A 910727-nucleotide genomic window follows, 5' to 3' on the forward strand; every position below is an offset into this window, starting at 1 on the left:
CCTAATTTCTGACTGCAGAACCTCATCTCTCTTCATGCTCAATCATTGGGACCAATGTGGACCACAAACTCTGGCTATTCACCTTTGTGCAGAAAATTATCCTTTATCCTCTCTTACATCCTTGACATTGTCACCAGGGAGGCAACATACCATGATGAAGTCACATTGGTCACAGAAACACCTGTCTGTCTCCCTCATGAATCTCATATCATTACCACTGCTCCTTTCTACTTCACCTCTACTATACAGTCGAGCCACTTGCAATGCCAGAAGCTTGGATCTAACTGTACTCCCTAACCATAACTTGAATTTCAATCAAAAATTTAAAATTTTCAAGAAATAATGCTTCTAACATAGAGGCATATGCTTTCCCTTTCTGAACAAGTTTCATTCCCTTTAGTGTTACAGACCTTCTAATTATCTCCGCTTTGACTTATTTTGCTAACCAATCTGGTCAGAGATGTTATTACACATCTTTGGAGCAGGTGGGACTTGAACCCAGGTCTCCCGGTCCAGGGTAGGGTCAATACCCATGCCTCTGTATTTTATGCAATAGCCTACTGTGGGGGACCTTATTAAATGCCTTACTGAAATCCATATACACCACATCAACCGCTTTACCCTCATCCACCTGTTTGGTCACCATCTCTAAGAACTCAATAAGATTTGCGAGGCATGACCTACCCTTCACAAAACCGTGTTGACTATCCCTAATCAACTTATTCCTTTCTAGATGATTATGAATCCTATCTCTTTCCAATACTTTTCCCACAACCAAAGTAAGGCTCGTTGGTCTATAGTTACCAGGATTGTCTCTACTCCCCTTATTGAACAAGGCAACAATATTTGCCATCTCACCAGTCTTCTGGCACTATTCCTGTAGACAATGATGACATAAAGATCAAAGCCAAAGGCCCTGCAATCTCCACCCCGGCTTCCCAGAGAATATTAGGATAAATCCCAACCAGCCCAGGGGACTTATCTATTTTTGCACTTTCCAGATTTGCAAACACTACCTCCTTATGCATTTCAATCCCATCTAGTCTAGTAGCCTGTGTCTCAGTATTCTCCTTGACAACATTGTCTTTTTCTAGTGTGAATACTGACAAAAAGTATTCATTTAGTGCTTACCCTATCTCCTCTGACTCCATGCACAACCTCCCACTACTATCCTTGATTGCCTAGTCTTACTCCAGTTATGGTGGCTCAGTGGTTAGCACTGCTGCCTCACAGCACCAGGGACCTGGGTTCGATTTGCCACCTGTCTGTGTAGAGTTTGCACATTCTCCCTGTGTCTGCATGGGTTTCCTCGGTGGTCTGGTTTCCTCCCAAAGTCCAAAGATGTGCAGGTCAGATGAATTGGCCATGCTAAATTGCCCATAGTGTTAGATGCATTAGTCAGGGGCAAATATAGGATTGGGGAATGGATCTGGGTGGGTTACTCTTTGGAGGGTTGGTGTGGACATGTCGGGCCAAGTGGCCTGTTTCCATACTATAGGAAATTAATCTAATAATTCTTTTATTCCTGATATACCAATAGAAAGCTTTAGGGTTTTTCTTGACCCTATCCGCCAACGACTTCTCACGTCCCCTCCTGGCTCTCGCTTTAGGTCTTTCCTGTCTAATGTATACCTCTCAAGCTCCCTAAATGAGCCATCACATCTCATCCTAACATAAGCCGCCTTCTTCCTCTTGACAAGAGATTCAACTTCCTTAGTAAACCACGGCTCCTGCTCACAAAAACTTCCTCCCCGCCTGACCAGTACATACGCATCAAGGATCTGCAGTAGCAGTTCCTTGAATAAGATCTGCATTTCAATTGTGCCCATCCCCTGCAGTTTCCTTCCCCATCCTAAATCCTGTCTAATTGCATCATAATGGCCTTTTTCCCCCAGCTATAGCTCTTATATTGTGGTATATACCTATCCCTTTCCATCACTAAAGTAAACATAACCAAATTGTGGTCACTATCACCAAAGTGCTCACCTACCTCTAAATCTAACACCTGCTTGGGTTCATTACCCAGTACCAAATCTAATGTGGCCTTGCTCCTTTTTGGCTTGTTTACACATTTTGTCAGAAAATCCACCTGCACACATTGGACAAAAACTGACCCATTTAAGTACTTGAACTATAGTATTCCTAGTGTATATTTGAAAAGTTAAAGTCCCCATAACAACAACCCTGCCACTCGCTCCTATCTAGGATCATCTTTGCTATCGTATCCTCTACATCTCTGGAACTATTCGGAGGCCTATAGAAAACTCCCAACAGGATGACCTCTCCTTTCCTGTTTCTAATCTCCGCCCAAACTACCTCAGTAGACGAGTCCTCAAACGTCCTTTCTGCAACTGTAATACTGTCCTTGATTAACAGTGCCAACCCACCTCCACCATTTTCTCTGTTCTTAGTGAATCCCAGAACCTGCAATAACCATTCCTGTCCGTGCTCTACCCTTGTCTCCAAAATGGCCACAACATCGAAATCCCAGGTACCTACCCATGCTGCAAGTTAAACCACCTTATTCCGGATGCTGCTGGCGTTGATATAGACATACTTCAAACCAGCTTCTTGCTTACCGGTGCCGCCTTGTGACCTTGAAACCTTATTTCTAACCTCTACTCTCAATCTCCTGTGTACTCGAACTACAACTTAGGTTCCCATCCCCCTGCTGAATTAGTTTAAATCCACTGAAGAGCATTAGCAAATCTCCCCCCAGGATATTGGTTCCCCTCTGGTTCAGGTGAAGACAATCCGGTTTGTAGAGGTCCCACCTACTCAAAAAAGAGCCCCAATTATCCAGGAATCCAAAACCCTCCCTCCTGCACCATCCCTGTAGCCATGTGTTCAACTCCCCTTTCTCCCTATTCCTCGCCTCGCTAGCATGTGGCACGGGCAACAAACCAGAGATAACAACTCTAGCTCTAAGAATGCACCCTAGTTCCCTGAATTTCTGCCTTAAATCCCCGTCTCTCTTCCTACCTATGTCATTGGTGCCTATGTGGACTACTCCCCTTCCCCATTAAGGATCCCAAAAACACGATCCAAGACATCATGAACCCTGGCACCTGGGAGGCAACACCAGCCATGAGTCCCTCTCGATCCCACAGAACCTCCAATCTGTCTCCAATGACTAATGCTCTGCTCCTCTTCTCCCCCCCCCCCCCCCCCCCCCTTCCCTTCTGAGCAACAGGGACAGACTCTGTGCCCCATTGCTTACCCCTGGTAAGTCATTCGCCCCCAATAGTATCCAAAACAGTATACTTGTTGAGGGGAATAGCCACAGGGGATGCCTGCACTGCCTGTCCATTCCCTTTCCATTCCCTGACAGTAACCCATCTACCTTCTTTTACCTGAGGTGTGATTACCTCTCTGTAACTCCTCTCAATAATCCCTTCTGCCTCCCGAATGATCCAGCTCCAGTTCCCTAACGCAGTTTTTGAAATTGAAACATTGTCCCCAATCTTCACTGATTGTGGCCTGAGAGTCAGGAAACTGAGGATCCAGTTGCAGAGACTGGGACTTAGTCCGAGATCAGCAAGTTTATTAATCAGTCTCAAGGGGATATTAGTGTTGAAGGCTGAAGTGTAATCAATGAGTAGCTATTCTTGGTGTCAAGATGTTCTGGGGAGGAGTGAAGGGCAAGTGATATGGTATTTGACATGGATCTGTTGGTCCAATAGGCAAATTGAAGTGGGTCAAGAGTAGTGGGGAGGCTGGAGTTGATTAATGCCATGACCATCCATGCTGCATGCTGCAAAGAAACTGGTCACCTTACCAGTCAGGTGCACAGAACCTTTTTTTTTTGGATAGAGGAGGAGGATGGGTGGGAGACACTACCTGAGTAGTGTTTCACGTAAAGCAACCTCACTCACCCAGCAGTCCCATGTCATTCCTGCTCAGTGTGCGCTCCACCTATACATGAGGTAAGTTTTTATATATTCCAAATTTACCTTCCCGTCGGGCCTCTGAGCCTCGCTGTTGCTCCTCCCACTCCAACTGCCTCTGAGAAATTGAAGCCTTTCACTTTCTAAATGTAGAGTTTAAGCTTCTTGAGTGGTTTCTCAAAGCCTCATTTTTCTATACTGATGATCAACCTTTGGCCTTTTTGTATCCTCTCTGACGCCTACATTTTTTTATAATATAACAAGAATTACATCTTCAAATTTAGTGTAATTCGTACATTAAAGACTGCATAATGTTCGATGGCTTGTGATATCATGTTTGATATGTTTAATTGCAATAATCTTTGCCATGATTTTTTTAAACTTTCTTTAGGTGAAGAAGCAACTGAATATTTAATTTCTATGAGGCCATCTAATTTGAAGATGCTTCTGCACCATATTCTGAGTGGAAAGGAATTTAAAGTCGAGAAAAATGGTTGTTTTCTAAACTTTATTTAATTTTTGACAAAAATATGCGCATATTTATAATATTGATGAAATATACTGACCGAAGTATAATTAAGTGCACAGGAATGTCATCTATCAATGAAGGGTATTTCACAAAGTGGTTTATGACATAATTTGACGTTTTCATCAATTTGAACATCAGTTCAGATATTCAGGAAAAAATACAAATTTGATTTGGTTAAATGTCAGAATTTCAGATATCTTTTGTGCTCACTAGTGTCCAAGATTGAACTTAATGTGATATATTTCATTGTGAGGACATTATAAAATATAAAAGAAAAAATCTATACCTTGCCGTTATAACGTCTTGATAAGATCTCATATGGAATAGAAGCTGGTTTTGATCCTCTGTGTATAATTCTGGAACAGTTTCAGAGGAGGGCCACTTGTTTTCTAGCTAGTTTCTAGCCAGTCTTGCAGAGAGATGGAACTTTTTATTAAGGAGAAGTACCGATTTCCAGGGAATATATTGAGGTCTTCAGAATTATTAAGTTGTTTAGATTCTGTTTGTGTAGGTAGGTTACTTGAGCACAGCTACATTATTTTTGCTGTTTCCATTAATAAGTATGAGTTCAATAACGGAGAACCCTTTAGTGAATTCTGTCCTGTAGTGAAAGGATGAAAATGGGGGCATGGTTGGAGAGGCAGTGGCAGAATTTTATTCAAGCGTCAATCATCTCATGTGTCAGCTAGTGAACAAGTGAGGGATCCACGTTGCCTCTTTTCATGAAGGTCTATCCAACCATGAGCCAATGGTGAGGCATGTAGTGAGCTTTTTGGCCATTCAAGCTGACAGCTCGTGCTCTGGGGAGGCAGTGGTTGGTAGGAAAAGCACCTACTGAAGTGGGATTGCAGAATGAACTGGGCCACAGCTAAGTGATGTGGTGGGGTTAGCCAGGAGAGAGCTACAGCAGTATGGCAAAAAGAGTGTGGGGTGACTCTCTGAGGTTCCATAACATACTTCCCCACCATCACCTTGCCTTCCCACTATCCAGTCTCTCAATCAGCTGTTAGTTGGCTCTGATTGAGGGGCCCTCCCTAGAGGTGACAAGCTGGCTACACAGTTATAAGCATACCAGCAGTGCGATGAGGCCCTCAAGTAGTCATTAATTTGTCACTTAAGGGGCTCGTTTGTGATGTGTGCACATGGTCCATGTGTTTTCCTGCTCAGAATTAATTCTAGAGTCTGGGAAGAGAGTCAGGTATGCCACCTCCCCCTTCCTGCTTCTAAGTTCACCATCAAAAACAGCATTAGATTCACACCACTTTTGGGAGTAAAAATGGAATATTGAAGTTGTTGGGCAAATAGTAGCCTGACAGAATAATATGTCTCAAACATAATATTCCCTGCCTTGTAAACAGGAGAGCTCATTGATGGGGAAATAGTTCAAGGCAAATTTAAATATGAACGTTGAAAATTGGAATTTAAAACTTTTCCCTCAGTCTTAAATGTGATTTGAAAAAGAGCAATATGCAGGCTGTGCTCTGACAGGAATTTGAAGAATGGTGGTCCAACAAAGGCATCCCAAACAAGCTCAACAGCTTACAAATCCTGGTGATAAGTCTTTAACAGAGAATAAAAATGTACATCAAAGGTTCACTCACAAAATGTACATCAAAGGTTCACTCACAAAATGTTTGAGAGTAAAGATGAACATCATACATTGAACATATTCCTAGAATGTCTCATTTAACGATCACAAAACAGATACAAAATTGAAATTTACAGGGGTAAAAGCTGGAGAAATTAATCACAGTAACAACATATGCTGATAAAGCGCATTTACAAATATGTAAACTGAAAATTGAGATACAAGATGAAAATAGATAGAAATCAATCAACACCATTATATACAGCTTATTGGCATTAGAGTAAGACTTTTCAGAAGATATGTGGTTTCACAAAAATAATCATGTTGCAGGAAGTAAGTGTCTTCCTTTCAGGAATATGAAAAACTTTTTAGTGTCTACATATTTGGATGTAATTGAGAATTCAGTTCTATTAGAACAAATTTCCAGAGTAGAGGTAGTTTTTTTTGTGCTTTGGTAGATGATAGATGAGTTACTTTTCAGTCTACATAATCATCTTGAGTTTTTTATTCTCTTGTTATGCATGAAATTTGTTATGAGCCCAGCTGATGTTATTACTGGACAAGTCTGATCCCGGACAGAAATCTGGCTCAATAGATCATGTTTTGTTTTGGTTTCAGTAACGTAATTGCTCTCTGAAACATGTGCATGCAATGTTGAGGATTTGATTTTAATAATAGAACAGATGTTTGGGAGAAGATTTGTAGTTTGGGTGCTCGTTGTTGTGGTTCTGTTTGCCGAACTGGGAATTTGTGTTGCAGACGTTTCGTCCCCTGTCTAGGTGACCTCCTCAGTGCTTGGGAGCCTTCTGTGAAGCGCTTCTGTGATGTTTCCTCTGGCATTTATAGTGATTTGTATCTGCCGCTTCCGGTTGTCAGTTCCAGCTGCCCGCTGCAGTGGCCGGTATATTGGGTCCAGGTCGATGTGCTTGTTGATTGAATCAGTGGATGAGTGCCATGCCTCTCGGAATTCCCTGGCTGTTCTCTGTTTGGCTTGTCCTGTAATAGTAGTGTTGACCCAGTCGAACTCATGTTGCTTGTCATGTGAGTGTGTGGCTTCTAAGGATAGCTGGTCATGTCGTTTCGTGGCTAGTTGGTGTTCATGGATGCGAATCGTTAGCTGTCTTCCTGTTTGTCCTATGTAGTGTTTTGTGCAGTCCTTGCATGGGATTTTGTACACTACATTGGTTTTGCTCATGCTGGGTATCAGGTCCTTCGTCCTGGTGAGTTGTTGTCTGAGAGTGGCTGTTGGTTTGTGTGCTGTTATGAGTCCTAGTGGTCGCAGTAGTCTGGCTGTCAGTTCAGAAATGCTCTTGATGTATGGTAGTGTGGCTAGTCCTTTGGGTTGTGGCATGTCCTACCTTCCGTTGTCTTTCCCTTAGGCATCTGTTGATGAAATTTCAGGGGGTATCAGTTTTTGGCGAATACATTGTATAGGTATTCTTCTTCCTCTTTTTGCAGTTCTGGTGTACTGTAGTGTGTTGTGGCCCTTTTGAATAGTGTCTTGATGCAACTTCTTTTGTGTGTGTTGGAGTGGTAGCGGCAGATACAAATCACTATAAATGCCGGAGGAAACATCACAGAAGCGCTTCACAGGAGTCTCCCAAGAACTGAGGATGTCACCTAGACAGGGGACGAAACGTCTGCAACACAAATTCCCAGCTCAGCGAACAGAACCACAACAATAGAACAGAAGTTTATTAACCAAACAAAATGAAGATAAAATAGAATAAACCAAACTCTTTACATAAAATACATATTTGGAGATTTGTAAATGCATAGTAGAAATCACATCTCATAAATTAACTTGGAGGCAATGGCTAGTAGTATCATTACTGGACTATTAATTCCGAGATCCAAGAAATGTTCTGGGAATCCAAGTTCAAATTCTGCCATGGCAGATGGTGAAATTTGAATTCAATAAAAATCTGCTATTAAAAGGCTAATGACCACAAAATCATTATTGTTTGTCATGCATGTTCTTCATGGAAGGTAAATGCCAGAATTAGCTGGTTTAGCCTGCGTGTGACTCCAGACCCACAGCAATGTCATTGACTCTTAACTGTCATCTGGACAATTTGGGTTGGGCAATAACTGCTAGTCTAGCCAGTGACACCTACAATCCTGTGAATTAATAAAAAATATTCCAAAACACTCCTTTACAGATCCTAAAACACACCTTAACATTACCCAAAAAAATGCCCGTATTGTACCCACACCAGAGAAAAGCTTATTATGACAACTTGATGGATTTAAGTTAACTGTGACCTTAAGTTTACAGACTAGAAGATCTGTTTTGCTGGAGCTTTTTGGCATTTGTGTATAAGTGTTCTCTGCATTCTTCAGGTTTTACAAATTAGATTAGATTAGATTACTTACAATGCGAAAACAGGCCCTTCGGCCCAACAAGTCCACACCAAAGAGCAACCCACCCAGACCCATTCTCCTACATTTATCCAAACATTTTGGTCTGGGAATATTACCAAATTTCTTCCTCTAAGGAAATCAATTTTTGCTGTCGTCTCTTAGGAGAGCTGTTTATTACGTCCATTTTCATCCAAGGACTTGTGAACTGCCCTAAATGGAAAATCAAAAACTTTTTTTCCTCTAAGTTATGAGCATTTTCCTGTAGCTTAAAATATTCCATAATGTTCTAAGAGAAACCTGATACACAAATTTTTTGTACCTTGTTTGGCTGTGAACCATCCTAATGTGCGTACAAAACTCATTGGCTCTGAAAGTTAACTGTTTCAAAATAACCTAAAGAAATAACCGAGGCTACATAAATGCCAACAAGTTGATCTTCAGACACACAAAAACCGATATATGATTAATTCATAAATCCAAACTTAAATGAGGTTAAAATATGTATAAATCTTAGTTTACACCATAACACAAAGATTGTTGGTGTTTATAAGCTAGCAGGAACCATTAAGGACACTCAACTACTTCATCCTTGTATACAGTTATGAAGTGAAGAAAAGAATCAAGAAAATGAAAACAATTGGAAGTTGGAGAGGCCAGGTAGCTGGACAAACTAGGTTATATTTAGGGGTGGACTGGAAATGTTTTGTTCATTTTTTGCTTTGGAGGAATAAATACTGCTGTGCAACTAATATTGAAGTTTAAAGGGGTGGCAGGATGGCTCAGTGGTTAGCACTGCTGCCTCACAGCGCCAGGCACCCGGGTTCAATTCCAACTTCAGGTTACTCTTTGGAGGGTTGGTGTGGACTTGTTGGGATTCTATTCTATTAATTTCCAGTGGTAGGATTGTATTTTGGTAATATTGCCTTGGCATTATTTGAAGAATTATTAACCAATTTAAAATAAACAATTAAATGTCTATATTAGTGCATTAATAACTGCAGGTCAATTTAAACTATTTGTCATTTTGTTTTGAGGAGCAACTTCATGCATCAAATCATACTCTACTATTCAGCAGTCTATCATCTTATGTTGGTTGAAATGTCTTAAGAATGAAATCCATGTATGTGAAGAAGTTTTTATTTTGTTTATATTTCACCTTCGTGCCTCAGTGAGACGTTTTTAAATTCATTGAAGGGATCTAGGTGTCAGTGGCAAGGCCACCATTTATTGCCCTGGAAAAGATGTAAATGAACTGTTTTCTTGAACCTCTGCAGTTCTGGGTTTAGGGATACCTACACAATATTTTAAAAGCCCAGTCTTATTTCCTGTAACTCAGTTTGAAGTTGGGTTCCAACCTATTTTCAGATGCAACCGTTATCCAATAAGTATAATTTATTTATCTTTTTTAACTGTGACCATTTTATTTGTCTACCTATAGTTGATCATTCTACTTGGAAACATGTTTCAATTCATGATGTCGATCATACAGGGGCGACAAAAAGTGAGAGAGCTGGAATTAGCCAGTTGAAGGTTGAAATGAAGCAGGTGAGCAGCTCACTTCTCTGATGTACATCTTGCATATATGTATACATAAGCATTTCTAAATGCTGTTAAAAGATAAAAGTGATTGCCCATTGTCAAATAGATAAGATTCAGCCTTGGTGTGGTTAATTTGCCATTTGCAAATGGGGTGCACTGCATTGGCACTTGTAGGCACAAACGTTTATACATTCACAAGGGTGCTTGGTGTAGTTTCTGTTCCTATCACCTGTTGGAAAATGCAAGGACTTGATAATTTCTTTTTGCCAGTTATCACTGAAGAATGGTGTTCTAGTGACAAAACCTTTGGCGTCATCCTTAGCATAAATGATTTGTCCAGATTTTGTGCTAACAGCCAATAGGATGTCCTGTTTGTTGCGAAGAAATCGAGCTGCATCATACAACATCCACTGGTGTGGAGTTAAAAGTGGCATCTGAAAATTTCTTTCCTTGTTGCTGTGTTCTGCTACAAGCTTCACCTAAGCCAATATTTTGCAGAGAGACTCAGCATTAAAATGCATACCCACTAAATATCCAGTGAAGTTGCCAGAAAAAAAAAGTTGCTTGAAGAAGAAAAAACAAAGATTTATTACTGCATAATGTTGACCAATGTTAATTTCCTGTATGATAGTGAATTATATTTAAAAGATTGTTAACCTCACTTACCCATTTGTGATGAACAAAAAACAAAGCCTGAGCCGATCCAAATGTACTGTCTAAACCTGTTGGTCAATTCCTAAGCATCTGTATCCGTCTGCTCCCCACCTACTCATGCATTTGTCCAGACGCATCTTAAATAAATCTGCTATGCCTGCCTCTACCACCTCTGCTGGCAATGCATTCCAAACGCCCACCACCCTCTGTGTGAAGTACTTGCCACGTGTATCCCCCTTAAACTTTCCACCTCTCACCTTGAAAGCATGACCTCTCGTTATTGAATTCTTTACCCTGGGAAAAAGCTTGTCTCTATCCACTCTGTCTATACACTTCATGATTTTGTAAACCTCAATCAGGTCCCCTTCAATCTCCTTTTTTCTAATGAAAATAAACCCAACCTACTCGACCTTTCTTTATAGCCAGCACCTTCCATTCCAGGCAACATCCTCGCAAACCTTCTCTGCACCCTCTCCAAAGCGTCCACATCCTTTTGGTAATATGGCGACCAGAACTGTACACAGTATTCGAAATGCGGCCGAACCAATGTCTTGTACAATTTTAACATGATTTGCCAGCTCTTATACTCAATACCCCGTTCAATGAAGGCAAGCATACTATATGCCTTCTTGACCACTCTATCCACCTGTGCAGCAACCTTCAGGGTACAATGGACCTGTACTCCCAGATCTCTCTGCCCATCAACTTTTCCCAAGGCTCTTCCGTTCATTATATAATTCACTCCAGAATTAGCCTTGCCTAAATGCATCACCTCACATTTGTCTGGATTGAAAACCATCTGCCACTTTTCCATCCAACTCTCCAGTCTACCTATATCTTCCTGTATTCTCTGACAGTCCCTGATGCTTTCTGCTACTCCACCAATCTTCGTGTCATCTGCAAACTTGCTGATCATACCAACAGTGCCCTCTTCCAGATCATTTATGTATATTGCAAACAACAGTGGCCCCAACACTGACCACTGGTCACCTTTCTCCATTTCGAGAAACTCCCTTCAACTAATACTGTGTCTCCTGTTGCTCAACCAGTTCTTTACCACCTAGCTAGAACACCTTGCACACCATGTGACTTCACTTTCTCCATTAGTCTGCCCTGGGGAACCTTCTCAAATGCCTTACTAAAGTCCATGTATATGACATCAACAGCCCTTCCTTCATCTATCAACTTGGTCACTTCCGCAAAGAACTCTATTAAGTTGGTAAGGCATGATCTCCCCTACACAAAACCATGTTGTCTATCACTGATAAGCCCATTTCTTTCTAAATATACATAGATCCTATCCCTCAGTACCTTCTCCAGCAACTTTCCCACCACTGGCATCAAGCTCACTGGTCTGTAGTTACCCAGAATATCCCTACTACCCTTCTTGTACAGGGGGACAACATGAGCAACCCTCCAGTCCTCCGGCATCTCATCTGTATTTAAGGTGACTGCTGAGATAGGACTGAAAACTGAGTATTGAGTGATTGTGGTCGGCAGGATTGGTTTGGCTTGTGTGGAAAGGTGGACAGTATGGTGCATTTAGGATATGGCTACCAGGTGGGCCATTAGAATGCCATCCTAAAGAGCATTATGTTTTACTGTTGGCTTAATGTTCGTTAATATTCTTTCTCATCCTCTGAAGAGGTATTGAGCTATGTGCCTTTAACTTCTGAAAGAGATACTTACTATTTACCTGCAGTTGGCAGGTCACAGATATTTCACACAGGTGACCAATAACTGCTGTTTTTTAAGAGCAGACAGCTGTGTAGACTTTGTTACAGGAAGGCCAGTCGAATGAGGAACCTCTGATACTTCTACACTATGTTGTGTAGAATACAGCAGCCCTCGTTCTTGGGAGCATGGCTGGTGTATATCGAAGGACGTCTCCAGATTTGCCAAGCACAGCTTCCGCATTCTAATTATTTGTTTGTTATTTAATATACTTGTTAACTAGGTTTAACTATTAAAACCAATAGCTTCTGTGCCTCACTGTTCAGATGCATAACTGTCATCACCCATCTTTCAAGTAGATGGTCCTCGTTTTCAAGTAACTAGCCAGTTAGTGCATTCTGAGTATGAAAAGGTCATGGAGGGTTGGATTGGAAAAACATGTCCTCCCTGGAAATCTTGGACCAGCATTTTATTTTTCGTGCTTTCAAACATGACAGGGTCATGACCTTGTAACTTGATTTTTGGTGTGTGCACTCAATGTTGCCTTTCAGCCATGGGAATGAGTAAGACCCTCGAACCAAAGCATTGCTCGTTCTGGCTGGCATCATCACTGTGTTACGACACAGTGTAAACCTCTCTGCTAATTTAAACCAGCCACACAGAAAAGATTCACTCTCTGCTGTAATCTGTTCAAATTCAAGAGGCAAAGAGCTATCCCAGAGATCTCAATTTAAAGTAAAAATTAACAGCTTTGTTCTTAAGACAACATTAAAACCAGCAACTATTTACTTCTTTCTCTTAAACCTATCTTTTACCTCCCACTCTACAATACTAGTCTGATTTTTTTTTTTTAAATCCCTATTAAGATTTACAAAAAAAAAGCTTCAAAACCAGTCAGCTTCGCTCATTCTCCTTTATAGATTTTCCTCTGTAGATTCTCTCCAGGTTGTCCCCAATGTTCTACTGCTCAAACTCCCCACAGACAAGTACCTTTCAGAGAGCTCTTCAACTAGGAGTCTGCATTTGTTGGTCTTTGGCATTTCTCCTGCTAACTGTTCAAAATGTCTGGTTTTATACCCAAAAACATCTGCTTGTTTTATTGGTTTTAATATTATCAAAATACTAAATTCAAATTTGATTGGATTTTGGTAGTTGGGGCATAACTTAAACTGATTGACCAAATTTGAATTTGTCTTTGTTTCATGGCAACCAGTTGCTGCTATTTGTTTCGACCAAGTGTTACATTGTCAGCTTGCTCAGGATTCTGTACTTTGTCAGACCTTGCTAGCTTTCCAACTGTTAAAAATATAGCACACCTCCATAACAATTGTGAAAGTGTTTGTAATTAATTGCCCTGGCAAACATGATATTTATCACCTTTGTGATGCATTTGTGCATGGCTGACTGAGAATTCCTGTTATGTCTGTTGCACGTCCCTCGAAGGAGCCTGGAAGAAATGTTGTACAGATCATTCCGCTGTAACGTGCGTTTCGTTAATGCGAATTTGCTGTAATGCATTTGAAAAACTGGGGACACTTTCTAAAACGCAAACTTTTAAAATGCGTGTTGGTTATAAAGTAATTACATTGTCAACACTTTAAGCGCTGTTTCTAAAGTGCGATTTTTCTATAATGCATGATTGCACAGGAATGCAACCATTGCGTTACAGAAGGACTACCTGTATATGACAGATATAAAGTGGAAATGGACAAACCTCCAACTCAGTGAAAGTGACAGGCATGTGTTGAAAATCCCCTCAGGCAATAGATATTGCCTTCACAGGAATGAAAGTTAGTTCTCAAGTATTATGGGCAAAATACTTTCACTTAGGCATGGAGGGAAGGTGTGAGATTTCATTACTTATAGGGATTTCTTGTCTGTCATTTGTTCAGCCCCCTTGTTTGCTGCTGTGCTGTTCCTAGAATTCAATGACTAGTTGCAGCAAGCTTGCGAAATCCGTTCAATGACTGTTATATTTGAAAATCCCAATTTTTAAAAAACTGTTAACCACTTTCTAACATGTTTAATTTGGCAACCTGCCTTTCCCAAGTGGTTTTCTTGCATATAACTGAATATGATGCAGTTAAATTTAAAAATTCCAATAGTTTTCCAATGTAGTACCAATGTGTGTCTTTAATCAACTAATTGTCTCCCATAACCTCCCACTCTTTGAAGTTGAAGTTTCACCCAGCTCCCAGGTTTCCCGTAAATGACACAATGCTGAAATGAATTTCTAATTACTGTAAGTTGGTCCACCGAAGCTGTGTAAAGTGTTTGAACAGCTGGGAAGCATGATGAGTGCTGTCTAATTTAAAATCTGAGTCACAATCTCTGATAGTGATAGATGAAGGTGGGGAATTACTGTAAAATCACTCATAGCTATCATTCAGTTATTGGTTCTATGTTATTAAAGCACAATTAGTATTTTTGTCCAAAAGATCTCTGCAATATCCTGATAGAACTTGTTTTGCATTGGCAGCACAGTTTTGGTTATTGATTATGACTGACTTTAATTTCACTTCCCTCTACCACACTCAGTATTTGATTTCAACAGAGAAGAGACTGCCTGCAGTTTACCACAAGTATTTTCAACCAGAGAAGATTCGAGGTTATACACATGAAAATGACAGTGATTTATATAACAGGATGATAACATTATGTGCTATATCCTTATTTATGTGAGGAAAGAGATTAAAATATCATGCATGGATGCGGGAAACACATAATATGTACGTGTTTTGGCAGTCTGACAGCTGTGGAGTTGAGATAGCAATGATGCTGCCATTTTATAAAATTATATTGCACCATGACAGTGTCTCACTCAATGTGTAGATTTCTTGTGACTAAATATCTGGTATTTTTTTCCCTGTTTGTAGATGGATTCACGTAGATTTTCTGCTGGTGTAACGAATAAGGAGGTGACATGTTTGTAGCTGGAACTATAGCTTCCACAACTTTAATTTCTTTTTTTAATCTGCCTCAACATCTAACTACTTCTCCACAAAGCATTAAACACTGTGCATTGCTTTGAAGATGCAACTTAACCATCAGTTCAAAGTTTTTAATTAAAACAATAGTGCATCACAGACAGTGTTCTCTGTTACAAGACATGTAATTGTTGCATGCAATGATTTGGTTGCACTTTTATCTGATTGCACGCATTCCATGTTTTAATCTTTCTCCCTCCTATTTAACTTAATTTTTCACCATTCTCCCTCAGTATCACCAACTTATTCATCAGAGAGCAACAAAATAACTTCCCTTCACGCTTTCCCATTCATTCTTAAACTCTTTCGTTATCTTGGAAGCACTTGGAAAACAGTGGCGGGATTGGATAGAGTCAAAAACAAAAACAGAAATTGCTGGAAAAGCTCAGCAGGTCTGGCAGTATCTTAGCAGAGAAATCTAATTTGTCTGAAGTGACTAATTTTGGTTCGAAAGGGAGGCTTGTGAAGTAGGATGGCCGATAGCAGTTAACATGTAAGAATCGTTCTCTCTCTCTGCAGTTGAAACTAGATAGGTTATGAGTCTCTCTCGCACCTTCCTGGAATGCTTGGAACCCCTCAAGAATCAGCATCTGACAATAGGTTTTAAGAGGCCTTTGAGGGTGCTTAATTAGTTATGTAATACTTTCAGAAAGGTAGCCCTATTACTGCACTTCCTTCCAATCTTGCCTTTTTGAAAGTAGTTCAGAAACAGGATGGTGCTGGCAAATAACACTTTGGTCAGTGGTGCATATTTCCACATGCTCCTGTCTCACTGCTCGTCCCCATCGTGTCCAAAAACCCTAGCCCACTGTCATTTATTTTATTGTTATTTTGTGCATAAATGTTGGTGACGATATTTACCTACATTACAGTGATGTCTATACTTCAGAAATTCACTGTTAGTTGTGAAGTGTTTTGGAATACCCTGACGATGCAAAAGATACCATATAAATGCAAGCTAATTATTTTCCTTTTTTTTGGTAAGCACAATAAATTATTCTATCAGAACCTTTGAGCATAACTTGACCCTTTGATTAAGTTGTTGCCATGCAGAGAGAAAAAGGAGTTGAAGTCTGAAACAAAATAGGAAATAATAAATATGCAGTAAAGATTGTTCAGCATATAAAGAAAATTGAATCAGTGTTTCAAGTGAGGCCTGATATAATCCTAACAGAAACCTAATCATTTGCAGGTTTACAGGTATTTCTGTCCTAATGACATTTTTAACCATGGATTTTAATTTTGCTTTTTGCATGAAGTCACAAAAATGAACTGACCACTTTCCTCATAATTTTCATACCTTCAATATTTGAAGTCACTAACTTTCAATTTGCTTTGACAGGCCAGAAAACAGCAAAATTATTTTATATATTCTGGTATGTTCTTTAACCTAACATATATTGTTTCCCATCCTTGTAGACGGGATCCCAGATGACATCTGAAATTATGCCTGGTGAAATGCAAGAGGTAACAACTATTAATATTAGTAATATTGTATAACATTTATTAATTCTTTTGGTAATTAAGTTGTTACTCAGTTGCGTCTTCTCAATCTGTCAGAATCATTGTGCATTAACTGCATTATACATCGAGTTGATATCTGCATGCCTTACCTCAAATCAAAAAAATGTATTAAATAGCATTGTCAGACCCGAGGTAGAAATACGCTCTGACAACTGAGCATGGTCTGCTGCTTGTAAGAATGCTTCTGCAAAATAATTTTACATGGTTTCTGTGATATAATGAGATTCATATAAATAATGATGATGTAACTAAGTCAGACATAAGTAAGACAGAAGACAGCAGTCTAAAATGAGCATGTGAAGAGAGACGCTACAGACACTACATTCAAATATAAATAACTACTGTAACCAACATGGAGATTGCACGTGCACACACACCTTTTTTGTGGGCATCAACAATTGTAAAGGTAGTGCCTATATTTAATCTTCTCAGCTCCCAGATGCTGCTTCCTGTTATTTTTGTGGGAACTGGACACCTTTCTTTTTGATTGTCAGAAAGAGAATTCTCAATTTGTGGTCATGATTGCATTCTTAGTTTCAGATTTCTGATCTTCTGAAGTGAGAGAGCTTCTTGAAATAGCAACTTGTTTGTATTTTTTTATCTGCTGAGTTCAATGTGACCAGGCTTGATGCAAGTAGGTGATAGTTTCATCTTCAAAATGATTCTCATGAAGATGTAGATCTGATAGGAAATGAAAACTTTTCATGCCTCTGGGGAGAACTGGTTTTGTTTCATTTTTGGGGAAGTTGTTACTTTCAGCTCAGGGTGTCTATTTTCTCATCCACATTAGCTTCATGAAACTTGGCCAACCTCTATGTGGCTGGGCGATACCTGTGGCCATCTTAAATCAGTATTATAAATGCTGACATTTTTCACAGACTTGTTCCTTCCAAACCCTAAACCTAACCCTAACCCTTGCAGGGATGTTCTATGGCAAGGGAGTTTTGAAAGAAGTGCTTTTTTAATGTTCTTTTTGACCTATACCAGCTATTTAGCAGAATAGGAGTTCTTTTTACTGGGAAAAGGGATTATGAAAGTACAAAAAACAGACTGCTAGAAAGTTGTGATGTGGAGGTGCCAATGTTGGACTGGGATGGACAAAGTTAAAAATCACACAACATCAGGTTATAGTCCAACAGGTTTATTTGCAAGTACTACCTTTCAGACTGCTGCTCCTTCATCAGGTAACTAGTGGGGCAGGATCATAAGATACAGAATTTATAGCAAAAGATCTCATTTAGAATGATATATTGAACAAACCTAGATCACTGTTAAGTCTTTCATTTTTTGGAATGGGTTGTGGTTTCGGTTCATTAATGTGTAAATCCCAGAACTTCTTTTAGGTCGCATTCTTGAGATACTTAAAGTTTTATTGAAAAGAGGGTGACACCTCAGCTCAGACAATGTATTAAAGGTGTGAGGTTAGAGTCTGTCTGATACCAACCTTGAGTCAGAATGGTTCTACTTCCAAAGTAGGAATTTATAAAATGTTATATGGATTGACTGCCTGCAGGTTGTGTGCTTTTTGAGCAAAAGTAGAATGTATCTGCAAATGCAAATTCACCCTATAGACATGTGTGTGTGTGTGTAAGTGTGTGTGTAAGTGTGTGTGTAAGTGTGTGACAGAGTAGTGTGTTTGTGTGCTTGGTCGAGTGTGTGTGTGTGTGAGTGTAGTGGAGTATAAGCCTGTGAGAGGGTGTGTGTGTGGGTATGAATGCAGGGAGTATAGGTGTGTGTCTGAAAGAGAGCGTGTGTGCGGTTTGCGTAAGTGTGTGAATATGTAAGAGAATGTGTGTATGTGAGAGAGTGAGTGTGTATAGTGTAGTGGGGTCACCTGCAGTGTGACATGAGCCCAAGGTCCCAGTTGAGGCCGTCCTCATGGGTATCGAACTTGGCTATCAGCTTCTGCTCGTCCATTCTGTGTTGTTGCATATCCCCTTGGAGGATGGTCACCCGAAGATCCGAAGCTGAATGTCCCTGACTGCTGAAGGGAGGGAATACCTCTGCCTGGCGATTATTGCACGGTGTCCATTCATCTGTTGTCATAGCGTTTGTTTGGTCTCACCAGTGCACCATGCCTTGGGGCATTCTTGCCTGCGGCGTATGAGAAAGACAACGTTGGCCGAGTCACAGGAGTACCTGCCGTGTACATGGTGGGTGCTGTCTCCACGTGTAATGGTGGTATCCATGTTGACACTCTGACACATCTTGCAATAGTTGCCTTGACAGGGTTGTACAGTGTGGTCGATATTGTCCTGAAGGCTGATCAGTTTGCTGTAAACAACAGTATGTTTAAGGTTTGGCGGTTGTTTAAATGTGAGAAGCGGAGGTGTAGGAGAGGTCTTGGCAAGGTGCTCATCCTCATCAATAATGTGTTGCAGGCTGCAACGAATATGGCATAGTTTCTCCACTCTCGGAAAGTATTGGACAATAAAGGGTTTTCTCTCTCTCACTCTCACTCTCACTCTCACACTCACTCACTCTCACTCACTCTCACTCACTCACTCACTCTCACTCACTCACTCACTCACACTCTCTCTCACTCACTCACACTCTCACTCACTCACACTCTCACTCACTCACACTCTCACTCACACACTCTCTCTCACTCTCACTCTCACACTCTCACTCTCTCTCACACACACTCACTCTCTCTCTCACACACTCACTCTCTCTCTCACTCTCTCTCTCTCTCTCTCTCTCTCTCTCTCACACACTCTCTCTCTCTCTCTCTCTCTCACACTCTCTCTCTCTCTCTCTCTCTCTCTCTCTTTCTCCCCCTCACATGCACATGCAAACATGCGCGCACACAAAGACATACAAGTCTATAGGGTGAATTTGCATTTGCAGAATTCTATTGGCATATATATTCTACTTTTCATTCAATCCATAAAACATTTTATAAATTCCTACTTTGAAAATAGAACCAGTCTGACTCAAGATTGGGATACAGACAGACTCTAACCTTACATAATACATTGTCTGAGCTGAGATGTCACCTTTTTTATTTATAAAGCCTTAACCTATCTCAAGAATGTGATTAAAAGAAGTTCTGGGATTTACATATTAATGAACTGAAACCTTCAACTCATTCCAAAAGATGTCTGACTTAACAGTGATCTAGGTTTGTTCAATATATCGTTTTAATTGCATCGCACTGTGATCTTTTGCTATGAATTCTGTGTCTTATGATCTTGCCCCACTAGTTGAAGGCACAGTGCTCTGAAAGGTAGTACTTCCAGGTTGGACTACAACCTGGTGTTGTGTGCTTTTTAACTCTTAAGAAGTTGAACAATGCAGGCTAAGTATCATCGACAAATAATGAAGACTCGGTTTCAAGGTACTTTGCACCAGTCACATGCATTGCTCCACAGACTGTTTTGATATGCTACTATTCATAGGAATTGACAGATAAATACCATGAATTTTATCATGGTGTAAGATGGGAAACATTTTGGTAACCATTTTATTTTTATAAATGCATAAAGTATTTGTATGATGTAGCAGATTAAAGTATTTAATTTGCAATGCATAATTAAACTTGCTATTTCTATGAATAAATTTAATTATCACAACTTGATGATTACATCATAATTTAGTTACATTTGCCTTTGGCTACTGATTATTGTGAGCAATCTCGTGTTTGTGTGATGATGAAAGCTAAAACATTGAGCAGCCTAAACTGCTTTACTTTATCTTAAAATATACTGGAACATTCTTTGTAAGCACATAACAAAATGTTCCATAAGTTACAGCAGATAAGAAAGCTCTCCAATGTGGCTGAGACTTTCACCAGTATTCAGTTGGAGGATAGTGATTTCGTTGATGCACGCTTTGGACAATGGCTGCGGCGAAGGCGCATTGATGGCGCACTCAACAGAGTCCCAGTTGGTTTTTATCAGCGAGTCTGGAAAATCTTACAGAAGGTCAGTGTATTTATCAGTGCTTCAGTAGAATTGTTTTTTTAGAAAAAATTATTTTCTAAATTCATTTTTGAAAAGAGAAAATCTGTCATAATGGATTTGGTTTATGCAGTGTCGAGGATTGGCTTTTAAAGGTAATGTTCTCCAATCAACTACAACGGAAGAGGTAAACCACATCTGTTTTATATTAGCCTTCAATGGTATAGTTTGTCTCAATGATCTATATTATCCTATATTATCCAAACATGCCAATTTAGTCTGAAAACAAAAATGCAAAAGAATTAACTGTATGCATAGAGAGAGAGAATCAAAGTTATAATTTTGGTTTGATGAATTTTCATCAGAATTGAAAAATGTTTGGGATATGAAGCTGTTTTATTCCAATTTTTAAAGACTTCCATAAACATTGATTTTCCACTGTTGCAGGTAATGCCGATGCTCACCATTTGCGCACCCACCATCACAATTAATATAAAATTAATTAGAGGCTTTGAGCACTTACAGTGTGAGGGAAAAGAGGAGGGGAGACAAGAACAAAAGAGATCGTCTGTGTTAGGGTGGAAGATAGGAGAGACAAAATGATAGAAGCGATTGATGATGCAAGATTGTAATGGAGCAAGAAAAGATGGGTGTGGAGGAGTAGTAAATGGCAATTTCTGATCATTACCATTGACTACTGTCTGAAAAAAGGTTATGGTTATGATTTAAAATATTGTTGACCTCTACATTCAATTGATAAGAATGTATAGTGTCAAATACAAAAGATGAAATACTGTTCCTCAAGCTTCCATTTAATTTCCATGACAATTTAATGCCATAAATATTTCACATTATGAGCAGTTTTGTGCAGTGGTTTTGTATTTTGCAAGTTTCAGACACAATATAAACAAACGTGTTATCTCGCCTAACATGGGTTAGCCACACGGCACGGTGGCTCAGTGGTTAGCACTGCTTCCTCACAGCACTAGGGACCTGGGTTCAATTCCAGTCTTGGGCAACTGTCTGTGTTCAGTTTGCACATTCTTCCCGAGTCTGCGTGGGTTTCCTCCCACAATCCAAAGATGTGCAGGTTAGGTGGATTGACCATGCTAAATTGCCTATAGTTTCTGGGGATGAGTAGGTTAGGTGCATTAGTTGGGGGGGTAAATAGAGTAATAGGTAACGGAATGGGTCTGGGTAGGTTACTTTTCAGAGGGTCAGTGTAGACTTGTTGGGCTGAATGGCCTTTTCCACAATGTAGGGTTTCTATGATAATGAAATAGGTATATTTGTTATCTTTTTGAATGTACTCAGACAGATGAGTTGTTGACATAGAGTCATAGAGATTTACAGCGCAGAAACAGAGCCTTCAGTTCAACTGTCTGTTTCTGAGCAGACATACACTTGTGTGTAAGGGACCTGCAGCATTGCTGAAGCTTTCCCCAACCACCCCCCCAAACCATCAGTTCAATGGGATTGACACAGCGAGCACATGCTAAGTCCACTCCCTGTTCAGGAGATTAGGCAGCAGCGTACCGCGCATGAGCCCCTGCCCCCCAACCCCGTCCAAATCTGCCACCCGGCAGCCCTACGTCCTGTCAACCACCCCCTGCGCCAGGGCAGCCGGACTGGACACCAACAGCAAGACTGCTGCTGCCTTTGGGGGGGGGGGGGGGATGAGTCTCGCAATAGTGCACACGCAGCTTTTTACTGGAACTTTTTGACAAGTTCCACCTTTGCACTGAAAAGAACAATGTTGGAGAAATTATCTGGAGAAGGGGAGTTTAGGGTACACCCCTGTGTAGAACTCCAGGGACAGTGTAGGGAGAGAGCGAGAGAGAGATCAGTCATTTGGAGATGATGCCTGGGCTCCTATCCATCGATGTCTAGGACTCTTCTTGGCAACATTTCAGTAAACTGAGTTCATTTTTAATCATTGTTAACAAAAGACACGATTGGTGTTGGAACTGCCTCTTTGATGTAATGTTTCTATTGGAACCGGAGATCATCTTCGGATAATCCGAAATTCAGATAATTGACATTTGGATAATTGAGGTTCCTCTGTACCTGCAACTCCATTTTCAAAGAACTATGAACCTGCACTCCAAGGTCTCTTTGTTCATCAACATTTCAGGACCTTACCATTAGGTATATAAGTCCTGCCCTGATTTGCCTTTCCAAAACGCAGCACCTCCCATTTATCTAAATTAAACTCCATCTGCCACTCCTCAGCCCATTGGCCCATTGTAAATGGAAAGTGAAATGCAAGACATAATTTATCTGACAATTCCAATACTAGAATGGAAAACGTCAGCTATCTTTTAAATTGAATTTAGCCTAGCATTGCTTGAGTTTAACTTGTTACTAGTCCAAAAATGACCATCTTAAAGCAAATTGGGTTGTGGCTGCTCAAAAGTTACTTTGAAAGGAAACTTGCATTCAAGAGTGGACATGGTAGAGAGGAACCTCGATTATCCGAAGAACACGGGCGAGAAGTGTTTCGTTTGGTTGATCAATGCCGGACAACATAGTTAGCCACGCATCGGGACCTTGCGATCTTGTGCAGATCGTCTGAAATTCGGTTAATCGAATGCCAAGTAATCGAGGTTCCTCTGTACTGGGATGATTACCTTTATATACTGGTGTACTTTAAAGTAATGGTTAACCTTGTGTAGAAATTGACCCCTAACTTTTAGCTATAATGATTCAGTTTTCAAAAATTTTGTAGATATGTCAACCCATAACTTATGGCCAAAATATCCAAATTTGTTATGTTTACAAATGGGTCACTGCTGAAGTCAAACTTACCCTGATACAAATCTACTCATTGATCAGATTACAGAAGAGCACACCATTGAAGGTGGCAGCTCAACTCCTCATATCTGCACATGTCAGTACATAATATCAAGGCTGCGAGCTCACTATGGCCTACAGCATTCCCATCAACTCCCCTCTAGTGGTGTAAAGGAGGAATAGATCAGTTCAAACATAAAGTTACAAAAATAGGAAGTGCTGGAAAGACTCAGCAGATCTGGCATTTGTGGCGATAATGCAGAGTTATTATTTCAAGACTGTTAAACTTCTTAAGAACTGATAGCAGCTAGGAGAAAGTAGAAAGATGGTGAAGATTAAGTAGGGATGTATTGAGTGGATAGGTGGAGACAGAGCCCAGAGGGAGGGAGATATGAAAAAGGTAGGCAGACAGTGGGATTGTTGATAGTAAACCTGGACAAAAGAGAAACTGAGAAAGTAATAAAGGAGTGAGAATGGATTGGCTTTGCTGAAAACAACCCATGTCATGACAGGACCAGAATGTGGAGTGGTAAAAAAAGACATGGAAGAACATGATCAGGCTCTAAAGTTATTGAACTCAAATGTTGAGTCCTCGAGGCTACATGATCCCCAAGTGGAAAATAAAATGGTGTTGAGACCAAATCAGAAATTGCTGGCAAAGCTCAGCAGATCGGGCATCGTGATTAGATTAGATTCCCTACAGTGTGGTAACAGGCCCTTCGGCCTAACAAGTCCACATCGACCCTCCGAAGAGCAACCCACCCAGACCCATTCCCCTACAGTTACCCTGACTAATGCACCTAACATTACGGGCAATTTAGCATGGCCAATTCACCTGACCTGCACATCTTTGGATTGTGGGAGGAAACCGGAGCAAACCCACGCAGACACAGGGAGAATGTGCAAACTCCACACAGACAGTTGCCCGAGAGGGGAATTGAACCCGGGTCTCTGGTGCTGTGAGGCAGCAGTGCTAACCACTGTGCCACCGTGCCGGTGAGGAGAAATCAGAGTTAACATTTCCTCAGAATAGTTCTCTCCACAAATGCTTTTCCAGCAACTTCTGTTCTTGTTTCTGATTCACAACATCCACAGTTCTTTTGGTTTTTATTTTATTGTTCTTTGAGCTGGAGCTGAGGCTCGCTGGAATGCTGTAACAGTCCCGTGACAGAAATGTTGGTGTGGAAACACAGTTGTGTGTTCAAGTGGCAGGCAACTGGGAGCTCAAGGTCATTATTATGGACAGATCTTCAGCATCTGGTATTCTTTATTTTATCAAACTTAAAGTTGTTGAGATTGTAAATTTTCAAATCATTTTGCAGCAGTGAGAGAATCTAAGATATCTGCTAAAACCATTGGAAATTGAAGGAATCTCACTACACAGCTTATGTAGGTGCTCAAGAATAAATGTGCAAACATCAGGAAGCCGAGCATGTGGCAGCGATCTGAGGGAAGGAAAGTTGCCAGAATGGACACGGTACTCCAGATATTGTCTGAATCCTCAGCCTGAAACCAGCAAGAAAATTAGCCAGCCCTAGATGGTGCACCAGGTTTAGGAAGAAAAGTACATTTTCACTGTGACAAAAGTCCAAAGTCCAGCATCTCCCAGCAGAGCTTCATGACAGTATTTTCTGCAGCAGTCAGTTTGGTTCTCAGCTGCATCATGAATCATGGAATGGTTATAGAAGCGCCCATTCGACCTGTTGAAAATACATAAACTGTAAGCAAAGCAGTTTTTCCAATCCCATTCTCCTGCCTTTTCCCCATAACCTCTCACTTTTTTAGAAAAAAACAATCTTCAGGTCATCATCCAATTCTCTTTTTGAAAAGTAAAATTGAATCCGCCTCCAGCATCATCTTGGAGTGCATTTCAAATTCTAACTACTGACTACATGTGCATAAATAAAGTTTCCTCATGTTACCATTGGTTCTCTTGCCAATCATCTTAAATCTAAACCCTCAGGTCTTGAACCTCTTTGTCAAAGGGAATGTTTCCCTCTTTCTGCACTGCCAAGACACTTCATAATTTTGAATACATCTGTTACATCTCCTCTAAACCTTCTGTTGTTGAATAAGAGCAGCACAGCTTCTCCTATCTATTCAAAACTAAATTAATTCACCCCAAACCAAACTTGTAAATCTTTTCGGAATCTTTTCAAAGCTTTCTTTAATTTTTAACTGAAATTGAACACCGTACTGCAATTGAGGCTGAACAAATGATTTGTAAAGGTTCAACATAATGCTTCGACTTTTATTCTATACACCTCAATTTTTAAAGTCAAGGTCCTAAATGCATTTTTAATCACTTTCTGAACTTCTCCTGCTGCATTTTGCAATTTGTGTACATATACACCTGACCTCTGTTCCTGCACCTAATTTAGAATTGTACTCTTCAGTTTATCGTGCCCTCCACTCATGCTTCTTACCCAACTAAAACACATCTCTTCACTCCTATGCATTAAATTTAATCGCCTTTTGTCTGCTTATTCTATCAGTCTTTGTCCTGTTGAAGTCTTCCACTAAGCTTAAAATTCACAATTCATCAAAGTTTGTGTTTCTATCAAATATTGAAATTGTGCTTTGTATGTATTCAAATATAAATCATGACTATATTATAAAGAAAAGCAATGATCCTTCTACTGCCCACTGCAGAACACTAATCGAATCTTTTGGAAGTCCATAAAAACATTGTAACATTGTCCTCACGAACCTTCCATTAAGTAATGGTGTCAGAGGTAAGATATTGGCATGGATAGAAAACTGGTTGGTAGACAGGAAGCAAAGAGTTGGAATAAACAGATCCTTTTCAGAATGGCAGGCAGTGATGAATGGGGTGCCACAGGGTTCAGGACTGGGACCTCAACTATTCACAATATACATTGACGATTTGGATAAAAGAATTGAATGCCGTATCTCCAAGTTTGCAGATGGTCGGCAGTGTGTGTTGTGAAGAGGCTGCAGGGTCACTTGGACAGACAGGCTGAGTGGGCAAATACTTGGCAAATGCAATATAAAGTGGATGAATGTGAGGATATGCATTTTGGTCACAAAAACAGGAAGGCAGATTATTACCTGAATGGTGGCAGTTTAGGAAAAGGTGAGGTACAACGAAACCTGGGTGTCATGGTTGAATAGTCACTGAAAGTTGGCATGCAGGTGCAGCAGTGAGGAAAGCTAATGGCATGTGCTCCTTCATAGTGAGAGGATTTGAGTATCAGAGTGGGGATGTCTTGATACAGGTCCTTGGTGAGGCCACACCTTGAGTATTGTGTGCTGTTTTGGTCTCCTAGTCTGAGGAAGGACATTCTTGCTATTGAGGGAGTCCAGCGAAGGTCACCAGAATTTAGAAGAATGAGGGCGGCATCTACTAGAAACATATAAAATCCTGATGGGACTGGGCAGGCTAGATGTGGAAAAAAATATTCATAATGTTGGGGATATCCAGATGGGTCACAGTCTAAGAATGAGTGGTAAGCCATTCACATCTGTGATGAAGAAGAATTCCTTCACTTAGGCTTGTGAACCTGTGGAATTCTCTCCCATAGGAAGCTGTTGGGGCCAGTTCAATAGATATATTCTAGAGGGAGCTGGACATGGCCTTTGCAGATAAACAGATGAAGGGATGTGAGGAGAGAATGGGAATTGGATACTGAAATAGCATGATCAGCCATGATCATTTTGAATGCTGGTGCAGGCTCAAAGGGCCAGATGGTCTACTCCTGCACATATTTCCTTTGTTATGTCATCAAAAAGATCTGATATTTCTTTTTAATAGATTCTATGATGAACTTTTGATTTATTTGAACTGCACTTCTGTCTGAATAGATGACACCCGGTGAAATAAAATTTGCTGTTCAGGTAGAGACGTTCCTGAACAGTGTGCCACAGCCAGAATATCGGCAGCTTCTTGTGGAAACTATCCTTGTCCTCACAATGCTGGCTGATACAGAAGTACAAACTATTGGTGAAATAATCTACGTTGATCGCATTGCACACATGGCAAATAATTTATTTATTGAAGAACAGGTAAAATTTCAATTTTATACTTAATACACACATTTCTTCTTTCCTGTCCCTACCTCCTCTTGGCTGACTAGAATGTTTGGAGGGAGGATCTGGTAATATACGAAAGTCACTTTGTATTAAATTATTGGGATCATTTCATGATGTCTATTCTCATCTCTCCCATTCTTTTTCTAATTCTCCAACAATCCCTAAATAGAGTAACACTGGATATTTGTCAGACTGCATAGTATGTTGTAGAGTCTTTGTGGCTGAATTTAACTCTCCCCTGCTGGCAGTAATTAAAGCAGGAGCAATTTAGGTAGTGGGTGGACCAGCTGGATTCATCTGCCCTCACCACAATTCTTCTGGCAGCAGAAAAGCCCTTTGATGGCAGGCCTGTCGGTGAAATTTTTAAATGGGCAATTAATTCCTATATAAAGGCCTCATCTCTGTCACCGGGATTTAACCAATGGTGGGAAAATCCTAGGACAGGTTGCCAACCTGATGGGTCTCCATGTGCAGTTGGATAGAGATCTGAGGTTACCTCCTAGGACTCCCCCTTTCCTATCTGAGATCCCTGTCTCACACTATCTCTCGCTTTCAGCCTTCTACGTTCTGCCTGGTTAGTACCCTACCCCTGAAGAAGGCCTGTGCCCGAAACGTCGAATCTCCTGTTCCCTGGATGCTGCCTGACCTGCTGTGCTGTTCCAGCAATAAAGTTTCAACTTTGATCTCCAGCATCTGCAGACCTCACTTTCTCCTAGTACCCTACCCCCACCACCTTGCTCCCCCAACTTCCCTGCAATTACCCCTCTCACAGGATCCTGTGATATTCCCTTTTAAAGATTCCTATAGCAGTTGTGGCCATCAATCCCACTGGTATTGTCTGCACTGGAGTACTGCCAGCTTCTAATTCACCAGTAGCTATCTTCTATTCCTGACAAGTCCTGCCACCAGTTTAATACTGGGGCTGATTAATCACGTGTCTGCAGTACAATTGTTTTCCTGTGCTGACCTTTTAATCTTGGGGGTGGTACTGACCTTATTTACATCCAGCCCATGTTTTCTATTTTCCCACACAACTCCAGAATCACCTTGAACCTTAGCTTTGAAGTTAACTTTATTAATTAGTATATTAAATAATTCTATTTCTCACTTTATCAATAGAGCGCTTTGGGTGCTGAAGGTATCATGCTGGAAAAGGATCCTGCAAATGGAATTTGCAAGTTGCTATATGACAGTGCTCCAAGTGGTCGTTTTGGTTCCATGACCTATCTTTTGAAGGCTGTAGCCATGTATGTGGATGAATTCTTACCTGAAAGCGGATGCACAATGCAGTAAACTGATCAAGTTTATTGATGTAATCTAAATCACAGATTGTACACAGATGCCATGTCCAAGGCCTACAATGCACAACATTGAATTTGGATGTTACTAGGACTAATAATCCAAAAGCTGTGAAGTCCATGTTGCATCATTTATAATTGCCAAGAAGAAATTACTAAATGAAATTCTTAAATCAAGTGCACATTTCTATTTCCTTCCAACAGAAAATGCCAAGATCTGAAATGACTTTCATAAATCTTTTTAATATAACAGGAAATACAGATAAATTGCATAACTAAATAAGGCAAATGTTTACACATGACTAAAAGCATGTTATTTATTGCATACTCTTGGGCTAGAAGGTCATTTAATGCAACTTATTGTTAAAGTATATAGCCCTGTATAAACTCCTTTTAAAACAAAACTACTGTGATATGTGTTGAGAAAACTATATTTTTTATTGAAGCTGTTTTAATTCTATTAGCAAAATAATAAGTTATATGATATATGCAAACACCTCTTCTGCCCATGCTGATGTGACCTGTTGCATGACATTCAGCACACATACTAAGATTATACAGATCTGATGAAGCTAACCTCAGGATTCAATAATTTTAAAATATTGATTTTTTTTTTTCTCATCCTGAAGCAAAATTTTAGACACCCAAGCGTTTGATTTATATTTTCCTTTTATATATCTTTTAAAAAGAAATTTACACTTCGGCAGTAATGATCAAGGTAATGTTACTGCCTTATCTTGAGTATTCTATAAGAAACTTAATTTTCAAAGTACATTTTAGTTAAAGAAAAAATAAAGAGGAGAAATATTTGTCTATTTTGATGACATGTTTGCTATTTTGGCAACCTGCTTAACAGTTTGCTTTTAGTTGAGCTATTTAATGTGCCTTCATCAGTTCAACACAAAAGCATTCAAGCCTGATGAACTTTAAAATGGTTTGCAACTGCAATCATTATGCTGCTCAATTATAGGATATTGTATGTGTAATGCAACAACTTTTAGAGGCTGGTACTTCAAGGTTTAAACGAACATTGTAGGGACGTGTTATAAAATCATTAAGCTAAGAATATGTGCTTAATGTTTTAAATGATGCTTATGAAGATGTCATATTCTGATCTCTAATATTGCCTTAAACTGTATCAGATACGAAAAAGATCAGTCACTCATCACTTTAATGTTCTTCCCAACATCATCAAAAATCCTGGACTGTTTGGTTTATAAAAGCTTTTATTAAAACTATGAATTCAATATGAAATTGTTTATAAATGTGTTTTGTTAATATTTGATAGTTTTATTTTATTTGAACAAGTATTGTGACAATACCTCCAAACCACTCAGCATCCAGACTTGGGAATATAATCATCATTCCTTAAGGGTTCCTCTGTCAAAATCCTGGAACTTCCTCCCTTATGGTAATATAGGTCAACCTACACTAAATTGAACTTATAGTTCATGAATGCAGCTCACCAACTCCTTCTCAAGGGCAACTGGAGATTAACAAATGCTGGCCTAACAAGTGACGTCCTCCGATTCTGGGGGAAAAATTGCAGATTGGCTGACTGCTTTCCAGAACAATTCCACTCTGTCTGCTTCAGAGCTCCTGGACGTCTGTCATTTTGATTCTCCATCTTGCCTGCATTTGGACATTTTATAACATAATGCAACGACTGGTAGAGGATAGTACTTCAAAGTTTAAATGAGTATTGTAGGGAAATGGTGTAAAATTGCTGGGCAATTGAGAGGTCTTCTCCAGCGAGGCTCGATGCGAGTTTTAGCAACATCACTTCATCTTTCAATCAGGCACTTTGCATTAACAGTTTTTAGTTGAAATTAATCATGAATCCAGTTTCCCATTTTATTCTTGCCTGTTTTGTGGGTTTATTTTTAAAATCCTTGAACCAGCAATGCATACATTCAGTATCTGCAATTCTTTGTTTAAACAATCTGGGAAAAAACACATTGCTGGAGAAACTCAACATATCTGCCATAATCTGTGGAAAGAAAACATTTCAAGACTAGTGATTCTGTAGACCAACTTTCGCCTAGCTACTATGTGCTGCAGATGGGAGAAATGAAGATGGAGCCAAGAGAGAGCGAGAAATAGGAGCAGAATTTCAAGTTGACAATTTTTTTTATTCGTTTCTTTTCCTGCTCTATTTCCATTCAGTTTGGTTCTGTATTATTAACTTGTCATTTAACCTTTCTTTACGTGCCCGAAATTCCTTGTCTTATATTACACTGCAGTTTTATCCATTAACTTTTATAAAAACATTCAAATATCTTTTTGAGATAATATTCCAGGCTTCCACACTTTGTTCTCACATTGGTGCTTTTGACATATTCTTCGTTTATTGATGCCTACCAGCTCCGTTTCCTTTCGGGATTTAAACATTATTATCCTGAAAATAAGTATAGGCGAATGTAAAACATGACTAATACTCCTCACGAAGCATATGATCCATTGGTCTTTCAGAGACCTCTACGCGTGAAGAGTTCCTTCACCTTCATTGCCACATCAAGACCTGATACTGAAAGAACAGGCCTGTGGCACGGCTCCGGCCGGGGGAGCGGTTTGGCGGTGGCACGGCTCCGGCCGGGGGAGCGGTTTGGCGGTGGCACGGCTCCGGCCGGGGGAGCGGTTTGGCGGTGGCACGGCTCCGGCCGGGGGAGCGGTTTGGCGGTGGCACGGCGCCGGCCGGGGGAGCGGTTTGGCGGTGGCACGGCGCCGGCCGGGGGAGCGGTTTGGCGGTGGCACGGCGCCGGCTGGTGGCGGAGCAGCTTCTCGTTTGGAGATGGAGCCGGATTTGGATTCAGATTCACCCGTCACTAAAACCAATGTCTCCTACATCTACACTCCCGGCTACATCGAGAGATGCGACTCCCTTTCCAAAGTCACCAGCCGGGTAAGGCTGCAGCTGCAGGCCCCACCGGCTCCTCATGGCACTCGAGGGACGAGACTACCCCACTCCACACACACGATTGTCCGGAACCTCGACAATTCAGAGGACAGCACGGAGACAAACCCTTCAGTCTAACCAGTCCATGTCGAACATAATCCCAAACTAAACTAGTCCCGCCTGTCTGATCCTAGCCCATATCCCTGTAAACCTTTTCTGACTGCTATCCATCCAAATGTCTTTTAAACGTTGTAATTGTAACTGCATCCACCACTTTGAGGAAGTTCATTCCACACCTGAACCACCTTCTGTGTAAAAGATTTGGCTCATGTCTTTTTTAAAATCTCCTCTTACCTTAAAAATATGTCCCCTAGTCATGAAATTCCTGTCCCAGGGAAATGGTAGCGACCATTAATTCTATCTATACCTCATTATTTTATAAACTTCTATCAGGTTGTCTCTCAACCTCTAATGAAAAAAGTTCCAGCCTTTCTTTGTAACTCACACTTTCCATACCCAGCAACATCCTGGTAAATCTCTCCTGAATTCTCACCCTGCCTCTATTTCTGATGAAGGGCTTTTGCCTGAAACTTTGATTTTCCTGGTCCTCAGATGCTGTCTGACCTGCTGTGCTTTTTCAGCACCAGTCTAATCTAGACTCTGGTTTCCAGCATCTGCAGTCCTTGTTTTTACCTCTCCAACTTAATAATATCCTTCCTATAACTGGGCGACCAGAACTGGACACAGTATTTAAAAAAAAAGCCTCACTTATACAATCTCAACATAACATCCCAACTTGTATACTCAAAGGACAGAGCAATAAAGGCAAGTGTGCCAAATGCCATTTTAACCATCCTGTCTACGTGTAATGCAAACATCCACTTTACTAACACCTTCCACCCCGACCTCAAATTTATCTGGATCGTCTCAGACTCCTCCCTCCCTTTCCTAGACTCTTAACCTACTTTAAAGAATTATGTACCCGCACCCCTAGGTTCCTCTGTTCTACAGTACTACTCAAGGCCCTACCATTAATTGTTTGTTGTACCAAAATGCAATATCACTCATTTACTCAGATTGAACTCCATCTGCCATTTTTCAGCCTAGATCAAGATCGTTTTGTTCTCATAGAAAACCTTCACTGTCTATCATGACACCACAAATGGTAGCATCCACAAATTTACTAACCATGCCTTCTATATTCTCATCTCATTATATAAATGACAAACAAATGAGGACCAGAATCAATCCCTGTGGAACATTTCTGTTCACAGGCCTTCAATCTGAAAAGTAACCCTCCACCATTACTCTCTGTCTCCTTCTGTTAAGCCAATTATGTATCTAATTGGCAAGCTCACCCTGAATCCCATGTGACTTGGATCAAAGAGACCTTTCCACAGATCACTGAAGGCAACAGGACAGGGTAGTGAAGGAGGCATATGGGAAACAGCTTTATTAAGATATTGAATACAAGAATAGGTAGGTTGTGATGGAGCTGTGTATAATGCCAGGTCTGAACTGGAGTACTGATCAAATGATTGTGATTTAATGTATTAATATCTACAGGATAAGATGTGGTTAGAGCCATTGCCTAAAATGTTGGAGATGTTGGGTTAATTATTCTGCCGGGGTAATTGGGTAAGTGGCTGTGTTTGTTTGAAGGTCTGAAACCTAGCTCCAGTGAGGAATTGATCAAGTTCACACCATAATTGATATAGAGACACGTTTCCGCTTGGAGCTAATAGACACTGGAGTGTATGTAGATTAAATTCAGACTGATTTAGGTACTCGTGGCAGTTGGCTATGGAGTTTGTTATTTGTCATAAGGGGGAGATTTTTTTAAATTTCAAAAATATACTTTATTCATAAAATTCTTATTTTTTTTTCATGCCATTCTTATGCACACATTGCATATCTTTACATACAGAGATCAAAATTAATCATTTGTATATACAAGTCTGTACATTCATCCAGCTATTCTGCTGACGCATCAGCAGAGTCCAATTACTGGGTGGGCCCTCTGTTATTTGTCATAAGGGGGAAATGTTTTCTGCAAAGGCATTCCGCAGAACTAGAGGGAAATGAAATGTCACAATTGCTGGCACCCAAGGTATGGCAGATGCTAAATTCATTGACATTGGATCGAATATTGAAAGCCATAGGAGAAAGAGGAGGGGTGGCCTTTTACTGGAGAAAGGCAGTTGAGGTCATCTCGTTATGCTGCAGGGGTGTTTTTCTGTTCATTGTTATCTGCCTCCAACTGCAATTTCTCCTCATTTACTAACTGCTAATACTCCTCCCTGACGAGCTGGTTCTTTCCAGGAAAATGAGATGTTGTTCTTCCAGCTTGCGCTGAGCTTGGCTGAAACACTGTAGCAAGCCTGTGACAGAGATGTTGGTCAGGCAACAGGGTGGTGTGTTAAAAGTGGCAGGCAACTGAAAGGTCAGGGTCTTTTTTGCAGGCAAAACTTAGATGTTCTGTGAAGTGGTTACCCAGTCTATGCTTTGTTTCCCCAATGTAGAGAAGACCACCTCATTTTCCACTTGGGACCTTGCAGCCCTTCAGACTCAATATCATGTTCAATAATTTTAAGGCCTGAATTCTCCCATGTCCTCGTCCCCTACCCCACACACCTGGCCTTATCTCATAGTCTGCCATTACACCCTAACTATTGTTAGCCACTAACAGTCTCCATTAACAGCTATTCACCCTCCTAGCTAGATCATTATCCATTCCTTTGTCTGTCTAACTGTGCTCACTCTTTGGGCTCCAGCCCACCTACTGTTGTTCCTTTTCCCCTTAACCCCCCCACCCCCCTATTTTCTGCATAAAAACCTACATTTCCAAGCTACCGTCAGTTCTGGGAAAGGATCATCAGATCCTAAACATTAACTCTGATTTCTTTTCACAGGTGCTGCCAGACCTGCTGAGCTTTTCCAGTGACTTCTGTTTTAGTTTCTGATCTACAGCATTTGCAGTTCTTTTAGTTTTTATATTTTAGTACATTACTGGCCTTCTTTTGCCATCTCCTAACTAATCTTTTTTTTTCTTCTAGGCTAGTATGGTCCATACTTTGATTGCTTCTTATGGGTTGCTGAAATATATGAGGTACAGCCATTTTTCTTACCAAAACTATCTGATGAGGCATCAACTTCACGTTTTTAATATGGTTGCCTGCTGCTGCCAACCAGACAGTTGTGTGTGCCCTCTCGACAGTCACTCCATCCATCAGTACAAGAGCAGTTTTTTTCCCAATACTGACATTGTGTACTTGTTGCTCACTTCCACTTGTCACCCACCTCCCTTTCTCTCACTGCGTCATACTTGCTGCCCTTATTTTGAGTCAAATTTCCTACTCAGCACCCCCCTTGATTAGATTAGATTAGATTAGATTAGGTTCTCTACAGTGTGGAAACAGGTCCTTTGGCCCAACAAGTCCACACCAACCCTCTGAAGAGTAACCAACCAGACCCATTCCCCTACCCTATATTTACCCCTGACTAATACACCTAACACTAGGGGCAAATTAGTATAGCCAGTTCACCTGACCTGCACATCTTTGGATTGTGGGAGGAAACCGGAGCACCCGGGGAAAACCCATGCAGACACGAAGGAAATGTGTAAACTCCACACAGACAATGGCCTGAGGCAGGAATTGAACCGGGGTCCCTGGCACTGTGGGGCTGCAGTGCTAACCACTGAGCCACTATGCTGCCCGTCTTGCAATCTTAATGCCCCTCTCCAAACCCTCATCAAGCTACTCACCAGTCCTCCCCTGAGCCCATGGCTGTCCACTTTCTGCCTCCTGCTTGCTTTCCCTGTCCCAAATCGTGACCAGCAGGGACTCTCAAAGTGCAGTGAGTGGAGGAATCACAATGATATTAGAAGTGGGAGAAACTGTGAGCACCAGCAGGTGGCATGATTGCCAAGTGGACCACTTCTTATTTTTCTAGCAGTGGAATTAGATTACTTACAGTGTGGAAACAGGCCCTTTGGCCCAACAAGTCCACACCAACCCTCCGAAGAGCAACCCACCCAGACCCATTCCCCTACATCTACCCCTTCACCTAACGCTACAGGCATTTTAGCATGGCCAACTCACCTAACCTGCACATTTTCGGACTGTGGGAGGAAACCGGAGCACCCGGAGGAAACCCACGCAGACACGGGGAGAAATTAGTGTTGTGATATTTCTAGCCCTGTCACCCTTGGCTCCACATCTCTTAATCTCTGAACAAACAAAAGTATTTCACTCTAAAAATTATTAATTGAGCTAACATTTGTTGCTTTTTATTAACAAATTTGTTCAATCTTCTGTTTGTTGAAGTTCTTTGATGACATGGTTCTATTTTAAGATTGTGCACCTTTGTCCTAAACTCTCCCACCAGTGGAAAATGTTTCTCTCTATCCATCAATTTCTTTAAAAATCCTAAAACCTCATTGAAACCTTTGCTTAACTTTCTGTATTCCAGAGGTTACTGGTGTAATGTAATCATGCATAATGGACATGATTTGGAGATGCCGGTGTTGGACTGGGGTGCACAAAGTTAAAAATCACACAACACAAGGTTATAGTCCAACAGGTTTAATTGGAAGCACACTAGCTTTTGGAGTGCTGCTTCTTCATCAGGTGGTTGAGATGGCAGAATTTTGATCTAGTGGATTTCATTTGAATTCTACATTGAGTATCTATTCCCAGAGTGATCCCAGTGCTGGTTTTAAAATACAAAGAAGTACGAAAAGGGAAGCAAGAAATATACAGATTTAAGAGTATGCATTTCTTAAGGGTTGCTTGTTCCATAGTGATTGCTAAATTGATAACCAGTTTCCCAATTCCTTCTCAGTTCTCCAGAGGCTGTAATATGTTTCATAGATGCTGACTGTGTTTTGTTTTACAAATGATAAACAAAGAAAAAAGACCCTCTGATCAATTCTGCCTCTTACACAACTATGATACTATGTACATCACAAATGAGCATACTTCGCCACCCTGACCAAAAACCATATGATCTCCTGAGTGAATCAGAGAGTGTCGTGCTGGGAAAGCACAGTTGATGAGGCAGCATCCGAGGAGTAAGAGAGTCATCATTTCAAGGATAAGCTCTTCATCAGGTTCCTATTCCAGCACTCCACTCTTTGATTCTGATCTCCAAAATCTGCAGTCCTCACTTTCTCCTGAGAGAGGATAACAAACAAGTACAAACCCAGTGCTAACCTTGTGTAGGAGGAGATTTCTGCATAAGCCAGAAGGAGGTCCAATTGTCCTTGAATGAAGTCAATTAATCAGCATTTGTGCTTATTTTATCCCCAGCACCCATGGTGTGTGTGTGCAGGTGTGAGACACAGTGAAAGACACAAAGTGCACCAATCTTTATTCAATTTCCACCACCAGGAAGATAGGAAAACACCTGGGTGGCCAGTGACAAACACTGCCCTTCACATCAAAGGGCAGTGCTGTGTGATCAAAACAGTGAAGGGGAGGGTAGGGACTAAATCAAAATAGAGTTGGAGGGAGAAATGATGCACTCCACTCCCTGCGGCGCCCACCTCTCCCTGAACAACTCCAGGGTGTTGGTGGACACCGCGTGCTCCTTCTCCAAGGACACCCGGGCTCTAACGTAACCGCGGAAGAGGGGCAGGCAATCAGCATTTGTGGCATTAGCCTCTTACAGATGTTTACAATTCCAGAGGAAAAGAGCTGTCTTTTGTGGCTAATTACAACTTAAATCATGACCTGTGATCTATTGTATTTAATCAGAACAAATAGTCAAGTTTAGACAACAGCATATTCTTTCCTATCATCCTTTCAAGCTTGTTCAGTTTGCCCTTATATTTGCTGTTCTCTAAAGGATAGTGCCCAAGTTTTTTTTAAAAACTAATCTTGATAAATAACAAAATATTGCGGATGTTAAAAATCTAAAATAACTCAGCAAATCTAGTATTAAGTGGTGAAAGAATTAACATTTAGGTCTTTGATTTTTCACCAGATCTTTCAAGATCCATATGTGAGAATACTCAAGTATTTCACATTCTGTAAGGCTTTTCACTGAAGGGTGCATTTGCATTTAACATTCACATACACCGCACTGCATTTAATCATGTGAAACATCCTTTGCCAATCATGAGTTTAATCTGTTGTTTAAAACTTACATGTTTTGACATGCACCTGAATAGGCAAAGGAAACTAACCCTTACAATTTCTAAAGAAACTAAGATTGAAAATTAGAACTTCTGAGGAATCTGAAATGTCTGTAATCCTATAAAAGGGCACAAAGCTACTAGACCTCAGATGAAGTTTCCAGATTGCAATACAGGCTGATTAAAGAAGATAGGCCAGATCCAGAAGTAGAGAACAGGGATGTACATGTTGCTGCAGCTTTTTCTGTTTCTTGAAGCTATTGTTTGATGAAGCAACATTATCCAGACTGTCATAAGCAGAGTTTGTGAGAAGAATTGTGGAGTCATGTGCCTTTGTTTTGGTGAAGATCGAGCCATGGTTGTGTTGTGTGCTGCTGGGGATTGGGCATCGGGATAAATCCTATAAGCTAATTTTTTTTCATGAAGTCAGAGTTTTGAAGAACTTTATCAATGAAATTTATGACTTTTAGGTCAATTGGTCTGCTGAGCCAATTTGTAAGATCTGTTTTGGTTTATGATGTAATTTATAGCTTATAATTAAGTAAACATTATCTATTAATTCATGTTTAACTTGTGTTGATTCTGTATTTTTAATATGGGTGGTTATCTAAGACAGTTTTCAATGTTTGCACTTGTATAATAAAAAGTAGTTTAGCTTCAACTGTGGAATCTTGTGGCTTTGTTCTTTCAATAATGACTAAGATTTCTCTTTTTTTAAAAGAGAAATGTTATCAGCATTCATTTTGACTGATCATAACAAATCCTCCAATACATCAAGCTTCATCTGCAGTCTAATGCTCTGAGTTCTGAATACAACAAACATTATATTAACCAGCGCCCATGAGTCCAGGAATGTACCAGTTGATCAAGAGGTCCATGCTATCGATGTGAAAAAACACACTAAGTAATAAAAACATAATGCAAGAGGTATATATATCACTCTTATACTTTATTTACAACATAAATAACACAAATAATACTGCAACATTTCCTTAAATAAAAGTTAATGTTAGCGAGCTTTCTCACTCACACCCACAACTGACTACTCTGACATTGCAGAGATCACCTCAATACAGTAAACTTGTGATACCTGAGGTGTGTAATTTATCAAGAATGCTGGTTCATAAGCTGCCGGTTAAAACTAAGTTTGTTTTATAATATGCTTTTGCATATCATTCTTTCAACTTTTCAATATAGATCATTAATAATTGTCAGCAGTAGTCCTAATGCTCATCTCTACTGGACATAACTTAGTGTCCAGATTCCAAAATTTTTCAACTCCCATTTTTCAACTCCTGTCTACCTACTTTGTTTTAGTCACTTCTGAATCCAAAGTAATGTATTGCCACTAACACCAGAAGCCTCCCATCTCATAGAGAAACCACTTTTCAGTATCCTGTCAAAGGCTCGAAGGAGATAATGTTTACTGGGTATCGGCATCCAACATATTTTGGTGACATCATCAAATAATTAAATTTGAGGCCAGGACCCTTTCTTGAAACTATGTTGGATGCCCATACTATATCCCTTGCTCTCATTGAAGTCATAATGATTCTTTCACGCATCTAACCTATTAGTCACATCGAACTGATGGACTTGTAGTTTGCCAGGTCTGTTTTCTTTCCTTTTTTTAACAATTTAAAAAAAGTCCTTCCTTTCCATAGAAACTATCCCAGATTGCAGTGAACTTAAAAAAAAAAGAACAGGACATGTGCTGTGTATCGATCTTCCTGTGGACCCACTGGTGGATATCCTCTGTTCAGTTTCTCTCTGCAGAATCAAAATGTGTGGTGCTGGAAAAGCACAGCTGCTCAGGCAGCATCTGAGGAGAGTTAATATTTTGATCATAAGCCTTTCAGCAGGGATGGCTGTGCTTTTCCAGCACCACACTTTTTGATTCTGATCTCCAGCATCAGCATTCCTCACTTTCTCCTAGTTTCTCTCTGCAGTATACAACACCGTAGGAAGGATGTGATTGCTTGAGGAAGGCTGCAGAAGAGATTCATCAGAATGTTGCCTGGGCCAGTGTGATTTAGCTATGAAGAGATGCTAGATAGGCTATGGCTGTTCTAAGATGTGTAAATAGGAAGAAACACTTCCCTTTATCAGGGTGAACTGTTTAGAGGGATTTTAGGAAAAAAGATTTTGACCCAGAGGGTTTCTAGAACACTGTACCTAAAGGGATGAAAGAGGCAAGAACCCTCAAGTAATTCAAGAACTATTTAGATGAATACTTGAAGTTCTCTGGTCTACAAGGCTATAGGCCAAATGCTAGGAAATGAGATTAGAATTGATGGATGTTTGAGGGCCAGCAGACATGATGGGCTGAAGGGCCGTTCTCCCTGCTGTAAGAATTCTATGACTGTTATCTATTTTCAGGTCCTTAATTCATCCTTAAGCAATAAAGTACTCCAGTTCTATAATAATTCTGACTTTATAATGAGTATTATCTTTCAATTCGAATGGTTGACCAACATCTTCAATAAAGACCAATGCAAAATACCCAGCTAATATTTCCAATGAGTGTTTACTAGATGTCCTTGAGCATCCTTCAGTGGCTCAATGCAGTCTTTCACAGTTCTATAACTTCATATAACTAAAACACTGATCTGAAAACTGGCTTTGTTTTCTTTGGCTTTTCCTTGTGCTTTACACTATTTTGTTGAGTATTCAATGCCTTTATTTTGTAGTACGTTTTTGCATTTTTTTTGTCATTGTACATGACAATAACTACCTTGTCTTTTTCTTATCTTGCCTCATTTGACTTTTGTATATACTTGTTCTCCACATTTTTTCATCATGTTCTTTAAAATGGTCAAATTGTATTCTGCGCAAGTTTCACCTCCATTCAGTGGGGTGATTCGTTTAAACTGTTTCAACTAGGTGACCATTTTAACAAAGTCTAGCCTTGTAGATTTACATCACTTGCTTGTATTGCTTTTTGAAATTAGATTTTTTTTAACGTACTTGTCTGTACTTGATGTGTGAACCTAGATAGTGAGCATTGGCGGGGGAATAAACATTTGTGTTTGTAGCAAATTATTTGGTGTAAGATTAAGTGAGGATCATAGCTAACTGTTTTGTTATCCTTGGGGCATTGGTACCAATTGCAGCGCTTAGTAAGATCAATTAATTCAGCACAGAGCTGCGTTGTTAACAAAGCTGTTTGTCATTGGTAATGAAAGGCTCATACCTCTGAGCTAGAAGGCCCAGGTTCATGTCCCACCTACTCTTGAGGTGTGTAATAATATCTTTGAACAGGTTGATCTAAAAAAACACACTAGTATTTGTGTTTACCCATCGAGTACTGAGTTCGGTTAAGCATATTCTATAAAAATATAACAGCTTTAATGGTATGCACTGATTTATTTAGATTACACAAATAGCTGAGTGTTTTGTTTAGGTGCTCTGTTTAGTGTCATCGTTTGGTTGACCATAGTAATTATGCTGCAGTTTCAAAATGTTGAGTACCTGTTAAGTACCTGATGTGTGTATTAACCAGTCTAGATACTATAGACATGGAGACTCGGGGACAAACACCAGGAGCCAATTCATATTTTAGAGAACAACAATTGGATTCCAGTATAATTGTTTCAGAAGATGTAAAATTAGTAAAGTTGATGTTTTAAAGGAAACAAAAATACTGCACCTACTCAGTTTATCAGGAGGTGCATAGCAGGAAGAACAAATGGGGAGTTCTGCGAGAGGGTGAAGGTCAGGAGAGATAAGATAATAAAAATTCCGTGACCCAAAGCAAAAGAGGTGAAATGAGTGCCAAAATGAGGTCTAATTGGCTACTTTAAAACTGTCTGAATGTGACATGAAGAGCTAAAGGAAGAAACTAGACAAAAAACAACCCTGCAAAACAAAAGAACAAATGCTCAGGAATTTGGTGAAAGCAGAGATAACAATCTAAAATTATTGTACTCTTTAGAGTGCAGAAGGCTGAAGATTGTTAAGTTGAAAATACTGTTCCTTAGCTTGCATCAGTTTATTGTCTCAGGCCATGGATAGAAAGGTCAGAATGGGAGCAAGTTGGAGAAGTAAAATGTCAAACCACCAGAAGCTTGGGGTCATACTTGTAATGACATTCAAAATATTGCAGAAAGGGGTTACCCAGCCTACCTTTTGTCTCAATGTAGAGTACACCATGTTATGGAGAAAGTGAGGTCTGCAGATCCTGGAGATCAGAGCTGAAAATGTGTTGCTGGAAAAGCGCAGCAGGTCAGGCAGCATCCAGGGAACAGGAGAATCGACGTTTCGGGCATAAGACCGAAGAAGGGCTTATGCACGAAATGTCGATTCTCCTGTTCCCTGGATGCTGCCTGACCTGCTGCGCTTTTCCAGCAACACATTTTCAGCTACACCATGTTATGACCAGTGAACACAGTATATAAATTGAATCATAGCTAAATAAATCACTGTTTCACGTGAAGGGGGTGTATGGTGCTTTGGATTGTGGGCAGGATGGATTGAAAGGACACAAATATGCTTGCTTCTGATATTTTTATTATTTACAACAGGATTGTTGAACCCCGAGTGGCTTCTATGGAAGAAATGGCAATGTTCCATACAGATGCCTACCTGGAGCATTTGCAGAAAATCAGTGAGGATGGTGATGATGATGACCCTGAGTCTGCAGAGTATGGACTAGGTAAACATTCTAATTTGTCTGTTTTGAATATTTATGTTTTTTTCTCCTTTTATTTGTGATTGTGTTCTTCAAAATAATTGTCACCATTGTTTGCAATACCTCAAATGAAGGGTTAAATGCTTTCAAATCACAGTAGTTCACTGCAATTGCATGGATATGCGTTTCTTGCCTTAGCCACACCTGTGACTTCTTAAATTGTACTGCCAACTTAATAAAGAACAAAAACAGAAGTTGCTGGAAAAGCTCAGCAGATCTGGCAGCATCTGTGAAGAGAAATCAAAATTAATGTTTTGAGTCTGGTGACCCTTAAACGAAAACAGAAGGGTCACCAGACCCAAAACATGAACTTTGATTGCTCATCACAGATGTTGCCAGACCTGCTGAGCTTTTCCAGCGATTTGTGTTTTTGTTTCTGATCTAAAGCCTCAGCAGTTTTTTTGGTTTTTAATAAAGAACAATGCTGAATTAATTTATGATGGCGGTAATCAGACATTTGAGATTGCTGAGTTCCTTCATTTAGAAAACCTGTCAGTGGGAGAGAGGAGAAATTTGATACTGGTACTCTGGTTTGGATTATGAAACACTAAAAGTAAAGTTGCCATAGTCCTGCTGGACCATAGGGCTGCGCTCTCTTTAAAAAGATGACTGCTGGTGGTTTAACCTGAAGGTCTCCATGCCACAGGCAAGGCGAGAGGTTGAGAAGGAGTGTCCTTCATGGTGAATTGAACCCACGCTATTTGTATTGCTCTGTGTTGCAAGCCAGCATCCAGACAACTGAGCTAAGGATAAGGGTAAAATGACAACATTGTAATCCACTATTCAAAATCAATGAGGTATTCAATTAGTGTAAGTTCTGGCATTGCATTTGTTTCTAAAAATATTCTTGTCGGCTTTGTTCGACTAGTCATCAACTTGTACAAAGTGAGAAGAGTTACCAGTCCCAAAGCTCCATCTTAACCATTTTGAAATTAATCTTCAGTATTTGTATTAGACTCTTCTAACCAGCGCTCCCAACACTTAGTCTATGCTTGATAGGTTGCCACTGCGAAGCAGTGCAGAAATATTGAGTTTTAAAACAAGTAATCACAGGATTGCACTCATTATAATGTTGTGATGGTATTCTTCTCCTACATTTCCTTCATTCTGTAATTTCAATGCCACATGAAAGTGAGTCTTTATGAAAGCAGTAGTTCATTGTTTTCCCTGAAATTCTCCGTATTTTTAAAAATCTATTGTGCTGCTTCTCCTGAGTGATGATATGGCTACTGTGAGTGCGGAGTTAATAATTGTTTTACCACATTGCAATATCACACAAGTGTTATGGAACAGAAAGAGGCCATTTGACCCATTGTGTGTGCATTGCTGTCCAAATGAGCATGATGACCTCTTGCTGAATGGGACAGACAGTGGACCAGCGGGCCTTTTGTAAAAAATTTTCTGTCTGTTTTATAAATGTATATTATTTATGTCATTGCTGTGCAGTCCTTTCCTTTGATTAAGCCCATATGTTTTAAGAATTGCATTCAGATAAACACAATGCTTTTGCCAGGAATTGTTTTGTTTGTACCCAGTTTTCCGTAAACTGTAGATTGTGTGAAGAATTATTAATTTTCTTTGTCCACAATGTATAACTTATTCAAGAATTTGGTCTGCAACCAGAGTAAAAAATACTGATTAGAAATAAGATTTACACAAGTAATTAGATTTAAATGTGTTATGATGTTGTATAAAGTGCATATAGAAGTTATCTAATGTGTAGAATTTGTATCCATTTGCAATGAAATCCATTCAGCAGGTTGCAGAGGTGTTATTGCTGTTTTTCTAATAGTCATGTACAGTTTATACTTGGAAATGAAAAGCCAATCAAATATTGATCTCCTCAACCTCTGAGTTAAAAAAATCCTTTTGAACTTTAGTGCTCAGGGAACTCATTAATGTCAGTGCCATCATGCGTCACAGGGAGCTGCTTTCTCATGTTTTTTTTGTTTAGTCTTGGATTTTAAAAACCAAGTGATAATCCTAAACCTATTCAAATCATTAGTTAACTGGAACATTGCAGCTAGTGTTGTGTACCATTCCTCAGGGAAATTAAGGGTGCAGAGAAACTGTAAAATTGTTTATTGAGATGATGCCAAAAATGGAAGTCTTCATTTACAAGAACTGACAAAATTGTGCTCCCTTTAATTAATCAGTGCTGGGACCACAACTGTTTATAATATATATTAATGATGTGATGGAAGGAAACAAATGTACTTGAGCTAAATTTAAAGATGACACAAAAATAGGTGGGAAGGTAAGTTTAACGTTTACATAGAGATATTGATGGACAAAAAGTTGCCAAATGGAGTATATTATGGGGGCAAAATGCAAAGTTATTCATTTTGGAAGGGAGAACAAAAGAACAGTATTATTTAAATGGAGAAAAACTGAAGAAAGTTGCCACACAAAGGGGCGTGGGGATACTTGTGCATGAAACACTGGAAGTTAGCACACAAGTGCAGTAGGGTTGGAATATAAAAGCACTGTTGTGCTACTGAGACTTTATAAAGCTCTGGTTAGGCCCCATTTAGAGTACTGTGTCCAGTTTTGGTCCCCACACCTCAGGAAGGATATATTGGCACTGGAGCGTGTCCAGCGGAGATTCACACAGATGATCCCTGGAATGGTAGGTCTAACGTACGATGAATGGCTGAGGATCCTGGGATTGTATTCATTGGAATTTAGAAGATTAAGGGGCGATCTAATAGAAACTTACAAGATAATACATGGCTTGGAAAGGGTGGAGGCTAGGAAATTGCTTCCGTTAGGCGAGGAGGCTAGGACCCGTGGACACAGCCTTAGAATTAGAGGGGGTAAATCCAGGACAGAAATGCGGTGACATTTCTTCAGCCAGAGAGTGCTGGGCCTGTGGAATTCATTGCCACAGAGTGCAGTGGAGGCCGGGACGCTAAATGTCTTCAAGGCAGAGATTAATAAGTTCTTGATGTCACAAGAAATTAAGGGCTACGGGGAGAATGCGGGTAAGTGGAGATGAAATGCCCATCAGCCATGATTGAATGGCGGAGTGGACTCGATGGGCCAAATGGCCTTACTTCCACTCCTATGTCTTATGGTCTTATAGTAAGGTTAGGATTTAGCTAGAGTACATTTGTTTCCTTGCATCAAATCATTAATATATATTATAAACAGTTGTGCAATCAGGAAGGTTAATGGAATGTTGGACTGAAAACAAAAAATGCTAGAGATCAAGTGGGTCAGACAGCATCCATGGAGAGAGAGCAAGCTAATGTTTCGAGTCTAGATGACTCTTCATCAGAGCTGAAATGAAGTGTGAAGGGTGTAGCATTTATGAGCAGTTGGGGGTGGGGGCTGTAGAGTGCTGGTGGAGAAAAGATGTTGATAGTTCAGATGAAATGATCAGAATGTAAAAATGGTAGAACAATAGTGTGTCTAACTGCCAGACTTGAAAGAGAAGACAGTCCCACTGGGGTGGGAGGAGGGGGGGAAAGCATATGGTGTCAAAAAATGTAACAAGTAAAGATAAAACAAGCAAAGAAATAGGAGAATGTAGTGAGTAAAGATAAAAGAAAGGAAAGAAATGAGAGTTGGTTCACAATTTGAAGATGTTGAACTTAATATTAAGTCCAGAAAGCTGTAAACTGTAATGAAATGTTGGCACTTATTTTCAAGGTAGGGAGGTCATACTGCAATTGTATAAAGTGCTGGTGAGACCACATCTGGAGTATGGTGAGCAGTTTTAGTCCGGTTAATGGAAAGATATTATTTCGTTGGAGTATTTCAGAGAAGGTTCACTAGCATGATCCCTGGTATGGAGCGTTATCAGGACAGGCTAAACATATTGGGACTCTATTCACTGGAGTTTAGAAGAATGAGAGGTGATCTGATTCAAACATATAAGATTCGTAAGGGGTTTGTTGGGTAACCGCTGAGAGGATGTTTCCTCTCTTGGAAGAGTCCTGAACCAGACAGTATAGTCTCAGAATAAAGGGGCGGCAATTTAGACCGAGATGAGGAAGAGTTTCTTTTCTCAGAGGGTTGAGTCTTTGGAACTCCTTGCCACAGACAGCTGTGGTGGCAGAGCCATGTGTGTATTTAAGGATGAGATAAACAGATTCCTGATTAGTAAGAGAATCAAATGTTTTGGGGAAAACGCAGGAAAATGGGCGTGAGGAATGTCAGATCAGTCATGATCCTATTGCATTGCAGAGCAGGCTTGAGGGACCGAACAGCCTACTCCTGCTCCTATTTTTTTATTATCTTAAACTTAGGAGGAGTTCCACTAAAAATGTTCTGAATTCCACAGACTATTTAGTTAGATGGTAGCTGGAGGGTATAAGTTGAAGAACATTGTCAAACAAATGCTGGAATTGATTTGAAAAAAATATTTTCATGCAGTCATATGGATATAGTGAACTCCGTCTGAAATGGTAAGGGACACTGAGTATACAATAAAGCAATATCTGTGGAGAAAGAAAACAGGCATTGGGATGGGGCTAAACTACATCTTTGTTTAAGGGCTTTGTCCGATTGGCTGAATAATTTGTCTTCTGAGCTGCAATATATTTGTTTCAATATCTGTGCTTCTGTGTGAATATTCGTAAAGCATTTTCCAGCACAGATATGATGGATAGAATGGCTTCCTTCTGTAACAGTGTCACATTTCTGTAATTCTGAGTTCTCCTGTAAGGCAGGTTGATTTTGTCCTTGAATGAAAATATTCTCAAATCAGAGATTATGTGTGCAATGTGTGAACAAGTACTTTACTTTGAAAGTAATGCTTCGAAATGACATTGAAATAGTGCAAGAGTACTTCCTACATACTCATCTATAAAATGTGGTCCGACTCTTTCACTCAGATCAAAACCAACCTTGACCTGAGGTCTGGAAAATTTGGAAGATAGTACTTAGTCACCCCGAATAATCAAACACTTGCACATGGTGAAAATATAGGCTAATAGTATATTTTTGAAATTATCAATATCAACAAATGTGTAGACAAGAAATTGCATTGTATAAATTGATTTCTGCCCCCTTCTGCTGCACTACCCCATTTTCACAATGTCTCTGGAGATTTGGTACTCAAGAAGTTAACCTTGTCAAACTGCAGTACCTGAAAGCTGGCTGACTTCGAGAGTATATCCCTACTGGTTTCTTTATGCTTATGAGTTTCTGAAAAGCTCTGTGTCTCCTATTTGTCTCATTGCTGGAACTGCAGGGTTTTCTCTGTTGCTAGGTGTTACACAACCCCACACTGTGCCTTGCAATACTCCATAAATAAGGATTAGTGTCAGTCAGGTTGTCTGCAAGCTGGCGCAATTTCAGCATAGAGGAATTTCAGCTCACAGAACACTCATTATCTTTCACTTAAACCTGATCTAACAATGCACCTTCTGTGGACGCATTACCAGCCAATATTGGGAAAAGAAAAGGGCCAACCAGGCTGGTGTTTCCAACCCAAAATCCTCTGCACTCCAGTTCCCATTTAGCTTTGGAAGGGTTGAAAGAAACAAAAACTTTTCTGTCGCTTCTTGCAGAACAGATTCAGATCATCTGTAGAAATTAAGGTTTCATGCTCTGTTTTTGAATGAGGCAGCTGTGTGTGAGCTGTCTACATTTGGATGTAACTCTGCAGTATTGTTTGAACCCTTCCTTATTCAGAATAATCTGACACATACTGGCATGTAATTCACCTCTTATTGAAACTGCAATTTCCCTTTGTTTTTCCACATTGTTGTAAATCATTCTGGGCTGAAATGCATCAGATGTCTGTTTCTAATGCTGGGCTGTATGGCAACGGTCAACAACAGAGAAAGCCACATAACCTAAAGTGACTGATCCTCCCATTGCTCATAATGTCTTCTGAAATGCTGCCTAAAACCATATGGTTGTTAGGCCAAAAAATTACAAGCTTTACTTGCCTTCAAAAAAAGCTTAAAAAGATTAACCTATTAGTTTATAAGTCCACAGGTATTGTGTGTTCAAGAAAGTTTGAGAGGTTTGCATTTTGGCAGAATATTGCATCGAAGTTGAAACTGTTATGAGGCATTAGCTCATGTTTTGAATCTGAAAAAAGTCAGTTGTTTCAAGCTGAGTTATGTTAGTAGCTCTTTAATGCAAAGCAACTTCATGCATTCCATATGACAACTGTTATTGTGCAAAAGTGATTTGGATTTGACTTGCACTCGATTTTATTCAATTTCCATGTGTTCCTCGTGTGGAAGGGGAAATGGAAGAATAAGTTATGTTGCGATGGGAAATTGAAATGTTCTGATTTGGTACATGTTGTATGATCGTCCCATTGGTTAAATGAAGCACAGAAGAAACCTAGAAGCACAGAAAATGGTATATAATATTGAAAAGGCTGAAAAAAGAGGTAGATGTGACTTTCTTGACAGCTCAATGAATTTATGTAGTAAATAGTAAATCTGTACAGCGTGTAATTCAATGATAAGTCTGTATTAACTAATAACTATTAGATTAACTAATTTCAGCACATACAATGGTAGAGATGCTAAATTTGCTTCAATATCCATGGGTTAGTAAAGGGAAAATGATTAAGGCCTCATTGCTGCTTGTCTGAGAGTGCAGATGTTGATTGAAGGCAGAATTAGACATCATTGTGATTTTTTTTTCTGCCACTGCACAGCAATGCATTTTCAAAGTTCATGCTGTAGTACTAGCCACTTGATTGAAGAACTTTAACACAAGCAGTAGCTGTGGAATCGTGCCCCACAAAGGACCCAACACTCAGGAAAGTGTGGAAATGGTGGGTGCTGGAGAAGGGAAAATAACTTAAAGAAAGATGAAATAAAGCTGTCCAGTGATGAGATCATGTGCGATCGGTTGCCCTCTGCAATTGCCTTGGTTCATTTAGTTGATTATTTATTTTGATTTCTATATTTTTCAGGTTATGACTGTCCTGCAACAGAGGGGGTGTTTGATTATGCTGCAGCAGTAGCGGGAGCCACTCTCACAGCTGCGCAGTGTTTAATTGACAAAAAATGTAAGGTGGCAATAAACTGGCCTGGGGGATGGCATCATGCAAAGAAGTGAGTACCTGGAAAATAATTTCTTCACTCAGCTTAATAAAATTAAGAATTTTAAGTATTTTGAAATAATATTCAGTAATTTGAATTCTCTTTTGTATCTATTAATGCAATCATTAAAGTTTTTAATTGAAGGCTTTGGTCTTTCCCAAAAGCCTGGGCACAGACCTGATAATTTGAGTTAGAGTTATGATGCTATCTTCTCTATTTGGTTTGTTTAGTCAGAATGTAGTCAATGTGCCTAATTTCCTAGGATTCGTCTGTATTCAACCACATTATTTTTTGTTATGGTCTGAAACTTTATTTCCAGTAGCTTTGCTTAAAATAATTTTGGAACAAGCTATATTCAAATAAAATGTGCAAGTTCTGTTTAAGATCTTGTATACTTGAGAGGAAGAAAAGTGACACTGATGTTTTTGGTAGGTGTGTTAACATGTTTAGTCTTTTTCGCGTGGTCTAAACTTAATTTTTTATTTAAGGCAGGGCAATATGTAGATGAGTTAAAAAGAGATATGTCAAGAGATATGTCAGAACTGACAAAATAAATGCTTTCTTCATTAATGTTACTTCAGTTTTCAAAATGGAAGTTTAATATTGAAACCAGTTCATTGTCTTGCCAACGTTTTCTTTTGGCAAAATAAATCAGTACTTATCACTTAAACAAATCTTGATTTCTAGCGTTCATGAGGATGAGAAAAAAACACAGAGAAATAGAATGGTGATTTGAAAGAAAAAGGGTATTGGGTCAGTACCATTTTCCTCAATTCCTCCTACATTAATCCAAGCATGTAACATTTAAACATACTGAACATTCCAACCAGAGTCACTGTTCACCACTGCTGAATACTGGAATATCTGAACATTATTGGCAATTGTTACCTTTTAAATTTAGTGCCTTGTTAACATCTGGCTGAAAAGCTACAGAGGAAAGGAGGAAGACAAAGAGGAGAGTGTGGAGATGAGAGAGGGAGGAATGTATTCTCAGACTTAGATAGCCTTTACAATTTTTTTACTTTACTCCATTATGAAGTTTCTAGAGGGTACTGTCGTGATTGTAATGAGGTCAGCCAGATGGACCTCCTAGAATGTGTTCTCTGATTGGGGCTGTTAATCTGGTCCAATCAGGGACCCTGGCTGACAGATCAGGAGTTTCAGACATCCTGATATCTGAGAGCTGTCTCTGAGGGAGCTGGATCAGTATCAAGGCTCTCCACGTGTTTTGAAAAAAAGGTGACTTGGTGACAGGATACCAGCCTGTGTGGAATTATTTCAGTGATGATGAGAGAAGAGCATGTTCCTGAAGAAATACACTCGCAACAGTTGTCTTTTAGTTGGGGTAAGCATTTCTGGCATCATGCCGTTATTTGAGAAGCTTTATTCATTTGATCCTGTCATTGAAGACTGGACCCAGTATGTGAAATTAATGCATTATTGTTTCCAGGCAAATGACATTGAGGTGAAAAGCAATGAGTAATTCTTCTGACTACTATGAATCCATAGCTTCTTTTGGTTATTGAAAGCCTAATTTTCACTGTGGCACCAGATACTAAAAGGGTTGATGGATTTAGATAAGGTAATTACGACTCTAAGCTGCCTGTAATTCTTAGACGCTATTAGTTTTGTATGGCAGTTCGGGAACCAAGGAATCCACATTGGGATTTTTGGCTAGGTTAAGATGACAGGCAGAGGAATGTGACTTCAGTTTAACTCTTAATGAGATGCTGATTGATCGTTTGGTATGTGGGATTAATAATGTAACCATGCAACCCAACTGGACTTCCAACAGGTGCTACAACTAGCTTTATCATTGGAAAATGTGGCAGGCAGAATGTATGAGGCACAGCCTATTCCACTACCTGTGAACACCTTCACCAGTCTGGCTGAGGTTGGGGAACATCACTCGAGTGAAGGCAATTGCATAGCCTCAGCCAGAACATATCCTGAACAGAGGGGCTCTAGGTCAATCCACAGCCAAATCCCAAAACAAAGCTAAGTCTCGGTGAAACAGTTAACATTTTCTTCAGGATCCGTGAAGTGGCAAGCCATTGTAGTTGCTGCTGGTATGCAGACTCAATACAGCAGAAGAGTCCCAAAAAACTTAAATGAAGTAAAGAAACTCATAGGCCAGTATCCAGGAGAGTGCACACCCTGGAACATCCCCCCTACATCTGGATCGGAGCAGTTAAATTGCTGAGCAACATCTAAATCAGAACCAACCAAAATAACTGTCTGGTTAAATGGTCAACCAGTTCTAATGGAGGTCGATCATGGTGTAGCCATTACTTTGATCATAGAACCTGTCTTTAACAAAATCCACTCTGGACTCCAGCCTTTACGTTTGAGCAAGACCTCGGCTGGACTGTGAACCTGTCCTGGGGAGCCTTTATGGATTAAAGTACAACTTCACATCCGGTCTCTCATGAGCAGCAGCTGGTTCAGTTATTACTAAATATAGTAAAAGGTCAGGGCAAAAGCTTAATGGGCAAAATTGGTTCAGGAAGATACTCAACACAGATGCATTGAGCAGCCTCCCTCTGGCAGATACACTACTGGTGGTACTGCCACTGAAAGAGTCCATAATGATTTTACATTTTCTGGATACACGTCTAGCCACAGCTGACATAACAGACTTTGGACACAGAAAGATCCTGTCCTAGCAAAACTGAAACAGCTGGAGCTGATGGGGAAAACCAAAGGACTACCACAATCAGAATTTAAACCTTTTTGGACCTGGAGAGACCAGGTCACAATAGATAATGGCATATCATTTTAGGAAGCAAGGTAATTCTCCAGAGTAAAGGTTGCTGCAAAAATACTAGCTGAATTGAAGATGTTACTGAGAAATATGTCTGGTGACCATGCTTGGATGTAGACATAGCCGTATTGGTGGGGCAGTACCCAGAGTGCCAACAAGGGCAAAAATTACCACGAGAAGCTCCCCAAATTTGTGGGAATGGTCATATAAACCCTGGTCTCGGTTGCATAGAACATTACAGTGCAATACAGGCCCTTCGGCTCTTGATGTTGCCCCGACCTGTGAAACCATTCTGAAGCCCATCTAATCTACGTTATTCTATTTTCATCCATATGTTTATCCACTGACCATTTAAATCCCCTTAAAGTTGGCGAGTCTACTACTGTTGCAGGCAGGGCGCTCCATGCCCTGACTGCTCTCTGAGTAAAGAAACTACCTCTGACATCTGTCCTATATCTATTACCCCTCAACTTAAAAGTATGTCCGCTCGTACTAGCCATCACTATCTGAGGAAAAAGGCTCTCACTGTCCACCCTATCTAACCCTCTGATTATCTTATGTCTCAATTAAGTCACCTCTCGATCCTTTTCTCTATAACGAAAACAGCCTCAAGACCCTCAGTCTTTCTTCATAAGACCTTCCCTCCATACCAGGCAACATCTTAGTAAATCTCCTCTGAACCCTTTCCAAAGCTTCTGCATCCTTCCATAATGTGGTGACCAGAAATATACGCAATACTCCAAATGCGGCCGCACCAGAGTTTTGTACAGCTGCAACATGACCTCGTGGTACCGAAGCTCAATCTCTCTACCAATAAAAGCTAACACACCATATGCCTTCTTAACAACCCTATCAACCTGGGTGGCAACTTTCGGGGATCTATGTACATGGGCACCAAGATCTCTCTGCTCTTCTACACCACCAAGAATTTTAACATTAGCCCATACTCTTCTCTCCTTTTGCTGTTTCCAAAGTGAATCACTTCACATTTTTCTGCATTAAACTCCATTTGCCACCTCGCAGCCCAGCTCTGCAGCTTATCTATGTCCCTCTGTAACCTGTAGCATCCTTTGGCACTACAGGTGCCAAACTCCACCGACCTTAGTGTCATCTGCAAATTTACTAACCCATCCTCCTATGCCCTCATCCAGGTCATTTATAAAAATGGCAAACAGCAGTGGCTCCAAAACTAATCCTTGCGGTACACCACTAGTAACTGAACTCTAGGATGAACATTTGAATTAACCACCACCCTCTGTCTTTCAGCTAGCCAATTTCTGATCAAAACCACTAAATCACCCTCAATCCCATGCCTCTGTATTTTGTGCAATAGCCGACTGTGGGGAACCTTATCAAATGCCTTACTGAAATCCATATACACCTCATCAACTGGTTTACCCTCATCCACCTGTTTGGTCACCTTCTGAATGAACTTAATAAGGATTGTGAGGCACAACCTACCCTTCACAAAACCGTGTTGACTATCCCTAATCAACTTATTCCTTTCTAGATGATGATAAATCCTATCTCTTATAACCTTTTCCAGGGAATGGCTGTATAAACCCTGGACTCAGTTTCATGATGACTAAGCACATGCTTTCATGGGCTCAATGTTCTTAGTCACTGTGGATGTCCATTCAAGATCCTGGGCGTGCAGAATGTTTATTTGTCAAACAATAGAAAAACTGTGCACATCTTTTGTAATGCACAGACTCCCAGATGTACTGGTCACAAATAACAGGCCATCATTCACCAGCAGGGAATTTGAGCATTTCTTAAAGTTGAATGGTATTCGACATATAAGGACAGATCCACGCCATCCATCATCCCATGGTCTGACAGAAACAGCAGCCCAAACTTTGACAACAGGCTTAAATAAACAGCCTACAGCTTCACTGAATACCAAACTGTCCAAACTCGGTTCCTGTTTGATTCTAAGACCACCCCCATGCAATTACAGGGATAGCTCCAGCAGAGTTGCTAAAATGGGGAGAAGACTCTGCACCAGGCTAAATTTGATCTTAGTGGATCCAGTGGGAGAAGTAGTGAAACAGCATCAGGGGCACCAGTGCTGGGCACAAGACTCTCCATGTGAGAGATACAGTTTACTTCAGAGGACAAAGTTTAGGAACCACGGAATGGCCTTGAATGGGTAAAAGGCATGGTTGATGCAAAGTCAGGTCCAGTGATGTATAAAGTTCAGGTAGGTATGACAGTCCTGAACAAGCACGTGCACCATTTGAAAGCTGCTAAATCGCAAAAAGTGTGAGAGCAAAATGTGCCCAGCTCATCAACAGCCTTTCTGACCGTTCCGGGACCCATTGGTTTTCGTGTCCATCAAGCATTGAAGGTATCTTGGAATCTAAGATGGACACAATGGATCGTGCCACCTCAGCATCTTTGCCGCCTGAAGAAAAGTATGAATTTCTTTCACGACACTTCAGGTGCAAGAGACAAGCTACTGTACGTTACATGCCACCCATATCAGAGGCAGAAGTGGAGAAACCTGACCAATGATAAAACACGGCAGGAGGAGCTACAAAAAAAACAAATCAGCCTATATCCTCAGACTCGGAGGGGGAGAGATGTAGAGATTGTAACAAGATCAGCCAGGTGGACCTCATAGAATACAAGTTCCCTGATTGTGGCTGTTAATCTGGTCCAGTCAGGGAGCACTGACTGATAGATAAGAACAAGAGTGTCAGACATCCTATTCACTCTGAGAGCTGGCTCTGAGTGAGCTGTTTCAAGGACTCTCCGTGAGTAAATAAAGGGTGACTTGGTGAAGGGATACCGGCCTGTCTGGAGTTATTTCAGATACATTCAGTGTGTTTGAGATTTGATCTGAGTGGGAGAGTGAGGTGGTTAATGCATCAGCACAGAGGGCAATAGTGGGAAAGAAATATCTTTGGGAAGGACAGTGGGTGTCAGAGCATTTTTTTTGTCTCAGATGAAAAAAACAATGTTTGCAGCAACATCACTGGACTGCTGCCATATTATTTAGCCTGCTGATTGCTGTTTTCTAATGGGACCTTACTCCTGTTTCTGGATAACACTGCTTATTTTACCAAATCTAATGAATGTTCGTTTCAAAAAGGCCAAGTTCAGAGCACTGCATATTTAAATGTCCTATTCAGCTGCAAGAAGCCAAAACCTGGGGCCCACCAGTATCTTTTATTTTCTTCTTTGACTTTTTTTTTAAATTGGGCATTTTGTTTTGATATCTTATTTTCTGTTGTGGTTTTGGTCATACTTCTACACCAACTATCCTAGATTTCTGCTGTAATTTGGAATTGTAGTTGTAACCCTACCACCTCTGGTGGCATTCTAATATAGCTGTCTGGTCTAGCTCCCCCATTATTGGTTGTATAGGATACCTGAGGCAATCAGGAGAAAGTCTTTTAAAATGTAAATTACATTTTGTTTCATAGAAACTTTATTTCACAGAAGGAGACTATTCAGCCACCCCCTGTGCCACCTCATTTATCAAACTGTTCAATTATTCAAACTTTAAATTTCTTTCTCATAGCTGTGCAGTTTTCTCCAAGTCATGTATCTATCCAGTTTCCATAAGACCATAAGACATAGGAGTGGAAGTAAGCCCGTTCGGCCCATCGAATCCACTCCGCCATTTAATCATGGCTGATGGGCATTTCAACTCCACTTACCCACTTTCTCCCCATAGCCCTTAATTCCTTGCAAGATCAAGAATGATCAATCTCTGCCTTGAAGACATTTAATGTCCTGGCCTTCACTGCGCTCCGAGGCAATGAATTCCACAGGCCCACCACTCTCTGGCTGAGAAAATGTCTCCTAATTTCCGTTCTAAATTGACCCCCCCTTCAATTCTAAGGCTGTACCCATGGGTCCTAGTCTCCCCGCCTAACAGAAACAACTTCTCAGCATCCACTCTTTCTAAGCCACGCGATAGCTTGTAAGTTTCTATTAAATATCCCCTCAACCTTCTAAACTGTAATGAATACAATCCCAGGATCCTCGGCCGTTCATCCTATGTTAGGCCTTCCATTCCAGGGATCATCCGTGTGAACCTCCACTGGACATGCTCCAGTGCCAGTATGTCCTTCCTGAGGTGTGGGGTCCAAAGGTGGACACAATATTCTAAATGGAGCCTAACTAGAGCTATATAAAGTCTCAGAAGCACATCGTTGATTTTATATTCCAACCCTCTTGAGATAAATGACAAGATTACATTCGCTTTCTTAATCATGGACTCAACCTGCAAGTTAACCTTTAGAGAATTCTGGACTAATACTCCCAGATCCCTTTGTACTTTGGCTTTATGAATTTTCACACCATTTAGAAAATAGTCCATGCCTGTATTCTTTTTTTCCAAAGTGCAAGACCTGTCATCTGTTCACATTGAATTTCATCAGCCATTTCCTGGATCACTCTCCTAAACTGTCTAAATCTTTCTGCAGCCTCCCCACCTCCTCAGTACTACCTGCCTGTCCACCAAACTTTGTATCATCAGCAAACTTCACCAGCATGTCCCCAGTCTCTTCATTCAGATCATTAATATATAAAGCAAACAGCTGCAGCCCCAACACTGAACCCTGCAGGACACTACTTGTCACTGGCTGTCATTCTATCCCAACACTCTGCCTTCTGTCAGATAGCCAATCCTCAATTCGTGCCAGTAGCTCACCTTGAGCACCATGGGCCCTCACCTTACTCAGCAGCCTCTCGTGAGGCACCTTATCAAAGGCCTTTTGGAAGTCTAGATAGATAACATCCACAGGGTTTCCCTGGTCTAACCTACTTGTTACCTCTTCATAGAATTCTAACAGGTTTGTCAGGCACGACCTCCCCTTACTAAATCCATGCTGACTTGTTCAAATCCGACCCTGTACTTCCAAGAATTTAGAAATCTCATCCTTAACGATGGATTCTAGAATTTTACCAGCAATCAAAGTTAGGCTAATTGGCCTATAATTTTCCATCTTTTGACTTGATCCTTTCTTGAACAAGTGGGTTACAACAGCGATTTTACAATCATCTGGGACTTTCCCTGACTCCAGTGACTTTTGAAAGATCACAACCAATGCCTCCGCTATTTCCTCAGCCATCTCCCACAGAACTCTAAGATGTAGCCTATTGGGGCCAGGCGATTTATCGATTTTTAGACCTTTTAGCTTTTCTAGCACTTTCTCTTTTGTAATGGCTACCATACTTAACTCTGCCCCCTGACTCTCCTTAATTGTTGGGATATTACTCATGTCTTCCACTGTGAAGACTGTCGCAAAGTACTTATTAAGTTCTTCAACTAATTCCTTACTTTCCATCACTGGCCTTGCTGCATCAATTTGGAGTGGCCCAATTTCTACTTTTGCCTCTCATTTGTTTCTTATGTATTGAAATAAACTTTTACTATCATTTCTAATATTGCTGGCTAGCCTACCTTCATATATGATCCTCTCCTTCCTTACCTCTCTCTTTGTTATCCTCTGTTATTGTAGTGTTCCCAATCTTCTGATTTCCCAGTGCTCTTGGCCACTTTATAGGCTCTCTCTTTTTCTTTGATACATTTCCTGACTTCCTTTGTCAGCCACGGCTGTCTAATCCCCCCCGGAAAATCTTTCTTTTCTTTGGAATGAACCTCTGTACTATGTCCTCAATTACACCCAGAAACTCCTGCCATTGTTGCTCTACTGTTTTCTCCGCTAGGCTGTGCCTCCAGTTGATGTTCGTCAGTTCCTCTCTCATGCCCCTGTAATTACCTTTATTTAACTGTAACACCATTACATCCGATTTTGCCTTCTCTCTTTCAAACTGCAGACTGAACTCTACCATATTATGATCGCTGCCTCCTCAGTGTTCCTTTACTTTGAGATCTTTAATACAGTCTGGCTAATTACATAGCACTAAGTCCAGAATAGCCTGCTCTCTTGTGGGCTCCATCACAAGGTGTTTCAAAAAGCCATCCTGTAAACATTCCATGATTTCCCTTTCTTTGCATCCACCGGCAACATTATTCACCCAGTCCACCTATACATTGAAGTCTCCCACGATCACAGTGACCTTGCCTTTCTCACATGGCCTATCTATTTCCTGGTATATCTTGCACCCCTGGTCCTGACCACTGTTCGGAGGTCTGTACGTAACTCCTATTATGGTTTTTTTGCCTTTGTGGTCCCTCAACTCCACCCACACAGACTCCACTTCATCTGACCCTATGTCATTCAGTGCCATAGATTTAATTTTATTCCTAACTAACAAAGCAACCCCACCCCCTCTGCTCATCTCCCTATCTTTTTGATAAGTTGTAAATCCTTGGATGTTTAATTGCCAGTCCTGAACTCCCTGAGACCACGTCTCTGTGGTGCCTACCCCATCATAATCATTCACGATGATTTGTGCTGTTAATTCAGCTACTTTGTTACGAAGACTGCGAGCATTCAGGTAAAGTGCCTAAATGCTAATTTTCTTATCCTCATGATTTCCAACATCTCTCATAACATGTCTTAAGTTATCCTTCCTTTTTGCTTCATTCCTAGTCTGCCTTGAACTTAAACCCTGCATACATGCCTAACCTGCTGCTTATCTTTCTACTTGACTCTATACTCCCTGTTGCTTTCCCTTTCCCTTCCCCCTGACTCACTGGTTTAAAGTCATAGTGACCACCCTATTTATCCTTTCAGCTAGAACACTGGGTCCAGATTGATTCAGGTGGAGACCGTCCCATCGGTACAGATCTCCCCGGTTCCAAAACTGATGCCAATGTCCCATGAAATGGAAACCTTCTTTCCCACACCAATCTCTTAGCCATGTGTTTACCTCCCTAATTTTCTTATCCTTATGCCAATTAGCACGTGGCTCAGGCAGTAATCCAGAGATTATGACCCTCGAAGACCTGTTTTTCAATTTCCTTTCTAACACTTGATAATCCCCAAACAGGTCCTCCTTCCTAGCCTTGCCTATGTTGTTAGTGCCAACGTGGACCACAACTGGATCTTCTCCCTCCCACTCCAATATCCTTTCAAGCACCAGGCAGGCAACACACCATGTGGGACTCCCGATCTGGCTCGCGAAGGATACTATCTGTCCCCTTAATTATAGAATCCCCTATAACAACTACTTGTCTTTTTGCTCTCCCCTCTTGAATGGCCTTCTGCACCAGCTGATATGATTTCTGCTTCCAACATCCTTATAGGCAGTGTAATCCAGATCATCATACTTGCTGCGTGAAAATAGTTTCATGATATCAGCTCAGACCTTTTTGCCCATTGTCCACAGATGTGTCCTCTAATTACTGATCCTTCAGCAAGTAGAAATGGTTTCTCCTTATTTACTCTCAATAAAAGCTTCATGAATTTCATTGGCTGTATCACATCTGCCATAAGTCACATCTCTGCTCCAATGAGAGCAATTTCTTCAATCTCTCTTTGTAACTGAATTTTTTGTTCTTTGTAAGATTCTGACAAATCTCCTCCAAGGTTTATAGTGCATAGAATTAATTACCAAACTTAAATGGGAGGGCTGCCGTGAATGGACCCTGAAAGGAACAACCGAAGTAACAGAGGGGAGCAGGAAGAGAAACCATTGCAAATGGGACAAAATGTTGAATGAAATAATCCCAAATGGTCTGATTTTAAAAAGATCACAGGAACAGAGACCCCTAAATGTTCACAAGTCATTAAGGAAGGCACGACAAGTTGATAAGGCTTTTAAGAAAGCACATGGGATCCTTGGCTTTATAAAGCAAGGAAACCAATGCTAAAGTTTTCACAAATCCTATTTCTCATTTATGTGCTTCCCTTTAGCTAATATTATCCAAAAGCTCAGCATTAGTTTTCAAAGGTATGCTGATGACATCCAACTCAAACACACCTCTATCTCTCTCAACTCCTCCACAATTGCCAAATTTATCAGCCTCCTTATTCAATGTCCAATGTAGGATGAGCAAAACATTTGTTGCAGTTAAATGTTACGAAAAATAATGAAGGTATTGTCTTTGGTTCCCGCCCCAAACTCCATTCCCTAGCCATTCATTCAATCTCTCACCTGGCTACAGTTGGAGATTAAATGCATCTGTTTGCAACATTGGTTTACATTTGTCCCTGAAATGAACTTTTATTCTCATACTCATGCCATCACGCGGGCCATCTATTTCCACCTCTAATATCAAACAACAGCCTGAGATGGTGTCTGAGGCCATGTGTATGAGAGATTGCAATCATCACTCCTGCCTTTGTTACCTCTATATCTGACTGTTTCAATGCACTCCAGGCTGGTGCCTCAGGCCTTTCAACACCTGTGCTGTTGTCAATGTCCTTTAAAGAGAAGGACAACAGCAACTTAGTGCTCTTAGTATATATGATTGTCCAAAGCATCACTTGGAGTGCAACCCAATAATCCAGGGAGGAAGGAGCTTTAATCTCCCAGCAGAAGTGGAGCAAGGTCAAGTTAGATGCTTGTTTTACATTTGCCTGCCTTGTGTAAAGGGCTCATTTCTCCAGAATCTTATGGTGTCCTGCTCTGTTAGCGGCGTTTTTGTGAAACTGATGAAAGCAAGGTAGAGAGCCCTTGTAGCTGGCGTATGGAGATGGTCATGTCCACGCTGTGCTCTAGAGTCTTTGCAGTATGATTCTTAACAATTGCTGTCCTGGCAATGCTGAGGATTAACATCTCCTGGAGTTGTTGCATCTCCACTATTTATTTTGTTTTTGTGTAACTTGATTATTATATTGTGCAGGAGAAAGTGAGGTCTGCAGATGCTGGAGATCAGAGATGGAAATGTGTTGCTGGAAAAGTGTTTCCGACGCCCCTCCCCCAAGTCCCTCCTCCCTATCTTTTATCTTAGCCTGCTGGACCAACTTTCCTCATTCCTGAAGAAGGGCTAATGCCCGAAACGTCGATTCTCCTGTTCCCTAGATGCTCCCTGACCTGCTGCGCTTTTCCAGCAACACATTTCCATCTATTATATTGTGCATGTCATTGTGGAATGGATGTTATCCTGCAACAAAGAAGGCAGAGGTCATGATGGTGTGAATGTAAGTGAGACTTTAAACACTTAAGCAGTTTACCTGGAATTCTATCCTTGCTGAATCCTTTCTGCTTGTAAGGAATCGATGGCAAGAGTTCTGTGCTTACTCAACTATGATAGCAAATTGTAAGAGAGCATCAAGCAGCCAAGAGATGTCTCACAGAAATAGTGTTCACTGAGTGTTTAAACTATCAGAACATCAGTTTGCTTCCACCTAAACTTGTGAATTGTATTTGATCCATTCCTAACAAAAAAGTACTGTCGTTTTATGATACTATTTTCAGCATTTTGAGTGAAAAATGGAATGAAATAGGACCATGTCCCAGCCTCACTTTGGTACTTTATTCTCCATGGTCCTAACCATTGCCTTTTCTGCAAATATGAGGACATATACCTCCATACTGGATCAGATGGCAAGCTCTACAATCTGTCTAATTTGAAAGTGAAGACAAAAATATAGTAAATCTTAATCTGAGAACTCTGCTGTATGGATGAAGTTGTGTTAATCACTTATACAGAAACCCAGTTGTAAAGATTTATGGAATGTCTATCCCATGTCTGTGACCTGTTTTCACTGACTAAAAGTATGAAAGCCATGGTTATGGACAGTTTGTTAAATCTTTGCCCTCCATCTTTGCAAGTGACATTCTCCTGGAATTGGTTTTTGAAGTCAGCTATCTTAAGTCTGCAGTGTCCGACAATCTCACTCGATGCACAATGCAACACATGCATAGAAAAATCAGCTGCCAGGCCTATGTTATTAGCCCTCGTTGTACAGCTGTGAAGTACGGACAACTTACAACTATCAAGAATGAAGCTCAGCATTTTTCACCTTCAGTGTCTCTTGACATTCTCAGCATCTCAAGGAATGACAAAATCATGAATGTGACAGACAATTTAAAAGCAAATCTCTGAATATGCTAGCAGTCATCAAACTGCATTTTTGTTTGAGCCTTAGCAATGATACTGTGATTTGAATGTTAGAAGACCTGTGATATAAGAGAAAAGTTATTTGTGGAAATGTTGAACCTTCTGTGTCTTTTAGTTTAATCTTTATTTAGTGTTCATTGTCCAGTGTGGTAGGATAAACTGTTTCAATCTGGTTAATGTTCCATCAATTAATCGGACAAAATACATAACTGCAGACATAGTTAATTTGGAATTTTCATTAATTGCAGAATTTTGTTCGCCCAGTTTCCATGTTATTAGTCCAACCAAACAATTTTTATCTTTCATACCTTTTGAACTAACAATGTTACCAGTAAATTCTCACTTAAAGTTGTGGCTGCATTCCTGAAATTTCCATCTTTAAATGTAACAAAATTAAGAGAAGCATTGATTCTCAATAATAAAACTAGGTTTTTGTAAGACCTACCTTCTCAGAAAAAAAATTAAAAAGCATATCTGCTAGGTTGCAATATTTTATATTGCTAAATTCCTACTTAGTAAATGATGTAATTTTAAAAATTTAAAAATGTGAAAGAAAAATTTTGACTTGGTACTCAAGTATAGGTACCACCCCTCCCACCATCAACCCTATTTCCCAGACTTGTTGCTCCCTAATCCTCTTACTTTGCAATCCCTCCCCAAGCCCTAACCTCTGATTTGTAGCCTCCTCCCCATATCCTGACCTTCAGATTATGATCTCTTTCCCGCTCTGCCAAAGAAACCTCACTGCGTTATGTTTTTTAAAAATGGTACTGCTTGCCACTTCCCTCACTCAGCTGGTGATCCAGAATCCCAGAGATTCTACAGTCATGGGTTTGAATCCCACCATGGCAGAAGCAGAGTAGCCAGAAGGGAGTGCATCACAGGAAGTACAATAGGATGAGAGGTAGATTATCACTGAAAAAGCAGACAAATATTGGGATGCCTGGCCTCTGAAAAAGAGATTTGGGGAGGTGGGGGAAGAATGGGTGAATGGATTGAAAAACTAAGGCAAGAAGTAGGAACCTGAAGCAATGAATGAAGTAGTAAAGAATAAACACTCAGTGACAGAAGTTTGAAAAGATTGATTTCAATAATATCACAATATCAGAATCATATATCTTAATGCTCTCACTGCAGCATGCAGTCTGTCAAATTTATTCCATCTGTCATGATCTGGCTATACTGTGGAAGCCAATTTCCTCATGCTCTTGGCAGCCATTGCTTTTGATCTTCACACAGACCTGTCAACATTTGCTTAAGAGTGGGAAAATGTTGCGAACCGAGCAGACTGATGATTCAACTTGTTCAATGGTCATAAAGTGGATCTTGAACTCAAAGTTCTGGTTCAGAAGCAGGGGTATGACTTACCAAGATAGATTTCCTCCTACAAAGACCACCTTCCATAGCAGTTAGCCTTTACTTAACCTTGGCATTACCTGTTCATCACATGCTTTAAGTGTTTCAAGAGAATCCCACTTAGATGCCTAAGCTGTTTTTTAAAGTTGCATGTGAAATACAGCATATAGATAAGGGGGGATTGTCTGTTTAATATTTTGTAGAAAATGTGAGTAGGGCTTCATTTATGTCCATAAAAGATACTTATTTTCAAGATTTGAAAGTAAATTTTGAGCTTTGAGAAGTAAGAATTAGTGTTGAAAAATGCAACATCTTTTCATCAACAGCAATTTGTGTATTTATTGGTATTCAGCATGCAAGGAGTAATTTCTCTGAGCATTAAACAAGGCATTGAGCAGAAGAGGAGTCTTTGAGGACAAAGAGCAGTGAAAGAAAATACTTTTTTGGAAATTTTTTAAAGTGGTTAGGAAGTTGATAAGATGTTGAAATCAAAGATAAAGAATAGTAGTGGGCATTGGCTTCGAAGGAACAGCTACCATTACAGGAATAGTGACAAAACAGTATAGGGGATTAAAGTTAAATGAGCAGGGATACAGTGACATGGTATGATTGAAGACAATAGCTGAGGTAGGCTGAGTAAGACTTTCTCAGTTATGTAAAATTGGAGGTAGCGATTATCAAGGAGGTTATTAGCAAAAATGAGTGTTAAGATAATGAACCTGTGGAATAGGATATCTACAGTGAGGTGGTGGAGCAAGCCCACTTAGTTCTGAGGTGGTCTCTGGCTTGGACAGGGTGTGGGGAAGGACAGTTGACAATCTGTTTAATTCAAAATTAAGATTTTGTATCTTGGATTAGTTGACATGGTAACTGGAGGTTGGAGACCACACATTTTCTGATAGGAAACTAGAAATATTACTTAACCATTATTGAGCTGAATAAAAGTTTGACTTGTTCAGTTTTGAAGTGGTAGCTACAACACATTGTCATTGAACTATATGAAATTGATTTCATATCTATAGCATAAAAATGATGAGCAGTGTGTTTGGGATGATTCCTTAATATGAAGGAGAAAACTGGGTTTGGAGAACAGAATTTTGGAAATGAAGTGTTTTAATTGTGATGAAAATGAGATAGTAATTTGATGGAGATGAATGGGTGAGATGGATGAATTGGTCATGGTGTTGGTAACAACAAAGATGTCAAAAAAGACTGAAAAAGATATTACCCTGTAATTAAAGTCACTGCTCAGTCTGCCTTGATAACAATGTTGCTAATATCCAAGCAACATTGTTAGTCTTGACCCTCCTTGATTAGCTACTGAAACTATATTTCAGTAAGATCTCAAAATCTTAAAGCTACAGGTCTTTTCATCTTGTCTATAATATTTCCAAGTGTTTAGTCATTCAAAGTAGTGTCAAAAAGACAGATATTGTTAATAGAATAATAGAACTTTTAAAAAAGAAACAGATAAAGAAAGTAATATAACTTATAACAAATGTGTAATTTAATTAGTTGATTATTTTTCAAGTCTAATCACTTAAGAATTCCATTTGTATTGACTGGGGACTTTAATGTTATGATGTATAATTTTTTTAATGTTGTGTATGTGTCAGAACAGTGACAGAAACAGATACTCAAAGGCCATTTTTTAGTTTGAAGGTGTAGAAGTACAGAATTTGGAGGATGGAATTCAGGTCGCAGATCAGTCATGACAAATTGAATGGCCTATTCCACTGCCTGTTAATTTTTACTGTTCTTATAATGGAGTACTTCTTTCATGTAAACAATTGTGGACTGGAAAAGTGCTTGAATTGGCTTTTTAGGTTTTGTGTATTGTTGAATTCTACCTTTAAGTACTTGTAAGATGTTAAGAGCATGCTAGATAACCTAGTGAAAAAAAAACAAAAGAACTACGGATACTATAAATCAAAGACAAAAAATAGAAATTGCTGGAAAAAACTCAGCAATCTGGCAAGATCTGTGGACAGGAATCAAAGTTAATATTTCAGGTCAATTGACTCTTCCTCAGAGCTATTTTTGTCTTTGGATACCTAGTCCTGTGGCCAATTGGTATTGAATGGTTTCATAGGGAGGTAGGATCTGAAAAGAATTGACAATATTAACTCAATAATCATTAGTCAATGTCTTTAATTTGTTACCACAGCATGGTTACTGGAAATTTACAAAATCAAGTGTCATAACTACATGGCTATGGATTAAGAGTTGCCAAGTGAGATTAGGCTGAGTGGTTACTTGTCAGTTTGCATAGACATGATAGGCCACATGGCCTCCCTATGTTAAAAGAAAGCTATGATCTCTGACACTTTATCTCTCTTTTTCTTTTATTCCATTTCTCATTTACTGGAGGGAAAATAGAATAATTACTTTTAAAAGTTGCTTTCAACCTTCCAGCAGATGGCTGAAGAGTCGCAATGGCAGGAATATGCAATCAAGTTGTTTCTCACAGTCATCGGGGGCTATGTGCATGATACAGGACAGAAAAGGGTCAGAAAATATTGGTGGTGATAGGTGGAACAGAAGAAAAAGAGAGATAAGTGTCAGAGATCATAATTTTTTTTTTAACATAGGGAGGCCATGTGGCTCATCATGTCTATGCAAGCTGACAACCATTCAGCCTAATCTCACTTGGCAACTCGTAATCCATAACCATGTCAGTTATGGCACTTGATTTTGTAAACTCTCCAGTAATCATGCTGTAGTAACAATTCAAATACATGGTTTAATGATTATTGAGTTAAACTTATTAGTTCTTTTCAAAAGTTAATCTTATCAATTTTGTTATCATCCAATATGGCTATATTACTCACACTGGAAGCTAATTTGGATGAACACAAAATCAGTCACATCATCAGCAAAGAGGATGGATGAGGGCAAAGCGGTAGATGTGATCTATATGGGCTTCAGTAAGGAGTTCGGCAAGGTACCTCATGGGAGGTTGGTTAGCAAGGTTAGATCTCATGGAATACAGGGAGAACTAGCCATTTGGATACAGAACTGGCTCAAAGTAGAAGACAGAGGGTGGTGGTGGAGGGTTGCTTTTCAGACTTATGACCTGTGACCAGTGATATGCTACAAAAATCGGTGCTGAGTCCACGACTTTTCATCATTTATCTAAATGTTTTGGATGTGGACGTAGAAAGTATAGTTAGTAAGTTTGCAGATGACACCAAAATTGGAGGTGTAGTGGGCAGCAAAGAAGGTTACCTCAGTACACCAGGACCTTGATCATGGGCCAATGGACTGAGGAGTGGCAGATGGAGTTTAATTTAGATAAATGCAAGGTGCTGCATTTTGGAAAAGCAAATCAGAGCACTTAATGGTAAGGTCCTGTGGAGTATTGCTGAACAAAGGGACCTTGGAGTGCAGGTTCATAGTTCCTTGAAAGTGGAGTCACAGGTAGATAGGATAGTGAAGAAGGCATTTGGTATGCTTTTCTTTATTGGTCAGAGTATTGAGTACAGGAGTTGGGAGGTCATGTTGCAGTTGTACAAGACATTGGTTAGGCCACTTTTAGAATATTGTGTGCAGTTCTGGCCTCCTTCTTATCGGAAGGATGTTGTGAAGCTTAAAAGGGTTCAGAAAAGATTGACAAGGATGTTGCCAGGGTGGGAGGATTTGAGTTAAGGGAGTGGCTGAATAGGCTGCGGCTGTTTTCACTGGAGCGTCGGAGGCTGAGGGGTGACCTTATAGAAGTTCATAAAATCATGAGGGGCATGGATAGGATAAATAGAAAAGGTGTTTTCCCTGGGTGGGGAGTCCAGAACTGACAGCATAGGTTTAGGGTGAGAGGGGAAAGATATAAAAGGGACCTAAGAGGCACCGTTTTCACACACAGGGTGGTGCATGAATGGAATGAGTTGCCAGAGGAAGTGGTGAAGATTGGTACAAATTCAGCATTTTAAAGGCATTTGGATGGGTACATGAACAGGAAGGGTTTAGAGGGATTTGGGCCAGGTGCTGGCAAATGGGACTAGATCAGGTTAGGATATCTGGTCAGCATGGATGAGTTGGACCGAAGGGTCTTGTTTCCGTGCTATATGTCCTTGTAACTCTATGACTGTAATTTCAAGTTGCATTGTATTTTCTGAAAATGAACTTCATTCTGCTGTAACAGACTAAACATCTGAATGCCAGCTATTCACGACATTCCACCAAATGTTAAATATTTTTGAACAACTTGTTCAGGCATGTTATGACCCACCTCTGGAGCAGGTGGCAAGTGAACTTGGGCTTTCTGACTCAAAGGTAGCGCATCATCAAAACCTCTCTGCCTAATATTTTTAACCAACCTGTTCAGACACATTGTGGCACTTCTAGGCAGGTGACACTTGAACCTGGGCCTTCTGGCTTAGGGGTACGAACACTAAATGCCATATTTATTTATACATGCAATTGGCTCTTACCCCCAAAGGCACCTGGGCTCATACTTAAATATTTTGACAGAAGGTCCATCTTCATTGAGAGCTGTTGAGTATTTTCAGTTTGCTTGAATATACTTTATGACATCAGTTGAAGACAAATTTTAAAAAATGAAAGGTTTCCGTGTGCTTAAATATGTATTATACCTAGTGTGCGTGAATGTTTGTTTGACAGCAAAAACATGGAACACACAATATCCTGCCAGTTTGTATGATTTACATTTGTTTGCATTCCAGAATATTAATGCAGTCAGCAAGAAATTGGCATGGATATAGCTTGTGCACTTTTTAATTACATTGCGAAAGGAAATATCAACCATGGATGGTCCAGGATGACATCCTTTGGAAATAGTGATGAAAGTTTTCATCACTTGTGTTCATGTACCACATCCAGGTCATTTTGCGTTAATGCGACAGTTGTGTTCCTTTGCAACCTGTTGCTATAGAAAATCACTATATGGCAAACTGCTATAGAAAATCGCTATATCTGTTCAGTAGAAAGTTTGTGTTATACAAACAGCGTCCACAATTCATCAATTGCGTTATGGACAATTCATGTTGACAAATCATGCGTTATACCAGAATGTCCTGTAACATCTAGGGTTTCCTCACTACAGTTTATCAGGACTCTTAGTTTTAATGCAAATATGAGCATATTTTAGTTTGTGGAAACAATTTGGTTAAAACTTTATTGCTGGAACAGCACAGCAGGTCAGGCAGCATCCAGGGAACAGGAGATTCGACGTTTCGGGCACAGGCCCTTCTTCGGCCTGTGCCCGAAACGTCGAATCTCCTGTTCCCTGGATGCTGCCTGACCTGCTGTGCTGTTCCAGCAATAAAGTTTCAACTTTGATCTCCAGCATCTGCAGACCTCACTTTCTCCTCGAAACAATTTGGTTACCACCACAATCACCATCTTAAGTATCTGCCCTCTCCATTGCTGGTACATTCAATGAATTCATTCTGCATTGTATACTGTCTATATAGTGCATAACAACTTGCAATGGTTTCTTTGACAGCACCTTTCAATCTAAAGTATGCTTCAGTATTTTTTAAATGTGGAAATTATTTGTTAGTGAACAGACACTTCAAAAACTTCTATAAAATAACTTAAAAGGGCCTATTTGTATACAATTTATGTGGGAAATTTCAGGTTGTTGCCCAGTTATGCAGCTTAGATGGAACTTTGTTCCAAACCCACGAGTTCTATCACCGAGAAGAAGGGCACCTAGCATGAAGAAAATTCCTCACCAAGTCACATTTCTGACTTTGACTTGTAAATTAATTGCAATTCCTTCATCATCTGTAGGTCAAAATCCTGGCATTCCCTACTCATCAGCACCATGAGCGGACCAACAAGAGTTTCAGCAGCTCAGGAGAGTGGCTCATCTCCAGCTTTTCAAGGGCAATTAGTGATTGACAAAATTGCCAGTGTGCAGCCATGTCCCAGGAAGTAACTTTTAAAAGTTAATTCTACAGGGAGAAAAACCATCATGTTCTCATTGTCTGTTTGTCTTTTTTTCTGAAGAGATGAAGCATCAGGGTTTTGTTATCTGAATGATGCTGTGCTTGGCATTTTAAAACTGCGAAAGAAGTTTGATCGAGTTTTATACATAGATCTGGATCTACACCATGGCGATGGTAAGATTGAATGTTTGATTTCATCTTTATAACTTTCATCAAGATATTGTAATTAAGGAATTAGAGAATCTCCTATAACATTGCTGATGGCAAGTTCAAGGAAATGCTATTTTATAAGGGCAGGAGCGTTACTATTCTTGCATCATACTTGTCTCATATGTAAGCTGTGTGTAATCCAGTATTAATAATTTAATTCCTTCAGAATTACTACAGAATTTAATTCCTCCACCCTGTTGGAATCAGTTCGAAGTTCACTTTGCTTCAGACCTGGGATTAAACTAAAAGTCAGAACAGCGTGGCTAGAAATGACTGACGTAAATGTGGCAGTGTGACACCTGACATAAGGCAGATACATTTGAAAAATTATTTGCAATAGGAATGGATTTTTAAAAAATTCACTCATGAGATGTGTGTGTGGCTGGCTGGCCTGCATTTTCTTGCTTGTCCCTAGTCGCCTTTGAGAAGGTGGTAGTGAGTTGCCTTTGTGAACCACTGCGGTCCACATCCTGTAGGTTGACCCACAATGCCCTTAGTGAGGGAATTCCAGTATTTTGACCCAGTGGTAGTGAAGGAATGGCAATATATTTCCAAGTCAGGATGGTGAGTGGCTTGGAAGGGAATTGCAAATGGTGGTGTTCCCATGTATCTGCTGCCCTTGTCTTTCTAAATGGAAGTTGTTGTAGGTTTAGAAGGTGCTGTCTAAAGATCTTTGGTGAATTTCTGGTCAGAGGCATTCAGCCCCTTGAACGTCCTCACCATTCAGTAAGATCATGGCTGATCTGATTGTGACCTTGACTCCATTTTTCTGCCTGACCAAATAATCCTGGACCACTTTGCAGATCAAAAATCTATATAATGCAGCTTTGAATATCTTAAATGACCCAGCCTCAAGTGTTCTTTGGAGAAGAGATTTCAAAAACTAATTGTCCTCGGAAGAAAAAAATTCCTTCTCATCTGTATCTTTAACACATATTTTTTGTTACTCTTTGCTCTAAATGTCCTTGGAGGGGAAGCAATCTCTCAGCTCCTACCTTGTGAAACCTTCTCAGACCTTGCATGTTTCACTCCAATTATCTCTCATTCTTCTCATCTCCAGTTGTGTTACATCATGCATATGCACAAATTTGCTATCTGCAAAGTTTGACTACCTTTTGTCTTTTAAACATTTACTCTGAATGGATTTCTGTATATGTCACTCTAACTGCATCATCTGATCAGCTGGCATCTATTAATCTAGGAGATGATATACCGTGCCCAAGGTGTATGTGACTTTTGGATTCAATATACCCTGCATGGGCCAGAGGATTTGTGAATGGAGGTTTCTTCTGCAGCTCACACAGGTGAATAGCTTTGTTTCAGGGTCAACTGATATTATTCCTTCGACTCTCTTCTCCACCATCTGGCCATTTCTTTTGTCCTCACACTTCCAAACCCTCCTTGGCTGCTTGTCTCCAGACACTCCAGTCAGCGGCAAAGGTTTCCTTTGCATCAAATCTGATCCCAGTCAACTTGATGTTGCAGTTTTCCTTGTATTGCATGCATGGGCGACTTGTTGTTCTTGAGTCAATGGCAAGGTCACCATAGAGATGGAACTGTCATTCATTTTGCTCTTATAACTTAACCAACAGAGTTGCTGTTGACTTGAGGACAAGCGTGCTGGGAATCCCTGCACACTGCTCTCACCGGCTTCCCGGAAAGTAGTGATTTTAAAGCATTTTTGCATCTTCGAATAATTTATAATATCCAAATAGGGGTTTAAATAAATTTAATTGTGTATTTCACAATTTCATTACATTATGTATTGAATTATCTTTTAATTCTTTCAATGAAGCTTTTATTTGACAGCATCAGTTTGGCGCTAATAAAGACTGCACTGTCATTGCTGGGGAAGCTCAGCAGACCTGGCAGCATCTGTGGAGAGAAAACAGTGTTAACGTTTCAAATCCAGTGATCCTTTTTCAGACTGGACTTGAAATGTTAACTTTGTTTTCTCTCCACAGATGCTGTCAGACATGCTGAGTTTCTCCAGTAATTTATGTTTTTGTTTCAGATTTCCAGCATTCGCAGTTCTTTGTTTTATGAAATGAATAATGTGAGTTTATTGCAAGTATACTATAATCATTATTTGGTGCAGTGATTTGTCTATGAACACATGGTTGGAAGGCTGAGGTTGTGGGATTGCTTGAGGTTTGGAGTTCTGTTGTCTGTGTCAATCAGGTGTCCACTTTGAGATGATTGTCCACATGGTGCTCCTTGGGGAACCTGGGACCACCAGGCATGTTGTGTTAAAGAGGGATGAACTGAGGCAGATCAGAAACAAAGCACATCACACGTATACTATCTTAGGATTTCACTTCATAGAGTTACACAGCATGGAGCAGACCCTCATCCATTCCAACCAGGTTTCTTAAACTGAACTAATCCCCTTTCCTGTATTTGGCTCATATCTCTTTAAACCCTTCCTATCCATGTACCCTGTTCAAATGTCTTTTGAATGTTGTAATTGGACTCGCCTCTACCACTTGCTCTGACAGTTCATTCCAACTGTGAATAGATACAACAGTGCATCCTGACTGATACATGAAATGCATTGTTTTAGGGCTCTGTTCCTACTTCTGAGCCAGAAAGTACAAATTCAAATCCCCTCTGGTCTCGAGGTGTGTCATGTCCCTCTGGATAGGTTGATTGGAAATATCTATTCTCTTAATTATGGGGGACTTTAAACTTTAGATGAAGTTGATAAGTTAATGTGGCAAAGTAGTTTGGAGATCAAGATGATTAAGAGAGTTCTTATAAGAATACATCACACCAACCAGGGAAAAGATTATATTAGATTTGGTGTTGTGTAATGAGATAGGATTAATTTATCATTTCACAGTAAGGGATACCCTGGATCCCTTTTATTATTATATGATACAATTGCACGTTCAATTTGAGAAAGATGTAATAAGTCTAAAAATGTGCAAAATGTAAATAAAGTCAAATAAAATTTAAAATCACACAACACCAGGTCAAATACATCGTTTTCAGTGGCAATTTGGCTAAGGTAGATTGGGAACTTTGCTTATCTAATGTTATAACCTTTAATCTATGATGAATATTGAAGATATTAAGTAAGTGACCTTTTCCCAAATCTTTAACAGTGCTAGTGTACAACTGATTTCTCGTAGATACTGAGCATTGGCCTGAAGTCATTGTTTGCAATTTTTCTCCTCTTGTCAGAGAGCGATCTGGCCTCCCTCAATGTATTATGGCTGAGATAAGTGTGTTACTTTGTGAACAGAAGCTAGAAAGAAATTAACAGACTACATGTCATTAATATAATGCATTATATGTATGCTAATAGTCATTTTTGAACAATTTGGCAGTTTGCATCAGCAAAATTGCGGAACGTGTTCTTACAGTCAGTGCACCAGTAAAGTATGCATGCCACAATCTGTGGTCATCTTTGTCATATTTTTCATTCTCTCTAGGTGTAGAAGATGCATTCAGTTTTACATCTAAAGTCATGACTGTATCTTTTCACAAATATTCTCCTGGATTCTTCCCAGGTAAGTCTGCTGTCACTTCAATTTTTCTTCTTGATAAGAGCATTGGTTCAGAGTTATTTAACGATTTCTTGTGACTGTTTCTCAAGGAACAGGTGATGTGGCAGATGTTGGAATGGGGAAAGGAAGATATTATACTGTGAATGTGCCTTTGCAGGATGGCATTCAAGATGACCTTTATTACCAAATATGTGAAAGGTAGGAATTACTGTAAAATTCTGATTCTGAACAATATACAATTACTTTCTTATAAAATATTATGCTTGAATTGGGGTGCCCAAAATTTCACCCATAATCAGGGGCTTTATTGCCCATAACCCACCACATCATGAATTTCTGATATGTCCCATGTCAATGCAGAAGATACCAAGTCTAAGTCAGTTGTCTTCCAGCAAAGGAAGAAGAATCACAAGGCAATTTTCTGCAGCTACTAATATGTTATCTATCTGAGTGTTTTAGGCAATGATAATCTTGCCACCTGTCAGTGATCTTATCAATTAATGTTGATTTATGTGCAGTTATGGTGTTTTGGAATTGCATTGCAATTACCTCGTCTTATTTTGATTGCCATCCTTTCTGTCAGTAAAGAAGACTTCAAGTTGATTAATCTGGAATGGATTTTTACCTTGGTTGCAGGGGTGGACAGAGCACTCATTAGGTTTTATGACTTAATTGCAATAAGGACCATTTCAAAGATGAAGCAGTCAGATCATATAGTCAGCCTTGTGAAGTGAATGGGTTGTCATCACTCTTGTTGCAGACAGTGGCCTAGGGTATTATCGCTAGACTATTGATCTAGAAACTCAGCTAATGTTCTGGGGACCAGAGTTTGAATCCTGCTGTGGCAGATGGTGGAATTTTAGTTCAGTTTTTAAAAATGTGGAATTAAGAATTTACTGATGACCATAAAACTATTGTCGGAAAAACCTATCTGATTCACTAATGTCATTTAGAGAAGGAAATCTGCCATCCTTACCTGGTCTAATCTACATGTGACTCCAGACATGTGGCCTTGCGAGCCACTCAGTTGAATCGATTGCTACAAAGTCTCAAAAAAGAAATGAAAATAGACGGACCAGCTGGCATCGACTTAGGCACCGGAAAAGACAACAGTAGAAACAGTCCTGTCATCCCTGCAAACTCCTCTTTACTCACATATGGGGGCTTATGCCAAAATTCAGAGAACTGACTCACAACCTGACATTTTCTGTAAGCTGTGATTCCATGAGTATAACTATGTCCTCGATACCACCATCACATTACCTCGATATGAGTTCACAGATGTTTGAATAACACTGACCGTTGCTGAGTTCATGTTTATATGTGAACATTGATAAACTGTTGCTGAGGATTGCGGAGATTTCACAAAGTTAGAATTGTGGAAGATCAGGACAAAATGCCAGCAGAAATGTTGTAGTGCAGCAGAACGGAAGAGGCGAGTGAAACAGTTGAGTGAATGTGAGTGAAATTTGTGCTTGGCCTGAATCCCGCATTTACAAGAAAGTGTTAGTTTACCTCATGGCTGTACAAATATGTTGCCATGCATAATGCACCAATCACAAAACATAATTATAAGGATTACTGGATTTCCTGCAAGTTTTATGTGGAAAGCCATATTATACACTGTTTGAACAGAGGCATTACGCAGTAACAGGCATTGAATTATGCTGCACACTCCTGCAGGTTTTGCCAGACACAAAGTCCAATTCAGTTGAAACATGTAGCATGCATATCACCTCAGTAGTAATGACAGCTCATTCATCATCTCATCCTTGTGCACTTCCATGGGTCCCATGACCTCAAATAGAATCATTAAATTCAAAATCCTTGTCCACATTTGCAGATGCTTTCATGACTCATCTCTTGTTCTCTTATTATAAATTTCCTGAGGATCTCTGTTTATCACATTCTGAGCACCTGCTCCTCCATTCTTAGGATTATCTACAGCCAACTCTGCTCTACTTTCTGGAGTTCTCACTCCAATTCTTTTTACCATGTTAATTCTGTCTTCAGCTGTAAAATGTATCTTTTCAACTGTGCACATAGATGTCTGTCTTTATGCAACTGGTTTTATACAACAACTGTTGCTTCTCTGTGGAGTGTTTTAGGATTGATTTCAGAGCAAAAGACACTTCTCTGAATTATTGCTGCCAAATTGGAGCAGTGTTTAAACTAACCTAACCTTTTTCAAGCTCCAAAGTCTAATTACAGTACTATAATTAATGATTAATTTTGTGTGATGGAAATATAATTTGGCAGTTGCGTGTAAATAGCTGGGTTTGGGTCATAAGATAATAAGAATAAATGTTTCTTTAATGTAAAGTTTGACAGTTTAAAATACAACAGCTGGAATGTGACAAATAAATTGCAGGACTATATAAAACAAAAGTATAATTTACCAAGTGTTTTCAAAAACTAAAAATATTTAAATTTGTCTTGCATGGAATGCTTACTTTATTTCAGTCAAAAATGTTATGTTATTGTGTTGTGTTGACAATTTTATTGAGGATTCAAGGTATTTTCATTTATAACAGTTGTTATGATAGTCTCACCACTGACTGTCCTTTTATAAAAAGCATGTTGTGACCTTAAAGCTTAGGGTTTGCATTGAGAAGTGATGAAGGGTAAAGCCTCCGAGTTTTGCTAATTGTGAGCTTTTAGATCTCAGTTGGTATATTATGGTGTGATATCTAACAAAGAGTGAGACAGATTAGTTCCTTTTGTACATACAACATTGAAAGATGAAGAATACTACAATTGTTACAATTCCATTTAAAATTGATTTGCCAATGGATACTCATGCTTAATATTTTCTGGTTAAATCACTTAAATTAAAACAATGCTCAGTAATTGAATGGTACTTTTCTCAAAGCTAATTTAAATATATGTTTCTTTAATCAAAATGAAAGGTGAAAATTGTTTTGTATATGTATTTCTCATGTATGATTCCAGATTACTTTTAGATGTATTATGATCCTTCCGGCATGTTGAATCATATAACCATTGTCAATTATATGATGGAAAAAAGGCCATTTAATCTGCTGAGTCCATTCCAACACAGGTGAGGCCATCCAGCTAAGTTTCAGTTTCCACCTTTTGATCGATGGCCTTGTCGATTGAAGCAGCTCAGTTACTTTTTAAATGTTACAATAATTTTGGCCTCTCCCACTCCATCAGAACTGAGTTCCACTTCCCCAGCAAGCTCTCAGTGAAAAGAAATTCTGCTTGAATCATCTGTAAACCTTCGATCTCTTACCCGAAATCTAGTAATGGACCTTTCAACCAAAGGCAATAGAGTCTTCCTATCCTCTCAATGTGGAGCCCTTGCAATTCATTCCCCATTCTAAATTGGACCCTTATTGCTGTCTTTCATTTCTGCTGCACCAAAGTCTGGAACTCTCTGTCTAATAGTGTGTGTATACCAGAAACACTACAGCACATCAAGAAGGCAGTCCACTGTCTCCTTCTGAAAGGATGGGCAATAAATGGTGACTTTGCTGGCAATGTTCACATCCCGTGAATGAATATAAGCAAAATGTTATGTCTGGATCTGGTCAGACTCTTCTCAAACACAGCATTCAGTTCTGTTTAGACTCACCCTGAACACTGGTTCCAGATCTGATCAAGCCTATCCCAGTGCTGCATCCAGTTCAGATGAGACTAACCTTGAGCACTGTGTCCAGCTCTGCTCACAGAGACACAGGTACTTTATTACTGGAGACAAAACTAGGCACAACCATGGAGCTAAAGTCTAATGACAGGAGTTATGAGGAAAGACTGGAGAAACTTGTGCTTGTCCACTGGGAAAGGCAGCACATAAGTGCTGATCTTGAAAGAGTATCCCGTAGAACTTTGGATGGAAAAAATTGGGGTAATGGGTTAATTCTCTGTCTGTCACTGTGACAAGGGATGTTCAGCAGGTTATATATACTGGAGTCTCAGTTTTTCACCATCAATGCTAAGAGGCATACTTCGATTATATGGATGGAAGCAGAGTGTTATAAAAGAATGAAGAAGTTAGGTGAATGGATAAAACTATAGCAGATACAGTTTAACATGGAGAACTATGAAGTTCTATTTTGGATTTGAAAGATATGAGTCAGACTATTTTCTCTATTTGAAACGGCTGACCAAAAACTACGGAAGAAGCAAAGGGATTTAGGTGTACAGGTGTACACTAAAAGCTACTGCAAAGCTACGAAAAGAATTAGAAACATATAATAAATGTAGGTCTTTATCTCATGGACAGGGCAGAAGCGGGTGCTGCAGATGCTGGAGATTAGAGTTAAGATAAGGAGCGTTGGAGGATGAAGGGTGATAGGGATAGTCAACATGGCTTTGTGCGTGGGAAATCATGTCTCACAAACTTGATTGAGTTTTTTGAAGAAGTAACAAAGAGGATTGATGAGGGCAGAGCAGTAGATGTGATCTATATGGACTTCAGTAAGGCGTTCGACAAGGTTCCCCATGGGAGACTGATTAGCAAGATTAGATCTCATGGAATACAGGGAGAACTAGCCATTTGGATACAGAACTAGCTCAAACGTAGAAGACAGAGGGTGGTGGTGGAGGGTTGTTTTTCAGACTGGAGGCCTGTGACCTCGGTGCTGGGTCCTCTACTTTTTGTCATTTACATAAATGATTTGGATGTGAGCATAAGAGGTACAGTTAGTAAGTTTGCAGATGACACCAATATTGGAGGTGTAGTGGACAGCAAAGAGGATTACCTCAGATTACAACAGGATCTGGACCAGATGGGCCAATGGGCTGAGAAGTGGCAGATGGAGTTTAATTCAGATAAATGTGAGGTGCTGCATTTTGGGAAAGCAAATCTTAGCGGGACTAATACGCTTAATGGTAAGGTGCTAAGGAGTGTTGCTGAACAAAGAGACGTTGGAGTGCACATTCATAGCTCCTTGAAAGTGGAGCCGCAGGTAGATAGGATAGTGAAGAAGGTGTTTGGTATGCTTTTCTTTATTGGTCAGAGTATTGAGTGCAGGAGTTGGGAGGTCATGTTGAGGACATTGGTTAGGCCACTATTGGAATATTGCGTGCAATTCTGGTCTCCTTCCTATCGGAAAGATGTTGTGAAACTTGAAAGGGTTCAGAAAAGATTTACAAGGATGTTGCTGGGATGGGAGGTTTTAGTTATAAGGAGAGGCTGAATAGGCTGGGGCTTTTTTTCCCCTGGAATGTCAGAGGCTGAGGGGTGACCTCAGAGGCATAAAGTCATGAGGTGCATGGATAGGGTGAAAAGCCAAGGTCTTTTTCTCAGGGTAGGGGAGATCAAAACTAGAGGGTCGCTCTGCAGCCATTGTGGTTGTAGATGGAGTCGTAGAATCATAAAGTTATACCGTGTGGAAACAGACCCTTCAGTCCAAATTCAAATTTCAGTCCAAATTCTAATTTCAGGTTTCTTTTCTCCCAATTCTAAATGTCAGATAATCACTGGTGACCTGCGGTGATCAGATATCCTAATATAATCCCATGTCACTTTAGACCCTTCCAATTCACGTCCCCATCCAAATGCTTTTTTAAATGTTGGCATTGTACCCACCTCCACCATTTCCTCTTGCAGCTCATTCCATGCATGCATTGTCCTCTGTATGAAAACAATTGCCCCGCAGGTTCCTTTTAGAACTTTGTCCTTTCACCTTAAACCTATGCCCTCTAGTTTTGACATAGATTCATAGAGATGTACAGCACGGAAACAGACCCTCCTGGTCCAACTCACCCATGCCGACCAGATATCCCAACCCAATCTAATCCCATCTGCCAGCACCTGGCCCATATCCCTCCAAACCTTTCCTATTCATATACCCATCCAGATGCTTTTTAAATGTTGCAATTATAGTAGATGCTCCTGAAAAAAGCAGAAAATAGTATAAAATTGTTATAAATGGGTTGCCTTACTTTACCTGAAGAAATTTAGTGAGAGTTCCGGACCAAAAGTATTTGGTCAAAATCTTGAAGGGGTCCTTTGAAGCTGAAAAAAGTTTAAACTCGTTGGTAGGAAAGCTTCAGCAAGAGACTATCAGATTTGCAAGTCTAGGAATTGAAGCCAAAGTTTTAAAGTCCTATAGGAGACGTAGAGAAGGGAATTCTCTCTGGTATGAGTTCTGTAAAGCAGTTCATTTGGTATTAATTGGATTATATCTTTATTGGGGTTAAACAGGTTAAATACAGAGGAACTTAGATTATCCGATTATCAGAACCAACAGGAAGCAAAGAAATTAAACATTCAATTTAGAAACATAATGCGGGAAGGTCAAAATTACTGGAAGTGGTGGGATGGAAAAGTAAATAAACTGCTCAGTGTCATTATTAGTTTGAAGACCTCGAGGATCACATTTATATTCTGGAAAAAAGGATGCATACAGCCCAACCATTAACACAGACATGATTAAAACCTAAATATTAATTAAGAAAGCTTCACAGTAAAACAATGGAATTTATCCTTTATAGTTTCTGCCATTAAAACTTGTTAGCCCTTGCTAAAAGGGTTGAGGGGAATAATTTCAGAAAATAGTGGAAGCTGGGTGAAGTGAATGAACGCATCTATTAGTTAAACTACATTGACAATCAATAGACATTCCTGAACTACTTGAAAATATATAATGTTAATAATGCTTACCCAAATTTGTGTACTTATTGTGTACTAGACAACTTAAGTGTTGTGTCTTGAAAGCTACTTTTTAAATATTCTAATTACATGGCTCTTCTACTGAGATCTGTGTTTTATTAATTTTATGATATGAATGTGAGGGGATACTTCACAATGATGGGTCTCTTTGCAAGTTTGTCTGGGTCTCATCGCAACAGTCTCTGGATCACATCATTGTTGCATAGCCAATGGGTAGTGCGTCCAAGCTCGAGATCAGTTTTTTAAAAAGGGTTTATCTTATCTCAAAAAAACAGATCACCATCAAGAACAAAGCCTAGAAATTACTGTTGGCAACTTGGAATGTGGGCTTTTTTTTTACTGTAGAATATATGATGTTTTTCACGAAACCAAGAAATGCAGATACTGAAAATCTAGAACAAAAACAGAAATTGCTGGAAAAATCCAGTAGGTCTGGCAGCATCTATGGAGAGAAAACAAGAGTCAACATTTCAGGTCCAGTGACCTTTCATTAGAACTGTTCTGAAGAAGAATCACTGAACCTGAATCTTTAACACTGCTTTCTCTCCCCAGATGCTGCCAGACCTGCTGGGTTTCTCCAGCAAATCCAATTTTTGGTTGATATTAATAATGTTTACTTAACATGAATTGTGATAACGTTATGCATGCTGTTTATTGCAAATCGTAATTTGTAGTTTAACTGATCAACTGATACGGGGTGAAAAATAAAGCAGTTGCAATTATTTTAAATAACTTGATCTTATTGACTGTAATGGTGAATGAAAAGAGATTTCCTTTTCGTTATGCTAACATTGTAAATGGTGGCTTGAATTGAGAAAACCAATAAATTGGCCTTTCTCAAATGTACATTTTAAGTTTTACAGCTGCTATGGGTAGCCTAGCAATATCTAGAAGTGTCTATACCCATTAGTGATCTCTTGAGTTCCTATTACTTTAATGCTGATTTTATATCAGCCATTAGATGTTAGTATGTTACTGTTGAATGAAGTCAGCCACAATAAATATTGCAGCACTTTGCACATTGACCTGGCATAAAAACTGTAACTTTTCAGGAACTGCTTTCATATCATAAGCTTCGAGGTACTGCAATGTTAACAAAGTTAATGTACAACACTCCAAGAGACACATTTAATTTAATTCAGTAATTGTTTATATTTGATTGCAAGAATGTAGTCTGTTCAAAAGTGTGTGCTTTCAGTCAAAAAGATAAGTCTCAGTAATATATAGAACATAGAACATTACAGCACAGTGCAGGCCCTTCATCCCTTGATGTTGCACCACCTGTGAAACCAACTTGAAGCCCATCTAATCTACACTATTCCATTTTCATCCATATATTTATCCAATGACTATTTAAATTCCCTTAAAGTTGGTGAGTCTACTACAGTTGCAGGCAGGGCGCTCCATGCTCCTCCTACTCTCTGAGTAAAGAAACTACCTCTGACATCTGTCCTATATCTATCACCCCTCAACTTAAAGCTATATCCCCTTGTACTAGCTATCACTATCCGAGGAAAAAGGCTCTCACTGTCCACCCTGTCTAACCCTCTGATTATCTTATGTCTCAATTAAGTCACCTCTCAACCTTCTTCTCTCTAACGATAAAAGCCTCAAGTCCTTCATCCATACCAGGCAACATCTTAGTAAATCTCCTCTGAACCCTTTCCAAAGCTTCCACATCCTTCCTCTAATGAGGTAACGAGAACTGTATGCAATAATCCAAGTGTAGCCGCACCAGAGATTTGTACAGCTGCAACATGATCTCGTGGCACCGAAACTCAGTCTCTCTCCCAATAAAAGCGAACACACCATATCCCTTCTTAACAACCTATCAACCTGGCTGCTCATCTACACTACCAAGAATCTTACCATTAGTCGAGTACTCTTTATTCCTGTTGCTCCTTCCAAAGTGAACCACTCAAACTTTTCTGCATTAAACTCTATTTGCCATCTCTCAGCCCTGCTCTGCAGCTTATCCATTTCCTTCTGTAACCTGTAGCATTCTTGAGCACTATGCACAACTCTACCGACCTTAGTGTCATCCGCAAATTTCCTAAGCATCCTTCTATGCCGTCATCCAGGTCATTTATAAAAGTGGCAAACAGCAGTGCCCCCAAAACTGATCCTTGCAGCACACCAGTAGTAACTGAACTCCCGCATGAACATTTCTCATCAACCACCACCCTCTGTCTTCTTTCAGCTAGCCAATTTCTGATCAAAACCAATAAATCACCCTCAATCCCATACCTCTATATTTTGTGCAATACCGTGGGGAACCTTATCAAATGCCTTACTGAAATCCATATACACCACATCAACTGGTTTACCCTCATCCAACTGTTTGGTCACCTTCTCAATAAGTTCAGTAAGGTTTGTGAGGCACAACCTATCCTTCACAAAACTGTGTTGACTATCCCTAATCAGCTTATTCCTTCCTACACGATTATAAGTCCTGTCTCTTATAACCTTTTCCAACATTTTACCCACAACCAAAGCAAGGCTCACTGCTCTATAATTACCAGGGTTGTCTCTACTCCCCTTTTTGAACAAGGGGACAACATTTGCTATCCTCCAGTCTTCTGGCACTATTCCTGTAGACAATGACAACCTAAAGATCAAAGCTAAAGGCTTGGCAATCTTCTCCCTGGCTTCCCAGAGAATCTTGGATAAACCCCATCTGACCCACACTTTCCAGAATTGCTAATATCTCCTCCTTGTGAACCTCAGTCCCACATAATCTAGTAGCCTGTATCTCAGTATTCTCCTCGACAACATTGTCTTTTCCCAGTGTGAATACTGATGAAAAATATTAATTTAGCGTTCCTCCTATCTCCTCGGAATCTACACACATATTGTTTGATATTCACTTTGAACGTTTTGGAATTGTTTGAACACAGCATCCAATCAAATCATGAAATGTTGTGAAGAATACTGATTTCTGCTTCAATATCCTTTTTCTTTATTTCCGTCAGTTTTATTTTCAATAGTTTTGCTTAACCAGTGAGCGATGATTACATACTGGCCTTTGAAAGTCTTTGAGTGTAAAAGTGTTGTAAACTAAAAAAATGAGTGAACATAGACCACATTAAACAGAACTGAAACAAATCACATCGGTGCTTCTGAGATCAGTGTCAGGACCAACAAGATATTGGTCCAAGCTTGAACTTGCCAACTGAGCCACCAGTTCAGCTAAGCAGTTGCAAATTGTCATTATGCTGTTGAATGCATACAGGGCAAATTCAGTACATCTTTTCAATCCATTGTCACTGACACTGTTGCTTCAGTGACATTCATTAAATTTTCCCCTTTCTTAAGTCTTTATTCTGAATAATTTGCTGATAAGTAAATTCTGGGCCCTTATATGTAATGGAAGGTGGATGCTGGATGGGAAGAGTCAGTTTTCACGTCTTCCAATGTGTGACATATAGAACAGCAAGTGAAGAATCCTGCATAAATGCTAGTGCAGTAGGAACTAGAATATTGAATTATTTCACTGGATTTCAGAGGATGATAAATGTAATTGTTTATCCCATCTTGACTGAGAATTAGGTTCTAAATTAAATGAAACTATTAGTATCCATTGTTGATCCTATTATTGTTTGAGCTAGATTCTCAGTTAAGAGGACATCTCATGAACTACAAATTGCAGTTAAAAAATCATTTTCATGGTAGCTAATGTTTCACAAAGTTAATCTGTTTGCTAAGAACACTAAAATTCAACAAAATTATCTGGGATGTCACTATGTGTGAGTGGACTATTTGTGAAGCACATAAGAAACTATTCATGGCAGAGGTCATCTCCAGCTGAAGCAATAGACAAGGCTACTATCTTGAAACTACAGACCTCAGTGCAGGCTGAAGTGATAAATCTCCTCAAAGGAGGGAGTGAGTGAGTGAAAGTGCATGTTCTTGCTGGGATAGCATCTTGAGTAATGCAGTATGTTAGACATTAACATTCTTACCACAGAGGGTTAAGACATGCATATGTGTTGAGTGAATTGTTATCTCAGCTGTGATATTGTTTTTGAAATGTGTAGTGGAAGCTAAGAACTTCCACAGGTGGAACAAGGGTTATAGTTGAATTCATCTTGTATATCAGCCAGTGATCAGTTTGAGTAAAATAAATGGTAATCCTAATGCTGGATAGAGCATGAAAACCAAATGAGAAGTGTTGGGGGAATCAATTTTTCAAGTGGCAATGGTATCCTCATCTACAGAAAAAAATAGAAATTCGAACAGACTATGAATATTCAACAGAGCTTTGGAATGGGGAAGAACAGAATTCAGACATGTTTCCCAATTTTTCCATCCAATACATGAGCTATACTTAATTAGAAAATCGGGTAAAAATCTGTTGCACTAAATCTGCAATATTTAGCCCCCCAGTAAATTGTGACAGATTTGTCAATGGCACAGTGAGCAAAACAATTCAAGCATATGAACCAAAAGTAAATTACACATGCGCTTACTGAAAATACGAAGTCTGAATTTGCACATTCTGTTACTAGTGATCATAAAAACTGTCTGTGTGAAGCATGAAGGTTTGGGAGGGTAGGAATCCTTGAAAAAAGTGAAAAGAGTGCTGTATAGCTTCAAACGTGAGGTTAAAGCTTGCGTTTAGGGAGAACTTTCAACCTTTCCCCCGGAATGGCATTTGTTCATTCAGTAAATTTTCTTCAACAAAAGGGAACATTTTTTAAAGCCTTTTCAGTGTCTTCTGAGAGTTTCCTGTGGTTTGTGATTTAATCAGTGGGGCCCCCCGCCTGCTGTAGAATTATTCACAAAAATGGATTCTCTTCTCTCTCCCAGCCTAATCTGCTTTTAATTTGGTATGGATTTGTTTTCAATATGATCTGTGTTAGCTATTGAATGTAAATGATTGCAGTTATTACAGAAGATGCATTATTTTAATCTGTCTACAAGAGAAATTATATTCTGATGAATGTACAAGCTATCGAAAATTGTGATGAAAGACAGAAATCTCGCCTCAGTTATTCTCTTGGGTCATATTACTAATCTCTGTCCCCACCCCATTGACTTTAACAAAATGCAGGCCATTTCTCATGATATGTCTAAATTCTTATTGATTAGACCAACTGGACAGCATTACTTGCAAACAAACTAAAAGAATGCTTTTTGAAGTTGTGTAAGAGTTAGTCTATTTGGTGTTATGTGTGGTAGGATGTGTCCTCATTGCTCATTGCATTCACATATGTATGGACTACCCAAGATGCACAAAAGTGATGTCTCTTTATGCCGTACCTTGTTTCACATTTCATGAACTGGTCGAATGCATAGATTTTATGCATAGAATTTCTGCAACTGGTTTGAACACGTTTTTCACATATAGTAAAGGATTCCTTCACATTTGTAAAGAACATACACAGCTTGCGTATTGATAGCAATGTAGTGTCCACGTGTTTATTTGTCATTACTAACCTATACACTTAAGGAAGCCAAATACTTCTGCACTGCAGTTCTAAATCATGATGATCTAAACCTGGTATCATTGTGTGATTAGTATTAATTGAACTTTTGAACTCAACAAACTAGTAGGCAGTTGAGTTCAATTTTAGCAACACCATATAGCACCAATTACATTGGAGTTGGCATGGGATCTCCATTAGGCCCAGCTCCCCTCTCAAACATCTTTGTTGCATTCCATGACAAATGAATCAATGATTGATGTCTAACCACCTATTCCTTGCATATTTCCAATGTGTAGATGATACAGTTGTTATATTTGAATTTACAGCTGCATGTAAGAACTACCTTATAAGTCTGAATGGGCTTCATCCTGCACTCGAACTCACCCTTGAAATTCCTTGGCATCCTGGTCAACTAATCAACTAGGGGTCTCTCCTACTGTCAACTGCAAACCTACAGTCATAGGTTATTATACACATTGGGATTCCAGTAGTTCCATGTGAATTGCCATATAAAATTGACCTTTCAGACTCAAAAAGGTAAAGTTGCCATTGTCCTAGTGGAGCAGAAGCTGCCCTCTCATTACAGAGAGATGGCTGGTGATGGTTTAAGCTGAGAGTCAAGGCTGAAAAGACATGATCTTCATGGAAACCTCATAAAGTGACAAAAGTGGAATTTTCCACTAATGAGGTGATGGTGTAATGCCAAATATGTAGGCTATGTCCCAAAGATTGGCAAATCAGATCAAACAGCATATTCCTTCTGCTGTTTGAAACAAGCATGTACTTGAAGCTACATATATCTATTCATCGGCTACTGTTCCTTGCAGGCACGAAGAACATGTACACACAACAAAACAGGTGATAGCCATTCTCTTGTTCATTTCTCACTGCAATGCCTTGTTCAAAATTTTAAAAACTTGGTAGTTAACTGCTGTCATTATTACCTGATACTTCTCCAAGTTTCATGTCCCTGAAGCAGAGTCCACTTGTCTACCAATCAACATATTCCTCTCATGCAGTATCAATGTTTTTTTTCCTTTACTTTGCTATTTCTTGCTAATTGTCCTGAAAAGTACAACATGTAAAGTTTCAAAAAAATGTCTCTTTCTCCAGCAGTATCTATTAATGGTCATTTTTCAATTTGATACTTCTCAGCAATGAGCCTACATAATCATTGAATCTATACAAATGTTATTATAGTTGCCTTGCCTTGAACTATCAGACTTTGTATTTGCACAGCGCTTTATGTTCATGACTTTGTCTAATCATTTAACTGTCATGCTGTCAGCACAGATAATTACTTCCAGCAAGTTATCACACTGACATTCAAATACAATATGCACAGTCGACAGAATCTTTCAAAATATTTTGTTTGGTTAATAGGATTTCCTATTAGCAAGACTCATGCTTTCAGATTTTAAGTTAGTTTTGTGGAATATTGAGCGATAAGTTGAAAAAACGTTTTTTGAATGTCATGAAAAGTTTGTTCCGACAAGAGAACTCATAAAAAGATTTTGCATCTTTAGTACGGTATTCATTATGATCTTGTAATGTTAAACTTTGAGGTCCCTCACAAACACTAGGTGCCAGCTTGGGGATGGTAGGCTTACTGCAGTTAACCATTTAAAGGAAAAAATGTCATCATCACAATCAGACATGATTTTGACTTTTTTTTATTATTTATATCTATTTATACCTGTGCACACTTGGGAAGACTGTTTTTGTAAAGATGAGTTTATACGTTAGACAATATAATCTGAACAGATCAGTTGCTTAGTTCTTGAAGTAATAAAGTGTAAATGCTATTTGTGTGATCGGTCAGTTGACTTTTGGATTTTCTTAAGTGGAAATCATTTACTTGAAAGGAGTGGAACAAAAGTGAAAATCAAGTGGAAAATCTTTGGCTACTCTGACAAAACTTCCTGTCAATAAATTCAAAAGTTGAATGGTGGATTACTTAGATAGGCTTGCATGCCTTCCTTTTGGTTACAAAAAGAGCAAAATGTGATGGATAAGTTACGATTCAATAAGATATAACCTTGGTTTTAGACTGACCAATTTTTATGCATCTTAAGGATGCATCTCTGGCTAGGTCATTATTGCTTGCTGATTCCTATGGGTCCTTGGGTAATAGGATTGATTAAGAAAGTATTGATTATAGTGCTCCTTAGATGCCAACTGCAGTAATTATCTGTTATCCAGTCATATTTATTTACTTTGTCTTCTCAATAGTGTCTTAAAAGAAGTGTATGCATCATTCAATCCTGAAGCAGTGGTCTGCCAGCTAGGAGCAGATACTATTGCTGGAGACCCAATGTGTTCCTTTAATATGACACCAGTTGGAGTGGGAAAGTGCCTGCGTTACATTCTGAACTGGGAATTGCCGACTCTGGTCTTGGGAGGAGGTGAGTCCAATTGTCCTTTGTTGCAACATTTTCAATAAATGCAGAGGCATAAACGTTATGGAATGTATTGGCATTGATACATATGTTTTGATGTGTTTTAAAAATGATTCAACATAGTTTTACATTTGGGAGTTCTTTTTATATCTATGTATGATATTTAAAAGCAAAATTCCTTCATAATACCTGTAAATAAATGCATGACAAAGTATGGAACTGAAGGAAACTAGCCAGGAAGGCTCAGTATCCAACTGTTCCAGCTTGTGCTATATTGACTTATCTGATTCTCATTGAAGCAATGGTGGAACTTTTGCAAACTTGGTCAGAGTCCTTGAGTGAGGTAAATAAGGTACATAGGGGGATACTAGTCTTCATTCTTAGCAGTGATGTGTTCTGAGTAATATGTGGGTTTTGGATTACGGGAGGATTTGAGTTCATCAATGATACAGTCAAGATTAAATGAATAAATGATTTTGTCTTGGTATGAAATTTGAGTTCCGATCCATCCAACATTAATGGATGTAACCTGATAAGGCAATCAATAATGTTATTGAGTCAAATTAGCGTGTAGGATCTAGAAAAGAACTGGTGCTCATGATCCAAGTATTATACCTTGAACACATTGTGCCAGCTCAGGAGAAACTGTTGCTAATGTTACCGACAGAGAAGGAGACATAAACTGAATTCCTTTACTTTTCTTCTCTTTCGTCTGTAAGCAGAGTTATTTGAAATTGTTTTTTTTTTTCTGTTTTGAAATTGACTGTGGCATGTTTCCCCCAAACTATACATTTGGAAGACTGGACTCAAAATAAGCTTGCTTCTGAGTTCTGAGTTCTGAGTTCACTCAAAAGTATGCTTTTATTGGTCCATTCAAACTGGAGGTTTTCACACACATACTCAAGCATAAGGGGAAAGGAAAAAAATGGAAACAGTTTACAATTAAAAATCTCTTTTAAAAAGGGAATTAAAGATATGGGTGTTAATTTGCATGATTTTTTTGTGTCCTTTGAAGATTATTTACTGTCTGTAGGAAGCTGTTTTCGGGTGTCTGCGTTAGCTGAAGTTGCAGTACTCCTTTTATAATTTATGTAAGGCCAAGCAGAATGATGTTGGTGTACAAACCGGTCCCCATGTAATTAAGCAAAGAAGATGCTGGCCAATTCAATTTCTGTTTCACTTATATCCAGAGATGGAAAGAAATAAAGTCTTTTCTTGCCCTCTTTCATCAGTCTTTTTTCAGCCTTTTTAGATCTAGGTCACTTGCACTTTATTGTCTCAATATAGACAGATTATTTCAGCCTTTTTGGATGTTCAGGGCTTCAACTGTCTGAATCTTAACAGAACCTTTCTGGTTCCTTTTTGGATTTATATTCTTGTTGTCTGCTACGGATTATCTGGGCACAGGGCCTGGGATTTTACCAAACCGTTTTTCATTGATGTAGCAAATTTCCTGTCTCTTTTCATTCTCTCTTTGGGCTTCTAGTTTTTATTCAGTACCTTTTGCTGAAAAATTTGTTTTTGCTCCTTTTAATTAGAAATTTTTGGCTGTGATAATTAATCTGGGTAAGGTAGTTTGAGGTTCTGACTTCTGTCTGTTCTAAATATGAACCGAGGCACAGATATTGGGTAAGAATCCTGTTTTGCCACACTGGGTACTTACATCTGTATTCTCCAAGCCATAAACCTCAGCTGTCTAATGTTCAGAGAGGCTAATGTTTCACAGGTTAAGTTTGTCTTTTCTATGCAAGTCTCTGTATTGAAATTTGTCACAAATTAAGGAAATTTACTGCAGTGCTGTTTCTTGGTTTAATGATCGTTTAAACCACTGAATCTTTTTTCTTCGCTTCCAATTGGATTATAAGGTTCAATTCAGTTTGGTTTCTGAGATTTGGATCTTGTGTCAAATTTTGGATCATTTTGCAATGGTTTGACCTTGGACTTGAGACTCCAATTTCTGTTGTTGACAGGGAGAGGGAGCTAATTTAATTATCTTGTATTTCTCCCCTTTGGTCTGTAACCAGAAGATTTTTGTATTACTTAAAAATTGTTTTCCTGTAGAAATGAGCTGTGACATGTTTCCCCAGAGCCTCCTGGAGTTTTGTTGTGTCACCAGTTAGATCCTTAGCAGACTTTGATGTTAACAATAGACTAGTTTTTTTTTCTCAGTCTGAGGCAAGGGTTAAGAAATGTTAATTTAAGCTAAAACTAGAGGAATTTTGATCATGTAACAGGTCCATTAAAGAGTGACTTACAATTTAACAATTGATGCCTGTGTCTCTGGCCAGTGGGTCCGGTATTCAACCATGGAGGTAAATGGGATTATTAGTACCTCAACAAGTACAATGAGGTTAAACCTTTCTGCTCCTGATCAAAACCCACTGTCTATTGTAGCAGCCAGTTGCTGAACTGTTTTTGCCACTTCAGACATGAGTTTTTCAATAGCTCTTTGCCAGACCCTTTAGGTCTGCCTACTGTGCTTTTGTGTTTGCTGACTGCAATATCCAATCAATGTAAGAGTGAGAAATTCCAAAAGGATAGTGCACTTTGTTCTAGAAATTGCTGATTGGAACTTTCCATACATTGTAGTCAACTTGTATCATCGGCATTCTGGATCAGTGGTGCTGGAAGAGCACAGCAATTCAGGCAGCATCCGACGAGCAGCAAAATCGACGTTTCGGGCAAAAGCCCTATGTATCATCGGCAGCCATGTTTTGGTACAGCCAAATCCTTTTCAAAATTTAAACAAGATTATATAGCTTTTTAAAGCAGTTCATGACTTGAGTTTCATATCTTGTGGAAATGGCCCATTGCTACAGGAAAAACAAAAGGTGAAAGAATTGGAAATCTTCACAATCACCATGACATCAAGCATTTCTTAATATAACAGTGTTTAGCAGTATTAGAATGAGACAATAGTGAATAACATGGTCACTGTGTCTTCTGACTTTCTAGTCAAATAAATTATTTTCATTTGGTTTGCTTTTCTGGTGGAGACAGGAGGCTATAACCATGCAAACACAGCCCGGTGTTGGACATATCTGACTGCCATTATCCTTGGAAAAACACTGTCCTCAGAGATTCCTGATCATGAGGTAAGGCTACAACAGGCTTCTTTTTCTTACTATCTGCTGAGTCATTCTGACTAATCAAACCTGGGATTTTGACTCTGAATACTGTTTTGTAGTCAAGTGGCAGTGCAACAATAATGCACTGTTTCTCCATTTCTCTCAGAATGATAGGCTTGCTCTAAACTGACATAGCTGCATTTGTTTGACTATAAGTAAAGCATTTAGCCATTCTTTAATAATTACTGACGCTTTACTTTCAGGCTTTCTACAACATTTTGACCTTGCTTTTTCTTGATATGACTAGAATTACATAGACTGTAATTCTTTCGAACATTGCATATTTACTATTAGAGTCATAGAGATGTACAGCACAGAAACGGATCCTTCAGTCCACGCCGACCAGATATCCCAACCCAATCTAGTCCCACCTGCCAGTAACCAGTTTGTATCCCTCCAAACCCTTCCTATTCATATACCCATCCAGATGCCTTTTAAATGTTACAATTGTTGCAATCCACCACTTCCTCTGGCAGCCCATTCCACACACTCACCACCCTCGCCTGTTCAACCTCTCCCTGTAGCTCAAATCCTCCAACCCTGGCAACATCCTTGTAAATCTTTTCTGAACTATTGGTGATACATTGATATCATATAAATACAGTTTCATACTTGTCTTACCATTTCTTTTCCCCAAATTTTCTTGTTTCTTGATACAATGAGCAAAACTACTTACTATGAAAAATAAAAGATTTGGTTGTCTGACATTTAAGGGGCAGCTTATACCACAGTTGGACACCCCAACTCATGATCCCAGTTCATTACCGAAAGCTCTACCTGCACTAGTGTTACAATTTTTTTTCAGTTACATCATACTTTTTCATACATCTGGGTTCATTGTCACTGCACTAAATCAGAACATTGAACTATACGCACAATTTTGTTGTGCATAGAAAGAGCTCTGGATCTTGACCGTTCTCTTGTATTAAAGGTCAACAATACCCTAAGTGTAAGATTAAACATTATGTTTCAGATTCAAGTGTGCACGTGGCTGAATTTAAGTAAGTCTGGGCAAAAATGGTTGAGGCCTGCCTTTTTGCCATTATGACAGTTGACACCTTTGAGTGGAAGAAAGTGAGGACTGCAGTTGCTGGAGAGTCAGAGTTAAAAAATGTGGCACTGGAAAGGCACAACAGGCCAGGCAGCATCTCAGGAGCAGGAGAGTTGACATTTCGGACATAAGTCCTTCATCAGGATCTCTCAAAATTATAACTTCTTTGCCTTCTCCCCCGTTCTTCCTGAGTAAACTTTACCGACAGAGGCAAAGTATTGAAAGAGATCGGGAACCAACATCAGTACCCAGCCCCTGCCTAGGCTGTGCACTCTCCTGCGCTTCCTCGACCTTGCTTGGGGTTTTCTGCACTACTTTCACTAATGCCACTGGCTTAGCCTCTTGTCCCACATCTTTTCCCATAGTGTCTTTCTTTAACAAACAGCACTGTGACTTTACGTGTCCCACCTTTTGGCAGTGAAGACACCTTTTCCAAGTGCCTTCCTAAATCACTGGCACTATAATTTTCTGTGTCCCACTCCATTGCAATGAAAACACCTGAGGCCTTTCACCTCCTTTTCACCCTCTTGGGCTTCTTTTTCCACCTATGGTAAACTATTACCAGTGTTCTCTACTGTTTGTTTTGTAGTGTAGGATCTCCTTTTCTCCCAATTTCTATCCCTCACAGGATGAAATTCTTGCCGGAAGCTAAAATTTGCCTTATACACCAATGTATTTTCATCTGCCATCTCTACTGCTCTTCTCGGCCTCTTGAACTTTCTGTTCATCCACATGAATTCTTATCATCTCTGGAAGTGAGTTTTTAAACTCCTCCAGCAGAATAACCTCTGTCAGACCCTCATATGTCTTATCTATTTTTAAGGCCCTCACCCATCTATCAAAGTGACTATGTTTAATTCTTTCTAACTCAACCTAAGTCTGACCTGGTTCCTTCTTTATGTTTCTCCCCTTTCCCTTAACTGCTTATTACCTGCCTCCAGCTCTATAACAATATACTGTTCAAACAAAACACTTATTATAATTACATCAACTTAATTTCAAAACCATACAGCGGCTGTCGTCCTCAGTATCTGTCTTTCAGCTAAAGATCTCCTGGGGTCATCATCTGTCTTTTTACTGTGAAGGTGTTTCATATGAAAGCAGTACCTTTGATAGAGAGTGTTTCAATGTCTTGGCTCTCAATTGCAGTTACTCTGTCTGATTTTCAAAATGCCTCCCTTTTTTAATATTCCCAACATCAGATTGTCTCATTGGTTCGATGTTAGTAAAACAATAAATTCAAATTCAGTTGTGTTTTAATATCATGGGGCATAATTTAAACTCAGGTATCTATTTCGCAGCCGAATGATACATTTTTCAATTTTCTAGGACACTCTGAGACTGTTATTTAGTCATATGACACAGGTGCTTGTAAGCTCTCAGTGCAGAACAGCATTCACTCTGTCTTAAAGGTACAGTACACGCTTTCAACTTCATAAAAATATGCATCACAGTAGGTATGACCTGATAAAGATGGCAGATTATGTTCTCCATATATTAGTGAACCAGATCGGCTACTTAAGACAAGCTTGTAGATTGTGCCCTCCATTTAACATAGAACATTACAGCGCAGTACAGGCTCTTCGGCCCTCGATGTTGCGCCGCCCTGTCATACTAATCTGAAGCCCATCCCATCTACACTATTCCATGTACGTCCATATGCCTGTCCAATGACGACTTAAATGCACTTAAACTTGGCGAATCTACTACCGTTGCAGGCAAAGCAATCCATACCCTTACTACTCTCTGAGTAAAGAAACTACCTCTGACATCTGTCTTATACCTATCTCTCCTCACTTTAAAGTTGTGTCCCCTCGCGTTTGCCGTTCCCATACGTGGAAAAAGGCTCTCCCTGTCCACCCTATCTAACCCTCTGATTATCTTGTATGTCTCTATTAAGTCACCTCTCAATCTTCTTCTCTCTAATGAGAACAGCCTCAAGGCCCTCAGCCTTTCCTCATAACACATTCCTTCCATACAAGGCAACATTCTAGTAAATCTCCTCTGCACTCTTTCCAAAGCTTCCACATCCTTCTTATAATGCGGTGACCAGACCTGTACACAATACACCAAGTGTGGCCGTACCAGAGCTTTGTACAGCTGCAGCATAACCTCCTGGTTCCAGAACTCAATCCCTCTATTAATAAAGGTCAAAACACTGTATGCCTTCTTAACAACACTGTCAATCTGGGTGGCAACTTTCAGGGATCTGTCTACATGGACATTGAGATCTCTCTGCTCATCTGCATTCCCAAGAATCTTACCATTAGCCCAGTACTTTGCATTCCGATTACTCCGTCCAAAGTGCATCACCTCACATTTGTCCACATTAAACTCCATTTGCCACCTCTCAGCCCAGCTCTGCATCCTACCTATATCTCTCTGCAACCTACTACATCCTTCGTCACTATCCACAACTCCACCGACCTTAATGTCGTCTGCAAATTTACTAACCCACCCTTCTAAGCCCTCATCCAGGTCATTTATAAAAATGACAAACAGCAGTGGACCCAACATCGATCCTTGCGGTACGCCGCTAGTAACTGGACACCAAGCTGAACATGTTCCATCAACTACAATCCTCTGTTTTCTTTCAGCAGGCCAATTACTGATCCAGACTGCTATGTCTCCCACAATCCCATTCCTCCGCATTTTGTACAATAGCCTACTGTGGGAAACCTTATCGAACGCCTTGCTGAAATCCATATACACCATATCAACTGGTTTGGTCACTTTGTCAAAAAAGTCAATAAGTTTCGTTAGGCATGACCTACCCTTCATAAAACCGTGCTGACTGTCCCTGATCATACTAGCGCTTTAGTTGGGGTGGTTTTTGCTCAGTTGGCTGGGTGGCAGGTTTGCCCTGCAGAGTAATGCCAATAGTGCAATTTCAATTCCCATACTGACAGACATCACCTTGAAGGTCCCACTTTCTCAACTTTGTCCTTCATCTGAGACATAGTGACCCTCATGTTAAACTCATTACCAACCATTTCTTTAATAAGAGGGCAGCTGTATGGCCCTTTGGGACAATGGTAATTTTACATGCACTTCAATCCAAATTTATTAAATTTGGATTTAAACTTAAATTTATATTCCATGTGCATGTACTCTGCTCAATAAAGCTGCAGGTGATTCAATGCCATTACTAATCCAATTGCTTTCATAGTATTTTACAGAATATGGGCCTGATTACGTACTGGAAATCACCCGAAGCTGTCGGACTGACCAGAATGATCCCCACCGGATTGAGCAGATACTTAGCATGATCCGAGGTAAGGAAGGTATAGTGTCTTGAAATTTGGATAAGCATGTGAACCTATGCCAGACAGCAGACTGTGTGTGTGTGTGTGTATGAGCAGTACTGCAACAATCTGCCCTGGAAACTGCAAGAGAGCAACCCATACTAGATTTAATAATAAATAATGAGCCAGATTTAATTAACACCCTAAAGATGTTAGGTGTTTCCAGTAGTGATCTTAGTATGATCAAGTAAATTGACAAGTTTGAAACGGGGAAGAAAAGTGAAACAGCTGGAAAGGTCTAGTATTTAGGTGCAGTTGACTTCAGCAGGATAAAACAAAGGTGGTCTACTAAACTCGGTAAATCTGATTCTGAGAAAAGTGACAGAAGACCAGCTGTGGCATTCAAAATAGTTTTACCATGCTAATGTTTATTACTAAGGCGTAGGGGCTCTAACCTGCCAAAAATAAATTCATGGAAGACTGAACAGGGTTGAAATCACAATAACAGTAATAGAAACATAATTCCCAAAACTTCATGCTTTACACCCTATACTGAAACAGCTCTTATCAAAGTTACAAATGATATCCTATGTCAAGGTGAAAGATAAAAGATTCTTATATAGTCAGTCTGTAAGCTTTGACAAAGTTGGCAGCACCATTTTCCTTAACACTGTGCCTAAACTTAGCAGACTGCTTTTTTGGCATCCAGTACTGGTTGAGCAGAAATTTCCTCCACCTAAATATAGAGAAAACAAAAACCATCACACTTAGTCCTTGCTATAATTCTGTTCATTAATCACCAACTTGATCCAACCCCTAGGAATTGGCTTGATATACGAAACATGTTATTCGCAATCTTGATGTCATTTTTGACCTTGAAATGAGGTTCTAATATAAATCAGCAAGCCCACCTATTTCCAACTCTATAAAGTTACCTTCAGGAGCCTTGCCTTAGCTATCTGTTGTTGAAACTTTCATCATGCCTTTGTTACCGCCAAGCTTGATGTTTCTATCATGTTGCTGGCTGGCCTTCCACATTTCATCCTGCATAAATTTGAGATAATTTAAGACTCAGCTCTCATTTGGGCCAAGTCCCATTTTCTCCTCATCTCTATGCTCACTGACCTATGTTGACTGCCAGGTAAGCAACACCTTCCTTTTAAAATTCTCATCCTTGTTTTCAAATCGCTTTGTCGCCTCTCCCCTTCCAATTTTGTTTATGGGAATTCATGTGTAGCAGGCTGGGCCAATGTTTATTATCTGTCCCAAATTGCCCAAGGGGAAGTTAAGAATCAACCACACTGCTGTGAGCTTGAAGTCACACATAGGCCAGACTGGGTAAGGATGACAGATTTTCTTTCTCAAAGGACAGATGGGATTTTAGGATTATCGACAATGGATATACGTCAAAAAGTGTGGCACTGGAAAAGCTCAGGAATCCTGATGAAGGCTTATACCCGAAACTTTGACTCTCCTGCTCCTTGAATGCTCCTTTTCCAGCACCAAACTTTTCGACTCTGGCTCTCCAGCATGTGCAGTCCTCACTTTCTGACAGTGGTTATATGGCATGGTTAAGCTAGCTTTTCTTATTCCAGACTTTTATTGGGTTGAAATTTCATCATTTGCTGTGATGGTTCCTTAGAATATTAGCCAGGGTTTGGATTACTAGCTGAATGACATTATAAGTACACATTTTCTTCCTTTCTGTAATGCCATCCAATCCTGCAAATGTCCGCGATAATGATACTTCTAAAATTGCAGCAACTTTGAATATTCCAGTTTTGTTCATCATTGGCCACTGTTTCAGCTGTCAATGCCCTGAGCTCTAAAATTCACTCTGTGAACCTTTTTAGCTGGCCTTCCTCCATTTGATGCTCCTTAAAATTATCTAATTGGCCTTAATTCCTTTAGTGGCTTTGTACTAAATTTTTCTTTCTAACTCTGCTGTCGAGGAAGTTTAATTTTATTAGAATTTATAAACGAATAACATTATAAAAGAGGCGTGCAAAATCCAAACAAACAGGAGACATGCGCAGAATAGAAAATGGGGCAGTAAATTTTAAAAGACTAAAAAAAATGATAATAAGAGTATGGAAATAAACTTGTAAGGAATATCAAATTTATGCTAATGAAGAAAATAATGCTAGGAAATTTATGTAACTGCTGGTGGACATGAAATTGGATGACATGGTTGCCTACGACCCTCCACTAGAGTTTTGCTAGTGACTGGGTAAATAGTGGGCTGCCTGCCCACCCCATGGACTAATTAATAGCCATTTAAACACCAACTGCAGACTGTCAAGTAATTGTTAGCAACCTGATCACATATTTAAGTAGGATTATGCTCCTATTTTGACTCTCTGTATCAAACAGAACCCTCCCCCACTCCCCAACAACACAAATATTTGTCACTGCTTTCCCATCCCACATCACCCCTTGCCAGAGAGAACCAACATGGATATGGTAAAAGATTGGTAATAGGAATTGAAGGCAAGTTATTGACCTAGCTAGGAAATTGACTGAATGATATGAGAAAGTAGGGTTTCTGACTAAGAACTCTACATTGCTGCATCTGACTTTGGCATTCCACTGGGATTTGTGTTCGGGTCTCAAGTGTTATATGGGTGACACGGTGGCTCAGTGGTTAGCACTGCTGCCTCACAGTGACAGGAAGCTGGATTCAATTCCAGCCTCAGGCTGTTATGGACTAGGCCAGACCCCTCAAAACCTCTTTAAGCAGGTTGCTCAGACCGTAACTTTGCTATTTGTTTAGCTCAGTGTATAGTGGATATTCCCGGTGTAAGTTAGCTGGGTCGACTGCCAAGTTTTAAACAAACAAAATTTATTTACAAAGTTATGAAAGGAAACACAAAGAACAGAAAATAGAATACCCGATAACTTATCCTATCCAAGCCCAACTTAATGATGAAGTTCTGAAAATACATGCAACAGTTCCAATACAGTCATCCCTTAACACAAACAGTAAAACATGGTACAGCAACTTACAGTTTGCACGGCGAGAGAGAAGTCAGCAGCCTGTTTCACACACATCCCCTGCTGCAACTGGACCAGAAAGCTGTAGCTGCCTGGACTGGCCATTCCCCTTTCATTATATGTTATTTAGATTAGATTAGATTAGATTACTTACAGTGTGGAAACAGGCCCTTGGCCCAACCAGTCCACACCGACCCGCTGAAGCGCAACCCACCCATTCCCCTACATTTACCCCTTTACCTACGGGCAATTCAGCATGGCCAATTCACCTGACCTGCACATCTTTGGACTGTGGGAGGAAACCGGAGCACCCGGAGGAAACCCACGCCAACACGGGGAGAATGTGCAAACTCCACACAGTCAGTCGCCTGAGTCAGGAATTGAACCCGGGTCTCTGGTGCTGTGAGGCAGCAGTGCTAACCACTGTGCCACCGTGCCGCCCCGTGTGCCACCGTGCCGCCCATATAACACTTGAGATTTCTAAAACACGAAAGCCTTTGGCCTGCGGTATCATCTGTTTAGGGGTAAACAAAAAGGGCCCCAATAAACCATTCATCTCTGCACCAACTCGGCTGTTTCAGAGCCTGGGCTATTTTATGACTCCTCTGAAAAACAATTAAGGACACAATAACTTTGAGGAAAGGAAACAGCTTTGAGAAAAGGACCAGCTTTGTGACAGGGCGACTGTCTGTGTGGAGTTTGCACATTCTCCATGTGTCTGCGTGGGTTTCCTCCTGCTGCTCTGGTTTCCTCCCACAATCCGGAGATGTGCAGGTTGGATTAACTGCCCATGCTAAATTGCCCATAGTGTTCAGCGATGTGTAGGTTAGGTGCATTAGTCAGGGGTAAATGTAGAGTAATAGAGTAGGGGAGTGGGTCTGGGTAGGTTACTCTTCGGAGGATCCATGTGGTTTTGTTGGGCTGAAAGACCTGATTCCATGCTGTAGGGATTCGGTGATAATTATTCATGACTTTGGGCTAGAAAGTCATGTGTCCAAGTTTTCTAATTACATATAGATAGACGGCAATGTATGTAGTGTTGATGAAGCATTACATTGGAACTTATAATTATTAATAAATAGTGAGTAGGCAAAATGGGCTCTCTTGTGTTGCAGTGGTAGTGTCCGTACCACTGGACCGAGTGGCCCAGGTTCAAGTCCCACCTGCTTCAGAGGTGTGTAATAACATCTCTGAACAGGTTGATTCGAAAAGTAGGCTAAGTAAAAAGACCTATAGACAAGTGTGAGGAATCCACTTTAGACCAGAAATGTAGAGCAATGGGCTTTCTAAATGGTTAAAGCTGGAAGTAGTGGCAGCCGTGTGAATAGTTCATTAAAATATTGTCAGTAGATACAAAAAAATTTGAAAAGGTGAATGGAATACTGGACTTTATGTGAGAAGATTGGAGTTTTCAAGACTTGCTACCCCTGAGGTCTCTTTTATATCTTTCCCCTGTCAGCCTAAACCTACGCCCTCTAGTTCTAGACACCCCCACCCCAGGAAAAAGACTTTGTCTATTTACCCTATCCATTCCCCTCATGATTTTATAAACCTCCAAAAGGTCACCCCTCAGCCTCTGACACTCCAGGGAAAACAGCCCCAGCCTATTCAACTTCTCCCTATAGCTCAAATCCTTCAACTCTGGCAACATCCATGTAAATCTTTTCTGAACCCTTTCAAGTTTCACAACATTCTTCCAATAGGAAGGAGACCAGAATTGCATGCAATCAACAGTGACCTAACCAATGTCTTGTACAGCTGCAACATGACCTCCCAATTCCTGTATTCAGTACTCTGACCAATAAAGGAAAGCATACTAAACGCCGCCTTCGCTATCCTATCTATCTGCAACTCCACTTTCAAGGAGCTATGAACCTGCACTCCATGGTCTCTTTGTTCAGCAACACTCCCGAGAACCTTACCATTAAGTGTATACATCCTGCTAAGATTTGCTTTCCCAAAATGCAGCACCTCACATTTATCTAAATTAAACTCCATCTGCCACTTCTCAGCCATTGGCCCATCTGATCAAGATCCTGTTGTAATCTGAGGTAACCCTCTTCACTGTCCACTACACCTCCAATTTTGGTGTCATCAGCAAACTTACTAACTATACCTCTTATGCTCACATCCAAATCATTTATGTAAATGATGAAAAGTAGTGGACCCAGCACTGATCTTTGTGGCACTCCACTGGTCACAGGCCTCCAGGCTGAAAAACAACCCTCCACCACCACCCTCTGTTTTCTACCTTTGAGCCCGTTCTGTATCCAAATGGCGAGTTCTGTCTGTATTCCATCAGATCTAACCTTGCTCACCAGTCTCCCATGGGGAACCTTGTTGAACATCTTACTGAAGTCCATGTAGATCACATCTACCGCTCTGCCCTCATCAATCCTCTTGGTTACTTCAATTGGTTTGCAAGAGGCATAGGTTAGCTGTTTCACTTATGAAAAGTCTCTGACATATCCAATTCAAGGTCACAACTTGCAGCATCTGCTAAAGGAAAGTCAGGTGATTTTTCTTTGCTTTTAAGTGGCTTACTGCTGAGAATCGAGAGCTTTTGGCTGCTGCAGATCTGTTGGTTTCTGTCCTGGTCTGACTAGGTTCTCTCCACCTTGCTCACAGGCCAAGCTGTTCAGCTAAACAATCACCTTGCTATTGTCGGCAGAGGATCTTTGTCATTGATAAATGTACCCGAGTTCACAATCCAGTTAGTTTCACTTGTGAGCAACCCCTTTGCTCCAGTTCCTCCTCATGTTGTTGAAACCCACAGTTACACAGAGTTCAAAAAAGGTATCAAATTCCTGACTTTTAAAGCCATTCTTTCTCATTTCAGTCCACAGTTTTAAAAAGCACAAACATTTAAAAAGACAAGCTTTTACAAATGCAAAAGCTTGGTTAGACTTACCTGAAGTACTATGTTAATTCTGAACAACACCTTTTGGGAAAGGTACATTGGTCTTGGAGTGAATGCAACATAAATTTACTGCAACAAAGCCTGGATTCTATTTTCACTGCTGAAGGAATCTAGGACAAGAGGACATAGACTGAAAATCTGAATTCAGAAAGACTTATACATGCAAAGGCAGGTTGACGTTTGTAGATGGCAATTGATAATTTTAATTCTAAGATTGATAAGTTTCTGATAATCAAAGGAGCAAAAGTGGGGAAATAAGTGTACTGGGCAGGACACAGCATCTTGCACATATGCACTCTTGTTGCTTTTGGGAGGCATATACAATATCATGCATTCAATTACTTATGCAAATCTAAGGCTTGAAATCTTCAGGCATTACTGGGCATTGCGAATTCAGTAAGATTGCACCAATGTTGACTTCTTTAAATCCATGCAGTGCAATCTTTTCAAGTTACTACTAAATAATATCAGCCAATAACAAATTCATGTGCGTTTTGTTAAAGGACAATAATCTGATGCACTGAAATTTGTCAGACATTTTTTTAACATTGGAAATGGAAACTTAAGGCCTGCTGTGTCCCCCCAACATGGACAACAAGCACAAAAAGCATTGAGACCTTGCATGCAAACAGTTCACGTGCCTCATTAAATATCTAATTTATGAAGCTCCTCCAAAATGTAATAGATGCAATGAGCATCTCCTCAACTTCAGCGTCTCATTTTGGACCTTCTGGTGATGGGCAATCCCTGTTTAAGAAAGAATTGGCCCTGACACCTTTGATCTGAACCACCTGTGTCTAATGCAACTGATCTCCATACTGGAAAATCCCTCAGTATTTAACAAACTATCATCTTTCAACATTCTAGTTTCATGAGCAGCAGAAAATTATTTAATGTGCGGAATATGTGTGTTATCTGGCAATATTATACATTGCTTCACAGAAGGATGAAGCATAATAACACTGCTTGTATTAGTGACAAGTGAACAACGGTAGATTTTTGATTCTCAGGTAAAAATAAATTATAATGCAAAAATATATTTTTGTGAAATTGTAATTCTGGTTACAGCCAAGCATAAGGCAAATTTGTCTCCAAGAACACGATGCAAGATGCAGACTAAGCACAGGAAACGTGCTTGTATAAAATGTCAACTAGTCACAAGAAAACGTGTTTCTGCAGGCACCAGGTGCTCGATATCCGAATCATTCCAAATGCAGAAGCAGAAATCTGTGATGTCTATGTGATGTAATAAAACTGTAATTTTGTTTTAGTTATGACACATGGATGCGGTTACAACCTTTAAAGAATTATGTAAATTTAAAATACTAAGATTTTCAGAATGAAATCTTGTTCATTATCACCTTACTATTTCAGAAGTTATCTAATTAGGACTTACCGATAATTTGATGAATTGAAAAAAAAATTGTATTAATTGTCATTGACTATGTTATAAGGTTTTCAGTTTATACATTCGTTAAAAATTTGTAGTGGGTAACTTGGATATTTGCTGGATTGAAACTGGCAGGAATGCATTTGAACAGGGCAGTTTAAAATATTAAAACATTGCTGGTACATGCACACTGGTAAATGGAAATGGGAATTTACATTAATTTTATTTTGGCACTGCAGCAGTAAACCTGATCTTTGTCTTTCAGTAATACAGAAACAGTCCTTCTAAAGGAGATCCTTTCATGAGTGTTTGGTTTAATGTTCACAGAGACCACCTATTTCTGCAGAATGAGAATTTTCTAGATTTAATAAATTGAGGATTTGACCACATTTGTTTTGTATTTTTCTGCATAAAATTTGCAATTAACCTGAGATTGTCACAGTGCTATGAATCAGAAAAGGCAAAAGTTTTTTTGTGTGTTTTTTTCCAGGAAATCTGAAGAATGTAATTTAGTAAGTGGTGGGAGTGAACAGAACACTAGAGAAGCCTTTTAACTGAATGCAGTCTGTGGCTGTTGTAGCTGCAGGGGAAACTTGGATGAAATTACTCGCAAGTTCCAGGACAACAGATGTTCATTGAGATTTGAGGCTGCAGTTAACCCTTTCTTATTCAACTGCATAGGACAGACCATCGGATGCTTAAGGATTGCAGTAACCTGTTGTTTTGTGTTTTCATTAACATAATTATGTTGTAAATATGTTTTTAATTCATTTTTTGTTGCTGCTTTGAAAAACACCCTGTAGTGGAGTTGCGGTTGGTTTTGTAGTTGGTTGAAGAGCCTGCCAATTTTATACAAAAACAGAAAGTGCTGGCAAACCTCAGCAGGTCTGGCAGTATCCGTGGAAAAAAAGCCGAGTTAACATTTCGGGTCCAGTGACCTTTCAGAAGGATTCTGAAGAAGAGTCACTGGACACAAACTCTTCTTTCTCTCCACAGATGATGCCACACCTGCTGAGTTTATACAGCAATTTCTGTTTTTGTTTCTGATTTCCAGTATCTCCAGTTCTTTGATTTTTCTGCAAATATTATATACTGGGACTCAAATAGCATTTTGCTTTCTGCCCCTAGATATGGAGTTTTACTGACTTTGTGCAGTAATTTTTGTTTAATCAAAGTAGTCTGCAATGAATTGTAGAAAGAAATTATTACATTTTATATACTAAACCTATGAAGCAATATAATGCTCACGTGCACTGCTTTTTACGAAAGGACCTGGATTTATGTTCCATGTTCTTCACCTACACCTGGCAGTTTTCTTGGCTGAATTTTCAGAGGAAAGGAAAACAAATGCTTCTTTCAAAGTCAAGGCTTCACAAGGTGGATGAAGTGAAGTTGGATCTATTTTCTCCAGAGCTAGCCAAAGAGTCTCTTTTAACTCTGTTAACAAAATGCTGGATGAAGCTTGTGTGTTTTTTTAAAGCTACAGTGCACACCACATGGAGAAGAGGGATGGTGCGGAAAATCATATTTAAATTAGAGTGGGGAAATCAGCAAAAAGTTTCAAACAAAATATTAGGAAGATAGTCACTCACTGTAGCAACTTATTTAATTTGATTCTTAATTCCTTATTAAAACGAAAGGAGACAATGCTGGAGAAACTCAACAAGTCTATCAGAGTGCCAGTTCTGAAAAGAGTTATATGCTGCCAGATTACCTAGGTTTCACCAACATTTTCTCCTCCTCTTATAATAAGGAATTAAGGATCAACTTAAACAACTTGCTACAATGAGTGGCTATCTTCCTAACATTTTGTTGAAACATGTTGTTGATTTCCCCACTCTAAATAAGACTTTCTGCACCATCCTCCTCCTCTGTGTGGTATGCACTGTAGCTTTAAGAAAAGACAGGCTTCATCCAAAATGTGGCAGCATATAACTCTTTTCAAAACTGGCATTCTGATAGGCATATTGTGTTTCTCCAACATTTTCTCTTTTTATTTTCAGATTTCCAGCATCAGCAGTATCGTGCTGTTAAATGTTTAAATCCGTACTGTTTGTTGTTTTTTTTTAACTGCAAGGGTTTTCTGTGGAATCTCATTTAAGTCCAAGTTTATATGGATTTTTCATGGTGGTTTTCATCATTTTCCCTTGGGGCCCCACTGGCAGTCACTATGTGATGGAATGGACCTTAGCCCTCCTGCTGTCCTAAGAAAACTTCCCGTTTGCAGATGTTTGGACTGGCAATACCTTTGACAAACAGTTTGCAAATTTGGATTGATTTCTATTTCCAACTCAGAAAACATCAGTGAAAATAAATTGCTCTGGTGTTTGAGATAAAAGACAAAATTCAGAGTAACAGCTGTATCTACAAAAAGATGAATGGCATTTTTTTTTCCTTTTTGAAATATTCAGAATGAGGACAGCTGCCACTAATTATGTGTTTTTTTGGATTGATAAATATACTCGTCAAATGAACACTTTCAATCTTAACTTTACAACATGAGTTCCCAACCTGTAGCCCAAGGGTCATATGCAACCCCAGCAGTTACCAGTTTTGCTTTCTGTTCACCATATTTGCCTTTATATCATTTGTAGTTTGAACATGTTTTTCTCTGTTATTAAGTCACTGGTGAAAAATCCTCAACTAGAACTATAAGAACTATTAGGACTAATACCTTGACATGCATAAAGTTAATGGAAAAGTGGTAAATAAGCTTAATCTGTGACCTGTAAGGACAAAAGCTTGGAAATTCCTCTGCAGTAGGATAACTGGCAGTTTCATTTAAATATCTTCAAAAAGTGAATATCAATATTGGTTACCTAATTGTTTTGTCATTAAAAGTTATGAGTTTTTTTCCAATTTTAAATGTATTTGTTTCAATGTTGAGTGCTGTTGAGGGATATGAGGACTTAAGTGATAATGCTACTGAACCCAGTACCATGAAGGAGCTGAATTCATACCAAAAGTGGCACTGTAACATGATTTGCTGAGTCTAGATCTAACAGAGCACAGATGTCAGTGAACTCTTACCACCTGCATCTCAGGCAGCCTTTGTAAAATAAAAATTTAGTTTCCAGTATTTACTGAGGTTGGCAGCTAAGAAGACCTACTTTGTGTTTCTTCTCCTTATGCAATTTTAGAGAATTCCAGCAAGGTGACTTTCTCTGTTTCTAGTTTGGCTCCCTGTGAGTTGGAAACTAGTTCTGATGCCATGATAGTGGGTCTGGATGCAGCATAAAACAAATGAAAAGAACGGAGTACTGGCAAGCAAGTGTTATTGAGTCTGACAAAACTAGGGAGCTGAATTGACCAATAGATGTACCATTCTAACTGGTGGTATTGAACCTAGTAATCTAAGACCTTTGCCTGGCATACAGTTAAAATAACATGATTGCTAGATAATATCTGTTTTGGTTGACATAAGTTCGAATTCATTACATATCAAGCATCATCAGTTTCTGCTAAAGGATATGCTTATATAGTCATGACCAGTTCTCTGTTTAACATTTTTAGCTGTTCGTTCATATACATAAAGGAAATTATTGCAAGTGTTTTACCATTTGTCCATATCACTGGCATCAGAACACAGTTTGAATAAAACAAAAACAAATTGAAACAAAATTCAAAAATTATAATGGTTAAAAAGAAGCTTTGCTGGTGTATTGGAATATGGGTATATGCCACTTCTACTGGTATAAAGCACAACAAAAAGACATGTATACTTGGAAAATATTGAAAAAGTTACTTTTTATAATGTGTGCCTTATCAGTTTATCTGTACTTCTCTCACAAGCTTCTTTTGGGGTGAAGTGACCATTGATTTAGGCAAGCTTGGCAACAACCCACAAACCCATGAGATGATCAGTTGTGTTTTTGATGGTGTTGGCTGAGGATATCCAAGATAAAATTAAAACCAAAAGATTAGGATTAACCTGAGCACAGAGAAAAATAAGAGTGTGAGAGAGAGCAGTAAAGAGGACACAAGAAACCAGCAAAAACATCAAATGTGCAAAATCGAAAGCCAAGAGTAGTAAGAAGGCAGCAAGTGACAAGATAATGAAGAAGTTTAAAGCAAAACTATCACGAAAGAAACAGTTGTGGAGGAGCTGGCACTGTGAATTTCTACACCACCTTTCCCATATATTCATAATTTAGCAGACTCTGTGTCTATCTATAAAATGATTTTCCACTTATCAAAGCATTCCTATAAAAAGTCATTGTGTTTGTTATATTGAAAACCATTGTCTTGTGTGAGGATTATCAAAGTTCATCTGCAGGGGCTAATAAAGAAAAGGCACACATCATTTGTAACTAATCCATTCATTCACCAGCATGTTGTTGCAATTGCTTGTTTTTAACATCCTTTGAGACCAAATCCTTTCCAAGTGTATTTTAAACATGGGGTTTTATCTATACATCAGCCTAATTAAATAGTTTTCTGGCATTTTTACTGATGTTAAAGAGTCAATGTCTAACAATGTTTTGTACTTATTCCTGTTACTGTTTCTTACTTTGACAGTTTTTTTGTGGTGGCCAGAAAAGTATGTGGTTATTAATAAATGGAATTGAAAATGCAATTCTTTGTGCTTTCAGACAGTGTTCCTTTGATAGTGTTTGTAAAAGCTGTTTCAGTATACTCATGACCAGGGCTTTGTTTGATCATTTTCTTTAGCCCCTTTTATATCCACTTTTAAAATCACTACAAATGTTTTACCACTGAACCATACCACTGAAAAGGAGTAACACATGAATTCTTCTGTGTACTGAATATCTTTTAGATATTAGACACCTATTAACTACCAAAAAAACATACTATTTCTTTCCATGGCAGAGTAATATAAAAAAAATTCTTCCTGTAATACTAAACGTACATTACTATGTAAATTCATGAAAGTTGTATGGAGCATCATTTTAAAGGCTGAGATTATGCATGCTATGACTCTCCTTTTCTGCAGCACCTTTGTGAGTGCAAATCCAAGAAAACAGCCGACAGGAAAATAATTAGCCAGTCACCCCAATAAGAGTTTCCTCACTTAATGTTAGCTATAGATCTGCTTCTGCTCATGTGCTTCATACCTCCTAACCATTGACAACAATGTTGTCTTGTTGTTGTTGTCTCTATTTGTACCTCCCCCCCACCCCCCCCCCCCCCCCCCCTATGTGTGCACACACAGCATGCCACATTATTCCTTTCATTTCAATCAACTTTACTTTTCTGAGATGTGGCACATTCTCTCCTTACTTGGTATTATTTAAATGGGTCCCAATTAGCTTTTGTGTCACCGAAGCCACCATGACTTAATCAATGACAATGAGAGGCTATAATGTCATTTGGGACATGACAGTCAATTCAGAACATATTCAATTTACACAACTGGCAAATTTACAGTAACTGGATAATTACAATTCTGAAAAAGATTGATTGATTTTCCCACCAATTACCATGGAACTCTTATCGTTAATAGCACCTCAGCTACAATGCTCTGATTAAGAACAGCGAAGTACCTGAAGATGAAAATTCCTGATCTGGGTAGTTACATTCAGTTAGAGTAGTAAAAACAATATTTCCTGATTGTTGTCAAATGACTTGAGGTATTTTGTTTGCATGAACATTTAAGAACTGTAGGCATTATCACTCCAGAGATGTGACACAATATGTCTGAACAGGTTGATTAAAGCTGTCTAAGGATGAGCACTAGAGGTGTGGTGGCACAGCGGTAGCTGCAAACTGAGTCAGGAGATCTGGGTTAAAATCTCACCTGCTTCAGACATGTGTAATAATAACTGAACACAAGAGGCACGATGAATGATATCTAAACAATTTGAGTTCCAAGAATTCTGTGGACTTTGCAAAGTATGTGACAAGAACTATGTGAAACATTGGTAGTGCTCCTATCTCTGAATCAGGATCCCCAGGTTCAAGTCCTACCTGCTCCAAATGTGTATCATAATGTGTCTGATTGATTAAGAAATTTGATAGATAATTGATGAGGCCACACTTGGAGTATTGTGTTCAGTTTGGTCACTTTGCTATAGGAATGATGTTACTAAACTGGAAAGAGTGCAGACAAAATTTACAAGGATGTTGTCAGGACCCTAGGATCTGAGTTATAGGGAGAAATTGGACAAGTGGGGACTTTTTTCTTTAGAGAGTAGGAGACTGAGGGGGCATCTTATAAAAGTTTAAAAGATTATGAGAGGCATGGATAGGGTGAATGCACTCAGTCCTTTTCCCAGGGTTGGGGAATTGAGGTCTAGAGAGCGGCATTTTAAGGTTAGAGGAGAAACAGTAAAAGGGACCCTTAGGGGCAATGTTTTTACACAGTTTTTTTACACTGAATAAGCTGCCAGTGGAAGTGGTTGAAGCAGGTACATTAACAACACTTGAAAGGCATTTTGGCAAATATATGCATGGGAAAGGTTCAGAAGGATATGGGCCAAGTGCAGGGTAATAGCGTTAGCATTGATGGACATTTTGGTTGACATGGACCAGTTTGGGCCAAAAGGCCTGTCCCTGTGCTGTTGGACTCTATGAATCTAACAGCAGAGAAGGAACAGAGAAGACTGAGGGGATGACATGATTGAGGTATACAAAATTGTGAGAGGTATAAATAAAGTAGACAAAGGGAACCTGTTTACCTTGGCAGAGTGTTTAAAAACCCATGCTCATAGATTCAAGCTACGTGGCAGAAAGATTAGAGGGGATGGGAGGAAGTTTTTTTTTAATGCAGAGGGCGGTGGATGTCTGGAATTCACTGCCTGAGTTGGTGGTGGAGTCAGAGACCGTAAAAGTATTTTTTTTAAGTACCTGGATCTGCATCTTAAGTGCTGTAAGCTGCAGAGCTATAGGCCATATGCAAGAAGATGGTTACAACTTTTATGAAGGTTTGTAGCTCGGGTTGTGGTTCGGGTTGTAAGTTTGCTTGCTGAGCTGAAAGGTTTGTTCTCAGGCATTTCATCACCATGCTAGGTAACATTATCAGTGAGCCTTTGGTGAAGCGCTGGTGTTCTGTCACGTTTTCTACTTATGTGTCTTGGTCTGCTTTGGTGGGTGATATCACTTCTGGTTCTTTTTCTGAGAGGTTGTGTTTGTTGATGGAGTTCCGCTTTTAATGTCAGGCCTATAGGAATTCCTGTGCATGTCTCTCTTTAACCTGTCCCAGGATGGATGTATTGTCCCAGTCGAACTGGTGTCCCTCATTGTCTGCGTGTAGGAATACTATTGATAGTGGGTCATGTCTTTTGGTTGTCAAAGACAACTAACCTAAACAAGAAGACACAACATGCCCAGAGACGGTATCCACACTACTATACATTAAAGACATCTCAGAGATGACTACCAGACTACTCCAGCCCCTAGGCATCATGGTAGCTTACAAACCTACCAACAGACTAAAACAACTCTTGATGAATCTAAAGGACCCTGTACCAACAATAGACAATAGGTGCAGGAGTCGGCCATTCTGCCCTTCTAGCCTGCACCACCATTCAGTATGATCATGGCTGATCATCCTTAATCAGTATCCTGTTCCTGCCTTATCTCCACAATCCTTGAGAGCTCTATCCAACTCTTTCTTAAATGAATCCAGAGACTGGGCCTCCACTGCCCTCTGGGGCAGAGCATTCCACACAGCCACCACTCTCTGGGTGAAGAAGTTTCTCCTCATCTCTATCCTAAATGATCTACCCCTTATTTTTAAGCTGTGTCCTCTGGTTCGGCACTCGCCCATCAGCGGAAACATGTTTCCTGCCTCCAGAGTGTCCAAACTTATATGTCTCAATCAGATCCCCTCTCACTCTTCTAATCTCAAGGGTATACAAGCCCTGTCGCTCCAGTATTTCAGTGTAAGGTAATCCCGCCATTCCAGGAATTGACCTCATGAACCTGCGCTGCACTCCCTCAATAGCCAGAATGTCTTTCCTCAAATTTGGAGACCAGAACTGCACACAGTACTCCAGGTGTGGTCTCACCAGGGCCCTGTACAGCTGCAGAATAACCTCTTTGCTTCTATACTCAATCCCTCATGTTATGAAGGCCAGCAAACTATTAGCCTTCTTCACTACCTGCTGTACCTGCATGCTTATCTTCATTGACTGGTATACAAGAACACCCAGATCTCTCTGTACTGCCCCTTTACCTAATTGATTCCATTTCGGTAGTAATCTGCCTTCCTCTTCTTGCCATCAAAGTGGATAACCATACATTTATCCACTGCACCTGCCATGCATCTGACCACTCACCTAACTTGTCCAGATCACCCTGTAATCTCCCAACATCCTCATCACATTTCACCCTGCCACCCATCTTAGTATCATCAGCAAATTTGCTAATGTTATTACTAATACCATCTTCTATATCATTAACACATATTGTAAAAAGCTGCGGTCCCAGCACTGATCCCTGCGGTACCCCACTGGTCACTGCCTGCCATTCTGAAATGGAGCCGTTTATCACTACTCTTTGTTTCCTATCAGCCAACCAACTTTCAATCCAAGTTCATACTTTGCCCACAATTACATGCGCCCTAATTTTGCTCACTAACCTCCTATGTGGGGCTTTATCAAAGGCTTTCTGAAAGTCCAGGTACACTACATTTACTGGATCTCCCTCGTCCATCTTCAGAGTTACATCCTCAAAAAATTCTAGAAGATTAGTCAAGTATGATTTCCCCTTCATAAATCCATGCTGACTCTGACCTCTCCTGTTACTACTATCCAGATGTGTCGTAATTTCATCCTTTATAATAGACTCCAGCATCTTTCCCACCACTGAGGTCAGACTAACTGGTCTATAATTTCCTGCTTTCTCTCTCCCACCTTTCTTAAAAAGTGGTACAACATTAGCCATCCTCCAATCCGCAGGAACTGATCCTGAATCTATTGAACTCTAGAAAATAATCACCAAGAACAAACATCATATGCAAAATGCCCTGCAAGGACTGCAACAAGCATTACATTGGACAGACAGGCAGGAAACTAGCCACCAGGATACATGAGCACCAAAAGACACAACCAACTATCACTGGTATCCTTACACACAGACAACAAGGGACATCAATTCGACTGGGACAATACATCCATGCTGGGACAGGTGAAATAAAGATACGCATGGGAATTCTTAGAGGCCTGGCATTCAAACTGAAACTCCATCAATAAGCATATCAATCTGGTCCCCATTTATCAACCTCTCAGAAAAAGAACCAGAAATGATATCACCCATCACAACAGACCAAGACACATTAAAAGCAAGTGGGACAGTACACCAGCACTTCAACAGAGCCTCACCGATGATGACACCTAGCATGGTGATGAAACGTCCGAGAAAAAAACCTTACAGCTCAGTGAGCAAACTTACAACCTGTAGAAAGATGGCATTAGAAATGGCATTTGGGCGTCTTTGGGTCAGCCATGGTCAAGCTGGGCCAAATGGCCCCTTCTGTGCTACTTCATTTCTATGGTTCTAATGCATAAGCCAGAAAAATGCCGGAATACTCTCCAGTTACCTGAATGAGTTTAACTCTAACAACATGCAACAAGCTTTAAAGCACCCTGAACAAAACAGCCCACTAAACTGGCACCCCATCCACCACCTTTAATGTTCACTCCCTCTGCACTGGCTTCCAGTTGTAGCAGCATGTACAGTTTACAACTGAACTATAGCAATTCACTGAGATCTGAAAATGTGTTGCTGGAAAAGCGCAGCAGTTCAGGCAGCATCCAAGGCTTTTGCTGCCTGACCTGCTGCGCTTTTCCAGCAACACATTTTCAGCTCTGATCTCCAGCATCTGCAGTCCTCACTTTCTCCAATTCAAGGAGATTCCTTACACAACACCATGAGGACCTCTACCACCTAAATGCAAATTTTCCTCCAAGCTTTCCACCACCCTGACTTGGATCTATATCACCATTCCAACACTGTCAATGGATCAAAATCTTTTAATTCTTTTCTAACAGTAAGTCCTTCCAGTGGATGTACCCTACACCAAATAGACTACTGTGTTTCAGGAAGCCTGCTCAACACCACCTTCTCAAGCATACTTAGAGACTGGCGACAAATGTTGGTCTTGCTAGCTATTAAATTCAGGAATTAATGAAATAAAATGATTTCTCACAAACATGGTGTCCAATACTGCTGGAACTCAGCTGTTGAGCACTGGCTCAATAACCAAAGCACTATTCTTGAACTTCAAACCCATGGTGTCAGTCAAGGAACTGCAATATAGCTTGAAAGTTCTCCCCAAAACTTGCACTTATGTTGGTGGTTAAATGGCAGCAGCCATGAATATCTTTAGCTTTTTTTAAATGAAGCCTGTCTTTATTCTCCAATGGGTATTTGTCAGCTTTAATTCACAACTGACTCCTAAACATGATAACTATTTTAATATATGTAGCACCCTTCACTTCAAAATTAGAAAATAGTTCTGACCAATCTGTACAAGCTTAAATTAATTGCTCAAATTTATGTACAGATAAAGGAATATATCGAGGCAGGAAACACCGCAATATACGAAACCAGTACAGTTAAGGTGTAGGGAATGGGTCAGGGTGGGTTAGTCTTCAGAGGGGCGGTGTGGACTTGTTGGGTCGAAGAGCCTGTTTACACACGATAGGGATTCTATAAATAAAAGTAAATACACAGGGGTCATTTCATCCTTTTCACAATGTCTGATATACAGCTAATCCTCTGGGTCAAATCTGCATGCTTATCTCTTACTGATGATCAGAATTCACTTGCCAACCAGTGAGCACTGTCCTCTCAGACAGTATAACTATTGATTTTCCTTTGAATTGGTATCCTTCTAAATTGTCCTGATGAGTGTAATATGAAAAGCTTTGATAAAATGTGTCATTTCTCAGCAATCATATAGTCCTATAGGATGAGATTCTTTCATGTAAATTATTTTTGAATAAACGGCAAGGAGATATGTTAACAGTCTTTACGCTTCAGTAGAGATTTTGACAGCTTGAAAGCCTACAATATACCATGCACTATAGTCTCTGGATCTGAACACATTTGCAATTTTGTAAGAACCATCTATCAGTCTCCATTTTAAGAGATATCATGGATTGTTGTCAGGCAGTTGACAGTTTCCATTTTAGAAGTAGCTATTTTTAAAAGTGGGGAAACAAAAAAAATAGTCAATCTTGAGCTTGTTGCACCAAGATTCCTGATGATCTCCATTCCTGATGAAGGGCTTTTGCCCAAAACATCGATTTTCCTGCTCCTCACATGCTGCCTGACCTGCTGTGCTTTTCCAGCATCACTCTAATCTAGACTCTGGTTTCCAGCATCTGCAGTCCTCACTTTTGCTGGCTACAGTAGAATGTGGAATCAACATCATTTTCTTGATATATGATGACTATTTACCTGGTAACTCCATTGACTGACCATGGCTGAACCAAAGCAAAAGACAATACTTGATGTAAGTATGTGTTTTCAGAGGTTCCTATTATCACTTCCCACATGGCGAGCAATAAAAGTGGTTGAGAAAAATTTACATTAGATCATTAGAATTAGAGGTATCCCATCCAAATGGACTTTCCTGGCTGTTCTGCCTTTGTAATTTAGCTATCCTCCAACTCACCGGCAATGTTCCAGGTTTGTATAAAATTCAGCATTGACTGCACCACAAATAATCTGAGCAGCCGAATGTATGATCCCGATCTGCAACAGCAACTTCTCTCAGAAAGGGCAATCCGAGAGATGAGACGGGATAACTCTGGAAGAATCCAGACGAATTGCAGGAGTTCATTTGAGCACTCAAACATCAACAGATTGAGCACTCTTAAACTGGAAGATTCTGGAGAAGTTTAAGTCTGAGGACATATCATCCTGCCACCGACAGGAAAGGAGCTAGATGGAGTTCTTTCATGTGCTATTGTCAATTTTTATTTTTATTTATTATGTGTAAATGAACTTTTCAAAGAATAGGTATTCCAAATAAGCAATATTGATAAATGTTTCAAAACAAGAGAAATCGATTATTTTGTGAGCTCACTTTATCACCGCTGCCTGTAGAAATATATTTTGCTCACACTGTGACACATATATGCTTGAATATTGATTAGCAGATTAAGTGAGTGATAGCTGGACAGATGTGAACTTGTTAGATGAAAATTGAGAGATAACAGCAAGTAAACCTGTAATTACACTTAAAAATAGCATAAGACACAAAAGCAAAGAGACTAATAATAGAATCCCTACAGTGTGGAAAGAGGCCTTTCAGCCCAACAACTCCACACCGACCCTCCGAACAGTAAACCACCCAGACCCATTCCCCTACCCTATTTTCCTATATGTACCCCTGACTAATGCACCTAACCTACACATTCCTGAACACTATGAGCAATTTAGCATGGCCAATTCACCGAACCTGCACACCTTTGGATGCTAATCCATGCTGCTCATGGGTTGGCAACTTATGTAACAGAGAAAGCATGACAGGTAAATCCTGTTCTTAGCTTACACCCATCTTTACATTTGCAGTTTTCAGCTTGGTTCATTGGATAGGAACCTAGTGTAGGAATATTGCTTTACTCATACCAAACCCTTGGTGTGGATGTCATTTATCGACTTCCAGTTTTTTGTACTTTTTTTTCACAACTATACTACTATTTTACTTTCCCTCTGATAGGGCTTGACAAATTGTGAAAGAGTGAAGCTGACAGGAACATTCCCTCTGGCCGGAGAAGTGATTTGGAATGCAAAGCACTGGATAGAGTGGCATTGAAAAGTGTTTAATGGGTGGTCTTCAAATTGTCCTGAGCACTGAGATAGAGTGTTATAAGCTGCTACTTTTGTGCAAAAAGCCTGAACATCTGCCCTTTAGATGAATGGAGATGGATTGTTACAAAACATGGAGAAATTTCTGGTACACTCAACATGGACTAATCACTGTCTTAGATTGTTTCAGAATATTACTTGATTGGTGATTTGTTTTACACTGATTCATGTAGTAATTCAAATGAAGCATCTCAGAAACTAAAGGAAAATATTGGAAATGTGAAATAAGAGCAGAAATGGCTGAAAAACACCCATTAGGCAACATCCTTGCAGAGCGGAAAACAAAGTTAGCATTTCAGATCCAGTGACTCTTCTTCAGAACTGAAGGGGATTGGAATATGATTTTTTGTTTAACAAAGCTGTTGGAATGGGAGAGAGGGGGCAGGTGGAACAGATAGTAGCAGTCCTGAGAACAAAAGACAAAGGTAAAGGAGCATTCTAGCAATAAAATAGGTATTAATGACAGGTGAAATAGAAAATAGGTCAGCTTTGCTGAGAGCAAACCTATGCCATCAGGAATCTGTTGGACGGGAGGTTACTCAAAGTGGACGATGGTGTTCATGCTCTGAAGCTGTTGGACTCAATGTTGCATCCCAAAAGCTGCAAAATGCCTAATTCCTCCGTGTTGCATTGGGCTTCATTGGAACACTGCAGCAGGCATAGAATGGAAATGTTAGTATGACAGTACGATGGTGTGTTTCAATGGCAAGCAACTGGAAGGTTTATGTCATTCTTCTGGATAGATTGGAGACATTCCCAAAGTGGTTGTCCGAATTGCTTTTGGTCTCACCAATGTTGAGGAGATTGTATTGTGACAGCAAATATGTCAACTAGATTGAAAGTAGCACAAGTACACATGCTGTGTGTTTGGACAGTGAGGAAAGAGTAAAACAGTTAGTGTTACATCTTCTGCAATTGCAAGAGAAGCTGCTATGGGAGTGTGAGGAAGTGTTAGGAGTGACAGAAGAATGGACCATACTGTCTGGTCCATCTCCAACTCTTTAACTCTACCCTTCCTTTACTCATTTGTTTCCATTTCGAGGACTGCATTGCCCACCAATATCTATTAAAAACCAATTGATTTCTACAGTTAATTGGACTATATGTTCTCACACCCCGTTTCCTGCAAGGACTTCATTCTATTCTCCCTCTACACATTAAAAGAACTGTCAGAATGGATTGGAGATGCCGGTGTTGGACTGGGGTGTACGAAGTTAAAGATCACACAATGCCAGGTTATAGTCCAACAGGTTTAATTGGAAGCACACTAGCTTTCGGAGCGACGCTCCTTCACTAACACCTGATGAAGGAGCATCGCTCCAAAAGCTAGTGTGCTTCCAATTAAACCTGTTGGACTATAACCTGGTGTTGTGTGATCTTTAACTTTGTCAGAATGGAAGTATGGTACTGCATTTCTGAGGGCACCATGAGCAGAACCTCCTCTCAGAAATAGAGCCACTTATTTTGTAATACAGTGCCAGATGGGCAATTTGCAGGATATTGCCACTCCCTGTCAATTCTGACCCTATTTTGGCCAATTTCAGCAGATAACTCTGAATTATTTGTTTTGAATGGAGACTTCCCTCCATCATAAGGTCAGAAGTGGGGATGCTCACCAATGTCTGCACAATATTTAACACCATTTGCAATTCCCCAGAACAAAGCAGTCTTTGTTCAAATGCAACAAGATCTGGACAATATCCAGGCTTGGGCTGACAAGTGACAAATCACATACATGCCACACAAATGCCATGCAATGACCATTACCAATAAGAGACAATCTAACCATTGCCCCTTGATATTCAATGGTATTACCATCACTCAGTCCCCCACTATTATCAATCTGGGGGTTACCATTGACCAGAAACTTAACTGGACTTGCCATGTAAGCACAGTTAGAGGCAAAAAAAATGCTGATGCTGGAATCCATGGTAGACAAGCACCCCTGCTTATCTACATAAGTACAGTGGCTACAAGAGCAGATCAGAGGTTAGGAATACTGCAGCCAATAACTCACTGCCTGACTCCCTAAAGCCTGTCCACCATCTACAAGGTACAAGTCAGGTGTGTGATGGAATACTCCCCACTTGCCTGGATGGGTGCAGCTCTAACAACATTCAAGAAGCTTGACACCATCCAGGACAAAGCAGCTCGCATCCATGGGCATCCACTCCCTCCACCACCAACACTCAGTAGCAGCAGTGTGTGCTATCAGCAAGTTGCACAGCAAAAATTCACCAAAGATCCTTAGATAGCACTTTCCAAACCTACAACCACTTCCACCTAGAAGGACAGGCGCAACAGATACATGGGCACACCACCACCTCATTCCCCTCCAAGTCACTCCTGACTTGAAAGTATATTGCAGTTCCTTCACTGTCACAAACTATGGTAAGTGGACGGGAGCGGTTCAAGGAGTCAGCTCACTGTCATCTTCTCAGGGGCAACTAGGGACAAGCAAACGAGGGACAGCCAGTATTGTCCACATCCCAAGAGGGAATAAAAAAATTTTTGGAAGAATTCTTCAGGGAAAACAGAAATCAGTTTCTCGTGCAATTCCTCCCAAATGTGGTACAATGTGGGTACCACATGGTCATCTCCAATCTAGGCTGGTCTAAGGAGTGTCTGAGCTGAAAATGTGTTGCTGGAAAAGCGCAGCAGGTCAGGCAGCATCCAAGAGCTTCCTGAAGAAGGGTTTATGCCCGAAACGTCGATTCTCCTGTTCCCTGGATGCTGCCTGACCTGCTGCGCTTTTCCAGCAACACATTTTCAGCTCTGATCTCCAGCATCTGCAGTCCTCACTTTCTCCTTAAGGAGTGTCTGAACACGGGAAATCCGGGTATGTTCTTGTTCAGCCACTCGCAAGCGGAGTTACTGAGTATGCACCTTGGGGATTTGGGATGTTGTCCTCGAGACTTCCCTTCGAGACTTCCCCTCGAGGACAGGCGATCGCTCTAGCTAATAATAAGTGAGTTTGATTTCATTGGAGGAAAAGCTCCCTCCAAGGACAGGGGGCGATCCAGTCCAGGTTTTAGCAGCCGCACGTTGTGTGGCTCTGAGTGCTGGTGGGTCTCAGTGACGGCCGGACAGCACAGGAAAAAAAACCTTTCATTTCAAGTGGGGATTTACAGGGAGAACGCTGTACACACTGGGCTCAGCACGGTCAGGCGTGCATCGTTCACATTGGGAACAGTCCCCAAATCCTGACAACTCCATCTCTAGGGGAATCCTACCGCTAGAAGTCACCGTCTTGGATCCGGAATACCCCGCTTTAACAACAGTGAGGCGACCCCACAAGTTCCGGAGCCTCCTGTTGGGCACGGGGCTGGTGTGGTCCTGCACACCCTACTTTAGATCGACAGATTGACCTTTACTGAAGCAATCGGAGACACTGGCTCGGGGAACCAACCTTGGAGAAGGTCAGACTGTGGGTGAGATTCCACCCCCCCCCCCTCCCCAATATCGGGCGTCAATTAGAACTAAGTGCAATCTAGAGAAGGTTAGAAAGCGTGGGAAAGCCACTCTCCCACTTTGAAGGAGCTTGGCCGTTCAGCAGTCTTCTGTAGGAGCCGCTTTCTGCACGGTGCTTTGGAAGTTCATGTTCCCCGGAGAGGACGGTCTAATCCCATCTCACCGGCGACCCCTCCCCTCCCCTCCCGGAGCTCTCGATCCAATTCTGCACGTTTACAGAAACCGTCTTTAGGAAAACAGGGCTCCGCGTTCATACCAAACCCCAAAACCCAACAGTCTCCTGGGACAGTGGTCCGTTCAAGTATACCCACGTGGCATTCTTGTGATATTTCCCAACTGCGGGTGAAGGTGGCCCACATCTGATGTTTAAAGGGCATTCCGTTCGACACCACAGGTGTTTCCTTCGTTAAAGCAGAACATACAGGGGCAGTTCAAATCTACGCACGAAATACATCGTTATCCTTAACTCCTGTGGCATCCGTGTCCAATATTTGTACAAACACATAATGGCAAACATGAGCCGTCAATATCGGGGAAATATATTGGGGGCTTGTTCCAAAAATGGAAATGTTCCTTTGACGCGTGCGTTTTACGCTTTAAGAAGTGGCAGGCCATTTGCAACATGCTGTGCTTGGAGTGTCGTGCACTGCGGGAATGAGTTCTCAAGGCGGGGGGAGAAACACAAGCATCATTACAAAATGAGTCAAGTTTCCGGTATCACAGCAAACACGAGGTGTGAATGCCAGATATTTGAATTCTAGAAGGCGTGAAACAAAAATGAGAATGAAAGTGTTGCCGCAGGAATAAACATATTTTCAAAGTCCACATAGAGTCATAGAGATGTACAGCATGGAAATCCTTCGGTCCAACCCAGCCATGCCGACCAGATATCCCAACCCAATCTAGTCCCACTTGCCAGCACCCGGTCCATATCCCTCCAAACCCTTCCTATTCATATACCCATCCAAATGCCTCTTAAATGTTGCAATTGTACCAGCCTCCACCACATCCTCTGGCAGCTCATTCCATACACGTAGCACCCTCTGCGTGAAAAAGTTTTCCCTTAGGTTTAGATTAGATTAGATTAGATTAGATTACTTTACAGTGTGGAAACAGGCCATTCGGCCCAACAAGTCCACACCGACCCGCCGAAGCGCACCCACCCAGACCCATTCCCCTACAGTTACCCCTGCACCTAACACTACAGGCAATTTAGCGTGGCCAATTCACCTAATCTCTTTTATATCTTTCCCCTGTCACCCTAAACCTATGCCCTCTAATTCTGGACACCCTCACGCCAGGGAAAAGACTTTGTCTATTGATCCTGTCAACAGTAATTTGTTTTCCACCGTTGTATTGCATACCCCATTTACAAATCGAAAGTCGATATGGTCCCTCTGAGGGGTTAAAGGGATGAAAAACCCCTGCCCCCAACTGATATCCAGATTACCCCTGGATTCTGCTGAGCTAAATATTTGTAAAACCCAAGAGGGGCGAGGGTTAGAACTCTGAGTAATTAATGACTGGTCCACTGGACTTTGGTTTACAGCGACCCAGTACATTTTGATCACAGAGGATTTTCAGGGATTTGAGAGGTTTTGTGCTGGAGGGTATAGCAGTGTTCTCGGTGGAGAGGGAATCTCCGCCTGTACAGCCTGGATAAAGGCAGTGACCGGGGAGGCTCTGAGATGTAGGCAGTCATATGGGGTTTATACATGCTATCGATGCTGCAAAAACAAGTCTCTGTTTAAATCCAGCCAGGGATCAAAGAGCAGGGGCCACCGAGTTAAATAAGAGGGAGAACGTTCTTTGAAAATGACGGATGTTCGGAACAGCAGCGGGAGCAGGAACCCGATCAGAATGCCCTCGGTAAAACTACCGAGCGTCAGCGACCTTTTCTGACCCCACGCTTCTGTTGTGAACAAAGCGGTCAAAGTTTGTCTCAATGAGAACGGTCTTCAATGTTTCTTTAGTTAGATTAGGCGCGGTTGTCTTTAGGAATTCTATTTAAATTTGATTTCAGTTGACAGGGGGGTTCTGAACCAGCCTGGGGAGACTGCGGACATCCTGAACAATATCTTTTAAAATGTTTCCTACATTTACGTGTATAAACGGAGAGTGTCTGTGTGTTTGGGGGATTGAAGGGGTGGGGGACAGGTGATAAGTAAGTTTGTGGATGACGCAAAGATTGGCCGGGTGGTTGACAGTGAGGAGGAAGGCGTTAGGTTACAGGAGGATATAAACCCATTGATAAGATTGGAATTTAACCCCGATAAGTGCAAGGTGATGCATTCTTGAAGCAGTAACACAGATCCCTGAAGGCGGTAGATTAATAGAGTTTTACTTTGAGAAGGCATATGGGATATTTTATCAGTTGTGGCATAGATAATAACAACAGAAGCGGGATTATGTTGGAGCTCCACAGAACTTTGGTTCAGCCACAGCTAACGTACTGTGTGCAGTTCTGTTCACCGCCCTATGGGAAGGATGACATTACACTGGGGAAGTACAGAGCTTTACTAAGATTTTGTCTGGGATGGAGCAGTGTAGCAATGAACAAAGGCTGGACAAGCTCGGGTTTGCTTTGGCGCCGAGAATGCTGAAAGGGATCTGAGTGAGGTGTATAAAATTATGAGGGGCATGGACAGGGTGGATAGGAAGCAGGGACTCCATTTTACAGTGAAAGGCAGGAGGTTCAGGAATGATTTGAGGAAAATGTTTTCACCCAGAGGGTACACTGCTTGGAAGTGTGGTTGAGGCGGAAAACCTCACAACCTTTAAAAAGTACTTGATGAGCACTTGAAATATCACAACATTCAAGGCGATGGGACAAGTGCTGGAAAGTGGGGATCGTGTAGATTTAAAATATTTTTTTATCAGTGCAGACTCAATGGGCCAAAGGACCTCTTCTGTACGGCATGATTTTATGAAATGTTACGTGATCACAAAGCAATCCTCTGGTCCCAGTTGCTTCATTGTTTATAAACGGATCAGCACGGACTGAGGCGTTCTAAGGGTCACTCGATCCAAAACGTTAACTCTGATTTCTCTCCACAGATGCTGCCAGACCTGGGCTTTTCCAGTGATTTCTGTTTTTGTTCCATCATGGACTGTCAGCTTTTTCCCTGATTATAATTGAATCAACTGGAACTGACATCCAGGATGTTAACTGGATGTCAGACAAATATTACACAACACCAGGTTGTAGTCCAACAGGTTTACAGGCACTCCAAATGGTGCTTCCAAATAAACCCGTTGGTCGGTAACCTGGTGTTGTGTAATATTTGTCTAACACCTGCTCCTCCACATCATAAACTGGGAAGGAATGTGAATCACTCTGATGCCAATTCCGATAACAGTACTTTAATGTTGCCACTTAGCCAATCGAATAGTGACCACGTAACAGGTATACATTGAGAGAAAAAGTTCTGTGGCACAGTGGTAATGTCCCTACCTCTGAGCCAGGAAGCCCAGATTCGCACACCACCTACTACAAACAAGTATATTAACCCCTCTGAACAGGTCAATTGGAAAATGTCTGTATTGAGGGTTCCAGAGATGTTGGTGTGTAAGTTTGTGTTTGAGAGTCTGTCCTTGGGTCGTTGCTAATGTCAGGTTGTTTTGCCCTCAGGTCCCCGGCTGCGTTCTCGGGTGGACCCCGGACTGAAGGAAGCTGAAGCGGTCACTATGCGGCACTATGGAGGCTCGGTAGCTCGGAGCAGCAGTGGACAGGGACGGCTCACCCCTTGGTGCGGGGCCCAGCAGCAACAGCAGCAGCAGCAGCTGGCACTGCACGGCCCACAACTGCTGGCCAGCCTGCAGCTACAGAAACTCACCAGCCAGTACGAGAGCCCGGCTGCAGCGGCGGCGGCTCCTGCTGCAGCTCCCGGGGACAGCCAGGCTCCAACTGCTGCTCCAAGCCCAGGGCAGGCGAGCCCCGCCACACCGGGCATCATTGACACGGACCTCATCGATGAGGACTCACTCATGAGCCTGGTGCTGGAGCTGGGCTTGGACCGAGTGGACGAGCTGCCGGAACTCTGGCTGGGACACAACGAGTTTGACTTCAGCTCCGAGGTGACGCCGGTCAGTGGGAGCAGCTTGGTCAGATGGACTAATCTGATATCTACCGATTAAAACAGATGGGAGCTGAGTGGGGCGTGAGAATCCAGTGTTCAGTCACCTCCTGGAATAATAGCGTCTACTCAGATAGTGGACTGGCTTTTTATTTTGCAAAGTCTGATGTCTCTATCATCAAGCAAGAGTCAAGGCTTCCACATTGACGTGGACACACTGCCGCCTACGGGACACTACTGAGATTCACTTCATTGAATTTTCTCATCAACCTGTTCAGAGATGTGATTCCGGTCCAGAGGTAGGGACACTACCACCGCACCACAGGACAGTCTCCATGACGTTTATAATTACACACTTGGAACTTAATTTGAAGCACAAACCTCGTTTGATGTGCCTTAAAAAAGTTAACTGTTGTTTTCAACTGAAAACAGTTCATCTGGGTCATAGACATGCTGTTAACATCACACCAGGAATCTCCCACTTTTCCTGATCTTGACGGCAGTTTGGGATTCTAAACTCTCCAGTAGGACACTCTTTTGAGAAAACAAAAGGGAAATGCCAGATGACTCCTTCGACAAGTTGTAGGAGTGGATATATTTCATTTGCCAGCCTGGGAGACGCAATGTAACCAGTCCCTGCTCCCTTACATCAAATGGCACATATTTTTATTTAACTTGAACTCCTAATCAGACATAAACTTGATGTGGTTCCATCAAGTTCAGGAAAGCAGGTCAGTACACAGGGACAAAAAGACTGTGCCTGTTTCAGATTCCACTCAACCAGGTCCCTCACTTTATCAATGAGGCAACAACAGCCCAACTACATGTCAATTGTTGTATTCCACTCACTGAAGCTTGTTATAGACCTACAGTGACACTGAAGATTAGATTGCTTATCAGTCATAGAGACAGAGAGATGTACAGCACTGAAACAGACCCTTTGGTCCAACTTGTCCATGCCGACCAGATATCCTAACCTAAAATAGTCCCATTTACCAGCACTAGGCCCATATCCCTCTAAACTCGTCCTATTCATATACCCATCCAGCTGGCTTTTAAATGCTGCAATTGTACTAGCCTCCACCACTTCCTTTGATAGTTCATTCCATATACGCACCATCCTCTGTGTGGAAAATTTGCCCTTTTGGTCCCTTTTAAAATTTTCTCATCTCACTCTAAACCTGTGCCCTCTAGTTCTGGACACCCCCACCCCAGGGAAAAGACCATATCTATTTATTCTATCTGAGCCCCTCATGATTTTATAAAACTCTATAAGGTCACCCCACAGCCTCTGAAGCTCCAGGGAAAACAGCCCTAGCCTGTTCAACCTCTCCCTATAGTTCAAATCCTCCAACCCTGGCAACATCCTTGTAAATCTTTTCTGAACCCTTTCAAGTTTCACAACATCTTTCCGAAAGGAAGGAGACCAGAATTGCACACCATATTCCAAAAGTGGCCCAAACAATATCCTGTACAGCCACAACATGACCTCTCAGCTCCTATACTCAATGGTCCGACCATTAAAGGAAAGTATACCAAATGCCTTCTTCACTATCCTTTCAACATGCGACTCTACTTTCAAGGAACTATGAACCTGTACTCCAAAGTGTCTATGTTCAGCAACACTCCCACAACCTTCCCATTAAGTGTATAAGTCTTGCTCTGATTTGATTTTCCAAAATGCAGCACCTCACATTTATCTAAATTAAACTCAGTCTGCCACTCCTCAGCCCATTGGCCCATCTGATCAAAATCCCATTGTACTCTGAGGTAACCTTCTTTGCTGTCCACAACACCTCCAATTTTGGTGTCATCTGCAAACTTACTAACTATATCTGCTATGTTCACATCCAAATCATTTATATAAATGACAAAATGCCCAGTGGGCCCAGCACTGATCCTTGTGGGACACCACTGGTCACAGGCCTTCAGTCTGAAAAGCAACCGTTCAGCACAATCCTCAGTCTTCTACCTCTGAGCCAGTTCTGTATCCAAATGGCTAATTCTCCCTGTATTCCATGAGACCCTACCTTGCTAATCAGTTTCCCATGAGGAACCTTGTCGAATGCCTTACTGAAGTCCATATAGATCATCTACCGTTCTGCCCTCATCAATCCTCTTTGTTATTTCTTCAAAAAAACTCAATCAAATTTGTGAGACATGATTCCTCACACATAAAACCATGCTGTCTATCCCTAATCAATCCTTGCCTTTCTAAATACATGGATCCTGTCCCAGAGGATTCCCTCCAACAACTAGCCCACCTCCGGTGTCAGGCTCATTGGTTTATAGTTCCCTGGCTTTTCCTTACTACCTTTCTTAAATAGTAGCACCACGTTAGCCAACCTCCATTTGGCACCTCACCTGTGACTATCAATGATACAAATTTCTCAGCAAGAGGCCCAGCAATCACTTCCCTAGCTTTTCACAGAGTTCTATGGTACATCTGATGAGGTCCTGGGGACTTATCCACTTTTATGCCTTTCAAGACATCCAGCACGTCTTCCTCTCTAATATGGAGATTTTCCTTTTGAACCAAAATTGGAATTGTCTACAGCTGAATTCAGAAAAGAGAAAAATAAAAACATAGAATTGTTAAGTAGAATGGAAAGTGAAGATGAGAATAAAATTCTATAAAATAATGTGAACAATGAACCTGAGTAATTGAGTAAGTTCAGTGTTATCAAACAGTTAGAGTTGGGAGATGGGGGATTGGTGTGCTGGCACTTAAAAATAACATGTAATTGTATTCAGCGGGTGATTAAGATCTGATAAGAACTTCCAAGAAAGATGTGGACACTGATTGAATCTCAGTTTAGCAAAGGAAACTGGATAGGCACCCAAAATAAAACATTATTGCAGGGCCACAAAGAGAGGACTGTGGAGTGGGACTCATTCAATTGTTCTTACAGAGCTGGCACAGATTTAATGGACTGAATGCCCTCTTGTCTAGTAACCATACTATAACTTTTCCAATTGATTTAGTGCAAAAAAAATGTAATGGGAAACTGTTTTCTTGAAATACTCAGAAATGATGAGTCAATTCAGAAGTTCAGATTTGATTTATTGTCACGTGTACTTAGGTATAGTGAAAAGCTTTGTTTCTGAACAGTGCAAGCAGATCATAGTAAGCAAGGACATGCAGATTATAGGCATACAGGTTACACTGCACAGGAGGTGCATGAGGCAAGATCGGCATTAACAAGATCACCTAAGTATGGTATCATTGTAGCAGAAATAACTTCTAGCTCTTCCCTCCCATGGGGCTTAAGAGCAGCCCCACCCAAATAAAGATAGAAAGTTTCTCTTTCCATTCCCAGATTTAAATTTGAGTATGTTCCCATGAATTTAATAATAAAAATAGAAAATATTGGAAATACCTAGCAGGTCAGGCAGTCATCACTTGCAGTGAGAAACAGATTTATTCTTTAAGACATGGTAACCTATCATCAAAACAATTCTGTTAAAGGGTCTCAGATATGAAATATGAAACCAATTTCTTTCCACAGATCCTGCCTGACACAAGAATTATTTCTAACATTTTCTGTTTCTCTATCAGATTTCCATCCTCTCCAGTATTTTGATTTTGTATTAGTTTTTAATTCATAGTAGTTTGGGCTTAAGTGACTGTACACACTGCTCCACCCTGTTGTCCACTGTTGGGATTTTGCAGAGATTCAAAATAGATATAAAGTAAGAAAAAATGCAGAAAAAGCGTCCTTGGTGTAATGCAGAATGATTTCGAAACAATTCCAAAAGTTTGAAGAAAATTCTGCAAATTCTAAAGACTAGTTTACAATACAAAATAGATTTGTAATGACCACATCAAAGGTGGAATATTATTTTATACAATTTAATGTTGTCAACACAGACCTATTTGTGGGGCCATTTGCTGTTGTACCACTAATATGCACATTTGTTGAATGCACATGCTTAAAATAACCTGACTTAAAGCTGTGGTACTTTTTACTTATTCTGGATGAAATGTCAAAGAACTGTTTAAAATGTTCCAAAATTATTTTACCAGCACTGCTTCTTAATAAACATACAATCTGTCTTAAAAGAATGAAGAGTGTGAACCATCTCATTTGGCAGTGTTAACCATAAGATGTGCATTTTTAAGGATAATACTTCATGGTTCTGACTGTGACTTCTGGAACATATGTTGTCATGGGATATGGGTAATTGTGTAAGAAAGTATACAAAAATGAATATTTCTTAGTCATCATTTTGATTTACTATTTCTCTTTCTTTATGGAAAGGATTTCACTTTGATATGTTGTGGCAGTGCAGTCCTATGGGCTTCACATTGCCAACCAATTCAGGGCCATTCTGGAAAAGGTAGGGTCAGTGGCAGAGCTTTTCCATCCACAAATGGGGTAGCTAATTAAGACTGTGAAAGGGCCAATAAGATCATGGACCAGAGGCTGACTGGAATTTTCAAAGGTTCTGGCAATAGATCAAATGTCTGCTGACACTCCCTGATCTTCTTGCTAGAACTGAGCCACAGAACATAAAGAGGAAGGCTCCCCCTTCCACAACCTTGGTCCAATAGCCATGGCCATTTTTCATTTCAGTTCTCTTAAAAGTTACTGGGTTGGTGGGCAGTATTTCAAGAGAAAGGTGTTTCTTTCTCCCCTATCTACAACTATAATCTGTTCCTTCCATGCTGCATGGCCTCCTATTGGTCTTCTAGCTGCAAGAGCCAAACTACCTTCCTTAGTTACTCTGTGAGCTAGCCCTTTGGCTACTAATTTAACCAGAAAGGCAATATTACTGTTGGGTGACTTCCTGACATCATACAGGGTCAGGATCTGCATTCGATCCCAAAGTCAGGAGTCATGAGGTTATAGAGTCATAGAGACGTACAGCATGGAAACAGACCCTTCGGTCTAACCCGTCCATGCCGACCAGATATTCCAACCCAATCTAGTCCCACCTGCCAGCAGCTGGCCCATATGCCTATCCTGAGTCCTGACCCAAGATGCAAAATTCTACTGTATATCTTGTATTTATCTTTTCATTTTTATTTTCTCACGTTCATCATGTGTTATGTGACCTTTTTGTTGCCGTGTCCCATCTCTGTTTTTTTGCCTCATTTTGTTTTATTTAATTTAATTACTTTGATGTATATTATCAAGTTTATCTCACTGTTACTATGCTGTTTAACAAAAAATAACCTTTATGATAATTCTGATGCCTCATTACATTTAAAATGTCAATTCCCATTAATTCTTAAGAACTTTGCCCTATTAGCTGGGATGCTGGTTGATAAAGTCTCAGTCTGCAAATTGTGATGAATTCTCCTTTTGTTTAATATAATTTATGCCATAAGCATTCTGTAACAATGATAACATTCCTCATGAAATATGTCTGCCCACCAACCCAATAACTTTTTAAGAGAACTAAAATGAAGTCAAAAAATTTCAAGGATATGCCACAAATGATGGATTGCAGTTTCCAAGAATTCTAAAGAACATAGTCCCAGGAAAGGAAGACAGGCCAGCTGAACAATCATTGATGTTGTCCATGTGGAGTAGATTTTGAGGGAGTTTCAGGGCAAGGTCATCAAAAATGAATAATCATAATCCCTTAATTGTGAAGTCATAATCAGATTTGGTGACCCACAATATCACTAACAAGAGCAGAGGAGACAGAAATCCATGGGACCTGTTTCATTGTATTTGCAATTTGATGCATTCTATAGGGTGTTCAACCATCATTTGTCAATTCCCCATATTTGCTTCATGTTTTAAGTTTGTAATGTTAGAAGACTCCATCACAGTTTGAAGCTTTTTTTGTCTATAACTATTGTGTATTTAACTTTTATTTGTAATAAAGAAGTTATTCTTTGCTGACAAAAGAGATACTTCGCTGAATCGTTTCTAATTCTAAACAAGTTACAATGTAAAACCTATATACTTGACCACATTGACGCTGATTAAATTTGAAATTTGTTACAACCAGTGGAGCAGTGATTCTCGAAAGGAATCTGCATACAACTCCAACCTCATTACTCCCAAAATTGTCAAATTTCTAACATGGAGCTGGCAGCTATGTTTTGCCATTAGAAAATATTGGAGGGTGAATCAAATGTATGGAATTCCTACATCCTGATTCCAAAGTGATATACTTTATGAGCTGTTTACCTTTACTGGGGATTAACTTGGAAAAACGAAAAAGATAAGATACATTTCAAATAGCTAAATCAAAACAACTTCACTTCACATCCACTGTTTATGGTGGTTATCATGGTCAAGTCATCAAACCAAGTCATCCAGTAGTACAGTGCTACATTGACAGCACAAACTACACAATCATATACGGCATAAAGTGAATAAGCAGTGCAAAACACACTAGTTACAATGTAACAGAAGAATGATGAATAATAGACATTTTTCCAGCAGCAATATGAAAGAATTTCATATGGGAAAGAGTCCGATTATACATATGTTAAAGAGCCTGATGGCTTGGGGGAAGAAACTGTTGCACAGTCAGGCAGTGTGAGACTGTATGCTCTGGTATCTTCTGCCAGTGAAAGATGTGTGGGGTCTTCCACAATGCTTTTTGCCTTTCAGGTGCAGCGTGTTGTGTAAATAGAGTCATAGAGATGTACAGCATGGAAATAGACCCTTCGGTCCAACCCGTCCATGCCGATCAGATATCCCAACCCAATCTAGTCCCACCTGCCAGCATCCAGCCCATATCCCTCTAAACCCTTCCTATTCATATATCCATCCAAAAGCCTCTTAAATGTTGCAATTGTACCAGCCTCCACTACTTTCTCTGGCAGCTCATTCCATACACATACCACTCTCTGTGTGTAAAAGTTGCCCCATAGGTCTCTTTTATATCTTTCCCCTCTCACCGTAAACCTATGCTCTCTAGTTCTGGACTCCTTGACCCCAGGGAAAAGATTTGCCTATTTATCCTATCCATACCCCTACAAATTTTGTGAACCTCTATAAGGTCACCCCTCAGCCTCCGATGCTCCAGGGAAAACAGCCCCAGCCTGTTCAGCCGCTCTCGATAGCTCAAATCCTCCAACCCTGGCAACATCCTTGGAAATCTTTTCTGAACCCTTTCAAATTTCACAACATTTTTCGAAAAGGAAGGAGACAAGAATTGCACGCAATATTCCAACAGTGGCCTAACCAATGTCCTGTACAGCTGCAACATGACCTCCCAACTCCTGTACTCAATACTCTGACCAATAAAGGAAAGCATACAAAATGCCTTCTTCGCTATCCTATCTACCTGCGACTCTACTTTCAAGGAGCTATTAACCTACATTCAGCAACACTCCCTAAGATCTTACCATTAAGTGTATAAGTTCTGCTAAGATTTGCTTTCCCTCGCATTTATCTGAATTAAACTCCGTCTGCCACTTCTCAGCCCATTGGCCCATCCGGTCCAGATCCTGTTGTAATCTGAGGTAACCCTTTTTACTGTCCACTACATGTCCAATATTGTTGTCATCTGCAAACTTACTAACTGTACCTCTTACGCTCGCATCCAAATCATTTATGTAAATGACAAAAGGTAGAGGACCCAGCACTGATCCTTGTGGCACTCCACTGGTCACAGGCCTCCAGTCTGAAAAACAACCCTCCACCACCACCCTCTGTCTTCTACCTTTGAGCCAGTTCTGTATCCAAATGGCTAGTTCTCCCTGTATTCCATGAGATCTAACATTGCTAACCAGTCTCCCATGGGAAACCTTGTCAAACGCCTTACTGAAGTCCATATAGATCACATCTACCGCTCTGCCCTCATCGATCCTCTTTGTTACTTCCTCAAGAAACTCAATCAAGTTTGTGAGACATGATTTCCCACACACAAAGCCATGTTGACTCTCCCTAATCAGTCCTTGCCTTCCAAATACATGTACATCCTGTCCCTTAGGATTCTCTCCAACAGCTTACCCACCAATGACATCAGGCTCACTGGTCTATAGTTCCTTGGCTTGTCCTTACCACCCTTCTTAAACAGTGGAACCATGTTAGCCAACTTCCAGTCTTCCGGCACCTCACCTGTGACGATCAATTATACAAATATCTCAGCAAGAGGCCCAGCAATCACTTCTCTAGCTTCCCACAGAGTTCTCGGGTACACCTGATCAGGTCTTGTGGATTTATCCACCTTTACCCGTTTTAAGACAGCTAGCACTTCCTCCTCAGTAATATGGACATTTTGCAAAATGTCACCATCTATTTCCCTACAGTCTATATCTTCCATATCCTTTTCCACAGTAAATACTGATGCAAAAAACTCATTTAGTATCTCCCCCATTTTCTGTGGCTCCTCACAAAGGCCGCCTTGCTGATCTTTGAGGGGCCCTATTCTCTCCCTAGTTACCCTTTTGTCCTTAATGTATTTGTAAAAACCCTTTGGATTCTCCTTAATTCTATTTGCCAAAGCTATCTCATGTCCCCTTTTTGCCCTCCTGATTTACGTCTTAAGTATACTGCTACTTCCTTTATACTCTTCTAAGGGTTCACTCGATCTATCCTCTCTATACCTTACATATGCTTCCTTCTTTTTCTTAACCAAACCCTCAATTTCTTCAATCATCCAGCATTCCCTATACCTACCAGCCTTTCCTTTCACCCTGACAGGAATATACTTTCTCTGGATTCTTGTTATCTCATTTCTGAAGGTTACCCATTTTCCAGCCATCCCTTTACCTGTGAACATCTGCCCCCAATCAGCTTTCGAAAGTTCTTGCCTAATACTGTTAAAACTGGCCTTTCTCCAATTTAGAACTTCAACTTTTAGATCTGGTCTATCCTTTTCCATCATTATTTTAAATCTAATAGAATTTTGGTTGCTGGCCCCAAAGTGCTCCCCCACTGACACCTCAGTCACCTGCCCTGCCTTATTTCCCAAGAGTAGGTCAAGTCTTGCACCTACTCTAGTAGGTACATCCACATACTGAATCAGAAAATTGTCTTGTACACACTTCACAAACTCCTCTCCAACTAAACCCTTAACACTATGGCAGTCCCAGTCTATGTTTGGAAAGTTAAAATCCCTACCATAACATCCCTATCATTCTTACAGATAGCTGAGATCTCCTTACAAGTTGGGGGCGGAGGAGGGGGGTGGTATGCTTTCCTCAGCCTGTACAGAAAGTAGAGATGCTGCTGGGCTTTCTTGGCCATGGAGCTGGTTTTGAGAGTCCAGGTGAGATTCTCTGCCAGGTGTATGCCAAGAAATTTAGTGCTGTTCACAATTTCCACGGGGGAGCTGTCAATGCCCAGCGGAGAGCGGTTGCTCCCATGAGATAGAGACTACTGGTGCTATCTTAACCTGAGGGTCACTAATCAAAAGTGTTACTGGGATTTTGTGTAATTACATTCAGGCCTTGAAATGACACAGTAAGATTCTTAAATACAAATGCTTTATGCATTCACCAAAATTCCACATATGTTCTAGTTTAAGGAAATTTTCTATATTTCAGTCAATGTTTTATCCACACCTAAGGTTTATGCTAAAATGTAAATGACAGTAAATTACAAGTTAAAGTCATGTTTGGACTGGGCAGTGGTCTGATCAAAGTATATCTTGATTGTTGTATCCAGATCTAGTTATCAGGGCACAATGGTGACATTCAAACTGTGGAGGTGCTGCTGTGAATAGCCACAAGACTGATCACCAACACTAGAAAAGGTATGTGATAAAAGCATGATGAAAATGGGGCTTTTTGGCCTTGAAAGGAGGCCGTATAGTAATCTTGCAAAGAAATAGAAGAAAATAATTTTAATGTATAACTTCAAATCAAATCATAGAAATTGCATGTATAAGTTGCACCAAAGGCTTGTTCAACCTGTCATCAGCGTCGAAAAATGTGGCACTGGAAAAGCACAGCAGGTCAGGCGGTATCCGAGGAGCAGGAGAGTTGACAATTCGGGCATAAGCCCTTCATCAGGAATGTGGGTGGGGGAAAGCAGGCTGAGAGATAAATAGGAGGGCGGGGTGGGGATTGTGGGAATGTAGCTGGGAAGGCGCTAGGTAGATGCAGGTGGGGGATGCTGATGATAGGTCAGAGGGGAGGGTGGAGCAAATAGGTGGGAAGGAAGATGGACATGTAGGACAGTTCAAGAGGGCAGTGCCGAGTTGGAGGCTTGGATCTGGGATGAGGTGGGGGAGGGGAGATTAGGAAACCGGTGAAGTTGACATTGATGCTGTGTGATTGAAGGGTCCCAAGGCGGAAGATGAGGCGTTCTTCCTCCTGTTGTCAGGTGGCTTGGATTTAGCAGTGGAGGAGGCCCAGGATTTGTACGTGTTTGGTAGAGTGGAAGGGGGAGTTGAAGTGGTTGGCCACAGGGTGGTGTGGTTGTTTGGTGCATGTGTCCCAGAGATGTTCCCTGAAACATTCGCGAGTTGGCCCCCTGTCTCCCCAATGCAAAGGAGACCACATTGTGTCAAAGAGATGTACAGCACAGCCAAGAGCAATGGATATAGTAGATGAGGTGTTTGGATGTGCAGGAAAATCTTGCCTGGATGTAAAAAGATCCTCTGGGGCCTTGGATGGAGGTGAGGTGGGGGGAGGGAAATAGATCTCTGGTGGTGGGATCTGATTGTAGGTGGCAGAAATGATGAAAGATAACGCGCTGCATCTGGAGATCAGTGGGGTGGAAGGTGATAACCGGGGGGGCTCTATCTTTGTTGCGTTTGGAGGGGTGGGGCTCAAGGGCAGAGGTGCAGGAAGTGGAGGAGATGTGCTGGAGGACATATTGATCACATGGGAGGGGAAATTGCAGTTCTTGAACTCGGAGGCCATCCAGGAAGTCGTGGAGTGGAATTGCTCCTCCTGGGCGACGATATGGTGGAGGTGGAAAAATTGGGAGTGAGGGATCGTGTCTTTACAGGACAGGGGTTGCGTGTAATCTAGATAGCTGTGTGAGTCGGTGGGTTTGAAATAGATGTCCGGAGATGGAGACGGAGAGATCTGTGAAGGGAAGGGAGGTGTGTGAAATGGTCCAGATGATCATAAGGTCAGGATGGTGTTGGTGAAGTTGATGAACTGTCCAAATTCCTAGTGGGAGCACGAGGTGATGCCGATATAGTCATCGATGTAGCGGAGGATGATGCCAGTGTAACTGCTGAAGATGGACTGTCCCACTTATCCGACAAAAAGACAGGCATAGCTGGGGCCCATGGGGGTGTCCATAGCTACCCCTTTGGTCTGAAGGAAGTGGGATTATTTGAAGGAGAAGTTGTTGAGGGTGAGGACCCGTTCCACCAATCGAATGAGGATGTCGGTGGAAGGGTACTGGTTGGGTTGGCAGGAGAGGAAGAAACTGAGGCCTTGGAGACCTTTGCCATGGCGGATGGACATATACAGGAACTGGATATCCATGGTGAAGATGAGGCTTTGTAGGCCAGGGTGACAAAAATCATAGAGGAGGTGGATGGCGTCTCAAATGCATCAGCCACCACAATTATTAATCACGATAACTCTTGTGATTGAATTGGAAGAAATACTTGTTATAAAGAAAAAAAAGGCAGCCAATATCATGAAGATTTGTTGGAATATTCTTCCTGACTCTTCAAGATAATCAAGCAAGCTCGAGAAGACGGCTGTTACTCATGATTCAGCATTCAGTGTTCTCCTGACGGACAAAAATATATCCATCACTCTCTCAAAAATTATAAGACTGAACTGATCAACTATCTTCTTTGATAGGCTATTCCAAATACCCTGTCCCATGTTTGGAGAAATTATATTTTAAAATGTGTTTGGATATTCTTAAGAGAATGTTGTATCAAGAGGACTTAACAGACATCATTTATTTGGATTTTTGAAATGTTTTTAATAAAATACAACATGAGGAATCGCACAGAACAACAAAATCTCTTCATGTGGGGAGGCAATGGAAGAATGCATTAACTAAGATATTTAGTAGAAGGTAGTTTAAATATGGAATATGTTCCTAAAGGTCACCAGTCCTGTGAGGGGTTCCTCAAGTATCGCTGATTGTTTCCTTTTGTTAAACACATTCATTCATGATCTGGAGGGTGACATAGATAACTCTAATTTTCTTTGTGGATAAATCCCTATTAGTATTGCGGTTATATGCTAAATGTTCTATAATCATGCCAATAAAATGAAGGATGGTTTAGAAGAACTAGATGGTCCAATGTTCACTTCTCCAAATCAATTACTATGGGCTGAATTTTAACTGCCAAAAATGTGTTGGGGCCAAGAGAAATGTTAGAATTTAAAAAACCAAACCCCAATCCACCCATTTCTGATCTTGATGGAGGTGAGGCAAGGGGCAAGCAACCAACATGGTCCCACTAGGCAGGCTGGCACTTAATTTGCTGTAATGTGGTTGGCAGCCTTGGATTTAATCTAATTTGCACTTTGTAACTGGGTTTCCCAGGCCTTGAATATCCCAGCAGCTGAACAGAGACAAGAGCAGTTTTAGGGAAAGGTGTCTTAACAGAAAAGCTTGTGAACCAGGAGTGCTTCATCTTCTAAATACCAAGATCCCCGCATACAAAAACACTGCGATTGAGAATCAGATTTGTCAATGACAAAAGGTACAAGCTGTAGAATTACAATGCAAGTTCAAAATTGGAAAAGACAAAGTTAATTTCAGGAACAATGATCAGTAGATCAGATTCTCTATCAACTAGCATCACCTGTTCTCGAGTCATACAGAAGAGACAAAGGCCTTTTGGACTGACTCATCCATACCGACCAGGTTTCCCAAACTAAACTAGTCTTATTTGCCTGTGTTTGGTTCAAATCCCTGTAAATCTTTCCTATTCATGTACCTGTCCAAATGTATTTTAAATACTAAAACTGTACCTGCATCCATCCCTTCCTCTAGCAGTTTGTTCTACATACAAACTGTCTTCTGAGAGAAACAGTTACCACTCGGTTCATTTTCAAATCTTTCACCTGAAAATTATGCCCTCCAGTTTTGAAATCTCCTACCCTAGGGTGAAAAAAAGCCTTTGCTATTCATCTTATCTATTTCCCTCATGATTTTATAAACCTCTATAGGATCACCCCTCAACCTCCTACACTCCAGTGTAAAATGTCCCAGTCCATCCAGTCTCTCATAACTCAAATCCTTCAGGCCCAGTAACATCCTTGTTAATTTTTTCTGCACCCTTTCCAATTTAATATCCTTCCTGTACCAGGACGACTGTACACAGCACTCCAAAAGTAGCCTCACTCACATCCTGTACAACCATTACACGATGCCTTGACTTGCTTTATTCCTGATGAAGGGCTTTTGCCTGAAATGTCGATTTCGCTGCTCCTTGGATGCTGCCTGAAACTGCTGTGCTCTTCCAGCACCACTGGGCAGCACGGTGGTTAGCACTGTTGCCTCACAGCGCCAGAGACCTGGGTTCAATTCCCGCCTCAGGCAACTGACTGTGTGGAGTTTGCACATTCTCCCCGTGTCTGTGTGGGTTTCCTCCGGGTGCTCGGGTTTCCTCCCACAGTCCAAAAATGTGCAGGTCAGGTGAATTGGCCATGCTAAATTGCCTGTAGTGTTAGGTAAGGGGTAAATGTAGGGGAATGGGTCTGGGTGGGTTGCGCTTCGGCGGGTCAGTGTGGACTTGTTGGGCCGAAGGGCCTGTTTCCACACTGTAAGTAATCTAATCTAATCCAGAATCCTATACTCAATGGTCTGGGCAATGAAGGCAAACGTACCAAACACCATCTTTACCACCCTGTCTACTTGTGATGCCACCTTCAAGGAACTATATACGTGGGTCTAAGTTTCTCTGTTTGACAACACTGCCCAAAGCCCTTCCATTAACTACATATATCCTGCCCTTGTTCATCTTACCAGTTCTGTAGGACCTACTCGTGGAAATTTCAACATGCAATACACTCCCTTTCCCATATTTTTGTAACCAGCAAACACTTTCAGCCCTTATAAATGTTCTCCCTAGTTGTTCATGGTGGTGTCCTCGAAAATAATCTTAAATTCCCGGAGGGCTGACGACTTTGACACAGGACAGTGTGTAAAATACAAACCTCTGAAGTACTGGAAAGAAACCACTTGCTGTTAAGTTACGAGGACACCAAAAAAAGTCAGAAATAGCTGGAAAAAAAAACAGCAAGTCTGGCAGCATCCGAGGAAAGAGGGAGAAACAACAGTCCTGCTTGGACGACCCTTCTCCACAAGAACATAGAGCGCAGGCGCGCCGCCGCCTGACCTCTGACCCGCAGCCTCGTTGCGCGCTGCATTGTGGGCAGTGGTCCTTTTCCTGCAGCTACAGCAATGGTGAGAATCAGCGGCTGGGGGAGCGCAGGGTGAATCTGACAACATCCACCGCGTAAAATGGAGAAACATCATCGATCCTGCCGCAATCCGTGTATACACGGACGGGGCATCGGGTCGCGGGATCATTTGTGCGAAGGGCGCGGAAAGTGTTTGGGTATTTTAGCAACAAGTGAGCGAGTGTCGGGACTAGTGGCAGCCATTAGAGTGGAGGCTGGAAAGCGGTTTACTGCCCGAGGCCCCGGCCCCCTTTAGCCTCGCCCCTCCTTTTCTTTTCCTGTCGTCGGAGGCAGCGGGCTCGGGTTGATTCTTGAGTAAAAGTTGCTGGAACTTGCCCCCGGTCTCATTTTGTGTCGGCGATGGAGGGCCAGGCCTCGAGACGCGCCGTCAACGGGCTGGAGTTCCAGCTTCACCCCGACCCGCGGGGTCGGCCTTCGGGTATCGTTTTTCAAATCTCCTCCTCCTGAGTTAGCCAGGCGAGTCGGTTTCGTCGCAGGGAAGGGAACCTCTGGAATCTCGGCTCAGATATCCGGAGACCGGAGGGTTGAGAGTTTCAGTTACAGCCACAGAAACTAAACGATTGTTTCCCATTGTTACAGGCCCGGGGTCCAAAAAAGCACCTGAAGCGCCTGGCGGCCCCCCGGCATTGGATGCTGGATAAACTGACTGGAGTATTCGTAAGTATTTCGCGGGCATTAAGTGAAATATTAATATTTGGACGTCTCGAGTGATGTGGATGAGTTCAGATGCAGTGAGATTTCTGTAGCCCCTAACTCACTCATTTTAATGCAGTTAGGACCATTGGGATTGCAGAAACTTTATTTTACTGAATGGCCAGTGTGCATTCGAGTTTTCCATACACGGTTATGCATATATAGCTGAGTAGATACTTGCAGCTTGTTATTGGTGTCTTAGTGTTTGCTGATTAAAGAACAGTTCAGTAGGTAGGATTAATGTATTTCAACTTTTTATTCCAGTTTGAAATGACAACAGTCATTTAGTTTACTTAGTTTACCGAGTTTCCAAGTGTCTGTCAAACTTATCTGAAATTTGATTCTTTGTGGTTGAATGTTTCTGGTGTATCAAGGTTAATGAGGGTCAGGTAATTACTTAAATACTGTTGAGGCTAAGGCAGACAAATTTTTGGTCTCAATTAATTGAGGGATATGAGGAACAGACAGGAAAGTGGAGTTGAAACCTAAGACCATGTTGAATGGTGGAGCAGAATGGAGAAGTCATACTCTTGTTTGCATTTTTTTGTTCTACTGTTTTCACCTGATTACGTTTTATGGTTTTTACTGCCCAATTTTCCCAGAATGAAGATCTAAGTAGGCCTTTTCCATTTTGATGTAGTTTGACAACTGAACGTTGGCAAGCATAGTAAATGAGTTTGTGGATCTATTTCACTATCCTATACAAGTCTATGATGCATATTGCTGGTAAAAGGGCTCCTGTGAATATTCTGGTTATTTTAAAAAAAACTTCCAAGTAAGTGAATGTACTGTTCATATGCATGTTTGCTAACCATGTTGATGAATTGTGTGCTGAGTGTGTAAACTGTATTTGCTTTGCTAGGCTCCCCGTCCATCTACAGGTCCCCACAAGCTCCGGGAGTGTCTCCCCCTCATCATTTTCCTCAGAAATCGTCTGAAGTACGCTTTGACTGGTGATGAGGTGAAGAAAATCTGTATGCAGAGATTCATCAAAATTGATGGCAAAGTCCGTACTGATGTGACTTACCCAACTGGATTCATGGGTCAGTGTGGAGACTTTCATTAATTGTAGTTCTGTAATGCTTGTTAAAGCTCAGTATCTATTGTGTGCCTTGTCTAAATTCGATATTACTCTCAGCGGTTTTCAGTTTTTTCAAGTAGAATACAAGGGAAGCATTGCTGTGTATTTTTCCTGGGAAATTATACACTTCCTGATGTAAAATTGGGTATGTTTAGCAAGTTTATCTCCAAACCGCATATCGTCCCTCATCTGGAATTATACCACTGATCATTCAAAGCAGAAATGTGGAACTCTGTCCCTAACAGTACTGTGGATATACCTGCATCAGATGAACTATTCCACAGCTTTTAATAGGCAATTACTGGTCGGAAACGGCTGATCTTGTCAGCAACACTTTCCTATGAAAGAATGAAAAAGAGATTTTGTTGAGACTTCAAGTTGAAATCAAGACAGGTAGAGTCGTGATCATAACCACCTAATGTATTTGGAATATGTGCTCATAAGTGCCAGTGAAGTGAAAATTGAGGTTCTGCTTATAAGCTTGCCCAGTTAACTAAATTCAATGATTCTGCTGCTTCCTAATTTCAGTAAGTGACTAGATGTTTTAGCTACTGCATTTCCACAACAAATTGCCTCTCAATTGATTCGGATGTTAGTGTTGTAACTACATGCTGTGTATCGTTGCTTGCCTTATGAGTTTGTTTTATTTATAGATGTGATCAGCATTGATAAAACAAGTGAACATTTCCGTCTGATCTATGACACCAAGGGTCGCTTTGCAGTGCACCGAATTACAGCTGAGGAGGCAAAGGTATTTGATCTGTCATATTCTCCTATACCTATTATTTAAATGGCACTTGTTTCTGCATCAGTTGACCTCTAATGTGCTCAAGAACAGCATGTATTTTTGTTTCTGCTGTCTTTTAATGAACTTGCTTTCTGTGCCTCCATATTCATATATTTGGTTGTGGCTGGCACAATGGTCATAATTCTGACCTATGCAGTTGAAGAGAGATTGCTTATTAACAGCACTTTGCATTAGGTTTGCTTATTGAGGCCCAGAATTTTAACTCATTGTTTATGGATGTTCGTCATGCACTTAGTGTCGTGTAGAGAAGTGAGGCCAATATCTGCAAGAACAGTGGACTGCTGTCCTCGCTGTCTCTTGCGTAGTTGAAAACTTGTATAGTTAGTATTTTTCTTAACGGCAATGAGATTAGCACCACGGGTGCAGACTTGGCAGTATTTGGAATAATGTCTTCGGAAGCTCTTTAAACATTAACCATACTACTAAAAAAAAATCTTTGTTTTGAGTCTGATTGTACTTTTCAGAACCTTGCTGCACTGACTGGTTAGAAGTAGGTAGTAACTATTTTATTTCATTTTTTTTTGTATTGGCTCACCAAGTGTGTTCTGCACATAGATATGATTAACTCATGGTAGTTGTGCCATGTAATTATTCTTACATTTTTGCATGTTTCTGGAGAGGACATAGCTTTTAGGTTTCTGTCATTGTGGATGTACTTCAGCATTGTCCAGGCTCACGCTCAAACCCTCATGACTGTCAGGTTTAAGGAACTTGGCTTCTGTTTGCGTTGACCATGTAGAGTAAAGAAGATAGCCATTTACTATGGAATGTCGCAGATGCAGACTTGTGCCTTGCCACCTAACAACGTATGCTATTGAACACTGCAACATGTTGTTCCATTGTTTAACTACGCAGTTGGTTGGTGCTTAAATGTAGTGTGATAGGAGTGAATCGGGTTCAACAAACTAAGGTGTGTTGCTCTTTGTTCCCCTTCCCACCTTTCTGGTATCTGCTACAATAAAATACTACTTTTGAGGTTGTGTGAGGTAAGATAACCTACATGAGGTTTCAGTAGCTGAAAGATGCTTAACTATGATTATATTCCTAGTAAGAAACGTCAACCTTTTTGAGCTGGATTTACACACAACAGCTGGTTAGATACTAAAGTGTAGACTGTTTTAAATGATAGAATTTAGTATCTTTAAAAACAACCTTAAAACTATCGAAGAGTTACAAACAGTTTAATTTGGTTTCCAGTATAAGCTGTGCAAAGTAAGAAAGATTCGAGTAGGCACCAAGGGAATTCCTCACCTGGTCACACATGATGCACGAACCATTCGCTATCCGGATCCTCTGATTAAGGTTAATGACACTGTGCAGATTGATCTGGATACTGGCAAAATCACAGACTTCATCAAGTTTGATACAGGTATGGGGATTATGATGGCAGTAAATTGAATGGTGTTCTTGTTCAATTAAGGTGTATATATTGTCAGATTATTTTCTGTCATAGAGGTCTGCTGCGCAAAAAAAGTCCTTCAGCCCGTGAAGTTAGCTTCAGTCTAAAACAAGCACATCGGCCAGTCGGTGCTTTCCAGCACTTGGCCAATACCCTTGTGTGCATTGACATTGGAAGTCCACAACTAACTACTTCTCGTATGAGGGTTTCTGCATGTACCACCCTTTCAGGCAGTGAGTCTTCAGATTTACACCAACCTTTCAGTGAAAGCATTTTTCCTCCCATTTCCTCTAAATCTCTTGACCTTATATTTATGCCCCCAGGTCATTGATCAAGAGGAAATATTCCTTCCTGTCTACCGTATTTATACTTCCATAATGTACATGTCAACTGTGTTCCCACCCCTGTCTCCTGTCCAAGGAAACAGCCTTAGTCTGTCCAATCCTTCATAACTAAAACTCTGCAGTATATCTGGTAAATCTCTACATCCTTCCCACTGTAGTCACATTCGTCTTGTAATGTGGATTCCAGAGCCATGCACAGTACTCAAGCTTTGGGATAATGAATGTTTTATATAGTACTAGCATAACCTCTCTCCTCTTAAACACTCTACTTCAGCTAATAAAGGCAAGAATCCCAAATGCCTTCTTAACCACTTTACCTGTCCTGCTACCTTGAGGGGCCAGAAAACATGAACACAAAATCCCTCTGATCCTTGATGCTCCTCAAGGTCCTACCAGTTGTTCTGTATTCCCTTGCATTGTTAGTCTCACTCAAGTGCTTCACCTCACATTTATCCAGGTTGAATTCTAAATTCCACTGATAAGCTCATCAGATCAACCCTTCTAAACTCACCCACAACTAAGGCTAGCCTCCTCGTTATTTACCATTCCCCCAATTTTTGTATCTTTTGCAAACTTACTGGCCAACTCTCCTCCATTCATGTCTAAATCATTTATATATACCACAAACCGCAAGCACCCCAACATGGATTCTATCAGGACCCCACATTACACAGACTCCAATCTGTCGCCCTCAGCCATGAAGCTTTGCTTCTTGCCACTTTGCCAATTTTGGATCCAATTTGACAGCTTCCCTTGGACCTCATGGGGTTTAACCTTCACTGCCAAGCTGTCATTTCATGCCTTATCAAAGTCTTGCTGAAGTCCAAGTAGACTATGTCAAATGTGTACACAACTGGTCATCTCTTCAAAAATTCAGTCAGTTTGGTCAGACATGACCCCCTCAACAAAACCACGCTGACTATTATTAATTAATCCCTGCCACTCTGAGTGCCGATCAATTCAATCTCTTAGAATTGCTTCCAATAGTTATACTGACTGGCCTGTAGTTCCCTTCCTGTCTTCTGGATAATAGCAACAAGTCCTGTACATCTGCTTTTTGGGGGAAACAATCAAGACTGAAATTGGTTTCAAATGGGCACATAGACATACATAATAGACATGACTATGCCAAAGGATTAAATATTGGCAGAGTTTTAAAAGTAAGTCTCCAAAACTTTCTGATAAGTCACATCTATTTAACTTGGTTGAGTTGCAGCTGGGTACAATTCTACGCTACAGGTAATTTTTTTTCAAATGTCTGAACTTGTAAGGGCAAAGTTAGAAAATGCAGAGTAAAACTAATGTTCAGTGACTTTGAAATTTTGGGTTAAATTAAAAATTTATATTCCGAGGGCTGCTCAGTTATAAACATCTAGACAAATTTTTTGACCTTTAAGAAATTAATAATCAATATTGAAATTTCAAGATGTTATTTGTTACATGGCTGCGCTTCACTGCAGGGCTATCTTTTTCTAACTTCTTGGTTTTTGAACTGGTCAGCAGTGTGCAGGCAGGCACATATGACCCCATGGTTAGAAACTGCAGAATATAAAGGGAAGACAAGGAATCCTGTCCCTCAGAGACTTTACCTTAGCCATGACTCTTGATCAATTTTCAACTAGTGTAAGCACAGGATCACTCATTAAACTGTTTCCTTCTATATAAAGTGGTCAAATTATATGTAGAGGACTGTGATTTGCTTACTTTTGTGTGTCTGTCAACCAGGCTTCAATATTTCCTGAAAAATACAGCCCATCTTCCACCTGTTAAGTGAATGCCTTCTTTTCACCATCTTGACTTTTGTGATATATTGGAAGAGGAAAAGAAGTTACAGTTGAATGTAATCCTTTCTGCCCCTGAAGTTTCCACACACAGACTAATCTACCAGGAGTGCTAAACAAAATCAACAACATGCTCTTGAGATGGTTTCCTCTTCCTGTTTAATTCCTAAGCATATGCATCTCCTGTTATTTTGAATTACAAATTAACAGATTACCTGCTTATGTTGTAATGGAGCCATGATAGTCTAGGAACTTTTTCAGGGCACAGGTATATGGGCACTGTAATTTTCAAAGACTGTTGATACTATGACTTAAATTATTTGTGTGTAAGATACATGGATTGCTTTTTTAAAAAAAATACCCTGCGTGAGTAATTTCTTGTGCCAAATGCTCTTGTGTTCTTTCTAAATTCCCATAGCCCTTTGATCTGTTACCATTTTTGCCTTTGCAGGTAACTTATGCATGGTGATAGGAGGTGCTAACTTGGGTCGTATTGGAGTAATCACTAATCGTGAGAGGCACCCTGGCTCTTTTGATGTTGTTCATGTAAAGGATGCTAACAGTAATAGCTTTGCTACCAGGCTTTCCAACATTTTTGTTATTGGAAAGGTGAGTATGAATCCTAGATCCATTTGGAATACATGTTTTTTTTTAAATTGTTTTAGCAGTTGGCAGATGTAACTTGAGTTAATCAGAATCAAAGTGATAGCTCTTGTAGAGAGTGATAATTTGCAATGAATTGCAACATTGTTATAAGCCTGTTATACATTCTTAATACAATATTAGAATTTGTTTATGTTCCTTGTTGAGTTTCGCTTCAGGGTTTCAATATCAAAATTCAAGGTTGACAGTCCAGTGCAGTGGTTAAACTCATCCAACTAAAGGACCTAGCTGGCTGCTAGGGTGCATGTAAGATTGCGTGGCAGAATTTGGAAGATTATCGAGCAAGTTCTTTAGTATCCTTGTTTAAATTATACCGTAATCAACACGACAGAAACATTGGCTGATGGTTATCATGTTTCTGTTTGTAGAAATTTGCTGAGTGTGTATTGGCTGCAGTTCCCTATATTATAGAATATTAAGTGTATATACGTCTTTCTCTGGATTTTGAGTGATTTGAGACATTCCATGGTTGTAAATTACTTACTTAAACGTATGTTATTTTTGCTTGGGTTCTGAGTTTCGGTTGTGTTTTAGCCTTTGGTTCCAAGTCAGTTGCAGATATTTTAGTGTTGATGTTAAACTAATATCATGTTTGCATCCTGTGAGTGAACAAAAAGATTCCTTGAATCTGTTCAAAGAGGAATTCCTGGTGTCCTGATCAACACTTGTGCTTTACTAACAGTAGAAAAGGGGCATGAAGTTTCTGCATGATAGTAGTGATTATGTTTCAGAAGTATTTCAATGGTAGTAAAGGACTTTGAGACATTCTGTGGTTGTTAGGACACGATAAGAAAATTTAAATTCTTCTATTTGAAAGTTAATTGATATGCTGCTTAAATTCAAGCAGCTCTGTTCTAGTTGTTTACTGCATTCTGGCTCATTTCATTTTGACGAATACCATTTATATCATTTGAACAAGTTAGTGACTTGTGAAATAAAAGCAGCTTTCCTGGAGAAGATTGAATCTGTTCCCGATATAGAATTTGTTGTGAAAGTGGTTTAAGTTGATGATTTTGTGCAGTTAATTAAAACCTCCAAAACCAGTTTTCAGTTGATGCAAACCAAAAATAAAGAAATATGTACTTATGAAATGTGCTCATAGCAGTTTCCATGGTTAATCTTATTTTCCAAACCAGGGAAGGAGAGGAGATGGTGAAAATTTTCGAAGGTGCTTGCAAACAAGTTATCATTGAGATGATATTAATAATAGAGCCAAAGGCTGCAGGAGAAAAGAAGGTCATCTGTTTACTATTAAATTTTCCTTCGCTACATTAATCAATTTTTTTTGTTGCCAGGGTAATAAGCCATGGGTTTCTCTGCCTCGTGGAAAGGGTATCCGCCTCACCATTGCTGAAGAGAGAGACAAAAGACTGGCTGCAAAGCAGAGTAGCAACTAAATGTTTGAGAACTGATCAGTAGTTGTACCATCCCTTGGCAACATTTAAAAAAAAGTTTTCTTTATAAACTATTGTGTCGGCATTTTTTTTCATTTTGTTTTGCTTCACTGCCCTCATTCAAACAACGCTCTCAGTAACGTATGCCTAAGGCATAGGTTTTGACTTTTCAGAATAGGGATTGTACTGCCGATAGAGGATTTACTTTAATAAAAGTGACAAACTAACTGAAAAATATTGCTGCGGATGCTGAGAACTGCAATTCTGTAGCACAGATTGCAGTAGATTTACAGTGAGAGGTAGTTAAAATTTTGCTTTCCCTTGTTTCAGTTAATCATAAACTGAGTGAGATTGAGCTTGATGGGGGAGGGAGGGCACAATAGCTCAGAGTTAGCACTGCTCTGTCACAGCACCAGCGACCTGGGTTTGATTCTAGCCTTGGGTGACTGTGTGGCATTTGCATGTTCTCCCCATGTTTGCATAGATTTCTGCCATGTGCAGTGGTTACCTGCCAAAATCAAAAGATGTGTAGATGAGGTGGATTGGCCATGGTAAATGTGGGATTACGCAGATAGGGTCAGTGGCTGGGTCTGGCTCAAATGCTCTTTGGAGGGTCAGTTACAACTTTATTTTCAGTGAGGGGAGAAGTCACTGGTTGGAACCTAGCCAATGCAAAGAGCCATTACATTCCTGGCACTTTGGGAATTGGTATGGCTATTTGGATTCTCCTGAGCACCTGGAAGGGTGCATCTTGAAATGGATGCAGAATTCTCAGAAATCAGGCTGTTAATGAACAGCAGCCTACCTAGGAGGACAGAGTGGTGAGTGTCCAGAAGCCAAAGAGGGACACATTGGGAGATATCAGCCTGAGCACAAGAATCTACAGGCAAAGGTGAAGTTATCTGTAGATAATAGTCAGTACCAAAAGTGACGGCAACCCTTAAGTGGATAGTGACAGATAATGTCCATTTGTGGATCTGAGGCATCTGTCCTCAAATACATCACACTGAAAACAGGTGCCCTGTTTATAACAATGGCTCATATTACACGTGATGGGGCTTAGAGTGTTAGTGATTTCGCTTTTTCCTGTACAATTTTTCCTATATAGTTCTGAATTGTTGTGATATGCTTCTTTCACTATAAAATGGCCCCACAGAGAAATGCGGAATAGGTGGAAAGGCAAGTGATAATGAGTGTAGAGGGCTGTGAACAGATTGTGAGTGCAAAACGGGATCCAAGATGGCAGCGATCTAAGAAGATTGCACTGCAGAGCTCTGCACTGCAGCACAAGTGGGACAAACCGTCAACCTGCCCAAGCCAGATCATCATGATATCTTGGGACTCCAGAAAGATCAGGGAGTCCTAAGAAACTTCTAAAAGTTAACTTACCTGGGGTTCCTGCCATCCAGAAATGACAAAAAAGGGAGGAGCATCTGAGGCCAGGTCTGTAGCTCAGTCTGCAGGATCCTTGGAGTCGATTACTTTCCAGTCCCTGGTGAATGAGCTCGTGAGATGCTGGGGAAACAGATTGAGGAGAAGCTAGCTCCAATCTCTCTTGTGCTGCAGAAGCATAAGCAGCAGCTGGAGAAGAGGACAGGTGAGGTGGAGCACAGGGTCACAGTGGTGGAAGCTGATGCGATATAAGTCCAGGAGATGCAGGTCCATAATTTGCACGACCAAGTCGATCTTGACAACAGGGCAGGGAAAAAAAAACATTTGGATCATCGGTCTGCCTAAGGGTAAGGAAGGTGAGTGGCCTGTGGAATTTGTTGAGGACTGGCTGCCAAAATGCCTTGACATGGAGGCTGGCATGAGAGGATTGAAGATAAGAGGGCTCACCGGGTTGCAGCGTGGAGATTGGTTTTGAGTAAATGTTCTTGTCCTTTCCTGGTTCGGTTCCATCGTTACCAGGATAAGGAGAGAATAATGGAAGCTTCTAGAGTCAAGGAGAAAGATTCAAAGGCTCTAATTTACGAGGGCTCTAAGATCATATTCTTTCAGGACTTCTCTGCGGTGGTGATGCAGAAATGAAAATCTTTAGGATGGTGTCAGAGAAGACAGAGCCCAGAATTCGGTACTCCCTGAGGTATCTGGCGTTGCTTCAGATTACCTTACATTGATCCATATGTCTCTTTGACACATCGGAGAAGGCAAGAGACTTTGTGGACAAATTAACCTAATTTGAACAATTTTTGTATGTATAAATAGTGTTGTTTGGGTATGTCTTTATCGTTTTGTAAAATAAACTGAGGTAGTTCGGTTGGATCTTTATTTTTTTTTCTATTGATAATTGGTTTAAACTATGTTTGGTGGCGGTTGAGATGTACATTTTCAATTTCTAAGTTAGGAAGTACCAAAGGATGGGTGGGGTATTTTTTTTAAATTTCTTTTTCATATTGGTATTCAATGCTGTGTTTACTCTTTTCTGCTTGTGTTTGTGGTGTGGCTCTAGCTGGGAGAAGTGAAGGTGGCTGGGATGGTTAGATGCCTACTTATGTGCAGATAGGTAGTTGCCCCCCCCCCCCCCCCCCCGGGCAGGGCGTGAATTCCCCTACTCGGTGCTGTTGGCGTTTATTATGTTAGTTTGTTTATTAGTTTTTGTTTTTAATTTTTAATAGTTTTGTGGGTTTGTTAAATGTGGTTTTAATTTGTTTTTAATATTTGGTGGATCATGTGCCACTAAGGCTCAGGGATTTGTGGTTCAGGTTCCTCCTCTCTGGAATTTAAATGTTATTGCAGAAGGTTATGGCTAATGACTTGATTAAATGGTGTACCTGGAATATCAAGGGAAGTCACTCACCAATTAAGAGCAAGAAGGTACTCTTGAGTCTTAGAAAGGTGGATATTGTTTTGTTACAGGAGACACATTGGATGACAAGGAGCACTGGAAATTACATCAGAATGGCTTTGACCGAGTTTATTTTTCATCATTTAATACCAGAGGTAGGGGAGTGCTATAGTGGTTAGGAAGAATCTCCCATTTAAATTGTTAGAATGTGTTTAAAGATGCACAGGAGGTTTGTCATTCCTAAAGCCTTGATAAATGGGGAAGAAAATGGTGTTTTAAATGTTTATTGCCCTCCCTTTAAATTTTTGGTAGATGCTTTTTCTAAACTGATAAGTCTTGAGTGCCAGCACATCATCACAGGGGGAGATTTTAACTGTCTCATGGATCCCACAGGAGACAGGTTGCCCAAAGGTCCCTGGAAACCCTCTGTAACAAATTAAACAGTTAGTGGATCTGTGTGGGGACGCTTGGAGGTGTCTCCATCCTATAGGCTGGGATTTTATATTTTTCTCCAATCTGCAGAGATGTCACACTAAGATTGATTTTTTTTTTCTGACCCCTGTGGTAACCCTGCATTTGGTGGCATCTTGTACGATTGGTAACATTATCATCTCTGATCATACTCCAGTGTACCTTATGGTTAAAATTAAGGATGTTACAGTGGGTTCAAGGCACTGGCAAAGGATAATATGTTTGTGGAGTGTTTCTCTAGGGAATTTCGGGCATTCCTAAGCATCAACATAGACTAGGTTGGTAGTTCATCTGTCCTCTGGGAAACAGAAATGCCTATGCCAGGTGATTAGTTATTTCCTATTCCGCCAGTAGGAAGCGATAGAAGGGTGAGCAGCAACTTCTTGAAGCATGGTTGAAGGCAGCCAAGAAGGCTTTGACAGACCCTCATTAGTCAAGCTACAAGAGGATTACGGCACTGCGGTTCTGCATTAAATTCTGTGCTCATGCAGATGGCAAAGAAGGTATTGGCTTTTGCAAAGCAAGGGTTATATGAGCCTGGTGACAAGCCAGGCAAATACTTAGTATATCTCACCAGGAAAAGGCATGTCCCTAAAGCCATTATGGCAATTACAGAAGGGTCTGGGATCCTAACGTGATTCTAAAAACATTAATGTGGCATTCCAGAGATTACTCTTAAATTATACCAATCTGAGGATTGAGGAGGAGCAGGCCAAAGTGGAATTTTTTTAGGAATCCGAAGCTACCAGGTGTGACTCCTGAATGCATTTCCTTTCTCAATGCCCCCTTATCGGAGCAAGAAGTGCAGGAAGCTGCGAGGCAGCTTCAGAGTGGAAAGGCACCCAATCCTGACAGACTTCCCAGTGAATTCTATAAGGTATTTATAACTATCAGGCCCGATGCTGAATATGTTTAATGATTCATACAGTCATGGTTATCTCCTACCATCTCTGAGAGAGGGCAATCTTTCACTCATCCTTAAAAAAGGGAAGGACCTGCAAGACTGTGCTTCCTACAGGCCCATTTCCCTCTTAAATGTGGACTTTAAAATTCTAAGACTCTTGCATTAAGCCTGGAGACGGTGTTACCTATTATTTTAATAAGAAAAAAAGTTTTTGGATTTTTATAAACCAAATTACAAAACTAATGCAAAATAGTGTAACCACGTTACAATATTTATATTGTTATTATAAAGAAAACAAACTTAATCTACTCTACAAACTACCAATACACTAGGTAAAGTATAAAAAAGAACTGTAATACAGAAAATAACTAACAAACAAAGATAATTAAACATTCAAAATAGAATTATGTCAAGTCCTAAGATAGCTTAATTTACATTTAATAAAGTTACAACACTCAATGCATTCTCATTGTAGCTCCTGATCGATGCGAGCAAAAATGAACAGATATGTATTTATATGGAATTCTTCCACTCGGGCCCTGAGCCAACAGACATTGTCCTCACGGCTAGACAAATTCCCTAGATAATATGGCTGATACATCTGCATCAATGTAGCTCAAAAAGGACCACCATGTTCTATTAAACAATTCCATTGTTTGCTGTACCATATTCGTAAGGACGTCCAGGGGAATGTGTTCCATAACTATCATATGCCAAATTGAGAGTCCGGGGGGATCTTTCCGCTACCCAGTTTACTAAGATGTTTTTCCTCGCACAAAAGGAGAGGATAGTAAACAGTTTCTTCCCATGTCCATCTAGAGAAGGAAAATTTGGGAAACCCAAAAGGAGAGACACCAGATCTAACCCAATCACCGTTCCTAAGATCTTTGCCAAGGTATTCACTGCGCTGTCCCAGTATCTGGGGATCTTATGGCATATCCACAACCAATGAGTGAGAGTACCAAGTTTTATTTTACATTTCAGGCACATTGGGGATGCTCCTATCTTAAACTTTGCAAGCTGCTCTGGTGCCATATGGGCCCTATGAAGTATCTTCAATTGAATAGCTCGAGTCCTATTAAAGATAGAGATCTTCCTGGCGTTTCCCCAGATGTCCTCCTCCACCCCTCAGATTTCCACGGCCAATTCTTGAGTCCAATTTATGTAGTAGTTTCATGTCCTTTGACACATTATTACCTAGTGAATGATAGAGAGTACTGACTGAGGGGACACACAGCCGAAGCACTCCCTTCTCCATATCCGATTTATAAGGATTGACCATCAATGTGGCATTTTTCTGTATGAAGTCTTGTACTTGAAAATATCGATAAAGGTCCTTGCTAGGTAACCCAAACTTTTGACGCAACTGTTCAAAGGACGTCATGACTTCCCCCATCGAACAGATCTCCCAAGCAGGAGATTCCTCTGGACTCCCAAAGTTTAAAGCCAGCATCTATCAAGCCTGGCTAAAATCCCAACATTCCCACTATAGGATTGAAGGGGGAGGTTTTTTTTGTAACTTACCCTCACCCTGTTGAATAATCCAAGCTTTGATTGTGTTTAGAACAATTGGGCTTTAATTTTTTTAATGCTGTGTGATCAAACAGTGAAGGGGAGGGCAGGGATTAAATCAACATTGAATTGGATAGGGAAATAATACACTCCACTCCCTGCGGCATCCACCTCTCCCTAAACAGCTCAAGGGTGTTGGTGGACACTGCGTGACAATTGGGCTTTTATTATTTTTTTCGAATCTTTATTTAATTTCCACCACCAGGAAGATAGGAAAACACCCGAGTGGCCAGTGACAAGCAGTGCCCTTCACATCAAAGGGCAGTGCTGTGTGATCAAAACAGTGAAGGGGAGGGTAGGGATTAAATCAAAATTGAATTGGATAGGGAAATAATACACTCCACTCCCTGCAGCACCCACCTCTCCCTAAACAGCTCAAGGGTGTTGGTGGACACCGCGTGACAATTGGGCTTTTACAATGATCCATGACAATTCTCATCTTATCCATAAACAATAGTTTGAAGTGGGGGCATTTTGCGTGGGAAGCCTTGATATCCAACCAAACTGATAGTGGATCACGAGAGGCCCAATCAGCCACGTGATAACAAGGAACTTAGTTGGTACTTCCTAAAATCCGAGAAATCTAAACTCTCCTTTCTTGTGGAAGCTGCAATTTATCTAGTTTGATTAGGGGCCTTCTATAATGCCAAGCAAAGGAACCGAACCAGCCATAAAGCCTACGCAGCGCTTGCCTAGGCAGTATCAAAGGAAGCATTCTCATAGGGTATAATAGGCGAGAGAGAACATTCATCTTGACCAGAGCTACTCTTCCCAGCCGGGATATCGGGAGATCTTCCCAGTGCCGAAGATCCTGCCTTATTTTCTCTAACAGATGCACTTGGTTATCTTTATATAACTGATCAAATGCCTGGGTAATAAAATGCCTAAGTAGAAAAAACCTCCCTGTGACCACCGAAAGGGAAAGCGATTTCCATCCGTGAAGTTTGGTATATTGGTAAGACCTCCCACCGGCATGGCTTCTGATTTCATAAAATTAATTTTGTACCCTGAAAACGTATTGAATAAATTAACCACTTGTATAAAGCAGGGCATGGATATCAATGGATCAGTTAAGAAAAGAAGGACAACATCAGCATAAAGAGTAAAGTCATGCTAGCCTGATCCTACCTCCGGGGCCATTATACTGGGGTCCATCCGGATAGCTTTCGCCAGCGGTTCAATCACTAGCGTAAATAATAGTGACAACCTCTGGCAATACTAAAACTATCTGATCTTATGCGATCAGTAAGCACTGCTGCTTTCGGGTCACTATATAGCACTGCGACCCATTTGGTTAAAAACCTCTCCTAGGCCAAACCGCTCCATGATATAAAAAAGGTACAGCCATTCCACCCGATTGAATGCCTTCTCTGCACCTAGGGAGACGACCAAGCCCGGTATCGCTCTTTGCTGGCAGACTTGTACCATATTTAGCACTCTTCAAATATTATTAGTAGATCTGTAACCCTTAATAAAGCCCGTCTGATCCTCTTTTATGATTAGATTAGATTAGATTAGATTACTTACAGTGTGGAAACAGGCCCTTCGGCCCAACAAGTCCACACCGCCCCGCCGAAGCGCAACCCACCCATACCCCTACATTTACCCCTTACCTAACATTACGGGCAATTTAGCATGGTCAATTCACCTAACCTGCACATCTTTGGACTGTGGGAGGAAACCGGAGCACCCAGAGGAAACCCACGCAGAGGCGGGAATTGAACCCGGGTCTCTGGCGCTGTGAGGCAGCAGTGCTAACCACTGTGCCACCGTGCCGCCCACAATGGCAATACCCTCTCCAGTCTTGGTGCCAGCATTTTTGACAGGATTTTAAAGTCCACATTTAGTAAGGCATTTGCCCGAAACGTCGATTTTCCTGTTCCTTGGATGCTGCCTGACCTGCTGTGCTTTTCCAGCACCATTCTGATCTAAACTCTGGTTTCCAGCATCTGCAATCCTCACTTTTGCCTGTACGAAGTACAGTCATCTGGGACTTTCCCTTTCTTGAGGAGGAGGAAGATATTTGCTTCTCTCAAGGAGGGTGGGAGACAACCCTGACTAAATGAATAGTTTATACATGTCTACCAGTGGTTCGGCCAGTTCCTCTATAAAGTCTTTATAGAACTCAGTCTGAAATCCATCTGGCCTGGGCGCTTTGCTGCTCTGGAGCTGCCTCACCGCCTCCTACACTTCCTGAGTTGTCAGGCGGGCATTCAGAAAAGACACCTGCTCCGAGATTACGCCCGACAGGTCCAGGTTATTAAAAAAGTACTACATCTTCCTCACTCTATCTTCACAGCTCAAAATAGAACTTTCTAAATACTGCATTGATCTTTTTAGGATCACAAGTAAAAGTACCAGCACTCTATCTAGTAGATGTAATAGATTGGGGCGCCTTCTTCTTTCTGGCAAGGTATGCTAGATACCTGCCTGGCTTGTCACCGTGCTCAAATAGTCTCTGCTTCGCAAAACCTATCTCCTTCTTTGCTGTTTGACTGAGTGTAGCATTCAAAGTAGCCCTGAGGGCTGTAATCTGCTGTAATTTAGTTATGGACGGCCTATCAACATACGCTGATACAGCTGCCTTCAGGTGAGCCTCGAGCAAGCATTGGTGTTTTCCCCTCTGTCGTTTCCGGGTCACAGAATATGAGATAATCAAGCCCCACATATAGGCCTTGGCAGTCTCCCACATCGATGAGTTTTTGCTAGCCGTACCTAAGTTGATATCCTAGAAAGTTTTAAATTCCTGCAAAAAGTATTCTATAAACTTACTATCTTTCAGTAGGAAAGGGTCCATATGCCAATGCCGGGAGTCAATCTCATCACCACCAGCCTTGACCTCCATATACCGATGCGTGGTTGGAAACAGCTATATTCCCTATTTTGCAGGACAGTATTGAATTCAAAAAGGTTGAAGGGATAAAAAACATATCAATTCTGGTATGGCACTTACGTGGGTTAGAATAAAAAGTAAAATCTCTACCCTCAGGGCGAAGACATCTCCATACATCTACCAGTTCTAACTCCTTAATCAAATCCACCAACTGCCTAGACTGCAGAGATATACCCACAGAACTCCTAGGTATCCTGTCCACCTCGGGGACAATGATACGGTTGAAATCTCCCCCTATAATCGTGTGACGTGCCCCAAAGGTCATCAATCTGGAAACCACATCTGTTATGAATTTAAAAGGATCTGCTGGGGGGCAATATACATTCAAAATCCTGTACTCCTCTCCATATATGAGAGCTTTGAGTATTATAAACCGCCCGGACTCATCCTTTATTTGGCTTAACATTTGAAATGGAAGATTCTTCCAGATAAGAATGGCCAACCCTCTACTTTTCGAATTGAAAGATGAGAAGAACACTTGACCAAATTCTCCCTGCTGCAGCTTCAAATGCTCCTTGTCAGTTAGGTGTGTCTCCTGTAAGAGGGCTACATCAACCTTCTCTTTTTTTAATCCTTGATAGAATCTTTTTCCTTTTAACTGGAGAGTGACTCCCTTTAACATTTAGGGTGTAGGTTTGCTCGCTGAGCTGTAGGTTTGATATCCAGACGTTTCGTTACCTGGCTAGGTAACATCATCAGTGGCGGCCTCCAAGTGAAGCGAAGCTGTTGTCTCCTGCTTTCTATTTATATCTTTCTCCTGGATGGGGTTCCCGGGGGTTGTGATGATGTCATTTCCTGTTCGCTTTCTGAGGGGATGATAGATGGCATCTAGATCTATGTGTTTGTTTATGGCGTTGTGGTTGGAGTGCCAGACCTCTAGGAATTCTCTGGCATGCCTTTGCTTAGCCTGTCCCAGGATAGATGTGTTGTCCCAGTCGAAATGGTGGCTTTTTTCATTCGTATGTAGGGCTACAAGGGAGACAGGGTCGTGTCTTTTTATGGCTAGCTGGTGTTCGTGTATCCTGGTGGCTAACTTTCTGCCTGTTTGTCTTATGTAGTGTTTGTGGCAGTCCTTGCATGGAATTTTGTAGATGACGTTGGTTTTGTCCATGGGATGTACTGGGTCTTTTAAGTTTGTTAGTTTTTGATGGAGAGTGTTGGTGGGTTTGCGTGCTACTAGGATTCCGAGGGGTTTTAGTAGTCTGGCTGTCATTTCCCTTTAACATTCCAGGTGCACCATTCAAACGAATGACTCGCCATGATCGTTCAGGAAAATCCGAGACCCCCCAGGAGGAAGAACCCCACTCATTGAGTAGAGACTGTAAACAATTCACATAAATTTAAAAATACAACCTTTAACACTGCTAAATCAAAACTACTAGAAACTACTCCTAAAAAATAACAACATAAAGCATAACTAAAAGGAGATTTTCCCCCTTGTCCCCAGAGGGCACTCCTACCATCCAATAAGACTCCTTCTAGCTGAGGCCATGCCCTTGCCCCAGACATTGCAAAGTAAGATAAACAGATACCAATATCTTATAACAAGGAAATTAAAAGTGGGTATCCAACCCATCCCTGCCACACTATTATTCTAGGCATTCTTCGCAAAGCAGCAACATAAAATAAAATATATGCAATTATTATCCCAACATATATTAGTGGAAAAATCCAAATCACCCCCCCGACAACCAAGTAAACCAGGTAGATTATAAATAAAGATAAGAAAAAGGAGAAGGTGGAAAAAGAGGAGTAAAATTAAATAATTGTCCATGTAATTCAGGCCAATCAGCCTTTTTAAGAGCATCCAAAAAATCTTTCCCTTTTCTGATGATCCTAAGTTATACACAGACCCTCCATGACTGAGCACAATGTTGCCAGATGTCTCATAGAATACTGAATATTCAGATCCCTCAGGCACTTCTTTACCTCATCAAACGCCTTCCTCTTGCATATCATGACCAGAGAGAAGTTCTGAAAGAGCATTATTTTTGATCCCTTGTACATCATAGCCTGGGCATCCTTCCCCAATGTTCTGAAGGCCTCCAGCAGCATTTGTTTGTCTCTGTAATGCTGGAGTCACACTAGGACTGGGCAGGGGCGCTGGTCAGATCCGGGCCTGCGCACAGTGACACCTATTATTAAAGAGGATCAGACGGGCTTCATTAAGGGTCACAGATCCTCCAATAATGTTAGGAGGCTGCTTGATGTAATTCAAGCATGTCAACAACAGTCAATACAGGGATTGGTGATTTCTCAAATGCAGAGAAGGCATTTGACTGAATTGAATGGCAGTTTCTTTTCTATACTCTGGAGCGGTTTGGTTTGGGCGAAGTCTTTATAAGATGGGTAAAGGTTCTCTACGGTGGCCCTCTCGCGGCAGTCATCACCAACGGGTACGATCAAGCAGTTCTGGATTGGCTATTCAAAGCCAATTTTATCCAATTATTGATAAAATTAAACAAGACCTTCAAAGATGGGAGACACTTCCGGTCTCATGGTTGGGTCAGATAGCGCTTATTAAGATGAATATTCTCCCCGTTTGCTATACCCTATATGGATGCTCCCCCTGACTTTCATTAAGCAAACACTCAGGCGGCTGAACAGCTGGTTAGCTCCTTTATTTGGCATTGTAAGCGGCCCCTCATTAAATTAGCTAAACTTCAACTGCCTCACAGTCTGGGGGGAGTGGACCTTCCGGACATTAAAAATTACCAATTAAGCTCGCTTTTGTCCTATTTGATTGATTGGGCTTGTGGGGATCGTCTTTCAATATGGCTAGATATCAAAGCCTCTCAGGCAAGGTGCCCCCTTACCAGTTTGCTGATTTTGGACAAAATGAGGACAGTTAGGGAATATTGCCATAACCCAATAGTCATCAATACTATTAAAGCATGGAGGGCAATTCAGCAGAGGGAAGGCAATATTGGCAAAACATCTTCATTTACGCCTTTAGTGGGTATGTCGGGTTTTCAACTGGGTGTGGTAGATTCAGGATTTAAATGTTGGTCAGCTAGGGGTTTATCTTGCGTGGGCGATTTATTTGAGGGAGACGTAATGATACCCTTCAATCAGTTAGTACGGACGTATGAGTTATCTAATAGAGACCTATTTTATTTTTTTTCAAGTTAGGGATTTTATTCAAAAAAAGACCACACTTTTGACTGATCTCTACAAATCCAACATAGAGAGGGATGTGCTAAGGGCTAAGAGTACACTTTCTGTCAGTACTTTATATCATCAATTTGGGGGGTGCCACCTCAGATGAGTTTGATCGACTCTGCAGGGCGTGGAAGATAGAAATAAGTGTTGAAGTTTCCTCAGAGGCATATTTGGGAGAATGCAAGCAAGATATCAATTTGCAATAGGACCCATGCTTTGCAGTTGAAGATTCTCCACAGGGTCCACTTAGCCCCGGACCAATGTCAAAATTTAAACCAGGGGTATCTTCAGCATGTCCCAAGTGCAAGGTCTGTACAGGCACTCTTACCCATTATCTTTGGTCTTGCGATAGGCTTCAAACGTATTGGAGTGCTGTTGGGGGTGCAATGGAGAGGATTTTGGGTGTAAGGGTGGAGAAGGACCCTATCTCTCTCCTTTTGGGCCTGCCCACTGTATTCCCTGTAGACACGCTATAGACACGTTCTGTGCAACAAAGAATATCTTGCTAAGTTGGATATCCAAAAACCCTCCTGAGCCTGTCGGGTTGATGGAAGGTTGTTATGGAGCATATTCCCCTGGATTTACTCACAAATATGGTACACCACAAAACTGAGAATTTTTATAAGACATGGCAGCCTGTTTTGGAATACCTGGACACAGATTTATCTGCCACACTAATAAGGGCTTTTATATAGCCATAACAATTGTGTTTTACTAGTCCAATATCTAGAAAGGAGGAACTGTGAGTGTATGAGTGTTTTGTTTGCCTGGGCTGAGTTATTACTGTTTATTAGTTTGTTGTTGGTCATTATTTATTTAGTTAGTTAAATAGCCAGTTGGTTGGTTGGTTGGGTTTTTTTTTAACTTTTTCTTGTGTAGTTTTGAATTGCATTGTTTTGTACTTGTAATATTAAAAAATCTATTTTTCCAATAAATATATATTTTTAAAAAATGGGTGCAAAACAAAAAGCTTGGCAAGTGAAATACAACATGGAGATGAGGTTATGCACTTCATAGAACATAGAACATAGAACAATACAGCGCAGTACAGGCCCTTTGGCCCTCGATGTTGCGCCGATCCAAGCCCACCTAACCTATACTAACCCACTATCCTCCATATACCTATCCAATGCCCGCTTAAATGCCCATAAAGAGGGAGAGTCCACCACTGCTACTGGCAGGGCATTCCATGAACTTACGACTCGCTGAGTGAAGAACCTACCCCTAACTTCAGTCCTATATCTACCCCCCCTTAATTTAAAGCTATGCCCCCTTGTAATACCCGACTCCATACGCGGGAAAAGGTTCACACTGTCAACCCTATCTAACCCCCTAATCATCTTGTACACCTCAATCAAGTCACCCCTAAACCTTCTTTTCTCTAATGAAAACAGCCCCAAGTGTCTCAGTCTTTCCTCATACGATCTTCCTTCCATACCAGGCAACATCCTGGTAAACCTCCTCTGCACCCGTTCCAGTGCCTCCACATCCTTCCTATAGTATGGAGACCAAAACTGTACACAATATTCCAGATGCGGCCGCACCAGAGTCTTATACAACTGCATCATGACCTCAGGACTCCGGAACTCAATTCCTCTACCAATAAAAGCCAGTACGCCATATGCCTTCCTCACCGCACTATTTACCTGGGTGGCAACTTTCAGAGATCTGTGTACATGGACACCAAGATCCCTCTGCTCATCCACACTACCAAGTATCCGACCATTAGCCCAATACCCCATCTTTTTGTTATTCTTCCCAAAGTGAATCACCTCACACTTAGCTACATTGAATTCCATTTGCCACCTTTCTGCCCAGCTCTGCAGCTTCTCTATATCCTGCTGTAACCTGCCACATCCTTCCTCACTGTCAACAACTCCTCCGACTTTCGTATCATCCGCAAACTTGCTCACCCAACCTTCTAACCCCTCTTCCAGGTCATTTATAAAAATGACAAACAGCAATGGTCCCAAAACAGATCCTTGCGGAACACCGCTAGTGACGGCACTCCATGAAGAAACTTTGCCATCAACTACTACCCTGTGTCTTCTTCCATCCAGCCAATTCCTAATCCAAACCTCCAACTCACCCTCAATGCCATATCTCCGTATTTTCTGTAGTAGCCTACCATGGGGAACCTTATCAAACGCCTTACTAAAATCCATATATACCACATCTACCGCTTTCCCCTCATCAACCTCCTTCGTCACCTTTTCAAAGAATTCAATAAGGTTTGTGAGGCACGACCTGCCCTTCACAAAACCATGCTGACTATCCTTGATCACATTATTCCTATCCAGATGTGCATAAATCCTATCCCTTACAATTCTCTCTAAGACTTTGCCCACAACAGAAGTGAGACTCACCGGCCTATAGTTACTAGGGTTATCCCTACTCCCCTTTTTGAACAAGGGAACCACATTTGCTATCCTCCAGTCTTCTGGCACTACTCCTGTAGACAAAGAGGACATAAAAATCAAGGCCAATGGCTCTGCAATCTCCTCCCTTGCTTCCCAGAGAATCCTAGGATAAATGCCATCAGGCCCAGGGGACTTATCTATTTTCGCCTTTTCCAGGATTTCCAACACCTCTTCTCTACATACCTCAAAGCCATCCATTCTACTTATTTGTGACTCAGTATTCACATCGACGACAATGCCCTGTTCCTGAGTAAATACTGAAGAAAAGTATTCATTCAGTGTCTCCCCAATCTCTTCCGCCTCCACACGCAACTTCCCACTACTATCCTTGACTGGACCTATTCCTACCCTAGTCATTCTTTTATTCCTAACATACCTATAGAAAGCCTTAGGGTTTTCCCTAATCCTACCGACTAAGGACCTTTCATGTCCCCTCCTTGCTGTTCTTAGCTCTCTCTTCAGGTCCTTCCTGGCTACCCTATAACTCTCAATCGCCACAATTGAACCTTCACGTCTCATCTTGAGATAGGCCGCCCTCTTCCATTTAACAAGGGATTCCAATTCCTTATTAAACCACGGCTCCCTCGCACGACCCTTTCCTCCCTGCCTGACAGGTACATAATTATCAAGGACACTCAATAGTTGCTCCTTGAACAAGCTCCACATATCATTTACACTCTTGCCTTGGAGTCTACTTTTCCAAGCCACACATCCTAAGTCATGCCTCACCGCATCATAATTTCCCTGACCCCAGCTATAACTCTTGCCCTGTAGTACACACTTATCCCTCTCCATCACGAGAGTAAAACTCACCGAATTATGGTCACTATCCCCAAAGTGCTCACCTACCTCTAATTCTAACACCTGGCCTGGTTCGTTACCCAGAACCAAATCCAGTATGGCCTCACCTCTTGTTGGCCTGTCTACATATTGTGTCAGGAAACTCTCCTGCACACATTGAACAAACACTGACCCATCTAACGAACTTGAGCTATAGCTTTCCCAATCAATATCAGGAAAGTTAAAGTCCCCCATAACAACCACCCTATTACTGTCACTCATCTCCTGAATCACCTTCCCTATCCTTTCTTCAATGATTCTAGGACTATTAGGAGGCCTGTAAAAGACTCCTAACAGGGTGACCTCACCTTTCCTATTCCTAACCTCAGCCCAAACTACCTCAGATGGCAAGTCCTCATCCATCGTCCTTTCCACCACTGTAATACTATCTTTGACAAGCAATGCCACACCTCCCCCTCTTTTACCCCCACCTCTGACCCTACTAAAACATTTAAATCCTGGTACCTGCAACAGCCAATCCTGTCCCTGTTTTTTTTAGATTTAGATTAGATTACAGTGTAGAAACAGGCCCTTCGGCCCAACAAGTCCACACCGACCCGCCGAAGCGAAACCCACCCATACCCCTACATTTACCCTTTACCTAACACTACGGGCAATTTAGTATGGCCAATTCACCTGACCCTGCACATCTTTGTGATGTGGGAGGAAACCGGAGCACCCGGAGGAAACCCACGCAGACACGGGGAGAACGTGCAAACTCCACACAGTCAGTCGCCTGAGGCGGGAATTGAACCCGGGTCTCTGGCGCTGTGAGGCAGCAGTGCTAACCACTGTTCTAGCCATGTCTCCGTAATAGCCACAACATCGAAGTCCCAGGTACCAACCCACGCTGCAAGTTCACCTAGCTTATTTCGTATACTTCTTGCATTGAAGTATACACACTTCAAGCCACACTTCAGCAGGAAGAATAGAGGAAATGAATATAATTTAATTGGAGAAAGATTGCAGAAGTGGGATTTGAGAGTGCTTATCCTTGAATCACAAAAAAGCTAAAGTCCAAGTTCAATGAGAAAAAAGAAAATGGAATGTTGGCTTTTACTTCAAAGGCAATGCAATATGAAAGGCAAGTTTTGCTAAAACCACAGAAGAACCTCGATTATCTGAATGACACAGGCAGAGAGTATTTTGTTTGAATAATCAAATGCCAGATAACACAGTTTAGCCAAGCATCGGGACCTTGTGTTATTGCCGTATAATCCAAAATTCGGATAATTGAATGCTGGATAATCGAGGTTCCTCTATATACAAGATGATAGTCAGACCTGGGCTGGATTATTATGAACTGTTTTGGGTTCCCAGTCTAAGGGAAGATACACTGCTATTGGAGGCAGTCGAGAGCGGTGCTCGAAAAGCACAGCAGGTCAGACAAGCATCTGAGGAGCAGGAGAATCGATGTTTTGGGCATAAGCCTTTTATCAGGAATCCTGGGGGTTGCATTAAGAGAGAGAGAGAGACTTGCTGAGATCCTTGTAGAGAGAGGAGGAGAACTTCAAAGTAGGCATCCCTAAAACGTATGTCTGAAACATCGACTTTTCCTGCTCCTCGGATGCTGCCTGAGTTGCTGTGTTTTTCCAGCATCGCATTCTCGACTCTAATCTCCAGCATCTGTAGTCCTCACTTTCTCCTAGTTGATATTGGAGGCAGTCCAGAGAGGATTCACCATGCTGACACCAGGTAAGGAAGGATACTCATATGAGGAGAGGTTAAGTGGGTTGGACCTGTACTTGTCAGAATAGAAGAATGCAAGGCAACCTAAATGAAACATATATGATTTTTAAGGAACTTGACAGGTAGGTGTGGAAAGGTTGTTTCTCCTTATCAAAGAAATCGGGGGCATAATCTTTAAATAAAGGTTGCATGTTTAGGAAATGAGGAATTCACCCAGTTTTGAATCTATGGAATTTGATACACAGGGCTGTTGCAGCTGAATCAGTTAGGAGACTGGAAAGGAACAGTTTAACAAAAAGTTAAAAAAGGCTTTGGGGGTGGGGGAGATGACATTGAACAGAGAAATGCCCTATGATATGATGAGATGGCCTGTGGTACTTTGGGACAGGATCCCTCATTGGTGGTAGGCTTTAGCACAAATTCTCCTTAAGGATAATAGTTCCAGTGATGGCTGCTTTGAATATCTGCAGCCTATCCCAGTTCCTACCTCCACCCGCTCTAGTTGAACAGAAAACCTATTTCCATATCAATTTACAACTTGGAAAAATCAAAATCTATTTCCCAGCAGAGGCCAGTTTCTGGTACAAAAGTGAGCCCAGCTGTAATATGCTGTCTCCAAGGGGGATGTCAGCTAGAGAGTATTGAACATCTGGTGAAACTGTTTGATTTCTAGTTTCCAAATATCTGGGAATTAATCACTACCAAAAATCTAAAAGGTTTAGCTTGATGTTTATTGATAAAAATGCCTATGATTTGGTGTGAATTTGTAGTTATGAAGGAATGACACTTGCCAACAGGGAGAGATGGAACTCTGGTTGAGAAGGAGAACAAGCTGATTTGCCTATTCTTGCACTTAACACCGAAGAATATGAAATGACAGTGCAGAATTATTGGGAAAACAGCCTGATCCGGAGTCCACAAAGTAGACTGGAATTTGGTGTAATTCCTTTCTAACTAATATAATTGTGAATGATGTCTGGTGATACAAAGTCAGAATTTGTCTAGTATGCAGAGACTGAACAAATTCTGTATTAAAACAAGTGTATTTTGATTGTGTTCAACATTTCAAAGTTTGGCTTTCATGTTTTCCAATGGTAATGATTCCATAGTTCAGGTTATGTGACAGGATTCCACATAATACCCTACTTCCAATTTTGTAACATTGCTAGACTGGCCTCTGTTATGATCCCAGGTGAAAACAAGGACTGCAGATGCTGGGAACCAGAGTCTAGATTAGAGTGGTGCTGGAAAAACACAGGAGGTCAGGCAGCATCCAAGGAGCAGGAAAATCGACATTTCGGGCAAAAGCCCTTCATCAGGAATAGAGGCAGGGTGTCTGCAGAGTGGAGAGATAAATGAGAGGGGGAGGTGGAGGTGGGGAGAAAGTAGCATAATGTACAATAGGTGAGTGGGGGTGGGGATGGAGGTGATAGGTCAGAGAGGAGGGTGGGGGAAGATAGCAAAGAGTACAATGGGTGAATGGGGGTGGGATGAAGGTGATAGGTCAGAGAGGAGGGTGGAGTGGATAGGTGGGAAGAAAATAGGCAGGTAGGACAGGTCATGAGGGTGGTGCTGGGCTGGAAGGTTGGAGCTAGGGTGAGGTGGGGGAAGGGGAAATGAGGAAACTGTTGAAGTCCACATTGATGCCCTGGGGTTGAAGTGTAATGAGGCGGAAGATGAGGCGTTCTTCCTCCAGGCATCGGGTGGTGAGGGAACTGCGGTGGAGGAGGCACAGGACCTGCATGTCCTCGGCAGAGTGGGAGGGGAAGTTGAAATGTTGGGCCACAGGGCAGTGGGGTTGATTGGTGTGGGTGTCCCAGAGATGTTCCCTAAAGCGCTCTGCTTTAGAGGACACTGCATCAGGAGCAACAGATACGATAAATGACATTTGTGGATGTGCAGGTAAAACTTTGATGGATGTGGAAGGCTCTTTTGGGGCCTTAGATGGAGGTGAGGGGGGACGTGTGGGCGCAGGTTTTGCAATTCCTGCTGTGGCAGGGGAGGGTGCCAGGAGGGGAGGGTGGGTTGTTGAGGGGTGTGGACCTGACCAGGTAGTCACGGAGGGAACGGTCTTTCCGGAAAGCGGAAATGGGTGGGGAGGGAAATATATCCCTGGTAGTGGGATCCGTTTGGAGGTGACGGAAATGTCTTCGGATAATGTGGTTTGTGCGAAGGTTGGTAAGGTGGAAGGTGAGCACCAGGGGGGTTCTGTCCTTGTTACGGTTGGAGGGTGGGGTTTGAGTGCGAAGGTGCGGGACGTGGATGAGATGCGTTGGAGGGCATCTTTAACCACGTGGGAAGGGAAATTGCGGTCTCTAAAGAAGGAGGGCATCTGGTGTGTTCTGTGGTGGAACTGGTCCTCCTGGGAGCAGATACGGTGGAGGCGGAGGAATCGGGAATACGGGATGTCATTTTTGCAGGAGGTAGGGTGAGAAGAGTTGTAATCCAGGTAGCTGTGGGAGTCAGTGGGGTTGTAAAAAATGTCAGTGTCAAGTCGGTCGTCATTAATGGAAATGGAGAGGTCCAGGAAGGGTAGGGAGGTGTCAGAGATGGTCCAGGTGAATTTAAGGTCGGGGAGGAATGTGTTGGTGAAGTTGATGAATTGCTCAACCTCCTCACGAGAGCACAAGGTGGCACCAATGTAGTCATCAATGTAGCAGAGGAAGAGGTGGGGAGCGGTACCAATGTATGGACTCTTCTGCGTAGCCAACAAAGAGACAGGCATAGCTGGGGCCCATACAGGTGCCCATGGCTACCCGTTTGGTCTGGTGGAAGTGGGAGGATTCGAAGGGGAAATTGTTAAGGGTGAGGACCAGTTCAGCCAATCGAATGAGAGTGTCAGTGGAAGGGTACTGTTGGGGATGTTGGGACAGGAAGAAACGGAAAGCTTGGAGGCCCTGGTCATGGCGGATGGAGGTGTAGAAGGATTGCATATCCATGGTGAAGATGAGGTGATGGGGGCCGGGGAAATGGAACTCTTGGAGGAGGTGGAGGGCGTGGGTGGTGTCTCGAACATATGTGGGGAGTTCCTGGACTGGGGGGGATAGGACAGTATCAAGGTGGGCAGAGATGAGTTCGGTGGGGCAGGAGCATCCTGAGACAATGGGTAGGCCAGGGTGGTCAGGCTTGTGGATCTTGGGAAGGAGGTAGAAACAGGCAGTGCGGGGTTCCCAGACTATGAGGTTGGAAGCTGTGGGTAGGAGATCCCCTGAGGTGATGAGGTTCTGTATGGTCTGGGAGATGACGGTTTGGTGATGGGGGGGTGGGGTCATGGTCAAGGTAGCGGTAGGAGGAGGTGTCTTCGGGTTGGCGTCTGGTTCAGCGGTGTAGAGATCAGTGCACCAAACTACCACTGCACCCCGTTTATCTGCTGGTTTGATGGTGAGGTTGGGATTGGAGCAGAAGGAGTGGAGGGCTGCATCCATCCCCACCCCCACTCACCTACTGTACTCTATGCTACTTGCTCCCCACCCCACCCCCTCTCATTTATCTCTCCACTCTGCAGGCACCCTGCCTCTATTCCTGATGAAGAGCTTTTGCCCGAAACGTCGATTTTCCTGCTCCTTGGATGCTGCCTGACCTGCTGTGCTTTTCTAGCACCACTCTATCTAGACTCTGTGTTATGATCCCAGCTGATGCAAATACTGGATAAGTTGGAGCCTAGATTGAAGCCTTGCTTGATGGATTAGAATTTTAGGGTTTTTTGTTGATAACTGTGAGACTGCCAACATTCTTTAACAAAAAAGTATAATTTATTATGCAAAAGAAGAGATATAATCACTTAAAAGTCTACATTATATTAAAACTTCTCCTTGCCACTATTTTCTATTTGAAATTCAGTCATATACTTACATTAAATGTAAGAACTTCCATAACAATTATTCTCTATACAAGCCCATTTTGATCATTTCATTCAATTTCAGTTATTTTTCTTAATGACAAAGAAGCTGTTGCAGCTTTGTACTTGCCAGAGATATGACTGTTTTGTAAATTGTATGGTTGTAACATTAAAATGACAGGATTAAGGTCAATATAAGTAAGTCTCTTCAGAGTTGTCAATGTAAATTTCAAATATGTCTAAAGCTGAGTGAAGACTATGTTTAAACATTTTTGGCCACTTCCCAGCTATTTTTTCAAATGAGGTGAAATATTTTTCAACTTCAACTTAAGTAAATTTACACACTAACAAATGATTTCTAGATAAATAGTTCCTTGTTGGAAACAGAATAATCCACATCCGCTATCACCTCTTCATTCATCCTTTACTTATAATGTTTTCTTCAGTGGAGTCATGTTGTTAATTAATTTTCCTTTCCATTGCTTTTTGTATCTCTTTCTCATCTTTTCAATTCAAGCTTTCGTATCTTCAATTCTCTTCCTTTCTCCCTCTTTTCTATTGTTCTTTTATTCTCTTTCCATTGTACTTCTCTTTTCATTCCAATTTAAGTTTTAACTTCCTTTTCTCTTTCTTCCTCTGACAGTTTTTTGTTTCTAACTATATCTTAGCTAATTCTAGCAATAACATCTCAATTTCAACTGCCCTCTTTTTAAGTTAATTTTAGGTAATCACTTGAAGGGCGTCCCATCTTTTTAAGATCTTGTTTTTGTTTTGAGCTTCAAGTTATTTACTAATTCTATGCTGTCCAATGTTTCAAATAACATAGTCTTCCATTTCTTGTCTTACCAACATTTAAAGCCATTTGGAAGTCCAGCTTATTTAATATACTTGACAGCAATTCTTGTTTTTATGTCTGATACCTTCAGGTATTCATTACTTTAAAAGGTTTGTAGGTCCTTCTTCAATGGAATTCCATTCTGCCAAGAGCCTCCATTTTGTTCTGATCCCAGCTGTGGGTAATAGTGGATAATTCAGATCCCAGAGTATACTTAATAGGTCACAAATGTAATTATTGTACTTAGATATCATGGAGATTAGTCACTGAATATATCCACACAAGGCTGCCTTAATATTCTTTGATAAAAGAACACAGGTTTATTACGCAAAGAGGAAAAGTAGCAAACAAGGCTATATATACGGTTTAGAAATAACATATTATGATAAGAAAAATAAATAATTCAATCTTTGCCCCAGCAATATCCTTTTTAGAGACTCAATCCCAATGTTGCATCACTCCTATTCAAACTATGTAGTTCTTACTTAACTGACACTTTTCAGTTTTAACGGCCAAAAACTTCTTTCCATCGCTGATAGCCAACTTTCGTTCTAGTTCTAAGAGGTTGGAGACTTCACAAATTAAAACCCTTCCACTTAAGTGAAACTATTCTACTTAACTGAAATCCTATTTGGAACTGAACTAAGAAACATCCCATCTTTTTTTCTTAGTAGGTCATAAAAGTTCCGTTTTGTAAGCACTTCATGAATTAATACTGCAGGTGTCCTCCTGAGCACATTATTGAAGTCTCACATTTGGAAATTATGTATATACTTTGCTGTTCTGAAGATTTTTTGACATCTTTAAAAATAATGTTTACCTTTAGGAATAGTGTTAGAAACAAGTTTAATAAAATTTAGACGAGACCACCAAAACTGGAAACAAGACAATTTATTCTACGATTTTGCAAGAAAGGGCATCAAATGCAGAAGCAAATGAGCAATGAACATTCAAACTAGTACAGAGTTATACTTTTGAACTGCGTGAGGTCATCTCTCCCGACTTCTACATTACCCAATCTTTCTTAGTATTCTGCCACTGTCCAGCTGTGCTCCGCCCTTATTGCCCCCTTCTCTCCAAGTTGGCAACCTTTCCCTCTGTAAGTGCTGACATAAGGCTAAGCTTGTATCTTGATGTTCCTTTTACTTTGCTTGTAACATCTTCCATTGTCCATAGGTACATTCCATTCGTGAACATACGTTTTAACAATGTATCTTTTATCGTGCTTAGTTTATGCGTTTCAGCTATCTCAGCTATTTTGCTGAGACTATTATTTAAAACATTATGATGAAAGAAATTATTTGCTTTAATAGTTCTGCACTAAAGTTAGTACTCAATTATCCATAATTATACATTAAAGATAAAGATACATTTCCCTAATGTTTGCCTAGCTGATATTTTCCTTGTCCCCCTTCTCTGCACATACACTCTCTTGCTTTTCCATTTCTGCAAAAACAACACACTTCCCTATTTCTTACAATTCCCCCATTTCTTTTTTTTTTACCATTTGTTGTTTTTGCAATTTTATTTTCTGCCCTCTTTTCAGTCTATGGTGCAGAGGTTCACAATCTTGCCATTTCTGTCCTTCTAAGTCTGTCTTTCTCAAACTCTAGGAGTAATCTCTACTCTCTCTTTTTTGCGCTTGTGCTATCGTCATGACCATTATTGATTGTTGTCCTCCCAAAGACATTACCAACTTAGTCATTATCCACTTTAACACATTAAATCCTATCAGTGGATTTACAATTATTAGTAATACATAAATGCCTAAATTAACTAACCATTTTCCCCAACCGGTCAGTCTCCAGTCACCCCATCCCCATCCTTCGTCTTTTCGGAGTTCATCCCCAATTTCTCTTAGATTGATTATCTTTTTCTTTATTATTTCCGCCTTATCTTCCACTATGGAAAAGGTGTCTGGGATGAAGGTGCAGCATTCCTTACCAATCAGAGCACAGGTTCCCCCTTTTTCGGCCAAAAGATAGTCTAAAGCCATTCAATTCTGTAAAGCTGTCAGTCTTGTGGCAATCATTTCGGTGGTTATGGCCGATATCTGGGATTGAGTTTCTCCCATCGCGCCAGTGGTATAATTAATTAAATTTTCAATGGCAGCCGCCAGTCTCTGTATTTCCACCCCTGCCCTTGTAGTGCCGTAGTTTGGGAATAGTGTCCACAACAGACGGTCTCCTTCAGAGACCTCTTGGATCTTATGTCTTATTCCCCCTTCCTTTCTCAGGTTGGGCTCATGTTTTTCTATTCGGAGGTGAGGGATTATATAAGCGAGGTAACAGCAGCCACTCCAGCCTTTCTGGTCTTGAGGCAGTGTCTCATCAATTTCATAACATGCATGTATTTCTACACATTCAGTCATGCGAATATATTTTTCCCCGGGAATAAATGGATAGCCTTCAGACCGCATACTCAATATGTTCCATTTAATATTCGAGGAGTGGTCGTGGCCGTAGCTTGGCTGGTATAGATGCAAGATGATCTTCCTAATTGGAAAGGTGCGGCGTCATTCTGATTACAAAAACAGGTGGTATTCACTGCTCCTTTCGGTGGGGAAATTCTAAGGCTATCGATACCACCCAGAGTTTTCGGGGCTGGTCTGGGGAACCATCTCGCAAAGTTATATTCACCCCTGTCAGATCTCCACATTGTATCATTTGAGCCCGAGTCAAATTGTTGTAGATCGTACACTTCTCTTTTGGTGAGCGGTATTACCGAGGTGGGGATTCCAGATTCGCCATGGTATGGGACTTCTGCACAGACCCAACAGTCGGCAAGTCCCTCTCGTTTAACATAATTTTGGCATAGTGTAGTGAAGTGATTTTTCCCGCTTCCTTGAACAGTTAGTACTACTAACGTCACAATACTATACCAGTACCCGCCCATCTCTGACACCTGCCTACCGTCCTGTCTATCTGTCTTAATCTTTTAGGTGCCAGGGAGAGGTGAGTCCACACAGCCCTTACAATTAATAACAATATATATATTATCAAACGTTAAAAGAGTGAAAGAGTCTTTTATCTCAGTTCATTCCTTCTTTCTCAGCGTAACTTTCAGAGTTGTCTGTAGGATGAGCGTGCCTCTCCGCCAATGGGGTGTTCACAGGACCCTTGACGCGAGTGTGATGACTCCACCCTTTCTCAGCAGTTCGGATAGCTGTCTCAGTAGTCAGGAGGGTTAGGAATGGTCCAAACTCGGGTGGAGTTTGGTATCTTTCCAAATCTTGATCAGGACCCAATCACCCGGCTGTATACGGTGTGCTGCAAATTCGAGCGGCGATGTATGTACCAACAAGCCTTTATTTCTAAGAATAAATAATGAAGAGCCAAGTACTACAATATAATTTTTCAAAAACTTATCATTAAACTCAGCTGTAGGCACTTCTCCTTTCCCTCCAAGAAATGGTAGCCCAAACATCATTTCATAAGGAGAAAGGCCGATATCGCGCCTTGGAGCAGTCCGAATGCGTAATTGCACAATAGGTAAACATTTGGTCCATGGTAACCGCGTCTCTAGGACTAGTTTAGATAATTGCTTGTTTATGGTCTGATTCATTCGTTCCACCCGCCCAGAGGAATGTGGGTGCTAAGAAGTGTGGAACTCCCAAGAGATTTCTAATCTTGCCATTACTTCTTGCAAGATATTAGAAGTGAAATGGTTACCTTGGTCTGAGCTTATATTTTCCACTATTCCATATCGTGGGATGATTATGTTCGAGGAGGGTTTTCACCACTCCTTTTGAGGTGGCTGATGACATTGGGAAAGCTTCCACCCACCCGGTTAAATGGTCTACTAGTACTAACAGGCACTTCTGTTTTCCCACTGGGGGTGGTTAGGTGTAATCCACCTGTATACTTTGGAAGGGTCTCAACCCTGGGTTTCTTCCTCCTTTGAGCTCTTCCCTTGCCATTTTCTTATTGATCTTTTGACAAGTTATACAACCTGCACATATCTGTTTCGCCAACGTATATATTCCCTTACATCCATATTTTCTTAATACTGTGTCACACATGGCTTGGGAACCCCAATGACTACCCTGGTGTACGGTGGCTAAGATGTTTCTCATGACTGATTTACTCAGTAATTCCCTCCCATCCGGGAGGATCCACTTTCCTTCAGTTGTCTTAGGGGCTCCTATTTCTTGGAACTCTTTTTCCTCTTCTTCTGTGTATATGGGGTTCACGGGAGAAGAGTCAACTAAGGGTGTAAGAATCTGTATCCTTATTACTGTATGGTTCATAGCTGCCTCTTTGGCTATCTCATCTGCTAGCCGGTTTCCCTTTGCTTCTAGAGTGTTCCCCTTCTGGTGTCCAGGTACATGGACTATAGCTATTTTCCGGGGTAATTTCAAACTTTTCAATACTTGTGCTATTAGCTCTTCATGTATTAATTCTTTTCCTCGACTATTGATCAGTCCCTGTCCTTGCCATATCTTCCCGAAGGTATGGACTGCCCCATAGGCATACTTGGAGTCAGTGTAAATTGTCCCATCCTGTTTTTCTAAGTGTTTTAAAGCTTGGTTTAATGCGTACAATTCACAGGTCTGGGCTGACCATGTGCTGGGCAGCAGGTCTGCCTCCACTGTTTGGTTTTTGTTACCGTCCACTACTGCATATCCATTGTGTCTTTTTTCTTCCACTAATCTCGATGACCCATCTAAAAACAATCTATCTCCGTCATGAAAAGGTAGATCTCTCAGATCCTGTCTAATTTTGGTTTGATATTCTATGATATCTAAACAGTCGTGCTCTAATTCTTGTTTGTCAAGAGGTCCTGAAGGCTCATGAGGTCAAGAGGCTTATGCCCGAAACGTCGATTCTCCTGCTCCTTGAATGCTGCCTGACCTGCTGCACTTTTTCCAGCAACACATTTTCAGCTCTGTCAAGAGGTTCTCCCTTCCAAAGAAAGCTGGGTTTAGACAGGTATCCATTGCTAACACTAGGTCATCTTTCTCCATCAGGATGGCCTCGTATTTTAGAATTCGTGAATCTGTCAACCATCTTCCTGCTTTTTGGTTTAACACAGTTCTGACTTGATGGGGAGTGCTAACTACTAGAGCTCCTCCAAAAGTAAGTTTCCGGCTTTCTTCTAACAATATGGCAGTTGCTGCAACTGCCTGTATACATTCAGGCCATCCCCTTGAAACAGGGTCCAGGATTTTGGACAGGAAGGCTATGGGCTGTTTCTTTCCCCCTCCTTTCTGGGTTAACACTCCTAAGGCTGCTCCATTGTTTACTGTCACAAAAAGGTGAAATGGTTTCTCGAGGGAAAGGAGGGCCAATACTGGAGCTTGTGTTAGACTATGCTTCAACTCATGTAACCCTTCCTTTTCCTCTTCTGTCCAGTACAGTCCTTCATGTTCTGATTCTGTCAGTTTGTAATATAACCTCTTTGTTTTCTGGGCATAGGCTTCTATCCATAATCTGCAATAACCCATCAGCCCCAGGAACTTTTGTAATTCTCGTTTGGTGTTTGGGAGAGGCAGTTCTACTATCCCTCGAATTCTTTCGGGGTTAATACGTCTAGTTCCCTTGCTAATAAGGTGTCCTAAGTATTTCACCTCTTTTTCTGCAAATTGCAATTTATTCCTAGATACTCTTAAACCCTGTCGCTCTAGGAAATTCAACAATCCATTGGTGGCCGAACTTACATCATTTCTCTTTTGTCCTGACTCAAGTAGATCATCCACATATTGCAACAGTGACGTCTCCCGGGGCATTTTATATCGTTCTAGGACTTGTTCCAGTACTTGCCTGAATAAGTTAGGTGATTCTGTGAATCCCTGGGGAAGTACTGTCCATTGGAACTGTTGTTTTCTGCCTGTGTATGGGTTTTCCCATTCAAAAGCGAACATGTTGCAGCTCTCTGGGGCTAAGGGACAAGCCCAGAATGCATCTTTTAATCTATTACACTAAACCAGTGGTGGTTACACGGAATCCAACTAAAAAGGGTGTATGGATTGGGCACCACTGGGTGCCGTGTCCGGACCAGTCGGTTCACTAATCTGAGATCTTTTACCAGTCGGTAAGTTCCATCTGGTTTCCGGACAGGTAGTATTGGGGTATTAAAGGATGACATACATGGTTCTAATAGCCCTTCTTTTACTAGAGAGTCTATTACCATTTGTAAACCCTTGCGCCCCTCTAATGAAACTGGATATTGTTTTGGCCTTACTGTTTTATTCTCTTGGGACAGTGTAATTACGATGGGATTAACGTTTAAATGACCCGTGTTCCCGGTTCTTGCCCACACGTTAGGGTTTATCTGCTCTTCATCACTGGTCGTTAGTTTATTTATTGTTACAGTTATTGAACTATTCTCTACTCCAATCTTCAAGTTTAGCAAAATTATTAAATCCCTATCCAAGAGATTGCTTCCAACATCAGGAATATATAGTAGTTGTCCCGTCACTTCTTCATTATTTCCCCTTATTAGGGTCGGCTCGAAAATGGGCGCTAAGAATCCTTCGCCTTTTACTCCAGAAACTCTGAGACTCTTATTAGTTAATTTAACACCGCTAGGTCTAAAACTTAGGGATGACCGCGCCACTCCCGTATCTACTAAAAACACTGCCTCCTCCCCTTCAGGTCCCACCTTTAGATTTATCAAGGGTTCCCGGTGGGTCTGAGGAGGAAGGAACCCCTGACTCCCCTATTCTTCATCAAAAGTCATCAATGATACTGCTTCTCTTTGTCGTCCTAACTTTGGACATTGCCTTTTAAAATGTCCTGTTTTTCCACAGTAATAACATCCTGCCAGTTGCTTTCTTCCCCTACCATCTGTTCTCTGTCTCTCTTGTTCTCCCCTGTTGTTCTCTGATTCTAACTTTCTCGCCGTAATTTCCTCAACCGCTGCAATCATTATTTTAGCTTTCTGTTTTTGTTTCTCGTCTTCTCTTTTCACATACACTTTCTGTGCCTTACGTAACAAATCTTCCATCTGTTTTTCACTCCATCCTTCTAATTTCCGTAACTTCTTTTGTATATCCGGCCATGATTTAGTCACAAACTGGACCTTGAAGAGTCCCTGTGCTACCGGATCATCGGGATTTATTCCTGAATATTTTCTAGTGGCTTCTTTTAGTCTCTGTAAAAAGGCTGACGGGGCTTCCTCCTTCTCCTTTCTTACTTCAATGGCTTTAAAAAAATTCTGAGATTTAGGTTCTGCTTCTCTAATACCCAAAATTACCATTTCTCGAAAGTCTCTCATTTCTCCTCTATCGTGTTCATCCATGCCCTGCCAACAAGGGTCCACATTGGGAAATTTGTTTTCTGCTGGTATTACTCCTTCACCCACCGGGTGTCTCTTTTCCCATTCCCTCAGGGCAGCTCTTCTGATCATACCCCTTTCTTCCCCTGAGAATATCATCCCCAGAATGCTCATCAGCTCGCCCCATGTATACAAATTTGGCCCCAAGAATTGGTCCAACTGTTCCGCCAATCCTATGGGATCTTCAATCAAACTTTTCATTTTTTTTAAAGAAACTAACTTCACTGCTAGTTAGTGGTGCATTGACATATCCGATTTCGGCGTTACCAACGGGTACTTCTCTAAGGGGATATATTTGTGCTGCTGCCCCGCCTCTGTCCCCCTCTTCCCTCCTTTTCACTGCTGATCTAATCTTAATCTTCCCCCGGACCTTTTTCAAGTTCTTGTACTGGGGAGGGCGCTGTGGGAGAGGGAAAAGACGACAACAGACCATTACTGTTGTTGTCGTAAGGGTGGGGGGTAAACTTGACAAATGATCCCAACGGGAAACCTTTGTTTCCTCATCACCTTCTTCTGACTTTTTAAAAACAAGGATTTTCGGACTCCCTATCCAACAGGCGGCATAGTCAAATTCTTTATGGGAGTATTTTTGCTTCTCATTTACATATATATTTAAATCTTGACATAGCCAATCTTCATCTGACCTATACTGAGGCCAAAATATACTTGGAGTTTTAATGTTTTCCTTCGTCCAGACAAAACAACAAAAGTTTATCATTTCTTTTTTATCCTTTCCTCGCGTCAGAGGATTGTACTTCCAATTACTTAACATTTTTCCTAAAAGACTGTCCATTGGGATGTGGTCCTCGGACGTCCCTCCAATGTCTCCTTCTAAATTTAAATCACTATTTTTATTCTCCATTTCAATACTCGGCCATTTCTTTATGTAATTTAGTTAACCTTACTGAGGTCCGGTGTCACCTTCTTCCACACCCACTTCAGGGTCCTGACATTCATGTGGGAGATTTCCCCTCTTAACAACTGATCTAAGGCTGGGTGATCGAATCAGGTAGACACCTTACTCATCAGATTAATCTAGCCAATTAAATACTTTATTTTATATGTTTCCAATTTCCCCGTATTTCTCGTATGTCCTGTACTTCTCGTACGTCCCCGACCACCAAGGCAATACTTAAAGGTCCATTTTCTTACCTTGGTCTGTGCACAAGAGTTACTTGGTCGAATCAGCACGCCCTGTACCACGGCAATACCTGGCAACCACTACCGTTGCCTATCCCGGTCGCTTACTCGACCAAACCTCCCACTGCGTGTCAGCGTGCCCTGTCCTGCAATGTATCCAACTGGTAGCAATTACTGTTGCCCACCCTGGTCGACTGGATTCACCTAACCCGGTCGCCCAGAACCCCGGTTCCCCGGGTCCCCAGATATACTGCAGCGCGTCCTGTCCCGCAGTGATTCCCCGGATATATCCAACTGGCAGCAATTACTGTAGCCTACTCTGGTCGACTGGATTCACCTACCCTGGTGGACCAGAACCCCAGTTCCCCAGACATATCCGACTGGCAGCAAATACCGCTGCCTACCCCGGTCGCCTGGATAAATCTTTTAAGACCTTTCTTACCCGGGTCTTGTGTACACAAGAGTCACCCGACCGAACCCGCCGTGTCTGCCCGTCTTGTTTCCAGGGTTCTCAGTCTGGATCACGCTCGCCCAAAGTCGCTGCGGCAAGGAGGGAAACTAGAGACCGCCGAAATCAGCAAGGTGCACCTTCTCCGTTTTCCCAAAAATGCCGAGCGACTGAAGCTTGGGATCCCAAATCTGTTAGAAGCAAGTTTAATAAAATTTAGATGAGACCACCAAAACTGGAAACAAGACAATTTATTCTATGATCTTGCAAGAAAGGGCACCAAATGCAGAAGCAAATGAGCAATGAACATTCAAACTAGTACACAGTTATACTTTTGAGCTGTGTGAGGTCATCTCTCCCGACTCCTACATTACCCAATCTTTCTTAGTATTCTGCCACTGTCCAGCTGTGCTCCGCCCTTATTGCCCCCTTCTCTCCAAGTTGAGAACCTTTCCCTCTGTAAGTGCTGACATAAGGCTAAGCTTGTATCTTGATGTTCTTTTTACTTTGCTTGTAACATCTTCCATTGTCCATAGGTACATTCCATTCGTGAACATACGTTTTAACAATGTATCTTTTTCGTGCCTAATTTATGCGTTTCAGCTATCTCAGCTATTTTGCTGAGACTATTATTTAAAACATTATGACGAAAGAACTTATTTGCTTTAATAGTTCTGCACTAAAGTTAGTACTCAATTATCCATAATTATACATTAAAGATAAAGATACATTTCCCTAATGCTTGCTTAGCTGATATTTTCCTTGTCCCCCTTTTCTGCACATACACTCTCTTGCTTTTCTATTTCTTACAATAGGAATTGAAATCTCAGTTTAAAAATCCAAATTCCAAATGATATGTTATGTACAATTATTGCATCTGCTTCAACTGCTGATCCATACCTCTTACCTTTGGACTACTGCAAAGCATTCTTGGTCAGGCTTTCATTTTCCCTCACAGAAATTCAAGCTCATTTCAAGACTGCTAGCTGCAATCATAACTGACAGAAGGTCCTGTTTGCTCATCATCTCTGCATTTGCTGTTCTGCATTAGCTCTAGGTTGGTTAACACTTTGAAAGTGAATTACTCATTCTTGTTTTTGAATTCCACCATGCCTTTCCTGCTCAGCTCTATAAACTGCTCCAATTGTTAGTGATATTTGGATTTCTCCAACTCTGGCCACTTGTATGCTTCTAATTTTATTTGCTTCAGTGTGAATGGCCGCACCTTTAACTGTCAAATACTCAGTGTCTGGAATTCACTCTCTGAACCTTTCCAACTCTCAAACCCAAGCTTTTGGTTGTCTGACCTAAATATTTTGTGTGGATTGATTACTTAAAAAGTGTGCTTCCATCTGCATAAGAGCAGAGCTGAACATAGAATAGTACGGCACAGGAACAGGCCCTTTGTGCACCGTATCTATGGCAACCACAATGCCATTCTAATTTAATTCCATCTGCCTGCCCATGGTCCATAATCCTCAAATCCCTTCCTTTTCATGTGTCTGACTAAATGCCTCTTAAACATAGTTGCTTTTACCACTTCCCCAGACAGCTCATAACAGACAAAAGTGAGGACTGCAGATGCTGGAAATCAGAGTTAGATTAGAGTGGTGCTGGAAAAGCACAGTAGGTCAGGCGTCATCCGAGGAGCAGGAAAATTGATGTTTCGGGCAAAAGCCCTTCATCAGGAATCATGTACCTAACACTATGGGCAATTTAGCATGGCCAATTGACCTAGCCTGCACATCTTTGGATTGTGGGAGGAAACTCACGCAGACATGGGGAGAATGTGCAAACTTCACACAAACAGTCACCTGAGGTGGGAATTGAGCCTCAGTGAGGCAGCAGTGCTAACCACTGAGCCATTGTGCCCCCCCTTTCTTTGCCACCTTATATATTTGTGTTGGTTAATGATGGTATCTATCATTAAAGATCTCACCCACCTCCTCTGGCTCCATGCATAATTTCTCTCCTTTGTGCTTGAGTGAATTAATCTTTACTCTCGTACCCTTTTGCTCCACATATACGTATAAAATGCCATGGGATTCTCACTTATGTTACTTGTCAATAAGATTTCATGGCCCCTTTTAGCCTTCCTAATTCCTTGTTTAAGTTCTTTCCTCTTTCCTTTATATTCTTCAAGGAACTGGTCTGATTTCAGTCTGCAGAATCTTATAACAGCTTCCTTTTCCTTTTTACCAAATCTTTCAACATCTCTGGGTCAAAAAGTGTGGTGCTGGAAAAGTACAGGAGGCCAAGCGCATCCAAAAAGCAGGAGAGTCGCATTTCTGATGAAGGGCTTCTGCCTGAAACATCAACTCTCCTGGTCCTTAGATGCTGCCTGACCTGTTGTGCCTTTCCAGTACCACACATTTTGACTTTGACTCTCCAGCAACTGCAGTCCTCACTTTCTCCTGGTTTCAATATCACTTGTCATCCATAGTTCCTGAATCTTGCCATCCTTATCTTACATTCTCAGAAGACATGATGGTCTTGAATTCTGATCAACTGCCCTTTGAAAGGCTCTTACATGTCAGATGTTGATTTACCTTCAACCTAATTTCTCTAGTTCCTGCCTAATACTGTCGTAATTAGCTATCCCCCAATTTAGCACTTTCACCTGAAGACCGTAACTATATTAAAATTTTCAGAATTAGAATTGCTATTCCCAAAATGCTCTCCCACTGAAACTTTATGCACTTGGCCAAGTTCATTCCCCAGTATAAGGTTGGGTATGGCTCCTTCCCTCATATTGCTTCAAGAAACTCCCCTAAATGTACCAAACAAATGTACCTGCCCCATCTGAGCCCTTGGAACTAATAGACAACAACTCTGCTGTTTTTACATTTTTTTCCATCATCTGTTTACATATCTGTGCCTCTATTTCCCACTATATTATAACCCCATCAAAGTGACTGTGCCTTTCTTACTGCTGAGTTTGACCCCTATGGTCTTGATGAACCCTCCAAGGTGCCCTCCCTAATTACAGCTGTGACGTTGTCATTAATCAGTAATGTAACTCTCTTACTTCTTTTACATCCCTCTCTATCATGCCTGAAACGTCTAAACCAGAAATGTTGAGCTGCCAGTCCTTCCATTCTCTCAACCAATGACTGCAACATTGCTGTCTCACATATTAATCCAGATTCTAAACTCATCTGCCTTGCCTGGCATACTTAGAGTCATCCAGTCATGCAGCATGGAAACTGACACTTTGGTCCAACCACAAACCCAAACTAAACCAGTCCCATCTGCCTGCACTTGGCTCATATCCATCCAAACATTTAATAACTGTAAGAAATAAAGAAGTAAATCTTGAAATAAGCCTGAATTGCTGGTGCAGCTGCATGATCCATGTTACTCTCAATAAAATGAAAATACTTCTTGTATACTTCAGATTGCCAGTCCTCTGTGGTCATTAACCTGCCTGTTCACCTTATAATAATTGCTATAGTTATGATACTATAATCCTCTACCTTCTCTTCAATCACTCCCCCTGCTGATCTACTGCTCTGGTTCCTATGCTCTGCCATACAAGTTTGAACTCTTCTGAAATGGCAGTAGCAAACTTCCTTACAAGGAATTTGATGGCCATCCAGTCCAGGTGCAACCCATCTTTTTTGTACAGGTCTCACGTGCCCCGAATGCATTCTAATGATCCAGATATTTGACACCCTATTCCCATTCCAGCTCTTTAGCCATGTATTCAATTAAAGTCAGTGAGCAACTCCCTTTCCCTTCTACAGATATGTATTGTACTTAACCAGAGTCTACAACCTGAAACATTTCCTCATAGAACCCCGACAGTATAGATAGAGGCCATTTGGCCTATCAAATCTGCACCGATCCTCCAAACAGCATCCCAGACCCATCCTATCCCAACGAGCTCACATTTACCATGGCTAATACACCCAACTTACACAGTCCTGGACAGTGAGGGTTAATTTAGTCTGGGAAACCAGAGCACCCAACAGAAATTCACGCAGACACAGGGAGAATGTGCAAACTCCATACAGAGGCTGGAATTGAATTCAGTTCCCTGGTGCTGTAAGGCAGCAGTACTAACCACTGAGCCACCGTATTACCACTAAGCTGAATTTGTCTTCCAAGCTGATTTGCCGAGAGAGAGCCTGTGATTTGCAGGACAGAGAGAATGAGATTGGTGATGGGAATCTAGGAAGAGTTGCAAGTTGGAGTACTGGGGGAATGAAGTTCCTGAACATAGTTGATGAGGAATGTCTGGAACTTGTGAGGCAGGGGAAAGTTGGAACAGTGAAGAGAAACAATACAACAAAATGGTACAAATTTGAAAGGGCTGCAGTATCAGATTTGTTCTGTAAATGAACAAGTCTCTGTAGATGCAGTGATAAGTACAGTGGAGAAGACTATTAAGAATCTTACAAGTTCCTTGGCTTTGTTGTCATATTTTCAGTACAGAAATGAAGAAATTATGCTAAACCTTTACAGTCTTTTGTTGAAAGGTCCTTGTCAAAAAACTTTAAAGTTGTGTTTTTCTCTATGAAGATCTGTCAGATCTGCTGAGTATTTCCAGCTTTGGGTCAGTCTCTTTGCTGACTCTTGTCTGCTTTGCAAATATTTCCTGTGAGATTAAGAGTACAATGTGAATACATATTATTTTACATTAATACAGTGTGACTTTGTTAAATAATTGATTTACAGGCATTGAAAGGTTCCAGCTCTTGTGCTTTTGTCATGTGATGGTGTAAATAAAGCAACCTTTCGCAAATTATAAATAGGTGTACGCTTTACCTCTGTGCAACCTTCAATGTGTCTGGTACTAATCACTCCTGGCTGGAGTCTGGTTTTATACAGATTTGGGCTGCCACCCCACGGCATTTATTCAGTAGACAATAGACAATAGGTGCAGGAGTAGGCCATTCTGCCAGCACCACCATTCATTATGATCATGGCTGATCATCCTCAATCAGTATCCTGTTCCTGCCTTATCCCCATAACCCTTGATTCCACTATCCTTAAGAGCTCTATCCAACTCTTTCTTGAAAGTATCCAGAGACTTGGCCTCCACAGCCTTCTGGGGCAGAGCATTCCATACACCCACCACTCTCCGGGTGAAGAAGTTTCTCCTCAACTCTGTTCTAAGTGGCCTACCCCTTATTTTTAAACTGTGCCCTCTGGACTCACCCATCAGCAGAAACATGCTTCCTGCCTCCAGAGTGTCCAATCCTTTAATAATCTTATATGTCTCAATCAGATCCCCTTTCAGCCTTCTAAACTCAAGCGTATATAAGCCCAGTCGCTCCAATTTTTCAGCGTAAGATAGTCCCGCCATTCCGGGAATTGACCTCGTGAACCTACGCTGCACTCCCTCAATAGCCAGAATGTCTTTCCTCAAATTTGGAGACCAAAACTGCACACAGTATTCCAGGTGTGGTTTCACCAGGGCCCTGTATAGCTGCAGAAGGACCTCTTTGCTTCTATACTCAACTCGTCTTGTTAGGAAGGCCAGCATGCTATTAGCTTTCTTCACTGCCTGCTGTACCTGCATGCTTGCTTTCATTGACTGATATACAAGAACACCTAGATCTCGTTGTACTACCCCTTTACCTAACTTGACTCCATTTAGGTAGTAATCTGCCTTCCTGTTCTTGCCACCAAAGTGGATAACCACACATTTATCCACATTAAACTGTATCTGCCATGCATTCGTCCACTTACCTAGCCTGTCCAAGTCACCCTATATTCTCCTAACATCCTCCTCACATTTCACCCTGCCACCCAGCTTTGTGTCATCAGCAAATTTGCTAATATTACTTTTAATACCTTCATCTATATCATTAATGTACATTGTAAAAAGCTGCGATCCCAGCACTGATCCCTGTGGCACATCACTGGTCACCGCCTGCCATTGCGAAAGGGAGCCGTTTATCACTACTCTTTGTTTACTGTCAGCCAACCAATTTTCAATCCATGTCAGTATTTTGCCCCTAATGCCATGTGCCCTAATTTTACTCGCTAACCTCCTATATGGGACTTTATCAAAGGCATCCACTGGATCTCCCTTGTCCATCTTCAGAGTTACATCCTCAAAAAATTCCAGAAGATTAGTCAAGCATGATTTCCCCTTCATAAATCCATGCTGACTCTGACCTATCCTGTTACTGCTATCCAGATGTGTCATAATTTTGTCCTTTATAATTGCCTCCAGCATTTTTCCCACCACTGAGGTCAGACTAACTGGTCTATAATTCTGTTTTCTCTCTCCCTCCTTTCTTAAAAAGTAGGACAACATTAGCCAACCTCCAATCCGCAGGAACTGATCCTGAATCTATAGAACATTGGAAAATGATCACCAACGCATCCAAGATTTCTAGAGCCACCTCCTTCAGTACCCTGGGATGTAGACCGTCAGGTCCCGGGGACTTATCAGCCTTCAGACTTAACAGTCTCTCCAACACCATTTCCTGCCCAATATATATTCCCTTCAGTTCAGGTCCTTCAGCCACACATCTGGGAGATTGCTTGTGTCTTCCCCAATGAAGAGAGATCTAAAGTACCAATTCAACTCTTCTGCCATTTCTTTGTTCCCCGTAATAAATTCACTATTCACTCAGCAATGTCTTTAAATCCTCACTTTAACTTGAAGAATTAGTTCAGGTCTGTGTCAAACTGTCCTGTTCTTGGCAGTGTGAGAGAGGCCATGAAGATTTTGATAGGCTTAGTCAATATCCTGGCCAGAAAGGACGATCGTGCAGACTCCTGTTTAAAGATGGCGTCAGGGCCTGATTTACATGCTTAAAGTGGGAAAATGTGTCCTGCTTAAAAAGAGTGCGATCTTGGTGTGAGTCCCATTAATAATTTTAACTATTCCCTAGTTTCTGCAGAGGTAAAATTCCCTTCCCACCCATATATTGGCTTGAATATTCCTTTGGTGTGGCCTGGGGAATGTTCATTTCACAGATGCAAAACAGAAGGAAAGTAAAACAGGGTTTTGCTGCTGGCTAGAGGTTACAATAGTATATACAACCTGAATTATGTTCTCTTCATTAATTTACATTTGGACAAAAGTCTCCGATCTCCTTTTAAGGTTTGTGCTGTTATCACTGTCTGTCAAGAGATGAACAATGAGAACAAAATAAATTATTTTGACCCCCGCTTAGAAGGTTTGAACAGCAAGATTGTGCATGCAATGTGTGCGTTGGGAAAGATGAAATAGTATAGACTAGGAAAAGCAAACAGGAGAAAGTGAGGACAGCAGATGCTGGAGATCAGAGTCAAAATATGTGGTGCTGGAAAAGCACAGCTAGAGGAGCCAGGTAGATGGAGATGGGTAGGTGATGGTGATAGGTCGGAGCAGAGAGTGGAGATGGGTAGCTGATGGTGATAGGTTGGAGCAGAGAGTGGAGATGGGTAGGTGATGGTGATAGGTCGGAGCAGAGAGTGGAGCAGGTAGGTGCACCCTTCACCACCCCCCCACCTCCATCTACCCATCACATTCCCAGCTACCTTCCCCCTATCCCATCCCCCCTCCCATTTATCTCTCAAGTACCTTGGGCCTCCCCAGCATTCCTGATGAAGAGCTTATGCTTGAAACGTCAACTCTCCTGCTCTTCAGATGCTGCCTGACCAGCTGTGTTTTTCCAGCACCACACCTTTTGACTGGGAAGAACAAACAGGTGTGGCAATTTTCATTAGGAACTATTGTGTTGAGTAGCACAAATGATAAGGCATAAAATTTCTGTTTAATTTTACAAAAAGGATAAATTACTTGGTACACAGTGGCTTGCCATAATCATGTGACTTCTCTTGTCATCTGATGTAAAGAAAGATTTTGTGACGAAGCCATTTTCATACATCATGTGGCACAGTGTGTGAGATGAGTCTCCAAGAGATTGGTTCATAAAATCACAGACTTAGGGTCCTTGTCTGCGGTTGATTGAGGTGAGGAATGCTGAATAAAACTCTGGTGATTCTCTTGGGGGGAGCAGAAAAAATTCCACTGAGATTCACGGGGGAGCACTTAGCAGTTGGACTCAATGCTCTATTGGCAGAGGTTGGGATCACATTATCTCTTCTCAGAGCAGTCGTGGAGATAAAAAAGAAGGAAAGAAAATACCCTGAATCTCAGACTGAGGGAGGAGGGGAACAATGCGAAAGAAATCTATTCAACAGTGTTCATCTACACACTAATCCTGGACCAGTTGATAAAACTCTAATTGGATTGGGAAGTAGTGTAGCTATTTACTTTGGTGAAATGAGATAAGTAAAAGAGGCAAGCAAATTTTATTTGAAATGAAAACAGAAAACCAATTCCAACAGTACAATCTTAGTCTGAGAGCTTTTTTTTTGTTCTCGTTTGTCTGCTGCTCTTTGTTTTGTCTGTGTTTGTTATTCTTACAACTGTTGACTGTTTTTTCAGGAGGGTTTCACACAGGCATCCTGCAGGGACAAATCAGGCAAAGACTTGCTTCTCTTATAGCTATCTGATAATTCCTCTCTGGGAAAAAGAATGACCACTGTCCAGAAATGTTTTTATTTCTGATTTGTTGCAACAAATTAACAGTGGGTTTGCAGTCACAGTAAGTTGACTCTGTGATTTGCTGCTATCAGGTCTTTGCAGAAATGTAGAAGTCCTGCTTTGCTGGTGAAACGCAAAAACACAAATCTCATTGTGAATTGTTGGAATTTCTTTTTATAGGACCTCACAGCACTGATTGAGGTCATTTAGTCCACCATAAATCTTCTGACTCTTTGAAACAACTCAAATTAGTCCCACACCCAAGTTCATACCATGGATTCCTTCAGTAGTGTTGCAGGGGTATGACAGGGATAGATATTTTCCCCATTCCTTTCGTTCTTCATGATGGATTTCATTTGAGGAAGGTGATGGTGGGGGTACAGAGCCCACCAATCTTGAGATTAGTGGCCCCAAGTTTGGTCTACCCTTTAGTTGTGAGAAGACTAAGACAATAATAAACTAATGGCAATAAGGCCTCCCTTTCATCATCAGGAGACAGAATGACAAGAGCATTGGTCAGCTGCCCTAACTTGGAAGCACCATCTTCAGAGAAGAAGATGTAGACATTAATGCCCATACAAAAATCAGCAAAGCAACATTGTTCTTCCAGCAGCTCCATATCATCTGGGCATGCACTACCATCAACATAATAATAAATCTATAACTCTACATGTCCAATGTAGCACCAACTACAATCTATGCCAATGAGTCATGGAAGAGAACATCAAAGGTCTCATTTAATTTGGATATCAAAGGTTGCCTACGTAAGATCCTGAGCATCTCTTGGAAAGACTACATCATCTATGAGGAAGTGGGACCCTGGACTGGCCAGAGGCACTGACAAAATATCATGCTCTGAGACTAGCAGGGCACACATGTCATCTCCAGGATACACACCCCCAACTGGAGGTTGAATCTGCATTACTGGATGAGAAAGGAAGACAGGGTTGGCCAAAGAAGACCAGGTAAAGTACATCTAAGGAGGACTTTCACGAGTGTGACACTAGCAGAAACAATTGCATTGAATCAGGTCTGGTAGTGGAGTCTTTCTGCAAATTATCCCTGATGGGTACCACCAGAGGAATTAAATCTAAGGATGGAATCTTATGAAGGGTTTTGGTATGGCAAGATTTGTGGCAGAATTGGGTGAAATGATCATCTTGATGCCAAGATCATCTGGCTGCAACTTGGCCCATTTACACAAGTGGCCTGCTGGACTCTTGCCTGAGAGTGGCAGCTTCGCAATTGATGTTCATTAGAGCTAAACCCGACTTATCATGAGTTGTGGTCTTACTAAACTCATCACATAAATTAGCCATCAAGAAAACTCATCATGTGATTCAGAACAGGTTCTTGTTGGATTAAGATCGACACTTGCTCCAAACGATCTCCATGTTGTCCATGGTCAAATTGCATGCATACCAAGGCATTTCTCATGAGCACCAGCTACATGCACCCGAAAAGACTTACAAAGAAACATAGTAAGCCTGAGGTTTTGGGAGAACCTTAAAAATCATCATAGGATGACAAAAAGGAGAAAATATAGAATATGAAAGTAAATTAATCTGGAGGGTAAAAATAGATTATAAGATGTGCAGGTAAAATAAATATCGGACTCTTAAAAATGGAGACAAGAGGAACAATGTTGAACAAATATTTTGTGTCAATATCCACAGTAGAAGCCATTAGTTACATTCCAGAAATAGAGAGTGACTGGAGGACCAAAAGAGTCAGGAACTTTGTAGAAGTATAAAATCACACAACAGTAGGTCGTAGTTCAACTGGTTTATTTGGAAGTACAAGCACCATGCTTCCAAATAAACCTGTTGGACTTTAACCTGGTGTTGTGTGATGTTTAATTTTGTATATCCCAGTCCAATACCAGCATCTCCACATCATTTATATAAGTAGAGAAAGAAATATTACAGAAACCTAAGGGACAAAAAAAAGCAAAAGGTTCCCAGTACCAATGGTTTTAAAAAAGAAGCAAATGCAGAGTTGGTAAAGTCACTGGATATGATTTTCTAAGAATTGTTTGGATTCGAGAATGAGCTGAGGAGTTTTGATCTGATCAAATGTGATGCTTCTATTCACAAGACTGAGAAAAGGCAAGGAACTGTAGGCTAGTTAACCTGCCATCAATTGCCAGGACAAAGTCAGAATTTTTTTATTCATTCAGGATGAGGGCATCACTAGCTAGACAGGTATTCATTGCCCATCCCAGAGGGTAGTTAAGAGTTAACCACATTGCTGTGGGTCTGGAGTCACATGTTTGACCAGGCAAGGATGGCAGTTTACTTTCTTAAAAGACATGAGTGAAGCAGATGGAGTTTTCCCCCGAACAATCAAGAATGCATTTAATAAATCATTAGATTTTTAATTCCAGAATTTCTTTGAGTTCAAATTCTACATCTGCTGTGGTGGGAGTTGAATCTAGGTCCCAGAACATTACCTGAGTCTCTGGATTAACAAGCCACCGATAACACCACTAGATTAGATTCAATTCCCTACAGTATGGAAACAGGCCCTTCGGCCCAACAAGGAGAAAGTGAGGACTGCAGATGCTGGGGATCAGAGCTTAAAAATGTGTTGCTGGAAAAGCGCAGCAGGTCAGGCAGCATCAAAGGAACAGGAGAATGGACGTTTTAGGCATAAGCCCTTCTTCAGGAATGAGGAGGGTGTGCCAAGCAGGCTAAGATAAAAGGTAGGGAGGAGGGACTTGGGGGAGGGGAGTTGGGAATACGATATCTGGAAGGAGGTTAAGGTGAGGGTGATAGGCCAGAGAGGGGGTGGGGGCGGAGAGGTCAGGAAGAAGATTGCAGGTCAAGAAGGCGGTGCTGAGTCTGAGGGTTGGGACTGAGAAAAGGTGGGGGGAGGGGAAATGAGAAAGCTGGAGAAATCTGCATTCATCCCTTGTGGTTGGAGGGTTCCTTGGCGGAAATTAGGCGCTCTTCCTCCAGGCGTCGTATTGCCAAGGTCTGGCAATGGAGGAGGCCAAGGACCTGCATGTCCTTGGCAGAGTGGGAGGGGGAGTTAAAGTGTTCAGCCATGAGGCGGTTGGGTTGGTTGGTGCGGGTGTCCCAGAGGTGTTCTCTGAAACATTCCGCAAGAAGGCGGCCTGTCTCCCCAATGTATTGCAAGTAGCCTATATATTGGGGAGACAGGCCGCCTACTTGCGGAACGTTTCAGAGAACACCTCTGGGACACCCACACCAACCAACCCAACCGCCCCGTGGTTGAACACTTTAACTCCCCCTCCCACTCCGCCAAGGACATGCAGGTCCTTGGCCTCCTTCATCGCCAGACCATGGCAACACGACGCCTGGAGGAAGAGCGCCTCATCTTCTGCCTAGGAACCCTCCAACCACAAGGGATGAATGCAGATTTCTCCAGCTTTCTCATTTCCCCTCCCCCCACCTTATCTCAGTCCCAACCCTCAGACTCAGCATTGCCTTCTTGACCTTCAATCTTCTTCCCGACCTCTCCGTCCCCACCCCCTCTCCGGCCTATCACCCTCACCTTAACCTCCTTCCACCTATTGTATTCCCAACGCCCCTCCCCCAAGTCCCTCCTCCCTACCTTTTATCTTAGCCTGCTTGGCACACCCTCCTCATTCCTGAAGAAGGGCTTATGCCCGAAACGCCGATTCTCCTGTTCCTTTGATGCTGCCTGACCTGCTGCGCTTTTCCAGCAACACATTTTTAAGCTCCAACCTTCGGCCCAACAAGTCCACAGTCTGAAGAGTAATCCACCCAGACCCATTCCGCTACCTTATATTTACTAATGTAGCTAATACTATGGGCAATTCAGCATGACCCGTTCACCTGATCTGCACATCTTTGGATTGTGGGAGGAATTCAGGAGCACCCAGAGGAAACCCACGCAGACACGGGGAGAATGTGCAAACTCACACAGACAGTTGCCCAAGGTAGGAATCAAACCCAGGTCCCTGATGCTGTGAGGCTCCGGTGCTAACCACTGAGCCACCGTACCACATAGTCCTAACCGATCCAGTCCCTTGTTATATATCAGTCATATCATTCCCGGTAATCAGTCTGGTAAACCTTTGCTATAATCCCTCTGTTGCCAGAACATTTTTCCTCAGATAAAGAAACTGAAATCGCCCACAATACTCAAGGTGTGGTCTCACTGAGGTTCTGTGCAATTTCAGCAAGACATCTCTTCTCCTGTATTTGAAACATCTTCCCATGAAGGCCAACAAACCATTTGTTTTCTTCAGCATCTGTTGTACCTACATGCTCATTTTCAGTGATTGGTGTACAAGGATATACAGGTCTTGTTCTATCTCTTTCCTAAACTATCATCATTCAGATAATAATGTGCCTTTCTGTTTTCCCATCAACATGGATAACCTCACATTTATAAACATTATGCTTCATCTGCCCTGCATTTGCCTATGCACTCAACATTTTCAAACCACATTGAAGCATTTCTGCATCATCCTTATAGTTCACTCTCCCACCTAGCATTCTGTCATCTGTAAATGTGGATATTTAGTTCCTCCATTTAAATCATTTCCAAATATTGTCATTAACTGGTGTCCATGCACTGATCTCTTTGATGCCCCACTAAACATTAGCTGCCACTCAAAAAAAGATCTATTTATGCTTACTCTTTGTCTCCTATCTGCCTAGTTCTGAATCCATATCAGTATACCACCTCACTCCCATGTGCTTTGATCTTGTATATGGAAGCTCATTGAAAGCTGTCTAAAAGTCCAATTAAACCACATCTAATGGCTCCCCGATCAACTCTGAGTTACATACTATGATGGTTTGAGGCTTAAACTGCCTATGATAAATTGGGGAACATTACTTTAAGGCAAGGTAGTGGTTGGCAATGGCAAACATTTAAAGAATGTGTGGATGAACTACAATAATTGCTCATTCCTGTCTGGCACAAAAATAAAATGGGAAAGACAGCCTGACCATAGTTGACAAAGGAAATTAGGGACAGTATGTGATCCAAGGAAGGGCATACAAATTAGTTAAAAAGTGCAGCACCTCTCAGGATTGGAAGCAATTTAGATTTCATCAAAGGAGTTCAAAAGGACTGATTAAGAGAGGGAAAATAAAGCATTGCAAGGAGCATACAACTTAATTGTAAAAGCTTCTAGAGATACTTGAAAAACAAAAGATTAATGAAGTCAAATGTGGGTTCCTTATAGACCGAAGCTAGGGAAGTTATAATGGGAAACAGAGAAATGGCAGACCAATTAAATGCACATTTTGCTCTGAGTTCACAAAAGAGGACACAAGTGACATCCCTAAAGTGTTGTGAATACAACATGTGACAGGAAAGAACTGAAGGAAATCAGTATGACTACGAAAATGGTGTTGGGGAATTGATGGGATTAAAGGCCAGTAAATCCCCACAGTCCAATCATCAATGTTCCAGAGTACTTCAGGAAATGGCCCCAGAAATAATGGATGCATTTGGTGGTCATTTTTGAAGATGGAACAGTTTGTATGGAATGGAGGGTAGCTATAGTACTCCACTATTTTACTAGGCCATCCCCTCTCCCCTAAATCTACAGAAGACTTAAAAATGCAGAGTAGAGCCACAGTATGATCAGACAAAGCCGCCATGGTTTTATAAATTGAAAACAAAAGTTGCTGGAGATGACAATAGGTCAGCATCCACGGAGAGAAAGAAAGTTAACGTTTTGAGTCTAGATGATTCTTCATCAGAGCTGCTGTGAAGCATTAGCTTGCTTTCTGACCCACTGTGATCTCCAGCATTTTTGTGTTTTCAGTAAAATTCCAATATCTGTAGTAATTTGCTCCTACATGTATTTTATGAATAGGTGGTAATGTTTGATATATTTATTAGAGTGTTTTGAGGGTGCAGTATGTAAAGGGGAGACAGTATATGTAGTATATGTAGATTTGTAAAAGTCAATCAATAAGATAACACACAAACTGTTAGTATACAATTAGTGCTGGGGCAAGTTATTAGCATGGATGGTGAATTGGTTAACAGACAGTAAGCAGAATCAGGATAATGATGGAATTTTCAAATTTCCAGGCTGTGCAAGAATGGGCAGTGCTGGGATTTAGCTCTTTACAATCTATATTAATGATTTAGTTGAGTCAGGGAGCATTCAGTAGCTTTTTTGCCACAAACAATGCAAGTTATGGAACATTAAGTGGTGACGAATATTAGCTTGTTTTCAAGTTAGGCTTGTGCCAGTTTGCAAGCAGATCTCATTCTCGCATAGATATTTGGGAGACTCTCCCTTTAATTGCCCACTCAAGGACTGAATTATATATTCAGTCTCTACTGTATTTAACCTGATTACCACATGTATGGATCACAACTGCATTAATGGTCTTTATCAATATGTGAGGCCTATTTTGCACTGAGAATTAACAAATAAACAGTTTACACTGACCTGCCAAATTGAGTACTTTAGATGTGTAGTCTCTGTTTTAACATAGGATACATAGCAGGGCTGATAGACTATGGCTCAGCAAGGGTTCCAGCAGGGTTGAGATTAGGGGATGATGATCGTTTAGACTTTTTGGAGGCAGCTTTGATGCTGGATTTGAAGGAATGAGACTTTTAAACACTTTTCAACTATCCAATGAAAACAATTCAGGGATCCAGCTGAGATTCTGAAATTACACCATGGGTGCATCTCACAAAGAGAATGTCATTCCTGTTTAATGACCCTGTGTTAAAGTTATATCTGACAGACTGCCTGATCCATTGGAATGCTTGGGGTTCATTGCACATAGGTCCAGACAGGACAAGACACAAAAACTTTCTGCAAGCGTTAGGCATGCGATTATCAGACAAGGAGAAGGAATTATCCTGATTCTGCTTACTGTCTGTTAACCAATTCACCATCCAGGCTAATAACTTGCCCCAGCACTAATTGTATACTAACAGTTTGTGTGTTATCTTATTGATTGACTTTTACAAATCTACATATACTACATATACTGTCTCCCCTTTACATACTGCACCCTCAAAACACTCTAATAAATATATCAAACATCACCACCTATTCATAAAATCCATGTAGGAGCAAATTACTACAGATATTGGAATTTTACTACAGATATTGGATTTAATAATTAGTTTAGCCTTGGTTCAGAGGTAGCATACTGGTCTCTGAAGCTCCACTTCTGACATGAGCTAGTTGTGGTGGTGCCCTGTCATGTTGATGGAAAAGAATCAATGCTCACCAATAGAAGAACATTCTATGGGACCTTGCTGCAAACAAATTGACTGTTCTGTTCCCTGTGTTACAACAGTGAATCTAAATTGACAGTTAAGGGTATTCTGAGGTTGTGAAGCTCATTGTATAAATGTAGTTTCTTTTACTGAATCATAAGTACAGAAAAGGCCCTGCAGCCCATCTAATCTGTACTGCCAAAAATATACTACTAACCACACTAGGCCAATAGCCTTGAATGCTTTAACAGTCAAAGATGTTCTTCTAAGTACTGTTTAAAAGTTCTGACATTTCCCACCTCAACTACCCTCCCAGGTTGTGTATTCCATACCCCCACTGCCCTCAAAATGAAAATATTTTTCCCCAAATCCCCTCAAAATCACTTGTCTTCCATTTTAAAATTATGCCCTCTTGTTATTGACTCTTTCATTTTAGATTCAACAATGTGCAGGATCTCTTACTGTTCTGATGTTCATTGAGTGTTCTTGTTAGTCATAATGTGGAGGTGTTGGTATTGGGCTGGAGTAGACAAAGTCAGAAGTCACCTGACACGAGGCTATAGTCCAACAGTTTTATTTGATATCACAAGCATTTGGAGTGCTGCTCATTTGTCAAGTGAAGTGTAAGTGGAGATGAATGGGAAAGAACAATTTACAATTTTACTTAGGATATTAAGATGTGGATTACCTTGAGCCTGGCTTCTAAACAGGAATGCCATTTGATGCCAGGGTTCAGGCAGACTATGAGTCTGAACAAATTCACATTTTTGGTCAGAACTCATATAAAAAATCTTGGTACTAAAACATCCTTTTTCTGCTAGTTGTCCAAAGTGCAAAGTGAAAGAAGTTTAGATTTATTTGACATAATTCTTAGCAATAACAGGACCACGTGAGAATTTGGAAATCTCAGAGAAACAGAAATTAACATATTTAATTTAAAATATACAAAAAGGTTTAGCAACACATTTGCTTTGGTTCTGGTTTCAGATTCTTGTTTGCTTTTTGTCCATGGATGAAAGGTGGAAAAATTGCCACTTGTATTACATTATGGTGTAAATGTACTTGAAAGAAAAGCATAACCAGATAATGATTGTACCTTACCACAGTAATGCCAGATTTTGCAGCTAAAAATTAAAATCTGCCCTCTGATTTTTTTCGATAGTATTCTGCGTTAGTCATTCGCAATTGAAACACTCTTCTCATCTCCTGTGCTGTCCTATCCTCTTTTGACTTAGAATGTAACTAAAAATTAGAACTTTGATCAAGATGTTGCCGCTCAGTTTTACTGGAATGTATCCAAACTAATGTTGTCATGAAAATCATAGTTTGTGTAACCTGTGGGCCCTCAGTATACCTCAAAATCATTCCCATGCATCTCAATGCTATTCACAAACTGATTACCACAAAACTGTGGTCTTTATAATGATTTTCCAATATTATGAGTATAAAACCTTTAAAGGGGGAGCGGGGGTGGGGGGGTGAAATGTATCTCGCTAATTGTACTCCATATTGATGTTCAGAACGTACATGTGTCCTCTTGTATATCAGTTCTGTAGCTGGTTGCAGCAAAAAGAGATTATCTGATCTACCACTTCCCCCTTCTCTCTTTAAATGACAAAAAGGCATCTAACGTCCTTATTAATTATATTTAACAACTCTGCCTTAAGGCCTGGCGTTTTGTCACTGATGGTGCCTAAACTTTCCTCTTCACATTTTCTTTATCAGCACCTCTTGTAAAAATTTCTGTCTTCCCACAGGGCTCCTGTTTATTCAACTGTGCTAAATTTCACACTGAACCCCCAGGGATGCAGGCAGGCAAAAGGAATTATTCATGAACTCCTCTCTGAAAGAAGCTATAAACTCCCAGTTCTATAACTCTCTGAATTCAGAGCTAGCCAAAGATTAGCCTGCAGAGAGATAGAAAAATTTGCAATAGATGTGTTTCGCTTGCTGGAAAGTTTGAGAGGTTGTACGGTTTTAACAAAATCTGCTCAGAATTATGGAAGTGTCTTTGTTGTCAGCTCAGAGCCTCTGCTACAGAACAGTTCAAGACATCAGGCTCAAGCAAAACAAACAGATATGTGAAATGCCAGGGAGGTAAGGTGTATTTTTGGTCTTTTGAAAGGAAAGCCACTGGGGCTAGTTTCAGGGTCAGTTTTTGTTTCAATAATCTAAACTTTCTGTTCAACTTGAATGGAACTTGATTGTCAAGCTGCTTGCAATAAAAGCTCGCCTTAAAATGTCCTCACCTTTGAGCAACTTACCTTTTTTGCTTGATTGTTCAGCAGCAGGCAGTCAATTTCTAGATTTTAATGATAGTTTCTTGCTCCTCTTAAATCCAGCATTAATCTTTAACTTAACTTTTCTGTGCCAGTTATTTTAATGAAAAGTAATTTTTGGTCTAATTTTGGCCCCTTCTGATTTGAAGTCAAACATTTGTTTGTTGATGTATGTACGTAGCTGCTGACCACACTCTCATAAGTAATTCTAACACATTTAATGCGTCGGCTTAAGTAGAAATTGATGACGCATTATTTGGCCATATTTGGAATCACAGATGTGTCTGTCATGAACCTAATTCCCCATCCAGCAGGGGTCACTGTACAATGACTTTGACTGCATATTTTGTGTCTGGTGAAAATTATATTGGTATAGTCCTTTGTGATGAGTATTGTAAATCTGAGACCAACCTGGACTGTGGAGCCTGTCTGAGACCAGGCGTCATGCTTAACAAATTAGTCTTCAGGGAATTCCATGCAGGTTCTTGATTAAATCTTTCGAGCATGTATTTGAAACTTTGTTCAAAAGACAACCTGAGTGTTATTTTTTGGATTCAAAGAACAGCAAAATGAAAATTTAAGAAACATATCTTAGTTTGGAGTTTTAAATGGAGATGGTGAATTGCTACCTGATTCTGCAGCGCTTCTAGTTTTTAACTCCATTCACTTCAAATGACTTGTGGCATCTGCTTTGCACTATGTAAAATTATGATCTATCAAACTAATATTACCACTACCAAACCCTGGTTATTATTTTTCTAATGATCCAAGGATAGTGTAATGTTGTAATAGTGACCAGGGTAACAGCAAAGAAAAGGAGACTTTTTAAAAAAAGCTGCATTTTTATTTTTAAAAATTCTTAAGTTTTATATGAACACTGCTCCTCCTGTATTGTACACCTATAATTCTTTTTGAGAACTGCCACTTAAATGCCACTTAAATACATCTTCGTGCAGTTGTAGAGTGCCATATAAGAATGTTAAGGTGAGATTTCTGAATGGAGACACATAGCTGAATCTGTTTCTTGTCTTCCTCTTGCCTTATATGACAGTCATCTTTCTATCCATCTTCCAGTCATTCACCACTTTGGAGACCCTGGATAATGACAGCCAGAGATATAGACAGCCAGAGACTAGGAAGACAAAACTCAGTAAGTCATTATTTAGCCTCATGCTGGAAATAGGTATTCATATGGTTCGAAGCAAGAAAATAGATGATATTAAATACTTCAATGGATTGGATCTTAACAGTTGTACTTGTTAAGTTCTGAAGCAGTGGTAAATGTAGTAAGTATGTGTTGTTTATGATGCTCCATTACTATCTATGACAACTCTAGATTCCTGTTGCCAGCTTACTTTCTTTCTTTGTTTATTAAGCAAAGGGGGAGGCAATGGCCTAGTGGTATTATTGATCGATTATTAATCTGAAAACTCAGCTAATGTTCTGGGACCCGGGTTCAAATCCTGTCATGGCAGATAATGGAATTTGCATTTGATGAAAACTTTGGAATGAAGAATCTAATAATGACCATGAATCAATCATCAGGGAAAAAAAAGGGAAGAGAACTGCTGTCCTTACCTGGGCTGGCCTACATGTGACTCCAGACCCACAGCAATGTGGTTGATTCTTAACTGCCCTCTGGGCAATTAGGGATGGGCATTAAATGCTGGCCTAGCTAGTGACACCCTCATCCCTTGAATGAATCATTAAAAAAATGTAGAAGTTGCAAGGGTCATTTCAAAAATGCAAGTTGTGTTTTAAAACTGAAGCATCTGTGACAAAAGTGTAGTAGTACAGCAGTTTTGTGTGTGTATATGTATCAGGTACTCCATCCACCATCCATTAGATTGGCGAGTTATCCCTCTCACATATGCTACAATGGACATAGGTTTTGACATATCACTCTGAGGCAACATATTTCAATCTTGGTGTCCACTCCAATGTCTTTTGGGGAAGGCAATCTGCTATCTTTACTTGATCAGACCTACATGTGACTCCAGACTCTGGATAGCAAGGTGTTTAGCGCTTAGCTGCACTCTTAAATGATTGAGCAAACTGTTGAGTTCAAGGCCATTTAGAGATGGGTAGCAAGTGTTGGCCTTGCCAATGATGTCCCCATCCCCTTGAAAGAACAATGGGATTTAGTACACCCATTTTTTCCATTTTTCTATGTGTACCATTTTTCAGCCTGTGAGCCATTTACTAATCTATTTGTGAAAATTCAAATGATGCATTTCATCCCAATCCTGTGTAAACTAACTGCAGTCCTTCCATGTCTATAAAACACTCAGTCTTTGCACTTCCTGAGTGAAATAATCTATTCAGTGGAAATGTAATCTATAGTATACAAATTTGTTCGTTATTAGCTGTTTAAACGTTATTTGGGAGCTGTAGAAACTGGGTAAGGGGAATATTTTCTTTAAGTCAGCCGAATGCTCTGATAGACCAGAAATGGACAATTATAAGAGTTGATTCCTGTGAAATGATTATGGGAAGATGGGGTTGTAGATTTTTGATTTGGCATAAAATAAAGCTGGCATTCAGTTTGTTCACCTTCTGAAATCAGAGGAAATAAGAATGAGATTGTTTTGACTTGTGGCTGACTCACAGTCCAAGTTTTATGCCCAAGCAAAAGCTTGACAAACATATTAGCTTTTTTTCACCTAATACATTTTTCGACCATACAGACTGTTGTACTGAACATGCAAACTAACAACAAAAGAGATCTATTGGATTGCTAGCTCCAGTAATATTTCCTGTCAATTGTTGATTAGAATAAATATGAATTGTATCAATACCTTTTGTTCATTTAGATTCCCTACAGTGTGGAAACAGGCCATTAGGCCCAACAAGTCCACACTGACCCTCCAAAGATTAACCCACCCAGACCCATTTCCCTACCCTATATTTTTACCTGACTAATGCACCTAACACTACGGGCAATTTAGCATGGCCAATTCACCTAAACTGCACATCTTTAGACTGTGGCAGGAAACCAGGGCACCCAGAGGAAACCCATACAGACACAGGGAGAACATGTAAACTCCACACAGACTGTCACTTGAGGTTGGAATTGAACCTGGGTCCATAGCTAACCACTGAGCCACTCTACCACTCCAAGCCTGGCCTTTCATCAAATGTTTCAAACTACCCAAGGAGATAATAAAGTCTTGGCATTAACACTGGAGAACAGATTACTGAAAGGCCATCATTCCAGACCCAGGGAATAGTGTAGAATTCACACAAAACTACAGTCAGGTTTGTGATGTCTAATGCTGAGGAATCTTTAAGTTGTGCACAGCGTGAATGCTGTTTTATCTGTCATAGTTCAGTAAGGTCCGTCTCTAGACAGTGATACAAACAAATGCTATTCTGCCAGTTTGCTTATACACAGAGTAGCTGGGATGATGTTCCCAGTGTACATCGGTCTTATGATTTCAACAACTCATCTTATTTAAATGCCCAAGACATTGCCTCATTCTTTCTGTGGACATTGTGTCACAACACTACGGAAAATAAAATAGATGAAGCATGACCAGTAGCTTGACTGAAGTCCTGAAAGTGGGTTGTAGCTGTAACTCTGTCTAAAAATAACCACAGGACTGACTGAAAGAAAGCATTGCTTTTAAGTTTGTGAATCCTTTGAACAAATTCTGTTCTCTCCTTTCGTTTTAATGAATAGTTGTCGATTTATTTTAAGAAAATGCATTCTATGAGGTGAGAACTTAAACTCATGTTTACTGAGATGACTTACATCATCAGTAAAAAGAAAAGAAAGCTGTCTCAGAGTGTCTCAAAGTGAATGAAGTACTTTTGAAGTGGAGTCATTGTTATAATGTAGGAAAGCCAGCAACTAATCTTCCCACAAACAACAATGTGATAATGACCAGATAGACAGTTTTGTTGGTGTTGATTAAGGAATAAATATTGATTGAATCGATGGAGAGAACGCACCCACTCTACTTCACAGTAGAGTGCCATAATGTTTCTTGGGTGACCTGAGAGGGCAGATGGACGCTTGGTCAAACATTTTATTCAAAACTCACTTCCTGTGGAAAACAAACTCCATCAGAATCCTTCTCCTGATGAAGTGCCTACAACATGACCTCATCATAATAATCATCCTGTTCCACAAGAGGGACAAGTAGGAAACCTCATGACAATAGCCCCACTCCAGGCACTGCCATTAATATATAACATCTGAGCGAGGGGCCTCAAAGATGTCCTCATTGCCCGTGCCATGACTAGAGCTGACAAATGTTGGGCTGACCACCAACTAATCCACTCCACCATCTCCATCAACCTGGCCCCAAACTGGCAGAAAAAAACTCTGCCGCAGGAGGTTCAATGCTGATGAACTCAAAGACCTTGAGAAGGAAGACCAACTCAGGTGGCACCTCATAGCCAACCTGGTGATGACTAATGTGTCAGAGCCACAGAGTGCCCACTGTGTCTGGTCCACCCAGAAAGTCACATAGTCAGAATCTGCATGGAGATGCTTGGTCTCTCGGCCAGTTAACATCATGAATGATTCAATAAGAACAATCAGGATCTCCGAGGCTTCAAACACAAAGTGTTTCTCAACTGGCAGCTCCACGAAAGCTCAAGTGAGAGGAAACATGTCTACAGGCAAAAGCTTAAGCACACATAACAACAGGTTCAAGAACTGCTCCTTCCCCACTGTTACTAAACTTCTGAATGGACAACCTAAATTTCCAATCGAATGTTGATCTTGCTTTTGTGCACCTTCTTTGCAGCCGTGACTTGCATTCCTTGCTCTGTTCAATCACCCTATGATCTTTGTATGGTATGATCTGTCTGTGCTGCATGCAAAACAAAATTTTATGCTGTACTTAGGTACATGTGATAATAATAAATCAAATCAAATCACTGAAACACTCCACCCCATTACCTTGTACCTCCCAGCTGGAGTGGAGCTGACCTACAGGACAGCAGGAAATTGTTCAACCTTCCTCAGCTCCAGGCCAGAACCAAGACCACCCCAATCTCTGTCACCAAGCTGTAGTTCACAATCAACCCGAGGCCTAGCTACAAACCATCATCAATGCACTCACTCAGGGCTGTAAGAAAGTGGACTTCAGACATCTGGGAAACAAAGATTGCCTACCATCCTGCTCCTGACACGCACCAAAAATAAAGTAACCATTATCTCACCAGACCATAGGGCTGCTCGCATGCTAGAGAGAAATCACTGGTGGTGCTTTAGCCTGAAAGTCACCATAACTCAAGTAAGGGGAGAGGTTGAGAAGGAGAGTCCTTCATGGTAACCCCAGCCAGTATGGGAATTGAAATCATGCTGTTCACATCACTTTGCATTGCAAGTCAGCCAATCAACCAACCGGGCTAACCAACCCTCCCTGCCACACAGCATTGCCCCCGACCATTAAAACACACAATCTGCCCCTGGACAACATGGGTCATTTCCCATTCCTTGGGATCCTCCTCATGCAGACATTGACAATCAAATCTACCATTGACTCCAGTGCTCCAGTATAGCCTTCAGACGCCTGAGGAACAGAGTGTTTAAAGGAACAGAGACGTCAAACCCAGTACCTAGCTCATGGTCCACAGAGTCCCCACCCTCCTGTATGTATCAGAAACATGGACCATGCATAGCAGACATTCAAATCCTGGGAGACATATCATCAATGCTGCCTTCGCAAAATCCTGCAAATCCAGTAGCAGGATAGGCGTACTAATGTGAGTGCTCCTTCACAGGTCAGTATTCCCAGCATTGAGGCACTGGTCTTGCATGCCCGGCTGCGAATGGAGGGCCATATTGTCTGCCAGCCCAACACCATACTTTCTAAACAAACAAGCTCCACAATAGTAAGCATCACTAGGACACCCTGAAAGCCTCCCTAAACAAATGCACATTCACCAACCAAATCATTTGCCTTCAAACTGAAGGAGGAACATTGGCAAAGGTGCAAACTACTTTGGGTGTCACTGATTGCAGCACGTGGAGGCCGATCACAAGCAGCAGAAGAGGTTGCAGAATCCAGAACGTTCCACTCATCCAGCTCAGAATACACCAGCTGTCTCAGTTGGGGCAGAGTTTTGTGCATCCACGATCAGACTATTGTACTCTGGGCAGAACACCCCCTCCACCCCTCACTCTCCCCAACAACCTGCTAGGAGTAGAAGCAAGTCATTCTTGACCTTGTGGGACTGCCTAAGGAGAGGTGTGAACTTAGATTACATGCTGAACTCTCTCTGGAGTGGGAGAATACATTTTATTAAACCTAAATTGCTTTGTGTGATAACTCACATTTACTTTTTATAACTTTCTATTCTTGTGCAATTACATTAAACACCAATGAAATTTTCTGCAACAGTGATGGAATTGGCTGTGATACAGATTTGATATTGACTGAATGGATGTCAAGGTTAGCAAATTCACTGAGGGGGATATTCAATTCACATCCACTTGCATCCAGGATGCAGGTCATTCATACAGTCACCTCTGAGAGATCCAAAGCTTGCTTGATACAATTTCATAGAATCCCTACAGTATGGAAACAGATCATTTGGCCCAACAAGTCCACACAGACCCTCTGAAGAGTAACCTACCCAGACCCATTCCCTGACCACTCTACATTTACCCCTGACTAATGCATCCAACCCACACATCCTTGAACACAATGGGCAATTTAGCATGACCCATTCACGTAACCTGCACACGTAGGAAACCCACGAAGACACAGGGAGAATGTGCAAACTCCAAACAGACAGTTGCCCGAGGGTGGAATCAAACCCAGGTCCCTAGTGCTGTGAGGCAGCAGTGCTAACCACTGAGCCACCATGCCACCCATTTTTGGGAAGAGATGTCACAAAATACAGACAGTTTTGTGAACAGCTGAGCAATTCATTTCACTGAAAATGGCATAAGCAACTTAAGTCTGCAAATTTGGATCCTATGTCTACAGTAAGTCCCTGTTTGAAAAATTCAGGTTAAAAAGCAAAAGAGCATGAGTCATAGCTCATGGTCAGTATGCCAATACATCTTTGAGAGGCACGCATGTGATAGCATCAGTGTGTCGTAGCATGCAATGGAGCATATATAGATCTCATTAGCCATCTTATCCAACTAGCCATCTAGTTGGATAAGCTAGTGGAAGCATACTGCACTGTTGTAACTTCAAGACTTTCTGCTAGCCCAGACAATTATGTGCCTGTGAATGTGATATTTATGTATAATAGCAAGCTATAATACATGTACTTGGATTCATCAGCATTATAACATCCACATTCACCTTCCTATGTTACAAGTGTGATGATACAAGGTAAACTCTATTGCTTAATTTAAAACTAGCAAAAGCTTTATCTCATGCAGTAATCTGTGAAAATTCGAGAGGCCAAGAACTAGTTAAAGTAAAAATTTACAACTTTAATTCTTTAAGTATAACAGAGAATAATTAATTAACAACTATTTACAATTTCTTACTCTAACCTATCTGTTACTTTCCTTTCTATAATACTAGCCCGATAAAACCCCCGAGTACGATTTACAAAACAAAACTTTTTTTCTCAAAACCAGGCCACTTTCATTTTCGCTGAATTCCGGTCTTCTTTTCTTTATCTTAGGGATTTATGCTTCACGGGTCACTGATCGATAAAGGTACCTTTTAAGAGAGCTATTTTTCGGGCAGTCATTTTACATGCTGGCGGCTTGGCAGTTCTCCTCTCAACTGTTCAAGTTTCCTTGTCTTATACCCTCAAAGCATCGGATTGTGTCATGGGCTTTTAAGATTGTCAATACACTAAATTCAAACTGGGTTGGAGTTTGGTATTTTTTGGGGTATAATTTAAACTGATTGGCCTAATTTGAATCTATCTTGTCATTTCCAGGCAACCAGCTAATTGAGTTGTTCGAACATATGTTGCATTATATTTCTTTTCAGACCACTTGGTTCTGTCAGGTGGTTCTGCTGCTTTTAACTCTCTTAAAGGTACAGTACACTCACATCTTCATAACACAAGGGTTAACATAAACATTACCCCATAAACACTCTATTGGAGGCAAATTCATATCAGAGCTTGCACAGTCTACTTTAAAGGGACCGGCAAGAAGCTGACCTAAGGTCCAAGAAGAGGCCTAGGAGAAGCAGGAGTGGCTTATAAATGGAACAGACAGTGGAATAGAAATACACTTTTCTCCTTGCATCATGTTCACTCTGAGGTGACCCATTATAACTTCAATACTTTTGATCTTTAGAATACACATTCTTTGGAAAGCTCATGGCTAGAAATGTTCTACAGTTTCCAGCCCCTTGATGTACTAGAGCTGAAAGGTCTAATACAGTGATCTTTCCCCATTGCAGCTCCATGATGGCAGACCCAAACTTTATTGCATCCTTCAACACATAGTCTTGGAGCTTGGAATGTGTCAGTCAAGGGAAAAACCTTACATTAGATGACCAGCAAGTTTCAGGCAGACCAATAAGCATCATTCACTGAATTGATGGTCCTACAGACCCAGTTCATGTTTGTCTTGTTCTGCAGCCCTGGGAACAGCCCATGAATCACAGAGTTATAGAACATAGAAGAGTACAGCACACGATTGGGCCCTTTGGCCCACAATGAGGTGCCGAACATGTCGCAAAATTAAACTAATTCCATCTGCCTGCCCTTGGTCCATATCCCTCCATCCTTGCATCTTCATGTGCTAATCTAAAAGTCTCTTAAATGGCTCTTTCATATCTGTGTCTACCACCACACCATCCAACTCCTGCTACTCTCTGTGTAAAAAAGAATGGCCCCTCCTATCTCCTTTGAATTTTCCCCCCTCACCTTAAATGCATGCCCCTTTTAACTCTGGGTAAAAGATTCTGACTGTCAACCCTATCTATGAACTTCTATCTAGTCTCCCCTCAGCCTCTGCCACTCCAGAGAAAAGAACTCAAGTTTTCCTAGCCTCCCATTATAGCTCATACCTTCTAATCCAGGAGCATCCTGGTAAACCTATTCTCAACCCTCTCCATAGCCTCCACATCCTTCCTGTAATGTGGCGACCAGAATTGAATGCAAAACTCTAAGTGTGGCCTAACCAAAGCCTTATAAAGATGCAACATGACATTCTGGCTCTTGTACTCAGTTCCCCAACCAATAAAGGCAAGCATGCCATATGCCTTCTTTACCTCATGAGCCAACCATGAAGGACCATGTCAAAAGCCTAACTAAACTCCATGTAGATAATGTCAACTACTCTATCCTCATTGATAATGTTTGTCACCTCCTCGAAAAATTCAATCAAATTAGGAAGACATGACCTGCCCTGCACAAAGCTATGCTGATTGACCACTTTCAGGAAGCTATGGACTTGAACCCCAAGGTCCCTCTGTACATTAATCCTGTTCAGAGTTCTGCCATTTACGGTATACTTTTCCTTAACATTTAATCTCCCAAAGTGCAGCACCTCACACTTACTGAGATTAAACTCCATCTGCCATTTCTCCGCCCTAATCTGCAACTGATCTATATCCCGTTGTATCCTTTGATAACCTCCTACACCATCCATAACTCCACTGTGTTGTCTGCACACTTACTAATCCAACCATTTACATTTTCATCCAAGTCATTTATATATATCACACACAGCAGAGGTCCCAGTATGGATCCCTGTGAAACACTCCAGCCTGAAAAACACCCTTCTATCACTACCACTGCCTTCTATGGCCATGCCAGTTCTGAATCCACGTGGCCAAGGAACTGTGGATTTCATGCATTTTAATCTTCTGGATGAGCTAACCATGAGGGACCATGTCAAAAGCCTTACTAAAATCCATGTAGATAATGTCAACTACTCTACCCTCATTGATAACGTTTGTCACCTCCTCGAAAAATTCAATCAAATTAGGAAGACATGACCTGCCCTGCTCAAATCCATGCTGATTGTTCCTAATTAGGCCATGCTTATCCAAATGTATGTAAATCCTATCCACAAGAATTCTCTCCAATAGCTTCTCAACCGCTGATATGAGACTCAAAGGTCTATAGTTTCCTGGAATAATCCCTCAATTTCCTTTCTTGCCAGTCCTCCAGGGCCTCTCCAGTGCCTAGTGAGGATATAAAGATCTTGGTCAAGGCCTCAGCAATCTTCTCGCTTACCTCTCTCAATAACCTGGGTAGATACCATTGGACCCTCGGGATTTATCACCTTAATGCTCTTCAAGAGACCTAACACCACTTCTTTCTTGATCTCAAAATGCCCTAATATATTTGCATGCTCCACACAAATTTCACTATCCTTTATATCCTTCTCCTGCGTAAATACCGATGCAAAACATTCATTTAGGATCTCACTCACATCTTCTACCTCCAAGCACAAGTTCCTTCCTTCATTCTTGAGTGGTCCTACTTTCTCCCCAGTTATCCTCTTGTTTTTAATGTATGTCTAAAATGCCTTGGGATACTCTCCAACCCTACTTGCCAGGTTCATGGCCCCTTCGTGCTCTCCTAATTCCCTGCTTGGGTTACTTCCTGCTTTCTTTATATTCCTCGTAATGGACTTTTAGACATTTTATGAGTAAAGTATATTTTTGAGAAAGCAAGGCTCTTGAGAGTTACCAAAAGTACTCTGGTTCTTTGCCAACTTGTTTGAAATCCCTATGCCTCCCGTTCCCACACCAACAACCCAGAGATCTCCTTGACCATCTGGATGTACTGGTTGCTCATCATAAGATCTACCTGATTTTCTGCCTTTCCACAATCTGTTTGGCTCTCGCAATTTGATGGTGACACTTAAGTTCAGATCCCAAGTCGGCAAGAACTATAAAGTGAAGCAGTCAGTTTAAGGCCAAGGTCAAATTTTTCACCACCACTTGTGAAGAAATGATGAGCTGCTCCATAGGTTTCTTAGGTTGGTTTCAGGATATCAGCATTAGATGATCAGTTGGGTGACTGCGAGGTTAGAATGGAGGAAATAGCAATTGTTGCTGGGGTGGAATGTGGATGATGATCCAGTTAGATATACTTCTCAGTTATTTATTACTCCTGCACAGATCTCCTTCCTGTATCTGCACTTTCTCATTGACAATTACAACTGCTTATCACTCTTTAAATTGTTTGAGATGCTGACAGTCTCCAAGTAGGCCCTTTTATGACTCCACAAGTGTTTCCTCTAAGTTTCAATGGTCACATAATCATGCAACATTCAAAACGTCCTCATTAGGCTGTGCACAAATTAATCGTTTTAAATTGAACAGCCATGTGATAAACATTAAAGAGACCACAAGTTAAGTTAATTCCTAATGCATGCAAAAGTAATTACAGTACAGAGAACTTGGACCCCACTGGATTAACAAATGGTCATCCGTATCAACGTGCCTCTGTAAAGTTAAAGTCAGCATAGTCTTATCAGACCATAGGACTGCTCTCATTAGAGACAGACAACTGGTGATGGTTTAACTTGAGGGTCACCATACCTCAGGCAAGGGAGAGGTTGCAACAGAGAATTCTTCATGGTAACTTCAGCCAGTGCAGGAATTCAACGCACGCTGTTGGTGTCACTCTGCATTGCAAAGCAGCTGCCCAGCCAACTATATATTCAAGAAACTTAGCTAGTTCATTCATAAAATCATTAAATTGCTGTTTTTTTATTTCTTAAGAACATAAGTAAAAATAGAAAAAATGTTAAGTAGAGTTTTGTTTTTTTCTGTAGTTTTGACACTGTCTGTATTTTCTCTTTGCAGCCATTTCACATGGGACAAGTCTATCATGAGAGTGAGGCCATATCTTTATTCACTCACCCAGTCAGGTATGACCATACTCACTGTTACAAGTTTAGGTTTCATTTTAGGTTGTCTGTTGGATACAGCAATGCAAATCATTCCTATAAATTGCCCAAAGCTTTTACATTAAGTGGTGTGTCTGTACTTCGCTATGTGACTATACATTAGCATAAGAATGGTAACATCTTGTGATCCGAACTGTCTTTTTTTTAATGTGACCTCATGTGAACTTCTCTATTTCAAAAAGCAGACTTAAAATAAAGCCAATATAAATCATGAAGGTTTTATTTCACAAATGGCAAATGGGCATAGAAAGCAAATTTTGTTAATTTCAGCCAAACTCACTTTCTGCCTTGAATGTACATGAGAAAATAATACATCATACGTGGTTTTCAGCTAACCTATTGGTTTTATGTTCAGAATACTTCTAATTGCAAGAAATGACTGGCTGAATTTTTAATTTGCATTTCTGTTCCACAGTTCTCTGTTAAATACCTGCCCACCCATGTGTCCCTGTTGAGTGTTCCCATCCAATGTGTAGGATGGGTTATACTGGTTCCTCTCTAAGCGTGTCAACAAAACTATCACCTCTCTATTTGCAATTTTAATGTAAAGGAATATGTCCCTCTAATCCCAAGATAAATACTGGGAATCTTGGCCAAATGGTTAATAGATCTGGGATGAGGCAATGAAATGTTATGGTCTCAACTATAAATTCAATAAACTGTCACATCTGGAATAATTATGCCTTTAGCCTGGTATTTTTTGTCTTTTTTAAACATAACCTTTAAACATAAGTTAATGTGGCAAATTTTCTGTGATTTTTACTTTTACTAGTTGTGATTTATATTGAGAAATAAATTGTGTATCAGAATACTTCATCATGAGGATGAAAAAGAAAATACATGATCAAAGATCCCCAATTCCGTGACATGGAGAAGCAGAGAAAACATTGGTTAGGAAAGACACAAAGTGAACTTTAAAAATATAGTCACAATCTTTAAACAGTGGAGTCTCATGTCACAGAATCCGTGTAACAAATGGCTGGAGGAAGCTGTTGTTATGCTCTGGATGCTCAGAATTTGACACTATGGGATCTCTGACCTAATCCAATAGAATTGCTGGGAAATTTGAACTCGTGATTGGCAATCCTCCTGCTGAATGGAACACTCCAAAAAGGTCTTCACTCTGAGTTAGTCAGAGATGTTGGACAGATTTGATTTATTTGCCTGGATAGTTACTTAGGAAATGTTAAACAAGACAAAACCTAGCCATAAATATGCAACTGACCCCCAGTTGCTCCCACTGACATCACTGACCTCCTCTTTGATTATCTTTCCCAACATCCTGATTAACCCTGATCCCCTGATAGCACCCAAACTGACCTGGCCAGTACCCATCTGACCTGACTCCCTCTCAACCCTGACTCAGTTTGATCCGATCTGACTCCCCCATTTGCCCCCATGATCCGATTCCCCATGGTAGCTCCAGCTAACCCCTGACCTGACCCAACTCTCACTCAACCTGGCCTGACTAGCCCTTGCTGACATGACCCCACTGCACCCATTTCTCACACCCATCAGCCAACCCACCTCACTAACATACCATCATAATCAACTGCCACCCAACACCCCCACCAACCCACCCACCTGCCATTCTACCCACAAGCCATCCAGCCACCTAAACTTGCCACCTCCCTAACCTACCTGCCTGTTACTCACTTTATCCCCTTCTCCTCTGATCTTCCCCATTTTACCCCTTACACATTACCTTATATCATTACCTTCTCTCCATGTCTTTTCAAAGAAGCTGTGGGGCACTTAAACTCTTGACTTGAAGGAATATGCCAACTACAACTGTAAAATGGGGATGTGGCTTCTGTGTTATTTAATGCACGAGTCCCTCCGAGATTTATTACACAGAGTTAGTTTTGGAACATCACTCATTGGAAGATTACTCTGAAAATTGTTTTGATAGCATTCAATGGCAAGCCAAAGTCTGTTTTTGCAGAATTGAGGAGATTGAGAGTCGCCTGCAAATCTGGTGCAGAGTGGGCAATGCCAATATGACCATTTATGTACTGTTGGTCATTGGCAGAGTTTTCATTATAATACTCCTCTGTATCATTGCCTCTGAGGTCCTGTAGCTTTAATATAGAGACTCCACATTTTTGCAAGGAATTAATGACTTCAATGTTCTGGTTCCCAGTTAGGTGAACATTCCTTTGCTAAAATGTTTAAGACTGTTGCCTCTCTTTTTTTATAACTTCTCTCCCCTTTCAGATACTTTCACCATTTGCAGACCCTCATCCCCTTTCAATCCCTCTCATTAATCTTCAGCTGCCGTATTTTCCTCTCTCTGCACTGTGGCTAGGGCCTGGGTAGTTATCAATAGTAGGGGATAGACTACCTGTGAGTTTAAACAGAAGAGATACAGTCTTAGGTATTAGTAGGTAGATTACTAGGTAGCTTATTTTGTGATAGCAATAGACTATTAACTATTTACTCTAAGGAAAACTGTGTTTTGGAGCAGTGAAAAATGTGCAATTTCTTAATTTCTCCACAGACTGATGTGGCCCAGGAGCAAATGCTTTGACTACCTGTACAGTGAAGGGCAGGAGCTTTTGTCAGCATTCCCTGTGCAAGCTACAATCAGCTTCTACATAGAATCCGATACTGACGAGGAGGATGAAGAATTCAATGAGGAAGATGAATTAGAAGAAGAATCAGCTATAGAGGAAACTGTATTAGGGAAAATAACAGAACAGAAAAGTCAACAGTTATAATAAATGACAGACTAACACAAACCAACAACATATCCTGTTAAATCTCAATGGCTCAATTTAACAATTTAAATATTGCTGAAAAAGACACATTTTGTTAAAGCTATCTTTCTTGGACTTGTCAGGACATTCACAAGAATACCAATGTAAAGGAGAACAACATTTTATATAGTATAAGCAAATGCTGATTGGTTGGCAAATGGATTCTGTTTGGTAGAGATGTGTGGAGACTACACCAGATACAGGATGATTGACAATGAATTGCCTGAACTTTGTTGAAATTTATTTTATGATGTGGCAATGCTGGTGTTGGACTGCAGTGGACAAGGTCAGAAGGCACACAGGTTATAGTCCAACAGGTTTATTTGAAATCACAAGCTCCTTTGTCAGGTGAAGTGAATCAATTTTCCTGATGAAAGAGCAGTGTTATGAAAGCTTGTGATTTCAAATAAACCTGGTGGACTATACCTGATGTCGTGTGATTTCTGACCTTGAATTTCTATTAAACATTTTGACTTTGATTGGTTAAGGCATTGCCCTGAAGAACGAATCAGGAAATGTTGTGACCTGTTGTATTAAGTTGAGTAAGGTGCAGTGTGTGTACATGTGCTTTCTTTCTGTTAAGAATTGGACTCTGTATGGTAATATATATAGATTCTAATGCATACAAGTGCACCACATTGAGAACCAGACTAACAATCTTAAATTGGTTGTTAGTGTAATTTCTAGCACACTCGGGATAATTTGACAAATCTTGTCTAACTACTAAATTACACCTGATATTGGACACCTCTGTTTTGAGTTTGCAAGCATGGGCTAGACGGATAATCACATTGACTGCTGTGATTAGCCAAACACAATCAGCCAGACTTTGGGTCATATGAGCTGCATACCTAGCATCACAAGGATACTTAAAGTCAAAAGCCAATCACACAAGTGAGTAATATAGTATGATTTCCTGAGCCAGTATGACGATCAATATGTTGCCTGTATATCCCAAAGACTAGCAGGGCATGCACCTTTGGCTGTTCATACAACAAGGTACTGACCATACCCAACTGTCTATGCTCACAGGACTCTAAACACAGCACCTAACATTATAAGTGATTCTGTGATTTAAGTAACATTTATCCTGAATAATCCTGTCTGTTAAAAATTATGCTGATGATCAATTTAAAATTGTCAGTTGGGCTCATTGGATGATGTACTTCTGAATACTAGTGGCCACTAATATTGATACATAGGGTCTGTTTCTTACTGATAGGAAAAACAAGCACATACATTGCACTTGCTTCAACTTAGCAAACTAGGAGCCAGCTATTCACTGGTTCTTTCCTGAGGACAACCTGGTTTAAATTTAAACAAAGATTGACAGTAACTGTCAGTCATCATCAAAGTTAGTGTATTCTCTATGGCAATGCCTCTATCAATCAGTGTCCACTTGACAACCAATCAGCAGTCTCTTATCATACGGTATAAAATGTGCCCTTTTACATTATAAATTGTTCAATCGAGTGCAAGATGTAAAGCTTTGTAAGACAAATGTGCCTTTTAAAGCAATACTTAAGTTCTGTGCTACTAAATGACTATTTGTCCAGTTTAATTTATAAGTAATGCAAGATGTCAAGATGGATACATCTGTACATACTATTGGAGATATTTTATTATTAAATGGACTTTTTAACATAAAAAACACTTGTGTGTCTAAAAGCCTATCGAAGATACAAAAATAGAAAAGTGATCAGTAATTGTAAAACAGATATTAAACTTAGGTCAGTGAGAAGGCAAGAAAACTGGGTCAGTGTGGCAGTTAGAAAAGAACAGTCCTTGATCATAAACGTAAAGTGAACTGGTGCTAGTTAGAGCTAAATAATCAGGGGCATGTATGACAGATAGGAAAAACTCAGCCTCAGGCACTGAAAGTATATATGACATACTCAATGGGCAGGGTTTTGCCTCTCCTATGGGTTTGGAAATAAAGGTTGGCAAGAGCTATGAATCATCACGATGGCTAGTGTGCTGGTTTGCTGGTTTTATTCTGTGTTTGGTTTATTTTTGCAGAGATGAGGTGTGGAGGTTGCAAAGGGTTACCTACCTACACATGAACAATATTCTGTACAGATCATGAAGGAAGATAGAAGGCCAGTTAAAAGAGGATGCTGTCTGGCATTTTCCAGTTGACTTTGTGATTCTGCAGGCAGTGGAGACACGGTTAGTTGCTTATTGGTGGTCTTCCTCGGATAGGATTGAGTTTTCCGAACCAGGTCTTGAGGACCTTTCTCCATGTTTGAGGGTTTCAGCAAATGCTGTCCTGTACAGGGCCAACCCTCCCACTCCACCCAACCTCCCACTATTCTGGGATCAGTGGGCACCACTGGGACTAGAGTGTGTTATCAATCCAGAAAAAAACCTAGCATTTCCAAGCTAGCCCATATTTTTATGATTATTTGTAATTTATGGCCTGTGATTCTCAAAATAGGAGGCACTTTTGTTAATTTGACTTTAATTACGATGAGTCCTTGGCAATTAAAATGGTAGGAAGCTTTCAGCATACAGGTTTAGGAATAAAACAGAGTTTTACACAGATCTAAAGTCTCTTCCAGTTTATATCCAGCCAAGTTATATGAAGTGCCAGCTCTTCTCTTGTGCTGATCCTTCAATTCATTTCATTAGAAGTTTTACAGATAAAACAAATGTGTAAAAGCAATGAAATCACTCAAGCCTTTCTAAGAGGCATCGTGAGTGATGAGGTCTTCACACTGAGCTTTCTTTGGTAATTGGTATTGTTCTTCTGAAAAGTATCTTCTATCCTGTAAGGACTAAAGAACATTAAACAGACAAAACATGCAACCTTCCTCTTTTGGATTTGAGGATGACAAATGCAATGGGCCGGAGATGGATAATGGACATTTTCAGTCAATCAGATAGCATCAGCCTGAAATGTAACATATTAAATAGCCAGGGCTTATTTTCATATTGATGGAGAGTGGTTTAAGTTAATTAGAAAGTGCATTTTGGTGCTGGTGCAGATTAAAGCCAAGAGGGGTACTATTATGAAGATGTGGGTGTACTTTAAGAAAATTAAAAGCTAGCAGAACTATCTGACAGCATCAAGTGTTCTGAACAAGATACAATGTAACCTTTTTGTCCAGCAACTAGCGTAGCCTGGAGACAAAAAAAAATTCAAATTAGGCCAATCAGTTTAAATTATACCCTGAAAAATACCAAACCCCAGTCAAGTTTGAATTGAGTATATGGACAATATCAAAAACCAATGCTTTGGGGGTATAAGGCTGGGAAAAATTGAACAGTTGGGGGAGAACTGCCAAACCACCAACACATACAGACTGCCTGCAGAGTAGCTCTCTTAAAAGGTATCTTTATCAATCAGTAAGCTGTAAAGCAGAAATCCCTAAGAAGAAGAAAAGAAGACAGAGGAAAATATAAAGAGAAGATTCGACAGCTGGCTGGCTTTGAAATTTGAATTTCAGTAAATCTTAATGAGGGATTTTATCGGACTAGTATTATACAAGGGGAAGTAAAAGGTAGGTTAGAGGAAGGAGTTGTATATAGTTGTTAGTTAATTATTCTCTGTTATCCTTTAAAAAATAAAGTTGTTACTTTTACTTTAACTAGTTCTTGGCTACTCGAGTTTTCACAGATTACTGCATGGAATAAATCTTTCCTGTGTTGCAGGTTTAAATTAAGCAGGAGAGCTTACCCCGTGACATAACAGTATTGCATTGGCAAAGTTAGGAGTTGAATAAATCTAACATGCTTAAACTTCAGGTCTTCTTGCTCATCGTTCTTGCCCTGACCTTTTGCTACCCAAATCCAAAAGAAACTCTGCTCGTTCCACACATTCTTATATTTTCCTCTTCCTCAAATATTTAACTAATTTTCCCTAGAAAAGATACCTTGGTGACTGCAATAAAATATTGCTAATTTGACAACCCAGTAAATACAGAAATTTCCCCCAATCTCTGGATAGAGGATTGGTTGGCCGGCAGAAGGCTTAAAGGGGTCTTTTTCAGGATGGCAGCCAGTAACTAGTGAATTCCAGAGGGGTCTGTGTTGGCACCACAACTATTCACATTATACATTAATGATCTGGACAAAGGAACTGAGGGCATTGTTGCTAAGTTTGCAGATGACATATAGATAGGTGGAGAAGACATATAGTGTTGAGGAAGCAGGGAAACTGCAGAAGGACTTGGACAGGCGAGGAATTTGGGCAAAGAACTTGCCAATGGAATACAGTGTGGGAAAGTGTGAGGTTCTGCACTTTGGTAGGAAGAATAGAGGCATAGGTTATTATCTAAACAGAAAAAGGTTTCAGAAATCTGAAGCACATGGGGACTTGAGAATCCTAGTTTAGGATTCTTATATGATATACAAGCAAGTTCTGTTGTAAATATGGAGTCAAGTGCAACTGCAGCAATCATTTCAGGAGGGCTCAAATACAAGACAGGGATGTTCTGCTGAGGCTGCAAAAGACTCTGGTCTGACTGCATTTGGAATATTGTGAGCAGTTTTGGGTCCTATATCTAAGGCAGAATGTTGGAGACCATCCAGAGGAGGTTTAATAGAACATAGAACATTACAGCGCAGTAATGCCCTGCCCTTCGGCCCTCGATGTTGCGCCGACCTGTCATACAAATCTGAAGCCCATCTAACCTACACTATTCCATGTATGTTCATATGCTTATCCAATGACGACTTAAATGTACTTAAAGTTGGCGAATCTACTACCGTTGCAGGCAAAGCATTCCATACCCTTACTACTCTCTGAGTAAAGAAACTACCTCTGACATCTGTCCTATATCTATCCCCCCTCAATTTAAAGCTATGCCCCCTCGTGCTCGCCGTCACCATGCTTGGGAAAAGGCTCTCCCTGTCCACCCTATCTAACCCTCTTATATGTCTCTATTAAGTCACCTCTCAAACTTCTTCTCACTAAAAAAACAGCCTCAAGTCCCTCAGCCTTTCCTCATAAGATCTTCCCTCCATACCAGGCAACATTTGAGTAAATCTCCTCTGCACTCTTTCCAAAGCTTTCACATCCTTCTTATAATGCGGTGACCAGAACTGTACACAATATACCAAGTGTGGCCGCACCAGGGTTTTGTACAGCTGCAGCATAACCTCATGGTTCCGGAACTCGATCTCTCTATTAATAAAGGCCAAAACACTGTATACCTTCTTAAAAACCCTGTCAACCTGGGTGGCAACTTTCAAAGATCTGTGTACCTGGACACCGAGATCTCTCTGCTCATCTACACTACCAAGAATCTTACCATTAGCCCAGTACTTTGCATTCCGGTTACTCCGACCAAAGTGAATCACCTCACACTTGTCTGCATTAAGCTCCATTTGCCACCTCTCAGCCCAGCTCTGCAGCTTATCGATGTTTCTCTGTAACCTACAACATCCTTTGTCACTATCCACAACTCCACCGACCTTAGTGTCATCTGCAAATTTACTAACCCACCCTTGTACGCTCTCATCCAGGTCGTTTATAAAAATGACGAGCAGCAGTGGACCCAACACCGACCCTTGCAGTACACCACTAGTATTAGGACTCCAGGATGAACATTCCCATCAACCATCACCTTCTGTCTTCTTTCAGCAAGCCAATTACTGATCCAAACTGCTATATCTCTCACAATCCCATTCCTCTGCATTTTGTACAATAGCCCACTGTGGGGAACCTTATCGAACACCTTGCTGAAATCCATATACACCACATCAACCAGTTTACTCTCATCTACCTGTTTGGTCACCTTCTCAAAGAACTCAATAAGGTTTGTGAGGCATGACCTACCCTTCACAAAACCATGTTGACTATCCCTAATCAAATTATTCTTTTCTAGATGATAATAAATCCTATCTCTTATAACCTTTTCCAACACTTTACCAACAACTGAAGTAAGGCTCACTGGTCTTAATTACCAGGGTTGTCTCTACTCCCCTTCTTGAACAGGGAAACACATTTGCTATCCTCCAGTCTTCTGGCAGTATTCAAGTAGACAATGACAATTTAAAGATCAATGCCAAAGGCTCGGCAATCTCCTCCCTGGCTTCCCAGAGGATCCTAGGATAAATCCCATCTGGCCCAGGAGACTTATCTATTTTCACACTCTGCAGGATTTCTAATACCTCTTCCTTGTGAACCTCAATCCCACCTAGTCTAGTAGCCTGTATCTCAGTATTGTCCTCAACAACATTGTCATTTTCTAGAGTGAATACTGTCAAAAAATATTCATTTAGTCCTTCCCCTATCTCGTCTGACTCCACACACAAGTTCCCACTACTATCCTTGATTGGCCCTAATCTTACTCTCGTTATTCTTTTATTCCTTAAATACCTATAGAAAGCCTTAGGGTTTACCCTGATCCTATCTGCCAACAACTTCTCATGTCTCCTCCTGGCTCTTCTGAGCTCTCTCTTTAGGTCTTTCCTGGCTACCTTGTAACCCTCAAGTGCCCTAACTGAGCTTTCACATCTCATCCTAATATAAGCCTTCTTCTTCCTCTTGACCAGAGATTCCCTTCCTTCATAAACCGCAGCTACCACGCTCTACAGCTTCCTCCCTGCTTGACAGGTACATACTTATTTAGGACACACAGGAGCTTTTCCTTGAATAAGTTCCACATTTCTAACGTGCCCATCCTCTGCAGTTTCCTTCTCCATCCTATGCTTCCTAAATCTTGCCTAATCGCATTGTAATTGTCTTTCCCCCAGCTGTAACTCTTGCCCAGTGGTATACACCTATCCCTTTCTATCACTAAAGTAAACATAACAGAATTGTGATCGCTATCACCAAAGTGCTCACCTACTTCCAAGTCTAACACCTGGCCGGGCTCATTACCCAGTACCAAATCTAATATGGCTTCGCCCCTTGTTGGCCTGTCTACATACTGTGTCAGGAAGCCCTCCTGCACACACTGGACAAAAACTGACCCATCTATAGTACTCGTACTATAGTGTTCCCAGTGAATATTTGGAAAGTTGAAGACCCCATGAACACTACCCTGTCTCTCTCACTCTTATCGAGAATCATCTTTGCTATCCTTTCCTCTACATCTCTGGAACTATTTGGAGGCCTATAGAAAACTCCCAACAGGGTGACCTCTCCTTTCCTGTTTCTAGCCTCAGCCCATACTACCTCAGTTGGCGAGTGCCCAAACATCCTTTCTGCAACTGTAATACTGTCCTTGACCAACAATGCCACACCTTCCCCTCTTTTACCATCTTCTCTGTTCTTACTGAAACACCTAAATCCTGGAACCTGCAACAACCATTCCTATCCCTGCTCTATCCATGTCTCCGAAATGGCCACAACATCGAAGGTACCAACCCATGCTGCAAGTTCACCCACCTTATTCCGGATGCTCCTGGTGTTGAAGCCAACACACTTCAAACCAACTTCTTGCTTGCCGGTGCCATCTTGCGTCCCTGAAACTTGATTTTGGACCTCTCTACTCTCAACCTTTTCGATACTCAAACTATAATTTTGGTTCCCATCCCCCTGCTGGATTAGTATAAACCCACCCCAATAGCCTTAGCGAATTTCCCCCCCAAGATATTTGTACCCCTCTGGTTCAGATGAAGACCATCCTGCTTGTAGAGGTCCCACCTACCCCAGGAGAAGCCCTAATTATCCAAGAATCCAAAATCCTCCCTCCTGCACCATCCCTGTAACCACATGTTCAACTCCTCCTCCCTATTCCTCGCCTCACTAGCACATGGCATTGGCAACAAACCAGAGACAACAACTCTGTTCGTCCTAGTTATGAGCTTCCATCCTAGTTCTCTGAATTTCTGCCTTAAATCCCCATCTCTCTTCCTACCTATGTCGGTGGACCACGACTTGAGGCTGCTCCCCCTCCCCCTTAAGGATCCCAAAAACATGATCAGAGACATCATGAACCCTGGCACCTGGGAGGCAACACACCAACCGTGAGTCTCTCTCGTCCCCACAGAACCTCCTACCTGTCCCCCTAACTATGGAGTCCCCAATGATTACTGCTCTGCTCCTCTTCCCCCTTCCCTTCTGAGCAGCAGGGACAGACTCTGTGCCAGAGCCCTGTGCTCCCCCACTGCTTTCCCCTGGTAAGTCACCCCCCCCCCCCCAACAGTATCCAAAACGGTCTACTTATTGTTGAGGGGAATGGCCACAGGGGATCCCTGCACTACCTGCCGGTTCCCTTTCCGTCCCCTGACTGTAACCCATCTGCCTTCTTCTTGTAGCTGAGGAGTGGCTACCTCCCTGTAACTCCTCTCAATAACCCCCTCTGCCTCCCGAATGATCCGAAGTTCATCCAACTGTAACTCCAGTTCCTTAAAGCAGTTTTTGAGGAACTGGAGATGGGTGCACTTCCGCAGATGTAGTCAGCAGAGACACTAGCGGTGACGCTTATCTCCCACATTCTGCAGGAGGAACATTCAACTGCGCTAACCTCCATTCCAACTATTCTAAATTCCCAAAGAGACTGTTGAAAAATAAGGAATAAAAGATAAACTTGTTACCTTACCAATCTGGTGCACAGAACCTTTTTTTTGGTTAGAGGAGGAGGATGGGTGGGAGACACTACCCAAGTAGTGTTTCGGGTAATGCAACCACACAAATATATGACTTCCCAGAAGTTCTCCGCTCCTCCCTCGCACCTCTCGGCAAATGGATACAAGAATGATACCAGCGTTAAAGGGCTTGTCATATGAGGAGCAGTTGACGACTCTAGTTCTGTACCTTGATAGAGTTTAGAGGGATGAAGATGATCTTCTTGAAACTGACAGAAAGTTGAATGGCCTGGATAGAATGAATGTGGAGAAGATGTTTCCATTAGTAGGACAGAGTAGGACCCAGAGCCTCAGAGTGGAGGGATGGCTCTTTAGAACTGAGATGAGGAGGAATTTCTTCAGCCAGAGAGTGGTGAATCTGTGGAATTCATTGTCGTGGAAGTATGTGGAAGCCATATCATTGAGTACATTTAAGACAGAGATCAATAGGTTCTTGATTAGTAGTGGGAATCAAGGTTTTGGGGAAAAGGCAAGAGAATGGGATTGAGAAACATATCAGCCATGATCAAGTGGTGGAGTAGACTTGAAAGGCCGAATGGCCTAATTCTGCTCCTGTACCTATGGTCTTCTGATTTTTCTCCTCATTTCCTTGCCAATAGTTTAAAATTGATGACGAGCTGTTTCTGACTTTTAAACCAGAAAAAATAACCATTTTTTACTGTATCAAACCCTTCAAGATTTAAAAAATCCCTTCTCCACTCTAATGTAAATGTTCCTAGACTCTTTCCTGTCAGTTATTTAGCCCACTTGTCCAGAACTAAATTAAACAGTGATGTTAATGTGCGCATGGGAATGTGATTAAGCAACATTAAAAAACAATTTCCAGGTGAATAAGTATTATAAATTTATTTGACACTGAAATATTTACATGTTATTACTCCCCCGTGTGTAGAATATTATTCCTTAAACATCTTTCCAATGATGCTTTGCATATTTTATTATTTGGAACAGTCTTTAAATTCTGTAAGGACATCCAAAGTGGCTTTTGATATGTTTTAAAATTTCCTGTTGACACAGTACTACGACGGCTAAGTCATGTGGCAGAAAGAATTTTGCTATCCAATTGCCATTAGTCCCAACACATGCTGTAATTGTGTGAGAAGCAGGATGCTGTGCAGATGCTGATGAATCACACAAAAGTAAACACTTTCACTGTAACCATGGTGAAATGCTGCCTGCTGTCTAGGAATGATCTGTACACATAGGGCTAAGGAGACTGTATAAAAAGTAAACATTCAAGCTCATAATGCTTTGGAAAAGGTTTTATTTATAGAGTTTTTTTTAAAAGCTGTACATTGATTAGATTAGTTTTCTTTAAAAAATGTAAGAATAAAAAAAAGTTTCCTCTCAGAGTGATCTGTTGACCCCCACATTCTTCCCACATACACAGAAACAGCCCCAAATAGCCACAGAGTCAGACAAAGGCTATTAAATTAAATGGAAATAAGACATGTTAATTATTGTAAATTTTTGACCAGCTCAAACACCAGCAAATGATAAATTATATTTCTATCAGGCCACAGTTCAGTTTAGGGACAGAAGAGAGGTGAGTCTGAGATAGAAACATGTCTTGAGTTCTGACAGTTTCCTTTTGATAATCGAATTAATTGAACACCTATTAACCTTCATAAACAAGGAGCCCATCACACAAAAGAAGGACCAAAAACAAACACAGAGAATGCTGGAGAAACTCAGCAGGTCTGTGGAGAGAGAAATAGAGTTAATGTTCAAGTCTGAGATGACTTTTCTTGAGAAGGAAGACAAAACATTCTGAAGAAGAGGTGTACCGGACTTGAAATATTAGCTCTGTATTTCTCTTTCCACAGATGCTGCTAGACTTGCTGAGTTTCTCCAATGTTCTTTGTGTTTGTTTCAGATTTACAGCATCTGCAATGTTTTGACTTTATTAAACAAGGCAGTGAGTTTCTTGAAAAAGAAGATTTGGTTTTAATAACTGTCCAGTTTGTGTTTTATACAATTTCCAAAGAGGCTATTAAAAAAAAAGTTTGTTGATGTAAAATTGTATGAATATTAATCCTGGTTGTCAAGTTGACTTGAGATTGAAAAGCAAAGGCTAAGTATAGCCTAGCAAGAAAGTTAATAGATGGTATAGCCGTTTTGCGCCTGTAGCAGTTATTGCAGATATGAATCTTTGCACTAGTTGGCAATAAGTGAAAACAATAATTGTCAGGAATTTCTAACCATCCTCAATGTGAACAATTAAGAGCATCCTCTACCTGCCTCCCACCACTACCCGCCCCCACCCCTTAAAAATGAAATTCCAAGTAATACTGCTCTAATACTGATTGAATTCTGGCAATAAATTATCACCAAATGTCATAGTGGTGGGTATGTTCACTGAGCTGGGAGGTTGATTTGCAGACGTTTGGTCCTGTCTAGGTGACATCTTCAGTGCTTTGGACCCTCCTGTGAAGCGCTGCTGTACTGTGTCTTCTGGAATTTATTTGGTTCCATTCCTGCTGCTTCCAGTTCTGGTTGTTCATTGTAGGGGCAGGTATATTGGGTCTCGGTCTATGTGTTTGGCAACAAAGTCATTGGATGAGTGTCATGTTTCTAGAAATTCTCTGGCTGTCCTCTGTTTAGCTTGTCCTATAATCATTGTATTGTCCCAGTCAAATTTGTGGTCTTTGTCATCTGTGTGTATGGATACTAGGGACAACTGGTCATGGTGTTTAGTGGCTAGTTGGTGTCCATGGATGCGGATTGTTAGCTGTCTGCCTGTTTGCCCTATATAGTGTTTCCTGCAGTCTTTGCATGGAATCCTGTAAATTACATTAGTCTTGCACATGATGTGTATGGTGTATTTGGTTCTGGTGAGTTGTTGTCTGAGCGAGGCTGTCGGTGTATGGGTGTCATGAATCCCAGTGGGCGGAGAAGTCTGGCTTTTATTTCCAAGATGATTTTTTTTGTATAAGGTAGCGTGGTTTGTGTATTGAGTCGTGGCATGGACCTGTCGCGTTGTTTACCTGTTTGACATCTGGAGATGAAATTGCAGGGATATCTGTTCTTGGTGAAAACTCTGTAGAAGTGCTCTTCTTCCCTTTGTAGATTGGAGTGCTTCAGTGTATTATAGCCCTTTTGAACAGGGTTTGAATGCAGCTTCTCTTGTGTGTGTTCGGGTGGTTGCTGTCATAGTTCAGGATCTGGTCCATGTGTGTCGGGTTTTGCCGTACACTCTTGTAGTGTGGGATATCCCCGTAACTTCATCTGCAGATGCTTAACAGACAAACAACGCAACAAGGACATGCCATGACCTAACTCACTAACCACGCTACCTTATATAAAAAACATCTTGGAACTGACAGCCAGACTTCTCCACCTACTGGGATTCATTACAGCTCATAAACTGACAGGTACACTCAGACAACAACACACCAGAACAAAGGACCTATACCCATCATGTGCAAGACTAATGTAATTTACAAGATTCCATGCAGGAAACACTATATAGGACAAACAGGCAGACAACTAACAATCCGCATCCATGGACACCAACTAGCCACTAAACACCATGACCAGTTGTCCCTAGTATCCATACACACAGATGACAAAGACCACAAATTTGACTGGGACAATACAATGATTATAGGACAAGCTAAACAGAGGACAGCCAGAGAATTTCTAGAAGCATGGCACTCATCCACGGACTCCATCGACAAACACATAGACTGAGACCCAATATACCGATCACTACAACAAACTATTGGAACCGGCAACCGGAAGCAGCAGAAACGGAACCAAATAAATCCCAGAAGACACAGTACAGCAGCGCTTCACAGGAGGCTCCAAAGCACTGAAGGTGTCACCTAGACAAGGGACGGAATGTCTGCAAATCAACCTCCCAGCTCAGCGAACATACCCACCACTACGGCAACTGGCACCCAAGCTACAAATCTTTACACAAACCTTATCGCCAAATGTAATTCAGGTCGAGAAATAGAAAATAAAGGATAATGGGGAATGAATTGGTTCAAACAAAGCAGTGCAGATTCAGAGACTACTTGCCCCACAATTCTGCGTCTATTCCAATAACTGCATGTGCACACGTTCCAAACATACACTACCAGCCCCTGATTATTTAAGATGTGTTTAGTGGCTAGTTGGTGTCCATGGATGCGGATTGTTAGTTGTCTGCAGAGAATGTTTCTTGAAGTTGTAAACTATTAGTAAGGATGTAAATACAAGTGAGGTATGTGTTTGATCATTAATGTTGATATTAGTAGAGAGTAGAAGTGACTATGCCTGGAATGAATGATTACAAGTTAAAAATGCTACTTGCATTTATATTTCCTCCTAGTTGCTTTACTGATTTATGGTTGCATTTATCTTTTTCAATTCTGAAATGAGCTGCAAATGAGACATTGTGGAGCTTTCTGGGTTAGTTTAATATAGCTCACTCAATTTGTGGGTAAATTAGTCATTTGAACCAAACATCACCTTCAAAAGAGTTTAGCAGTCAGAATGCATTTTCTTCAGCATTCATCAAGGTCTTGGATGGCATGCTGCCATGTCCTGCACAGTGGAGAAACTTGGCATGATTCTGCAGGAATATTGAAAATCTGAAGTCACGTTCCTCAGCCTCAAATACCTAGGCAATCGTTTCTTAACTGAGTGTTGAGTTGTTACCTGACTCAAATGATGGAATTTTAACTGTAAATATTTATGATTATTCATATCTCATAGTAATTTGACTTCCTTAAGGTGAAGGGAATAAATGTTCCAGGTTGAAATAACCTTTGTAATTGTAGCAACCAGTAAATATCAAGCACAACTATAGATGATACAGAGTAGATGAACATTAAAATTGTCTCTCACTGATAGTTTGAAGCACTCTTGGGGCAAATGTAAGGATTAGATGCAATGTGCTATTCTCTCTTTGAAGTGCTACAAAGTCAAGTGTAAATGAGATAAAGTTTCTTCCATGCTGACACATAAATGTACTCTCAGAACAGTTATAACATGAATTATAAAGAAAAGCAGAAAGTGCTGGGGAAGCTTAGTAAATCTGACAGTATCTGTGCAGAAAGAAACAGAGTTATGTCTCATATTTGCCTTAAAATATCAATGCTATTTCTTTCTTTACATATGCTGCCAGACCCACTGAGTTTTTCAGCAGTGTCTGTTTTATTTCAGATCACCAGCATACACAGAAGTTTAACATGAGTTAGGGGCTGAATAAAACTCTGTTCTCTTAGTGACAACAATTAGTTTTACTGTAATCCTAAAATTATGGCTCTTCACCATTGTATCAATTCAATTTTTGACATCAGCTAAATTCAGAGATCCCTTGCTTGAGAATTGCATGTTATGGCAATTCCATATTTAATTCCAGGTGGTTTTGCAATGCAGAGTAGCATCCAATTCAAAATAGAATGACATTTTCCCAAATTCATTTTCTCAAGGTTCCTTATAGCTTTGATTTCATTGGTTGAGCTGAATTGAATGTTAATTCAATATATGAAAAGACAGTATCACCATGCTACCCCATAACAGGAAATATTAGATACTCAGTACAATCAGATCAACTTTCCCCTTCACTTAAAAAAAGTTATTCTTCCAAACAGTGAAGAAATTCTCTTAACGTTTTCTCTGCAATGTTGAAGAACCATTTGCTTTCAAATCTGTGAGTTAAACATTTGAACTTTGTTATTCCAGTGAGCATGAGATTGCACTTAATGCTCCTCAATAAGAATAATTATGATGAAAAAGAAAAGATATGGAATCAAAAGATAATTACATGAATTGATTCCTCTTAGTTTTGATATTCCAAGGATGTAAACACATTCCTGTACTACAGTCATAATGTTCTCTGTTGCAACTTCATGAATATTCTGTCTGCTCTGGAACCTCAGCTATTCATCTCTGAAAAGAATCCCCAACAGTAAGTATTTTGGTCCTCTTATATCTTCATAGATTCCTACATTTTACTGGAAGAAGATGTCCAAAATCAGACACAAGGAGATAATTTGCAAAATGACCAAATAAACAGAGCATTAAGCTGTTGCTACTTTCAATGCCACTTCATTTTGTACTATTCTGATTATATCAGGGAGTAATGCAAATGATAGATTGAGTTCCATTACTGTTCTAAAAATATTAACCTGATTATTTCTAGACCTTTCTTAATAAATTTTGACTTGGGGTCTGCACAGATGAATGATCACAGAATTTTAAGGAATAAACAGCAAACAGATATATTTCGGGAAAACCTGAATACCCAACTGGGCTGGCTTTACTAATATGATGCATAACTCACATATGGTTGACAGTTGTACAACACTCCAAAACAATTTTCAAGTCTCAAACCTCAAAGATATCCAATAACTTGTAATCTTGCAATGATAGTTTTGACAAAAATACCGTTGCAACAATTCTTCCTATTAAAGTTATCTTGATAATCTTCCTTTTAACAACATCAAATGGCTCCTTATAAGATCCAGTGTCAACATCATCACAAATATGCCTTCTAAGAAAATTCACCCAATTCGTTTGCAACACCCCCAAGACACTTCCTCATCTTCAATCTCCTAACCTGCCAAAGCCAATTTCTAACCTGCATCATCCCAAAGTAGCTTCAAAAGTTCATCCGTGTAATATCCCCAAAAAACCTTTTAATCTTACAACTTACAATAAACAAAGCACCCTCACATCTTCAGTCCTATAACATTCTTTTTAATTGCAACATTGGGTGGCTCAATGGTTAGCACTACTGCCTCACAGCACCATGGACCTGGGTTTAATTCTACCTTTGGGTGACTGTATGTGTGGAGTTTGCACATTCTCCCTGTGACTGCATGGTTTTCCTCTGGGTGCTCCAGTTTCTGCCCACAGTCCAAAGGTGGATTGGCCATACTAAATTGCACATAGCTTCCAGGGATGTGCAGACTAGGATGGGTTAGCCATGCAAAATGCAGGGTTACTGGGATAGGGTAGAGGGATGGGGATGCGGGTATGGGTGGGATGGTCTTTGGAGGGTTGGTATGGTCTGCTTCCACACCGTAGGAATTCTATGACCTGAAAAGTACCTTCTAATAGCCTTATAAATAAATCTGCTCATTCTTTCATAGAATCCCGAGTGTTGAAGCAGGCCATTTGGCCCATCGAGTCCTCACCACCCCTCTAAAGAGCATTCCACCCAGACCCACACCATCCTATCCTTGTAATCCCACATTTCCCATGGCTAACTCACCTAGCCTTCCCGTCGATATGGGCCATTTAACATGGCCAATTCACTGAATCTGCGCATCTTTGGACTGTGGGAGGAAACCCATGCAGACACGGGGAGAATGTGTAAACTCCACACAGACAATCACCCAAACTTGGAATTGAATCTGAGTCCCTGGCACTATGAGGCAGCAGTGCTAACCACTGAACCACCATGCCACCTTCGATCTAGTGAAATCCCCAAAGCATGTCTCAATCCTCAGTTTTACAACTAGCAAAGACATTTTTTAATTTTCAGTCTCATAATCTCCTTACTACACTTGCTAATTTTTCATCTTGCAACATTCTCGAAGCACCATCTCATCTCCAATCTGGTGTCCTTCAAACTGTAACTGTAGAAAAGTGTAGCATTGGAAAAGTATAGCAGGTCAGACAGCATCTGAGGAGCAGGACAGCCAACGTTTCGGGCATAAGTTCTTCATCAGGAATAATGAAGGGCTTAGGCGTAAGACGTCAACTCTCCTGCTCCTCAGATGCTGCCTGACCTGTGCTTTTCCAGTGCCACAATTTTTGACTTTGACTCTCCAGCATCTGCAGTCCTCACTTTCTCCATAAAACTATAAGATATAGGAGCAGAAGTAGGCCAATCAACCCACTACATCTGCCCTGCAATTCAATGAGATCCTGACTGATCGGATCATTCTCAACTCTACTTTCCTGCCTTTTCCCTATAACCCTTGATTGTTTTACTGATTAGAAGTCTATCTCAGCTCTGAATATACTTAATGACCCAGCCACTACAACCCTCTTTGTAAAGCATTCCAAGAGAACAAATTTCTCCTCTCCTTGCATTAAAAGAGTGACAATTTCTTCTGAGTTATACCTTCTTGTCCTAGACTCTGCCTCTAGGAAAACCAACCTTGTGTACCCTGGCAATTTCCCCAAGAATCTTGCATGGTTCAATCATGCTGAATCACCTTCCAATCATTCATGCCCTGCAACATCCCACATCGATACCCTCCAATCTTTAACTGTGTAACATTGCAGAAAATAAACCTTCAATTTTTAGTCTCCATTGTGACCTTCTATTTCATGAAATTGCAAAGAAATCTTCTAGTATTCAACTTCACAACTATCACAACAATATATTTTAGTATTGTGCTGCAATGAACTAAAGACATCTTCTGATACCCATTTTCACAATTCAAATCTTCAGTAACGCATTTCAAAATCACCTTCAAGCTTTCAGTTCTCTAACAATGTCTTCTGATTGCCTCACATCCTAAAGGTATTACCTAGTTTTTGTCCATCAACTTTGCAGTCTGCAAAATCTGAAAGACAATTTCTAAATGTTGATTTTACAATACCACAGACAACTCTTTATCTCTGCCACCCATTTCAAAGACACTAACTTATTCGCTGACCCTCACTAACCCTACCTGTTAGTCTTCAATTCACAGCATGTCACTACCACTTCCTATCTTTCCTTCCAACATTCTTTCTAACCTTCAGTTTCACAACACATTACACATTTTTATGTTCAGTTTTACAACAAGCAGAAAAAACCTCTAATTTCAATTCTTAATTGCCTAAAGTACACCTTTCTATGTTGCAAAATCCCAAGAGCACTCTCTAATTTAGTGAGTATCCTACCCATTGTACAGGTAACTTGTAATTTTCTGATACACAACATTTAGAAAAACACCTCCTAATCTTCAATCTTGCAACATCCTGAAGACACATTCTCATTTTCAAAATTTAAAGAAATACTTAATTCCTATATATTAAGAATATCTATTCTTTCTGACTAGGTACAAAAGTTCTAGAAATGTCTTTTTAGTCATGCCCTTTCTAATGCACTTTAGCCTACATGTGCTTCCAGACCCACAGCAATGTGATTGATCTTAACTGCCCTCTAGGCAATTAGGGATGGTCAATAAATGCTGGCCTAGACAGTGAAACCCTCATCCTATGAATGAATTTTTTAAAAAATTATCAATGGACACTAGAATTCTGCACTATATTGTGAAAGCCATTTTCATGTATAGATATTACATATTTTTGGTTTGTCTCTGATTGTATACCTTGAAAATCAGTTCTCATAAATGTTTGTGTCCATTTCACCAAATTCACAACATTATGTGAATTCTTTATAACTTGATGTATGCTGATTTATCCAATATGAAATTTCTCCTCAGCAAACCTATTTTTGATTTAGAATCTACATCAATCATTCACATGTTCACAAACTTACAAAGGGTTCCACACAGCAAATATCATGCAGCAGATATTGGACTCCTACTGCTATGCACATCTTTAAGCCCTGTACCACCTCTATAAAACTATGACATTTTTTGATCAAATCCCAAACTGTACATAGCAAATTAGAAAGTTTTTCTAGTTCCATAAACACTAGGAAACACCAATCTCAAACTCCAATATGGAAACTATGATAATTTGTTGTTCGCACAGCAAATTGTAAATCACAATCTCTGGACAATGGCATCTAATTTGCCCATATCAACAGCCATACTTATCACTCACATCAGACTCAACAATATACTAATGCAAGAAGTAAACAAATTCTATTACCTTTGAACTACTGTGAGAGACAGCCTGTCTTTTAATGAGTTTAACACACGCATTGACAAGGCAACCACCAACTTTGCCAAGAAACAAAACAGGCATGGGAAAACAACAAATTGACTCCAGAACCAAGATAAATATGTACAAGGTCTGTATCCTCTGCTCATTGTTGTATGCTAGCAAAACCTGGATAACTTTGACTCACCAAGTAACAAAGACTCAATAACTTCCAACTTTGTTCTGTATAACACTTTCTTGACATCACACAGTCACCAATGAAGCAACCCGTTCTGGGGCAAACACGTCATGCATCCTAGAACTAATCAAGCAAAGAAAGTTTCACTGGTTTGGTCACATCCCCAGGATATACGATACAGGGAGGTAGCTAATGCCAAGAGACCAGTGGGGTACCCAAGCTCCAAATCAACAGTACTATTCAAAGAGACTTGGAAATCCTCAACCCTTATTATGTCAAGTTGGAAATTATAACTATTGATACAAATGGTGACACAGGCAGAAGTTCATAAGCATGACATCATATGGTTTCTGAAGCTCTAAAGCATATGCCAATTCTGCAAACAGGACATTTAAGAAAGATCATCCCCCACCACCAGCAAGGTGCAACTTTATGCATGGCACTTGTGGCAGTCTTTGCCTTTCCAGAGTGAGCTTGTTCAGTCTTCAAACAAAATGCAACCTTATCTGTCTACACCCAAAGTTCTGGGGCTGTATTCCCACCACTTCTTGCAGATGTAAGGATCTCAATTACCCATGTTCACAACTCCTATCCTCTTGCCCCATAAATTTCTCCAGTGTATTTTAAGCTCAACAATTTCTTACTTTTATTTAGTGAAACAATATCTGAACAGCAATATTTACCAAGAAAGCACATTTATATTCAAACTGTAAGTAGCTTTTTGGAGACTCAGCTAATTAAAAGAAACAAGTTTCTCTGCTTTGGTTACTTCAGATTTGGATGCACTTGTTGCAATGGTTAACTAACTGTTGACCAGCGGAATCCCAAAGATATGGGTTCACTGAATAACTGAGGTCCCATTGAATCCAAGTTCTCTGTATTTCCTTTATGCACCCACAGAATCTAATGCTGTAAGGGGGTTATGCTTCCAAGCCTGACCATCAATGGAGGTGAGCTGGTTCCAGCAAGGGGACTAATTCAGATGTCTTCCATCACTCATGTGCCTTTCCATAGTTATCCGAAGGTTCACCTGAAAAAAACCCAGAAAAACACAAAAATAATAGCAAACCTAACCTGAACAGTTGTGGTACTATTGCTTTCTCTTCTTTAAGAATCATTTATCTGGAAGCTCTAACTGAAGAAACAGTAGGATATTGGAGTAACTTCATGAAAATTCAGGGCATGCAGGCTATTACAAACTCAGAAAGACTTGGAGCAAAAGTTACTGGTGCCCAGTACACATATTAATGATCAAATAGCAATGAGCAAGCACTCACACAGGCCAGAGATAAATTTAATAGGCAGATGGAGCAGATAAACTGCACTGACAAACCAGGGCTTAATATTAGAGACAAGAGACGCGCTGGGAAATCTCTCATAGACCATGGTGTGACAACAAGCATCGAACATTAACACAATGGGAAAAATTGAACAAACAAATCCAAGACTTCTAAAATCAGTAAGGGGTCCGGGCATTGAAGACTCTTTTGAAGCTCATGGAACAGTGAAAATGAGTGCTGTTTCCTCTGTCCAAAGGTGAAGTGCAGCTGATCGTGGCAATTCTTGTAGGGGAAGAGGTTGAAATGAGATATTAGAGAGAACTGAGAGGATGGGAAGAGTGAAGGAAGCCATGAGAATTGAACATTGAGGAGTAGAGGTATAAGTGCAAACTGAGGGTAGGAGTGATGTGGTAAGTACAGGCAGAAACTGAAATGGGTGAGAAGTGTCAGCATGAACATACTGGGAGAAAAATGTGAGCATCAAAGGGTTGGTGAGAGGAAATAGCAGTGTCACTATAACAACACTGTATCCATTTAAGAATCACTTGGATTTTGTTCTGCTTTGAAGAGGTTCGTCTGAGAGATAATACAGACATGGAAGGTAATAAACTGAGTGAAAAGCGAAATCGACAAATCACTTCCATTTAAACAGTGAGAAGTATATTAATTTAAATAAATTAAGTAGGGAAAAAGGATACCAGCCCAAAGCATTGTGCTCCCTCTTTAAAAGTGGATGTAAGATGGACCACCACCCTTCTTTTGTTAGTCAGCAGCTTCTGGGTTTACCCTTGTTAGAGTCTTAACCATTTACAATCCATACACGGTTGAAGGGTTGGATGTCTAGGAGCTAAATTTGCCAATGAAACCATGATGGGTAGGAAAGTAAGTTGTCGAAATGAAACTAAAAGTTTTCAAAGGGATATGAAAACATTGAGTGAGTGGGATTTGGCTGAGTTCAATGTGGGAAAATGTGAACCTGTATAATTTGGCTGGAGGAATAGAAAAGTAGCATATTATTGAAATAGAGAGAGATTGAAGAACCCTGAGGTACAGAGGGATCTGGATGTCCTAGTACATCATTCATAAACAAAAATCCATGAAGGTACAGCAAGGAAGGACAAATAATGGTGTTAATTGTAAGAGGAGTGGAATATAAAAGCAAGGAAGTTATATTGTAGCTATATAGGACTTTGATGAGACTACATCCATATATAGTTCTGATCTCCTTTGAAAAAGGATTTCACTGTATTAGATGTAGTTACAGAGATGTTTCACTCAAATCATTTCTGGAATGAAGGATTGAGGAAAGGTTGGATAGCCTGGACCTTTTCCCATTGGAGTTTAGAAAAAAAAACAAAAGGTGATCTGACTAAAACACTTGGATTCCTGAAAAAAAACTTGATAAAATGGATGCTTGTGTGAGAGACCAGAAATGGATGCTTGTGTGAGAGACCAGAAACCAGACACTAATTTCCCCATATCTTTATCTTAAACAAAAGACACCTCATTCTTAAATTTTATTTCAGGGGATTGTTTGTCTGCGACATTCTCCTCTCCAGACAGTAGTCGAGACTGGGTCATTTAATATATGTTTATCAGATATTTGATAAACGAAAGAGTCAAGGGCTACAGGTGGAGGACAGGAAGGTGGAGTTTATGTCACAATTAGATCAGCCATGATGTTAGAGAATGGCGAAACAGGCCCGAAGGGTCAAATGGCCTCATATTGTTCCAAAATCCCCTGCTTCTATTTTTTCCTCTGAATGGTTGGGAAGCCAGATGCAAGCTAATACAGCCAAGGTAAGCTTCATTCCTGGAGCAGTGTGGGAGTCTTCTCATTACCACCTGGAGTTAAAATTCAGGAGCATATTTATTGGTGTACCCGGAGTTCACTTCCACATGGAGGATCTATTACTTTCAAGAGGTTGGAAGGCTATTTAGATGTTTAGCCATCACAAAAAAAGCCTGACTTCATCCACACCTGACAGCTACAGATGTTTTCTACCAGAGACGTTTACATAACAGCAAGTATGGCAAGGCATCACAGATTTCTGCCCACACTAACCCAGTAACTTTGAAACCCGCTGTGGTTCCTGAATATTGCCTTGCTATCATATACTGATGATTAAATTTAACATCTCTCAGGTTTGAATAACTTAATCACTCATGAGACAGCAACCTGGCAAGCTCCTCAGTCACAAATTTAATGCATGTCCTGCATTAACTTTACATTCTCAAGCAGAGTTGAAGGACTTACCTCTGGGGGAAGAAGGAAATGAGTTTCTAAGTTGTTCCATTACATCCTCTATGTGCAGCACCATATCTTGGGATATACCAGCACTCTCTGACACATCTATGAAGAAATTAGGTAGACACTGATTAAGACTGATCACTTTCTCTATTGAAGTCATATAGACTTGGAGGATGAAACAAAATGTCATGTCAGGTCTGTCCTAATCTACAATTAGGATAATTCTGGGCAATAGGAATTGGATTGACTGAGAAAGCTAGGTTTAGAAAATGGCTGGAGACTGCTTGCAAGATGGCATGGAAAATGATAATATTGCATTTTTGTAGAGTCAAGAACAAATTTCCAGCTTGTCTGAAGCCACCTCAAACATTTCCTTGTACCTTCTCAGACTCTGTTGCCTGTCTGAGTGTGGGTGCTAAGCAATGTCCCCCCCCCCCCCTCAAACTGGAGAACTGTGATATGAAAATGACATCCAGTCTTTAAATGGCAGTGGTCTTGTGTCAGCAAGAATGGGCACACCTTCTTCTCATATTTGTTAAAATCAACCCTAATATACATCTTTATATGACCAAAACAAGTACAGTACTGAAATAATAAACCTTAGATAAAAGCCCAAATCTAATTGTTTTATGCCTGCCTTCAACTCTACTTGAATTTTTTTGAGGGGTCATTGATGATGAATAAAGGAGCATTTAAGAATGGTGTCCACATTGACTGTCAAAAGGTATTTAAGAAAATTGGAAACAAAATGCAAGTGCTTAGAATTTGAGGTGATCTTGAGACATGGGTCAGTAAAAAGTTGGGAGGTAGGAGACAAGGAGTGAGGATATAAGGAACAATTCAGCTTGGAGGTAGATACCAAGAGATGTTGGTTCTGGTACCTAATAACTTTTCCTGGCCCTTTTCATTCCCTGTGTCTTTCTTATAGTAAGCCATGTCACCACATCTGACATCTCTAGAGGATGGTCCAATGCGATGCTTCCACACTCACTTAAGCCTTTTTGATGCCTCAGCCTGAATGGTCACTTTTCTGCCAGTGTGTAATGCGTTTAGATGGAGCTAAAATATAGAGCTGATTGTTCTTCCTTCTAGTGGTTGAGAGTTATTATGATTATCATCTTTCTGACTGTTTATTAAGTGGCAACTCACCCCAACCAACTGTAAGAAACATTTTGCATGAACTGCCCATGCCAGTGCTATTTGTAATTTACATTTTCTGCTGATCAGCTAATATTTAGTACAAATCAATTATGGTACAATTTCTGTTGCACATGCAATTACTGAACTGACTTCCTGTAGTTGTATGCCTTAATATAACATTTGCATTCTCAAAGATGTCCAAAAACACATCATTCAAACATTCACCTCCTTTATCTGATATGAAGTTTGCTAGTGACCTAAGGCCTAGACTGATCCACTTTTCCAATACTTCTCATTATAGTTTGTCTTATTGTTTATCACTGTGAATATGTTAATCCTGGTCACTGCATTTATAAATTGTAACAGATAGACATTCTGACCTTTGTCTTCAGAGTCCTAGTAATACATCATATTAGAATCTGCAATCCCTCTTCAGTATCCAAGTCAGTTCCACCCAGACCCAGAAGTATTTTGCTTCTAGTTTTGCTCCTTGCTAGTGAGGAAATGCCAAAACCATACCTTACTTTTTCTTGGTGAAAGAAGTGACCTGAGTCCACATCTCCACCCCATTCTTCCACTGCTTGTATGACCCCAGTTCCAAAGACACTGGCGGATAATCATAGTTCATGATCCTGCAGCACAACCTAAACATTTCACCTTGAAAATCCACTGGGAGTTTGTTTCTGCAGAAACAAGGTTTAACCTCCACTTTTCTTGTCTTTCCACTTGAAGAGATTGAGGCTAATTTTCTGCTGCTATGTTTAATGGACTGGTATCCATATGCTGAATTAGGCAGCAAAAATCTTTAAGACATTTCTAAAGGATTTATTATAAATCTATAGTGTACACAAGCACCAGCCTCCAATTTTCCCTTTGGATCCTCTCCTCCTCTAGACATTAATCTCACCACTGACAAAAAATCCAGCTCTTTTATATTTTCTAATCAACCTGTTCAGGGATGTTATTACCTCTGGAATAGCCAGGACTTTGAACTCAGGATTTCTGGTTCAGAGACAGGACTTTACAATCGTATAATGATATCCCTCAAAAGCCTAGGTCTGAAAAGTAAAGTCCATTGAACATCATCTACTCATAATTAATTCTGGAGCTTAAAAGGAGCTGCATTTCTAGCATTATTAATGTAGGCAGGAACAGGAACTTAAAAAGGACCACAATCAGATTTAGTGAGCTGGCAGAAGTGTAACATGTGGAATTCAGTATGGGGAACTGTGAGATTATCCATCTTGGATCTGAGAAGGGAAAAATAGAATATCTTCTCAATGGTGAGGCACTACAAGGGCTGCAAGGGATGGAGAAGCATAGGACTTTTGGGTATCCAGGTGCACAAAAAACAGCCAAAATAGCATAAAAAATGTTGGCTCTTATCTTGAAGGAATTGCAGAACAAAGATTGATGTTTAAGTTGTACAGAACTTTGATTAGGTTCCATTTGAAACACTCAGTTATGTTCTGGACATTAAACCTCAGGGAAGATATATTGGCCTTGGTGGAGGAACAGCCCAGATACACCAGAATGATATCACAACTTAAAGGGATCAAATAATAAGGGTAGGTTACACAAACCTAGTCAGTATACCCTTGAATTTATAAGGCTGAGGGGTGATCTAGTTGAAGTCTTTAAAATGCTAAAGGGGTTTGATCAGGTAGGCCAAGATAGACTATTTTCTCTGATGGGAAAGACTCGGAATAGGGAGACATAGTCTTACATATTTTGAGTTCAGAAATGCAATTAGTCAGCACAAAAGAAAGGGGATATCAGGAATTCTTGCTCCTAAACATTGCTTCTGGATCAAACAAAAGTGTTCAGACTTGAAATTAATAGATTTTTTTTTCTTGGCAAGGATATCAAAGGATAGAGAGAGAAAGAGGATAAAACAGAGTTGAAATATGAATCAGTCATGATCTTAGTGAGATCAAGGAGTTGAACGTTACTCCTGTTCCTATGATATTCAAACAAAACATTTTCACTTAATTCGAATTTTAAAAATCTGTTTCCACACAATGTGGATGTTGCTGGTAAAACTAAGATTTATTGCTTATCCTTAATTGCCCTTGAACTGAATGGTTTGCTCGTTTATTTCAGAAGACAGTTATGAATCAATAACAATGTTGTTGGTCTGGAGTCACACAGAAGCCAGACTAGATCAGGATGGTCCTTTCCTTAAAGACATAAGATCGTACCCTAAAGGACATAAGTAAACCAGTACAACAGTTGTTAATAACTGCCATGATCATGATGACTGAGATCTTTTTATTTCAAATCTGTAAATTGAATTTAAACACCACCAGCTACTGTATTGGAGTTTGAACTCCTGTCTCCAGGGTATTAACTTGGGGTCACCTGGATTGCTCATACAGCAACATTGCTACAATACCATCATCTCCCCTAAATGATGCTTTACTTGTTATTTTTCCATTTATGTCTTTTATAGAGTCATAGAGTCATAGAGATGTACAGCATGGAAACAGACTCTTCGGTCCAACTTATCCATGCTGACCAGATATCTCAACCCAATCTAGTCCCACCTGCCAGCACCCAGCCCATATCCCTCCAAACCCTTCCTATTTATATACCCATCCAAATGCCTCTTAAATGTTGCAATTGTACCAGCCTCTACCACTTCCCCTGGCAGCTCATTTCATATATGTATCACCCTCTGCGTGAAAAGGTTGCCCCTTAGGTCTCTTTATATCTTTCCCTTCTCACCCTAAACCTATGCCTTTGAGTTCTGGACTCCCCGACCCCAGGGAAAAGACTATCTATTTATCCTATCCATGCCCCTCATAATTTTGTAAACCTCTTTAAGGTCACCCCTCAGCTTCCGACACTCCAGGGAAAACAGCCCCAGCCTGTTCAGCCTCTCCCTATAGCTCAAATCGTCCAACCCTGGCAACATCCTTGTAAAACTTTTCTGCACCCTTTCAAGTTTCACAACATCTTTCTGATAGGAAGGAGACCAGAATTGCACGCAATATTCCAACAGTGGCCTAACCAATGTCCCGTACAGCCGCAACATGACATTCCAACTCCTGTACTCAATACTCTGACCAATAAAGGAAAGTATACCAAACGCCTTCTTCACTATTCTATCTACCTGTGATTCCACTTTCAAGGAGCTATGAACCTGCACTCTTTGTTCAGCAACACTCCCTTGGACCTTATCATTAAGTGTATAAGTCCTGCTAAGATTTGCTTTCCCAAAATGCAGCACCTCGCATCTATCTGAATTAAACTCCATCTACCACTTCTCAGCCCACTGGCCCATCTGGTCCAGATCCTGTTGTAATCTGAGGTAACTCTCTTTTCTGTCCACTACCCCTCCAATTTTGGTGTCATCTGCAAACTTACTAACTGTACCTCTTATGCTCGCATTCAAATCATTTGTGTAAATGACAAAAAGTAGAGGACCCAGCACCGATCCTTGTGGCACTCCACTGGTCACAGGCCTCCAATTTTTTAATATAACAGAATTGTAAAATTAGAAATTATTGTTGTTCAAAATATCAGAGAATGAATGTTTAATGTGCTTGAATCACATTCCTTACAATGGTTTAATATGGAACTCATATATTCTGAACTTTCAATAAGAATAGGGCTTGGAACAGGAAGCTGAGAGATGAAATAACAAAAGCAAAAGTAATTCCTTCATTCTTAATAACATCGCTATCATGTGGTAGCATGGTGTTCTCATCTAATCACTCTTTCCCACACAATAGTGTCTCTCCTCACAAACCTGCTTTCTCAGATTCCGGGCTGCTTCTGTCATGTTTTTCTTGCTGGTTGCTGTCAGAGTGATGGGAAGATGAGGAAGCAGAAGAGGCTGTTGATCCGTTTTTCTCAGAGTCTTGCTGTGGCTGTGAGTTGATAAGAGGAACACAGTTAGAAAAGTTCTGATGGCTTAGTGCTTGGACTGTGTTGAGGGGAGAGTTGTATTTTTACCAAAATGGGTAGTGGGAGCATCTCACAAGAAAAACTCACAAGAAGTAATTCATGAACGTCTGCAGACTCCCTTCATTGAATGACATTCGAACAAATGAATGAATGATTTATTGTCGTGCATTTTACAGTGAAATAAAATAAAATACAATTTGATTTGTTGCCATAATCTGGGACCATTTGATGATATAAGAGTAATAGAAAATGAAAAGATATAGTTTAAAGAGAAGTCCATCTACAAATGGGTTCTGAGTTGACTCAGAACTACCAGCACCCTGCCAGACCCAACTAACATCAAAGTTGCCGAACTGAATACTAGAACATTATTATGAATTGAAAAAGTAGACTCGGTATACAAGCAGTTAAGTGTTGTGACATTGTGGCTAGCGTCCCTGCCTCTGTGCAAGAAGCTCCAGTTTCAAGTCCCAACCCAGAACACTCTGATCAGGGTGTGTTTGTAACCTGGCTCAACAAGTTGAGTACGAAGCTGCCAATCCTTCCAACACATGCTAAAGGCAGGTGGTGAGAGTGGGAGAAATTCCTGGCCAGCTGTGTGATAGAAAGAAAGTTATAGATTCTACCATCATTACCATAGCTGCAGATTACAATGTGCAAAAACCTAAGTTCATGTTGTCACTCCAAGCCAGAGTCGCTGAGCTACAATATGTCACCATATAAACAATTATTATACATAAGCCCTGAAATAATTGACTGAATATTAATGTACAAATGCCTAATATGTTGCTATGAAATTACATTAATTATTTTACTCATGATATTAGTCAATTTTTACTAAGAAAATAATCTAACCATATTAACATGTATTCAATGTGTTATAAGTTGTGGAAGCTGTCTAATGTTATGGGGTGACAGGTGAGTGGGACTTGCTTCAGGATAAGATATAGACAGCAGTATTTTGGAACAGTTGAAGTCTATACAAAGTGGAAGATACAAGGTTGTTAAAGGGGGCCTATTTTGGTGCCGCGGTAGTGTCCCTAACCCTGAACCAAGAGACCTGGATACAAGTCCCACCTGCTCCAGAGGTTAGGTTGATTAGAAAAATATGTTAAACTTCAAAAGATGAGATTGTGAAATGGATGTTGTTTGTAGTCAGGTGGTGGGCAATAATTGGGAAAGCCTTGTGATCAAGTATGTAGGAGCAGCTAAAACAAGGAATATTTTATTGTGTGTCTCTGAAGATAAAAGCTTTTTAGTGAATTTAGACTAGGCGTCAGTATGCTATCCTTCATCTCCTAGCAGTCTGAGCTTATGCTGAAGTTGGGTAGGAGACCACTGCAATAATTGATTCTGGGAGTGAAGATTTCAAAAGCAAAAGGTTGTATGGAAGCAGAAAACATTATGGCATTAGAAGAGATCAGGCTATGAAATTGTAACTTAGGCTCAAACTACGATGCCCAGGATATGATCAGACGTTGGGGAAGGCAAGGTAGTGGCACTGGTGATTATTAGCAGACTATTGAATCCAGAAACTCAGCTAATGTTCTGCAAACCTGGTTCAAATTCTGCCACAGCAGATGGTGAAATTTTAATTCAATAAAAGAAAATTCTCTCAACTGCTTTCTGAAATGGGAGAAAGTGAGCACTGCAGATGTTGAAGATGAGTCAAAGACTGTGGTGCGGGAAAAGCACAACCAGTCAGGCAGCATCCGAAGAGCAGACGAATCGATTTTCAAGCCTAACTCATTCTTGATGAAGAGCTTATGATCGAAACGTCAATTCTCCTGCTCCTCGGATACTACCTGATTGGCTGTGCTTTTCTAGCACCACACTTTTTGACTCTGACTTCTGAAATGGCCTAGCAAGTCACTCAGCTTAAAGGCAGATAGGGACAGGTAATAAATGGTTGCCAGCTAGCAATGCCCATGTCCCAGGAATGCATTATAAAAAAAGGTTAAGCCTGATAAAGTGACCAGAGACTAAAATGGAACAGGGAGATTAGGGTTTGGAATTTATGGTGAGAGCCAAAGATAATGCCTTCAGTTTTCCCAGTGTTTAACTAGACAATGATGGTTGATTCAAAGTTAATTACTGGGAAAAGTAATGGATTGATACAGCTGGATGTTATCAACATCCATGGATTGTGTTATTAGGATCAGCACATCAAGGAACTGGAGAGTACCAAGGGTAGAACCTAGAACCATGAATTTGAAGTTAAACATCACACAACACCAGGTTGTTATCCAACAGGTTTATTTGGAAGTACAAGCTTTTGGAGCACTGCTGCTTCTTCAGGTTACTACCTGACAAAGGAGTACTTCCATATAAGCCTGTTAGACTATAACCTGTGGCTGTGTGACTTTTAACTTTGGCCACCCCAGTCCAACACACACCTCCACATAATGGCTATCATGAATTTGAAGGTAGTGGTACCAGAGGGAGGAAAACAATCTATTTTAGGAGGTTATTTATTTCTAGTCAGATAAGTAAGTGTGTAACCAAGCAAAAATATTCCTATGAACTGGATAACAGAGGCAAAATATTGAGGTGGAACAACATGGATGACTGTGAAAAAGGTGATAAAGATTGAGCTTGGATAGTGCACTACAGGGCACAGAGGATGTTATTTCTGACTTTAGTTCGGATTATTTGGATGCTGTGGTAAGGATGGAAACCAAATTGGAGAGATTCATATAGAACTGTGGGATCAGACATGGGTGGGAGAAAGTAGAGGGAATCACTTGCATTGTATTAAAATGCAGCAAATCAAAGTTCCACTAGAGGGCAGCAAACAATACAGCGACACATACAGAATTGTACAATTGGAATATCCTGTACAAGTCCTGGTGTCTTAATTTACCACAGGACACTAATTATTAAGGTCTTTTAAATGCTCATTCCGTTGATATAACTTTTTAACTCCATGATGGGAGAGACAGTAGAAGTGATCATGAGTTAAATCAACAACAAAGAGAAAACAAAGTCTAGGAATGATACCCAAACACTACTTTTCATCTTCTAAGCTTTTGTTTCAAATCTTGGTGGCTTCCTGTGCAATGGGCTGAGGATTCAAAAAAGTAGTTGTAAAACCTGCAACAAGAATAATGTTAGCAAACTGCCTCTTAATACTCCATAACCTGGTCTAAATGATACATCTCAGGCTTGTGCTAACATATTACTGCTGGACCCATCTGCTTAGCAATTTAAAAAATACAGAAAATGTTAGAAATACTCAGCAGGTCTGGCAGAATCTGTAAAGACATAAACAGTGTTACTATTCAAGCTCAGAAACCCACTTCAGAGGTTTCTGAACAGTTTGGGAAGGTCTTTGAAGTAAACTTTCTTCCTCTCTGTTTCTCCACTGATCCTACCAGATCTGCTCAGTATTCCGAGCACTTGCTTTATTAATTTCAAATTTCTAATGTCTACAATATTTTCGTTTTGCTGTTTGGTTATTCATGTTCAGATTGAACTGAAATAGCGATAAGAGTGGCCAACATGGTTCCAGGCTCACATCTCTATGATAATAGAACTGAAGTTTTAAAACACTCAGTCCTGCTGCTTTGATGAATAATGAGTGAGGTTTCACTGCTGGCAGATCTATGATGTGTCACATCTGGAGTTGTGCTATTCAGCAGTACCATTGGGAGATGCCTATCCTTGATGGGTTAGATTTAGAGAGCAGCTGACAGGTTGTTTTGACAATGAATTGGTAAGAAAGGTGAACAAAATAAGTATTGGACATGACCTCTCTCCTAATCTATGTACGGAATAGTCCATTGAGGGCACTAAGGCATAATTTTGGAATGGCAACGAAATTTGATGATAATGTTTTCAGGAGCAAGGCCCTTAGTACAAGAAACAACTATAATGGAAAATATTAGGAAGATGAGGAAAATCAAGGGTTAATAATTGTGTTATGGCAAACCCGAGGAGAATGGCATAAATGAGGGGCATTTGAGTCTTGAGGAGGAACTAATTAGTGTAAGTAATGTGAATGTAGGATGAATAAGTGGGTTTAAGATTATACTTTAGACTTTAGGAGAAACCAGAGGATAAACTTCAAAAGATTGAATAATGTATGTGTTTGTATGGAAGCTAGAAGTTGGTAGCAGACTCCTCAACTGCACAAATGAACAAGTTATCCTGTGCCTAGTCACCAGGATTATGGGAAATTAATTTTGTCTGACTGTCATGCTTGGTTCAATGATTGAAAAACCTGCCTAGAGAAAATAATGCAAGGGAATTGGTGCACAATGAAACATCATTGATAGCATCATATATCTGCCTTCCTGCTATTGCCAGGCATAGGTTGTGTTCTCAGCATACCCCTGAGAAGATATTAATTACACAAAACATTCCAAAAATACACAGTGAGTTCTCTATTGCTGGTGGCCATCTGATATGAAAACAGAAAATGCATGAAAAATTCAACAGGTCTGATAGCATCCGTGGATATTGAAAGTGAGTTACATTTTAAGCTGATGACCTCTCATTAGAAGTAGAACTAATTATGTGCTCCTGTGACTGCTTGGTAAGTTATCTGATGTCTCAGTCACCATTAAGTATCAGAGCTGAGTAAACACATTCATTTGCTTTATCTGCAATTCTTGAATGGTTCATAGTTTTGAAATTTGACTCCACCTTAATTACAACACACACTCAGGATTTTGAGGCAGTTTCCTGCTTTTTCCCCTGCAATTTTTCACCTAATTGATGGAACTGGTGTAATGCATTGAAGTTAAGGATTGTTATTAGTGTCCCTACTTACCCCACTCTCCAATGCCTTGCTCTTGAATTACACCTCTTGACTCATACCGCAAGAGCTAAACTGGCCATGCAACTGCTTTCTTTAGATAGATAAGCACAAAGGTAACTTTAGGATGTCTCCAGTTTCACTGTGCACCAACACACAGTGTCCTTTGCCTGGGAGAGTTTGATGTGAACATGTAGCATGGCTAAAGTAGAATAATATTGCATTCTCTCACACTCTTGCTGAGGAGAACACTAAACATTAAAGTTGATTCTCTGATATAAATTAGGAAGGAGATAATTGATCAAGGAGACAGAATCATTGTGTAATTGGTTCTAAATGGTGGAGTAAGTATTAGGAAAACCATAAATGTCTTGGTTCAATCACATGGACTTTTCAAGTTATACAATTTAGATATTGGGAATAGAAGCAGTCTCCTTTTAAATGTTACACTAATGAAGCTACAATTTATATTAAATAATGAAATTGCCACTGTTTGCCTTCATCCTCTAACAGAAACTTGTTTTCATGTTTGAATGTGAGTAGCAAGCAGTGACCAAGGAAAACAATTTCCAAATGGCACTAATTACCATGAGATGCCTCTTTTAGTCACAGCGATAGTTTTCAGCTGCCAGAGACATAAGAGGGCAGTCCAAAAGGAGTTGATAATCTCAAATTCTTCACTGTGAAATGAGTTGCAATAATAACTATTTACACTATATTAATTATAATTTGTGAACTCAGTGCCTGTGAGTTGCCCTGTTTGAGGGTAATTGTAGGGATGGGTGTCTTAGGTGTCAACAGACGTGCCATCTCCACTGCTGAGAATGTTTTGTGCATGAATCAGATGATTGAGAGCTGACCAATCTGAGGCCAGAAGCTCTTGGGTCTCAAAGGCATAGTCTACCCTTCAGGGAATCCAACAGTGAGAAGCTCTGTTTTCTCCTTCTGCTCCTTACTTGGTGGGGATTTAGGGAGACAAGTGTCCTCTAGGCTAAGGCAAGGCTTTCAGAATACCTCCTCTTGACCATACTGGACCTTTTATTATACACAGATTGAGCAAATGGAGGGTTGCCCTGGTTACTCCCATCAGGAAAATAGGCACTTTCTTTGGATGTCAGGAAGGCAGGAAATCAGAGCAGTAAAAACATGAGACACTTAAGTAGCCATTAATTGACTATTTAATATTTCGAATTGCTGGCAACTTTACAAAGTTCCCAGTGGTCCTTCACACCCAACACTTAATTGGTGATGTGGCAAAAAGAAGCAACTATCTCTCCAAAGTCAACTTGCCTAATTATTTACCAAACAGAAGTAACGAACAAACTCTGGATGATGGAGATCAGAAATATAAGGGTCATTGGACTTGAAACGTTAATTCTGTTTTCTCTCCACAGATACTAGCTGACCTGCTGAGTTTCTTCAATAATTTTTGTTTCTGCTGAATTATTTCCCCTTCTCCTCAACTCCAGGGAGAAGAAAATTGCACCCATTTTGTTTTCCTGCTTGTTTATCTTTCATCCCGAAAATCCTGCCCCGGGAGTCTATGAACTAAATCAATCTGAATGAATTTGGAAAGGTTTATTCAGTCACTGTGAATAACTGGTTGATAAAACAATGAAGTTTACAATTTCTTGCTTTATTTTCTGCAAACTACAGGCAATTTTGAATTGTACATTCAAACTGTCCTGAAAATGTGCCAGAAACACCTTCACAAATCCAAATGAAGCCTAAATCAAAAAGTGTGGTGCTGGAAACGCACAGCCAGTCAGGCTGCATCCGAGGAGCAGGAGTGTCTTCATTCCTGATGAAGGGCTTATGCTCAAAACGTCAACTCTCCTCCTCCTTGTTCGCTGCTTGATCAGCTGTGCTTTTCCAGCAACACACCTTTTGAGTCTGATCTCCAGCATCTGTAGTCCTCATTTCTCTAGAAGCCAAAATCAGCCAGACAAAGAGTTCAATGCTCTCACTGAGGATTAAGGTCATATTGCTATATACTGAGAAATTCTAAAGGACAAATGTCAGAGAATTAGATAGTCATAGAGTTTCAGATGCTGAGAAATTGTCTGTTAATTAAACAATTGTTTGGTGCTGCGCATATCTGAATGTCTTTCAAAGCAGTCACAATGTTTACAAGACAATTAATTTGTTGAAAAATGTCCATTGGAATAATGGATCTGACCCTCTAGTTGTATTGGTGGACAATCACCATGACATTTCCCACCTATTTCAACTTGGTATTCTCTCACCTGTAGTAATAACTCCCGGAGTCTCTTGAGTTGTGATTCAAGCTGTTTGTTATGGTCTTCCAAGATCTGCATCCTGGTCTCCAGCCGAGTCTTGTGCTGTCGGAGCAATCGCGCCTCAGCAAGAAGCTCTGTGTCTCTGGGGCTGAGAGGCGAGCTTGGGGATTCCTCTTTTCCAGACGAAGATATTGCTGCCTCTTCATGTTGCCATTTCAATCGTCTGTACTCTTCCTGCAAGATCCTTGGAGAAATTATTTTTAAAAAATGTAATGACAACAAACTTTGCATTTGATGTTTCTTTGAATCCTCTAGTTCTATTGTTCCGTGATGGATGGGGAATGAAACAAGGCACCAGAGTTTACATAGTCACAATTCACTAATCTTACAGGCTGCTAGCTGTGGGCTGATTGCAAGAAGTACTTGGTCCTTTGACCAATGCAGCATCTTCTCTCAGATAGAGAATACCACTGACAAACATTTATGTTTCTCTAATTGTTAGAGGAGGAAATATTTTGGTTGCCAAGGTTAGAGGGCTGCATACCAAGGAAGAAATTAATTTCACTATGTTTCCTAAGAATCTTAAAATTGAGGGCACAAGTTCATGATAAAGCTGCCTTAAGGATTCCTGTCATGTTCAGCTATGATGTGGATATTTCATCTTCTGGCCTGTGAATAAGACTGAATTTAAGCAACGTGGATGAGATCATGGTTAATTTTGTGTTTCAAGCCTGCACCCACTCATAAGTGGGTTCAGTCTGTTCAAAACTCATTTCCATTAGAATCTTTGCAGTGGAAAATAAAAATAAGATTTTTATTTAAATAGTTTGGGTCAGACTAAGGCCCAGGTTCCAAAAATGACCAGATAGTGTCTAATCCACTGTACCATTTGTTGTACAATGTAATGGTTCTGAAAGGGCTAATATTTGAGACTGCAGTAAGCTCAACCCAGTCTGATGATATCATAAGACTTGGGCGGAGAAAGACAAAACATCTTAGGATCTCGAAGAGGACAATCCTGTTATCCTGGGTCCACCAAGGGTCTAAATAACAATATTTATCTTACCAATGTAACTTGTACCTGATGCTATCATAGAATAAATTGCATCTTGTTTAAGGCAAGAGGCTCTTCTTATTAAAACTCACTACTACTCTACTCCCCTACTACTGTAAACCACGTAAGACCTTTGACACGGTTAAGGAAAAAGGATGCTGACCCCAACCACAAAGTGGCCATAGTTGGCAACACAGCATGTACAACATATTTGCTGTCCTGCTATGGAACTTACTTTAATAGCACAACTGGAAATTTAGACTTGACAACACGAAGACTGCACTGGGATATTATGTTCTTGTTATTGGAGTATCAATGGTCCCTTGGCCGTCTACCATTACCAAGAATATGATGGGTTTTTCATACCGATTCTCATGCTCAAGATGTCCAATAATGGCCTCCAGTTCGGTCTTCTCTTCGGTGTCCAGTGCGCTCAAGAGCTGGTTTGGATTGTGGGTTGGATTTTGAAGAGAGTCTCGATCTGTTCCTGGGCTGAAATATTGAATCACCAACTGCTCATCATCTCTGCATGTACATAAAGAGCCTGCTGTGAATTTTTCAATCACATGACATTATTGTCTTTAACTCAGTACAGACCTACCTCATGGGAACTAATCAATTGTGTTTATTTTCATTTATAATACTCTGAAACTAATACTCTGATAAATTTGTTTAGGGTTATTTTGGATGCATCTTAATGTATGAGTGCATGGGTTAATGTCAGGTAGCTTGCAATGGTAGGGAGCTGGAAATGGCTGACAAGGATTAAAGTTCAGGGAGGAGATGGCCAAATAGTATTATTGCTGGACTGTTAATTCAGAGACGAGAGTGTGGTGCTGGAAAAGCACAGCAGGTCAGGCAGCATCCGAGAAGCAGGAGAATTGATGTTTCGGGCAAAAGCCCTTCATCCTGTTAATCCAGAGACCCAGGTAATGTTCTGGTGCAAATCCTACCATGACAGATGATGGAATTTGAATTCAATTTAAAAAAGTTGGAATTATGTGTCCAATGATGACCATGAATCAATTGTTGGAAAAGTCCATCTGGTTTGTTAATGCTTGTTAGGGAAGGAAATCTGCTGTCCTTACCTGGTCTGGCCAACATGTGACTCCAGACCCATAGCAATGTTTAGATTAGATTCTCTACAGTGTGGAAACAGGCCCTTTGACCGAACAAGTCCACACCGCCCCTCTGAAGAGAAATCCACCCAGACCCATTCCCCTATCCTATATTTACCCCTGACTAACACACCTAACACTGTGGTGTTAGCATGGCCAATTCACCTGACCTGCACATCTTTGGATTGTGGGAGGAAACCCGAGCACCCGGAGGAAACCCACACAGACATGGGGAGAATGTGCAAACTCCACACAGGCAGGTGGGAATTGAACCCAGGTCCCTGGTGCTATGAGGCAGCAGTGCTAACCACTGAGCCACCGTGCCACCCAAATGTTGTTCACTCTTAACTGCCCTCTGAGCAATTAGGAATGGGCAATAAATGCAGGCCTAACCCATGATACCCACATTCTGTGAATGATTAAAGAAAAGGACTGACGTGTCCTCAACTTGACTCTATGCTTGAGGGCAACACAAAAATACTTGGAGATATTGGACTAGAATATCAAAAATAAACTTGGTCTGGCAACAGAGCTAAATAAAAATGATGCTCTCTGAAAGAGTTACAAATTAACGATGCAGCATGTATTTTCTGTCCATGTTCAGGACTGATACTGTTGTGGAATAGCTGCAATAACTGATGTGTTCTTGATGTAAAGGCAGAGAACAGACTTAAGCACTTCCAATTTCTTGTTGCCCTACTCTGAACATGCGTTTGTGTGTGACTGAGAACCCAAATATATTTTATTGATTTCAAAAGCTGTAGTCTGCGTACAACTGGTTCAAGCCTCTTTTTTGGCAAATAAACTGTTAGCCGTAACTAGTCCAGAGGTTAATTACATCTGCAGCAGCCCAATGCCATTTAGTCCAGTTGGTATTTTATTTATCCATATAGCAAAGTAATGTACATCAACAAATGCAATTTGAACTCATCCATAAGCTATATGTTAATATAGATCTTTGCTTAATTGGAGTACTTATTTTCTGGCAGCTTTTTCTTCAAAATTTTGCATCTTGCATATCTCTTTCCTTAAGATTAGGGTGCATGTTAAGATGCAATAACACTGTCTCCTTCAAGTGATACTTCGTTAAAGGTGTGCGCAGGTGTCAGTGAGAAAGTATCCTGTACCTCTTGTCTGACATACATTCATGTACATTATGAGCAGGATTCACTGATTTTTATCCAGAAAAAGAATGCTGATCAATTTGTTTTCAATGCATCATTTGGTATTGCTGAGGCCAAGAGTATTTACCTCATCACTGTCCCACTGAGATCAGTATACTAGGATGAAATTACATTCCTTTCTGGTTTTCTATGACTTATTGTTCGTTTATCAGCTGGAGTAGGGCACCTCTGGAGTTTAACCTTGAGCCAACCCTGCAGCCTTCTCCAATTGAATTACAATCTATTACTTTAATCACAATCGTAATTTTCATACTCATCTATCTTTGCAGATTTTACACCTGTGCAACTTGGTGTTGTATTTGGGCCAACACATGGTATCTGTATATCTGAAATTTCACTCGGAATAATTCTCTATATGTGTCCAGATCAATATCTATCCTTCGCTGCCTGTGAATATGTTATTATCATATTGTTGTTGTAGGACTTCATTGCATACAAGTTATTGCTGTGTCTTGAAGGGCCGGATGGCTTATTCCTGCTCCTAGTTCTTATGTCTCAAGCATTAAACAATGACTACATTTCAAAAGTTACTTCAATAACTGAAATGCTTCAGGAGCTCCTGAAGATATCAAAGGTGCTATCTAAATACAAGTCTTTCTTTTAAAGTGTTTGTTAATAGTGTGATGATGCTGTAACTTTAAGAGGTTATTTTGTCCTATTTTTTGAAGAGAGATTGTAAGGCAGAGGTTCCAAGCAGTCTCTACGAATGTAAACAATTTGTGAGACCTTGCAGTTTTTTTTAAAAGTTGGGACAATGGAAGCAGCTTGAATGGGTGTGGCCAGCTCCCACAGACTCGGCTTTCTAGTATTTTTTAGTTTTTAGGTTTAATTTGAAGCAAAGTCTTTGGGGTCTCAAGAGTTGGAAACTTTAGTGAATGCCTCCTAGCTGCTACTTCCACTGAACTTTCTCTTGATGTTTTTTTGCTGGATTGGAGAACTGCATGTGAGAGTCTGTGGGTAAATTTGCCTTTTTGCCAAAGGGTATGTTTATGAGATGTTACTATATTGGAACAGTTAATTAGTGATAAGTACTGTATCTATTATACAGTTAAGTTTTCCAATAATTAAGTTGTTCTAAATTCCTCTTTCTTTTATTTGTATTTTAACTATAATGTTTAAATAAATTGTATTTTGCTTAAAGTCGAATGGTTTGACCAGTCACATCAAATTTAGAAAACAGCACTTCACATCTGCCTTTAAAATAAGAAAAAAATAGGGTCTAGGCTGCCTTCTTAAAATATATTGAGGAGATCTGATCTGGTCCATAACACTTGTGCTTCTTTTCTCACTTTAAGTGGTGTAAGGTGAAATATAATCATCATCTAATAGATGTTATATTACAAATACTAGCATTGATTTTGCCTCATGTAGCTTCTTTTTTACATCTGTCACTGAAGGTGTGTGAGGGCAATATTTTTACCCTTGGTTGCTAGTCTGTTTGTAAACAATTTATGTCAAAAACTGATGGATGTAATTCAATGAAATCTCATTTTAGATAGGGTATGGCTAAACAAAAATGAACACTTTTATGGCAGAGATGCATGTCTGGATCTTGGAATTCTTTTAAAGGATCCATTAACATTGGGAGGTCGTATAAACAGACTCGTTTTTTAGAATGTTGAGGGTTGCTTTATTGAGAATGCTGTTGATTATTTTAGAATTTTCTCAGCTGCTGTGTTGGATTTTGTCCTAGGTGTCAAAACGTGGGCAGGGTTTTCAGAGCAGGGTTTTGGATTGACCTGAAGCTTCCTTGTATTTATAGAGCCTAAAACAGGCAAGGGAAAAGCCTCAAGAAAGTAACTGCAGTAATATTGAGCTAACGTAGCATGTGTGTTTTATTGCGTGCCCTCTCTGTTGTTCCATGCATTTACTTTGCAACAAAAAAGAAGTCATTTTCAAATACTCACACGCTTTCATCAGGTGAGAGGCTGCCACTGAAGAAAGAACAATTCTTACTTTCCATTTCTGCGAGCCTGAGAGACAACAATGTATCATTTTAGTTAATGAATGGTTTAATATTTTTTAAAAATTGCTAGTTAAGTATTGGGGAATAGAAATCTCTTCTACTTGGCTCAGAACTATGCAATCATATTTCTGAACCAATGTACTCTTGATTCAAAAAAGACTTGCTGAGTACCATTTAAACTCCTACTTAAAGTTTATGAGTAGGCACAGTTTAGAGTTTGGACAGGAATTATATGCTTATCTTGTACTTTAAAAGAGGAATCATTCAGTCTGGTTGACTGGATTAAAGAGGAGTTGGTGATAGTGAGGGAGGGCACTCAGTAGGCTAGTTGGAGCAGTTGTAATGGGACCTCCAGCAGGATGTGGTAACGGTATGGGAGGACATTGAGCAGGGCATCTGGAGGGTGTGAGCTGATGATGTCTCTTTTGTCATCTGGGTCTCTGCTTCACAGTGGACAGACATTCCCTATCATGGCCACAGTGAGCTCTCCCTATCCATCTTGAATCATTCTTCTCGTATCGTGGGGTTTCCATTCCTTTGTGATCCAACCAAAGCTCGAATGGAAGTAAGGAACCTGAGAGTATCTGTAGTGCTGGAGTCAAGTGTGTTAAGACATATGCAGGCATCCTTGAAAAGTATGTCTGGTGACTGCTATAAGCATTACATTACAATGTTGGCAGGTAGCGGTTAGGAGTCTTTGACCTTGCTCTATGCACTCAAGATGTACAGGATTGTAAACCTATTCTTTTACCAGCCCACACCATCACTGTTCTGGAACTCTCATGCGAGCAGTCTCCAACTGGTCAACATCAGACATAGCTAGAACATAGAGCTCCCACTTGGTTTAACCCCATGAGCTGCACTTGTCACTGTGGGAGAAAGGGGTAGGGTAACCAGGGGTAGGGTAACACGTAGTGACAAAAATGATTATATCCAGCTAATAATGTCCAAGGATGTCCAGTCCACTACTTTCAAATGTCTGCCAAGCTGAGGACAATGGAGATCCAATGGACCACAAAACTGGAACTGATTCAGTACAGGTCAGGCAAAAATAATTGTGGTCAGGCGACCCATGACCTCCAGGATTGCAACAGAAATATTAATTTTTTTTAACGAGAATGGATAAAAACTTGAATGTGGAAACCAAGTTTAAACCAAGCCGGAATCTGCAACTTGCAACCAGCAGAGCTGGAATCGACTGTTTTCATGCAGCTAGGCCTTGGACAATCATCTTCCCGTTGAGACCAAACAGACCTGGAACTGCCTGGATAGGTACTAATGGACACATTGTTTCAGAATAAACTGTTGTTTCCAATTCCTGTGAATCCTCTTTGTTCGAAGCATATCACACAGACTTGGAGGAACTCAAGTATAGTGGGAGACCAGAGACATAGAGTGACAAGGATAGCACTCGACAGTTAAAGGTTCTGTGGCCTCCAAATATGGAAAGTAGTCATCTCATTGGATCTTCCTGCCTCTGCTCCATGCTAGTATCAGATACAAATCACAAAATCTTCGAGAAGGGCACAAAGTGATAGATAAAAGGGCAACTTGAAATCCCAGTACTCTGTTTTTTGCACCTTCTTCAAAGGCATCTCCAGATACACAGCCATGGTGAGATGGTCTGAAGACCAGAATGAGAATCTTCTACCTTGTGGTGAGCATCATCAGACCCAGAAGACCAGAACTAGCCCTAGAGGAGAGGGGAACCCCAAATCGGTGACTGCAGATCGTGAAACATCAGCCAATCCTCAAATTCTCAGGAACAGCCTGCCCCAGCCTTACTGAACAGGTATTACCTGTCTTTTCAGACAAACAGGTCAAATACATTGGCAGGAACTTGTGGATAGAGTGTAGCAAATTCTTAAAACCATGTGTCATAAATAGAGAGCTAGTGTTGAATTGAGAATGTTCACTTAGAGAGTTAAGACTGAAGAGCCCTGTGAAGAGATTGGTAGAGTTTGATAGAGCTTAATTAAAGTACAACAGTAGAACCTGATAAACATTTTCCTTAATAAAGTGTTTAATAAAGATGTGTTAGACCTTCCCCTGACTCTTGTCCTCTTTGGGAGCAAGTGAGGACTGCAGATGCTGGAGATCAGAGTCAGAAAGTGTGGTGCTGGAAAAGCTCATCAGATCAGACAGCATCCGAGGAGCAGGAGAGTCAACGTTTCAGGCATAAACCCTTCATCATTCCTACCAAGTGATGTACCAACCCTTATTATCCAAAGGCTGAACAGTGCAAATGATTGAACTGTACATTGCAGGACTGTCTGTAAATCTTGCAGCCTGAGCATGAACAGAAGTGGCCTGAGTACGTGCAAGAGCTGGTTAATAATTATAACAATGTGCTATTTTCACCCTTCAGCTATTTTCCAAACTACCGCTTTTTTGGATGAGACTGAGTCCTTCCTATGGGCCATTGCCTTGAGGTCACCACAGCTGCAGATGGAGATGGTTAGAGCAATGAATACATAGCCAAGCATCATGGCGCTATGCCAAGTCCATGAGATGATGTCCAAAAGGACCAGAAGACAAATGCTGAGATCAAAAACATTGAACTATAACAAGCCTGACAAGACTCTCCTTGCAATTGGTGCAAGGATATTCCTCTGAAACCAGAATATCAGGAATGAATAAGATACAGGATATCCAGGAACCTGAAGGCCATCCAATCACCAAGCTGCTGGACACAGCTCTCAAGAAAGACAAGGGAAACTGGACACATTTCACTTTTGTAAATTGTAAGTCTAAAGTCTTGGTGAGCACACAAGATTAAGTGTTGCCCTAAAAATTGTGAATTGCTATAAAGGCATGTCAATGATATAAATTAATGTCAGTAGAAGAGGAAGAGCTCATCACATTTATCAAATATTGATTTCCCACATCTTTAATGAAGAATTCTGACAGTTTCCATCAACTTACCTGCTAGCATAGTGTTCAATTCTGGAATGTGTATCTGCATGTGGTAACATTGGGGATGAGGCAGGCCTGAAACATAAAATAGACATTGAGGAAACATTTTGAATCTGTTGTTGCTACGTTTTTAGGTTCAATAGTATCAGCTGCTCTAAGAGGATCCAGTGTCCCTGTGACAAAGCATATTTATATTGTCCAATATCTACTTATTTATATGGTGATACAAAAATGGGGATGTACAAAGAGCTTCCCTTGATGTACAAACTCGATATTGCGACTTCTATAGGGGCATTCCCAAGTGCCTCTTATAATTCTATTTGAGTCAACATTAATCAACAACTTGTGGTGCACAGACATTGCAACCCTGGGCAGCCATTGCTCCCCAAACCTTGAGTTCCTCACTATCAAATGCCGCCCCTTCTATCTACTAACTGCTGTGTACATACTGCCACAAACAAAGGTTGAGGAAGCTCTGGATGTGCTGTACTCCACCACTAACACCCTGGAGACGGAATACCCCAATGCCCTGTTTATTGTAACTGGCGACTTCAATCAAGCCAATCTAAGGAAGGTGTTGCCCAAGTATCACCAGAACATTATCCGCCCCATCAAGGGCCCGAACATTTTAGACCACTGCTACACCACTGTGAAGGATGCCTACCGCTCCAGCCCCCGTCCTCCTTTCGGGAACTCCGACCACAATGCCATGCTTCTTCTCCCAGTTTACAGGCAAAAGCTCAAGCAGGAGACCCCCTCACGGATACAGGTCCAGTGCTGGTTGGAGGAGGCAGAGGATCGACTCCAGTGCTGTCCAGAATTGGCTGATGAGGCCATGTTCAAAAGTCCACAGGTACCATGGACGGGTATGCCACCACCATCACAAACTTTATCAGCAAGTGTGTGGAGGACTGCATACCAAGGAAGTCAATCTGGTGTTCCCCAACAGGAAACCCTGGATGAACCAGGACATATACAATCTGCTAAAAACCAGGCATGAGGCCTTCAGATCAGGAGACCCACTCAAACATTAGGAATCCAAGTATGACCTTCACAGAGCCATTAAGACAGCCAAGCACCAATACCGATCCAAACTAGAGACCCAGACAGACATCCGGCGACTATGGCAAGGACTGAATAACATCACAGGTTCTAAAAAGAGACAGTGCAAGATAGCAGATGATGACACATCCCTTCCAGATCGTCTCAATGCCTTCTATGCCTGCTTTGAGTAGAATTTTGTCAGAGAGGTAACACCTATTCCAACAGGTCCTGACGAACCTATCCCAACAGTCACTGCATCAGAGGTCAGATCAGTTTTCCTACCTGTGAATCCAAGGAAAGCAATGGGACCAGACGGGGTACAGGCCGTGCACTCAGAGCACATGCAGATCAACTGGCAGAGGTCTTCTCAGACATCTTCAACCTCTCCCTGCAGCAGGCCACTGTCACTGCCTGTTTCAAGAGGGCCAACATCATCCCTGTGGCTAAGAAGGCTCATGCAGCATGTCTCAATGACTACTGCCCAGTCACCCTAACTTCAGTGGTCATGAAGTGTTTTTAAAGGCTGGTCATGGCATTAATCAACTCCAGCCTCCCCACTACTCTTGACCCACTCCAATTTGCCTATCGGACCAACAGATCCATGTGAGATGCCATATCACTTGCCCTTCACTCCTAGAACATCTTGACACCAAGCTACGTAAGAATCCTACTTATTGACTTCAACAGTATTATCTCCTCGAGTCTGATTACTAAACTTAATCGGACTAAACCACACTCTTTGCAATTGGATCCTTAGCTTCCTGACCCACAGGCCACAATCAGTGAAAATTGGGGACAATGTTTCATCATCACTAACACTCAACACTGGAGCCCCTAGGGGTGCATACACAGCCCCCTACTGTACTCACTGTATTCCCATGACTGCATTGTCAAATACCAGATTAATGCCATTTACAAGTTCGCTGATGACACCACCATAGTCGGTCAAATCTCTAATGGCGACGAAACAGACTATAGACAGGAGGTGGAAGACCTAGAAAAATGGTGCACTGAGAACAACCTAGCTCTCAATGCTGGCAAAACCAAGGAACTCATTATTGACTTTCAGTGGAATGTTATTCATGCCTCCCTACACACTAACAGCACAGAGGTGGAATGAGTGGAGAGTATCAAGCTCCTGTGAGTGGTCATCCACAACAAGCTTTCTTGGACTCTTCATGTGGACGCACTGGTTACAAAGGCACAACAATGTCTCTTCTTTTTCTGGCAGATAAGGAAATTTGGCATGATGGCGAATACTCATGCCAACCTTTATAGGTGCGCCATCGAGAACATTCTGTCTGGATGTATCACTACCTGGTATGGCAACTGTACCATTCAAGATCAGAGAGGGTTACAGAGACTGGTGAACCTGGCCCGGACAATCACAAAGGCCAATCTCCCATCTATAGAATCCACCTACCAGGCCTGCTGTCAAGGAAAGGCCACCAGCATACTCAAAGATCCAACCCACCCTGGCAATGCTTTTCTACAACCTCTACGATTGGGGAGAAGGTACAAAAGCCCAAACACACGCATCTGCCAGTTTCAAAACAGTTTCTACCCTACTGTTGTTAGAATACTGAATGGCCTCGCAAACTCTTAACATTGGCCTGTACCTGTGTTTTTGTTTTTGCTGCTGTTTATCTATTATTTACTTAGTTATGCTACTTACTTTTGTGGTCTGCCAGTATTGGTCGCAAGACAAAGCTTTTCACCATGCCTTGGTACACGTGACAATAAATTCAATTCAATTCAAGTCAACATTAAATGAGGTGAAGCTTTATACAAACCATTAAGCTTTTTGTTTCATATGGGTGTGTTAACCTATGTTGTCATACCCAGAAAAATTCAGGCACATGTACAAAATTACTGTAAGCCAAATGTCATTTACCCTTGTGTTGTATTAATCCCTTTGAATCATATTCTTTTCTTTCTTCTGTATTAACAATGTTAAATTTCCCATATGTGAACTTCTTCTCATGGGGTGGAATGGAGTATTAAAGGACAAATGATGCCCTGACTGAAGAACTGCATTATGGGTTTGTGAACAGGAAAGCAGGAAATTTGGTCAAGACCCAGATCTGCGAAAATCAACAAGAACTGGCAAATTGATTTTTAAACTGTTCTGGAGCTGTGAGAGGAAAAGGGCCACTTTGAAAATGCCTCCTTCACTTCAATACTGGAGATTGATAAAGGTGTTAGAGAAAATACCCTTGACAAAAGCTAATGTTTCTTCAAACACAACTTTGAGATCAGGGCCCTCTCTCTCTCTCTCTCTGAGTTTTCTCTCGATGTTCTTTCTTCCTGGACTGGAGAATTGCTTGTGAGACAATATATTTTACTGAATTTGCCTTTGCCATGTGTGTGTTTATGGGATGTTACTACATTGGAACAGTTACTGTTTAATAGTTAAATAATATATTATTCTTTTCAGTTTTCCAATTGAGTTGTTATTTCAATTCTTCTTTCTTTTGTTTGTATTTTAACAACAGGAAGAATAAAATGTGTGTTGCTTCAAGCCAAGTAGTTTAACCAATTGAATTGCATCTGGAACACAATGCCTTACACTTGTCTTCAAAATAATAAAAAGTTGAGGTCTATGCTATCTACTTATTATATTTTGAGGGAGTTTGGTCTGGTCCATAACATTTCTTTACCTACAAAATAAATGAAAGAACTGTGGATGCTGGAAATCAGAAATGTAAACTGAAATTGTTGGAAAAATTCTGCAGGTCTGGCAGCATCTGCAGAGAGAAAATCAGTTCTGAAGAGGGCTAACTGCACCCAAATTATTAAGTCTACTTTCACTTCACAGATGTTGCCAGACCTGCTGAGTTTCTCCAGCAATCTGTTTTTGCTTCTGATATCTTTACCTATTGAATAAAATTAAAGAGTCAAACACTTTGCCGCATCAATGGGGCATCTTAAGTGACAAACAGAAAGTTTTCTATCATTTCTAAGGTGTTATGCAAAGTTTTCAACCAATGGCAATACATTCTAATAGTAACAGTTGTTAGAATGAACAACAGAGTCCAGCTGTAGTAATTCAACATATCTGATACGTATTGTAGGTAAAATAAAATTTCCTTTACCTACTTTCACTGATTCAGTAGATATGCAAACTATTTAGCAACTTGTATAAATGAGGACAGAGACATGTTTGGGGCTGAATTAGCTGATTTTAGCCAAGTAGGCCAGTTAGGATGTGGGTGCACCACTCCATGGGGTAGGCCCATGTAGGAAGAATGGACAGTTGGAGGGCTATGGAATTCACATAACAATGCATTAACAGTTTCAAGGAGGCAAGAAAGTAAAAGCTACATATAATGTTGCAAATAAATCTATTCGCCATAAGAAGTAAAACATTCAAAAGCTTTAATTCAAGATGGAGACAAAAAGACGACAGTGAGAAAACATTATCCTGATGGGACTGCCTTACGTGTCAATGCTGTCACCCTCCATCACTGACTGGACAGGTAGGTAGCCCCTTTGCGGATGCTTGCTGAAATACTGCTTGGTTCTGAACTTGTTTTTCAATGTCTTGGCAAAGTCCCGCACATTTTCTCCTGACGTAGTCTGGGGGAGAAGCAAACAAAGTTACTTTCCAGTTGATACACTTAAGTTAAACTCTTTTTAATGATGGGATTTGGGTTTGAATCAAAATGAATGTCTCTTCACACTGTTAGCTGTAACATTCCAGACTAGAATTAGTTTGAATCAGTCTCAATACAGCTCTCCTGCTATATTATGTAGTTAAAAAAAACTGTTCTGAGCTGTTTTTACATTCATTCGGATAATGCAGGCACTGTAGGCCAGTCAGTATTCATTGACCATCACTAATTACCCAGAAGGTAGTTAGAAGCAAACCACATTGCTATAGGTCTGGAATCATGTGTAGCCCAGACTCAGGTAAGTTTGGCAGATTTCCTTCCCTAAAGGACATGAATGAGCCAGAAGTGTTTCCATGCCAATTTACAGTTTAGCTTTTTATTCCAGCTGCAATAGTGGGATTTGAATCCATGACCACAGAATATTAGACTGATTGTCTGGATAAATAGTCCAGTGACATCCCCAAATACCAGCACCTCCCTACGCAGCTGGTTTAGAAAGTAGAGAAATTATCCTTTGCATGACATACTTTGGGATGCTTGTAGAACATAACTTTTCATTCATGAGCCTTCGGTTTCAACGATGGTTTCAGGAAGTGGATCTGGAGAGAGTTCTGGCAATAGGATGCAAAGAAAGGGAGGAAAAAAGTAATGGAGCAAATCTTCCTAAACGTGCTGTCATGCACCTTCTTTCAGTCAATACAATGGTTTAGTAGACCAGGTTGCCTGGCTGCCTTTTTGGCTAAGATGCTTTGTAGTGAAGAGAGATCCAGAAAAAAAAGGGTGAGACAATATACCTAAAATGATGACCTTAGCAGGCAGCTCAATTAAGTTACTGGTTATAGCATTAGATTGTGGTTGTAATTTTAGGCCCAGAGTTTTGGGGTGACATAGTGGAATAGTGATTAACACTGCTTCCTTACAATGTCAGGGATTCAGGTTCACTTCTAGCCTTGGGTGACTGTGTGGAATTTGTGCATTCTCCTTGTGTCTGCATGGGTTTCTGCTGGGTGTTACGGTTTCCTCCCTTAGTCCAAAGATATGCAGGTTAGGTAGATTGGCCATGCTAAATTGCCCTGTGGTGTCCAAGGATGCATAGGCTAGGTGGTGTTAGCCATGGGAAATGCTGGGTATGGGGTTAGGGTGGGGTGCTCTTTGGAGGATCAGTGCAGACTTGATAGGCCGAATGGCCTCTATCTCTACTGTAGGGATTTTATGGGTATCAAATGAGTTGTTATTATTGCTTTCAGTCAAAAGTCACTTGATTGTGTCAGCTGAACAGAGAAGTGTCTTCTTTGGAAATTGAAACCAACATCATATAACTAAAATCTCATCAAGCACAAAGTTATATTGGTCAGTGTTTTACCAGCTATCGCTATAACAGTGTAACATGATGGCATAATGCTGTTTGTGGGTATATGTAGTAATATATATTACTTACTGGGGCACAGTATTCCATGATGGGGTAATGTAGTTTGTGACCCTTGTTTGCCCTTCCTGTCAAGAAACATGTTTGGCAGATGTCAACATTAAACTGCTTCAAACTGCGGTATCTGAAGCAGAAAAGACAGATTTTAGAGATAGTGAGGAATAGAAATTGAACTTGAAACAAGAATCAAATGAAAAACAATTCTGCAGCAGGAACAACTAAAAGAATTATACACAGGAATATTTTGTTACCAATAATGTCAACACGCACTAAGAGATATATTTGATTGCTAAATATTGTCAACAAGCACCAATAAGTGTGCAAGGTAACCAGTCCTTTGCCAGTCTGAGCAGTGGCAAGGAATACAGTGCCAATGTATATACTAAAGCACAAGAGCTCAGTGCCAAAACAGGCAGCAAGCACAGGTAAAAATAGCAACTCAGTGCAAGTGCAGTGACTGTTTTGGCATGTTAACTGTTTACTTTTCTCTCCTTGGATTTGACAAGGCATAGATGCACTGGAAGGAATGAAGATTTAAAAGTGCAAGTGGATATAGAGGATGATTAGATATAATGGTGGTGTCCCTATTAAGAAATGTTGACTGGATTCATTTCCAATATTTATCAGCGTATGTGAACAAGAAATTAAATCCACTACAATATTCACTCAGTTTGCAGAAAATGAATCAACAGGATAGTGATTATGTATACTTTCTGTGAACTTCCCCTTCCATTTCACTTCTTGAAGTCTATTCCCACATTTGCTTCCTGAAATTATGCAATCTGCCTAGCCCATCTAACTCCCCATGTTCACACCAAAGGAAAAACACCAGAGTGAGTGAGATAAAAAGAGAGATATTATCGGAGGAGAGAGAGACAAAAATGAGAAACAAAAAGTATTCACTTGTGGGGAAGACCATAACTAGAAGCAATAAAATAAGATAGTTCATAATAAATCCAGCCAGGCAGTCTGGCGAAACCTCAGGAAACTCAGTGATTGGTTAGAATTAGGAACTTAATACTTAATGAGTGTTTGATGTGAATAGCGTCAATGTATTTAATGGGATAGTGGATAAACAAGAAGGAGAAAGGAATAGAAAGTTCTGTTGAAAGAATGAGATGAAGAAAGGCTCAAAACAGTCTATCTGAAGCATAACCGATAACGATTATTTCTGTGCTGCCAATTCTGTGTAATTCTCTGCATCTTAAAGTTGAAAAATAATGTTAAGCCAATAGGCCTCTAAAGGTTTGGGAAGTCCTAAACCTGATATTTTTATCACTGATAATGAAGAATAACAATTAATTTGAATATATAGGCTTGGTATTAGTAATTGTGCTTATGCTAACTCCAGTTTAGCCCAGAATCAAACCCCGACATTAAATAATGCAAGAAAAAAATCCAGCATTAAATAATGCAAGAAAAGTCATTACACAGCTTACTCCTCTTCAATATATCCACTGGGTATAATAACATCAGAGAGGAATGGAGAAACAGGATCTTTATTTAACTGTATGGCTTAATTGAGAAAAAAAAGGGTAAATATAAAGAAAATTGGCTGTATGTACCTACCTAAAGCCTTTAATTGGGCATTGCTTGCAGATGTGACATTTGGCTTGGTGTTTTGCAGCTTCTGAAGTTATTAAACGATGTAGGACCGGCAACCAAACCATCGACTGGGGCTCCAATTTCATCCACTCCAGGAAGTGGGTGGCTTGAATTACTGGTTTATCATTAACCTGGAGATAGTACGGTAAAGAACATACTACAGATATTCTGTTGGCATGATCTTCAAGTCTAGACTCTATACATAGCCTCTAGCTAGGTTGTCTGATCTGTGTTATGCTGATGTGCAGCTTAAACTATTTATTTTAAAAGGATTACCAGACTCATTGAAAGAATGCTGATGGGAAATTCTAGTATTCAGTGTAACAGGAAGGGTTGTGCTTTATTAAATCGGCAAAGGGTAACTCTCAACAATAATAAAAAAATTACAAGGTTTTGCTTCTGGAAAGTTTTACCTAATAGAAAAAAAAATCATGATATGAAATTGTATGACATCATGTATGGATTGTTGGAATGGGATGGAAAAAAAAATTTGATTGCAGTGATAATGGATGATTGAATGGGGATTTTAATTCTAGGTGTCAGTATAAATATTTACTTTGAGAAGTAGAGAACACATAGAAGTCAGTGTTCATGCCAGAATCACTGAAGTAGGGAAGAAGTCAGAGTCTGTGAAACGAACTCAAGAAGTTGTGAATTAGATTAAGAAAGGTTATTACTTCTGAGCTCACTAGCTCACCTGAATGATACCCGACCATCTCCAATCCTGAAGCCACTTTTGAAATAAACTGCCGTGGCTTTCTGCCCTGCTTTGAGCCCAGTGCAATTAGCCTCACGTGTGATAGGTTCTTTCAACTGGCATGATACAGACAGATTGTCAGTGGCTCATAAAAAGGATATAATTTCACACCAAATTATTAAAGTGAATATATCCTTCTTCATACTATGACTTGGTGACATGTGGAAAATATATTTGGAAAATGTCATGGCATGTGTTTTGAAAGTATAAGCAGATGGACAGCTTTTAGTACTGAAGTCTAATGAAAGAGAGTATTATCACCCAGAAAGTGGCTTTTTGCAGTGCTCCAAGGATTACCACTATCTTGCCTGAGAGTATTGGATGTCTGGAGTGAGTTGCCGGGTCAAGCTTCTCTCGTGTAATTTACATGTAATAGAGAGGAAAAGGATACTTGAAATTATAGGTGAGGAAAATTCAGCCCACAGTGTAGAACAGTAGGTTTCTGACTCGTGAGGCATGAAGGTCAATTCTAGAGCAGAAGTCAATTGTACCACAGGTTGACCTTCACTGAGATATCCCAGTGAGGATTACTAGGGATGTTGGGAAAATTTAAATCAAAAAGGCAAGTGAAACGAGATTAGAATAGGCTTCTTGGAAGGGCAACTACATTTTAAGGTTTAGGGAATAAGAATTTTTTAAGAGGTTAAATTGTACGAGATGGCAAAAATGCAAAATAAATTGAGATTTAAAAAGAAGGAAATGTTAAAACAAATGGCTGCACTACAAACTGCACAATTATGAGAAAAAAATGTTGAGTGCTAGAAACATTGATTAAAATGGAGAGCCTCATTAAAATATAAAATCTCATTAAAATACATCTCATTAAAATAGAAAGTCATAAGAAGGGGTCTTAAATTGTGCTGTTGATGTGTCTCAGCATGATCATGGATCTAGATGACCTGTCTGGGAGCTGAAAATAGTCCATCAGTATTTTCGGTGCATGGAATTTTGTGCTCACTGCAGCGTCTATCTAGGGGGAGGAGACTTGTGGTAAATTTACATTGTTATGTTTCCTATGTTACTGCACATAGATAAGTGAAATCTTGGTGTACCAACTAATTTGTAAGTATGAACAGATAGATTTCAGCGAGATCTTTGGAGCTCCGATTCCTGAATTTGGCAATGATCCTGTTAGGGACACACAATGCTCAGACACCATCCCTAAGGGCAGGCCTGTAAAGTGCTACTATCAAGCTGTGGATTCTGAGAACAGGGAGCTGTGAAATATTTGGGTTGTGAGGCTACGATGTAATTTGTAGGTCATTTATTACAGACAAATGCAGCTAGTATTTGAATTTCTTAAAGAATTTCATTCCTGCGGATTTAAACTCCACTCAAAACTAAACCAGGGTTTTAGAGCAAAGGTCTGTGACATTCCTTTTTTAAGGGGATAATATCCAACAAGTACTTCAGTTGCAAAGCTCAAGATTTATCTTCTGCAAGTCCAAAGATTAGTCCCTTTCGAAGGCTAATTATGACCTCAGATTAGCAGGTTTAATTGCTCCAATTTACATTTGGATAACTACATGAATTTTTCCAAAACCAATTCTTTTTGTTTATTTATGCTTTGATGCTGAATCTTGAGTTGGTCATGAAATTTCTGAGTTACTAATTTCACTGATGATGGGAGCAGGGATAAATAAAGGTTTAACGCCAGAATGTGAACTGGAACGTGGGTTACACTTGAACATGAACAAATTGCAAACAAATGCATTCCTGTATCAGCATTTCCACAATATTCCCCAGTCTGACATTTCTCAGGTTAGTGCCGCTCTTAAACCCACTCATTCTCCCGTGGAAAAAAAACCTCATGATGGACTTACAAACCGAAAGCAGCTCCTGACACTGGGTTCCACATTGCTTCCACCAAATGCTGCTACCTCACCAAGCTGGCGTGGGATCTGAATGGCTTCATGTAGGAGAAGGCTGAGGTGGCGCTGATTACACAGGCTTGCTGAGTCACTCACTTGCTTGTACAAGTCTATAGAGGGAATGAATATCAGGATGTTACATTTGATAAAACAACCAGATACAAACAGGTGATTATGTAGTGGCTTCTTTCAGGGCAGCATTGATGTGTCATTAACTTACGGAGATGATTCTGGGGGCTGATAGGCGGACTAAATGGTGAAGAGACCGGAAGTGAGAAGTAAGAACTTGCATCTATAATGTACCTTTCATGACCAAAGGATGTCTTCACAATCTCTTAAATACTTTTGAAATGCAGCCAATATTGTAAAATACATTCAAACGTGGTACTCTTAGTTGAGTAATTAAAGGGCATGATTCCATCTTGTATGGTTGCACTTGAATTGTCTTTCTTTGAGCTCCTCCCCACTATCTCACCTTTGAGCACCTCCCCAACCCCTTCAACACATATAGGTTTTTGCAGTGCGCAGATTATTATAATTTTATGTACATATTTTTACTTGTATTGGTGTACTCGATAATAGAGCTAGTAATTGCATAACATTTGAAATACTTCAGAGTGAATATTTTAAGGACTGACAGTCTGTGAACCCAATAAAGTAAGGCACATTTGTGATGGGATATGAAATCGTTCTTGCTTTATCCGTCCAGTATCAGCATTAAGTATAGCCAAAGACAGATCGAATGTAGATTGGATACAGATAATGTTCCCTCTGCACTTAGCCCATTAAATATTCTTGATCTGGTGCAACAATGGACTATGATTAAAACCCTTGTTCTGCCTTCTCAACAGTCATAATTTAGTAACAGTAAAGCTTAAGTGTAAGTTAAGCTGTCCCTAAACTACCATATTAAGCACTCCAATCTGAGGTATCATTATGTGAATAATAAATCTCCCAATCATTCTCAATATGAGTCTTGATCTGAGAGGAATATTCCCTATTGCATGTCTTTGATTTTGCAATTCTAATATCAGTGCATTTAAAGATGATTAGTAATAAAATAAACTTTTGGTAACTTCGCTCATATTGATAATCAAAAGCACAATTATGTTAGACCTTTAAAATTGACAAGTTCCAGGACAGCTACATCATTGGTATATTCCTGGCAATGTGAACATTACCTAGATTCCTGATGAAGGGCTTTTGCCCGAAACGTCGATTTCGAAGCTCCTTGGATGCTGCCTGAACGGCTGTGCTCTTCCAGCACCACTAATCCATTACCTAGATATGTCCTGTCCTCTGAAGGCAGAGCAAATCCGACCTAGCCAATGACCATCCTATCATTACAACCTTTGTCCAAATATGGACCAAAGAGCTGCATTCCACAGGTGAAGTGAGAGTGACTGCTCTGGATGGCAGCATTTGATAAGAGTGTGGCATCGAGTAGCTCCGGCAACAGTGGAGTCAATGGGAATTGGGAAGAAACACTCGACTGGTTTGTATCATGCCTAGCACAAAAGAAAATGTTTGTAATTGAAGATCAGTTGTCTCCACTGTGGGACATCACTTGTGGAGTTCCTTAGGTTGTGTCTTACACCTGACCATCTTTAATTGCTTCATCAATGAATTTTCCTTCAACATAAGATCAGAGGTGGGGATGTTTGCAGATGTTTACATAATATTCAGCACTATTGGTGACTTCTCAGACACTATGGCAGCTTGTGTTTGTATTTGGTAAGACTTGGACAACTTTAGGCTTGGGCTGATCAATGACAAGTAATATTCATGACACAGAAATGCCAGGCAATGACTATCCTGGGGATTATCATTGACCAGAAATGGAACTGGACCAGCTACATATATACTACACAAGCAAGTTGGAATCTGGGAGTTCTGTGATGAGTAACTCACCTTTTGAGTTCCTAGTGTGGTCAGGTGACCTCTAGGATTGTTACAGAAATATTGACATTTTTCATGAAAATGGATAAAGACTTGAAATGTGGAAGCCAAGTTTAAACCTAGCTGATCTCTGCAATTTGCAAACTGCTGAGCTAGAACAGACTGTATTCATGCAGCCAAGCTTTGGACAATCAACTTTCCATCGAAACTAGACAGGCTTGGAACTGCCTGGCAAAATGTGAATGGCCACATTGTTTCAGAACGAACCATTGTCTCCACCTCCAGTGAACCTGCTTTGTTAGAAGAACTAGGTGGCATCTAGCTCAGTAGGAGGCTAAAGGCAAAGACTGACAAGGGCAGCACTTGAAAGTTCAAAACCATGTTCTGCAATTTCCAAATATGGAAAGTAGTCACTTTCATGGATCTTTCTGCCCTAACCTGACGCTAGCATTGGACTCAAATCATAATCTTTGAGAAACGTGCAAAGAGAGGGATAAACAGGGCAACGTGGAGTCCCAGCTCTCTTTACTTTTGCACCTTCTTCAATGGCCTCTCCAGGAGCAAATTTGACCTGCAGCCGAGCTGCACAGCGTCTCCAGCTCCTTGTGCCTTGTGGTGAGCAGCATCATACTGACCAGGGCCAGCGAGACCACTTCAGTGAGACAACATGAAGACCAGAACTAGTACTAGACAAAAGGAGAAGCCCCAATTGATAACTGCAGACCCTGGAACATCAACCAACTCTTTAAGACCACTGTTCCAGCTTATTGGATGGGTAGTACCAGTCTTTTCAGACAAATAGCTCAAATACAGCAGTAAGGACCTATGGATAGGGTATAGTGAATCCTCAGAAGCATGTTAGAAATAGATAGCTAGTGTAGAATTGAGACTGTTTATTTTGAGTTTTAAGACTATTTACTGAAGAGTCCTGTGAAGAGCTTGAGGGAGTCTAGTAGAGTTTAACTATAGTCAAATCTGATAAATATTGTTTTTCCTTGATAAAGTATTCAATAATATTGTGTTGGACCTTTCTCTGAACCTTGGCCCTTTTTTAATCTCATCATGAAACATGCATGAATTCAGAAATTAAAAATCACACAGCACCAGGTTATAGTCTAACAGGCTTGCTTTGAAGTATTAGCTTTCAGAGCACAGCTCCTTCATCAGGTAACTAATCACTAGTGACCTGATGGAAGAGCAGCATTCTGAAAGTTAGTACTTCCAAATAAACCTGTTGGATTATAACCTGGTGTTGTATGATTTTTAACTTTGTCCACTCCAGTCCAACACCGGCACCTCCACATCATGAATTAAAAAGAATTACCACAAACTTGTCAAGATTAGTCAGGATATGTTTACCCACCCTTTCACTTTACAACACCAGTGCTCATTTACAAACTACAATTCACAAGACATGTATGTGATAGAATACTCTCCACTTGCCCGGATGAGTCCAGCACTAACAGCACATAAAGAACTTGACACCATCTAGGACAAAGCAGCCTGCTTGATTGGCACCCCATGCATTACTTTCAACATTCAATCCTTTCACCTCTGCTATGCAGTGTCTAAAAGAGGTACAGTAATGGGCCAAGATTCCTGCAACAGCATCCTCCAGACCTCTGACCCCTACTTTCTAGAAGAACAAAGCATATATGTTGGAACATCACCTCCTCCAAGATCTCCTCCAAGCCACACACCACCTTGACTAGGAAATATATACTTTTGGAATGTTTTTTGTATGTTACAGTGAAGATAAAAGCAAACAATTTGTTCACTTTATCTGCTATTTCCCCATAATCTCCTATTACCTCAATGGCAGATTAGAGCCCTGAAGTACTATAGTCATTTTTCTAATTTTTACTTCCAAAATGTGTGTTTTTTTGAGCAAGTCGAAAGACAAACATAAATTACAGACCTGTCTGGCAAAGTCCTATGTGGGACTCATGGCATGTTATACCTGATGAGTGTGTGGGATACCTCAAGCAGAGACAGACACATAATAGGGAAAGATAATGAGTCAGCTGACTACATAAACCCTTTTAGCAGAAAGGCATCAACTTCCAGGAATATATCAAAAAAAAGATTTCAAAATGGGTTCCAACTCTGATGTTTGTGTTTTCATGGAAGAAGGTGTGCTAGTAAACTGAGGTACTGATGTGTATCAGGCTAGGTTGTGAAGGTCACAGTTGAAGAACTACCCACCAGTTTACCCCTGTGCCACAAGTAAAATTATTCTTTTCCTCTGAGTGTTAGATGCCACCTAGCTACCAAAGGAAGTCTCAAGAAAATAGGACATAAAATGACTCCCTCGATGTGAATGCTGACAGCTGTCAAAGGGAACCAGGCAAACAAACTGTAAAGTCAAATATCTTAAAAACAACTGTTCACCAACTATCCATTCGTCACAAATGATCCTGAGAGACTGATCTATATATCTTTTAACTTTAATCTTTTTTAGAGTCACTTCTTTTTCCTAATCTGTGTGTATGGGTGTTGCATTATTCTTTCTTTTCATGTTCAGTAATTAATAACTTACTGATTTGCTAATTGAAGAAAGCTTAGGTAACTTCGTTCCTGGGAGAAAAGGAAATCTCCCTTTTTTCAAATTTTCAAATTCTTGCTGTGATCAACTGAGAGACCAAGTGAATAAAGAGGGGAACCAGTTCATCACTCCTCGTGCAGGAGTTTAATAATATTGGATATCCGTCTGGGAGCTTAATAACTTGGGGAATCTCACCTGGGAGCTGATTATTACCTTTCCATTCCCACTATTGAGATGACCAACACTCACTTTACTGACTTTTTCTTCTTTTTAAATACCTCTAGAAATTTGTGCTATTTGTTTTTACTTTGCTAGAATGCCTTCTCATCTAGAAGAAAGTGAGGTCTGCAGATGCTGGGGATCAGAGCTGAAAATGTGTTGCTGGAAAAGCGCAGCAGGTCAGGCAGCATCCAGGGAACAGGAGAATCACGTTTCGGGCATAAGTTCCTGAAGAAGGACTTATGCCCGAAACGTCGATTCTCCTGTTCCCTGGACGCTGCCTGACCTGCTGCGCTTTTCCAGCAACACATTTTCAGCAGCTGCCTTCTCTTCTACTCTAGTGTGTTCCTCCTTTTTAACCCTTAGTCTTTATCTGCTGCCTTTTATATTCTCTCCAAACATCTGACTTGCCACTTTGCAAAATTATAAGCTTTTTCCTTAAATTTGATAGTTTTGTAATTTCTTTAGTTAATGGTGAGCCCTCCCATTAGAGTTTTTCTTTATCATACAAATCTACTTACTTTGATTATTTTGAGATATCCTTTTAAATGTCTGCCACTGCAACCCTATTGATATATGCTCTAGCCTAGAATTCTAATTCACTTCAGATAGCTCAGTTTTTCATAGCTCTTTTAAAATTTAAAATATTAGTCTTAGAACCACTGTTTTCCATTTCAAACTGGATTTAAAATTCAATCATATTGTATTCCCTGCTACCCAGGAGTGTCTGAGGTGATTAATTTATCCTGTCACATTACATAATACTAAACCACTAATACATTGAAAGTGAAGCACTTTGACATGCTCTGGGAAATGTAACAAGATGATGGAAAAAACACAAATCTTTCTTTCCACCTTTATGTTTGATATTTACACTGATATTTCTCCTCCACCTCTGCATTGCACAAAGTGATAATTCCAGTCTTGAAGGATAGAACTCGAATCTTGCCATTGCGACCACTAGGGAGAGATGAAAGAACAAAAAAAATATAAAAATGGTTCCAAAGCGAGAAACCAAAACAACTGGCATCTAAAACCTGAAATCTTATTTACATCAGGTCAGGATCCATTAAAGTCTCCTTTACAAAAACAGGAGTACTTTTGAATGTTCCAAGAGTTTGCCTCTCTGCTGAATGTGGTTTGATTCTGATTCTGTGTGAGCCAGTTGTTTCAATGTGAGCTTTGACAATGAGGAGTATCAGTTAATTTAACTGCACAGCTTAGCTCAGTCCTGTTTTCATCCAACATTCACACGTGTGCATTTCTAGCATGACAATTGAGCGTAAACAGGAATGAGAACTCTGGTGCGTTTTTCTGCCCCTTAGCTCACAAGTCCCAGAACCAATTTCAGAACATTATCTGTTGCGTTATCATGAGGCAGGACAGTTATCAAATCTGGGTATTTCTTAATCTTAATGGCTCTTTGCATATTCAGCCATTGATTTACTGGGGATCAATGTAGTGTCAGATGAGAAATACAGAATTTGTTTCTCTTGTTATAACAGAGACTGACTTTTTAAGAACTGTTAAAATGTCTTATGCAAATTAATACTTCCTACTCAAAAACTTGAGAATAAAACCAACCTTCATTCCAGTTTGTATGTGCATGATTACACTCCTCTACAATTTTGGCTGTTTTTACATGATGAAACTACTCAACGAATACCTGTTCTATTCGGGAGAAGTTGCTGTCTCCCAATAACACAGGATTGCATTGGATTAATGGCACAGAAACAGACCATTCAGCCTAACCAGTTTTTATGTTTCTGTGACCCTCCTGCCATCTTTTCCCTCTAAATCTACTGTTATAACTACCAATTCTCTTTTCCCCTTAAATGTCATTTATTTGAACTACTGCCTTTGGTGATGTATTGAATATTTTCATCATTGAATAAAAATATTTCTACTGAATTCCCGATTGAATTTCTTGGTGACTGTCTTATACTGGTGGCCTTTAATTGTGCTCTTCCCCACAAGAGTAAACATTCACTCTGTATAAGCTCCATCAAAACCTTTCATAATTTTAAAGACGTCAATTAGGTCACCACTTAACCTTTTTTTAAGTGAAAAGAAATCTAGTCTTTCCAAATGTACAGCCAAATTTCTGGTTTCATCAGTGTAAATCTCCCCTGCATTGCCTTGAGTGCCTCTACATCTTTTTTTTTATAATATATTTTTATTGAGAAAAAATAGATTTTTTAATATCACAACAAGTACAAAACAATGCGATTCAAACAGTAAAAAAACCCCAAATAATAAAAAAAATCCCCAACCCACCCTCATAGACAAATGTATAAACATATATAGAAAAATATAAAATTAAAAAAAAGTCAAAACTAGCTACTTAACTAAATAAATACATAACTAACAATAAACAAATAAATAGCAATAACTCAGCCCAGCCAAACAACACGCTCATTCATTTGCAGTTCCTCCACCCTGGATATTGGACTTGTGAAACACAATGTTATGGCTATATCAAAGCCCTTGTTAGTGTGGCAGATAAATCTGTGTCCAGGTATTCCAAAAACGGCTGCCATGTCTTATAAAAATTCTCAGTTTTATGGTGTCCCATATTTGTGAGAAAATCCAGGGAAATATGCTCCATAACAATCTTCCGCCAACTTGACAGGCTTGGGGGGTTTTCGGATGCTGAACCTAGCAAGATATTCTTTCTTGCACAGAACGTGAGAATATTGAAAAGTTTTTCTTATGCACATCTGCAGGAAATACAGTGGGTAGTGCCTCTCCATTGCGCCTACCACAGCACTCCAATATGTTTGAAGCCTATCGCAAGACCAAAGACAATGGGTAAGAGCACCCATACAGACCTTGCACTTGGGACATGCTGAAGATACCCCTGGCTTAAATTATGACAAATGGTCTGGAGCCAAGTGGACCCTGTGGGGAATCTTCTACTATAAAGCATGGGTCCTATTGCACATTGATATCTTCCTTGCATTCTCCCAAATATCCTCCCATGCCTCTGAGGAAACTTCAACATCCAGCTCGCTTTCCCACATCTTGCAGAGTCGATCAGACTCATCTGAGTTGGCACCCCCCAATTGATGATATAAAGTACTGACAGAGAGTGTACTCTAAGCACTTAGCACCCCCTCTCTATGTCAGATTTGCAGGGATCAGTTAAAAGTGTGGTCTTTTTTTGAATAAAATCCCTAACTTGAAAAAAATGAAAGAGATCTCTATTAGATAACTCGTACTTCCGTACTAACTGATCGAAGGACATCATTATGCCTCCCTCAAATAAATCTCTCATGCAAGACACACCCTTAGCTGCCCAACATTTAAATCCTGAATCTATCATCTCCAGTTGAAAACTTGGCATATCCACTAAAGGTGCAAACAAAGATGTTTTGCCAATATTGCCTTCCCTCTGCCGAATTGCCCTCCATGCTTTAACAGTATTGATGACTATTGGGTTATGGCAATATTCCCTACCTGTCCTCATCTTGTCCAAAAACAGCAAACTGGTAAGGGGGCATCTTGCCTGGGAGGCTTTGTATCTAGCCATATTAAAAGAGGATCCCCACAACCCCAATCACTCACGTAGGTCAAAAGCGAACTTAATTGGTAATTTTTAATGTCTAGAAGGTCCACTCCCCCCAGTCTGTGAGGCAACTGCAGTTTGGCTAATTTAATGAGGGGCCGCTTACGATGTCAAATAAAGGAGCTGAACCAGCTGTACAGCCTCCTGAGTATTTGTTTATAGGGTATAGCAAATGAGGGAGGATATTCATCTTAATAAGCACTATCGGATCCAACCATGAGACTGGAAGTGCCTCCCATCTTTGAAGATCTTGTTTAATTTTTCCAAATAATTGAGTAAAATTGGCTTTAAACAGCCAATCCAGAACTGGAGTAATGAATATGCCCAAATACACAAAACCTCCCTGTGAGCACCTAAATGGGAATCTATAGTCATTCTCAACAGCCAACACTTTTGTAAGACCACCCATAGGCATAGCCTCTGATTTAGCAAAATTAATCTTATACCCTGAAAAAGCGCCAAATGCGCAAATGCATTGTATCAGGTGAGGCAGTGAAACTGCTGGATTTGCCAAAAGAAATTAGGACATCATCTGCATACAGCAAGACCTTATGTAATTTGGACCCCACTTCTGGAGCTGACATACTGGGATCCCCACAAATAGCCTCTGCCAATGGTTCAATCACCAATGTAAAAAGCAATGGCGAAAGGGGACAGCCCTGCCAGCTGCCCCTAAAAAATATTAAAGTTGCTTGATCGTACCCCATTGGTAATGACCGCCGCTAGAGGTACACCATAGAGAACCTTTACCCATCTTATGACGACTTCACCCAAATCAAACCGCTCTAGAGTATAGAAAAGATACGGCCACTCAACTCGGTCAAATGCCTTCTCTGCATCTAAAGAAATCACCAATCCCTGCATTGACTGCTCTTGGCAAGCTTGAATTACATTAAGCAGCCTCCTAACATTATTGGAGGATCTGCAACTGTTTATAAAGTCCATCTGATCCTCTTTAATAATAGAAGGTAACACAGTGTCCAGCCTTAACGTGTGAGACTTAGAGAGGAGGGAGGATTTTAAAGTCCACATTTAAGATCAAGATGGGCCTGTATGAAGCACAGTCTTCTGGGTCCTTCCCTTTTTTAAGGATAAGTGAAATATTGGCCTCTCTCAGAGATGGTGGGAGACAATCATGACTGTATGAATCATTAAACATATTCAGCATCGGGCCTGACAATATACTTATAAATTCTTTATAGAATTCACTGGGAAGTTCATCAGGACCGGGCACCTTTCCACTCTGAAGCTGCCTCACAGCTTCCTGCACTTCTTGCTCTGATAATGGGGCATTGAGAAAGGACTGTTGTTCGGGAATCACACCCGGGAACTTCAGATCTCTAAAAAAGGATTCCATTTTGGCCTGCCCCTCCTCACAATCCTCAGGTTGGTATAACTTAGAGTAAAATTTCTGGAACGCCACATTAATCTTTTTAGAATCACATGTTAGGTTCCCAGACCCCTCCCTAATCACCGTAATGGTTTGTGGGGCACTCCTCTTTCTGGCAAGACATGCTAAGTGTTTGCCTAGCTTGTCACCATGCTCATATAACATTTGTTTTGCAAAAGCCAGCTCCTTCTTTGCCGTCTGTGTGAGCACGGAATTTAGTGCAGACCGCAGTGCTGTAATCCTCTGTAGTTTGACCAACGAGGGTCTGTCAAAATAGGCTTTCTCGGCTGCCTTCAACTGTGCTTCAAGGAGACGTTGTTGCTCACCCTTCTGCCACTTCCTAGTGGTGGAATATGAAATTACCAATCCCTTAGCATTGGCTTTGGCAGTTTCCCAGAGAACGGATGAGCTATCAACCAAGCCTAGGTTGATGTCTAGGAACGCCCAAAATTCCCTAGAGAAATACTCCACAAACTTACTATCCATGAGGATAAAGGGATCCATTCGCCAGTACCTTGAACCCACTGTAACGTCCTTAATCTTAACCATAAGGTATACTGGAGCATGATTAGAGATGGTAATATTACCAATCATACAAGATGCCACCAGATCCAGGGTTACCGCAAGGGTCAGAAAAAAATCAATCCTTATGTGACATCTGTGCGGATTGGAGAAAAATGTAAAATCCCTGCCTGTAGGATGGAGATGCCTCCTGACGTCCACTAATCCTAATTCCCCACACAGACCCACTAGCTGTTTAGTTTGTACAGAGGGTATCGAGGGACCTTTGGGCAACCTGTCTACTGTGGGATCCATGAGACAGTTAAAATCTCCCCCTATAATGATGTGCCGGGACTCGAGACTTATCAGTTTAGAAAAAGCATCTACCAAAAATTTAAGGGGATGAGCTGGGGGACAATAAACATTTAAAACACCATATTCTTCCCTCTTTATCAAGGCTTTAAGAATTACAAACCTCCTGAATGTATCCTTAACACATTCCAACAATTTAAATGAGAGGTTTTTCCTAACCACTATAGCCACTCCCCTCCTTTTGGTATTAAATGATGAAAAATAAACTCGGTCAAAGCCATTCTGCTGTAATTTCAGATGCTCCTTGTCATCTAATGTGTCTCCTGTAACAAAGCAATATCCACCTTCTCCTTTCTAAAACTCAAGAGTACCTTCTTCCTTTTAATTGGTGAGTGACTTCCCTTGATATTCCAGATACACCATTTAATCAAATCATTAACCATAATCTTCTGCAATTACGTTTAAATTGCAGAGAGGAGGAACCTGAACCACAAACTGTTGACCCTTAGTGTCACATGATATTAAAATATTAAAAACTATATAAACTAAAACCACTACATTTAACAAACCCACAAAACTAGTAAAAATTAAAAACAACAAAAACCAAAGAACAAACCAACATATAAAGTGCCAACAGGGCTGAGTAGGAGAACTCACTACCTGCCCAGAGGGGGCAACTATCCATCCCAAACTGCCCATAAATAGGCATCTAACCACCCCAACCACCTTCACTTCTCCCAGCTAGAGTCGCACCGCAAACACAAGCGGAAAAGAGTAAACACACCGTAGAATATCGATATGAATAAAAAATATTCTTTTATAACAAAAGGGGGAGATAAATACCCCACCCATCCATTGGTATATCCTAACTGAGAAATTGAAAATGTACATCTTAACCACCGTAAGACATAGTTTAAACCAAATTATTATCAATAGAGGAAAAAAAAGAAAAATAAAGCTCCAACCTGATTTCCTCCGTTTGCTTTACAGAATGATAAACACATACCCAAACAACACTATTTATACATACTAAAATTGTTCAAATTAGGTTAGTTTGTCCACAAAGTCTCTTGCTTTCTCCGATGTGTCAAAGAGATGTATAGATCCATCTAAGGTGTTGCGAAGCACTGCCGGATATCTCAGGGAGTACTGAATCCCAAGATCCCTCAGTCTTCTCTTGACAGTCTCATAAGATTTTCGTATCTGGGATCACCACTGCTGAGAAGGCCTGAAAGAACATGATCTTAGAGCCCTCGTAAATTAGGGCCTTCAGATCCTTCCTCTGGACTCTGGCAGCCTCCATGACTCTCTCCTTATCCCGGTAATGATGGAACTGCATCAGGAGAGGACGAGGATGTTGACCCAGACCCGATCTCAGCGCTCCGACCCAGTGAGCCCTCTCTATCTTCAATCCCCTTGCCAGCCTCCAAGTCAAGAAATTTCAGAAGCCAAACCTTAACAAATTCTGCAGGCCGCTCACCTTCCTTACCCTCAGGCAGACCGATGATCTGAATTTTTTTTCTCCTGCCCCTCAAGATCATCCACTTGGTCATGCAAATTATGGATCTGCGTCTTCAGCGCTTGGATCCTATCCTTGGATGAACTGCCATCAGTTTCCACCACTGTGACCCTGTGCTCCACCTCATCCGTCCACTTCTCCAGGTCTCCCAGCTGCTGCTCATGCTTCTGCAGCATGAGAAAGAATGGAGCCAGCTTCTCTTCAATCTGTTTCCCCAGCATCTCGCGAGATTTTGAGAGCTCAATCACCAGGTTCTGGAGAGTAATCACCTCCGAAGCTGCTGCAGACTGAACTGCAGACCAGGCCTCGGATGCTCCTCCTCCCTTTTTCAGCATCTCTGAAAGGCTGAAAACACAGGTAAGTTAATCTTTCCGAAGTCCCAAGAAATCCTGATGACCTGGGTTGGACGGGTTAAAGGACCGTCCTTCTTGTGCTGCGATGTGAAGTTCTGCAGTGCGATCTTCTCAGATGACCGCCCTTAGATCCCCAACTCTACATCTTTTATCGAAATGATGATCAGCTCTGCATGTAGTACTTTAGGAATGGCTAACCAAGATTCAATACAAATTCAATATTACTTCCATCCACGTGATCATTTTTCAATTCTACACTATTAGAAATAAAGTCTAGTGTTTGTTACTTTTTAAGGCTTCGCTAACCTCCTATGTAACCCTTAGTGATTGGTGCACTTATACTCAGATCTCTTTGTTTTTCTAATCCATATAGATTTATATCTTCCAAGTAGTGAGCGACTACTGTATTCTTCCTACTAACATGCATGACATAATTTATGATTGAACTTTATTTGCTAATTATTTCCCATTCAGTATTAACATAAGCCTTCACTACGGTGCCAGCATCATCAAAGACCCTTCGCTCCTAAAACCTATTCCATCAGGCAGAAAATACAGAAGGCTGAACACGTGCATCAGTAGGTTCAGGGACAGTTTCTTTCCAGCTATTATGGGACTATTGAATATACTTTCTAACCTCAAATAATGCTGATCTTGCTGACATTGATCTCTCTTGCATGCCCTGTGCAATGCTACCTGTATGCCTCCATCTTAATTTTTTGTTCTGTACATCATTGCTACTATGATCTGCCGAAATGCTCATAAACAAAGCTTTTCACTGTATTTCGGTACACGTGACAATAAATCAATCAATCAATAATGTCAAACCATGGATACTTTTTTGCTTCAGTGGTGTACCTATTGGAAATTAATTCAAGACTTTCCCAAACTTATTTCATATCATTCTTACAGCAAACAGAGAGAGCTCTAATCCAACATTTTGGACTGGATTGTGATCCAAGGTGAATGCCAATAGTTAACTGAATGAATTAACCATGACCCATGAAATATTATGTTTATCATAATTTAATTTAAAGACAGTGATGTGTTACTATTCATGCTCAACTGTCAGGCAAAGCAGATCATAAACAGAGAGTTGAAATTAAAACTTACGTGTCATAGACATTGAGGAGCCAGTTAAGACACATGTCCACAGAAAGAGGCACGTTAATGATGATCCCACGCTCCTGCTCAAGGTGATCATACATGGCAGTGAGGCACTGGATGATTTCCAGAACATCGATTGTCTGGTCACTTTGCTGTAGCTTGTACTGAGTGAAGATATTGGAGGCACTGGCCATGCTCAACAGGTCCACTGACAGTGGATAACGCAGACACAGAAAATGAACAATGTAAAACATAGTATTTACAATCAGCATAATGTCACCAATGACAGTATAAGAAATTTAAGAACAAACTCCCAAGACATCTTCTCCAGAGTGAACATGAATTGCAGTTAATGTTCAGCGTTTACATTTAAATGTTAGCCCAGCAAAATGTCACAAGAAGATATCAGTTCCCCTTAAAAGCAGTAAGTTAGAATAGTCGCCTGTCACCTTGATTTTCAATATCCTTTTCCAAATGCAACAGATGCTGTCTGATGCTTTTATAAATCTCTGATCAGAGCACGGTGGCACAGTGGTTAGCACTGCTGTCTCACAGCACCAGAGACCTGGGTTCAATTCCCGCCTCAGGCAACTGGCTGTGTGGAGTTTGCACATTCTCCCCATGTCTACATGCGTTTCTTCCGGGTGCTCTGGTTTCCTCCCACAGTCCAAAGATGTGCAGGTTAGGTGAATTGACCATGCTAAATTGCTCGTAGTGTTAGGTGTAGGGGAATAGGTCTGGGTGGGTTGCTCTTCGGAGAGTCAGTGTGGACTTGTTGGGCCGAAGGGCCTGTTTCCACACTGTAAGTAATCTAATCTAAATAAAAAGAGCAACCATATTTGAGAGGCAAGGAGCAGAGAAGTTTCATAGTGTTGACTGTTCATTTGTGGAAGGTGAAACCTCTACCTTTCAAAAAGTTTTCATCCTCTTTCCATTTGTTTAGGTTTTCCTGTGATGCACAAACCCATTGCAGCTGAAAAAGACAGCAGATTGGCCTATTCCCAAACCTCAAACTGCAAACCCCACCTTGAGAGGAGGCATGGATAATTACAGGACAGTAGTAAATGTTCCTCTTTGTAGGAAGGAGCTGGCCTCAACTTAGCACTTCCATTTAGCAACATTGCTAGTAAAGCAGGTAATGCAGTCCTGAAGCATACACTGTATATGGAGCTATTCCACTAATTCAGGATTGATTCGCTGGTGTCTTTCAAGGCAGTCAGGGTATGTTTCACATAATCTCTAAGGAGCTGAGATTTCTTAATACTTTTCCTTTTGTGTTTCTAAAATATTTTCATTACACTATGGGCAAACAGGATATTTAAATGAAAATCCAGAGTTTTGCTGATCAGATTTTAACCAATTCAAGTGGGGAGATCTTGACTCTATGAAGTAGTAAAAAACAGGCGATAGTAAGTCAGTAGACCAACTTGTATTATTTTTAACCTCAACAGAAACTGGAGTTGGGAGAGATAATTTTTTAAAATTCACTAATTTTTCAATTTTGCTTTAGGTCAAGATATACCCACAAGTCCCTGTGGCTCATCAACTTTTAATGGGTACCAAATAGGCCTGATTGTCCGATAATAGGACCACAATGTCAGAGGTATTGAAATGGTATGAGCATCCCTGTAGTTGAGGCTTGAAGTGCAAATAAGGGCTTCCAGGCAGGTCTACAAACTGAAGCAGCTTCAGGACAAGGGTAATGTGCAACACAATTAATTCAAGTTGGTGAACTTATATGTTATTCCAAATCAGGTTCTGAACTAGTTTAACTTTGTTGACAGCCTAACATAGATTTATATGAGCTTAAGACAAGGAAAACCACTGCCTGAAAGCTTCATGCCCATTGGCAGAGAATGCAGTTCCTTGAGGACATAGAAATCAAACTTACAGCGGAGTGCCTTCTGCACACGCCTCAGTTTCATGGCAGTTCTGTAGGCTGAAAATTTGATGTTATTCAGAGCAGCTGTTAAGAAAAAGTGGAAAAGAACAAAATATCTATTACTTCACATTATTCTCCTTGTGAGAGGAAATTATACTACAATTGTTAATAAGTAGTGAATGATTCAGGATCATACTTCCAGCAGAACAGCAAGAGAGAGAAATGGATTTGCAAAGTCAACAAAGAACAACGAACAAAGAAAATTTACAGCCCAGGAACAGGTCCTTCATTTTCCAAGACTGTGCCAATCCAAATCTACTGTCTACACCTATTGCCCAATTTCTAAAGATCTGTATCCCCCTCTGCTCCCCACCTATTCATGCATCTGTCCAGACGAACCTTAAATGAATCTACCATGCCTGCCTCTACTCCCTCTGCTGGCAACACATTCCAGGCACCTACCACCCTCTGTGTGAAGTACTTGCCATGTGTATCCCCCTTAAACTTTTCACCTCACACCTTGAAAGCATGACCTCTTGATATTGAATCCTTCACCCTGGGAAAAAGCTTATCTCTATCCACCCTGTCTATAACCTTCATGATTTTGTAGACCTCAACCAGGTACCCTCCTCAATCTCCTTTTTTCTAATGAAAACAATCCTAACCTACTCAACCTCTCTTCATAGCTAGCACCTTCCATACCAGGCAACATCCTCGTCAACCTTCTCTGCACCCTCTCCAAAGCGTCCACATCCTTTTGGTAATGTGGCGACCAGAACTGTACACAGTATTCTAAATGCAGCCGAACCAAGTCTTGTACAATTTTAACATGACCTGCCAGCTCTTATACTCAATATCCCGTCTGATGAAGGCAAGCATACCATATGCCTTCTTGACCACTCTATTCACCTGTGCAGCCACCTTCAGGGTACAATGGACCTGAACTCCCAGATTTTTCTGCTCATCAAATTTCCCCAAGGCTCTTCCGTTTACAGTATAGTTCACTCTACAGTTAGACCTTGCAAAATGCATCACTTCACATTTGCTCAGATTGAACTCCATCTGCAACTTTTCTGCCCAACTCTCCAGTCTATCTATATTCTCCTGCATTCTTTGACAGTCCTTTATGCTTTCTGCTACTCCACCAATCTTCATGTCAGCTGCAAACTTACTGATCAGACCACCAATGCCCTCTTCCAGATCATTTATAGAACACTACTGGTCACCTTTCTCCATTTCGAGAAACTCCCTTCAATAATACTCTCTGTTTCTTGTTGTTCAACCAGTTCTTTATCCACCTAGCTAGAACACCCTGCACACCATGTTACTTCACTTTCCCCATTAGTTTACCATGGGGAACTTTATCAAACACCTTACTAAAGTCCATGTATATGACATCTACAGCCCTTCCTTCATCTATCAACTTGGTCACTTCCTTAAAGAACTCTATTAAGTTGGTAAGGCACGATCTCCCCCACATAATACCGTGTCATGCTGCAACAGTCAGCATCAATAACTCAAGTGAGTTTAATTTTTCTTTTTATCCATATTTCAGAGAGGTTTCCAAACAACATCTGACTCACTGAATGTCATAGGGTTGCTGTGAACATCTGGAATAAAATATGCCTCGAACTTGGATTGGAAATCTTACCAAGTGACTGGTACAATTCGGTCATCTTTGGGTGATCCCAGCATGTGGTCTGGCCCTGATGACTAAAAGAATGAAGAAAGAACATTAGATGACAACACTTTCTAAAATTTGCTGAAAATCTCAGAACAAGAAAACAAAGTTGATACTGAAAACAAAATAATGCTGTAAATCACAGGGGGTCAGGCGACATCCAGAGAGAAAGAGAGCAAGCTAATGGTTAAAGATTAGATGACTTTTCATCAAAACAAGTGGATTGATGTTTGAGTCATGACTTGTGATGAATTACGAGGCAATTGATTTGAGAAGCTCTCTTATGATAGTTATGGATCCTCATGGAGGTATGATAGCTACTTAAGAAAGACAAAGGTCAATAACTAATGTCAGGTTACGAACATATTTTCAGGTGATATTAGAAAACAAATGCATTCTTTGAGTTTTGATCATTGAAATAAAATGTCAGTGTTGGAAGTCAAATAAAAATTTCCCACATTTCCACAATTCTGCAGGTTGTGATCCATTTTTGAGTATTAGTTTATTTATATTGATTATGCAATGATGTCTCATCTTGGTGGGTTTTTTCAAAAGTGAATGTGAACAGTGATTACCAGTGAGTTGATTTGCTAGAAGAAGATCCAGTGTTGCTCAATTTAGTCCTCACCTGAACACCCATCCATATACCTTCCAGCTGGAATCATTGGCTAGCAACAAAGTAACACAATATTCCCTACTGATATCCCATTCCTCCAGAGCCCAAGGCCACCTTGGCCAATACTAGTACCACTCCAGCACTGTGACCAAGGCCATTTAGCTCTGCAAAGCAGAGGTTTAAATGATTAAGTTTAATCTTTTGTTAGCCTATAGAAGATAAATCTGGTCAATCACCCATTATACCCCTCACCTGGTCATCAGAAGAGGCATGGCAGCCAGTCTGAAGTACCCAATTCACATGATTCCTAAAATTATCCCATCTCACTATCACAGTAGGTAAAAGGAGCTACTGGAGAAACAATGGGGCACTTGCTTTAAATGTCACCTTGTGCAGATTACTTGTAAGTATAAGCCTTGGCAACATTTGTGCTCTTCCAGTCAAATCAGGAATGGATCAATACATGATATCACAATTTCCTAGATACTGATCACTGCAGTTATTGTCATGGGTCCAGAGAACCTTTCCTTTGTATGGATTGAGGATGACTGCTGCTGGCTATAGGAAACTATAGACGGTGTTGAAACCTCATCAATAAAAGCAAAAATCTGTAAATACCTCTCTGAAACATTGATCTGTATGTTGACCTCCATTCTCTTATTTGCATGCAAGTTATTTTTACAACTGGAATAAGCCAGTTTACCATCAAAACCTTGCACTGACATGGCATTTCAAAATGGCAAATTCTCATGTTTGTAGATTGTCTGAGCTTGAAATTTTAATGATGTTATGAATTCAGGATGTTTTTTCATATTTTACCCATACCTAATTTGGAAGATGCTACCCAGTAGAGAAATACATTTGAAAGACAACTGAGCCAATTAAATGCGACATCTAAAGGAGCATCCTTCAATCCAATTTTTAAATTCAAAAGACTCCTAATCAAAAAGGAATTAGTCATAACCCTACATTGTTACAAAAATAGTTACAAAATGAGAACATCTCAGAAAGAAACAATTATCAGCAAGAAAAAGTTAGAATAATATTTTAAACATGCCTATTGCATTTCTGGCCTTTTTCTCTTCTTATTTTAGATTTCCAATGTTGACAGATTTACCTGGTATCATCTACCTGAGACGAGAACTTCCCCAACTAAACCTAATGCCACTTCTTCAAAACAGTCCACATAAACATAGGGCACAGTAGCCATGAAGTGCATTTGCTGATGTTGGACTGGGTGGACAAGATCAGAAGTCAGACGACACCAGATTATAGTCCAACAAGTTTATTTGAATTCACCAAGCTTTTGGAGAGTGCCCCTTCATCAGGTGATTTCAAATAAACTTTTTGGACTTTAATCTGGTGTCGTCTTAGTTCTGACCATAGGGCACAGTAAAACACTTAGTACCTCTGAAATATCAAATCATGCTGTTAATTTTCCCCTTTGCCCACACAGTTCATAACTATCCATGGTATGAAGTGGTTAAAGAAAGTACCGAAAGCTTGTCAAATGATTATAAGTTCAGAAATTGAGAATAAATAAGGAGAAACACAAAGGATGGCAGAATACAACAGCAGTTGTGGTTGCTTGAATGGAACCTCTCTTCCTTTGTCTAACTTAGTCTTTAATTGCTCAAATTGTGCAATGATTCAAATACAATCACAAAATCATCATCAAGCGGACTTTGGTCAGGTGTGATTTTGTGCACATTGCCCCAGCTGCGGACAATATCATGGATAGTTCCCCGGTGATGTTAATGACCATATGTAATGTCTACTCTGTTTTAATGCTACCACCACAATTTTGAGACAATTTCATTAATTGACAATTTGGACAGAGTTACAAATCAAAGATGTATGAAGTTAATTCTGATTTGCATCAATGAAGTAACTGATGTTACTGCATGCTTCACTCTTCTCTCAGATCTGGTATATCATAATTCAATCTCACCCATCACTCTTCAGTCTCTTGCCTAAATTCTGTCTATCACATTGGTAAGTTTTAATATGTTTGCATTCCATCTAATCCATTTCATCACAAGCACTGAACATTTATATTAGGAATCTTAATTTTAATTTGAAATAAGTTAGCCACTGAATGAATCAGGAATGCAATGATATTCATATAGCAAGTGCTGGAGAAACTCAGCTGGAGAAACTCAGCAGGACTAATAGCATCTGTGAAGAGAGGAGAAAAATTACAACTTTGAGTCCAACATGAGTGTTGCTTTTAGTTTATGCAATGAAATACAATGTGCAGAATGGAATAAGGAGAGAAAATTAAACTGCCTATAATTTGATCATTCAGGAAACTTTGATACCAACTTTATCATAACTTCTGCTACTAAAAAGAGCAACACTTGCCATTAATCTGCCCTTGCAGCAGAACACCATCTGGTTTCCTGCCAAGGCTAATTCTTCTAACTTCAGTGAATCTTCCTCCTTCCAATCACAAACATTTGCTCTCCAAAGTATTCACTTTGCACTGTGGATAATTTAGTAAATGAAATGAGTGTTAAAGAGTAATCAATTTGTGCTTTCACACTGATGGTATGAGTGTTCATTTTTGCCCAGGATCCTAAACATGTTCTTCTGAATAAATAATGCCTCTAACATGCTGGGACTTTTGCTTTTTTAACAGCTTGTCAAACTGTAATTAATGGGAGTGTGAATATTTATGCAGAACTTACTTCACACTCACATCACGTTCATTTCTCCCATTAAAAGGTGACATGAAAGAGAAAACTGAGCAGGCAACATTCAAAGAAAACAGCAGGAAAGATCATATTGTTGATAAGAGAAGTTCCTTTCTTAAAAAAAAGTTCTAGAATATAACATGCAACTTCTGGAATAATGGAAGGAACTCAAAGTGACCAAGTTCAAGGTCACCATGGAGCATGGACTATAAGACACACCCAACATTTCCAGTTGTGCGGTCTTCCTGATTCACAAGATATCATTTATTTCACTTGTTGTTTGCGCAGGTTACGGTCCCCTTTTATATAAGAGCTATTTTATCCCAAATATTTAGAAGGTATGCAAATTTGTGCCCAAGAATAACAACATTAGCACTGATGGAAGATAATTACTCCAACCTTTTTGATTTGTAGCTCTGCCTAAATTGGGGCAGGTTGTATAGTGATGGACCAGCTGATTTTACTTGCTCTTCAACATTGCGTATATGTACAAAGATTAAAGCTAAATATCAAGAAGTGTTTCAATCCTGAGGAGCCCAACGATTCTCTAATTGTTTGAATTCAAAGACTGTCAGGTTGGCTTGAAAGGGATTTTGAGAACTTGCTGGTATGTTAAGATTTAGTGTAGCATAGAGAAAGTTGACATGTTTAAGTGGTCAATGCTGTATGCTTTACAATATGGTCATTGAAAGAAGCATTCGTATGGAATTAATGACCTTCCATGCATGTCTGGGGATAGTGGGAAGGAATGATTGGCAGGAGTGTGCAGGGTGCAGATCTGCCTTCCCACCTCCTTCTGAGTAAGTCAGGGCCAGGAAGGTTTGTGGGCGGTCTTTCTGTCTGAACACAAATTGACATCCTTAAGACAGCAATTAATACAGCTCCTTTGGCACACACTAAACAACCAATGTTCCACTCCCAACCATTCCAAGCCATATACATCAGTCAAGCAGAATACAGTCTATGTATTGTGCCCCTAAATTATTACAAGTCTCTGCATAACATGTACCTCTAATGGAGGCAGGTCGCATTTGAATATCAGTTTTTCTATAATGTTTGAGTTTTAGTATAAATCTGTAAGATGTATCTAAGCTATAAATGATTCACACTATATTCACCTTTCACTCCTCATTGTAACTGAGGCAATGCCATTTCTCAAAACTCCATCTCCTGTGTCCTTTTTTTCCTGACACTGAGTGATTCTTCTCAGCACGCTCGTTTCAATTTAAGATTTTGTTAATTTTAACCTTCCCTTCAGGCATTATTTATTTAACGCTTATATTTTCATTTTCATGATAATTGGCCTTTGCCACCTCACTTCTCTTTGTCACCCCTTTGCTTGCACTTCTGATCCTTGCCTGCCCAGTCTTGCCATTGTGCACCAGCTATAGCACCTCAGCTAGGAGGTAGGCTATCTCTGTTCGTGTCTTTTTGTATCTGCCAAGATATCCTGTACTCATCATGGCAGGTTCTCATTGTTCCATGTGCATCACTGTACCCAATTTCCCTCTAGTTTGCTTCCTACCACCCCATTCCTTGCTTCTCACAGCTCCTACAACTACTTCCCAGCACTCTTAGATCTGCCATCTATATTTTAGTGTGTGGCAGCACTAGTTACCTAACATGCTAATAAATTATTTTGTTAACTGTATGTGTGGCCATTTTGCAAGGATACAAAATACCCTGAAGCAAGAATTATGGTTGGGCTGAGAGGAAGAAGGGATAGGGAAAGTCCTGGCAGTGGAGGAGTGTACTGACGTTTTGGGGAAAGAGATGAATGGCAGACAGGAGAGATATGGGGCAGGGAAGTTGGTGGGAAGAAATAATATAAAAGAGGAAGTGCAGACGGCTATTCACAGGAATTGTTGCACTTTTATTTTCGTTCCTGGGATGGTAATCTTCTAGTCTGACAAAAACCCAGCCGAACCACATTACAATAACATTCATTTTGGGTTTGTTTAAGTTTACAGACTGCAGAAGATGGGAGGTGGCCTAGAGCACAATGGAATAATTAAGTCCTGAGGTAACAAAATACATGAATGGGGGTTTCAGCCGCAGATGAGTTGTGTGTCATATTGGGAGATCGACATGCTTGAACTAAACTTTTCACAATAACTAAGCTTTTCTTTGCACTCTTTCTATAAAGTTCAGAATGTAATTTTTAATATTGATGCAAAAATGATATTTATCTTCCTGTCCTCGGCACTTCATTCAATCTAGGTTGATCACTTGAACATTATCGATAAGAAAGGCCACTCAGGTCATGTAAATTCACTGATCAACACCCTGAAGTGCCTCCATTATAGAATCTAATTGCTTTATAAATAATTCCAAGGCTTTTGACTTCAAATTTGTATTTTACATATTGATTATGTCTGTGTGTGAGAAAGAATTTCCTGATACTAGTCCTTAATTTATCTAGTTTTAACCCAGGCACCTGTCCATACCTTACTCACACACATTACAGCCATATTTCAGATTTGTCTTCTTCATTCTCACAGAGCCCTTAAACTGTCAATAAGTCCACAAATATCTTCTTTACTATGCTGAAAAGTAAAATTCCTTCTCAACTTCTTTCATAATTCAGAGCTTTGACACTAAAGGAGGATTGAGACTAATGAAAGGATGGGATTGGGTTTGATGTTTAAAACTTTGAAAATCAGATTCATGAAACAAATGATCTTTGACCTATCCACCTCTGACTTTAATGAAGGCCCAAAAGTGGGCAAGCAGCAAACTGACTGCAAAGAGCACTTTAAATGTGGTCATGACGTTGTGACCCTCATCGGTATTAAGCCATGTACTGACCTGACTTGGACATGTATCAAGTCCTTCCTCATCACTGGATCGAAATTCTAGAAAATATTAATAAAACTGGGGGTGTTCTTCACGGACCCAGGATGAAGGTCTACTGTTAAATCATTGGCTTTTGTAAGACAACTAGGAATGGGCTAACTGATCTTGCTAATAGTGTCCATATTGCAAGAATGAATAGGTGACATGAATTTCCTTTGGAAAACGAGTCACCTACTTTTACATCCGCTGTGTCATGTTTGTCTGCATTAACTTTTATTTCTAATTGTACTGACAACCAAACTATTTACTCATTCTGTAACTCCTCAGCTGCCCCCTCCAAATTCATAATCTTACCTTGTTTAATTTCATTAGCCATTTCAACCTCTTCTCATTATGTAAATTAGAACTAGCCTAGTTCTCATTTCCTCAAAGAAAACTATCGGGCTTGTCATTTCTGAAATTCAAATTGGCTGCTTCCAATTACTTTCTCTTCACTTAGATAATGTATCATTTTAGTTTTAATTAAAGATTCCAAAACTTTCCCTATCACAGATGTTAAACTAACAGCCTTGCAATTACTTTAAGTATAAGAGAGACTAATGTTTCTGCAGTTTATTGAGATACCCTGTTTGAATGTGGGTGACACACTGACATGGTTTTAACCTAGTGGTAGCTCCCACTGTTCCTTATAATGGTCACTGTTGCATAAAACTCCAGGCTGAACTTCATTAGAACTCTGGGATAGATATCTTTATGTTTTGTGACGTATAGGCCTCGGGCCTTTATATTATTATTTTATAGCAAAGTCATTAATTTTTAAAGATTCTCGCCATCTGGAGAGACTATTGTTTATGCTGTCCTTGTGAATACTTGGAGTAAGTAGTCAGTTAGAAAATTGAATCCCAACTTTGCTGCTCCACTATTTCCAACAATAGAGCCATTACACCAAATGCAACTCTGCATGCACGGATATGACAAGTGTCCTCATCTGGTTGTGAAAGGATAGGCCAGAGGCAGCTCCTGTGTATGTACTGATAATGTCACCACTTTCCCAGCATGGTGATGGCACAATAAATGCTTCATCACTGGTCAGGGAGAGAGTCAAAGGTTGGCACTGAGACTGGGAGCTGCAGCGAGTTGGGGAGGTTGTGAGTGCAGGAACCAAGGGGAAGGCCAGAAATGAGAAGACTGGGAGGGGCAAGCACACCACACACACACACACACACACACACACACACAATTATGCACATTTCTGGAAATGCCACTTCCTTCCATCACTTCCATGATGCTGAGTATGAGGAAGCCCAAAGTCATTGTCGGTAACATCTGGCTTGAACTTCAATTCTGCTATCCAGCAACTTTCCTAACTTACCAGCAACTTACCAAACAGTTCATAATTTGAACCGTGCTTTAAAGAACACATCATGTTCATCACTGACAGTTTATTTCCACTCTAACACAGAAATTATGCCATGAAAATATTTATACATGCCTATATTGCCTTCAGAGTATAAGGTACTCTAAGATGTCTTCACTAAGTCTATATCATCCATGGTCTTCTCCATAAATTAATTTAAATAGATTTGAAAATACCTCACACTGTTTGCCCCATGTACCTCTATCTGCAAAGATCATGTTTACTTACTCTAGATCTTCTGTGACTTGGCTGCACTTTATCTTTATAACCTCCTTTTATTCTAATCAACATTTTGAACTGTCCATTCATTTGCATATGTCATCTGTAATTCTTTCTCTGCTTTCACTTGTCATGTTGACAGAGCTTTCACTGACCTCAGATCTACTTTGTATAACTTCCCATCTGAAACACAATGCAGTTGTCTGCATCTTTATATATTTCCTCATGACCTATGTTTTTGATCAAGGTTTATGTTACTCCTAATATCTCTCATTTGGCACTCATTTTCCTTATGTAAACATATAAAACACCTTGGAGAGCTTTTATCATTAAACATGCTACAAGGATGAAGATTGTTGGAAAGAATAATTCTCTTGAATTCCTGAAGAGTCTCCTGCCTGCATCTATGACCGAGATGATACCTCCTTAATTGTGTACAAGAATTAATCAATATCTTGTCTGTTGTGAGCTGAAAGCTTTGGCAATGTTTCCCCAGTCACTTGGCCATTTCCAGTGGTACTGCTGACATCAGAGAGCTGCCGGTCATTTGATTGGCTAACAGCACTTGTAAGAGTTCCTGCCCAGCTGAGGGTGGAGGTCCCGCCTTAACTAATTATCACCATCTCTGCTCCCATCCCTCCCCCTCAACCAGCCCTCACCATCAGATCACTGAGTGGTGAGGTGCCATTCGTTAGGATCCCTTACATACTCTATAATGTCAGAACACAGACAACAACTTTAATAATGCACTCTTACCATGGGAAAACATTGTATCAAAGTATGATGGGTGTAAATGGAGTTGACAGTATCTGAACTAGCAGAGAGTCAATAACTAGGCCATTCATTTAAGGCAATCTGTATAAGGAATAGAGGAGAATTGAGGAGGAACGTTTTCACCCAGAGGGGAATTTCCACAATTGTTTCTTTCCCTACCACCAGTTATGAAGTGTGACAAACCAGGTGGCAACCTATCTCCCTGAATCGCAGGGTCCCGCTAAGAGTGGTATATCTGAACTGATAGATGCTGCATATTTATCAAGTGATGGAGCTGCATCAGAATGCTCACAATCTCCCCTGAGCCTCTTAGCCTCAACTCATGACAACTGCAGCAATAAAAAACTCAGAGAACCCAATGAGAGATGAAAAACTTGAATTAGAATTGACTAGAAGGGAAGGACCAAAGTAACCATTGTGCAATTTATCGGATTTCAGTTTGTGTTAACATTAGTTAAATGTAAGTCAGTGTTATGTGCCATGTTGGGGGTTTGGGAAGGTGGGAAAGGCAGAAATCCTCAATGCACTTTAAAACTCCTTGACAATCCATTGAGGTGGCGTAAAGTACAGGGTTATGGGTGAGAACTGGAAGGTCTGATTATGTTGGATAACTATCAAATACAACAAGTTGAATGGCTTGTTTCAGTGCTGTAAATCTTTCCATGGGAAGGCAGATCCCCAGCTGGCTGAAACATTTCTGGAAGTGCATAGGCTGGAGAGAAACACTGTTCCCAGCAGACAGGAGGAAGAGGCAGGCTACTGAAACCAAATGAGCATGCTTACAAGTTACTCATGAGGTCAGCAGCAGGACTGCTCCCCGAGGAGGTTGCTTCAGAGCCGCAAAAGGTTCAATGCTCTTGAGGGCAGGAAAGGTAAATGGCATTCTACATTGAACTAGCAAACCCCACATTCGGAATCCCCTGCATTGTACTACAAACTGCTCTTCAGACCAACAGACTTGGCACCTCCACACATTACTCTGTCTCCAAACACCTCCAACCCCATCTAAATGGCCAAACATAAGATTCAGCCCAGTTGCTATCTAATACACATCACTCACTGTCACCCTCCACAAATGTAGTCCTTTTGTTGTGACATTTGTCCCAGAAGCATTAGGGTCAGGAAAATCTTTAATTTTTAAAAAATAGTTTACAAACTTTGTAATTGTTTTGAAGAATATTGAAAAGGCTTTGAAGAGTTTGCAACAGTTTGAAATGGAACAATTGTAATTTTCTTGGATGGTAAGAAAGACTGATCCTTGACCGAGAAGCAAGATCAACAGAAAGGAAATTAATATGAAAAGTGTGTGCCCAGTCACAAAAGACAGGGGAAAGCTACAGTAGAGAAGGTACATTTACACTGCAGGAGCTGTCCTACAGTTAAGGAGGACAGAAACTTAAAGGGATGGAGCAGAGACCGTGACTTGGCCAATTTTATCATAGAGTCCCCACAGTGTGGAAACAGGCCATTTGGCCCAACAAGTCCATGCTGACCCTCCAAAGAGTATCCCGCCCAAACCCATTCCACTAACCCATCACTTTCCATTTCCCCTGATTAATTTCCTCTAACCTACACATCCCTGAACAACATGGGCAATTTAGCATGGCCAATTCACCTAAAATGCACATCTTTGGATGATGGGAGGAAATTTGGGTACCCAGAGGAAACCCATGCAGACGCAGGGAGAACTTCGTGTAGACAGTCACCCGAGGGTCAAGCCTGGGTCCCTGGCACTGTGAGGCAGCAGTGCTTACCACTGAGCCACTGTGGCTGAGCTTTGCCAGAACTGACCAGATTATTTAATTGGGTTTATGAATGGAGTCAATTATAGGCACCTCTGATTAATTATGTCATCAAAACTATTATGCACCTACTTAAGGAGGTTGTGCAAAAGTCTGATGTTTGGTTTGTGAACATCTCTGGGGATCTCAGTTGGAATATGGCTAACAATGAAATGACTTATAAGTTGAATTAATTGAGTGGCGAGGTGAGAGATCCTACACACTAGAGGCTGAGTCCGAAAACTTTGGAATTGCACATGATGCTACATGTCTTCACAGAGTGATATGGTTGTCTGTAGTTGGCAAATGTTAATTTGGATCCAAGCCAGTTGGTAAGTCAGAAATGAAGGTAACTTTCTTTGAGGATAGATTTTTATTAGCTACTTAGTTTTACTGCAACCTCAATACAGCAGTTACATCTGCTCCTCTTTTATGTTTGTATCCATCCAGTTAATTAATTGATCAAATAACCCCAACCAACTGCTTAACTAATGCTTACATTAACATAATAGAAGCATCTTTGTTGCATCAACTATCTAAAGTTAATTTTACCTTTTTATTTGATGCATCATTTGCCTGTTAACTAAAGTTCAATTTGTATTGGTTCTGATTTGTGCTAAAGTTAAAAGCTATAACAAGTGGGATCTTGATGGGAAGCTCTTCATTTGGTGGTTAACTAGTAAATTTGGATGATTTGTTATGGTTCTCCATGCGGATCAAAACACCATCCTCTCAAAACATTCCATTTCTCAAATTCTCGGTTCTTAGTTTGTCTCCTTGTAGGAAAGAGAGTACAGAGCTCAAGGGAAAGAGATAAAACCTGGGGTCACCCATCAGTCATGGACATCCTGAACACTGCAGAGAGGAGGTGATGGAGTTGATAGAGATTATCAGTATTCCATATGATAAAGCCACATGGAACACAACACTTACTTAAATTTAACTGATGTTAACATGAACTGAAATCCAATAACTGCACCATGATTACTTTGATCCTTTCCTCTCGTCAAATCTATTTCATATCTTTCATCTCTCATTGGGCTCCCTGGGATTTTTTTGCTGCAGTTGGCATGAGGGGAGGCTAAGGATTTCTCAGAGGAGATTGTGAGCATTCTGATGGAGCCCCATCATTTGATAAACATGCAGCCTCTGTTAGCTCAGATATACCAACCTTAGCAAGACCTCCAATGCAGGGAGATAGGTTGTCACATGGTTAGTCACACTTCATAACTGGTGTTAGGGGACAGAGACAATATTGAAAAGTCCCCAATAAAGATCGCAGAACTCATTGAGCTCTGTTCAGTTGAGCACAGGTATTGAGGCTAGAGGTTGGAAAGACGAAAATTGTGGAGCAGCAACAGGAAATGTGTTAATAACTTTTGACATTTTCAGTGGCTCAGCATATCCTGGGATGGAGATTGAAGGATCCCATCTCTACCATTGATGTTTCAGGTCTTGTTGCTGATGACCACTTCCACACAGACAGTCACCATTTTCATGGAGCATCTGATGCAGGAAGAGACTAATTGCATTCTGGTCATCATCTGCATGCTCAGATCACCAGCTAAGTATCTGAAGAAAGCCTTGCTTGGCCATGCAAAACTTCACCTGTCTGACTCTGCTCAAGCTGCTTTCACTTCCCATCTCCTGGCTGCCCACTCCTTAGTCAGAGGCCACAAACTGACTCCTATCTTATTGATAGGATCTGGCCCTGCATAAGTGCTTGTGGGCCTGTCTTTGGTTGGGCACCCAAAATCAGGAATTGTCCACCTTGTACATCTGAGTAATCAAGGCAGGAAAATGAGCAGCCTGCCTCTGGCTCTACATTCATGTGCTATATAGCTTCACAAACTCAGATTAGTATCCTTGTAGAAATCTATCACAGGCATCCCTGGCAGCTAGGTGACAGACTACAGGAGGGCCCCTCATCTGCTACTCCTCTTCACACTTCTCTACCTCTTAGGATATTGAATGATCATCACCCTGCTCCTTATGCAGTTCCAGTCCTCTCTCAAGCTCAACATTGTGCAAGGTACAGCAGGTTATTACCATTCTGGGCACTTTACTGATGCACGCTAAAGATTGTCCAAATCACATTTCTACCTCCCTGCTAACTTTCTCAATGCTCATGCTGTGCTGGTGTGGCCCTGATTGTATCTTTCCTTTATGTCAGTGGTAGGGATGCAAGGGATGCAAGTACTGTAGACGCCATCAGTCACATCCTCACCCTTATCTCCAGAGAGAAGTCTGGTGAAGCAAAGTTCTATGAGATGCCACTGGCATTTAATCATGGCAGCTCCCAGGAGAACCTGCATATGCAATGCAAAGAAAACCTTCCAGCTGAACATTAATGGAGTGAATCCCTCCCTACTGATATATACCTGTGGATGATCAGATGTCATTTTCATTGCCATTTGTCAATGACTCATTGCACCTGTGGGTACCTCTTGCAGGAAGGCTTTGTCTCAGGATACAGCAGATAGCAGCACTGACCTAAAATGACTGCCAGTTAGCTGAGGGAAAAGGCTGCTGCTGCAGCACAGATAACCCTTGGCCTTATCTATACTGCAAACCATCTTCTTAAACCCATCTCCACTCTCACCTCCAGAAACAAGAAGATTTAATTGGTAGCAGTTTCAACTAATGAAACTCTAAAAGCACAAGTGTAAAATTATGAATGAATGACTTTTTAAAGCTCAACACACTCTATTGTCACTATAGGGTCCATTTCTTCTGTAGAGTGGGAATGGATATGTAATTGCCATAACTTTGCATGGACAATATGAGGGGCCATAACTTGGCATGAAGGGTGGGAGGGGTCATGGACTGGGCAGCGGGCATAGCATGGCAGGGGAGTATGAGTAAAACCTTTCGAACCTACCTTTCAATGGATTTGCTCATCTATTCTATGGTGCACGATAGCTTGGAGGTGCCATGAATAACAAGTTTTAAAATCCTGGCCCTGACTCCATGACAATTCCGAAGGACTAGAGAATGTCCATTGTCTCACTGGAATCAGTGAGGTCTGGAATGAGATGTGCAGACATATGACCTCAGTTAGCCCTTAACCTCAACTGGGACTGTTGAAACCTGGAGATGCTGGGAATGATGTCAGGAATTCAAGAATTGGTTTGGGGCTGCCACCTTCACCCCATCCCGGGATTCTACCTGATTCCATGAAAATTCTCCCCAAGTATCTTCTAATGTGGATCAACGTCATATTTTGTTTTATAATGCACCAGTGAAGCGCCTTGTTTTATTACATTAAAGACATTGTATAAGTTTATTTTTGCTGCTCCTGTCCCTAATCAGAGATGCAAGATAAAATTTTAAAAACTGCTACCATACTGCAATGAAGGGTAGACCAAGGAGGATTGTTACATGTACTCAAGTACAGGGTACAAGAATACAGTGACATTGTACTCTGAAATGAGTACAATGTTGCCATTCCCGGCACCATCTTAGCTATAAGAGTACCTGGGTACAAAATCTTTAGAAAAATAAATAAATAATTTAGAAAAGTTAGAGTGCAAGACAGTAGAAGTGACTTCCAACATTGTGAAATCACCTGAACCAATCTTGTGAGTAAATGACTTTTACTGAGGTAAGGAAGGAGCTGTTTTTGTTCAGTATTCAGTTTATCCAGCTGTTACCCTGTCAAGCCCTGCTGTACTCTCAGCTTGTTGACATTGATGTGTTTCAGAGAGCTCAGAAACTGATTCATTGGTGGTTAAAGCCAGAATGCACACTTAATTATGCTTTTGACTTCCTTCTCGCACATTTAATTTTCAGACATGCCACCCCTCCTTGCTCACCTTCAAAGCTACATTCGTTAAATACAGAAGTTAGTGGGATCACAGCTGCTTTCCAGATCATCAACTCTATTTATTATCATTTTACTCTGCCTGACCCTGAGACCTGCATGTGCCTGTGTCTCTCTGTAAATTAAAATTCTGCTTTTGACAAAAAATTGAAAGGACTGCGGATGTTGGGAATCTGAAATAGGAACACAAATTGCTGGAAAATCTTAGCAGATCTTTGTTTCTTTATTTTTAAAATTTTTTTTTGAGTGCGAGCAGCAGCGGAGGTAAGACGAACCTGAAAGACTGCAGCTAAGGTAAGGCAGATTTTTTAAAATTACTTACCGGTAGCGGACAGCGGTGTTTTCCCTTTCACAGAAGGAGCGGGAGCAGCGGGGGACGTGACGAGGACCGGAGGAGCAGCCGGGAATGAAAGCAGTGACCATATATATCAGCAAGGCGGCTAAACCCGAGACTCTACAACTGTAGTGTCTCCCACCCGCTCTCCTCCTCTAACCTAGTTAATAAGGGAAAGTTCATTCTAAACTTCCTCTATTGAATATAAGTTTGTTATTAATTTTATAGCAACTTGAACTAAGGTTTCTACTTTAGTACTGAGTGGGTGTTCAGATAAGTCGGGTATGGATGCTAGGGCAGTTGCTTGTCCTCCTGCAGAATGTGGCAGGTGAGAGACATGGCACACGTCTCTGCTGGCTAAATCTGTGGGAAGTGCACCCAACTCCAACTCCTTGAAAACCGTGTTAGGGAATTGGAGCTGGAGCTGGATGAACTACGGATCATTCGGGAGGCTGAGGGGGTAATTGAGAGGAGTTACCAGGAGTTGGTCACTCCTAAGACTCAGGACAAGGATAGATGGGTTAACGTTAGGGGGAGGAAAGGGGACAGACAGACAGTGCAGAGATCCCCTGTGGACATTCCCCTCAGCAATAAGTATACTGTTTTGGATACTGCTGGGGGGGATGACCTACCAGAGGAAAGCCATAGCAGTCAGTTCTCTGGCACTGAGCCTGACACTGTGGCAAAGAAGGGAAGGGGGCAGAATAGAAAAGTACTCGTGGTAGGGGACTCGATAGTTAGGGGAATCGACAGGAGATTTTGTGGTCAGGATCGGGATTCCCGGAAGGTATGTTGCCTCCCTGGTGCCAGGGTCCGGGACGTCTCCGATCAGGTGTATAAGGTTCTAAAAGGGGAGGGCAAACAGCCAGAAATCGTGTTACATATTGGCACTAATTATATAGCCAGGAAAAGGATCGAGGATATAAAAAGTAATTTCAGGGAGTTAGGATGGAAGCTGCAAAGCAGGACGAACAGAGTAGTGTTCTCTAGTTTACTACCAGAGCCACGAATAGCGAGGCGAGGAACAGGGAGTGGGCGCAGCTTAACATGTGGCTGCGCAGCAGGTGTAGGAGGGAGGGCTTCAGATATGTAGATAATTGGGATGCCTTCTGGGGAAGGTGGGACCTGTACAAGAAGGACGGGTTGCATCTGAACTGGAAGGGGACCAATGTCCTGGGTGGAAGGTTTGCTCGAGTAGTTCGAGAGGGTTAAACTAGTATGGCAGGGGGGTGGGAACCTGAGCTGTGTACTGGAGGTGAGAGTTAATGCAGATGAGGAAATAGCAAGAGGTAGACCAGCTAGTGGGAAGGACTTTCCTGGGAAGGAACCAAGGGATCAGTTAAAGTGTGTTTGCTTTAACGCAAGGAGTATCAGGAATAAAAGTGATGAACTTAGAGCATGTATCAGTACCTGGTGCTATGATGTTGTGGCCATAACAGAGACATGGGTTTCTCAGGGGCAGGAATGGTTGCTGGATGTTCCAGGGTTTAGAGCATTTAAAAAGAATAGGGAGGGGGGAAAAGAGGAGGGGGTGTAGCACTACTAATCAGAGAGGGTACCAAAGCTACAGAAGCTTCCATTGTCGAGGAAGATCTGCCTACCGAGTCAGTATGGGTGGAAGTTAGGAACAGCAAGGGAGCAGTCACCTCGTTTGGGGTTTACTACAGGCCCCCCAATAGCAGCAGGGAGATGGAAGAAAGCATAGGTCGGCAGATTTTGGAAAAGTGTAGACGTAGTAGGGTTGTTGTAATGGGTGACTTTAACTTTCCCAATATTGATTGGAACCTCCTTCGAGCAGAAGATTTGAATGGAGCTGTTTTTGTAAGGTGTGTTCAGGAGGGTTTCCTAACTCAGTACGTTGACAGGCCGACAAGGGGAGAGGCCATTCTAGACTTGGTGCTCGGAAACGAGCCGGGGCAGGTATCAGATCTTGTGGTGGGAGAGCATTTTGGCGATAGTGACCACAACTGCCTCATATTCTACATAGCTATGATTTGGAGATGCCGGTGTTGGACTGGGGTGTACAAAGTTAAAAATCAATTAAACCTGTTGGACTATAACCTGGTGTTGTGTGATTTTTAACTTTACATAGCTATGGAGAAGGAGAGGATTAGGCAAAATGGGAGGGTATTTAATTGGGGAAGAGGAAACTATGATGTGATTAGACATGAGTTAGGAAGCATCGATTGGGAGCAATTGTTCCATGGTAAAGGCACTATAGACATGTGGAGACTATTTAAGGAACAGTTGTTGCAAGTGATGAATAAATATGTCCCTCTGAGACAGGCAAGAAGTGGTAAGGTAAAGGAACCTTGGATGACGAGAGCGGTGGAGCTTCTTGTCAAAATGAAAAAAATAGCTTACATAAGGTGGAGGGAGCTAGGGTCAAGCTCAGCTCTACAGGATTACAGGCAGGCGAGGAAGGAGGTCTGAGGATAGCCAGGAGAGGGCACGAGAAAGGCTTGGCAGAACGGATTAGGGAGAACACAAAGGCATTTTATACTTATGTGAGGAATAAGAGAATGGTCAAGGTGTTAGAAAGGATTCTGAGGGAGAGGATTTATGACCATCTGGAAGAGCATGGCTTGATTAAATGCAGCCAACACGGCTTTGTGAGGGGCAGGTCACGCCTCACAAACATTATCGAGTTCTTTGAGGATGTGACTAGAAAAGTTGATGAGGGTCGAGCTGTGGATGTGGTGTATATGGACTTCAGCAAGGCATTTGATAAGGTTCCCCATGGTAGGCTCATTCAGAAGGTCAGGAGGAATGGGATACAGGGGAACTTAGCTGTCTGGATACAGAATTGGCTGGCCAACAGAAGAAAGCAAGTGGTAGTAGAAGGAAAATATTCTGCCTGGAAGTCTGTGGTAAGTGGTGTTCCACAGGGCTCTGTCCTTGGGCCTCTACTGTTTGTAATTTTTATTAATGACTTGGATGAGGGGATTGAAGGATGGGTCAGCAAGTTTGCAGATGACACAAAGGTTGGAGGTGTCGTTGACAGTAAAGAGGGCTGTTGTAGGCTGCAGCGGGACATTGACAGGATGCAGAGATGGGCTGAGAGATGGCAGATGGAGTTCAACCTGGATAAATGCGAGGTGATGCATTTTGGAAGGTCGAATTTGAAAGCTGAGTACAGGATTAAGGATAGGATTCTTTGCAGTGTGGAGGAACAGAGGGATCTTGGTGTGCAGGTGCATAGATCCCTTAAAATGGCCACCCAAGTGGACAGGATTGTTAAGAAAGCATATGGTGTTTTGGCTTTCATTAACAGGGGGATTGAGTTTAAGAGTCATGAGATCTTGTTGCAGCTCTATAAAACTTTGGTAAGACCACACTTGGAATATTGCGTCCAGTTCTGGTCGTCCTATTATAGGAAAGATGTGAAAGCTTTGGAGAGGGTTCAGAGGAGGTTTACCAGGATGCTGCCTGGACTGGAGGGCTTATCTTATGAAGAGAGGTTGATTGAGCTTGGACTTTTTTCATTGGAGAAAAGGAGGAGGAGAGGGGACCTAATTGAGGTATACAAGGTAATGAGAGGCATAGATAGAGTCGATAGCCAGAGACTATTTCCCAGGGCAGAAATGACTAACACGGGGAGTCATTGTTTTAAGGTGATTGGAGGAAAGTATAGAGGGGATGTCAGAGGTGGGTTCTTTACACAGAGAATTGTGAGAGCATGGAACGCGTTGCCAGCAGAAGTTGTGGAAGCAAGGTCTTTGGGGACATTTAAGAGACTACTGGACATGTATATGGTCACAGAAATTTGAGGGTGCATACATGAGGATCAGTGGTCGGCACAACACCGTGGGCTGAAGGGCCTGTTCTGTGCTGTACTGTTCTATGTTCTATTGGATAGGCATATGGAGGATAGTGGGCTAGTGTAGGTTAGGTGGGCTTGGATCGGCGCAACATCGAGGGCCAAAGGGCCTGTACTGCGCTGTATTTTTCTAGGTTCTATGTTCTATCTGGCAAAATCTATGGAGAGAAATCAAAGTTAACGTTTCGGGTCCGTTGATCCTTCTTCAGAACTTGATGTATCAAGTGCTGAAGAAGGGTCACCGGAACTGAAACATTAACTCTGATTTCTCTCCACAGATGCTGCCAGTTATGCTGAGATTTTCCAACAATTTCTATTTTTGCTTAAAATTCTGCCCCATGTCTTTAGCATTGTCTAACTAGATGAAAGATAATCAGCAGAACTCAAGAAAGATGGACAGAAGCGAACAAACAAAAAGAATGTTAATGTTAATCATAAGTATTTTGAGACAATTTACAAGTTAAATGAGTTACTAAAAGCACGACTCTCCATTTGAGGTGTCATGAGTGGGATGGAAGAGGAGACCGTTGTCGAGGTTTACTTACTTGATGTAATATGGCACTTTGTTTGGTGAGATGGCCCTCTCCCAGGGAACCTGGACAGAAGCTGGAAGTATGAGTCATACAGAGATTTGGATAGAAAATATGAAAACAAAATTCACAAAATCACTTTACAGCATAAATTGCATTTTAGGTCATACATTTGAATTCATCAGCTCTCATCTTGACGTATGTAGGCGATTGTCCCTGTGATCTAATTGTCATAACAAGAAAAATTACAGTTTGCTTTGACTAAATGTGTAAGGACGATGTGTACATTTTATAATGTTTCTCAAAGTTCAGGAGAAGTGAATTTTTAAAGGAATTTTTACTTTAAAGCTCAAATCAATTATTTGGATGCTAGTAAAATGGTGTTCGGTACCGAGATAATGACCAGTAAATTACACAGGTTACTAGACATTGATGAGTGACTCCTGTGAAGGATAACGGATATTGTGAATTGTTTTATACATATAAGCACCTCAACATGAATATTAAAAAGAAGTAAATGTGAGGAAAAGTACAGTCTTTTCTTGGGAGAAGTAGGTTGAAAATACAGAATTCAAGAAGATGATCTGTGTTGTTTTTGAACAGATTGCTATAAGAAGCAAAGAGATAATAGAGGTTTGTCAGGACTTAAAAGTGGAGAAATTCCCAGCTCCAGATGAATTGTATCCTAGGCTGCTGTGGGAGACAAGAGAGAAAATTACAGGAGCCTTGACCCAAATTTTTGAATAATTTCTGGCATCATGGGAGATGCCAGAGGACTGGAGGACAGCTAATGCAATTCCACTTTACCAGAAGGGTGGTAGATAGAGACTCACTGGTCTATAGTTCCCTGGTCTAACATCAGTGATAGGGAAACTGTTGGAGAAATTAGTGCAAGAGAAAATTAATGTCTATTGAGAGAGGTAAGATTTGATCAGGGATACCCAGCATGGTTTTGTCAGAGAGAGGTCATGCCTAACAATTCTAGCAGAATATTTTGAGGATGTGACCAAGTGTTTTGATGAGGGTAGGGCAGTTTATGTGGATTTCAGCGATGTCTTTGTCAAGGTGCCACATGGGAAACCAATAACGAAAGTAAAGGTCCATGGGATCTAGGGTAACTTGGCAAGTTGGATCCAAAATTGGCTCAGTGACAGGAGACAGAATATGGTGGAAGAAAGCTGTGTGTGTGTGTGAATGGAACACAGCGTACAGTGGCATACCACAGGGATCAGTGCTGGGTCCCTTATTATTTGTGATATTCATAAATGAGGCAGATAAGAGTGTGGTGGTATGTCAAGTAAGTTTGTGGATGACACAAACATTGGTTGGGTGGTTGACAGTGAGGAGGAATGTGTTAGGTTACCAGCGTAAGTAAAATGGATTGATCACATAGGCAAATCAGTAGCAGATGGAATTTAATTCTCATAAATGTGAGGTGATGCACTTTGGAAGAAAGAATAAGCAAGGGAGTACTCAATGATAGGAAAACACCATTAAGCTCAAAGGAACAAAGGAATTTTGAGGGTGCTTGTCCACAGATTCCTGCATGACAGGTTAACAGGATGGTTAAGAAGGCATTTAGGATACTTGCCTTTTTCCATCATGGCATAGATTAGAAGAGCAGGGAAGTCATGTCAGGGCTATACAGAATTTTGGTTAGGCCTACAGCTAGAATACTGTGTGAAGTTCTATTCACCACACTATAGGAAGGATGTGATTGCATTGGACGGGGTGCAAAAGGGATTCATCAGGATGGAGCATTTCAGCAATGAGGACAGGTTGGATAAGCTTGTTTTCTTTCAAGCAGAGAATCTTGAGGGAAGACATAAGAATTAGGTATATAAGTTTATGAGGGGCATGGACAGGGTGAGTAGAACGCAGCTGTTCTCCTTAGTTAAAGGGTCAATAACAAGAGGGCATAACTTTAAAGTTAAGGGCAGGAGGTTTAAAGGGGATATGAGGAAAGACATTTTCACCCAGAGTTTGCTAGGGGTCTGCTTGAGAGATTTGTGAGACAGAAAACCTTACAACTTTTAAAAGGTACTTAAAAAGCACTTGAAGTGTAAACACATTCGAGCCTATGGGCCTAATGTGGGAAAGTGGGACAAATGTGGGTAATCATATTTTTTTGGCAGTACAAACTCGCTGGACTGAATGGCCTCTTTTGTACTGTATGATTCGATGAGTCTAAATGCAATTTAAACATAGATTTACTCTAGTAGGCTTTGAGAAGATTTGTAGCTCAGTTTGAGGTTCTGGATTAAAGATTGCTCACTGAGCTGGAAGGTGTGTTTTCAGACATTTCATTACCATATTAAGTAACATCATCAATGAGCCTCCGGTGAAGCACTGGTGTTATGACCTGCTTTCTTCTTATGTGTTTAGGTTTCCTTGAGTTGGTGATGTCATTTCCTATGCTAATGTCATTTCCTGTTCTTTTTCTCAGAGGTGGTAAATGGGGTCCAAGTTGATGTGTTTATTGATAGGGTTGCAGTTGAAATGCCATGCTTTTAGGAATTCTTGTGCGTGTCCATCCAGACCTTGGATGGATGTGTTGTCCCAGTCGATTAGAAAGCAGCATTAGAAACAACACTGAAAGACAACAAACTCACAGATGAAACCCAGCAAACCATCAGATAGATAGTCGCACCAACATTAAGCAGGAAAAAGAAAGGAAACACACTGAATATACAAGAAAGAAAAGTACTAGAAGGACTCAAAAAAGATAAAAACTTTGTTATCCTACCTGCAAACAAAAGACGTTTGACCGTCGTCTTAAACTGGACAGACTACATTGAGAAAGCGAACGCACTGCTTGCAGATACCGACACTTACCAACAGGTGGCGATAGACCTGACCTACACAACTACGGAACCGAACCACATCCCTACTAAAAACACTTCAGAGAGTTAAACAAGACAGACTTACAAAAAAAATGGAACCAGATGGATCTAACACACCATGCTTCTATGGATTACCCAAAATTCACAAACCAGGAGCTCCCCTTAGACCCATAGTCACGCTACCTGGAACACCAATGTACAGACTAGCCAAGGAACTACACCAAAGACTAAAACACTTAGTAGAAGACTCATGCCACTCCACTCACTCCGCCCAAGAATTCCTGAACACCATCAAAGACACTAAGATAGAAGAGAATGTAATAATGGTCTTCTTTGAAGTAACAGTCCTGCTCACATCCATCAACATCAACCTGGTCAAAGAAACACTTATTACACTATTAGATGAACCAAACACACATAAACCAAACACCACCAACCACACCAGCAAGGACAACATTGTCAAGCTAGTGGACCTGTGCCTTACCACCCATTTCACTTTCAATAACAAAACCTACAGACAAACCAAGGGAACACCCATGGGATCACTGATATCAGGGTTCTTAGCAGAAGCAGTAATGCAGAGACAAACAGCTCTGTCAACCATCCAACCCAAACTTTGGGTCTGCTACGTGAATAACACCTTTGTCATCACTAAACAAAACACATTAGAGGAAACTTCAAGACCATCAATAATATCCTTACTGGCATAAAATTCACTAAAGAGGAGGGAAACAACAACAAACTGCCATTCCTAGATGTCACAGCAGAGCGAACAGCCAATGGGGAACTACAAACCATGAAAACAACACACACTGACCAAATACTGAAGTACAGAAGCATTTATTCCAACACCCACAAATGAAGCTGCAGTAGAACATTATTTCAATGAGCCACCACACTGCACCACAGAGGAACTACGAAGAGCACAGGAAAATCACCTATACAATGTATTCAAAAAGAGCAGGTATCCAATGAACCCAGTTGAGAGTGTGTTGCTGGAAGAGCACATCAGGCCAGGCAGCATCAAGGAGCAGGAAAATTGACGTTTTGGGCCAGAGCCCTTCATTTTCCTGCTCCTCGGATGCTGCCTGACCTGCTGTGCTTTTCCAGCAACACATTCTCAACTCTGATCTCCAGCATCTGCAGACCTCACTCTCACCCAATGAACCCAGTCTGCCAATTACACAGCAACAAATTTAAACAAGCAGACAAAATGCGTCCAGAAACCCTAGTCACTCTTCCCTACATCAAAGACATCTTGGAAATGACTGCCAGACTACTCAGACCTCTTGGCACCATGGTAGCCCACAAACCCACTGACACACTAAAACAGCAGCTAATGAACTTAAAAAGGCCCTATACAGACAACAGGCAAAATGAACATCATTTACAAAATACCTTGCAAGAACCGTAGCAAACACTACATTGGACAAACAGTCAGAAAGCTAGCCAACAGGATACATGAACATCAATTAGCCACAAAACAACATGACCCACTATCACTAGTGTCCCTACAGATGAGGAAGGACACTTTGACTGGGACAACACATCCATCACAGGACAAGCCAAGCAGAGACACACACAAAAATTCCTAGAAGCAAGGCATTCCAACTGGAACGCTATCGATAAACGCATCATCTTGGACCTCATTTACCACCTCTGAGAAAAAGAACAGGAAATGACATCACCAACCCAATGAACCTAAACACATAAATAGAAAGCAGGTCATAACACCAGTGCTTCACTGATGATATTACCTAGTATGGTGATTAGATTACTTACAGTGTGGAAACAGGCCCTTCTGCCCAACAAGTCCACACCGACCTGTCAAAGCGCAACCTACCCAGACCCATTCCCCTTCACCAAACACTATGGGCAATTTAGCATGGCCAATTTACCTAACCTGCACATTTTTGGACTGTGGGAGGAAACCAGAGCACCCGGAGGAAATCCACGCAGACCACAGGGAGAATGTACAAACTCCACACAGTCAGTCGCCTGAGGCACGATTTGAACCCGGGTCGCTGGTGCTGTGAGGCAGCAGTGCTAACCACTGGGCCACTGTGCTGCCCATGAAACAGTTGAAAACAAACCTTCCAGCTCAGTGAGCAAAATTACATCCATAGATTGACTCTGTCAATCCTCAACCACTTTAAGTCAAATATATGCTGTATTTAATAAAGTCAACTGAGTGTGTGATTAATTATTTGATTGTATGAATGTTAATAAAAAGAGTTCCTGTTCTTTTCATAAACTAAGCACACATCTCCAAACTATGTCTTACTGAACTTACTCGATAAAAAATGCTGGGACCCTGGGCCAAAGTCACGGTGAGCATCTTGAAGCTGCTTGAGGCGTTCATTTATGGAAGTCTGTGGAATGAAGAGCAGTAGACATGAAAATCTAAGGACAGGATATTACATAGAACAGTGATTACAATAAAGGATTTGTAATTCCTTTCTGATCAAAGAATTCCATAAACATTTTGCTTATGGAAAGATAAGGGAGAGCGATTGATAAAATATTCCACAAAACTATGGTCAAAAAAACTATTTTTCACAGTCTTTTCTCCCATTTTTATGTTTCCAATTTCAGTACTGTCGAATGTGATGGTACCAGAGCTGAACTGTAACTAAGATGCTTTGATTCTATTTTGTGGCATGTATCTTATGTCAAGTTTCAAATATCTGATAAATTACTTTCTGCAAAATGGAGAAATTTGTTTGACCTTTTTGTCTTTTTGAATGTACATTGAATAAGAACTGAAAATCTAGTCTTGCACATTAAGGCAATGGGCAGCAGCATGTTTTAAATACATTGTTTAATGCCAGAACCATATGTTCCTGTACTCCATTTCCAACACGTATGGGGAAGGAGAAGCAAGTTGAAGAAAAACACAGAAAAAAGTAATGCCCTGGATCAGAGAGATACTTTCCCCTTACAGATTTCATATACAGTAAAGTATTTCCAAAATAAACTGGAAAGAAATGAAAAAAACTTCATTCAAATTTGACACTTCATTTGACCCTGCTAATATTTTCTCCATTTTTAGTGCTTCATAGTAACCTTAAATTGACATTAAGCATTGACAACCTCCTTAAGGATCAAATGCATTTTACAAAAGCTGAAGCCTGGCATCACCTAATGATCACACACACACTCAAAGATTTTTCAAATATTCAAAGAAGTTTTGAGTTTTATGTGTCTTTCACTACAAGGCTTTCACTTCAAATTTCCTCCACTCACCAAGATTGTAAGCCCCCAATTCAACCTTAAGATCACAAACATCTTGATTGTAAACCTCCCTCACTTGGTTCTAACGTACTTGATGCTTGAGTATTGCATCTAAAACTCTCTCTCCTTAGCATGGCTATCCCAGAAATTCAACTCGCTGTTAACAAGGCGTCTACACCCTTTTGGGAATTTCAACAGAACTGTGCTTGAAAGAGCTGTTTTCTACATAGAATTGTACTAAACTGAAAAAAAAAACTATTTGAGACCAGAACCACACATGCAATCTATTCCGCCGCTATGATTAATGTCTTGCTGATCTTTTTCATTGTTCATCTCCCATATACGCTGCTCACATGTCAGTTACTGAAAGCAAGTTGCTTTACCAAAACTAATTTCTAGGGAAATCTAATTCTTAAAACGTCACTTCAACCTAAAATATAGAGTTTCCATGAAGGTACGGGGCCAGCACACTTGAAGGTCGTAGGAATAGAAAGATATACAGATAATCAAATACCGTATGAGAAAGTGGGTTTATGCATTCTGAATTAATTACTTAAACTGATCTAACTAGCCAGAATTGTAAAAGTAGGTTGCAAGGTTGGATTAGTATCCTGGAAGTTAATTTGGCTATGTTTGGTAGTCAAGAAGATATTTCACAGATCATCTGAGAGTAATTGACTCTCTTCATTAAGACATTTAAATATGTGCTGTGTAGTTGATGCCATGGAAAATTGTACATCGATTTAATTGGCCAAAAGTCCTTTTTCTCTTGTTCTAATTTAGGAAAAAAGAGTCTGGAATGAGATAAAAGTTATCTAACTCAAGGAGATCACTGTATTAATGATTATTTACAACCTGTGAAAGTAATTTTTTGGTCTTGGAACCTTGTCAAAGGGTTTACTCTTTGTGGTCCAGTTTGAATGCACATTTGCTTGTTGGTGATTGAATGTTTGTGTTTTTGTTCCCTGGAGTTCGAGATCTGGGAATGCTTTGAATTTAGTTGACCTTTTGGGAATCTATGATGATTTGGAAGTGTAATGTTTGTCCATATTAGTGTGGAACATATATGTTTAATGTAATGTACTTGTGAAGGAGCCATCAATGATTGTTCTTCTTACAGATCATGACTGCCCTACTGCCAATTTCTAACTAGTCACATTCTTTGATTTTTTTCATGAAAGCTAATCTTATTTAATTGAAATCAGTTTAATATGGAGGAAAACAACATTACAATCTTTCAAAAATGTCTTTCCCTTTGATTCTTGCACCATTTGACACCAGTATAAACCTGCTCTCAACTCCGCTATAATTTCATGCTACTGCCAAAGATCAATTTCACCTCTTTTTATCCCCAGGTGTTGGACTAGTCAAAGAATTGACTAAAGGAGGTAAAAGCATTGGCACTATAACCAAATTAGAATCAATCTGCACACTGCTTTCCTATCAAAGTTTTCTGAAGCATGTTTATTTTGTAATTAATAAATCAATTAAATTTGATGTTATGGTATAGTACAGTGACATTAACATTTCAGCATCCTGGCCTCAGGTGCAGAATGATTCTGTACCAGGATTAAAACAGTGTCTGCTCATTTCCTAAAAAAATGGTCTCAGCCTAATAGTGAGGGAAAGTCACCCAGACTTTAACATTTGCTCATTAAGTGAAGGAATTACAGTGAATTAAAAATGTAAAACTGAAAGCATAAAAATGGATGTAAAATATCCCAAACCAACAATCCTGTTTTCATAAAATGATATGAGCAGAATTAATTTTTTTAGTTGTGTTGGACTCATTTGTTTCCACATAAGTTTAAGACTCCTGCATCTCATTTGTGAGTATGGAGTGCCAGTTGTAGCTTTATTCTATTTTAATTTCCCTTCCTCACTGAGAATTGAAGTTTTAATTCAACATTATTTTGTAAAAAATATTAGTGTAACAAAAGTTAAGATACTACTGTTAATATCTGTGTCTCTGGACTAGTCATTATTTGTGCATATGAAGCTTTTTGTTAACATGAACCTTACCAAACTATCAAAATAAAAATTGTGAGTAGACAAGACTTTTTTTAATGCAGCTGCAGTCATTTCACAGACTATAACAATATAATGAGCGATGACTGATCACAACCGCTTAAAGAACCAAATTTGAGATTTAATTGAGAGACTAGAACAAGGTAATTATAATGGATTTCGGAGTTGGAAACTGTGCACATTTTATATTATAAAACAGAGTTTTGAATAAATGAATTTCCAACTTATATTGAAGACTCTTAACAAAACTCATACTCAATACAAGGAAAACAGGTGATTTAATAGCTGAGTGGAATATGCATATAATGAGACAATCCTGATATAATTTTCTGTATACAACCCTAAGCAGATTTGAATGATTTTGTGACATGAAATTCTGTTTGTTCAGTTTCCAACTCTCAATTAGAAAATATGGTTATATTAGTCAATATTTTAAACCATTTGTATTAATCCTGAATTACATAATCAGAATTAATTGGCAAGATCGATTGGTTTTTATACCTTTATACATTGTCAGTGATCTGTGTCATTGCCTCATGGTTAATTTGAAGCATGGCTGCTTTGTTTAATGTTCACCTGGACCATCCCTTAAAACAAGTTGAGCATTGTACCCCCAATTGGCAATAGAAGCAGGCAATATGAGGAGAAACACTGTAAAGACACTGAGGCAAAAAAAAGAGGGAAGTTGAAGCAAAAGCGTTGTAAAAAGAATCTAAGTTCTACTTGGGATCCCGAGCCTATGAGTTGCATACCGACACTATTTGAGGATGGGATGACACTGGTGGGGATGAGGAATAGGGATTTTATCCCAAGATACCCACTGAGACCCTAATGTCTCCTGATAGTTGCCAGCACATTCACTGATTCTAAACCTTCCCCTTATTCTGAAGATGAAGGGTCCGTTATTGGTCACCAGCTTCATAGCTGACATCATGGAGATGAGCAGCCTGGACCATCCTCAACTAAGGGCCGTCCCGGGAAACAGAGTACTGTTAATGAACCAAGCCCCTGACCGCAAGGAGAAACTGGCCCAATTTGCTCAATATGTCCGAAGGAGTCCGCTGGGTGAGCGCGGACGGGATCCCACCGCACACCTGAGCGTCCTCCAACTGGTGCACTACGTCAGGTCCAAGCACCGCCGTTTTAAGGCGTCGGATGGCGGTGGCCATGCACTGGACGTCTACCGCTGCCTGCTCGCTATGTCCTGCGGCAGCGTCCAGCCCAGGCCCCCGGCACCCAGCACGTCCCCGACCCTGGTCAGTCTCGCCGCCACGGCCCTCCCCTCCGACAGCCACTCGAACCCGTGAGTACGGAGGTGCGGATTCCTGAGCAACGGCTCCCTGACGACAGCCGCTACTCCAGCCGGAGGGTAGGCGCGGCGCGATTCGACCATGTTCCAAACAGTGATCAGGTCCTGGTAAAAGACAGGCAACGTCTTGAGGGCGACCTCCAAACTGTCATGGTCGATGAACAGGAGCTGCGTGTCGTAGTTGAGGTTACGCTCCTGGTGGAAAAAATACGTCGCCAGGGCGCACCACATAGGAGGAGGCTCGACGTAAAGGTATCGCTGCAAGGTCTGAAGGCGGAACGTCGCGACCTGGGTGTGGACGCACGCCAGCGACTGACCGCCCTCCTCAATAGGGAGACTCAGAACCTGCGCAGCGACCCAGTGCATCTTTTTGTCCCAGAAGAAGTCGACCAACGTTTCCTGGATGTCAGCGACAAAGCCAGGAGGAGGGACCAAAGTGACCAGCCGGTACCACAGCATGGCGGCCACCAGCTGGTTTATGACCAGCACTTGACTCCTGTAAGATAGCACTCAGAGCAGTCCTGTCCAGCGGCCTAGGCGAGCCGAGACTTTGGCCTCCAGCTCCTGCCAGTTGGCCGGCCAGGATTCCTCAGCCGGGCTGAGGTAGATGTATAATGCCACTCCTCAGGACTTGTTTGCTCTTGGCTGTATGATCCTGTCATCTGAAGTAGTTACCAAGTGGCAAGGGTAGATTGGCCAGGCTGGTGCAGGGCCTGTCTGCAGTTGCGAGGACTTGAAGGAGAGATTCCCTAACAATGATGCGGACCACTTAATTCAGTCATGAGAACGAGCCTTATAGCAACCTGTAAACATTAGTGACATATTGGAATGCAATCCCAGACCTAGGGAGTCGGGAGGTGACTATTGGGAGCGGTTTGCTGCCTATTATAAAACATTTGCAGGTGATCAAGCCTTTAATCGAGAAGCTGACTTATCTTTGTTCAGCGCTATGCTTTTGCAATGTATTCCTTCTGGTGTCACTGACATGATCTGGACAAACAATATGAACTGGTCCAAGAATTCCCAGTTGCAAATGAGATAAGTGGTGGTCTTCTACTGGGATAGATTTGAGTGGTGATGGAAAAGCATAGCAGGTCAGGCAACATCCGAGGAGCAGGAAAATCGATGTTTCGGGTAGGAGCCCTTCATCAGGAATGACTCAGTCCTGATGAGTCCTGCCCAAAACAATGATTTTCCTGCTCCTTGGATGCTGCCTGACCTGCTACGCTTTTCCAGCACCACTTTAATCTTGACTCTGATCTCCAGCATCTGCAGTCCTCACTTTCGCCCTTCTACTGGGATAGCCAGAACAAGCTCAAACCACGATCCAAGTTATACGTAAAAAACCCGGAAAAGTTCAGCGACTTTGTGATCCCTATACCCTGTGTGCCCACCCTGATGAGGATGATTGGGACCAGCACACTCACTGGGGTGGAATCTACCTCAGATGCCCGCCCAATGACCACTGCTGAGCAGTCCTCCTGAGGGTATCCTGGAAAGGGGGACAGGCAGGCTCCAGTACTACACCTTTGGGACTGGGAACAAGACAGCAAAATCCAGGGGGAAGCACCTGCTGGAGAGTGCAAACTATGGACTCAAATGGAGTGCTCCCTCGATACTGAAACCAAGCTATGGTTGACCCCTGCGTGACATGTTTGTGTTCCCTCTTTACTCCTAACCATCTTAGTTGATTATGTGCACAATTGTACACACATGGGCAAGGAGGGAATGGTTAATACTTTATTATGATCCTGATGGTACATGGATTTCCAGAAAGGAGCAAAGGAAAGAGCTAAAACATATTTGATTTATAAAAAAGACACATACTATAAAAGAGGTGCCCTGCAGTTCTCGAACCACCCCCTTGCCTGGTGGGCCTTTTACTTGTCTGCAACTTGATTTTATAGAATTACCTCAAGTACATTATTATAAATATTGTTTAGTAATCGTAGATGTGATTCACAGATGGATCGAAGCCGTCCCAATGACTAATAAATACTACTACAACAATGGTGAAAGAAAAGTGGGAAAATATCTGCATAAGTTAACCCAAACTCTTTGAAGTTTACATTCACAGGTACGCCAAATCTAGAATTGGGACCAGAGAAAGTTGCAGCCTTGGTGGAAAGGCCTGTATCTCATTCTGATAGTTACTCACACGGCAGTCAAGGTCAAGGGAAAACCCAAGTGGACGCACGGAACCCGATGCAAGAAAGTACCACCCCTGGTGGAATCCGAACAGGCACCCTCCGGAGGCACCAGCTCATCTGCCTGCTGCAGAACGAGCAGATTAATTGCCGTACCTATCTCTAAACTCCTCATTGCCTTATTTGCACTAACTGGGCATGAGGTAGATAGTAGAGACAGCCTAATGAACTCGGTCGTAGGAGAATTGCTTGTTAATACCTTTCTTCATATGACTCACATTTACAAACAGAAAATTAACCTCTCTGGTTGCTGGGTATGTGCCTGTATCCCCCCGTTCACTCTAAGGAAGGGGATCCCCCTGAGACCCATTCCATTTAATGAATCTGAAACAGCTGAATGGTGGTTGGAACAAAAACGATCATCCAAATTATCCAGTTGGCAGGGAGGTGGTTATGACAATGAGTCTCACTTCTCTTTAATGCAAGGCCCTGACGGGACCATTTATGCCACCAATGATAGGCTCACCTGGAAGTCCAGGTGATATGAAAAAATATAAAGGTTGGTTCCAACCTCACTATGACCTTTCGCATACACCCCCAGCTCTGTCCCTCACTAATACCACAGGTGAAAGGTACCCCATGGTGACATTGTTTTAAATGCAGCCGCAAGTCAGGGTGGAATACTGGAACCAGTAAATGTACTCATTCCCTGTTTCTTACCCCAACCGGATGTTGATCAATTTCCTTGGGAGTATTCTGAGCCTTGAAGTTCCCAATAAGACTACTACAAGTGCCACGTTCAAATCCCTTTGGACTGGAACTCAGACTAATTACTTAAGAACTTATAATGACACCTACTTTATTTGCGGGGATACTGCCATCCTGGACTGGTAGTTGCTATCTAGAGTACATGGTTCCCCTCATTTACCACTCATACTCCTTCCCAGTCGAACGACCTTGACCTCGTAGAGAGCTAAAAGTGACAATGAGCCGCTTTTTGTCATTATCATCCCCCCTTATGGAACCACTCGGCTAATAAAGGAAGTTAGACTACTGGCCTCAGTTCTTGAAGAAGTAGTGAATGACACAGTGTCAGCTCTTGAACAACTTAGTGAAGAGATGATAGCCATTTGCACAGTTATCCTACAAAACGGATTGGCCGCAGATTATCTACTAGCTGAAAAAGGGGCACTCGCACTTAATTGGCTCTGATTGTTGCACCTGACCCCAGCAAGAACATTACAAACCTCGCCAATCACATTAGGAAGGCAGTCTCCAATCCCCGTGACACCAGCTCCCATTGGAATCTTTGGAGTTGGACGAGCGGCTGGTTTGGATCCTGGTGCAGCACCCTCCTACAAGACCTTATTGTCCTTGTTGTTATTTTTATTATTCTTTCAGTTCTTATTATATTACTTAAGCAGATCTGTGCACGTTTTAGCTCACTGCTGTTGCCCTCCATCCTATTATCCTCCCAGTTGTCCAAAAAACCCTGTTGCTCAAAACCCCTTTCAATGGAAACCCCTGCCATGAGGCAGAATTCCTGAGTGACAGCAACTCTGAGTTTGAGCCCTCCAACTCTGAGGTCTACCTGTCTGATTCTGAACCTCCACCACCGGATATCCCCCCTACTCTGGCTATGTTCCTGCTTTTGCCGAGGCTCTGGACCTACTCTTCTGATCTCATGCAAAAAAAAGGAGAGATTGTGGAAGTAATTTTGTGGCCCTGGAAGCCATTTTATTTGTACCTCAAAACTTAGCTAGGCTAAAAATCATTACTAAGAGAAGTTTATAAATAACAGTGTAACAAGAATTATATGACTTGTCACAATGTTGGTCCTTTTACAAGGTTACTCTGCCCTTGAGGTTTTTTTTCCAGAGAGAGGGTAATTGGCCAGCATCCAACCAGGCTGGGTTTGAAGGGTTTATTGGGGTCCTTTTTGTTTACCCCTAACAGATAATGCCTCCAGCCTATTGCTTTCAAGTCTTAAAAAAAGATATAATCAAAAGGGAGTGTCCAGCTAGCTGTGTAGCTAGCCTTTGTTTAGATTAGAGTTTTTGATTCAGTTCAGCAGCAGTGTGTATGAAGAAAGGCTGCTGGCTCTCTCCCTCCTTCTGCCCTTCTGACTTCGTAAGCTTTTTGTATCATGTTTACTCTTTGTGCTCAAGGTCTGTTTATGGAGATTGTTGCAAGTATGTTTGGAACAACATCATTAAGACGGGATAGTCTGTCAGGTTGGATAGGATAAGTTAGCCGGTATTCTATTTTCTGTTCTTTGTGCTTCATTCTGTAATTTTGTAAATAAATCCTGTTTGTTTAAAACTTGACAGTTGGATCAACAAATTGGAAAGTTATGGTCTTGGTTACCTGCTTAAAAATATATTGAGGGATCGGGCCTGAGCCATAACAGATTGGGGGCTCATCTGGGATTTGTTGGTAGTTCCAAATTGGGATTTTGGATTTGAATTGTTTGGACTTGGAGGCAGCGAGTGGTAGGGATTGATTTGGTTGGTTTAAACAGCGCTGGGATAGCAATGACTCTTTCAGTCACCAAGAGTTTTCTGGGGGTAGAAGAAGTCACCTTGGGGGTTTTACAAAAGGTAGTTGAGGCCAAGCTGAGGGAGTTAGCAGACAAGTTGGAGATGGAACAACCTCCTAACGTGAGGAAAGATGAGATGATTTCAGCAGTGGCTCAGCATTTAAATTTGCTGGAAAAACCATCAGGATCTGTAGAGATGGCAAAAATTCAATTGCAAATGAAGTCGCTTGAGTTAGAAGTGAGAGATAAGGAAAGGGAAGCAGAAATGAAAGCAGAAGATAAAGAAAAAGAGAGTTTGAATTTCAGAAAGGGAAGTCAGCTTAAAAGGCTGAAGATGGAGGCTGAAGGTAAATCTAGTGAGGAAGAGAGTGAGGATGAGCAAACCCCTGACAGTCAAAGGCCTGGTGAGAAACTGTTTAAATATATTCATGCATTGTTTACATTTGATGAGAAGGATGTGGAAGCCTTTTTCAACTCATTTGAAAAAATGGCTTAACAAATGCAGTGGCCAGTGACCATGTGAGTTTTGTTGATCCAAACCAAACTTGTGGGTAGAGCTGGTGATGTATTCACATCACTATCACAGGAGGTGTTGGCACTACAACATTTCAGTGTTTATATTACCAACAATGCATCTGAGACAGTTACATACACTGATCATAACTCATTGAAATTTGTGGAGAAATGTAAGGACAAAAATGCCAGGTTGCTTAGATGGAGCCTGTTGCTACAACTATTCAATTTGTAAATTGGGCATGTGGCAGGTCGAGAAAACGTGATTGCCAGTGGTGGGAGAACCACAGACTGAATTCAAATATAGTTGTGCATGTTTTCATGTTTATGTGAATGTATATGTGTGTTTTAGGGTACTAACCACGATTTTTTGGGGATTTGAAAATGAAACCATCTTTGGATATTGACGGGCGGAGGTGGCACAATGTTGCTCTTTTTACAAGGTTACAATGCTCTTTAGTTTTTTTTCCAGCGATGGGGTAATTGGTCAGGCTCCAACTAGGCTGGGTTTGAAAGGTTTATTGGGGCCCTTTTTGTTTACCCCTAACAGACAATTCCTCCAGCCTAAGGCTTTCATATCTTAAAGAAAATGGATATAATCAAAAGGGAGTGGCCAGCTAGCTGTGTAGCTAGCCTTCGTTTAGATTAGAGTTTTGATTCAGATCAGCAGCAATGTGTGTGTGAAGAAAGGCTGCTGGTTCTCTCCCTCCTTCTGCCCTTCTGACTTCGTGACCTGTAAGCTTTTTGTGTCATTTTTACTCTTTGTACTCAGGGTCTGTTTATGGGGATTGTTGTAAGAATTTTCAGAACAGCATCATTAAGTCAGGATAGTCAATCAGATTGGATAGGATAACTTATCTGGTATTCTGTTTTCTGTTCATTGTGTTTCATTCTGTAATTCTGTAAAAAATTCTGTTTGTTTAAAACTTGGCAGTCAGATCAGCTAATTCACTCCAGGAATATCCATTGTACACATACCTAATACAAATAGCCAAGTTACGGTTTGGGCTACCTGCTTAAGAATGTCTTGAGGGGTCGGGCCTGCTCCATAACAGACCTGACCCTGAAAGAGATGAGATTAACTTTTACCCATAAGAAAGAAAGCATTATTGAAAATTAATAGTTTTCTGCATAACCCGTGAAATACTTTATCTCTGGAATGTTGTTAAATCAGCAATTTAAATATAAAGTGTTGACACAAATCGAAAACAATAAACCTTTGATATACATTTTGGCAAGACCTCCACTTTGTCCAATGCAAGTGCAAGTAGGCCATCTAGTGACTATTTGTAGTAATGTGTCCGAAAATCCTAGATAAACCCCAAGTTGAATTATAATTTCGAAGCAGTTTTTACTGGCTACATCCCGTGATATACCATGAATAAAGTTAATCAATACTGAGGGTCTGTTTCTGAAATTTTATTTCATCCGTACCCAACTGTGGACTTTACACAATATATTTAATCTCTTGGCAGAAATGTTTATGTAAATATTCCCTGATTTCTCAAGACTAATGATGTAACACCCCAGTCTACTAAACCCTAGACTACGCTATTCAACACCGACCAGCAGTGATTTGAATAGATTTTTATGTTCCAGTGTTGATTTTGATTTTAGTTACCCAAAGATAGGGTATCCCAAAGTGGGGTTGAGAGCCCACGTGGAGTTGTGAGGTGAAAGGTTGAAGTTACAGGCTCCAAAGCAGAAATTGCTGCAGTGGGGCTTTGAATATCAGCTGCATTCCCGCTTCAACATGAGTAGGAATGCCCCATACTCACAGGGCTTTCCCTACTTCCCCTACCACAAGTTGTAACAAATTTCCAAGCCTCAAATAGGGTCACAAAAAGGCCAAAAAGGTCTGTGAAGCATGGTCTTAGCAAGATGAAACTGCCAAATATATAAAAAAAATCTTGGTTAAGTTGTCTTCAGAGACAATACATTTGTGAAGCCATTTATCTATTTTTCAACTTATTATGACACTTCTTTTGCAGAGTTCACTTGATAATGGTTCCCTAAACTGGATAACTTAGCAAATACCTCCTACTCTTGCTGACTCTTGGTAACACCTACTTGCAAAGCCTGCCATCTTGATGTCAGTTCCTCCAGACGCTGTGTGTTTTCTGTGGAAAGATGTACATCTGAGATTGCAAGTTGGTGAGCCAAGTCATTGGCAATTTTCATGCCATCTTTTACAGCTCCAAGTTCTTCTTTAAATACCTTATGAGTAAAGGATGCAAAGAGAGAAACGTTAGCCTGGAAATTGTTGTTACTAAGAGTTTCAGGACAATTAATTTATTCTGACTATACAGGTTATTGTTGTGTTTTGAATCTGTGGTGAAATTAGGAACATGCCAGCAAATAAGGAGGTATCAGCACTAAGTTTTCTCAATAATATTAAACTGCTATTCAGAATTACAGCCATATGAATTACCATCTACCTCTTCAAAAAGGAAAATTACAAGTAGCTGTATAATTAAATGTTAACTTGTATGTTTATGAAAAGTCATTACGCACCCTTCCATCTCTCTTGTATCCTTATGAATTGTGTGTGGGTTAGAAATTAGAAACAGTGAAAAATTAAAGACAGGGTTTGAATATAAAATTAGTTTGAAATGGCTAAAGGACTGGATTTGTGTTTTAAGTTCATTTTAATTTCATCTTTACAGGAAATTGCTTAAAGATTTCATTGCCATGGAAACCAAGGTAGAGCGATTCTTATTCCGGGATATGGTTGGCTATTTTGAAAAAAGTAGGGAGTGCAGAGAGCCAGGAGTAAAGGTTTGAGAAGGTGAGGTAGGTGAGAGCTAATGAGTGGAAATGATGTCTGTAATACTGGGAGTTGTAACCCATGAATCTTTGTGAATGGAGGGTGCAATGGCAGAGTTACAGTGAATGATCACACTGTAAGTGTGAGGCAGAGGGAAGATGGTAGCACTTATCATTGTGAAATACAGAAGATCATTAATCTACTTCCTGCACTGCTGTACTTTCAGGTGATTTCCACAAAATTGCACTTGATTGTGTCAGAAACCAGTGATACCAATTGAGATTGTAATTTTTGATCCCATACCTGACCTCGGCCTCCTAGACTTTTGAAAATTCAATCCATTGTGGCTGAGCTAAAGGGACAGCCACCTCAGCCATAAAAGTAGAACTGTTGCACATTTGTCACAAATACATAGTTTCAACACTATTCGAACTATTTAATAAACTTCACATAGTTGATTTGTACATTTTTGTCAGAATATATTTCTGATTATATGGTCTACTGTAGCCAGTACCAAATGGTACAGGAATTGAGGAAGACGTTACTATTGGATTGAACTAATTTCTTTGGTAAGTGGAGTTGCAGGTAGACAGGCTAGTGAAGAAGATGTTTAGTATACTCGCCTTTTATTGGTCAGTGCTCTGAGTAAAATAGTTGGGAGGTCATGTTGCGGGTGTACAGGACATTGATTAGGCCACTTTTGGAAAACTGTTCAATTCTGGTCTTCCTGCTATAGGAAAGATGTTGTGAAACTTGAAAGGGTTCAGAAAAGATTGTCAAGGATGTTACCGGGTTTGGAGAGTTTGAGTTATTGGGAGAGGCTGAATAGGTTGGGGCTGTTTTCCCTGGAGTGTCTGAGGCTGAGGGGTGACCTTATAAAGGTTTATAAAATCATAATGGACATGGATAAGATAAATAGACTAAGTCTTTTACCCAGGGTAGGGTTCCAAACCTAAAGTGTATAATTTTAAGATGGGAGGGCAAGGATTTAAAAGAGACTTAAGGAGTAACAATTTCCCACATAAGGCGGTGCATGTATGGAATGAATTGCCAGAGGAAGTGGTAGAGGCATATACAATTACAACATTTAAAAGGCATCTGGATGGGTACATGATAGGAAGGGTTTAGAAGGATATGGGACAAATGCTGACAAATGGGACTAAATTAATTTAGGATACCTGGTCGGCATGGATGAGTTGGACCAAAGGGTCTGTTTCCATACTGTACACCTCTACGACTCTATAGATGGATGATATATAGTTCTTTAAAGGGATTGTTTAAGAGTTCTTTAAAAGTATTGCTCAGGAGGTCCCTGCACCAGTCACCATACAATCTTGGGTGCAATTGGTTCGTAGTGCGTGGTGCTTTCAGTGTACAATTCAGGGCTCTACAAAGTCAGTGAAAAGCTGCAGCCAGCCCTTACATTTTGAGATTAGAGTATGTATTGAGCATATAGGATGTTGTTGTTATATCTGTCATAGCCTGGGGTGAGCTATTTCACACAAACATATACTTTTCTAATTATTATCTGCACCTGCGAGATATTCCACATGTATTCAGTGAATCACATGCTGACTGAGTTGAACTTTCTTGCAACTGGCGATATATTGTGGGTCAAAGGTTCTGGTGCGATATTGAAAGGCTAGCTGGACACCAGTTTAGTTGCTGCAAGCCAGGACATTTCCCTCAGCTTGTCTGTGGGATTCCAGAGATGCTGCCCCTAGATGCTTGCTGAGTGGAGTTACTGGCAGAAGGGACATACATTTCCCAGGTGACTGCATTAGGAGGCCATCTCATTCGACCTGTCCAGCCTGCGCTGAGATTGCAGAGTGGGTCAGTGCCACTAGCTACCCCAAAGATCTTGAATGGTAAGTGGCACCATCTTCTCTCTACTATCTACACTTGCAAAAGTATCACTTGATTGAATTCTGCCACTGTACAACCACATCTCACAAAGTCTCAAAGCATGCAAACCTTAGCATTATGTGCATTTTAAAATTTATTATTTTTAATGGGATATGGGCTTTATATTACTCATCACTAGTGAGCTGCCTTCTTGAACTGCTGTGGTCCATTTGGTGTATGTTTACCCACAATATTGTTATGGGTGAAGTTCCAGGAATTTGACAGTGAAGGAACAAGTCATTTTGGTTGAGCCCCTTCTCTTGACCATTGCTGTCCACAGCCCCTGACTATGGAGATGCTGATCCCTTGCTGACAACATTCGCTCTTAGCTGCACGGTCCGTGCACACCAATCAGCATGCTGATACCTGCCTTCCATCTCCACAAACTGCTGCTGCACACGGACCTCAACATCTGCGCAATGGAATAAAAAAAAGAGAGGGAATGTTGCTGGCTGGCCCTGCACCTATCCTATGCTGAAGCCTGGTTGACCATCACTTGTCTTGATCACATCCATTTCGAGCCTATGCAGTTACCTCCCATATCCTGCTAGATCACACTACACTACCTACAACTGCTTCCTGTCACTATGACCATTCATTCAGTCTCTGAATCTAATCTGGCCAATGTCCAGACTTGAATGCCTGTAGCCTCAATGATGCTTAACCTGCTCCCCACCCCTGCTCCCCACCCCCCATCGCTTAGGTTATGTATGGCTCACACCCCCTGACTGACAACAGCTCATTCCCCCCATACTGAATTTGCTAGGTGATCCTATCTGAATGAGCAGCGAGGCCTGGATTAATTTTGTTGACTACCAGAACTGACCATGGCCCAGTCCTGGAATCCAAAGACATGGATCCCTGGAGTCATAGAGCAGTACACCACAGTACAGGCCCTTTGGCCCTTGATGCTGTGCTAACCTTTTATCCTACTCTAAGATCAAATTAACTTACAAACCCTTCATTTTACTATCATCTATGTGCCTATCAAAGAGTCGCTTAAATGTCCCTAATGTATCAAACTCTACTACCACTGCTGGCAGTACATTCCATGTACCCACCACTCTCTGAGTAAAGAACCTACCTCTGACATCTCCCCCAAACTTTCCTTCAATCACCTTAATTTGTGTTCCCTTATAATAGCCATTTCTGCCCTGGGAAAATGTCTCTGACTATTTGCTCTATCTCTGCCTCATCATCTTGTACACCTCTCTCAAGTCGCCTCTCACCCTTCTTCGCTCCAATGTGAAAAGCCTCAGCTCCCTCAAACTTTCTTCATAAGATATGCCCTCCAATCCAGGCAGCATTTTGGTAAATCTCCTCCGCACACTCTCTAAAGCTTCCATATCCTTCTTAGAATTGGATGACCAGAAATGAATGCAATGTTCCAAGTGTGGGCTAACCTTGGCTCTACAGAGCTGCAGTATAACCTTGTGGTTCTTAAACTCTATTCCACAGCTAATGAAAGCCAACACACTGTACGCTTCTTAACAAGAGTGTGGTGCTGGAAAAGCACAGCAGGTCAAGCAGCATCTGAGGAGCAGGAAAACCAACGTTTTGGGCATAAACGCTTCATCAGAATGAGGCTTGTGGGCTGAGGGCTAACAGATAAATGGGAGGGGGATGGGGCTAGGAGGAGGGTAGCTGGGAACATAATAGGTAGATGAAGTTGGGGGGGAGGTGATAGGTCAGAGAGGAGGGTCGAGTGGATAGGCAGGAAGGAAGATGAACGGGTCAAGAGGGCGGTGCTGAGTTGGAGGTATGGGACAGGAATAAAGTGGGGGGAGGGGAAATTAGGAAACTGGTGAAACCCACATTGATCTCGCTTGGCTGCAGGGTCCCAAGGCGGAAGATGAGGCGTTCTTCTTCCAGACATCGGGTGGTTAGGGTTTGGTGATGGAGGAGGCCCAGGACCTGTACATCCTTGGTGGAGTGGGAAGGGGAGTTGAAGTGTTCAGCCATGGACGGTGGGGTTGGTTTTTTGTGGGTGTCCTAGTGGTGTTCTCTGAAATGATACACAAGTTGACGTCCTATCTCCCCAATGTAGAGGAGCATGAGGAAGGAGATGTAGCTGCGGTAATGAGTCTGCTTCAGGATGTGGCTCAAGAGCTTCAGGGCAGAGGAGATGACCTGAGGGGTGCAGCAAGAGTGAGATTCACTGAGATTCTTGTAGAGAGAGAAGGAGAACTTTTTCAAGGTAGGCATCCTTGGAAGAGGCTGCACAATAGGGTTAAAATCAACTAGGAGAAAGTGAGGACTGCAGATACTGGAGATCAGAGTCGAGTGTGGTGCTGGAAAAGCACAACCAGTCAGCATCCGAGGAGCAGGAGAATTGACATTTTGGGCCCACAAGCCTCATTCCTAATGAAGGGCTTATACCTGAAACATTGATTCTCCTGCTCCTCGGACGCTGCCTGGCTGGCTGTGCTTTTCCAGCACCACACTCTTGACTCTGATCTCCTGCAGTCTTCACTTTCTCCTAGCCTTCTTAACAAACTTACCAACTTGGGTGGCAACTTTGAGGGATCTATGGACATGGACCCCAATATCCCTCTGTTCCTCCACACTGCCAAGAATCCTGCCTTTAACCCTGTAATCTGCATTCAAATTTAACCTTCCAAAATGAATCACTTCACACTTTTCCAAGTTGAATTCCATTTGCCACTTATCAGCCCAGTTCTGCATCTTATCAATGTCCTGTTGCAACATACTACAGCCCTCCACACTATGCACCATTCCATCAATCTTTGTGTCATCGGAAAGCTTACTAACCCAACCTTCCACTTCCACATCCAAGTTATTTATAAAAATCACAATTATAAACCGACTGTCTTACTGATGATGAGCAAACCTGAGATCAGAAATGGCTCAGCTTCTGGGCTGATATTGGCAGTACCCACTGACCCACTGAAGTCTACCCTCACCTCACGAAACAGCCTCCTTTTTCCAGTTTACAACGAGAGAGTTGGCAACCGCCTATTGGTAATATTGCTGGACTGTTAATCCAGAGTTCCAGGTAATATTCCGGGGATCCAGGTTCCTACCCTGCCACAGCAGATGATGATATTTGAATTCAGTAAAAATTCTGGAATTTAGAGTTTAATGATGAGCACAAATCCATTGTCAATTATCAGGAAAGAAACAATCTGGTTCACTGATGTCCTTTAGGGAAGGAAACTGCCATCCTTACCTGGTCTGGACTAATGTGACTTCAGGCACACAGCAATGTGGCTTATTCTTAACTATTTTCTGGGCAATTCGGGATGGGCAATAAACGCTGACCAAACCAGCAATGTCCTTATCCTGTGAATGAATTTTAAAAAGGCCATCCTGTTCAAGTATGTGCATGGTATTTGCCAGGTAAGCTGTTACATGTGCACCATCTCTGACATTGATGTAACATCAGCAGTTCACTAACATGGTGCCCTTCCCCTTTCCCATTGACTCTTCACATTTCTTTCATCCACATACTCCTACCTTTCTTCATGCATGGAAGCTTGCCTTGCAGCTTTAAGCTACTTGCGCTATTAACCGGGCTAACTCCAGAAATATAAGGGAAATATCATGTGAGAGATAGCTAGCACCTCTACAGTTCCCTTGGCCTGTCACTGGCTTTTAAAAAGAAGGACAGCCAGTGCAAATGCCAAAGTAAAATGAGGGTGCTTGTGTCCTTGGCTATTTCAGGAGGATAGTTATATTTGGTTTCACTACCCTCTGCCAATGTTTCTTTTATCTTGTAACCTCCAGAGCTTGTATTACATTTCAGATCATTCCGTATAGCCTTTTACTTAAAAAGAAATTGACAAACTGAAATGAGAAAGGAAATGGAAGTGGCACTTGAGAGACAAAAGTTGCAGTCTGGCCCTCCCCAGCTATAAAGTGCCACCTGAGAATTAATGCTGTTGGCTGAGCCTGTGCAATAAAGAGCTACCCGAGAAGCTGACATTGAATTACCTAGTTTGAACATGTAATGGTCTAAGGATGCAGTGGGCCTTAGTCAACATGGAAGTGCTTGGCACAGTTCTAGCAGTTCTAGCAGAAATGAAGCGAAGGAGCATTGCAAATATATCAGTTGAAACAGTAAAAGCTGTACACCCACTCAGACTCAGGTTGTCCTTCTTGCCATCTAACAAGGGAGGATTTAATCATAACAATTTAGCGTAACAGCCAGAATCTGAGTTTTGGCTTTCTCCCAATTAAGTCAACAATCTCATCATTATTTTTGACACTGCAGGGAGGGAAGGTCCTTAATCTTCCACGAGAGAGTCACTTATCAGGATTTATCATTTATGTCCATTTTTGCCACAATTCCTCTTTAGGTTGCTGTATGTTTGGGCAAAGCCATTATTACTCCCCAAGAACTGCAAGGTATTATACAGCAAAACAAGCACACACTTAAGAGAAGAAAATGGAGCACTGGGAAAGGAGAGAATAAACAGATAGGCCAGTCAGGGAGAGCAAGTATCCAGGTTAATGGACCTGCAACTTATCAAATATCCTAATGTATCACATTAAAGTTCATTGGTGAGATAACAGATTCCAATTACCAAGGTGCCTTGACTTATTGGGACCTATCTCATTTCTGAGTCAGTAGATGATATGCCCTTGAGCTACTCCAGGACATTGCACATAATCTAAGCTGACAATTTAGTGTTATTCTGAGGGTGTACTGCATTATTAGGAAGTATTGAATCTTTTAGACAAGGCAATTATATTATGTTATGTCTGTTCTTTCAGGTAGATAAAAAAGATGGCATGCTATTATTTGAAGAAGAACACAGGTGTTCTACTGTTGTTTTTGGTATCATTATACGTGCAAATTCCATGCAGCTTTCTGCTACATTATAGAAATAACTACATGTCGAAAGTACTTAATTGGCCATAAAGTGTTTTGGGACTTAATGCAAGCTTTTATATAAGTGTTGATTCTTTCTTTATATTGCCTTTCCAAAATAGATTAATATATCTGTTTTACTTTGAGTTTCACTTCTGATGATGCCAAAATCGGAATTTGTTTCTTCTCAATACAGATGCCAGCTAACCCGCTGTGCAATTTTAATAATTTCCTGCCTTATTTCAGTTTTTATTACTAATCATTATAAACTGAATGGTAATATAGAATGATTTGAAAATTATTACAAGCTCTACAGGTTACAAGATGACAGAAGCTTTGGCAATAAGTAGTGAAACCTGATATAAAGTTTCTGCTGATGGATCCAAATGCAACCGACCTCGTTTTTCTATAGCTTCTGTACTAGCTTTCTCTATTTTAAAGGGCCAAGGGAACTATTTTGGTGACCCATCCAGCTAGCTCTTTCACAAATTTGTCTTGCACTTCTTCCCAGTTCTGCAGTTAATACATCAAGTACTTTTGTGTCACAGAGCATAACATACATTTCCTGTTATACCAGCAAGAAAGATTTAATTTACTAGTTCTTTGTAGCTGAAAATACTTCTGTCTGTCGCATCAACCATTCTACCTTTGTCTTGCAAATTTTAGTAATTAACTATACCTTCGTTGTCTCAATATGTTCCTGTAGTGAATCAATGAAGAGGTCTCCCACTGGTTCCCAGGAATCTCGAACAGCCTCAGCTTGATCTAGGGCAAGATTAAGCTCATCCATCGTACCTCGGAGCTCCAGAAGTCTCTCCATCGTTCTCTCAATGTGCCTGTGTCGGTCAATACAGCGAGTACTCAGCTTCTCCCACATTTCACTTGATACATTAGCCTGCTTCCAAATGAACCGGCTCACATTCTGGATTTTCTGCTTTGGTGACATATCTGAAATTATGATTCATTCAAGGTTCAAAAACAGAGTATGTCCCTGGGGGGATCTTATAGGCTGACTTAATGAAGAGGAAACAAAGGTAACTGGATAATGCAGACGACTGCCCAGTGGCAATTCAGTAGTGACAACAGCATAATAGTGCACACTGTAATTAAGGGAGAGTCAGACTTCACCATTGGGTTTAAACAAGACAATGCAGAATAAACAAAGATTGAGAAATTCATGGTTCAGTTGTAATTTCCAATTCCAAAATGGAAAAAATATAAATGGCAGAAATAAGGTGGAGTGGGGGGGGGTGCAACTTTGTGAGTTTAATCTGTCAAACGAATACCGCATTACAGTTAGATTGTAGGAAAATAGTTCAGATTAAAAATGAAACAAAACTGCAAGAAAATGGAATAGGAAAGAACAGAAAGACAGAAGTGGCATCATTCTATATTCTAGTATATTAAAGCTGTGGGATTAATATTACAACAGTTTTTCTGAGTAACAACCTATTAGTTCTTTCAGTGGCACTATACTCGAAGTAGCAATTTTTAAACAGATAATTCCAAGAGTACAATTATTGACCTTAAATTATCAGCAGGTCAAGCTTAGTGCATTTCCATAAAATGAGCCATAGTCTGGTGGTGTGTTGCAGGAATGAAAAGAAACTGGAAGGAAAATAGCAATATAATGAAAAGGAGCTGATAATTTAATGGAGAGACTGAGAGTTTACTGAAGTCCTGGGCTTTTATAAACATGTACAACGTATAGAGTGTTTAAACAGCATTTCAATGGGCCTATGTTCAGTAACAAGGAACGGCAATATTTTTTCTCGTGGACAGCTTTCTTCTTGTAATAGGGATACCCAACAGTTCCACAGTCTCCACAGGATAAATCCAAAAAAGAGTCAATATGGTCCAAGGGTTTCTTTGGAAAAAAGGTCAAATGAAAAGAAAAGCCTTTAAGGCAACTTTTCCAACGGGGCTTGAGCTCAAGAGGAGTAGTGCTGGCATCCTCCCCATTTGTACGCTATACTGACATTGATGAGGTTTTAAGACATAGAAAAATGAAGTGATAACCTTTGTCTTGTGCTGGTTCTTCTGCCTCTTCGAGAGGATGCTGGGATAGGAATGCTTGGGCTGACTCCAAAGTTGCCAGTATGAAGGGGCCCTTCGTCTTCACATCCTCCATGAAAGCCTTTAATAAAAGAATGCAAGTAGGAACATATAACTAGGAGCAGCACTCAAAAGCTGAACCTTTCAGTTACCAGTCTAGTAAATTGCTTTAATGCCAATTTATGTGAAACTTTTATGTGAAAATGAATAGAAATTATGAGTACTCTTGAGATGGCTGACATTTTTCTTCATGATTCCACATAGATATCAGTTAAAATAACAATGTGGTCAGGAGTATTTGACCCTAAAAACCATAAGCTGCTCTTAATACAGATTTCTGATCAGAGGATGACGGCTGCAGGGGGATGATGTTGTAAATGAAACTTGCCAACCTCATTCATCTGAGATAGATAAAGTATTAGTATTAGGAGACTGAAACTGAGGCACTCTCAGTGTGAAAGCAGACAACAAGATTTCACATTTCACATGAAATCACTCTTCCCTACTAATTGCTTGACATCTGATTCCCAATATTGTGACACTTAATTTTTGATTTTCAAAATGATCAGATTTTAGTTGATGATTAAAGCATTAAAGCTCCATTTTGCCAGAGCGGCGAGGAGAGAAGGAGTGGTGAAGCGAGGGCTGCCGGGAAGGGTGAGTTTTCCCGCATTAAAAGGGACTTACCTCGGGAGTCGGGCCTCCATTTGCTGAGAGGTGCAAGGGAGGAGCGAAGGACTTCTGGGAAGTCGTATATTTGTATGGCTGCGTTACCTGAAACACTACTCGGGTAGTGTCTCCCACCCATCCTCCTCCTCTAATCAAAAATAAAGTTTCTGTGCGCCAGATTGGTAAGGTAATGAATTTATTTTTTATTCTTTGTCTTTCAACAGTCTCTTTGGGAATTTAGAATAGTGGGAATGGAGGTTAGGGGAGTTGAATGTTCCTCCTGCAGAATGTGGAAGGTAAGGGTCACCACTAGAGTCTCTGCTGACTACATCTGTGGGAAGTGCACCCAACTCCAGCTCCTTGAAAACTGCATTAGGGAACTGGAGCTACAGCTGAATGAACTTTGGATCATTCGGGAGGCAGAGGGGGTTATTGAGAGGGGTTACAGGGAGGTAGCCACTCCTCAGCTACAAGAAGAAGGCAGATGGGTTACAGTCAGGGGACGGAAAGGGAACCGGCAGGTAGTGCAGGGATCCCCTGTGGCCATTCCCCTCAACAATAAGTAGACCGTTTTGGATACTGTTGGGGGGGGGGGGGTGACTTACCAGGGGAAAGCAGTGGGGGAGCACAGGGCTCTGGCACAGAGTCTGTCCCTGCTGCTCAGAAGGGAAGGGGGAAGAGGAGCAGAGCAGTAATCACTGGGGACTCCATAGTTAGGGGGACAGATAGGAGGTTCTGTGGGGATGAGAGAGACTCATGGTTGATGTGTTGCCTCCCAGGGGCCAGGGTTCATGATGTCTCTGATTGTGTTTTTGGGATCCTTAAGGGGGAGGGGGAGCAGCCCGAAGTCATGGTCCACATAGCCACCAATGACATAGGTAGGAAGAGAGATGGGGATTTAAGGCAGAAATTCAGGGAGCTAGGATGGAAGCTTAGAGTTAGGACGAAAGAGTTGTTGTCTCTGGTTTGTTGCCAATGCCACATGCTAGTGAGGTGAGGAATAGGGAGGAGGAGTTGAACACGTGGCTACAGGGATGGTGCAGGAGGGAGGGTTTTGGATTCTTGGATAATTGGGGCTCTTTCTGGGGTAAGTGGGACCTCTACAAGCAGGATGGTCTTCATCTGAACCAGAGGGGTACCAATATCCTGTGGGGTGGGGAAATTCACAAAGGCTATTGGGGTGGGTTTATACTAATCCAGCAGGGGGATGGGAACCAAAATTGTAGTTGAAGCATAGAAAAGGTTGAGAATAGGGAGGTCCAAAATCAAGTTTCTGGGACGCAAGATGGCACCGGCAAGCAAGAAGTTGGTTTGAAGTGTGTTTGCTTCAACACCAGGAGCATCCGGAATAAGGTGGGTGAACTTGCAGCATGGGTTGGTACCTGGGACTTCGATGTTGTGGCCATTTCAGAGACATGGATAGAGCAGGAATAGGAATGATTGTTGCAGGTTCCAGGATTTAGGTGTTTCAGTAAGAACAGAGAAGATGTTAAAAAAGGGGGAGGTGTGGCATTGTTGGTCAAGGACAGTATTACAGTTGCAGAAAGGATGTTTGGGGACTCGTCAACAGAGGTAGTATGGGCTGAGGTTAGAAACAGGAAAGGAGAGGTCACCCTGTTGGGAGTTTTCTATAGGCCTCTGAAAAGTTCCAGAGATGTAGAGGAAAGGATAGCAAATATGATTCTCGATAGGAGTGTGAGAGACAGGGTAGTTGTCATGGCGGACTTCAAATATTGACTGGGAACACTATAGTATGAGCACTATAGATGGGTCAGTTTTTGTCCAGTGTGTGCAGGAGGGCTTCCTGACACAAGTGGCGAAGCCACATTAGATTTGGTACTGGGTAATGAGCCTGGCCAGGTGTTAGACTTGGAAGTAGGTGAGCACTTTGGTGATAGCAATCACGATTCTGTTATGTTTACTTTAGTGATAGAAAGGGATAGGTGTATACCACTGGGCAAGAGTTACAGCTGGGGGAAAGGCAATTATGATGCGATAAGGTAAGATTTAGGAAGCTTAGGATGGGGAAGGAAACTGCAGGGGTTGGGCACATTTGAAATATGGAGCTTATTCAAGGAAAATCTCCTGAGTGTCCTAGATAAGTATGTACCTGTCAGGCAGGGAGGAAGCTGTAGAGCGCGGGAGCCGTGGTTTACGAAGGAAGTGGAATCTCCGGTCAAGAGGAAGAAGAAGGCTTATGTTAGGATGAGATGTGAAAGCTCAGTTAGGGCACTTGAAGGTTACAAGGTAGCCAGGAAAGACCTAAAGAGAGAGCTCAGAAGAGCCAGGAGGAGACATGAGAAGTTGTTGGCGGATAGGATCAGGGTAAACCCTAAGGCTTTCTATAGGTATTTAAGGAATAAAAGAATAACGAGAGTAAGATTAGGGCCAATCAAGGATAGTAGTGGGAGGTTGTGTGTGGAGTCAGAGGAAATAGGGGAAGCACTAAATGAATATTTTTTGACAGTATTCACTCTAGAAACGATAATGTTGTTGAGGACAATACTGAGATACAGGCTACTAGACTAGGTGGGATTGAGGTTCACAAGGAAGACGTATTAGAAATCCTGCAGAGTGTGAAAATAGATAAGTCTCCTGGGCCGGATGGGATTTATCCTAGGATCCTCTGGGAAGCCAGGGAGGAGATTACCGAGCCTTTAGCATTGATCTTTAAATCATCATTGTCTACAGGAATAGTGCCAGAAGACTGGAGGATAGCAAATGTGGTTCCCCTGATCAAGAAGGTGAGTAGAGTCAACCCTGGTAATTATAGACCAGTGAGCCTTACTTCAGTTGTTGGTAAAGTGTTGGGACAGGTTATAAGAGATAGGATTTATAATCATCTAGGAAAGAATAATTTGATTAGGGATAGTCAGCACGGTTTTTTGAAGGGTAGGTCATGCCTCTAACCTTATTGAGTTCTTTGAGAAGGTGACCAAACAGGTAGATGAGAGTAAACTGGTTGATGAGGTGTATATGGATTTCAACAAGGCATTTGATAAGATTTCCCACGGTAGGCTATTGTACAAAATGCGGAGGAATGGGATTGTGGGAGGTATAGCAGTTTGGATCAGTAATTGGCTTGCTGAAAGAAGACAGAGGGTGGTGGTTGATGGGAAATGTTCATTCTGGAGTCCAGTTACTAGTGGTGTAGCACAAGGGTCGGTGTTGGGTCCACTGCTGTTCATCATTTTTATAAACGACCTGGATGAGAGCGTACAAGGGTGGGTTAGTAAATTTGCAGACAACACTTAGGTCGGTGGAGTTGTGGATAGTGACGAAGGATGTTGTAGGTTACAGAGAGACATCGATAAGCTGCAGAGCTGGGCTGAGAGGTGGCAAATGGAGTTTAATGCAGACAAGTGTGAGGTGATTCACTTTGGTCGGAGTAACCGGAATGCAAAGTACTGGGCTAATGGTAAGATTCTTGGTAGTGTAGATGAGCAGAGAGATCTTGGTGTCCAGGTACACAGATCCTTGAAAGTTGCCAGGGTTGTTAAGAAGGCATACAGTGTTTTAGCTTTTATTAATAGAGGGATCGAGTTCCGGAACCATGAGGTTATACTACAACTGTACAAAACTCTGGTACGGCAGGACTTGGAGTATTGTGTACAGTTCTGGTCACCACATTATAAGAAGAATATGGAAGCTTTGGAAAGGGTGCAGAGGAGATTTACTAGGATGTTGCCTGGTATGGAGAAAAGGTCTTAAGAGGAAAGGCTGAGGGACTTGAGGCTGTTTTTGTTGGAGAGAAGAAGGTTGAGAGGTGACTTTTTCCAAGTATGGTGACAGCGAGCATGAGGGGGCATAGCTTTAAATTGAGGGGTGATAGATATAGGACAGATATCAGAGGTAGTTTCTTTACTCAGAGAGTAGTAAAGGTATAGAATGCTTTGCCTGCAATGGTAGTAGATTCGCCAACTTTAAGTACATTTAAGTCGTCATTGGACAAGCATATGGATGTACATGGAATAGTGTAGGTTAGATGGGCTTCAGATTGGTATGACAGGTTGGTGCAACATCGAGGGCCGAAGGGCCTGCACTGCGCTGTGATGTTCTATGTTCTATGAGAAGATACTCTTCATGGAAATTAAGACTCTTGATGATAATTCCTCAGCACAAAGTGTTTTCCACTGTTCCTCTGAAGGCAACAATGCCTTGCTGGGATCAGTTGATCAATTCAAGTGACAGATATTTATCTAATCAAATTCCAAAGCTGAGAATTGCACTAACCACCCAAATTACCAAGGAGCTATAATGTAATCCTTCTGAATGTGTGCAGCTGTAACAGCGTTATGGTAAATGTAAGACATGACTTCTCTTACTTTATTCTAACATAAAAAAAACATTTGGCAAATGTTTATTTTTTATTAAAACACTTCCCTTTCAGAGAGGTTTGGATTCTGTTTGCAGTTTTAGTCTATAATTCAAGTATTAACTTAATCCTCACGACTAGAAATCAATGCTAATTTTCATAGAACCAGATGGAAGACTGAAAACACCTACCTGTCATTAATCAGGGTCTTCAAATGAATGGGTAACTTACCGAGTGAAACTCATTGTACCGCTGCACTGCACCAATATCTCCTGTGAAGGGAAGCTGCTCAGACAATTCCTCATCTTTCAGGGTCAGCCAGTCAATGATCTCCTGCAAAGACAGCTGCAGCTTGCCACTGTGATCAGAGAGTGCCTCCAGCCGAGCCCTTAGACATGTAAATAAAGGGGGGGGGGGGGGGGGGGGTGGTATGCGGAAGTGTAATAGTTTTCACATGTATAAAAACATCTTCAGATAAGATACGTCAAGTAAGAATTCAAGATAGAAGATTGCATAGTAAGGGCCAACACATTGACTGGGAATACATTAAGGTGTATTGTAGTTGTGTGTCTGATCCCTGGTCAACACTCTTATCTGAGATCACCTTCATAGAGTTATTCTTTTTTTTAATGCAGAACCATATTATTTGCTTTAGGAAGACCAGGGAGCTGGAAAGCAAGAAAGGCAGTCTCACACATACATGGGACAAATATCCACAACAAATGCTACTTCCATATTCCCACCAAAACCTTCTTCCTTTTACTACATTTAGAATAGCTTTCAGCTGGACAGTTCACCGGCATTTTTCAGTACTTCTCTCCTTCTCCTCATGAGCTTTTTGTCAATCCTGAGGGTAGAAGCTAAACAGTGGCTGGCCATTCAATCACAGGGTCCATTATGACTAACCTTGCTGCTATTCTTACCTGAGGCCTATGGACTTGTCCACCAGAACAGGTACCTGGCTCTGATCAAAGATGCGTTATTTCCACCTGAGTCCTCAAGCTAATTGTAACACCTACTGCAATCTGACAGAAATGCACTGGCACAACATAGTCAGGAGATTAAAAACAGGACTTCACTCATCTGTCTCGTTCAGTGTCACACTTATAAAGGGGGAATAAATAACTCTACAACAATTGTGGAATCACCCTTGATTTCACACAAAAGAGATTATGTTTTATTTTTTCCCAGCACTTTGAATTTAACCTTTTGCTTTAAGGCTACAGGCACATTTTCAGAGTCTGTTTGTCTTCATTAAGGTCTGCAAGGCCCCAGAGCTAATCCAGACTCAAATATTGAATAATCAAAGATATCACTCACCTAGAAAGGCAGTTCAGATTTAATCCCTTCTGGATACATTTAATTAAAGCAAAGACTTTTATAAACTAGATTTAAATCTTGCTTTTGATTCTAAGTGCTGGTCATTAGTGAGTAAGGCTGATTTACATTTAAGTTTTCAAAGATTCACGTCTGAAATTTTGTAACATTGAGTCTCTGGCCAAGCCAAACAGTACCCAGAACTCCAATACCCAAAAATCTGGCCCTCAAACCTGGCACCAATTTTTTGTCGGGTGGAGAACGGAAGCAGGTTGTCAATATGTCAGAGGCAGTTGGACATATTAAAGAGCAACTATTATCAAGCATAAATACTTCTTCCCAGTGAGATATTCAAACAATGAATGCTGCCTCACAGCACCCAGGTTCAATTCCCCCCTCAGTCTGTGTGGAGTTTGCACATTCTCCATGTGACTGCGTGGGTTTCTTTTGGGTGCTCTGGTTTCCTCCCACAGTCCAAAGATGTGCAGGTCAGGTGAATTGGCCATGCTAAATTGCCCGTAGTGTTAGGTGAAAGGGTAAATGCAGGGGAATGGGTCTGGGTGGGTTGCTTTTCGGAGGGTCGGTGTGTTGGGCCGAAGGACCTGTTTCCACACTGTAAGTAATCGAATCAAAAAAACCTTAATTCTTTAGTGGAGCTCAGGAGAAAGCTGTCTCACTTCACATGGTGGTCCATGGCTAAAACAATTGCAAATATTATAAACTGTATAAATTTACCTAATATTTTGGGATTTCTTCTTAATCTCACTCCAACAGAGGTTCATCTCCGTGATGTGCTGGAATGATGTCTGTGATTTAATTCTTTAGTTCTGTTTGTTTGGTTTCTGTATTTATTCTTGACATCCTGAATCAATCATCACACCTACAAAAATGACTGAAATTAAACATTCATTAAGACCAAGGAAAATGAAAGAATTGATTTGTGTAAATTTGTTTATCATTGTTGGGTTTGTTTTATAAATTAATGGCTGTGTTTGCATTTTTTGGCAAAAGAGGTTCAAACACCACTTTCCATTCTTTGCTTTGAATGGGCTTAATATGTATGTTTTTTTTTAAAAGTGTCTTCATTGAGGAAAGAAAAGTTATTGTAACACATCAAAAATACAACTGTAGAGTCACAATATTTGTGCAAAGTGCAGAGGATGGTGATCAATATAAAGTGGAGACAGCAGGTCGGTCAATATGGAAACTGATTGCCCACTACTGTGAAGACCTGACAAGATTTATGAACAACTACAAATGTAATGCACTAAAATAGTAGCACAGGGGTGTCATCGTGGCTTAGTGGTTAGCACTGCTGCCTCATAGCATAGGTTAATTTCCATCCTTGAGCAATAATGCAGAGTTTGTACGTTCTCCCTCTGTCTGTGCGGGTTTCCTCTGGGTGCTACGGTTTCTTCCCCTAGACCAAAGGTGTTAAGTGGATTGGCCATGCTAAATTGCTTAAAATTGTGTTGCTGGAAAAGCGCAGCAAGTCACGCAGCATCAAAGGAACAGGAGAATCGATGTTTCGGGCATAAGTCCTTCTTCAGGAATGAGGAGGGTGTGCCAAGCAGGCTAAGATAAAATGTAGGGAGGAGGGACTTGGGAGAGGGGCGTTGGGAATACGATAGATGGAAGGAGGTTAAGGTGAGGGTGATAGGCCGGAAAGTTGGTGGGGGCGGAGAGGTCGGGAAGAAGATTGCAAGTCAAGAAGGCGGTGCTGAATCTGAGGGTTGGGACTGAGAAAAGGTGGGGGGAGGGGAAATGAGAAAGCTGGAGAAATCTGCATTCATCCCTTGTGGTTGGAGGGTTCCTAGGCGGAAGATGAGGCGCTCTTCCTCCAGGCGTCGTGTTGCCATGGTCTGGCGATAGAGGAGGCCAAGGACCTGCATGTCCTTGGCGGAGCGGGAGGGGGAGTTAAAGTGTTCAGCCACGGGGCGGTTGGGTTGGTTGGTCCTGGTGTCCCAGAGGTGTTTTCTGAAACGTTCCGCAAGTAGGCGGCCTGTCTCCCCAATGTATAGGAGGCCACATCGGGTGCAGCGGAGGCAGTAAATGATGTGTGTGGAGGTGGAGGTGAATTTGTGACGGATATGGAAGGATCCCTTGGGGCCTTGGAGGGAAGTAAGGGGGAGGTGTGGGCGCAAGTTTTGCATTTCTTGTGGTTGCAGGGGAAGGTGCCGGGAGTAGAGGTTAGGTTGGTGGGGGCTGTGGATCTGATGAGTGAGTCGCGGAGGGAGTGGTCTTTCCAGAATGCTGATAGGGGTGGGGAGGGAAATATATCCTTGGTGGTGGGGTCTCTTTGGAGGTGGCGGAAATGATGAAGGATGATACGATGTATCTGGAGGTTGGTGGGGTGGTAGGTGAGGATCAGTGGGGTTCTGTCCTGGTGGCGATTGGAGGGGCGGAGTTCAAGGTGGAGGAGCGGGAAGTGGAGGAGATGCGATGAAGAGCATCGTCAACCCCGTCTGAGGGGAAATTGTGGTCTTTGAAGAAGGAGATCATCTGGGTTGTTCGGTATTGGAATTGGTCCTCCTGGGAGCAGATGCGGTGAAGGCGTAGGAATTGGGAATTGGGATGGCGTTTTTACAGGGGGCAGGGTGGGAGGAGGTGTAATCTAGGTAGCTGTGGGAGTCAGTCGGTTTATAGTAAACGTTTGTGTTGAGTCGGTCCTCCGAGATAGAAATGGAGAGGTCTACGAAGGGGAGGAAGGAGTCTGAGACGGTCCAGGTAAATTTGAGGTTGGGGTGGAAGGGGGCCCCAGCTATGTCTGCCTCTTCATTGGATATGTGGAACAGTCCATCTTCCGGAGCTACACTGGCACCACCCCCCACCTTTTCCTCCGCTACATTGATGACTGTATCCGCGCTACCTCGTGCTCCCACGAGGAGGTTGAACAGTTCATCCACTTTACTAACACCTTCCACCCCGACCTCAAATTTACCTGGACCGTCTCAGACTCCTCCCTCCCCTTCCAAGACCTCTCCATTTCTATCTCGGATGACCGACTCAACACGGATGTTTACTATAAACCGACTGACTCCCACAGTGGGCAGCACGGTGGCACAGTGGTTAGCACTGCTGCCTCACAGCGCCAGAGACCCGGGTTCAATTCCCGCCTCAGGCGACTGACTGTGTGGAGTTTGCACGTTCTCCCCGTGTCTGCGTAGGTTTCCTCCGGGTGCTCCGGTTTCCTCCCACAGTCCAAAGATGTGCAGGTCAGGTGAATTGGCCATGCTAAATTGCCCGTAGTGTTAGGTAAGGGGTAAATTGTAGGGGTATGGGTGGGTTGCTCTTCGGTGGGGCGGTGTGGACTTGTTGGGCCGAAGGGCCTGTTTCCACACTGTAAGTAATCTAATATATCAATGCAGAGAAAAGTCATAATTGTTTAATATTAATGTAAGAAATCTGGTAAACTCACATGCAGGATTACTTTCTGGGTTGTAATGAATGAAGTAGAAATACCAGAGTTACATCAATTATATTGTGTACCGCATGTATCCAATTTAAACCGTGTAGCTACATGCTATATTTTATTGTTGGTCAACTTGACAACTGTACATTTATGGAATAAAATGTGGTCCAGTTTATGAATTAATTGTAGGTGATCAAATGTCAACATACATGTATTTAATGGTGCATTATGTATTCAAGAAAGTCATCTATTAAACTGCTGCTTACTTTGCTATTGATCAATGCTGAAGTTGTTGTAGAGAACCTTTGCTACATTTAATAATGAAGTGCTTCAAGGAAAATAGCTTTCAAAGATGTTGTCCTCGGGTACCTGGAAGGAATAGCATAATCATTTGGAAACAATAATAAGCTTCAATGATATTGATATTGAAGATCCAATTATTGACTATCATTTTTTATAGCTTTTTCATTGCCTTATATGTTGGTTTTATAAGTTTCAGGACATATTATGCACAGTTCATTTCCTTTGCTATTGAAATAGTTGCTATGCACAAATATCAACATTGTGTTCTGAAGAAGGGGCATGGATAGGCTAAATAGACAAAGTCTTTTCCTTGGGATTGCGGAGTCCAGAACTTGAGGGCATAGGTTTAGGGTGAGAGGGGAAAGATATAAAAGAGACCTAAGGGGCAACTTTTTCACACAGAGGGTGGTACGTGTATGGAATGAGCTGCCAGAGAATGTGGTGGAGGCTGGTACAATTGCAACATTTCAGAGGCATTTGGATGGGTATATGAATAGGAAGGGTTTGGAGGGATATGGGCCGGATGCTGGAAGGTGGGACTAGATTGGGTTGGGATATCTGGTTGGGATGGACAGGTTGGACCGAAGGGCCTGTTTCCATGCTGTACATCTTTATGACTCTATGACTCTATGACACCAAAATTGGAGGTGTAGTGGACAGCGAAGAGGGTTACCTCAGATTACAATAGGATCTCGACCAGATGAGCCAATGAGCTGAGAAGTGGCAGATGGAGTTTAATTCAGATAAACGTGAGGTGCTGCATTTTGGGAAAGCAAATCTTAGCAAGATTTATACACTTAACGGTAAGGTTCTATGGAGTGTTGCTGAACAAAGAGACCTTGGAGTGCAGCTTCATAGTTCCTTGAAAGTGGAGTTGCGGGTGGATAGGATAGTGAAGAAGGCATTTGGTATGCTTTCTTTTATTGGTCAGAGTATTGAGTACAGGAGTTGGGAGGTCATGTTGCAGCTGTACAGGACATTGGTTAGGCCACTGTTGGAATATTGCGTGTAATTCTGGTCCCCTTCCTATTGGAAAGATGTTGTGAAACTTGAAAGGGTTCAGAAAAGATTTACAAGGATGTTGCCAGGGTTGGAGGATCTGAGCTACAGGGAGAGGCTTAACAGGCTGGTGCTGTTTTCCCTGGAGTGTTGGAGGCTGATAGGTGATCTTATAGAGGTTTACAAACTTATGAGGGGCATGGATAGGGTAAATAGACAATGTCTTTTCCCTGGGGTCGGGGAGACCAGAACTTGAGGGCATAGGTTTAGGGTGAGAGGGGAAGATATAAAAGAGACCTAAGGGGCAACCTTTTCACACATAGGGTGGAACGTGTATGGAATGAGCTGCCAGAGGAAGTGGTGGAGGCTGGTACAACGGCAGCATTTAAGAGGCATATGGAGGGGTATATGAATAGGAAAGGTTTGGAGGGATATGAGCCGGGTGCTGGCAGGTGGGATTAGATTGGGTTGGGATATCTGGCCGGCATGGAAGGGTTGGACCGAAGGATCTGTTTTCATGCTATACATCTCTATGACTCTATGACTCTAATTCAGGAGAAAGTTCTGGATAATACAATTTAATCTCATCCTTCCAGAATACCAAGCCTGTAGTGTTCCTGTGAGCACATTCAGCATATTTTGTCTCAATTGCTATGCATTCCAGGGTTTGCTTTCTTCATATATAAAGAAATATTTCTTTTCATCAGCTCCAAATTTATCCATCACACTATCAAACATTTCTCTTCTTGTCTTACTGGACTTTCTGATCTGAAACAAATATTTTAATCTCATGTTTTCAATCCTGTTAAGTATTTTAAAAGTTTCAGTCAACAAGCTCAAATTTGAGATGATTCTGAAGTTGTTGTGACTCAAGTTATTAAGTGGTTCCTTATAAATATTGCATTCAGCACTGGAATTATTCTTATTGCAGTGATTTGCATTTGCCCAAGGGCCTGGGTGGTCACATAGCACAGTATTCCAGATATAGGAGCAACATGACCCACAGAGAAAGGAACTCAACTCATTCAACTTTACATTCAGTTCCTTTTGTTTAATGTTCCTTATACTATTTAGACCTGATGAGTGTCAAGTGAACATCAGAGGAGTTAGGAATAATTTTAACTCCTCTAATATCAATAGCTGTGAGCTGTGTAAGATGTTAAAATGTAAAAAAAATGTTTTGGAATCCTAAGTTGTCTCTAATCTGAATTTAATGGAAAAGGACGGGGGTGTTTTGGCACAAGTGATTTGTTCCCAGGAGGCAGAATGTCCATTCAGATATTATAAAGTGGTTGCATGCTTCACATTTAACCTATCATCTTTAACCCTGGACGGTTGGCTATCTGTGGCTTCAGGAAACCCATCAGCTGAAGTGAAGCAAGAGGGCTTTGTGGAAAAGGCAAATGCACTAGTTTAGTGCATGCTCTGGTGCCCAAAATGTGTTTTTAACAAACAATGAAATTGGATACCAGTCCGCCTTTGGATCTGCAGCTACACTCCCACCTGATTCAGAAACCCATCCTGAGAGATTGTAGAGTTATCTTTCTAAGACTTTGGCAACCTGCTCTGAAAGCCCACTTCTTTCTACCTTCTGAAGATTTACCTACTTTGAAACAAGACTGCCATCAGGTTGAAAACCAAATGGATATGGCATTACACTGGAGCTAGCTCAATATGATACTCTTACCATTATCAGTAATGCTTCATAATCTTCGATGGTCGCATCTTGCATGGGCAGAGCCATGAGTTGTGCATTTGAACATGGGTATGAAGGCAGGTTACAGTCTGAGTTGCTTTCCAAGGATGAATTGTCTGATTTGTTGGGACTGCCTGATCTTTCTAGATCACATTTTGTCCTTACTTGCACTCTTTGCTGTTCGGATGAAAGAATACCGCTACTTGAAATTGCTTCCTAACTGTTTGTTATTTAGCAGTTTTGCCCTCTTCTGTGGTGAACATGCCACATTTCCTAAGACTCATTTTTCAAAGTCTCCTTGAACATTAATCTTTTCCTGCCTCACGCGCAGTGCCTAAATTTAAGTTGTGAGTATATGGCTGCCTTAGAGATTTTATTGTTAGTCATGCATATTACACCCACTTAAAATGAGCTGGGTTCTGAGGGCAAGTGTTTTGGACATTTCTACTCTTTGGAATACCTCAGAATTGGAGATTTTGCCTTACTATTTGGTGTCCAAATAGTAATGTTCCAAATGCATCTCATGTGGTACTTGTCTCTCCTAAATATGGAGCAGATAGTAAGGGTTTTGTGACACTGTGGTAGAGTCCCTACCTCTGAACTAGGAGACCTGGGTTCAAGTTGTACCTACTCCAGAGATGTGTAATAACATTTATGAACAGGTTGATTAGAAAAACATCATGGAGTAGGTAGTACATATATTCCAAAAAATTATTAAGAGTTACTCGATTTGTTTGTTCTGGTGGTGCTGAGCTTCATTATGGTTTTGAGTTATTCTTGAACTAAAAGTGTAGCATAATCATAAATATCAATCTCCTGAGAATGGCAAACCATTTGGATCCAGTTTTCTAAACTCATCGTTCATCTAAATCATTCTTTATTTGGATTCATAATTTTCTATCAATGAATGGTGCTCTCATTTATCTTCGCATGAAAAGGATGGATTACTCTGTATTTCACTATTACATTCCTGTGTCTAGTCAGCAGGATTTGGATTTTGAGTAGAGGGAAGTGAATTCACATAGAGTCTCAGGAAGTGTAGAGATAATTGCTAATTTGTTCTGTCTTACAGAGAACCATCTGTCGTTGACAACACCCAAACCTCTAATAGGAAATCTCTTCAAACTTGTCCCATCAATCTGCCAATAGATGGAGTACTGTCATTTGCAAGAAGAGTTACTTACCATCAAACATATCCTAACAGTCATTTAAAATCAAATTATAACCAAAGGCAGTATGAAGTACAGAATTATGAGAATCTTAATATTTTTATACTTGCTCATTTTTGGATCTTATACAATTTTGACTGCTTGATTCTTACTAACCTATTTTTGAGAAAAGTGAATATTTGAAGGTAAAGATCCAAAATTAGAAAACTTGAAAAATGTTCTTCTGTGAACCAAATATCGTCAAGAGAATACTCAGATTATCAACTTATCTACATTATATAATCGTGATCACAGATACCACGTTGTTATTTCACACTGCACTCAGGACAACCACATATTTTGAAGGATGTTTGATGATTTGCAATTGATCCTAAAAAGCATCTGTTCATTTCTTAATCAGATCGTACTAACTAGTTTGAACTCAAGCCTATTCCATAAATGTGTTCATATGGTGGCAAGACTAATCCTCAACACCCAGTGTCCCGCAATGCTGCACACTCCTTATACACTCAGGAGTGTGTGGCCAAACTCAGCTCCAAATCCATTTACAAATTTGCTGATGTTACCACCGTAGTGGGTCGGATCTCAAACAACAACAAAACACAGTACAAGAAAGAGATTAAGAACTTAATGGCATGGTGTAAAAACAACATTCTTTCCCTCAATGTCAGCCAAACAAAGGAGCTGGTCATTGACTTCAGGAAGTGGAGTGGAGGACATGCCCTGTCTGTATCAATGGTGCTGAGGTGGAGGTCGTCAAGAGCTTCAAGTTCTTATGAGTAAATCTCACCAACAATCTGCCCTGGTCAATCCATGTCGACATTACAAATAAGAAAGCACATTAACACCTCAACTTCCTCCAAAGGCTAAGAAAATTCAGCATATCTATCAGGACTCTTTATCAATTTTTAGAGATGCAGCATAGGAAGCGTCCTGTCCAGATTCATCACAGCTTGGTATGACAACTGCTGTGGAGAAAGTGAGGACTGCAGATGCTGGAGATCAGAGCTGAAAAATGTGTTGCTGGAAAAGCGCGGCAGGTCAGGCAGCATCCAAGGAGCAGGAGAATCGACGTTTCGGGCATAAACCCTTCTTCAAGATTCCTGAAGAAGGGTTGATGACAATTGCTGTGCCCAAGACTGCAAGAAATTGCAGAGTTGTGAACACAGAACAGTTCATATCACGAACCAGATTTCCTCTACCTAAACTTCTCGCTGCCTTGGGAAAGCAGCCAACACAATCAAAGATCCCTTCCATCCTGGTTACACTCTTCTCCCACCTCTTCCATTGGACAGAAGATACAAAAGTTTAAAAACATGGAACAACAGATTCAAGAATAGCTTCCTCCTTGCTGTTATCGGACTTATGAATGGATCTTTGAGATGTTAGAGCTGATCTTTCTCTGCACCTTTTCAGTTGCTGTGACACTATATTCTCCATTCTGTTCTATTCCCTGATGTACTCATTCAAGCAATGATTTGCCTGGATAGCATGCAAAACAACACTTTTCACTGTATCTTGATACATGTGACAATAATAAATCAAATCAAAACAAAGTGCTAAGTGTTCAATCCATCTTGGCCTCCTCCAGAAATCCCCAGTATCACAGATGCCCGCCTTCAGCCACTTGGTTCACTTCATAGGAATGACACTGTAAAGGACATAAGTCTTGATAACATTCCACTAATAGTACTAAAGACTTGTGTTCTAGAACTAACTGTGTCCCTATTCAAACTATTCCAGTATAGTTACAACATTGATATCTTCCTGGAAATGTTCAAAATTATCCAGGTATGTCCAGTCAACAAAAAATAGGACAAATCCAATCTAGGGCAATTACAGTCTACTTTCAATCATCAGCAATGTAATAGAAGATGTCATTGTCAGTGTTCACAGCCACAATAACCTGCTGACTGGCACTCAGTTTGGGTTCTGACAGGCTAACTCTGTTGATGACCTCATTACGTCCTTAGTCAAAACAGAAGAGTGAAACTCAAAAGCTGAGAGTTACTGCCCTTGACGTAAAGGCAACATTTGATTGAGTGTGGCATCAGGAAGCCAATCATCTCAGGAACAGGATATCAGCTAGGCCCAAGCATCTTTAGAAGTAGGATGTTCACTGATGATTTATACAATGTTCAATAGTATTTGCAACTCCTCGGGTTTTGAATCAGTCTTTCTCGAAATGCGTCAAGAAATGGATAACATTCAGGCTTGAAATGATAAATCAAAAGTGACATTTGTGCTCGACAAGTGACTGGCAATGACCATCTCCAACAAAAGAGAACGCAATCATCCCTTAATGCTTGATAACATCATAATTGCTGAATTACCATTTGTTAAACATTCATTCATAGGGTGTGAACTTTGTTGGCTGGCCAGCATTTATTACCTATTCAAATTGCCCTTGAGAAAGTGGCAGTGAGCTGTCTTCTTAAACCGCTGTAGTCCACGTACTGTAGATTGGCCCATAATGCCCTTAGGGAGGGAATTCCAGGAAGCTGAACCAGCAACAGTGAAGGAATTGCAATTTATCACCAAGTCAGGATGATGAGTGACTTGGAGGAGAACTTGCAGGTGGTGATGTTCCTATGTGTCTGCTGCCCTTGCCCTTTAGGTGGAAGCAGTTGTGGGTTTGGAAGATGCTGGCTAAGGATCTTTGGCAAATTTCTGCAGTGCATCTTGTAAATGGTTCATACTGCTCATACTGAGCATCAGTGGTGGAGGGAATGGATATTTGTGGATATGGTGCCAATCAAGTAGGCTGCTTTTTCTTGGATGGTATCAAGACTCTTAAGTGTTGTTGGAACTGTATTCGGGCAAGTAGGGAGTATTCCATCACACTCCTGACTTGTGCTGAAAATGTGTTGCTGGAAAAGCGCAGCAGGTCAGGCAGCATCCAGGGAACAGGAGAATCAATGTTTCGGGCATAAGCCCTTCTTCAGGAATCCTGAAGCCCTTCCTGAACAAGGGCTTATGCCCGAAACGTCGATTCTCCTGTTCCCTGGATGCTGCCTGACCTGCTGCGCTTTTCCAGCAACACATTTTCAGCTCTGATCTCCAGCATCTGCAGACCTCACTTTCTCACTCCTGACTTGTGCCTCGTAGATGGTGGACAGACTTTGTAGAATCAAGAGGTGAGTTGCTCACTGCAGTAATTTTAGCCTCTGATTATCAATATCCTGTGGATTGCCATTGACCAGAAGCTGAGCTGCAGGAGTATAAATATTGTGACTACAAGAGCAAACTCAACTCCCAACTTCCCAATCCCTGTTTTATAAGGCACAGGTCAGCAACCTGATGAAATCCCTGCCACCTTCCTGGATGAACACAGATTCGACAACTCCCAAGAAGCTCAATACCACCAGGGCAAAGCTGGCTACTTGATTGACACCCCATCTAACATCTTCAACATTTAGTCCTTCCACCACTGATACACAGTGACAGCAGTGTGTATCGTCTATAAGATGCACTGCAACAACTCACTAAGATTCCTTTGATAGCACCTTCCAAACTTAAGACTCTATCAACTTGAAGGCCAAAGGTAGCAGATGTATGGGAACACTACCATCTGCAAGTTCCCCTCCCAACTACATACTGTCCTGACTTGAAATTATATCACCTTCCTTCACTGTTGTTTAATAAGAGTCCTGAAACTCCCTCCCTATGACAGCATTTTAGGCATACCTGCAGCACATTGATGCAAGGGCAATTCAGGAAGGGCAATATATGCTGGCCTTGCCGGTGATGCTCATATCCCATGAATGAATAAACCAAAGGTTTGATAGTGTACTCCAGAGCAGTGTGGTATTGCTGCCAATATGGGGTTAAATCCACAACATTCTTCTGAGAATTGTTCATACCTTGGTGTGCCTCCTGTCTCATACTCATTTAAGGAAGCCATTTTAATTAAAGTAGAACATAATCAGATGTTTAAACATTTTTGCATGGGATATTGATAGTGCTAGCTCGGCCAGTATTTGGTACTCATCCCTAATTGACTTCAAACTAAATGCCATTCTAGGCTCTTTCAGAGGGCACTTAAGAATCAATCACATTGCTGTGGGCCTGGAATCACATGCAGGCAAGGTCAGATGAGGTCAATATCTGTCCTTCCCTAATGTATATTAGTGAACCAGATATGTTATGTACAATAATCACAATAGTTACATAGTCACCATTAGACTAGCTTTTAATTCCAGACTTTATTAAATCCAAATTTCACCATCTGCTGTGGTGCAATTTGAACACATGACCCCGGAACATCAGCCTGCCTGCAAATATCTAAATTGCAAAATTGCTAAATTCCAAACAAAATCACAAAGTGTAAAGACCTCTTGGCATCATCTCAAATACTTTCATGACTTGTTGATGTCAAGCTATAAAACAACATTTGTAGACAGGCCCAAGAGATCTCAGTTGATATTTCAGTCAGCAGATTGCATCTTTTATAGTTCCCCCAGATGTACACCTCCTCACTAATGCCCAGTGCTTCGTTAAATGCTTCCTTCTAAAATACTTTTCTATTGAAACTGATCTCACCAGCACTTGCCACTGAGTAGGAAATATAGGATATGTGTTTAGTCAGAGCTTGCAACATGTCTCCTCTTCAGCACTCAGAGGAATAGAGAAAAAAATGACATTTTATCATGCTAAGAGCGAGAAACAGAACTTTGTATTGTAAAACACTGCACAGTGCTGGGCTACCATGCCCCAATGTCTTCTTTATCAGAGAAATGAATGAGGAAATAGGGTCAAGCAAGAGACAAAAGCAAAGATTGTAACCAGCTACAAACTCTCGATTAACTCTCTTCTTCTATTGTCACTCCATCCATCAATTCCTCTCCTAATCATGAGTTAGATTTGGTGAACCTATTTGTGTTTGCATATACTACCTTCTGTTACCTGTAGCCTTCAGCAAGATGGGTTAAAAGAGGGCTGTCTGTGCAGGTATGCACCTTCTATGAGTGTAATCACCTTCTGTGAGTGTTTGAACAATAAGCAGCTTTAAAGAACATTGCACTGGCATTGTACTTGGAATTTGTTATTTACCAGATTTAACATATATGTTAAAAGTAATCAGTAGTCCTTGAAGAGCTGTAGGAGCTGCATAACCAAGCCATGACAGCTGGTCATTCCAAGCATATCATATCCTAAGTGACCGGAATACAATATATGAAAATGATTTGGTCTTGCATTAGGGCATGAGGTCACCTTTGAGCCAATACATGTGGAGTGCTGCATTAGAACATGTTATTGACAACAATATTCTCTGTAATTTCAAAGCTTGCTTGAAGTTGGCTAATTTAAGCTCTTTAGTTGAATCATGTTCAACTAAGTTCTACTTCAATTAAATCAATTGTGTCAGTTCATACTTAAAAATAATAATGTGGTATAATCTCTTCGTTCATCTTCACTGAATATTCTCCAATGCATCAATGTCACTTTGAATGCAGAAATATCAACATGACAGAAAATATTCCAACTCTAAGTTACACATGGTTAAATAATCCATTTTGATTTAGAATTAAATACTTCCAGATAGATTCTCAAAAATCTTCAGCCTCTTTAGCAATGCTTTCATGATATCTCAGCATCCAAAATCTTTATCCTGTTCTATATTTAGCAACAAAGACTGCCTTCATGCACAAATTTCTGTTTACAACTAAGTGAAACTCCCTGTTAAAAGAGTTAAATCCAAAAATTACCCCCAGATGCCATTCCTTAAGTATCTCTACATCATTTGTCCAGATTTCGATAAATGCCATTATTTCATCTACATTGGTCTCCTGGGCAAATCAGTAATTCTATTTCATATTGTCACACTACTTCGTAATTCAACAAGCTAATTTGCCATTGGCTTTGCAGATCTTAAAAGCCTACAGTGCTTTCTGAAAACCTAAATAGATTCTATGCATTATTGCCTAGTAATTTAGTTATCTCCTCAGAAAAGGCCAGGAGATTTATGAGGCTTCTAAAACCATGCTGACAGTTTGTTCGAAGTTCTGTGATCTTTAGACAACCTTTGTTAGGATTCTGTAAAATGTTCTTTAACAATTTCCTCTTTGCTTGTCTTGCGTTGAATAACTGGATTTAAGAAACTAGACCCAGTCTACAATTATAGTTCTGTATTTATAGATCTCCTAAAAATATTACCCATATATTAAATCTCTTCCTTTGAGATTTTGTGTTGCGTATGTTCCAAATACCTTTCAGATCTGGAGTTCTTTTAAAGACTGACAGCATACCAACATTTAGGTATGTTAAAAAAGATTTGCGGCTCAGATTAATTGAACTTAACGTATCTACAGTTTTCATTCATGAAGACTGATGTAAACATCATACAATATACTTTCCTTACTATTGTGCATAATATTTTAACTTTGTATATCTCATCCACAGTTATCTGGCTCTTAAGTAAAAATAATTTTTGGTAATTATGTGTTATAATTTGTAGGTAGATGAAGGTTCTCTTAGTGCAGTGTTGTGACGTACTGACCAAGTTTTTGGAAGACGTGGCATCCATTTTCACAACCATCATTATTATAAAGATTATGCTAACAATTACATATAATTTCAAACTTAAACTATTCAGCATTGGCCACATTTTCAACAGCTTACTAATTGGTCCATGGTAAATCTATTGTAAATCTATTATTATTAGGGAGGTGATGGCCGAGTGGTATAATTGCAGGACTGTTAATCCAGACACCTACATAGTGGTTCTGGGGATCTAGTTTCAAATCCTGCCATAGCAAATAGTGGAACTTGAATCTGAAAATAGGAGTCTAATGATAACGATGAAATCATTATTGATTGTCAGGAAAAAAAAAATCAGTGCCACTAACGTCCTTCAGGGAAGGAGATCTGACATCCTCACTGGGTCTGGCCTACATGAGTCTCCAGAACAACAGCAATGTGTTTGACTCATTACTGACTTCTGGGATGGGCAATAAATGCTGGTCCAGCCAGTGATGCTCACATCTTGTGAATGAATAAAAAAAAAACTATTATAAACCAATGATATTGTTGATAAAGTTTGTTTGCGTGTGTGATATTGGAGGGAAAACAAACCCTTATTGATGTAGTAATAAAATAAAAGTATCTTTTCGAACAGTTCAGACCAAAAGACCTCAGTAATTGCTAACATCAAATGCTATCTATATTTCCACATAGTAGTTCTGGTACTTTGATAAGCACACTTCTGATCCCTGCTTTAATGTAATAAACTATGGATACCCCTATCATGGTTCCACTTAACTGGGCAGGTAGGTGTTCCAAATCTTTGTGACTAGAATTTTAAATCCACCTGCAAGGCAGAGGCAAGCAACTGCAAAATTGGTGTTGCCGCCTGATTTTCCCACCACTGTACCAGCCTCCCATGCTGCTCAATGTGCTGCATCCCGTCACACACTGATTGGTACTTTTCAAAACTCAGGATACAGGGTTTGGGGTCCCACACAGTCCTATGATGCTATCTGATGCTACAATCTACACATCTCCCAACTGCTCAGCTGTGATAGTCAGAGTCAGGAGGGTCAAACCCAAAACTTTGACTCTTCTGCTCCTCAGATGCTGTCTGACTTGCTGTGCTATTTCCAGCGCCACACTTTATCGACTCTGACTTCTCCAGCATCTGCTAAGTTCTTGCTGTGACAGATACTGTATCAAAACACATCACCGTACAATCACTAACATTTTATCTTTTATTTTGCAGGACAATGTGGCACACAATAGAATGGATTAGAGTGGTGCTAGAAAGGCACAGCAGGTCAGGCAGCATCCAAGGAGCAGGAAAATCGACGTTTCGGACAAAAGCCCTTCAGCAGGAATAGAGGCAGGGAGCCTGCAGGGTGGAGAGATTATCCAGCACCACTCTAATCCAGACTCAGGTTTCCAGCATCTGCAGTCCTCGTTTTTACCACAATAGAATGGAGCAGACCTGAATGGGCTGTGAACAAGGACACCTGCATTTCCTGAGCCACATAAAGGAGATGTCTTTCCAATCACTGCAAAGCACTTTGACAGATCAAACTAGCTATGACACAGCTCATGGTATCTGACATCGCTGAGGGCATTGAGGGCTTTAGAATACAATTGTTCAGTGTTTGATTATGTGTTCCTGCTCACTGCTGACTGTATATGATTATTTAAGCTGTGCATGGAAAAAGAAACTAAATGGAGTCAAGCTGCTTTGAGCATGAGTGAGCAAACATTTAGAGCATTGAATAGAACTCCTGTTGCACACAAAGAATCTGGTAATCATTTCTGCATAACTCTGAGGCATAAACACACCAATGATGACAGCATGTTCTTACTTTATGTCTTTTCTCAACTCCAAGCTCACCCTTTTCCTGCTCTCTAGTATGATAAGCAAGTTGCTGAATGGTGTAATCAAAACCTGTCTCTTTCCGCCCCAACTCCATTTCCACACCAACCCCTTTCCCTGATGACTTTCTGCTTTCAGACACCAAGGAATTGCTTCTTATTCAGCAATAGCAGCTCCATAAGGAAGAGAGAGAGAAAGACACTGCCACGTAAATGAAGACATTTGCAGCCATCATTTCAGTGCTGCATATGCATTCCAGGATTGTGTAGAGTCTGAATTGACAACTGATGATTTACCAGTGGGATGCAGTCAGGGCAAGTGGATGTGCCAGCTCATGAGAAGGTAAGGTGAGAGATGCATTTGGCTGCACATACCTCAGCTGAGAACCTTGATGGATAGCAGAGAGAGAAAATGTCGATGGGAATGCACACCGAAATACCAGGTGCATTAGCTTGCCTGCAAGACAGCCTCCTGTCCCTGTCAAGGAGCATGAAGAAGTCCAACTACAACTTGGCAAAGGGTTCAAGAAAAGTTTCCTCTCTCTGCTGTCTCGGCTCTTCTGTTGCAGTATCAGTGCTATTGAAAATGTAGCCTCCATACCTGTTCTGTGCTTTGCACAGATGAATATCCAAATCCACCGTTCTCCCTGTGAGGATGCAGAAAAACACTCTGCCAAATCCAGGAACTTACTAAAACACTTCAAAAAACTACAAGTTAAGTGCTTCATCCTTTAAGTAATACACTAGTGTTGGGACAATTTAATAGATTAACTCTTGTTCTTTAGTGAATGATGAGCAAATTTAACCAATGGATGTACGAGGTACAATATTGGAAAATAGTAATCCCATCAACCAATAGGCTATAGTGTCATAGAGGTATACATCACAGAAACAAACTCTTCGGTCAACTCATCCATGCCGACCAGATATCCTACATTAATCTCGTCTCATTTGCCAACATTTGGCCATTTCCCTCTAAACCCTTCCTATTGATGTACTCATCCAGATGACTTTTAAATGTTGTAACTGTACCAGCCTCCAACACTACCTCTGGCAGCACATTCCATACACGTATTAACCTCAGTGTGAAAAAGTTGCCCCTTAGGTCCCTTTTAAATCTTTCCCCTCTCACCTTAAATCTATGCCCTCTAGTATTGGACTCCCCTCTCCTTGGGAAAAGACCATGATTATTCACTCTATGTATGCCATTCATGATTTTATAAACTTCTATAAAGTCACCTCTCATCCTCCAATGTTCCAGGCAAAACAACTCCAGCCTATGCAGCAGATAGCTCAAACCCTCCAATCTTTTCTGCACCTTTTCACATTTCATAACATCTTTCCTATAGCAGGGAAATTAGAATCGAATGCAGTATCCCTAACCATTGTCGTGTACAGTCACAATATGACCTCCCAATGCCTATACTCAATAATGCACTTAAAGGTTTGAATGATATGATGAAACTGCTATGTCACATGGTTCCAGTGATTACAGACGACGTCCACACAGTGCACTCTACACCATTCAGCTTCAGTATTGCCACTAGAGAGGATGCTATTGTTGATCCTCATTGTGGTAACTTGCTGGAAGTCACACCCTGCTATTCTGGATTCAACACAAAAGTCAAAGATTTTAGCAACTACCAAATTCCCGCAATTTACCCTGTCTTTTAGTCTCAGGTCTTTTAATCTCTAGCTACAGATAAACAATAAAGAGCTGTCAACTAGTAATGCTAGGAGTTTCAAATCAAACCTCCTTATACACACATATAGATAGACAGACAGAAAAAAAGTGTTCTGATGAAGAGTCACTGGACTTGAAACATTAACTTTGCTTTCTTCTTACGATGCTGCCAGACCTACTGAATTTTATGAGCACTTTTTGTTTTTGTTTCAGGAAAACAAAATGGGTCAAATGGGTGTGGAGAAAGGCTGGGAAGGCCGTTCAGTGTCCCTATTGACAGGGATCAGTTCGATGGTCCTTTTGGCTTGTCAGGACAGGCTATTGCTTAATAATCTTTCGCCAAATACTTCCAATTACTTTCAGAAGGTACACGGTGGCTGGTTATTACTTATAAAGTCTGGCTTATTGGTTAAGTGCCAAAACTTACAGCAACTGCTGAGGCAAAAGTAACTGTGAAGTGGAGGCTCTGGTGTTGGACTGGTGTGGAAAAAATTAGAAGTCAAACGTTACTAGGTTATAGTCCAACAGGTTTATTTGAAATCAAAAGCTTTCAGAGCACTGCTCCTTCATCAGATTGAGTTTTTTGAAGAAGTAGCAAAGAGGATTGATGATGGCAGAGCGGTGAATGTGATCCATATGGACTTCAATAAGGTGTTTGACAAGGTTCCCCATGGGAGACTGGTTAGCAAGGTTAGATCTCACGAAATATAGGGAGAACTAGCCAGTTGGATACAGAACTGGCTCAAAGGTAGAAGACAGAGGGTGGTGGTGGAGGGTTGTTTTTCAGACTGGAGGCCTCTGACCAGTGGAGTGCCACAAGGATTGGTGCTGGGTCCTCTACTTTTTGTCATTTACATAAATGATTTGGATGCAAGTATAAGAGGTACAGTTAGTAAGTTTACAGATGACACCAAAATTGGAGGTGTAGTGGACAGCAAAGAGATTTACCTCAAATTACAACAGGATCTGGACCAGATGGGTCAACGGGATGAGAGGTGGCAGATGGAGTTTAATTCAGATAAATGTGAGGTGCTGCATTTTGGGAAAGCAAATCTTAGCAGGACTTATACACTTAATGGTAAGGTCCTAGGGAGAGTTGCTGAACAAAGAGACCTTTGGAGTGCAGGTTCATGGCTCCCTGAAAGTGGAGTCACAGGTAGGTAGGATAGTGAAGAAGGCGTTTCGTATGCTTTCCTTTATTGATCAGAGTATTGAGTACAGGAATTGGGAGGTCATGTTGCGGCTGTACAGGACATTGGTTAGGCCACTTTTGGAATTTTGTGTGCAATTCTGGTCTCCTTCCTATTGGAAGGATGTTGCGAAACTTGAAAGGGTTCAGAAAATATTCACAAGCATGTTGCCAGGTTTGGAGGATTTGAGCTAGAGGGAGAGTTGAATCGGCTAGGGCTAATTTTCCCTGTAGTGTCGGAGGCTGAGGGGTGACCTTATAGAAGTTTATAACATCATGAGGGGCAATGATAGGCTAAATAGGCAAAGTCTTTCCCCTGGGGTGGGGGTCCAGAACTAGAGGGCATAGGTTTAAGGTGAGAGGGGAAAGATATAAAAAAGACCTAAGGGGCAACTTTTCCATGCAGAAGGTGATACGTTTATGAAATGAGCTGCTAGCAGACGTGATGGAGGCTAGTATGATTGCAACATTTAAAAAGCATCAGGATGGGTATATGAACAGAAAGGGTTTGGAGGGATATGGGCCGGGTGCTGGCAGGTGGGACTAGATTGGGTTAGGATATCTGGTCAGCACAGACTAAAGGGTCTGTTTCCATGCTGTACATCTCCATGACTCTGTGACTGCAAAAATAACTGACTTCATTTCGGCTAAACATTTCATTTTACTGCAGAGGAAATAGACAACTTGAGTTCTTGTGGAGATCCAATGTCTTTGGCCAAACATTCACAAGTTCCTCAGCTCCCTGGGAGCCAATCACACAGTTATTGATTGGCAGAAGACCTTTGTCATCGATAACTGATCACTAGACCATAGACCAATCAGCTGCTTGTTGCTGGCCGAGTCTCCAATCATGCTCAACCCTCTCCCCACTTGGGTCCAGCTCATCTGAAACTGGAACTCTAAAACTGCTGCTCCACAAACAGCATTTACATTGGATGTCCAGTTACTTGCTTTACTTGTAGCAATCGTCCAACAATCTGGTTTTAAAACATTTGTTTTCCTATTTCAGTCCACAATCAAAAATACAGGAAAAGAAAACGACAATGTCTTTACATTATGAATCCAAATTTCATGTCCTAAATGTTACCATTGATGATAACATTGCAGGGTCAATGTTATCTGAAACAAAAGAACCTGACAAAGCGTCCTGCTGAACAGGATGCAAGTGCTGATCACCCCACCCCACAAATGCTGGATACCTGAAAAATGTTTCCCTCTGATGATGATTGTGCCCTGTGGCTGATCTGAAAGCACTGATGATCAATAAAAAGTGAATTCAGGAATTGACATGAAAATACCAAGCTGCTTCAAGAGGGCTGGATCCTTGTCTTTTTTTCTGTTTTATACAGGAGAATGTTTTCACTATCTTCAGATCCAGCACTACTTGTAAATCTTGAGCCAAAAGCTTGTGCGATCACTGCTCTGCCTGTACCATTCTCTGAAGTATAGACATCTACTTAATCTCCTCTTTCAACAGAAAACTCAATTCTTTATGATCATAACATCTTTGTAGTACAATTGTTGTGAATTTTTGATCAGCTGTGTAGTCTTGTTTTGCTGTTGTGTTGCTCCTTTATAAGTGATATCATTTACGTTATTAAAAGTAAAACATAACAGATTTGAGTCTGCACCAGTTGGTTGACTACTGCTGGTTTACTGTAACAATGTTTAAACATATGAAAGCAAAATAATTATATTTAAAGTTGTCCTTGCATTTAGAAAATCCATTCTGAATTAAGTTACAGTAGAACAAAAGCAAATACATAAAATTAACAATCAATTTTCACATAAACACGGTAGTTACAGTCAATATTTGCTATACCTTTCAGTTTAAATTGTTCAGTAATGGTTTAGGGTTGAGTAAGTCTTAAATAAATTTTACATTTGACCTAATTTCTGCAATTTTGCATAAAATTTGAATAAAGATATAGCTCAGGCAATGCTTAGAATATTGTACAGTCTTAGTACACTGCTGCAGATTCATAAGTGTGGTATTTGTCACTGAATGCGGTGTCAACATGAAAAAACTTCCTCATTTACATAATTGGATAATTCTGTAACTGAGAAATTTCAGAAACTGGCACATTAGTCACCTGATGGGTGCATAATCCTGAATTGTCAGTAAAATTTTTTTCTATTTAGACATGACGCACTCCAACATCTTCTGTCATCATTTACGATATACAATATTTTACATTGCAAACATGGCAATCATTGGTTTAAATGGACTGGCAATTAAGATAGATACCCAATAAAAAATTGGAATTTAGTATCATTTAAGAATAAACTTACAGCATACCAATGGAAGGCATAGTTGCTCCATGGATGATCTTCACCAAATGAAATACATTGTGGTCTAATATCCAAAACAGCAATAAAAAATAACTGTTTTTCCCTTGTTATCACAGTTGTGACTGTTAAGATAATTGTAATTGGTTAATTTGTGTTTCTATCACTTGAAAGTAGAATGCTTCCTGGAAGAATATTGGCTGTTTGGATTGGATTTTAGCCTACTGTATGATTTTAGTGAAAACACTTTAATAACTAGCATGTGGCATTAGGGCTATAAATAGAGAAAAAAAAGTTCCACAAAAAACAGTCCATTGTGGATGTTATCTAACAATCGAACAATATCTCAAACTGGACCATTCTATTCCCAAACTCATTATTATGTTGGTTGCAGAATATTTGTCTAATGCAATCAGTACATGAAACTCCAAACACTTACACTCTGGAGTTGGCTCATCTGGGGTTAAAGCGATGCATGGGTCATTATATTCTTTGGAATATTTAATCTTCTGTGCTTATTATTTACCATTTTGCTAACCTCCAGTTGTGCTTTTAAAAATATGTATTTATGCAATTCTCTCTTAATATAGTTATTCAAAGTAGCTAGTTTACACATTGGAGTTGTCCTTCCACCTTTCCACAGTTCCCACTTCTCCCTTTGCTTTGGATTTCCATTGTTTGTATGCATGTCATCTCATTTTACAATCACAGTTCAAACTGAACTCCTGTGAATAAATTGCCAAATGGTGCGTGGTGTTATTGGAAGGGTGAACTTTTACCTGGCTACCTTTGTGAGAGGAATCTCTGTTTCTGAAATCTCAGCTGTCTTAGTTGTCAAACTTAACTAAATCTACATTTCATCATATCTTTTGGTTTAGGCATTAGCCAAGTATGAAGTCCTCTTTACTATCATTGTATCGCCAATTAAAGTGAACTACTGCATCAGCATGGGGCTGGAACATAGAAAATAGGAGCGGAAGCAGGTCATTCAGCCGTTTGAACCTGCTCCACCATTTAATATGATCATGGCTGATCATCAAACTCATACATAGTTCTTGCTTTCTCCCCATACTCTTTTATCCTTTGAACCCTATGAATTATACCTAACTTCTTCATGAAAACATTCAATGTTTTGGCCTCAAACACTTTCTATGCTAGAGAATTCCACAAGCTCACCACTCTCTGGATGAAGCAATTTCTCCTTATCTTAGTCCTAAATGACCTATACCATATACTTAATCTGCGACCCCTGGTTCTGGACTCTTCACTCATTAGGAACAACTTCTTTCATTTACCCTGTCTAGACCCATTAGAATTTGATAAGTTTATATGAGATCCCCTCAATTTTCTAAACTACAGTAAATATAGTTCTAATTGAACTGTCAGTTCTGCCATCTTAGGAATCCATTTGTTAAATTTTCATTGCAATCCCTCCATAGCCAGAACATCCTTCCTCAGATAAATATACCAAAGCTACACACAGTATTCCAGGTATAGGCTCACCAATTTCCGGAATATTTGCAGCAATTCATCTCTCCTCCTGTACTTGAATCCTTTCACTGTCTAGGCCAAGAAACCATTAGCCTTTTTCACCACCTACTGTACCTACATGCTTAGTTTCGATTACTGATGTACAAGGATACCCAGATTTTGTTGCAGTACCCCTTTTTCCAAACTATTGTCGTTCAGAAAATAATCTGCCTTGCTGGTTTTGCTACAAAAGTGGATAACCTCACTCTTATCCACATTATATTTCATCTGCCATGTGTTTACCTTACTCAACCTGCCTATTTCACATTGGAATGGATTTGTTTCCTTCTAATCAGCCAATTCTTTTCCTGAAAAGCTGTATAAATAAAGAGTTTTGCCCAAGTAACGTAGTAGTGATTACCGACCAAACACTAACATGAGATAGACATTGCTATATGTTCGCTACAAAGTAGAGAACATGTCTACTATTCCTCCTTATATCAAACCATAATCCTCTGGTTTGATTTGTGCCCTTGCATAGTGTTATGTCTATATTGTGGAAGCTTTTTGTGCAGGGCCAATCTGAATTTGGTGAGTAGCCATTCAACTGGTCAGATGACTACAATCCCAGGAGAAAGTGAAAACTGCAGATGCTGGAAATCAGAGTTGAAAATGTGGTGCTGGAAAAGCGCAGCAGTCAGGCAGCATCTGAGGAGCAGGAGAGTCGACGTTTCGGGCAGAAGCCCATCAACAGGAAGCATTCGTCAACTCTCCTGCACTCTCGGATGTTGCCTGACTTGCTGTGCTTTTCCAGCGACACGCTGTTCGACTGTAACGAGAATCCCAGTCAACGTGAATCCCAACAGTCCAAAAATCATAACATTTTCATAGCAACAGTTGTAACTGTTGCTGTTTAATGATGAGAAATGCTTTAAACACACCTAATGTACAATTATTTAACACAATTTTAAAAAAATCAATTCCTGGTGGTCTTACTTCAGTTAGTGTAGTTTTGACTCAGTAAGAGCATTAACTTGGATCAATCTACTATAAGTTTGGTATAGTGCTGAGGGAATGCAGTAATGTATTTTAAATGAGATATTAAACTGAAGCCATTCCACCTATTCGGGAGAAGATAAAACATCCAATGGTATTACTTGAAGGAGTCTTACCCATCCTCGGCCAATATTCACCCTTTAATAACGACAATGAATAAACAGATTGATTTTTCTTTTACCACATTGCTGTCAGTGATGTTTAATCATGTTCAATCATCAGCAAGATAAAGAAAATGTCATTTCACAGAAAAGCCAAGAGCTGATTTGTTAGGGACTCTTAACTCCAGTAATTTTGAAAAACTGAACTTTTGAAATGAGCAAAGTGAACATAAAAGTTTATAGGCACAGGAGAGGAGCTGATTTATACTAAGTGTGAGGAAATTCTATTTTATACTAGTCTCCAATTTTTAGTAAACAGGACAAAAGTAAGGTTAAAGTATGTTATATGGTAGTTTAATGTATGTTAGGGAAGCCCAATTGAATGAAATAGCTATTCTGTCACATGTGGTGAGTTGTAGAGACTTCACTTACACCAGATTATCCAAATACAGTCAATATCATTGGCTGCACACGTTTGAGCAGCATTTAGAATCACTGAGATGAATCCATGAGACAGAGAACTATATGGATGTAATTTTCTGGGTGATTGCCACCCTACAAGATAGAGATGAGCAGGAAGGTAGGGAATGAGAGACAGCCAGATGTCCATGAGCAAGATACAAGAACACACAGTCCTACTCGCTAACTGGCTTTACTTTCTGGGTACAAGTGAGGGCAATTAGTCTTTGATGGAATATAGCAATGAAACTGTCAGCTGTGACAGTCAGATATTCTGAAGTTCGTCATACGTTGACCTTTCATCCAGAGTGTTTTGTGGCAGCTGCAGATGCAGTTCCAGCAATATTGTCTGGGAATCTTCCAGTTAGTCAGTAATCTGACCAGCCATAATCTTATTGAATGGCGGAGCAAGCTCATGAAGCAATGTGGTCTCCCTCTGTTCTTAATTTGTTAAGTCGGCAATCTGTAAACAGATTTTCATTGATTCTTCACAGACCTTGATGGAGTGAAGTTTGATTCCGTAGTCTTCCCACCTTTTTGTCCTAGAATTGAAAATATGGCACAGGAATTGCGGTTGCAACTGCACAGTGATATTCTCAGCTCTTCTGTAACAATGTAACTGTGCCAATCAGCAGCCATTACAGCATGTAATGTGAAAGACTTAAAAACAACCAGTGCCCTGTCAAGCAGAAATGGCATCCTCCTGATGAGCATTTGCCATGTTTCATCCCAATGCAGCTTCTCATGGCCATCTGTCTTTGCCGTATTTTGCTCTTTGGGATACTGGTGCTAATCCAATTCTTTTCATTCCAGGTGCGGAAATCATGATCCCAGACCAATCTTCCTACTATTGGTCCTCTTGTGCTATTGCAAATGACTAGTTCAAGGAGAATTGTGTGATCTCCTCAATGTTTAAATTGATGAAAAGCAGGCTTTTGCTGGGGGGTGGCACTGGGGCGGGCGGGGGGGGGGGGAGGGGATCAGAGGGTGGGAATGATAAGCTTGAAAACATATCTAGTCTTAATGGGAATGCTTTTAGTTAAATGTTTTGTGTAACCATGTCAAGAAAAAAGTGAAAATTAAAAATAAAATCAGCATTAACTGGTGCACTCTCCAGGGCAACCCCTTTACCAATCGAAATTGACCTGCAATCTAATCTGAGTTATCTTCTCATACCGTCTACGTATTGCTTTCCATGTTTCCACTGGTATTCTTGCAAATTGTCCTGAACATTGCAAGATTAAAAGTTTTAACAGATGTGCCTTTTTTGGTAATTCACAAGTTGTATACTACCAAATGACTATTAATAAATATATTGTTGCAGATAGTTTATATATATCGCTTCAAATGTCTGTCACTGCTTCTCCACTATCGTGTGTTTTAACCTATTTTCCCAGTCCATTGTAGCTAACTCTATTCTCATACCTTTATTATTGATTTTCAAGACATCCATTTCAGACCCACGATTCTCACCCTCAAACTAAATGTACAACCCTATCACGTTATGATCTCTTTCACTCAGAAGATCATTTACTAAGAAATCACTAATTAATCCTGCTTCAGTACACATTACTAGATCTAAAATAGCAGATTTCCTGGTTGACCCAAGAAAGCATTGTTTAAAGAAACTGTCCTCTATGCACTCTATGAAGTCATCTGAAGACTACCTTTGATTGTCAGATCAATGTGAAGTTCAAATTTGCCCAGGATTATTGTAATTCCTTTTGTAATCATTCTCTAACACTGTAACAATTGTTTGGGGTCTATAAATTACTCTTACTAGTGATTTCTTTTCCTTGCTATTTCTTATCTCCACCCAAACGGATTTCACATTATGATCACCTAAGCCAAGATAGTTTTGCACTATCTCATCCTTCATTAACATAGACAGACCACTTCCCTTTTTTTATATTCTTCTCTTTCTGTAATTTCAATACCCTTGAATATTCTGTTTCCTGTTTTGGGAATCTTGAAGCCACATCTCTCTGTGATAACTATATTGTAGTCTTTTGATCAAATAGTACTGGAAATTCATCCATCTTGTTATGACTTCTACATTAATTCAAATGAAGATCCATTAAGTCTGTCTTTTTACCATTTTTTGCGATGCTGACCTTTCTGATCATACTCTGATTATCATCACCAACACCACCACCCTGAACTTTTGCTTTGTCCTCTTATATTAATTTTCTAAACTTTCCTCATATGAAACCTACCAAAACAATTTATTTTAAAGTCCTCTTAGGAAACTGACTATTGCAATGAATCCCTGGATTAGTCCATAAAGGTAAAGTGTAATTATCGTAGCTTACTTAAGCATTCTGCCAAATCCCACACCATTAAGAGAATAGGTCATTCAACTGAAATTATGAGAGAAGCTTGACATTATTCAGAAGAGAAGAATTCTTTGATTAGATTCCACTGGTCCCAAAGGGTGGAATTGTATCATGATCTATGCGATGTGGGCTATGATGAGATTTGTGGCAGAATCAGATGAGAAAGTTCAGCAAGGCCTATCTCAATGTTGGCGCATCTTGCACCATCTTTTATGCTTTTGCTGATGGATGTGGTAAGTTTCTCACTTGGTAACAGCAACTTGCCAACAAAGGGGAATTAGTGCTTGTGAATGTCTTAAACATTGTGGCATCCCCTGCTGGTTTTAGTTGGGCGAGAAAGACCCACATCTGCATCTCCAATCTAACAGGATCTTCAAGTCCTTTCCTGTAGAGGAGAAGTGCTTGCCATGTCCTGGGCAAATATCAGGAACTGTTTTGGACTGACAGTGCCTGTCCTGACAATGGACTTTTAAAGATGTTCCAGGCACAAGAGATGCTGGTCTTTCAGCAGACATCTGCTAAGTAGCAATTGCTCTGGAAATGGAGTGTGATAAGATTGAGATCACTTCAGATGGGAGGGACACTATGGAGTGGAGTAGGTTGTTTATGAGATGGATTTGGTGAAGTATGATGAGAAATCTTGCTGGGCCTTGCAGTAAAAATCCCTCTCATACACGTGATAAGACTCACAATTAGCCAAACAAAATATAGGATTCAGCCCTTACTTTCAATTTATCACCAGTGAAACATGATAGCAGCATTTTCTATTTCACAGCATGCTGCAGCAACTTGATAAACTTACTTTGAGTCCACCTCCCATGTCCTGCAACATCCAGCACTGAGGATGGTAAGGGCAACATCTTTGGAAAACTACTCCTTCCAAACTTTCTTTACCAGTCATAAACCTTTGTTTCCTTGACAAATATAAACATTTCTTTAGGATCACTGTGATGTCAGGAACTTGGATTTCCCTTCCTAATATCAGTTTGGGATGCCATCAGCCTAATTATTGCAGGCAACTCGGGACTGACTTGCAATGCAACCTTGGTCAACGTCGCCCAGAGCATAAAAGATAAACTCCCATGCAGGCTGTCTGGCGTTTAACAAGAGCCTCTAATCTCACAAAGAATTGACAAATAGAGGTTTAAATATTACTATTTGATCCCTGAAACCTTAACATTACAAATTGACAAGTACAGAACAAACTATTTAAGAATGAAAGAAAGGCATTCTACTTGTCTGCAGCAAAAGAATCAATGTAAACAAGACATTAGCATTTTGGCTTAATAATCTTTTGTTGTTTTCCTCACAGAAATATTTCATGCTCTCAATTCTAAAAATTCCAAACATAACTCGCCAGCACAGTTCCTCCCCTGCAGCTGGCAAGCCAAGGGAGCTGCATTTCTCTTGATTATGTATCTAGGCAGTGTGCCTGTGACTACAGATCAACTAATTAAATTAAGACAGATTTTAAACTGTTGCTGTCCTCAGATTATTTCTCCTTTAATTTTCCTAGCTTCTGGGAATATCACACAGCTGAGCTGAATACTTTGCTATAAGCATTCTCTGGAATAAAGTCTCTTTGGGAAAGTTTCATGTTTTGCGCAAAATGCTTTGGGGAATACAAGCAGATACGGAATTCAAGGAAATCAACAGTTCTCGAGTCACAGAGTCATAATTCAATATGATTTGCAACCAAACACACGTCCTGTAGACATAATCATTAATAACATTGCAATTCTCCCTAATCTCCCACATTCAACAGAAAGAGCACATTGTTTTACTAAAGGCCATCTTTGCACCTTAATAATCTTTAAACCCAGAAAATAGCACAGGCTTACTGCTCTAAAAACACTGCTTTATGATAACTTGATACCTAGGCTTTATATTTTTTAAAAAAAGTTTAATCTTGAGGTAGATCTCAATAAAACATATCAACAAGAAAAAAAATCATTTTACTCACTATTATAGATTTACCAAAAAAAGTACATTAGACTTAAAAAAAAGCACTTCACTGTTCCCCTGCTGTTCTTCCATGCAATTCAGTATTTTGATTTTTTGCCCTCTTTTTTGCAAGATTTTGTATCTATACTGCAAATGTTTCAATGAAGTGGTGAAAGTGGACTTGTACTGGCCAATGTGTATATCTCTGGAAGCCCAAAGGATAGACCATACTGAGTTTTAAATCAGCAATTTCCACTTAATAATTTGAATAGCTTCATGGCATATGATCAACTTACTCAGCATGCCTAACTTATAGTGCGAGGTGCCAGATTTTACAGGATTGCAAATCACCATGAAAAGAGACTTTGGTGGTGGCAGAAAAATTGCTCAATGAGTAACTGTTCACAACGGTACATGAAGATACATGGTCAACAATGTTCTGCTACTTATTCGATGGTAAGTTGTTAGAGGTTCTGCTGTGAGGAATCTATTAAAAGATAGAACTCACACTGATTGAATGTTGCTCTTTAATATAGGCATGGGTGCAAGCTATGTAGAGAGTGGTTAGAATCTAAATCATTGTAATCAGTCCTGTCTCCTGTACTTGATGATTAATAAGGATGGTGATTTCAAGAAGATAAAGATACTCTGTGGTAAGTTTATTATGGAACCCATTGAGCATGTTACCAAAAGATGTTGGGATCTTTGCATTATGTGTGCAACGTCATCTGAAACATTGTACTCAACAATTGTCTTAAAATATGGTGGATCCATTTCCACAAAGCACTCTCTTAACATTCATTAACTTACCTGTGATGTTCTCCTCATTCAACCACAGAAGTGTCCTAAATTCTTGACAGATTCAAACAAAGCCATACAGACAGCATTTCAATGAGTGAAATTAAGCTGTTTATTAGCTTTTGGCTAAAGATAGAATGGAATGGGAGACTGGAAGGAGCCAGAGCTCTGAAACTGGTGGAACATAAAATTTAAGGAAATTATGGACATATATCCTGGTGAAGCTAGAAATTTGCAAATGATGCATTTTGTGACAAGGGATCAATGAACTTCAATGAAGACAGGACCACTGAGGGAATGGGAATTAAAACAATATAATATAGGTAGTGAATCACAATTTATAAAGGACTGATCTTGAGAGACAGCAGAAAATACATAAAAGTGTTAAAGTCTGGAGTTGACAAAATTGTCAAAAAGCATTCTTGCAGTATTTAGAGATGATGTTAGAGCAGAGGCTGCAATGTTCGAAAGATGAGTTTTTTTGTTGCAGTAAGTGCATAGTATGTGAAGCTTAGCTTCAGCACTAATTAATACCAACTCCCTCCCCACAATCTATCCACACCCCACTATCCACCACACCATCCCTCTCCTTGACAAGAAAAAGACTTATGAGGATTTAAAATTGTGATACTTTGCTAATCACCTTTACATTACCTGGTACCAACATCATTTCAATATGTGCATTTTGAAATGGATCACACATCCTCATAACAACCGGATCAGGGACACAGTGAGATACAAACGTTCATGTCTTTTACTGTTTTTCAGATTTTAACATTACTTTAGTAGCATGTCTAATGCACAGTGTCTGGGAAGTTGCATGAGAAGGAGGAGAGTCAATGTTTCGTGCATTAGACCTTCATCAGGAAGGACATCCCTGATGAAGGGTTTATGCCCAAAATAGTGACTCTCCTGCTCCTTGGATGCTGCCTGACCTGCTGTGTTTTTCCAGCGCCACATTTTCGACTCTGACTCTCCAGCATCTGCAGTCCTTACTTTCTCTAAACTGCATGAGAAGACTACTGCCCAGATGAGGTTCAGGGAAGTAATGATTTACCAGGTTTCCTTATGGGTTAGGAGGAGCTGATGTTCCTGCTGCTGGAATGTTTCTCATATCGAATCACAAAAATTGAGATTTCTGGACTTTGCAATATCACTTGACGCTCTTATTAGGTCCACATGGACTGTGCTACAACATGATGGTCAAGCTTTCCACTTGTTTTTTGTCCCATTCAGAACCCCTTAAGAATCCATGCATAGTAATCATTTTAAGACTACGATTAGTAAAGTTCTTTTACATTGACTTATGAGTTCAGTACTTGACTCTCACTCACCAGACTCACCACTGAGAATCTTCAGACGGTCAGATCAAGTGTTGCTTTGCTTTTTCATCCACTTTATGCTTGCGTAAAACTTCCATATGCTGGGATTCAGAATCATTGTCTTCATCCTTGAATCAGCAGTAGCATTCCACAGTGTGCTTCTCATATTGATGCTTGCTGTCCTTTTACTTGTTTATTTATGACATTCTCCTTTCTCCTCGAGCTTACACTGTTCTTTTCTCTATGTGCATTTGTCTTGAGCCTCCTCATGCTGGCACCAGGCCTCTGCAGCCTCCAGTCTCAGCATTTCCAATTGACAAGCACATTCTTTGTCCTTTTGGTCTGCTGTCAGATGAGTTAAATCTAGCTCCAAATTTGAGTCTTTTGGAGGCCTGGTACTCATTATAAGTAGAAAAACTGGATCAAGAATAGATATTCATACACTGTCTTTCCCAACAGCCAGACAACCTGTAACACTTTTGTCAATGAAATACTTTTCAAGCATAAGGATGTAGTAAATACAACAGTTAACATTTGCACAGTAAACTCCCACAAACAACAATGTGATGATGAAGGGTAAGTAATGGGTCTTGTGATGTTGATTGGTGGTTAAAAATTAGATAGGTTACAGGGGTTACCCTTCTTCAAAATAGTGCCATGGGATAGTTAATGTCCACATGAAAGGGCAGATAGAGCCTCAGTTTAACTGTTAATCTGAGAGATGACACCTCTTGCAGTGCAGCTGTCTGTCAGTACCGAGTTGGAGTGTTTGCCTTGCTTTTTATGCTCCTGTCCTGAACTCTGATTTCAACCTGGAACCTTCAGACTCAAGGGGCTCAATTTTAGTTTCAGGCCTTGTTGCTGATGGCGGGCTGGGTTCTGGGTCAGGAACGCAGAAATGGAGTGATAGAGTGCAGTGGCTGCCAAATCAGGCAGAAGGTGCCTTCCACAGCCAATGGATGACCTGAGGTTCTCTGTGATTGGAAATGCTGCCGGGCAGCTGAATACAATGCTGTAGGTGGGGAACAGTGAGGGTACCTCAAGATGGAGACTAAATGTTACAGACTGGATTGTGGTCACAGCTACTTGGCCATTATTACTGAGGGGGCACCTCTACAGAGGATGTCACAGCCCTCACAGCCCAATAGATTCATGTTAAGCTGCTTTGCAGAATGAACCTTTGACACCAACTCCACTATCCAGGCCTCCACCAGGAAATGCCACTGCTCCAACTACATGCCCAGCCCCTTCAAGGGGCCTGCCACCATCTGAAAAAAATCAGACGGCAAATGAAGAATGCCCTCAAATAGCACGTTCATTGCAGGGTTGCTATTTGCTGTTAGTGGATAGGTAGCCATTTCTGACCAGAAACCAACCCCTCATTGCCTGTGTGCCCACCTTGAAACCAACTCCATCTCAGGGAGAAATTCCAGCCAGTGTATTCTACCATCTGAGATTTCAAGGTTGAATAAGTTGCTTTCATTTATGTTTTAATCCAATTTAAGATAGTGTTAGTTGTTACAAATTGAATTCACTCCAACTAATTATTTCTGGTTCACAATGTAAACATCATCGTGGAAGTCCTCAGTTCTTATGAAACATGACCTTGTTTTCAAAGTTAACACTGACTGTAGACTTTTAGTGCAAAACAGATATTGTCTGCAAACTATGTTGGTGGTCTGCAGCAACAGTCCCAAGAGAACAAGCAGAAATTTGAGATTCCATGGGTAAAGTTAAAATCCCTAGTATGTGAGGCAAAACTTTAAAGAATGACACAGGATTATAGGTTGGGAAAGCAGAAAAGAAAGAAAATATTTACAACTGAATTTGATCTACACTGCCAAGAAGATAAGCACACGTAAGGCCACAGTAAGGGAAATCTTGGGCCACAAAAAGCAATTTAAATCAAGGTCACAGACCTAAGAATGGCACAAAGACAGAATTAAAGAAACAAAAGGATCAGGTTACAAGCTAATGGAGGACAATTTCCTCTACCACACTTGCACCACGTAGGCCCTATAGACTTCTACACTTAGAGACATTTGTGGCAGCAAAGAAACCCAAAGGTGAGGTGCAAACTCAGTTTTGCTGCACGTTAAATTATTTCTCTCAAGATGCTTGTCCCAAGCCTTTCATTCATTTCCAGGTTTTTCCCATCAGAGCTGCCATTTTGGTAACTAGAACCCACAGGTGAAACAGCCATTTCAGCTGATAACTGTAGTGATTTTAACGAGGTCAGCCAGGTGGACCTCAGAGAATACGAGTTCCCTGATCGGGGTTGTGAATCTGGTACAACCAGTGAGCCATTGCTGATAGATACGAACAGGAGCGTCAGACATCCTGTTCACTTTGAGAGCTGGTTCTAAGGGAGCTGGATCAGCATCAAGGACTCTCCATGTGTAAATAAAGATGACACGGTGACAGGATACCAGCCTCTGTGGAGTTAGTTCAATAACTTTCTGAAGGTCAAGTCTATAGTACACAAAATTAAGTATAGATCCAGGAAGATCACATATATAATTGATATTGATTGACATATCATGCTATAACTTTTGAACGGCTGCAAAATTCCTCTTGCTTGTTGAACATCATCATACTTCCATTTCCCGTATCTGTTCCCAGTCCTACATGTTTTTCTTAGATATAATTACAGGCAGTAGAGAACATGTGGGATACAAAGTCAGGCTATTTGCAAAGCTGGATACTAGTGCAATCTTCATCCATATAATATGTGTACTTTATTGAGGCAGGCTGTTGTCAGAAATTAAATATCCAACTTGCAGTGGCCACAGTCCTAGAAACAATCTTGTAAACGTATTCGCCGAAACACCTTTGACAGGTGGCTGAGCACTTGGACAAGCTTTGGCAATCCAATGTTTCCCCTCACCAGCAACAACATGCACCAGCAGTCACAATGCCACGCTGTGCATGATTCATAGCCATCATGGTTGGCACTCCCTCACACAGATAACCTAATTTTCTCAACTTACTGATTGGGTAATCACCTCATCATACATCTTACCCATCCATAGCTACAATCCTGTCTGAAGACTCTCTAAATCCACACTACCTTGTCTCCAATGCCCACTGCATCTTGTGACTGTCCATATGAGGAATGTCACATATGGGATAGACTGGTGCTGGAAAAGCACAGCAGTTCAGACAGCATCCGAGGAGCAGGAAAATCAACGTTTCGGGCAAAAGCCCTTCATCAGGAATACAGCACATCACATATGGGCAAGCAATTAGGCAAGTCCAAACTTGAGTTTTTAATTGACAGACAGAAAAAAGGAACACAAACACAATCAGTAGAGGCTGATACCCCTCCCCCGTAATTCAAACCAAATAGATGCATTATGTTCAATGAAGATTTCACAAACTACAGTGGTCTGCTGCACTCAGCTCTCTTCTCTTGAAAGCAAGTGTTAATCAAGTTCTGTCTGGCTGGTGGTATCTAATATAGCTATGCTCTGCTCACAAATCTTCTCACAAACTTTGAATAGCTATGCTCTGTCATGGACAAGGATAACTTTAGCCTCCCCAATGTTCTTGGAAGACTGCTCCTGTTCTCCCAGCTTCTCTGCATCCAGCAAATCGCCTTGTTTCCTGCTCCAATTGTGCAGAGTACAGCACACCAGGATGATGTAGCTCACTCTGTCTGAGCTATACTGCTAGGGTCCTTCCCAGAGCAGTCTACACAGTGAAACCACATCTTCTGCAGCCCCTTCCTCTGCTCCACACAGGCCCGGCTGAAGTGTGGGCAGTGTTGTATTAGTGCTTTGCTTCAGTCAGGGCTACAAAATGATATAATGAGCTGTGGCAGCAGTGAGTAGCTTGTGTTCCCCCAGTAACCAGCCTCAAAAAGCTTCTGGGCCCTCATCTGCACCAGGTAGATGAGAGTGCTCCAGGACATAGGCATCTTGGCAGCTGCCAGATAGTGGGCACACACCTTCAGGAAGTGGTTATGGTGATCACAGATCTCCACACATTAATACAATGAACTCCTTCCAGTTGACGAATTCCGTCGTGTTGTGACACGATTCTCTCAGTGCCACATGTATGCTCCTGGCAAACACAACTACATTCCTGAATTCAACTGCAGCTGCTTTTCAGACTGGAAGCCTGTGACCAGTGGTGTGCCACAAGTACCAGTGCTGGGTCCACTACTTTTCGTCATTTATATAAACAATTTAGATGTGAACATAGGACGTATGGTTAGTAAGTTTGCAGATGACACCAAAATTGGAGGTGTAGCGCAAGCAAAGAAGATTACCTCAAACTACAACGGAATCTTGATCAGATGTGCCAATGGCAGATGGAGTTTAATTTAGATAAATGTGAGGTGCTGCTCTTTTGGAAAGGCAAATCAGGTCAGGACTTACACACTGAATGGTAAGATCCTGGGGAGCGTTGCTGAACAAAGACACCTTGGAGGTACATAACTCTTTGGAAGTGGAGTTGCAAGTAGACAGGAGAGTGAAGAAGGTGTTTGGTATGCTTGCCCTTATTGGTCAGTGCATTGAGTATAGGAGTTGGGAGGTCATACTGCACCTGTTTAGGACATTGTTAGGCCACTTTTGGAATATAGCGTACAATTCTGCTCCCCCTCCTATAGGAAGGATGTTATGAAAGTTAAAAGTGTTCAGAAAAGATTTACAATGATGTTGCTAGGGTTGGAGAGTTTGAACTATAGGGAGAGGCTGAATAGGCTGGGGCTGTGTTCCCTGGAGTGTAGGAGGTTGATGGGTGACCTTACAGAGGTTTATAAAATCATGAGAAGGATGGATAAAGTGATTAGACAAGGTATTTTCCCTTGGTAGGTGAGTTCAAAGTGAGAGGGTTTAAGGTGAGAGGGACCTGAGGGACAACTTTTTCACACAGAGAATGGTGCATATATTGAATGAATTGCCAGAGGAAGTGGTGGGGGTTGATACAATTAACCTGTATAACATTTAAAAGACAAGTGGGTGAGTATATGAATAGGAAGGATTTATAGGGACGTGGGCCAAGTGCTGGTAAATGGGACTAGATTTATTTAGAATATCTGGTCTGGATCGAAGGGTCTGTTTCCATGTTGTACAGCTCTATGACTTTATGATTCTATCTATGACTTTGTCATGAGGCAACAAAATGAACCGGTGTCATCGTATCCAAATGGCATCAGTCACTGGCCTGATGCTTTTGTAGGTGCCTGACACAGCGATCCCCTACATCTAAAGCAATGTTGGGAACAGAAGTCTCGAAGATCTTAGAGAACACATCAACGATTCACCTTACAGATGAAGGCCGCAGAGTGAGACATGCTGCATCCTGAAAACAAGGGCCATATCTCCACCATCTATCAACCTTCATCTTCAGCAATAGACAGCAGCTAGTGAGAAACTCACCACACTGTGTCAAATGCAGAAACGATGAAACGAGATGCCCCTGATATCGAGATGGGCCTTTCCAGATTTCTCATCTGATTTTGCTACTAATCTTGCATAGACCACGTTGCTACTCAAAGATTGTTTGAATGATATTAAACCAATTAGGACTTGCACTTCTTATAGTTCATAAAGCGCCCAAGGTGCACAATTATTTTTGTCTTCTTTAGATTTTAGCAACAAATTGTTGCTGAGGCAGTACATGTCCATTAACTGGGTGAATAATGTAGTGAGTAAATTAGCATACCGTGTAGGACAGGTCCCCCATGTTGCTTTAAGACCGTACAGGAAGGAGGTGGAGGCCCGGGATTTCCAATGTTACTACAAAATTTCATCATCACTTTCCAGTAAGCTTGGTTCTACCTGACAATGATGCCATTTCAAAGCTCAAAGTAGAAATTTGGGGTCCAATTCTGAATCACAGATCTTTTTTTGGAAACAATTATTGCAAATTAATGCATAAAGACTGTGTGTGGCAAAAGATTGCACAGTAGACTTTTTTTTTAAACTATCACAAAGTGCTCAGCCCAAAATATATTTATGCAATTTGAGAATTAACATCTGTCAGATTTGTTGTATGAACAGCTCACTACTTTGCTTGAATTGCTGCTCCAGATGAAAGTTGCTGGAGGTGTAGGGATCTACAGGTCCTGTGTTAGTCTAGCAGAGGAAAATAACTTCCTCCTCTAAATAGAAGAGTCCCTTATTGTTAATGACATGTAGTTTATTGCATATTAGAAATGTGTTACAGGTTGCAGTGATATGGTAGATACAGTTACAGAGACTTTAAGGAGGATCCTGTATCTAGAATACAAGAGCAGAGATGGACTATTGAGGCTGGTCAGATTGAATTTGGAATATTGTGAGCAGTTTTAGCCCCATCTCCAAGGAAGAATGCATTGTCCTTGGATGGGATCCATAGGAGATTTACAAGAATGATACCAGGGATTAAGGGTTTCTTATATGAGGAACAGTTAAGGACTCTTGTTCTGTACTCGATGGAGTTTAGAAGGATTAGGGGGATCTGCTTGAAACTTAAGATCATATTGAGAAGCCAGGATACAGTGGACATAAAGAAAATGTTTCCACTACTAGGAGAGACTAGGTCCTGGGGACACAGCTTCAAAGTGAAGGGATGACCCTTTAGAACTGAGCTAAGGAGGACTTTGCTCAGCCAGAGAATGGTGAATGTGGGTACTCATTGCCGCAGAGGACAGTGAAGGCTAAGACATTGAGTATCATTAAACCACAGATAGATAGAATCTTGATTAGTAAGGGGGTCAAGAGTTATGGGGTGAAGGCAGAAATGAGGTTGAGAAATATATCAGCCATGATCAAATGGCAGGAAGACTTGCAGGTTACTTGCTCGCATCTTGGGATAGCTTTCCTAATGGACATCCTTTCACTTTCATGGCCTTACTTCTTTCTTTGCCCCTTCAACCAGATGCCTCTTTCCACCTGACCTTTGTATCCTGTCCCCCACACTATTTTCTTACCCCCGGCACCTCAAAGTTTCAAGGCCTGGCCTCACCAACAGGCCCTGGATTTACTTTCCATTCAGCTTCGAGCTCAGCTTTCTAGTACTGGATGTAGCTTTAGCAACTGTGCTGTCGGGGTCAAAGATCCTGGAGATGGGACTTTCACCCCTGCTGAAATGAGAAGGTCCACCTCCAGTCAATTAATGCTCACAGATTTCTCTGTGGTACTGCTGTCTGGGGCAGCAAGGAGTTCTCTGCTGACCTTCCCCCACCCTCACATTATATGTTGCCTATTTGTATGGTATTGGTCTAGGAAAAGCCAGGATGTCACAACAGTACAGGCACAAGCTGAAGATAATATAGGCAGTTCAAGTGAGATGATTGCAAGGTGGCAGATGATATATAAGAAGAAGTATCTGATTTAATGTTATTTAATTTGATTGAAATAAAAAGAAAATCAGACTTTTTTTTACAAAATTAGGAAGCATGTAAATGTTGGTAGACAGATGGACTTGAGTATACAAGCAAAAGATGAAATTTAGTATGCAGCAAGCAATTCTTTTAGGAAGGTTGTCCTCGAGTTTTATGTGATTGCATGTGAATGAGAGTCATATCATTCTGTGGGTCTTGTACATAGCTTCACAATGTTTTTTGCAAACAGCTACCACAATCTAAACTTCTTGGCCTCCTACTTTTTCTGACTGTCCTTCTGCTGTTCAGTCCCATCATAATTTCTATCACAATGTCATTAACATCGACATCAACCCACATGCCTGCAGTAATTAGAAAGGCAAATGGAAGGTTGGCTCATTTTGCAAGAGAATTGATGTGCAGGAGTAAGGAGCTTAGCATAAGTGTGTACAGTTTTGGTAAGAACTCACCTGAAGTACAATGTGCAATGTTGGTCTCCATGACTAAAGAAAAATAAACTTGCATTGAAGTTCACTTGATTTAGCTGGCTCCTTGGATGAAATGGCTACACTGAGACGGTGGGTGAATTGGACCTATAATCTTTGGAATTAGAAGCGTGAGAAGTGATCTCATTGAAACATTCTGGACTTAAGGGACTTGACATGATTAACACTGAGAGATTGTTTCTATTGACTGGAAATTCTAGACCATAGCATCATTAGTTCAGAATAAGGGATGAATCATCTAGGATACAGATGAAGATACATTTCTTCGCTCAATCTTCACTGAATCTTTGGAATCCTCTACCCCATAGAGTACTGGATACCCTATCATTGAGTATATTCAATGTTGAGATAGACACAATCTTGTTCTCTCAGGGAATGAAGGGATATGGGAAATGTGTAAGGAATGTGGAATTAAAGCAAAAGATCAGCCGTAATTGTAATCAATGGTGGGTTAAGCTTGATGGGAGATATTGATTTGATTTGATTGATTTGATTTGATGGTCCATTCCTGCTTCCTTTCCTCAGGAACTTATGGAAGAAATTTTCATGTGTCATAAAAGTATCTGTCCATCAAACATTATACAGCAGCACTTTTCTGAGGAATATCACTATTCCCCTACCTACTGACCTAATTAGGCAGCAATATCGCAAGACATTACCCACAGGCTATATTCTTTCTACAGTAATGAGGAGAAGAATGTCATCACAATGTATCAGATATTTGACTTGCTTAGGGATGGGCTAACAGATATTAACATATTATATTATGTAAGAGATATCAGTGCATTACATGTGTGTATAAAGAATAACATGAAATATAACTTAATATCTCTCCTACCAGATGTACTATATTTTACAGGTGTTGCAGGTGAAATATTAGCATATCTTACTAGTTAGCACATATTACAGCAGTCATCCAGGGACAGTGTGGCGAACTGGCAAAATGGCAATGGCACAGTGGCACAGTGGTTAGCACTACTGCTTCACAGCGCCAGAGACCCAGGTTCAATTCCTGTCTCAGGCGACTGACTGTGTGGAGTTTGCACATTCTCCCTGTGTCTGCATGGGTTTGCTCCCGTTTCCTCCCACAGTCCAAAGATGTGCAGGTCAGGTGAATTGGCCATGCTAAATTGCCCGTAGTGTTAGGCGAAGGGGTAAATGTATGGGTGGGTTGCGGGTCAGTGTGGAACTTGTTGGGCCGAAGGGCCTGTTTCCACACTGTAAATAATCTAATTTACTTGGGAGTTATTCTATTTATACAGTTGTGGTATGAAATATGGACATCTAATCTTTGAAATCTCATTGACAAACTTAAAGACCTTGGACAAATCACCTGACTTGAAAGTAGCCAATTCACAGGAACTTACAATGGACTATCTAATTAACATAGCTGATACTCATAGCCTGGAAAAGCTGTCCAATGGGTAGTGATCTGGCCAACTGGGATGGTTGGGAGGAGCAGAGGATAGGTTAGATTACTTCGCTGATGGGTTGGCTTGTGATGCAGAATAATGCTAATAGCGTGAGTTCAATTTCCACACCAGCTGAATGGTGGTCCTGAATTCCCACATCATGATGGTCCTGCTTTCTTGATCTCACCCCTCACTTGAGCCATGATGACCCCCAGATTAAACTCATCACCAATAATCTCCCTGTGATGGGAGAGCAGCCCTAGGGTTTATGACAATGTTATTCTTTACCTGGTCATTGAAAGACACATATTTTGATGCCATGATTAGCCTGTGATTTGTGCTCCAGAAATAAATGTACTGTATCTGGACACATGGTGTGACATCCTGGAGCTGGCACCAAATAAGGGTTGTCTCTCTCTCTCTTTGGAAATAATTCCTGGCTCAGCAAGATGTAATCAGCCCTGAGAAAAATCCACTGAGAACAGAGATGTTTTCAACCATTGCAACACCTGCTCTTATTGAGTGCGTTAGGGAAACCAGCTTAACAATATTAGCCTCAGGTTAAATCTTATGTCGCAGAAACAATAAAAGAAATTCAGTTTGCATGTTATTTTTATCTTCCTTTGCATTGAATAATAATCCCATTAAGAATAAGAGAGTGTGAGTGTGAGTGTGTGTGCATGGGTGGTAGGTGAGTGAGTGGGTGCGGATGTGTGTGTGGGTATGTGAGGGTGTATGCATGTGTGGATGTGAGTAAGTGTGGGTGTGTGTGGGTGTGGATGTACGTGTGGAGATGTGGGTGGGTGTGGGTGTGTGGGTGGGTGTGGGTGTGTGTGTGGATGTGAGTGTGTGTGTGTATGTGCATATGTGTGTGTGCACATGTGTATGGGGGTGTGGGTGTATGTGGCGTGGGTGTGGGGCAAGTGACATCATGAAGGCTGTTTGGTTAAATATCTGGACAATGAGTGGCATCGTGGCTCAGTGGTTGGTACTGCTGCCTCACAGCACCAGGGACTCAGGTTCAATTCCAGCCTCGAGTGACTGTCTATGTTGAGTTTGCACATTCTCACCGTGTCTGTGTGGGTTTCCTCCGGGTGCTCTGGTTTCCTCCCGCAGTCCAAAGATGTGCATGTTAACAAAATTGCCCATAGTGTCCAGAGATGTGGACATTAGATGCATTAGTCAGGAGTAGGGTAGGGGAATGGGTCTGGATAGGTTACACTTTGAAGGGTCGGTGTGGACTTGTTGGGCCGAAGGGTCTTTTTCCACACTTTGTGATCCTTCTAATTCTAATACCACTTCAGAGCAGGAGTAGAAAAAGTTTTAATTAGTAAGGGAATCAAGGGCTATGAAGAAAGACAGGAAAGTGGTTGAGGATTTTCAGATACATCAACATCTCATTGAAGGACAGAGCAGGCTCTATGGGCTGAATACACTACTTCTCCTTTTACCTCTCATGGTCTTAAGATTTATGGTCTGAGTTGTCTATCTGGATCCTCCTGCCTGCTCCAACATTCAATAAGATTATAGATGACTTGTTTATGTTTCAATTCCACATTCCCATCAACTCCCATTAATCTATGATTCACATTCCTTAAAGAATCTATCTACTTCTGCTTTAAAAATATTCAATGACATTCCCCACAGCATTCTGAGATAGAAAGTTCCCAAACCATACAATTGATGGAAAAGAAATTTCATCTCTGTCCTAAGGGGGGGATCACTAGTTAGTGACACATGAAACAGTGCCTCTTAGTCCTAGACTCTTGTAATAAAGGAGAGTAATAAATTCTTAGGTTAGCCTTCTTAATTACCGGTACCTGCATACCAAAGCTTTGCTCATAAAGGCATAACCTCATGGACAAAAAAGCTTAAACCTTTGATGTGACTAATAGAGGGATTTGAACAGAGTGAAGCTTTTTCACCCCTTCTTACCTGTTTGTATTACAGTGCACCATAAATATGTGGAAGCAAATTAATACCAATTAATGTTATTAGTATAGCTACAGAATAAGCACTGTCAACATGTCACACTGATACACATCAGCAATCAAAGAATACCATTTCTCACTCACAATAGCTCAGTTTTCATCATTCCACGATGTCATGTCAGTGCAGTCAGTGTTGCACTGATGAGGAGCAGATTTTGGCTAACCTTGAGGTGCTTTTCCATTTAAAAACACCAGTGACTGACAAATAAACAATGCTATGCTATAAACTGCAAACAAAACTATAAACTGGCACCTTACTTTTTGTGGCTTTATCTGTGGAATCTAAGTTTAGTCAACTTCTATCTAGATTGAGTATAGGAGGATGCACACTACTTTTCCAAGATGGTGTTGCAATTTAAATGTGCTAATAATCTCTTCTATTCTTTCCTTTATCACCATAGCTGAAAAATTTTGGGGATGTTTTTAATGTTGCAAACCAGTAATAATTGAACCATCATTCACTGTAAAATTCTTACCTTTAGAAAGTGATATTTGCATTGCACAGGCAGGCTGATCCATTTTGTAATGCTACAATGTTGAGATAGAGAAGCATACACTGCATTAAATTAAAACAAAGCCAGCCTGCGGCAATCACAGACTTTTAATTAAGACTGTTCAGATGCAACAGCTCTCTTGTTTGTTATGCATTTCGACAGAATCCCAAAGGGCAGTTTAAACCTACTGTGAACTCAATAATCCTGTGCATTCCATATAACACCAACCCTTTCCTTTATAGTGTATTGCTGGGTGATAAACATGCATCTTTCAGCCTCATAGAAATGTGTAGTATCTGCCAGAAATATTCTGGCTCCAGGAGCTTCCCCTGGCCCATGCTGCCTGATATTTTCCACATCATTCCATTCCACCTACTAACATTCTCAGAACGTTTAATTTATGTTCAGGCAAATTATAATCCATTCATTTCAGAAAGGTTGTGATCAGGTATTTGAGCTTGCTGATTAGTTAAGGCCATCTTTGAAGATAACCACGTAGAGATTACAAAAGGCACATTTTGCTTGGTCTCTGAAATCATATCTTTGTTATGAGTTAATGACAAAGGAATTCATAACTACTGTATCTGTTGCAATCGATTTAGTTTAGAATTAAGACTGTGCTGATCATTCAGTTAAGCAGAAGTCCGAAATGAGAGTTCACTCATTGAAAGTTTGCACTGAAACATTGACTGATACTGCTGGGGTTTGAAGTTATTAGGCTATGTTGGATGGCTCATTATACTGCAGGTCTATTTTTGTGGATCTTTAGTGGAGGGGCAGAGGTATAATGAGTGGAAAAGAGGAAAGTTGAATGTCCGTTTTCTAATTTTTCTCTTAAACTTCTTAAATTTCTCTTCTGTACTCCCTATCTTACTCTCATGGTATTTGGCTTTCTTGTAATGAAACTCATTGAAACAAAATAAACATTTGAAAAACAAGGAGAAGTAAAAGCTATAAGGTGCATTCATACTTAGTCCATCAAATAGTAGCATTGGACACTACTTTATTTGGTTATTAGCAACAATATCCTAGGGAAACAAGTCTTTCTAAGCATTAAAAAGATTTCACGCAGACAAAATTATAATGGGCATACATCTTTTTTTTATTTTACATTCTTTCAAGAAGTGAGAAAAGTTTTGAGATATGTTTCCCAAGCATCCTTTCCATCACTGCGTGCCATTTTGCAAGAGGGCACTCACTGTGGGCAAACGACCATAGGTCCAATTCTAAATTGACCCACAGCCAGAGAAATCCGACCTTACCCGAAACTTGGTCAACTAAATCAAACAGCAGCCAGGAGTTATCAGCTCCAGAGGACATTGGAACCCAAAGTCAAAAGAGGTCATAAAAGTTTATGGACGCATGTCCTCAGGTGTCTCTGATCCTGTACAGCTTATAAAACCTACCTCTTATTTTATTAAATTGCCATTGTTTAAATAAATGTTCAATCCTTTAAACTGTAATCACTTTCAGAGTAGATAGGGAGAAACTGTTCACTTTCATAGAAGAATAGAGAACGAGAAGGTACAAAGATAAGGCATTTTGCAGAAGTAGCAAATGTGATGAGAAAAAACCTTTTTGACACAGGGAGTGGTTAGGATCTGGAATGCATTGCTGGAAGTGTTGCAGTGGCAGGTTCAATTGAAGATTTCAAAAGGGCCATTAAATGATCATTTAAATAGAAACAATATTCAGGATTAGGGTGAAAAGGTCAGGGAATAGCACTAAATCATAATGCTCATTTGGAGCTTCGATGCATAAAAAATGGGACGAATGATCTCCTTCTGAACCATGTTAATTCTTTAATTCAGTGATTCATTCCTTGAGTTTAAGAGGAACCGCGTTGTTATGGCAGTAATTTCTCAAGTGTGAACAATCTTTCTGATTCATATTGTTGAACTAACATATTGTTGAACTAACAAGAATAATTGTCTTGTTTCAAGGAAGAATTTCGTAACCTGATATGTGATAATAAGAATAATAATCTAGACAAGCAAATGATCACATCATAGCTCAGTCTAATGCAGCACATCTATACCATGCTGGATCCTGTGGAGTTTTAAAATTCAAATCATCATTAAATTGTATGTTTCATACCATGCATGATCTGCAGAGATGTTTATTCAGGATTCAATCTGGCTCCACTGGAAACACTTTCAGTGTCTCAGAGAAAATGGAAAATCAAATATCAGCATCCCCTAGTTTCCAGGTTCATCCCTGTTTGAAAATGAATTAGTTTAGGAATATCAAAAGAAGGGGGAAGACAGAGCAGCCAGTTTACTCAGTTTATGCTGTCCAGTAGATTGTGAAACCTTATATGCTACCCATTCACAATTTGCTATTCTCAATTTTTGAGCCTTACATACATGCTTCCCATTCTTCCTTTCTGAAGCATGCCATTTATCATCAAAACCTTTTAATTTCTGCAACAACATACATATCAAACGGATCTCATGACAATGAAATAAATCTCTTTGTAGCACACAGCATGCTTTCCACAAAGTACAACTGCACAAATTAACATTAATAAAAAATAAATGTGGCTTTTAAGAGGTCTATATTATTTAGCTTAAGGTCATTTTCTCCTATGTGGTTAACTACAACAGGGTCTCTATCTGCCCGTTAACATCCTAGCTAATCCTTCCTCAATGTTTGCTCCAGGTTGATAGCCCAGTACAATCTTTATAGCACACATTGTTATTTACTTTTCTGGACAAATTATCACCACTGATTTCCAAATAGGGACTATAGCTTGTTGCCTCCATGATCCTGTATTGAAGATGGTAAAATGCTGTGTATAAATTGACTATAAAGCATAAATATAATGAGAATAGCATATTTAGCTACAAGAATGTAGTGACTAACCGTCAAACAGTTAATATTCCAGGTTTGGATATTTTATGTCTTGCTGACCAGCACAGAGTACCATACTCAAAGTGCAGCTTGAATCTACAGGTTTAGTGGATGATCTAAATCTCATGCTCTATGATTGGATAAAATGGATCAACATCCTAATTGTTGCTATGTGATGTTTGAATATTATTAGTCACAGATGTCATTCACCTTTGTCCCTGTTAGATGGACACCACATATGGTGTAAATATATCCTGACTTTATTTATTTCACATCTCTATATATTTCCTATCATTCAGCCTGTTTGCAAGTTTGGTCCTAGATCCTAACTGCTTTACTACTTCATCTGAGTTAAGTAATCATTTATCTATATTAGGAAAGCTCCTCTTTACTTTTTTCCAGGAGAAAGTGAGGACTGCAGATGCTGGAGATCAGAGCTGAAAAATGTGTTGCTGGAAAAGCGCAGCAGGTCAGGCAGCATCCAAGGAGAAGGAGAATCGACGTTTCGGGCATAAGCCCTTCTTCATTCCTGAAGAAGGGCTTATGCCCGAAACGTCGATTCTCCTGCTCCTTGGATGCTGCCTGACCTGCTGCGCTTTTCCAGCAACACGTTTTTCAGCTTTTACTTTTTTCCAGTCAATTTCTAACCTATAGTTTTAATGAAGGCACCCACTATCTTTAGTTTGGGTACCAGTTGCTTTTGCGGAACTTTGAGAAGCTTACTCTGTTCCAGAAACTACCTTAAATCAGCACTTGTGATGTCAGCTCCTCTAAGGAATTTGATCAGGTTAATCCTCGCAGTGCTACCTAACGTTCAGTTTCCTATTTCTTTATTTACTGATAATAAGGGGAACGGGTTTACGTATTTCTTTGTGAAACTAGATACAGACATCACTTGCTTTTGAATCAGTGGAACATTTTTAAAATTAATTAACATCTTTGCAACAATCATTAGAGTTTTGCAGCTGCAACCTAACTTAGCATTCCTTGGGTTTGTAATTCCTGGGTAACAATCAGCTAGGAAATCTTGCAAAGCATACAACTCAATTTTCTCCAACTTGAAATATAATCCAATCATTTTACATCTTCATCTGTTAGGAAATTGATTTTTAACAGTTTAACAGTAGAAATTAAATCTCTAGCCAATCCAGAATAAATTCCTGTTACAGGTAATCCCTGCAACATTCAACATTGTGCTTTTTCTTGGCCATTTCTCTCCATTATATCCTATGTGCTCTAGCACTATTGTTAATTATTAATATGTTAGTGCTCCAGTCTCCACAGGAATAGACCTTCAGCTTAGGAATCATAGGGTTTTAAAGGAAAATTTTACCAGGGGTCAAGATGGCCATTCTGTGGCAGAAGGGTCAGTTTGGTGATTTTGCTGGAAGTGGCTTCCACATTGACCATTTATGGATCTGCCATCCATTTTCCATTGACATGTCGGTTTCTGATGCTGGCAGTTCAGACAGTGGCCTGGCAGCTGTGAAGTCTCAGTAACAGCATTGTGTGAGGTGGATGCTACTGAGGCATGTCAGAAAGCTCAGTGGCTGCCTCTAGGCAAGTAACTTAAAAGTTAAAACAAAAGGTGGGGGTGCAGAGGGATGGAGAGAAGTCACATCCTCCATTGTGGTCAGTGGTACTTGCCTCCTTGTCATGGAAACCTTGGCCCCAAAGGGCTTCCAGACTGTTGTGGAGATGCTATCTCCATTCAATTAGTGATCACCCCACATCGAGGGAGCATGCTCAGACACCAGCTAACTGTTGGCAAGCCCAAAGGCTCAGCCTCAAGTAAGTCCTTTATTATTTAGCTTGGCTATCCAACTCCATTTAGTGGGCACCCAATAACAATCTGATTCCCTGCAGAAGCTCTGCATAGTTAAGTCAGTCTGATATCCCACTATTTTCCACCATACCCCCAACATAGATTATACAATTTATAGCCAGTTCAAAGGAAAATTATATGGAGTGAATAATGTGCAGCTGTTTGCTGTACATCCCTCCCAAGCTGAATCTGTACATACTAACTATAAAAATGTAGCATTCCATTTCTGCAATAACCAACTATGCCAACAGACAGGTTGGATATAGGCTGGCGAGTGGAAGGACTCATAAAATATGATGCTGCCCTCCTGCCATCACAGGATTTTTCCTGAAATAGGCATGCTTGTTGCTTAGCCAGTAGCTAGCCTGAGTGAGTGAACAATTAATTCAGTTAACTGGCCAACTATCAGCCACTTTATTCCCTTGCTGGCTATGGGGAAACTATCAGATACATCAAAGTCACCTCCCAGAACCTCCCTAGTGGTTGATTTCCTTTCTGGCACACTCCATGACCCACAGAGAAACCCCATTGTTAGCAAAGGTGGCTCCTACGGCCCAGCGAGGTTAGGATTCATCCAGATATGGCCCTGGCACATTGAAATGATTTCTTACCCATCCTCTAATTAGCCTTGCAGCTCAGGGAGGCTGCTAGCTGCTCTAAATTGAATAGTGGTCCTGGTGGCTACTTCTTTTCTATTGCCACTCAGTAAAATGGCTCCCACGGTCCCATCATCCTCTGGGCAGGTCTGGGACCCACTTTAGATCCTGGCCATAGGACTTCATTCCGCCCATTGTTCCTGCAAATTCTATCTCAGTACAAATCTTCAACTGCAATCAGATGTACACCACTGGAAGATTCTATAAAATGACAGAACAATAAAATCTATCAAATTTTATATAAGGTTTGAACAAGATTAGGCTGGTTAGTGTTACTTTGCCATTTCAACTGCTCTGGCACCAGTTCAGAAGAGAACAGAAGTATTCATGTGTTATTCAGGATTGTTTGGGCTAATGTATTTCACATTCAAACATTTAATGAATGCTGTGGTTGTCAGCCAGTCCCATGCAGACAGCCCACATTGTTAAAAGTCACAGATGCAACCTCAAACTCTGCCTAAATGTCACACATTACAAGCCCTGATTCACAACAAGAGATCAATGGTCCCTCCTTCATCAGAGATCTACAAAATTTGTTAAAGTAATTGGTTAGTGCTTACACATACATTTTACAGGATAACTTTCATTGTTAAGATACAGTGTGTAGCACTTCAGTTTCTCTTAATACCTCCCTCCACCCCCTACTCCCAAAGTGTACGCTGACTGGCCTGATGCAGGGCTCCTTCAAACCCAAAGTGTATAGATTGGATGAGATTTCTGTTTTACTCTACCCATGCCCACAGTGATTGGTGCTGACTGCACTCAAGTAAATTCTAATCCTTTTAGAACTATATAGAACCTAATGAAAGAGAGTGATGTGGTAGTGTCCCTTGCTCTGACCCAGGAAGCCAGGGCTCAAATTCCACCTGTTCCAGACATACACCTGACAAATGAACCTGGGAGAGCCATCAATCAGAATTGGTATTTGGCAATGTATATTTGGCATTGGGTTGATCAATGTCAGCAGCCTTGAAAGTGGGTGTTTGACTAATGTTCAGCGAGAAACATAAGGCAGGAGAAACAATAGTGCTTTTCTGTCATTATAGCTGTGGCTGGAAATGGTGATTGATTCAGCGCTGATTCTTCTGGGCAACACTGAGGGAATGAAACCAAGTATTTTGAGTTTCTTCCCTGTCTTTTCTTCCTGGAAACTGAATATTCCACAGGAGAGCAGGACAGGAATTTTGGAGCTGTGATGCATTTTTGGAGAAGGAATGGAATAATATTCTGCATTCCAAGTGTGGACAATTAATAATCGTAACTGCCCATCTGTAGGTTTCACACATCATAAAGCTGCTTTTATACTGTTCCAACTAACATTCCCTGACTGGGTTTAGTGTAGTTTAGACAAGAAAGAAATTTTCAATGCTCTCCCTCTGCAGCCAGACTCTGAATTATAAAACATGTTCAGCTCAGCATTTGTATAAGTCTCACAGATCTATTTCCTCCTCTATTAACACATACATTAACCCAAGCACACTAGCATGAACAGCATAATTCTGGATATTCTACCTGGTTGTGTTCACTGAAAATATCCCAGTTTAAATTAGACCCCTCTGAATATCCAGACTATGCAGTTACTCATGGTTTTGCCTAATCATGCAAAGAGATACTAACTATGAATCAAAGATTTATAAGTTAATCTCTATGTTGGTTGAGAGAGGAACAAGACTGACAATTTAACGTTCCAGGACTTAGCTGTTTCTGGTGAGATACAGGCACGTAAAAGAGGTGGGAGAGTTGTGTTATTAACTAGGGAGAATGTCACAGCTGTATTGAGGGAGGAGACCTTGGGGAGCTCATCCAGTGGGTAGAGCTCAGGAATAGGTAGGGCACAATCACTTTGGTGGGATTACACTGGCCTCCCAACAGCCAGGAGGTGATATATGGACAAGAGTATGGAAAAAATATAAAAACAGCTCAATCTTATGGTGAGTGATTTCAACTTCCCCTATATTAACTGGGACTCGCTTAGTGCCAGGGGCTTAGATGAGGCAGACTTTGTTAGGTGCATCCAGGAAGGTATTTTGAAACAAAATATAAATAGTCTAAGTAGGGAAGGGGCCATGCTATACCTGGTACTGGAGAATGAACTCAGTGAGGAGATTGAGGTTTCAGAAACATTCCAGGAACAGTGATCATAATTCTGTAAGTTTTAAGTTGCTTAGGCATAAGGATAAGAACAGGCCTCAAGAGAAAGTATTAAATTGGGGGGAAGGCTAACTGTGACAATATTAAGGAGGAACTGGGGAATATAGATTGGCGGTGGCTGTTTGAGGTTAAATTCACATCTGGCATGTCGGAATCTTTTGAAGGCCAGTTGATTAGCATGCTCCTGTGAAAATGAAGGATAAAGATGACAAAAGAAATTGAGAGCTTAGTCAAAAAGAAAAAGGATGCATACATAAGATTTAGACAGAGTCCTCAATGAATACAATGATAGCAGGAAACAAATCAAACAAGGAATTAGGAGGGCTTAAAGGAGTCATGAAATGTATTTGGCAAACAGGATTAAGGAAAATCCCAATGCATTTTATATGTATATGGAGCAAGAGGGTAACTAGGGAAAGGGCAGGTCCACTAAAGAATAAAGGAGGGAATGTATGTATAGAACCAGAGGAAATGGTTGAGATCCTTAATGAATAACTTGCATCAGTATTACAATAGAGAAGGACATGGTGGTTGGTGATTTTTGGAAGCCATGTGTTGATATTCTAGGGCATGTCAATATAAAAAAGGAGGTAGCGTTAGGTGTTTTGAAAAGCATTAAGGTAGACAAGTCCCCAGAATCTGATGGGATGTATCCTAGAATACTGATGAGGCAGGTGAGAAAACTTCTGGGGTTTTGTACAAAATATTTGTATCCTCTTTAGTCCCAGGAGAGGTCCCAGAGGACTGGAGAAAAGCCAATGCTGTTCCTTTGTGTAAGAAAGGGCAACAGGGATAATCTGAGAAATTACAGGCCAATGAGCCTTACGGCAGTGGTAGGGAAATTATTGGAGAAGAATCGTAGGATTTACTCACATTTGGAAAAAAAATGCGCTTATTAGCGATATATAGCATAGCTTTGTATGGGAAAGGTCAGGTCTTATAAACTTGATTGAGCTTTTTGAGGAAGTGACAAAAATGATTAATGAGGGCAGGGTGGTAGATGTTGTCTATATGGACTTCAGCAAGGCCTTTGTCAAGGTCCCTTATTGCAGGCTAATACAGTAGATGAGTGTTGAAAAATGTGGCGCTGGAAAAGCACAACAGGTCAGGTAGCATCGAAGGAGCAGGAGAATTGGGGTTTTGGACATAAGCCCTCCATCAGGAATGTTACAGAAGACAAAGTCACACTGGATCCACAGTGAGCTGGTAAGATAGTACAGCATTGGCTTAGTCATAGGAAACAGAGAATGGAAGGGTGTTTTTCAAATTGGCGATCTGTGTTCCACAGGGATCAGTGCTGGGACTCAATTTGTTTGGAATATATATAAATGATTTGGAGTAGGTGGCCCGATTAGTAAGTTTGCAGATGATGCAAAAACTGGGGGAGCTGTGTTAGTGAGGAGGATTGCCAGAGGATACAGCAAGATAATAGATAAGCTGGAGACTTAGGCGGAAAAATGGCAGATGAATGCAGGTTGATGCATTTTGGGAGATCAAATGGCAGAACCCATTGTAACACCAATATACATAGGGATCTAGGAGTACAGGGCCAAATTTCCCTGAAAGTTGCAACTCAAGTTTATAAGATGATTAAGAAGGCATATGGCATACTTACCTTCATCAGTCAGGGCATAGAATATAAAAATTGTCAAGACATGTTGCAGCTAGATTAATTAGTTAGGCCACATTTGGAATATTGTGTACGTGAGTTTTGAGAAGATTTGTAGTCAGGTTGAGGTTCTGGATGTATGTTTGCTTGCTGAGCTGGAAGGTTTGTTTTCAGATGTTTTGTCACCATACTAGGTAACATCATCAGTGAGCCTCTGGTGGTATGGCCCGCTTTCTATTTATGTGTTTAGGTTTCCTTGGGTTGGTGATGTCATTTCCTGTGGTTACATCATTTTGTGGTGATGTCATTTCCTGTTCTTTTCGTCAGGGGGTGGTAAATGGGATCCAAGTCAATGTGTTTGTTGATAAAGTTCCGGTTCGAGTGCTATGTTTCTAGGGATTCTTGTGCGTGTCTGTTTGGCTTGTCCTAGGATGGATGTGTTGGTCCAGTCGAAGTGGTGTCCTTCCTCATCTGTATGTAAAGATACTAGTGAAAGTGGGTCACGTTGTTTTGTGGCGAGTTGATGTTCATGTATCCTGGTGGCTAGTTTTCTGTGTACAGTTGTCTACAGAATTATTGTGTACAGTTCTGGTTACCACACTACCAGCAGAATGTGGAAGCTTTGAAGATGGCACAGAAATTGTTTACCAGGTTGTTTCCCAGTTTGGAGTGTATTAGCTAGTAGGAAAGATTGGACAAACTTGGTTTGTTTCCACTTGAACATTGAAGGATGAGGGGAACCCTAACAGAAATTTCCAAAATTATGAAAGATGTGGATAGCATGGACAGTCAGTGTCATTTCTCAGGGTAGAAATGTCAATTATTAGGGGACGTAAGTTGAAGGTAAACAGGAGAAAGTTAAAGCAGATGTGAAAGACACGTTTTTTACACATAGAATGGTAGGTGCCTGGAATGTGCTGCCAGAGGTGGTGGTGGAGGTGCATACAGTAGCAATGTCTAAGAAGCAACTTGTTAGATAACTGAATAAGCAGAGAATGGAGGGATATGGACTGCACAGCGGCAAAAAGGCTTTTAGTTTAGAAAGGCATCATATGTTGGCACAGTCTTGGTAGGTTGGAGGGCCTGTCCCTGTGCAGTACTCTCCTTTGTTATTTACTGGAACATAGAAGATTAACAGAGAGCTATTTGAGGTTTTAAAAAGTACAAAATTCATTGAAAGAGCGAATAATTGGCACTAAATTTCCATATTTGTTCAATTGGACTTTCACAGGGAACTGACAAGATCAAAAAGCAAGTTGATGTGACATCTACAATAGGAATTCTCATTCCCCTAGCCCCTCGGGATTATATCTACAAGCCAGTTTACTGATTCAAATAACAATGACATCCAAAATGATGGACTAGTGCTGGATCACTAAAGGTGGGAAAGTATTGAAATGCAAACAACTGAGTGGTGTGTAGAGCAGGATACCCAAGTAGCTCCCCATATTCATGCCTCTGCCTCCAATTAACAGGATTCACTTTGTAGAGCACCACTGAAATCCCAGTCCTTGGTACTGTTTTGTTATTAATTCACAGGCTGTGGCTGTTAGAAGCTGGGCCAGCACTTACTGGCCATTTCTAATTGCCATTGAGATGGGCAGTGATGACCTGCCTTCTTAAACTGCTGCAGTCCATTTGTTACATGCAACGATACAAGAGAGGGAATTCCAGGATTTTGACCCAGTTTTCAAGTCAGGATAGCATTGCTGATGACATCTTCCATTACTTTACTGATGTTCAAGTAAACTGTTAGGGTGCTAATTGGTTGAGTTGGATTTGTTTTGCTTTCAGTGTACAGGACAAACTTGGAAATTTTCCTCATTGTTGGGCAGATGCCAACGTTGTAGCAGCTGCTATATCTTGGCCAGGACATGTTAGATTCTGGAGCACTAGGCCGCAGGACTATTGCTGAAATGTCATCAGGGTCCATAGCCTGTGCAGTATTCAGTAATATCTCCAAATGTTTTTGATATCATGTAGAGTGAATTCAATTTGCTGAAGACTGGCACCTGGTGTCAGTGTTTCATGGGGCGGTGAAACAATAACAAAGATGTAAATTTAAGATTATTAACTTAATGGTGAAGGGAGAAGTTAACATAATTTATTCCACATAAAAAAATTATAACATGACTACTGAAAGATTTCAACATATTTTTTAAAAAGTATTTTAAAAAGAACAATGCGGAGGGATGTAGAGAAAAAGCAAATGTTATAGGTTCATTTGAAGAGAAGGGGGCTGCTGTACATTTTATTTTATTTGTTTGTGGGATGAAGGCATTCACTGGCTAGGCCAATATTTATTATCCATCCCAAATTGCCCAGGGAGCAGTTAAGAATCAACCACTCTTTATGAATTCCTTCCATGCGATAATGTAGTATTAGATTAGGGAAGGTGATGGTTTGGTGGTATCGTTGCGAAGGTATTAATCCAGAAATCCAGGAACCTGGGTTTGAAACAGGCCATGGCAGATGGTGGAGTTTGAATTCAGTATAAGTAAAACCCATCTGATTCACTCCTATCCTTTAAGGAATGAAATCTGATATCCTGACCTAGTCTGGCCTGCATGTTGACTCTTAACTGCCTTTCAGGCAATAAGTGCTAGTCCAGCCAATGAAGCCTGCATCTCATGAATTTAAAAATAACCTCTGAGTTTACTAGTCAGTAACCAGTAAAAAATATATTCTGGAGAGTGGATTTTCTGTAAAGTGATAAATAATAAAATATTGATTCATTGATGCCCTTTGATGTTACTACTAAACAGTTAAATTCAATCAAATGTTTGCCGGGATAAAAGATATTTCTTAAAATGCCCTCTTTCATCTGTCATGAAAGCATTTGGAAAGATACTCGTGAATCATTCTTCATCCTTTTATAAACTTTCTAGCATTTATTTGTAAGAATAGTGTTTCAGTTAAAAAAAGTATTGACTATACAGAAAGAAAAACAGCAAAGCAATTGTATTAATAAAGTGTCTGTCATGACTTCAGATTATCCCAAGTGCATCATTACCAGCATAGTGTCCGTTGCAATGCAGAGAAATATTCTTTGTACCAGCACTGTGCAAGAGTTCAACAATTGATCATTGATGGTTAACAGGGTTTATAAGAGTTATCATGGGCATGTTAATGCAGTTTGGGTTGGGTGGAAGCAGGCAGTGAGTGATGTTGAAATACAGTAGACATTAATAGCTTTAGTCAATTGTCACTAGCTGAGAATAAGATTGAAACAGATATAATCTGTTGTTGTTGGGACTGATGGATTCCTTGTAGTTTCTTAGGCTGGAAAACCATTACTTTCCACTACTACAGCGCTTTTTTTTTAAATTTCAGGACTTGAGTCATTTCTATGGAACCAAATATTTATTTGGGAGAAGAATTAACATTTCTTCAATACTAAGTGAAGAAATGAAAGGACAAGCTGTTGTCAGTGGATGGAAAGAGTGACAGTATCATCAAAGTTTAGCTAGAATTGAATGCAAAATATTTAACCTGGCAGTTATGCACCAAAGAGGGGATGTGCTATGAGTTATGAGAGTTGTGAGGCTATGGAGGAGGCCAAGGATAGTCATGTTGGAAAGGGAGTGGGAAGGGGAATTAAAATGGACAGTGACTGGGAGGTCCAGTCAGCCCCATGGGCCCAGCTGACATGCTCGGCAACCCATTCCCTAAGTTTACGTTTGGTCTCCCTGATGTAGAGAATGAATGAAATGCATGCAAGTACGGACACCAAAGGAAATAGAATAGCAGCTGGTAGAGATAACGAGGATAGATTGAAGAAGTTGGGACTTTCTCCTTGCAGAGTAGAAGACTGTGAGGAGATTTTTATAGAGAATATCAAAATCATGAATGCACTGGGTAAATTAGATAGGGGAAGCTGTTAGCTCACTCATAAGAGAGAAATAAAGAATGAAAGAACATTGACTTAAATGTTGTGAAAATGAAACAAGGGTGTTTTCAGAAAAAAAAAGCCTTTTCATACAGTGAATAGTTAGGGCATGGAATGCACTGCCTGAAAACGTGGTGGAGACAGGTTCAATTGAAGCATTCAAGAGAGCAATTAACGATTATTTGGATAGGAATGGTTTGCAGGGAAATGTGGAAAAGGCAGGAGATTGGCACTAGGTGACCGAGCTGGTGCAGGCACAAGGGGCTATATGGCCTCTTTCTGCACCATAACAATTCTGCGATTCTGTGATGTGGTGTCAAAACACTGAATCATCTCTAACTGCAAAATTGGCAGGATAGAAACACAGTTGGAGTACATCATGATTGGCAAAGAACATGCAAATGATTAAAAGAGCTACAATATCTTCCCAAATAAGACACTGGGCAATTTACTACACTGGGGAGACTGGACGCCTCCTAGCAGAGTGCTTTAGGGAACATCTCTGGGACACCCGCACCAATTAACCACACCGGCCTGTGGCCCAACATTTCAACTCCCCCTCCCACTCAGCTGAGGACATGGAAGTCCTGGGCCTCCTTCACCGCCGGTCCTCACCACCCGATGCCTGGAGGAAGAACGCCTCATCTTCTGCCTCGGAACACTTCAACCCCAGGGCATCAATGTGGACTTCACCAGTTTCCTCATTTCCCCTTCCCCCACCTTACCCCAGTTCCAAACTTCCAGCTCAGCACTGTTCACATGACTTGTCCTACCTGCCTATCTTCCTTTCCACCTATCCATCTACCCTCCTCTCTGACCTATCACTTTCATCCCACCCCCATTCACCTATTGTACCCTTTGCTACTTTCCCCCACCCTCCTCCCAGACCTATCACCTCATCCGCACCCCCACTCACCTATTGTACACTATGCTACTTTCTCCCCACCCCCACCCTCCTCTCATTTATCTCTCCACCCTTCAGGCACTCTGCCTCTATTCCTGATAAAGGGCTTTTTCCTGAAATGTCGATTTTCCTGCTCCTCGGTTGCTGCCTGAACTGCTGTGCTTTTCCAGCACCACTCTAATCCAGAATCTGGTTTCCAGCATCTGCAGTCAGTAGTTTACCTAGTGCCATAACTGATTGTAAAGAAAACAAAATGGCAGCAGATAAGAGGCAGAAAGAACCACAAATGGTAGAAGCTCAATGATTCTTATTGATCTTGATTAGAAAAACTGGTGAAGATTGATCTGAAAGGTCATCAGGGAAAAGCTACAAAAGGTATTTGATGATAGAAATGAAAAGATAGAAAATGCAACAAAAGAAAAGGGACTTTTAAATCAAGGGAAATAGAGCTCAAAAAGACAAAGAAACCCAAAAATACAAAAGAAAAGATTTCTAGAGAAAGATCATGGCAAGAGACAAAAAAACCTACAAATGCTAGAATCCAAAGTAGACAGGTAGAAGGCTAGAAGAACACAGCAAGCCAGGCAGCATCAGGAGGTAGAGAAGTCAATGTTTCAGGTGTAACCCTTCTTCAGGACTGGGGGTGGGTGTAGGGGAAGCTGCAGATAAAGGGCGTGGTGGGGGCAGGGTGGTGAAGTGGGATAGATGAAGACAGGTAGAGGGTATAACCTTATTGGTCAATGGGATGAATGAATCCAGTAAATATCTTCCCAAAGATATTTGGGAAGAGTGGAAGGGAGTGGGAGGGACTGGGAAGGGTGTCATTGGAAGGGATGGGAAGTGTTTTGAAATTGGAGAACTCAATGTTGAGTCCTGCTGGCTGTAGGCTGCTCAGGAGGAAGATGAGGTGTTGTTCCTCCAATTTACGGTTTGGTTTTTTGTGGCAATGGAGGAGGCCAAGGATAGTCATATTGGAAAGGGGGTGGGAAGGGGAATTAAAATGGATAGTGACTGGGAGGTACAGTCAGCCCCGTGGACCCAGCTGACATGCTCGGCAACCCGTTCCCTAAGTTTACATTTGGTCTCCCCAATGTAGAGAATGAATGAAATGCATGCTAGTATGGACACCAAAGGAAACAGAATAGTAGCCGCTAGAGATAATTAGGAAATATATATATATATATATATGATTGAAGATGCAGGTGGGGTAACATTAGTGAAAGAGGATGTAATCAATAAGAGTTGGTGAATGCATTCAATGGATAAGTAATGAAGAAATTCACTTTCCAAAATTTGGGGAACATTTCATTAGATTGAAAGGAGTCAATTTAACTCCATTCTAACAAAGAGGGAGGGAGACAGAAAGTTGGAAACTACGATTAGTTTAAAGTTTGTGATTTTGAAAATGTTAGAAGCTAATACTTAGGAGCATTTAGATGAATTCAAGGTAATTCGGCAGAGTTAACATTGATTTGTCAAAGGAAAATAACGTTCAAACAACTTATTGGAGTCTTTTGAAGTAGTAACAGAGGTGGTCAATAAACCCAAATTAGTGAAAGTACTGTAGTTACATTTCCAGAAGCTGTCTAATAATATTGTAAGCTTATTGAGGAAAATAAAAGCGCATGATGTAGAAGGTAGCATTTTGACAGGGACAGAAAATTGGTCAGCTGATAGGAAACAGACATAAAGCATATATTGGTCACAGTTGGGAAGTTGTAATGTATAATGCGCTACAGGGATCAGCACAGTGTCCCCAACTTAAAATTCATACAAATGACAAAGGCATGATTGCCAAATTTGCTGATCACACAAAAAAATGTTGGAAACTAAGTTGTGAAGAGGATCCAAGGAAAATATAAAGAGGTATAAATAGGTTGGGTGAGCAGATAAATGCTTTGACAGTTGGAGTATAACATGGACAGATGTGAAATTATCCATTTTGGCTGGAAGAATCAAGAAGAGACTCATTATCTGAATGTTGAGAGATTGCAGAGGTCTGAGATACAAAGGGATTTGGGTGCCCTCACAGATGAATGGCAAAAGGTTAGTATCGAGTACAGCAAGCAATCAAGCAAAATAAGCATGTTCCCATTTATTGTGAGGAGAATTGAACACAGACGTAGGGAGGTATTGCTCCAATTATATGAAGCATAGATGAGATCACACCTGAAGTACTGTGTAAAGTTTTGGTAAACTTATTTAAGAAAGAATGACATGCGTCAGAGACAATTCAATGAAAGTTTACTAGAATAATATCTGGGCTGGATTGGTTATCTTATGAAGAAAGACTTAGCTTCCATCTGCTGGAGTTTAGAAGTGTAAAAAGTGATTTTATTAAAACATATAAGACCCTGAGATGTGTTGATGTGGATCTGGAAAGGATCTTTCCTCTCACGGAAGAATGCAGGAAATAAGGAGTGATTCATTTAGTTCACACAGACGGCTGAAAGTCTTTGGAACTCCTTTCAAAGGTTATGGAAGCAGATTCTCTGAATATTTTAAGACAAGGTCAATAGATTCTTGATTAGCAAAGAGCTGAAAGTTTATTGGGAGTAGGCAGGAAGGTGGAATAATCAGATCAGCTTTGATCTTATTGAATGGCAGAGCAAGCTCAAGTGTCCGGGGGCCAATCCTGCTCATAATTTATATGTTTATAAAAAGAAAATCAAAGACAGAAGAACTTTGAACTACATTCCCTCTAAATTTTTTTGCTGCTTCATTGACCTCCAAAGTTCACATGGAGCAATGGTTTCCGGAACCGGAGATCAAGGTGTTGTTGATCAGACTTTCTGAGCAGCTATGTTAGCACATAGCTTCACAGATTGGAGGGAGCACTAGCTGCAAAATGAATAATAACATCCAGAATCATTCTAGAAGAAATCAGAATAGCGTTGAAAATGTTAGCATGATGGATCAGAGCCCCAACGTGCTATCAACATTTTAAAAATGTAATTCCCTTTTTTCAATAAAGAGGCCTGCTACAGACAATCAAAGACTGCAAATGGACACTCAGTGCTGTCTCTTAAAGTTGAGTGGGTCCGATGGAATGTTGCACTTTTAGAGATAGTGAGGAATCTATCCTTCCTTCTATGAAAAAAATCAGCTCATGTAGTCAGTTGTTGTTTTTTGGCCTCCCAGGAAGGGATTAAAAATTGACTACAACTCTGGTCTTCCTATACTAGTGGGAGATGCTGTGCTAGTGAAAGAAGTTGTGGAAGTGAAAGGTGATGTGATAGTGATCTGATGTTCATAAGTTCTACTCTGGATGTGGCTGCTAGTGTACCGCGAAAGTCACAGTTGAAGGACCATCCACTAGTCACCCTGTACTGCATGTAAAGTGATTACTTTGCTCTGAATGCTAAAAGCCAATCATTCAGCAAGTCTTTCAGAAGTAAACAGGATAAGAAGGACCCTTTTACTCTTCGTGCTGCCAGCCAACCACAGTCAAAATGAAACAAGACAAAAAGGTTTCAAGTAACCTGCAAAAGCCAAGAACTCTGAAGTTGACTACCCAACTATTAATGTTCCATTGACTACTCTTCACAAACTGTCCAAAGAGATTGAACCATATATCTTTTAACTTTTTACTTTTCGGGACTCACTTCTTATTCCTAATCTGTGTATGCGTGTGCCATGTTATTAATTCTTTTCACTCGTTTGTTAGCTCAAGAAATACCTGGATAAATTAGTTCCTTGTAAAATATAAATATATGTGGTCTGGGAGAAAAGCATCCACAAAGGAGAGACTTTTAAAAAAATAAACCTTGTTACCACCAATTGAGGTAATGAGTGAATAAAGAAGAGAAGCCAGTTCATTCCTCTTCACCTGGATACTTAAAAATTAGCATTATCCATTTGGAAATGCAAAAACTTGAGAAACGCTATCTGGGGCTTGCTTAAAACAGTTGGAATGCAAAAATGGTGAAGGTGCATGATTAGATGAGAATTGTAGGTATGTCTAGATGAATCATGGAATTCAGGTCCTGAACAAGCTGTTCAACTATTTTGTGATAAAAGGGAAAATCCCAAAGGGACAGAGGCAAAACATTTAGTTATCAGTTATTCTTAAATCTTATGGTCAGCGTATCATCATTGTTTCATAGCATATGATTTAACTGCATAAAGGTCTCACATTGTAATCCAACTGTTTAAAGAAAATAATGTGGAGAGGGGAATCCCCCTTCAATTCCATTTTAATTTAATCTCCCTCATTCCCTATCATCCTCTGATTTTGTTACTTGTCACTGTCCCTGGTGGGCAGTGCTTGTAATTCTTTAACAACTGGGTGACACAAGTGTTTTGGTGGAGGTTCATAAAACAAATGTTGAATGATTGTCACTTTAGAAGGGCACTGCAGTGCAGTGGTAATGTCCTTACCTCTAAACCAGAAAGGCTGGGTGCATGTCCCACCTCACATCCATAGCGCATCTGAACATATTGATGAAATAAAGAGTATGGGGAGACAGTGGCATAGTGGCAATGTCACTGGACTGGTGATTCAGAGACAAAGGCTAATGCACTGGGAACACAGGTTCAAATTCCACAATGGCAGCTGCTGGTGTTAAAATGGGCTTCTCTGGCGCAGTGGGAGTGTCCCTACTTCTGAGTCAGAGGTTCCAAGCTCGAGTCCCAATTCACTCCAGACCTGTGTCATAACACATCTGAACAGGATGGTTAAAATGAAAGAAATAAGTTCTTCCTTAGTAGGGAGTTGGCTTCTGAACAGAGAAAGGTAGAAACTGATAATCTCATTGTACGGCAGAGCAGACTTGATGGACCAAATAGCCTCTTTTTGCTCATGCATCTTATGGGATTAGGGTGAAATCAAGTCAAATAGGAGAATCTGAAAGAAGAGAGTAATTTCTGAGGATGACATAATTAAGATGAACAAAGTTAAAAATCACACAACACCAGGTTATAGTCCAACAGGTTTAATTGGAAGCACACTAGCTTTCGGAGCGTCGCTCCTTCATCAGGTGATAATGGAGGGCTCAATCCTAACACACAGAATTTATAGCAAAAATTTACAGTATGATGTAACTGAAATTATACATTGAAAAATTGATTGTCTGTTAAGTCTTTCATCTGTTTGAATACCATGATAGAAAGAAGTGAAACTATCATGGTATTCAAACAGATGAAAGACTTAACAGGCAATCAATTTTTCAATGTATAATTTCAGTTACATCACACTGTAAATGTTTGCTATAAATTCTTTGTGTTAGGATTGAGCCCCCCATTATCACCTGATGAAGGAGCAGTGCTCTGAAAGCTAGTGTGCTTCCAATTAAACCTGTTGGACTATAACCTGGTATTGTGTGATTTTTAACTTTGCACACCAGAGTCCAACACCGGCACCTCCAATTCAAAATTAAGATGATTATTGTATTTTTACTTCTCAAGATACCAAATTGATATTCACTGATTTCATAAGGTCATAAGATATAGGAGCAGAATTAGGTCATTTGACTCATCAAGTCTGCTCCATCATTCAATCATGGCTGATATAGAGGAACCTCAATTATGCAGCATTCAATTATTCGAATATCAGATTATCCAGCAAGATCGTAAGGTCCTGATGAATGGCTTAACAATGTTATTCGGCATTCGATTATCCGGAATTCGATTAACCAAACAAAATACTCCCCGCCCGTGTCCTTTGGATAACAAAGGTTCCTCTGTATACTCCTCCCCCCATTTTCCTGCCTTCTCTCCATAACCGTTCAACCTATTATCAATTAAAAATCTGTCTAACTCCTCCTTAAATGTACTCACTGCCCCAGCATCCACAGCATTTTGGGGTAGCGAATTCCACAGATTCATAACCCCCTGAGAGAAGTAGTTTCTCCTCAATTCTGGTTTAAATTTGCGATCCCTTACCTTAAGACTATGACCTCTCATCCCACAGGAGGAAGTATCCACTCCATGTCTATTTTATCCACACCTTTTATCATCTTGAATACCCCAATTCGATCTCCCCTCATTCTTCTAAATTCCAGAGAGTATAGGCCTAAACTGTTCAATCTCTATTCATATGACAAACCCCTCATCTCTGGGATCAATCTGGTGAATCTCCATTGAACTGCTTCCAATGCCACTATATCTTTCCTCAAATAAGGGGAACGAAACTGTGCACAATACTCCAGGTGCAGTCTTACCAATTCCTGATTTAGTAGTAACTGTAAGCCCTTTTGCACCATATGAATGCAAAACAATGACTTTTTATCAACATCTCTCTGCTGCGCTCAACAATTAAATTTTTACTATCCCACTTTAATATATGATGATTAGTGATGTATCAGCAAAATACAGATAGCCTGAAATTTAGGCCCAAAGTCTAACAATGATGGAAAGAAAAACACTTTCCAGTGGAAAACTGACAAAGTGATGTTCTTCTTTCGCTGGAATTTCCAAATCATTGTGTTTTGAAAAATGTGCATCTTTAAAAACATTCAAATGTGATCCTTTTTACATTTGCTGAGCCGCAACTTATATTTCTGTCTGTGACAATTTAGAACTACAAAGTTTCAAACACTAAAACATACAATGGGGCAATAACAGTGAAGTCTTCAGCTCCACAGATGTAGACTTAGTAATAGACATTTTCAGTATCTGAGTTTGATATTTAGGAAACAGAACAAGTATTCTGGTGACCTCGTTAAAATTTCTAAGTAGATATTTATCGTCAGAAACACTTACTCCTGCTGTTGACCAAAATCTGCTGCTGTCCTGCTTATGCTCATAGCAAATTTCAATGAGAATGGATGCATTAAATGGAAATATTAGCAAAGGGTTGTCTGCCACTTGTCATAGAATATCATGTTTTCTAAGTTAAATATCAAACGCGAGTGACAGCTACTTTGAATATGTCTTTGCTAGTTTGAAGGAAAGAAGCAATTGGACAGTGGTTTCCCTTTTGGTTATGTGGATTGTAACAACAGCATAACTAAATTCATGCATCAGGATAAGGTAGACAGACACATAGGTAAATCAGGCACATTTATTTTTATGTTACCGTGTATTCTTTCTTATGCTTTTTATTTTATCTTTTACTTCATTTCCATTTCTTCATATTTCTTTTCTCAGCCCAAACAAGTGCTGCAAAGGGCTTTCATGATCATTTAAATATGCAGATACCCCCAGGTCCATAGTGTTTTCTTGTTTATTTTTCTTTTCCAGTGAAATGCTGTTAAAAAAGACATTGTTATTGATGACTGGTACTGTGCACACAAACAGAGACTGATACCAATCTTAGATGGTTCAGGAGATCATGCTGTTTGTTTTGAGACTCTCATCAATTATGGGATCCCTGCTTATATACAAAATCCCTTTGTGCTGTTTGAAATCACATAAAAAATATTTACCCTCCCCATCCCAACTCGAACATATACCCTAGCACTGACTTTGCTGGACTCCCAAACTTGAAACTGCTGAGGCAAAACCGGCTGCTTCCTGAAAAGCAAAATCTTCAGGAAAGTAATCCTTCAGGCACTAACAACTTCTCTTGGGAACTGACGATAACTGTATGGCTGAGTGAGGGAAAGAAACCTTATTAGTTTTTCAGTCACACAGTCTGACTTGTGTGATGTTTTGGTCTTTACCTGCATTGTTTGAACTGGAGGTTTTTAATTTGATGGTCATCTCAATATTATCCATTTATGCCTGATTGGGGTGGAAGAATTTGATTTATCTTTTACTCAAACCACACTTTCATTCGGTGATATTGGAACTTCTTTAGAAACTTTTCATTTTACAATTTTTCCACTGATAGAATTTTGAAGTGAGTTACATTTATGAGATATAATTTAAATCAAAGTAAGTTTATAGAATTCTTTCTTGCATTTAAACAATAACAATTTGTTATTGAAGTCTCGCTAGAGAAAATTAATTTATCTTAAATTTAGGACCAGAAATGTGCAAAGATATACGTATGGGTCTAGCATTTTTTTAATATTAGTAAAGTGTAGATTTTTTTTCTTGTGTGAATTATGCAAAACATTGCTGAAGGATTTGCAGTTAGATTGCTGGAAGGATTCTGTAGTAAACACCTAAATCTTGTTCAGCTCCCCAAGTAGCCATGAACAATGCAATGAAAGACCTGCTAATTGTTTATAGTATTGATGTTTGAAGGCTGCAAAAATGCCAAAGCCATAGAACTATTTCTTTTGTGAGGAATTATTAATACAAACATCATTCTGAGGATGCTTTCATTGATGGTTATATGAATAAAACATTGCACTTGGAGATGCCTTAAAAGTGCCTGGGGCTCACTCTACTGCAGGTTTTCCAATTGTGCCATTCTGAGACATCACAAGAATGATTGTTGTGGAAAACATAAATGTCACACTGGTGCAATATAGCATTCTCTTGAGATTGTGGCAGACCAAAGGAACATTACATTGCTTTGAAATACGTGCTCTATACCTAATTTGTGCATGCTTGATTCTGATATTGGGTGTTCAATTTGATGGACGTTTCAAAGATTTGGGATTGTAAATATCTGCTGTTACAATGAGCTAAACCAAGAAACAAATCACGCAAATGATGGCAGCACTCCATTGGACCAAAACATTATTATTGTGAATGTTTTAGTCAACAGGGAATATCAGTGTTTTAAAGGAAATTAGACTCACACATTTTAATACAGATAGTAATGATGACAAAAAAAGTGGAAGCGATTCATATTTTACCATCTGAGATAATCATATATATTGCACAAGGTAATTAGTATTGGAAAGTGTTAACTATCAGCATAAGTCCTACCATCAAGATATCAAAAGAGAGTTCCAGGGAGGAGTTAACCTTTTTTCAATCTTCAGTGTTTGCTTCTGTGATTGTTCTCATGTAGCTAAAGTATTAAATTAAACGTAAATTGATATTTCATATATGCAAATCATGTATACCTAGGAACATAGGAATTAGGAGTGGGGTCAGGCAATTCGACCCGTCGAAGAACTAGATACTGAATAATATATAATAAACCTTTACTTTTAATCAACGCAACGTCTATCTTTTTGCCTAAGGTATTGTGTTGGCACCTTTCCCCATATGGTATTGCTAACATCGCCAAGAAGGATTGGTTACAACGAACCTATTCAAGATATCCAAGAATTTACAATGTTTTAAAGGACACTTCCATCCTGGCTTGGAAATCTGTCACAGCTCTATCTTCGGCACTAAGTTGAAATTCTAGTCATGATTTGGAGATGTCGGTGTTGGACTGGGGTGCACAAAGTTAAAAATCACACAACACCAGGTTATAGTCCAACAGGTTTAATTGGAAGCACGCTGGCTTTCGGAGCATCGCTCCTTCATCAGGTGATAGTGAAGGGCTCAATCCTAACAACACAGAACTTATAGCAAAAATTTACAGTGTGATGTAACTGAAATTATACATTGAAAAATTGATTGTCTGTTAAGTCTTTCATCTGTTTGAATACCATGATTGTTTCACTTCTTTCATGTGTAAATCACAAAGCCTTTTTTAAAAAAAGTTGCATTCTCAGGTTAGCTGTTAACAATGGCAATAGCTAGACAATATGTTGAAGGTGTTAGCCCCCTGTGTTCTCTGTCTATGCCATGATGTTTAGATTGATTCTAATCTAAAAAATGAGATAACGGAGTTTTACATGAATGCATGCAGTTTTTGAGCAAAGTACAATGTTACCCTGCAAGTACAAATTCACTCCACAAAATATATGTGTGCATGTGGGTCTTTGTCTGTCTGTGTGTGTCTGTCTGTCTGGGTTGGGGGTTGTGAGTGTGAGAAAGTGTATGTGTGTGTGTAGTGAGTGTAGAGTGTCTTATGTCTGTGAGGGGGTGCATGTGTGAGTGTGGGAATGTGTGTATCTGTAAGGGTGTGTGGGCGGGTCTGTGTGCGCGTCTGTGTATATGTGTGTCTGTGTGTATGTGTGTATAGGAGTGCCTGTGTGTGTGAGAGTGTGTGTGTGTGTGTGTAGGAGTGTCTGTGTGTGTGTGTATAGTGCAATGGTGGTCACCTGTAATGTGACATGAACCCAAGTTCCCCAGTTGAGGACCTCCCTATCGGTACCGAACTTAGCTATCAGCCTCTGCTCGGGCACTTTTTGCTGCTGCCTGTCTCGAAGTCCACCTTGGAGGATGGTCACCCGAAGGTCCGAGGCTGAATGTCCTGGACCACTGAAGTGTTCCCCAACTGGGAGGGAACCCTCCTGTCTGTTGATTGTTGTGCAGTGCCCATTCATCCGTTGTCGTAGCCTTTGCTCGGTTTCCCCAATGTGCCATATTCCGTTATCTCACTTTTTAGATTAGAATCAATCTAAACATCATGGCATAGACAGAGAACACAGGGGGCTAACACTTTCAACATATTGTCTAGCTATTGCCATTGTTAACAGCTAACCTGAGAATGCAACTTTTTTTAAAAAAGGCTTTGTAATTTACACATGAAAGAAGTGAAACAACCATGGTATTCAAACAAATGAAAGACTTAACAGACAAACAATTTTTCAATGTATAATTTCATTTACATCACACTGTAAATTTTTGCTATAAATTTTGTGTGTTAGGATTGAGCCCTCCACTATCACCTGATGAAGGAGCAGCAATACAAAAGCTAGTGTGTTTCCAGACATGGCTTGTCTGGTGGTGAGAAGGACTCTGCCTGTGAGATCCTTTATCACGCCCGGACTCTCGGCCACACCGCACGCTGCCCTCGAAGTGGCTGTGGGGGGCACGAGACTGTCATACACCTCCTTCTGGATTGTGCCTATGCAGAAGAAGTCTGGAGAGGAATGCAGTGGTGTTTGTCGAGGTTTGTCCCGAGCAGCGCCGTGACGCGGGGCTCCGTGCTGTACGATCTGTTCCCCCGGATGCACACTGAGACGAACATCAACTGTGCCTGGAGGATCATCAACTTGGTGAAGGATGCTCTCTGGGCGGTCTGAAACCTGTTGATCTTCCAGCTGAAGGAGTTGACCCTGACTGTGTGTTGCAGACTGGCACATTCCAAGGTCCAGGACTACGTGTTGAGGGACACGCTGAAGCTTGGGGCAGCTGCCGCCAAGGCGCGGTGGGGAAAGACCACTGTGTAACATCTAACTGCCTAAGAAGAACAGGGGGCCCACGCAGTCTTTTGGGCTCTGCTGACGCCTCAGCTAAATATATGGACATATGATTGATAAACGTACAGACCTGTATATACAAATGATAAATTCTGATCTCTGTATGCAAATGTTTACATATGTATGGCATGACCAACTGTACAGACCATCAAATTATTTTACAAATAAAGTATATTTTTGAAATAAAAAAAAGTGTATTTCCAATCCAACCTGTTGGACTATAACCAGGTGTTGTGTGATTTTTAAATTCTAGGACTCCTAGTTTGGTGGACAAGTACCAGGGAGACTACAGGCCCACCACTTTCTTCACAAGGGTGATGTGTAACACAACTCCTGTACCAATGGCACTAACATCTGAAAGCATGATATAAGATACACTCCATCAAGCTAAGGCAAATATAAAACGGCGTCAGAAAAAGGCTTTTTTTTCATTGAAAGTGCAGAACCAAAGTAAAAATAACTGGTTGTGAATGATTGATGGGTTAAATAAGCAAACTAAAAAACTACAAGTACAGTTATTATAAAGATGACTCAGGGGATGGTAACCCTTTCTGTCACTTAAGAGATGGCATCATAATAATTCAAAACCTCCGAATACTTTTAATGATCCCTGCATCCCAGTAAAATGTGAATTCCCAGCCCCCATTTGACAACAGTGGAAGCTCCTGACAAAGTTATCACAGGTGACCTCCTAATCTGAGAGACTGAAAACACGGTGAGAGGGGAACAGTGGGAAAACTTGGAAATGGTGTAAGAGAGGACTGATCCATTAATCAGAGAACATACATAGCATACAAGAAAAACATTGAGAACCAGAGGATTTGGAAAATATTAAAAACCAACAAAAGGCGTTGAAAAAATATTAATGAGGGACAAAATAAATTTTGAGGGTAAACTTGCAAGTAATTCTAAGACCAACAGCAAGAGCTTTTTAAAATATATATAAAGGAAGGGAAAATGAGGATAGGGAGGTAATAATAGTAGAGGAATTAAATAAATACTTTGCATCAATGTTCATAGTAGAAGACACTAACAGTGCCCAAGATTACTAAATATTCAAGGGACAAAAGGATGAGATGAAATAAATACAATTACTATCACGAGAAAAGAAGTGCTAAAGAAACTAAGGTGACTTGGAGCTGATAGGATACATCCGCAGATATTAAAGAAAGTAGCTACAATGATAGTGGATGCACTAGTAGTAATCTTCTAGGAATCCCTGTGCACTTTGCCCTTAAAACCATGGGCTCTTATCTTATTTAGCAACCTCCTGTGTGGCAACTTATCAAAGGCCTTCTAGAAATTCAAATAAATCAAGTCACTGATTCTCTTTTGTCTAACTGCTCATTACCTCCTCAAAGAATTCTAACATATTGATCAGTCATGACCCCCACCCCCACCCCCACCCCCTTGATGATGCCAAGATATCTCAGTACTTTACCATGCACTTCCAAGTATTCTGCACCCTCATCCTTAATAATAGATTCTAAAATCTTACCAATAACTAGGGTCAAGCTAATCAGCCTGTAATTTCCTTGTCTTCTGCTCTCTCCCTCCTTAAACTGGAATGTTACTGATGGTGATCTTTCAAGAATCAAGTCATTCTTGAAAGATCACCACCAATGCTGGCATGAATAAAGGATTGGCTGACTGGCAGAAGGCAGAGAGGAAGGATAAAGAGTTCTTTTTCAGAATGACAGCTGGAGACTAGTGAAGTTCCGTAGAGGTCAGTGGGATCATAATTATTTATGTTATACATTAACAACTTGAATGAAGGACCTGAGGGCATTGTTGTTAAGTTTGCAGAAGACACAAAGATAGATGGAGGGACAGGTAGTGTTGAAGAAGCAGGAAGGCTGTAAAAGGACTTGGACAGATTAGGAGAGTGGACAAAGAAATGGCTCATGGAATACAAAATGGGAAAGTGTGAGGTTATGTACTTTATTGGGAAGAATAGAGGCATAGACTATTTTCTAAATGGGGAAAGACTTCGGAAATCTCAAGTATAAAGGGACTTGGGACTCTTATTTCAGCATTCTCTTAAGGTTAACATGCAAGTTCAGATAGCAGTTAGGAAGGCTGATGCAATTTAATTCAAGAGGGCTAGAATACAAGAGCAGAGATGTACTGCTAAGGCAGTATAAAGCTCAGGTCATGTCACATTTAGAATATTGTGAACAGTTTTGGGTCCCATTTTTAAGGAAGGATGCACTGTTGTTGGAGCAGGTCCAGAGGAGGTTTACAGGAATGATCCCAGGGTTGAAGAGTTTGTCATACAAGGAGTGGTTGAGGATCCTGGGTCTGTATTTGATTGAGTTTAGAAAAATGAAGGGGAATCTCATTGAAACTTACGGAATGGCCTGGGTAGAATGAACATGAGAAAATGTCACCATCAGTCGGACAGATTAGGACCCAAGGGCACAGTCTCAGAGTGAAGGGATGACCCTTTAGAATGCTCAGTGGTTAGCACTGTGGCCTCACAGCGCCAGGGACCTGGGTTTGACTTCCGCCTTGGACAGCTGTCTGGGTGGAGTTTGCACATTCTCCCCGTGTCTGTATGGGTTTCCTCCAGGTGCTCCGGTTTCCTCCCACAATCCAATGATGTGCAGGTTAGGTGAATTGGCTATGCTAAATTGCCCATGGTGTTAGATGCATTAGTCAGGGTAAATGTAGGGGAATAGGTCTGGATGGGTTACTCTTTGGAGGGTCGGTGTGAACTTGTAAGGCCAAATGGCCTGTTTCCATACTATTGGGAATCTAATCTAATTTTAAAAACTGAGATGAGAAGAAATTTCTTCAGCCAGAGGGTGTTGATAAAGATGCAGAGATTGCAGATCCTCCCTGAAAACGCCTATGCAAGGTGCATGTCGACAACAGAAAATCACATAGCAAGCAGCTTTTGGTACATTATAGGCAACAAAAGCATCTCTGCCGATCCTCATGCATTTCAATCCACATGTGGAAACGGAAATCACAAACAAACATGTCAGGATATATGAATGGAGCTGTAAAACATAGAAGGATGAAAATGACTGATTTCCTAAGCATCACCAGTCAGGCAACATCTGAAAATCTGAAGAATCCACGTTTTGAGTATAAGAAGAGCCTATCCCTGAAATATCGATTCTCCTGCTCCTTGGATGCTGCCTGACTGGCTGTGCTTTTCCAGCACCACACTGTCAACTCTGATCCCCAGCATCCGCAGTCCGTACTTTCGTCTAAACATCACACTCATTGTTGGAAACTATATGAAATTATTCTACTGGAAAGCATGAAACACTAGTCTGATTCTATGCCTATGAGTAAGTGTCTTGCTGAGTAACCTTGTAAAATAGAGGAAGAGCTGGTCTTATACTAGGCAATGAGCTCTCTTTGTCTTGTCACATCTGCATTCCTCATAGAACTTGAGCTTTATCCTGAAAGTACATCAACATATAGATATCTTCCCAATCAACCTGATCAGAGATGTTATGACATACCTTTGGAACAGGGGAGACTCACAGGGCTCTGGATTTAGAGGTAGGACGCTTAGGTCCTCGTGACTTATTTATCTTTGTTCCCATTAATTTGTCAAATACTTTGCCCTTGTGATAGAGACTGTTGCACAATCTTTCCTCCCATTAGTACCTTGTTTATCTGATGTCTTTGGGATGTTTATGGTGTCCTCCACCAGGTGGACCTGGTGCAAAATATTAGGATAAATTAGCTGCCATTTTCCTGCTCCCTGGTAACAATTTCTCTGTTGTATTCAGGTTCCACACGTATTATTGCTACACTCTTTTTACCAAAAGAAGCTCTTACTGGCTGTTCTTTATATTTGTTATCAATTTACTTTTATTATCAATTTTCTGCAAAAAGAGACCCTTATAGCACAGGCCCTGCAATATATATTATTAATGAAGGGCATATGGGTCCAGTAAAGTAATGTAGTGTCTAGTAATTGAAGAGTTCATTGGAACCTGTGTAACACATACACTCAGTGAAAAATCTGATAAACTGTGGCCCACACCTAAGCAAATAATACCATGGTCAACAAAACCATGGTCAACAACTCCAAATAAATTATTTTGGACTGTATGAGAGCTACCATGTCAGAGAAGGAAACATTTGAATTATGTATTCATATGTTATTTTACACATATTGATCCAGCAATCAGTAAAATGGCCTACATTACCATTCCATCTTCCCCACCCTCCTGACTTTTTGACTAGACAGACACTGGCAAATTGTGATTGGTTATAAATCTCACATGCTGCTGACCATTTTTAAGCTATTACCACCATTCAACAAAATGTTCAGCAAAAAAGCAGAGGAAATCACAAATCACAAGGTAAAGTAAAAGTACACTTTGACAAATAAACAAACTTAAGGGAACCATGACCTGATGTTGGAGATTAGTTTTACATCGAACTGTGAACATAAACTCATCTACTTTAGGATCAAAGCAGATCAAGCGGATGCTGTTCAATGACAGCATAAAGTGGAATGTGAGACACTTGAGAGTGAGCAAAGCAGGATTGTGAGGATACAATTCCATTTCAGTGAGATGTTGATCATCCATCTCTTCAAGCTTATCATACAGAACAACAGCCTCAAGTTAGTAGATTTTAGCACTATCATCGACAATATTCACATTTCAAGAACTATTCTCTATTTTGAGAAAACCAACACAATGAACTCTAAGAAATGACTTGGAGTAAGTATGTTTTTTGATTGTTTAATTTAAATTAGAATAAAGATTTTTAGTTTTATAAGGGTGAAGATGTGGTATTATTTTGTTTGGTTAGTATCTGATGATGTGTGTCATTTGATATTTCTCTCCTCAGTGCTGTTAGTCTATCCTGGGTGTGGTTATAGAGAGAACCAGAAAGAGTGAAATCTTAAGTGTGAGGGAGCAGCCATTTAAAGCATTGTATATAAAACTCCTGTACACATAGAATGAAGAGGTTTTGTGGCCAGTAGGTAGCATCCTTACCTCAAAACCAAAGCTCTCGTTTTGTGGCCCAGCCCAGGAGCTGATGGCCAAAGAAGATGAAGTCATAATATACAAAGATATGTTTATTATTCATCAGGATATTCCTCTATCTGATCACCAGTGGCAGGTGGTAAGAGCAGTAATTTCCTGGTCAGCCATATAATGGAACAAAAGTTGGTTCTTCTATCATTGCATCCATAGCTCTAGACTACCTACTTACACGTAAAAGTTCATGTTGCCAAAGTAGCCTGAACCATATGAGTAATGTGTCACACATCATCATCAAATATAGAATCTGGTATGTTATCTATGCGTTTCACTGAGGCATAAAATACAACAGATGTGAAACAGATTGACGGAAATACAAAGGGAGAACATACTGTAGATGCAGTGCAAAAGCAATTACTTTGGTGAATCAAGTACTTTGTTTCATGTTTTACATAGAACATAGAACGTTACAGCACAGTACAGGCCCTTCGGCCCTTGATGTTGCGCCGACCTGTGAAATTAATCTGATGCCCATGTAACTTACACTGTTCCATTATTATCCAGATGTATGTCCAATGCCAATTTAAATGCCCTTAACTTTGGCGAATCTACTCCTGTTACAGGCAGGCCGTTCCACACCCCTACTACTCTCTGAGCAAAGAAACTACCCCTTATATCTGTCCTAAATCTATCAGCCCTCAATGTAAAGCTATGTCCCCTCGTGTTAGTCTTCAGCATCTGAGGAAAAAAGCTCTCACTGTCCACCCTATCTAACCCTCTAATTATTTTATACGTCTCGATTAAGTCACCTCTGAGCCTTCTCTCCATGAAAATAGCCTTCCTCGTAAGACCTTCTTTCCATATCAGGCAACATCCTAGTAAATCTCCGTTGAACCCTTTCCTATAATGTGGTGACCAGAACTGCACGCAATACTCCAGGTGCGGCCTTTCCAGTGTCTTGTTCAGCTGAAGCATGACCTCATGGCTCTGAAACTCAATCCCCCTTCCAATAAACGCCAACACACATATGCATTCTGAACTATCAACTTGGGAGGCAACTTTCAGGGATTTATGCACCTGGACACCAAGATCTCTCTGTTAATCTACACTGCCAAGAATTTTACCATTAGCCCAGTACTCTGCATTCCTGTTACTTCTTCCAAAGTGAATTACATCACACTTTTCCACATTAAACACCATTTTCCACTTCTCAGTCCAACTCTGCATCTTATCTATGTCCCTCTGTAACCCACAACATTGTTCAGCACTATCCACAGCTCTGCCCACTTTAGTGTCATCTACACATTTACTAACCCATCTTTCTACGCCCACCTCCAGATCATTTATGAAAATGACAAACAGCAGTGGCACCAAACAGATCGTTGTGGCACTGGTAACTGAGCTCCCATCAACCACCACTCTGACTTCTTTCAGTTAGCCAATTTCTTATCCAAACCATTAAATCACCTTCAATCCTGAAACTCCATATTTTGTGCAATAGCCTACCATGTGGAACCTTATCAAACGCCTTACTGAAGTCCATATACACCACATCAACTGTCTTACCTTCATTCACCTGTCTTGTCACCTTCTTGAAGAACTCAGTAAGGTTAGTGAGGCACGACCTCCCCTTCACAAAACTGTGTTGACTATCCCTAATCAAATGATTAATTTCTAGATGATAATAAATCCTATCTCTTATAACCTTTTTCAACATCTTACCCACAATCAAATTAAGGCTCACTGGCCTATAATTACCAGGGTTGTCACAACTCCCCTTCTTAAACAAGGGAACGGCATTTGCTATCCTTCAGTCTTCTGGCGCTACTCCTGTTGACAATGATGACACAAACATCAAAGTCAAAGGCTCTGCAATCTCCTCCCTTGCTTCCCAGAGAATCCAAGGTTAAATCCCATCCGGCGCAGGAGTCTTATCTATTGTCAGATCTTACAAAATTGCTAAAACCTCCTCTTTGTCAACCTCAATCCCATCTAATCTTGTAGTCCGTATCTCTGTATTCTCACTAACATTGCCCCTTTCCAATGTGAATACTGACGAAAAGTATTCATTAAGTGCTTCCCCATGTCCTCAGATTCCACACACAACTTTCCACTACTATCTTTGATTGACCCCAATCTTACTGTAGTCATTCTTTTATTCCCAATATACCTATAGAAGGCCTTAGGGTTTTCATGGATCCTTTTCACCAACAACTTCTCATGTTCTTCCTGGTTCTTCTTAGCTCTCTCTTTAGATCTTTTCTGGCTAACTTATAACTCTCAAGCCCCCTAACTGAGCCTTCATGCCTCATCCTAAGCCTTCTTCTTCCTCTTGATAAGAGCTTCAACTTCTTTAGTAAACCATGGCTCCCACTCTTAACAACTACCTCCCAGCCTGATAGGAATATACTTATCAAGGACCCGCAATAGCTGTCCCTTAAATAAGGTCCACATTTCAAGAATGTCCATCCCCTGCAGTTTCCTTCCCTATGCCATGCATCCTAATCACATCATAATTGTCTTTCCCACAATTATACCTCTTTCCCTGCGGTGTGTTCCTTTCCCTGCCCATTGCCATTGTAAACATAACTGAATTATGGTCACTACCACCAAAGTGCTCACCTACCTCCAAATCTAACACACCTGGCTGGGTTCATTCCCCAGTACCAAATCCAAATATGGCATCACCCTTTGTTGGCCTGTCTACATACTGTGTTTTAAGTTCATATATCAAAAAGAGTTAGCTGCCATGACTAAGATCATTTGGTGCTTGCCCTGACTCTTCAAGCTATTACTGACTATCCAGATATATTAAGGTAGGCATCAACAGATACTTAAGCCAACTTTCATTTAATGTGCAATTTACAATAATCAAACTGCAGGTTGATGTAGCACCTAACAGATGAGATCCAACCATAGCCAATGACTTAGAAGATGTCATCTTTGTATTAAAAATGAATAGCATTGCAAAACATACACTAACGCTGAGCAATCTTTTTTCTTACGCCTTGTGCAACATTGTTTATATCACAAATGAAAGCTGATTAAAATAATGGATGCAAATGATAACATCATTTTAGCTCAATGGCTACATTTACTTGTGAATTTAATTTCAAGGATGAGATAGCTATTGAATTTACAATGGTTATAATGCATTTTTATTGCTGCATGCAGTTCAGGACAGGCTATCTGCCAACAAAATGTGTCCTCAAATACCCGGTGGTGCTGAAAATACCTAAAGAAATTTTTGGATTGAAGATGCAAGAGAAAGTAATTGTCCTGTCAAGCAAGGAATTTATAATGGTTGACTGGCCAAATGCAGACCAAGGTGAAGGAGTGGCAAGGCTGAGTGAAGTATGCTGTTCTGGTTTCTCCGATAATACAAGTCACAGAGACATCTTTACTCTTGTAATTCTCTACAGAACAAACTGAGAATGAAATGGGTGAACTTTTGAGAAATGTCTATCGAGATGTTACAGGTTGGACCTTTTTTCCGAATGTTTATGACTGTTTGCTATTGGACAGCTGTCTCCTTGACAGACTGAAACCATGCCTTTCCACCATAAATTGATTGGACTTTGAATATAATTAGAATCAGACTTCAAGCATTTTAAAAACATTTTTTTGTTCTGTCTTTGATAAATGACAGGACTTTTCAACAAAGCAATCAGAACTAGGTCTTTAATTTATACTAGGCAAACCATATAAGTCTCAGCTAACACAAGCTGCTAACTGATTTTTAAACTAAACAGGAACGGTTAAAGGTCCAGTTTGTGCTGTGCGATTTTACCATATTATAGATATTAGCACTAACAGGCTGTGTGCCAGATGAACATTGCTAATGTCAATAAGTCACAAGGCTATCAAAGCCTTAACAGAATCCAACAGGTTTCCAGATATGGATATTTTGAGTGAGATCTCTGATCATCCCACAAATGTTGCAATTCCTAGATAAGGCCTTTTTACAATTGAGTCCTTACTAACAACCAGTGAATTCTATGATATGTAATGAGTCCAGTTTCTTTGGGCAACAGAACACAACCAAAAGTTCTGGCTTTGGATCACCTGACTAACACACTGTTGTGCTTTGGTGTCCTTATAAAAAGGCTATATGAACAGGTGAACAGGCTCATAGCAACTTCATCATCATAGTGTCACTTTATCTTTCTATTGCTAGGACATTATTTAGAATTGCATATTAAACAAGCTTGCACATAAGGTCTTAAAGTGTGGCAAAGGTTCCCAAGCTCCTTCACAAGAGCATTGTGAAAACAAAATCTCAAATTGAAATTTTACCCAGATGCAGTACAGTAAGAAAAAAAAAATCATTTCTTTAAATTGTCTATGGAGTCTGTAACTGGCTTTTAGAATGTGTGAAAATAACTTTTAAGAGGTTGGATCAATTGAAAAGGTATCTTAAGTAATTTTATTAAATATTAAGAAATAGTAGTCCGCATGTCCTGGTAACCTTTACCTGGAAGCAGTACCAGTAGGAAGGAGGTTAAGACAGCATCCATGCAACTAAATACAAATGAAAGCTGTAGAAAGGGGAGGGCTACAACAGGTGGAATGGCAGACAAGTAATATTAACAAAGAGCTTTGTGTACATAATTTTGTTAAATAGGGCTGGAATAGGATTGAAGACAAGATTAGAGCAGGCATTCTGAATTGATCAATTTTACTGCTGCTGTTTCAGTTTTGCTAGAGCTGACCGGGTTATTTATCATGTGGGATTAAAGGGAACAGATAAGGACCCTGTGGGGAACCAAAACTGCTGTTAAGGTAGTTAAGAGGTTCTGCTGTTTAGGTAAAAAACATCACTCGGGACCCCAGATGGAATATAGCTGCTGGTGAATGAATTGAGGGTAAATTGATTGAGTGGAAAAATTAGAAATCCTATTTTCAGAGGCTGAATTATATAAGATCTGAACTGCAGATGATACATGTCAGTACCGAGTAATAAAGGCCTTTGTAGTTATGTAAGACAGACTTTAAAGTAGAACCAACTATTTAAAATGAAATTTACATTTTATTTGAAGTGTTATTTGCCTTTTAATTCATGTATAATTGATGGTGATTCTGATTACTCTTAAAGTAAAAGGTTTGGTCATTTCATCACTTAGGGTCATTTTATAAATTTATTTGTTTCGGTTTACAGCTCCCCACAACCCTTGTAACAAAATAAGCAACATTTGTATAATGTATTTAACACCCTCCTTTTAAAGTGCAGTCATGGCTGTAATGCAAGAAACATTTTGCAGCAAGAACATCCCAAAAAATCTGATCAGACAAATGAGTAGACAATGTAGAGACAAAAAAAACCCTGCAGATGCTGAAATGTTGGCGAGATGCATGTGGCACTGGGAAAGCTCCTGTACTCTTCTTTAAACAATGCCTTGCAATCTTTAATATCCAGCATGCAGTTTAATGCCCCATCTGAAAAGTGTGTGGTACTAAACCAGAAACAGGTCATTCATCTTGTAAATTGAAAATCAAATTCAGTTGAAAGGGCAACAGGAAACAGTGTAAATTTCCATAAATTAGGCAAGTTGTATAACCTTAGGTTTGATCAGATGATCTACTCCCTGGATGTGAATCCAAAAATACATCCCATAATGTTGTTGCTTTTAGCATCTTTTCTACCTATCCATTGATATGACAATGTTCCACCAATGTAATGTTAGCAACAGTTGATCGCCTGTTTGTTTCCTACTGTCAATATTGATTTCATGACTTTTGTCTTCGTATTTCTCTACCGGGATATTTAATATCTCATTCTCTAGCATTCATCAGGAAATGGGTTATTATAGAAAGCTGGGTCTTTTTGAAAGCTGGAGTCACATAATACTTTGAACAGTTCATTACCATTATAAAGTGTTCTATTCCTTAACTTTCATGCTTGCTAACATTTCATGAGGCATTGATTTTGGGACTTTTACTTGCTTGCATAGAAATTGCAGACTAAATACTGGAGCAACATCCTGAATGTTTCCAGAATGTTGTAATGATGTAAAACATTTTTTTATAACAAATATAATATCTTCAGGCACTGCAAAACAATTCTTGTTGGCAGACCTTTTCCTGGTAGTGAAATCATAACCATTTTGCTTGAGGACAACAGGTTAGAGTGTCATGTATTGCTCATGCCTGTTCAGGATTCCAGGTTGGCCTAATTACCGTTTGATCTTTATTTATAAACTCATTCGCTGCATGACTCTGATAAACAACATATTGGTTTCTTTCTTAATGTTGCCAACATATGTTAAGTAGACATGTGGATTCGCAGGAGAATAAACCTTATACTACCAAATACAGAAGAACAAAAGTCTAGCTGTCTCTTGCGCTGGCTGGATATAATTCTGTTTCAAATCTTGTTGGTTTCCTAGTGTTTCCATTCCTTTTTAGTTAATGCTTTATTTCCCTACACTATTTTGGAAGCATATTTAAAAGGCAGCTGGATGAAGTCGCAGTAGGTGACCATTTTGAAAATAGTGATCAAAATATGTAGTAGTTTTAGCATCATTATGGAAAGGGATAAAGGTAGAAAGGAGCAAATGTTCTAATTGGGGAAAACACATTTTACAAAGCTGAGACTGATCTGAGTCAAGTGGATACTTAGAGGAAAGTTGGTAGAAAATTAGAGGGAGGCACTCAAAGGCAATATTCCACAGCCGCAGTATCAATATGTCCCCACAAAATGAAAGAGTGTTACTACCAAATCTAGATTCCTTGGTTATCCAGAAGACCACAGGGAAGGATAAAGCAGAAAAATAGATATTATTAATCACAAAAAATGCAATAGTTTAGGAAGCTGAGTAGTATATAGAAAGTAGAGTCATAGAGTCATAGAGTCATAGAGATGTACAGCATGGAAACAGACCCTTCAGTTCAACCCTTCCATGCTGACCCGATATCCCAACCCAATCTAGTCCCACCTGCCAGCACCCGGCCCGTATCCCTCCAAACTCTAATGGAAATTAGGAAAATACAGAGATGATACCAAAAAATGTTGGCTGACAAAAATAAAGAAATTCCAAAGATGTTTTATCAATACATTAAGTTCCACTGAGTGACTAAGGAAAGGGGTGGGCCGATCAATGATGTGTCTGGTAACTTGTACATGGCTGTAGAAGATGTAGGCAGGGTTCTTTGTCTCCACAAAGAAGAAGAATAGTTAAAGAAGAGGAATGTAAAAATTTAGATGAAATAGTAGAAGGGAAGTATTAGAGGGACTGTCTTTCTTGGAGGTGGATAAATTACCTGAGCTCGGTAAATCGTATCCTTGACTCCGAAAGGAAGCAAGGGATGAAATGATGAATGCTGTGGGGATCCTTTTCCACTCTTCACAAGATACAAGTGAGATACCAGAGAATTGCGGGTCTGTGAACATTATACCATTATTCAAATAGGGTGTGAGGGATGGGCCAGATAATTATAGGCCAGTCCATCTGAGCTTGGTGGTGGGCAAATTATTGGAATCAATACTGAGAGATAGGATTAACTGCTACTTGGACAGCTAAGAATTAATCAGGGTAGTCAGTACTGCTTTGTTAAAGAAAGGTTGTGCCTTATTAATCTAATTGAATTTTTTGAGAAAGTAACAAGGAGGATTGATGAGGGTAATGCAATGGATGTCATCTACATGACATTTGACATGACAAACTGGTGAGAAAAGTGAAAGCCCATCTTCTAAGGGGAATGAAACATGTTGGATCCGATATTGACTCATTGACACAAGGCAAAGGGTGATACTCAATAGATGTTTTTGTGAATGGAAGGCAATTTTCAGTGGTATTTCATAGAGTTCACTGTTGGGTTTCTTGCTGTTTGGGGTATATACTGATGACTTAAATTTAAATATGGGAGGTATGATTAGAAAATTTGCAGATGATGCAAACATTGGCTGAGTAGTTGATAATGAAGAGGATGGCTGTTGATTGAAATAAGAAACCGTTATTATTAGCAGAAATGATGTATCTTTAACCAAAGAATAAATATTAATAAAAATTAGGGGCAAACATCAGAATGCTATGTCAGACCTATTCAACATGAACCAAGCAAAAATTGTAGGAAAATATCAATGATTTAGTTGAATGGATTGAGAAGTAGTAAATGGAATTCAATCCTGAGAAATACAAAGTTATGCATTTGTAGGGACACACAGAGCAAAGGGAGTTGGGAGGTACTGAGATGGGTACAGGAAGTGAGAAACCTTGGAGTGCATGTCCTCAGGTCTCTGAAGATGGTGGGATATGTAGACAAGGTAGTAAAGAAGCCTATGGAAGGCTTTCCTTCTATATCAGTTAGGGTTTGAATACAAAATCAGGGATATAATGTTGTAATGATATAAGACAGAGATTAGGCTACAACTCAAGTATATTGTGCACAGTTCCAGTCACTTCATTATAGGAATGACATAATTGCTCTAGAGATAGTACCGAAGAAATTTACAAGTGTGTTACCAGAGCTGGAAGATTTCAGCTATGAGGAAAGATTGGATTGTGAAAACCATGTCTTTTACTTTTCCTGTTTTTCTAACTGTGGGCTGAAATGAGAAAATAACTTTTTAAGAAAAAAAAGCAAGGATTGCTGCATGCTTTGAAAGCAAGTAACTTGATACACATAGTAAGTATTGGTTACACAGCTGCTTGTTCAAGCCATGGTTAATGTGTGCTTGTGGATGAACTGAAGCTGAAGAATTTTGTTTTATAGAATCCCTACAGTATGGAAACAGGCCATTCAGTCCAACAAGTCCACACTGACCCTCTGAACAGCATCCCACCCAGACTAATCCCCCTACACTAACCCTGCATTTCCCATGGCTAATGCACCTAACCTAAATATCCTTGTACACTATGGGTAATTTAGCCAATCTATCTAACCAGCACATGTGTGTACTGGAAGAGGAAACCGGAGCACCTGGTAGAAACCCACGCAGGCAGGGAGAGAATGTGCAAACTGCACACAGACAATCACTCAAGGGTGGAATTGAACCCAGGTCTTTGGCACTATGAGGCAGCATTGCTAACCACTGAGCCACCATGCCACCCACCTGTTGTGTACAGGTGGAAGTTTGCTTTGCACAAGCCATTGATTGGTCTATGGATGAATGAAAGTTATCAATGAAAAGGCATTCTGCTTGCTAGAAACTATGTGATTGGTTTTCAGTTAGCTGAACAGCTTGGATCTGTGATCAAGATACAGAGAAGCCTTTGGACCACGACTAGCTCAGGAACTCTTTATTATCTCCAGTAAAAGCCACTTTAAGCACTAAGAAAATCAATGTTTGTTTTCAACAGTTTTTGTAAGCTATGACAGTGAATTGATAAGCCAAAGAATTTTTATAAATGAACCAGACACCCTGTACCTCTTGCAAATCAGTGGAAGCATCCAGAGAAGGACAAATGAAAAGCACATTCTGAACAGCACAAGAATTAGAAGAAACATCTCAGTAGCAAGTGTAAACAGGAACTACTGATATGATTTCTTAGTTATTCCCTTTGTCCTCCCATTTTCTTTTCTGTGTCACCTGTAAAGGGAATTTTATGAGGGAATTATAGATTAATTAATAGAGATACATGCTGATGGTTCGTAACTGTTTATCTATAGCAGGAGTTTAATTATTTGTAATAACCTTTTTTAAGTACAGAAACCTGGTCTGTGACTTCTGTCAAGTTTAAAAGATAGGTAAATTGAGGAACTTCGTATATTTCTAAATATCTTTAATTTTTGTGACAGCCCTGGGAATAATGGGGCCTGTTTTGCAGTGTGTTACTCCAGTGAGTTGTGACAGGGTAAGGTAAGGTTTTATTCCTTAAAACTGAGGAGGTTAGAGCTGAATTACTTCAGGTATACAAAATAATGAATGACTCGAATAGAGCGAATCGGTCATTTACCAAGATGCGTAGATTTAAGATGATTGAAAGAAAGGTTATACCTTTTCTGTCAGGGGTGGTGAGCTTCTAGAATTAACCATCCAGTTTGGTGGTTGAGATGGATAAACTCAACTCATTTAAAAGGAACTTGGACCTACACCTCTTGTGCTGTAATTCTGCAAAGCTATGGATCAGGTACTGGAAAGTGGGATTAGAATGGGCAGCTAGTTTATTCAGCTGGCACACACCAAATGGGCTCTTTCTGTACTGTAGTTTTTCTACGGCTCCATTTCCTGTTGAATATAAAATAATTCTAAGACACTGGGCAAAGTCCAAAGTCAACTTTCTTCCAGTTTTCTAAATACAGCATGGAGTTATAAATCATATGGAATAATTATTTCTAAGGCACAATGTTTAAAGAATTATATAAATTATGTCAATGTCTGTTTGCATACTGAGGTTTATTAGTTTTAATCTGGTAACTTTTCAGGACAAAAAAGCATGCAGACATGAGAGTGACAAAAATATATATGTTACAAAACAAAGTACATTTGAGAACGTGTATTGCACATAGGATGACTATTCACCTTAATGGTATATTACAAGTAGAACCACAGTATTTTAGGAATGTATTTCACCTCAGGAGATAACCGATACAAGGGAAGTTTCAGTCTTATTTTATAGTACAAACACAAAACGAGGAAAAATTCCTTGACCAACTAAATCTTTATTTACTACCCATAATGATTGGAAAGTTTCTCAGATCCAGTGTCACTGTAGCAAATCTGTTTTTACCAAAAATGTTGCAGAAACTTTGTTCACACAGGTAAAGTTGATGAAGTTGGAGCAGCTCTGAGGAATTTCACAATGAAATTACCACCACATTAGCTAGGTAGCTATCTGTGACGAAATCAGCAAAACATAAATCTAACCTACATCTGCAGTATTTATTCTTAGTCAAAATGATTTAAATCTGGTCCACAGACATTCTGCTATGATGTGATGAAATAAGAAACGTTTAACCAACCATTAGCAGAAATGATGTTGCTTTAACCACAGAATAAACATTAATGAAAATTAGTGACAAACATCAAGATACTATATCAGACCTATTCAACATGAACAAGATACAAATATTGCTATGGGGACATGGAGCTTGCAGTGTGTGACGAGGCAAGGAATATGGGAAGTAGAGTACACACTGTGAATTTGGGCCATCAATTTGATTTTAGATTGAAATTTTCTTGTACCTAATTATGCATTTGGAGCTATAATGATGATAAATGTTCACAACACCAATTAATTTAATTATCAGTTGACAAAGACCATTTTCTAAAAGAATATAAAGGCATTCTGAATTCTGAAACAATTGCAAATTGTAATTTAAGACCTCAGCTATTAATCATTTGCAAATGCATATTACCTTCTGTAAGAAAGGGCAAACCAAACTTAGACTTTTTGGAGGGGATGACTTTTTCCAGTTTAATTTATTTTCTATATTACAGTAATAAGTAATCTTACTCCCACATTGCTTGCCAGTATGTGCCCAACTTGATTTTCAACTGTGCTTATTCTTGCTCCCTTCTTGGCATCCTATTACCACCTTCCATCTTCAATGTGATATGTTCCTATGACTCCCATTTGAAAAACATGAGTTCTTGGTCTGCTGTTTGATGTTTGCTATGCCTATTTGAGATAGAAATGCAACAGTGTACTAATGTGCTTCCCGGCTTGCTGGAGTTATGTGTTACCATGAAGCATTCACTACAGGCACCCATATTACAGATAATTCACTAAAGACACAACACAAAAAATCTGTTATTTAGTCAGCTTGTAATATTGTGTCATAGTAGATATGGGATTGAGTGTTGAAGAGCTGTATGGAAGCACAGCTATTAAAGGGGAGGCAATGGATTTATTGCTAGACAATTAATCCAGAGACCCAATAATATTCTGGGGACCCAGGTTCTAATCCCACATGACAGATTTGCTAGGATGAAAGCAAACAAACTAAAAAGAATTTATAAGATAATTGCCACAGAGTTGCCAGAAGATGATTTTGACAAATCAAGCCTTGTTACAAGAGAGATGTCAGAGGAAGTTTCAGATGATTCAATCTTTACCTTACAGCAGGCTGATAACATCAAATCTGAAAGATTAAAATGGTTTGTAACTATTGCAAAAACAGTAGAATGACAGCATCAAACAAATATGAAGTGATAGATAAACATTGGTGCTTTGTGTCACATTAGAGCTTCACAGACCTATGTAAATCTACATGTGATGCTGATGGAAAAATGAAACTCAAAGGTAAAATTGAAGCTCTGTGACAGAACGGTGTTCACCCCAAGAGCAAACTTTAATCTGAGAACTCAGTGCAAGAGCAAGACTGGAATTCCAGATTTTAGACACAATGCTGATCTCAACAGAAGTAAATTGAAAGCTTGGATTAGTAATACTAAATGTGCCAGAAGACATTTACAATGTCTCATAAATCACATCAACTAATGAACAGACAAACAAATACTGTGAGATGGAAAGGATCTGACTGTAGGACCACAGAGGTATCTTGATAAGATGTAAAGATTACCTTGCCAGACAAAGCAAATTAAACTAAAGGAAGGATGTGTATAAGGCAAGAGAATCGGCTGAGATTTTATGACAGATTCAGACAGCACATAATTCTAAACAGCAGATAATGGAGGAAAAGCCAACAACCCACATGTATTCCATGCTTACAAAAAGACTGATAAAAGAGGAACTAATTAGAATAATGAACAGTTCTGCAAATGCATGTTAACAGTTGTATGCATAGTTGGTTACCTGGCTAACTCTGTGTAATTGAAACACATGCATTCTTTTCATGCAAAAAGGGAGATGCTTGGAAGAGAAATGCAATACTGCACTAATGTGTCACCTGGCTTGCCACAGTCATGTGATATCTACCATGAGGCACTCAATGCAGCCATCCATCTAATATCCTGTTCAACAAAGATGTGGTCCAAACCAGACTGCTGTCTTGTGAGTTTGTAACAATGCCTTAACTCTCTCTCCCAATTTTTCCCAAGCCTTTGTTTCTTTTAATTTCTTTTTTAGACAGGTAAACACAGGATGAATGTTTCTGATCACAGGGGAGTCCAGTCACAGTCGATGGAGGATATGGAGAAGGCTGAGGTAAGGAGAAATTTCTTCCCCCAGAGAGTGGTGAGCCCATGGAACAACTTAATGAACTGGATGATCAGTATTGATCACATGAATAGTAAAGCAAGCTCAAAGGAGCTAATGGTCTATTCCTGCTCCTATTTTCTATATTTCTATGTTAATAGTTGGCTCTGGACTTTGGATGACACTCAACCTTTATGCCATCCAAACTACTCCTTCATCTCCAAAGTCATGCATGCACATTCCATGTGTGTGGTAATGAAATTATTTTCGATGATTTCATTTATAGAAAATTCTTTCTGTCACAGTCTCTGTAACAATACATATCACTATGAACTATGAACCTTTTCGAGATCCAATCTGTATTTGAGGTAAAAATAATTTAGTAAATATTACTTCTGGCAGTTTTTTACAGATTGAACAATGCAGTTTCTATCACAAAATGGAATGTGTATTACAAAGAACATGCATACAATGCAGATTCTCAAAATACATCAGCTGGGAAATAATGCATAGAGAGGTAAAACAAAGGTCTTGTGCACATAATCGGATGATGAAGTATTTTGGGCTTACATAGAACTTGTCATTTTAAATCCATTATGAGTCTGACCTATATGCTCTGTGCAGCATGGTTAAAGAAAGGCAGCATGCAGTGTTAAAAATACTGATCTGCCCCAGAGGTTCACTAATCTTTTTGAATGAATGCGCCTCATCTTGTGGAAAAATAATATGGATTCCTTCCACAGAATTATGCAGCTAATGCCTGTTACAATCAAGCTGTGTAACAACAATAAAGTAAGATATTAAATTATCCCATGTTCCTAGCAGAGAGGCTAATAAATAGTTTTGAGATTCTATCTTCAGGCACTCAGGACCTGTCAGTTCTGGTACTTGTTATATGTCTAATATGCATAATATAGAATAGCACCTACACAAACTGTGAGTGCATTCTGCAGTAAATATAAGCATGCCTTCCTTACCCTGTTATGTACCTTTCTTCCACGCTGCAATTCCCCAACCCTCAATAGACCATTGTGTTTGTTGGGGCAGGATCAGCACCTTAACTAACGCTGATGCTGAATTCATCAAGGCCTTGAAAGGTCACGCTGGAAATGGAACACTTTATTCCATTGTTAGCATTAAGCATTGGCAGCTCAAATACAACAGAGGTTACATTCAGAACAAATTTCTTGCTCCACTGTCTCTCAAGCAGTTCCCACATGTTGCAAGTATGGGTCGGACACACATTGAATCTACTGTCACTTTGCTCAACAATGCACAATTGTATTAATTATATCAATTTGTTACAATGGACAGTGTTCTAACCTATATATCTAAGGTGACAAGTGTAATCTTAGGCTCCAGGATTTGAACATGTCATTTAGGATGTAATTTCAATGCCATAGCAAGATCAAAGTCACCTTGTTGGAAATGCCATTATTTGAGATTAAGTGAGCTCTCTCTGTTTGTCCAAGGTGGATTTCAAACAGAAAGGATGGATGGCCCAATTTAGTTAAAAACAAGATTACAGACAGCATTTAACTGGTTATCAGCTCAGTTGCTGCTTTGGAGATATCACCGCTAATTTATGTAGCTACAAATCCCATCTATATCATGTAAAAGCCTGAGAACATACTCAGAAAATAAATAAATACAAGTTCATGGTTCCTTTTTCATATCAACCATCCATAAGGTCTCTCTGATTAGGATGATTCATTAACACTTTCTTTCAAAAGCTGTGCCCATTTGCAACAGCTTGGTATTGTCTTGCTCTTGCTGTCTCCTAATGTAATAATCTCCAAAGAAAGAGGATAAAAAAATGTAAAGTACCATATAAAATGAATCATTACATTTACATAATCATCATTTGTATTTCTTACAAAATACGTGATCAATCCAGCACAGAAATAACTCAGGTCTTTGTCTTCAGCTATTACGTCTCTGTTTAAATTGGTGGCATCAGCTAAAAGTCATGATATTTAAAAGTTAAGGATTGCTTGTGAGTAAAACTGAGTCTCTCCTTATTGCAAGAAAGTTATTAACTATTAAAAGATTAACTATGCCAGAGCACTAACAGATGGAAGGAGGACATGTGGATTCACAACCATGTTGTTAAGCTCTGACTTAAACTATAAAATCATCCCTGAGTTACTTGTGTGATTTCTCACAACAGTTAGGAATCAGACTACCTGCCAAGAGTCTTTGGTGGGTATGGCAGGCAATGGTGTAGGCCTAACCAGAAGAAGAGAAAAATGTAATTTTACTTGCACACATTGAAACAACTATTCTTCAACCATAAGAAAACATTGGATGTTGCAGGTGGATACCCCCATTGTTTCTTAAGGACCTGTTTAAATGATTACTTGTAAAGATTTTTAACAATGCAACTCCTATAACCCAACATTAACATCTCTTAATGCTTCTTTTGCTTGAAAACTTATTTTCAGAAGATAGGCTGCTGATGTTAGATAGGTGACAGAAATTGGTCTTTGGGCTTACCTCTACCTTTCCTTTATTATGTGCATTTAAAAAGGCAGTTGGAGTGGACCACTAACAGTGATTGGGGGAATGTCAGAGGAAAGCTTGTTCAGTTCTGGGATAGTGATTAAGCAGTTGGCCTCACCTTCCTGATTTCCTCTGTTTTCTGCACTGCAAATGTTCAAAAATTGAGAAAATTCCAAAGGATGAACCTGTTTATATATTGATTATATATCAGGATGGTCTCATTGCCACTTTAATTGCTTCACCATGTTGTTTACACATTGCAAGTGACAAACCTATGGTTCTCTGAGGTCCCTTTCTATTTCTCTTTCTGTCAAACCAGTCCTGTTTATTGAATATGTATTTCAACCAATGCAAAAAATGTCATATTTATAATATTAAACTTCATCTGCCATCTGTCAGCCCAATTCAAACTGTTTTAAATCTTCTGTATTTTCTTTTTCTGCTATATCCTCTATTGCCACAACTCTCACTGATTTTAGTGTAAATTTAAAGCAATATATGAAGAGGAAGATGATCATTTTGCTGACAGATGGTTCCAGATGTGATTGAGCAGAGGTATTGTGTTATTGCTAGCTGGGCACTGTCATTGAGTCATGTAATGATTTCATCCAAAAACGCATTATTTTCAAGCCATTCAAGCTGTGTGTTCTTTTCGAGTAAGAACAAAACGCTTTCCAGTATTCGTAGGCTGCAAGTCAGGAAATCAGTTCTTGAGAAATCAATGAAACAAACAATTTTTGAGATCCTAATAACATTTTCCCCCAAGTAAGATTTAAGCTGAAAGCAAAGAAAAATATGTCTTGTTGTTATCTTTACACCCACCTGTATCTTGTACCAGGATACATTATGATGTGGCCTTAAATTCACATTGCCTGCATAGTATGCAAAAGAACAGAAACTTATTATCATTGCGAGGTGCAGAAAAGTAGCCAAGTATTCCTCTACATGTTGTCAAAAAATTGCAAGGGCAATTTAGCTCAGGATAGTTCTGGCACAGAGATTATATGGATAAAAAAATCTTCATTATGAACTTTATTGCACTGTGTCTATTTGATTTCCTTTTCATTTTCCTCTCCTGATGTAAAACACAACAGGTTCAGTCAGTTACAGCTGCCTGTTGAGAAATAATTTTACTACTGCTAAAGATTCTTCACTGAAAGACTAATATAACTGAAGACATTTACTTCAATGGACTAACACCTGTCAGATCCTATTGACCACCACAGCAATGAAAGCAGTCATTACTTTTATAGCCAAGACATCTCAACACTGGCGTGGGGATAAAATAAGGGTAGGGGGATGAATGTGAATTCAACATTAACAAGAAATAATGACAACTTCGAGTGGAGGGAAGTGTGATTCTGAGGACAGTACCACTGAATTGTGGAAAACCTCTAATAGAACATAGAACATAGAAGAATACAGCGCAGTACAGGTCCTTCGGCCCTCGATGTTGCGCCGATCCAAGCCCACCTAACCTACATTAGCCCACTATCCTCCATATGCCTATCCAATGCCCGCTTAAATGCCCATAATGAGGAAGAGTCCACCACTGCTACTGGCAGGGCATTCCATGAACTCACGACTCGCTGAGTAAAGAACCTACCCCTAAAATCTGTCCTATACCTACCCCCCTTAACTTAAAGCTTTGCCCCCTTGTAATAGCTGACTCCATATGTGGAAAAAGATTCTCACTGTCGATCCTATCTAAACCCCTAATCATCTTGTACACCTCAATCAAGTCACCCCTAAACCTTCTTTTCTCCAATGAAAACAACCCCAAGTGCCTCAGCCTTTCCTCATACGATCTTTCTACCATACCAGGCAACATCCTGGTAAACCTCCTCTGCACCCGTTCCAGTGCCTCCACATCCTTCCTATAGTATGGCGACCAAAACTGCACACAATACTCCAGATGCGGCCGCACCAGAGTCTTATACAACTGCAACATGACCTCAGTACTCCGGAACTCAATTCCTCTACCAATAAAAGCCAGTACGCCATATGCCTTCGTCACCGCACTATTTACCTGGGTGGCAACTTTCAAAGATCTGTGTACATGGACACTGAGATCCCTCTGCTCATCCACACTACCAAGTATCCGACCATTAGCCCAGTACCCCATCTTTTTGTTACTCTTACCAAAGTGAATCACCTCACACTTAGCTACATTGAACTCCATTTGCCACCTTTCTGCCCAGTTCTGCAGCTTATCTATATCCCGCTGTAACCTGCCACATCCTTCCTCACTGTCTACAACTCCTCCGACTTTCGTATCATCCGCAAACTTGCTCACCCAACTTTCTAACCCCTCCTCCAAGTCATTTATAAAAATGACAAACAGCAATGGTCCCAAAACAGATCCTTGCAGAACACCGCTAGTGACGGCACTCCAAGATGAACCTTTGCCATCAACTACTACCCTCTGTCTTCTTCCAGCCAGCCAAATCCTAATCCAAACCTCCAACTCACCCTCAATGCCATACCTCAGTATTTTTTGCAGTAGTCTACCATGGGGAACCTTATCAAATGCCTTACTAAAATCCATATACACCACATCTACCGCTTTCCCCTCGTCCACCTCCTTAGTCACCTTCTCAAAGAATTCAATAAGGTTTGTGAGGCACGACCTGCCCTTCACAAAACCATGCTAACTATTCTTGATCACATTACTCCTATCCAGATGTTCATAAATCCCATCCCTTACAATTCTCTCTAAGATTTTGCCCACAACAGAAGTGAGACTCACTGGCCTATAGTTACTAGGGTTATCCCTACTCCCCTTCTTGAACAAGGGAACCACATTTGCTAGCCTCCAGTCTTCTGGCACTACTCCTGTAGACAACGAGGACATAAAAATCAAGGCCAATGGCTCTGCAATCTCCTCCCTTGCTTCCCAGAGAATCCTAGGATAAATGCCATCAGGCCCAGGGGACTTATCTATTTTCACCCTTTCCAGAATTTCCAACACCTCTTCTCTACATACCTCAACGCCATCCATTCTACTTAATTGTGACTCAGTATTCACATTGACAACAATGTCCTGTTCCTGATTGAATACTGATGAAAAGTATTCATTCAGTGTCTCCCCAATCTCTTCAGCTTCCACACGCAACTTCCCACTACTATCCTTGACTGGACCTATTCCTACCCTAGTCATTCTTTTATTCCTGACATACCTATAGAAAGCCTTAGGGTTTTCCCTAATCCTACCAACTAAGGACCTTTCATGTCCCCTCCTTGCTGCTCTTAGCTCTCTCTTCAGGTCCTTCCTGGCTACCTTATAACTCTCAAATTAGGTCTGAATCAGTAAGCAGAGTATAAAATTATGTAAAGCCTGCAGACTGTGCATAACTAGAGGCAACAGAAAACAATGAAATCTGTTTATAACAGCAGAGAAATCAGAAAATAGTCATGAATCATCTCAACCTCTTAATACAAAAAAACTAGCATTTCATCATGAATTTACAAGGATATCTTAGAATAATTTCTCCCAATTATCTTGTGATTGTATGCTCGGATTTGTTACATAGAGGTTTGAAAGATCAAAGCAACATTTAACATTTTGATGGGGCTAAGATCAAAACTTTCAATGATTACTTTGCTTGTTACTTGTTGACTTAAAGAAGAAGAATGTTTTTGACTATTTATTGTGAAAGGTGATTGGCGTGAAAGAGTAAGCCTGGAAGTTTTGGAATAGCTCCACTCACTGACATCTAAATGCTGTCTCAAGGTTGGCAGGACATGTGATGAGTCATGGCTGCAGAGATGTGAGTTCCTGATGCAGATTGATACTGTACAAACATGGTTGCAGTAAATATCTGCAGCTCAAGCAGTATTGACAATATTAGAGTTTATGAGCTGGAAATTAAACTTCAGACATTCTGATATATCAGGGAGGTGGAAAGTTACCTGAACATTTTATATGAGGAAGTGGCCACACCTCTCAAGGATAAGGTCTCTCATCATAGAATCATAGAGTTTTACAGTTCAGAAGGAGACTATTTGACTCATTGTGACTGTAGCGGCTGGCAAAAGAGCTACGTAGCTAGTCCCACTCTCCAGCTCTATCTCCATAGCCCTCTAACTTCATTTTCAAATATGCATCCAGCTCTCTTTTGAAACCACCTATGTAGTCTGCCTCCATCGCTCTCCCAGGCAGTGTAATCCAGATCCTAACAACTCTCCAAGTAAAGAAGTTTCTCCTCATTTCATTCTTAGCTTTCTTGCTGAAAATCCTGAAACTGTGACCCCTAGTTACTGACATACCAACTAGTGGAAAAAGAACATCCTTTTTTACCCAGTCAAAATTGTTCCTTATCCTATATTATGGCCTCCATCAATTTTCCAGCGATTGATGTCAAGCTGACAGATCTGTAGTTCCTTAGGTTATATTTTGCCCCTTTCTTATACAACAGTGTCACATTTGCAATCCTCCAGTCCCTCTGGACTGATCCCGTGCTCAGAGAGGCCTGGAAAATTTCTGTCAATGGCTCTGTAATTTGCTCCCTTAACTCTCTGTTATCTAGGCTGCATCCCTTCTGGGTCTAGAGATTTTGTTGCTGGACTTCTGCCATCCTTTTTAGCACCAATTCTTCATCACCATACTGTTCAGTTTTCAACGGGGCCATTGTCACCATCTTCTAATTTGATAAAGACAGAAGCAAAGTGTTCATTTAGCACCCCTGCCATTTCCTTTCCTTCAGTGAGAAGATTAACCTGCTTGTTTCTCATAGCCCCTCTCTATCCTGCATATATCTTTTACTAATAAATAATATACTTGAAGAACATTTTACTACTTATTTTAGCACTGGAGTGATTGTAACAAGGTCAGCCAGGTGGTCCTCATAGAATATAGGTTCCTTGACTGGGGCTGTTAATCTGGCCCAATCAGGGAGCCCTGGCTGATAGATAAGAACAGGAGTATCGGGCTCCCTGTTCACTCTGAGAGCTGGATCAATATCAAGGACTCTGCATCAGGAAATACAGGGTGATTTGGTGATGGGATACCGGCCTCTGTGGAGTTATTTCAGAGCAGCCTGCCATCCTCTCATCAACCTTCCTTATTCCAGCCTTAGCCTCCCTCCTGCATTTGTTATACATTGTCAGTTGTCAGGAAAGGTATGACTGTGAATGAGGCATGTTAGGGGATGCAGAAAGCTCAGTATTTGGAATTGTCCAACACTGGAATCTCTTTCTGCTTGTTTGGGTGTGTGAGGGCTACAGTGTGGATGAACTAACTGACCACAGCACTGTGGTACAGGAAGCCATTCAAGTGAAAATGAATGTAGTGGTAGTAAGGGATAGTATAGTGAGATTGACTCTGTTCTATAAATGAGCCGGAATGTGGTATTGCCTACCTGGTACCGAGATTCAGGAAATCTGTTCAGGTCTGGATAGAAACTTGGATTGGAGGGGGAGAATCTAGTTGCTGTGTTCGATGTCGATAGTAATGACATAAGTAGGGCTAGGAAAAGTATGAAATTTGAAAAGCAGAATGTCTGGATTATTACATGAGCCATGCGGCAATTAGCAGAGGGCTTGTACAATTACTGAAAGGAATATGTGGCTGTAAGTCTAGTTTGGTGAATTAGGTCTGAATCAGAGGCATTGGCACCATTGCTGGGGAAAGTGGGGCCTGTAACATTGGGATTGTCTGCACCTGTACTGTGCTGGGATCATTGCTCTAGTCACCTGTTTAGCTAGGGAAGTAGCGAGGACTTTAAACTAAATAATGGGGATGAGGAATCAGGCTTGGGTAAATATAAGAAATTAAGGGGTGGAGTTAAGGTAGGAGAGCAAAGTAATGATATTGTGAACAAACGGAGAAAAATATAACCTTAAGAATGCAACAACAGTCAAAACTAGATTTTACAAAGATAGCAAAAAGACAAAACTAAAGGCTCTTCTCAGAATGCACCTGCATTTAGAGTAAAGAAATTCATCGTATAGATTGAAGTAAATAAGTACAATATGATAGCCATTATGAAGGCATTGCTGCATGATGGTAAGGGTTGGGTCCTGAACATTGAAGAAAAATAGGAAGCTACGGAAAGCTGGAGAGGTAGCTCGATTAATTAACGATGGCATTGATGCAATAGTTAGAAATCACTTTGATTTAGGATAACAAGATGCAAAATCAGTTTGGATGGTTGCAAGAAATAATGGGAGTGGTCTACAGGCCATCTAAGAGTATCCACAATGTAAGATGAAGCATACAAGAAGAAATATTGGCTTCTTGTGATAAAGAGACAGCTACAGTCATGGGCAATTTTATATAAACTGAAAAACCTTAGATTGGCAATTATATTCTGGATAAGAAGTCTGGAGAATGCTTAATTGCTGGTTTCTTTCCTCATTGGTTCCACCAATCAGACAGATGGTTATATTAGATGTGGTATTGTGTAATGTGATAGGATTAATTAACTCAGAGTAGGAGACAATTTATGTCCAGTTTAAAAGAAAAGAAGTTGGATTGAAGACAAGTATTTTAAATGTAAATGAAGGCAACTCTGTCGGTGGGAAAGCTGAGCTAGCTGAAGTGAATTTCATGGATGATATGAAAATTGGTGGGGGCGGGATAATTAGTTAGGAGGATAGCCGTGGATTATAGGAGGATATAGACAGGATGCTCAGATTTTGGATTAGTGGTGCTGGAAGAGCACAGCAGTTCAGGCAGCATCCGAGGAGCAGCAAAATTGACGTTTCGGGCAAAAGCCCTTCATCAGGAATAAAGGCAGTGAGCCTGAAGCGTGGAGAGATAAGCTAGAGGAGGGTGGGGGTGGGGAGAAAGTAGCATGGAGTACAATAAGTGAATGGGGAAGGGGATGAAGATGATAGGTCAGGGAGGAGGGTGAGTGGAAAAGTTGGAAAAGAAGATAGGCAGGTAGGACAAGTCATGGGGACAGTGCTGAGCTGGAAGTTTGGAACTAGGGTGAGGTGGGGGAAGGGGAAATGAGGAAACTGTTGAAGTCCACATTGATGCCCTGGGGTTGAAGTGTTCCGAGGCGGAAGATGAGGCATTCTTCCTCCAGGCGTCTGGTGGTGAGGGAGCGGCAGTGAAGGAGGCCCAGGACCTCCATGTCCTTGGCAGAGTGGGAGGGAGAGTTGAAATGCTGGGCCACAGGGCGGTGTGGTTGATTGGTGCGGGTGTCCCGGAGATGTTCCCTAAAGCGCTCTGCTAGGAGGCGTCCAGTCTCCCCAATGTAGAGGAGACCGCATCGGGAGCAATGAATGCAATAAATGATATTAGTGGATGTGCAGGTGAAACTTTGATGGATGTGGAAGGCTCCTTTAGGGCCTTGGATGGAGGTGAGGGAGGAGGTGTGGGTGCAGGTTTTACAGTTCCTGCGGTGGCAGGGGAAGGTGCCAGGATGGGAGGGTTGGTTGTAGGGGGCGTGGACCTGACCAGGTAGTCACAGAGGGAACGGTCTTTGCGGAAGGTGGAAAGGGGTGGGGAGGGAAATATATCCCTGGTGGTGGGGTCTGTTTGGAGGTGGCGGAAATGTCGGCAGATGATTTGGTTTATGCGAAGGTTGGTAGGGTGGAAGGTGAGCACCAGGGGCATTCTATTTGGCTCGTCATTGGAAAATGGAATTCATTCCAGAAAAATGTGAGCTGATGAACTTGGGCAGGACAAACAAGGCAAGGGAATAAATAGAGTCACAGAGTCATCGAGTCATAGACATGTACAGCACGAAAACAGACTCTTTGGTCCAACTGGTGCATGCCGACCAGATATCCCAACCCAATCTAGTCCCACCTGCCATCATCCAACCCATATCCCTCTAAATCCTTCCTATCCATATACCCATCCAGATACCATTAAAATGTTGCAATTTTACCAGCCTCCACCACTTCCTTAGATTACATTACAGTGTGGAAACAGGCCCTTCGGCCCAACAAGTCCACACCGACCCGCCGAAGCGCAACCCACCCATACCCCTACATTTACCCCTTACCTAACACTACGAGCAATTTAGCATGGGTAATTCACCTGACCTGCACATCCTCTGGCAGCTCATTCCATACACACACCACCCTCTGAGTGAAACAGTTGCCCCTTTAGGTCTCTTTTATATCTTTCCCCTCTCACCCTAAACCTATGCCCTCTAGTCTGGACTCCGCCACTCTATTGAAAAGACTTTGTCTATTTATCCTATCCATGCCCTTCATGATCTTATAAACTTCTATAAGGTCACCCCTCAGCCTCTGACGCTCCAGGGAAAACAGCCCTAGCCTATTCAACCTCTCCCTCTAGCTCAAATCCTCCAACCTGGCAACATCTTTGTGGATCTTTTCTGAACCCTTTCAAGTTTCACAATATCCTTCCAATAGGAAGGAGACCAGAATTGCACGCAATATTCTATCAGTGGTCTAACCAATGTCCTGCACAGCTGCAACATGACCTCCCAACTCCTATACTCAACGCTCTGTCCAATAAAGGAAAACATACCAAGTGCCTTCTTCATTATCCTATCTACCTGCGACTCCACTTTCAAGATGCTGTGAACCTGCACTCTAAGGTCTCTTTGTTCAGCAACACTACCTAGGATCTAACCATTAAGTGTATAAGTCCTGCTAAGAATTGCTTTCCCGAAATGCAACACCTCACATTTATCTAAATTATCTCCAACTGCCACCCCTCAAGCCAGTGGCCCAACTGATCAAGATCCCATTGTAATGTGAGGTAATCTTCTTTGCTGTCCACTACACCTCCAATTATGGTGTCATCTGCAAATCTATTAACTATACATCTTATGTTCACATCCAATTCATTTATATAAATAGAACATAGAACATAGAACATTACAGCGCAGTACAGGCCCATCGGCCCTCGATATAAATGATGAAAAGTAGTGGACCCTGCACTGATCCTTGTGCCAATCCACTGGTCACAGGCCTCCAAGTTCTCCCTCTATACCGTGAGATCTAACCTTGCTAACCAGTCTCCCATGTGGAATCTTGTCGAATGCCTTACTGAAGTGCATATAGATCACGTCTACCACTCTGCCCTCATCAATCCTCTTTGTTACTTCTTCAAAAAACTCAATCAAGTTCGTGAGACATGATTTCCCACACATGAAGCCATGTTGACTATCCCTAATCAGTCCTTGCCTTTCCAAATACATGTAAATCCTGTCCCTCAGGATTCCCTCCAACAACTTGCCGACCACCAACGTCAGGCTCACTGGTCTATAGTTCCCTGTCTTGACCTTACCACTCTTCTTAAAAAGTGGCACTGTGTTAGCCAACCTTCATTCTTCCGGCACCTCACCTGTCACTATCGGTGATACAAATATCTCAGCAAGTGGCCCAGCAATCAATTCCCTAGCTTCTCACAGAGTTCTAGGGTACACCTGATCAGGTCCTGGGGATTTATCCATCTTTATGTTTTTCAAGACATCCAGCACTTCCTCCTCTGTAATATGGACATTTTTCAAGATGTCACCATCTATTTCCCGACATTCTATATCTTCCACGTCCTTCTCCACAGTAAACACTGATCCAAAATTCTCATTCAGTATCTCCCCCATCTTCTGCGGCTCCACACAAAGGCTGTCTCGCTGATCTTTAAGGGGCCCTATTATCTCCATAGTTACCCTTTTGTCCTTAGTGTATTTGTAAAAACCCTTTGGATTCTCCTTAACCCCATTTGCCAAAGCTATCTTATGTCCCCTTTTTGCCTTCCTAATTTCCCTTTTAAATATATTCCTACTGCCTTTATGCTCTTCTAAGGATTCATTCACTCTATCCTGTCAATACCTGACATTTGCTTCCTTCTTTTTCTTAACCAAACCAATTTCTGTCGTCATCCAGCATTCCTCACACCTACTAGCCTTTCCTTTATGTTGAAGCACTCAAGACTAGAGGGGCCTTGGTCTACATATATTCTGGTCCCTTATATTAGTAGGATAAAGTGATAGAGAAGGCATTTGGGATTCTTGCCTTTTTTAGCCAAGGCATAGAGTGTAAGAGCATGAAGGTTATGCTGAAACTGCATGAAAAGATGATTAGACCACAGCACACCATTGTGCAGCTCTGGAATCCACATGACAAGAAGGCTGTGATTGCAGTGGGATGTTCACAAATAGTTACCAGATTGGTACTTGGAATGAGTGGGTTACTTTCGAAGGAAAGATTGTTTAGAGTGGGCTTGTTTCCACTGGAGGTTAGAAGAGTGAGGGGTGACTGATTAAAATATAAAGGTTCATAAATTTTCCTCTCAAGGTGGATGTGCAATGAATATTTGTTGTTGTTGATGAGTCAAGGACTAAGGTCCCTACCTAAAAATTAATGCCCATTCTTTTAATCATGTAGGGGTTTGAACGACATGGGCTTGGAGAAAAATGTGGCAGAACTGTGTGAGACGTTCAGCAAGGCCAATTTTGACATTAGGAAAACTCACTGTCTTTCTCTTGTTATGGGAGTTGAGATGAGAATCTTGCTAGATAGTAGTATGTTGACTGTTAAGGATGATTATTACTTGATTATTAACTTTATTAATTGCACATTTTGCCTGGTTGTAATGCAGCTTTCTATCCTACCAATCACTGGGAGCAAATTAGATTCTGTGAATTCTTAATAGAGAAATCAAAGCAGGTACCTGGCAACTTCAGCTCACTGCTGACTGGGAAGAGCCTCCATTTTGGTTACCACTCAACAGCAGCTCAGGGCATGATCCATGGGTACCAGCTGCTTATACCCCTTGTCCATTGTTATTGGCATTCAACAATTGCCAACCACTTAGGATCCTCATTGCTCCCCTGGCAGGCTGCACACACTTACATTTCAGGGAGCTTTGGCAATTAGCATTGAAAGGCTGCTGCAAGAACACTTTATCCACAGGGACAGACACCCAACATACAGATTGGAGCAGGTTGCATCTCAGAGCTACTCGCTTGCTCCTTCAGCATTCACTCACTTGACATCTGACTACATGTTCACAGTATCCCCACTTTGCCTTGTGCCATCACACCAGGCAGCTGTTTAACAGTTCTCGGTCAATGGACATCTTTCTGCGTGGCACCATGCTACGTCAATCTCACACGTACACATTGTGCCAGCAGCTTACACTTCAAACATATATGTGTGTAGCAAACAAGCAGCCATGTCTTAAAATCTTAGGGGAGCAAATGCATGAGAATATTACTTGGGATGAAGTGTTTTAGTCATGTTCTTTAAAATGCCACCAACAGGTACAGAATGAAACAACAGTACATTTATTCAACAGAGATCCCATTCTCACAATCCTTCAATTTATGCAGAATTACAGTAGAATTAACTCACTCTATAAACAACAGCTGTCATGTGCTCCTGAACAACTTACAGCCCTCATTATTATTAGCATGGGGGGAGCATGTTGACCCAAAAACTTGTGGCACATCCTTTCAGTCAAACATCTCCACTATCAAACAACATCTTATGCCATATCCTTTCTGTTCCTGTCACAACAGGAATGATTCACTGCATGAACTCCTGGCAGCCCTGTGCATGAACAGTTTATCTCACAGTTGAGTGTATTGCTGCTCATTTCTCCCGCAGTTGGGGCTTCCAATCAGATCCTTGCTGCCAGTGGGAAGCCTCAGTAATATATCACATTTGATGGAACATCTGCTTCATTAATGGCTGCAATGTGACTTGTTTATACAATAGCCTGGTTAATCCAAGCAACTTCGTCTTTGACATATGTAAGAAGATCACCAAGGCAGTCAAGAATTTGAATTATTTTGCCACTTCTCACATTCCAGGAAATCAACCAGTAGCTTTTGTTGGACAATGTTCAGTTTCCATAATGTTTCCATCGATTAACAGATGTATCAAGATATTATACCAGATTAAGAGGCAGTACCTCCATCCTGCATACAAGAAAAAATATTTTACAACTTGTGAGAGCTCATTCCTTCAACATTACAGGTTCAAACCATAAATGGCTCACAGACAGGGCACACAGAATCTGCCTGTAAATAACAATAACCTGCAGTTATATAATTCTTATAATATTAAAAAGCCCAAAGGCACTTCACAGAGGTCAGTAGCAGAAAGATGCTGAGCCAAAGAAGCACAAATTAGGACTGACCAAGTTTTGAGGGTTCCCGCAGCCCGCTGGTCAATAGAGTCATAGAGTTTAAGAGTTTTTACAGCCTGGAAGAAAGGTCCTTTGGCCCATTGTGTCCATGCCAGTCATCAAGCATCCATCTATTCTAATCCCATTTTCCAGCATTGGCCTGTAGCCTTGCATGCTGTATTTTTTCAAGTGCTCAACTATATACTTCTTAAATGTCTTGATGGTTCCTGTGTCTACCACCTTTTTAAGCAGTGAGTTAATGTTCCCTTGAATTTAGATGGTGCATGAGTGGGCAACAACCTTGAAGTCCCCTGTGCAAGCCGAGGGCAAATCAACTTTTTAAAATTACATTCCTATATTTATTCTAAACTTTTGATTTAGAAAATGCACTTGCAAAAAATGTAACATTTTTACATCAATAGGATACATACAACAGGAAAGGAATTAGAGGGAACAATTCCTCTGATGCCTCATCATCCAGCTAGGCAGCCTATTCTAAAATCACAAAATTGTTCCATAACAGAAGATCATTCAGTCCATCCTGTTTTGCTAGCTCTCCATACAACATTTTAACTAGTGACACACCCCTGCCTTCTCTCTATGATCTTGTAAATTCTTCGTTTCTCGGTAACAATCCAATTGTTATTGTCTTTAAATCCCTGTCCGGCAGTGTTTCCCAGATCTTAACCATCTGCTGTTTGAAAACACTTTCCTAGTTTTGCTTTTGCTTCTTTTGTCAATTAGTTTAATTCTGCATTCTTTTGTTCTCAATCCTTCCAAAGTGAACAGATTTTCCTCACAGAGTCCTGATGAAGGGTTTTTGCCCAAAACGTTGAGTCTCCTGCTCCTTGGATGCTGCCTGACCTGCTGTGCTTTTCCAGCACCACACTCTTGACTCTAATCTCCAGCATCTGCAGTCCTCACGTTTGGCTAGCTTTTTCTCACATACTGTCCAGACTCTCTCATGAGTTTTACGGGCTTCAGGACCCTAGAACAACCTCACAATAATGTCAACGAGCCTCACATCACTGAGTGTAAGTTCCACAGTGAGAGCAGTGTTTGAACACTTTGAGAGAGAGTTCTGAAAGCACATGGAAAATAGTCCCAGCTTTTCCAATTTATCTACATAACTGAAGCTCCACATCACTGCTTCCATTCTCATGAATATTTTCTGCACTCTTCTAATGTCTTCAGATCTTTTCTAAAATGTGACATTCAGAGCTGGATGCAATACTTTAGTAGATGGCAAATTAGTATTCTACGTAAGTTTAAAGTAACTTCATTGTTTGTGTACTTCATGACCCTATTAATAAAACCTATGATGCTGCAGTGCACTCTCAACCTGCCCTGCCACCTTCAATGGTTTATGCACAAATGAACATTGGTTCCTATGCTCCTGTACTTTCCTTGGAATTATACTTCATTTATATTGCCTTTCTGTATTCTTACAATCAAAATGAATCATTTGACACTTCTCTGTATTAAATTTCAGCTACTCATCCACCTTATCCATCAATCTCTTTATGTCCTTCTGAAATTCTACACTATCATCCTCACAGTTCACAATGTTTCTGAGTTTTGCTACCATTGGCAAAGCTTGAAATTATGCCTATACACCAAGCTCTACGTCACTCATATGTATATCAAGGCCCGAATTTAGCCCCTGGGCTGCTCCTTGACAAACCTTCCACTGGTCTGAAGAACTTGCATTGACCACTAGTTTGCTTCCTGTCACTCACTAATTTCACATCCATGCCCTTTCCACAATTTGCTGACAGTTGCTGACAGTAGATGGGGTGCTGAACAGAAGGGCTATTCTCTTTCAACACGAATGCCAGAGGAGATTATGGCATTTGACTTTACCAGGATGGTTCAAAGTTGCCACCAGTGTCATTGTTGTGTCCACGGTCCAGCCAAACCAACAATGCAGGAAGAATGTTCGAGACCTTCTGTGACCTGCAAGGCAAGTTGCCAACACCTTCTCTCTGCCTACCTCACACTGATTTAATTTCTGCTATTGCACCCACCTCCTGTCAGGGATCGTGGTCTACCAAGCTTTCCATTGCATGCAGTTTCTTACCTCAATTCTGCCATTCAAACCCTACCTCAGACTATTAACACTTTCTACATCCATTTGTTCATGACATTTCCTCTCATTTTCCCCACTTGCACTGAGCGATAAGTGCTGTAACAGTTACTTCTATCTCCACAATTCCTCTTTCTGTCTTATTCCAGGAGAGAACAGTCCACAATAGGGCAGAGAAAGTCAAGATGGATAGCGGAGTGCCTGACATTTGCCTGTTTGTGTACCTTCTTGTCTCAGCAACCAAATAAGACTCATAGAAACATTGAATCCCTACAATGCAAAAAGAGGCCATTCAGCCTATCGAGTTTGCAAATATTCTCTGAAGAGCATCCAGCCCAGACGGAGCCTTCTATCTTATTCCCGTAGCCACACATTTCGCATGGCTAATCCACCCAGCCTGCACATCCCTGAACAGTGCAGGGAAATAAAGCATGGCTAATCCACTAGGAGAAAGTGAGGACTGCAGATGCTGGAGATCAGAGTCAAAAAGTGTGTTGCTGGACAGGCAGCATCTGAGTCAACTCTCCTGCTTCTTGGATGCTGCCAGACCAGCTGTGATTGTGCAGTGCCACACTTTTTGACCATGGCTAATCCATCCAACTTGCACATCTTTGGACTGCGGAAGGAAACCAGAGCAGCCGGGAGAAACCCATGCAGACACAGAGAAAACATGTAAACTCTACACATGTCACCCAAGGCCGGAGTTGAGCCCAGGACCCTGGCTGTGAGGGCTTGATTTTGAAGTGCTATGTTGGTCTCCCATTACCCCCATTCTGAATGCATTCTTAACATGGCCACACTTCTATTACTATTTAGAGACAAAAAGAACTGCAGATGCTGGAATCCAAAGTAGACAGGCAGGAGGCTGGAAGAACACAGCAAGCCAGGCAGCATCAGGAGGTGGAGAAGTCAATGTTTCAGGGGTAACCCTTCTTCAGGACTGGGATGGGTGTAGGGGAAGCTGAACCTTTCTTCTCAGCCCCTCCCTTTTCCCCCCTCTTCCCCTTCCCCTCTCTTCCTCTTCCCCTTCCCCTCTCTTCCCCTTTCCCCCTCTCTTCCACTCCTCTCTGCCACCAACTGGATTCATTTCTCCCATTGACCAACCAGGTCGTACTCTCTACCAATCCCCACTTCATCACCCTGTAGAGTTGGGAGCACATTTTGGTGAGCAAATCACTGGTACATTTCTGCAGCTTGCCAAGGAAAACAGGGCCAAGGTAGCTGGCACTCAGAGGATTGCCAGAGACCAGCTACCTGCTCTACCTCAAGCAGGAGCAGAACTGATGCTGCTATCCAGTGATAACTTCATTTAAATGCACAAACAGGCACAAGAGCAACAGACAGGTTTGTTGGAGCACTGATTTGAATATTGGAGGAGTCCAGCAATACCATCTTTAGCATTGGCATGTGAACATCTGGCTGCTGCCAAGGATAGGTTGGTTGGTATCGAGGAAACCCAAATCCAACTCACTCACTGAGTGTTAGGTATATGCATAGACCTACACTCCCATTGTTCTAGCCATTAAGATTAGATTACTTACAGTGTGGAAACAGGCCTTTCGGCCCAACAAGTCCACACTGACCCACCGAAGCGCAACCCCACACCCAATCCCCTACATTTTGCCCCTTCACTTAACACTAGGGGCAATTTAGCATGGCCAATTCACCTAACCTGCACATTTTTGGACTGTGGGAGGAAACCGGAGCACCCGGAAGAAACTCACGCAGACAAGGAGAGAATGTGCAAACTCCACACAGAGATTCGCCTGAGGCGGGAATTGAACCCAGGTCTCTGGCGCTGTGAGGCAGCAGTGCTAACCACTGTGCCGCCGTGCTGCCCAAAGATGACAGGGAATTTCTAGGATCTTCAACTCAGTCCAGATGCCACTTCTTTACAAAGCGACAGGGTGGTGCTAGTGGGCACCTAGTTGGAGAAACAACCACAAACAGAATTCCAAGAAATCTTCAAAGGGGCCCATGCTCTCCAACTCCATGATATATATGACTCCCAACTCAAGTTGAGGAGGGTGAGCCTGCATTTAGACTCTCAGCATGCCTGGACCCCCTATTCACATACATCCCTGGGGGTCACCCACTCAAACCATCAGAGCTAACAGGCTCCACTCTACAGCAAGATCCTTCCACCCTCATTGTGGACTCTGGACTGCTCCTAGACATAGCAGGAGGCAAAGAGAAAATAAATCCCTAAGAAGGCATACAGGTGGTGTGGATGACCACTTAATGTAGATACATTATCAAATTTGTAAATATACATTCATGTTTCATCATTAACTATGTGAATGGCTGTCATTTTCGCTGCAACTACTAGAATGAAGGCACCAAGGCCACACACGATAGTGCCATATTATGTTCTAACCCTCTCTGAATGCTAGCTGTCCTTGCCATAGTACCTGTGCTACAGATTGAATGATGGAGCTTCAGATGTTGTGAAGGCTCTCATTAGTTTAAAAGCTTAAATTTTATTAACCAACAGGAAAAGTGTAAAACAATCAAACCATTAAACTGCAGTTGTGGTTGGGATTATACAGGGGATGCTGGCCTCAGCGTATCAAACATTTACACTCAGTGAAAGCTGACTGTATGGACCTCAGTTCTGTTGAACAAGGTTCTCTAAGAAGCCCTGTATGCATTGCTTTGACCAACACTGCCGCGTTGTAGGATACTGAAAGTTCAAAGTTTGTGAGAAGATTTGTAGCTCGGGTGCTCGTTGCTGTGGTTCTGTTCGCCGAGCTGGAAGTTTTTGTTGCAAACGTTTCGTCCCCTGTCTAGGTGACATCCTTAGTGCTTGGGAGCCTCCTGTGAAGCGCTTCTGTGGTGTTTCCTCCGGCATTTATAGTGGCCTGTCCCTGCCGCTTCCGGTTGTCAGTTTCAGCTGTCCGCTGTAGTGGCCGGTATATTGGGTCCAGGTCGATGTGTTTGTTGATGTAGTTTGTGGATGAGTGCCATGCTTCAAAAACCACTAATCAGGAATGGACCCGGACCATAGAACAGGCCGTCACCATAGGACAGAACAGGACTACACACCGCAAAAAAACGGCACTAAAAGAAAAAATGGCCAAACTAACACACAACAAAGAGGACACCACAACACACACCTGGGTTAAAAACCTCTCCTACAGACAGCTCACAGACACGGAAAGAACAATACTGGCCAAGGGACTCAACTACAACCACAGGGACGCCAAGACAGCAGACTTCCTTGCACACTCAGGAACAATGGACTGACAGAAGAGACACAACAAACAGTGAGACAAAGTATCGTACCCCTGATAACAAGGAAAAGACAAACACATAACCTCAACACCAAGGAGAGGGAAGCACTAAAATCACTAAGAAACGATAAGAACATAATCATACTACCAGCAGACAAAGGCAGAATGACAGTCATCCTGGACAAAGCAGAGTACATCCAAAAAGCACAACAACTACTTGCAGATACCAACACCTACCAAAAGAGGGAGTTTGACCCCACCCCACAGCTCACCAATAGGATAAACAACACACTGAGGAACCTACCAAAAAACGGACAGATAACCAGGTCTGACCTACAAAGAATGAAACCTGAAAGCAACAACACCTCCAGATTCTATGGACTACCTAAAGTGCACAAACCAGACATCCCACTCAGACCCATAGTATCACTACCAGGGACACCATCACATAAACTGGCTAAAGAACTACAGCAGAAACTGAAACACCTGATCAGCGGATCCAGACACTCTATACAATCAACACAGGAATTCTTGGACATCATCAGAAATATACACATAGACAAGGAAGAAACCATGGTCTCATTCGACGTAACGGCACTGTTCACCTCTATTGACAAAGCCCTAGCCAGAGAAACAATAGCCAACCTGCTGAACAGACATAACAGACAACAGGACGTTGAACCCATCAACAAAGACGGCATACCTAAACTACTGGACTTGTGCCTCACAACACACTTCACATTCAACAACCAGATATACGAACAAATCAATGGAACACCCATGGGCTCACCGATCTCGGGACTCATAGCAGAAGCAGTAATGCAAAGGTTAGAACAAACAGTCTTACCACAAATTCAACCCAAACTCTGGGTCAGATACATTGATGACACCTTTGTGATCATTAAAAACACAGAAATAGAGAAAACACACCGGATCATCAACTCCACACTCACAGGAATCCGATTCACGAGAGAGGAAGAAAAGGACAACCAACTCCCATTCCTAGACGTGAGGGTACAGAGAACACCAAACGGAGAATTCACCACAAAGGTATACAGGAAAGCCACACACACAAACCAAGTCCTGAACTATGAAAGCAACCACCCCAATACACACAAACGAAGTTGCATCAAGACACTATTCAAAAGGGCCACAACACACTGCAGTACACCAGAACTGCAAAAAGAGGAAGAGGAACACCTATACAAGGTATTCGCCAAAAACGGATATCCTCGCAATTTCATCAACAGATGCCTAAGGGAAAGACAATGGAATGAGGACATGCCGCAACCCAAAGGACTAGCCACACTACCATACATAAAGAGCATTTCCGAACTGACAGCCAGACTACTGCGACCACTAGGACTTATAACAGCACACAAACCAACAGCCATACTCAGACAACAACTCACCAGAATGAAGGACCCGATACCCAGCATGAGCAAAACTAATGTAGTGTACAAAATCCCATGCAAGGACTGCACAAAACACTATATAGGACAAACAGGAAGACAGCTAACGATCCACATCCACGAACATCAACTAGCCAAGAAACGACACGACCAGCTATCCCTAGTAGCCACACACGCAGATGACAAGCAACATGAATTTGACTGGGACAACACTACCATTATAGGGCAAGCCAAACAAAGAACAGCCAGGGAATTCCTAGAAGCATGGCACTCATCCACACACTCCATCAACAAACACATCGACCTGGACCCAATATACCGGCCACTACAGCAGACAGCTGAAACTGACAACTGGAAGCGGCAGGGACAGGCCACTATAAATGCCGGAGGAAACACCACAGAAGCGCTTCACAGGAGGCTCCCAAGCACTGAGGATGTCACCTAGACAGGGGACGAAACGTTTGCAACAAAAACTTCCAGCTTGGCGAACAGAACCACAGCATACTGAAAGTGCTGTTCCCTCTAGTGAACATCCTCATTCTTCTACTTGTATAATGCTGCATCTTTCATGGATCCCCATTGTCCATCCCAGATACTTAGTGTATCCTTCAGTTTCTGGAGCAGATTTTCCATGGATTAAGCAATATGCTCAGTCTGGACGATGCTGGTATAAATATGGAGGAGACATTTCATGTCTGGTGTTGGCCTCAATGGAAGGAGTGTTTCATTGTAGCGACATTGGACAGCATTACATGGTTCTGACTTCCACCTCTGGACACATATAGCATCTCTCTCTCTCTCCCTCACACATCTGCACATCCTTCCATGGAAGATGAGTGACTGCACCTCTCCTGCACTTTCACACCATCATGAGAACTTCTATGGCTGAAAACCCCATACTAGGAGGTGGCTCCAAATCAACTGAAGATCAATCCTGGCCCTGGGCTGCCAGACATCTGTTCCCCATGCATTTGTGTAGCATCCCTTAGTGCACAGACACAGGGACAAGCACAGCTTTTGTGACTGGATCCACTTGAGTCGGTTCCAATGAGCCTATGAGGGCAATATCAGAAACAAAGCAGCTCCTCAGAATTGTAATCATTAAGCAGTCACAGCACACACAAATTACATTTCAATAGCTCCCTCAAAACATTGGGTAGTGTGATCTCTGACAATGAAGCCAATGGGTTGCACTTGTACATCATTAACCTGATTCAGATGTATATTGCTCAAGCCCTTAGGCACCTAGACAATTGGAGATTCACAATTATTAACCTTTTTGCATTCTAGTAATTCCTGCAATGGACCTCTCAACTCCCCCAACCCACCTCCCAACACCGTTTCCCCCCCCCCAACAGCACTGGCCCCTGATAACCCATGCTAGACTTTCATTGAACTGACTTTCTGGACTGACCTTAGACTACCCTTTGACTGCCTTTGAAGGATAGCCCAGACTGATGACTGACCAGATTACTGATTGATCTTTATGCAGCTTCCTGACTAACTCATCACTAATCCCTGGATTGTTTGCACTGGACCTGCTAGATTAGTGACGGCCAATTCCCTGGACTGCAGTTAAATAGAGTCCCTATCTCTGATTGGCCCAAGTGCTTGATTAATTGTGTCCAAACCGCTGGGCTTATATAAAATGGTGCCCTTGACTTACTGTGTGGTACCCATTTACTGAAGAGAGTCTGACCTTGACTTGACTAAGGACGACTCCTCTTCAATTTTAATCTGTGGCCATTCCGTTGAAGCATGCAGTGTGTTTGCTGCATGTGTTCCTGGCACATGCTGTTGATGTAACATTGACGTAACACAGTGCCATACAGAAACATGTTCTCCCCTCCATGACTGATCCCTGCTGACAACTGTAACAAGCTGCCTGGCTTTGTGTTTGTGTTAAAGGCAAAGCAAGACATAGGAACTGTAAGCCTGTACGTTCTGAATGAGATGCAAAATGGCAAGACAAAGCAAGGTGGAGATATGAAGAGTCTTCAACTAGATGCAGAGTAAGTCAGCACCAGGAGAGTACATTAGGAGCCCTGAGATGCCTTTTGTTGCTCCAATTCATGAGACAGGTGCCTGTTCCTGCGTGCAAAGTAGCCTGGCAGCCACATTGTGAAGCATGGTATGGGTGTATTCCAAAGTGCAGTACTGATGTAGATAACCATATTCTAAATGAGCTGGAGATGTACCTTGACGATTTGAAGAGCCCGATGTATGCCTTATGCCAACCTCTATGCATGGAAGATGCAGGCAGACACCATCCATGGAGTGTACCCTGAGATATTGGTGACTCCTGTCCAAGATGGAAACCTGTGAAGGGCAAGAGGCTAGAGGAGCCACCAGGTACCTGATCTTACTTCCATAACAGGAATTGCATCCACACTGTTGGAGAAGAACAAATTGCATTTCAATACAATGGGAATGTATGACAATAAGATATTAATACCTGTAAGTAGGCTTCTTGCCACACACCAACAAGATCCTCCTCTCACTGCTAAAACCTTTGATATAAAATTGACTTTCATCACGATGTTGACTATCTCATCTTTCTAGCTCACCATATTTTCTCAAATGATTTGCCATTGCCCCATCATTTAGGGACTGCAAAAATTCCATCCATTGCTTATAGAACCCTTCCAGAAGTTGTTGTAAAGTTACTGGGTTAAAGTTACAATTTTTTTTGGAAAAGTGGATATCAATTGAAATTCTCCAATCCACTGGCAGCACCCTGAGGCTAAGAAATGGTGGAAAGTTATGGTCAACGCTTCTCTAGTTTTCATTCTCAGTTCCCTCAGTATCCTTGGATGTGTCTCATCCTGTGCCTTATCAAATCTAAATGAGACAGCCTGATCAATCCCTTCTCCTTGTCAATTATAAACCCTTCATGTGTCAGAACTAACTTTTCTTCACCATGATCAGTATAGCATCTTATTCCTTGGTAAAGACAGCTGTAAAACAAAACTCAGACTCTGTCTCCACGAATAAATTTCCATTTTGATCCCTAATCAACCTCTCTCCTCTTTTAAGTATAATTCTGCATTTATGTGCCTATAGAAGACTTTTTGATCCCTTTTTATATTCGTAGCTAGCCTCTTTTTACTCTCTTTCTTCAGTTTTCTTATTTGTTTTTTTTAGTTTCCCTCTGAACCTTCGATATTCAGTTTTGTTCTCAGCTGTAATCTGCATTTGACTTCCATCATGCAAACACTTTTTATTCCATTTTATTTTCTATGCAGCTGGTCAGGCTGGGAACTCTGGATTTGTTTGCCCTACCTTTCCTGTTCCTCGGAAGATACATTGTCTGTGCCTGAACTATCTCTTCTCTGATAGAAGCCATTGCTTAGCTTTCATTTTCATAACACCGTTGAACTCTAATTCATCTGCTCAGATCCATTCTTAACTTACTGAAGTTTGCTTTCTCACATTACTTATTTTAACTCTGGATTGTTCCTTGTCATTTTCCAAGAACCAACCTAAACCTTGTAATGCACTGTTCCATTCTGATACTTCATCGAGAAAACCCACCTCATTCTCAGGAAGAGATTTAGCAATACCTCTTTTCTCATTGGACTGGACACATACTGCTGTAGAAAATTCTCCCTACCAAACTCTAGGCACTTCTGCTTTTCTGTTCTATTTACACAATTACTATCCCAGTCTATATTCAAATTTGTGAAGTCTTAAATTCTCTATCATTCTTGCATCTCACTGTAATTCCCTTGAAAATTTATTCCTCTGTATCTTTCTCATTGACTGGTGGCCTCTCGTCTACATCAAGAATGTAATTACTCTTTTTTTAATTCCTTAGTTCTAAACATATAAATTCAGGCCTTAAGCCCTCTTGGACATTCTGTCTCTCCTGCCAATGTTATCATTAATCAATAATCTCACCTTTCCGATTTTCTTCTGTTCCCATCTTTACAGAGCACCTTATATCCAGGAAAATTTAATACCCATGCCGTGTCCTCTGTGGGCCAAATGTCTGTTATAGCCACAATATTATATTTCCACAGAACAACCTCCAGCTTCAACTCACCAATCTAATATACCACACTCATCATATTGACATCCATATACAATAATCCTGATTTACACTTTACTATTGTCTACCATACTCTGAACTCATTAAATAACTTACCATTTCCTCTTAGTCTACTCCTATCTCAAATGAAATTCTGATTCCTGAAGAAGTGCTTTTGCTCGAAACGTCGATTTTCCTGCTCCTCGGATACTGTCTGACCGGCTGTGCTTTTCCAGCACAACACTCTTGGCTCTAATCTCCAGCATCTGCAGTCCTCACTTTCGCCTAAAATGGAATTATGCCCTTCTCTAGCATCTCCTCTGTCAAGTATATTGAAATGTATGCACCTTATTCCTCTTTCCTACTTCTTTATACTAGTGTCCATCCCGCAGCAAATTTAGGTTAAACCCTCTCCAACTGCATTATTGAAACTCCCTATGAAGCCATTGGTCCCAGTCCTGTTGGGGAACAACCAACCCTTTTGAACAGGTGCTTTTTAGACCAGAATTGGTTTCAATGCTCCAAGACTCTGAAACCCTTCATCTTGCACCACGATTAAAGCCATGCATTAAGCCTTGCCATCTTTCTAATCTTGCTAATGTGTGCAACCATGCCAGGTTACTCAGGAGCCAGATGTTACTAACTTTGAAGTCCTACATTTTACATTCCATCCTAGCTCCTGAAAGTCTGACCATGGACCTCAACGCCTGAATTCTCCATATCTTAGGTACAAAATACTTCACAACTTCTTGTTCATTCAATTTTTCTGTCAGAATACACTCTCTTCATGATGTTCTTTATCCTGGCACCAGGGAGGCAACACTCCACCCAGGACTCAGAATGATGGTTGAAGCTATTCTGTCTTCTGACTGTGGAATCTGCAATAATATTTGCTCACTTTGCTATACATGGTACAGACTCTTCACCATTGATGTTATGACCTGGGCTGATCTCGATATTATTCTTGATATTGTCACTCGCAGCAGCCTTCAGTGCTGAGTAGCCATATGAGAGTGACCAAGCACCCGCTTTGCCAAACTCTTGCTGCCTATGTTTCCTGGGACAATATGATGAAGAAAACTCTCATTTTTCCTGTGCTTCACAGTGACTCCAGCTGCCCCTCAATGTTGGAAATCCTGACCTGCAGTTGTACATGAACACGCTCCCTACACACATGGTCAAACAAGACACACTAAGTGTCCTGAAGTTCCTACATAGTACCAAATTACAAGCATCAGATCGTAGATGCACATCCATGATGTAAAATGAGGCCTCTATTTCCTTTTTAACAACCTATCTAGCACACATTCAAACTATCAATTTCACTTAAACATTCAAGACCAGGAAACTTAATAATTCACTGATTACTATGGTTACCAAATTAAAATTCCTAATATTCCACTACCTAATCTAAAGCAAATCACGACATTTGAGAGAAAAGAAGAAAATATTCAACAACTAAACACTTGCCCAGCATTTTGTGATGTCACATGAGGTTCTTTTAGATCTCTCCCCTGGTCTCAGTGTATCATTCTCACTCTGTTTGCTGCTGCTTCTAACTGTGCTGTGCTCTCACCTCTCTCCTGGTCTTACAGTGACATCTGAACTGTATTCTAGCTGAGTCTAATCAGATCTTTACTCAAAGTCTACTTGTTTACAGTATCCCTGGAGTTGGAGGGTGCTGGGATCGCAATGTCAGAGTATTCATGAGTGTGAGACAGACATACCCATGCTGGGAGAGACAGGACAACCAATTCTACCAGCTTTATCATGACACTTAGGGATAATGAAGCATTCAGCCATATCATCATACAATATCCAAGAGTCTGTCCTTCTTTGTAATCCCCCGACAGACACATTCATGGACATATACACGCACACACACACACAAAAAATTCCTGATATGAAGTACATAAAATAAACTCATCGCCAACTTAGGCCAATGGAGTGAAGGTTTCCTGCACTTGCTAGATGTAGCAATCTTATAGAAAATCAGCCAGTGTCTTTCTGCACATTCCTAGAACTTAAAGCACAAAGCTATCCTAATTTGATAATAACTGTGATACTAGTCAGAGACTTCACAGAATTGTTGGTGTGCCAACATAATTAAAGTACTGCAGGGCTGCCTTCTGAGACTATAGCAGCAGCCCATTCAGCATGGCAGAGGCTGCCTTACTCAGCAATCAGAATTACCTTGGGAGTGAGTGGAAAGTTCATAATGAGGGGTGTTAGTGTTGTTGAATACAATACTTCCTTTTGGATACCTTGTGTCAGCAACAAAAGCTCCCAAGGCCATAATAGAATGTCCAGGCATGAAGTCTGAAATAGAACTTGCTCCATTCCCGAGCACATATATTATTCGCCTCATAAAACTCACAAAAACTATCTGAAATAAATTCAATCAGCTCTCAATTCTGCTCATAATTCTTCTTATAAATGTTTAGATTAGATTAGATTACATTACAGCGTGGAAACAGGCCCTTCGGCCCAACAAGTCCACACCGACCCGCCGAAGCGCAACCCACCCATACCCCTACATTTACCCTTTACCTAACACTACGGGCAATTTAGCATGGCCAATTCACCTGACCTGCACATCTTTGGACTGTGGGAGGAAACCGGAGCACCCGGAGGAAATCCACGCAGACACGGGGAGAACGTGCAAACTCCACACAGTCAGTCGCCTGAGGCGGGAATTGAACCCAGGTCTCAAGGTTCTCTTAATATTATCATAAAATGATTTCTGTTGCCCCACAAAGTTTGAATCCGTACCTATTGAAATGCTTGATAGATAAAACATGATGGGATACTACTGCTGAGAAACATATTTACGGACATATGCGCAGTTAATGTTAATCTAATGCTTCCATTGAAAAATCTGATGACATCAGATGTGGGGTTGGTGATATGTTCTGCCTGCATTTACTATGGGTTGCACAAACAGGACAGTAACAACAGACAGAGTGTATGGCCCTGAGACCATCGCTAGTATTATTACATTGGCAATTAAAGCATTTTGTCAAGTGAGATTCATGGCACCCATCTGCCATTGTTTGGAGTAATTTTTCTTACACAATCTTCTGCAGTTCACCTTGTTGCTTATGCATTTGGGCTCTTGGGTGCCTTCCTTAGCGAATCACTGGGCAGGAGAGCAGGAAGCACTGGTGATTGCTGGGAATCCAGCCTACACACTATTGCTGCTATATTCAAGCCCATTGCACAACATTCCAGGAGCTGCAAAGCAGGGATTATGATGTTTTTTCTAAATTCACTTGGTGGCCTGTGGATGTCACTGGTCCCTAGCTGCCCTTGACTGAGTGGCTTGCTAGGCCATTTCAAAAGGCTTGACTGTCAACCTTATACAGAGGTTTATAAAATCATGAGGGGCATATATAGTGTGGATGGCCAAGGTCTTTTTCCTAGAGTGGGGGAGTCCAAAAGTAGAGGATGTAGGTTCAAGGTCAGAGGGAAAAGATTTAAAAAGGACTTGAGGGGTAACTTTTTCATGCAGAAGGGTGGTGTGTGTTTGGAATGAGCTGCCAGAGGAAGTGGTGGAGGCTGGTACAATTTCAACATTTAAAAGGCATCTGGACAGATATATTAATAGAAAGAGTTTAGAGGGAAATGCACCAAATGCTGGCAAATGGGACTCGGTCAGATTGCCTTTCCTGAAGGATGTTAATGAACCAGATTGTTTTTCTGACAATTGACAATGGTTTTTTGGTCATCAGTAGGTTCTTAATTCCAGATTATTATTGAATTCAAATTCCATGGCAGGATTCGACCTGTGTCTCCAGAACTTTAGCTGAGTTTCTGGATTAATAGTCTAGTGATGATACCACTAGGCCATCACTTCCCCATCACCTGTTGTTACTAAATACATGGCCCAGATGAAAGATAAAATTGATCATGGCCTCACAGACAGGGACCTGGAGGATGAAATGGATGGGGTGGTAGAGATGAAGGGCAAACCATTTTGCTCCTGACCACCACAAGAAGCCATATCACTTGACTAGACCAGCCTGGATCCAATTTGCAGCCAAGGTCAGTGCTATGTCTCAGGTGAAGTAGGATAGCTAGCAGAGTAGGAGTATGGTTAATGATCTCCTCTCTGTAGGGTATGTGCCACCATCTTCCTCTGCTATGTTTCACTCACAGAGCCAGCACTCAGCCTAACTCTACCACTGCACTTTGCATCACCAAGGTTTATGGACTACAACTCTCACTATTGCATCCATTATGCCCACTTGACAGCTCTCACTTACTAAATCCTGCCAAACTAGTAACCATTTCCACATTTTCTACTGACTCAATGGGGACACTTCACCTCCTCTCTTGCATCAAAATTAACTGCTCTTCCATTCATTTCCATCAATATAATTTCCTGTCTCTGTCTCATTACATGTAAAATTGGTGGCCCGCCCACGACCCCCCCCGCCCTCACCCCCCAGATATGGTGAATCTGGAGGTTTGCCACTGTTGTAGGGAGTAAAGGTCAAGGAGAATGGTGACCATGAGCATGTGGAGACATTGTGGCAAAGAACTTGCTCCACCATTCAACAATATCATGGCTGGCCTGATTCTGAGTGAAGCTCCCCCTACTCTGCCTCAGCGTCTCAGCCTCAATCTCAGAAAAGTGTTTGCTTCCACAATGTGTAATTTTTCCTATACCAGTCACTGAGGCTATTTGCCAACTATTGCTGCATTGTGGCTTCCTAACTTTACTCAAAGAATTCTCATCACTAACTGATTGAACTTTCAGAAGTTTAATCTTGTTTAAATTTGAACCCAGTTGCCATCAAACCCACTGCATTGCCCTGTATTCCATCTGAGTGCTTTTCATTCCATGTTTAGATGGCAACTTTGAAAATATGACAATGACAGAAAGTTAGCAAAAGGTTCTGCCCTCAAAAATAAGTAAGTGTGCACATCTCAGTGATGGTGTAGCCATAGATAAGTGAAGCTACCAACACTCTCCACTGTCACATTGTCAGTGCTGATGGTTGACAGAATGACAACGTCCACAGCTTTGACATTTGGCTTCCTGATAGTCAAATTAAACTCTTTTCAGGTATGAGAGGGTCTGTCCATTTGTTACAGTAAGTCTTTCTCCATGTGGAATGTTAGTGAGGCATTGTCAGAAAAGAAGAACTCTCTAATGAGGGCTTGGTGCAGTTCTGTCTCAGATCTCAGAAGACTGAACAGCTTTCCTTATTTTTGATATATACATAGATCACCTGTAGACATACAAAAACAACAAAAGAACACTATGCCAGAGTGTCAGTGCCAGGACACAAGCCTGTTTTACATTATCGCAACTTTTAGCTACTAAAGTCACAATATACAATCTTTTTATACATAGTATGAGATAAGATTAAATAATTAAAACTTACACCTCTGATTGAGAATTTATTTTGTTGTTATTCTATTCCACTTTCCAAATCCCCAGGGTTGTTCAAACTCAGTTCTCACATTCAGTCAGGAGCTAGTCAGCTGACATTAGTTGTGAGACTTTACAATAATCAGTCCTGAAACAACACTGATCAGAAATGATTTCCTGAATACTGAACACTGATTGGAAATTTAACCAGAGAAAATATTACAAATAACTAAATATTAATTTGTCTCTTAACAATTGCATCATTGTCCCAGCACAATTTCTGTAACAATATATTGTGTTTCTGGATAATGTGGTTCTATAAGTATTTTGTAATATTCTCTTGGCTATTGGGAATAGCACTCATGCATAATGTATAACAAGATGGAACACCTCACTAATAAACAGTACGTTACGTTGTAGAAAACCAAAATATTAAATGATTTTAAAGGCAATAAATGATATGCATTTGCTTTCTAAATCAATCCAATTTTTCTTTTTATGATTTTTTTTCTAATGCTTTAAAGTAACTGATAGAAGGACTAGAGGCGAAATGAGGAAAGTCTTTTCACCCACGGGATGGCAGGAATCTGGAACTCACTGTCTGAAAGAGTAATGGAGCAAAAATACTCATCTCATTTCACAATGTGTTTGTAGGCTCCAGTTATGTGGACCAGGCAGTGGAAAGTAGGATTAGGTTGGGTGATTTGTTTTTCAGTAGGTACAGACATGCTGGGCAGAATGACTTCTCTGCCTTTAAACTTTCCACATCTCTAAATATTCTGATTAGCTGAAGAGGAGGAAGATGTGAGGATGAGGGCAGAGAATGGGGAAGTGGCAGTATTTGAAGTTTTAAACTTAGGAGGGCCAGCACAGATAAGGTAGGTTCAATGGCCTTCTGTGCTATAATCATTCCGATGCAATGAAAACTATAAACTTAGATTTCAGACTAGTACTTATATTTGTCTTCTCTGAGAGTGACTGTACTTTGAATGTAACTCATTGATTGCAAAGCAATAAGGGGAATTGGAGCACTTTAGACATCTAATTACTTATTTTCTATTGTTAAGTTAATCAAGATATCCAGTATATTTGCTGAGAAATAACGAGGGGAAATATCTGGCTGAGCATGAGACAATAGAAAGGAGATGAATTCTAGTGCCTGGGGTCATCACGGACAGTGGCACAGATGTAGTTATAGAAAGCATTCAGAAATCAAGAGCAGGAGAGAGTTCTAGAGCAAATGAGAAGTTGTGTTGCAGAATGTTAAGAAAGAACAATGGGCATGAATTATATGGACACTGCAGTGGTTGATTGTCGTGTGTTAATCAGGAGACAGAGCACAGAATCATAAGGCAACTCAGGTTTTTTGCAAGGTGGAGCACAAGTAGATTAAATGTGGAGAGCCCATTGATTCAAGTAATTCAATAACTTGTGTAAATTTTTACTGCTTGGCATTTATTGCTGGCAATCACAGAATAATTATACTATTGATGCTAGTGTTATAACGCAGACTTGACTAAGCAAAAGCTATTTGCAGTGTGATTGTTTGATAAAGAATGTTAGACTACATCTAGATGTCCTAGATCATGAAGCATTAGAGAAGAATAAACCTAACTATGGTTTGTTCACAAGACAAGGCATAGTATAAGGGTGAAGAGCTTTTGAACATGATTAAAAATGGATTACTTGTTTATTCAGATAGAAATGCTGGTATGAATTCATACTTGAAATGGTACACATTTCAGGCATGAAAAGTATGGTCCCTCCAATAGTTGTTGCAGCTGAGTATCTCCTGTAGCTTTTATGCTAACAGCAGTAGTCTGGTATAAGAAAGGTTCTATTCAATGTTAATTCTTCAAAGGCAAAGACCTTGGTTTGGCTGAGTGGTGAATTCTGGTCTGAATAGCTGAGTGTTGAACTACTTTCACTCCTGCTGTAATGAACAGTTCTCCTCAGAGATAGATGGTTTATTCCAAACACAAAGAGAATTTTTATACCATCTAAAAAGTTGCAAAAACTTAGATAATTTTCTATTTAACATTGCTGCTCTTGTTGTACCATTGTTATATGTAAAAGTAGTATCTTGTCATGTGACAGGAATTGGTACCAATGTTTTATTGGTGTTTCAGTATTTCCAACAGAGCTGGATGGATTTAACTACCATGATGCATCGCTGTCACATACATATTCAAACATAGCTGTTGTCAATAGAAGTTGACATTCTTAGCAACAACATCAAGGTGAAATGTTCAACTGAAGCACTAGGTATCAGGAAACAGCACACATTAATATGGGGAGAAACCTTATGTAAGTATTTCTGACTTTAAGTGATTAACGTTTTGGATCTAGTTAATAAAGCTGGCTGGTGGGGGAGGTGGCGGCTGGTGTGAAATGACGGTCAGAGTTATGAAGTTGTTTATGCATTGTTAATGATAGAGCTGATATTTGCAGATTAAACACTGACCTGACTGAAAAGGAAAGTGGTGGCTGGATGCATAATAACTTCTTTCTTTGGCTATCTTTATGATGTCTGAGAATGCTAACTTTAAAAACATAGCAGGACTTTGACTGCTCAGTTTCTGCAGATTCTACATCCCTCATTTTCACTTTTTGTTTGTTCACTGTTAGCTATTTGAAAATGAGTAATAACAACAGATGGTTTAAATGTGACAACTATGATTTAATTTTGCTTTAAAACACTTGATACTTTGAGGTGTGACAAACCGATGTGCGAAATTTCTGAGACAATTATTTCAGGTGTAAAGCCTTTGCAAGATGTGATGTCACGGGCACTTGTTTAATGTTATGAGCCCAGGAAGAGAGGTGAATCTGGCTAACTTGTTTTTAAATCCCTCTGTCAATTGTAACAATTTGTTATTCTTTTTAACATACAACAAGCTCACACCAATTAAAAATGTAATTAATCAGAGTAAAATGAAGGAGCTGATTTCATCGCTTCCTTGAGTAAAAGCAAGAGGAATTTTGTTATCCGTCAATTTCAAAGGGAAAATAAAGGAATATTAAACACAAAGACAATAATAAAGCTTAAGAAGGGGAGTATGGCTAGTACAAGAAGGAAGATTAGGACCAGGCAATTTAAAAAGTTCTTAAAGCGCTTGAGTTGTTATAGTTGATCCTGAGATCAGGGCTGCTTAGATAATTTGCTATCAACAGCAGCAAACTTTGCAAAATTCTTGAGTTGTCAGTAAATGGATGTTTCTCTAATTTGTTTTATCAACAACAGGGTGGCACAGTGGCTCAGTGGTTAGAATTACTGTCTCACGGCACCAGGGACCTGTGTTTGATTCCACCCTTTGGTGACTGTATGGAATTAGCACATTGTCCCCATGTCTGTGAGGGTTTTCTCCAAGTGCTCTAGTTTCCTCCTCCAGTCCAAAGATGTGCAGGTTAGGTGGATTGGTCATGCTAAATTGCCCATAGTGTCCAGAATTGTGCAGGCTAGGTGGATTAGCCATGGGAATGCAGAGTTACAGGGATAGGTTAGGGGTCTGGGTAGGGTGGGATGCTGTTTGGAGGGTCAGTGTGGACTCAGTGGGATGAATGGCCTGCTTCCACACTGTAGGGTTTCTGTGAACAGTGCTGGCTTTCATGATGATGAGAAGGGAAAGAAAGAGAATTCTTCAGTTCTTGTTGTTTCCAATCCAGTTTCATTTGCCCTCTCCACAGCTCTACCAATTAGTAATTGAATTTATGGCTCATTTGTGTATTCTCTAGTCTGGCTGCATTATCGTTCCAAGCTAGATAGCTACAGGGATAATTTTAATTACTTGAGTTGATAGAAATAGTACATTAACAGGTCACAGAAACATTTTTAATAACTTGTTGCAGTTTTAATGTTAGAGTTAAAAATCACACAGCACCAGGTTATAGTCCAACAGGTTTATTTGGAAGCACTGGCTTTCGGAGCATTACTCCTTCATCAGGTGGTTGTGGAGTATAAAATGGTAAGATATAGAATTTATAGCAAAAGTTTACAGTGTGGTGCAACTGAAAAAGACCTGGATCGTTTGTTAAGTCTCATCTTTTAGAATGGGCATGTTGGTTTCAGTTCTTTCATGTGTAAATCCCAGAACTTTTTTTTCAAGTTACATTCTCAAGTGAACTTTAAAATAGATGCCATGTCAGCTCAGATAATGCATTGAAGGTGCGAGGTGCCCTGTGTGAGGTTGTCTGTGCCCAAATGTTTAGACTGATTCTGTTTCTAAAAAAGGGATTTACAGTATCTTACATGGATTCTTACAGTTTTTGAGCAAGTACAAATTAACCCCACAAACTTATATATGTGTGTGCATGGGGTGGGGGAGTCTATGAGTGTCTGTGTAGAGAGTGTGCATATGTGTATGTGTGTGAGTGGGAGTGTAAAGGGGTATAAGTCTGTGAAAGTGCACATGTGTGTTTGTGTATGTGTCTATCTGTGTGTAGTGAAGTGGGGTCACCTGTTGTGTGACATGAACCCAAGGTCCCGGTTGAGGCCATCCCCATGGGTACCGAACTTGGCTATCAGCCTCTGCTCGGTCATTTTGCGTTGCTGCCTGTCCCAAAGTCCGCCTTAGAGGATGGTCACCCGAAGGTCCGAGGTCGAATGTTCCGGACCACTGAAGTGTTTTCCCACTGGGAGGGAACTCTCCTATCTGTTGATTGTTATTCGGTGTCTGAGTCACATGAGTACCTACCGCGTACATGGTGGCACGTGTAATGGTGGTATTCGTATTGACATTCTGACACATCTTACAGCATCTGCCGTGACATGGTTGTATGGTGTTGTCCTGAAAGCTGGGCAGTTTGCTGTGAACAATGATCTGTTTGAGGTTTGATGGTTATTTAAAAGCGAACAGTGGAGGTGTGGGCAAAGTCTTGGTGAGATGCTCATCTTCGTTGATAATGTGTTGCAGGCTGCAAAGAACATGGCGTCGTTTTTCGGCTCCTGGGAAGTACTGGACATCTAAGGGTACCCTGACGGTTGCAGCACATGTCTGTCTCCTGAGGAGGTCATTATAGTTTCTTGCTGTGGCACGTTGGAACTGGTGGTCAATGAGTTGAGCATTGTACCTTGTACTTATGAGGCCATCCTAGAATGCTTCCAAGTGCCCGTCATGTTCCTCCTAATTTTAACAGATCCTGTGTATGCATAGGGCTTGTCTGTAGGGAATGGCTGTTTTAATATGTTTCAGGTGGAAGCTGGAGAAGTGTAGCATTACGAGGTTATCCATGGGTTTGCAGTAGAGTGAGGTGTTGAGGATTCTGCAAGCTGTGTCAGAGTGTTGACAATCAAGGTCTTTTTCAATATATAATTTCAGTTGCATCACACCATAAACGTTTGCTATAAATTCTGTGTCTTACCATCTTTTACTCCGCAACCACCTGATGAAGGAACAATGCTCCGAAAGCTAATGCTTCTAAATAAACTTGTTGGACTATAACCTGGTGTTGTGTGATTTTTAAGTTGGTACACCCCAGGCCAACAGCAACTCCTCCAAACAATGTTAGAGAATTCTATAACTGGATTGGGGAATTGCCAGCATATTGAATTCAACTATTACAACATTAAGCGTGACTTTTAAAATGCCCTGATCATTAGCCTGGAACATAAACCAAACTAAAGTGACAAATATGCACAAAAGAACATTGTAGGTTAACGCTTGTGATAATATTGAGCTATTATTCATGCTAAATCATGTTATTTAATATTCAAAAAATGGTAGTACTGGTGAATAAAGCCATATGACTTAAATGAGCCAATAGAATCAAATAACGAATAATTATTCCCCCAATAAATTAAATCAATTCAAACCATTCAAGAAAGCTCACACACTGCCACGTTCTACATTGTGCTATGGATTTGATGTCGGAACAAGATGTAACTAAAAAGCAATAATAATTAGTAATATTGGTCAGATGAGTATTTCAATGGCAGATGGAATTTAGCACAGATAAATGTGAAGAGATACACTTTGGGAGAAGTATCAAGACAAGGGAGTACTCAATGAATGGTAGGACACAAGGAAACTCAGTGGAACAGAGGGATATTGGATGCTTGTCCACCAATCTCTGAAGGTGACAGGACATGTTAGTATAGTGGTTATGAAGTCATACTAGACACTTTTCATTATCAGTTGTGGCATTGATTATAAGAGCAGGGGGTTATTTTAGAGCTGTGCAGAAGTTTGATTAGGCCACAGCTGGAGAACTAAGCACAGTTCTGTTCACTGCACTGTGGAAAGATATTATTCCACTGCCAGGGGGTGCACAGGAGATTCAAAAGGATATTGCATGAGATGGAGCAGCAAATAGGCTAAATAAACTAAAGTTGTTTTCTTTGGAGCAAAGAAGGCAGATGAGGGACATAATTGAGGTGTATATGATTATGAAAGACACGGTCAGGATGGATAGGAAACAACAGCTCACCTTAGTTGAAGGAGGCATAATTTTAAAGTGAAAGGTATCAGATTTAGAGAGCATTTGAGGAAAACCGTTTTTACTAGGAGAGGGGTGAGAACTGAAATGCACTGCTAGGGAGGGTAATTGAAGCAGGAAACATTGCTACCTTTAAAAACTACTTTTGGTACTGAAGGATTCTGTGATTCTATGAACAGGAAAGATACAAAAAATATTAGTAAATTAGCAAACATGACTTTGGCCAGTGGTGAGATTTTATGAGAAAATAATGTGAGCTTATTATATTGAACTTTTATTTGCCAGGACAATGAAGCTAAGTTCTGCATTTCAGTAACCCTAAAATTTTCAGCTTATATGTACTTAACATATATTAGTGATAGTCATCATTGGTTTACAGAGAAATCAATAAAAATAATTATTTTAAATAGGCTTCTTATTGATGGTCAGTTCACTTCTTAGCTCCCAGAGACACTCCATTTTTTTAGTAAATGTTTCAAACATTTCCAATTGAGCACTTGGAACTGTCCATACTGGCAGTGTTGAACCATCTGAGTGATTGATCTGAGTTGTGGTTGGGCAGAAAATTCATTTTAACAACTTTTGCAGCAATTAGAGGAAAAATAAAGCCAGCCAAAGTATTTGATGCCTGTTGACTACCTAGAGATCCTTGGTGAAATGTGTGTGAATTTTGGATGAGAACAGAATTAGAGTTAGCTATGAGTCATGGTAGTTGAATAATCTGTCACTTCCCATTTAAATTCAGAGATTAAAAAGACATCCAATGCCTATTGAATTTGATCTAATGCATATATTGGTATTTTCATGGAAAAGAATGCTGGAGAAAAAAAATTCAGTTATGGTATCTGGGTCACCAGTATTGATACAATTTCCTTAGTTAGGCTCAGTGCTGACTGGGAGGAAGTAGTAAGCAGTTTGAACTGCATATGAATTGAAATCATACCAAAAACAGTTCTCAAATTGCAATAAAGCCATACAAAATGAAGACATTGTGTTGAATTTTTGTGACTGAGATGGGTAGGTCAAGTTGGAGAATTTCTTGACCCACTGAATCATTTAATATTCATTCTGGGGTCAAATCCCTGATGGAGTTGGGCTCACCAACACCCTAAATAGGGTATTCACATCAACATCTCAGTTATTTGTGAAGTTGATAGGCTCCTAACCTCTACCTTGTCTCACCTTGCACCCAACATTCATGGCCCCTCATATTCTTCACGCCAACTTGTTAATCACTTACCCAGTATCATAGAGTCATCCAGCACAGAAACAGACCTTTCAACTTGTCCATGCCAACCAATTGTCCCAATCTTACCTAATTCCATCTGCCAGCTTCTGGCCTATATCACTCAAACTCTTCCTATTTGCATACCCATCCAGATGCCTTTTAAATATTGTAATTGTACCAGCCTCCATCACTTCCTCTGGCAGCTTATTCCATACATGCACATCCTCTGCATGAAAAGGTTGCCCCTTGGGTTATTTTTAAATCTTTCCCCTCTCACCTTAAAACTATGCCTCTCGTTTTTGCTTCCCCTGCCCTAGGAAAAAGATGTTGGCTATTCACCCAACACGTGCCCGTCACGATTTTATAAACTTTATAAGATCACCCCAATGCCCAGCAGAAAAAGCCCCTGCCGATTTAGCCCCCTCCTGATAACTTAAACTCTCCAGTCCCCGTAACATTCTTGTAAATCTTTTCTCTTTTTACACAAGTGAAACAACATGTTTCCTATAAAAGGGTGGCCAGAATTCTACGCAGTATTCCAGAAGTGGCCTCACTAATGTCCTGTACAGCCACAACATGACATCCTAATTCCTATACTCAATGTTCTGACCAATGAAGGCAAGTGTGCCAAATGCCTTCTTCACCACCCTATCTACCTGCGATATCAGTTTCAAGGCAGATTTCAGGAGGCACGTAGGATGAAAAAATAAACTTCCAACAACTTAATCCAGTTCTTACTCCAGCAGACCTGATAGTAAAAAGAAGTTCCTAAAAATCAGTTAGAAAGTTTTCAATTCTAGGTTGGTTTATATCTTATACAAACTAATAACTGCCCACACTAAAGGCTGCAGATTCCGTAACTAACTCTTTTAAAGCATCAATCAGCTGTGAACTCAGAACCGCTGCCGAGATAATCATATTTGAATCTCAGCCAAGCATTCACAGGATATAATGACAGCTCTTGGGGAATTTTGTTTTGATTTTTACTTGAGTCCTATCAATCAAAACAGTCCAGCAGAGGATTCAATTTAATAGCAACAGTGCAGTGTGCATTTGTAAGTTTAAAGATTATGGTGTTTAACGATCTTCAGATAATGACAGTTTTACAGACCTTATCCACGTATCAGTGAGTTTACATCTGCTTTATCAATTGGTTACTCTCATACTATGGTTAAGGCCCTTGTGATGTGCAACTTTGGGTCTATTTAAAGTCAACTCTAGGTTCAGATTGGCCTGTTATGTTTTGAGTTTCCCTCCTGTGTGAATCACATCCTACCCCTTTCTGTCTACTGGCAGAATCAGATCTGTTGAAAATGGAAACAAGATTTCTGCATCCAGCTTCTGCCAATCATTTTTGAAGGTTTGTTTGAAACTCTGGCCCAGTGTTATGGAATAAGGCTCAAGGGACTATTTCAAGTCTTCAGAAAGATTAAACTGTGACGTTAATGTGCATAGCTGAAATGCTCTTCCATGTACAGAATGCGAGGAAAGTGATAACAAGCCATTACACCAGTTTCATTTGCAGTGCCTAGATCAGCTGTGATATTGTCTTGGGCCCAGATGTTTGGCTACCATCTTTGTATGTGCTGATAAGTTCCTTCTGATTTGAAGAAGGCTATATGTTCCTTAGCACTGACATTCTTCACCTCGATAAACACAACTGTACTAGTAACTAATGTCATGATTACTATCATTAATCTTTAAACTTCATCAACTAACTTAAAGGCTTAGGAATTTGGCTTGAGAGAAAATAATCAACAATAAGACCATAAGACATAGGAGCGGAAGTAAGGCCATTCGGCCCATCGAGTCCACTCCGCCATTCAATCATGGCTGATGGGCATTTCAACTCCACTTACCCGCATTCTCCCCGTAGCCCTTAATTCCTTGTGACATCAAGAATTTATTAATCTCTGCCTTGAAGACATTTAGCGTCCCAGCCTCCACTGCACTCTGCGGCAATGAATTCCACAGGCCCCACCACTCTCTGGCTGAAGAAATGTCTCTGCATTTCTGTTCTGAATTTACCCCCTCTAATTCTAAGGCTGTGTCCACAGGTCTTGGTCTCCTCACCTAACGGAAACAATTTCCTAGCGTCCACCCTTTCCAAGCCATGTATTATCTTGTAAGTTTCTATTAGATCTCCCCTTAATCTTCTAAATTCCAATGAATACAATCCCAGGATCCTCAGCCGTTCCTAGTATGTTAGACCTACCATTCCAGGGATCATCCGTGTGAATCTCCACTGGACACGCTCCAGTGCCAGTATGTCCTTCTTGAGGTGTGGGGACCAAAACTGGACACAGTATTCCAAATGGGGCCTAACCAGAGCTTTATAAAGTCTCAGTAGCATAACGGTGCTTTTATATTCCAACCCTCTTGAGATAAATGACAACATTGCATTTGCTTTCTTAATCATGGACTCAACCTGCATGTTTGCCTTTAGAGAATCCTCGACTAGCACTCCCAGATCCCTCTGGACTTTGGCTTTACGAATTTTCTCACCGTTTAGAAAGTAGTCCATGCTTGTATTCTTTTTTCCAAAGTACAAGACCTCGCAATTGCTCACATTGAATTCCATCAGCCATTTCCTGGACCACTCTCCCAAACTGCAGCCTCCCCACTTCCTCAGTACTATCTGCCTGTCCACCTAACTTTGTATCATCGGCAAACTTCGCTAGAATGCCCCCAGTCCCTTCATCCAGATCATTAATATATAATGTGAACAGCTGCGGCCCCAACACTGAACCCTACGGGACACCGCTTGTCACCGGCTGCAATTCCGAAAAAGAACCTTTTATCCCAACTGCCTTCTGTCAGACAGCCAATCCTCAATCCATACCAGTAGCACACCTCGAACACCATGGGCCCTCACCTTGCTCAGCAGCCTCCCATGTGGCACCTTATCAAAGGCCTTTTGGAAGTCTAGGTAGACCACATCCACTGGGTTTCCCTGGTCTAACCTACTTGTCACTTCTTCAAAGAATTCCAACAGGTTTGTCAGGCACGACCTCCCCTTACTAAATCCATGTTGACTTGTCCTAATTCGACCCTGCTCTTCCAAGAATTTAGAAACCTCATCCTTAATGATGGATTCTAGAATTTTACCAACAACCGAGGTTAGGCTAATTGGCCTATAATTTTCCATCTTTTGTCTTGATCCTTTCTTGAACAATGGGGTTACAACAGCGATCTTCCAATCATCCGGGACTTTCCCTGACTCCTGTGACTTTTGAAAGATCTCAACCAACGCCTCCACTATTTCCTCACCCACCTCCCTCAGAACTCTAGGATGTAGCCCATCGGAGCCAGGAGATTTATCAATTTTAAGACCATTTAGCTTTTCTAGCACTTTCTCTTTTGTAATGGCAACCATACTCAACTCAGCCCCCGGCTCCCTTTAATTGTTGGGATATTACTCATGTCTTCCACTGTGAAGACTGATGCAAAGTACTTATTAAGTTGTCTTGCTATTTCCTTATCTCCCATCGCTAGGCTTTCAGCATCAGTTTGAAGTGGCCCAATGTCTACTTTTGCCTATCGTTTGTTTCTTATGTATTGAATGATCCTCTCCTTTCTTATTTCTCTCTTTGTTATCCTCTGTTTGTTTTTGTAGCCTTCCCAATCTTCTGATTTCCCAGTGCTCTTGGCCACTTTATAGGATCTCACTTTTTCTTTGATAAATTTCCTGACTTCCTTTGTCAGCCATGGCTGTCTAATCCCTCCCCGGATAATCTTTCTTTTCTTGGGGATGAACCTCCGTACAGTGTCCTCAATTATACCCACAAACTCCTGCCATTTTTTCTCTGCTGTCTTCCCCGCTAGGCTCTGCTTCCAGTCTATTTTTGTCAGTTCCTCTCTCATGCCCTCATAATTACCTTTATTTAACTGTAACACCATTACATCCGATTTTTTATAAAGTCTGGTTCATTACATAGCACTAGGTCCAGAATAGCCTACTCCCTTGTGGGCTCCATGACAAGCTGTTCCAAAAAGCCATCCTGTAAGCATTCCATGAATTCCCTTTCTTTGGATCCACTGGCAACATTATTTACCCAGTCCACCTGCATATTGAAGTCTCCCATGATCACCGTGACATTGCCTTTCTGACATGCCTTCTCCATTTCCCGGTACATGTTGCGCCCCTGGTCCTGACCACTGTTAGGAGGTCTGTACATAACTCCCATTATGGTTTTTTTGCCTTTGTGGTTCCTCAATTCCACCCACACAGACTCCACATCATCCGACGCTATGTCATTCAGTGCCATAGATTTAATTTTGTTCTTAACTAAAAAGGCAACCCCACCCCCTCTGCCCACCTCCCTGTCATTTTGATAAGTTGAAAATCCTTGGATGTTTAACTGCCAGTCCTGACCCCCCTGTAACCACGTCTCTGTGATGCCTGCCACATCATAATCATTCACAATGATCTCTGCCATTAGCTCATCTGCTTTGTTACGAATGCTATGAGCATTTAGGTAAAGTGCCTTAATGCTAACTTTCTTATCACTAGAGATATTTGAAATCATAAGATGTCCTAAGTTATCCTTCCTTTTTGCTGCATTCCCAGTCTGCCTCATTTAAATCCACCTGCACATATGCTATCCTGCTGCTTATCTTTCCATTTAACTCCATACTCCCTGTCACTTTCACTTTCCCTTCCCCCCAACTCAGAAGTTTAAAGTCCTGAGCTAGGCCAATTTAAAATGGCCACTAAAGTCACCTGACTTCAAAGTAGTGAAGCTCAACAGGAATTTGGAAGGAAATGTCTCCATTACATGGCTAACGAACTATTCTTACATTGAAAAAGCCAAAACCGTTTACCACATTGTCTACTACACCTGGACATTAAATGTTATCAGCTGCAATGTTTACTGCATACGGAGAGTTGTGAACATCTCTTGGGAATGAGACTTCTTGACTATAAGTATTCCTGGAACAAAAACTATGCTCTAAAAATCACTATACTAGGAAATGGACTGAAACTCTGCTATCTATATTAAAGGATAACTGGAGAACTCTGACAATTGACCATCAAAATTCTCCATTAAAAAGTGAATAAGCCCACTGTGGGCTAATCCCAGTACTACATATCAAAACACCAATCCTCTGAGAAGCCAATATTATAAACTTGAAAGGGTACAAAAAGCAGTAACATCTGATCACATCTTCAAGGTTAACACTATGATGTGACAATGCTAACACTTTAAAAAGGTTATTTTGTTCTGGGTTTTTTTAAAGAGAAGTTGTAAAGGCAGAAATGAAAAACTGGCTACTGAAGATGGCTTAAGTAAACACCTTAGGGGGCCTTGAGGTTTTTTTTAAGAAGTTGGAACAATGAAAGCAGCTTGAATGGGAGTGGCCAGCTCTCCCAGATCAGATTTTCTAGGTTTTTTGTTTGGCTATAGCAATCAGAAGCTGTTTGGGGGTCTCAGAAGAGTTGGAAGCTTCAGTGAATGATTCCTAGCCGCTACTTCCTCTGAAATCTTTCTTGATGTTGTTGCCTCCTGAATTGGAGAACTGCATGTAAAAAGTCTGTGTGTGAATTTGCCTTTTTGCTAAGGGGTTGTTTCTGGGATGTTGGAACAGTAAATTAGTAATAGGTACTGTATCTATTATTCAGTTAAGTATTCCAATAGTTAAGCTATTCTAAATTCCTCTTTTTTTGTTTGTATTTTAACTATAGCTTTTAAATAAATCATGTTTTGCCTAACATCGAGTAGTTTGACCAGCTGCATCACATTTTGAACATGCACCTCACATCTACCTTTGAAATAAGAAAAAGCTAGGGTCTGGGCTACCATTTGAACACATTTTGAGGGGGTCTGGTCTGGGCCATAACAATGAATAATAACATAGCTCGCTGAGCAATTGTCAAGTTTGGACCCCATCTCTGTTACAAGTTGAAATGCATCACAGAGATAGAAAATTTAACAATCCAGCGTCATAGCATCCATTCTGGGAAAAGGACCAATTGCAGTATAAAAGAAATTGTTTCTACCATGATAACCCAGCTTAGCTGCAACCAACACAAGAACATAAAGATCAAGATCAGAGCGTATAACTCTTATATTTATGAAAGTTATCAGTTTTTCCAAATCCACCTCATGCCAATCCTGTAACTTGTTCTGTTTGCTCATATTGTTGTGCCTATATCAAATATTTGATCGTTTATGGGCGGCACGGTGGCACAGTGGTTAGCACTGTTGCCACACAGCGCCAGAGACCCGGGTTCAATTCCCGCCTCAGGCGACTGACTGTGTGGAGTTTGCACATTCTCCCCGTGTCTGCGTGGGTTTCCTCCGGGTGCTCCGGTTTCCTCCCACAATCCAAAAAAAAATGTGCAGGTTAGGCGAATTGGCCATGCTAAATTGCCTGTAGTGTTAGGTGAAGGGGTAAATGTAGGGGAGTGGGTTTGGGTGGGTTATGCTTCGGCGGGTCGGTGTGGACTTGTTGGGCCGAAGGGCCTGTTTCCACACTGTAAGTAATCTAATCTAATCTAATATGAAATTGTTCTTTCAAGTATCACAGCTGAAATACTGATGTCAGCTGTCTGAATGAGTGCTCATAAAGTAACTGAGAAAGTTATTGGAAATCTTTTTTATTAAACAAAAGATTCAGGATCATAAGATTGTGAAAATTAGGAAAGCATTTGTGTGTGGTGGGACTGGGCTGCTAGTTTACTCTGTGACCATTCACATGCCACTGGTCTTTGTTATCTGCTACATATCCTATGATGTTGGCCAAAGAGATGCTGCAATTTAGCTGCTAGTTCATCTAGGTCAAGTTCATCTTATAAATAGCATTATCTGTTATTTGTTGCAGATATTTCTTTTTCTGTTGACTGCAAGAAATTTATTATCAATCTTGTAGTTTTTCATTCAGAAAGTTGGTGGATAAATTTGACATTTCTTAATATTGCAAGAGGTGATGGAGAAGCAGTCTGTTACAAAGTAAACATATGCAACCTCCAGACTAATTAAGTTTAATGCAGCAAACTTAGCAGCAAATGAGTGTGGCACAGTGGCTCAGTGGTTAGCACTGTTGCCTCACAGCACCAGGGACCAGGGTTTGATCCCTGCCTCGGGTGACTATCTGTGTGGAGTTTGCACATTCTCCCTGTGTCTATGCTATCCAGAGATGTGCACGTCAGGTGAATTGGCCATGCTAAATTGCCCATAGAGTTAGGGTGCATTAGTCAGAGGGAAATGGGTCTGGGTGGGTTACTCTTCGAAGGGTCGGTGGGCTGAAGGGCCTGTTTCCACACTGTAGGGAATCTAATCTAAAAAATGACCTATTGTCACTCAAGAGAGTGGGTGGAACATTCCTCTCTCCTTCAAGGCAGTGGCTTTGTGGTAAATCTCATGGGACTGGTAATCCAGAGTCAAGGACATAAGTTTAAATTTCACTGTGACAAATGGTGAAATCTGAATTTAATTTATAAAAATAAGATTTTGAATTGAAGTCTGATATTGGCCATGCCACCATTACTGATTGTCATAAAATCCCATCTGCTCTGCTTGTGTTCTTTAGGGAAGGACATGTACCATCCTTACCTGGTGTAGCTGCTTTATTACTCCAGATCCACAGAAATGTAGTTGAACTTGAACTGCCATCTGCATGGTCTAGAAAGCCAACCAGTTCATGGGGAATTAGACATGGTTAACAAATATGAGCCTTGCCAGTGACACCCATTTCTTACATGAGAATAACAATTCTAAACAATAAAAGTGGAGTGGGGTATGATGAGAAATTTGGAGAAGTATGGCAAGAATTGTGAAGTTAATAAGATGATATCCTGATTTTTCTCTTAAGTCTTAATCTGCAACTTCAAAATCTCACCATTGAGCGACAGTTACTTTGTTTTCATGCATAATTAGCACAATTCACCTTAGCTCAAATACCCTGGTAACTCTCCTCTCCTTCCCTGAGAAACCACATAGCCCAGATTCCCAACTTGTAAACCAGAGCAGATCTTGGCGGCTGTAGGTTGTCAATTGCTTGACATGGGCTTCATCCAACTCTGTCTTCAAAAACTATTGCAACATACTCCATGCACACCTCTTCCACCATTTGCCAATGCAATTTGGCATGTGCACACCACCAACTCACCACATGACCATGCCTGCTCTCTGTCCAAGTCCCACACCACTTCAGCCCTTCAGGACTTTAATTTTTGCCTTAGAGGTGTCTAGGACTTGCAATTTCTGCCAAGTCACTTTGTGAACAGTGACACAGAAGACGCTGCAGAACTATATCAATGTAACATCCACAGCATATGTCAATAGCTTATGGGACAAACAGATGGCAAACACACTTCCAGTGATCAAACAAAACGGCTGTGTTGGAAAATAAAAGGGAAACAATCCTTAAAGAGTTCAAGGGGGGCCTACAGTTAGTTAGAAAGTGCCATGATATTCTATCTAGTGGCTTGTCTGATTTCAGTCTAGGGATAGGCCACAGTCACTGAGTTGCTTGGTTCGACCAAGTCCGGTTATCCGTGCCCAGGGATTGTGCATAGTCAGTCATTAAGATCAAGAGCAACCAGTCCAAGGATGAAAGTAGGTCTGTCAGGGTGCTGTGGAGATATCAGTTTTGTGGGGTGGGTGTGGCCCAAATTTTCCTGCAATGAGACAAATGGAGAGTTTGAGTATGATGAAAGCGGACGGAAGAGCCATTAATGGTGAAGTAGGAGTAGCAGAGGTGATGAGGCGTCCCCACTAAGTGAATGGGGAAGCCAAGAGCAAAATGAGGTTTAGCAGTTTAGCAGATTGAGATAACTGACAGCCATTTAGTGGACAATGGGAGTTACAGCCCACGTATCTTGATGAGATGCGCATCCAGTGTCACAGTTAGGTTGAATAATGGCCTAGTGAGTGTGAGGTAGCAGAGAATGTAATGGCATTTACCTCAGAAGAGCACAGAGGATCATTGGCCTTTTCCTGCAAAGCTTTTACCCTTTCATCCTTTTCACCCACAACACAGCATTGAGCTGGACTGCTATCATGATGACTGTGTCGGGTAAAGTAGTTCCTGTCATGGTCAGCAGGATAAAACATTGTTCTCCTCTCCACTACCCTCTTCACCAGCATCACCAGATCCCTGTACCCATGACCACTTTATCAGTGATAATGGTGGAGTACCACAGTGGGAAGAACAGTTCCCAGTTTGTGTTGCTGAAGTGGTTTGCAGATGGGCTATACATATATTGGCAATAGCATGACTACAGAAGTCACAGCAGTGGTGAGCCCTTCCACTTCCCCTACCATGTGATTGCACAGAAAGGATGTATTCTAACAAGATCCACTGCATCAAGGGAGCAGTTTGTACATTGATGATATCATTGGGCTCATAGTCCAGAGACCGAGACTAATGTTCTGGGGACACTAGTTTAAATCCCATCACAGCAATTGGTATAACCTAGATGCAATTAATAAAATTGAAAGCTACTGTCAGTAATGGGGAATGTGAATGTATCTTTGATTATTGTAAATACTCAACTGGTTCAATAGTGTTTTTTAGGAAAGGAAATATTTACATGTTACTCTAGGCTCAGAGTAAAGTGGTTAACTGCCCTCATGAAATGGCCTAGCAAGTCACTCATCAACAAATACTCATCCTGGCCAGCAATGTCTACATGCTGTGAAAGAATAAGTTGAAAACAAATTGGTCTCAAACATACTCACTACAGAGCAAGAGCAAAAATCTGTCTGCCTTAGCACTGGATCCAAAAATTCTTCACAGTGATAGAAAAGAAAAATGTTCTGCAATCATTTTAAAAAGAGATATATTACTTGTCTGAAATGTAGAAATTTGCCTTTAGTCGCTTCGGCTAAAGATTGCTGCAAAGGTTTACAGTTGTTATACACTCTTCAAGACCATTTGTCAACCCTGAAATATTGCAGTGGCACTGAGGCATTAAAGTTCACATCATAAAGATCAATACAAGTTAAATGAGAATTATTCTGGATTATTAACTTTCTTTTTGCTCATCAAGTTGACGAATGCCAAAACTGAGTAATTTTCCACTTTGTGCTCAGTGTCAGCGTCAAATACTCCAAAGCTGGATATTAGGACAGATGCAGAGTAAAGATTTCTAAATGCTCTGGCAATAGTGCTGTTGTGAACATATCATTTGTTAGTGCACTAGGAGACTTTCTTTGCCTGTCGAACCGTGCAATGTTTACAATAACTTATTTTCACTTAATTCTCAGATTTTTAGCTCTGAGCTGGTTTCATGTGATGAGGAAATTGTAGTGTATTGCTACTCCAGAACCCCATTAAATCCAACTAGCCATTTCCACCCAGTTCAGATGGGAAGCCAATGAACATCAGCAAAAATAATTTACACCCTGGAGCTTGTTCATTAAAAGTAGGTTAGTGACAATTTAAATGTTAGAGTTGTTCTCCTGGTACTTCACAATTGGGGTATATGTGCATGGTAGTGACCAGAAAGGTTACCATTTTCATTGTGACCCAAAAACATTTGCACATTCCTTTCTGATCAAAGGATTTCAATTTTAAATTTTAAGATAAAAAAAACTTGTGGTTGCACTTTTCTGGCTACATCCTAGTTTGTTGCTGGGTGGATCTGATGGGAACTTCTTTTTAGCTTCTTGCTATAACTATTGAATGAAATTGCAGTGGGTGCCAATGACCCATCATTGGCTCTCTAAAGTGGATATGCAACAACTAGATTCTGCCTGTCTCAATGAACAACTTTGGTGCCTTATCGGTCAGGTAAAAACAAGGGCTGCAGATGCTGGAAAGCAGATCCTAGATTAGAGTGGTCCTGGAAAAACACAGCAGTTCAGGCAGCATCCGAGGAGCAGGAAAATCCTGATGAAGGGCTTTTGCCCGAAACGTCGATTTTCCTGCTCCTCGGATGCTGCCTGAACTGCTGTGCTTTTCCAGCAGTACTCTAATCTAGAATCTGCCTTATCGGTCAACCAAGTTAAAATTGTGATTGGTCAATTCCCACCAATTTCAGCATAAGTAAATAAACTGAACAAACTTAAGAGCCCATCTGCTTAGTTTCTATTGGGTGGGTAAGGCTAAAAGCTCCATCATCTTAAAAAGAAAAATATTTTTTATGAATATATATGCTGAAAAATTTAGCTAGTAAATGTTTTCTTGCATCCTGTAAAACCTTCATTAAAGGTTTTACATTATGTACTTAGTTAGTCTTGAAAAGAGTGGGCTTCACCTGGATACTTTTACATCAACATTTGGAGGAGTGTTTTAATCACAGCAATATATTCAGAGTTTGCAGTCTGTGCATTAATAAGAGTTTAAGGATGTTTCCTTTCATTCTTTATTTTCAAAAATGTTGAAAGGAAATAGACTTTCGATTGTCAAAACTGTCACTTAAGAACCTTGGAATTTAGATAAATTATGAATTCTCACAGGTCATCAAAACATGAATGGTCTTTTATAATCATTTATAATTTTCTATTTTGCTTACATATTCAAATCAAGTGCTCTCTTTCCTGAATTATTTTTAAGACTCAAAGACTTCATTAATGCAAAATTTGAAATCTACTAAATGATGAAATGTCTTCGTTAGGTGGGATAATGTGTTGTGATGAAGAGATAAAATTAGACTGGCCATTGGTGGGTTCACACCTATAATAGATTAGCTCACATTGAATATTCATTAGTATAAAGCTTATCAAAATTATCTCTTACATTCAAGATGAAGTATGTAGTGCATAAGAATTTTGTGGCACCTGGTTCATGGTTATTTAAAGGTGGTGTACATTAGTTGCATTTGTATAGTTGTATGTAAAGTCTGTGGCTTTCCCTTTGTAACTCTATGTTAAAGGATGTTAATAAATGCTAATCTGGCTGTTCAATTAGCAACTAAGAGAAATGTACTTTCCTTTATTCAGGAAGTTTATTGACTGTACCAATCCAGCAGCTCTTAAAACCCAATCCCTGGTGCTCCTCCATTAGCCCTCCTTTTTTTAAACCTTATCTTCTTGAACATATCTTCATACTGTGTTCTTTATAAAACACATTACTAGTGAGTAATACCACCAGAAATCTTTTACAATACGATCTTTCAACATGCGTCATCACTGGGCTGGAAATTGGTTTATTTTACAACTGAGGATGACTACAGATACAGGAGAAGGCCATTTGAGTATGTGCTGCCATTCATTTAGATTATGGCCCATCTGCACCTTTAAAATTGAGATCTTTTGTATTATGCAATATAGGCACGGACAAATTACATGGAGATAGAACATGGCTTTGATTTCTGAAACTTCCTCCAGTTAATAGAAACAGCCATTGAACAGGAAAATTGGTGATTTTTGAAATAAGGGGGTAACACTTCATGCTACTCTGGTCAAAACATTGAAAGCAACTGTCATTCAACACCTGCAATAGTTGCAGACAAGCAGAATGAGAATTAATATAATGCTGTGAGCTCATCCTCTGTATAGTAGTTAGTTACTCTGAGAGCACCCACAGCAATTGTGTGGGCAGCTAAGCATATTCTGGGCAAATGATGAAAGACTAGCCCAACAGCAATACAGCTGCAGAAAGCCTGAAATAGGTTTACAAAATGAATGCACAACTGTCACAATGTGTCACTTTCAAAGCTCCAGTAAGTTAACTATTTCACGTTATTAAAAACAATAATGGTAATCTTCTACCCCCAACAAAGACCAAGACCAAGACCCATGATAATAGCTGTAAGAATTCAACATCTGCCAAGTAACTTTCTTTCCATTTCTGTTGATTAGAATTGAAGGCTATTAATTGACAGCAGTGTTGCAGCTATCATACAGCACTGCTAATCCAAGAGAATGAAATGTCTAATGACCTGGAGATGTGAGTTCGAATCCAAACATAGCAGCTGGAGAATTTAAATTCAGTTCATTAAATAAATTTGGAATAAAATGTTGCTATCAGTGATGATGACTATGCAGCTAATACATTTTTCTAAAAAAAAGTCATCTGGTTCTTCAATGCCCTTTGGAAAAGGAAATTTCCTATCTGTATCAGATCTGCCTCTTTGTGCATCCAGATGTAGAGCAATCTTATCCACTTTAAACTGGCCTCTTTTAATGGTCAAGTTCAATTGCCAAGAAAGTGGCTTAGCACGATCTTCCCAAAACATAGTTATGGATAGACAATCATTGCCGATTTTGCCAGAAATGCCCACATCCTGTGAATGAATAACATAAAATTAAAACCCTACAGAAATCATTCCAAGACAAACTGTACAATTGAAGTATAATTAGTCTTTGTCATATCAACAACTGTCAGTTTTTACTAAAATTGTGACAATGTGAATATTGGATTTTACTGAAAATCATTTGGGTGCTGTTGGCTATCAAATTTTGAGAATTGGATAAATGTGCAAATATATAATTTGGTATTAATGATATTAATCATATATATATTAAACCATTGTGAAAATGAGAGTGATTCAAAACATTGCTGGTTTGATGTAATTGTTCTTACTTAATCCCTCATCTCCGCCTCTTGCAAACTTTCCAACAAGAAACTATAGACTGCAAAACAGAAGCAATATGTTGAAAAGTCAACCATATTAACCTTTCCATCTCTATCTGTCTGTGTTGCAAAGATTAGGACTGGGATGAAATTGTTCTGTTGATTCAATGTTAGGAAATACCTATGAGTAAGGGAGATGCTTTCTATCAGTAGTAAACCCAGAAGAATAAAACAGTTCATGATTGATGCGCACATACTTATCTCACCCTTTCATCCGTGCCTGAATTTTTTGATATCTTTCTTTGTAGTGTGTGGCAGCTCCTCTTTATGGCCAACTCTCTATTACCACTACAAGGTAGGAATAAATACAATAGTGTCCATATGGTTGGAGGTAAGAAACTAACAAGAGGAAGAAGAAATTGAAAAGAGACCCTCTAACAGCAACTATGTAGTAGAAGAAAGACAAAAATCAGAAACCATTAAGGGCACGTTAAATGGCTGTACATTAATCATGGATGACTTTAACCTTCATGTAGATTGGGGGAGTCGATTGACAAGGCTATTGACAAGGAAGAATTCCAAGAGTGTATTTGGATCAGTTTATGAGAACAATATGCAATGGATCCGGCTATTTTGGGATCCTGGGATCAGGCTATTTTGGATCTCATGATTGGAAATGAAGCAGGTTTAATAAATGATCTCAGAGTAAAAGATTTCTTAAGAAATAGTAACCACAATGTGGTAGAATTTAGCACATTTGCAGGGATTGTGATAGTGGTGTCTGGGACAATGTGTGCAAGGAAATATTCCACCAGTATGACTATATCAAGCACTAGCCTCCAGAGGTTAGGAAGGAGGACTTTGCAGGGTTGACAGGGCTGTTTTTGTTTTTGTTGTTTCAAGAGCCTAGGTCACTACATAGTGGGTCTTCCAGTTTCATTCCTGTTTTTGGTGTTCGAGTGATTCATACAATTGAATGACTTGCTAGGCCATTTTAGAAGTCAGTTAAGAATTAACCACATTTCTGTAGGTCTGGAGTCACACTTGGCTAAATCAGGTAAAGATGGTAGATTTCATTTGTAACAGGATATTACTGAACCATATGGGTTTCCTGACAGTCAATAATGATTTCATCATCATTATTAGATTTTCAATTCCAGATTTAATAAGAAATGAATTCCAAGTCCAGCATGGTGGGATTTGAACCTAGGTTCCCAGAACATTACATGGGTTATCTAGCTTACTAAATCTAGCACTAATACCACTTGGCTATCACCTCCCAACATACAACAGTTTGTAGTCGTAATGGGATTACTTGCTATTTCTTGTTATGATACCTTTCTAATTTGGAATCAGTTTCTTTGCAATGTCATGCCATTGGTGTTTGTACTTGATGCAATCAAAGTTCTGGATGGGTAGAATCATAGAATCATAGAGATGTACAGCAAGGAAACAGACCCTTTGGTCCAACTCATTCATGCTGAACAGATATCCTAAATAAATCTAGTCCCATTTGCCAGCATTCGGCCCAAATCCCTCTAAACCATTCCTGTTCATATACCCATCCAGACACGTTTTAAATGTTGTAATTGTACCAGCCTCCACCACTTCCACTTCCATACATGCATCATCCTCTGCGTAAAAATCTTGCCTCTTAGGTGCCTTTTAAATCTTTCACCTCTCACCTTAAACCTATGCCCTTAGTTTTGGACTTCCTTACTTCAGGGTAAAGACCTCGTCTATTCATCCTATCCAAGCCCCTCATGATTTTATAAACTTCTAAAAGGCCTCCTACCCTCCAAAGAAAATAACTCCAGCCTATTCAGCCTCTCCCTGTAGCTCAAGCCCTCCAACGCTGGCAACATCCTTGTAAATCTTTTCTGAACCTTTTCAAATTTCACAACATCCTTTCTATAGCAGGGAGATTAGAATTGTATGCAGTATTCCAAAAGGGGCCTAACCAATGTCCTATATAGTCAGAATATAACCTCCAATTCCTATACTCAATGCACTGACCAATAAAGACAAGCATACCAAATGCCTTCTTCACTACCCTATCTACCTGCAACTCCACTTTCAAAGAACCATGAACGTGCACACCAAGATCTCTTTGTTCAGCAACATTCCCCAGGATCTTACCATTAAGCGTATAAGTCCAGTGTTGAACTTCATTCTCCATTGGTTGAGTATTGTCTTTTGTCCAATTTTAAGTTGCATAATTCTTTGTCTGCATGCTAGTCTAATTGCTTTATTATGAAACCAGAGTCCCAGGTAATGATCTGGGCACCTAGGTTTGAATCCCACCATGGCAGACAGTAGAATTTGAATTCAATACAAATCTGGAATTATGAGTCTGGTGAACATATGAATCCATTGTCAACTGTTGGAAAAAAAACATTTGGTTCACTAATCTCCTACAGCAAAGGAACCTGCCATCTGTACCTGGCCTGAACTGCATATGACTCTCGACCCACAGCAATGTGGTTGACTCTTTACTCTCTGGATGGGCAATAAATGCTGGTCTAGCCAGCAATGTCTCATCTTGTTAATGAATAAAAAAAGGTCATATGAGCCCTTCACTTTCTCCTTTTTTTAATTAAATGCATTTCATACTCATAGAAATATTGAGGAATGAAGACTGGCATGGGCAGTTTGCACCTATATACTGAATAATAATTCTGCTTATGAAGGAATTGTTGCACTGAGTGGTGTTGCTTGAATCTCATTTAGTTTGTCAACATTTTTTAATTGGCAACCTTACATTACGCGATTAAGGGCTTTTGCCCGAAACGTCGATTTTCCTGCTCCTCGGATGCTGCCTGAACTGTTGTGCTTTTCTAGCACCACTCTAATCTAGAACCTTACATTACATGCAATAACTTCAGCTGTATTAATTGACTTGGAATAAATAATAAGCTGATCACATAGTATGGGGAACTCCTCACATTTCACACATAACCTTAAACAGTTTTCTTGTATATTGGCATCTGTTATTCAAAAAAGAATCTTGCCACGCCCTAAATAGGTTGAAAATTTTTCTCAGTGCATCTTCAACAGTTTTGCTGGATGCATCATGTAACAATTGATGGATAATAGGAAATTTTGAGAAAGACAGTCACAACCAAGATGTTATTTCCACAGATGCTGAAGAGTTCAGTTGCAATTGTGGTCCATTGAAATGCAGGCACATTATGAAATGTTGGAAGTCCTTTGCAGTGACTGGGTTCATAGACTTGACACACCTCACATTGTTCATGGCTGTTCCAGTGTCTCAATTTATTCCTGGCTAGTATACATGTTCTTTATCAAGTCTCCTGGTTTGAGTTCTCTCCATATATGCTCAGTGTAATTACTATAAGATGTCATGTCTAGGGCATTCTGGAATAAGGAGTTATTTAAATTTGAAGATAATACCTTTAGATATATCAAGGTTGTCTGTATAAGGCCAAAATGGTCTTAGCACCTCTGAAAGTTCTGGAAGGAGCCTGACTACCCACCAATAATGGTCTTCCATAATATTTGCATTAAGGGATCATTGGACATTTTTTGTTATAGTTGCTGGCCTTTCTACTGCCTGAAAGTTATGAGGTATTAATGAGACCTACTTACAGATCTGAGGAAATATCTGTAGTTTTGGACAGGTTGGCTAAATGACTTAAAGTATCCGATGTGATTATGGAACTATCCAGCTTGTTGTCAATGTGTATGTGCAAAAGAAGTCCATTCAGCTCATTGTGTCTGCACTGACTCTCTGATCATTTTAACTTAACATCAATCTTCTGCCTTTGCCCCTTAACTCTGTACATTAGATAACTAATTAAGTAGAAGCAATGACCTCTTGGATGCCTCAATTAAAGCTACCTGAACCAAAATAATTCATAGCCTTGAATTTTGAGAAGGAAACCCTAATTTGGGTGGTGCACAAGTTAATATATTCGGTCTGTAGGACTGGTCCTATCATCTGACTCAATAATTGCATGATGTAAACATCACATTCTTCCCCGTAATACACAACAGTTTTAGATATATCCCTTCAAGGTATATCACAACAGCTGTTAAATACCAAATAGCCATCAATTTTCTCCCACTTGGGATTCTGCACAGTGAAATACATTGTTGATGGTGTGATAATAGATTTAGTTGGCATTTGTATGCACAGTGTTACCAATTAGCAAGATAGTGACACATATCCTCAAATTTCAGAACCAGAATGCAGTATTGTGTAGAGACCTATTTCCAGCTAGCACACTTCATCTAGGCTACTGACCTTTGATCAATATTGGTTGAGGAATGATGCTTGATATGAAAGAATCCAATAGAGATGGGTAAAATTTTAAAAAACCTCAAACAGAAAGAACTCATCTACACAAAAATAATGATGTTACAATATGTCAAAATGTGTTGCAATTTATGTAGGAATAATTCATACAACAGTGATGTGTTGGCTCATTAAAGAAAAATCCAGTTAATTACATCCCTCTGGTCTTCACCTGCAATCTTTTCTTTTTGTATTCAATATCCTCTTGGACATTACTTCCAACACGTTTCTAAGTCAGACTTCGCTGACAATAGACGTCACTGCATTTCATAAAATGTCCTAATTTCCTTTATTGTTTGCTGAATCTTTGATCTTTGACCTTTCTTTCACTAAGCTCCCTGGTATTGGAAGCAATTTGTTGCATTTCTCTTATTAAATCTTCCCTTAACCTTCTCTGCATGTGGACACAAATAAAGATTTGCATTTATATAACAACAGACAGGACCATATGACCCTTCAATGCTCTTACATCAAATGAAGTACCTCTTAACTGTAAACCACTGTTGCAAACTACAAAATAGGATGTCCAATTACTACATAAAAATATTCCACAAACAGCAATTTGATAATGACTACATAATCATTAGTGATGTTGGTTGAAGGATTAACAGTGGTATAGATGTTAAGGGAAATGATCTCAGTTTCTTTCTTCTCTGTTCGTAACTGATATTTCTCATCAGTTCTTATTCTCATATTATTTAAATAAATCTCCAGGGCTTGGCATTCTTCCTTAACTGGAGAGCTCCAATCTGGACACAATTCTACTGCTGAAGCCTCACCAGTGATTTCAAATTGTTTGAGATTTCAGTTTTTGCATCCATGGTATTTACATGTCTAACTTGGGCTCATGACTTAATTTGGCTCATGACGTGTCCAACATGAACTTATTTAATTACAAAGACTCAATTAACTCTTGGCTCATAAGTAGTAACAAGGGGCTGAATGAAAAATTGCTTTATGAACAACTAACTGCAATTTTATTACAATGCTTCCACACGGTTAATGAAACAGATAGTAACATAATTATCACAAAGAGAGCTATGTTTATGTTTGGGAATTACAATATATGATCTACAGATAATAGAGTATAGAAGAATAACTTAGACAAAAAAATAAAAGCAGTGTATCACAACCTTGTTTGGGTTCAGTTTAGAATCGCAAGGCAGTAATATTCAATTCCAATTATTATACTACATGCTTGGCAAGATCAACTATTTCCAATTTGTTCACTAAAGCTATTAATAATGCTTGTACTGTTATTATGCAAGTATTTATCCTGAATGATGATACAAAATAAAAAACTACTTTACTTGGATACCAAGCATGTGAAATGCCTTGCTGTGTAACATGTTTTCCGGTTCTTGAGTACACTTTTATGAATCAAAGTTTCTATTAGTCTTGCTCTGTCATCTTTAAGTTCAGCGAATACTTTACTTAGATTTATAGCATCTGTTGTCTCTTACTAATGAGAGAGCAATCCTTGGTCCTCTGAGACTACGACAACTTTACCTTTACCTTTATTTTTACAGTACAATTTGTACTTTGTGCATTCAGCCTGGCCTGCAGTAGGCCCAGAGTGGGAATTCTTGGTTATTGACGAGATGGCGACAGCAGCGGGGTAGGGGGGAACTCTTGGTTGTAGGGCGAATGTGGAATGAGCACCAGACTTGGCATCACTGGTGGCATCAGCGAGGTGGGCCCAGTGGCAAAGAGATGGCACCTGAAGAGTGGCAACTCCTATGTTGGTGGGTCCGGTGCAGGGTGCAGTGAGACAATGCAGGAGGGGTGGAGCTGCAGGTGTCATCGCTGATCCAGCTCAGGACTCATGGCGGAGGCAGCAGAATGGAGATGGAGTCATTTTCAGTTGTCTCTTTTTTCTTCTCTGTATTCTTAAACTATGCAAAATGGCACTGTTTTGTGACAACAGTTGAAGATTTTTACTGTATTATTCACTGTAAAATACAAGTGACAATAAATCATTCAATTCAATTCTCCTAAAACCCTTCTGAGACAAGGCAGTTTTCACATGTAATCTCCAAATTCATCTAATGGATGCCTCCACAGCTGATGTATACCTTTTAGGACATGGCAGAATTCAGCAAGCATTCCTTCATTGAGCTGTGCATTGGAAAGATATATTGGCTGTTCTTTTTATTGTCCTGATTATTTTCAAAGATGGAGACCCTCATGCTATTAGATCCAAGATTGACCTGGACCACTTGCTCCCAATAACGTCAGCATCTATCCACATAGGGAGTAACTGTCAGGCTCCTCTTTGTTACTCCCTCTTTAACAGCACAGCGGGTATATCTACTGTTCAAGAAGTATCATAAGCTGTCATTTCCGCCACCTCCAGTAAGATCCTACCACCAGACACATATTCTCATCCTCTCCCTTGTCGGTACTCTGTAGCAACTGTTCCCTCTGAACTCTCTGGTACATTCCTCTTCCACTCCTAACACATCTCCACATTCCCAATGTTGAGATAGGCATCACAAGACTTCTCACATGATTCTGCCACATTTCTTGCTAAGGTGCCCTTCATTAAGGTTCCTATAAGATTCCACCCGAGTTCTTTATTTACATGGGGGTGGCTGGAGAGGTGGTAGTCAAATGTTCAGTTGTTCTATATTTGACTATGCAAGTGTGATATGTGTTCCAATCTCACTGTGTTTGATAGGTTAGGGTTAACTGTTGACTCATGGAGTAAACAGACACCACAAAACCACCTACAAGGTGAGTTGTAAGTAAGAGTGCAGATAATTTATCACTGCAGAGATAGTTTTGAAGCATTGTAAAAAAACCTGTTGCACACTTTGAAACTAATATCATTTCCACATTGGCTTGAAATATATCAGATATACAACACAGTCAAACTAGACCAATGTGCTTACAATTACTTTCAGAAAATATACCCTTTTTTTATGGTTAGTTCCATTAGAAGTAGTAGCTATATCAGTTCTTTGATATCCTATGATACGTGCATGACTGGTCACTGCAAGTAAAATCGCCATTGCCATTCAGAAAAAAAATAGCTGTAATTCAAAATCAAATGTGTATTAAAATGTGGGAGAGAATTTTCAATGCGGTTTAGCAGGCAGTGAGCATGCAGACATTCATACACACAATCCCTCATGCACAGTTTATATACAAAGATACACAGATAAAATTTATCTTGGAAATCCAACCACAGACTCCATTTTACATTTATCACAACAGGCTAGCTAAAATATCACCACAGATTAGAGATTATGTATCTTTTCTAAATATGTCATTATCTAGTCTTCCTGTGACAAACACTATTGGATCCATTTCTAAACCAATTTTGCACACAACTGTCAACTCAAAGAATTTTTTCTTGTGAATTAACATTTGGGAAACAAAATTTAAATTTGTTCTTTTTAGCTAATTAAGACAAAACAATACTTCAGAAACAGACCACTCTTTTTTTAATATTTGCTTTTACTAAGATTAAATATGCACAGATCAAGTTCCTTGGAGTGATTATCACCAACATTCTATCCTGGTCCACCCACATTGACACGACAGTCAAGAAAGCACAGCTACACCTCTATTTCCTCAGGAGGCTAAGGAAATTTGACATGTCCATAAAGACACTTAGATTTTTTTATAGGTGCACCATAAAAAGCATCCTATCTGGATGCATCACTGCGTGGTATGACAACTACTCTTTCCAAGACTGGAAAAAACTACAGAGAGTTGTGAACACAGCCCAGCTTTCACACAAACCAACCTCCCATCCATGACTTTGTCTATATTTCCCACCGCATTGGGAAAGCAACCAACATTACCAAGGACCCCTCAACCCCACTTATAGTCTCTTCAACCTTCTTCTGCTGAGCAGGAGATATAAATATTTTATGCATGTACAAACAGAATCAAGAGTGGCTTCTTCCCTGCAGTTATCATACTTTTGAATGTAGCTCTTTAATGTTGATCGCTCCCTGAGTCTTCTTGTTAGCTGTAACATTGTATCCTGCATTCTGTTGTGTTATCCTGATGTACTTGTATAGTACGATCTACCTGTAAAGAATGTAAGACAACACTTTTCACTGTACCTCGGTACGTGACAATAACAAATCAATCAAATCAAATTAGGAGGTTAAGTTAGCCATTCAGTCCTAAGCTGTCTCCATGTTTCAATAAGATCATGACTGATCCGATTATTGCCTTAACCTCACTTTGCCATCTACCTCTCACTAACCTTTGGCTCCCTGAGCAACATGATGCCTACACTATCAACACAACTTTAATGTCATCATTGAATTTTCTACTTTGTAGCAGGATTTTACCAAAGTTATAATTATTGGCTTAAAACATTCATAAGTCACCAAACTAAAACCTAGAGCCAAATGAGCTGTAACTGAGAAAATGTAGGTTTCTGAGTTCGCAGCAATAGGTTGCTGATTCAATTTCATTGGTGGAATCACTGAAACTTTTCAAAGCCCACATGCCTTTGGTGTAATAAATACTCTGGATGAAAATGTATATGAATGTGAAATTTCTGCCAGTTCACTATCAGTTCTGGACTTTTACATTTCTTTCTAACCCAGTCACCACCGCCACTTGGGAGCTGAGTCATCACATCGGAAACAAGTTGAATTTTCTCTCAATTATTGGAGATCCTCTGGTGGCGTGGTTTGTGATTGGTAGCTACAAGTTTGAGCTACCATTCTGATGTTCCATTCTTTTTAAAATATTGTCCATTTCTGTTCACAAGTCTGTAAATTCACAAAGGGTGACAGACACAGATTGCAAACAACAGAGAGGAAACAGAATCCATCAAATTTATCATAGCATGGCTAGCCTGAAGTCTGCAGCATTGCCTCAGGCAACACATAATGCTCTCTAGATTCTACAGACCAATTATACTATATCCAGTTTCCTGATGATAAGATATCAATCATATAAAGATGGATAATATTTGGCAGTGGCAGCAAGGGCAGATCATGTTCCTATCTTCTATTACAACAGCAATGAGAATTCCTGGATACCAACAATTTGTGGTTGGGTTAGATGCTGTCACCAATCCATCCTATCCTAGTCTAAGGACTTTCTCGTAGTCTGTGGTGAAGAATGAACCATTAAATGGTCGAATAGAAAAAACTCTTTTCTTAGATAAGAAAATGCATTTTACATCTCAGTAACTGCATGCAGGTCATCTTAACTGTTAGGCATATAACTATTATGAATAAGAGGTAAGTAACATATGCATGTTTCCATAAGGCAGTACTTCTAACCCATCTTCTAACAACATCTTCCAAAACTTTCACACAATATAGTCAATGATTTCCATCAAAAATAACTCATCGAGCTTTAGTGTATATACATATACAAATTAAAAAGCTTTAAGCCCCAGAATGAAATATATTTTGAGTTTTAGGGCTTGCTGTGCAAGGTTTTTTTCATCCTCCAACAGCCATGTGCCAAGAGAAATGAACCAAGTATCTCCCTCTGTGCAGCTGAATTGATGAAAATTAACTTGTTAACATATACACAGTATCTTTGTTCATTTTTTTAAAGAATATGCAAATTAAAATACATATGCACTGGGACACTAAAAATGAGAGATAGAGAATGATACTTCGCTCTGAGATCTATTAAATAAGATGTATTTTAGGAGAAGCATGATGGTGATATGCGCTATTGGAGTCTTGACTAAATTTTATTTTCAGCAAAAGTCTGAAACAGCAAATAACAAAACACAGTTGTACTGGGTGCGAGTATTCGTGTGATATCGTTTGGGAAAATGGCAGTGGCTCATGAAATTCTGTGAATCTGCCCAGGGTACTCCATACACTAGTTTCAATTCATCGAATTTAGTTCCGATTTGAAACAATTTAATTATGATTTAATTTATGATTAAGATAGTGTTGGATAAATATTTCATAAATGATCCCCTAGGAGATAGTGCAACTGTCACAAGTAGTTAAGCAATGTTTGGGGTAATTGATTAATTAATTGACTATGTAGATATAACAGTAAAATAGATGAGACTGGTTTGTGGAAGAAGCTATAGGACTGAGTAGTTATTAAACTCAATTCACAATAGAGAGTGTCTTGGCTTCTGTCTCACTGACTTGCTTGAATACAATTTTGACAATGTAGTAGAAGATGGTAGGGGTGCTGGTGTAGTGGTAATGGTATCAGCTAGTGATCCAGAATCCCAGGTTAATATTCAGTGGATGTGGGATCAATTTCCATTGAAGTAGATTGTGAAAAATAACTTCATTAAAAGTCAGGAAGAAATGATTAGTCTAATAGTTACCAAGTACCACTGCCAATTGTTGTAAAACTCAACTGCTTCACTACTGCCCTTTGAGTTGGCTTACATGTGACTCCATTCCCAGTCATTGACTCTTAACTACCTTCTGGGCAATAGATGCTAGCCTAGCCAGCGATGCCCATATCCCTTGAAGAGGTATTTTAAAAATGGAAACTAAAGTTCTTTTCAGACAGAAGGGTGTGGTATAAATTACTTTTGAAGAGAATGGCTGAAACCAAGTGTAAAGTGTCTGGATATGATTTCCAATTGATGTTCTGTGAAGTTGTACCTTATGATCAATGAAAAATGAGGTCAATATATGGACAGGGATTTGGCCGTACCAAGAAGAAACCAGGTAATGCTGCTTTTTCTAGAAGCAGGATCAGGCGGAAAGAATTCTCAGATCTAGGAATTGGAAGGTTAGGTTAGGAAAATTAAACTTAGGAACGTTTGGATAAATCATTACCATAAGGGCAAAATTCATTGCTGATATGCATTTGAGTAATGGTTAGACTTTGACAAATTTAGAAAGCTTAATAGATATCCTGACATATGAGGTAAAATGGATCGCCTGGGCTTGTTCTCGCTGGAACTTAGAAGATTGAGGGGGGATTCTCATAGAAACATATAAGGTCCTGAAGAGACTGAAGAAGTTTCCATTTTTAAAATACTTCTTCAAGGGATATGGGCATTGCTGGCTAGGCTAGCATTTATTGCCCAGAAGGTAGTTAAGAGTCAATGACATTGCTCTGGGAATGGAGTCACATGTAAGCCAGCTCAAAGGGCAGTAGTGAAGCAGTTGAGTTTTACAACAATTGGCAGTGGTACTTGGTGACTATTAGACTAATAATTTCTTCCTGAAGAAGGGCTCATGCCCGAAACGTCGATTCTCCTGCTCCTGCATGCTGCCTGACCTGCTGCGCTTTTCCAGCAACACATTTTCAGCCCTGATGAGACTGGACAGATTAGATGTGTGAAGAACATTCCCAATGTCAGGGATGTCCAGAACTGGGGGGCACAGTCTCAGAATAAGGGCTAGGCCATTCAGGACTGAGATGAGAAAGAATTCTTCACTCAGAGAGTTATGAACTGTAGAATTCTCTCCCACAGGAAGGTGTTGGGCCAGTTTATTAAATATATTCAAGAGGGAGCTGTACGTAGCCCTTGCGGCTAAAGAGATCAAGGAGTATGGGAAACGGATGGGATTGAGATACTGACATTTCATGATCAGCCATGATTGTATTGAATGCTGGTGCAGGCTGAAAGGGCAGAATGGCCTACTCCTGCACTTCTTTTCTATGTTTCAATTAGAAGAATACATTTGGAACTTAATTTATTACATTCAAGATGGAAAAAATTCCATGTGAAAATTTCTAACTCAGTGCTTGTCTTTAAATTGTTGGACAGCGATTCATGTGCAAAATGACTGCTGGATTATGTCTAACCAATGAAGATAAAAATAAAGCGCAGTCAGAAATAGTTCATTTTCTATAAACCAAGTAGTTATATGATAGATTAATAATTGAATTATTGACTACACATAGGAGTCAATCATCATTAACCGACCAAGACAAGAGGCAAGTAATGCTTTAGGAATAAATCACCCATTCCTTCTAAGAATCCTATATCATTATACAGGTAATATTTCCAAAACTATTGGCTTGGGTCTTCTGAACAGAAGCAAAGAATTGCTCCTGCACTTAAATCATCCTCCAACTTGACACTGCTGTGCATTCCTACTGGAACCTCTGAGACTGGGTTTCACAGAAGTGCACAGCGCAACGTACAACAGGCAAGCCCAGTGAAGTGGACCAGAGTAAGGGCAAAACAGAGCTCGCTCCTTTCTTGTGGCGCTTGCTGATGCATGGTAAGTTTAAAGATACAATTTGAGTATAAAAATGGATAGGGGGTAGGCAGGTAAGATGGGGATAGGAAAGTGGGCGAACAGCACAGGTGGGAATGTAGGAATGGGGAGGTTGGTGAGGGGAGTAAGTGGGTAGTGGGAAAGTAGCTGAACGTTCAGTCAGTGTGTTAGTTGTGTCAGGTCAGAAGGGTAGTTGGGTGGTTGAGTGGTATCATCAGAGTCACGGTAGTTGGGCGATTGGGAGGGTAATTGAATGGTTGGGGGATGATTAGGAGATTATTTGTGTCAAGTCAGGAAGGGTAGTCAGGTTGGTGAACTAGATAGGTAGTTGGGAGTTTTAGCAAAGTATTTGGCAGGTAGTTGGGTCTGAAGGATATTTAGGTGGTCAATGGATATTTGGCTCAGGGGTGGTAGTTAGGAAATAGTCAGTTGGCCAGGGAGGTTGGCAGGAGATGGTGTAGTGGATGATTGAGAGTAAATTGAGTTGTTGTGTAAGGGCATGGAAATCTGGAGCAATTTTGCGATGATGTCACAGACCTGGACAGTGTGGGCAGAATTTGTTGGATTGTAAGTGGAGAGATAGAAGATGAATGATGTATCGAGTTTAGGGAGTAGTCTCTTAATAAAGTAACGGTAAGATTAGAGCCTAGTACAGCTCAGATGAACAGTTATGGTACTGTGTAGTATTAATATGCAATAAACATGATTCTAAGGAAGCCTAAGCCTGAAGATGGGTTTTGCCTTTGCCTTCTCTTCAGACAGTCTGCTTTGAACCCAAACTCATAGATGCTGGTATAAAAACTACATGACAACTCTTGATGGCAGAATCTACTGCCTGGGAAATTATGGCAGTAGTGAAATCAAGAATTAGACCGGAAATCATCTGGAGAAGAGAACTCAGAAAAAAAGTCTTTTTCTAAAAACAAAATCATTAGGACAATTTTAAGACCAGTAAGCAGTCAGGAGAGACACAGAGCTGCTGTCAAAGAAAGAAAACTCTTAACAGAAGATTCCTACAGAGAAGCGACCAAAGACAACTGTAAGTCAATAAAAGCTTTTTACAGCAGTAATGGGGGAGCAATCTTTTAATAGAAAAAGGAAAAACAGAAAGATCAGTAAAAGCCCTCGAGCAGTCAAGGGGATAAAACAGGATTGAACATTCATGAGAAAAGGCCGATTTATTGAGCATCAAAGATAGATTCAATCCCTTCGAGGAAAAACCTGAAAACTTGGCTGAGAAGCAGAGTAAAAATTTCTGACAGCGATTTTGCAGGTTTACATTATGTACTAGATGGAAAAGTTATCAAAAAGCAAGTTAAGAAAGTTTTTCAGAAACATACTTAAGATGCATTGATTCAGAAAAAAGCAATCAGGTAAAAGGAGCTTCTCCCCAATGGGCATAGATTGCACAGTGTGGGTGGCTTTAGGAAGTGGAGAGATAGAAATTAGAAGAAAGATAACATTCAATGAATAGTGCTTTATGTTGCAACAGTGATATTAAAGCTGTTTTACCTCAGATTACCATATATGGTATTACAATGCAGTAAACAGAGTTCTACAGAAGTCTAAGCATGAAGGCAGTTATTGACCTTGCCTTCTCCTTGACCATTCTAACTTAAACCCACATTCATGGATGTGGGCATAAAAAACACATCACAAAAGATACTCAGATGTTAGGTTAGGTATTAAAGTTTCTAAAGTTCCAGGTAAGTACTGTGGAAGTCAGCCTGCTCCCTAATGTGGGATTGCCAGTCAAACACCCTGGGATTACACTATGATGTAGTTAGGAGTTGAACAATATAGACGTATTTCTGAAATTCAAGGCATGGGCTCCATTAGCAAGAATGACCAGTGCCATAGAGTCTTAGCAAATATCTAAGACAATCCCAAAATCTGTAAACTTTATTTGGTTTATAGAGGTTTGTACTTTCCTACCACTTTATTTTTATCACACAGTATAGGCAGTGAAAGACCTTACCAAAGCTGGAATTACTAATTGGTCACCTGAAGTTTAATAAGAAATTATTCTCCTAACCCAGGACTCGTAACCAAACCTGTTTATTGTGGGTAGCGGATAAGGATAGCTTATCAATAAAGTTTATTCAATGTACATACAAATAAACTAATGTTTTGGATCTCAGATATTTATATATCTTCAGGCAAAAGTTTACTGATATTTCACTCAACATTGTTACTGCTGGAGCAGGTGTGACAGCATGAGAAATTACAGATTGTAAAAAATACATAAGGACAACATTAATATCAGATTAAAAGCACGCAACTGTCCGCAGTGCAAGAGACCTTCAAGGTACTTTTATTTAGCTTATCCCCATTAATGGAATACATAAAGTACTCATGCAGTTAATAATGGTCTAATACAAAGTGACAGTACTCTTCAGACATGTTTTGATTGAAGATATACATTATTTTGGGTTTCCTGACATGTTTTCATTTTAATGTAAAAGCGTCTCTTTCAACATCATGGAGAGCTAAGTATCTCTGCCTGTCAATAGAAATTGACCAGTATGGAGGCACAGCTAATAGCTGGGGGCAACAAATGCTAGGCTGATCATGGGGTCACTTTTTGATTTAGATAGACATTGGGTGAGACAATCAACCTCCTGCTGATCTTGCAGTGGATGGCCTGAACAAATTTGGTGATTGAGCCTCATTAAAATAAAATGTTAAACCTGTCAATGCTAAATGGAAACTTGCCAACAGGAAGACAAGGTGTGAGGTAAGGTAAATAATCCGATATCAGCTCCAGCACATTTAGTTGTGGTGTCTACCTCCACTACTATCGTATTAAAGTATGTGGTCACATTCTCTTAAACATGAAATGCCTTGGATCGATTCACAGCCACAGGTCCTTCATATTAGTATTTGTCTAAGTTCATGAGCCCAAGTGTGGAAGGATGCCCACATGACATCCTCAGCAGAAGGTAGGCTCAATTTTAATAAGCAGTAAAGGATTGTTACATAGTCCAATGATGCAGCCCTGTTTGAACCCCAGTTTGCACTGGTATTGGTTCTGTGATGAATCCATTGGTGAGGATTATGGTTTGTATATCATTGTGAAGCAGGTGGAGAATCATCACGAAGCTCTGCAGGCAGCTAAATCTGAGGAGCATATTTTACAATCCCTCATGATTAACAAAGTTGGAAGACCTACTGAGATCAAAGAAGGCAATGTACACAGGACGGTGCTGTCCTTATAATTTTTTTTTGGATTTGTCGTGCACTGAAAATCATGTCCATTGTGCCTCTTGACAGGCAGAAGCCACTCTGTGCAGCCACTGGGAGGAGATGGTTGAGGAAGATTCTGGTGATGACTTTTCCTGTGATGGACAGTAGGGAAATCCCTCTGTATTTTCCACAGTGAGACCTTTCTCCTGTCTTGAAGACAGTCACCATTACAACACCTTTGAGTTCTCCAACATACTCACTTCCTTCCAGACAAGAATGATGAGGTAATGGATTCATGTCAGGGTTGCCTCTCCATTGTACTGGAACACTTCAGCAGGAATTCCATCTGAGGCAGAGATCCTGTTGTTTTACAGCTGCCAGATGGCTTTTTCAACCTCATAGGAATTTGGAGGTGAGCTGAGATGGCAATGAGTAGTGTGTTGCAAGATAGCATTAATACTCTTCTCCAAATTCCTCACTGGAACACTCCACCCCCAACTCCATGAAACTCCCTGCTGGAGTGCAGATAACCTTTAGGATCAGCAGGAAACAGTTCAACCTTCCACAGCCAACCCAATTGTTTCCCATACATCAGGGTCCTCCTCGTGGTATCAGCAGACATTGACAATCAAATCTACCATCAACTCCAATGCTCCAGTGTAGCTTTCAGATGCCTGAGGAACAGAGTGTTTAAAGGAACAGAGATGTCAAACCCAGTACCTAGCTCATGGTCCACAGAGTCCCCACCCTCCTGTATATATCAGAAACCTGGACCGTGTAGAACAGACATTCAAATCCTTGGAGAGATATCATCAATGCTGCCTTCGCAAAATCCTCCAAATCTACTGGCAGGATAGGTGTACCAATGTGAGTTGCTCTCCCAGACCAGTATTCCCAATATTGAGGCACTGGTAACTTATGGCCAGCTGCAATGGTAGGTCATATTGTCCATATGCCCAACACCACACTCCCTAAACAAGGGCTATACTGTGAGCTCCACAATAATAAGTATTTACCAGGAGGGCAGAGGAAATGATACAAGGAAACCCCAAAAGCCTCCCTAAACAAATGTAACAAAATTGGGCAGCACGGTGGCACAGTGGTTAGCACTGCTGCCTCAAAGCACCAGAGACCCGGGTTCAATTCCTGCCTCAGGCAACTGTCGTGTAAAGTTTGCACATTCTCCCTGTGTCTGCCTGGGTTTCCTCCGGGTGCTCCGGTTTCCTCCCAAAGTCCAAAAATGTGCAGGTTAGGTAAATTGGCCATGCTAAATTGCCCGTAGTGTTGGGTGAGGGGGTAAATGTAGAGGAATGGGTCTGGGTGGGTTGCTCTTTGGAGGGTCAGTGTGGACTTGTTGGGCCGCAGGCCTGTTTCCACACTGTAAGTAATCTGATCTAATCATCATGCTTGCCTTTGAACACAGAAACTAGAGAAGATGCATTGCAAAGATACCAAACACTTTGAATGTCACTTTGAGCGGAGGATGTGGAGTCCAATCACAAGCAGCAGAAAGACATGCAGAATCCAAAATGCCCTATCCATCCACCTCAGAACACACCACCTGTCCCACCTAAGGTAGATTCTGTGGCTCCAACCAGTACAGGGCCCAGCCCACTCCCCTACCGAGTGGAAGCAAGTCATCCTCAATGCTGATGGATGAGGATGCCAAATAGAAGTAGAAATTTAATAGTTAGATGCATGAGGGTGTCTTCTGAGAGATCAGACTAACTGAAGGGAAAGTACATGCTACTGCTAGCGACATGGACTTAGCACTACAGCTATAACAACTGTACTGGCTTGCTCTTCCCAGGAATACTCCGTTATGTCCTGATGGGCAGAGGCTATCTTATGATGTTAATTACCCCTTTAAAGTACTGACTGTCTTATACAAGATATTCCATGGAGCCAAACCTCAGGCATGAGGTTGGAAGTACAGAAAACTTGGAACAGCAGGCAGGGGGTAGGTGGGGAAATGTTTGAATGGTATCAGAATTTGTACATAAATAGAAAGAATGGTCACGTTCCTTCAGTTTCCACAAACAACTTTAACAAAATCTTTATCTTAAATGGCTTAGGGTGACATTCATCAATTCTTCTTCTCATTGATGTATTGTTCTTGGTGAAATCATTCTCAAGAATGGAGCTAGCTTTCACATGGAACCTGGTGTCATCCAGCTTTATATTGCACCAAATACTAAAATATATCTCATAAAAGATGGATGCATTTCATTTCTCTTCAGCCTGCAAAGGCATTGGATTTTATCCCAATAGCATATCCAAGGCATTTTCCTCAACTATCTGCTTCCTCAACTCAAGCATCTGCCTGCTTTCTGATCCCAGGCTGAGTTTCTTTTCTCTGAACTGATGAGTCACTTTCTTTCAGTTCTAAGATATTGCTAGTCTCAGATTTTATCTTTCATTCACCCACTGCAGAGATCCAAGGCCACATTTCAAGTTTCAATTTTTTTCTGGTTAGATATCATACTTCTGCCCACTGCAAATTATGTGTCTTATTCCAGACACAGTCCCAGGCCTCCATGATAGAACATAAAACAGTACAGGACAGGAACAGGCACTTCAGCCCACCACATCTTTGCCCACTATGATGCCATTCTAAACTAATCGCATCTGCCTGCACATAGTCCATTCATGTAGCTGTCTAAGTGTCTCTTAAATGTTTCTATTATCTCTGATTCTATCACTTCCCCTGACAGCACATTCCAGGTACCTTCTATGTTTGTGTAAAAAAGCTTTCCTTGCACATCTCCAATAAGCTTTTCCTCTCTCTCTTCAAAAATATAGCCCTAGTGTTTAACATGTCCACCCCAGCGCAAAATTCTCACTATCCACTTGATCTATGCCTCCAAATTTTATATACTTCTATAAGGTTGTCCCCTCAGCCTCTGACACTCTAGCAACAACTAGCCAAGTTTATCCAACCTCTCCATATAGTAATACACTCCAATCCAGGCAACATCCTGCGAAACCTCTTTTGCATCCTCTCTATAGCTTCTACTTCTTCCTATTGTGTGGTGACCAGAACTTCACACGACACTCCAAATGAGGCCTAACTAAAGTTTTATACAGTGGCAACATGACTTGGCAACGTTTATACTCAATGTCTCAAATGATGAAATTAAGCATGCTTACATGCTTTCTTTAATACCTTGTCCACTTATGTTGCCATTTTCAAGGAGCTGAGGATTTGCACCACAAGATACCTCTGTCTATCAATATGCCTAAGATTCCTGCCATTATTGTATATTTTTCACTTGAGTTGACTTCCTGGAATGATTCACTTCACACTTGTCTGGATTAAACTCCACCTGCTGTTTCTCCACCCAATTTTCTAAGTAGCCTATATCCTGCTGTATCCTCTGATAACCTTCCTTACTATCTGCAAGTCCACCATTTTTTGTGTCATCAGCAAACTTACTGACCACATACATTTTCATCAAAATCATTTATATAAATGATAAACAACAGAAGTCCCTGTATTTACCTTGACAAATACCATTGGTCACAGAAGTCTGGTTAGAAAATCACCCCTCCACAATTACACTCTGTCCTCCACGACCGAGACAATTTTGTATCCAACTTGCCAACTTACCATGGATGCCATGTGATCTAATCTTCTGGCCCAGCCTACCATGAGGGACCTTGTTAGATGCTTTAGTAAAGACCATGTAGACACCATACACTGCCCTACTCTCATCAATTATCTTCATAATTTCCTTAAAAAATACTCAACTAAGTTCATGAGACAAGACCATGCTTAAAGCCATGCTGATTATCCTTAAGAAATCCATTTTTCTCCAAGTGCAAGTAAATCCTGTCCCTAAGAACCTTCTCCAATAATTTCCCTACTCCTGATATAAGGCTATTCTCCGGTCTTCTGGAACCTCACTTGTGGCTAAAGAGGATACAAAGATCTCTTTCAAGACTCTAGCAATCACCTCCATTCCTACCTCAGTATCCTGGGATAGATCCGATCAGGCCTCGGGGACAGATCTACTTTAATACTTTGCAAGACACACAACAATTCATCCTTCGTCATATTGACATTCCCTTCCCAAATCTTACCATGTCCCTCTCCTTGGTGAATACCGACCTGAAGTACTCATTAGGAACTTCATCCACTTCCTTGACTTTCATTGGGTTCCTCTACGCAAACATTGACAAAATGTGAAACCAAAATACTGCAGATGCTGGAAATATGCAATGTAAACAGTAACAATTTCATTAGAACTCAATATTATTATTAATGTTTATAATAATAGAAAGTTATTATTGCCATATATATGTAGTTGTATGTTATGTAACAAAATCCTTGTCTTCATTTGGACATTGTTTGATCCAAAGACAACTTTGCAATTTTTTTTCCAGCTACATATTTATACACATAACTTTCAAATTCTGTTAGTTCTACCACTGATAGTCATTCCATCAGCCACAATACATTTGTCCTCTGAAACATCATCAACTTCTGTTCATCCTTCTCATCCTTTTGTGCTGCTGTCAAAGGTTTGTGTTGAAACTTCTTCCTTTATATTTTCACCTGCCCTTGAACAAGCCCGCTTTCTTCCTGCCAATGATCATTCATTTCTGCAAAGTGCTCTAAGAGAGTTTTCATCGTATAACAATTACTGTATGAATGAACATTGTTTTATTGCTTAGTCTGAAGAAGCTATTTCGTGAAGGCTACAATAATTGATTGGTTGCTAATAACTGAAGACATTATTTTGTATTGAATTTAATATTTGTCTGATTTAAATTGTTTTATAGAAGTCTTAAATTGCCAGCAGGGTACAGTTCTAAGTGCAGTCTGTTCCCAACATGGAAAGTTTCCAGTCTCTGTGCCCGAAAGTAACAATTCTTCACATCACACATCCAAGCCACGTTAAATTACTGATGGTGCGAATACTTAGAGAAAAAAAGTAGAATCAGTCCAAAATTGATCAAAATACAATTTCTAAACCATACCTACTACATGCTTTATTGTGACAAATCTGTGCAATTAAATGATTCTACCTCGTGATTTTTGATGAACTACAAGCCAATTATTCAATTTCTTGACTCCCGAGGGTTAACTTTGAAGTCATGTATCTTTTACATTTCTGTCTGAACATTGTTTTTCCTCTCTAATGGTACATCTTGGTACCTATTCCCCTGTCAAGTTAGTTTAAATTTTCCCCAGTAGCATGAGCTAACAGCATCTGCGACCTAAAGACATTGCCTTGTTGAGGTTCAACAGATATGGCCTTTTTAGTTCCAACTAATCCCAAAACCAATCTCAAAGTCCCAGGAGTGTAAAGTCCTGCCCCTTGAAGGATCTCTTCAGCCAAACATGCATCTTCTCTACCCTCCCATTTCTGTTCTCACAAGCATGTGGCACTGACAGGAGGCCAATGATTGCCACCTTTGAAGTTTTGACTGCTAGCTTCTTTCTTATGGCTACGAAATCTGTATCAGGACCTTATCTCTCTTACTATCTGTGTTGCTGGTACTGATAAGGACCACGACCTCTGGCTGTTCATTCCCAACAAACTGTGAAATATATTGGATTTTGAAGGGGTTTTGAAACATGCAAGGTTCTGAAAAGGCTTTAGAGGGTAAATGCAGAGCCAGAGTATTGACTGACTTAAATAAACTTTATTAAGTTTAATAATTTAATACAGTTTACGCTTTTACACTAGTTAATAAAACGTGAGTGTTGCTGGCAAGCCCAACATTTGCTGATATCTATAATTGCCCTCAAAGAGACAGTGGTGAACAGACTGAAATGCTATAGTCTGTATGGTGTGGCTAAACCCAGTGAGTTAGGGAACGATTTTAAGTACTATTGCCGAACAGCAATGAAGAAATGGCATGTCAGGATGGGTGTGTAGCTTGGAGGTGGTCTTGCAGGTAATTGCATCCCAATTCTGCCTGTATTCCTCTGGGTGGGGAGGATGCAGATTTAGAAGGTGTTGTCAAGCAGGCTAGCTGAGTGGCTACGCTGCAGTGTTTAAATGCTAACCATTATTGCCACTGCAAATCAATTGTAAACATAGTGACTGTTTAAAGTGGTGGGTGTGGTACCAGTCAAGGGGATTCCTTAGTCCTGGATGGTGATGAATTTTTTTGAGTGTTCTTGGAGCTGCATTGGTACAGATGAGTGGAGAGTAATCTATTCCATTCCTGCCTTGTGCCTTACAGATAGACAAAAAGATTTAAGGTGTCAGGATGTAAGCCAGTGGACACAGAACAGTAGCTGCTGACCTGCTGTTTTCGCCATAGTATTTTATTTGGCTGGCCCAGTTAAGTTTCTGGTCGATTGTAATTCTCAGGATGCTGATGGTGGGCATTTATCAATGACATTGACTGTCAAAGGCAAGTGATTATAATCTTTCTTGGTGGTGATGATCACACCTGGAATGAAACCACATATCAGCCCAAGCATAATGTTCATCATGTTTTGCTGTATTTAGGTATACACTGGTTCCTTATCTGTGAGTTTGAAAGTGGAACTAAACCCTACAATCATCAAAGCACATCTCCAATTCTGACCTTTCTTCAATGTCCTTTGGTACCTTTAACTAACAAATATTTGTTGATTTTATGCTTAAAAGTACCAATTGTGCTAGTCTTTTGAGGGTGTCAATTCCGATTTCAATTCCCCTTTGGGTGAAAATATCTTTCTGATTCCACCCTTGAATATACTAGCTCTAGTTTTAAGTTACCCACATTATTATGATTACCCCAACCCCTATGAGAAGATAAGGTTCATCTGTATCTCTGTTACTGGCTGTCCTTATCATTTTAACCACACTGATGAGATCACCCCTTTATTTTCTACAATCAAGTATATACAGGTTACATTTTGCAACAAAGTAGGGCTGTTAAATATAAGTTGCTGATAGCCTTGTCTTTATCTTTTAAGTTCCACAAAGATTGTGCTGACAGACTTTCATAAGAGAAAACTTTAATTAGCCACATTTAAAAATAAAATGTACTCCTACTGTATCATTAATATTTCATTCCAAATTAATAGCATAGCATTTAAACCCTGCGCATTTAATTTTGACAGGTCTTTGATGTCTAGTTTCTATTAACTTAATTTGAAAACTAAACTACTTCAGATTAGAATGATTCATTGAGAAGTTATCCTAACAATGCTGTGTCCTCTGAGTTTTGGAAAATGATCTGAGATATAAGTTATCGAAGCAAACACAGGCTTCCTCCGGCTTTTGCATTTCATTTCCTTTCCCTGAATTCCATCTGATTAAAAACTGGAAATTAAAAGTCCAGCGGCCCTTTCAAATTACTGGATCAATCAATTAATCACCAGCGACTTCACTATTACCGTGTTTTTTCAGTGAGTAACTTTTAAAAGCCTGAATTGGGAAGTTAGCAGAGAGGAGGCAGCAAGGTAACAATGGGAAACAGTACGATCTAGTTTCATTCTTCAACATTGATAAGGGGTTACACTGGGTTCAGATGCCCACTTAACCTGGCCCAAGACTACATTTTTCTGTGTTTCTAATCTGGCATTAACATTTAAGTTCTTGCAATGCTATAATTGGGTCATAACATAGATTTCCAACTGGCTGGTATCCAATGAAGGGTTGACTCACATTTATATCTATGTTTTTTGACTTCCCCTTCCATGAAATGTTACTGAATGACTGATAAAACTGTATTTCAACAAATAACATGAGTAAGTTGCAGAAAAGCTGCCTTTATGCTAATGTGGTGATAAATAGGATTATGAAAATCTTCTGAACCTGCAGGCAAATAATGAAGAAGCCCTGCATCCAACCTCCCCTTTAATAGCTACTGAATTGAAGGTGATGATTCATGGGGGGCTGTGGAAGCAATGGGATTATTTCCATAGGTTAACAGTGTACCATGGAGGAAGGTGGAAACAGATTGATCCTCACTCTTGTTGGCTACATCAGCCTTATGCTGCCTGTTAGTTGCAACAAATTTATTTTTGCAACAAATGACACAATTTCACTATGCAGTCTTGTGAAGAGCACTTCCCATGGTGGACATTGGAAAAGAGCTAGTTGTACTATATTCAGGTGCATGGTTGAGCAGACTATGTTGGCTTGTGAATCATATCAATCATGAAGTTTGCCTTACAGTTTCACTAATGCTATGATTTACTGTACATGTGTACAAGTGTCATTTGTCTGCTTGTTTGATCAGGAATTAGTATATCAAGGATTGTAGAAGTATCAAAGAACTTAGCTGAGAAAAGATTGAAATGGCATGGTGACATGTCAGAGGGCGAGAGAGGAAATGTAAAGCATGGAGTCATGGAGATGGGACTTCCAAGAAAAAAAGAGAATAGTCTAAGACTAAATAGAAGGATACAGTGGCAAGAGACTTAACTACCGAAGGACAGATGAAAAATGGATGACTGGCTGGAAGAGATAGAGTAAGATGATAAAAAAAACAATAAACCACAAGTGAAATGGGAGAACCTCAAAGAAGCTTTGTTTGTTGTTACAGCATTCCCTGAGATTTGGCGTCCCTGTCACTTAATGCTGGTATCAAGGATCAGTGTATGAACATTTCTGAAGCAGCTTGTCTTATTGGCTCCTTTTTGGAACTTCCTCTTTCCACAGAAAACCTAAATGTGTGTTGATGCTCCCAAGATTTCCATTGATATTATGGCTGGCATTGCTTGGAAGGAAAACTCCAGTGCAACAATGACCTCAAACATCTACGTAGCAACATGAAAACAGACAAATGCTGCAGAAATGGCCTCATAACTGCTTAATGAATCTTTTCAATATGCTTTTTAAATTAATGTCTGCACATAGCTGATTGGCTTGCAGCCTTGAATCTCCATTATATATGGGTGCGATTACTGGAAAACTGGATATTTGAAACTAGTGCGAAAGGCAAAACAACATTGCTCTAATTACTCCTGCTTCTCTTTGGCTTCTGAATATCTTCTGGTTTTCATAGGTTAGAAATAATAACACCTCAGACTTGAAAAGGCTAGAGATCTTTGCATACAATAGAGTTTCCCATGCTGCCTGGTTAGAAGATTATGTCCAGTATCTTGGTGCAATTAACTGACATTGGCTAGGTTTTAAAGTCCCAGGAAACATTTACATATACAATTGATTCCTGGCAAATTAATTTCTAGTTCTTTACAAACAATACCTCAATAATGTTCATGCAAGCAGTAATAAGAACAGTGTGCAAATGGGTAACCGGCCAATATCACTATTTTTGGCCAATGACCAGTAAACTGATTCACAAGGGACTTTACAGACAGAACTAACTGGTTAAAAGGTAGTAAGTACATTGGTGCAACTGAATCTGAAAAAACATACCAAACAGAATGCTAAAAGATTAGGCCACTGTTAAGTTGCTCTCATTTTACAAAATCAATGAATTGTACCTGTTCTGCATTTAGAAACATCGGTTTCTTCCAGCCGCTGCCCAGTCTCACCCAATCACTGATGCGAGTAGCTAACCCTTTCAACAGATTCTGCCAATCTGCAGCAGACTTGATTTCCCCTCCCAACCTCACCAACTGAGTTAGAATGAGGCCTTATGCTCAGCCGATGTCAGGCCTCACTCAACAACAGACATAATCATTCAGGAATCAATCTACAAATTTCTACTTCACAATTTTTTGCCAAGGAATCAAGTTTGTCACAGTCTTGCTGGATTTTTCTGAGGAAATGTACACACTGCATACCATATATTTTCCATATTCACTTAATTTTTTGAGGCTCAAATTGAGTACAGGCAATATCACATGGAGAGTGAAAACGCAATTTCCATAGAGATAGATGCAAATTAAATGTATGATGGAATAATTTTTATGTGAAGCCTATTTGGTAGGAATTGACAGTAATTTTGTTTCACTATCCGTGTCCATAGCAACTCTTTCAAAGTACATTAGCGTGGCAGAAAAAAACATTGTGAAGCAATTACTGAATTAATTCCTTGGATGGATTTAAATTAGCTAATTAAAATTTGGCAAGATAACCAATCTATTGTAATTTTGAAGCAAAAAGAATCCATTGTTGAAAAAAATTCTGTATTTTTGAATAAATATTTAACATATTCTTATACACAACATCCTTTTTCTGTCAGTAGAAAGCATGTGATAGACATAATTTAATGGATTAACCTGAATTATGAGGTCATAGATAAAGTGCATCCATTCTATTGTACTGAGCAATGTCACCACAGATTCAATTCCTTACGTTTGTTGAGTTAGCTATTCTTAACTGAAGCAATCATAGAATTACAAAAACTGACAAGCACCCATGAAGTAGGGAGGAGAAGAGCGGCATGGTAGCTCAGTGGTTAGCATTGTTGCCTCACAGTACCAGGGACCCGGGTTCGTTTCCTGCCTCAGGTGACTGTCTGTGTGGAGTTTGCACATTCTCCCTGTGTCTGTGTGGGTTTCCTCTGGGTGCTCCGGTTTCCTCCCACAGTCCAATGATGTGCAGGTCAGGTGAATTGGCCATGCTAAATTGCCCATAGTGTTACGTGCATTAGTAAGAGGGAAATGGGTCTGGGTGAGTTACTCTTTGGAGGTTCGGCGTGGGCTAAAGGGCCTGTTTTCACACAGTCGGGAATCTAATCTAATCAGAAGGGGGAAGAAAAGAGGTTTCTGTTCCTGATTGCTCTTTATTAACTTGTACACTTGTGAATGCAAAGATGATACAGGATCCCAATTGTAAAACAGCAGTCCACTATCAAGAATTTGTCATAGATGCAAAGTATTCTGAATTGAGGGTTACAAAGAATGGGATCCGACATAGATTGATAATAGGATCCATACTTTTTGACATTTTCATAAATGATTTAGAAGAGCAGCTTCAATTCAATAACACAAAAATAGCAGAGATGGTTACAAAAGTGAAATGGGGAAACACATTAAACAAGCTTGGATCACTTTACAGATTTGGATCTACAACTGGCAGATTCAGTTTAATGCCAATAATTATAAAGTTAGTAATTAAGGACTAAGAAAATATGAGATAAGTCAGAAAATGCTAACCAGAAAAAGTGGCTGGTAGCCAATAGTCATAAATCTCTGAGGACATCAATCCATTTCCTGGCTGCTGTTAAGAAAACTAATCACATGTTAATCTACGTAAAAAGAAGACTAAAGTGTAGCTTTAAAGATGTTATCAATCTGTTGGTTTTCCAAGCTGCATCTGGAGTATCAAATGTTGTTTTAGAAACTTGAGTCTAAGATATTGAACTAAAAAATGATCAGAGAAGCACTGCTGGGATGATTAGGAGACCAGAGGATGAAATGCAAAGACAAATTTGCAAAACTGGGACACAATGACAAGTCTGAGTGGGTGATGATGAATGTATTCAAATTAATAAATCTCAGGATGTAATAGATCATCAGAGATATTTGATTTAACAGTAGATGCAAGACAATATTACTTCATTGTAAAGGTTGGCATTATTTGGAATAAATACCATCTGAAATTATTGCCATTTGAAGGCATTGATGTTAAATATTCATTTGATTCAGTATCACCAGCCACACTCAAAATCAGTCCTCATAATTCAGCTACAATCTAGACTGCACTGTCTTCTGTTAGAATCTGGCTTAAGACCCATTATAAAGAACCCTAATATTTACAGTGACTATTAAAATATGGCACATGGCAACAGATTAATTCTCCTCTTTTTACAGAAAGAAGACAAAAAGCATTCTTATTGAGACAAATAGACCATAATTTGTTTATGACATAATGCACACCAATTAACAATATATAATTTTCACAATGAGACCCATCAATTGTTCTTTGCTCCTTAGTGAAGGAAAAATAATGCAGCAGCTTAATAACTCTTGAAGCGTGAACACAATGTCTCTGGATAATCTTTGAAAGCTAAGCTCTTTCAGACTTTTAAAACAGATATGTTTTTAGCATCTCAGCAAAATCCATCTCCTTTATCTCCTAATTTAATTCCCTTGCATTGCTGAGCTCCATAATTTCAATTTGCCATGTCCTGCATTGATGGAGATTATGACAATGAATAAAATTTGCCAGTTCTGTCATTTTTCCTGCCAAACTGCAAATTTGGCAATAGTATATTCACCTTCCTCATCCAAGTTACTAATGTATTTAGTAAACAATTGTGGATCCAACATTCATCCCTGTGGCAGTCTCCTAGTTACAGGTCACCATCCTTAGAATACCCTCTTTATGCTACCTCTGTCTTCTATTAGTTAGCCAATCATACTTATCCTTGGCAGTCTGGATAACCACATCTGCTGGAAGTGCTACCTGTTAGAATGGCTTAAATGCTGGGTTTCAGAGCTTGAGCATTGACCAGAGACACAGCAATGCACCCAGACACTGACAGTAAGTGGATAACATGGTTTTAGATGAGGTCACTCTGCAGCTTAAGGAAGAAGGGATACAGGCAGGTTGTCAAGAAATCTCCAGAGTGCTTCCCATTCAGGAAAGTTTCTCTCTGTTGGAAATCTATGACAGTGATTGTTCCTCTGGGAAGTACAGCCACAGGCCAGCTGGACAAGCGGGAGGACAAAGATTGGAAATTAAGTAGTGGGAGGAGACTCTAAAGTGGGGAATACATATAGGCTGCAGATGTGACTCCAGGATGGTGCATTGCTCATTGGGCCAGGGATGTCACTCCATGGTTGCAAGGCATTCTGAAGGTGGAAGGGAAACAGTCAGAGATCACGGTTCACATAGATAGCAGTGCGATGGGTAGAAAGAGGGATGATATCCTGCAACATGAATTTAGGGAGCTAGACAGCTGATTGAAAAGCAGGTTGTGATCTCTGAATTACTCCCAGTGCCATGCGAGCACAGTAATAGTCAACAGAGTAAGTGAATGCATGGCTGAAGAGCTGGGTCCATTTCAGTGGAAGTTGATACCTATATAGGTTCAAAAGGTTGCACCTGAACTGGAAAGGGCCCAACATCCTTGCAAAGAGGAATAAGGTAGAGGGTGTTTTGCAAGTGCTTTTGTCAGAGGTTAAACTAATTTGGCAGGGTGATAGGATACAGTTTGATAATCAATAGGGGATGACGCACAGGCAAGTATAAAAAGCAAGCAAAGTCTTTCTGGAAGGCAGTGTTAAAGCATAATGGAACATGGCAAGATTGGATGGCATTTACCTTAATATGGGGAGTCTTGCAAGTAAGGTGGATTAGCAAATGGGAATAAGATATCATTGCTATGACTTGAGAGAGACAAACAGGTCTAGAAAGGGACCAATGCATAGAATCTTCAGTCGACATAGGGGGATTATAAAAGCAGAGGTGGTATCGAAATATTGATCGAGCGGTTAATTACTACAATAAGGAAGGATGATATTATGGAAGATTCCTCCAATGAGGCAATATGTGTAAAACACACTAAAACAAAAAAAGAGGGCAATCACATTGCAGGGAATGTAATGTGGACCCCAAACAGTCAGGGACAGATATAAGGTCAGATGTGAAGGTAAATCTCGAACAAATGTGAAAATTATGGTCTAGTAATAGGGGATTTCAATCTCCCCAGTATTAACTGGGATAGACAGTGTAAAAAAAGTTCATAGGTGTAAATTTTTAAAATTATTTTCCACAGACCTTTTTAAGCTAGCACATTGTAAGTCCTACAAGAGGGGGGCAATGTTGGACCTAAGTTTAGGTAATGAAGCCAGGCAAGTGATAGATGTGGCAGTAGCCATAACTCAGTCAGATTTAAGGTAGTTATAGAAAAGGACAAAGATGAACCTGAAGTGAAGGTTCCAAATTGTGGCAACACTGATGTTAATATGGTAAGACAAGATCTGGACATAATGGACTGTGAACAGATTGTTAAAAAGTCTACATTAGTAGAGTGGAAATCACTCAAAAACATGGGCAAAATGAAGGAAAATCAAAAAGGATTTTAGAAGGATATTAGGGGCAAGAAAAGAAAACCAGGAAAAAGTAGGGCCCATTCGGGATCAGAAGTAGCAATCTGTGTTTGGAGCTGAAGGATATAGGCAAGGTTTTAAATGAATACTTTCATCTGCACTCACTATAGAGAAGGACAATGTTGGGATAAAAAATTAAAGAGGGAGAATTTGATAGACTTAAACAAACTAACACTAAGAAAGGGGAGGTATTAGCGGTTTGAGCAGGTTTAAAAGTAGTTAAGTCCCCAGGCCAGGGTGACATGTATCCCAAACTGTTTTGGGAGGCAAAGGGGAAAATTGCAGAGACTTTGACATTAATTTTTAAATCCTCTCTGACTACAGGAGGAGTCCCAGAGGGGTGGAGGATAGCTAAAGATTCGAGGAAGGAGGTGAGGATAAACCAGGAAATTATAGGCCAGTCAGACCTATCAGAAATTATAGGCCAGTCAGACCAATCAGTATAAGGAAAACCATTAGGAAACTATTTAAGGCATAGAATTAATCCTTACATAGAGAAGCAAGGATTAATCAAGGCTAGTTGGCACAGCTTTGTCAGCGGGAAATCAAGACTAACAAATTTGATTAAACTTTTCAAGGAGGTGACTAGGTATGTACATGAGGATAGTGCAGTTTATTTAGCCTATATGGACTTCAGTAAGTCTTTGACAAGGGCTTGATATTCAAGAAAGTAACAGTCCATGGGATCCAGGACAATTTGGCAAATGAGAATAAAAATTGGCTTACCATCAGGAGGAAGCGAATGATGTTTGAAGTCTACATTTGCGATTGGAAGCCTGTGTATAGTTCATATTTGAGGTTGGGTTTTTTGCTGCTAGATCAGTAATGATCGAGGCATGAGAGTAGGAGGTATAATCGGTAAGTTTGTAGGTGACACAAAAATTGGTGGTGTGGTAAATAGAAGAAGGAAACTCCTAGACTATAGGATAATATAGATGGGCAGAACAGTGGTAAATGGAATTTAATCCTAAAAAGTCTGAGATGATGCATTTTGGAAGAGCTATCAAGGCAAAGGAATATACAATGAAAGGACCTTAGGAAGCAGAGAAAATGCAATGCATATCCATAGGCAGCAGGAAAGATTAGGAAGTCTTATTGGATACTTGCATTTATTAGTTGAGGCATTGGGTGCAACAACGAAGAGGTTATGACAGTGCTGAATATAATATTAATTAGGCCACAGCTGGAGTACTGTGTACAGTTGTGGTTGGCACACTGTAGAAAGGATATGATTGCAGGAGAGAGTGTACAGAGAAGAGTCATCAGAATGTTAACTGGGCAGGAGGAATTCATCTATGAAGAGGGTGTAGCCAGGTTAGGGGTGTTTTCCTGAGAACAAAGAAGGCCAACCCTAATTGAGATTCAAAAAATTATGAAGTATAAAGATAGAGTAGATATGAAGAAACCTTTCCACTTAGTAGAGGGACAATAACCAGAAGACACAGTTTTAAGGTAAGAAGCTGAAAATTCAGAAGGGATTTGAGGAAGAAAATAGAATTCATCACCAGAAAGAATGGTAGAGGCAGTAATGCTGACAACATTTAAGAAATATTTTAAGCAATTCTTGAAATGACGCAAGATACAATAGAAACAAATCCCCATTTGTTATTTAAAATAGATCACCATGAATACAGAATTATTTACAAGTTAATCTTTCAGACAAACAGGAAATCCATATGTCACTACATCAAAATTGAAAACTCAAAATTAATTAATATTAAAGTATATATAAACACCAAACTATATCTCGCATTTGTGACCAACATTTTTATACCACACACAATACACATTGCATGTGATTCACATGCAGGATGACATGATTACAAATGATTTAAACCTACACTCTACAAGTGCATGATTGATGCAATTATCCCATGAAGGGCCTCCTGCAGGGAACCTGCATTTTTAGACAGCAAATAGATACCGACTCTACTCAGACAGGGCATGATTGCAGCTACTTTGCATTCGTCGGTCACGTTCAGCAAGCACAAGATCATTGAAGGCAATATAGGTCACAATGGCCACTGTGAGTCCCACACATTGAACTTAATACTCCCATCTCTACTGAAACCAACATGGTCCCATTCACCACCTCAAACTATGGAAACATCTCTCATTTTTATCCCCCTGAACTCTGTTGGCACTGTTTGGTAATGCCCACCATCATGATGCACACTCCATCTTTCAAGGTTTTGGGAGTAGATTAGATTAGATTACTTACAGTGTGGCCATCTATAACACCCAGTATAATCCCATGTTCTTCCATGCATTTCTTACCTTATAGGTTGAATTTCCCTCCTTTCCTGTCCTCATCCCCTCTGTATCCCAGATTACTGCCTCCAATGTTGGTTCTCCCTACATTCCTACCACAACAATGTCCCCCTAACTCAATCCACTGAAACCCAGAACCGACCGTGGCCCATTTCCCAGACTATAGTCAGGTCAACGCCCAATCCTAACCACCCCAAGCAATCTCTGACTGTGCTCTGACTGTTCGTGGACTTACTGGCACTGCCCTTGACTGACTGCAGACTGACAACAGTTCCCCTTGACTTGAATGAGGACTATTCCCTTCAACTTTGAGACATGGCAATTTAGTTGACACACTTGCAGTGAGTTTGCTGCATAGGCTGCTGTCACATGTTGTAGGTGTGAGATTGACAAAATGCTAGCAAACAGCAACAAGTTCACCTGCTTAACTGATAACTGCTGACAGCCGTGACAAGCTGCTTGGTTTTGTGTCTGTACTAAACTATAAGACAAAACAGAAGTACTGCAAGCTTTTAAAGTGCAGAAGAGGGAAAAGTGCACTAGAAGGCAAATAAATGCAAGGCAAGGTAGAGATGCCTTGAGCATCGATGTAGGTGCAAAGTGAGTGAGCATTAATAGAGGAAGCAAGCAGTCCTTGTCCATCCATGATCCAGATGTGTATCCCTGTGCAGTATCCACTGGGACATGCTGATGCTCTCCACAATTCAGCATGGTAGTCAATAGCATTCTGTTAGTGAATTGGAAGTGTGCCATGATAATGTGACGAGACTGGCATATGTCTGATGCTAGTGTCCATGGACATAGGTTCGTGTGCTCACTGTCGATGCAGTGGGCTCTGAGACGTTGCTGCCAGGTGTCCACGGTAGAGGTCTGGTGGAATAGGTGATGAGCTGGAGTTACCAGGTACCCACTCTGACTTCCACTGGGAATTCCTGATGTTTAGTTTTTTAACCGGTGTGTGGTGGGATGGGAAACTGCATATTAATAAGGCAAGATTAAGTCATAATTGTAGTGATAATGTGCATAATCCCTGATAATATGGCTCTGTACACTCACTAGTGAGAATCTCATTGTGAAGTTTTGGATTTGGCTGGGATATAAGATCTTTCACTCGCAACATCAAGACCATATCCCACATCATTCAGGGCTTGGGGACATTTTGCCCTATGACTCCATGATGCTATAATCTGAATCATAGTTCACAATCAAAAGAAAATCTGACATATGTAATATTGGTTAAACTTTATAACCCAATTATTTCTTTATTATTTTGTTAATATTGATAGAACATTTTTTTCTCTGTTCTTTGGCAGAAGGTTATACCTTTCATTAATTCAGTCAATAAGTGGAAGTCTTGTAGCTTGGGCAATGACATCCTCAGAGTTACATGCAAAGAATAATGATGCAGAGGCTATGATCACTTCTGACGTTCACTTCAGGATCCTGCTGGGAGTAGGGAATCTTAGTGCAATCGTTCAATCAAATTTCAAATCATGAAACTGAAGACTTTAATTTCTTTTCTCTCTCATTAAATGAGATATTTATGGGGAATGAAAACACTGCTTTTTTTTTGCAAGATAGAAGCATATTCTCTTGGGCTGACTTGAAAGCAAGTACAGCTTACTTAGTTATCTCTTAAGTAATGAACATTTCTTTTTCTTCCTCCACTAGTCCTTCAGGTGACATTGTGGTAATGAAGAAGAAACACATTTAATATACAAAGAACTATAAGTAACAGTAACACTAACCACAGGAGGGCAGACACAGTATGGAATTGCTGACTGAAAGGTTGTGAGGTTCTGCCTTTGATTTCCCTCTTGCTTTTAGTATTCCTGCAGGAGCTAAAGAGACAGAGGAATTTTAGTTTAGTGTATAGTTCCAGTGGTCTTATTAAACCTTTAGATTTTTGGCAATTAAGTATACTTATTGTCCCATTTTGGTTCTCTGTGTAGACATATTGCCTCTTTATTAAATTCTTAAAATCCAGCATATAATTCAATATTTAGCAGTTTTGTAAATTAGCAAAAGAATCCACAGTGGACTCTGTTGTGGTAACAAAGCACTTTGCAGAAACACTACCTTATACACGTATTTTGCTTTCTAATTTGTATAATTCCTGCCTTATTCTTTCTCAATGCCTCACACTTTATCTGCACTGTTTGTGTACTTAGCAAAGGTTTGTCATTTTTTCTATCACATCATGCCAGAAAAACCTTTTTGTAAAGCTTTTTGATTATAAAATGGTGTGCCCAAATTTTTGATATTGCATTAAGTGAAGAAAATCCTGTTGCAAAATAAAATATAAACTAAGCATGATCAAAAAAAGTCCTATGGATTACTGTTCTTAATTTTTCAAATAATTAATTTCTCCTTAGTTGTCAGACAAATTCACTCAACAAGCTATTTTAATTTTATACCTCTTGCTTCTTTAACACAGACAATCATACTGTGAGAATTAATCTTCTAATTCTGTTCATCTAATGTGGTACTTTTTTGCAATTTCCAATCTCTCATAATTTGTGCTATGCTCATCATTTTTAATGATTGGACTCTGTTGCATTGTCTGTAAAGACTCCCAAATAATAAATGATTTCCCATAATGTTACTAAAATTTGCTGTGCATGAGATTAGGCCCTACCTCAATCTTATTCTAGACCTGAACTAGTACCTACACTTAATAGGAGAGTGAAGCAGGAGAAATTAGACTATAAATGTATACTCAGTTCTCTGCTTTTGTCCAAAATATAATACCAGTCACTACATGTGCCAAAATGTATGTCTCCTCACATACAATGGCCCTCTGACTTTTGGAGGAAACAGTAACCCTGATTGGAATACTGATGGGATGAATGAGGAGTCATTATCTATTTTTGTCTTGATTGTACAATGATCACACTGTTAGTATATGGGAACATAAAAAAAAGGAGTGAAAGCAGGCCATTCAGCCCTTCAAGCCTCTTCTGAAATCTGCACAGTTCTGGATATCTTCTCCCTTTGTTCCTCCTTCCTGCATTCCCCTATGCCTTAATTCCATTAATATTTAAAAGTCCATTGATCTTTGTCTTGAATATATTCAACAACTGAGCATTCACAGCTCTCTCGGATAAAATTTTCCAAAGGCTACAAAGTTCTGCAGCCCTTTAAGTGAAGAAAATTCTTCTTATCTTAGTCCTAAATGGCTAATTATTGTTAGCAATGTGACAGCAAGAACTAGTGGCTCATTAATAAGCCATTAATCAGCTTTTCATTAAAAATTGTGACATTAGAAGATATGTAAAAGAGAATAAATGTGAAATTTGCATCCTTCATGGGGTTGTATTGAGGCCAAACCAAATTTTAACATAGGGACTAATTGTGCAAGAGTCATTTATGATTGCATGAGGTATCTGTCTTTCAAGAAAGTCGAACAGCTGAATATGCTGGAAGGTCATTACATGTTCGTTGTTCTGTCCTTTGACACTTTTTTTCAACCACTCGACAAAAAATGCAGGAGTAAAAATAAGTGAATGTTCTTATGAAGGATGCAGCCTTATCAATGGGTGGTCATTAGTGTAAGTCTGGCAATGTGGATTTGGCTCTACTGGAAGTTAGGATCACTTGATTTGCATTTTCATGCATTGTAGGAATTATGAAGTAAAGAGGGAATTGTGTACGACCCAAGACTAGAAGGATTTGGTTAGTTCTAGTGATATGCAAGTAGGCCAGTGGACCAATTTGCAATGGTCCTGCTGCCAGCCTCACGAGACACATGCAGCATACTCTATTCACTATACGTTCAATAATATGACAGTTCTTTGTACTAATGTTAATAATTGGTAGAAAATGCAGCATGTTCTGTTCTGCTCATATATGCAATGAAGCTTGTCTACAAGTGTTGCGCCTAAATTGTGAACTCTAATTTTCTCTTTACTGCCAATGTGCGTGAAGAATCACTGATTTAAATATCATCACACACAACTTCCTCAGCATCAATCTCATTAATGTATAATTGCCTGTTGTTTCAGTGATCTGAAACATGAGCAAAACACTTCTCAGCTCAACTATGAGATCGTAGACTTAACAATTTGTCCACAATTCTCATTATCACTGTCAGACAGTGACATTGCAAGAGAATTAAGGATTTCTTGGCTGTCTGGCACCTGACATTTGGACAATCCCCATTAAGGCTCAACCTTTCAATACATTCTGTTGGGGAAATCTTCAAAAAATCTTAGTCAGCATCCAAATGGAAACTTCTGGCATACTGATACTGCCGCCTGCCACATCAGTGCACAGCAGCTCTTGTATGTTACAGAATATTCAGTTCAGTTTTTAGCACATGTTGAAACAGCATCTTTAATGTTGGATTAAATGTAGAATTTTCCTAAACACTATGCATCAATGTAGTGAACTTAGCCTGCTCCCTGTTTTTGCCATTAAGGAGAACATCTCCACTGTGGTAAAAATATGGAAAAAAAGACAGAAACCCAAGTCCAACTCATTGAACCAACATTTCTAGTATTCTTGGGGATGGACTGTAAGTTGTATATTCGAGGTTCCCACAGGCAGTAGGCCATTTAAGTGGCCAGTTGGCTCCACTGAAACTGGACTTTGGAGTCCTTGAAGTTTGAAACCCAGCATGTGAAGGTTAGACGAGGTAAGAGAAGTGTATTTCTTGTGGATAGCTTGGGTATCCTTTTGAAGAGCCAGAATACCCCTGTGAAAATGGTCCTAGGACATCGTACGGGTGTCAGTCGGGGATAGTTTGCAGGATGGGAGGAGGGGTTAGGTGCTCCTTGGGACTATTAACTGTGGAGAGCTTTTCTCATAAAAAGGTGCTTAAAACTCTTGGAACTGTGCAACCTATCAAGACCTGCCAATAAGTGTCAATAAATACTAAAGTGTGTATTTATGAATGCACTTTTGTCGGTAGAAATTCTGCAATATAGGCTTTTAATATTTTTTCTCCAATGTGAATGTATATTGTGAATACTTAATGATTTGGTATGGAAGGTGAAAAGGAGAAAGGGTGGAAGTAGGAGGTTGGCCTAGGGTTATGAAGATAGGTAGAGGGCATTAGCTTGCACGATGGGACATGGCATCATGGAAAGGAAGAGATGGAAGGAAAGAGATGTGTGGAGTGGTATCAAGAGTATTGCTTAGTTCTTTTCCCCTTTGGAGAGGTTAGGTATCTCTTTAAATTTGATCTTGGAATACCCTTGATAAAGGTAAGAAATCCTTTTAGGGAGGTAAGGCATGCTTTGGGATTGTGAACAGATATGCATATGCATGAGAGGTGCATAAATCAGTTGGAACTGGAAAATGTATGAAGGAACTGTAAAAAATAAGTGCAAATTTAAAAAGAACACTGCTAAGTTTATCAAAGTGTCTGTTCACATAGTATCATTATAGCAATTGTGTTGTCTAACTGATTGCCCAAAATATAATTTTTACATTGGGATGTATACCAAATGTTTGTTGAGATAAGCCATTAAATAGTAATGGTGACACCATTAGTGCAGGCTTTTTCCCAATAGTGACTTCATCAGAGACATGTCAGCATGCCTCCTGGATATGAGGTGAATTGGCATGAAGAAAGAAGGGCAAAAAGTGATTACAGGTATTGGGTGGTTTAACTTGACGTAGGAGATTTTTCCTACCTCTGCTCAACTGACCCAGTAACAAAAATTGAGCCTTGGAGCAGACAATATGGCTACATTTTATATTGGAATCATACTCTGGCACAACTTGGTCCATGAATAGACAGTACCCATGATTTGAGATACCAAGAAGGCTTAGATTCTTAATGCACTTCCTACTGTGAAACTTGGGTCATATAAATAGTGACAGTCCCAATGTGGTCACCTGGCTTTACTGAGTTAATTGTTCACAATCTGTGAACTGGCAGTACTGTCATTTTCCATAATGCTGCTTGGGCCAGGAAGGGGGTTTAAATCAATCCATGCCTCCTGCTCCTGATTGCAACCCAGTAGGTTAGAGATTGAATGCAATTTTGCTTCTATAGCCTCTGTCCTATTTGGCATGAAGGTAATGTCACACAACATGATGGGAATGCGTTTTTATTATAAGGACATGACTTCATCTCCACAAAGACTGTGCAATGGCAATTCCTGCTCATACTGTCTTGAACAGACCTGTCTGTATTAGATAGATTGCTGTCGATTATATTAATTAGATTTTTCCCTCTTGTTGGCTTCCTGTCCACCTGCACAGACTTAGTCTAGCAGCTGTCTCTTCTAGGACTCAACCAATTTGGTCAATGGTGATGCTACTGAACCACTCTTGGTGATGGACATTGATGTCGTGAACACAGAGTACATTCTGTGCTCTTGCTAACATCAGTGCTTTGTCCAATACATGTTCAGCGTGGGAAATTTGGATTCATTACCAAAGGATGGGAATGGGAATGCATAGGGGGTAACCAACAGAAGGTTTCCTTTCTGATGTTTGATCTGTTCCACATCACTTCATGGGGTCCAGGGTCCAGGTTGTATATCACAATGCTACCATCTCTTGGGAAAAGGGATACCAAAATGGTGGTATGGTATCTGGGACTTTATCTGGAAGGTATGAATCCATGAATATGGATAGGTCAAGATTTTGCTTCTCTGATCGGTGAAAGTGCTCTCCCAATTTTAGCCTCCGTTGACTTCGAATTTGCAACAACACAGGCAGTGTATATATGAGATTCATGTTGTCAAACCAAGTTGTTAAGAAAACCCTTGTAGTGCAGGTAGGAGTATGACTGGGCTGCGAAAACCTGTGGATTCCAGCTGGTTGGAGAGGGTTAAAACCATTTCCATAGCCCTTCTGTTACTGTCACAATTTACCTTCTAATTTTCATCTCATCACCTCCAATTCTTATTTTAGTTTCTGCTGAAATAACTATTCTGAGACTTCCAGTCTCATTACTTTTTCATTTCCTAGTTTCTTCTGTGCCAACTTTATCAATTTATGGGATTCATTAAAGCCACTATGCTGACAATGATCAATCAATGATATATTCTCTGAGATTCATAATAGTTTAATAATGGCCCAGTAGCTCACATTGAGGATAGTTCTAAATGAAATCAATGTAAAGGAGCTTTGCATAGTGAGAAGATTTCCTCACAGGGATATTACCAAAATGTAACAGGAACCTGCTGATTGTCTTTGATTCTTTCAGTGGGAGGAAAAATTGGTACTGCCTTGTAGAATATCAATGAATGACAGCACTGGGCTGGTTTAGGCCTCACTCGCTGGCTTCACCATCATGCCCTTCAGTTCCAAATCTTACTTACAAATTTGTTACAAAGTATGGAAAGTCAGAGGAAGAGCAAATGTGCACAGTGCTTCCTCATTTAGGACTTAATGCTTTGTGGTTCTTAATCTGCAGGGTTAAAGTAGGGAGAACATCTCAAAGAAGGAGGGAACCTATGATTTTTTACAAATCAGGGTATCATTATGTCACCAGGACCCAGGTCACATTTTAACAAGTGAAATCTTAGTGGGGAATCCATTGTTTTTGACTAAGATTGCAGATTGGCAGTAGGACAAAGAACTCCTCCAGGCCATAAAAGGAAAGTTGTAGGTTTTTCTTCCGCAAGACACTCTTACCAAATTACACTATTCACACCCACAATTCCCCTCCAGACCACCACCAGCACCACATCCATCACTTTCATGTCAAAAGCCGCTTGACTTTTGCTTTTGTACAGCTGCTCTGCTCCTGCAACCTGCCAGGAATGGGTAGAAAGTGAATCAGTAGAATTTAAAGGAGTTAAAATACCAGGGTCTGAAATGCAAACCAGTGATTGCACTTATTTATTACCCCTCCCCTACTTAAAACTGCTCCATAGAGTCACAGACTCATACAGCACAGAAACAGATCCTGCAGTCTAACCAGTCCATGCCATTCATTATCCCAAACTAAACTAGCCTCACCTGTTGCTCCAGGCCTGTATCCCTCCAAACCTTTCCTAATCATATATCTATCCAAATGTTTTTTTAAATGTTATAATTGTACCCACATCCACCATTTTCTTAGGAGGTTCATTCTACACACGAAATACCCTCTGTATAAACAATTTGTCTCTTATGTCTTTTTTAAATCTCTCTTCTCTCACCTTAATAATGTTCCTCCTACACTTGAAATTCCCCACGTTGAAACTCACTCCAACCTTTCAGTTCTGTATAAATTATCAAAGGGGCTAAACAAGAAAGTGGGAGAAAAGGAGTGAGAACATTGCAATGTATTAATTTAATTCTTTGTCGAAACCAAGTGGATAAATAACAAATTATTTTAGTCTTCTTGGTAAAGGGGTCTTGCCATACATTAGCACACATTGAATTATCCAATATTCTCCCAACTAACTCTGCTTTTCAGATTTGCAGCTCTGGTTCTATCATCCCCATGATGCGTCAGTTTGACGTTACAGAATATGAATTTGCATCCAAATCATATGGTATTTTATTTTCCAAGTTTGTATTCTAAAATTGTGGCTAGATGTGCATTAATAATTTATTGAGCTCCTCAGATTTTTTGATTAGTAAAAGAACTGCCCAGTGCGAAATTAATTTCTATACGGGGATTTTAGCTTCAGTGCTTGGAGCAGGGTAAAAATCTGCCAAAGTACCTGCTTATAACTAACATCATCAAGTCATTGTTAGATCAGGGTCTTTACAATGATCCACAGTGTTGTGGAATCTAATCATCTATATTAATAACCAACAAGTGGATACAGGTTGTGGGATAATAACCCAATACAAATCAGCATCATCAAGAGAGTGAAGAAGGAAATTGGAAAACATTTTTAAATTAAATGATAACATTTTGTTTTTGATCTTGTTTCCACACTTAATAATATGTGTAAACTTTGGCAATAAGTGCTGATTTTCTCAGTGCTAACCACATCCCAGTTACTTTTCTTTAAGTCCTGCAGGCGATTTTGGTATCCCTGACATTTACCACCCATTCCTAATTACCCAGCTGAGCCATTTCTGAGGGCTATTAAGAGTCAACCACATTGCTGTGGGTCTGCAGTCACGTACAGGTCAGATCAAGCAAGAACAGCCAAGTTCCTTTCATAAAGGACATTAATGAACCAGAAGGGTTTTTACAACAATGACTAGCTTTTAATTCCACATTTTGCTGAATTCAGGTTTGACTGTCTGTCATGATTTGAACCCATTCCACCAGAATAACCTGGACCTGCATTGCTAATTCTGGGTTGTTAATCCACTGATATTATCACTCTTTCACCTCCATCCCTGGAATAAACGTTGTTAGTGGTGGTATAGTAAGTGCTTTTAATCATCTTGAAAGGCTCATTTATGACCATGAACCAGTAGAATATATCATGATGTCTGTTCCATTTTGCACGATGTTTGTGCCACATCATACAATTTATGCTATTATCACTGTGAAGATGGGGATAACATCTCCACAACAACTGAGCAATGCGAACTCTTGCTAATACTGTCATGGACAGGTGAATCTGCAACTAGCAGATTGGTAAGGATGAGGTCAAATATGTTTTATCCTCTTGTTGGTTCCTTCACCACCTTCTGCAGGCCCAGTTTAGCACCAATTAGATTTGGCTAATTCAGTTGGTGGTGGTACTGCTGAACCAGTGACTTGGTGATGGATAATGGTGTCCTCAGTGCAGTGTGCATTTTGTACTTTTGCCTCCTTCATTGGCTTCTACAACTGGTGTTCATTAAGGGGGATTAATTTTTAGTGGGTGAGGAATGGTATGTGATAATCAGCCCAAGATTTCCTTGCTCATGTTTGATTTGATGACATGAACCATCATGGGATGTGGAGCCAATATTGAGGATTCCCAGGGCAACCCCCTTTCCATTGTATACCACAGTTTCACCACCTTTTGTTAGATATGTCCTGCTGGTGGGACAAGATATACCCAGGGATGGTGAGAGTGGTGTCTGAGGCATTGGAAGAACTGATTCTGTGAAAATAACTGACTCCTGCACACCTTGCTATATCTTACTCTGTTGTAGTGTGATGCTTTTGAGGATGGTCTGCTAATTTATGGAAGAGGTGCGTCTTAACTCTGAGCACTTTTTCAAAATAATTCAAAGTATTTATATTACACTAACAATGTACATTGTAGCTATGCACAATATCTAAGCAGCTGCTTCTCTCTTCTGAGACTCTCCATCCTCATCTGTACATGATATAATCACTGACATAGCTTCCTATGTACTTCCTCAATAGTGAATGCTTTTCTCAACTCCCTTCCCATTTTCAGGAACCTCCTCAAACCCTTCTCTTCAAGCTTGCCTTCAGTCCTCCACTTAACTATTATTTATGTTGCCTATCTTATCAGTTTTTACAGTTTTATTTTCCTTCGCAATGTAAATACTTGGGAGGTCTACCTCCATGTGAAAAGTGTTTGACATACGAGCTCTGAAGAAGAGTTATTGGTCTTCAAACATTAACTCTGTTTATCTCTCCCTAGATGCTGCCATATCTGCTGAGTGTCTCCTGTACTTTCTGGTTTTGTATAAATTGCTGTAGATTTTGCTGTAGAATGTCGATACAATGTTAAATAAAGACTTTGATCTTTTATTTATTTTCTGGAGATGAATGGGATGTCTACAGAACCTATATCAAACCACATAAGGAAGGGGAATACAGCTTTTTCTAACAGCTTTTTTGTGGGCGGCACGGTGGCACAGTGGTTAGCACTGCTGCCTCACAGCGCCAGAGACCCGGGTTCAATTCCCGACTCAGGCGACTGACTGTGTGGAGTTTGCACATTCTCCCCGTGTCTGCGTGGGTTTCCTCCGGGTGCTCCGGTTTCCTCCCACAGTCCAAAAAGATGTGCGGGTCAGGTGAATTGGCCATGCTAAATTGCCCATAGTGTTAGGTTAAAGGGGTAAATGTATGGGTGGGTTGCGCTTCGGCGGATCGGTGTGGACTTGTTGGGCCGAAGGGCCTGTTTCCACACTGTAAGTAATCTAATCTAAACCTCAAGCTTCTCTAATTTCTAATATTAAAGCTGTTACTGGAAGAACCTTTTTTTTAAAGTGTCCTGCGAGGAGTCTTCCAAAAAAGCTATTCAAAAATGTTCCTGCTCAAAAACAACAAAGCCTCAATTTTTTTCAGTAAGGAGGTAATAGATCATATCATATTCCAGACATTTTGTAGGAAATAACTCCTTTACAGTACTTTGACGTTGTGGCGCTGAGTTAGAACCATTAAAGTACAGGACTACATGAAGAGGAAAATGCACAAAATAATGCTTAACAGAAAGTATACAGTGATATCTAAGGCATATTTCTGGAAGGAAAAAATGTCATAGGGGAGAACCACACTTAATCAGTTTTTGCTCCTCTCCATCACCTGGCAAGTCTGGTGATCGGGTTGCCTGCCTGGCTTTTCGGCAAAAGAGGTTAAATTTGGAAGATAATTTGATTGAAAGGGGAAATTACATTTCAAAAACAGTCATTGTCATCCTTAGATAATACTTTTTTAACATTTCTTCCATTGTGCAATGAAATATGCCATTTACTTGCAACAGGTTAAATGATTACAGCAGTCGGAAACAATTATAAAAATTTGGGGGCTCTCACAAGTTGTTTTGCAAGAGTTAGTGCTCCAAATCAGAGGCGAAGATTTTGTATTGTTTGAAGCACAAACTTCTCGCGAGAGACTTCAAATGATAAGTTTCCAAGAAGAGTGCTTTGAATATTGAACTTGCTTAGAAATGTCCTTTAGAATGAATGACAGTAAATATTTATTGGAAATTTTCATCACAGACAAAAGGAAATAAGTAAGCTCTGGAAGCAATATGTTCGAGAAGGTGGTGCAGTTTCTGAAGACTGTGCTGTCCTTCCTCACTTCATGCTGGTGAACATTGAACTTTGGGAAAATTACATCATTAATAACTCATAACCATCATAATGAAATACCTAAAATGTTGCAAGCCTGCAGTGATAATACACTGTTGGAAAACAAATTGTGGTAACATTTGCAACCATCATTTGCTGTGCAGTGAAATTGAGCAGATATAATTGCATCTTCATTTCCCCACAGTTAATCGCTATGGACATTCACAACATCTATTATTCATGGTTAAGCTTCAGGAAAACCTGCAAAAAGATTGAGATGATGTTTGCATATTTCTATATTGAGAAAAAATGAGGCATTTATTTGAAGGTAGGTTCTGTTCAAAGTGCAACAAGCTAGACGTTGAGCTGCAATCAAACCTTTACATTGCATATTTGTATAAGCAAGCACTGGGAGCTCGTGGTTGACTTAGATTGCTGCCAGCAGTCCTCCTTTCTGTGTTGTGTCTACAGGCTTTTCTGCTTGTTCAATGATAGACTCAATAGGACCACTATTGAGACTCAACAAGAAGAGGCACTTATCTTGACAACAAGATGTAGTTTGTTATATGATAGCGATAAGAAACAGCTATGCAAATCATAATTAGAAAGACTAATAGGAACCAGGTTGACATGTTTGACCCCCGTCAGGATCCAGAGTTGGTCTGCTTTATTGTCCATCTACAGTTGTGTGCCATTATCAGATTGGAGAAGCCTAAAGCAGTCTCGAACATTAACTCTGAGAATTAGCACCTTATACAACATCTCCCCCAGACTGTTATTCCCACAGTTAACCTTGATATATTTAGATATATTACTACTTTACATTTACCGCTACCCTATGTCCCTTCAAGACTCTAATTTCACAAATGCAGATGGTTTCAAAATTCTTCCAGAAGATGTTCTCTTTGGACTTGGAAGATTAGCAAGTCTTTTGCCTGAGGACTGCTGACTTTTACTCTGATCTTCTATAAGTCATTTCTCTGCTGAAGGATCTTTTATCTCACAGATAATCTTTGCAGACAATTTTGTTCCTGGTATTTGGTCCATTTTCCTATTTGGAAGTCCCTTCATCTCCTGAATTCCCTTTGCAGAGGAGCTCACCCGTGATAACCCAGTGGCTCCAATATGGAAGACAGGTGCTCTGTTGAAACAAATACACTGTTCCTTGCAGTTCCCCAGATTTTCAGACTAGGCAATTCAATCAGTAGACGTTGAGCTGTAGTCGTACGTAGCTCATTTACTTTCAATCTTTGCTTCCAATCTGCTGGCACATCTGGTTTGAAATATATAAGGTTTTTATTTCACCTTTGTTGAATACATGAGATGCTTTCATTTGCTCTTCGTGGATGCCTTCCTAGTGAACTAGGGCTCTTTGAACATCTTAGATCATAGAATCTCTACAGTGCAGATAGAAGCCATTTAGCCCATTAGATCTCCAAAGAGCATCCTATCCAGAACCATCCCCACCCACACTTGCTCACCTGCTCCAACAATAATAACTATGACACCTACTTCCATCTCACTTCCCTTTCATTCTATGAGAAAAACAGCCCACAACAGGACAGAGAAAGTTTAAAAAAAAAGCAATGGGCTGCTCAATCCTTACTCCTTATGTAGAGAGGATATGAATTCTGACCAACCTGAGTGACTAATTTACTGTGCTTGAATGGTTGGACTGGTATTAGAAACGGCCCTTGACTAACTGTGTCAGGATTCCCTGACTGAAACGTATCGCCTTTGATCTGCCTGAGGCGTGCTGATAACCATAACACTAAATGGCAAGACAAAAATGTAGTTAAATGAGCCTGGTAGATGTGCAAAGGGGGCAAAGTGCAAAAAGCCATGGTAATACAAGGCAAATATGCTGTGAGCATCCAGGAGGGCTCAGAGCGAGTAAGGGCTATGACAACGAGTGAACAGCCTTGTGATGCATCCTGCTCCAGTCCATGAGCTGGGTGCATGTTTCTGACAGCACAATTGCCAATCCAGCCCTAAGGTGCAGCACTGAAGTGAAGAATCATTTTATTAGTGAATCGGAAACACAATGAGGGCTCCTCGAGGCTGAAACATGTAGACTGCCAATGTCAGTGGATCTGAGGTTCATGTGACCAGTGCCCACGGAACATGCCCTGAGATGTTGATGCCTAGTTTTCTGGTGCATTGAAGCAAGTAGCAAGCTCAGTTTGCTAGATACCTGTTCTGATTTCCATGTCATGTTTTCTCGATGTAGAGCTTGTTTGGTGTGTTTGGTCAGCAAGGAAACTTAATACTAATGAGGTGTGTTTGGCCATTAATGATCCCCCTAAACTGACAACTCACCGTTACTCAGTAAGAAACGTGCCGCACCACTTGTCAAATGTGTGAAAGATAGAGAGAAGCTTCCATCATTGAGATATGCCTTGCCCAAAGTTCCACCTGATTCTACCACAAATCTTACTATAGTCCATGTAGCTGGGACACCTATTAGATTCCACACCTGTCTCTTATATTACTATTTGATTGAACACGCATTTCTTATAGAATCTTTGCCTTACTATGAGCAATATGCTGAAGGGCCTCCTAATTACACTTAATTGCGTGTTTCTTAAATTATGTTTACAATTGGTCAAATTTATTTTTAATGGCATCCTTAACTTGCACTTTTTCTGCAGAAAAAGTAAGTTAAAATAATTTAAAACCTTCAAGCTGGATGGAAAATTCAAACATTTTAAATAATGATTCGTTCAATAAGGATGATTTAAATTTTCTATTTGAGATCTTGAGATTTGTATGTTTAATTCAACAGCAGGTGGTGCCTTTAGCCATGAGACTACCAGGGATGCTATTTTAAACTAAAGAGGAACAGATTTTATGTTCTGGTGTGCACTGTTATTTTGATATTCCAGCTCCATCAACAATCTTTTGTAACAGATTCTCTATTGCAGAATCTAACATGCATATTCTTCTGCTCCACTTGGGATCCAAGCTTGGCTTTCTGTCAAGATTATTAACTGATAATATTTTATGCGAGTTAACAGCTTTAATTAAGTCGCCCATATAGTCACAGATCACTAGGCTTCTAACTTGCGACTTTCAGTCTGAATGCCAGGCTTTGATAATGTTAAAACCGGCAACTCCATGCACTGAGCTTTGTTTCAGCTGATCTTGTATATGGATCATTGTGCTGCTGTTGCAAGGCAACCTAGCTCAAGAGAAGTGCTGTGAACTGTCAGGATAAATCCTGAATGAAGGAGTTAGCTGATTACTGAAGTAGCTGTATGGAGAGCCACCAGTTAAAATATTGGCAAAAGAAGGAAACAATAGTGTTGTTGCATAATTGTAAAGTTATAATCCTTGAATTAAGTTCAATCAATCATTAGTGGCCTGTAATTTTATAACCAAGTTATTATACATAATTGATTCAATTATTCAAAAGAGGATAACAGATAGAGTGAGAGCAATATATTAGATGTTTAATATTTCGTTTCCTACAGCACATAGTCTGAAGTGAGTAAATTATTCTGAAGGGTTTACTAATAGCTTCCTGAGGTAAATTAAATACTGCTAATGATAGGACATATTATTTTGAGAAATACTATTGTTCACACAATTAGACACAAGGCTAACTTATTTGCAAATACCTGGTTGGCTGACTTGGGGAATTTGTAACTGAGGTAGCCAGTCCCAATATGAACATTTCTCTGACACATTACATTTAGCATCTGCAAATTCTCAACGGTGGAAACATATACAAATTGCAAACAACTCTCCAAGAATCTTTCCTACAATGTATAAATTGTGCAATTCAAGAATATTTGTCATCATATGTTTATTGTTTCTGAGGGATTTGTGGAGTTTTATAGCTGAAAACAGCAGGGAATCCACACTCGAAACAGTCGCAATAATTAATGCATCTTGTTTACACTCCTGTGTGATCTTTTGAAACTAGAGTTTCATCAAACCAACCTCTTTAATTGAGGATGAGGAGAAAAAACAACCTCCAGTCATGTTAAGAGAACTTAATCAGTTATCTAATCTGTCTGACAACGAAGATGGGCACCTTCTGATAATATATTTATAAAAAGACATAACATTAAGAAACAGGAAAAGAAAGAATGGACAATGAACTTAGGAAGAAATGACTACAAAAATTAGGCAGGGACTGACTTTGGGACCAGCTATTTGACAGCATCTGCAAACAGCTGCACAGGAGGCAAACAATATGCAGGTGTTCATGTGGCACAGGGTGAGCTCATTCAATGTGTTCCGGGATTTCATTAAAATTACTCAACCATACAGGCAATGCCACCTGCACCATTCATTAGTTGCATGCTGACATGTGGATCACAAGAAATTGTGTGTTTCATACCACTTAAAAGCAGTCAGTCTGTCTTAAAGGGGAGATACTCTTGGAGTGTAGTTAGGAGGAAGTTCTGTTAACGCAGTTAAGATAGGAAGTTAGGAAGCCCATACAGAATTCCAAACTTCCACATTGTAGCAAAGACAGAGTGAATCCAAAATTTAAAAGCTTGCCAAGCTACTGGATGGATAAACAGACAAATATTAGGGACTAGCAGAGATACACAAAAAATCATGGCCAAATTCATATATTTATTGCAACAGGTATACTGAGCTTTCACCTATTTTTTTCATCAATTACATTAACACAGCCAAAACTCCTTCTCACTCTGGAGAAGAAAACTATATAACGTTGACAAGGTGTAAAAACAGGCCAAAGAATACAAGTATGAACTTTCTCAAGAATTCAACACTGTGGCTTGTTTATAGCAAGGCCTGACAAAGAGGGACACACTGGGTGCAAAATACTAGGGCCCATGGACCAGAGGGAACTTCACATTTAAGTCCTCCTTTCCTGTATAATATATTAATGCCATCCATCATTAATTCATTATTCTGTAGCGAACTCAATTCCTACCACTTCCACTTATTTCCTGAGCCATTAACAAGTGGATGTGAGACGTGAAGAGGGCCCGGTGATTGATATCAGGTTTCAGGTTTCCATTGGTCTGTGGTGCTGGTCAACACCCATACAGGATTGTTGGGGCTGGCACCAATGGGCATAGACATGTGGACAGCAGTCAGATATATGAAAGCATTAGATGCACAACACCAGGCACTGGCAAGGCAAAACATAACCAATGTTTACAAAGCTGCTTTGTTATTTTTAAAGTAATTTGATGAATTTAAATAAGCAAGTTCAGGACTTGAACTGGGATGATAATTGATTCCCATTTCCCCCTGAAATTCTTCACCTATTTGGATATGTCAAATGCTGCACTTGTGCAGAACCTGGCATACTCCAAATAATTTGGCATTATATTTTGCAATGGTTGTTTTGTTTTAAATTACAAATGGACAGCAGTGTACATTTATTTTAATTCATTTTAACTGATCCTAAATACCATGGGTAACCCATTGATTGAGATAATATGAACTTTAACTTGAAGCCTGATTCTTTGAAAGCGCTAACTGGAACAGTTCATAGAAGAAAATAAAAGCAATTTTATTGATTAAAGGAAGTGAATAACTGATTCTCGGGAGACTGTTGCTTTTTTAATACATGCAGATGATGTGTGTTATTTGAAGGCGGCACAGTGGCACAGTGGTTAGCACTTCTGCCTCACAGCGCCGGAGACCCGGGTTCAATTCCTGCCTCAGGTGACTGACTGTGTGGAGTGTGCACGTTCTCCCCGTGTCTGCGTGGGTTTCCTCCGGGTGCTCTGGTTTCCTCCCACAATCCAAAGATGTGCAGATCAGGTGAATTGGCCATGCTAAATTGCCCGTAGTGTTAGGTAAGGGGTAAATGTAGGGGTATGGGTGGGTTGCGCTTCGGCGGGTCGGAGTGGGCTTGTTGGGCCGAAGGGCCTGTTTCCACACTGTAATGTAATGTAAAATGTAACATTTTATGCAACATAAGCAATAGAATTCAGGCCATTGCTTAATAAATAAAACACACCTCGTTTCTCTACGAAGCTGAGGTACAGTTAGTCAGAAAATTCATAATATGTACAATTGATCTGATGTCGTAATTCACTTCTTAGATGCCACAATGCATGGCTTTCTTTGAGTGAATGGATAGATCTTAACTCCAAATTACACAGGTTAAATCATACAAATGACATATTAGCTGTCAATCACTACCCTTTGAATCTGAAGTACAGGATTCGATTGTTCAAATGGTCTTTGAAAAGAACGTCCGGACAGAGAATGTAAATGAATATGATGCAGCATAACTTCATGTTCAACCATTGTCGTTATATGTAGTTAAGCACAACATGTTCAGTTTTACTGAAATTGACACTGTGTGCAATAATTTTAAATTGTTACGTAACGTGATCAGTGGGCTTGGAAACAGAAGTACCAGGACCTATGATTTCTCTTCCTGGTCTGTACTGATAGAATATGCAAAACGAGGTGGTAACTGTTTTCTCCAGAGTGAAAAAGCATGTTTATATCTGATGGGCTGAACATTATTTGAGGAATAAATGTGACTTTCCCTTGAAATCTAATTGTTATAATTTCAGCATCAATCATGAAAGGAAATCATTTCTTGACTACCAGTCTTCTTCCTTGATAAAGTCCTAGTTTAGAATTCAGGTTTTTTAAGAACATCAGGAGGGGTCATCCATGCTTAGTACCTGTCTTGGCCACTGCCTGAAAAGAAAATACCGAGACACTCAGGCACAGAAGGATGATCCTGTGGGTCTTTGGTTAACAGCAGTCATCAGTCCAGGGGCGGACATGTTGCTCTACGGCACTGTGCTATGTCAATCTTACACCTGCACAATGTAACAGCATTGTACATTTCAGTCAGGTTGTCCTGGTACAGTATGTCATGGGCAGCTGCTAATATCAGTCAGGAGTTTAGGCACAGTCTTTCACCTATTTGGGATGGGAGGTATGACCAGCTATCAATGACTTCTGCTCCCGCCAAGGTAAGTACCAGCATCTTCTCTCTGCTACCTCATACTCACTTTATCTCTTCTACTATTACATACTCCTCCCACCAAGGTGCATATCCTACCATTCTCACTATTGCCTTCAACATCTTCCCTCACTCCTTCTTATCCATCCAATTCTTCCACATATTCATCATCAGGCATCCCACTACCCCCATTTTCTGCCCTATTTGAGGCTCTTTTCTCCTGGTAGGTAACAAAGGGAGGGATAGAATGAGCTGAAAGTGGTTGATACATTTTTGATGCAGATGGGGGTAAAGTGTGAGGTGAGGGAGCACAGAAGCTATGTGGGGTTTGTGGGAAAATGGATGAATATGTGGGAGAATTAGATAGATAAGAGGGAGTGAGGGAAGATGTTGAAGGCAATAGTGAGAATGGTAGGACATGCACTTTGATGGGAGAAGTATGTAGTCATAGAAGAGATAAAGTGAGTATGAGGTAGCAGAGAGAAGATGCTGGTACTTACCCTGGTGGAGCAGAAGTTCATTGACTGCTAGGCATACCTCCAGTTGGTTAAGACTCTATTGACTCAGTAGCAGCCTCTGACTGGGCCAGCAGGGTCTGGTGTCATGGCACCTTCTTCCAGTCCGTTGGGAAGAGGACATCTCTCCTGCCCATCACCCATCAATTAGGACCTCTTGGTACCTCTCTTCAAAGTGGGTCACCAATTTCCCCTTGCCTGCCATGTCCAGGTCATGAATTGTGCAGGGCAGTTCCAGACTATAGTGCTTGACTAAGTATCAAAGTGCCAGTTTGGAGGTGGGGCTGGTGCTGGGAATCCCAACATTGTTGAATACTTGTGACTATTGAGTGCATCAAACAAGAGGGGCACCATAGGGATTGGGTAGCTAATTAACAAGGCCGATTTGGAATGACAGTACAAGATAACACACTAGGTCTCACAGAAAGAAATCCTCTATGCTGCTTTGTCAAAATATAGTAGGATTCAGGATATCATGACAGCATGCTTTTATATGCTGCAGAGCCCATTGCTGATAATCATAAGACAAAGCACACAAGAAAATACTACCAACTCTGAGGAGTTTATCAAAGTATTTGATTCATTGCATTGTACTAGTTGTTAAGGGTGAGAAATTGTCAGACTGCCTTCATTCCTAGGAGGAGCTCACCTTGGAACAAGCGATCCCAAATACTTCTGAAAAATACATCAGGACTGAAAATTGCTCTAAAGAGCCATAGAGTCATAGAGATGTACAGCACGGAAAAAGACCCTTCAGTCCAATTCCTCCAAGCCAACTAGATATCCTAACCTAATCAAGTCCTATTACTTTGAGGGCATATCAGATATCCTTCTGACAAGTTCAGATGAGTAGGCCTCAACCTGGCACCAACACCCTCTCAAAAGCCCGCCAAAACTCCAAGGATTGTGAATTAATGCTATTGACCATATTGGAATAGGTGGGGTTACATTTTTACTTTGTGGTTTGAATTCTTTCAAATAGCTTGGATTATTCTATTGTATCTTTTCTATTTTGCATGATAAACTTATTATACCATAATTTATAGAAATGTGTACAACTTATGCATCTTACTGTTAAAACCAAATTTACAGCATTGTGTACTTGTTTTTCAGTGAAAGACTACTTTATTGAACAAAAATAGTAAATTATGATGTAGAAAACCAGAACTCAGTCTGGAATCTGACTTGTCCACTAATAACATTAGCTGTGATCATAATATTAGAATGAAACACAGACAAAGACTAAATGGGATGAACTTTAACTGTCACTTCCAGCGCAGTATCTATGAAGTGGAATTAGCTGAGGATGTTCTAATTGGGTTTATATTGACCTGAAAACTGCAGTTTTGGACCATTAAGTAGGTGCACCAGTCCCCACAGATTTGTTTGGCAGCATCATGGCAAGTGCTGTCTGGTGAGTTGGAACAGTTGATTGGCATTTCTTCACCCATCTTGTTAATTCAATCATGAAATACTATGGAAGGAATCTTGTTGAGAAAATATGGCAGAATTGGAAGAAATGAGATATTCAACATTGAGGAAAAAAGGCTGATTCTACAACCAGTTTTGAACAGTGAAAAAAGAAATTTGTGAGCAAGAGGCTTATTTGCATTCATTTACATGCCATTAGTGTCTAATTGCACTTTATTGATATGCATTTTTCACTGATGTGCATCTCAGGGCTCTCTGCTTGCTGTATTAGCACTCACTCACTTTGTGTCTACTGGGATGCTCATAGCATCTCTGGCATGCCTTGAATTGCCTTTTTAGGAGTTGCCACATCATTCAGAACTTAAAAGCTCACAGCATTGCTTTCTGGCTTTGCTGTTTACTGTAGAGGCAAAGCCATGCACCTTGTCCTGGCTGTCAGGAGCAATCAGTCAAGTGATTGGACATGAAATAAAACTAAAAACTGCAGAAGGTCTGAAGCAAAAACAGAAATTGCTGGAGAAACTCAGCAGGTCTGGCAGCAACTGTGGAAAGAAAGCAGAGTTAATGTTTTGATCTCAGTGACCCTTCTTTGGAGCTAAAGGCGGTATTTATGTTGGTGATAGGGGACAGGGGGAAAAGGGATGAGAAGAAAGGTAGAGATGGATCCCTGAGTCACTGAGTCATAGAGATGTACAGCATGGAAACAGACCCTTCGGTCCAACCTGTCCATGCCGACCAGATATCCCAACCCAATCTAGTCCTACCTGCCAGCACCCGGCTCATATCCCTCCAAACTCTTCCTATTCATATACCCATGCAGATGCCTTTTAAATGTTGCAATTGTACCAGCCTCCACCACTTCTTCTGGCAGCTTGTTCCATCACGCACCACCCTCTGCGTGAAAAAGTTGCCCCTTAGGTCTCTTTTATATCTTTCCCCTCTCACCCTAAACCTATGCCCTCTAGTTCTGGACTCCCCCACCCTATAGAAAATACTTTGTCTATTTTTCCTATCCATGCCCTTCATGATTTTATAAACCTCTATAAGGTCACCCCTCAGCCTCCGACGCTCCAGGGAAAACATCCCTAGCCTATTCAACCTCTCCCTACAGTTCAAATCCTCCAACCCTGGAAACATCCTTGTAAATCTTTTTTGGACACTTCCAAGTTTCACAACATCTTTCCGATAGGAAGAAGACCAGAATTGCACGCAATATTCTAACAGTGGCCTAACCAATGTCCTGTACAGCCACAACATGACCTCCCAACCCCTGTACTCAATACTCTGACCAATAAAGAAAAGCAAACCAAATGTCTTCTTCACGATCCTATCTAACTGCGACTCCACTTTCAAGGAGCTACAAACCTGCACTCCAAGGTCTCTTTGTTCAGCAACACTCCCTAGGACCTTACCATTAGGTGTATAAGTCCTGTTAAGGTTTGTTTTCCCAAAATGCAGCACCTCGCATTTATCTAAGTTAAACTCTATTTGCCACTCCTCAGCCCATCAGCCCATCTGATCAAGATCCCGTTGTAATCTGAGGTAACTGTCTTCACTGTCCACTACAACTGCCAATTTTGGTGTCATCTGCAAATTTACTAACTATGCCTCTTATGTTCACATCCAAATCATTTATATAAACGATGAAAAGCTGTGGACCAACATTGATTCTTGTGGTCACAGGCCTCCAGTCTGAAAAACAACCCTTCACCACCACCCTCTCTCTTTTACCTTTGCGCCAGTTCTGTATCCAAATGGCTAGTTTCCCCTCTATTCCATGAGATCTAACCTTGCTAACCAGTCTCCCATGGGGAACCTTGTCAAATGCCTATGATTAAAGAGGATACAAGGATTTTGTACAAGGCCCCAGCAATTTACCTGAGTGCCTCTCTCAGCATTTAGGGATTTATCCCATCAGACCCGGGGACCTATCTACCTTATTGCATTTCAAAACATCCAATACTGCCTCCTTTTTGTATATCAACCTATCCTAGAATTTCAACATATTCACCTTCTCCAAAGTTTTGAGTAGACAAATTGTCAATCAGCTCTTTAATCACTGGGCTGATCATCCTCGTCGTCATCATTGAGCAGAAAGAAATGAGCAGGGTTAAGTATGCGCGAAGTATCACTTTCTTCAAGACCAAAGAGGCCTTGATTTTTCTGACCTTCTCATCCCCTAGCTCTAGGTCACCACCATCCTGCTGTTCCCCTCCCTGTTGCTTACCTACTCTACCTTCAGAAGCTATGCCTGGGGATCACTCATGCTGATCTGTGATTCAGAAACATCCTGCACTTGATTTTGGCCCATTGCTAGATTCAGAATCACTGTCACGGTCTACTAAGGAACTTAAATCTTCACCCATCATTACCTGGTGTGGTATAGTTTGGATGGTGACTGAGGGGGCCTCTCCAAGACCTGAGTCAGATATCCTGCGAAAAGGAATATGAATGGTGCTCACATAAGTTCGCACCCCAGCTCGTTCAGAAGGGGTGAATGTGTGCTTGAGCCTACCCTGCTCACTTTCATGTACAATAGTGTCGTTGGATGTTTGCGATCATGACAGGGTCCTGTTGGCTATACTATCTCTATCTGCACTTTCATCAGATCTAACTCTTCTCACTTGTAGGTCTAACATAATGGTCAGTGGTTGACACCCAGCTACAGAGGGATCACTGACCACAGTTTCTGAAGAGTCAGCAGTTTTCTGGGAAGGTTCTCCAGGCTCATATCGCTCCAGAACAGAAACATGATTAGTTATTTCAGACTGCACCCCATCTCCAACAATAGTGCAGAGGAGAAATGGGCTGAAGAGCACCAGATTGTGTTGCCAGTAGCATACAGACAGGAGGTGTTATGGGTAGCACATAAGCTACCTGTAGGAGGTCACCTAAGGGTACAAAAGACTCAGGCTAAGGTACAAAAACATTTTTATTGGCCTGGAATGCACAAGAATGTGGTTAACCTTTACCATAGGTGTCTTACATGCCAAATGGTAGGTAAGCCACAGACGGTAGTAAAATTAGCATCTTTGTTGCCAATTCCTGCATTTGAAGAACTTTTCACGTGGGTTATAATTGATTGTGTGGGTCCCCTCCAGAGAACTCAGAGAGAGATAGAACTGGAAAAACAGATGTTAGCTACTGCCCCACAGAGTGAGGAATCAAATCCAGATGATGTGGATTTTTATGTGCCTCAAAATAGATTTTAAAATGGAGAAGTCCTTGAGGAGTGGAATAGAATAGTAAACTATCTGTCTCATGAATAAAGAACACAGTTGAAAAGGTTGTTACTGCAGTATAAGGACATATATAAGAATCAGATGGTGAGGATTAATGTTATTGTACATGAAGTTGACCGTAGGGAATACTGGTCTGATAAAACAATACCCGATCAGTTTAACCCTTTCAAAGCCAGACAGGTCCAGATGGAGGCGGAGGCCATGCTCAATGAGGACATCATTGAACGATGCCAGAGCGAGTGGAGTTTGCCGATCGTCTTAGTTCCCAAACCGGACAGTACTCAACATTTCTGCGTGGATTATCGGAAGGTCAATGCCGTTACAAAATTGGACTCATGTCCAATTCCTAGATTGGGGGACTGTATCAAGAAAGTCGGACAAACTGGTTACATCACCAAGTTGGACTTACTGCGTGGTTACTGGCAGGTACCTTTATCAGAGATGGCAAAAGAAATTTCTGCATTTGTAAACCCAAATGGGGTATATCAATTTAAAATAATGCTGTTTAGAATGAAGAATGCACCTGCCACATTGCAAAGACTCATGAACAGAGTTGTGGCTGGGTTAACAAACTGTGCAGTCTATTTTGACAATGTAGTGATCTTTAGTAAGTCCTGGAAAGATCACATGGTACAGTTGGCAGAGCTCTTTGAACGACTATGAGAAGCAAAACTGTTAATAAACTTAAACAAAACTGAATTAGCGAAAGCAGAGGTGACATTCTTGGGACATAACATCTGTCAAGGAAGGTTGACTCCATGGAATGCAAAGACAAAGGCCATCAAGGAATTTCCACGACCAGTCTTTAAGAAAGAAGTGTTTCGATTCTTTGGACTCAGTGGATTCTATTGAAAGTTTATTCCAAACTTCAGCAGTGTAGTGCCACCGTTAACCGATTTGCTGAAGAGGAATGCAAAGTTTCGGTGGACAGAACAATGCCAGGAAGCAAATTTGACCACTGCACCAGTTTTAACTACATCAAACTTTTCAACAGCTTTTAAAGTTGCCATTGATGCTAGTGACATAGGAGTTGGAGCTGTACTGCTATAGGAAGATGAGGATGAGATTGAATTGCCAGTTGGTTACTTTTCGAAGAAACTCCACATCCACCAGAGGAAACACTCCACGATCAAACTGGAACTACTGAATTTGGTACTGGCCTTACAACATTTTAATGTGAATCTGTTATGGACTAGGCCAGGCACTCAAAACATTCTTGAGCAGGCAGCCCCAGACCATAACTTTGCAATTTGTTTCAGTAAATATGCAATGAAAATTAGCTGGAGTAAGCTAGCTAGGTTGATGCCAGATTTTAAAACAGAGAGAAATTTATTCACAAAATACACAATGAAAAACAAAGAACTGAATAAAGAACCTCTACAGAACTCAGTCTATCCAAACTAGATTTAATTATGCTGTTCCGAATATACACAACCGTCCCAATAAGCAAACCCCCTTAAAAAACAGTAAAAAAAAATGGGACAGATACTTACAGGTCGAAGTTAGTAGGTAGAAAGAGAGAGGGAGTTTCTCAACCTGTTTCCATGCAGCTGAACTCCTAACTGCTTCTAGACTGAACTGCTCAGCTAGAGAGCTGACCACTCCCCTTTCATTATACAGGTCACTTCTAAAACATGACCACTTTGGCCTGAAGTCTCATCTGTTACATATTAACAAAAAGGCCTCTCAGTACCCTTTGATCTCTGTACCAAATCAATCTAATCAAAACCGGGAGCGGTTTACGACCCCTCTGAAAAAAATCAAATATCTTTGAGAAAAGGAACAGCTTTTAGAAAAAAGGGACCAGCTTTGTGACACCTCTCCCCTTGAAGAAAATGAACCATCAATATCAAAAGATGGCTTCATTTTTAAAATCCTCCAAAAACAAACTGACGAGTAGTCTAAAACACACATATACACTATACTAACTATTAACATGCAAACATGCCCAATCACATGCAAATTCAGGCCCACGGCACACCTGCCACTGAACGCCCCCATATCTCATTTGAGTCTTGATAACACATCGGCAATCACGTTTTCACGACCTGCCACATGCACAATTATCAAACTGAATGGCTGCAACAACAAGCTCCACCTAAACATTTTTGTCCTTAAATGTTTCCACAAATGTCAATGGGTTTTGGTCAGTATATACGATTGTCTCAGTTGCATTGCTTGTAATATAAACACTGAAATGTTGTAATGCCTTAGATTAGATTAGATTACTTACAGTGTGGAAACAGGCCCTTCGGCCCAACAAGTCCACACCGCCCCGCCGAAGCGCAACCCACCCTTACCCCTACATCTACCCCTTACCTAACACTACGGGCAATTTAGCATGGCCAATTCACCTGACCTGCACATCTTTGGACTGTGGGAGGAAACCGGAGCACCCGGAGGAAACCCACGCAGACACGGGGAGAATGTGCAAACTCCACACAGTCGCCTGAGGCGGGAATTGAACCCGGGTCTCTGGCGCTGTGAGGCAGCAGTGCTAACCACTGTGCCACCGTGCCGCCCCCAACACCAAGTTTAAATTCTCTTTCTCCACCATTGAATATATCTGTTAATGAATGTTCAACTTCCTGGAAAAATACCCAATGGATCTTTCTATTTCCTTGTAATCCTCCTGGAGAATCACCGCACCGATCCCCACATCACGGGCATCGATAGCCACTGTGAAAGGCTTCATGTAATCTGGTGTGGCTAGTACTGGGGCAGTGGTTAACACAGTTTTTAAGCTGTCAAGTGCCTTTTGACAGTCCGCTGTCCATTGAAACTTCTTGCCCTTTTTTAACAATTCGGTGAGTAGAGCACACTGCCAAAGTTTGGCACAAACGTCCGGTAAAATCCAGTCAGTCCCAGGAACCGTAGTACTGCTTTTTTTTAATGATGGTGTGGGAAATGCCCCAATTACTTTCATTTTCACATCCCTTGGAGCCAATTGTCCATGTCCAATAACATGGCCCAGAAAGGTGACTCGGGTTTTGGCAAATCCACTTTTAGCTCAGTTCACCACCAAGCCTGCCTTTTGAAGCCAATCGAACAAGTCCAATAAATGCTGTAAATGTTCCTTCCATGAGTGGCTAAAAATCACCAGGTCATCAATGTAAACAACACAGTTGGGTAACCAGCAGTGACCTCACTAGTCAGTCTCTGAAATGTGGCTGGAGTGTTTTTACATACCAAAATGTGTGACTTGAAACTGATATAGTCCATTTGGCGTTATGAAAGCCGAAGTTGCCTTTGACGGAGGCACATGCTAGTAGAGTCTGAGCAAATGCAACTTAGAAATGTAAGTTGCTTGTCCCACTTTTTCGACACAGTCCTCCAACCGTGGAATTGAATATGCATCAGACTTTGTAACGGCATTGACTTTGCGATAATCCACACTTAACCGCTGGGTACCATCTTGCTTTGGCACCATGACTACGGGTGAGCTCCAATCACTGTAGCTCACTTTGATTATGTCATCTTGGAGCATGCACTCTATTTCCTTCAGAACCTGTGCCAACTTTAGAGGGTTATGCCTGTAGGCTGTTGCTTAATCGGAACAGCATCGCCTATCTCTACATCATGCACAATTCGGTTAGTACTTCCCAGTTTATGTCCGCATATCTCCCCATGTGATAGTAATAACTCTTTCAGGTCATTTCAATTTTCTTGTGGAAGGTAACTCAATAATTTATCTCAATTTTGACAACTTCCTCATTTGAGGAATGTCCAATTCAGAATCCTCTGAATTGGTTCTTCCCTCTGTGCTGTAATAATTAACACCTTCTCCTCTTGTTTTCCTTCCCTAACAAAATACCATTTGAGCATATTCACATGACACACTCTGTGAAATTTCTTCCTGTCTGGAGTCCTTATCAAGTAGTTCACCTCACTCAATTTCCTCTCGATTTGATAAGGTCCACTAAACCTTGCTTTTAAAGGCTCACCTGTTACTGGAAGTAACACCAATACGTTAACCCCAATTGCAAAATTGTGAATTTGTGACTTCTTATCCGCTTCCTGTTTCATTGGATACTGTGATACTTTCAAATGCTGCCTAGCCAACTCTCCAGCTCTATTTAATTGTTCTCTAAAATTTGACATATAGTCCAAATCGGTGGTCTCTGAATTCTGACTTATTAATTTCTCCTTAATCAATTTTAATGGTCCTCTTACTTCATGCCCAAAAATAAATTAAAATTGACTGAATTTGGTTGATTCATTCGGTGCATCTCTGATCACAAAATGTATGAATTACATCTAGATAATCCTGAACATAAACCCTCAACTTGGTCTTAAGTGTTTGATACTATCTCTCCAGCACCCTGCGATTCTGGATGGTACACAGTAGATTTGAATTGCTTTATTCCCAAGTTATCCATAACCTCTTTGAATAGTTTGGATGTGAATTTTGATCCTTGATCTGACTGGATCTCTATTGGTAGTCCGTATCTAGTAAAAGCTTTAAGTAATTCTTCTATAACCCTTTTAGCTGTGATGTTGTATAATGGGATTGCCTCTGGAAATCTAATCAATACATCCATGATTGTGAATAAATACTTATTCTCACCTTTTGTTTGGGGTAGGGGACCTACGCAATCAAGCAAAACTCTTGTGAAAGATTCCTCAAATGCTGAAATAGGTATTAAAGATGCAGGTTTTATTAATGCCTGTGGTTTTCAAACTAGCTGACATGTGTGACATGTCTGGCAAAATTAAACTACATCCTTGTGCAGTCCAGGCCAGTAAAAATGTCTTTGTGTTTCAGCCTGTGTTTTCTTCACTCCTAAATGACCTCCAAGTGATAGCCTTTCTATACCCTTCTGGCAAAGCAATTTTATGAATCTCTGCCCATTTTTCATCTGTTTGAATGTGTGATGGTCTCCATTTTCTCATTAAGATATCATTTATTAAGTAATAACACACAAGGATGCATTCACTCTCCTTTGTAAATGCCATTTGATATAACTATTTTAAGTTCTCATCTTTCTGCTGTAACTCAATAAGCATAGCAGAGCTAAAGATATTTGCATATATACCTAGTTGCTCCTGCTCTATCCCACTTATTTGATCAAAAAGAATCTCGGATAAAGTTATGTCAGCTTCCTTATCTGTGCACTTTGATCTCTCCTGCTTCAGCTTGTGCCTCTTGAACTTATGACCACACTTCATGAATAAGCATACTTCATTTCTTCAGTTGCCTGTGACTCCACTGGCCTTTCAACTAGAGTAGGCAGCACACCTACCCGGTGAAACAGCTATATCATTTGCAAGGACAAATTTTATTCCTGGAGCTGAGAGTTTGTCCAGTACTCCTACCACAAATTCTCCTCTCTTCTTTGGACTCTCTAACCTCATTTTACATAACTGAGCACTTTTTGTCTCACCATGAATTCCTGTTGCTCGTACCTTTTCTGGCAATAGTCCCTCAGAAGTACATATCTCCTCATCCTTCAGCATCACAAACTGAGAGGATCCTATGTCCCTTAATATTGTAACCTCTTTACCTACTGCTCCTGGCCCAAGTGAATAAACTTTACCCTTGCATGTGTATTTTTTAAGCAGATCTGGAACTTCCTCCTTAATCAACCTCTGATCATCTTGTACACTCTGAGGCAGTTATCTAACTTCCCTTGTGCTTTTTGTTATTAGTCCAACAAAACTCCCAAGCTTTGTCCAGTTTTCTACATCTGGCTTTCTCCTAGCCTACCAACACTGTGGCCCACATTATTATAAAGAAAACATCAGAGCTTTTTAACTTTTTTGACCCCCTCAAGGGTTTACTTTTTACCCTGTGGTAAGTTATCCTTATGATCTTCACTGAGATCTACCTTTCCCTTTCCACATGAGGATTTCCCTTTGCCCCAATTTCTATTCCTTGTCGACTGAAATTGATTCTGGTAGCCAAACCCTGATTTTTTTTAGATTAGATTACATTACAGTATGGAAACAGGCCCTTCGGCCCAACAAGTCCACACCGACCCGCCGAAGCGCAACCCACCCATACCCCTACATTTACCCCTTACCTAACACTACGGGCAATTTAGCATGGCCAATTCACCTTACCTGCACATCTTTGGACTGTGGGAGGAAACCGGAGCACCCGGAGGAAACCCACGCAGACACGGGGAGAACGTGCAAACTCCACACAGTCAGTCGCCTGTGGACCAGCTCATAATCATCAGCCACTTCAGCTGCTAACCTTGCCATTTTAACTCTCTGCTTTTCCACATTTGTTTGCACAACTTCCTCGCTAAGGTTACCTTCAGCCTTTATCTCCAGCTTTTTAAGCTGACTCTCCTTTTTAAGTGTCAGTTTCTGCAGCTCAAAAGATGTCTCTTTTTTTCTTTCTCTTCTGCAGCTCTCTCTTTTTCTCTCTGTTCTGCAGCTCTCTCTTTTTCTCTCTGTTCTGCTGCTCTCTCTTTTTCCCTCTCTTCTGCTTTTAATCGTAACTCAAATTGTTTCATTTCTGCTGCCCTTATCTCTTGCCTCTAATTCAAGCTGCTTCATTTGCAATTTAATTCTTGCCATCTCGATAGATTCTGATGGTTTCTCCAGCAAGGTTAAATGCTGAGATACTGCTGTAATTATCTCTCCTTTCCTCACAGAAGCAGGCAGTTCCAATTCCAGCTGGTCTGCTAATTCCTGCAGCTTGGTCTCATTCACCTTTTGAAAAACTTCCAAAGTCACTGTATCCATTTCCAGAAAACTTTTGGCAACTGAAAGAGCCATTACTATCCAGCTTTGTCTACTCAACCAAACCAACACCCGAAATAAAGACACTAGCACCTACCACTCGCTGTTTAAAATCCCAGCAAAGGGGAATTATAGTATGGTGTGAATCTTTTCTGTGTGGCTGGTTTAAATTAGCAGAAAGGTTTACTCCGAATCGTACCACTGTTTCGACAACATGCTGTCCAGTTCTGGAATCTTCTTCTGTTTCACATTCTGAAATGGATCGGTCAGACTTCTGGGAAAGCCCCTGACACCATGATCTACTTGTCCCCTCACTACTGGTTGCAAGGGTGACAGAGTTTGATTGCTCCTCATTCTCGAAGACTGCCAGTGTTCTGTACTTCAACCACATCCTTGATGTTGGATTTGGGTCTCAAGTTCATATCTAAAAAATTCATATCTGTTCTCATATGGTAACTCTCCACTTGCTCCTCGACTTCATCTTGTTCCAATGGAAGCAGATCTTTTGGATTCATTCAGAACATCTTGTCCTGCCATAGTCATTGGGGGATCTGTCACAGTTGGTGGTGGCTGTGCTGCTGCTGGTGGACATGCACTTACATTTGCTGATGGTACTGCTGTCACTGCTTCTTCTGCTGCAGGCACTGTCGCTACCACATTCTCATAAGTTGCTCACTTTCCATTTCAGCACTTTGGTCAATTCTACTTTGACTGATATTAAATTCCAAGCTGAATCTAAAATCACCACTTGTTGGGTTTGTATGACTGAATGCTTCTATGAACGATTCCCAATTTGTCCTCTTCTTGTTGTCTTTCCTGTCTGCCTAAAAGCAACCACTCGGGAAGAGAATCTCCATTTAATCCTTCTTCTGAACCAGAAGGGATAACAGGAATTACTATTAAATTCTGATTGACATATTGTTACCCATAATGCATTCAACATTAGTGCTACATACATAAATTAGAACCTTGAGCTGGCACTCAGTTAATACATGGTGTCTTGTAGTGAAAGATTAAACAAATGTTCATTGTCACCCATGAGGGAACCACCTCCCTCTGTAATCTGCTTTAGATTGTCCTGTGTCCATTCAAGCTTCTACAGTCCATAAGTGCTGCAGATACCATTCCTGTTAGCATCATCTGAAATGTTTTTCCCTAATTTAATTAATTTATTAATGGTTTGTATATGGCTCTCCAACGCAGTGGCCAGAGTTTGGATCAATTCTGTCAGGTCCTGGTTTGCGCTGTCTTGTATGTCTTGAATCCTTTGCACTTCTGATAGGATTGTTTTAAATTGGGAGTTCAGTATCTGGACCTTCTCACCCACAGTCTAGAGTTCACTCCAGATATTCCTGTATTGAAGACACTGGCAATATCATTCCTCAAACCATGTTTGGATTTAATTTTCGCCAATGGAGCTCAGGGTATGGCTGCTGGGAATGATTCCGGATTGAAAACTGAGCTGCTTTAGTCATGAATTGACCTATCAAGGTCATGTGTTGGTCCCTGGTGTGGGATAAACACCATTGGGGTAGGGTAATACCAGAACTTTTTTAGGATTACTAGTACCAACTTATAACAAAATATTATATGATAATGTACGCTATCATTGATTATGACCAGATGGTTAGTTGGTCAAAGACTCGTGCTTGGACACAGCAGATTGATTGCCACTAGGCGAAAGTGAGGACTGCAAATGCCGGAGATTAGAGTCAAGAGTGTGGTGCTGGAAAAGCAAAACAAGTTAGGCAGCATCCGAGGAGTAGGAAAATTGATGTTTCGGACAGAAGCCCCTATGAAGGGCTTTTGCCCGAAACATCGATTTTCCTGCTCCTTAGATGCTGGCTGACCTGCTGTGCTTTTCCAGCACCACACTCTCGACCGGTTGCCACTCGGGTTGCAACGTTAATTGTCATGAAGGGGTTGCCTTCGGTACTGTGGAAGAATGCAAAGTTGTGGTATGAATCTTTTCCTTGGCATAGATTTCTCATATCTATTTATCATCATGATTCAACCTCATTCTAATCCCAACCAGAATTCATGGAGGAATATATGTTAATTCATGTCATATCCAAACTTTCCTCCAAAACAATCACCAACCTATCTCTGTGGTCATCAAAATGATGATTGTGCTAAACTTTTATGCAGCTAGTTGTTTCCTAGGATCCACTGGGGTCTATATGGGATCGCTCATTACCTAAAAATGTTTCAAAACTGTTAGTGATGCAATTTTTGACAGATCAAGTTGCTTCATGATGACAAGGTTAATGTTACAGTTAAGATAGTAGGCTTTGCTGGATTCCCCCCAGTGCAGGGTGCTATAGACCATACACATATTTCTATTGATTAGCTCAGCTGCATAGGATTCCATTCCATCAATGCACACGTTAGCTGTGATCACTGTACCACATCTTAGAAGTGAGTCTTATTTCGGTTGTGTGTAAGTGTTGGAAAAAAATTATAAGAGATAGGATTTTTAATAATCTAGAAATGAATAATTTGATTAGAGATCGTCAACACAGTTTTGGGAAGGGTATGTTGTACCTCACAAACCTTATTGAGTTATTTGAGAAGGTGACCAGACAGATGGATGAGGGTAAAGTGGTTGATATGGTGTGTATGGATAAGGTTCTCCACGGTAGGCTATTGCTGAAAATACAGAGGCATGGGATTGAGGGTGATTTAGTGGTTTGGATCAGAAATTGGCTACCTGAAAGAAGACAGAGAGTGGTAGTTGATGGGAACTGTTAATCCTTGAGTTCAGTTACAAGTGGTGTACCGCAAGGATCTGTTTTGGGACTATTACTGTTTGACATTTTTATAAATGATCAGGATGTGGGTGTAGAAGGATGGGTTAGTAAATTTTGCGGATGACAGTAAGGTTGGTGGAGTTGTGGACAGTGCCAAAGAATGTTGCAGGTTACAGAGGGACATTGATAAGCTGCAGAACTGGGCTGAAAGATGGCAAATGGAGTTTAATGTGGAAAAGTGTGAGGTGATTCACTTTGGAAGGAGCAACAGGAATACAGAATACTGGGCTAATGGTAAGATTCTTGGTAGTCTTGATGAGCAGAGAGATCTCGATGTCCATTTACATAGATCACTGAAAGTTTCCACCCAGGTTGATAGGGTTATTAAGGAGGCATACGGTGTGTTAGCTTTTATTAGTAGAGGGATTGAGTTCTGGAGCCATGAGTCATGTTGCAGCTGTACAAAACTCTGGTGGAGGCGCACTTGGGGTATTGCATACAGTTCTGGTCACCACATTATAGGAAGGATGTGAAAGCTTTGGAAAGTGTTCAGTGGAGATTTACTAGGATGTTACCTGGTATGGAGTGAAGGTCTTATGAGGAAAGGCTGAGGGACTTGAGACTGTTTTTGTTAGAGAGAAGAAGGTCGAGAGGTCACTTAATTGAGACATATAAGATAGTGAGAGGGTTAGATAGAATGGAATGTGAGAACCTTTCTCCTCAGATAGTGATGGCTAGCATGAGGGACATAGCTTTAAATTAAGGGGTGATGGATACAGGACAAATGTCAGAGATAGTTTCTTTAGATAGAGAGTAGTAGGGGCATGGAATGCCCTGTCTGCAACAGTAGTAGACCCGCCAACTTTAAGGGCATTTAAATGATTATTGGATAAACATATGGATGAAAATGGAATAGAAGAGTGAAGGCTTCAGCTTGGCTTCATAGGTCGGCACAACATCAAGGGCCGATGCGCCTGTACTGCATTGTTATGTTCTATGTTCTAAGTTTGTGCCATGTACCCTTTGGAGCTGCCATGATGCTTATGTTCTTGAGGACTCTAATGTCCTGTTTTTTTCCAAGGGTTGTTACTTTACAATGCTGGGTACTGATGGACAGGGCTACCCTCTGCAATCATGGCTGATGGTTCTGGACGTAACCCCCTGACTAAAGCCAAGGGTAAATACAAGGCTATTACAGTGCAGATAGAGTATGCCACATAATCCTAGCTTGCTGTGCTTTACACAACTAGGAGGCAAACAGGTGTAGTGATAAATGCTGCAGAACTGGGAGAACTGTTGCAATATTCTGAGCAGAGAGATGAGGACATTGAGAAGGAAAGATTGCAATGAGCAGAAGGTACATTACCTTCAGCATGATCGAGTGGTGCAGCATCAGGTGTGACAGTCCAGACAGGATCTATGGTTCCAATAGATAACAGCTGAGGACAGAGTTCACTCATTGGCAGGGAATTTGTTGTTACTCAAAAGCAAGCAGCCCCTGTCCCCAGAAGCAAATGCAACTTTTCTTTGTTTTTTTCTTCACTTTTGCTATTTCTGAGTACAAGTGAGTGTTTTCAATCATTTGAAGACTTTCCAATATGTGATGCTCTCACAATGAACAATAAGAATATGTTACACAATGCTAGATTTTAGGGAAAGAATAGCATTCATTTAGACAGGGTCATGTTATGGGAAGACAATAAAGGACAGAAAACCTTTGTAGATTGGTTCTTAAAACTACAGTTAATAATGTCTGTCAATCAGATAGTTGGCAATATAAAATAACATTACATTTATGAATATAAACTCGTGGTTACAATGAAATGCTATTTGTGCCACCTATATGCCCTCAGAGGTATTTCATTGTTCCCCTTCTAAAATGTACATTGTGAAGGGCAGCTCCTGGCTGGCAGCACTTGACCTGGTGCACAGTTGGGCTCTAAAAATGGCACTGCTGCCAGGAATCATGGGATGCAGTGACAACTACCTCAGCCAGCGCTGAGTGCACAATAGCACAAGTGGGATGTCATACAGGTATGGCACACAGTTTCAAATAACTCCAGAGAGGCCAGTATGCTGTCACCAAGTCACCTTTTATTTACACATGCATAGTACTTGACACTGATCTGGCTTCCTCAGAGCCAGTTGCCAGAGTGAACAGAACCTCTGACACTCCTGTTTACGTCTGTCAGCCAGGGCTCCCTGATTAGCCCAGGTTAACAATCCCAATCAGGGAACCCATATTCCATGAAATCCACCTGGCTGACCTCATTACAACCACTATGTAGCTAATGAGGTGAACTGTGGAGAGTAAAATGAGAAAACTAGCTAGGGATTACACACAAAATTCCCTGAATTTGACACTATGCCAATTTCTGGTATAAAGCAGCCCTCTATCATTACTTAACATTAAAATTAACTTATTAATTCAATGTGTTGACTGCCACAACAGGCTGTAGAATGTATCAATCACTTGATACTTTATCAGCCTCTATGAAAGTTAGCATCATAAGAGTTTTATGGGTTGATTTTCCTCTGTTATTTATATCCGTCACTTCCTATCTGTATTTCTCTGTTCTATAGACATATTTTAAATAATTCTTTCAGCCTTTTCTAGCTTATAAGTCTGCTCATTTTTTTCTTTTCTCAATTCCTTGTTGACTCATACATATAAATTCTGTACTTGTCCCTGCTAACTGTATTTCTAACAAATTAACTCTCCATTTCCGGATCCATTCACCACTTGCCCTGGGCTTGAATTTCTGCAAGACTATTGAGCATCAGCAGAAAATTAGCTGAATTCCCAAAGAAGCAGGATAAGAGTTGTTAATGCTATCGCTCTAGGATTTTCACTGATCATTCGATAAGATACTGCACTGCAGAGCCCCCATGAAGATTCATTCCTGATGATACTCAGTCAGTAGGACTTTAAACTTCTGAGTTGGGGGGAAGTGAAAGTGAAAGCGACAGGAAGTACGGAGTTAACTGGAAAGATAAGCAGCAGGATAGCATGTGTGCAGGCAGATTTAAACTTGAGGCAGACTGGAAATGCAGCAAAAAGGAAGGATAACTTAGGACATCTTATGACTTCCAATATCTCTAATGATAAGAAAGTTAGCATTAAAGCACTTTACCTGAATGCTCGTAGCATTCGTAACAAAGCAGATGAACTAATGGCACAGATCATCGTGAATGATTATGATGTGGTAGGCATCACAGAGACGTGGTTGCGGGGGGGTCAGGACTGGCAGTTAAACATCCAAGGATTTTCAACTTATCGAAAAGACAGGGAGGCGGCAGAGGGGGTGGGGTTGCCTTGTTAGTTAAGAACAAAATTAAATCTATGGCACTGAATGACATAGCGTCGGATGATGGAGTCTGTGTGGGTGGAATTGAGGAACCACAAAGGCAAAAAAACCATAATGGGAGTTATGTACAGACCTCCTAACAGTGGTCAGGACCAGGGGCGCAACATGTACCAGGAAATAGAGAAGGCATGTCAGAAAGTCAAGGTCACGGTGATCATGGGAGACTTCAATATGCAGGTGGACTGGGTAAATAATGTTGCCAGTGGATCCAAAGAAAGGGAATTCATGGAATGCTTACAGGATGGCTTTTTGGAACAGCTTGTCATGGAGCCCACAAGGGAGCAGGCTATTCTGGACCTAGTGCTATGTAATGAGCCAGGCTTTATAAAAAATCGTAAAGTAAGGGAACACTTAGGAAGCAGCGATCATAATATGGTAGAGTTCAGTCTGCAGTTTGAAAGAGAGAAGGCAAAATCAGATGTAATGGTGTTACAGTTAAATAAAGGTAATTATGAGGGCATGAGAGAGGAATTGACGAAAATAGACTGTAAGCAGAGCATAGCGGGGAAGACAGTAGAGCAAAAATGGCAGGAGTTTGTGGATATAATTGAGGACACTGTACAGAGGTTCATCCCCAAGAAAAGAAAGATTATCTGGGGAGGGATTAGACAGCCATGGCTGACAAAGGAAGTCAGGAAATGTATTAAAGAAAAAGTGAAATCCTATAAAGTGGCCAAGAGCACTGGGAAATCAGAAGATTGGGAAGGCTACAAAAACAAACAGAGGATAACAAAGAGAGAAATAAGGAAGGAGAGGATCAAATATGAAGGTAGGCTAGCCAGTAATAATAGAAATGATAGTAAAAGTTCCTTTCAATACATAAGAAACAAACGACAGGCAAAAGTAGACATTGGGCCACTTCAAACTGATGCTGGAAGCCTAGTGATGGGAGATAAGGAAATAGCAGGACAACTTAATAAGTACTTTGCATCAGTCTTCACAGTGGAAGACATGAGTAATATCCCAACAATTAAAGGGAGTTAAGTATGGTTGCCATTACAAAAGAGAAAGTGCTAGAAAAGCTAAAAGGTCTTAAAATTGATAAATCTTCTGGCCCTGATGGGCTACATCCTAGAGTTCTGAGGGAGGTGGATGAGGAAATAGTGGAGGCGTTGGTTGAGATCTTTCAAAAGTCACTGGAGTCAGGGAAAGTTCCGGATGATTGGAAGATCGCTGTTGTAACCCCCTTGTTCAAGAAAGGATCAAGACAAAAGATGGAAAATTATAGGCCAATTAGCCTAACCTAGGTTGTTGGTAAAATTCTAGAATCCATCATTAAGGATGAGGTTTCTAAATTCTTGGAAGAGCAGGGTCAGATTAGAACAAGTCAACATGGATTTAGTAAGGGGAGGTTGTGCCTGACAAACCTGTTGGAATTCTTTGAAGAGGTGACAAGTAGGTTAGACCAGGGAAACCCAGTGGATGTGGTCTACCTAGACTTCCAAAAGGCCTTTGATAAGGTGCCACACGGGAGGCTGCTGAGCAAGGTGAGGGCCCATGGTGTTCGAGGTGAGCTACTGGTATGGTTTGAGGATTGGCTGTCTGACAGAAGGTAGAGAGTTGGGATAAAAGGTTCTTTTTCGGAATTGCAGCCGGTGACAAGCGGTGTCCCGTAGGGTTCAGTGTTGGGGCCGCAGCTGTTCACGTTATATATTAATGATCTGGATGAAGGGACTGGGGGCATTCTAGTGAAGTTTGCCGATCATACGAAGTTAGGTGGACAGGCAGATAGTACTGAGGAAGTGGGGAGGCTGCAGAAGGATCTAGACAGTTTGGGAGAGTGGTCCAGGAAATGGCTGATGGAAATCAATGTGAGCAAATGCGAGGTCTTGCACTTTGGAAAAAAGAATACAAGCATGGACTACTTTCTAAACGGTGAGAAAATTCATAAAGCCAAAGTACAAAGGGATCTGGGAGTGCTAGTTGAGGATTCTCTAAAGGTAAACATGCAGGTTGAGTCCGTGATTAAGAAAGCAAATGCAATGTTGTCCTTTATCTCAAGAGGGTTGGAATATAAAAGCACCGTTGTGCTACTGAGACTTTATAAAGCTCTGGTTAGGCCCCATTTGGAGTACTATGTCCAGTTTTGGTCCCCACACCTCAGGAAGGACATACAGGAGTGCAGTGGAGGCCGGGATGCTAAATGTCTTCAAGGCAGAGATTGATAAATTCTTGATGTCACAAGGAATTAAGGGCTACGGGGAGAATGCGGGTAAGTGGAGTTGAAATGCCCATCAGCCATGATTGAATGGCGGAGTGGACTCGATGGGCCGAATGGCCTTACTTCCACTCCTATGTCTTATGGTCTTATGGTCTTATACTCAGCAGTAAAACCATAGTCTTAAATACACAAAACCATTTCTTAATTAGTTTGGGATTGGGTAGTCAGTTTCGTCACAAATTCTTAGTTAAATCACATTTTAATGTTTTTAAAACATCCGTGCCCTTGTGCCAACAGAAGTAATTTAATCTTCAAAGCTTCCTTGGAGGCCTACAGTCAAATGGAATTAGCCGAAACTCACAATCCAGATTTCCTCAATTTGTGACTGGGGCAACGTTTATTTAAACGAACACATAGGATTGTGGAAACTCAACTTGTGCTGAATGCAATTTGCACTTTTAAGTTCTATGATGTTTTGCATAAATTACACTAACCTCAGGAAAATTACACTGAAAAAGAGAACTGTAATTAACTGAGAGCTCTGCCCCAAATCCTACGGAGAGCTAAAAAATTCTCCTCATATTGACAATTAAAGAACTTTCTTTTAAAATGAACAAAAAGAATTAAAGATCATTTTTGGAAGAAATAGCAGGGATGCAGAGTCATAAACGTCTGATCCAATTACATTATCAGAGCATGTAGACAAATGCCTTCAGTACATGATCTCAGTTGGATTAAGGGATCAACTCCAGGACAAGACAAGTGCAACAATGAAGAAGTTCAAGAATTGGGAAAGGTTGCAGGACACTGAAATCATTTGAAACACTGGTAACAAGATTTAACATTGATGCATTCCTCAGGTCATAAGGACCATAGATAGCCTACAGCTTGTTGGACATGTGAAGGAACAGAATAGAGAGCAAAAGAGGTTTGAAAATAAAATGGGGAAAGCTGAAATGAAATGAGACCAAGATCAAAAGGGAATTGAGAAAGGTCAGATAGCACGGGTATAGTGAAAATCTGATTAAATCAAGTCAAATCAAAACACAATAGAAATTAGATGAAGAATTAAATACGAGAAGATCAGGCTGCAAGCAAGCTGGTAGAGAGTTGCCCAGGCACAGCACAGCATGTTGTGAACCTGATAGCAACAGCCTTGAAAGCAAAACTCTTGCTGTGCAGTACAGGGGAACTGAGCTGACATATAGTCAATTTTTCTGTTCAGATACAGGAACTAAAATAGTAACGCTAAGCAGCAGGTGCAATCTAATAGCTGATGCTCTGTTTGTACCTGAGTAGTGATGTGAGATCTTGTATCCAAGATAAGTCATTTGGCTCTTTACAGTGATAGCTTGAAATATTCATACAAAAGATATATATTATCTTGCACTGAGTCTTGTAAGATCTACCAAGAGTCATTACTATTTTTGAGATTACAAAGCAATTTGGGTTACAAGACTTCATTTCAATTCAGTTTGGAGTGAATGAACAAGCAAGCTAACTGGAAAATTTACAAGGCTAGAAGTGCAGATGTGTATGGGTGGAGATATGGTCATGGTTAACAGTTTACCATTAGGATAGTGCATTTTAATAAGAAACTATAGTAATATGTATTAGAATAGTAATTAAGGTATTATAGTTTATTCCAGGCCTGTACTGAACTACTGAACAACAGCACCCCTTTATGTTGATCATTATTTGCCAAATACACCTTCATAGACATCTGATATGTTTACAAGTGAGATTTTAAGTAATTATATTCATAATAATACACATGTACCAACTTAGAAAACTTGAAAAATTCTAGTGATAAGTAAATAACTACGTAAAGAAAAAAGAAGCTACTAACTCCTGAACAGCTCTAAATACTGATCTATGATATATGCAAAGATGATCCATGATGTGAAGACTGTGAGTTAGACTGGGAGTGCAGTGGGAAATAAACTTATCATAACCTTTGGTATAGGTTCATTCAGTTAGCAGCACTGTTGATTTAGAAACTACCAAAGAGGGATTTCAAAGCTAACAACTGAACAATATTTTGTATGGGGCCTGCCTCCAGAATTCTTTAGTGATAATTGTTCTGGTGAACGTACTGTCAATTTAAAGCCAACTGTAATTCTGAGGGTAAATTGCAGCATTTTTATAATTATAAATCATAATCTCTTTCCAACTGCCTGCTCACTGTCATTAGGATATATACTTTGCAGCTTATGTACTCAGTTGAGATTGTGGTGTTGGAAAAGCACTGCCGGTCAGGCAGCATCCGAGGAACAGGATAGTCGATGTTTCGGGCATAAGCCCTTCACCACACTTCCAGCACCCCACTCTCAACTCTGATCTCAAGCATCTGCAGTCCTCATTTTCTCCGAGCTTATGTACTTACACCAGAACGTATTCACCTTTTTTCATAAATCAACTGGTACCAATATGGATGAAAATAACTATTACAAAAAGATAAAAACTATGAATGTCTCAGAAAAAAAAGTGAGAAGTTCTCTAGGATATAGTATCTCAGCAACTCCCAGTGTACTTGGCATCTCCTTTTAAGAGGTGATACTGGTGATCACAGCTCACTTAATGGATTGGAATCATTTTTGTTGATGAAGTCTCTGGCATTACCAAATAGCTATTTCAACGTAATGTGTGTACAATCAATTGCACCCTACACCTGGAGGAGGCCAGCAATGTGACAAAGCCTACTGCCCAGCCTGTCCCACTGATCTCGTCATGGGGAAATAAGGCGAAGCAGTGTGGTCTGGCACAAAGTGCACCGGTAACAACCTCGAAACATTTGTGAGTTGAGGATTGACAGATTATACACAGTCCCCAGTGAATCTTTGGAAGCAGCTGGTTACATAAATTTATATTGCAGCTGCTACTAAAATGGCTACTAGGATAGGATGGCCACCCATTTCTCCAGGTAATAGATCTGTTGGCAGCAGGGACTAGGATTTGTATTCCACACTGTTGGACACTGCATCTGTTTCACATGCAGTGTAATATGATCATAGATATATTCAGCCTGTACTGTGTAAGTGCCTGATCAATGCAATTGCCCTGTTAAGGACCTCACATCACTTAAATGTAGAGCTGAAGTGCTCAGACAGAATAAAACCATTAAGAACATAGAACATAGAACAATACAGCGCAAGAACGGACCCTTTGGCCCACAGTGTTTAGCCAAACCTGCGGCCATAATGCTGACTGTATTTAGTTAGGCCATGCTTTTCCAAAAGTGCATAAATCCTATCCCTAAAGAATTCTCTCCACTTACTCCACACACTCTGGTGGACACAGCTATTTCTCAATTTCATTATGCTTTTACAATTCACATAGGGGTGGAAGGCAACATGGATCATGCTTAGCACGGTGAGTCACAGGCTAAGCTGGTAATTAGGGATCCATCTGAACCTCTATGTCCCTTTCCTCCTTGCGTTCCCTGCCATTCCCAGTAGTAAATGTTTCTACATCTCTTAGAATTGTGGCTTCATTTCCCAACATTACTCCCGAATCCAAACCCTACAGGTTAGTTATTGAACCATCATGATGCACTGTGCCTCCAACACAGCCAGGCTTGTTAGGAGCACAATGATCCCCCATCCTCCACTGTAGTTATTTATGTCTTCCAGTGTGTGATCTTCTCCCCCTACTTATAAGTTGAGTTGCCCCTCTTCACAATTATTGGATCCCAGCATGCTGCCTCCATCCTCAAAAATGAATTCCACAGTCTGCAGTGTATTTGCCTTGTAAGTTCCTGGCACATGGTTTAAGTGTAATGTTGATGTCGCATGGTTCTGTATGTTGATATGTCCACTACATTGGCTTATCACTGCTGATAACCATGACAAGCTGTGCTAAATGGCAAGGCAATTCAGAGCTTTGAAGTTGTGAATGAGGAAGCAAAGTGAAAAAAGGCAATGTAAAGTAAAGAAAGCACAAGAAGCTATGAGCATCCATTTCTGCCTAAAGTGAATGAGCACCAGTAAAGTATATGAGGAGCCCTGAGATGGGCCCAGGTAGAATCTATGAGCTGGGCCCTTGTCCTTGTGTGCAGGGTCCTGGCAGCAGCATTTCAATGAAAGGTGTCAATGCACTTTGAAATTCAGCATTGAAATTGAAAACTGTTTTGTAGATGGTTATAGATGTGCCTTGAAGATGCAGAGGTGCTGGTATGCATCCAATGCTAACCTTTGGGAAAAGGAGGGTCCAGGCAATCACTGCCATGAGATGTTGGCAACTGTTATCCAGGATGGAGGAGCAAACAATGATCTGGGGTCATTCGGTTTGATTACTCTCTGACATTCTTGACATATTGGTTTCAATCCATTGCATGGGAGAATATGGAAATGAACAACAATAAGGTGAGGTTAAATGCTAATTAAGTTGTAAATGAATGCAAATTGTTCTCTTGCTGCCCAGTAGCATGATTCTTATCCTGCCATTCAAAACATTGTATGCAGAATTAGACTTGTTTTTTTCTGAACGTCTGAACAATCTTATCCATATTTTCCCCATTGAGTCACCAACGTCCACACTGTTCATGGGCTGGGAAGAGTCCACACTATCTATTTGAATAACTGAGACTATAGTGAACATTTGAACTTTAATTTGCATTCAGTAGGTTTTGTGGGGTTTCAATTGCCAGGATACAATCTGTCCTGATTTGCAGTCACAGCTCTGATCTGCAGATTGATTATTTCCTGTTAATATTCACAAAAGAAATGACAGTGCACAAAGTCTCCATACAATTATATTATTGATATTTCTGCATCAGTGCTCTCATCCTCACTAATGGCTATGCCTTGCATGTCTTTTGTACAGATGCTTTGAGAATGTTCCTATATCATGCAGATTTCACAGCATAATTTTGCTGATATTGTAAAGACTTTTTGACCTCATCAAATACAGATCAAAGCTAAGGCACAATTGCTAGTGGATGCATATTTCAAAAGGTCTTGCACATTATCAAATCAAAAGGCTACAGAAAGAAATTCATTAATCCTTCTGCCCCTTCAGTACCAATTGTGACAAAAACAGAATTGACCTTAGACAAAAGTTACCTGGTTTTGTTCTCCCCCCAAAAAATCAAATACTGAATGACCAAACAAAAATACAATCACATTCAAAAATATGATCCACCATAATATTTTTCAACGTTTGCCAGAGTATTTATATCCATTTATCAAAGTGAAATGATATACATATTTGCAAAAAATTACTATGAACAGTGAATTCATTCTTTTGCTTCCAATTTTATTTTAAAAATGAACACACAACCTATCAAACATTATAAACACATTTCAATCATCATCTGAGTTGTGCATTTCAACCATCGTTTCCTTTACATCCAGTGTTTATGTTGGATTTTAAAATGGAAATTTCAAGAAAATATTTTTCTCCACCCAGATCTTGGTGATTGTAATGGATATAAATAGGCAGATAGTTTAATTTACAAAATAGCATCACATATTGGCTAAATTGTCTATTCTATGATAGGAGCTAATGATTAAAAGATGAGGAAAACTTCTATGAGGATGTGCTTTGAACTGCTAGACCAGGAAGCATGTTGAAAATTGGAGTTTTAGCATAAATTCATGACTGAAATACTCCATTTATTCTCCCTACCAATAGAGTTTTGCAAAATGATATTCAGCAGGTTTTTTATTCTTTTTGGTTCTTGCTGTATTACTGTATTTCTTATATTATTAGATATTTTTAGATGTATGCATGTGTGGCTTCCTTTCTGACGCCATATGCAAGTATCAACATCTTGTGCGATGACATGGTAGGAATCTAATTTATAAATCATAATCAATAATCATGGCCCTCCACATCGATCAATCCTAGGAAAGCTGACTGGGCAACACTGATGCCCTTCCTCCCCTCTAACAAGAACAGAATGAAAATTCAAGACAGTCACTGAGGTTATTGTTGCGAACTTTCGAGTGCATGGTTTCAGGACTGCACTTTCTTCAGAGGTAATACTTCAATTATGAAATCTACCAGAAAACTCAGTTTATATGAGAATCTTTGTACTAATTAAAATCCAAGTTCACTGCCAGTAGATTCTGTCATGAAAGTAATCTTTCTCCAACAACACCAAAGTAATTGCATGTTGACATTGAACTACCACTAGATTTCCTTGAGACCAACATTTTGCTAATCGTCCTTGCACATATTCCCTTATTCAGCTCTACATTAGGATACACACATTCTCCTCAGTGTAATTTAACTCACAACTGTTTAAGGCTATTTGTACTTACTCTGGTATATTCATTCAATCTTAGCCTCCTACTTCAGCCTCAGGGTGTAGGTTCTTAAGTGATTGATGATTTACAGCAGAAGTATTGCAGAATTAGAATTGGTTTTATGCTGTTTAACTCATCTGAGAAGGAAATTGGGACTCAAAGTACACTCGAAGCATTCCATTACATGGATTTTCGAAAGCTTTCATCAATGAGCTAAGCTGGTATTTAAAATCAAGATCTTCCAAAGACCACTTTTTTTTTGCTCAATCTATATTAATTGGGAATTTAAACTAGTAGGGCCAACATCTTGATGAACTATCAGCGTTGAGCATTGCAGTGAGCTGCAAAATGGCTGCTTTTCAGTTGTTGCAGCAAAGCTGGATGTTCTGGGATGGGGCTCTTAATCACACGGAGATGCTGGTGGTAGAGGAGAGGGGTCAGTCTGATGGCAGAAAAGAAGATACATTTGGGGGATTAAAAGTGGGGAGAAACTACTTTGACCCTTCTTAGCCACAAGTAATGCCATTAACTTGCTTACCTTTTCCATGAAGCATTCTTTACTTTCCAAGGAACATGAAGTAAAGTTAAAAGGATAACTTCTGCTGGGAGCGGGTGGTTGCCTGATCCCATTACATTGCCAGTAAACCCAGTGATCTGCAGTGTGTATGCTGGAGATGACTTTGAGGTTTACAATTTGTTACCTCACGTGACCCATTTTTGGCATTTTCTTCTTCCAAATGGATTCTACTCATTAACGATTTTATTCTACTTATAAACAGTTTTTGGTTAATGTCAGTTCCTGGATCACTTGTGTGTCCAATAAAAAAAATGAACAGTTCAGCACAGAATTACAGAGACGACAGATGGTCGGTGAAATTGAGTGCTACTCTATGGTATTGAGGTTAGGGTAAAATACATTAGCAGGACAGAATATAGATATGCTATTACCTTGCATCTAATGCATGGTGTAACTTTTCTGGGAGAGCTTGATTGAATAATGTAGAAGCAGCTTTTCTCCTGCATTCTAATCTATGTTATAATGGTCCCAGCAATCTTTCATTATGACATTAATTGCCAAAAATAAGAGAAAAAAATCCATTTGCAGTGCTAATATTGATCGTTGGATGCAAACTTCAAAAACATACTTTTTTTAGATTTATTTTTCATGGGAGGAGTGTAATCTCAGACCGGATCAGTATTTGTTGCTGATCCCCAATTGCCCTTGAGAAGGTGGGTGGTAAGCAGTTTTCTTGTGCCACAGCACACCCATAGTGTGACAGGAAGGGATTTCCAGAATTTTGACCAGCAACGTTGAAGGAAAGGCAATATAGTTCCCATCAGCACAGTTGTGGCTTGGAGAGGTGGTGTCTTTGCACATTTTCTGACCTTTTCTTCCAGGGAATAAAGGACACAGGGTTAGAAGGTGGAGTGGTGGCTGCATTGCTGCCTCACAGCGACAGGTACCCGGATTCGATTTCAGCCTCGGGAGATTATCTGTGTAGAGTTTGCACCTTCTCTTTGTGTCTTCATGGGTTTCCTTTGGGTGCTCCAATTTTCTCCCACAGTCCAAAGATGTCCAGGTTAGGTAGATTGGCCATGCTAATTTTTTTATATTGTCCAGGAATGTGCTGGATAGGTGAATTAGCCATGGGGAATGCAGGGTTATGGGGTCTTCTTCAAATGGTAAGTGTGGATTCAATGGGCCCAATGGCCTGCTTTCACACTGTAGGGATTGTGTTATTATTGTATTCTAGAAGCTGTAGCAAGTTGTTGTAGTGCATTTTATATGATCAATGCTGCCACAGTGCATTGGTGGTGGTGGGATTAAATGTTAAAGATGTCGGATGGGGAATCAACAAAGCAGGCTACATTTTCCTGGATGGTGTCAAACCTTTTGAGTGTTGTTGGAGCTACACTCATCCAGGAAAGTGGGGAGTATTCTTGACTTGTGCCTTGTAGTTAATGGACAGGCTCTGGGAAATCAGCGACAAGTTACTCACTACAGAATCCCACTCTCTGATCCACCTTTAACTGATGGCAATGCCATTAAATGTCAAGGAGTGATGGTTAGATTCTTTGTTGGAGATGATTGTTGTGTGAATGCTACTTGCAACTTGTCAGCACAAACCTGTGGGTCTTGCAGCAAATTACCATGGATAGTTTCATTATCTGAGGAGTCATGAATGCACAATGTTCAGTACCAATCATCAGTGACACATTCTGACATTATGCTGGTCATTGATGAAGGAGCCAAAAATAGTTGCGCCTAACCTGTGGAACTCCTGCAGTGGTGTTCTGGATCTGAGATCATTGACCTCCAAACACCATAAGCATCTTTCTTTCTGCTAGGCATGTATCTAACCTGGAGAGATTTCTCTGCCTGATTCTAGTTTGCTAGGGATCCTTAATGCCACTTTCAATCAAACGTGACCTGAAATGAGGTCAGTAGTTGAAATACCCTGATAGAACCCAAACTGAGAAACAATGAGCAAGTTTTTTTTTATTCATTCATGGATGAGGGTGCTGCTGTCCAGGGTAGCATTTATTGTCCATTCTTAATTATCAAGAGAGAAGTTAAGAATCAAACACATTGCTTTAGGTCTTGAGTCATGTGAAGACCAAACCAGGTAAGAGTGGCAGACTTAGTGAACCAAGTGGGCTTTTACAAGCAAAAGGGATTACATAGTCACCATTTGACCAGTTTTTTCACCTCTAGCTCAAGGGGGATGCAAACCCTATGTCTCTGGATGAGTGGTTCAGTGACATTACCACTATGCGACCACTTCCCCTCACCTCCCCCCCTCCACCGAGTAAGTGGCATTTGATAACACTGTTGACCACCTCTTGCATCAATATACCAATGATCATCAGAATCCAAAACTGGACAACACTTTCAATGAATAAATTGATAGGACAGTAATTGGTTGGATTAGTTTTGTCCTTTTTTTGTGAACAGGACATACCATTACAATTTGCCACTTAGCAGATGTACTGGAACCATGGCAAGGGCCATGGTTATTTCTGGAGCAGGTGTTCAGTACTATTGCCAGAATGTTGTCATGTCCTTTGCAGTACTCAGTCCCTTCAGCTATTTCCTAATAGTACATGAAGTTAAACGGATTGGCGAGAAACTGATATCTGTGGCGTCCTCATGAGAAGGTGGAGTTGGATCAGACTGCAGACTGGTGCTAGTTCTTTAGTCTTGCCTTTTGCACTGATGCACTGGAGGATGTACATTTTTGTGGTGCCTCCTCTGCCAGTTGGTTGCTTAATTGTCCACCACCATTCATGACATTGGCAGGACTATAGAGCTTAGATCTGATCATCAGAATCAAAAACTGGACAACACTTTCAAGTAAGAGTCAAGATTAGTGTGGTGCTGGAAAAGCACAGCAGGTCAAGCAGCATCCGAGGAGCAGGAAAATTTACGTTTCGGGCAAAAGCCCTTCATCAAGAATAAGGCTGGGAGCCTTGGGGGGGGGGGGGTGGAGAGATAAATGGGAGGAGCGTGGGCTGGGGGGAAGGTTGCTGAGAGTGCAATAGGTGGATGGAGGTGGATGGGAAAGGTGCTGGGCCAGAGAGGAGGATGGAGTGCATAGGTGGGACTTTCAAGTAAGCCCGTTCAACATAATAAACAGAAAAATCTGAGACATTCAAGTTTCAAGTCCTCAAGCAGAACCCTTCTTAGTCACCCCATGTAAACTAAAACCCAGTCTGGCTGATATATGAACAAAAAAACACAGATACAGATTTAAAGATCAATGATCTTAACTGCAGGGCTAGAAATGTAGGGATCCAATCTCTTCATCGAGAACATATTCTGATCTGTATTATTACTCAGGAAAAGATGCTAGTCATTAGGATATTTTAGCACCTGTCATAAATCTAAATTTTCCTGTGAATTTGGGATTCAAATTCACAACATCCAAACCAAAAGAAATCATGGCATTGAAAAAGAGCCGAAGAACAGCTGTTGCTTTGTGGATCTTAGATTGCATTTTTTATTGACTTCTGCCCTAAGTTGGAGCAATAGTATTATGACTTCATTATGACTACAACTTTTTGTTAAAGTAGATAAAATTAGAAATCTCAGTTGCCTGCTAAAAGAATAAAGCGATTCCACAGTTGACAACAGAAGATTTTTTTTACTTGTACAGGAGTCAATAAAACCAACACTAAATAATATCTATCCTATACTTCAATATACAGAATTAACGAGTTAAACATAAATTAACAGACAAATTGTATACAAGTATAAGCTATTATTTGCACCTTAAATGGAAGATATAGCTAACAGTTCTTATAACTGGTTTAGTGATTTACTCAGCTTTTAGTTATTACAGTGAGTCACAAATGTCATAGAGTCATAGAGTCATAGAGATGTACAGCATGGAAACAGACCCTTCGGTCCAACCTGTCCATGCCGACCAGATATCCCAGCCCAATCTAGTCCCACCTGCCAGCACCCGGCTCATATCCCTCCAAACGCTTCCTATTCATATACTCATCCAAATGCCTCTTAAATGTTGCAATTGTACCAGCCTCCACCACTTCCTCTGGCAGCTCATTCCATACACGTACCACCCTCTGCGTGAAAAAGTTGCCCCTTAGGTCTCTTTTATATCTTTCCCCTCTCACCCTAAACCTATGCCCTCTAGTTCTGGACTCCCCGACCCCTGATAACTCTTTTCCTTACAAGGAATTTCAGTTGTCCTAAGATTTAGTCTCTGATTCCTATTTGACAACAACTCCAATTTAGCCAAGAGATTCTTTTGTTCTTCTGCTTGCAAGTAACTGCTTGGCTCAGGCAGCAGGGATCAAACTTTAAATGTACCAGCAGCTGCTTCAGTCACTTCTCCCAATGTGTCCCACTGGGATGACCAGGCTCCACTCCAGCATCTAATTACAAACACACTCCCAGCCCTTCAGCTGTGCTGAGCTGACAACCACTGCACATCCAAATCTCCTTATGAGATAGTTTTCTGTGCTATACATTAGGTCACATGGTATAGCTTTTTATGGCACACTGCAAACTGTATTGGTCACATTCTTGCACTGCACACCAGAACACGTGAATTTTTGTACCACACACAGTGAAGGTGCATTGTTAACCTGTCTCCCTTCACATCCCTTCACAACCAGTGTCCAGCGTCTGTTCTGGGGTGGAGTCTACCTCAAAATCAAGTAAACAACATTTAAAAGTGTAGATTCCCTAACAATAATATTGAAATGCATCAAACCAACCATCAAAAACCACTGAATGCAGTATCCTGTCAAATGTAACTCCCAGATTCTTTCTGTTCCTATTTGAATGTTGTCTTACAGAAGCTCTACTGCCTCTACAGATAGACATAACTCCCATGGCAGGGGAGTCAAGCATTCCTCTTCATATAAGCTATAGGTGTTACCCATCGTAAATTAACCAGATGCACCGCAATGTTCCTGACATGGCCACTCCACTATTATTATGCAGAAAATCCCACTAAGACAACAAATATTATACAGATGATAACAAGCACTCATGCCCACATCCCAGGCCCAGACTATGACTGTTCCATACATGGGTCCTGCCCAACAGATGGAGAACTAGCAAAAGATTCATGTTGCTTTGGTTGGGGTGGTCCAACCAAATTAAAAGCATGACAAACATTTAAGTGGCCAATGTATGGTTTTCCCCAGGCTAGAAGACCCCAGTGTGGAATCCCGCTGTCCCCAAGAAATGTTTGCTAATGTCTGGAAACTCTCCATTGCTCATCAGCAACATTGGGAACAATGTCTGCTGCTGGTAATGGACCCATTAGGGTCACTGAGAGACCCAGGCACTGGGGACTGAGGGTGAATAGGGTCATAGCAAGGAGGCGTGGTAAAGATGCAAGGGCAGGGAGTGGATCTCAGTAGACAGCCCTCTTCCCAGTGCTGAATCCTCATTTGGACACAAAGTGCTTTTGAAAGAAAACCATTGTCTACTTTGCTGGACAATGTTCAGGAGGAACTCATGTGAGTAGTGAAAATTCTTAAACCACCCCCTGAATCTCAGTGGTCTTATGGAAAATGACGTTTAAGTGGATCATTAATAAGCCTAATTCCCCAGCATGTAGTATATCTACATCAATCAAAACTACATCAGTTACAGAATCAGGGAATCATGGATTCGTTCCAATACAGGAGGAAGCTTTCCAGCCTGTTGTGTTCATTCTGCTCCTCTGTAGAACCAACTCAACTAGTTCCATTCCACCTCCCTTTACTCTTAACCCAGAAAATTCTCTCATTTCTGCAGCTTATTCAATTTTCTTTTGAAAACCATGGTTACTTTTACCCCTACCTTACTCTCAGAGAGTGCATTCAATATCCTAAACATGCGTTGGAGAAAAATATAATTTTTCCACATCGACATTTTGAAGGTTTCAATCAAATGTCCTCTCAATTTCTTTTCTTTGAGGCGAATGTCCCAACAGGTTTTTGGTCTCTTCATGGCCCACAGAGCAACTACAATGCACTGCTCCTAATTAACAAAAAAACAGATTTTTGCACGTTTCAGATCCCCAGCAATTGCAGTTCTTTGTATATTTCATTGTTGAATTCAGTGCCACATCTCTTCCAGGTATGCCCATCTTGAAGATGTCCTGCACCTGTCTCCAAAAGTTCTGAGGAAGAGTCACTGGACTCAAAATTCTTTGTTTAATCTCCATATATGCTGCCAGATCTGTTGAGTTTCTCCAACTATTTCTGTTTTTGAGTGTTCCTAATTACCAGGACTGCCAGCCAGATAATGGCATAATACATTTTTAAAAAACTTACCTTGCCTTTGAGGGTGCCTTAGTTAAAAGAAAGTGCCCTCTCCTACTTCCTACAGCCTCTGAAACACTCTTCTATCAGTGGCACTGAATGAGGCTTCTCAGATACCAGCCCTCTGATTTGGTCTGCATTTGGGGAAGGTGGATGCTATCCTTAATTGGATAGTGGCTCTGGAGAGGTCATGGTTAAAATGCCACTTAAAGTTTCACAGTCCGGCTCTGTGCAATCTAGTTCCACTTTCAGTCCCAGGGACAATGTTCATTCCTGCTGAGAAATGCCAAGTCTGGTGAACCAGACCAGAAATAAAAGAAAATAGATAAATGATCTGTGGTGGCATCCCAATGAGCAATCTATCAGATGGGATTCTCTATCCAACTGGAGGCTGTATTTATTGAAAGCAAAAGGCAATTTCCCTTTCTGGAACATGGTCTCTGTTCCACTACCTCAACAAAAATAAATCAGCAGAGTATTGACTAATTAAATGTTCGTAACTAACTGCATTAATTTGTGAAAAATCATAATTCTGCAATCATGAGTTTTGCTTTTGTCTAAAATAAGGTGTATGTGCAGACATCATAATAAAGCAAATAGTAATGTTATCAAACATTATTCCTATTAAGCAGCAATTTCATATCCAGAGTCTTTCTTGTGATGCACATTCTTTTCATAAATTATTATGCTGTGAGAGTTTTTAGAATTCTCCCCATGTTTTACTAGAAAACCTAATAAATTATTCTGGGGAATAAATTTATATATTGATTCTTGTACACTGACAGTTCATTATACTTAGAATAGACCAGGGATTCCATTGGTTTCAAAATGAAAGGCAATATAGCATCCAATTTTGTTCAGAGGTGTACTTTATTTACCACTTAGAGTCTTCTGGGCGAAATCAGTAAGTTAATGTAACACATAGTTTGCATACTTTTAAAGAGGCACTTTGCAGCCCATTCTACTTTCACTCATTTGACTTGACATTATGAGGAGAAAAAAGAATTAATATACTTCTGATATTATTGTATGGCAGAAATTTCAAATGATAATTCCAGCAAAAATGGCAGAATCCCTGTGTTTATGTGCCTGGCTTTGCAGCAGCATCAATATCTCTCAATATTTGGGTTTAGAAAATGAATACTTGCATGAAGTCCTGATGGAGAAAGTTTATAATCACTGGCTGATGATAATCTTTATAATTATGCTTAATATTCAATGTAATGTGGATCTATTACAATCACATATTGAACTATGTCTTGTTGTGTAAGACAAGTCTCTCTCTCACTCTCTCTCTCTCAATAGTCAATTGTTCTGTGTTAAAAATCACACAACACCAGGTTATAGTCCAACAGGTTTAATTGGAAGCACACTAGCTTTCGGAGCGTCGCTCCTTCATCAGGTGATAAAGGAGGGCTCAATCCTAACACACAGAATTTATAGCAAAAATTTACAGTGTGATGTAACTGAAATTATACATTGAAAAATTGATTGTCTATTAAGTCTTTCATCTGTTTGAATGCCATGATAGTTTCACTTCTTTCATGTGTAAATCACAAAACCTTTTTTAAAAAGTTGCATTCTCAGGTTAGCTGTTAACAATGGTGATAGCTAGACAATATGTTGAAGGTGTTGGCCCCCTGTGTTTTCTGTCTATGCCATGATGTTTAGATTGATTCTAATCTAAAAAGTGAGATAACGGAGTTTTACAATAATTCATGCAGTTTTTGAGCTCAGAGTTCTACATGAATGCATGCAGTTTTTGAGCAAAGTACAATGTTACCCTGCAAGTACAAATTCACCCCACAAAATATATGTGTGCATGTGGGTCTTTGTCTGTCTGTGTGTGTCTGTCTGTCTGGGTTGGGGGTTGTGAGTGTGAGAAAGTTTATGTGTGTGTAGTGAGTGTAGAGTGTCTTATGTCTGTGAGGGGGTGCATGTGTGAGTGTGGGAGTGTGTGTGTCTGTAAGGGTGTGTGGGGGCGTCTGTGTGCGCGTCTGTGTATATGTGTGTCTGTGTGTATGTGTGTATAGGAGTGCCTGTGTGTGTGAGAGTGTGTGTGTGTAGGAGTGTCTGTGTGTGTGTATAGTGCAATGGTGGTCACCTGTAATGTGACATGAACCCAAGGTCATGGTTGAGGCCCTCCCTATGGGTACCAAACGTAGCTATCAGCCTCGGCTCGGCCACCTTTTGCTGCTGCCTGTCCCGAAGTCCGCCTTGGAGGATGGTCACCCGATGGTCCGAGGTCAAATGTCCTGGACCATTGAAGTGTTCCCCAACTGGGAGGGAACACTCCTGTCTGTTGATTGTTGTGCGGTGCCTATTCATTCATTGTCGTAGCCTTTGCTCGGTTTCCCCAATGTACCATGCCTCAGGTCATCCTTGCCTGCAATGTATAAAATAGACAACGTTGGCTGAGACACATGAGTACCTGCCATGTACACGGTGGGAGGTGTTCCCACGCGTAATAGTGGTATCTATGTCCACACTCTGACACGTCTTGCAGCGTCTGCCGTGACAGGGTTGTATGGAGTTGTCCTGAGAGCCGGGCAGCTTGCAACGAACAATGATCTGTTTGAGGTTTGGCGGTTGTTTAAAGGCAAGCAGTGCAGGTGTGGGGAAGGTCTTGGTGAGGTGCTCATCCTCATTGATAATGTGTTGCAGGTCACGAAGAACATAGCGTAGTTTTTCAGCTCCTGGGAAATATTGAACAACGAAGGGTACCCTGTCGGTTGCAGCACGTGTCTGTCTCCTGAGGAGGTCATTACGGTTCCTTGCTGTGATACGTCGAAACTGGCGGTTGATAAGTTGGGCATCGTACCCCATTCTTCTGAGGGCATCCCCGAGTACTTCCAGGTGTACGTCACATTCCTCCTCATCTGAGCAGATCCGGTGTACGCGTAGAGCTTGTCCTTAGGGGATGGCTATTTTAATATGTTTTGGGCGGAAGCTGGAGAAGTGTAGCATTGTGAGGTTGTCTGTGGGTTTGCATTAGAGTGTGGTGCTGAGGTGTCTATTCTTGATGGAGAGCCAAGAATGAGACAGATAGTCGAGAGTAGTCCATGGTGAGCTTGATGGTGGGATGAAACTTGTTGATGTTACTGTGACTCCTTGCCATGGGTCCAGAGGAAGAAAATGTCATCAATGTACCTGGTGTATAATGTTGATTGGCGATCCTGCATGGAGTAGAAGTCTTGTTCGAACCTGTGCATAAAAATGTTGGCATATTGGGGTGCAACAATTTGGTCCCCATGGCTGTTCCATGTATCTGGATGAAGAAATGGTTGTCAAAGGTGAAGACGTTGTGACCAAGGATAAAGCGGATGAGTTGTAGGATGGTGTTCGGAGATTGGCAGTTGTTGGTGTTGAGTACTGAGGCTGATGCCGTGATGCCATCATTGTGGGGGATGCTGGTGTAGAGTGCGGAAATGTCCGTTGTGACGAGGAATGTTCCCGGTTCAACTGATTCGTGGGTGCTGAGTTTCTGTAAATCATGTGATTTACACATGAAAGAAGTGAAAAAATCATGGCATTCAAACAGATGAAAGACTTAACAGACAATCAATTTTTCAATGTATAATTTCAGTTACATCACACTGTAAATTTTTGCTATAATTTCTGTGTGTTAGGATTGAGCCCTCCACTGTCATCTGATGAAGGAGCGACGCTCCGAAAGCTAGTGTGATTCCAATTAAACCTGTTGGACTATAACATTGTACACCCCAGTCAAACACCGGCATCTCCAAATCACATTTGTTCTGTGTTAGTGCTAATTGAATAGGCCCTTGGGCTCAACTTGGAAAGGAGAATTGGTGACTGCACTCACCTCACCTTCAGCTCAGAGCTGGTAAGAGATGTAGGAAAAAATAGGAAGAGAATATAAACTAGGAACTCTGGGAAGTTACATTGTCCTTACAGAAGGAGACACTTATGGAGCAGTTAACAGCATAAGTTAGAAATCTCTATTGGCATGAGAGAAAAACTGTACAAATAATGGAAGCCTGCCTGGGAAGGACTGAAGTGGAAAGGAGGACTGACTATTCAAAAGGACAACACCACCATTGCAATTAGAATCCAGGCTACAGAAAAAAACATCATGGGCCAGAACGTTATTTTATCCTGAGTACTGGAAAAATTGTGGAAAGTAACAAAAAAAACTTTTTAAAGATTTTGAACACAAAGTGTAATGGAAAAAGAGTCGTGTGAATTTCAAGACTATGATAAGATCAGGATATTTATATTTTAAACCATGATTTCAGCAGAAAGATTTATCAAGGCTGTCGGCTCAGTTTTGCTTTACAAAAAAAAAAATTGTGCAAGAGGATGTGCATTGTGGTTTGGGTCATGAAAGGAGGAAGCATCCATTGTGCCTGTGAAGAAGAAATGAGAAACTTCCATTTGGCTGTAGAAGATTGTAAAACAGGCAGCAGGTAGAATAACTAGAAAACCAACAGAAACACCAGGCCATGCAGCAGATAATAAGTCAGTGTTAGCACTGTGAAACAAAAGCATCACAAAGACATGCATTGCAAGGCTATAACAAAAAGAATGTGACATTTGTAAATCATAGGTCACTTTCAGAGTGTCACTGTCCCAGCAGATCAACAACCTATCGAGATGAAACTATGTGGTGCAGATTCATGGAATCTGAAAAGCAAAGGCATGTTACAAGCAACATTGCAATATAAAGAGTGAAAGACAGTTGAAAATGTTTAAGTAATTTGCAATCAACAGGAGTTCAATTAATTCTAAGAGAACACTTCTCCAGGAATAGACATTGTTAACTAATCATCAAGTCAGAACCAGATGATGGTATCATTGAGCTTCCCAGATTCATGGCAGAGCCTGAAAAGAAGAGAAAATCTATGGACATTACCTCTGTTGGCAAAACAGGATTATGATGGTAATTATAATTATGAAAGAACTATGAAATAGCATTCTGGCAACCCCTAAGATTTATTTAGATTGGCATCAAGTCCCAAAGGCCTGTAAAGTGGCAGTTCTAGCAAATACTGAAGATATCGCACCTAGATGCTTATTTATATGAGGAAATAGTCATAAGGGATTCAACAAGGAACCTGGAGGAACAGAAAATGTGAGGATGGTAAAGATATTACAGAACAAACAGAAGGATGTCAAAATAATAAAAGAGTAAGTCAATAACAAAAGTGATACAAAGAAAATACTGCTTACACTTCCATTTAAATAAGATTGAATTACTAAAGTTAATTGCTTCAAGTTAAACTGGAGATCGATTGCAGTAGCAGGAACACCTAAGAAATTCTCAGAGAAGGATGCATCAGGACAAGAATGAATAGCGAAACCATGGCTCCGGTATGGATAGTGTGTGTTCACTCAGAACTCATTATGGGGGAAATGGGTCAGGACAGTCAGGCAAATTATTCCTTGATTAATGCTAAGCAGTCACTGGAGGTTCTGAATATTTTGTTTCATAGAGAGAGGGATCTTGTTGTTTTTCTATTCAGGAGGCGAATCAATAGGAGAGATACTGGACAAGTCATTCTCTAATGCTGGCTAAAGATATAACTTGACTTCAATAGAGGCTAATGAAGGAAAAACAAATATTACAAACAGGTTCCAATATATAAAGTCACCATAGTCCTACCAGACCAAAGGGCTAGTGTCTATGACAGAGTGATGATTGGTGGTGGTTTAATCCAAAGGTCATCACAGCTCAGGCAAGGGGAGAAGGTGAGAAGGAGAGTCATTCATAGGAATCTTAGCTGACGTGGAAATTGAACTCACACTGTTGGCATCACTCTGCATCACAAACCAGCCATCTGACCAACTGGGAGAAAGTGAGGACTGCAGATGCTGGAGATCAGATTCAAAAGATGTGGTGTTGAAAAAGCACAGCTGGACAGGCAGTATCTGTGGAACAGGAGAGTCGACGTTTCAAGATTAACAGCTTATACTCGAACATCAACTCTCCTGCTCCTTGGATGCTGCCTGACTGGCTGTGCTTTTCCAGCACCACACTTTCTGAATCTGACCAACTTAGCTACCTAATCTCCGATATGTAAATAGCTGAATTAAAGGGTGACCATAAATGGAGAATTAATAGTTGAGGAGTGCAATAAATCCCTACTGAAGGAATTGATTTTACTTTGACAAATTACTTAGCTGGTTCAAAAATATTGACTTCACCAAGGGTGTTGGAATTACCAGAAGTAAAAGCATGTGAGAAACGCGGCAGCGTTGTATGAGAAGTCCAGCAAGACCTATCTGTAACAATTCACTGCATCTTTTAACTAAATTCTGGGCATCATTATGAGATTCTCACTGAGCAATGGTGAGTTGCCTATTAAGGGAGATTATTGCTTCTTAATGACATTATTAACTGTCAAACTCATGTCATTAATATGCAATTTCCTATCCACCATCTGCCATGAGCAAACTGGATGGCAAGATTTCTCGACATGGAATCACAGTATGTGCCTGGCAACTTCTGCTCGCCATTGGTTGAGAAAAAGCCTCAATACTGGTCACCATGCAACAGCATCTCAGGCCACTATCGATGGTATCCAGCTACATGCACCCTGAACCCCAGATATTGGTGTCCCATAATCGTCAATCTTCCTGGATTGTCATGGGACCTCTCTGAACAACTTAGGGAGTTGTGACCTGCATTTCAGAGTACCAGGAACTATCATCAAAGGCCACTGTCAGGAAACAGCGCATAGGGCAAGCACCCAGGCCACGAATTGGATCAAGTTGCATCTCACGATTGCTCTCATAGCATTTGCTCATTTAACATCTAACCACATGCACATAGCATCCAGTCCTTGCCTTGCCTTACCATGCTATACCACACCTGTTAGCACATTTAACCATAGTCTAAAAGTGGTCAGTACTGCTAGATTGTTTGTGCATGCAAAAGACAGGTTGATGTCATGCTTGTCAGTAGGGTTCGGGGTAGTCTGGGAAGGGGTGGACACCTTACCGTACTGAGATGTCAATCTAACACCAATGTGTCAGCTGACAGTGCAACAAGTTCAGGCAAATGGCAATGACGTAAGGTATGTGAGGGGCAGTCCTCACTCCAGTCTTTGGAGGACGTGCGGCAGTTGGGGGTTGGTGGATGGGTTGCTGTCAGCCACAGCCACAGTCCAGGGTTTGCCTACGGTCAGTCATACAATTGGGCCATTCATGGTCAGGGTATTTGTCTGACAACAGTATTTGTGTGGGAGTGGACAATGGTCAGTGTTACACTGCCACCACAAGCAGTCAGGGGAATCACATACCATCAGTCAAGGAGGTAGGGGGGTGGGGGGGGGGGGGTGGTCTGGTCAGTCATGTGTAGGGGCTGTCAGTCAAAGTCAGTTAGAGGTCTGGAGAGAATACAGCCTTGGGGTTCCATGTGTTGAGCAGTAGGAAGGGGGTAAGGGAGAACTGTTGGGTAAAACAATCACGAAAAGCAAAGACATGTATTGAAGTGGCGAAAAGGATGATGAGAAAGTTTGGAGGTGGGTAGTTTGGCTTTGGAGGGTATGATAGTCTATGGGTGGGAGTGTAGAAGACCAAGGTGGGCATCATTAAGGTACAATGGTGGGATCAGATGAGAAAGGTGGACAGTTACAGGCTCAGTATTGTGGGTTTACACATGGGGAGGAGGGGTGGAAACGGGTTGCCTGGGTAATGCAAACTAAAAGAGGACACAGAGACCCTGGGAGAGGCTGAGCCTAGTGCCGATAGTGCCTACTGTGAACTGCATTCCCCGCCATCATTTGCTGTTCACTAGACACTACTGCAACTGGGAAATACTGGGACAATATCCAGAATAGGTGTAGTTAGTGTCCGTTTGATGGACAAAAGTGTTTGCTGGATCCAGGTTTGTTGAACACTCAGACATCGAGGGGCAAAGATTTGAAGCCACATTTAATTTGTAATTACTTCATCTTCCATTTGTAATGCAGGGTTCAAATAATGTGCTTCGGGTCCAAATATTATTCAAAGATGATTTGCATCATGTCAGTAGTGCTTTCAACATTGGCAACCCAATGGTACAGAGGTTAGCAGTAATGACTTAAAAAGTGGCAAGTGTTGATCAAAGTGACACAAACCATTTAAACATGTGGGCTGATTGCTTCAACATCTATTTTGCAAGTATTCCTTTGCTGATTGCATTCCAAATTTCATGGTTATGGTTCTGAATTGATTAGGGAGTTGGAGTATATCAGACACTCCCTTAATGATGTAATGCATTAGTCACTCAGTCAGCACAGCACCTTCATCAAGTTGGTGCACATTCTGAGTTTAAAGTTGAATAAATGATGGTGAAATCACCCTCATTATCAGACACTTTATGTCTCACTGTCTGGAGGAGTTGTACAGTTCTGAGCTATAGCGTATGCCAACACTGCCTGGTTTCAGAGTGAATAACCTGCTTTGCTCCTTACGTTCCAAACTTAGGTCATTGATGGCAAGAGTCCTGTGCCCAGCTGCTAGTGGGATGATGGACACTGACTGCTTTCACAAAAAGATTAGGACAGGACGAGCAAGGCCAACCACAAGCCCAGCAGTAGCCCAGCTTGCCATGAAGCCTGCAGAGCACCCAGCTCAACTGAGGTGGCAGACACAGCTCACCTCAGGATGCATCGGAGCTGCAGCAGGACCAATGCTTTATGGCCCTGCCTCCAATTCCTGGAGGCGAGTGAGGTGTACAGTCAACACAGCTCTGCATGTCCCAACACATTGTGATGGGACAATGTCTGATACTGGAGTGGGACCTGAGGGCTACAGAAGGGGGAGCCCATCCTCTCCCAGTCACTGGGAGGTTGACAGCTGCTTTGAATTTCTATGTGATTGGTTCCTTCAAGGGAATGACGGGTGACCTGCTTGGGATCGCTCAGCTGTGCATCAGGACAGTGACTGATACTATTTGTGCAAGGTCACACTGGGTCATTGTGTTCTGCCATGACAGGGTCAGTGCTGCAGTCTGGGCAGTAAGATTCAGGGATGTAGCTAGACTCCCCTCCTTCCTCAAGGACAGGGTGCCATTAACTATACACACAGGGCACTGAGAGAAACACTGTGAACACTGCAGAACTTGTCAACAGGAAGGAGTTTAATTCTATTAATGTGCAGGCAATCACTATTACCACTTCCTAGAGGTGTGTGCCCACTACCCTGGCAGCTGCCATGACCTGTACATCTGGGCCATTTCCATGCACCTAGACTGAAAGAGGTCAGGAGCCGTACAAGGCTGGTCACTTAGAGATAGGGGCTATACCCACTGTGATCATGGTTAATAACACCATTGTGCAACCTCCTGACTGATGCAGGGTGTAGGAAGATACAACCCAGGATTGTGGTGGAGTAGATGTGGCTGCTGAAGATGTATTTCCAATACTTGGAGCAGTCTGTGGGAACCCTCCTGGAGAGTTCAGACAGTGTGCCACATCACATGGATGTGCTGTGCTCTGCAAAATTGGAGCAGGCAACAGGGTGATGTAATAGGTATAGAGGATCTGAGAGAACTGAAACAGTCTTCCAATGAGAAGGACAATGGCATTAAGGAGGAGGAACATGTCCTTGTCCATTACAATGCTCCGCTGCATCAGGCACTAGAAGCTAGACAAAACCTGATTGACACTGAGTTTCAGCGTACAAAATTAGAACATTAAATAGTCATTGCTCATGATGCCCCAACATTTATTTGCATTTTGGGGCAACCTACAGCATCTATTCGTTTAGTTAGTGTTCAAGGAACTTTAAAGGAGAAACAGGATGAACCTTCACTGAGTTTTAAATATCTTAAAGATTGTTGGGAGCATAAAAGGCACAATCTTTATTCATGATATTTGAAATTATACTGTCTTAACTTGCTTTTGTACTGTGCAATATGGTTACAATCTTTTATTGGATGTAATACCCTTTGTTGTTCTTTTATTAAATGGTACATAGATAGCCTGTTGTGACTCTGTTCAGTGATTGACTATCACAGTAAATAAATTCCAAAAATAAAACTTCTGATCTATCAATCAGGTCTCCTTCTGGGATCTGACGTGTCTAATATTACTATTAGAAAAGATAAAAAAAGTAAGGTAGTCATAAATGTAAATATTGTTATATACCTGAATGTATGAATGTTAAAACTAAGTGGAAAATATTTGGGGTGGGGGTGGGGGGAGATGTTTCATAAGGAAATGGTTCTGAGTGAGTTCATGTTAAAGCTGTATTAAACTCTATCAAATCTGATGATGCCGTATTATCTCAGAAAAAGCATTCTAATAGCAGCACCCATTGGAGACAGATTGTGACATATTTGAATCCTGATGATCTTTATAATTATGCAATACTTGTCAATGTTAATTGACAGATTGATAAATTCTTGATGTCACAAGGAATTAAGGACTACGGGGAGAATGCGGGTAAGTGGAGTTGAAATGCCCATCAGCCATGATTAAATGGCGGAGTGGACTCGATGGGCCGAATGGCCTTACTTCCACTCCTATGTCTTATGGTCTTATGGTTACTTGTACATGTTGCTGTCATGAAATAGACTACTTCAGACTGAACAAGGAAGTGCCTCTTCTCCATTATGGCTCAAAAGCTTTTTTCTTCTTTATCAGTGCTGATGTAATTTCAGTGTTTCAGATTACAAAGATGGATTGGTAGTAGTATACAACAATCTGTCCCTCTTTGGTGGTTATGTCCACACTTGGATGTCCATCAAGGGGGAGCATGTGGTGCCCACTTGCAGAGTGGACACCACAGGGCTTGGGTACATCATTTGTCATTGATAGTGCCATTTGATTTTAATAAATTTATGTTCCAGTTCTGTATTTTTCTGTAGGTTGTTTGATTTTAATTTTGTTAGTGACCCATCAGGAGCTGTCTAACGTGTTGAAGTTTTGCTTCAAAAAGGAGTATAAGGGGCATCACTAACCATAAGCCATCAGTGGTTGGTACCACAACATATATCAGGCACTGCTGGCGATAGCAGAAGCTGTCAGCAGCAATGATGTGGTGTTGAGGGCACAGATATAGTTTTACAAGATGGACGCAAGAGAAAGTTTGTGTCCAGCAAGGTGACTGCCCTACATCCAGAAGTGATCACTCTCTCAGTTCCTTTGTATTCTAGTGTATAGCACTGCTGTCATGCATATCCATTCAATACAGCCTCCTCCTCAAATCTCCAGTATAAGAGACAAAATTTGCATTCAGTCTCATTCCATTGTACACACCTTTGCTGAAGTTAGGGTAGGTTAGCAAGGGAATCCCCTTGGAAAGGAAACCTCACATCTCTTTCGGTATAGAATAAGCCATTCATGACCACACAGCAGGAACATGCTACTGATTAATGCCAATGGGAGCTGAGTTGCAACTGTCGCCAAATTCATTTAATTTAAGATACAGGCAGCTGGTCAGGGAAGGGTTTTAATCCCATCAGTCTGTTTAGACTTTGAAATCTAGTTCCCAGAGGTGGAAAAACAATATTGCAATTGGCTATTGCAGCTGCACAACTGTAAGCTAAGAAAAACGTGAGCTACATGTTAATGAAAATATTTCCACTTTGAGCCTGTGCAGACATTGAGCATGGGTGAATGGATTTGTAAGGAAAATTAACAGGGCATAACCTAATGGAGTGAATTTCAGGACCAATTCAAAATGAGAGGGAGCTGTGAACCAGTGATTTGCATTTAGGATCCTTCACACAATTAAGATCAAATTTCAGAAGGGCAGATCATCTGTCTGTGATACACACCATCCAATTCTTCTTTTCATGTTTTGAAAATGGTATGAGCACATCCTGTGTGTGGACTTCAGTGGCAGGACTTTCTTAATGTGCTGAATGGGCTTTGTCATTCCAACTTTTGTATCAGCTTTAACTTACAAGGCATGTAAAACTATGGCATAAAGGACCATAAATCAGCATTTCAAATCAGGTACCAAGTATAAAGATAGAATGCACAGACTGGCTAGTAATCCCTTTTTGAAGAAAATTTAGGGATCAATTAAGATGCTTAGCATGATTAAAGGATTTAATTCATTTTATATTAAAGGTAAATGGAGAAAACCATTTCATCCAGTGGAGAATTCACAACTAAGAACTCAATGTTACTTAGTGCTAGGCCATTCAGTAGCAATATTAAGAAACACTTCTTAACCCTAAGGTTAGTTAAAATCTGGAATGCAACCCCAAAAGACTTAGGTTAGGTCAATTGAATATTCCAAAACAATGGATCATAGTGAACAAGTTTACTATGGGTTACAGAATCAAACCAATTTGGGGAATTCAGAAATAGATCATCAATGATTTGGTTGAACGATTGAGCAGGCTTCAGGGGCTGAAAGTTAAAATGACTTGTGTTACCATATTTTCATTGCATGAAGTAACAATGACTTAGTGCTGCTACACATCCACTCAAAACACACAGAAGGCACTTTCACACCACTGGAATCGGGTGAAGTACTGGACATGGTTAAAAAACGTAAAAGCAATTTAACAATAATGTTTTCAATATATATTCAAGACATGGGTATAAAATGATTCCTCTTGTTACTCAAATCTACTGTTGACAACAAGCAGCAAAATAGACTTTTTAAAGCATAAGAAACATTTAAAAAAATCAAATTCATGAAATTTTGCAACTATTTTGTAGTTACCCATCAATGTTGAGACAAGTTGTCTCTTGAAAATCAGTCACCCAGCCTTTGCTCTGATATTTTTGCTCTTTCTTGGAGGCGGACTCCTAGAAAGCAGATTTGTTGTGAATTTGCAACCAGACAAAGTTAATATTAGAGAAACTGAGTACAGGCAAGAACACAGCTGCTAAAACATGCATCTGAATTTGTGAGTTAATGAGCCATGGCCATTGATATGCGCAGATTCTACCAGATGAAACTAAAAAAAGTTCACTTATCTGTGTTAAGCAAAAAGTCATTGAAAACACAAAGTTGTGCATTTCTTAAAAATAATTGTTTGGTATTCCATTTGAATCTGGGACCATAAAGTACAGTTACTGGTTTCTTGTTGTCTTCAATATGAGTGTAGAGATTTACAAAATTAATTGGGTAGTGTGGTGGTTAAGTGTTGCATGTTTTCATCCCTGGGATACCAGCTTGAATCCAGACTAGACTGATTAATTGAATTGAATAGAAGGAAAACTGCAAATGCCGGAAATGCTTAGCCTACTGCAGAAAGAGATAATTCTGTTTCATAGGCAATCCATCAAGTTAGTTATCTCCTTACATCTGCTAACTGCAAATCCAAGTTGAAAAGATGAAAGGGCCTTTCTAACAGTGAGTTGCTAACATGTGTCCTCCCAGTGGTGTAGTAGTTGTTCTGAATTTCAGAATGACATTGCATAGAATATTGGATAATACTCTACAGCAAAATGTTAGTTCATTGGCTGGGATCATAGCTGAGTCACATGTGGAATGTAATTGGTCAAGGGTGCAACTCTAGGTTTACAGATGGATTAAAAGAAAGGTAAGTGCAGAAGGGAATTGGTAAGTTAAAGGCTTCTTCATTATTTCATTCAAATAAAAAAAGGTATTTTAATAAATTATCTGTAAAGAGAAATGTATTGGATGAGATTGTAATCCTAAAGCAGGATTTCATTAGACAAATGGGGATCCCAGACACCAGTCAGAAAACCAGCAGGTACACCAATCATATCCACAGCACAGGCCCAACACTAAGTGTTCTTTAGTCAATCAGGACTATAGCCCCTCATTGCCATTAGTGCCACCCAGAGAAATCCCCCATCCATTTCCTGACATCAGGTCCCTCAATCAGGCACTGATATCCAAGGGGCTATCTGACAGGATCTGCTGAGCATTCTTTGGGAAATACTGGAAAACTGATCAAAAACTAAGTTATAGTGAGCTGAGGGATAATGGACATCCAGTCATCAGCAGCTAGAAGTTCCACATCAGCCCTTTCCTACCTCTGACTCTCCTGAGGAGTTTTAAAGCTGCCAGGACAGTAATGTACGACCACCACACCATTAAATTGGCCTGGTCACTCTGACTCCTGGATTAACTTCCATCCCTAGTGTGTTTTAAATCCACCAGAAATGTGTGAGGTCATTGGCAGGACACTGCATGTACATGGAACCAGTAAGCATTTGAATGGCAACTTTAGATACATTCCAATATCCTCCCAACCCTTGCAACTAGCCACCATTAAGGTAAATAGGACATTAATCCAAAATCCTTCCCTCCACAGAACACTATATGGTACTCCATACCCTCAAATGGTACTCATTAGCCTCCTGTGCATGGATTGCAGGAGTAGACCATTCAAGCCCTTGCCACTGATCTTCTATTCAATGACATCATGGCTGATCTGTATCCAAATTGCATCAAACCACCGTGGCTCCATAATCCCTTAACACTATTATTTAACATAAATCTATCACCTTCAGATTTAAAACAATATTATTAATTAAGCTAACATCTTCTGGTTTTGTGGGAGAGAGTTGCATACATTTACTATCCTTTACTTGAGTAAATATTTCCAAACAACTCTATTATTAATTTGCACCTGTCTTCACTAAGGATGCTGCCAAAGTCATAGTAAAAGAGATGCAATTGAGACACTCAGTGGACTAAAAATGGATAAGGGTGAGGTATTAGGTACGTTGGCTGTACTTAAAATTAATGGGTTACGAGGAAGCAAGGGAGTATCCAAGGAAGGGAGGATGAAATTGCAAAGGTTCTGGTCATTAACCTCAAACTCTCCTTAAATACAGGATTTCTGTCTGAGGACTAGGCAATTGTAAATGTTGCAGGCTTGTTCAAAAAGTGCCAAGATTAGCTTCGCATCGACAGGCTTGTCAGTGGTGGAAAAGCTTTTAGAAGTGATATTTCACAATGATATGGACAATTATTAATTCATAAAAGAGCAGCATGTACTTGTTCAAGACAAGTTATGCCAAGTCACTATATTCTTACCAGACCATCAGGCTGCTCTCTCATTAAAGAGAAATGACTGGTGGCAATTTAAGACAAGGGCCACCATACCTCAGGCAAGGGGAAAGGTTGAGAAGGACAGTCCTTCATGGTAACTTCAATTATGTATAACTGACCTGACTGAGAATTTTGATGACGCAAAAGATTGGGTTGATGACAGTAAGCAGTTAACGTGGTGTATATCAATATCTAAAAGACGTGATATAGCTATTGACATTATAGGTTTGCCAGCAAAATTAAAGTCTGTAGAACAAAGCGATAGAGGCAGCAAGGGTACGAAGTGAACAAGTGAGGAGAAACTGAGCAGTGGAGACTGATTGAAAAATCTACCAAAAAAAACAGTGGGGTCAGTATTAGGACCACAGTTTTTCTTAATATTATAACCTGGACTTGAGTATTTGAGAATAATTTTAATTTGTATATAACACAGTACTTTCAAATATTGTGAAGAAGACAGTGATAGACTTTGAGAATACAGACATACTGGTGGAATGGATGGATTCAGAGAAATGTGAAACATTTTGCCAGGAAGACCGAGGAGAGGCAATATGAAATGAAATGTACGAATATATGAAATTGGAGCAGAAGCAGACTGCACTGCCAATCAATAAGACCATGGTTAATGCATTTGTGTTTCAAATTCCAACCCATTATCCTTCCATTAAATAATGAGAAAAAGACTGCACACCGGTGTCATGCACAATTCTAAAGGATGGAGAGACAGAGACACTTGGACATGTGCATAAATTGATAAATGGTATGGCAGATTTTAAAGTCAAAAAGACGTATGATTTTCTGAGTTTTATGAATTGGCATAGAGCATAAAATCAAAGCAATTATTATTCTAAAATCAATTTGTTTGGATATGTTATGACACACCTTGGGGGCAAGTCGGATTTTAGTCAGCCCTCCTGGTCCAGAGACAGGTTGCTACCACCCTGCTAAAAAGGCCTGTGGCAGTTATTACAAACCTTTACAAACACCCATTCGGCTTGAACTGGAGTGTTTCCCTTGCCAATTAAAGCTTTCATTCCAAAGGGCTCCAAGAGATTGGGAGGAGGGTGCTATCAGTTTTGGACATCAGGCTCCTTACTGCCTTCGCTAAATTCAGTGCTATGATTCTAATGAGATTTAATTAATACTTATTATTTTGGTAATAAATGTATTATTTGTATTCACTGCTCTTCCATACTTAGCACCAAGTTCTTCTTTTGCATTGCATTCCTTTTTTCACTGTTTTATGAACTGACTGCAATCAGCAGATTCACCAAACTGTGTATACAGCTGAAGCAGGCAATCATATGAACATCTTGCACACTGCAATGTGTCTGCACTGACCAATGTTTGATCATAAGATACTCTAATTGGCAGTTTACAGTGTCTGATTTATTAACCTAAAAACTTATCTATATCTCAATTACTACAGCACAAGGCCGGAAAGAAAATTTTAAACCTACTGTATGTAAATACATTGATTTTAACACATCTTAAATGTAACCCATTTCCAAACACTTAACTGTGGTGGAATGGTAAAATAAACAATGCTGAAATAGAACAGTTCAGTACTAACAGTTCCTTTTCTCTTGTTCACTTCTGCAGTCTCCATTTGGATCAAAGGATCTATCTTTATTAATTCCTCCTTCCCCACAACTGATCCAGCTTTTCATTTTAAATTCAGATGTTTTTCTTGCTTGCCAAATGTGAAAAATAATGTTATACAGTTAGGTTTCTTTCTTTACAGGAACAGAGCACAATGATATGAGCATGTTTCCTCTTTCACTTTTTGCAATAGAATTCTAATTGAAATATACACCTCATTGCAACCAAACGCCCATCTCATTTCAATTTTAAAACAAGGGCTTATCAGATTAATGCCACAATATAGATTGAGGTTGAAAGTGGGATTTTATGATGTCACATACTTAAAGGATAGTTTTTTAAACTTTGTATTATTGTGTCAATTGGGTGACAATTCAGTCACTCATTAGACAACTTGTCTGATTTACATTTCCATTCATGTATGTGACTTCTTGCATTTTTCTACAGTGATTAATATGTTGCTCTCTCCGTGGAAGTAGGACTCAATTCTGTTTTATTTTATCCTCATGGATTCTGCTTACCATAACATCTGGATGTTAGGTGTCTATACTGCATTCAAGGCTTCTTCTTACTGAGTCTGGCTGAATCTCTGTCTTTACCATATCTAAGAATAACAATTGTTTGCCTCTTAGTAGGACATGTAAACTTAATTTACATTCTAATGTACTGAATATAGATTACAGCTTACTGTTACAATCTTCCCTTCCTCTGAGTCTCATTAGGTATGGATCTCAGAGTTGTATCATGAATCTATTCATTACCATCATGAATCTATTCATTCCCATTATGCAACAAGTACATTTCAAAATACTTCATTGATAAAGCCTCTGATCTGCCATGGACCCCAACAAAAGTGTAGGTGTTGAGTATTATTAAGAGGAATGATACTTTTGGACAGGAATTTGGAATGGGTGAAGTAAATAAAGGTTCTTAAAGAAGTGAAAAGGGGAATCAGTTCAGCTCAATGAACAAGGTGATGTCAGAAGAAGAAGGTATAGAGACCAAAGAGTAAGTTGATTATATAAGCATTACTGATCCAAGTGAGGGCAATGAACAAGCAAGTGGAGACATTTCAGGGGAAGGGCAGGATGTTAGGACTCATGAATTAAGTTTCAATCAAAGGCAAGAGTTAATAGAATCTTCCACCATGAGTTATTTGGTAGATGATGTTTTGTTTGCAAGTGAAGAGAAAAGTTGGAAAAAAACATCGAGAGGGGCAGAAATTATTTTCTTAATAACCAAATCAAAGAAGGTACAGTGAACAGAACAGAAAGGATCTTGGTGAGCTTAGCCCAGAGAGCGTACATAAAGAGCTGTGAGTCAAAGTAGAACTGGGGGAGGAAGAGGGAGTAACAGAACCAGTGAGGGATGTGAAAAGAATGAATTGTACTGGGAAGAGAGGTCAATTACTGATACATTTGGCGCCAACAGGAATCTTCAGGTACAGCATTTGTAAGAAAAATGTTTTCAGAATATAAACGATCTACAGTATAAGTACAACAATCTGCTGTACACCACACTAAACCTAGGAGAGACCACACTGACAATCAGATGCCACCCATGGAGGAAGCAGCAAAAGTAAGGACGAGAACAAGTGAATACACATTAATCTCACAATTATAGGCAAGATAACCATCAAGAGAGCACAGAGTAATGTGATGTTTATTTACAGTTTGAACAGTATATATTATCTATTATGCCTCTTGGTCACTGCGGATAGTTCTTCTACTTTCCAACTATTCCAAAAAGACCTCCAGAGAACAGTGAAAAATTCTCTTTTCTTATTTTATGCCATTCCTTGCTGTTTTTCAGGTCAGATTCACTTGCATGATTTCATTCAGTAGCTCTAGTAACAATGCACCTCTTCTTTAACAGATACACACTAACTTTCAGAAGCACAGGCTAATTTGAAGAAGGTGTTTGAAAGTACGATTTTGGAGTCACCTGATTCCTGCAGCTAACATTTGTGTCGTTAATGCTGGCTGTAATCAGCAATCAATGAGCAGACAGTATGAAGTTGGTCACCTGGCTGCACTTCAATCAATAGGTACTAGTTAATCACACACCACTATTCCTATACCCACTTTCATGTCCATTAGATATAATCCCCCCTCCAACCCCACTTTGAAGGAGGTGATAGTGCATAATAATCTTGCTTCATTTGATTCTAAAACATTGGACCTTGAGCATGAAATCTAAATTGCATTATACACTGGTTATTATTATTTACTTGCAAGCCTTTGAAGGTACCCACAATGATTCAAATGGGTATTAGGTCTAAAAGCAAAGTTTAAAGATGTTAATTTTAATTGTGTTTATAATAAAATAGTATGTCAATTCAGTTGCAAAATTAAAATTGCTTAGTTGGTAAGCTGAATGTCTCAGGATCTATTATGTATCGTGCAAAGTGAGACATAACAATCAAAATCGGTTCATTTCGTGAGTAGCTGGTAAAATGAATGTACTAGCATACAATTAGCAAACACTTTATGTAAACTGCTGACCATTTACGATCCACAAGGTGTATCAACTCTCGGATATGAAATTTATTTTGTAACTTATATCACTGGGTTATTTAAATACTTTTTGAAAATGCATTATCTTGTAACCCAGCCTAGACTTGAAATTAAATAAATAAATTTGCTTCCCTAATGTTATATGTTATTGTCAGACACACAGCTTAAAAACTAATCCATTTTTTTCTAAATTCCTTTACACCTGTATGTATGCCAACATCCAATCTACAAGCACCTGGTGCCTTGCCCAGCCATCATGTTTTATGAATGAACACAGTCTGAGAGTGCTGGATATAATCCATTCTCCCAGCTTGTTTTCACATGATGGGCATGCACCCACAGTTTCTGAGAAAGTACCAAACAGGAGCTACATTTATTTTTACCCTTCCACACTGCAAATATCCATATTAGTGGTGGATGTAATTTGATTGTGTTGACTTCTGGAAAAGACATTGCAGCCCATGCATTTCTCATCCTTTACTTAACATTAAAAATTGTTTAAATTTCATTGAAAATGTGCATCAGTACCTATTAGAAAAGAAAGGAGAGTATGTCTGTGTGCTCAACAATGATGTAGAGGTCTACAGCACAGATATACATATATTGATGAATACAGCATCTACTTGAACCAAACCATGCTATTACCCAAATAAGATCTTTACAAATTATATTGACTTTTAGTATGTGGTGGGTAACTAAAAACGGAGAAAGACTGCTCAAACATTTCAATTTTTCTGGAACAGTCAAGGTTGTAAAGAAACATATATTTTAGATTACGTACCTTTCCCTCCTCTACATTGGCCTTTCTACTTCCCTCTCTTTTGCCTCCTTTTCTAAATTGTTTTCTTTCTGTTAGCTAGTTCTTTCCTCAATTCCTGACACCCTTATTATTCATACCAGTGTTTCAATGAGAAAACCTTGTAGTACTACCTTTTCAAAGCTAACTTGCAACAAGATGAACACCCACAAAAATTCAAGCATGCATATTTACTTTTAATAAGGAAATGTACAAAAAAACTGGTACAAAATGCAACATGCATACATCTCAGTAGCCATGCACCTTCTTGTAGCCTAAAACCCCTTATCTCTGCTTACCAGAGTCTGTATAACTGCAGGAGTTGAATTGCTTAATTTCTGGCCTGTGTTGTGAAAATTATTTCTATGTGATAACATTAACGTTTTGAATACAAAGTGGTTCATATTTCCCAAGTAGTAGGGAAAGTATATTTTCTTCAAATGATGTCATGGAAAACATATTTTAGTCTCGAGTCCAGAATGTTGAAGCTGCTGAAAAATATTCCAACCTTCCTTTTGGCAGAAATTAAGATCAGTATTGTCTGCTTGGGAGACCTTCTATTCTGAATCCCATGGTCTAGAAGGTGTCAGTGCACATGCAGTGAGGATCTGTTATAGATACATGAAGCAGGTGAATTGTGACATCCAGTTCAAATGTAACTACTTAAATGCTCGATTGTAAAAGAGAAATAAATTAAAGAGAGTATTTATCAAGGAAGAGATTAATATCGCATATTGTTGTAGAGTCACAGAGTTCTACAACACAGACAGGCCCTTTGGCCCAAACTGGTCCATGCCAACCAGAATGTCCATCAATACTAACCCTATTCCCTCTTTCACTATTCCCCTCTGCTTCCTACCATCAAGCCAATTGTGTATCCAATTTGCCAGCTCCCCCCAGATTCCATGTGATCTAACCTTCCAGAGTGGTCTACCGTGGAAACTTATCAAAGGCCTTACTGAAATCCATATAGACTACATCCACCACCCTGCCCTCGTCAACCTTCCTGGTCACTTCATCGAAGGACTTTAACAAATTTGTGAGGCATGATCTCCCACGCACAAAGCCATGTTGACTATTCCTAATCAAACCCTGTCTTTCCAAATGCATGTATATCTTATCTCAGAATCTTTTCAAGTAATGTATCTACCACAGAAATTAGGCTCACTGGTCTGTAGTTCCCAGACTTTTCTTTGCATACGTTCTTGAATAAGGGTCCAACATTCGTTACCTTCTAGTCTTCCAGACCTCACCCATAGCTAACAATGATGCAGAAATATCAGCCAGGGCCCCCACAATTTCTTCTCTAGCCTCTTGTAGTGTTCTTGGTTATATCTGGTAAGGATCAGGAGATTTATCCACCTTCTATTGTGATATGGACTGTCCCCAAGGGATGATCACTAACTTCTCCAAGTTCCCAAGTCTTCATGTCTTTCTCCCGGTAAAGACAGAAGAGAAATATTCATTGAGGATCTTGCCCATCTCCTGCGGTCTACACACACCTGTCCACATTGGTCCTTAAGGGGTCCTATTGTTTCTCTAGTATTTCCTTTTTCCTTTAATATACTTAAAGAACCTCTTTGGACTCACCCTAATCTTCTCAGCTAAGGCTATTTCGTGCCCCCTTTTCACCCTCCTGATTTCCTTCTTCACTAAATTCCTGTATTCCCTACACAACCCAGAAATTATCTTGTTCCCAGTTGCCTGTACCTGAGCCATACCTTCTTTTTTCTGGTCAAAACCTCAATATTTCTTGTCATCCAGGATTCCCTGTTCCTGTCAATCTTGCCTTTCGCCTTCAAAGAAACATATAGATCTTGAACTCTAGCTATCTCACTTTCAAAGGCCACCCACTTGCCTGCAAACAAACCACTCCAATCAACCCCTGAAAGCTCCCGTCTAATTCCCTCAAAATTTCAAACTTGAACCTGTGGATCAGTTTTGTCCCTCTCCATAACTATTTTAAAATTATGAGAACTATGGTCACTGGTGCCAAAGTGCTCCTCCACTGTCATCTCTATCACCTGTCCTGACCTATTTCCCAAAAGTAGGTCAAGTTTTGCCCTTCCTGAGTAGGACCCTCTATATACTGAAACCGAAAGAGAAAATGCTGGAAAATCTCAGCAGGTCTGGCAGCATTTGTAAGGAGAGAAAAGAGCTGACATTTCGAGTCTAACTGACCTTTTAAATTAGACTCGAAACGTTAGCTCTTTTCTCTGCTTACAGATGCTGCCAGACCTGCTGAGATTTTTCAGCATTTTTTCTTTTGGTTTCAGATTCCAGCATCTGCAGTAATTTGCTTTTACCCTCTATATACTGCTTGAGGAAACTTTCCTCAATGCACTTAACAAATCCCACCTCATCTAAACCTTTAACACTCCAGCAGTCTCAGTCTATGTTAGGAAAATTAAAATCCCCTACTATGACAATCCTATTGCGATTGCAAGTGTCCCCTATCTCCCTGCATATTTGTTCCTCTAATTCCTGTTGACTATTTGGGGGCCTATAGTACAACCCCAATAATGTCACCATCCGCTTTTTATTTCTTTGCTCCACTCACAAAGCCTCACTGGATGAGTCTTCAGTTATTTTATCTCTGATTACTGCTGTGATACACACCTTAATCAAAAATGCAACTCTCCCTCCCTCCTTTCCACCACCTCTGTCCCGTCTAAAACACTTGTACCCTGGCACATTAAGCTGCCAGTACTGTCCCTCCCTTAGCTATTTTTCTCTAATCGCTATAATATTCCAGTTCTAGTTGTTGGGAGACAGTTAGAACAGCCTATAAAGTGTTTATTTGTAATACCAAGATCACTATTGGGATAAATTGGCAGATAGGCCAGAAGATAAATGCAAAGTTTATTTTATACAAATACTCCAGGAACATTGTGTCTGAATTTGATGGGCAGAAAGCTGGCAACAACTCTGCCATGGCCATTTCTGGGAACCGCAAAAGGATCAAAGATCAGTCAGTTAGCTTTAAAGTCATAGATTGTAACTCGGTATGCTGCCTCTAAATATGAGCTGGAGGAGAAAGTGAGGACTGCAGATGCTGGAGATCAGAGCTGAAAATGTGTTGCTGGAAAAGCGCAGCAGGTCAGGCAGCATCCAAGGAACAGGAGAATTGACGTTTTGGGCATGGACTATTTTCTAAATGGGGAGAAAATTCAGAAGTCAGAAGTCTGAAGTGCAAAGAGACTTGGGAGTTCTAGATCAGGATTTTCTCAAGGTAAACTTACAGGCTAAGTCAGTAGTTAGGAAGGCAAATGCAAAGATGGCATTTAGTTTAAGAGGACTTGTACTTCTGAAACTATACAAGGCTCTGGTCAGACCATATTTGGATATTGTGCACAATTTTGGGTCCCATATCTCAGGAAGGATGTCTGGCTGTGGAGCGTGTTCAGAGGAGGTTCATGAGAATGATCCCAAGAATGAAAAGATTTAACATGTGAGGAACATTTGAGGACTCTGGGTCTATACTCAGTGGAGCTAAGAAGGATGAAATGGGGGATCTACTTGAAAGATTCATAGTACTGAATGGTCTGGACAGATTGGATGTTGGGAAGATGTTTTCATTGGCAGGAGAGACTGGGACCCAAGGGCACAGCATTAGAGTAAAGAAAAGACCATTTAGAACAGAGATAAGGAAATACTTTTTCAGCCAGAGAGTGGTGAATCGATGGAATTCATTGCCACAGAAGGCTGTGGGGGCCAAGTCATTGAGAATATTTAAGAATGAGATAGATAGGTTCTTGAGTATCAAAGGGATCAAGGGTTACGGGAAGAAAGCGGAAGAATGGGGTTGAGAAGCTTATCAGCCATGATTGAATGGCAGAGTAGATTCGATGGGCTGAATGGCCTAAATTCTGCTCCTGTGTCTTATGGTCTTATGGAAAAGCATACTTGAACTTATCCTTGCCCACCTACCTGTCAGAGATTGATCTTCCATGGCACTATTGATTGGAGAATGATGGAATATTTTAGTTGCCTTATGTAAAGATGAGATGTGAAGGCTCAGTTAGGGTGCTTAAGAGTTACAAGTTAGCCAGGAAGGATCTAAAGAGAGAGCTAAGAAGAGCCAGGAGGGGACATGAGAAGTCTTTGGTGTAGGATCAAGGAAAACTCTTAAGCTTTCTATAGGCATGTCAGGAATAAAAGAATGACTAGAGTAAGGTTAGGGCCAGTCAAGGACAGTAGTGAGAAGTTGTGTGTGGAGTCTGAGGAGATAGGAGAGGTGCTAAATAATTATGTTTCATCAATATTCACACAGGAAAAAGACAATGCTGTTGAGGAGGATACTGAGATACAGGATATTAGACTGGACGGGATTGAGGTTCATAAGGAAGAGGTGTTAGCGATTCTGGAAAGTGTGAAAATAGATAGGTCCCCTGGGCTGGATGGGATTTATCCTTGGATTCTCTGGGAAGCTAGGGAGGAAATTGCAGAGCCTTTGCTTTTGATCTTTATGTTGTCATTGTCTACAGGAGGATAGTAAATGTTGTCTGCTGGTTCAAGAAGGGGAATAGAGACAACTCTGGTAATTATAAACCAGTGAGCCTTACTTCAGTTGTGTGTAAAGTGTTGGAAAGATTATAAGAGATAGGATTTATAATAATTTAGAAAGGAATAATTTGATTAGGAGTAGTCAACATGGTTTTGTGAAGGATAGGTTGTGCCTCACAAACCTTATTGAGTTCTTTGAGGAGGTGACAAAACAGGTGGAAGAGGATAAAGCGATTGATGTGGTGTATATGGATTTCAGTAAAGCAGAAAATACGGAGGCATGGGATTGAGGGTGATTTAGAGGTTTGGATCAGAAATTGGTTCGCTGAAAGATGACAGAGGATGGTGGTTAATGGGAAATGTTCATCCTGGAGTTCAGTTAGTAGTGGTGTACTGCAAGGATCCGTTTTGGGGCCACTGCTGTTTGTCATTTTTATAAATGATCTGGATGAGGGCATAGAAGAATGGGTTAATAAATTTGCGGATAACACTAAGGTTGGTGGAGTTGTAGACAGTGTGGAAGGATGTTGCAGGTTACACAGGGATATAGATAAACTGCAAAGATGAGCTGAGAGGTGGAAAATGGAGGTTAATGTGGAAAGGTGTGAGGTGATTCATGGAAGGAGTAACAGGAATACAGAGTACTGGGCTAATTGTGAGATTCTTGGTAGTGTGGATGAGCAGAGAGATCTCTGTGTCCGTGTGTGTAGATCCCTGAAAGCTCCCACTCAGGTTGTTGATAGGGTTGTTAAGAAGACGTACAGTGTGTTAGCTTTTATTGGTAGCAGGATTGAGTTTTGGAACAATGAGGTCTTGTTGCAGCTGTACAAAACTCTGGTGCAGCTGCACTTGGAGTACTGCGTACAGTTCTGGTTGCCGCATTATAGGAAGGATGTGGATGCTTTGGAAAGGGTGCAGAGGAGATTTACCAAAGGATGTTGCCTGTTATGGAAGGAAGGTCATTTGAGGAATGGCTGAGGGACTTGAGGCTGTTTTCATTAGAGAGAAGAAGGTTGACAGGTGACTTAACAGAGATATCAAGATGACCAGAGGATTAGATAAGGTGGACAGTGAGAGAGCCTTTTTCCCTGGATGGGGATGGCTAGCCCGAGAGGACATAGCTTTAAATTGAGGGGTGATAGATATAGGACAGATGTCAGAGGTAGTTTCTTTACTCAGAGAGCAGTAAGGGTGTGGAACACACTGCCTGCAACAGTAGTGGACTCGCCAACTTTAAGGGCATTTAAATAGTCATTGGATAAACATATGGATGATAATGGAATAGTGTAGGTTAGGTGGGCTTCAGATTGGTTGCACAGGTTGGTGCAACATTGAGGGCCGAAGGGCCTGTACCACGCTGTAATGTTCTATATTCTATGAATGAATGCATCTTGCTTCTTCCCATCCTCCCTCCACATATTTCCAAAGGGGAATTATATTTCACCAATTTTAAGTACAGTTCAATTAGGAATTAAACAAGTCACATGGTAAGATATTATTCCCTTACTCACAGAGGACAAATCAAAATCTAACAATGGTCTCCAGTATGAGGGATTTTTTGCAATACAGAAAGGCCGAAGATGCATTTGATTTCCTTCAGGGGAAAAACATTTTGTTGACCAAATTTATAATATCAAAATTATTAAGGAAATTGCTAATATTGTTCCAGGCTATTTAGAGTAGTGATACAAACATTGTTTTCTCCAAATCAAAATTTCATGAACAACATATAAAATTTAAACCTTTTAAATCCATCCATTAAAATTATCCTTAATTTCTCCACTCCTTTGAATTCAGGTGACTACACAGTCATAGCTTTGAGAATCCTACCATAAAGTTGCTGAAACAGTGAATTCATATCAAAGCTCCTGTTGGGCAGGAGCTCCATCAAAATTTCACAGTGGTTATAATTTGAGCAGTTTAATACTTTTTTTTCTTGGCTAATCTCTGAGGCATATAAGAAAATAAGCCTTTCACCAAATTTACAGAAAATTAAGATCCTCTTCCAATCAGCTCCCACAGTTTAAGAGAAACAGTGGGAACCTTTTGAGTCTAGTAAGAAGGTGGTATGTGTATGGAATGAGCTGCCAGAGGAAGTGGTGGAGGCTGGTACAATTGCAACATTTAAGAAGCATTTGGATGGGTGTATGAATAGAAAGGGTTTGGAGGGAAATGGGCCGGGTGCTGGCAGGTGGGACTAGATTGGGTTGGGATATCTGGTCAGCATGGACGGGTTGGACCGAAGTGTCTGTTTCCATGCTGTACATCTCTATGACTCTATGACAATTCCTCCTCCATCAATTTAAAATCAATAATAAGATTTTGGAAAAAGTTGATTATTTTCTGTATCTTGGGAGCCTTCTGTTAATGAAGGCAGACATATGTTTGTGGTTTATTAGACATATGTCAAAACATTTATCATTGCCTCCATTATGCCACATCAACCTTTTGACCTGATGAAGAATACAGTTTTTGATAAGCAGGACCTCAACCTAAGACCAAGGTATTGGTTCATAGGACAGCCGAGATCCCTGATCTCTGAGCAAAGTGGAGAAGGCACCAAACAAGTCAAGAGACTTTGGTGGGAATGTGTGGGGTGAGGTCAAGGCATTAGAGGGAGTATACAAACCTAATCTTCCTAACAGCACTTGACCCACCTATGGCAAAGACTGCAGATCATACACTAGAATTATCATTTTAGAACTTTTTAAACCTGATCAGGAATGCCAGAGAAGATGATGGAATGTAAACTGTAGTTTTTGACCTAGAAGCAGTACTTGAATCATAGAATCCTCACAGTGTGGAAGTAGGCCATTTGGCCCATTGAGTCCACATTGACCCTTCGAAGAGCAGTTCACCAGACTCATCCCTTACCCTATCCCTGTAAACCTGAATTTCCCATGCTAATCCACCAAGTCTGCATATTCCTGGACACTATGGGCAATTTCACATGGCTAATCCACCCAAACTGCACATCTTTGGACTGTGGAAGGAAACTGGAGCAACTGGAGGAAACCCATGCAGGGACTAGCATAATGTGTAAACTCCAAACAAGCAGTCACCTGAGGCTGGAATGAAACCTGGGTTCCTGGCGCTGTGAGGCAGCAGTGTTAATCGCTGAGCCACCGTGTCGTCCACTGTTAAAAAAAGTGTTTCCTAACATTAGGAAAGTTTATAATTACTTGAAATGTCTGGAGATTCTGCAATCCTTTTTTTCTAATAAAAAAAAGCTTGAAAAGATTTTTTGAGAATGTGTATCATATGGTAAATGAATCACTTATATTTTAAAAAATTCTCCATATGATCTGGCAACTCTTGAACTGAAAAACAATGCAAACGAAAATTAAAATATAAAAGCCATGCAGCAGAGATTGAAAAGGAAAAGGAAGAACTGGAGAGAGAGATTTAGTTTTCATCCAACCTCTAAGTGCTGGAATTCTGTGTGCTCAGAAAGCACATTTAGTACTTTACTGCTGTTTCTTTAGTGTCTGAGTGATTGAATGTCCACAAACATTTAGACCACATGAAAGTAAAGGCAGTTGTGATAGATCCATGCTGCCCTGACAGGTGGAAGCAGAAGGTTGAGGAGTTCCAGAAAGAAGTGCAGTGCATCCGAGAACAGTACCTGGGTAGAAAACTGTTCCATGTGGAAGTTGTCTACTTCCTGTGGAGAGATGGCCAAGTTCTTAAAGAAAAGGGACTGAAATTCTGCCCAAGGAAGATCTGAGATTGGAAGAACTTTGTAGCTGAAATTTGTACCATATAAGTGGAGTGGACTGCCTAAAAACTCCCAAGAGATATATTTGCATTGACTACTCCATGTATTATTCATAGATCACATCAACTGTCATTTTCCTGTTAGTTTATGGTTGATTTATGTTGATTTGTTGAAGTAAATGATATAAAAAGTGAAATCTTATTTAGTAATTTCTTCATGTGGGGTTTATGATCATTTTTTAGTTTTATGGTTCTCCATGGTAACAGTACTTTGAGAATTTTACATCTGGTCTGTTTTAAAAGTGTTGCCTTTGGAGACAGTTCACCTCTTGATTCTGGAGGCAAACCTCTAACAATACTAAAAGCAGGGGCAGATTTTGCAATTTCATTTGGCAGGTGAGTATGGGGAGAGTCCAATATCAGCCTTCAAAACCAGAAGTACTATCTTGTATGATCCTGGCTTGTATAAGCCTTTTGTTTACTTGTGTTACTCTTAAAATGTGTATTTTCCAAATTTTTAGTGTTGCACTATATTTGTTTGATCAAGACAACAGGATCCTACATGAGAAACAATTCAAAAATGCAAAATTCCTGCAACTGTAACACCTACATAATAAATCCAACAATATTTTAAGAGAAGCTGTCTCTGAGACTGTAGTTCTGATTACTTGTGAACAGCTCCTCTCTAGTCTATGTACTGTAGACAAGAAGGAATGAATATAGAAGGATAAAGTGTTTTTGGTTAATATGCTCTTTCTGAAAAATTTGGTCTTTGCAGTCAGATTTTCTGGAAATTGCAAAAGCTTAAATGTATATACTGTCACATGTTCAAATGCAATATTGTTGCAGTGTTTCATGTTTCTATTGTTCTTGCTACAATTAAAAAATAACCAAGATCATTATTTTAAATGGTTACCTTTGTCCATATCAGAAACTGGTTTCTACTTTAATAAGCTTTATTCTTTCACTGCTAAGTGCACATGTAGTGATCCAGTGACTGCCTCACAACATTTGCTGTAATCTACACACTAATCACATATCTAAAACTCAAGCACATTAGACATAAAAACTGATTGATTAGATAATGAATTTTCAACACCTTTTTAAGGTCAAGTCAGCTCTGGCTTTACAACAGAAAAATCATTGAACTGCTTCCAAATCACTTTGAAACTTTACTCATCCTCATGAGAGCCTTGCATTGATTAGATTCCCTACAGTATGGAAACAGGCCCTTCGGCCCAACCAGTCCATACCAACCCTCCGAAGAGTAACACACCCAGATCCATTTCCCTCTGACTAATGCACCTAACACTACGGGCAATTTAGCATGGCCAATTCACCTGACCTGCACATCTTTGGACTGTGGGAGGAAACCGGAGCAAACCCATGCAGACACAGAGAGAATATGCAAACTCCACACAGACAGTCACCCGAGATTGGAATCAAACTTGGGACCCTGGTGCTGTGAGGCAGCAGTGCTAACCACTGAGCCACCATCCTGAGATTATATGCTTATCTTTCTGCTTCTGCTTTAAGTGGAAATACCCTTCAGGCATCCTCCCTAGTACATTCTGAAGATCCTTTTCTAAACTCCACTGGGCAAAGGCCTAACCTGTCAAACCTCAGAGGCTAAGGGCTTAAAGATATGTCAGGAGCACCCTAAGAAAGCCCACAGATGTTCTTCTGCCTTTGCTCCTCCCTGTTCACTAGAGGAATGCAAGAACCTTGGGATGGCTCAAAGTGTGTCATCCTGCCATCATCTATACAGCTCATGGACAAGACAATAGCATGCAGGTGTGCTTGCACCTCCAGTATCTACTGGTGTGATTTGCTGGATATGGCTTAAAGTGGAAGCAACCTCTCTATAATGGAAGTCATATATATTCATGATAGAGTTATGGCTGCACTCCTGGCCTAGATTGATACCTCTAATAAGCATGTCAAGACCCCATAGCTTTACAGAATACTGACCAGTCAGCACTAATTCTGCTGGTGTGAACTCTGACTAACAACTGTCCTCCACAGAACAAACTTCATTTGACAGCCAATAACATCAATGACTTGGAATTGACACTGTGTCAACACCCCCTTCTGCAATCTCGTGGTCACCTTCAGATACATTTAAGTCTGCAATCCTAATAGTACATGCCACACCCACTTTACCAAAAAGCATCAGGTCACTGGTGCTCTTCCTACAGTCCAATCACATTGATGGGATCATTGCATGGCTGCTCACCTCCTCTGCAATTACCACTGAGGCCTTTTTGCCAGTCTGTATGGTTATAGAATGCCTCTCTGAGCCCATGCAGCCTGGACAAGCACCTCTAGGGAGGCATTGGGGAACCTGAGGGTCTGTCTTGCTCTGCCTTCTGCTCATTATAAAATCACTGTAGTTGCCAGGCTACTTTGTTGATTCCTCTGGGCCTGCTGTCTTTAAAACTACGCGGCTGCCTTTTAAAGATGTGCCGCCTGGCCAGAGCTGGTATTTCCTTTCAGCCAAACCTCCTTGTAGGTTTGTCAGCTATTATTTAAATATCACATTTCCACCTCTGCTCTGAGACAATCACTTTCAGCCCTAATGTTGGTATTTTGTAGCTGCTGGCAAATTGAGCCTGTGAATTATTCAATCAACATATAAAAAGGTTTGATATCATAATTTAGACCAGCACTCCAATACATGGAATATTGTACTTTGAATCATACTGTAAATCTAAGTCCTATCTGCTCGTTTTTGCATGAAGGCTTCAGCACAGTTACGTTCAGATGGTGGCAGGAGCTGATGGAATGAGACCATCTTTCTAATGCCAGGGGTAGGGAATTTGTGACAGGGATTGAAAATAAGAATTTAATTCTTCTCAATATTGAAATGGAAACATTTGAATTAATCAAGCAATCTGTCAGCATGGAGATTGTGGGGGACCTGAGAGAAATGTTGGAAGAGGTAGAACAGGGCATTATCACATAAATTTGGAATGTGACCCCATTTCTGCAGCTGATGTCAGATCACATGGATAAAAAGTGAAGAGAGCCCTTGAATCCAGAGCGCTAGGAAGAAAAAAGATTGTGGTAGAGATTCTGCAATATAAAATCTGATTGTAATGTTTCATAAGATCAGGCCTTTGCCCAGTGGAGTTTAGAAAAGGATCTTGAGAATGTACTAAGGAGGATGCCTGAAGGATATTTCCACTTAAGACCATGAGCTGCAGAAACAGAAAGATGCCATTTGGACCATTGTGTTTTCTCCACCAACATCATGGCTGATCTGATAACCCTCAACTCCTTTTTCCTACCTTATCCCTATAACACTCAAATACCTATTTATCTCAGGTTTGAATTTTATAACAATCCAGCCTCAACAGTCCACTGTAGTAAGGGACTCCACAGATTCACTACCATCCAAGAAGAAATTCTGCCTCATATCTGTCTTAAATGTGCAACCCTTTATTCTGAGATTATATGGTCTGTTCCTAGACTTTCCTACAAGGTGAAACCACCTCTCCATACCCATTCTGCCAAACCTCCTGAAATTCTTACAGGTTTCAATAAGGTTCCCTTTCATTTTTCTAAAATTCATTGAGTACAATCTCAACTTCTACTCATAAGAAAATCCCTCCATACCAGGGTCAAGCCAGTGAAACTCCCAATGCCAGGGGCCAAAAGGTTCGCAGTATTCTAGGTGTGGGTCTAATAATGTCTTCTAAAGTTTTATGGTTATAACTTTCCCATATCCTTTAGAATAAAGGCCATCAATCTATTCATCTTCACTATTACTTGCTGAACATGGATGCAAGCTTCTTGTGATCATTGTTCTCTCTCCCCAATTAGCCCACATTTTTATCTATGTGATGATTAATTTTATGCCAACTTTTTGTTTCTTGAAGTTTCCTCACTATTAAAGTTGAACAGACTGCACTGTAATTGTTATATATTACACCCCTTTTGAACAAAGATGGAACGGATTTCCAGTCCTCTGAAACCATCCCCCAGTCTCAGGAAGACTAAAGCGTTATGGCCAGTGCCTCAGTAATGTCTACTCTCTCTTAGTTCAATGGTCTTGGAAACATCACTTCTGGTCCAAGTGTCTTGTCTGCTCCTTTTTATCAATGTTGAACTCCTCTATTAAGGGAGTTTCCTTTGCAAAATATGCATTTAATACCTCAGCCATACCTCCATGTGTAATTATTTTTGATTCCTAATTATCCCTACTCCTCCCTTTCTCCACCATTTTACTATTTGTGTCTGTAGAAATTGTTGACATTCCCCTTTAAGCTAGCTTTCAGTACTTCTTCATAATCCTGTTTTGATTTTGTGTGTTTCTTTTCAATTCCCTCTCGAATATTTTGTATTCAATTTAGTTCTCTATTTTCTAACTGATACCTTTCATAAGTGCACTTTTCTTTATTGTGACTTCTATTTCCTTTGACATCCAGAAAGTTCTGAATTTGTTTGCCCTACTGATCCCTTTTTGAGTGAATATACCTTGATTTTTCAAGACCATCTTTTCTGTTGCCCACTGTTCAGCTATACCTTTTTTCTTTCCATCTTTGGCTCCTGACTATCTGGCCCAGCTCCATTCTTGCCCAATGGAAGTCTGTCCTCCCCCAGTTAATTCTTCTGGCTCTGTATTGTCCTTTTCTCCTTCTCATTGTCATTCTTTATTATAACATGATCATTATTCCTTTGTTACTAGCAACGTACTATAGAAAAAGAGGCTATTTTCATGAATTCACACCTTTTGTTAAATGTCAGACCTTATGCATATGATTCAAAACCACTCTAACTTTCAGTTCTTGTCCTTTATAGACTTATGCATACAGCATATTACTCATCTGAGGCTCTGTAGAATATTCAACATGACCCTTTGGAAAATGTCCAGTGTTGATGTTCTATTGAATGGCAAATCATCAAAATAAAAATCTTCCAAAAGCAGTAATGAAGATTATCAGTGACTTTGACTTTGCATCCAACGGAACTTTTTAAAAGCAAGTGTTTCAATCAAGCTGTAAATTTTGGAGAACTCGGCCAAGCTTTCATCTAATAAGGACATAGGCTGTAACAAAAGAAATTCAACCAAATTACATTGCTTTAAGTCTACGTCAATGTGAAGAGCGCTGTTAGATTTAGGGACTGGAACTATTTCAGAGCACCAATGTGAAGGCATCGTCATGTGATGACTCCCATCCTAAATATATCTTCTAGATGTAGTTTGACTTTCTTCATGCATGGGTGTGGTGTCTTCCTAGGCATGAAATATTATATTCAATCTTGAAGCTTTCTGGACCAGTAAATAACTTCAGCAAGACAATTTCTCCTGAAGCCACTTCTGGATTCTTGCCCATCACCTTTTCCACTTGTCTGCTGAATTTGTATGCACCTTCGTGGAGTGCAGGTTCATAGTTCCTTGAAGGTGGAGTCACAGGTAGGTAGGATATTGAAGAAGGAATTTGCGATATTTGCCTTCAATGGTCAGTGTACTGAATGTAGGAGTTGGGAGTTCATATTGCAAGTGTACAAGGCATTGGTTAGGCCAATTTTGGAGTATTGTGTGCATCCTCCTATAGGAAGGATGTTGTGAAACTTGAAAGGGTTCAGAAAAAATTTACAAGGATGTTGTCTCGGTTGGAGGGTTTGAGCTATAGGGAGAGGCTGAATAAGCTGGGGCTATTTTTCCTGGAGTATCAGAGGCTGAGGGGTGACCTTATAGAGGTTTATAAAATCATGAAGGGCATGGATAGGGTAAATAGGCAAGGTCTTTTCACCGGGGTGGGGGGAGTCCAAAACTAGAGGGCATAGGTTTAGAGTGAGAGGGGAAAGATATAAAAGGGATCTAATGGGCACATTTTTCATTCAGAGTACAGTGCATGGAGGAGGCTGGTACAATTACAACATTTAAAAGGCATCTGGATGGGTAAATAAATAGGACGGGTTTAGAGGGATATGGACCAAATGCTGGCAAATGGGACTAGATTTATATAGGATATCTAATTGGCATGGACGAGTTGAACTGAAGGGTCTTTTTCTGTGCTGTATATCTGTGTGACTCTATGAAGCTTCTTGACTTCAAAGAGAATTCCTGATTCTATAGAATAGATTGTGTGACCTTTGTTGGTCTTGTTCTGGAATGGTGTCTATTGGCTTCTTTTTGACTTTGTTTCAATCCTTCCTGGACCATGTAACTGAGTTTCTGTTGGTTGCAGTTAATGCACTGGTAACTGTGGCTTGTCTGATAAGACTGTTGTTACACTCACTCCAGAGACCAGTTTAAAGTTGGCAATAATGTCAGTTGAAATATATATCTGCAATCCAGAATGCATGATTAGGGTCATTGATATTACCAAGGAGTTTATATTTTGATTTCTTTCCTGATAGAGAATTTAACTTCATTAATAGTTCTGTGTGCGAAGACCTTTCCTTTTAGAACCTGTGGGCATAAAGTTGTGACTTTAGCACTTCTTTCCAAAATGGCTAATTCCTCTGTAGTAAAAGCATTTTGCTTTCATTGCAGGATACTGTTCATGTCTGTGGGTCTTTTTGGCACCACAGTTCTGGCAAGATTATATTATATGTTAAGCTATCTCTCCCAGTTTTTGGAACTTCTTTTACAGTCTTCTACTTAAGAAACTGTATGGTCGCTGAATTGTTCCTGAACCATTTTCTTCACTTTCTCAGGATTGCTATTCTGTTTTTGGACTTCTTCTTGTCTCATTAGATATAATGCTGTTGCTAGGGCAAAGACTTCCTCAGCCAGCAAGAAGTCAGATAGGGGTTCATCATCAACGCATACAACAATCCAGTTACATTTGAGGTTTGCTCAATTGTTGTATCCTTCAACTAGCCTATGAAAGGTTATTAATATATACCACTGGCTCATCTGGTTCCTATTGAATTTGGCTCTTTCTAGAATCTCATTGATATTTTATTTCAACCCAGGAAACAAAGGCTTTTAAGACCTTTTCAGTTTTATCTGATGTCTCATTAATACCCAGTTCTTATGGAATAAAGTAAATGCATTGGCATGTTTTGTTTTAACCCACTGTTTAATTTTGAAGCAACTCTGTCTCAAATCTTTTTCTCAAAAACTGTGCAGTTTTAAATCTGATTTGGTCCTTCCATGCTTCTAAATTTGTTTAGTAGAGTAAATTTAAGATCCATGACTTTTCTAAAAACTTTCTAGGTAGTAAATTTATCTTTGGTATTGGCAATTTCCTCAATGCTGATCTTCATGCTGAATCTTGATGTGACCCTATCTCTCTTTCAAGAATCTCTTTGCTAGGCTAGATTTTTCTTTAAATCATGCAAAACTGTAGAAAACAAGTTGACTTCATTTTAGCTTGATAAGCTTTCCATTCCATGGTACCTGAGTATCAGATATTGAAAGACACTTTTTAGTTTCACGTTCCTTTCTACCTTACAGTTTCCATACGCTGTGGCATCAACCTTAGATCAGAGCTACTCTTCTTTTGCATTTTAAACCATTCTTTCTAGGGAAAGAAGTTTCCCAGTGCTGTCTGTTCAGTGCGTCATTAAACTGATATTTTTATACATTGTTTAAGAGTTGTTCACTGGATCTCTGACTATTGTTTAGTTCTTCAACTCAAAGCTTGTATTTGATGAATTGTAATTTTCTTCACAGAAAACCATTCCTGTGTAGAGACTTTGCAATTTGATTGTCCGACTCCCTAGGCCTTTAGGGTTGCTCCATAGACAGAGTTCTTTGCAGCTTATTACCAGGTTCTGCATTTGTCAAAATTTTCTAGGTCCTTCCTCAGCCACCACATTCGCAGCACTGTCAACATAATATATGCTTGGTCAGCCTAGCTAAGAGAAGCTACTGGCCTTCAATAGGTTTTATGATGAGAAGTGTATAACGTCTTTTCATCTTTTTTGGATGTTGGATTTTAAAGTAGAGGCAAAGAGATTTTGACTGGTTCTGCAAAGTTTTTTTTAAAATTAGGATGTCATTTGGACAGTGATTTCCTTGCCTCATTTCAAAGAAGGCCAACTGCCTATTAGAACCCTGTGGTGATTAATGAGTAAATGTGAGATTGCTATGTTTATGACAGGCAGAGGAAATATATTAAAGCAACTAGATTTATTCTGACTTCAGAGCAGAAGAATCCACATTCAGTTCAGAAGAATCCACATTCAGTTCAGAAGACAGAATATTTTCTCCTAGCACAGAATGCAAGCTTTTTTCCAGTTCACATCAGGGAAACTAGTCACCTCAGCAAAAAATGGTTTCTAGTCTGTGATGTTTCCAAACTGGAGATCTTGTATGGAAGTCTTCAAGTTGTTAGAACTGCCAAAGATTAGGCCCACAGAATTGCAAAAGCTTCATGCCCTCAGACTTAGGAAAAAATCATAACATTGTCTCCCCAGCCCATGGAAAAGAAATTAGAAGTAGTTTGTTAAATAGAATCTTAGAGTTGAAATAGTCCATTTCTCTGGGCGTGGGTCTCTGTTATGAATAGCATCAAGAAACAGGTTTGAGTTTTGTTTTGCTGCTTGCTAAGATATTCCTAAACTGTCTTGTATGCCTATAATCACTTGGTTTTATTTTCTCTCTTTGTGATAAACTTATGTTCTATAGTTAAACAACATCTGCAGCCTTGCATGAATATGATTCAGTGACTACCATTTTAACTAAAAAAAAATCAATCATGTGATCTGTCAAGTCAGGCATCATTCAGAGATTTAACTTTTCCAATAGTATCATCATCAGCTGGGAGCATAACAGTTTAAACATAAGCAGTTTATATAGATTGAGGAACTATATACAACTTGACAGAAGCATTACTGACTTTTGAAGCTATAATGTTTCTTCTTTTCAAGTCACTGTCTAATTAGATTAGATTAGACTCCCTACAGTGTGGGGCCTTCAGCCTACAGCCTTCGGCCCAACAAGTCCACACCAACCCTCCGAAGAATAACCCACCCAGACCCAGTTCCCTCTGACTAATGCACCTAACACTATGGGCAATTTAGCATGGCCAATTCACCTGACCTGTATATCTTTGGACTGTGGGAGGAAACTGGAGCACCCGGAGGAATCTCACACAGACAGTTGCCCGAGGCTGGAATCGAACCTGGGGCCCTGGTGCTGTTAGGCAGCAGTGCTAACCACTGAGCCACCATGCTGCCCCAAAAGTGGCCTCTTATGTGATTACAATGAGAGGTACGTTACTTACATCAATCCAGATGTAGCTGTTTAACAGCCCAATACTGTACTATTCACGGTACCCACTTTCCTTTGAACTCAGCTCCTCATTCTGGTGACATACAGTTCTGTGATCACCTCCCTGGAGGAACTCAATGTTGCCTATACTGGAGGCAGAGCTTCCAACAGCACACTATGATGGGTTACATCTTCTGCACTCAAGATAACTTTGCTCCTTTCTCATCCATGCTTCATGTTCCCACTCTCAATAGCAAACCTGAAATTGTATCTCTCTGTCTCTGCTGCTTCTCCTGACTGCAAAATCTCAAAGCTTGGCAGAATGAGAAATATAGCCAATTGTTGCCCTTTAGTTTACAGGGCTTTCAATCATCCTTACTCTGCATAGTAAAATGCTAAGTCAAAGGGGACATTCCATCAGAATGTATCCCCCTTCCTTGCTAGGTTTACTTGTACTTCTCAGTTACTGTTGCAGTTTACACTTTATTATCTGCTCTGCAATGCCACCTCACTTCCAAAATGATTGCCAATTATAGCCCAGACTGACCTGTTGCTGAAAGTTCACACTCTTATAGCCACTTGGCAAAAGTGAGGACAGCACACGCTGGAAATCAGAGTCTAGACCCGAGTGGTGCAGGTCAGGCAGCATCCGAGGAGTAGGAAAATCGATGTTTCAGGCAAAAGCCCCTCATCAGGACACTTGTATTCATGTGCACCTCACAGTATGTGAATATATTGGTAAAATTAAAATTGTCTGTGAAACAGAATTAATTACCTTCATAGCCAAGACCCTCCAGCCCCCACCCACCCAATCACAATTGTGATGTTCTTCCACTATTCCAGTCATTTGAGAGAATATCCCCAGCAATGTGAATATACTGGGCTTCCCTCTGGACACCATATGCTATCATCTTCCCTTCCAGCCCAACCCCAAAGCACTGGTAGTACCTATCTTACACAGCTCATACAGAATCTATGTTTCAATAAAAGCACTTTCACTCTTTCAAAATCTAGAGTATTGGCGCAGTTTATACAGCCTCTCATTTTACAATATCCCCTTCACCTCAGGGACCAACCTGGTGAACCTTGGCCAAATCATCTCAAAGTTAAGTGTATCCACCCTTAAACATGGAGATCAAAACAGCATAAAATACCTTGGGTGTGGTCTCACTAAAAACGTATTTTTAGCTAAATGTCCTTATTCTTACTCTCCAGTTAATGGGCTGAAGGGCCTTTTCTATACTGTACCCTACGCTCTTGCATTAAAGGCCAACATACTATTTGCTTTCCTAACTTCTTCCTCTGCTTGCATGTTAACTTTCTCTGTTCCTTGCATGAGTATATCCAAGATTTTGTGAACATCAATATTTAGAGTTTTGTGCCTGTTCTTGAAAGCAATCACTTTTCTATTTCTATAACCAAAATGAATAGCTAACAGTTTCCCTCATTATATTCCATTATTAGTCAAATGGCCCAACCAATCTGTTCTGTGGAAGGTAAAGATAAAACCGAATCTCAGTCTGGTAATTTAAAATGGCTTTTCTGATTTTAGGCTCAGCTACAGTCTAATGTTCTTGACTTTTCATAATCAACACATGCAATTTGTTGTTCAAGGACATTTGGACCTGAGAGCAACCTTACAATGACAATATAGAGGTGCTTTACACAGGGTATAAATAGCACAATGTGGGCAGAGTTATCAGACACAAAAAAGAGAAAGATTTCTTGAATACAGGCAGACCGTCTCTCAACAAAATATCAATAAACTCTGTTTTTTCTCAGATTGCTGTGTAGTGTTGTATGTAGTACTAACATGCACTAACTGGAGTTCAGTAGAAGCCAAGGCTTGCAGTCTTCCCCTCAACCATCCTGTCTTGAACTGAATTTTCAGGTGTAGCTCTAAAATCACATGACAGGAGATTGCTGGCTCACTTAACACGTCTCTATCCCTTTCCATTGACAGCTTCCAATAGCAAAGCTGTAATATAAATATTCTACTTCAGCTTAATATAACAACAGGCAATCAACACTGAGCAGTACCTGGATTCTAGCAGTGAATTCATTTGACTTATGTTGGTCCTGATCAGAAATCTATAGTTGAACAGCTCCTACAATGGGATTGGAGACCAGATTGTTTGAGCTTTCCTTCTGTTTAATGAAGGATTCTTGCAGATTATCAATTACAATACAAGACCAAATTACAGTGGTGCAATCAGCCACAATGATGATGTAATTGCTTTGATACTCACCATCATTTCCTTAGAAATACTGCACATGGAAGTTTTAACATTGATTTCGGAGCTCAGATGACTGTGAATCTTTTTTTAAACCAATTCTTTTTCAAATTCACATTTCAATTTGAATATATCCTCCAACAGTTTGGACGGCAAAAGTAAACAAATTCCTTTGTGGATCTCAGTGACAGGATAACTTTGTATGGATTTATTTGAACCTCAGTAAAGTTGCAATTACGTTAATATTAATTATTACTTCAGGAAGAAAATCTTCAAATATCACACTGCTTAAAAACATTGACTCTTTGATATTATGTTCTGTGCAGCAATATATTATGTGCAGCAATAATTTAAGCTCAACCTCAGCCCATACTTGGAGAAACTTAACATAAGAAAAAGGAATAAGTGTAAACGATATGGTCCCTCAAGCCTATACCACCCTTTAATACAGTCATGGCCGATTGTGAGCTTCAACTCCATTTTCTTGCATAATCCCCATATTCCCTGACTCTCAGAGAACAACAATCTGTGCATTAAATATAACAAATGATGGAGTATCCATAATCCTTTGGTGTAGAGAACTTCAAAAACTCACAGCTCTTTGCATAAAAAATTATCCTTTTATCTAAGTTCTAAATTCTGAGACTGTTACCCCTTCTCCAGATAAGGAAACAACCTCTCCATACAAGTCCTGTCAATCCCTTTCAGAGTCTTGCTTTGCTCCAGAGAATATAAACCCAATTTACTTCATCTCTCATCACAGGTCAACCCTTCAACCCAGTGAACAATCTAATGAGCTGTCGCTGTACTGTCTCCAATGCAAACAAATCCTTCCTTCAAAATATGAAGGAATATGAGGCTACAATGGAAAACCCCAGGTGTGGTCTCATCAAACCTGTGTAATTGCATCAAGACTTCCTTATTCTTATACTCCAATCCCCTTGCAAAGAGGCGAGTACAGCTTTTGACTTCCTATTTGCTTGCTGTGACTGCATGCTAACTTTCTGAATTCTTTGCAAGAGGACACCCACATCCTTCTGAACACCAAATTTAGAAGTATTCCAATTGTTCAAAAACAATCTGCTCCTTTAGAGCCTTCTTCCACTTGTCCACGCCCATACCCAAACTTCACATCTCCCCCACATATCTGAAATGTCCATATCAGTCCCAAGTCTCCATTCAAGCTGCCATTTTCCTACTCCCCTTCCTTGTGCCACAAGGTTCAACAAGGACAATTGCCCATGTCAGACCCAACTGATGCAGATCCCCACTAAATGAATATGAAAGGGTGATACAAGGGTTCCTATGCATTGCTGACTTAATCATAAAGACACAAATTCATTTTAACAGAATTTTAATATAAAAGAGTATCTGTGGCATAAAAATATAGTACAAGTCTAAGGGCCAACCTGCCACTGCCAGGTTGCCAATTCAATTCTATTCTGAGCTCATCATTTGTGATTTCTAAATTTTGAATCCTGTCTGATTAGCTCATCCCACCTATCTCAATAGTTTTGCCAACAACTTAGGGTGGTCAGAAATAATTGTTAACCATTATTGTAATGGATTTGGACATTTGAAAAAGTCTGAAGTCTAATTAGTTTTGTTACTGTGGGCAGCCCAAAGATAATGCAAAAATGCCACACTAAATGGTGGTGTCGGTCTTATTTTTTCTCCACTTATTGCCTTCACCAATTAAGCTCCAAAAGATTATATTAAAACAACAATGCACAACCTGGCAATATAAATGGGTCATTTCTACAGCACATGTAATGACAACAGGCTTGGAAAACTTTCCTTCAGAAATATTCCTAAAAACTGTTCTTTTATCGACAGAAACATTGCTAAGAAGCTCACTAAATGAAAGCTAAGTGATGGGTAGAAAGTAGGATCCTTTAGGTGAGGAATCATAACTTTGTTGATGTATGAAAAGAAACAGCATAAGACACTTCATTCGCAGGTAGCTGAACAGATTTGTCAATCTTCTTCTTGAGTAGGTACTGAGACAGAAACAATCAGGGAGTATTGTTGTTTGTACTATTTTACATTCTCTACAAGAATTCAGTTGGTGCTGTTTTTGTATTACAATGTTAGTGTAGTTGCTCGCTCTAAATCTTACTGACAAGACAGTATTATTAACAACAGCCTCCTTAAGTAGCATGGAGCATGCAAGAAAATTAAACTGTGATACTACTTGAGACCTAGTTGTTTTTACACAGTTAAATAATGTCTCCTTTGTGATGACAAGGGAATTATTACATTTATTTAATAAATCATATAAGGTTCAGAGTTACAATCATGATTAACAATGGAATGTTCGCTGGATTATTTGTGGTATTTTTAACATCCAATCATGGGTGGGATTTTCCCCTTCCTCGGAGTGGTGGGGCAGGTGGCAGGAAGGTCACATATTGGGCAAAGTGACATCACTTGTCCCTAAAAATGCCTAATCCCACATTTGGAACAAAAAGATGAAAATGTTTGCCATTGTGTTTTGCTCTGGGAAAACTCCACATCGAATTATTGAACTTCTTTACTAGACAAAAATAGTGGAGGTCATTTTCCTTTGACCTTTCTTATTGTCTCTGTCCTTGGAGTACCTTGACAGTGATAAGCTATAACCAGGCTAAATGATCCACCTAAGCTTTATGATGAGAGAGTTGAGACACCACATTCTTTGTTCCCATGCAGTTCCATTGAACATTGGTCTAGTAAATAGATCCAAAGCTATATTCTCGTCTTAACAAAATGTAGCCAAAAAAAACTTTCTCAGAGAAAATTTTTGGTGGAATTTTCCAGTCCTCGAGGTGGTGGGCCAGGAGAGGGATGGGGAGCTTATCAAGGTGGAATCCCAGAAACCCACTACCTTCTTGCCTCCACCCAAATATCCACCTTCCCTCCTTGCTGCTAATTAAAACATTTAAATGGTCAATCAACAATGACTTTAAGGCCTTCTCCTGTCTCAGCTGCAATTATTTAAGCTCTCGGTGGGTCAAGAGGAGGCTGCCCACCTGACTGGTGACACAGTGCAGGCAGATTGGGGATAACGCCAATCAATTTGTTCTAATATGTGTAGAATTGATAGACTGGACACAGGAAGAAGCTTTGCATTTGAGAACAGATTTCCTGTCCTAGCCTCCCAACCCCCTGGAACCACCCCCTCCCCTACATCCCACAAGGTCAGAAATCCTTCTCCAAAAAGAAGTGACCTGAAATCTTCATCCTTGTGCTCTTGGTTGTCTCCTGACAACAGCCACAGCCTTCTTGAAAGGTTCTGTTGTGTGTGAAGGTTGTTAACCCTTGATCAACAGCTCTCACTAGGTGAGAGACATATGCCCTCAGGAACATGATTTCAGAGAGAGTTCCACTACTGCCCTCCAAACTGCCTGATTGGAGGAAGAAATTATGAATCTTTCTTTGAAGGTTCAGCTTGAGTGTCTCACCGCCTTTTGTATGACCAAGTGAGACATCCGACAAAAGCAGAAGATTTTGCTGACTGTCAGTAAATCTTGGTCATGCTATTCATCACAAGTTCTTCAGTGGGTGTAAAGCAATCTCTAACCAGCCTCTATTCACTCCTGGAATAGTCTTGTGACTCTGGGCTGGGAATGCAACCAGAAAGGAACTATATAAGGAGAGTAACCATGAAACTTCCTTTATACAGGAATCAGTCCCTTTTAAGTGACAAACGGTACGTTTCTGTGAAAAACTGTCCTAGTTATGTCAATCAAAATGTTAACTGCCTTTGTTGAGGAAATGTTGTCATTAGATTGGCAGTTGAATGTAAAATCAATGGTTCTTCCCTTTAGGGAAAGGTCAAAATATCATGGTCATCAGAAACCAACAGGAAACGATTGACTTTATTTTTTACTTTTTAAAAAAATATTTATTGTTAAAATATTCTATGACTCTGAGTTGTTCTTTGAGCAAAATATTTGAGCCAAGCCAAACAGATGCTTATATGACACAAACTTACAAGTGTAGCAATTTCAATTATAATGATCACATTATGTTTATGGATGTACATCTCCCACTGTATTGCCAGAGGGTAATTGTTTTGTCACATAGCCTTCACTAAGCTGTAAGAGAAATCCATTTCTTTAAAAAACATCCTTTTCCTTACAAATGAGTTTCTCTTTCTCCCTCTGGTTGTTCTGTCACTTTCCTTGCTTCTCTTATCTCTCTTAATTTTACCTCCAAAGTTTTGTTTTATTCTCTTCGTATCATGATAACATGCAAGATGAATTTCATGAGATTAATTAGTCTTTTGTTAGTATATGGAACTATGTGGTTCAAATGCCTTTAATACAGTGAGCCACTTAAAGGAATTGTGGGAAGATTCAAGCCATGCAAATGGTACAATCTTTGCATTGCTGCTGGGATGGGGGATTTGCAAGAATGAGTCAAAGCAGCCTGCCCCAGAAACAACTTTGAAGGCAGGCCCTGTTGACAAGGAAGGTGGCGCACCACATAGGTACACTGTAAAGAACCCCACAGGACATGATTCCCACTGTGAGGCAGGAAGCTAGTGGAGTGTTGCTGGTTCGTAGGAGGAGAGAATTTCACAATCTGGTGAGGGAGAACTGTAATTGGTGGCCAGCTGGCAACTCTCACTAGAAGAGATGGTCCATCATGGCTCCTCCTTTAGAATATGCACATTTGGATGCTGACTGGTCTTGTGAAATGAAGATGTACATTGCAGAAACTCAATTCTTCACTGGGATGATTGAAGGTAATGGGTTGGATCCATACACAATGTCAAAATGTCAAGTCCTTACTCAAATTGCTTCCTTTGATGTCTTGCACCGATCCCATTAGCACATGCCCAACTTAACAACACCCCCACCCTCACCTTGGACAAATTCTAAATTGGGCAACAGAAAGAAGAGGAGAAAGTGAGGTCTGCAGATGCTGGAGATCAGAGCTGGAAATGTGTTGCTGGAAAAGCGCAGCAGGTCAGGCAGCATCCAGGGAACAGGAGAATCGACGTTTCGGGCATAAGCCTGAAGAAGGGCTTATGCCCGAAACGTCGATTCTCCTGTTCCCTGGATGCTGCCTGACCTGCTGCGCTTTTCCAGCAATGCATTTCCAACAGAAAGAAGAGATGACCAAGGGAGCAATGTCACATCAGACCAGCTAATACTCTGCCAACACAGTCAGAGGGATTTGGCACATGTAAAATTGGTGATACCTGATGAAGACACTGCTCCAGAGTGCAGGAGGAGTTGTCTGGATCAGAGACACCATGTACAATCCTCCACCGTGGGAGGACAAGTATAATGTTGCACTTTGGACATTGCTGTCTGGCCTCAGAAAGCACCTCGTGTGGCACAGTGGGTGAAGCAGATGGGCAGGCACCGAACATAGCTCTCTGAGGCAATACGAGGTCATGTACTTCACGTCGAGAGGTCTATTGTTGGATGAATTCAACTGTTCTCACAGGCTTGACTGCATAAATTCCACCCATTAAAGAATGGTCAATCATATAGAGAAACCCATTCAGAATCCATGCAAAGGTTTCAAGCTTCATCAGAAGCTTGGAGCAGGCTGTTCATTGACTGAGTGCTGATGTCCAAGGAGCACACAAGGAGCTATGCACATGCAACAGGACATGCCTGCTGCTGGCTGGAAGGGACGATTGCTGCAAGCCCCATCAAACCTGCCTGAAAGCAAGCCTAGCACTTTGGAGATGGAAAGAAAGAGGGGAATTCCAAAACATCATGACATTCTCGAGTTCTACAGGTTCCTTGAACCTCTCCATTAGAATACTCATGCTGAGCTACATCTCCAATGACAACAAATGTCCCTGCACAAATGCAGAGCTTGCTGTCTCATGCAATTCTCCAGCGAATTTCCTGCATGAAAAGTCAGCTACCGTGCACCTCAATGGTATACAGAGTCATAGAGTCATATAGCACAGAAACAGACCCTTCGGTCCAACTCACCAATGCAACCAGACATCCCAAATCTGTCCTAGTTTTATTTGCCAGCATTTGGCCCAGCTCCCTCTATACCTACCCAAATGCCTTTTAAATGCTGTAATTGTATCCACTTCCAAAGCAGAAGAGGGGAATAATCATCCTCCACCTCATCTAAGGCAACACAGGGACCAGCAACTCATTCATTGATGGATTCATAATAGCGTCATTTACTGTCATTATGTTAGTAGTTAGATTCATGCAACTTGTAAATAAATGCACTTTTTTCAATGGATTTGTTCATTCATCATCATACACTAACAGCTTCCATTACTATGTAACAAGAAACTACCAGGTTCTTAGCAGCGGCAATGGAGATTGGATACAGATGGCCACCTCTTAGTGATTGAATACATGCAAACTGTGTGCCAGTGAATATCTGGCTGAATATTTATCCCGATGTTCAAATAAGATACCTGTCCAGCAAGATGTGCAGATGTACAGAGTCATTCCATTATATTTTGTTGACCCATAGGTGCAGTGTAGCCAGTTAGATTAGATTAGATTAGATTACATTACAGTGTGCAAACAGGCCCTTCGGCCCAACAAGTCCACACCGACCCGCCGAAGCGCAACCCACCCATACCCCTACATTTATCCCTTACCTAACACTACGAGCAATTTAGCATGGCCAATTCACCTGACTTGCACATCTTTGGACTGTGGGAGGAAACCGGAGCACCCGGAGGAAACCCACGCAGACACGTGGAGAATGTGCAAACTCCACACAGACAGTCGCCTGAGGCGGAATTGAACCCGGGTCTCCGGCACTGTGAGGCAGCAGTGCTAACCACTGTGCCACCATGCCGCCCACAGTTAATTGGACTAATACTCCAATAGCTACTCTAATCATCGTGATGTCAGATCACATGGCACACAGACCTGGTGAAAGAAGGTACCAGCAAAGCCCAGTTCTGTCATGTTTCGGTACATCACTTTGAATAATATAAAGGGCTAACATTAGCCTTGTACCTCTGTATGTCTCTAGCTCTTCAAAGCTCTTAACAATATTCCTACAATTAGTGCATGAGGCAGTCATGATGATCTGACTTCTGGAGAAAATATAGTCTATATGGTGTTGTTCTACTGAGTGCTGTGCGAAAGGCAGTCAGGCACAGTGGCTGTTGTAAGCTTGTGTGCTAGGAGGTAAAGAACATAGGTTGATAGAGAGACTCAGAATTTCCACTTCCATGGTATCGATGTCACACACAATGGTCATGATGTGCCAGTGGTGCCCATATGGAAGGAAATAGATGGTGTGACCAGCACACGTGTAGCTTAGACCTGCCAATCACTGCATTTCTATTGATTCATGAAATCTTAACAACAGAGTCTGAGCTTTCATTCACATTGTTTTAGCTCATATCATATTGCCCCATCAACATTTTGGGTATACCTTGGATGGGCAGAAGGCGAGTCTAAAAATGTGTTGCTGGAAAAGCGCAGCAGGTCAGGCAGCATCAAAGGAACAGGAGAATCGACGTTTCCGGCATAAGCCCTTCTTCAGGAATGAGGAGGGTGTGCCAAGCAGGCTAAGATAAAAGGTAGGGAGGAGGGGCGTTGGGAATACGATAGGTGGAAGGAGGTTAAGGTGAGGGTGATAGGCCGGAGAGGGGGTGGGGGCGGAGAGATCGGGAAGAAGATTGCAGGTCAAGAAAGCGATGCTGAGTCTGAGGGTTGGGACTGAGATAAGGTGGAGGGAGGGGAAATGAGAAAGCTGGAGAAATCTCAGTCCCAACCCTCAGACTCAGCACCGTCTTCTTGACCTGCAATCTTCTTCCCGACCTCTCCGCCCCCACCCCCTCTCCGGCCTATCACCCTCACCTTAACCTCCTTCCACTTATCGTATTCCCAACGCCCCTCCCCCAAGTCCCTCCTCCCTACCTTATATCTTAGCCTGCTTGGCACATGCTCCTCATTCCTGAAGAAAGGCTTATGCCCGAAACATTGATTCTCCTGTTCCTTTGATGCTGCCTGACCTGCTGCGCTTTTCCAGCAACACATTTTTAAGCTCTGATCTCCAGCATCTGCAGTCCTCACTTTCTCCTAGAAGGTGAGTCTACTCTGGTTATTTGTCAGCCTCCAGAAATTTGCCCAGATTTTAAAGGATATCAAGGTTAATCTGTGGACAATGGTGAACACGAGATGATGACAGTGCAAGATTCAACCTTACTAATGATAATTGATATTTCATGTTGGCATTCTATCTTCTTGGGGATGGGTATAATCAGGAAGAATTGTGATGCTACTGTTAAAAGTTGACATATGCAGTGGTAATTCACAAATAACTTGTTAATGAATTTGCTGTGAGATCCTATAGCGTTCTCTCCTGCTCTTCACCTGCCTTCCTCTGTGTTGAATCTGTCAACTCCTGGTCAGTTACTGCGGCACCAGCCATAGTTGTTGCTGCTGCTCCTCTGTCACTGTTTGTGCGATAGTGCCATGCCCACATTTCTCCTACTTTCTTCATCTGCTAGAGTTACTGCATGTATGAGTATGTCGCAATCTGTCCTGTACCTCATTTGTCTGCACAAAGCAAGGATTTGATCATCCTGAGGGACCACACAGATATATTCTACTAATTTCACAACAGCACTCCTCTCCCTAACCTCCCCCATTCCCCCCATCACACGCTACCATTATAGTTAGATGAGAATTTCTTTTTGTGAAGTGGAACTTATGACTAGGTTTGAAGAATTCTGCACAAGCAAAATACTCCTGACTGCATGCCTATGTTTACTGATCAACATATGTATTGGGAAAGTATATCCACTATTGGATGTAATCCTGACATTGAAAATCATTTATTAAATAATCAAATGGTGCTAAGAATTACATAAGAAAACAATTTAAGATCATCAGTCAGCATCCCAGTGTAATGCATTTGCACATGCTAGAAGCTATATATAAAAATTTATGGGACCCTGTCATATGTAGGCAGAAGGAACTTTTACTACAATGCACCATTTTCAAAAAAAGGGTCAGAGAGTCAGCCAATCTTTGCTGCGCCCCATGGCAATATCTGATCCACGAGAATCTACTTGCTTGGCCTGAGAATTAAGATTGACAGTTAACTGTTCTCCCTCATTTCCATGCCAATGATGGCACAGCCAATCAGAAGACTCTTCTCATGCTGTATATAATGACATCCCTTTGTTCAAGTCTGTTTCTTGCCTCCTAGTTCTGACTGACTGCAAAATGAAAAGCTTTCATCTTTTACATTCTTTTAGCAATTCTTAAGTTGTGTACTACCAAGCAATTATTTAAGATAATTTTAAGATATCTCAGAAACTTTTACAACTTGTCCAGAAGTTTATGGTGACCCATATATACACTGGGCGCAACACTCACATGCAGTAACAAAAATTGCATCTATTTAGGCTCTATCCTAGTTTTAAATGTCCTGGCAGGATTGTGACTTACACAAGTGCAACTCATGGCCCACCCCATTTTGTCTATCAGTGAAAATGGTTTTGACAATTCTTTCCTAGTGTGAAGAACAGACGGAAACACATTCTGAGAATCCATTTTTATTATTTACCTATAACTCCTGATCTTGTTGTATTAAAAGAAGCTGGCTTCCAACTAAGCTTATGGTCTGTAAACAAATTGCTAATGAGGAAAAGTTAGTCAAAAGGCTTTGTTGAGAATTCTCTGGAGGAATCTCCACCCTTCGCACAGAGTTCAGAAAATTCTAATTTGCTGTTCATCTTCACGCTGATCTTTCTCATTTCTAAAGGGGAGTTAACCTATAAATCTCCACTTTGTTCTCTCTCCATGTTGTAGAAATCCATGATCTTCAGACACCACATTCCAAATGATGATCCTTTTTCTGCATCGGAGTTCAACTTGGCAATAAAGAGGGCAGCGATGCCCACAACTCCACCATCTTAAACAATCTGATTCTGTTGCTATAGTAACTATTTAGACATTCTAATCTTCTTGTCTAAATCATACTAATATGTTCTGTTTTCTATCTTCAAAAAAATTTAGTCCAGAATTACCTACACTAATTCCATTAATTTTTCTAATTCTGACCAGCCAAATACTGCTCTTTGTTTCAGGGAAGGAGACTGATGTACACCAAGATCAGTAGTTTCTGAAAAACTGGCATGTGACAGTGGTACACTTATAACGGCCATCAAAGCTTTTTACTATGTGAAGTGGAGATTGAAAAGGTTCAGTGTGCTATGTAATGTGGTACTGGACTCAGTGTACATGAGATCAACCTTGTCTTAAAAGATCACTGACACTTGCCTCTCTCCTACCACCACCCACTCCTTATCCTCCCACTTCTTCACCTTCTGAGTTCAATTTTCACTAAATAGGTGGAGCAGCAATTCCTGACTGCCCAGCTAAGCAAATGTGGCGTTCAGACAGTGCTAAGAGTCAACAAGCTCAGGACAATGCCCTAACCGCAACACGTGAAAGATTTTTATTTGTCTTATACTAAGGAGCTGTTGCAGGCTTTGGGTGGTTGCTGTAAATCCATGCAGCCTATTTGTCTGACAAAAAGAATAAACATTTAAATAACCTACATTATGTGTACGAGAAAGAACTGACTAGAGAAGTATCTTATTATTCGCATGACTCTTTAACATAACTGTATGTAAGCCTTTCAGATTTTAAACTAAAAAGCTCAAAATTAATTCAAACAAATTAGCAGGTAAGTATTTCTGTGAAATAGCTTTCTGGACAAATTTCAACAGATTTCTCACAATCACAGTATATTTACCAACATATGGAAATACCTCGTCATTCCTTAGTCATGGTATAAAAGCCCCTTACCTTTTTTATTTTGGTCAGTTAAGGTGATACATTCTTTCCTGAAGCATGACCAAGAAAATTCAGTGTGGCTTCCATTGAGAAACAGCAGTAGCAGCAGATGGTTTGCTCAAAAACATTTGTACCTGTATATCTACATCACTGTCAGCCAGAATTACTGAGGAGCTCTCTGCAGCTCTGCCAGCCTGATTCACACACACTGAGCCCAGCTTTGCTGTGGAAAACCAGCAATGGAATTTCTCAATAGGACTGGATTTTCTTAATTTGTGCCAGTGGACAATGTGGAAAAATGTAAAGCTTTCACTGGCAAACTAAACTCTTGCATTCAGGTGATAAAGATGGAGCACTCCTCAGAGCAGTTAGAAATACAAGAATTTTGACCAACTTTAATATTTCAGGTGTAATTCTTATATTTTTGAAGGAGGCATTTCAAAGGAAATGTTAAGTTATCATATGATGCAACTGAACCCACGTTGGATTCCACCAGTAGCACAAGATGAGCTGAATTAAAGTGATCCTGGCTAAACAATTCTCTTATTTCTACTTTCAGTTCTGTGTTGCCTGTTTACCTGTGTGTGTATGTGTATGTGTGTGTGTGTGCTGAATTTCAACAGATGTCTATCAAGCCTGTTTAGGAGAACAGAAACATGATAGTATAGAGAAACCCATAAAACTGTGGCAGCATATTTCAGAAGTCAAAGAAGGAACTCTACTGGCAGATAAGGAGACTCATAAATTGGTAAATCCCTCTGCTGTTTATATTTATCTGGAAACCAGTTAGTCTATATTTGCATAATATCCTTGTATCTGGGGCCATCTACACTGGAGTACACTAAAAGCATCTCTGTTGAGCCTGATTACTTGAGATGGCTGAATTAACATTGTATTGATGATTATATCTCTACCAATGTGTTGCTTTGAAGAAGTTACTGAACTTATCACAATGAAGCCAACTGAACTAACAGTATTACAATAATCCTAAAGGACTGTGTGTTGTCCATGTAGAAATCAATAACATTTAAAAGAAAAGTTCAAACTTCTTGTTACAAGTATGATTTATCAGAATTTCATGTTTTAACTGACCAAACTGACTAAAAATATACAAATAAATATTTCCTTTTGTCAGCAAATCACATGATAAATAATAGAATTTTAATAATTATTATACATCACACTTCCTACGAATTGAAGTTCTTTTAGCAAACAGTCCAGAGTTTCTCAGGCTTCAAATGTATCACATCTTTTTATTTCTCCAGTTTGGTAGCTTCTAATCCTAGGATTAATTTTCCCTGTGAGGGTTAAAATGGAGGTCCCTTCTTTCTAGCCCAAACTGAATGAATCTTCCATCCACCTTTAAATCCTTACATACTCAGCCTCTTTATTCTGAGCACAAGTTCCCAAACATATTCTACATGGTGAAAAATAGCACTTTCTCCATTTCAGGTAGAAGACTAACTATCTTTCTCTGTTGCTCTAAGACTTCAATTCACACTACTGTCTGTGATATTCATTCTCTTATAAAAAAGCCGGTAACCTGATCTCAAAAGTAGCTCTTCCCCAGGGAGACATGAACACATCAAGGTAGAAATTCTAATTAGCTATCTTTGATTTCAACTCCTGTTCATCTTTGAAAGGAACTTGACAGTCTGCCACACAATTGTTTACAAACTGACTGCAAGACCACCTTTCTGGGAATTTGGGAGATTTTAAGTCTAGACACGGTAAACTCAAAATCCTTTATTATTGTCTTAAAGTTCAAATACTCAGTAAAATAATCGAAGCTTACCTTTCCCTAACAATTAAAATACCCAGGTTTATTGTCAGATAGAATTCAATTACTCTGAATGTAAAGATAAAGTCCCAAAACATCATATCCTTACAAACAGCATTTCCGCTAATTTATTTTTCTTCTGCATGAATTTCCAAGGTTTGTGTGTGGCGGCAAGTTCCAAAACTGAAAGTTAATGCTATGGATTGTACGTCACACCACTCATCGTGTGTAGACCCTTGGAGCTGCTTACGTTCCTTCTCAATCGCATAATGTTACAAGTGCATTGGGTGAAACATTGTCCTTTCAATTCTGGGATTGCAATTAAAGTTGAGGTCCAATGAAGCTTTTGGATTCAATTTGTGGTGCAGTGGAATGCATTTTAGATACTTACTAATTTCATTAAATGAGAAGCTCATTTGAAGAATCAGCTGAGACACAATGGGCTGAAGGGTCTTTTTCTGCTCTGTAACAATTCTGCAAACCTGGGCATAGAAAATCCTTTATGAAATGAGCTTGAACACTCTCAATCCAGTTCCTAATGTGTACAGGCCAACATCAGAATGTTATAATAATTGGCCTCATTAGCACCCTTAGTCAGAGGTGCCACAGAATGGCTAATGTGGGAAATGGAAAATTGTTACATTTATTAAATGGATTTAATAAGAAAAGCTGTTTTATAGCTGAGAGCACAATGCTAGGACAGCATGGAATGAGCTTTACTGCTTGATGCTGGCAGTAGGTGCCTGAAAGTAAAAGTGTTTAGTTCAACAATAATGCCTGGGAATACAAATCACGTAAGAACAAGTCAAAGTCAGATAGTCACCAGCAAGTATGTTTTTCTATTTCTAGGCCCCATTCTCTATTCTGGAGATATGTGTTGTTGACCTGTAATTCCATGCCTATCACCTACAGTCCTAAGTGTCTACTCCTCATTATGGAGATAGTGAGGACTGCAGATGTTGGAAAGTCAGAGATAATAAAATATGGAGCTGGAAAAAGCACAGCAGGTCCAGCAGCATCAGAGGAGCAGGCGTGTCGACGCTTTGGGCAAGACCTTTCATCAGGACTCAATGAAGTTGACTCTGAAAGGTCGACTCTCTTGCTCCTTTGATGCTGTTTGACCTGCTATGCTTTTTCTAACTCCTCACTGTGAGCTAGAACAGTGAGTGGCAGTGGCCTTGCGACTGAGTGATAGAGAGAAATCACAGCTGAGCTGAATACTATCCTCACCTTCTGTGCACACACATACTATTTCACTCTCCTATCCAGCTCAATGGTGATGATACAAACTGAAGAACCTTCACTGCTCTACAGCTGAGATCAGCTAATTTTGCACAATTGCTAGACTGAGCCTGGCACCTTCTGGTCTGTACAACTCTGTTTGCTCATTTAGGTTAGTGGGTAAATCAACAAAGCTATCAGGGCAGTTATGCTGACAATAATCATGCAATGGAGACACCTTAAAGTGATTAGACATTCACTTATCAACAAACTGTCATGTTGGGAGGCTATCAGTTATTTTACAGTCTCCTTGTGCATGGACATTAAATCTGCTGAATCTGATTACCAGCAATAATGTGACTCTTCTGACCACCAATGTTCAGCAAAATCCTGCAGCGGTTTATACAGTACAGTCAGTACTTAACTTTAGATAAGCGCTTGAATTTTATGTGAAACTGTGATGCAATTCTTCTAATTTTGGGGGGTAATTGCCTGCAAAGGTCTATGTTCAATGAATACATTTATCCCTTCCAACAGGAAACAATCATATGCCCTCAGATGAGCTGGAAAACAGATCAAACCTATTGATGGCACCTGCAAAATGTATGTTCAAGAACCAGCTATATCAATGCAAAACTTTGCTCAAAGAAGTCAGACATATAACATTATTTGCATATTTAATATTGCAATATATTCTCTTTCAACAACAGCAGTTCAAAATCATTAATTTTGCAAAAATTGTTCTAAACTTATACTTCGTTCAGAAGGTTTTGAGGAGAGCTGTCGGTGGTTGTACTCGTGATGCCATGGTTTTACAAACAGATTAAAGTTAGAATGGGCTCATCTATTTCGGACAGAAGAGTACATTCAATGAGCTGATGTGTAGCTCCTGTGAGAGGTAGGAGAGTAGAATTACACTAAGAAAGATCTCAATATTTAACTTTAGTGTTGCATATAACAGCAAGGTCAAATTAAAATTAAAGAATCTGTAACTGATTATTGAGAAGAATCCATCTGCTAACATCATGTTAGCAGAAGTCAATCTAATTAGTGTGTTTTAAACCAATCCACATATCTTTTGTAGAGACAGTTAAATGACTTAATCTGTCATATTTCTCTCATTCCCAGACCCAGTGTCACAGTTATTTTCTACATGGAAATATTCTTAATCATCCTTTTCAGATGGGAATAAAAATCATCCTGTTCAGAAAAAAAATCATAGAATCATGCAGCATAGAAACAGCCCCTTCGGTCCAAACAGTCCACACCAAACATAATCCTAAACTAAACTAGTCCCATCTGCTGTTCCTGTCCCATATCTTTCCAAGCCTTCCCTAATCATGTACTTATTAATGTGTCTTTTAAATGATGTAACTGAGTTTGGGATCCATCACTTGATCAGAAAATTCATTCCACACACGAACCACCCTCATGTGATTATAACACATATCTGCTTGGAAGGTGGGACTTGAATCCAGACCCTCTGACTCAGAGGTGAGGACACTACCTCTACACCACAACGGTCATTTGAGGTTTACCATGCATTGGCTGGGAAACAAACTCATTTCTTATTTATTTGTTTACAGAAAACTAATAGCCACCAGCTTTGTCTCCTAACCCTAAATAAAGACATAAATGTACATTAACAAAAGTGATTAACCGGACATTAATACACAAGCAGAAGTGATTTACAATTATCTAGGTTGGCCATTTTGCATAAAATATTGGTTGTGAAAGAGTTACTATGCAGACTACTTTAAACTCTATCTAATCTGATCGGGTAGGGAAGGGTAAAATATCTTAGGATCTTGAAAAGAATGTTATCCTTATAGTCTTGGTAACAATATTATTCTTACTAAAGTAACTTGCACCTGATTACTATCGTACAATAAACTACATCCTGTTCTTGTTACATTCTTCACTCACAGATCTATTGAGACGTCTCCACTTCCTCAACAGAACTTTGCTTTCAATGCAATAACATTCTGGAACTCCTTCTGCCTCAGCTTCAGTGTGAACTGTCCGTGTTAACTTTCTTAAGTGTGGATTTGCTTCCTGTGCCTCAATAACAAGGAGGCATGCCAAACGCTTCTTTTGAACTATCCTCATTTTTAAATAGATTTTCAGCTAACATCTGCTTGTGATACTACTGTGACCTCTGAAGATGGACTTTATTTAGCAATTGCTCTAGTCACTACACATGATGAAAACATACCCAGAAACTGTTCCTGCAATGGTTCCATCTCTTTAGCCTAAATTGGACTTTCTGTGAATATGGCCCAAATTATAACTTTCTGTCCTGCTAATCATTCCACAGAAGTAAATCACTCCCATCTATAGGTGATTGCTTAATTACCAAAACAAGCACTGATCCAGACAACAAGTCAGACCCCAAATGAACCTTGTACAATGGAATGAGAACATACTCTCTAATCTATCCCATTTACTAACTCTTTGGCCTGCATTGAACACCCTTGGAGGGAAAACTAAATCCCTCTCCAGCAAGAGCCCTTGATTTCCTTAATATTGCTAAAGGCTAAGATGCTCCATTTGAGGAATAAGGGTTTATCTTCCCTTTAAATAAAAACCCTTCATATCTCTCACATACCCAATGTGCTACTTTTGGGCTCTCAGCAGTGTTTACTTCCACTCTCTTAGTTGTAGTTAGTTTAGATCTGATCCATTCTTATGAGCCCTAATATGTCCCACAGACTTCCACCACAACTTCCAGCATTCTGTTTGAATGTGTCCCATCCTGTACAATGGGAAGACCTCAGCTTCTGATTTTCACCTCCACACTCAGTACTGTCTGTTCTGATCTGAGGAGGAGATCTTTTGACATTTCTGGGTATCAATTCCTTACCTTGCCTACCATCCACTCTCTCATTTTAGATACCACATGAATTTATGAGAGTAATGGAAAAAAGGTTTAGTTTTATGGATTAGCTTTATTGCAGCTTTATTGCTGCCTAATAACAACTGCAAATGCTTTCAGCCTCAATAAGGGTTCTCATTATGGAAAGTTGTGAATTTTTAAAATCTTTCAGGAGAATAATCTTTTTAAGAGCTATGTACATGTTTTCAGTTTCTAATGCTGATATCTAGTGTCAAAATTACTTTGCTGAACTATTTTGAATTCAATACAGGTTTGTCCCAGCTGTTTCCTTAAATTCCAAAGCCTTTACTTTCGTGGCTCAGGATCTAGATTGTGTGCAGCCAGTATAGTTTTCTTTACACTGTCATAATATCTAAAAAAAAACCTTCTCTTACAATGGGGCATAAGGTTCCTGCGCTTTTACTTATCAACTTATTCTGCAAAAGCAATGTCCTGTATTCTGATTTGTTTCATTGTTTTTCGAAATGACACAAAGAATGCCTCCATACCCTTTTTCTTAAATTTCAGTAAGGCCTGTGCAAACGTAATTTGGACTACAAATTATGATCAATATTCTCCCCATGAAGGCCTGCATCAGTATATGACATCTCCTGTTTCAAATACATCATTCTAAAGTGATATTCATATTCCTTTACTTTCCCTTTTCTTTACAGTTCTAATTCTAGTTTCTCATTTCCATTCTTTTCAATTCTATTTTCTTTCCTTATATTTTCCCTTTGGAATTCCATCTTCAAATGTATTAATTCTCTTTGTGCTCGAGCTGTTTTGATCTATCCAAATATATCTGATACTAATGTTTCACTGCTCTGAGAACTTGGTCTCTTTAGTATTTCTTTGTTATAACCCCAAGTGCCATGCTAGTACCTCCAATATTTCTGCCTTCATAGCTTCTACAGACAATGCTACCAGCCATTTACCCACCAATTGCCAAACAATTGGACAACTCTTCCCCCTGCAGAACCTCCCTTGCCATTTCCAGTGTTGTGGGTAACCAGAAGTTACCTTTAATTTAGTCTACTTATTAAGAAATGTCACAATCGAGTACTGAAACAATAACACAAATATTATTGTATGTAGCAACCAAAAGTAAGACCCCTCAAGTAAACAAGTATAAGCCTGCAACCCAACTTAGCTATTAACAATTAATGGTGAAATGGGGGGAGTTGCTGTGGGGAGTGTCCAGGGTTTGACCCTTGCGCAGTGTTGTTCTTTGAAGATCTGTTGTTGAATTGTGTTGGTATTCGATTCTTATACAGATTTTTGTCCTTCAGTCTCTGAGGTGATACATTAATGACTTTTTAAAAGCCATTTCATCCAAACTATTGCAAATTTGCAGCTTGCCTTCTTATCAAAAGTAGTTTATCTGCTTTTTGTTACATTTGGCCTTAACTGTCTATTTGTAGACACAGCTTTCCTATAGTTAACTCCTTAAATTCTTCTGCAGGGGAGCAGTTTCCTTGTGGCAATAAAGCATCCGATTTATCAAGCACATATCAAAGCAGTTTTGTTAATGTAATCTCACCAAGACATGACTAATTGTTTGAGTGTCCAGTTAACAGCTTGTCTTTGTTCCTTAACAATTTATTTCAGACAGAGTTATTGTTGTGTCTGATAATTTATCTTTTGTTGATACATTCAGTCCATGAACAGTTATTAAAGTTCTGAAGTCTATAATATCACAGCGGTGTCATGTCTTAAATGTAGTTCAGAAATTGTTGTTTCATTCATCTACATTATTCGCTAACACCATACCCAAATCCAGTTGCCTATGTTTTAAATCAATCCCAGATAAGACCCCAAATGTTGTTACACTTCTTTGGGGTAACACACCGAAAATCAAGCCCGCTATTCACGGAGTCATCACAAAAGTTAAAGACTTTTAAATTATCCATAATTCAGCCTTTTAGACCTAAGATGTTAGAAATACCGATCAGGTTTCTGTGCTTAATAAAAAATTATATTTAATGCAAATAAATAGATTCTAGCGAAGAATAAATCATTGTGAACCATTGACATAGAACTACTAGTTAAAACTTCAACCCACTTGTAAACACTTCTTCTACAGACACTCACACTATACAGGCAAAGGAAAAAATGGGTGTGATGGGTGGAGGGAAAAACTGAAAAGTCAGTCCAATGGTCACTGTACATCGGGCCCACTGAAGTAGTTATTTTGCCTTGTCAGGACATGCTGTTTGTTTTTCTCTTTCCAGATATTTTCACTTGCATGAACAAAGTACAAGATGGTTGGATCATACTTATAAAGTCTCTTACATATTGGTTAAGAGCCAAAACATAAAGCAACTGCTGAGGGAAAAAATGAACTGGCTTTCTTCAGGCTTAACGTGTTTCCTTTACTGCAAAGAAGAAACATCTTCTTCTCCACCAGGGGTCCAATGATTTCTGCCAGCATGTTCACCCAATATGTTCAAATGCTTGGGAGCCAATCATACAGTAAAGAGAAGGCTTTTGTTGCTGAAAAATGGTAACTAGTCAACAGACTGATCAACCACTTGTTGCTGATAACTGGTTACTAGTCAACAAATCAATCAACCACTTGTTGGCAGTTGGAACTCCATTTGTACACACCATTTTCGCCAAGCTCTTCTGGATGCCAGGCTTCCACTACTGCTTGAACAGTAGCTACGTACTGTACACAGTATTTACAATAAGCATCAGGTTACTTGATTTTAAAAGGTGCAGCAATTTTTACAATCCTTGGCTTGTAAAACAGTTCTTTTCCCAGTTCATTGAATAATCAAAACACAGAAAAGCAAAAAGACACAGTCTTCACATTGTTCTTGCTTTTATTTTAATATTTCTGCTCATTAAACAATATATAGTTTCAGACTGGATTTTGTGTCCTTTCAACATAAAATTTGTTAGTTGTTGGAGAGAACATGGTGGGAATCCATATCATTTTGCAGCACGTACCAAAATGAAAAGGATTAATTTTGTGTTCTTGGGCCAGCACTTCGCAGATGAGGTAACCTTTGGCTCATTGGTTTAAAACCTTCCATTTGGAAGAATTTCAAGAGAATAATTTGCAGTGATATTTTCTAAGTTGCTTGCAGTGACTTACCTACATTTCCTGGACTGCAAGAAAAATAATTGAATCACTTGTTTAAAAAATAAAACTGAATTCCTTTTATTAGTTGTAAGAATTTTAGAGATTGAAGAGAGGAAGAAAGTTTGTTCTTGAATAATGAAGAAGCCCTTCGCTTTCTAATTGGTGCACAAATGTGGTGGTCATGAGGATTGACATACCAAGTATTCAAAGGCCAGGGCATGGGGCAGACCAGTTGACGATCAAATGAAAAGAATTCAAGAAAATGTCCAATTAGAATTGGCAATCCGACAAGAGAAACCTTTCCAAAGGACAACAGGGCAATGTATTGAGCATTTTCTAACTGTAATGAATTGTGCACTTATATATTGTCAAAATCCTGCAAATGGTGCACTTATTAAGATCAAAACAAATTATTAATCCTTGAATAAATGGAAATTACATCTCAAGTACCAATATTCTTTGATTAGCGAATATAGTATATCTATTTTGAGACATCACCTACTGATTTTTCTATTTTAACAGAAAGGAACCAAACAAATACAGGAGCCACAGAAATGGTCAGTATAGTATATAACTGGAGTGGCTTACCAAAGTAGATTATCTTAGAGAAGAATATCTTAAGAGTTTCCATAACATAACTATACCTGATCTGGAGCAGAGTAGATAGAACTTTATTCCTAATCCATGTGGTGACTAATATGAGTGTCCCTCATTTGATACTTGGCATCAGAAATAGAAAACAAAAAATCCCTTCCTTAGTATGTCAATCTTTTCTCTTGTGAGTGAAAGCTTCACCCCAAAACTGGAACAAACCATGGCATCCCCTCTGCTCAATGTAACTGAAAGACTGTTAATAAACTACCAGGTTATTACTGAACACCTCTGAAAAGTTAGATTGGAGTGACATTGCTAGGTGACAGGTAAATCTTTCATATAGAAAGAAATTTTCTCAAAGGAACAGTGGATCCCACTACCAATAAAAAGTGATTATATAGAATTTAGTATGAATAAGCCAAAAGAGAATTTTAAACCACTTAAATTATGTCAAGGTTAATGCAGTCTATGGTACACATGAATATTACTTAATATTAATATTTAATACTGAATAATCTTTCATATTTGAAAGCACAGCTGCTCTGTTGACTGGAGACCAGGTACCAGTGAAAGTAAGAGATATTGACTCAGAATTCATACTCAGCGTTGAAGTAATAGCTTCTTGCTGACCTTGATGAAAACTGTTCACAAACACCTAGCAATCTCTGTGGCCTGAACTTTCCTTTTCATAACATCAGTTTGAATCTAGCTCTAAGCGAAGTCGATAGTTTGTGCTTCTTGAGTGTTGTTGAATTGGACTCATTTAGGCCAGTGGAGAGTGTTTTATTACAAACCCGACTTTTGCCTAGAATGACAAACAGAATTTAAGGAATCAGGAGGTGAGTTACTTGCCATAGTCTTCTCAGCTTCTGGTGTACTATTGCACTCAAAGTATTTTCTTGGCTGGTCCAGGTGAAGTTCTAGTCATTATTAAGCCCCCAGGATGATCATGATGGAGCTACAATGATGGTAAAGCCATAGAATGTCAAGTAGGGATGATTAGATTCTCTCTTGTGGTAGATTGTCATTTGGTGTGGCTCAATTCAAAAGTAATTATCACATTAGTCCAAGCCTATTATCCCAGTTATGCTGCATTCAAGTATTGACTGTTCCAGAATCTAAGGGGGTATGAATGGTTTCCCTGCATTCTAAGGTGACCTCAGCAATGTGTTGACTAGAGAAGTGTAAAATCATCAATAGCAACTTTTGGATTTCAAATTTAGCCGTGCTTCTGTGAATTCCTGAAATTGATGTCAGCATAGACTAATAAAGATAGGAAACACTGACAGTTTGTCGTCATTACTATCACAAAATATGGGTTACCAATTCCAGTTACTTTAGTGATCAATGCCTGACTCTGATTGCTGTAGATCAGGTTGTGTAAAGACACATAATCAGAGGCACCTAATAAATTTGACCTGCTTGGAGCTTACAGTATAGAAGGGCATTAGGAATTGTATTGAAAAACCACTAGTTATAAATCTTTCAAACACTGGCTCACAATTAAATAAATCTGGTTCAAGTGCTGGCTAATAATTAATAGTTGGGTGCATGCATATCTATTTCCAGGAATAGTGTCTCAGTCAGGAACCAAGATATGATTCTTGGTTGCTGGTATTCCTTAAAGTTCCAACTTCTGAACCCTGGAGGCATTGAGTATGACTTTTTATAAACGTGAGAATGCTTCATATTTTAATGCAGATGGAGAATAACGCTGACATTTATTGTAATTGATACCTGACTAGAAATCCTTAATTATATATTATTAAAGGATCTTTATTATATACCTGACTTGCCTTATCTCTTAGAATGAGTAGGGCATCTATATGCCCACATTCAGGAGGATGATTTGATGATAATTGTATTACTGATTATTTATGAAATTAATATAAATTGTCCTCATGAAAATCACCTACTAATATTTGTGATCAAGCAAATCTTGCATGCCCTGTAGTTTGACGATCCAATCAATTAATATGGCTGTTGTAAATAATTTTAAGAGCAAACAGTTTACAGGGCAATGTCTGCCTAAGAACTCTCCAGGAGGAAGTGCCTTTGTAATAGGAGGCAAATCTTGTTTCTCAGCCTTATGGCACCCTCTAGTGGAAAACCTTCATCGCACAATACGGTTTATTAATTATTTTTCATGGAGGATTATGAGAAAGAAATACATATTTTTTGATGTTCATTTTAATTTCTCACTCAAGATGCATTCAAAAGTTACCAGATTATTTTACCAGGGGCAAATAGCTTTCTTTAAAAACTGGCAGAAATTGATACAATGGATTGATTGAGTCTTGAGCATGTGTCATGATATTAAGTCTTAAATGTGGAGGCTCGCCATTCACTTCCCCCATTCTGAATTGAGCTCTTTGGTTAGTATTCAATGCCTGGACATTGTATCATGAGAACTAGGAGAAATTGGTTAATGTTGGTTTATTTTTTATTATTTTTGCCTATTCCCTGATGTGAGTTTAGGTTGGAAGGTGGACAATGCCAATTGAATTTCACTGGAATTGAAAAGCAAGGATAATGTTTTATTGGTAAGATTTCAAAAGAGTCACAAACTTCCTTTGCTAGATGGTGGAATCATGTCCATTGTGTAGAATAGAGTTTAAGAAATACTCATCCAAGTTTTTAAACTACGCTTGACATATCAGTGACCTCAGTAGTCATGTGAGAGAGATTGAGCTACAAGGTTGTAACTAGAGCAGCTTAGGAGAGAGAAGTTCACACTGTCATGTGTAGAGTGTGAATAAATACTGCTTGCACACACACCGTGAGATCTGCCAGAGCCTATCTGAAAAGATAAACCCATACCACTACTTAATGTGCCATCTGTTCAAGAGTGAGTTTGGTCCATTCCTCCGGGAAGAATCTTGGGGAAATTAGTCAAGTGCTAACTCATGTACAGACCCTTTGTAACTTTTCTCTGGTCAGCAGTCTGACTGACAACTTAGTCACAATAAAGCTTTTCATAATATATATAGGAAGCCTTCTCACAAAGTGAAATTCATTAAATGAATAATGGAATGAGGGAATCCTTTCAAAACATATGAATTTGCACTACAGGGGAAATTGATATAAAAAAAACATTTGAATAATACTTTAGATTTCAGCAAGATTTGCCAACCATTAAATATTACATCCTGAAAACTGATGTGGTGAAATCCTCAGTACCTTTAAAGCAAATGTGATTGAAGTGCACATACATGGTTGACTAAAATTATTGCTTAGATTCAGATATTGATATCATTCATTCTTATTGAATGTTTAATTCCTATGGAAACCAAAAAATAATTTTCACCATTATTATTTTATGGAATAACTTATGCACTTAGAAAAGAAAACTCCCTAACAAAACACTCATAAAAGGCTGAGGCTTAAAATGAAAGTATGTGCAAGTATGATCATTGAATTAATGTTCCCATTAATTTCTATAAGGAGCTCAGAAATTTGGAACATGAGTCAGATTCCAGCTCCAGTACTAGCAAGCTGTCCTACCCCTATTTAGTTTGGACTTGAAAAGGATAACAACCTATTGCAAGTGATGTAATCTAACCAATTGACCAGGCACTCGTCTGCCATTCACACAGCAAAACCTCTGCAGTAAACTAATGCCAGCAGATGTCACTAAATGGTTAAGAAACAGCCATGTGAGTGATTCTTCCACTTTATCAATTGGTTTTAATGCAGTCTACAACAAATGTGAAACACTTTCTTTAATTCAATAGCAGTAAAGAAAATAAAATTTCAAAAAAGATGCTCTAGAGTGCATGTCTGTTTGTGCGTAATTTCCTTCTTGCCCTCCCCCAGTGGAATTAAGATGGGAATTATTTAAATCCGGATTACAACTAGCACAGCAAGAAATGACTGAGACACATTTCAGAACTGTCAGACAGCAGGTTGCTTTTCTGCAGTATTTCCATGGATCCCAAATAATGAATGAATCTCATCTGTTTGAATGTACTCAGGTATAAGTTGGTCATCTCTTGTTTAAATTGAGCCCTGCCAATGAGCCTGTCTTCAGAGTTTTGACAACACAGTAGCAGTATGCAATAGGTGAGTTAACTTGATGTAACACTAGACTCACTTTCATCGAATTTAATAATAAGCTGCAGGTTTAACGCTTCAAGTATACATCCAAATTTCTATTTGTTTTATGTTGTATGGCAGAATTGTAATTACTTTTATTGTGAATGTCGCTGAATGAACATGATTCTCTGGGGGAAGGCATAATTAAAGTAATGTACCAGATAATTCAGTGTGTGGCATGGTCCAAATGATTTCACTGCTTGGAGGTTGGGTAACTTATATTTCATATTCAACTTTCCCACCTCCCTCACAAAAAAGATGGTTTCAATTTATAGACTTAATTTTACTTCAATAATTATTACTCCAATGGGGAAAAAAGGGTCACTGGACTTGAAACATTAACTCTGTTTTTCACTCTACAGTAGCTGCCAAGCCTGGTGAGTTTCTCCAGCACTTTCAGACCAAAATCGATTTGACCATTCAATGTTGTTAGTGTGATGATATTCTTCAGGAAAGCTTGTCACGTTTGCTAAGCAATGATCATTTTCACTTAAAAATAATTCAGGATATGTGAATCCGGCTCTTGATATTTTCATTTGACAAGAATACATGGGCAGGAAAGTGGAGTTGATATGCAAATGCAGTCATTTCTTTGAATGACAAAGCAGGCTCAAACAGCTGTTTCTCATTTAATGTTTTTCTTAATTTTAATCAACCCATTATGTCACACTTTTAAGGCAGGTGGACATTCTGACCGGGAGTAGGGACACTACTGCTGTGCCACAATACGCTGTGTATTGTTCTTGAGTCCAGATCATTAATTACTTTGAAATGCAATGCCTATTGGTTTTTGGTGAATCTGATAATCTTTGGTGCAGAGCATCTTCACAAAACATGCAATGAATTAAGCATGTGAAGCAGCTTTAGTTGTTAGAAATGTTATTGTTTTCAACTCTGAAGCAAAATAGCAGAAATAGAGGTCAAAATGTCAAGACTGTAATAAACACAGATCCATTTCTGCCTGACAGCACCAGCTCCATCTTTTTAATTTATGAGTCAGTGGTATAACAATAGCAAAAGTCAGAGGAGAGATTGAAGCAACAATCTTCACAAATGCTGAGCAAAATAAATGTAATTTTTTTTAACTGTCACAGAAAGAGATTCAACAACATTATTATCTTTAAAGGGTTGGAAACGCTCTAAGTCTTCTTGATGAGGGGTAACATTTTGTTAATTAACAGCATTCATCAGACCCGAAACCTGATTCAACAAAGTGTTCAACAAGGTTCCGCATGGTAGACTGGTGAGCAAGGCTAGATCACAGGGAGCACAGGGGGCTAGCCAATTGGATACAAAATTAGCTTGGAAGGTAGGAGATAGAGGTCAGTGGTAAAGGGTTACTTTCAGACTTGAAACCTGTTACTAGCAGTGTACTACAAGCATCGATGCTGGGTCCACCTCTTCTCATTTTTTAAAATAAATAATTGGAATGTGAATGTAGGAGACATGGTTAGTAAGTTTGCAGATGACACCAAATAAGGTGGTATAATAGCCAGTGAAAAAGATTACCTCAGATTACAGTGGGACGTTGATCTGATGGGCAAATTGGCTGCGGAGTGACAGATGGAGTTTAATTTAAATAAATGTGAGGTATTGCATTTTGGCAAGGCAAATCAGGACAGGACTTTTACAGTTAATGGCCCTAGGTAGTGTTGTTGTTAAAAAAAAACTTTGCAATGCAGGTGCATAATTCCTTGAAAATTGAATCACAGATAGACAGGTGGTGAAGAATGCATTTGGCATGCTTGCCTTCATTGGTCAGAACACTGAGTATAGGGGTTGGGAGGTCTGTTCTGGCTGTACAGGACATTGGTGAGGCCAGTTTTAGAATGCCATGTAAAATTCTGGTTGCCCTTCTATAGGAAGGATGTTGTTATATTTGAGATGGTGCACAAAAGATGTTGCTGGGAAAGGAGAGTTTGAGTCCTCAGGAGAGGCTGAATTGGCTGGGGCTTTTTCTCCTGGAGGCTGAAGGGCAACATTTTAGAGGTTTATAAAATCATGAGGGACATGGATAGGGTGAATAGCCAAGGTCTTTTTCCTAAGGGGGTGAGGGTATAGCTTTAAGATGAGAAGGGAAAGATTTTAAAAGGATCTGTGGGTGGTGCGTATATGGATTGGGCTGCCAGAGGAATTTGTGGAGGCTGTTACAATTGCAACATTTAAAAGGCACGTGGATGTACATATGAGTAGGAGGGGTTTAGAGGAATAAGGTATAAATGTTGACAAATGTGACTAGGTCAGACTGGGATATCAAATCAGTGCAGATGAGTTGAACTAAAGGGTCTGTTTTCATGTTGAATGATTCTATGACCTAAGTTTTAACTCTTAGCTTTTAACAGCTGAAATATAGTGGTTGGAGTACAGATTTGTATTGGCTTCAGAGAGCACACAGGGCAGTTGTTGTTATTTAATTTGGCCTGTTTGAACATGATGTAGGGACAGGTGGGATTTGAAAGCAAATCTTCTGGCTCAGAAGTAGGGACACTACCACTGCCACAAGACCCTTCATGATAGGACTGTTCTGTGGTGATGCTTTGAAAGGGCTTTCCTGAGATTGGAAATTGAAATGCTTTATTGACAGAGGAGTAGAGTTATTTAGTGGTTTTTAAGGTGTTTTGAATTCTCATGCCTGCCTCCAGTGTAGTTGTTATTATGGAAGGGAGAAGAAAGAATAGAGTATTATTTAAATAGAGAAAAACTGCAGGAAGCTGCAACACAGAGACTTAGGGTTACTTGTACATGAAACACAGAGAGCTGGCACAGACGTGTGGCAGCTAATGAGAAAGGCTAATGGTTTGTTGGCCCCTTTTACAAGGGATTGGAATAGAAGAGTAGGGAAGTCTTACTGCAACTGTGCAAGCTGCTGGTGAGACCATTTCTAGAGCACCATGAGCAGTTTTGCTCCCATTATTTAAAGGAAGGAAATCACTTCATGGGAGGCAATTCAGAGAAGGTTCACAAGGATGATCCCTGGTATGGAGGGATTGTCTTATGAACAAATGCCTAACAAGTTGGGATTCTATTCACTGAGGTTTAGAATATTGAGAGATGATGGATCTCATTGAAACATAGGATTCAGAGAGGGGTTTGGCAGGGTAAATGCTGAGAGGATGTTTCCCCTCATGAGAGAGTCTAGGACCAGAGGGCATAAAGAGAGAATAAAGCGTCGCAGAAACGTTATATCTTCTCTCAGAGCATTGACAGTATGGAACACTATGCTATGAGAACTGTGAGAGCAGAGTTCTTGTGTATCTTTAAGGCTGAGTCAGATAGAGTCTTGATCATCGGGGAGTCAAGATTTAATGGAAACAACAGGAAAGTAGACGTGATCCTATTGAAGGGTGGAGCAGGCTCTATGGCCAAATGGCCTATTTGTTCCTATTTCTACTGGTCTTGCCTCTTACCTGAGAACTTTCCCAATTGGAGGGAATTCATCTTTCTATTCTGTATACCTGAGAAGCATTTATTTTTAACAGTCTTGTTATTCATTGACTGTCTAGAATTTGAGAGACATATGTTTGAAATATGGTTGAAATGTTTGAGGATTGTTCTGCTCTAGAATTTTGCCCTCTTTCTCCACAGGGCGAATTATCTGTCAGAGATGCACTGTTGTAATGCTGAATTGGGACCAACATCTTTCATAGGGAGCATAATTAGATTGTGTCTGTAGATCTCCTACTAACCTACCCAGAAGTGATTTTGCTGAGGGTATGCATGAAGAGAGGCAAATTAATATCAATCAAGATTAATATGTGTGCAAGGAGAGTAGAGACAAAATAAGTGGGAAGAAAATAAAGCTTTGACAACAGCTGGGGAAAGAATGCCAAAAACATTGCTCAAATCTTAATTTTACTTATTATCCTGATGTCTTTTTGTCCTCTAATCTAGTGGCTGTGAGTCTACCAATACATCAGTTTGTGAGTCTACATTCTCTGATTAACCGTTGACTCCACATCATGTTCAGTCTCATTACAAACTGCTGCATCTGGGCTCGGAAAGTTCAGGAGCCAATAAGGTACGTGTCTTTCTATCTTGTTGATGTAAAGGGAAATATCTTACAAGAAGTATTTCTACTTGGAGAAGGAAACAGTGAGACAATTTTTTATATTTTATGTAGCAGGATCTTTGACACCCATTGATAAAAGAATTCATAAAATCCCTACAGTGTGGAAGCAGGCCATTCAGCCCATCGAGTCCACACTGATCTCTGAAGAGCATCCAACTCAAACCCATCCCACTACCCTATAACCTTACATTTCTATGTCCCTGGACACTATGGGAAATTTTAGCATGGTGAACCCACCTAACCTGCACATCTTTGGTCTGTGGGAGGAAATCGAAGCGAGGAAATCCACGCAGACAGCCGCCCAAGGATGGAATCTAACCCGGGTCCTTGGTGCTGTGAGGCAGCAATGCGAACCACTGAGCCACTGTGCCACCGTGTCTGTGGCTGCACTTTTTAAGAATGGTTTGCACCAGAGATTGTACAAAGTGCTGCTGGTGATTCTACTTTTGGAATACTATGAGCTATTTTGTTCCCGTTATTTAAGGAAGGATATCGTTTTATTAGAGGCAGTTTAAAGAAGGTTAATGAGGATCATCCTTAGAATCCTAAGAGGCTGAATGGCCTACTCCTGTTCCTATTTATTATGGTTTTAGGGTCTTTAATATAATGTTTTGAACCATCCAAAGATTGGGACTAAGCTACATTGAGATGGAGCCTTCCACATCCATCAAAGTTTTACCTGCACATCCACTAATATCATTTATTGTATCCGTTGCTCCCGATGCGGTCTCCTGTACATTGGGGAGACTGGACGCCTCCTAGCAGAGCGCTTTAGGGAACATCTCTGGGACACCCGCACCAATCAACCACCCCGCCCTGTGGCCCAACATTTCAACTCCCCTCCCCTGGGCCTCCTTCACCGCCGTTCCCTCACCACCAGACGCCTGGAGGAAGAACGCCTCGTCTTCCGCCTTGGAACACTTCAATCCCAGGGCATCAATGTGGACTTCAACAGTTTCCTCATTTCCCCTTCCTCCACCTCACCCTAGTTCCAAACTTCTAGCTCAGCACTGTCCCCATGACTTGTCCTACCTGCCTATCTTCTTTACCACCTCTCCACTCCACCCTCCTCCCTGATTTATCACCTTCATCCCCTCCCCCACTCACCTATTGTACTCTATGCTACTTTCGCCCCACCCCCACCCTCCTCTAGCTTATCTCTCCACGCTTCAGGCTCTCTGCCTTTATTCCTGATGAAGGGCTTTTGCCCGAAACGTCGATTTTACTGCTCCTCGGATACTGCCTGAACTGCTGTGCTCTTCCAGCACCACTAATCCAGAATCTGGTTTCCAGCATCTGCAGTCAATGTTTTTACCTACATTGAGATAGTCAAATGCTGGGTGCCACATGTGACCTGTGAATGATTTTTCTCTATTGGGTCTATATTATTTCTGTGGCTTGATTTTGACTCCGATTGGGAAATATAAATAGAAACATTTTCCATTCCTGAGTATCAATGCCCTAACTGTAAATACACATAATTTTAACACTAAACACAATTCATTTATTGTAGTCATCTTGTGATGACCTCCGTAACAGAGAATGAGTAACTTGAAGTTATTTTTCGCAACAACATGTCGGGGGAACTGACTGGGGACGAGTGGAAGATGGGAAGCAAAGATGATGCATAGGGTGGGGGAAAGGGACAGTATTCTTTTCAGTACGTTGTTTATTTTAAATCCTCATCAAAATTGATTGTTGAGGTTTTCTAGAATCCTGAAAACTTATATCCTGTGCTGTCTGAGTTGTGACATTATGCTAATCAGGAGCCAGAAACAACACTGAATGAGGATTTGTGCATAAATCAAGTGTTAGCCAAACTAAATTCAATGTCAAAAAGATGGATTATACAATTTCAGACCGTGCTTGTCCAATTCTATCGCAGGAAACATTTTTGCACCTTATGTTCATTAATATTAGATTACATAGCAGAGTGGCACAGACACTGCACACTGGTACAGTGGATAGCATCAAAAATGTGAAGGCACGTCCTCAATCTGCTTCAGTGCACTTGGCCTTGCAAAGAGGAATGAACACTAAATGCTGCAGACAGCAACTTTGGTTCTTCCAGCAGTCAAGCAAATTTGCAGAAGTTTGGAAACTGGCCACAGAATCATGTGACCTATAATAAGTGTAGGGTATAACTACAACTAAAAGAATATGCCTTTGCTGGAGAAAGAATATTTTTGAGTAGAAAAGTCTTAATTTTGATTTTGATTAGACACAGCAACCAATGTTTATGGAACTTATGTACAATATTGTTATCATAGGCATTACGTTGATTATCTGACGATGATTTTTTTGATCCAGTTTGAATAAACTATTGATTAACAATGCACTTCTCACCTTTTCTTTCAGAAATGTTACTCTGCTGATCCTTGGTCTAAGCCATACAGGGAAAACTGCAATAGTGAAAGGAATACAAAAAGGTAAAGAGAAAACTGTTACCCTCAGACCTGGTGAAGAGCAAACTGCTTGTTAATTTTTTTTCAGGGAACAAGAAGACATAAATAAAGCATAGTAAATGGGCATGGACAATTCATATATTGAATTGAATTTAATTGATTGTCACGAGTACCGAGGCACAGTGAAAAGCTTTGTCTTGCGAGCAATACAGGCAGATCACATAGTTAAGTAGCATAGATAGTAAATAAAAGGTAAACAGCGGCAAAAAACAAAAACACAGGTACAGGCAAATAAAGAATTTCAATAATAATATTGTCACCCTTAATAATGGCAACAATCAAGGTAAAGTCTGAAGTGTTTTCAACCAAACCTCAGTCAGAATTGCTAAGAAGGTCCATTTTGACCGCTTCATGAGAATCCCACTATCACAAAGCCAGTCTTCAGGCAAGTTCATTCACTCCCAATGGAATAAAGAAATTTTAGAATTTGCACAGGCTACAGCAAAAGGAATGAGAATATCCTAATTGTGGTGCTAAATGTTAGAATTTAAGTAGCTGAGTTTTGAATCATAGAACAGGACCCTAGGCTTTTACCATGCTTAAGCTTCTACTTACAAGCACGTTAATTACAGCTGCACTTCCAACTCAACAGCCACAGTGGCAGCCTGCTCCTACACATAGATAGATATGAATATAAATAAAATTGAAATTAATACATAATTATCAATGCTAAAAAGAGACATAAAGTCAAAGCTATTCATCTTGCACTCATCAGGATTGGAATTTGGTTTTCCAGATGGCTTTGATGGGCTACTGCTCAGGAGGCAGCTAATTAAGACAAGTCTGTGGTATTAGGGGCAAGGTACTGGCATGGAGAGAGGATTGGCTGACTGGCAGAAGGCAGAGTGTAGGGATAAAGGGGTCTTTATCGGGATGGCAGCCGAAGACTAGAGGGTCCAAGAGGGTCTGTTTGTGACCACAATATTCACATTATACATTAAAGATCTGGATGAAAGAACTGAGGGTGTTGTTGCTAGGTTTGTAGGTGACACAAAGGTAGGTAGAGGGACAGGTACTGTTGACAAGGTGGAGAGCTGCAGAAGGACTTGGGCAGGCTAGGGGAGTGGGCAAAGAAGTGACAGGTGCAATACAACGTGGGAGATTGGGAATGAATAGAGGTGTGAACTATTTTCTGAAAGGGGAAACGTTTTGGAAATCTGAAGGACAAAAGGACTTTAGAGAATTTTGAACTAGTACTCCTAAGGTTAACATGCAGGTTCACATTTGGCAGTTAGGAAGGCAAGTGGAATGATGGCATACAGAAAACAAGGGCAGGGATGTACTGCTGAGGCTGTGTAAGGCTCTGGTCAGACCGCATTTGGAATATTTTGAGCAGTTTTAGGCCCCATAGCTAAGGAAGGATGTGCTGACATTGGAGGGGGTCCAGAGGAGGGTCATAATAATGATCTTGGGATTGAAGGGCTTGTAATAGAATAGAATAGAAATTTATCATCACATGTCCTTTACATGAAAAATACAGTGAAAAATAGTGCAATCACCCCACCACAGTGCCTTCATCAATGACAGAAGTCATGCATAATAATTAAAAAAGTAAAACTAAGACAACATTCATCACAGTTAAGTTATCAGCTCCAGGGCTTGGGGAAAGCCAATTTAGGATCGATGGAATACCCTGAAGACACAACTGGGCCAAGACCACCACACCAGGCTGCTGGACACAGGGCCAGAAGAAGAGCTTAGAAGACGACCATACCAGGGCGAGACCACCAGTCCTGAATGAGACTGCCTCCTGGGCCGCTGGAATACCTGGATGCTGAAGACAAAGAAGACCTCCACATGGGGATGAGATCTCCACACCAGGACAAGATCACCATGCCTGGAGACAGTCACATAGTAAGAACGCCACACCAGGCTGCAACCATCTTTCTCCTCCTTCAGGTGCCCAGACTTAGCTATGGACCTGAAGCCTTGGCCTAGCCTGTGGGTCGAGGCCAGGGGAGACAGCCTGGGACCTGTTCCTCGCTCACTGGTAAACCGCGTGCTAGGGTAGAGACATGTCCGGCTAGTCCTGGCTTTGCTGCTGACTCCAGAATCCTCCTCTTTCATTTGCCACTTTCCAGGCTCGAAAGAAAACAACGAAAAAATTAGTGAAAGAGCAAAAGTAAAAAGAAGGAAAAAAAGAGAAAGAAAGCTGAAAGGAGCAGGCAGACCTTCGGCTCATCCCCCCCTACTCTGTTACCATCTTGATAAACAAAGAATATGAAGAGCAGCTGAAGACTCTGAGTCTGCATCTGATGGAGTTTAGAAGGATGTGGGGGGATTTCATTGAAACGTACAGAATAGAGAGACTTGAATAGACTAGATGTGAAGAAGATGTTTCCACTAGTAGGAGAGACTAAGACCCAAAGACATAGCTTCAGAGTGAAGGACAACCTTTTAAAACTGAGATGAAAACTTTCTTCAGCCAGAAGGTGGTGCATTTGTGAAACTCATTGCCATAGAGAGCTGTGAAAGCCAAGTCGTTGAGTGTCTTTAAGATAGAGATGGATAGGTTCTTGATTAATAAGGAGATTAAGGGTTACAGAGAGAAGGTAGGAGATTGGGGTTGAGAAACCTATCAGCCATGATTGAATGGTGGAACAGACTTGATGGGCAGAATTGTCCAATTCTGCTCCTATACCATATGGAATAGTGTAAGAAAACAAGTTTTGAAAGAAAACAGCAATTTAAGCAGAATGAGAAAAGGGTGCTGAATAATTAGACTGTCATTGCATGGAGATGCAGCAAGAACTGTTAACTGAGAGAAAGTGAGGGATGTAGATGCTGGAGATCATAGTCAAAATGTATGGCGCTGGAAAAGCACAGCAGGTCAGACAGCATCCAAGGAGCAGAAGAGTTGACATTTTGGACATAAGCCCTTCATCGGGAATTGTTAACTGTCAACCTAAATAATCTGAATGATCAGACAGGTAGGTTGACATTGGCTTGGACCTTACCATAGGCATGTAGCAGGGATTGGAAGTCTCCATGACCCTTTCATCAGTAATAAAGTTGCAATGCATAGATGAATGGCTTTTGCCTACAAAGGACAGGATACTTTGTGTTACTATATGTAGTTTCTAGTATATGCAAATAAATCATGTTGTGAACCCAACTGTTAATCTTAAAAAGGTTTCCGGTATAATTCTTAGCACAATTAGAACTATTAGTGAAATGTTATTCAGTATTAGACTCGCATCTAATGTTTGTGTGGAATTGCGTTGTTTACAAGGAGGGATTGGTTGCGTACTAGTGCCATGTTACACACCAAAAGCATTATCTGGTATGATCCACCAGTAGTTGGGATATTTGGCTTACATCCTTGACATCAGTTTACATCGGCATTGAACTTTATATCGCAATGCTCATTTGCATTGCAAGCAAAATGACTTTTTGGCTTGAAGGGTGAATCCCTTTGGAGAAAACCACTCAGGTAATTACGCAAAGTAATACCTTGACTCAGGGAGCTTCACCTTTCAAATTTTTGAGACATCTTCCCCTTTCAGAATAATCTGAGATAGACTGGGAACCATTCAGGACCTAAATGGTATAGTCCCTTTTGTGAATTTGCACATTATGCAGTGTGTGATGATCTGATCAGTGTAGCCATTATTAAGCAGGACTGATTGATATGCCCTACCTCATTATTAAACCTAGACATCAATAAATAGCTCTACTTACTAGTCTGTTGATATGGTTGATCTTGTAGTATATGGAAAATCCCAAAGTATAGTGAGCAGCTTGCGATAGATAGTAATAGAGAACACATTGGCAAATTTCCCAACAAATACATCAAAAACTAATTTTATTGCTCATTTCAATAGTGATTTTGAGTACAGGATAGAGTTTATTAAGCTGTGTAAAGAAATTCTTTGCATTTGCAGATACAAATATTGCAAACTTGTCATTTATGTTTTGAAGTTGTGCAAGAGATAGGAGGTTAGTGTTCCTTCCATCAGTGATACATTTCTCAAGGTAACCAACAACGAAGCTAGCAAGTGCTGTGCCTAGAAGGGATACCATGGCAACATCATCTATTTGGGCATACATGATGTTATTGAAACTGAACTCAACTACATGAGATACTAAGTTCATGAGTACAATGAATACATTTTCAGACTCCAGTGCCTTATCTAGATTGCCATGATATAGTGGCGTAGAGCAAATGTCAATGGCTTCCTTAACCAGTACATTACAGAATAATGTAGCAATGCTACAGGAGCACATAGGCATCATATTACACCTGGAAGTCTTGTATCGTCTTCATAAAAGTGAAGAAATCCTTCAAAGTGCATGTGGAAAATACAGTTAAAACTGGTTGTGGCTGTTCATTTAACCATTTCGCTAATTCCTACTTTGCAGAGCCAGTCATAGATAAAATAGTCGTATGTTTCAGGAAGCTCATACAAATATGGGCACAGTAAGGTGTGAGGGCAAATTCTATCATATATAACATTAAGCAGGCTATCACTCTTTTGTAAGTCCAGCTGTAACTTGTCCTTGAATATAGCTGTGCAGTCATTTGTAGTGGTGGGTTCTAGAGATGTAAACATGGAAAGGTCATTGTGTCCAATTTTGTTAGTCATGTTTGTTGAGTATGACTACACCAATCCCTTTGTCAGATTTACAAATATGTGTATTGGGATTTCTCTTGAGCCTGCACAGTACGATCAAACATTTGCCTTGCATATGAAAATTTGCCAAGTCTTTGAGTGTTTCACAATATGCATGTCCCAGATGTATTAGACGTGTTCTCAGGGCTTCAGAATCCTGGTTGGATGCTGGCTTGTGATGATAAAGGAGTCCAAACTCAGTTCAACCAGCTCAGACTTGCAAATTTCTGAAGACCATGCTCACCTTTAAATATGGCTCTGTTCTTAGACAAGATTTATTAACTATGACTGTGTGGAGTTTGCACGTTCTCCCCGTGTCTGCGTGGGTTTCCTCCGGGTGCTCCGGTTTCCTCCCACAGTCCAAAGATGTGCAGGGTCAGGTGAATTGGCCATACTAAATTGCCCGTAGTGTTAGGTAAGGGGTAAATGTAGGGGTATGGGTGGGTTTCGCTTCGGCGGGTCGGTGTGGACTTGTAGAGCCGAAGGGCCTGTTTCCACACTGTAATCTAATCTAATCTAATCTAATCTAATTCTGACTGTTCGAGGAATTATACCAGAAACCACTTTGCAATTAGTTGTTGAGCTCTGCTGTGACTCATTCATGTGCGGAAGAAATTGAATATTTTAACACACAGGACTTTGCCTTGATCTTTATATTGCACATTTTTAATTAAGAAAAGGGTTGTAGCTATTGCAATACCTGCTCCATTCCCCATGCAATGCCCTGCCCAATGCCTGGTTTGCATTTTTTCAGCTATTTAAGATGCACAGTTAATAATTTCTATTGGATTTCTGAGCCAACCAATGAGCAAACTCATCTCATATAGTATGAGTTGGTATACACTTTATAAATTTTGCTTATTGTATCACACTCTTGATTTCATTTTCTGTCTCTTTTTAGCAATGTTTAAGTTCTGTAAAGCACACAATTGTTAATGCATAGGAGCACTGAAGATTTGAGCTCACAAATTAGCCATGCCTCAAGCAGTGCAGTTGCAACCATGATATCTTGCCCACAAAATGAAAATTGTTCAGCTATGTACTGTACACCAAAGGCAGTGCAAATCAATTGGACCAGCTACCACCCCATCAAACTACTCATAATCACATTCACAATTAGCAGCAAAATATGCTATCGAAAATGCTATCAAGTGGCATTTATTCAGCAAGAACTGGGTCACTGATATTCATTTTGGGTTTGGCCAGGACCACTCCACTCCAGACTTATATTTCAACTTTGGTCCAGAACTGAAGTAAGAGTGACTGACTCAGCCAATGATATGAATGCTAAGCCTACAAAAGCAGGTTAGAAGCTAATTATTTTGCGGTGAGTAACACGTCTCCTGACTCCTGACTCCCAGCATCTGTCCACAAAACACAAAATGGGAGGATGATGGAACACTCTCCATTTACCTGGTTGATTTCAACCCCATCAATACTGAGGAAGCTCACTATCATCCAGATGTGAGCAATCCACTTGCTTAATACCCCAGCAATGTCTGAGGTCCACAAGATTCACTGCAGCAACTTGCCAAGGCTCCATTGACAACACAGTCCAAAATATTCAGGAGTATGAGATTGCTTTGATAATACAAGATGGATTTGTACATGAGCAAGAAATTAACTTGCAGTGAATTACCTAGAATCCATGTGGTTGGAGATAAAATGAAACAAGGGATAGATACATTGGTCAGAGTAGTCCAAAGGCCCCATATATAATAGACGTCTTACAGTAGAGCAGAGAATAAATCAAGACACAATAAAAGTATGTTAAAAAGCATTAAAATACATTAAATATGGGTGATTTTAATCTTCATGTTCATTTGGAAAATTAGACTGACAGAGATATCCATAGGAAAAGGAATAGTGAATTCAGGATAGTTTCCTAAAACAATATGTTGTGGATCCAACAAGGGATCAGGCTATTTGGATCTGATAATGTGTAATGAGACAGGTTTTATAATTGATCTCAGATTAAAACATTTTATAGAGAACAGTGACCATAAATTGATAGTATTTAAAATTCAGTTTGAGAGTGAGGAACTTAGGTCGGAAGAAACTGTACTCAACTTAAATAAGGGAATTATAGTGAATGAGAGTAGGATTGGCTGGAGTGGACTAGGAATTGGGTTTAATAGGAAAGATGGTTGATGAATAAAGGCAAGCTTTTTTAAAAAAAAAGTTCATGACTTGCAGATAAAATATATCCTAGTGAGGAAGAAAGATTCTTGGAAAGGGATAAACTGACTATAGTTAACCAAGGAAGTTACGGACAATATCAAATTGGAAGAAAAAAACATACAATGTTGCAAAGAGTAATGTTAAATCAGAGAATTGGCACAGTTCTAAAAACCAACAAAAAAGACCAAAATATTATAGAGAGGAAGAAAATAGGTTGAGGGCAAATTAGCAAGTAACATTAAAAATAGACAGTAAGAGCATTTTTAAATATATGAAAAAGAAGGAAGAGGCATCAGTGAACATTGGTCTCCTGGAGAATGAGACTGACAAAATAAAAATGGAGGGTCAGAAAGTAGAAGAGTTGAACAAATATTTTGCATCAGCATTCATGGTAAAGGATACTAATAGCATGATCAAAATGCTAAATAGTCAAGGTCTAAAGTTGGGGGAGCTGGGGTGAAACAAACCTAATAACCAGCACTAGAGAAACAAATGGGGCTAAAGGCCAATAAGCCCCCAAGACCTGATGGGTTACATCCTAAGATTTTAAAAGAATGTGTTACTGAGATCGTGGATATGGTAGTGGTATTCATACAAGAATACTTAGACTCTGGAGAGTCCCAGAGGATTGGGAAACTGCCAATGTAATACCCTTATTCAAAATGGAAGGGAGACAAAAAAGACATGTAACTATAGGCCACCAGTTTGTTGGTCATTGAGAAATGTTCGAGTCTATTATCATGGATAATATAACCAAGCAGAGTCAGCATGGTTTCATTAAATGGAAATCATATCTGAATAATGTATGATTGTCTTTGAGGAGGTAACAAACAAGATAGATGAAGGGAAACTTGTTGATGTAATATATTTGTATTTTTAAAAAGCATTCAATACAATAACGCAACTACGGCTACTTAGTACGATATAATTCATGGTTTTGGGTAATATAATATCATGGATAGAGGATTGGCTCGGAGAAGACAAAGAGTTAGGATAAGGGAGGTATTTTCAGGATAGCAACCTCTAAATATTGGAATGTTACAAGGGTCAGTGCTGGGGCCACAATTATTTACAATATATATGAATGGCTTTGATGACGGAAGTAAATGTACTATCACTTTGTTTGCAAATGACCCAAAAATTAGTGAAAAGGCAAGATAGTGAGGATGACACAAAGAGTCTATCAATGGATAAAGACGGGTTAAATGACTGGAAAAGAGTCAAAACACAACTGGAATACTGTGAACAGTTTTGGTCCCCTTATTTAAAGAAAGATATACTCACATTGATGACAGTCTGGAGAAGGTTCACTGGGTTGATCCTGTGTATGGTAGGATTTTCTTACGAGGAGAGATTGAGTAGTATTCATTGGAGTTTAGGAGAATGAGAGGTGACTTTATTGAAACATATAAGTTTCTTAGGGGGCTTGACAGGGTAGATGTGGAGAAGTTGTTTCCCCAATTGGGAACTTTTATGACCAGTGGGCATAATCTCAGAATAAGGGGTCACCCATTTAAGACGGATATGAGGAAGAATTTTTTTCCATTAGAATGTGTGGAATTCTTTACCACAGAGGGCTGTCAAAGCTGGGTCACTATGTATATTCAAGGTTGCAATAGACAGAAGTTATGAGGAACAGAATCAGTATAAAGATAAGATAGGAAAATGGAGTTGAGGATTATCAGAGCTGAAAATGTGTTGCTGGAAAAGCGCAGCAGGTCAGGCAGCATCCAAGGAACAGGAGAATCAACGTTTCGGGCATAAGCCCTTCTTCAGGAATGAGGAAAGTGTGCCCAGCAGGCTAAGATAAAAGGTAGGGAGGAGGGACTTGGGGGAGGGGCGTTGGAAATGCGATAGGTGGAAGGAGGTCAAGGTGAAGGTGATAGGCCGGAGTGGGGGTGGGGGCGGAGAGGTCAGGAAGAAGATTGCAGGTGAGGAAGGCGGTGCTGAGTTCGAGGGATTTGACTGAGACAAGGTGGGGGGGGAGGGAAATGAGGAAACTGGAGAAATCTGAGTTCATCCCTTGGGCCTCCAAGGTCCCAAGAGATACTTTCATATCCACCACAAATTCACCTGCACCTCCACACACAACATCTATTGCATCCGCTGCACCCGATGTGGCCTCCTCTATATTGGGGAGACAGGCCACCTACTTGCGGAACGGTTCAGAGAACACCTCTGGGACACCTGGACCAACCAACCCAACCACCCCATGGGTCAACACTTCAACTCCCCCTCCCACTCCACCAAGGACATGCAGGTCCTTGGACTCCTCCATCGCCAGACCATAGCAACACGACGGTTGGAGGAAGAGCGCCTCATCTTCCGCCTAGGAACCCTCCAACCACAAGGGATGAACTCAGATTTCTCCAGTTTCCTCATTTCCCCTCCCCCCACCTTGTCTCAGTCAAATCCCTCGAACTCAGCACCGCCTTCCTAACTTGCAATCTTCTTCCTGACCTCTCCGCCCCCACCCCACTCTGGCCTATCACCCTCACCTTGACCTCCTTCCACCTATCGCATTTCCAATGCCCCTCCCCCAAGTCCCTCCTCCCTACCTCTTATCTTAGCCTGCTGGGCACATTTTCCTCATTCCTGAAGAAGGGCTTATGCCCGAAACGTCGATTCTCCTGTTCCTTGGATGCTGCCTGACCTGCTGCGCTTTTCCAGCAACACATTTTCAGCTCTGATCTCCAGCATCTGCAGTCCTCACTTTCTCCTTGAGGATTATCAGATCAACTATCATCTATATTGAATGTCAGAACAGACGTGATGGGCTGATATCCTACTTTTGCTTCTAGATTGTATGGTTTCATGGTCTTAAGAGTCACAATATCCTGATCTTAAAATATATTGCTAATTATTTACTAAACTCAGCTAAAATCCTGAGACTTCCTTCATAATAGCACTGTGGAAATACATTTCAGGACACAGACCGGATGTCAATGTCTTCTTGAAGGCAGATATGGGTGGTCAATAAATGCTGATCTTACAAGTGTTACCCATATCCCATGAATAATTGGAAAAATAGTTGTGAGTATATAGCAGGATGACATATCATTTTTCTATTTATCAACTTACTTGTAATCAGGGAGGGATGCTGGAGAACATTGGGTATTTTAATGGAATGCCTTTGACAATGCACAAAGGAAGTCAAAACTAGGTACAGTTTTGAGATGAGGTATAGTTAGGGGCTGAGTTGTTATTCAGTTTGGGTCTGTAGATATAATTAATTTTAAAAACTGCAATGCACCAAAATAGGAGAGATAAAACTAGGGTGTAAAAAATTAAGTAGGGCATTTCCATTTTAAGTGATTATGAAATGTTTAATGCAGAAAGTTGATAGGTGGTGTGCAGATGTGTTCTTTCTTCATTCTGTACAGATAGATTTGTACCTTGTACTTCCACAGGCAGAAAGATATAACTGCAGTGTGATAGATTTGTAATGGGACCTGCTTATACAAATGTAGACATAGTCATTTATAAAGGAAATAATCAGCAGGAAATGCATCAAGACCTAAGATTTTAATGTACTATAGATGTAATTTTATGATGCTTTCTGATGCTAATATTCAAAATTTTGGACTAGCTATTATCCTATGTTTACTCTGATTCGCAGTTTTTTTTGTTTTAATCTCTGAACATTTACTCAGGACAAGAACTAAAGTGCAAAAGTCTCAGTATTATGACTATTAATAATGTATTTATGATTTTGTACACATTGCATAAAGCAATTATTCCTAAGGAACATGATTCAAACAATTGCAACCAACAATGTTGCTACCATTATCCTCTGTCTAAATCTGTCCATAACTTCAGGATTTAGTGCAAACACAGATAAACATGAAGCCTTAAGTTATGGCCTGTCACTCAGCCACAGGCTGCACTGAGGCACTGTCCCCACCCAAGTCATAGCTGTTAACAAAATCTATCAACTTGGAAAATGCTTCCTTGTTCCCTGTGCCTACATCGCATGTCAATGAAGTAAGCATGAAAAATTAAGTTAAAAATCACACAACACCAGGTTATAGTCCAACAGGTTTAATTGGAAGCACACTAGCTTTCGGTGTGCTTCCAATTAAACCTGTTGGACTATAACCTGGTGTTGTGTGATTTTTAACTTTGTACACCACAGTCCAACACCAGCATCTCCGAATCGTGAAAAATTAAGATTCATTCAGCAAGGCTTAGTGGGATTTTTGACTACCACTGAACAGCAGAACTGGTCCTGAAAATTATATGAGAAGTTATCAATAATGATTAATTTTAAATGTAATAGTATTAGTCGGTAAGAATAACTCGGTCCTTGGGGAGACCAGTCCCATCTTCACATGAGGATACCTCCATCATATTATGTGTACTATCATGATGCTAAATGGAATAGACTTTGAATAGATCATGCATATCCATCCACGACAGGCTGTCAGTTATTACCAAAGCAGCAGAATTATATGGAAGAATTTTACAACTTCATGATCCAAAACATCCCCTACACTGCACAATCAAACCAGGGGATCAACGTCTTTTGCAGGAAGGCATGCCGGAAGCTGTGCCAGGCATATCTAAAAATGATGTCTCATCCTAGTGAAGCTACAACACAGGACTCTTTTTTAACTAAAATGCATAAACAGTAAGTGATAGACAGGGCTAAGTGACTCACAATCTGCTCTTTTTGGCTTCTGCCAGGCTCACTCATTTAACCTCTTTACAACCATAGCTCATACATTGACAAAAAAGCTGAATCCCAGCTGTCACCTCATGGGAGAGTAACTGCCCTTGACATCAAGACCACATTAGATCAAGAGTGGCATCAAGGAATCCTAGCAAAACAGGAATCAGTGGGAGCCAGGCAGAAAACTCTCCACAGGTGAAGCCATACCCGGCATAAAGAAATTTGATTGTTGGAGGTCAATCATCCCAAATCAAGGACATTTCTGCAGGAGTTCCTCACGGTAATGTCTGAGGACCAATGATATTTAACTGCTGCGTCAATGATCTTCTCTCCATCATCAGGTCAGAAGTGGCAATGTTCACTGATAATTGTATAATACTTAACACCATTTATGACAACTTAGATCCTGAAGCAGACCATGTTCAAATGCAGCAAGACCTGGAGAATTTCCAGGTTTGGACTGACAAGTAACATTCGTGCCACTGAAGAGGCAGGAAATGACCACCTCCAACAAGAGAATCTAACTATTGTCACTTAACATATCATCATCATCATCATCATCATCATCATCATCATCATCATCATCATTGAATCTCCCACTATCAGCATTCTGGGAATGGCGATTGACCAGGATCTTAAATGGACTCATCATATAAATACTGTGGTACTGGAGCAGGTTAGAGGCTAGGAATTCAGCAGTGAGTAACTCCCCTGCTGACTCCCCAAAGCCTGTCCACCCATCTACAAATCCCAAGACAGGAGTGTGATGGATTACTCTCCACTTGCCTGGATCAATGCAGCTCCAACAACACTCAAGAAGCTTTACACAACAAAGTAGCTCATGTGATTGTCACCACATCTTAAAATATTCAGTCCCTCCAATATTGATGCTCAGTAGCAGCAATGTGTACTATCTATAAGATGCATTGCAGAAACTCTCTAAGGCTTCTTAGATAACACCTTGCAAACCCACAATTGCTACAATCTAGAAGGACAAGGGCAATAGTTACATAGGAACACCACCTGCTGCAATTTTCCCTCCAAGCCATCTGACTTGCAAATATATTGACGTTCCTTCAGTGTAACTTGGCCAAAATCCTGGAACTTCCTCCCTAATAGTAATCAGGAAGACTAATGGAATGTTAGTCCTTAATACAAGGGGGTTGAAGTATAAGAGAAGGGAAGTCTTACTGCAACCATGCAAGGTATTAGTGAGATCACTTCTGGAGCATTGTGAGCAGCTTTAGTCCTCTTATTTAAGGAAATATGTCATTACATTGGAGACAGTTCAGAGAAGGCTCACTGGAATGATCCCTGACATAAAGGGATTGTTTTATGAGCAAAGGCTAAACAGTTTGGGACACCACTCACTGGAGTTTAGCAGAATGAGAGGTGATGTCATTGAAGCACATAGGGTCATTAAGGGGCTTGACAGGGTAAATACTGAGATGTTTCATCTCATGCTAGAGTCTAGGACAAGTGGACATTGTCTTAGAATAAAGAGATGCCAATTTAAAACTGAGATGAGGAGGAATTTCTTCTCTCAGAGAGTTGAGAGTCTTTGGAACTCTTTGCTACAGAGAGCTGTGGGGGAAAGGTCTTTATGTATTTAAGGCTGAAACAGATTCTTGGTCAACTTTTCAAGGATTATGGGGAAAATGCAGGAAAGTGGATATGAGGAATGTTGACTCAGCCACAATCCTCTTGAATAGTGGAGCAGGCTCCAATGGCCGAATAGCCTATTCATGTTCCTATTTTTTATGGTTTTGTGGTCTTATGGCATTATAGTTGCACATACAGCAAATGGACAGTACTGAATCAATAAGGCAGCTCACCACCATCTTCTCAAGGGCAGTCAGGGCTGAACAATAAATGCTAGCCCAGTCAATGATGCCTACATCCCATGAATGAACAACCAAAACATCTAAAAATAAAGTTTGGTTTCATATTCTGCTTTCAGTTTCACCAATGTGTACATCCCTATTTTTACACCACGCATTGTAAACTTGTAAGAAATTATTTGTTTATTCGTGCTTTTTATTTCCTTGTTGGCTGTCGGTAAGAATACTTTAATATGATTGGCTGCTTGGATAATTTGATGATTTCATTGCAGGTTGATCATGGAAATTCCAATTAAACTATGTTGCACATTTAACTGCACAGAAAGAGAGAGGTAAATCTATCCCCATACAGATTATGGACACACACAGTGCATTGTTCTTCAATGTCAGTGTTGCAAGCATCTTTGCTTTACCATTGACTCTCAAATCTTACCAATTATACTGTGGTGAACCTTATTAAAAGTGAATATATTCTTTGAAACAATGTATATTATGTAAATGACACAGTTCACCAGAACCAAAAGGAGAGATGATTGCATAGCTTGATATCTGCAGGCTTCCCTTTGTTACATTCTCATGCTGGAATGTTCCTTCAGTGTCCGATCAAGGGATCACCATAATTTCCATGGAATATCAGTAGAACTTCCAGATACATGCTACAAATAGCCTTTACACTGATCCTAATGAAAGTTATATGGTTGATTGGGAGAGCACCAAGGGAATTCCCAGTGTGGCTCTCCATTGCTTTGGATTATCTCAAGCAAAGCAGATAAACGAGAATAATTTCAAATGTATAATACCATGTCCAATTTGGATAGGTCTAAAATACTGTTTCTCACATCATAGATTCAAATGATGAGATTACCATTGTTAATTCATTTTCTGTAGTCATGCATGGCATTGTTATTATTTTTTACATACTAAATCACTGTCATTTGGCAATTACCTTACAGTAATTTGCACAATTTTAACTTTTGCTCAGGCTACAATCTAGGCAGCATCCATGATTGTTACGTGTTGCTGAATCATTAGCTTATGCTGTGAATTTGTATGAAGGCAGGATAAGGAGGCAGACTCCAAGACTTCTTCAGTCAGAACAGGGATTGAATCCCATGCTATTGGTGTCATTCTGAATTATATATCAGCCATCTTGCCAAGTGAGCTAACAGGTTTCCAGTCCCCGTGTTGTAATCCTTAAAATTAAACATTTCTGTATTTCTTGCATTTCATACATTTTGCTTTTATTACAATAAGGAAGAAAAGCATGAATATGTACTGTGATTTGAAATTAAGGCACTTTGCTGGAACAATATTAATTTACTGTTGTATAATCCTGCTTTAATAGATCTGTCACATACAAAGTGGAAAAAGTATTCCAGTTCCAAAAATAACATTAATATTTTGTGACTTCTAATCATTGTTTCCATCCAGAATCTCCATTCTTAATTCGTCCAAGTGGTGGATTTTCCAGGATTGATCTCAAGGTAGATCGTTTTAATGTGACAGTATTTGACCTTGGAGGTGAGGAGAAAATCCGAAGTACTTGGAAGAATTATTATCCTGAAGCCCATGGTTTTATTTTCGTTGTTGACTCAACGGATGTGAAGCGGATGGGGGAAGCTAGAAATGTTCTGTGTGAAGTACTAAAACATCAAAAGATGTCTGGGAAGCCTGTTCTTGTGTAAGTTCTGAAAATCAATAATCATTAAATCAATAAAAATCATTTGATGTTTAAAAGAGGACAAGATTGATAATGAGTTGAAGAAAGCTTTTGGTTTATTGTTTGCGCTTAAGTTAGCTAAGTAAATGGTATTAACTTGAAAATCCATTGTATCATTTCCTTGTGAGAATTTTAAAATTTCAATGAAGGACAGTTTTTTCTGACCTGTTTCTTTCAAGTACAGTCATTTCTCCTCCATCTCTCTCCCAGCTTGTGGCATGTGTTAACTACCCCATCAACCCTTCGTTTGGTTCCCTATCCTACTGTAGCAACCTCCTTACTACAGTACGTTCCTCCTAAGTTTGTTTTGCTCATCAGCGCATGCTTATTGGTACAGTTATTTCTTTTTCTCTGGTGATGATTCTATCCCTTCTGAATGGCTAATACCATCCCCTATCATAAAAAGTCCCTTGGGGCAGAGTTTTATAGTCCTCAACCAATAGCTCTTCTGCAGGACCCACAAGAAATTTTCCACCACACTCCCACCTGCCCCTGATCCATCCATAATTTTCCAAGAGGTTAGCAAAGCCTAGGGACAGCTCATCCACTCTCACCTTAATTTTGTACCTTATGTGATCAAGTCACGAGTATTTTAAGTCAGGGATGTTTTTTTAAGGCTGTCAGGGGGAGTTCAGTGGCATTGGGGAAGCTTGGCAGGTCATCCTTCTCATTCACCAGGCAGGAAGAGGGAATGTCTCACTCAGGGGCATTCCTCCAGGATTTAGAATCTGGTACAATCCCAGACCTGGCCACCTATGCTGCTGGAGCTACTGGGCTTCCAGTCAATTCCAGATTGACCGCAGGTCTCTGAGGTGAGGCTTCCACTTAAGTGAGGGGTGGAAGTCCAGATCACAGCCTAGTAATGCTCCTGCCCTTGGTCACTTTACCCACCATAGTACTTCCAGTGTTCCCATGCTTCCAAAGTTCTGGAATGTATTGACCAGGAACAATGTCCTCAAATTTCTGAACTCTCCGTATTCAGCTCTCACATTGTCAGCACCACTGTGATCAAAGCCACCAATTCAATTCAATGAAGATACTATTTTTCTTTTGTGACTGTAACTTGCTTTTTTTTTCATACTCCTCGACCTTTTGAATGTCTTCAATATCATAAATCATTCCATGCTTCTGCTCTGTCTCTATGGTATAACCTGATTTTACCAATCCCTACAGCGTCAATAACATCATCATTTCTAGTATTCTAGTACCAGTAGTTATAGTATTTTCACAATACTTCTAGCTGCTTCTCTTCATGATCACCCTCATAGAATTCTATTCTTGGTCCCCTCCCTTGTTCACATTTCCATGCTAAACTTTGTTAACATTAATAAGAAAATATCCAATTCTATTTCAGTCTCCTCCATTACTCAAAGGATTAATGGATCCTTAGCTGCTTTTCTGACAGTAAGCCTGGATAAACTAAATTTACCTCCAATTTAGCACCAGCCACATCTGTTTGGATCCTATTGACATTCATTCTATTAACCTTCCTAACTACCATCACAAGCTAAGGTTCCTGTACTTTGCTTTCCTTCAACACTATCTGTTGTTTTTCACTGCTGCTGAAACCCCATTTCAGGTGCTCAAAGTTTGTCAGGTTTTCCTTGCTGACCTCCCTGCTTATACCGTATATATTGCAACTATTCAAAATGTGAAGATCTAAGTATTCATTAGCATAAAGTCCTGTCTCCTCTATTGTACCTGCCTTTCCAAACTCTATTGGATTTCTGTACCCTAGCAAAGTGACTGCACCTTCTTTGTCCTCACGTACAAACCACTCTGTGGACTTGTCTCACTCTGCTTCACTGATTTTTTTCGTTCATATTATGGACACATGCATCCTTCACATCTCCCATATTTGGGTTACTATGCTCTAGTATTAGTGTTTGCTCTTTCTGTCACTTGGCAACTCCCTCTCCGATCAATCCATCTCATCAAATCCCTCCCTGTCCTGAAAAACATATTGCAATCCTTTTTAACAGTTCTATATCCCTTCTCTCGCTAGATGCTGTATTATTGCTCACATTTTCTTCCTGCTTTGCATCACTAGATGCCTGATATGCCACTATGTATGTGGAAAACATTATAGAAGCTTAAGTATTCTAGTTGTTGAAATCTAGTTTACAGGAAGTGTACAGAATAATATTAACAAATTATTCATTTACATATTTTTCCTGTTCAATTTTGGTGTATTGTTAAAGACTATACTGAGATGTAGACTAAGGCAGATTAAGGTATACTTTCAACTGGTCACTGATTTTAACAGAACAACAATTTGGACCAACCATTTTCCATCAAATTGGAAAATCCACCATAATTCAATCGTTCGAGTTAGAACTAGTGGTCATTCTAATATTTTCCAACACAATATGCCCCACTGCCAATTGACCCCTGGTGTTGTGGGTGTGCAAGTTATGCAGCTTCTTTTCTGCACATACTCAAACTTATATTGTAGTAGGACTTGGAATGAATCAGCTGAATTTAATATGTATTTACGTGCGGAAGTTGCGATATTCGTGTTTCATCATTTACTTTTTGTTTAGACTAGCGAACAAGCAGGATAAGACTGAGGCACTACCAGAGTTCGACATTATTGAGCAACTATCCTTGGGAAAACTGGCAAATGAAAATAAATCCATCTGCCGCATTGTAAGTTTCATTGAACTTCTGTCTTGCTGTACAATTTACTATCAGTTTGGACTGCCTACACGTCTTCTTCAAAAATATTAGAGCACATTTTAACTTGTACCTCCCATCAGATACCCTTCAACCACAAGGTATCAGTAGGGGAGAACTGAAACTTCCTGTTCTGTGCCAATGTGGTTGTGTCCCTTGGTCAAATGTGGTGCTTGAAAGCAAGGCAAGCTGCTGGATATTAGGGACTGATATTCAATCCCAAGATACAACAGATAATAATGGAAAGGGCAAAATTCTAAGACTAAATTCTTCAGTCAAATGTTCGGGGTCAACTTTTACACAAGTAATAATTTGTAGAGATTGAAATCCACCATCCATCATCGTCTTGCTATTACAGATTTGACTGTTCCAAGACTGGTTAACGCTTCTTTCCTCCAATCATTCCGTCACTCCACTTTATTCTCATGCTATACGTGAAGGGCTTGTTTAGAGACACATCCGGATCTGTTTCGGTGCTGTATGGCTCTATGACTCTAAGGCATGTTAGACTACAAAGAATCACTGCAGCATCACTATTCTATGTTCTAACATAAGCTCCAAACTCCAAACTTCCATCAACTTTATTTTTAAGCCACTTTCATCTGGGAATTGGGACAACTACATCTTTAAGAAATTTCTCTTAAGGAATTTTTTTTTTGTGAACATCACCATTGTGTTAAGCTTTGTCTCATTAGATATATGTGACAGCTCAAAAGTGAATCTTATAGAAGTTATATTTTCTCTAACTTTATCCACCATTTGGCTGGCATATCAAACTTCATCAGACTCTCATGCAGTTTCACACTTTTCGCTTATTCTTTTGTCAAAATTTGACTATAAACTACTGAAATGTAATATACCTGGTGTGGGAGATTATATGAAATCTTGGTCTTCTGTTGTGATCCAACCCTATTTCTCTTCATCAACCTGGTATGCCAATCTGACATGACTCTGAAATCTGCATTCCCAAATTTTCTAGCTTGTTTAAGCGTGATATTTTGGTTATACCACAAGAAACCAAGAGTTCATTTTGGCAGTTTTCATTGTGGTATTTTGTAAATTAGTTTTTCACTGTGGCTACGTGCTAGATTTTGTCTGTTTGCATTTCTTATTCTTTGGCCTCAGGTGTTAGGGAGCTTTCTCCAATCTCTAGCATTCTTCTCCATATCATAAATTCCCTTGCTGCTGCACAATTATTTGTCTGCTCTGCAGTCTCATTAATTTCAATCGAAACTGGCCTTCGCATTTGCTGTTCCTTCTTGATATCTAGTTGCCATATTAGAAGGCATGGTTTGGCAGGAATGCAATGCATACTAGCAAGATGGTAGCCTTGATTTGTGTAGGTACAAGGAGCCACTTTCAATGGCATGCTGTCCTATGATTCTAAGGATTAGTAGGCTTAAACCAGGTGAATTTGACTTCAGCAGCAAGCAGGTAGTAAATTGAAAGAGTTTACATATTTAGCTAAAAGCAGCGGCCATCTTTTACAGAAGATTAACCATTACTCAAATATATATATAGCATTTATTTTTACAACCGTATTATGTCCATGAATGCACAAGATGCTGTTATCGAGAGCTCTGCAATGATTGTGATGTATTTGGTAAATTATTAATAAAGGATAGTTATCCATGATTGTTAAGCCACAATTGTCTTGTGAATGCATCTGGACTTCTTCCTGACATAATATGGAAACAGAGATGATGACTCTTATGAGTTCCAGTGGAATTTTCATACTTTCCCCTGAGGACGAGAGCAAGAAATTCAAATACTTGAAGCTGCAATGGAGCTGCCATTGATCTCGCCCTATTTTCATTTTCTATTATCAGCGGGGAGTTTGCGTTGAGGAACTGCCGATACATTGGCCTGAGTGCCTGTGTCCTGTCCATCTCTGATTAGAAATTTGAAGAGGGAGAAACTGTAAACAGTGGTGTTGAACTAGTGCTGCTTTCTTGAGCTGCTTTTGGTGATCATTTTTACTGCTGTAATGTTCCCTGTCTCCAGGCTCCATACTGCGCAAAGTGCTGCCCCAAACAGGCGACACATCAGGACTATACAAATGACCAAAACCCACCAATTCAGATGGGTTTAGATCTGATGAAATATAGGATACAGCAAACGTTCAGCTGTGCAGCTCTGTTGGTATATTTTGTTAGGGATTAGATTGGATAATTAGTAACTTGCAGAATATTCTTCTAGATTTTTACACTCACGCAATGTGTTTCATGGCATCTCATCAGATAACCACTTCATATTTTTCACAACAATTTAATTCAGTTTAAAAGTACAAGTTGTATTTTTATTGTCTTTATTGCCTAAGGTGTGGTATGAACTGAATATACATCCAAGAACAATTATTGCCATTCATTTATCAAGTTGACCAATATATCTCACCATCCTCTATTCCCTATACGCCATAGAAAACTGCGAATGCAACAAGTAACAACATTACTGATAATAAATAACCTGAAGATGACTTTTAACTTCACAAGTTGATCTTAAAAATGTATCTCTTCCAATGTCAATGTAATAAATCTTCAATTTTAAAATGGTATTCCAGCTGTCTTGACACAGTTAGTACTGTACAAATTCAATCACCAAGGCAGAAAACAAATTTATTGTGAATGCCATGAAATAAATTATTTAGTGTATTTTACATTTCTGCATTAACATGATTTATTTGCTATACAACTTCTAGGATAATTCAGAATTTTCTTACTTTCTTTCCTTGTATTTTATTCAACTGCTCATTAGATTTGGTTTGCAATCTTCTTATTACAGCCACATACTAGATGGAGAGAATTTTGTCTTACCTAGACTTTAGCCAAGTTTCAAGTGTACAAAGTGTTCTGGTGGCATCTATACTTGAAGGCTTAAATCTGTGAACAGGGGCATCTCGTGGGGTTTTCATATGTTATAACATCTAGGAGCCCTGACAGTCACTATAGGCTATTCTTGTTCATGATTAGTTTAAGTGAGGCATTGAGAGAATCTGAGAAAATTTATTTTACTATTCACTCATGGGATGTGGGCATCACTGGCTCACCAGCATTAATTGCCCGCACCTAGTTGCCCTTGAGAAAGTCGTGGTGAGCTACCTTCTTGAACCATTGCAGTATATGTGCTGTATGTTGATCCACAATGCCCTTATGGAGAGAATTCTACTCAATATAACAATCAATGGTGTGGAGAGGTGAGGTATTGTAAGGCAAGACTTAAAACTAAATAGATAGTGAACAGAATTTTTTTAACAGGCAAAAACTCCAACTTAACAGTCAGGGAATCAGGATTCAAAATACATGGGAGCAGGAGGTGAAATCCCCAAAATACCTGGGAGCAATCAATCACTGGGGCAACCAATGAGAAAAAGGTTGCCCTGATAATAGAGTGAATTTGTGAGGAGCTGTTCCTTCAGCCATAAGCTGGTTCTCTTTGTGCTTTTTCTCCTGGCAATTGTAGGAGAGAAAGAGCATGTGTCTGGAGGAAAGCACATGGTAGCAATGTGGGAAATGATGGGAAGCTTCGAGAAGCTCTTTTTTGGGGTCTGGGGCTTTTGCCCAAGTCTGGGGTGTTTATGGTGGCAGAGTTTTTTCTGGGAATTGAGGCCTATGCCAGAGACTGGGATTTTTGCCATTGGCCAAGTGCCAACTGCTAGGTCTAAGGTAGGAGTTGGAGAGTAAGGAGAATTGGGATCTGCCAGGGGTAAAGAACAGCTTCAGGATGGGAAGAAGGCATAGGGTTAGGCTGCAAGGTTTTGGAGGGAGAAGAAGGCTACAAGAGGGGGGCAAAGCAGACAAAAACAACAGAGAGATAGGAATGCATTTGGGGAGGGGAGAAGATTGCAAGAGAGAGCAGCAGGAAGGATGGAGACTACAATGAAGAATGGGCAAGGAGGCGGCTAGAAGAGAGAAGGAGGGATACAAGGATGCAACAAGAATGGGGGGAAGGAAGCTGCAAGTACAGTGAGGAGAGAAAAAGGCTGCAAAGGGAGACAAGAAGAGGGCAGCTTCAGGATAGGGGGATGGGGAGGCTAATAATCATCCTCGTCGGATACTCAGCGTTATTTTCAAGTCACCTTCCTGTTTTATTGTGAATTTGGACAATTACATCTTTTGGAAATTGCTCTTTGGGATGGTTATTCTTCTGAATAATTATATATATTTCCATCAGCTTTGTGTATATGTGATGGAAATGCATTAGGTGTGACCTCACCAGTCTGCAGAACGTGTGTTGAGGGTGATAACCTTTTGTATGTGGAAATGTGTGTCAGTTACACTATTTTGAAAAAAGAAAGTCTGCGGTTTGAAGCCAATTTAAATACTGAAACTTTTAGGAAATTAAATCTTTTCGTGTGTGTTGTAGATTTAGGTTTGATGGATGGTTGATAATATTGCGGATAAGGATAAATTCTTTGAATTCATCTTCTGCGTGAGTCCAAATAGCCCATATATCAACAAAACTCCAAAAAGTATTATTACCATGGGCTGAATGTCTTCAGCCACTCAATAAAGTGGGCATTGGTAAGAAAGTTGGGAGAATCATGTGAGATTCGCAATAAGCAGATGGTGAGAGCAAGGAGTCCCATTTTCCAACAAAGTGTTGAATGTTGAGGTAATATTTGCACTAGGCGAAAGAGAGGACTGCAGATGCTGGAAATCAGAGCCAAGAGTGTGATGCTGGAAAAGCACAGCCAGTCAGGAAGCATCCAAGAAGCAGGAGAATCGACATTTCGGGCAAAAGCCCTTCATCAGGAATGCCCTGATGAAGGGCTTCCTGATGAAGGCCTTTTGTCCAAAATGTCGATTTTCCTGCTCCTCAGTTGCTGCCTGACCAGCTGTAATATTTGCACTAGTAGTGAGAAGTAGTAGAGTAGTGAAAAGCCTTCTTGTATGCATTAGTCACATCTCATTGATATGCAGTTTCCCATTATCCCAATCTCCAGATAGAATCTAGACAGCAACAATCCTGACATGAATGTCAGAAATGATAACCTGGTGACTTCAGTTCACCTCTTGCTTCTCTCGAACTTCATCTTGGACATCAGACTCTAACATCTCAGAGTATGCGCTATGGGTGGCAATCACACCCCCCACCTGTCTGCCAGACCTCCAAATTCCTGTCAGCAAAGCAGGGTGTCAATTTCCCTCTGTCAGACATGGCTGGGAAAATTGATTCTGTGAAGGCCAGCTCCAGACTGCCAATGTTTGATAAGCACCAGGAATCCCAGGATGTCCTGATGGTGGCCAATACTTCCTCCTTTGGCAAGAGGGAGAATATGATGCGTGGGGAGCCATACGGTCACAGTCCATAGGTAATTAGGAGAGTTTGGGAAGATAATATGAGGAACCTCAGTAAGGCTCCTGGAATTAACCATTATTAACACTTAGCCAATTTTATACAGCATTGTGTAACTGCTTTACTTTTAATGACTTGGTGGTTTTTTAAAGTAAAACATGCAACTGCTTAGTGTTGATGAGTTAGCTCTCACTGAACTTCAAACTACTGTGGTAAACCATTGATTGCATTGGTAGTAATTCAAATCCTTTTTCTTAAGGAACCATGCTCAGCTACTTTGGACTATGCTGAAAAGAAACTAGACAAAACCATTTTGAAGGGGTTGCGATGGTTGCTGCGTGCAATTGCCAAGGACTACACTGACCTGTGTGCGCGATTGATCCATGATAGTATAGCACCAAAGGCAAAACAGCAGGAACAATTGGAAGAAGCACAGTCAATACTCAGGATACAAGGAAAACGGTATGACTGTTTTTGTGTGCTGTAGTCCAATTCTTAGTTTTCAAGTTGACAGGTCAGAAAGTTGTTGGTTAAGTGCTCATTCCAGTGGTTTGAGCACATCATCCAGATTAACATATCAATACAGTATTGAGGAAATGCTACACTGTCAGAGGCATGGTCCTATGGGTAAGATATTAAATAGATGGATTTAAATCATTCTGAAACATTAGTCAAAAAAAACATTGCTGATGGATTCTTCTGGTCATCTTTTAATCGGTCAAGTGAGACCATAAAAATAACTTAAATGATCCTTGCATTTATTTTATTTGTGGGAGGCTGCTGTGGACAAACTGTGAGCAGCATTTCTCATTTACAATAGTCACTACACCTTAAGAATCCTTCGTTGGCTATAAAACACCTTAATACATTGTGGGGTTACCGAAGGTCTAATTTTAATTTGCGAAAAATGCACTATATTTTGTAAAGTCAGTTGGATATGCAATCTTTATCCTCACATACTATTTACATTTATATAGCATCTTTAATGTAGTTGATTAACACCATAAGATATTTCATACAAGTGTAGTGCTTAGAATGCAATAATTGAATGGTTTGGGGTGGGAAATGGGTATAATGTAATCTGTGATTTCAAAGCATATATTTTTTGAGTCGAGAATGAAGTACCGGAAAAGCACAGCAGGTCAGGCAGCATCCGAAGAGCAGGAGAATCGATGTTTCCGGCATAAGCTCTTGCTTTTCCAACACCCCATTCTCGACTCTGATCTCCAGCATCTGCATCCTCATTTTTTTCCATTTATTTTTGAGACAAAAACTAAATGGTGAAGGAAAGGAAAAAAACCCTTCCTTTCAAAACTCAGACTGAAACCAAAATCGGAGACCAATTGGAGAGATTGAAATTGCTTGAAAACCTCTGAATGAACACAGAGTTATCACAGCAAAGACAATGCTTCCTGTGATTTAGGGAGGGAGGCCTAAGACTGTTATGGACAAGGCCAAACCCCCTCAAAACATTTCAAGAAAGTAGCCCGGACCCTAACTTTGCTGTTGTTTTAAGCAAATGTACAATGGATATTCCAGGAATGATGCACCTGGCCCAATCACTTAGTCTTAAACAAAACAGAATTTAATTGCAAGATTATCGAATGAAACAAACAAAAGAAAATAGAATATAGAATAACTTAAACTATTGGAAAACCCAACAGATTATCCCAACCTAATGATGCTGCTCTAAATTCCTGTGACAATCCCCATAAACATCCCTTGGCAAAAAGGGTAAAATCAAACACTGGGTCTTACAGGTGTGTGAGAGAGAGAGAGAGAGAGATGGCAAAGAGATTCAGCATGGAACGCCTTCTTCCATGTAGCTGTTTCTTTGACCAGCAACCTAAAAACTGACTGCTTGCTAAAACCAAGCCAAACCAAACCAGACCAGAGAAAAGCTGAGCTGAGAGAACAAGTCACTCCCTTTTCATTGTACAAGTTTTTTTTTAAACTTCAAAACCTTTTGCCTAAGGTAGTATCTGTTAGCTATAATCAAGTTGGCCCTAAAATCCATCCAAATCAGACATCTTGGCAACTTTGCCTTATGAAAAATGCCAAGGACAACAGAACCTTGTTTAAGGAGCAGCATTGTCCCACCTCCCCTCTTAAAAAAAACCCCATCAATATCCAAAGATGGCTTAATTTTAAAACCCACTTAATCTTACACTGTTAGTACATTACAACACCCATATACATTACTTTGACTATAAACACGCAAACATGTACAATTACATTCTGTTTCAGTCTGTTTACTCCTGCCACCGAACACCTCCGCTTCTCATCCAAGTTCATCAAATCACATTCTCTCGTCTTGCAACATGCACAATTTTCAAACTGAATGGCTATAACAACAAGCTCCACCTAAATAGTCTGGAATTTTTGTCCTTAAATTTCTCCACAAACTTCAATGGGTTATGATCAGTGTAAGAGTTTAATTTAGATAAATGTGAGATGCAGCATTTTAGAAAGTCAAATCAGGGCAGGACTTTTACACTTAATGGTAAGGTCCTGGAGAGTGTTGCTGAACAAAGAGACCTTGGAGTGCAGGTTCAAAGTTCCTTGAAAGTGAAATCACAGGTAGATAGAATAGTGACGAGGCTATTTGGTATGCTTTCCTTTATTGGTCAGAGTATTGAGTACAGGAGTTGGGAGGTCATGTTGCGACTGTAAAAGACATTGATTAGGCCACTTTTGGAATATTGTGTGTAATTCTGGTCTCCTTCCTATCAGAAGGATGTTGTGAAACTTGAAAGGGTTCAAAAAAGATTTACAAGGATGTTGCCAGGGTGGAGGATCTGATCTATGGAGAGACAGAATAGGCTGGGGCTGTTTTCCCTGGAGTGTCGGAGGCTGAGGGATGACCTTATAGAGGTTTATAGAATCATGAGGGGCATGGATAGTGTAAATAAACAAGGTCTTTCCCCTGGGATGGGAGAGTCCAGAACTAGAGGGCATAAGTTTAGGGTGACAGGGTAAAAATTTAAAAGGGACCTAAGAGGCAGCTTTTTCACGCAAAGGGTGGTGTGTGTATGGAATGAGCTGCCAGAGGAAGTGGTGGAGTCTGATACAATTGCAACATTTAAAAGGCATCTGGGTGGGTTTAGAAGGATATGGGGCAAGTGCTGGCAAATGGGACTAGATTAGGTTAGCATATATGGTTGACATTGACGAGTTGGACCAAAGGGTCTGGTTCCATGCTGTATATCTCTATGACTCTATATCATTGTCTCAGATACATTACTGGAAATCATAAACATTAAAATGTTGTAACACCAACATCAAGCTCCAAGTCTCCTTCTGAACTGTCGAATATTTCTGCTGATGAATGCTCAATTTCCTGGAGGAATACCTGATAGATCTTTCTATCTTACCATCATCTTCCTGTAAGAGCACAGCACCAACACCCACGTCACTCACATCAATGAATGTTTTTGCATAATTAGGTGTGGTTAATATTGGGGTAGTGGTTAACACAGCTTTCAGGCTGTCAAATGCCTTTTGATAGTCCACTGTCCACTGAAACGTCTTGACTTTCTTTAATAATTCAGTGAGCCGAGTAGCCATGCTGCTAAAATTTGGTACAAATTTCCGATAAAATCCATTCAATCCCAGGAATCGTAGTACTGCTCTTTTTGTCGATGATATGGGAAACTCCCCAATTACCTTTGTTTCTGCATTCCATTGTCCGTGTCCAATAACATGGCCCAGGAAGGTGGCTTGGGCTTTGATAAATTCACTTTTAGCCAGGTTTATCACCAAGCCTGCCTCTCAAAGTCAATTGAACAATTCTGATAAATGTTGTAAGTGTTCCTTCCATGTAATCCTGCAATGAACTTATTGGTTAGTCTCTGAAATATTGCTAATGCATTTTTCATACCGAACAGTGTGACTTTAAATTGATACAGTCCATTTGGCGTTATGAAAGCCGAAATTGTCTTTGCTCTTTTTGACAATGGTACCTGCCAGTATCCTCTGAGCAAGTCCAACTTAGAAATATAAGTTGCTTGTCCCACCTTCTCAACACAATTCCAAATGTAGAATCGGATATGCATCAGTCTTTGTAACTGCATTGACTTTGCAATATTCCACACTTAACCATTAGGTAGCATCTGGTTTTGGCACCATTACTATGGGTGAGCTCTAGTCACTGTAACTCACTTTGATTATGTCGTATTACAGCATGCGTTCAATCCCCTTTTAAATCTGTACCAACTTTAGAGAGTTATGCCTATTAAGATGTTGCTTAATCGGAACAGTATCTCCTATATCTATATCATGCATAATTAGATGAGTATATCCCAACTTATTTCCATATACCTCATCATGCGATAGCAATAACTCTTTCAGGTCATTTTGATTTTGGTCTGGAAGTTAACTCAATAATTTATCCCCATTTTTGACAATTTCCTCAATGCCTAATTTAATTTGAGGAATGTCCAATTCAGAATCCTCTGAACTTGGTTTTTCACCCTGATCTATAACCAATAACACAATTGCCTTTGGCTTCCCTTCCTTATCAATATGCCTTTTGAGCATATTCATATGACACACTCTGTGAGATTTCTCTCTGTCTGGAGTCCTTATCAAATAGCTGACCTTACTCAACCTCCTTTTGACTTGATAAGGTCCACTAAACTTTGCTTTTAAACATTGACCAATCACTGGAAATAACATTAACACTTTATCACTGACAGCAAAATTGCGAACTTTTGATTTCTTGTCTGCTTTCTGTTTCATTGTATGCTGTGATACTTTTAAATGCTGTCTAGTCAACTCCCCCGCTGTATTTAGTCATTCCCTAAAATCTGACAATTAGTCTAAATATGTGGTCTCTGAATTCTGACTTATCAATTTCTCCTTAAACAATTTTAGTGGTTCTTTAACTTAATACCAAAAACACTAATTCAAATGGACTGAATTTGGTTGATTCATTTGGCGCATTTCTGATCACAATAAGTACATACGGAATTCCCTTATCCCGGTCATCCAGATAGTCTTGATTATAAGCCCTCAACATGGTCTTTAATATCTGATGCCACCATTCTAATGCTCCCTACGATTCTGGATGGTAAGCACTAGGTTTGAATTGTTTTACTCCTAAGCTGTCTATAACTTCCCTAAATAATTTTGACATGAAGTTTGACCCTTGATCTGATTGTATCTCTGTGGGTGGTCCTTATCTAATGAAAAATTTGAGTAATTCCTGTACAATCCTTTTAGCTGTGATATTGCATAATGGAATGGCCTGTGGAAATCTGGTTGACACATTCATTATTGTTAGCAAATGCTGATTCCCACTTTTTGTTTCAGGTAGGGGTCCTACACAATCAATTAAGACACTTGTAAGAGGTTCTTCAATTAAGAAAAAGAAGGAAGCATGTGTCGGGTATAGACAGGATAGATCGAGTGAATCCTTAGAAGAGTATAAAGAAAGTAGGAGTATACTTAAGAGGGAAATCAGGAGGGCAAAACGGGGACATGAGATAGCTTTGGCAAATCGAATTAAGGAGAATCCAAAGGGTTTTTACAAATATATTAAGGACAAAAAGGTAACTAGGGAGACAATAGGGCCCCTCAAAGATCAGCAAGTCAGCCTTTGTGTGGAGCCACAGAAAATGGGGGAGATACTAAATGAATATTTTGCATCAATATTTACTGTGGAAAAGGATATGGAAGAAATAGACTGTAGGGAAATAGATGGTGACATCTTGCAAAATGTCCAGATTACAGAGGAGGAAGTGCTGGATGTCTTGAAATGGTTAAAAGTGGATAAATCCCCAGGACCTGATCAGGTGTACCCGAGAACTCTGTGGGAAGCTAGAGAAGTGATTGCTGGGCCTCTTCCTGGGATATTTGTATCATCAATAGTAACAGGTGAGGTGCCAGAAGACTGGAGATTGGCAAATGTGGTGCCACTGTTCAAGAAGGGCGGTAAAGACAAGCCAGAGAACTATAGACCAGTGAGCCTGACCTCGGTGGTGGGCAAGTTGTTGGAGGGAATCCTGAAGGACAGAATGTACATGTATTTGGAAAGGCAAGGACTGATTCGAGATAGTCAACATGACTTTATGCGTGGGAAATCATGTCTCACAAACTTGATTGAGCTTTTTGAAGAAGTAATAAAGAAGATTGATGAGGGCAGAGCAGTAGATGTGATCTATATGGACTTCAGTAAGGCTTTCAACAAGGTTCCCCATGGGAGACTGATTAGCAAGGTTAGATCTCATGGAATAAAGGGAGAACTAGCCATTTGGATACAGCACTGGCTCAAAGGTAGAAGACAGAGGTGGTGGAGGGTTGTTTTTCAGACTGGAGGCCTGTGACCAGTGGAGTGCCACAAGGAACGGCGCTGGGCCCTCTACGTTTTGTCATTTACATAAATGATTTGGATGCGAGCATAAGAGGTACAGTTAGTAAGTTTGTAGATGACACCAAAATTGGAGGTATAGTGGACAGCGAAGAAGGTACCCTTAGATTATAATGGGATCTTGATCAGATGGGCTAATGGGCTGAGGAATGACAGATGGAATTTAATTCAGATAAATGCAAAGTGCTGCATTTTGGGAAAGCAAATATTAGCAGGACTTATACACTTAATGATCAGGGAGTGTTGCTGAACAAAGAGACCTTGGAGTGCAAGTTCATAGCTCCTTGAAAGTGGAGTCACAGGTAGATAGGATAGTGAAGAAGGCGTTTGGTATGCTTTCCTTTATTAGTCAGAGTATTGAGTACAGGAGTTGGGAGGTCATGTTGCGGCTGCACAAGACATTGGTTAGGCCACTGTTGGAATATTGCGTGCAATTCTGGTCTCCTTCCTATTGGAAAGATGTTGTGAAACTTGAAAGGGTTCAGAAAAGATTTACAAGGATGTTGCCAGGATTGGAGGATCTGAGCCAAAGGGAGAGGCTGAACAGGCAGGGGCTGTTTTCCCTGGAGCGTCGGAGGCTGAGGGGTGACCTTATAGAGGTTTACAAAATTATGGATAGGATAAATAGGCAAAGTCTTTTCCCTGGGGTCGGGGCGTCCAGAACTAGAGGGCATAGGGGTTTAGGGTGAGAGGGAAAAGATATAAAAGAGGCCTAAGGGGCAACTTTTTCACGCAGAGTGTGGTAAGTGTATGGAATGAGTGCCAGAGGATGTGGTGGAGGCTGGTACAATTGTAACATTTAAGAAGCATTTGGATGGATATATGAATAGGAAGGGTTTGGAGGGATATGGGCCGGGTGCTGGCAGGTGGGACTAGATTGAGTTGGGATATCTGGTCGGCATGGACGGGTTGGACCGAAGGGTCTGTTTCCATGCTGTACATCTCTATGACTCTATGACTCTAAATGCAGGAATAGGTATTAAAGGTGCGGGTTTTATTCCTGCCTGTGGTTTTCCAACTGACATGTATGACATATCTAGCAAACCTCAACTACATCCTTGTGCATCCAGGCCAGTAAAAATTTTTTGTATTTTAGGTTGAGTTTTTCTCACTCTTAAATGACCCGCTACTGGTAGTTCATGCGCCACCTGTAACACCTCCTTTCCATAACCATCTGGCAATAAGACTTGATGAACTTCTTCCCATTTTTTATCTGCCTGAAAATGTGATGGTCTCCATTTCATCATTAAGACATCAGTTTTAAGATAGTATCACACCAGGATACATCTAAATTCTTCTTCTGTATGCTTTTTGATGCAATTGGTTTAGTTTCTCCTGTTTTTGCTGTAATTCAGTTAATTTCTCTGAATTAAAGATGTCTGCTTTGTCATCTATCTGCTCCTGGTTTGTCTCAATGATCTGATCAAACAGGGTCTCTATTAATTTCACTTCAACTTTCTTATCTGTACTTTTTGATCTCTCCTGTTTCCATTGGTGACTTTGTGACCTTGTTGTCACACAGTCAGGAAAAATCCCAGGATATGTGTCCTGCAATAGTTCAGTGTTCACTGGCTTTTCAACCACAGTTGGCAGCACTCCTACCTGTGAACCAGCTATATCTTTAGCAAGGACAAGTTTTTTTCCTGGAGCTGAGAGTTTGTCCAGTACTCCTACCACGACTTCTCCACTCTTCACCAGACACTCTAGCCTCACTGTACATAATTGAGTGCCACCGTGAATTCCTGTTACTAGTACCTTTTCTGGCAAAAGTCCTTCTGAGGTATATATCTCCTCATCTTTCAACATCAAAGATTGAGAGGATCATGCATCTCTTAATATAGTAACCTCTTTCCTGCTGCTCCTGGCCTATGTAAGTAAACTCTACCTTCACAGGTATATGGTTTAAAAAGGTATCTCTTTTCCTTTTTGTTCTGCAATTGCAAGTCGTTCTTCTCTTTCTCTGCTTTTAATCGTAATTCAAGCAGTTTCATTTCTTTCTTGGAGGCAGCTCCAACTCCAGCTTGTCTGACAATTCCAGCAGCTTTTCCTTGTTCACCTTTTGTAAAGCCCCCAAAGTCACATCTTCTACCCCCAGAAAACTCTTAAGTGACTGAAAGAGCCATTGCTTTCCCAAGCACTGTATAAACCAACCAAAATCAACACCCAGAACAAAAAACACTAACACCTACCATTTGCAGCCTTCAAGTCTAATAACCTAATTCCAAATAGGAACCTTAGAACAAGCGGACAAGCCCCAATCTGTTATGGACAGGCCAGACCCCTCAAAACATTTCAAGAAAGTAACCCGGACCCTAACTTTGCTGTTGTTTTAAGCAGGTGTACAGTGGATATTCCAGGAATGATGCACCTGGCCCAATCACTTAGTCTTAAACAAAACAGAATTTAATTGCAAGATTACTGAATGAAACAGAAACAAAAGAATAACAACCTATTGAAAAACCCAACAGATTATCCCAACCTAATGATGCTGTTTTAAATTCCTGCAACAGTCCCAATAAACACCCCTTGGCAAAAGAGGTAAAATCAAACACAGGGTCTTACAGGAGAGATAGAGAGAGAGAGAGAGAGAGAGCAATAGCGATGGTTAGGAGATTCAGCATGGAACACCTTCTTCCATGTAGCTGTTTCTTTGACCAGCAGCCTAAAAATGGATTGCTTGCTAAAACCAAACCAGACCAGAGAAAGGTTGAGTTGGGAGAACGGGCCACTCCCTTTTCATTGTACAAGTATTTTTATAAACTTCAAAGCCTTTTGCCTGAGGCAGTATTTGTTAGCTACAATCAAATTGACCCTAAAATCCATCCAAACCAGACATCTCGGCAACTTTGCCTTATACAACACTTCTGAAAAAAGCAAAGGACAACACAACCTTGTTAAAGGAGTGGCATCATCACAAGACTACCAAAGATCCAGAAGCATTAGAATAGGCAAATATATAATTACTGCAGCTATTTCTGTTACTTGGAGGTAAGAGTGGTGGATCATCCGGACTGGCATAAGCTGAGTTGAGGCAGTTTTGCAGATGCGTACCATTTTAGTGAAGGGTCTGCCCGTGGAATTCTAATTGGCTGTGTTCTTCTAACATTTGGGGAATATGCTGAGTCTTAGAGGCAGAGGAGCTGAAATTCTTTATGAGGAGGACAGTTTTGAAGAATTTTATGACTTAGATTGATGATACATTGGCTGAGTGGAATGCAGGTAAAAACAATGACTGCAGATGCTGGAAACCAAATTCTGGATTAGTGGTGCTGGAAGAGCACAGCAGTTCAAGCAGCATCCAAGGAGCTGCCTGAAGTGCTGTGCTCTTCCAGCACCAGTAATCCAGAATGAGTGGAATGCAGAGCCAGTTCCCAAGAAATGGCCTGGTTATATCAGCCACTTAACATGTAAATTATAATTTATAATGTTCCATAATTGGACATTAATTCATGTTTAATTTCTGTTGGTTCTATCATTTAAAATGCAGGTCATTACCTAAGGTTATAATGAGTACGTATTTATCATGACTCTTCTTTAATTTAAAAACAATCAGGTTTTAAACCATGGAATATTGTGACTTCATGTTTCCTGTCAATAACTTAATTTTTGTCAGGGTTCCTTTCTTGAGAAAAATTTCCAGTCTCGACAAGATTTAAATGCTGTTGAAAGAATTAAGTTTTGTAAAGGTTTTGAAAGATATATTAAATAGTAACAAAGCAAAGGAATTCATGCAAGGAACTCCTGAGAATAAATCCTAAATGCCGTTGATGCAATGTGGGCAAGGTAAACAAACAGTCAGAGCTTTAGGAGCAGTGCTTTCTTTCCTGAACAAAAGATAGCTGCATCTCATGGTCAGTTGTAAAAGAAGTTCTTCCTGTCACCAATGAACTGTTAAGAAAATATTTATTAAGCCCAAATAAATACTATGTTAGGATGAATAACAGCTTCTGTCCTGTATTACATTAATGACCAGTAATGAGTGTAATTTGTCCATTTTGATTTTTTTAAGGTATCTCAGTCCTTTGCTGACAGTTAAGAATCTGCTTCTAATTCAAAAAAATGCTCTCTTGCGAGCTCTCATCAGGAGATCTATTGAAAAAAATTGAAAGGAGTGACAACAATTAATTGACGCTTCGGTAGCATTAATAGCAGCTAACTGGCAAGTTGTTTAAACACTGTTTGGAAGGGAATGGTAGCATAATGGTATTAGACCTGTTATCAGAAGTCTGGATGGCTGTTCTACAAAATCCCACAAAATTCCACCATTGCAGTGGGGAAAGTTTGAAAGAAAGTGTTTGAAGGTTTGAGTAGCAATTCTTAGGTCAGAATGACCGTGAAGCTGAGCAGGAGGAATATGAAGGAGACCAGGACCACTGGGAAGCAGACCAGGATTTTAAAACAAGTCAGGATCACTGAAAAGCCAATCAGGATTGGGAAGTGAAATAGAAGAATCATTAAAACTGTGATATTGGCGAGTTTAGTAGTCACTGTCGCACTGTATTGACAAACAAAGCTGTCCCTTGATTTTTAAATCTCTGTACCACAGGTGACAGCACAGCTGTTAGGATACTTGTGAATGTCTTCCCTCTACGTTGTGAGGCTTTCAACATTGGAAATGCAGTGTAACACATATGAACAAATACACAAGGCTGGTTGTTGACATTATCTTTAAAATGACAGATTGCGATGATGCATCACTGCCTTAAAGGCACATCTACATTACAATGCAGCACCTAATAGCACTTGAAGGTGTGAAAATAATTTACAATTACCCTTCCAAATGTTCTGGACTCCTTAATCAGCTTTCCATTTTCTTCATGGAATCCCAAACCTGGCATGCGCTTAATGTGCTTCCAAAACCCCACACCATCAGATCCAAATAGCTAGCAGGAGGCAATTTAATTTGACCCTCCATTTAAAAAAGGGGAAGGCAAACTTAGTGAGGATGAGTATAGATTACTGCTCTGCAAAAAAAGATAGTAGAAAATTGGAGTCAGAAATGCACAAGAAAATCAGATTATCAAAAAATAAATCCAAGTTGACAAGTAAGCCTATTTGCGCTCTTTCCAATGTCACCACATCCTTCCTATATTGTGGCAACCAGAACTGCACATAATACTCCAAATTTGAACTAACTAAAGTTTTGTACAGCTGCAATATGACTTAGTAACTTTTATACTCCGCTCCCTGACCAATGAAGGCAGGCATGCCATACACCTTCCTTACCACCTTATCCACTTGTGTTGCCACTTCCAGGGAGAAATGGATTTGCACCCCACGATCCTTCTGTACATAATGCTCATCAGGTTCCTGTCATTTACTGTATACTTGCCTCTTACATTTGACCTCCCAAAGTGCATCACCTCATACTTATCTGAATTAAACTCTGTCTGCCATTTCTCCACCCAACTTTCCAACTTATCTTTTTCCTACTGTATCCTTTGATAACCTTCCTCACTGGCAACAACTCCACTGATTTTTGAGTCTTTTGCAAACTTACAAATCAGATCACTTACATGTTCATCCAAATCATTCAGTCCCAGCACTGAATACCACTGATCGCTCAACTCCAGTTCGGAAACACCCCTCCACAACTACACTCTGTGTTCTGTGACCAAGCCAATTTAGTAGCCAACACACCAACTCACCATGGATCCCATCTGACTAAATCTTCTGGACCTGCCTATCATGAGGAACTTTTGCAAATACTTTAGCAAAGTCCATGTAGACAACATCTACTGCCTACCCACATCAATTATCTTTGTCACTTCCACATAAAAATCAATTAAATTTATGGGACAAGGCCTCCCCCCTCAGAAAGCCATGCTGACTATCCGTAATAAAGTCATCCTTTTCCAAATGCAAATAAATCCTGCCCCTAACAATCTCTCTTAATAATTTCCCTACCACTAGTGTAAGGCTCACTGTCTTATAATTTCCTGGATTATCCTTGTTGCCTATCTTAAACAAAGGAGCAACATTGGCTGTTCTCCAGTCTTCTGACCTTGCCATGTTAATGTCATATTGATGATCAGCAGGTGATTTGTGCCTGATAGGGGTAGACCCAGTTCCACACCCTTCAACCAGACACAGCCCCAGCACATACTGTCACATATGATCAGTTCTCCTGGTAGACGGTCATAAATCAAACCAATGAGGGATCCAAATAAAAAAATAGTTTTCATTATAAAAAAGCCCGAACACTCTTCTAAAAGTAAAAGAAGTGCAAGAACTAGATTGCTTTATGTGCCCTTGGCATAAAAACATAAAAAACAAAAGAAATGACTGCCCATTGTGTGATTTTTATCATTCGTCCATCGGTTTAATTTTGTATTGAAATTTTGCATTAGACCTTAACATGGTGGAAATTAGGATACCTTAACATGATCTCTAATTCAGGACACCTTAACATAGTGCTGAATTCAAAACATATTAATATGAAATCTAATTCATGACACGTTAACAGAATATCTAATTCAGGAAACTTCTCAACATGGGTTATGCTGCTAACTTTAAAGTGAATTCTGCAGAATATCCAATAAGCACTGTTTCTTCTACTTGACAGGAAAAGGCGGACTAGAGTTGGACTGGGGAAGCAAAAGCGACAGCATTTGAAAGACTTTGATGTCACACCTCACACAAAGATCAACCCTTCAAACCATATAAGTAATGGCATCAATGCTCAGGTATGAAAATAAAAATAGTTTAACAACCAATTGATGTACTGCATGTTAATGGAATGTTAAATAATATGCTTATGTACAATTACTTTGTGTTATTTTAATGTAATCATTATCCAGTTTGCATGAATCTAAGAACAGAATCAATCACCTGGTGATACAGAACTTTAATTTTGCTGAAAAGAGATATTGCAGAAGCATTCAATTTTACTATTCATCAGGACAAACACAGTCACAACAATTTATATGACAAAACAAAATAGTGCTGATTGGCCAAGGTGTGTTGTGGGGAAAAAAAAAGCTCTGGTGAACTATTTGCTCTCAAGTATCTAAGTAATTCAATGGTTCCCTCTCTGTGGAGGAGTGGTGATGTCCATTTTGATGGAGAGGAGAGCAATCGCAAGGGAGGAAATTATCAACAGTGTGAGCTAACATGTGAGCCAGGGAGAGAATTATGGTGAACAATAATTCTATGGGAGTAAAGTTGAGAGATTAGAATGTGGTTCTTGTAGTCAGCTTGAACTCAGAAAGGGCATGTATAGAGATAAAAGGGAAATTAGAAAAAGTTGTGATTTTGGATGTAGGGCAAGGAGAACCTTTGAAAACACCTACCTCAACTGTGTAGACGAAGAGAGAAAGCAGACTTTCTAGACTTCCTACCTGGCACAAAAAGGTTTATAGTCTACATTATCACTGAGGCTTCACAGAAGCCTCCTCTCACTCTTCATCCTGTAATGCTATTGTAGTTGGGCTGATTAGGACTGCTAATCTGGACCAATCATAGAGCTTAAATTCTATGGAGTCCAGTTGGCTGGCCTTGTTATAATCACTATAGCTATCAGCATTATTTTTTATTCCTTTCTCCCTCATGCGTTTGTCTGATTTATCTGTGAATGCATCTGTAGTATTCCCTTAAACTATTCCTTTGGGATGAAAGGTTCTAGATTCTGACCATTCGCTATAGAATCCATGGAATCCCTACAGTGTGGAAACAACCCATTCGGCCCAACAAGTCCACACCGACTCTCCAAAGAGCATTCCCATCCATTCCCTGAATAAAAATTTTTCTCTTCTAGACACCGCACAATTTTTATTTCATTCTTCTCATTTTTTGGTTTGTAACTGTGAGTTGAAGTTAAGATTTGAATTTAGAACAGCAGCTTACTTAGAAAGGAAAGAGAACAACAACATTTTTTTTCTGTTTGAAATTGGCCTCGAAAGATAATGGAAGTTAATTACTAATCTAAGATCAATGTAAATGAATTAGCACTGAGTTGTTGCTATGCTGTGGCCTAGTAACTGGCTGAATGTTGAATTGGTCTATCAAGAGACAAGTGATTGGGTTTTGGCAGGAGGCAGTGTGATTTTTTTGAAGTTTCCTGGAGATGGTACTGCTTGATTTTGCTCTTTCTCACTCATTTTTCTTTAGTTATTGATTCATTGAATGTTCTGAGAAAATAATCCCAGTCTTTAACAAATAAATAAACAAATAAATAAAATAACAAACAAATATTTCTAGAAGTCTGCTAAAACTGTTTGCATTAATTAATGACATCAGAATTCAAAAACAAAATCAGAAATTGCTGGAAAAGCTCAGCAGGTCAGGCAGCATCTTTGGAGAAAAAGCAGAATTAATATTTTGGGTCCAGTGAAACAGGATATACAGTTCTACTTGTCTGTAAACTACCTATTGTCCAAGAATTTCATAAATGCCTGTTATCAATCCTTAGAAACTATTTATTGAACACCACAATCATCCTGCCATGCACTTATCAGGAGTCAGACATTCTTCTATTTCCAGTGCCAGTGCCATATTTAAAGCCTGACTGTACACAAAGTTACCAAATGTGTTGTCACTGTAAGTTGGGCTTTTGCCCAAAACGTCAATTTTCCAGCTCCTCGGATGTTGCCTGACCTGCTGTGCCTTTCCAACACCACACTCTTGACTCTAATCTCCAGTATCTGCAGTACTCACTTTCGCCTTGTAAGTTATCATCTGTCTCATCGACTGTCATCGTAACTGCATCTGCAAGAAAGAAGCTAGAGAGACAGCGCATCCTTCACAGAAGAACCCTAGCTGAAGGAATCCAGTGTAGCATGACATTTTACCATTGTTCAATATGGGAATATTCATGTTGGAAACAAATAGTTCAAACAGTTCAAAGAGTTCAATTGTATGTGAACAACAAGAGAAACAAAGAAAAAAAGCAAAAAGCTTTAATTTACTTTTTTTGAATGAATAGGGACTGCTGGCCTTCCCAGCAATAACAAATTTACAGTCTAGAAATGTTGACCTCACCTGGCTCATGTCTATTTGAAGCAGGTATCAGTCAAAATGTATTTGGCTTGTTATGCCCAAAGCAGTACTGCTGTATCATGCTGAAGATGCTGCAGTACATTAGGGCTGCAGCTTTATCTTTGTTAAAGTCAAGGAGTCATAGAGATGTACAGCACAGAAACAGATCCTTCGGTCCAACTTGTCCATGCCGACCAGATATCCCAACATAATCTAGTCCTGCCTGCCAGCACCCGGCCCATATCCCTCCAAACCCTTCCTATTCATATACCCATTCAGATGCCTTTTAAATGTTGTAATTGTACCAGCCTCCACCACTTCCTCTGGCAGCTCATTCCATACACGTACCACCTTCTGCATTAAAAAGTTGCCCCTTAAGTCCCTTTTATATCTTTCCCCTCTCACCCTAAACCTATGCCCTCTAGTCCTGGACTCCCCCACCACAGAGAAAAGACTTGTCTATTTATCCTATCCATGTCCCTCGTGATTTTATAAACCTCTATAAGGTCAGCCCTCAGCCTCCGTCGTGCCAGGGAAAACAGCCCCAGTCTATTCAACCTCTCCCTATAGCTCAAATCCTCCAACCCTGGCAACATCCTTGTAAATCTTTTCTGAACCCTTTCAACTTTCACAAAATCTTTCCAATAGGAAGGATACCAGAATTGCACGCAATATTCCAACAGTGGCCAAACCAATGCCCTATGCAGCCACAACATGACCTCCCAACTCCTATACTCAATACTCTGACCAATAAAGAAAAGCATACCAAACGCCTTCTTTACTGTCCTATCTACCTGCAACTCTACTTTCAAGGAGCTGTGAATCTGCACTCCAAGGTCTCTTTGTTCAGCAACACTCCCTAGGACATTACCATTAAGTGTATAAGTCCTGCTAATATTTGCTTTCCCAAAATGCAGCACTTTGCATTTATCTGAATTAAATTCCATCTGTCATTTCTCAGCCCATTAGCCCATCTGATCAAGATCCCATTATAATCTAAGGGTACCTTCTTCGCTGTCCACTACACCTCCAATTTTGGTGTCATCTGCAAACTTACTAACTGTACCTCTTATGCTCACATCCAAATCATTTATACAAATGATGAAACGTAGAGGACCCAGCACCAAGCCTTGTGGCACTCCACTGGTCACAGGCTTTCAGTCTGAAAAACAACCCTCCATCACCACTCTCTGTCTTCTACCTTTGAGCCAGTTTTGTATCCAAATGGCTAGTTCTCCCTGAAGTCCATGAGATCTAACCTTGCTAACCAGTCTCCCACGGGGAATTTTGTCGAACGCCTTACTGAAGTCCATATTGATCACGTCTAATGCTCTGCCCTCATCAATTCTCTTTGTTGCTTCTTCAAAAAAAACTCAATCAAGTTTGTGGGACATGATTTCCCATGCACAAAGCCATGCTGACTATCCCTAATCCCTAATCCCTTCATTCCTGATGAAGGGCTTTTGCCTGAAACGTCGATTTTCCTGCTCCTCAAATGCTGCCTGACCTGCTGTGCTTTTCCAGCACCACTCTGATCTAAATCCTATCCCTAATCAGTCCTTGCCATTCCATTTCTTAATTTAACGTTGTGGTGATTTTCTTTCTAACCAAACTGCCGAATGATCAATTCAGTGCGTGATGTAGCCAGCCATTCTCAGCACTCAGTTGTACACACAGAGAGACATTTTGCACAGCTGTGGCCAGAATAAATGTGCATCATTCTGTGAAGTTGTAACTCGAAGTTTTCTCCATTTTTATTATAATAGGATGAAGAAAAAATCAAAAACGCATTTGTTACTAGGAAGAAAAAGAAAAAGTTGAGGGTTGGTGGAGGCAATCTGACTTTGCCTGGAACTAGGAGGCTGCCTGATGGGAAGAATTCCCCTTCAGATATGGTTGACAGTGCACTTGTATCTGACAATGGGAGGAATGAGAGAGGTGATGGAAAAATCCCACAGCTGGACAATTTTCAACCAGCAGAGAAGAACACACTGATGCCAGGTTCTGTGAACACAGAACCAGCCACAGGTATAACAATAACAGTTTTCTGCACAGCTGAAATCTCATGAAAAATATCTTTTACAAAACAATGTAAGTTTCCTTCTGCAATGCAATGGCAATTGATTCATTACCTTAAAATTTCATGAAATTCAATCAAACTGAGAGAAACTTGACTCTGAGAGATTTTATGTATTGGAATGGACATAGAAATGGTTTGCTGTTTTGAAATTGTCCAGAACAGACTGCAGATTAGTCAGTTGGAAATCAGGGGTCAATAACACAATCAGTTAGATAGACTTAAGCTTGTATAAAATCTGACTATGCCGCTCAAAAGTGTTTGAACAGAATTGTTCGGTAGGCAAATAGAGAGCAAGGCATTTTATACAGCAAGATTCTACAAGCAGTGAAATGAATGACCAGTTAATCCACTTTCCAGGTGTTGTTTAAGGAAAGAACCTTTTTGATGCAAATATAATTCACTGTTCTTTTTCAAAATACTACCATGGGATCTTTAACACTTTGATCCTATGTTCTTTCTACTCACTGCTGACTCACTCGAGTTTATGGAAGCATTTTCTGCAAAGCCCTCAATTCTCTATGTTGTAACTTCTTATTTGAAGATCGATTCTATGTTTTAATTGCCGTCTGAAGGTCAACAGCTTGAACAATGTAGTACTCAATGGAATTGCTCTGACCAGACCAGACCAGACAAAAGTGCTACCCACTGGTGTTGACATATTTCAAACACATTGTCAGGTATGCTTTGCATGGTGATTCTGTGTCCAATCCATAGAGAGGCTGTAAGATGTCACATTTTTACAATGGGTCTCCTCAGCAAAGTTGTTGCATGACAGAGGATGTCCTCATTTGTATCAATTTGATATATCTACCAGAATCATAAAATTTTACAGTACAAAGGAAAGCCATTCAGCCCATCATGTCTGTACCAGCTCCAGAAAGACCCCGCTAAATTCTTAATTTTCAAATAGATACCCAACTCTGCTTTGAAACCTCCTATGGAATTCTCCACCACAATCCCAGGCAACACATTCCAAGTCCTAAAAACTCTCCTCATCTCACTCCCATCTCTCTTGCTGACAATCTTGAAATTGTAACCCCTAGTTACTGGCAGACAAACTAGTGGAAACAGAATATCTTTCTTTACCATGCAGAAATTGTTTATAATTTTGAACACCTCAATAAGGTCATTGAATCCAGAAGTTCCATGGAGCAGATTTGATGGGCTAATTGGCCCAATTCTGCACATACCTTATGGTCTTATGGTCCCTCTATTCATGTTCTCCTATCAAAGTTTTACTATTGAGTCTGTATCATCTGTCCATGTATCTTCTACTAAAATCCATTACCTCGCCAGGTGTCTGCCCAAAGGCCGACTTATCAAAGTCTCTCTAAAATTGCTCAGAGTCATCCTCACAATTCACCATTCTCCCCAGCTTAGTACCATCTGCAAATTTAGAGATTTTGCCTTCAACATCCACCCCCAAATTGTTTACATAAATCTGAAAAGGAAAGAGTCTCAACACCATTCTCTGGAGAACTCCACTTTCAGCTTGACTTCAGTCTGAGGAATGTCATCTATACCTACCCTCTGTTTCCTATCTTTTAACCAATACCTATTTATAATTTTCTAACCAATCTGCCATCTATCATATCAAATGCTTTCCGAAGGTTCAAATATGCAACATCTACAGCACTACCTTCACCAACTGCCTATGTCACCTCATCAAAGATCTCAATTAAATTTGTCAGACATGACCTGTCTGTGACAAAGCCATTTTGACAGTTCAGAATTAACTTACTTTTCTCTAGGTTTATATTTATCTGATCCCATATTATGGCCTCACTCAGTTTGCCCACTGATGATGTCAAGCTGACAGGGTTGTGGTTTCCTGGGTTATATTTTACCCTTTTCTTGAATAAAGACATCACATTTGATATCAACTTACCTAAATTGAATTTCTTTAGTTTCACTTCCTTTCCTTAGAAATATAATTAACATGATGTAATCAAAGTCACTTCCAGTTTATAACATTGCTTGACTCTATCCCCACTTCAGCTTATTTGCTGCTGAAACCCTCATCCACACTTTTGCTACTTCTATATTCAACTGTTCCAAGGTTTTCCTGCCTGACCTCCCATTTTTCATCTTTCATAAATTTGACTAAATCCAAAATCCATTGTTTACCTGTTATGTCCCAATCATCCATCACCTATGTGCCCCCTGATCTACACTAGGTCTCGGTCCACCAATACATTGGGTCCTGTTCCATCAGTGCACTGATTTTAACATGCTTACATGTGTTCAAAGCCCTCCATGACCTTGGCCCTCTCTATCTTTGCAAAATAGTCCATCCCTATAAATGTCCAATAACTCTGTGCTTCGTCAAACTCTTGACCTCTCGTATACCCTACCCAGCCCTTCAGTTTACCATTGGCAGCATATGTTAAGATGTCAAATTCCTAAGGTCAATAATTCTCTCTCTGAAACTGTCTTCAATTTCTTCAAACTCAATAAGATCCTTCTTAAACACACCACTTTGTCCAAGCTTTTAGCCACTTGGTCAAATATTTCCTTCTTTGGTTCAGTGCCAATTTTTAACTGATCACACATTTTTCATATGTATTTCCAATATTTTAAAACATTATATAAAAGTAATAAATCATTAAAATGATCAGTGATTGGTCAGATGCACTGGCAGTGCTAGAAGCAAGCAACCAGCAGTATATTTCTGATGCATGTTACAGTGATCAATCTCACTGACATTTAAGGTTTCCTGTTCAACATCCTCTTTCCAAACTTGAAGTCATGTCTATACCAACCTTAATGCTGTAAAACTCTAGAAAGAAAAATGTATGCTTTTCAAATAAAGATTCCTACTTGCCATTTGTTCCCTGTTAATTACAATGTAGCGTGTGGATGAGGACAATTAATGAGAACTTATGTAAACATTACATGTCTTCACACTTCTAATTTAATAGCATGAGTTAATTCAATGTCCATTTGAATAAATCCCATAATTTATTCTGAGTTCCACTAGAGATTTGTAACCCATTTATAATAAAGGAGATTTATTTATACTGCCACTGAATTATGTGCCAGTGTCAAGACAACAGAGAGGCAACTGTGTTGTAAAGTAAATTAGGTTCTAATAGATGATGTGATCTAATTAGTGTGATGACACCTGACAGTCTTTGAAAATCTTGAACTGCAAGTTTTTTACAGTTTGGATTTAAAGCCATGGTTAAATTTCATGATTTTATCTCTTTTTAAAAAAAATTTTTTAGATGAAAAGAGACACACAAGGAGAAAACTAAAAAAAAGCAAGAATAAAATTAATTCAGCAGACGTCGAAGACAGTTTTTCCAGAAATGTGGACTTAACAGCACCTCTGGGTAAGAGTGCAGCACATACTGAGCTTTCTAGTAATTTGATTTAAATAACTGATGTATGAGCAGGAATCTCCAAGAACTTGAACTTAAATAAAGTATCCAATGTTATAGAACAACCCAAGGCAAAGGGAAGTTTTTAAAAATTTGACACCAAGCTAGGATATGTAATTTTAAGGAGCATTTTGAGAGAAGAAAGTAATATAGAGAAGCAGAGGAATGTATGGAGGGAGTTTCAGAACTTATGGCTTAGGGCAGCTGGAGGCACAATGGTGGAGTGATTAAAATGACGGATGCTCAAAAGGCTGGAATTAGAAGAGGAAGATATTTTGGAGGGTTATGGGGGGAGGGGGGGGGGGGCGGGGTTGGGCAGAAGAGATAGAAATAGGAAACGCTGAGACCATGGAGAAACATAAAAACAAACATAACAATCTTGAAAACCAGGCTTGGTTAACTGTGAACCACTGTAAATCAGAACATATTTGGTGCAAGTTAAGAAACAGGCAGCAGAACTTTGAATCAGCTAATGTTATAGAACAAAGATGATAGATTGCCAACCAGGAGGCCATTGCAATAGCCAAACCTAAAGGCAACAATGACATGGATAGGAGTTTCAGCAGCAGAAGCAGAGGCAGAGTCAGGGATATAGCCGAGGGAATAGATTGTCAGAAAAGAAATTATTCATAGTTATTTCTAAACAAGTATACAGTGAAACACTTTATATTTTAGCTGCTAATTAAATGAAAAATACAGAAGGTTTCAGAACAGACACTTTAGATTTATCTAATTTTCTACCTTCTTAAATCCATTTTAGATCTCTACAGAAAAGCGCTTCTTGCATTGAAGACCAGGCCACAAGCAAACAACTAGTCAACTTATTCAATAAAGCAGTAAGGAGAAGTATTGAAATGAGTAAAGCAAGATTTTCAGTTGCTGGATACTCTTCACTCTGGAGAATATGAACAATTGATACTTTACTTGAAGCCCATGCTTTCTTGAACTATGTCCAAGATTGGAATTGATTGGCTAGGATAGCCAAATTTCAAAGATTGCATTTACTCTTTCTCTGTAAGATTTCAAGAAAATATTGACAAATCGTACAAATAATCATGGCAAATTCATCATGTTCTGGTTCGTCAAATGCTGCAGGAGACCTAAAGTCCTGGTTGCCACCCACATCAGATTGTGATCCAATGTCAATCCAGAGCTCATTTATGGTTAATCAACACACCTTTTATATTCCATGCCTTTCCTCACATCTGTCATATTTTGTATTGTTTGTTTCTTGCTTAATAGTTTTTCAAGGGGAAGATCATTATCTGATGACCTTTTGCATAATCTTCAATGCTATGAAAACAGGACTTGTGGCATGGTGGTTATGTTCCTTGTCCTGGGTCTGCGTTCAAATCCCATCTATCCAGGAGGGGTATTGTTACAATACCCCTCCTGGATAGATGGGATTTGAACGCAGACCCAGGACAAGGAACATAACCACCATGCCACAAGTCCTGTGATCTTTGAGTAACCAATTTTGGACACCATACTTTGGGAAAAATATGAAGACTTTAGAGAGGATGCAGGAAAGATTTATGATAATGGTTCCATGGATCAGGAACTTCAATGACAAGGATAGATTAGAGAAATTGTGTTTGTTTTCTGGAGTGCATCATGTTCCCCAGTTTCATTTAATTTGATAAGTTAATAAGTTTGCATTGGCTTTTTGACTATTGTTACAGTGACTGAACTGTTTAATATTTACTTTAAAGGAGTAGATTGATAGAATTCTTTCCATTGGCTGAAAGTTAAAGAATGAGAAAACACAAAAACGTTAAGGCTATTGGTAAAATATTTGAAGGCAGTGCGAAGAAGGACTTTATCCAGCGATTCTGGAATGTACTGCCTGAGACAATGGTGGATGCAAATTGAATCATATCTTTCAAAAGAACATTGAATCAAAATATTTCACAAGACAGGGTGGGGGGTGTGGGACTAACTGAGCTGCTCTTGAAGAAAGCCGACATATACATCCAATGGCCTGAATTGTCTCCTTCTGTATTTAACCATTCTATGATTCTATTCTATGATAAACAAGGAGTTTGCAAGCATTCTAAATTCACAACCAACTATATTGTCAGAAACAATTTGATCCAAGATGATATTGTAACATTGGATTATCTAGCTAACTCTTTCACCATGACATTGAATAAATTGGCTGTAAAAATATTAGAATATGTTTCCTTAATCAATCTGAAACCACATATGAATAACAATTGTAATTACAACAGGTATTTCCAAATAGGCTCAAAGAACAGCAACTTAATTTCAGATTCCAGATTGTATTAAACAGGCACTGCACATTTATTTCAGTTGAGACATTGCAAAACAAAAGGTTTATATAATGAAATAAAAATTTTCATCAGTTTAAGCCAGAATGGTTACACATAGATCTTGTGTAGGCTTTTCAGCCACAATTTCAGTTACTAAACAGTAATTCCAGCATGATGCTTTCTACAGGAGATTTAGAAAAGATAATCAATGTGTGTCTCTTCAACTACAAAAAACTTCTCTACACCAGGATCTCAGAGAACACCAGCATTTAAACTTGTGCATTCAGATATTCCAGTCTCCAAATAGGGCACAAATTGGAGACTAGATGGACCCCTAGTTACATGCTGAGATCCATATTAGATATCACAACACAATTATAGGTATTGCTTAGGTCTTTTAAATTTCCAATGCCAACTATCCTGCAGTCAGCCAACTCAGAATTAAAGTCATAGACTTCCCAGATTTCTAACATATCTGGACAGTTCCCCATGAAATGTTAGACAGATTATAAAAAAAGAGTTCTAACTAAGAATCACTGCACCACTCACTCCTTCAACTGGATCCCATGATACATTTCCCTAAACACTCCAATTACCCTAAAACCCCCGACTGCCCCTGACCTGACTTCACCATCCTACTCACTCAGCCATCAAATTGCCACCCTAACCAGATGCGACCATACCACCAGACCTAACTGGAACTCTACCCTGTTGCCGACCTACCCTAGCCATTTACACTAATAAAAGGCTAGTAATAGTGCAGATTCGCCCAAAGTAACACAATTAGAAGTTTTGGGATGTTTAAACTTTATGCACCAAAATACAACCATAAAAAAGAGCATGACTTGACACCTTCTGCATTGCATCATGACCTATCCAGTTTCTGTAATGGAGATTCCGGAAAGCAACTTGCATTGAAGGTCTGGCCTGAAGAGATCCTGGCAGGTGAGTGTGTTTCTTTCATATGATTAGTGTCAGCTTGAACTGTTCCAATGCCAATCAGGAGATTTAGGCAATGAAGTTGCAAATTTGTCCACCAGATACACGTAAAACATGCCAGAAAAGGATATAGTTTGTCCATTCAATTGAAAGTGTTTCTTTTAAACAGTGTGATAAATCTTTAGTGATCCCAAATAACCTCTTTAGCACCGAAAATTTACTTTAACAAGAGTGAAAGTCATTATTACAAATTTAATTAGTGTTGGATACTTTTGATTTTGTTTTACTTCTCTTTATCTTTAGCATCTCTCTTAATTCAATCTTCCTTGCCTTCACTTAATTCTGTGTTCTGTCAATGACTTTATGTTGAATTCGACATTTAACTCAGGCTTCCCAGTTTAATGAGGATTTTTCAATCCTGAAATCCCTTCCCTGTGAGTATACCTACACCACAAAGACTGCAGAGGTTCGGGCAGGCAGATCACCACCACATTCACAAGGGCAGTTATGGATGGGCAACAAATGCTAACATTGATAGCATCATGTCCACATTTGATGAATGAATTTTGAAGAATCTTAAAACTGCTTCACAACTAAGGAATTGTTTTTTAATTGTAGTCACTATTGTAAGGAATTAAGGCAGAAATTTTTCAAAGCAAAATTCTCTAAAAGCACAGAAATAAATGATCAGATAATTTAATTTACTAATGAAAATTGAGAGATGAAAATTGTCATTGACATTTGGAGATCTCCCTACCTTTCTTCAAGTAGTCCTTTGGGATCTTTTGTATTCATGTGTGGGGGTAGATGTGACTTTGACAGTGCACTACAGCCCTAGTATTATATTAAAGTGTCTGCCTAGAATGTGTTGAAATGTTTAAATGAGGCTTTAATCCACAACATTTTGAATCATAAGTGAAAGAGCCACCACTGAATCAAATTTAACTACTATAACAAATACTCCATTTAAACATTAACAGATGATTATGTCTCTCTGGTCATGTCCTGCAATTAATATTTCACAATTTATTTTAACTATGAGACTTTGGTTAATCATTTATGAGAAATTTACTCTCTATATGCATCAGACCTTCCATTATTTACTACATTCTTGTTCAAATTTCTTTAACACTTCACGTACATGTTATGAATTTTTGAGATATCTTGTCACTTTTGTCTAAGTCAAAGACTGCTTATGGTTGTTGTCTGTCCATAAATGAAGAATAGACATTTCTTACTGTACAGGGTTGTAAAACCAGATTAAACTTTATAAATCACTTCCTTCTCGACAGGAGGAAGAAAATTATGAGGCAAGATCCATTACGGCAGATCTTTTACGAGCAAAGTCAAAGTTCTTAACCCTTAATTCGACTTCAGACTGCACTTGTTAATTTTCCTGTTTTTCCTTGTATATATGCTCACACAACATAAACAAAGAAAATTAACTGTCAAGTGACAGAAATGCAGAACAAAATGCTCCAAAGGATAAACAAACTGTAAATGTAATGGTACACTTTCTCCTTTGCATTTCTCTTGATTTTAATATGTGTTTTTTTTCCCCAAGTCTTTCATTTTCCTCTCATCATTATCTTTCTATCTTCTCCTTTCAGTTTTCACCTATTGTTGTTCAAATTTAAATATCCATAAGAAACTTGAGAGTCTCAGAAATGCCTGAATACTTGAACCATTTTACAGGAACCTTTGTAGCATGTTTCATTATTATAGCTGTAGTTTTCCAGAATTTAGGTATAGACAACTGATAGCTAAGTAAATGTTCTTTGCTTAGGTTAACAGGGAAATAAGCAATGGTCTTTCCCGGGGTCAATATTAAAAACTTAGAATTTGATGTGTTAAACATAATTTCAAAGTTTATAAATGACTAGGCGGCATGGTAGCCCAATGGTTAGCATTGCAGCCTCCCAGCACCAGGGACTCAGGTTTAATTCTAGCCTTGGGCGACTGTCTGTGTGGAGTTTGCACATTCTCCCCATGTCTGCGTGGGTTTCCTCTGGGTGCTCTGGTTTCCTTCCACAGTCCAAAGATGTGCAGGTCAGGTGAATTGGCCATGTTAAATTGCCCATAGCGTTAGGTGCATTAGTCTGGGTGGGTTGCTCTTTGGAGGATCAGTGTGGATTGGTTGGGCCGAAGGGCCTGTTTCCACACTGAAGGGAATTTAATCACATATCACTTACAAATCTGATAAAAATTGAGAAGGACATAAACAGACCCGTGAGCCAATTTAATGCAGAAAAGTGGAAACTTATTTATCTTGTTCAGAAGAACAAGAAATGGCAATATTATACATATGATATAATTGGCACAATAGATGTAGGTTTGCTTGCTGAGCTGGAAGGCTCATTTTCAGACGTTTTGTCACTATGCTAGGTAACATCATCAGTGAGCCTCCGGATGAAGCACTGGTGGCATGGCCCCCTTTCTATTTATGTGTTTAGGTTTCCTTGGAAGGGTGATGTTATTTCGTGTGGTGATGTCATTTCCTGTTCTTTTTCTCAGAGGGTGGTAAATGAGACCCAAGTCAATGTGTTTGTTGATAGAGTTCCAGTTGGAATGCCACGCTTCTAGGAATTCTCATGCGTGTTTCTGTTTGGCTTGTCCTAGGATGGATGTGTTGACCCAGTCAAAGTGGTGTCCTTCCTCATTTGTATGAAAGGATACTAGTGAGAGTGGGTCACATCGTAATGATGGCATTATTGATGGTCTTGAAGGTTTCCTCTAATTTGTTTCATTTAGTGATGACAAAAGTGTCATCCATCTAGTGGACCAAAAGTTTGGGTTGAATGGTTGGTAGAGCTGTTTGTTCGAGTCTCTGCATTACTGCCTCTGCTAAGAACCCTGAAATCGGAGATCCCATGGGTATTCTGTTGGTTTGCCTGTAGGTTTTGTTGTTGAAGGTGCAGTGGGTGGCAAGGCATAGGTCCAGTAGCTTGACGACATTGTCCTTGCTAATGAAGTTGGTGGTGTTAGGTGTATGTGTCTTTGTTTTTTCTAATAGTGTAGTCAGAGTTGATGGATGTGAATAGGTCTGTTACGTCAAAGGAGACCATTATTTCATCCTCTTCTATCTTGGTGTCTTTGATGGTCCTCATGAATTCTTGGGTAGAGTGGATGGAGTGGCATAAGTCTTCTACTAAGTGTTTCAGTCTTTGGTGTAGCTCCTTGGCCTTCAAGACCATCAATAATACCCCTACTGGCATAAAGTTCACTAAAGAGAAGGAAAACAACAACAAACTGCCATTCCTAGATGCTGCAGTGGAGCGAACATGAATGAGGAACTTCAAACCAGCGTCTACAGGAAAACAACACATACTGACCAAATACTGAACTACAGAGCAATCATCCCACACTCACAAACGAAGTTGCATTAGAACATTATTTCAATGAGCCACCACATACTGCTGCACAGAGGAACTACGCAGAGCAGAGGAAAATCACCTATACAGTGTATTCAAAAAGAACGGGTACCTAAAGAACACAGTCCACCGATTTCTCAGCAACAAACCCCAACAAGCAGACAAAATACATCCATAAATTCTAGCCATTCTCCCCTACATCAATGACATCTCAGAAATGACTGCCAGACTACTCAGACCTCTTGGCATCATGGTAAGCCCACAAACCCACCAATACACTAAAACAGCAGTTAATGAACTTGAAAGACTTTGCACAGATAACAAGCAAAACTAATGTCATTTACAAAATATCTAGCAAGAACTGCAACAAACACTGCATTGGACAAACTGGCAGAAAACTAGCCACCTGGATACTTGAACATCAACTAGCCACAAAATGACATGACCCACTCTCACTAGTATCCTTTCATACGGATGAGGAAGGACACCACTTTGACTGGGACAACACATCTATCTTAGGACAAGCCAAACAGAAACACACATGAGAATTCCTAGAAGCATGACTTGGATCCCCCTGAGGAAAAGAACAGGAAATGACTTCATCACAGGAAATGATGTCATCACAGGAAATGACATCACATGCTCAAGGAAACCTAAACACATAAATAGAAAGCGGGCCATGCCACCAGTGCTTCATCTGGAGGCTCACTAATGATGTTACCTAGTATGGTGACAAAACGTCTGAAAATAAACCTTTCAGCTCAGCGAGCAAACCTACATTCAGATCCTCAACCTGAGCAACATAGAGTCATAGAGATGTACAGCATGGAAACAGACCCTTCCAAACACTTCGTATTCATATATCCATCCAAATGCCTCTTAAATGTTGCAATTGTACCAGCCTCCACCACTTCCTCTGGCAGCTTGTTCCATACACGTACCACCCTCTGTGTGATATCTTCTCAAAATTCGCTAACTGGCACAATCTTAAAGTGGATACAAGAAGAGAAAGGCATAGGGTAGACAATGCTTTGAAGGATGCAGAAAAAGTTTTTGTAATAAGTCTTGTGAGATCCTTGAATGTATTGGGTGGGGGCATGAGGTGGTATGAATTATGTTGGATGAAACATGGGAAGTGTGGAGGGGGAGTGAAGGGGTGTGAATGGTGAGGGTTGAAGGGCTACCTTTGTTTGCTTGTTTTTTTTATAAAGTTCTTGGGACATCACACATGGCCTGCCACTGCTCTCAACCGGTCCTGGACTCTCTCCACATTGTTTATAGTATCAGTGGCCTGATTTCAATACCAATTGCTCCCCTGACTGGAACAGAACTCTACCATCCAGCACACCTCCTCCTAAGTTGACAATACCCTGGCTCTATCTTTCCAATGTGAGAACAGAACTCAAAACCTATATTGTACACTTTGTCAACCCTTTGCCAAAATTGTCTACATTTATTCTGGAAATTCTGGGGACCTAGCTCAAGAATGGTATATTCTCTGCTATGCCAACTAAGTGTCTGGAAGAGGAGTGCTTAGACATTTTATGTCTCCTTTAGTCTTCAGAATGAATGGGGACAAGAATACCAGGTTAGGGAAACAGTAATGGTTGCTCCAGAAGGGAGGGAGGGACAGGATGATATGGTTACCCATTTCCCCACTGCAGGTACAGAGCATAATCCTTCTCTGGGTCTCTTCTATAAGAATCTCCAATACCACATTCAGGGAGCTGTATGTCATCTTCCACAGTTCCTGACCAATCTGAAACATGGTATTGTGTGTCAGCTAGGACATTTCACACCTTAACTGGAAGTGTGTGTGGAGGACATGTATATTATTCTATGAAGATAGCTTTCAAGCAGCAGTTGAGTGCTAAACCTACAGGTGTTTCTTTTAACAAGTACACATGATGGCAATCAATAATCAACAAAATGGCAGGCCAAAACCAAACTTTTAAGCAAGCATGTCTCACTAGCACAGCATCGATTGAGAAACTTTGAAAAATAAATTTAAACTTACAGTGAAAAGTGAATGGATGAGAGACATTTCACATGTTGAAACAGTCATTTTAATAGACTAAAAGCACAATTGGTTACTATTTTTATAGGCAACTTCTATCTTAAAATATAGAAGAAAAGGTTTGGCACAACTGAAAGAAGACCACTGTCAGGTATATGATATGCTATCCTTTAAATAAACCAACCCAAAATGACAATTGGCTCCCAAAAGGTACTTGCAATCTTTCTCCTCTCCAATTGGAAAAAATTAACGCCAGAACACCTTTTCTCAATTCACATTGAGATTTCATCCTTTATCTAAATCTAGATAACTCTTCCAACCCCATTTAAACAGTGCCACAAGTTTGATTTTTCTAATGTAAGTGCAAGCTTCCACCCATATTTATGCTTAGCATCTTGCATAAACCTTAGCATCTTGCCACCTAATAGAATCCCTACAGTGTGGAAACAAGCCATTTTGGCCCAACAAATCAACACCAACCCTCTGAAGGGTAACCCACCCATTTCCCTACTCTATGACTCTACATTTCCTCTAACCAATGCACCTAACCTACACACCTCTGAACACTATGGCTAATTCACCTAACCTGCACATCTTTGGACTGTGGGAAGAAACCAGAGCACCCAGAAGAAACCCATATGGACACGGGGAGAATGTGCAAACTCCACACAGACAGTCGCCCGAGGCGAGAATCAAACCCAGGCCCCTGCGCTGTGAGGCAGCAGTGCTAACCACTGAGCCATCGCAAACACCTTGTACCTCCTTTTCTAATAAAACAATGTGGGCCCTGATTAATTGCCAAGAATCAATCTACCTAGCCCTGCTGACAGGCAGATTTCAGAACAAGCGATATGGTCCCACCCCTTCACTTTTATCTCAAATTAAAGACACAGCCCTAAAACATAATAATCTTCTCAATCTCATCAACAAACATTGGTTTAAACAAAATCTGCTAGAGATTCACAGAGTATCTATACTTTGAGCACTTTAAATGCCCAACTAACTAGTTTCAGCTGTTTGAATATTGTTATAACCCACCTCCAATCCCATTGTATCTCTAAAATGACTTAGAAACAAGACACAACTACATTTTCGCCTCAAGAAAACATTGACTCCTTTTAAGAGTCTACAGGCTGAGCAAAGTATGTGAACCTTCCAATTGTACATTATTCACACTATAAACTTTTGACTTTATCTGGGTGGAGCAAAGTTTAATAATTCTCAAAGATTATCTTAAATTAGCTTCCGTATGATCTTATAAGGGTGGAAACCTCTGTGGACTTCAAACTGTCCTTCAGCAATGTGCACAGAAATCACTTTCATTCAGTTGGAGCATTGGTAGAAGTTTATCTTAAAGTGTAGACTTAATTCTAAAATTCCAACAATGTTACTTCTCCATGTTATCTTTCCAGTCATTTTGATACTATTGAATAGTACACCTACTGCACAGACTTCAGAAACTCTATCTTCAAATGTCGACATCAAGGACAATTCAACATCAGGTGAGATCTGTGTGACAAAATATCCATCATTAGTTTGAAAAGTTTTTTATTTTCTTATAGTATGAAGAGCTTTGTTATGTGTACAAGTCTCAGCTTGTGAGGTGTATAAAAAATTCTACATTAAGAATTACATACATTCCATGCTACCAACTTGCCTCAAAATTGTTTATTGTTTTAAAATTTATGATTTAAAATGTAAAACAAAAACAGACATTGCTGGCAAAGCTCAGCAGGTCTGGCAGCATCTATGAAGAGAAATCAGAGTTAATGTTTCGGATCCAGTGACCCTTCCACAGAACTGGCCCAGTTCTAGGAAAGGATCACTGGACCCAAAACACTAATTCTGATTTCTCTTCACAGATACTGCCAAATTTGCTGAAGTTTTTCCGCAACTTCTGTTTTTGTTTCTGACTTACAGCATCCGCAGTTCTTTCGATTTTAATTTAAAATGTTGCTTGAATCCTACAGATATCATCAGATTCCAATTAGCATATCCATTCATGAGGCTCACACCTAAAATGGAATGATGTTTCAAAACTAGCAGAACTAAACTGACAGATGGAGCAGTATACTAGAGACATTTGATATCTAAATGCTATTCTGTCTCATTTCCATTGGTTAGATGATGTTAAAATTCCACATCTAATCCTTACAAGACGTCTCTTGTGGCAGAATTTGAGATTTGAAATTCATTCTGTGGGGATAATTTGGACACAAATCCAAATTCGACAATGGCACAGCACATTGCAATACCATGCACGACTGCCAATATGCCGAATACTGTTCTGAGATTATAAAGATCAGAGATTGAATTCACTCATCTCCGAATAGTGGGAGTAAAGTTTGATTTTATCTTAAGTATAAAATGGCATAGCATCACTTTACCTGCTCTTTAAGATAATGGGGAGGAAAATTGGGCTAAATAAAGAGTGGTGAACAATCTATTACAGTCCAGATTTGCATACCTGCCAAAGTACTATTTTCCCCTTAATATTTCGAGATTTTAATAGTCAAAGACAGTACATTCTTCAGAACATTTCAGGAAACTATATTTTCTCTATTGACATTTTTCTCTGATGAGCTTTTCATAATTTTCTTCCAGAAAATTGCAAAAATATTCGTGACTATGAACCATGTTCGAAGAACACTTGTCCAGACTATATGCCTTGCTACTGTAAGGACAAGAAAGAATATTGCCGGTAAATGTATATCTCTATATAGATATTAAAACTCAGCAGGTCTTACAGCATCTGAGGAAAGAGAAACAGAGTCTGGTATGACTTTTCTTCAGAACTTGGTTTACCAACTGTTTCTGTGCAGATATTTTGGACCTTATCTGACGAAGGCCATTCAGTACAACATATCAATGATATCTCTCCTAAGAGCTATCCAATTAGTAATCCTTCACTGCTCTTCCCATAGCACTGCAAATGTTTGCTTTTCAAGAATATATCCAGAAAACAAGAGATGACGTAAAATTTACCAGTTTAAATGAAAACGTCCTTTATTTTCAGTCGGTTAGTATTAGTAAAGTCCATTTGACAAGGGGGCAGATGGATTGAATTGATCCCTGGTTTTAGTTCAATGATTTGTCTCTTAATAGTTGCTCTGCAACTCCAAGTGCCAGAGGTCCATAAGACCATAAGACCATAAGACCATAAGACATAGGAGTGGAAGTAAGGCCATTCGGCCCATCGAGTCCACTCCGCCATTCAATCATGGCTGATGCGCATTTCAGCTCCACTTACCAGCGTTCTCCCCGTAGCCCTTAATTCCTCTAGACAACAAGAATCTATCAATCTCGGCCTTGAAGACATTTAGCGTCCCAGCTTCCACTGCACTCCGTGGCAATGAATTCCACAGGCCCACCACTCTCTGGCTGAAGAAATGTCTCCGCATTTCTGTTCTGAAATGACCCCCTCTAATTCTAAGGCTGTGTCCACGGGTCCTAGTCTCCTCGTTTAACTGAAACAATTTCCTAGCATCCACCTTTTCCAAGCCATGTATTATTTTGTACGTCTCTATTAAGTCTCCCCTTAATCTTCTAAACTCCAACGAATACAATCCCAGTATTCTCAGCCGTTCCTCATATGTTCCTCAGGGTCACAGACACCCTGGGGCAAAATGCACATCACAAAATAATACTGTAATAATTTCACAAAGAAACGATCCATCACTTTCCACTTGGAATGTACTTTTCTGGTTGCTCTTCATACTTGCCATTTTGATACCTTTACCAAAGAGGACAAGTAAAAATAGAGAAGATAATTTTAATTTTCCAAAATGGATGGAATGGGGTCAGATGAAACAGAAAATAAATTTAACAACCTGAAATACATCCCAAGTGACTCACATCCAACATGAATAGAGGCAGGATATTAATGTTGAAGGAATAAAAATATCTGCACCCGGGAGTTGGGTTGTTTGTTAACATATTACATCAAGATGGCATGTCTCAGATTTAGGTAAAAACAATGGCTGCAGATGCTGGAAACCAGATTCTGGATTAGTGGTGCTGGAAGAGCACAGCAGTTCAGGCAGTATCCAAGGAGCTTTGAAATCGACGTTTCGGGCAAAAGCCCTTCATCAGGATTGTCTCAGATTTAACCTTTCATACAGGTTTAACCTGGCCAGCTGGGTTTCCCTAGTATTTGGAAAATCAAGGGAGGCATTGACAGTTTCAGTGAAAGCTGAATGTCTTTATAATATTGCAGAAGGAACAGGAGTGTTTCCTCCAACTCACCAAGCTATCTTCTTCCCTGCTATTGGAGTGCCAGTTATTGGAATCTCCTTGGACACTACGACCTCTAGCCAGGTCTGCCTTGTGCACAGTGATCCTGTCAGAAAACAGGCCACATGAATACGAAGTCAAAAAAGAAACTGATACTGTCAGAAAAAAATAGATATAGGAATCTCAACCTGGTAAGAATCAAATCCAGATTCTCTGTTGAGAGTCTGAGTGCATTTTTGATAGATAGCTTTAACTTCAACAAGTATGAGGAAAACCAACAAAATAAATTGTTAATAATGTCACCTGAGAATATTCCCTTCAACAAACATCTGAAAAGTATAGAGTATTTAGTCACAATATATATTAATGATTTGGATGAGGGAACAAAATATAACATCTCAAAGTTTGCAGATGATACCATATTGGGTGGCATGGTGAACTGTGATGAGGACGTAGAGATCCTTCAGCATGATCTGGGCAGGTTGGGTGAGAGGGCAAATCAATGGAAAATGCAGTATAGTTTGGATAAATGCAAGGTTATTCACATTGGAAACAAAAACAAGAAGGCAGATTACTATCTCAATGGTTGTAAATTAGAGAGGGGAGTGTTTAGCAGGACCTGGGTATCCTTGTGCACCAGCCGCTGAAGCTAAGCATGCAGGTGCAGCAGGCGGTAAAGAAGGCAAATGGTATGTTGGCCTTCATTGTGAGAAGTTTTGAGTACAGAAGCAGGGATGTTTTGTTGCAGTTATACAGGGCTTTGATAAGGCCACACCTAGAATATTGTGTGCAGTTTTGGTCTTTTTTTCCGAGGAAGGATGCTCTTCCTCTCGAGGGAGTGCAACCGAAAGTTTCCCAGGTTCCGGGGATGGCAGAACTGACAGAGATTGATATGAGGAGAGATTGACAAGGTTAGGATTTTTTCACTGGAGTTCAGACAAGTGAGGAGGGATCTCATCGAGACTTATAAACTTCTCACGGGACTAGACAGGGTAGATGCAGAGAGGACGTTCCCAGTGGTGGGTGTCCAGAAACCGGGTCACAGCCTGAGGATCCAGGGTGGACCATTTAGGATGGAGATGAGGAGACATTTCTTCACCCAAAGAGTGGTGAGCCTGTGGAATTTATTAACACAGGAAGTAGTTGACGCCAAAATATTGAACGTATTCAAGGAGCAGCTAGATATAGCACTTGGGGCGAACGGGATCAAAGGTTATGAGGAGAAAGCAGGATTAGGCTATTGAGTTGGACGATCAGCCATGATAGTGATGAATGACAGAGCAGGCTTGAAGGGCTGAATGGCCTCCTCCTGCTCTTATCTTCTTCTATGTTTCCATCTCACTTTAAGGTTCCATAGATCCTGTTAACAATAATCATTCTTTCAATAAAATTTGATGTAAATACACTAGGCACAATATCTCATGGTCTAATTTCCAGTCAAAAGAAAGCAACAGCCAAAGGAAGAAAATTATTCCCTGTTGTAAAGTTTAAAAATTGGGCAAACGATTTATATACTGATGGTTGAGCAATAAGCATGCTACAGATTTCCCAGATAAAGCAACAAGAGATTTAAACTGGAGTAAAAATTAGACTCAGTAGATAGAAGGAATGTACTGATAGACTCATTTTAAAATGATTGCCTAATTGTCACACTTGAACTCCTACAAGGGTTTACACTTGAATAGAATAAACAATGGTGCTTGCAAATTCTTCAACTAACTTCACTGAACTCTGCTTTAAAATCATAAGGATATAAATAATACATTGATAGCTGATGTGGAGGTGTTTGGCACTGTACAGGAATAAAGGGAAGAAAATTTCTTTCAATCAGTTGTATCCTCATTTTATGAATACCTCACAGAAGCTGAATCCTGCTGAACCACAGGACTGCCACGTCTTACTTAAACCTATGAAATCTAATGTTTAATTGTCCAATTGATATCCATACAGCTGAATTCTTCACACAGTCCCAGACAGGCCCCTTTAGTTTTTAACCTACAGATTAACAAATAGTCTCTTTCATTTATTCAAATCACTAATCCAAATACAAAAAGAAGAATTGGCCTTTCCCCCTTCAACTTTAACTCTCCTCCTTTTACTCAACTAAGAGATTAAATGTTTACATGTTCCCTGAACACTATTTAATAACCAGCTTGGCTGACCTCATCGAGTTCCTCAATTTATGTTAAAGTGGGTTATCTGACCATTATCATATACTAGTTGTGGAACCTTGCTGTGCTTAAATTAGTCATTACATTTCCAAGACTATAAATAGTGTCTAAAACTTAGTTTGATGTAAAGTGCTTTGGGACATTCTTTCGGTTGTGAAAATTTATATAAATACAATTTCTTTTATTTTTTTCTTGCTAACCTGTGCTCCTTAAGCAACAAGGCTATATGACTACAAAATATTCTAAATATGTTTCCTAGGTGTTCAAACTTTAAAGGTCCCTTGGGGGATTACTGGAATTTGGGACCCAAATGTAAACAGCAATGGAATACCCTGGACCTGATTCTCATAGCTGTAATTCCTGGTGTATGTCTTGTTGCAATTGTTGCTGTCTGTATGCAATGCGTCTACAGCTGTGAGAAACTGAACTACCTTGCAAAAGCTGAAAAAAGGTGAGTCATATATCACTTGTAAATCAAGTATAATCATCATGATTGGGATGACTCTCAGGACAGTAGAATGACTCACATAATTAAATTTAATTTGTTTGCAGCATATGACTCAGTTTGAAGCTTCCCTTCTACTGCCCTTTCCTTGTAAAGATATATGTTAATGATGGGAGGAAATGCAACAAGGGTGTACAACAGTTGCAGAAACAACAGGTGGAAGAAGGCAATGTGATGTTGGCCTTTATAGCAAGAGGATTCAAATACAGGAGCAGGAGTGTCTTCCTCCAATTGTACAATGTCCATACCTGGGGTATTGCGTGCAGTTTTGGTCTTCTTATCTGAGTCAGCATGTTCTAGCTATGGAGGGAGTGCAACAGCAGTTAGACTGATTATTGAGATGGGACAGATTGGATTAGTTAGGACAATATTCATTGCAGTCTAAAATAATTGGGGTGGATCTCACCTATAAAATTCCAACAGGGCTAGACAGAATAAACGCAAAAAGGATGTTCCTGATGACTGGGGAGTCCAGAACCAGGGGTCACAGTCTAAGGATATGGGACAGCCCATTTCGGATTGAGATGAGGAGAAATGTCTTCACCCAGAGTGGTGAACCTGTGGAATTCTTTGTCACAGTAAACAGTGGAGGACAAATCATTGAATGTTTTCAAAAAGGTGTTATATATCTTAGAGTTAAAGGGATCATTGGGTGTGGGGAGAAAGTGGGAAGAGGGTACTGAGTTAGATGATCAACCATGATTATGCTGAATGGCAGAATAGGCTTGAAGAGCCAAATGGTCTACTCCTGCTCATATTTTCTATGTTTCTGTAAGTACCAAATTGGATCTAATTAGTAAATTACACATATTGAGGAACCCCAAACACACCAGGAAATTTGAAACAAAAACAGGAAATCCTTGAAATACACGATTCGGAGACTAGGGTGTACAAAGTTAAAAATCACACAACACCAGGTTATAGTCCAACAGGTTTAATTGGAAGCACACTAGCTTTCGGAGCGACGCTCCTTCACCTTGACAATCACCTGATGAAGGAGCGTCGCTCCGAAAGCTAGTGTGCTTCCAATTAAACCTGTTGGACTATAACCTGGTGTTGTGTGATTTTTAACCTTGAAATACACAGCATGTTTGGCAGTATCTGTGGCCTTCATCAGAACTTCTCACCTGAAAGTTCTTTGATATACCTACCTTGGAAAACCAAAGGGCTGAATCATATATGGTGCCGAATTGTCCACAATGTTGGTAAGCAGCCCAAACAGGAACTCTCACTGCCCACAAACATAACATGGTTCCAATGAGCTATTAACAGTCTGGTGGGGGGACTTGCACCATTTTGGACCAGGAACCCCTGCCTCAGAGAATTGCCGTCAATCACAGCCTATATCTCTATTGTGCTAGAGGCCAACTGGAGCAGTGGTCATTATACTTGAGGAGAGGAAATGTGGTGAAACTAGCCCCACTGGAGTTAAGGGTCTCTCCTGGTGGGAAGGTGAGTGGTTCCCAGTATTCAGGTTCACTCTGGGGTTTGAGAGTGACGTCTGGGGAATCTTAGATGGATAAACTCTTGCAAGGGGTGGGAGGGCTGTTTTTTCAATGGGCACCCTTCACTTGGTCAGGGAAACATACAAGGCTAGGTATTTGTCATTGGTTCTCTTCTACTACCAGTTCAATCCTGGAGGCACTGGCTTTTAAGTGGGGATTAATTGCCCACTTGAGGACTTCAGTTGGTCCATTGGTGCTGACACCATGCTCGCAATTGTGGTGGGAGTAGAGGTGGGTACACAAGAGATCTTATGAATCTTCCTGTCATCAGACCAGGGGAAAACATAATTGAGCTAAGACCAACTAAAGTAAAGGGGTGGGTGAAGGGAAAGATTCAGCCTAGACTCATTTTAAGGAGAAACACAACTTCTGAGTTATACTGACTCCTCATCATCACATATGGTCCAATCAGTGGAGGAGTCAATGTAAAGGCTAAAGCCCTCTACATCATGGAGAACATTTTACCTCCAGGTCACCAGCAGCTCTGGTGAGAAGACTTGAAAACAAGCATTGAAAGTGGTGGCAGATCAAAATGATTTTTTGAGTGATTGCACTCCAAAGTAATCTTTAGCTGTAAAACATTTAGAGACTATTTAATCTGGAAAATTTTTAAACAAAATATGATCCAAACTTTCAAATAATAAAATCGTCAACTGTGGTCCTGTATTGTTTTACCATAGTTATCCATCTCACACCCTGCAAGGTTGAGCATTAGGGACATTGAACTAACATAACAAGCACAAATAGCTGAAGAATTATCACAAATACACTTTGCAATTTTACTTATGTAATTTATAATGTTTTTGTTGTAGTTTACACAAATTCCAAACTGGGATGTTTAGATTTGTGTTGGCATAACTTGGTTTTCCTGTCACACTTCTCAATCAGAAGGATTATCTCATGTGGCGGTGATTTAGGGGGGGGGGGCATGGATGTTTATTGCTTTGCCAGGGTACTTTTGTGGTACAGTGCTAGTAACCTACTTTTGAGGTTCTGGTTCCACCTTTAATAACATTACTGACCAGGTTGATTGGAACATTGCCTTTTTGGAAAGGCCTCCCAACTGGGTCAATAGTCTGCACTCTAAACACTGGCACGACAGCTGGCTGTAATTTGACTGGAGTCTACTGCTTGTCAATGCACCAACCTGCTTCAGGTAATATCCACTTTTTATTATGGAAATCAGAGTGCTTTAATTTTTGTACAGCCTTGATTTCCAATGTTGGTCTTCACTGCTCAAAGTGCATCCCACGCAGCTTTCAATCAATTCCATGGGCAAGAGATCTGAAGAGGCAGGCAAAGGTGGGCAGCAATTGACATTCTGCCCTCCTAAAAGAACTGGAGTACTCCCACAGCACTTACAAAAATAATGCACCTCTGCTTTTTCATGATATTAGTCCACAACTTTGAAACAGAAATCCCCGATTTAGCAATGTAACTGCAGAGATCAGGCTCATGTTTCTGCTGATCCAAACAAAACCACTGGGATTGCAATCATGTCTTGAAATAACAATTTTAGGCTTGGAGGAGTTTTCTTTTAAAAATGTCAATGTGGAATATTGGGAAAGTTTGCAAATCAGTAATAAAATGGGAAGATTTTGATTAAATTCGGACAGCTGAGAGTTGTGTGCAATCTGGTTGTGTTTTGTTTATTAGATTTTCTCCACATTAATGATCAAATATCATTTTTAATGAAAATTGAATCTTCACTTACAGAGAAGAAGTAATTGAAAAGAGAAAAACCCGTATGCGTCCTGTGGTAATCAGCAATTACCAGAACGAAGGTTTTCTGACTGATGACAAAGACTACCAAGTTCTGAGTAGTAAAAACCAAAATGCGGTAAGGCTTCAATAACAGTAGCTCAGGTGAAAGCACAGTCCAAATGTGCTTGGAACCATTCAAAATCAAGCCTCTAGAAGCCCTGGAGAAAATCTTATGGAATTTTACATTGTGTTTGATAGTGATTTCGTTAAATTCAAAAGCAGGGTTTTAAATCTACACAAACCAAATTATATAGGAAAGTGGATGAGTTTGATAAGGTAGATTGAGAAACTACTTGAAAAGGTATGATGGGAGGCAAACAATAGATAATGCTTAAAGAATTGACACATAATTTGCACCAAATGTACAATATATGGCTAATAAGGGGATTGAAGTGGAGCCACAACTGAAACACTGTGTGCAGCTTTGGTCTCCTTGCCAAAGAAAGAACATTTCCTTGGGGGGGATATATAATGAAAGTTCATCGGACTGCTTCCTGGAATGAGGGGACACCATAAGGAGAAGTGATGTGGTGGAGGCCTATCTTCCCTAACGATCAGTAGAATAAGAGATGATTTAATTGAAACATAAAATATTGAGAAGTTTAATTAATAAGTTAAATGTTAAGAAAATCAGCTTTCTGGCTAGGAATGTAGAAGAAAGGTAACATCTTCAGAATAGGCCATTTAGCACTGAGATGAGCAGGATTTTTTTCACTCAAAAGCTTATGAATCTTTGGAATTCTCCATGCCAGAGAGCAGTGAGCAGTCTGTTATTGGGTTGATTTTTTTATGGGTGGGAGGCAGAGCTGAAAATGAGGACACTGTAAAATCCAACAGATTATCATCCTGCCACCTCCACCATGCCTCTACCAATCTAAAATGTTATAGGTGATGGGGTGGGGGGGGGGGGGAGGTAAGAGTGGTATTGAGCAGCCATCCCTTCTCTTGTGCTTATCGACAGGGATAAGTGGCCACCCAGTGGTGTTTAGCCAGGGCTGGAACATGGAGGTGTATAGGAGCTGGTTACGTTGGTATTGGGTATGATGAGAGGAGGAAGGTCTCCTCCTTTGCAGGCCCACTGAGTCCATTAGAGGCAGCACCCTTCCCCACACTCTCACCCACCAAGATGGCATATCCACCTTTCACCCTTAATTGAATTGAATTGAATTGAATTTATTGTCATGTGTACCGAGGTACAATGAAAAGTTTTGTCTTGCAAGTAATACAGGCAGATCACATAAGTAAGTAGCATAGATAAATAAATAATAGGTAACAGCCGCAAAAACAAAAACACAGGTACAGACAAATGTTAAGATTTTGTGAGTCCATTCAGTATTCTAACAACAATAGGGTAGAAACTGTTTCAAAACCGGCTGGTGCGCGTGTTCAGGTTTCTGTACCTTCTTCCCGATTGTAGTTTGTAGAAAAACATTGCCAGGGTGAGATGAATTTTTGAGTATGCTGGTGGCCTCTTCATGTGGACACCCTGATTTCAAAGGCCCAACAACGTCTCTTCTTCCTCAGTGCTGTTAATGTGTGAGGGGGCATGAGTAACATCCTACCGAAAGTCAATAATGAGTTCCTTGGTTTTACCAGCATTGAAAGCTAGGTTATTCTCAGTGCACCATTTTTCCAGATCTTCCGTCTCCTGTCTGTAGTCTGTTTTGTCATCATCTGAGATTCCACTGACTATCGTGGTGTCATCAGTGAACTTGTAATGGCATTAGTCTGGTATTTGGCGACGCAGTCATGGGTATACAGTGAGTACAGTAGGGGGCTGAGTACGCACCCCTGGGGGGGGCTCCAGTGTTGACTGTTAGTGAGGATGAAATATTGTCCCCAATCTTAACTGATTGTGGCCTGTGAGTCAGGGAACTGAAGATCCAGTTGCAGAGAGTGGGGCTTAGTCCAAGATCACAAAGTTTAGTAATCAGTCTCAAGGGGATAATAGTGTTGAAGGCTGGACTGTAGTCAATGAGTAGGATTCTTACATAGCTGTTCCTTATCAAGATGTTTTAGGGAGGAGTGAAGGGCAAGTTTATGGCATCTGACATGGATCTGTTGGTCCGATAGGCAAATTGGAGTGGGTCAAGAGTAATGGGGAGGCTGGAGTTGATTAATGGCATGACTAGCCTTTCAAAGCACTTCATGATCACCAAGGTTAGGGCGACTGGACGGTAGCCATTGAGACAAGCTGCATGAGCCTTCTTAGGCACAGGGATGATGTTGGCCCTCTTGAAACAGGCAGGAACAGTTGCCTGTTGCAGGGAGAGGTTGATGATGTCCGAGACAACCTCTGCCAATTGATCTGTGCATGCTCTGAGTGCACAGCCTGGTACTCCCCGGGTCCCATCGCTTTACTTGGATTCATACGAAGGAAAACTGATCTGAACTCTGATGCAGTGACTGTTGAGATAGGTTTGGCAGGACTTGTTGGAATTGGTGTTACCTCTCTGCTGAAATTCTGCTTAAAGCGAGCATAGAAGGCGTTGAGACGATCTGGGAGGGATGTGTCATCGTCTGCTATCTTGCACTGTCTCTTTTTAGAACCTGCGATGTCATTCAGTCCTTGCCATAGTTGCCAGGTGTCTGTCTGGTCTCTAGTTTGTGTCAGTATTGGTCCTTGGCTGTCTTAATGGCTCTGCGAAGGTCATACTTGGATTCATTGTATTTGAGTGGGTGTCCTGATCTGAAGGCCTCATGCCTGGTTTTTAGCAGGTTCTGTACGTCCTGATTCATCCAGGGTTTCCTGTTGGGGAACACCCAGATTGACTTCCTCAGTATGCAGGCCTCCATACACTTGCTGATAAAGTCTGTGATGGTGGTGGCATACTCACCCAAGGTACCTGCGGACTGTTTGAACATGGCCTCATCAGCCGATTCCAGACAGCACCGGAGTCGATCCTCTGCCTCCTCTGACCAGCACTGGACCTGTATTGTGAGGGGGTCTCCTGCTTGAGCTATTGCCTGTAAACTGGGAGAAGAAGCATGGCATTGTGGTTGGAGTTCCCAAAATAAGGGCAGGGGATGGAGCGGTAGGCATCCTTCATAGTGGTGTAGCAGTGATCTAAAATGTTCGGGCCCCCGAGTGGGGCAGATACTGTTCTTGTGGTACTTGGGCAACACCTTCCTTAGATTGGCTTGATTGAAGTCACCAGTTACAATAAACAGGGCCAGGGGGGGTTCCATCTCCAGGGTGTTAGTGGTGGAGTACAGCACATACAGAGCTTCCTCAACGTTTACTTGTGGCGCTATGTACACAGCAGTTTGTATACCAATGGTAAGTTCCCATGGTAGGTAGAAGGGGCAGCATTTGATGGTGAGGAATTAGAAGTTTGGGGAACAATGGTTGCAATGTCCATGCACCACAAGTTGTTGATTAAAAAGCCAACCCCTCCATCCTTTGTCTTACGCGAGGATGCTGTACGGTTCATACGATCGATAGAGAAACTATCAGCCTGAAGTGCGCAGTTGGGAATGGATTAGTTGAGGAGAAAGTGAGGACTGCAGATGCTGGAGATCAGAGCTGAAAATCTGTTGCTGGAAAAGCGCAGCAGGTCAGGCAGCATCCAAGGAACAGGAGAATCGACGTTTTGGGCATGAGCCCTTCTTCAGGAATCCTGAAGAAACGTCGATTCTTCTGTTCCTTGGATGCTGCCTGACCCGCTGCGCTTTTCCAGAATGGATTAGTTGAGCCAGGTTTCTGTGAAGCAGAGTGTGCAGCAGTCCCTCCTGGACTATTGAAATCACACCCCCCAACCCTCCACCCACATAATTGAAACCCCAACCTTATCTGGACCTTTCAGGATGGTGGACTATCTCTATCACCAACTGTGTCCACTGCTCCCTGGCTAGCTGTGCTAGGACTAGGCTGACTATCTGACTAGCTTCAGCCTCTTCCTGTGAAAGAGCTGGAAACCTTGCCTTAAAACAATTAGCACTGCTGCCTGAGAATGCTTGCCTGATCAGAATCTCAAATATATGCAAAGCTTAGCATCACCAGTGGGGAAGTAGAGACTCTTGCTGCTGGTGTACTCATCCTCAGCTCAGGATCATTGATGGTTCAGGTCAGGGTATGGCAGGATGGGGTCACAGGGTGGGGTTCACAGTGGAGTGGAGGCTGTGGCAGACAGAATCAGGAACATTCTCCCACCATTCTCCTGATTAAATGGCCCTTGTCACTAAATTCATCTTTGATTGCATTAACTTCCATTGTTCCACAGAGCTGCTCCTGCTCCTTCACATTATATTGTTAGGAAGTGTTAGTACCATTTATAACATGCAAACAATAGTGACCCCTGGATGATTGGTTGAGTTAGGATATAGAGCCCACACTGGTCTGAGGAGACTCCTGTTCATTGTTTTTAGGTCATGGAGAGTTTAAATCTTTAAAAACTGCAAAGTCAGAATTATATAACTCTTAAGTCTGCACTTGCAATATAAGACAGCCTGTGTTCCTGGTAAATTATCACAATTATTGTGTGATGAAGTTTCAGAGGATATTTCATCAAGATGAAACTATTTGAAAACTCTTTAAAGAAAAGATTTTGATCTATTCAGAGGCTTTTCATGGTTTGAACAGAATGCGTTATCTCCTGTTGGGTAACGCTGCTCGATATTTTTGATGGTACTATTCCCAACATGTACAATGGGATTACAATTGTAAAATGACCTGATAGATGTGGCATCAGCCTTTATGGTCCAACCTTGTCTTGTACTTTCTCCACACAGGCCTCGTTAGGGTTAGATGTCAAACCTAAGAAGGAAAGGGACAATGATTGATGGGTTTTAAGTAAACTTTGAACAGGAGAAAAGCATAAGATGATTAAAAGATAAGGCTTCTATAGTATTTGACAATGTTGTTGAAGGTTCTGCCACTCTTGGAGCATGGGTGGGGCTGGAGAATAGGGGTAGGTGATGTAGGGATACTGAAACAGCAGACAAAACTGGAAGAGTAGAGGTAGGACAAGGCATAGTCGGAATAGACTAATGAGGTTAGAAAGGGACATTTATAGATGGAAAGTTGGCAGAACTAAGGTTCTAACTGAAGAAGGTTCTGTTCAGGTGGTAGAGGTGGTGTTGATAACAGGTGAAACGAAGGGAATTTCCCTTACGAGAAACACTTTGGACTCTCATTGGATATATTACTTATTCAAGCAATAAACATATCATAAATATCATTTCAGGTTGGACTCTGACATGAACCTGTCTAGGTGTTGTAATAAGCTTACCATAAATGTTGCCACTCAAATATATTCAAATTATTCACACACCCACATATATTGACAATGAGAATTTCTGAATAGACCTTTCTTGCAAACCAGAGTCCACACTCTGTGGGTTCAGCTGGCAAGGTTGTAATCTATTTCTGGATTAGTGGTGCTGGAAGAGCACAGCAGTTCAGGCAGCATCCAAGGAGCTTCAAAATCGACATTTTGGGCAAAAGCCCTTCATGAGGAGCCTGAACTGCTGTGCTCTTCCAGCATCACTAATCCAGAATCTGGTTTCCAGCATCTGCAGTCCTTGTTTTTACCAAGGTTGTAATCTATAGCATTTTGTTTTCTGTAAAATGTAATATTCATTAGGATATTCCCCTTTGAATAATGTTCCGATTCTCTTGGATGAAGACCAATATCTTTTCATAAAATATCCAAAGTAAGAAGATAACAGAAGATTCGCATTGCTGTAATTATTTCTCAGGTTTACTCTGTCTTTAAAAAAGCTAATGAATGATTTTGTGTATGTAGTCCAAAAGTATGAATGGGCAAGTATGTAGATGTCCAATCATGCTGATGAGTGGCATTTATTGGGGAATGGTGTGGCGAATGATAATGATCAACAAGGTGTTCCTGTTCGTACTATTTCAAGCAACTCCAGGGGCAAAGGAAGCTGCAGAATTAACATTATTTATGGAGCTGAATCTGGGGTGACAAAGAAAGTCACATGAAGCAGAAGGAGAAAGTGAGGACTGCAGATGCAGTCGAAGAGTGTGGTGCTGGAAAAGCACAGCTGATCAGGCAGCATCCGAGGAGGAGAATCAACGTTTCAGGCATAAGCCATTCCTGAAACAGTGATTCTCCTGCTCCTTGGATGCTACCTGACCAGCTGTGCTTTTCCAGCACCACACTCTTCGATACATGAAGTAGAACCCTAAGACTGTAAGACAGTAGCGGAATAGACCATTCAGCTCATCGGGTCTGCTCTGCTATTTAATCATGGTCAACATCTGAAACACAATGACCTAGAACTATACCAATTGCCTGTGCAAAATTGTTAGAGGTATTCTCACCGATGGTCTCCCTCTCAGCATTATTCTCCAAAAACACAGCATAAGCTTCCCACATTTATGCTAACGATATTCAGCTCCACTTCCTCAGTATCTTTCCTTCAATTATTACACAGTTATCAGATAGCTTGTACAATATCTAGCTCTGGAGAAGCAGAAATTTCCTCTAGTTTAGTGTTTTGAAGAGTGAAGCTTTCATTTTCAGTCCTGGCCACAAACTGTGTCTCAAACGTACAGGTGCCATTTGTCTGAGACAGAAACATATGGTACTTCCACAACTGTCGTGTCTTACCTGACCATACGATGAACTCCTGTCACAGATCCATGCCAGCACCAAGACTTATTTTTACCTCTGTAACAGCACCTGACTCTGGTCCTGCACTGACTTATCTGTTGCTGACAACTTCATCCATGGCTTTTTAACCAGAAGATTTTTTAACAGAGGAACATTCTTTCAATGTATTCAGGGTGGCTAATATGGCAAGGGATTACACTTTGAATGGTAGCACTGTGGAAAATATTAAACAGTAGAGCAATCTTGGTGTGCATATGCACAGATCCCTGAAGGTAGCGGGGCAGTTACATAATGCAGTTAAGAAGGCATGGAGGACACTTGCCTTTATTAGCATTGCCAAGGTTGGAATACGAGAGCAGGGAGGTTATTTTAGAACTGTATAAAATGCTGGTTAGGCTACTACATGCAGTTTGCTCACTAAATTACAGAAAAGGTATGACTGAACTAGAGAGGAATTTTAGTAGGATGCTGCCGCGGCTGGAGGAATTGAGCAATAAAGAAACACTGGAGAAAATGGGGTTGCTTTCCTTGGAGCAGTGAAGATTGAAAGGCACCTGTTAAAGGTGTATAATATTAAGAGGGGAATAGATGTGGTGGCTATAAAGGCAGGAGAAAGTGAGGTCTGCAGATGCTGGAGATCAGAGCTGAAAATGTGTTGCTGGAAAAGCGCAGCAGGTCAGGCAGCATCCAGGGAACAAGAAAATCGACGTTTCGGGCATAAGCCCTTCTTCAGGAATGAGGAAATGGATATAAAGGCACTTTTTTTCATTACAGCATGTTAATAATGAAAAGTGACATAGAATCAAGATAAGAGATAAAAAGCTAAGAGGACAATTGAGGTAAAAGCAACTCATCCAAAATGTAGTGTGAGTCTGGAACTCTGCCTGTTAGGGTGGTTGAAAAAGAAACTCTTTTTGTATTTGGAGATTTGCTATTGCCATAGCCTCCAGGGCTACAAGCTAAGAGCTTTAAAATGGGATTAACATAATCAGAGCAAACTGACACTGACATAACGAGCCAAATGGCTTCTTTCTGTGCTATGACTCTATGAGTAAAACCTTCTAAGAGCACATAGACGACACAGGTGTCTCTTCATTGGAAATAGAATGGCACATATGTAAATGTATTGCTACATGACGTCCTGATCTGTCTAGTTGATTGTTATTGTAATTCCAGCTAACACAAGCTACTTATACTTAGGGCCATACCATGTTAGAACCCTGTCTAAGGAAGTTCTAATTCTAGTAACACTTTCATCAGCCATAATCGTAAAGGGTATCCCTTGTGCCCCAGTAACTAGCCTTGTAATGTATCTGGTTCTTGAAATTAAGCAAGGACATGAGAAAACTCAAAGGTGCAGGAATGAAGACAGTGCCCAAGGTGTCTGGTGCAGACATCTAAGGTGCAACACCAATGATCACAGCTGTCCTGCACATTGATGGGATGGAGCCCTTTTCTGTTGAAGGCAGTGATCTGGTGCTCCAACTATAACTCCTTTCGAAACATTGCATTATCCCCCTTGGAGAGCAGGGGTACAAAAAGGCAGTTCACCATCAACCCTCAAAAGCAATTAAGAATGAGCGTTAAATGTGGCCAGTGATTCACACATCCCATGAACGAACCAACAAAATCTGAAAACATGCAGTGGGAGCTATGGTTACCATGACTGGGCCTTCACACTCCCATTTACAAAAGGTGTCAAGTGAGGAAAATGACAGTTAGAAATCCAAAATAAGACACACTTCTAAGTTTCTTTCTGTTTCCACCGAACAGATCTCCAGATTTATGGTGAAGGGAGGCAGGCACTTAAGGCCACATTTGTAATTTGAATGGTTTTGGCTTAATAAGTTTGGCTCAGAGACATCTTTGTTACATTTGAGATGGCTGTTATGAGGGGGACTGAGTTATAAAGGTCACTGCTTGCAAGGTTGTTCCTTCCACACTGAGACTGAGAAATCCTGAGACACTACACTAGGAGCCAGAATGAAACAGCTAACCTGAAATTGTCTTTGCTATTTTCCATAACACTATTGGAGAGACCTTACCTGTTTAACTTATTAGTTTGTTAGCTTTACTATTACTATATTAAGATGCATTTGTGAAAAATGTTGCAAACTCAAAATTTTCATTTTTTCGATTCAAGGCTTATCCTCCAAGAATTCCAAAGATCAATACAGCTTACCTGGGCCAGGAAGAACAACATCATGAATCCCAAATGATGTACATTCCTAAATCTAATACCAGGTTTGGATTTTTTTTTCTGTTTACTTTCTCTTTTTAAATGCAAAATTAGAATAACAATCATAACTAAGAGTCTTCCTATCAGCTCCTTAATGATTAGTTTCCCTACAGTATGGAAACAGGCCCTTCAGCCCAACAAGTCCACACCGAAGAGTAACCCACCCAGATCCATTTCCCTCTGACTAATGCACCTATCACTATGGGCAATTTAGCAATTTAGCATGACCAATTCACCTGACCTGCCCATCTTTGGACTGTGGGAGGCAACTGGAGCACCTGGAGAAAACCCACGCAGTCATGGGGTGAATGTGCAAACTCCGCACAGACAGTCACCTGAGGCTGGAATTGAACCCGGGTCCCTGGTGAGGCAACAGTGCTAACCACTGAGCCACCATGCTGCCCCATAGTTATAATGTTATAGGTGCATTGATATTAAGCTGGAAATCATTTTGAGCGCATGTCCATTCTATCACACAGATAGGGGACTTCTTTCTGAAATGTAACCAAAAATCTATTTTAATTAAACCTCTCCAGCATTGGAACCAAATTCCATTGTCAGAATAGGACTAGGAGGTCCTCAAATTTTTTTTTCTGTTTTTGTAGTAATGAAAACCTCATCATAAATCCTCACTTCCCCAATCACTAATATGTTTTCACTGTCTTTCACAGGTTTATTTTGTCAGATGACTCTTTAATGCAGTTTTTGTATATTAGATAAAGTGCAAACTTTAAGACAGATTGTAAACATTCACTGATCCTGAAATATTTTAATGTTAGGAAGTCTTTCATTAGGAAACTTTGGTTTATCTCTGTTGAATAAAGAAAATGAATAAGTTATTCAGGAATGGATGCCTTAATTTAAGGTAATTACTGTATTATACACGATCTGATCTCTGAAAACTTGCTACACCTCGTACAGTTATTTCATGTGATCTCAGTCCTGAGCCCTCTGCTGGTGAATTTCAGCATGACACATAAAACAAAATTGAGACTATTACCTTGTGTCGTGTGATTTTTAACTTTGTCCACCCCAGTCCAACACCAGCACCTCCACAAAATTGAGACTGCAATATATAATTCTACACCATTGTCAACATAGGAAGAGAAGTGGGCCATTCAGTTTACCGAGGCTGCTCTACCATTTAAAGTAATTATAGTTGACTAAATATTACAATGCTTTTTACCCACATTATGCCATATCCCTTTAGAGTCATAGAATCATAGAGACGTACAGCATGGAAACAGACCCTTTAGTCCAATCAGTTCAATAATAATCAAAAATGTATTAATCTTTGTTTTAAATATACTCAAAAGACAGAGCTCTCTGGTGTACAGATTTGCAAAGATTCACCACTCTGAGTAAGATGGTTTCTCCTCATCTTGGTCCTAAATGACATTCCTCTTATTTTTATATTGTACCCTTGGTTCAATACTAACTAACCAGAGAAACATATTACCTGCATATACCTTGTCTATCTCTTTAGGTATTTTGTAGTTTTCAATGAAATTACTTTCTATTCTTTGAAACTCTAGCGATTACAGGCCCAGTTTTTCCAAAGTCTTTTCATAGAACAGTCACACCATTGTGGGAACATAACTTATTAAACCTTAATATCCTGACTCCTCCATCCTCACTTCCATCAAATGCGAGCAGCTCACAGACTTTCTGATTGAGGCTCCTATCATATACCTTCAGTTCAGCTGCAGAGGATGTCTATTTTATACCAGACCTGACAGAAAGCTTTTCAACCTTGCTCGCCTGAGATTCAACCATGCACCATCCTCATCAGAGAGTTGCTCTATGCCGACAATGCTGCACCAGCATTCCATACTGAAGAGGGCGTTCAAAGGTTAATGACAGATGCTCTGACATCTGCAAGAAATTTGGTTTGACCATCAACTTCAGGAAGACAAATTTCGTGGCTCAGGATGTTACCATACTACTGTCAGCATTGAAGACTGTTGATAGCTTCATATATCTGGGCTGCGCAATCACCAGAAATCTGTCACATAATGTTGTTTATCAAGCCTGGATCTTTGGCTCACGCCTCTACAGTGGTGAGATCTGGACAACGTGCAGCAGGCAGCGGAGAAGGCTGATCCAACAAAGAGTCATTAGACTTGAAACATTGACATCTCCATAGATGCACTCAGACCTGCTCAGATTTTCCAGCAATTTCTGTTTTTAGTACATGACAAAAGACTGAATAGTTTCCACCCAAACTATCTCAGACATACCCTCGACATTTCTTGGCAGGACTAAGTCACCAAGTGAGACATAGGCTGTTTACATTGGTATAAACTCATTGTTGAGTGAATTATGCTTGCGTTGGTTCGGCCATGTTCATCACATGGTTAGTGACTATATACCACAAGCCCCTCTGAATGAGGGAATGACTGAACTGACAACTGACAACTGAATTACAACCTCCTGGGCACCCATGTCTCCATCACAAGGACACTGGCACTAATACTGGCAGACATTTACGGATAGGTGTGACCTCTTCTTCTGATTGTTTGCACTGGTGCAGTGGAAGAATTGAACAGATATGAAAATCTCAGCTAGTCAAGAAGAGAGCTTGGAGCCCACAATGGTCAGAGAATCCAGCGCCCTCTCAGTCCATTGTCCTCATCTGCAACAAATGCATCAAAGACTTCTATACCAGTGCGGGGGTCCTAAATCACACAAGGAGATACTTAACACAGAGTTGACCACGTCTTTGAGATGGAAGGCTACCACCAAAATTGAGACAATTTAACCTGCTTTCTGTGTCATGTGCCTTTTTAATATTAGCCAGTCTGGCCAGTCATCTTTTAAGGCTACTTCTCTCTCTAGCACTGAAATCACATCTTTAGTATTTTGTTTCCTATCTCTCTTCAAACTTATGTCTGGCTTATCTTTTTAATAAAACTCAACTCATGTTCCCTTGATATTCTTCCCTTTAAACTGCTAATTTCTCAACTTCTTAGCTATTTTAGCTAATATTGTAAATGATGATTGAGTTCTTCAGGTCTTGTCCTTTTCCTTTAAACCTGCCATTATCACATCCTTGCTCAAACTCTTGACCCTACCATCCTTGTAAACCACTAGCCCAAGTCTAACCTTCTTTTCCTCTCCAAAGTTTTAGAAAACTGTTGGCTCTCAAATCTATTTCAATTTTTCCTGGAACCCATGTTTAAATTTCTCATATTGGGCTTTATCTTATCAAAGTAAAAGTAACAATCTATGTGACTGTGGCAATGGTAAACTTTCTCTTCTGCCTTTCTTGACCTACTTGCAACCTATTGACCCTATCATCCTCTTCGAACAGTTCTTAACTGTTGTTAGATAGACACATTCTCACCAGGTCTTCTTGTTATCGAGCTTTCGGGTCCTGCACTATTAGCTCTGCTGTCCCCATGAATGTATCCTTAGCCATCTCCTAATTCTCATCCACATTGCCTCTCAGTGACATCACCTGAAGACACAGTGTTAATTTTTACGTGTGCTGGCAATATCTAACTTTACCACGCCACCTTCCCTTTTGACTCCTCCAATGTTGCTAAATTATCAAACTGTTAATCTGAACATCCAATACTTGAAGAACAGAAATATCCTCAAATTAAACATCAGGAAGACTGAAGCCATTGTTTTCAGGTGCACACCAAACATTGTTATGGAGATACCAACTGCACAGTCTCTGATAACAGTTAAAAATCACACAACACCAGGTTACAGTCCAACAGGTTTACTTGGAAGCACTAGTTTTCGGAGTGCTGCTCCTTCATCAGATGGTTGTGAGAATAAGATCCATTATTCTCCACAGCACTCCGAAAGCTAGTACTTTCAAATAAACCTGTTGGACTATAACCTAGTGTTGTGTGATTTTTTTAACTTTGTACTCCCCCATCCAACACCGGCGTCTCCAAATCTGTGGCAACAACTTGCAAATAGGTCATTCTGTTCACAGCCTTGGTGTCACATTTCATCCTAAAGCTTCTAGTCTCATATTCATGCTACCACCAAGATCACCTATTTCTATTCTCTCTTGGCACATTTGTTGCTGAAACCCTTATTCATAATTTTCTTTCCTCTAGACTTAATGATTGTAAGACATTCCTGGATTGTCCCCCATGTTCTATCCTTCAGAAACTTGAGCTCATGCAAATCTCTGCTGTCCATATTGGAACACAGAGCAAATCCCATGCCCCTTTCACTCTAATGCTCACTTACCTACATTTTCTTGATTTTATAATTATCATCTTTATTTTCAAATCCTTCATTGCCTCACGCTTCACTATCTCTGTAATATCTCCAGTTCCTCAGCCCTCTGAGCCCTATATCTAATTCAACATCTTATACATCCTTACTTTAGTTGCTTCCCACCACTGTCCATGCCCACTATAGTCTCGGCCTCAAGCCCCTGTCTCTTTATTCCTCCTCAATGGCATTCCTGAAAATGCATCTCTTTGACCAATCTTTGATCATCTGATGTAATATAATTATGTGGCTAAGTATGTCCTATTTTGTCTTTTATAATGTTCTGGTATAACACCTTGGCATGTTTCATTATATTAAAATTGCAATTGAAATTATTTTTGTATGTGAACATAAATTTATTAAAAGCCTCTTAAAGGAATATTAAACTCTATTGAAAAATGTGTTCCAGACAATTTCATTATGTATTAATACGTAAATACTTTGTGGAAGAATGAAGTCTTATAAACAAATGGAAAAAAAAAGATCTTTTTAAAATATTTAATGATTTTGCTTTCCTCATCAGTTACCATCAGCCTGAATTGAATATCAGCAGAGAGAATTTTTCACCTCTTATGGGCCATGCAAGTTCTTCACACAATGAAAGTCAACATGCCATTTCCCAATACAATCCAATAAATGAATTTCCTGAGAGGGACGATGGGATACCTCCACCACTAGCCATTAAAAGGCCTGAGGTAAGTCCAAAAAAATCAATTCCTGTAACAGTATTGTATACCTAAGCTGTTTTTAGCCAATGTTCCTGGAATCCCTTGCATCCTCACTGAGCAATGCCAGTATCTCAGATATGAATAATTAATTGTACTTTATATAAATGGAGCATTTTCTGGGTGAAAAACAAATAGTCTGAAGAAAATAGAATTTCTTTGTGTTAGCTTTGTTACCTGCAACTTTTAGAAAAGTATTTAGATGCTAAGATATATGAAAAAACTGCTGAAAGAAATCACAAATTATAACAATTCAGTTAAGGTACCAAATAATAAGCCATATCCTAAAATGTTGTTGTACATTCATTTCATGAAACTTTTCAATACATTTTAATCTACTGTATTATTTCTCAGAAGCAGTAAATAATAAACTTAAGTCAAAAGGTTGTATTGCTCAAGAAATATGTTATGCTTCTGTTTTCTAGGCAAAGGGGATTCAAGTTTTGCCTCCAATAGGACCCAGACCAAGTTTCCAAAGAGGACAATTACCAAGTTATCAGCAATTTCTCAACCCTGTTGGATATGGAAGGCCTCAATATTAAGGAGCAAAGATACAATTATCAAAGGAATCTGACCTCTTTTAAGCATGAATAATGAACACTTGCTCCGTTAGCAAATTAATTGGTTAGCAAACCAATTCAACTAAAAAATCAATACATAAATGATCGATTAATAAATACGACAGTTGTTAAAGGAAGTGTGATACTGGAGAGCTTGAGCCTGACCTCTCCAATGAAGTCAATAGTGAATAAAAGTTTTTTGCATGACCTGCTTTATGCTCAGATCATGCTTTTATATTACTTAGATTAGACTACTTACAGTGTGGAAACAGGCCCTTCGGCCCAACAAGTCCACACCGACCCGCCGAAGCGTAACCCACCCAGACCCGTTCTCCTATATTTACCCCTTCACCTAAGGCTACGGGCAATTTAGCATGGTCAATTCACCTGACCTGCACATTTTTGGATTGTGGGAGGAAACTGGAGCACCCGGAGGAAACCCACGCAGACACGGGGAGAATGTGCAAACTCCACACAGAGAGTCGCCTGAGGCGGGAATTGAACCCGGGTCTCTGGCGCTGTGAGGCAGTAGTGCTGACCACTGTGCCACCGTTCCGCCCACACTTACAGTATGGAAACAGGCCCTTCAACCCAACAAGTCCACACCGACCCGCCGAAGCGCACCCACCCAGACCCATTCCCCTACATTTAGCCCTTCACCTAACACTACGGACAATTTAGCGTGGCCAATTCACCTAACTTGCACATTTTTGGACTGTGGGAGGAAACTGGAGCACCCGGAGGAAACCCACACAGACACGGGGAGAATGTGCAAACTCCACACAGTCGCCTGAGGCGGGAATTGAACCCAGGTCTCTGTAGCTGTGAGGCAGCAGTGCTAACCACTGGGCCACCATGCCACCCATTGTACCACCGTGCCACCCACTATGCCACCGTGCCGCCCACTGTGCCACTGTGCCACCCACAGGAGTTATAAGGGAGTTTGCACGGGAATGTAACTCTTTTTCATTACTGGTATAGATTTTAACCATTTTAAATCCTAACGGACATTTGTTGAATTTGAGTTGAAGTGGAAGGATAGTGGAAGGATAGAGGGGTCCACAGTAGTTAGGCATGTGAAAGAAGGTCTTAGCAGGTCTTTCCAGTTCAGGGAAGCAAGCTTAAGCAGGGAAGGCTCAACATTTTCCTGTGGACGCCAGAAGGACACTTGCTGTTCATGATCGATAAGGAAACAAAATAAATTCACAATTAATTGAAGGGAAAGCAAACAGGCTGGTGTATTACAACAAGGTAATCTTCTATCACCAGTTTCTTGCTTTCTTGTCAAATTTAAAATTTGCAAATATCGTTGCTGCCTTCAAAAATGAGGGTTTGCAGGTATTTGCATAACTAGTATTGTTAACACAAATATTTGCATAATTCCCGAGGTTTTTTTATTAATTTATTTTCAGCTTTGGCTAATTCTATTGTCTCGTTTGAGGCTGTCTTTTTATGATATTGTTATTCTACTAAAAATGTTTTAACCAAACAAATTACTTCAAGCCTAAAGCTCTCTCCTCCTTGCACTCTATAAACATTTCAGCAGTCCTTCACTGTATTTGCTGCACCCCTGGCAACCATGTCTTGCATCCTGAAATTTCCACTCCTGACTGCTTTTCTTTTTTTTTAAAAACTTCCTTAAACCCACCTCCTTGACCCAGCTTTTGCACACTTATCCTAGTAACCCCTCCTTTTGGCTTGATGTGAATTTGTTTTGCATTAAAGCTCTGTGAAAAACCTTGGGAGATATCTACATTTAAGGTACTATGTAAATGCAAGTTGTTGACTAGATATTATCACACCTGCTTACTCTTTTTCTCTAATTCTGCCCTTAAGGCAGTGGCATTTCCAAGGAGTAACCTAGCTATATCATTGGATCGGCAGATAGGCGAGAATGGAATAGTATAAGAGGATGGGCTTCCAACTGGTTTCTCAGGTCGGCACAACATCTAGGCCGAAGGGCCTGTACTGTGCTGTAATGTTCTATGTTCCAAATTCATAATGTTTAATTTCTAAAAATTCATTCATAGAATGAGGGCATTGCTGGCTAGCCCAGCATTTATTACTCAATCCCAGAGGGCAGTTAAGAATCAACCACATTGCTGTGGCTCTGGAGTCACCTGTGGACCAGACCAGATGAGAGTGGCAGTTTCCTTCCCTGAAGGACACTAGTGAAACTGATGGATTTTTGCTGACAATGGTTTCATGGTTATCATTGCACTCTTAATTCCAGATTTTTATTGATTTCCAATTCTATGACAGGATTCGAAGCCATGTCCCCAGAACATTACCTGGGTCTCTGGATTAATAATCCAGCGATAATACCACTCAGGCTATTGCCTTCCCTAACTGTGATAAATAAATCCCTTTTAAGGTATTACACATTAGTTTTATTATTTGTTTGAGCTGAAAAGTAATGATTATAAGATATCCAAGGAGAAGCATACTATTAGTTGGTACAAATTACATGATCATAAATAAATTTATCACTATCTGAATGTAATTATATTTAATTGTGAACTGTAAATATTACAGTCATATTTTTCAAAAATATAAATCTCACTCATATTTTTAAATAAAATTTTCCTCCTCCTGTCTGAAAGTAGTGACTATGGCTGGTTTTATGATCAACTAGCATTTGGTGCTTTTTCTACTTGGCCATTTTTCAGACATGTTTTAATTTGCTTCTGTGATAACATGCTATTTTGTGAGCAAGAATTTTGTGGGTTCAACCTATGCCCTTGATTTGAACACATAATGCAGAATAACACTTCAGTCTAAAACTATGAGGGTGCTGGATTATCAGATGTACTGTCTATCAGATGTTAACCAAGACCCATTCAGGATGGTGTCTGAAGTTTTGATCTTGCCATAGTTCGTAACTTATGCTGTCAAACAGAGGTTGATTTATTCTTTATTTCACTGTTTCTAGAATTCTGGTGTGAGAAAATTGGCTTTTGTGCTTAGCTGCAAAATAATAGTAACTACACCTTAAAGGTAATTCTCTTGATATAAAGTGCTCTGTGATATAAAAAGAGCTTTTCTTATAACAATCACTTGTGGAGTGTAGTTGGCAAGGGTAGCATTTATTGTCCATCACTAATTGCTCTTCAAGAAGATACGGTGAACAGTCTATAGCTTGTAGCTAAACATATTCATTCCTGGGAAGGACATGAGGCAAGATGTTATAATAACAAGAATATTAATACACAGTACTTGCAACTAGGCCTCTCGCCACTCACTAGAAAGAATTTCCTCTTACTGATCAACACTTGGTTGGAAAATGGGGTGTTTTGTTCTCATATTGTGAATTGTTGACTGCCAATCTAATGTGATTCTCCAACTTTCTCAACATTGCCCACTTGGTTCAGTAGCTAGGAAGATTCTACATCACATTCCTGTAATATCAATAATACCATAGTCATTTATTTATATCTGTGCTATCAGTTTACCATCTTTTCACACATGTTGTGTGCATTTAGGTAAAGAGTCTTTTAGTTCTTTTTTCCTAATCTGGACTTATTTGCTGGTCCATCCTTATGTTTATATGCTTTTTCCCAGCTCACAGACGATTGATTTGTCCTTTCCCTTTCATTTTCCAAATATCCCCTCACATGCATCTTCTCCAGTATGCCTCATATGACACCCACCCCCTCCCTCTCCATCACACACCCATTTATTAGTTTAAAGCCCTTTCTTCAGCCCCGAGGTATGCTATTTAGTAGTACACTGGTCCCAGCAAAGTTCAGATGAGGACCATCCCAGTGGTGCAGCTCCCTCTTCCCCTCATGCTGGTACCCATGCTCCATAGATTGAAAAATATTAACCCCTCATCAATCTTTGTGTCACACATTCAACTTTCTGACCATATCCAATTTGCTCATGACTCAGGTAATAAACTAGAGATTATCACCGTTGTGGTTCTGCTTCTGTCACTAGATAATCATAGTTCCTCAGCAAAACCTATTTCTTAGTCCTATCTTATGTCATTCATACCCATATCGACCTTGCCAACTGGATCCACCCCACATTTCAAATTCCCCTTAAGTCCTGGAACTAGGTAGGCAGCATAGCATTTGGATATCATACTTCTTGCAGTAATGTAATCCCTTAACTTCATAGATTCCTAGTGCAACTACATTCATTTTGTCTCTCCGTACTTGAACGTCCCACTGCACCATGGCACCATGGCCAGTTTGTTCATTTTGCTGATCTCATCTATACAAACTGTAAAAATGTTAATCATGTTAGACTAACTGAAGGGGGTGTGAGGTGGAAGATTCCCCTTGCTATCTTCTGGATCCTCTTAGCTGCCTCATTTACATGCTCTATACTTGACAAAGGGCCAAAACTTTAATACAAAACCTAATGGATATGACTACCTCCTGGAACAAAGTGTACAAGTAACTCTCCCTGTCCCTGCTGTGTTGTAGCGTTCTAAAGTTCAGCATCTAGATCATCAACTTACAGCCAAGGTTCCCATGAGCTGCAGACACTGACTGTCGATCTGATTGTTGTAGATTATACTGGTGTTCACCAGTTTCTACATGCTACAGGTGCAGCACATCAACTCTCTTGCCATCTTTATTTTGTTCTGGTTTAGCCAATTAGGTTTAAAGTTTAGAATATTGCTCAAAGATGATCCATTATTATGTATTTAACTTGTTATAATAATTCTATGACTGTGTGTGACATGAGCAGAATGGGTGGAGCAAACCTAAGATGAATATTAATCCCTTCAGGAAATATAAATTTAGTATAATACTTATATCTTCCCAGTATTGGCAAGAAATCCTGCCCTGGTTTACAGGAATAAAAAAATGTAAAACTCAACAATCACCTATTGGCATCTAATAATTAATGCTCCAGACTTCAGCTCTCAAGTTTCACTATTTCTGGCTCTTCCTGGTAGAATACACCTTTTTTTTAAAAATAGAACTTCAGATCTTCCCTCACTAAATCAAAGTCATTCACTTACCAAATTTCTGGATTTCGGTACTCAGCCTTGTTGTTTCAGTCTCCACTGAGACTTTCATGAGACTCTTATTTCATCCTTTTGTTATCTCACACTGAGATGTTCACCATGCAAAAGAGATTTTACATCCAGCATTCAAAGCTAACTTGCAGGAAGTTCATTATCCATAGCTGTCTTATTGGCATTTACTTGTACCTTAAGCTTTCATAAGCCCTGTCAACAAGTTATTCATAACAACCATTCAGTTCAGTTGTTCTAATTTCTTATCAGACTGAACTATTGAGTTATTTAAGTCTCTTCTATTCTATTTAAACTCTTAGGTACATAAGTATTTCAGCATACATCTTAATTACGAAAAATTAAGTGAAAAGCACAAGAGAGTTTTGTGACATTGTTATTTATTTTATGTATAGGTTTTGCGCCCATAATTGCTCAGGCCTTGTCCATCCATTGGTTCCTGTTCAGCCTATGTAAAATGGTCAACTCCTAAAAATAGTCATCCTACTGATTTGCTACTGGAGAAATAAAACCTTAAACAGTTCCATGGGATATCAAATTAAGGGCCTGTTTCCACACTGTATGGAATCTAATCTTTCCAATACATGTAAAATATTTAACAATTACTTTGATGATTGGCAATCAAATTTATTTCTTTGAAAATTTTAACATATTGGCATTTCCTACTGTCTCTCTTATGTGACTGATCAAAACCTCTTTCCTAAAATTCTATGCATCAGATAGAATACATATGAAATTACCTATTCCATTAAAGTGTTTTACATTACATGCACAATTTTAATTTGAAAGGAAGTAAGTATTTCTGTAATTAATAGTTACATTGTTATGGAGATGTAATGGTTATTCATTTAAATGAAAGACTAATTACCCATGTTATTTAAATGCCAAGGTATTTTATTTTATAAGTTACTGGAAGTGTGAGATGAAAATATCACAGTGCCCTCTCCTGGGCATCTGGGATCTGGGTGAACATGGCAAGCAAACTGTCTGTCCTTAACCAATTAGATGAAACATTATGAAATTGACAAGAATATGCACATTGAAATGTTGTAAACAATGTTAAATGAACATAGACCATAGAACAGTAGGCACAGGAATAGGCCCTTCAGCCCATTATATCTGTGTCAATCATAATGCCATTATAAACTAGTCCCATCTATCTGCACATGGTCCGTATCCCTGAAGTGCAGGAGGAGAACTAAATAAAGAGAATTGAAAGATTGCATTGAGAGAAAGAGGAAAAAAGAATCTGAAATAACATATAAAAATGAATTACTTTGATTAAAAAATATCTTAACAATAATTACATCCTTAAAAAATGAGATTTTACACCTGTAACTGTTCATCCTCAGTAGTAAAGAGATCGTTTGACAGTAACTAATATTTTACATATTATGAAAGGGGTATTTTTGTTTGACGTTACCTAATATAACTTTTTTTCATTTGTTTATCTAGTATCTATCTTGTAAATACAAGAATTTGACACACTCAATACAATTGAATCAGGAACCAGACAGCAAGATAGCAATTTTTTGAATGGCACATTGAAATATCTCCAACAGCAACTTTTTTGATTTCTGCATTTTAATACCATATCTGCCTTTGCCAAAAATTGGTATTTCATGCGCATATAAAGAACTTTGAGCACTTAGCATCATCATTATTTAACAGTGAATTCTGGCCCAATTATCCTTTGGTGAATTCATTGGATAGCTTCAGCCATGGTTGAGTTAGTCTGACCCATTTGTCGTATAAGGTAATGTTTCTGAAGGGATTAATATTCATCTTAGTTTTGCTCCACCAATTCTGCTCATGTCACACAGTCATAGAATGATAAACATCCACAGCACAGAAAAAGGCCTTTCATTCCATTGGGTCCACACTGGTCAAAAGCAACTGCCTAACTATTCTAATCCCATTTACCAATACCTGCCCACAGTTTTGTATATCTTGGCAGCACAAATGCAAAGTCAGATCTCTGTTTACTTTCTAGCTAAAACTCTATTTTGACTGTACCTGATGGGAACTGTAACTGCCAGATGTAACAAGCTTCTAGCTTACACGTGCTTCTCTGCATGTTTTACCAGGTCTTAAGTGAAAGGCTTTGTCATCATGAAAGGCTCTTTCATACTTTGTTGAACTTTTCTAGAGTTTGTTCACAGTATGTTTGACTTTTAAGCTGCTGTAGTGACCAGATATTTGTAAGAGTAGTTTTTAAAGTCTTTGAAATTGTAAATGTCCAGTAACTGCTCTTGGGTCAATGATTATCACCATTGTTACTGAGAAATATTAAGCAATACTGCTTACCATTGCAACCATGTTGTATGTGATGCAATGCCCAACCACTATCAGCTTGTGATTGGGATAGTTTGCTGCCACCATCCCCTTTCCTTGACAGGGTTAATGGGCCTATTGACTTTACCATAGTAGAAGAAAACCATTAATGAGTCTTAACAAGTCTTCAACGCACCAATAGTCCCCATTAGCAGCTATTCATTCTCCCAGACTGATCTGTAACCACTCCTTTGCCCAACTGTTTTTCTCTCTCTTTGGGCTCCTATCTCCACCTGTCATTTACTCTCCCTCTCTCCCCACCCCATCTTCTGTATAAAAACCATCCTCTTCCTAGCTAGCTACAGTTTGGAAGCAGGGTCACTGGCCCATACATTGGGTCATCAATGTGCTTGTTGATAGTCATATACCGGCCACTACAACGAACAATCGGAACCAGCAACCAGAAGCAGCAGAAACAGAATCAAATAAATTCCAGAACACACACTACAGCACTTCACAGGAGGCTCCAAAGCACTGAAGATGTCACCTAAACAGGGGATGAAATGTCTGCAAATCAACTTCCCAGCACGGCGACAACAACTGGCACCTGAGCTACAATTTCTTACACAAACCTTGATCAGTTGATATTTGTTGGCTTGGTCAAAGGGTTTTCCTTTGGCCTTCTGAACAATATTGGTCTGACTGTGTGCAAACAGTCACTTATTGTGATTATCCCCAGGTTGACGACAGGGCAGGCTCCCTACCCAATTCAGAATGGCGAGTGGGCTCATAAAGCCAAAAGGCCAATCAGTGACCTTTCAATTTGAAAGGAGCAACCGGTTGCAATAGAAAATAAGAAAAGAGGAGGGAGCTTCAAAATGGTGGGGTTCATCAAATATTTTAAACTTGAATTTGATCTTTAGATTAAAAATAAAATGGTTTTTGCAGATAGGTTACCCTTGTGGGAAGTAACCCTTCTACAAAACAGGGTAGAGCACACTGATAGAGCACACTGCGGTAGGTGAGGCCTAGTGGTAATATCACAGGACTATTACTCCAGAGACGAAAAGCACAGCAGGCCATGCAGCATCGGAGGAGCAGGACAGTTGACGTTTTGGGCATAAGTCCTTCATCAGGAATTTGGAGGGGGAAGGGTGTTGAGACATAAATAGGGGGTTAGGGGTGGGGCTTGGGAAAGGTACCTGGGAAGGTGATACGTGAATGGTAGGGGATAATTGAGATAGGTTGGTGGAACCTAAATAAATGCTACTTAAAAAAATACACAATTTTCATTTTCCTCTTGTGAAACCATGATGATGAATTTACCACAATAACATCTAAGGCAAAGAGGTAGAGAGACAAACAGGCAGTGCCAAATTGGAGGGTTGGATCTGGGATGAGGTTGGAGGAGGGGAGATTTGGAAACCAGGAAAATCGATGTTGATGCCATGACGTTGAAGGGCGCAAAGGTAGAAGATGAGGTGTTTTTCCACCAGTTATCAAGTGGCTTCAAATGGTTTGAAGTGGTCGGCCACAGAGCAGTGGGATTGTTTGGCGTATGTGTCCCAAAGACATTCCCTGAAACGCTCCGAGAGTTGGTATCCTATCTCCCTGATTTAGAGGAGACCTGATTGAGGGCAACAAACCCAGTAGATGAGATGGGTGGATGTGCAGGAAAATCTCTGCTGGATATGAAAAGATCTTTTAGGACCTTGGACAGAGGTGAGGGAGGAGGAGTGTGCACAGGTTTTACACCTCTTGTGGCAGCAAGGGAAGATGCCAGGTGTGGAGGGTGGTTAGGTGGGAGGGCATGGACCTAACGAGTGAGTCACGGAGGGAATGGTCTCGGTGGAACACAGTTAGGGTGGGAGAGAAATATGCCTCTGGTGGTGGGGTGTGATTGTAGGTGGCAGAAATGGCGGAGGATAATTCGCTGTATCCGGAGGCTAGTGAGGTGGAAGGAGAGGACCAGAGGGATTCTATCCTTGTCATGTTTGGTGGAGTGGGGTTCAAGGGCGCAACAATCCAAAGACCCAGGTAACGTTCTGATGACCTGGGTTCAAATCCTGCCACAGCAGATGGTGGAATTTGAATTCAATTAAAAAATCTGGGATGAATCATTCAATGATGACCATGAATCCATTTCCGATTGTTGGAAATGCTCATCTGGTTCACTTACGTCCGTTAGGGCAGAAAACTGTCATTCTTACCTGGTCTGGCCTAATGTGACTCCAGACACACAGTAATTCAGTTGACTCTGGACAATAAATGCTGATCTAGCCAGTGACACCCACATCCTGTGAATAAATAAAAACAAACTGGTGGGGAGGAGAAAGTGAGGACTGCAGATGCTGGAGACCAGAGTTGAAAAGTGTGGTGCTGGAAAAGCGCAGCAGGCCAGGCAGCATCCGAGGAGCAGGAGAATTGATGTTTCAGGCATAAGCCCTTCTTCAGGAATCTTCCTGAAGAAGGGCTTATGCCCAAAACATCGATTCTCCTGCTCCTCTGATGGTGCTTGGCTTGCTGCACTTTTCCAGCACCACACTTTTCAAAACTAGTGGGGAGGGCAATTATGTCTGCCCGCTCTGGCAAAATGGTCTGCTGCTGGAAAACTACATTCAAAAGCACCCAAGCTGACCTTTGTTGCCAGCTGAATCCTTGAGTTGGATTAACAAATTGGATTAATTGCACATTGCATTTTGCTATGGAGCACCTCTAACCAAAAGAGTTGGAGAAGCTGATGTTGACAAAGGTAAACTCTGTTATCTTCTTACTGTTTCACCACTCAAACATATCCAGAGTAAAAGTAAATCATGCCACAATATTTACAAATGCTTTACAAAAGTTAGTACACTTGCAGGATTATGTGGTGCTGTTATGTTTATTTTCAGAAATTTCAAAAATGATAATAAGATATTCGAGCTTCATTCTTAATTATGTCACTATTTGAAAATTGTGGTCAATGACCCAAGCAACTAGGCCCAATATAAAATTGGCTAAACAGTTTCTGCAAGCAAGTCCTGATGGAATGCAGAGGCCATGGTTACCACAGGTCAATAGGAAACAAGGACCAACCCAGACTTGTATTGCATAACAAACAGAGGTAGTCAACCTTAACAATGGCAGATTCATTATGATCTGAAACCCATTAAGAGGTACTCAGTCAGAACAAAAGGGTGCCTGCTCCCACACCTCCCCCCTCACCTTCATCCAAGGCCCCAGAGGAGCCTTCCACATCCATCAGAGTTTTACCTGCACGTCCACACATCATTTACTGTATCCATTGCTCCTGAAGTGGCCTCCTCTACATTAGGGAGACAAGACGCCTACTTGCACAGCGCTTCAGAGAACATCTCCAGGACACCTGCCCTGTGGCTGAACACTTCAACTACCCCTTCTACTCCGCCAGATCCTGGGCCTCCTCCAATGCTACTCCCTAACCACCTGACGCCTGGAGGAAGAATACCTCATCGTCCACCTCGGGACCCTCCAACCTCACGGCATCAATGTGGATTTCACCAGTTTCCTCATTTCCCCTCCAACCACCTTATCCCAGTTCCAACCTTCCAACTCGACACCGCTCTCATGACCTGTCCTACCTGCCCATCTTCCTTCCCACCTATCTGCTCCACCCTCCCCTCTGATCCATCACCATTAACCCCACCTCCATCTAACTATCACACTCTCAGCTACCTTACCCCCAACCCCATCCCCTCCCATTTACTCTCCACCCCATCAGCTCACAGTCTCATTCCTGATGAAGGGCTTTTGCCCAATACGTTGATTCTCCTACTCCTCAGATGCTGCCTGACATGCTGTGCTCTTCCAGCACCACACTCTCAACTCAATGTTTGTGTACTGCCCAGTTTTGGGCAGGCCTCTTTACATCATGAAATAATCATTTCTTGGAAAGGGGATGGGGATACCTGGATGAACTAGCCTAATCACACTGACTATGACCCCATTGGATGAAGATGGGGAACATTCCAAAAGGGCTCAGAAAGGGGGGATTAGAAGGGATATCTGGTTGGTAAAAACAATGACTGCAGATTCTAGATTCTGGAGTAGAGTGGTGCTGGAAAAGCACAGCAGTTCAGGCAGCATCCGAGGAGCAGTGAAATCGACGTTTCGGGCAAAAGCCCTTCATCAGGAATACAGGCAGAGTGCCTGAAGGGTTGAGAGATAAATGAGACGAGGGTGGGGGTGGGGAGAAAGTACCATAGAGTACAATAGGTGAGTGGGGGTGGGGATGAAGGTGATAGGTCATGGAGGAGGGTGGGGGAAGGTAGCAAAGAGTACAATGGGTGGATGGGGGTGGGATGAAGGTGATAGGTCAGAGAGGAGAGTGGAGTGGATAGGTGGAAAAAAAGATAGGCCGGTAGGATAGGTCATGGGGACGGTGCTAAGCTGGAAGTTTGGAACTGGGGTGAGGTGGGGGAAGGGGAAATGAGGAAACTGGTGAAGTCCACATTGATGCCCTCAGGTTGAAGTGTTCCAAGGCAGATGATGAGGCATTCTTCCTCCAGGCGTCGGGTGGTGAGGGAGCAGTGAAGGAGGTCCAGGACCTGCATGTCCTTGGCTGAGTGGGAGGGGGAGTTGAAATGTTGGGCCACAGGGCAGTGTGGTTGATTGGTATGGGTGTCCCAGAGATGTTCCCTAAAGTGCTTTGCTAGGAGGCGTCCAGTCTCCCCAATGTAGAGGAGACTGCATCGGGAGCAATGGATACAATAAATGATATTGCTGGATATGCAGGTAAAACTTTGATGGATGTGGAAGGTTCCTTTAGGGCCTTGGATGGAGGTGAGGGAGGAGGCGTGGGCGCAGGTTTTGCAATTCCTGCCGTGGCAGGAGAAGGTGCCAGGATGGGAGGGTGGGTTGTTGGGGGGCATGGACCTGACCAGGTAGTTACGGAGGGAAAGGTCTTTGCAGAAAGTGGAAAGGGGTGGGGAAGGAAATATATTCCTGGTGATGGGACATCTGGAAGACTCCATGTGAGATCCTTCCTTGTACTAAGAAGACCCTGACTTCCTTGTTGACACAGCTCAGTGAATTGGATACAGCAGCCCAATCAAGTTCACTTATTGTGTAAGAATTTTTTTTTACTTCTGAGTGTGTTAATAAAACTAACAGTGCTTTGTTTGTCTCATACAGTAACAGCACCTGGGTAAACACATTTTATGTGTAACAAACTGGCCGAAGTGTGTGTTTAAATATTGCACAGGCAACATTTTTTGTGCCCCAAGTGGCCTTTGATAAGTTGCTTCAAAGTTGAACCCACCAGCCTTGTATTCTCAAAAATCCAACCTGAGCCTGTTTTAAGAGGGCAGCTGCCCCACATGACAGCCAAGATTCGAGAGGGTGGATGAGGATAGAGGCAATCAACCAGTAACTGGGCCATAAGCCAAGTGTTTCAAAAAGTGAGATGATCAAACAGTAGAATTCGAAGCAAGGTTAGTTAAATTCTAGAATCAGCCATGAGAACAGCTAAGACTCCTAGAGTTTCAGAGGGGTGCAACATGGTTTTCTGATATGCCTTAGATGAAAAGAGACTGGAACAGAAAATTAGCGAAAGCCAGATCCCAAACCCAGTCGACTTCTGTATCTCTGGATAGTCCAGAGAGAGAGAATAAAGAGGCAAGAAGAACTGAACATAGGGTTAGGGGCCCACAAGAGAAAGAGAGAGAGAGAAAACAGTACATTACAAGGTAACAATAGGAGAAAATGACACAGTACCCAGAGTGAGAAGAAGCAATCAAAATGTACACAAAAAAAAAGTGGCTCAGGTATTGCAGTAAATATCACGTCCGGGATCCACGGGTCAGAAATGCTGGGAGACAACATGGAATGCTGAAGGGAAGTGCACTTTAAAACTTAGCAAGGCCTGAAACATCAATTTTCCTGCTCCTCGGATGCTGCCTGACCTGCTGTGCTTTTCCAGTGCCGCACTCTTGACTCTAATCTCCAGCAGCTGCAGCCCTCACTTTCGCCAAGGCTATAGTGATAGCCAACTGTATGAAGCTGCTGCGAAGTCGAGAATGAGAGAATGTGAAACTAAGCAAGGAGTTGGAGGAAGTGAAGCAGACACTGGAGAAAATAAGAGTCAAAGCAGCACAGCAGGAACAAAGGAAACAGGTGAATTTAGTACACATGGACCGGTTCCAGACCCAGTGTGTAAAAGCTTATCAAGAAGTACAACATGCGATCAACAACCATGATAAAGCCCAGAAAGCTGCGACTGAGTTATCAGAAATATTAGCCAATTTATAGTTTGCACTCAAAGTCCTGTACCAGGCAGGCAAAGAAAATAAAGCCTGCACTGTAGAACATTCTAAATGCCAGTGTGAGATTGATAAGTTGCAGTTTTCAGCACAGAAATGAAGGATATGTATATTTGGAATAATAGTCAGAGAAGGAAAATAGTTAAAAGGTAGAATGGGGGAAAAGAGAGGAACAAGCTCACAGGTACACTGAGTGCAGCAATCACTAGGGACCCCACCTCCCTGCCAGAGCCTTCTGCAACCTGTGCCTTACCGTGTCTCAATGAACCGTCTAACAACAATCTGCCAGGATGGTCGAAGTAACAAAAATCTAATGACACCTATAACCCCATTCATAGTAGCACAACTGGCTGAGATAGCAAACAAACTCTATATTTGAGCCCTCTGCTGACCTGCATATGTTCCTGAGCCTTGCGATTCACTCTGCCTTCCCCAATCCCCAGAACCTTGGGGAGAGTAGCTGTAAGACATGAAAGCAACAATTTTAGCAGCAGTCAGCTACAATAGAGGAGATCCAGTGGAAGGTGCAAAAAGGAGAGCATCCAACTACATTTGCCAGTCAGCTGTGGACACAGTTCACAGGAGCCTCTGTGAACCTAAACTGGACTGCACTGATACCACAAAACAAACTAAAATGGTCCCGAACATTTGTCGCATATGGTACTCAGGCAGCAAGGAAACCTTGTGACAATTTTGACACTACAGACAACACCCATACAGAACAATGGCTGTTCAGGCAGAGGGCCTAGGCTTGGGAGAAAGAGATGCATGAATCAGAGCGCCCCAAAGGAGCACTGCTCCGGTGCCTGTAGACTTAATTTGGTATTCATTCATTAAACTTTTCTTAGAGTGTCCATGCAACAACCCATTCCAATTCCAAACTTTAGGTTAAATTCCTGAAACACCAGTAAGGAAAAATTAGCACCTGACCAAAATTGGCAATTTTAGAATAAAATGAGAAATTGGGAGGAAACAATTCTTGCGAACAAAATTAAACCAATGGGGAAAAGGTTTGATCAAGAAGCATGGGTCAATTGTATGTGTCCATGAATGGAAATACTGTGTAGATGGTAAGCAAGAATGGAAGGTGTGTAGAGGGGGCAGCCTCCTGATGGTTGGAGGCAGCGGTGGATGCTGTACATCCAGGTGATTGTAGGTAGTACCAGTGGACTTTTCAAGATGGTGGCACCACCTAGGTGACATCTCAGAGGGGGCCAGCCAGAATGGGACTCTTGGTACAGTGGCAGCCTGGCTTGGCAGTGGAGCCAAGGACCCATGGTTGCAGCACGTCAAGAGCATGGACTTCAAGCGTTGGCAAGTCAGCAGCTGCAGTGGCAGCATCATTGTATCCCCAGAGCGGGTACTCCTGATTATCGGTGAGGCAGCAGCAGCAATGGAGCCAAGATCTCCAGGTGGTAGGGAAAATGTGGGTTCAGCAGCAAAGAGATGGCGCCTAATGAGTGGCGACTCCTACGATGGTGGGTTTAGTACAGATGGAAATGAGTTGGTGGAGGAGGGGTGGCAGTGCAGTTGTCCTGTCGCTGGTGAAATGGCTCAGGACTCATGGTGAAGGGGGCAGAACAAAGATAGACTCTCTTTCAGTTTTTTTTATTCTTAAACTATTCAAAATGGCACTGGATTGTGGCGACAGCTGAAGCTTTTCATTGTATTTTACTGTACTAGTCACTATAAAATGCAAGTGACAATACATCATTCAACTTCAGGGAGGTTTTAAATAAGATAGTTACAGGTACTGCCTTGAATTCTTTCAGGAAGTGAGCAGTATACTGCACACACCTCTTCTTATTATCATCTACTTTGTCTTTGGAAGACCAGTCAAACCAGGAGAGACCTACTCTGGCTATATGTGATTCATCCCAATGGACACAGGCGAACATCAGAATGGTTTGTTATGGGTCTTTAATATATCTCATCATTGTCACAGTAAAATTAATTTGGTGGAAGAAAAATCTATTACAAAACTTGAGTATGCAGATGATGCTCAACCAATAATCTCCACGCATAAATTAAAGATTCTTTTGAATATACCCATAAATATTCATTTTCTGTTCATGACAAAGGTGGTAGAACTAGGAAGAAAGCTGAAAAGCAGGACGTCCAAGGTGGTTATCTCCGATTTGCTTCCAGTTCCTCGGGCTAGTGTAGCCAGAAACAGGGAGATAATGGACTTGAACGTGTGGTTGGGGAACTGGTGCAGGAAGCAAGGATTTAAGTTCTTGGATCACTGGGGTATATTTTGTGGTAAACATAAATTCTACAAGAGAGACGGCTTGCACCTTAATAGGTTAGGGACCAGCATTCTGGCAGGCAGGTTTTCTACTGCAACACTGCTACATTTAAACTAAGTAGCGGGGGGAGGGGACAAGCTGGATGTTTAAAAAGGAAATTGAAGGGAAAGTTAGAACAAGAGAAGTCAAGAAAGACAACTGTATCAATGAGGCAGAAAACTCGGAAAGGTATCATGCTATAAGGTTGAGTGAAATAAGGGTTGATGGGAAGGGTGAGAGCAGTAACAAATTAAAAATACTATACATGAATGCACGAAGCATTAGACATAAGATGGATGAGCTTGAGGCTCTTTTGGAAATTGGCAGATATGATATTGTGGGGATAACTGAGATGTGGCTTCAAGTGGACAGGGCCTGGGAAATGAATATTCAAGGATACACGTGCTATCGTAAGGACAGACTGACGGGCAGAGGGGGTGGGGTGGCCTTGTTGGTAAGGGACGATATTCAGTCCCTTGCGCGGGGGGACCGAGAGTCAGGGGATGTAGAGTCAGTGTGGATATAGCTTCGAAATACTAAGGGTAAAAAGACCCTCTTGGGAGTCATCTACAGGCCCCCAAACAGTAGTCTGGATGTCGGATGTAAGTTAAATCAGGAGCTGAAATTGGCCTGTCGCAAAGATGTCACTACAGTTGTTATGGGGGATTTTAACATGCAGGTAGACTGGGAGAATCAGGATGGTATTGGGCCTCAAGAAAGAGACTTTGTGGAGTGCCTCAGAGATGGATTCTTAGAGCAGCTGGTGCTGGAGCCGACCAGGGAGAAGGCAATTCTGGATCTGGTATTGTGTAACGAACCAGAATTGGTCAGAGACCTCGAAGTGAAGGAGCCATTGGGAAGTAGTGACCATAATACAATAAGCTTCAATCTGCAATTTGAGAGGGAGAGGGTACAGTCGGAAGTGACAGTATTTCTGTTGAATAAAGGGAACTATGGAGCTATGAGGGAGGAGCTGGCCAAAATTCAATGGTGCAATACCTTAGCAGGGATGACCGTGGAGGAACAATGGCGGATATTTCTGTGTATAATGCAGAGGTTGCAGGATCAGTTCATTCCTAAAAGGAAGAAAGATCCCAGGAGGAGGCATGGGCGGCCGTGGCTGACGAGGGAAGTAAAGAAACATATAAAGTTAAAAGAGAAAAAGTATAACATAGCTAAGATAAATGGGAAAACTGAGGATGGGAAGCTTTTAAAGAGCAACAGAGGATTACTAAGAAGGAAATACGCAGACGAAAAATATTAAGGTCCAAGAATATTAAGGAGGATAGTAAAAGCTTTTTTAGGTATGTACAAGGCAAAAAAATGGTTAGGACAAAAATTGGGCCCTTGAAGACAGAAACAGGGGAATATATTACTAGGAACAAAGAAATGGCAGAGGAATTAAATGGGTACTTCAGATCTGTGTTCACTGGGGAAGACACAAGCAATCTCCCTGAGGTAACAGTGGCTGAAGGACCTGAACTTAAGGGAATTTATATTTGCCAGGATTTGGTGTTGGAGAGACTGTTAGGTCTGAAGGTTGATAAGTCTCCGGGGCCTGATGGTCTGCATCCCAGGGTACTGAAGGAGGTGGCTCGGGAAATCGTGGATGCGTTGGTGATTATTTTCCAGAGTTCAATAGATTTGGGGTCGGTTCCTGAGGATTGGAGGGTGGCTAATGTTATTTCACTTTTTAAGAAAGGTGGGCGAGAGAAAGCAGGAAATTATAGACCAGTTAGTCTGACCTCAGTGGTGGGAAAGATGCTGGAGTCTATTATAAAGGATGAAATTACTGCACATCTGGATAGTAGTAACAGGATAGGACAGAGTCAGCATGGATTTATGAAGGGGAAATCATGCTTGACTAATCTTCTTGAATTTTTTGAGGATGTAACTATGAAGTTGGACGAGGGAAATCCAGTAGATGTAGTGTACCTGGACTTTCAGAAAGCTTTTGATAAAGTCCCACACAGGAGGTTAGTGAGTAAAATTAGGGTGCATGGTATTGGGGGCAAAGTACTAGATTGGATTGAAAATTGGTTGGCTAATAGGAAACAAAGGGTAGTGATAAACGGCTCCATTTCGGAATGGCAGGCAGTGACCAGTGGGGTACCGCAGGGATCCGTGCTGGGACCGCAGCTTTTTACAATATATGTTAATGATATAGAAGATGGTATCAGCAATAACATTAGCAAATTTGCTGATGATACAAAGCTGGGTGGCAGGGTGAAATGTGATGAGGATGTTAGGAGATTACAGGGTGACCTGGACAAGTTAGGTGAGTGGGCAGATGCATGGCAGATGCAGTTTAATGTGGATAAATGTATGGTTATCCACTTTGGTAGCAAGAACAGGAAGGCAGACTACTACCTCAATGGAATCAATTTATGTAAAGGGGCAGTACAGAGAGATCTGGGTGTTCTTGTACACCAGTCAATGAAGGCAAGCATGCAGGTACAGCAGGTAGTGAAGAAGGCTAATAGCATGCTGGCCTTCATAACAAGAGGAATTGAGTATAGAAGCAAAGAGGTGCTTCTGCAGCTGTACAGGGCCCTGGTGAGACCACACCTGGAGTACTGTGTGCAGTTCTGGTCTCCAAATTTGAGAAAAGACATTCTGGCTATTGAGGGAGTGCAGCGTAGGTTCACGAGGTCAATTCCTGGAATGGCAGGATTACCTTATACTGAAAGACTGAAGCGACTGGGCTTGTATACCCTTGAGTTTCGAAGATTGAGAGGGGATCTGATTGAGACGTATAAGATTATGAAAGAATTGGACACTCTGGCAGTAGGAAACATATTTCCACTGATGGGTGAGTGCCGAACCAGAGGACACAGCTTAAAAATACGGGGTAGACCATTTAGGACAGAGCTCAGGAGAAACTTCTTCACCCAGAGAGTGGTGGCTGTGTGGAATGCTCTGCCCCAGAGGGCAGTGGAGGCCCACTCTCTGGATTCATTTAAGAAAGAGTTGGACAGAGCTCTCAAAGATAGTGGAATCAAGGGTTATGGAGATAAGGCAGGAACAGGATACTGATTAGGAATGATCAGCCATGATTATATTGAATGGCGGTGCAGGCTCGAAGGGCTCGAAGGGCACCTATTGTCTATTGGTACAAGCCTATTGGTATTTTTGATTTTACAATGTTTGAGATTTGTACTGCATTTGACTTTTGCAATGCTTAAGCTTTCTGTGTATGAAGTTAGGCATTTTTTAATGTATCTAATTAAAGATGATGTGGAGATGCTGGAGTTGGACTAGAGTGGACAAGGTCAAAAACAAACAACACCAGGTTATAGTCCAACAGATTTATTTGAACTGGCAAGCTTTCAAAGCCACATTCCTTCTTCAGGCATGGTATAATATTACGGATTATAATAATTGAAATAGAATTTCCATGTAAGTTTGCATTTTGAAGTTTTAAACCTCTCAATCATACCATGCCTGAGGAAGGAGAGGAATTCTGAAAGCTTGCAATTTCAAATGATCCTGTTGGACTATAACCTGGTGTCGTTTGATTTTTGACCGAATTAAGAGTGTGTATATAGCGAAAGGGTTAGAGATTTTGGGCTGACATCTGTGTCTCTGATGTTTGCCTGCAAAGGGAATTTGACTTGGGTTGTGTGATCCTATGCTCTGAGGCTCATGGGACCAAGAGGAGGCATTGTGGTCAAGTGGCCAGTGGCCTAAGCAACTAGGCCAAACATAAATTTTGCAAAGAGGCAGAGGTTACCACAGGTCAAAAGCAACCAAGATCTCGCCCAGACCTGTACTGCATATTGAACAGTGGAAGAGTCGTTATGACTCGAAACACATACAAGCGGTACTCAGACAGAAAAAAAAGGGACAGACATTATATTTACACATTCCCCAGATTTGGCCAGACCCCTTAGCACCGGGTCGTAATCATATCATGGAAAGAGAATGGGTACATGGCATAACCTCATTGGGCAGATGTGTTAATGACCACTCGCAGGAGCTTGACAATCTCGACTCGATCCACCTCTAAGCTGTTAATGTGTAGGGAGAAGTGAGTAACATCCCGCCGAAAGTCAATAATGAGTTCCTTGGTTTTGCCGGCATTGAGAGCTAGATTGCTCTCAGTGCACCATTTTTCCAGGTCTCCCCCCTCCCATCTGTAATCTGTTTCATCGCCATCTGAGATTCAACCGACTACGGTGGTGTCATCAGCGAACTTGTAAATAGCATTAGTCTGCTATTTGGCAAAGCAATCATGGGTATAGAGAGAGTACAATAGGGGGCTGAATACATACCCCTGGAGGGCTCCAGTGTTGCGTGTTAGTGAGAATAAAATATTGTCCCCAATCTTCACTGATTGTGGTCTGCGGGTCAGGAAACTGAGGATCCAGTTGCAGAGAGTGAGGCTTAGTCCAAGATCAATAGCTTGTACCTGCCCTCTCCACTCCCCCCCACCCCCCCACCCCCATTTAGACCCAAGTGCGACATCAAATTCCTTGACATCATCCATCACATCCAACTTGGCTCAACAGTAGCATTGCCACCTTTGAGACAGCAAATTTAAGGCATGCTCTAGATGTTAAATATGTTCTCCAACTGATATTTTAGTGGAGTGCTGCATGATTGAGATGCTGTCTTTTGTGTGAAATACTGAGAGATCCTGACTGCCCTCTTAAGAGCAATAAACGTTGTATAAAGAAGACCATGAGAGCTTTGGTGACTCTCTTTGACGGTTGCTATTCAACCAATACTGCTAATAATAAGTGATCTGGTCACTTATCTCATTGGAGCTTGTGGAATTTTATTATGTGAAAATTACCTGTCACATTTTGTAAATTATAAATTACAAAGTGAAGTATTTTAGGATATCCTAAGCCTGTGCAAGTTCTTTTAACAAGTGACATCATCAAATGGTAGATCTTCATGAAAGAGAAAAAATACAGGAAATGTCTTTATAGATTTTTAGTCATACCTCCGTAGGAACTTTGTAATAAAGCTTTATGAATAAAACATTAGAGTCTGACCCTGCTGTCACATTTCAAGGGAAGGACATAGTAAAATAATGTTGTCTTCTGACTTTCAAAACATGTTTGTTTCCACATAATATTACGGATTATAATAATTGAAATAGAATTTCCATGTGAGTTTGCATTTTGAAGTTTTCACAATCATATCTTCATTGCATCGATCAAGGCGCATCACTTTTATTTGTCCAAGTAGATTTCCCAGCTAAATAATCAGGAGTATTTTAATAAGTCATCACAGTTGTCAGTTTCTTGTGATTGTTATTCAATTGCAATTTCCATTCATTTTGCATCTTTAATGTAGTGAAATGTTTGAACACTTTACAGATGCATGTTTGAACACAATTTGATTCAGTTATGAGGAGATATTATGACATGTTAGGGCAAGGACTGATTAAAGATAGTCAACATGGCTTTGTGTGTGGGAAATCATGTCTCACAAATTTGATTGAGTTTTTTGAAGAAGCAACAAAGAGGATTGATGAGGGCAGAGTGTTCGACAAGGTGCTCCATAGGAGACTGATTAGCAAGGTTAGATCTCATGGAATACAGGGAGAACTAGCCATTTGGATACAGAACTGGTTCAAAGGTAGAAGACAGAGAGGGGTGGTGGAAGGTTGTTTTTCATACTGGAGGCCTTTGACCAGTGGAGTGCCACAAGGATCAGTGCTGGGTCCACTACTTTTCGTCATTTATATAAATGATTTGGATGTGAGCATAAGAGGTACAGTTAGCAAGTTTGCCGATGACACCAAAATTGGAGGTATAGTGGACAGCGAAGAAGGTTACCTCAGGTTACAATGGGATCTTGATCTGATGGGCCAGTGGGCTGAGAAGTGGCAAATGGAGTTTAATTCAGATAAATGCGAGATGCTGCATTTTGGGAAAGCAAATCTTAACAGGACTTATATACTTAATGGCAAGGTCCTAGGAAGTGTTACTGAACAAAGAGACCTTGGGGTGCAGGTTCATAGTTCCTTGAAAGTGGAGTCGCAGCTAGATAGGATAATGAAGAAGTCGTTTGGTATACTTTCCCTTATTGGTCAGAGTATTGAGTACAGGAGTTGGGAGATCATGTTGCAGCTGCACAGGACATTGGTTAGGCCACTTATGGAATATTGCGTGCAATTCTGGTCCCCTTCCTATTGGAAAGATGTTGTGAAACTTGAAAGCATTCAGAAAAGATTTACAAGGATGTTCAAAGTTAAAAATCACACAACACCAGGTTATAGTCCAACTAGTTTAATTGGAAGCACACTAGCTTTCGGAGCGACGCTCCTTCATCAAGTGATTGTGGAGGGCTCAATCGTAACACAGAATTTATAGCAAAAATTTGCAGTGTGATGTAACTGAAATTATACATTGAAAAATTGATTGTCTGTTAAGCCTTTCATCTGTTAGAATACAGTGATTGTTTCACTTCTTTCATGTGTAAATCACAAAACCCTTTTTTTTAAGTTGCATTCTCGGGTTAGCTGTTAACAATGGTGATAGCTAGACAATATGTTGAAGGTGTTAGCCCCCTGTGTTCTCTGTCTATAACCTGATGTTTAGATTGATTCTAATCTAAAAAGTGAGATAACAGAGTTTTACATAAATTCATGCAGTTTTTGAGCTCATAGTTCTACATGAATAAATGCAGTTTTTGAGCAAAGTGCAATGTAACTCTGCAAGTACAAATTCACCACACAAAATATATGTGTGCATGTGGGTCTTTGTCTGTCTGTGTGTGTGTCTGTCTGTCTAGGATGGGGGTCGTGAGTGTGAGAAAGCGTGTATCTGTGTGTGTGTAGTGAGTGAAGAGTGTCTTAAGTCTGTGAGGGGGTGCATGTGTGAGTGTGGGAGTGTGTGTGTCTATAAGGGTGTGTGTGGGTGTCTGCGTGCGTGTCCGTGTGTATGTGAGATGTGTGTGTGTAGGAATATCTGTGTGTGTGTGTGTGTGTAGTGCAATGGTGATCACCTGTAATGTGACATGACCCAAGGTCCCGGTTGAGGCCCTCCCTATGGGTACCGAACTTAGCTATCAGCCTCTGCTCGGCCACTTTCCTCTACTGCCTGTCCCGAAGTCCACCTTGGAGGATGGTCACCTGAAGGTCAGAGGCTGAATGTCCTGGACCATTGAAGTGTTCCCCAACTGGGAGGGAACACTCCTATCTGTTGATTGTTGTGCGGTGCCTATTCATTCATTGTCGTAGCCTTTGCTCGGTTTCCCCAATGTACCATGCCTCCAGGCATCCTTGCCTGCAATGTATAAGATAGACAACGTTGGCTGAGTCGCATGAGTACCTGCCATGTACAAGGTGGGAGGTGTTCCCACGCGTAGTAGTGGTATCTAGATCCACAATCTGACACGTCTTGCAGCGTCTACCGTGACAGGGTTGTATGGAGTATGTGTGGTGATTTACATATGAAAGAAGTGAAACTATCACTGTATTCTAACAGATGAAAGGCTTAACAGACAATCAATTTTTCAATATATAATTTCAGTTACATCACACTGCAAATTTTTGCTATAAATTCTGTGTTACGATCGAGCCCTCCACAATCACCTGATGAAGGAGCGTCGCTCCGAAAGCTAGTGTGCTTCCAATTAAACCTGTTGGACTATAACCTGGTGTTGTGTGATTTTTAACTTTGTGCACCCCAGTCCAACACCGGCATCTCCAAATCATGACTGCAAGGATGTTGCCAGGGTTGGATAATTTGATCTATAGGGAGAGGTTGAATCGGCTGGGGCTGTTTTTCCTGGAGAGTTGGACGCTGAAGGGTGGCTTTATAGAGGTTTATAAAATCATGAGGGGCATGGATAGGATAAGTAGACAAAGTCTCTTCCTTGGGGTTGGGGGAGTCCAGAACTAGGGGCATAGGTTTAGGTTGCGAGAGGCATGATATAAAAGAGACCTAAGGGGCAATTTTTTCGCTCAGAGGATGGTACTAGCTGCCTAGCTAGTATGGAATTGTCTAGCTATCACATATTGTCTAGCTAGTACAATTGCAACATTTAAAAGGCATCTGGATGGGTATATGAATAGGAAGGGTTTGGAGGAATATGGGCTGGGTGCTGGCAGGTGAGACTAGATTGGGTCGGGATATCTGGTCTGCATGGACGGGTTGGACTGAAGAGTCTGTTCATCTCTATGGCTCTATCACTAAGTATAGTAATCAGTCTCGAGGGGATAATAGTTTTGAAGGTTGAACTGTAGTCAACGAGTAGGATTCTTATGTATCTGTTCTTGGTGTCAAGATGGTTGGTCCGATAGGCACATTGGAGTGGGTCAAGAGTAGTGGGGAGGCTGGAGTTGATTAATGCCATGACTAGCCTTTCAAGGCACTTCATGACCACCGAAGTTAGGGCCATTGGGTGGTAGTCAGTGAGACATGCTGTACGAGCCTTCTTCAGCACAGGGGTGATGTTGGCCTTTTTGAAACAGGCAGGGACAGTGGCCTGCTGCAGGGAGAGGTTGAAGATGTACAAGAAGATCTCTGACAGGTGATCTGCACATGCCCTCAGTGAAGGCCTGGTACTCCGTCTGGTACCATCGCTTTCCTTGGATTCACACGAAGAAAAACTGATTTGACCTCTGCCGAAATCATCAACAACAATAAGCTTTTTGGACTCTTCATGTGGACGCACTGGTTACAAAGGCCCAACAACGTCTCTTCTTCCTCAGGTACCTGAGGAAATTTGGCATGATGGCAAATACCCTTGCCAACTTTTATAGGTGCGCCATTGAGAGCATTCTGTCTGGATGTATGGCAACTGTACCATTCAAGATCAGAGACGGTTACAGAAAGTGGTGAACTCAGCCCGGACAATCGCAAAGGCCAATCTCCCATCTATAGAATCCATCTACCAGGCCCGCTGTCAAGAAAAGACTGCCAGCATTCTCAAAGATCCATCCCACCCTGGCAATGCTTTTCTACAACCTCTACCATCAAGGAGAAGGTACAGAAGCCTGAATACATACCAGTCGGTTTCATAACAGTTTATACCCTACTGTTGTTAGAATACTGAATGGACTCTCAAACTCTTAGCATTAGTCTGTACCTGTGTTTTTGTTTTGCTGCTGTTTACCTATTATTTATTTATCCATGTTCTTTCACTATGTGACCTGCCTGTATTGCTCGCAAGATAAAGTTTTGCACTGTGCCTCGCTATAGTGCCTCAATTCAATTCAATTCAAATCCCCATTGATTTAGGTCAGAGGATATTCAGAAGGGCTCAGAAAGTGGGAGATAAGAAGGAACATCTGGGGGGGGGGGGCATTCCCTTAGCAAAGGCTTGGCTGCCAAATAGTCCACATGAGAACTATCTTTGTACTAAGAAGACCCAAATGCCCTGTCAAATTGGGTCCAGCAGCCCAATTAAGTTCATCAAAGTGTGTAGTAAATATGTTTTTCAGGCATTCAGCCCAGTTTGGGAAAAGTTAATTTAATTTTGTAAGAGGTTTCTTTAATTTCCAACTGTTTTAAGAAAACTAAGTTTGAATTGCAGTATTTTGTTTGTCTCATACAATAACAGCAACTGGGTAATAACATTTTATGAGAATCAAACTGGTCAAATTATCTGTATAGAATACTTCACAGGCCACAAAATGGTGAATTACATTATTGTCTTCTGATCACTATTAAACATTTATAATCTCAATATAACACAAGCTAAATGTTTAAGTTATTTTACAATTATGCATTGTGTTATTGTTTTAACATTTTACCCTATCACATTTTCTATAAAATTAATGTATTTTATGCAAGGTCACAATTTGTAGGTTTCACTCAAAAATTAATGAATTCCCAAAACATCACCAAAAACCTGGAAACATCCCATAACAAGAATAACATTTGACTCAATAAATCAATGGGCCTAGTTATAAATAAAAGGAATAACAGAACATTATCCTTGAAACATTATTCAGAAACCCATGCAATAAAACTGGAATTTACCTTAATCAATTACTATAAACCAAAAGCTCTTATTATATGATGGCAACGTAATCAAAATATAACATTTTGCCCCATATAAATGTTATCAATTATACTATAATGTCATCAAACAGTACTATTTAAAATATATTATAATATAAATGAACAAATATAGTTTAATTTTTAAAATTCTGAAAATATACAGATAGTTCATCAGTGTCTCAACACAAACAGCTTAGTACTTCTGTTAAAAACTCTTGGTCATAACGGAACTGTTCTGATCTGTAACATTAACTTATTTTTATTAATTAGGGCATGGTATGAAAAATGTTTAATTCATTGTTCAGATGTCCACCTTTTAAATCTTATCCCTATGTGTAGATGCAGAAAGTTCTCTATTAACCCCACACATAAAGTATCCAAGTAACCTGTCTGCAGGTCCAGTTCAGAAACTACAATATTTAAACAGGAACCTTGAGCAAAGTTTTGACTGCAATATGAAATTTATGTGCTCTGCATGAATTTCCTGGTTCAGGAAATATGTCAGCGAAGTGGGTGGTGAGATTAAGCAGCACTTCAATGGGAGAAGTTAAATGTCAAGACTCTAGATATGAACAAATGCTTAGTGTTTACTCCGTTTGGTAACAGTAATTTTTATGAGAGATTTATTTATGCAGCTTGGAAGTGTTGGCAGTGAAAACATCAGCGAGTGGTGCATCAGATCTGCTTTTTGATAGCCACCAGTACATAAGTTGAGGAAGATCAGCATCTGTAGCAGCAATGGTGTGAAAAGGAAGTTACAGGTGAATAACAGAGGAAAGCAACAGAAAGGTCGAGGTGGTAGGAGGCACTACCCTTTGAATAGAATATATGGAAGAGGCTTCTTTGACCTATTGGAACAGTAGTGCTTTTGAAGGCTAAAATCCAGTGAACACAGAAGGCTCCTAGAAAATGATCAAATACCTGATGGATTCGCAGTGTCTATTACCAGTGGCTATATGTCAATTCTATTGAATCTATTCCTTCAATATGGCATCAGAGACTTAAGGAAGGCTTTAACAGAACATATGCACAACACTGCAAATAAAAGGTCATGAATGAGCTGTTTACAAGGACTGAGGGTTGTGTGAACATGACAACAGCCATAAAAAGCAAACATTTAGATTTGAGTCTCTAGCAGGTGTAGTTTGTGATCATACACACATTGCAATCCAAACACCCCACATTAAACCTGACTATTTATCAACCACAAAGCTACTTATTCAATCAATATTCAGCTGGTCTGGAACCAACAGCTAACATTTATTTTGCACTGTTGGAACAGAAAAACATACCAAGGCATGTCAAGGGAATAGTATCAAAAAGAAATTGATATTCAGGCCCAAAACAAAGCATTAGAACAGATGACCAAAAGCTTGCATAAAGATATGGGTTTTGCGGAGTGTTTTAGAGAAGAAATGGGAGAGGGAGGCAGAGAGGTCTAAGGAGGTAATACAATGCTTAAGGTTTAGGCATTTGAATGTACAGCAACATGGTGGAACAATTTAAAGCAGTTGTGCAAACGACCAAAACAGAACATGTAGAGATTTTGAAACATTGTAAGGATGAAGGAGGTTATAGAAGTAGGAGAACCAAAGTCATTAAGAAAACTAAGGCCATTAGATGGATGAGCAAAGGGGTCATTCAGCCCAATGTTTTGCTGCAAAAGTCAATGAGATCATTATTGATCTGATAATCTTCAACTTCACTTTACTCCCTTTTCCCAATACCCTTGATTCGCCTACTAAATAAAAATCTATCTCAGCCATGGATGTCCTTAACCACTTAAGTTCGATAGCACCTGGCAGTAAAGAATTCCACAAATTCATTACCCTCTAAGAGAAGAAATTTCTCCCCATCTCTGTCTTAAATTGGCAACTCCTAACTCTTAGATTATGCCCTCCAGCCCTAGACTTTCCCAAAAGGGGAAACAATTCTGCTGCATCTGCCTTGTTGAGACCTTAACAATCTTATGTTTTCAATATGGTAATCTCTCATTCTTTTAAACTCCAAAGGGTAGTGGTCCAGTTGACTCAACCTCAGCTCATTAGAAAATCCTTCGTACTGGGATCCATTTAGTGGATCTTCTCTAGTCTACCTGTATGCCAGTGAATCTTTGCCTAAAGAAGGAGATGTACTCCAGGTGTGATCTAAACAGTGCCATACATAGTTTTAGCAACATTTCCTTATTTTTACACTCCATTCTCTTTGAAATAAAGGTCAACATTCCATTTGCCTTCCCTACTAATTGTTAAACGCGTATGATAGTATTTTGTGACTCATGTTGAAGGACTCCCAAAGTCCTCTATACCGTAGTTATTAATTTTGTTGCTATTCATACTCAGCTCATTCGTTTTTCCTGCCAAAGTCACATTTTCCAATGTTTCATTCCAACTGCCAAGTTTTTACTATTCATGTAACCTTTCTATATCTGTCTGTTGATTGTCTCGGTAAAAATTTATAGAGGCTTCAGTGACATGGGTTATGTCAGGATTTGTGGCAGTCAAGTGAGAGGTTTGGAAGGCCTATCTTGACATCTCGAGCAACCCGCTGCATCTTTCATACATTTGACAAGAAGTGTAGTGACTTTCACTAGACTTTGCCAATTGAAGGGAATTATAACTTGTTAAATGATGTAATAATGCCCCATCTCACCTCACTAATATTCAGCTTCCTAACTTACCAAGTGTATTGAACAAAATAACTGTTGAGAAACCTTGATATGGAAATCAGAGTGAGTACTTGCTGACTTCAGCTCACTACTGACAAGAAACTTCCACTTTACTCAGCATTAAACAGGACACAGCACACAGCTCACATCCATGGACAATGGATCTTATGTTTGCCAACCCCTCATGACTAAATGGCATCTCACCAATTTACTTGCAGGATGGATCCAAATGGAGATCACTGCTTCTCGAGTAAAAAAGACCTTGCTGATTCAATGAAGGCAGTGTAAGAAGATGATGAGGTTTACAACATTGTTAGCAAGTGCAGCAATCTCTAGCAGCTGCCATGTAGCCTCTGAGGGAGAAGAGACGGGTGAAGATCCACCTGGGAGGTGGATGTGAATGAGAAAACCCTGGATCTCCAGGCCTGTCCTTTTTGTCAACTGTGTGAAAGACAGTGCAGGTGACGATTAAGGATATCCCACTTCATCATCTCCAGTTTGCCAGCCCAGACATCAGTTGTCTAAGGAAAACAGTATTTGATGACAAAGACCACAAACCTGACACCAAGTACATGGTCTACATAACAGTGGTGTTAGCATCCTCTACTATACATCAGAGACATAAAAAATGTACATCAAATCCCTTGAGAAGTATCACCAGCAAAGCATCTGGAAATCCTGCAAATTTACGAGCAGAATATTTGCTCCAATATCAAGGTTCTCTGAGGCCAACAATCCCTATATCAAGGCACTTGATATGTTCAATAAGTTGTATTGGGTGGGTTAGATCATCTGCATGCCTCACACAATACTTGCAAAATAAGATCTCTGCTCCAAGCTTCATCATGACAAGTGGTTACTGAACAGCAGAAGAAATGTTTCATGGAAGTCCTCAAAACCTCCCTGAGAAAATGCTATAGCCTCACAACTCATGGGGATCTCTAGCCTAAGACCATTGAAATGGGAGAAGAAACATTCACAAAGGTGTGAAACATTTTGAGGGTTTCTGACGGGCTCAGATGGATACCAAATGCAATGAGCAAAAGGAGTGTGTGAAAACCCAAGCATCTGGACCATCCTCTACAGAAAATTCTATCTGCCTCACTTGTGGCAGGATTATTAATCCAGAATTTGGCTATTTAATCCCCTCAGAACCCACAACACCAGACTGGAAAAAAGTGACCCTCAATCCCAAAGGATGACATAAGAAGAAGGTCCGAAAGATTTCACAGGTTCCTGCAATCATTCTGAAAGTCATGGCCCATATAGGGATTGCTGCTAGGAGACGAGGGATAGTGCCTCCAAACATGCTTCATCACATCTTTAAGAAATCCTTAGACTGATGCAAAAGGAAGACACAATACTGCTCACACTTCCACTAGGTCCACAGTAGGATATAGCATCAGCTTCCAAAAAGTGACGTTTCAATGCCCAGAGCATTTCAGTGGGTCCTCATGGGATGGTGCAAATGAGAATCCCACATTGTTGCGGCATGTTGTGCCCTTTGCAACTGCAGCCAACAAAATCAGAATGTACTGGATGGAGTGAAAATGGGAGGTTGACAGCAATTTCTGAGGATGAAGATGATGTAACTCAACAGGCCAAGACAGCATGGTGAAGAAATGCATCACAGAGCCTAAAGATTAGAGGCAGCTTCATAGCCACCTTCTTCCATGATGGATGAGCTGAGTTTTGACTTTGTTTAATTGTTTGCAATTTGCTGCTAATCTGGCAAGCAGCCCCTGCTTAATGCAAAGGGGAAGTTGACCTTGTTATTTTTGCAATCCTTGATTTTTAGAGCTACTGAATAAATGTCTCCTTTTCCATGTGATTGTACATGTAATCCATTCAGATTATCCCACTTTTAAGTATGTACACATAACCTGCCATACGTAACTCTTAGGAAAAAGCAGCAGTGAGACAGTGCACTAAAATCTCATGGTGCTAACATTAATTAGATTTTAAGGCATCCATTAGGATGCGACATTTGAAGGATGTGTAGTGAAGTTCCTCCTAATAGCCACCATGTTGACAGGAATCCTGAGGAATCTCCTTTGACCTTGCCACTTTAGTCTTCAATAGTTTAGAAGTTGATTAGATTGTTAAGTAGAAGGTCCACTAACTCTGGAGGTGTGTCATAACATGTCCAATTAAAATATATATGCTGTTAAGTAACTTTGAAATGCTTGATTGACTTCTAGGAAAGCACTGAATGGGTGAGAGGCAGCACTTAGTCCAGCTTTTCTGTGGACATCAATGTGCTATGAGGTGGAGTACACATATAAGCTGCCCACTGTACACCTCCCAGCTGTGAATGGCACTGCACTCCGTTGAAAATTCTGATACCGAGAATGAACCTTTCTCTGCACAGATTTGTGAAATCATTGCTCCTTCTGCGCTCTCACTTACAAATGGATGTAAAAAGTTGAAAATCACACAACACCAGGTTATAGTCCAACAGGTTTAATTGGAAGCACACTAGCTTTCGGAGCGACGCTCCTTCATCAAGTGATTGTGGAGGGCTCGATCGTAACACAGAATTTATAGCAAAAATTGCAGTGTGATGTAACTGAAATTATACATTGAAAAATTGATTGTCTGTTAAGCCTTTCTGTTAGAATACAGTTATAGTTTTACTTCTTTCATGTGTAAATCACAAAACCCTTTTTTTTAAAAGTTGCATTCTCAGGTTAGCTGTTAACAATGGTGATAGCTAGACAATATGTTGAAGGTGTTAGCCCCCTATGTTCTCTGTCTATGACCTATTGTTTAGATTGATTCTAATCTAAAAAGTGAGATATCAGTTTTACATAAATTCATGCAGTTTTTGAGCTCAGAGTTCTACATGAATGCATGCAGTTTTTGAGCAAAGTGCAATGTAACTCTGCAAGTACAAATTCACCACACAAAATATATGTGTGCATGTGGGTCTTTGTCTGTCTGTGTGTGTGTGTCTGTCTGGGGTGGGGGTTGTGAGTATGAGAAAGTGTGTGTGTGTGTCGGTAGTGAGTGCAGAGTGTCTTAAGTCTGTGAGGGGGTGCATATTGTGTGAGTGTGGGAGTGTGTGTGTCTATAAGGGTGTGTGTGGGTGTCTGTGTGCGCGTCTGTGTGTACCTGTGTCCATGTGTATGTGAAAGTGTGTGTGTGTGTGTGTAGGAATATCTGTGTGTGTGTAGTGCAATGGTGATCACCTGTAATGTGACATGAATCCAAGGTCCCGGTTGAGGCCCTCCCTATGGGTACCGAACTTAGCTATCAGCCTCTGCTCGGCCACTTTCCTCTGCTGCCTGTCCCGAAGTCCACCTTGGAGGATGGTCACCCAAAAGTCCGAGGCTGAATGTCCAAACCAAGAGATGGATGTAAATATACAATGATTTTGGCAGGCCATACTGTAGCATATTCCCTCCACATTGTGTTTTTTCTCAGTATTGCCCACATTTATAAGGATGTCTGTGGCTATCTATAGTCAAGGAGTCAGTGGCTTGTGAAAAATGAGCAATGCTTTATGATTACAATTTATTTAATCCTTCAAATGTCTGAAGAGGTTGCTCATCTCTCACATGATTGTGACTTAACCAGGTCTGACAGTATATACTATCGCAGATATAGTAACAGTGCAAGTGAAAATATATTAATAAAAATGACATATTTTTCACAATGATGTAGCACCTATGCCAATATGATGTCTTCTTCCACTACCTACCACTACATCTAGATGCAGACCTAATGTCTACAGCTAGACTCCAGCGAGCTTGATCTGTTATTATCACTGTTGACTTGGGAAACTTAAGACAGTTGGCCTGTTTCATTTGGGTCTGGAGGACCCAGGCCTGCTGTTAGTTTTCTACCTAGGTGGAGGCTCACGCTTCTCAGCTTGCACTGCTTCAGGCTTTGGGATCACACTGGTTGGGGGCTGTGGACCTCTGGAGTGTCTTGAGAAGCTTCTGGGTATTTAAGTGTTGCTTCGCCTCCATGTGAATCACCCCTTGAATCCCTGAGAGCGTGGCATCTAGAGTGAGATTGATATGTCTTGTCCTCCTCTTGCCTTGCTGAGCACCCATGATTAAAGCAATGAAGAACAAGTTGATGTGCATATCTGGCAATCACTGTGCATTCTGATAATACTGAATCTCCAAGGCATTCGCCAACCTGTCCATGGAGACAGTCAGGCGCCCATGCCAAAGCCAATTTTAGAGTCAATGAGAATGTTGATGGATACCTCCATCTTTCATTCCAGTTTACTGACTGTCTCTGATACACCTGCCTGACCAGATGCCTGGTGTGTGGCAGTGTTCTGAGTGGAGAACTCTTGAGACACGGACATTTCTTCTTTGACTACCTACAGGGACATACCAAGTGATATGCCAACCAAATTGTGCCCCTTGTCGAGAAGGAGAACCGATCAAAGTGAAAATCTCTGAGCTGGTGAAGGATGCAGGTGAACACCCTTCCTGTGTATCCTCTAGGCTTCACTAATTTCTTCATCTGAGGTGTAGAAAGAGCTGAGGGTTTCCAGTGCTGACCTTAGCGTAGGTTCACTGTATGCTGCTGGTGTTTGCATAAGGAAGGGAATTGTTTATAAAAGATGAATAAAAGCTTTTGCAGATTAAGAATGAATTGTCACTAGCAGTAATTGTATTAGTAGCACAACACAGTGAAACTTATGAGGTGTTTCCAGTGCAGCTTGTCCATTGGTGTCTCCCTGCTTCTGTATTAGATGTTCTGTTCTTCTTTGGTCAACTCCAGTGTTTCTTCTTGTAGGGACTAAGGACCAATAACCCTGCCCCACCAAGCCAGTGTTGGCCAGCTTTTCCTGTAATGAGACAAAGGGAGGGACTGAGTATGGTGAAAGTGGATGCAAAATCAGTTTGTGAGAATGCGTGAACATGACAGGTGATGAGGTGTCCACACTGAGTGAACAGGAAGGGCACAGAATTGGAAGGGTTAATAGTTTAAGAGGATGAAGTGGATGAAAGCACTTACGTAGAGATGAAGCATGCAATACTGAAAGTCGTAGCCCTTCAGCCTTGGTGAGAAGTATGCAGTGGAAGAGTTAATGCCAGTGCTGGTCATCTGAGTGTGAGGTAGCTGGCATTATTTGTGCACTGCAGAAGATCATTGACCTTTTTGAGGCACTGGGGCGTGCGGTGCTGGAAAAGCACAGCAGAACTGGCAGCATCAGAGAAGCAGGCGAATCGATGTTTTGGGCATAAGCCATGACGAAGGCACTGCCAGGCACTATTTTAACCCAGGACACAGCACTGACCGTGATGCAATTTCAGTTCAGGCTGCTAGATCTATTGGTATGGCTTAATTTGGCAGTCAGAAGAAAAAGCAACTGCACTCTCTCCACCGTCCTGTACAACAGCAGTTCCAGATCTCTGGAAGTGGGGATCTAGCTTACTTCGCTTCAGAGGCATTTTCAGAGTCCAGCTCTCCAGTGTAAGAGTTCAGTGTCATGAAAGTGGTGCTGCAAAAGCACAGCAGGTCAGGCAACATCTGATGAGCAGAAGAATTGACATTTCGGGCAAAAGCCCTTCATAAGTCCTTCCTAATGAAGGGCTTTTGCCCAAAACATCTATTCTCCTACTCCTCAGATGCTGTGCTTTTCCAGCACCACACTCTCGACTCTAATCTCCAGCATCTGTAGTCCTCACTTTTGCCTAGTGTGAGAGTTCATCCCCACCTTATAGTTTCTCAAGTGATATACTGCTACACTTCAAATATGGTGCTAGAGGCATGGAAGCCAGTAGGTCTTGTGAGTAGCGAGCACATCCATTTCTCTGGCCAAGAAATGCACCCAACATCAAAGTTGGATTATTAATGTATGATAAGAAATCAAGACAGCATGAAATACATTGCCAAAATCAATGAGTCATAAACCTAACCATGTATTTAGTAGGATCTAACTGCAATTCAATGCCTTTCTATTCAATCTCTGTGTTTGCTTAGAGCCATTCTCTGTAGAAGGTCAACACATTCTCATTATCAAAGGTCCAACCTCATGAATCCTTATTGCCCAGGCATTTACTTCAGATCATTTGGTTACTTTTTTAACCTACACGGTTTATATGTTATCCATTCTTGGTACATTCCTTATGCAATTGTTTTCATTTGCTGTTGGAAACCAACCAATTTTAATGTGGATTATGAATTCCTGCATTAAACGCACATGAAAGAGAACATTTGTGGTCAAGCAATAGGAGGAGATAACAGCCCCAGAATTACTCAACCATTAAGGTTAAGCTGGAAGTCTAGGAAAACATCTGCTAACACCACCAATGTTCAGAAACACTTCACAATGAAATTTCTAGTGGTCCTTTTCTATCAGTAGGGGAACATTTGGAGGAATGAACCTTTTTCTGATCTATGCAAAACAATGGTTGCATTTAAATCTTGAAGTCAAGCTACAGCTTGGCCACAGAGGAACAGACTCAGTGAGTTGAATTGTCTGTTCCTGTTCTTTATTCTTGTAATATTTTTAGAAAAATCAGTATATGAGTCACTAATGTCATAGGACTGATACATAAGAAAGACTGACAAACATTTCTTTACAACCTTGACATCTGATATCTAAGATGGAATTTCCTGTAGGTATGCAAGATATTAAGCAATAAGGAAAAGGCAACTCCAGGACATCATTACAAATTAATTGATGCCAATATCCATTTTTATTACAAGCATAGTTATAATTGAGAAGTACTTCACTAGCTCTGAAACATTTGGGACATTTTTAGGGGATGAAAAATGCTCTAAGTTCTTTCTTACTTCTCTTGTATGACAAACTGCCAAAAGACATATTTGATACAGTTTATAAGACAGATATTGAGTTGCTTCTGCTGTCTGCTTGACACTCAATGATTTAGATTGGATTAGATTTATTGTCACATATATATAAAAGAAAAGTGAAAAGTGTTTTTTCACGTGTCATATGCAAAGTATTGCCACCTCTGGCGCCATTTGAAACACCTGAATACAATGCAAGATTTTCCTGCAATCAAGTTCATCTTCCTCTGTTCTTCATGTTCCTCCTCTGCTGTTCCTCCTCTGCTGCTTGACATCAGCCGGAGTCTGTAAAACGGACTTCTAGGCAGGAGATTTGATCCATTTTGAGGAAATAGCCTTCTTATAAGTAAGCAGACACCAGACAGGAGAAATGAACACAATTCAGGATGGTCTTGCTGCATGTAGCCCAAAAGAAATTTTGGTTTCTTGGATTTTGTGAATGACCAGATGTAGGGAGGAGGGTGGTGTGCTCATATTTGTTCAGGTGAGAGGTAATTTTTGGTTTCCGGGATAGTAGCAGCCTAGGGTGGTTTTGCAGTATGTGAAGGAGTGCTCCTTCTTTTTCCAGCACCACAAATGTATACTAAAACCCAATCACTGTGTTCCTCTTCAGATGGAGTGTCAGCTAATGTTTGGACAGAGCATGCACATCATACAGTACAGTCCTATCTATTTCTTTTCCATGAATTAGTAGTTTATGTTGAATGAATGCCTATGCAGAATAAAATAATTATGAATGCAACACAATTATTTTATTCTATTACAAACAGAAACAATGGCACTGCATAAACATTTAAGATTTTGAAGAGAAACAATTATGCCTATGCCCTTGAACAACTGGAAGTTCTGAATTCTTGGGTTTGATGTGTCAATCCTTTGAAAATCTGAGTTTCATAGATTATTATGTCCGAATTCTGTGGGAAAAAAAACTATTCTGCTATAAATATGAAGCCGAGGCTAAGTGATAAAATTATATTGTTGGTATGTCATAGTTGTGTGGAATTTGCCTATAACATTTCTTAATTGTTCTATAAGATAAAGTGGAACATAGTTATTCAAAATCACTTCAAGTTAAAGTTTAAATCACTGAAAGTTGTACTATAAATTATTTCCTCCATAAAGTAGTATTTTATCCTTCTTGTGATAAAACATTTATAAATTGAATACACGTATACACATATATCACTTTTTCAAAATTTTTGGGATATTTTTGACAGATCTATGATCCACCACGTTTGTAAATATTGAACCCACATCTAAACATTTCCAAAATATTGTTTAATGTTTTAAAGCCCTTTTCATACATGCTCTATTGTGGAATGTCAGGCTGAATCTTAGACACTTCTGGCTAAGTTTCAATTGTTTTGAGTTTTTGTAGGCGGTCTCATTGTGAGGCTGAGCAAGATCTTTCACCATATCTGACCAAACTCACCTCATTAACAATCTACCCCAACCTTATGGCATCTGTCTCGTCCAAGTCTAGCCTCATCTTACCATATGCTGTTTACGAAACAACTCGGCACTTAGCAGATGTCCACCAAAAGACCAGCATCCTTGGCACCCACGTCATCTTTAAAAGGCCTCCATGCACCAGGACAAATGTTGGCAAACCAGCATTGCCCTGCACTGGCATTGTAATGGCACAGCAGCCACAAAGTCACACTGATTACAGCACATAGCCAACATAACTGACACTCCCTTGAATATACAACCCCATTTCTCAGCCTAATTGCTGTTTAATCATCAGGCCACATAATTTACTTGTCCTTAGCTGCATTGCATTTAAACACCATCCCTAAGTCAGTGCTAATGTGTCCCCAGTGGCCACTGTTGACTTTTTGTCCGTAGGGGAACATCACAATCAGGCAAGCAATTGGACAGTTCCAAACATGAGCTTTCATTTACAGTCAGCAAAAGGGAACACGAGCAAAAAGCGTAGAGGCTACATTCCCTGATAGTCGGCTGCATCGACCTCATCTACTAAAACCAAGTGTCAGTCAGGCCCTATCTGATCTTTGCTGTGCAATGCAATTGAGCTCTGTCATGCACAAGTACAGCTTGCTCCTCCCCAATTCCTTATCCTCCTCTTTGGAAGACTGCTCCTTTTCTTCCAGTTCCTCAGCATCTTGTACATTGCCTCATCGTCTGTTCCAACTGTGCAGAACACAGCACATGAGGATGACGCATCACACTGTGTCCGGTCTATATTGGAGCACCCTCCTCATCATGAGAAAACTCATTATATTGAAATTTGCTTGCAACAGTCCTCCTTTCCCTCTGAGATGTGACATTACACTTTAATGATGCCCACATTGCTTCTGCATATTCTTCCTATGCAGGCTATGCTGGTGTCATTCCCTACATCACTCACCCTCCTATACTTTGAGATTACATCTCTCAAATCTTTGTCCCCATCTCAATAAATACCTCTGCTTTCCCTCAGCCAACTTGATTGTTCCACCCTTTTTTTTGGCAGTGATCACCTCTTTTACCACTACAGTCCCCTCTTGACAATCAACACACTGACCCCAGGACTGTATTCACCCCCAGACCAAGGACTTTGATGAGCAGTGCCTATACATAACCGACCACACTTCAGACAGGTGTCTTTGCAGCTCCCGAACTGACAATTACAATTCTCCTGCCTATTTTTGTGTGCCATTAATATGGTGGCTATCAAGCAATGATTGTCCTTCATAGGCAACTTACTATTGCCTAATGAGAAACTAGCCTTGAAACTCGATTCTGTCACAAACATTGCCACAACCCACGTCATTCTGGCCGCTGTAAGATCCTGTGTAGTTTTAGCTATTTTCTGTAGGCCTGATTCTAATGAACCAAGTCAGTTTCCAATTTTCTCTATTATTACAAAAGATGATTTTTTTTTCAAAGTTCAAAAGTTTGGCTCTAAATAATGTAAGACTACTGGAACTTTCTAATTTTCTCAACAAGATGATGTCTATATATATATATTGATTCCAGAGTACGAGTTTAAAATTAGAGTCATAGAGATGTACAGCATGGAAACAGACCCTTCAGTCCAACCCGTCCATGCTGACCAGATATCCCAACCCAATCTAGTCCCACCTGCCAGCACCCAGCCCATATCCATCCACACCCTTCCAATTCATATACCCATCCAAATGCCTAAATGTTGCAATTGTACCAGCCTCCACCACATCCTCTGGCAGCTCATTTCAGACACGTACCACCCACTGCGTGGAAACGTTGCCCCTTACGTCTCTTTTACATCTTTACCCTCTCACCCTAAACCTATGCCCTCTAGTTCTGGACTCCCCGACACCAGGGAAAAGACTTTATCTATTTATCCTATCCAGGCCCCTCATAATTTTGTAAACCTCTATAAGGTCACCCCTCAGCCTCCGATGCTCCAGGGAAAACAGCCCCAGCCTGTTCAGCTTCTCCCTGTAGCTCAGATCCTCCAACCCTGCCAACATCCTTGTAACTCTTTTGTGAACCCTTTCAAGTTTCACATCGTTCCGATGGGAAGACGACCAGAATTGCACGCAATATTCCAGCAGTGGCCTAACCAATGTCCTGTGCAGCCGCAACATAACCTCCAACCCCTGTACTCAATACTCTGACCTATAAAGAAAAGCATACCAAACGCCTTCTTCACTATCCTGTCTACCTGCGATTCCACTTTCAAGGAGCTATGAACCTGCACTCCGTCTCTTTGTTCAGCAACACTCCCTAGGACCTTACCATTAAGTGTGTAAGTCCTGTTAAGATTTGCTTTCCCAAAATGCAGCACCTCGCATTTATCTGAATTAAACGCCATCTGCCACTTCTCAGCCCATTGGCCCATCTGGTCCAGATCCTGTTGTAATCTGAGGTAACCCTCTTTGCTGTCCACTATACCTCCAATTTTGGTGTCATCTACAAACTTACTAACTGTACCTCTTATGCTCGCATCCAAATCATTTATGTAAATGACAAAAAGTAGAGGACCCAGCACCGATCCTTGTGCCACTCCACTGGTCACAGGCCTCCAGTCTGAAAAACAACCCTCCACCACCACTCTCTGTCTTTTACCTTTGAGCCAGTTCTGTATCCAAATGGCTAGTTCTCCCTGTATTCCATGAGATCTAACCTTGCTAATCAGTCTCCCATGGGGAACCTTGTTGAACGCCTTACTGAAGTCCATATAGATTACATCTACTGCTCTGCTCTCATCAATCTTCTTTGTTACTTCTTCAAAAAACTCAATCAAGTTTGTGAGACATGATTTCCCACGCACAAAGCCATGTTGACTACCCTGAATCAAGCCTTGCCTTTCCAAATACATGTACGTCCTGTTCCTCAGGATTACCTCCAACAACTTGCCCACCACCGAGGTCAGGCTCACCGGTCTATAGTTCCCTGGCTTGTCTTTACCGCTCTTCTTAAACAGTGGCACCACGTTTGCCAATCTCCAGTCTTCTGGCACCTCACCTGTGACTATCGATGATACAATTATCTCAGAAAGAGGCCCAGCAATCACTTCTCTAGCTTCCCACAGAGTTCTCCGGTACACCTGATCAGGTCCTGGGGATTTATCCACTTTTAACCATTTCAAGACATCCAGCACTTCCTCCTCTGTATTCTGCAAAATGTCACCGTCTATTTCCCTACAGTTTATATCTTCCATATCCTTTTCCACAGTAAATACTGATGCAAAATATTCAATTAGTATCTCCCCCATTTTCTGCAGCTCCACACACAGGCTGTCTTGCTGATCTTTGAGGGGCCCTATTCTCTCCCTTGTTACCCTTTTGTCCATAATATATTGTAAAAACCCTTTGGATTATCCTTAATTCGATTTGCCAAAGCTGTCTCATGTCCCCATTTTGTCCTCCTGATTTCCCTCTTAAGTATACTCCTACTTCCTTCATACTCTTCTAAGGATTCACTCGATCTATCCTGTCTATACCTGACATATGCTTCCTTCTTTTTCTTAACCAAACCCCCAATTTCTTTAGTCATCCAGCATTCCCTATACCTACCAGCCTTTCCTTTCACCCCGACAGGAATATACTTTCTCTGGATTCTTCTTATCTCATTTCTGAAGGCTTCCCATTTTCTAGCTGTCCCTTTACCTACGAACATCTGCCTCCAATCAGCTTTCAAAAGATCCTGCCTAATACCGTCAAAATTGGCCTTTCTCCAATTTAGAACTTCAACTTTTAGATTCAAATTATTTTTCAAACAGATGGAGAGGTAAGTAGTGAGGGTGACAGAAAGATTTTGCAAAAGGATATTGATATTAAATGAATGGACAAAAATTTGTTAGATGACATATAATGTGAGAAAATGTGAAATTATGCATTTTGGCAGGAAGAAGAGGGAAAGATAATATTATTTAAATGAGGAAAGACTGCAGAAAGCTGCAGCATAGAGGGATTTTGCAGTCTTTATGCATGAATCACAAAAAAAACTCCTCTAAATTCAATGGGTAATAGGTAAGGCAAGTGGACTGTTGGCCTTTATTTCAAAGTGAACAGAGTATAAAAATAGGGAAGACTTATTAAAACTATGCAGGCACTGATCAGACAGCATCTTGAATTCTGTGAGAATAGTTTTGGTCCCTTTATCTAAGGAAAGATATACTGGCATTGGCAGTAGTCCAGAAAGTTCATTAGGCTAATCCTGGATATGGAGGGATTTTCTTGTGAGGAGAGATTGAGTCGGTTAGCCCTGTGCTCATTAGAATTTAGAAGAGTCAGAGCTGCCCTTAATAAAACATAAGACTGTCAGGAAATTTTATAGGGTAGATGTGGAGAGATTTGTTTTCCCCCTTGTGAGGCAGCCCAGGACTAGACAGCATAACCTCAAAGGGGTCAACAATTTATTGCAAAGATGAGGATGAATTTATCCTCTGAGGGTAGTGAACCTGTGGAATCTTTTTGTTGGTTAAGAATATTCAAGCTGTGACAGACTAACTTTTAATCAGTAAGGGAATCAAGGGGTATGAGAGAAAGACAGTAAACTAGATTTGATGGTTATCAGATCAGCCATCATCTCCTTAAACAGACCAAATAAGTTTGCAGATGACACCAAACTGGAAGTGTAGTGACAGCGAAGAGGGTTACCTCAGATTACAACAGAATCTGGACCAGATGGGCCAATGGGCTGAGAAGTGGCAGATGGAGTTTAATTCAGATAAATGCGAGGTGCTGCATTTTGGGAAAGCAAATCTTCGCAGGACTTATACACTTAATGGTAAGGTCCTAGGGAGTGTTGCTGAACAAAGAGACCTTGGAGTGCAGGTTCATAGCTCCTTGAAAGTGGAGTCACAGGTAGATAGGATAGTGAAGAAGGCGTTTGGTATGCTTTCCTTTATTGGTCAGAGTATTGAGTACAGGAGTTGGGAGATCATGACTCTATAAATGACCTACCTCAGCTCCTATGTCTTATGGTCTTTTCAAATTAATCAAAACAAGAGTACATTTTCTTCTTGAAAATTTGGAAAGTATACCTGCAGCAAAAGAAGTACACCCTTAGCTCTAAACAATGCATTTACTTTTTTTTATCAAATCTTATTCATCTATCATAGTGCAGTCAATCAGCACCTTCTTCTCATGCTGTGGCAATTGTTGCTTCCTTTCTAAAGTTTTTATATTCCTTGTGTTAGTTGATTGGTTAATCCCATCATGGTAGGTGCATCTTTCAAATGAAGCAAGTAGACTTGTAAGCATTGCAATTTTTGAATTTAAGACAGATTGGCACTGTACATTTGAAACATTTTTTCTCATTTTGAAAGTTGATCGACAGAAAGGAAGATAAAATATTCAGATTTACAAAGAAATAAACCCACTAAATCTTATACCAAATCTTTCACTTACAGTATTATGCATCTACCAACTAAAGAAGGGTTTTATTACTTGGCTTGGGTAATACCTCAGCTCTCCGCATAACCTTACATATTGTCACTCAATTTGCTTCAGAAAATTGTAGTAATAAATTGAAAATCAACTGAGCTTTATTTCCATAACTTAGCTGTCCAGCAGAGTGGAATCAGATTCACACTTCATTACAACTTGCTGTTTGGTTTGTGAGATTACTAGCCTTGTAAATGTGATCTTTAAGATCTTTCTCATTAATCATTATGTAGAGCATAATGTTCAGAGCTATTAGTCAAGATATAGGTTTATGGTTTGCTTGGATTTTAACCACTTTTTTTTTGTTCTACTCTTAACCTTGTTATCCAGAACACAGCCACATTTGCTGAATGGTGATTTCCGTATGGTATGTCCTCCTTAAGGCCAATTTTAATCTGTGAGGCTAATAAATGAATTGCTAAGATATCATCATGGCCACAGACAGCTGGCTTGAGGAATGTATATTTGCACACCAATTTCATGGAAGCTTCCAGACGATCATTTGTTTGTAGCAGGTGGGTCCCCAACATCGCTGCAGTACTGAGCCTCTGGGCAATGAGGACTATTACCTCTCACATACCCGCTTGCTGCTCCTGTTCCTTCCTGCGCATGTGGACAAAGTCTCTAAATGCCACCATCACAGGGTCCCTTCCTGCTGGGCTAATTGGGCATCTACTATAGATTCCAAAGCAGTCCTCTGATTACAAGCAACCCAGGGCATTTCTTCCTCAGCCAGTCGTGAAATTGTGGCAATGATGTGTTCATCAACCTGTGCTTCTGATTCTAATCTAGCAAGTTGCCAATGCATTGTCAGTATCTGAACTGGTAAGAGGTATAAGAGGCAGCCTTTGTGGCCTCCACATTTTCCTCCAGAGGGGTCTTAAAGGGCCTTTCTTGCTCTGATACTAAAGAGAGGAGTCACAATCAAGAATTAGAAATTGTGTGAACTCTTCTTCAGAATTCACTAATTGTGTTCTAATTTGAAGGTTCCCCTGCAAGTCACAGATCACCTTGACTTGGATATATATTGCTTTTCTCTCATTGCCAAGGGGTCAGAATCCTGAAAATCCCTTATCAGCACTATGGGCGCTTTTACATCAAATGTACTGCAATGGTTCAAGAATACAACTTTCACCTTACGTACAATTAGGGATGGGCAACTAGCCTATTCAAGTGCATCTACATCCAGTGAACAAATTTTCAAAAACTCCATTTCCTTAACCTGTGCCCATACCCCCTGAATTCTTTAGTGTCCAAATATCTTTAACTCTCATCTTGACACAATGACTGAGGATTCACAGATTACTAGGGTAGAGAATTGCAAAGAAAATCAAAACCTCAGAGTGAAGAAATGCTTCCTCAGTTCAGTCCTAAATATCAAAGTTTCAGACTCTAAAACCAGGTGAAGCAGTTCCTCAGCATTTACCCAATCAGGCTTTGAAAGAATGTTAGATGTTTCTTTGAATTTTTTTTGAAACTTCAAATCTATACTTTATTCATAAAAATATTTTTATAGAACACCTCTCACTCGTCTAAGCTCCAAAGAATATATGGAATCTATTGCTGAATTAATCTGACAGAGCATTTCAAGCCATACATCTTTTGGTGAGTTTTACAAGACAAATATTGTTTGCACTGGGAATATAAGTTGTTAGCAATAATCAATCAAAAATGTCAGAGGGAGAGACAATGGAGATTCTTCAATTAGTATGTCCAGGACTATAGTTTTAAGATTTCAGGAATTACCAGTCTTTCCTGATTATTCTAAATATTTTAGCTTCTGTGTTTCAGATTATTCTTATAGCCTTAGCTCTTTATGCTCTAGACAAAGCTTAATTGTCTCAATGTTGACATAAAGCCTGCTCATATACTTAATAGAAAACCCCCTTTACATCATTTCAGTGCTACCTCTAACTTTCACTTTCATGAGAGCTTTATTATAATGCAGATACAAAACCATATCATGGCTGCAAATGACAAGATTTTTAAAAATTCATTTAGGGGATGGTTGGACCAGCATTTGTTGCCCATCCAGATTTGCCTTGAGAAGGTGGTGAACTGTCTTCTTGAATAATTGCTCCTTATCCATCTAGTGTAGGTACACCCACAGTGCTGTTATGGAAAGAATTCCAGGATTTTGACCCAACAACACTGAAAGAATGACACTATATTTCCAAGTCAGGACGACACTAGAACAAACGAGTATCTTTTTCCAGTAATTATGTTTAGCCATTCCTTAATGTAGTAGAAAACTTAACTGTTGTCCCAAATTGATACTATATCATGACATATCGGTTCCCTTTTCTCCCTTTTTGCCAAGTAGTCGATAGGTTCAATAGCTCATTTGGAAATTTCTGGACAGAATTATTTCAAAAACTACTCAATTACGCAAAACAATTCCAATCTAGTAATAATCATTACACTTGGACCAGACTTTTAAAAAACTGGAATTACATTCCAAGAGAATTATCTGCCTATACTCGAGTAAAACAAAAGTGCAAATTCAGCTGGGTCGTGGCACTGATCAGCTAGTATCGGACAGACCTCCAATGCAAAACTTGACATTCAGTTCAGCAATGAAACTGAACATCAGGTGCTGTAAACATTGGTGGCCAATTTAATGTTGTCAATTTTATTCTATTGACCAGGTGAAGATCTTCAAATGTTCAAAGTTGAATAGAGGGTTTTACCCATAATCCCCAAGTTAAAGAATTCCCCTCTCCTCCCTACACTCTCCCATTGGGCACTTGTCATCAGAAAACAAAATGGGATGAACAAATTATCAAAATTTAAATTTTGTGACTGTTTTTAAAATCTTTATCGAATGACAGAATTACCTATAAAAAGTCTTTATGCCGTTTACTTTAGTTCATTTGTGGTTGCAAGTAAAAGGAAAGTAAGCAAATTTTACACCAAGCTGAAAGTTTCTTTCAATTTCTTTTATCCACACCATTGGTTGAGTCTCAGGTCTGCAGTTTTAGCAAGGGCCATTGTGCTGATAAGATTAATTCTGCTTCTTGTCTTATTTCTAGAATCCTTCTCTCAGGGTTGCGAGATTGCAGTTTATTTATGGCGATAAAATGAGCGGATTCTGGCCTAGAAAGTTATTACTGTTCTGTCGTGTCTGGGACTGTCATGGGATGGGGGTAAAACACAAAAGTTTTACCACTTCCATTTTCCTGACCATTTACGAGGATGAGCCCACTCAAATGGATCTGTAATTAATGAAACAATAGGTTTAGAAGAAAACACAGAAATAAAAATGTGAAAGAAATGGTCAGTGGGGAGACACTATGACGGGCCTGCAGTGTTTAAACCCCTAGTTGTGTTAAAATAAAGACATAGTTGGGGCATTGTTCAGTGAGAAGTTAGTAACACTGCTCGTTGCTTTTCTCTCTCTCTCTCTCGATGTTATTGTTTTACTCCTAAAACAGTCAGTGGGCTATTTGCTCGGCTCGCTCTTACCCCCGGCCCCCGCTGCCCTCCGGCCGCCTCGCCTCACTTCGCCTCCCTCTGACGTAAGCCCGAGAAGCCGGTGCGCACTCAGCCCGCAGCCGCCGCCGCCCGCCCGCCCGAAGCCTAATTGGCGGGGCCGGAGCCAGCGAAGGAAGGGAAGGGAGTGGAGTGGAGTGCAGTGGGTGGCGGCGACTGCAACCGCACAAGCAAGCGGCAGGCTTCCCCGAGTCAGCGGGGGCTAGGCCTCCCGCCTCAAATATCCACCAACCCGCAGAGAGAGAAAGAGGAAGGGGGCGGAATCCCGAGGGCGCGCCGCCCGAACGCCGAGGCTGTTAGGCCGGAGGTGAAGGCCGCACCTAGGCCGCGGCCTTTGCTTTTCCATCGTCGCCTTAGCCCTCGTACCGCGGAAACCACCGCCATTCGGCGTAAAGGCCTGAAATCTCGACGGACCGAGGACAACAATCGGAAGAGGCAGACTCCACAGGCAGTGAAAACGGCGGGAGGGATATAGAGATTGCGGTGAGTTTGATTACTGCGCGCGCGAGTGAGAGAGATAGATAGAGCTCCGTTTTAACGTGAAATGTGAACGCAGGAGGAGGCGGTGGTGGGGAAGAGACTGCCCCGCGCTCGGCGAGAGGTTTCGGCTCTGAGGTTGGGACGGGGGGATTCTCCCCGGGCGTCGGGGACAAGGAGCGGAACATGGCGGAGGTACAACATGTCGGTGGTTGGGCGGGTGTCAGGGCACTGAGGCGGGTTGGCTGGGGGGGGAAGGGGAGCGGCCATCATCAGCATCATCCAACTCCCTTTGCCCGTCTCTAAACTTCTCTGCAAAGGAAACGTGCTCTTCGCCTTCCACGAGAATTCAGGTCACTTATATAATCTGTGTTTGCGTGCACACTTTTATTCAGGTGGCTTCCAGCTTTCGCAACAAATCCGACCACTCCTAGTCCTTGAGTGACACGTATAAATTGCCTTTCAGTTGTTTCTTAAAATTTTAGACTGATGTTAGTTTTCGTGGAGCTAAATAGCACTACTCATTGCAGAGCCCATTGTAATGTCGTGCAGTGTTCCTGTGTCCTGATTTAGCTGGATTTACACTATGAATTGTTTTTTAAAAAATATTTCTTTATGATGGTTTAAACGCACGGTATAGATCAAATGTAATTAATTACAATAGAATATTTCGCAAAGCATGAAATTACCAAATTGGTTAATCGTACAGTCTTGTTTTATCTTCATTTTCTCCCGGCCCCCTTTTTGTTAATCTCCACCCACTTTCTATGTCAGGATGACAAAACTGACGTTTTGCGCACTCCTAACGTGATCTCGTTGGCTTCCTGTACTGTACCTGGTTTTCTTTCTCTAAAGCCTGTGGAAAAATATGAGGGAGTAACAAGTGGTTATCCCTTCATACACTTTAAAATGAACATTTTAACGAGGCCGTATTCCGAATACATGTAATCTTATTGTGGCATTTAAGAATTACATTTTGTCGACTTAGTTGTAGCCTGTCAGCACATTGATAAACGTACTCATGGACATTTCCTTAAGAAGCCAATGTTTGTGTTGAATTGATGTGATTTTTGTGTTTTTTTTAATGTGATTCTTTCGAGATTCCCTTTTTTAGTTTGTTGAGAATACAATAAATCTTAGTGGTTTGTATTTGGAATAAGATGTGTACCTGATTGGCTTACATGACTGCTTCCTGGTGATTATGTACAATGGATGTTACTCTGCAAGATCATTGGAGTTCCTCACTATTTTCTTTAAAATGCCCCTTGACAGAACAAAATTTTTAAAATATGCAAGTCAGCCAAATGTCACTAAAAATGCTTGACAGAAGTTCCCATGCTTTGACGCAGAAACTTATAACCAGTCCAGAAAGCCTCTAAATGTTCCTAGGAATTAAACAACTGGATGTTATGTTTGTTTCATTTTATTGGGATTTATACAGTAAGTAAAGGTGTGGTTAAACTGAGAAATTGTATCTGAAGGTAGGAGGCAGAGCTGTGTGCAGTGTAGCATCTTCTGTGAATTGTTGATCATTTCAAGGATCAAAGTTACTTGGCTTTATGGGCCCATACACAGGCCTTGCACATACTGTATTCCATTTATGATAGATTTTCAGTTTATATATGCAATAGAAAAACTATTTTAGAAGATTCACTTTCTTGACTGAACACGTATTTACGTGTACAATTACAAAAATGTTGATGCTTTGAGTTGGATAGAAGTAATGTCATATGATGTATCTGTCCTTGGTATAGATATTTCAGAAAGTTAAGTAGGAAGATTACCCAGCTTCATTTCAAAAATCTTATCAGTTTTGTCGCTATCTATATGTTGTCTGTTCGCTATAACTGTAGTTAGGTTGTTTCAGTTTGCTTGTGTAGAAAACTGATGCTAGATAACAATGCTCATAAAAACAGCATAATTTTCAATTACAGTATTCAATCATTTGCACTGTGAGCAAAACCAATTGTGCAATTGTAATAATGGGATCTGTTTAAAAAAAACAGCATTAGAATTTTGAAATTTCATTGAATTCACCAGTTTCCACGATTCATTGTTCATGTCATGAGGTTGTAGGCCCTTGAGGCAGAATATGAAGGGTTCCTCCTCCAGTTTGCGGTAGGCGTTGGAGGAGGCACAGAATGGATATGTTCTCGGGGGTGAGACAGGGAGTTGAAGTGGATGGCCACAGGAAGGTGGATGCATACGGACCACAGATGTTCCCTGAGCCGTTCTGCGGGTTTGTGCTTGGACTCTCCAATGTAGAGGAGACCACATCGAGAGCACCAGATTCAATAAATTATCTTTGTTGACCAGCCACAGTGGGCTGAATGGCTTGCTGTGCTGTTAATGCCAATGAGATTGAGAGGAAAATAAGAAAAATAAATTTTTTTAAAAGTCTGTTTAAGATCTGAAAGAAAGAGCTTACATACTTGAATGAGTGGCAGATAGAGTTTAGTTTAGATAGGTGCGAGGTGTTGCATTTTGGGAAAGCAAATCTTAGCAGGTCTTATACACTTAATGGTAAGGTCCAGGGGAGTTTTGCTGAACAGAGTGACCTTGGAGTGCAGGTTCATAGCTCCTTGAGGGTGGAGTCACAGGTGGATAGGATAGTGAGGAGGGCATTTGGTATGCTTTCCTTTGTTGGTCCGAGTGTCAGGTGTGGGAGTTGGGGGGTCATGTTGCGGCTGTGCAGGGTGTTGGTTGGGCCGCTTTTGGAGTATTGCGTGCAATTCTGGTGTCCTTCCTATTGGAAGGATGTTGTGAAATTTGGGGGAGGAGGTGGGTTCAGAGCCGATCTACAGGGATGTTGCCAGGTGTTGGAGGATTTGGGTTATGGGGAGAGGTTGAATGGGCTGAGGCTGTTTTCCCTGGAGTGTCGGAGGCTGAGGGGTAACTTTTATGGAGGTTTATAGGGTCATGGATAGGATAAATAGACAGTCTTTTCCCTGGGGTGGGGGAGTCTGGAACTGGAGGGCATAGGTTTATGATGAGATGGAAAAGATATAAAAGAGACCTATGGGGCAACCTTTTCAGGCAGAGGATGGTGCATGTATGGAGTGGGCTGCCAGGGGAGGTGGTGGAGGCTAGTACGGTTGCAACATTTAGGAGGCGTCTGAATGGATATATGAATGGGAAGGGTTTGGAGGGATATGGGCTGAATGCTGGCAAGTGGGACTAGATTAGGTTGGGATATCTGGTCGGCATGAACGAGTTAGACCAAAGGGGGTGTTTCCGTGCCGTACATCTGTATGACTCTATATATTTTGAATTTAGAAATAATTTAAAGCTGTTGAGAAAAATTTTCTTGTCTGTTTCTTCTGATTCATTGACAGTTCAATTCTATTAGACTTTTAGTTACTTAATGAGATTTCAGTCCAAAATTATCAATCTTTAGAAAGTCTTACTGATCACCATGTATTTTAGTCTTGGATTGTTATTGGGGAGTATCCAAGATTTGAAATTTTGTACAAGCTAAATGCTATTTTTACTGAATTTTCTGTCTATTGTCACCCTCGCATTTGATAAATAGAATTGAGAGGGAGGTTGATTTGCCATTTTTTATTTGCGTAGGTTCCCTGGTATGATTCAAAACAGAAAAGGCAATCTTCCAGTCTTCTGTGCAACATTACTCACTCAGCTAACATTAATGAAACAGATTAATCATTGTTATGATCTTGCAAGGGACTAATAACAGTTGACACTAAATTTGAACCTGCAATGAATGACTGAAAGGAACAGATAACAAGATGGCAAGCTTCAGGTTTAAGAATTTTTTTTGTGTATTTAAAAATGTGAACTGAATTGTTTTTTTTACAAAAAAAATGTATTTACCAGAATGGCTGCATAATTTTATTGCAAGAAATTTGATACCTATTCTGAACTCCATTTTTGTAGCTGTGTGATCCTGCAATGTGCAGATAGTCAGGAGCCCAGGAGTTGTTTGGAAGTGGAGCTGATTTAGTTCTCAGCTAATTGAGCAGGTTGGAACTGGATATTGGGTATAGAGAGAGAAAGACAAAAATACACACAGTTAATCTGCCCAGCAGAAATTGCTTGATTCCGGCGGTTAAAAAAAAGTTACCTGTGAGCAGTAACTTCTGAATTGATAAATAAGAAATATTTTCCATGTCAATCAGTCACTCTGCACTTCTGACAAAGCAGTGGAGGCTTCCTGAGCAAGAGTGCGGAATACTGAGGCCTTAGCTACCCAAAGAAAGATCATTAAAGACCAACGAACTGACATTTTTGCCTCCGCCACTACACTATCTTTCTATATTTGTCTATGTATGTCTGTAAAGGGATGTATGAGGGGATTACTCTTAAGAGTTATTTGCCAGTAGTTTATGCCTGTTTACATGTTGCTATAGCCTAATTGCTTATAATAAATAATTATAATTCAGTAGAAACCTGGTTCATGCTTTCTATCAACCTTGAACTAAAAGTCAGGGTACTGTGTGTACTTTTCAACAAAACTTTGACATTGGATACAACTTCAGGGATAACACAAGTGAGTTCTGAAAAAGTCATTTTGGTTTCAAAATGATAATACTATTTCTTCACAGATGCTGCCAGATTTGCTAGTTTGTCCAGTGGTTTAAGAATTTTAAAATTTCAAGCTTTAAGACCTTTTACTGTAACAGAAGCTCAACAACATTAAATAAACTATTACAGTAGTGGACTTGTACTGAAAAGGTATCCCATATAACAATCAAAATGACTGCAAGTCACTACTGTTATTATTTTTCTCCTTCCCTGAAATAGAATCCTAATTTTTCTAGAACTGGTACAAAATGATTCATAAGACCTTAAGAATAGAAACAGGAATTGGCTGTTTGATCCCTTGAGCCTATCCATCATTCAACAGGATCATGACTGATCTGACATTCCTCATCCACATTCCTGCATATTTCCTCATAACCCTTGATTTCTCCTATTGATCATGAATGTATCAATCGTAACCTTGAATACATACAAGAGTTCTGGTTTATCCAAGATGGAGGCTGGGATAAAGTTGTGGCTATAAGAGCTGCTCCTTTATTTGAGGTATTTTAGGTATTAGAGGTGATTTCCTCAAATTCCAAGAACAGCAATTTTTGTTTTATAAGCTATTGTGTTATTTTGGAACTTTGGGGGGAAAAAAGATCAAAACAATGGCAATTTTAAAAGGAGGAAGACAGGCAAAAGTCAGCGGCCACATGGTCATTGAGGGAGAGAGTGAAATAACCCTACACTGCTACCTGACACCGCAGTGACTGTACAGTTACTGCCTTTGTTGTTTGAGCTCATGTATCTCTGGACATCAGCGTGCATCTGAGAAAAATTAACAAATAGCAAAATTCACAGCTGACCTTGGAAGAACCGGTGTGGGCGAGTTCACAGCATAGGAACAGGTAGTTTTTAACATGTAACCTACCTGTAAGTCTACAGTAGTAAGTAAAGTGGGTTTTTTAAAATTATGTTTTATTGAGATCTTGATTAAATTTTAAAAATATAAACCATATGTACTACATTAGACTGGAGCACTTTTTTTTGAGCAAAATGACGGTGCTATTTTCTGGATCTGTAGATTGTGAAGGAGCAAATATGGTCTATAGTAGAGTGATATGCTCTTTCCGTTGGATGTGGGAGTTTAGGGAGAGTTTTCATGTTACATATGATTGTCTGCAGGAAGTGTCTTTGGTTGTAAATCCTATCAGATCGGTTGGAGCGGCAGATAGAGGCAACGAGGAATTTACAAGAGCTAGGGGGTGTGATGAATGGCAGTTCATAGAAAGGGAGAAATGCCAAAGATACAGTCGGGTGGATGCATTAACTCCAGGAAAGGTAGGCAGGTAATGCAGGAGTCTTCTGTGGCTGTCACCACATATGCTGTTTTGGAAAACATGGGGGGTGATGGACTCTCCGGGGAATGTAACACGAACACCCAAGTTTCTGGTATTGAGACTGCCTCTAATGTAATGAGGTGTACGTCAGATTCCAACTGATCGATTGTGATAGGGGACTCTCCAGTCAGAGGCACAGACAGACATTTCTATGGCCAGCAGCAAAAAAATCAGAATGGTGTGTTGTCTCCCTGGTGCCAAGATCAAGGATATCTCGGAGAGGGTGCAGAATGCTCTCAAAGGGGAGAGGAACCAGCAGGAGGTCATTTTACACATTGAACAACATAGGAAGGGAGAAGGATGAGATTCTGAAGGGAGAAGATTGAAAGTTAGGCAGGAATTTAAAAAGGAGGTCCTCAAGGGTAGTAATATCTGGAATACCCAGTGCTACAAGCCAGTGTGGGTAGGAAAAGGAGGATAGAGCATGGCTGAGGAGCTGGTGCAGGGGAGAAGCGTTCACATTGTTGGATCATTGGATTCTCTTCTGGGGTAGAGATGGTCTGTACAAGAAGGACAGATTGCACCCAAAATGGAAGGGTACTAATAGACTGGCAGGGAGATTTGCCAGAGCTGCTCGGGAGGATTTAAGCTAGTAAGGGGTGGGACCCAGCGAAATAGTGAGGAAAGAGATCAATCTGAGATTGGTACAGTTGGGAAAAGGAGCGAGTCAAACAGTGAGGGCAAGCAAGAACAAAGCAGAGAACAAGGTAGGACTGATAAATTAAACTGCACTTACTTCAATGCAAGAGGCCTAACAGGGAAGGCAGATCAACCCATCGCATGGTTAGGAATATAGGACTGAGATATCATTGCAATTACAGAAACGTGGCTCAGGGATGGACAGGACTGGTAGCTTAATGTTCCAGGATACAAATGCTATAGGAAGGATAGAAAGGGAGCAGCGGGGAGGCAAGAGAAGAGGGGAATGGCGTTTTTGATAAGGGATAGCATTACTGCTGTACATAGGGAGAATATTCCTGGGAATACATCCAGGGAAGATACTTGGGTGGAACTGAGAAATAAGAAAGGGATGATCACCTTATTGGGATTGTATAATAGACCCCCTAATACTCAGCAGGAAATTGAGAAACAAATTTTTAAGGAGATTTTAGTTATCTGTAAGAATAATAGGGTAGTTATGGGAGGGGATTTTAACTTTCCAAACATGGACTGGGACTGCCATAGTGTTAAAGGTTTAGATGGAGAGGAATTTGTTAACTGTGTACAAGAAAATTTTCTTATTCAGTATATGCATGTACCTACTAGAGAAGAAGAAGGACAAAACTTGACCTACTCATGGGGAAGTAAGGCAGGGCAGGTGACTGAGGTGTTAGTGGGGGAGCACTTTGGGGCCAGTGACCATAATTCTGTTAGTTTTTAAGTAGTGATGGAAAAGGATAGACCGGATCTAAAAGTTGAAGTCTAAAAGGAAGTTTAATTTTGACAGTATCAGGCAAGAACTTTCAAAAGCTATTGGGGGTAGATGTTTGCAGGTAAAGGGACGGCTAGGAAATGAGAAGCCTTAAAAAATGATATGAGAGTCCAGAAACTGTATATTCCTGTTGGGGTGAAAGGAAAGGTTGGTGGGTATAGGGAATGCTGGATGACTATAGAAATTGACGGTTTGGTTAAGAAAAAGAAGGAAGCATATGTCAGGTATCGACGAGAGAGATGAAGTGAATCCTGAGAGTATAAAGGTATCAGAGTGTAATTAAGAGGGAAATCAGGAGGGCAAAAAGGGGACATGAAATAGCTTTGGCAAATACGGTTAAGGAGAATCCAAAGGGATTTTATAAATACTTTAAGGACAAAAGGATAACTAGACAGAGAATAGGGTCCCTCAAAGATCAGCAAGGTAGCATATGTGTGGAGCTGCAGGAGATGGGGGAGATATTAAACGAGTATTTTGCATCAGTGTTTACTGTAGAGAAGGACATGCAAAGTATAGAATGTGGGGAAATAGATGGTGACATCTTGAAAAATGTCCATATTACAGAGGAGGAGATGCTAGATGTCTTGAAACACATAAAAGTGGATAAATCCCCAGGACCTGATCAGATGTAGCATAGAACTCTGTGAAAGCTTGGGAAGTGACTGCTGGGCCCCTTGCTGAGTTATTGTATCATCGATAGTCACAGGTGAGGTAACAGAAGACTGGAGTGCCACTATTTAAGAAAGGTAGTAAGGAAAAGCCAGGGCACTATCGACCAATGAGCTTGACACCGGAAGTGGGCTAGTTGTTGGAGGGAATCCTGAGGGACAGGATTTACATGTATTTGGAAAGGACTGATTAGGGATAGTCAGCGTGATTTGATGCATGGTCAATTATCATAAACTTGAAGTTATTTGAAGAAGTAACAAAGAGGATTGATGAGGGCAGAGCAGTGGACTTCAGTAAAGCTTTTGACTGGTAAGCAAGGTTAAATCTCATGGAATACAGGGAGAACTAGCCATGGCTTGAAGGTAGAAGACAGAGGGTGGTGGTGGAGAGTTGATGTTCAAACTGGAGGCCTGTGACCAGTGGTGTGCCAGAAGAATCGGTGCTGGATCCACTACTTTTTGTCATTTATATAAATGATTTAGATGTGAACATGGGAAGTATAGTTAGTAAGTTTGCAGATGACACCAAAATTGGAGGTGTAGTGGACAGCATAGGAGGTTATTTCAGAGGTAACAGGATCTTGATCAGATGGGCCAATGGGCTGAGGAGTGGCAGATGGAGTTTAATTTAGATAAATGCAAGGTGCTGCATTTTGGAAAAACAAATCTTAGCAGGACTTATACACTTAATGATAAGGTCCTATGGAGTGTTGCTGAATAAAGAGACCTTGGAGTGCAGGTTCATAGCTCCTTGAAAGTAGAGATCCACATTGGTAGGATAGTGAAGAAGACATTTGGTATGCTTTCCTTTATTGGTCAGAGCATTGAATATAGGAGTTGGGTGGTCATGTTGCGGTTGTACAGGTTAGGCCACTTTTGGAATATTGCGTGCAGTTCTGGTCTCCTTCCTATTGGAAGGATGTTGTGAAACTTGAAGGGTTCAGAAAAGATTTACAAGGATGTTTCCAGGGTTAGAGGGAACTAGAGGGAGAGGCTGAATAGGCTGGGGCTGTTTTCCCTGGAGCGTCGGAGTCTGAGGGGTGACCTTATAGAGGTTTACAAAATCATGAGGAGCATGGATAGGATAAATGGACAAAGTCTTTTCCCTGGGATGGGGGAGTTCAGAGCTAGAGGGCATAGGTTTAGGGTAAGAGGGGAAAGATATAAAAGGGACCTAAGGGGCAACATTTTCACACAGAAGGTGGTGCATGTACGGAATGAGTTGCAAGAGGAAAGCTGGTGGAGGCTGGTACAATTACAACATTTAAAAGACATCTGGATGGTTATATGAATAGGAAGGAGGAAGGGTTTAGAGGAATATGGACCAAAAGCTGGCAAATGGGACTAGCTTAGGTGAGGATATCTGGTCAGCATGGACGAGTTGAACCGAAGGGTCTGTTTCCGTGCTGTACATCTCCATGACTCTGCCCCCACAGCCCTCTGTGGCAAAGCGTTCCAAAGACACACAATCCTTTGAGAGAAGAAACTTTTTCTCATTTCAGTCTGAAATCGGTTCCTGTTCTATTCTGGTAGTAGACTCTCCCATGGGGATAAATAACCTCTCAGCATTTATCCTGTCAACCCCTTTTTAAGAATTCTATATGTTTCGATGAGAACTCTCTTCTACACTCCAATGAGTAGAGTACCAATCTGTTTAACTTTTGCTGTTAAGACAATCCCTTTGTACTGCGCATCATCCTGGCAAACCTTCGCTGAAGTGCTTCCAATGCAGTGATATCTTTCCTTCAATAAGGGGACCAAAACTGCTCTCATTACTCAAAATGTGGTCTTGTCAGCACCTTGTACAGTTGCAGTAAGACTTCCCTGTGCTTGTATTACAACAACATTGAAATAAGGGCCATCATTCCATTAACTTTCCTGACTAGCTGTGTGCTAGTTTTGTGCACAAGTACCCCCAAGTCCCTTTGTGTTGCAGCTTTCTGCAGTTTTTCTCCATTGAAATAATACTCTGTTCTTTAGCTCCCTTTTCTTTTCTAGCTGGATAATGTTTAACCCCCAAACCTTGGAGAGATCTGTCCTTTCAGCCAAACTAGGTAAAACCAGTTTTGTTTTGACCTGGTTTCCTTCTTTAACCTTTAACCACCAAGTTAGTGGTTGTTGTAATCTAGTCTTGTTGTCAGGTAAAATTCAAAACAGGTTCTGTAATTCCCTCTTTTTATTTAAATTCAAATTAAATCTAGTTCTAAGACACACCAGTCTTATTATAACTCACATTTGCAAGATTTCTTTTTCGTGGAGCTGTTTTCAGAGTCTCTATGTGAACCGAATGCTTCCATCTTGCTGATGTAATATTAGCCATGCAACCTGAAAGTAATTAGATATGAAGCACTTTGAAACATTGCAAGAAGTGTGATAGGTGCTCATAACCGACATAGGTGTAATATGTTCTGTTAGATTTAAGAATTTAGAATATTAGCTCTGGCAACTGAACACTCTTGAGAGAATGATATATATAACACTTGAGTGATAGATATATAACACTGTTAATACTTGATTGATAGAGATATGCAACCATCCATGATTGAAGATATGTTTCATATTTTGCTATGTTAAGATACTACTTGCCTTTAATTCAACACGAACATGTAGGTCTTCTGTGATGATACTAAATGTATGTAACGGCTCAATGTTTGGAATATTGTTGCAAAAATGCAAAACTCTATGCAGATGATGTCCTCCTTTTCTTAAGTGATCCTTTTTGATATCTGTGCCCCGCTTAATTCAAGTGGTCGATCTATTTAGTTTGTTCTCAGGCTACAAAATTAATTTTATGAAATCGGAGGCCATGCCATTGGGTGGTCTCACCAGTATATCCAACTTACCGGACGGATCTTGCTTTCCCTTTCAGTGGTCACTGGAAGGTTTTCTATACTTAGGTATTCTTATTAACCCAGTATTTGGTCAGCTGTATAAAGCCAATTTTGTGCACCTATTAGAGAAAATAAGACAGGACCTTCAACGCTGGGGAGATCTTCCAATATGCTGGTTAAGCAGAGTAGCCTTAGTTAAAATGAATATTCTACCTCGTCTCCTATAACCCATGAGAATATTCCCTCTGATGTTGCCAAGATTGGCGTTGCGTAAGCTCCACGGCTGGCTTTGTTCCTTTATCTGGAATCATAGATGACCCCTTATCAAATTAGAAAAGCTGCAGCTTCCACAGGCATAGAGAGGACTGGACTTTCCTGACTTCAGGAAGTATCAGTTGAGCTCTTTATTATTTTATGTGGCTGATTGATTGGGTCTCTTGTGATGCACAATTTGGTTAGATATAGAGATCTCCCAAGCAAAGTGTCCCCCCACCAATCTTTTATTTGTGGATAAGATGAGAGCTATCATGGACTATTGCAAAAATACTATCGTACTTGTCGCATTATCCTCCAGGCTTTGTGTTAAGGTGAGGGTAACCTGCAAAAACCACCCCCCCCCCCCCCCCCCCCCCCCCCCCACACCATACCCCCATAGTGGGAGCATCGGGTTTCCAGCCAAGGCTGACAGATGCTACATTTAAAACTTGGAGGTCCAGAGGTATTTCTTGCCTGGGGGTCCTGTTAGGTGGGAAGGTTATTATGTTTTTTGAGCAGTTGCACCAGAAGTTTGGAGTGCCTAACAGGGACCTTTCTCGGTATTTCCAAATATGAGATTATATACAGAAGAATACTACACTGACAGTTAATCCTTACAAATCGGATAGGGAAAGAAGAGTGCTATTGCCAGAGGGGCTGCCCTTGGTCAGTACTCTTTATCACTCATTACATAAGGATGTACCGAAAGATATGGAATAATTATTTAAAACATGGAACCAAGAATTGAGGTTAGAAATCTCTTCAGAAATGTGGGAGGATATCTGGGAAAATGCCCGTAAGATCTCTATTTGTAATAGAGCTCAAGCTATTCAATGAAAGATACTCCACAGGGTTCAGAAAGCACCTGAACAACTCGCAAAATTTAAGGTAGGAGCATCCCCAATGTGCCCTAAAAGCAAAACAGAAGTTGGCACTCTCACACGCTGTGTATGAACATGCCATAAGATCCGCAGGTATTGGGACAGAGCAGCGAATGCCTTGACAGAGATCTTGGGTATGGAGATTAGACTGGATCCAGTGTCTCTACTTTTGGGCTTTTCATATTTTCCCTCCCTGAATGTGCACGGGAGGCAACTATTTTCCATTCTCTCCTTTTGTGCAAGGAAGAATATTTTAGTGAATTGGGCAGCTGAGGGCCCTCCAGGACTTCCAAACTGGCACAGGTTAATCATGGAATATATCCCCCTTGACATCCTTACAAATATGGTGCACCAAAAAACTGAATTATTCTATAAAACATGGCAGCCCTTTTTAAACTATATCGACACAGATATTTCGGCCATATTGTCCAGGGCTTTTGTCTAGCTGTGGTAGTGGTTCTGGCTGGTCCGGAGACCCCCGGGAGGAGGAATCCCATATAAATACGGGTTTTATTATGACTTGATGCAAATCTATTTTGAGCATGTACTTAGTTATTTAAGTATTTTGTTGTTTATCGCTAGTAATATATGATCTCCTATTTTATGTTTTGGTTGTTTGTAGGATAGATCAGTAGTTAGTTGAGTTTTTCACCTTTTTTTTTGCCGTTTTTCTTTCTAATTTATTTAATCTTATTGGTGTTTATACTTGTATTACTTTTGTAATTTTGTAAAAAAAACTTTTAAAAATTTTCTTTTTTCAATAAAAATATCTATAAAAATGCAAAAGTTGTATACTTGTTTTATTCTTTTTAACATGGCAGGCTTACTGAAGCAGTATATTACATCACTGTTGTCAGGTGAAATGTTAAACACTTCACCGATTTTTGAAAGATACTGGCTTAATAGACCCATTTGTAACATCATTTATCTACCACTTTACAAAATCTGCTTAATAAGTTTTCTTTCCCCTCCATTTCCTTTTTAATTATTCATTTTTTTTAATGTTGAGGTTGCTGTTCCATCTATTGGAGTATTGATTTAATTATTTTCTGTACTTCTGCCCTTCCTCTCTGTTAAGATCTTGCTTTCTTAATTATTAATTTTTGTTATTGTCTTTCCTGGTCTATGATTTGCAGTTTTTAGAAGCTGTTGCGGTGCTACTGATGTAAGAAGTTTTTCTCCAGTAACCCATGATCTGTATCTGGCATAGGTAACAAGAAGAGAAAAGCTGGATACACTCAACTGGTTAGGCAGCATCTGTAGAGAGAGTTATGTTTCAAGTTGATGACCTTTCAATAAAACTGATGTTTTTTCCAACTGTTTTGTTCTTTCAGATTTTCAGTGTCCACAGTACTTAGTGTTTTTCACTCTGGTTTAAGTCTGATTGAATCCAGCTACAATGTCTTCAGTCAATTCAGTGACTAGTATTTCATTAGTTTTCCCTTAATAATAATAATAGTTCCCTTCACAAGAAAAGATTTTGTGAAGAGTTTGCTTGTTCAGAACTTTTTGAGAGAATTATTTATGCATTTTCCACTTGGTTGTCAGGTGACATAGGTCATCATGTATGTTCCATGTAATCTATTTCCATCAGGAACATGGTGAAAAGTGCACCTCCCTGGGTATCTTGTATGCATATAGTCTCAAGTCCCCTGGCAGTTGAAGGATCCCAGTCGTCATGTGATTGTTATCGTGGTGAATTCACCATCATGGTTTCACAAGAGGAAAATGAAAATTGTGCTGTGTATTTTTTTAAGTAGCATTTTTCTGGTTCAAAACAATATCAAGGCCCTAGTGAAGTTTCCAATTCTAGAAGATCTCAGCTTAAAGTAGATTTATGCAGGGAAAACTTCTTGAAGCTGCTTCATTAATTGACAAATTCTTGTGTTTAATATTTTTGTTTTCTTTTGTTTGGTGCCTTACATCGTTAGCTGAAAAGGATGAAGAAATGACTTGAGCAGATTGCTTTTTGTTTGTTAGTTGCTGGTTCCAGGTTGGTGTGTTTTTAGTGCTTCATAATTGACTAATTACGTTTTCCTAATTGGGTTACAAATGGAGATGGATTTTGGCTACTTTACAGTAGAATATTTAAGTTGATCAACATGACCCATGAGAGGTGCAATACTATCTACTTGATGCAAGGTACTTTAATATAGGTAGATACTTGTATGAGAAATGAGGGTAAACTAATGATTTTAATGTATGTGTAAAGTAATCATTATGGAACGCCTTGCCAAACTTGGCATTGTTGGTAGTGATCTATTATTAGATGTGGGTTTTTTTTTTGAGTGAATAAAACATGATCATTAGTGTGAAATAGAGGAAAAGGTTAGTTTTATATATTTATTCTAGGTGAGTTGTTAAAGTAAATTAAGGATACACTTCAGCTTTCAAATTTTGCGACTATTTACCTGTTCTTTTAATTAAGCTTATTAAAAGCATCACCTACCGAGCTTCATAATGTTGGGCATCCTGTGTTCAGCAACAGTTTCAAAAATACCGTGTTATGTGTTAGTTTTATTGGCCAATGTTCCAGCAAAGTTAGTTCTATCCTTTTGCCAATTATTGACCAACATTTATTTATGAGTTAAGGAAATTAGATGCCTCCACAGAGAATTGGAATACACAACAACTTCATGAAATGTCCTAAGTTGCTTCACAGGAGCTTCTTAAAGAAAAACACTGAACTACCAAAGGAACTATTAAGTCAGATGATCAAAATCCTTGTCAAAGACTTAGGTTTTAAGAAGTATCTTAAAAGCAAAAGGGCAAACCGTAGGAAGGAAATTCCAGAGGTTGAGCTTGGGAATAGGCAGATGAACCACAGCCACAAATGACCGAACAATTCGTATCTCAGATGGTCGTGTGATTGGTGGTGATTGCAGAGTTGAGGAGGATCAATGCCATAAAGGGATGCAAACCGAAAGAAATTCAATTGTAAAACAAAAGTTAAGTTGTGACAATATGTTATTGTTCAAACAACAGAAGAAATGTAAACAGGAATTTGCACTTGTATAGCTCCCTTTTTACATGGAATACCATCCAATATTCCATTATCTTGGAGAAAAAGGGCAAACACTACCAGCAGTATAAGATGGCAGTCAAGCTTCTCAAATAAGCATTATACCAAATAACTGATAACATAGAGAACATTTTTAAATTAAAATAAATTCCTAAATATTTTCTTTCTGAGATCTCCCTTGTAGGGCAATAGCGTTTATGCTGACAATGATGCTTGGGAACAAATATGCAGAAACATTTGCTATGGTATGTCCAATCAGACATTGACATTCACTCCTTTTTTGGGATGGTAACAGATTGTACATTGTCTTGATTGAGAATTACAACTTCCTTACAAACCCCTGCCTTAAGCAGACATGTGGTTCTGCAGTTGTATGATTGTTAATCTCATGTTTTCAGACATTATTTCTCGAGTCATCATTTTTGGGAAGCTTGCCAACAGAGAGTTTGGTAAGTTAGTCTGTAAGATTCATGAAAGTGCATAATGCTATGTTGCACGTGCCTCCATCTGCATCAGTAAGTTAATCTTGTAATTGTGTCCATTACAGTAACATGACGTAGATGAATAAATACCAAAGATGAATGACCAAGCATTTACTTAATTGCGGCAAGAGGTTATAGTTTTATCAGATTTTATATCACAGTTTTGCTTATTTAGGTCTGCTGTTAATTAAAATTGAGATGCATAGGAAGAAACTTTGTCATGTATGTTGGGCAGACAATAGACAACAGGTGCAGGAGTAGGCCATTTGGCCCTTCGAGCCAGCACTACCATTCATTATGATCATGGCTGATCATCCACAATCTGTATCCTGTTCCTGCCTTATCCCCATAACCCTTGATTCCACTATCTTTAAGAGCTCTATCCATCTCTTTCTTGAAAGTATCCAGAGACTTGGCCTCCACTGCCTTCTGGGGCAGAGCATTCCATATATCCACCACTCTCTGGGTGAAGAAGTTTCTCCTCAACTCTGTCTAAATGGCCTAGCCCTTATTTTTAAACTGTCCTCTGGTTCTGGACTCGCCCATCAGCAGAAACGTGCTTCCTGCTGCTAGAGTGTCCAATCTTTAATAATCTTATACGCCTCAATCAGATTCCCTGTCATCCTTCTAAACTCAAGTGTATATAAGCCCAGTCTCTCCAATCTTTCAACATATGATAGTCCCACCATTCTGGGAATTGACCTCGTGAACCTACGCTACACTCTCTCAACAGCCAGAATGTCCTTCTGTAAATTTGGAGATCAAAACCTCTTGCTCCTTTACTCAATTCCTCATGTTATGAAGACCAGCATGCTATTAGCTTTCTTCACTGCCTGCTTTCATTTACTGATGTACAAGAACACCTAGATCTCGTTGTACTTCCCCTTTACTATCTAAATGAAGTCAAGTTAGGTAATCTGCCTTCCTGTTCTTGCCACCAAAGTGGATAACCACACATTTATCCACATTAAACTGTATCTGCCATGCATCCGACCACTCACCTAGCCTGTCCAAGTCACCCTGCATTCTCTTAACATCCTCCTCACGTTTCACTCTGCCACCCAGCTTTGTGTCATCAGCAAATTTGCTAATATTACTTTAAATGCCTTTATCTAATCATTGATGTATATTGTAAACAGCTGTGGTCCCAGCACCGAACCTTGTGGTACCCCACTGGTCACCACCTGCCATTCCGAAAGGGACCCGTTTATCAGTACTCTTTGCTTCCTGTCAGCCAGCCAATTTTCAGTCCAAGTCAGTATTTTGCCTCCAATTCCATGTGCCCTAATTTTGCTCACTAATCTCCTATGTGGGACTTTATCAAAGCCTTTCTGAAAGATGGAGAGAAGTGTTTTGGACAGTTGTGTTGAAAATGTAGTTTGGATGTGGCTTGGATGCCTTCAAGTTTGTACATCACCCTGAGTGCTGATGAGACTCACTCAACATATGTTGCTGAGCAGAGACCAGATACCTCACTGACAAAAAAAATGACCAAGTTAAAAATCACACAGCACCAGGATATAGTCCAGCAACAGGTTTATTAGAAGCACTAACCTTCGGACTGCTGCTCCCTCATCAAGTAGCTATGGGGCAGAAATTATAGCAAAAGGTTACAGTGTCATGCAACTGAAATGATATATTGAACAAATCTAGATTGTTAAGTCTTTCATCTTTTAGAATGGGTTGCAGGCTTCAGTTCATTAATATGTAAATTCCCGAACTTCTTTTAAGTCACATTCTCGATATAATGTTTTATTTAAAAAGAAGTGACACCTCAGCTCAGACAACACATTAAAAGTGTGACGTTAGAGTCTGTCTGTATCAAATCTTGAGTCAGACTGGTTCTGTTTCCAAAGTAGAAATTTATAAACTATTACATGGATCAATGCCTGCAGGTTGTGCTCTTTTTGAACAAAGTAGAATGTATCTGCGAATATAATTCTGCAAATGCAAATTCACCCTATAGACTCATGTGTTGCATGCATGAGAGAGAGATGTGTTTGTGTGTGTGCATACTTGGTAAAGTCTGTATGAAAATGCGATGGAGTATAAGCTCATGAAAGGGTGTGTGCGTGGGTGAGAGTGTGGGGGGGGGGGGGGTGTATGTGTGTGTATAAGAGAGAGAGTGTCTGCATCAGTGTATGTATGAGAGAGTATATAGTGCAGTGGGGTCGCCTGTAGTGTGACGTGAACCCAAGGTCTTGGTTGAGGCCAGCCTTATGGGTTCCGACCTTGGCTGTCAGCCTCTGCTCGGCCACTCTGCATTGTTGCATATTCTGAAGTCTGCCTTGCAGGATGGTCATCCGAAGATCCAAGGCCAAATGTCCCTGACCACTGAAGTGTTCCCTAAACAGACACTACAACAATGAATTAATGGGACCCACACAGCAAACGCCAGACAGGGGTGTTCCCTCCCAGTCGGGGAACACTTCAGTGGTCAGGGACATTTTGCCTTGGATCTTTGGATAGGGTGGTGGCATGGTTTGGGCAGGCGGGAGTGGGGTTTTAGAGGGCGGACAGGCAGTGGGGTTGCGGGGGCAGGGGGTGGACAGGGAGTGGGGGCACGTGCGCGACGTGCTGCTGCCTAGTCTTCTGAACCGGGAGCAGACTTCACAGAAAACTCCCCGAGCCCCAGAGGAAAATCAATTAACCAAATAATCAATTTTCCATATGAAATAGTGCCCGCCCATCTCATTCGGATAATTGAGGTTCCTCTGTACACACACACTGTTACATACTCACACACTAACGCAGGCGCTGTCTCATAGATATACATGCACACTTCACACTCACACCCATGCACATACCCTCTCATGGGCTTATACTCCATCATCTCTGTCTTTCTTTCTCTCTCTTTCTTTCTTTCTCTCTCTTTCTTTCTTTCTCTCTCTTTCTTTCTTTCTCTCTCTTTCTTTCTTTCTTTCTTTCTCTCTCTTTCTTTCTTTCTCTCTCTCTCTCTCTTTCTCTCTCTCTCTCTTTCTTTCTCTCTCTTTCTTTCATTCACTCACTCACTCACACACTTTATCAAGCGTGCACATATGCAGTCACACACTCATTTGCACAAACTCCCATTTTCTCTCTCCCTCAAAAGCACACATACATGTAAGTCTATGGGGTGAATTTGAATTTGCAGATACATTTTATTTTGCTCGAAAAGCACACGACCCATAGGCAGTCACTCCATGTAATATTTTATAAATTCCTACTTACGAAATAGAACCAGTCTGACTCAACAGACATCTGGATGGGTATATGAATAGGAAATGTTTAGAGGGATATGGGCCAAATGCTGGCAAACGGGAGTAGATTAATTTAGAATTTCTGGTCGGCAAGGAGAAGTTGGACCGAAGGATCTGTTTCCATGCTGTACGTGTCTATGACTATGACTCTAAGATTGGTATACAGACAGACTCTAACCTCACACCTTTAATGTATTGTTTGTGCTGAGGTGTCAGTCAAGGGTGTGGTGCTGGAAAAGCACAGCAGGTCAGGCAGCATCCGAGGAGCAGGAAAACCAACATTTCGGGCTAAAAAACCTTAAGTTATGTCGAGAATGTGACTTAAAAGAAGTTCTGGGATTTACATATTAATGAACCAAACCTGCAACCCATTCTAAAAGATAAAAGACTTAACAGCAATCTAGATTTGTTCAATCTATCATTTCAGTTGCAAAACACTAACCTTTTGCTATAAATTCTGTGTCTTATGATCCTGTCCTACAGCTACCTGATGAGGGAGCAGCAGTTTGAAAGCAAGTGCTTCCAAATAATCCTGTTGGACTATAACCTAATGTTGTGTGATTTTTAACTTTGTCCACCCTAATCCAATACCGGTTCCTCGACATCAAAAAAAAGACAAGTTATTGCTAACCACATTCTAAAATCATAACAGCTAATTACATACATCACTGGTAAACTGTAGAAGCATAGACAGACACAGAGAGGAAGGGAGCCACTCGAGTGATTGAGTTTAATTCCATTTAGCAGCTCTTGGTCTGGAGCTGTGGCAGTTCAAGTAAAAATACCCATGTATTTTTTCAATACAATGAGGATTTTGCCTTTTTCTGGCAATAAGTTCAAGACCCAAACTCTGTGTGAGTGAGTAACATTTTCTCCTTGATGTTTCTCTAATCTCATAACTGACCAGGAAAGTGGGATGAGGCTACAGTCAGGTCAACCATGATCTTATTCAATGCGTAACCTGTATGTACATCCTCATAAGTTTCCCTGTAATCTCTACTGTGCTCTTATCCTTTGTACAATGTGGTAAACAGAGTTGCAAGCAATATTATAGTTATAGCTCCCTTAATGTTGCATATAGTTATAGCACAACCTCCCCTTTTTCATCATTTGTTTCACGGCTAACAAAAAAATACAAGCCAAATAAAGGCTACAACTGAATACTGAAAGCAGTTTCAGGTATCAAAGCTTAAGTAAGATGTGGCTTGGAGGGAGTGCAATGTAGATTTATCAGAATCGTATTTGAATTCCAAAGGTTAAATTGCGAAGTGGGATTACATAGACTACGGTCGCATTCCCTGGGATTTAGAAGGTTTAAGCAGTGATTTGATTGAAAATTTAAAGAGAACAGAATGTATATTTGAGCCATGCCTTTCAGTAGTGAAGTTAGGAAATTCTTCAAATAATGGTGATGCATATTTAGATAGTTTCACAAGTGGTAATTGATGCTAATTAATTGCAAATTTTGATGTCAAAGGATATGGGGCAAAAGTGGATATAGTGAATTCAGCTGCAGATTAGTGACACCCACCATGCAAATAAATTGCCATGGAAACAATGAGCATGTCTCAAACTTATTTTATTGACTGTAAATCATTTCGAGATGTCTTTTCAGTTATGAAAAAGACCCTGCAAATGCCAATTTTTAAAATACATTTGATTGTTGAATAACCTAATACCACTCTATGTTCCTATTCCATAAGCTGTTTTAACCATCTTATCTACCTTGCCACATTCCAGGATCTTTGGACATGTACTTCAAGGTCTCTCTGTTCTCCTATGTTGCTCATATCCTCTTGTTTATTGTATAATCCCCTTCCCTTCTTTGTCTTTCCCAAATGCATTACCTTACACTACGTCGAATTAGAATTCCATTTGCTATTTTCAAATTCCTGAACCCTGTTGATGTTTTCTTGCAGTCTTCAACTTTCTTTTTTATGTCTCACTAGTATAATCTACAAATCTCTTTAATATATGCTCGAGAGGATTTAAACTAGTGGGGTGGGGGACCCAGGGAGATAGTGAGGAAAGAGATCAATCTGAGACTGGTACAGTTGAGAACAGAAGTGAGTCAAACAGTCAGGGCAGGCAGGGACAAGGTAGGACTAATAAATTAAACTGCATTTATTTCAATGCAAGGGGCCTAACGGGGAAGGCAGATGAACCCAGGGCATGGTTAGGAATGTGGGACTGGGATATCATAACAATTACAGAAACATGGCTCAGGGGTGGGCAGGAGTGGCAGCTTAATGTTCCAGGATACAAATGCTACAGGAAGTATAGGAAGGGAGGTAAGAGAGGAGGGGGAGTCTCATTTTTGATAAGGGATAGCATTACAGCTGTGTTGAGGGAGGATATTCCCGGAAATACATCCAGGGAAGTTATTTGGTTGGAACTGAGAAATAAGAAGGGGATGATTACCTTATTGGGATTGTATTATGGACTCTCTAATAGTCAGAGGGCAATTGAGAAACAAATTTGTAAGGAGATCTCAGCTATCTGTAAAAATAATAGGGTGGTTATGGTAGGGGATTTTAACTTTCCAAACATAGATTGGGACTGCCATAGTGTGAAAGGTTTAGATGGAGAGGAATTTGTTAAGTGCGTACAAGACAAATTTCTGATTCAGTATGTGGATGTACTGACTAGAGAAGGTGCAAAACTTGACCTACTCTTGAGAAATAAGGCAGGGCAGGTGACTGAGGTGTCAGTGGGGGAGCACTTTGGGGCCAGCGATCATAATTCCATTAGATTTAAAATAATGATGGAAAAGGATAGACCAGATCTAAAAGTTGAAGTTCCAAATTGGAGAAAGGCCAATTTTGACAGTATTAGGCAAGAACTTTCGAAAGCTGATTGGAGGCAGATGTTCGCAGATAAAGGGACGGCTGGAAAATGAGAAGCCTTCAGAAATGAAATAACAAGAATCCAGAGAAAGTATATTCCTGTCAGGGTGAAAGGAAAGGCTGGTAGGTATAGGGAATGCTGGATGACTAAAGAAATTGGGGGTTTGGTTAAGAAAAAGAAAGAAGCAGATGTCAGATATAGACAAGATAGATCGTGCGAATCCTTAGAAGAGTATAAAGGAAGTAGGAGTATACTTAAGAGGGAAATCAGGAGGGCAAAAGGGGACATGAGATAGCTTTGGCAAATCGAATTAAGGAGAATCCAAAGGGTTTTTACAAATATATTAAGGGCAAAAGGGAGAGAATAGGGGCCCCTCAAAGATAAGCAAGGTGGCCTGTGTGTGGAGCTGCATAAAATGGGGGTGATACGAAATGAATATTTTGCATCAGTATTTACTGTGGAAAAGGATATGGAAGATATAGACTGTAGGGAAATAGATGGTGACATCTTGCAAAATGTCCAGATTACAGAGGAAGAAGTGCTGGATGTCTTGAAATGGGTAAAGGTGGATAAACCCCCAGGACCTGATCAGGTGTACCCGAGAACTCTTTGGGAAGCTAGAGAAGTGATTGCTATCATCGATAGTCACAGGTGAGGTGCCGGAAGACTGGAGGTTGGCAAACATGGTGCCACTGTTTAAGAAGGGTGGTAAAGACAAGCCAAGGAACTATAGACCAGTGAGCCTGACCTCCGTGGTGGGCAAGTTGTTGGAGGGAATCCTGAGAGATAGGATGTACATGTATTTAGAAAGGCAAGGACTGATTAGGGATAGTCAACATGGCTTTGTGTGGGAAATCATGTCTCACAAACTTGATTGAGTTTTTTGAAGAAGTAACAAAGAGGATTGATGAGAGCAGAGCAGTAGATGTAATCTATATGGACTTCAGTAAGGTGTTCAACAAGGTTCCCCATGGGAGACTGATTAGCAAGGTTAGATCTCATGGAATAGAGGGAGAACTAGCCATTTGGCTACAGAACTGGCTCAAAGGTAGAAGACAGAGGGTGGTGGTGGAGGGTTGTTTTTCAGACTGGAGGCCTGTGACCAGTGGAGTGCCACAAGGATCAGTGCTGGGTCCTCTACTTTTTGTCATTTACATAAATGATTTGGATGAGAGCATAAGAGGTACAGTTCGTAAGTTTGCAGATAACACCAAAATTGGAGGTGTTGTGGTCAGCGAAGAGGGTTACCTTAGATTACAACAGGATCTGGACCAGATGGGCCAATGGGCTGAGAAGTGGCAGATGGAGTTTAATTTAGGTAAATGCAAGGAGCTGCATTTTGGGAAAGCAAATCTTAACAGGACTTACACACTTAATGGTAAGGTCCTAGGGAGTGTTGCTGAACAAAGAGACCTTGGAGTGCAGGTTCATAGCTCCTTGAAAGTGGAGTCGCTGGTAGACAGGATAGTGAAAAAGGCGTATCGTCTGCTTTCCTTTATTGGTCAGAGTATTGAGTACAGGAGTTGGAAGGTCATGTTGCGGCTGCACAGGACATTGGTTAGGCCACTGCTGGAATATTGCGTGCAATTCTGGTGTCCTTCCTATCGGAAAGATGTTGTGAAACTTGAAAGGGTTCAGAAAAGATTTACAAGGATGTTGGCAGGGTTGGAGGATTTGAGTTATAGGATGGGGCTGGGGCTGGAAGGCAACAGGCTGGGGCTGTTTTCCCTGGAGCATCGGAGGCTGAGGGGTGACCTTATAGAGGTTTACAAAATTATGAGGAGCATGGATAGGGTAAATAGGCAAAGTCTTTTCCCAGAACTAGAGGGCATAGGTTTAGGGTGAGAGGGGAAAAGAGACCTAAGGGGCAATTTTTTCACGCAGAGGGTGGCACGTGTATGGAATGAGCTGCCAGAGGATGTGATGGAGGCTGGTACAATTGCAACATTTAAGAGGCATTTGGATGGGTATATGAATAGGAAGGGTTTGGAGGGATATGGGCCAGGTGCTGGCTGGTGGGTTGGGATATCTGTCGGCATGGATGGGTTGGACCGAAGGGTGTGTTTCCATGCTGTACATCTCTATGACTCTATATCCCTTGAAAAGCGAGGGACCTTGTACTGAGTTCCTGCTGTGTTCCCTGAAACAACCTTCCCATCATTAAAACCATCATGCACCATTAGCTTTCTATCACTGAACCAATTTTCATTCCAACTTGCCACTTTCCCCTCAATCTCACAAAGGTTGAATTTGGTATTCAGTCTGTCATGTGGGATTATGTCAAAAGCCTTACAATCATCCCTATTGGGAAGTAATGGCACAGTGGTGTTGTTGCTTGGGACCCATATTCAAAACACACACACACACACACACACACACAATGGAGGCAAGGGCACAGAATTTATTCTTCAGCATCCGTCACTCAACAGCTTCATTAATAATTAATCTAGACCTATGGGACATAGCTGCTCTACTAGGTCTGTGGAACATTGTGAAGGAACCAACAATAGGGAAAAACATTATCTCACCCCATCCTCACTCCCCTGCCTGCTGCAGATATATTCATCTATGACAATATCATTAGGAGTGACCTCTGCACAGTCGTTTATGGGGATGTTGTAAACATGTTCACATTGAGTATACCCTCCAGAGTGTTGTGTGGCACAACCACTGTATTAAATGGGAAAGATTTCAAAACGGCACGGTGGCTCAGTGGTTAGCACTGCTGTCTCACAACACCAATGGTCCCAGGTTTGATTCCAGCCTCTGGCTACTATCTGTGTGGAGTTTGCACATTCTCCCTGTGTCTGCGTGGGTTTCCTTTGGGTGCTCTGGTTTCCTCTCACAGTCCAAAGATGTACAGGTCAGGTGAATTGGCCATGCTAAATTGCCCGTAGCGTTAGGTGCATTAGTCAGAGGGAAATGGGACTGGGTGGGTTACTCTTCAGAGTGTTGGTGTGGACTTGTTGGGCCGAAGGGCCTGTCTCCACACTGTAGGGAATTAATATGTCGAAACTCCAATCTGGGCGTCCATGAAGCACTGTGGGTCATCATCTGCAGCAGAATTATACTCCAACACTTTGAGTCCAGGAGTTGGGATATTATGTTGAAGTTGTACAGTGTCCAGTTTTGGTCTGCCTTTTAGAGGAAAGATGGAGAAGGTTCAGAAGAGGTTGACCAGGTTGTTAGAGTGTTTGAATTATAAGGACAGGTTGGATAAACTGGGTTTATATTTTACTGGAGCATGTGACATTGATAGATGACCTTGCAGAGATTCATAAAATCATGAAGGGTATAGATAAGGTGAATGGTAGGTGCCTTTTCCCTCAGGTGGAGGATTTCAAGACTAGGGGGCATATTTAAAGACACCATTAATTTTCAAAATGCTTTGTAAAAAAGTGAAAGGGGCATCAAATATTCTTCAGACACAAGTTATTTTAAATATGGTGCATCATGAGAGAGAAACTTTTAAGATCATCCACGGGTTTGTTTTGCCTGAGAAACAAATATGGTACCCTAGTGGCTACTAGTGGTCTAATGATCTAAAGGACAACTTTCCATCGCACCACATCTAAACAATTAGTTTAAATCTCACTGTGACGCTAAAGATTTTGAAAGCAGTTTCTCTTAAAAAATAATTGGATCAAAGGCAGGTTTCAGTTTGTTTTTGGCAAAGTTAGTATCAAGTTATCATATTGTCAGAAAAACTGGTTCACTGATTTCCATTATGAGGAAATAATTTTGCTCTCATTCAGTTTAATTGATTTGTAGCGGATTTAAGAGGAACCTAAGGGGAAACATTTTTATGCAGAGGGCAGTGCATGTATGGAATAAGCTGCCAGATGAAATGGTAAGAGGCCAGTATAATTACAACATTTAAAAGGCATCTGGATGGGTATATGAATAGGAAAGGTTGAGAGTGATATGGCCAAAATGCTAGCAAATGGAACTAGATTAATTTAGGATATCTAGTCAGCATGGACAAGTTGGACCGAAGGGTCTAGATCTGTGCTGCACATCTCTATGACTCTATGATTAATTTTCATGGAGACTGCAAGTGGAATTGAATGTTCTCCCCCATTGACGGTGGGGGAAATAGGGAGACGTTTAATCATGAGGGTTATAACTGATGACTCTGCTGCTTTTTTACAATCCTGATTGAGTTCATGAAATAAGGCTCTGTGATAGTTCTTCCTCCACCATTGCCTTATGCATTAAGCATTGTTGAGTACAAATAAAAATGGTATACATAAACCATGCTGATTTGGTACTGCAGTTTTTCTGGTGTTTCTTGATTGAATTTGGAAATACTCAAATCATGGAGCATTAGTGGAGAAATATAATTCGTGTTTCAGGCTAATAACCTTTTACCAAACTCTTACATTGCCCATCTCTTACTTCATGCACTTTCCAAAGTTCTTGAATACATTTCACACAACACCAGGTTATAGTCCTACAGATCTATTTGAAAACACAAACTTTCAGAGTGCTGCTCCTTCATCAGGTAGCTAGTGGGGCAGCACTGTGAAAGCTTATATTTTCAAATAGACCTGTTGGGCTATGACCTAGTGTCGTGTGATTTTTAACTTTGTCCACCCCAGTCAAACGCCAGCACCTCCACATTTTGAATACATTTTGAACCCGTGCCCTTCTAGAACTCAATGTATGAGATATTCTGATAAGATTTGCACCTCTGTTACAGCACACGTTATGTATTTTGACTATGGCAATGGGGCATAAACTTTCTGCAGCCTTGACACAAGAGCACACCATTCTCTCCCAGTGCCTGCCTGCCTTTTGTTAAATTAGTGATTTTGCCGGTTCATGTCACCTTATCTTGTAGAAACAGGAGTTGCTGTAAGTGACCGATGTGTTTACACTGACTTACTGTTACATCCAGAGATCTATGGTTGGCTGTCCTCCACTAAATGTTGCTCTTTAGTGGCATAATTATAAATATGGGATGAGCCCCCACATGATAGGCTACAGAACTGGAACGCCAAATATGTTAATGAGTGAATGCAGAATTTTCTGCTTTTAATTATGAATGCTGATAACATCCACCTCTACTTCTCACTGATCCCTTGCCACTGTGGTATCAGATATCTGGTCTTGCATGAATCATGGTTTCCTCTAGTTTAGTCTTCAGAATATTTAAGACCTTATTTTCAGATTCGCAAACTCTGTCCTTGACATCTATTTTGTCCTCTTCCCTAACCTCTGTCTTAGACTAAATTAGAATGTTCTCAACTGAAGTGTCCCGTTAAATCGCATTCACCTGCTGATTCCATATTCTCTATATCACAAAGACCTTTTTAAAATTCCCCTTGCATAATATCACCTGTCCCGATCCCTCTTGTAGGCCTTCTGTTACCCTGATCCAATCTTTTCTTACTTCCAGACATGATTATTCCAGTGAGTTCATTGGAGGCCTGATCAGCTATCACCCTTGTTTGTTGATTCTCATCCCTGTGTCCAGATCTTGTTACAGTCCTATCTGTCCTTGTTTCTGGAACTTCCTCCAGTCCTATGTCTCCACTTAGAATCCCAATCCTGTCACATTGTTCTGCCATTGGTGACCATGTATATTCTAATGGACACAATCATTTTAACCAACAAAGTTAAAAATCCCATTAAAGCATTCATCAACCTCCTCACTGCAAAGTAGGCTGCCTTTCCCTTAAAATCCTTTTTTAAAAAGATCTACCCCTTCTAATGTCTCCTTTTTTTAAAATATCTATTTTTGTCTCATTTATGCTTCTGAATTGCCATGGGACATTTTTCAATGAGATTATTCAAATTGTTGAATTGATAAAATTACTTGATGCTCAAAGCTTGCATAACCACCTTAATGTTTAAATTGGAACACTATCTTCAGCCCCATCCCTCAAATTGGCTGGGAATTTTTAATCTGTTGCTAGTTTCAGTAAAGATCACATAGCATCTTGAGGGTAAAGTGAATATTCATGAAATATGAAGCATCACAATTGTATTTTACAGGGAAAATGGACCTGCAAGCCTTTTCTTGTCTGACATTTTATAATTGGTTTTGTGTTAATTTTAAAAAAAAGATTAATTTCTTTTAATTTCTGTGATACAAGGTGTGAAATTTATTTATATTTTAAATATGATTTTACATTTTAGATTTTGAACTAGCAGGTGGGCTTTTGTCTATGAAGGAGTTTAATGATTAGCTTCTAATATTTCCTGTTTCTGTGGTAATTTAGTTTTTATTTCAGTTTTAGAACACAGTATGCGGGATAGACTTCCTGGAGTGTCACAGGCCATTTTTTTTCATTGGGTGAGTTTTACAAGTGATCAGAGCAAACAGTTCTACACTAGACATCAGTTGAAGGATCTGCAAATTTTTTTTCTGGTTTAGAGAAAACACTCATAGCTTGAAGAAAGTACTTTTCATTTTAGTTTTGCAGAATACGTGACAGGAGCTAAATGTGTAAAACACTTGCTCCATAAGACATGAGATAATTTAGGACTGTGGATAAGTAGGTTAGCTCCGAGTAAGGAATTTTAGTTTGGAGCTACCAAATCAAAAGTATTTGGTTAAAATCCTGAAAGTTGTATTTGAACCTGAGAATTCTATGGGTAATTACCATTCCAAAAAAAGTAGATTTTCATAGCAGAGGGCAGAACATCTGTCACAAGACATGGAGACTTGCTGGAGATGTTGTGGTTGATCTCCTTTATAAAAATGTTCAAAACATGAAAGGTTTTGATAGTTGGAATAAGGAATGGGATGTTTTTTGTGACAAGCAGTTGGTTACCGGTGAACGTGGAAGTGAAATGATTGATAAAAGAGTGGTGGTGAAATTAGGAAACTTTGTTTGTTTACACAGCAAGTGTGCTGTTGGAAGGTTGGTGAATGCAGATTTAATAGTAGCATTCAAAAGAGAATTTGACACATACTTGAAGGGAAATCATTAATAGGGTTATTGAGAAAGAGATTGAGATTAAGTGGAAAGCCTTACCAAAGAAACAGACACACTGTTGAATGACTTTTTATGAACTTGTGCTAGGAGTTAAATAGTGCATGTACTAGAAATTCTTTGGTATTGGTCACTTTCTTCTAATTTGTGGATCAAGAATCGCTATGACAGCTATAATGGAACATATTTGTTACTTAAGAAGGTATTTACTTGAATTCTCTATTTCTGCTCATGAAAACCTTTTAAAATGATTACTTGGTTTAGAAGCTAAATATTATATTTCCTGTTTAGATACTGATGAAAACTACATTATGGACCAAGGAGGGGGAGGACTTGAGTTACATTCACAGGAATCCAAAGTGTCTCATACTATGATCATGCAAGACTTTAGTAAGTGGTTAAATCTTTGCATTACAAATTAGTAAAGTTAGTTTTGTGTAGTATAATTCAATAATTGTTAACAAAAGATCACAGTATTATTTACTGGTTTATTTAAGTAGAGATTTAAAGGAAGATTCTAAAGTAACAAATTTGGGGCTATTTCACTAACCTGCAATCAGGTAGAGTCCTAACCTGACAATTTTACAAATTTAATACAAAGTGAAATAACATTACTAGGCTGTTGCATGTCATGAACAGAAAGAATATGGATCTGTGGTCAATTAAATTTTAGCCACTTTGGGCAAATCAGCTACTATTTTACTTAGCCAGGTGAGAGAATTAATATGCTGATATAATTGCAGGTGAATTGTCTAGTCAGTAACTTAAATTACGCTGTTCTGTTTAATTAACCAGCTCTCTGCTTTGGCTTTTCAGCAACTATATATGATCATGATTCAGTGCATGTGTGTACTTGTGGGTATAAGATGTATATGCACTATGTGTCATGCAACTTGGCCTCAGAAGAAATATAATCAGAATTATTTCAATTATTAGAAATGTTACTAAATGGCACAATGATAATCTATTGTTTGTATTACAGTGACTGGAATGGCTGGTGCTGCCCATGTTGATGGTGATCACATTGTTGTATCCGTACCTGATGCAGTGCTGGTCTCTGATGTCACTGAAGAAGAAGTTACACTAGGACATGGTCTCGCAACTAATATTCATGAAGTTGTACAAGGTCCAGATATTATAGCTGAAAATGACGTTGTTACAGAAGGAGTGATTGTCTCAGATTCAGTTCTAGAGACGAATGTTACTATGGAAGAAGACTTGAACACCAGTTCAGTTCCTGACCATGTTCTAGCTTCTGATCTTATAACTGAGACTGTTGGTGTTCCAGATCAAGTGCTCGTGTCAGACCTTGTATCAGTGCAGGATGAGGAGCATTTTGAGCATGTGGTTCAGGATTCAGTAACAGATGTTCTCTCACCTGGAATGGTCTCAGAAGAGGTTATGGAAGTAGATGCTGTTTCCGAGACTGTGATTCAAAACCATGATTTAGTAGTTCAAAATCACGAGACTGTTTCTGACCCACCTATTGAAGCCCGAGTGGAAGGAAAGGATGCATCTGAGGATTTCTTAATGATATCCTGTAAGTAACAATTTACAATGTGGCTTTTGTGTTTAGATATTGGAAATGAAATTTTGTATAGTCTGTCCACAGTGCCTTCTGATTTAAAGAAAAATGCAGTACCACATTTCTAATAATAGACAACGTAAAAATAAATTATAACATTTCTACAGTGTTTTAAATAATGATTTAAGCCAAAAGAGCTTTAACCATAAAAACTGCTATTTTTATGGTATTTTACCTCCAATAATGTATAATAAAAGAAAAATAAGTTAGTACTAATTTGTTATTTATATAGAAAATATTTCAGTGAAGCTGATTTTCTCCTAATCTCTTAATTGTGATATTGGCTGTTTCTGCACAAGATTTCTGGAAATTTTCTGTAAGCTTCTCTTATAGTTGTGAGTTCTGTTTTTTCCAAATAATCACTTCCTTATGAACTGCTAACTCATGTTCTTGAAGCAGTTGTGGCCCTTCGCTCTCTGTCTTTACTATGCGTCAGAACTGTCAATGCTTACTTAAGTTGGAGTGCAAAAATTAGAGGTTGTCTTTCTCTTTTGTGATCCGATCAAGTAACTGCAGAAAATATGAAACTGTCTCTTGTCAACCTCTGAGGCAGGATAGCACTGTTTTCCTGGGCCTTTCATTTAGCAGTCTTCTTTGGGTAAGTATTTAGAATCTTTTCGAATCTTGCTTAATTTTTATGTTCAAGGTACATTTGATGGTTGGTTTTAAACTTTTCTAAGGTCTGCTTCATCTGTAAAATTTCTGTATTTTGGGTTCTTTTTGCCTATTCTGATGAGCCAAATACTCTTGAATATTGAGTTCCCAAGTTTGGTCACCCTGCAACAACATCTCCATAATAAGTATAAAGTCACATCATTTATTTTTATTCATACCATTAATTCATCCATCTTGTTACAAATGTTGCGTGTATTCAGATAGAAAATGTTAAGCTTTGAAATTTTACACTTGTTACATATTATTGCCCTAATTTTTCTTGCACCCTTATATTTTCTGTCCTTTCCTGTCTCACCTTTTGATTATTGTTCACCTCATTACCCTGACCTCTGCTGTCACATTTATCATTTTTTTTCCACTTCCCATCCCTGCAACAGTTTTCTTTCCCCAGTACTGGTGCCAGTGCACCTAAACTGGAAGCAGGTTTTTCCCATATCAGTCCTTAAAACACACATTTACCCCTCTCATCTTATTTACCTGAAGCCAATTTGGAAATGGCTTAGGTAGTAATTCACAGTTACTACCTTCATGGCTCTGCTGTTTAATTTAGCCCCAAACTACTCTTAATTCTTCAGCAGAGCCTCTTTCCTGGCCTTACCTATATAAATCACAACAATTGGATATGTCCTATCCCATTTCAAGTTTCTCTCCAGCCCTAAGTAGATGTCGTGAACCCAGTCTCTGCATCCCTCTTTGGTAAAGAACTACTCTCCTAGAGAAGAAATTCTTCAACTTAGTTTTAAATGGGCAACCCTTATTTTGAAATAATGCTGTCAGATCTTAGACTCTCCTGAAAGGGGAAATAACCTCTGCATCTACTATGTCAAGCTCCCTAAGAATCTTTTAAATTTCAAATAAGGTCTCCTCTCGTTCTTTTAAATTTTGGTGTGTACAAGCCCAACTGTCTAACCTGTCTCCATAAGAAAATCCCTCCATACCTAGGATCAACCTTCTCTGGACTGCCTCCAATACCAGTATATCTTTCCTTAGGTAAGGAGAACAAAACTGTTCATTTGACTAGTGTATATTTTTATAGTACAGTTTTAGCAAAACCTCTCTAATGTTATGCTGTATTCTCTTTGAAATAAAGATTGACAATCCATTTACTTTCCTTATTACCTGCTAAACTTGAGTGCATTTTGTGATACATGTGCAAAGACCCCCATATCTCTCTCTGTGCTGCAGCTTTCAAAAGTCTTTCTCTATTTTAAATCATAATCTCTTTTTGTTTTTGCTTAAGTATTTTTCTTCATATTTAACTATGCTATGCCTTATTATTATTATTATTATTATTATTATTATTATTATTATTACAACAACGTTTTTCTTTTTTCCTGAACTTGAGTGGCAGCCTGTGCCATTATCTATAGTGGGAGTAAGAACTTCAGACCTATTGGACAAAGGCAATGGCTGAGGTCCCTCCAAAGCTATATTGTGGAGCCCCATTACTGGCCTGTTCACAGCTATATCTTCCTGTTCCTGACCATGGACCACATTTAATATAATTAACTAAGTAGTGTGACTGCCTCCTGCAACATGTCCAGGTTTCTCTCCCACTCCCTGATGTGTCAGTGTCCAAGGCTTGAACTCCAGCTCATCAACTCTGAAGTGACGTAATTCAAAGACTTGCTGTGGAGGTGGTCACAGTGGTGCCCACTGGCTTACACATTCTACAGCTGCAAAACATTGTCTGCCTAACCATCTTTATTTAATTAATTAAATTGGATATTAAATATATTAAGAAATGTTTTTAATTATGCTCTTTCTCTGCAGAAAAGTAATTAAACCACTTGGCCAATAAAAAGAGACACAAATTCTCACCAGTCATGTGCTTGTTTTCTGGTGACATCGCTTTTGTTTGAAGGAGCTCTTTGCCATTTTATCTCCCTGTACTGCCCTTCTCACACAGGTCCACTCTTCTCTTTATGGAGCTACTGTCCCTACTCTCTTTCGCTGTTTCAGAAGTTACAGACCTTGCTTTGTCACCCATTCCTTATGAATCTGTTGACTGTGTTTTTCGCTCTCTCTCACTCAGTCTCTCACACACACACACACACGCGTGCGCACACACACTCTTTTTCTCTCTCACTGACATCTTTATACTGATAACTGTCTGCATCTTCCTTTCTCTTATTCTATTAGCTGCTGGTCACGGTCTCTCAGTCCTCCTTCCTCCTGCTTCTGCCAAATATTATGGCCAGGCGTGCTGCAGAAACTTAAAAAAGGACATTCGTTAATCCAAATAAAGTCTTTTTCCCATCTTGCCCATGATGTCAATGTGCTGAATTCATCTCAAAGGTCTAAATAATCTGATGTTTCTGCATACCTGAAATCATCCAGTGGACCTCTTGTATCCCTTAGTCTGTTTTAATTTTCGGCATTGATGCTGCAACTCTGACATCCCATCTGGATGGGCTGAATGAGCAGATGGGATTTTGTAATGACTGTGGTGACACTGTGTTCCTTCCTATGTTTTCTGCCAGCAGACCTTCTGTTTCCATTTAATTGCTATCTCGATGTATAGCTGTACTCTGCAATCATCTAATACCTGCTGTACAGCTGAATAGTTGTTGTTTTCCCAGCTGCAAGCTTATATTTTTTCCCATTTTCATGTCCTGAATGTTTTGTTGATTTGTCTTTAGAGCTCATCATCCTAACACAACCTCTCCCACATTTACCATATCTGGCCACTGATCCATGTACTCTGCAGCGGTTTTTCCCATGCATATCTTATCTGTGTAACTGGTCTTATATTTTACTGCACTGTGGGACTTCCCTGGTTACCCTGGCTGACAAAGGTCCCCTACCTTCTATGGTCCCTTCCCCCAAGAATTAATTTGCAGTCTGATCGCCTCCGGTGTCCTTCTCTCTGTCTGCTGTGAAGTTTCTTTGGTCTTTTTGTATGTTGGAGCTTCTGTCTCAACTGTGGGCATTTGATGGACAATGTTTTTCTTTTCTTTGCCTGAGTTCATGGCTGCTTATGTTAAGAATAATAGAATACATGGATTGGTGAGCAAGAGTCTGACTGAGACCCTAAATGCTCAAGTCCTAGTTTCCTCTTGTTGTGCTATTCTTAGAGTAAAGATACAGCCAACTAACCCTCCCACCATAATCTATCCTGAGCATCCAGATGTATCCTCTCAACTATCTGTTTAATTACACCCACTCCAATGTCTGTGTGAATGTAGAACAATACAGTACAAGAATTGACCCTTCAGCCCACCACCAGGGATTTTGTATTTAATTATATTGCTCAGTGTATACAGCATTTATGGTGAAAGATATGGCTGCGCCAGTACACTTCAAACTTGGAATCATTGATGGTGTTTTGTGCTGTGTTCTTTTGGCCACACAGCCCAAAATCCTATTTCTGTCTTTGTGTCTCACCTGTTGAATTCATGAATATGTTCTAAGCCCTCTTCTGCGTGGTGACTTTTAGAATAATGTTGTATAACTTGTATTGCCACTTCATAATTTCTCAAAATATAGGTTTTGACTTTATGCATTCTAAAGCCCAGTTTCTCAATCTAGGACCTTATGCACTTAACCAGCTTGTGGACTGTTGGTCACTTTTAGGTTGTTATTGAGCAAGTTTGGACTTATGTTTTCATTCTTTACTACCAAGTCAATTAGATACAAAAAAAGCAGTGACTTCAGTACTGATCTATAGGACATCCCATTAATTACTTGCTTCCTTGCTGATCTAATTCCATAGATGACAAATATTCCACCGTGTCTATTTCAGTCATTTTTTAAAATTCACTTGAGAAACAGCTCACCTATCCTTTTACAATTTTGCACTACATGAAAAATTAGTCTGGTTGTTGAAATCTATGTGATCGCCCTATCCACAAAGTTTGTTATTGCTTCCAAAAACTGAGGACTCCTTTGAAAGTTTAGATTAAGGCACATTGTGTTCAATCTTGTAAGTGCTTGAGAATACCAATATGCTTTTCTTTTATTTATGTCACTGCTTTCTTCTCTCCTTGTGTCTTATTGTTTTGGTGCATTTCTTTCATCCTGCCTTTTTTATATTTTTGAGCTTAATTGCTCCTCTAATGAATTGTAGAATGTTAGCACATGCTTATTTGTCTCTGTCATTATGTAAAACTTGCAGAACAATAAGGACACAAATAATGAACCTTGTGTACTGAATTTCACGAAGACTTCATAACTTGTCTAATTTATTTTAAACAAATTTAGTCTTAAATGAGCAAGTATATAGTTTCAGGACAACTATTGAATAAAACCTCTAGCTGATGAAATCATTGTATTCCAGTTACTGAATGAACCTCATTTAAAAATAACTTTACTGAGCCAAGTTTGGAGGAAAAAATTATTTAAAATGTACATAAGGATCTGTAAGTCTCATATTTTTTGACCAAACAATACACATTCATCCCAAAAAAAAGTCTGTGCAATATTTCTTTTATTTTCCCTCCTGGCCGTGACCATATCACTAAGGAACTTCAGGCTTAGTAAGCCCAGTAGTGAGGGGCAACCTTCATGCTTAATGTCAGAGCAGGAGAATTGAATGCAACCTTTTAAACGTGAAAGCATAATTGCTAATCTACTGTACCACCCAGATTTTTTTTTAACTTTTGATTTTATATAGGATTAATAATCAGGTTTGCAACAATCAATGAACTCTCTAGTCAGGCCGTGATTTCACTTTTCTCTCCTAGGATATTTAATCATAATTTTTTAACAGAAAAGTGTTTTTTGTTGTTATGCTACAGAATTTAATTTATATTTTGTTGAGAACTGTATAATAAGAGGCACAACATAATGATATGTGGAGGTGTACAAAATTGACCTTTTTGCTTTAAGGGATTTGACTTGAATACAATTCAGCTTGATTATGTTAACTTATTCAGCCTCTGGTTACTATACAAATCAACTGATCTAATTTGAACTGTATCAGTCAATTTCTTTGGGAGTCTAATATGGAACTGTTTGTATTGAGCAAAATATTCATGTTACACCAGGATCATTGAATATTTTTCAAGGTGGTTGATGTTTGAAAATAGCCCAGTTGACCTAGTATATTTGAATTTCAGAAACCATTTGACAAGATTCTGTATGCTAAATTGATTTGTAAAAATTGAACTCTTCGGAATTAACATGCAGACTAACTAAGGAATTGGTTGCACCAGAAGACATAACAGCAGAAGGAGGCCATTCTGACCATTCAGACCATCAAGTCCACCAAGTCCACTCTGCCATTCAAAATGATAATGACTGTTCTGATAATCCTCAACTCCATTTTGCTGCTTTTTCCCAATCACCCTTGATCCCCTTGCTGATTAAAAATCTGACTGTCTCAGCTTTGAATATACTTAATGACCAAGCCTCTACATTTGCAGTAAAGCATTCCACAGATTCAGTATCACCTGAGAGAAGACATTGCTCCTCATTTCTGTATTTAATGTTTGACCCTCATTCTGATTTGAAGCCCACTGGTCGGAATCTCTCCCAGAAAGGGAAACATTTCTGCATGTATTCTATCAAGTCCCTAAGAATCTTGTATATTTCAATAAGGTCAGCTCTCAATCTTGCAAATTTCATTGAGTACAGGCCAAACCTACTCAACCATCTCTCAGAAGACAGCCTCTTCACACCTGACATCAGCCTAGTGAAACATACTTTGGATTTCCAGTATACCCTTCCTTAGGTAAAGGGCCCAAAACTGTTCATACTATTCAAGTTGTGGTCTGACAAGTGCCTTGTATTGTCAAACCTCAGTAATTTTATATTCCGTTCCCAATTAAATAAAGGCCAATATTCCATTTGCATTCCCTATTATGTACTGAACTTGGATGTTACGTTTTGTGATTCATCCTTTTAGGTGGTTCATGTGTTGTCCTTTCCATATATTAGTAATATGGATGTAGACATTGGGAGAATTGCCTGTAAGTTTGAAGATGACACAAAACTGTCTACTGGATATTAAAACCAGGGATGAGCAAAAGAGCTTTTAGTTACTCCAAATGCAATGGAAAAATAGGTCACTATCTGGCAATGGTAATTTTAATGCAGATAACATTAGATGCATGGTTCTGGGTTAACTTCAAGTAAGTATGTACTTTACAAGGTTCTGGATTAAATTTTGTCGAGTGGGAAAGAGACCAAAGTGTTAGGATAATAGAAAGTAGGAATAGCAGTAGGCCATTTGGCCCTTCAAGCCTCGTCCGCCATTCAATATGATCAGGGCTGACCGACGAAATTAGTACCATTGTTGCAGCTTTCTCCCCATACTATTTTATCCCTTTGGCAATAAGAGCTATATCTAATTTCTTGAAAATGTTTGTTGTGGCCTCAGCCACTTTCCACAGGCTTACCACTCCCTCAGGAAGAAATTTCTCCTCATCTGACTCCTAAAAGGGCTACCCCATATCATTAGATTGTGACCCCTGGTTCTGGGTTCCATGATAATCAGACGCATCTAGTCGCATTAAAGTTTCTGAGATCAACTGTCATTCTTCTAAACTCCAGTGAAGATAGTCCTAATCAATCCAGTCTTCCTCATATTATCAGTCCTCATATAACCATCCCAGGAATGAGTCTGGTTAATCTTCTTTGCACTCCTTCCACAGCCAGAACATCTTTCTTCAAATAAGGAGACCAAACTGCACACAATACTCCAGGTATGGTCTCAATAAGGCCTTGTACAATTGTAGTAAGACAACACCGTTGCTGTGCTTAAAAGTTGTCATTATGCAGGCCAATATACCATTTGCAATCTTCCCTGCCTGCTGCACCTGAATGCTTACTTTCAATGATTGATGTATGAAGACACCCAGGTTTCATTGCACCTTCCCCTTTTCTAATCTATTGACATTCAGATAGTCAACTCTCACAATTGCTATCAGACTGGATATATTCAGATTTATCCATATTATATTTCATCTGCCATGCATTTGACCACTCATTCAACTTGTTCATGACTGTTATTGTCCATGACATGCTAAAGATTCTTGATAGCTTAAAGCTTCAATTATCACTTTACGGTAAGTGGAGCCATTTTACTCAGTAAACTTTGTGGAAATTTGATTAAAATATTTAAAATAATACAAGACCAGATCATACAAAGATTGCAAGTTTAAAGATGGCATTTAAGCAAGCTGGATGGATCTGGACGAAGCAGATCTCCCAGAACACAAAAGAGAAATGCAATACTGCTCACGTGACTGAATGGAGCAAGGGCTGTGACCTAACCAGTTTGCCCTTGTCTCTCATTTTTACATATTCATAAAGGACATCCATTCAGAGAAGGTGCAAAAGTAGAGTGAAATAATTGAAATTCTGCTAGTGGTATGATAGAAATACTTTGAGGTTGAGAATCCAGCTCATTTTGTGGCAGAATTGGAAAATCTCCATGTTGAACTAATCTTATCCTCTGCTATCTCTGATCTACACATGTTTGAAATTACTAAATATAAAATGCAATCGTACTCATTTCCAAGAATGCACACTTGCTGTGAGCATAAAATTCTGGAATGAGTTGAGCAAGGGAACTCGTTCAGCATTATCAGCATGATAATGCTGAAAATGGAAAATAAATTTATGCTGGAAATGCTCAGCAGTTTTAACAGCATCTTTGGAGAGAAACAGGGCTAATATTTCAGGTCTGCTGAAAGGTTAATCCTGATTTTCTCTCTCTCCAGATGCTGCCAGAGCTTCTGAGTATTACAAGCAGGTTTTTGAAGCTAATTCTGTTTCATTTTAAAGGTTTATGATATTGACATTTCATAAAAGATGTAGAAGCCCATTTCCGTTCATGTAAAAATGTCAAGACATTGTGAAAAACACAATCAAAACCTGTGACTCCTGCCATCAAGAAGACAAAGGGCTGCAGACACATAGGAGCACCACCACCTGCAAGTTGCCCACATGCATTCCCTCACCAGAATCTGGAACAATTCCTGTCTCAGCACCTTTGGTATAGATGCATCACTAAAGGTAGCTCACTAGTACCTTCTCAGCTGCATTTAGGGATAGCTACAAACTCTGACCTTGCCAGTGACACCCACATCACATGGATGACGAAAGAAAAATTAGTGTTTAAAAAAAAAATCCCTTTTATGACAGTACTTTGAATAGACACCTTAAATTCTGGAATGCGATTACAAAATGACAACTACTTGAGATGTGTTTTCTTCCCACAAATTTATAGTAGGATTTTTTTTTTAACTGTAGTTCCTGTTTAGTGGTAATATATTTCTCTTCCTGTTGGATTCATGTACATGGGGAAATTGGGACCTAAACATTTTTTCTTATGCTAAGAACATAAGCAATAACAAGTAAAACAGGACATTGGCAATTAGGAGAAAACTTTACAAAATATTAATTTGGAAATAATGCTTGAGTAACAATGCAAAATAATATTTTCGAGGATATTGCAAATGGGGAAGTTATACACTTTAAGAGCAATAGAAAGGATTGGAATACTGGTGACCGAAGATCTAGGTAGTAAATAGAAAGTTAAGGCACAAGCAGAGCTGTTGAATGATATCGTATTTACAGATTTTGCAGTTTGTGGCACACTCAATGAATTGTTTGTGTCAACTCTGAGAGGAGAGCTAGACAAATCTCTATCGTTAGAAATGATGCACATGGATTGCAGCAGTTCAACAAGGCAGCTCGATACCAAATTCTCAAGGGCAATTAGCAATGGGACATTAATGGCTGGCATGCCAGTGACACCCACATCCCAGGAGAGAATAACAAAAACTGTAGTGTATGCAGAGGATAGTGAAGCTCTTTCATGGGATATTGATTACACCATAGAATCCTTAAAAAATTAAAACAAGAAGTTATGATGCTGTATTTGATATTTTTGGTACTCTTTAAACATTGGAGAAGTAGTTGAGCTTTGGATTGATGGCAAACGTAATTCTGATGTTAACAAAGATGAAGACATTAATCTAGTGGATCACTTCACACATCCATAATAGAAAATAAACTTTTGGGCATTTTATTCATACCAATGAATGTTTTAAAGTACATTCCGAGGTTAGAGGGAGTAACCAAGTAGGTTTAGAAGTGATAGACCGGGGCATACAAATATGCAGAAATTATCGATACACGAAGCTAAGTTAGTTTAGCAGGGTAATCCAGGTAGAAGGAATTCACTTGAATTTTCAGATGTTTGATATTATTCCTGATTTAAGTTTTAAGCAAGATATAGTAGGCTAGTAAAGATAGAGTTGTCTCAGTGTTTTGAAAACCAGCCTGGACACACATGAGGCAGATTGAATGTATTTTGCTTAGCACTAAAGAATGGTGTTTGCCATTCATTGTGCTTTTAGATACCCATAGGAATTTTGTGGGATTTTGCATGGCAATTTACAGTCACCTGGAGTCTGAAACAGCACGGCCCCCTTCTGCAAAGGATCTGGGACTTGTGAACAGAGCAAGCAACAGCATGTCTCTTCACTCCAGCAGATTGAAAGATGCAAATCAAGGCATGCACAGTCAAAACCAGAAAGTGTAAGTTTAGATAATTTAATGTTTAAACAAAAAAAGTCAAATAGAGAATTAAAGATTGATTGAAAGAAAGATAAGAATTAAGAAGCAAACATCTTTAAATCTCAAACAATAATTCAAATTTGAAGGAATAAGACTCCAGATTTTTGTTTCCAGTGGTAGTGAAATTGTTTGTTATTAATGAAGACTTAAAATGTTCAAATTAATTTATACTTAAATGGACAAGCCATAACTCTGGCACATCTGTAGCAAAGCTTATGGTGAAGCATGATAAATTGGACAACAACTGCAAGTCTGGACACTGAAAGTTGCTGTCCAATTTCACTCAACAATAGTAAGGGTTCGTAGTCTCATTGTTATTCCTACCACAAAATCCAAGCCAATGAAAAGTGCCTGCTTGATTTCTTTTACTATATCATAATGCACCCACTTATTATCCTTTTGGGGAACAATGGCCCAAAGTAGTGGAAGGAATCACTGGTTGATTATCAGCCCATTCGACTGCTTCATGAATGTATTTTGTGTGGCTAACAGGCTCAGGTGGGCATATGAACTTGGAGCTTTTGTTGAACCTGGAGAGGTAGGGTCACGACCATTGTGCTATATGGCCTCAGTTGGTCTTCCCATTACTCCTACTGCAAAATCCAAACAATGAAAAGAACTCAAGGGAAAATGTGACCAGAACCCTTACTATTTACAATATTAGGACAAGGTGTGAATTGCATGACATTTTTTAGCAGCACCTTGATTAGAAATAAGATAAGTATTATCTTTAGAGAGACTTAAATATGAGCTGATATAAGGCATGTTAATGTGAATAAATGTAATACTGCATCATGGCACAGGTAGCAGTCATTGTGCATAATATGAAAAAGTTTCTGTCGAAGACCACCCTAAAATGATTCACATGATTATTAATCAAATTAAGTACTAAATTGGTTAGTGTGAGGCAGTTATTCACAACCACAAACCAGACGCTGGTCTTCATTCAAATGACATTGGCTGCAAATCAGAGCATGTTAGTCTGAAAAGTAATGAGATCTATTCAGGACCATTTGACTAATTTAACTAACTGAAGTTATGTTTTGGCTGCCTTAACCCAAACATTATATTCAAAATGTCAATTGAGCCAATGACCAAGATTATTACTATGCCTTGGGGACAAAGTCCTGAAATATAGTTTGAATAATTGAACTTTGTTGAAGGTGCCTTTTGAAATAATGATAATTATGGATGAATTGGAAGTAAGCAAGCTATTCACTTTGGACAGTGAGCATGTGACACAAGGATACCTGAATAAAATTGAGAAGGATCAACAAGGGTAGACAGAGAATTTCTTTTCTTGATGGACAGAATGTGATGTGATGTGATGTTAACTGCAAATGTGTGATGATGTATTAGCAAAAAGTGTTCCTTGGATTTTTCTTTTTAGTACTCCTTTTAGACATTTAATATTCTTCCTTTAGATCTTTATACTCCATTCCACATCCAGGAAACATGTAGGTGGCTTGCTCCCAGGCTTCTGCCAATGCTGGCTTGATCTGGCTACCAGGATGCGAGTGATAGCAGCTTGCGGTGGCCTCTGTTTAACTTCCTGTAGGCATCAACCCTGATGGCATGACTGAGATTGGGAAATTACATGTTGGAATCATGGCTGCAGATACTCGTTTCCCCCCACCCAACTACTGATACTGCACTTATTGTTTTTGATGGTGATAGTTTTTTTTTCATTATAAGCTACTTTGGCCTTGATTTTGATTGTACAAATCATATAATCTTTGTACTTATTTGTAGGCATGTCTTTAACAATGGTAAAATGTACATGTTTGCACATAATCACTGATTTAACATTTACAAGTCAGTCAACAGAACTGAAAGTAGAAAATAATATTTTGAATAGAATAACCTTTTCAAGGGATTTTTATGCAGAATATCTTTTCAAAATTTGGATTTATTAGTTTTGCTGTTACATACAAAATGTAATGGGGTGACTGCAGGCAGCTGTAAATCAACTAAATCACTTTGTTTAAAATAAATTAGCTGTTAACAACTCAGATTGTTATTAAATCTTCAGCAGTCTAAAGAAATATTGTAATGGAGCCTAAATTGGATATTGTTACTTATTAAACTCTAGTTTTCACCTACATGCTGCGGATATATCCCTCTATAGTGATTTTTGTTCAAATCCAGAGTCCATCGTTGTCATAAGCAAAAATAATTTTTTTCACAGTTTAAAGCATGTGGTCTTAGGTGACAATAATATTATACTTTGAAAAGTGTTATTTAGATGGCAACTTATTATTAATTTGAAGAAAACATTTTTAAAACTTTTTTAAAATTTTCATTAATATTTTGGTTTCACCTATTTCAATTGATCTATTTTAATATTTATGTGCAATTAATGTTCATAGTCTTGAAACAGTTGCTAAGCCTAGCATTATTAGATTATTGAACCAACATACAGGGTTTGAATGGCAAAATTCACAAATGTTTCACTGATAAAATGAGTTCCCATATATGTAGCTTGGTTCAGAAAGTCAGCTCAGTTGATGTTGGTGGTGTTCATTCTCTGTCAGTTGCTAGTACAGAACCCCTAATTTCACATCTGCTTGGTTTTTGTAGCTCTTGGTTAATAATTTGTGAATAAGTTTTAGCATATGATTTGTCATGATTCCATAATGGAGGTATAATTTAAACTCAATGCCAGTTTATCCAACAGCTTGTAAAAGATTTCTGATGTGTTATAACTGTTCCTATAACTGTTTTATGCAGTAGGTGATGTTGGAGAGAAGCTGGACCAGATGGGAGATGCACCAATAAAAATAAGCACTGATATTGAGCAAGATGATTCTTCCAAAGAAGATGGGTTTGGAGCTGAGGTCATCAAAGTGTATATTTTTAAAGCTGAACCAGAAGATGATGTAGAAATAGGTAAATATTAAGGTTTAATAGTGTATGCAATTCAATTTTTTTTAATGAAGGTATACAAACTATTTCCTCTACTAATTTTACAATGAACCAAAGGTGAAACAAAAGCAGTGTGAAAACTTGACCTAATGCATTAAAAGGCTATTAGGCATATGAGCTAACAATAATTAGCCAAATTTTTATAACTATTTTAGCCAGAATGGTGTGAAAAAATAAGCTCCACTGTTTCTTTATTAGAAACATTCATACTTATGTCTGGATTCTTCCCTAATTTTAATGGACATCAGAACTGAAATCCAGAATGCATTTATTTTCCACGGCACTGACCAGTCTCTATCATATGACATCTCTGGATGCTATTCCATACTGTGGTGAATGGGAAGGCTGATTGAAAGTTCAGGCCTGCAATTCTATTACAAGTACCTAAATGATAACTGAAAGAACTGCAGATGCTGTAAATCAGAAACAAAAACAGAAATTGCTGGAAAAGCTCAGTAAGTCTTGCAGCATCTATGAAGAGAAATCAGACTTAACATTTTGGGTCTGGTGACCTTCCACAGAACTGATGGTAGCTCGGAAAATGTCAGCTTATATGCAAAAGATACGGTGAAAGGAATAAACAATAGGTGGGGATAGAGCCCAAAGAGAGTGAACAACAATTGGACAAACAAAGGAGTAAATAATGAATTGGATAAAAGGGTGAATAGTTCTTAATGGAGAAGGGCTTTTGCCCGAAACGTTGATGTTCCTGCTCCTCGGATGCTGCCTGACCTACTGTGTTTTTCCAGCACCACTCTGATATAAACTCTGGTTTCCAGCATCTGCAGTCCTCACTTTTGCCATTAGATACTACCTATTGTTAACCGCGATGTGTGATGTGTGGCATTGGGGGCTAGGACATGGGGAAAGTTCAAGCCCAAAAATTATCGATATTGAGTTCAGAGAGTTGCAGGATCCCCATGTGGAAAATGAGGTGGTGTTCTTCCAGCTTGTGCTCAGCTTCACTGGAACCCTGCAGCAAACCTGAGACAAAGATGTCGGCTAGGAAACCAGATGGTGTATTAAAGTGGCAGGCAAGGGTGTTTTCTGAAGCATTGACCCCATCTATACTTCATTTTCCCAATGTAGTAGAGACCAGATGTGAGCAGTGAATGCAGTAGACTGGATCCGAGTGGATGATCCACCTCGGCCACCTTCAGTAGACCCCAGCATTACAGATACCAATCTTCAACCAATTCGATTCACTCCACATGATATCCAGAAACAGTTGGAAGCACTGGATCCTGCAAAGGATAGGGTCCTGACCACATTCCGGCAATAATATTGAAGACTTGTGTTCCAGAATTTGCCGCTCGCTTGTCCAAGCTCTTCCAGTACAGTTACCACACTGGTATCTATCTGACAATGTGGAAAATTGCCAAAGTTTGACCTGTGCATGAAAAGCAGGACAAATCCAATCCGGCCAATTACCAACCCATCTGTCTACTCTCGATCACCAGTAAACCGATGGAAGGTGTCATCAACAGTGCTATCAAGCAGCATCTACTCAGCAATAACCTGCTCGGTGACACCCAGTTTGGGTTCTGCCAGACCTCAGTACAGCCTTGGTTCAAACCTGGACAAAAGAACTGAATTCCAGAGGTGAAGTGAGAGTGACATCAAGGCTGCATTCGACCAAATGTGGCATCACGGAGCCCTAGCAAAACTGGAATGAATGGGTATCGGGGGAAAATTCTCCAGTGATTAGAGTCATACCTGGCACAAAGGAAGATGGTTGTGGTTGTTAGAGGTCAGTCGTTGAGCTCCTCAGGGTAATGTCGTCGGCCCAACCATCTTCAGCTGCTTCATCAATGACCTTCCCTCCATCATAATGCCAGTATTAGGTTGTTCACCAATGATTGCACAATGTTCAGCACCGTTGCAAGTCCTCCGACACTGAGGCAGTCCGTATCCAAATGCAAAAACGTCTGGACAATATTAAGACTTGGGCTGGCCAGTGGCAAGTAACATTTGTGCCACACAAATGCCAGGCTATGACCATCACCAACAAGAGATAATCTAATCACTGCCCTTTGACATTCAGTGGTGTCACCACCACGATCAACATCCTGGTAGTTCTCATTGATCAAAAACTCAACTGGACACATCACATAGACGCAGTGGCTACAAGAGCAGGTCTGAGACTAGGAATACTGTGGCAAGTAACTCTCACCTCCTGACTTCCCAGAGCCTGTGCACGATTTACAAGGCACAAGTCAGGAGTGTGATGGAATACTTCCCACTTGCCTGGATAAGTATAGCCCCAATGACATTCGAAAAGATTGACATCATCCAGGGCAAAGCAGCTCACTTGTTTGGCACTGCATCCACTCCCTCAACCACCAATGTCAGGGCAGCACGGTGGCTCAGTGGTTAGTGTTGCTGCCTCACAGCACCAGGACCCGGTTCGATTCCAGACTTGGGGGAACTGTCTATGTGGAGTTTGTACATTCTCCCCGTGTTTGTGTGGGTTTCCTCCCACAATCCAAAGATGTGTGCAGGTTAGTTGAATTGTTCGTGCTAAATTGCCTGTAGTGTGCAGGAATGTGTAGGTTAGGTACATCAGTCAGGATAAACATAGGATAGGGAAAGATGGGTTATTCTTCAGACGGTCAGTGTGGACTTGTTGGGCTGAAGAGCCTGTTTCCACACTGTAGGATTTTTTTCTTCTTCTAGTTCAACACTCCGTAGCAGCAGTGTGTACTATCTACAAAATGCACTGCAGAAATTCACCTAAGATCCTCAGACAACACCTTCCAAACCCGCGACCACTTCCATCTAGAAGGGCAAGGGCAGCAGATATATGGAAACTGCACCTTCAAGTTCCCCTCCAAGTCACTCATCGTCCTGACTTGGAAAATAATCGCAGTTCCTTCATTGTTTCTGGATCAAAATCCTGGAATTCTGTCTTTAATGGCACTGTGGGTCACCCCATATCAGCTGGACTGCAGTGGTTCAAGAAGACAGCTCACTACTTTCTCAAGGACAACTCGGGGTGGGAAATAAATGCTGGCCAGCCAGCAATGCCCACATCTCACAAAATGAATAAATTTTAAAAAAGGACTAAATTACATGAAGTGCAGGTAAAGGGTTGCTTCACCTGGCAGGTATGTTTGGGGTCTTGGATACTGAGGAGGGAGTATGATAGAGTAAAGCAGCACCAATGATAATAGTGATATATCAGAGAAAGGGTTATGGGTGGGGGCTAGAAAAGGACTGCAATAGAAATGTTCCACCTACCCTATGAAGAGAGACAGGCATAACTTAGTCTTGGCTTCTGACAGTTGGGAAAGAATAAAGGGGGAAAGAATCACTGGGCACTACAGGGTATAAAACAATCCACAATGACTGGGGAACAATGGCAGTGCAGACCATCACTCAGGAGGGAGAAAAATATTGCTGTAGTTTTAGTTTCAGAATGTGGTTAGTGGAGCGGATTGGGCAGTCACAGTAGAACAGAGAAGCATTTCTGTTCCTGCCTGCTTTGGCTGCCTAATGTTCAGAGTAGACCAGTGTTAGATTTTCATTAAAGTCATAGTTGCACTATGGGAACCTGATTTAAATGTTAGAACAAACTGTTTGGTGTATCAACCAGGAAATAAACATGGCATACAACACCTTGCTGGCAATAAATAGGTTGATGGCTAGTTGACTTTGCATTATGCAATTTAAAATGTTTACCAACCTGTTTCAGAAAGCATAGATCAATTTTCTTACCCCACCCTATCACTTTGAGCATGGAAAGCTGTTTTCAGCCCAGAGATAATTCGAACAGGTACATCAACAATAACACTGAGACCTAGACTATTTGCACTCAACAGTGAGTGAATGATGCTTACACCTGCCCGGAGAACTTACACTGTGGTTTGCAGTTACCATTTGAAGGAGAACAGAATCCTGTGTGGGGAATCTGGAATCTCCGCGAACAAGGCCAGCAAAAGTGTTTCTCTTCAACCAATCGGATTCAAGAATTCTTAATGAGACCTGCAGGTAGTGCATGTTGGAATATTTAATTCCACGTAATATAGAGAAACTTTGATGATCCGCACGAGATGAGCGGGCACTATTTCGTCCAGATAATTGATTATTCAGTTAATTGATTCAATGCCTCTCTCCTGGGGCTCAGAGTTTTCTGAAGTTTCTTTTTTCCTTGCTCTGCCTGCAGTTCTCCCTCTCTCTGTCTTGGGGTTTGTTTCTGAGCAGACACACACTTTTGTGTAAGTGACCTGCAGCATTGCTCCCATCCTCGTCAGTTCAATGGGATTGACAAAACGAGCACTTGCTAAGTCCTCTCCCCGTTCAGGAGACTAGGCAGCAGCACACTGGCCCCCACCCCGTGCCTCATGCGCCCCCACCCTGCTCTCCGCCCCCCCCCATGCACCCCCACTTCCACCCCATGCGCAACCCTAACCCCACCCAACCCCACCTCCATCCGCACCCCCAACCCTGCACCCTGTCCGCCCCCACCCACATACCGCCCCTCCTGTCCGCACCACCGGCCCCCCGTCTGCGCCACCCACCCCCCGGCTGCCTGATTGGATACTAACAGTGAGACTGCTGCTGCTGCCTTTGGTGAGGGGGGGTGCTGTCTACAAATAACATGCGCACGCACACACACACAACTTTTTACTGCGACTTTTTGTCAAGTTCCACCTTTGCCCTGCACAGGACAATGTTGGAGAGGGGGTGGGGGAGGGGTTCAGGGTAAATGCCTGTGTAGAATTCCAGGGAAAATGTGGGGAGAGGGAGAAAGGATGAGCAGTCAGTCATTTGGAGACTCTGCATGGGCTCCTATCAACGCCTCGGACTGTTCTCAGCAGCATTTCAGTAAGCCGAATTCATTTTTAATCATTGTAAACAAAAGATGCGATCAGTGTTGGAAACACCACTTTGATGTAATGTTTCTATTGGGACCTTGTGATCTCATTCGGATAATTCAATATTCGGATAATTGATATTCAGATAATCGAGGTTCCTCTGTATGTACAGATGTGAACGGAAAAGAGATGAGAGGCAACAAAAATATATTTCAATTATTTTACATTCAAGGTTTTAATGTCTAACTTTATAAATAAAATAAGACTCCAAGTATGTAAAAGTGACTTGGAAAGATTGTAACTTGGGAAATTTTACACAAAACTCACATTTCAATGAGTTGGCTTTTCTCTGTCATGTTACATTGGTACATATTGAAGCTTCTTTCCCATCAATTGTTTGAATGCGTATTTATGAAACTGCAGGCAGTTCAGAGAAGGCATTGTTCCTGAATGCTGTTTTTTTTTTGAAGTGTGAACTTAGCATTTACTGAAATGAAATTTAAGCTGTCTTAGAGGAAATTTGTTCACATTTGAAATTCTGAACTAATTTGTACAGTCTACTTCCTAATAACGCCTTTCAGGCTTTTTGGTTCATCGCTTTTCATCTTAGTGCATTGTCGACAGCAGAATAATAATGTAAGTTGATTTGAGTTTTTCTTTAAAATCTGTTTTCTTATTTGAAGGTGAAACTGAAGTTATTACTGAGAGTGATTATCAGAATGGTCATACCATAGCTGGAGTACTTGAACAAGGAACTGTTGGTAGAATGCCTCGGGAAAAGATGGTTTATATGGCTGTCAAAGACCCAGCTCAGGAAGATGATATTAGTAAGAAATTTTATGTACAGTTTCTATTTGAGTGTTCATTCAAAAGCGAACTATAGTTTATTTAAAAATAATTAATTTAGCCATGTTACCTGGTAAATAACCCTCTGACTAGAGTTCAGATAAGTAACTAATTGTGGACTTAGTTTAGCCATCTTTCAGAAAGAAGTGATATTTGCTCTTTCTAAGTAATCTAATCTAATCTATGTGCAGTTATGGAAATCTAACATCCTAGGTCCTTTGTTCAACCTGAGACAATAGTGCTTACTGACTTGCTGTGTTCTTTTTAGAATTAGAAGAAAGGCCTCATGAACAAAGTGTGACTATACGTCAAAACAGAAATTAAAATAAGATGAGGGATTGTATAAAGTTTGAAAAATGTTTACATTTTAAATAGTTCTTTTAAAATGCAAGCCAAATGACTGTCTTGCTGTGTCAATTAACTTGTATTAAATTGAAAGTAATTATTTTTGAATGTGAAAGATGTTTTGATCAACACTTCTCAAAACTGTATAGTATAAGAGCTGCTTGGACTTGAAAGAAATTTCCAGATTCTATTTTGTGAGCCAGTTATACACATCCATAACATTTTTTGGCAGTTTGCAATGGTTTCTGTAACTTAATATGACACTGGGTTATTTGGCACTGCCTAGATGTTCAGTGGAGGTAAAATAAATTGAATAATGGAAATTCAGTGTTGGTGTTAGTATATGGAAAATGTAATGATATTTCTGATGGAGACCCTTCATCAGAACTGCAACATGACAGCTAACTTTAATGGATAGGCAACAATGAGGAAAGGCATTGAGAAAACACAGGCATTAGCTTAGACACTGTAAATGAGTTTAAAGGCCTGGAACTCATTTCAGAATGTTATGAAAAATTTTGACGTTTTGTGTGACATACAAATGCAATTTCAGTTAGTTATTCTTCAGCTACTCTTGTGTTTATATTCTTATTGCTATACTTGACCCTCTCTTTGTGTTGCCCCATCGTGATACAGGACTATGTTATCCACTGAAACCATATGTATTGAATGAGGGGTATTGTGTTTTGTAGTCTTTATGCTGAGTTTTGTTTGTATGTGGATCCTTTATTTTTCTTTTCAAAAAATAAACTTGCATCATAGCATATTTTTCAATTGAAGTATTATTGGTTATACCTGCACACTGAATTTGAAAGAGCAGCAAAACAAGATTGAATATTGAGGCATCAATGATAGGCAAAATAACTTGCATCTTTCAAAGGAAATTTTTGGCAATGTTATTCAACTTTATTGGGATAATTGTGTAACTGCATTATCTCCCAGAAAAGAATATATTTGTGATACATTTTTAAGTGTTTAACTAATGTTTGAAAATTGCTATGAATTATGCACTTCAGCATCTTGTTTTGAACTCCTACACTGGTGTTAAGTACTGAAATGTGTAGGGTTCTCCTTACAGACCTGACTGAAGTTATTTAATTGACTTCCAGTGCTCACCAATGTACTTTCTGTTGATAAATTAAACTGCTGATTTTAAAACTTCTTCATAAATTGCACTAATTGTACTAGATTTTAAAGGAACAATACATATTGGACTAAGTCTTCTCTCCATATCATCAAAATCTAAAATCTAAATATCTTAATTGCTGGGATAAACAGATTTTTGGTGTCTTAGGGAATCAAAGTATAGGGGAAGCTGGCAGGAAAGTGAAATTAAAATTCAAGGCTAGCTAGAATTGCAGTAAAAGGCTGAGCAGGCTTATCAAACCATAGGGTCTACTGCTGTTCTTGTGTTCCACCAACCCCTCATCACCTCTCTCGCCCCCTGACTCAACACACTCTCCTGCTGCTAATATATACTCCTTCAGCCCTTCCCATAACTTGATTGATTGCTTCCTCACTTGCTCACATGCTTAGTCTCAGACTTGAGACCATTAGCTTCCATGTTGAAAACATTTTAATTTCATGTGAAGTGGGGTGATGTCTTTTCTTGTCCTGACATTTTTGGCACTCCGTAGTCTTTCTCAGGGTTGGCTGCACTGACCCATTGATACTTCAGCCTGGATTGGAAACCCTTATTGAAAAAGCACAAATATTGTCAGAAAGCTCTGCAGCCAGTGGTAATGCACAAAATGTTGATGTTGACTGGAAGATGCTTCATCAATTAACTTTTTAAAACTGCAAAATGTTGAATCACTTTACACTAAAGTATTATTCATGTGTTATGCAGATTGTGCTGATATCGCTGATGAAGTTTACATGGAGGTTATTGTTGGAGATGAGGAGGCAACAACAGTCCATGAACCACCGATAGAGGATTCTGGCATTAACAAAGCCTTTGTACCTGTCGCATGGGCTGCTGCATATGGTAAGAAATCTGAGGCTTAGCATTTCCTTTCACGTGCAGTGAAGAGAAAGCAGAAAGACTATTCCACACAGTATAGAGGAATCTCGACTCTCCGAATATTGGATTATCCGGCAAGATTGCAAGATCCCAATGCTCGGCTAAACTATGTTATCCAACATTCGATTACCTGAAATTTGATTAACTGAATGGAACGTTGCCTGCCCATGTCCTTCAGATAATCAAGGTTCATCTGTAAATGGAAAATGGTAGATTACTTGAGATTACAATCCTTAAAAAATGGAAAAAATGGAAAAATAGCTAGAGACCAAAGATATAATAATGCGTAGTTAGAAAGGAAAAATCTTGTTTGACCAAAATCATTGAAGTGTTTGAAGACTGTTACAAGGGTAATAGTTTGTTTTTACTTTCAAGAGTCAGGGGAAAATATAAGGATGAGGGGCCACAGTTGTATGCAGTGTATAATAATAAGGATCTAGACTTCAAAGTCAATTATACAACTTCCATCTTCTTGTCAGTCAGAAACTGGGTGTACCTGTTGGAGGTGTGTTGGATCCCCATGCACTGACTACATGATACTTGCCCAGAACATTTTTAAACTCCCATTGGGAAAATTGCCCTACATTTGACACCCTCTGATAAAGTCCCCAACTCTAATTTAGAGTTGAAGACTTCAGAGGGTTCTGACTTACCTCTTGTAGTATTACCCTGGAAATGTTACAGATATCAAAACCTGCACTAACTCCAGGCTAACTATATAACTGACTCAATTAAATATTCGTATCGACCCCAACCACTGCCTCCAACACATGATCCACTTTACTATCTCATTCACTTACCTGCCCGTATGCCACCTACCACTGTTCTTTGGACAATCATCATGAACTTATAACATTTACTTGTTTCTTTCTCCACAGTTTTCCAGCCTTATCTGTCTTTGCTGCAGATCTCCAGCATCCATAGTATTTTGATTTTACTTTCTTGTAAGACCTTAACTATTTTGTGAGATAATGGCAAAAATAGCCATTTATATCCCATTCTGAACTAACTACCACAAATTTACCATTACTATCCTTGAGGACATACACTGAATTCCTATCAAGCAACATATTAAATTTAAACTCCATGCTTGTTTTAGCATTAATCTTATGTTTGTAATCTCCTCATGATTTGTGTATTCGCTCACTCTGACTAGCTTTTGAGGAATGTTTTTCTCTCTTTATACCACACTGATTCTGGAACCATTAAGCCTGCCCTCTGGAGCTCCTCGGCTAACTCGGTGTGCCACTCAGTCTTGAATTTCTCCAGTCAGAACTGTCATAATGCTCATTTAGTCAGATTTAATTCACCAGACTGTTGCTCCTAATTCCTTCTTCCATTGTCAGCATCCACTTTCCTATCTGATTCCACGTATGAAGCCTTGCAGCAAGTTTTTCACTAAAGTTGCTAATTTAATGCAGGCTCAAAGTTCTAGCTTCTGTTTTCAAATAGCATGGTGATCCTACTGAGTACATAATTTGTAGGTGCTTCGTGAGGACAGTTATTTAGCCTACTGGCACTCTGGCTGTTGTTTGAATAACGGCTATGTCAGTAAGTTGCTACAGGATGTCTGGCACCTTTAGCTAGTGAAGGAACATGTTCCAAGAGAAAAGGTATTCAGAAAAAATTGAGGTCACTTTTTTTTTGTCCATTGGTTAAAAACATTATTTGATATATGATTAATTGCATCTTTGTATTGAACCATACAAACCAGAACTTTTAGAAGTGTAAGCATAATTATAGAATAGATAATAATATAACTGATGGATTCAAAATTGACTCTGTATTTTTGCTTCATTATGTCCTCCATTCACCCACACATGAAGAATGACTGTGTATGTAAGCTGCATGAACCTGATAGCCAATTATTTCACCTCCCATTTAGAAGAGAGAGTCTAGAAAATGTTGAGAACCTTCTATATCTTGGCAACCACCTCTTTCAAAAGATCACCATTGTCAAGAAGATCCAACACTGGTTTAGCTATGCCAAATCGACCTTCTACAGATTATGGCAATGAGTGTCTTAACAACAAAGACCTTTGTAAATCAATTAAAGTCCTGTACAGTTTTATTGTCGCTGCATCGCGACTGCAGTGAGACCTGGACTGAGTATAAGTAAGCCACTAGAAAAATTCCATCAGCAATACCTCTACCTTTGCTGATCCTTTAGATTAATAACACTCACATCACACAAATGCCAGGCAATGACCATTTCCAATACGAGACAATGAAATCAGTGCCACTTGACATTCAGTGGTGTTACCCTCACTGAATCTCCCAGTATCAACATCCTTGGCAATACCATTGACAGAAACTCAATTGGATTTGTCACATAAACACAGTGGCAACAATAACAGAAATACTGTGGTGAGGAACTCATCCTCTGACTCCCCAAAGCCTGTCCACGATTTACAAGGCACAAGTCAGGAGTGTGATGGAATATTTCCCACTTGCCTGGATGAGTGCAGTTCCAACAACACTCAAGAAACTTGTCTATCCAGGACAAAGCAGCCTGCTTGATTGGCGCTGCATTCACTCCCTCCACCATCGATGCTCAGTAGCAGCAGTGTGTACTGTCTACAAGATGCATTGTAGCAATTCACCAAGGATCCTCGGGCAGCCCCATCCAGACGCATGACCACTTCCATCTAGAAGAACAAGGGCAGCAGATAAATGGAAACAGCACCACCCTCAAATTTCCCTCCAGGTCAGTCACCATCCTGACTTGGAAACATATCACCATTCCTTCATTATTGCTGGGTTAAAATCCTGGAATTCCCTCCCTAAAGGCATAGTGGGTGAATCCACAGCAGGTGGACTGGAGTGGTTCAAGAAGGCAGCTTACCACCACCATCTCAAGGGCAACTAGGAGTGAGAAATAAATGTTGGCTAGGCCAGTGATGTCCACTTCCCACAAAATGATTTTAAAAAAAAATGTTAAATTTGTTTTTTGGAAGGAAATGCTACTATTTGCAGAAAGAAAAAAAATCTTTGGTATTAATATGTTTGTTCTGAAAAATATTTGAATGTATAAGATGCATTGTTATGAAAAATTTATTGATATTAGTTACGTTACTTTCAAAGTTGCATTGTTTTCCCCAAGGTAACAATTTTGAGACAAAGATAGAAAACAAGAATGGCACTTCAAGTCAGTTCCTACAAATAAGTGATAGCACAAGCACTACCAGAGTGTTAAAGCAAAAAGCAAGGAAGAAGAGAAGGGGTGATGGCAGACAGTGGCATACAGGTAAGTGTAGTTGCTCATTGGGAATCAGTGGGCTTTATCTGTACCATTAAAAGCAAATGTTCCAGTCCAGTTTCTTTTCTCAGATTTCAATAAGAATTAATGTTTCAAAGCAGACTGTACATTATCAAAAACCGGTACTTGCTCATTGGACTTGACTCTTAAAATAGTAAAGGGTTTATTAAACAAATAGATAAGTAAGACTTAATAATGTGCATTTAATAGTCCAGAACAATATGACTTAATTGCAACACCTAACTGAGGTTGAGTCTGCAGTAAATGACGAGTGTGAGAAATGTAGAGGAATGCCAGCTATAAAGTACGTAACCTTAAGAAAGAATGTAGTCTATAGATGGAGGTAAACAGGGCCAATCATTCATCTGTAAATTCAACTTAATAGGTCATTTATTGCATCTCTCTGTGAGAGGGTATACTTAGATCCATCTTTGTAATCTGTATCCTGTGCGTACATTGAGTATCTCACCAAGTGCAACTACTTTTCACAAGGAGAAAATTAAGGAAGGTTGTCTTCAAAAGTTAGTTATCCATGATGTCTGATATTGTGGCATTGTCCAAAAAGCATTTTCCGCATTATTGTACAGTATACAAGGCATGCCCCTTGAAGGCTATCAATTTAACTACTCCAGCTGGAAAAACTTTCATTGGTATTTCTTGCATTTTCTTATGTGTCTGTAAATGTTTCCCATGGGATCTTTGTCAACAAACTTAGCAGATTTATGGCCTTTGTCTAAGGTACAGTAATGGCTGTTTTTAACTTCTTTTGGATGCAAAAGGATTTCTTCCTCTTCCATGCAGCAAAATTAGATGTGATCACAATATGGTCAGGGAATTCAAAAACCAGCCCATTTGTAGGTTAGTTCACTTTAGAGCAAATTATTTTACCTCAAATTTATAGATCCTAGAATCCTATCAGTTGTTTAGTCTATTTTCATTTTTCAAGCAACAATAATATAAAGATTGTATTCACTTTGTTACATGAAGGTGAAGAAAGCTTGCTCATTAATTTTTTTCTTGTTTTTAAAGCTGTCATCATAGGTCCTGATGGACAGCCCATAACAGTATACCCATGTCACATCTGTGGAAAGAAGTTTAAATCGAGAGGTTTTCTAAAAAGGCACATGAAGAACCATCCTGAGCAGACAACTAAAAAGAAGTATCAGTGTACAGACTGTGACTATACAACAAATAAAAAAGCAAGTTTTCATAATCACCTGGAAAGTCACAAGCTCATCAACAAAGGAGAGAAAACATATGAATATAATGAGTATGGAAAACGATTTGCTCAGGCAGGAGTGGTAACTGCTCACAAACTGGTCAGTAGGGAGAAAGAAACTAAAATGCATAAATGTAAATTTTGTGATTATGAGACAGCTGAACAGGGTCTTCTCAATCGCCATCTATTGGCAGTGCACAGCAAGAATTTTCCACACATCTGTGTGGAGTGTGGAAAGGGATTCCGTCATCCATCAGAACTCAAGAAGCATATGCGAACTCACACAGGAGAGAAACCATACCACTGCCAGTACTGTGAATACAGGTCCGCTGATGCTTCTAATCTGAAGACCCATGTGAAAACTAAGCACAGCAATGAGCTGCCATACAAATGTGACCACTGTCCTCAAACATTTTTGGATGACAAAGATCTGCAGAAGCATGCCACTTTATTTCAGGCACACAGGACACATCAATGCCCACATTGTGACCACAGAAGCTCCAACTCTAGTGACCTTAAACGTCATATCATATCTGTACACACCAAGGAATTCCCACACAAATGTGAAGTATGTGATAAGGGATTTCATCGTCCATCAGAGCTGAAGAAACACATGTCAACTCACAAGGGTAAAAAGCTTCATCAGTGCAGGCACTGTGATTTCAAAATTGCAGATCCTTTTATACTTAGCCGCCATATTCTTTCAGTCCATACTAAGGACCTTCCTTTTAAATGCAAAAGGTGTAAGAGAGAATTTCGGCAGCAAAGTGAGCTTAAGAAGCATATGAAGACACATAGTGGCAAGAAAGTTTACCAGTGTGAATATTGTGAATATAGTACTACAGACGCTTCAGGCTTCAAGCGTCATGTAATATCTATTCATACAAAGGACTATCCTCACCGTTGCGAGTTTTGCAAAAAAGGCTTCCGTAGGCCATCAGAAAAGAACCAGCATATAATGCGGCATCATAAAGAGGCTATAATGTGACGCACAGACAGGAAAATGTTTTACGCAAAATTTAGTAACACAATTAATTGGCACAGCTCGTGAACTGTTTCTCCTGGTCTCAACTTGAATGTTGTTTCTCAACCTACCTTTCATTCTTTGTATTATAAGTTTTTAAAAGGTACAAAAGTTGGGAAGAGGAGTCAGTTGTACAAATGTTTTGGTTTCTTCACACAATCTGACTAGTAGTATTCTGGTTTGCCATAATTGTGAAGCCATTCTGCGAGTTCTGTGTTCTTGACAACTTGACTCAAGTTTAATTCACATGCAGTTGAAAAATATTGTATTCTATGCTATTCTGTGAAACTCATAATTAGATCCTTTAAAATTGTTTCCATTTCATCGTTAATCCTGGTAAATATCTGATTCATGGGACAGATGTTAAAAATCTATTTTTAACTTCTTTTAATTCAAAATAAACCCCAATAGTGATTTTTAACAAATAGCCCGGCAAGTGCAGGTACAGCCCAATTTCCAAAAAGCTTAATGAAAAGACTGGTTCAATGGATGCAATGGAACTCCTTTTGATTCACTCCTTACAGTTGCTACAGCTTCCTACAGACTTGTATTTTACCAAAGCAAATGTAGCTCAATGTAACCAATGTGGATCTGTGCCATACCGTTGAGAATTGGACTGCTTTCTCTTATATGGCATGTGTGATTCTGTGCATCCCTTTTCAAATACTTTTAATTTGCATATTATAATATGGGAGTACTTTATGAATCAAGCAAGTTGGTTCAGGGCTATTTAATCGATACAAATCTTGTTTTGACATTGTTATGCATATAATGTATAAGAAGTGGTATGATGGATATAGTTTTTTTTAGCTGGTTACTGCTCACACATTAAATGGTTGTTCACTTTGTGAATTTTTAACTTTATTCATTGTGTTGTGGTAGTTCTTTTGTGTTTTTTCAAATGTTGACAATTTTTGTTTTGCACCAGATGAGAATCAGTTGCTCGAGAATTCAAAATGTTCTATTTCCAAAATTCAAAATGTTAATTTAGTAATGCCTCTTAGATTAAAAAAAAACACGTGTTTTATGTGACTGTAAAGGTTGTACACTCTGTAAAATAAGAAATCTTTTGTCACTGTTCTGTGGGATTACTATTTCTAAATGTTCTTAATGTGATGAGTAAATCAATAAATTGCATCTGTTGCACTGAAAGTTACTTCATTGTCAGTTCTACAAGTCCTGGCAGCCCAGCCACACATCAATTTTTGGAAATGCTTTCCAAACAATTGTATTCCTTCATTATTAATTTATTTAATCCTGTTGACTGCACTGCTATTAGAACAGTAAAGGTAAAGTTGCTATAGTTCTAAAGGAGCATAGAGCTGCTCTCAGAGAGAGTGAGAGTTTAACCTGAGGGTAAGGTGGGACCTTATTTGTAACCTCAGCCAGTGTAGGAATTGCACCCATGCTATTGGGATCTCTGTACATCACAAACCAGCCATCCAGCCAACTAAGCCAGACACCTCCCCACTCTCTGAAAGATTACATCTTTTATGTTTACAAATTATACAATAGGCTTTGTGAAAGTCAGAGAAGCCATCAAAATGGACTAAGCCAATGTGCTAAGCACTCTCAAGTATTTAGCTGGGCACTTAGCTTAGTAAAGTAATTTGCTAAACTTAGATCCACATTCGCAATTTAAAAAAAAAATCATCAGCATTTATAACCCTCTTCTTGAATGAATGTTGTGAATAAAGGGCACCTAATATTGAAACCTGAGACTCCTACATGTAATCACTCTATTACTATCCCCTACTATCTCCTTCAATTTGTGTTTTGTTGTGTCGTTCTTCAGTCCGTTTGTTACCTATCTTGTCATTTCAACCCTATTGTGCAAACTTAATTTCCTCTCAGATGGTACCTTATTGAAAGCCTTTTGAAAATTCAAGTCAGTGAAATTTATTGACTGTCCTTGAATCATCAGTGAAGGCACTTGATCAGATTTGTGAAACAATTTTTTTTGAAGTTGTGTTGGATATCCTTTTATAATTCCATATAGTTTGCATGTGTGTTTATAGTACCCTAATGATATTTTTGAGGAGAACGTGATGTCTGCAGATGCTGGAGATCAGAGCTGAAAATGTGTTGCTGGAAAAGCGCAGCAGGTCAGGCAGCATCCAGGGAACAGGAGAATCGATGTTTCGGGCATAAGCCCTTCTTCAGGAATGAGGAAAGTTTGTCCAGCAGGCTAATGATATTTTCCCTTGGCTGTACACTATAGAAATTTGACTCGCTAGTCAATCCCATTTTGAATAAGGGGGGCAGTATGTGCCCTTTTCTAATCCTTTGACATTTGGCAGGTCGGGGTGGCACACCAGACTTCCATAATTTTATTCAGCATGCTAGGATAAATGAGGCCAGGCTGAAATGTTTCTTCTTGCTTGAACTGCTTTAATTTAGCTAATTATTTGAGTGCACATTCTCACACCCTACCTCCTGTAAGGACTTTATTCCATTCTCCAAGATTTTCCATTTTTATCACCTTTGTTCAGACAATGAAACATTTCTTACTTACACATTAATATGCCTTTTATTTCTTCAATAGAGGAATCCCCCACCTCTGAATTGGTTGATGAACACTTTGTCTTCACCTTCCACCGAAAACGATTCTCCCTGTAGTCAACAAATTGGTCTTTGCTCCCTCTAGCATGATATCATCACAAAACACATCTCCTCCCTTTTCAGTATTCTAAAGATACTGTCCCAACCCCAATAACCTGCCCCCACTTCTCATTTTACCCTAACACTTGTTTTCTTTCCACGCATGGAGAGATATTACAGAAGGTATGTTTGCAAATTTGCCAATGACAATAGGTAGGAAATTAATTTGTGAAGAGGATGTAAGGAAGCTACAAAGGGATATAGATAGGTTACGTTTTCGGAAAATGTTCAATTATCTGTTTTGGCAGGAAAAATTAAAAAAAGTATACAGGTCGCTCTGTTATAACATGCATTTCATTAACGTGAATTCACTATAATGCTATTGATGAGGACACTGTTTCTAAAGCGAGAATGTTTCAAATGTATGTTGGCTGTAACGCGATTACATCGCCAACACTTTACATGCTGTTTCTGAGGTGCGGTTTTACTATAATGCGGAGTTGAACAAGCACACAACCATCATGCTATAGAAGACCTACCTGTATTGTGTAAGTGGTGAGTGTGTGAACAGATTATCTGGGTGTCCTCAAGCATGAATCGCAGAAAGCTAGAATGCAGCTACAGCAAGTAATTAAAGCTGGTAATGTTATTTATTTCAAGGAAAATTGAATACAAAAGTTTGGTTATGATTCAGTTCTACAAGGCACTGTTGAGATAACATAACACGTGAAGCATACATACAGTATTGGTCACCTGCTTTAAGGAGTGATGTAAATATGTTGGAAGCAATTTGCAGGAGGTTTACCTGTCTACTACGTGGAATGGACACGTTGCCTTATGGGGAAAGGTTGAACAGTCTAGGCTTGTACTTGCTGGAATTTTTTTTAAAAAAGGGGTGATTGAAACATAAGATCCTCTTGAGTCTGGGTAGATCAGGAAAGGATGTTTCTTGTGACTGCTTAAAAATGGAGGCTTACCTATTTAAAACAGCTGAGAATTTTTTTCTCTCAGATTGTGTCTTTGGAAACTTGTGTTTTTGGGAGGAATGTTTAAATATTTTTAAGGCAGAAGTAAATAGATCAGGGGATGAAAGGTTATCAGAGGCACACGGGAATGTGAAGTAATCAGATCAGTCATGATCTTATTGAATGGTGAACAATGTTGAAGGGGCCAAATGATCAACTCCTTTTTGTTCATATGTTTATAATTATAGGTGGTCTGTCTTCAGCTGCCTCAGCTACATACTCTAGAATCGCCTCCCTTGCCTCCATTGAAGTTCTCCTTAAAGTTCGGTTCAGATTAATCTTTCAGTCAATCCATCCTAATACCTCCTCATATTCCCCAGTTCACTTTGTTTAAAGGTTTGTGCCTCTGCAACAAGTTTTGAGTAAATGCAAATTGTTGTATAAATTCAAGGATACTCATTCTCCTACGCACACACTCTTCCCTCAAAATTTTCCCCTCAATTTTTCTCCAAATCAAACTGCTTGAAGATAACTGCATAAGCACCAGTTAGGCATGTTGCTGTCCTTTCCAAAAGAATGTGGGAACACAAGAAGTAGGAGCAGGAGTAGACCATTAGCCCCCCCAGCCCCTACACCACCTGGTATGATCATGGCTGATCTAACCGTAGCTTTAACTCCATTCTCCTGACAGCCCCAGCTAACTCTGAGCTCCTTTGTCATCAGTCTCACCAATAACCTCTACAGTTGTAGCAAAACATCTCAACTTCCATACACCATTTTTGTTGCAGTAAAGGCCAACATTCCATTTGTTTTCATAATTACTTCCTATACCTCCAAACTGACTTTGTGATTCATGTAAAAGAATACTGAAATCCTTCTGTACTGCCGAATTCTGTGGTATCTCTTCATTTAAATAATCTACTTTTCTATTTTTCTTGAAACCTAATTTTTCTTCACATTATCTACCATGTGTCAATTTGTTTCCCATTCACTTAATCTATATCCCTTTGCAAACTTTGTATCTTCATTTGTTTTTGCATCTATTTTCTTGTCAGAAAGTTTGCCCACATTCATTGGTCCTTCCAGTTCATCAATATGTATCATAAATAGGTGAAGTCCCAGCATTGATCCCTGTGGCACTCCATTAGTTACAGTTTGCCATCCTGGAAATGACCCACTTGTCCTGACAAACTGGCTAACTAGTAGACAAGTATATTAATATATCAACACCACAAGTTCTTGTGTAATCTTGTACTTGGAATTTGTGGGCGGCACGGTGGCACAGTGGTTAGCACTGCTGCCTCACAGCGCCATGAGACCCGGGTTCAATTCCCGACTCAGGCGACTGACTGTGTGGAGTTTGCACATTCTCCCCGTGTCTGCGTGGGTTTCCTCCGGGTGCTCCGGTTTCCTCCCACAGTCCAAAGATGTGCAGGTCAGGTGAATTGGCCATGCTAAATTGCCAGTAGTGTTAGGTAAGGGGTAAATGTCGGGGTATGGGTGGGTTTCGCTTCGGCGGGTCGGTGTGGACTTGTTGGGCCGAAGGGCCTGTTTCCACACTGTAAGTAATCTAATCTAATAACGCTGCATACATTTACTGTTTTCCATTGCTCCTACTTTATTTACCATGTTTGTTATACCATTACAGAATTTGAATAATTTTTCAAATATGATTTTCTTTTGAACCATTTTGACTGTACCTGTATCTGTTTGCAAAATATCCTGCTACTACCTTTTAATAATGAATGCTAGCATTTTCCCAATGATGCATGTTAGTCCAACTGGCCTATAGTTTTCTGTTTTATTTCCCTTCTTCTTCGATAGAGGTGTTAACTTGGAGTTTTCCAAACCATTGAAATCTGCTCAGAATCTAGAGGATTTTGGATGATTACAATGATCCATCCATTACCTCTGTAGCCACTTCTTTTAAGACCAGAAGACGTAGGCCATCGGATCCAGGGGACTTGATGCATTGAAATCTATTAGTTTTCCCTATTACTTATTGTCTAATAATGTTTTAAATGCTTCCCTCTCTTTGGCCACTTTATTTCTGTTTTTTCAGTCTTCTGAACAAAGGAGAGCAGGGAAGCCTGGAACCATGAATAATCAAGATCAAGGTAGCGTTTTTGCTGAACATCAATCTTCTGCCATTCTTAAATAACTTAATATGTTAGATGCTTAATTTATTTTTCTTATGGAATGTAAATTAAAATATGAAACAATTGCACAACTGCAATGTCCCAGGTATTCTGATCCAGGTCATTAACACTACTTGCAACCCTGATTAAAAGTTACCCAGTTACTTTTCTTCCCGAGAGATTTCTGGACAGGAGCCTTTTGTTATGAATCTATCCAGATATTCATGAATCCAGCAGCAAGAAAATAAAATAGTAAAAACCATGCCTTCTTTCGTGGCAATATGTTTGCATTTTCTGAAACTTAAATGTCCAGCAGTGCATCCAGCCACTTTGACAGCTCCTGTGAAAGTGTAAATATATAAGTGAGGGTTACGAGTGCCAGGTAAGTGAATGGTGTCGGGGAGGTGTGGTGTTTGGTCTGGGATGAATGTGACATTTCTATTGAACACTATTTCTGAGTAGTGCTTTGCTGACAACTTGTATGTGGAGTTAATAATAACCAGGACATAAAGGAAGTCAGCCACCGATACAAATCGCTAAGCTTTCTCTTGCTGAGTCTGTGGTTGATGGTGTATGTTTTAACCACTGTGAACAGGTAAGCAAACTGCTTAATGTAGCTACTTATCTTGTATTTGGAGATTTCTGTCGCAGACTGGAAGAAACCAAAGCTAAAGCAACTGAGGGCAGTGATGATTTTGAGTGCCACTGAAAAAGTACGTTCCTCTGGTCCTGCACAAGGTTGAAGAAGTTCTGCAACAATTTCCAGGTACATCACTCTTCAGGTACATCGAAGGAAGTGATTTTGGTGCATGCACCCTGAGTGCTGGACATATGTTTTGAGCTACTGGATTCTAATGGACTCAATAAATGCTCATGCTGGTTATTGAGGCTGATAGATCCTTGCCTGCAATTCATCCCTCATCCAAATAAAACTGGTAACAATTGCCAAACTAAATAATGATGGATAAGTAAAGCAGAGAAAAGAATAGAAAGGCAGAGTTTCAAAACTAGAGGCCACCAGAAAATACAAGTATCTCATTCTTTGTTCCAACTATATACTGGTTAATTGTTATTTTTAAATTAACCTGTTCAGACATATTATGACATACCTCTAGAGCAGGTGGAACTTGGATCTGGGCTTCCTGTCATTTGGTTATTAATTGTATCAACTGAAGTTAAGCATAAACAGGTGGAGGGATTGACTGGATGGTGTACAGCGGTGGACTTTGAATTCTTCCTTCTCTGACATTTCAGGAATATAATGGGTGAGTTTCCTTTAAAGACTGTCAGCAGTTCTGAAAGACCAATTGAAATGATGTTCTTTATTGATTCATATTAATATTCCTGTTATTCAATTATTTTAGTCTCAGATAATCAGTTATTTTGTTTTCACTTAATTGAATATACAAATTGGTATGATAAGAATTTGAAACATTTAAAACACCAGAACATGCACAGATTTATTTCAGTCTTCAAAGGGCACTATTACTATGAATGCAACCACCAGGCGTAGCAACAAAGGCACATACCCCCAGCGTTGTGGCAAGCTGACATTACTGCATGCAATTTATTGGCAATGGTGAGTGAGGAGTAGCAGCAACCTTGGCCCAACATGCACAGCCTCTCAACTCCAGGATGGGCCCTATTTGGGCAGTGCAGATTCTGTCACCAGGAGGAACAATCTGGTAGAACTGGACAGAGTGGCTGATTTGCATGTCAAGATAAACATAGCATTCATCTATGTAAAATTAATGCTCAGTACATAGAATGTGTAGCACAGAAATTCTGCCGATTTGTTAAAAAGCAAAGCATTTAATTTGAATTTTCTCAATATAACTTTCATTTGGCATGAGCCATAGAAATGGAAATTATGCTTTTACTTAGTAGATGCTTATTTGATATACTCTTCATAGAAAGTAGCATTCGTATGAATTCTATAAATTTATCTGTTAACATTTAAGCAGTGCAATATATTCATTTGCCACAAGGTGGTGAACTGGCTAAGATGGATCACTTTGCTCGTACGTTCCTCCATGCAGGTCAGGATCTGTTTAAAATATTAGGAAGATGATGTTAGAAAAGATCATTGTGTGGTATTGTCTTGTCTTAAGGATAACATTTGTTACAGTCCCTAAGTCTTGATGAATTGCGTGTTATGAAGAGATATATATTGAAATCTCTTTCTGGATTTTTAGCTTCAATTTTCCCAGTTCTGGAAAGTTTTCTAATTCATTTCAAGATAAATGCTCTGGCTCAATATTGCATGGATGTAATTTGCTAGAATGACTAATGCAGTAGGAGATACATCATTATGGATAAGCTATAAAGAAGTCTAGTAACATAATTCATGGGTACTGCAATAATAAAAATCATCTCGGTGTTGCTTAGAATGGGACTAAAATAGAGTGAACAATATTATTACTCGAATCTCCTTTGTCTTTACATTCTATTTTACATCAACAATCATAAAATCTTACAAAGGCCATTCTCCTCATTATGTGTGCTAGTTGTTCAAAGTGCTATCCAACTGATTTTCAAACCCCAGCTTATCCTCCAAAAGTGTGAATTATACCTATTTAGTATGTCTATTTCCTATTGAATGTGTTTCCATTAGCTGTTCTGTAAATGCTTTCCAGATCTCTCAACCCAAGTTTGAGGAGAAGAAAATCTCATTTCCTCTTCAGTTCTTTTGCCAATGATTTTAAAGCTGCACCCTTTGGTTATTGACCCAGTTGGACTCCTCCTGTTCTGTAAAAACCCTTCAGAATTTGAATCCTTCTTTTGGGATTCATCTCGAGGTTTCCTCATCTAAACTTAACAATCCTTGTTTCTCCAATCTCTGTATCCTCTCCAATTTCTTTCTAAAACATGACTTTCCCATAATAATACCCACAGTACACAGTACATCTGACGCATAACCAGTGAATTTAAAGGGATCATTTAACTGCCTGGTTTTTGCTTTCAAGAACTTCTTTTGAATCCATGTACCCTACACCCTGTATACTTGCTTTACAATTTGCACTGCCACTTCCAAAGACTTTTGTATATAAACTTATCAGGGCCATTTTCTTTCACATCCTTCTCAAATAGTTATCACTTATAATGTCTGTCCATGTTGTTCGTCCTAAAGTGCACCATTGCACATTTATCTGCATTAAACTACATCTCCCAGGCACCTATTTCATCAGTCTAAGTCAACCTGAAGTATAAGACCCTAAGATATAGGTACAGAAGGAAGCCATTCAGCCCATCAAATCTGATCTACCATATAATGAATTATGGCAGATTTGATAATCCTTAGCTCCCTTTACCTTTTTCCCTATAACCCTTGGTTCACACAATGATTGCAAATCTGCTTATCTCAATCTTGAATATACATGAAGACTCAATCTCTGCAGCCCTCTGTAGTAAAGAATTCCACAGATTCTATCCCCTTTGAGAGAAATTCCTCCTCATCTCTGACTTAAATGGGAAACCCTTTACTTTGAGATTATGTTCCCTGCTCTTAGACATTCCGAAAGGGGGAAACAAACTTTCTGCGTTTAGCCTATCAAGACCCCCAAGAATCTTGTGTTTCAATAAGGTTGCCTCTTATTCTTCTTAGCTCCAATTAAAACTGCCTCAATCTACTCAACCTCCTCCTTAGACAGTCCCTCCATACTTGGAATCAATCCAGTAAACCTTCTCTGGACTGTGTGCAGTGCGAGTAAATCTTTTTGTAAGAAAGTATATCTTCCTTCTATCCATGCGAGTATGCCAATCCCAACACCACATCTGCTTATTAAGTAGCCTAATGTGTGGTGCTTTATTGAATGCTTTTAAAAGTCCAAATATATTACAACAACTCTTTCCCCTTTAACCATCGTACTTGTTACCATCTCAAAGAATTTGTCAACCATGACTTCCCTTCAAGAAACCATGTTGACTCTGTTTGCTTGTATTATATATTTCTACATTTTCTGCTATTACATCCTTTATAACAGACTGTAACATTTTCCCAATGTTAAATTTACTGGCCTTTGATTACCTGTTTTTTTTTTGTCTCCTTCCCTTTATAATTACGAGTATTATATTTGCAGTTTTCCAACCCACTAGGACTTTTCCAGAATCTAAAGATTCTTGTAAGATTGCTACCAGTGCATCCACTATCTCTGTAGCTACTTCCATTAATATCCTAGAATGCAACCCATCAAGAAAAATGAAATTATCGGCCCTTTAGCTTCATTAGTTTGCCTCGTAATTTTTCTCGAGTGATTATTGAATATATTTTCTCTCCTCCTTTGCCTTTTAATTATTTAACATTTTTGGCATGTTATAATTTCTTTCTGCTATGAAACCTGATATAAAATATTTATTCAAATCCTTTACCACTTCCTGATTCATTATTATTATTTCCTCAGCCATATTTTCAAAGAGGTCTCTGTTCACTTTGTCTTCTCTCTCCTTTTTTATATATTTAAAGAAACTCTTATTGTCAATTTTTATATTAATTGCTAATTTATTGTCATTACTCCCTCCTTTTTTATTATTCTTTTGGTCATATTCTTTGTTTTTAGAATGTTTCCAGTTCTCCAGCTTAGCATTTAATCTTTGCTACATTGTATGCTTTTTTTTTTAAGTTTGATATGAATGATTAATGCATTTCTTTTATACATAGCCTCTTTATCTTCTGATTTATTATTTGTCCGAACTGTTAGGGGGCCTACAGACTGCCTTCACCATTGTTGTCTTCCCCTTATAATTTCCTACATCTACTCATGTTGTTTCTTTATCTTCTAATCCATGTTTTTATGCTGTACGCTGTGTCCCTTCCTGTCCAACTCTGAATATTACTACCTAAACAGCTGCACTGCAGTAAGTGTTTGCAGTAAGTTCGAGAAACCTTGGCTCTAAATTGAGATGAAGGAAGTCTGAACTACAGACATTACACCATATTAGGGAGGGGATGTTACTTGTATACTTTGCTGCTGGAGGCAGGCACACCTCTCAGATTTGGTCTGTGATTAGGGAGAGTTCAGGGAGTTAGGCTGGAAGCTAAAAGCTAGGACGGACAGAGTCGCCATCTCTGGGTTGTTGCCGGTGCCACGTGACAGTGAGGCAAGGAATAGGGAGAGAGTGCAGTTGAACACGTGGCTGCAAGGATGGTGTAGGAGGGAAGGCTTCAGGTATTTGGACAATTGGACTGCATTCTGGGGAAGGTTGGACATGTACAAGCAGGACAGGTTGCACCTGAACCAGAAGGGCACCAATATCCTGGGAGGTAGGTTTGCTAGCATTCTTTGAGGGAGTTTAAACTAATTTGGCAGGGGGATGGGATCTGGACTTGTAGTCCAGCAAGTAGGCTATCTGTTTGTCAGGATGTCCAAGAATGTAGGGAGGCTGTGGAGAAGGTAGCACTGACAGGGAATACTTGCGGACACAGAGATGTGTTCAAGTGTGTATACTTCAATGCAAGGAGTATCAGAAATAAGGCGGGTGAACTTAAGGCGTGGATCAGTACCTGGGATTACGATGTTGTGGCCATCACGGAGACGTGGATAGAAGAGGGACAGGAATGGTTGTTGGAGGTTCCTGGTTACAGATGTTTCAGTAAAATTAGGGAGGGTGGTAAAAAAGGAGGGGGGGGTGGTGTAGCTAATTTGAAATGGTATAATGGCTGCAGAAAGGCAGCTCGAGGGGGATCTGCCTTTAGAGGTAGTATGGGCTGAAGTCAGAAATAGGAAAGGAGCAGTCATCTTGTTGGGTGTTTACTATAGGCCCCCCCAGTAGCAGCAGAGATGTGGAGAAACAGATTGGGAAACAGATTTTGGAAAGGTGCAGAAGCCACAGGGTAGTAGTCATGGGCGATTTCAACTTCCCAAATATTGATTGGAAGCTCTTTAGATCAAGTAGATTGGATGGGGCGGTGTTTGTGCAGTGTGTCCAGGAAGCTTTTCTAACTCAGTATGTAGATTGTCCGACCAGAGGGGAGGCCATATTGGATTTGGTACTTGGCAACGAACCGGGACAAGTGATGGGCTTGTTAGTGGGTGAACATTTTGGTGATGGTGACCACAATTCTGTGACTTTCACCTTGGTTATGGAGAGAGATAGGTGCGTGCAACAGGTTAGGTTTTACAATTGGGGGAAGGGTAAATACGATGCTGTAAGACAGGACCTGAGGAGCATAATTTGGGAGCATAGGCTGTCAGGGAAGGATGTCATGGAAATGTGGAACTTTTTCAAGGAACAGATACGACGTGTCCTTGATATGTATGTACCTGTCAGGCAGGAAAGAGATGGTCGCGTGAGGAAACCTTGGTTGACGAGGGAGGTTGAATGTCTTGTAAAGAGGAAGAAGGAGGCTTACATAAGGTTGAGGAAACAAGGTCCAGACAGAGCATTGGAGGGATACAGGATAGCCAGAAGGGAGCTGAAGAAAGGGATTAGGAGAGCTAAGAGAGGGCATGAAAAATCTTTGGCGGATAGGATCAAGGATAACCCCAAGGCCTTTTATGCGTATGTGAGAAACATGAGAATGACGAGAACGAGGGTAGGTCCGATCAAGGACAGTAGTGGGAGACTGTGTATTGAGTCGGAAGTGATAGGAGATGTCTTGAATGAGTACTTTTCTTCAGTATTTACAAATGAGAGGGACCGTATTGTTGAAGAGGAGAGTGTGAAACGGACTGGTAAACTAGAAGAGGTACTTGTTAGGAAGGAAGATGTGTTGGGCATTTTGAAAAACTTGAGGATAGACAAGTCCCCCGGGCCTGATGGGATATATCCTAGGATTATGTGGGAAGCAAGAGAGGAAATTGCAGAGCCGTTGGCAATGATCTTTTCATCGTCACTGTCAACGGAGGTAGTACCAGGGGACTGGAGAGTGGCGAATGTTGTGCCCCTGTTCAAAAAAGGGAATAGGGATAACCCCGGGAATTACAGGCCAGTTAGTCTTACTTCGGTGGTAGGCAAAGTAATGGAAAGGATACTGAGGGATAGGATTTATGAGTATCTGGAAAGACATTGCTTGATTAGGGACAGCCAGCACGGGGTAGGTCTTGCCTTACAAGTCTTATTGAATTTGTTGAGGAGGTGACCAAGCATGTGGATAAGGGTAGAGCAGTGGATGTAGTGTACATGGATTTTAGTAAGGCATTTGATAAGGTTCCCCATGGTAGGCTTATGCGGAAAGTCAGGAGGCATGGAATAGAGGGAAATTTGGCCAGATGGATAGAAAACTGGCTAACCGGTCGAAGTCAGAGAGTGGTGGTAGATGGTAAATATTCAGCCTGGAGCCCAGTTACAAGTGGAGTTCCGCAGGGATCAGTTCTGGGTCCCCTGCTGTTTGTAATTTTTATTATTGACTTGGAAGAGGGAGTCGAAGGGTGGGTCAGTAAATTTGCAGATGATACGAAGATTGGTGGAGTTGTGGATAGTGAGGAGGGCTGTTGTCGGCTGCAAAGGGACTTAGATATGATGCAGAGCTGGGCTGAGGAGTGGCAGATGGAGTTCAATCCTGTCAAGTGTGAGGTTGTCCATTTTGGAAGGACAAATAAGAATGCGGAATACAGGGTTAACGGTAGGGTTCTTAATAAGGTGGAGGAGCAGAGGGATCTTGGGGTCTATGTTCATAGCTCTTTGAAAGTTGCCACTCAGGTGGATAGAGCTTGTAAGAAGGCCTATGGTATATTAGCGTTCATTAGCAGAGGGATTGAATTCCAGAGTCGTGGTGATGTTGCAGCTGTACAGGACCTTGGTTAGGCCACATTTGGAGTACTGTGTGCAGTTCTGGTCGCCTCACTTTAGGAAAGATGTGGAAACTTTGGAGAGGGTGCAGAGAAGATTTACCAGGATGTTGCCTGGAATGGAGAATAGGTCGTACGAGGATAGGTTGAGAGTGCTAGGCCTTTTCTCATTAGAACGGCGAAGGATGAGGGGTGACTTGATAGAGGTTTATAAGATGATCAGAGGAATAGATAGAGTAGACAGTCAGAAACTTTTTCCCCGGGTACAACAGAGTGTTACAAGGGGACATAAATTTAAGGTGAAGGGTGGAAGGTATTGGGGGGATACTCCCAGGTCATTTCCTCTGCCCTGAAGCTCTTCAACCATGTCGTGAAACAAACGTGCTACCACAGCCACATTTCCTTCCTCAGTGCCTGCCTCCTTAACCAACTCATCCCACACGGACTCCGGACCACCTTTAAACCGGCAGCGTTCGGACCCGAACAGGACAAACAGTACAGACTACAGATTCAAAAACACCAGCAACAGTTCTCCTTCAAGATCCTCCGCTCCACGCTTGCAGCAATGCGCTGGCACCTAACCTCTCTACAGTCAGCCCTGCCTCAGCTGAGGGCCACAGTCTCTCAGAATTGCAAAGGACCCACTTTGTACTACATCCTCAGGAGAATTCATACTCTCAACAAACAGTATTTCAATTCCATCTCAAACATGTAAATACAACAAACTTTTATCCACCCCCCTCCATAACCAGCGCTCCTCAAACATTCCAGAAGATTCCCCTGGCCTCGGAAACGCCATTAGCCATGCGGCTGATGCAGCTGCCACCCCTACGCTGATTGATGATGTCACTTCTGCCCCCCTCATGGCCACTCCCACAGCCATTTCCGGCCCTCACATCATTGCCGATGCCACATGCTCAGTGACTTCCGCCACCCCTACTGCCGTGTCTGCCACCACTTCCGTCCCCACCAGCGCCACTCACCTGCATTCTGCTGACACACCCCCACAGACCCCACTGTCACTATCCCCACCCCCCAGAACCACGAGGGGAGCACTACCCCTGCTCATGCCTCCACCCCCATTCCCTCCCACCATCACACCCACTCCAGGTACTGGCTCCGACCCCACTCCCAGCTCCACACCCACACCAGATCCTAGCTCCCAGCCCTGCCGAGTTTTCACCATCCCCCTGGACATCCCACTCACTGAGGACGAACGATCAGTCCTCAGCAAAGGACTCACCTTCATCCCCCTCCGTCCACGCATCAATGAATTTAATACACGCCGTGACATCGAACACTTCTTCTGTCGCCTCCACCTCCGAGCTTACTTTCACAATCAGGACCCCCGCAAACCTTCCGAGGACCCCTTCGCCCACCTCCAACACACTGCATCCACCTGGACACCCCGCGCTGGCCTATTACCTGCCCTCGACCTCTTCACTTCCAACTGCCGCTGGGACATTAACCGCCTCAACCTGTCTACCCCCCTCCCCCACTCCAACCTCTCACCCTCACAACACGCAGCCCTCCAATCCCTCTGCTCTAATCCCAACCTCACCATCAAGCCAGCGGATAAAGGGGACGCAGTGGTAGTCTGGCGCACTGACCTCTACACCGGTGAAGCCAAACGCCAACTCGAGGACACCTCTTCCTACTGCCCATTCGACCATGACCCCACCCCCCATCACCAAACCATCATCTCCCAGACCATACAGAACCTCATCACCTCAGGAGATCTCCCACCCACAGCTTCCAACCTCATAGTCCGGGAACCCCGCACTGCCCGGTTCTACCTCCTTCCCAAGATCCACAAGCCTGACCACCCTGGCCGACCCATTGTCTCAGCATGCTCCTGCCCCACTGAACTCATGTCTACCTACCTCGACACTGTCCTATCCCCCCTGAGTCCAGGAACTCCCCACATACGTTCAAGACACCACCCACACCCTCCACCTCCTCCAAGACTTCCGTTTCCCCGGCCCCCAACGCCTCATCTTCACCATGGATATCCAATCCCTCTACACCTCCATCCGCCATGACCAGGGCCTCCAAGCCCTCCATTTTTTCCTCTCCAGACGTCCCCAACTGTACCCTTCCACCAACACTCTCATTCGTTTGGCCGAACTGGTCCTCACCCTTAACAATTTCTCCTTTGAATCCTCCCACTTCCCCAGACCAAAGGGGTAGCCATGGGCACACGTATGGGCCCCAGCTATGCCTGTCTCTTTGTTGGCTACGTAGAACAGTTGATCTTCCGCAATTACACCGGCACCACTCCCCACCTCTTCCTCCGCTACATTGATTACTGCATTGGCGCCACCTCGTGCTCTCGCGAGGAGGTTGAGCAATTCATCAACTTCACCAACACATTCCACCCTGACCTTAAATTTACCTGGACCATCTCTGACACCTCCCTCCCCTTCCTGAACCTCTCCATCTCCATTAGTGATGACCGGCTTGACACTGACATTTTTACAAACCCACCTACTCCCACAGCTACCTGGATTACACCTCTTCCCACCCTTTCTCTTGCAAAAATGCCATCCCGTATTCCCAATTCCTCCGCCTCCGCCGTATCTGCTCCCAGGAGGACCAGTTCCACCACAGAACACACCAGATGGCCTCCTTCTTTAGACAATTTCCCTTCCCACGTGGTTAAAGATGCCCTCCAACGCATCTCGTCCACATCCCGCACCTCCGCCCTCAGGCCCCACCCCTCCAACCGTAACAAGGACAGAACGCCCCGGTGCTCACCTTCCACCCTATAAACTTCCGCATAAACCAAATCATCCGCCGACATTTCCGCCACCTCCAAAAAAACCCCACCACCAGGGATATATTTCCCTCCCCACCCCTTTCCGCCTTCCGCAAAGACCGTTCCCTCCGTGAATACCTGGTCAGGTCCACGCCCCCCTATGACCCACCCTCCCATCCTGGCACTTTCCCCTGCCACCACAGGAACTGTAAAACCTGTGCCCACACCTCCTCCCTCACCTCTATCCAAGGTCCTAAAGGAGCCTTCCATATCCATCAAAATTTTACCTGCACATCCACTAATATCATTTATTGCATCCGTTGCTCCCGATACGGTCTCCTCTACATTGGGGAGACTGGACGCCTCCTAGCAGAGCGCTTTAGGGAACATCTCCGAGACACCCGCACCAATCAACCAAACCGCTCCGTGGTCCAACATTCCAACTCCCCCTCCCACTCTGCCGAGGACATGGAGGTCCTGGTCCTCCTTCACCGCCGCTCCCTCACCGCCAGACGCCTGGAGGAAGAACGCCTCATCTTCTGCCTCGGAATACTTCAACCCCAGGGCATCAATGTGGACTTCAACAGCTTCCTCATTTCCCCTTCCCCCACCTCATCCTAGTTTCAAACTTCCAGTCCCCTTGACTTGTCCGGACTTGTCTGACCTGCCTAGCTCCTTTTCCACCTATCCACTCCACCCTCTCCTCCCTGACCCATCACCTTCATCACCTCCCCCACTCACCCATTGTACTCTATGCTACTCTCTCCCCACCCCCACCCTCCCCTAGCTTATCTCTCCACGCTTCAGGCTCTCTGCCTTTATTCCTGATGAAGGGCTTTTGCCCGAAACGTCGATTTTGCTGAAGCTCCTCGTATGCTGCCTGAACTGCTGTGCTCTTCCAGCACCATCGATTCAGGTATAGGGGGGATGTCAGGGGTAGGTTCTTTACCCAGAGCGTGGTGGGGGCATGGAATGCGCTGCCTGTGGGAGTGGCAGAGTCAGAATTATTGGTGATCTTTAAGCGGCAATTGGATAGGTACATGGATCGGTGCTTAAGGTAGGACAAATGTTTGGCACAACATCGTGGGCCAAAGGGCCTATTCTGTGCTGTATTGTTCTATGTTCTATGTTCTAGGTGGGTGTGACTGTAGATGTGGTAGAATGGGGAACGGGGTGGGGGGTAGTGTTTGAGCAATTGTCCAACAGTAACAGGTATCATGCAAGCTGTGTGGATGAGAGCATGGACTGCAGGGGGGGGGATCAAGCAAATTAAGCATAGCATCATGATACAGAGAGATTCAGGTGGGGTTATTAGGAGAGGAAATAGGAACATAGTAATGATAGGGGTAAATGTAATCAGGGAAATAGATACTGTTCTCTGGAACTGTGAGCATGAGTTCTGAAGGTTGTATTGCCTGCCAGGATTATGGTCATTTCCTCAAGGCTGAAGAGGAACTTGGATGGGGAGTAGAGGGATCTAGTTGTGAGTCATTCTTATTAGAACCAATGACATGCCAGGACAGGAAAGGAGATTTTGCTGATAGAATATTAACAGTTAGGGACTCAGATTAAAAAAGTTCATTGGTAATAATCTGAGGTTTAGAGTATATAACATCAAGAAGTGGTATGGGAAGAACAGGGCACTGGTAGAGTAGCTTTGTTAGTATGAGATGGAAAAAGTACAACAGCAAGAATGTATCATCATCTAACTTTGAAATTGTACTCCTAAATAGAAAGTCCAGGACTTTCTCTGCAACAAGGACTTTGTTCTTAATACAAATCCTTGGGTAGCTCCTATAGATAACTCCTACCACGAGGAAAACCATCCACTCATCACCATTCTCTGTGACCTACTTCTTAGTCAGTTGCTTATGCAAGTTAAGACAGTTCCTTGAATCACAGCAGGCCAGGCAGCATCTGAGGAGCAGGAGAATTGACATTTCAGGAATTCCTCATGAAGAGCTTAACGCCTGAAACGTCGATTCTCCTGCACCTCAGATCCTACCTGACCTGCTGTGCTTCTTCAGCACCACATTCTCGACTCTGATCTCCAGCATCTGCAGTCCTCACTTTCTCCTAGTTCCTTTAATCACCCATGCTTCAATTTTAGTTGCTTATGTGGTATTTCAACAAATGTCCTTGAATCCATATGTACATTTATCGCACTATTTTCATCATTCCTCTTTCTTCTCTCAAAATTTAGTTGTTAGTTAGATTTGATTTGCTTTTAAGAAGCTTTTACTGGAAGTCCCTTAATAACCAATGCTTCTCTGGGTGTGACAAAATTAACTTGTTCTTCACAATGATCTCTTGAAATTATACCACCTCTAATGTTAGATTATCTGGTCAAGTTACCAAGTTTATCGCTCTCCACCTTTTTTGAATAGATGTGTAAGAGTTTTGGATCTCCTGCCCTCTGGCTCCATTCCCAAACACAAAATAACATTGAAAGATTGTGTCAGAGTTTATGTTTTCTTGACTTAACTTCTCCCAGCAACCATCTGGAATAGGTAACTGTTAGCTTTGAATTATGCCACCTTATTTAGTACTTCCTTTCATTTTTTTTCCGATTCAATATCTCATTCCTCCTTCCCCAGCTACATTAACTTCAGTTTCTCTTTTGTGAAGACAAATGCAAGGTACTCAGTTAGTACCTCAGTCATACCCTCTGGCTCTATAAAAGGTTTTCTTTTTACCTCTGGTCATTCTTTTTAACTATCAGTTTACTTTTTATGGTTCATAAAATATTTGGTTTCCCCTTTTGTTAACAGCTAATCTTTTCTCATTGACTTTGTTGATCCTTTCTCAGTTAGCCCACTGAACACATTACTTTGAACTAAACATTTGTCATAAACCCTTTTTTCTTTTGTTATCCAGGGGGCTGCAGTATTAGATCACCTTTCTTCTTAATGGGAATTTTCTTGGCTTGTCCCTGAATTATCTCCAACTTTGAAGCCTGTTGCTCACTTACTGTTTTCCTAGCCCTAGATTTATTTCCTGTTCATCGGTGCTCCATATAACTTTTTTGAATGTTTTTCCAGTTTATCTCCATCTCTGAAAAATTGTGGGTCTTAATACCAACTATGACCAAAACGTTTAGGTTGTAAATGCGTAAATAATTGTTCTTTCTCAGGACAGCATCAGAAATAAAAAGCTTCTATCATTCAGAATTTAAAAAAAAAACAATTCAGAGGTAGATCTTGGTGAACCATACAATATTCCATTCTTGTTTGTGCTGCATTTTTTGAATTGAAATATAATATTTCTATTAATACGTATCATTCTCCTCAATTTCCTATCAATAAGAATAAGAGTACAATTTCTTACTTGGTCATAGACGTCATTCTCTTGTAATTAAAATAATACAAGCTCAGAGCTTTTTATATGTCAAAATGATCATTTAGAGACACACCCATAGCATGAGTAGGACTATTAAGTTTTGCATTCCCACACTGCAAGCTCATGTAACAGTATTAAAATAAAATTTTTGGATTATCACAAAGTGATCATTACCATTAAATAATCTTATTTATTTTTCTCTTGTAACAAGTTTGATTTTATTATGTGCTGTGTAAGTATTTTCAAGGGGAAATTATAATAATTAAAGGTTGGTAATTTTATACTGGGTGTGTTGCTGGGTGATTGTAACACTAGATTTTACATTCATGATACACGAAGAGTGAAAAACAAATTACCTGGAGGTCATAAGATGTCATAGTTTGTTTATAAAGTAACACTTGGAAAACCAGTAGTGTATGTTTTCTGAGGATTTTTGTAATATTTTTACATTGGGTGGAGTATGTGAAATATTTTTCATAATGAATATATTCAAATCCTAAGGCAGGTTAATTTAATTTAGCTGAACTTTATGTTTACAATTGAGCAAGATTATGATGGTAGAAGAAATAATGTAATTTTATTGTGGATAACACAATTATAATAAAAAGCACAAAGTACACATTAAGCAATGGGTATAAGCTTTCGTGTGTGGTATAGATACACGTGGATAGCTCTGAAATTATTTCTCATGCAAAATCATATCTCACAGCTTTACAAATATTATGCATGGGATATATCTCAGCTCTAAGAAATCCACAATGCTAGGATGAGCAAATTGAAATGCTGCTTTCAATTTGACGTATTATAATAACAAACTGTTTGTTAAGCAAAATTACAAGTTTTGTTATATTTTAGAACACTTTCCTCTGAATTCCTTACTCCAGGTAAGACCTCAATGTGATTATGAATGCATTGAAGCAGCACCTAGGTTTGTTTGATAGCCTGGTGGACTGGCTTTCCGAAGATGCCTTGCTCTATTTAGATTTGAAGCACCAATTCCACTGGGTGGCCAAATGAGATGAAAAGATACAATCTTTGGAGGAAACTCTCTCTTCCGTATTTGTTTCTTTTAATCTTGAAATGTTGTTTCAAAGCATTGTTATAAGTATTAGAATCATAGAATCCCTACAGTGCAGATAGAGGCCATAATCCTGGGAGAGGAAAAAAAATGAGGAACAGGGTATTCGATCAGAATTGTTCCAGTGGAGAATGACCCTAATCAATGAGAAAGGTATCTGTGAAATATCAGTGATTTTAAGTCAGAAGAAAACAAAGGTTATAACTATAAATTATAATCACATTGAGGTCTTGTCTGGGGTAAGGTATGCAGAAGAAAGTGTTCTAAAGTATAACAAAACTTGTAATAGAGTGTTTGTTTGACTATTCTGACTCCCTTCTTTTCTCAACTGTACCAGTCTCAGATTGATCTCTTTCCTCACTATCTCCCTGGTCCCGCCCCTCAACTTTCCAAGTTTAAATCCTCCCGAGCAGCTCTAGCAAATCTCCCTGCCAGTAGAAGCTGTTTCCATTCATCAATTGATCAATAATGAGAGGGCATAGATTTAAAGTAGGAGAAAGTAAGCACTGCATATGCTGGAGATCAGAGTCAAAAAGTGTGGCACTGGAAAAGCACAGCACGTCAGGCAGCATCCGAGGAGCAGGAGAGTTGACGTTTCAGGCATAAACCCTTCATCAGGAATATTGCCCGAAACATCGACTCTCCTGCTCCTCGGCTGCTGCCTGACCTGCTGTAAATCTATGCTGACATAGATTTAAAGTGACTTGCAATAAAGTAAATGTGATGAGAGAAGCTATTTTAATACAGTGGGTGGTTCAGATCTGGGATGTACTCTTTAGAATTTGGTGGAAGCGGGTTAACATTTAAGAGGGATAATTATTTAAAGAGAGATAACATGCAGAGTTATGGGTAGAAAGTGGGGGAATGACTTTAAGTCATAATGCTTAGACAGCTGGTGTAGATATGATGGGCCACTTGGCTGCCTTCTGCACTGTAACAATTTTGCGAGATGAATGCATTTGAGACACCTAATTCACAGCAACACAAGGCAGATGTGTCAATGGTTCCCTATCTTTACCACTATCATTGTAAAACTTTGTAGTCAACCTTATTGTTAGCCTAAGACATCAACTAAGAAAGATTCTCAGATAATTTAAAAAAAAAAGCTTGTTCACTTTTACTAACAATAGACTGGGTACTAGAATGGAGTAGAAATGCAATGATCATAATGAATGGTGGTGCTGGTTCGAAGGGCAGAATGGCCTACTCCTGTACCTATTGTCTATTGACCTCAACCTGTAGCTGTCAATCGTGTATGACTGTCAAATTTTATTTCATTCTACTCTTACAAATGTCCTAATAGTCCACCAAAACCAGCTGTTACTGTTAAACCTTAAAGAAAAAAAAAATCCCTTTGAAGGGTCATCATAAGTCTCTTTCAGGAGGTCTGATTGACATAGGATGAAGTAAGTAAAGAAGAAACAAACAACAACAAAAAAAAAGTGGTTGGAGCTGACAAGTCCCAGCTCAGGAGCCCTTCTCTGTCGCCATCTTGATGACCTTTTTAAAGGTTTCCAAATCCTCCTGACTTGGCAAAAACAAATCCATTAAGCTCCCTCACTCCATAGATTCTACCACGTTCAACATTTTTGTTTTTACATTAATATTTAATTCTCTACCACGTCTTCACCAGGAATTCCCACTTTTGAAGAAGTTATGCTCTTCCTTCTGAAATTTACATTTGCTTCTTTTACTTTTGTTCATCTTTATTGCTTTCAACCTTCTTTCTTGTGTTAGATCAGATATCCAGCAGACCTCCAGCCAAGTCTCTTTCTTCAGCAACTGGCTCCAGCCTTGAGCGAATCACATGGATTTCAGTTGAACCTCCATCCTTCATGTTTCAGATCACCCACAATTACAGGTATTTAATTTGGGACTAAGGTGAGATTTTCTTTTGCTCAAATGATGTCAGAATAATCTACCCGCGAGTGTTGTGGATTGTGGACACTCCATACGTGAAGTATTTAAGAATAAGAAATCTTTATGAATTGAGGGATTTGGGGGGAGGTGAGAAAGTGTAAGTGACGTAGGCTTGTAAGGGTCATGCACAAGAGATGGGAGCAGGACGAGACTGTTTGTCCAGGCAATTTACTGTGCTTTGGAGCATTGCATTTGTCCATCCTAAGATTCACATACATGCTCTTAGCCATCCCTTCACCAACACCATCCTCATTGGTCTCATTTACACTTCAAAAAAAAATTATTTTCTTTGTCAAGAAACTTGAGCATCAACATCTTCTAAAATGTCATATTGGACTCAAAGCATTAATTCCACTTCTCTGTCTACAGATGCTGCCAGACTTACTGAGTTTCTCTAACATCTTCAGTTTGTATTTCAGTTTTCCAATATGCACAGTATGTTGCTTTTATTTACATAGATAAGAATAGATAAAATATAGCAATGTGCTGCAGCAGTCAGCCTAGGTTAATTTTGCAGTAGAGCAACTATTCAGATGTGATACTGAAAACAACAAAGGCTGGAGATGATAGCAGGTCAGACAGCATCCATGGAGAGACAGCAAGCAAACATTTTGAGTCTAGATAACTTTTCATCAAAGGTGCGAACATCATATGATATCCACACTCAAATTAAAACTAAAACGTTACAGAAGAAATAATGAATGAGTCAAAAGGCAGTTTTTGTATCTAACATTTTCTTTATTTATGGGATTCCACAAATACATTTAACTTCCTACTGTAGTTTTTGTTACCTGGTCGGGCAATTCAGAAAAGCCTTCAAACGCACATAGAAACTCACTCATTTGTATCAATTCAAAACAGCATTTTACTTCTCAATTAATAAATTGTACAGCATTCTAAGAGGGAATACTGAGTTATATTTATAGAGTTTGCTAATGGACCTCTGTTGTATATTGCTCAGATATTCAGTCTGAATGTCCTCTTGGAGTTGGAACTCATACATGTTTCATCCCCCATTAATAGTAAAGTAACAGTCTAATATTTCAAAGTTATGTTTTGCACTCAAAGTAAATCTATAATTAAGAGTAGACTGCATGCAGAAAATAACTTCAGCAATGTAAGAATAAAAAAGTCCACTGTACACTTCATGAACCTAAGAATAAAACTGAACATAAAATTTCAATCATATCGGTTTCACTGTTTACAAATAAACAACCAAGGCGATTTGACAAATTACTGGTCTGTTAATCTGAAACCATCCTGGTTTTTGAATATTAAGATATATGATTTTTCAAAGAGCATTGTTCAGTCCATGACTGGCAAAAAATTGATTGCTTAAATATAAATAGAATTTAATCTTCTGAATACCTTTTCTTTGGGTCACCAATAAATTCTATACAGTTTTTAAAATCTAATTCTAAGATCACTAGACTCAGTCACATACAACAATCCTCATAATGAGAATTCTTAATCAAAACTGCCATAATTCTCAACTATTTTGAATAGTCATCACATTTTCAAAACAGAAACTCATCCATTTTTATAAAGTACTTGATCAATCATTGCCAATACTTCTGTCCTCTGGCAAACTTTTACATAATTGTTCTGAATTCCACTAAAAAGGATTAATCACAAATTGTAAAACAAAACTGCTCTGTGCATACTACTTCCAAATCTAAATTTTTGACTTAGTCATATTTTGGTTGAAAGCACCTCCCATACACTTAAAAGTAACTGACAAAAATTGCTACAATTCAGAAACTGAAGCAGCTTTTTAATCTAACTTTTTTAAATGGAAAAAGGGCATGTGCGTATGCCTTGCGCACAGGAGAATGGAGGTCACATTCTTTATTATGATGTTTATTGCTCAATTATGATTGCATGTGGTAGCAGCTCAATTTTGGATAACAGTGTTCTAATTCATACCCTACTGTACTGTTTCTTATTACAGTTTACTTAAGTTTTACACCATACACCAAATTCATAGTAGAGTTAAATATGAAATCTTACTTGCGTGCGAGCTAGAAAGTTACACCCTCACACCCAAAACTTCGAATAGTTTTAAGAGCAGTAAAAGTAGGCGGTTAACTAACAGACCCTTAAAAATACAATCAGCATAATTCAATGATTTAAAAAACTTTTAATCACAAGAGAGACCATCATAGAATAGCAATGTTGAGTAATTTCTGTATCAAAATGGTAAACACTGCTGTGAAGTATTTAATATGTCTTCAATTCCATGAAATGAATTCCTGTTGTGAAAACAAAAACAAAGTCTGGTGAATGTCAATACTGTAGAACCTTTTATACTGTATTCCAAATATAAATAAATATTTGTATTTAAGCATTTAAGTTTATATGTTTATACATTTTATTCTTTCGAAGAAAGAAGCAACATACTGACGGTGTGTGGGTTTATGAGACAATTGAAGAGAATATATTTAACTTACCTAGTTTTACAGTTTCCGACCCTTTTCAATGAAAACAGTCTGCAATTCTCTACCAGGTGAAGTAAGTTTAGAATCCTTCAAAAGGCCAAGTATTGGATAGTCAAGATACCTATATTGGGGAAATAAAGGTAAGAATTATTCTTCACAAACCTGACTGCGTATTACATCTCGCATGAAACAAACCACTGGAAAAGTTGTAAAATGTATATTTTCAGTTTTAAATTTCTTGCAAACCTTGTTGGATTTTGTTTTTATTTAAGATCGATAATGGCAACTATAACTTTGCATTTTTAAAAAAATTTGACTGTTAGAAATATGTAGCCAGATTATTGTAGACATAAAGTACAATATGATGAGGCACCAAATTATCCTAAAACAACAGAGCTACTCCATACAAGATTTTGATCTCAGAGTAAGATCTGAACAAAGTTAAGACAACAGAACATGATTATGTACTTGTTCAAAGCCATGACTACCATTTCTGTTACAGACGTTTTGTATTCTCATTGTGTGCTTGTACTCCCATAGTTTATTTGCTCTTCAAATTTATTGAGATGAATGACAGGAAATAATGTAAAAAGAAATGTGTTTGCATAGCATCAGTCATGCATAGTCCACCCAGTTTTCACTGTCATATTCAAGAGGGTATTGGATGATTATTTGGATAAAAGTAACATGCGAGGGGGGGGGGGGTGGAAAAGAGAGAAAAAGACAGGAAATTGGCACTAGCTAATTATGCTAATTTGACATGTTTGTGCAGATATGAGTATTGTCCAGTAATCCTTCTGGAGTATTGAAGGAATACTCCAGAATACTACTTGAGTATTCTGGAAGTCATCCAGAAAAGTGGAAATGTATTCATCAGAGCTGGCTTGGGTCTTGTAGATTGTGGATAGGTTTTGGGGAGCCAAGAGGTGAGTTGTTTGTCACACAATTTCGGTCTCTTGTTATCACTGTATTTAAAGCTGGACCAGTTCAGTTGCTGGTTAATGGTAGTTTCAGGATATTAATAATGATGTCAATGGGAATCAGTGTAGCAATGCTAGTGAATGCTTTGAGGGTTCTACGCTTTAGGGAGTTCTTCAGAGCAACTTCCAATTTCCTGGGCAGCTGCCTCAGTTTCTATGGCAACTCCCATCTATACTGGAACAACAACTGCATGGTCATGAGAAAATCCAAGCCAATCTGACCACAACTCAGCATCCATACTACTGATGGACAGGGAGTTGGAATGCTTAGGCAATCATGTCCATCAGGATTAGCAGACACTGAAATTGTGTGTGTGTAAGCAACGATGGTGGGTTCATTGCACATCAGCAAAACAGCCCCATTTATACAATATCTCATGGGTTTTCATTTGACATCTTTTGCATTAATTTCATTGTTGTGACAATGTCTTTTTTTTTAAATGCTCAACGATCATATTCATGTCATCCACGGGGACCAAATTAATATAAATTTATATATTCAAATCTATTCTGTCAAAACCATTTGAACTGATTTCCTGTCTGCAATCTATTTGTGTGTCAGTGACATACCAGTAATACTTGTACTTTCTAAATAATGTTAATCAAATGGATTACCGCTTCGTTATGATTGTGTGTGTCACATTCTTGTCTGGCTCACGTGATAGAGATTTCAGTCTCATGATTTCCTGATAAAGAGATTAAAAGAGTTAAAAGCTTTCCAATTTGGTCTGAGATTTCATAAGCATGATTACTTATAGTCAAGTTCTCTTACAATGTGCTCTCGATGTTCAAAAATTCAGGAAGTCCCAAATGAGTCTTGTTGGCAGCTACCTATTAATAAGATCCCCTTCTAAAGAAATGCTCTTCAGGAGTTCCTGGCATTTGTTTCCATTCCAAATTGAGAGTCTCACATCTTAATTTTGTTTCAAACAAGCAACCCATGCCAAGCAACCCTTAACCTGGATAACATTTCGATTTGGGCTGAAAAAGTAGTAATAATATTTGCACTTCTATACTAACTGAGTAATTACCATTGCTAATGCGAGAAGTCCAGACATCTTCCATAACCAACATGTTACTGACATCAACATCTTGTGCGTCAGCTTAACTGAACTATCTACATCCCCACCACAGCAGCAAGAAGGCTAAAGGCTTGGCACTGCTTTTAAAAAGGAAGTTTGTGTATTTTTAAAAAAGACTGTATCTGGCATGGGAGTATTTCCAATGATTATTGATTTAGAACAGCCACTATTGATTAAAATTCCTTGTGCAATTTTTGCCAGACCAATTCCTTATTTAATCTGATTCTGGCTAATTAAATAAACTTTGAAAATTTCTGACACTAATCCTTTTATCTATTTTGTATAATGTTTCTTTTTATAAATTCTATTACCATTTAATCCTTTTCCATTCTTAGCTGCTGAATGCTGTCTGAAATTACACCTTCAGCCTGTAGTTGGTGCTAATTCATAAATTAGCATGGTCCTGTTATACCAAGGTATCAGACATAGCCCAGAACAAGTTGTTGTCTAAAAGGTTGGCAGTCCTTGCATTTTCTACTACTGCATTCAGCTTCTGTACAATGAAGCATGCAAGAGTTTGTGTTACCAGGCCCCTACGAATCATAAATTCCCCAATGTTAACAGGTTGTTAACTAAGATTATGCATCAAATGACATCAGAAATTCTTTCAGCCCTCTACCACAGAGCCTCATACCTAGCAATTCTATCATTATTCTCTTTATAACAAATCTTTTATTTGATCTTAGTACCAAATCTGGATCTCAAATCAGTAGTTCCTTTTCAAGTGGAGGTTGTAACAAGTAAGTTTTAAATATCTGTCTATTTATTAAAATACTGTTGGTACTATCAATTCGAGCTATTGTCTTTAATACTCACTATCTTAACAGCATACGGATGCTCGGGTGGAAAGGAATTTTGGACCTAGACATCTCCATGTGGCCAAGTGAGGGAGGATTGCAGTGACCTGCGTGCAGCTCAGGGCATTACCAAGTGTGAATGAACCAAAAATTTACAAAATTGGACAGGCAAAGGCTCAAATAAAATTTTGATTTATATATAGGGCAGCATGGTGGCACAGTGGTTAGCACTGTTGCCTCACAGCGCTAGAGACCTGGGTTCAATTGCAGTCTCAGGTGACTGTCTGTGTGGAGTTTGCACATTCTACCCGTGTCTGCGTGGGTTTCCTCCAGGTGCTCCGGTTTTCTCCCACAGTACAAAAATATTCAGGTTAGGTGAATTGGCCATGCTAAAATTGCCCGTAGTGTTAGGTCCAGGGGTAAATGTAGGGTCTGGGTGGGTTGCTCTTCGGAGGGTCGATGCGGACTTGTTGGGCCGAAGGGCCTGTTTCCACACTAAGTAATCTAATCTAATCTAATCATTAAAAAAAACATGTTCAGGACAGAACTTTTCCTGAGATTCTCCTTAACTCCTGTCAGGACCCCATTCCAGAGAAGGGCATGAACAGTTGGTTACATCATTTTGGCAGACTTGCTCCTAACCTTTCACCAAAATCATGAGTAAAGTCAAGAAAACACAAATTAAAATGTCTCTTTGGAAGTTGGTGAGGAAATCCAGTACTGGAGTGCTTAAGTCTCCTATGAAGCAGGAACAAAACAGGGTAAATCACAACAGATATACTTGCACTAGCACTGAATGTTTTGTAATCCAATCCAGGTACAGAAAGAGAGATCCAATCCAGTGGTTCCAAATAAACTGTTCCTCACTACAGTGGCAATGGCACAAAGTATTGGTGGCAATTGGATAGAATATCGGCAAGATGATGCCTGTATATTTGACAGTACTTCGTTGGCAGTCTATTGTCAAGCAATCTATGCTCAACTGGTAAGTCTAACTTGTGACTGTGCTCTGGAACTATGTGGGGGAACCACAGAGACACCCACTCCCACACTGCACCCAATAGAACAATACTGCGCTGATCAGTCAACAGCTGACTCTGTACTGAATTCATTCTTCATTCAGCTTGACACTGCCATTGAAATCAAACAGAAGCCACGTGATTTACTCACCTCACTCTTTTGTCTAATAATGGTATCCTTCTCACTTAATCTGTTATTGTATTCGGCCAATTTATTTTTCAAGGTGTTATCTTGTCCTGAGGATATTTCATGTTTCATACTGCTGATTTGTGACTAAAAGAAACAAATAATTTATACTTTTTAAAACAACAGTTCAATTCACAGCTCATAGCCAAACGACTTGCTCCCACACTGAACAGACTGGTTTAGACAAATAATTGTCGACTAGCTTTCACACTGAAATATCTTGTGATGCTTTTCTGAGGTCTAATTAAAACAGTAGCTGTCTCACTGAAGAAATAGTGTTAGCTGGGGTGACTTAGTTTTGGTTAAATAAGTGGATCTGAAAGGAGGGCAGAGTTGCATATGTTTTGCTGGTTTATTCTAAGGTATAGATCCAGGTTGTGGAAGATGATAGTGGAATGCAGATAAGGGTGACACACAAGTATCCAAATGCAAAGGAATTCAGAGTTTTATTTTTGGTTGGGGGGGGGGGGGGGAGCCCGAGACGGAGAGGAAGAAGGTGCTGATGGGGGTTGGAGGACAGGTTTGAAAACATAGGTAAAGCAGAAGCCATTACTGAATTGAAATGTGTAACAAGAAATTTTAATTTAAGGCATTTTAGGACAAAGAGCAGTGATAACAGGTGGTTAGATCTTGGTGTTTTGTGTGGGAGTTTGCAAGGACAGAGGGGTCTAATGTGGGATTTTTGGGGATGGGATTAATATTGATGGCTCTGAACTAAAGGATGTGATACTTGAGAAAAAGAAGATATATCAGAAAGCATGGTAGCCAGTAGGATAGGCTAGATTTTAGTTTGCAAAAAATGAATATTAAACGTATGTTTTCTAAAACCAAATAAAAATCATTACAATCGGAATAAGTCAGGCTGGGGAGAAAAGCACTTCATTTGCAAATTCAGTAGAGGACAAAACTTCAAACCGGTCCAGAGCAAATCAGGCTAGAAGATGAGTTTCATTGAGACAATCAACAGGATTTCATGGAGTGCCATCGTCCTTGACCCAACAGGCAAGAATAGTTTACAGGGTGAAGGAACCCACCCAAGTGCCTGGTAAGTGCTCCACAGGAATTTAGAGTCAGCAACATTAACATTGAGTTGAGGGGTGATTTCCATCTCTCCAGAAATAGGAACTTCCACTTCAAAGGGCTGCTGGCCAGTCAGAAGTGACAACTCTCCAGTACTAGTAGCACCAGTGAGAGGGGCAGCACCTGTAGTGATGACCTTAAGGAGACCAGCATTGCTGGATTTTGAATGGCATGTAAATCTCGCTGGAAGTGGATGATGCAGGTTGGGGCTGAGATACAAAGGCCATAATGGGAGGGTAACCTGAGACAGCTGGGTCCTCCAATGGCCCTAAAGTGTCTGTAAAGGTGGGCCGCCTCTCCACACCCATCAACAATGTCACAGGAAATTCTGATTGGTTGGACTCTTGGTATGGGCTTCTTCTGCCATTGGTTAAATTATAAGGAAGGCAGGGTGAAGCTTTTTAATGGACATTAATCTGTTAACCAGTAGGTGGGACAATGCTTCCTGCATTGCTGGTGAAAATAAATGCTGCAGGTGCAGAATGGACATGCAGGAAGGTAGCAGTAAGGATAAATGAAGGTACACCATGTTCTTAGGTAGCAATATTAAACAAATATATAGGTTTTTTTTCAGAAGCTTGTAAGTTCTGTCACTAAATCAGAAATATATCGAGCAAAATTAACAGATCAGATATGGGAGTATGGATGACCGTGCACAGGAGAGATGAATGGTGTGTACAGAATTTGCTCACTCATTGAAAATCAATATAATTTATATTCATCACATGCAATTACTTTTAAAATGAATCCGCTAAAAGTTGAATCAGTCCAGGCTTGCCCTGGCAGCTACAGTGAACAGCATGCAAAATGGGACAGAATCCTAACATAAGCAAAAAGAGCTATTCAAAATTAGTCATAGAAACAGGAATAAACCACTTAGCCATTGAGGCCAATTTGCCATTGACTGGCTTATCTGTATCCTAATTCCATTTGCTTACATTATTTTCACAACCTTTTATGCCCTTGTCTAGAAGATATCTACCTAAGTCTTTTAATTGAGCTAGCATTTTACTACTTTTTGAGGGACCTAAAGATCTAAACTTCTCCCATCCTTTTCTTGGAGAGGTGTTCCTAATCTCTTTGCTGCAGGGCCTAGTTCTTGATTTTTATGTTGAGGGCTTTAGGTTTTGTTACCATAATGCATCTTGCTCCAGGTTCTACTCTGCATATTGAAGAGATGACTATTCTTCCTGCTGCTAGTTTGTGGCCTATAATTGTTTCCCCTCATCTTTGAAGGCTTGTTGCAAAATCTCTTATTTACATTTTTGTTTGCATTTATTTATTTAGATTTACACCATACAGCACCTGGCAATGGCTATCAGTGACCAGCTTTAAAGCTGGCCTGGTCTGGGACCACACAGAATGAATAAATCTGGAGAATAGCTACAGCACCAGTAGTTCTTTGTGCAGATCTGTAATGTGGAGTTAGAAGAGATAGGTGAGGTGCTAAATGAATACTGTGTGTCGGTATTCACCAAAGACAATGAATTGGTGGAGGATGATCTCGGGGAAGGGAGTGTCAGATTTCTATGTCAAGTTGCTATTAAAAAGGAAGAGGTGTTGTGTGTCATAAAAAGTATTAACTTAGATAAGTCCCTGAGTCCTGATGAGAGCTTTCCCAGAATATTGAAGGAGGCAAGGGAACAAATTGCTGGAGCATTAAAAGACATCTTTGTATTCTTTGGCTACAAGTGAGATCCCAGAGGATTGGAGAATAGTCAATATTGTCCTATGTTTAAGATGGGTAGCAGGCATAATCCAGGAAATTACCAGCCTGTGAGCCTCATGTTGGTGGCAGGGAACTTATTCGAAAAGATTATCAGGGACAAGATCTATATGCATTTGGAAGCAAATGGACTTATTCGCAATAGACAGCATGGTTTTGTGTGGGTGGGGTGAGGTTGTGCCTCACTAACTTGATTGCATTTTATTGAGGAGGTGACAAAGTCTTGACAAGGTCCCTCATAGCAGACTGGTACAAAAGGTGGAGTCACATGGTTTTAGGGGTGAGCTGGCAAGATGCGTACAGAACTGGCTTAGTCACAGGACACACATGTAGCAGTGGAAGGATGCTTTTCGGAATGGAGGACTGTGACTAGTAGTGTTCCACAGGGATCATTGAGGAGAAAGTGAGGTCTGCAGATGCTGGAGATCAGAGCTGGAAATGTGTTGCTGGAAAAGCACAGCAGGTCAGGCAGCATCCAGGGAACAGGAGAATCGACGTTTCGGGCATAAGCCCTTCTTCAGGAATGTAGGCAGGTGCTGAGGAAGGAGATGTGGCTGTGGTAGCGAGTCTGTTTGAGAATGTGGAGCTTATGAGAAGAAGGGCTTATGCCCGAAACGTCGATTCTCCTGTTCCCTGGATGCTGCCTGACTTGCTGCGCTTTTCCAGCAACACATTTCCAGCTTCCACAGGGATCAGTTCTGGGATCTCTGCTGTTCATGGTCGACATAAATGATTTGGATGAAAATGATGCTGGTCTAATTCATTTGCGGATGATACAAAGATTGGTGCAGTTGCGGATGGTGAGGAGGATTGTCAGAGGATACAGCAGGATATAGGTGGGCAGAAAAATGGCTTGTGGATTTTAATCCAGACAAATATGAGGTGATACATTTTGGAAGGTGAAGCACAGTTGGAAATTATACTTTGAATAGCAGAACCATTCGAAGTATTGATATGCAGAGAGATCTGGTGTGCAGGTCCACAGGTCACTGAAGGCAGCAGCACAGGTAGATAAGGTAGTTAGAAAAGGCTTATGGCATGCTTGCCTTCAGTGGAAGGGGCATTGAGTATAAGGGTAAGCAAGTTATGCTGTAGCTCTATAGGACTTTAGTTAGGCCTCACTTGGATTATTGTGTACAGTTCTGGTCACCACATTACCCGAAGGATGTGGATGCTTTGGAGAGGGTATGGAGAAAGGTTTACCAGGATGTTGCCTGGTATGGGGAATTTCAGCTATGAAGAAAGGTTGGATAGACTGGATTTGTTTTCACTGGAAAGCAGGAGCTTGAGGGACGCCCTGATAGGAGTTTGTAAGATTGTGAATGCAAGGGTAGAGTGGAAAAATTTAGGCTTTTTCCCCAGGGTCAACAACTGGGGGACATATGTTCAAGGGGTGGGAGTGGGGGTCTAATTGTGAGGCACGTTCTTCATATAAAAGGTGGTGAGTCGAAAAGGTGGTGCTGGAAAAGCACAGTAGGTCAGGGAGCATCCAAGGAGCAGGAGAATCAATGTTCTGGGCATAAGCCCTTCATCAGGACTTCACTGTAGGGATTCCTGATGAAGGGTTTATGCTCGAAACATTTCCTGCTCCTTGGATGCTGCCTGACCTGCTGTGGCTTTCCAGCACCACATTCTGGACTCTTATCTCCAGCATCTGCAGTCCTCACTTTCTCCCAAAGGGTGGTGAGTGCCTAGAATGCTCTGTTACAGGTGGTGGTGGAAGCAGACAACAGCAGCATTCAAGAAACACTTAAATGAATACATGTAAAGGAAGGGATACGGACCCTATAAGTGAAGACAGTTTTAGTATAGAACGGCAAAATGTGTTGCCATGGGCTTGGAGGGCCGAAGAGCCTGTTTCTGTGCTGTATCATTCTTTAATCTTTCAATTTGAGTACAGGGCAGTATGGTGGTTCAGTGGTTAGCACTGCTGCCTTATAGTGCTAGGGACCCAGATTTGATTCCAGCCTTGGGTAACCATCTGTGTTGAGTTTGCACATTCTCCCTCTGTCTGTGTGGATTTCCTCTCAGGGTCAAAGATGTGCAGGCTAGGTAAATTGGCCATGCAAAAATGTTCATAGTGTTCAGGGATGTGGAGGTTAGATTAGGTGCACTCGTCAAGGGAAAATGTAAAGTAATAGGGTTGGGGAATGGGTCTGGGTGGGTTACTCTTCAGAGAATCAGTGTGGACTTGTTGGGCCTAATGGTCCATTTAGACACTGTTGGGATTCCATGATATTATCTACTTCCTACATGCTACTAACTAACTAATCAATCAATCACCTAACCAAGCCAGTAATGGGCTTTAATATTAGACTAAATGGAATTTTATTAAATGCCTCTGTAAATCCATGTAAACTACAGCCATACATTTTTGGCAATTAATTCCATTACTTATGCAAAAAAATCAATTAGGCTCGTTAGGCATGACCTCTTTACAAATTCATGTTGGCTGTTTCTAACCAGCCCATTGTTCTCTAAGCACTCACTTGCTCCACCATTGATGATTGATCCAATAATTACTTCATGACAGATGGTAGGCTGCCAGGTCTACAACTTTCTGGTTCTCATATTCGCCTTTTTTGAGTAATAGTTTTGCATTACTAATTTTCAACCTAAGTTGGGGCAGGGGGTGGATTTTCTGAGACCAAAAATCTCAAAAATCTTTGGAGGATTATGGCTACTGTATCTGCAATTGTTTTTTCATCAATTCTTTTATAAGCCATGTGTCGAAGCTATCTGGTCCCAGGGGTTTGTTAAACTTCAATGTCATTAATACTGTTTTCTTACGTAAGATCAGTGTCTACGGATGGAGTAGTTTACATGGATTTACAAAGGCATTTGATGAAGTTCCACATAGTTTAAAATTAAAGCCATTTACAAGCCTGGTTAAAGTTAGTAGCATGCTGAAAGTAGGGGTAATGGATAGATGCACTCAAGTTAAAACACTATGATGTCTTGCAGAGGTCTGAAAGGGATAACCAGTAGTGTCTCACAGAGGTATTTGATTTATTATTCATTTCTGTGCAGAGTCAATTATAGTATCTTTCTCCCATACTCAGAAGACCAGCTGAAAGTGCTGGATTTTATGCAGCCCATTATATGAAAGCAAACATAGTGCCTGGTCACTTGATTGTGGCAAAGATCAGTCTCTTGGCAGTGGCAAAATCTGCCCTAAGTCATAGGGTTGAAGGGGCTTATGTGAGATACCTGATCACAAGTGATTGGCTGTCAATTAGCCTCAGTGTATAAAAAGAAATCAATTTCTTCTGGCCTCCACCATGAACTAATCAAGGTTCCCCAACTACACTAGGTGGGTGAGACCTCAGATGGCCCAACAGAACCCTCGCCACTCACTATACAAGTCTGCTATTTGTGTAACTTTGTTTGCCATCTTACCAGCATCTGTTTTTACCGTTTACTACTTATTCTGTTAAATCTTTTCATGCCCATGTTAACAAACTGGTCAGTGTGAGTGAGTGAGCGAGTGAGCGAGCAAGCCAGTGCATTCTATAACTGAAAAATAAAACAATGTCATTCTGTCCAGCTGTGTGCAGAAATACACTACCTGAAATGGTGTTGAGATAGATTCAAAAGTATCTTTTAAAATGGAATGAGCATATACTTAAAAAGAAGAAAAATACAGGGTTATAGCGAAAGAGCAGGGGAATGAGACTAAATAGACAACTCTTTCAAATAGTCTGAACAAGCAGGATGGATTAAATGGCCACCTCTTGTGCTGTATCATTCAATGAATTGATGCAATTTCCAGTTGAGGCTCAAAAAGAAATGGTGATCATATTAAGAGCAGTGACTGCAAGAAAATGAATTGCATACCCTCAAATAATCGATTTCCTTGTCCTTTTCTTCACGCAGTTTGTTGACCATTTCATAGTAATTATTAGATATTTCTGTGCTAAATATTGAAGTGGATGATTTACTTGTTGGGCTCTTGGACAGCTGTAAGTATCAAAACATAGTCCACATTAAGCAAGACTTTCACTAAATTTGGCATATAACAATCTTCAATGAGGTTCAACTCCTCTGCAATTCACCGTTTGAATTAAACCAAACCAGTCTGTGTTCCTTATTATTATTCCTTGAGCATGCTCCATCAATTGCTTAAAGTAGTATACTGCCACAGGAAGTATATGGAACTTTATTTCAGTTGCTTATACACAAACTGAAAACATCTTCCCAACTTGCTTATCCATTTCAGAGCATTATACAAATATTGGCAGACTACATTTCAATTTTTCATGTTAGGTTTATTGTCACTTGTCAGTTTTGACAATGAATTTTTTATATTTCCCCTTCAGTCTGAGCAAAAGCTGCGAGTAGGTGCAATGCATTGAGAGTTTGTCCAATTTTGCAATTAAGCAATTTCGGCTTCTCTGTTTTGTCATCTATCTGTAACTGTTGATAACCCTTCAAATTTCTCCTGAACTACGATTATCCAGTCCCACCACTGCATTATCTGCCTGGTTTTGATTAAGCTGCACCACAGATTGCCAAGTTGTTATTCCCCTTTTATTTACATAATAGTAAAAGTTAAAATGATTCCCTTCTAAGGATCTTTGCACTCATTTCCTATGAATTGTGATTAAGTTACATCCTTACTGGAAAGTGTAGATTATCTTTTTTGTTGGGGGAATAAACATATTAAAGATGCATTGAAGCAACTTAAATTCAATAATGACAACAATGCATCTGTCACTTTGGAAGCACTATGCTTTCAGTAGCAGGCTATTGTATTAATTCCTCAACTTGCAAATGATTCAAGTGAGGAAAAATGCCTGTTTCAAACAAACAAAAAAAAACCAAGGTCCTAACAGAAGCAACTGTAACAAAAGCTAATTCTTCCTCTTTTATCCTGGGAGTTAGTCTGAGGTACCAGAAACCTCTGTGGTAATATCTAATCTTTCTATCTCCTGTGATGGCCATGACTCTGGGCTATGCCAGGTTTCTGTGGACATGATAACACTTCACTGCCAGCAAATCTATAATAGCCTAATAATGGGAAGATTTGGGTGTATCACTGTCTGCAAATAATAAATTGAACATATTTCCCAGCCAACATTTGGAGTTGGCCAGATAGAACATAGAACATAGAAAAATACAGCGCAATACAGGCCCTTTGGCCCTCGATGTTGCGCCGATCCAAGCCCACCTAACCTACACTAGCCCACTATCCTCCATATGCCTATCCAATGCCCGTTTAAATGCCCATAAAGAGGGAGAGTCCACCACTGCTACTGGCAGGGCATTCCATGAACTCACCACTCGCTGAGTAAAGAATGTGACAAAGCATGTGACAACTATAGTGTTGAATATTAACAACTGAGAAGGTTTACATCCTTCCAGTGAGGGGATAGATAAATAACAAAGTTAATCTTCAAATAGTAACCATGACTGGTTTCTCAGTGAGATAATGGTACCCACTAACATCTGAAATAAGTTTGTGTTATTGACTGAGAACATTATTTCTAAAATAAAATAGAAACAGGTTAAATGCACTTTCCTGGGGTTCTATTATAACGTCAACTTGAAACATGTCATGCATTTGATGCAACAGTTCATTAAAAATATGCCTGGTGCTGCATTTAATGAGGTCAGGGTACTATATTATATTGAAAGCTTTACCAGACCTTGGTGGTATTCACAATAAATACAATACCCATTTTTTACCAAGACAGAGTAGTGTAATTATTTTAACATGAAAACACGTTGTTATTCATGTTCTTTATTTCTTTGTTTGTTTAAATATACTCTATTATAGGGTATTGCCAATTACTTTTTCCTTCTAAGTTGATTGAATCCTCACAGCTCAGTATAATCCCAATTTCTTGTATTCAAGTGCATTTACAACTATTAAGTAATCTAAAAAGAAATGGATCAACATATTCCAAAAATGACCAGACTTATATTTGAAATAGAAACAAAATATTGGGGAAATGCAGTCTGGTGGCATTCACATAGACAGAAACGGAATTAACATTTCAAGGTTCTGAAGAACCATAGTGGACTCAATATTTTCTGTGTTTCTCTCTCCCCAGATGCTGTGACACCAACTGAGTTCCTTCGGCATTTTCTGTGTTTATTTCAGGTCTCCAGCATCCGCAGTATTTTGATCTTATTTGATGCTTTGTTGAGAAACAGGCTGAAGAGGTGCAGAGTGTATCCAGTGGCTTTGCATGTTTTTGAATCAGCAGAACTAAAATGCATTCACAAAGTGTAACACAAAATAATCCACTTGTGTCAGTGAATGAGGGAGTTTCTGGCAGGAGGCCAGTAAATATAAAGATAGGCATCAAGTTCATGGTCCAAGCATATCAGAAACTTTTGTGCATAAACAAATTTGTTGGAACAGAACCAGAACAGGGACAAGAATGTTTGCAAGGTTAAGAGGGTATTAATACGTAATGAAGCAAAACTTGTCAAATGTTTTGAATCAAGATTACTTTCACAGGTTCCCTGTCAAACTTGGTTATTCTCTTGAATTAATATGAAACAGGTAAATGGACAATTCTAAAGGAAATTTTGTTAAAAGTGAGAGAATAGTTATTTTCTTTGAATTAAGTGTTCCTGAATTTCAATGGTGAGCTGTCCATTCTCATAAGAAATACCCACTGCCTATTTTTCCAATGAAAGTGTTTTCACTCACAAGAAAGATTTTTTAGGTTACAATGTTACTGTGGAGACATTTTTAATATAAACATAGTTGTAAAAGTGGAAAATGAAATAATGTATACATTGGTAAAGGTAATGTTGCCATAGTCTTACCTGCTGTCTCAGAGAGAAAAGACTGGTGGTGATTTAACCTGAGACTCGCCATGACACGGTGGCTCAGTGGTTAGCACTGTTACCTCACAGCACCAGGGATCTCTGTTCGATCCCTGCTTCGGGCGACTGTCTGTGTGGAGTTTGCACATTCTCCCAGTGTCTGCATGGGTTTCCTCCGGTTATTCCCGTTTCCTCCCCCAGTCCAAAAATGTGCAGGTCAGGTGAATTGGTCATTCTAAATTGCCCATAGTGTTCGGTGAATTAGTCAGAGGGAAACTGGTCTGGGTGGGTCACTCTTTGGAGGGTCAATGTGGACTTGTTGAGCCGAAGAGCTTGTTTCCATGCTGTAGGGAATCTAAGATGTACAACACAGGTGACAGGAGTCGTCGATAAGGAGACTCCTTCACGATAATCTCGGGCAGTGAACTTTTGGCATCACTCTGCATTGTAAACCAGCGTATAGCTGGTTTGAGCTAACTGACAATGCTACAATTTAGTTAAAGATTAAGATGTCTGCAGCTACCAAATGTTGGACAGAGCAAATGTTTCTTAAGGCAGTGATCAAGTAAATGAATAGACTCCAAGAGTAGCCTCTGTTTGACTTAAATATTCTGTGTGAGGAAGATACAGTATCTATTTCTCACCTGCTGTCTGAGTGCCTCATTTTCTTGTTCCAGTGCACGCTTGCTATATTCCAATTCTTTCACACGGAACTCCTTGTCTGCCTCTGAGTTCCTTAGAGTTAAGATCAACTCCTCATGTGAACGGTTAGTTAATCCATTATCTTTAATGGTGTTCTGAACCAAAATGTGAAAAGAGAAATATTGAGTGTATGACCATTAAATATCCTATCCCCATCTATCTTCTCTCCCACACCACTGGCGCAGTGCATTTAATAATTAAAATGTATAATATACTATTAATGCAAATGCAGTTTTCACATGAAAAATATTTGCATGCCATTCTCTTCTCTTTAGATGTCAAAGGAAAAAGCAAGTGAATTTTACAGCTCAAGTCATTTATTGACTACCAGATGAACTGATTACAAGATGTACAAAAATAAAATTTGTAGATGTTGGAAATCATGTTTCATGGTAGGGTGAGACAAGAAGATACAACATTTACCAATAACTATACAACATAACAGCAATATTTGATATTTTCAAATTAAAGATAAAATTTGTCAATATTCAGAATGAATACAAGGCATTAAGATACAGTGGTTGAGAAGTTGAGATACAAATTATAAATTAATAGGAACACATACCACAGCTGCAAAACTGCAATAATGCATTGGTATGAATTTCTGAATACCCAATATTTCTGAGTGTCTGATTAGTCATCAGCTACATTAACATCATTCATTTTACTTAACATGAGAAATACACACAATAGTCATAGCCTCTATGCGACTGCTTTACCTGCAGCTGTCGGTTATTCTCCCGCACAGATTCCAAGAGTTGTAAGTATTCTGTCACCTGCTGAGATTTAAAACCCAGATCTCTTTCTAGCATTTCCTTGTCCATTGCAAGTCTCTGTGGAAATAAAAGTAGGACATATTTCTGACCTGTATTGAAGATTACATTGTGCGCTATGTCTACTTTTAAGCTTCTATATACATATACCAGCAGAGGGAGTCTACAAGGAGAATTTAAAAAATCACATTTAGCAACATGTTGATTTTAATGTTTCTTACTGTCTCTGACCTATCAATGTTAAATTTTAATTCAAACTGTCTTTTTTCCACTAGAAAACAATATTTTTCATGTCATGTTTCCATGTCTCCCATCCCTGCCATCACCATTAATTCAGACCAGAACATAGTGTGAATCAAAAGAAAACTTGTGCTTAAATATCAAGCATAATACTGATGCCTTTGAAATAGAAGCATTTGTTAATAAAGGAATTTATATAGATTGGTACTTCTTTCAATATTTAGTTCCTACATAATCAAGTACATACCTAATATCTCAATTATTAGCAAATCAGAACTCAAAATCAGTATTATATAATAATGCATCATAAGTAATCACAAGTTTTGGTGGTCTTTCTCAATTTTAAATGTACATATGCACCCAAATTAAGATTTAAGTTCATAAACATTGGGAATTTTTATAATCTCTTGGACTTACATTTAGGTCATCTTGCAAATGGAGCAGATCTTCACGGAGGCTATTAAATGTCATCAAGAGTAGTCTTAGGGACTTGTCCACGGTAATTCTTGTCTAAAGGCACAACCATATAAAAAACATTGGTTCAGCAATCTGTAATATTTCCTGACCAAGGTACAGGATTTCTCTAGCTTAATCGGGAAAATGAAAACACATGCAGAAATGTGACAACCTCCCACAACTGTAGGTCAGAAATATAGCTATTAACCAATCAGATAAAAACTAAGTGACAACTGCAATCTAAGAACGCAATGAAGGTAGCATTTATTAATTTTACATAAAATTCATTTCTTACAATACTAAATGTCTTCCTTGCTGCAACAGTGATGGTTTAGAGGCTGTGTCTGCAAAATGTTGACTAAATCATAAAGTTGCATCACTTCCAAGCTGGGGAGAAATCAGCATTACAATCCTGACCATTTATCCTTTTAGAAATTTTCAATCAGCCTGTGTCCTTGGCTCCCAATTTTATGCAACTGAGTCATACAGATAAGTAAAGTCCCAGCCTGTGTTGAGGTAGATATTTTTGAATTCACCCAGGAAACATTTTCATCTTCTCTCCTATCCCAACGTGTATTTAAGGTTATACTCAGTTCTTTAGCCTGCAATAGATAATGGTTTCTTTCCTATTGGGAGGTACAGGTTAATACCTAAGGGAGGGCCTTGCATTTTTTGATATATATTTTATTGATCTGGATCTTGAGTGCAGGGGACAATTTTAATGTTTGCAGAGTACATTAACTTGGAAGAATTGTAAGCTATGAGGAGGACAACATGGAACTCCAAAAGGCGAGTGACACATTGGGTGAGTAGTGGGAAAGGTGACAGATGAGGCTCAAAGCAGAGAAGGGAGAGGTGACGCACTTTAGTAGGAAGAACACGGAAAGACAATATAGAGGGTACAATTCTAAATAGTGTGAAGGATCAGGGGGACCTGGAGATATATGTGCACAGATCATTGAAGATGGTACGGACAGATGGAGACATCAATTAATAAAGCATGCAGTATTCTTGGCTTTACTAATAGTGCCACAGAGTAGCAGAGCAAGGAGGAAATGCTGAACTTGTACAAGATCCTTATTAGGCTTAGCTGGAGTACTGTGTACAGTTTTGGGTGCCACGTTATTGGAAAGATATGAATGGATTGGAGGGTGCAGAAGTGATTCACAAAATGGTTCCAGGAACGAGAAACTTTGGTTATCAGGATAGTTTGAAGAAGTTTGGACTGTTCTTCTTGCAGAGAAGACAGCCACAAGGAGATTTGAGTGGTTTTCAAAATCGTAATTGAGTTAAATAGAATAGATAGGAATAAGCTGTTCCCACTCGTAAAAGAGAAACAAAAGAGGGGGCGGGCATAGCTTTCCAATGGTTTGCAATGAAAACAAGGCTGATACAGGTTTTCACTGAGCAAGTAATTAGAGTATGGTATGCAGAGCCTGGAGACATAGTGGAGTAAGGTTCAAATGAGACATTCAAAAGGGCATTTAATGCTACTTTGGTTAGAAGTGGTGTGCAGAGATATAGGGAAAAGACAGGAGATTGGTATTAGGAGATTGTTATTAATAGAAAGACCTCCTTCTGTGCTGGAACAGTTCACAGAATCCATACAATCTGATAAGAGGCCATTTGGCCCATTGAGTCTGCACTGACCTTCCAAAGTGCAAAGACCCAGACCTTTTTCCTATCCCCATAACCCTGTGTTTACCGTGACTAATCCACTTAGCAACCTGTACATCTTTAGATTGTGGGAGGAAGCTGAAGCACCTGGAGAATGTGCGGAGTTTGCACAATCACCTGAGGCTGGAATTGAACCCGGGTCCTTGGCGCAATGAGTCAGTAGTGCTAATCATTGTGCCACTCCTGTGATTCTTGGGCAAATGGTCATACTCTAATGGTCATAATATAATAGGTAATTACATAGTGAAACTGTCTTGCAGAAAATAAGCTGATTCACATTTTTCATTATATTTCTAGAACTGTTATTACTGTTCTATCAGTTTTACCTGTAAGAGATAGCGTAAGTGTTGTTTTGTCAATTCAGATAGTCCTTTTGGTATCAAAGTTTCAATATTTTCATTGGCATCCTGGAAAATAAAATGTTCTGTTTAGGGCTATATATAGTTTTAGATTCATTTAGGATGTAAATATATTGTAAGTAACCTGAAAGATCTCTGCAAAAGATCTACTTGAAAACATCTGAGCAGAAACTCAATTATTCTGCACTTAAAATTTCAATGGGTGAACATTCTAGCAAAATAAAAGAAATGGAAACATTTTAATCTTCTCTCCTACCCCAACGTGTATTTAAGGTTCTACTCAGTTCTTTAGCCTGCAAGAGAGAATGGTTTCTTTCCTAATACCTCAGGGAAGCAGAATGTTCTATAAAATAGTTTGTTTTGCATATGTCCACTATTTTACCCATCTGTGAATTCTATAGTGCTCTAAACACACTTAAGACCAGGGCCAATTTCTTCTGTTCTTTGCCTATTGTCTTCTCTAGGATATAGTTCTGTATCCCAAGCTAATTTTTTTGTGGCTTTCCACATTCATGTACATTACTCCATTTAATAAATTAAGTCATCTGAAATCATCCTTAAATTTGGTGAATTTTAATACTATCATCTGATTGAGAGATTACTCCAAGTCCAAATCAAATTATTTCCATTATTAGCACAGTCTTTCTGTTCTCTAATATAGATTCATTCAGTGTCACGAGTCGCACATCCCACACTTATCCCATTCCACTTTTCTATAACCCAAATTAGTACAAACTGCACCTCTTGCTCCATGCAGAACCTAATCCCGAACTACACTGGTCTCACCTCCTAGCCCATATCCCTCCAAACCTTTCCTTTTCATGTATTTATCCAAATGTCTTTTAAACGTTGTAATTGTGCCCACATCCACCACTTCCTCAGGACGTACATTCCACATACAAACCACTCCTAGTAAAAATTTGCCCCCATGTCTTTTTCAAATTTCTGTCCTCACACCTTAAAGGTGTGGGCAAGAGACTCTCCTAGGACAGTCCTTGATCCCTTTGGTCTGCTGCTGGCACCTGTTTCTATTCCAACTGTGTTTCAACCTCGACGGGGACTGATAATCCAAATGGAAAATTCCAGTAGGATTCTGCTGAATGGCCTCATTAGGCTATGTCATCGTCCTAATAAACTGTGTATCATTTGTATTTGGGTAACTGCCACTCAGCCCACCCGGCCTGCTAGATCAAATGGCAAGGATAGGAACATTCCAGCACACCACTTTTCAACATCAATTTTCCAGTCCCTGTTCGGTAAGATGCGAATGGAAGACGACGTCCTCCAAGTGGGCATTAGGATGAAAACAAGAGATAGAAGTTAAACAACTAGAAACTTCGGCTTGGTTGACTCTGGAGGCCTTACAAATGACAGGCGGGTCTCTAAGTTCTTTGCCCCCAATCCCCACATTAGCAATTTTGATGATGCAGAGCAAGGGTACAAATCACCAGCCCACACCCTGCAATCCAAGCTGGCCAGCTCCATTGAATGGTTGGCAATCCCTTTGATGATAACAATCTTCATAAAGTCAGACCCAGCTTCTCAATCCGCTGTGAACAGTATCAATCAAAACAAATGGCCAGACATTATTTCTCCAGATGGCCTCATTATTAGAAACTATAATTTTGTTCTGTCTTTTTCTTGGACTTTAATTTTCCTTCTAGCTGCCTTATTATTTTATGGAATCCTCTCTTTACCACATATACTTTATTTTCTATTGACATTGTTTCACTTTGCATCTGACTCCTCTTGTATTTTAAATAGGTCTAATCATTGGTATGCTGTACTTCTTAGTCCACTGAATGAATTGGACAGTGGGTCTCCTGCTATCTTAGCAAAATGGATTTTATTTCCTGTCCTTTTCTTTCTGCTTAATCACTCATGGGATGTGAGCATGACTGGCTGGACCAACACTTAATGCCCATCCCTAATTGCCCAGAGAGCAGTTAACTGTCAACCATATTGCTGTAGTCCTGGAGTGACATGTACGCCAGACCAGGTAGGGGTGGCAGTTTTTCCTGATAAATCAGCAATGGTACACCATCTATTTAAAAACATACTGCAGTAAGTTGTACTAAACGAGTACGGGACTTCAATTTTTATGGTCATGGCTAGATTTTTAATTCCAGATTGTTATTGCATTCAAGTTCCATTTGCTGTGACAGGCTTCAAACCTAGGTCCTCAAAACATTACTTGGATTTCTGGATTATAGTCTAGTGATAATACCTATATCTGCTCATTACTTTGCACCATTTGTTTCTACCCTCAGAAATAAGTATTCTCTATAGAAAACCGGGAAGTCAAGTTGGAGAGAGAGAGAGAATTGAAAATATAAATGTAGGCATATATGGTCTAAAACAAAACTCTAATACTCACATTGTGGTCAGTGCTTATTTCCAAATTGTTTTGCCTGCCAAATAAATGAAACAACAAACATAAATCTATTTAAAAACATACTGCAGTAAGTTATGAAATAAGTTGTACTAAACAAGTATGGGACTTCAATTTTTATTAACAAATTGGCATCTGTTTGCTTACCTGCATGGTCTGAATGTCAGGTTTTGATGACTTTAATATATTTCTACCTTGATTTATTCTGTTTTATATTGAGTTCATGAACATTTATTTATAAAAGAAGAATTAATGAATAGTAGAATCTGACATGTTGAACAAATAGAAATCTATATTTAGAGATAAGCAAACGTCATTGAGACATTGCACCATGATTTACACACAGAACAAGAGGGTGGGTCCACAAGGTACAAAGAGCATTGACAGAGAAAGTCTGTACTGATTTGCACAGAAAACTAACTGACCGGAAAGAATGTACAGTGATCTACATTGAGCAAGCACTACCGGCAGAAGGTGCGCCTTAAGTTACAATTGAAAGTAACCCTGCAGATACAATGGCAAAGTGAAACATGTATACTTATTCTAAAATTGTTCAATTATTTACCATAACTATGTTGACAATGTTAAGTATGTTTAAATAGAGTAAATTTGTAACAAAAGTTATCTATTAAAGGAGTTAAACTCACACCTGGGTAGATTTCATCTCCTAGTTACAAACCCACAGTCATGACGTTTCAATCAGGTTAGTTTGTAAACACAGTGATCTCAGCTTGCCAGTGTAAACAACTTTATGGTATGAAAGCAGCACTATTTGAAGATTACTTTATTTCAACTGCTATACGCTAGGTATACAATTGGAAAGAAGACCATCAGTCTGTTTTCTGTGACTTGGTATTCTCTCATGCCCATCCTATATTGTGTGAAAGGTTTATGCTTCTATTTTAGCACTAATTTCTGATGTTTCCCAGGCTCGCGCAGATATTGAAAACAGTTTGTAAATTCTCCAATTCAATATTAAACATTGGTTTAAAAAAAAAAGAGTAATAACAGCTCTACTTACCCAGTAACCACTTCACAGAAGCACTAAATAGTCTCAAGAATAAAACTTTACAACTATGATATTTATTTGTGCTCTTGCAATTGGACATTGATGATTACTCTTTGCTATACATGACAAAGTGATGGTGAACCTCAAAGAAAGCTGTCAACAAAGGTCTGGTGTTCCCTGTGATACAGATTTCTTCTGTTCCAACTGTTCTGGTGCCAGATTAAGATTTCCAGCAAGCAGCCTACTGAAAAGTTTTGACTGAGTGAAACAGGCATTAAAATGGACTGATCATTCTTCACATTAAATTTTCCAGGGTAACATCATAGATTAGGATGCATATGTGGAACTTAAGTTGAGGGTGAAGTATCATAAATTTAAAAACTATTTTTAAAATGTGGAATTTACACAATTTGACATTCCACAATCATAAAATTAATTTTCAGATCCAGAAACATACTTCAGCAATAATTCTCAATTTATTATGCCATTAAACACCCAAATACATCTTTCAGCAAAAGGTAGCTTTTACAACGTTGCTTTTACATTAGGCCTTGTGCAATAGTGAATTGACCTCTTGTCAGTTCAGAGCTTTCTAAACGATTGCAGGGGTCCTGTGGAAAAGTACAGAATGGCTGCTAGCAACTTCTGGATTTCTGCATTTAACTGTAATCACTGTTGTGTGTGGTACTATGAGGATGATGGCCATCTCTGCTCTATTATTCAATTTTTTTTTTGTTACATTGAAAATTGAAAAGTTAATGCCGGTTTCAAAAATAAACTTAAATGTTTGCTATTCAAATGAAACCAAATAAGCTGAACAATTGTGGAAAAAGATGGTGAGACTAGGCAAGAATGTTACCATCTCATTTTGAGAAGGTGGTTTCAAAAGATAACGTATCACGTTAATCACATTAGACAGACCTAGTGCTTTCCCAAACACACATTCATTTTCTAAACAAATTACTTCCTGGTTTCTGCTTCGAATATTTGCCTAATCATTTGTTTTCCTTTTTTGAGAAATGTGCCAAGGTTACATTTCAATAATTTAATTGTTACATTAATTATAACCTAAATGTGTAGAAAAATGAAAAGATATTTTCATCACCATTGGTGTCAAAATTCTGTTGCCAGTGGGGAACTGTCAAGTTTAAGGAAATTGCTGCTTATGCAGGTGATCAGGCTGAAGTAACAAGAAACCATTGACCCCTGGCTGTGTATTTGTGTGTAACCTAGGTGATGCCCATATCACCAGTCAATTCAACTACAAATCTGCTGGAGGTGAGATTTCATAATGGTAACTGAAGAATAAATGTCAATGCTCTGAACTCCTGGAGCTCCACTTTACTGCCACTGACAAAAACATATAGTGCTAATAATCCTTGTATCTCTGAAACATTAACCTGCTTCTCAACCAATAACTCAAATTGCTAACGGTAGCTTGAACACACTGATCCCTAATTAGAAAGTCAAATCTAGCCCGAGTCATTTCTATATTGTAGGGAGGTTGCAATGTCAATAGTCACCATGACATTGATGCCAGGCAGCCACAAAGTTAATATGCTCTTAATTATTAAATATCTTCATCTCCCTAGTTGAAATAGTTAAAAGGCACAATTTCCCCTGTTCCAACCATTAATGCACCACAACACTCCTAAATTCCCATGAATTAAACTGCTGCTACACAATAGAGTCATAGTGATGTACAGCACGGGAAATAGTCCTTTTGTTCCAATTCGTCCATGCCAACCAGATATCCTAAACTAACCTAGTCCCATTTACCAGCACTTGGCCAATATTCCTCTAAACCCTTCTTATTCATATACCCATCCAAATGTTTTTTAAAATGTTGTAATTGTACCAGCATCCACCACTTCCTCTGTCAGTTCATTCCATACACTACCATCCTCTGCATGAAAGAATTGCCCCTTAGATCCCTTGTGAATTTTTCCCATCTCGCCCTAATACTATGCCCTATGTTATGAATTTCTGCAATGCACAACTTTGTTGCAATTTTGGCATATATGTCTGGAATATAAATATAATATAAACGAATATATAAAAAGCCTCCTGCCTGTGAATTATATCTTGAAGACTGACTAATGTTGCCAAACTTCCAGCAGGACGATCAAATCAGTGAGAATTATTTGAAGTGATCTGCAGTTTTATGTCATGATGAGTGAATCTGAAGTCTTCACTGGTGATTAGTGATAACCATCTGTGATCAAAGTTATCAGTGTAATGTAGGGAAGATAAGAGAACACTTACTAGTGAGCTATTGTGGCTAGTTTCTGGAGTGGATTTCACAGTCCCAAGAGTCATTTTATATAAACAAAGCGTGAAAACATGCTTCAATCTTACAAAATGTATTGCCTTGTAGATGTTCATGAACAGCAAGGAAGCATACAGGTGTTAGACACTATTTGCATATCTTTACAAAGCAATCATTTTAGGAAGGGTGCCTTTCAACTGCATACACTCAAGATGTGCATCTTTCTTCGATATTTGCCAAGCTTTCAAATACATGACAAATTGCCGGTCATGTGAAGTGCATTGCTCAATTAACATGAATAAGATTTCAGGTAACGTTCTACAAATTACTTGTGTTCGCAAAGCATGTTCATCCCAGAGCAATTTTACAGAAAAGAATCTAGATTGATTATTACATTTGATTTAATTTATTAAGGAGAAACAGTAGAGAAATTCCTTTACTCAATAGTAATGGAAACAGATGGTTCAACACTGAGTTATTAAGCAAAGCAATGAACTCTGCCTCAAGGAAAAATTGAATAAATATTTGGAGCAGACACAGAAACAAGTGTATAATGATAAGACAAGGCAGTAGAACTAGTTTCACATTGCTCTTGGTCACATGGAATTTTCTACAGGGCTTCCTTTTAGATTTTAAATTTTCATTACACACACTTGTTCACAATTTAAACGACGACATAAAACTATTTCTCAGGCAAGGGTGAATTCATAGGATGTGAAAGTGAAGGTGACTTGCAACTTTAAGTGATTGCATCCAAATGGAATTTTGCTCTTTTAAACATTTAAAGCAATGGAAACAGATGCAAGCATTCTGTTTTATTTTAAATGATCTCACTGTCTAAAAATTAAAACGTGTGTCCATTATGCTGCTCTGGTCTGGCCTGGCCTTGTTTAGCCCAGATGAGCAGGGCAGGCATTGGAAAACAAATGCTTTCAACTGTGTTTGTGGGCTTTTTGATGTGGAAGCAAACATCTGATTTGAAAGGAGTGGCTCACAGGTTCAGTGACATGGAGGTTGGTGTAAATCTGGCAATACTAAAGTTAATTAACACTTTGACATCCAAATATGTATGAAGAAACTTAGAGGGTTTATCTAACATTTTTAACAAATCACTCAATTACCTTCCAGAAAAATACAATATGCTTCAGCACAAATTACACATTGAAGAAATAGTGAATGGAACGGCATACTTACTTTCCCTTGATTTTCTGCATGTTTTCTAAGAGGATGTTATGGAGGTCAGTGGTCTTACTTGTCAGCTCAGCCAGCAGTTCACCAAAATATCGGGGATCCAACTTCTCAATGTTACCACTCTCATAATCCATGGCACTCTTGATCTGATGTCAGAAAAGTTCAATTACCCAACTAGACAAGTTGATACTTTTCCCAGAATGATAATACTGTATGTAGCACAACGAAGAACTTAGTAGCAAATTAAAACAAGTCACAGATTACGGGGTTTACGACCACAGAGAACACAGATGATCATTGCTATTGAGAGCCAGATAGACACTGCACCTTTCCACTATGCAAAAGCAGTGCACCTAATGGATTCCACTGCCCTGCTGAGCTACTCTGTAAAGCATTAGGAATCTGTAATTCTATTCATTTGGGTTGACGGCCCACAAGTTACATGGATTTTCATGTGTATCTTTTATAAAGCTGATAAATCAGGAAATTCCACACATTAAGTTAATTCGTCCCTTAATATAAAGGCATATCTACAAATCCAGCTAAACATGCAAATTATTTTAAAACTTAGTTTTTTGCAATGAAAAACTCCTGATTTGCAGGAATTTATTTTTTTTAATTGTTGTATTTAAGGCAGCTTCAGCAATGTAGCAAAGTCTCTTTCCAGAAACAGAATCACATATTGATTGTTGTAGGAATCAGGTGGGGTGCAGTCAATGTCAAATTATCTTTAAAATAAATTAAGCATTCTGCAATTTGAACAAATCAACAGCAGGTCAGACAGCACCTGAACAGAGAAACAAGAGTTTGTGTATCACGTCAACGACCTTGCACCAGGATTTTGTAAAGACAGTGGATGCTCATACAATTTAATACAACTGTCTTCTGACGAATAGACTAATAATCTGGGCTTATCCTCCCATGTTATATCAGCACACTGTCTTATCTGAAAGGCATGATCATTCCTCATTTCTTCCAAAATCATTTCCCAGTAATCCATTGGGTGTAAAAAAACAATAGTCATTGCTGAATACGTGAGGTTAAAAGATGAGATCCTTGCCATCTTTAATCATTCTCAGCTCTATATTTACAGGTATCTGGGGAGAAAACAATAGCACAAATACATATTTTTAAAGCTGTGCAAGTTGATTATGTCTGAACAGACAGCTCAGTCGAAATCCATTATAGTTCGGATCTTAAAGTATTTAAGGCAATGGTAGTGAGGAGCAAAGGAGAATGGTAAAAGTTCCCATGCTGCCAATGAAGCAAATTAATTCACATTTCTCAGTGCAGGTCGTCATTCAGCCTACTGAATCTGCTCTGCTATTCAATGAGATCATGGCTGACCTGACAATGCTCAACTCTACTTTCTTGCCTTTCCCCATTACCTTTGCCTCCCTTGCTGAATAAAAATCTGTCTTGCTATCTCAATATTGAATGTTGTTGCCGCCACATCCTCGACTGCATTTTATGCAAGGGAATTCCACGGATTCCATATCGTTGGAGAAGGAATTCCTCCTCGTCTGTTAAATGAGTAACCCCTTACTCTAACATTACGCCCACTGGTCCTAGACTGCACCACAACAGGGGAAACATGTTCATCACATCTGACAAACTGCCTTAGAATCTTATATTTTAATAAGACTGCCTCATTATCTATACTTCAACAGGTCTAACCTACTCAACCTCTCCGCTTAAGAAAAGCACTCTATATCCAGGATCAGCCTCTTCAGCCTTTTCTGCACTCTCTCCACTGTCGGTATCTCTTCTTTGAACCAAAATTGTTCACACTTTTCCAGGTATGGTCTGACTCGCACCTTAAATATTTTCAGCGGGACATTTTTTTGTTCCAAGCCCTTTGAAATAAAGGTCAATATTCCATTTGATTTCCATGCAATCCAATAAATCTGAATATTAGCTTTTTGTGATTCGCGCACAAGGCCATCAAAATCCCTTTGTGGTGCAGCTTTCTTAAGTCTTTCTGTATTTAAGTAATATCCAACTCGTCTATTCTTTCAGTAAAAGTGCATTGCTTCACATTTTCCCATATTGTATTCCATCTTTCAAGTTTTAGCCCACTCACTTAACCTATCTACATACCTCCATAGATTCTGTCATTTTCACTATACACCTTTCCATCTATTTTTGTGTCAATTGCAAACTGGGAGATAGTACATTCATTAATATATACCAAAGTTAACAGCAACAATTGCACAAATAAATGACAACAAATGTACCTTGACATAGTCATTAAGCAACACTAATGATGAAAGCTCATATTTAGTATGTGAAAAAACCCTGTGCATTAAAATTGAATTGTTTTGTTTAGCTACGTTTGTGAACATAATTATTTACAGAGATGAAATATGTTAGTTTTGCTAACTTTGACCATTAAAATCAGCACATGCTGGTTGTGGGCATGGGAATTGAGCTGTGTAGTTAGTAATTTTATGCATAAATATATTGAAATATTGAGGGACCTGGTTCCACTTCAAAATAAAAAGTAAATACATTTCAACAAAAGAACAACTGAGTCTCAATTAAAGGTAAGAATGGCTACAATAAATCTGAATGCCATTTATGGGAAAGGCATGAAATAAAATCTCTCTCCTTTTAAATCTGAATCTTAGACTACTGATGGCATGGTTTTCGTGGAAAGGAATATGGTTAAATATTTAATTGCAAGTGGAAAAGATGCCTTTGTCTTCAGTGTCTTTTAAGATAATGAAACAAGTTTTTGTAAAGTTCCCCACAGGAGGTAGATTAGAAATGTTAAAACACATCTAATAAGAGTAAACGTACGGTCATGGATGAAGGATAGGATAACAGACAGAAACCAGAGAGTAGGAATTAATGGATCATTCACATGTCAGCAGGCTGTGACTAGTGGGGTTCTGCGTGGTTCAGTATTTGGGCTGCAGTTGTGACCAATATACATTAGGTATTTGGGGGTCAGGTCAAAATGTAATATTTCCAAATTTACAGATTATCCAGAGCTAAGTGTGAATATGTGCTGTACGGAAGATATAAAACAGCTTCAAAACAATTTGGGCAGATTTAGTGAGTGTGCGAAGTATTTCTTAAATGGTAAGAAGTTGGAAAGTGTAGACGTACAAAGAGACCTGGGTGTCCTTGTTGATAAGTTACTGAAGACTAACATGCAGGTTCAGAAAACTATTAGGATTGATAGTGCAACATTATCCTCTATTGCAAGAGGATTTGTGCACAGAAGTAGTGAAGTATTGTTTCAATGGCATAGAAACTTGGTTAGACCATACCCTCAAGTACTGCATGCAGTTTAGTTCTCCTTATCGCAGGAAAGATATAATTGCAACATGATGGCAGGACTGTCCTATGAAAAGACTTTGGACACACTGGGCCTGTATTCTCTTGAATTTCAAAGAATGAGCACATGGAAACTTTCACAATGCTTAAAAAGGGACAAACAGGAGAGTTGAAGTGATTGGGAAGTGTAGAACCAGGGACACAATTTAAAAATAAGAGGATACCACTTTGGTCCCAGAGGTTTTGTCATTCAGGATGGTTTTGAACCTTTGGAAGACTCAGTTTTTGAGTATGTTTGAAATAGAGATTGATAGATTTCTGACTACCAATGGGTTATGACGATGGTATGTTATGGAGGACAAAGTGCTTTAATTGTATGATCAGCAATGATGGGCATTAAATATCAGGGAAGGCTAAATGGACTAAACAGCCTACTCCTATTGTCTTGTTTCTATTCCTATGTTAAAGCGTTACTAGACTCCCTATTGTATGGAAACAGGCCCTTCGGTCCAAAATGTGCACACATATCCATTCCCCTGCCCTATATTTACCCCTGACCAATACACCTAACACCACGGGCAATTTGGCCTGGCCAACTCACCTGACCTGCACACCTTTGGATTGTGGGAGGAAACCCATGCAGACGCGGGAAAAATGTGCAAACTCCACATAGGCAGTCGCCTGAGGCAGGAACTAAACCCAGGTCACTGTGAGGCAGCAGTGCTAATCACTCAGCCACTGTGCCACCCCAAATTTAAGATTTGGTCATGGAATTTGAAGGAATCTGGCTGCTGATATGATTCCAAACAACAAACAATGCTATTGTGCATAAGGAAGGGAGAAGAAGGATATCATTTGAACTGGAGACTGTGCCATCAGAGTAACTTTAACATTAATGTAGTAACCGATTTATTCGAATGGATGAACAATTATGTGCAATGGGCCAACGCTATCTTGTTACAAGACTGTTGCTTACATACAGGGCTTGATTACAGAAGCGACTTTAGTGATCCCATTCTTAATAATGGAAGTTCCTGTTATTACACATCTTAATAGAAAAGTGCACTTCCTCTGGATAGGTTTGGGAACACATATGGGGGGTAAGGTGTAGAGATAGGGATCACTGGTCAGCAATTGCCACAGCTATTCTTTTGGTGTGCAAAGAAGAACTACTTCTTCTGGTTTCATTAAATGTATTATTTTTTTTTAAAAAAACTACCTCGGCCAGTCTTCACTTCAGATGCAATAGCTTTCACTGAGTAAGCTAACCACCCACGAGCTATGAAAGTGGTTTTGGATTTAAACATATTCACATAGACTCCATGTCGGTCAGCCTCAATCCCAGGAACAGGTGGAAAGAATCACTGAATCACTTCAATTTCAAATGTTTGCCTTGTATGGTTTCGATGGGTGAAGGGAGTTAAAACCCTCCCTTTTTTGTCAATGTGTACATTTGTATGCAGCATAGTAATGAGAAAAATGTCACAACCATTCTGATCATTTGTTCTAGTTTGTATTTTCATGAAGTGTCCCTTTTAATTTGGGCAGAGAGCGCCAAACCAAATAAGAGTCTTGTATCATGAAGATACCAAATTGTGCAGTAAGGTAGCCTGCAGTTTCTAATCCAGAAGTTTGCAGATTCACATCCAACTGGCAAAGGTTGCCAATGACCTTATATAGAGTTGCTTACTAAAGAGTCTTGCAATTAAATTGGTGAAAGCTCCATGAAAGTGTATCGACGGTAAATATCCCATGATTTTTAGACTAGTTATTTACTAAGATTCATGACATTACTGTAGTTGGAACGATTCTGAAAAAGAGTCACATTGGCCTCAAAAGGTTAACTCTTTCTTTCTCTCTCTAGATTCTGCTAGACCTACTGAATTTCTCCAGCACTTCTGGTTTTTGTTTTTAGGATACAGTTAAGTTTACCAACTGTATGCTTTACACCATTGCTGATTTTATCAACAGATGAAAGAAATGCCATGTCTCAGACTGCTGAAAGCCACAATTTAGAATGTAATCTTCATGGGCTAGAGTTACCAACCAAGGTTAAATCTGGTCTGGCTTCCAGTTTTGGGACTTGATTTGTATTAACTGAGAGATCCTAAATACCTTCATTGCCCAATTTAGAAGAATTCCAAATACGGTTGAAATATATGGGGCAATATATTAAATATGATTGGAGCTACCTTCAGAAGCGGGCTTGATCCTGGATTATTTTATATTTTAAAATACTCAGTAGAATATTAAGATTCATAATCAATTTGTTACCAAATGATTGCATGTCTGGATAGGTTTGCCAACATCAGTTTAAAATTCTTCAGTTGGCATTCTGTTAAACCAGACAGGTGGCATTCCAACTGAAATATTTCCACAGGTTAAAAACACACCTTAAAGTTAGTAACAAATAGATAAAATAGACAAGGTCAACATTTCTATTTGCTACTTATTGTTTGAGAAGCTCAGGTGACCCATTGCATCTATCATAAAGTTGAAAAGAGTAAAGACAGGGGAGGCAAAAACAACAGATAATTAGGTGCCACCAAGCTGAAGTTTTAAAAAGACTTAACATTGTGCAAAGAAGGGAAGGCAAAGGTCAGAAATTTACTAATTGGGGCAGTCCTGCTAAGAATTAATGAGATATGATAATGAGTTAAGGCTTCAACTCAATGATGAGGAACATATATATAAAACACACCCTTTGTGGTGTTTAAAGGAAAGAGAGAAGCAAGTGCAGAAGACCAATGATAAAATCAAGAGTGACACACAAAGAGAAAATTGTGAAAGTGAGAAGGGCAGAGTCCAGCATGTGATAAGATCTTTCTTTTCTTTTCCAACTGGTAGTCTATGGAATTTTTCCATGACGAGGATAGCATTCAATCTTAAGATAAACTTCAGCCTTATAGGGCAGGTTTGATTCCATCTTTAATAAACAAGATGGTACAGACTTCATTTGTAAATAGAAAGATCAAGCATAGGCAGCAGCTACTGGTTGAACTGAAGAAATTGGTTTTGAGAACCCACATTATGTGAAGATTTCTAGTGCTGTCCTGAAGAACATTTGAGTAGTTGAGCATTGCGAGAAGAATGAAGCTTATGTGTAGTAACAGCTCGCTGTGTCTTCATTCTTCTGTTCCATCTCAATCTGTCATAGCTGCCCAACTCTGTATTTACTTCTTACTTGAATGCCTCCAATCACTACTCTCATCCCCTTTTGATGTGTGTCCAATCACACATCAAAAACCGGTGTACCTACCAAATTTCCCTGTTCTGGGATTCAACAATCAATCTCTCCTTCAATAGTCCTCCGATTCTAGCCCTCTAAACCCAATTTTCTTTCACCAAATATTTGATCCAACCTCAATTCCTTGTATGCAATTTTGCAAGTTTGTATGCAATTCTTTCACCGTACAAAAAAAAGTCATATTGTTTCTTTACATCAAGAAGTACCTGATTAATACAATGAGAAGGAAGTTGCTGATTTTGGAGTTGAAACATCAAGAAAGCAATGGCTGAAGTTGAAGAATGAAAGCAGAACAAAGAAAACAGTGTTAGAAAATTCCTAAGTTGACACAGTTTAAATTATTAACTATAGCAATGATAAGATTATTTAACAAGCCTTCGGGTAGCTCTGAACAAGGCTTTGATGAAAATGTATAAAAGGGTAATTTGTTCAGATTTCAGAGTGTCACTCAGAACTGTGCACAGCTTAATTAGCTATAAACACATAGCCTTCCAGCACTGAACACTGATAAGCTCTAGATTGCTTATCTGGTGAAGGATAGTCCACCAGTTAGGGAGGTAAACTAAAACCGAAACTAAATGAAATGAACTCCCTAGGTCCAACTCACAAACCAGGCTGGCTGGTCAATCATTAACAGTACATTGTACACTGTTATACTGCCGGTGCAGGATTGAATACTCGTGTCTTTCATTAGCAGCCATGAAGAGAGGTTGAGTAGGCTCAGGTTGCTTTCTGCAGAGCACAGAAAGCTGACGGGTGACCTGATTGAGGTGAAGAAGATTGAGGGGCATGGACAGGTGGATTGAAGGCAGCTGCTCCTCAGAGTTGAATGGTCAATAACAATAGAACAATGTTAAGATGAAAGGCAGGAGGTTTAAAGGCAATTTGAGAGAAAATGTTTTCATCCAGAGGATGGTGAGAATCTAGAATGTACTACTTGGGAGGGTATTTGAAGCAGGAAGCCTCACAGCCTTTAGAAAGTATGTGGATGAACACTTAAGATGTCATAACATTCAAGGCCATGGGCCAAGTGCAGGAAGTTTGGTGGAGTATAGATTCAGAGTAGCTTTTGTTGGTGCAGACACAATGGTCCAAAGAGCCACTTCAATAATCTATGAGATCTGTCATATTGGTGTCAATATCACTCCAAAGGAATCCACCACCTACTTTCCAAGGGAAAGCTTTGAAATATATTATTATAGGCAAAATAGTTAATAGAATGGCAACCACAAACCTTGATTTTCATAGATAACATTTCCAATTTGTTTTCCTTTGGGATGGGAGCTCTGTGTAATCTCGGTTGGGGAATTAAGCGCCTATCTGGTATCTGGTATCTAAATAGATAGCATTGGGGCATTTCCGTGATTCAGGAAATTTGGACAGGAACTCCAAGTCACAGGCTGGTGGCTTTTTGCTGTTAGCAGTCCCATGGGCACTGATGGCTATTGCTGGTAAAATACCCAGGGAGAAACCTCAGATCACCAAGGGACACAGGTCACAGAGCTGGGTAGGGGTCACCAGTTGGAGGCGATGGAGATCAGAGGAAATGGCAAAGGGATGATTTTCAGTGGACCCTCTTTTTCAGTGTCAGGTCCCTCAATTAGTAATGAAGGATCCTGAATGAAGGAATCCTCCAATTCCATTCACCCTGAATGAGGCTGCAGCAACCACTGTGATTTGCTTTTGAGTCTCCTCAAATGGTGAATCCCCCACCTGCTGTTGGTACATTCAGAGTAAAATTAATTGGGCTCAGCGAAACTAAACTTAAGAGATCATATAATGCAGACAGCCTCAAGTTCAGAGGTGAACTACTGGAGGACAGGAGGCAAACAAGTGCCCAGTAAGCATCTGCAAAGTTCAAACAGCAGGACATTTTCCTACAATTTTCCATTCATCATTCAACGCTCCAACTGAACTCAGCTTTACCCAATTTACCCTTGATCAAATGTTTTCATTGCAGTGATATCCCTGGGCTGGAATGGTTGGCATGCAACAACCATAAATATCTTCTTTGTGATGGGTTTGATTCCAATGAGCAGAGAGATTTGAAATGACTCCAATTTTGCTAGGGATCCTGATGCCATATTCACTCAAATGCTCCACCATAATGGAGAATGTTGTTGTTTTTGGATCCTCTGACAGTCCACTACCATTTACAACAGGTCATAGCAGAACAGCAAGCATTTAATTGGTTGGTTGTGAGATCATTTAGCACTGTCTGTAGCTTGGTGTTTCCACACAGTAGCACGTAGATAGTCCTGCGATGCAGTTTCATTAGGTGAGCGCCTCATCTTTATGTCTGCCTGATATTGTTCCTAGTGTCCCCTTCTGCGCTTCTCATTGATATTAATGCTAGAGTGAATGACATGATTAGCCCTTGTGGCTGAATATAATTCTACTATTGTTCATAGTTTGCAGCACCTCGTGGATACCGAGATTAGAGCTGATGAATCATTTGTGTGTCGATCCTGTTTATCAGAATGATAATGTCACACAACATGAATGCGACTTTGTCTTTGCAAGGACTGCTCGGTGGTCACTCCTACCATCACGGACCAATTGGATAGTGAAGTCAGACCAAGTAGGATTTTCCCTTATGATTTTCCTCCCATTACCTTCATTGGAAAAAATATGGCAGATATGTCCTTCAAGATTCAGCCATCTCAGTCAGTGGTGGTGTTATTGAGTCACTTTTAGTGATGGGTATTGTGTCCCCTTACTCCCCTCAGTGCTTCTTCCAGATAGCATTCAACATAAGGAAAACTTTGCAGTTCAAAAGGGAACAGTAGGTGGCAGTTATTTTTATAAGCTCCTGTGAATCCAACCTCTGATTTTCCAGACTTATAGAGTCATAGAGATGTACAGCATGGAACCAACGACATTGGAAGGGAAAAGGTTGAGATTCTGAAGGGAGATTACAGACAGTTAGACAGAATAGACAGAAATTTAAAAAGGAGTCTTCAAGGGTAGTAATATCTGGATTACTCCCAGTGCTACAAGCGAGTGAGGTCAGGAATAGGAGGATAGAGCAGATGAATGCATGGCTGAGGAGCTGGTGTATGGGAGAAGGATTCATGTTTTTGGATCATTGGAATCTCTTTTGGGGTAGAAGTGACCTGTACAAGGAGGACGGATTGCACCTAAATTGGAAGGGGACTAATATACTGGCAGGGAAATTTACTAGAACTGCTTGGGAGGATTTAAACTTGTAAGATAGGGGGGGGGGTTGGACCCATGGGGGTAGTGAGGAAAGAGATCGATCTGAGACGGTACAGCTGAGTACAGAAGTGAGTCAAACAGTCAGGGCAGGCAGGGACAAGGTAGGACTAATAAATTAAACTGCATTTATTTCAATGCAAGGGGCCGAACAGGGAAGGCAGATGAACTCAGGGCATGGTTAGGAACATGGGACTGGGATATCATAGCAATTACTGAAACATGGCTCAGGGGTGGGCAGGAGTGGCAGCTTAATGTTCCAGGATACAAATGCTACAGGAAGGATAGAAAGGGAGGCTAGAGAGGAGGGGGAGTGGCATTTTTAAATGAGAGCATTACAGCTGTTCTTCGTAGTCATGCTACCTTCACTCAGTCTACTCAAACTGCCTTTGGATTTTATCTCTGACTAATTCTGAAATTTTATTTTACCTTCTCCTTTACAAATTTCAAGATGCTTCACAAAGTAATATAAGGTACCAAAGGCACGTTGGATACACAATGAAAATGTTCTTGGACTTGAAACCTACACAACTGTGCAAGTTTCCATTTGGTCAGAGTTGCCAATTGAGTCTTTGGGATCATTACAAAAACATTTATTAGAAACCTTTAGTTTAGGTGAGTGCAACAGCTTCCTTCCTAATGATGCACAAGATCAAAGAAAATTCCTGAAGGGTACACCAACTCAAGTATTTACTTGAAGATCTCATCAGTTATTAAAGATAAATGTTTCAGATTCCATGCCATTTCAGCAAGCTCAAGAGACTTAACTGGTTACTTAGTAACCAACAAGAAAAACAACTAATCGCAGAAGTAAATTCCAAGAGATGTAGGAGATCTGAACTCTCAGATATTCCCTTTCCCAGAACCTTCTTGAGAAGAATGAAAAATAGATTCTTTAAACAGTTCATAAACTATTATATGGATTGGAAAGTCATTCTTCACCTTCACCTTTTTGTGCACACAAAGAGGAATAAGTTCAGAACGATGCTTCAAGTACGGGTGACTGTTTGCTCAGTCTTAACTATCATGCAACTGGTACAAATTCGGGACATTTTCAGGGTTTTCTTATACAAATGCAAATCTTCCATTTCAGTTGTGGAATTCAGCTTAATTCATTGATACCGAAGTTTGAAATTAACCATTCCAAAAAAGCAAGCAATGAATAATGAAGGAGTACGCATTGTGGCCCCTTCAAATATTCTAGCACTACATTAAGTAAGGACTTGTACAGTAAATGGGTCGTCACCTGTTCTTGTAAAAATAACTATCGCTTTTTTGAGAAAAGTAGTTTTGGTTAAGACATTCAAAATGTGTTGCTCTCATATTTTAAATGTCTGTTACAAACAAGCTCTAACCAATCAATCAAGGTTCTAGTTAAAGAATGTGCAGAATCAGCTCATAAAGGCATTGGCTTTGATTTACTGCTAAAAAACTTCAATTCTTTGTAGGTGGTGCTACATAGAAATGTAGTAAATCATTGCAAGTTGTCAAAAAATATATAATCATGGAATTGGATGTTGCTCACCTCTTACTGACTTTGACAATTCATTCAAATTATCTGATAATTCAAACATTTTGAATTCCGGAGTGCACAATTTTGTATGTGTGAGTTTATGTTTGTGTTAATACATTTCAGCTTTATGTCTGGCTGGTTCTCAACCTATACTGTAGAATAATTTATGTTAATAGTGGATCGAAGCACTGCACAGGAGCATTAATAAAACAAAGCATGCCACCAAGTCACATAAGGAGCCATTAGGTTAGATGACTAACAGCTTGGTCAAAGAAGAAGATTTAAAAGAAGGAAGGCAAGATTGGGAGGCGAAGGAGTTAAGGGATGGTTTTCCAGAGTTTGGTCCTGGGCAACTGAAGGCACTCAGTCATCAGCAATAAAGCAATAATAGTTGGGAATGTATAAGAGGTCAAATTAGAGAATCTCATATTTCAAAGGATTGTGGAATTGGATGAGATTACTGATAGAGGCGCACGATAAGAAGGGATTTGAGAATGCAAAAAATAATATTTTTGAGCCAAGTTTACCTCTCTGCTTTCCAAACATCTGTTAATTTTCCTATTTACCTTTAAATGATATTATAAGCTCAAAGTATTGAATTAAGAGAACCCAAGTACGGGTTTAACTGGAATTTTCGGATACGAGGTGGTGACTTAACATTGTAGGTCAGCAGGAAATTAAGTTAATCTACATTAAGCACATTTTGTATCAGCTGGATGTGACCAATTGACAGACGTTATTGCTTTGGAATAGTGCAAAGATTGAAGTATTCACCCAACAAGCTGAAACAAGATGACTAATGGAAACCTGCATGAGAGGAGGACAAGAAGAAGAAACTAGTCTCTTTCCCTCACCAATACAGGTTAACATTCTTCACAGGCGAAAGACTATTTTTAAAACTTTCGTATTGGAGAGTATGTCCAGAGCTGTAGGATGATAATTAGAAATATAAACACTTACCAGAGCAAATGCATTTAAAGAATTACATCACATGATTGAAGTTAAGATCAATAATCATAATTTTGATTTTAGTACTTAGGGTCTTGAAATCTATGTTTTCTGTATTGGCTCAGAATTGCCATTGAAACAGTGCAAAGGAAATGTCAATGTTCACAAACATCAAGGTAAATAATATTCATAATTTGGCCACTGAAATTCAAAAGTAAATTTTGGTTGCTTACAAGATATAGTAAGTTATCATTAATTCAACTAACTAACGCCCACAAGAGGTTAGAGAAGAGACTGGGACTGGTGAATATTTCTCAATAATAAGCATTCTGCAAAAAACAGACAGAATAGCTACAATTTGCAACCAGATCAAAAAGGTTTTGTCTACAGTGTTTTGCATCACCTCATAGGCTAGAGCATTTTTAAAGTTAATCTGGCTCTCTCTTTTGAATAAAAGTCATCAATTCAAAGGTGAATCAATTGAGTTAACCACCTGCAAAAAAAATAACCTCATTGAGTTATTTGGACATTCACAAGACCACAGTAGAAGTATCTGTTCCTTTAAAAATATTCACAAAGCCATAATGTTGCAGTTCATAAATGTTTCAGTAGGCCAGTTGCCAGCAGCTAGAAGGCATAAACAAAAACCACACCTCCTAAATCACGTCATTCTAGCTTAATTAATCCTTGGCAACTTAAAATTTATTATAAAAAGTCATGCTGATGCTGGAAATCCAGAAGTAAATAAAATATTCCAAATACTCAGTAATTTGGGCAGCATCTAAGAAGCAAATGATGGGTTGGAATTTTGCCACTGAAGGAGGAAAGTCTCCCCAATTGGCAGATTCATCTCCATGGGAACAATTGTTGCAAGCATGATTTTTGTTCCAGTGATTTTGGCTCTGATCCATGATTGTCTCTGGATGCAGTGCCATGACAGCTATATAAAGTTAAAAATTATACAACACCAGGTTATGGTCCAACAGGTTGATTTGGTAGCACGAGCTTTCAGAGCGCTGCTCCACAACTACCTTCCGAAGGAGCAGCGCACCGGAAGCTAGTGCTTCCAAATTAACCGGTTAGGCTATAATACGGTGTTGTGATTTTTAACTTTGTCCACCTCAGTCCAACATGAGCTCCTTCACTTCATAGCTATATAAAGCAAATTAGTGCTGGGTCACGCTGGCTAGAAAGGTGGCTACAATTCTTAGATTTCAGCTTAGCTATGTGAAAAGTTGTGATGTGGAGTTACCAATGTTGGACTGGGTTAACAAAGTTAAAAATCACACACCAGGTTTTGGTCTTGGAATACAGACAGACTCTACCCTCACACATTTAATGCATTATCTGAGCTGAGATGTCACTTTTTTTAAAAAATATAAAACCTTAAGTTATCTTGGTAATGTGACTTGAAAGAAGTTTTGGATATACATATTAATGAATCGAAACCTGCAACCTGGTCGAAGTGATTGAGTCTTAATAGCAATCTAGGTTTAAATCTGAGGAAGGGCTTTTGCCCGAAACATCGATTTTCCTGCTCCTTGGACGCTGCCTGACCTGCTGTGCTTTTCCACACCACTCCAATCTAAACAGCAATCTAGGTTTGTTCAATACATCACATCAGTTGTATGACACTGATTTTTTACTATAAATTCTGTGTCCTATGATCCTGCCCCACTAGCCACCTGATCAAGGAGCAGCGCACAGAGCTTGTACTTCCAAATAACCCAATTGAACTATAATTTGGTGTTGTGTGATTTTTAACTGTGTGAAAAATTATCAGACCCTCAAATTCTTACTCTCCACCCAGACCCATGTACCCTCCTACTTCTGTGCCATTGTCCATATATCCTTGCCATTTCATGCCCCTTATATCCCCAGGGCACCACTCTGTAACCTTCACAGTTACTCACTCAGTATCTACTATAGGTAGGCCTTCACAAAATAAGGAAAAACATCTAACAATTTAACAGAGTTCTCCTTCGTACAAGTCTGATACTGAAAAAATCTGTTACAAAATGCATTCAAAATTTTAAATCCCCTCGTGTCAATCTGTTAAAAAAGCAAACAACTTCAAAGACAACTAATCATTTAATAGCGCCTTAAAACTATCAATTAAAATGTGAACTCATACCGCCTGCTGAGTTAAGTGATGTTAGAGCTTTTGAAATTCTGCCAGCATTCATAATAAGCCCAGCATTAATAACAGCCCTTTCAGAGAAGTCACCAATGAAGTCTATAGAAACTGCAGAAATATATGGCTGACAGGTTTTTTGCTATATTACTCCAGATGGCTTGTTAATCAACACTTAAGCAGCAAATACCTGCTCATTTACTCTGACAGCAACAGTGTTATTTTCATGTTTAAATGGGATTTAAATAAATTTAGATTATAGCACTTAAACAAACCTTTTCATCCTTCTGAAATGTTTATACTTCTGTAAATTCATGATTCCCACACTCTGCATTAATACTCTTGGAACAATAAAAAAAAATTGGGCCTATTCCAACTTTGTGTTAACTTCAAATGGTGCTGCTGTGAGAATAACACACCAAACCCACCTACCTATTAGCAATGAGGGAATACGCAGGAAATGGGAGAAGGTAATCCACATCCGAGTCCCACCTGTCACTGTTAAAATAACTTTTTAGTTCCTCTGACATTAGGGGTCATTTTCAAATTCACTGTCCACAATCTTTATAAAAAGTTAAAAAAACATTCTTCATGAGGTAGTTGTAAGGAGCAGCGCTCCAAAAGCTAGTGTGCTTCTAATTAAACCTGTTGGACTATAACCCGGTGTTGTGTGATTTTTAACTTTGTACACCCCAATCCAACACCATCATTTCCATATCATCACAATCTTTATAATTTACTTAATATCTTCTGCAGAAAATTCAGCAAAGACTGAAAATAATTTGGTGACATACATGCAAACCTAGTGTGTTGTTCCCAAGATTAATTTTCTCTGCATTATCCCAGTGAGGCGAACAAGGTGAGGCGCCATACATTCCTTTGCGACTTACCCAAATGGTCACAACTCATGTAAATATCTGGACTGTGAATCTTTCATTTGACATCTATGTATTCACTTCTACTACAAGTTGCCAGATAGCAACTACAGAAATAATCTTGATCGGTTTTCCTTCACTAACCTGGGAGCACTTTGGTCAATGGTAACACATTCCACTGCCACCCTCTTTGAGATTGGTCAATTGAGTACCAACTGAGCACTTCCTTTGTCTGTAACTTTTAGTAATCATCAGACAGATATATTCAAAAAAACAGGTTACAATTACTGTAAAGATATGTAAATTTTGTAAAGATATTATTGTAATTTTGTAATCAGATACTAATGTCTTAAAAGTTGTCAGAAGAGATATATAGCATGGAAAAGTGGCATTTGAATGATGCATTTCATATTATTAAAATGAAATAATATCCAAATAGCAGTGAATTTATTACTTCACTAAAGAATCAATCTGGCATGGACTTGACCAGAAACCTGAGCTGAATCCCAACCAAGCTTCAATTATTTTGAATGGATTGTTTATTGAAAATCGGTCCATTTTAGTCTAAATATGAGTTAATACTCCATAAGTTGCAGAATTGATATTTAAAATTGAGGAATCAATTACTGTGCAATTTGATTGACAAAACAATAAATTGTGAACTTATTAGGTGGAATTTAATAAAGAAGTCGCAGATCCTGTTGACAGACTAGGAAGCTGGAAGGGCCAGGCCAAATGCGATCACACTGCAGCTAGCCTCTTAGCTGAAGTGACACATAGGGCTAGTTCAATTACATTACAGGGTGCACTGAAGTGAAAATGCCAACATTACAGACAGTGTTTCATTGCACATGTCCTTCAGCACGAGTGTGCAGCAGACTAGCTAGATGATCTCATTTTCTAGTGCTCTTCAATACTAAGAGATGGACCTCAGCATACTGGCCCTGTTTTGGATTTTCTGAGATCTCTGCTGTCCCTTTCTGGCTTCAGCTCAGCTCAGCTCAGAGCTTCCTCTATGAAGCTCTTTCCCTTAGCAAATCTGAGCCGTCCCTTCTCAGATTTTTGCTCATCCTACTCCTCTTGCCTGGAACTCACTTTCATAGAAATCAGATCCAAGCATCTCCCATTTGATTTGCAAGGCTTCATCTATCTCATGTGAAAGGATGCAAATGCAGCTCAACAAACTTCACAAGTGTTTTAGTGATCTTCCTGTCCTTTGCAGATTTATTTTTGCAGCCTCTCAAACTTCCACGCATGCATTTGATTAAAATATGTTTTCCTGCCATTGGGATTCTGATGCAAATCCTCCTATGGTCTACTATCACATTATCTGTTCTAGCAAGCTTCATTAGACTCTACATTTTTTTTGTGCAGTACTAATAATTACTCTAGAGGTCATTTAGTCTTACGTACAACTGCTAGGCAAGTTACATCATTACATCTTCACAACAGCTACAATAGCTGATCTCAGCCACATTTTCGCAAACTCAGCCATATCCTCCAAATTGTTGCAACAATACTTACGTTAGCAATCTTTCCCAAAGCACAGCTGGACCAACCTCCTCAGATAACACTCATTAAAAAACTGAATCTACTTTTCTCCAGACTCAAATTCTAAATGCAAACAAAATGGACTAAATGGAAAAGTAATGAAACTTAAGTCTAAACAACAAGTGCTTGAGAAACCTCTCAGGTCTGGCAGCATTTGTAGAGAAAGAAACCGTGTCAATGTTTCAAGTCAACCATGACCCTGTTGAAGAACAGTCATATTGAACTCAAAATGTTGACTTCGTTTTTCTCTCCGCAGATGCTGTCAGACCTGCTGAGTTTCGCTGGCATTTCCTTTTTATTTAGATTTGCATTATTTTGCTTTTATTGAAGCATAAGTCAATTTTGACACAAGATAATTTAAATATTAATTTAATTCATTCAAACCATGAGAAAAGCATTTAACACTTCTACCATCTTTCACAAATCTTCCTTTCAAAACTGAAATCCACCCTCTACATTAACTACAGCCCTATCTTCTTTTCATCTTCAATTTTCTTGTGTTATTACCTTCAATCTTCAAATCCATCTCCTGCACTAATACAGCTGAACCTTCCGCTCCAGCCTTTGACCCTCAAACCACACTGAAACAATATCAATGTTGCAAGTGACATTCTCTTCTGAAAATGTGACAATAGTGCATAATCTTCCTTGATATTTCTCTTAATTGACCATATCAATCTTCTCCATCGGTTGTTCCATCTTGTCCAGTGCTGTTGGACTGTCATTACCTCATTCATTCTTGCCTTTACTCATTTCATTTGAAGAAGACATACCTGAGCATATCATACCTTATACTGCAGTTTGAAATGTTGATGGTGATGATAAAGTACAGTTCATTCAGAATCTGAGTTGTGTGGCTAAATGCACAATTACAAATATATCACCCAGAGAAATAGGTAGGAATGGTAAAGGGCCCAATGTTCTTTCCATTACAGGGCTGGCATGACTCTCTCCCATTCTTCCCATATGCCTATATTTATAGGTTGATTCACAGACTCTTGGCTGCTTTATGAACACATGTTCCTTGGCAATTAAATCCTAGCTTGGGATTCAAACTCAAAGCTTCTGGTTCAGAGGGGGGGGGATTCCAGCCATTGAATCACAAGATTAGGGGCAGCACGGTGGCACTGTTGCCTCACAGCACCAGAGACCAGAGTTCAATTCCCGCCTCAGGCGACTCTCTGCGTGGAGTTTGCACATTCTCCCCGTGTCTGCGTGGGTTTCCACCAGGTGCTCAGGTTTCCTCCCACAATCCAAAAATGTGCAGGTTAGGTGAATTGGCCATGCTAAATTGTCCGTAGTGTTAGGTGAAAGAGTAAATGTAGGGGAATGGGTCTGGGTGGGTTGCGCTTCGGCGGGTCAGTGTGGACTTGTTGGGCCAAAGGCCTGTTTCCACGCTGTAAGTAATCTAATCTAAAATATATTAAGATCTTGGAGACTCAATGCACAAAAATAAAATACATGTTCTTTTTCTCAGAACTGACATTTTCCATTTTAAGGAGCAATAGACAATAGACAATAGGTGCAGGAGTAGGCCATTCTGCCCTTCCAGCGTGCACCACCATTCAATATGATCATGGCTGATCATCTTTAATCAGTATCCTGTTCCTGCCTTATCTCCATAACCCTTGATTCCACTATCCTTGAGAGCTCTATCCAACTCTTTCTTAAATGAATCCAGAGACTGGGCCTCCACTGCCCTCTGGGGCAGAGCATTCCACACAGCTACCACTCTCTGGGTGAAGACGTTTCTCCTCATCTCTGTCCTAAATGGTCTACCCCGTATTTTTAAACTGTGTCCTCTGGTTCGGTACTCACCCATCAGCGGAAACGTTTCCTGCCTCCAGAGTGTCCAATCCTTTAATAATCTTGTATGTCTCAATCAGATCCCCTCTCAGTCTTCTAAACTCAAGGGTATACAAGCCCAGTCGCTCCAATCTTTCAGCGTAAGCTAGTTCTGCCATTCCAGGAATTGACCTCGTGAACCTACGCTGCACTCCCTCAATAGCCAGATTGTCTTTCCTCAAATTTGGAGACCAGAACTGCACACAGTACTCCAGGTGTGGTCTCACCAGGGCCCTGTACAGCTGCAGAAGAACCTCTTTGCTTCTATACTCAATCCCTCTTGTTATGAAGGCCAGCATGCTGTTAGCCTTCTTCATAGTCCTTGAGTATAAGATATATGAACAGCAGAACAGTTAGGATAAGATCTTGTGTAGATGATATCTAATCGTCATTAACCCTTTAACTTTATCTCCAGAATTTTCCTAACCATCGATGCGATGCATTGTATTACAGGTTAAAATTCTCCTTACGGAGGACATTATCCTGACCTAGCAGATTCTGAGCAGCATGTTTCGATTATTATGAGAAAAGTTTAATCTGCTTTGGTACAAATATAAAAACCAACTCTCAGGCCTTTATAAGAACAGTCTAAGATCTGTTGATTTTCCTGCTGAGTCAGGCAAGGACTATGAAGGTGAGCATATTGTCCCATATTCCTGAAAATGTATAAATATCCAGAAATGTGTTTATGCCTCATCATTTTCTGTAACAGTCCGATATAGTAAGCTCCCAATACCAACTTAACATGCTTAAGAGTGACAGACACACAGTTGGCCAATGATAGTTTATAGTTGAAAATTTAACTTGCTTTTCACATTTAGATGCCTGTTCTCAATTGCTGAAGAATGTGGATCCCTCACATAACAACTAATTATAAATGTTTTCCTTATATTATTATTAATCTTCCTTTTATATATTAGATAAGAGCTCTGCGAAGGTTTATGGAGAATGTCTTACAAGCTAAAACGTTTCATTGTTACAAGTATCGTTGGACATCGGAGGGCATCTGGGAAAATTAACAAACAGTGAAATTCACAACTGATCTTGGAGGAACTGTTGGGCAAAGTTCACAGCACAGAATTAGATAAGTTAATCATTGTTTTAAATGTGGCCTACAGAGAATCTGCAGTAGTGATTAGTGGGTTCTTTCTTGATTAAATGTTTTTGGAGATATGTCTCTTGATTAAACTTAAAATATAAGCCATAACTATTAATTTAACCTGGCACAGTGTTTGTAGAGGAATAAGACGGTGTTAATTTCTGGGTGTATAAATTGTGAAGGAGCAAAAATGCTCTTTAATAGAGTGATATATACTTCTTGTTAGATGGGGGAGTTTAAAGAGAGTTTAATGGTTACTGTGGATTATACCTGCCATAAATGCTCTTGGATGCGAATCTTATCAAATCGAATGGATCGGTTGGAGAGACAGTTAGAAGCAATAAGGAATTTGCAACAGTATGTGATGGATGGCAGTTATAGGAACGGGGGGGGGTTGGGGGAGTCTCAGATACAGTCACATAGATGGGTTAACTCCAGGAAAGGTAAGAGAGGTAGGCAGCTAGTGCAGGAGTCCTTTGTGGATATACCCATTTCAAACAGGTATGCTGGATTCTCAGGGGAACGTAGCATGAACAGCCAAGTTTCTGGTATTGAGACTGGCTCTAATGCAACGGGGGTACGTTGGGTTCTAAGAGATCAATTGTGTTAGGGGATTCTCTAGTCCAAGGTACAGACAGATGTTTCTGTGGCCAGCAGCGAAAAAGCAGAATGGTGTGTTGTTTCCCTGGTGCCAGGATCAAGGATGTCTCAGAGAGGGTGCAGAATGTTCTCACAGGGGAAAGGAGCCAGCAGGAGGTCATTGTCCACATTGGAACCAACGACATAGCAAGGGAAAAGGTTGAGATTCTGAAGGGAGATTACAGAAAGTTAGGCAGAAACTTAAAAAGGAGGTCCTTGAGAGTAGTATCATCTGGATTACTCCCGTTGCTATGAGCTAGTGAGGGCAGGAATAGGAGGATAGAGCAGATGAATGCATGGCTGAGTATGTGAGAAGGATTCACATTTTTGGATCATTGGAATCTCTTTTGGAGTAGAAGTGACCTGTACAAGAAGGACGGATTGCACCTAAATTGGAAGGAGACCAATATACTGGCAGGGAAATTTGCTAGAACTGCTCGGGAGCTGCTAGTAAGGGGGCGGAGGGGGGAAGCGTGTGGAAAAGAGACCCAGGGAGATAGTGAAGAAAGACTGACTGGTACAGCTAAGAACAGAAATGAGTCAAACAGTCAGGGACAAGGTAGGACTAACAAATTAAACTGCATTTATTTCAATGCAAGGGGCCTAACAGGGAAGGCAGGTGAACTCAGGGCATGGTTAGGAACATGGGACTGGGATATCATAGCAATTACAGAAACATGGCTCAGGGATTGGCAGGACTGGCAGCTTAATGTTCCAGGATACAAATGCTACAGGAAGGACAGAAGTGGAGGCAAGAGAGGAAAGGGTGTGGCGTTTTTGATAAGGGATAGCATTACAGCTGTGCTGAGGGAGGATATCCAAGAAATACATCCAGGGAAGTTATTTGGGTGGAACTGAGAAATAAGAAAGGGATGATCACCTTATTGGGATTGTATTATAGACCCCCTAATAGTCAGAGGGAAATTGAGAAACAAACTGTAAGAATAATAGGGTGGTTATGGTAGGGGATTTTAACTTCCAAACATAGACTGGGACTGCCATAGTGTTAAGGGTTTAGATGGAGAGGAATTTGTTAACTGTGTACAAGACAATTTTCTGATTCAGTATATGGATGTACCTACTAGAGAAGGGCTCCTGATGAAGGACTTTTGCCCAAAACGTTGATTTTACTGCTCCTCAGATACTGTCTGAACTGCTGTGCTTTTCCAGCACCACTAATCCAGAATCTAGTTCCCAGCATCTGCAGTCATTGTTTTTACCAGTATGTGGATGTACTGAGAAGGTGCAAAACATGACCTACTATTGGGAAATAAGGCAGGGCAGGTGACTGAGGTGTCAGTGGGGGAGCACTTTGGAGCCAGCGATCATAATTCTATTAGACTTAAAATAGTGATGGAAAAGGATAGACCAGATCGAAAAGTTGAAGTTCTAAATTGGAGAAAGGCCAATTTTTACGGTATTAGGCACGAACTTTCGTAAGTTGATTGGAGGCAGATGTTCGCAGATAAAGGGACGGCTGTAAAATGAGAAGCCTTCAGAAATGAGATAACGAGAATCCAGAGAAAGTATATTCCTGTCAGGGTGAAAGGAAAGGCTGGTAGGTATAGGGAATGCTGGATGACTAAAGAAATTGAGGGTTTGGTAAGAAAAAGAAGGAAGCATTTGTAAGGTATATACAGGATAGATCAAGTGACTCCTTAGAAGAATATAAAAGAAGTAGGAGTATACTTAAGAGGGAAATCAGGAGGGCAAAAAGGGGGCTTGAGATAGCTTTGGCAAATAGAATTAAGGAGAATCCAAAGGGTTTTTATAAATATATTAAGGACAAAAGGGTAACTAGGGAGACAATAGGGCCCATCAAAGATCAGCAAGGCGGCCTTTGTGTGCAGTCGCAGAAAATGGGGGAGATACTAAATGAATATTTTGTATCAGCATTTACTGTGGAAAAGGATATGGAAGATACAGACTGTAGGGAAACAGATGGTGATATCTTGCAAAATGTCCAGATTACAGAGGAGAAAGTGCTGGATGTCTTGAAATGGGTAAAGGTGGATAAATCCCCAGGACCTGATCAGGTGTACCCTAGAACTCTATGGGAAGCTAGAGAAGTGATTGCTGGCCTCTTGCTGAGATATTTGTATCATCGATAGTCACAGGTGAGGTGCCAGAAGACTAGAGATTGGCAAACATGGTGCCACTGTTTAAGAAGGGTGGTAAGGACAAGCCAGGGAACTATAGGCCAGTCAGTATGTTGCTGGAGGGAATCCTGAGGGACAGGATCTACATGTATTTGGAAAGACAAGGACTGATTAGGGATAGTCAACATGGCTTTGTGCATGGGAAATCATGTCTCACAAACTTGATTGAGTTTTTTGAAGAAGTAACAAAGAGGATTGATAAAGGCAGAGCAGTAGATGTGATCTATATGAACTTCAGTAAGGTGTTCAACAAGGTTCCCCATGGGAGACTGATTAGTAAGGTTAGATCTCATGGAATACAGGGAGAACTAGCCATTTGGATACAGAACTGGTTCAAAAGTAGAAGACAGAGGGTGATGGTGGAGGGTTGTTTTTCAGACTGGAGGCCTGTGACCAGTGGAGTGCCACAAGGCTCGGTGCTGGGTCCTCTACTTTTTGTCATTTACATAAATGATTTGGATGCAAGCATAAGAGGTACAGTTAGTAAATTTGCAGATAACACCAAAATTGGAGGTGTAGTGGACAGCGAAGAGGGTTACCTCAGATTACAACAGGATCTGGACCAGATGGGCCAATGGGCTGAGAAGTGGCAGATGGAGTTTAATTCAGATAAAGGCGAGGTGCTACATCTTGGGAAAGCAAATCTTAACAGGTCGTATACACCTAATGTTAAGATCCTAGGGAGTGTTGCTGAACAAAGAGACCTTGGAGTGCAGGTTCATAACTCCCTGCAACTCCACTTTCAAGTAGATAGGATAGTGAAGAAGGCATTTGGTATGCTTTCCTTTATTGGTTAGAGTATTGAGTACAGGAGTTGGGAGTTCATGTTGCGGCTGTACAGGACATTGGTTAGGCCACTGTTGGAATATTGCATGCAATTCTGGTCTCCTTCCTATCAGAAAGATGTTGTGAAACTTGAAAGGGTTCAGAAAATATTCAAAAGAATGTTGCCAGGGTTGGAGGATTTGAGCTATAGGGAGAGGTTGAATAGGCTGGGGCTGTTTTCCCTGGAGTGTCGGAGGCGGAGGGGTGACCTTACAGAGGTTTACAAAATTATGAGGGGCATGAATAGGGTAATGGGATGGGATTGGGGAGTCCAGAACTAGAGGGCATAGGTTTAGGGTGAGAGAGGAAAGATATAAAAGAGACCTACGGGGCAACTTTTTCACACAGAGGGTGGTATGTGTATGGAATGATGTGCCAGGGGGTGTGGTGGAGACTGGTACAATTGCAATATTTAAGAGGCATTTGGATCGGTATATGAATAGGAAGGGTGTGGAGGGATATGGGCTGGGTGCTGGCACGTGGGACTAGATTGGGTTGGGATATCTGATCGGCATGGATGGGTTGGACCGAAAGGTCTGTTTCCATGCTGTACGTCTCTATGACTCTAAAAGTGTAATTAAGTCATCTGTCCAATCTCAGGATTAAACGTTCTACACAATCTCTCTTTTTACAATAAAAAGAAATGACTTTTGTTCCCAATCAGAGCTCAAAATACACAAGAACAGTGGCAATTTCAGCCCTGGAATCCCCAAACCACCAGGGAAGAATCTCTCATCGGGGTGACCAATCTCAAGTAAGATCTGCAGTTGGGGCAGATAAATCCAATTGCAGATGGCATTTGCTATCTCAGACATAATCAATTGAAAGTCATACATTTTCATTTGACTGTAATAAAATCTGAAGACTTCAGATCACTGAGAATGCCTTACAAGATAAAGATGTTCCTTTGCTACCTGAATTCAATTATTCGCTGGATCACAGTTAGACTTCATGTAAGGTAGCACAACAACCAACCTTAATAATGGTTGTTGTAACTATAAAACATCACCATAAATACTTTCCTACCAAGTACACTGCTGATGAGGAGTCAAATGAACGGCTTAAATTATCCTCTCATTTTATTTCTGTTTATAGTTTAATAAATAAACCTTTTTCTGATATGAGTTATAAAATTTTAGCTACTTTTTTTTTCAATCTAACACTGCAACATGAGACAGATGACTAACAAATGTGGATTTCTATTCAAGCATAGTACCTGAGCTGCTTGAGGACTCCGCAGCCTGGCTGGTACAGGACTCCGAGATTCTGAACCTGCAGAGCTTCTCAAATGGGTATCTTCATATTCTTGGGAAGTGACAGAACTTCGTGTGCTCCGAAAGCCCGTGTATTCACTCGGAGAGCTTAAGACCTGCAATACAAACTAGTTAAATCTTAAATTCTCCTTCGCCAAGCTTCTCTATGGAGATGTCATGTTAGTAGTCACTGGACAGATCAATCTTATTACTTCACACTTCATTTATTGGGTTCTAATTTTGATCTTCCAATTCATAAATTGTTCAAATAGCTTTTCAATAACATTTAAGAAAATAGTTTTATTGTAATAATATAAATAAGTTTGAATCTCATAACTTCAAACAACATGAATACTCTTTCCCATTTCAAATCGAAGTTCAGACAATATCATATTTGCTGAAGAGATATTGAAATGGATACAAAAACTCTCTTCAAATCATTTAAGCCAACACTATGCAAATTATGCCACATCAGGTAGCATGTGACATTGAAGTAGACTGCATGCAACCTTTCGGTATCATCATCTGAATTTTTGGAAAACAGAGTGAAGGCCCAACCCATATTTTAAAGAAATAATGAAAATTAAAGGTTTAATGCATTGACTTCATTATATTACCTTGCAGAAAGCGGAGGTCATTTGTCCTTACTTCAGAGCTGAAATAAGTTTAATAAAGAACAGAAAACTCCAGGCCTACCTCTTGAAATGAAAAGGTATCTGTGACAACTTTTCACTTCCTTGTCCCACCATTGGGAGCTGGGGGGAAATAGTTGGTTGTGGTTTGGCACATCCCAAAGCACATGGGAAGTCTGACAATTTTAGATGCACAAGCAGATACCAGGCAGCTGAAATTACGTCTTTACAGGACTTACCCCATTTGAACTACGTTTCCCATTCCCAGTGTTGGACAATACAATTGTTTGGCAGTTCTCCAAGATGGGACCTATTCCTGAGAAATAGATGGAGGTCTTGCCTTAAATCAATTTTCGCTGCTCCCAGCATTAATTTGCTGTGGGACAGCCATAAGGATTGCGGTCTGACTCCCATTCCCCCACCCACATTCCCTCCCAACACCCACCCCTGCCCAGAACATTTTAGGTAACAGGATGGTGGAAACCAGGGTGTCCTGCAAAAATCCATTCCTACAAGAATTAAACAGTGCACCTATTCAACTATATATTACCCCGTATTCCATTCAATGCTGATGGTGTACAATTTAGTCATGTAAATATTGTGATAAACAATGAAAGTCGCTTTTAATCTTTATTAGAATTATTGGCCAAATGACAAATATGAAAATTTGCAATATCAATACCTGGACAGGTTGTTGTTGAACATTTTTTATGGAGTCTTGATTGTATTGAATATCCCAGTTAGTTTGAGAGTTTTGTGTGTGCTGATACCATTGGAGATCCTTTGTGGTGTTGTATGCCTATAATAGAAACGTGTGCCAATTAGCCTTGACCTCATTAGCCCATTCAAAAATCAGATCTTACCACTGCATACAACATCCACCTCTTGAAATTAGTATTAATGAATATTCCAAATTCAATTTCAGCAATTAACTCTTGCTCTTGATGGTGACACTGAGCTGCCTTGATAAACCAGTGCCATGCATCAGGGACACAATACTTTCAGAAAGAGACTTCTAGAATTTTAACACTAACTGTAAAGGAATAGCAATAGTGAAGGAACAGCAATACTGTTCCAAGACAGGATGGTGTGTGGCTTGGTTTGGGAGGGAGGGGATTCTTACAAGTGGGAGTGTTCCCATGCATCTTTTGCCCTTGCTTTTCTAGGTGGTAGATTCATGGGTTTAGAAAGTTTAAAAAATATTGTCTAAGGAGCTTTGATTAGCTGCTGCAATGCATCTTGTAGATGGGACACACAGCTGCTACTGTAGATCTGTGGTGAAAGAGTGAATTGTGAAGGTAGTGGATGGCTGCCAAGCAAACAGACTTCATTGTCCTGGATGATACTGAGTTTCTTAAATATTGTTGGAGATGCATCCACCTAGGCAACTGGGGAGTATTCCATTGTAGTCTTGACTTGTAGCTGAAGGACAGGCTTAGGGAAGATAGGAGTTGATAATTCCTAACTTTTTATCATGCTGAACATTAGAGTTATGGCTGCTGACAATTTTCACCACTTCTAGATACCAAGGTTCACTTTGAACTCATGCCAATCCAGTTCAGCAGAGAGGAGATGGAAATTTCAACTTCTTCAAACTTTTATTTAAAATTCAGATAATTTCCTCATTCGTCACCTACATGGTAATATATGATAGAATGGATTCCCAACCCAATTCTAAAATTTGGCTGGTTTAGCTATTGGGTTTTCCAATTGACAAGTGATCCATTCTGTCAGGTCAATAAAGGTGCTCTATTGTGTCCAAAGCTATAATTTAGTAGGTTATCCATACTGCACCATTTTTCACAGTATTTTCAAACTTCACTTGTCTGAAAGTTAAAAGTAGGAACCATCTGTACCCTTAATTCACTGAACAGAACTTTGTGAATTTACACCTTCTGATTACTAAAAGCTATAAATAGACTATACAACTTCTTTAACATGATAAAAACTGATCACAGATACAAAGATGTTTGCCTATATTTTTGTATTGAATAACATGTGTTTTAATGGCAATTTCCTTCATCAGGTTTCTTCATTAAAATCTTAATAGCCATGTGAACTGCAATTAGTTTATGAACCTGTTGAAGAAAAGACTAAATATTGATTGACCGAAGTGTTTATACTTGATGCCATAATAAGAACACATGCTATAATTTTGACAACAACAATATACTATAAGGGCATTTTCTCTTTAGCAAAGTTGGCTATAATCTTTGTCTATTGTTCTTTGGTACACTAGATTGTGTCCATTCTAAAAGAACTTTTATTCATACTTTATCTCAATAACAAAATAAATTTACAAAAATCATGAGTGTTGTTGGGTCATGGGTTGCTTGCAGGTGTGTGAAAGTGGGGAAGAAAGATAGATTGACTTCAGTCTTACAGCTGAATGCAACAAAGTGCAACCCATTCAGAGGAATGAGTACAAACAATTCAAAGGACAATTTTAAATAGATCAATCCATGTAAGAACAACATAGCGACAACAAAACTAATTTAATTATTTCATTTTATTATAAAAGATACAAATGAATGGAAGAAACAAATATTGAAAATTATTATGTTATTGTTCTACTATTTCCAGGAGAATGATAAAGGTATTAATAGGTTCTGTGCCAGCATGGTAATTAAATGGACAATCACATTATGATCAATCTTACCTGTGTAGGAGTGTTAGGCTCAAATGTCACATAGGTTTTATGCACTATAACTTCTGAATCTTTGGGAATATTTAATCCTTTCATGCTTTGAGCGAGTACATATTGATGCTGTCTGTTCTGTATCTGCACCAGAAACAAATAGCAATGTAGATAAGATTTTAAAATGAAGAACTAGACCTCGGTGATGGTGCTGACAGCACAGCACGGCATGGGGCTTTAGCAGCTCAGTCATGGACACACCATCACGCATCATCCAATCAAAAGAAGAAAAAAAAGTCAAAGGAAAGAGAAAATTTGCATTTAAAAGCACGTTTCACATCTTTAAAACTGTCACAAATCATTAATAACCAATCTATTGGCCTACAGTACATAGAATGATTCAAAACATATCAGCAGGATAGGTTTCACTAGAAATAATACCTCTTCTTGTACTTTTATGCATGTGTAACTCCATGATAATATCAAAAGCATAACAGTGACTCCAAATTAGTTAAGCGAATGGTTCAACATTTTGTTTTGAAGACAGATTAGTTATAAATCTAAATTTTGAATCAAATAAAAGTTGTCCATTTTCTGTGTGGGTATACAGCACAGTACACCCATGGCATTCTCCCAAATGGCATCAGTATGAATTCACAGTTAGGGTATTCACTGCCTGCTAATAAACCACATGGTCTGGGTAATGAAATTCTGAAAGTAATTGAAGGCTGAGGCTCAATTATATGATGGAAAATTAGTTTGAATAAAAATAAAACTGCAACACGATATCTTTTATTTAGCGTGCCCTACAAAGAGAGCAGAACCTCTGAGAAATCTATCAGTTAACAAAGGGACCTTGCTGTAGCCTGTTCTACTTTAACCAACTTACCTTGGTGCTGAAATTTCCCTGGAAGAAATGATGGTCCTATTCAGGTACAGGCACTTCTTTGGACAGATCTATCTACTGGACAGAACTAACCACTAAATACCTAAACAAAAACCTGCATTTATAAGGCATTGTCAATGTAACAAATGATAGAATGTTTCAGCTCACTTTTATTATGATCCTCAATTTAGCATGTTGCTTTCCACTGCCCATCAGAAATTAGTCCCCCATCCCTTTGCTGAAGTCTGCCAGCCTGACCCCAGCCAAACTCTGGGGTTACCTCTGTGCTTGGCTCCACTCCTTCTCTTCACCGAGAACAACTTGTTGTCCTGGCGCTGCAGCGAGATACCTCCTGGCAACTTAATTGACCAGTGGCTGTCAGAGACAGGATCTCTTCCAGGCTGAGGCCCAAATGCAATTAACAGCCTTACAGACGTTAGATTGCTATGGGGTGGATGCAGCCTGCCAAGTGGAAATGGGCTCACCAGCAAGCTTTAGGCTAGAAGAGCAAGGCCACCACCTCTGCATAACTTTCCCCATATAATCTCCAAACAATTGAACAGGTAGGTGGAATTGCATGGAAGTAACAGATACTTTTATACTTTCACATTGGTGGAAAATCATTTACAATTTATATTGGCATGGAAATGGCAACATAATTCTGGATTCAAGCACTGAACAAAAAAAAAAAAACTTAACAGCATTAAAGCCAGTATTTTATGAGAAAGAGATATTCTCTCCTCTGGGCAATCACTGGGAAGTAAAGTTTCATGTATTTCTTTGATAAGTAAAATGCAAAGTGGGCTTTGCTCTTGGAAGCTATGGCTCACAATCTCAGAGAACTCATCTCGGTCTAATATCGTATTGTAGGGTAACCAGTCCCTTAAGCAGAATTGAAGATATGCAACTAATGTTTATAACTTTGGTGTCATATTTAACCATGATCTGAGCTTCCAGCAACTTCTCCATATCATCTACTTTCCCACTTCCATAACAGTGACTAATGGTTTAACTCTGTAAATTTGAGATCATCCAAAACTATGCTGTCCAAGTCTTAACTCCCACTAAAACCGATTCACCTATTCATTCCTGTGCTTGTTGACTGGCTGCCAATTAAGCAATAGCTTGATCTTTAAAATTCTCACCCTTAAATTAAAATGGTGTATGATCTAACCTCTCCCTTTCTCCAAGCCCATAATCCTCAGATAACCATGTTTCTCTAATTCTGGCCTCTTGATTTTAATCATTTCGTGTTTGGTGTCCATGACTTCAGCTGCCAAGGCCCCAATGCTCTCAACTTTCCTGCTTAAATGTCCCTTTCTTTATACTTCTCTTTGCTTAATGAAAATAATCTCTTTAAAAACCTATCTCTTTAACCAAATCTTTGCTTATCTGAGCCACACAAAGATATTAAGACAGTGTCACATTTTGTTTTTGGCTTGCACCGGAATACTTTAACACATTGAAAGTGTTATATAAATACAAAATTGTTAATGAAGGAACTACTGCAATAGAAATTCTCTACTCAGTATATTATATAAAAACTTGAACAAATAAGAATTGTTTTTAGATTAAACTTTATTTCATTATTCCACATGGCTATCATTAAGTCAATTAGGATTAAAGCAGACACTGTTGTATAAATTTTAAAATAATACAAATAATGTCTAGTTAGTAACAGGTTGTGTCTGGACATGCTTGAAAAACTGATCACATACCTCTGAGGGGTTTGACAGCCCACCTTGCCGTATGATAGACTGTTCATAATTCATATCGTTCACCTTCCGATATTGTTGCTGACCATCCTATGCAAAAAGATATACATTAGATAAATCCAAGATTGTTCAGCGAGGCAACACCCTGCTTTGAAATGATTATGGCATCAGTGCTTTTTTTTAAAAAAAATCATATTTAGTGTACATTGTGACAACGAGCTAGAGCTGAGATATAAAAGGATTGACCAGCAAAGACAATTGCAGATAAGTGGCACAATAACATGGAATTTCAGCACGACACTCAACATTAGTAGCTTCCAATTTAGCCAGTTCAATGTTAGTCAGCATGTAGGTGGTGGATTAGGCATGGGACGCCGGGGGGGGGGGGGGGGGGGGGTGGTAATTTTGGTTACTGAGGTCCACAAGAGGTGACAATGGGACTTGGACTTGGAATATTCTTGCTCACTTTTTTGATGGCTTATACAGGAGGACATCTTTTAGCACAGTGGTTGCACTCTCCCTCTGGGCCAAAAGCCCCCGAGTCCCATGCCAGGACTTACAGTCATATAGATGTACAGCACAAAAACAGATCCTTCAGTCCAACTTGTCCATGCCGACCAGATATCCAAACCTAATCTAGATCCATTTGCCAGAACTTGGCCCATATCCCTCTAAGCCCTTCCTATCCGCTTATCCATCCAGATGTCTTTTAAATGCTGTAATTTTACTAGCCTCCACAACCTCCTCTGGCAGCTCAATCCAATCAAGCACAACCATCTATGTGAAAATGTTACCCCTTAGGTCCCTTTAATATCTTTCCCCTCTCACCCTAAACCTATGCCCACCCAGGGAGAACACTTTGTCCATTTATCCTATCCATGCCCCTCATGGTTTTATAGACCTCTATAAAGGTAACCCCTCAGCCTCTGATGCTCCAGGGAAAACAGCTCCAGCCTATTTAGCCTCTCCCTATAGCTCAAATCCTCCAAATCTGGCAACATTCTTGTATTCTATGTATTCTAAATCTTTTCTGAACCCTTTCAAGTTTCACAACATACTTCTGATAAGGAGACCAGAATTGCATGCAATATTCCAAAAGTGGCCTAACCAATGTCCTGTACAGCCACAACATATCCTCCAAACTCCTATGCTCAATGCTCTGATAAATAAAGGAAAGCATACCAAACGTCTTCTTCACTATCCTATCTACCTGCAACTCTACTTTCAAGGAACTATGAACCTGCACTCCAAGGTCTCTTTGTTCAGCAACACTCCCTAGGGCCTTACTATTAAGTGTATAAGTCCTGCTAAGATTTGCTTTTCCAAAATGCAACACCTCACATTTATCTAAAGTAAACTCCATCTGCCATTCCTCAGCCCATTGGCCCATCTGTTGTACTCTGAGATAACCTTCGCTATCCACTGTACCTCCAATTTTGGTGTTATCTGCATACTCCTATGTTCACATCCAAATATACCTATGTTCACATCCAAATCATTTGGGGCAGCATGGTGGCTCAGTGGTTAGCACTGCTTCCTCACAGCACCAGGGACGTGGGTTCAATGCCTGTCTCGGGTGACTGTGTGGAGTTTGCACATTCTCCCAGTGTGTGCGTGGGTTTCCTCCCACAATCCAAAGATGTGCAGGTCAGATGAATTGGCCATGCTAAATTGTCCATAGTGTTAGGTGCATTAGTCAGGGGTAAATATAGGGTAGGGGAATTGGTCTGGGTGGATTACTCTTCGGAGGATCGGTGTGGACGTGTTAGGCCAAAGGGCCTGTTTACATACTGTAGGGAATCTAATCTAATTTACATAAATGACAAAAAGCAGTGGACCCAGCATCAATCCTTGTGGCACAGGCCTCCAGTCTGTTGGGCATGGAAGGTATGTTTGCAATGTGGCGCTGATTGTCAGTCTGTAAAGATCCTTCCAACATTCCTGATGGCACATGATGACAGTAAAGTAGTTTCCTAATCAGCCAACCTGCCAAAGGCAATGGCAAACTGTTGTGAGGTCACACTGGGCTCCAATCCAATGCAAGTCCATGATACCTCTCCCCAGAAATCAAGAACTGGAGAAATAGCAAGCAGATATAAGAACAACCATGATAGAAGCTACCAGGGTACCTGCCTCTCAGTCAGGAGTGTGCTTGGTGCAGATAATACATGTGTAGCGTACATACCCATATCTTGAGGACAGATTATTATATATTCTTATCGACACTACTATTTTATCAAAAGCATTACAATTAAAAGTCTAACTGTCAAACAAACAAACAAACAAACAGGTTAGCAACATTACAAAGACAATTAGTACAAAAGGAGATATTATTACGAATACATTTATTTATAAATTCCTCTAATGTTAGGTTTCCTCAAGTATTAACAACACAAATTCAACTTCAAACTGAGGTCTTGTACCTCAGTCCTATGGACTGATATTGATTACAAACAAGAAAAATCACAAACTTAGATAATCCAATTTGAGTGTATTAACTATAATCAAACAATAAACTATTTCACTCAACCAGTGATGTGTTTTTATACTGGAAAACAAATATACAAATAAAAATATCAAAGCTTGTTTCACAGAGATCACTGAATCTCTGAGGAAAGATGAAGTCCGTTTCCCACATCTTATCCTGCGTTTTTTCCAGCAAATTTCCCCATCTAATGATTCAAATTAGTTATTTAAATTCTCCTTTAAGAATACAATTCTTTCTATTTCAGTTATTTAGTGTTTTAGTTCATCAGCAGCTTATATTTGGGCTACAATTGAATCCTCAAAGCCTTTACTAAGGACTGTTGCTAACTCGTATCTGAGAAGCTCAATTCTGAGTAGTGATTTGTTCAAGAGTTCAATGCAAAGCTTATTTCTAACAGAACACAGCCTTAACTCACACATGTTCAACACTTTTTTTACTTCATCCTGTTGCAGCAAGAACCTTCAGCTGCAATCTATTAACAGTCCTTCAACCATTTCCATGCAATACTCTGTGAATGATCGGTTTATGGATAGCTCTGTACTGTGGCTTCATGCTCACTGAGGACTTGACTGAGCAGGTCCAAATTCATTTCACATAGTTCCACCCTTACACTTAATAGACCGAGAAGACTTCATTCCCATCAATATTCCCAAGATTAAAGAGATCAAAGTACAGAACTCATTGCATCACCCTAGACATTTGTTATGTTTTACATAGTCACAAACAACAGTCTTTCTGTTTTTTAAAAAAAATCAGCCTTGTTTGTACATTTTAAAAGCCCAGGTATTTGCTGAATTCCACACCTAGTTGAAACAGAAAACTGGCTAGACAACTTCCAATTCAGAACAACCAGGCATTCACTTGTAATTTCATCAGCCACAGTCTCTGCACACAAGTAAAGTTACTTTCTCCTCAAAGGACTGAAGTTAAAAAGGTGTCTGTAACAAGCAATACTGGTTCAACGCTGTAGAGAGTGGCAACACAGACTGAAGTATTAAGATAATGCTATTGGCTTCTTCTGACCCTTAATTCCTATAATTTTTTATGAGATAGCAGCCATAGTATATAGAACCTGGCAAGAAATGCACCTAAACTGGCACGGGGTCAAAGAGGTCCATTGAATATGTATGATATGAGAAAATAAAAGACTTTTGTGTAGGATGTTATCAAGAACAGAAGAGAAGTCATGATAAATCAGACAGGAGTGGTCAGGCAATTTTAAAAGAAAACTTGTTTTTTTAAATGCCTTTGAGTCTAAAAGGGAGTGGTCTGTTAAAGAAATCCGTAGTTTCGAAGGCATGGGAAAATATTTTCTGGAATCGTTGATTACATCATAACTATTAATTTTAACACAACAGGAATGCCAAATTTGGAGCTCAAGAGCTATTGGAGATATTTGAGTGAGCGAAGAATGTTAGCTAGGTCACATAAGAAGGATCCGTGAGATCTTTTACATCCCTTAAGGACAGATGAACCTTCCATTAAATTCTTCATCTGAAAGAGTTCTCTTCTGATAATGCAACACTTCCTTAGTACTGCACTTAAGTCTCAGATTAGATTAGGTGCTCAAGAAGCAGGCCTTACACCATACTGTAATGATCACGTCAAAAGAATGCTTACAATTGAACCAAGCGAAAAACTTCAAAAAAAACCATCACTGAAAATGCAACTTGCATCAGAATAGTGCATTTAAATATCCCAATATGTGACACAGAGGTGTAATCAAAGAGTGATGCCAAACATGGAGTTATTAAAATGCATGACTAAAGATTTGGTTAAAAATCACACAACATCAGGTTATAGTCCAACAGGTTTATTTGGAAGCACTAACTTTCAGAGCGACGCTCCTTTATCAGGTGGTTATGGAGGACACAATTGTCAGACACAGAATTTATAGCAAAAGTTTACAGTGTGATGTAACTGAAATTATACATTGAATAATACCTTAATTGTTTGTTGAGGCTTTCATCTGTTCGAACACACCCCAGTCCAACACCGGCATCTCCAAATCAAAGATTTGGTGAAAGAGATGGGACTTAAAGTCTTAAATAACTACTAAGTTGCCAGATTAGGTTTGGTTTAATATCTCATATATTCATAAATGACTGTATTATCCATAAAATGGCCTTTTCCAGTGCAGCACTGAAAGATTAGCCAAGATTAAGTGCTCAGCTCTGCAGCAAGACTGAAGATTACAATAGTCTGACTGAGGAAATAGTGTAGAATAGAGCCGCTTTGTTATTTAGGGACAGAAGTCTACAATTACAAATAAATTCTCGATTCACTGGTGAATCATGCCTACCTGGCTCAATTTCTCAGATGCCTTTGCTCCCCCGCCCCATCCCCCACTCCTACCTGCTTACTTCTGCTCCATCTGTAACTTTAGGGGCAGTGGATGAGGCATTGGGCAGGATCTGCTCTCACCTCAATTCAAGCCTCTAGGTGGTAAGTTAATAGCCAATTGCCACCCAACCACAATTCTGAGATTGGTGGAAGGAAGTCAAGGATGGTGCAGAAGCCCAGCAGGTTATCCTGCTCAGGCAATAAATGAGAAGACCACTCCTGTGAGCCCCCTTGCTTTGGTTAGTAACCCTCCCCACCCCTCACTGTCTTCTACACCCCAGCAAGTGAAAGAGAACACTTTATTTGTCTGTACTTAACTGATTTAGATCAACCTAATAATCACCAACCTGCTCTCTATTACTGACTGTGGGAAGCTGGAGGGACAAATAACCATGACTATTGTCAAGGTGGGGATATTTCAGTCTATATTGATGATGTAATCTCTTCCCCTGAGAACTTTCGTCTTTATCAGTGCAAAAGAAAAACCAAAGGAATCATGAGGGGAGGCAATGGCCTAGTGATATTATCAGTGGGCTATTAATCCAGTAACCCAGGTCATATTCTGGGGAGCTGGATTCAAATCTCCCACAATAGATGGTGTAATTTGAATTCCATTTAATAAACAAAAAATATGGAATTAAGAGTCTAATCATGAGCATGAGTCAATTGCCTAGCCAGTTACACCCTCATCCAGTGAACAACTAAATTATGAGTAACCTTTTTTTCCCAAACACACATGCTGCTAGATTCTAGAATGCGCCACCACAGCATTGGAGCCAGGTTGAATCTTAGCTGTTGAAAGAGAATTGAGAATTCAACAGTTATCAGCAGAGAAACTAAATTGCAGAAAAAAAGACAAGGGTGTAGATTTAGCTGAATTGCTCTTGCAGAGATCCAACACAGATTTAATGGGCCACGTGACCTTCTGCAAATTATTCTATGATTCAATCGTCGATCTTCTTCACGAAGGCAAATGAAAATGATTTCATTCCATAAGACTTTTTAAGAACGTTTCCACATCTTGAGATTCAAAGGCTAAGTTCCTCACTTCACACACACAGGGATTATTATTCCACAAATAAGGTTAAAGAGAATCCCAAGGTATTCTAAATATACATTAAAAACAAATGGATAACTTGGGAGAAAGTAGGACCACTTAAGGATAAAGAAGGGAGCTTATGCGTGGAGGCTGAAGATGTGGGTGAGATCCTAAATGAGTAATTTGCATCAGTAACAAAGCCCGCTTGATTGGTAACATGTTCACAAGCATTCACTCCTCCACCACTGAAGCTCTGTTTTCTTGGTCTCAAAATGCAGATTAGCATGCTCCACACAAATCTCACTATCCTTTATATTCTTCTTCTGGGCGACTAGAATCATAGATTCCCTACAGTGTGGAAACAGGCCCTTCGGCCCAACAAGTCCACACTGACACTCTGAAGAGTAACCCATCCAGACCCACTCCCCTACCCTATTACTCCACATTTACCCCAACTAATGCACCTAACTGACACATCCCTGAACACTATGGGCTATTTAGGATGGCCAATTCACCCAAACTGCACATCTTTCGAATGTGGGAGGAAACCCATGCAGACACGGAGAGAACGTGCAAACTCCACACAGACAGTTTGCACATTCTCCGTGCCTGCGTGGGTTTCCTCCGGGTGCTCCGGTTTCCTCAAACAATCCAAAGATTTGCCGGTTGGACCAAGGCAAGTGGGGAGTATTCCATCAGATTTCTCACTTGTGCCTTGTAGATGGTGCACAGGCTTTGGAGAGTCAGGAGGTGAGTTACTTACCACTGGAATTTTAGCCACTGACCTGATTTTGAGGCAAGTGTGTTTACATGGTAAGTCCAGCTCAGTTTCTGGTCAATGGTAACTACAAGGATGTCAATAGTAGGGGATTCAACATTGAAGGGTCTGTTTCCATGCTGTATAATTTTCTGATTGTATAGAAAACAAAAAGAGATCAAAGCAACAACATTTTTTAAAAAGGCGGAAGAGAGCCAAATCAGGGGAAGTGGGAAGTGAAACTTAAACCTGCACAGCTGTCTAACCCAGCAGTGAATGGGTATATGAATAAGAAGGGTTTCGAGTGATATTGGCCAAATGCTGACAAATGGGACTAGATTGACTTAGGATATCTGGTCAGCATATATGGGTTTGCTGAAGGGTCTGTTTCTACTTTTTCCAGCTCTATGACTATGACTCGATAAGTGGTATGGATCTCTTGAAGAGCATTAAGGTGGATAAGTTCTCAGGGCTTGATGGTATCTACCCCAGGTTATTGAGAGAGACAAGCGAGGAGATTGCTGAGGCCTTGACCAAGATCTTTGTATCCTCACTAGCCACCAGAGAGATCCTGGAGGACTGGCAAGTAGCTAATGTTGTTCCTCCATTCAAGAAGGGAAATAGGGATGATCCAGGAAATTACAGACCAGTGAGTCTCACATCAGTGTTTGGGAAGTTATTGGTGACAGTTCTTAGGGATAGGATTTACATGCATTTGGAAAAACATGGCCTAATTAGGGACTTTATGCAGGATGGTCATGTCTTACTAACTTAGTTGCATTTTTTGAGGAGGTGACAAAGGTGATCGATGAAGGCAGGGTGGTGGACGTTGTCTACATGGATTTTAGTAAGGCTTTCGACAAGGTCCCTCATGATAGGCTCATCCAGAAGATTAAAATGCAGGAGATCCGTAATCACTTGGCCATATGGATTCAGAATTGGCTTGGCCATGGCAAACAGGGGGTAGCGTTAGAAAGGTGTTTTTCAGGCTGGGCGTCTGTGACTAGTGGTTTTCTGCAGGGATCCATACTCTGCTGTTTATGATATATATAAACTACTTGGATGAAGGTGTAGATGGGTGACTTAGTAAGTTTGCAGAAGACACAAAGATCGGTGGCGTTATGGATGGTGTAGGAGGTTGTCAAAGGATACAGGGAGATTTAGATCAGTTGCAGATATTGGCGGAGAAGTGGCAAATGGAGTTTAATCTGAGTAGGTGTGCAATGCTGCACTTTGGAAGATCAAATATTCAGGAAGAGTATTCAGTTAATGGCGTTCCTGGACAGGATTGATGTCCAGAGGGATCTTGGGGTTCAAGTCCATAGCTCCCTGAAACCGGTCACCCAAGTAGATAGGGTGGTAAAGAAATTGTATGGAATACTTGCCTTTATTGGTTGGAGAACTGAGTACAAGAGTGGCAGATGAAGTTTAATTCAGATAAATGTGAGGTGCTGCATTTTGGGAAAGCAAACCTTAGCAGGACTTACACACTTAATGGTAAAGGATCTGGATCAGTGGTGCTGGAAGAGCACAGCAATTCAGGCAGCATCCGAAAAGCTTCGAAATCGACGTTTCGGGCAAAAGCCCTTCATCAGGAATAAAGGCAGAGAGCCTGAAGCGTGGAGAGATAAGCTAGAGGAGGGTGGGGGTGGGGATAGAGTAGCATAGAGTACAATAGGTCAGTGGGGGAGGAGATGAAGGTGATAGGTCAGGGAGGAGAGGGTGGAGTGGATAGGTGGAAAAGGAGCTGGGCAGGTCGGACAAGTCCAGACAAGTCAAGGGGATTGTGTTCTGGAGGTTAGAAACTAGGATGAGGTGGGGGAAGGGGAAATGAGGAAGCTGTTGAAATCCACATTGATGCCCTGGGGTTGAAGTGTTCCGATGTGGAAGATGAGGTGTTCTTCTTCCATGCTTCTGGGGGTGAGGGAGCGGCGGTGGAGGAGGCCCAGGACCTCCATGTCCTCGGCAGAGTAGGAGGGGGAGTTGAAATGTTGAGCCACGGGGCGGTTTGGTTGATTGGTGCGGGTGTCTCGGAGATGTTCCCTAAAGCGCTCTGCTAGGAGGCGCCCAGTCTCCCCAGTGTAGAGGAGACCGCATCGGGAGCAACGGATACCATAAATGATATGAGTGGATGTGCAGGTAAAACTTTGATGGATGTGGAAGGCTCCTTTAGGGCCTTGGATGGAGGTGAGGGAGGAGGTGTGGGCACAGGTTTTACAGTTCCTGCGGTGGCAGGGGAAAGTGCCAGGATGGGAGGGTGGGTCGTAGGGGGGCGTGGACTTGACCAGGTAGTCACGGAGGGAACGGTCTTTGCGGAAGGCGGAGAGGGCTGGAGAGGGAAATATATCCCTGGTGGTGGGGTCTGTTTGGCGGAAATGTCGGCGGATGATTTGGTTTATGCGAAGGTTGGTAGGGTGGAAGGTGAGCACCAGGGGCGTTCTGTCCTTGTTGCGGTTGGAGGGGTTGGGTCTGAGGGCGGAGGTGCGGGATGTGGACGAGATGCGTTGGAGGGCATCTTTAACCACGTGGGAAGGGAAATTGCGGTCTCTAAAGGAGGAGGCCATCTGGTGTGATAAAGTCCTAGGGAGTGTTGCTGAACAAAGAGACCTTGGAGAGCAGGTTCAACTCCTTGAAAGTGGAGTTGCAGGTAGATAGGATAGTGAAGAAGGCATTTGATATGCTTTCCTTTATTGGTCAGAGTGTTGAGTACAGGAGTTGGGAGGTCATGTTGTGGCTGTACAGGACATTGGTTAGGCCACTGTTGGAATATTGTGTGCAATTCTGGTCTCCTTCCTATCGGAAAGATGTTGTGAAACTTGAAAGGGTTCAGAAAAGATTTACAAGGATGTTGCCACGGTTGGAGGATTTGAGCTATAGGGAGAGGCTGAACAGGCTAGGGCTGATTTCCCTGGTGCGTTGGAGGCTGAGGGGTGACCTCAGAGGTTTACAAAATTATGAGGGGCATGGATAGGGTAAATAGGCAAAGTCTTTTCCCTGGGGTCGGGGAGTCCAGAATTAGAGGGCATAGGTTTAGGGTGAGAGAGGAAAGATATAAAAGAGACCTACCAGGCAACTTTTTCCACACAGAGGGTGGTACGTGTATGGAATGAGCTGCCAGAGAAAGTGGTGGAGGCTGGTACAATTGCAACATTTTAAATTGCAACTTTCAGCGCCAGAAGTATCCGAAATAAGGTAAGTGAGCTTGCAGCATGGATAGGTACCTAGGACTTCGAGGTTGTGGCCATTTCGGAGACATGGATAGAGCAGGGTGAGGAATGGATGTTGCAGGTTCCAGGGTTTAGATCTTTCATTAAGAACAGGCAAGGCGGTAAAAGAGGGGGAGGTGTGGCCTTGTTAATCAAGGATAGTATAACGGTGGCTGAGAGAACTTTTGATGAGGACTTGTCTACTGAGGTAGTGTGGGCTGAGGTTAGAAACAGGAGAGGAGAGGTCACATTGCTTGGAGTTTTTTTTAAATAGGCCTCCGCAGAGTTCCAGGGAGGTGGAAGAGAGGATTAGCAACATTATTCTGGGTAGGAGTGAAAGGAACAGGATGGTCATTATGGGGACTTTAACTTTCTTATTGACTAGAAATGCTATAACTCCAGTATGTCGGATGGATCAGTTTTTGTCCAATGTGTACAGGAGGGTTTCCTGACACAGTATGTTGAAGGGCCGATGAGAGGGGAGGGCACACTGGATCTGGTGCTAGGTAATGAACCAGGCCAGGTGTTTGATTTAGTTGTAGGTGAGCACTTTGGAGAGAGTGACCATCATTCAGTTACGTTTAGTTTAGCGATGAAAGGAATAGGTACATGCCACAGGTCAAAAGTTATTGATGGGATAGGGGCAATTATAATGCAATTAGGCAAGAATTAGGATGCATAGAATGGGGTAGCAAAATGCTGGGGATGCAGACAATGAAAATGTGGAGCTGGTTTAAGGAACAGATATTGCGTGTCCTTGATAGGGATTTCCCTGTCACACAGGGAGGAAGCGATTAGGTAAGGGAACTGTGGTTTACAACAGAAATTGCATCTCTTGTTACGAAGAAGAAGGGGGCTTATGTGTTGATGAGGCAAGATGGTTCAGATGAGGCGAGGGAGAGTTACAGATCCGCTGGGAAGGATTTAAAAAGAGAGAGTTAAGAAGAGCAAAGAGAGGACACGAGCAGTCTTTATCAAATAGAATAAAGGAGAACCCTAAAGCTTCCTATCGGTATGTGAGGAATACAAGGATGATTAGGGTAGGAATAGGACCAGTTATAGACAGAAGTGGGAAGTTGAGTGTGGACCCTGTGGAGATCTGAGAGGTGCTAAACGAACACTTCTCATCAGTTTTCACTCAGGAAAAGGAGAATATTGTTGTGGAGAAGAATAAGGTCCGAGATATTAGACTAGAAAGGATCGAGGTTAGCTACAAACAAGTGTTATCAATTCTAGGAGTGAAAGTAGACAAGTCCCCTGGGCTGGATGGGATTTATCTGAGGATTCTCTGGGAAGCTAGGGAGAAGATAGCAGAGCCTTTGGCTTTGATATTTGAGTGGTCATTGTCTACAGGTTTGGTACCAGAGGACTGGAGGATTGCAAATATTGTGCCCTTGTTCAAGAAGGGCAGCAGAGATGACCCAGGTAATAATAGACCAGTGAGCCTTACTTCTGTTGTAGGAAAAGGTTTTGGAAAGGATTATAAGAGATAAGATTTATAAATCATCTAGCAAGCAACAATTTGATTTCAGATAGTCAACATGGTTTCGTCAAGTCCAGTTACTAGTGGTGTGCCACAAGGATCTGCTTTAGGACCACTGCTGTTTGTCATTTTTATAAATGACTTAGACGCAGGCATAGGGGGATAGATTAGTAAATTTGCAGACGATATGGCATACAGTGTGTTAGGTTTCATTCGCAGAGCGATTGAGTTCCGGAGTTGCAATATCATGCTGCAGCTATACAAAACGCTGGTGCGGCCCCACTTGGGATATTGTGTACAGTTCTGGTCCCCATATTTCAGGAAGGAAGTGGAAGCATTGGAAAAGGTGCAGAGGAGATTTACCAGGATGTTGCCTGGTCTGAAGGGAAGGTCTTATGAGAAAAGGCTGAGAGACTTGGGTCTGTTCTCATTGGCAAGAAGAAGGCGAAGAGGGGATTTGGTAGAGACATACAAGATGATTAGAGGATTAGATAGGGTAGACAGTGAAAGTCTTTTTCCTAGGATGATGACGTCAGCTTGTACGAGGGGGCATAACTACAAATTGAGACAAATGTCAGAGGCAGGTTCTTTACGCAGAGAGTGGTAAGGGTGTGGAATGCCCTACCTGCTAATGTAGTCAACTCAGCCACATTAGGGAGATTTAAACAATCCTTAGATAAGCACACGGATGATTTTGGGATAGTGTAAGGGGACGAGCCAAGAATAGTTCACAGGTCGGCACAACATCGAGGGCCGAGGAGACTGTTCTGCGTTGTATTGTTCTATGTTCTAAAAGACATTTGGATGGGTATATGAATAGGAAGGGTTTGGAGAGATATGGGCCAGGTGCTGGCAGATGGGACTAGATTGTGTTGGGATATCTGGTCGGCATGGACGGGTTGGACCGAAGGGTCTGCTTCCTTGCTGTACATCTCTATAACTCTAGGACTCTATGACAAGAGTCAGGATGTCACATTGCAGAATTATAAGACTTTGGTTAGGACACGCTTAGAGTACTGTGTTCAATTTTGGTTGCCAAATTACAGGATGGATGTGGAGACTTTGGAGAGGGTGCAGAAAAGATTTGCCAGGATGCTGCCTGGATTAGAGGGTATGAACTATAAGGAGAGGTGGAAAAAACTCAGGTTATTTTTTCTCGAGTGGCGGAGGCTGAGGGGAGACTTGACAGAAGTCTATAAAATTTTGAGATGCATAGGTCGGGTTGACAGTCAGAATCTTTTTTTCCCCAGAGATAAAATGTCTAAAACTAGGGGCATGCATTTAAAGGTGAGAGGGGGAAGTTTAAAGGAGATGTGAGGGACAAAAGTTTTTTTTTTTTAAACACAGAGAGTGGTAGAGTTTGGAACACGCTGCCAGGGTGGAGGCAGATACAATACATTTAAGAGACTTTTAGATAAGCACATGAATATGCAGGAATGGAAGGATATGGACCAAGGGCAGGCAGAAGGGATCAGCAGAACATCTTGGGCTGAAAGGCCTATTTCTGTACTGTTCTATGTTCTCTGTTCTGACTAAGGACCTGAATTCGATATCTCAAGTACTGAGAAAGGGCAAATCGTGAGTCAGTGCAGCAAGGATCAAAAAGGATAATGGAGTTTTGAAGTTAGTCACCAGAAAGAGATTGAAATGGTAAGGCTATCTGTGTGGAGAGGAAGGAGATATGGTGGGGCCAGTGATGAAGAGAGGGCTGCCAAGGAGGAGGAGAAGAGGAAGGTCAAAACCTAGAGGGAATGATGCAGTGGCCAGAGACTTGAATGCAGTAAGACAATGAAAAACACAGGATGTTGGAGAAGGGAGATCAATCAGCATTGTGGTGATCCCAGGTACATTAGAAGAAGATAAAAAGACAAAGGCAGTATCCTGTCAGAATTGAAATACCAAGTTGTTGAAATGCTATTTGCTTAGCCTTGAACTATCCTCCCCGTCCTGTTAATAACAACACTGCTTCACATTGTCTTTTCCATCCATTCTGTCAATTCCCTTCCCAGATCTGAAGGGATTTTGTGAACTCCCTGCTTATAAGCTCCCTCTTTGTTTCTCTGACATGTACATTTTCTGCCACTTTGCTGGTTTATTTCCTCCTACCTTTAGGTTTTTATTCTTTTCATTGTGAAGCCAGGTGACATAACCCAGAAAACAGGTGATACAGGCTGTGTTGCATGCCAACACAACAGCTGCCTGTGGCAGTTTATGCTATGTGAGGATGAAGGCGCTGACCAGAGGTATAGAATAACAATGTGGCAATTAAATAGATTACGATGCTGTGTTTTTCTTCCTGCCAAACACGAAACCAACAGCATTCAAAATATTCAATCTAAAATACGTAGCCCACTTTCCCTTAAACACAAGAACATCTGAATTGGAGCAGGAGTAAACCTAAGGAACCCTTTAACCTATTTCACCATAACTGATCAACTCCACATTCATGCCCACTCCCCATCTCTCTCCATTCAGACTCTACACTAGGGTTTGCCACATTCTAGCCTGGCACCGTAAAAATGCCCTTTTATCCTTACTATGTTTCCATCCATTAACCAATCATCTATTCATATTCCCCAAAACTTTATTTCTTATTCCTAAACTGTCAATCCCAATATCTTAAATAATGGAGCATCTAAACTATCTACAATAGAAAGTTTAGAAGTTTCTCATCTTAGTTACAAATGATCGAAACTGATTATGTTTTAGGTTCCCCAGCCAGCAGAAAGAACCTCTGGGTTTACTCTGCCAAGCTCCATCAGAATCTTATATATTTTGATAACCTCACATTCATCTAAACTCAGGATAATATTGACCCAAATTACTGAGCTTCTCCTCCAAGGATAACCCCCTCATCCCAGAAAGCAATCTAGTGTCCCTTTGCTGTATTGCCTCCAAGCCAACTTCCTTAGATATGGAGATGGAGGCAAAATTGCCCCATTGCACTCAGTACCATGATGTCAACTTCAATGGGGGTGAGAGGCACAGGCATGGGGAACAAGTGCACAGAGATAATTTTCCCCAAACTGGCCAATAGTGGCCAGAGATAGGCTAATTAGCATTATGGACAACAGACAGTGTTCCAAAACTGAAGGATCAAATAGAAGAAGTAGGCCTATCAAGATCAGTGAGAGAGTGATACCACGAGACAAGACATTCTCCCAACCATTTTGTTCAACTTCAAATAAAAAACATCCCTAACAGCCAGGCTACTGTTGGAGGGAACCGTCCCAAAGACAACATTTGCTAGTAAAGTATGGAGGGCCACCATGCCTACAAAACCCTGGCTGCTGTTAGGAGGCCATGTCTATGCAACTATATTGTTCCTTTGCGCTCTTGAGACCAGGAGGCCAACTGGAAAATTCAAATTGGTCTCCAACTATAGGCCTTAACAAAGCTAATCTGAAAATGGCCCTTGGGGTAGAATGGAACTGACCTGCTCACTACTATGTCAGTTCTCATCTGGGCCTAAACATCCGGTCACAAAGCTGCACATATTACAAAAAAAATTGAAGTAAGACTTCTTCATTCTTGTAGGCCACCCCTTGCAATAAAGGCAAAGGGGTTTATTTCCTAACTGCTTGGTGCACCCACAAACTAATTTCTTGTGTTCCTTGTACAAATACAGCCAAATGTCTCTAAACATCAATAGTTTCATACCTTTTAAAATATTCAGCTTTTCTGGTCTTACTAACTGAAGGGAATAACCTCCTACTTTCTCCCATGTTTTCTGAATGCCCACACAATTACCATGTCTGAATCTCTTTGCAGCTTAAAATCAACCAAGCTTTATATCATCAGCAAATTTGGTTCATTACTCCTGGGTCTATGTCTAAATTATTAATATATCTTGTCAATAGATGGGGCCATAAGTACTGGTGCTTCCCACATTGCAGCCTGGCAACTTTTATCCCTACTATGTTTCCATCCATTAACCAATCATCCATTCATATTACCCAAAACACAGTTTTTTTTTTTATCTTGCATACTAACCTTTTGTGAAGCACCTTATCATATCTTTTAGACATTCAAATATACTACACTTGTTGTCTCCCTTTTATTTAAAGTGCATGTTACATCCTCATAAAACTCCAAACACATTTATCAAACATTGCTTCAGTTTTGTAAAACTATGAAAACTCTGCATGACCGTACTAAGATTTTGTCAGATTCCAACATTTTTCTGATGACTAATCTCAGGCTAACTAACGTGTGGTTCCTTATTTTCGCTTTCCCTCCTCTCTTGAATACATACATTATATTATCTCACTTCCAAACTGTTGAGATCATTCTGGAATCTAGGGAATTTTGGAAATTCCTGGCCAATATTTCTATCAATCCCTGCAGCTACTTCTTTTAAAATCCAAGAACATGAACAATCAGGTCCTGGGGGTTTTCTAGCTTTTAGGCCCTTAAATTTCTCCAGTAATTTTCCTCTGCTAAAATTAACAACTTTAGGTTCCATAACCATGCTACATCCTCCATTTTTTTCAATTTCTGATAATATAATGGGATTTTACTACAATGACAGATAAAATGTCTGTTCAACACCTTTGTCAGTTCTACATTTTCCCATGGTAGTTTCTGTATTATCTTTGCCAGACAAACTAAAATAATGTGCAAAATATGGAAACCAACCCAAACTACATCAATTTATTCTGATACATACATATAATCAAATGACAAGATAATATTATTACACTCATTCCTCCTTGCCAAATATTTTATTGCACTTCTTATTTTCCATTTATTTGCAAATCTAACTTTACAATTGATTTCCTATTCCTAAATGGATACCTCCTTTCTTGAGTCAAACATTCAGAGCTGTTGACCCTTGGCGTGAAACCAAGGAGATTCTTTCTCCAGCAATAACTGATTTTATCCTTGTCCTTCAACTGGATTTCCCCTTCACCAGACATGTCTATTTGATCGAGATGTGAACTGGTTTCAAGCACAGCTTGTATTGGAGTAATTATTGTTATTATTTCACTCATGTCCAATCCATGCAATTCATCAAACTCATTTGATTCTTCCCAACTTCCTTTTCCTTCATGAATCTCTAAAGATAAACCATGATCTACACGTTCACAAACCTAACCTCTCCACCAACAAACATCTTGATTAAATATGTACAATGAGCATGTATGTCATGATTCTTCTTGATGGCCACTTCAGCTACTTATGGTAACCTTTCATTCTAACTTTTTGTTTAACTGCAAACCTCTCACACATATTTCTCGTATTTTGACTCTCTATCTCTCTGGATTGCTTTGCTTCCACGGTTAGTGCTAAAAGTGGCTTCAGCAGTGAAATTCTGTATGAAACCATTCAACTGATGTACTACTGGGATTGCGAGGTGCGTTACAGTAATGTTTTTTAAAAATCAGTAAACTCAACAATATATGATATTTTTCCAGTTTGCATGCAGCATTTATTAAATAAGTATGTGATTAATAATTTGTTCTGTATGCTCTGTCGTTCCATTCAAAAGGACAATACCATGTGTTTTACCCCTTTTATTCTCACAAAATCTGAAAATTCCTTCAAACAAAAATTGAGGAAAATGTAAGAGGCAATCAAACTACACAAAATTTCAAGTCTTCCTAATTATTGTCTGATTCATTGGAAATATCTAAAACTACTTCAAACGGCTATCACAGTGAACAGATGTCGCCCTTGAAATTTTGTAAAAGCAATGTATCCTCTCGGCCATACTCTAGCTGGCTGCTTTCACAGTTGCAAAGGTACCAAGAGTGGCTTCTCTTTTTTTTAAAAAAAAAGACAGCTTAACATATTTTACATTGTTTCATTGTCTTCTGTCCAACCATGGCCACCAAAGACAGCACCTTACAAGTTGTTCTATTAAAGCCAGATCAGACGAGCGTCTAGACATCCCATCGATAAAACAATAATTCTTGATAATTTCTTCTTAATATGATACTTAGAAACAGTCAAAACCAAAACCCATCTCTGCATTCAGATTGCAGCTAAAGTAGATTCTGAAACCTTGGATTCAAAATGGCTGTCAATGGCCTATAATCAGTTTGGTTGTGAAACTATGACCAGACAAGTATTTATGAAATTATTGTACTCATTCTCTCAGCAAAATTTCACTCATTTGCATAGAGTATGTTTGGGGCAAATGTAATCATCTCTCCTCACCATTATCAAACATAAGCAATCACCTCATGTACTCTTCATGGAGTTGCACGACATGCTTTCTTAATCTTTTTGGACATATTTGTTCTGCTGGCCAAATAGTTGTTATTCTGGTGTGGATGGGAGTTGCGCATGGGGATCCTGTGAAATCCCCAACATAGCACACTCCAAAGGATTGTTCAGGAAATTGAATGTTCCGCTGGGTAACTGCACCACACCTGGAAGCCTACAAAAGTTTCTACAAAAATTGGAGACCGGATAATTCCAATGAAATTAAATAAAATAGCCACTGAGGAAAGGTTAGATGATTCAGTACATAGTCTAACTGTTGAGTAACTGTTAAACAGATACCTTACTTACCTCATTCACAAACTCTAGACCCTGATCCGACGTCCCCTTCCCATGCAGGCAAAGTCTGCACCCCGAGACCCAACACCTCTTCCTCCCCCTGCCGCGGGACTAGAGATTCACTGGATGCCAAAGGTCTTACAGACCTCACAACCCTGACACCACTGCCCTAATTAGAACCCCCACCTCCCCTTTACTGGACTGAAACCCCATCAGACCCAACCTGGCCCGTGACCTTCAAACCCCCTGTCCCTCATGCTGCTACCATTGGACCCAACATCCACTTCTCTCCCCTACTCTGCAATGATAGCCTTGAAAATACCCCCAGACCTGACAACTCCCCTCCAGATCAGATTTCTTCACCCCACATCAACCTACCCCAAGCAAATACCTGCCATTTTGTATCCATGCACCCGAACCCCCTGCTGGCATCCCAACCAGTAGACACCCTACCCTTCTCCAGCTGGGACTCTGCTTATCAGGCATTCTATTTACAAGGCACCCTATCTACCTGGGCACACTAACCCTGTACTCTCCCAGCACCCTAGCACCATACCTACCTTATAGATTTAAGGTTTGACAGTAGTTGTTGGTGTGGTCATCCAGATCTTTAAAATTTCAGGATACATTAGCTCTCTGCTGTGAAAATTGGGTGTGGTTTAACTCCCTCTGACAGTTCTATGCTACAAAAGAATTGTCAGATGGAACTATAGGTGCTGCATTTCTGAGGAAGGCCTGAGCAAAATTTCCTCTCATAAATGCAAACCTCCCTTTTTTATGTTTAAAAAAAGGCTGGAGTGGCAGTCTGGGCCATTATCACTCCCCGAGAAACTGACTCATTGTACTGTACAAGCATTGGACCATCTTCCAATTTACTTTTACACAACTTGAGCGCTTTGTCGACTTTTTTGCTTTCCTTCACAATTTCATTCAATGCATGCATAAAGATTGACAAATTTGGTAGTTCTTTCATAGCATAGAACTGTCAGAGGGAGACAAACCACACCCACTTTTCACAGCAATGAGCTGCTATATCCTGAAATTTTACCATAATGATTGAATAGATCCTAAAACAAAATGAGCTCAGAAATATTCTGAAAGTTTAGCACGTTGCTTGAACTTTACTCTGGGTAGGATTTCGCCCATCTTTGTTTACCCTGTGACCCAAAGAATTTTAAACATTTCACAGTTGATGCCTTCACTTGAACCCAATGTTTTTCCAAACATTGGACCATCTTCTTCATTATGAGTCTAGCCATTGGGAGCTGAGCTAATAATATCATCCCAATAATACTCTTCACGCTGAATTCCTTGCAAAATTCATCAGCTCTGGAAAAATTCCATGAGCTCAAACAGCATTGAATTCAATTCAGGTTGTAGATGTGCATTTGTCAAATAAAATACAGGGCACTGAAAAGCCAGCCTCGTATCAGCCTAGCAAACAGATCCTTGACATTTAGCAAATGGTCAGTTGGATTCTGTTGTTCTACCTGATTTACACTTACTTTATATTCCCCACATGATCCTCCAATCTCGTTTGCCTTTGATACTACCGCAAAGCCCAATTATTCTGTTCAACTTTTACGATACTGTTCTCTGCGTCCAGTCTTTTCAGCTCTTGTATTTTCTCCTTTAGGGCATATGGTGCTTAATGAGCTTGGCAATAAACTGGTCTGAATTTCCTCTAAACTCATTAGTTGACCTTAAACTTTGACTAGTTTTGCCACATACCTCACCGTATCTGTTGGTCACATTGTCTTGTGTTGTGAATTTTACTTCGATGTGAAAAATCTCATGCCAATTTAATTTCAGTGGTTTTAACCAATTCTCTCTCAGTAAGGCTAGTTTTTGAGAGTTCACTAAGACAATGATAATTTTTGCTCATTGCTTCTTGTAGGTGACTGAAACCAGCATCCTCCCCATTTCAGGAATTTCCACTCCTCTATAACTTTTTAATTCTATTCATGATTTCTCCAACTGATGCAGATTCAATTTTTGATAGCGTAGAGATTCGGGTATCATGTAACTGATGTCCCTGTATCAACTTCCACATCCATTATGGTTTCATTCAATGGCCTTTGGACCATGGTATCCTGTGAATTTTCATTGGATTCTCATTCATCCATAAGTGACCTCTTATCGAGCAGCTGAAGTTTCATGGTGACTGCCATTTCCTTCAACCATGCACCTTCTCCCAACAGGCCTTGGTCTGATGGCCTTCTTCTTGCAGCTGCAACACTCTGCGGTTCACAAATGGCAATTCTGTGCACGATGCTGGCCCAAATATTGGTAAGAGGACTTCATAATCATCACCATACTAGCTTAACATGTCACCTTGTCAAAACTCAATTTAGTTTGAAGTAACTGCCACTGAACTGAACTCATGAATAATGGATGTCAGTTGGTTCATTAATGAGCAGTTGGCAGGGATTGTGAATCTTATGCCTGTCCTTTGTGCCCTCCGGCTTAATTGAAGGAGGTTTTGCTGCCACCTGGAGACTAGCATAGAGCCTCTCAATACTGAAGTAGCCCAGCAACCATGATCCCCACTGTGATTGGCTGCATAAAGTCCAGCCTATTTTTCCAATTAGTTGAATATATTTATACACTCTATGCAGTGCAATTTCACAAAATCATCCTCCAATTTTGTCCTCTCTTCTTTTAAAAGGAGAACCTATTTTAGGTAGTAATTAGTTTTTCATTCTCACATCCATGCACACTGTTGACTCTTACTGAGGTAATTTCATGTGTAGCAACTGTCTTTCAGCTGCCCAAGTGATTTTTATTCATATGGAATTATAACACAACCTAATCTTTTGAGTCCAATTTCTTCTGTCCTTTCTCCAAAACCACAAAGAATGCCCTCTGCTTCCATTCATCTTCTCCTGTAGAGACAACACATACATTCTGGAGTTATGCACCTTCTGAGGAAGTGCATAGCCTCCATTGTATAGCTTTATTGCCCATGTGTGAGACTGAGAATCAAGAGTGAGTGATTTATGTTCTCCTACTTAACATGACCTCAATTTCACAGGCAAAGCACTTCTCTGATAAGTTACACTTCAGTACATCAGAAAAACAAGTTCCAAGCCAGACACGGTCTGTAAATAGATAAGGAGGTTCAATTTCCTCATGAAGTGAATTCCAAATGAGGTTCACTGTTAGGAACAAACCTTTTAAAAGAAAATACACTGAGCTGATGTGTAGTGCCACCTTTCACATCAAACTTGAAAGATTTTACACAAGAACCTTTGAAATGATTGGAAAACAGAAATTAAAGGAACATACGGTTTAACTACATGTTTCACAATGAAAGTATTTTACCCAACAGTCCTAAGCAGCTAATCATGTCACTATGATTACAGACTGCCTTACCTCAGTTAAGTGTCAATTAAAATACCTTCTCCACGTCTTAAAACTGCAAAATTGATTAACCAGAAAGGACAAGTGTACCATTCCATATATGAACATTTCCCGGAGCAACAACGGTAAGGAATGATGAAGCAAGTGGAGGGTAATATGGGGAAGGGAGAGCATAGAGGGCACTAAAAGAGATAAAAAGAGAAAAAGACAGAGAAAGAGAGACTGAGAGAGGAAGGTAGCGAAAGCAATAATGAGTGAAAAATAGATAATTAAACCGAAAAGAAGGGAATTGATGAAAAGGGAGACATAGAAAAACAAGAGGAAGATAGAAGCCAAACAAGAAAGAAAGTAAGTGTGAAAGGGAGGGAACTAAATTAAAGTGAAGGATGGGAGGAGGACTGAGAATAAGGAAGTAAAGGGATGGAGATGAAAGAAACAGAAGGTAAAGAGGGAAAGCACAGTAAGAATGGCTGCCCCAGACTTCAAGGCCGTTTTATAGAGTAATGCGGCAGGAAGCCCAAGCAAAACAGAAAATATCATGGATCAGGAAACCCTCCACTAGTTGCAGTCAGATCTACCACAAAAAGGACAATTGTAGTTTTTGCAGGCCAATCGTCTCAGCCTCAGAATATTTCTGCAGGGGTTCCCAGCTGCTTCATCAATGACCTGCCTCCACCCTAAGGTCAGAAATGTGCATGGACTTTGATGGTTGTTTTCAACACCACTCATTACTCCTCAGACACTGAACAGTCTAAGTCTCTCTACAGCATGACCTGATAATATGTCAGACAATAACCATCTTCAATAAGACAGAATTCAACAGTCTACGATTAATATTCAATGGTGTTAGAATAAGTGAAACCCCACCATCAACTTCACGAGGTTACCATTGGCCAGAAACTGACCAGGGACAACTGTAAGTCACTGTAGCTGCAAAGGCAGCCAGAGGTTGAATGTTCTGCAGTGATTTACTCATCTCCTGACTCCACAAAGCTTATCTACTATCTCTAAGGCAAAAGATATGATGAAATACTGCCCATAAGAGTGCAGCTCTAACAATACTCAAAAAGCATGACATCTTATCCACCACCTTAAACATTCACTCCCTTTACCAGTGGCACATAATGACAGCAGTGTGTACCATTTTATATATGCACTACAATAACTCAGCATGTTTCCTTCAATAACACCTTCCAGCGGTAGTGTGAGAAAAAAAGAAAAAAACCAAAAAAAATAAATAGGAGTGCCACAGGTTCTGTTCACACTGAGCGCTGGCTCTGAGGTAGCTGGATCAGTGTCAAGGACTCTCCACATGTAAATACTGGGTGACTTGGTGACAGAATGCTGGCTTCTGTGGAATTATTTCAGAGGGGAATTGTTTTGATCAGCAACAATTGCTCTTGCAGTCAGTGAATGTATCCAACTGACAGGAAATAAGTTTTAACTTCAGTTACGTGGTAAATCAGGGGATTTCTTTTATAACTTCATCTTTATGTGATTCAGTGTGCAAGTTCAAGTGGAAGCTAAGCGTAGGCTGCTATTAGAACAAATTTTCAAGAGGGACTGTGGATCAAAAATAAGTTCCATCTTGCTTTAAGCTCTCAGTTTGTATTTTGGCCCCAGCTTTTTACAGGGATGGAGCATAGTTGCAAAAGGGCAGAATAAAAAAGAAAAAAAAAATTAACACCTAAAAAGGGGAAGAGCAGATGCATGTGAACACCACCAAGTGCAGGTTCCCCTCCAAGTCACACAACATCCTGACTTGGAATTATATTAGGTTAAAAATCACAACGATTTATTTGGAAGCACCAGCTTCCAAATACACCTGTTGGACTATAACTTGGTGTTGTGTGATTTTTAAACTTTGTACACCCCAGTCCAACACTGGTATCTCCAAATCATGGAATTATATTGCAATTCTTCAGTCACTGGGTGGTAAAAACACTGAAGTGGACCATCATTTGGGAATACAAGCCAATTCCTTTTGATATGGTTTTTTTCTTTGCTCACTATGCACAAACATTGTATTTAACATTCATTGGCAGGATCTACCATTTTCAGATAAACCTTTATGACAACACAGATAATTAGATGAAACCAGTCTTACATCTATAATTCTCAGATCACTTCAGTATTTGAAGTAGTGCCAAAATTTGCTTGGGAGTTACAGTATGTGCTTAAACAATACCACATCAGCAAATAATCTTTATAACCTTGCATTTTGTAAAAATGCATTTCATCAAGTATCAGAGAACAGAAATGAGTTGCCACAGAGGAATCCTTCAATTAAAAATTTCCCATTGAAGTTAATGATGACAATTACTTCCATTTAAAACTCCCTTGAATACATTTGAGTCACATATTACATATTAAAAATTGCTGGTCTGTGAGTTCCTCCAAGTTACTCCCACTCTGCAAGCGATACTTTGTTAGAAGTTCAAATTAATATTGATCAGATGAGCCAGCAATCGTTGGAGCAATTTCTTAACTGTTGTCTTTATTAATTTGTTAATCCATTATTAAATCCATATGATCCCACCAACAATAATTAGTATTTTTATCACATCTTTATCAAAATAAACCGTCCAAAAGCACATCACAAAAGAGATGGCAAGCAACAGCATTCATGTAGAGCTTTTCATACACTTGTCATTTCATAGGATGTTTTGCAGCCAATAAAGAACTTCTGAAGTGTAATAGTCACCACTGTAGTCTATAGAAATATAGCAGCCAATTTTGCAATGTCCCACAAATCCATTTGCACTTCACTACAAGTGATGTTTTGGCAGAAGTTGGCAGTGTTGAAAAATGGACACTTCGATGAAGAACATTCTGACTCATACATAACTTAATGCTAGCTGGGTGATCTGAATAAACAGAGCTGGGCAAGTAATAAATCATGTGGTAGAGCTATAAAACTGGTTTTTGCAAACAATTCAATAGCAACTGATTCAATACCTGCAAATGGCATTTGTAAAGGATATCATGTAAATAAGGAAAGAAGAACAAGATTGGATTTAGGGATAGAACGAGATGATACTGCAGGAACAAAAACAGAAAATACTGGAGAAACTCAGCAGGTCTGGTAGCGTATGTGGGGAGAAAGCAATTAACTGTTTTGAGTCCAGTGACTCTTAATCAATTCTGAAATGAGTTCACTGGGCTCTGAAAAATTACCCCTGCTCCTTTCAGGTGAAGTGGTAACTTTATTTGTACTTCATTCATTTCACTCTACTGTGTTCACTGCTCACAACACGTCTCTTTGACATTGTGGAAATCCATTTCAGACTGGGACATCACCATGCAGAGCATCTCCATTCAATCCATAATTATGACCCTGAATAAAAACCAAAAGAATTGCAGATGCTGGAAGTTCAGGCTGCTTGCAAATTTAGTACACTAGCTTGCTTTCATGGTCACATTTCTGCCCTGGACCTATTGCAGCGGTCCAATAAAACTAGAATATCAAGACCTCATTTTCTGCTTAGGCATTTCACAATTTCCTGGATTCAACATTGAATTCTGCTCAACCTCACATTTCTAGCCAGAGAGTTATTGGGCTGTTGGGAGCAAAAACAAAAGCAAGTGCAATACAAATTCACAGCACTCAAGGTGCAAAATTATGTCCACACATTCCACCACCAGCATGATGCCACCCTCAGACCATGAACTCTGTCCTTACTTGTGTTTCACTTGCCCTCCTACTCTACCACCCACAATGTCTTGGTTTTGCTTTCAGTTATATTCTGTTATTAAACTCACGATTAACACCTTTTCTGGATCTGCCCCTCTTTCCAGCCGTTACCGTTCCCTTTGCCTACTTTTCTGTAACATGTGAGATTTCTGATCTTGTTTGCACTCTAACCTTCTCCTGACTCCTTCTGTTCCATTTGCTCCCACATGGAAACCCATCACTTCAGTTCCAAATAAGTCATACTAGACTGAAAATATTAACGTTTCACTCTCCACAGGAGCTGCTAGTCCTGTTACATTTCTTCAGCACTTTCTGTCACTTCTGTTTTTATGTTAAATATCTGACATCTGGAATATTTCCTTTTGTTAAATTATACATCATTCCAATTTATTTGAGAAGCTAAGTCATCAGGTTCAGTAAACAGACCATACTGAATAAAGCAGCAAATCAGAGAGATATGAAACAACTGGAATAGCTCACTTTACTATTAACAGGAATCCACTTAGCTGGATATTTTACTAAGTAGCATTGGGAAGTTGAAATTGGAGTTACAACACATATTTTGACTCAACTCTTAATGAGTCCTCACCCTCAATTAAGATTGCAAATCAAAAGGACGGAGAAATTACAGACAACGCACCACAATTTAACAATGTAAATTTGTGCTAAGAGATTATTCCAATATCAACCGTGCATACTTGAAGATGTAGTATTGAAAGATTAATAAAAAGAGATGAACACTCCAGTATTAACAATCTTAGTGCACACTGTCACTTTTGCTCCTGTTCATTTCCCACAGCTGATGCCAGTTCTTTTTCCAAATTAAATGAAATATTTCAATGTATTTGCTTATTATAGATGGAAAGATTATCTTTAAGGCCTTAGGACAGGAGATGCCAGCACTAGAACCTTGGACCACTTTGGTTTGTCATCCATTCATGCTTATATACCTCAAAGTGATTAACAACATGGATTTACTTGCACCCTTAAAATTCTAGTGTCATTATGTCAGGACATTGCCTTATTATCATATAGACTCCCAAGAGTATGACTACTTTAGAGTCAATTAGAACAAAATTGTGATCAAACCACTCATGAGCCTTCACACAATGGAAAGTGGATAGGGACTTCCCGAGGTTCTGGAACTGTCAATAATCAGAGGAAATTCTCACCGAACCAGACTAATGCCCACAGGTGAAGGAGAGTGACGCCTGATCCAAAAACATGTTCCCACATGGAGGTGGAGATTGACAGGTGAAAATGAGCACTAAACAGATCCTGAAATGAGAAATCCACCACTTCTGCACATCTTCCCACATTATTACCATTACCTCATAGTTCAAACAGTCTGGTAGATTCTGTGACCTGTCAATTTTGGAAGTGGGTGGGATAGAGTAGTGTAATGGGTATTAATAAAAGTTCAAAAGTTTGGGAAGGAGGGTTAGGACACAGGGGAGTGGGTGAGACTTAACCACCTTTTATGATTATCATCAATGACAGCAGGTTTGATGAAAGAATCAGGGATTGTAGATGCCCCACCACACACACACACACAGAGATAGGTAAATCTACCAACTGCTAATTTCTGCCAATCAAATCTTAACTTCTTGTCATAAATTCAAAAAACAGCTGTTGCAAAATCACATTGTGCTAACCTGATAAATACAAAGGTGTGCTTTCTGCTGATAGCGTAGGCCTTTGCAATTACTAATCTACAAATGTAATATTGATTCCACCCTTGGGTGACTGTGTGTGGAGTTAGCAAATTCTCCCTATGTTTGCATGACTTTCCTCTAGGTGCTCCAGTTTCCTCCCAAAGTCCAAAGATGTGCAGGTTAGGTGGATTTGTCATGCTAAATTGCCCATAATGACCAGGGGTGCGGAGGCTAAGTGGGTTAGCCATGGGGAATGCAGGATTATAGGGATAGAGTAGGGGGGTGGGTCTAGGTAGGATGCTTTTTGGAGGGTAGGTGTAGATTTGATGCGACTAATGGCCTGCTTCCACACCGTACGGATTCTGTGATTCATAAACCAAATTAAGAATATTGTGAGCATATCTCTTTACAACAGTCTATTTATCCAGCAGTAAGTAAAGGCTTGCGTTAAAAAGTTGTTTCACACGAGCGTGAGTAATGAGAAGCTGGGGGAGTGACTCACCTGTCCAAGAATCAGGGTGGTGCTCTGTGGGCTGTTTCCAAGCTGGTACACTGTACCAACGCTGGTGGGACTCCCAACTGTGATGTACGATTTCTGGTCGTTGACAGCGAATACTGGATTCGGAGAGCCGGACCGTCGGATGCTCTCATAATAAGAGCTTTCCGAGGCGGTGGACGTACTTCCTGGCCGGAATACCGATGACATGTTGGAAAGAGAGGAGCCTGCGCTATACGGAGAACCGGCCAGCTTGCTGGAGAGGAACGGGACTGCTCCCTTAGCCAGAGATTCGCCGGGTTAGGGGGCGGACTCAAAACCGGCCGAGTGAAGAAGCAAAAGCTGACGGAAAAAAGGCGCAGAATGTTTAACTTGGAACGCATAGGCGTGTCTGAACCGAGCCCAATGGGAGACACACCTTCCCTGAACTGAGTGGCACCTCCCACACTCACAATCCACCTTTCTCAACCCAACAGAAAGAACCCTTTTCACTTGTTTCTTGAATGGCTGAGAAAGTTGATCTCGTTAATTTCCATAAGCTTACTGGATAAGTTCCCTCCTTTAAACAACCTCTGATCAACTTTTTCGCTATCTCCCTTCACGTCTCCTTCAGTGACCCAGTATTCTTTTTGGCTTGGCAATGTTCTAGTCTTTAATGACTTTAACCGCAAATTTCTGTAAAACAAACAAAACTTCAAATGCATTAGTAGTAAGAGCGCGATAATAGTAACGCGTAAAATAATGGTGGACTTAGTGCACCTAGCACCCAAAAATACACACACACTTGAGTGCATTGGAAATATGCTTTGGGTTTCCCATGTCGATGTGAAATAAACTTGCATTTTTGGTTTATCATAAATAGAATAATTCATTTCGGTTCAGGTCTCAGAGCCTAATTTGCATACTGCTGACTGTACACAAGTTGATGACCTGAATACCAAAGTTTAAAGGCCGCACAACATCTAAAACACGGATACTACCTGCTAGACACACCTAAAAGCATTTAGAGGAAAATAAACCTGCCTCTTTGTCGCGTACACTCAATATATTTTCATTGTATTGCGCACCATTATTATGTTTTAAGTTTATGATAATCACATTTTAAAAAATTTCGACACTCGAGTCAAATATGTGAGATTTTGAACCCTGCATTGTAGAGTGAGTCAGCCAATGAAATATTTCTATAATGAAGCGCATTTTCTGTTAACCATTCCTGTATAATGTGCAGTCATGCCTGCCATTGAGAAATCTAGAAACTAGGAATGATTGAGATTACCTAGAGTGTAGATGTTTTATTGTATTGGTGAGTCTGATTCTGAATTCAGATTTCATTGTTGAAAGCTATAAAGTCATAGAGTCATTCAGCAAGGAAACAGACCCTTCAATCCAACCAGTCCATGACCATCATAATCCCAAACAAAACTAATCCCACTTGCCTGCACTTGGCCCATATCCCTCCAAACATTTCTTATTTATGAACTTATCTAAATATCTAACTTACATATTTATCGTCAACCTGAGCTACAAATCTTCTCAAGAATCGCTAATTTTATAAACCTCTATAAAATCACCCCTCTACCTTTTATATTCCAGTGGAAAATCATCCCAGCCTATCCAGCCTCTCCTTATAACTCAAACCCTCCATTCCCGACAATATCTTGGAAAATTTCTTCTGAACCTTCTCCAGCTTAATAATATACTTCCAATAACAGGGCAACCAGAGAGATCCAAGATGGTGGTAATCCAGTAGGTCTGCCCTACTGAGCTCAGCAACATAACCCAGACAAAGTGATGCATTTACCCTCCCTTTCGTAGCTTTTGTGGTAAAAATCGGCAGTTTTAGATCACCAGAATTGCTGTGTGTCCGTTTTGTTGATTAAGGAAGATGACCAAGGGAAAAGAGCAGTGAGGATTGCAACAAGCAGGGCACTCCCCTGCAGCAGCAGACACGCCCATGACCACGCGTCGGCCTCCACGAACATCCTGAAGAACTTACCTGTGGAGCAGAGCTTGGTCTCGGAGTTCGCGAATGGATTCGGATTCAGCAATGGAGGAAACCCAGACCAAGCTGGAACCGATCTCGGCCATGTTGCAGAAACATGAGCAGGAGATCCAGCATCTCGGGCAGTGTGTCATGAAGATGGAGCAGCGAGCCGCAGCTTCTGAAACCACGGCAGAATCCTCGGTGGGTCAGGTCCATGCCCTGGAAGGACAGATATGGGCCTTTAGTGGAGCAGTTCGACGACTTCAAAAATCCAGGCTGTTGGACTGCTGAAATGGGAGGAAGAAGGCCAGCTAGTCAGTTGTTTGGAGCAATGGCTCTCACAGATTTTGAGGCTGGAAGTCAAGGCGGGCCGGGTGCGAGTCAAGCAGGCCCACCAAGTTGCAGTGCACAGGCCTGGATCAGCCTATCGCACCCGTTTGGTCCTCCTGTGGCTCCAGCACTATAGAGATAAGCAAATGGTGTTGGAAGCTTCCAGAGCACTGGGGAAGGATCCACAGGCCCTGCTATACAAGGGATCAACAATTACATGCTTCCAAGACTTTTCTGTGGCCATGATCTGGAAGAGGAAGGCCTTTGATGAGATAAAGAGGAGGCTGAGGGACTTGAATATTCAGTACTCTTTAAGATATCCGGCAATATTACATTTCAGCCATGGAGGGTCCGTGTTTAATTCTGACTCATCAGAAAAGGCAAAGGACTTCCTGGACACGTTAAAATAGACTGGCTAGCTCAAATAATATGGAAAATCGTGTTTACTCTGTTTTCTCTTTGGTTTGCCTGGTTTACCTGGTTTTGATCTTTTAATATGTGGGCATCCCCTTTTTCTTTCTCTCTCTCTTCTTTCTTTCTCCCCTCCCATTATCCTTTTTTTTATTCCCTTTTCTATTTTCTCTGTTGGTATGAGATGGGATAGAAGGGGTGTTATCTGCCACGATTGCCTCCAGTCAAAATGTGGATGGGACGGGCTGAATGCCCACTTCTAATTTTCTTGTTATAAGATGCATGTAATTTTTTTTTACTTTGTTTTGCCTGGGTGTGGGTGCAGCTTCAGCTAGAAGGAGCCATGGAGGGGTTAGTGGGCTGTGTGAGTGCCCCCTGTGGGCAAGGGAGGGGAACTCTCTTATTTGTTTTATACGTTGGTTCGTTGTAGAAGTAGTTGTTAGAAGTTTTGATTTGGTAGTTTTTGCCATTGTATTCTCAAGTGTATACGAACTGTTTATGTTTTCACTCAGCCCATTATGAGTGGGGTTCTTCCTCCCAGGGGGTCACAGGCTGTTTTGGATGGCTATGGCTAATAGTTCGTTTAAATGGTGCACCTGGAATATTAAGGGCAGTTATTTGCCGATTAAGAAAAAGAAGATACTTTCATGCCTTACAAAAGAAAGAGTTGATGTAGCCTTGCTGCAAGAAACACATCTAACTGATAAGGAGCACTTCAAGTTACAGCAGGGAGGATTCAGTCAGGTGTTTTTCTCATCCTTTAATTCTAAAAGCA

The 910727-nt window shown here is 40.3% G+C and overlaps 10 protein-coding genes, 2 long non-coding RNA genes and 1 pseudogene across 36 annotated transcripts in view; 8 read left to right on the forward strand and 5 right to left on the reverse strand.

The window, feature by feature from the left end:
* Nucleotides 1-29377, forward strand: part of phka1a (phosphorylase kinase, alpha 1a (muscle)) — a 140087-nt gene extending 110710 nt beyond the window's left edge. For 5 of the 10 annotated variants that reach the window (XM_043704548.2, XM_043704547.2, XM_043704556.2 and 2 more), the window contains 8 exons: nt 4279-4380; nt 9807-9913; nt 15112-15153; nt 16642-16689; nt 20496-20672; nt 20782-20835; nt 27267-27467; nt 28614-29377. In XM_043704548.2, the coding sequence (XP_043560483.2) occupies nt 4279-4380; nt 9807-9913; nt 15112-15153; nt 16642-16689; nt 20496-20672; nt 20782-20835; nt 27267-27467; nt 28614-28787 (905 nt within the window). In that variant the 3' untranslated portion in view covers nt 28788-29377. The remainder of the gene's footprint in view (nt 1-4278; nt 4381-9806; nt 9914-15111; nt 15154-16641; nt 16690-20495; nt 20673-20781; nt 20836-27266; nt 27468-28613) is intronic. The other 5 variants (XM_043704549.2, XM_043704550.2, XM_043704551.2 and 2 more) reach the window with 5 other exon arrangements.
* A 2140-nt stretch (nt 29378-31517) lies between these two features.
* On the forward strand, nt 31518-106999 carry hdac8 (histone deacetylase 8). Of its 2 annotated transcripts, none has more exons than XM_043704546.2 (11): nt 31518-31694; nt 34745-34797; nt 42351-42481; nt 49410-49551; nt 69564-69676; nt 73150-73227; nt 73314-73422; nt 87529-87701; nt 90696-90790; nt 95044-95149; nt 102102-102895. In XM_043704546.2, the coding sequence occupies exons 1-11, from the start codon at nt 31584-31586 to the stop codon at nt 102275-102277; spliced, it is 1287 nt and encodes a 428-aa protein (XP_043560481.1). In that variant the 5' UTR covers nt 31518-31583; the 3' UTR covers nt 102278-102895. The 2 variants fall into 2 exon arrangements, with proteins under 2 accessions (XP_043560481.1, XP_043560478.1); XM_043704543.2 differs by lacking the exon at nt 102102-102895 and adding an exon at nt 102914-106999 and having other exon boundaries at nt 31521-31694.
* Nucleotides 89450-119136, reverse strand: LOC148148809 (uncharacterized). The gene is made up of 3 exons (XR_015758669.1): nt 118989-119136; nt 101025-101143; nt 89450-90508 (listed from the first exon to the last, which is right to left on the reverse strand). It is a non-coding gene; the product is annotated as an uncharacterized LOC148148809 (long non-coding RNA).
* cited1 (Cbp/p300 interacting transactivator with ED-rich tail 1) lies at nt 118288-128632 on the forward strand. Of its 4 annotated transcripts, none has more exons than XM_043704539.2 (2): nt 118288-118637; nt 122309-128632. In XM_043704539.2, the coding sequence occupies exon 2, from the start codon at nt 122365-122367 to the stop codon at nt 122812-122814; it is 450 nt and encodes a 149-aa protein (XP_043560474.1). In that variant the 5' UTR covers nt 118288-118637; nt 122309-122364; the 3' UTR covers nt 122815-128632. The 4 variants fall into 4 exon arrangements, with proteins under 4 accessions (XP_043560474.1, XP_043560473.1, XP_043560475.1 ...); XM_043704538.2 differs by having other exon boundaries at nt 118288-118625; XM_043704540.2 differs by lacking the exon at nt 118288-118637 and adding an exon at nt 120459-120546.
* An 8353-nt stretch (nt 128633-136985) lies between these two features.
* Nucleotides 136986-145265, forward strand: rps4x (ribosomal protein S4 X-linked). Its single transcript, XM_043704537.2, has 7 exons — nt 136986-137014; nt 137611-137688; nt 138587-138767; nt 139459-139556; nt 140811-140982; nt 143589-143746; nt 145096-145265. The coding sequence occupies exons 1-7, from the start codon at nt 137012-137014 to the stop codon at nt 145195-145197; spliced, it is 792 nt and encodes a 263-aa protein (XP_043560472.1). The 5' UTR covers nt 136986-137011; the 3' UTR covers nt 145198-145265.
* A 49238-nt stretch (nt 145266-194503) lies between these two features.
* On the forward strand, nt 194504-209671 carry LOC122557488 (protein ripply2.1-like). The gene is made up of 3 exons (XM_043705237.2): nt 194504-194601; nt 205166-205230; nt 207770-209671. The coding sequence occupies exons 1-3, from the start codon at nt 194554-194556 to the stop codon at nt 207987-207989; spliced, it is 333 nt and encodes a 110-aa protein (XP_043561172.2). The 5' UTR covers nt 194504-194553; the 3' UTR covers nt 207990-209671.
* Nucleotides 209672-220219: 10548 nt separating this feature from the next.
* Nucleotides 220220-738959, reverse strand: drp2 (dystrophin related protein 2). Of its 11 annotated transcripts, XM_087992120.1 has the most exons (26): nt 738864-738959; nt 687536-687619; nt 499637-499729; nt 332609-332711; nt 329666-329822; nt 327845-328001; nt 322594-322711; nt 321254-321522; nt 313139-313285; nt 301592-301670; nt 296471-296531; nt 277620-277681; nt 275978-276052; nt 274093-274294; nt 266211-266296; nt 260626-260783; nt 258010-258176; nt 256453-256564; nt 254843-254979; nt 250366-250431; nt 247382-247447; nt 243539-243697; nt 242125-242362; nt 234962-235082; nt 230074-230169; nt 220220-227566 (listed from the first exon to the last, which is right to left on the reverse strand). In XM_087992120.1, the coding sequence occupies exons 5-26, from the start codon at nt 329710-329712 to the stop codon at nt 227529-227531; spliced, it is 2661 nt and encodes an 886-aa protein (XP_087848246.1). In that variant the 5' UTR covers nt 329713-329822; nt 332609-332711; nt 499637-499729; nt 687536-687619; nt 738864-738959; the 3' UTR covers nt 220220-227528. The 11 variants fall into 11 exon arrangements, with proteins under 11 accessions (XP_087848246.1, XP_087848247.1, XP_087848249.1 ...); XM_087992121.1 differs by lacking the exons at nt 499637-499729; nt 687536-687619; nt 738864-738959 and adding an exon at nt 600101-600223; XM_087992123.1 differs by lacking the exons at nt 499637-499729; nt 687536-687619; nt 738864-738959 and adding an exon at nt 359498-359639 and having other exon boundaries at nt 329666-329810.
* LOC148148810 (uncharacterized) lies at nt 551946-552812 on the reverse strand (annotated as a pseudogene).
* LOC122557159 (ADP-ribosylation factor-like protein 13B) lies at nt 613551-665462 on the forward strand. Its single transcript, XM_043704528.2, has 10 exons — nt 613551-613711; nt 617636-617762; nt 620172-620242; nt 635017-635266; nt 637849-637954; nt 643536-643738; nt 656212-656332; nt 660389-660650; nt 663930-664037; nt 664846-665462. The coding sequence occupies exons 2-10, from the start codon at nt 617704-617706 to the stop codon at nt 664899-664901; spliced, it is 1236 nt and encodes a 411-aa protein (XP_043560463.2). The 5' UTR covers nt 613551-613711; nt 617636-617703; the 3' UTR covers nt 664902-665462.
* On the reverse strand, nt 635143-668105 carry LOC122557161 (uncharacterized). Its single transcript, XR_015758584.1, has 4 exons — nt 668055-668105; nt 658302-658352; nt 654419-654610; nt 635143-635273 (listed from the first exon to the last, which is right to left on the reverse strand). It is a non-coding gene; the product is annotated as an uncharacterized LOC122557161 (long non-coding RNA).
* LOC122557160 (uncharacterized) lies at nt 673973-699812 on the forward strand. Its single transcript, XM_043704529.2, has 7 exons — nt 673973-674187; nt 675290-675386; nt 679349-679540; nt 682816-682939; nt 691588-691688; nt 696449-696620; nt 697076-699812. The coding sequence occupies exons 1-7, from the start codon at nt 674070-674072 to the stop codon at nt 697190-697192; spliced, it is 921 nt and encodes a 306-aa protein (XP_043560464.2). The 5' UTR covers nt 673973-674069; the 3' UTR covers nt 697193-699812.
* Nucleotides 738960-743182: 4223 nt separating the features above from the next.
* Nucleotides 743183-801206, forward strand: LOC122557157 (ZFX family zinc finger ZNF711). 2 transcript variants are annotated; one of them, XM_043704527.2, is made up of 9 exons: nt 743186-743321; nt 771097-771158; nt 772093-772191; nt 772784-773341; nt 786323-786481; nt 792018-792161; nt 794375-794512; nt 797652-797795; nt 798837-801206. In XM_043704527.2, exons 3-9 carry the CDS (start codon nt 772113-772115, stop codon nt 800012-800014), a joined length of 2400 nt encoding a protein of 799 aa, XP_043560462.1. In that variant the 5' UTR covers nt 743186-743321; nt 771097-771158; nt 772093-772112; the 3' UTR covers nt 800015-801206. The 2 variants fall into 2 exon arrangements, with proteins under 2 accessions (XP_043560461.1, XP_043560462.1); XM_043704526.2 differs by lacking the exon at nt 771097-771158 and having other exon boundaries at nt 743183-743321.
* Nucleotides 801207-823289: 22083 nt separating this feature from the next.
* On the reverse strand, nt 823290-907594 carry pof1b (POF1B actin binding protein). The gene is made up of 16 exons (XM_043704525.2): nt 907234-907594; nt 880200-880286; nt 877617-877739; nt 875640-875756; nt 874289-874441; nt 849740-849882; nt 845253-845286; nt 842843-842923; nt 840801-840893; nt 840090-840203; nt 839313-839465; nt 835723-835845; nt 829044-829166; nt 826610-826680; nt 825027-825135; nt 823290-824828 (listed from the first exon to the last, which is right to left on the reverse strand). Exons 1-15 carry the CDS (start codon nt 907435-907437, stop codon nt 825033-825035), a joined length of 1722 nt encoding a protein of 573 aa, XP_043560460.1. The 5' UTR covers nt 907438-907594; the 3' UTR covers nt 823290-824828; nt 825027-825032.
* Nucleotides 907595-910727: the final 3133 nt, after the last annotated feature.

The sequence above is a fragment of the Chiloscyllium plagiosum genome, unplaced genomic scaffold (assembly GCF_037043375.1).
Source record: "Chiloscyllium plagiosum isolate Xiang-an unplaced genomic scaffold, Cpla_swu_hap1 HiC_scaffold_11, whole genome shotgun sequence".
Classification (NCBI taxonomy): Eukaryota; Metazoa; Chordata; class Chondrichthyes; order Orectolobiformes; family Hemiscylliidae; genus Chiloscyllium; species Chiloscyllium plagiosum.

Coding starts and splice junctions, on each gene's coding strand:
- LOC122557160 (XM_043704529.2), top strand. CDS start 674,070: ATGTTACTTCTCCATGTTATCTTTCCAGTCATTTTGATACTATTGAAT. Junction 675,387..679,348: donor GACAAGAAAGAATATTGCCG/GTAAATGTATAT, acceptor TATGTTTCCTAG/GTGTTCAAACTTTAAAGGTC. Junction 691,689..696,448: donor ATTCCTAAATCTAATACCAG/GTTTGGATTTTT, acceptor TTTCCTCATCAG/TTACCATCAGCCTGAATTGA.
- hdac8 (XM_043704546.2), top strand. CDS start 31,584: ATGGAGCCGGATTTGGATTCAGATTCACCCGTCACTAAAACCAATGTC. Junction 69,677..73,149: donor GGATCTACACCATGGCGATG/GTAAGATTGAAT, acceptor CATTCTCTCTAG/GTGTAGAAGATGCATTCAGT. Junction 87,702..90,695: donor GACTCTGGTCTTGGGAGGAG/GTGAGTCCAATT, acceptor TGGTGGAGACAG/GAGGCTATAACCATGCAAAC.
- LOC122557157 (XM_043704526.2), top strand. CDS start 772,113: ATGGACCAAGGAGGGGGAGGACTTGAGTTACATTCACAGGAATCCAAA. Junction 772,192..772,783: donor TATGATCATGCAAGACTTTA/GTAAGTGGTTAA, acceptor TTTGTATTACAG/TGACTGGAATGGCTGGTGCT. Junction 797,796..798,836: donor TGGCAGACAGTGGCATACAG/GTAAGTGTAGTT, acceptor TTGTTTTTAAAG/CTGTCATCATAGGTCCTGAT.
- LOC122557159 (XM_043704528.2), top strand. CDS start 617,704: ATGTTCAGTCTCATTACAAACTGCTGCATCTGGGCTCGGAAAGTTCAG. Junction 637,955..643,535: donor ATAAATCCATCTGCCGCATT/GTAAGTTTCATT, acceptor CTTTTTCTTAAG/GAACCATGCTCAGCTACTTT. Junction 656,333..660,388: donor GTAATGGCATCAATGCTCAG/GTATGAAAATAA, acceptor TTATTATAATAG/GATGAAGAAAAAATCAAAAA.
- rps4x (XM_043704537.2), top strand. Junction 138,768..139,458: donor TTACCCAACTGGATTCATGG/GTCAGTGTGGAG, acceptor TTTTATTTATAG/ATGTGATCAGCATTGATAAA. Junction 140,983..143,588: donor CTTCATCAAGTTTGATACAG/GTATGGGGATTA, acceptor TTGCCTTTGCAG/GTAACTTATGCATGGTGATA.
- drp2 (XM_087992120.1), bottom strand. CDS start 329,712: ATGAACCTCTGTTGGAGTGAGATTAAGAAGAAATCCCAAAATATTAG. Junction 328,002..329,665: donor AAGAAATCCCAAAATATTAG/GTAAATTTATAC, acceptor TACATGTCTAAG/GGCTCGGCTGGAGGCACTCT. Junction 322,712..327,844: donor GGTACAATGAGTTTCACTCG/GTAAGTTACCCA, acceptor CTTTTATTAAAG/GCTTTCATGGAGGATGTGAA.
- LOC122557488 (XM_043705237.2), top strand. CDS start 194,554: ATGACAGCCAGAGATATAGACAGCCAGAGACTAGGAAGACAAAACTCA. Junction 194,602..205,165: donor GACTAGGAAGACAAAACTCA/GTAAGTCATTAT, acceptor TTCTCTTTGCAG/CCATTTCACATGGGACAAGT. Junction 205,231..207,769: donor TTATTCACTCACCCAGTCAG/GTATGACCATAC, acceptor ATTTCTCCACAG/ACTGATGTGGCCCAGGAGCA.
- pof1b (XM_043704525.2), bottom strand. CDS start 907,437: ATGTCATCGGTATTCCGGCCAGGAAGTACGTCCACCGCCTCGGAAAGC. Junction 842,924..845,252: donor AAATAAGCACTGACCACAAT/GTGAGTATTAGA, acceptor TTTATTTTCCAG/GATGCCAATGAAAATATTGA. Junction 825,136..826,609: donor CACACAATCATAACGAAGCG/GTAATCCATTTG, acceptor TCCCCAATATAG/GTATCTTGACTATCCAATAC.
- cited1 (XM_043704539.2), top strand. CDS start 122,365: ATGCGGCACTATGGAGGCTCGGTAGCTCGGAGCAGCAGTGGACAGGGA.